The sequence below is a fragment of the Phyllobates terribilis genome, unplaced genomic scaffold, assembly GCF_046119375.1.
Source record: "Phyllobates terribilis strain yellow unplaced genomic scaffold, ASM4611937v1 Scaffold_4__5_contigs__length_816908805, whole genome shotgun sequence".
NCBI lineage: Eukaryota > Metazoa > Chordata > Amphibia > Anura > Dendrobatidae > Phyllobates > Phyllobates terribilis.
Window position 1 is genome coordinate 355,230,677 of NW_027362764.1, and position 1,037,703 is coordinate 356,268,379.

At 46.4% G+C, this 1,037,703-nt stretch overlaps 1 protein-coding gene across 1 annotated transcript; it reads right to left on the reverse strand.

Moving 5' to 3' along the window:
- Nucleotides 1-20,507: 20,507 nt before the first annotated feature.
- Nucleotides 20,508-556,722, reverse strand: ANKRD33B (ankyrin repeat domain 33B). The gene is made up of 4 exons (XM_073676928.1): nucleotides 556,150-556,722; nucleotides 253,228-253,357; nucleotides 160,403-160,543; nucleotides 20,508-21,853 (listed from the first exon to the last, which is right to left on the reverse strand). Exons 1-4 carry the CDS (start codon nucleotides 556,720-556,722, stop codon nucleotides 21,006-21,008), a joined length of 1,692 nt encoding a protein of 563 aa, XP_073533029.1. The 3' UTR covers nucleotides 20,508-21,005.
- Between the last annotated feature and the right edge of the window lie 480,981 nt (nucleotides 556,723-1,037,703).

Genomic DNA, 1,037,703 nt, shown 5'->3' on the forward strand with positions numbered 1-1,037,703 from the left:
GGGACACATGGTCAGAAAAAAGGCTGTCAAACTTCTAATAGTGTGATCACGTACCTGCTGCAATGCTCCAGGAGCGGGATCCCAAAAATGATTAATAGAAAAAAGAGAGGGGTCGCTCACTGGTCTATTCGGGTGCTCTGAAGAAAAGAGTAATCTCAATTGCAAAAAGAACTTCGGCACTCCATACATGAAAATATAAGAAATATTGTATCTAGACTAATGTCACTTTGAAAAATGAAGGTTTTTTGCGCATAATTTGGCCAATTTATGTGTGCCCATCAACCATGACAAGGTCACCTTCGTATTATGGGAAACTACGCTACGCTACCACTGGATATGCCACTCTTGGGCTGTAAGCCTGTATGAACAATATGTCTCTGCTTGGGCTTTTAACCTACAATGTATGGGCTGGTAGAGCTAGTTAAAACCACCTGTGACTGAATGGGAGGGACACATGGTCAGAAAAAAGGCTGTCAAACTTCTAATAGTGTGAACACGTACCTGCTGCAATGCTCCAGGAGCGGGATCCCAAAAATGATTAATAGAAAAAAGAGAGGGGTCGCTCACTGGTCTATTCGGGTGCTCTGAAGAAAAGAGTAATCTCAATTGCAAAAAGAACTTCGGCACTCCATACATGAAAATATAAGAAATATTGTATCTAGACTAATGTCACTTTGAAAAATGAAGTTTTTTTGCGCATAATTTGGCCAATTTATGTGTGCCCATCAACCACGAAGTTCTTTTTGCAATTGAGATTACTCTTTTCTTCAGAGCACCCGAATAGACCAGTGAGCGACCCCTCTCTTTTTTCTATTAATCATTTTTGGGATCCCGCTCCTGGAGCATTGCAGCAGGTACGTGTTCACACTATTAGAAGTTTGACAGCCTTTTTTTCTGACCATGTGTCCCTCCCATTCAGTCACAGGTGGTTTTAACTAGCTCTACCAGCCCATACATTGTAGGTTAAAAGCCCAAGCAGAGACATATTGTTCATACAGGCTTACAGCCCAAGAGTGGCATATCCAGTGGTAGCGTAGCGTAGTTTCCCATCATACGAAGGTGACCTTGTCGTGGTTGATGGGCACACATAAATTGGCCAAATTATGCGCAAAAAACCTTCATTTTTCAAAGTGACATTAGTCTAGATACAATATTTCTTATATTTTCATGTATGGAGTGCCGAAGTTCTTTTTGCAATTGAGATTACTCTTTTCTTCAGAGCACCCGAATAGACCAGTGAGCGACCCCTCTCTTTTTTCTATTAATCATTTTTGGGATCCCGCTCCTGGAGCATTGCAGCAGGTACGTGTTCACACTATTAGAAGTTTGACAGCCTTTTTTCTGACCATGTGTCCCTCCCATTCAGTCACAGGTGGTTTTAACTAGCTCTACCAGCCCATACATTGTAGGTTAAAAGCCCAAGCAGAGACATATTGTTCATACAGGCTTACAGCCCAAGAGTGGCATATCCAGTGGTAGCGTAGCGTAGTTTCCCATCATACGAAGGTGACCTTGTCGTGGTTGATGGGCACACATAAATTGGCCAAATTATGCGCAAAAAACCTTCATTTTTCAAAGTGACATTAGTCTAGATACAATATTTCTTATATTTTCATGTATGGAGTGCCGAAGTTCTTTTTGCAATTGAGATTACTCTTTTCTTCAGAGCACCCGAATAGACCAGTGAGTGACCCCTCTCTTTTTTCTGTCCTATTAACCTGACCCCCGGAGCTAAACTACCGAAATCCAGACTGTATAATCTTTCTGGCCCTGAGAGACAAACCATGAAGGATTTCATTGCGGAAAGCCTGAAGAAGGGACATTTCAGACCCTCATCTTCGCCCGTGGTGCAAGGTTCTTCTTTGTGAAGAAAAAAGATGGCGGTCTACATCCCTGTTTAGATTTCCGGAAATTAAATCAAATTACCATCCGTGATCCATACCCTCTTCCTCTGATTCCTGATTTGTTCAGCCAGGTTGTAGGAGATAAAATATTCTCCAAATTGGATTTAAGGGGAGCCTACAACCTGGTTAGAATCAAAGAAGGGGACGAATGGAAAACCGCGTTCAATACCCCGGAACTACATTTCGAGAGTCTGGTTATGTCTTTTGGTTTGACCAATTCACCTGTGGTATTCCAGCATTTCACAAATGATAGTTTCCATCATTTGGTGGGGAGGTTTGTGGTGTTCTATCTGGACGATATTTTGGTTTATTCACGTGATTTTGAGACCCATCAGGGGCATGTTAAGCAGGTGCTCAAGATATTAAGGGATAAAAAACTTTATGCCAAACTGGAAAAATGTGTTTTCACTATTCAGGAGGTGCAGTTTTTGGGGTACTTGTTGTTATCTTCAGGTTTTTGGATGGATCCGGAGAAGATCCGTACAGTCCTTGATTGGGAACATCCCGAGAACCTGAAGGCTCTACAATGTTTTCTGGGCTGTACTAATTCATCCAAATTTACTCTGTTATTGTGAAATCCCTTACTGACATGACTAAGAAGGGGTCTGATTTTTCCAAATAGTTAGATGTTTCCCTTCAGGCTTTTTCTTCCTTAAAGAATCATTTTGCCACTGCACCTATACTCAGTCAACCCAATGTTTCCAAACCCTTTATGGTGGAGGTTGATGCATCGGATGTCGGGTTTGGGGCTGTGTTGCCTCAGGGTTCGTCCCCTGGAAAAATGGCGTCCATGTGCCTTCTTTTCTAAAAAATGATCTTCGGCTGAGATTAATTATGACGTGGGTAATAGGGAACTTTTGGAGATCAAATTGGCGTTCAAGGAATGGCGACATTGGTTGGAGGGGGCTGTCCATCCTATTACTGTTATTACTGACCATAAGAACCTGTCATATCTCCAGTCAGCTAAACGTCTCAACCCTAGGCAAGCCATATGGTCCCGGTTTTTTACTAGGTTCAATTTTGTTGTCACTATTCGTCCAGGGCTCAAAAATGTCAAGGCTGATGCTTTGTCCCGGAGCTTCCCTGGTGGTGGTGACCATGAGAACCCTGCCCCGATATTATAGAAAGGGGTAGTCATTTCGGCACTGTATCCTGAACTGGAGTGTGAGGTGTTGGAGGCTTAGGGTGACGCCCCTGCCTCCTGCCCTTCAGGAAGGTAATTTGTACCATCTAATCTGCACCGCAAAGTAATTAAGGAGCATCATAACTCTGTGCTTCCTGGGCATCCAGGTGGTAAGGCAACCGTGGACCTCCTCTCTTGTCGTTTTTGGTGGCCGGGGTTGCATCGGGATGTGATTTGAACACGTAGCTGCTTGTAGTATATGCGTGCATTCAAAGGTTTCGCATACCCATCCGTCTGGTACTCTTCTTCCACTACCTATCCCTTGTAGGCCATGGACACACTTGTCCATGGATTTTATTACTGACCTACTGGTTTCTGCAAGCAAAATGGTAGTAGATAGGTTCAGTAAAATGGTTCACTTCATTGCATTGCCTGCACTTTCATATGCCAAGACCCTTGCTTAGGTGTTCTCATTCATAAATGAGATTGTGAAGCTTCACAGGGTCAAGGGGTTCCCTCCGATGTGGTGTCTGATCGGGGGATCCAGTTCTGGAAGGCATTCTGTTCTAGACTGAGGGTGTAGCTGTCCTTTTCCTCTGTCTTCACCCTCAGTCAAATGGTCAGACGGTTATCACCCACAGTTTGGTACCTTTAGTGGGGGAGGAGCTTCGGGAGTTCCTGAGGAGGAACGGTTTGCTTCGTTGCTCTCCTCGGTATGGCAGGGTGTGCTGAATAATTTAAAGATCATTGGAGACAGATATAAACGTATGGCTTACAGAAAATACTGGCCAGGTCCGGACCTGAATGTGAATGACTTTGTGTGGTTGTCTACCAGGAATATAAGATTGAAAATTCTTTCTTGGAAGCTGGGACATAGGTTTATTGGTTCCTATAAAATTACCACCGTCATTAACCCAGCAGCGTTTCGTATTAAACTTCCTCAGGCCCTTAAGTTCCACAACGTGTTCCACAGCTCTTTACTCAAAAAGTATGTGGAACCTCTTGAGCCCTCACCTCTACCACCGCCCCCAGTAATGGTTGATGGTAATCTGAAGTGACAGATTTTGAGGATTGTAGATTCTCATCTCCAACGTTGCTCTCTACAATATTTGGTGCACTGGAAAGGCTATGGTCCAGAGGAGAGAATGTGGGTTTCAGTGTCAGAGTTGAACGCTCCCAGGTTGGTTCGCTCATTCTACACCTCTTATTTTGAAAAAACCCAGTCCTGAGTGTCTCGGGGGGGGGGGGTACTGTCATGGGTGTCAGAAGTGACAGACAGTCACCCTGCAGTTGGTTGCAGGAGATCTCTACATTTGGCATTACAGACATCTTCCTAGAGGCTGTCTCTAGGACCCAGCGGCTACCTTCCTCTGACTAATTAACACCCTACCTGGGTGTACAAATACCTGCTGTGTTTCAGAGGGGGGGTGCCGGCTTGTGAAGGCTTTAGCAAGAGCAGTACTGCGTCCTCTCTGGAGTTTGAGGACATGTGTGCATTTGTCTGGATCCATCTAAAGCTAAGCAATTTCCCCCTGTTTTTCTACCCTTGTCTATAGTGTTTAGTGGAGATCGACTATTGCTCATCTCCTCCCTTCCCTAGCATTAGCCATACGCCATGGAAAGACAAGGCGAGGCACGCGTGTGGTGATTTGTGAAGAGCCAATACAGGGACGTTAGGGGAGACAGGGTGACGCTAGATCTACCTAGGAGGTCTCAACTTACCCCCTTTCCCTAAAGTCTGGCTCCCTTTCCCTCTTCCCTTTGTGTTGCACTAAGTCTTTCCCACACCTTGCGTGACACATCTGCCGGATCACTGGGTTGAATTTCTTCCTATGACAGAATTTTCATACAATTCTCAAAATGCTTTGATCAAACAAGCAGAATTCTTCGCAAATTCTGGGTACCATCCAAGTATCCTTACTGATTTTCCATCCTTGCTGTCACCGGCAGAATACAATCCCTCCAACAGAATCAGGAAATACTAAGAGACACTTTAAGAATTGCCCAGGAGAAATATAAGGAAGGAGCATATAAATCTTGCAGACCTTCTCCAAACTTACAAGTGGGTGATGAATTATGGCTTTCCACCAAGAATTTGAAACTCCATATACCCTCACCAAAACTGGGTCAAAAATTTATTGGTCCTTTTAAAATAATTGGACAAGTTAGCTCAGTGGCTTTTTGTCTTCAACTTCCCAGAACAATGAAGATACATCCAGTGTTCCATGTCTCCTTACTAAAGCCATTTGATTCAAATCTTTTTCCAGGGTGTCATCTACCTCCTCCTGATAATATTAAATCCAGTTGAAAAAGTCAGGGATTCTAGAATATTTAGAAACAAGTTGCAGTACTTAATAAAGTGGCATGGGTACGGCCCTGAACATAACTCCTGGGAACCTGTAGAAAATATCAAAGCTCCTCGACTGCTTAAAGAGTTTCACCAAAAATATACACATAAACCAAACCAAGCATCATCCGGAGGCCGCTGTTGAAAGGGTGGGTAATGTCAGAATTCCTGTTTTCTTACTACAGTTTGACCACTAGTGGCTGCTATTGTTCACCTTAATAATTGTGCTGCAATTACACTCCTTACCACTGGAGCCTGCTGTTGTGTTCTGCAATTGCCCTTTACTAATATGGCATATGCTGAACCTGCGGAATCCATCTTGTTTCCTGTTTGGGCTTACTTAAAGCCACATGGATCTCTCACTCATTGCTTGCATATTGTGTCTAGCTGTTAGTTTCAGTCTCCAGCTCCGAAAACATTCTTACCCAGACTGTTCTCATTGATCTACAGATTGTTTCCTACAAGTCCTTTGCTTTATCCAAGAACTTCTACTACTGCTTGCTTTTCCTGCTTGTGCTCCTTCGGCCACTGGTTTCCAGCAGTACTACACCAGTATTGTACCATTTATATTCAACAAATGATCTGTACTAAACTTGTTTGCACTGTCAGCCCTGTTTCCTTTTTGTTTTGGTAATTGCCTATATAGGAAATGGGATACATTTATTGCTGTTTATTCCATTTTCTTGTATCTTATTTTTTGGACCTAGGAGTGTGTATGATATACTGTCAGGATCAAGATTTTGTCTTTCTGCAGCGTTTTAAGGGTTCTTATAAAATGTCTTGTAAGGTCTGTACAGCATTTATTAATGATATTCATTGTATTTAGGGATTATTGTTTAAAAATGAATTAATAAAGAATATGGTTACTTTTTAATATTCTGTCTAATGTTATTGGGGCTGATTTATAGGTTATGGTTTTGAATTGTGTTAATTAGCGGTATACAGAACTGCCATTTTGTTTGATGATAGGTTAATAAATGCAGCTCACACACTACTCACACATTAGGGGATGGTTATGTTCTGCAACTTAGAACTAAGGAATAGGAGGGAAAAGCTGTCCCTGAACTGAGATTCAGCTTAACCCTACGCTGGGGTGGGTGCCCTATTCCTTGTGAATAGCCTCACCGAAACTCCTGCCCTGAACTCAAACGAAGACCTGAAGGAAGGGGAAAGGGGTCCCTAAAAGATCTAAGGACTGGGAGCAAAAACAGGAGACCTGCTAACAGAAAAGTTAGTTGCAGAAACAAAGATTAAAGGGAACAAAACTGGTGGAACAAGAAGTCCCAGGATATCAATTGTCCAAAGCACAAAGAACTTAACAAGGCAACTTAGCCAGAGCACAAGCGTAACAACGCTGATGTCCAGCGGGGAATGGGAGACAGGTGCTGAGTAATAAAGAGTTAAGAGATCATGTGACCAAGACACCCAGCCCCAGAAAAAAAGACTAGAAGCCAGAAAACCACAACAAGATGGCCAATAGTAAAACAACATAGATACTAACAGGGAAGGCATCACACATACACTGATCACAAATTAAACGTATACAGCACATGCTATGTTTTTCACTGCTCTGTCTGAACTCCTGCTGGGATCACCTTGTCATTTTTATGGTAAAATAATATTCTTTACACTTTTAAATTATGGCCAAAACAGTGCTCACTGGAACCTTCAGTAGCTTAGAAATTCTTCTGTAACCAATGTCATCAACAATAAGGTTGTGAAGGTCTTGAGACGGCTTGCTGGTTTTACCCCTCATGGGATGCTTTTTGTGTGGAGATAACATAGTAACATAGTAGCATAGTTTTTAAGGTTGAAGGAAGACTAAGTCCATCTAGTTCAACCCATAGCCTAACATGTTGATCCAGAGGAATGCAAAAAAACTCCATGTGGCAAACACTAAGCTCATATTGGGGAAAAAAAATCCTTCCTGACTCCATACGACAATCAGACTAGTTCCCTGGATCAATGCCCTATCAAGGAATCTAGTATATATAACCTGTAATATTATACTTTTCAAGAAAGGCATCCATGCAATTCTTAAATTTTAGTATTGAATGACTCATTAAAACATCATGTGGCAGAGAGTTCCACAGTCTCACTGCTCTTCCAGTAAAGAATCCGCGTCTGTGATTATGATTAAACCTTCTTTCCTCCAGACGTAGAAGATACCCCCTTATCCCCGTCTCAGGCCTCAGAGTAAAAAGATCAGTAGAAAGGTCTTTGTACTGTCCCCTCATATATTTGTACATGGTAACAAGATCACCCCTAAGCCTTCGTTTTTCCAAAGTAAATAAACCCAAGTGTAATAACCTGTCTTGGTATTGCAGACTCCCAAGTCCTCTAATAACCTTGGTCACTCTTCTCTGCACCCGCTCTAGTACAGCTATGTCTTTCTTATACACCGGAGACCAGAACTGTACACAGTATTCTAAGTGTGGTCGCACTAGTCACTTGTATAGAGGTAAAATTATGTTCTCCTCATGAGCATCTATGCCTCTTTTAATGCATCCCATTATTTTATTTGCCTTTGCAGCAGCTGCCTGACACTGTCCACTAGTGTTGAGCGAACATGCTAGACACTGCTCGGTACTCGCCCGAGCATCACGTTACTCGGGATGTTCGGCAAGCACCGAGCATTTCCGGGTTACTCGGGCGGGAGCTCGGGTTTCCCCCCTCCATGTTTTGCGCTCTTTACAGAGCCAATGAACATGCAGGGATTGCCAGCCAGTCACTGTAAAGCTGCAGCCATGTTCGTTGTGGGCATTACATTGATTGGCTGGCCGCACAGCGTCACCTCGAGTATTTAAAACCGGGCGCCGCCATCTTGGACACAGACGGCTGGGATCAGACAGTGTAGGGACAGGGCTGCTGATTTAGGGAGAGATATATATTGCGAAATAGTTAGTGTAGGGTCTGTAAAGGCTGCCAGATCAAACAAACAGTCCTTCTCAGGACTAATATCCATCCCAGATATCAGGCAGGCAGGCAGGCTGTATAGGAGACGCAGTGGTTATACCAGCAAACGCTGCATTGCAGTCCTGTGTGCTCCTGTTGCTGAAATTGCTGGACTTAGCTCCAGGTCTCCGGGGCCAGGACAAATCCTTTTTTTTTCATCTAAATCCTCTTTTTTTTTTCCTCCTTCACACTGTACAAATGCCCGTCTTATTAACCTTTTGGTGTCCCCCCCCCCCCCAAAAAAAAAGTGTGTCTGTGACAGTTCAGACACAAATATATCTGTTGAAAATAGTCTGGTGTAGGCCAGAGAAACAGAAGCGTTGTTTTGCAGCTCCACGGTTCAAACCTCTGTATTATCCACTTTTGGGCCATTTGTATCTAAAAAAAAACAGTTTGAGTGTGTCGCTCACTGTTCAGCCGTAAATATATATATTTAAAAAGTCTGGTATACACCAGTAAATTATAACTGTGGTTTTGCTGTTCCACGGTAAAAAATCTCTATTATCCTGCTTTTGGCATTTTTTGCCATAAAAAAAAAACTAATAGTGTCTCCCTGATTTTTCAGACACAAATATATCTGTTGACAATAGTCTGGTGTAGGCCAGAGAAACAGAAGTGTAGTTTTGCAGTTCCACGGTTCAAACCTCTGTATTATCCACTTTTGGGCCATTTGTATCTAAAAAAAACCCAGTTTGAGCGTGTCGCTCACTGTTCAGCCGCAAATATATATATTTAAAAAAGTCTGGTATACACCAGCAAATTATAATTGTGGTTTTGCTGTTCCACGGTAAAAAAATCTCTATTATCCTGCTTTTGGCATTTTTTGCCGTAAAAAAAAAAACTAATAGTGTCTCCCTGATATTTCAGACACAAATATATCTGTTGAAAATAGTCTGGTGTAGGCCAGAGAAACAGAAGTGTGGTTTTGCAGTTCCACGGTTCAAACCTCTGTATTATCCACTTTTGGGCCATTTGTATCTTTAAAAAAAACAGTTTGAGTGTGTCGCTCACTGTTCAGCCGCAAATATATATATTTTAAAAAGTCTGGTATACACCAGTAAATTATAACTGTGGTTTTGCCGTTTCATGGTAAAAAATCTCTATTATCCAGCTTTTGTTATTTTTTCCGTAAAGAAAATCAGTAATAGCTTCTCCCTGATTATTCAGATTGTTTAAAAGAGTCGGGTGTAGGCCAGAGAAATAGAACTGTGGTTTTCCTCTTCCACGGTTCTAATCTACTTTTTATTACCCTTTTTCCATTGATAGTGCGAGTGTAAGCTATTTTATTTCCTTTACAATGGGCAAGGCGCGTGGCAAGGGACGTGGAACTGGACGTTCTGGTGATGGTGCGTGCACAGGACGGGGCCGTGGCCAAGGTGAAAATGTGCCACAACCAAAAGCCACATCTTCTCGCTCCCACTATTTGACCGAATTACTAGGGAAGCACAGAACAACAACAGTATTGCGAACTGATCACTGTGAACAGGTTATTAATTGGATAGCAGATAATACTTCCAGTTACCTGGGCACCACCTCCTCCGGTCTGTCTTCCACACGGTCAAATCTTAGTAGCCGTGAGTCTCGACTGCATACTCCTCCTCACCCTGATGCTCCTTCCTCCTACCATGCCGAGTGTCATCAGACAGCAACTGATCCCACACTTGGACACTCTGAAGAGCTGTTCACTGGTCCATTTTCAGATTTGTGCCCCTCGCCTGCTCCGCTTGAAGTGGTGGAAGAGGAGATCCCATGTAGCGATGCCCAAATATTTGAACAGCCATGGCCACAGGAAGTCGACGCTGGCAAATTGTCACAAGAGGTGGACGATGACGAGACACAATTGCCAGGAAGTGAGGAGGAGGATCGTGGTGCGCAAGTGGAAGAGGAGGAGGTGGTAGATGATCTAGTAACTGACCCAACGTGGCAGGAGGACATGCAGAGCGAGGCCTGCAGTACACAGGGTGAGGGAGGCAGAGTACCCCAACAGGCAGGAAGAAGCAGTGTGGTGGCCGCACACAGAAGGCAGGCAACAGTTCCCCGTAACACCAACACTAGGGACGTTGCCAGTACAACCTGTAGGTCTTCCAGAGTCTGGAATTTTTTTAAAGACTCTGCTGATAACCCCAAAAAGGCCATTTGTACCACCTGCCATGCCAGCATCAGCAGGGGTGTCAAAACTACCAGCCTGACCACCACCAGCATGATCAGGCACATGGCAGCAAAGCACCCGACTTTGTGGGGCAAACCCCAGGGTCCACGACCAGTGTCAGTGGATGTCACCACTGCTTCTTCCGATGTTGTGCGTGCTTCCGATGTTGTTCTTCCGATGTTCCGATGTTGTGCGTGCAATAGAACCCCCTGTTGTGTGTGCAAGGCAATCCCCTGTCCATACTGCATGCAAAGATGCCCCCTCCTCTCAGTCTTAACTTGTTATGGCAGTTTCTCATGAAACAGCATCAACGTCAACGTCCCACCGCAGCGTTCAATTGTCCATATCCCAGACCTTTGAACGAAAGTGGAAATTCGCAGCTAACGCCCCACAGGCCACAGTCCTAAATTCGCACATTTCACGACTGCTTGCGTTGGAAATGCTACCTTATGGCGGTGGCCGTCCCTCGGTACTCGGTCCCCAGCCAACACTATTTTGCTGGTGTGCCATCCCCGCACTACACGAGCACGTGTCCCAAAACATCTGCCGTGCCCTCAACAACGCAGTTACTGGGAGAGTCCACCTGACAACGGACACGTGGACAAGTGCTTGTGGCCAGGGACGGTACATCTTCCTGACGGCACACTGGGTAAACATAGTGGAAGCCGGGACCCAGTCGGACCTTGGGACGGAACACATCCTCCCCACACTGAGGATTGCGGGCCCTATGTCAGTCAGAGTTGCCCCCACAGTGTACAGCTCCTGCGCATCATCCTCCTCCTCCTCCTCATGTTCAGCCTCCATCTCAGATATCACCACATCAGTTACAAGCTGGAAGCACTGCAGTACTGCCTCCGCCAAGCGGCAGCAGGCTGTGCTGAAACTCATAAGCTTAGGTGAGAAACCTCACACTGCTTGTGAGTTGTGGACAGCTGTGAAAGAGCAGGCAGATCTGTGGCTAACACCGCTGAACCTACATCCAGGCATGATCGTGTGTGACAATGGCCGTAACCTGGTGGCGGCTCTGAGGCGAGGCGAGATCACACACGTACCATGCCTGGCTCATGTGCTTAACCTCGTGGTTCAGTGGTTTCTTAAATCGTACCCCGTGTTGCCAGATCTGCTCGTCAAAGTACGCCGCCTGTCAGCTCATTTTCGCAAGTCGGCTACAGCTTCCGCCACCCTTGCTGTGTTGCAGCAGCGTTTGCAGCTTCCATCACACCGACTGGTGTGTGATGTCCCCACTCGTTGGAACTCTACCCTCCACATGTTGCAAAGGATTTGTGAGCAGAAGAGAGCAGTTGTGGAGTACCAGCTGCAACAAGGCCGTCGATATTCAGGTCAGACTCCACACATAAGACCTAAGAGAGTGGACCTGGATGTCTGACATATGTACCATCTTGACAAACTTTGAGGAGTCCAAGATGGTGAGTGGCGATGATGCCATCATTAGCGTCAGCATTCCACTTGTCTGTCTTTTGCAACGCTCTCTGCAGAGAATTAAAGAGGAGGCATTGCAGCCAGAGTATGATGAGATGGATCAAGAAGCCGTGGCGGTCGATTACACACAGCCCAGCCTCATCTCATCCCAACGTGCATTGGGGACAATGAGGGAGAGAAGGAGCAGGAGGAAGAACAGGAGCTTGTATCATGTGCTGTAGACGGTAGTACCTGTACAACTGTCATACCGACGGTTCAGCGTGGGTGGCCTGAGGACAGGGGGGAGGAGGAGGAGAGCATGGTCAGTTGTCATCTTGGTGAGGACACGGTAGTCTTGCCCGTTACCAGTCTGGCATGCATGGCTGACTTTATGTTACGCTGGCTTAACTGTGACCCTCGCGTTGTCAAAATGTTGGGTGACAGTCATTACTGGTTGGTGACACTTTTAGACCCCCGCTACAAGGAGAACTTTCACTCTCTTATTCCTGAGGTGGAGAGGTCTACAAAAATGGGGCAGTACCAGAAGGCCCTTGCTACAGAACTGTTAAAAAAATTCCCATCTGAACACGCTAGCGGCAGAGGTCACAGTTCGTTGCCCAACCATGCGAGAGAGACGCAACTCCAATCCAGCAGAGGCAGGGGAACACTGTCAACATTCTGGGACAGTTTTCTCAGACCCTCCCTTCGGACAGACCCTGAGGCGCGGGGTACTCTCACAAGGAGTGGAAAGTTTCAAAAGATGGTGAGGGAGTACCTTGCCGACCGTACCAGCATCCTCCGTGATTCCTCTCTGCCTTTTAATTATTGGGTATCCAAGCTGGACACTTGGAATGAACTCGCTCTGTACGCCTTGGAGGTCCTGGCCTGCCCTGCCGCTAGCGTGTTTTCGGAGTGTGTTTTTAGTGCCGCTGGGAGAATTATAACTGATAAGCGCACTCGCCTGTCAACTGACAATGCTGACAAGCTGACCCTTATCAAAATGAACAAGGGCTGGATTGGGCCAGACTTCTCATCACCACCAAATGACAGCAGAGTAACATAAAGTCAAATCCACTGTGTTATTTCGGGAGGTGTATTCCCATGCACCGCTTCACACCCACACATGGGTATACGCTTCCTCATTTCGGCTGTTTTATGTTCTTCTCCTTATCCTCAGCCTCCACCACCACTATACCACCAGGGTGACCGTGGTCCATGTTGCCATTATTGAAAGTTCCTCCGTCCTTATTTTTGTCAGCTTTTGCTTGGAAGGCATAAGCAAAGACTGTGCGAGACCCACTCCCCAATAATGGGAATAATATTTTTAAGATGCTGTACCGTATGGCTCTTGTAAGGGGCATTCAAACTGTCTTGTTAAGCTACTGCGACCTCCACCACTTTTCCAAGGGGCATTAAAACTGTCTTGTTAAGCTACTGGGTCCTCCACGTCTCTTCCGAGGGGCATTAAAACCATCTTGTTAAGCTACTGTGACCTCCACGTCTCTTCCGAGGGGCATTAAAACCATCTTGTTAAGCTACTGTGACCTCCACGTCTCTTTCGAGGGGCATTAACACCATCTTGTTAAGCTACTGTGACCTCCACCACTTTTCCAAGGGGCATTAAAACCGTCTTATTAAGCTACTGTGACCTCCACGTCTCTTCCGAGGGGCATTAAAACCATTTTGTTAAGCCACTGTGACCTCCACAACTTTTCCAAGGGGCATTAAAACCGTCTTGTTAAGCTACTGGGACCTCCACGTCTCTTCCGAGGGGCATTAAAACCGTCTTGTTAAGCTACTGTGACCTCCACGTCTCTTTAGAGGGGCATTAAAACCGTCTTGTTAAGCTACTGGGACCTCCGCGTTTCTTCTGAGGGGCATTAAAACCATCCTGTTAAGCTACTGTGACCTCCACGACTTTTCCAAGGGGCATTAAAACCGTCTTGTTAAGCTACTGCGACCTGCACCACTTTTCCAAGGGGCATTAAAACCGTCTTGTTAAGCTACTATGACCTCCACGTCTCTTCAAAGGGGCATTAAAAGCGTCTTCTTAAACCACTCTGAACTCCACAGCTCTTCCAAGGGGCATTGAAATGTTGTTTTTAATTACCTCTAACCTCCACGACTCTTCCAACAGGCATTGCATTTCCTCCTAATTTCAGTCAGCTTTTGCTTTTCAATGCTAAGGGAGACCCACTCCCCAGTAATGGGTAGAAGGTTTTTAGTGCGCTGTAATCCACGTCTCTTTCAAGGGGCATTGCAGTTCCTCATAATTTTTGGAAAGCCTTCCATTCACTGCTTAGGCCAACAGTGTACAGGAGACCCAGTTGCTATAAATGGAAAAAACGGTTTAGTTAAGGCCCTCTGACCTCCATGTCATTTCCAAGGGGCATTGGAGTGTCTCGAAATTTTTGGTAGGCATTGCACTCACTGTATGCCCTATAACTGTGTAGCCGAACTGCTCCTTTTGTTACAGAAACATATTCTACAAGACATATGTGGTTGACTGGCCTGATATTGATGTGAATGGTCCCTGTTCCTCCTGCTCTCTCTCCTTTGCCACCACCTCATCCATCATTTATCACCTGAAGCTTTGTTTTAACGGGAGTCAAAAAACTGGGATAGTAGCTGGAAAACATCCAGCAATCCTTGGAGGAGGTAGGATATGGGCCAAAACGCTGACCACCTCAGGCCTAGCCGCTACTACATACATGCGCTTGCATTCCAAGAAAACAAAGCAGATGCTAACTTCTATCATCATCATCATGCTCCTCACCTTGGCACTCTCAACTCCTCTGATGGAGAAGCCAGGGCCCACCGGAGGAGTCTAGTTCTCTGGTGGGCTTGTCCAATGCTGCCCTAAAGCAGGCCAGGCTAAGAAAAGTGTGTGTGAAGGTGACAGGAGAAATATGGGCGGCTGAGGACCGTTTATGGACACCCAGCCGACCCCAGGCGGCTGGGGACCGAGTGTGGACACCCGGCCGCAGGGCAGCTGGGGACTGAGTATGGATACCAGGCCGCCAATGCAGCCATGACGTGGTGGTCAGATTCCGCCTCCACATGCCTAAAAGGCTCAATTTAAAGTGCAAGCAAGCAAGCAGTATGGAATTGCAGCCTGGGGGTGAGTGGGTGGCAGGCTGCATACTTGTGCTTGCATTGCAAGGAATGGGAAAGGTACAATTGAACACTGCCCTGGGACAAGGACTTGAAAGTGGATAGTTGCAAGTCTGCAACGACAGGTGCAGGGTGGGAGGCATCTTCGCATGTACCATGAACAGGGGTTTGGCATGCACACACTACAGCGGAATAGGCTGTCCTTCCCACTAAATGCACTGGGGAGGGCACAGGTAATGTTTTGGTATGCGCGCTTAATCTTATGTATAAGGCGCACCGGGAAAAATAGGGGTGGCTAGGGACCGAGTATGGATACCTCGCTGCCGAAGCAGCCATGAGGCAGTGGCCAGCTTCGGCCTCCTCCAAACTAAAAGGCCACATTTCAAGTGCAAGCTAGCAGTATGGTATTGCCGCTTGGGGGTGGGTGGGTGGGTGTCAGGCTGCACACTTACGCTTGCATTCCAACAAACAAAGCAGATGCTAACTTCTATCATCATCATCATGCTCCTCACCTTGGCACTCTCAACTCCTCTGATGGAGAAGCCAGGGCCCACCGGAGGAGTCTCTGGTTGTCTGGTGGGCTCGCCCAATGCTGCCCTAAAGCAGGCCAGGCTAAGAAAAGTGTGGGGAAGGTTCCTGGGACAAAGAGTGGCGGCTTGGGACTGAGTATGGAGACCTCACCGCCGACGCAGCCATGAGGTAGTGGCCAGCTTCGGCCTCCTCCAAACTAAAAGGCCCCATTTCAAGTACAAGCTAGCAGTATGGTATTGCAGCCTGGGGGTGGGTGGGTGGCAGGCTGCACACTTACGCTTGCATTCCAAGAAAACAAAGCAGATGCTAACTTCTATCATCATCATCATGCTCCTCACCTTGGCACTCTCAACTCCCTCGATGGAGAAGGTAGGGCCCACCGGAGGAGTCTGGCTCTCTGGTGGGCTCGTCCAATGCTGCCCTAAAGCAGGCCAGGCTAAGAAAAGTGTGGGGAAGGTGACAGGAGAAATAGGGGCGGCTGGGGACCGTGTGTGGACACCCGGCCGCTGGGCGGCTGGGGACCGAGTATGGACACCCGGCCGCCCCCTGGTGGCTGGGGACCGAGCGTGGACACCCGGCCGCCGGGCGGCTGGGGACCGAGTATGGATACCTCATTGCCGAAGAAGCCATGAGGTAGTGGCCAGCTTCGGCCTCCTCCAAACTAAAAGGCCCCATTTGAAGTGCAAGCTAGCAGTATAGTATTGCAGCCTGCGGGTGGGTGGGTGGTTGGCTGCATATTTGCGCTTGCATTGCAAGGAATTGGGGAGGTACAATTGAACACTGCCCTGGGACAAGGACTTGCACGGGGATAGTTGCAAGTCTGCATCTTCTGATGCGGCAAGGATCACTTCTGATGGGCACACTTTTAGGCAGTGACCTGGGTGTCAGAGATGCTTCCACGGGTCTTCCCCATGCTGTTCCCATGTCTTTTCAGCACTGTATGCATGTGTCACACAGCACATGGCCAGATAAGGTTGTAAAATGTTAAAATGACATTTCCCGGTGAATGCATTTGTCACGGTTGAAAGCAATACAAAAGTGCAAAAACGCATAAAAAATTCTACTTGTGAACATAGCCCAAGGTGTGGAGGAGTATTTTTTTCTTTTGGTTATTTATTTTACCTTATACACAAGTCTTTACCCTGGAAAGGAACTTCCTTAACATATTTCACAGGAAAGCAGTTTCAGTTTCGTTTTTGAACGTTTTATTGTGAGCCCTTAAAAGTGGCTTAATACCTCTGACCACGTTGTTGACAGCAGTGACCTGGGGGACAGAAATGCTTCCTGGGGTGATCCCCATGCTGTCCCCATGTCATTTGAGCACTGTCACTATCGTTTTTGGCACTTGTTAGGCTTTTAAAAGACTGCCGGGGGTGCCGCCGCAAAAATGCTCGGGTCTCCCATAGACTAACATTGGGCTCGTTGCTCGGGTCGAGCACCCGAGTATCACAGTGAGCTCGGCCCGAGCTTCGAGCACCCGAGCATTTTAGTGCTTGCTCATCACTACTGGCCACCAAACGTGAGCTTGTCGTTCACCAATACACCCAGGTCTTTTTCAATGACCGTTTTGCCCAGTGTTTTACAATTAAGCATATAATTATACATTTCATTTCCTCTGCCCAAGTGCATTACCTTACATTTATCCCCATTAAAGCTCATTTGCCATTTATCAGCCCAAGCTTCTAGTTTACATAGATCCTCCTGTAATATAAAATTGTCCTCCTCTGTATTGATTACCCTGCAGAGTTTAGTGTCATCTGCAAATTTTGAAATACTACTCTGTATGCCCCCTACAATATAATAAATAATAATAAATATGTTAAAAAGAAGCGGGCCCAATACTGACCCCTGTGGTACCCCACTGTTAACTGTGATGCAGTCTGAGTGTGTTCCATTAATAACCAGTTAACCACCCTTTGTTTCCTATCACTGAGCCAGTTCTTAACCCACATACATATATTTTCCCCTATCCCCATTGTTCTCATTTTATGTATCAACCTTTTGTGTGGAACCGTATCAAAAGCTTTTGAAAAGTCCATATACACAACATCCACTGCATTTCCTTGTTCCAGTCCGGAACATGCCTCCACATAAAAGTTGATCAGATTAGTTTGACAGGAACGGTCCATCGTAAATGCATGTTGATATTGGGTCATGAGGTTATTCTTCTTCAGATACTCTAGTATAGCATCTCTTAGAAAACCCTACAGGATTTTACCCACAGTAGAGGTTAAGCTTACTGGCCTATAATTTCCAAGTTTGGCTTTTGTCCCCTTTTTGAATATTGGCACCACATTTGCTATACGCCAGCCCTGTGGCACAGACCCTGTTATTATGGAATCTTTAAAGATTAAAAATAATGGTCTATCTATGACGTTACTTAATTCCTGCAGTACTTGTGGGTGTATCCCATCCGGGCTCGGGGATTTGTCAACTTTAGTGATTTTAGATGCCGCCGTACTTCCTGCTGGGTTAAGCAAGTGACATTTAATGGAGATTTTTTGTTATCACTCATCATGCTTTCTGTCATGCGATTTTCTTGTGTAAATACTGTTGAAAAAAAATCATTTAGCATATTCGCTTTTTCCTCATCCACCATTTCACTCAGACTATTTTTAAGGGGGCCAACACTATCATTTTTTAGTTTCTTACTATTTATGTAGTTAAAGAATATTTTGGGATTATTTTTACTTTCTCTAGCAATTAGTCTCTCTGTCTCAATGTTTGCTGCCTTGATTTGTTTTTTACAGAATTTATTTAATTTTCTGTATTTATTTAATCCCTCATCACTACCGACTTGCTTTAGTTCTCTAAATGCTTTCCTATTGTCACTTATTGTGCCCCTTACAGCTCTATTTAGCCATAGTGGTTTCCTCCTATTTCTAGCATGTTTATTCCCATAGGATATATATCGTGCACAGGTCCTATTCAGGATGCTAATAAACGTCTCCCATTTGCTTTGTGTAGTTTTATGACTCGGGATATTGTCCCAGTTTATTGCACTAAGATCATCTCTCAACCGTTGGAACTTTGCCTTCCTGAAGTTTAGTGTCCTTGTAACCCCTCTACTACAAATCTTATTAAAGGATACATGAAAGCTTATTATTTTGTGATCACTATTACCCAAATGACCCCAACTCGTATATTTGATATGCGGTCTGGCCTGTTGGTTAATATTAGGTCTAGAAGTGCCCCCCTTCTTGTTGGGTCCTGAACCAGTTGTGAAAGGTAATTATCTCTCATAGTTGTCAAAAACCTATTACCTTTGCTTGAACTCCAGGTTTCTGTTCCCCAATGTATTTCAGGGTAGTTAAAGTCCCCCATAACAATGACTTCTCCTTGAGTCGCTACTTCATCTATTTGCTTTATGAGGATATTCTCTGCTGCTTCCATCATTTTTGGAGACTTATAACAAACACCTATCAGTAATTTATTATTTTTTCCCCCTCCCCTTATCTCCACCCACAGGGACTCTACATTTTTAGATTCACATATATTCTCACGCAAGATCGGTTTTAAGGATGATTTTACATATAAACACCCCCCCGCCTTGCTTGTTTATTCAGAAATGACCGTACAGACTATAACCTTGTAAATTAACTGTCCAAGTCATGGCTCTCTTCCAGCCATGTCTCAGATATCCCCACCATGTTATAATTATTTTTCAACAAAATTAATTCTAATTCCTCCATTTTGTTGGTGAGGCTTCTGGCATTAGTGTACATGCATTTTATGTATCTCTTTGTACCTCTATTCCTTCTTACTATATTGACTGTTCTAATCCCACCCCCAATTTCTTTATTTGTGCACAGGTCACTATCTGGACTATCTTCCCCACCTATAAAATAAATATTCTCCCCCGAAATCCCTAGTTTAAACACTCCTCCAACCTTCTAGCCATTTACTCCCCTAGCACAGCTGCACCCTCCCCATTGAGGTGCAGCCCATCCCTAGCGTACAACCTGTAGCCTATTGAGAAGTTGGCCCACTTCTCCAGGAACCCAAACCTCTTTTCATCCCTTTTCATCATTGTTACCCTGTCTAATAGTTATCTCTGAGCAACTTAGGTGGACCATAAAAGTTAACCCCTTCACTTTTAAATAGCATGACATGTTTTATCTAGAGTGTGTCCTTTGGTGAATGTTCGGAAAAGAAAACAGAAAGCACTCTGTGTGTGAACAAGCTGAAAACAATAGGGCAACCTTAGCATGTTGGAGAGGCTCACCTGAGGGGGTTGTGCTTGTTAGGCACACGCTGATATGTAGGAGGAAATTCCAGTGGGCTGCTGCTCCGATCCTGATATCAAGTGCAAGGCACAGGACCATGAGGAATTCCAGATAAGAGTAGAAATTACGATGATGTCGGGCGCTGTCGCAGGGATGATAGAGTGGAAAAGAATTCAGATTGAATACAGGGTGAACAAATCTGAATTGTTTGCTATTCTGCCTATCATCCCTGCGGCAGCTCCCAACATGATCACCGTTTCTACTCTTATGTGGAATTCTCTATGGTAAATGTGTCTGATAGTCCAAAAATATGCTATTTGCAAAAAAACTAAAAAAAGGAAACCATACTCCTCCATCACTTGAAAAATATTACAGTGTTAAACATTCTAAACACTGTTAGAGTGAATTTACTTTTGCCAGATTCATTGCATAATTTTTTGCAAAGGAAAATCAATGTCAGGCACATGAATTTGGTTCTTTCTACAGGGTCACAGACAAATTCAAAATTTTAGCCACAAGTCTGCCCTTTGTTAATTCAATCTTCCTAGGAAAGAAATAGAACTAAAATAACTATATAACAATAGTGTTTATCACCATTTCAATATTTTATTATTCTTTACAATAAAAGGTTACATAAATAACCCAATATTTTACCATGTCACCATGTCAATAATACTCCAATTTTATATAAATTTTTTAAAATATGTATTGGCTCTGATTCATCAATTGATCTTTTCTTAAGTAATTTTTCTGTCCTATGTTTATTTTTGCTGATGGACTTTGCGCCAAATTAATCAAAATGGAGCAGGATGTTTGAGGAATTTAGTGCAAATTGAAACTTTTTTTGCAGTTTTGCTTTTTTGAGTAAAATGTCGCAAATTGGTTTTCAATTGCGCAAGAAAAATTAGACAGATTTCACACTTCAGTGTACAGTATATATTGTTCAAAAATTCTGCAGCATTTTTAAAAGTTGCAAATGATGAATTAGCCAAAAACATTTGGATAGCGAAAACCATGTCCACATTGTTGAGCAATCAGAAAAAATGAGGACTGAAAAATATCTGCGTAAAAATGACACAAAAATGCACAATGAATTTGATGCAAAAATAAAAATGTCTCAAACCTTTCCTCACCCTAAAAAAAATTCAGGGCCTGAAAGTTAAACTCTCATTTGTTGTGATTCTTCAATTTATTTATATTTTTACAAGTTTGGTTTGATGAATGTACTATACAAATATTAAGTAAGACTTCTTTTTTTTACATTATATTTTTTTTTCTCCTCAGCTTCTTTAATTTTTCTAAGAGCCTCTTCTTCTGCTTTTTTCCTTTCTTCTTTTACCTCCTTGTAACGCCATTTTGGAATTTGCAGGTAAGTATTGTCTTTGACATTACTGTGTCTCCTTGATTTATCTGGATGATATGTTGGTGCAGGGGCTTTGGTGACGCGAACCTTTGGAATTATGAATCCTGGCCTCACACTGCTTCTTCTTAGTAAATTTAATGGTAAAAGACTTGTTCTTCTTGTAGACTTTACATCCATCTTTCTTGATGAATGCGGTTGAAGACTCGCTCTTCTTTCCTTTTTCTTGGAAATTACAGTAACACATGAGTTATTGAAAAGTTTTTCATGAGTCTTTGTGCGATTTTTGTCTAAAGATCTGATTTCATTACCTCGCTGTTTTCTTAGGATCTCTTGCACAGAATATCTACGTTTCCCAACACATGGGGGGCTATCAGGACACACTGTTCTGCAACTAATAGCAACAAATGGGCTATTCATGCTGGTTGTGATTTTAACCATGTGATCAAGCACACCATCCTCCTCAGGCTCAGTAAAATAATTAAAAGTAAATGCTGATTTGATGCATTCTGAAACCTTCTGTGCACATGTTTTTGGTTCTGCAGCCTTGGCAAGGAGTTCTTTCATTTTAGGCCATTCCATTTGGAATTGATTGCTAAATTGTTCTGGAGATGGTCTGTCCAAGAGTTTCTGCATAAGATAGGCTGTATCGTATCTCCCTGTAAATCTTGCCCATTCTCTGGAGGTGAATCCACGACTTGGATCCACAGCTTGAATATCAGCACCTAAAAAAAAAGAATTATTTTAAGAAATATCTTTAATATGTTAATGCTAGACAAAGGAAAGGATGCATTAAAATTGAATTATCCAAAATGTTTTTTTTGCTGCTTTCTTCCAAATAACATTTTGCCACCTATTAGAGACTAGTAAGAAGTAAGGGGCAGACCTAGCACCACACTAAATATAAATTATGTATTTGTGCCAATGTCCCCATGAATGCAAACAAGCATAAGAAAAAGACAAGGGGGATTGGGAAAAATCCAGGGCACCAAATACAATTAATAAATAGATATAAAGACACTAATGTACAAAAATATGCAAAATTTTATTAGTCTCAAAGCACACTACATAGGACATTAAAAAACATGATAAAAAACATACACAGGACAAAGAAGGAAAAAAATTCACCCAAACAAAAGAAAAATAATCAATAGATATGTCAAAGATGTATTACACAACTGTGCAAGATAAATGTACTTCAATAACAATGGTACATAATTCCAAATATCGCTAAAATATATATGGCATGTTATAGATAAATCAATTGGTAAGAGAGCATAGTAGAAAATATCTATGCTCCACTATCAAGCCCACAAATAAATTAAGTATAAAGCAATATAGGAATAAGGAGAGTACCAGAAAATAAAGATGCACAGAGAAAAGGAAAAAGTATAAATAACCTACGCGTTACGCCAAATGCTTATGGCTTCATCAGGGGTGTGATGTACATTTATCTTGCACAGTTGTGTAATACATCTTTGACATATCTATTGATTATTTTTCTTTTGTTTGGGTGAATTTTTATCCTTTTTTGTCCTGTGTATGTTTTTTATCATGTTTTTTAATGTCCTATGTAGTGTGCTTTGAGACTAATAAAATTTTGCATATTTTTGTACATTAGTGTCTTTATATCTATTTATTAATTGTATTTGGTGCCCTGGATTTGTCCCAATCCCCCTTGTCTTCTACCTATTAGAGACTAGTTATAATGAATCAGGTAGATCGCTAATAAGCATTGAAGTTAAAAGAAATGTAACCCTCAGCTGATTTAACCCCTTGCTATGCAAAAAATTTCAGACCAAATGGTTTTGGATATGGCCAAGGAGCTGGAACGCTTGTCCATGCACAGTGAAGACCATCTAAAAGGATCAGATTATAGAATATTTACTGACCACCTCATAAAGCTTTATTACTAAGAAAATCTGTCATTCCAAAATGTTACTAATCACCGTGAAGTTGTGCCTAATTTGAAGGAGAAGGAGGGTGAAGGAGAGCGAGAGAGAGCAAGAGCTGAAGACATTGCGTATACCCTGTGGTGAGGCAAATTGCACTGCTCTCACAGAGGCAGACACAGGAAACACTTGGGTCAACTGGAGGTTTATTGGGATATGGCATAAACCTCAGTAGAGTTCCACAACATAAACACGTCCTCTCCGGAATAACGGAAAACAAAAAGATAAAGTATAGAACAGTCCATAGGCGAGTGGAGTTTCGCATGCTCCGGGTAGCACAATGAAGTTCCACCAAACACAAGTCCTTCTATGGAGCTCTCTGGCGTCCACACACACGCCGCCTGGAGACTTTCTTATCCAGACCACAACAGATAAAAAAAAATAGTGACTGAGCATTTAACCTTGCTCAGCCACACCCTAAGGTGAAGATAGGGTGAATGGCTTCCCTCCCATCTCTATGTCATTCACACAAAACCACTCCCTTCATAATGGTGATTTAACCCCCCAACATATAACATGCTGGAGAAAAGTTGTAGATTCAGTTCACTAAGGCTAGCAACCGTAGTGAAACATACCTCCCCTCACTCCGGTAATGTGTTTGATTTAAAAATGATTGCAGTTGAAAATATAAATACGAAACACCAAGGAGGGGACATAGTGCATGAAATGCATAAAAAAGAAGCACGCTGGATTCTTCGTTTAAATACAAGAGCTCCCTTAGGTTTGAACCAGAAAACGTTATTTTTATTATTTTTTTTCTGATAAACTATTTTTTGATATATAAATCATCTTTAAAATGTTGCTCTGTAGCTTTGTTCTTGTTTTTTTTTGTGTTTTTTTTTTCCTTTTGTTTTTGATCAAAACTTTGTCCTAAAAGATGTAGTTTTTTATATGTGTGGTGCATCTTATTGACCGGCATGTGTTCTAATATTAATCACTCATCAGCTGTTTCACAAATGTCATTTCCTCTCCTGAGCAGGATATCAAGTCAGGAGTCTTATTTTTTAGTCATTATGATTAAGACCCATACATGGATCGAAACGCGTAAAGTTTCATGTTCATGTGGGATTGGTTATCCCTGTCTGTCTTGATCTCTACAAATGTTTTTATGAGGATTTGAATAAAGCAATATTATTTTTAAACATTAAGAAGATGTGCTGGACATTTTTGGATCAATCATGCAAGTATGTGCAGACATATCATCAATGTCAATCGCTTTCCAATTCGGCAGTGGCGCTCAAATTCACTTTTATAGGGATATTCATATATAAGAGATGCGTATAGTTTAGGATCTAAGAGGCCTCAATAACATGGGCCCCAAATGTCATGGATGAAGAGGTGACTGTGTAGTAGAAATAATAACATAAACCAGAGTTAATGCCTTTAATTGCAAGTGAGGACAATTGGAAACTGGATTTCTACATACAGCTATGTTGCAAAGTTCAAAGCACAATGAGATGTTGTAAATTATATAAAGACTTGCTTCAGTCTAATAAAGGTTGACACTTTTGTACCAGACTCTCTGTAGTGTGCATTTTGCCGCCAGGGCGCGAGATCTCTTTTATTCACAGATCAGGAATTCCTCAAGATTTATGCTACCCATTGATTAGCTAAAATTGTTATGAAAGTTGCATGTGTGACACATTCCATTCACTTCTACGTGAGTTCCTAAAATAGCAGAGCAAACAATCTTGGCTATTTTTGGAGCTTTCATAGAGAGCTGTTCATGCACACCTCTCCATTTACAGCAGCTCAAGATGCGGCAGTAGTGGTATCTGCTTCTACCAGAAATTTATCAGCATACTGTATGGATTGGATATGAGCAAAATGTTTATTAAAGAGTTTTGACACTGATGTTTACTTTTTGGTACATTTGGGGGTATAATGACTTTTGACCACTTTTCCTTCCATTTTCTGGAATGCGGAATATGAAAACTTTTTATTTGTTTTTTTTTGGGGTGGAAGGATAAACTAAAAACAAATTTACTGAAATTTTTTTATGGAGTATGAATTAAATAAAAATTATCCTCCTCTGTGTTGATCACCTTGCAGATTACAGTATCCTCTGCAAATATTGAAATTCTACTTTGTATGTCCTCTACAAGATCATTAATAAATATGTTCAAAAGAAGAGGGCTCAATACTGACCCCTGTGTTATGACACTGTTAACAGTGACAAAGTCCAAGTGTGTTCCATTAATAATTACCCTTTGTTTCATATCACTTAGCGATTTATTTACCAAGTTACACAAATATTCGTCTAGGCCCATGAGACCCCATATAGATCTCATTTTATGGTATCGAACATGTGCCTTATACTAGTAAAGGAGGTAATTATAATAAACTGCTTCTACAAAGAGAAGCTATATGGATTTCACGTACCAATGCTACTGGCCCTTTGGGGCTGAACGATCGGTCAGACGTTTCAATGTTTTTAAGGAAGTGAGGTTTCACTCTTGACTATCAGGACCCGCAGAAGCGATATCCCAAGCGCGAAACGGCTGTTGTCCATCTCTCCCTCCCTGCACTCCTTGCTTTCCACAGATTTTTTATTTGTATGAAATAAAGAACTACTCATTTTAAAGAAAGGTGAGTGCAGCTTTCAATTTTCTATTTTTTGACTAGGGTTAGGGTTGTTGCTAGGGTTAAGGTTGTACTAGGGTTAGGGTTGTGCTAAAGTTAGGGTTGTGCTAGGGTTAGGATTGTGCTAGGGTTGGGGTTGTATTAGGGTTGGGGTTGGGATTTTTTCAAAAGTAAAAAAAAAAAAATTATGACGATATGGCGACTAGTGTTGAGGGCAAATGCTCGCTACTTGAGTTTGCATCGGGTGCTCGAGTATGCACCGAGTATCGCGGGTGCTCGAGTGACGTGCTCGAGTCTCCGCCCCATATGTTTCACGGCTGTTTTACAGATAAAAAAACCTTGCGGGGATTGCCTGCCATGCACTAGCAATCCCAACATTTTTTTGGGATGTTTAACAACCGTAAAACATGTGGGATGGGAATCGAGTATGTCACACGAGCACCCGCAGTACATGGTGGATACTCTAGCACCCGATGCAAGCTCAAGTAGCAAGCATTTGCCCTCAACACTAGCAAGCACTTGCGTTCAAGACTAATGACAACTTATTCAATATGATGACCTAATGTTATCAAAATCTGTGTCGTACTTCTGGGTTCAAAATCTTCACTATACCCCTTGATAAAATCCTTAAGGGGTCTAGTTTCCAAAATGGGGTCACTTATGGGGGTGTCCACTATTTAGGTGCATCAGGGACTCTCCAAACACGACATGGCGTTGGCTCACTATTCCAGCCAATTTTACGTTCAAAAAGTCACACACAGCTCCTTCCTTTCTGAACCCTGCGGTGTGCCCAAACAGTGTATTTTCCCCACATATGGGGTATGGGCATACTCAGGAGAAATTGCACAACAGTTTTTGTGGTCCATTTTCTCCTCTTACCCTTGTGAAAATAAAAAAATTGGGGCTAAATATCATTTTTGTGGAAAAAGTTAGATTTTTTTATTTTCATGGCTCTACATTATATACTTCTGTGAAGCACCTGGGGGTTCAGGGTGCTCACCACACATCTAGAGAAGTTCCTTGAGGGGTCTAGTTTCCCAAATGGTGTCCACTGTTAAGTCACATCAGGGGCTCCCCAAACACGACACGGTGTCCGCTAATTATTCAAGCAAATTTTTCATTCAAAAAGTCAAATGGTGCTCCTTCCCTTGCGAGCCCTACCGTGTGCCCAAATAGTGTTTTCCCCCATATATGGAGTATCGGCATGCTCAGAAGAAATTGCACAACAAATTTTACGGTGTATTTTTTCCTGTTACCCTTGCAAAAATAAAAAAAATGGGTCTAAATGATCATTTCTGAGAAAAAAAAAGTTAAATATTCATTGTTTTCTTCCACATTCCAAAAATTCCTGTGAAGAACCTGAAAGGTTAATAAACTTCTTGAAGGTGGTTTTGAGCACCTTGTGGGGTCCAGTTTTTAGAATGGTGTCTCTTTTGGGTATTTTCTGTCATAAAGGCCCCTCAAATTCACTTCAAATGTGATGTGGTCCCTAAAATATGGTTTTGTAAATTTTGTTGGAAAAATTAGAAATCGCTGGTCAACTTCTAACCCTTATAACTTCCTAATAAAAAAAAAAAATGCTTCCAAAATTGTGCTGATGTAAAGTAGACATGTGGGAAATGGTATTTATTAACTATTTTTGTGTGACATCTCTCTGATTTAAGGGTATAAAAATTAAAATTTTGAAAATTGCGAAATTTTAAACATTTTTGCAAAATTTCCATTTTTTTCACAAATAAACGCAAGCCATATCATGAAGTACAATATGTCACTAAAAAACAATCACAGAATCAATGGGATCCGTTTATGCATTCCAGAGTTATTACCTCATAAAGTGACAGTGGTCAGAACTGTAAAAATCGGCCCGGTGACTGGGCCACCTTCGGGGGTAAAGGGGTTAAACACCATTGGAAAGTCCATATAGACAACATCCTGAACCAGTCTGGAACTTACCTTCTCATAGAAGCTGATCCAATTAGTTTGACATGACATGACATGACATGTTGGTCATGAGGTTATTCATATAGAGATTCTGCAGTATATCATCTCTTTCAAAACTCTCAAAGATTTTACCCACTTGAGAGGTTAAATTTCCAGACTCATGTTTTGTCCCTTTTTTGAATATTGGCACCACATTTGCTATTAGCCAGTTCTTTGGTACAGACACTGTTATTATTGAATCTTTGACTATTAAAAATAATGGTCTATCTTTCATGGTACTTAATTCCTGCAGTACTGTATCCCATCTGGGCCCTGTGATTTGTCTATCTTACTGATTTTATACTTCCTGCTAGGTTAAGCAGGTGAGATTTAATAAAGAATTTATGGTATCGTCAATCATACAATCTGTCATGAGATTTCCTTGTCTGAATACTGTAGCGAAAAAGACATTTAGTCGATAGGCCTTTCCCCATCCTCTTCCACCATTTCACCCAAAAATGCACTCATGCAGTGCCTGTGGGGTGTTATCTGCTTCAGATTTTACTTGTGTATATTCATATATAAAATTTGCAGCAAAACCACCACATGTGAATTCATCTTTACAAACTATAACAGATTGTCAGGAATCCAAGTAGAAGAGAAGCCTGAGATCAGATTATTGTCAAAAGATTTTTTAACAAAATTGATGTTGCCTCTTTAACCTTTCAGTAAATAGAAATAACTGTACATCGATTTCAGTGGTGTCTGAATGTAAATAGGATGTACAGCTATGTCCAATAGATGGCTCAGGTACATCCAGATGATATCTGAGATTGGAGTTAACACTAATCTTGTGAATTTGATTTAAAAAGAACCTTTCAACAAAATTTTCATGTTGAATTGGACACATGATGCAAAAACCCCACTTTTTTTTTATTAATTTCGCCTCCGGTGCCTTCAAACTATTTGGTCCTAAGCAGCTAATTTTTTTAACTTCAAGTTGGCATTACCAGAGAGATTTCATTTGGGGTATGTGTCATAGAAAACATTAAAATCCTTAACACATATCCAAGAGGGAGCATTCTCCCCTCTCCTCTCACACAGAATCTCTCTAGAAGGACAAGAACTTACACTTGAAGTAGAAATACTAGAAATACACAGTTGACATATGGGAAGAGAGGAAATTACGTATAGCTAAGAAGTGACAAAACTAATTAAAACTTCCTCCCAGAGGACCCCTGCAATGCCAAGCAGAATATCTATTGTGAGGAATACTGAGATTTATAGACTGGAGAGTAAGAGAAGCAGGAAATTTAATACTGTTAGAGGGAACTTTTGTCCCCTTCAGAGGAAATGGGACATCTGCAGCTAGACACTGGGGCACAGGTGGAAAGTTATGAATATTGGGGTTTGTATAGATCCGATATTGATGGGACATAAGTTTTCAACTTCAGGACTAATTGGGGAAAAATATGCATATTTTTTAATAACTGTGACACATGCCCATAAGCCCCAAATGAATAATGACAAGATCGCTTACCATGTTTCCTATCTATGAAAAGGTAAAATTCTGATAAAAAATATGATGTCGATGTCAAACTATTGGGATCATCAGGAGTGAAGCTGTTGTGAATGTTGAGACTATCATAATTTTCTGAAGCTGAAGCCACATCCCATGACCAGCCCTCTTATGAGTCATTAAGGGGAAGTGTGTAGGTGTAACTTAGGTGCTGATAAAAGGACAAAGCGTATTATGATCTGTGTTCAATGCTAAGGAAGATACATATCAGTGTATGCTTAATCTACGTTAACCAGACGTTTTCAATCAGATTGCTTCCATCTGCTAAGCTGAGCCATCTCTGTGACCAGAGTAGTAAGTTTCTCTGTTAATCCATTTTATTTTATGTAATGATATATGCTATATTGTTTTGTTCCCTTTGTAAAATCTATTGTATATATATATAAACACTACCTATCGTTCTGGATTAAATATAAAATGCAATAGTTCTGTTAATCTTGTTCTGTAAACCACACTCCTGAAAGCCATATGATACGTGAAACCAGGCATCCAATTGGCCTGTATAAACAATAGATGGTGGCAGCGAGTAGTTCTTTGGTTAGTGTGGAGTTAGCAGTGACCATTCTGGGATATATATATATTCCAAGCGTTGGAATCAGAGGTGCATATACCATATACTCACTGTTAGTTTCCCCATAACCAGCCTATTTGGAAACAGCCTGCGGCCTCCTCCATTAATCATTGGTCAATCACTTAATCGTCTGGTTCATGCGGGGCAGCAGAGAGACGTTCCTGATAAAAAGAAAACAGCAATGTGGGTTCAGCGTAACCCACCCTGGCTGTGATCTTTGACAGTATGTATTTCTCCCTCTTTTTAAGGGCAGGTGCAGACAGTCGCATTTTCAGTCTGAGTGTGATCCGCCAAAACATTGGATTGCACTCGGACAAATGGAGCCATGCACATGTCCAATTTCACTGCACTTGTTAATAAAAAGGAAAAAATAGGTGTGAGATCCCTCAGAATTTTCATAATCAGCAGATGGAAGGCCGGCGGCTTGGGGCTGATGTTAATATTCTTGGAACAGGCCAATAACCCTAAAGGTTCCCAGCTCACAGCTGTTTGCTTAGCCTTTACCAGTGATGAGCAAGCACTAAAATGCTCGGGTCGAGCAAATTGGAATACTTGGGTGCTCGACCCGAGCAACGAGCCCAATGTACGTCTATGGGAAACTCGAGTATTTTTCAGGCGGCTCCCCCCGGCGATCTGCAGAGGGACTAAAAATTGCCCAAATCGACGGGAACAGTGCTCAAATGACATGGGAACAGCGTGGGGAAGACCCCTGGAAGCATTTCTGACTCCCAGGTCACTGCTGTCAACAACGTTGTCAGAGTATTACGCCACTTTTATGGACTCACAATAAAACATACAAAAACTAAACCAAAATGGATTTTCCTGGGAAATATGTTAAGGAACATCCTTTCCAGGGTAATGACTTGTATATAAGGCAAAATAAATAACCAAAAACCAAAAACACTCCTCCACACCTTGGGCTATGTTCACACGTAGCGTTTTTGATGCGTTTTTGCACTTTTGCATTGCTTTCAACCAAGACAAATGCATTCACTGGGAAATGTCATTTTAACATTTTACAACCTTATCTGGCCATGTGGTGTGTGACATATCATCAGACACATGCATACAGTGCTGAAAAGACATGGGAACAGCATGGGGAAGACCTCTGGAAGCATTTCTGACTGCCAGGTCACTGCCTAAAAGTGTGCCCATCATAAATCATCCTTGGCGCATGCGAAGATGCCCCCCGCCATGCACCTGTCATTGCAGACTTGCAACAATCACCGTCCACGTCCTTATCCCAGTGCAGCGTTCAGTTGTCCCTACCCCATTCCTTGGAAAGCAAGCACAAGTATGCAGCCAGCCAGCCACCCAACCACCCACAGGCTGCAATACTATACTGCCAAATTTTTGACAGCTGCTTGCACTTGAAATGTGGCCTTTTAGGCTCGTGGAGGAGGAAGCTTTTCATAGCGTCATGTCGGTAGTGGCAGGGTGTCCATACTCTGTCCCCAGCCGCCACTATTTCTCCCGGTATCGTCTCCGCCTTCCACAAGCACGGGTCCCACAAAATTACCCGTGCCCTTCCCAGTGCACTTTCTGGGAAGGACCGCCTAAAACACAAACAGGTGGACAGGTGAATGTGGCCAGGGATGGTACGGAGCCAGTCCACAGCTTTTTTTGCTGAGAGTTGTATTTAGCTCGGTGAAAGGACTGGCATAGAGGGAAACCGTATCTACTCTGGGTGTCATTTCTACCAGGAAGTCCTCTAATGCAGCTTGTTGCAAAAGCAATTGCAGCCCGTCCAACATTAACTTGCACATGTCGGTGGTGCTTTGACACACAAACATCTTTCTTTGTGCATTTAATTTCATGACTACAGAGTTGGGCAATGGCCTGATCTGCAATGCGGTTTGAGAAATAACATGCATAAGCACGTCTGATCCACATTAAAAAAGCAGCTATAGAGTGTCCGGGAACCTTCCCCCACACTTTTCTTAGCCAGGGCTGCTTTTCGGCAGGATTAGACGGGCCCACTGGAGAAGGGGCCTTGGCTTCTCCTTCAGGAGAGTTCATAGTGCCGAGGTGAGGCCATGATGATGATAGAGGCCACCATCTGCTTAGTTTTCTGTTACTTGGAATGCAAGCGCAAGTATGCAGCTAGCCTCCCACCCACCCACAGGCCACAATACTAAACTGCCAGATTTCTGGGCAGCTGCTTGCACTTGAAATGTGGCCTTTTAGGCTCGTGGAGGCGGAAGCTTTTCACAACCTAATGCCTCATGCCTCGTGTCCATGCTCAGTCCCCAGCCGTCACTATTTCTCCCGGTGTTGTCTCTGCCTTCTACAAGCGTGGGTCCCTGAACATTAATGCTGGTACTTTTCTGTGGGAATTTGCTTGCCTCCTACCAGCCTGGAATATTTCCAGTAAACTATGGTACGACGCCATGGTATTAGCACTGCCCCCAGTACCAGTAGCGAAGCCATCCCCAATTTCCTTCTCAGGAATTTTATTTGGTAGACTGAGTGGCTGCCCAAATACATTATTTTCTCACAAAGGAGCTGAAGATAGAGTGGCAGTAGGTGCAAGTTTCTCCAGCCTCTTAGATATTAGAGGGTGAAGGCCAGCACATTGGATCAGTGGTTAGCACTGAAGCCTTGCAGCGCTGGGATCCTGGGTTCAAATCCCAGCAAGGACAACATCTGCAAGGACTTTGTATGTTCTCCCCTTGTTTGCGTGTGTTTCCTCCTCAGTAAAAAAGCAGCCATAGAGTGTCCGGGAACCTTCCCACATACTTTTCTTAGCCAGGACTGCTTCTCGGCAGGGTTGGACGGTCCCACCAGAGAATCCTCTAATGTGCCCTGGCTTCTACCTCGGGAGAGTTCATGATAGTGCTAACTTTGCAGCTGCTATGCGGCTCTTGAGCGGGGAAGAAAGATGAGCCCTCAGAATCAAATCCTCTTGTTGGCACAATGTTTTTCAATCTGAAACATCTTCTCAGTTGGATTTGTATTTCACCACAGCCATATTCTTTAGCTCGATGAAAGGACTGGCATAGAGGGAAACCGTATCTACTCCGGCTGTCATTTCTCCGTCACCAGGTTCCGCCCATTGTCACACACGACCATGCCTGGCTGTATGTTCAGAGGTGAAAGCCACAGATCAGGCTGCTGCATTACAGCTTTCAACAACTCTGCAGCGCTGGGCGGTTTGTCACCTAAGCATTAAGCATGTTATCTTCAGCACAGCCTGTTGCCGCTTGACCAAGGCAGTGCAGCAGTGCTGTCAGCTTGTGACTGATGTGGTCATTTCGGAGATGGATGAGAAGGTGCAGGAGCTGAACAATGTGATAACATTGAGGTTAAATTTTTTATACTAAAGAAAGATCCCAATGTTTTTTTTTTTTTACATGTTATTTTTTAAGGCAAATGCATTCACTGGGAAATGTCATTTTAACATTTTACAACCTTATCTGGCAATGTGGTGTGTGTCACATCATCAGACACATCCTGTTTCATTTATGATGGAGGGACTCTGAAAGTCATAAAGCCTATTTATATAGGGCCATCAGACTATTACTATTCTTAAAAGGCCAGCAGTCGGCCCTTGTATTGTTAGAGAGCCATCAGCCGGCTATGCTTTGTTGTTCCCATTATTAACAAGTGGGTCTCCTGTTATTGCGTATGCAGTGACTACAAGGGCTGCCAAAAATTTGGACGCAACCCAATACCCCTTTTAAGAGACTTAGAGGAGGGTCTCAGTAAAAAAAATGTTCCTATTATAAAGTAGCGGGTCTCCTATAGTGGTAATGCCCATGCTGTGACTGCAGGGGCTGCCAAAATTTGGGAAAAACCCCACTAAGAATTTAAATACACATAGAGCAGGGCCACAGTAACAAGTACGACATGTTCCCATTAGAAAGGAGAGGGTCTGCTATACAGTTATAGGGTATGATGTGAGTCCCATGGCTGACCAATTTTAAGAAAAAACCCACTAAGAATTTAGAGACACATAGAGCAGGGCCACAGTAACAAGTATGACATGTTTCCATTAGCAAGCAGAGGGTCTGCTATACAGTTATAGGATATAACGGCTGACCAATTTTAGGAAAAACCACACTAAGAATTTATATTCATATATTTTTTTATTAAATTTTCAAGTAGAATGAAAAAAAAAAAATATAGATTTCATACAAACAGTACATATACAGTGAAATAGAGGTACACAAGTAAACAAGGTGAATACCGTCGTAAACCTGAAATTATTTGGTTGGTGATATGATTCATAGCTTTAGATACGTAAGCTATATCTTATAGGTGCATTTTATAAACGGGTAACTTGGTTGATTCGTTCATAACATAAGTTGTCAAGGTATACAAAGATAACTATTTACATATTTGGAAGTACACAGAAATGTTTCAGGAAAACAAGGGGGAAGGGAAAATCGGATGGTGATATTAAGACATGATATGCCCGCTATGACTATCCTGTAAGTTAGATACAATTAGATGAATGAGGATGATGAGTCGAGTTAGATTGAGAAAACTAATATAGTCTTAAACAACGCTAAGGTCTCTACGGTGAATGTTTTGGAATCATAATAGAGTTCCAATCCTCCCATTTTCTGAAGTATTTTTTTAAAAGATTGTTTCTAAGGGTGTATGTATATTCATACGTGTTGTGGCATGCTAATTTTTCTATAGTTTTTTCCACAGTTGGGGGAAGAGGGTCTTTCCAAAGGGCGGCAATATTGCTTTTTTCTGTAAGGAGTATATGAGTGATGATAGGTCTGTATCTGCATGGGAGGGTTTCAAGGCCCAAAAGGAGGAGCACCAGTTCTGGTGAAAGATGTATGTTTAAACCTGTGATGTTGTTAATTAAGGATTCAATTCCAGACCAGTATGATTTGAGAGCTTTACAGCGCCAAAAGATGTGAGTGTAATAATTATAATGGATACCACAGGAGTCTTTTTGCGTGGAACAAAGATACAACAGAACACAACTTATAGGTGTCAAAGTGTATATTATAAACACACGGTGTTTCAAACAAGTGCAGACGAAAACACAAAGTCCATAAACACTCAGGGGAAAATGCAATTAGCAGAACAGTTTGTAAAGCACTGTTCACACTAGAGGATGCTAGAAAACAAGGAAGTCTTTATCAAGTCCAAACAATATATATTATATAATCCAGGGAGGCCTGGGTAGGAGTAGGAAGTCACAGATAATGCAGCACAGTCTCGTGCTCTAAATGTAATCAGCAAAGCAATCTGTAAAGCACAATCCACACTAGAGGATGCTAGAAAACAAGGAAGTCCTTATCAAGTACATGCAAGGAAGTTCAGACAATATTTAGATAATCCAGGGAGGCCTGGGTAGGAAGTCCCTGATAGTGCAGCACAGTCCCGTGCTCTGCAGCTATCTAAAGCAGGTGAGTCAGAGCAGAAACCAGCTTACTTGTTATCAGAATGCAGGTGAAGACTGAGGCTCAGAGGTAGCAGCAGGAGCAGCCAGGAGAAGGAGGAATACTGGTAACAACTGAATGCAGCAGAGTCTCTGAGAGCAGGTAACAGAAGATCCAAACTAGTCTGCAGGGCAGAGAAGGAAACTAGGAAACCACCTGGAGCAGATCACAGGCAGAATACTCTAGCACTGATTAGAGGCTGGGGTGGAGTTATAAAGCAGGAATACAAGGGGCACATGAGACAAAAGACACCATCTTGAAAGAGGGCAAAAAGGGCCAAAATGTAATTAAAAATATTTGCAGTCCTGACAGTGAGTCAGACTGCCAGTAGCATTACAATTCCTCCAGCAAAGGGGGGTGTTAGTGTTCTGAATTTTATGAAGTTTAAGCGGAGTAAAATACCAGCTTGTGCAGATCTTGTAGTGGGTTTCTACAAGGGATGAGCAGGGAATGTCAGTATAGATAGATTCGAAGACTTTGTGCAGAAGATCGGTTGTAATTTCTATACTTAATTCTTTTTTCCATGCTTCTATATTTGTTGTATGTGGAAAGTGAGTGTCTTGGTTGAAGTTCTGATATATGTGACCAGTTTTCCAGAAAAGGGGAGTTTGTGGGTATTTGAACATCTGAGCTAGATTTTGAGGGAGAAAAAAGTTTAGGTTGTGAGAGTTGAGGATGTTTTGAATCTTCTTCCATGTCTTTTCTTCTAGAATGTTGAGTTTGAATTTATCTCTAAGAGATTGAAAAGGTATGAGTTGTTTCTTGTCATTCATTATATGTGAGATAAATTTAATGCCTAACTTCTTCCATGAATCTAGTTTGATTCTTGAGGATAACAGTTCAAGAATATCTACAACTATCCAGGTTGGAGAAACCGTGGGGTAGCTTTTGTGAGATAGTTTTAGTAGTAATCTCCAAAAGAGAATTGCAGATTTAACTGTGATTTCTTCTGGAAGTCTCTTAGTTTTGTCGCATAAGTAGGAAAGGGTGATTAGGCTAAGTCTGCCACTGGGTTTCAAAGGTTCTTCTAGGGCTATCCAGGTCGCCTTTTCTTTTTCTGTCCACCAATTCTGGCTAAGTTTGACTAAGGTAGCGTGGTAGTGTGCAGTTAAGTTGGGCAAGGCGAGTCCACCTCTTTTTTTGTTCTTTTCTAGGACAGACCTAGCTACCCTAGGTTTCTTTTTAGCCCAGGTAAAGGTGACTAGCTGTGTATGAAATTTTTGTAGCCACTTCTTTGGGATTAATAAAGGGATAGATCTAAAGATGTATAAGAGTTTTGGTAAAAGGCTCATTTTGTAGGCATTAATTTTGCCAAGCCAGGAGTCTTCTAGTTTAGCTATATGCATAATGTCGATCTGTATGGTTTTGTAAATATCATTTAAATTTGTGTCTATGATTGACGTTAATGGTTTGGTGAGTTTTATTCCAAGATAGCTGAAATTATTATTTTCCCAGGACAGTTCAAACTCCATTTTAAGAGTTTCCAAGATTTGTGGATCAAGGTTTAGGTGGAGGACTTGGGTTTTAGTCAAATTTATTTTGTAATTTGAAATTTTGGAGAAGTGTTTAATTGTGTCTAGTAGATTTCTAATTGAGTTAAGTGGGTTTGAAAGAGTTATAAGAATATAATCTGCGAGCAATGAAATTTTGTATTGTCTCTGATGTATCTGGATACCACTTATTAGGGGATTTGCTCGAATTTTCTCAGCCAGAGGTTCTATATAGAGATTGAAAAGGGTGGGAGAAAGGGGACAACCTTGCCTCGTGCCATTGGTAAGTGCAATTCCATCTGACAGAACATTGTTGGTCAGAATTTTTGCTGAGGGGCAAGAATAGAGAGATGTGATAGCATTTAAGATGTTTCCCTCAAATCCAATTTTTTTTAGAGTTTGAAAGAGGAAGCCCCAGTGGACTCTGTCGAACGCTTTTTCTGCATCGACAGCGACCACCAGGGCGGGAGTTTTATTTTTTTCAATATAGGATAGCAGATTAATGGCACGTCTAGTAGCATCAGACGTTCCCCTTCCAGGGATAAATCCCACTTGATCTTTTTGAAGAAGCCTAGGGGAGATTTTTTGAAGTCTTGAGGTAATAGTTTTGGCGATGATTTTTAGATCTGTATTTAGAAGTGAGATAGGGCGGTAGTTGCTGACATTCTCGGTGTCACCCTTGTTTTTGGATATCACTGTGATTATTGCCTCCTGCATTTCTGCTGGGAAGGCGTCTTGGCATGTAGTGGAGGAGTTGATAAGTTTAGTAAGGAAGGGAGCAAGAGAGTTTTTAAAGTTTAGATAATATTCGTTCTGTAGGCCGTCTGGGCGGAGAGATTTGCATTTAGCTAATGAATTGATTGTCGCCAAAATTTCTGTTTCAGTAAAGGGGGAATTTGAGAAGTTCAAGTCTTCGTTTCAAAGAGAGGGGAGTTGGATAGTGTTAGGCGAAATGGGTCCAAGACCTTCTGTGGTCTCCCATTCCAGGCCAGCCAGGGGTGATGCTGCTCAGCATTGTTGTCAGCCCCAACGCCTAGCTGTTCCACGAGCCCTGCAGATTGTCTCACAGGCATTTGTGCCTAGCAGTGTTAAGCATAGGCTGCAGAGGGAGACAGGGCTCGTGGAGTCTAAGTCCAGGATTCGCCGCACTGAGCATGTCCGTGACCTGGCGGATCATGATTGGTGGGTTGGCACCCACCTGACTCGGTGACCTGGCACTCCCTGATTGGTCCACGGGTAACGTCACCAATAGCGCGTCGCTGGGCAGGGCTTAGTCTTTAAAAGGCCCGCCCACAAACATGGCGGCGCGCTCAGATCATTTGAGCTAGCTGTTTGTGGTGTGCACACTTACTCTGGGCTCAAAGAGCCATAGCTTTAGTTAGGCAGGCCGGGCTCAAAGAGCCATAGCTTTAGTTAGGCAGGCCGGGCTCAAAGAGCCATAGCTTTAGCTAGGCAGGCCGGGCTCTAAGAGACATAGCTTTAGTAGGCAGGTAGCTTCGCCTCGCTGACTGGCTCTAACCAGGGGGTTCGCCTTACACCCCGAGCCGCCTGTGAGCTAAATAGAGCGGGTTTGCTCAGTCCGGTAGCACGCTGGCTGAGTGCTCGATTACCCGGCGGGAATCACCCGCACGCTAGCGCCGTCTCCTATAGCGTAGCGCCTGTACCGAAGACAGGGCTACTGCTCATAGTCCGGTCACACGTCTCCCTGCGGTTCTTGGATATTGTGTGAAACGCTTTAGCGCCAATCCCCATAGCGTAGCGCCTGTATCAAAGACAGGGCTACTGCTGTTCCCACGGACGCACGTCTCCCTGCGGTTCTAGGAGATTGTGCTTACCGTCTTACCCTTCTGTGTGGTTTAACCTCGAAGGGCTAAGATATTTGTTAGGTGCGTCGCCGGTCGCTCTCTCCTCCGTGCAGTAAACGGAGATAGAGCGTACCGCTATACCCTGTCCGGTGTGTAGTTAACATGGAAGGGTTTATCTTTTAGTTGTCGTTTGCCTTTCCACCCGGGAAGTGTTCGGCAGCAGTCCTCTAGGCTGCATCGCGGACCCCGGGGTCGGTTGCGTTCCATTAAATAAAGTTGTCTGCAACCGCTCCCCTTAATAGATAGAATCTAGGAATTTGTCTATGTCAGACTTTGAGGGAGAGATTTCTGTTGGGTCTTCTTTCAGATTATAGAGATTTCTATAGAAACTGGCAAAAACGTTCGAGATGTCTTTCAGGTTTTTATGTATTGAGTTTTGCTTATCTTTGATTTTGAGGATTCTAGTTTTGTGTCTATGAATCTTAATTTTTTTGGCAAAGAGTTTAGATGGTTTGTCCATGCAGTTGTGGAAATTGCTTTTGATAGTACAGATGTATTTGTCATATGATGTTAGCAGATTCTTTAGTTGAACTCGCAGTTGAAGGATTTCTGTGTGAGTTTTATCATTAGCGGACATTTCTAGTTGGATCTCTAAGTTTTTGATTTTTTTTAATAATGTTTTCAGAATTTTTAATGTTGTCGCGTTTTAGTCTAGAGTTGAGTTGAATTAGGTGGCCTCTTATTACCGCTTTATGAGCGGCCCAGAGGGTTGAAATTGCGATGTTTTCTAAATTGTTCTCCTGAAAATAAAGATTTATAGAATTTTGTATTGCTTCTCTATATTGTGGGTGGTGGAATAGGTAAGAGTTTGCTCGCCAGAGCTTTTTTACAGAGTGGGTGGGGCCATGGGTGACTTTGAAAATGATCGGCGAGTGGTCAGACCACGATCTGGAAAGGATATTAACAGATTTAATGTTTTGAAGTGTACGGATATCAGTTAAGAGTAGGTCAATTCGGGCAAATGATTTATGGGTATCAGAGTAGTGGGTGTACTCAATTGAGGAAGAATTAATGCAGCGAAAGGCGTCAAAAAGTTCCTCTCTATTTAACCAGGGATCGAGTGACGTGTTTAAATTCCTAGATTTGTTGGAAGAATCCAAGGAAGGGTTAGGTACTGCATTAAAGTCTCTGAATATGAGTAACAGTCCTTTTTGTGATTCATGTATAATTTTGATTAGTCTTTTAAGGAAAGTAATTTGTCCCTAGTTAGGGGCATACACGTTGACTAGGGTGTAGCATGTATAATTTATTTTGCAGATGAGAATTAGAAAGCGGCCATCTTCATCTTTAATTAAGTTGATTTTTTTCAAATTTAACAGTGTCTTTGACAATGATAGCTACCCCTGCCCTTTTCTTTTTATTAGAAGATAAAAAAATATTTGGGTAGTTTTTGTTCATGAATTTAGGTGGATTATCAATTGAAAACTTAGTTTCCTGTATGCCTGCAATGTCAATAGTTAATTTTGTAAGTTCTTTCCATATTAGGAATCGTTTCTGAGGTGAATTTAGACCGTTAACCTTGTAGGATAAGAATTTGTTAGCCATAGTCTGAGTCAGGTGCTTGGGTAGCAATGTGGAATTTTTGGTTAGATAGAGTGCATAGGGATAACATTTTGAGATAGTAATTCTGTGACTTCCATTTTCAAGAGGGGTTAACGGTAAATGAAAGGTGAATGAACAACCGGGTTCAGAGGCACCCGTAAATTTTAAGGGACTCGTAGGTCACTAAAGAGTTGGTAGAGCGGAAGGGTCAAAGCAAATGTAAAACTTCTGAGGAGACTAAAGTTTTAGCCTTTGTGCCTAGGCTTGACCTTAGTTAGAGAGAAATTGGTTAAGTGCTTAGGTGTCAAATGAAGCTTCATGTATTGGATATATGGAGATCCTTAAGAGTTTTTAATCCCGCTGCTGTCTCGTCAATTGTAATCATCTTTTGTTTAAAGGAGAAGATGACATTAGTGGTTGGTCGTCCCCATCTGTACGGAATTTTTTTCTCTTGGAGGATATCAGTGATCAGTTTCAGTGCCTTGCGTCTAATCATAGTCTCTTTTGATATGTCTGTGAAGACTTAAATTTTCTCGAATGGAGAGGGCAATGTTTTATTGATCCTTAAGAAGTTGGTGATCTGGTCCCTCATCTGATAAAATGAAAATTTTACTATGACATCTCTAGGGATATCATTGGGTAGATGGGATGGTTTGGGTAGTCTATGTGCTCTTTCTAATGAATATTGGATATCCGATAAGGTGGGAATTGTTGTTTTAATCAGGTCTTTCACGAAGGACATGAGTTTGGGGTTTTTGACCTTTTCCGTAATTCCTCTAAATTTGAGGCTGTTGCGGCGGTCTCGATCGTCTCTATCCGCTAGTTTATCTTTCAGAAACTTTATTTCTTCTCTCATCTGGTCTTGTCCTTTTTTGAATTCTTTACTTTCCTTCTTCAGGTCAAGTACTGCTCTCTTATTGTTTTCTGTTCTGGAGACAACTGTCGCTAGTGAGTATCGCATGTCATCAAACTGTTCTGTGAGATCTTCCTTTAGAGACTGCTTGAAAGCAGAGAAGAGTTTGTGAAAGAAGTCTCTATATTGCCTTCAGGTTTTAGGTCAGTGGTAGTTTGAACCGAAGAGGTTGATTTGAGTTTTTGTTGATCTTTACCTGAATCGGTTGTTTGGTCGTTATTAGCTGGTTTATTATTAAGATTGGATTTTGTTTTTGGAGGCATTTTATTTGGATTAGTGTTAGTGTTAGGGAGATCTCTATAATCGGGCTCGATATTTGGAGTTTCAGATCTTGGACCGGAAGCAGTGAGAAACAGTTGAATGATTTAGAAGGTGATCAAGAGTACGTTATGTCTAGTTATAGAAATATGTGTGTAATATTGAGTAGCTTATTACAAGGAAGTAGCGTTAGATGATGGCTAGGTTGTAATATGTAAGATTTTGTTGTGTGGGGAGGAGGGGAGGAAGGAGAGGTGAAGGTGGACAGCATTTGGGAGGGTTTGTAATTGTCGTAGCTTATATATGTGAGGTTTTGGGTTTGCGCTGGGTGTCTTGGCTGTGTAGAGGTGGCAGAGCTCTCAGTAGCAGTAATAGGTACTTAACAGTACAGTTTACTTTACAATAATAGTTATTTCAGTAACAATGTAAAGAAGAGGAACGGCACTTATACAAGTAGTAGTAGTAGAAGTAGGATATACAATCAGCAGATAATACACATAAACATAAAAGTGCAAGTCAAATTCAGTACCTGGATCAATAGTTAGTATTGTTGTCCAGAGATTTGACAGTAGCTATAAAACACTAGTGAAGCAGACCTGTAAGAGGCTAAGTTACCACCATTAATATAATAAAGGAAATGTTGGGGTGTCCGATGGTCTCTTCTGTCTGCGTAGCTTGGGCACGAAGGAGGCCCCTCTGCTCACTTGCTAGTAGAGTCAATCTAATCTGGACGAGGGATCAGCTGCTTGACCCAACTGAAACTAAGCCTGTCTGCAGGATCCAGCACTTGTGGTCTTCAATGTTACCTGTGCTTTTGGCCAGCACTGAGGGAGTTAATTGCAGAGTCTGCTCCCTGGGAAGCTGTTTGAGCTCACCCTGCACTTAGTTAAAATTACTGTGCTCTCCTGCTTGTGTGCTGAAGTGCTACACTGATGATATATGTACAGAGAGCTGAGATCCGGGTCTGTGTGGCTTGTGTATGGTGCAGACTCTAAGGTCTATTTTCTATGGAAGTTGCTGCAGGAGCTGTTCCATAAAGACCTCTGCTGACATCACCAGTGCAGACGTCAGCTAGCTGCAGAACTTCTTTATGGCTGTAGATCCCTCTGCCAGCACCTCTTGTTAAGTGTTTCTTGAGCTGGAAAAAAATAGTTCCTCAACAGCGGGGGAACAAGGAATATATCAGGAGATGACAGAAATTCTCCTTAGGGTATGTGCACACGAGGCAGAAATGCTCAGGATTTTTTCCTGAGCATTTCTGCATCTCCCTGGCAGGAAAAAACGCATGCGAATTGTACATGCGGTTTCCTGCCAGGGACATGCGGATGTGAAGCGGTCTTCACATGCATTTCCGCATGCGGGTTGACAAGCGCTTCCCAAGCGATTTTAGCATCACTTGGAAAGTGCTTGTCAACTTCACACTATATAAATCCATGCAGCCGGCATGGATTTATATAGTGTGTGAATGTCAAAAAATAAAAAATAAATATATACTTTACCCTCTGATGGCCCCCGGTGTCTTGCTTCACTCGGTCCCGGCTACCGGCAGTGAAGACTGAAGGACTTGCCGACATCAGCGTCACGTGACCCGTCACATGACTCTGACGTCAGCGAAGGTCCTTCTTCATTCAACCGCGAAGTGCGGGGAACCAAGCAGGAGCGCAGCCCCTGCCGTCAGAAGGTGAGTATGTATATATTTTTTATTTTATTCTTTTTTTTTTAATGGTACCTGGGTCTGGATGAGAGTCCTCTCATCCACACTCGGGTACCATCCGCACATTAGACCGCATGAAAAGCGCATCAACATATACAGTGATACGGATTCCATGCGGTCTAATGCAAGTCAATGGCGGCAAAAGAGCAGCATTTCCGCAAAATTAATTGACATGCTGCGGATTTTTGAGCGCAGCGTTTACGCTGCGGAAAAATCCGCATCATGGGCACAGCACATGCGGATTTCAATTGGGGAACATTGCTGCCCTTCTATCATGCGTTTTTCATGCGTTTCCGCAACTGCAAAAACGCCGCGGAAACGCATGAAAAATGCATCGTGTGAACTCAGCCTTAAGGTCAGCAAGGTATTCTCCTATAAGGGGAAGATAAATAACAGATGGCACTGATCCTCCACTTCAGTCTGATCTCCTGCTGTGCTTTGTCACAATGATTTATTGATACAGGCACTAGTGTTACCAGTTGGAAACTGGAGAATGTACAGTGGGCTCACCTGGATAAGCTTGGGAGTCCTGTGCTTGTAAGAAGTTTTTTTCTGCCTCTCTTGTTAGGAGAAGAGAGGGAGACAGGGAGATATTGCAGCCAATAATGGCGTCTGTGGGTCTTGTCCCGCAGCAGGCTTGAGCTTCAAAGGGGCTGTTTTGTTATGAATATCTCTCCAAGATAGTTCAGAAGTGGATCAAAATGATCCCTGAGGTTTCCTAGATCGGTCAAGTAGATTTGATAGGGTACTTTTGCCTTCAAAAAGGCAATTTCCCCAGTTGCTTGGTATACAGCACAGGAGCACACAAATCTTGTGTCTCTTACATTAGGTTGCAGGCCACGCCTCTCCCCACTAAGAATTTAAAGACACATAGACCAGGGCCACAGTAACAAGTACAACATGTTCCCATTGGAAAGGAGAGGGTCTGCTATACAGTTATAGGGTATGCAGTGACTCCAACGGCTGACCAATTTTAGGAAAAACCCCACTAAGAGTTTTAGACATTTAGAGCAGGGCCACAGTAGTGACAAATTCCCATTAGAAAGGAGAGAGTCTGCTATACATTTATAGGGTATGCAGTGAGTCCAATGGCTGACCAAATTTCGGAAAAACCCATTAAGAATTTAAAGACACATAGAGCTGGGCCACAGTAAAAAGTACGATATGTTCCCATTAGAAAGGAGAGGGTCTGCTATACAGTTATAGGGTATGCAGTGGGTCCAACGGCTGACCAATTTTAGGAAAAACCCCACTAAGACTTTAAAGACACATAGAGCAGGGCCATATTAATGACAAATTCCCATTAGAAAGGAGAGGGACTGCTATACAGTTATAGGGTATGCAGTGAGTCCAACGGCTGACCAGTTTTAGGAAAAACCCCACTAAGAATTTAAAGACACATAGAGCAGGGCCACAGTAACAAGTACGACATGTTCCCATTAGAAAGGAGAGAGTCTGTTATACAATTATAGGGTATGCAGTGAGTCCAACGGCTGACCAGTTTTAGGAAAAACCCCACTAAGAATTTAAAGACACATAGAGCAGGGCCACAGTAACAAGTACGACATGCTCCCATTAGAAAGGAGAGAGTCTGCTATGCAATTATAGGGTATGCAGTGAGTCCAACGGCTGACCAGTTTTAGGAAAAACCCCACTAAGAATTTAAAGACACATAGAACAGGGCCACAGTAACAAGTCCGACATGTTCTCATTAGAAAGGAGAGGGTCTGCTATACAGTTATAGGGTATGCAGTGAGCCCAACGGCTGACCAAATTTAGGAAAAACCCCACTAAGAATTTAAAGACACATAGACCAGGGCCACAGTAACAAGTACGACATGTTCCCATTAGAAAGGATAGGGTCTGCTATACAGTTATAGGGTATGCAGTGAGTCCAATGGCTGACCAATTTTAGGAAAAACCCCACTAAAAATTTAAAGACACATAGAGCAGTGCCACAGTAACAAGTACGACATGTTCCCATTAGAAAGGAGAGGGTTTGCTATATAGTTATAGAATATGCAGGGTGTCCAACGGCTGACCAATTTTAGGAAAAACCCCACTAAGAATTTAAAGACACATAGAGCAGGGCCACAGTAACAAGTACGACATGTTCCCATTAGAAAGGAGAGGGTCTGCTATACAGTTATAGGGTATGCAGTGAGTCCAACAGGTGACCAATTTTAGGAAAAACCCTACTAAGATTTTAAAGACACATAGAGCAGGGCCACAGTAACAAGTACGACATGTTCCCAATAGAAAGGAGAGGGTCTGCTATACAGTTATAGGGTATGCAGTGAGTCCAACGGCTGACTAATTTTAGGAAAAGCCCCTTAAGAATTTAAAGACACATAGAGCAGGGCCACAGTAACAAGTCCGACATGTTCCCATTAGAAAGGAGAGGGTCTGCTATACAGTTATAGGGTATGCAGTGAGTCCAACGGCTTGCCACTTTTAGGAAAAACCCCACTAAGAGTTTTAGACATTTAGAGCAGGGCCACAGTAACGACAAATTCCCATTAGAAAGGAGAGAGTCTGCTATACAGTTATAGGGTATGCAGTGAGTCCAACGGCTGACCAAATTTAGGAAAAACCCCACTAAGAATTTAAAGACACACAGAGCAGGGCCACAGTAACGACAAATTCCCATTAGAAAGGAGAGAGTCTGCTTTACAGTTATAGGGTATGCAGGGAGTCCAACAGCTGACCCAATTTAGGAAAAACCCCACTAAGAATTAAAAGACACATAGAGCAGGGCCACAGTAACAAGTGCGACATGTTCCTATTAGAAAGGAGAGGGTCTGCTATATAGTTATATGGTATGCAGTGAGTCCAACGGCTGACCAAATTTAGGAAAAACCCCACTAAGAATTTAAAGACACATAGAGCGGGGCTACAATAACAAGTCCGACATGTTCCCATTAGAAAGGAGAGGGTCTGCTATACAGTTCTAGGGTATGCAGTGAGTCCAACGGCTGTCCAATTTTAGGAAAAACCCCACTAAGAATTTAAAGACACATAGAGCAGGGCCACAGTAACGACAAATTCCCATTAGAAAGGAGAGCGTCTGCTATACAGTTATAGGCTATGCAGGGAGTCTAACAGCTGACCAAATTTAGGAAAAACCCCACTAAGAATTTAAAGACACATAGAACAGGGCCACAGTAACAAGTCCGACACGCTCCCATTAGAAAGGAGAGGGTATGCTATACAGTTATAGGGTATGCAGGGAGTCCAACGGCTGACCAATTTTAGGAAAAACCCCACTAAGAATTTAAAGACACATAGAGCAGGGCCACAGTATCGACAAATTCCCATTAGAAAGGAGAGGGTATGCTATACAGTTATAGGGTATGCAGGGAGTCCAACGGCTGACCAATTTTAGGAAAAACCCGACTAAGAATTTAAAGACACATAGAGCAGGGCCACAGTATCGACAAATTCCCATTAGAAAGGAGAGTGTCTGCTATACAGTTATAGGGTATGCAGTGAGCCCAACGGCTGACCAGTTTTAGGAAAAACCCCACTAAGAATTTAAAGACACATAGCGCAATGCCACAGTAACAAGTACGACATGTTCCCATTAGAACAGAGAGGGTCTGCTATACAGTTATAGGGTATGCAGGGAGTCTAACAGCTGACCAAATTTAGGAAAAACCCCACTAAGAATTTAAAGACACATAGAACAGGGCCACAGTAACAAGTCTGACATGCTCCAATTAGAAAGGAGAGGGTATGCTATACAGTTATAGGGTATGCAGGTAGTCCAACGGCTGACCAATTTTAGGAAAAACCCCACTAAGAATTTGAAGACACATAGAGCAGGGCCACAGTATCGACAAATTCCCATTAGAAAGGAGAGAGTCTGCTATACAGTTATAGGGTATGCAGTGAGCCCAACGGCTGACCAGTTTTAGGAAAAACCCCACTAAGAATTTAAAGACACATAGCGCAATGCCACAGTAACAAGTACGACATGTTCCCATTAGAACGGAGAGGGTCTGCTATACAGTTATAGGGTATGCAGTGAGTCCAACAGCTGACCAATTTTAGGAAAAACCCCACTAAGAATTTAAAGACACATAGAGCAGGGCCACAATAACAAGTACGACAAATTCCCATTAGAAAGCAGATGGTCTCCCATAGTGTTGGCCTATGCAGTGAATGCAAGGGCTGCCAAAAATTGGGAGGCACTCCAATGCCCCTTGGAAGAGACTTAGAGGGCCTCATAAAAAAATGTTCCCATTAGAAAGGAGCGGGTCTCCTATACTTGTAATGCCCAAGTGTATGGGGTGACAAACATTTACCCCTGGGGGGTATACATGAACATACTGTATAAAAACATTTTTTTACAGGCATCATAAACACCCTTTAAAAAATTTAGGTGGGTGTTGCATCACGGACCACGGTCACCCTGGTGATATGGTGGTGGAGGATGAGGATGAGGAGAAGGAGGAGGACAAGAGCAAATGGCCAAAATCAGGAAGCGTATACCCATGTGTGGGTGTGAAGAGGTGCATGGGAATACACCTCCCAAAAAAAGAAACTGTATTTGATATTATGTTACGTTGCTATCATTCGGTGGTGTTGAGAAGTCTGGCCCAATACAGCCCTTGTTCATTTTTATGAGTCAGCCTGTTAGCATTTTCAGTTTACAGGCGGATGCGCTTATCAGTTATAATTCCACAAGGGGCACTAAAAACCCGCTCAGAACCTACAAGACGTAGAGAGCCATTTCATTCCACGTGTCCAGCTTGGATACTCAATAATTAAAAGGCACAGAGGAATCACCGAGGATGTTGGTACGGTCGGCAAGGTACTCTCTCAGCATCTTCCCAAACTTTGCACTCCTTGTGAGAGAGAGTACACTGCACCTCAGGGCCTGTGCGATGGGAGGGTCTGAGAAAACTGTCCCAGAACTTTGACAGTGTTCCCCTGCCTGTGCTCGATTGCATTTGTGTCTCTCTCGCCTATACTCCTTGGTTGTCCAACGAACTGTGACCTCTGCCGCCAGCGTTTTCAGATGGGAATTTTTTTAATAGTTCCGCAACAAGGGCCTTCTGGTACTGCCCCATTTTTGTAGACCTGTCCGCCTCAGGTATAAGAGATATAAAGTTATCCTTGTAGCATGGGTCTAGAACTGTCACCAACCAGTAATGATTGTCACCCAAAATTTTGAGAACGTGAGGGTTATGGGAAAGGCAACGTAACATAAACTAGAGCCATGCATGCCAGACTGCTAACAGGCAAGACTTCCGTGTCCTCACCAAGAGGATGACTGACCATGCTCTCCTCCTCCTCTTCCTCTCTGTCCTCTGGCCATCCACGCTGAACAGACGGTATAACAGTTGTGCATGTAGTACCGTCTATAGCGCATGAAACTAGCTCCTCTTCTTCCTCCTCCTCCTCTTCCTCATTGTCACCCAATCCACGTTAGGATGAGGCTGGGCTGTGTGTAATCACCCTGTATGGTTCTTTGCTCCATCTCATCATGATCTGCCTGCAATGCATCCTCTTTGATTGTGAGCAGAGAGCGTTTCAGAAGAAGCGGGATGGTGATGCTAATTATGGCGTCATCACTGCTCACCATCTTAGTGGAATCATCAAAGTTTTGGAGGATGGTACATGTAAAGATCTAAGGTTGTGGGTTCTAAGTCATCACCTAGGCAGGTTAACGATGCAACAATATTTTATTGATCACAGCCATGGTAATAAAGCAATTCCAGGTAAATGGCCAAAATACAGTTCTCTCAGTCCTCAAGTTCCCAATCTGGGTTCAGTAGTTCCACTGGCTTTGTTTAAGGCCATACTCACTGTCTCCCAACTTTTGGTTGGCCCACAGATTTTGTATCTCCAGCCAGTATAGTCTGTAGCCACAGTCCATGATCCTCTAGATGGCAGATAAAACGATGAAAGCACAGGTATCCAGTAGCAGCAGTCCTTTTAAGAAAGTGTAAATCCAAACGACATAATCCATAATGGTAACATGTTTATCCATTTATCCTTCTAAGTCCACGGTCACCATCCTCTTCCTTCAATCCTTCCACACAACTCTGACTAAAACATGTCTGTCCTTTCTTTCACTGGGATCAGTCCCCTCCCAGGTCAGAAGTGATCACTCTCCCCCTTAAGCATTTACTGTTCGCTAATACAATGAAGAATATTCTAGAAGTCTTTGTAATGCACACGCCCGGACTGACTGGCGTGTGCGTGTTTAGTGGTTCCACTGTGCCATGAACCGGAGAGTGCCTGGAGGGGTGTAACTAAGTATCTGCCCGATCCGACCAAGGTCGCACGACGGCATACGACGCCAGTGCACCAGGGAGGAACCGAGCAGAGGGACCAGGGTCTACTCCAGGTCAGACTCCGGACACGGCTGTTGACCCACACCAGGGAATACAGGAACAGGCAGACTAGAGCGTAGGCTGGGTAGGGTCCAGTACAGACTGGGAGACGAGTTCAGAGCCGCAGATGCGGTAAACAAACAGAGTAAAGCGAAACCGCAGGTGCGGTAGACAAGGCTGAGCAGAGCGAAACCACAGACGTGGTAGTCAAGGCTGAGCAGAGCGAAACCGCAGATGCGGTAGACAAGGCTGAGCAGAGTGAAACCGCAGACGCGGTAGACAAGGCTGAGCAGAGCGAAACCGCAGACGCGGTAGACAAGGCAGAGCAGAGCGAAACCGCAGACGCGGTAGACAAGGCTGAGCAGAGCGAAACCGCAGACGCGGTAGACAAGGCTGAGCAGAGCGAAACCGCAGACGCGGTAGACAAGGCTGAGCAGAGCGAAACCGCAGACGCGGTAGACAAGGCTGAGCAGAGCGAAACCGCAGACGCGGTGGACAAGGCTGAGCAGAGCGAAACCGCAGACGCGGTGGACAAGGCTGAGCAGAGCGAAACCGCAGATGCGGTGGACAAGGCTGAGCAGAGCGAAACCGCAGACGCGGTGGACAAGGCTGAGCAGCGTGAAACCGCAGACGTGGTGGACAAGGCTGAGCAGAGCGAAACCGCAGACGCGGAGGACAAATCGCCGAAGAGGTAAACAAAGACAAAGCAAAGGGGACAGGGCTCTGTTCACACGGAACAGAAAGAAAGGCAGAACCAGATACACACTAGATACTTGCAAAGAAGTTGCGAGAGGACGCCAACTCACAAACGGACGAGCCTAGGTAAAGCCAAGTGCTGGTTCAGACACTGCAGAAAAAGGGAGCAAACGGACATAAAGACAAAACAGGTAAGAAACTAGGAGACAGTTCAGACAGGAACTGTACTGCAACAAATACAGGAGCGAGTATGCGGCCCCCAGAGGGCAAGACGAACAGGCTAGGAGTGTGTTCAGACAGGCATGGAAATACAGCCTCCAGGAAGGCAGAGAGACAGCTGGCTAGAGTGCACAGACAGGACACAGTTCAGACATGGGAACTGATACCGTAAGGCAGCAAACATAGACAGGACCTGGCATGTCAGCGACCAGAAGCCAACTGGCAGAACAAGATGCTCAGGCATGGATTCCAGGGAGAAGCTGGGTTAAATACCAGGTGACAGACAGCAATAGGCTGAGGACGCATTAGGGGTGTGTCTGCAGCAGCTACAAGAATCAGGAAGTTCGGCGGGCGTCGCCCTAAACAGCAAGAGCAAAGCAAAGCAGACAACATGGAAAGAAGCCAGAGTGGCAGTCTGGACTGGAGATCAAGTGCGCGCTCTTGCACAGTGGGAGATGGACCACTATGCAAGGACGCTGCCAGGTATGTTACAGTCTTCCTCTGAGACTGCATGTCAGACCCCCTGTGGTGACGGCTCCACTGTGTATACAATCTACACACACATAATGAGATTATTGGCTGTTGGAACAATGGTTAGATACTCCTGAGATACAGATATTCTGAGATACAGATTAGTGGAATGCTGTACATTTTACAAGTGAATCTAGTGCACATACTGACAAGTTAGCAGAACTATATAAAACATAACAAGTAAATCACTATTAAAACACAATAATAATATTGACAAAAATGGTGGTCCATTGCTGGAAAAGTATCATAGTCTTTAGAAAGTGGGCAGCTCCTCACAGTACATATGTGTGACATCCATGTTCACTCCTGAGGTCTTATGTGTGGAGTCTGAACTGAATACTGACAACTGCCTTGTTGATTCTGGTACTCAACAACTGCCCTCTTCTGCTCACATAGCCTTCCCAACATCTGCAGTGTAGAGTTCCAACGCGTGGGGACTTCACATACCAGTCTGTGAGACGGAAGCTGCAAACGCTGCTGAAACACGGCAAGGGCGGCACAAGCTGTAGGTGACTTTCTAAAATGGGCACATAGGCGGCGTACTTTAACAAGCAGATCCGGCAGCTCCGGGTAGGATTTGAGAAACCGCTGAACCACGAGGTTAAGCACATAGGCCAGGCATGGTACCTGTGTGAGCTCGCCTCGCCTCAGAGCCGCCACCAGGTTCCGGCCATTGTCACACACGACCATGCCTGGCTGTAGGTTCAGCGTTGTGAGCCACAGATCCACCTGCTCTTTCAGAGCTGTCCACAACTCTTCAGCATTGTGCAATTTGACACCTAAGCATATTAGCTTCAGCACAGCCTGTTGCCGCTTGGCAGTGCTTCCAGCTTGTGACTGATGTGGTCATTTCGGAGATGGAGACTGAAGAGGAGGAGGAGGCTGAGGAGCTGTAGACTGTGGGGGCAACCCTGATTGACCTAGGGCCTGCAACCCTTGGCGTCGGAAGGACACGTTCCGTCCCAAGGTCAGACTGGGTCCCGGCTTCCACTATGTTAACCCAGTGTGCCGTCAGCGAGATGTACCGTCTCTGCCCACAAGCACTTGTCCACGTGTCCGTGGTAAGGTGGACTTTCCCGGTAACTGCGTTGTTGAGGGCATGGCTAATGTTTTGGGACACATGCTTGTGTAATGCGGGGATGGCATACCGGGAGAAATAGTGGTGGCTGGGGACTGAGTACCAAGGGATGGCCACCGCCATCAGGTTGCGAAATGCTTCCGTATCCACAAGCCTAAACGGCAACATTTTGAGCGTATGCAGTCGTGAAATGTGGGAATTTAGTACTGTGGTCTGTGGGGCGTTGGCTGTGTATTTGCGCTTGCATTCCAAGGACTGAGGTATGGACAACTGAATGCTGCGCTGGGACAAGGACGTGGACGTGCTTCCTGATGCTGTTACTTGAGAGTGTTCAACGATAGGTGCAGGGCAGGAGGCATCTTCGCATGCACCATGGACAGGGGATTGGCTTGCATGCACAACAGCGGAAGAAGCAATGGTGCCACCCGCAGACACTGTTCCTGGACCCTGGGGTTCGGCCCACAAAGTCGGGTGCTTTGATGCCATGTGCCTGATCATGCTAGTTGTGGTCAGGCTGGTCGTTTTGCCACCCCTGCTGATGCTGCCCTGGCAGGTGGTGCAAATAGCCTTTTTGGGGTTATCGGCAGTCTTTAAAAAACAACCCGACTCAGGAAGACCTAACAGTTGAACTGGCAACTTCCTTTGTGTTGGTGTTACGGGGAACGGTTGCCTGCCTTCTTTCTGTGGCCACCACACTGCTTCTTCCTGTCTGTTGGGGTGCTCTGCCTCCCTCCCCATGTGTGCTGCTGTCCTCGCTCTGCATGTCCTCCTGCCAGGTTGGGTCTTCCACTTCCACCTGGTCTTCCACTTCCGCACTCTTGTCCTCCTCCTGACTTTCTGGCAATTGTGTCTCATCATCGTCCACTTCTTGTGACACTTTCCCACACTCGCCTTTGTGTGACCTTGGCTGCTCAAATATTTGGGCATTGCTACATGTGATCTCCTCTTGCCCCGCTTCAAGTGGATCAGGCGAGAGGCTGGAATCTATAAATGGGAAAGTGAACAACTCTTCAGAGTGTCCAAGTGTGGGATCAGTTGTCTCTGGGCACTCGGCATGGTGGGAGGAAGGAGGTTCAGGGTGAGGAATATGAGGTCCAGACTCACAGCTACTGAGACTTGACCGTGTGGAAGACAAGGTGGTGGTGGTGATGGCTAAGTGACTGGAAGCATTATCTGCTCTCCAACCAATAACCTGTGTTCAATAGTGGTGTTCTGCGGTCCCCTATTAATTGGGACAGGAAGGTCGAGCGAGAAGATGTGGGTGTTTGTTGTGGCACAATTTCAGCTTGCCCACGGCCTCGGCCTCTGCATGCACCATCATCACCATCACGTCCAGTTTCCCTTCCCTTACCACGTGCCTTGCCCATTTTAAATGGAGGACAATATCTTCCACGCTCACAACAAATGACTGAATTTGGAGTGAACTTATATGTGATCCATGTGACGGACAAACCACAGTTTTAAACACCTGGCCTGTAGGTAACAATTTTGAACAGCAAACTGGTGTCAATTGCTTCACTGACACACTGAAACAAATTTTTAATGGAGGCCAGAAATGGCAGTATTTTCTGAAAACGTCCATGACCCAGGGTGGTCAATAAAAGGGGAAAAGAAAAAGGGGAATATAGTTTTTATAGATAATGTTCGTGACGCCACCTGTGGTATGTGGCTATATGAGGCCGCTGCTGCGGTGCAGATCCTCTGGAGCTGAAGGTGACGCAGCAGAGTTGGTTCAGCTCTCCACAGACAGAGCTTAGCTCCAGGGCAGTAGATGGTGGTTTTATGAGGTAGATGTTGCTGTGCAGTGTAGTGCAGGGGATGGCGCAGATAATAATGCTACGACACAGTGGGGTGCAGTCTTCAAGCTTTACTCACAGTTGCTGCACTCCAGGTTACCAGGACCAGGGTAACCTCCCACGTCGTCCTGTGTTTACCAAGGCAGGGGTTTAACAAACTTCCAGGTGTTTCAGGAGTACATAACTTGACTCCATTCTGTGTTCCTTCTTTGTTCGTCTTCCTGCGCTGGCTCTCACCCTCCTGCCCTGCGCCTCGCAACCATTGTCCCAAGCCGGTAACCTCGGATCTTGGTGGGTAACCTGCAGTCCCCTGAATCCTATGTGGCTATCTTTTCGGCGATATAGTTGCGGCTGTGAGCAACTGCACCCTGAAAGTACAGAAGCCTCTGGTCTCTAGCTGAACCTTGTAGTTCTCCACTAGTTAGGGGCCGGTTCCCTTTGCGGTCTGATCCCTGCACGTTCCTGCAGATTCGGGCGCACGGGTGGCTTCCGCACTCGCCGTGCCCCTGGGATCCCCTCAGTCCTGGAGTCTTCCCTCTGCTCCCTTCCTCATACTGCCAGTCCTCCTGGGCCTCTCAATCTAGGCCCGCTGTTTTGAGCAGAGCTCCTAAAGAGCTCCTGCTCCCATACTCTCTCCTCGCTGAACTCTCTGACTGGACTCACTCTCCCAAGATGGTTCCCCTTTTTATATCCTCCTTCTTATGCTCCCCTGGTCTCCTTTTTCTACCCACACCTACTACATGGTTCCACCCTCCAGCTAGGGACCAGGGACTGTGCTCTCCCTTAGGAGCAATCTCACCCTTCCCTCCTGAAGTGTAATGGATGCAAATGTGTGGGTCCCGGGCAGTACTCCATCCTTACCTTAGAGTGGGGTACCACACCTCTGGGTGAGATGCAGTACCTCTGTGGTGACTGAACCCGCAGGGGCGCCACATCAACCCTTTCACCGAGTATGCTCGGGCGAGCACCGAGTAGTTACAGCTGCTCGGTGATATTTTTGAATCACTCCCGTGTGCATGATTTGCGACTGTTTGACAGCTTTAATACATGTGAGAAATGTCTATTTCTTACACATTCCTCACATGTATTAACCCCTTTACAGCCCATGACGTATTAATACGCGTCAGTGCCCTGGGCTTTAAGAGCCTGACCCGTATTAGTACGTCATCGCGATCGCGCGCGCACACAGGCTGTGCGGGCGCGATCGCCGCTGGGTGTCAGCTGATTGTCACAGCTGACACCCAGTACTATGTGCAGGGAGCGGTCCCGCACCGCTCCCAGCACATTAACCCCCGCAATGCTGTGATCGAAGTCGATCGCAGCATTGCCGTGGCTAGGGGAGGTGATCGGTATGCTCACCTCCTCTTCCGGCCTCCAGCGCTGTCTGCCGCGGCTTCCCGGGTGTTGCCATGATGACCCGATGTCGTCATGACAACATCCGGGTCACCAGGCAGCAGGAACATTGTTTGGTCATGCGCAGTGCAGTGCTGACTGCCTGCATAGCACAGGGATGGTGCTCCATCCCTATACTGTGCAGGCGATCAGAATGAAAAAAGTTAAAGTCCCATAGTGGGACAAAGTAAAACATTGTAAAAACTCTCAGAAAGTGAAAAAAAAATAAAAAAAAAATTGTAAAAATATTTTTTAAAAAAATAATAAAATAATCCACCAAAAATAAAAATATAATGTACCCATCAATAAATATTGTTATGAAAAAAAGCAAACAAACAATAAAAGTACACATATTTGGAATCGTCGCGTCCGGAACGACCTGACCTATAAAACTGTTCCACTAGTTAACCCCTTCAGTGAACACAGTAAAAAAATAAAATAAAAAAAAAAGCAAAAAACAATGCTTTATCATCATATCGCCAAACAAAAAATGGAATAACACGCGATCAAAAAGACGAATATAAATAAAAATGGTACTGCTGAAAATGTCATCTTGTCCCACAAAAAACAAGCCACCATACAGCTCCATCATCCAAAAAATCAAAAAGTTATAGCTCTCAGAATAAAGCAATGCAAAAAAATATTTTTTTCTATAAAATAGCTTTTATTGTGTAAAAGCACCAAAACATAGAAAAACAATATAAATGTGGTACCGTTGTAAACGTACTGACCCAAAGAATAAAGCTACCTTATCAATTTTACCAAACGCGGAACAGAATAAAAACAAACAAAAAAAAACATTTCCTGAATTGTTGGTTTTTGTTTATTCTGCCTCCCAAAAATCGGAATAGAAAGCGATCAAAAAATGTCACGTGCCTGAAAATGCCACCAATAAAAACGTCAACTCATCCCGCAAAAAACAAGCCATCACATGACTCTGTCTGCCAAAATATGGAAAAATTATAGCTCTCAAAATATGGCGATGCAAAAACTAGATTTTACAAAAAATGCGTCTTTTAGTGTGTGACAGCTGTCAATCATAAAAACCCCATATGATTCTGGTATCACTGTAATCGCACTGACCCGAAGAATAAAGTAATCTCATCACTTATACCGCACGAGGAACAGCGTAAAAAATAAACTCTCGGGTTAGGGTTGTGCTAGGGTTAGGGTTGTGCTAGGGTTAGGGTTGGGCTAGGGTTAGGGCTGGGGTTAAGGCTGGGGTTGGAGTTAGGGTTGGGGTTGGGATTTTTTTCAAAAGTAAGAAAAAAAGATGACGATATGGCGACTAGTGTTGAGCGCAAGTGCTCGCTACTTGAGTTTGCATCGGGTGCTCTGGTATGCATTGAGTATCGTGGGTATTTGAGTGACATGCTCGAGTCTCCGCCCCATATGCTTCATGACCAAAAAAGCTTTGCGGGGATTGCCTGCCATGCACGAGCGATCCCTGCATGTTTTTTTTTGGGTGTCTAATAACCGTGGAAAAAAAATACTTTTTAATTTTTACGAATCAATTTGTGAAGCACCTAGGGGTTCCAAGTGCTCATTATGCATCTAGATAGGTGCCTTGGGCGGTCTAGTTTCCAAAATGGGGTCACTTATGGGGGAGCTCTAATGTTTAGACACACAGGGGCTCTCCAAACGCGACATGGTTCCAATTTGTTAGCGGACCTCTCAAAGTGACTTCAAATGTGATGTGGTCCCTAGAAAAATGGTTTTGTAAATTTTGTTGGAAAAATGAGAAATCGCTGGTCAACTTTTAACCCTTATAGCTCCATAACAAAAAAAATTTGGTTCCAAAATTGTGCTGATGTAAAGTAAACATGTGGGAAATGTTATTTATTAACTATTTTGTGTGACATATCTCTCTGATTTAAGGGCATAAAAATTCAAATTTGAAAATTTAAAAATTTTCTAAATTTTCTCCAAATTTCCGTTTTTTTCACAAATAAACGCAAGTGATATAGAAGAAATTTTACCACAATCATGAAGTACAATATGCCACGAAAAAACAATCTCAGAATCAGGGGGATCCGTTGAAGCCTTCCAGAGTAATTACCTCATAAAGTGACAGTGGTCAGAATTGTAAAAATCTGGCCTTTGTTTAGCGGTGTCCTTTTTTTCAGAAGTGCACAAAACTGTGGCCAACCGCACTTTTATGCACGCCTAAAAAAACTGACACCGTGGGAACACAGGCCAGACGGTATCCACAGTGGCCTATATCTGCCTCATTACAGGGAATCTTCCGTCATGGGTTCCGTCTGAATCACGTATTTCAGAGATTTACACTGAAACTCTGGTGTAAGTGCTCAGCGCAGAGCGCAGGATTAATGGGAGCAGAGCCTTATTGCGTCTTTGGGAGACATAATAAACAAATCAGTAGCAGGTGAAGAATTGGTTTTATTTATTTTTTACGCCGTTCCTCGTGCGGTATAAGTGATGAGATTACTTTATTCTTCGGGTCGGTGCGATTACAGCGATACCAGATTTATATCGGGTTTTTATGACTGACAGCTGCCACACACTAAAAGATGCTTTTTTTGCAAAATCTACTTTTGCATCGCTATATTTTGAGAGCTATAAATTTTTCATATTTCGGCCGACAGAGTCAGGTGACAGCTTGTTTTTTGCGGGACGAGTTGACATTTTTATTGGTACCATTTTTGGGTACGTGACATTTTTTGATCGCTTTCTATTCCGTTTTTTGGGATGTAAAATTAACAAAAACCAACAATTCAGGAATTGTTTTTGGAGTTTTTTTTTATGCCGTTCTGCATGTGGTAAAAGTGATAAGGCAGCATTATTCTTCGGGTCAGTACGTTTACAGTGATACTACACTTACTGTATATTTTTTTATGTTTTGGCGCTTTTACACAATAAAACAATTTTATAGAAAAAATATTTTTTTGCATCGCTTTATTCTGAGAGCTATAACTTTTTTATTTTTCGGCTGATGGAGCTGTATGGCGGCTTTTTTTTTGCAGAACAAGATGACATTTTCAGCGGTACCATTTTTATTTCCATTTTGCTTTTTGTTCACATTTTTTTCCACTTTTTGTTTGGTGATATGATGAGAAAGCATAGTTTTTTGCTCCGTTTTTTATTTTTATTTTTTACGGTGTGCACAGAAGGAGTTAATTAGTGTGACAGTTTTATAGATCGGGTTGTTTCGGACGCGGCGATACCAAATATGTGTACTTTTTTTGTTTTTGTATAAATATACGGATTTATTGGTTTAATATTTTATTTATTTATTTTTATTTATTTTGTGATTTTTTTTAACAGTTTGAAAACATTTTTAAACTTTTTTTTACATTTTTACTTAGTCCCTGTATGGGACATTAATTTTTATTTTTCTAATCACTGTTCTCATGCAATGCAATAGACATGTATTGCATTGCATGAGAGCTCTGCTGACAGTTTCACACTGTCTGTCTCCTGCTAGACTTCAGCTGCAGGCTGAGCCTAGCAGGACACCATATATGGCAGATCCGGAGGCAGTCATGTGACCTCCGGCTGCCATGACAACGGCAGGTCCTGTAAGACATCAGGGGGCCGTCGGAGAGGTAAGTGGACGACCCCCTCTCCTCTCACTATCTTCTAAATGCCGCGATCACTATAGATCGCGGCATATAGAAGATAGCAAAGGTTTAACATCATTGGGACCTGATCCAATCAGGTCCCAATGATGTCCCCTGTCAGAGCTGTCACTCTGCACCGCACCCGCAGCGCTTGCAGGACCCTGGGGGTCCTGAGGGCTGCGGGATCACCGACCGTTCATGAACGTCGGTGCTGCACAAAGCCCAGGCAGTGCCGACGTTTATGTACAGTGGGTGGTCTGGAAGCGGTTAACAAAACATACTTGCTCAACACTATGTATATGTGATCCATGTGACACAGTTTTAAATACCTGGCCTGTAGGTAACTATTTTGAACAGCAATCTGGTGTAAATTGCTTCACTGACACACTGAAACAAATTTTTAATGGAGGTCAGAAATGGCTGTATTTTCAGTGCAATTATATGTGATCCGTGTGACGGACAAACCAGTTTTAAATAGCTGGATTTTAGCGCTGTAATATGGAAAGGACCTGGCTGTATTCTGCAGTGCCAACAAGCAAATGGCGCAGAAAAACTGTGTTCTCTGGATTGCTTTTTAAGAAAATAATGAGGATTAAGATCCAAAAAAAAATTATTCCTGACCCCTGAGACCTGGGCCTATTTCTAGAAATATCTAACAGCAGCAGCAGCAGACAAAACTGGAATGGAGCCTCTTGTGCTATATGCACTGCAGTCTGCTATATACCCTGCCTGCCTGCCTATATACACTGCCTGCCTGATATCTCTGCAGATGGATTAGTCCTCAGAAGGACTGTTTGTTGAGATGGATATGTGTCTCTAATATAGTTTGGTATACCTACACTAACTAGAAACTAGCAAATCTCTCCCTAGCTCAGCAGCAGCTCTCCCTACACTGTCTGATTCTGGAGTGACTGTGACGAGCATGGCAGCGCCAGGTCTGATATAGACCTGATGATGCTGTGAGGTAGCCAATCACTGTAATGCCAAAACCAACATGGCTACGGCATTACAGTGAGTGGCAGGCAATCCCTGCATGTTCATTGGCTCTGTAAAGAGCGCAAACATGCAGGGAGGAAACCCGAGCTGCCGCCGAGCAACCCTGGAAATACTCGGCGAGCTCCGAGCATCTTGAGCAGTGAGATGCTCGGGCGAGCACCGAGCAGTAGCGAGCATGCTCGCTCATCACTAGCCTTTACTGGTTATTATAGGGGAGCAGTAACATCAGCAGTCACTGATGTGACTGCTCTCCAGGACAACAGGCTCACATTGACACAGGAGATAATCGCTCCTGTGTCAGTGTGTAGCGCTGGGCTGTGGTTCAGCTGATGAACCCCACGGGGAATTCACTTACTGCGCCGCTTGCTGCATGAGAAAGTTCTCACACTGATGAACTCCGGTGAACTCTCTTACCACAGCTCAGCGCTACACACTGACTCAGGAGCGATTACCTCCTGTGTCAATGTGAGCCTGCTGTCCTGGAAAGCAGTCACACTAGTGACTGCTGATGTGACTGTTCCCCTATAATAAGCAGCAAAGGTTAAGCAAACAGCTTTGAGCTGGGAATCTTTAGGGCTATTCCAAGAATATTAACATCAGCCCCCAGCCGTCAGCTTTCTTTCTGCTGATTATGAAAATTCTGGGGATCCCACACCTTTTTTTCCTTATTTTTATTAACAAGTACAGTGAAATACACGCCCAAGGTAACCTTAGTTCACAACCTCCAGCTGTTCCAGTCAGGCCCCCAGTGCTCGTATCTCAGTATACCTGTCCTGTATATACACGCCTACTATGCCTGCCTGTTTTACAGTATTATCTTCCAGCTCACCTGCCTGCCTGTATATCAGCCATGCCCACCAGCTCCTGCCTGCTTATCTGCCGTGCCCACCAGCACTTGCCTGCCTGCCTAACAGCCGTATCCGCCAGCACCTGCCTGCCTGTATATCAGCCGTGTCCGCCAGTATCTACCTGTGAACCAGCCATGCTAGTCACTATACCTGCCGAGTCTACCTCTGTTTGCCAAGTCTACCCATTCCAGACTTTTCCAGCCTCCTTTCTCTTGGGGGTCAGCTGCCGTGCAGGGCAGGTCAGGTTTTATCTGAGGTCAGTCCTGGTGTAGGACCTGGATCTACCCACCCCCCGGCTCTCCTCGGATCGTGGTATTGTCAGCTACCATGCATCCGAACTCTGTCTTGGGGTAGCACCTAGTCACGCCCCTCCAGGCTCTCCATGGGTCATGGCACAGTGCTTCCACCATCCAGACTGTTACATTACCTTTTTGTCACAAACAGTCCCCGGCCCCCTATCGTCAGAACAATTACGCATTTGTAGAATCCAGATGTACTGTACGTCACTCCCAGTGGGGGTGCACGGAAAGGAACCACTCCTTAGTAATATGAAGATAGGATCCGGCACTTTAATTTGCAGTAAATGATGGTTTAATCATAAATTATTCATGAAATTGCAATCCAGAATGTGCACAGCACTGTAGGCACACAGTACACTTTATATCTCTACACATGCCCTCTACTCATAGCATCCTATTGAGGCCCTCCAGTCTTTGCTCCTCTGTAGTGCGTATAACATATTTGTATTCTACTATGGGTCTTAATACCAGGTCTAGATACTATAAGACACTCTACCATCCTTTGGAGGCAAATTAATATAGAACAACAATAAGCCAAATTAAGTTCAGCTGGTTGGTTCTGCGCTCCACTACAGTAACAGTATCTCATGTGGCCTCTTTGGGAAAATGAATTGCCCACCCCTGTTCTACAGAACTGCTCAAACTTGATCTGCTATCACCTGTACAGGACCGACATTGTAAGCTTCAATAAGATCAATTTGCTTTACTTTTCTGCCACCTAGTGGTGTTTTTTTATAAATACACTTTCAACATAAGCTTCCTTAGGTTGTAATAGACATCTTTCTTTTTTATCGGAGCTCTACTGAATTACTACTACTATTGATCTACAGTACAATCAGTTTCTGTTCAACTTGCTCAACTGCATTAATGAACAGACTTCTGTTACTCCAATAACATAACCCCCAAACTTTTATAGAACTGAAAGAGGGACAAACAGTAGCATGGGGCCCAGGTAATGCAGTTGCCCCGGGCCCCACACTGAGAGGGGACCACCTAGAGCTACTGCTTCCCTTAATTGCTGAGCACACCGATATAGTTAAGCTCTACAGAGGAGCAGGGAGACATGATCTCTCTGCACTACTGCTTTCTGTTCTGTAGATCACAGGGCAGCTTTTGCTTGTCTACAGAACGGCATGGTGATGGAGTGGCCAAGGAGCTGACGCTCACAGAGGATGTCCAGACGCGGTGACGTCATTGTGTTGCGCCAGAATCCTAACGTCCTGTGTATCTGTCGGTGCTATGATATCAATACATTGGTCCACAAAGCTCTTGTCAGGATTCTGGATTAGGTGAGTATAGTATGTTTTCTATGTTAAATAAAACTTGTGGTGGGCTGTGGGGGCATCATAAACAATGGGGGACCCTCATATAGTGTGGGGGTTACTGTGGGGGACACAGAAGCAGTGGGGAAGCACTCATACATTGTAAGAACTACTGTGGGGCCCCTCAAAGTGTGGGTGCCATTATACAGTTCGGGGACTCTTGTGTGGGTCTTTATGCAGTTAGTTTGGGAGCCATTATACAGTTTGAGGGCTAGTTTTGGGGCCATTATACAGCGTTGGGGCCATAATACATTTTGGGAGCTAACGTGGTGACCATTATACAGTTTGGGGGCCATTATACAGTTTGGGAGCTAATGCTGGGGACATTATACAGTTTTAGGTCTAATGCTGGGGCCATTATACAGTGTGGGGACCATTATACAGTTTGGGAGCTAATATGGGGACCATAAAATAGTTTGGGGGCTAATGTAGGGGCCATTATACAATTTGGGAGCTAAGACGGGGGGCCATTACACAGTTTGAGGGCTATGTTGGGGGCATTATACAGTTGGGGGCCAAGGCGGGGGGCCATTATGCAGCGTGGGAGCTAATATGCTGGCCATTATACAGTTTTGGAACTAACTTGGGGTCCATCATACAGTGTGAGAACTAATGTGAGGGCCCCTCATACAGTGTGGGTGGCTCTCAAACTGTGGGGGAACCCCTCATGCATTGTAGGGACATCTGTGGGGTGTCCTCAAAGTGTAGAGGACATTATACAGTTTGGGAGCTAATGCTGGGGCCATTATATAGTTTGAGGGTTACTGTGGGGACCAGCAAAGTGTGGGGACTAATTTGACTGCCATTATACAGTTTGAGGGTAGAAAGGGTACTGTACTGTAGGTACATAAAACTGTATATAGGGAAGCTGTGGATCTATCATACTGTGTCCATAGTGGCAAGTGCCATCTTTTTTGCAATCATATGCTGGGGAAGTAGTGTGCGGGTGTCTAATGCTAATATGCTAAATAAGCTTATCAAGAAGTCAAACTCCATTGTTGGCTGCCATCTTACAACTTTTGATTAGGTAGTGGAGAAAACAATTAAGAATTGTTTGGCAATCATGAGCAATAAAGCACACCCATTGTATGGACTGTTCATGAGGCAGAGAAGCACCTTCAGCAACTGTCTAAACTTACTAAGGTGTAAGTGCAAATTGTCTCTTCAGAGAGGAAGAGAACTAGAATTCTAAAAGTCAATATTGATGCTTTAAATATCTGACGCCTCTCACCAAGGGAATCCAGAACTCACTCTTTGCACTGACAAGGGGCAGTACCCTGAAACACAGTGAAACACAGTGTCTGCAAAATTGAGTTTCTGGTCTTGGCTTTTGAAGTGACCGCGGGCAAGGCCGCGCGTTGGTATCTATGATCTGGCCCAGCAAGATCCCCACACACAGACTCTATCTTGATAACCGTATCTTTACTCGTATACATTTTTAACACAGCAAAGAAAAACAATAAATGACAACCGTAAATATGCACAGTAATAACGTGTACTGATAAGCTGACCCTCACTGTCCCTACTCACACGTTACCAGTCCTTTACTCCAGAAGGATGTGTCCCCCGTCGCAGGCCTGTCTGTCTTTGCAGGAGGGCGTCCCAGCCGGAAAAAAAACAGGAACAGCAGAATTCGCGGAAAGAAAGGAAGGTACTTCGGCCTCTCGCCAGAGGTCCCGCTTACAGTCTCTCTGATCCGGATAGAAGCTCTGGTGGGTCCCCTTATGTAGTCCACACTCCAGTAGCAGGGAGTATAACAGCTGAATCCTTCAGCAGTGCAGAAGCTGGGGAAGGCTCCGAGGATATGGTGTCAGATAGAAGAAATCACGTTGAGAGTCTCTCCTGCGCCACACATGAGGGCCTGCACACCGTCCTGGCTCTTTTCACAGACCACAGCAGACTCTTTTCGCGCTTTTTCCTGCTTCCCACTTTGGTCACGTGACTCTCTAGGGTGGGACACAGGAGGCTCAGTCTTTTTCTCTGTCATCACACCCTGCGCAGGTGCAACCTCTGGCCACAAGGTGGCAACATCATCCTGCGTAATCACTTCTGTAACAGGCTCTATTTCAATGATCACAGAACAGCCAGAGCCTGCCAGCTCACTACACGCCCCCCCACTCAAAGGTTGGCAGTCCCTGTCAACGACCGGCTCCAGGGCGGCGATGGCTGTGGATGTGACAGGGGGCGGCTGGGAAGAGGGCCACACATATTGGTCTTTGTAGGACTGTCCTGGAGGTACCCCTGCAGTGGTCCTCGTTGTCCGCCTAACCGGTTGGATCCCCTCTCTCCTATCAGTCACCCCACTCTCTTTCCCAGTCGACATGTCAGTAGAGGAGGTAATCGGTTCAAGTGCGTCAGTCGGATGGACAGGGGTAGGCATGCATTCAGTCTCTACATCCCTGGGGTCAGTGTTTCCGACAGTATTAGTGATATCCATCTCTCTAGGTATCACAGTAGGGGAGTCAGGCTGGGAACGGCAGGGGCGCAACATATTACGGTGCAAAGTTCGGATGCTGCCGCTGTCTTCGCCCTGCACTCGATAGACGGGGCCACCGGGGTACGGCTGTCCAATTACTCGATAGACTTCGGTCTCCCACTTGGGCCGGAGTTTCCCTTGTGGGTTCTTTATTCGGACTAGGACCAGTTGACCTACATTCAGTGGGTCTTCTTGTACCGGAAGTGGGTCAGCGTGCACTTGATCCTGAATTTGTCGGCCTACTAGCCAGTAGACAGTCTCCATTCTCTGGCGGTGCGTTTGTAGCCAGGAAGGATAGGTACCACAGGTATCTTCTTCGGAGCTAGACAGTTGCAACTCATGGATGTCTTTGCCTGGACGGCCAAAGAGAAGGGTGTATGGGGTGTATCCGGTGACGGAATGGACCTGATTATTATAGGCCCACAGCAGTTCCGGGAGGAATCGAGGCCAGTCGGGCTTTTTGTCTTCAGCCAAAGTCCGGATCAGTTGTAAGAGGGTCCGGTTAAAGCGTTCACACGCGCCATTCCCTTGTGGATGGTAAGGGGTGGTCCTGGACTTCTTGATTCCATACATCCGTTGGAGTTCTTCAATGACTCACCCTTCGAAACAAGCCCCCTGATCAGAGTGTAGCCGCTCCGGACACCCGTAGACCCGAACGAATTGCTGACAGATAGCCTGTGCAGCTGATTCAGCAGTCTGATCCTTGGTAGCAACAGCGACAGCGAATTTCGTGAAGTGGTCCACCATCACCAGACAGTACTGGTAGCCACTATTCGCCGTTCTGATCAACAGATAGTCCACCATCAACAGCTCGAGGGGCCTCGACGTCTTAATAGTCTGGACGGGGGCACGCTGCTCCGCGGACTTGTGGAATTCACAGGTACGGCATGCTTGACAGACGTTTTCAACCAACTTACGGAGCCCCGGACAAAAAATGAACTGCTGGGTCCACCGGAGGGTCTTGTCTATGCCGAAGTGGCCGTTCCTCCTGTGAGCTTCGCCCACCATCTCATGGGCCAACTGCACCGGGACGACAATCTGCAAACACTCCTCCAGCATATGGGATAAAAGGGCCCTACGACACAGGACTCCATCTTTCACGATCAGCCGATCCCACTGGGCAAGCAGAGCCAAGGCTCCGGTCGATAGTCGGGCTCTCACTTCGGAGGGCGGTTTCTCTTGTTTATTCACATACTGTTTCAGTAAGACGTGCTCGGGATCTTGATCTTGAAGCTTGGCCCATTCTTGCTGGGACAGGGGAGATCCCACTACAGCTTCAATCCCTCCTACTGCATACTGGCGGCTATCTTCTATTTGCTTTGCGAGCCGGGCAAAGTCAGGCATCTCATCTTCCTCCAACTCTTCATCCCGGTCCCCCACTGGCGGGGATGATGTCACTCTAGACAGGCTGTCAGCATTCTGATTCTCGTTCCCCGCTCTGTGTTTAATTTTGTACTGGAATCTAGAGAGCCTGGCCATCCAGCGCTGTTCCATTGCCCCTAGTTTGGCATTCTCTAGGTGGGCAAGAGGATTGTTGTCCGTCATGACCAGCACCTCCGCTCCTGTCAGATAGCCGGCAAATTTCTCCGTCATAGCCCAAGTCAGAGCCAAGAGTTCCAAGCGGAAGGAGCTGTAGTTGACGGGATTCTTTTCGGTGTCACGGAGAGACCTACTGGCATAGGCCATCATGCGTTCTTTATTATCTTGAACTTGAGAGAGGACCGCCCCTAGACCTTGAAGGCTGGCGTCGGTGTGCAACTGAAACGGTAATGTGTAGTCTGCATACGCCAGAACAGGGGGTGATGTTAGAGCAGCCTTAAGTGCCTGAAAGGATTTTTCTCGGTCAGGCCCCCAACTGATGCGTCGTCCTCTGGGGCTGTTCGCGGTCCCTCGGAGAACCTCATGCAGTGGTTCAGCAAGCCGAGCAAAGTCCTTGACAAACCGACGGTAGTAGCCTGCTAGCCCCAGAAAAGTCCGGACTTCTTTGACGGTAGTTGGCTGCGGCCACTCTTGATCGGCTGCTATCTTTTCCGGAGAGGGCTGGACGCCTTCGGCCGAGATCCGGTGACCCAAGTAGTCGATTTCCTGCTGGAACAGACGGCACTTGCTGGGCTTCAACTTCAAGCCGTGTCGCCTCAAGCGCTGGAACACTTGGCCAAGCTTGTGAAGATGATCTTCAAAGGTGGCGGAGTATACCACGATGTCGTCAAGGTATATCAGCGTAAACTCAAAGTTGAAGTCCCCCAGACAGCGTTCCATTAGTCTCTGAAAGGTCCCCGGTGCGTTATTCAAGCCGAACGGCATCCGGTCGAACTCATACAGGCCCATGGGAAGGATGAAGGCGGTCTTTTCCCTGTCCTTCTCACTCATTGGAACCTGCAAATATCCACTGGCCAGGTCTAGGGACGAAAAATATTTGGCCTTCTTCAGGGCGGTCAGTGACTCTTCGATTCGAGGAAGTGGATATGAGTCCCGGATTGTGCAAGCGTTCAGCCTACGGTAGTCCACGCAAAACCTTAGGGAACCATCTTTCTTTTTGACTATCACCACGGGTGCAGCCCACGGGCTCTGGCTTTCACGTACCACTCCGGCGTGTAGCATAGGTTCTAACAGGCTTTTCACCTCCTGGTATTGCTGAGGTGGTATCTGCCGGTACCTCTCGCGGATAGGGGGGGTATCGCCCATGGGTATCTCGTGCTGGATACTGGTGGTACACCCAAAGTCTGTGTCATGCTTTGCAAAGGAGTCTTGGTGTTCCCGCAGGAGTTCCTCCACTTGAGACACTTCTTGTTTGGTGTACTGAGACGTGTCTAGCTGCACTTTTTCCCGTAGTTTTCGCCCAATGTCTTCATCGTCTACTTGAGCGTTTATGGCTGAGACGGTTACCGTCCAGTCGCCTTCTGTAGACGGGGTGAATTCTAGGGGCCCAATGGGATTCACTTCCGTGGGTAGAGCATATACCCGGGCAAGTTGAGTGCCGGCTTCAAGGGCTAGGCCTACGTCTGCGGTGTTGTTTAGCCTGACAGGGACTCTCCCGTTCCTCACGACGGCTAGAGTGCGAGCAACTAGTGGGTTTAGCTTACCCCCACTTGGGGTCCTCGGCTCGATCAACACTTCAACCCCCTCAAGTTGTCGGTGGGTGTTAAGGGGTAAGGAAATGACTGTCTCTTTTTCAGCGGGCAAAGTAATCCGGGTACGGCGTGGCACCGTAATGGCGGCTAGGGGTAGTTGTTCCTCTGCCATCTGTTGAAGTCCAACGGTCCGGATTACGCGCTGGAACGCCAGACGAGTCGGCTTATGTTTGGTGACTTTCTGCCAGTATTTGGGTCCTTTCCTTGTCAACAGCATAAGATCCAGGTCTTTCAAGATGTTCATTCCAACTATCACTGGGGTCTCGGAGCCGAAACCTTCCTTGATGATGACGATCCCTCGTTTCCCTAAGTCCTGTCCGCAGGCCTTAGTGTCCATCCAAGCAACTCCGGTCACTGGAATGGGTAGATTATTAGCCGCAATAATCTTAATGGCGGTGTCTGGGTCACGAGCAGTTCTTGGTTTGAGGTAATTTTCGTAAAACTGTTCAGAGATCGTGGTCACTTGTGACCCGGTGTCCATCAGTCCCTGTACGGCAATTCCTTCCAGGACAACTTCAAGTGTCGGGCTATGCAAGGCAAGAGCACTCCGCCATCGGCTCTGTTTTTCCACACCCCTCTCCTTGGCCTCCCCTGCTGCGCGAGCCTCAGCTGCAGGGGTGTCTAGTTTAACGGCGGCCATTGTGGTGAGGCCCGGCGTGGTAGCTCTGCTTGTGGATATGGCTGGGGTTCCATTCGCTGGTCTGATCGAAATTCCCTTCGCTGGGGTGACTGAGGGTTTGTTCGTTGGTGCGACGGAGGTTGTTGCGGAGGGAAGTGTTGAGGACAACGATTTGCCCTCTGGCGAGGATCACCGCATGACCAACACTGTCCCACGGGACGACTAGGCTGTCTTCGCTGGTCTCCCTGTCGGTCTAATGTTAACTGTAATATCTGTCTCTATAAGTCTGCTACCATCTGTTTCAGGTCTTCCGTGTCACTGTTCGGATTTTTAATGTCAGATATGGATCTGCACGCAGCACTTTGAATCCCCACATCCACGACGGGTCCCCGTAATCGTTCTATGGCTTCCTGTTTGACTTCAGCAAAAGTAAGAGCCGGCATCATCCGGATCAAGTCCTGTAACGTGCGGTTAAGATACTGGTCTCTCAGTCCTATTACAAATTGGTCTCTCAGTACCAGGTCACGAGAAGCCATACCAGCTAGTTGCTCCCCTTTTCCACAGGTTTGTTCAAGGAGTACCTGAAGGGCGTTCGCATATTGGGGAATATCCTCCCATTCAAGCTGCATCCGTCTAAAGAACATGTGTCGCAGTGTTCTCTGGTATGTGGTCAGCCCATAGGTGTCCTCCAGCACCCGCACCAAATCATCTACTGTACGCTGGCCCCTGACCGTCTCCAGTCTGACTGTTGTCCATGCCTCCCCCTCTAGCGTCAGTACCGCCATTTCTGCCAAGGTCTTAGGGTCAATATTATACATTTCCCCCAGTATCCGGACTTGTTCCGCCCACTCTGGTACAGAGTAGTTTCGTCCGCCAAATTTGCTGACCTGATTCACAATAGACACCGGCGGGGGTTTCTGACTGTACACGTGGCCTGGGTGGGAATCCTGTTGGTCACAGATCCTGCCGACTACGCCAGATGAAGTGACCGCGGGCAAGGCCGCGCGTTGGTATCTATGATCTGGCCCAGCAAGATCCCCACACACAGACTCTATCTTGATAACCGTATCTTTACTCGTATACATTTTTAACACAGCAAAGAAAAACAATAAATGACAACCGTAAATATGCACAGTAATAACGTGTACTGATAAGCTGACCCTCACTGTCCCTACTCACACGTTACCAGTCCTTTACTCCAGAAGGATGTGTCCCCCATCGCAGGCCTGTCTGTCTTTGCAGGAGGGCGTCCCAGCCGGAAAAAAAAAACAGGAACAGCATAATTCGCGGAAAGAAAGGAAGGGGTACTTCGGCCTCTCGCCAGAGGTCCCGCTTACAGTCTCTCTGATCCGGATAGAAGCTCTGGTGGGTCCCCTTATGTAGTCCACACTCCAGTAGCAGGGAGTATAACAGCTGAATCCTTCAGCAGTGCAGAAGCTGGGGAAAACTCTGAGGATAAGGTGTCAGATAGAAGAAATCACGTTGAGAGTCTCTCCTGCGCCACACACGAGGGCCTGCACACCGTCCTGGCTCTTTTCACAGACCACAGCAGACTCTTTTCGCGCTTTTTCCTGCTTCCCACTTTGGTCACGTGACTCTCTAGGGTGGGACACAGGAGGCTCAGTCTTTTTCTCTGTCATCACACCCTGCGCAGGTGCAACCTCTGGCCACAAGGTGGCAACATCATCCTGCGTAATCACTTCTGTAACAGGCTCTATTTCAATGATCACAGAACAGCCAGAGCCTGCCAGCTCACTACACTTTTATCCTAAGTCATGTGGCAAGGCTCGTTAAAGGGTCAATATTGACTTTTAGGATTGTTACTTCCAATATGTGGCACTAGAGTTCTAGTTCTCTTTCTCTCTGAAGAGACAATTTGCATATTTCCCAGAGGAGCAATGCGGCTTGAAAAGTCTCCTCACCTTGACGTGCTTAGCGTGTCGCTCTCTGCAAGGAGAAATGTTACTTCTTAGATAAAGGTGTAAGAAGTAAAAATATAGGAAATTGTTCATGTCGACTGCTATGGGAATGTACAACAACCAAATGTGAAATTCTCCAAGTGACTGGTGTATTATTGGCGTTCTAGTTGCATATCATACTGACTGGTCATGAATAGGAATGTATGAGATTATACATGTTGTAATTCTGTAATGCTGTGATAATGTAATTTCCATCGGGATCAATATAGTGTATTGTATCCTATAGGGGAGATGTGCGCTTACCATACTGAGTATATGGGAACTGTGGGCCCACCATACTGTGTATTGAGGAGCTGTACATTGGGGAACTTATAGGAAATTATTAAATGTTAAATGGCACTTAAGAAGCATTACTGCTATAGAAGGATTCAGAGTATAGTGACCGTCAAAGGTGCACAGGAGGCAATATTACTTTCTAGTGGCAAAATGTGGCCACTTTTTTCTAGGACACTTGCACAGTGCATTAACACTTTCTAGAGGACCCTTTTGTCATCTAGAGGGATTAAAGATGACATTTTACTATATGAAAGGCACAGTGGAGGGCATTATTATGTGAGGAACTAGGAGGAGCACTGTTATTGTGCCAAATAGCAGGTGCAGTTGTAGGGATACATATGGCAGCAGCAGCAGCTCAGCATTGAGGTGACAGCAAGATGAGGAGGTTGTGCAGGCTGGGAAGAGATGGGGATGGCGTTGGAAATGTAAGAAGTCAAATGTCTTTCTTGTAATCTCTGCAAACGAGTCAAGGATGGAAGAAGTTGCCATGTCGGTCTGGGCCAGATGGAAAAGATGGGAAAAATGAAAGACTCCAGGGTTACTTAGATGTTTGGCCGCTCCCTGAGCTGAACCCCTAGCTAAGCCTCTGGGGAAAAACCATGCGGCTTGCTTAGCATGCCTTGGCAAATTTTGCTCATAACCTAGCCCCACCCCAAGCCATACTCCTCCATCATTTTTTTTTATACCCTGGAATGAGGAGGTGTCAGAGAGGGCATTGGCAGAGGGACATTCAGCAGACGCTCGAGACTTCAGTGCATAGGCCAAGATTAGAGACACTTCCGTGGTTGGGACTAGAGATGAGCAGATCGATTCACAGGACTCTGGTCTATCGACCAGGTTTATGGTATCTGGCAGCTGAATGGGAGGCCCATGAATCTCTTACCTTCCGGTGTCAGGGCTGGAGCAACATCATCTGTGCGTCATGCTCATCTCATGATACAGAAAAGCTTTGATTCTACACTTAAAAAAGTAACTGCGTTTTTTACATGTGCTTTTTTTGAGGCCCCACATAGAAGTCTCTAGAGAAAGAAAGCACCAGAACTGCACAGTCCAGCAGCGTCTTTAGATGCACAGTGGGTGACATTTTTCTTGAAATCACATCGCTTTGCTTGGCCAGATAAATACAGCAGAATTTCTGTGCAAAAAAAGCAGCAGAAAAAACGCAGCATGTACGCTACATGTAAATAAGGCCTAAATGGCTAAGTAAAGTGGATGTGATTTCACGAAAAGTAGCCCTTGGTGCATCTAAAGACGATGTTGTGTTGTGCAGTTTTGGAGCATTTTTCCTATACACACTTCTACGTGGAGCCTGAAAAAACCAATGTGAAAAAAATCCATTGCATTTTTAAGTAGTTGTGATGAAAGCCGGCCGGTGGGTGCAGCTCTCTGGCGCCCCCTTACCTCTCAGGTCAGTCAAGGTACTGCACCTAGAGAAAGTAGTGCCAGGAAGCTGCAACCAGCGCAGGGAACACGGTAGTGTGTTATCCCTTCAACGTCACTAAACCGTAACGTCACTACACAGCACAACTCGCTAGCGCCCTCTTAGCCTCAGGTCAGTCAAGGAACTGCACCTAGGATAAGCGGTCGCCAGGGAGACTGTCCTGTAACCTACTGGGTATCGGGGCCCTCTGTAGTGAGGGCGGTATATATATCTTCCTTGGCCGCGCCAGGAATATATATATCTGAACCTCCGACCGTCACTACCAGCCTTCCCCAATCCCCAGTTGGTATGCTGCCACCAGTCCCTATTTTAGATATACGCCCAGTCCGTGAGTGGGCCTATATCGGGTCAGGAACCAACCCTGGGTAGCGTTTTTGGCTTGAGCCGAGCTCACACGGACGTGCGTTCGTTATGCAGAATAAAAGGCAGGCCCACAATTACTTGAGGTAATTGATTATAATAATACACTAGATACACGATATACAACTAAATATACACAGGTATAAGGTCAGGCTAAACTATACAACAATGGAATACAACACACAGAATCACCACAGCATATCAGTTACCGGTTTCTTGATTTTCTTGTGACGCAGGGAGAGGATTCTGCGGTCGCAGGCACGGTTCTTTGTTACAGGCTGAGGCCTACCACCGCATGGTCAAACTGCTCCTCCCCTTGGTGGCCTCAGCTGGTGCTCAGATGTTCAGCACACCACTCTTGGGTCAAAAACTGACTTGTCTCTTGTCTGTCCTGCTATCTTACCTGCCCCGTCCCGCCCACTGCTGGTGAGGTCAGCTGGCTCAGTCTCCACCCTCAGGTCTAACTTCGATCAGAAGCCCAAATTCTATGGAACCCAATAACTTCTTCTGGGATGGTCTCATGATACCCCCAGGGGTTCCCATGGATTCGGGCCGCCGTAACCGACCTTTTGATATCAATTATGATACCATACGGTCCTCAGGAATGGCTCCGCGCTATATCTTGGCTTCCAGAGCACGTACAAACGTCTACCGCGGAGGCTTGTGTGCGCAATGGCTCCGGGACGCCGTGATATTTTTTTATTGGCCCATCCCACGCAACATGCGTGTACTATTCATGTTTCTATATCTTATGCCTCCATGCTTGTGACAGACAAAGAAACTAGTCCTATGGGACAAATGGTCAGGTACAGATAGACGAAGCACCCCCCCCTGCTGGCTGTGTTTCCTCTCGAAGTCTTTGAAGCTCCTAGCATTCAAGTGTTAAGTAGGCTTCTTATCTTACAGGAGCCTGGATGGGGGGAAACTATCTAGTTGACGTTTTAACAGAAGGTCCCAAGGGTGGGGGCTGCTGAAGTGTGGCCATCCCTGGATATGATTTATCATTACCAAGATGGCGGCTACAGGTTCATCACACCTCCCCCTATACGAGGGCGCGAGGGGGTAGCACATTCCTGTGTTCCCCCGTGCGTCCTTCTGCACCCTCCCCTTGCCGGGATAACCCGTCAGCGTTACCGTGGTCACGGCCTCTTCTGTGGCGAATGGAGAAGTGGTACTGCTGGAGAGCGAGGCTCCAGCGTAGCAACCTGCCATTCGACCCAGAGACCGTGTGTAACCAGCTGAGGGGGTTGTGGTCCGTCTCCACGGTGAAATGGCTCCCGTACAAGTAGGGCTGCAGACGCTGCAGGGCCCATACAATTGCCAGGCATTCTTTTTCCACCGTGGAGTAAGCCACCTCCCGGGGCAGTAGCTTCCTGCTCAGGTACAAGACAGGATGTTCCTGGCCTGTCGTGTTGACCTGACTTAGCACAGCACCGAGGCCAAAGTCACTGGCGTCGGTCTGTACCACAAACGGCCGGTCGAAGTCGGCAGCTTACAGTACAGGGGAGCTACTTAGGGCGGCCTTGAGTGCCCCGAAAGCTGTCTCGCAGGCGACTGTCCAGTCGACTGCGACGGGCAGCTTCTTCTTGGTGAGGTCCGTCAGGGGCTTGGCCAGGGTGCTATAGTGTGGGACGAACCTCCTATAGTACCCGGCGGTCCCCAAGAAGGACATCACCTGCTTTTTGGTCCTAGGAGTGGGCCAGGATGCGATGGCATCCACTTTCCCCGGTTCTGGCTTCAGAACCCCCCCGCCTACCCGGTGACCCAGGTAGAGGACCTCACTCATGCCCAGCTGGCACTTTTCCGGCTTGATGGTCAAGCCTGCCCGGTGGATCCGACCGAGCACCTGCCGCAGGTGCTCTAGGTGATCCTCCCAAGTGGGACTGAAGACTGCAATATCGTCCAAGTACGCAGCCGCGTACCCTTCAAGTCCCTCAAGCAGCGTATTGACCATCCGCTGAAAAGTGGCAGGGGCATTCTTCATGCCGAATGGCATCACTGTGGACTCGTACAGTCCAAAAGGGGTGATAAAGGCAGAGCGTTCCCTTGCCGCGGGGGTCAGAGGAATCTGCCAGTACCCCCGGCTCAGATCCATGATGGTCAGGTACTTAGCCCCGGCCATCCGATCGAGCAGGTCATCGATGCGTGGTATGGGGAACGCATCGGTGGCCGTTACAGCGTTGAGCCCCCGGTAGTCCACGCAGAACCGTGTAGTTCGGTCCTTCTTTGGTACGAGGACTACAGGCGAGGCCCACGCGCTGCTGGATGCCTGGATCACCCCCAGCTTCAGCATCTCGTCTATCTCTTGGCGCATGTTTCCCTGCACCTCGAAAGAGACCCGATATGCTGAACGCCGGATCGGTGGGTGATCGCCAGTGTCCACGTCGTGGACAGCCATCTCAGTCCTTCCGGGCAGGCTGCTGAACAGCCCCCGGAAGGGGTGCAGGGTGGTCCCCAGCTGGGACCGTTGGTCCTCCGTGAGCTGGTGGCCAACCCCCACATCCTCGATGGACCCACCCGCCTTGGCTTGGGTGAGCAGATCCAGGAGGGTTTCTACCTCTCCTTCCTCGGGAAGGTTGCACACTGGGTGGGCAGTCGCTTCCCGCTCATGATGAGCCTTCATCATGTTCACGTGGAAGGCCTTCCTCCTTCCACGGGCGTGATCCAGGGTGACCAGATAGGTGACGGCATTGAGTTTCTGGTGCACGAAGTAGGGACCTTCCCAGGCTGCCTGAAGCTTGTTCTGTGGTACGGGGACCAGTACCCACACCTTTTGACCCACCTGGTAGGTCCTCTCACAAGCATTCTGGTCGTACCACCGCTTCTGGTCGGCCTGGGCCTGGGCCATATTGTCCTGCACCAGCTTTGCCAAGGCCATCATCCTGTCCCGGTGGCGCACGACATACTCGATGACCGACACCTCGGGGGTGGCCAAATCCCCTTCCCATGCTTCCTTCACCAGAGCCAGGGGGCCCCGTACCCGTCGCCCGTACAGGAGCTCAAAGGGGGAGAACCCCGTTGAGGCCTGCGGAACCTCCCGGTAAGCAAATAGGAGGTGTGGGAGGTAACGCTCCCAGTCTCTCCCGTGGGAGTCGACCAACATCTTAAGCATCTGCTTTAAGGTGCCATTGAACCGCTCACACAGGCCATTAGTCTGTGGGTGATACGGGCTGGCCACCAGATGTTGCACCTGCATTTGCTTACAGAGGGACTCCATCAGCCGCGACATGAACTGGGTCCCTCGGTCGGTGAGCATTTCTTGGGGGAAACCCACTCTGGAGAAGATCTCCAGTAAGGCGGTAGCCACCTTGTCGGCCCGAATGGACGACAAAGCTACCGCTTCCGGGTACCGGGTGGCATAGTCCACTACCGTGAGTATGAAGCATTTCCCGGAGTGGCTGGGAGTGGACAGAGGTCCAATAAGATCCACAGCGACCCTCGAGAAAGGCTCTTCGATGATTGGCAGAGTTACCAGTGGGGCTTTGGGGCGCGGCCCCGCCTTCCCCACCCTCTGACAGGTGTCACACGAACGGCAGTAGGCACCCACCGCGGCTCCCATCCCAGGCCAGTAGAAATGCTGAGCTATCCTGGCCTTGGTTTTAGCGATCCCTAGGTGTCCGGCCATCGGAATCTCGTGTGCGATCCGCAACAATTCCGCCCTGAACGGATAGGGTACCACTAACTGTCGGTCCCTGGGCCACGCCTCCGGTGAACCCTGCTGGACCGTTACCCGGTACAGCCGTCCCTGGTCCCAGACCACCCGCTCGCAGTCTGACTCCATGGGAGGCTGTGCCGCCTGTTCCTTGAGAGCTTTCAGGCTGTCGTCTGCTTCCAACGCAGCCTGAAATTCCTGACTTGATGTGGCCAGAATCGACGAAACTGCCACATCCTCCGTCAGCCCCTCCGGGCATGTCACCTGGCCGCTGTCTGACCCGGCAGACACTTGGTCAGAAGTGGGGAAGCCGTCGGACCTCTGCAAGGCCCCTTGGGCTCCGGCGCTCCCACTCCTGGTGACAGCGGCTATGACCGCTGTGACCGTGGGTAGTGCCTGCTTCCCCTCTGTTTCTGACCAAGCCGCCCGATCAGGCAGGCTTCCTAGGCCTTTGGACATCTCGGATGTGGGGAACTCCTGCCCTGGGGTCTTACCTGGCGGCTCCTCTCTTGGGACACCCCCACCTCCCATGGCCTGTTCCTCCCCCTGCAGTGGGCCTATACTCAGCAGCCTGGATACCCCTGGGAGTCCTACACTGCCGGTAGCTGCCCCCCTCTCCATCCCTGAGCTTCCCTCTACAGAATCCTGCCCGCCCCCTCCCTCACCGGAGGACAAGAGGTCACGGCACGCCGGCTGAGCACCTCTGCGGGCATCCCCACACTCCCCACCTGCTTTCACTAACCCTGTTTGTGTTGTGTCTGTGCAGGTGTTACCCTCAGGTTTCACTCCCTCCTCCTCAGCAGGACACACACTACATACAACATGGTTGGCATTAGCAGCAGACAAATCAATACACTCTTGGGGGGCCGAACTTGGGGGTTCAGAGGGTACATACTGCGATACTAGACGCCCCAAGTCGGTCCCTAATAAAACATTTGCGGGAATATTTGGCGTTACTCCCACCTCCCGCATCCCCCTTCCGGCACCCCAGTCCAAATACACCATGGCAACGGGAAGTGCCGGCTCCACGCCTCCAACCCCGGAGACGGAAAGAGTCTTTCCTGGTACCAAGTCCTGGGGGGACACCACCTCAGGCCGTACCAGTGTTCGTTCAGCGCCCGTGTCCCGCAGTCCCATGACCGCAGAACGGCCTATGGTGACGGGTTGGATGTTGTCCAGGGACCTACCACCACCCCCTCCCACACACAAAACATTGGGCGCTCTCTGGGACTGGGATGGGGTCTTTTGGCGCTGGGGACACTCAGCCCTAAAGTGTCCTGGTTTGTTGCATAGATGACAACGTCTTACGTCTGGTCCTTGCCTGGAGAGGGCAACAGGGGGATACACCCCTTGTGTTCTAGGGGCCGGGGAAACAGGGGCATGACTGGGCTTACCCCCTCTCCAGGTGCTGCTGGCAGACTTCTTCAGCTCAGGCGCCCTGTTATTGGCATACTCGTCTGCCAGGGCGGCGGTAGCAGAAGCCCCTGTTGGTTTTCGGTCACGGAGGAACTGTCGGAGGTCCTCTGGGCAGTTCCACAAGAACTGCTCCGTGACGAACAGTTCCTGGACCTCCTGGCGGGTAGTAAGCGCTAGACCCGAGGTCCAGTGCTCTGCGGCTCTCAACAGCGCCCGCATATGGTCGGTCCAGGTGTCCTTGGGGCCACGCAGCAGGCTCCGGAACTTCTGGCGGTACGACTCGGGAGTGAGGTTGTACTGCCGGATCAGGGCCCGCTTGATGCAGTCGTAGTTCTGTACCTCCCCGGCAGGTAAGTCCCCCAAGGCATCCAGGGACTTACCCCTCAAACGGGGGGTCAGGTATCTGGCCCACTGATCCCGGGCCAGATGGTGCTGAAGACAGGTCCGTTCAAATGCCACCAGAAAGGAGTCCAGGTCCCCATCCTTCTCCAGTAGAGGGAAGTCCTCAGCTCGGACTTTGGACGACTTGGTCTCCTGATGGGTTGGTTGCTCTAGCGGAAGCCCCCGCTGGGCCAGGTCCAGTTGGTGCTGGCGCTCCGCAGCTCGCTCTGCACGCTCCGCAACCTCCCGGCGCTCTGCAGCTTCACGCTCCGCAGCCTCCCGGCGCTCTGCAGCTTCACGCTCCGCAGCCCGCTCCGCAGCCCGCTCCGCAGCCCGCTCTGCACGCTCCTCCTCCGCTGCCTTCTCTGATGCTGCCAGGAGGGTTTTGTAGACGGCATCGCCATGAGACTGGAGACCTGCCATAGCCGCTTGTAAAAGGGCTTGTGATCTGGACAGGCTGGGCTGGGTAGGTGGTGGGCAGCCCACTGCGGGACCGTATACTGGGGACTGGCTCCCTGAGGTGCCCGGGCTGGACTCCTCCTCGCCATGAGTAACAATGTCCTCCCCTCCTGCCACACGGACCGTAGCATTAGCCTCCTGCAGGGTCTTGCTCCTGGTGCCGTCTGCCATCTTGGTAACCGACACCGCTGCAACCCTGAGTTTGCACACACCTTGTTATACTTTTAGCCTGACCGTCTAACGTTGGGCTGACCTTAAGACTCCAGCAGTGGAAGTTACCACTGGCAGTCTTTAGTGCCTGGGAGTAGGGGTCCCACAACACTATTATTCTGCAATCCCACCGCTCTGCCACCAATGTGATGAAAGCCGGCCGGTGGGTGCAGCTCTCTGGCGCCCCCTTACCTCTCAGGTCAGTCAAGGTACTGCACCTAGAGAAAGTAGTGCCAGGTAGCTGCAACCAGCGCAGGGAACACGGTAGTGTGTTATCCCTTCAACGTCACTACACAGCACAACTCGCTAGCGCCCTCTTAGCCTCAGGTCAGTCAAGGAACTGCACCTAGGATAAGCGGTCGCCAGAGAGACTGTCCTGTAACCTACTGGGTATCGGGGCCCTCTGTAGTGAGGGCGGTATATATATCTTCCTTGGCCGCGCCAGGAATATATATATCTGAACCTCCGACCGTCACTACCAGCCTTCCCCAATCCCCAGTTGGTATGCTGCCACCAGTCCCTATTTTAGATATACGCCCAGTCCGTGAATGGGCCTATATCGGGTCAGGAACCAACCCTGGGTAGCGTTTTTGGCTTGAGCCGAGCTCACACGGACGTGCGTTCGTTATGCAGAATAAAAGGCAGGCCCACAATTACTTGAGGTAATTGATTATAATAATACACTAGATACACGATATACAACTAAATATACACAGGTATAAGGTCAGGCTAAACTATACAACAATGGAATACAACACACAGAATCACCACAGCATATCAGTTACCGGTTTCTTGATTTTCTTGTGACGCAGGGAGAGGATTCTGCGGTCGCAGGCACGGTTCTTTGTTACAGGCTGAGGCCTACCACCGCATGGTCAAACTGCTCCTCCCCTTGGTGGCCTCAGCTGGTGCTCAGATGTTCAGCACACCACTCTTGGGTCAAAAACTGACTTGTCTCTTGTCTGTCCTGCTATCTTACCTGCCCCGTCCCGCCCACTGCTGGTGAGGTCAGCTGGCTCAGTCTCCACCCTCAGGTCTAACTTCGATCAGAAGCCCAAATTCTATGGAACCCAATAACTTCTTCTGGGATGGTCTCATGATACCCCCAGGGGTTCCCATGGATTCGGGCCGCCGTAACCGACCTTTTGATATCAATTATGATACCATACGGTCCTCAGGAATGGCTCCGCGCTATATCTTGGCTTCCAGAGCACGTACAAACGTCTACCGCGGAGGCTTGTGTGCGCAATGGCTCCGGGACGCCGTGATATTTTTTTATTGGCCCATCCCACGCAACATGCGTGTACTATTCATGTTTCTATATCTTATGCCTCCATGCTTGTGACAGACAAAGAAACTAGTCCTATGGGACAAATGGTCAGGTACAGATAGACGAAGCACCCCCCCCTGCTGGCTGTGTTTCCTCTCGAAGTCTTTGAAGCTCCTAGCATTCAAGTGTTAAGTAGGCTTCTTATCTTACAGGAGCCTGGATGGGGGGAAACTATCTAGTTGACGTTTTAACAGAAGGTCCCAAGGGTGGGGGCTGCTGAAGTGTGGCCATCCCTGGATATGATTTATCATTACCAAGATGGCGGCTACAGGTTCATCACAGTAGTAGAATCAAAGCTTTTCTGTATTATTAATCCCCTTACGAAATATGTTGTAACTGTACGTCACAAGCGCTGCCGGGAGCTCTGCTTAAATGATAGCTGAGCTCCGCCTGTTACGTCCTGGGCCAGTGATCACATCGCCCTTGGCTCTTTAACCCTCTGAATGCTGCGACCAATAGCGATTGCAGCATTTAGAAGGCTGAGAGGGAGGGTGCTCCCTCTAGCACTCGACTGGCAACCCAGCAACGTGATCGCATGCTGCCGATGGTAGTTATGGCAACCAGAGGTCAAATAATGACCTCTGGGTCTGCCAGCTACGGTGGCCTGTTAAACCATGCCAGGAGCATGGTCTACAAGGTGTTCTGTCAAGTAAAAGTTGAAGTTACAGACGGAAAAAGCAAAAAAGGAAAAAAAGTTATTTTAAATAAAAATAAAGAAAACACTAAATAAAAGAAAAAAAGATTGTAAAAAAATATTACGTCAGTAAATACGCATATTTAGGTAAAAACAAAATCAAATATAAAAAGTACACATACAGTGGTGGTCAAAAGTATTGGCACCCCTGCAATTCTGTCAGAAAATACTCAGTTTCTTCCTGAAAATGATTGCAATCACACATTCTTTGGTATTATTCTCTTCATTTAATTTGTCTTCAATGAAAAAACACAAAAAGAATTGTCCTAAAGCCAAATTGGATATAATTCCACACCAAACCTAAAAAAGGGGGTGGACAAAAGAATTGGCACTGTTTGAAAAATCATGTGATGCTTCTCTAATTCGTGTAATTAACAGCACCTGTAACTTACCTGTGGCACCTAACAGGTGTTGGCAATAACTAAATCACACTTGCAGCCAGTTAACATGGATTAAAGTTGACTCAACCTCTGTCCTGTGTCCTTGTGTGTACCACATTGAGCATGGAGAAAAGAAAGAAGACCAAAGAACTGTCTGAGGACTTGAGAAACCAAATTGTGAGGAAGCATGAGCAATCTCAAGGCTACAAGTCCATCTCCAAAGACCTGAATGTTCCTGTGTCTTCCGTGCACAGTGTCATCAAGAAGTTTAAAGCCCATGGCACTGTGGCTAACCTCCCTAGATGTGGACGGAAAAGAAAAATTGACGAGAGATTTCAACGCAAGATTGTGCGGATGGTGGATAAAGAACCTCGACTAACATCCAAACAAGTTCAAGCTGCCCTGCAGTCCGAGGGTACAACAGTGTCAACCCGTACTATCCGTCGATGTCTGAATGAAAAGGGACTGTATGGTAGGATACCCAGGAAGACCCCACTTCTTACCCTGAGACATAAAAAAGCCAGGCTGGAGTTTGTCAAAACTTACCTGAGAAAGCCTAAAACGTTTTGGAAGAATGTCCTCTGGTCAGATGAGACAAAAGTAGAGCTTTTTGGGAAAAGCATCAACATAGAGTGTACAGGAAAAAAAAAAGAGGCATTCAAAGAAAAGAACACGGTCCCTACAGTCAAACATGGCGGAGGTTCCCTGATGTTTTGGGGTTGCTTTGCTGCCTCTGGCACTGGACTGCTTGACCATGTGCATGGCATTATGAAGTCTGAAGACTACCAACAAATTTTGCAGCATAATGTAGGGCCCAGTGTGAGAAAGCTGAGTCTCCCTCAGAGGTCATGGGTCTTCCAGCAGGACAATGACCCAAAACACACTTCCAAAAGCACTATAAAATGGTTTGAGAGAAAGCAATGGAGACTTCTAAGGTGGCCAGCAATGAGTCCAGACCTGAATCCCATAAAACACCTGTGGAGAGATCTTAAAATGGCAGTTTGGAGAAGGCACCCTTCAAATATCAGGGACCTGGAGCAGTTTGCCAAACAAGAATGGTCTACAATTCCAGCAGAGCATTGTAAGAAACTCATTGATGGTTACCGGAAGCGGTTGTTCGCAGTTATTTTGGCTAAAGGTTGTGCAACCAAGTATTAGGCTGAGGGTGCCAATACTTTTGTCCGGCCCTTTTTTGGAGTTTTGTGTGAAATGATCAATGATTTGATTTATGCTTCATTCTCTTTTGTTTTTTTTCCTTGCAAGCAAATTAAATGAAGATAATAATACCAAAGAATTTGTGATTGCAATCATTTTCAGGAAGAAACTAAGTATTATCTGACAGAATTGCAGGGGTGCCAATACTTTTGGCCACCACTGTATATTTGGTATTGCCAGGTCCTACCTGATTTATAAAGCTGTCACAAATCAACCCCTTCTGTAAACTTAAAAAAGTAAAAAACATAGCAAAAAATACATTTTTTTCATCATACGGCTGAACAAAACAGAATAAAACAAAATGTCAGATGTAAATAGGAATGATATTGCTGAAAACATCTTGCCACACAAAAAACAAGACTTTATTCAGCTCTGCCAAAGGAAAAAAAAATGGGTTTTATTGTGTAAAAGCAGCAAAGCATCGAAAAAGGATATGAAAGTGGAAACTCTGTAATTGTACTGACCCGAATAATAAAACTACCTTATCATTTTTACCACATGATGAATGGCATAAAAAAACAAAAAAAGAAACTGTCAGGAATTCCAACCCACACTGAGGGACTACACCGGGGAGATCACACAATATCTTGCCGTTGCCGTCACACTGTCCGTCTTTCGTCCGGAGTCGCAAGCACGCGATCCAGACTACTCGCTACGTGGATATCGGCAAGCGACCAGTGAGCGTATGGTGTCACACCTTGGGGATTCCAAAGACTGGAATCCGTGTTTAACGCCCTCCATACGGTCACTGTCAACTTTGTGATAGTTCAATTATTATTAATATTCGCTGCCACCACCGGCCGAGTTTGAAATATAATACAGGCCAGGCCAGACGCCTTCGTTTTGGTAGCGTATATGGCTTCGTGGAAGGGAACGATTACAGAACAAAAGAAACAGAACTATTAAATTTTATATTTAATCCAAAAGGGAGGCAGTGTTTAAGAAAAATATATACAAGGATGTTACAAAGTAGACATTAAAATACATAAGCAGTTAGACAAATAAAACAGGATAAAAAAGGTGAAACTTACACTATAAAGTTCGCTGCGATGACTCAGTATAGGTGGAAGGGAGACGCTCCGTTTACTGGTATCAAACAGGGTCCTCTGCTATGATAGACATATATTTCCGGGCAAAGAACACGGCTTCAGCCTCAACAACTATTTTATGCTGAAGGGGGAGACCTCCCTGTGATGACATCACAGGGGCTGGGCTCCACCCTTCAGATTTGTATTAAAACCTGTTTTTTGGGATATCTCATCGCGCGTTGATCCCAGAAGACCAAAAGTGATATCATATTTTCCCTTATGATTTTATCTTCGGTTAGAGACCACACATCGCATAGCTGCAGTCTTCTATTTTGGTGATTTTGCTTACAGCCCTGGAAAACTACATATACATTCCTGGGCTGATTTGGTCAGTAAACATATGGGTCCCGTTACTGTCAGACCTATGGAACTCACAATAGTTCATATTTCCTATCTGAGTTGGCCTGAGTGCCTTTGAACTTAACAAACCATTTCCTCTTTCCACCAAACTCTGGCCTGGGAGAAGGTGTCAATCTATCTCAGGTCTGTGTTAAGAGGAAATTAGTGTTGAGCGACCATGCTTGACACTGCTCGGTACTCGCCCGAGCATCTCACTACTCGGGATGTTCGGCGAGCACCGAGCATTTTCGGGTTACTCGGGCGGGAGCTCGGGTCTCCGCCCTGCATGTTTGGCGCTCTTTACAGAGCCAATGAACATGCAGGGATTGCCAGCCAGTCACTGTAATGCCACAGCCATGTTTGTTGTGGGCATTACAGTGATTGGCTGGCCACAAAGCGTCACCTCGAGTATTTAAAACTGGGCACCGCCATCTTGGACACAGTCGCTCCGGATCAGACAGTGTAGGGAGAGTGCTGCTGAGCTAGGGAGAGATTTATACTGCAAAATAGGTAGTGTAGGGTCTCTAAAGCCTGCAAAATCAAACAAACAGTCCTTCTGAGGACTAATATCCATCCTAGATATCAGGCAGGCAGGCAGGCTGTATAGGAGATGCAGTGGTTATACCAACAAACACTGCACACTGCATTACAGTCCTGTGTGCTGCTGCTGCTCAAATTGCTAGACTTAGCCCCAGGTCTCAGGGGCCAGGAAAAATCCTTTTTTTTTCATCCAAATCCTCTTTTTTTTTTTCTTTCCTCAGTCAGACTGTACAAATACCCGTCTTATTAACCTTTTGGTATTCCCCCCTCCCCAAAAAAAATTGAGTGTGTCTGTGAGTGTTCAGACACAAATATAACTGTTTAAAAGAGTCTGGTTTCGGCCAGATAACTAGAACTGTGGTTTTGCAGTTCCACGGTTCAAATCTCTGTTTTATCCACTTTTTTGCCTTTTTTCCATAAAAAAAAACAGTTTGAGTGTCTCGCTGACTGTTCAGACACAAATATATAAATTTAAAAAAGTCTGGTATACGCCAGGAAATTAGAACTGTGGTTTTCCTCTTCCACGGTTCAAATCTGGGTGTTATCCACCTTTTTGCCTTTTTCCATAAAAAAAACAGTTTGAGTGTCTCGCTGACTGTTCAGACACAAATATATCTGTTTAAAAGATTCTGGTGTAGGCCAGAGAACTAGAATTGTGGTTTTCCTCTTCCACGGTTCAAATCTGGGTGTAATCCACCATTTTGCCTTTTTTACATAAAAAAAAACAGTTTGAGTGTCTCGCTGACTGTTCAGACACAAATATATCTGTTTAAAAGACTTTGGTGTAGGCCAGAGAACTAGAACTGTGGTTTTCCTCTTCCACGGTTCAAATCTGGGTGTTATCCACCTTTTTGCCATAAAAAAACCCAGTTTGAGTGTCTCGCTGACTGTTCAGACACAAATATATCTGTTTAAAAGATTCTGGTGTAGGCCAGAGAACTAGAACTGTGGTTTTCCTCTTCCATGGTTCAAATCTGGGTGTTATCCACCTTTTTGCCCTTTTTACATAAAAAAAAAACAGTTTCAGTGTCTCATTGACTGTTCAGACGCAAATATACAGTACAGACCAAAAGTTTGGACACACCTCATTTAAAGATTTTTCAGCATTTTCATGACTATGAAAATTGTACATTCACACTGAAGGCATCAAAACTATGAATTAACACATGTGGAATTATATACTTAACAAAAAAGTGTGAAACAACTGAAAATATGTCTTATATTCTAGGTTCTTCAAAGTAGTCAACTTTTGCTTTGATGACTGCTTTGCACACTCTTGGAATTCTCTTGATGAGCTTCAAGAGGTAGTCACCGGAAATGGTTTTCACTTCACAGGTGTGCCCTGTCAGGTTTAATAAGAGGGATTTCTTGCCTTATAAATAGGGTTGGGACCACCAGTTGTGTTGTGCAGAAGTCTGGTGGAAACACAGCTGATAGTCCTACTGAATAGACTGTTAGCTGCTTTTTTCTTGCCATAATACAAATTCTAAGTAAAGAAAAATGAGTTGTCATCATTACTTTAAGAAATGAAGGTCAGCCAGTGCGAAAAATTGGGAAAACTTTGAAAGTGTCCCCAAGTGAAGTTGCAAAAACCATCAAGCGCTACAAAGAAACTGGCTCACATGAGGACCGCCCCAGGAAAGGAAGACCAAGAGTCACCTCTGCTTCTGAGGCTAAGTTTATCCGAGTCACCAGCCTCAGAAATCGCAGGTTAACAGCAGCTCAGATTAGAGACCAGGTCAATGCCACACAGAGTTCTAGCAGCAGACACATCTCTTCAACAACTGTTAAGAGGAGACTTTGTGCAGCAGGCCTTCATGGTAAAATAGCTGCTAGGAAACCACTGCTAAGGACAGGCAACAAGCAGAAGAGACTTGTTTGGGCTAAAGAACACAAGGAATGGACATTAGACCAGTGGAAATCTGCTTTGGTCTGATGAGTCCAAATTTGAGATCTTTGGTTCCAACCACAGTGTCTTTGGGCGACGCAGAAAGGTGAACGGATGGACTCTACATGCCTGGTTCCCACCGTGAAGCATGGAAGAGGAAGTGTGATGGTGTGGGGGTGCTTTACTGGTGACACTGTTGGGGATTTATTCAAAATTGAAGGCATACTGAACCAGCATGGCTACCACAGCATCTTGCAGCGGCATGCTATTCCATCCGGTTTGCGTTTAGTTGGACCATCATTTATTTTTCAACAGGACAATGACCCCAAACACACCTCCAGGCTGTGTAAGGGCTATTTGACCAAGAAGGAGAGTGATGGGGTGCTACGCCAGATGACCTGGCCTCCACAGTCACCAGACCTGAACCCAATTGAGATGGTTTGGGGTGAGCTAGACCGCAGAGTGAAGGCAAAAGGGCCAACAAGTGCTAAGCATCTCTGGGAACTCCTTCAAGATTATTGGAAGACCATTTCCGGTGACTATCTCTTGAAGCTCATCAAGAGAATGCCAAGTGTTCGCAAAGCAGTCATCAAAACAAAAGGTGGCTACCTTGAAGAACCTAGAATGTAAGACATATTTTCAGTTGTTTCACACTTTTTTGTTAAGTATATAATTCCACATGTGTTAATTCATAGTTTTGATGCCTTCAGTGTGAATGTACAATTTTTATAGTCATGAAAATACAGAAAAATCTTTAAATGAGAAGGTGTGTCCAAACTTTTGGTCTGTACTGTATATGTTTAAAAGATTCTGGTGTAGGCCAGAGAACTAGAACTGTGGTTTTCCTCTTCCACGGTTCTAATCTTCTTTTTATTACCCTTTTGCCATTGATAGTGCGAGTGTAAGCTATTTTACTTCATTTACAATGGGCAAGGCGCGTGGAAAGGGACGTGGAACTGGACGTTCTTGTTAGAACCCTCCTGTTAGTTTTTGCTATCATGTGTTTTGCGGTCACGTGACCAGCTGCCTATATATTCCAGCTCCGCCCTTCTGGCTTTTCTGGACTTCAGTGTTTTTTGACTGTCTCTCTAGCCAGGTGCTTCGGTGCCTATCTCTGTCTAGTTCGCTTGGTCCTCTGGGACCTCTAGTACTTTTTGTCAGTTTGTCTTTTTGCTCTGCAACAACTTCTGTTAGGAGGTGTCCCAATTTTGTCCCAGTCCTTAGTTCTTTTAGGGACCCCTCCCTTTATTCTATAGGTCTCCGTTCAGACTAGCCGAGGACGAAGGCGGGTCTGTTCACAAGTAACAGGCTGCCCGCTACATCGTAGGGATTCAGTTTAGTCTTACTGTAGGGACAGCTTTCCCCATTCTTTCCTTAGTTTTTGTTGCAGATCATAACAGTCTAATATTGACTGATCTATTACCATCTGTGGAACAGAAACTGGTGCATCGAAAGACATTTGGGCAAGCCACAAAGTGTTCAAGCTTAAAACTGCCCAAGCTCAGGCCCTTTGATCCAAAAGGGCACGGTACCGGTGATACATAGTGGCTATTAAACTTGCGTTTGAACACTGGCGTCATTTTTTGGAAGGCGCTAGATTTTCTATTCAGGTTTTCACTGATCATAAGAATTTGATCTATCTGGATGCTGCCAAGCGCTTGAATGCCCGTCAAGCTAGGTGGGCACTTTTTTTTTTCTCGGTTTCATTTTTCTGTTACCTATATCCCTAGTACTAAGAATGTTAAAGCCGATGCTTTATCTCGCAGCTTCTCTCCTACGGTCGGTACCGAGGAGGAGAGCATTTTGCAGAAAGGAGTTGTGGTGGTGGCATTGGACTCCGATTTGGAGAATGGGATTCTGAATGCTCAAGATGATGCTCCATCTAACACTCCCCATGGGAGGTTGTTTGTGCCTAGAGCCTTTAGGAGAGATTTGTTTGTGGAGTTTCATGAGTCTCGGTTGGCAGGTCATCCAGGAGTTTCGGAGACTAAGAAACTTATCAGTGGCAGTTTTTGGTGGCCTGGATGGCAGAAGGAAGTCATCAAGTGGGTGCGTCAGTGTACTGTGTGTGCTAGATCAAAGGCTTCACATACTCCTGCTGCGGGGTTGCTTTGCCCTCTGGAGGTTCCTAGTGTGCCTTGGACGCATCTCACTATGGATTTTATTACTGATCTTCCTGTGTCTGAGGGTTTTACTGTCATCTGGGTGGTCGTGGACCATTTTAGTAAGATGTGTCATTTGGTTCCATTCATTAAGTTGCCCTGCGCCAAGACAATCGCTAAGGCGTTTGTTAAGGAGATTGTCAAGCTCCATGGCTTCCCCACGGATATTGTTTCTGATAGAGGACCTCAGTTTGTGGCCCGCTTTTGGCCTGCTTTTTGTGACAGGTTGGGAGTTCATTTGTCATTTTCGTCTGGTTATCATCCTGAGTCTAATGGACAGACTGAAAGAAAGAACCAGGATGTTGAACAGTTTTTGCGTTGTTTTGTGGCAGACAATCAAGAGGTGTGATCTGAGTTTCTGCCTCTCGCAGAATTTGCTCTTAACAATCATACATCCTCCTCTGCTGGGTGTTCTTTTTTTTGTTGTACTGGGAGACATCCGTCTTTTGGTTCGTTCTCCAAATTGGGGTCGGCGGTGCCGGAGGAGGAGAATTTTTCCGGTGATTTGGAGAGAGTTTGGACTAATGTACGTTGTAACCTGCATGAGGCTAACAAGAAGTCCAAGAAGTATTTTGACAGAAAACGTAAAGAGGTTTTGTTTACTGTGGGTGACATGGTTTGGTTGTCCTCGAAGAACCTGCGGTTGAGGATTCCCTCTAAAAAACTGGGTCCTAATTTTGTGGGTCCATTTAAAGTGCTTCAGGTTGTTAACCCATCTGCTGTCAAGTTGGATGTCCCTACTTCCTGGAAGATTAATCCTGTGTTTCATGTTTCCTTGTTGAAAAAGGCTGATGTTTCTAATAGGGACGCCACTGTCACAGTTCCTCCTGTGGTGGAAGACGGTGAATATGAAATTTCTCGTATTTTGAATTCCAGATGGCATAGAGGGAAATTACAGTATCTTGTCTCCTGGAAGGGTTTCGGTCCCGAAGACAACTCCTAGGTAAGGACGGATGATGTCTCTGCTCCTAGGCTTGTTAAAGCTTTCCACACAAGGTTTCCTGATAGGCCTGGGCCTGGAGGATCCGGAGGATCCTCATAGAAGAGGGGGTACTGTTAGAACCCTCCTGTTAGTTTTTGCTATCTTGTGTTTTGCGGTCACGTGACCAGCAGCCTATATATTCCAGCTCCGCCCTTCTGGATTTGCTAGACTTCAGTGTTTTTTGACTGTCTCTCTAGCCAGGCACTTCGGTGCCTATCTCTGTCTAGTTTTCTTGGTCCTCTGGGACCTCTAGTACTTTTTGTCAGTTTGTCTTTTTGCTCTGCAACAACTTCTGTTATGAGGTGTCCCATATTTGTCCCAGTCCTTAGTTCTTTTAGGGACCCCTCCCTTTATTCTATAGGTCTCCGTTCAGACGAGCCGAGGACGAAGGCGGGTCTGTGCACAAGGAACAGGCTGCCCGCTACATCGTAGGGATTCAGCTTAGTCTTACTGTAGGGACAGCTTTCCCCATTCTTTCCTTAGTTTTTGTTGCAGATCATAACAGTTCTGGTGATGGTGCGTTCAGAGGACGGGGTCATGGCCAAGGTGAAAATGTGCCACAACCAACGGCCACATCTTCTCGCTCCCAGTTCTTGACCGAATTACTAGGGAAGCACACAACAACACCACTATTGCCAACTGATCAGTGTGAACAGGTTATTAATTGGATAGCAGATAATACTTCCAGTCACCTGGGCACCACCACCTCTAGTCTGTCTTCCACACGGTCAAGTGTTAGTAGCCTTGAGTCTCAACCGCATACTCCTCCTCACCCTGATGCTCCTTCCTCCCACCATGCCAAGTGTCATCAGACATCAACTGATCCCACACTTGGACACTCTGAAGAGCTGTTCACTGGTCCATTTCCATATTTGGGCCCCTCGCCTGCTCCGCTTGAAGTGGTGGAACAGGAGATCCCATGTAGCGATGGCCAATTATTTGAACAGCCACGGCCACAGGAAGGTGACACTGGCAATTTGTCACAAGAGTTGGATGATGACGAGACACAATTGCCACGAAGTGAGGAGGACCGTGGTGCAGAAGTGGAAGTGGAGGAGGTGGTGGATGATCTGGTAACTGACCCAACATGACAGGAGGACACGCAGAGCGAGGCCAGCAGCACACAAGGGGAGGGTGGCAGAGTACCCCAACGGGCAGGAAGAAAGCAGTGTGGTGGCCGCATACAGAAGGCAGGCAACCATTCCCCGTAACACCAACACGTGGGACGCTGCCAGTACAACCGGTAGGTCTTCCAGAGTCTGGAATTTTTTTAAAGACTCTGCTTATAACCCCAAAAAGGCCATTTGTACCACCTGCCAGGCAAGCATCAGCAGGGGTGACAAAACTACCAGCCTGACCACCACCAGCATGATCAGGCACATGTCAGCAAAGCACCCGACTTTGTGGGGCGAACCTCTGGGTCCACGACCAGTGTCAGCGGGTGTCACCACTGCTTCTTCCGCTGTAGTGCGTGTAAGAGAACCCCCTGTTGTGCGTGCAAGGCAATCTGCTATCCATACTGCATGCAAAGATGCCCCCTCCTCTCAGTCTTCACTTGTTATGGCAGTTTCTCAAGAAACAGCATCAACGTCCATGTCCCACCGCAGCGTTCAATTGTCCATATCCCAGAGCTTTGAATGAAAGTGCAAATTCGCAGCCAACGCCCCACAGGCCACAGTCCTAAATTCGCACATTTCACGACTGCTTGCATTGGAAATGCTGCCTTTTAGGCTGGTGGAGACAGAATCCTTCTGCAACCTTATGGCGGTGGCCGTCCCTTGGTACTCGGTCCCAAGCCAACACTATTTTGCCCGGTGTGCCATCCCCGCACTACACAAGCACGTGTCCCAAAACATCTGCCGTGCCCTCAACAACGCAGTTACTGGGAGAGTCCACCTGACAACGGACATGTGGACAAGTGTTTGTGGCCAGGGATGGTACATCTCCCTGACGGCACACTCGGTAAACATAGTGGAAGTCGGGACCCAGTCGTACCCTGGGACGGAACACATCATCCCCACACCAAGGATTGCGGTCCCTATGTCAGTCAGAGTTGCCCCCAGAGTGTACAGCTCCTGCGCCTCATCCTACTCCTCATGTTCAGCCTCCATCTCAGATATCACCACATCAGTTACAAGCTGGAAGCACTGCAGTACTGCCTCAGCCAAGCAGCAACAGGCTGTGCTGAAACTCATAAGCTTAGGTGATAAACCTCACACTGCTTGTGATTTGTGGACAGCTGTGAAAGAGCAGGCAGATCTGTGGCTGAGACCGCTGAACCTACATCCAGGCATGGTCGTGTGTGACAATGGCCGTAACCTGGTGGCGGCTCTGAGGCGAGGCGAGATCACACACGTACCATGCCTGGCTCATGTGCTTAAACTTGTGGTTCAGCGGTTTCTTAAATCGTACCCCGAGTTGCCAGATCAGCTCGTCAAAGTACACTGCCTGTCAGCTCATTTTCGGAAGTCGGGTACAGCTTCCGCCGCTCTTGCTGTGTTGCAGCAGCGTTTGCATCTTCCAGCACACCGACTGGTGTGTGATGTCCCCACACGTTGGAATTCTACCCTCCACATATTGCAAAGGATTTGTGAGCAGAAGAGAGCAGTTGTGGAGTACCAGCTGCAGCAAGGCCGTCGATATTCAGGTCAGACTCCACACATAAGACCTCAGGAGTGGACCTGGATGTCTGACATATGTACCATCCTGACAAACTTTGAGGAGTCCAACAAGATGGTGAGTGGCGATGACGCCATCATTAGCGTCAGCATCCCACTTGTCTGTCTTTTGCAACGCTCTCTGCAGAGAATTAAAGAGGAGGCATTGCAGCCAGAGTATGATGAGATGGATCAAGAAGCCGTAGCGGGCGATTACACACAGCCTCATCTCATCCCAATGTGCACTGGGGGACAATGAAGGAGAGGAGGAGGAAGAACAGGAGCTGGTATCATGCGCTGTAGATGGTAGTACTTGTACAACTGTTATACCGTCGGTTCAGCGTGGGTGGCCTGAGGACAGGAGGGAGGAGGAGGAGAGCATGGTCAGTCATCATCTTGGTGAGGACACAGAAGTCTTGCCCGTTACCAGTCTGGCACACATGGCTGACTTTATTTTGCGCTGCCTTAAACGTGACCCTCGCGTTGTCAAAATGTTGGGTGACAGTCATTACTGGTTGGTGACACTTTTAGACCCCCGCTACAAGGAGAACTTTCACTCTCTTATTCCTGAGGTGGAGAGGTCTACAAAAATGGGGCAGTACCAGAAGGCCCTTGCTGCAGAACTGTTAAAAAAGTTCCCATCTGAACACGCTAGCGGCAGAGGTCACAGTTCGTTGCCCAACCAAGGCGTACAGGCGAGAGAGATGCAGCTCCAATCCAGCAGAGGCAGGGGAGCACTGTCAACGTTCTGGTACAGTTTTCTGAGACCCGCTTAGCTTACAGGCCCTGAGGCGCGGGGTACTCTCACAAGGAGTGGAAAGTTTCAAAAGATGGTGAGGGAGTACCTTGCCGACCGTACCAGCATTCTCCGTGATTCCTCTGTGCCTTTTAATTATTGGGTATCCAAGCTGGACACTTGGAATGAACTCGCTCTGTATGCCTTGGAGGTCCTGGCCTGCCCTGCTGCTAGCGTGTTATCGGAGCGTGTTTTTAGTGCCGCTGGGGGAATTATAACTGATAAGCGCACTCGCCTGTCAACTGACAATGATGACAAGCTGACCCTTATCAAAATGAACAAGGGCTGGATTGGGCCAGACTTCTCATCACCACCAAATGACAGCAGAGTAACATAAAGTCAAATCCACTGTGTTATTTCGGGAGGTGTATTCCCATGCACAGCTTCACACCCACACATGGGTATACGGTTCCTCATTTTGGCTGTTTTTTGCTCTTCTACTTATCCTCAGCCTCCACCTCTACTATACCACCAGGGTGACCGTGGTCCGTGTTGCCAGCATTGCAAGTTCCTCCGTCCTAATTTTTGGCAGCTTTTGCTTGGAAAGCATAGGCAAAGACTTAGGGAGACCCACTCCCCAATAATGGGAATAATTTTTTTAATATGCTGTACTGCATGGCTCTTGTAAGGGGCATTGCAAGTTCCTCCGTCCTAATGTTTGGCAGCTTTTGCTTGGAAGGCATAGGCAAAGACTATGGGAGACCCACTCCCCAATAATGGGAATAATGTTTTTAATATGCTGTACTGCATGGCTCTTGTAAGGGGCATTGCAAGTTCCTCCGTCCTAATTTTTGGCAGCTTTTGCTTGGAAGGCATAGGCAAAGACTATGGGAGACCCTCTCCCCAATAATGGGAATAATGTTTTTAATATGCTGTAGTGATGAGCGAGCATGCTCGCCACTGCTCGGTACTCGCCCGAGCATCTCAGTACTCGAGATGCTCGGAGCTCGCCCAGTACTTTCGAGATGCTCGGGCGGGAGCTTGGGTCCCCATTCTGCATGTTTGGTGCTATTTAGAGCACCAATCTTGCAGGGATTGTATGCCACTCACTGTTATGTCACAGCCATGGTGGTTGTGGCATTACAGTGATTGCCCAAATCGATGGGAACAGTGCTCACAGTGAAACATGAAATGCCGGCAATTCAGCAGCAGCATACACCAGTACCCGACAATTTAGAACAGAAAGAATAGAGCATCACACATAGATTAAATAGATAGAAACATGTCAGTCACATATATAATAATGCAGCATGCAGTGTCTCTGAAGGATGGCATGCTGGATGGCAGCGTTCTGCTACCATCCAGCCTGCCATCTCAATGCCGTCCCAGCGTGGGAGAATTCTCCTGCTCAAGCGGTGACGTCATTTGCTGGCACCGCATGCGCAGGAAAATTCTCCCACGCTGTCAGTGACGTGCATGAGGTGAGCTGAGTTTATTGGACATGAACTCGGCTCATCTGGATGCCATCACAGCCAGACACTGAGGAGCTTCACTGAGGAGCTTCTCAGTGTCTGCGGCATGGCAAGCTGGATGGCAGCGTTCTGCTGCCGTCCAGCCTGTCATCTTGATGTAGCAGAGCTGAAGCCGTCCTGGGAACCATGGAAAGGTAAGGATGAGGTTGGTAAGTAGAGTTTAATTTTGAACATTAAAGAATTGTGTCTTTTTTTCAATTAAAGGACCGAGCATTTTCGGGTTACTCGGGCGGGAACTCGGGTCTCCGCTCTGCATGTTTGGTGCTCTTTACAGAGCCAATGAACATGCAGGGATTGACAGTCAGTCACTGTAATGCTGCAGCTATGTTGGTTGTGGGCATTACAGTGACTGGCTGTCCGCACAGCGTCACCTCGTGTATTTAAAACCGGGCGCCGCCATCTTGGACACAGTCGCTCCAGATCAGACAGTGCAGGGAGAGTACTGCTGAGCTAGGGAGAGATTTATACTGCGAAATAGGTAGTGTAGGGTCTCTAAAGCCTGCAAAATCAAACAAACAGTCCTTCTGAGGACTAATATCCATCCCAGATAGACAAGGACTTGCACGGGGATAGTTGCAAGTCTGCATCTTCTGATGCGGCAAGGATCACTTCTGATGGGCACACTTTTAGGCAGTGACCTGGGTGTCAGAGATGCTTCCAGGGGTCTTCCCCATGCTGTTCCCATGTCTTTTCAGCACTGCATGCATGTGTCACACAGCACATGGCCAGATAAGATTGTAAAATGTTAAAATGACATTTCCCGGTGAATGCATTTGTCACGGTTGAAAGCAATACAAAAGTGCAAAAAGGCATAAAAAATGCTACTTGTGAACATAGCCCAAGGTGTGGAGGAGTATTTTTGTTTTTGGTTATTTATTTTACCTTATACACAAGTCTTTACCCTGGAAAGGATGTTCCTTAACATATTTCACAGGAAAACAGTTTCAGTTTCATTTTTGAACATTTTATTGTGATCCCGTAAATGTTGCTTAATACCTCTGACCATGTTGTTGACAGCTGTGACCTGGGGGTCAGAAATGCTTCCTGGGGTGATCCCCATGCTGTCCCCATGTCATTTGAGCACTGTCACTATCATTTGGGCACTTTTTTGGCTTTCTACAGACTGCCGGGGGTGCCGCCGCAAAAATGCTCGGGTCTCCCATAGACTAACATTGGGCTCATTGCTCGGGTCGAGCACCCGAGTATCACGGTGAGCTCGGCCCAAGCTTTGAGCACCCGAGCATTTTAGTGCTCCCTCAACACTAATAATAACCAGTAAATATAAACAACCTCCTATCCTTGCAGGCAATAAATATATGAATATATGAATGCTTAGGTCTGGATAGATAGTCCGAGACCATTGCCCAGTTCAGAAAGTAAACAATATCAGGGTATGGGCTAGCAGCCCAGTATTAGATCTTAGAATGCTACATGAAATATAAAGAAGCCAGAGAAACAACCGATCTGGGTGTATGTGAGGCTGAGTGCGCACAATGCGGTTTTAATGCGTTTCCGCGGCGGTTATTCTGCCGCTGAATGCATTAAAAGCAGTTGGTAAGAGGTCTGCCATGTATACCAAGGATAATCCGCATGCACAACCAATTCAGGCGTGATTTTGCGGTGAAATTGCGCCCATTGACTTGCATTGAATCGCAGCAAACCTGCATGTATAATATCTATACATGCGGATTTGCTGCATTTCAATGTAATCAATAGGCGCAAAATTGCGCCGGATTCGCGTTGCAGCTGGTACCCGGGTCGGGAGAGGAGGCTGCTACTTCTCTCATCCGACCGCTGCTCTGGCTGATAACAGCGATGGGAGAAGCAGCAGCCTGCTCCTCCCAGCCCGCTTGCCAGCGGCAGAGTAAAAAAGAATAAAAAAGTAAAAATTAAAAATAAACCTTCATATGCACCTCTTCGGCGGCCCCCGGTGTCCTCCTGGGCGATGCTGACCCGTGGGCGGCTCGCTGGACACTGCGGGTCGTGGGCTGCAGTGTGCTTCCAGGACCTGCAGTGACGTCACTGTTCACCTGATGGTCACGCGACAATCAGCTGATCAGTGACGTCAGCGATCACCTGATGGTCAGCTGATTGCTGAAGCTGGTAATCAGCTGATCGGTCTCATGACCGATCAGCTGATGCTTATCGTGGTAACATTCACAAGAAGGTTCCCATGGTTTCTAGCTCACCGGGGCTCATCAGCTGATCTTCAGCTGATGAACCCAGTGATCCCCTGCAGCACTGTATACTGTATACTGACAGGGTGTGATTTTACACCCCTGTCAGTATACAGTGCTGTACACCGGATAATGCGTTAGCCGGATGTGACATGACCACCACATCCCATCCATGCGTTCCACATACTGAAACACAGGCCGTGCTCATTGCGGCTTTCTATTTCCTATACTGGATGTGGCGCTGGCCGGATGTGACGCAACCGCCACATACAGTCCATGCGTTCCACGCTTTGGAACGCACGCCGCGTTCCTTGAGGCTCTCCACCTCCCAATGGTCACATGTATCCCCTATTTATGATATATAAACACAAGTCACTCACTTGCTAGAGTTACCCCTGACGAAGCTGCTGAGAAGCAGCGATATGCGTTGGGTCAACACCTTGCAGGTAACTATATTCACTTACAACCAGATGGTTCGTTTCACTTTGGCTACTTTATATTTCATGTAGCATTCTAAGATCTAATACTGGACTGATAGCCCATACACTATTGGTTACTTTCTGAACTGGGGAATGGTCTTGGACTTTATCTATCCAGACCTAAACATTCATATATTTATTGCCTGCAAAGTTAGGAGGTTGTTTATATTTACTGGTTATTATTAGAGATGAGCGAGCATGTTTGCACATGCTAGGTGCTCGCTCGAGCATCTCACTGCTCGAGATGGTCGGCTCTCGCCGAGTAATTCCGGGGATGCTCGGCTGGAGCTCGGGTCTCCTCCCTGCATGTTTGGCGCTCTTTAGAACATGCAGGGATTGCCTGCCACTCACTGTAATGCCATAGCAGGTCTATATCAGACCTGGTGCCGCCATGCTCGTCACAGTCACTCCAGAATCAGACAGTATAGGGAGAGGTGCTGCTGAACTAGGGAGAGATTTACTTGTTTCCAGTTAGTGTAGGTGTACCAAACTATATTAGAGACACATATCCATCTCAACAAACTGTCCTTCTGAGGACTAATCCATCTGCAAAGATATCAGGCAGGCAGTGTATATAGGCAAGCAGGCAGGGTGTATAGCGGACTGCAGTGCACATAGCAGAGGCTCCATTCCAGTTCTGTCTGCTGCTGCTGTTAGATATTTCTAGAAATAGGCCCAGGTCTCAGGGGCCAGGAATAATTTTTTTTTTGGATCTTAATCCTCATTAGTTGCTTAAAAAGCAATCCAGAGAACAGTTTTTCTGCACCATTTGCTTGTTGGCACTGCAGAATACAGCCAGGTCCTTTCCATATTACAGCGCTAAAAATCCAGCTATTGAAAACTGCGGATCACATATAATTGCGCTGAACATACTGCCATTTCTAGCCTCCATTAAATTTTTTTTCAATGTGTCAGCAAAGTTTTTGACACCAGTTCGCTGTTCAAAATAGTTACCTACAGGCCAGATATTTTAAACTGTGGTTTGTCCGTCACACAGATCACGTATAAGTGCGCTCCAAAAACAGTCATTTGAAGTGAGCGTGGAAGATATTGTCCTCCATTTAAAATTGGTAAGGCACATGGCAAGGGAAGGGGAACTGGACGTGATGGTAATGAAGGTGCATGCATAGGCCGAGGCCGTGGGCAAGCTGAAATTTTGCCACAACAAACACCCACATCTTATCGCTCTACCTTCCTATCCCAATTAATAGGGGACCGCAGAACACCACTATTGAACACAGAGCAGTGTGAAAAGGTTATTGGTTGGATAGCAGATAATGCTTCCAGTCACTTAGCCACAACCACCACCACCTTGTCTTCCACACGGTCAAGTCTCAGTACTTGTGAGTCTGGACCGCATATTCCTCACCCTGAATCTACTTCCTCCCACCATGCCGAGTGCCCAGAGATAACTGATTCCACACTTGGACACTCCGAAGAGCTGTTTACTTTTCCATTTATAGATTCGGGCCCCACGCCCGGTCCACTTGAAGCTGGGCAAGAGGAGATCGCATGTAGCGATGCCTAAATATTTGAGCAGCCACGGTCACTCGAGGGCGACGGTGGGAGAGTGTCACAAGAGGTGGACGTTGATGAGACACACTTGCCAGAAAGTCAGGAGGAGGACAAAGTGCGGAAGTGGAAGACGAGGTGGTGAATGATATTGTAACTGATCCAACCTGGCAGGAGGACATGCAGAGCGAGGACAGCAGCACACAGGGGGAGGGAGGCAGAGCACCCCAACAGGCAGGAAGAAGCAGTGTGGTGGCCGCAAAAAGAAGGCACGCAACCATTCCCCGTAACACCAACACGAAGAAAGTTGCCAGTTCAACTGTTAGGTCTTCCCGAGTTTAGTTGTTTTTTAAAGACTCTGCCGATAACCCCAAACAGGTCATTTTCACCACCTGTCAGGCAAGCATCAGCAGGGGTGGCACCACCAGCATGATCAGGCACATGGCAGCAAAGCACCCGACTTTGTGGGCCGAACCCCAGGGTCCAGGAACAGTGTCTGCGGGTGGCACCGCTGCTTCTTCCGCTATTATGCATGCAAGCCAATCCCCTGTCAATGGTGCATGCGAAGATGCCTGATGCCTTGCACCTGTCATTGCACACTCAAGCAGCAGCATCAGGAAGCACATCCACATCCTTGTCCCCGCTCAGCGTTCAGTTGTCCATACCCTAGTCCTTGGAACGCAAGCGCAAATAAGCAGCCAACACCCCACAGGCCACACTACTAAATTCCTACATTTCGTGACTACTTGCGCTAGAAATCTTGCCTTTTAGGCTCGTGGAGACGGAAGCATTGCACAACCTCATGGCGGCAGCCTTTCCTCGGTACTCGGTCCCCAGCCACCACTATTTCTCCTAGTGTGCCGTCCCCGCAATACACAAGCACATGTCCCAAATCATTAGCCGTGCCCTCAACAACGGAGTTACCGGGAAAGTCCACCTAACCACGGACAAGTGGACAAGTGCTTGTTGGGCAGGGACGGTACATCTCACTGACAGTACACTGGCTTTACTTAGTGGAAGCCGGGAACCAGTCGGACCTTGGGACGGAACACGTCCTCTGGACGCCAAGGATTGCGGGCCCTAGGTCAATCAGGGTTCCCCCAAAGTCTACAGCTCCCGCATCTCATCCTTCTCATCCTCCGCCTCCTCTTCAGCCTCCATCTCCGAAATGACCACATCAGTCACAAGCTGGAAGCACTGCAGCACTGCCTCAGCCAAGCGGCAACAGGCTGTGCTGAAGCTAATATGCTTAGGTGACAAACCGCACAATGTTGAAGAGTTGTGGACTGCTCTGAAAGAGCAGGCAGATCTGTGGCTCACACCGCTGAACCTACAGCCAGGCATGGCCGTGTGAGACAATGGCCGGAACCTGGTGTCAGCTCTGAGGTGAGGCGAGCTCACACACATACCATGCCTGGCCCATGTGCTTAACCTCATGGTTCAGCGGTTTCTCAAATCCTACCCAGAGCTGCCGGATCTGCTTTTTAAAGTACGCTGCCTGTGTGCCCATTTTAGAAAGTCACCTACAGCTTCCGTCGCCCTTGCCGTGTTTCAGCAGCGTTTACAGCTTCCAGCTCACAGACTGGTATGTGATGTCCCCACGCGTTGGAACTCTACACTGCAGATGTTGGGAAGGATTTGTGAGCAGGAGAGGGCAGTTGTTGATTACCAGCATCAACAAGGCCTTCGGTATTCAGTTCAGACTGCACACGTAAGACCTCAGGAGTGGACATGGATGTCAGACATATGTACCATCCTCCAAAATTTTGAGGACTCCACCATGATGGTGAGCGGCGATGACGCCATAGTTAGCGTCACCATCCCGCTTCTCTTTCTTCTGAAACGCTCTCTGCTCACAATAAAAGAGGATTCATTGCAGGCAGAACACAATGAGATTGAGCAAGGAACCATACAGGGTGATTACACACAGCCCAGCCTCATCTCATCCCAACATGGATTGGTTGACAATGAGGAAGAGGAGGAGGAAGAACAGGAGCTAGTTTCATGCACTATAGACGGTACTACCTGCACAACTGTCATACTGTCTGTTCAGCGTGGATGGCCAGAGGACAGAGAGAAGGAGGAGGAGGAGAGCATGGTCAGTCATCTTCTTGGTGAGGACACGGAAGTCTTGCCTGTTACCAGTCTGGCACGCATGGCTGAGTTTATGTTACTCTGCCTTTCCTATGACCCTCGCGTTCTCAAAATTTTGGGTGACAGTCATTACTGGTTGGTGACACTTCTAGACCCACGTTACAAGGAGAACTTTATATCTCTTATTCTTGAGGCGGACAGGTCTACAAAAATGGGGCAATTTCAGAAGGCCCTTTTTGCGGAACTATTAAAAAAATTCCCATCTGAAAACGCTGGCGGCAGAGGCCATAGTTCGTTGGACAACCAAGGAGTACATGCGAGAGAGACACAAATGCAATCCAGCAGAGGCAGGGGAACACTGTCAAAGTTCTTGGACAGTTTTCTTAGACCCTCCCATCGCACAGGCCCTGAGGTGCGGGGTACTCTCACAAGGAGTGCAAAGTTTGGGAAGATCCTGAGAAAGTACCTTGACGACCGTACCAGCGTCCTCCTTGATTCCTCTGTGCCTTATAATTATTGAGTATCCAAGATGGATACTTGGAATGAACTGGCTCTCTTCGCCTTGGAGGTCCTGGGCTGCGCTGTCTCTTGCTTTTTCTCAGAGCGGGTTTTTAGTGCCTCTGGTGGAATTATAACTGATAAGCGCATCCGCCTATCAATTGAAAATGCTGACAGGCTGACTCTTATAAAAAATGAACAAGGGCTGGATTGGGCCAGACTTCTCTACACCACCGAATGATAGCAGCATGACATAAACTCAAATCCTGAGTCTTTTTTTGGGAGGTGTATTCCCATGCACTTCTTCACATCCACACATAGGTACAGTACAGACCAAAAGTTTGGACACACCTTCTCATTTAAAGATTTTTCTGTATTTTCATGACTATGAAAATTGTACATTCACACTGAAGGCATCAAAACTATGAATTAACACATGTGGAATTATATACTTAACAAAAAAGTGTGAAACAACTGAAAATATGTCTTATATTCTAGGTTCTTCAAAGTAGCCACCTTTTGCCTTGATGACTTCTTTGCACACTCTTGGCATTCTCTTGATGAGCTTCAAGAGGTAGTCACCGGAAATGGTCTTCCAACAATCTTGAAGGAGTTCCCAGAGATGCTTAGCACTTGTTGGCCCTTTTGCATTCACTCTGCGTTCCAGCTCACCCCAAACCATCTCGATTGGGTTCAGGTCTGGTGACTGTGGAGGCCAGGTCCTCTGGCGTAGCACCCCATCACTCTCCTTCTTGGTCAAATAGCCCTCACACAGCCTGGAGGTGCGTTTGGGGTCATTGTCCTGTTGAAAAATAAATGATTGTCCAACTAAACGCAAACCGGATGGAATAGCATGCCGCTGCAAGATGCTGTGGTAGCCATGCTGGTTCAGTATGCCTTCAATTTTGAATAAATCCCCAACAGTGTCACCAGCAAAGCACCCCCACACCATCACACCTCCTCCTCCATGCTTCACGGTGGGAACCAGGCAAGTAGAGTCCATCCGTTCACCTTTTCTGCATCGCACAAAGACACAGTGGTTGGAACCAAAGATCTCAAATTTGGACTCATCAGACCAAAGCACAGATTTCCACTGGTCTAATGTCCATTCCTTGTGTTCTTTAGCCCAAACAAGTCTCTTCTGCTTGTTGCCTGTCCTTAGCAGTGGTTTCCTAGCAGCTATTTTACCATGAAGGCCTGCTGCACAAAGTCTCCTCTTAACAGTTGTTGAAGAGATGTGTCTGCTGCTAGAACTCTGTGTGGCATTGACCTGGTCTCTAATCTGAGCTGCTGTTAACCTGCGATTTCTGAGGCTGATGACTCGGATAAACTTATCCTCAGAAGCAGAGGTGACTCTTGGTCTTCCTTTCCTGGGGCGGTCCTCATGTGAGCCAGTTTCTTTGTAGCGCTTGACGGTTTTTGCAACTGCACTTGGGGACACTTTCAAAGTTTTCCCAATTTTTCAGACTGACTGACCTTCATTTCTTAAAGTAATGATGGCCACTCCTTTTTCTTTACTTAGCTGCTTTTTTCTTGCCATAATACAAATTCTAACAGTCTATTCAGTAGGACTATCAACTGTGTATCCACCAGACTTCTGCACAACACAACTGATGGTCCCAACCCCATTTATAAGGCAAGAAATCCCACTTATTAAACCTGACAGGGCACATCTGTGAAGTGAAAAGCATTTCCGGTGACTACCTCTTGAAGCTCATCAAGAGAATGCCAAGAGTGTGCAAAACAGTCATCAAAGCAAAAGGTCGCTACTTTGAAGAACCTAGAATATAAGACATATTTTCAGTTGTTTCACACTTTTTTGTTAAGTATATAATTCCACATGTGTTAATTCATAGTTCTGATGCCTTCAGTGTGAATGTACAATTTTCATAGTCATGAAAATACAGAAAAATCTTTAAATGAGAAGGTGTGTCCAAACTTTTGGTCTGTACTGTATACGCTTCCTGATTTTGGCTATCTGCTTTTGTCCTCCTCCTCCTCCTCATACTCATCCTCGACCACCATATCACCAGGGTGACCGTGGTCCATGATGCAACACCCACATACTTTATTTAAAGGGTGTTTATGATGCCCATAAAAAAAAGAATGTATATAGTATGTTCATGTATACCCCCCAGGGGTAAATGTTTGTCAACCCATACACTTAGTGCATGGGCATTCAAAGTATAGGAGACCAGCTGCTTTCTAATAGGAACATTTCTTTATGAGGCCCTCTAAGTCTCTTCCAAGGGGCATTGGAGTGCCTCCAAATTTTTGGCAGCCTATGCATTCACTGCATAGGCCAACACTATGGGAGACCCTCTCCTTTCTAATGGGAATTTATCGTTACTGTGGCCCTGCTCTGTGTCTTTAAATTGTTAGTGGGGTTTTTCCTAAATTTGGTCAGCCGTTGGACTCACTACATACCCTATAACTGTATAGCAGACTCTCTCCTTTCTAATGGGAATTTGTCGTTACTGTGGCCCTGCTCTATGTGTCTTTAAATTCTTAGTGGGGTTTTACCTAAATTTAGTCAGCCGTTGGACTCACTGCATACCCTATAACTGTATAGCAGACCCTCTCCTTTCTAATAGGAACATGTCGTACTTGTTACTGTGGCCCTGCTCTATGTGTCTTTAAATTGTTAGTGGGGTTTTTCCCAAATTTTGTCAGCCCTTGCAGTCACAGCATGGGCATTACCACTATAGGAGACCCGCTCCTTTATAATGGGAACATTTATTTTACTGAGACACTCCTCTTTGTCTTTTCAAAGGGGTATTGGGTTGCGTTCGAATTTTTGGCAGCCCTTGCAGTCACTGCATATGCAATAACAGTATAGGAGACCTATTCGTTAATAATGGGAGCAACAAAGCATAACCGGCTGATGGCTCTCTAACAATAGCGAGGGCCGACTGCTGGCCTTTTAAGAATAGTAAAGGCCGCCTGATGGCCCTATTAAAATAGGCTTTGTGACTTTCAGAGTCCCTCCATCATAAATGAAACAGGATGTGTCTGATGATGTGTCACACACCACATTGCCAGATAAGGTTGTAAAATGTTAAAATGACATTTCCCTGTGAATGCATTTGTCTTAAAAATAACGTAAAAAAAAAAAACAGTAGGATCTTTATTTAGGATAAAAAACAGTCGCCAATGTAACCTCAATGTAATCACATTGTTCAGCTCCTGCACCTCCTCCTCCATCTCCGAAATGACCACATCAGTAACAAGCTGAAAGCACTGCAGCACTGCCTTGGCCACGCGGCAACCTACTGTGCTGAAGATAACATGCTTAATGCTTAGGTGACAAACCACCCAGCACTGCAGAGTTGTTGAAAGTTGTAACACAGCAGCCTGATCTGTGGCTCTCACCGCTGAACATACAGCCAGGCATGGTCGTGTGTGACGATGGGCGGAACCTGTTGATGGAGAAATGACAGCCGGAGTAGATACGGTTTCCCTCTATGCCAGTCCTTTCACCGAGCTAAAGAATATGGCTGTGGTGAAATACAACTCCCACTGAGAAGCTGTTTCAGATTGAAAAACATTGTGCCCATCAGAGGATTTGATTCTGAGGGCTCACCTTTCTCCCCCGCTCAAGAGCCCCATAGCAGCTGCAAAGTTAGCGCTATCATGAGCTCTCCCGATGTAGAAGCCAGGGCACGCCAGAGGATTCTCTGATGGGAAGGTCCAACCCTGCCCTGGCTAAGAAAATTGTGTGGGAAGGTTCCTGGACACTCTATGGCTGCTTTTTTACTGAGGTGGAAACCCATGCAAACACAGGGAGAACGTACAAAGTCCTTGCAGATGTTGTCCTTGCTTGGATTTGAACCCAGGATCCCAGCGCTGGAAAACTTCAGTGCTAACCACTGATCCAATGTGCTACTGTTCACCCTCTGATATCTAACAGGCTGGAGAAACTTGCACCTACTGCCATTCTATCTTCAGCTCCTTTGTGAGAAACTAATGTATTTGGGCAGCTACTCAGTCTACCAAATAAAATTCCTGAGAAGGAAATTGGGGATGGCTTCACTACTGATACTGGGGGCAGTGCTAATACCATGGCGTCGTACCATAGTTTACAGTAAATATTCCAGGCTGGTAGGAGGCCAGCAAATTCCCACAGAAAAGTACCAGTAGTAATGTTCAGGGACCTGTACTTGTAGAATGCGGAGACAACATCGGGAGAAATAGTGACGGCTGGGGACCGAGTATGGACACGAGGCATGAGGTTATAAAAAGCTTCCACCTCCACGAGCCTAAAAGGCCACATTTCAAGTGCAATCAGCTACCCAGAAATCTGGCAGTTTAGTATTGCGGCTTGTGGGTGGGTGGTTGGCTGGCTGCATACTTGCGATTGCATTCCTAGTAACAGAAAACTAAGCAGATGGTGGCCTCTATTATCATCATGGCCACACCTCGGCACTATGAACTGTCCTGAAGGAGAAGCTAGGGCCCACTGGAGGAGTCTCCGGTTTTCTGGTGGGTCCATCCAACCCTGCCGAGAAGCAGCCCTGGCTAAGAAAAGTGTTGGGGGAAGGTTCCCCGACACTCTATGGCTGCTTTTTTTTATGTGGATCGGCTGTGCTTATGCATGTTATTTCTCAAACTGGATTGCAGACCAGGCCATTTCCCAACTCTGTAGTCATGAAATTAAATGTGCAAAGAAAGATGTGTGTGTCAAAGCACCACCGACAAGTGCGAGTTGATGTTGCACGGGCTGCCATTGCTTCTGCAACAAGCTGCATTAGAGGACTTCCTGGGAGAAATGACACCCAGAGTAGATACGGTTTCCACCTATGCCAGTCCTTTCACTGAGCTAAATAGAACTCAGCAAAAAAAGCTGTGGACTGGCTCTGTACTGTCCCTGGCCACATTCACCTGTCCACGTGTTTGTGGTTAGGCGTTTCTTCCCAGTAATAGGCTGGGGACCGAGTATGAATACCCGGTCACCGCCGCCATAAAATTGTGGACAGCTTCCGTCTCCATGAGCGTAAAAAGCCACATTTCAAATGCAAGCAGCTGTCAAAAATTTGGCAGTATAGTGTTGCAGCCTGTGGGAGGGTAGGTGGCTGGCTGCATACTTGAGGTCTTCCCCATGCTGTTCCCATGTCTTTTCAGCACTGTATGCATGTGTCTGATGATATGTCACACACCACATGGCCAGATAAGGTTGTAAAATGTTAAAATGACATTTCCCGGTGAATGCATTTGTCTTGGTTGAAAGCAATGCAAAAGAGCAAAAGCGCATCAAAAACGCTATGTGTGAACATAGCCCAAGGTGTGGAGGAACATTTTTGTTTTTGGTTATTTATTTTGCCTTATATACAAGTCATTACTCTGGAAACGATGTTCCTTAACATATTTCCCAGGAAAATCCATTTTGGTTTAGTTTTTGTATGTTTTATTGTGAGTCCATAAAAGTGGCGTAATACTCTGACAACGTTGCTGACAGCAGTGACCTGGGAGTCCAAAATGCTTCCACGGGTCTTCCCCATGCTGTTCCCATGTCATTTTAGCATTGTTCCCATCGATTTGGTCAATTTTTATGCCCTCTGCAGACCGCCGGGGGGAGCCGACTGAAAAATGCTCGAGTTTCCCATAGACTTATATTTCGACTCGTTGCTCGGGTCGAGCACCCGAGTATTCCAATTTGCTCGACCCGAGCAACGAGTACCCGAGCATTTTAGTGCTCGCTCATCATTACTCTTGAAAAGACAGGAATCCCATTCACTGACATTCCCCCACTATCCCCCTGTGCTCAACGCCCAGCAAGGGAATGGAAGGAAACTGGCAGATCAAGGAGCCGACATGCCTGAACTGTAGGAATAACAACCCTTGTTTCATCATTATTTCAAATAGCGTACAACTTACTAATTCATGATTGATTTGGTTTTATGCCATTCCTGATCTTTGTTCTTACAAATTGATTAACACTGTTATATGTTATGATAAATTATGCTTGTTTAATATTCAGTAATAGTAGGACTAAATTGGTGTTGATTTATAATCTGTTAAGCCCAAGTCCAGGGAATTAACATGTTGCTCAAACCTGGTGATCGTCTGGGATCTCCCTGTTAATATGGGATTCCACATCACCAACCAGGTTGGGTATTTCACCCATTTTCTTTTGTACTATTTAAGTACTTTATTTGTTCTATCCCTCCTCTTCTACTCTTATAACACTTCTGTTTCCCGCATTGGGAACCAGTACACTAAACAAGACGAAGGCCACCTTAGAGCAAAAATTTGGTCATGTCGGTCAGACGATAATGGAGACCTAAAAAAAAACAGGGGTCAATATACAGACTCTTGATCATCATGCGTAGGGTATTATCTCACAGTATCCGTGGGTTTAATTCACCCACGAAACGTAAGGAAGCATTCTTGGATTACTCCAAACATAACCCTGACATCCTATGTCCACAAGAGACCCATTTCTCCTATTCCTCTTGCCCTAAATACTTTAATCCACAATACTCTAGATTTTTCATTGCCTCACATGAGAAAAAAACAAAAGGTGTGGCCATCTCTGTCTGGAATTATTTCCCTCTGCAGATCGGAACTTCTTTTTCGGACCCAGAAGAGTGCTTCATTATTCTACTGGGCTCACTTCGGGGACAGGAAATTTGTATAATCAATAGCTACTTGCCTGCTTCAGCACAGCTATATATGTTCAGGAAAATAATAAACAAAATATCAACCACTAATTGCCACCATTTAATTTGGTGTGGAGATTTCAAGTTTACCCTGAATCCTGATCTAGATAGCACTGCACAGAACAGGTTGGATATAACTAAATCGGATAAGAAAAAAATTCATTCACTCTTAAAACAACATAACCTAGCCAACTCATGGAGGGAAGCAAATGACCAGAAGAGAGAATATACTTATTACTCCCCTACACACAAGACCTATTCCAGAATCGACTACATACTAGTAAAGACCAATTCCATTCCATCAATGTTATATTCACGTAATCATCTTGTCATCTTGGTCTGACCATGATTCAGTGCTAATTGTATTTCAGTTTACAGTTCTAGATTATTTAAAAGCAGACTAAATGAAGCTCTAATCACTGATCCGCTTATAGCCGCTGAAATCAGGAGTGATATTGATAATTTCTTTCAGATTAATAACACAGAAGAGGTTACTCCAGGTATGATTTGGATGGCGCATAAAACATATATCACAGGATCCCTAATTAAAATAGCATCCCAAAGAAAAAGAGAAAGGCCGGAACTTCAATCTAACTTAGAGGCAAAGCTTTTAAAACTAGAAGAGGCAAACCAAGCCTCCCCATCCTTATACCTATATAAGCCTATACAGGAAATAAATCTCCATTTAGATGCAGTCCTGACCACTAAAACTGAAAAAGCTTAAAATGGACTCAGTCTACCTTTTATAAGCAGGCTAACAAATCAAGTAAAATGCTTGCCAGAAAACTTAGACAAAGAGAATCTAAACATGGTCTTCTCAATAAAGGACGCCAATGGCCATACCACATCGCATCCTGATAAGATTTATGATGCATTCCACTCATACTACCAGAAGCTCTATTCAGCCCCACAATCGCCAAATTGATGCAAGATTTTTTTCAACATCTACATTTACCCAAAATTTCAGATTCAGCAGCCCAACAACTCTTCTCAGAAATAACAGTAGAGGAAATCACTTCACAAATAAAACATCGTAAAGGGAATCTGTCACCACTTTGGAGTTATCAGACCTCTACTATGGGCATACAGGGTATAGAAAAGTAAATCTATACATACCTGTATGGCCCATGGTAGAGGTCTGAATACAGAGAAATGTAGTTTTATCCCCTTTGTTTTTCACAGGCTTGGCATTCCCCGGACGCCAAGCTATCCCTGCCCATCTGCTTATTATTCCACCAATTCCCCGCCTATGTCCACGTTTACCATATTTTCCTCCCTCCCCGCACATCACAGGTCCCTGTGACATGCACTTTTTTCCCTCACCTCCCAGAAAAGCACGGCTCACAGGGTGCGTGCTTTGTTTCCTCCTGGTCCCGTTTGGCTGAGCACAGTGCCACAATGCTCTATTGCGCAGGCGCCAGGGAGTCACTGTGGAGTCTGGGGTACGCCAAGCCTGTGAAAAACCAAGGAGATAAAACTACATTTCTCTGCATTCAGACCTCTACCATGGGCCATACAGTTATGTATAGATTTACTTTTCTATACCCTGTATGCCCATAGTAGAGATCTGATAACTCCAAAGTGGTGACAGATTCCCTTTAAAAATGGAAAAGCACCAGGGCCCGATGCGCTTACAGCTATCTATTACAAAAAATGCCTTGAGTCTCTCCTGATGCGCCCCCTGGGCCGTGGGGTACTCGGCAGCCGGGCCCCTGGTCACTGGGGGATATCACGGTAGCTGGCCCGGTCCGTGACCCAGGGCGTTCAGTAAAAGGGGGGATATTATAGGGGATTTGGAAAGTTCGTGACGCCACCCATGGATTGCGGCTAAAGGGAGCCACCGCTGCGAAGCAGTCCTCTGGAGCTGGTGTTACGGCAGCAGGGATGATATGGATCTCCACAGGTAGAGCAAGCTCCAGGGCAGTGTAGATAGATGGTGGTTGCGCTGGGCGTTGTAGTGCAGGAAGGGAAAGGTGGCGCAGATGAAATAATGGACAGAGGCGGTGCGGTGCAGTCATCCGAGTCTTTACTCACAGTTCTTTAGTTCCTCAGGGTGCACTGTCAGCTTACAGCCTGCCGCGTCGCGCTACGTTCACCAGGCAGGGGTTCAACTCTTCTTCAGGCAGATTAGGAGTACCTGACAGAACCCCACTTTTCCGTGTTCCTAGCCAGACCGTCTTCACGCTGGGTCTTTCTCCCTCCTGCCCTGCGCTGCCCACTCTCAATCCTGCTCGGGTGCTCTGAAGTCCCTCCTGTACGTCGGAGTTCACAGACCTGTTTGACCGTAAGGGGAATAAAATGCGGCTTACGATCCCTCTGTCTTCTGACAGATTCGGGGCGTACGGATGCCGTCCTGCACTCGCTGTACCCCCTAAGATCCCTTCTTAGAACGGAGCCTACTCCCTGCTCCCCTCCTGGGCCTCTGTCACTAGGCCCCTGGTTGTGGAGCAGAGCTCCTAGTGAGACTCTGCTCCCGGACTGTTCTTCTGAACTGTCCCTAGCTGTTCTTCTGAACTGCTCTCCTTTACTAACTGAACTGCCACCCTAAGATGGCTTCCCTATATATACTCCTACCAAAGTGCTCCCCCTAACTACTTCCTCCACCCACACCCCCTACTGGTTCGTCCTACCTTTGGGTTCCCCCCACTCCAGCCAGGGTCAGGGCTCAGCAGAAACATACATTGCCTCTTGCCCTTCCAGCCGGCCTGGAGCAGTGTAGTGTTGGATGCAGGTGTTTGAGGTTCCGAGCAGCACTCCCTTCTTACCTGAGAGAAGGAGACACCACACCTCTGGGTGAGGTGCAGTACCTCTGTGGCGACTGAACCCTCAGGGGCGCCACACTCCTCCCTCATATCAGGAAATGCTGCAACTTATTTCTACAGGCAACCAGATGTCCCAAGAACTTTATACGGCCCATGTAAGTGTAATACCGAAACCCAAACGGGACCCATTGCTCACAAAAAACTATAGGCCTATATCTTTTCTGAATGTAGATCTTAAAATATCCACATCAATAATAACTCAAAGAATAAACACTTTACTACCGCTCTAATTCATCACGAACAAGTGGGATTTATTCCATTCAAGACAAGCGCCCGATAACATTAGGCGAAACTTAAATATTATACATAAAGGTAAGTCAGACAAAACACCGCTAATGATGTTGGCATTAGATGTTGAAAAGGCGTTTGATTTCATTTCATGGCCCTACCTCTTCAATACCCTAGCCTTATATGGATTTCCACCTGACCTCATTGCCTCATTAAAACTACTTTATGACTCTCCCACAGCATATCTAAAACACCCTTTTACTAAACCTGCACCTATCAGGATACAAAGAGGTACTCAACAAGGCTGCCCACTAACCCGGGCATTATTTGCATTAGCCATGGAACCTCTAGTAGAAGCCATAAGGAAGCGCTCTAACTTTAAGGGATATCAAGGGCAAGAGTCATGCCACAATTACAAAGAAAGCCTGTTTGCCGATGACCTTCTTTTATCCATTAGGTAACCCCTAATAACCCTCCCGAACTTCTATTCTCAGCTAGCAATGTTTATTAACACTTCCATCCCCATGCAAGTTCACAAAGTATCCCAGTTTGGTTTCATTAAAAGGGAGCATTATCTAATTTATCTGGGAATAAACTTAACTGCAAATAAGTCAACACTTTTTAATATTATATGGAACTATACTCCTTTAATTCAGCAACTCCAGACAGATCTCAACAAATGGTCCTCCTTTTGCCTCTCCTGCCTAGGTTGTACTCATTCAACAAAAATAGTAACAATTCCACGTTTTCTATACCTATTCAGATCTCTAGCTATCACAATACCGAGCAAAATTTTTTCAGACATACATTCACAAATCTCTAAATTTGTATGGCACAAAAAACGCCCCAAGATATCCCAACGAATCCTATTTTCTCATAGACGACAAGGAGGAGTATCACTCCCCAATTTCTCCCTTTATTACAAAGCGGCGCAAATAGCACAATTATCTACAATTTCTTCTCCATCAGGGAAACCTAGATGGATTGACCTAGAAAACTCCCTTATTTCACCATACTCCATCTCTGGCCTAATGTTGTTGGCGACAGATCAACTACCTTCCAAATTAGCTACCCTCTCTCTATATACCTATCACTCCCTCACGCTATGGAGAAAGCTCCGTTTTCAATTCAAAATGTAATCTACTCCTTCCCCTTTATTGTCACTATTCAATAATCCTATGTTCACACCTGGACTCGAGCCAAATTCCTTTAAATGGTGGAGGTTGAGGGGAATAACTAACATAAATCACCTCTGGGCATCCAATAAATCCGTCATCTCTAGACATGAATTCGTACAGAAATATAATCCCCCATTAGGTGAAATGATGGGCATTAATCAAGTCTTACACTTTTCTAAAAAAAATTCCAACAATAGACCTACCACCCCACCTACAGCGTTTGAAAGAAAATGTATGTACACTCCTTTTGGGTGAGGGGTTAGCTCACTACTGTACTCTACATTCAATCTTCCCCCGGAGGGAGAAAAGCTGCTATATATAGAACAATGGGAAAATGACCTTGGAATTAACATCTATTGACAGGTGGAACAGATGTTGTGATGTTTTATCAGAAGGTAGCCACCAGACTTCGCTCACTGAGACTTCATTGAAAGTCCTACACAGAACCTACTACGTCCCGGTAAAATTACATAAAATTTACCCTAATATCACGGATAGATGTTTTAGAGGATGCGATGCTCCAGGAGACATGAAACATATATGGTAGTCATGCCCTCTGGTGCTAACTTTCTAGAAAGAGGTTAAATCTCTTATTAAAGTAATAGGGGGGTCTGTGCGGCTTGATCCTGCAGTTCTACTGTTTGGTGATAGGCCTCTAGGTTTGTCCAATAAAGCATTCAGCCTGCTTAGTTATATTACAATGGCTGCCCGAATCCACATTGCTTCTCCATGGAAAACACCAATTCTCTCTTCATCTTTAGTAAAAAAAGAAACTAGATAATATTATGATGTATGAGCGAATTGAAGCTACTAAAACTGACACATTGGAATTATTCTTTGAAGTCTGGACCCACTGGATAGACTCCCCCTAGAACCACTCCTGACTCGCTCCCTAAATGTCTCCCCGTGAGTGATCTATGCGGAGAAACAAGATGCTGTGATGTTGTACTCGACTGACTAACCTAATCTAATATAGATGGTGATATAACATGCCGTATTGCTATACATAGCGTACTTGTCATTTAGTATCTTTAGTTGGAAACTTTTCTCACTGTAAATTCCAATAATTACTGTTGTATGCAAATACTAATCATTAAGTTGACGTTTCCAACTAAGAAACCCCCATCACCCTCCTTCTTTCCCTACTTTTCATTCTTATTTTTCATTTTTTTGTTTCTATATGTTATATATAGGAGTGTAGACTTCGCTGTCTGAGACTTCCATGTGTGGAAAACCTATTATATAAGAAAGTTTATAGTCTACGTGTGTCACCCCAGGCCTGGATGCCACAAACTTGTAAGGCTGTGTCTGAGAGCAGGAGGGAGGTTCTCTGGACATGGACCATTTGCATGCAGCACCTCCTGTCCCAGGCCAGTAGGGGGAGCAGGCTGCCCCTATAAAAGCTGGTACTGAGGGCAGGGTTAGAGAGACCAGGACCCACTTCTGAAGCATCCAGAAGGGTTCCCAGAAGAGAGGGACAGGTCAGCCACAGCTGAGGAGTCCAGGAGGCAAAGGAGGAACAGAAAGCCAGGGACAGAGGCGACGAGAGCCGGTCCTGGCAGAGAGAGACTACACAACCGGACACTGGGGTCCGAGGCTGTCAGAGTTGCAGGTCCTGCAGCAGATAACCAACCCGCAAGGGATTTCAGGTCCCTTGGCCTAAGAAGCCTGGAGGCTCCGCCACACAGAGGGACCGGTACAGCACGGAGAAGCTACAGGTACCTAAGGCCCAAGTCGCAAGCCATTCAGGCGTAGTACACGGCAAGCTCAGGGACGTGGGCTATCATACCACTAAAGGGGGAGATAGTCAGCAAGGGCAGAGAGAGAACGGTAGGCCTACTCACTCACCCTGGCCAGTGGAGCTCACCCGAATGCCCTCAGACACCCAGGTCCATTCCTACCCTGTACTCCTGGTGGGTCTGTGATAAGTTCTGCAGTAAAAGACCCTGGACTGCATTATTGGACTCTGTGTGATTACTGCAGCGCCTGCACCATCACCCCCAACATCCTATTACACTGCCCTGAGGCTACACTCCTCCCGTGGGGAGTTGTACTATTCCCTGCTGCATCCCCAACACCAGCTTCAGCGGTCTGCCTTGCAGCGGCGGTCCTCCCTGACCGCAATCCACGGGTGGCGTAGTCGGACATTACCTAAAACATATAAAAGGCTGCCACTGGTCTGACCACCCTGAGCCACGGAACCGGGTCGCCGCTACTACTCCCAGCATTGCCCTGAAGCCCGGTCCTGAGTGCCCCACGGCCCAGGGGGCGAGTCAGCTTTGGCGTAGTCGGCAGGATTGTGACCAACCCGCCACCAACGGGTATTGCGTGCCTGAAAAAGACTGTACACATACCTTAAAAAGAAGTTTCCCGCCATCCGGAGCCGTTTCCCCCGTTTTCAGCCGTCTCCCGCCATCTTCAGCAGTTTCCCGCCATCTTCAGCCGTTTTCCTGCCATCGGATGCCATCTTCAGGACGCTGCGCAGGAAGAAGAGGGGCGTGGACGTCCAAAGCGCGCGAGACCTGAAGCCCCGCCCTACGCACTGATGCTGCGCAAGGTCCTGGAAGGGAGAGAGAGCGACGCTGACGTCACCAGGACGCGACGCAAGGTCCTCACACGGAGCAGCACCAGCGGAGCCGCGGCCTATAGAAGAGGATCGTCGGAAGGTAGGCCACGCTTAACTAGGGGGGAGGAAGATGACGGACGCGGAGGGGCCCTCTACAACCGGTGGGGCTGCAGCAGCGGTGATGCCCTACATCCCCGGAGCAGCCTGGCTACCCCAATACTCAGGGGACCCCCATACCTTAACTGACTTTAGGGAAAGACTGCACAGTTTATTCAAAGTTTATCCCCTGACAGAAGAACAGAAAGTGAGCATTCTGACTTGGCAGCTCACCGGTGCAGCCCAGCAGGAAGTGAAATCATGGTCAGATGAGTAGAAAAGGACAGTAAAGGACATTCTGACCCGGATGCGGAGTACCTTTTATACCCGTACCTCAGCAGAAATCAAAATGCGGTTCTATGGCTGTAAGCAGCAGGCCCAGGATAGTATCAGAGACTATGCCTTGAACCTGCAAGAAGCCCTGAGAGCTATCAAACAAGCTGACCCTGGCAGCGTGCAGGACTCTGATAAACTGTTGACTGACCAGTTCATAGAAGGTCTGCTGTCCAGCGCCCACAGAACCCAGCTGCGCCTCATGGATCTACAGAACCCCGATTTGACTTTTGCGCAGTTCAAGGATCGGGCCATCCGGGTGCTCAGAGAACCCGCAGCAGGTGGCGCTGTAGCTTCCCGGCGCCGCCCTGCCATCACTTACCACCAGGGGGCAGCGCCCTACCCCGCAGACCTTGTGGGGGCTGATGCACAGGCCCTAAATCCATCCCAGCCTGCAGACCTGCACCATCAGGTCCAGGAGCTAACAAAGAGTGTGGCTGCATTAACCAGGACCGTACAGTCGTTGCAGGTGGAACCGTCAAGACCAATCGAGCTGGCTTCCAGTCCGGAGGATGTCCCGTGGCGTCGACAGAGGAGGATCCCGTCATTCAGAGGGAGGCCTGCCGACCGCTACACTGAGGATGGACAGCCGATTTGCCGCCGTTGCAGTCAGCCAGGACACATAGCAAGGTACTGTACTTTAAATGGGTCCGATCTGGGGCAGAGGGCCAACCCCCAGGCATAAGGTCATCAGGCCCATCTAATTGGCGTGATAAGTACGTGGGGGGACGCCCGGTCTTACCCGTAGTGCTGGACGGTATCCCCATGAGTGCACTGCTGGACACCGGGTCTTAAGTGACTACCATCCCCTACGTACTTTTCAAGCGGTACTGGAGTGACGCTGACATAACCCGCTACCCAGACGATGACTTAAGCATCATTGCCAGCAATGGCCAACCCGTGCCGCTGGTGGCTTTCAGAGAGATGACCATCAAGATTGGTAAGGTGGAACTGCCGGCACAGGGAGTGATCATTGTGGACATTGACCGTCGTGAAAGTCACCCTAAAATAACTGTGGGTACTAATGTAATTGAAAACTGTCTTTCAGAAGTAATTGTGATTTTACAGCAGGTGGCGATGAATGCGAGCTCCAGCCAACAGAGGGTCCTCCAGAAAGAGATAAGAGCCCTGATGAGACGGCAGCAGGTAGAACTGTCTGGTGGTGAGATTGGTAGCGTAAGAATGAGTGACCCATTCCCCATTTCCATGCCTCCCAAAAGTGAAATGATGATCTGGTGTCGGACTGCAATCGGGTTGAGAGGCAGAGACTACCAAGCCATGGTAGAACCCGTGTACTCAGACAGCAGGCCCACCATTTTGACAGCCCGGGGGGTAGTTGATGTCTGTCATGGGAAGGTGCCCGTTCGCATTCTCAACATTGGGGAGAGGGAGGTACACCTACCCAGGTATGCTACACTTGCCAAACTGTTTGCTGTTGAGCACAAAGCTATCAGGGCCGTTGAACCTTTGCCTCCATCTCCACAGGCGGAGGGTAATGGCTCCCAGAAACAAAAGGAGGACTGTTGCCAGAAACTCCATGTGGGTGCTGACTCCACTCCCCTGCACCAAAAACAAGGAGTCTACCGGGTGGTTCAAGAGTACGAGAGAATTTTTAGTAAGCACCTGCTAGACTTCGGCAGAGTAAAAGGGATAGAACACCATATCCCCACGGGGAGCCACCCACCAATAAAAGAGAGACACAGGCCTGTACCCCCTGCACATTATCAGAACACCAAAGGTATGCTGAGAGAAATGAAAGAAGCTGGGGTCATTAGAGATAGCTGTAGCCCCTGGGCAGCTCCCTTGGTTTTGGTAAAAAAGAAAGACGGTACCATGAGAATGTGCGTGGACTATAGACAAATCAATTGTATCACCCATAAAGATGCGTACCCATTACCTAGGATAGAGGAGTCTTTATCAGCTCTAAAATCAGCTAATTTCTTCTCTACTTTGGACCTTACTAGCGGGTACTGGCCGGTTCCTGTGGCAGAGGCTGACAAGGAGAAGACCGCCTTCACCACCCCGATGGGACTGAGTGAGTTCAACTGTATGCCCTTCGGGCTCTGCAACACACCAGGGACCTTCCAGAGGCTGATGGAATGCTGTCTAGGGCACCAAAACTTCGAGACGGTCCTCCTTTACCTGGACGACGTGATCGTCTATTCGAAGACATACGAGGACCATCTAAAGCACCTGGCCGAGGTGTTCGAAGCCCTGGCAGGCTACGGCCTGAAAGTAAAGCCTTCAAAGTGCCACCTGTTAAAACCGAAGGTCCAATACCTAGGACACGTGGTGAGTGCAGAGGGAGTAGCCCCCGACCCCGACAAAGTTACAGCCATCAAGAGCTGGCCAAGCCCCTCTAACATCAAGGAAGTGAGGCAATTCCTCGGGTTGGTAGGCTACTACCGAAGGTTCATCCCCGGGTTCACTAAGATGGCAGTCCCTATGCAGGACCTCCTGATAGGGCAGTCTAAGTCCAGAAACCAAAAGCCACCCTTCAAGTGGGACAAGCCGGAAGAGGAGTCCTTCCGCAAGTTGAAGATGGCCCTCACAGGGGATGAGATCCTGGCCTACCCTGATTATGGCCAGCCTTTTATTCTCCACACAGACGCCAGTAATGTGGGGCTGGGAGCCGTACTGTCGCAAAACCAACAGGGCAGAGAAAGGGTGATCGCGTATGCCAGCCGGAAGCTGAGGCCCACTGAAAGGAACCCGGAGAATTACAGCTCCTTCAAGCTAGAATTCTTGGCAGTGGTGTGGGCCGTCACAGAACGGTTTAAGCATTACCTGGCCTCCGCAAAGTTCACCGTGTACACGGGCAACAACCCGTTGACACATCTGGACAATGCAAGACTAGGTGCCCTAGAACAGCGGTGGATGGCCCGGCTATCCAATTATGACTTCACAATCAAATACCGGGCAGGCAGAACCAACGCCAACGCAGACGCCCTATCAAGAATGCCCCACCTACCTGAAGGAGAAGACGACTCAGAAGAGCTGGAGGAAATAGAGCTCCCTGCGTTCCATCGGTATGGGGCCACTCAGCATTCTCACCTGGTAAGAGACAAGGACTTAACCACCGTCATGTTCAATCCCTTACCGCACCACGGCTGGGCTGAAACGCAAGATAGCGACCCTGCAATACGCCTGGTGAAAGACATGTTAACCCAGGAAGATGCTAGCCCTGGCCCGGACGCTCCAGAGGAAGCCAAGCAGATATGGAAGGAGAAAAGCAGGCTATTCCTCTACGAGGGTAAGCTGTGCAGAAGGCTTGTCAACCACCGGACACACGAGCTGACCTGGCAGATAGTGGTCCCATGGCGAGATGCAGCAATTGTCCTGGAGGCCTACCATGACAGAGCAGGACACTTTGGGTGGAAGAAACTGGAGTTCCTACTGAGAGAGTGGTTCTACTGGGTCGGCATGAGAAGGGCCATCGAGAAGTGGTGCAGGGACTGCGGCCCATGTCACCTCAGAAGGAAGGACCGTACCAGCCAGCAGACACCCTTGAGGCCCATCGTCACCAGGCAGCCTCTTGAGCTGGTAGCTCTGGACCATGTGAAATTGGCTCCAAGCCGGTCGGGCTACGTCTATGCCCTGACAATTGTGGACCATTACTCCCGGTTTCCGGTAGTGGTTCCTGTTAAAGACTTGACAGCCCAAACTGCGGCCAGAGCCTTCCAGCAACACTTCTGCCGTCCACATGGGTATCCGGAACAGGTCTTGACAGATCAAGGTCCAGCGTTTGAGGCTGAAGTATTCCAGGAGTTCTGCAACCTCTATGGCTGTAGGAAGATTCGGACAACGCCTTACCACCCGCAAACCAACGGGCTGTGTGAGAAGATGAACAATATCGTCATTGATCTCCTCAAGACGTTACCCCTGGAAGAACGCAGCCTGTGGCGGGAGAAGCTACCAGACCTGATTGACCTGTACAACCATATCCCGGTGAATGCTACAAATTGCACCCCGGCTTACCTGATGCGAGCAAGACCAGGTAAGCTGCCGATCGACCTGGAAATGGGAGTCCTGACACCTGAGGACATCTCCCCAGACGCGGACTGGGATACGGAACAGCGGCTACAGTACAAGAAGGTACAGGAGAGTGTGGAGAGGAGTCTGGCTCAAGTGAGAGAAAAGCAAGAGAGGCTCTTCAACCAACACGCCCCTGCTGGTCCCCTGGAACCTGGTGAGCAGGTCCTGAAGCGGAAGAGAAGGTTACACAAGCTGGATGACCAGTGGGAGAGAGACCCGTACACAGTACTGCAGTCCGACCACGACAACCCGAAGGTATGTGTGATTACCAAGGATGGAGGAGAAACCACTAGCACCGTCTCCAGAGACCACCTAAAACGGTGCCCCGAGCAACTACAGAGTCCAAGTGAAGATCCAGATGACCTTGAACCCGCAGAGGACAAGGAAGAGATGATCAGCACAGTTCTCGGAGAGTTACCCCGGACCTGGACTCAGATAAATGGCGCAATAGTGGTACCCGTCCTACACTTCCTTCAGCCTACCCAGCAGGAGCCTACAGGAGGACAGGAAGAACAAAAAGAGCAAGCGGCCCCAGAGGCGGAAGAACCCACGCCAGCAGCCCAGGAGAGTCAACCCTCTGCTGACAGTGAGCCTGCCATGCCTTCGGTAAGCCAAAGGACCCGCAGACAGCTGCCTGCCCTGCCTGTAAACCCAGCTAGTAGCTGTACCCTAAATACTAGTGGGGAAAGCCAGGATGGTCCACCACCAGACAGTGGGTTAAGGAGGTCAACCAGGAGCACTAGGGGTCAAACACCAGCTCGCTGGAGGATATAGGTACAAGATCTAAATGTACCATGTATATATTTAATATGTTTGTTACGTGTAACTAATAGTGTTTTCTCCAGGTTGTCTAGATATATGGACTGACAGGTTATGAACTTTGGATAAAGGGAACTACCTTGTAAATAGTTGCACTTGGTGCCTCTTGCGAAGACGGCCACGGAAGAAAAACCTGTCTGGCGTGGTCCCGAGTGGTCCAAAGTAGTTTGCTTCACCTTGCAGCCACGCCCAGGGCCAACGTTTGGGGTTTGCTTTGTAGAGGTCCCCGCACCTGTTGAGACTTCGCCTTATTGGGTGAAATGGACACCCGGTCACAGGCCATACTGTGACCTAAAGAACTCAATATGTGGTGTTGTTTGTTGTTTTCTTCTCTGTTATGCTTATGTTATAATTTATACCCTGTATCGTGTTTCTTGTTTAGTCCCGGAGTACTAAGCTTTCCTAGGGGGGAATGTGTCACCGCAGGCCTGGATGCCACAAACTTGTAAGGCTGTGTCTGAGAGCAGGAGGGAGGTTCTCTGGTCATGGACCATTTGCATGCAGCACCTCCTGTCCCAGGCCAGTAGGGGGAGCAGGCTGCCCCTATAAAAGCTGGTACTGAGGGCAGGGTTAGAGAGACCAGGACCCACTTCTGAAGCATCCAGAAGGGTTCCCAGAAGAGAGGGACAGGTCAGCCGCAGCTGAGGAGTCCAGGAGGCAAAGGAGGAACAGAAAGCCAGGGACAGAGGCGACGAGAGCCGGTCCTGGCAGAGAGAGACTACACAACCGGACACTGGGGTCCGAGGCTGTCAGGGTTGCAGGTCCTGCAGCAGATAACCAACCCGCAAGGGATTTCAGGTCCCTTGGCCTAAGAAGCCTGGAGGCTCCGCCACACAGAGGGACCGGTACAGCACGGAGAAGCTACAGGTACCTAAGGCCCGAGTCGCAAGCCATACAGGCGTAGTACACGGCAAGCTCAGGGACGTGGGCTATCATACCACTAAAGGGGGAGATAGTCAGCAAGGGCAGAGAGAGAACGGTAGGCCTACCCACTCACCCTGGCCAGTGGAGCTCACCCGAATGCCCTCAGACACCCAGGTCCATTCCTACCCTGTACTCCTGGTGGGTCTGTGATAAGTTCTGCAGTAAAAGACCTTGGACTGCACTATTGGACTCTGTGTGATTACTGCGGCGCCTGCACCATCACCCCCAACATCCTATTACACTGCCCTGAGGCTACACTCCTCCCGTGGGGAGTTGTACTATTCCCTGCTGCATCCCCAACACCAGCCTCAGCGGTCTGCCTTGCAGCGGCGGTCCTCCCTGACCGCAATCCACGGGTGGCGTAGTCGGACATTACCTAAAACATATAAAAGGCTGCCACTGGTCTGACCACCCTCAGCCACGGGACCGGGTCGCCACTACTACTCCCAGCATTGCCCTGAAGCCCGGTCCCGAGTGCCCCACGGCCCAGGGGGCGAGTCATATGTTGTTAAGAAAATATTTCAATAAAACAATTTTGAAAGTAATAGCCCTTCTCAGGGCTACTAATATTCTTTGCTCTTAATCTTGCAAATTGTTCTGAGCAGGGAAATATTATATAAGCCATTTATACTGCGTTAAAAGCATACAGAAAAACTTGGTTGGTTGCAATTGCATCGCTATATTGCTACTGCAGTGTAACAAGTCCATCTGAGGTGAGCAAATTTTCCTGCGATAGTAATCCTGCAAAGATTCTTCAGCAGGGAAATATCATACACCATTTATACTGCATTGGTTCTACATCAAAAGCATACAGTTAGACTTGGTTGGTTGCAACTGCATCGCTATATAGCACAAACTGTGAAACAAATCCATCTGTGGTGTACAAATTTGCCTGCAATAGTAAACCTGCAAAGTTTTATCAACAGGTATATATCATATGTAATTTAAAATAGGCAAGGCGTGCACTAAGGAACGAGGAAGTGGACGTGATGCTGATGGTGAGCGCAGAGGCCGAGGCGGTGGGCAAGGTGAAACTGTGCTTGCTGTGTGAGCACAACAAACACATCATGTAGACCTAGCTTCCTGTCCCACTTTGTAGGGGGGCGCGGAACACCACTCTTTGAAGCCTGACCAGTGTGAAAAGGTTGTTGGATAGATAGCAGATAATGCTTCTTGTCAGTTTGCCATTTTTCATTCATAGATTCTGGCCTCTCACCCTGCCCGTTTCAAGCGGGACATGAGGAGATCGCAGGTAGCGATGCTCAAATATTTGAGCAGCCACGGTCACAAGAAGGCGACGGAGGGTAACTTCAACTACTGTCGCAAGAGATGGATGATGATGAGACAATTGCCAACAAGTGATATTGTTAAGTCAGCAAGTCAGGAGGATGACCAGGGTGCGGAAGTGGAAGACGAGGTGGTAGAGATTAAGTCACTGATCCAACCTGGGAAGGTGACATGCAGAGTGAGGACAGCAGCGCAGAGGGGGAGAGTTCAGGCAGGAAGAGGCAGTGTGGTGGCCAGAGACAGGGCGGGCAACTGTTCCCCAGAGCACCAACACAGGGGAAGTTGTCAGACCAATGGTTAGGTGTTTGAGTCTGGCACATTTTTAAAGACAGTTCAGTTAACCCAAAAAAGGGCAATTGCAAAATTTGCCATACCAGCATCAACAGGGGCAGCAAAACTACTAGCCTGACCACCACCAGCATGCTCAGGCACATGACAGCAAAGCACCCAACTAGTTTGGTCGAACGCCAGGGTCCAGAAATAGTGTCTGCAAGTGACAACACTGCCTCTTCCCCTGTTCTACGTGCAGGCTAATCCCCTGTCCATGACGTAGGCGAAGATGCTTCCCACCCAGCACCTGTCAATACACAGTTACAACCACCATCAGCAACCATGTCCACGTCCTTTGTCCCAGCGCAGCGTTCAGTTGTCCCTACTCCAGTTCTTGCAACGCAAGCGTAAATACACAGTCAACCAAGGGTCACAATACTAAACGGCCACATTTCCAGTCTGCTTATCCTGGAAATGTTACCGTTTAGGTTTGTACAGATGGAAGCTTTCTGCAACGTGATGGCGGCAGCCGTCCCTCGATACTCGGTCGCCAGCTGCCAATATTTTTCATGGTGTGCCGTCTCCTCCTTATACAAGCACATTTTCCATAACATCAGTAATGCCCTGACCAACGCTGTTAATCGGAAGGTCCACTTAATCACAGACACGTGAACAAGTGCTTGTGGCCAGGAACGCTACATTTCCATGATAGCACAATGGGTGAATATTGTGGAAGCCAGGACCCAGTTGGACCCTGGGATGGAATACGTGCTACCGATGCAGAGGATTGCGGGCCCTAGTTCAATCAGGGTTTCACCCACCTTCTACAGCAGTTCCTGCACCTCCTCCTCCTCCATCTCCGAAACATGAAAACCAGCTGGAAGCATTGCAGCACTGCTTCTGCCACTCAGCAACAGGCTCTTCTGAAGCTAATCTGCTTAGGTGACAAACCGCACACAGCCGCAGAGTTGTTGAAAGGTCTAACAGACCAGACTGATTTGTGGCTCCCGTACCTGAACCTGCAACCAGGCATGGTCGTGTGTGACAATGCCCATAACCTGGTGCCGGCTCTGAAGCTTGGCAACCTCGCTCGCTTACCATGCCTGGCCCATGTGCTCAAATTAGTGGTTCAGTGGTTTCTCAAAACCTACCCTGATCTGCCTTAGCTACTTGAGAAATAACCCATTTGCCCATTTCCGCAAGTCCGCTGCAGCCTCCCTAGCAGAGCTGCAGCAGCGTTTGCAACTTCCAGCTCACCAACTAGTGCGCCATGTCACCACACGTTGGAACTCAACATTACATATGTTCGTAAGGTTTTGAGAGCAGCAGGGGGCAGTAGTTGAATACCAGCTACAACTTGCCTATCGATATTCTGGTCAGCCTTCCACATAAGAGCTGATGAGTGGACATGGATTTCAGACATCTGTGCAGTTCTCCAAAACTTTGAGGACTTGACTTAGATGGTGAGCAACGATGATGCCATAATCAGCATAACCATCTCGCTTCTCTGTCTACTGAAATGCTCACTGCTCACAATTAAAGAGGAGGCTTTGCAGGCGGAGCAAGTTGAGATGGAGCAAGAAACTATACAGGGTAATCCTACACAGCCCAGCCTCACCTCATCTTCTCAATGCGGATTGGATGATAATGAGGAGGAGGAGGAACAGGAGCTGGTTGCCTGCGCTAGAAACGGTACTACCCATACCACCTTCATCCCCTCTGTTCAGTGTGGATGGCCTAAAGAGGAGGAGTATTGGGAGGACGAGGAGAAGGACAGTTTACTCAGACCCTCCCAGCGTCTGTTCCCTGATACTCTGACAAGGAGGGAAAAGTTTTGGAAGATGCAGAAGGAGTACCTTGCCGACCGTACCAGCATCGTCTGTGATTCCTCTGTGCCTTATAACTATTCGGTATTCAAGCTAGACATGTAGCATGAACTGGCTCTCTGTGCCTTGGAGGTCCTGGTCTGCCCTGCCGCTAGCGTTTTGTACCAGCAGGTTTTTAGTGCCGCCGGGGGTATTATAACTGATAGGCGCATCCGCCTGTCAACTGAAAATGCTGACAGGCTGACTCTTATAAAAAGTGATACAAGACTTCTTTCTTTTGGGCTGAGCACCCATTGATTGCGATCTTCTCTGGCCATCTGTGGATAGACACTTATGGAACTCTGTGAAGGTAGGTGGATCTGAATAGTGCCGGTATTTCTGTTTTTTCACTCACCGGCTCTCAAGTTCAGCAACTGTTAACTGTGCAGGGGGAAAAATATCCTAGCCTCTATTTGAGACAGAAGGTGGCAGTATTCCAAGCAGGTGCTCAGCTGACTTGGTGGAATAATAATCTCGTACATTCCAGTAGTAGCATGGTCACAGGTTCACTCACTTGTGTTGCAACTAAATATCTGGTTTCTCTAACCTAAAGAAGCTTTAGGCTGTGTACCCACGATGCGTTTTTTAAGCGTTTCCACAGCGGCAAAAATGCTGCAGAAACGCTTAAAAAACGCATGGTAGAAGGCCTGCCATGGTCCCCAATGATAATCCGTATGTGCTGTGCACATGCTGTGGAAATTTCCGCTGCGGGTTATCATTGCGGAAAAAAACGCAGCACTACCAATTATATTGCGGAAGTGCTGCGTTTTTGCCGCAATTGACATGCATTGAAACACATGGATTACGCATCACTGCATATGTAGATGAACATTCCTTGCGCTTCAATGTGCGGATGGTACCTGGGTCTAGAGGAGAGGAGACTCTCCTCCGGACCCGGGTACCATAGAACCTGTAAAAAAAAGAATAAAATAAAAAATAAATATGATACTTACATTCTGGCGGCCCCCGCAGCGCTTGTCCTCCCTTGCCGGCAGATCGCGGTGGACTGAAGGACCTGCGCTGACGTCATAGTCATGTGACGGCAGGTCCTTCAGTGTAGTACACTGCGAGCTGCCGGCACACCAGAACGGAGCGAAGCAAGACTGCGGGGGCCAATCGGAAGGTAAGTATAGTTGTATTTTTTTATTTTTAAACATTCTTTAAGGTCACACTATATAAATCCATGCCGTTTGCATGGATTTATATAGTGTGACCAAGTTGACAAGCACTTTCCAAGTGATGCTAAAATCGCTTGGAAAGCGCTTGTCAACCCGCATGCGGAAATGCATGTGAAGAACGCTTCACTTCTGCATGTCCCTGGCAGGATAAACGTATGTACAATCCGCATGTGTTTTTTCTGCCAGGGAGATGCAGAAACGCTCAGGAAAAAATCCTGAGCATTTCTGCATCATGGGCACATAGCCTTAGGCAGTATATAAGAAAGCTCCATGCATCTATACATGTGTGGCGCCCCTGAGGGTTCAGTCGCCACAGAGATGCTGCACCTCACCTAGAGGTGTGGTGTCTCCCTTCTCTCAGGTAAGATGGAAGTGCTGCACGGAACCCCAACCACCTACATCCAACACCACACTGCTCCAGGCCAGCAGGAGGGGCAAGACGCAATGTAGTTTTCTGCTGAGCCCTGACCCTGGCTGGAGTAGGGGGAACCCAAAGGTCGGGGGAACCAATAGTGGGTGTGGGTGGAGGAAGCAGTTCCAAGAAGCACCTATACAGTAGATATAAAATAGAGAATCCATCTTAGGGTGGCAGAACATAGGTTCTAGTAGTTGGAGTATAGTCTAGGAGCAGAGGCTCAGTCAGAGCTCTGCTCCACAGGTTAGGGCCTAGGATAGAGGCCCCGGAGGGGAGCAGGAAGTAGGCTCTGTTCTAAGGAAAGGATCCCAGGGGGTACGGCGCGTGCAGGACGGCACCTGTACGCCCCGCTCCTGCCAGGTGTCAGGAGGGATCGGTTGCTTCATTCTAATCTCCAGGGGGTCAGGTTGGTCCCGGATCCAACGTACAGGAAGGACTTCAGCATACCCGAGCGGGATTGAGAGTGGGCAGTGTAGGGCAGCGGTGAGAAGGACTAAGTAAGAAAACGGTCAAAGTAGGAACACGAGAAAGTGGGGTTTCGCCAGGCATTCCTAAGCTGCTTGAAGGAGGACTGAACCCCTGCCCGGTGAACACAGCGCGACGAGGGAGGCCTTCACCTGTAAAGTGCACTTGTGAATTGCCTAAGAACTGTAAGTAAAACCTTGGACGACTGCATCGAACAGTCTCTGTTTCTTCACCGGCGCCATTAATCCTCACCGCACTACAATGCCCAGCGCACCTTTCATCTATTTTTACACTGCCCTGAGGCCTGCTCCACCTGTGGGGAACTGTACCATCTCTAGCTGCCTTAACACCTGCCTCAGAGGACTGCTGCAGCGCTGGTGACCTTCACCAGACACCACAGGTGGCGTCACGAACTCTCTGAACTTTTACTGATCATTGATACCCTTTTGTGCACTGACCGGCCTGGGCCAGCCACCGTGATTTCTCCCAACGAGTGCCCCGAGGCCCCGGGGGCGAGTCACATGGTCACCATATAAAGGTCTTGTATACAACAGAGTAGATCTAGCTTACATAAACCATTATGAAGGAACTCGGCAAAGATCCCTAATGACACTGTCTAATCAGTTCAGATGACAAAGTCTCACTTTTTATCTTTAACAGCACCTCATATAAAGGGAGAAGAGAATTGCAAGTGGACCTTTTGAGCCATATACAACTGGAACAGTGTCCAACCTTCATTGAATAAGCATGGAATTTCAAAGTGAGGTTGGGATCTAGGTCCATTTTCAGTCTAAAGATGGCACCCTTGGATGTGAATCCAGTGCTTACGTCTGTAACAAGCCTTCGCTTGATCCCATGGATTCAAGGTCTTCACATTAAAAACTATCATCCTGGTGGCCCTGACTTCAGCATGGTAAGTTAGTGACATTCAAGCTTTGTCGGTTAATCTTCTGTTTACACAGATCCTAGAAGATAGGATAGTTGTGGAACTATCCTATCTTACCAAGATGGCTTCCAATTTTCATAGAAGTCGGGAGATTGTGCACCCTTCTTTCTGTGCTAATCTGGAGTATCCAAGGCAGAACAATAAGAAAGCGGCTGTCATCATCAAGCAATATGTAAGATTGTGATTCAATCTTCACCTTGCACCTTCTATAGACGCTATAGGCTTGATCTGGTATCTTCTGCTATCCTTTCCTTTAGGAAAAGGGTTCTACAGGCTGTGGTCCCACCCTAACTTTCAAGGGAATCTGTCACCCCCTGGGACCTATGAGACCTCTAATATGGGCATACAGGTGATAGAAATGTGAATCTATACTTACCTGTATGTCCCATATTAGAGGTCTATTTGTGTGTCACCCAGGGGAATATAGGGGACTCGGTACCCGGGCCTTTTACCTTGTTTAGGAGGTCACGGCAGTCTGCTCCCGGGCCCATACTCTGGGTCTCTCTTTTTAAAAGGGGTTTTAGTGTATAGTTTGTCTCGTGACGCCACCTGTGGTTTCCGGTAATGGTTACCGACGCTGCTACAGACCTCCAAGGGTGATGGGATGGCAGCTGGGATGTTTCTGCTCCCCATAGGCGGAGCGGGCCCCCCGGGGCAGTGTTGGTGCAAATGGTGGTGATGCTGGGGCTTGCAGTGCAGGAGAAATGGCGCAGCGGAAATAACTGACGGAGGCAGTGCAGTGCAGTCATCCGAGTTTTACTCACAGTCCTTGTTCAAGTTTCTCAGGTACACTGTACGGGTGACAGCCTCCGTGTCACACTGCGTCCACCAGACCAGGGGTTCAGCACTTTCTGAAGTAGATCAGGAGTGCCTGACGGAACCCCGCTTTCTTTATGTTCCTTACTAGACCGACCTCTCGCGCCGTCTTCTCCCTCCTGCCCTGCTCTTCCCACACAGTCCCGATCTGGTGCTCTGAAGTCCCTCTGGGCAACCTGGAGTTCCTGGACCTACTTGATGCCCTTCACGGTGACTAGGGTGAGACTGTGGCAACTGCACCATGGAAGTGCAGAAGCCTCCGGTTTTCTAGCCGAGACCTGGAGTAACACGGCTGGTCCAGGGACCAGTTCCCTTCTTGCGGCCTGGTCACTCCATCACTGGACAGATTAGAGAGTACGGGTGGCTTCCTGCTCCTTCCGTACCCCTGGGACCCCTTCAGTTACCGGAGACTTCCTCCTCTACTCCCCTCCGGGGCCTCTGTTACTAGGCCCCACTTGTGGAGCAGACCTCCTGAAGAGACTCTGCTTCCCTCCTCTCCTTACTACTCACTGACTGACTGTCCTCACTCACCTGCCACCCTAAGATGGCTTCCCTTTAAATACCTCCTACAATGGTGCTCCCCTACTCTACATCCTCCACCCACACCCACTACTGGTTCCCCCTCTCTTTGGTCCCCCCCACTCCATCCAGGGACAGGGCTCAGCAGAGACACAATGCATCTTGCCCTTCCAGCCGGCCTGGAGTAGTGTAATGTTGGATGCGGGTGTTGGGGTTCCAGGCAGCACTCCCTCCTTACCTGAGAGGAGAGAAGGAGACATCACACCTCTGGGTGAGGTGCAGTACCTCTGTGGCGCCACATTTGCTTTGTAATAGCTTTTCATCAAATTAGTTTTGGCAAGCTTCGCATCTGGGGGACGTGAAGTAATCCCCGCCTATTAGCTTCATTTCCATATCCTCCCCTGCACGTCACAGTGCCTTGTGACGTGCAGTTCCCGCGCCTGCGCAATTTACCTTGTACGCAAGGTGCTCTTCTTCCTGCCAACTGTGTAGCCTTGTGGAAAAGGAAACTTGTGCACAGGCGCTGGGAAGGCTGAGTGACTCACCAGCGCCTGCGCACAAGTTTCCAGCTCCACAAGGCTACACAGACGGCAGGACGAAGAGCGCCTTCTGTACAAGATAAATTGCACAGGAGCGGGATCCGGCCGGGAACTGCACATCAAAGGGCCCTGTGGCATGCAGGAGAGGGGAGGAATATGGAAATGAAGCTAATAGGCGGGGATTTCTTTGCGGCCCCCGGACGTGACGCTTGCCAAACCTACTTTAATAAAAAGCTATTACAAAGCTAGTAGACCTATAATATGGGACATACAGGTAAGTATAGATTCACATTTCTATCACATGTATTCCCATATTAGAGGTCTGATAGGTCCCATGGGGGTGACAGATTCCCTTTAAAGTTTCTCTGTAAACCTCTCATTGTGGTGCTATCATGGGTGATGGGAAAACACTAAAATTACTTACCGGTAAGGTTTTTCCTGAGCCCATGACAGCACCCTTATATTCCCTCCCGTCTCTGGAAAATGGTGATCACTTCATTTCCTTCGTGGTGTTTGATTCAAACAGTGTGTAGATGGAAAAAAAACTACTTATATAACTATTAAGTAGTGTCCTCTTGTGCTCTGTAATACAACTGAGGTGGTGGAGAGGCGCCGCCCTTTTAATCTGTAGATTTCCTGTCCTTGAAGGGCGGATCCCCTCTCTCATTGTTGAAGCTGTCATGGGCTCAGGATAAACATATTACCGGTAAGCAATTTTAGTATTTTTATTTGTAGGCCTCTTTCCATTTACAGTAAACAGCAGAATGATGTGCTTTACTAAAAAGCTCTATCTTGGTCTCATCTGACCACAAGGTGCCTTCTGGCCCTCTAAAAATAGTGGGGGTCACCTTTTGGCTCTCCAAGTCTTAAATTTTACAGTATTAATACGAAAAAGGAAATGTGCACACCTAAGATGGATACATTATATTGCAGTAGCAATATATGGCTATGCAAAGTATAGTTGGCCTCTGGCCCTCCAAAAATGCTTAGTGATGGCCGTCTGATGACCCTCTGACAATAGTAGGTGCCACCTGCTGGCCCTCTAACAATAGTGAGGGCTGCCTGATGGTGCTCAAAAAACAAACTTTGTGATTTTCAGAGTCCCTCCTTCATAAATTAAACAGGATGTGTCTCATCACGTGTCACACACCACATGGCCAGAATAAAGTAGCAAAAAGTTAAAATTACATTTCTTGGTGAATGTTTTTTTCATCATTGAAAGTAATGCAAATGTGCAAAAATGCAGCAAAACACTACATGTGAATATAGCCTGAGGTTTATAGGAGCATTTTTTTCCCTTATTTATTTTGCTTTATATACAAGTCATTATCCTGGAAAGAATGTTTCTTAAAAAGGATTTTACTGGAAAGAATGTTATCTTAGGTTTTGTATGTTTTATTGTCAGTCTGTAAAAGTAATACTCTGACAATATTGTTCCCAGCAGCGACCTGGGATTCAGAGATGCTTCCAGGGGTCTTCCCCATGCCATTTCAGTGCTGTTTATATTGGTTTGAGCAATTTTTAGTCCCCTTCAGACCCCAGGGGGGGTAGAGGGACTCGAAAAATGCTTGAGTTTTCCATTGACTTCAATTATATTCGTTACTCGGATAGAACACCCGAACATTACGATTTGCTCAACTCGAGTAACGAGCACTTTAGTTCTCGCTTATCATTAATCAGCATCTTCCGCCCCATCACAGCAGGAACTCAGCGCTGCTAATGGCTAAGATCTTGCTGTGACAGCCAGAGACTGTGCCAGCACTGCCCCTGGCTATTTAAAATAAATACTGCGATGGAGCACTATTGTAACATTTAGGAGGCAGTAAGAGGGAGGGGGCTTCAGATCAGAGCCCCTGCGAAGTCATCTCAGGTCCCGATCATTGTCATGATGACCCCTTAGTCATGATGCTACGGAAAGCTTCTTAGACCATGCTCATAGCATGATCTAATAAGCTTCTGTACCGGTATAATTAATTGCAATGCTGGTGCAATGCACTGCACCTGTGATCAAAGTGAAAAAAGTGAAAGTCCCATAGAGGGTCCCAGTAAAAATATTAAATAAAAAACAATAAATACACTTTTATGTAAAAAAGAAAATGTAACAAAAAAAGTATATGCTCAAAAAAATAAAGGGAACACTCAAATAACACATCCTAGATCTGAATGAATGAAATATTCTCATTGAATACTTTGTTCTGTACAAAGTTGAATGTGCTGACAACAAAATCTCACAAAAATCATCAATGGAAATCAAATTTATTAACCAATGGAGGCCTGGATTTGGAGTCACCCCCAAAATTAAAGTGGAAAAACACACTACAGGCTGATACAACTTTGATGTAATGTTCTTAAAACAAGTCCAAATGAGGCTCAGTATTGTGTGTGGCCTCCACGAGCCTGTATGCATGTGTAGCACCCTGAGGATTCGGCTGCTACAGGAGTATTGCACCTCAACCCAGAGGTGTGATATTCCACTCCCGGGTAAGGATGGAGTGTGGGACTGAGCTCGGTAGGCTGCATGCACTACATACATCCCATTTCCGAGGAACAGACCAACGGTACTCCCACTTAGAAATGTGCAGGTACGACCGAGTCTGTTCCTGGCTGGAGTGGGAGGGGGGTGGAACATCCCATGTAGTGTAGGGGCAGATAGGGGGAGCAGTCTGGGTAGTGATAGGAGCTCATTGGGTGCTGGTCACCTGAGCTCACACATAGAGGGATATATAAGGTGGGCACCAACTAGAATCAGGGTCAGATGCAGAGAACAAGTCAGTTGGAGACAGCAAGACAGCTGCAGAGGAGCAGACAGCAAGCAGAGAGAGGAAGTCAGCCTGCAGCAAGGGAGAAGAGTGACCCTGAGTGAGAGAGGAGCAGAGAAGGAGTACCCAGAGGGGGAAGACTGAAGGGACCCAAGAACCCAAATTAGAGCACCGGGTGAGGAGTCAGCAAAAGGGTACCGGAACCCAAACTGGTGGGGGTAAAAACAATCCCCAGCCAGAGACCGGAGGCCGTGGGCAGCATCTGCCACGGCCACCCACCACATTCACCCCGAAGGCACACCACATGAAGGGTCAGGGAACCCAAGGCCAAGGGTGTCCCAACAGCAGGCCCGAGGGAGCTGGACCTAGGTGGATCACTGGTGGGGACGGCTGAAGAAAGGACAGAGGGAGAGCTCAGGGCCACGCTCCGGACTTGTTTGGGGGTTGGCTGGATCCAGGACCTGGTGGACGCAGCACGGCTCGGGTGGTCACTAGCAGCTGGAGTGACCAGTACAACATCTGCAGTAAGTAAACACCCTTAACTGCACAACCCGACTCTGTCTTCCCTGCCGTCTGCACTACACCACCACAACCCCCATCCTCTGCGCCTGTCCCCTCTGAGGCTATACCCCTCCCGTTGGGGGTTATCTCACCAAGCTGCGCACCCACCATCAGCCTCAGCGGACCCTGCTGCAGCGGCGGCCACAGTGACCGCATCACAACGGGTGGCGTAGTCGACACAAAAGAACTCTTAATAACATCTGTAGGACTGCCACATAACACTGAGCTTGACGCCCTGGGCACGGGGCCGGGTCACAGCCGCTCGGAGACTACAACCCCCCATCTGATCCGGTGCCGGGTATTCCCCTCAAAAAGGAATATGTCCCAGGGGGCGCGTCAACTTTGGCGTAGTCGGCAGGATTACGTGCCCGCAACACCCGGGTACTGCGTGCCTGAAGAAAAGTGCAAGTTTACCTCAGAAAGAAGTCTCCTGCCGGTTCCGGAGGGTCCACGCCATCGGACTCCATCACCAGTCGTTTCCCGCCGATTGTCCGCCATTTCCAACTTGTTCCCGCCATCTGCAGAGTTTCCCGCCACTGGGCGATGCTTCCCGCCAAAACCGCAGATTTCCCGCCTTGGAAGAGCAGCGGACGCCATTATGGGCGTGCCAAAGGAGGGCAGGAGGCCGCCTCCCATCGTGGGCCGGGACAGAAAATGGCGCCAAAGGTGGAAACCGCCCCCACCAACAGAGACTGTGATGCTGGAGGTGTCTGTCAGCGTGAAAGAACTACCCCTGGAGCTGACAGTCACCGAGTTGCCCCGGGACCGCCCTCGAAGTGGGAGGAGACGAAAGAGAAGAGAAAAGATGGGTGTCGCCTGGAGCAGTCTAGAGCGAGCGCACCCGGAGGCAAGAGGTCTAACGAGGAGTAGCGGAGGAGCTCACCCGGAGATGGAGAGAAAGCAGAACAGCACCGGCCCGCTGGCCAGGAGTCTGCTAGAGACCGAGGAAGGAGGGCAGAGCAGCACCGGCCCGCTGGCCAGGAGCCTGCCGGAAGAAGAGCAGAGCAGCACCGACCCGATGGTCAGGAGCCTGCTAGAGTCCACAACCCCGCTAGGTCTAGCGGAGATCTTAGCGCAGCTCCCCCGAGACCGGGAGTGTGCACAAACTGCCTTGGAGGGCCTCGCAAGGAGGATGGCCCGGGTACAGCGTGAGATACTGGCGGAGTGGAGCCGGGAGATGGCCCAGCAAGCTGGAACCCGTCCACGGAGCATGCTCCCCTGGGAGAGGACACCAACTGCCTCTACGGATGACGCGGGAGGACCCAAGGTCGGAGACGGCGCTGAGAAGGGAGCCGAACGTATGAAGGCAGGTAAAGGGGACGCTTATACCCCATACCGAGAGACCGCCCACCTGCCCCGGTTCCCCGTCGCAGAGCCCGAAAGTCCCCCGTCCGTGCCCGTAACCGCCATGTCACCGCTAATGACTAGGCCCCGACCAGAAGCCGCCGCCGCGACCCCTGTGACGTCACACGCACCGACCCGGAGCGTGACCAAGCAGGAAGAGCCTCCGGCCTGGTCGCAAGGCCCAGTACTCCCGGGCCCCGCATCACCAACAGCGCCCCCTACCTCCGCGGAGCCTCAGGCCTGGTCGCGAGGCCAGGTAGCACAGGGCGCCGCCGTATTAACGGTGCCCTTTACGTTCCAAGTGCCCCAGGCCTGGCCGCAAGGCCTGGGCGACCTGGGCGCCACCACCACTGCGCCCGCACCCGCAAAACCAAGGGTGCCGAGTTTGGGAAAGGACCTCTTCAGCCAGCTCACATGGCCGGACGGGCGGCCCTTTATCTGGCCCGAGGAGTTTTGTGAGCTGGAGCGGCGACAGAGACTAGGGCCCTTGTGTGAGCCCCTGATCCCGGCTCCGAAGCCCGTGACTCGGGTCTCGCCTCCTTTAGAAGAAGCCCAATTCGTGTGGGACCCCACGGGAGAAGATTTGATGGGGTTCACCGGAGAAATTCGGGCAGTCGCCGCTGAGCGTACTGAGTGTTGTCATCAGCAGCTAGCAGAGTTTGCGAGAGAACGGGAGGAGAGGCGGGTCAGAGAACAACAGGCCCAAATCCGGAGCGCGGAGCAGAAGAGCCGGACTAGGAGGAATCCCCGTGCAGCGCACTGTCCCCGCACCATCGGGACGGTGATAAAGTTCAACCCGCAGCATGGGTGGGGCTTTATTCAGGACCGTAACAACCGCGGTGACGTTTTTGTGACCCGCAGAGACGTCGAGTCCCACCTGCCGGAAGGTCACAAAGGCCGTGACCTCTACGTCGGAGACGAGGTCACTTTCACCCGGCACAAGTGTGCCAAAGGACCTTACGCCCTCCACGTACACCGCTTGACGGAGGAGGAGTTGCGGTACGGGGAGGAGGAGCCAGAGGACCCGGACGGGTCTGAAGCAACACCGTATCACCAAGAAAAAGCAGGAGGGAGCCGTCGTTGAGGACGGGAGTAGAGACTGTATATAGTTGCCCGTCGGGGCACAGTGAACCGTTGCTGCTAAAATAGTCCCCGTTGGGACCAGTGAACTGTTTACCCGTTAACCCCTTAATCCCACAGGCTGAGGACTGTGAGCAGCCATTCCCTTCCCTCTACCTGGCCGAGGACTGAGAGCGGCCAACTCCCCTGTATATAGTTGCGCTTCCTAAAGCGCCCCCTACCGGTTTTATAGGAAAACCAGTTTTCTAAGAGACTGTCGCACTTTTCCCGGACACACGTTGCACAGTGTCCGGAGGAGGAACCTGAAACAAGAGACGACGAGAATGTTTATATGAAAAGTTTTATATATATAATGTTTTATATGTTTTATATGTTTATGAAAAAAAAAAAAATGTATGTTTTTGGTGTTTTATGTCTTACAGCCCGAGGACGTGCTGTGATTTACCAGGGGGGAATGTAGAACCCTGAGGATTCGGCTGCTACAGGAGTATTGCACCTCAACCCAGAGGTGTGATATTCCACTCCCGGGTAAGGATGGAGTGTGGGACTGAGCTCGGTTAGCTGCATGCACTACATACATCCCATTTCCGAGGAACAGACCAACGGTACTCCCACTTAGAAATGTGCAGGTACGACCGAGTCTGTTCCTGGCTGGAGTGGGAGGGGGGTGGAACATCCCATGTAGTGTAGGGGCAGATAGGGGGAGCAGTCTGGGTAGTGATAGGAGCTCATTGGGTGCTGGTCACCTGAGCTCACACATAGAGGGATATATAAGGTGGGCACCAACTAGAATCAGGGTCAGATGCAGAGAACAAGTCAGTTGGAGACAGCAAGACAGCTGCAGAGGAGCAGACAGCAAGCAGAGAGAGGAAGTCAGCCTGCAGCAAGGGAGAAGAGTGACCCTGAGTGAGAGAGGAGCAGAGAAGGAGTACCCAGAGGGGGAAGACTGAAGGGACCCAAGAACCCAAATTAGAGCACCGGGTGAGGAGTCAGCAAAAGGGTACCGGAACCCAAACTGGTGGGGGTAAAAACAATCCCCAGCCAGAGACCGGAGGCCGTGGGCAGCATCTGCCACGGCCACCCACCACATTCACCCCGAAGGCACACCACATGAAGGGTCAGGGAACCCAAGGCCAAGGGTGTCCCAACAGCAGGCCCGAGGGAGCTGGACCTAGGTGGATCACTGGTGGGGACGGCTGAAGAAAGGACAGAGGGAGAGCTCAGGGCCACGCTCCGGACTTGTTTGGGGGTTGGCTGGATCCAGGACCTGGTGGACGCAGCACGGCTCGGGTGGTCACTAGCAGCTGGAGTGACCAGTACAACATCTGCAGTAAGTAAACACCCTTAACTGCACAACCCGACTCTGTCTTCCCTGCCGTCTGCACTACACCACCACAACCCCCATCCTCTGCGCCTGTCCCCTCTGAGGCTATACCCCTCCCGTTGGGGGTTATCTCACCAAGCTGCGCACCCACCATCAGCCTCAGCGGACCCTGCTGCAGCGGCGGCCACAGTGACCGCATCACAACGGGTGGCGTAGTCGACACAAAAGAACTCTTAATAACATCTGTAGGACTGCCACATAACACTGAGCTTGACGCCCTGGGCACGGGGCCGGGTCACAGCCGCTCGGAGACTACAACCCCCCATCTGATCCGGTGCCGGGTATTCCCCTCAAAAAGGAATATGTCCCAGGGGGCGCGTCACATGCTCCTCTCTACAACGCCTGTGCATGCTTCTGATGAGGTTGCGCATGGTCTCCTGTGAGATCTCCTCCCAGACATGGACTAAAGCATCCGCCAACTCTTGGACAGTCTGTGGTGCGGTGGTGTGGTGTTCGTGGATGGAGCGAGACATGATGTTCCAGATGTGTTCAATCGGATTCAGGTCTGGGGAACGGGCGGGCCAGTCCATAGCTTCAATGCCTTCATCTTGCAGGAACTGCTGACACACTCCAGCCACATGAGGTCTTGCATTGTCCTGCATTAGGAGGAACCCAGGGCCAACCGCACTAGCATATGGTCTCACAAGGGGTCTGAGGATCTCATCTCGGTACCTAATGGTAGTCAGGCTACCTCTAGCGAGCACATGGAGGGCTGTGCGGCCCTCCAATGAAATGCCACCCCACACCATTACTGACCCACTGCCAAACCGGTCATGCTGAAGGATGTTGCAGGCAGCAGATCGCTCTCCACGGTTTCTCCAGACTCTGTCACGTCTGTCACATGTGCTCAGTGTGAACCTGCTTTCATCTGTGAAGAGCACAGGGTGCCAGTGGCAACTTTGCCAATCCTGGTGTTCTGTGGCAAATGCCAAGAGTCCTGCACAGTGTTTGGCTGTGAGCACAACCCCCATCTGTGGACGTTGGGCCCTCATACCACCCTCATGGAGTCGGTTTCTAACTGTTTGTGCAGACACATGCACATTTGTGGCCTACTGGAGGTCATTTTGCAGGGCTCTGGCAGTGCTCCTATTGTTCCTCCTTGCACAAAGGCGGAGGTAGCGGTCCTGCTGCTGGGTTGTTGCCCTCCTACAGCCCCCTCCACATCTCCTGGTGTACTGGCCTGTCTCCTGGTAGCGCCTCCAGCCTCTGGACACTACGCTGACCGACACAGCAAACCTTCTTGCCACAGCTCGCATTGATGTGCCATCCTGGATGAGCTGCACTATCTGAGCAACTTCTGTGGGTTGTAGAGTCTGTCTCAAGCTACCACGAGTGTGAAAGCACAACCAACATTCAAAAGTGACCAAAACATTAGCAAGAAAGCATTGGTACTGAGATGTGATCTGTGGTCCCCACCTGCAGAACCACTCCTTTATTGAGGGTGTCTTGATAATTGTCAATAATTTCTATCTATTCTCTATTCCATTTGCACAACAGCATGTGAAATTGATTGTCAATCAGTGTTGCTTCCTAAGTGGACAGTTTGATTTCACAGAACTTTCTTTGATTTACTTGGAGTTATATTCTGTTGTTTAAGTGTTCCCTTTATTTTTTTGAGCAGTGTATATGACGCGCCCCCTGGGCCTGTGCTGCTGCTGCTGTGCAGGGGGAATACCCGGAGCCGGATCGCTGGGGGTTGTAGTCTCCGTGTGGCGGTGACCCGGTCCGTGCCCAGGGTGGTCAAACCAGTGGCAGTCTATTTGTATTGGAATAAGTGTCCGACTACGCCACCCGTGGATTGCGGTCAGTGGGGACCGCCGCTGCGCTGCAGACCGCTGAGGCTGATGTTGTTTGCGCAGCCGAGTATGGGATGACTCCCCACGGGAGGAGTATTGCCTCAGGGCAGCTAATGTGAGAGATGATGGGAGTGATGGTGTGAGCGTCCCAGTACTAATGGTACTGGTGCGGCAAGGAATCACAGAGACGTGTGGTGCAGTTCAGGGTCTTTACTGATGGTACAAGGCAGACCCTCCCGGGAGTACTGGCTAGTATAAGGGGCCTGGTCAGTCTGCGAGCAAGTAGGAGTTCCCCTGGCCAGGTGGAGTTGTAGGCCTCCCCGTTTATCTGCACTCTTCCTGGCTACCTTGCTGTCAGCGGTTACAAGTAGCCCACGTCCCTGAGTATACCGTGTGGTGCTCACCCGTATGGCTGGTGACTTGGGGCCTTCTGTTAGCCTCCGCTCCTGGATGGCGGCACTGGTCCCTTCTTTGTGACTGAGCCTCCGGGCTTCTATGGCCAGAGGACCTGGAATCCCCTGCCGGCTGGTTTCTGCTGCTGGGTATATATCAGTCCCCACAGCCTCGGACTCCTGTGTCCGGTTTTAGTGTCTTCGTCCAGGGCGAGCTCTGCTCAGCTCCAGCCCCTGGACTTCAGCTACTGCTCCTCCAGAGCTCCTGATCTCACTTTCCCTCTCCAGACTCTGACTGCTCTAATCCCGCCCCAGACCCAGTTTATAAGGGCAGATTCCTCCCCTCCCAGGTCTGGGCGGACCGTGTTGCATGCTTAGGGATCCTGACCAGAGAAACCTCCCACTTGCTCTCAGTCATAATATCTCTATTACTGTGGCAACCAGACCCCTGGGGTGTCACATTCCCCCCTAGTAAATTTTAGTACTCCGGGACTAAACACATTTTTTTAAAGAAACATAAATACAAGGTATAACAATAATAAGACAACATATTTACAAGAAACTTTAGTCTGTAGAGGTCACGGCGTTTCCGTGACCGGGTGTCCATATCACCCAACAAGGCGAAGTCTTGGCACAGAATAGGGGACCTGTCCAAAGCAAACCCCTTGCGTTGTCCTTGGGCGTGGCTGCAAGGGTAGAGCTAGCTACTTTGGGCCGCAAGTAGGCCACGCCAGACAGGTTTTCTCTTCCGCGGCCGTCTTCACAAGAGGCACCAAGGTGCAACTATCTACAAAACTGTTCCGGTTATCCAGTGTCCATAACCTGTTAGTCCAAATAAATCTGCAGGGTAACTGAGAAACATAATTAGTAACAGGCAACAAACATAAACCATAAACATTTTTCAATAAACAGTCAACTTTACAGTGCATTGGTTTAGATTCTCCAGCGAGCGGGCATCTGACCTCTAGTGACTCTAGTGGACCTACGGAGCTCACTAACTGGTTCTGCACTACAGGGTGTAGGAGGTGTTATGGGCAAGCTGGGAAGCTTTCTGCGCACTCTTTGGCTCACTAGGGGCACAGCAGGCTCACTACTAGCAGAGGGTTGATCCTCCTGTACTGCTGGTGTGGACTCTTCTGCCTCTTGGGCCGGCTGCTCTTCCAGCTCTACCGGTTCCTCTGTAGGCACTTGCGGGGCTGGCTGGAGAAAGGTGAGGACGGGTACCACGACAGCGCCGTTTACTTGTGTCCAAGACCGGGGGAAGTCTCCGAGTACGGTACTGATCATTTCTTCCCTTTCCTCTGCGGGTTGAGGGTTTTCTTGATCTTCTTCAGGGCTTTGCAGCTGCTCGGGACACTCTTCAGGTGGTCTCTGGAGACAATGGCTGTGGTTTCTCCTCCATCCTTACTGATTACGCAGATCTTTGGGTTCTCATGGATTGATGGCAGTACGGTGTACGGGTCCTTCTCCCACTGGTCGTCCAACTTGTGGAGCCGCCTCTTCCTCTTCAAGACCTGCTCTCCAGGTACCAGGGGAAGAGCGGGAGCATACTGGTTATAAGCCTTCTCTTGCCTTTCTCTAGCTTGAGACAGACTTCGCTCGACGCTCTCCTGTACTTTCCGATACTGCTGCTGCCGTTCTGTATCCCAGTCTGCCTCTGGCGAGGTGTCCTCAGGTGTCAGGACTCCCATATCGAGGTCAATAGGCAGCTTACCAGGTCTTGCTCTCATTAGGTAAGCCGGGGTACAGTTGGTGGAACCTACAGGGATGTGGTTATACAGGTCCACCAGATCGGGCAGTTTCTCAGGCCACAGACTGCGTTCTTCCAGGGGCAGTGTTTTTAGCAGATCTATCACCACCTGGTTCATCTTCTCGCAGAGTCCATTGGTTTGAGGGTGATAGGGCGTTGTTCTTATCTTCTTGCAGCCATACAGGTTGCAGAACTCCTGGAAGACCTCCGCTTCGAAGGCTGGTCCTTGGTCTGTCAGCACTTGGTCCGGGTACCAGTGTGGATGGCAGAAGTGCTGCTGGAAGGCTCTAGCTGCTGTTTGAGCCGTTAAGTCCTTGACCGGGACCACCACCAGGAACCGGGAGTAATGATCTACGATTGTGAGGGCGTAGACATACCCAGATCTGCTTGGAGCCAGTTTCACATGGTCCAGGGCTACCAGTTCCAGTGGCTGTCTGGTGATGATGGGCTGCAAGGGAGCCTTCTGGCTGGCACGGTCCTTTCTTCTCAGGTGGCACGGGCCACAGTCTCTGCACCACCTCTCGATGGCTCCTCTCATGCCTACCCAGTAGAACAGTTCACGCAACAAGAACTCCAGCTTCTTCCATCCGAAATGCCCCGCTCCGTTGTGGTATGCCTCCAGAATCATAGCCGCGTCTCGTCTTGGGACCACTACCTGCCAGGTCAACTCATGCGTTCGAGAGTTAACCATTCTCCGGCACAGCTTCTCTCTGTAGAGGAACAGCTTACTTTTCTCCTTCCACAGTTGCTTGGTCTCCTCCGGAGCATCTGGGTCAAGACGGGCATCGGCCTGGGTCAGCATTTCCTTCACCAAATGGACTGCGGGATCACTGTCTTGCGTCTCCGCCCAGTTGTAGTGGGGCAAGGGATTGAATGTCACGGAGCGCCTGTCCTTCACACGGTGGGAATACAGGGTAATCCCATGACGGTGGAACGCAGGGAGCTCAACTTCTTCCAGATCTTCTGGATCTTCCCCTACATCCGGTAAGTTCGGCATTCTAGACAGGGCATCCGCGTTGGCATTTGAGCGTCCTGCCCGGTATTTGATGGTGAATTCAAAGTTGGACAGGCGGGCCATCCATCTCTGCTCCAGGGCACCGAGCCTTGCAGTGTCCAGGTGTGTCAACGGGTTGTTATCCGTGTACACGGTGAATTTGGAGGAGGCAAGGTAATGCTTGAAACGTTCGGTCACTGCCCACACTACTGCCAGGAACTCCAGCTTGAATGAGCTATAATTCTCAGGGTTCCTCTCCGTGGGCCGTAGCTTTCGGCTGGCGTAAGCGATTACCCGTTCTTTCCCTTGCTGGATCTGGGACAGTACGGCTCCTTGCTTGCGTCCGTGTGGAGGATAAAGGGCTGACTGTAGTCTGGATATGCCAGGATTTCATCCCCCGTGAGGGCCATCTTCAGCTGGCAGAAGGACTCCTCTTCCAGCTTTTCCCACCTGAAGGGCGGCTTCTGGTTTTTGGCTTTCCGAGATTGACCTATCAGGAGGTCCTGCATAGGGGCTGCCATTTTGGTGAAACCGGGAATGAATCTTCGGTAGTATCCTACCAACCCGAGGAACTGCCGCACTTCCTTTATGCTGGAGGGTCTTGGCTAGTGTTGAGCCACCCCCGTAGTGTTCGAGTTCGGTTCGGTTCGTCGAACACCCGTGTGTTCGCCGAACTGTTCGTCGAACTGTTCGTCGAACACCTTCGAACACCGTTAAAACCAATGGCAGGCAAACAAAAACACATAGAAACACATAGAAAACACTTTCAAAGGTGTCCAAAAGCTGACAAACTGCTCAGAAGACATAACTAACACATGGAAAAGTGACAAGTACATATAGTCATGCGAAAATAAAAGAGGTGGAGGAGTAAAAGGAGGGGGAGACACAGATATAGGCATGTCATGCCCTTCTAAAATCCAAAAAGTGAGAAGCCGACACGGCCAGTCCGCTCCTGCCCGTGCCACCTCCGTGTCGCCGGGTTTGTGCCAGAGCCGCGGTGAACCCTGATGGCCAGCCCCCCTCTCCCAATACTGGTGCCTGTCCGCTGGTGGGTCGAGCGAGCCCCCCTGTGGTGGAGGCAGCTCTAAGCTTTTTAATTTAAATTGTCTCTCTAATTTGAATGAATACACTTTAAATCCATTTACAAGGATCTATTGGAGGGCAAGTCTCATGCCAGCAGCCGCGGTAATTCCAGCTCCAGTAGCGTCCACTAAAGCTGCTGCAGTTAAAAAGCTTTTATAAGGATCGAGCTCGGCTGTCCACCGCAAGGCATCCTACTGCCAGTCCCAGCCCCTATGCCTTGGGGTGCCTCCTGATGCTCTTCACTAAGTATCCCATGGTCCCGAAGCATTTCCTTTGAAAAAATTAAGTGTCTAAACTACAGGGGTGGTGCAGCTTGCTTAACAGCCGGGATAATCCGCTGACTAGCAGACACTGCTACTAGGCACAAAGTATTTCCTGGGCTAGATACAGTTAAAAATTTGTAATTAGATACTCTCGTTGGATGCTGAGAAAGCATTCCATAGAGTCTCCTGGCACGCCATATATGATTCTCTTAAAAAGCTTGGGGTAGGGGTCTAGGGGACCCATTTATAGCCAAAATCACGGCCCTGTATCGCAATACGTCACCTAGGCTGAAGATAAATGGAACTGTAGCACCCTGAGGGCTCGGTTGCTACAGACGTATTGCACCTCACCCAGAGGTGTGATATCTCACTCTCAGGTAAGGATGGAGTGTGGATCAGGACCCGACACCTGCATGCATTACACCACATTGCCGTGGGGCAGGGCGACCAATATGCCCCTGAGATGGGCACGACAGTCCCTGTCCCTGGCTGGAGTGGGGGGAGGGAACACTGAGGAAGGGGAACCCTGTAGTGCAGGAGCAGGGAGGAAGCAGTTCCTGGGTGCATTGAGAAGGGAGTATAAAAGGTGGGCACCATCTTAGTTCAGTGCAGAGAAGTCTGAGCAGAAGTGGCAGGGAGCAGGGGCTCTGCATGAGCTCTGCTCCGGAGGCGGGCCTAGTAACAGAGGCCCAGGCCTGGAAGAGGGAGAAGGAAGGAAGAGGAGCGGAGAAGGCTCCAGGAACGAGGAATGAAGGGATCCCAGGGGTGTGGACGGGCGAGTCGCCACCGCACGCCCGAATCCACCTGCGTGGAGGGGTCAGGCCAAAGGGGGAGACCGGTCCCCGAACTAGTGGAGGCAGGAAACGACCCTCAGCTAGAAACCGGAGGCTCTGACATTTTATGTGGCGCAGCCCCTCGCTACACCCGCTAGGAAGGCACCACATAGGGTCAGGGAAACTGGCGCCAAGTTTACCAAGAGGAGGCCCGAGGCAGCCGGACAGAAGTGTTGGTAAGAAAGGCCAGACAAAGGACACACAAAGGGGGTCCTGTGAAGTGCTCCAAAGTTATCTGGGAGTTGTCTGAGCCCCTCACCTGGTGAGCACAGTACGACGTGGGCAGCCGTTACCTGCAGACGTGGTCTGGATAATAAGAACTGTGAGTAAAGGCCCTGAACTGCACCACTGACTCCGTGTCGTTACTGCTGCTGCCCTGCACCATCACCCCCATCCTCCGCATACACTGCCCTGAGGCTATACTCCTCCCGTGGGGAGTTATGCTACGCTCTGCTGCACCCACAACACCAGCCTCAGCGGTCTGCCCTGTAGCGGCGGTTCACTCTGACCGCAATCCACGGGTGGCGTAGTCGGACATTTAAACATCAAAACCACATAAATAGTTCCGCCACTGGTTTGACCGCCCTGAGCCACGGAACCGGGTCGCCGCCACGAAGACTACAACCACCAGCATCCACCAAAAAGGGTCCGGCTCCGGGTGTCCCAAGGCCCAGGGGGTGCGTCAGAACATTTTCATCACCTTTCACAATCACCAATGGGACAAGGCAGTGATGTCCTCTGTCCCCTCTCTTATACATCCTAGTGACGGAGCACCTGCTCTCATCAATTCGCCATAACCCCAATATTAGGTGGATTGAGGTGGGAGGCACCGAGTACAAGTGCTCTCTATTTGCTGATGATGTCCTAGTATATATCACTCAATCACATATATCCATCCATGCTGTTATGGCTGAAATAGATCACTTTGTTACATGGTAAAATTTTAAAATCAATGCAGCGAAGTCTGAGGCCCTCGATGTCTCCCTCCCCAAATCCATATAGGATTCCATCCAGTCCAACTTTCCCTTTGCCTGGCCCTCACAGGGTATCAAATACTTAGGAATTCCTATTCATAGAGACCTCTCCCATCTATGTTATCTTAATTTTGGGCCCTTTATTGAACAACTCCATACAGACCACGGTTGGCAAGTTAGAACTGTAAGATTCACTACGTGAACCACTGGTGTTTTGTGGAAAAGCACATGTACACTGCGTTCCAAATTATTATGCAAAAAGTGTTTAGGAGTGATAAGGGAAGAATTTGTTTGTTTGTCAGTTAAACTCATTGATGGTGATGTGTGTCAGGGCTCTTTATATCACTGTAAGCAATTGCAGACACCTGTGCTAATTAGTTTGGCAGGTGTGTCCAATGAAAGGCAAGACTACTTAAGAAGGCTCTCTCACATTATTAAGCAGCCTACATTTTCTGCCAAAATGGGAAAGAAAAAGGATGTGTCGGCTGCTGAGAAGCAACAAATTGTGGAGTGTTTAGGTCAAGGCATGACTACAATCAACATTGTGCGATGATCAGGATGAAGTGTCTTGGCAATCAAGAAGTATGTAGCTGATTCACAGTACACACGTGTGCGTGCTGATAAGGGCAAATTGAGGACTCTTTCCTACAGGCAATTACGTCAGGTTGAAAGAGCAGCGGCAAAAAAGCCTTGTCATAGCAGCAGACAAGTTTTTGAAGCTGCTTGTGCCTCCAACGTCCCCCGAACAACAAGATGCAGGGTCCTTCAGAGGTTTGCAGCTGTGCATGCGCCATCCTGTCGACCTCCTCTATCCACTTCACACAAGCAGAAACGGCTCCAGTGGGCCAAACATTACATGAAGACTGATTTCAAAACTGTTTTGTTCACGGATGAGTGCCGTGCAGCGCTCGATGGTCCAGATGGATGGAGTGGAGGATGGCTGGTTGATGGACACCCCACGCAAACACGGCTACAGCGCCAACAAGGAGGAGGTGGAGTAATGTTTTGGGCTGGAATCATGGGGAGAGAGATTGTCGGCCCCTTTAGGATCCCTGAAGGTGCTAAAGATGAACTCCATAATGTATGTGGATTTTCTCAAACAGCACTTCCTGCCATGGTTCAAGAAGAAGAACCATGTATTTCACAGCAAGATCATTTTTCTGCATGATAATGCACCATCTCATGCTGCACATAAAACATCTGCATCTCTGGCTGATATGGGCATAAAAGGGGACAAACTTATGGTGTGACCCCCATGCTCCCCTGACCTCTACCCCATTCAGAACCTTTGGAGCATCATTAAAAGGAGTGTCTATGATGGCGGGAGGCAGTTCACATCTAAGCAACAGCTCTGGGAGGGTATTCTGTCCTCATGCAAAACAATTGAAGCAGAAACCATCCAAAACCTGACAAATTCAATGGACGAGAGAGTTCAGAAGCTCCTTTCGAACAAGGGGTCCTATGTGAAAATGTAACATCACCTAGAATAAAGTTTTGAGTTGAAAACTGTTTGATTTCAGTTTCTAACAACCTGCTAATGCTTATAATTTCAAAAATGACCATTTTTTTGGTCTTTATTAAAATGAAAAGGTTGATCGAAAAGTTTGGGGGATCTAAGAGTGTGGCAACCCAGTAGTCATGATTACTTCGAATTCTGACAATATGAGGGTCATGCTGCAGGTAGTGCAGCAAGAAGGCACTTATGTGTCTTGCGCATCTCGGAGCCCCAAAATTATTTTCCGGGCTAGATGCAGCTAAAAATTATTTTTAATTTTAAATCTGGTGAAGCTTTAGTATAGATGGCCTAATAGGATCAGTGCTGCACACTGCTACAAAGCCCAAATTATTTTCCAGTCAAGATACAGATAAACATGATTAGTAATTTGAAAGCTTAAAACGGTTGGTAGGGTGATTTTAACCAATCATCAAGCTTTTACTCTCCCCAGGATGACACAGGGGTAGAAAAGTCGTTTCGGATCCATGATTTGTTCATCTTTATGAACGTGAGTCTGTCTACATTATCAGTGGAGAGCCGCGTGCGCTTATCTGTCAGCACACCACCAGCAGCGCTGAACACACGTTCAGACAGAACGCTGGCTGCGGGGCATGACAAGATCTCCAAGGCGTAAGTGGCTAGCTCCGGCCATTTATCCAGTTTGGAAGCCCAAAAAGAGCAAGGGTCCAGTGACACAGTTGTGGCTTCAATGTTTACTTGGAGATACTCCTGTACCATCGTCTCTAGGCGTTGACTATGTGTCAGACTTCTTGTCTCCTGTGGCCTTGCAAAGGATGGGCTAAAAAAGTGGTGAAATGATTCCGCAAAATTGATGTTACCAGCAGATACTGTGGTTCTGTTACGGTTTGAGTGCTGAACACTTGACGGTCCCACGGTTGGCAAGTTGGAACTGTGAGATTCACTACGTGCACCACTGGTATTTTGTGGAAAAGCACATGTAAGATTCTGCAACAGTCTCTGCTGATACTCCTGCATGCGTGCATCCCTTTCTATGGCAGGAATAATTTCTGCAAATTTACTTTTGTACCGGGGATCTAACAGTGTGGCAACCCAGTAGTCAGGATTATTTCTAATTCTCACAATTCGAGGGTCATGTTGCAGGTAGTGCAGCAAGAAGGCACTCATGTGTGTTGCGCATCCAGGAGCACCAAGTCCCTGTTGTGTTGGTGGCGAGGTAACAATCATGCTTCCTTCCTCTGTCCTCTCCCCCCAACCTCGCACAACAGAAATGTGATCAAGGTCTTCCTCATCTGATGAGTCTTCCATCAGTTCGTCCTCCACTTCTTCCTGGGCTCCTGCACCTTCCTCACTAGTTTGGCTGCTACCATGCGCCCTGGTAAAACCATCTCCCCCACCCTCACATGCCTGCCGCCTTGGTGCTGCCGACCGTCTGGACCTTGCAGATGTTAGCCCTTCCGCATACAACTCCTCCTCCTCTACTTCCTCCACCTCCTCTTGTGCCACCACCTGACTCCGAATTCTGTTTAACATGTGCTCCAGCATGTAAATCACCGGAATAGTCATGCTGATAATGGCATCGACAGCACTAAACATCTTCGTCGCCATTTCAAAACTGTGCAGAAGGGTGCATAGGTCCCTGATCTGAGACCATTCCTCCAGCGTGATTTGCCCCACCTCTGAATCTCGTTGGCCCAGGCTATACATCAGAACGTATTGCACCAGGGCTTGTCGGTGCTGCCACAGTCGCTGCAACATGTGCAGAGTTGAATTCCACCGGGTAGGCACATCGCATTTTAGCCGGTGAAGTGGCAGGCCCAACGACTTCTGTAGAGATGTAAGTCGCTGAGCTGCGGGATGCGAACGGCGGAAGTGAGCACACAGCGACCGTGCCCTCTGCAGAAGGCCATCTAGTCTGGGATAGTGGGCTAAAAATTGCTGGACAACCAGGTTCAACACGTGAGCCATACAAGGCACGTGTGTGACATTGCCCCGGCGAAGGGCCGCACCCAGGTTTGCAGCATTGTCGCACACGGCCTTCCCTGGTTTCAGGTCCAGTGGAGACAACCATTCATGAAATTGGTTCTCCAGAGCTGACCACAACTCCTCAGCTGTGTGACTCACATTTCCCAGACATTTCAATGTAAAAACCGCCTGATGACGTTGAGCCCTACTGCCAGCATAGTAAGGAGGTGTGCAGGATCCCTTCTCCGCAGTTAGAAAGCTTGTGGCATGACCAGACAGGCTTTGGGTGCAGGTGGAAGACCGAGAGGAGGTTGAGGAGGCAGAAGCAGTGGAGGAACTTTGACATAAAGAGGATTGACGCACAACTCGTGGGGACGGCAAGACTTGGACAGCAGCCCCTTGTCCTGCTGTCACCATAGTTACCCAGTGCCCAGTCAGCGACATGTAACGCCCCTGTCCATGCCTACTCGTCCAAGTGTCTGTGGTGAAATGCACCCTGTCACACACAGAGTTTCTCAAAGAAGCGGTGATGTTATGTGCGACATGCTGGTGGAGCGCAGGCACACCTTTCTTTGAGAAGTAGTGCCGACTGGGCATCTGGTACTGGGGCACTGCGACGGACATAAGGTCTCGAAAATCCTCTGTGTCCACCAGGCGGAAAGGCAGCATTTCTGTAGCCAAGAGCTTGCAGATGGTGAAATTCAACCTCTTAGCTTTCTCATGGCTAGGAGGAAATGGTCTTTTACTTGTCCACATCTGAGGCACCGAGGGCTGGCTATTGTGCTTAGACGGGGTTGATAAGGGTGTCCCCGGCAAACTGCCGGTCTGTGAGGAAGATGCAGGCGGACATGTTAGGTTGCCTTGATCCAAAGGTGGTGCTATCGATGTCGGACAGCGCTCAACACCAGCTGGTGTTACCACCTCCAAAGAAAATGATGACCTGCCAATCACGCTGGCTGTTGCGGGTAAAGAGGTGGCAGGTCTGCGCCCCAAAACAGGTGTGACTGCTGTCCCCCCAGTCACAGAGGATGAAGAGGCCGCGGATGCACAAGATATGGCAGACGGTGGTTGGCCCGGCCGGCTAGGCCGCATTGTAGCACACTGAGCTTCCCACTGCAACTTATGCTTCATGTCCATGTGCCGGTTCATGCATGAAGTACTCAAACTATGTATTTTTTGGCCTCTACTTAGCTTTTGCTGACAAATGTTACAGATAACACGAGTTGGGTCATCTTTATCGATCTGAAAAAATGCCCAGGCTATGCAAGGCTTAGCACCCATGCGACCTGAAGAGCCACCACGAATTGTGGTGAGAGGCAGAGTTGTGTTTGAGGATGCAGTTGTTGACGTGCTTCCAGTACTACGTCTCTGTCCAGGAAGGCGCAACCTGACCTCGTCGTCACTAGCATCTTCCTCCACCTCCTCTGCTGACCTCATCTCTTGGCTGACTGTGGGTTGACAGTAAGTGGGATCTCCGACCTCATCATCATCACCCTGTGCGTTATCACACCCGTCGTCCTCAGAGCCAACCTATTCCTGCCCTGACAAAAAACTAAAGTTGTCGCTCCAATCAGGTATTTGAGTCTTATCATCATCTTCCTCATTGTCTCCACCAACAGGAGTTACAGTTTGGGAATGAGGGTCTACATTATGGTCAGAACCTTCTGCGTCTGGTCCTGGATCCGACTCATAAAGATTCTGGGCATCAGTGCAGATCATTTCCTCGTCTGGATTCACAGAAGCGCTGGAGTCGACCTCTGATTCCCAGGCTATAGTATGAGTAAACAGCTCTGCAGACTCAACCATCTGTTCTACCTCATACTCAGACGGGCAGCTGGAGATTTGGGAGCTGTGAGGAAGCAAGTGCGATTTGGGTGACACCTTTGAGGACTGGAGTATTTGTGATGTTGAAGTTGATGTGGAGGAGAGCCCACTTAAAGGAGCACTTGATATCCGTTGAAGCACCTGCTGTTTTTGTGCCTCATCTGGAATTTGTAGCGATTGGCGTGGCCGTAAGAAAGGGATCTTATCACATTGTCCGCTAAAAGAAGTAGACATTTTAGTTTGGCTGGAAGATGGTCTTTCTTCTGCAGATGTTACTGTTGCTTTAACACCTACCCCACGGACACAACCTTTTTTCCCCTTCCCAACACGCCTATTCCCCTTTCCACCAGCAGCAGGCCTTTTTCCACTCATTTTGGTGGTTAACTAATTCACAACTCTGGAGTTGTTTGCACAAAAAAACAATGGATGGTAACCGAGCAGAGCTGAGTGGCCAAACTGTGGTATTAGGCCAAAACTATTGGCTGGGTTAGATGCAGAAAAAAATTATTTTGAATTTGCAACCTGATGGAGGTCAGTATAGATGGATTAATAGAACAAGACCCACACACAGCTAGAAGCCCAATATTTTTCAGAGGTAGATGCAGGAAAAAAATATATTCAGTTTGCAACCTGATGGAGGTCAGTATAGATGGACTAATACAACAAGTCCCACACAGCTAGAAGCCCAAATATTTTTTCAGAGGTACTGTAGATGCAGATAAAAATTAGTTTTAATTTGCAACCTGATGGAGGTCAGTATAGATGGACTAATAGAGAAAGTCCGACACACTACTAGAAGGCCAAATATTTTTTCAGAGGTAGATGCAGAAAAAAATATATTCAGTTTGCAACCTGATGGAGGTCAGTATAGATGGACTAATAGAGAAAGTCCGACACACTACTAGAAGGCCAAATATTTTTTCAGAGCTAGATGCAGAAAAAAATTATATTCAGTTTGCAACCTGATGGAGGTCAGTATAGATGGATTAATAGAACAAGACCCACACACAGCTAGAAGCCCAATATTTTTTCAGAGGTAGATGCAGAAAAAAATATATTCAGTTTGCAACCTGATGGAGGTCAGTATAGATGGACTAATACAACAAGTCCCACACACAGCTAGAAGCCCAATATTTTTTCAGAGGTAGATGCAGAAAAAAATATATTCAGTTTGCAACCTGATGGAGGTCAGTATAGATGGACTAATACAACAAGTCCCACACACAGCTAGAAGCCCAAATATTTTTTCAGAGGTACTGTAGATGCAGATAAAAATTAGTTTTAATTTGCAACCTGATGGAGGTCAGTATAGATGGACTAATAGAGAAAGTCCGACACACTACTAGAAGGCCAAATATTTTTTCAGAGCTAGATGCAGAAAAAAATTATATTCAGTTTGCAACCTGATGGAGGTCAGTATAGATGGATTAATAGAACAAGACCCACACACAGCTAGAAGCCCAATATTTTTTCAGAGGTAGATGCAGAAAAAAATATATTCAGTTTGCAACCTGATGGAGGTCAGTATAGATGGACTAATACAACAAGTCCCACACACAGCTAGAAGCCCAATATTTTTTCAGAGGTAGATGCAGAAAAAAATATATTCAGTTTGCAACCTGATGGAGGTCAGTATAGATGGACTAATACAACAAGTCCCACACACAGCTAGAAGCCCAAATATTTTTTCAGAGGTACTGTAGATGCAGATAAAAATTAGTTTTAATTTGCAACCTGATGGAGGTCAGTATAGATGGACTAATAGAGAAAGTCCGACACACTACTAGAAGGCCAAATATTTTTTCAGAGCTAGATGCAGAAAAAAATTATATTCAGTTTGCAACCTGATGGAGGTCAGTATAGATGGACTAATAGAGAAAGTCCGACACACTACTAGAAGGCCAAATATTTTTTCAGAGCTAGATGCAGAAAAAAATTATATTCAGTTTGCAACCTGATGGAGGTCAGTATAGATGGATTAATAGAACAAGACCCACACACAGCTAGAAGCCCAATATTTTTTCAGAGGTAGATGCAGGAAAAAAATATATTCAGTTTGCAACCTGATGGAGGTCAGTATAGATGGACTAATACAACAAGTCCAACACACAGGTAGAAGCCCAAATATTTTTTCAGAGGTACTGTAGATGCAGATAAAAATTAGTTTTAATTTGCAACCTGATGGAGGTCAGTATAGATGGACTAATACAACAAGTCCCACACACAGCTAGAAGCCCAATATTTTTTCAGAGCTAGATGCAGAAAAAAATTATATTCAATTTGCAACCTGATGGAGGTCAGTATAGATGGACTAATAGAATGATGCTATGCCCAAAAGATTTTACTTCACTAGGTGCAGTAAAAAAATTGGTATTCTATACACAGGTGGTATATCTTGCAACACAGATAGGCTACTCCACTGACTAACACACTCTGCAATAGGCCAAAAAGGATTAGCTTTGCTAGATTCAGCCAAATGCTGTGAAAAAAACTTGCACAGCACTGGCACAGACCTGCCTGGCAAAAACTGATAGGAACTGATGTAACCTAGTCCTGAAAAGGACTCCAATTACAATTAGTCTTTACTCCCACAACCTATCTATTTAAGAGCACAGACCTCCCTGATAAAAGTCGTAGGAAATGCTGTAACCTAGTCCTTAAAAGGACTGCAATCACAACTATTCCCTACTCTCAAGCTATCTGTAGATTTGTGCGAAAATTGGCTTGAAATTAACAAGGTATAGCGCACACAGCAACAGCGGTGCCGTCTAACACGCAGCTGCAGCAGTGAGAAAATGGTGGCGACGGGGAAAATGGCTTGGTCTTATAGGGCAAGGACATGTGACATACACTGCCAATGACACATGCCCTTGCTTGTGTGAAAAAAAGCACTTCGCTCCGTGTGTGCGCTGCTGATAGGCTGACAGATTGCACCTCCCCACTGCAAATGCGGGAAAGAGAAAAAAAATGGAGATCTTCATTGTTCCTGCAGAGATCCATCCCCTGCCCCTCCCCCCACCCCGCTGTACACTCAAACTGCGTATTAACATTAATTTTCATCATTACTGAGAAAAAATCCAGTTATGATTTTGGTGCACGAACAGTTATCGAACATAACCTCGAACAGCCGAATTTTTCTCAAATTGTTCGTGTTCGCCGAACGGCTCGAACACCGCCCAAAACAGCTCGAATTTGAGATTGGCGAACAGTTCGAGTAGAACAACGCTCATCTTTAGTCTTGGCCAGTCCTTAATCACAGTGATCTCATCAGGGTCGGGAGCCACTCCGTCAGCACTCACCACGTGTCCCAGGTACTGCACCTTTGGTTTCAGGAGGTGACACTTGGAGGGTTTCACCTTTAGGCCGTAGTTTGCCAGAGCTTCGAACACTTCCGCCAGGTGTTTCAGGTGGTCCTCGTAGGTCTTGGAATAGACGATGACATCGTCCAGGTATAACAGGACCGTCTCGAAGTTCCGGTGTCCCAGACAGCATTCCATCAACCGTTGGAAGGTTCCTGGTGCGTTGCAGAGCCCGAACGGCATACAGTTAAATTCGCTGAGACCCATCGGGGTGGTGAATGCGGTCTTCTCCCGGTCCGCCTCTGCTACAGGAACCTGCCAGTACCCGCTAGTGAGATCCAAAGTAGAGAAGAAGTTAGCAGATTTTAATGCAGCTAAGGACTCTTCTATCCTTGGTAATGGGTACGCATCTTTGTGTGTGATACGGTTGACCTTCCTGTAGTCTACACACATTCTCATGGTGTTGTCTTTCTTTTTCACTAAGACTAGCGGAGCTGCCCAGGGGCTACAGGTGTCCCTGATTACCCCAGCCTCCTTCATGTCTCTAAGCATCCCCTTGGCGTGTTGGTAGTGTGCCGGGGGTACGGGTCGGTATCTCTCCTTTATGGGAGGATGGTCTCCCGTGGGGATGTGGTGTTCTACCCCCTTTACTCGCCCAAAGTCTAGCGGGTGTTTACTAAACACTCTCTCGTACTCTTGAACCACCCGATAGACTCCCTGATTTTGGTGTGAGGGAGTGGAGTCAGTACCCAAATGCAGTTGCTGACACCAGTTCTCCATTGGTTTCTTAGAGCCGTTACCTTCCTCTGGTTGAGATGGAGGCAAGGGTTCCACGGCCTGTACAGAATTCTGGTTTATGGTGAACAATTTGGCTAGCGTGGCATACCGGGGCAGGTGTACTTCTCTCTCCCCGATATTTATGATGCGAATGGGCACCCTCCCATGGCGTACATCGACCACCCCCCGTGCTGTCAAAATGGTGGGCCTACTGTCTGAGTAGACGGGTTCTACCATTGCTTGGTAGTCTCTACCTCTTAGACCAATAGCTGCCCAGCACCAAATCATCATCTCACTTTTTGGGGGCATGGCAATAGGGAACGGGTCACACATTCTCACGCTACCTATCTCACCACCAGATAGTTCCACCTGTTGCCGCTTCATCAGTGTCCGGATCTCTTTTTGGAGCACACGCTGCTGGCCGGAGTTGGCGTTCTTGGCAACCTGCTGTAAAATGAGAATCACCTCTGCAAGACAATTTTCAATCACATTAGTTCCCAAGGTTATTCTAGGGTGACTCTCATGACGGTCTATGTCCACTATAATCAGTCCTTGTGCCGCCAGTTCGACATTACCGATCTTAATGGTCACCTCTTTGAATCCCACCTGCGGCACGGGCTGACCATTGCTGGCGATGATACACAGGTCGTCATCTGGGTAGCGGGTTATGTCCGAGTCATTCCAGTACTGCTTGAAGAGCACGTACGGGATGGTGGTGACCTGTGACCCGGTGTCTAGTAGGGCACTCATAGGAATGCCATCCAGTACCACAGGCAAGATCGGACGTCCCCCTACGTATTTATCACGCCAGTTTGATGGGCCTGATGGTCTTATGCCTGGGGGTTGGCCCTCTACCCCAGGTTGTGCCCGTTTAAATGACAGTACCTTGCCACATGTCCGGGTTGATTGCAGCGGCGGCAGATGGGTCGTCCGTCCTCGTTGTATCTGTCGCTGGGTCTTCCTCTGGCCGGTGGGGTCCTCCTCAGTCGGCGCCACGGGACGTCCTCCGGTCCGGATGCCAGCTGGATCTTTCCTGGAGAAGAGACCTGTAAAGACTGCACAGTTCTGGTTAGCGCGGCAACGCTCTTAGTCAGCTCTTGGACCTGATGGTGCAGGTCTGTAGCCGGGTCACTGTTTAAAGCCTGCGCATCAGCTCCCACAGGCCCTGCAGACAAGGGCGCCGTCTCCTGGTGGTAAGTGATAGCAGGGCGCCTGTGGGTCACAGCGCCACCTGGTGCCGGTTCTCGGAGCACCCAGATGGCTCTGTTCTTGAACTGTGCAAAGTCCAGGTCAGGGTCCTGTAAGGCCATTGCCCGCAACTGGGTTCGGTGGGCATTGCACAGTAGACCCTCAATAAATTGTTCAGTCAACAGCTTATCTTCATTTCCCACGCTGTCAGGGTCTGCCTGCTTAATGGCTCTCAGGGCCTCTTGTAGGTTTAGAGCATAGTCTCTTATACTCTCATGTGCCCGTTGTTTGCACCCATAAAATCTTAGTTTTATTTCGGCTGAGGTGCGGGTGTCAAATGTGTCTTTCAGCCGGGTTAGTATGTCTCTGACAGTCCTCTTCCTCCCAGGTGGCCAGGACTTTACCTCCCTTTGGGCTGCCCCGATTAATTGGGCCACCAGGATGCTCACTTTTTGCTCTTCTGTGAGGGGGTACACCTGGAAGAGGCTATCCAGTCTTTCTCTAAAGTCATTTAGAGTATGTGACTCCCCTGAGTACTGGGGTAGCCAGGTTGCCCCCGGGATATAGGGCATGGTGAATGGCATGACTGCTGCAGCGGTTGCGCTGGCGGTGGCTGTGGCAGTGGAGCTCCCCTCGGTATCCGGCATCCTCCTCCCCCCTAGTGGACCGTGGCCTACCTTGCGATGCTCTTCTTCCGTAGGCCGTGGCTCCGCAGTCGATCGCCGGGGTTGAGGACCTGGCGTCGCGCTCCGATGACGTCAGCGTCGCTCTTCCTCCCTTCCAGGACCTTGCGCAACGTCAGCGTGGTGCGGAGTTTCGGCTCTCGCGCGCTTTCGGCGTCCACGCCCCTCTTCTTCCTGTGCGGCGTCCCGAAGATGGCGTCCGATGGCGGGAAGAAGGCAGAAAACAGCGGGAAACAGTCCAAGATGGCGTCTGATTGGCGGGAATCGGCTCCGGACGGCGGGAAACTTCACCACAGGTAAGTTCAAAAAGTCTTTTTCAGGCACGCAGTACCCGGTGGTTGCGGGCACGAAATCCTGCCGACTACGCCAAAGTTGACGCGCCCCCTGGGCCTGTGCTGCTGCTGCTGTGCAGGGGGAATACCCGGAGCCGGATCGCTGGGGGTTGTAGTCTCCGTGTGGCGGTGACCCGGTCCGTGCCCAGGGTGGTCAAACCAGTGGCAGTCTATTTGTATTGGAATAAGTGTCCGACTACGCCACCCGTGGATTGCGGTCAGTGGGGACCGCCGCTGCGCTGCAGACCGCTGAGGCTGATGTTGTTTGCGCAGCCGAGTATGGGATGACTCCCCACGGGAGGAGTATTGCCTCAGGGCAGCTAATGTGAGAGATGATGGGAGTGATGGTGTGAGCGTCCCAGTACTAATGGTGCTGGTGCGGCAAGGAATCACAGAGACGTGTGGTGCAGTTCAGGGTCTTTACTGATGGTACAAGGCAGACCCTCCCGGGAGTACTGGCTAGTATAAGGGGCCTGGTCAGTCTGCGAGCAAGTAGGAGTTCCCCTGGCCAGGTGGAGTTGTAGGCCTCCCCGTTTATCTGCACTCTTCCTGGCTACCTTGCTGTCAGCGGTTACAAGTAGCCCACTGAAAACGTCATCTTGTCCCACAAAAACAAGCCAACATACAGCTCCATTAGCTGAAAAAATTTAAAAGTTAGATTTCAGAATACAGAGATGCAAAACTAATTATTTTGGTATAAAAGTTTGTGTAAAAGATAAAAAATGGCATAGATGACGTACTAATATTAACCCGAAGAATAAAGCTGCCTTATCAATTTTAAGAAATGCAGAATGGCGTATAAAAAAAATAAACAATTCCTGAATTGCTAGTTTTTGCTGTGCTTCCCAAAAATCAGAATACAAAGCGATCAAAAACTGTTGTGCCCGAAAATGGTACCAATAAAAACGTCAACTCGTCCCGCAAAAAACAAGCCTTTACATGGTTCTGTCAGCAGAAATATATGAAAATTATAGCTCTCAAAATATGGTGATGCAAAAACTATTTTTTTTTTTTTTAAATAGTCTTAGTGTGTGACAACTGCTAAACAGAAAAAAACTATATAAATCTGATATCGCTGTAATTGCACCTACACAAAGAACAAAGTTGTCTAAACACTTATACCGCATGAGGAATTTCATAAAAAAATATAAAGCTAATTTTTGACCTACTAATGATTTGTTCATTCTGCCTCCCAAAGATCGCAGCAAGCCTCGGCGCACAATAATCCTGCGCTCTGCGCTGAGCGCTTGCATCTGGGTTTCCATGTAAATCTCTAAAATTTGTGATTCAGACGGAGCCCCAGCAGAATATTCCATATTATGAGGCAGATGGGAACGCAGTGGCCTATTATCTGGCGGTGTCCATCTTTTTAAGTGTGCTTAAAAGCATGGTCAGCCACAGTTGTGCACTTCTGAAAGGGCACTGCTGAACAGAGGCCAGACGGAGTCCAGAATAACTCTGTTGCCTCATTATAGTTAATGGATTCCTCGGGGGTTTCATATGAATCACGTCACTTGGAGATTTAAATGGAAACCCTGATGTAAGTGCTCGTGTAGACTTCACCATGTGAAAATGTAAAATCCGGGGCTAAAACAAAATGTTTGTGGTAAAAATGTAATTATTTTTTCTTTAATGCCAAATGGTATAAAATTCTTTGATACACCTGTGGTGTCAATATGATCACTGCACACTAGATGAATTCATTGACAATTGTAGATTGCAAAATGCAGTCACTTATGGGGGATGCTGCTGCTCTGGCACCTCAAGGACTCTTCCAGTGGGTCATGGCACTTGCAAACCATAACAGTAAACGCTGCACTATAATACAGCGCTCCTTCCCTTCTGAGCTTTGCATTGTGCCTGAAAAGCAGTTCCTGATTACATGCAGAGTATTGGCGCAATCAGGAGAAATTGCACAAACTGAAAGGTCCTAATTTTTTCCTATTAGCCCTTAAAAAATTAAAAATTTGGGCTAAAATAAAATTTTAGCATTAAAAATGTAATTATTCTTTCTGCACCGCCCAATGGAATGAATTTCTGTGAGGCACATGTGGTTTCAACATGCTCAATGCACCCTTAGATGAATTCAATAAGAGGTGTAGTTTGTATAATGACGTCACTTATGGAAGATTTCTGTTGTTCTGATGTAGCGCCCCGAGGGTTCGGTCGCTACAGAGGTATTGCACCTCAACTAGAGGTGTGATATCCCACTCCTGGGTAAGGATGGGGTGTGGACCGGGACTCAGTTAGCTGCATGCATCACACACACCCCATTTCCGGGGGACAGCTCAATGGTGCTCCCATTAGTACAGTAATGCAGGCACGACAGATCATGTCCCTGGCTGGAGTGGGGAGGGGGGAGGAAAACCCAGTGATGTAGGAGCAGGAGGGGACGGTTTCTGGGCATAGGTAGGAGCCCATTGGTTGCAAGTCACCTGGGCTGATACTCAGAGAGGGAGGTATAAGAGGTGGGCACCATCTTAGGAGAGAGAGAGCTCAGTCGTGCAAAGAAGAAGTGCAGTCTGTGAGGAGAGGCTCTGCAGGAGCTCTGCTCCAGGGCCAGGCCTAGGGTAGAGGCCGGGGCCCGAGAGAAGAGAGGAGAACAGAAAGGAAAGTAAGAAGGAACAGAACACCAAGAGAGGCCCAGAGACACGAAGGCAGAAGGAACCCTAAGGACCCAGGAGATTGCGGGTGACGGGTTGGCAGAACAGGGTACCGGATCCCAAGTTGGTGGAGGTGACTAATCCTTAACCAAGAACCGGTGGTCGTGATCATTTACTGGTGCGACCCCTCACTACACCTACTAGGAAGGCACACCACATAGGGTCAGGGAAGTGAGCACCCAGTCCTCCCAGGAGAAGACCCGAGGCAGCTGGACAGGCGTAGTGTCACTGGTGGGGCATGGCTGACGAAAGGATAGAAGGGAGTCCTGTGCCACACTCCGCTATTGCCTGGGGGTTGATCGAGCCCCCTGCCTTGTGGACGCAGCACGGCTCAGGCGGTCCTACCTGTGCACAAGTGACCTGAATGAGAACTGTGAGTAAAGAACCTGAACTGCAACACCTTGTCTCTGTGCTTTCTCACCGCGTACAGCACTGCTAGTACTGGGATGCCCCGCACCACAACCACCATCATCGCTCCACATTGCCCTGAGGCTAGACTCCTCCCGTGGGGAGTTATACTACACTCTGCTGCCCTCACAACATCAGCCTCAGAGGTCGGTTCAGCAGCGGCGGTTCTTATTGACCGCAATCCACGGGTGGCGTAGTCGGACATTGCATTATACTTATACAGAGACTGCCACAATATTGGTCTGGCCACCCTGAGCCACGGGACCGGGTTGCCACTACTACCCCCATCAGCACCGTACACTAGTAGCCCGGTTCCGAGTGCCCCACGGCCCAGGGGGCGAGTCACTGACACCTCAGGGGCTCGGCCAATGAGACATGGCACCCCAAACCATTCCAGCAAAATCTGACCTCCAATATGGCGCCTTTTCCCTTCTGAGCTTTGCACTGTGCCTCAAAAGTAGTTTTCAACCACATTTGGGGTATTGGTGCACTCAGGAGAAATTGCACAACAAATTGTATGGTGCATTTTCAACTGTGACCCTTGTGAAAATAAATAATTTAGGTCTAAATGAACATTTTTGTGGGAAAAATTTGATTTTGTTGTTTTCACAGCTCTACATTATAAACTTTTGCGAAGCACCTGGGGGTTCAAGGTGCTCATCATACATCTAGATACATTCCATGAGGGGTCTAGTTTTCAAAATGGGGTCACTTATGGGGGGGTTTCCACACAAATGTGTCATGGCAACCGCTTTCAATTCCAGCTATTTTTGTATTTTTGCATTCAAAAAGTCAAACGGTGCTTTTTCCCTTCCGAGCCCTACCATGCACCCAAACAGTAGTTTTCCTCCACATATGGGGTATTGGCGTAATCAGGAGAAATTATACAACAAATTTTGCGGTTCATTTTCTCCTGTTACCCTTGTGAAAATAAAAAAATTGGGGCTAAATTAAAATTTTTGTAAAAAAAAGTAAAATGTTATTTTTTTCATTCCACATTGCATTATTTCCAGTGAAGCACTTGAAGGGTTAATAAACATCTTGAATGTTGTTTTGAGTCACTTCAAATGTGATGTGGTCCCTAAAAAAATGGTTTTGTAAATTTTGTTGGAAAAATGAGAAATTGCTGATCAACTTTTAACCATTATAACTTACTAACAAAAAAAATGATGTTTCAAAAATTGTGCTGATGTAAAGTAAAGACTTAACTCTGGTGTAAGGGCATAAGAATTAAAAAGTTTGAAAATTGTGAAATTTTCCAAATTTTTGCCAAATTTCTGATATTTTCACAAATAAATGCAAGTCATATCGAACAAATTTTACCACTATAATGTAGCACAACATGTCATGCAAAACCAAACTCAGAACACTGGGATCCATTGAAGCGTTCCAGAGTTATTACCTCATAAAGTAACAGTGGTCAGATTTAAAAAATGAGGCCCAATTATTAACCTACAAAGTGGCTCGGTCCTTAAGTGGTTACACGTGTTGCGGCTTCCACAGTCCTCCTTTTGTGCCACAAGCAGATTACACCATACCTTTTACCCCAGTAAGGTGATCCCACACAACTGCAATGTCACTATGTATATACTGTATATATGTAGTGAGGTATGCATGCAGTATATATTATCTGCACATAAATAAAGAAGTATTGCTCTCTTTTTTTAATTGAACACATTTTACTCCTATATTAAATCACATAGTAATATTGTTATTAAAAATCTGTTAAAATCCATCTGTCTGTACTCCACAATATTCACAATGTATGGGCTGTGTTGCATTTCTCTGTACACTTGTTGATGTCAGTGTAGTTATGCAGAAATAATGCATGGGACTTTTTTTTGTCAGTAATTTTGGTTATTAATTTATAAAATTTAAAAACACTTACCAGCTAACATTAAAGCTCGAACACAATCGGTTCTGCCTTGAATTGATGCTTTCATTAATGCTGTAAATCCATGAATATTTCTCTTCTCCAGGTCCAAATCAGGATAATAATTCAATAAATAGTTTGTGATTGTTACATGTCCTGAAAGATTAAACACAGGCATTCAAGAAATTTCAAAGGAAAAGTCTCTAAAAACTATGATATAAATACAGTACAATATTTATAATTATTTATACAATATAAATGCTGACAACCGTGCCTACTCTAGGATACCTGATGCATTATGTGACTAAAACACACAACCTGTAAAAGTGTGTTACAGTAAAAAGATTGCAAATAACAGTAAATCACTGCGTTTCAGCATTAGGTAGTGCAATGTGCACTATAACTAGAGATGAGCAAACCTTTCAAGGATCAGTTCGGTATGGATCAGCGAACTTCCCATCAAACATATCTGAACTAGAGATGAGCGTTGTTCTACTCGAACTGTTCGCCAATCTCAAATTCGAGCTGTTTTGGGCGGTGTTCGAGCCGGTCGGCGAACACGAACAATTTGAGAAAAATTCGGCTGTTCGAGGTTATGTTCGATAACTGTTCGTGCACCAAAATCATAACTGGATTTTTTCTCAGTAATGATGAAAATTAATGTTAATACGCAGTTTGAGTGTACAGCGGGGCGGGGGGAGGGGCAGGGGATGGATCTCTGCAGGAACAATGAAGATCTCCATTTTTTTTTCTCTTTCCCGCATTTGCAGTGGGGAGGTGCAATCTGTCAGCCTATCAGCAGCGCACACACGGAGCGAAGTGCTTTTTTTCACACAAGCAAGGGCATGTGTGATTGGCAGTGTATGTCACATGTCCTTGCCCTATAAGACCAAGCCATTTTCCCCGTCGCCACCATTTTCTCACTGCTGCAGCTGCGTGTTAGACGGCACCGCTGTTGCTGTGTGCGCTATACCTTGTTAATTTCAAGCCAATTTTCGCACAAATATACAGATAGCTTGGGAGTAGGGAATAGTTGTGATTGCAGTCCTTTTAAGGACTAGGTTACAGCATTTCCTACGACTTTTATCAGGCAGGTCTGTGCTCTTAAATAGATAGATTGTGGGAGTAAAGACTAATTGTAATTGGAGTCCTTTTCAGGACTAGGTTACATCAGTTCCTATCAGTTTTTGCCAGGCAGGTCTGTGCCAGTGCTGTGCAAGTTTTTTTCACAGCATTTGGCTGAATCTAGCAAAGCTAATCCTTTTTGGCCTATTGCCGAGTGTGTTAGTCAGTGGAGTAGCCTATCTGTGTTGCAAGATATACCACCTGTGTATAGAATACCAATTTATTTACTGCACCTAGTGAAGTAAAATCTTTTGGGCATAGCATCATTCTATTAGTCCATCTATACTGACCTCCATCAGGTTGCAAACTGAATATAATTTTTTTCTGCATCTAGCTCTGAAAAAATATTTGGGCTTCTAGCAGTGTGTGGGACTTGGTCTATTAGTCCATCTATACTGACCTCCATCAGGTTGCAAATTAAAAATAATTTTTTTCTTCATTTAGCTCTGAAAAAATATTTGGGCTTCTAGCAGTGTGTGGGACTTGTTCTATTAGTCCTTCTATACTGACCTCCAGCAGGTTGCAAATTGAATATAATTTTTTTCTGCATCTAGCTCTGAAAAAATATTTCGGCTTCTAGCGGTGTGTGGGACTTGGTCTATTAGTCCATCTATACTGACCTCCATCAGGTTGCAAATTAAAAATAATTTTTTTCTGCATCTAGCTCTGAAAAAATATTTGGGCTTCTCGCAGTGTGTGGGACTTGGTCTATTAGTCCATCTATACTGACCTCCATCAGGTTGCAAATTAAAAATAATTTTTTTCTGCATCTAGCTCTAAAAAAATATTTGGGCTTCTAGCAGTGTGTGGGACTTGGTCTATTAGTCCATCTATACTGACCTCCATCAGGTTGCAAATTAAAAATAATTTTTTTCTGCATCTAGCTCTGAAAAACTATTTGGGCTTCTAGCAGTGTGTGGGACTTGGTCTATTAGTCCATCTATACTGACCTCCATCAGGTTGCAAATTAAAAATAATTTTTTTCTGCATCTAGCTCTGAAAAAATATTTGGGCTTCTAGCAGTGTGTGGGACTTGGTCTATTAGTCCATCTATACTGACCTCCATCAGGTTGCAAATTGAATAAAAAAATTTTCTGCATCTAGCTCTGAAAAAATATTTGGGCTTCTAGCGGTGTGTGGGACTTGGTCTATTAGTCCATCTATACTGACCTCCATCAGGTTGCAAATTAAAAATAATTTTTTTCTGCATCTAGCTCTGAAAAAATATTTGGGCTTCTAGCTGTGTGTGGGACTTGGTCTATTAGTCCATCTATACTGACCTCCATCAGGTTGCAAATTAAAAATATTTTTTTTCTTCATTTATCTCTGAAAAAATATTTGGGCTTCTAGCAGCGTGTGGGACTTGTTCTATTAGTCCATCTATACTGACCTCCATCAGGTTGCAAATTAAAAATAATTTTTTTCTGCATCTAGCTCTGAAAAAATATTTGGGCTTCTAGCAGTGTGTGGGACTTGGTCTATTAGTCCATCTATACTGACCTCCATCAGGTTGCAATTAAAAATAATTTTTTTCTTCATTTAGCTCTGAAAAAATATTTGGGCTTCTAGCAGTGTGTGGGACTTGTTCTATTAGTCCTTCTATACTGACCTCCAGCAGGTTGCAAATTGAATATAATTTTTTTCTGCATCTAGCTCTGAAAAAATATTTGGGCTTCTAGCGGTGTGTGGGACTTGGTCTATTAGTCCATCTATACTGACCTCCATCAGGTTGCAAATTAAAAATAATTTTTTTCTGCATCTAGCTCTGAAAAAATATTTGGGCTTCTAGCAGTGTGTGGGACTTGGTCTATTAGTCCATCTATACTGACCTCCATCAGGTTGCAAATTAAAAATAATTTTTTCCTTCATTTATCTCTGAAAAAATATTTGGGCTTCTAGCAGCGTGTGGGACTTGTTCTATTAGTCCATCTATACTGACCTCCATCAGGTTGCAAATTAAAAATAATTTTTTTCTGCATCTAGCTCTGAAAAAATATTTGGGCTTCTAGCAGTGTGTGGGACTTGGTCTATTAGTCCATCTATACTGACCTCCATCAGGTTGCAAATTAAAAATAATTGTTTTCTTCATTTAGCTCTGAAAAAATATTTGGGCTTCTAGCAGTGTGTGGGACTTGTTCTATTAGTCCTTCTATACTGACCTCCAGCAGGTTGCAAATTGAATATAATTTTTTTCTGCATCTAGCTCTGAAAAAATATTTGGGCTTCTAGCGGTGTGTGGGACTTGGTCTATTAGTCCATCTATACTGACCTCCATCAGGTTGCAAATTAAAAATAATTTTTTTCTGCATCTAGCTCTGAAAAAATATTTGGGCTTCTAGCAGTGTGTGGGACTTGGTCTATTAGTCCATCTATACTGACCTCCATCAGGTTGCAAATTAAAAATAATTTTTTTCTGCATCTAACCCAGCCAATAGTTTTGGCCTAATACCACAGTTTGGCCACTCAGCTCTGCTCGGTTACCATCCATTGTTTTTTTGTGCAAACAACTCCAGAGTTGTGAATTAGTTAACCACCAAAATGAGTGGAAAAAGGCCTGCTGCTGGTGGAAAGGGGAATAGGCGTGTTGGGAAGGGGAAAAAAGGTTGTGTCCGTGGGGTAGGTGCAGAAGAAAGACCATCTTCCAGCCAAACTAAAATGTCTACTTCTTTTAGCGGACAATGTGATAAGATCCCTTTCTTACGGCCACGCCAATCGCTACAAATTCCAGATGAGGCACAAAAACAGCAGGTGCTTCAACGGATATCAAGTGCTCCTTTAAGTGGGCTCTCCTCCACATCAACTTCAACATCACAAATACTCCAGTCCTCAAAGGTGTCACCCAAATCGCACTTGCTTCCTCACAGCTCCCAAATCTCCAGCTGCCCGTCTGAGTATGAGGTAGAACAGATGGTTGAGTCTGCAGAGCTGTTTACTCATACTATAGCCTGGGAATCAGAGGTCGACTCCAGCGCTTCTGTGAATCCAGACGAGGAAATGATCTGCACTGATGCCCAGAATCTTTATGAGTCGGATCCAGGACCAGACGCAGAAGGTTCTGACCATAATGTAGACCCTCATTCCCAAACTGTAACTCCTGTTGGTGGAGACAATGAGGAAGACGATGATAAGACTCAAATACCTGATTGGAGCGACAACTTTATTTTTTTGTCAGGGCAGGAACAGGTTGGCTCTGAGGACGACGGGTGTGATAACGCACAGGGTGATGATGATGAGGTCGGAGATCCCACTTACTGTCAACCCACAGTCAGCCAAGAGATGAGGTCAGCAGAGGAGGTGGAGGAAGATGCTAGTGACGACGAGGTCAGGTTGCGCCTTCCTGGACAGAGACGTAGTACTGGAAGCACGTCAACAACTGCATCCTCAAACACAACTCTGCCTCTCACCACAAGTCGTGGTGGCTCTTCAGGTCGCATGGGTGCTAAGCCTTGCATAGCCTGTGCATTTTTTCAGATCGATAAAGATGACCCAACTCGTGTTATCTGTAACATTTGTCAGCAAAAGCTAAGTAGAGGCCAAAAAATACATAGTTTGAGTACTTCATGCATGAACCGGCACATGGACATGAAGCATAAGTTGCAGTGGGAAGCTCAGTGTGCTACAATGCGGTCTAGCCGGCCGGGCCAACCACCGTCTGCCATATCTTGTGCATCCGCGGCCTCTTCATCCTCTGTGACTGGGGGGACAGCAGTCACACCTGTTTTGGGGCGCAGACCTGCCACCTCTTTACCCGCAACAGCCAGCGTGATTGGCAGGTCATCATTTTCTTTGGAGGTGGTAACACCAGCTGGTCTTGAGCGCTGTCCGACATCGATAGCACCACCTTTGGATCAAGGCAACCTAACATGTCCGCCTGCATCTTCCTCACAGACCGGCAGTTTGCCGGGGACACCCTTATCAAACCCGTCTAAGCACAATAGCCAGCCCTCGGTCCCTCAGATGTGGACAAGTAAAAGACCATTTCCTCCTAGCCATGAGAAAGCTAAGAGGTTGAATTTCACCATCTGCAAGCTCTTGGCTACAGAAATGCTGCCTTTCCGCCTGGTGGACACAGAGGATTTTCGAGACCTTATGTCCGTCGCAGTGCCCCAGTACCAGATGCCCAGTCGGCACTACTTCTCAAAGAAAGGTGTGCCTGCGCTCCACCAGCATGTCGCACACAACATCACCGCTTCTTTGAGAAACTCTGTGTGTGACAGGGTGCATTTCACCACAGACACTTGGACGAGTAGGCATGGACAGGGGCGTTACATGTCGCTGACTGGGCACTGGGTAACTATGGTGACAGCAGGACAAGGGGCTGCTGTCCAAGTCTTGCCGTCCCCACGAGTTGTGCGTCAATCCTCTTTATGTCAAAGTTCCTCCACTGCTTCTGCCTCCTCAACCTCCTCTCGGTCTTCCACCTGCACCCAAAGCCTGTCTGGTCATGCCACAAGCTTTCTAACTGCGCAGAAGGGATCCTGCACACCTCCTTACTATGCTGGCAGTAGGGCTCAACGTCATCAGACGGTTTTTACATTGAAATGTCTGGGAAATGTGAGTCACACAGCTAAGGAGTTGTGGTCAGCTCTGGAGAACCAATTTCATGAATGGTTGTCTCCACTGGACCTGAAACCAGGGAAGGCCGTGTGCGACAATGCTGCAAACCTGGGTGCGGCCCTTCGCCGGGGCAATGTCACACACGTGCCTTGTATGGCTCACGTGTTGAACCTGGTTGTCCAGCAATTTTTAGCCCACTATCCCAGACTAGATGGCCTTCTGCAGAGGGCACGGTCGCTGTGTGCTCACTTCCGCCGTTCGCATCCCGCAGCTCAGCGACTTACATCTCTACAGAAGTCGTTGGGCCTGCCACTTCACCGGCTAAAATGCGATGTGCCTACCCGGTGGAATTCAACTCTGCACATGTTGCAGCGACTGTGGCAGCACCGACAAGCCCTGGTGCAATACGTTCTGACGTATAGCCTGGGCCAACGAGATTCAGAGGTGGGGCAAATCACGCTGGAGGAGTGGTCTCAGATCAGGGACCTATGCACCCTTCTGCACAGTTTTGAAATGGCGACGAAGATGTTTAGTGCTGACGATGCCATTATCAGCATGACTATTCCGGTGATTTATATGCTGGAGCACATGTTAAACAGAATTCGGAGTCAGGTGGTGGCACAAGAGGAGGTGGAGGAAGTAGAGGAGGAGGAGTTGTATGCGGAAGGGCTAACATCTGCAAGGTCCAGACGGTCGGCAGCACCAAGGCGGCAGGCATGTGAGGGTGGGGGAGATGATTTTACCAGGGCGCATGGTAGCAGCCAAACTAGTGAGGAAGGTGCAGGAGCCCAGGAAGAAGTGGAGGACGAACTGATGGAAGACTCATCAGATGAGGGAGACCTTGATCACATTTCTGTTGTGCGAGGTTGGGGGGAGAGGACAGAGGAAGGAAGCATGATTGTTACCTCGCCACCAACACAACAGGGACTTGGTGCTCCTGGATGCGCAACACACATGAGTGCCTTCTTGCTGCACTACCTGCAACATGACCCTCGAATTGTGAGAATTAGAAATAATCCTGACTACTGGGTTGCCACACTGTTAGATCCCCGGTACAAAAGTAAATTTGCAGAAATTATTCCTGCCATAGAAAGGGATGCACGCATGCAGGAGTATCAGCAGAGACTGTTGCAGAATCTTACATGTGCTTTTCCACAAAATACCAGTGGTGCACGTAGTGAATCTCACAGTTCCAACTTGCCAACCGTGGGACCGTCAAGTGTTCAGCACTCAAACCGTAACAGAACCACAGTATCTGCTGGTAACATCAATTTTGCGGAATCATTTCACCACTTTTTTAGCCCATCCTTTGCAAGGCCACAGGAGACAAGAAGTCTGACACATAGTCAACGCCTAGAGACGATGGTACAGGAGTATCTCCAAGTAAACATTGAAGCCACGACTGTGTCACTGGACCCTTGCTCTTTTTGGGCTTCCAATCTGGATAAATGGCCGGAGCTAGCCACTTACGCCTTGGAGATCTTGTCATGCCCCGCAGCCAGCGTTCTGTCTGAACGTGTGTTCAGCGCTGCTGGTGGTGTGCTGACAGATAAGCGCACGCGGCTCTCCACTGATAATGTAGACAGACTCACGTTCATAAAGATGAACAAATCATGGATCCGAAACGACTTTTCTACCCCTGTGTCATCCTGGGGAGAGTAAAAGCTTGATGATTGGTTAAAATCACCCTACCAACCGTTTTAAGCTTTCAAATTACTAATCATGTTTATCTGTATCTTGACTGGAAAATAATTTGGGCTTTGTAGCAGTGTGCAGCACTGATCCTATTAGGCCATCTATAATAAGCTTCACCAGATTTAAAATTAAAAATAATTTTTAGCTGCATCTAGCCCGGAAAATAATTTTGGGGCTCCGAGATGCGCAAGACACATAAGTGCCTTCTTGCTGCACTACCTGCAGCATGACCCTCATATTGTCAGAATTCGAAGTAATCATGACTACTGGGTTGCCACACTCTTAGATCCCCCAAACTTTTCGATCAACCTTTTCATTTTAATAAAGACCAAAAAAATGGTCATTTTTGAAATTATAAGCATTAGCAGGTTGTTAGAAACTGAAATCAAACAGTTTTCAACTCAAAACTTTATTCTAGGTGATGTTACATTTTCACATAGGACCCCTTGTTCGAAAGGAGCTTCTGAACTCTCTCGTCCATTGAATTTGTCAGGTTTTGGATGGTTTCTGCTTCAATTGTTTTGCATGAGGACAGAATACCCTCCCAGAGCTGTTGCTTAGATGTGAACTGCCTCCCGCCATCATAGACACTCCTTTTAATGATGCTCCAAAGGTTCTGAATGGGGTAGAGGTCAGGGGAGCATGGGGGTCACACCATAAGTTTGTCCCCTTTTATGCCCATATCAGCCAGAGATGCAGATGTTTTATGTGCAGCATGAGATGGTGCATTATCATGCAGAAAAATGATCTTGCTGTGAAATACACGGTTCTTCTTTTGAACCATGGCAGGAAGTGCTGTTTGAGAAAATCCACATACATTATGGAGTTCATCTTTAGCGCCTTCAGGGATCCTAAAGGGGCCGACAATCTCTCTCCCCATGATTCCAGCCCAAAACATTACTCCACCTCCTCCTTGTTGGCGCTGTAGCCGTGTTTGCGTGGTGTGTCCATCAACCAGCCATCCTCCACTCCATTCATCTGGACCATCGAGCGCTGCACGGCACTCATCCGTGAACAAAACAGTTTTGAAATCAGTCTTCATGTAATGTTTGGCCCACTGGAGCCGTTTCTGCTTGTGTGAAGTGGATAGAGGAGGTCGACAGGATGGCGTATGCACAGCTGCAAACCTCTGAAGGACCCTGCATCTTGTTGTTCGGGGGACGTTGGAGGCACAAGCAGCTTCAAAAACTTGTCTGCTGCTATGACAAGGCTTTTTTGCCGCTGCTCTTTCAACCTGACGTAATTGCCTGTAGGAAAGAGTCCTCAATTTGCCCTTATCAGCACGCACACGTGTGTACTGTGAATCAGCTACATACTTCTTGATTGCCAAGACACTTCATCCTGATCATCGCACAATGTTGATTGTAGTCATGCCTTGACCTAAACACTCCACAATTTGTTGCTTCTCAGCAGCCGACACATCCTTTTTCTTTCCCATTTTGGCAGAAAATGTAGGCTGCTTAATAATGTGAGAGAGCCTTCTTAAGTAGTCTTGCCTTTCATTGGACACACCTGCCAAACTAATTAGCACAGGTGTCTGCAATTGCTTACAGTGATATAAAGAGCCCTGACACACATCACCATCAATGAGTTTAACTGACAAACAAACAAATTCTTCCCTTATCACTCCTAAACACTTTTTGCATAATAATTTGGAACGCGGTGTACATGTGCTTTTCCACAAAACACCAGTGGTTCACGTAGTGAATCTTACAGTTCTAACTTGCCAACCGTGGTCTGTATGGAATTGTTCAATAAAGGGCCCAAAATTAAGATAACATAGATGGGAAAGGTCTCTATGAATAGGAATTCCTAAGTATTTGATACCCTGTGAGGGCCAGGCAAAGGGAAAGTTGGACTGGATGGAATCCTATATGGATTTAGGGAGGGAGACATCGAGGGCCTCAGACTTCGCTGCATTGATTTTAAAATTTTACCATGTAACAAAGTGATCTATTTCAGCCATAACAGCAGGGATGGATATATGTGATTGAGTGATATATACTAGGACATCATCAGCAAATAGAGAGCACTTGTACTCGGTGCCTCCCACCTCAATCCACCTAATATTGGGGTTATGGCGAATTGATGAGAGCAGGTGCTCCGTCACTAGGATGTATAAGAGAGGGGACAGAGGACATCCCTGCCTTGTCCCATTGGTGATTGTGAAAGGTGATGAAAATGTTCTGACGCACCCCCTGGGCCTTGGGACACCCGGAGCCGGACCCTTTTTGGTGGATGCTGGTGGTTGTAGTCTTCGTGGCGGCGATCCGGTTCCGTGGCTCAGGGCGGTCAAACCAGTGGCGGAACTATTTATGTGGTTTTGATGTTTAAATGTCCGACTACGCCACCCGTGGATTGCGGTCAGAGTGAACCGCCGCTACAGGGCAGACCGCTAAGGCTGGTGTTGTGGGTGCAGCAGAGCGTAGCATAACTCCCCACGGGAGGAGTATAGCCTCAGGGCAGTGTATGCGGAGGATGGGGGTGATGGTGCAGGGCAGCAGCAGTAACGACACGGAGTCAGTGATGCAGTTCAGGGCCTTTACTCACAGTTCTTATTATCCAGACCACGTCTGCAGGTAACGGCTGCCCACGTCGTACTGTGCTCACTAGGTGAGGGGCTCAGACAACTCCCAGATAACTTTGGAGCGCTTCACAGGACCCCCTTTGTGTGTCCTTTGTCTGGCCTTTCTTACCAACACTTCTGTCCGGCTACCTCGGGCCTCCTCTTGGTAAACTTGGCGCCAGTTTCCCTGACCCTATGTGGTGCCTTCCTAGCGGGTGGAGCAAGGGGCTGCGCCACATAAAATGTCAGAGCCTCCGGTTTCTAGCTGAGGGTCGTTTCCTGCCTCCACTAGTTCGGGGACCGGTCTCCCCCTTTGGCCTGACCCCTCCACGCAGGTGGATTCGGGCGTGCGGTGGCGACTCGCCCGTCCGCACCCCTGGGATCCCTTCATTCCTCGTTCCTGGAGCCTTCTCCGCTCCTCTTCCTTCCTTCTCCCTCTTGCAGGCCTGGGCCTCTGTTACTAGGCCCGCCTCCGGAGCAGAGCTCATGCAGAGCCCCTGCTCCCTGCCACTTCTGCTCAGACTTCTCTGCACTGAACTAAGATGGTGCCCACCTTTTATACTCCCTTCTCAATGCACCCAGGAACTGCTTCCTCCCTGCTCCTGCACTGCAGGGTTCCCCTTCCTCAGTGTTCCCTCCCCCCACTCCAGCCAGGGACAGGGACTGTCGTGCCCATCTCAGGGGCATATTGGTCGCCCTGCCCCACGGCAATGTGGTGTAATGCATGCAGGTGTCGGGTCCTGATCCACACTCCATCCTTATCTGAGAGTGAGATATCACACCTCTGGGTGAGGTGCAATACGTCTGTAGCAACCGAGCCCTCGGTGCTACAGTTCCATTTATCTTCAGCCTAGGTGACGTATTGTGATACAGGGCCGTGATTTTGGCTATAAAAGGGTCCCCTAGACCCCTACCCCAAGCTTTTTAAGAGAATCATATATGGCGTGCCAGGAGACTCTATGGAATGCTTTCTCAGCATCCAACGAGAGTATCTACTTACAAATTTTTAACTGCATCTAGCCCAGGAAATACTTTGTGCCTAGTAGCAGTGTCTGCTAGTCAGCGGATTATCCCGGCTGTTAAGCAAGCTACACCACCTGTAGTTTGGACACTTAATTTTTTCAAAGGAAATGCTTCGGGACCACGGGATACTCAGTGAAGAGCATCAGGAGGCACCCCAAGGCATAGGGGCTGGGACTGGCACTAGGATGCCTTGCGGTGGACAGCCGAGCTCGATCCTTATAAAAGCTTTTTAACTGCAGCAGCTTTAGTGGACGCTACTGGAGCTGGAATTTCGCGGCTGCTGGCATGAGACTTGCCCTCCAATAGATCCTTGTAAATGGATTTAAAGTGTATTCATTCAAATTAGAGGGACAATTTAAATTAAAAAGCTTAGAGCTGCCTCCACCACAGGGGGGCTCTCTTGACCCACCAGCGGACAGGCACCAGTATTGGGAGAGGGGGGCTGGCCGTCAGGGTTCACCGCGGCTCTGGCACAAACCCGGCGACACGGAGGTGGCACGGGCAGGAGCGGACTGGCCGTCTCGGCTTCTCACTTTTTGGATTTTAGAAGGGCATGACATGCCTATATCTGTGTCTCCCCCTCCTTTTACTCCTCCACCTCTTTTCTTTTCGCATGACTATATGTACTTGTCACTTTTCCATGTGTTAGTTGTGTCTTCTGAGCAGTTTGTCAGCTTTTGGACACCTTTGAAGGTGTTTTCTATGTGTTTCTATGTGTTTTTGTTTGCCTGCCATTGGTTTTAACGGTGTTCGAAGGTGTTCGACGAACAGTTCGACGAACAGTTCGGCGAACACACGGGTGTTCGACGAACCGAACCGAACTCGAACACTACGGGGGTGGCTCAACACTAATCTGAACCCCATTGAATTCAAATAGGAGGCAAAACCAAACGCATAGACAACACCTTCAGGTCGATTCAAAAGCTTCCAAAACAGTTCAAATTAGGGGCAAACACCAGGAAGAGTGGCATTAATTTACCCACCCAGACCGGTAGGCCTGCAATTACTTTCAGTCAACTACCTTCTTTACTGTCATTACATTTTTCTAGCAGCAGTCAGGCATGGGCTATGCATGAGGTATCAGGGTCTGGGCCAGAATTTACAGTTTTGAAATAAACTTCAAAGTAAGACAAGGTGGATGAGGGACCAGTATGGGTCTACTGTGCTGTGAGCCCTGATACCTCATTCAACAGCTCAAACTGCATTTCTACTCAGCCACACTCAGGTGGCACAAACATCAGCTTCGTAGACTACTATTGCTAGAAAAATGTAATGACAGTAAAGAAGGTAGTTGACTGAAAGTAATTGCAGGCCTACCAGTCTGGGACCCTACTGCTACATAAAACACACATGAAGGAGACCCAACTTGGAGTCTCCACATTTCTAAAAATTAGAGGCACACACCACTAAAGTGGCATCAATTTTACCAGAGTAGAAATAGTATAATGGGGCACTGACACCTCTTCCACTACAGCCAACCCACCAGATGGAGAATCAACTTGCAGAAGCGAAAGGGTATTGATGAAACCACTTAATATCAATTCTTCCTCTTTGTCGCCTGACCGGAGGGCTTCTTCTGTTTCTCGCAGGAGTGTTGCATCTTTCCCCTGAGAAATGGTGCTGATTGGGTCGGGCCGAAGTAGGCCGCCTATTTGATGACATCTCCCATGGTCGCATTGGCGGTGATGGTGCAGGCGATGGTGCTGTGTAATCAAAGACTGAATTTGATAGTCTTTGTCTTTTTGGACTGGGACTGTCTTCATTCTCCTTCGCCACCTCCACACCGGCCGAGTGTCGCTGCTGCACGGTTTCTACACACGCTGAGGCCGTTGCTTCTCACTAGTCCACCACCCGCCCCTCTCCATTCTCTGGATTTAGCTCTTGCTCTGCTAGCTCTTAATATTAATATAGCCCAACAGAGAAGTGGTGAACAAAAGTTAAAACGTAACTTTTACTAATATGGCTAAAATATATCAAGAATTATAAGGTCACAAGGACCACAAGTGCAACAGATTGTCTGTCACCGTTGTTAGGACTTACACCTCCCTATGTTATGGGGGTGTTAATAATGTACAGGTCATTGAGTGGCACAGGCAATTACCTATGTATAGCAAACCCATCAAAATGACTGACAGATAAACGGTCAATATCTATAGACCAGCTGTCTGCAGAGGGCCTAAAAATTGCCCAAATCGATGGGATCAGTGCTCAAATGACATGGGAGCAGCATGGGGAAGACCCCTGGAAGCATTTCTGACTCCCAGGTCACTGCTGTCATCAACGTTGTCAGAGGTATTATGCCACTTTTACGGACTCACAATAAAACATACAAAAACCAAAATGGATATTCCTGGGAAATATGTTAAGGAACATCCTTTCCAGGGTAATGACTTGTATATAAGGCAAAATAAATAACCAAAACCAAAAATATTCCTCCACACCTTGGGCTATGTTTGTTTTTGATGCGTTTTTGCACTTTTGCATTGCTTTCAACCAAGACAAATGGGAAATGTCAGTTTAACATTTTACAACCTTATCTGGCCATGTGGTGTTTGACACATCATCAGACACATGCATACAGTGCTGAAAAGACACGGGAACAGCATGGGGAAGACTTCTGAAAGCATCTCTGACTCCCAGGTCACTGCCTAAAAGTGTGCCCATCATAAGTGATCCTTGGCGCATGTGAAGATGCCTCCCGCCATGCACCTGTCGTTGCAGACTTGCAACAATCACCGTCCATGTCCTTGTTCCAGTGCAGCGTTTAGTTCTCCCTACCCCATTCCTTGGAAGGCAAGCGAAAGTATGCAGCCAGCCAGCCACCCACCCACAGGCTGCAATATAATATTGCAGAATTTTTGACAGCTGCTTGCACTTGAAATGTGGCCTTTTAGGCTCGTGGAGGCAGAAGCTGTCCACAAATTTATGGCAGCAGAGACCGGGTATCCATACTCGGTCCCCAGCCGCCACTATTTCTCCCGGTATCGTCTCCGCCTTCCACAAGCACGGGTCCCACAACATTACCCGAGCCCTCCACAGTGCACTTACTGGGAAGGACCGCCTAACCACAAACACGTGGACAGGTGAATGTGGCCAGAGATGGTACGGAGCCAGTCCACAGCTTTTTTGCTGAGTTGTGTTTCACCACAGCCATATTCTTGAGCTTGGTCAAAGGATTTGGGAAACCATATCTACCCAGCTGTCATTTCTCCCAGGAAGTCATCTAAAGCTGCTTCCACTTGAAATGTGGACTTTTATACTCATGGAGGCGGAAGCTTTTCATAACCTCATGAGGGCGGCGGCCGGGTGTCCATACTCGGTCCCCAGCCGCCGCTATTTCTCCGGTATCGTCTCCGCCTTCCATAAGCACGGGTCCCACAACATTACCTGTGCCCTCCCCAGTGCACTTACTGGGAACGACCGCCTAACCAAAAACAAGGGGACAGGTGAATGTGGCCAGGGATGGTACGGAGCCAGTCCACAGCTTTTTTTGCTGAGTTGTATTTTACCACAGCCATATTCTTTAGCTTGGTGAAAGGACTTGGGAAACCCTATCTACCCAGCTGTCATTTCTCCCAGGATGTCCTCTAAAGCTGCTTTCACTTGAAATGTGGCCTTTTAGGCTCCTAGAGGCGGAAGCTTTTCATAACCTCATGTCAGCAGCGGCCGGGTGTCCATATTCGGTCCCCAGCCACCACTATTTCTCCCGGTATCGTCTCTGCCTTCCACAAGCACGGGTCCGACAACATTACCTGTGACCTCCCCAGTGCACTTACTGGGAAGGACCGCCTAACCACAAACACGGGGACAGGTGAATGTGGCCAGGGACGGTACAGAGTCAGTCCACAGCTTTTTTTGCTGAGTTGTATTTCACCACAGCCATATTCTTTAGCTTGGTGAAGTACTTGGGACACCATACCTACCCAGCTGTCATTTCTCCCAGGAAGTCCTCTAAAGCTGCTTTCACTTGAAATGTGGCCTTTTAGGCTCCTAGGGGTGGTAGCTTTTTGTAACCTCATGCTGGCAGTGGCCGGGTGTCCATATTCGGTCCCCAGCCTCCACTATTTCTCCCGGTATCGTCTCTGCCTTCCACAAGCACTGGTCCCATCACATCACCCATGCCCTCCCCAGTGCACTTACTGGGAAGGTTCGCCTAACCACAAACACGTGGACAGGTGAATGTGGCCAGGGACAGTGCGGAGCCAGTCCACAGATTTTTTTGCTGAGTTGTATTTCACCACAGCCATATTCTTTAGCTTGGTGAAAGGACTTGGGAAACCATATCTACCCAGCTGTCATTTCTCCCAGGAAGTCCTCTAAAGCTGCTTTCACTTGAAATGTGGCCTTTTAGGCTCGTGGAGGCGGAAGCTTTTCATAACCTCATGCCGGCGGCGGCTGGGTGTCCATACTCGGTCCCCAGCCGCCACTATTTCTCCCGGTATCGTCTCCGCCTTTCAAAAGTACGGGTCCCACAACATTACCCGTGCCCTCCCCAGTGCACTTACTGGGAAGGACCACCTAACTACAAACACGTGGACAGGTGAATGTGGCCAGGGACGGTACGGAGCCAGTCCACAGCTTTTTTTTGCTGAGTTGTATTTCACCACAGCCATATTCCTTAGCTCGGTGAAAGGACTGGCATAGAGGGAAACAGTATCTACACTGGGTGTTATTTCTCCCAGGAAGTCCTCTAATGCAGCTTGTTGCAGAAGCAAAGGCAGCCCGTCCAACATTAACTCGCACTTGTCGGTAGTGCTTTGACACACAAACATCTTTCTTTGCGCATTTAATTTCATGACTACAGAGTTGGGCAATGGCCTGATCTGCAATGCGGTTTGAGAAATAACATGCATAAGCACGTCTGATCCACATTAAAAAAGTAGCCATAGAGTGTCCGTGAACCTTCCCCAACACTTTTCTTAGCCAGGGCTGCTTCTCGGCAGGGATGGACGGACCCACCAAAAAACCGGAGACTCCTCCAGTGGGCCCTGACTTCTCCTTCAGGAGAGTTCATAGTGCCGAGGTGAGGCCATGATGATGACAAAGACCACCATCTGCTTAGTTTTCTGTTACTTGGAATGCAAGCGCAAGTATGCAGCCAGGCACCCACCCACCCACAGTCCGCAATACTAAACTTCCATATTTCTGAGCAGCTGCTTGCACTTGAAATGTGGCCTTTTAGGTTCATGGAGGCGGAAGCTTTTCACAACCTCATGCCTCGTGTCCATGCTCGGTCCCCAGCTGCCACTATTTCTCCCGGTATTGTCTCCCCCTTCTACAAGCACGTGTCCCTAAACATTACTGCTGGTACTTTTCTGTGGGAATTTGCTGGCCTCCTACATATTTCCAGGAAACTATGGTACGACGCCATGGTATTAGCACTGCCCTCAGTTCCAGAAGCAAAGCCATCCCAAATTTCCTTCTCAGGAATTTTGTTTGGTAGACTGAGTGGCTGTCCAAATACGTTAGTTTCACATAAAGGAGCTGAAGATAGAGTGGCAGTAGGTGCAAGTTTCTCCAGCCTGTTAGTATTAGAGGGTGAACAGCAGCACATTGGATCAGTGGTTAGCACTGAAGCCTTGCAGCGCTGGGATCCTGGGTTCAAATCCCAGCAAGGATAACATCTGCAAGGACTTTGGATGTTCTCCCCGTGTTTGCGTGTGTTTCCACCTCAGTAAAAAAGCAGCCATAGAGTGTCCAGGAACCTTCCCACACACTTTTCTTAGCAAGGACTGTGTCTCGGCAGGGTTGGATGGTTCCACCAGAGAATCCTCTGGTGTGCCCTGGCTTCTACCTCAGGATAGTTTATGATAGCACGAACTTTTTGTAACGGGTCTGGGAGGCGGAACCTCTGGGCTACAATACAAGGGGGCGGTCCTTGTAAGGGAGCGGGTGGCGACCAGGCAGGTAGTCACAGGAGGTGACCAGGACAGTCTCTGGGTGTACGGGCAGGAGGACACGGCAAGTGATCGGGGCAGTCTCTGGATAAAGGGTAGGTACGACCTGTGATGGCTGAACCTCCAGGTAGGCTAGCAAGGCAGATGAAGAATGTGTGCTCCCAGGTGAGCAAGCGAGAGTCTCTGGAATAGCAGGTGGTCACAGCACGTGACGGCGGAGCCTCCAGGTAGGCAAGCAGGCAGGTAACGGAGAAGCGCTCCCAGGTGAGCGGGCAAGAGTCTCAGGAATAGCTGGTGGTCACAGCACGTGACAGCGGAGCCTCCGGGCAGGCAAGCAGGCAGGTAGCGGAGAAGCGCTCCCAGGTGAGCGGGCAAGAGTCTGGAGTAGCTGGTGGTCACAGCACGTGACAGCGGAGCCTCCGGCAGGCAAGCAGGCAGGTAGCGGAGAAGCACTCCCAGGTGAGCGGGCAAGAGTCTGGAGTAGCTGGTGGTCACAGCACGTGACAGCAGAGCCTCCGGGCTGGCAAGCAGGCAGGTAACGGAGAAGTGCTCCCAGGTGAGCGGGCAAGCTGGTCCATAGACAGACTGACCGGAGTTGTAAGGCAGACCGTCGGACCTCAGGAAAGCAGGCAGGTAGCTGAGGTGCGCTCCCAGGTGAGCGGGCAGGCTGGTCCTTAGACAGACTGACAGGAGTAGTAAGGCAGACCGTCGGACCTCAGACTAGCAGACAGGTAGCAAGTAATCAGGCAGGAATCTGACAGGTAACTGGCAGGTAACTGGCAACGGGACCTGAGGGCTGAAGCACAGGTGAGACACAGGTGCAAACAACATTGCTCGGGCACCTCCATTTTGGAGGAGGTGCCTTATATATGATGAAGTCCTCCGGCCATTGGCCGGGGACTCCTTAGGACGGCGCGCGCGGCCCCTTTAAGAGGAGGGGAGCGCGCGCGCGCGCGCCCTAAGCACAGGGGCCGGGAAGGAGCGCGCGCTGAGAGCAGAGCGGGAGGAGGACGCCGGGAACGGGGCAGAGCGGTGAGGGGAGCAGCGTCCCTGCCTAGCAGAGGGCAGGGATGCCGGCACTACACTTTTCAGCTGCTATGGGGCTCCTGAGCGGGGGAGAAAGCTAAGCCCTCAGAATCAAATCTTCTGGTGGGCACAATGTTTTCAATCTGAAACAGCTTCTCAGTGGGAGTTGTATTTCACCACAGCCATATTCTTTAGCTCGGTGAAAGGACTGGCATAGAGGGAAACCGTATCTACTCCTGCTGTCATTTCTCCGTCACCAGGTTCCACCCATTGTCACACACAAGCATGCCTGGCTGTATGTTCAGCGGTGAGAGCCACAGATCAGGCTGCTGTGTTACAGCTTTCAACAACTCTGCAGCGCTGAGCGGTTTGTCACCTAAGCATTAAGCATGTTATCTTCAGCACAGCCTGTTGCCGCTTGGCCAAGGCAGTGGCTGCAGTGCTTTCAGCTTGTGACTGATGAGGTCATTTCAGAGATGGAGGAGGTGCAGGAGCTGAACAATGTGGTTACATTGAGGTTACATTGGCAACTCTGTTTTTTATACTAAAGAAAGATCCGATTGTTTTTTTACGTTATTTTTTAAGACAAATGCATTCACCGGGAAATGTAATTTTAATATTTTACAACCTTAACTGGCCATGTGGTGTGTGACACATCATCAGACACATCCAGTTTCATTTATGATGGAGGGACTCTGAAAGTCACAAAGACAATTTTTATAGGGCCATCAGACGGCCCTTACTATTCTTAAAAGGCCAGCAGTCGGCCCTCGCTATTGTTACAGAGCCATCAGACGGCTATGCTTTATTGTTCCCATTATTAACAAGTGGGTCTCCTATACTGTTTTTGCGTATGCAGTGACTGCAAGGGCTGGTAAATATTTGGACGCAACCAAATTCCCCTTTGAAGAGACATAGAGGAGGGTCTCAATAAAAAAAATGTTCCCATTATAAACTAGCGGGTCTCCTATAGTGGTAATGCCCATGCTGTGACTGCAAGGGCTGTCAAAATTTGGGAAAAACCCCACTAAGAATTTAAAGACACATACAGCTCGGCCACAGTAACGACTATGATATGTTCCTATTAGAAAGGAGAGGGTCTGCTATACAGTTATAGGGTATGCAGTGAGTCTAACGGCTGACCAAATTTAGGAAAAACCCCACTAAGAATTTAAAGACACATAGAGCACGGCCACAGTAACGACAAATTCCCATTAGAAAGGAGAGAGTCTGCTATACAGTTATAGGGTATGCAGTGAGTCCAACGGCTGACAAATTTTAGGAAAAACCCCACTAAGAATTTAAAGACACATAGAACAGGGCCACAGTAACGACAAATTCCCATAAGAAAGGAGAGAGTCTTCAATACAGTTATAGGGTATGCAGTGAGTCCAACGGCTGACCAATTTTAGGAAAAACCCCACAAAGAATTTAAAGACACATAGAGCTGGGCCACAGTAATGACATATTCCCATTAGAAAAGAGAGAGTCTGCTATACAGTTATAGGGTATGCAGTGAGTCCAACGGCTGACCAATTTTAGGAAAAACCCCTCTAAGAATTTAAAGACACATGGAGCAGGGTGACAGTAACATATGACATTTGTGCAGATAGTACCGTCTATAGAGCATGAAACTAGCTCCTGTTCTTCCTCCACCTCTTCCTCATTGTCACCCAATCCACGTTGGGATAAGATGAGGCTGGGCTGTGTGTAATAACCCTGTATGGTTCCTTGCTCCATCTCATCCGCACTGCTCCTGGACCCTGGGGTTCGGCCCACAAAGTCGGGTGCTTTGCTGCCATGTGCCTGATCATGCTGGTGGTGGTCAGGCTGGCCGTTTTGCCACCCCTGCTGATGCTGGCCTGGCATGTGGTGCAAATGGCCTTTTTGTGGTTATTGGCAGAGTCTTTAAAAAACAACCAGACTCGGGAAGACCTAACAGTTGTACTGCAACTTCCTTCGTGTTAGTGTTACAGGGAGCTGTTGCCTGCCTTCTTTCTGACGGCCACTACACTGCTTCTTCCTGCCTGTTGGGATGCTCTGCCTCCCTCCCCCTGTGTGCTGCTCTCCTCCCTCTGCATGTCCTCCTGCCAGGTTGGGTCAATTACTATATCATCCACCAACTCGTCTTCCACTTCCGCACTCTGGTCCTCCTCCTGATTTTCTGGCAATTGTGTCTCATCATCGTCCACCTCTTGTGACACTTTCCCACCGTTGCCTTCATGTGACCGTGGCTGCTCAAATAATTGGGCATTGCCACATGGGATGTCCTCTTGTCCCGCTTCAAGTGGACCGGGTGAGAGGCCCGAATCTATAAATGGAAAAGTGAACAGCTCTTCGGAGTGTCCAAGTGTGGGATCGTTTGTCTCTGGAAACATGGCATGGTGGGAGGAAGGAGGTTGAGGGTGATGAATATGCGGTCCAGATTTACAGCTACTGAGACTTGACCGTGTGGAAGACAAAGTGGTGGTGGTGGCTAAGTGACTGGAAGCATTATCCGCTATCCAACCAATAACCTTTTCATACTGCTCTGTGTTCTATAGTGGTGTTCTGCAGTACCCTATTAATTGGGACAGGAAGGTCGAGCGAGAAGATGTGGGTGTTTGTTGTGGCACAATTTCAGCTTGCCCACGGCCTTGGCCTCTGCATGCACCATCATCATCATCCAGTTCCCGTCCCTTGCCACGTGCCTTGCCAATTTTAAATGGAGGACAGTATCTTCCACGCTCACAACTAATGACTGAATTTGGAGCAAACTTATATGTGATCCGTGTGACGGACAAACCACAGTTTTAAATAGCTAGCCTGTAGGTAACTATTTTGAACAGCAATCTGGTGTCAATTGCTTCACTGACACACTGAAATGTTTTTTAATGGAGGTCAGAAATGGCAGTATTTTCTGAAAACGTCTATGTTATCCGTGTGACGGAAAAAAACACAGTTTTAAATACCTGGCCTGGAGGTAACTATTTTGAACAGCAATCTGGTATCAATTGCTTCACTGACACAGTAAAACAAAATTTTAATGGAGGTCAGAAATGGCAGTATTTTATGAAAACGTACAATTGTGCCCAAAAGTTTATATACCCCGGCAGAATTTTTGCTTTCTTGGCCTTGTTTTAGAGAATATGCATGATAGCAAAAAAACTTTTTCTCCACTCATGGTTGTTAGTTGGGTGAAGCCATTTATTGTCAAACTACTGTGTTTTCTCTTTTTAAATCTTAATGACAACCAAAAACATCCAACTGACCCTGATCAAATGTTCATATACCCCAGTTCTTAATACCGTGTATTGCCCCCTCTAACATCAATGACAGCTTAAAGTCTTTTGTAGTAGTTGTGAATGAGGTTCTTTATTTTCTCAGATGGTAAAGCTGACCATTCTTCTTTGCAAAAAGCCTCCAGTTCCTGTAAATTCCCGGGCTGTCTAGCATGAACTGCGCACTTTAGGTCTCCCCAGAGTGGCTCAATCATATTGACGTCAGGAGACTGAGGTGGCCACTCCAGAACCTACACTTTGTTCTACTGTAGCCAATGACAGGTCGGCTTGGCCTTGTGTTTTGGATCGTTTTCATGTTGGAACATCCAAGTACGTCCCATGCGCAGTTTCCAGGCTGATGATTGCAAAATTGCCTACAGTATTTGCTGATAACGTGCTGCATTCATCTTTCCTTCAACTTTTACCAAGTTTCCTGTGCCTTTGTAGCTCACACATCCCCCAAACAATCCACCTCCATGCTTTACTGTAGGAATGGTATTCCTTTCATCATAGGTCTTGTTGACCTCTCTCCAAATGTAATGTTTATGGTTGTGGCCAAAAAGTTAAATTTTGGTCTTATCACTCCAAATTGTCTTGTTCCAGAGGTTTTGAGGCTTGTCTCTGTGCTGTTTGGCGTATTGTAGGTGAGATACTTTGTGGAATTTGCGCAGTAATAGCTTTCTTCTGGCGACTCGACTATGTAGCCCATTTTTCTTCACGTGCCTCCTTATTGTGCATCTTGAAACAGCCACACCGCTAGTTTTCAGAGAGTCCTGAATTTCAGCTGATGTTATTTGTGGGTTTTTCTTGCATCCCGAACAATTTTCCTAGCACTTGTGGCCGAAATTTTTGTTGGTCTACGTGACCATGGTTTGGTTTTTACAGAACTCCTGATTTTCCATTTGTTAATCACAGTTTGAATACTGCTGACTGGCATTATAAATTCCTTGGATATTTTTTTGTATCTCTTTCCTGTGTTATACAGTTCAACTACCTTTTCCCGTAGATCCATTGACAATTCTTTTGTTTTCCCCATGACTCACAATCCAGAAATGGCAGTGGCTGGATCAAAGATGTAAGAGTCTGTCTGGATCCCAGAAACTCACTCAGCTTTTATGCACACACACTGATTACAAGCAAACAGGTCACGGGTGAGGATGTTACCTTTAGTAGCCATTGAAACCCATTTGTGTCAAATTCTGTGCATGCAATCAGGCCAAAATCACCAGGGTATGTGAACTTTTAGGGTCATTTGGATGTTTTTGGTTGTCATTGAGATTTAAAAAGAGAAAACACAGTAGTTTGACAATAAATGGTTTCACCCAACCAATAACCATGAGTGGAGAAAAAGTTTTTTGTTATCATTCACATTCTCTGAAACAGGGCCAAGAAAGGAAAAATTCTGCCGGGGTATGTAAACTTTTGAGCACAACTGTATATGTGATCCGTGTGATGGAGAAAACAGAGTTTTAAATACCTGGCCTGTAGGTAACTGTTTTGAACAGCAATCTGGTGTCACTTGCTTCACTGACACACTGAAGCAAATTTTTAATGGAGGTCAGAAATGGTAGTATTTTCTGAAAACGTATATGTGATCCATGTGACGGAGAAAACACAGTTTTAAATACCTGGCAGGTAGGTAACTGTTTTGAACATTCAACTGGTGTCAATTGCTTCACGGACACACTGAAATGAAGGCCAGAAATGGCAGTATTTTCAGCGCAATTATATGTGATCCGTGTAATGGACAAACCACAGTTTTAAATAGCTGGATTTTTAGCGCTGTAATATGGAAAGGACCTGGCTGTATTCTGCAGTGCCAACAAGCCAATGGCGCAGAAAAACGGTGTTCTCTGGATTGCTTTTTAAGCAAATAATGAGTATTAAGATCCAAAAAAAAATTATTCCTGACCTCTGAGACCCGGGCCTATGTCTAGAAATATCTAACAGCAGCAGCGACAACAGACAAAACTGGAATGGAGCCTCTTGTCATATGTGCACTGCAGTCTGCTATATACCCTGCCTGCCTATATACACTGCCTGCCTGATATCTCTGCAGATGGATTAGTCCTCAGAAGGACTGTTTGTTGAGATGAATATGTGTCTCTAATATAGTTTGGTACACCTACACTAACTAGAAACAAGTAAATCTCTCCCTAGCTCAGCAGCACCTCTCCCTACACCGTCTGATTCCGGAGTGACTGTGACGAGCATGGCGGTGCCAGGTCTGATATAGACCTGATGACGCTGTGCAGTCAGCCAATCACTGTAATGGCACAACCAACATGGCTACGGCATTACATGCCAAGAGAGAGCAAAGCAGTCATCAAAGCAAATGGTGGCTACCTTGAAGAGCCTAGAATATAACACATATTTTCAGTTGTTTCACACTTTTTTGTTAAGTATGTAATTCCACATGTGTTAATTCATAGTTTTGATGCCTTCAGTGTGAATGTACAATTTTCATAGTTATGAAAATACAGAAAAATCTTTAAATGAGAAGGTGTGTCCAAACTTTTGGTCTGTACTGTATATTCATATACAAAAAAATATAAAACACATATATTATATATATAAATAAATAAAAGTAATAATAATGATAATGAATAAATAAAATGTAAAAAATAAAAAAAATATCTGAATATATAAAAAATAATAAAAAATAAAAAACAATAATTATTTTTTGAAGCATGTCATCGTTTGGTTGTGGGTTAAGTCCTCAACCTGGGATCAATAGTTCCACTGGCTTTGTATCAGGTGATACCTGCTGTCTCCCAACTTTTGGTTGGCCCACAGATTTCGTATCTCCAGCCAGTATAGTCTGTAGCCAGAGTCCATGATCCTCCAGACGACAGATAAAACGATGAACGCACAGATATCCAGTAGCAGCAGTCCTTCAATAAAGTTTAAATCCAAATGACATATCCACAACTGAAGCACATTTATCCATTTTAGTTGATAGCAGATCTTCAACACTCCATAAGTCATCCATCCAACAGCTCCAGGTCCACAGCCACAGATCCTAACCCTCCGGTATCCTTCCACCAACTCTCCCTAAAACATGACTCTCCTTTCTTTCACTGAGATCAGTCCCCTCCCAAGTCAGAAGTGATCACCCTCCTTCTTAAGCATTTACTGTTAGCTAAAAACAATGAAGAATATTCTAGAAGCCTTCATCTGAGACTGCATGTAAGACCCCTTGTTGTGACTGCTCCACTGTGTCTACAATCTACACACACACATAATGAGATTATTGGCTGATGGAACAATGGTTAGATACTGTTGAGATACAGATATCCTGAGATGCAGATTAGTGGAATGCTGGACATTTTACAAGTGAATCTAGTGCACATACTGACAAGTTAGCAGAACTATATAAAACATAACAAGTAAATCACTAATAAAACACAATAATAATATTGACAAAAATGGTGGTCCGTTGCTGGAAAAGTATCATAGTCTTTAGTAAGTGGGCAGCTCCTCACATACCTCCCCCACTTTTTCAGCACGGACAAGAATGTAAGAGGTCTCGCCTTTATGAGAACGAAACTTTGTATCATCCAGTTTCCTCAAAGCATATTCCATGTCGTCCTGGCGAATATACTCCACAGTCCCCATTCCACCCTGGTATATGTCACTGTAATAGACATCTCCAGCTTCTCTCATATGGTCTTTTAAATCCTGCTAACTTCCTGATGGTGGAAGCCCTGAGACAAGGACTCTGTATTTAGTTCGCTGGATCAGGGGTCTGTCCTTTCCGCGGGGTCCATACCCCCATCCTGATCCCCGATTTGTCCTGGGAAACTCCCCACGTGCCCAATGAGAACCAAACTTGTATCCATTGCGACCAACTCCGGAGTGCTGACACCCAGTTAGGGGGATGGTCACTTGGCGGCCTGGTAAAGGGAGCTCTGGGGGGGACAGTATCTGGGCTGACCAGGGTGATGGTAGATCGAGTGTCCTGAAGTCCCTGGGCCTCCTCCCTGATGTAATTTACCTCCCCCAGATTACATTCCTTCATTGTGACAGTCATTGCATTTTGTGTATCACTCACCGCTGACATGTTGATATTGCTCCTTTCCCTATTGGCTGATGCATTGTGAACCGGTCCTTGGCTTCCGGTTATGACATTGGCCCAGAGGCACACCAATCCTGCTCCCAGATTGTTTCCCAGCAACACATCTACTGATAGGTGCCGCACTACTCCTACATCCACCATTCCATGACTGTGACCCCATTCTAAATGTAGTCGGGCCCTCCGAATGTTCAAAGTTTCTCCTCCGGCTATATTGACTAACATATGGCTTCCGGGGACAATAAATGGTCTTTTATCAATGTGACCGAGGCTCCGGAGTCAAGGAGCCCCACAGCCTCCACGCCCTCTACCCAGACCGGCTGCAGATGCTGGTTAATAGACTCTGAGGTGTCCCATCTAGTCCAGGACACTTTTCCTTGTACCACATATGCCTCTTCTTCCGGTCGGGGTAGTGGGATCCTCTCTCCCTCAGCATTCCAGCCCCATTACAGCACAGTGTTCACAGGTTGGGGACTCGGATGATGTGGCCTAGAATGTTTCTGACATTCCCTGGCAAAGTGTCCCATGCGTCCACAGTTATGGCAGTTAAGCCCTCGTCGCCCTGACGTGGGCCGTACTTGGGGGCTTGGGAAACCTCCCCCTCTTTGTGACATCCAAAATCCCTGCAGTGCCTCTTCTCAGTGGTCCATGGGTCTCACTGGCATCTGTGTAAGCCCTGGTTCTCGACTCACTGGGGCTGTACTTTCACGTTGCCCGGGTCGATTGGCAGACCAATCATCAGCCAATCTGGCAGCCTCATCCAGGCTGAGTGGCTTTCTATCTGCCACCTATTATTTTAAATTACCTGGGAGCTTTGACATAAATTGTTCCAGCATGATTATGTCCATTACATGTTCTGCTTCCCGAGCCCCCAGTCCTTCTATCTACCGAGTGCATGCCGTACGTAGCATGTTGGCAGACTCCTGATGTGTGTTTGCAGTGCACTTGTCAGTCTCCCGAAACTTCCTCTGGTAGGTTTCCGGCGTGACGACATACCTCTCTAGTAATGCACTGCGAATGGTAGAGTAACATCTCTGATCCACCGAAGACAAGTTATTAAAAGCTTCTCTTGCTTTTCCGGTCAGGCCAATGCTCAAAAATCTGGGCCAGGCACCAATTGACACCTCATGCAGCATACAGAGGTTCTCAAATAACTGGAGATGTTCATCAATATTTGAGGTGTCCTCATTAAACTGTGGTATATCTCAGTATCTTAAAGATGTGGGCCCCTCTCTCCTGTTATCCATTGTCCTCGCTACATGCACACCCAGATATTTGCTTAACACTGCTGCCCGCTCCATCTCTGTGGCCTGCTCTCCTAGCATGTCCAGCAGCCGCCTCAACTCAGTTGGTTGATCCACTGCCATCTGGATGACAGCCCTGGGCTGTGGTCCCTCCACGGAGATGCCCTCCTCCACGTCTGAACTTACCTCCTCCTGTGGCCGCTCATGGTCCCATTCGTCCAAGCGTTGTATTAGGGTCACACGGTCATCCTCTGGCAACCACTCTAGCTCTCTCCCAAAGCAAAGAGTTCTCAGCTCCTCCTTCTTGAGCCTCTTGTAGATGGAGTCTGTCATCTCTTCTGCCAAATCACCGCTCAGTAACTTTCCCTGTTATACTGTCCAGAGATAGGTGATTCCACTGCTGCCACCACTTGTAGAGATCTGAAGTTTTGGGTTGTAAGTAATCACCTAGGCAGGTTAACAATGCAGCAATATTTTATTAATCACCTCCATGGTAATGCAGCAATTCCAAGTAAAATGGCCAAAATACAGTTCTCTCAATCCTTAAGTTCTCAACCTGGGATCAGTAGTTCCACTGGCTTTGTATCAGGTGATACCCGCTGTCCCCCAACTTTTGGTTGGCCCATAGATTTTGTATCTCCAGCCAGTATAGTCTGTAGCCACAGTCCATGATCCTCCAGATGACAGATAAAACGATGAAAGCACAGATATCCAGTGTAGCATCGGCGTCTCTGCCCCCTGCTAGGCAGAGACGCTGTCCCTCTCACCTTCCCGCTCCTGGCGCGGCGTCCTCCAGCGCTCCTCTCCCCGCTGCTGCCGGCGCGCGCTCCCCCTCTCTTAAAGGGAACGCGCGCGCCGTCCTAAGGAGTCCCCAGCCAATTGCCGGAGGACCTCCCATATAGAAGACACCTCCTCCAGTTACCTGCCTGCTACCTGTCATGCCTGCTAAACCCGCTCACCTGGGAGCGCATGTCAGCCTAGAGACTACAGCCTGCTTGCCGTCACTTGCCGTGACCACCTGCTAGCCTACCTGGAGGCTCCCGCTGTTACTTGCCGTGACTACCTACCCGCTTGCCAAGAGACTTCTTCCGTCACGTACCGTGACCACCCATCAGCTAACCCAGAGACTTCTGCCTGCTTGTCGTGCCCACCCGCTATACCGGTCAGTCTCAGTCATCTGACCCGTGGGAGCCACCTGCTCTCTACAAGGTCGTCCCCAGAGTAGCACCTGGTCCCTCTGCTCGGATCCTCCCTGGTCACGGAGTCGTTAGTCGCTGTCTGACCAGGGTCGGTTCGGGTAGATACTTAGTTACGCCCCTCTGGGTCCCTCCTTGCACCGCGGCACAGAGGTTCCACCACCCGGACCCGTAACAGTTTGCTCGGGCCATGGAACCCGGTGGCACCCAAGCTCCCTCGCTCTCTGACCTATTCCACGAAGTTTCCCGTCAGAGATCCCAACAGGAATCCATCCTGAACCACCTGCGTAATGTCAACTCCCGCCTGGACACACTGACTGCTCCACCAGGACCTGCCTCCAGTCGCACGACTCACGCCCCAGCAGCGCCGCTGCCCATCAATAATATGGTACCCGGTCCTGGCCTCCGGCTTTCTGCACCACCTCGTTTTGGTGGAGATCCCGCCTTGGCTCGAGGCTTCATTAACCAGTGCACCCTGCACTTTGAACTCTTTGCACATCATTTTACCTCCGACCGGGCCAAAGTGGCCTTAATCATGTCCCATCTCACTGGGGAAGCACTGACTTGGCTAAATCCCCTGTGGGAGAGAGGGGATCCCCTGGTATACAACTTGTCAGCTTTCCTCACTGCTTTCCGGAAAGTCTTCGATGAACCGGGACGAAAGACCTCATCAGCCTCCTCTCTGCTACGTCTCCGCCAAGGGAGTCTCACCGTGGGCCAATATGCCATACGGTTCCGTACCGTCGCTTCTGAGCTTACCTTGGATAATGAGGCCCTGGTGTCCGTCTTCTGGGAGGGCCTTTCCGGTAGGATTAAAGACGAACTTGCCGGTCGGGACATTCCAACCACCCTGGATGACTTGGTGACACTAGCTACCCGGATTGACATCAGGTTCCAGGAACGTACCAAAGAGACCACCCATGAGAGGAGGTTTCCCCACCTTGCTCCTACTTTCCAGAGACCTGTCTCTTCATCTGTCACTCCCCGGGCGCACTCACCCGAGCCCATGCAGATCGACCAGACCAAGATGGTCAAATCTCGCCAAGAGTCACGCCGAGCCGACGGGAGCTGTTTCTATTGTGGCAGTAAGGAGCACCTTATCCGTTCCTGCCCGGAGAGATCGGGAAACTCCGGTGTCTAGGACCGCTCGGAGAGGTCGTCCTAGACAAAAGTAAGCCATCTCCATCCCTGACTCTGTCAGTCTCTATCTCCTGGGGAGAGAACCGTCACTTTGAACTCGCTCAGCTAGATTCTGGAGCTGCTGGAAATCTCATTTCCCAGTCCCTAGTAGAGAAATACCGCATTCCCACCAAATCTCTGGCTGAACCATTGTCTGTCACCTCCGTGGATGGAAGACTCCTACCGGTGACCATCCTGCTCGTCACGGAACCCATAACCCTGCAGGTGGGAATGCTGCACTCTGAAAAGATCTTCTTCCATGTGCTACCCAGACTCTCTCACTCCCTATTGCTAGGCCTACCTTGGCTCCAGACGCATGAACCCGTGTTGAACTGGCAATCCGGTGAAGTACTCCGGTGGGGTCCGGACTTCCATAGGACCAGCCTGGTTCCGGTTCCCCCGGTTCGTCCACTACCCACTCCAGCTAATTTACCCGGTCTTCCGGCTCTTTACTGGCCCTATGCAGACGTCTTCGGTAAAACGGAGGCAGAGACATTACCACCTCATAGGCCATATGATTGCCCGATCGACTTGGTACCTGGCGCCACTCCACCCCATGGGCGTATTTATCCGTTGTCTGCGGCCGAGACCCGGGCCATGTCAGAGTACATAGAGGAGAATCTGGCTTGGGGGTTCATCCAGAAGTCTACCTCCCCGGCTGGAGCCGGATTCTTCTTTGTAAAAAAAAAAGGATGGCTCGCTACGCCCCTGTATTGACTATAGAGGACTCAATCAGATCACCGTTAAAAATAAATACCCCCTGCCGCTCATCTCCGAGTTGTTTGATCGCCTTAAAGGCGCCAGGATCTTTTCCAAGCTGGATCTACGTGGAGCGTATAACCTGGTCCGTATCCATCAAGGAGACGAGTGGAAAACGGCATTTAATACCCGGGACGGACACTGAGTACCGTGTGATGCCCTTCGGCCTCTGCAATGCTCCCGCCGTCTGCCAAGAACTGGTCAACGACATCTTCCGTGATCTTCTTTACTACTGCGTGGTGGTATACCTGGATGATATCTTGGTCTTCTCTCCGGATCTCCCGACACACCGGAGGGATGTTGGTTAGGTCCTGCTTAGGCTCAGGCAGAACCCCTCTGGGTCCCTCCTTGCACCACGGCACAGAGGTTCTACCACCCGGACCCATAACATCCAGTAGCAGCAGTCCTTCAATAAAGTTTAAATCCAAATGACATATCCACAACTGAAGCACGTTTATCCACTTTAGTTGATAACAGATCTTCAACACTCCATAAGTCATCCATCCAACAGCTCCAGGTCCACAGCCACAGATCCTAACCCTCCGGCATCCTTCCACCAACTCTCCCTAAAGCATGACTCTCCTCTCTTTCACTGGGATCAGTCCAATCCCAGGTCAGAAGTGATCACGCTCCCCCTTGTTGGCTAAAAACAATGAAGAATATTCTAGAAGCCTTCATCTGAGACTGCATGTAAGACCCCTGTGGTGACGGCTCCCCTGTGTCTACAATCTACACACACATAGTGAGATTATTGGCTGTTGGAACAATGGTGAGATGCTCCTGAGATACAGATATCCTGAGATGCAGATTAGTGGAATGCTGGACATTTTACAAGTGAATCTAGTGCACATACTGACAATTTAGCAGAATTATATAAAACATAACAAGTAAATCACTAATAAAACACAATAATAATATTGACAAAAATGGTGGTCCGTTGCTGGAAAAGTATCATAGTCTTTAGTAAGTGGGCAGCTCCTCACATTGAGGTTCTTCTTTTTACCTCTCTCACCAAGGCTCTTCTCCCACGATTGCTCAGTTTGGCTGGACGGCCAGGTCTGGTGGTCCCAAACTTCTTCCATTTAAGGATTATGGAGGCCACTTGTGCTCTTAGGAACCTTGAGCAAGACAGAAATTATTTTGTAACCTTGGCCAGATCTGTGCCTTGACACAATTCTGTCTCTAAGCTCCTTGGGCAGTTCCTTTGAGCTCATGATTCTCATTTGGTCTGACATGCTGTGAGGTCTAATATAGACTGTGTATGCCTTTCCAATTCAAGTCCTATCAGTTTAATTAAACACAGCTGGACTCCAATGAAGGAGTAGAACCATCTCAAGGAGAATCACAAGGCAATGGACAGCATGTGACTTAAATATGAGTGTCTGAGCAAAGGGTCTGAATACTTATGACCATGTGATATTTCAGTTTTTCTTTTTAATAAATTTGCAAAAATTTCTAAATTTCTGTTTTTTTTCAGTCAAGATGAAGTGCAGAGTGTACTTTAATGAGAAAAAAAATGAACTTTTTAGAATTTACCAAATGGCTGCAATGAAACAAAGAGTGAAAACTTTAAAGGGGTCTGAATACTTTCCGTACCCACTGTATATATACTGCAGCAAGTTTGTTCTCAACAAATTTGACATACAGCTACAGATTTTACCTATTGTAAGTAACACGTTAGTCACACTTGTTTCAATTTGTCATTAAGACCGTCTGGATATAGAGTTTGTAGTTTAAAAATTCAGAATGATTCTTTTGAATTTAATGTCTTCTTCCTATTCATGGAGCCAAAACTAATTTGTTCCAATTGTGTTACCTTAACTACATCAAAATTTCTATTGTGTTTCTGTTATGATCTGCTACAAGCACTAAGGAAAGAAAGGAGATCTGTCCCTACAATAGAACTAAGCTAAATCCCTACGATGTAACGGGGAACCTGATCCTGCGATCAGACCCGCTAAAGTCCTCGGCTAGTCTGAACGCAGACCTATAGATGCAAGGAAGGGATCCCTACAAGAACTAGGGACTGGGATAAAGTTGGACACCTCCTAGCAGAAATTGTAGCACAAAAAGACAAACACACAATATAGAACATAAAGGTCCGAAGACCTAGCTAAACTGACTGAGAAAGGTAACCAAGCACCAGGCTAACTTAAGAGTAGAAATTACAATGAAGTCCAGCAAAGCCAGGAGGGCGGAGCAGGATTAAATAGGCAAAAAGGTCATGTGACCAGCAAGATAGAAAAAACCTAACAGGAGAGTTCTAACAGTTTCTTTACCAAATGTCGATACAAACTTTGCTTCAGAAAACCATTTTTTACATTTGGTCTGTGGCCATTCATGCGCGATCTAAGAGTTTGTGTGGTTCGACCCACGTATTGAAGGCCACAGACACAAGTTATTGCGTAAATCACAAAATCTGAATTACATGTTAAGTTTTGTATGATATTCAATTTCTCTCCTGTACTCTATGATTTAATTTCATTTACTCCATGGGTGATGATCCTACAACTGCAACATTTTTTGACCTCCTCCATAAGGATTGCTGAAAGACTGATTTTATTACTTGTTTCCAGATTCCCTCCTTTCTTCAATTTGCTGGGGCTATAATATTTTTAACTGTTTTACCCCGTCTGAAGGTAATCTGTGGTTCTTTTCGTAGTGCCATTTTCAGTATGGGATCATTCATCAGGAGATACCAATATTTTCTTAATGTTTTTCGAATATATTGTTTCCCACGATTGTACGCTGTATTATTACAGATTGTAATAATGCAAGATCAATGCAGCAGACTAAAAACTACACCAGTCTAGTCTGCACAGTCTGCAACTCGGTTGCAAAAGGCATTGGAGATCTATGACTTTTTTATCTTGATGAAAGTTAGGCAGTGTACACTTTCAGGGGACAGCAGGATGCGCTTATCCGCCAGTACACCACCAGCAATGCTGAAGACTAGAGATAAGTTAACCTTTCAAGATTCGGTTCAGTTCTGATGGGCGAACTTCCCGATGTACGCAGAAAAGTTTGCCGAACAGTTCCTCGGACATATTAGAACCCCATTGAATTCAATGGGAGGCAACCCCCCATCCCCCTTCAGGGGGCCCAAAAGCTGAAAGTAAGTGCAGGCCTGTCGGTTTGGGAGTGCTACTGCTACAGGCAACACACATGAAGGAGACCCAACTTAGCGTCTCCACATTTCCAAAAATTATTGCTTTACACCACTAAAGTGCCATCAATTTCCCTAGAGTCGAACTAGCATTAGCATACTGGAACTGTGACACCCCTTCCACTACAAGCAACCCACCAGATGGATACCCAAATTGGAGTCTCCACATTCCAAAAAATTATTGATAACATCAGCAGCAGTAGCAACAGCAGACACAGAAGCCATGACAAAAATGTCACAGACTGCATTAACGCGAGATTAATGCAGCACACTAAAATCTACGCCATCGCCTAGTCTGCATAGTCTGCGACTGGGGTGGAAAAGTCATTTGAGATCCATGACTTTTTCATCCTGATGAAAGTTAGGCAGTCTACACTTTCAGGGGACAGCCAGATGCTCTTATCCATCAGGATACCACCAGCAGCATGTTCTGAGAGAATGCTGGCTGCTGGGCATGACAAAACCTCCAAGGCATGACAGGTTAACTCAGGCCACTCTTCCATTTTTAAAGACCAAAATGCAAAAGCGTGCAAATCCCCCCTGATGGCATTGATATTTAGCTCAATATACTCTTGCACCATCCTCTCCAGTCGCTCACTACGTTTCAGACTTGATGTCATGTGAAAACCACTCCTAATGTTGTTTACAAACGTGTTTCAATACTCCAGCATGCGCACATCCTTTTCCAGGAGGGAAGTATCTGGCAAAATTTACTTTTGTACTGAGGATGTAACAGAGTGGCAACCCAGTAGTCAGCACTATTTCTAATCCTAACAATATGGGCATCATGTTGCAGATACTGCAGAAAGAAGGTGGTCATGTGTCAGGCTCATCCATAAGGTCCAAGTACATGGTGTGTTGGAGGCAGGATAACACTGAAGCTTGCTTCCTCCATCCCCTCGAGCCAACCACAGACAACAGAGAGGGGATCATTATCCTCTTCATCTCCTGACTGTTGCACGCCCATCACCTCTTCCTCCTCATCTTTCTCCTCCATTTGTTTCTCAGCTCCTGCACATTCACTAACAGTTTCTTTGGTACCATGGGTCCCCCTCGATCACTGTAATCCACCCTTCCTTAGCACCCACCTGTGCGACAACAGCCTGGAAATTAGAGATACTGTTCTCCCTTCTGCATCCTCCTCTGCTTCCTCCTCTTCCTCTGGGACCACCACCTCCTCTCGTAGACTATTCAAAGTGTTCTCCAGCATGTAGATTTCTGAAATAGTGATGCTGATGATAGCATTGTCAGCGTTAACCATTTAGTAGCCATTTCAAAACAGTGCAAAAGGGTGCCGAGGTCCTTAATCTGTGTCCACGCTCCAAACATGATTTGCACCACGTCTGTACTTCATTGACCCAGGTTATGCAAAATGAGATACTTCGCAATGGCTGGTCGCTGCTGCCACAGTTGCTGCAACATTTGCAAAGTGGAATTCCACCGTGTCGGCACATCACATAGCAACCAGTTATCCAGTAGGTTGAAAGACTTCTGTAGTGATGCAAGTTGATGACCCGTGGGATGTGAACGGCAGAGGTGAGCAAACAGCGACCGTGCTTTCTGCAGCAGCACATCCAAGCCGGAAAGTGGCCGAGAAATTGCTGTACCACCAGGTTGAAGATATGAGCCATGCAATGCATGTGTGAGGTTGCCCCGGCGAAGGCTCGCTACCAGGTTTGCAGCGTTAATGCACACAGCTGTCCTTGGCTCCAGGTTCAGTGGAGACAGCCATTGCTCAAGCTCCGCCTGGATATCTATCCACAACTCTTGAGCTGTATAACTGCGATTTTCAAGGTATATTAATTTTAACACTGCCTGATTGCAGTGAGCACTGGCTGCGCAGTACTGAGGTGGGGGGATTCTCTCTGCACTGTTGGAATGCGTGTCTCATTAAGGCAGAGGTTGGGGGAGCAGGTGGAGGCCATAAAAGAGGCAGAAGCAGTGGAGAAAGTGGCAAATACAGAGGTTTGTCCCGCAAGCCATGGGGTTTCTAAGACTTGTGGAGCAGTCCCTTTCCCGCCTGCCCCCACACGCACCATAGTCACCCAGTGTGCAGTAGGTGAGATGTAAAGTCCTTGGCTATACTTACTTGTCCAGATGTCTGTGGTGAAATGCACACTGGCAGACATAGATTTAGTCAAGGAACGGGTGATGTCTGTGACATGCTGGTGTAGCGCAGGTACAGATTTCTTAGATAAGTAATGGCGACTGGACAACTGGTACTGAGGGACTGTGACGGCCATGAGCTTTTGGAAACTGGCTGTATCTACCAGGCAGAAAGGCAGCATTTCCGTGGCCAACAGATTGGAGATGGTGGAGTTCAACCTCTTAGCTTTCTCACGTGTAGGATAAAACAATCTTTTACGTGACCACAACTGCGGGACCGAGGGCTGGCTGCAGTGCTGAGAGATGGCGGAGTACCGTGAACCAGACAAACTGCTGGACCGTGAGTGCGGTGCAGGCACAGATGTTACGGTGGATTGAGAAACATGTGGTGTGTTCAGTGAAACAAACACAGGAGGCATGTCCGCTTCCGTTACAACTGACGGGCTCTCAATCAGCCTGACTGGAGTGGGTAGAGAACCGGAGGTTCTACGGTGGGAGGCCTTGGCACAATAAGAGAGGAGGAATAAGAAGCAGTGGATGTAGTTGATGGGGCAGCTGATGGTTGTTGAGGTCCGCTGGTATGCATTTTTGTGCAGTGAGATTGCCAGCATTATGCATGTTGATTGCGCATGTGAAGGTTCATGCATGTAGTAGTCAAATTATTGGTCTTTTTCCCTCTGAGTTTTTTCTTGCAAAGTTTGCAAATAGCATGAGTTGGTTCATCCTTTGTGATGACAAAAAAGGCCCAGGCTAGGCCTTGTTGCCCCTGTTGTGGCTAAGGATGCAGTGCTCCTCGTGCTTGCATCACTCCATGCCTGTGCCGTAGGGTGAAACGTAACCTCCTCATCTTCCTCCTCCACCTCCTCAGATGAGCTACTTGACTCTGGGTTCACACCAAGTAGGATCTTCAAACAGTACCGTCCGCATGAGCCTCAGGTATCTGAGTCTCATGAGGATCACCTCCCTCCCCAGTGATTAACATCTGGTGATGAGGGTCAGGAACCTGCCCCGGATCCAACCTAAAAAAATTTTGGGCATCGATGCAAATGCTTTCCTCCTCTTGACTGTTTGGAGTACACTTCTGATGCTCATGGTATAGAATGGCTTAACAGTTCTACAGACTCGCTCATCTGTGCTTTGCTACAGTCAGTTGGGCAGTTGGACAGTTGTAACGCGAGAGAATGCAAGGGTAATTGGGATGCCACCTCTGTGGACTGTACTGTGTATGATGTTAAGGTGGAGGAAGAAGAGGAGAGGCCACTTGAAGCAGCGCTTGTCATCCACTGGAGCACCTGCTCTTTCTGTCCCTTATCAACAAGGCGTATCGTTGTGCGGCTGCCAAAGAAATGGAGTGGATTAGCCCGTCCAGTAACAGAAGTTGTCAGTTGTCTTCGGATAGGACATGACGGTGTTGGTTCACTAGTGCTTTCACTAACATTACCAACTACCCCACGTATACCTTGAAGCCTATTCCCCCTTCCACCACGACCTCTCTTTTTCCCACTTATGTTGCTCATACTGTGGTAGAAGCATGCTATTAGCAAAACAAAACTAGATTTTTTTCTCTGCAACAGCTCTTTACATACCTGAATTTCAGCGGCACTAAATGACAAGATAACACATGGTTTTCTGTATAATTTTACTAACAGAAGAAAGTATTTTTTTTAGTGTGGATGAGGCCTGTATAACATAGGAGATATTCTCTAAACTATTTCAAACTGAGATGTCCCCTGCTGTATAACATTAAGAATCGAAGAAAGTTTTTTTATATTTTTTTTTTACTGTGGATGAGGCCTGTATAACATGGAATGTATGCTCCAACATATTTCAAACTCAGATCTAGCCTACTGTATCACGTTAGTCCCAGCAAAAAATAGATTTTTTTTACTCTGCATAAGCTCTGCACACAGCTGAATCTCTCTGCCACTGAACAACTAGTTGGCTTATAGCAGAGTGTAACACGTTTGCGACAAAAAAAAAATTTTTTGTAGTCTGGCTAGCAACAGAAAAAATATATATTTTTTTACTCTGCATACATCTGAGTTTCACCCACAAAAATTGACAAAGTGAGCTACTATAGCTTGCGCTATCACATTCGCAAATGAAAAAAAAAAGAGTTTGTTGCTCTACACGCAGGAGCTCTGCAATTTCAACCCCACTAAATGAACGGGTGGGTTAGTAGGGCTTGCTTGCTGTATCACATTAGCAAGTGAAAAAATAGATTGAAGGGATACTGGTGCATAGAGCACAATACAAGCAGTGCACAACACAGTTCTATGCCATGGGCCCTGCTGTTTTTGTCTGAAACAGAGTGATTGCACAAGAAAAAAAAAGTGCTGCAATGTCGATTTCACAGGCACAAAGCAGACTACTTATCTAAACTATTTGACTTCAAAACAACCACCTATCTATCTAGCTCATATCTCTCATTAAACAGAAGCACACTTAGCAGCAGCGTGTGTCAGCAGTGACTTGCATAAAATGGCGCTGAGGGAACATGGCCGCTCTTTATATAGAGAGGACATGTGATTTCAGCAGCCAATGGCAGAAGCCCTTGTGTCTGGACAGTGTGGATGCTTCCTGCTCTCTGATTGGCTAGTCATGATTTGTTCGCTTAAAGTTACAGGAAAAAAAAAAAGATTACAAGCACGCTGCTCCTCTGACCTCTTCTGAGCTCTCCCCAGCCCCTCCACTCAACAAACACGTCTCCCCACTCATCATGCACAAGCACTATGCTAGTCAAACTCTAAAAACACTGTAGTTGTCCCACAATCATTTTCCCGCACTTATTTGCCGAATGTTACCAATTTTCCTGAATTTAAGTAAAAATCCTCACCTTTCCTATCACGAATCTGAGTGTGCCATATTCATGTCGAATTTAACTTTTGAGATCGGATTTTGAACATATTTGCTCATCACTAATCCAGACTCTTGGTAAGCATGCTGCAAGCATTATCTGCTATCCAACTGACCACCTGTTCCCACTGATGTGGCTTCAGAAGTGGTGTCCCGTGCCTCCCTGCAAAGTGGGACAAGAAGCTGTGTATCGTGAATGGGCGTGTTTCTTGTGCTCCAGCAACAGGCACAGTCGCACCTGCCTTAAGTCCTCGGCGTCTGCGTGCACGATCATCAACTCTTCCACTTCTGCGTTCCTTATCGCACACCTTACGCATTTTCTAATTGCTAGGTGTCTGGAAACCAAGTTTCCTTGACTAATTGAAAATAAAAAAATTTAATAAAAAAAAAATGTGGTCATCTGCAGCAGGCAAAACATTTTTTCTTGAATTTAATACCACCATATTTTAACACAAAGCACGTTAAACTGTATAGATGGCAAATTCATTATAGTAAATTTCTTTGGAAGATTTTTTTTAGTTTAATACTAGGAATGGGATAATCTGAACAAAGCTTCTTGAAAGGCTACAGAGCAGCAATCAACAAGCTTTCCCGTGTGGGCACTTCTGGCTCAATCACAGCCTTGTCAAGTATTGGCATTGCTGTGATTGGCCTGCACACTATTTAAGAAAAAAAAGATGCGTGGTCTCATCTATTATTTCTAACCAGCGCAGGTAAAGCTGACAGCTGCGGGCTGCAGTCCCCATTTGTCAGTGTTAACTTTGCTAGTTATCAAAAATAGAGGGGTCCTATGCCATTTTTTTAAATTATTTAAATAAACAATAAAAAAAAACGACACGGGTGTCACCCCAGCCAAGTTAAAGCAAACAGCTGGGGGCTGGGATTCTCAGGCTGGGAATGGGCAATGGATATTGGCCTTCCCCAGCATAAAAATAGCCTACAGCCTCCCCAGAAAAAGCACATCTATTAGATGTGTCAATTCTGGCACTTTGCCTGGCTCTTTCCGCTTGGCCTAGTGCAGTGTTTGGGGGGCTGTCGATAATATTTGTGGGGTTGATGTCAGCTTTGTAATGTCAGCTGACATCAAGCACAGGGAAAAGTAATGGAGAGGCTTCTGACGCCTCAGTTACTAACCCAGTAGTGACAATTAAATAAAGACACACACAGAAAAAAGACCTTTAATTGAACAAAACACACAGAAAACAATTTGAAATAAACACTCCCCATTTATTACTGTAAAATTAAAAATAATAAAACACCATATTCCTCACCTGTCATCTGATAATCCATATGTCCCACAACGTGCTCCAACTCTGCTACACCTAGATTCATTGCTGAGCGGTAACATGATTCGACCACTCAACCATGCATCCAGGAGACACTGAACTGAGAGTGAAAACTCAGCTTCAGTGGTGTAGAGCACTGACATCAGTAAGCTGAGAGAAGTTTATAGCCAATGAACTTCAGTCACCTCACTGACGTCACCACTCGCTGCACAAGAACTTTCTCACAAGCGCTGACGTCAGTAAGGTGGCCAGAGTTCATCGGTTATGAACTCCTCTCATCTTATCGATGTCACCGCTCCACACTGAAGCTAAGTTTTCACACTCAGCTCAGTGTTTCCTGGATGCTGGGCTTAGCGGTCTCATCATGCTACCGCTCAGCAATGCATCCAGTAGTAGCAAAGTTAAAGAATGTTGTGGGGCATAGGGATTATCAGCACACAGGTGAGGAATATAGTGTTTCATTATTTTGAATTTTACAGTAATAAATGTGTAAAAGAGGGTGGGGAGTGTTTATTTCAAATAAAGGATATTTTTATGTGTGTTTTTTAACTTAAACTTACGGGTTAGTAATGGAGGTGTCTGTTAGGCGCCTCTCCATTACTAACCCCTGGGCTTGATGTCAGCTGACATTACAAAGCAACCTCACTAATATTATCCCACATGCCACTGCACCAGGGCAAGTGTGAAGAGCCAGGCAAAGCGCTAGAATTAACTCATCTACAGGTGCTTCTCACAAAATTAGAATATCATCAAAAAGTTAATTTATTTCAGTTCTTCAATACAAAAAGTGAAACTCATATATTATATAGACTCATTACAAACAGAGTGATCCATTTCAAGTGTTTATTTCTGTTACTGTTGATGATTATGGTTTACAGCCAATGAAAACATAAAAGTCATTATCTCAGTAAATTAGAATACTTTATAACACCTGATTGAAAAATGTTTTTAAAATCAGAAATATTGGCCTACTGAAATGCATGTTCAGTAATTGCACTCAATACTTGGTCGGGGCTCCTTTTGCATCAATTACTGCATCAATGCAGCGTGGCATGGAGGCGATCAGCCTGTGGCACTGCTGAGGTGTTATGGAAGCCCAGGTTGCTTTGATAGCAGCCTTCAGCTCGTCTGCATTGTTGGGTCTAGTGTCTCATCTTCTTCTTGACAATACGCCAGATTCTCTACGGGGTTATGGTCAGGCGAGTTTGCTGGCCAATCAAGCACAGTGATACTGTTTTATTTTAAACCAGGTATTGGTACTTTTGGCAGTGTGGACAGGTGCCAAGTCCTGCTGAAGAATGAAATTTCCATCTCCAAAATGCTTTTTGGCAGAGGGAAGCAGGAAGTGCTCTAAAATTTCCTGGTAGTCGGCTGCGCTAACTTTGGTCTTGATAAAACAGAGTGAACCTACACCAGCAGATAACATGGCTCCCCAAACCATAACTGATTGTGGAAACTTCACACTAGACCTTAAGCAGCTTGGATTGTGTGCCTCTCCACTCTTCCTCTAGACTCTGGGACCTTGACTTCCAAATGAAATGCAAAATTTACTTTCATCTGAAAACAACACCTTGGACCACTGAACAACAGTCCAGGTCTTTTTCTCCTTGGACCAGGTAAGACGCTTCTGACATTGTCTATTGGTCATGAATGACTTGACACAAGGAATGCGACACTTGTATCCCATGTCTGGATACGTCTGTGTGTGGTGGCTCTTGACGCAATGACTCCAGCAGCAGTCCACTCCTTGTTAATCTCCCCCAAATTTTTGATTGGCATTTTCTTTACAATCCTTTCAAGGCTGCGGTTATCCTGGTTGCTTGTGCACCTTTTTCTACCAAACTTTTTCCTTCCACTCATCTTTCCATTAATATGCTTGGATACAGCACTCTGTGAACAGCCAGCTTATTTAGCAATGACCTTTTGTGGCTTACCCTCCTTATGCAGTGTGTCAATGACTGCCTTCTGGACATCTGTCCAGTCAGCAGTCTTCCCCTTGATTATGGAGCCTACTGAAACAGACTAAGCAACCTTTTTAAAGGCGTAGGAAACGTTTGCAGGTGTTTTTTTTTTATTAATTATTGTAATTTAATGAGATAATGACTTTTGTGTAATCATCAACATTAACAGAAATAAACACTTGAAATAGATCACTCTATTTGTAATGATTCTATATAATAACTGAGTTTCACTTTTAGTATTGAAGAACTGAAATAAATTAATTTTTTGACGATATTCTAATTTTGAGAGAAGCACCTGTAATAGATGCGCCTTTTCTTGGGCGGTTGCAGGCTGCTATTTTAAGGCTGGGGAGGGCCAATATCCATGTCCCCTTCCCATCCTGAGAATACCAGCCCCCAGCTGTCAGATTTAGCTTGGCTGGTTATCAAAAATAGAGACGAACCCATGCCATATTTTTATTTTATTTATTGTACAGGCGCCGGCTGGTGAATACTCTCATCAGAATCAGTGAGACCCGGCGTATGCTCATTAGAGTAGTACGCTCATCAGCTGATGCCTGTAACCTTTTTACCTCCGGGCCCAGCTGCTGTCTCACATCCTGTAATCTGTGCGACAGCGTGGGATCTGCAACACTTTGACTTTGACTGGCGGTAACAAACTTACCGCCCATCATAGCCGGTGTTTCCTGCGCTGTTACACAGATGACAGCATAGGAAATGTTGGATGTTCGGGCCCCCCATTCATTTGAATGGGGTCCAGATTCAGGTACCATTCTGGCACCTGAACTGAACTTTTTTTAATGTTTGGCGGAACCCAACGGACCCGAACATACATGGGTGCGCCCATCACTCCGCACTCATGGAGGTATCTTTGCAAATAGGATTATTATAATAGTCATCACTAGAGAAAAAGATATACATAAGATTAGGCGTGCTATACAATAAAAGTAAACTGAACAGTAAGTATATTAAGTACACAATATACTTACTGTTCAGTTTACTTTTTTAACCATATGTATATATTGTATAGCATGCCTAATCTTCATGTATATCTTTTTCTCTAGCGATGTTTGAGAAAGACCTATTGTATAGTCAAAACATAACCCAGGATATCTCTTTGGTCCATCACCAACTATTATATTATCTAAACACTGGTGAATGACTGTTATAATAAACCTATTTGCAAAGATACCTCCATGAGTGCGGCTGATTACCTCTTATTTTGACTGTTGGGAACTTTCCAATTCGGCCAGCACCACCATGTACAAAGATGAGTGCGCTTCTTATCTATTTTCCATCACTATTTAATATCACTGTAATTTAACACAAAGCACGTCAAACTGTATGGATGACAAATTCAATTCAGTAAATCTTTTTGAAGGATTTGTTTTAGTTTAATACCACCGTAATTTAACAGGAAGCAGGTTAAACTGTATGGATGACAATGCAGTCAATTTCTAAACCCAAAAATATGTGGTCACCTGTAGCAGCTATATATTTAGCAACGGACTGCAAAGCCCCAAGCTCTGCCTAGAGGCTGTCCCTAGGCTAAATGCAGAATGTATCGCATAGACACAGCAAAGCACAAGGATAGCCCTTAGACAAGGACTTGTTGTATGGTGGTTCAGCAATAGTATCACTACTGGAGGACTCTGATTCCTGAAACTGTGCACACAGGCCTGGACAAGTACTCTCTCCCTCCAATCTCCAATCCCTCCAAACTGTCCCTCAGTTGTTCAATGGCATCAGTGTACTGAGCGTGACGCTGCCCGTCCTTTAATAACCTCTGATGAAGTTATGCGGCCAGCCAATCACAATAATGCCACTACCAAGATGGCTATGGCATTACAGTGACTGGTAGGCAATCCCCATATGTTTATCTGATGTGTAACAGGCACCAAACACGCGGGGCGGGGATTGGAGCATTAAACCGAGCACCAGCCGATGCAAACATATCCTGTCCTACAATCAGGAATTTCAGAAAAAGGCCATCAATGTGAGAAAAAATCATAACACGTATTAGCCATGGCGGTTATTATGAACTACTCCCTCAGCCCGGAACATTTCCCCCTGTTAGTCGCAGGGTTTATCAGGCGACTAGTGGGGATAACAGTATTCCTTACAGCAGGCCACACAGGTTTTGTGCGCACAAAACCTGTGTGGCCTGCTGTGAGGAATACCTTCTGTCATGCCATGAGTGGGAAAGACTAGTGCAACACAGAGGGAAAGGAAGCACAGACACTAGGGCAAAGGAGGAAGTGGAGACCTCCTAGTCTGGTCTAGTGTCACCCTGTCTCAACTACCGTCCCTATATTGCCTCTTCATCAATCGCCGCATGCGTGCCTCGCTCTGACTTTCCCTGGCATATGGCTAAGGCTAGGGATGAGAGGAGATGAGCACTAGTCGATCTCCACTAAACTCTATAGACAACAAGGGTAGACAATCAGGGGTAAATTGCTTAGTTTTAGATGACTCAAAATGTGCACACATCCTCAGTCTCCAGAGAGGACGAAGTACTGCTCTTGCTATGCCTCACAAGTAGAAATTAATATAGCCGGCACCTCCCCCTCAGACACACCAGGTATTTATACACCCAGGCCAGAGAGCTAATTAGCCAGAGGGAGGTAGCCGCTGGGTCCTAAAGACAGCCTCTCATCTAAGAACATGTCTGTAATGCCAAAAATAGAGCTCTACTGCAACCAACTGCAGGGCAACTTTGACACATCTGTGACACCTTCATGGCTGATAAGTATCAGGATTTTTTCTCACATTGATGGCTTTTTCCTGAAATTCTTGATTGTAGGACAGGTGCCCGCAGTATATTTAAACTGGGCACATTGTGTGTTTTTATTGACTTAATTATATTATTGTTGTCGGAGCTATTCATGCTATACCCTAATCATTTACATGCTTGGTCTCTACGGCTCTGTATTACCATAATCAATAACAGGTATGAACCTGTATAGCCTTGATAAAAGGTGCTTAAGGGCGGAGGTACTTTAATTGTGGATAAACTACTACCTAAACATTTGTTATTCAATACACTATATTATATGGATTCAGAAGTGCATCTAAGCTTTCTGGCACCCGGAGCAAGCATTCAGTTTGGCGCCCCCTAAGCACATATGAGATTTGCACACTTAGACACATGCCGACGAGTTTCTCTCCCTAATTCTCTCAATGTTCAGTGAAAAGCTGGGAGAAGCAAGAAGAGAAGCTCGTTGTCTCGTGACTGTAAGTATGTAAATGACATATGAGTGAAGTGGCCATGTGATGACTGATGGAACCTGCAAGCAGAGCTGAATCCTGACAGTATGAGTATATCACTCGCTGACAGGATTGGCATGCTACAGGGCTTCAAATTTATAATTAAAGGGCTTGTCCAGGTTTGAGGTGAAAGTCTGTAGTCACGCTTTGTGACTGTAGGCTTCTGAATTCTCACAGCACATGCACTGCACACTTTTAGGATTCTCCCTTGCACAAGTATGCGATTTGTATACTTCTGGCCACATCCCGACTAGACTTGACAGGCCTCACTCAATTCATTTTCATTGACTGAGGCCATGCATGTGTAGTTGGCATGTGACTGCATGTATCCAAATAGCCGGCATGAGAGAATCCTAACAGCGTGCAGTGCACACTGTGAGAATTGAGAAGTCTGCAGTCACATAGAATGACTGCAGAGTCACCACTAACTTGGACAACCCCTTTAATGCTCCTAAAAGAAATAAAAATATGAGAATTAGTCAGTATCACAAAAAATATTTACATCCAGGTACTTGATAGATGACATTGTCTCTGGAGTCGTTCTCTTAATATTCTTCTTCACCTTGTTCAGACTCCATGATGACTTTTCTCATCCACAGCTCGTCTCTGCATACTTCCATCTTCTCCGGTCTTCTGCAGCACATCCCCACATGGTGCCCTTGAAGATAGCAGTGTCATTATAATGCTCCTCAATAAAAATATCTGCCCTATGCTGAACCCCTGATTATATGATTGCCACTCACAATATTCCCTCCACAAAATATGACCCCCACACTGTCTCGATGGTACATGCCCTCCTTTCTGTCCTCTCCTTTCCATACTGGGCCCCCTCTTCATCCTCTCACACTCTGTCCCCCCTATAGGGCCCAGTCTCTGTACTGTGCCCCCTCATCACACTCCTCCTCCTTAGATTACTGTCTCCTCCTGGCTGTGCCCCTACACTGTCCCTGCATGGTACCCCCCCACACACACATTACTCAGTCTTTATTCTGTGCCCACTCATGCTTTTCTCCTCCCATACTGTCTCATCACATAATCCCCCTCAATAGTCTCCTCACACGTTTTCCCCTCCCTCCTCATACATTTACCCTCTCACTTTCTATACTGCCTCCTCCAACATCCCTCCAACTCCCCATGCTGTGCCAGCAAACACCCCATCACCTTCACTCCCAATACAATGTCCGCATACATTTTCCCATCGCTCCTCATACTGTGTATGCACCCATACCCACAAGAACTATACGGTGGGGGTAAGGGTGCACTACTCATGCTGTGTGTGCACCCATACCGCCCACTACCCATACTGTGTCTGCACACATCCCATCACCCTATCTTCAGTGTCTTCAGCTCTGGAGCACAGAGTACTTACCACCAATGTGCGCCTCTGCCTACTGCTCCGGCAAGTGACGTTAGCAGCTTGATCACATGACCTGATCACGCTGCTGGCGTCGCTCTGACCCGGCAGTCAGAGCTTCAATTGTACTTGTGTCTTTCAGAACACTGGGAGCCAGCATGCTGCAGCTTCTCTGAGCCGGCTGTCAGCTTGACAGCCGGTTCAGAGAATGGCAAACTCCCAGGCTGGTGGGCAGCAGAATGCCCCCCAGTACAGTTGTAAATTTTATATATTTTTAATGCTCACACTTGCCAGGGCACACACTTTGGGCCTCTGCACACCTTCAGATTTGGGGGAACTGGAGCACATACCCCAGTCCCCCCTAGATATGCCTCTGTATGGATCTTTATCCTTGATAAAATAAGCACTGGGGCAGAGGGACTCTAATCGTGGATGAAGTATTATCTGATACCCAATATACTATTTTATTAAGATTTTTTAATGCCATAATTCTAACAGAGGACTTGTCTGTATAAACACAACTTTTTTTTTCCTGTGTGTGAGTCACCTTTTTGTACTTTAAGATAAATAGGGCTATCGGGAATACCAACATATGCTCAAACAAAATAAAGGGAACACTCAAATAACACATTCTAGATCTGAATGAATGAAATATTCTCATTGAATACTTTGTTCTGTACAAAGTTGAATGTGCTGACAACAAAATCACACAAAAATCATCAATGGAAATCAAATTTATTAACCAATGGAGGCCTGGATTTAGAGTCACCCCCAAAATTAAAGTGGAAAAACACACTACGGGCTGATCCAACTTTGATGTAATGTCCTTACAAGTCAAAATGAGTATTGTGTGTGGCCTCCACGTGCCTGTATGACCTCCCTACAACGCCTGGGCATGCTCCTGATGAGGTTGCGGATGGTCTCCTGTGGGATCTCCTCCCAGACCTGGACTAAAGCATCCGCCAACTCCTGGACAGTCTGTGGTGCAACGTGATGTTGGTGGATGGAGTGAGACGTAATGTCCCAGATGTGCTCAATCGGATTCAGCTCTGGGGAACAGGGGGGCCAGTCCATAGCTTCAATGCCTTCAACTTGCAGGAACTACTGACACACTCCAACCACATGAGGTCTAGCATTGTCCTGCATTAGTAGGAACCCAGGGCCAACCGCACCAGCATATGGTCTCACAAGGGGTCTGAGGATCTCATCTCGGTACCTAATGGCAGTCAGGCTACCTCTGGCGAGCACATGGAGGGCTGTGCAGCCCTCCAAAGAAATGCCACCCCACACCATTACTGACCCACTGCCAAACCGGTCATGCTGAAGGATGTTGCAGGCAGCAGATCGCTCTCAACGGCGTCTCCAGACTCTGTCACGTCTGTCACATGTGCTCAGTGTGAACCTGCTTTAATCTGTGAAGAGTCGGTTTCTAACCGTTTGTGCAGACACATGCACATTTGTGGCCTGCTGGAGGTCATTTTGCAGGGCTCTGGCAGTGCTCCTCCTGTTCCTCCTTGCACAAAGGCGGAGGTAGCTGTCCTGCTGCTGGGTTTTTGCCCTCCTACGGCCCCCTCCACATCTCCTGGCGTACTGGCCTGTCTCCTGGCAGCGCCTCCAGCCTCTGGACACTACGCTGACAGACACAGCAAACCTTCTTGCCACAGCTCGCATTGATGTGCCATCCTGAATGAGCTGCACTACTTGAGCAACTTCTGTGGGTTGTAGAGTCCTTCTCGCTACCACGAGTGTGAAAGCACAACCAACATTCAAAAGTGACCAAAACATCAGCCAGAAAGCATTGGTACTGAGATGTGGTCTGTAGTCCCCACCTGCAGAACCACTCCTTTATTGAGGGTGTCTAGATAATTGCCAATAATTTCCATCTATTGTCTATTCTATTTGCACAACAGCATGTGAAATTGATTGTCAGTGTTGCTTCCTAAGTGGACAGTTTGATTTAACAGAAGTTTGATGTACTTGGAGTTATATTCTGTTGTTTAAGTGTTCCCTTTATTTTTTTGAGCACTGTATGTATATATATATATATATATATGTATATACAGTACAGACCAAAAGTTTGGACACACCTTCTCATTTAAAGATTTTTCTGTATTTTCAAGACTTTGAAAATTGTACATTCACACTGAAGGCATCAAAACTATGAATTAACACATATGGAATAATATACTTAACAAAAAAGTGTGAAACAACTGAAAATATGGCTTATATTCTAGGTTCTTCAAAGTAGCCACCTTTTGCTTTGATGACTGCTTTGCACACTCTTGGCATTCTCTTGATGAGCTTCAAGAGGTAGTCACTGGCAATGGTCTTCCAACAATCTTGAAGGAGTTCCCAGAGATGCTTAGCACTTGTTGGCCCTTTTGCCTTCACTCTGCGGTCCAGCTCACCCCAAACCATCTCGATTGGGTTCAGGTCTGGTGACTGTGGAGGCCAGGTCATCTGGCGTAGCACCCCATCACTCTCCTTCTTGGTCAAATAGCCCTTACACAGCCTGGAGGTGTGTTTGGGGTCATTGTCCTGTTGAAAAATAAATGATGGTCCAACTAAATGCAAACCGGATGGAATAGCATACCGCTGCAAGATGCTGTGGTAGCCATGCTGGTTCAGTATGCCTTCAATTTTGAATAAATCCCCAACAGTGTCACCAGCAAAGCACCCCCACACCATCACACCTCCTCCTCCATGCTTCATGGTGGAAGCCAGGCATGTAGAGTCCATCCGTTCACCTTTTCTGCGTCGCACAAAGACACTGTGGTTGGAACCAAAGATCTCAAATTTGGACTCATCAGACCAAAGTACAGATTTCCACTAGTCTAATGTCCATTCCTTGTGTTCTTTAGCCCAAACAAGTCTCTTCTGCTTGTTGCCTGTCCTTAGCAGTGGTTTCCTAGCAGCTATTTTACTATTAAGGCCTGCTGCACAAAGTCTCCTCTTAACAGTTGTTGTAGAGATGTGTCTGCTGCTAGAACTCTGTGTGGCATTGACCTGGTCTCTAATCTGAGCTGCTGTTAACCTGCGATTTCTGAGGCTGGTGACTCGGATAAACTTATCCTCCGAAGCAGAGGTGACTCTTGGTCTTCTTTTCCTGGGGCGGTCCTCATGTGAGCCAGTTTCTTTGTAGCGCTTGATGGTTTTTGCAACTGCACTTGGGGACACATTCAAAGTTTGCCCAATTTTTCGGACTGACTGACCTTCATTTCATAAAGTAATGATGGCCACTCGTTTTTCTTTACTTAGCTGCTTTTTTCTTGCCATAATACAAATTCTAACAGTCTATTCAGTAGGACTATCAGCTGTGTATCCACCTGACTTCTGCACAACACAACTGATGGTCCCAACCTCATTTATAAGGCAAGAAATCCCACTTATTAAACCAGACAGGGCACACCTGTGAAGTGAAAACCATTTCCGGTGACTACCTCTTGAAGCTCATCAAGAGAATGCCAAGAGTGTGCAAAGCAGTCATCAAAGCAAAAGGTGGCTACTTTGAAGAACCTAGAATATAAGACATATTTTCAGTTGCTTCACACTTTTTTGTTAAGTATATAATTCCACATGTGTTAATTCATAGTTTTGATGCCTTCAGTGTGAATGTACAATTTTCAAAGTCATGAAAATACAGAAAAATCTTTAAATGAGAAGGTGTGTCCAAACTTTTGGTCTGTACTGTATATATACAGTATATATGTATATATATATGTTCATTGTTGTGTAACCCTGGATGACCTGAATTGATTATACCTCTATTTTTATAAAGATTTTTTACAAGTGTTTCACTTTTAAATCTAAAATTAAAAGTTATTTTTTTAGAGGTCTATTTTCTTCTTGGTTTAGTTGATATTGAGGCCCTGCTGGTCTATTCATGTTTGGTTTTCTCTGTAATATACTATTTGTATATTATGTATGTTGCTGTTAGAATCTCATATATTTTATTAGATTGTATGTATTTTCATTATTGTTTTGGTATACAGCATTATTTCACATAGTAATTTTGTGTGAATCCATTTCTTCTTGAATCTTTGAATCCATTGTAAAAATTGTAAATCCATTGTTTTGAGATACTAGGCAGTAGGCTAAAAGACTCATGATAATGAAAGTCTTTAGTTAGTTGGTAGGTGGCCAACTATTTAATTTTGTACTTGATTTGCTGTATGTGAAGACACAAAAGTTGCTTGCAGCTTTTGTGTAAAGATACCAATGCTGGTTGTGACCCATTTTGAATCAAATTAATACTGTTTGGCTATGTTCACACACGTTGTGTTTTGCTGCGTATTTTGCAGCAGATTTTTCTGCAAATTTTCAGCTGCGTCTGGCAGTACCAGCAAAGTCTATGAGAAACTGGGATTCTCTGTTCACACATGTTGCTTTTTATTAGCTGCGTATTTTCTCCCTTGCTTGCGTATTTGGAAAATAGAGCATGTCACTTCTTTTAGCTTATTTACCGCGTATTTTGCTGCATATTTCACTGCGTTTTTTTTTACCCATAGGAAGTAATGGGTGGTCAAAAATATGCAGCAAAATACGCAGCAAAATACGTAGCAAATGCGCAGCAAATACGCACATTTTTTATGCAGCTGTTTTCCTGCCAAATATAAGTTAACAGCGGATTTGCAGCAGAAAAAAACACAACGTGTGTGAACATAGCCTTTAGGCTAAGTGCCCTCCATGTAGCAATACTCCGGATTTTACCTGAGTGTTTCTGCATCTCCCTGGCAGAAAAAACGCATGCCGATTTTACATGCGTTTTTCCTGCCAGGGACAAGTGTAAGTGAAGCGTTCTTCACATGCATTTCCACATGCGGGTTGTCAAGCGCTTTCCAATTTACCATCACTTGGAAAGTGCTTGACAACTTGGTCGCACTATATAAATCCATGCAACCGGCATGGATTTATATAGTGTGACCAAGTTAGTAGTTGAAAAAAAGATTAAAAATGGTAAAAAATAAAATAATAACCATTATACTTTCCTTCTGATGGCCCCCGGTCTTTTCTCTGCTGCGTCCGGTGTCGCGTCCGGTCTCTTGTACGGCTCGCGGTGGTGTGAAAGGACCGCCATGACGTCATTTAGTCATGTGACAAGTCACGTGACCACCAATGTCAGCGGTCGCGTGACCCGTCACATGACTAAATTACGTCGTGGCAGGTCCTTTTAGACCATCGCGAGCCATACAAGAGACCGGACACGAGACCGGACGCAGCGGAGAAAAGACCGGGTGCCATCAGAAGGTAAGTATAATGTATTTTTTTATTTTAATTCTTTTTTTAACAGGTACTATGGTACCCAGGTCTGGAGGAGAGTCTCCTCTTCTCTAAACCCGGGTACCATTCGCACATTGAATCGCTTAATATCTCCATGTGCACATGTAGTCATGCGGATATTAAGCGATTCAATGCAAGTCAATGGCGACGAAAATGCAAAATAATTGGTAGTGCTGCAGATTTTTCCGCAATGATAATCCGCAGTGGAAATTTCCACAGCATGTGCACAGCACATGCGGATTATCATTGGGAAACATAGCAGACCTTCTACCAAGCGTTTAAGCGTTTCTGCAGCGGAATTGCCGGTGCGGAAACGCTTAAAAAACGCATAGTGGGCACACAGCCTTAAGTGAAAGCTCTTGGTGTGCCAAGCCAACTAGCTACTCTGGAGAATGTAAATTTAACTTTAGTTGTCACAAAGACTAACTAGTTAACTGGGTTAGTTAACTGGGTGATTTCACAACATACCTACAGTTTGTTGACAGAACACAATGGGATTTGATACTGGATTTCTTAATGCCAGAAAAGAGTCTAACCAGATACTCTGATTCTTCAGGCACATTATTTGTTTAACCCCTTTACAACCCAAGGTGGTTTGCACGTTAATGACAAGGCCAATTTTTACAATTCTGACCACTGTCACTTTATGAGGTAATTACTCTGGAACGCTTCAACGGATCCCCCTGATTCTGAGATTGTTTTTTTGGGACATATTGTTCTTCATGATTATGGTAAAATTTCTTTGATATCACTTGTGTTTATTTGTGAAAAAAATGGAAATTTGGCAAAAATTTTGAAAATTTACCAATTTTCAAAATTTGAATTTTTATGCCCTTAAATCAGAGAACTATGTCACACAAAATAATTAATAAATAACATTTCCCACATGTCTACTTTACATCAGCACAATTTTGGAACCAAATTTTTTCTTTATTGGGGAGCTATAAAGGTTAAAAGTTGACCGGCGATTTCTCATTTTTCCAACAAAATTTACAAAACCATTTTTTTAGGGACAATATCATATTTAAAGTCACTTTGAGGGGTCTTTATGACAGAAAATACCCAAAAGTGACACCATTCTAAAAACTGCACCCCTCAATGTGCTCAAAACCACATTCAAGAACTTTATTAACCCTTCAGGTGCTTCACAGGAATGTTTGGAATGTGGAAGAAAAAAATTAACATTTAACTTTTTTCACAAAAATGTTACTTTAGACCCAATTTTTTTTATTTTCGCAGGGGTAACAGGAAAAAATGGACCCCAAAATTTGTTGTGCAATTTCCCCTGGGCATGAAGATACCCCCCATTTGACTTTTTCAATGTAAAATTTGCTTGAATAATTAGCGGACGCCATGTTGCATTTGGGGAGCCCCTGATGTGCCTAAACAGTGGAAACCCCCCACAAGTGACACCATTTTGGAAACTAGACCCCTCAGGGAACTTATCTAGATGTGTGGTGAGCAACTTGAACCCCCAGATGCTTCACAGAAGTTTATAACATTGAGCCATAAAAATAATATTTTCATATTTTTCCCACAAAAATGTTTTTCAGCCCCCACTTTTGAATTTTCATAAGGGTAACAGAAGAAATTGCACTATGCAGTTTGTTGTGCAATTTCTCCTGAGTTAGCAGATACCCCATATGTGGGGGAAAACCACTGTTTGGGCGCGCGGCAGGGTTTGGAAGGGAAGGAGCGCCATTTGACTTTTTGATTGTAAAATTTGCTTGAATAATTAGCGGATGTGCCTAAACAGTGAAAACCCCCCACAAGTGACACCATTTTGGAAACTAGACCCCTCAGGGAACTTATCTAGATGTGTGGTGAGCACCTTGAACCCCCAAGTCCTTTACAGAAGTTTATAACATGGAGCCCTGAAAATAAAAAAATCAAACTTTTTTCACAAAAATGATGTTTTAGCCCCAATTTTTTTATTTTCACAAGGGTAAGAGGAGAAAATGGACCCCAAAAACTTTTGTGCAATTTCTCCTGAGTTCGCCAATACCCCATATGTGGGGAAAATACAGTGTTTGGGCGCACGGCAGAGTTCAGAAGGGAAGGAGCACTGTGTGACTTTTTGAATGCAAAATCGGCTGGAATCGAGAGCGGACGCCATGTCGCGTTTGGAGAGCCCCTGATGTGCCTAAATAATGGAAACCCCCCACAAGTGACCCCATTTTGGAAACTACACCCCTCAAGGATTTTATCAAGGGGTATAGTTAACATTTTGAACCCAGAGGTACAACACAGAATTTGATAACATTAGGTCATCATATTGAATAAGTTGTCATTAGTCTTGAGCGCAAGTGCTCACTACTTGAGTTTGCATCGGGTACTCAGGTATGCACCATGTATCACGTGTGCTCAAGTGAAATGCTTGAGTCCCCGCCCGCATGTTCCACGGTTATTAGACACCCCCAAAAAAAAATGCGGGGATAGCTCGTGCATGGCAGGCTATCCCCACGAGGTTTTTTTGGCCGCAAAGCATATGGTGCGGAGACTCGAGCACCCGCGATACTCAATGCATACCCGAGCACCCGATGCAAACTCAAGTAGCGAGCACTTGCGTTCAACACTAGTTGCCATATCGTTTCTTTTTTTTTTTTTTTTTTTTTTTACTTTTGAAAGAAAAAACAACCCTAACCCCAACCCTAACCCTACCCTAGCCCAACCATAACCCCAACCCTAACATTAGCACAACCATAACCCCAACCCCAGCCCTAGCGTTTATTTTTTACGCCGTTCCTAGTGCGGTATAAGTGATTAGACGACCTTATTCTACGGTTCCGTGCGACTACAGAGATGCCAGAATCATATCGGGTTTTTATGACTGACAGCTGTCACACACTAAAAGACACATATTTTGTAAAATCTAGTTTTTGCATTGCCATATTTTGAGAGCTATAATTTTTCCATATTTTGGCCGACAGAGTCATGTGACTGCTTGTTTTTTGCAGGATGAGTTGACGTTTTTATTGGTGCCATTTTCAGGCATGTGACATTTTTTGATCGCTTTCTATTCCAGCTTTTGTGAGGCAGAATAAACAAAAAACAACAATTCAGGAATTGTTTTTTTTTTATTTTTTTTATTCTACTCCGCGTGTGGTAAAATTGATAAGGTAGCTTTATTTTTCGGGTCAGTACGTTTAGAGCGGTACCACATTTATAGCTTTTTTCTATGTTTTGGCGCTTTTACACAATAAAAGCTATTTTATAGAAAAAATTATTTTTTGCATTGCTTTATTCTGAGAGCTCTAACTTTTTGATTTTTTGGATGATGGAGCTGTATGGCGGCTTTTTTTTGCGGGACAAGATGACGTTTTCAGCGGTACCATTTTTATTTATATTCGTATTTTTTATTGCGTGTTATTCCATTTTTTGTTTGGCGGTGTGATGATAAAGCATTGTTTTTTGCTTCGTTTTTTATTTTTATTTTTTACCGTGTTCACTGAAGGGGTTAACTAGTGGGAAAATTTTATAGGTCAGGTCGTTCCGGACGCGGCGATACCAAATATGTGTACTTTTATGGTTTGTTTTGTTTTTTTTCATAATAATATTTATTGATGGGTAGATTATATTTTTATTTTTGGTTGATTATAATTATTATTTTTTTTTTAAATATTTGTACAATTTTTGTTTTAATTTTTTTTTTTACTTTCTGACAGTTTTTTTTACTTTTTTACTTTGTCCCACTATGGGACTTTCACTTTTTTTATTCTGATCGCCTGCATAGCACAGGAATGGAGCACCATCCCTGTGACATGCAGTCAGTCAGCGCTGCACAGTGAGAAGATAGTTTGGTCATGTACTGCGCATGACCAAACAATCTTCCTGCTGTCTGGTGACCCGGATGTTGTCATGACGACATCGGGTCGTCATGGCAACACCCGGGAAGCCGCAGCAGACAGCGCTGGAGGCCGGAAGAGGAGGTGAGTATTGCGATCACATCCCCTTAGCCACCGCAATGCTGCGATCGACATTGCATTGCGGGGGTTAATGTGCCGGGAGCGGTGCAGGACCGCTCCCTCCACATAGTACTGGGTGTCAGCTGTGACAATCAGCTGACACCTGGCGGCAATCGCACCCGCACAGCCTGTGTGCGCGCGCGATCGCCATGACGTACTAATATGGGTCAGGCTCTTAAGTCACAGGGCACAGACGCGTATTAGTACGTAATGGGCTTTAAAGGGGTTAAAGCCATCCAAAATCATATCTTGAGTAGTGATGAGCGAACACTAAAATGCTCAGGTACAAATTGGAATGCTCGAATGCTCGGTCTGAGCAATGAGCCCAATGTAAGTCTATGGGAAACTCAAACATTTTTTCGGCGGCCCCTTCACCCCCGGCGGTTTGCAGAGGGCCTAAAAATTGCCCAAATCGATGGGAACAGTGCTAAAATGACATGGAAACAGCATGGGAAAGACCCCTGGAACCATCTCTGACTCTCAAGTTAAGGCTGTCAATAATGTTGTCAGAGGTATTACGCCATTTTTACTGACTCACAATAAAACATACAAAAACAAAACCAAAATGGATTTTCCTGGGAAAAATGTTACGGAACATCTTTTCCAGGGTAATATCTAGTATATAAGGCAAAATAAAAATACAAAAACAAAAATGCTCCTCCACACCTTGGGCTATGTTCACACGTAGCGTTTTTGATGCATTTTTGCACTTTTGCATTGCTTTCAACGGTAAAAAATGCATTCATCGGGAAATTTAATTTTAACATTTTACTACCTTATCTGGCCATGTGGTGTGTGAGACATGATCACACACATTCACAGTGCTGAAAAGACATGGGAAACATCTCTGACTCCCAGGTCACTGCCTCAAACTGTGGTCATCTCATCAGACGTGATCCTATATTAGCACGGAAATAATATAGACATTTTTGCCAATGTGACAAATATTAAACTCCACTTAAAATGGGCAAGGTGTGTGTCAAGGGACGGGGAAGTGGACGTTATGGTGATGGTGATAGTGCACACAGGGGCCATGGGCAAGATGAAACTGTGCCTACTGATGTCGAACTATCTTCCTGTCCCAATTTCTAGGGAGCCGCGGAACGCCACTATTAAAGCCAGAACAGTGTGAAAAGGTTGTTGGTTGGATAGCAGATAAAGCTTCCAGTCAGTTTGCAACCACCACCATCCTGTGTTCCACATGGTCCAGTCTCAGTAGATGTGAGTCTGGACCGCATTATTATTATTACTTTATCGCCATTTATTCCATGGCACTTTACATGTGAAAAAGGGGTATACATCACAAAAACAAGTACAATAATGTTGAACAAAAATGTGACAGCGACTGGTACAGGAGAGGAGAGGACTCTGCCCGCGAGGGCTCACAGTCTACAAGGGATGGGTGAGGATACAGTAGGTGAGAATAAAGCTGGTCGTGCAGCGGTATGGTGGAGTGAGGGTTATTGCAGGTTGTACTCATGTCAAAAGAGGTGGGTCTTCAGGTGCTTTTTGAAGGTTTCAACAGTAGGCGAGAGTCAGAAGTGGTGGGGTAGAGTTCCAGAGAAAGGGGGATGCACAGGAGAAATCTTGTACGTGATTGTGGGAACAGAAAATAAGAGGGGAGTAGAGAAGGATCTTGTTAGGATCGGAAGTTGCGTGCAGGTATGTACCGGGAGACTAGGTCACAGATGTATGGAGGAGACAGGTTGTGGATGGCTTTTCATGCCAAGGTTAGGGTTTTCAACTGGAGTCTCTGGGCAATGGGAAGCCATTGAAGGGATTGACAGAGAGGAGAGGCCAGGGAATACCGAGTGGACAGGTGGTGTAAGGATCTGTACCATATACCTGTTCTGCCTGGTTTTGCCCTTATCCAAGATGCAGTTGACAGCTTCACGGGGGCCATCTTGTTTCCTGTCTGATATTTCCTGCTTCCTGTTTGCTGGATATATAAAGGGACGTATATATAAAGTAGGTATAGGGTGAGGGATTCATGGAAAGGATCACAGGAGGGCACAAAAAGTATATGGGCAATTCATTAGGGTCATAAGGCTGAAAGGTGCCAAAGGATAGTATTCATAGCTTAATTGTGCCTAAAAAGTGCATAGACTCATGGGACAGTACCAGTACCACGTGATCACAGCTGGACACACTATGGGTAAGTCTGACTCATGCTAGGCAGTGAGCGTATTTCCGCTCATAGTACCATATTCACACGTACTATACATTCTTTGATATCTAAGTTTTGCGCATGGTACTGGTACTGTCCCATGAGTCTATGCACAATTAAGCTGTGAATACTGCCCTTTGGCACCTTTCAGCCTTATGACCCTAATGAATTGCCCATATACTTTTTGTGCCCTCCTGTGATCCTTTCCATGAATCCCTCACCCTATACCTACTGATCTTTTTAATGCTTTGTAGTTATTTGGATTTTACTGTGATCTAAATAAAATGTATACTTTTTAATCTACTCTCTGAGTATATGAATTATATTTTTGGGGTGCACCATCTTTTCTATAGGTTTATATACATACAATGATGTGGTAAAATCCCCTCCTCTTCCCACGAATGGGATGATATGTGATTGATTTACCCGCTGCGTAGGTACTATGTTCAACAGAAGATCACATGTAGCGATCCCATGATGGTGGGAAAGTACAATTACTGTCACAAGAGGTGGATAATGATGAGACACAATGGCTAGAAAGTCAGGAGGAGGACCAGGGTGCCGAAGTGGAAGATGAAGCGGTGGACGATAAAGCCACTGACCCAACCTGACAGAAGATCATGCACAGCGTGGACAGCAACACACAGGGGAAGGGGGAGGTGTAGCACCACAACAAGCAAAGGACAAGCAGTGTGGTGGCCACAGACACAACTGCTCCCCGGAACACCAACAAGACGGAAGTTGCCAGTACAACTGTTAGGTCTTCCTGAATCTGGTTCTTTTTGAAAGACTGTTCAGATAACCCCAAAAAGGCCATTTGCAACATCTGCCAGGCCAGCATCAGCAACAGCACCAAAACTACCAGCCTGACCACAAACAACATGCTCAGACACATGACAGCAAAGCACCCGACTAGCTGGACCAAACACCAAGGTACAGAAACAGTGTCTGCGGGTGACACGACTGCCTCTTCTACTGTTGTGTGTGCATACCAATCCATTGTCCATGGCGCATGCGAAGATGCCTCCCGCCATGCACCTGTCATCGGAGACTTGCAACCATTACCATCCACGTCCTTGTCCCTTCGCAGCTTTCAGTTGTCCCTTCCACAGTCCTTGGAATGCAAGCGCAAGTATGCAGCCAACCACCCACCCACAGGCATCAATACTAAACTGCCACATTTGTGGACTGCTTGCTTGCACTTGAAATGTTTCCTTTTAGGCTTGTGGAGGCAGAAGCTTTCCACAAGCTCATGGCGGCGGCGGTCGGGTGTCCATACTCAGTCCCAAGCCGCTACTATTTCTCTCGGTAACTTCCCTGCCTTCCACAAGCGTGGGTCCCAGAAAACTACCCGTGCCCTCCGCAGTGCACTTAAGTGGGAAGGACCGCCTAACCACAAACACGTGGACAAGTGAATGTGGCCAGGGACGGTTCATCTCGCTGAAGCATTCCACTGGGTTAATATTGTGGAAGCCGGGACCCTGGGACGGAAAACGTCCTCCCAACACAGAGGATTGAAGGCCCTGGGTCAATCAGGGTTGCCCCTACATTCTACAGCTCCTGCACCACCTCCTCTTATTCCTTCTCTTCAGCCTCTATCTCCATCACTTGATTCATTTTTTCAGGACATATTCCAAATTATTTACTTAAATTTCATGTGTGCCACTAACAATAAGCAGGACTGTATGCTCAGGCAACAAATCACACACCGTTGCAGAGTTGTTGAAAGCTGTATCAAAGAACCTGGTGGCAACTCTGAAGATAGGCAAGCTCGCACACATACCATGCCTGGCTCATGAGCTCAACTTAGTGGTTCTGCGATTTCTCAAAATCTAACCAGGATCTGCTAGAGCAGCTTGTGAAAGTACGCCGCTTGTGTGCCCATTTCAGAAAGTAAGCTACAGCTTCCACCGCCCTGGCAGGGCTTCATCAACATTTGCAGTTTCCAGCTCACCGACTGGTGTGCGATGTGACTACGCGTTGGAAATCAACGTTGCAGATGTTTGGAATGATTTTGAGCAGCAGAGAGCAGTTGTTGAGTCCCAGCTTTAACACTTCCGTCAGCATTCAGGTCAGCCTCCCCACATAAGAGCTGATGAGTGGGCATGGATGTCTGACATCTGCGCCGTCCTCCAAGATGGTGAGCGGCGATGACGCCATAATTAGCATTACCATCCCACTTCTATGTCTACTGAAATGCTCGCTGCTCACAATTAAAGAGGAGGCATTGCAGGCGGAGCAAGGAGCTATATAGGGTGATGCTACTCAGCCCAGCCTCATCTCATCTCAACGCGGATTGGGTGATAATGAGGAGGTGGAGGAGGAAGAGAACATAGACAGTTGTACTCTTGGTGAGAACAGGGAAGTCTTGTCTGTTGGCAGTCTGGCACATAAGGCCAACTTTATGTTCCCCTGCCTTTACCATGACCATCGCATTGTACGCATTTTGGGCATTACAGAAAACTGGCACGGCCCGAGTGAATTCTTGTAGATGGAGGTGTGAGGTTCTGATTAAGGAGGATGTTAGTCTTAGATCAGTGGCAGAATGGAGGGCACAGGAGGGGTGATGATACACAGAAATGAGGGATCATATATAGGCAGGTGCAGAACTGTGGACAGCTTGGTTGGCGAGAGAGATGAGTTTGTATTGTATTCTGTAGCGATTGTTTAACCTAACCAGTGCAATGACTGGCACGGGGTAGAGGCGTCGGTGAAACTGCTTGATAGAAATACGACCCTGGATGCTGCATTCAGAAGGGATTGCAGGGGAGACAGTTTGTTTAGAGGGAGATCAATTAGAAGAGTTGCAGTAGTGAATAAGAGCGACAGTAAGAGTTTTTGCAGAATCAAAGGTGAGAAAAGGTCGAATTGTGGAGATGTTTTTAAGGTGCAGGTGACATGAACGATTGAGTGATTGAGTTGTGTGTCAAATATGACTCCAAGACAGCAGGCGTGCCGAGTGTGAGTTATGGTGGCACCACCTAAAGGAAATTGCAAAGTCAGATATAGGTAGGTTAATAGAGGGAGGAAATCGAAGGAGTTCATTTTTGGAGATATTAAGTTCAGGCTCTTGTTGAAGAATTGCAATAACAAAAAAAAAATTCTCATCAGACAACGCTGGCGGCAGAGGTGACAGTCAGACAATTCATTGGACAACCAAGGAGTACAAGAGAGGGAGACACAAACTAGATGCGGCAGAGGCAGGAGAACGTTGTCATAGGTCTGGGACAGTTTTCTCCGACCCTCCCAGCACCCAGACCCTGATACACGGGGTACTCTGACAGGGAGGGAAAAGTTTTGGAAGATGCTGAAGGACTACCTTGGCAACCATACCAGCATCCTCCATGATTCTTCTCTGTCTCTGTGCCTTACAACTGTTGGGTATCCAAGCTGGACACGTGGCATGAACTTTCTTTCTACGCCTTGGAAGTCCTGGCCGCTAGCGTTTTGTCAGAGATGTTTGTTAGTGCCGCCGGGGGGCATTATAACTGATAAAACTGATAAGCGCATCCGCCTGTCAACTGAAAATGCTGACAGGCTGACTCTTATAAAAATGAACAAGGGCTGGATTGGGCCAGATTTCTCTCAACACCACCAGATGATAGCATCAAACATAAACTCAAATCCAGTGGTTATTTTTTGGGGGGTCTATACCCATGCACCCTTTCACACCCAGATATGGGTATACCCTTCAGGAATTGTTCTATTTTATGTTGTCCTCCTCTTTCTCCTCATCCTCCACCACCATGTCACCAGAGTCACCGTGATGCAACATCCACATCATTTTTTAAGGGTGTTTCTGATTTGAGATGAGCGAATATTTCAATATTTGTTTCGGATTACAATCCCTGTTTTTGCAATATTCGCCAATGTAATTGTCGAATATTCGCCGAATATTGCCGAACGCCATTGGATTCAATGGGTGCCAAAACCAGATGCATACACAACACCTTTAAACGGGACCAAAAGCTGGCAAAACACATCAATTTAGGGGCAGTCTCCAGGAAAGTGCCACCAATTGACCCAGAATACAAGGAGTATAATTATTATTATTATAGCGCCATTTATTCCATTGCGCTTTACATGTGAAAAGAGGTCTCTGACTGGTACAAGAGCAGAGAAGATCCTGCCTGTGAGGGCGCACAAACAGTCTATAAGGGATGAGTGAGGATACAGTAGGTGAGGGTACAGCTGGTCGTGCAGCGGTATTGTGGAGCAAGTGTTACTGCAGGTTGTAGGCTTGTCGGAAGATGTGGGTCTTCAGCTTCCTTTTAAAGGTTTTAACAGTAGGCAAGATTCTTATATGTTGAGGTACAGAGTTCAAGAGTAGAAGGGATGCACAGGAAAAATCTTGTATGCGATAGTGGGAAAAGGAGATAAGATGGGAATAGAGAAAGAAATCTTGTACCCGGAGACTAGGTCACAGATAAAGGGAGGAGACAGGTTGTGGATGGCTTTGCATGTCATGGTTACGGTTTTGAACTGAAGTCTCTGGCCAATGGGAAGCCATTGAAGGGATCTTAAAGATTGCAATCTTATAGATTTATGGAGCCAGTCCATAGTAAAAAAGCAGCCATAGAGTGTATGGGAACCTTCCCACGGACTTTTCTTAGCCAGGGATGCTTCTCGGCAGGGTTGGAAGGGTCCACCAGAGAACCAGAGTCTCCTCCGGTGGGCCCTGGCTTCTCCATCAGTAGAGTTCATGATGCACTAACTTTGCAGCTGCTATGGGGCTCTTGAGCGGGGGAGAAAGGTGGGCCCTCAGAATAAAATCCTCTGGTGGGCCCAATGCTCTTCAGTCTGACACTGCTTCTTGGTGAGAGTTGCATTTCATCACAGCCATATTCTTTAGCTCGGTGAAAGGACTGGCATAGAGGGAAACCGTATCTACTCCAGCTGTCATTTCTCCACTACCAGGTTCCGGCCATTGTCACACATGACCATGCCTGGCTGTATGTTCAGCGGTGAGAGATACAGATCAGGCTGCTGTGTTACAGCTTTCAGCAACTCTGCAGCGGTGGGCGATTTGTCACCTAAGCATTAAGCATATTATCTTCAGCACAGCCTGTTGCTGCTTGGCCAAGGCAGTGCTGCAATGCTTCCAGCCTGTGACTGATGTGGTCATTTCAGAGATGGAGGCTGAACAAGAGGAGGAGGAGGAGGTCCAAGAGCTGAACAATGTGATTACATTGAGGTTACATTGAGTAAGAGATTCACCGCACACTCTAGGCTTGGGTGATGAACAGTTTATTTACATTCCGTGGTAAGCAGAGTTCAAACAGGGCAGAAATATATTTGTGCTTGAATGTGACCAAAATAGACAACGTTTCGCCCATTATGGGTCTTTTTCAAAGCGTCACCGGAAGGAAAAATTAAATACATGAGTACATTGCTAATAAGTGAATGCATGATACAATGGTTAAAAGAATATAAAGCTGATCTCTAAAGTGACTAGAGCTAAATACAACTACAGTGGCATTATATACAAGAGAAAACATGCTCATGGGAGCACCCTGATGCCGTGGGACCTAGGTAATTAACAACCCCTCTTCCCATACTTTCCCTCCTGCTCTCTCCTGCATTTCCCATAGACTGATCATTCTGTCATTTGTACCCACAGCTATCATTTATTCCGTTGAAGTGCATTCTGACCAGGTAACCAGTAAGTCAATTGCCGAGCAGTCCACCCCACAGGCCACACACATTATTAATCCTGATCTCTCCCTACAGCATAATGAAAAAAAATTCTGCTATCCTTGGACTGGGTTCCATTGAAATTCCCCTTTCTATTCTACAGTCAAAGTAAGTTCTCACACTTATTCACTTATTTTGCCTGTTTTAGTTGCCTGTTTTACTTTCTCATTTTTGTGTTTATATATGGATCTACTGCAATTATGCCCCCTGGTAATGATCCACCAAGGACCACACAATTATGTATATATTGTATATATCATTGTTTGTAAATATTGTATATCTTATCTGCACTATATTATGTCTTCACCACCAAACAGCACGTTTTCTCTTGTATACAGTATAACACCACTGTAGTTGTATTTAGCTCTAGTCACTTTGGAGATTAGCTTTATATTCTTTTAACCATTGTATCATGCATTCCCTTATTAGCAATGTACTCATGTATTTAATTTTTCCTTCCAGTGACGCTCTGAAAAAGACCCATAAGGGTCGAAACGTTGTGTATTTTGGTCACATTCAAGCACAAATATATTTCCGCACTGTTTGAACTCTGCTTACCACGGAATGTAAATAAACTGTTCATCACCCAAGCCTAGAGTGTGCGGTGAATCTCTTACTCATTGATCTGTGGGTATCATACCCCATTCCACCAGCACCTTGCATCGTTTGTGGGCACGGCAATCCCTCCATATACCAATTGAGGTTACATTGGCGAGCCTGGTTTTTATAGGAAAGAAAGATCCTACTGTGTTTTTTTTTTTTTTTTTTTTATGTCTCTTCAAATGTGTATTGGAGTTACTCCTAATTTTTGGCAACCCTTGAAATTGCTGCATATGCAATAACCATATAGGAGACACACTCCTTAATAATGGGAAGGACAATTCAAATTGATTCTATATTCTAGAATATTAACTGTCTTATCGGAAATTCATTTACGCGTGAGGTATCGAAGTATGGATAGCGTATTACACCAATCCAGCCAGGTATTATTGCCTTATACTGCGTGCGCTGCTGTTGCTGCCCAAAAAAATTTAAAATCTATTCTATTCCCTATCGATAACGCATCGATACATGCATTTACAATAGGGACAGTTGCATGCTAGGTGGTATCATCACCAGATACAGATGAGTGGTCATTCTGTTCATGTAAATGTTTTTCACAATCCAGGGAAAATATAAATTTTTGTACCATGTTAGCCAGTAGATAGAAAAATATTTAGATTTGAGACTCCCCGGTGGTTGATACCTTTTAATGGCTAACTGAAAAGATGGTAATAAGTTGCAAGCTTTCGAGACTACTCAGGCCTCTTCATCAGGCTAATATAACCCAAAATCTGAAGAGTCACATATTTATACACAATAGAACACAAAAATAATGCAATAGATGAGACAGGTGATAAAAAGCAGAGCTATTACTATGGGAGAGATAAACAGTTCTGTCTGTAAATATTTTAGCAGTTCATAGATAAGGTGTGTGAAGATTTTATTGTCCTGTAACTAGGTCCAGTGTTGTGATGACCTCACAAATCTGATGGACACATTCCTTAGTTGATGTAGAATGACATAAATCCATGTGACATATTCATTTCTGTTCTGAAGGTGTCAAAGGTCATCATGAGTTTATATTCTGAGAAATTACCTTTTAATACCAGTAATTTCATGTCCTTGATGCTGTTATCAGGGAGACAAAAATGCTTGGCCATAGGTAGATCTATGCATCAAGGACATGAAATTACTGGTATTAAAAGGTAATTTCAAATCTCAGAAAGACAGAAGAGTCTTTTCAGTTAGCCATTAAAAGTATCAACCACTGAGGTCTCTCAAATCTAAATATTGTTCCACAGTCCATAACTTTATTTTTGCTATTTCTTTGGCCTTATTTACAAGTCACCCTGGAAAGAATGTTTCTTAACTTTTTTTTTTATTTTAGCTTGTCCTTTGTATGTTTTTTTGTCAGTCCGTAAAAGTGGTATAATACTCTGACACCATTTTTCACAGATATGCTATTTGTTAGCGGCCAACACTGAATAGGTTTGAACCCACAGCTGCAATACTTTAAACGGAGTGTAATATTTGACACGCTCACAAAAATTGCTGGATTATTAGAGCAGTCACATGGGATAACAGGCAGGCGCCTAATAGTATGGTATTTGACAGCAACCAAGTGTCAATTGGTTGAACTAAACACAGCTGGCTAACTTTAAATGGAGTGGAATATTTGGCACGCTCTACAAAATTTCTGCATTATTACGGCAGTCATATGGTTCACGTGCATCTCATCATTAAAAAAAAGTTCCTCTGCTTCCACAATACAGTAATGTGAATAAAACATAAAAAAAAACCTGGCTGTATTCTGCGAACAAGCAAATGCAGCTGTAAAATGGTGTACACTGAAACGCTACTAAAAACTGTTAATGGAGGACAATATTTTCCACGTTGACTACAAATGGCTGAGTTTGGAACGCAGTTACATGTGATATGTCTGACGGAGAACCACGGTTTTAAAAAGCGGGCCTATAGTTTACTAATACTATTCTTCACAGCAACCTTGTGTGAATAGCTTCGCTGACACATTGCAACAAAATGTAAACTGGATGTTCTGTGGTTCAAAAGGGACCTATAAGCAAGTGACCAAGGCCTAGTAAAGGTGAGTGCAACTAACACCTATCTATGATCTGACCATACAACTACATTTAGATCGGTGCGCTCTCTGCTTTCTTTTCACTCTCTCCTGCTGAACAAAATGTAAATGGAAGCCAGAAATGGCTGAATTTTGAATGCAGCTATATGTGATACATCTGTTGGAGAACCACAGTTTTAAAAAGGCCGGCCTGTAGTTTACTAATACTATTCTTCACAGCGACCTTGTGTGAATAGCTTGACTGACACATTGCAACAAAATGTAAATGTAGGCCAGAAATGGCTAATTTTGGAATGCAGTTATATGTGGTACGTCTGACGGAGAACCACGGCTTTAAATAGCAGGCCTGTAGTTTACTAATACTATTCTTCATAGCGACCTCGTGTGAATAGCTTGACTGACACACTGCAACAAAATGTAAATGGAAGCCAGAAATGACTGATTTTGGAACGCAGTTATATGTGATTCGTCTGACGGAGAACCACGGTTTTAAATAGTGGGCCTGTAGTTTACTAATACTATTCTTCATAGCGACCTTGTGTGAATACCTTAGCTGACATACTGCAACAAAATGTAAATGGAAGCCAGAAATGGCTGATTTTGGAACGCAGTTATATGTGATACGTATGACGGAGAACCAAGGTGTTAAAAAGCGGATCTGTAGTTTACTAATACTATTCTTCACAGTGACCTCGTGTGAATAGCTTTACCGACACACTGCAACAAAATGGAAATGGAGGCCAATATTTTCCATGTTCACTGCAAATTTATGGATTTTTATCGCAGTAATATGGAAAAGATCTGGCTGCATTCTGCAGTGCTAACAAGCAAATAGAGCAGAAAAATTGTGTACTCGGGATTGCTTTTTAAGCAAATAATTAGGAGTAAAAAAAAAAAAATTAGCCCTGGTCCCTGATACCTGGGGCTATGTCTACAAATATCTGTAATAGCAGGATCAGGCAGAATGTGCAATGGACCCTCTTGTGCTGTATCATGCACTGCAGTCTGTCACAAATCCTGCCTGCCTTACTTTTTAAGCAAATAAGCAGAATTAAGATAAAAAAAATTAACCCTGGCCCGATATCTGGGGTTATGTCTACAAATATGTGTCCCAGCAGCAGACAGAACGTGCAATGGACCCTCTTGCGCTATATGCACTGCAGTCTGCCACATACCCTGCCTGCCTGCCTATCTCCTGCTATCACCACTGAATATATGCAGCTATATTAGTCATCAGAAAGACTGTTAGTTAAGATGGATATATATACATATATATATATATATATATATATATATATGTTGTGGAATACCTATACTAACTATAACCAAGCAAATCTCTCCCTGACTCAGTAGCAGCTCTCCCTACTCTGCCTGTTTCCGGGGTAGACTGTGATGAGCATAGCAGCACCAGGTGTTATATAAACCTGATGACGCTGTGCGGCCAGCCAATCACTGTAATGCCCACAACCAACATGGCTACAGCATTACAGTGCATGGCAAGCAATCCCTGCATGTTCATTGACTTACTAAAGAGTGCAAAACATGCAGGGCAGGGACCTGAGCTCCCGCCTGAGCAACCCGGAAATAGTCGCCGAGCTTGTCGAGCACCGTGTTGCTTGAGAGAGTACCGAGTAGTAGTGAGCACATTTGCTCATCACTAATCTTGAGAAATTGTTAGGGTATAACCACAGAATTTGGATTTCTGATTCATGCGAGACCCGGTAGCTATGAACAACGGTGACCTCAGTAATTATATGGCTCATCAGAATCAACCAGTCATGCTGCCCTCTGTGAGACCCGGTGACTCTGATGAGCGGTATAGTTTCTGACATCACAGATGTTCAGAGCCGCCGGGTCTTGCAGAACGTAGCAGTAGCTGGAAACTCTGAGCAGTGACGTCAGTACCTGGCGACTGTGAATAGCAGTAATGTCACTTACTGCTATTCAGTCGCCAGGGAAGGATTCCGGGAACGCTGGACTATGTTAGAGCGGCATGGGAATATTTTTTGGATGGTGGATGAGGGGCAATGTATTTTTTTCTCTCTTTTTATGTTTTTCAGGTATATATTTTTGGACTACATAGGATTCGGTGGGCTACGTCAGATTCCTAGGACAAAGGCGGACCTGTATGGCTTTTTTTTTAATAAATTGGTGTCCCAAGAAAACTGTGGGGGAGTGTTTTTATTTTTGATTACTGGGTTAGAAATGGAGGTGTCTGATAGACGCCTCTCCATTATAAACCCGAGGGCTTGGCGCCAGCTGTGATTTTTTACAAATCACAGCTGATATCAACCCAAGCCCCATTACCCCGATTGCCACGGCACCAGGGTGATATCATGTGATGCGTTACTTCAGGGGTGGCTGCAGGCTGGTATTTTTATTCTGGGAAGGCCCTATAACCATAGACCTTCCCTTTCTGATAATATCAGCCCACCACTGTCTGCTTGACCTATGCTTTACCTATGCTTGTTAAAAATAGTAATTTATTTATTTAATAGGTTAAACCAAGCTAAAGACCTTTTAATGCAACATCAAATGCACTAAAGGATGCAAGTTCATTATATGTAAGGGGCTTGTGAAATTTTATAAATACAGGATATTTTTCTATTCTATCATTATATTCTATATATCTCTATTCTACATATCTATTGTATCACATCAATATATCAATTCTATATATCTATTTTATCTGTTCTGAGGGTTCTGGCTGTGAATTTACTGTACTTTGCACACCCATTGATTTGCATTGATGAGTCTCATCTGATATATGCTGTACATACTGCAATTGTTTCCTCAGTCAGATTAGAGCAGAGGAAAAACTTGCAGATGAGAACTGCCTCATTGAATAACATAGGTCAGAGTGCAATGCAATGTTTCACTCCTCCATATTATACGCCAGCGTGAGCGAGCCCTTACAATCATAAAATTTTGTGATTATACCCTAACAATCGTCTCCAGCTATGATTTTGGATGGCTTTAAACAAATAATGAGACTGAAGCATAACTGAGTACATAGTTAAATTCTATTCTGGCATTAGAAAAAATCCAATTGTTCACTGATATATTGTTAAGAGTCAGCGGATAAAAAGTTTAGACACTCTGCCTCCTTCATTTTTTAAAAAAATGGATGAAAAATAAAATTGCAACACTGATGACACATGAGAGATAAACAGTCCATTTTGCACAGATAAAAATAGACACAAATGTGAGAATGTAGCTAAAAAAGAATCAAACTAGAACTTATTATACAGTGATGAGCAAAAGGGTAATGTGACGATACAACTTCTAATCTTAATCAGCCAGACGTTTAGATTTGTTAAGCCAAGAGAAATGCACTATGGTGTTTGTGTTGACTTGTAAATATATAATAATAGTAATCTTTATTTTTATATAGCGCCAATGTATTCCACAGCGCTTTACAGACATTATTGGCACTGTCCCCATTGGGGCTCACAATCAATGTTCCCTATCAGTATGTCTTTGGAGTGTGGGAGGAAACTGGAGAACCCGGAGGAAACCCACACAAACACGGGGAGAACATACAAGCTTCTTGCAGATGTTGGCCTTGATGGGATTTGAAACCAGGACCCCAGCACTGCAAGGCTGCAGTGCTAACCACTGAGCCACCATGCTGCCCATATATGTGTATTTCTGTGGCTGGTCAAGAAGGACAGACCAGTATTTGCATAATCCTGATTGTTGTCTTCTCTTGGTTCTGAAACAATGATGATTGTTACTAGGCTAATTGCATATTATACTAATGGCAGCTGAATGTAGATTTAAAGAACCCCCAGCTATACCAACTATGTAAATTGATTAGGTCATTTAATGAGACCTGAGTGAGCCCTGCACCTTTACCTCTGACCTCTGACCTTTGACTGATGACCTTAGCCACATATGTAAATATAAAAAAAGAGTTTTTCTATCCTGCTAAAAAGAGATTTGAAAGAGAGAATTGAAAGAGACTTTACAAGGAGAATCAAAGATCAGACTCTTGTCAGACCATCAGCTTGGTAGCAACGCGACTCAGATGTGGATTCTACATGATTCCGGCCTAAGGGTATATGGCCCTAACTGGAGAGATACAGATCTGCTCCACTGACCATCAGAGAGCCCATGGATACACTTGGGGAGACCAGGTTGGGACTGTTAGAACCCTCCTGCTTGTTTTTTCCCATCTTGTGTTTTGTGGACATGTGACCATCTGCCTTTATATTCCAGTTCCGCCTTTTTGGCTTTTTGGCCAGGTGCTTCGGTGCCTATCTCTCAGTTCGCTTGGTCCTTTGGGACCTCTATTAACTTTTTGTCTGCTTTTCTTTTGTTTTCTGCAACAACTTTCTCCGTTCAGGAGGTGTCCCTTTTTGTTCCAGTCCTTAGTTCTTTTAGGAACCCCTTCCCTTTATTCTATAGGTCTTCGTTCAGACTAGCCCAGGACTAAGGCGGGTCTGTTCGCTAGGAACAGGCAGCCCGCTACATCGTAGGGATTTAGCTTAGTCTTACTGTAGGGAAAGGTTTCCCCTTCTTTCCTTAGTTCTTGTTGCAGATCATAACAGTAAGTCCAGCCCAAAAAAAAGAAAAAAGAAAATTAAGGAAATATTAATACGGGAATCAGTATAGCTTCCGTCCAGGATTTGGCTCGACGCTTGCGGGGGTTGACTCTGGAGGTAGCCAAGCTCCAGCAACACGTGAGTAGCTGTTCTGGAGCGCATTTTGTGGAACCCAAGGTAGGACTGCCGGATGTTTTTTATGGTAAACAGCAAGATTTTTTTCCTTTAAAAATGCTTGTTTGTTATATTTTCGTTTGAGACCAACGTCCCCTGGGAATGAATCACAGCGCATTGGTTTTATTATGTCACTGTTGCGCAATGAACCACAAGGGTGGGCCTTTTCTCTTCAACCTAATGATCCATGTTTGAGGTCGGTAGAAGAGTTTTTTTCTGCTTTGGGTCTATTATATGACGATCCTGATCGAATCTCATCTGCTTTGGCAGAACTCAGGCGTTTGAATCAGGGGTCAGATGATGCTGAGATTTATTGCACACACTTTAGAAGGTGGGCTTCTGAAGTCATATGGAATGATCCTGCTCTGAAATGTCTATTTCTTGCTGGTCTGAGTGAAAGGGTTAAGGATTTGCTAATTGCATTCCCTGCACCTGAGACTCTGCAGGATGCCATGCAATTAGCTGCTCATGTGGATGGGAGGCTGAGATCTAGGCAGAATGAGGTAAAGACTCCTGTAATGCCAGGTCCTAGTTCCCAGAAAATCTGCTCAGAGGGCGGAGAACCGATGGAGGTTGTGGCGATGTCGCTCCTCTCTCAGGAAAGAGACCGGAGGTTAATGAGGAATTGTGTCTTTATTGTGGTAAAGCTGACCATTTGATTAAGTATTGTAAGCTTCGTTTAAGTAAAGAAAACAAAAAAAGTCAGGTACGCCCATATAGCTTGTATTTGTGGATTGTGGTTCAACACTTAATGTGACTGATAAAGGGTTTTTGAAAAAACTTAAATTAAAATCCAAACCTTTGTCATGACCTATTTCTGTGATTGCAATTGATAACACTCCCTTGAAATGTATTACTCACAAGGTTGCTGCATTTCCCCTCACTATCAATGGTCTTCACCAAGAAATTTTGGACTTGGTTGTATTAGATAATTTACCCTCTCCGGTCGTTATAGGATTGCCTTGGTTAAAACTGCACAATCCTTTGCTGGACTGGTCTAATAACATGATTAAGTCTTGGAGTCCGAAATGCTATGATAAATGTTGTAATGGTCGCATTGCGGCTGTGGGAAAAGGGGAATTACCTGTACCTATTCAAGATTTTTGGAGGGTTTTTTCAGAGGAGGAGTCTCAAGTTTTACCTCCTCATACAGATTATGATTGCGCCATTGAGTTTATTCCGGGAGTTACTCTTCCCAAGAGTCACTTGTTTAACTATCCCTGAAAGAAAGGCCTTGAAAGAGTACATACAGACTAGCCTGGCTGCTGGTCACATTAGACCTTCTAAGTCGCCTGTGGCAGTTGGATGTTTCTTTGTTAAAAAAAAGGACAGGGGTTTGCGTCCGTGTCTGGATTTTCGTGAAATTAATAAGATTACCATACGCAATTCCTACCCATTGCCGTTAATTCCTGACTTGTTTAACCAGTTAGTGGGAGCCAAGTGGTTCTCTAAGATTGATCTCCGGGGGGCATACAATTTGCTACGAGTGAAGGAGGGTGATGAGTGGAAAACTGCTTTTAACACTCCGGTAGGTCATTTTGAGAATCTGGTGAAGCCTTTTGGTCTTACCACTGCACATGCATTTTTTCAGAGCCTTATTAATGACATCTTGTGACCTTTGATTGGTAAGAATGTGGTTGTGTATTTGGATGACATTTTGATTTATTCGCCAGATCTGGAGTCCCATTGGCAGAGTGTACGTCAAGTTTTGCAGTTATTGAGTGATAATTCACTCTTTGCTAAGCTGGAGAAATGTAAGTTCGCTGTGCAGAAAATTAGTTTTTTGGGCTACATTGTCTCCAGCTAGGGCTTTGAGATGGACTCTGTGAAGGTTCAGGCTGTGCAGGAATGGCCTAGGCCTATTGGTTTGAAATCTATACAGAGATTTTTGGGTTTTGCCAATTATTACAAGAAGTTCATTAAGAATTTTTCTGTAATTGTTAAGCCTCTAACCGATCTCACCAGGAAAGGTGCGAATACGGTTCAATGGACTACTGAGGCCATTGAAGCGTTTAAGTATCTCAAAGAAAGGTTCAGTTCAGCCCCTCTCCTTATGCAGCCTGATGAGACCAAGCCTTTTTTGGTCGAGGTCGATGCTTCATTGGTGGGGGTCGGAGATGATTTGTCTCAGGAGAACAGGTATGGAGTACATCCTTGTGCCTTCTTTTCGAAAAAAAAATTCGGAAACCGAATTGAATTATGATATTGGAAATCGGGAGTGGCTGGCTACTAAACTTGCGTTTGAACATTGGCGTCATTTTTTGGAGGGCGCTAGATTTCCTATTCAGGTTTTCACAGATCATAAGAATTTGATCTATTTGGATGCTGCCAAGCGTTTGAATGCCCGTCAAGCTAGGTGGGCACTTTTTTTTTCTCGGTTTCATTTTTCTGTTACCTATATCCCTGGTACTAAGAATGTTAAAGCCGATGCTTTATCTCGCAGCTTCTCTCCTGCGGTCGGTGCCAAGGAGGAGGAATACATTTTACAGAAAGGAGTTGTGGTGGCAGCATTGGACTCCGCTTTAGAGAATGTGATTCTAAAAGCTCAAGATGATGCTCCATCTAACAATCCCCATGGGAGGTTGCTCGTGCCTAGAACCTTTAGGAGAGACTTGTTTTTGGAGTGTCATGAGTCTCGGTTGGCAGGTCATCCAGGAATTTCTGAGACTAAAAGACTTATCAGTCACAGTTTTTGGTGGCCTGGATGTCAGAAAGAAGTCATCAAGTGGGTGCGTCAATGTACTGTGTGTGCTAGGTGAAAGGCTTCACATACTCCTGCTGCGGGGTTGCTTTGCCCTCTGGAGCTTCCTAGTGCACCTTGGACACATCTCACAATGGATTTTATTACTGATCTGCCCGTGTCCGAGCGTTTTACTGTCATCTGGGTGGTCGTGGACCGTTTTAGTAAGATGTGTCATTTGGTTCCATTCATTAAGCTGGCCTGCGCCAAAACACTTGCTAAGGCGTTAGTTAAGGAGATTGTCAAGCTTCATGGCGTTCCCACGGATATTATTTCTGATAGAGGACCAAAGTTTGTGGCTCGCTTTTGGCGTGCTTTTTGTGACAGGTTGGGAGTCCATTTGTCATTTTCGTCTGGGTATCATCCTGAGTCTAATGGACAGACTGAAAGAAAGAACCAGGATGTAGAACAGTTTTTGCGATGTTTAGTGGCGGACAATCAAGAGGTGTGGTCTGAGTTTCTGCCTCTCGCAGAATTTGCTCTTAACAATCATACATCCTGGGTGTTCTCCTTTTTTTTGTTGTACTGGGAGACATCCGTCTTTTGGTTTGTTCTCCAAATTGGGTTCGTCGGTACCGGAGGAGGAGAATTTTTCCGGTGATTCGGAGAGAGTTTGGACTAATGTGCATTGCAACCTTCAAGAGGTTGTGTTTTTTATTTTTAAATAAGTGATTAAAACTGTATACTTTTATTTCAAATAGAGACATTTTTACATGCCAAGTCTTTATTTCCAAACTTTTACTATGGGACTGGTAAAAGAGGTGTCCATTACTAACCTGGACTTCATTCAGAGTGCGTGCGCTGGGGGGATTCATAAGACTGCAGTCACACAGAGTCACTGCAGACTTGTTGGTTTTGACCAGATAACCCCTTTAACCCCTTAAGCCCCGAGGTTTGCACGTTAATGACCAGGCCAATTTTTACAACTCTGACCACTGTCACTTTATGAGGTAATTACTCTGGAACGCTTCAACGGATCCCCCTGATTCTGAGACTGTTTTTTCGTGACATATTGTACTTCATGATTGTGGTAAAATTTCTTCGATATCACTTGCATTTATTTGTGAAAAAAATGGAAATTTGGCAAAAATTTTGAAAATTTTGCAATTTTCAAAATTTGAATTTTTATGCCTTTAAATCCGAGAGATATGTCACACAAAAGAGTTAATAAATAACATTTCCCACATGTCTACTTTACATCAGCACAATTTTGGAACCAAAATTTTTTTTTGTTAGGGAGCTATAAGGGTTAAAAGTTGACCAGCGATTTCTCATTTTTCCAACAAAATTTACAAAACCATTTTTTTAGGGACCACATCACATTTGAAGTCACTTTGAGAGGTCTTTATGACAGAAAATACCCAAAAGTGACATCATTCTAAAAACTGCACCCCTCAAGGTGCTCAAAACCACATTCAAGAACTTTATTAACCCTTCAGGTGCTTCACAGGAATTTTTTGAATGTGGAAGAAAAAAATTAACATTTAACTTTTTTCACAAAAATGTTACTTTAGACCCAATTTTTTTTATTTTCACAGGGGTAACAAGAAAAAATGGACCCCAAAATTTGTTGTGCAATTTCCCCTCGGCATGCTTATACCCAATATGTGGGGAAAAAACACTGTTTGGGCGCACGGCAGGGCTCGGAAGGGAAGGAGCGCCATTTGACTTTTTGATTGTAAAATTTGCTTGAATAATTAGCGGACGCCATGTTGTGTTTAGAGAGCCCCTGTTGCCCAAACATTGGAGCTCCCCCACAAGTGACCCCATTTTGGAAACTAGACCCCCCAAGGCACCTATATAGATGCATAGTGAGCACTTGGAACCCCCAGGTGCTTCACAAATTGATTCGTAAAAATGAAAAAGTGTTTTTTTTTTTTCACTTTTTCATTTTTACAAATCAATTTGTGAAGCACCTAGGGGTTCCAAGTGCTCACTATGCATCTAGATAGGTGCCTTGGGGGGTCTAGTTTCGAAAATGGGGTCACTTGTGGGGGAGCTCCAATGTTTGGGCACACAGGGACTCTCCAAATGCAACATGATATCCGCTAACAAATTGAATGGAAAATCGGCTCAAATTGTTAGCGGACACCATGTTGCGTTTGGAGAGCCCCTGTGTGCCCAAACATTGGAACTCCCCCACAAGTGACCCCATTTTGGAAACTAGACCCCCCAAGGCACCTATCTAGATGCATAGTGAGCACTTGGAACCCCCAGGTGCTTCACAAATTGATTCGTAAAAATGAAAATGTTTTTTTTTTTTCACTTTTTCATTTTTACGAATCAATTTGTGAAGCACCTAGAGGTTCCAAGTGCTCACTATGCATCTAGATAGGTGCCTTGGGGGGTCTAGTTTCCAAAATGGGGTCACTTGTGGGGGAGCTCCAATGTTTGGGCACACAGGGACTCTCCAAATGCAACATGGTATCCGCTAACAAATTGAATATAAAATCGGCTCATATTGTTAGCGGACACCATGTTGCGTTTGGAGAGCCCCTGTGTGCCCAAACATTGGAGCTCCCCCACAAGTGACCCAATTTTGGAAACTAGACCCCCCAAGGCACCTATCTAGATGCATAGTGAGCACTTGGAACCCCCAGGTGCTTCACAAATTGATTCGTAAATATGAAAAAGTGAAAAAAAAACACTTTTACATTTTTATGAATCAATTTGTGAAGCACCTGGGGGTTCCAAGTGCTCACTATTCATCTAGATAGGTGCCTTGGGGGTCTAGTTTCCAAAATGGGGTCACTTGTGGGGGAGCTCCAATGGTTGGGCACACAGGGACTCTTCAAATGCAACATGGTGTCCGCTAACAAATTGTCGGCTCAAATTGTTAGTGGACACCATGTTGTGTTTGGAGAGCCCCTGTGGGACCAAATATTGGAGCTCCCCCACAAGTGACCCCATTTTGGAAACTAGACCCCCCAAGGCACCTATCTAGATGCATAGTGATCACTTGGAACCCCCAGGTGCTTCACAAATTGATTCGTAAAAATGAAAAAGTGAAAAAAAAATCAATTTTTCATTTTTCTGAATCAATTTGTGAAGCACCTGGGGGTTCCAAGTGCTCACTATGCATCTAGAATGGTGTCACTTGTGGGGGAGCTCCAATGTTTGGGCACGCAGGGGCTCTCCAAACGCAACATGGCATCCGCTAACAATTTGAGCCGATTTTCCATTCAATTTGTTAGCGGACACCATGTCGCGTTTGGAGAGCCCGTGATGTGCCTAAACAGTGGAGCTCCCCCACAAGTGACCCCATTTTGGAAACTATATCCCTCAAGGATTTTATTAAGGTGTATAGTGAACATTTTGAACCCAGAGGTACGACACAGAATTTGTTTACATTAGGTCATCATATTGAATAAGTTGTCATTAGTCTTGAGTGCTCACTACTTTAGTTTGCATCGGGTACTCAGGTATGCACCATGTACAGCGTGTGCTCGAGTGACATGCTCGAGTCCCTGCTCCGCATGTTTCACGGTTATTAGACACCCAAAAAAAACCATGCGGGGATCGCTCGTGCATGGCAGGCAATCCCTGTAAAGTTTTTTTGGCCGCGAAGCCTATGGGGCAGAGACTCGAGCATGTCACTCAAATACGCACGATACTCAATGCATACCAGAGCACCCGATGCAAACTCAAGTAGCGAGCACTTGTGCTCAACACTAGTCGCCATATCGTCATCTTTTTTTCTTTTGAAAAAATTCCCAACCCCATCACAACCCTAACCCCAACCCTAACCCCAACCCCAGCCCTAACCGTAGCACAACCCTAACCCTAGCACAACCCTAACCCTAGCACAACCCTAACCCCAAACCCAGCCCTAACCCTAGCCCAATCCTCACCCAAGAGTTTATTTTTGACGCCGTTCCTCGTGCGGTATAAGTGATTAGATGACTTTATTCTTCGGGTCGATGTGATTACAGCAGTACCAGAATCATATGGGGTTTTTATGACTGACAGCTGTCACACACTAAAAGGCTCATTTTTTGTAAAATCTATTTCTTGCATCGCCATATTTTGAGAGCTATAATTTTTCCAGATTTTGGCAGACAGTCATGTGATTGCTTGTTTTTTGCGGGATGAGTTGACGTTGTTATTGGTGCCATTTTCAGGCACGTGACATTTTTTGATCGCTTTCTATTCCGATTTTTGGGAGGCAGAATAAACAAAAACCAACAATTCAGGAATTGTGTTTTTTTTGTTTTTTTTTATTCTGTTCCACGTGTGGTAAAATTGATAAGGCAGCTTTATTCTTCGGGTCAGTACATTTACAGTGGTACCACATTTATATCGATTTTCTATGTTTTGCACTTTTACATAATAAAAGCAATTTTATAGAAAAAAATATTTTTTAGCATAGCTTTATTCTGAGAGCTATAACTTTTTTATTTTTCAGCTGATGGAGCTGTATGTTGGCTTGTTTTTTGCGGGACGAGATGACGTTTTCAGCGGTACCATTTTTATTTATATTTGTCTTTTTGATCGCGTGTTATTCCATTTTTTGTTTGGCGGTATGGTGATAAAGCATTGTTTTTTGCTTCGTTTTTTTTTTTTTTTACCGTGTTCACTGAAGGGGTTAACTAGTGGGACAATTTTATAGGTCAGGTTGTTCTGGATGCGGCGATACCAAATATGTGTACTTTTATTGTTTTTTTTGTTTTTTTTTATAATAATATTTATTGATGGGTACATTATATTTTTATTTTTGGTGGATTATTTTTTTTAATTTTTATTTATTTATTTATTTTTTTTCACTTTCTGGGTGTTTTTACACTTTTTTACTCTGTAACACTCTGGGACTTTCACTTTTTTTTCTCTGATCGCCTGCATGGCACAGGAATGCAGCACCATCCCTGTGTCATGCAGGCTGTCAGCACCGGACAGGGAGAAGATTGTTTGGAGATGCACTGCGCATGTCCAAACAATCTTCCTGCTGCCTGGTGACCCGGATGTTGTCATGACGACATCGGGTCGTCATGGCAACACCCGGGAAGCCTTTGCAGACAGCGCTGGAAGCCGGAAGAGGAGGTGAGTATCTGCGATCACCTCCCCTTGCCCCCGCAATGCTGCGATCGACTTCGATCGACTTCGATCGCAGCATCGCGGGGGTTAATGTGCTGGGAGCGGTGCAGGGCCGCTCCCTGCACATAGTATCGGGTGTCAGATGTGACAATCAGCTGACACCCGGCGGCGATCGCGCCCGCACAGCCTGTGTGCGCGCGATCGCCATGACGTACTATTACGCGTCTGGCTCTTAAGTAGTGTTGAGCCACCCCCGTAGAGTTCGAGTTCGGTTCGGTTCGTCGAACACCCGTGTGTTCGCCGAACTGTTCGTCGAACTGTTCGTCGAACACCTTCGAACACCGTTAAAACCAATGGCAGGCAAACAAAAACACATAGAAACACATAGAAAACACCTTCAAAGGTGTCCAAAAGCTGACAAACTGCTCAGAAGACACAACTAACACATGGAAAAGTGACAAGTACATATAGTCATGCGAAAAGAAAAGAGGTGGAGGAGTAAAAGGAGGGGGAGACACAGATATAGGCATGTCATGCCCTTCTAAAATCCAAAAAGTGAGAAGCCGACACTTTCAGTCCGCTCCTGCCCGTGCCACCTCCGTGTCGCCGGGTTTGTGCCAGAGCCGCGGTGAACCCTGACGGCCAGCCCCCCTCTCCCAATACTGGTGCCTGTCCGCTGGTGGGTCGAGCGAGCCCCCCTGTGGTGGAGGCAGCTCTAAGCTTTTTAATTTAAATTGTCTCTCTAATTTGAATGAATACACTTTAAATCCATTTACAAGGATCTATTGGAGGGCAAGTCTCATGCCAGCAGCCGCGTAATTCCAGCTCCAGTAGCGTCCACTAAAGCTGCTACAGTTAAAAAGCTTTTATAAGGATCGAGCTCGGCTGTCCACCGCAAGGCATCCTACCGCCAGTCCCAGCCCCTATGCCTTGGGGTGCCTCCTGATGCTCTTCACTGAGTATCCCGTGGTCCCGAAGCATTTCCTTTGAAAAAATTAAGTGTCCAAACTACAGGTGGCGTAGCTTGCTTAACAGCCGGGATAATCCGCTGACTAGCAGACACTGCTACTAGGCACAAAGTATTTCCTGGGCTAGATGCAGTTAAAAATTTGTAATTAGATACTCTCGTTGGATGCTGAATAAGCATTCCATAGAGTCTCCTGGCACGCCATATATGATTCTCTTAAAAAGCTTGGGGTAGGGGTCTAGGGGACCCTTTTATAGCCAAAATCACGGCCCTGTATCACAATACGTCACCTAGGCTGAAGATAAATGGAACTGTAGCACCCTGAGGGCTCGGTTGCTACAGAGGTATTGCACCTCACCCAGAGGTGTGATATCTCACTCTCAGGTAAGGATGGAGTGTGGATCAGGACCCGACACCTGCATGCATTACACCACATTGCCGTGGGGCAGGGCGACCAATATGCCTCTGAGATGGGCACGACAGTCCCTGTCCCTGGCTGGAGTGGGGGGAGGGAACACTGAGGAAGTGGAACCCTGTAGTGCAGGAGCAGGGAGGAAGCAGTTCCTGGGTGCATTGAGAAGGGAGTATAAAAGGTGGGCACCATCTTAGTTCAGTGCAGAGAAGTCTGAGCAGAAGTGGCAGGGAGCAGGGGCTCTGCATGAGCTCTGCTCCGGAGGCGGGCCTAGTAACAGAGGCCCAGGCCTGGAAGAGGGAGAAGGAAGGAAGAGGAGCGGAGAAGGCTCCAGGAACGAGGAATGAAGGGATCCCAGGGGTGCGGACGGGCGAGTCGCCACCGCACGCCCGAATCCACCTGCGTGGAGGGGTCAGGCCAAAGGGGGAGACCGGTCCCCGAAAACTAGTGGAGGCAGGAAACGACCCTCAGCTAGAAACCGGAGGCTGTGACATTTTATGTGGCGCAGCCCCTCGCTACACCCGCTAGGAAGGCACCACATAGGGTCAGGGAAACTGGCGCCAAGTTTACCAAGAGGAGGCCCGAGGCAGCCGGACAGAAGGGTTGGTAAGAAAGGCCAGAGAAAGGACACACAAAGGGGGTCCTGTGAAGCGCTCCAAAGTTATCTGGGAGTTGTCTGAGTCCCTCACCTGGTGAGCACAGTACGACGTGGGCAGCCGTTACCTGCAGACGTGGTCTGGATAATAAGAACTGTGAGTAAAGGCCCTGGACTGCATCACTGACTCCGTGTCGTTACTGCTGCTGCCCTGCACCATCACCCCCATCCTCCGCATACACTGCCCTGAGGCTATACTCCTCCCGTGGGGAGTTATGCTACGCTCTGCTGCACCCACAACACCAGCCTCAGCGGTCTGCCCTGCAGCGGCGGTTCACTCTGACCGCAATCCACGGGTGGCGTAGTCGGACATTTAAACATCAAAACCACATAAATAGTTCCGCCACTGGTTTGACCACCCTGAGCCACGGAACCGGGTCGCCGCCACGAAGAATACAACCACCAGCATCCACCAAAAAGGGTCCGGCTCCGGGTGTCCCAAGGCCCAGGGGGTACATCAGAACATTTTCATCACCTTTCACAATCACCAATGGGACAAGGCAGGGATGTCCTCTGTCCTCTCTCTTATACATCCTAGTGACGGAGCACCTGCTCTCATCAATTCGCCATAACCCCAATATTAGGTGGATTGAGGTGGGAGGCACCGAGTAAAAGTGCTCTCTATTTGCTGATGATGTCCTAGTATATATCACTCAATCACATATATCCATCCATGCTGTTATGGCTGAAATAGATCACTTTGTTACATGGTCAAATTTTAAAATCAATGCAGCGAAGTCTGAGGCCCTCGATGTCTCCCTCCCCAAATCCATATAGGATTCCATCCAGTCCAACTTTCCCTTTGCCTGGCCCTCACAGGGTATCAAATACTTAGGAATTCCTATTCATAGAGACCTCTCCCATCTATGTTATCTTAATTTTGGGCCCTTTATTGAACAACTCCATACAGACCACGGTTTGCAAGTTAGAACTGTAAGATTCACTACGTGAACCACTGGTGTTTTGTGGAAAAGCACATGTACACTGTGTTCCAAATTATTATGCAAAAAGTGTTTAGCAGTGATAAGGGAAGTATTTGTTTGTTTGTCAGTTAAACTCATTGATGATGATGTGTGTCAGGGCTCTTTATATCACTGTAAGCAATTGCAGACACCTGTGCTAATTAGTTTGGCAGGTGTGTCCAATGAAAGGCAAGACTACTTAAGAAGGCTGTCTCACATTATTAAGCAGCCTACATTTTCTGCCAAAATGGGAAAGAAAAAGGATGTGTCGGCTGCTGAGAAGCAACAAATTGTGGAGTGTTTAGGTCAAGGCATGACTACAATCAACATTGTGCGATGATCAGGATGAAGTGTCTTGGCAATCAAGAAGTATGTAGCTGATTCACAGTACACACGTGTGCGTGCTGATAAGGGCAAATTGAGGACTCTTTCCTACAGGCAATTACGTCAGTTTAAAAGAGCAGCGGCAAAAAAGCCTTGTCATAGCAGCAGACAAGTTTTTGAAGCTGCTGGTGCCTCCAACGTCCCCCGAACAACAAGATGCAGGGTCCTTCAGAGGTTTGCAGCTGTGCATACGCCATCCTGTCGACCTCCTCTATCCACTTCACACAAGCAGAAACTGCTCCAGTGGGCCAAACATTACATGAAGACTGATTTCAAAACTGTTTTGTTCACGGATGAGTGCCGTGCAGCGCTCAATGGTCCAGATGGATGGAGTGGAGGATGGCTGGTTGATGGACACCCCACGCAAACACGGCTACAACGCCAACAAGGAGGAGGTGGAGTAATGTTTTGGGCTGGAATCATGGGGAGAGAGATTGTCGGCCCCTTTAGGATCCCTGAAGGTGCTAAAGATGAACTCCATAATGTATGTGGATTTTCTCAAACAGCACTTCCTGCCATGGTTCAAGAAGAAGAACCGTGTATTTCACAGCAAGATCATTTTTTTGCATGATAATGCACCATCTCATGCTGCACATAAAACATCTGCATCTCTGGCTGATATGGGCATAAAAGGGGACAAACTTATGGTGTGACCCCCATGCTCCCCTGACCTCTACCCCATTCAGAACCTCTGGAGCATCATCAAAAGGAGTGTCTATGATGGCGGGAGGCAGTTCACATCTAAGCAACAGCTCTGGGAGGGTATTCTGTCCTCATGCAACATCAATTGAAGCAGAAACCATCCAAAACCTGACAAATTCAATGGACGAGAGAGTTCAGAAGCTCCTTTCGAACAAGGGGTCCTATGTGAAAATGTAACATCACCTAGAATAAAGTTTTGAGTTCAAAACTGTTTGATTTCAGTTTCTAATAACCTGCTAATGCTTATAATTTCAAAAATGACCATTTTTTTGGTCTTTATTAAAATGAAAAGGTTGATCGAAAAGTTTGGGGGATCTAAGAGTGTGGCAACCCAGTAGTCATGATTACTTCGAATTCTGACAATATGAGGGTCATGTTGCAGGTAGTGCAGCAAGAAGGCACTTATGTGTCTTGCGCATCTCGGAGCCCCAAAATTATTTTCCGGGCTAGATGCAGCTAAAAATTATTATTAATTTTAAATCTGGTGGAGCTTAGTATAAATGGCCTAATAGGATCAGTGCTGCACACTGCTACAAAGCCCAAATTATTTTCCAGTCAAGATACAGATAAACATGATTAGTAATTTTAAATCTGGTGGAGCTTATTATAGATGGCCTAATAGAATCAGTGCTGCACACTGCTACAAAGCTCAAATTATTTTCCAGCCAAGATACAGATAAACATGATTAGTAATTTGAAAGCTTAAAACGGTTGGTAGGGTGATTTTAACCAATCATCAAGCTTTTACTCTCCCCAGGATGACACAGGGGTAGAAAAGTCGTTTTGGATCCATGATTTGTTCATCTTTATGAACGTGAGTCTGTCTACATTATCAGTGGAGAGCCGCGTGCGCTTATTTGTCAGCACACCACCAGCAGCGCTGAACATACGTTCAGACAGAACGCTGGCTGCGGGGCATGACAAGATCTCCAAGTCGTAAGTGGCTAGCTCCGGCCATTTATCCAGATTGGAAGCCCAAAAAGAGCAAGGGTCCAGTGACACAGTCATGGCTTCAATGTTTACTTGGAGATACTCCTGTACCATCGTCTCTAGGCGTTGACTATGTGTCAGACTTCTTGTCTCCTGTGGCCTTGCAAAGGATGGGCTAAAAAAGTGGTGAAATGATTCCGCAAAATTGATGTTACCAGCAGATACTGTGGTTCTGTTACGGTTTGAGTGCTGAACTCTTGACGGTCCCACGGTTGGCAAGTTGGAACTGTGAGATTCACTACGTGCACCACTGGTGTTTTGTGGAAAAGCACATGTAAGATTCTGCAACAGTCTCTGCTGATACTCCTGCATGCGTGCATCCCTTTCTATGGCAGGAATAATTTCTGCAAATTTACTTTTGTACCGGGGATCTAACAGTGTGGCAACCCAGTAGTCAGGATTATTTCTAATTCTCACAATTCGAGGGTCATGTTGCAGGTAGTGCAGCAAGAAGGCACTCATGTGTGTTGCGCATCCAGGAGCACCAAGTCCCTGTTGTGTTGGTGGCGAGGTAACAATCATGCTTCCTTCCTCTATCCTCTCCCCCCAACCTCGCACAACAGAAATGTGATCAAGGTCTCCCTCATCTGATGAGTCTTCCATCAGTTCGTCCTCCACTTCTTCCTGGGCTCCTGCACCTTCCTCACTAGTTTGGCTGCTACCATGCGCCCTGGTAAAACCATCTCCCCCACCCTCACATGCCTGCCGCCTTGGTGCTGCCGACCGTCTGGACCTTGCAGATGTTAGCCCTTCCGCATACAACTCCTCCTCCTCTACTTCCTCCACCTCCTCTTGTGCCACCACCTGACTCCGAATTCTGTTTAACATGTGCTCCAGCATGTAAATCACCGGAATAGTCATGCTGATAATGGCATCGTCAGCACTAAACATCTTCGTCGCCATTTCAAAACTGTGCAGAAGGGTGCATAGGTCCCTGATCTGAGACCACTCCTCCAGCGTGATTTGCCCCACCTCTGGATCTCGTTGGCCCAGGTTATACGTCAGAACGTATTGCACCAGGGCTTGTCGGTGCTGCCACAGTCGCTGCAACATGTGCAGAGTTGAATTCCACTGGGGAGGCACATCGCATTTTAGCCGGTGAAGTGGCAGGCCCAACGACTTCTGTAGAGATGTAAGTCGCTGAGCTGCGGGATGCGAACGGCGGAAGTGAGCACACAGCGACCGTGCCCTCTGCAGAAGGCCATCTAGTCTGGGATAGTGGGCTAAAAATTGCTGGACAACCAGGTTCAACACGTGAGCCATACAAGGCACGTGTGTGACATTGTCCCGGCGAAGGGCCGCACCCAGGTTTGCAGCATTGTCGCACACGGCCTTCCCTGGTTTCAGGTCCAGTGGAGACAACCATTCATGAAATTGGTTCTCCAGAGCTGACCACAACTCCTCAGCTGTGTGACTCACATTTCCCAGACATTTCAAAGTAAAAACCGCCTGATGACGTTGAGCCCTACTGCCAGCATAGTAAGGAGGTGTGCAGGATTCCTTCTGCGCAGTTAGAAAGCTTGTGGCATGACCAGACAGGCTTTGGGTGCAGGTGGAAGACCGAGAGGAGGTTGAGGAGGCAGAAGCAGTGGAGGAACTTTGATATAAAGAGGATTGACGCACAACTCGTGGGGACGGCAAGACTTGGACAGCAGCCCCTTGTCCTGCTGTCACCATAGTTACCCAGTGCCCAGTCAGCGACATGTAACGCCCCTGTCCATGCCTACTCGTCCAAGTGTCTGTGGTGAAATGCACCCTGTCACACACAGAGTTTCTCAAAGAAGCGGTGATGTTGTGTGCGACATGCTGGTGGAGCGCAGGCACACCTTTCTTTGAGAAGTAGTGCCGACTGGGCATCTGGTACTGGGGCACTGCGACGGACATAAGGTCTCGAAAATCCTCTGTGTCCACCAGGCGGAAAGGCAGCATTTCTGTAGCCAAGAGCTTGCAGATGGTGAAATTCAACCTCTTAGCTTTCTCATGGCTAGGAGGAAATGGTCTTTTACTTGTCCACATCTGAGGGACCGAGGGCTGGCTATTGTGCTTAGACGGGGTTGATAAGGGTGTCCCCGGCAAACTGCCGGTCTGTGAGGAAGATGCAGGCGGACATGTTAGGTTGCCTTCATCCAAAGGTGGTGCTATCGATGTCGGACAGCGCTCAACACCAGCTGGTGTTACCACCTCCAAAGAAAATGATGACCTGCCAATCACGCTGGCTGTTGCAGGTAAAGAGGTGGCAGGTCTGCGCCCCAAAACAGGTGTGACTGCTGTCCCCCCAGTCACAGAGGATGAAGAGGCCGTGGATGCACAAGATATGGCAGACGGTGGTTGGCCCGGCCGGCTAGGCCGCATTGTAGCACACTGAGCTTCCCACTGCAACTTATGCTTCATGTCCATGTGCCGGTTCATGCATGAAGTACTCAAACTATGTATTTTTTGGCCTCTACTTAGCTTTTGCTGACAAATGTTACAGATAACACGAGTTGGGTCATCTTTATCGATCTGAAAAAATGCCCAGGCTATGCAAGGCTTAGCACCCATGCGACCTGAAGAGCCACCACGACTTGTGGTGAGAGGCAGAGTTGTGTTTGAGGATGCAGTTGTTGACGTGCTTCCAGTACTACGTCTCTGTCCAGGAAGGCGCAACCTGACCTCGTCATCACTAGCATCTTCCTCCACCTCCTCTGCGGACCTCATCTCTTGGCTGACTGTGGGTTGACAGTAAGTGGGATCTCCAACCTCATCATCATCACCCTGTGCGTTATCACACCCGTCGTCCTCAGAGCCAACCTGTTCCTGCCCTGACAAAAAACTAAAGTTGTCGCTCCAATCAGGTATTTGAGTCTCATCATCATCTTCCTCATTGTCTCCACCAACAGGAGTTACAGTTTGGGAATGAGGGTCTACATTATGGTCAGAACCTTCTGCGTCTGGTCCTGGATCCGACTCATAAAGATTCTGGGCATCAGTGCAGATCATTTCCTCGTCTGGATTCACAGAAGCGCTGGAGTCGACCTCTGATTCCCAGGCTATAGTATGAGTAAACAGCTCTGCAGACTCAACCATCTGTTCTACCTCATACTCAGACGGGCAGCTGGAGATTTGGGAGCTGTGAGGAAGCAAGTGCGATTGGGGTGACACCTTTGAGGACTGGAGTATTTGTGATGTTGAAGTTGATGTGGAGGAGAGCCCACTTAAAGGAGCACTTGATATCCGTTGAAGCACCTGCTGTTTTTGTGCCTCATCTGGAATTTGTAGTGATTGGCGTGGCCGTAAGAAAGGGATCTTATCACATTGTCCGCTAAAAGAAGTAGACATTTTAGTTTGGCTGGAAGATGGTCTTTCTTCTGCAGATGTTACTGTTGCTTTAACACCTACCCCACGGACACAACCTTTTTTCCCCTTCCCAACACGCCTATTCCCCTTTCCACCAGCAGCAGGCCTTTTTCCACTCATTTTGGTAGTTAACTAATTCACAACTCTGGAGTTGTTTGCACAAAAAAACAATGGATGGGAACCGAGCAGAGCTGAGTGGCCAAACTGTGGTATTAGGCCAAAACTATTGGCTGGGTTAGATGCAGAAAAAAATTATATTCAATTTGCAACCTGATGGAGGTCAGTATAGATGGACTAATAGAGAAAGTCCCACACACTGCTAGAAGGCCAAATATTTTTTCAGAGCTAGATGCAGACAAAAAATTATTTTTAATTTGCAACCTGATGGAGGTCAGTATAGATGGACTAATAGAGAAAGTCCCACACACTGCTAGAAGGCCAAATATTTTTTCAGAGCTAGATGCAGATATAAATTATTTTTAATTTGCAACCTGATGGAGGTCAGTATATATGGACTAATAGAGAAAGTCCCACACACTGCTAGAAGGCCAAATATTTTTTCAGAGCTAGATGCAGAAAAAAATTATATTCAGTTTGCAACCTGATGGAGGTCAGTATAGATGGACTAATAGAACAAGTCCCACACACAGCTAGAAGCCCAAATATTTTTTCAGAGGTAGATGCAGATAAAAATTATATTCAGTTTGCAACCTGATGGAGGTCTGTATAGATGGATTAATAGAACAAGTCCCACACACAGCTAGAAGCCCCTATATTTTTTCAGAGCTAGATGCAGAAAAAAAATATATTCAATTTGCAACCTGATGGAGGTCAGTATAGATGGACTAATAGAACAAGTCCCACACACTGCTAGAAGCCCAAATATTTTTTCAGAGCTAGATGCAGAAAAAAAATATTTTTAATTTGCAACCTGATGGAGGTCAGTATAGATGGACAAATAGACCAAGTCCCACACACTGCTAGAAGCCCAAATATTTTTTCAGAGCTAGATGCAGAAAAAAATTATATTCAATTTGCAACCTGATGGAGGTCAGTATAGATGGACTAATAGAACAAGTCCCACACACAGCTAGAAGGCCAAATATTTTTTCAGAGGTAGATGCAGATAAAAATTATTTTTAATTTGCAGCCTGATGGAGGTCAGTATAGATGGACTAATAGAGAAAGTCCCACACACTGCTAGAAGGCCAAATATTTTTTCAGAGCTAGATGCAGACAAAAAATTATTTTGAATTTGCAACCTGATGGAGGTCAGTATAGATGGACTAATAGAGAAAGTCCCACACACTGCTAGAAGGCCAAATATTTTTTCAGCGCTAGATGCAGACAAAAAATTATTTTTCATTTGCAACCTGATGGAGGCCAGTATAGATGGACTAATAGAGAAAGTCCCACACACTGCTAGAAGGCCAAATATTTTTTCAGAGCTAGATGCAGAAAAAAATTATTTTTAATTTGCAACCTGATGGAGGTCAGTATAGATGGACTAATAGAGAAAGTCCCACACACTGCTAGAAGGCCAAATATTTTTTCAGAGCTAGATGCAGAAAAAAATTATATTCAGTTTGCAACCTGATGGAGGTCAGTATAGATGGACTAATAGAACAAGTCCCACACACAGCTAGAAGCCCAAATATTTTTTCAGAGGTAGATGCAGAAAAAAATTATATTCAGTTTGCAACCTGATGGAGGTCTGTATAGATGGTTTAATAGAACAAGTCCCACACACAGCTAGAAGCCCAAATATTTTTTCAGAGGTAGATGCAGAAAAAAATTATATTCAGTTTGCAACCTGATGGAGGTCTGTATAGATGGATTAATAGAACAAGTCCCACACACAGCTAGAAGCCCAATATTTTTTCAGAGGTAGATGCAGAAAAAAAATATATTCAGTTTGCAACCTGATGGAGGTCAGTATAGATGGACTAATAGAGAAAGTCCCACACACTGCTAGAAGGCCAAATATTTTTTCAGAGCTAGATGCAGACAAAAAATTATTTTTAATTTGCAACCTGATGGAGGTCAGTATAGATCAGGGGTGGGCAATTAATTTTCCCAAGGGGCCACATGAGAAACTGGCACTGCTTTTGAGGGCCGAACCAGTCGGCTGAACTTAAAGGGGTGGTCTGAAACCAAAGGTGAATTTCATACTAAACATTTATCTAAATAATGTAATTTTCTAATCTCCTTTTTTTATATACTTCAATTGAAAATTCCCTAATATACCCTCTCCAGTCTGACTTCCAGTCTTTTTTTTTTAACCTCCAATGGCATTTTGTTTGGAATACTCACACAGGACGTCATAAGGTGGTAGAAGCTGTGGTCACTTCCGCAGCTTCTGCCCCCTCCATGAAATGAAGTGGCATCAATTATGTCTGTTTCAGAGGTTGGGCTAGTCCCTGCTCTACTGATAATGCATCGGTTATAAATTATGACCTATGGACAGTATGAGCTCCCGGCACTATATTCCTTTGAATGAACAGTGACAGTGCACTCCCTTGCTGGCTCTAAAGAGAAGTGATGAGCCAGCAAGAGAGTGCGCTGTCAGTGGAAATTGTAAGGACACCACGCAGCAAGCAGGGACTAACCCAGACTCCGAAACAGAGGTCACTGATGGTGCTTCGTTTAAACGTGAGGAAAGCAGCGTCAGTGATCGCATCCTTTTCCCCTTGATGACGTCCCATGTGAGTATCCCAAAATGCACTGGAATTCTCAACGAAACATCATTGGATGAGAAAAAACAAACAAGAAGTTAGAGTAGAGAGGAAACGGTAGGGAATTTTTAATTGAACTGTACTAGATAAGTGATTGGATTGAATTAAATAGACATTTAGTATGAAATTTACCTTCTGTTTTAGGCCGCCCATTTAATTCTGCTCAATATTAATTTTATCGCTTTATAAAAAGAAGGTGATTATATGATTACGTTTACACGAACGATGTCATGATTGTCATCCAGAAAGGCAGACTATTTTTATCATCTGTATTGTGATCCATTTTTATATATCAGAAGTGAATAAAATGTACAAAAACAAATACAGTTTCGTATGATTGTAATCGAAATGTATCTGTAAAAATCAGATGCCATACAGATGATTAATATGTCATTCAATTTTTTTTTTGCAAACTCGGACTTCAATAAGTGAGTGTTATCCGATACACAGAAGAAACTGGTGTGTGCTGTGATCTTTTTCACACGGATATTTGGTCTGTGTTAGGCCACGGCCCCACTATCAGTATTCAGTCAGTATTTTTTCTCAGGAGTGGGTGATAAATGCAGAACTGGTGACTTGTTTCTATTATATCTTCTATTATTCTCTGATTGTTCCTCACCTGGTTTTGGCTCCCACTCCTGAGAAAAAAATTCTGCCAAATAGTGGCATAGTGGGGGGGCCATGGACTTAAACTGTAATCTGAATAGCTCAATTGCAAAGCATTGCTACTAGTCCTGTCCGTGTGAAGTCAGGTTTATTTTATTTTTTTCACGAAAAGCACTAGGACCGAAAATACAGTTGTGTGAACACACCCTGATAATACTTGCTACAATAAAGTTTATCATAGCAAGCATTGGCAATTGATCAATCAATACATAAATTGGGAGCATGTGGAAAAAAAAGTTGTTTGCCCACCCCTGTTCCACATGCATAGATCCACATCACATGTGGGGCAGGAGGTAACAGGCAGGTGGGGGGGGATCTTTATTAAAGTCTATGGCTGTGATAAGTCACAGATCACAGCAGGGAGCATTGTGAGGAGCTTAACACTTACCTCACCTGCACAGGACATAGAACACAGCGCAATAACTCAAAAGCTCAGTGTAAAGGGTGAGGTAAGGGTTAACCCTCACTCAAAGGTGGAGAGGCAGCAGAGTATGTGGGGTGCAGTTTGGGGAGCACATAGAATATCCCAGGTGAGGAGGGGCACTTCACTGTTGGAGTCATTCACTAGGAATACAAATGTTCTCTCCGATCAGTCTGAGCTGCCAGGGGAAGACTCAGTAAGCTGCAGATAATTAGCTGCTCTCACTGAGTGTAAACTGCGGTCTGAGAAAGGAGGCAGTGCTGTGCTGTGAACTGATCAGCACAGTAGACACAATGTCAGCTCCTAGCTGTTATTTTATACCATGGGGCTCAACTTAGATGTCACTTGCCCACTATGTGCAGCAGATGGGTGTAGTAGTCCAAGTTTCCTTCTTCTTGAACACTCCTGACCTGAAGACATTACAGTAGCTCTGCTCTGCAACCAAGGAACTGAGCATCCCCACATCCACCAATGAGAAGATGGCATCCACAGGGGGGCGGAGCTACAATCAGAATGCTGAGTCTGAGTAAGATAATAGCTCAGGCTTTCTCCTGCGTCTGGCTGACTGTGTCAGCGGGCCACACAGAAGCGGTCAAAGGGCCGGATGTGGCCCGCGGGCCACAGTTTGCCCAGGTCTGGTATAGATGGACTAATAGAGAAAGTCCCACACACTGCTAGAAGGCCAAATATTTTTTCAGAGCTAGATGCAGAAAAAAAATTATTTTTAATTTGCAACCTGATGGAGGTCAGTATAGATGGACTAATAGAGAAAGTCCCACACACAGCTAGAAGCCCAAATATTTTTTCAGAGGTAGATGCAGATAAAAATTAGATTCAGTTTGCAACTTGATGGAGGTCTGTATAGATGGACTAATAGAACAAGTCCCACACACAGCTAGAAGCCCAAATATTTTTTCAGAGGTAGATGCAGAAAAAAATATATTCAGTTTGCAGCCTGATGGAGGTCAGTATAGATGGACTAATAGAGAAAGTCCCACACACTGCTAGAAGCCCAAATATTTTTTCAGAGCTAGATGCAGACAAAAAATTATTTTGAATTTGCAGCGTGATGGAGGTCAGTATAGATGGACTAATAGACCAAGTCCCACACACTGCTAGAAGCCCAAATATTTTTTCAGAGCTAGATGCAGAAAAAAATTATATTCAGTTTGCAACCTGATGGAGGTCAGTATAGATGGACTAATATAACAAGTCCCACACACTGCTAGAAGCCCAAATATTTTTTCAGAGCTAGATGCAGAAAAAAATTATATTCAATTTGCAACCTGATGGAGGTCAGTATAGATGGACTAATAAAATGATGCTATGCCCAAAAGATTTTACTTCACTAGGTGCAGTAAAAAAATTGGTATTCTATACACAGGTGGTATATCTTGCAACACAGATAGGCTACTCCACTGACTAACACACTCTGCAATAGGCCGAAAAGGATTAGCTTTGCTAGATTCAGCCAAATGCTGTGAAAAAAACTTGCACAGCACTGGCACAGACCTGCCTGGCAAAAACTGATAGGAACTGATGTAACCTAGTCCTGAAAAGGACTGCAATTACAATTAGTCTTTACTCCCACAATCTATCTATTTAAGAGCACAGACCTGCCTGATAAAAGTCGTAGGAAATGCTGTAACCTAGTCCTTAAAAGGACTGCAATCACAACTATTCCCTACTCCCAAGCTATCTGTAGATTTGTGCGAAAATTGGCTTGAAATTAACAAGGAATAGCGCACACAGCAACAGCGGTGCCGTCTAACACGCAGCTGCAGCAGTGAGAAAATGGTGGCGACGGGGAAAATGGCTTGGTCTTATAGGGCAAGGACATGTGACATACACTGCAAATGACACATGCCCTTGCTTGTGTGAAAAAAAGCACTTCGCTCCGTGTGTGCGCTGCTGATAGGCTGACAGATTGCACCTCTCCACTGTAAATGCGGGAAAGAGAAAAAAAAATGGAGATCTTCATTATTCCTGCAGAGATCCATCCCCTGCCCCTCCCCCCACCCCGCTGTACACTCAAACTGCGTATTAACATTAATTTTCATCATTACTGAGAAAAAATCCAGTTTTGATTTTGGTGCACGAACAGTTATCGAACATAACCTCGAACAGCCAAATTTTTCTCAAATCGTTTGTGTTCGCCGAACGGCTCGAACACTGCCCAAAACAGCTCGAATTTGAGATTGGCGAACAGTTCGAGTCGAACAACGCTCATCTCTACTCTTAAGTCCCAGGGCACAGACGCGTATTAGTACGTCAGATGTTGTTAAGGGGTTAAAATGATCCTCAAGGTTTCCCATGAGGTTTCCAGGGCTCGCAGCTGCCGGTATACCTGGTTGACTTGAACTCTGGTGAAAGGTTACCTGAGTTCAAGCCACCAGGTCTCATGATAGCTCTAGTGCCAGACTGTTGAATGCCTAAGTGCAGCTCATATCATTGTCTCTGTTCTCCTTGAGATCAGCACAACCAGGCGACAATGATGGGAGTTGTAGTCAGCACCCACAGTGTACATTATGTGTAAAATAAAGAATTCGATTAAAAAAACAGCATGGGCTCCCACCGATTGTTCATAATTAGCAGAAGGAAAGCTGCCTGCTGGGGGTTGATATTTCTAGAAAGGGGTCATTAGGCACTAGGTGTTTGGTACAGACCCCAAACTTTACTGTTTGGGTTTGCCCATCTCTAATTGCTAGCCTTTTGCTCATCACGGTAACTCCATTTATTCAAAATTAGTAATAAACTAAAAATAATTAATTACCTGCTTGTGCAGATGTTATGAGAGCAGTGTTCCCTTCGTTGTCTTGCCAATTCACATTCACATGAGGACATTGTGCCAGAGTTATTACAATATCCACATAGCCTTGATAACAGGCAACAAGAAGTCCAGTCTGTAAAAACAGAGTAAGATTCATGATCATTATGCTTTGTAAATAAGTCAGTTTTCATTAATAATGGCTGTTTTCATATATATCAAAGGACACCATTCCACACCACTGGGAGACACGTAAGGTCATATTGGTACAGTTTTACATAGACAAACCCTGTCTGCATGGGTTCAGGATGGTACCAAGAGTGAGAAGAGGTGGCCCACTCAGTCACTGACATGGCAACACACTCGCTCACACCCCTGACAGGCTGAGAGGCCCCTTCTACTAGCCCCAGTGAAATAGAACCTTATCAGCCCAGTAGAGACGCCACCAGTTCTTATTCGATATAAGCCACGGTCCTTTCATGGGGATCATATCGGGCCAGAAACCGTGCCCGGTAGCATGTGAATTGAACCAAACAATAGACGTGTGGATTTGTGGATCGAGATAAAAGAGCAGCCCAAGGATAAATTATATATTTAATTGCCTTAGGGGCACACTAGACAATACACTATATACACAAGGGTTACACATATATAATGGTCAGAGATGCAATTACAACAGTGATAGGACAAAAGATATAAGCAGATGAATCATGTCAATTACTGGTGATGTCTGACCATGTGTGCGCTGGGCCTCATTGGTTCCTCGGTCTTTCACAGCACGTTATTAGACGTGAGCCCCCATTCCTCCCCTCCTGCCTTCTGGGCTGAATGAATCTCCTCCCCGTGTCCCTGGCAGATAATAACTCCAAAGCTTCAGATGGGTCATAACTCCTTAATGGATGGTCCTAAGGAGATGGTTCTGGTGTCATCGGATGCAGCCAGGCCCCTGCTACGCTTAGAGACTAAACGCAGCTGTACTGTTAGTTTCCGAATAGCTGCTATATGTATCTTTTATTTGTACTCACAGTACATATTATCTTGCTCCCTTCCGGAGCTTCAACGGGTCCCAGGTGAAGTGGACACCTAATCACTGCTTTTTAAGCAGCCATCATGTTATACACATCAATACATACACATGCAAAATAATTAGTGCATACATTTTACAATGATGAATGTACGTATTGTTCTTTATATCTTCCACTTATTTGTCCATTTCATTACTATTGCAGGTCAGTTAGTGACACCATGAATTGTTTTTAACGCACTAATTATTTTGCACGTGTATGTATTGATGTGTATAACATGCTGGCTGCTTAAAAAGCAGTGATTAGGTGTCCACTTCACCTGGGACCCGTTGAAGCTCCGGAAGGGAGCGAAACGGCCGTCGTCCTCTCTCTCACTCCCCCGCACACCCTCAGGTACCTCCGTCCGATGCGGCAAGTTAATATGTACTGTGAGTAGAAATAAAAGACATCTTTGGAACTATCGGTGAGTGCTACCTTTATTTTGACTTTTGCAAGTTTTGACTATTTACTGGGACATGCACCACTGTATACCCAGGAGTTTCACCATATCAAAGGGAAAATATATTTAAAGCAGAGGTGGTGCCAGATATCTTCTCTACCATTACGCATGCTATATGTATCTCCCTATCCCTATGTGCTAGACTGGGTCGAGACCCAGGCGGACATTCACCATGTCCTGGGATCTCAAAAATATATTCGTTGTATGGCTAGGGCATATAGTATTTCCATAACTCTATATGAAATTCCTATTTATCTGAATAAATGAAATCGCATGGCTTGGATCCAGATGGCAAGCAAGTCCTTTGTACTGAGTTGAGCTGGCTCGAGGTGTGATATCTGTCACTCACAGTCTCTTGACCTCTCCTGCTTTTGCTAGCTTTTCTGTTAGAACTTCACACTGAATGGCGTGTATAATCCCATGGCAAATAGGATACAATGATTGACATGGAATTATATCTCCAAAATTCTTCACAAACACCCATTGACTTGAACGTGCTGTCTGATGTACGCTGCCAATCACAACATATAGCTATTTTTGTCAATGCGACTTGGCATGAGAAAATAAATGCAAGTCGGCACTGGTCAAAGTATAACATCGGCTAGCACTTGTCCAAGTTATAAACTGGCTATACGCCAGTCTGAGCAAGTACTTAAAGGGAATCTGTCAGGTGCCCAATGCCCTCCAACTCAGCAGCATTCACCTATGTATGAGTAAATTCTCTGCCTAACCAGCCCTGTATAACTTTACTGAGTGAAAACAAGGTTTAAAAAAAGCATTTATGATTCCCACGTTTGCTATGATAATGAGTGCTTTGGCTAATCGATGGGGCGTTCGTTGGCCCAGACTAGTCAGCCCTCTTACCATGTTATCACATGTTGGTGTGATAACATATTTCGCCCCATCGACTAGTCAAAACCCTCATTAGCATAGGAAACAGAGACTATATGAATGCTTTTTATAAACCTTGTTTTCACTCAATAATGTTATACAGGGCTGGTTAGGCAGGGAATTTGGTGATATATAGGTGAATGCTGCTGGGTTGGAGGGCATGGGAAACCCAATTGGTTCCGTTTAAAGTAACAAATCTTCTGAGCAGAAGCACATAGTACAAGCAGTAGGTGATGGACATTTATTATATCTTCAGACTAAATGTTTGTGTTGACTGACCTGTTTTTGATATACATTAAACAATTGCTTATTAGTATGCTGCCCTACCTAATGAAAGCATATTTCAGCTAAAGGTCTGCACTACTTGTAGTTAGAAAGAAGCCAACTTGTTCGGAAAATGGTTGCCAATCTCAAAGTTGGCGTTTTTACACAAAAACATCAAAATTTGGCCAAAGTGCTATAAATGATCACATTTCCACTAATGTTTTTTCTAGGACTTTGGCTAGGATAGTGATGCTGTATGATGAGTGGATGGTACGTGTTTGATGAGGGGATGGAGTGGGGAGAGGTCAGAGGAGTGGCGGACTGTTATTCTTTATTTTTTTCTTCTTCACTTACTGTGTGGAGATTCCGGCAGCCAATCAGGTTGCAGAAACCATCCACAATGTCCAGACACAAGGGTTTGTGTCATTGGCTGCCAAAGTCACATGTCTCTCTTCCTATAAAGAGTGGCCATGTTGCTTTGGTACCATTTTGTAAGTGTAACAGCGCAGAGAGGCTGCTCCTGCTGCTGCTACTGGATAGTCAGATGGTTATCTAGGCGGTTGATTGTCTGTCAGTTAGTTCAAATAGATAAAACCCTTCCAGCAGATCAATCCTTTTTGTTAATAGTGTGGTCAAGAGACACCAGGGTACATTTCAGCATAAAACTCTTTTGTGCTACTAATATTGTGCTCCAGGCAGGAGTCTACATTTGAAACTCTAAATTCTTTCTGCTAATACCGTGGCCCTGAAACAAGGCCACATTTGTGCATAGAAATATTTTGTGCTGGTAATATTTTTGGCCTCATTTGAAAATCTAAATTCTTTCTGCTACTAATGTGCTACAGAAAGCAAGTCACATTCCCGCTTATAAATATTTTGTGCTACTAGTTTTGCTTGAGCTTGGAGTCCATATTTCTTAATCTAAATTGGTTGTCCAAAAAAATTATTGCCACACACCACTAAAGTGGCATCAATTTCCTCATATTTTGTCCTGTTAATATTTTTTATTGTAAATCAAAGGATTATTGATTTAAGCAAAATATATAAAAATTATAATATCATCAAATATGACTGTCAATGAGTCAATGTCAAACAGTTATGAAACATATTTGAGATTCAACATTAATGACCTCTTGGCCAAATCTTATATAAGTATCTAAATTGAAACTAGAACACAATTCTTTAATATTTCTATAACAATATAGATGCATACAAAAAATATAAGAAACTGAAAGTAATAAGGGATATCGAGAGAAAAAAACATAAAGAAGGGGAGAGGGAACGAAAAAGGAAAAAGAAAGATGGAGAGAAAGATGGAGTGAAAGATAGTAAAAGAGGGAAGGAAAGGAAAAGTGGGAAGCCCCTCGCCTGGGCTAGCCCAAACCCAGCATTGTCAATAAATGCATAACAAAAGTCGCCAATCAAAAATCAAAAAGAAGATAGATATGAAATACAGTTGTGCTCAAAAGTTTACATAGCCTGGCACAATTTGTGCTTTCTTGGCCTTGTTTCAAAAAATATGAATGATAATAAAAAACTTTTTCTCCACTCATGGTACTGTGTTTTCTCTTTTTAAATATTAATGACAACCAAAAACATCCAAATGACCCTGATCAAAAGTTCACATACCCAGGTGATTTTGGCATGATAACATGCACAGAATTTGACACAAATGGGTTTCAATGGCTACTAAAGGTAACATCTTCATGTGTGACCTGTTTGCTTGTAATCAGTGTGTGTGCATAAAAGCTCAGTGAGTTTCTGGGATACAGACAGACTCTTGCATCATTCATCCTGCCACTGACGTTTCTGGATTTTGAGTCATCTGGAAAGCAAAATAATTGTCAATGGATCTATGGGAAAAGGTAGTTGAACTGTATAACACAGGAAAGAGATACAAAAAGATATCCAAAGAATTGATAATGTCAGTTAGTAGCGTTCAAGCTGTGATTAACAAATGAAAAATCAGGGGCTCTGTAAAAACCAAACCACGGTCAGGTAGACCAACAAGAATTTCAGCCACAACTGCCAGGGAAATAGTTTGGGATGCAAAGAAAAACCCACAAATAACATCAGTTGAAATTCAGGACTCTCTGAAAACTTGCGGTGTGGCTGTTTCAAGATGCACAATAAGGAGGCACTTGAAGAAAAATGGGCTGCATGGTCGAGTCGCCAGATGAAAGCCATTACTGCGCAAATGCCACAAAGTATCTTGCCTGCAATACGCTAACAGCACAGAGACAAGCCTCAAAACTTCTGGAACAAGGTAATTTGGAGTGATGAGACCAAAATGTAACTATTTGGCCACAATCATAAACGTTAAATTTGGAGAGAGGTCAACAAGGCCTATGATGAAAGGAACACCATTCCTACTGTAAAGGACGGAGGTGGATCGCAGGCAAACCATTAGATGGAGACCCAACTTGGAGTCTCCACATTTCAAAAAATCGTTAGTAACATTAGAGATCAATGCAGCACACTACACCATCGCCTAGTCTGCACAATCTGTGACTGGGGTGCAAAAGTCATTGGAGATCCATGACTTGTTCATCTTGAAAGTTAGGCGGTCTACTCTTTAAGGGGACAGCTGGATGCGCTTATCTGTCAAAACACCGCCAGCAGTGCTGAAGATGAATTCTGAGGGAGCGCTGGCAGCCGGGCATGACTAAACCTCCAAGGTGTGTCAGGCGAGCTTAGTGCACTCTTCCATTTTTCAAAACCAAAATTCAAAAGGGTCCAAATTCCCTCTGATGGTGTTGATATTGAGCTTGAAATATTCCCGCACCATCTTCTCCAGTCATTCACTATGTTTCTGATTTGTACTCTGTTCTGCTGGTGCACAGGCTGGTCTAAAAATGAGTGAAAAAACTCACAGAGAATGTTATTTTTATTTTTTTTATTTATTTTACTTATATAGTGCCATTAATTCCACAGACCTTTACAGACATTTGCAGATATTATTGACACTGTCCCCGTTGGGGCCCACAATCTAAATTTTCTATCACTATGTCTTTGGAGTGTGGGAAGAAATAGGAGTACCTGGAGGAAGCACACACAAACACGGGGAGAACATACAAACTTCTTGCTGATGTTGTCCTTGGTGGGTTTGGAGCCCACCCAGCGCTGCAAGGCTGCTAATGTTTTTGCGCTGACGACTTCATGTTCCCGCAATGACCACCTTTTTTCGCAGACTATTCAAAGTGTGCTCCAGCATGTAGAAGACCGCAATAGGGATGCTGATGATGGCATCATCAGCGCTAACCATCTTAATAGCCATTTAGAAACTTTGCAGAAGGGTGCAGAGGTCATTCCTCTGTGCCCACTATGCAAGCGTGATTTTCACAACATCTGTATTGCGTTGGCCCAGGCTATGCAAAATTACATACTGCACCAGGGATCATCGCTGCTGCCACTGTCGCTGCAACAAGTGAAGAGTGGAGTTCCACTGTCGGCAAATCACATATCAACTGGTAAACAGTAGGCCTAAAGATCTCTGTAGCGATGCAAGTCGATGACCCGCCGGGTGCAAACGGCGGAAGTGAGCACACAGCAACCCTGGTTTCTGCAGCAGTGCATCCAGGCTGGGATAGTGGCTGAGAAATTGCTGTTCCACCAGGTTGAGGACTTGAGTCATGCAAGGCACGTGTGTGAGGTTACCCCGGCAAAGGGCCACCACCAGGTTCGCACTGTTATCGCACACGGCCTTTCTTGGCTCCAGGCTCAGTGGAGACAGCCATTGCTAATACTCTGCTTGAATAGCCGTCCACAACTTTTGAGCTGTGTGACTGCGATCTCCAAGGCATATTAATTTAAACATTGCCTGATTGTGGTGAGCAGTATAGAAGTGGGGGATTTCTCTCTACACTGGTGGAATGCGTGTATCATTAAGGGAGCGGTTGAGGGTGCAGGTGGAGGCAGTAGAGGAGGTGGAGGCGGCAGAAGCAGTGTAGGAAGTGTTAGATGCAGAGGTTTGTTCCGCAAGCCTTGGGGATTCCAAGACTTGGTGTCTAGTGGTTTAGTTGTCCAACCCCTGTTGTCTAGTAGTTTAGTTCTTCATCTTCTGGTGTGTAGTGGTTTCGTTCTCCATCTCCAAGTGCCCTGCAAACCTTGGGGATTCCAAGACTTGTGGAGCAGCCCCATGCCCACCAGCCCCCAGCGCCACCAGAGTTACCAGGTGCCCAATCAGTGGGATGTAACACTCCTGGCCATGCTTGCTTGTCCAGAAGTCAGTGGTGAAATGCACGCTGTCAGACCTAGATTTTTTCAAGGAAAGGGTGATATTGTCTGCAGCATGCTGGTGTAGCGCAGGCACATCTTTCTTAGAGAAGTAAAGGCGACTCGGCAACTGGTACTGAGGGACTGTGACATCCATCAGCTTTTGTAAACTGATTGTATCCACCAGGCGGAAAGGCACCATTTCTGTGGCCAGCAGTTTGGAGATGGTGAAGTTCAAGCTCTTAGCTGTGGCATGTGTAGGAGGAAACAATCTTTTACATGACCACAACTGTGGGACCAAGGGCTGGCTGCTGTGCTGAGAGACATTACAGTAAAGTGAACACGACAAACTGCTGTACTGTGAGAGAGATGTAGGCGGAGATGTTATGGTGGATTGAGAAAGATTTGGTATGCTAAGTGTCTGAGATCATTCAAAAACAGCAGGCCTGTCCACTTCTGTAACAGCTGATGGGCTCTCACTCACCCCAACTGTAGCGGGTAAACAAGTGGAGGTTCTGCAGCTAAAGACCTGTGTGAGAACACTTGCCATGGTAACGGAGGAGGAAGAAGTAGCAGATGTGGTTGATGGGGTGGTCGGTGGTTGGCGAGGCCCGCTAGTCTGCATTTTAGTGCAGTGAGATTCCCAGACTGACGCATGTTGATCATGCATGTGCCAGTTCATTCATGTAGTTGTCAAGTTATTGCAATTTGTGCCTCTACTGAGTCATTTTTCACAAAGTTGGTAGATAACGTGAGTTGGGTCATCCTTTGCAGTCTCAAAAAAGGCCCAGGCTAGGAAACACTTGCCACCCCTGCGAACTGCAGATAAGCAACTGCTGTTGGCCACAGTTAGAGTTGTGGCTGAGGATGCAGTGTTTGTCATTGTGTCACTTTGTGTCTGTGTGGGAAGCCGCAACATAACCTCCTCATCCTTCTTCTCCTTCAACTCCTCTGCTGAGCTACTCAGCTACATGCTTCTGGATTCACACCAAGTGGAATCTGCAACCTCATCATCATCCTCTCTGTTCGCCCACTCCTCACCCTGAGAGTTATCCTCCTCCTCTTCCTGCCCTGACAGCACAGTACAGTCAGTGTGTGCTTCAGGTATCTCCATCTCATCAAGATAACCTCCACTCTCGGGGGTTAACATCTGGTGGTGAGAGTTTGGATTCTGCTCGGACCCTACTTCGTTTGGCCCCGGATCCAACAGAAAAATATTTTGCGCATCAGTGCAGATTCTTTTCTCCTCTTGAGTCTGTGAACCTTTGGAACAGATCTCTGATGCCAATGGAATAGAATGTGTGAACAGCTCTGCAGAATCACCCATCTTTAGATTCCCACAGTCAGTTGGGCGGATGGAGAGTTGTGTCGCAGGGGGAAACAAAAGTAATTGGGGTGCCACCTCTGAGGACTGTACTGTGTGTGATGTTAAGGTGGAGGAAGAGAAGGAGAGGAAATTTGATGCAGCGATTGCCATCCACTGGTGCACATGGTCATTCTAACATACCGCTATGCGGCTACCAAAGAAAAGGCATAGAGTAGACCATCCAGTAACAGAAGTTGTCAAAATGCTGTGCAATTAGTCACTGCAGCAACTAAACCTACTTCTCATTTCTCATATAATCACTGTCTCACAACCCTAAACAGCTATTCAGTACTTTTAATTATCTCCTCCATCCCCCAGGTCCACCTCCCTCTCTTCTCATCTGAGCTGAAGACTTTCCTCATTCTTCAAGCAGAAGATTGACAACATAAGGCAAAGCTTTTGCCTAAAGTCCCCACAGCCCCTCTTCATAACTACTCAACTCTTCTCCTCCAAAGCCAGCTTCTCTGCCATCTCGGAAAATCAAATTTACTCTCCAAATCACATCTCACCACCTGTGAACTTGACCCAATCCCATCCTACCTCAATCCAAAAATTACCACAATCGTCATCCCAAACCTAATCCACCTCTTCAACCTGGCACTAACAACTGATGTCTTCCCCTCATGCTTCAAGCATACCTCGATCACACCCATACTCAAAGAGCCCTGCATTGACCCATCCTATGTGTTTAGCAATCGCCCCATAGCACTTATCCCCTATGCCTCAAAACTACTGGAACAACAAGTCCATTTGAACTGTCCTCCCGCCTCTCCTCCCATCCCTCTTTGACCGCTTACAATCTGGCTTCCAACTGCACCATTCCACTGAAACTGCCCTGACTACAGTCACCAATGACATACTGTTAGAACCCTCCTGTTTGTTTTTTCCATCTTGTATTTTGCGGTCACGTGACCATCTGCCTATATATTCCAGCTCCGCCCTTTTGGCTGTGCTGGACTTCAGTGCTGTTTGACTGTTTTGCTAGCCAGGTGCTTCTGTGCCTATCTCTGTCAGTTTGCTTGGTCCTTCTGGGACATCTAGTACCTTTTTGTCAGTTTATCTTTTTGTGTTCTGCAACAACCTTCTCTGTTCAGGAGGTGTCCCATTTTGTTCCAGTCCTTAATTCTTTTAGAGACCCTTTCCTTTATGCTATAGGTCTTCGTGCAGACTAGCCGAGGACTAAAGCGGGTCTGTTCGCAAGGAACAGGCAGCCCGCTACATCGTAGGGATTCAGCTTAGTCTTACTGTAGGGATACCTTTCCTCTTCTTTCCTTAGTACTTGTTGCAGATCATAACACTAACCATCAAATCCAAGTGACACTAGTTTGTCTTCCTCCTCCTGAATCTGGCATCTGCCTAAAACCATGGTCATCAGACATGATCCTATATTTCTGCGGTAATAATACAGACATTTTTGCCAACATGACAAATATTAGATTCCATTTAAAATGGGCAAGGTGCAAGGCAAGGGATTGGGAAGTGGAAGTAATGGTGATGGTGCACGCAGAGGCCGAGGCAGTGGGCAAGATGAAACGGTGCCTGCTAAGGGAGCACAACAAGCATCCACATCATGTCGACCTAGCTTCATGTCCCACTTTCTAGGGGGCCACGGAATACCACTGTTGAAGCCAGACCAGTGTGAAAAGGTTGTTAGTTGGATAGCAGATAAATGGATAATGCATTCAGTCAGTTTGCAACCACCACCACCCTGTCTTCCACACAGTCCAGTCTCAGTAGCCATGAATCTGGACCACATTATTATTATAGAGCCAATTATTCCATGGCGCTTTACATGTGAAAAAGCGGTATACATAGCAAAAATAATTACAATAATCTTGAAAAAAAACGTGACGGCGACAGGTGCAGGAGGAGAGAGAACCATGCCCGCGAGGGCTCACAGTCGACAAGGGATGGGTGAGGAATATGATACAGTATGTGAGGGTAGAGCTGGTCATGCAGCAGTATGGTGGAGCGAGGGTTACTGCTGGTTGTACGCTTGTCGGAAGAGGTGGCTGTTCAGGTTGCCTTTGAAAATTTCAACAGTAGGCGAGAGTCTGATATGTTGGGGTAGAGAGTTCCAGAATAGGGGGAAGGCACTGGAGAAATCTTGTATGCGATTGTGGGAAAAGGAGATAAGAGGGGAGTAGAGAAGGAGATCTTCTGAGGATCGAGGTTGCTTGCAGGTAAGTACCGGGAGACTAGGTCACAAGTGTATGGCGGAGACAGGTTGTGGATGGATTTGCATGCCAAGGTTAGAGTTTTGAATTGGAGTCTCTGGACAATGGGGAGCCAGTTAAGGGATTGACAGAGAGGAGAGGCCAGAGAATAGAGGGGGGACAGGTGGATTAGTCAGGCAGCAGAGTTTAGGATAGATTGCAGGGGTGCAAGACTGTTAAAAGGGAGGCTACAGAGCAGGAGGTTGCAGTAGTCGAGATGGGAGATGATGATGGTATGCACTAGTGTATTTGCCGATTCTTGTTTGAGGAATGTGTGGATCTCGTAGATTTTTTTTTTTTTTACTTGGAGCCCGGATATTCCTCACCCTGATCCTCCTTCCTCCCACCATGCCAAGTGCCAAGAGACAACTCATACCCACACTTGGACATTCTGAAGAGCTGTTCACTTTTCCATTTATAGATTCGGGCCTCTCGCCTGGCTCGCTTCAAGCGGGGCAACAGTAGATCACATGTGATGTTGGGAATTACAACAAATGTAAATAAAACATAACTTTTACTTCAATACAATAAAAGGTTAATTAAATGACACAAATAGTTACATAGTTACATAGTTTATAAGGCCGAAAAAAGACAAGCGTCCATCCAGTTCAGCCTATTTCTTGTGCACTGCAGCTATTCCGCAGCGTTGATCCAGGGGAAGGCAACAAAAAACCATGAGGTATAGGCCAATTTACATCACTGAGGAAAAATTCACTTCCCGACACCAATCTGGAAGTAAGATTAAATCCCTGGATTAATTAACTAAGCATAAGATGTAATTTTATTGTTCTCAAGAAAGGCGTCCAGGCCTCTCTTGAACTCTTTAAGTGAGTTGGACATCACCACTTCCTCTCCCAGAGAGTTCCAGAGTCTCACGGCTCTGACCGTAAAGAATCCCCTTCTATGCTGGTGCAGGAACCTCTTTTCCTCCAGACGCATAGTGTGCCCCCTCGTCTTTGTCACCATCCTTGGTATAAACAGGTCATGGGAGAGATCTCTGTACTGCCGCCTGATGTATTTATACATGTTTATGAGGTCTCCCCTAAGCCTTCTCTTTTCCAATGTAAATAGGCCTAATTTTGACAACCTCTCTGGGTATTCTAGTCCCTCCATTCCCTTTATTACCTTAGTCGCCCTCCTTTGTACCCTCTCTAGCTCCAGTATGTCTTTCCTGAGCACCGGAGCCATAAATACTTATGATAAAATCACATGTGGAATGGCACAGAGCCATCCAACCAAGAGAGTAACTCTACAAGAATTAGCACTGCAGCATAAACAACTATCAAACAGGTACTCAAAAATGGACCACTCTCAGGTATATATCAGTGAATAAGGATGTTATCCAAACAGTAACCCTGCTTCAGTAATGCATAAAAATGTCAATTGGACAAGTAAATGAATGAAAAACATCTTAGTGTCAATAGAGGTCAATAAATGCAGTAATATATGGCTGTAATCAATCATTGTTCATTCATGTGCGAACATAACCACCACAATGGTGGATCAGAGTATTCAAATCATATCAATCATAATGCAAAAAAAAGAGAAAATGTATGGAATGCCTTCACCCATCCAGGTTGCAAGGCAGTCAGATAGGAGTATTCCACAGGTATTATGTAGCACACACAGCGGGATTGGCACATGATACTGCCCCTAACAATTCCTGAGGGGTCTGCGATAACCTATTTCCCCTTTACTCCCGCCCTGACAAGGGCAGGCCGCAGCTGAACCTACAATATTTGGCTCTGCACTTTCCCTCTGTATGTTTTAGCAAGAGGGACTTAGCTGTAATTCCCTTTATTTATGGGTAAAGATATTAGTAATTGTTACTACTGCTATTTTGTCACATGTAACAATGCCCAAATATTTGAGCAGCCATGGTCACCCAAAGTGACGACGGCAAAGTGCAATTACTGTCGCAAGAGGAGGATGATGATGAGACACAATGGACAGAAAGTCAGGAGGAGGACCAGGGTGAGAGAGTGTAAGACGAGGTGGTGGACGATGAAGTCAATTGTCCGAACGCCATGATCCAGAAACAGTGTCTGCGGGTGACACCACTGCTTGTTCCCCTGTTGTACGTGCATGCCAAGCCTCCTTCCATGATGCAGGTGAATATGCCTCCCACCCTGCACTTGTCATTGCACAATTGCAACCATCACCGTCAGCAACCACATCCATGTCCTTGTCCCAGCGCAGCAGTTGTCCCTACCCCAGTCTTTGGAACACAAGTGCAAATATGCAGCCAGCCACCCACGCAACCAACCACAGGCCACAATACTAAACTGCCACATTTTTCGACTGCTTACTCTAGAAATTTTGCCTCAGACCCAGCAGCCACTATTTCTCCCGGTGTGGCATCCCCACCTAACACAAGCATGTGTCCCAGATCATTTCCCGTAGTTACTGACCGCCTAACCACAAACACGTGGACAAGTGCTTGTGGCAAGGGACGGTACATCTCACTGACGGCACACTGGTAGACAGCAGCAATGGTTGGTCTCCTAGACAACAAGAAAATTATTCATGATAGAGGCCATCATCTAATTAGCTTGCTGCTCATACTTTTCGTTGGGAATGAGCTTGTCTCCAACCAGCCAGGAATATTTCCAGTGGTTTGGTATTGGCACCCTGTACCAGAAGTTAAGCCATCCACAATTTCCTGCTCAGGAATTTTATTTGGTAGACTGAGTGGCTGCCCAAACTTTAGATTGTCACAAAGGAGCTGAAGACACTGAGTGGCAGTAGGTGCAAGTTTCTCCATCATGTTAGATATCAGAGCGAGAACAGAGAGGGCAGAATGGTGACTCAGTGGTTAGCACTGCAGCCTTGCAGTGCTGGGGTCCTGGGTTCAAATCCCACCAAGAATTACATCTGCAAGGAGTTTGTTTGTTCTCCTCGTGTTTGCAGGGGTTTCCCCCAGGTTCTCTGGTTTCCTCCTCAGTAAAAAATCAGTCATACAGTATCCGGGAAACTTCACACAGCCCTTTCCTAACCAGGGCTGCTTCTCAGTGAGAGTTGTATTTCACTACAGCCATAGTCTTTAGGTCGGATGAAAGGAGTGGCATAGAGGGAAACCGTATCTACTCCGGCTGTTATTTCTGCAGAAAAATGACAGCTGGAGTAGATACGGTTTCCCTCTATGCCACTCCCCCCACCACCAGGTCTTGGCCTTTGTCATACACAACCATGCCTGGCTGTATGTTCAGTAATGAGAGCCACAGATCAGCCTGCTGTGTTACAACTTTCAACAACTCCACAGGGTGTGCGGTTTGTCACCTAAGCATAAGCATATTATCTTCAGCACAGCCTGTTGCCACTTGGCTGAGGCAGTGTTGCAGTGCTTCTAGCTTGCAACTGATGTGGTTATTTCGAAGATGGAGGCCGAAGAAGAGAACGTGCAGGAGCTGTACAATATGATTACATTGAGGAGTATGGTTTTTATACTAAACATTCTGGTGTGTCTTTATTTTTTTCAATTTTTTTTTACGTCTCTTCAAATGTGTATTGAAGTGCATCCTAATTTTTGGCAGCCCTTGAAATTGCTGCATATACGCAATTACAGTACAGGAGACCCATTCTTTAATAATGGGAAGGACAATTCAAATAGATTCAATATTCTAGAATATTACCTGTCTTATCTGAAATTCGTTTACGGGTGAGGTATTGCAGTATGGATAGCATATTACACCGATCCAGCCAGGTATTGCCTTATACTGCATGCTGCTGGTGCTGCAGAAAAAAAATACAAATCTATTCTATTTCCTATCAATACCACTGTTAGATGCATGTACAATAGGGACAGGTGCTGCTAGGTGGTATCATCAGTTCGAGATGAGTGTTCATTCTGGTCGCATAAATCTCTCCCACAGTCCATAACTTATTTTTGGCCTTATATACAAGTCATTTCCCTGAAAGAATGTTTCTTAACATTTTTTCTAGGAAAATCCATTTTAGCTTGGTTTTTGTATGTTTTATTCTCAGTCGTTAAAAGTGGCATAATACTTTGACAACATTGTTCACATGTTCACAGATATGCTATTTGTCAGCTACCAACTGTGAATAGGTTTGAACACACAACTGCCATACTTTAAATGGAGTATAATATTTGACACGCTCTCAAAAATGTCTGTATTATTACGGCAGTAATATGATATCACGTCTGATGGCCACTGTTTCAGTCAGTCGCCTAATTGTATGGTATTTGTCAGCGACCAAGTGTCAATAGTTTGGAACAACATACACCTGGCAGACTTTAAATGGAGTGCAATATCTGACACGCTCCCAAAAATTTCTGTATTATTACGGCAGTAATATGGGATCATATCTGATGGCCACGGTTTCAGTCAATCACCTAATAGTATGGTATTTGACAGTGACAAAGTGTCAATAGTTTGGAACAACATGCACCTGGCAGACTTTAAATTGAGTGGAATATCTGACATGTTCCCAAAAATTTCTGTATTATTACGGCAGTAATATGGGATCACGTCTGATGGCCATGGTTTCAGTCAGTTGCCTAATAGTATGGTATTTATCAGTGACCAAGTGTGAATAGGTTGAACAAAACACAGCAGATTGACTTTAAATGCATATTGTGTAATATTTGGCAGGCGCCACAAAATGTCTATATTATTACCGCAGTAATATGGGATCACGTGTGATCATGGAAAAGTTTCTCTGCTTCCACAATACAGTATTGCGAATATAATAAAAAAAATCTGTCTGTATTCTGCTAACAAGCAAATGGAGCAGTAAAATGATGTACTCTGTATTGCTTTTTAAGCAAATAATCAGGATTAAGAGCAAAAAAAAGCAAACCCTGCCTGATCATCTCCTGCTAGCACTAGCAATATATGCAGCTGGATTAGTCGCCAAAGGACTGTTAGTTCAGATGCATATATATCTTGCTGTGGAATACCTATACCTAACTAATATACCGCCAATTTTCTCTCTAGCTCAGCACCATCTCTCCCTACTCTGTCTGTTTCCAGGGTAGACTCTCATGACCATAGGACCACCAAGTCTTATATAAACTTGATGACGCTATGCGGCCAGCCAATCACTGTAATGCCACAACCAACACAGCTATGCCAAACATGCAGGGCAGGGACCCAAGCTCCCGCCCGTGCATCCCGGAATTACTTGAGGAGCGCTGAGTATGTTGATCAGTGAGATGCTCGGGCAAGAACCGAGCAGAGACGATCACGCTTGCTCATCACTACTCCTTATCAACCAGAATCCCACAATGTCTGTCCGCTATACTGACTTCATCATCTTTTCACCATCTCATTCAACCCTCCCATCGAAGTAAATGGTTGCCTACTTTCCCCAGTCCCGCAAGCTTGACTCTGAAATATATATTTAAATAATACTGTTTCCATCATAATATTAGGCCAGTTTGCAGTAAACGTTGATAAATGCTGCAGACTTGTCAGTAATAACCTGTTCTGTTGATGCCTCTTGATACATGAGACATCATTAAAAATGATAAAAGCTTTTCTTTTGATATGCAAGGAAATATTTTGAGAATTTGCACATGAGAAGTCATCAAATCTGATATCCAAACCCTTTCCACTTCCTGCCGACTCCAACTCAAAAATATCTCCCGGATCCGTACATTCCTCAACAATGAATCTGCAAAAACACTAGTGCACGCCCTCATCATCTCCCATCTCGACTATTGCAACCTCCTGCTCTGTGGCTTTCCTTCTTAAATTCTAGCACCCCTCCAATCTATCCTAAACTCTCCTCTGCTGGCCGACTAATCCACCTGTCACCCTGCTATTCCCCAGCTTTTCATCTCTGTCAATCCTTGCACTGGCTCCCCGTTGCCCAGAGACTCCAATTCAAAACCCCAACTTTGGCATACAAAGCAATCCAAAACCTGTCTCCTCCATACATCTGTGACCTAGTCTCCCCATACTTACCTGCATGCAACCTCTGATCCTCACAAGATCTCCTCCTCTACTCCACTCTTATCTCCTCTTCCTACAATAGCATTCAAGATTTGTCCTGTGTATTTGTCCTGTACTCTGGAACTCTCTACTTCAACATATCAGACTCTCGACTACAGTGGAAATCTTCAAAATGAACCTTAAGACCTACCTCTCCTGAAAAGCGTACAGCCTGCATTAACCCTCACTCCACCATACCGCTGCACGACCAGCTCTACCCTCACCTACTGTATCCTCACCCATCCCTTGTAGATTGTGAGCCCTCGTGGACAGGGTCTTCTCTCCTCCTGTACCGGTCGGTGACTCGTTTTTGTTCAAAATTATTGTACTTATTATTTGCTATGTATACCCTTTTTCACATGTAAAGCGCCATGAAATATATGGCACTATAATAATAAATAATAATTACAATTATACTATTTTTACTCTGGGTCAATTTGTGCCACTTTTCCTGGTGTCTGGCCCTAATTTGAGCTGTTTTTGGCAGCTTTTTGGTCCCTTCGAAGGTGTTGTCTATGCATTTGGTTTTACCTCCCATTGAATTCAAGGGGGTTGCAATATGTTCGACGAACATCAGGAAATTCGTCGAATGGAACTGAACTGAACCTTGAAAGTTTCGCTCATCTCTATTTGTAGCCACAAAACATCAGAAAAAATTGAGTGATTTTTCTTTAATAGAAGTGCAGAGTACATGCACCAGACACACAGGGCCTGTTTAATCATTTTCGATTAATTGAAGTCCCTTTTTCTTTTTTTACCTTGTGGTATTTGCTTACATTTTTTGCTCCAAATCATAAAACGTATTTCTGGAATTTCAACTTTTTTCTCGTTGCGCTGTTCGCAATAATTTACTTTATATTTTGATCGGACATTTCTGAACGCAGTGATACTAAATGTGTATTTATCTTTAATTGTTTTATTTTCAATGTGGAAAAGATGGGTGAACTTTTTTTTTTTTTCATATTTTTAAAAACTTTTTTTTAATTTTTACTATATTTATTGGTTCCCTTATGAGACTTGAAGCTGAGCCAATCACTGTTCTACAGCCAGATTGGTTCAGAGATAAAAACGGTTAAAAGGGTTGTCAGGTCAAAAGTGTGACTGCAGACTTATGAATCCACGAACGCAAGCACTGTGCTATGCGGGGATTTGCCGGTTTCAGACCGGGGACCGGAGGGTATGTACGCGTTATACATATTTCCCCCACCAGTCAGCGCGGCCTCACTCAATACACTTGTATGGAGCAAGGCCACACCCCATCTAGTAACGCGGACTGCCAGTGGGGCACGTCCGACTAGAAGGCGCAGCCTTGCTTAATACAAGCGTATGTAGAGCGAGGCAACGCCCACTAGCCGGGGGTATGTATAACTCATACAGACTCTCTGGAACCAGGTCTGAAACCGACGAATCCCCGCAGAGCAGAGTGCATGTGCTGGGGGGAGTCATAAGTCTGCAGTCACACAAAGTGACTGGAGACATCACTTTTGATATAACAACCCCTTTCACCTTAACTAATTTTGTTCTGCTCAAAACTAATATGATGCTTAAATTTGCTGATTGATTCTAGTTTTCAAGATGCAAAGGGGGTTATAATTACTTATCACACCTTTTTATGCAGGCTTATAGAAATATTGCATCTTTAATAGTGATGTCCGAGAATGCTCGCCACTGCACGATACTCAATCGAGCATTGGGGTGCTCGGTTATGCTTGTCACTTGATCGAATATTGCGGGTGCTTGAGCGCCATGCTAGAGTCCCCACCCTGCATGTTTTATGGCTGTTAGACAGTCAATAAACATGCTAGGATTGCCTGCCAAACACGCTTAGATTTGAGCAGGCATAAGCAGGCATATACTGTAGGCAGTGTTTAATTGCTATTGCAGTACTTGTATACCACTGCTGCACATATAAAACAAAAGTCCTTTTCAGGGCTACATATTGTCCTTTCTCTAGTAAAACCACTGTTTTGATATTTCTTGTACTGTAAAAAACAGTATCGGTGCTATCCGTGTCCGTATGTTCGTGTGTTGCATCCGTGTGCCCTTCGGTTGCACCATCTGTGTGACACATACTGGAATACAATTCAAAATAGAAATGACAGCTGTTTAGGTGTTACATGTAGAATGATAGATGTCCATGAGATACATAATTAGTGCTTTGCATGTGTATTTTACTGTACATGTATTTAGCTAATAAATAAATAAAAAAAAAGATATGGGGTCTCCCCTATTTTTCATAACAAGCACAGGTAAAGCAAACAGCTGCAGGCTGATATTATCATGCTGGGAAAATCCATGGATATTTTACTCTTCCCAGCCTAAAAATACCAGCCCACAACCGACCCAGAATTGGCGCATCAGATTAATTCTGGCTCTTTGCCCAGCTCTTCTCGATTGCCCTGGTGCGATGTCAATTGGGGTAATGGTATTTGGACGTGATAACAGCTGTGATTAATCAAAATCATATCTGGCATCAAGCCCTAAGGTTACCTGAAAGACAAAAAAGAGAGAAATGAAAAACACTACACCTCTACCTCAATCACCAATTTATTTGTTAAAATCTTGCCATGAAGATCCGATGTAATCCATATTCCTCTCATCCGGCTCCGGTGTCTATGAATAGAAGTGAAGTGACCGCTAAATACTGGCAATGGTACTGACGACTACTCTAATTAGCATCGCTGGCTCTCGCTCAGCGCAGCGAATCCCGATGACGCTGATGAGAGTTGACGAACATGTGCGCAGCCCAATAGATTTTAATAGGTCTACATGTGTAAGTGTCTCTGGTACATGGAAAACTGTCACCACAAGTACCAAACACACTGACATGTGAAGGGGACCTAATACACAGGGTTTACCGGAGTCCCTCTTCTAATTTTTGTCAGTTCTTGCATTGTTCGCATAGGCTTTGTGAGTTTCAGAATCCCTCCTTCATAAATTAAACATGGTGTGTCTGACCATGTTACACACACTACATGCCCATATAAGGTAGTAAAATGTTAAAATTACACTTACTGGTGACTACCCGTGGGTGTAGTTTTATTTCCCCCCTCTTTAGTGTTCAAAATAATAGTAGTGTGAGTTATACACAAAAGCTTTATACTAGTTTTTATTTCCATGCATTGGTAGCAATGCACACTGTTTTCTAATTCAAAACATGAAGAGAAATGTATATAATTTTTAACTACTTTACAGAAAATAACAAAAAATGAACACTGGGCTGTTCTAAAAAATAGCAGTGTCTGAATTTGTCTTTATAAACTCACAACTCGTCCTTTTTTTGAGGATTTAGCATTCCCGTGAATCACTAACCTAATGTATCGTTGTATTCCCACAGTTTTTTTAGAACTGCTTCACATCTATGTTGCATAGAGTCAAGCAACTTCTGGCGCATGTTAACTGTTATTCCAACTCAGGATGCTTTGACTACATGCCACAATTTTTGGGCATTTGTTGGCTTTGCCTCAGAAACTGCATTTTTGATGTCACCCCACAAGTTTTCTTGCTTAGAGATTAGCTTCACACAGGTGTCTTATAACTGTCACAGTACTCACAGATAACTTGAGACTGTCTTTGATCATCCTGGAGCTGATCATTGGCTGAACCTTTGCTGTTCTGGCTATTCTTTGATACATTCAAAAGTTTCCAGCCTCACTCAATACATGTGCATTGAGCAAGGCTGTGCCCACCCTGTCGGTACGTGACCAGGAGTATGTATATGACGCACCCCCTGGGCCATATTCTTTAGGGGAATACCCGGAGCCGGATCAGATGGGGGTTGTAGTCTTCCGAGTGGCTGTGACCCGGTCCGTGCCCAGGGTGTCAAGCTCAGTGTATGTGGCAGTCCTACAGATGTTATAAAGTTCTTTATGTCGACTACGCCACCCGTTGTATTGCGGTCACTACGGCCGCCGCTGCAGCAGGGTCCGCTGAGGCTGATGGTGTTGGTGCAGCTTTTGATAGTATAACCCCCAACGGGTGGGGTATAGCCTCAGGGGGTCAGGTGCAGAGGATGGGGGTTGTGGTGGTGCAGCGTAGATGTTAAGTGAAGACAGAGTCGGGTTGTGCAGTTTAGGGTATTTACTCACTGCTGATGTTCCGGTCACTCCAGCTTCAAGTGACCACCCGAGCCGTGCTGCGTCCACCAGGTCCTGGATTCAGCAAACCCCCAAACAAGTCCGGAGCGTGACCCTGAGCTCTCCTTCTGTCCTTTCCTCTGGCCGTCCCCACTAGTGATCCACCTAGGTCCAGCTCCCTCGGGCCTTCTGTTGGGAGACCCTTGGCCTTGGGTTCCCTGACCCTCCACGTGGTTTGCCTTCGGGGTGGATGTGGTGGGTGGCCGTGGCAGACGCTGCCCACGGCCTCCGGTCTCTGGCTAGGGTGTGCTTTTGCCCCCACCAGTTTGGGATCCGGTACCCTATTGCCGACTCTTCACCCGGGGATTGAATTTGGGTTCTCAGAGTCCTTTCTTTTTCCCCTCTGGGTCTTTCCTTCTCTGCTCCACTCTCTCTCTGCAGGCTCATCTGGACCTCTGCTTCTTACTGACTCTGACAGACTGACCCTGATCTTAGATGGTGCCCACCTTAAATACTCCCTCTATGTGTGAGCTCAGGTGACCAGCACCCAATGAGCTCCTATCTTTACCCAGGCTGCTCCCCCTATCTGCCCCTACACTACTTGGGATGTACCACCCCCCTCCCACTCCAGCCAGGAACAGACTCGGTCGTACCTGCACATTTCTAAGTGGGAGTACCGTTGGTCTGTTCCTCGGAAATGGGATGTGTGTAGTGCATGCAGCTTTCTGGACTCAGTCCCACACTCCATCCTTACCCGGGAGTGGAATATCACACCTCTGGGTTGAGGTGCAATACCCCTGTAGCAGCCGAATCCTCAGGGTGCTACATATAGCACATACTTGTAGTGCCCGCTCCTGGCAATGGTGAATCCTCACAGCATGCAGTATGCACAATGTGAGGATTTACAAGGCTGCAGACACATAGAGCAGCTTGTAGTTTTAGACAGGACAACCCCTTTAAATACAGTGCTGCTCATGCCACAGTTACTGTATGGAGGCTTGTTATACCAGCAGGCTGGGGATTGGGGATTATAATAAGCCCCCTACCTCCCCATCTCCACCCTCCTTAGATAGCAACTATGACATAAGCTTGCACTTGAACTTAGAATCGAAGGCCCCCAGTGCCACCCCCACTACAAATCAGCTCCCCCTCTTCCCCTCACTTTCATCCCACTCCCACAGTAACATCATATGCCTTCATATATTTAAAAAAAAAAAAAATTGGTTCCAGCAGAGCAGCCCTTACATTTATGAATGTGATGGATCTGCTTAGTCCGGCCCAGGCACTGTCTTGGCACACAGCCTAAGCGGCAGCTGCTCACCAGGACCCAGGGTACAGTCAGTGTGGACCAATCAGAGTGCACATGGGGAGGAGCTAACCGCAGCTCTGCCAGCCTGTAAGAAGATCAGGTTAGCAGCTCTCCAGTCTGCTCTGTACAGTGCACTGAGACTCTTCAATTGGCTGCTGTTCTGCAGAGTCTCAGCCAAACATAGAACAGGCAGCGTGCGTACAGCGAGCCACCCTGTCTTTGAGACACATCAGAGAGCCGCAGCTGCTCAGAAGTGGCCATGACTCTGGGTGGGCCCCTCCATGTGACGGGGCCCGGGGTGATGGCCCCCTCTGCCCCCCCAGTAGCTATGCTACTGGATCTATATTTCTCAGGCTTTTCAAGGAGAAATGCATTTACAACAGGTGCTTGCTTCACTCTTAAATAAGGGCCACCTGATTCACACCTGTTTCTTCACAGAATGATTGAGCTCACTAATTGAACTCCACACTGCTATTATTTTGAACACATCCCCTTTCAATTAATTATTCAAATACACAGACTTAAAAACATGTGGATCATGAATGCTGAGTCTGTTGGTTTTCTTCTACTGTCATCCACATTTCAAGCTGGTAAATTGTTTGACATGTGGTAATATAATATATACCAAAAACAGTGATTAAGCTGGTTAGTCATATTGGACTGCTATTATTTTCAACACTACTGTATGTTATCTACTGTAATCATAGGCAAAAGGGAAATAAAGTGAGAGATGGCCTGGCTATTAAGGGGTGGAGGAGGTTTTTTTTTCCTATATATAAGTCATTACACAGGAAAGAGTGTTTTTCCTGTAAAATCCATTTTATCTTTGGTTTTATTGTCAGTCCGTAAAAGTGGAGTAATACATTGTTCCCAGCAACGACCTGGAAGTCAGAGATGCGTCCAGGCGTCTTCCTCATGCTGTTGCCATTCCATTAGAGCACTGTTTCCATCCATTTCACCCATTTTCCTGCCTCCCCAGCCCTCCTGGCAATCTATGCCTTTTGCTGTCCCAATGTTCTGGAGAGAGCCAACTGTCGTCACTGAATTTTGGGTCTTCTATCCTTTGGATTACGAGCTCGGAGAGAATGAAGACACAGGACAGGATGTTTGTGTCTAAACATACTCTAAAAACTTTATTACAAAACACAGGGCTAATATACACCCTAAAGGCAGGAAACGGATTTGCCATATATGGTTCGATTATACAGTTTAGCTGAACAAGCGAAAAAAGCTAGTTTCTGTATGCTTTAAAATATTTAATTAGACTTATCTAGTTAGCAAGGTCATTTCATCTTTCTGCAAGAACACATTATTGCTACACTAGAAGAAACATCTGGCCAGGGAGGACGACACGTTATCTTCTTAGCAAGGACACGCTATTGATACAAGAAGGAACATTTCAGCTTGCTGTTGTTTTCACCTAAAATAACTGTCAGACTTATATAGCATAGATGGGGCCTTTAAACTTGAGGGACTCCATCTTCTGCTATAACACAACCATTTACACTACCAATGTCTGCATGGTGTCATGAGTTTAAAGGTAGAAGTGGACTTTACAGTATCCAAACATTCCATCTGCAATACACCCAGTACTACATACAAAAGAACTGCCGACTACAAGAGCATCAGAAACATTTTCAGTCGAGTCAAGTGAGGAAGAAGAGGGTGCTTGGTGTCATGACCCATCTTTCTCTCACAACCCAGACTTTCTGTCAGTAACCTCAACTGAACCACATCTTATAACACAATGTGAACTGAACTATTTTGTTACAGATTTTGATCTGCCCAAGAGTAAGGCTGAGCTCTTAGGTTCCAGGCTACAGCAGTGGAATCTCCTACCAGGCGATGTTCGGATTTCTTTGTTCTGCAACCATGATAAAGATATTGTTCAATACTTTTTCATGGAGGGCAATCTCGTGGCATGACACAACATTAACAGTTTAATGGAAGCTCTGAAGATTAATCATAATCCAAAGGAATGGAGGCTCTTCATTGATTTGTCCAAAACAAATCTAAAAGCCGTTTGGCTGCATAATGGCAATGTGCTACCTTCAATTCCAATTGGTTATGCAGTTCACATGAAAGAAAGAAATCTATGACAACATGAAACAGCTGTTGAGGTGCCAGAACTATGACATTTGTGACCCTTCTGTGGTGACTTAAAGGTAGTTGCCTTCTTACTTGGTCTCCAGGGTGGATATGCAAACTATTGCTGCTTTCTGTGTAAGTGGGATATTCGTGGAAGAGAATAGCACTACAATAAGAGACTGGCCTCTCTGAGATTCACTTCAGCAAGAGACTAAAAATTTCCTGCATCCAGCACTTGACCTACTTAACCCCTTAGTGACCAGGGCAATTTTTTGAAATATGAAGTGTCACTATATGTAGTAAATGCTTAAACATATCCCATTGATTTTGAGATTGTTTTTTTAGTGAGATATTATATTTTATGATAATGGTAAATTTAGGTTGGTATGTTTTGGGTTTATTCATAAAAATATTAGAAATTTGACAAAAATTTAAAAACATTAGCAATTTTCAAACTTTGAATGATTATCTCTTTAAACCAGATTTTCATACCACACAAAAATTATATTAACCCCTTAAGGATGGAGCCAATTATGTCCTTAACCCCTTAACGCCCAATGACAGGGATAACGCGTCATGGCAGGAAGTCAGTTCGCGCACCATGACGGGTTATCCCTGTCATGACTTTGAACTGTCACTGACAGTTCAGTGCCGACAGCTGTCAAAGACAGCTGAGCAGCAGGGGCAGAGGTGCAGGGACCCATGCCGTCGATCCCTACACCCAGATCGCTGTGATCTATCAGTCAATCTGACTGACCGATCACAGCATGATCGCACAGGAGAAGCTGAAATATCAGCGTCTCCTGCCCGATCAGTGCCAGAGCTCAGTGCTGCCAGTGGCTGAGCTCCTGTACTAACAGCCAGGAGCAGTGTTATCGCCACCCCTAGCTGTTAATCCACTGAATGCTCCAATTGAGCACGATCGCAGTGTTCAGGAGACAGGCAGAGGGACGGGAGCTCCTTCTGCCTTCAGATCGGCACCCCCGCGACGTCATCATGGGGGCCCGACCATTGCCATGGTGACCAGGGGTCGTCATGATGATCCCCGGGTCACCAAGCTATGGAAAGCTCCTGAGACCAATGCACAGCATGGTCTCAGGAGCTTTCACTAATGCTGGTGCATTGCAATACATTATACCTGTGGAAACAGTGAAAAAAGTGAAAGTCCCATAGTGGGACTAGGTAAAAAAGTTTAAAAAAAGTTTTAAAAAAAATGTAAAAATCTAAAAAAAAATGTTAAAAAATAATAAAATATATTACACTAATAAATACACATTTTTATGGAAAAAAATAAACAAAAAAAGTACACATACTTGGTATCACCATGTCCGGAACGACCCGATCTATAAGCGTGTCATACTAGTTAACCCCTTCAGTGAACAGTGTAAAAAAAGAAACACATGGGAAACTATGCCTTTTCATCATACCGCTGGAAAAAAGTAAAATACAACGTGATCAAAAAGACGGATGTAAATAAAAATGGTACCACTGAAAACGTCATCTTGTCCTGCAAAAATCAAGCCGACATACAGCACCATCAGCTGAAAAAATTAAAAAGTTACAGCTCTCAGCATACAGCTATGCAAAGATAATAAAATCTTTTATAGAAAAAATAATTATGTAAAAGTGCAAAAACATAAAAAATTACATAAATGTGGTACCGAAGTAAACGTACTGACCTGAAGAATAAAGCTGCCTTTTCAATTTTACCACACAAGTAACAACAAAAACAAACAAACAAAAAAAAAATCCTGAATTGCTGTTTTTTGTTCACACTGTCTCCCAAAAATCAGAATAGAAAGGGATCAGAAAATGTAATTTGCCCGAAAATGGTACCAATAAAAACGTCAACTGGTCTCTCAAAAAACAAGCTCTTACCTGACTCTGTTGGCTGAAATATGGAAATAATTATAGCTCTATAAATATTGCGATGCAAACATCTCCAAAAAGACATACTGATAGGGAATCTAGATTGTGATCCCCAATGGGGACAGCGACGATAATGTATGTAAAGCGCTGCGGAATATGTTAGCGCTATATAAAAATAAAGATTATTATTATTATTATTATTAGTTTTTGCAAAAAAAAGTGTCTTTTAGTGTGTGACAGTGTAAAAACCCAATATGAATCTTGCACCAACTCGAAGAATAAAGTCGCCTAATCACTTATATCGGAACGGCGTAAAAAATAAATAAAACCAATTCTTCACTTGCTGCTGATTTGTTCATTCTGCCTCCCAAAGATCAAAGTAAGGCTCGGCTCACATTTATCCTGCGCTTACACTGGGGTTTCCGTGTAAATCTCTGAAATAAGTGATTCAGACAGAAACCCCGGTGGAAAATTCCCTGTAATGAGGCAGATGGAGGCACCGTGGACGCAGTCTGACCTATGATTTGGCTTTGTCCATCTTTTTAGGCGTAGATAAAAGCGTCGTCGGCCACAGTTTTGTGCACCTCTGAAAAGAAGGACAACGCTGAACAGAGGCCATATGGAGTCCAGAGTAACACTGCTGCCTCATCTCATTATAGTGAATGGATCCCTCAGGGGTTTCATCTGAATCAAGTCATTCGGAGATTTAGATGGAAACCCCAAAGTAAGTGTTCAGCGTAGAGCACCGGATAAATGTGATCTAAAATGTTATTCAAAATGTTCCCAATAAAAGCGTCACATAAAAGCCCCCACTCATGTGTTAATGGAAATATAGGGGGCTTCCACGTTACTGGTAGTACAAAGGCTCTGGAAAAGCAAAATGGCTCCTCGCCCACCAAAAGAAATTCAGCAAATTCTGCGCTCCCAAATCCAAATCCCCCCTCCCTTCTGAGCACCTCAGTGTCCTTTGGAAGTGCATTGAGGTGAAGGGTGCATTGCTGGAAAAAAAAAAAACCTCTTTAAATCTCTTAATTTGCGAGTGTGAACGAGCTGAGTGTGACCGGAGCGTAAGTGCGAACGAAAGTAAGTGTGTGACTTGTTTTTCAGTGAAGAGGTATTTGGGAATCCTGCAGAAAATACCTGTGTGAATTGCAGTGAGTTGCTGCATTGTAACCTGCTGAGTGCTTTTCTACCTGTTTAGTTTTATTGGACTTTTTAAAACCTATTTTCTCACTACAGTTTTACAGTTTCTTAGTTTACTACCTGTGTATTTAAGGGTTAACTACATTGCACTAAAATCCTGAGGTGTAGCTTTACTCACAAGGGGTTAATTAAGGGGAAGTGGTCATAATAAAGAGTTTATAAGGGGCAGCTGGTTGAGCATCCAGTCCTTTGGAAGTGCATTGAGGTGAAGGGTGCATTGCTGGAAAAGGGAAAAAAAAACAAAAACCTCTTTAAATCTCTTAATTTGCGAGTGTGAATGACCTGAGTGTGACCGGAGTGTAAGTGCGAACGAAAGTAATTGTGTGACTTGTTTTTCAGTGACTTGGATTCAGGGAGTTTGGAAGGGAGGACTTTGGACTGAATTGCTGTCTGTATTTCATTAATTCTTTATTTTTCTTTTTACTTAACATTCTGTCTATTGCAATCCCCTTTAGGAAATGAGCTCCATTATTGACAATGCTATCCAGTGTATATCTTGCCACATGTATGCATTCCTTGAACAGCCGGTCGGGGTTGCTTACTGCTGTGCGAGATGTGTGCACGTTGTGCGTTTGGAAGCCCAGGTACTGGATCTAAATGAGCAGCTGGCAACACTGAGATCCATTGACAATATGGAAAGGAGTCTGCTGCTCACTGAGCAGCAGCTCACTGGGGTAGATGTGGGGGAGGGTGGTAGTCGGGAGCTGCAGGACAGTGAGGCCGCTAGTTGGGTGACAGTTAGAAGGGGGGTAGAGGGAAGAGTGCCAGGGAGGCTAGTCCTGATCTGGCACACCCCAATAAGCTTGCAAAGTTGGCAGATGAGGGGAGTGACGGTACAGGGGTAGCACTGCTGCAGCAAGGCAGGTCCCCTGAAAGCCGGAGGAGTGTCAGGTCCAGTAAAGAGGGAAATAGGAGAGTAGGGCAGGCCAGGCAGGTGCTGGTAGTGGGGGACTCAATTATTAGGGGAACAGATAGGGCAATCTGTCACAAAGACAGGGATTGTCGAACAGTGTGCTGCCTACCTGGCGCTCGAGTCCGGCACATCACTGATCGGGTTGACAGATTACTGGGAGGGGCTGGTGAGGACCCAGCGGTCATGGTGCACATTGGCACAAATGACAAAGTTAAAGGTAGGTGGAAGGTCCTTAAAGATGATCTCAGGGAATTAGGCTGCAAGCTGAAAGCAAGGACCTCCAAGGTGGTATTCTCTGAAATACTACCGGTACCACGTGCCACACCAGAGAGGCAACGGGAGATTAGGGAGATAAATAAGTGGCTCAAGAACTGGTGTAGGAAGGAGGGATTTGGGTTCCTGGAGAACTGGGCCGACTTCTCAGTTGGCTACAGACTCTACGCTAGGGACAGGCTGCACCTTAATGGGGAGGGTGCAGCTGTGCTGGGGGAGAAAATGGCTAGAAGGTTGGAGGAGTGTTTAAACTAGGGATTGGGGTGGAGGGTATTCATTTTATAGGTGGGGAAGATAGTGCAGATAGTGACCTGGGCACAAATAAAGAAATTGGGGGTGGGGTTAGAACAGTCAATAAAGTAAGAAGGAATAGAGGTACAGAGAGATACATAAAATGCATGTACACTAATGCCAGAAGCCTCACCAACAAAACGGAGGAATTAAAATTAATTTTGTTTGAAAATAATTATGACATGGTAGGGATATCTGAGACATGGCTGGATGAGAGCCATGACTGGGCAGTTAATTTACAGGGCTATAATCTGTTCAGAAATGACCGTACAAACAAGCGAGGGAGGGGGGTGTGTTTATATGTAAAATCATCCTTAAAACCTGTCTTGCGGGAGGATATATGTGAATCTAATGAAAATGTAGAGTCCCTGTGGGTGGAGATAAGGGGAGGGGGAAAAAATAATAAATTACTGATAGGGGTTTGTTATAAGTCTCCAAAAATAATGGAAGTAGCGGAGAATATCCTCGTAAAGCAAATAGATGAAGCAGCGACTCAAGGAGAAGTAATTTTATGGGAGACTTCAACTACCCTGAAATACATTGGGGGACAGAAACATGTAGTTCAAGCAAAGGTAATAGGTTTTTGACAACTATGAGAGACAATTACCTTTCACAACTTGTTCAGGACCCAACAAGAAGGGGGGCACTGCTAGACCTAATATTAACCAATAGGCCACACAGCATATCAAATATACGAGTTGGGGGTCACTTGGGTAATAGTGATCGCAAAATAATACGTTTTCATGTAACCTTTAATAAGATGTGTAGTAGAGGAGTTACAAGGACACTAAACTTCAGGAAGGCTAATTTCCAACGGTTGAGAGATGATCTTAGTGCAATAAACTGGGACGATATCCTGAGACATAAAGCTACACAAAGCAAATGGGAAACATTTATTAACATCCTGAATAGGACTTGTGCACAATATATACCCTTTGGGAATAAACATGCTAGAAATAGGAGGAAACCACTATGGCTAAATAGAGCTGTAAGGGGCGCAATAAGTGACAAAAAGAAAGCATTTAGAGAACTAAAGCAAGTAGGTAGTGATGAGTAGAGATGAGCGGTGTTCGACTAGAACTGTTCGCCAATCTCAAATTCGAGCTGTTTTGGGCGGTGTTCGAGTTGTTCGACGAACCCGAACGATTTGCAAAAAATTCGGCTGTTCGAGGTTATGTTCGATAACTGTTCGTGCACCAAAAGCGTGTCCTGCATGTCTGGCGCTATTTAGAGCACCAATCATGCAGGGATTGTCTGCCACTCACTGTAATGCCACAGCCATGGTGGTTGTGGCATTACAGTGATTGCCCAAATCGATGGGAACAGTGCCAACAGTGAAACATGAAAAGCCGGCAATTCAGCAGCGGCATACACCTGTACCCGACAATTTAGAACCGAAAGAATAGAGCTTCACACATAGATTAGATAGATATAAACATGTCAGCCACATATATACGAAGTACAGTGAAAGTGCTGCTTACTGTACTTGTCATTTAGCGTAAAGGATTTATCAAAAAAAATAATAGTGTTTTCATGCACCGTCTCTTTAAAAAAGCCGGCCGGCAATTCAGCATCTGTACCCGACAATTTAGAATAGAAGGAATAGAGAATCATACATAGATTAGATAGATAGAAACATGTCAGTCACATATATATGAAGTACAGTGACAGTGTTGGTTACTGTACTTGTCATTTAGTATTAAAATAAAGGATTTATTATTAAAAAAATTGGCGTGGGGTTCCCCTTAATTTTAGGCTCTAGCGGAGGTTAAGCAGACGGCTGGGGCAGATGTTTGAAGCCTGGGAAGGGGGTAATACCCACGGAGCTTCCCAGGCTACTAATATCAGCCCCCAGCTGAATACATAGCCTTTACTAGCTATTAAAATGGGGGACCCCCCCAAAAAAATGACGTGGGGTCCCCCCTAATTTAATAGCTAGCAAAGGCTAGGCAGACAGCTGGGGGCTGATATTAATAGCCCAGGAAGGGAGCCATGAATATTGGCCCCCTCCCAGGCTAGAAACACCAGCCGTCAGCCGCCCCAGAAATGGCGCATTCATAGGATGCGCCAATTCTGGCACTTAGCCTCGCTCTTCCACGCTGCCCTGGTGCGGTGGCAGGGGGTAATAGGGTTGGGGTTGATGTCAGCTTATAATGCCAGCTGACATCAAGCCCAGGTTAGTAATGGAGAGGCGTCTATAAGACACCCCCATTACTAACCCCATAGTCAAAGTTAAAAAAAACACAAACACCCAGAATAAAGTCCTTTAATTGAAATAAAGACACAATCCTTTATTGTTCTAAATTAAACCATACTTACCATCACGCCCATTCCAGCTGAAGCCAACGATCTCCTGCAATAAAAGAAAAATAATAAAGCAACCTCATCCTTACCTTTCCATGGTTCCCACGACAGCTTCAGCTCTGCTACATCGAGATGACAGGCTGGACCGCAGCAGAACGCTGCCATCCAGCCTCTCATCCCGCAGACACTGAGAAGCGCAGGCTTGCTTGCGCTGCTCAGCGTCTCTCTGTGACGACATCCAGATGAGCCGAGTTCATGTCCAATGAACTCGGCTCACCTCATGCACGTCACTGACAGCGTGGGAAAATTCTCACGCTGAAGCGGTGAGTGCAGGAGAATTCTCCCACGCTGTCAGTGACGTGCATAAGGTGAGCTCATGTCCAATGAACTCAGCTCACCTCCTGCACGTCACTGACAGCGTGGGAGAATTCTCCTGCACTCAGCGCTTCAGCGTGAGAATTCTCCCACGCTGAAGCGCTGAGTGCAGGAGAATTTTCCCACGCTGTCAGTGACGTGCATAAGGTGAGCTCATGTCCAATGAACTCAGCTCACCTCCTGCACGTCACTGACAGCGTGGGAGAATTCTCCTGCACTCAGCGCTTCAGTGTGAGAATTCTCCCACGCTGAAGCGCTGAGTGCAGGAGAATTTTCCCACGCTGTCAGTGACGTGCATGAGGTGAGCCGAGTTCATTGGACATTAACTCGGCTCATCTGGATGCCCTCACAGAGAGACACTGTGGAGCGCAAGCAAGCCTGCGCTTCTCAGTGTCTGCGGGATGACAGGCTGGATGGCAGCGTTCTGCTGCGGTCCAGCCTGTCATCTCGATGTAGCAGAGCTGAAGCTGTCATGGGAACCATGGAAAGGTAAGGATGATGTTGCTTTATTATTTTTCTTTTATTTCAGGAGATCGTTGGCTTCAGCTGGAATGGGCGTGATGGTAAGTATGGTTTAATTTAGAACAATAAAGAATTGTGTGTTTATTTCAATTAAAGGACTTTTTTCTGGGTGTTGTGTTTTTTTTAAATACTTTACTAGAAATTCATGGTGGTCATGTCTAATATTGGCGTGACCCCATGAATTTCGGGCTTAGGGCCAGCTGATAATGCCAAGCTGGCCCTAACCCCTTTATTACCCAGTGAGCCACCGCATCAGGGCCCTGGATGAGTTGGGTACAGCGCCAGAAGATGGCGCTTCTATGAACGCGCCATTTTCCGGGGTGGCTGCGGACTGCAATTTGCAGCGGGGGTGGCCCAGAAAGCTTGGGCCTCCCTGCGCTGCGGATTCCAGCCCCCAGCTGCCTAGTTGTACCTGGCTGGACACAAAAACAGGGCGAAGCCCCACGTCAATTTTCTTTAAATTATTTCATGAAATAATTAAGAAAAAAAGGGCTTCCCTATATTGTTGTGTCCGGCCAGGTACAAATAGGCAGCTGGTGGTTGGGGGCAGCCCGTTCCTGTCTGCTGTACCTGGCTGGACACAAATATAGTGCGAAGCCCCACGTCAATTTTTTTTAAATTATTTCATGAATTTCCTGAAATAATTTAAAAAAATTGAAGTGGGGCTTCGCACTATATTTGTGTCCAGCCAGGTACAGCAGGCAGGAACGGGCTGCCCCCATCCACCAGCTGCCTATTTGTACCTGGCCGGACACAACAATATAGGGAAGCCCTTTTTTTCTTAATTATTTCATGAATTTCATGAAATAATTAAAAAAAATTGAAGTGGGGCTTCGCACTATATTTGTGTCCAGCCAGGTACAGCAGGCAGGAACGGGCTGCCCCCAACCACCAGCTGCCTATTTGTACCTGGCCGGACACAACAATATAGGGAAGGCCTTTTTTCCTTAATTATTTCATGAAATAATTAAAAAAAAAGTATGTGGGGCTTCGCCCTATTTTTGTGTCCAGCCAGGTACAACTAGGCAGCTGGGGGCTGGAATCTGCAGCGCAGGGAGGCCCAAGCTTTCTGGGCCCCCCCCCACTACAAATTGCAGTCCGCAGCCACCCCGGAAAATGGCGCGTTCATAGAAGCGCCATCTTCTGGCGCTGTACCCAACTCATCCAGGGCCCTGGTGCGGTGGCTCACTGGGTAATAAAGGGGTTAGGGCCAGCTTGGTATTATCAGCTGGCCCCAAGCCCAAAATTCATGGGGTCACGCCAGTATTAGACATGACCGCCATGAATTTCTAGTAAAGTGTTTAAAAAAAACACAACACCCAGAAAAAAGTCCTTTAATTGAAATAAAGACACAATTCTTTATTGTTCTAAATTAAACCATACTTACCATCACACCCATTCCAGCTGAAGCCAACGATCTCCTGCAATAAGAGAAAAATAATAAACCAACCTCATCCTTACCTTTCCATGGTTCCCACGACAGCTTCAGCTTTGCTACATCGAGATGACTGGCTGGACCGCAGCAGAACGCTGCCATCCAGTCTGTCATCCCGCAGACACTGAGAAGCGCAGGCATGCTTGCGCTCCTCACTGTCTCGCTGTGACGGCATCCAGATGAGCCGAGGTCATGTCCAATGAACTCGGCTCACCTCATGCACGTCACTGACAGCGTGGGAAAATTCTCACGCTGAAGTGCTGAGTGCAGGAGAATTCTCCCACGCTGTCAGTGATGTGCATGAGGTGAGCTCATGTCCAATGAACTCAGCTCACCTCCTGCACGTCACTGACAGCGTGGGAAAATTCTCCTGCAATCAGCGCTTCAGCGTGAGAATTTTCCCACGCTGTCAGTGACGTGCATGAGGTGAGCCGAGTTCATTGGACATGAACTCGGCTCATCTGGATGTCGTCACATAGAAACGCTGAGCAGCGCAAGCAAGCCTGCGCTTCTCAGTGTCTGCGGGATGACAGGCTGGATGGCAGCGTTCTGCTGCGGTCCAGCCTGTCATCTCGATGTAGCAGAGCTGAAGCTGTCGTGGGAACCATGGAAAGGTAAGGATGAGGTTGCTTTATTATTTTTCTTTTATTGCAGGAGATCGTTGGCTTCAGCTGGAATGGGCGTGATGGTAAGTATGGTTTAATTTAGAACAATAAAGGATTGTGTCTTTATTTCAATTAAAGGACTTTATTCTGGGTGTTTGTGTTTTTTTTAACTTTGACTATGGGGTTAGTAATGGGGGTGTCTTATAGACGCCTCTCCATTACTAACCTGGGCTTGATGTCAGCTGGCATTATAAGCTGACATCAACCCCAACCCTATTACCCCCTGCCACCGCACCAGGGCAGCGTGGAAGAGCGAGGCTAAGTGCCAGAATTGGCGCATCCTATGAATGCGTCATTTCTGGGGCGGCTGACGGCTGGTGTTTCTAGCCTGGGAGGGGGCCAATATTCATGGCTCCCTTCCTGGGCTATTAATATCAGCCCCCAGCTGTCTGCCTAGCCTTTGCTAGCTATTAAATTAGGGGGGACCCCACGTCATTTTTTTTGGGGGGTCCCCCATTTTAATAGCTAGTAAAGGCTATGTATTCAGCTGGGGGCTGATATTAGTAGCCTGGGAAGCTCCGTGGGTATTACCCCCTTCCCAGGCTTCAAACATCTGCCCCAGCCGTCTGCTTAACCTCCGCTAGAGCCTAAAATTAAGGGGAACCCCACGCCAATTTTTTTAATAATAAATCCTTTATTTTAATACTAAATGACAAGTACAGTAACCAACACTATCACTGTACTTCATATATATGTGACTGACATGTTTCTATCTATCTAATCTATGTGTGATGCTCTATCTTTCTGTTCTAAATTGTCGGGTACCGCTGCTGAATTGCCGGCCGGCTTTTTTAAAGAGACAGTGCATGAAAACACTATTATTTTTTTAAATAAATCCTTTACACTAAATGACAAGTACAGTAAGCAACACTATCACTGTACTTATTATATATGTGACTGACATGTTTCTATCTATCTAATCTATGTGTGAAGCTCTATTCTTTCTGTTCTAAATTGTCGGGTACAGATGCTGAATTGCCGGCCGGCTTTTTTAAAGAGACGGTGCATGAAAACACTAATATTTTTTTTAATAAATCCTTTACACTAAATGACAAGTGCAGTAACCAACACTGTCACTGTGCTTCTTATATGTGTGACTGACATGTTTCTATCTATCTAATCTATGTGTGATGCTCTATTCCTTCTTGTCTAAATTGTCGGGTACCGGTGTATGCCGCTGCTGAATTGCCGGCCGGCTTTTTTAAAGAGAGTGTCTTCTGAGCAGTTTGTCAGCTTTTGGACACCTTTGCAGGTGTTTTCTATGTGTTTCTATGTGTTTTTGTTTGCCTGCCATTGGTTTTAACGGTGTTCGACGGTGTTCTAAGGTGTTCGACGAACAGTTCGACGAACAGTTCCTCGAACATCCCGGTGTTCGACGAACCGAACCGAACCCGAACACTACGGGGGTGGCTCAACACTAGTGATGAGGCATTAAATAAATATAGAAAATTAAATAAATTATGTAAAAAACAAATCAAGGCAGCAAAGATTGAGGCAGAGAGAATCATTGCCAGAGAAAGTAAAAATAACCCCAAAATATTCTTTAACTACATAAATAGTAAAAAACTAAAAAATGATAGTGTTGGCCCTCTTAAAAATAGTCTGGGTGAAATGGTGGATGAGGATGAGGAAAAAGCCAATATGCTAAATGATTTTTTTTCAACCGTATTTACACAAGAAAATCGCATGACAGAAAACATGATTAGTGATAACAAAAATTCTCCATTAAATGTCACTTGCTTAACCTAGCAGGAAGTACGGCGGCGTCTAAAAATCACTAAAGTTGACAAATCCCCGGGCCCGGGTGGGATACACCCGCGAGTACTGCAGGAATTAAGTAACGTCATAGATAGACCATTATTTTTAATCTTTAAAGATTCCATAATAACAGGGTCTGTACCACACGACTGGCGTATAGCAAATGTGGTGCCAATATTCAAAAAGGGGACAAAAACTGAACTTGGAAATTATAGGCCGGTAAGCTTAACCTCTACTGTGGGTAAAATCCTGGAGGGTTTCCTAAGAGATGCTATACTAGAGTATCTGAAGAAGAATAGCCTCATGACCCAATATCAACATGGGTTTACGAGGGACCATTCCTGTCAAACTAATCTGATCAGTTTTTATGAGGAGGCAAGTTCTGGACTGGACCAAGGAAATGCAGTGGATGTTGTGTATATGGACTTTTCAAAAGCTTTTGATACGGTTTCACACAAAAGGTTGATACATAAAATGAGAACAATGGGGATAGGGGAAAATATATGTATGTGGGTTAAGAATTGGCTCAGTGATAGGAAACAAAGGATGGTTATTAATGGAACACACTCAGACTGGGTCTCAGTTAACAGTGGGGTACCACAGGGGTCAGTATTGGGCCCCCTTCTATTTAACATATTTATTAATGACCCTGTAGGGGGCATACAGAGTAATATTTCAATATTTTCAGATGACACTAAACTCTGCAGGGTAATCAATACAGAGGAGGACAATTTTATATTCCAGGAGGATCTATGTAAACTAGAAGCTTGGGCTGATAAATGGCAAATGAGCTTTAATGGGGATAAATGTAAGGTAATGCACTTGAGCAGAGGAAATAAAATGTATAATTATATGCTTAATTGTAAAACACTGGGCAAAACTGTAACTGAAAAAGACCTGGGTGTATTGGCGGATGACAAGCTCACGTTTAGTGGCCAATGTCAGGCAGCTGCTGCAAAGGCAAATAAAATAATGGGATGCATTAAAAGAGGCATAGATGCTCATGAGGAGAACATAATTTTACCTCTATACAAGTCATTAGTGCGACCACACTTAGAATACTGTGTACAGTTCTGGTCTCCAGTGTATAAGAAAGACATAGCTGAACTAGAGAGGGTGCAGAGAAGAGCGACCAAGGTTATTAGAGGACTGGGGGGTCTGCAATACCAAGACAGGTTATTACACTTGGGGTTATTTACTGTGGAAAAAAGAAGGCTTAGGGGTGATCTTATTACTATGTACAAGTATATGAGGGGACAGTACAAAGACCTTTCTACAGATCTTTTTACTCTGAGGCCTGAGACGGGGACAAGGGGGCATCTTCTACGTCTGGAGGAAAGAAGGTTTAATCATAATCACAGACGAGGATTCTTTACTGTAAGAGCAGTGAGACTATGGAACTCTCTGCCGCATGATGTTGTAATGAGTGATTCACTGTTAAAATTTAAGAAGGGCCTGGATGCGTTTCTTGAAAATTATATTATTACAGGTTATAAATACTAGATTCCTTGATAGGGCGTTGATCCAGGGAACTAGTCTGATTGTCGTATGGAGTCGGGAAGGAATTTTTTTCCCCAATGTGGAGCTTAGTGTTTGCCACATGTTTTTTTTTTGCCTTCCTCTGGATCAACATGTTAGGCTATGGGTTGAACTAGATGGACTTAGTCTTCCTTTCCTTCAACCTTTAAAACTATGTTACTATGTATCTAAACCACATTTAGTATCCACATGTTTGGCAGGGGTATAATTTCCAAAATGGGGTCACTTGAGGGGGGATTCTGCTCTTCTAGCGCTTAGGGGCTTTGTATATGGAGTCTGCAAACTATTCTAGGAAAATCTGCACTCCAAGAGGCAAATAGCGCTCTGTCCCTCCCGAGTGTCGCCATGTGGCTAAGCAGTATTATACAGTCACATATGAGGTATTGCCACATTCAGCACAAATTATGGGACAAATTTTGGTGCCATTTTTATGCATTATCCCAGTGTAAAAATGTAAAATCTGGGGCTAAAACTAAATTTTTGCAGTAAAAATGTAATTATTTTTTCCTCACTGCCCAATGTTATAAAATTCTGTGACACACCCTTGGTGTCGGCATGATCACCGCACCCCTAGATGAATTCATTGAGAGGTTTTGTTTGTAAAATGGGGTCATTTATGGGGGAATCTGCTGTTCTGGCACCTCAGGATCTCTTCCAGTGGGTCATGTCACCTGCAAACTACAACAGTAAAATCTGCACTATAATATAGTGCTCCTTCCTTTCTGACCTTTGCACTGTGCCTCAAAAGTAGTTCCCAATTACATGTAGGGTATTGGCGTACTCAGGAGAAATTGCAGAACAAAATGAGAGGTCCTTTTCTCCTGTTACCCTAGTGAAAATAAAAGATTTGGGGCTAAAAAAAAATTTTGGTGATTTTTTTTTATTTTCACGGCTCTACATTATAAACCTCTGTGAAGCGCCTGGGGGATCAAATTGCTCACCACACATCTAGATAAGTTCATTGAGGGGTCTAGTTTTTAAAATGGGGCCACTTGTGGGGGTTTTTCCACTGATAAGGCACATCAGGGGCTCTCTAAATGCGACATGGCGTCCCGTCTAAATTCCAGCCAATTTTGCGTTCAAAAAGTCAAATGGCTCTCCTTCCCTTCCAAACCCTGCTGTGCGGCCAAACAGTGGTTTTCATCCACATATAGGATATCCGCATGCTCAGGATAAATTGCACAACAACTTTTGGGGTCCATTTTCTCCTCTTACCCTTGTGAAAATTGGGTCACTTGTGGGGGATTTCTGCTGTTTAGGCACATTAGGGGCTCTCCAAATGCGACATGGCATTCACTGATTATTCCAGCAAATTTTGAATTCAAAAAGTCAAATGGTGCTCTGTCCCTTCCGAGCCTTGCCGTCTGCCCAACAGTGGTTTTTCGCCACATATAGGGTATCAGCATGCTCAGAAGAAATTGCGCAACAACTTTTGGGGTTCATTTTCTCCTGTTACCCTTGTGAAAATAAAAAAATTGGGGCTTAAAGAACATTTGTGTGATTTCTTTATTTTCACGGCTCTATGTTATAAACTTCTGTGAAGTACCTGGGGGTTCAACATGATCCCCACACATCTAGATACGTTTATTGAGAGGTCTAGTTTCCAAAATTGAGTCACTTGTGGGGGGTTTCCACTGTTTAGGCACATCAGGGGCTCTCCAAATGCAACATGGCGTCTGCTAATTATTCAAGCAAATTTTGAATTCAAAAAGTCAAATGGCACTCCTTCCCTTCCGAGCCCTGCCGTGTGCCCAAACAGTAGTTTTCCGCCACATATTGGGTATCAGTATGCTCAGAAGAACTTGCACAATACATTTTGGGGTCCATTTTTATCTGTTACCCTTGTGAAAATGAAAAAATTGGGTCTAAATTAAATTTTTGGTGAAGAAAAGTTAAATGTTATTTTTTTCTTCCTCATTGCGTCAGTTCCCGTGCAGCACCTGAAGGGTTATTAAACTTCTTGAATGTGGTTTTGAGCACCTTGAGGGGTACAGTTTTTGGAATGGTGTCACTTTGGGTATTTTCTGTCATATAGACACAAAGTCACTTTAAATGTGATGTGGTCCCTAAAAAAATGTTTTTTTTTCAATTTTGTTGGAAAAATGATAAATTGCTGGTCAACTTTTAACCCTTATAAGTTTCTAACAAATTTTTTTTTTCCCAAAATTGTGCTGATATGAAGTAGAGATGTGGGAAATGTTATTTATCAATTATTTTGTGTGCCATATCTCTCTGATTTCAGGGCATAACAATTTAAAGTTTGAAAATTGCAAAATTTGCAAAATTTTCGGCAAATTTCAGGGTTTTCTTTACAAATAAACGCAAGTCATATCGAAGAAATTTTACCACTATCGTGAAGTACAATATGTTATGAAAAAAAACAATCTCAGAATCAGGGGGATCCATTGAAGTGTTCCAGAGTTATTACCTCATAAAGTGACAATGGTCACTGAAAAAATTGGCCTGGTCATTAATTGTAGGTTAATACCTACAAAGTGGCTCAGTCCTTAAGAGGTTAAAGGGGTTTTCCCACGAGTGAAATTTCAGTTTAATCAATAGATCTTGGAATAATAATAAGTTCCATAATTGGATGTGTTTAAATAAAATGTTTCTGTGCTGAGATAATCTTATAAATGTGCTCCTGCTGTGTACTGGTACTGTGTAATGGCTGTGTCTGACCATACATAAACGTGGTCTGAACCAGGAGCTTACGTAGGAATCATGTGGCCCCATAGCAGAAGTTCTAATTGGGCCACCCCCCAAAAATGTAAATAATTGTCGGGGTCACAGAAGAGCAGATCTCACAACTTTCCATCCTTTACCTAGTAATTTTCCTCCTGCTGAAGTCCTAGATACCTCTTTCATTGCCCCATAAAGTGTGATGCCAACAAAAGTGTCCCCCAAACACAGTATGATACCCCCATGGTGAATTCATCCACATGCACAGTATAGTGACCCGACTGTACCCACCTCAACTCCCAGGGAAAAGTATGCTGACCCCAACACAGTATGATCCCCAACTGTGACCCCCTAGAGCTAGAGACGATGGTACGTAATAAGGGACGGTGTTATACATAACAAAGGGTGAAACTATATAACTAACCACGGCGCTATATATAATAAGTGAGTACACTATATACTATGGGAGTTTGCTATACATAATATGGCTACATTCCTGTATCTGTGTGCAGTGTCGGTGTGCTGCCCTGTTTTATAGATGCATTGAGCATGTCCTATTCTGATCCTCAAAATCGGATCAGAACAGGACATTCTCTGACCCTCACGGATCTCATTCTCAGATCCGTGATTTTCATGGATTTGTGAATGCATCTATAAAACGCTACAAGTACGTGGACCATCCGTGGTAGCACACGGACATTTCACACAAATGTGAGAATGCAGCCTAAGGGATTTTACAGATAACATTATCACTCCAAGTCACACAGTGCAGATACAGAATAATATTTACATCCAAACACTTACTGCTGACGTCTCATCTGATCAGAGTTGGTTTCTGCTGTTTCTTCTCCATCTGGTCAGACCTTCATGTCGACATCTCCCAGCCATGCCTCATCTTTTCACCATGATCTCCAGCCTAGAAAATAACAAGGTCACATATATTGTATATATACATGTGTCTCCCCCGCACTGAGCACCTGACTACAGATGTGTACCCCCTCCCCCATTAATATATTATTAACCACTTAGTAATTAAAATATAAAATGATAAGCAGCACTGTGCCCCCCATTAACTATAATCTCCACCGGCCAATAATATAAATTATTCAGTCTCTGTGACTCTCCCCAATTAACTGTAAGGCTATGTGCTCACGGAAAATATACAAGGCTTTACAGTATAAGCAAAGTGAAACCCCCATCATTGCTCTCTTCCAGCACCCCCATCTTTGCTCTCTCCCAGCACCCCCATCATTGCTCTGTTCCAGCACCCCCATCATTTCTCTGTCCCAGCACCTCCATCACGGCTCTCTCCCAGCACCTCCATCATTGCCCTCTCCCAGCACCCCCGTCATTGCTCTCTCTCAGCACACCCGTAATTGCTCTCTCCCAGCACCCCTCGTCATTGCTCTGTCCCAGCACTTCCATCATTGCTCTCTCCCAGCAGACCCATCATTGTTTTCTGCCAGCACCCGTCATTGCTCTGTCCTAGCACCCCGTCATTGCTCTCTCCCTTCACCCCCATCATTGCTTTCTTCAAGCACTCCCATCATTGCTCTCCTCATCCCTATCAGTCCCATCATTGCTCTCCCCAGCCCCATCAGCCCCATCATTGCTCTTCCCAGCCCCATCTGTCCCATCATTGCTCTTCCCAGCCCCACCATTCCAATCATTGCTCTCCCCAGCCCCATCAGCCCCATCATTGCTCTTTCCAGCCCCATCATTGCTCTCCCTAGACCATGTCCTTGTATGGTCAGACACAGCCATTACACAGTACACAGCAGGGGCACATTTATAAGATTATCTCAGCACAGGAACATTTTATTTAAACATATCCAATTGTGGAAATTATTATTATTCCAAGATCTATTGATTAAAATCAACTTTTGTTCGTGGGAAAACCCCTTTAATGACCGGGCCAAATTTTACAATCCTGACCAGTGTCACTTTATGAGGTAATAACTCTGGAACGCTTCAACGGATCCACTGATTCTGACATTATTTTTTTCGTGACATATTGTACTTCATGATAGTGGTAAAATTTCTTCAATAAGACTTGCATTTACTTGTGAAAAAAATGCAATTTTCAAAATTTGAATTTTCATGCCCTTAAATCAGAGAGATATGTCAGACAAAATAGTTAATAAATAACATTTCTCACATGTCTACTTTAGATCAGAACAATTTTGGAACCAAAAGTTTTTTTGTTCAGAAGTTATAAGGGTTAAAAGTTGACCAGCGATTTCTCATTTTTTCAACAAAATTTACAAAACCATTTTTTTAGGGACCACATCACATTTGAAGTGACTTTGAGGGATCAATTTGACAGAAAATACCAAACTTTGTCACAGTAAACAATGTTTGTCTTTGTTTTCACTCTCACCCCCTTAATCCTTCACTTCTTACAACCACCCCTAATCCCTACACCTAGTAAGGAACTCTTCATCTCTCCCTCCATTCTCCCCACCCATCTCACCTCCTCCTCAGAGCTATTCCTCAACATACAATCTTTTGTCTCCAAACACAGACAGCCACCTCATGCCCTCTCCTGCTCCCACCTACAAGCGCTTTCTCTGCTCCTCCTTACTGCCGGCGACATCTCTCCACATCCCGGTCCTCCTCACCACATCCCTACAATCACTTCCACCTCCTACCCGCGATCTATCCCAAACTCTTGTAACCCTTCTAACCTTATACCCATCCGCCCAGCACCAGCTTCCCCAGTCCCTCTAACAGGAGGTCTATGGAACGCTCGCTCCGTCTGCAACAAACTTTCCTACATTCACGATCTCTTCATCACTAACAAGCTTTCCTTCCTCGGCATCACTGAAACCTGGCTCACCCCCTCCGACACAGCCTCTCCTGCTGCGCTTTGGTATGGCGGATTCCACCTCTCCCATAACCCCCGCCCCACCGGCAAGCACGGTGGAGGAATAGGTTTCCTCCTCTCAGATAACTGCTCCTTCACCCATATCCCACTGCCGCCCTCAATTACTCTCCCCTCTTTTGAAGTGCACTGCGTGCGCATCTACTCCCCATCCAACCTCCAACTGGCTGTCATCTACCGCCCCCCAGGATCAACCACCACTTTCTTTGACCACTTCATCACTTGGCTACTTCATTTCCTCTCCGTTGACATCCCCACTATCCTCATGGGCGACTTTAACATCCCCATTGACACTTCCCTCTCAGCTGCCTCTAAGCTACTATCCCTCACTTCCTCCTTTGGTCATACTCAGTGGTCTTCCACACCCACCCACAAAGACGGCCACACACTGGACCTCATCTTCACCCGCCTCTGTTCCCTATCTAACCTCTCTAACTCACTTCTCCCTCTTTCTGACCACAACCTACTCACATTCTCTACTCTCTCCTCCCCGGGGCAACAATCCCCACTCCACAAACTTGCATACCCTCGCAGAAATCTCAAACACCTTGACCTACACTCACTCTCTGAATCCCTCCTCCCTCTTACAGACATTAGTTCCTTACATGATGCAGATGTTGCTGCCACTTTATACAACACCACAACTGCTGCAGCTCTCGATTCGGTCGCCCCCCTCACACATACCAAGGCTCGCACAATCAACAGACAACCCTGGCACACCAGCCTAACTAAAGAACTGCGACGGGCCTCCAGGGTTGCTGAGCGTAGATGGAAAAGGTCCCACTCCCATGAGCACTTCATCGCATTCAAACAGTCCCTCACTACCTTCAAGTCCACACTCACTGCAGCAAAACAAACATACTTCACATCTCTCCTATCCTCCCTGTCTCACAACCCCAAACAGCTATTCAACACCTTCAATTCTCTCCTCCGTCCCCAAGTGCCTCCTCCCTCTCCTCTTATTTCAGCCGAAGACTTTGCCTCATTCTTCCAGCAGAAGATCGACACCATCAGACAAAGCTTTTGCCTAAAGCCCCCACAGCCCCTCCCCACACCTACTCAACCCTCTTCCTCCAAAACCACCTTCTCCACCATTTCTGAAGATCAACTTTCCTCCTTACTCTCCAAATCACACCTCACCACCTGTAAACTTGACCCAATCCCGTCCCACCTCATCCCAAACCTTACCACTATCTTCATCCCAGCCCTAGCCCACCTCTTCAACCTGTCACTAACAACTGGTGTCTTCCCCTCATGCTTCAAACATGCCTCAATCACACCCATCCTCAAAAAGCCCTCCCTTGACCCATCCTCTGTGTCTAGCCCCATATCACTTCTCCCCTATGCCTCAAAACTACTGGAACAACATGTCCATTCTGAACTGTCCTCCCACCTCTCCTCCTGCTCCCTCTTTGACCGCCTACAATCTGGTTTCCGACCGCACCATTCTACTGAAAGACCCACCTCTTCCGACAAGCCTACAACCTGCAGTAACCACCGCTCCACCATACCGCTGCACGATCAGCTCTACCCTCACCTACTGTATCCTCACCCAACCCTTGTAGATTGTGAGCCCTCGCGGGCAGGGTCCTCGCTTCTCCTGTACCAGTCGCCGTCACATTTTTGTTCAAGATTATTGTAACTGTTCTTGTATTATACCCCTTTTCACATGTAAAGCGCCATGGAATAAATGGCGCTATAATAATAAATAATAATAATAATAATAATAATAATAAAAAGTGACACTATTCTTAAAATTGCACCCCTCAAGGTGCTCAAAACCACATTCAAGAAGTTTATTAACCCTTCACGTGCTTCTCATGAACAGAAACAACGTGGATGGAAAAAATGATCATTTACCTTTTTTCACAAAATGTTTACTTCAGACCCAATTTTTTTTTTCACAAGGGTAACGAGAGAAAATGGACCACAATATTTGTTGTGCAATTTCTCCTGAGCACGCCGATATCCCATATATGGAGGAAAACCACTGTTTGGGCTCATGGCAGGGTTCGGAAGGGAAAGAGCACCATTTGACTTTGACTTTTGAATGTAAAATTTGCTTGAATAATTAGCGGATGCCATGTCAAGTTGGTGAGTCAATGATGTGCCTAAACAGTGGAAACCCCCCACAAGTGTCACCATTTTGGAAACTAGACCCCCTGAGAGATGTGTGGTGAGCACCATGAACCGCCATGTGCTTCACAGAAGTTTATAATGTAGAGCTGTGAATTTAAGAAATCACATTTAGATATGTAGATATACCCTACATGTAGGTGAAAACTGTTGTTTAGGCGCACGGCAGGGCTTGGAAAGGAAGGAGTGACGTTTGGAATGCAGACTTTGATGGAATGGTCTGCAGGTGTCATGTTGCATTTGGAGAGCCCCTGATGTGCCTAAACAGTGGAAAACGACCCCATTTTGGAAACTACACCCCTCAAGAATTTTATCCAGGGGTATAGTGAGCATTTTGAACCCACAGGTACTACACAGAATTTGATAACATTAGGTCGTCATTCTGAAAATTTGCATTTTTTTCACGAAAATGTAGTTTTAGCCCCAAATTTCTAATTTTTGCAATGGATAATAGAAGAAAACGGGCCACATAATTTGTTATTCTATTTCTCCCGAATGCGATGATGCCCCATTTGTCATCAGAAATTACTGTTAGGCCACACGTCAGGGCAGAGAAGGAAGGAGCACTATTTGGCTTTTGGAGCATAGATTTTGGTAGAATAGTTTGTGGGCGACATTTGCGGAGCCACTAAGGTGCCAGTACAGCAGAAACATCCCAAAAGTGACCCCATTGTAGCAATTACACATCTCAATGAATTCATCTACTGCTGCAGTGACTATTATGTAACATCCACGCCAGGCTTTATTCTGGAGAATTCCAAATATGCCAGTTTACTGCCCATTCATTGTGCCCCCATAAAGTATAGTGTCCCCATACATTTCTCCTGATGACACACACCCCATAAATTAATTGCTCTCCCACCTACAAGAATGCCAAACATGTGGCTGCTTACTGCGGTTTAGGAACAGTTTGACTCAGAAGGAGGGGGCATTTGGATTTGGGAGCACAGAATTCACTGGATTTTATTTGAGGGGGTGGGAGCTGTCGCTTTTCCAGAGTCTTTGTTCTATCAGTAACGTGGGACCCCCTATAGTCCCAGTGACAGATGATGGACCTGAGAAGGGGTTGTTTTTGTGTGGGATAAATTAGGGGTTTTATTGGTAACATTTTGGGGTACATAATTTTTGATTGCTTCCAGAATAAGACTGGATCGCCAGTCTACGCTGAGCACTTATGACAGGGTTTCCGTGTAAATCCCACAAAAATACGATTTAGACGAAATCCCCAACGGAACCACCAACCATAAAGAGGCAGATGGAGACACTTTGGAGCCCGTTTAATGTCTGCTCCAGTGGTCTCCATCTTTTTAGGAGCACACAGATCTGTGGTCGTCCACACTTGTGCACTAAAAAAAAGCCTAAAATGATGGTAAGCCGCTGGAACAGAGACCAGTCCAAAGGGACTCCATCAGCCTCATAAGTGAGTGGCTCCATCTGGGTTTTTTGTCTGAATTGCGGTTTTGGTGAATTTACACGGAAACCATCGAGACCTGCGATTCTCACCACGGGGGTCCAATGGTTATTAAGGGGGTTGCACTTAAATACTGCTGTCACGATTGACAACGGTAATTAAGGGACTAATCGGACCCAATTGGCATCAAGAATGGCCGGGGCCGATACTGCAGGGGGTCAGCTGTCACACACAGCTGACACCTGAAGGAATCGCCGCCACCGGGCGGCGCTATTTACTTATTCCACAGCGATGCATTTTAACGGCACTGTGGAATAAGTACCCTTAATTACCACTGTAAAAATGTGTTACGGCAGATGTTAAGGGGTTAAATGACATTTCCCTCATGTCTGCTTTACATCAGCACAATTTGTAGAATGTTGTTTTATTTTGCTAGCATTTTAGTAGGTTTAGAAATGTAGCAGTAATTTTTCATTTTTTCAAGGAAATTTACAAAACTTGTTTTTATAGGGACCTGTTCAGTTTTGAAGTGACTTTGAGAGCCCTATATATTGAAAAGCCCCAAAAGTGATACTATTTTAAATTTTAAAAACTGCACCCCTCACTGTATTCAAAATTGCTTTCAGGTAGTTCATTAACCCTTCAGGTGCTTTTCAGGAATTAATGCAAAGTGGCATGACAGGAATTAAAAAGTTTATTTTTACCACCTAAATTTTGATAACTTCTGAATGGGTCGCTGTAGCCGGAAGACTCTAAGGCCGTTATTTCGCCATGAACTGCCATGGCAAACATCAGGATCACACAATCAAGATCTCAGGGTGCCGATGGGGTTAAAGAGGGAGCCCCATTCTCTGTTAACCATCTAGATGCCATAGTCACTAGTCACTGCAGCATTTAAGGGGTAAAATGGCCATGGTTAGTGCCAGTGTAGCGCCCCGAGGGTTCGGCCGCTACAGGGGTATTGCACCTCAACCAGAGGTGTGGTATTCCACTCCCGGGTAAGGATGGAGTATGGACCAGGGCTCAGTTAGCTGCACACATATACACTCCTCATTTCCGGGGGACAGCTCTACGGTGCTCCCATTAGTATGCAGGCACGACTGACTATGTCCCTGGCTGGAGTGGGGAGTGGGGGAACCCTAGTGATGTGGGAGCAGATAGGGGCTGGTTTCTGGGCATAGGAAGGAGCTCATTGGATACAGGTCACCTGAGCTCACACACGGAGGAGGAGGTATAAAAGGTGGGCACCATCTTAGAACAGTGTCCAGTCTGTGAGAAGAAAGTGAGAGTGGAGGAGAAGGGGAGCAGAGGCTCCGTTGGAGTTCTGCTCCAGAGCCAGGCCCAGGGTCACAGGCAGGGCGAGAGGGCGAGAGGGAGAGAGGAAAAAGGAACAGAACAGAAAGAGAAAGGAACAGAACAGAAAGAGAAGGAACCAAAGAATAGAAAGGCCCAGGAACACGAAGGTAGAAGGGACCCTAAGGACCCAGGAGATTACGGGTGACGGGTCAGGCAAGGAAAGGGTACCGGATCCCAAGTAGGTGGAGGCAAATAATCCTCAGCCAAGAACCGGAGGTCGTGATCATTTATTGGTGCGACCCCTCGCTAAACCTACTAGGAAGGCACCACATAGGGCCAGGGAAGCTGGCGCCAAGTTCTCTCAGAGAAGGCCCGAGGCAGCCGGACAGAAGTTTGGTCACTGGTGGGGCACGGCCAGAGGAAGGATAGAAGGGAGTGCCATGCTCCTGAATTGCCTGGGGGTTGACCTAGCCCCTCACCTGGTGGACGCATCACGGCTTGGGCAGTCACTACCTGTACAGAAGTGGCTTGGAGTATACGAACTGTGAGTAAAAGACCCTGGACTGCAACACGTTGTCTTTGTGTTTCTTACCTCGCCAGCACTAACGGTACTGGGACTCCCTGCACCACAACCCCCACCATCTACGCTCACTGCCCTGAGGCTACACTCCTCCCGTGGGGAGTTATACTATTCCCTGCTGCACCCACAACACCAGCCTCAGTGGTCTGCCCCGCAGCGGCGGTTCACCCTGACCGCAATCCACGGGTGGCGTAGTCGGACATTGCAAAACATATAGAAGACTGCCACTGGTCTGACCACCCTGAGCCACGGACTGGGCTGTCACTACTACCCCCATCAGCACCGTACACTAGAAGGCCCGGTTCCGAGTACCCCACGGCCCAGGGGGCGAGTCACCAGCACTGGTCATAGCTGATGCAGAAAGATGCAGCTATAGTGTACAGCTGCCAACTACAGGATTGTGACTCGTCGGAGATGCTAGTATTTTATGACAGGTCAGTAAAAATAGGTATTGGTGGTCACTAAGGTGTTAGGATCCTGTCTGTACTGCTGAATCCCCTTCCTGAGTCCGTCCTGTCTCTACCTAGCCCTGACCTATACCACTAACCTTATCTTTCCAATCTGAACCTGCACCTGTGATCCTGTACCTGAGTCCGTCACGAGTTCCTGTACCTATCCTGCTCTTGCCTGATCCAGCATCTGTCTTTCAGCTGCATCCTTCCTGTTATCCAGTTCCTGGCTGGGCCTGCCTCCCTGTCCCCTTGGGGGTCAGCTGCCATGGGCTCTGGGGTCTGTCCTGGAGTAGCACCTGGCATCCACATGGGTTCAAGTCTAACCACACCATCAGGGGCTCTAATGAAGAACCAGGTGGTCACTTAGTTACGCCCCTCCAGCCTCTCCCCAGACTGTGGCATGTACGTAACAGTTTGCTCAAATGCTCAAATGATTTCTCTAGTGTAGCTTTGGTGTCCTTCCTTATCCTTGAGAAATCTTTTGTGAGAGCATCGGCTGCTGGTATGCCAGAAGTGGCCAACACCAGAAGAGGGTTTCAAGCTGTTGCCGAAAGACAATAAATAATGGAGAGCTGGCAGAAGACTCATGTGATTGTCAGTCGCCATAATGCGCGTTCGTGAAGTGCCGCAAGAAGTTGGCCATAACCTGGTTGACTTTCTCTACCTGTCCGTTGGATTGAGGGTGGTATGCAGAAATCCAGCACTATGTTTAGAAGTCTGCACAACACTCGCCAGAATCTGGATGTGAATTGGACAGCTCGGCTGGCACCAGGGATGGACTGGGACTGAAATTTAGCCCTGGCACATAAAAGCACACAGGCCCATGCTGTCCCCGCTCCCGAGCTCCAGATGGAGATATCTATTACTTATATTACCCTCCCTGAAGGAAATCAAGATTTTCAATATGTCTAGTAACACCGCTATATAAAATTGAATAATAATAACAATATTGCAATATAACAGACAAATACCAACAAACCATAACCAAATATTACCCGTATATACAGTACTGATAATACTAGCATACTGATTGTTAAAGGGGTTGTCCAGGCTTGGTGTTAAAGTCTATGTGACTTCAGACTTCTGAATCCTCACAGCATTCACTGTCAGGATTCTCAGGTGCCAGCGTTGGGAGAGGCCGTTATGTGACCACAAGTATGGGATTTCAACACCTCCGGCCACTTTCCAACTAAATGTACTCAGCTTTGCTAAATTCACTTGTATTGAGAGAGGCCATGCACGTCTAGTCAGCACGTGATCGCATGAATTCAAATCATACTTGGGGTCACATGATGGGCCGCTTCCGACACCGGAGAATCCTCACAGCACGCGATGCATACACTATGAGGATTCAGAAATCTGCAGTCATACAGAGTCACTGCAGACTTTAACATTAAATCTGGACAACCCCTTTAATTAAAACCACTGCACTAGGACTGATATCACAACCATATAGTGACCATATAATGGTAATATCAGGTCTACACCAGTGCTCTAAAGACCAAATATGTGTGTACTGTGCAGATTCTCACCAGTGCTGTTCTCGCTGGTTGCTGTCATTTGTTTTCCCTCTTCTTTTTAATTCGGCCCAGACCACCATGACCTCTTCTTCCGACCATAATTCATCTTTGTAAAATATAACAGAGGTATCTTTACTTTACTGCTTTTCTAAGACCCTCTTCTCATTCTACCACCTCTACACAAACCACAACTTGTGCTGCCTTATAATAATTCCCCTGTGACCCCTTATAATAGTGACCATGCACCTTGTTATAATAACACAAACAGACCCTGTGCTTTCTTATAATAATAATAATGCCTCCTTGCTTCCCCATAATGACAATGACCCCCCATTGAGCCTCCCAAGGGGAGTACATAGAACTAACAGGTCCCATAGAAAAAGTCCTATCAAGTCAAAGAAGGGCATATCTCCCAACTTTCTAAGAATCGGAGGATATATATTGCAGCACTTAAATTTATTTTCCCTCTAAAAAAGCCTCTAAGTGGTCTCACCCACTATGATACCCCTTTCGTTACCCTCATAGAGTATTATGCCCTACATGGTATGATGACCCCACAAACCCTGTACAAAGTATGATGCAGCACAGCACCCACATATTAACCCTTTCGCAACCCTGGGATTTTCCGTTTTTGCATTTTCGTTTTTTGCTCCCCTTGTTCCCAGAGCCATAGCGTTTTTATTTTTTGGTCAATATGGCCATGTGAGGGCTTATTTTTTGCGCGCCGAGCTTAAATTTTTATTGATACCACATTAGGGTAGATTCGATGTTTTGATCGCCCGTTATTGCATTTTACGGCGACCAAAAAACGTAATTCTGGCGTTTAGAATTTTTTTATCGTTACGCTGTTTACCGATCAGATTCATTCTTTTTTTATATTGATAGATCGGGCGATTCTGAAAGCGGCAATACCAAATATGTGTATATATTTTTTTTAATTATTAGTTTATTTTGAATGGGGCGAAAGGGGGGTGATTTAAACCTTTATATTTTTTGAATTTTTTTAATATTTTTAAAACCATTTTTTTTTCACTTTTTGCTTGCTTCTATAGTCTCCATAGGAGACTAGAAGCAGCACTTGTCTGATCGCCTCTGCTACATAGTGGTAATCAGCAGATCACCACTATGTAGCAGAAATGCTCCTGTGCTATGAGCGCCGACCGCTAGGTGGCGCTCATAGCGATCAGCTCATGACAACCAATGGAGTCTGCTGAAGACACAAGGTTGTCATGACCACCCATCGGTGACCCACGATCACGTGACAAGGTCACCGATGGACGGGGTAAGTGACGCCCTTCAGGCGCGGCGCTGTTAAATGCTGCAGTCAGAGATTGACAGCGGCATTTAACATGTTAACAGCCGCGGGCACATGTCAGCTGTAATAATCAGCTGACATGTGCCCGGTTCAGTGCAGGCTCAGCGCCGGAGCACTCACTGAACCGGGGGTTACAGCCTTGTGCGTACAAATACGGCACAGGCTGTAAAGTGGTTAAGATCGTCACCACAGCCCCCCATACATTATGGTATTCATCACAGCCCCTAATATCCCTAATATACAGTATGATGTGCACAACAGACCCCTATATAAAGCATGATGCCCCTCATAACCACCCCATTAAATTTGATGTCCCCCATAATCACCCCATACAGTATGAAGGTCACCACAGCCCACCATGTAGTATAATGTACCCCATAAACCTCCACACCGTATAATGTCCACTACAGCCCCCACACAAGATGAAGATCCCCCAAAGACCCCTATATAGTATGATGGTTGCCCCAAACATCCCCTCATATAGTATGATGGTCCCCCACAAACAGCCCTCATATAGTATGATGGTCCCCCACAAACAGCCTCCATATAGTATGATGGTCCCCCACAAACAGCCCCCATATAGTATGATGGTCCCCCACAAACAGTCTCCATATAGTATGATGGTCCTCCACAAACAGTCTCCATATAGTATAATGGTCCCCTACAAACAGCCTCCATATAGTATGATGGTCCCTCACAAACAGCCTCCATATACTATGATGGTCCCCCACAAACAGCCACCATATAGTATGATGGTCCCCAACAAACAGCCTCCATATAGTATGATGGTCCCCAACAAACAGCCTCCATATAGTATGATGGTCCCCCACAAACAGCCTCCATATAGTATGATGATCCCCCACAAACAACCCCCATATAGTATGATGGTCCCCCACAAACATCCCCCATATAGTATTATTGTTCTTCACAAATGGCCCCCATGTAGTATTATGGTTCCCCATAAACAACCTCCATATAGCAGGATTTTTCCCCACAAACAGCCCCCATATAGCATTATAGTCCCCCACAAACAGCCCCCAAATAGGATGATTCCCCACAAAAAGCCCCCATATAGCAAAATGATCCCCCACAAACAGCCTCCATATAGCAAGATGATCCCCCACAAACAGCCTCCATGTAGTAAGAAGGTCCCTCAAAAACAGCCCTCCTATAGCAGGATAATCCTCCACAAACAGCCTCCATATAGCAAGATGATCCTCCACAAACAGTACCCATGTAGTATTATGGTCCCTCACAAATAGCCTCCATATAGCAGGATGATCCCCCACAAACAGTCTCCATATAGCAGGATGATTCCCCACAAACAGCTCCCATGTAGTATGATGGTCTCTCACAAACAGCCCCCATATAGCAGAATCATCCCCCACAAACAGCCCCCATGTAGCTTGATGATCCCCCACAAACAGCCCCTATATAGCAGGATGATCCCCCACAAACAGCCCTCATAAAGCATGATGGTCCCCCACAAACAGCCCCCATATAGCAGGATGATCCCCCACAAACAGCCCTCCTATAGCAGGATAATCCCCCACAAACAGCCTCCATATAGCAGGATGATCCCCCATAAACAGCCCCCATGTAGCATGATGGTTCCCCACAAACAGCCCTTATATAGCAGGATGATCCCCCACAAACAGCCCACCATATAGCAGGATGATCCCCCATAAACAGCCCCCATAAAGCATGATGGTCCCCCACAAACAGCCCCCATATAGCAGGATGATCCCCCACAAACAGCCCCCATATAGTAATATGGTCCCCCACAAACAGCCCCCATATAGCAGGATGATCCCCCACAATGAGCCCCCATATAGCAGGATAATCCCCCACAAACAGCCTCCATATAGCAGGATGATCCCCCACAAACAGCTCCCATGTAGTATGATGGTCTCTCACAAACAGCCCCCATATAGCAGAATCATCCCCCACAAACAGCCCCCATGTAGCTTGATGATCCCCCACAAACAGCCCCTATATAGCAGGATGATCCCCCACAAACAGCCCTCATAAAGCATGATGGTCCCCACAAACAGCCCCCATATAGTAGGATGATCCCCCACGAACAGCCCACATATAGCAGGATGATCCCCCACAAACAGCCCCCATATAGTATTATGGTCCCCCACAAACAGCCCTCATATAGCAGGATGATCCCCCACAATGAGCCCCCATATAGCAGGATAATCACCAACAAACAGCCTCCATATAGCAGGATAATCCCCAACAAACAGCCTCCATATAGCAGGATGATCCCCCACAAACAGCTCCCATGTAGTATGATGGTCTCCCACAAACAGCCCCCATGTAGTATTATGGTCCCCCACAAACAGCCACCATATAGCAGGATGATCCCCCACAACGAGCCCCCATATAGCAGGATAATCACCAACAAACAGCCTCCATATAGCAGGATGATCCCCCACAAACAGCTCCCATGTAGTATGATGGTCTCCCACAAGCAGCCCCCGTATAGCAGAATCATCCTCCACAAACAGCCCCCATGTAGTATTATGGTTTCCCACAGCACCCAAAAATAAAAAAAATCTTTATACTCACCTAATCCTGTCTCCTCATCCTCCTCAGCGTCCATCACCTCTTCTGTCCCGTCTCTCAGTGGACGCTGGCGGTGCGATGCAGTGACATCATCAACCGCCGACGTCACCTGCATGTGACGGCCTCCAGCAAGTCCCCGGCAGAAGGGGTGCCTGCGCCCCACCTGCACAAGTGACCTGCGCTGCGTGTGAAGGGATGCCTGCCTAAGTAAGTGAAGGAGCCTCTGGCTCTGTGCCCTGTCACAATTGCTAATAGCAGGTAATACGGCCCATTTGCCAGAACTGCCAGATGGCCAGTCCGGCCCTGGTTGGCACTATGTGGAGAGGTAATCCATGAAGACGGAAGATGTGCTGGATGAATCTCTCCTCACTTTGAATCTTTGAACTAGAATATTTTGGAGGATTCAGCCGTATACCAGGAACTGAGCTTCGATCCTACTCATATATTTCGAAATAAAATTGAGGCGCTCCTCTTAGAAGGTGTAAGAATGGGTGCCATAACAGAAAAATTGTCTAAGGACTTAAAAGTTCCATTTCCTGTCATCACTATTTACCATTCATTCCCAAAAGTCCACAAAGATGTATTCCCCCCCTATGCGTCCCATAGTAGCTGATATTGGCAATATGGGAGAGAAGCTCAGCTCCTGGGTCGATTTGTACTTGCAACCACTACTCAAGAGTCTCTATAGTACTGTCTGTGATACCAAACATATCATTTCTTTGTCGGATGAGACAAAATGGCCAAAAACTTGCACGTGGCTTTCATGTCATGTTGTGGGGGTTATACCCTACACACTTGCAATAATATCACTGTCCTACCATTTAAAAAAATATAGCAATTATTCCCCAGTTATACAAGAGTTCATCTTGATGGTAGTTGAATATATTTTACAGAATAACTATTATTTTTCATTTATTGGGACATTCTATTTACAACAAGGAGCCTCTATGGGGGTGGGTTTCTCTCCCTCGATTGGAAATATTTACATGGCTAAATTGGAGGAACTATTTGTATTTTAAGACTCCTCACCTTCCGCTCCCATATCAGGTGGTATGGTGTTATATTGATAACCTGTGTTATATTGATGATACTGTACATTTTGTTCAGTATCTTACCAACAATGAGATGAACATACAGTTTACCTTAAACATTGAGGACACTCAAATAGATTTTCTTAACATTACATTGATCATTTCTCCTGTGGGAAGTCTCTGTGATCCTCTATAGAAAGGACATAGCTACGAACTCTACCTTATTGGCAACATCGTGTCATTCAAAACAAACCATTAAAAATGTCCCAATAGGTGAACTTATGACAAACGTTTTACACATGAAGCAGAACTAGTTAATCAGAGATTGCGACAAAGAAAGTATCCCAATTGGATGCTTAATAGAGCAAATGATATTATACAACATTCTGACAGATACAATATTTTAAAAGAAAAAAAGAAAAGTTTTTCACAAACATCTGATCACATAACATTTGTATCACATTATAGCCCTCAATTTGCAACCATTAAAAATATTATAGAGAACCATATACCGATGCTCTATGAAAATAAAAAACTTAAACGTATACTTGACGCGCCCCCTGGGCCATATTCTTTAGGGGGAATATCCGGAGCCGGATCAGATGGGAGTTGTAGTCTTCCGAGTGGCTGTGACCCGGTCCGTGCCCAGGGTGTCAAACTCAGTTGTATGTGGCAGTCCTACAGATGTTAATAAGTTCTTAATGTCGACTACGCCACCCGTTGTATTGCGGTCACTATGGCCGCCGCTGCAGCAGGGTCCGCTGAGGCTGATGGTGTAGGTGCAGCTTTTGATGGTATAACCCCCAACGGGTGGGGTATAGCCTCAGGGGGTCAGGTGCAGAGGATGGGGGTTGTGGTGGTGCAGCATAGATGTTAAAGGAAGACAGAGTCGGGTTATGCAGTTAAGGGTATTTACTCACTGCTGATGTTCCGGTCACTCCAGCTTCAAGTGACCTCCCGAGCCGTGCTGCATCCACCAGGTCCTGGATCCAGCCAACCCCCAAGCGAGTCCGGAGCGTGACCCTGAGCTCTCCTTCTGTCCTTTCTCTGGCCGTCCCCACTAGTGATCCACCCAGGTCCAGCTCCCTCGGGCCTTCTGTTGGGAGACCCTTGGCCTTGGGTTCCCTGACCCTCCACGTGGTATGCCTTCGGGGTGGATGTGGTGGGTGGCCGTGGCAGACGCTGCCCACGGCCTCCGGTCTCTGGCTGGGGTGTGTTTTTGCCCCCACCAGCTTGGGTTCCGGTACCCTGATGCCGACTCTTCACCCGTGGATTGGATTTGGGGTCTCAGAGTCCTCTCTTCTGTTTCCCCCTCTGGGTCTCTCTTGCTTTCTCCTCTCTCTCTCTCTGGGGCTGCTCTGCTCCTCTGCTTCTTACTCTGACAGACTGACCCTGTTCTTTGATGGTGCCCACCTTATATACACCCTCTATGTGTGAGCTCAGGTGACCAGCACCCAATGAGCTCCTATCTTTACCCAGGCTGCTCCCCCTATCTGCCCCTACACTACTTGGGATGTACCACCCCCCTCCCACTCCAGCCAGGAACAGACTCGGTCGTACCTGCACATTTCTAAGTGGGAGTACCGTCGGCCTGTTCCTCGGAAATGGGATGTGTGTAGTGCATGCAGCCTACCGAGCTCAGTTCCACACTCCATCCTTACCCGGGAGTGGAATATCACACCTCTGGGTTGAGGTGCAATACCCCTGTAGCAGCCGAATCCTCAGGGTGCTACATTCCCCCCTGGTAAATCACAGCACGTCCTCGGGCTGTAAGACATAACACCAAAAACATACAAATTTTTGCATAAACATATAAAACATATAAAACATTATATATATATATATCAATATAAAACATTCTCGTCGCCTCTGGCTCCTCCTCCGGTCACTGTGCAACGTGTGACCGGGTAAAGTGCGACAGTCTCTCTGGAAAACTGGTTTTCCTATAAAACCGGTAGGGGGCGCTTTAGGACGCGCAACTATATACAAGGATATGGCCGCTCTCAGTCCTCGGCCAGGTATTAGAGAGGAATGACCGCTCTCAGTCCTCGGTCAGTGGGATTAAGGGAAATACGGGTAACAGTTCACACATGCTGGTCCCAACGGGGACTATATTAGCAACAGCAACAGTTTCAGTTTCAGTTTCAGTTCCAGTTCACGGTTTCAGTTCACGGTGCCCCGACGGGCAACTATATACAGCTTCTGCTTCGCTGTCCTTAGCGACGGCGTCCTCCTGCTCTTGCTTTATGGTTACCTTTGGCTTCAGACCCGTCCGGGTCCTCTTGCTCTTCCTCCTCACACCACAGCTCTTCCTCCGTCAGGCGATGCACATGGAGGGCGTAGGGACCTTTGGCACACTTGTGCCGGGTGAAGGTGACCTCGTCCCCGATGTAAAGGTCACGACCTCTGTGTCCCTCCGGTAGGTGGGACTCAACGTCTCTCCTGGTTACGAAGACGTCGCCTAGGGTGTGGTGGTCTCGGATGAAGCCCCACCCATGCTGCAGGTTAAACTTTATCACAGTCCCGGTGGTGCGGGGACTATGCGCTGCACGGGGGTCTCTCCTGGCCCGGCTCTTCTGCTCCGCACTCCTTACTTGAGCTAGCTGTTCCCGGACCCGCCTCTCTCTCCGCTCCCTCTCGAAGTCCTCGAGCTGTTGGCGGCAGCACTCAGCACGCTCCGCTGCAGCTGCCCGAGTCTCTTGAGTGAACCCCATAGGATCTTCTCCGGTGGGGTCCCACTCAAACTGTGCTTCCGCTAGCGGGGGCGAGATCCTCTTTACGGGCTTTGGAGCCGGGATCAGGGGTTCATCTAGGGGTCTCTCTCTCCGGAGTCGGGGATGGTGGAACTCCGGTGGCCATATAAATGGCTGCCCATCCGGGCACGTATGCTGGGCGTACAGGTCCTCTCCCAGATGCGGCACTCTTGGTCTTATGGGCGCGGTGGTGGTGGCGCCCGGGTTGCCCGGGCCTTGCGGCCAGGCCTAGGGTATCTGGAAGGTAAAGGGCACCGTAAGGAAGGCGGCGCCCTGGGCTACTTGGCCCTGCGACCAGGCCGGGGGCTCCGCGGAGGTAGGGGGCGCTGTTGGTATTGCGGCGCCCGGGGGTACTAGGCCTTGCGACCAGGCTGGTGGTACTTCCTGCTTGGTCACGCTCGGGGTCGAGGCGTGTGACGTCACAGGGGTCGCGGCTCCCGTTTGAGGCCTAGTCTGCGGCGGTGACGTTGCAGCGACGGGCACGGCAGGATAGACTTCGGGCTCTGCGACGGGGAGCTGGGGCAGGTACGCGGTTTCCCGGTCTGGGGTATAGACGTCCCCTTTACCTGCCTCCACTCGTTCGGCTCCCTTCTCGGCGCCGTCTCCGGCCTTCAGTCCTCCCGCGCCATCCTCAGAGGCGGTCTGTCTCCTCGTCTCGGGTGGCGTGCTCCGCTCACAGGTCTCGGTCTGCTGGGCCATCTCACGGCTCCACTCCGCCAACGTCTCTCGCTGCACCCGGGCCATCCTCCTTGCGAGGCCCTCCAGAGCGGTCTGTGCACACTCCCGGTCTCGGGGGAGCTGTGCTAGGACCTCCACTAGGCCTAGTGGGGTCGTTGTTTCCAGCAGGCTCCTGACCAACGGGTCGGTGCTGCTCTGCTCTCCTACAGTCGTCTCCAGCAGGCTCCTGGCCAGCGGGCCGGTGCTGCTCTGCTTTCTCGCCATCTCCGGGTAAGCTCCTCCGATACTCTTCTCCAGGCTTCTTGCCTCCGGGTGCGCTCGCTCTAGACTGCTCCAGGCGGCACCCATCTTTGTTCTCTCCTTTCGTCTCCTCCCACCTCGAGGGCGGTCCCGGGGCCACTTGGTGACTGTCAGCTCCAGGGGCTGTTCTTTCACGCTGACAGACACCTCTAGCATCACAGTCTGTGTTGGTGGGGGCGGTTTCCACTTTTGGCGCCATTTTCGGTCCTGGCCCACGATGGGAGGTGGCCTCTCGCCACCCTCTGGCACGCCCATAATGGCGTCCGCTCTTCCAAGGCGGGAAACCTTTGGAAATGGCGGGAATCGCTTCCCAGTGGCGGGAAACTCTGCAGATGGCGGGAAAACGCGGTTAATGGCGGACAACCGGCTGGAATCGACTGGTGATGGGGTCCGATGGCGGGGACCCTCCGGAACCGGCAGGAGACTTCTTTTTGAGGTAAACTCATTCTTTTCTTCAGGCACGCAGTACCCGGTTGTTGCGGGCACGTAATCCTGCCGACTACGCCAAAGTTGACGCGCCCCCTGGGCCATATTCTTTAGGGGGAATATCCGGAGCCGGATCAGATGGGAGTTGTAGTCTTCCGAGTGGCTGTGACCCGGTCCGTGCCCAGGGTGTCAAACTCAGTTGTATGTGGCAGTCCTACAGATGTTAATAAGTTCTTAATGTCGACTACGCCACCCGTTGTATTGCGGTCACTATGGCCGCCGCTGCAGCAGGGTCCGCTGAGGCTGATGGTGTAGGTGCAGCTTTTGATGGTATAACCCCCAACGGGTGGGGTATAGCCTCAGGGGGTCAGGTGCAGAGGATGGGGGTTGTGGTGGTGCAGCATAGATGTTAAAGGAAGACAGAGTCGGGTTATGCAGTTAAGGGTATTTACTCACTGCTGATGTTCCGGTCACTCCAGCTTCAAGTGACCTCCCGAGCCGTGCTGCATCCACCAGGTCCTGGATCCAGCCAACCCCCAAGCGAGTCCGGAGCGTGACCCTGAGCTCTCCTTCTGTCCTTTCTCTGGCCGTCCCCACTAGTGATCCACCCAGGTCCAGCTCCCTCGGGCCTTCTGTTGGGAGACCCTTGGCCTTGGGTTCCCTGACCCTCCACGTGGTATGCCTTCGGGGTGGATGTGGTGGGTGGCCGTGGCAGACGCTGCCCACGGCCTCCGGTCTCTGGCTGGGGTGTGTTTTTGCCCCCACCAGCTTGGGTTCCGGTACCCTGATGCCGACTCTTCACCCGTGGATTGGATTTGGGGTCTCAGAGTCCTCTCTTCTGTTTCCCCCTCTGGGTCTCTCTTGCTTTCTCCTCTCTCTCTCTCTGGGGCTGCTCTGCTCCTCTGCTTCTTACTCTGACAGACTGACCCTGTTCTTTGATGGTGCCCACCTTATATACACCCTCTATGTGTGAGCTCAGGTGACCAGCACCCAATGAGCTCCTATCTTTACCCAGGCTGCTCCCCCTATCTGCCCCTACACTACTTGGGATGTACCACCCCCCTCCCACTCCAGCCAGGAACAGACTCGGTCGTACCTGCACATTTCTAAGTGGGAGTACCGTCGGCCTGTTCCTCGGAAATGGGATGTGTGTAGTGCATGCAGCCTACCGAGCTCAGTTCCACACTCCATCCTTACCCGGGAGTGGAATATCACACCTCTGGGTTGAGGTGCAATACCCCTGTAGCAGCCGAATCCTCAGGGTGCTACATACTCACTAAACCAGTTAGATTTTTAGCTAAAAAGGCTCCTACTCTGGGGAGTATATTATCTCCCAGTCTATATTTTACTGATAGCATCTAGTGATGAGCGAACGCGCTCGCTACTACTCAGTACTCGCCCAAGCATCATGGTGCTCGACAAGCTCGGCGCGTATTTCCGGGTTGCTCAGGCGGGAACTCGGGTCCCCTCCCTGCATGTTTGGCGCTCTTTAGAGACCCAATGAACATGCAGGGATTGCCTGCCATGCACTGTAATGCCGCAGCGATGTTGGTTGTGGTATTACAGTGATTGGCTAGCCGCACAGCGTCATCAGGTGTATATCAGACCTGGCGCCGCCATGCTCATCAAAGTCACTCCGGATCAGACAGTGTAGGGATAGCTGCTGCTGAGCTAGGGAGAGATTTGATCGTGTACTGTATTGGGTATTGTAGGGTTAAAAACCGTACATTACACATATCCATCTTAACAAACAGTCCTTTTGAGGACTAACTAATCCATCTGCAGAGATATCAGGCAGGCAGTGTATATAGGCAGGAAGGCAGTGTATATAGCAGACTGCAGTGCACATAGGACAAGAGGCTCCATTCCAGTTCTGTCAGCTGCTGCTGTTAGATATTTCTGTAAATAGACCCAGGTCTCAGGGGCCAGGAATAATTTTATTTGCATCTTAATACTCATTATTTGCTTAAAAAGCAATCCAGAGAACATGGTTTTTCTGCTTGTTGGCACTGCAGAATAGAGCCAGTTCCTTTCCATATTACAGCGCTAAAAATCCAGCTATTTAAAACTGTGTTTTCTCCGTCACAAGGATCACATATACGTTTTCAGAAAATACTGCCATTTCTGGCCTCCATTAAATTTTTTTTTCAGTGAGTCAGCAAACTTTTTGACACTGGTTTGCTGTTCAAAACAGTTACCTACAGGCCAGGTATTTAAAACTCTGTTTTCTCCATCACACGGATCACATATAAATTCACTCCAAACTCAGTCATTTGTATTGAGCGTGGAAGATACTGTCCTCCATTTAAAATGAGCAAGGCACGTGGCAAGGGACGGGGAACTGGACGTGATGCTAATGGTGCATGCAGAGGCCGAGGACAAGGCTGTGGGCAAGCCGAAATTGTGCCACAACAAACACCCACATCTTCTCGTCTGGCCTTAATGTCCCAATTTCTAGGGGACCGCAGCACACCACTATTGAACCCAGAGCAGTGTCAAAAGGTTGTTGGTTGGATAGCGGATAATGCTTCCAGTCACTTAGCCACCACCACCCTGTCTTCCACACGGTCAAGTCTCAGTAGCCGTGAGTCTGGACTGCATATTCCTCACCCTGATCCTCCTTACTCCCACCATGCCGAGTACCCTGAGACAACTGATCCCACACTTGGACACTCTGAAGAGCTGTTCAGTTTGCCATTTATAGATTCGGGCCTCTCGCCCGGTCCACTTGAAGCGGGGCAAGAGGAGATCGCGTGTAGCGATGCCCAAATATTTGAGCAGCCACGGTCACACGAAGGCAACGGTGGGAAAGTGCAATTACTGTCGCAAGAGGTGGATGATGATGATGAGACACAATTGCCAGAAAGTCAGGAGGAGGACCAGGGTTCGGAAGTGGAAGACTAGGTGGTGGATGATATAGTAACTGACCCAACCTGACAGGAGGACATGAAGAGCGAGGACAGTAGCACACAGGGGGAGGGAGGCAGAGCACCCCAACAGACAGAAATAAGCAGTGTGGTGGCCGCAGACAGTAGGTAGGCAACCGTTCCCCGTAACACCAACACGAAGGAAGTGGCCAGTACAACTGTTAGGTCTTCCCAAGTCTGGTTGTTTTTTAAAGACTCTGCCCATAACCCCAAAAAGGCCATTTGCACCACCTGCCAGGCCTGCATCAGCAGGGGTGGCAAAACGACCAGCTTGACCACCACCAGCATGATCAGGCACATGGCAGCAAAGCACCCGACTTTGTGGGCCGAACCCCAGGGTCCAGGAACAGTGTCTGTGGGTGGCACCATTTCTTCTTCCGCTGTTGTGCATGCAAGCCAATCCCCTGTCCATGGTGCATGCGAAGATGCCTCCTGCCCTGCACCTGTCGTTGCACACTCTCAAGTAACAGTATCAGGAAGCACGTCCATGTCCTTGTCCCAGCACAGCGTTCAGTTGTCCATACCCCAGTCCTTGGATCGCAAGCGCAAATATGCAGCCAACGCCCCACAGGCCACACTACTAAATTCTCACATTTCACGACTGCTTGAGCTCGAAATGTTGTCTTTTAGGCTCGTGGAGATGGAAGCATTCCGCAACCTGATGGCGGCGGAAGTCCCACAGTACTCGGTCCCCATCCGGCACTATTTCTCCCAGTGTGCGGTCCCTGCATTACACAAGCACATGTCCCAAAACATTAGCCGTGCTCTCAACAACACAGTTACCGGTAAAGTCCACCTAACCACGGACACGTGGACAAGTGCTTGTGGGCAGGGACAGTACATATCGCTAACGGCACACTGGGTTAACATAGTGGAAGCCGGGACCCAGTCGGACCTTGGGACAGAACACGTCCTCTCGATGCCAAGGATTGCTGGCCCTAGGTAAATCACGGTAGCCCCACAGTCTACAGCTCCTGAACCTCATCCTCCTCAGCCTTCTCCTCCTCTTCAGCCTCCATCTCCGAAATGACCACATCAGTCACAAGCTGGAAGCACTGCAGCACTGCCTTGGCCAAGCGGCAACAGGCTGTGCTGAAGCTAATATGCTTAGGTGAAAAACCACACAATGCTGAAGAGTTGTGGACAGCTCTGAAAGCAGGGAGATCTGTGGCTCACACCGCTGAACCTACAGCCAGGCATGGTTGTGTGTGACAATGGCCGGAACCTGGTGGCGGCTTTGAGGCGAGGCGAGCTCACACACGTACCATGCCTAGTCCATGTGCTTAACCTCGTGGTTCAGCGGTTTCTCAAATCCTACCCGGAGCTGCCGGATCTGCTTGTTAAAGTACGCCGCCTATGTGCCCATTTTAGAAAGTCAGCTACAGCTTCCGCCGCCCTTGCAGTGTTTCAGCAACGTTTGCAGCTTCCGGCTCACAGACTGGTGTGTGATGTTCCCACGCGTTGGAACTCTACACTGCAGATGTTGGGAAGGATTTGTGAGCAGTAGAGGGCAGTTGTTGAGTACCAGCATCAACAAGGCCATCAGTATTCAGTTAAGACTCCACACATAAGACCTCAGGAGTGGACATGGATGTCACACATATGTACCACCCTCCAAAATTTTGAGGACTCCACCAAGATGGTGAGCGGTGATGACGCCATAATTAGCGTCACCATCCCGCTTCTCTGTCTTCTGAAATGCTCTCTGCTCACAATCAAAGAGGATGCATTGAAGGCGGAGCGCGATGACCTGGAGCAAGGAACCATACAGGTTGATTACACACAGCCAAGCCTTATCTCATCCCAATGTTGATTGGGTGACAATGAGGAAGAGGAGGAGGAAGGACAGGAGCTAGTTTAATGCACTATAGGTACTACCTGGACATCTGTCATACCGTCTGTTCAGCGTGGATGGCCAGAGGACAGAGAGGAGGAGGAGGAGGAGAGCATGGTCAGTCATCCTCTTGGTGAGGACACGGAAGTCTTGCCTGTTAGTAGAGTGGCACGCATGGCCGAGTTTATGTTATGCTGCCTTTCCCATGACCCTCGCGTTCTCAAAATTTTGGGTGACAGTCATTACTGGTTGGTGACACTTCTAGACCCACGCTACAAGGAGAACTTTATATCTCTTATTCCTGAGGTGGACAGGTCTACAAAAATGGGGCTGTACCAGAAGGCCCTTGTTGCGGAACTATTAAAAAAATTCCCATCTGAAAACGCTGGTGGCAGAGGGCACACTTCGTTGGACAACCAAGGAGTACAGGCGAGAGTGACACAACTTCAATCCAGCAGAGGCAGGGGAACACTGTCAAAGTTCTGGGAGAATTTTCTCAGACCCTCCCATCGGACAGGCCCTGAGGCCCGGGGTACTCTCACAAGAAGTGCAAAGTTTGGGAAGATGCTGAGGGAGTACCTTGCTGACCGTACTAAAGTCCTCCGTGATTCTGCTGTGCCTTATAATTATTGGGTATCCAAGCTGGATACGTGGAATGAACTGGCTCTCTATGCCTTGGAGGTCCTGGCCTGCCATGCCGCCAGCGTTTTATCAGGGCGGGTTTTTAGTGCCGCTGGTGAAATTATAACTGATAAGCGCATCCGCCTGTCAACTGAAAATGCTGACAGGATGACTCTTATAAAAATGAACAAGGGTTGGATTGGGCCAGACTTCTCAACACCACCGAATGATAGGAGCGTAACATAAACTCAAATACAGTGTATTTTTTTGGGAGGTCTAACTCTATTCCCATGCACCTCTGTCTTCACACCCAGACATGGGTATTCGCTTCCTGATATTCTTCCTCCTTCTCCTCATCCTCCACCACCATATTACCAAGGTGACCGTGGTCCGTGATGCAACACCCACCTAATATTTTAAAGGGTGTTGTTTATGATGCCGGTAAAAAAATTTTTTTATACAGTATGTTCATGTATACCCCCCAGGGGTAAATTTTTGTCAGCCCATACACTTAGTGCATGGGCATTACAAGTATAGGAGGCCTGCTCCCTTCTAATGGGAGCATTTTTTATGAGGCCCTCCTCCACGTCTCTTCCAAGGGCATTGAAGTGCCTTCAAATTTTGGGCAGCCCTTGCATTCACTGCATAGGCCAACACTATGGGAGACTCTCTCCTTTCTAATGGGAATTTGTCATTACTGTGGCCCTGCTCTGTGTGTCTTTAAATTCTTAGTGCTTTTTTTCCTAAAATTGGTCAGCCTTTGGACTCACTGCATACCCTTATAACTGTATAGCAGACTCTCTCCTTTCTAATTGGAACATGTCATACCTTGTTACTGTGGCCCTGCTGTGTACGTCTTTAAATTCTTAGTGGGGTTTTTCCTAAAATTGTCAGCCGTTGGACTCACTGCATACCCTATAACTGTATAGCAGACTCTCTCCTTTCTAATGGGAACATGTCGTACCTTGTTACTGTGGCCCTGGTCCATGTGTCTTTAAATTCTTAATGGTGTTTTTCCTAAAATTGGTCAGCCGTTGGACTCACTGCATACCCTTATAACTGTATAGCAGACTCCCTCCTTTTTAATTGAAGCATGTCATACCTTGTTACTGTGGCCCTGCTCTGTGTTTTTAAATTCTTAGTGGGGTTTTTCCTAAAATTGTCAGCCGTTGGACTCATTGCATTCCCTATAACTGTATAGCAGACTCTCTCCTTTCTAATGGGAATTTGTTGTTACTGTGGCCCTGCTCCATGTGTCTTTAAATTCTTAGTGGGGTTTTTCCCAAATTTTTGCAGCCCTTGCAGTCACAGCATGGGCATTACCACTATAGGAGATGTGCTCCTTTATAATGGGAACATTTTTTTTACTGAGAGCCTCCTCTATGTCTCTTCAAAGTAGTATTGGGTTGCGTCCAAATTTTTGGCAGCCCTTGTAGTCACTGGATACGCAATAACAGTATAGGAGACCCACTTGTTAATAATAGGAACAACAAGCATAGCCGGCTGATGGCTCTCTAACAATAGTTAGGGCCGACTGCTGTCCTTTTAAGAATAGTAAGGGCCGTCTGATGTCCCTATAAAAATAGGTTTTATGACTTTCAGAGTCCCTCCATCATAAATAAAACAGGATGTGTCTGATGATGTGTCACACACCACTTTGCCAGATAAGGTTGTAAAATGTTAAAATGACATTTCCCGGTGAATGCATTTGTCTTAAAAAAAATGTAAAAAAAACAAAATTTCTTTAGTATAAAAAACAGCGTCACCAATTTAACAGCAATGTAATCACATTGTTCCGCTCATGCACCTCCTCCTCCATCTCCGAAATGACCACATCAGTCACAAGCTGACAGCACTGCAGCACTGCCTTGGCCAAGCGGCAACAGGCTGTGCTGAAGATAACATGCTTAATGCTTAATTGACAAACCGCCCAGTGCTGCAGAGTTGTTGAAAGCTGTAAAACAGCAGCCTGATCTGTGGCTCTCACCACTGAACATACAGCCAGGCATGGTCATGTGTGACAATGGGCGGAACCTGGTGACGGAGAAATGACAGCCCGGGTAGATACGGTTTCCCTCTATGCCAGTCCTTTCACCGAGCTAAACAATATGGCTGTGGTGAAATACAACTCCCACTGAGAAGCTGTTTCAGATTGAAAAACATTGTGCCCACCAGTGGATTTGATTCTGAGGGCTAACCTTTCTCCCCTGCTCAAGAGCCCCATAGCAGTTGCAAAGTTAGCGCTATCATGAACTCTCTTAAGGTAGAAGCCAAGGCACACCTGAGGATTCTCTGGTGGGACCATCCAACCCTGCCAAGAAGCAGTCCTGGCTAAGAAAAGTGTATGGAAAGGTTCCCGGACACTCTGTGGCTGCTTTTTTACTGAGGAGGAAACACACGCAAACATGGGGAGAACATACAAAGTCCTTGCTGGGATTTGAACCCAGGATCCCAGCGCTGCAAGTCTTCAGTGCTAACCACTGATCCAATGTGCTGCCGTTAACCCTCTATTATCTAACAGGCAGGAGAAACTTGCACCTACTGCCACTCTATCTTCAGCTCCTTTGTCAGAAAATGTATTTGGGTAGCCACTCAGTTTACCAAATGAAATTCCTGAAAAGGAAATTGGGGACGGCTTCACTACTGGTACTGGGGGCAGTGCTAATACCATGGCGTCGTACCATAGTTTGCTGGAAATATTCCAGGCTGGTAGGAGGCAAGCAAATTCCTGCAGAAAAGAACCAGCAGTAATGTTCATGCCACATTTCAAGTGCAAGCAGCTTTAGAGGACTTCCTGGGAGAAATGACACGCAGGGTAGATATGGTTTCCCTCTATGCCAGTCCTTTCACCCAGCTAAATATTACTCTCAGCAAAAAAAAGTTGTGCACTGGCTCCGTACCGTCCCTGGCCACATTCACCTGTCCACATGTTTGTGGTTAGGCGGTCCTTCCCAGTAAGTGTACTCGGGAGGGCACGGGTAATGTTGTGGGACACGTGCTTGTGGAAGGCGGAGGCGATACCGGGAAATATAGTGGCGCCTGGGGACCGAGTATGGACACCCGGCCGCCGCCGGCATGAGTTTGTGAAAAGCTTCCACCTCCACGAGCTTAAAGGCCATATTTCAACTGCAAAGAGCAGCCCAAAAATCTGGCAGTTTAGTGTTGTAGCCTGTGGGTGGGTGGGTGGGTGGGTGGCTGGCTGCATACTTGCACTTGCATTCCAAATGACAGAAAACTAAGCAGATGGTGGCCTCTATCATCATCATGGCCTCACCTCGGCACTATGAAATCTCCTGAAGGAGAAGCCAGGGCCCGCTGGAGGTGTCTCCGGTTCTGTGGTGGGCCCGTGTAATCCTGCCGAAAAGCAGCCCTGGCTAAGAAAAGTGTGGGGGAAGGTTCCCGGACACTCTACGGCTGCTTTTTTAATGTGGATCGGCCATGCTTATGCATGTTATTTCTCAAAACGCATAACAAATCAGGCCATTGTTCAGCTCTGTATTCAAGAAATTAAATGCGCAAAGAAAGATGTGTGTGTTTCAAAGCACCACCGACAAGTGCGAGTTGATGTTGGACGGGCTGCCATTGCTTCTGCAACAAGCTCAATTACAGGACTTCCTGGGAGAAATGACACGCAGGGTAGATAAGGTTTCCCTCTATGCCAGTCCTTTCACCGAGCTAAATATAACTCTCAGCAAAAAAAAGTTGTGGACTGGCTCCGCACCGTCCCTGGCCACATTCACCTGTCCACGTGTTTGTGGTTAGGCGGTTCTTCCCAGTAAGTGCACTGGGGAGGGCATGGGTAATATTGTGGGACACGTGCTTGTGGAAGGCGAAGGCGACACCAGGAAATATAGTGGTGGATGGGGACCGAGTATGGACACCCGGCCGCTGCCGGCATGAGGTTGTGAAAAGCTTCCACCTCCACGAGCCTAAAAGGCCACATTTCAAGTGCAAGCAGCTGTCAAAAATTTGGCAGTATAGTATTGCAGCCTGTGGGTGGGTGGGAGGCTGGCTGCATACTTGCACTTGCATTCCAAGGAATGGGGTAGAGACAACTGAGCGCTGCTCTGGGACAAGGACGTGGACAGTGATTGTTGCAAGTCTGCAACGACAGGTGCCTGGCGGGAGGCATCTTCGCATGCACCAAGGATCACTTATGATGGGCACACTTTTAGGCAAAGAGATGCTTCTGGGCATCTTCCCCATGCTGTTCCCATTTCTTTTCAGCACTGCATGCATGTGTCTGATGATGTGTCACACACCACATGGCAAGATAAGGTTGTAAAATGTTAAAATTACATTTCCCAATGAATGCATTTGTCTTGGTTGAAAGCAATGCAAAAGTGCAAAAACACATCAAAAACACTACGTGTGAACATAGCCCAAGATGTGGAGGAACATTTTTGTTTTTGTTTATTTATTTTGCCTTAAATACAAGTCATTACCCTGGAAAGGATGTCCCTTAATATTTTTCCCAGGAAAATCCATTTTGGTTTCGCTTCTGCATGTTTTATTGTGAGTCCGTAAAAGTGGCGTAATACCTCTGACAACATTGTTGACAGCAGTGATCTGGGCATCCGAAATGCTTCCAGGGGTCTTCCCCATGCTGATCCCATGTCATTTAAGCACTGTTCCCATCGATTTGGGCAATTTTTAGGCCCTCTGCAGACCGCCGAAAAAAGCATTCCAATTTGCTCATCCCGAACAATGAGTACCCGAGCATTTTAGTGCTCGCTCATCACTATCTATAAGTGATTTGAGACTGGGACGGAGGTTCACCTTCCAACAAGACAATGACCCAAAGCATACTGTTAAAGGAACACTTGAGTGGTTTAAGGGGAAACGTGTAAATGTTTTGGAGTGGTCTAATCAAATCCCAGACCTTAATCGAATTGAGAATCTGTTATCAGACTTGAAGGTTGCTGTTCACCAGAGGAAATCTTCTAACTTGAAGTACTGGTGCAGTTTTGCCTTGAAGAATGGGCAAAAATCTCAGTGGAAAGCTCATAGAGACTTATCCAAAGCGACTTGCAGCTGTAATTGCTGCAAAAGGAGACTACAAAATACTGACTTTAGTGGTGTAAAAGTTATTCACACTGAAGTTTTCAGTTATTTAGTCCTATTTGTTGTTTGTTTCACAATAAAAAAAAAACCGAATGTTCACAGTTCATTGTGTTCATTGTGTTATCTTTCTTTTTCCTTTTAGATCACTCATTAGAATCCTTTCATTAGCTGACTCATATGACCAGCATATGTTAACTTTCCATAAGAAACTGGTTTGGATGGTGGAGACCTCTCTTCCCTCCTATCCTTTTCTGTGATACCTTTTCTGCAGTGTCCTTTGTTATGTCTTTGGTGACGTTTTGTTTGTAATGTCCTTCGTGTTATGTTTTTCATTAGCAACTTTTGTACTGTCCCTGATGTTATCTTTTGTACTGTCCCTGGTGTTGTCTTTTGTGTGATGCCCTGCTGTGTTTCTCCCTCTTCTTTTCCCTTACTAACTTTTTACTTGCATCCTCTTACCTATATCACCCCTTCACAGTTTGTTATATTTCTCTCCTTCTATTCCTTCTGGTCCATCCCTTTTCCCCATATATCATTGTCAGGAATATTATAAAATATTAATATCAGGGACTGTTTAGCAGAATATTAGCCCTTCTCCCATGCCCTCTCCTGTAGTGTTTGTCCAGAGATGACAATTATACCCTGTCTTCCTGCAAATTATCCCCCACAGCCAAAAGGCTTTACACATGTGTCACAAGCTAAAATGCAAATGTATTTCCTCTTAACACAGACCTGAGATAGAGTGACACCTTCTCCCAGGCCAGAGTTTGGAGGAAAGAGGAAATGATTCGTTAAGTTCAAAGACACTCATAAACAATTCCTGGCCACCAGCCATAGCCAGATCGGCTCTGATATTAGATATGAAATATTATGAGTTCCATACGTCCGGCAATAACGAGACCCAAATGGTTAGTGACCAAATCATCCCAGGAATGTGTAGGTAGTTTTCCAGGTCTGTAACCAAAATCAGGGAGCTGTAGCGCAAAAACACCAAAATAGCAGACTGCAGCTATGGGATGTGTGATATCAAAATAAAGATAAAATCATAAGGGAAAAAATGGCGTAGTCTGCAAGCTTCTGCGATCAACGGGCGATGAGTTATCGCAGAAGTTAGTGTTTCTAATAAAAATGTACAGGCTGGAGACCGGCCCACATGATGTCACCACAAGGGGCGTGGGGCCAGATCTCCCCTTAGGTATAAGAGAATCCATGGAGAAGACAGGAGCACTCATTGCCAGGGGGGAATAAGAATTATAAGCAACGGGTCCTGTTCAATAACAGCATAATCTGGAGAGCCCCTCCTCCACCTATATTGAATCGTCTCCGCGATCGTATAGTGTAAGTAAGTTATCTTATCTTTCCTCCTGTTTATTTTATGTAACTGCCTATGTATTTTAATGTCTCCCTTGTAACATCCTTGTATATATTTTTTCCTAAACACTGCCTCCCTTTTGGATTAAATATAAAATGTAATAGTTCTGTTTCTTTTGTTCTGTAATCGTTCCCTTCCCCGAAGCCATATACGCTACCAAATGCAGGCGTCCGGCCAGGCCTGTATTATATTTCAAACTCGGCCGGTGGTGGCAGAGAGTATTAATAATTGGGCTATCGTGAAGCTGACAGTGACCATACGGAGGGCGTTAAACACGGATTCCAGGCTGTGGAACCCAGCTCACTGGTTGCTTACCGATACCTACGTAGAGAGTAGTCCGGATCGCGTGCTTGCGACTCCGGACAAAATACGGACAGCGTGACGGCACGGTGAGATACTGCGTGATCTCCCGGGTGCCGTCCTGACTGTGTGTGGGTGGAATCCCTGACAAATTGGTGGCAGCGGTGGGATACTGTGTGATCCTGCCGGTGCCGTTCCTGACAATCATATACTCTCTTTCCCATGTAATGGCCTCGCAAGCGCACACCGATTCCTTATGTCTTAGACACTCCAGACAAAACCAGACATGATGTCGTCACCAGATGTGACATAGTGTGTGTTCCACCACAAGCCCCCATGCGTTCCACACACTGGAACTCAGAATCAAGACACAGATACAAGGTATTTAAGCGGCGTTCACTGACCCTATGACCATCCCGGCACTGAGCAGGTACATCCCCCCACCACCTTCTATCCCACTTCCTGTTTTGTTGTAAATGCATAGTGTACTTATACATTCCCCACTATGCTCATTGTCTAGTGGTATATAATTTCCTTTTGAATCCTAGTCATTTCTTTACCTCATATGCTGAATATTTCAGTACTTTCACTGCCAACTTTTCTGAAGGGGCATTTTCCCATTTCTTTAATTTTCTATATTTCTTTTTTCTACGGTACGTTCTTGCTTTCCACGGGATAATGAGTATTTGAGTCACCAGATTTCATTTTCTACAATATGTGAAAATATATTTTCAGATTATGCAGTTTTCACATGGTTTTGCATAAATTGTCTTTTGATAACCGTTCTGTTGTCACTTTGATCCTGTGTTCAACACCCTTGTGGCATGTATAGTTTATATTATTTCTTTGTTTTTTTCATTACCCAGTTTGGATATTTATTTTTACTGAACAGTTTCTTTATTGTTCTACTTTATATATAGATACCTTGTTAAAGACCCTTTAGGGCCAAAACGTTGGTACGTCATCTGCCTTGCCATAAGGGGTCTAAACTAATAAATATTTAAGTTGCAAACAAAAATTGTGGTGTGCTGAAGTTTTTTCTATATCTTGAGTTTCTGTGACTTCAGATCACCCGACTTCCTAAATGGTTGAGCAAACCCTTCATTTTCTTCCACCCTTTAACCACTATACAGAGGTGTTAGAGTGGCATCCTCTAGTGTGCAGGGCAGGGATTGCAGCAGCATGTTCAGACAGGGATGTGAAATACGGGAAGGGGCCAGAATCAGGGACATTATTACAGGAACAGACCAGAATGGGGAACACTATTGCAGGATAGAGGACATTATTAGATAAAGGGACCAGAACAGGGGATATTATTGAAGAAAATGACCAGAACAAGGGACATTATTACAGAAAGGGGCCAAAATGAAGGACATTATTTAAGGATGGTGGATAGGATGGGGAACATTATTACAGGAAGGGGCTAGGACATGGGTTATTTTTACAGAAAGTGGCAAAGATGGGGACATTATTACAAGATGGGAGCTGTGGCACTGAGTCATTTTTCACGGCCAGACCGTGAGACAGGATAGTCAAAGAGTCCGAAGTCAAAGCCAAGAGGGTACATCATAAACAGAGGGAAGAGACAAAGGCATAGTCAGGTAATGTAACATTGGTCAGAATTCCAGGAGGATAGCAGATCAGAGCAGAAGGGGTTAAACAGACGGATTGTCAGAACAAGGTCCAAGTTCAGGCAACAGAATATCAATAAACAGAACAGAAGGCACAGAGAACAAACCACAAACTAGCTGAATGTACATCTGTCAGAGATCTGGGACAAACAGCTCAGTTAAGTAGCCAGGCATTCACCTGGGATAATGAACATCTGAAGATAGCCAGTGCCTCCCAGTCTCAGATTGGACAGTCGAGCGGTCAATCACCACACTGACAGCTATTGCACACCCCTGTACCAGATTGGATGGCCGAGCTGTCAATCACAGTACTGACAACTCCAGCACGTCCCTGTACAAGATTGGACGACTGAGCTGTCAGTAACTGAGTCCCAGACACAGTGAGGGGTCAAACAGTGACGGTACCCCCTCTTCTAAAGGGGGCCAATGGACCCTCTGGCTCCCAGGAAACTTTAGATGTAAAGCCCTGACTAAACGATCGGCCTTCACATCTAGAGCTGGGACCCATGATCTCTCCTCTGGTCCGTATCTCCTCCAGTGGATGAGGTACTGAAGGGAATTACGGACCCTATGAGAATCCACCACTCTTTGAACCTCATACTCCAAGCCACCGTCGACTGACACTGGAGGTGGCCCGGATGATGGAGACAATACCGAAGGTACAAACTTCTTTAATAGAGATTTATGGCAGACGTTATGGTTGCAAAGGGATGGAGGAAACTTTAATCTGAATGCAACTGGATTGACCACCTCAAGGATCTCATAAGGACCAATAAACTTTGGACCCAACTTTGCCAATGGCCCTTTAAGTTTAATGTTCCTGCATGACATCCAAACCTTATCCCTAATCTTAAAAACAGGACCCACTGAATGTCTTCTATCGGCCTTCAGTTTTTGGAGAGTTTGAGGAGTCCCAATATTCTTTTGAACCTCCTTCCAAACATCCCCAAATCTTTGTACGGCAACCTCCACCCCAGGACATTCAGAACTAATTCTAGAAAATTCACCAAAATGGGGATGAAAACCATAATTACAGAAAAACGGAGAGGTTCCAGTAGACTGATTAACTCGACTGTTAAAGGCAAACTCAGTGAGAGGTAAAAACGAAGACCAGTCCTCCTGCTGAGCCTCCACCTTAAAATTTGTTCCAAAGATTGATTTGTCCTCTCAGTCTGACTGTTGGTCTCAGGGTGGTAAGCAGATGAAAATGACAATTCAATCCCAAACTTATTACAAAAAGCTCTCCAGAATTTAGAGACAAATTTTACGCCCCTATCAGACACAATGTTAAGAGGTATGCCATGTAATCTTTCAATATGGGAAATAAACAACCTGGTGAGTGTCTCTGCATTAGGTAATCCTGACAAGGCAAAAAAATTAGCTTGTTTGCTGAATCGGTCCACTACCACCCAGATAGCAGTTTTACCACCAGACAGAGGCAAATTCGTGATGAAATCCATGGACAAATGAGTCCATGGTCTTTCTGGAATTGATAATGGAGTCAATTCGCTGGCCTGCCGGCTGCGACTGACTTTAGCGCGTGCGTAGACCTCACAAGCAGATATAAAATCTTTGATATCATTATGCATGGACGGCCACCAAAAAAGTCTGGCAATGACTTTCCGTGTAGCAGTAACCCCAGGATGACCACTGAAGACGGAATCATGAAATTCCTGTAATACACGTAATCTTAGGTACACAGGCACAAATAATTTATACCCTGGAGTAGCAGGAGGAGCCAATGACTGGGCATTATGGATCTCCTTCTCCAATTCTGAGGTTATCATAGAAATCACAATACCCTGAGGAATAATGGAGGATTGAGGTTCTGGAGGAGGAACTGGATGGAGACTACTAGACAATGCGTCAGATTTCACATTCTTAGACCCCGGCTGAATGTAATCGAAAAATTAAACCTTGAGAAAAACAAGGACTATCTGGCCTGTCTGGGAGTTAACCTTTTAGCTGACTCAATGTAGGCTAGATTATTGTGACCACAGTAACTGGATGAACTGCCCCCTCAAAAAAATGCCTCCATTCCTCAAATACTAATTTTACAGCAAATAACTCACGATTCCCAACATCATAACTTTTTTCCCCCGGTGAAAATTTTTTAGACAAAAAAGTACATGGACACAAGTTAGTCAGAGTTTTGGGCCCCTGTGACAAAACTGCCCCTACTCCGACCTCCAAAGCATCCACCTCTACAATGAATGGTTCTTGGAGATCATGTTGGATCAGAATGGGGGCAGACATGAAACACTCTTTTAATTTTTTGAAAGCCCTGATAGCACCCGGTGACCATACCTTGAGATTAGCCCCCTTACGTGTCAGGTCAGTAAGAGGTTTATCAATCTGAGAGAAACCCTTGATAAATTTCCTATAATAGTTGGCGAATCCCAGAAATCAATGCAAAGCCTTAAGATCACGAGGCTGAACCCAGTCAATTATGGCCTGTACCTTCCCAGGGTCCATCTTAAACCCTTCTGCTGACAAGATGAACCCCAAGAATGAAATTTCCTGAACAGAAAAAACACATTTCTCTAATTTAGCAAACAAGGAGTTCTTCCTTAATCTTTTTAACACAACAGGGACATGTTCATGATGAGATCCAAGTCTGGAGAGAAAATTCGAATACCATCCAGGTAAATCACAACATATCTTCCAATGCAATCAGAGAAAATATCATTCATAAAATTTTGAAACACAGCAGGTGCATTGGATAACCCAAAAGACATGACAAGGTTTTCAAACAGACTCTAAGACGTTAAAATCGCTGATTTCCACTCATCACCCTCCCGGATACATATCAAATTGTAAGCCCCACTAAGATCAAGTTTAGAGAACACCCTGACCCCCAGAAGCTGATTATATAGGTCGGAGGTCCTTCAGGTACCCCGGCAGATCCGTCAGACTAGCGGAGCATATTTGTACAGTTTCTAGAAATTTCTTGCAACAATTGGAGCTCCATTTAACAATCTCCCTCTGACACCAATCGATCACAGGATTGTGAATCTGCAACCATGGGAGCCCCAGTATCAACCCAGCAGGCAAATTATCCAATACAAAACACAAGATGGATTCAGAGTGGAGAGCTCCTACTTGAAGCGTGAAATCCACTATTACCTTCTTGACCAAATTCTGGGATAATGGTGTCTTGTCAAGGGTGTAGATTTGCATGGTTCTTTCTAAACTAACTGTCCCTAACCCTAACTTCAGAACCAGTCCTGAATCAATAAAGTTAGCAGCAGTCCCACAGTCAATGAACGCCAATGTTGATATCACCACTTGATTCTTGAAGGATAACACAGTATTTATCAGAACTTTAGTAGAGGAAAAAAAGGTACCTGGGAGTCTGGGTGACCTCCTTGGCCGTCACTCAGACTCAGAAGTTCTCCTGATGGTTTGCCGGCCTGAGGACGAGTTGGGAAATTCTTGAGAAAATGTCCAGAGAGACCACAGTACAGACAGAGTACGAGATCTTGTCTATGTTTTTCTCTACAACACGAAGAGTGGCGACTCTAATCTGTCATGGCTCCACCTCTGGTAAATGGACCTGCTCTGGGGAAATATAATGGGCAGCCTGCTGTTCATCCTGTCTCTCATGGATTCTATGGTCCATTCATATGGCCTGGGTCATGGCCTCTGCCAGAGAACAAGGGGCATCATGCAGGACCAGGGCGTCCTTAAGGGTTTTGGAAAGGAATTGGGGAACTGCCACCTGAGAGCTGCATCGTTCCACAGAACTGCAGTGGACCACTGCCCGAACTCAGTACAGTAGTCCTCAGCTGTTCGACCCCCTTATGCCAGGTTCATGATCTTAGCCTCAGCGACCTGGATCCTGTCGGGTTTGTCATATATCATTCCTAAACTGTCAAAGAAGGCGTCAACAGAAAACCGTTCTGGGGCTTGTGGGGACAAGGAAAATGCCCAGGTCTGAGGGCCCCCTCACAGTAAGGACATGATTATTCCCACCCGATGGAACTCCTTCCCTGACGAACAGGGGTGCAGGGTAAAAAATAACCTACAGCTCTCCCTAAAGATTCTAAACTGGTCTTTCTCTCCAGAAAATTTATCAGGGAGGGCTATTACAGGTTCGGGAGAGACCAACTGTACATCAGAGGGTACTGACATCACAGCCACTGCCGGCAGTGGATGGCTATGGGAGGTCTTCATTAAATTAGTTATCTGACCCTGCAACTGACATTATGATGACTCCAGACTCTGGCATTCTTTAGCCAGATCCTGAGTCATCTGCTTCAGATTCGCCACCTGATCACAGAGTCTCCATACTGGCGAAAAAGAAAAACGTATTGGCACGACGTAATGTGACGCTGAGTCACTTTTCACGGCCAGGACGTGAGACGGGATAGTCAAGGAGTCCGAAGTCAAAGCCAGGAGGGTACGTCAAACAGAGGGAAGAGGCAAAGGCGTAGTCAGGTAACGTAACGTTGGTCAGAATTCCAGGAGGATAGCAGATCAGAGCAGAATGGGTTAAACAGACGGATTGTCAGAACAAGGTCCAAGGTCAGGCAGCAGAAGATCAATAAACAGAACACAAGGCACAGAGAACAAACCACACAAACTTGCTGAATGTACCTTTGGCAGAAATCTGCAAACAGCTCAGTTAAGTAGCCAGGCATTCACCTGGGAAAATGAACACCTGAAGATAGCCAGTGCCTCCCAGTCTCAGATTGCACAGCCGAGCTGTCAATCACCACACTGACAGCTATTGCACGCCCCTGTACCAGATTAGATGGTCGAGCTGTCAATCACAGTACAGACAGCTCCAGCACGCCCCTGTACAAGATTGAATGGCTGAGCTGTCAGTAACTTCGTCCCAGACACAGTGAGGGGTGGAACTTTGACAGGAACAAGGTTGGGGGAAATTAATAAAGAAAGGGCCAGGACCGTGAACATTTTTACAGGAAGGGGCTAAAATATATAAGGATAAGGGCCAGGACAGGGGACATTATTTCAGGATAGGGTCCATGATGGGGGACATTTTTATTGGAAGTTGCCAAGATGGGGGACATTATTAAAGAAATGGGCCAGGATATAGGGCATTATTACATGAAGAGGCAAGGATAGTGGATATTATTACAGGATAAGGGGCCAGAATGGGGAACATTAGGCCAGGATGGGGGACAAAGAGGCCAGGATGGGGGACTTTATTTGAGGGTAAGGTCCATGATGGTTGACATTATTAAAGAAAAATGTAAGGACATTGTTACAGGAAGGAGTTAGGATGGGTGATATTGTAGGATATGAGCCAGGATAAGGGACATTATTACAGGAAGGGGCCAAGATGGGGGACATTGATACAGGTATATGGACCAAACCAGGGAACATTACTACAGGATGGTGCCAGGACAGATGACATTATTACAGAAAAAGGGCAGAACAGTGGATGTTATCACAGGAAGTAGTAAGGACAGGGGAAAGACATTATTACAGGATGTGGGTATTACTACAGAATAGGGGATAGGATAAAGGACATTATTACACGACGGGGACATTATTACAGTATGAGGGCCTAGATGGGGAATAATATTACGAGAAGGAGCCAGTATGGGGGAAATTATTACAGGAAGGGGCAAGTATGAGGGACATTATTACAGGAAAAGGCCATGATGGGAATATTATTACAGAATGGGGCCAGGTTAGGGGACATTATTAATGAAAGGGGCTAGAAAAGTGTATATTATTAATGGAAGGGGCCATGACCAGGAACATTATTACACAAAAAAGCCAGGACAGAGAACATTTTTAACCCCTTCCACACCCAGACTGTTTTCACCTTCCTAACCAGGCCAAATGTTACAATTCTTACCAGTGTCACTTTATGTGGTAATAACTCTGGAATGATTCAACAGATCCCAGTGATTATGAGGCTTTTTTATGAAACATTGTACTTCATGATAGTGGTAAATTTAGGCCAACATTTTTGCATTTAATTGTGAAAATATTGGAATTTTGGCAAAAGTTTAGAACATTTTGCAATTTTCAAACTTTAAATTTTATACCCTTAAATCAGATAGTTATATTACACAAAATAAGCATATTTTTTTAAACATAATTTTTTGTTGTTGTTAGAACGTTAGAAGGGTTAAAAGTTGATCAGAAATTTCTCAATTTTCCAACAAAATTTATAAAACAAATTTTTTAGGTATCCCATCACAGAAAATGCAGGCAAATTATAACATTTTAAAAACTGCACATCTTAAAGTGCCAAAACAGTAGAAGACCCCACAAGTGACTGCATTTTGAAAACTACACCTGTTGAGGAATTCATTTAGGGATGCAGTGAGCATTTTTAACCCTTTAGGCAATTCACAGAATTGTATAATATTCAGCCGAGTTGATAGAAAATAAAAAAAAAAATTTCCACCAAAATGTTGATTTAGACCAAAGCTTTTAATTTTCAAAAGGGGTAATAGGAGAAAATGAACTGTACAATTTGTTATGTAATTCCTCATATGTGGTCGAAAAGCTCACAGTGAAAAGCTCAAAAGGGAAGTAGCACCATCATGGAATTCAGATTTTGCTGGAATGGTTTCAGGGTGCAATGTCACATTGGCAGATACCCTGAGGTTCCAGAACAGCTGAACCCCCCATAAATGACCCAATTTTACAAACTACACCTCTCAATGAATTAATTTGGGAGGGGGAGCAGTGAGGATATTGACAACACATGTGCCACAGAATTTTATACCATTGGGTGATGATTAACAATAATTAAATTTTTACGACTAAAATGTGGTTTTAACCCCAAATTCTCTTGAGTGCTCCAATACCCTATATGTAATCGGGAACTACTTTTCAGACATAGTGGAAAGCTCAGACGGGAAGGAGCGCCATATTGTACTGAATATTTGGCTGTTAAGGTTTGCAGGTGCCATGCCACACTGGAAGAGCCCTTATAGCGCCAGAACAGCAGAATCCCCCATAAATTATATAATTTTACAAACTATACCACTCTATGAATTCATCTAAGGGTGCAGTGATCATATTGACACTATGGGCGTGTCACAGAATTTTATACCATTGGACAGTGAAGAAAAAATGATTACATTTTTACCACAAAAATTGTAATAGCGACAGAAAATAAATTTTCACTTGATGAAATGAGTACAACTGGCAGCAATATTTGTCACACAAATTCTGCTGTACGCGGCAATACCCCATATGTGGCTTTATAGTACTGCTTAACCACATGGTGAGACTCTGGAAGGAAGGAACGCTATTTGACTCTTGGAGAACAAATTATAGTAGAATAGTTTGCAGACTCCATATACAGAGCCCCTAAGTGCCAGAAGAGCAGAATCCCCCCCTCCCTCATGTGCCCCTACTTTGGAAATTACACCCCTCTGGGAATTTATCTACAGGTGTACAGTCATGGCCAAAAGTTTTGAGAATGACACCAAAATTATATTTTCACATGATCTGCTGGCCTCTGGTTTTTATTAGTGTTTGTCTGATGTTTATATCACATACAAAAATATAATTGCAATCATATTATGAGTACCAATAGGTTATATTGACAGTTAGAATGAGTTAATGCAGCAAGTCAATATTTGCAGTGTTGCCCCTTCTTCTTCAAGACCTCTGTAATTCTCCCTGGCATGCTCTCAATCAACTTTTGGACCAAATCCTGACTGATAGCAGTCCATTCTTGCATAATCAATGCTTGCATTTTGCCAGAATTTGTTGGTTTTTGTTTGTCCACCCGTCTCTTGATGATTGACCACAAGTTCTCAATGGGATTAAGATCTGGGGAGTTTCCAGGCCATGGACCCAAAATCTCTATTTCTATGTTCCATGAGCCATTTAGTTATCACCTTTGCTTTATGGCAAGGTGCTCCATCATGCTGGAAAAGGCATTGCTGGGCGCCAAACTGCTCTTGGACGGTTGGGAGAAGTTGCTCTTGGAGGACATTCTGGTACCATTCTTTATTCATGGCTGTGTTTTTAGGCAAGACTGTGAGTGAGCCGATTCCCTTGGCTGAGAAGCAACCCCACACATGAATGGTTTCAGGATGCTTTACAGTTGGCATGAGACAAGACTGGTGGTAGCGCTCACCTCTTCTTCTCCGAATAAGCTGTTTTCCAGATGTCCCAAACAATCGAAAAGGGGATTCATCAGAGAAAATGACTTTGCCCCAGTCCTCAGCAGTCCATTCCCTGTACCTTTTGCAGAATATCAGTCGGCCCCTGATGTTTTTTCTGGAGAGAAGTGGCTTCTTTGCTGCCCTCCTTGAAACCAGCCCTTGCTCAAAGAGTCTCCGCCTCACAGTGCGTGCAGAAGCACTCACACCAGCCTGCTGCCATTCCTGAGCAAGCTCGGCACTGCTGGTAGTCCGATCCCGCAGCTGAAACAGTTTTAAGATACGGTCCTGGCGCTTGCTGGTCTTTCTTGGGCGCCTTGGAGCCTTTTTGACAACAATGGAAGCTCTCTCCTTGAAGTTCTTGATGATGCGATAGATTGTTGACTGAGGTGCAATCTTTGTAGCTGCGATACTCTTCCCTGTTAGGCCATTTTTGTGCAGTGCAATGATGGCTGCACGTGTTTCTTTAGAGATAACCATGGTTAACTGAAGAGAAACAATGATACCAAGAACCAGCCTCCTTTTAAAGTGTCCAGTGATGTCATTCTTACTTAATCATGACTGATTGATCGCCAGCCCTGTCCTCATCAACACCCACACCTGTGTTAATGGATCAATCACTAAAACGATGTTAGCTGCTCCTTTTAAGGCAGGACTGCAATGATGTTGAAATGTGTTTTGGGGGTTAAAGTTCATTTTCTGGGCAGATATTGACTTTGCAAGTACAGTAATTGCTGTTAAGCTGATCACTCTTTGACATTCAGGAGTATATGCAAATTGCCATTACAAAAAATGAAGCAGTAAACTTTGGAAAAATTACTATTTGTCTCATTCTCAATACTTTTGGCCATGACTGTAGTGATTAATGACGAGCTAATGTTTTGATATTCGGGTTCGAGTTCCGATCGGCAAATCTGCAATATTCGCCGATTTATTCGTCGAATTTTCAGCGAACGATACCGAACGCCATAGGATTCAATCGGGGGGCAAAAAAAATGCATATGCAACACCTTCAAACGGGCTCAAAAGCTGCCAAAACACGTCAAATTAGGGGAAGACACCTGGAAAGTGCCATCAATTGACCCAGAGTACAAGTAATATAATTATTATTATTATTACAGCGACATTTATTCCGTAGCGCTTAACATGTTAAAAAGGGTCACCATCGGTGACTCACCGACTGGTACAAGAGGAGAGAGAACCCTACAAACAATCTACAAGGTATGGGTGAGGATACAGTAGGTCAGGGTACAGCTAGTCGTGCAGCGGTATGCTGGAGCGAGACTTACTGCAGATTGTACGCTTGTCACAAGAAGTGGGTCTTTAGCTTCCTTTTCAAAGTTTCCATGTTCGGCGACACTCTGATGTGTTGAGGTACAGGGTTAAACAGTTGGTGGATGCACTGAACAAATCTTGTATGCGATTGTGACAAGAAGAGATAAGAGGGAAGTAGAGAAGATCTTGGAAGGATGGGAAGTTGCATGCAGGTAACTAGTACGGGGAGACTAGGTACCACATGTATGGAGGAGACAGGTTTTCGATGGCTTGGTATGCCAAAGTTAGGTTTTTCACCTGGAGTCTCTGGGCAACAGAGAGTCAGCCAGCACAGTTTAGGATAGATTGGAGGGGTGCGAGAGTGGTAGAAGGGAAGCCACAGAGCAGGAGCTTGTAGTAGTCGAGGCTGGAGATGATGAGAGTGTGCACTGGTGTGTTTCTAGATTCATGGTTGAGGAATGTGCGGATCCCCGAGATACCTTGGAGTTGGAGTCACTAGCAAGTGGAAAGGGCTTGGATCTGACGTTTCAAGGATAGATCAGAGTCAAGCTTGCGGGACTGGGAAGAGTGGGCAGCCATCCACTTTGATGGATAGGTCAGTTGGGGGGGGGGGGGGGTGAATGAGATGGTGGAAAGATGATGCATTCCGGGTCTCGGAAAATGGCACTTTTTTTTTTTTAGCAAATTTTTTTTTTCACCACTTAAATAAAAAAACCTATACTTGTTTGGTGTCTACAAACTTGTAATAACCTGGAGAATAATAATGTTAGGTCAGTTTTAGCATTCAGTGAATGTGGTAAAAAAGAAAACCCAAAAAACAACTGTGGAATTGCATTTTTTTTGCAATTTCAATGCAGTTGTAATTTTTTTCCGATTTTCCAGTACACGATAAGGTGAAACAAGTGATGTCTTTCAAAAGTACAACTTGACCCTCTAAAAATAAGCCCTCTCATGGCCATATTGACTGAAAAATAAAAAGTTATGGCTCTGGGAAGAAGGAAAAAAATGAAAAAAAAAAAACGGAAAATGTTCCGGTCATGAAGGGGTTAAAATAGGGAGAGCCCACATCTAATATTTTTTTGGGGTCCCCCATTTTAATAGCCAGTAAAGGCTAAGTATACAGCTGGGGGTTGATATTAGTAGCCTGGGAAGCTCCATGGATATTATCCCCTTCCCAGGCTAAAAACATCCACCCCAGCTGTCCACTTTCCCTCTGCTGGCTAATAAAATTAAGGTGGACCCCACGCCATGTTTTTCCCCAGAAATGTAATCATTTATTAATAAATTACATGAAAAGGAAGGCACAGACGAAAAGCATGGATTATATATCTCACATATTTATATCTATCTGTATAGCTATGTATTATCTATATACTGTATCTAGCTATCCATATATCTATTTTCTATTTATCTATCTATCCATATATTTATTATCTAACTATCAATATCTATAATATAATGCTGCAAGCATCCCTCTGTCTGAAGCCTCTATAGACTGCGCATGCGCAATGCGCAGTTTGGCTCCACATAGAAGAACGCACGGAGCCGTTACAGGTAAGAGGAGTGTATGGCGCCAGAGATCGCGGTATGCATAGACACTGAACGCATACCGCGATCTCCGGCGTTATACTTACCTGACCGTGAGGAGCGTTGCCACGGCGCCTCTCTTCTCACCGAAGAGGGGGGCAGGAGTGAAGGTGTCGGCGCATGCTCATAGTGCTATCCGGCGCCATTTTACTGAAGACACATTTGCAGTGTGTCTTCAGCAAAATTGCACCAAACAGCGAGGTATGGGCACGCGCGTACTCAGGCGCCACACTCCTCCCTCGGCCTCTGGCAGAACAGGACACTGCAGCGCTGGAGCACAGGGAAGAAAGGTGAGTATAAGTGTTTTTTTAGTATGTGTGCAGTGTGAAAAGGATGATGGGTGCCATACATACCAGGATTGGGAGGTGAGGGGGCCACACATACCAGGATTGGGAGGGTGAGGGGGCCACACATACCAGGATTGGGGGATGAGGGGGCCAGACATACCAGGATTGGGGGATGAGGGGGCCACACACACCAGGATTGGGGGATGCGGGGTACCAGATATTCCAGGACTGGGGGATGAGGGGTACCAGACATTCCAGGATTGGAGGATGAAGGGACCATGCATACCATGATTGGGGATGAGAGGTACCATACATACCAGGATTGGGGATGAGGAAGCCATGCATGCCAGGATGAGGGATTGGGTGCCATACATAATAGGATTGGGGGATAAGGGGTACCATGCATACCAGGATTGGGGGATGAGGGGTACCATGCATACCAGGATTGGGGGATGAGGGGTACCATGCATACCAGGATTGGGGGGTGAGGGGTGCCATGCATACCAGCATTGGGGATGAGGAGTACCATGCATACCAGGATAGGAATGCGGGGTACCATGCATACCAGGATGATGGATGGGGTGCCATGCATACCAGGATGAGGGGTACCCCGCATACCAGAATAGGGATGAGGGGTACCATGCATACCAGAAAAGGAATATGTGCCATGCATACCAGGATGGGGGGAAGAGGAGTGCCATGCATACCAGGATAGGGATGAGGGGGCCATACATACTAGGATTGGGGATGAGGGTGCCATGCATACCAGGATGAGGGGTACCATGCATACCAGAATAGGGATGAGAGGGGTACCATGCATACCAGGATAGGAATGCGGGGCACCATGCATACCAGGATGAGGGATGGAGTGCCATGCATACCAGGATTGAGGGATGAGGAGGACATACATACCAGAATTACGATTAGGGGTGCCATGTATACCAGGATGAGGGGTACCATACATACCAGAATAGGGATTTGGGGTACCATGCATACAAGGATGAGGGATGGGGAGCCATGCATACCAGGATGAGGGATGGGGTGCCATGCATACCAGTATGAGGGGTATCATGCATACCAGAGAGGGATGAGGGGTACCATGCATACCAGGATAGGAATGTGGGGTACCATGCATACCAGGATTGAGGGATGAGGAGGCCACACATACCAGAATTGGGATGAGGGGTGCCATGTATACCAGGATGAGGGGAACCATACATACGAGAATAGGGATGCGGGGTACCATGCATACCAGGGTGAGGGATGGGGTGACATGCATAGCAGGATGAGGGGTACCATACATACCAGGATAGGGATGCGGGGTACCATGCATACCAGGATGAGGGATGGGGTGCCATGTATACAGGATGAGGGGTACCATACATACCAGGATAGGGATGAGGAGTGGCATGTATACCATGATTGGGGATGAGAGGTACCATACATACCAGGATTGGGGATGAGGAAGCCATGCATGCCAGGATGAGGGATTGGGTGCCATACATAATAGGATTGGGGGATGAGGGGTTCCATACATACCAGGATTGGGATGAGGGGTACCATGCATACCAGGATAGGGATCTGGGGAGGCCATGCATACCAGTATTCGGATGAAGGGCCATGTATACCAGGATAGGGATGAGGGGTACCATGTATATCAGTATGAGGGATGGGGTGCCACGCATACCAGGATAGGGATGAGGGGTACCATTCATACCAGGATGAGGGGTACCATATGTGACGCTCGCAGCTCTGCCCTGGGAAGATGGTGGGGGGTACTCGGAACCGGGTCAGATGTTTGGGGGGATGCAGTCGTGGACCGGACCCGTCCCGTGCCCACGGCCGTCACGTTAAAAATGATGTTAGGGCATTCAGGCTTGAGTGGTATTATCGACTACGCCACCTGCGGTGTCTGGTGATGCACCACCAGCGCTGCTAGCAGTCCTCTGAGGCCGGGATGTAGTGGCAGCAGGCGATGTTATAACTCCCCACAGGCGGAGCTGTGCCTCAGGGCAGATGGGACAGGAGGATGGGAAGAGTGGTCCTGGTCACCTAGGCGCAGTGTGGTACAGTGTGTAATAAAGAATCCGGAGGCCATAGGGATAGTCTTCCAGGGTTTTTACTCACAGTTCTCTAAGCTCAGCCGCAAGGCTTCTCCCTGCTCCTCACGGATCACTGCGGCCACCAGGGATGAGGGCTCAGCGCACCCAGGTGCTTCAGGTGCCTGGATCAGCACCCTCAAAGTGTTCCTAACTGTCCCCTTTGAACCTCTCCTGTCCGTGTACGTGCAAAGGCTGGGTCTCCCTTTGGACTATGCACAGATATAGGGTAAGGCGGCAATTCCGTTCCGCCTGTCACCCGACGGGATCCACTGTAGCCTACCGGGCTTCTCTGACAGAGACGTGAAGTGGCAAAGTCAGATGTCGGGGGCTGGTACCCCTCTTGCAGCAGGAGTCCCTCTGGCAGGGCCAGAATGGAGAGTACAGGTGGCGTACGCCGCTCCGTCCGTGCTCCCTGGGATCCTTTTGCTTGTGGAGCTCTCACTATAGCTCCCGACCTTCTTAAGCAAGGGAACTTGACCGGGATAGAGACACTGTTAACTCATACCCGCTCCTCGTGTCAAGGTCAGAGCACGAGGACCGTGCATCTTCAGCACACTGCAGGCTCCTACACAAGGCCACTGTCAGCTGCAAAGACCACAATCAAAGAACAGAGCCAAGAACCTTGTGCTTAATATGTCTGGATACTATATATGAAACTATGTGTGTAACTAAAAGTGTGTTCTACCCTTCACCCACTACATGGTTCCCCTAACTTTTGGTTCCCCTCACTTGTGATCCTGCTGAGGCAGCACTATGGCGCATACTTGCCTCCCATAGGTCAGGAGTGTGTAGTGTTGAATGTAGATTCAGGGTCCTGCCCAGTGCACCTTCCTTACCTGGTTGAGGAGACACTACACCTGCTGACAGGCTGCAGTATCCCCCCTTGTGGCGACCGAACCCTCAGGGGCGCCACATTCCCCCCTGGTAAAACACAGCACGTCCGCGGGCTGCAAAGAGAGTAAAGCCTGGTAAAGACATTTTTATAACAACATAACAATCTTCCCTTTATGGGAGGCAAGGACACTTGAACATTACAAACGGTAAATAGATAAAGTGCAAAAGTACAAAAATATAAAAGTATAAAAGCATAAATTAGAGCAAGAGACTTTTGACTATGGCAGCAGACTTGTTTAAAATGAGGGAGCAAGAGGCAGTTCAGTAGCATGAGGGACCTGTCCTAAACCCTCATGTGGGCCCTGGGGTGGCTGCAGGGCATGAAGATCCGGTGATGAACCTCCAAACGTGCCACTCCAGACAGGTTTTGCTTCTGAGGTCTGAGGTAGAAGATAAGGCACGGTTTTGCATAAAACCAATAGGAAGCACCTAAATAGATACATAACTTTTTACAAAGAAAGTCTGCCGCCTGCCATAGTCCACAGGGACCAATGTCTCTGGAAATGGGGAAAAACATATAAAACACAACAATTAAACTTTCGAACTGCAACAGCAGCCGGGGGCTGCTCAGTCCATGGGTTCCCACCGAGGGAAGGGCTCATTCCTCCTAACAGAGGCTAGCCGGTCCTCCGCAGTGGAGCGCACAGCGGCCTCGCTCCTGGACACTTTATGGATATCCAGGGCGTACCCGCCTCGCTCTCCACGATGGCGGGTGAAAGTCACTATATCACCCGGGGTGAGGTTCCGGCCAGGGTGTCCCTTCTTGAGCTGGGGCTCGACGTCACGCCGGTTAAAGAAGACGTCCCGCTCCAGCCCGGGACTCCTTATGAAGCCCCATCCCGCCTCACGGTGGAAGCAGACCACCTGCCCTTCTTCACGGGGGCTTGAGTTGGACGCTTCCCTCTGGCGGGCCGGGACTTGGCAGCTTTGGCCCGCACTTGAAGCTGCTCGCAGCGAAGGTCCCGTTCCTGCCACTCCCGACTCAGCTGCTGGGTTTGCTGGGAGCAATACTCGCTCCTCCTCTGAGCTTCCACTCGGGTCTCCCTGGGGAAGCCCATTAGCTCGCCCCCCTGGTTTTCCCAGGCCCACTCTTCTGCCGCCGGGCAGGTAACGGAGGGGGTCGGAAGCGGCGTTAGGGGTTGCTGCAGCAGGCCCGAGTACGCGGACCAGTCCGGGTTGGGGCCCGTGGACCGCCATGCAGAACCGGGTTCCTCTGGACCGGGAGGTAAGAGACCACGGAGGTCTCCGGTCATGGCGGCGGGTTGGAGCTCCGCGGAGAAGGCTTCCTCCCAGGATACCGCACCTGGGAACTGGCACTCGGACCACAGGTCCAGGAGGGGCTCGGCCTGTTCCTCGGCCGGGGTAAGGGTTTCCAACTCACCCGCTGCTAGGCCGCAGGCGCCCTCCAGGGACTCTCCTTCTGGGGCAGCCGACTCCTGGGTCAAGGCATCACTGTTTCACCGCCGCTCCTCTCGCTTCCGCATAGCCGCCACCATTTGCTTCCTGGCCAGGTTACCCGGTCCATAGCTAGGGACCGCAGGGGCTCCCAGGTAGGGAGGGGGTCTGGCTCCGTCTCCGCTAGTATCCATCGTCGCTGCTCATGGTGACGATGCTGGAACTCGCACAACAGTCGCTGCACTTCTCCGTCTCCACCTCTTTTTAGGGCGGCACCTGGGCTGCAGGCCGACTGGCACTCCCTCGGACATCCCCTCCAGGGTGATGAACACTACCCCGCGGACAGTCTCTAATGGAGGGGGCGGTCTGCTCTTTTGGCGCCATTGGGGAGCCAGGCCCACGATGGGAGGTGCTGAAGCGCTGTCCTTTCTGCACATTATGGCGTCCGTTCTTCTTGGGCGGGCGCCATTTTAAGTGAAAAACGACAGTCTGTGGAAAAAGGCGCGCAGTACCCGGTAGCAATGGGCAATCTTCTCCGTTGCTGCGGGCACGAGATCCTGCCGACTACGCCAGTTATGTGACGCTCTCAGCCCTGCCCTGGGAAGATGGTGGGGGGTACTCGGAACCGGGTCAGATGTTTGGGGGGATGCAGTCGTGGACCGGACCCATCCTATGCCCAGGGCCGTCACATTAAAAATGATGGTAGGGCATTCAGGCTTGAGTGGTATTATCGACTACGCCACCTGCGGTGTCTGGTGATGCGCCACCAGCGCTGCTAGCAGTCCTCTGAGGCCGGGATGTAGTGGCAGCAGGCGATGTTATAACTCCCCACAGGTGGAGCTGTGCCTCAGGGCAGATGGGACAGGAGGATGGGAAGAGTGGTCCTGGTCACCTAGTGGCAGTGTGGTACAGTGTGTAATAAAGAGTCCGGAGGCCATAGGGATAGTCTTCCAGGGTTTTTACTCACCGTTCTTTTAGCTCAGCCGCAAGGCTTCTCCCTGCTCCTCACGGATCACTGCGGCCACCAGGGATGAGGGCTCAGCGCACCCAGGTGCTTCAGGTGCCTGGATCAGGACCCTCAGAGTGTTCCTAAATGTCCCCTTTGAACCTCTCCTGTCCGTGTGCGTGCAAAGGCTGGGTCTCCCTCTGGACTATGCACAGATATATGGTAAGGCGGCAATTCCGTTCCGCCTGTCACCCGACAGGATCCACTGTAGCCTACCGGGCTTCTCTGACAGAGACGTGAAGTCGCAAAGTCAGATGTCGGGGGCCGGTACCCCTCTTGCAGCAGGAGTCCCTCTGGCAGGGCCAGAATGGAGAGTACAGGTGGCGTACGCCGCTCCGTCCGTGCTCCCTGGGATCCTTTTGCTTGTGGAGCTCTCACTATAGCTCCCGACCTTCTTAAGCAAGGGAACTTGACCGGGATAGAGACACTGTTAACTCATACCCGCTCCTCGTGTCAAGGTCAGAGCACGAGGACCGTGCATCTTCAGCACACTGCAGGCTCCTACACAAGGCCACTGTCAGCTGCAAAGACCACAAACAAAGAACAGAGCCAAGAACCTTGTGCTTAAGATGGCTGGCTACTATATATGAAACTGTGTGTGTAACTAAAAGTGTGTTCTAACCTTCACCCACTACATGGTTCCCCTAACTTTTGGTTCCCCTCACTTGTGATCCTGCTGAGGCAGCACTATGGTGCATACTTGCCTCCCATAGGTCAGGAGTGTGTAGTGTTGAATGTAGATTCAGGGTCCTGACCAGTGCACCTTCCTTACCTGGGTGAGGAGACACTACACCTGCTGACAGGCTGCAGTATCCCCCCTTGTGGCGACCGAACCCTCAGGGGTGCCACACATAGATATCAGGATAGGGATGAGGGATGGGGTACCATGCATACCAGGATTGGGTATGAGGGAACCATGCATACCAGGATGAGGGGCACCATGCATGCCAGGATTGGGGATGAGGGGTGCCATGCATATGGAGGGATAGATATATTGATAGATAGATATATTGATAGATATATGGATAGATAGATAGATAATACCGTATTTTTCGGACTATAAGACGCACCGAACCATAAGAGCACCTAGGTTTTAGAGGAGGAAAATAGAAAAAAAATTAAGCAAAAAATGTGGTCATGATGCATTGCTATGGGGGAGGGGATCTGAGACAGCTTTTTGTATCCTTCCCCTAAACAACTATGTTGAATAATCTTTGCTTTCAGATCATTTGACAGTTGTTTTGAGGAGCCCATGATGCCACTCTTCAGAGGAGATTCAAACAGGAGAACAACTTGCAAGTGGCCACTTTAAGTAGCTTTTCTCATGATTGCATACACCTGGCTATGAAGTTCAAAGCTCAATGAGGTTACAAAACCAAAAAAAGTGCTTTAGTAAGTCAGTAAAAAGTAGGTAGGAGTATTTAAAACAAGAAAATGATAAGAGTACCCATACTTATGCACCTGTCAAATTTTGTTTGAATGCAGATTGCACATTTTCTGTTAGTACAATAAACCTCATTTCAAGGCAGAAACATTACTGTGTCCAACAGTTATTACATATATCAAACTGAAATAGCTGTTGCAAAAACACCAATTTTTATAAAACATTAAGCTTAAGATTAATAGGGGTGCCCAAACTTTTACATATAACTGTAACTGCGTTCCAAAATTAGCCAATTCTCGTGAGCGTGGGAAATGTTGTCTTTCATTTAAAATGGGCAAGGTGCGTGGCAAGGGACGGGGAAGTGGACATGATGGTGATGGTGCATGCAGAGGCCGAGGACGTGGTCATGGGCAAGTTGAAATTGTGCCACAACAAACACCCATATCTTCTCGCTCGACCTTCCTGTCCCAATTAATAGAGGACCGCAGAACATCACTATTGAACACAGAGCAGTGTCAAAAGGTTATAGGATGGATAGCAGATAATGCTTCCAGTCACTTAGCCACCACCACCACCCTGTCTTCCACACGGTCAAGTCTCAGTAGCTGTGAGTCTTGACCGCATATTCCTCACCCTGATCCACCTTCCTCCCACCATGCCGAGTGCTCAGAGACAACTGACCCCACACTTGGACCTCAGAAGAGCTGTTCACTTTTTCATTTGTAGATTCGGGCCTCTCGCCCGGCCAGCTTCAAGTGAGTCAAGAGGAGAACATGTGTACCGATGCCCAAATATTGGAGCAGCCACGGTCATACGAAGGCGACGGTGGTAAAGTGCAATTACTGTCGCAAGAAGTGGATGAAAGTCAGGAGGATGACCAAAGTGTGGAAGTGGAAGATGAGGTGGTGGATAATATAGTAACTGATCCAACCTGGCAGGGGGACACACAGAGAAAGGACAGCACACAGGGGAAGGGAGGCGTAGCACCACAGCAGGAAGGAAGAAGCAGTGTGGTGGCCGCAGACACAAGGCGGGAAAGAACCAATGCGACGGAAGTTGCCAGTACAACTGTTAGGCCGCGATTGCTTGCGCTCAAAATGTTGCCTTTTAGGCTTGTGGAGACGGAATCTTTCTGCAACCTGATGGCGGCAGCCGTCCCTCGGCATTCGGTGTCCAGCCACCACTATTTCTCCTGGTGTGCCATCCCCGCATTACACCCACAATATTAGACGTGCCCTCAATCACTGTAGAGTTGGATGTAACATCCCTGGCGGCGTGCTTGCATAGTGCATCACCTCCCACCATGCAAGACTTACCCATCAGTCCAGCCTGCAAACCTTGCTCCAGTTCAAGCTGTGTGCATGTCTCTTGTCTGACTGCTTAGGGCGGCGGCCCGGTTACTTCCTGATTCTTATAGCTGCTGTGGGCACACCCCTAATGCGTCTCCAGCCTATTGCTGTGAGTCACTGGATATTTAAACCCCCTTCACCCAGAAGGAGGTGCCTGAGCAACACTATCTATCATTGTGCGCCTTGCCTCTGAGTTGCCAGGTCTTGTCCTGTATCTTGTCTGTTTCTGCCACCCTGGGGGCTGCATACTCAGGCCTGTTATCTCTGACTTCCAGTCTGTTTCTGCCACCCTGGGGGCTGTATACCCAGGCCTGTTATCTGTGACTTCTAGTCCATTTCCGCCACCCTGGGGGCTGTATACCCAGGCTCGTTCCTGTATCTCGTTGCAGTATCAGTTCCTGTCTGAACTGTCTCCTAGCCTGTTACCTGATTTGTCTCTATGTCTGTACCCTCCCTTTTCCTGCAGTGTCTGAACCTGCACCTAACTCCAACTCATTGACTCTGTACTTCTGTTTGTGAGTTTTGTGTCCACTCGCTACTTCATTGTAAGTACCTTGTGTGTATCTGGTTCTGCTTGTACCTTTTCCCTTCCTCTGTATCTACCTCCTGTGTTCTAGCCATCTTCCTGTATCTTCCAGTCTGTTCCATGTGAACAGAGCCCTGTCCTCTCTGCCTGCACCATAAGCCCTGCTCTGCTCTGCTTGCTCATCGCTCCGGCGGTTTCGCTCTGCTCTGCCTTGCCCACCGCACCTGCGGTTTCGCTCTGCTCTGCCTTGTCCACTGCTGCGGCGGTTCCTCTCTGCTCTGCCTTGTCCACCGCTCCGGCGGTTTCGCTCTGCTCTGCCTTGTCCACCGCACCTGCAGTTTTGTTCTGCTCTGCTTGCTCACCGTGCCAGCAGTTTCTCATTGCTCTGCCTTGCCCACCTCTCCTGCGGTTCCTCTCTGCTCTGCCTTGTCCACCGCACCTGCAGTTTTACTCTGCTCTGCCTTGTCCACTGCTCCGGTGGTTCCTCTCTGCTCTGCCTTGTCCACTGCTCCGGCGGTTTCGCTCTGCTCTGCCTTGTCCACTGCACCTGCGGTTCCGCTCTGCTCTGCCTTGTCCTCCGCTCTGGCGGTTTCGCTTTACTCTGCTTGTCTACCGAATCTGCGACTCTGTTACTGTCTCCCAGTCTGTACTGGACCCTATCCAGCCTGCGCTCCAACCTGCTAGTACATGCCTGTCTGCACTCCAGCCGTGCTTGCCAGTATCTCCCTGTCTGCACTCCAGCCATGCTTGCCAGTACCACCTGTCTGCATGCCAGCCGTGCCTGTCAGTACCCACCTGTCTGCATACCAGCCGTGCTTGCCAGTACCCACCTGATTGCATACCAGCCGTGCTTACCAGTACCCACCTGTCTGCATACCAGCCGTGCCTGCCAATACCCACCTGTCTGTACGCCAGTCTAACCTGCCTGTTCCTGCATTCCCCGGTGTGGGTCAACAGCTGTGACCGGGGTCTGACCTGGAGTAGCACCTGCTCCCTCTGCTCTGTTCCTTCTTGGTTCACGGAGTCGACTGAGCCGCCATGCGACCTTGATCAGATCGGGTTGATACTTAGTTACACCCCTCCAGGCACTCCTCGTCTCATGGTACAGTGGGATCACTAATCACACTCACGCCAGTCAGTCTGGGACAATGGCCTGATCTGCAATGCATTTTGAGAAATAACGTGCATAAACAAAGCCACGGTTTAAGCCACTGAAGGTCATTAAGCGAAACTCATACAGCTTTCCCAAGACTTCCAAGACAGCCAAGCGTTCCCTGTGCTCACCAAGAGGATGACTGTCCATGTTCTCCTCCTCATTCTCCTACTCCTCATTATCACCCAATCCGTGTTGAGATGAGATGAGTCTGGGCTGTATAGTTCCTTGCTCCGCCTGCAATGCATCCTCTTTAACTGTGAGCACCGAGCGTTTCAGTAGACAGAGAAGCGGGATGGTGACCCTAATTATGGCATCATCGCTGCTCACCATCTTGGTGGAGTCCTCAAAGTTTTGGAGGACGGCACAGATGTCAGACATACATGCCCACTCATCGGCTCTTATGTGTGAAGACTGACCTGAATGTCGATGGGCGTGCTGAAGCTGGTACTCAACAATTGCCCTCTGCTGCTCACAAATCCTTCCCAACATCTGCAAAGTTGATTTCCAACATGTGATGACATCGCACAACAGTCGATGAGCTTGAAGCTGCAAACGCTACTGAAACACTGCCAGGGTGGTGGAAGCTATAGCTGACTTTCTGAAATGGGCACACATGCGTTGTACTTTCACAAGCAGCTCTGGCAGATCTGGGTAGGTTTAAGAAACCGCTGAACCACTAAGTTGAGCACATTCAGTGCTCTCTCATTACTAATGTGCACCCCTTTATGGAGAACAATATCAGTACCGAAGAATTAAAAGATGAAATATAGACTGCTTTATATACCACGGTACTAAGAAAATCAATTTTGATTTAATCTTGTGTACCCCTGTGACAAAAATATCTGCACCAAAGAATTAATTTCACTAGAGTATAACTAGTATAATGGTGACAGACAACTCTTTGACTACAGCCAGCCCAGCAGATGGAGACCAGTGATGAGTGAGTACTGTAATATTCGTAATCGCTGCACTCGGAACGAGTACTTTGTAATAATCGCGTATTCGTTCCGAATAGCGAGTACAATGTAAGTCAATGGGAAATGCGAGTAATTTTCTGCTGGACCCTACAAATGGGGTCTGGGGGCCTGAGAAAAAGGCTGAAATGGATGGGAAAGTGATGAAACAGAATGGGAAGAGCCTGAAGAATGTGCCTGCATGCATTTCTGACTCACATATGGTTTCTGGGAATAAGTTTGTCGCAGTATTACGCCACTTTTACAGACACACAAGAACAACTACCAAACCTTACCTAAATTGCATTTAACAGGCCAAAAAGGTTAAGAAACAGTTTTTTTCTGCATAATCAATTGTATATCAGGCTAAATAAACCAGAGAAACAAAAAAAATATCCCTTTTAGCCTTTGTTCACACATACTGTTGTGGCTTTTTGCAATCGCCTTTTACAATTGGGAGGGCCCTGGCTTATACATTTTGTAGGTCCCTTTGTCTTACATCAATTTTAGTTCGCTATTCCGCAGCACTTTACAAGCACAGCTAGAACGTACTAGTAGGTATGTTGATCTTTGACCTGAGAGGCCTCAGGTGGCTCTGTAACATGCGTTTTGGAGGGACAGCTGTTACTTTTGGGTGGTCCCTCCATCATTGACACTCAGATAGTGGAATACATATTCCATTGCAGTTTACAATGTGCCCTTTGTAGCGTTGGGCTTGACCATCCTCCTCCTCCTCCTCCTCCACCATGTGATACTTCGGCCCTATATTCAAATGTTCAGAGGGCCTGCAGTATGCAGGAAAGCTGAGTTTTGTGAGAGCCCTCTTGTGGCTCTGTAACAGACATTTTGAAGTGCCCTCCTCTAGAAATTTTGGAGGTGCCTCTTGTGTACATTTGAGAGTGCCCTCACTTATTCATATTGTAGGGCCCTCACTATTATTTAACTAATTTAAGGGCAGAGACTACAGAGAAAATGGCCAAGAGACATCGAGTAATAGAAGGTAGCAGTGAGTGCCACCTACGATCCTCAGGTATGGCTGAACTCTGTGAACCGGAAAAATAAAGCTGCACTAGTCAACTGGATGACGAGCTCAAATATATCACTTGTGCAAGTCAATGGACAAAGGATATATGGTGTCCCCCCCTCCAGGATGGGTTGGAGAAGCTTCTTCAAATGGCTTAGAGATTTTGATTGTCAATATTCCCCAGATTATATAGCAAGAGAAAAGACTTCTTGATACTGTACTACTTGGTCCAGGTGCAGAATGTGCATCGTATTTCCAAAAATTACTCCTGGGGTTGAGGGCTGTGTCATAGGTGCAGGAAGATTCCATGACAAGGGCATCCTTTGACAAACATTATCTACGATGGAGGACTGTAGTAGTTGTGGCCTTCAATTCAAGTTTTCAGAGGGCCATTGTAGCGTCGGCGTCCCTGCCTCCTGCTAGGCAGGGACGCTGTTCCCCTCACCTCTCCGCCCCGTGCCCGGCGTCTTCCTCCCGCTCTGCTGGCAGCGCGCGCTCCTTCCCGACCACGGTGCTTAGGGCGCGTGCGCGCGCGCTCCCTCCCTCTTAAAGGGGCCGCTCGCGCCGTACTAAGGAGTCCCCGGCCAATGGCCGGAGGACTTCACCATATATAAGGCACCTCCTCCAAAATGGAGGTGCCCGAGCAATGTTGTTGCACTGTTCACTACTCTGCTTCAGCCCTCAGGTCCCGTTGCCAGTTACCTGCCAGTTACCTGCCAGTTTCCTGCAAGTTTGCTGTTTGAGTTCTGCCTGTAATCCGCTTACCTGCTTGCTAGCCTGAGGTCCGACGGTCTGCCTTCCGACACCAGTCAGTCTGTCTATGGACCAGCTTGCCCGCTCACCTGGGAGCGCTCATCTGCTACCTGCCTGTTAGCCTACCTGGAGGCTCCGCCGTCACGTGCCGTGACCACCTGCCAGTCCAGAGACTCTTGCCCGCTCACCTGGGAGCACTCACCTGCTACCTGTCTGCTAGCCTACCTGGAGGCTCCGCCGTCACGTGCTGTGACCACCTGCCAGTCCAGAGACTCTTGCCCGCTCACCTGGGAGCGCTCACCTGCTACCTGTCTGCTAGCCTACCTGGAGGCTCCGCTGTCACGTGCTGTGACCACCTGCCAGTCCAGAGACTCTTGCCCGCTCACCTGGGAGCGCTCACCTGCCATCTGCCTGCTAGCCTACCTTGATGCTCAGCCATCACAGGTCGTACCTACCCTTTACCCAGAGACTGTCCCGGTCACTTGCCGTGACCTCCTGCCCGTTCACCCAGAGACTGTCCCAGTCACTTGCCGTGACCTCCTGCCCGTTCAACCCAGAGACTGTCCCGGTCACTTGCCGTGACCCCCTACCCGTCCACCCAGAGACTGCCCCGGTCACTTGCTGTGACCTCCTGCCCGCTTACCCAGAGACTGTCCCGGTCACCTCCTGTGACTACCTGCCTGTTTCCCTGGTCGCCACCCGCTTCCTTACAAGGACCGCCCCCTTGTATAAGTTGCTCAGAGGTTCCGCCTCCCAGACCCGTTACAGTTTGCTCGGGCCATGGAACCCGGTGGCACCCAAGCTCCCTCGCTCTCGGACCTATGTCATGAACTGTCCCGTCAGAGGTCCCAACAGGAGTCTATCCTGGGTCACCTGCGGAATGTCAACTCTCGCCTGGACACTCTGACTGCTCCACCAGCAACCACCGCTAGCGGCATGACTCGCAACCCGGCAGCGCCGCTGCCCACCAATACCATGGTATCCTGCCCCGGACCCCGGCTTTCTGCACCTCCTCGCTTCGGAGGCGACCCCGCTCAAGCTCGGGGCTTCATAAACCAGTGCACCCTGCACTTTGAACTCCTGTCCCACCAGTTTATCTCCGACCGGGCCAAAGTTGCCTTCATCATGTCTCATCTCACGGGGGAGGCACTGGCTTGGCTAAATCCTCTATGGGAGAGAGGAGACCTCCTGGTGTCCGACCTGCCAGCCTTTCTCACGGCTTTCCGGAAAGTCTTCGACGAACCCGGACGGAAGACCTCATCCGCATCGTCTCTGCTACACCTCCGCCAAGGAGATCTCACCGTGGGCCAATATGCCATACGGTTCCGTACCCTTGCTTCGGAGCTGGCCTGGGATAACGACGCTCTGAAGTCTGTCTTCTGGGAGGGTCTGTCCGGCCGTATTAAAGATGAACTCGCCGGTCGGGACATTCCTACCACTCTCGACGACTTGATAACACTTGCCACCCGGATTGATATCCGGTTCCAGGAGCGCGCCAAAGAGGCCACCCGTGAGAGGAGGTTTCCACGTCTAGCCCCTACTTTCCAGAGACCCGTCACACCCTCCGTTACTCCCCAGGCACACTCTCCTGAGCCTATGCAGGTCGACGAGACCAAGATGGTCAAAACCCGTCAAGACTCACGCCATGCCGAGGGGAGCTGCTTCTACTGTGGCAGTAAGGAGCACCGGATCCGTTTCTGTCCTGAGAGATCGGGAAACGCCTGTGTCTAGGGTCGCTCAGAGAGGTCGCCCTAGACAAAAGTAAACCCTCTCCATCCCTGATGCTGTCAGTCTCTATCACCTGCGGAGAGAACCGCTATTTCGAACTGGCTCAACTTGATTCAGGAGCTGCTGGTAATCTCATCTCTCAATCCCTGGTAGAGAGGTACCGCATTCCTACCAAACCTCTGGCCGTGCCTTTATCTGTCGCCGCCGTGGATGGGGGCCTCTTACCACATCCCATCCAACTCATCACAGAATCCATAACTCTGCAGGTGGGAATGCTGCATTCTGAGAGCATCTCCTTTCATGTTCTACCTGGACTCTCTCACGCACTCTTGCTGGGTCTACCTTGGCTCCAGAAACATGCACCCGTGCTTGACTGGCAGACCGGAGAAGTCCTTCGCTGGGGACAGGACTGCCATAAGACTTGTCTAGTTCCCGTTCATCCTGCTCGTCCATCTCCTACCCCAGTCAATCTACCCGGTCTACCGGTTCCCTATTGGTCTTATGCGGATGTCTTCAATAAAAAAGAAGCAGAGACATTACCCCCTCATAGACCATATGACTGTCCAATCGACCTGATACCTGGCTCTACTCCTCCCCGTGGGCGTATCTACCCTTTGTCTGCAGCAGAGACCCGGTCCATGTCCGAATATATTGAGGATAATCTGGCCCGGGATTTATCCGGAAATCTACCTCCCCGGCGGGAGCAGGCTTCTTCTTCGTCAAAAAGAAGGACGGCTCACTCCGTCCATGTATAGATTATAGAGGCCTTAACCAGATTACAGTGAACAATAAATACCCCCTCCCGCTCATTCCTGAATTATTTGACCGCCTGAGGGGGGCTAGAATCTTCACCAAACTGGACCTCCGTGGGGCGTATAACCTGGTTCGTATCCGTCAGGGGGATGAATGGAAGACGGCATTCAACACCCGGGACGGCCACTATGAATATCTGGTAATGCCCTTTGGTCTCTAACGCTCCCGCCGTCTTTCAAGAGTTGGTCAATGACATCTTCCAGGACCTTCTCTAATCCTGCGTAGTGGTGTACCTGGACGACATCTTGGTCTTCTCTCCGGACCTCCAGACTCACCGGAGGGATGTTCGTCAGGTCCTGCTCAGGCTCAGGCAAAACCACCTCTACGCTAAATATGAGAAGTGCCTCTTTGAGCAGACCTCGCTTCCGTTTTTGGGCTACATAATTTCTCAGACCGGCCTACGAATGGATCCTGAGAAACTGTCTGCCATCGAGAAGTGGCCTCGACCAGAGGGGTTGAAGGCTATTCAGCGGTTCCTGGGCTTCGCCAACTATTACCGCCTCTTTATACCGAACTTCTCTTCCCGGACTGCCCCAATTTCCGCGCTCACCCGTAAGGGCACTAATCCCAGAGAGTGGCCGCCCGAAGCAGAGGAGGCCTTTCTTTCCTTAAAACAGGCCTTCTCTTCCGCCCCGGTGCTGCATCGCCCGGACGGAAACAAGCAGTTCTTCCTGGAAGTTGACGCCTCCTCCTCTGGAGCCGGAGCGGTACTTACCCAAAAATCATCTTCTGGGAGAATGGTAACTTGTGGCTTCTTCTCCAAACTCTTCTCCTCTTCTGAGCGCAACTATTCCATAGGAGACCGAGAGTTATTGGCCATCAAGCTGGCATTGGAGGAGTGGCGTTACCTGCTCGAGGGGGCTCTTCACCCGGTGATAATTTACACTGACCACAAGAACTTGGCTTACCTCCAGCATGCCCAGAGACTTAACCCGCGCCAAGCCCGGTGGTCCTTGTTTTTTGCTCGCTTTGATTTTGTTCTTCACTTTCGCCCGGCTGACAAAAACATCAAAGCGGACACCTTGTCCCGATCCTTTCTGGTGTCTGATCTCGAGGAAGAACCTAAACATATCATCGATCCCTCCAGAGTAATGCAGGTGGCTCCCGTGAGTCTAAATCGTCTTCCTCCTGGTAAGACGTTCGGATCTGTACCTGATCGGGAGAAGATCCTACACTGGGGTCACTCGTCTAAACTAGCTGGCCACGCCGGTCAGAAAAAGACCCTCCACCTTATTACCCAGCACTACTGGTGGCCAACCCTGCACAAGGACGTAATTGACTTTGTCTCTGCCTGTATGTCCTGCGCCCGCAACAAGGTTCCGAGACACCTGCCAGCCGGTCGCCTCCTTCCTCTGCCAGTACCTGCTGCCCCCTGGCAGCATATAGCTATGGACTTCATAACCGATCTCCCCGTCTCTGCCGGTTGTACGGTCATTTGGGTGGTCGCTGACCGCTTTTCCAAGATGGCTCATTTTGTTCCCCTGCCAGGCCTCCCGTCTGCACCCGAGCTGGCTAAAGACTTTATCCACCACATCTTCCGTCTTCATGGCCTGCCCCTCCACATCGTGTCGGATCGTGGGGTACAGTTCACCTCACGCTTCTGGAGAGCCACTTGTAAACTGCTAGGCGTCACCCTGGACTTCTCCTCCGCTTACCACCCTCAGTCTAATGGTCAAGTGGAGCGGATCAATCAGATCCTGACCAGTTACCTCCGGCACTTTGTTAATGCCCACCATTCTGACTGGGTGGATCTCCTACCATGGGCCGAGTTCTCTTACAACAATCACGAGAGCGAATCTTCCTCCAAATCCCCGTTTTTTGTAGTCTTCGGTCAGCATCCTCGGATCCCATTTCCCGTCTCCACCTCGGTGGATAATCCGGCTGCGGAATCTCTTGTTAACAAATTTTCCTCCATGTGGGAGAGTACCCGGTCCGCACTCCTTCAGTCGTCCGAGCGGATGAAAAGACACGCTGACAAAAAATGCCTGGATCCTCTTCAATTCCGTCCTGGGGATAAAGTCTGGCTCTCGTCCAAGTATGTCCGGCTCAAGATTCCTTCTTATAAGTTAGGGCCTCGGTTCATCGGTCCTCTGGAAGTCATCAGTCAGATCAACCCGGTGGCCTATAAATTGAAACTCCCGGCCAACTTGCGGATCCCTAACTCCTTCCATGTATCTCTCCTCAAACCCGTGATACTTAACTCTTTTTCCAAGTCTACAGGTACGCCTCCTGCTCTGGTTTCCGCTGAAAACGAGTTTGAGGTAGAGAACATTCTGGCCACCAAAAGGGTAAGAGGAAAGACCTTTTTTCTAGTAGATTGGAAGGGGTTTGGTCCCGAGGAGAGAACGTGGGAGCCCCGGGAGAACATCCATGCCCCTCTCATCCTTGCTAAATTTCTGTCTGGCCTAAAAAAGGGGGGGCCTAAAGGGGGGGTACTGTAGCGTCGGCGTCCCTGCCTTCTGCTAGGCAGGGACGCTGTTCCCCTCACCTCTCCGCCCCGTGCCCGGCGTCTTCCTCCCGCTCTGCTGGCAGCGCGCGCTCCTTCCCGGCCACGGTGCTTAGGGTGCGCGTGCGCTCCCTCCCTCTTAAAGGGGCCGCGCGCGCCGTACTAAGGAGTCCCCGGCCAATGGCCGGAGGACTTTACCATATATAAGGCACCTCCTCCAAAATGGAGGTGCCCGAGCAATGTTGTTGCACTGTTCACTACTCTGCTTCAGCCCTCAGGTCCCGTTGCCAGTTACCTGCCAGTTACCTGCCAGTTTCCTGCCAGTTTGCTGTTTGAGTTCTGCCTGTAATCCGCTTACCTGCTTGCTAGCCTGAGGTTCGACGGTCTGCCTTCCGACACCAGTCAGTCTGTCTATGGACCAGCTTGCCCGCTCACCTGGGAGCGCTCATCTGCTACCTGCCTGTTAGCCTACCTGGAGGCTCCGCCGTCACGTGCCGTGACCACCTGCCAGTCCAGAGACTCTTGCCCGCTCACCTGGGAGCGCTCACCTGCTACCTGTCTGCTAGCCTACCTGGAGGCTCCGCCGTCACGTGCTGTGACCACCTGCCAGTCCAGAGACTCTTGCCCGCTCACCTGGGAGCGCTCACCTGCTACCTGTCTGCTAGCCTACCTGGAGGCTCCGCCGTCACGTGCTGTGACCACCTGCCAGTCCAGAGACTCTTGCCCGCTCACCTGGGAGCGCTCACCTGCCATCTGCCTGCTAGCCTACCTGGAGGCTCAGCCATCACAGGTCGTACCTACCCTTTACCCAGAGACTGTCCCGGTCACTTGCCGTGACCTCCTGCCCGTTCACCCAGAGACTGTCCCGGTCACTTGCCGTGACCTCCTGCCCGTTCAACCCAGAGACTGTCCCGGTCACTTGCCGTGACCCCCTACCCGTCCACCCAGAGACTGCCCCGGTCACTTGCTGTGACTTCCTGCCCGCTTACCCAGAGACTGTCCTGGTCACCTCCTGTGACTACCTGCCTGTTTCCCTGGTCGCCACCCGCTTCCTTACAAGGACCGCCCCTTGTATAAGTTGCTCAGAGGTTCCGCCTCCCAGACCCGTTACAGCCATCAGTCGGTCATCAACAGTCAGTGTAAATTTCTATTGAATATGTATCCCCTATCTCAGTCACAATGTGGCACAACCTGTGACAAGGGCCTCCAATAACAAATATTAGTTTGGTAGGACTACTGTACATTCCAGATTTGTCCAATGCACAATGTGCATAGGGTTTGTGAAAATTAACCCTATGGGCTGAGTCATGGCTGATGCAGGAAGCCACCATCCCAAGGGCCTCCAATCACAAATAGTTGTTAGGCTGGAGTAGGAATACTGTCCTGGTTTGTCCACTGCACAATGTGCATAAGATTTGTAAAAATTAGCCCTATGGGGTGTGTCTCATGGTTGACTCACTATTTTGGCACATCTGAAAATCTGTCAAAAATTTGCCAAAAAAGCCTGTTGTCAGTGGTGCGCAAGAAGGCACCCAGTCTGTGTCAGGTCAGAAGAAGCTTGATGCATCCACTATGTTCCTTGAAAAAGTTCCCGGTCTGGAATGTAAACGTGCATGGAAGCCTGAAGAGTGAGAGCAGATTCTGTCTTGGATAGCAGACAAGGCCTCTACGCATTTGTCAAGCAGCAACAAATCTTCCACAACCACCCTGACTACTGTGGATACACAGAAGGCTGGCCCTTCCAATCCTGAAGCTGGTTCTCCTTCCTCCCATCATTATCAGTCACAGGAGACATATGACCCCATGCTTGGTCACTCCGAGGATCTGTTTGGTATGTATCCTTTGGTTGGCTCTGGCCTATCACCATGTAGCATTGAAGAGGGACAAGAGGAGGTGGCGTGCGTTGATGCTCAAGTATTTGAGGATGTACGGCCAGAAGAAAGCCAAGGTGGAGGCTGATGATGATGAGACACAGTTGCCATCAGTTCAGCCTACAATGTCAACTGGGAAGGAGGATGAGATGGAAGACAAGGTGGTCGATGATGAATCCACTGATACGACCTGCACTGTTGGCACGCATAGCCATGAAGGCAACACAGAGGAAGATGGATATGTAGAACCAACACAGGCATCAAGGGGTCGTGGTTTGCCCAGAGTGAGAACTGGGTCAACTGTTCCCAAGAGTACCCCCGCTGTACGCCAATTCAGGGCTAGAGGGCATTCAGCTGCTGTGTGGAATTTTTTTACCTGAAAGTTCTTCAGAGAAAAACATTGTTGTCTGTAGCATCTGCCATACCAAGTTGAGCAGAGGCCAGGGCAAAGGCAACCTGAGCACCACCAGTATGAGAAACCACATGGCAGCCAAGCACCCCAGTAGGTGGGCAGAACACCAGGGTACCAAATCTGCATCTGCGGGTCCAACCAATAATAATAACACTCTTTATTTATATAGCGTCAACCTATTCCGCAGTGCTTTACAATTCAGAGGTTCATATTCAACGTCATAAGTAACATAGCTAAAGATAATACAATAATTAAAACAAAAATAATGACGACCCTGCTCGTAAGAGCTTACGATCTACAATGAAGTGGGGGTGACACAAAGGACAGAGGTTTATTTACAATGATGATCCAGCCATCTTGAGGGGATAAGGGATAGATAAAGGCTGCATGAGCTCATCACCAGCCAGTATCTGTAGTGCTTTTGAGTTCCGTGGAGACTTATGCCATGTCGCCTGGGCTATGTCCTTCAGAATCTGCTGTTCAAGAAGCAGGCACTCATACCACCTGCCCACAAGCTGCGGTTGCTCACACACAACAAACATCAACCAAATCCACTTCCTTGTGCCAGCAAAGCGTCCAATTGTCTATGACTGAGAGCTTGGAAAGAAAGCATAAATACGAAGCCACGCACCCTCAGGCACAAATACTAAACTCGCACATTGCCAAATTGCTAGCTGTGGAGATGTTGCCGTTTAGACTTGTGGGAACACAGTCTTCTGTGATCTCTTGGCTGTGGCTACTACACGATACAGTGTTCCCAGCCGCCACTATTTTGCCTGGTGTGCCGTCCCTGCGTTGCACAAGCACGTGTTAAACAATCTGAACCGTGCTCTCAACAAAGCCGTAACTCGGAAGGTCCACCTAACAACAGACACCTGGACAAATTGTTGTGTACAGAGATGATACATTTCTGTCAAAGCACACTGGGGGAACCTGGTGGAGGGTGGGACAAAGGCCCAAACTGGAACATCACACATCCCACCCACGCTAAGAATAGCAGGCCCAACTTCTGTCAAGGTTTCCACCTCTTCATATTCCACTTCCACTCTCCCCTCCTCCGGCTCCACATCCTCTGCTGACTTACCCTCCCCATCACTGCCAAGCTGGGACCTGTGCAGCAGCGCATCAGCAAAGTGGCCAGACGCTCTGCTGAAGCTGATCTGTTTAGGTCAGAAAGCACACACTGCAACAGAGCTGTGGCAAACTTTAAAACAACAGACCGATCAGTGGCTCTCCCCGCTGCACCTCCAACCCGGTATGGTTGTCTGCGATAATGGGCATAACCTGGTGGCGGCTTTAAAGATCGACAAGCTGATACACGTGCCATGCATGGCTCCCGTGCTGAACCTAGTTGTTTAGAAATATCTGAAAACTTTCCGTGACTTGCCGTACCTACTTGAGAAGGTGCGCCGTATTAGCGCCCATTTCCGTCATTCCTCTACTGCTTTTGCTGCTTTTACAGCGCTGCAAAAGCACATGAATTTGCCAAGTCACTGGCTCATTTGCAGCCTACCCATGCGGTGGATCTCCACCTATCATATGTTGGTGAGGATTAGTGAACAGCAGAGGGCAGTAGCTGTATACCAGCTTCAGCATGCCGGTCAGACTGAGAGTCAGCCACCACACATAACAACTGTCGAGTGGGTGTGGATCGCTGACATTTGTGATATTCTTGAGAACTTTGAGTACTGCACCAACCTTGTGAGTGGTGATCAGGCTATTATCAGCGTAACCATCCCGCTGCTGTGTCTCTTGAAACAATCACTGCATAATCTCAAAGAGGAAGCTTTGAGTGCCCAGCATGTTGGTATGGAGCCAGATTTCTTAATGAGTGATACTACCCAGCCTAGCCAATATTCTGAGGCAACATTGGGTGATGAGGAGGAAGATGAGGAGGGAGAGGACTTGTTTTTCTGTGCTACCGAGGGGACTTGTAATGCTACAGAGGAGACACCCAACCCAAGCTTCATGTCTGTCCAGCCTGGATGGGCTGGAGAGGAGTAGGTGGAGGAGGAGGAGGCGAGTCAGCGTGAGGAGAGGATGGGTACTGTTTCTACTGTTGGGGACACAGAATATTTGCCTTTTTGCAGCTTGGCCCACATGGCACCGTTCATGTGTAAGTGTCTGTGGCAAGACCCTCGCGTGAGACACATTTTATCCAACAGTAATAATAATAATAATTTTATTTATATAGTGCCAACATATTCTGCAGCACTTTACAATTAAGCGGAGTCATGTACATACAATAAATTCAGTTTCAACAGTTACATTAGGAGTGAGGTCCCTGCTCGCAAGCTTACATTCAACAAGGGAATGGGGGGACACAATAGGCGAAAAGTGCTTGTTATTTCAGGTTTGGCAATTATAAAAAGTAGGGATTTTCATATAAGACTGCATGATCCAGTCATCAGCCAGTATGTTTAAGTGCAACAATCAAGTATCGAGTATAGTTATCGTGTGCATGGAGGGTGTGGAGACAGATGAACAGTAGGGTGCAGATTCAGAATAATATTTAGAAGGAGGGAACAGGGGAAAGTTAGTTTACTGAGTAGTTGAGGTAGTAGGCTTGTTTAAAGAGATGGGTTTTTAAAGCGCACTTGAAGATATGGTGCCTAGGCATCAGTCGGATAATCTGGGGTAGAGCATTCCAGAGAACTGGTGCAGCACTAGAGAAGTCTTGGAGATGGAGGTGCGAGGTTTGGATTATGGGGGATGTTAGTCTTAGGTCATTTGTAGAACAGAGATGAGAGAGGAGATATAAGGCGGAACTGAGGACAGCTTTGTGGGCGAGAGTGATGAGTTTATATTGGACCCTGTAGCAAATGGGCAACCAGTGTAATGACACAAGATGGAGACGGCTGGACAGAAATATGACCTTGGCTGCCGCATTCAGGACGGATTGAAGTGAAGAAAGTTTGGTAAGAGGGAGACTGATCAGAAGAGAGTTGCAGTAGTCCAGACGAGAGTGAATAAGACCGACAGTAAGAGTTTTAGCAGTTTCAAAGGTGAGAAAAGGTCAGATTCTGGAGATGTTTTTAAGGTGCAGGTGACAAGAGTGACCTATACTGGTTGGCCACCTTACTCAATCCACGGTGCAATTAGAAATTTCCTTCTCTCCTTTTGGAGTCAACAAAGAGTTTTGCAATTGAATTGTTCAAGAGGGCCGTTGTAGATCAGTTGCTGAAAACATCACCCTCAGACAATGCTGGTGGCAGAGGGACCAACTCTTTTCAACACTAAGGGATAATGGGGAGAGACAAGAACACCAGCTCCAACAGAGGCGGGGGGAAAATGTGCACAAATTGGGCAATTTTCAACAGACCAGCACAACAGTAAAGGCTATCTGTGCCTGTAACAATGCCAATGAGGGATAAGTTGCAGAACATGGTCAAGGGGTACTTAAGTGACCATACGTGCATCCTTTCTGATGCTTCAGTTCCCTTTAATTATTGGGTGTCTAAGCTGAACACTTGGCCTGACCTCTCCTTATATGCCTTGTAGGTGCTGGCCTGCTTAGCTCCTAGTGTGGTGTCTGAGTGTGTTTTCAGTTCCGCTGGGGTAATCATCACTGATAGGCGCACATGCCTCTCCACAGAAAATGCAGACAGACTTACTCTAATTGAATTCAGAAAGGACTGGATATCTCCACAGTTTGTAATCCCTCCAGATGAGAGCAAGCCAACCTAAATTCACCAAAATGCAGATTCATGCTACTGCTGTTAACGTCTCCCCCTTCCCGTAAGAACCCGTTTCCATTCTTCGTCAACCATGACTCAGCCCATAGGGCTAATTTTTAGAAACCCTATGCACATTGTGCAGTGGACAAATCAGGATAGTATTCCTACTCCAGCCTTACTACTGTTTGTGATTGGAGGCCCTTGGGATGGTGGCTTCCTGCGTCAACCATGACACAGCCCATAGGTCTAATTTTTACAGACAGTACACAGATTGTGCAGTGGACAAACCAGGACAGTGTTCCTACTCCAGCCTAACTATTTGTGATTGGAGGCCCTTGGGATGGTGGCTTCCTGCGTCAACCATGACTCAGCCCATAGGGCTAATTTTTACAAACCCTACTCAGGTTGTGTAGTGGACAAACCAGGACAGTATTCCTACTCCAGCCTAACTACTATTTGTGATTGGTGGCCCTTGGGATGGTGGCTTACAAAATAGTGGTTAAAATGGCCTGGTGCTTGCTTTGTAGCAGGCAGTAGGAAATGTTTGGATTACTGCTTTGTGCAGGGCAATCAAAGATTTTTTACGTAGACTAATATGGACAGAAGGCAGGCTGAAACCCCAAAATAGTGGTTAAAATGGCCTGTTGCTTGCTTTGTAGCAGGCAGTAGGAAATGTTTGGGCTACTGCTTTGTACAGGGCAATCAAAGATTTTTTACGTAGACTAATACAGAAAGAAGGCAGGCTGACACCCCAAAATAGTGGTTAAAGTGGCCTGGTACTTGCTTGTAGCAGGCAGTAGGAAATGTTTGGACTACTGCTTTTTTTAGGGCAATCAAAGATTTTTTTACGTACACTAATATGGACAGAAGGTAGGCTCTGACCCCTAAAACAGCAGGGAAAATAGACCAGTGCTAAAAAAAAAAAAAAGGCAGCACACAATGCTAATTCTGTGTGTGCAGGAAAAATATTCCTTTGCCTCTGACAAGAGCTGTTTTAAGATGGACACTGGAAGAATACTTTATCCTCTCCCTAGCTCCCTAGCTAATACACAAGCTCTCCCCTGTACTCTGACTTTGTTGTGAGTCTTCAGCTCTGAAAAGAGCTATTTTTCGTGGTATTATGGAGCTAGTGAGCGGCTCCTTTAAACAAAGAACTAGTATACACTGCAGGTAGCCCTTACAAGGGCTTTTGTTTGATCAAGAGGCCTAAACTCTCTCCCTAGCAGCTCAGCGATCTCTCCCTATGCTTATAGAACGCAGGCTCCAGACGCAATGTGCACAAAATGGCGGTGGCAGGCCTTAAAGAGACCCTATGACGCTGGGCGGCCAGCCAATCACAGTAATGCCACAATCAAGATGTCTGCGGCATTACTGTGATTGGTTAAGAAGCCTAGCATGTTTAGTGGCTGCAAAGGAGGTGCCAAAACTGCAGGGCGGGACATCCGAATATAGCGAGGAGAGTACACAAATACTCACAGAATAACGAGTAACCCGAATACCGTACTATTCGTGCAAATAGTAATGAATACACTCGCTCATCACTAATGGAGACCCAATCAGGATTCTCCCCATTTCCAAAAATTAGTGGCAGACACCAGCAAAGTGGCATCGATTTTAGTACAGTAGAAATTGTAGAAATAAGAATGACACGTCTTCCACTACAGTCAACCCAGTAGGTGGAGAATCAGTCAGGAGTGTTCACATTTCCCTAAAGTAGGGCCTAACACCACTAAAAGTGGCATCAATTTCACCAGAGTAGAAGTAGTTTACTGGAGACTGAAACCTCTTCCACTACAGCCAAACCCAATAAATGGAGACCCAATCAGGATTCTCCACATTTCCAAAAATTTGTGGCAGACACCTGCAAAGTGGAATCAATTTCATAACAGTAGAAATAGTGTAATTAGGACTGACACCTCTTCCAGTACAGCCAATCCTGTAGATGGAGAGACAGTCAGGACTGTTCACATTTAAAAAAATTAGGGCCTATGACCACCATTTCCATGACCTACAGATTGAAGATGGTGGAGTTCAACCTCTTAGCTTTGTCATGTGTAAGAGTAAACAATATTTTACGTGACCAAAACTGAGACTGAGGGTTGGCTGCAGTGCTGAGAGAGGACGGAGTACAGTGAAACGGACAAACTGCTAGACCGTGAGTGAGGTGTAGGCGGAGATGTTACAGTGGATTGAGAAACATGTGGTGTGCTCAGTGAAACAAACACAGCAGGCATGTCTGCTTCTGTTACAGCTGACAGGCTCTCACTCAGTCTGACTGGAGCGAGTATACAACCGTAGGTTCTGCGGTCAGAGACCTGCGTTACAATACTTGGCATGGTAATAGAGGAGGAAGAAGATGCAGCAGATGCATTTAATGGGGTGGCTGATGGTTGTTTATTGAAAACCAATTTTGAGTTTATCATGTTTGTGTACCCCTTTGTGGAGAACAATATCTGTACCAAATAGTTAATTTCAGTAGAGTATAACTATACTAATGGATGGAGACCAAAACCACTTCCACTACAGCCAACCCAGGAGATGGAGAACTAACCAGGAGTGTTCACATTTCCCTAAATTAGCGCCCAACACCAACAAAGTGGCATCAATTTCACTAGAGTAGAAGCAGAATAATGAGGACCAACAACTCTCCCACTAGAGCCAACCCAACAGATGGAGACCCAATGAGGATTCTCCACATTTCAAAAAATTAGTGGCAGACACCAGCCAAGTGGCATCAATTTCACTACAGTAGAAATTGTACAATTAGGAACCAAAACCTCTTCCACTACAGCCAACCCAGGAGTTGGAGACTCAATCAGGAGTGCATCATCCTTTCATTCGTTCACCACGTGTCAGACTTGTACTCTATTGTGCAGGTGCATGAGCTGGTCTAAAAATGTGTGAAAGGACTCACAGAAATTGCTTCTGCCACTTACACTACTGCTACTTCTAATATTTTGGCATTGATGAATTGACGTCCCAGAGGTTGGAAGTGTAGAGCTGCGATGCACTCTGTGTGCCTCAATGCTGGCTTGAGGAAAACCTATCTTAAGATTGTGTAAAAAGTGTGTTTCGATATTCCAGCATTTGTCGGTCCCTTTTCAGGGGGGTAAGCATCTGGCAAAATTTACTCTTATAATGTGAATCTAACAGAGTGGCAACCCAGTAGTCAACACTTTTTTGAATCATAACTATGCGGGGATCTTGTTGCAGATAGTGCAGCAAGAACGCACTCAAATGCTGGGCTCTTTCATGAGGTTCAAGCCCATACTGTGTTGGTGGTTGGCTAATTCTGAAGCTTGTTTCCTCCGTTCCTTCCCGCCAAACACGAAACAGAGAGGGGATGATTATCTTCTTCATGTTCTGACTGTTGCTCGCCCATCACCTCTTCCTCTTCCATTTGTTCCTCGCCTTCACTTAAACCTTCACTAACAGTTTTTCTGGTATTGTCAACCCCCCCTCGATCGCAGTGAACCACCCTCCTATTGTATGACATTAGTAAAAGAAGAAAATATTTTTTTAGTCTGGATGAGCATATCTACTACGAACAACTTCAAACTGAGATGAGCCCTACTGTAGTGCCGGCGTCCCTGCCCTCTGCTAGGCAGGGACGCTGCTCCTCTCACCGCTCTGCTCCGTGCCCGGCTTCCTCCCCCCGCTCTGCTGTCAGCGCGCGCTCCGTCCCGGCGTCCTCCTCCTGCTCTGCTCTCAGCGCGCGCTCCTTCCCGGCCCCTGTGCTTAGGGCGCGCGCGCGCTCCCCTCCTCTTAAAGGGGCCGCGCGCGCCGCCCTAAAGAGTCCCCGGCCAATGGCCGGAGGACTTCATCATATATAAGGCACCTCCTCCAAAATGGAGGTGCTCGAGCAATGTTGTTTGCACCTGTGTCTCACCTGTGCTTCAGCCCTCAGGTCCCGTTGCCAGTTACCTGCCAGTTTCCTGCCAGTTTCCTGCTAGTTACCTGCCAGTACCTGCCAGTTACCTGCCTGATTCCTGCCTGAATACTTGTTACCTGTCTGCCAGTCTGAGGTCCGACGGTCTGCCTTACTACTCCTGTCAGTCTGTCTAAAGGACCAGCCTGCCCGCTCACCTGGGAGCGCATATCAGCTACCTGCCTGCTTGCCTGAGGTCCGACGGTCTGCCTTACTACTCCGGTCAGTCTGTCTATGGACCAGCTTGCCCGCTCACCTGGGAGCGCTTCTCCGTTATCTGCCTGCTTGCCAGCCCGGAGGCTCCGTTGTCACGTGCTGTGACCACCAGCTACTCCAGACTCTTGCCCGCTCACCTGGGAGCGCATCTCCGTTACCTGCCTGCTTGCCAGCCCGGAGGTCCCGTTGTCACGTGCGGTGACCATCAGCTATTCCAGAGACTCTTGCCCGCTCACCTGGGAGCGCTTCTCCGTTACCTACCTGCCTGCCAGCCCGGAGGTTCCGCCGTCACGTGCCGTGACCACCTGCTATTCCAGAGACTCTCGCTTGCTCACCTGGGAGCACACATCTACCACCTGCCTGCTAGCCTACCCGGAGGCTCTGCCATCACAGGTCGTACCTACCCCTTACCCAGAGACTGCCCTGATCACTTGCCGTAACTCCCTGTCCGTTCACCCAGAGACTGCCACCCGCTCCCTTACAAGCGCCGCCCCCTTGTATAGTAGCTCAGAGGTTCCGCCTCCCGGACCCGTTACAGTCCGCCTCCCGGACCCGTTACAGTTTGCTCGGGCAATGGAACCCGGTGGCACCCAAGCTCCCTCGCTCTCGGACCTCGGTCTTGAACTGTCCCGTCAGAGGTCCCAACAGGAGGCCATCCTGGGTCACCTGCGGAATGTTAATACTCGCCTGAACACTCTGTCTGATCCACCAACAACCTCCGCCAGTGCCATTTCTTGCAATCCGGCGGCTCCGCTGCTCACTAATACTATGGTATCCTACCCCGGACCCCGGCTTTCTGCACCTCCTCGCTTCGGAGGCGACCCCGTCCAGGCTCGGGGCTTCTTGAATCAGTGCACCCTGCATTTTGAACTTTTGTCCTACCAGTTTAACTCCGACCGGGCCAAAATTGCCTTCATCATGTCCCATCTCACCGGGGAGGCCCTGGCCTGGCTGAATCCTCTATGGGAGAGAGGAGACCCCCTGGTGTCCAACTTGCCTGCTTTTCTCACGGCTTTCCGGAAAGTCTTCGACGAACCCGGACGGAAGACCTCATCTGCATCATCGTTGCTACGCCTCCGTCAGGGGAGTCTCACCGTGGGCCAATATGCCATACGGTTCCGTACCCTTGCCTCGGAGCTGGCCTGGGATAACTACGCTCTGGTTTCCGTCTTCTGGGAGGGTCTGTCCGGCCGTATTAAAGATGAACTTGCCGGTCGGGACATTCCTACCACTCTCGATGACTTAATAACTCTTGCCACCCGAATTGACCTACGGTTTCAGGAGCGTGCCAAAGAGGTCACCCGTGAGAGAAGGATTCCACGTTTAGCCCCTACTTTCCAGAAACCCGTCATTCCCTCCATCTCTCCCCAGGTACACTCTCCTGAGCCTATGCAGGTCGACCAGACCAAGATGGTCAAAACCCGTCAGGACTCACGCCGTGCCGAGGGGAGCTGCTTCTACTGTGGCAGTAAGGAGCACCGGATCCGTGCCTGCCCGGAGAGGTCGGGAAACGCCTGTGTCTAGGTTCGCTCAGAGAGGTCCACCTAGACAAGAATAAATCCTCTCCATCCCTGCTGTTGTCAGTTTCGATCATCTACGGGGAGAACCGTTATTTCGAACTAGCCCAACTTGACTCTGGAGCAGCCGGGAACCTTATTTCACAGTCCCTGGTTGAGAAATACCGCATCCCCACCAAACCTCTGGCTGTACCCTTGTCTGTCGCTGCCGTGGATGGGGGCCTCTTACCTCGCCCCATTCAACTCATCACCGAATCCATTACCCTGCAGGTGGGAATGCTGCATTCTGAAAGTATCTCCTTTCATGTTCTGCCTGGACTCTCTCACGCCCTCTTGCTAGGTCTGCCCTGGCTCCAGAGACATGCACACGTGCTAGACTGGCAAACCGGAGAGGTCCTTCGCTGGGGACAAGACTGTCATAAAACCTGCCTGGTTCCCGTCCATCCCGTCCGTCCCTCTCCTACCCCAGCTAATCTACCTGGACTTCCGATTCCTTATTGGTCTTATGCAGATGTCTTTAATAAAAAGGAGGCAGAGACATTACCACCACATAGACCATACGACTGTCCCATCGATCTGCTACCCGGTACTACTCCTCCCCGTGGGCGTATCTATCCTTTATCCGCTGCTGAGACCCGGTCAATGTCCGAATATATTGAGGAGAATCTGGCCAGAGGATTCATCCGGAAATCTACCTCCCCGGCGGGAGCAGGCTTCTTTTTCGTCAAAAAGAAGGACGGTTCTCTCCGACCCTGTATAGACTATAGAGGCCTAAACCAGATCACGGTGAAGAATAAGTACCCCCTTCCGCTCATTCCAGAATTATTTGATCGTCTGAGGGGGGCTAGGATCTTCACCAAACTGGACCTTCGTGGGGCGTACAACCTGGTTCGTATTCGTCAGGGGGATGAATGGAAGACGGCATTCAACACCCGGGACGGCCACTATGAATACCTGGTAATGCCCTTTGGTCTCTGTAACGCTCCTGCCGTCTTTCAAGAGTTGGTCAATGACATCTTCCGGGACCTTCTCTACTCCTGCGTAGTGGTGTACCTGGACGACATCTTGGTCTTCTCTCCGGATCTCCAGACTCACCGGAGGGACGTTCGTCAGGTCCTGCTCAGGCTAAGGCAGAACCATCTCTACGCTAAATTTGAGAAGTGCCTCTTTGAGCAGACCTCGCTTCCGTTTCTGGGCTACATTATCTCTCAGACCGGCCTTCAAATGGATCCTGAGAAACTGTCTGCCATCGAGAAATGGCCCCGACCGGAGGGGTTGAAGGCCATTCAGCGTTTCCTGGGCTTCGCCAACTACTACCGCCTCTTCATACCACACTTCTCTTCCCGGACGGCCCCAATTTCTGCGCTCACCCGTAAAGGTACTAATCCCAAAGAGTGGCCACCCGAAGCAGAGGAGGCCTTTCTTTCCCTTAAACAGGCCTTCTCTTCCGCCCCGGTGCTGCATCGCCCAGATGGCAACAAGCAGTTCTTCCTGGAAGTTGACGCCTCCTCCTCTGGAGCCGGAGCGGTACTTACTCAAAAATCATCTTCCGGGAGGATGGTAACTTGTGGCTTCTTCTCTAAACTCTTCTCCTCCTCTGAGCGCAACTATTCCATAGGAGACCGAGAGTTATTGGCCATCAAACTGGCATTGGAGGAGTGGCGTTACCTGCTCGAGGGGGCTCTTCACCCGGTAATAATTTACACTGACCACAAGAACTTGGCTTACCTCCAGCATGCCCAGAGACTTAACCCGCGCCAAGCCCGGTGGTCCTTGTTTTTTGCTCGTTTTGATTTTGTCCTTCATTTTCGCCCGGCTGACAAAAACGTCAAGGCGGATGCCTTGTCTCGATCCTTTCTGGTATCTGATCTCGAGGAGGATCCGAAACATATCATCGATCCCGCCAGAGTAATGCAGGTGGCTCCCGTGAGTCTAAATCGTCTTCCTCCTGGTAAGACGTTCGTACCAGTACCTGATCGGGAGAAGATTCTACACTGGGGTCATTCGTCTAAACTAGCTGGCCACGCCGGTCAGAAAAAGACCCTCCAGCTTATTACCCGGCACTACTGGTGGCCTAACCTGCACAAGGATGTAATAGACTTTGTTTCTGCCTGTGTGTCCTGCGCCCGCAACAAAGTTCCGAGACACCTGCCGGCCGGCCGCCTCCTACCTCTGCCAGTACCTGCTGCCCCCTGGCAGCATATAGCGATGGACTTCATTACTGATCTGCCCGTCTCTGCCGGTTGTACGGTCATTTGGGTGGTCGCTGACCGCTTCTCCAAGATGGCTCACTTCATTCCACTGCCAGGTCTTCCGTCTGCACCCGAGCTGGCTAAAGACTTTATCCGCCACATCTTCCGTCTTCATGGCCTGCCCCGTCACATCGTGTCGGATCGTGGGGTACAGTTCACTTCCCGTTTCTGGAGAGCCACTTGTAAATTGCTGGACGTCACCCTGGACTTCTCCTCCGCTTACCACCCACAGTCTAATGGTCAAGTGGAGCGGATCAATCAGAACCTGACCAGTTACCTTCGGCACTTCGTTAATGCCCACCATTCTGACTGGGTGGATCTCCTGCCATGGGCCGAATTCTCGTACAACAATCACGAGAGCGAGTCTTCCTCCAAATCCCCGTTTTTTGTAGTCTACGGTCAGCATCCTCGGATCCCGTTTCCCGTCTCCACCTCGGCGGACAATCCGGCTGCGGAATCTCTTGTTAACAAATTTTCCTCCATATGGGAGAGTACCCGGTCCGCACTCCTTCTGTCATCCGAGCGTATGAAAAGACACGCTGACAAAAAACGTCTGGACCCTCCTCAATTCCGCCCTGGGGATAAAGTCTGGCTCTCGTCCAAATATGTCCGGCTCAAGATCCCTTCCTATAAGTTAGGGCCTCGGTTCATCGGCCCACTGGAGGTCATCAGTCAGATCAACCCGGTGGCCTATAAATTGAAACTCCCGGCCAACTTACGGATCCCTAACTCCTTCCATGTGTCTCTCCTCAAACCTGTGGTACTTAACTCTTTTTCCAAGTCTACAGGTACGCCTCCTGCTCCGGTTTCTGCTGAGGACGAGTTTGAGGTAGAGAACATTCTTGCCACCAAAAGGGTAAGAGGAAAGACCTTTTTCCTGGTAGATTGGAGGGGGTTTGGTCCTGAGGAGAGAACGTGGGAGCCCCGGGAGAACATCCATGCCCCTCTCATCCTAGCTAAATTTCTGTCTGGCCTAAAAAAGGGGGGGCCTAAAGGGGGGGGTACTGTAGTGCCGGCGTCCCTGCCCTCTGCTAGGCAGGGACGCTGCTCCTCTCACCGCTCTGCTCCGTGCCCGGCTTCCTCCCCCCGCTCTGCTGTCAGCGCGCGCTCCGTCCCGGCGTCCTCCTCCTGCTCTGCTCTCAGCGCGCGCTCCTTCCCGGCCCCTGTGCTTAGGGCGCGCGCGCGCGCGCTCCCCTCCTCTTAAAGGGGCCGCGCGCGCCGCCCTAAAGAGTCCCCGGCCAATGGCCGGAGGACTTCATCATATATAAGGCACCTCCTCCAAAATGGAGGTGCCCGAGCAATGTTGTTTGCACCTGTGTCTCACCTGTGCTTCAGCCCTCAGGTCCCGTTGCCAGTTACCTGCCAGTTTCCTGCCAGTTTCCTGCTAGTTACCTGCCAGTACCTGCCAGTTACCTGCCTGATTCCTGCCTGAATACTTGTTACCTGTCTGCCAGTCTGAGGTCCGACGGTCTGCCTTACTACTCCTGTCAGTCTGTCTAAAGGACCAGCCTGCCCGCTCACCTGGGAGCGCATATCAGCTACCTGCCTGCTTGCCTGAGGTCCGACGGTCTGCCTTACTACTCCGGTCAGTCTGTCTATGGACCAGCTTGCCCGCTCACCTGGGAGCGCTTCTCCGTTATCTGCCTGCTTGCCAGCCCGGAGGCTCCGTTGTCACGTGCTGTGACCACCAGCTACTCCAGGCTCTTGCCCGCTCACCTGGGAGCGCATCTCCGTTACCTGCCTGCTTGCCAGCCCGGAGGTCCCGTTGTCACGTGCGGTGACCATCAGCTATTCCAGAGACTCTTGCCCGCTCACCTGGGAGCGCTTCTCCGTTACCTACCTGCCTGCCAGCCCGGAGGTTCCGCCGTCACGTGCCGTGACCACCTGCTATTCCAGAGACTCTCGCTTGCTCACCTGGGAGCACACATCTACCACCTGCCTGCTAGCCTACCCGGAGGCTCTGCCATCACAGGTCGTACCTACCCCTTACCCAGAGACTGCCCTGATCACTTGCCGTAACTCCCTGTCCGTTCACCCAGAGACTGCCACCCGCTCCCTTACAAGGGCCGCCCCCTTGTATAGTAGCTCAGAGGTTCCGCCTCCCGGACCCGTTACAGTCCGCCTCCCGGACCCGTTACACCTACTCTATCACATTAGTAACAGAAGAAAGTATTTTTTTAGTGTAGATGAAGTCTGTATAACATACAAAATATTCTCCAAACTAATTCGAACTGAGATATCCCCTGCTGTATAACGTTAGGAATCGAAGAAAGTATTTTTTGACTGTGCATGAGGCCTGTACAACATAGAATATATGCTCCAAGATATTTAAAACTCAGATCTAGCCTGCAGTATCACGTTAGTCACAGAAAAAAATAGATTTTTTTACTCTTCATGAGCTCTGCACCCAGCTGAATTTCACCGCCACTAAAGGAATAAGTGGCTTATAGCAGAGTGTAACACGTTTGTGACAGAAAAAAATATTTTGTGGACTCTGGCTAGCAAGACAAAAAATCTATTTTTTACTCTGAAAACAGCTGAAGTTCACCGCCACTAAAATAGTAGGTGGCTTTTTGCAGAGTGTATCACGTTTGCGACACAAAAAAATCTTTTGTGGACTCTGCCTGCCAACAGAAAAAATATATTTGTTTTACTGCGCATACAGCTGAATTTCACCCACCAAAAAATTACAAACTGGGCTAACACAGCTTTCACTATCACTTTACAAATGAAAAAAAAAGTTTTTTTTTGCTCTGCACTGAGAAGCTCTGCAGAGTTTGCAGACAGCTGAATTTCAACCTCACAAAATCAAAAAGTGGCCCACAAGGGCTTGCTTGCTTTATCACATTAGCAAGTGCAAAAATAGATTGGAGGTATACTCGTGCATACAGCACAATACAAGCAATGCACAACACTGTTCTATGGCATGGGCCCTGCTCTTTCTGTCTGAATGTCAGTAATTGCACAAGGAAAAAAAAATGTGCTGCTAGGTCAATTGAACAGGTACACAGCAGAGGACTAGTGTTGAGTGAGTATGTTCTGTTCCGAGTATGCTCAGGCCGAGCTCCGATTATTTACAGCTGCTCGGTGATATGGTTGAATCACTCCCGTGTGCATGATTTGCAACTGTTTGACAGCTTTATTACATGTGAGGAATGTCTATTTCTTACACATTCCTCACATGTAATAAAGCTGTCAAACAGTTGCAAATCATGCACACGGGAGCGATTCAACCATATCACCGAGCAGCTGTAAATACTCGGAGCTCAACCCGAGCATACTTGGCGAAAGGGTTAATAGAACATACTCGCTCAACACTACAGAGGACTTATCTACACTATCTGACTTCCAAACACGCGCCTATCTATCTAGCTAATATCTCTAATTACACAACACAATGAGCATCGTCTGTTTCCAGCAGTGACATGGATAAAATGGCGCTGAGGAAACATGGCCACTTTTTATATAGAGAGGACATGTGATTTCAGCAGCCTATGGCAGAAGCCCTTGTGTTTGCACAGTGTGGGTGCTTCCTGCGCTGTGATTGGCTAGACATGCTTTCCTCACTTAAAGTTACAAGAGAAAAAAAAATTACAAACGAGACCCTGATCTGACCTGGTCTGAGCTATCACCAGCCCCCCCACTCATCTACCATGTCCCCCCGCTCATCATACACAAGCACTATGCTAGCAAAAGTGTTAAAAACACTGTAGTTGCCCCGCAATCACTTTCCCGCACTTATTCACCGAACGGTGCCGATTTTAAGTAAAAATGCTCGCCTTTCCGATCACGAATCCGAATGTGCCACAATCGTGTCAAACTTAAGTTTGGAGATTGGACTTTGAACATATTCGCTCATCACTAGTAGTGATGATTTTGACTCCATGTGTAGTAGAAGTAGTAGATGTTGCAGAGTGAAAATTGCAAATCAGCCAGTGTAGCACCCGTACATTGTAGTGCCCTGTACATTTAGTGCCCATACATTGTGCCCAGCTCATGCTTACAGAGATATGGACCCCCTAAATTAGACAGGCTCTCATCTCTACAGAAATGCCAAACATGTGCATGCTATACAGTATGTGGTTTATGGACACTGTGGGGCTCAGAAGGGAGAGGGGCATTAGGATTTGGGAGTGCAGAATTTTCTGTATTTCTTTTAGGGCGCAAGGATTCATAACGCTTTACACTTTTCCAGAGCCTTTGTGTTACCAGTAACGCCCCTTATATTTATTTTAAAAGATGATGGACCTGAGTGTAGACTTGCTTTTTTGTGGATGGAGTTTAAGCTTTTGTTGGGAACTAGTGATGATTGAGCTTGTTCTATTAACCCCTTCGGCAAGCACGTTCGGGTGCTCACCGATTATTTTGGCGTGCTCGGCATTTCTTTTAATGTCACCGCGCTTGCAAGTGTCGCAGCTGTTTGACAGCTGTGACACATGCAGAGATAGCCTGTATGTCGGCGACTTTAAAAGAAATGCCGAGCACCCCAAAATACTCGACGAGCACTCGAGCATGCCCACCAAAGGGGTTAATAGAACACGCTCGCTCATCATTATTGGGAACATTATACATAACATTTTGGATCACGTTTATCCTGTGCTCTACCCTGAACACTTTACATCGGGGTTTCCATCTAAATCTCTGAATTACATGATTCAGATGAAACCCCAAGGTATCTATTCACTATAATTAAGCAGCAGAGTTACTCTGGACTCCTTGTGGCCTCTGTTCAGCTGTGTCCTTCTTCTCACAGTTGCAGAAAACTGTAGTCTACAGTGCTTTTATGAAAATACGGACACCGCTGGATCATCATAGGAAATCTTCCATCAGGGGTTCCGTCTGAATCACATATTACAGAGATTTACATGTAAACCCTGGTGTAAGCACTCAATGTACAGCGCAGGTTAAATGTGAGACGAGTCTTACTGTGATCTTGCTAGTGTGAACATGCTCCTATTACTTGCATGTGTTCCATCTTAGACCTCAGTTCACATTGCTTGGTTTCTTGTCTAGTTTGCATTCTGTGCAATTTAAGGGTGTGGCATCCCCTTTGTTGAGCTGATTAGTATATATGTAGCTTACCACGGGCCTGGGTGGTCGGGAGTTGGGACCCGGTCCTATTTGTCTACCCTTTTATATGCATTACTTCAACTTTGATATACAGTAAGGTTTTTAATATAGACAGTATAGGTACCGTCCCAATTTAGGGTCACCTTGCCGCTGGTGGGACGGCTTGTATACTTTTTTTGATCAAAAATAGCTCACTAAGTACCCTATATTTATTATGCAACTTTGCTTTACATTTATATATAATGATGGTAGGGTATAAGATATATTTTTTGTCTTTTGTAGGTTTTGCTTCTTTTTGCTAGTGTGAACATGCTCCTATTACTTGCATGTGTTCCATCTTAGACCTTAGTTCACATTGCTTGGTTTCTTGTCTAGTTTGCATTCTGTGCAATTTAAGGGTGTGGCATCCCCTTTGTTGAGCTGATTAGTATATATGTAGCTTACCACGGGCCTGGGTGGTCTGGAGTTGGGACCCGGTCCTATTTGTCTACCCTTTTATATGCATTACTTCAACTTTGATATACAGTATGGTTTTTAATATAGACAGTATAGGTACCGTCCCAATTTAGGGTCACCTTGCCGCTGGTGGGACGGCTTGTATACTTTTTTTTATCAAAAAAAGTTCACTAAGTACCCTATATTTATTATGCAACTTTGCTTTACATTTATATATAATGATGGTAGGGTATGAGATATATTTTTTGTCTTTTGTAGGTTTTGCTTCTTTTTGCTAGTGTGAACATGCTCCTATTACTTGCATGTGTTCCATCTTAGACCTCAGTTCACATTGCTTGGTTTCTTGTCTAGTTTGCATTCTGTGCAATTTAAGGGTGTGGCATCCCCTTTGTTGAGCTGATTAGTATATATGTAGCTTACCACGGGCCTGGGTGGTCTGGAGTTGGGACCCGGTCCTATTTGTCTACCCTTTTATATGCATTACTTCAACTTTGATATACAGTAAGGTTTTTAATATAGACAGTATAGGTACCGTCCCAATTTAGGGTCACCTTGCCGCTGGTGGGACGGCTTGTATACTTTTTTTGATCAAAAATAGTTCACTAAGTACCCTATATTTATTATGCAACTTTGCTTTACATTTATATATAATGATGGTAGGGTATGAGATATATGTTTTGTCTTTTGTAGGTTTTGCTTCTTTTTGCTAGTGTGAACATGCTCCTATTACTTGCATGTGTTCCATCTTAGACCTCAGTTCACATTGCTTGGTTTCTTGTCTAGTTTGCATTCTGTGCAATTTAAGGGTGTGGCATCCCCTTTGTTGAGCTGATTAGTATATATGTAGCTTACCACGGGCCTGGGTGGTCTGGAGTTGGGACCCGGTCCTATTTGTCTACCCTTTTATATGCATTACTTCAACTTTGATATACAGTAAGGTTTTTAATATAGACAGTATAGGTACCGTCCCAATTTAGGGTCACCTTGCCGCTGGTGGGACGGCTTGTATACTTTTTTTGATCAAAAATAGTTCACTAAGTACCCTATATTTATTATGCAACTTTGCTTTACATTTATATATAATGATGGGAGGGTATGAGATATATTTTTTGTCTTTTGTAGGTTTTGCTTCTTTTTGCTAGTGTGATCTTTCAGAGGCAGAGTAAACAAATCAACAGCTGGTCAAGAATTGGTTTTATACATTTTTTATGCCATTCTTCGTGCGGTATAATTGATTACACTTCCTTATTCTTCGGGTTTGTGTGATTACAGCTGTACCAGATTTATATAGTTTGTCTGCTGTGACACACTAAGAAATGCTTTTTATTTCAGAAACAAATTTTTGCATCGCCATATTTTGAGAGTTATAATTTTGCTATATATCTGCTGACAGTCATGAGGGCTTGTTTTTTGCGGGACTGGTTGAGGTTTTTATTGGTACTATTTTCGATTACATAACATTTTTTGATTTCTATTCTCATTTTTGGGAGGCAAAACAAATAAAATCCCCAAATTCAGGGATTGTTTTTTTTTATGCTGTTCACAGTGGTAAGGCAGCTTCAAATCTTCTAGTCAGTACTATTATGGCGATACCACATTTATATAAAGAATTGTTTTTGCATTGCTATATTCTGAGAGCCATAACTTTTTATTTGTTCAGTGACAGAGCTGTATGGTGACATTTTCAGAAATTTTTCTATCCATTTAACATTTTGATTGCATTTTAGTCTACTTTTTGTTCGATGGTATGATGAAAAAAAAATTTTGGCACTTTTTTATTTCATTTTTTTCACTAGGGGTTAACTAGTGTGACCGCTTTATAGGTCCGGTCATTCCGGATGTGGCAACAAATATGTGTACTTTTTTAGTTTAATTTTTTTACATAAATATGTGTATTTATTGGTATAATACTTTTTAGGTCTTTTTTGTTCCTTATTTTGTGATTGTTTTAAAAAATATATTTGTACAATTCTTTTTTACTTTTTTTTTTTTACTTAGTCCCTCTCTTACTCTGATCACTGGCATAATGCATTGCAATGCACCCAGCACTGCAATGCATTATACCTGTTGGTGCTGCACTGAAAGAAGCCTCTTATGCCATGCTCTGAGCATGGTCTAACAGGCTTGCAGTTGCTAGGTGACCCGGATGTCATCATGACGACCTAGAGTTGTCATAGAAAAGATCAGGGTCTCACGATCATGTCATGGGGGCATTGATTGCATGGGATAGGGGGCCCCCTCCCTTTCCAAACCTTCTAAATGCTGCTATCAATATCGATCACAGCATTTAGGGGGATAAAATGCCCAGGGCGGTGCGGGAATCATTCCTGCCAGTGACAGCCAGGTCTTGGGTTTAACTTAAGACGAGCTCCCAGACGTGATCGCACAGGCACAGCTCCTGTGCCCCGCATGATCGGCATGAAGTACACATATGTCAAAGGTTGGTAATCCCTTCCCATCTATGACGTATGGGTATGTCCAAGTTCATGAAAGAGTTCAAGGATGGCAGATATTATAACAGTATGGCGGCCAGGATGGAGGACATTATTACAGGATGAGGGACATTGTTACAGAATAGGGTCCAGGATGGGAGACAATATTACCGGATGCGGGAAATTATTACAAGACAGTGAACATTATTACAGGACTGGAGAAATAATTGTTTATCATTCTGGAAACATACAGAATATATTATTTTATTGTAGCAAGTACAGGACGTGATTACTCTAGGAGGACAATTTAGGGACATTATCACTGTATGGGGCCAATTGGGGGGACAATATTACTCTATGGAGGCCAGAATAGGGGACACAATTACTCCACAATGGCGGCTATTAATAATATTAACAACCATATTAATTTATGGAGCCACAATTTGGGATGTTTCAGCTGTATCGGGGCATAAAATGTGGAAGCTAATATTGTATAGGGGCAGAAATTGTGTGTATTACTACTGTATTGTTGCCACTCAGAAGTGGGCACTTCTGTTGTATCTGAGCACAATTACAGACAATTGCCTCACTACCCTGATGAAGCCCACATAGTGTAATTTTAATATGCACCTTAATATATGTAACCGATGACTTTATTTGGGCAAGACCAGATATTGAGGACTTCGATGAGTGAGACCACTTTTCGAAAATAAACTTTTTACTTAACAATAACTTTAAGGGAATTATATACAGTTGGTAGCTGGTACACAACTTTATCAATGTTTCCGCCACACTGCGGAGCATTTTTCACACATAGTCTCACACATTGTTACACATTTGTTCTCTATATCCGCTGTTTCACTTACCTTCACCACAATCAGCTCAGCCCTATAGTCCAGTTAGCAAGAGTCCTATTCTCAACCCACTGTTCCTCGTCTTCTTTCCCTTCAAGGGAACTATGTTGCCAGCATGGCCAATACTTATCTTCCCTGATACTGACGTCATGGAACTCTCACCTGGGGAACTACAAAATCTCACGTACTCTGTCTCATCTTGGCCCATTACCATGGGGCCGTACTGCTAGGCATCTTCTCCCAGGATCCGTCTTTGATCACTCTGTTCTTCTGTGATTTTTCTTTTCTCTTTGCTCTGGTTCACGCTAACCACCATCTTGGTCTCCCTTTACTTGGAGACACTCACGATATGTGGCACTACTTACTGTTCAGACCTTAGGTCTGTTTCAGATGCACATTGGGTCCTAACTGACATCCTGATGGGAAACTGTATATGTCCTTTCACCCTAGCCCCTCCCACACTGGGCTAGACCCAATCACTAACTCTAACTCTCCCTACTGTCGGGCAGAACACAATACCCATAGTAATACCGCATGTCACAGTTCACATTACACAATACAACAATACGTGTGTTCTTCAAAGGGGGAACATGGGCAGTATGTCCATCTCCTTACACATGCACTGCAACCTGTCTATCATTGCAATAAGGGAGAATGACATCTTCAGGAATACACCAGACTTAAACGATGGTGCAAATAAATTAGTACTGGCATTGTTTCTTAATAAAGAGGCTCGCTGGAGAACAACGTACCTAATTTACCTAAGGAATTAGGCGCATTTGTGAATTGCAATGCATCACCTACACTAAATTGGCGAAACTTTTCAGGAATTTGAAAGGCGGACATAGCCATGTCCTGTCCCACCCATGTCCTGCTCATGCTACACCCAAATTGGCATACCTGGTATTGACTGGTGTGTAAACGATAAATGTCGCAATATTTTTGTGCAACTTCTGAGTTGTTTTAAAGTATTTTATATCACAATTCTGGTGTAAACACCTTAATGAAACGGCCCTATGTGTCTGGTATACACATTCTTAATTTCTAAAAGCCAAATAGAACGTTTTTCTCTTCTTTTTGATAATAGTATTGGATCTATTACTGTCATATGCTGCCCTTAAAGTCTATTAAGCTGACAGATCCGCTTTAATAGAGAATACAGGACAGGAAAAATGCATAGTATTTAGATTTAAACTAGCAGATAAAATTGAATGTATATAGCTATGACGAAAAAAACTTTCCAGTCTTGCAGTAGTTAACTGTTTGGCTATGTAATGGGATTAGTAGAAAAAAAAGAAATTCGAGACTGGTCATAATCCTTTCTACATATGTGATGTGTATAGAGCTTTTCTATTTATGGAAGCTTCTTAGCTTGCATGCATGAGCTTAGTGTACATCATTGATTACAGCTCTCACAGGTGACCCGTAGAAAGCATTTTAGACTATAAACATTAAACTGAATTGATCATTATACAAAGATGAAAAAAATGGTAAAGTGCTTGTAATACAGCAAAGAAAAGTAAATGAGTTTTATCCTCTCTTTAAATGGAGACATTGAACTACTAAAACAAACAATGTTCCCCCCAATAAAAAAAATCCATGAAAGTAAAATGCTTTTGTTTCAAAAAAGAAAAAATAAATTTTGGTGCAATACCTTTACTGACTACTCAGAAAAGCAAAATCTGCAAAACTTCGGATTACAGAGTCATTATATATGGGCTGACATATCATTAAAAATTGTTGACCGGTGGGTGAGCACTACTCTCCTCTGAGAGTGAAATTGCGTATTAGCCCTCATTCAGATGTCAGTGATTTTTCATGTATGTAAAAACAGAAAGTTATCAATATTTTTCATCCTTTACTCATCAGGGTTTGGTTGATATATCAGTTTTACCATCTGTGTTTCATAAGTGATTTTCACTTATATAAAAATAAAAAAATGACAAAGCTTCTCCTATTCATTGCAATATTAATCATGGACAGTACACAGACTGCACATGGATACCATACATTTGTTGCCTGTGAAAACAACGGCTAGAACATAAAAAATGGACATCTGAATGAGGCCTAAAACCATTAGGCTTATTCAGACATTCATGCAACATGGTCCCTGTATGGACTATGATGTACATACTGACTACTGGTCTCCTGACCTAAACTTGACTGCCTTATATATTGCTATATATTTATATATATATTAATATATATTTATATTGCACACGTACGGTGTTACACAAATGTCTGAATGAGGCTGTAGTAGATAAATCTACAACCCATGGCAAAAATTATGGAATCATCGGGCTCGGAGGATGTTCATTCAGTTGTTTAATGTTGTTGAAAAAAAGCAGATCACAGACATGGCACAAAACTAAAGTCATTTCAAATGGCAACTTTATGGCTTTAAGAAACACTAAAAGAAATCAAGAAAAAAAATGCGGTACTCAGTAAGGGTAATTTTTTTCAGACCAAGCAGAGGGAAAAAATTATGGAATCACTCGATTCTGAGGAAAAAATTATGGAATCATGAAAAACAAACACACAAAAGAACACTCCAATACATCACTAGTATTTTGTTGCACCACCTTTGGCTTTAATAACAGCTTGCAGTCTCTGAGGCATGGACTTAATGAGTGACAAACAGTACTCTTCATCAATCTGGCTCCAACTGTCTCTGATTGCTGTTGCCAGATCAGCTTTGCAGGTTGGAGCCTTGTCATGGACCATTTTCTTCAACTTCCACCAAAGATTTTCAATTGGATTGAGATCCGTACTATTTGCAGGCCATGACATTGACCTTATGTGTCTTCTTTCAAGGAATGTTTTCACAGTTTTTGCTCTATGGCAGGATACATTATCATCTTGGAAAATGATGTCATCATCCCCAACATCCTTTCAATTGGTGGGATAAGAAAACTGTCCAAAATATCAATGTAAACTTGGGCATTTATTGAAGATGTAATGACAGCCATCTCCCCAGTGCCTTTACCTGACATGCAGCCCCATATCATTTATGACTGTGGAAATTTGCATGTTCTCTTCATGCAGTCATCTTTATAAATCTCATTGGAATGGCACCAAACAAAAGTTCCAGCATCATCACCTTGCCCACTGCAGATTAGCGATTCATCACTGAATATGACTTTCATCCAGTCATCCACAGTCCACGATTTCTTTTCCTTAGCCCATTGTAACCTTGTTTTTTTCTGTTTAGGTGTTAATGATGGATTTTGTTTAGCTTTTCTGTATGTAAATCCCATTTCCTTTAGGTGGTTTCTTACAGTTCGGTCACAGACATTGACTCCAGTTTCCTTCCATTCGTTCCTCATTTGTTTTGTTGTGCATTTCCTGTTTTGGAGACATATTGCTTTAAGTTTCCGGTCTTGATGCTTTGATGTCTTCCTTGGTCTACCAGTATGTTTGCCTTTAACAACCTTCCCATGTTGTTTATATTTGGTCAAGATTTTAGACACAGCTGACTGAACAAAAAACATCTTTTGCAACACTGCGTGATGATTTACCTTCTTTTAAGAGTTTGATAATCCTCTCCTTTGTTTCAATTGACATCTCTCGTGTTGGAGCCATGATTCATTTCAGTCTACTTGGTGCAACAGCTCTCCAAGGTGTGATCACTCCTTTTTAGATGCAGACTAATGAGCAGATCTAATTTGATGCAGGTGTTAGTTTTGGAAATGAAAATTTACAGGGTGATTCCATAATTTTTTCCCGCTGCTTGGTCTGAAAAAAATTACCCTTACTGAGTGCCACATTTTTTTCTTGATTTCTTTTAGTGTTTCTTAAAGCCATAAAGTTGGCATTTGAAATGACTTTAGTTTTGTGCCATGTCTGTGATCTGCTTTTTTTCAACTGAATGAACATCCTCCAAGCCCGGTGATTCCATAATTTTTGCCAGGGGTTGTATGTACCCTCATCAATTTCAGATGAAGGTTTCTGTTCCATCATTTTGGCAATCAGTGGAGGTCTTATTACCTGAAAAAGGATTTCTTATAATGAAGTTTGCAGACCCAGGCACATAAAATTAAGTTTTGTTTTTTATTGTTAATGATGTAAGGTCAAAAGAGCAGAAGATTTAGGGGATTAGATGTAGATTATTATGGATGAAGATTGTTATGAGTTGTATAAATTAAAAAAAAATCCATGTTTTCTTTCTCTGGACAGATATTCAAATTCGACAGCTTCAAAAAATTTTTCCCAAAAATTCAATTTGAGACAAATCTATGCTATGTGAATCAAAAAATAATGCAACTCCCAACTGCCCTGAACTTTGTGTTTAATACTTTGAGGTTTCCTATGACTGTAGTTAACCTTTTTTAAGCTCTTTAATGCAAAGACAGCTTAGTAATGTGAAAATGATCATAACTGAGTATACAACGATGGGTAAACTGATAGTAAAATATACTAACAGTTTGTTTAAAAACACACTCCACTGTCTGATCTTTCAGTTTGTGCTTTTTAACCCCTTTACAACATTTGTACGTTAATGACCAGGCCAATTTTTATAATTCTGACCACTGTCACTTTATGAGGTAATTACTCTGCAACGCTTCAACGGATCCCCTTGATTGTGAGATTGTTTTTTCATGACATATTGTACTTAATGATTGTGGTAAAATTTATTTGATATCACTTGCGTTTACTTGTGAGAAAAACGGAAAATTGGCAAAAATTTAGAAAATTTTGCAATTTTCAAAATTTGAATTTTATTTTATTTTTATTTAAATCAGAGAGATATGTCACACAAAATAGTTAATAAATAACATTTCCCACATGTGTACTTTACATCAGCACAATTTTGGAACCAAATTTTTTTTTTTTTATTAGGGAGCTATAAGGGTTAAAAGTTGACCAGCGACTTCTCATTTTTCCAACAAAATTTACAAAACCATTTTTTTAGGGACCACATCACATTTGAAGTCACTTTGAGGGGTCTTTATGACAGAAAATACCCAAAAATGACACCATTCTAAAAACTGCACCCCTCAAGGTGCTCAAAACCACATTCAAGAACTTTATTAACCCTTCAGGTGCTTCACAGGAATATTTGGAATGTGGAAGAAAAAAATGAACATTTAACTTTTTTCACAAAAATGTTACTTTAGACCCAATTTTTTTTATTTTTTGTTTTTTCAGCCCCCAATTTTGCATTTTCATAAGGATAACAGGAGAAATTGCACCATGCTGTTTGTTGTGCAATTTCTCCTGAGTAAGCAAATACCCCATATGTGGGGGAAAATTGCTGTTTGGGCACACGGCAGGGTTCGGAAGGGAAAGAGCGCCATTTGACTTTTTAATTGTAAAATTTGCTTGAATAATTAACAGATGCCATGTTGCGTTTGGAGAGCCCCTGATGTGCCTAAACAGTGGAAACCCCCCACAAGTGACACCATTTTGGAAACTAAACCCCTCAGGGAACTTATCTAGATGTGTGGTGAGCACCTTGAACCCTCAGGTGCTTCACAGTAGTTTATAACATTGAGTCGTAAAAATAAAATTTTCACATTTTTCCACAAAAATGCTTTTCAACCCCCAGTTTTGCATTTTCATAAGGGTAACAGGAGAAATTGCACCATGCAGTTTATTGTGCAATTTCTCCTGAGTAAGCAGATACCCCAAATGTGGGGGAAACCCCCCACAAGTGACACCATTTTGGAAACTAGACCCCTCAGGGAACTTATCTAGATGTGTGGTGAGCACCCTGAACCCCCAAGTGCTTTACAGAAGTTTATAACATGGAGCCGTGAAAATAACAAAATCAAACTTTTTCCACAAAAATTATGTTTTAGCTCCAATTTTTTTATTTTCACAAGGATAAGAGGAGAAAATGGACCCCAAAAACTTTTGTGCCATTTCTCCTGAGTACACCAATACCCCATCTGTGGGGACAATACACAGTTTGGGTGCACGGCAGAGTTCAGAAGGAAAGGAGCGGACGCCATGTCACGTTTGGAGAGCCCCTGATGTGCCTAAATAGTGGAAACCCCCCACAAGTGACCCCATTTTGGAAACTACACCCCTCAAGGATTTTATCAAGAGGTATAGTGAACCTTTTAAACCCAGAGGTACGACACAGAATTTGATAACATTAGGTCATCATATTGAAGTTGTCATTAGTCTTGAGCGCAAGTGCTCGCTACTTGAGTTTGCATCGGGTACTCAGGTATGCACCATGTATCGCGGGTGCTTGAGTGACATGCTCGAGTCCCAGTCCACATGTTTCACGGTTATTAGACACCCCAAAAAACCACCGGGAATCACTCTTGCATGGCAGGCAATCCCCGCAAGGTTTTTTTTGGCCGCGAAGCATATGGGGCGGAAACTCAAGCATGTCACTTGAGCACCCGCGATACTCAGTGCATATCCGAGCACCTGATGCAAACTCAAGTAGCGAGCACTTGCGCTCAACATCAGTCGCCATATCATCATCTTCTTTTTTTTTTTTTTACTTTTGAAAAAAATCACAACCCTAACCCTAGCCCAACCCTAATCCCAAACCCAACCCTAACCCCAAACCCAACCCTAACCCCAAACCCAACCCTAACCCTAGCCCAACCCTAACCCAACCCTTAGCCCACCCTAACTCAACCCTAACTCCAACCTCAACCCTAGCCCAACCCTAACCGTAACCCCAACCCTAACCCTAGCCCAACTCTAGCCCAACCCTAACCCTAGCCCAACCCTAATCCTGGCCCTAACCCTAGCCCAACCCTAACCCTAACCTCAACACTAACCCCAACACTAACACTAGCCCAACCCTAAGCCCAACCCTAACCCTAGACCAACCCTAACCCTAACCTCAACCCTAACCCTAACCCAAGCACAACCCTAACCCTAGAGTTTATTTTTTACGCCATTTCTCATGCGGTGTAAGTGATTAGATTACTTTATTCTTCGGATCGGTGCGATTACAGCGATACCAATATCATATCAGGTTTTTATGATTGACAGCTGTCACACACGAAAAGACGCTTCCTTTTGTAAAATCTAGTTTTTGCATCACCATATTTTGAGAGCTATAATTTTTCCATACGTGACACTTTTTGATCTCTTTCTATTCCGATTTTTGGGAGGCAGAATAAACAAAAACCAACAATTCAGGAATTGTTTATTTTTGTTGTTGTTTTTTTTATGCTGTTCCACGTGTGGTAAAATTGATAAGGTAGCTTTTTTCTTGGGGTCTGTACGTTTACAGCGGTACCACATTTATATTGTTTTTCTATGTTTTGCCGCTTTTACACAATAAAAGCTATTTTATAGAAAAAAAATATTTTTTTGCATCGCTTTATTCTGAGAGCTATAACTTTTTTATTTTTCGGCTGATGGAGCTGTGTGGTGGCTTGTTTTTTGTGGGACAAGATGACGTTTTCAGCAGTACTATTTTTATTTATATTCATCTTTTTGATCGCGTGTTATTTCATATTTTGTTTGGTGGCATGATGATAAAGCATTGTTTTTTGCTTCGTTTTTTATTTATTTTTTTTACTGTGTTCACTAAAGGGGTTAACTAGTGGGACAGTTTTATAGGTCAGGTCATTCCGGACGTGGCAATGCCAAATATGTGTACTTTTATTGTTTTTTTTGTTTTGTTTTTTCATAATAATATTTATTGATGGGTACATAATATTTTAATTTTTTTTTAGATTTTTACAATTTTTTACTTTTTTTTTCTCATTTTTAAACACTTTTTTTACTTTTATTCTTTGTTCCACTATGGGAATTTCACTTTTTTTATTCTGATCGCCTGTATAGCATGGGGAAGGATGGAGCACTATCCTTGTGCTATACAGGCTGTCAGCGCTGCAGATGCAGAAGATACTTTGGTCATGTACTGCGCATGACCAAAATATCTTCCTGCTGTCTGGTGACCCAGATGTTGCAATGACAACATTGGGTTGTCATGACGACATTGGGTTGTCATGACGACATCGGGTCGTCATGGCGACATCCGGGAAGCTGCGGCAGATATCGCTGGACGCCGGCAGGAGAGGTGAGTATCCCGATCACCTCCCCTTGCCACCGCAATACTGCAATCGACTTCTATCGCAGAATTGTGGGGGTTAATGTGCCGGGAGCTGTGCGGGACCACTCCCTGCACATAGCACCGGGTGTCAGCTGTGACAATCGCCAAGACGTACTAATACGTATCAGGCTCTTAAGACCCAGGGCGCAGATAAGTATTCGTATGTCTGGGGCTTTAAAGGGGTTAATATATGATTTTTATTGAAATATTTTTTAACTTACAGTAATATTCAATACACGCAGAAATGATACTTCAAACCAAGTGCCAAGCTTGGTGCAAGATGAGATTAGTGAAATAAAATATGACAAACTAAACAGTTCTATTGTATAAACAAAGCATCTAAATAATTGTGAATAATATCATTTGTGACTTCTTTCCTAACTAGAATTGCGGAGTTGGCCTCAGTTATCTTTGAGATAATAATGGTGTTATTAATAATGGTGTTACAATGCTTTCTTTACTTCTTGAGAGCAGAACTCTACGATAAATTGTTTCCACCGTAATAGAACGTTTCCTGCTTGTGACACTAAATTGCCAACTGCATCTCATTTTTCAACCTCCATATAATGTTTCATTTGGGCTAGTAATTCAGGGAAAGAGAGAGTAGAGGGTTCTAGCCAGAATTTAAGAATTTGCAGAAATTGCAGACGATGGTCTGCAGAGGTCAGGTGGAATGACCTTGCACTCAAGTTTCAGTTTCTGGCAGGCTTGAGTGAAAGGGTTAAAGATTTGCTCGTTGCATTCCCTGCACCTGATACTCTTCAAGTTGCCATGCAGTTAGCTATCCGTGTGGATAGAAGGTTGAGGGCTAGACAGAATGAGGAGAAGTTGCCTGTACTGTTGGATTCTGTTTCTTACGATATTCCTGCAGACACTGGGGAACCTATGCAGGTCGGGGCAATGTCATCCCGTTCCAGGGAGAGGGACAGGAGGTTCTCTGAGGGAGTTTGCTTGTATTGCAGTAAGGCTGATCATTTTTTAAAGCAATGTGAGGTTCGCTTAAGGAAAGAAAAAAAAAAAGGTCAGTAGAAATAACACTTCCGTTCGCATTGCGTTTTTACTTTCTGCTGGGGTGTTTTTTCCTGGTAATGCCACCTATCAGGGTCATTTGATTGAGTTTTAGGTTATGGTGGATTGTGGTTCTGCACTTAATTTGATTGATCAACAATTTCTTGAAAAGTATAAGTTTGATTCTGATCCTTTGTCGTCTCCTTTTCCTGTGGTGGCGATTGATAATACTCCCCTGGAGCATGGGAGCATTCTTTGAAAGGTCACTGGGTTTCCGCTTGCTATAAATATGGAATATCAGGAGCAGATTGACTTATTTGTACTTGCTAAGTTGCTTTCCCCGGTCGTCCTGGGGTTGCCCTGGTTAAAAGTGCATAATCCTTTGCTGGACTGGTCGTCTGGTTCCATAAGATCTTGGGGTCATGGGTGTTATGGTAAGTGTTGTAATGTTCAAATTGTGGCTTTTGTGAAGGGGGAGTTACCTGAACCCATTCAGGATTTTTGGAGGGTTTTTTCGGAGGTGGAGTTGAAAGCTTTACCACCTCATAGAGATTACAATTGCGCTATTGACTTCGTCCCTGAAGCTAAGCTCCCTAAGAGCTGGTTGTTTAATCTGACAATTCCCCAGAGGGAGGCTTTGAAGGAGTACCTTCAGACTAGTTTAGCTGCAGGTCACATAAGACCCTCTAAGTCTCCTGTGGCGGTTGGGTTCTTTTTTGTCAAAAAGAAGAATGGGGGTCTTAGGCCATGTCTGGATTTTCGGGAGATTAATAAGATCATTGTGCGCAATCCTTACCCGTTACAACTTATTCCGGATTTGTTTAACCAATTGACCGGAGCTAAATGGTTTTCTAAGATTGACCTTCGTGGGGCATATAATTTGCTGCGGGTGAAGGATGGAGATGAATGGAAGACAGCTTTTAACACCCCGGAAGGACATTTTGAGTGTTTGGTGATGCCTTTTGGGCTTACTAACGCCCCTGCATTTTTTCAAAATTTCATCAATAACATTCTGAGACCCTTGATCGGTAGGAGTGTTATTGTTTATCTGGATGACATTTTGATTTATTCATTGGATCTTGAGTCTCATTGGCAGAGAGTCCGTGAAGTTCTTCAGATACTGAGAAATAACACACTCTTCGCTAAATTGGAGAAGTGTCAGTTTGCTGTCCAGAAAATTACTTTTTTGGGTTACTTTGTCTCTTGTGATGGTTTTGAGATGGACCCGGTGGAAGTTCAGGCTGTGCTGGAGTGGCCGATGCCTGAGGGTTTGAAGTCCATATAGAGGTTTTTGGGGTTTGCCAATTATTAGAGAAAAATCATAAAGAATTTCTCTGTCATCGCTAAACCCATTACTGATCTCACCAAGAAGGGTGCTAATACAGTCCAATGGTCCCCTGAGGCTATTGAAGCTTTTGAGTATCTCAAGGAGAGGTTCATCTCTGCTCCTGTTCTTATCCAGACGGATGAGACCAAGCCATTTTTGGTTGAGGTGGATGCCTCATCTATAGGCGCAGGGGCAGTTCTGTCCCAGGAGGGTGAGGATGGGGTGCATCCCTGTGCTTTATTTTAAAAAAAAATTTCTGAGACAGAGCTCAGCTATGATGTTGGGAATCATGAGTTGTTGGCTATTAAACTCGCATTCCAGCATTGGCGACATTTTTTGGTGGGGGCTCGACATCCTATACAGGTTTTCACTGATCATAAGATTTTGATTTATCTGGACGCAGCTAAACGTTTGAATGCCCGTCAGGCTAGGTGTGCACTGTTTTTTGCCCGGTTCAATTTTTCTGTAACCTTTGTCCCGGGGACAAAGAATGTTAAGGCTGACGCTTTGTCTCGTAGTTTCCCTCCAGCGGTGAATGCTGAGAGGGAGGAGTGTATTTTGTATTGTGGTGGTGGCCGCATTGGATTCTGAGTTGGAGAATAGCATCCTAGGAGCTCAGAGTGCGGCACCAGCTAACACTCCGTGTTGTAAATTGTTTGTGCCTAGAGCCTTGAGGAGAGCGTTGTTTGTTGAATGTCATGAGTCTCGGTTGGCGAGTCACCCAGGGATTTCAGAAGTCTATTGGTCGGAGTTTCTGTTGGCCAGGGTGGCAAAGGGAAGTCTTTGTAGCATCGGCGTCTCTGCCCCATGCCAGGTAGAGACGCCGTCCCTCTCACCGCCACGCTCCCTGCCCGGCGTCCTCCAGCGCTCCTCTTCCTGCTTCTGCTGCCGGCGGACGCAGCTTCTCGGGCACTGTGCTTAGGGCACGCGCGCGCTCCCTCCCTCTTAAAGGGGCCGCGCGCGCCGCCCTAAGGAGTCCCCGGCTAATTGCCGGTGGTCCTCCCATATATTAGGCACCTCCTCCAATATGGATGTGCCCGAGCAATAGTTGATGCACAGTGTACTTACCTCTGCTTCAGCCCTCAGGTCCCACTGCTAGCCTAACTACTAGTCCTGCCTGCCAGCCTGACTATCAGTCCAGTCCGCCAATCTGACTACTCTCCAGCCCAACAGTCTGTCTTCCGTCCAGTCCGCCAGTCTGTCTATGGGCTTTGCCCGCCTGCTTACCTGGAAGCACTTGCCTGTTATCTGTCAGCCTACCTGGAGGCTCCTGCTTGCCGTGACCATCTGACAGCCTACCTAGAGGCTCCTGCCCGTCACTTGCCGTGACCGCCTGACAGCCTACCTAGAGGCTCCTGCCCGTCACTTGCCGTGATCGCCTGACAGCCTACCTAGAGGCTCCCGCCTGTCACTTGCCGTGACCACCTGTCTGACTACCTGGGGGCTCCTGCCTGTCACTTGCCGTGACCACCTGACAGCCTACCTAGAGGCTCCTGCCTGTCACTAGCCGTGACCACCTGACAGCCTACCTAGAGGCTCCCGCCTGTCGCCTGCTGTCTCTGCCAGTTCATCTACACGGATCTCTCGTCAGCCTACCTGCTGTGCCCATCTGCAGTATCGGTCAGTCTCAGCCATCTGACCCGTTGGAGTCACCTGCTCTCTTACAAGGTCGTCCCCAGAGTAGCACCTGGTCCCTCTGCTCGTTCCCTCCCTGATCACGGAGTCGTTAGCCGCCGTACGACCTAGATCTGTCCGAGTTGATACTTAGTTACGCCCCTCTGGGTCCCTCCTTGCACCGCAGCACAGAGGTTCCACCACCCGGATCCGTAACAGTCTTCAAGTGGGTGCGTCAGTGTTCTGTGTGTGCTAGGTCGAAGGCCTCTCATGCTCCGGCTGCGGGGTTGCTATGCCCCTTGGAAGTTCCTAGTTCGCCATGGACACAACATGCCATGGATTTTATCACCGATCTGCCTTTATCGGAGGGTTTTTCTGTCATCTGGGTTGTTGTGGACCGGTTTAGTAAAATGTGTCATCTGGTTCCGTTCAACAAGTTACCTTGTGCCAAGACTCTTGCTAAGGCTTTTGTGAAGGAGATTGTCAGGCTCCATGGTGTTCCCACAGACATTGTTTCCTATAGAGGACCACAGTTTGTAGCTCGCTTTTGGCGTGCTTTTTGTGACAGATTGAAAATTAATTTATCATTCTCGTCGGGGTATCATCCAGAGTCCAATGGACAGACTAAAAGGAAGAACCAGGATGTCGAGCAGTTTTGAGATGTTTTGTGGCAGACAATCAGGAAATGTGGTCAGAATTTCTACCACTTGCTGAGTTTGCCCTTAATAATCATACTTCTTCCTCGGCTGGTTGTTCTCCTTTTTTTTGTTGCACTGGCAGTGGCAGGTATCCATCTTTTGGTCCATTTTCCAAAGTTGGGGCTGCTGTACCGGAGGAGGACAATTTTTCTGGTGATTTGGTGAGGGTTTGGACCAGTGTACGCCTGAACCTTAAAGAGGCTAACAGGAGATCAAAAAGGTATTTTGACAAAAAAAGAAAGGAGTCCTTGTTTGCTGTTGAGGATATGGTTTGGTTGTCCTCTAGGAATCTTCGCTTGAAAATTCCTTCTAAAAAACTGGGGCCTAAATTTGTGGGTCCTTTAAAAGTGGTTCAGATTGTCAACTTGGCAGCTGTGAGGTTGGGCATTCCCTCATCCTGGAGGATTAATTCTGTGTTTCATGTGTCGTTACTTAAGAAGGCACACACGCCTGATAAGCAGGCGAAGCCTACTGTTCCTCCTGTTGATGAGGACGGTAAATTTGAGATTTCTCACATTTTGGATTCCAGGTGGCATAGAGGAAGATTACAGTATCTTGTGTCCTGGAGAGGTTTCAGCCCCGAGGATAATTCCTGGGTGAAGGCCGAGGACATCCCGGCCTCAAGGCTAATTAAGGCTTTTCACAGGAGATTTCCTGGTAAGGCTCGGCCTAGAGGATCCGGAGGATCCTTGTAAAAGGGGAGGTACTGTTAGAATCTATGTTGTTTTACTATCGGCCATCTTGCTGTGGTTTGCTGGCTTCTAGTCTTTTCCTCTGGTGCTGGGTTTCTTGGTCATGTGATCTCTGCACTCTTTATTACCCAGCAGCTGGCCCCCATTCCCTGCTGGACATCAGTGTTGTAACGCTCGTGCTCTGGCTAAGTAGCCTGGTTTAGTTCTTCTTGCTTTGGACTATTGTTATCCTGGGACTTCTTGTTCCACCAGTTTTCTTTCCTTTAATTTTCGTTTCTGCAGCTAACTTTTCTGTTAGGAGGTCTCCTGCTTTGGCTCCCAGTCCTTAGATCTTTTAGGGACCTCTTTCCCTTTCCTACAGGTCTTCATTTGAGTTCAGTGCAGGAGTTTCGGTGGGGCTATTCATAAGGAATAGGGCACCCACCCCAGCATAGGGTAAAGCTGAGTCTCAGTGCAGGGACAGCTTTTCCCTCCTATTCCTTAGTTCTAAGTTGCAGAACATAACAAAGGCCGGAGACACACTACCGTATAACACGGCCGAGTGCTATGCAATAAAACATTGCATAGAACTTGGCCCAGTGTTATTCTATGAGCCAACTCAGATCACCGTTTATTTTCTTAGGTGTATTCTGCGTGCGTGCAAAATTGCAGCATGCTGCGACTGTATGCATATATCGTGCGAGACTCGCCAATGCAAGCCTATGGCTGCGAGGAAAAATCGGACTGCACTCGCATGTCAGCTCAGTGCAGTCCGATATACGGCGAGTTAGGCCATGGAGGAGATGGAGAAATTACTTTCTCCTTCTCCTCTGCACCTGTGCTGTGATTCTCTCATGCAAGAGAATCGCAGCACAATAGCATGACACTCGGCTTCTGCTTGCAGCAGAGCAGGAGCCAAGGGTCAGCATATCGCATCTGATGCTCTCATCGGATGCCATACGATGCTGTGACACCGGCCTAATATTTGAAACCATTTTCCAGAAGGATGCTATCTTAGGGCAGTGCCATAAACCATTGAGTAGATCTGACTCAGGAATCTGACCTTTGGGACACGTTGCTAGTCTCAGAGTGAGCAACTTTTTTAGGTATATAAAATGCATAAATAGCCCCATGCATAATTTTAAATTGCGTTTCTCTCCACGATTCGCAGATAATATTCTTCTTAAATAAGGTCCATTCTTATCTTGACTTCAATGTCAATATCTTCTAGCTATTTCTTCCAATATTTCTAAAATGTGTTCTTGTGTATCTTTTGTAAGTTAGGTTTCAATGAGGTTTAAAGTGTTGCTATTGAGTGAGTATGCAATGGGGATAATAGGATGAAATCCAGCTAATTTTGTATCACTTCAGAGTAAACTGACGTAAGTTGGCCATTATGGAGAGTCGAATTTGTTCAAATTCTAAGTAATGAGACTGAGAGAGTTTATATTTCTCTAGACATTCAGCACATGCCAACCATCTGGGCTCATTTGGGTGAAGGAGGTGGGAGACATTTATGTCGGCCTGATGCTGCACTGAGAATAATTTGTTTTCCATTCCCTGAGAGAATTCAGGATTGTACCAAATGGAGAGACGTTTGGAAACCCTAAATGAGAAACTGAACTTTTTCCTCACTGCTTTCCATGTAGAGATTGTACCTCTAAATACGAACATTTGAGCATAGGATATTGGGAGGTGATACAGGAGTGTAAAATTGCAGTTAGGCTATGGGGAGAAGTAAAATCAGATTCCAATGTAAAGTCATTATGTAGGATGTCTTTTCTGGAACCAGTCAATTATATAGCGTGTAAGGCATGCTAGGTTGTAATTCCTAACACTGGGGAGATTGATCCCTGCATCGTCCTTAGATGCCATAAGTTTATCCAGGCTGATCCTGTGATGTTTGCCTCTCCACAAGAAATGGCTGAAGGCTCCATTGAGAATATTGACGTCAATATGCTTGAGTAAGCTTAGCCATACTTAGCATTTTAATTAGGTGAGCCCTATGCATAAAAGAAAGAGGCAGAGCCTGCTATGATTTTAGTTGGTCAATTATTTTTTGATTTTTTTTGTACATGATCAATCTTAATGCCTAAATAAGTTATGAAGGAGGGAGCAATGGTTATGCCTCCAATAGATAGATTACGGAATCCATTTTTCCATTTCTCCATTAGAAGTATTTTGTACTTATTTAAATTAATTTTAAACCCCCGAGTATACCCCGAAGTTCTTGAGGAGGTCCAAGTCCAAGACTTTTGATAAGTGATTCTCAGGATTAGACATAAATTAGACATAAATAATATGTCATCTGCAAATAAAAACTGTCTGTTTTTATTTTTGTTAATTTGGATACCCCTAAATGCGCTAGGTTCGGGTAGAGCACAAACATAGTTTGTTGGTGATCTCCTCTAGGGAAAAAAAGTTTATTTAAAATACCTTTCTGTTCTTCCAAAAAGGTGGGTAGATTTATTTTGTCTAAAAACGTCGTAGGGGATCTTGTAGTTTGTTTAGGGTTTTTATATAGGTCACAATAGAATGAGCCCAAAATATTGTTGATCGTCTGAGGATTCGTTTTGATTTCCCGTTTTTATTTTTAAACTGAAAGATCTCTTGAGGAACTCTCAACCCCCTGGCTAAATTGGCCATCATCCGACCTGCTTTATTTCCACATCTACAAAAATAAGTTTAGTTTTTAGACAGAAAGTATTACTTTCACATATTCGCATAGTGGTTAAATTTGACTCATTTTTGCACCCAGGTTTCCTTGTTTGTGGGGGAGGCTGTCAACAGGAATTTAGTATATACTTGTTTAAGTTCATCTGATAGCTCAACGTATCGTATTAGGGTCTTTTTTTTTTGTATGAAAAGGCATAAGTCTTAATCTTTCCAAGTAACACTGCCTTTGCCGTTTCCCAGAACAGAGAGGGATTGTCAATGTGAGTTTTGTTGTCCGATGTGAATTCAGGCCACCAAAGTTGAAGAGTGAAAACAATGGAGTTGTCCTTACAAAGATACAGTAACTGGGGAACTTCCATAAAAAGTCTGTAACTTTAAGGTGAGAGTCAGACAATTCTAAAGTGATGATCAGATATGACTATATTATAAATATTTATGGAGACTAGATTAGGTAAGAGCACGAGGGAGATAAATGTGTAATCTATATGAGACCATGATTCGATATCATGTAAGAAATATGTCACTCGGGTGGAGAAATCTCCAGGAATCCATCAGTTGGCATGTAGATGACAGAGAGAGGACTTTTTCTTGTGTTGTGACTGTAGCATCGGCGTCTCTGCCCCTTGCAAGGCAGAGACGCCGTCCCTCTCACCTCCCCGCTTCTGGAGCGGCGTCCTCCAGCGCTTCTCTCCCCGCTGCTTCCGGCACGTGCTCCTTCCCCGGCAGTGTGCTTAGGGCGCGCGCGCTCTCCCCCTCTCTTAAAGGGACCGCGCGCGCCGTCCTAAGGAGTCCCCGGCCAATTGCCGTTGGACCTCCCATATTTAAGGCACCTCCTCCAAAATGGAGGTGCCCGAGCAATGTTGTTGCAAAGCCTTCACTCTGCTTCAGCCCTCAGGTCCCGTTACCAGATACCTGCCAGTTACCTGCCGGATCTCTGCCTGATACCTACCTGCTTCCAGTCTATCTGCTTGCATTCCTGCGGTCCGACAGTCTGCCTTCCATCACCTGTCAGTCTGTCTATGGATCTGCCTGCCCGCTCACCTGGGAGCGCTCACCTGCTACCTGCCTGCTAGCCTACCTGGAGGCTCTGCCGTCACTTGCCGTGACCACCTGCCTGTCCAGAGACTCTCGCCCGCTCATCTGGGAGCGCTCACCTGCTACCTGCCTGCTAGCCTACCTGGAGGCTCTGCCGTCACTTGCCGTGACCACCTGCCTGTCCAGAGACTCTCGCCCGCTCACCTGGGAGCGCTCACCTGCTACCTGCCTGCTAGCCTACCTGGAGGCTCTGCTGTCACTTGCCGTGACCACCTGCCTGTCCAGAGACTCTCGCCCGCTCACCTGGTAGCGCTCACCTGCTACCTGCCTGCTAGCCTACCTGGAGGCTCTGCCGTCACTTGCTGTGACCACCTGCCTGTCCAGAGATTCTTGCCCGCTCACCTGGGAGCGCTCACCTGCAACCTGCCTGCTAGCCTATCTAGAGACTCTTTCCCTGCTGTCACTTGCCGTGACCACCTGCCTGTCCAGAGACTCTTATCCTGCTGTCACTTGCCGTGACCATCCGCCTGTCAAGAGACTGTACACGTCACTTGCCGTGACCTCCTGCCCTTCCACCCAGAGACTGTCCCCGTCACTTGCCGTGACCTCCTGCCCTTCTACCCAGAGACTGTCCCTGTCACTTGCCGTGACTACCTGCCCGCCTTCCCTGGGAGCCACCTGCTTCCTTACAAGGACTGCCCCTTTGTATAGTTGCTCAGAGGTTCCACCTCCCAGACCCGTAACAGTTTGCTCGGGCCATGGAACCCGGTGGCACCCAAGCTCCCTCGCTCTCTGACCTATACCATGAAGTCTCCCGTCATAGATCCCAGCAGGAGTCCATCCTGAACCACCTGCGGAATGTCAACTCCCGCCTGGACACACTGTCTGCTCCACCAGCAACCACCGCTAGTGTCACGACTCGCACCCTGGCAGCGCCGCTGCCCACCAATACCATGGCATCCTGCCCCGGACCCCGGCTTTCTGCACCTCCTCGCTTCGGAGGCGACCACGCTCAAGCTCGGGGCTTCATAAACCAGTGCACCCTGCACTTTGAACTCTTGGTTCACCAGTTTATCTCCGACCGGGCCAAAGTGGCATTCATCATGTCCCATCTCACTGGGGAGGCACTGGCATGGCTTAACCCCCTGTGGGAGAGAGGGGACCCCCTGGTATCCGACCTGTCGTCTTTCCTCACTGCTTTCCGGAGAGTCTTCGATGAACCGGGACGAAAGACCTCATCTGCCTCCTCTTTGCTACGTCTCCGCCAAGGGAGTCTCACCGTGGGCCAATATGCCATACGGTTTCGCACCCTCGCTTCTGAGCTTGCCTCGGATAATGAGGCCCTGGTGTCCGTCTTCTGGGAGGGTCTTTCTGGTCTGATTAAAGATGAGCTCGCCGGTCGGGACATTCCTACCACCCTGGATGACCTGGTGTCGCTGGCTACCCGGATTGACATCCGGTTTCAAGAACGCACCAAAGAGACCACCCGGGAGAGAAGGTTTCCCCGCCTAGCTCCTACTTTCCAGAAACCTGTCTCCTCTTCTGTCACTCCCCGGGCGCACTCACCCGAGTCCATGCAGATCGACCAGACCAAGATGGTCAAGTCTCGCCAAGAGTCACGCCGAGCCGAGGGGAGCTGCTTCTATTGTGGCAGTAAGGAGCACCTGATTTGTTCCTGCCCGGAGAGGCCGGGAAACTCCAGTGTCTAGGACCGCTCGGAGAGGTCGCCCTAGACAAAATTAAGTCCTCTCCAACCCTGACTTTGTCTGTATCCATCTCCTGGGGAGAGAGCCGTCATTTTGAACTCGCCCACCTGGATTCTGGATCCGCTGGAAACCTCATCTCCCAGTCCCTGGTAGAGAAATATCGTATTCCCACCAAGTCTCTGGCTGAACCTTTGTCAGTCACCTCCGTGGATGGAAGACTCCTTCCGGTGACCATCCTGCTCGTCACGGAACCCATAACCCTGCAGGTGGGAATGCTGCACTCTGAGGTAATCTTCCATGTGTTGCCCGGACTCTCCCACTCCCTATTGCTAGGACTACCTTGGCTCCAGTCACATGAACCCGTGTTGAACTGGCATTCCGGTGAAGTACTCCGGTGTGGGCCGGCCTGCCATAAGACTTGCCTGGTTCTGGTTCATCCGGTTCGTCCTCCACCTACCCCAGATAATTTACCCAGTCTTCCGGCTCCTTACTGGCCCTATGCTGACGTCTTCGGTAAAAAGGAAGCAGAGACATTGCCACCTCATAGGCCATATGATTGCCCGATTGACCTGGTACCTGGCGCCACTCCACCCCGTGGGCGTATTTATCCATTGTCTGCGGCTGAAACCCGGGCCATGTCAGAGTACATAGAGGAGAATCTGGCCAGGGGATTCATCCGGAAGTCTACTTCCCCGGATGGAGCCGGATTCTTCTTTGTCAAAAAAAAGGATGGCTCGCTACGCCCCTGTATTGACTATAGAGGACTCAATCAGATCACGGTTAAAAATAAATACCCCCTTCCGCTCATCTCTGAGTTGTTTGATCGCCTTAAAGGCGCCAGGATCTTTTCCAAGCTGGATCTACGTGGTGCGTATAACCTGGTCCGTATCCGTCAGGGAGACGAGTGGAAAACAGCATTTAATACCCGGGACGGACACTATGAGTACCGTGTGATGCCATTCGGTCTCTGCAATGCTCCCGCCGTCTTCCAAGAACTGGTCAACGACATCTTCTGTGACCTTCTTTACTCCTGCATGGTGGTATACCTGGACGACATCTTAGTCTTCTCTCCGGATCTTCCCACACTCCGGAGGGATGTTCGTCAGGTCCTGCTTAGGCTCAGGCAGAACCACCTCTATGCTAAATACGAGAAGTGCCTTTTTGAGCAGACCTCTCTTCCATTCTTGGGCTATGTTATCTCCCAGACAGGCTTGCGACTGGATCCCGAGAAGCTCTCTGCTGTCCTAAAGTGGCCCCGTCCGGAGGGCTTGAAGGCGATACAGCGATTCCTGGGCTTCGCTAATTACTATCGTCTCTTCATTCCTCACTTCTCGTCTCGGACTGCGCCCATATCTGCGCTCACCCATAAGGGAGCAAATCCCAAGGTATGGCCACCCGAAGCTGAGGAGGCCTTCCTTTCCCTGAAGCAAGCCTTCTCCTCTGCCCCTGTGCTGCACCGTCCGGACTGCAACAAACAGTTCTACCTGGAGGTTGATGCTTCTTCCTCTGGAGCCGGAGTGGTGCTCACCCAAAAGTCTTCATCCGGGAGAATGGTAACCTGTGGCTTTTTCTCAAAAATCTTCTCCTCCTCCGAGCGCAATTACTCCATTAGAGACCGAGAACTGTTAGCCGTTAAATTGGCGCTGGAGGAGTGGCGTTACCTGCTTGAAGGGGCTCTATACCCGGTGATCATCTACACGGATCACAAAAACCTGGCATATCTCCAAAATGCCCAGAGACTTAATCCACGTCAGGCCCGGTGGTCTTTGTTTTTTGCCCGCTTCGATTTCATCCTTCATTTCCGCCTGACGGACAAGAATGTCAAAGCTGATGCCTTGTCCCGATCCTTCCTGTCATCCGACCAAAAGGAGGAGCCTATGCACATTATCGACCCCTCCAAGGTGATGAATGTGGCCCCCTTGGATTTGACTCGTCTTCCACCCGGCAAGACGTTCATGGCGCCTCCTGACCGTGAGAAGGTTCTTCGCTTGGGGTCATTCTTCTAAACTAGCTGGCTATGCCTGCCAAAAAAAGACCTTCCTACTCATTTCCCGGCATTACTGGTGGTCTACCCTGCGTAAGGATGTGGTAGACTTCGTCTCTGCCTGTTCATCTTGTGGCAGCAATAAAGTTCCCAGACACTTACCAGCTGGTCATCTCCTGCCGCTTCCCATACCTGTTGCCCCGTGGCAACACATCGCTATGGACTTCATTACCGATCTTCCTGTCTCTGCCGGATGTACTGTCATTTGGGTGATCGCGGACCGCTTTTCTAAAATGGCCCACTTCATTCCACTGCCTGGTCTTCCGTCTGCATCTGAACTGGCTAAGGACTATATCTGGCATATCTTCCGTCTCCATGGCCTACCCCTCCACATCGTGTCGGATCGAGAGGTTCAGTTCACCTCACGCTTCTGGAGAGCCACATGTAAACTGCTGGACGTCACCCTGGACTTCTCCTCCGCTTATCACCCTCAGTCCAATGGTCAAGTGGAGCGGATCAATCAGATCCTTACCAGCTATCTCCGGCACTTTGTTAATGCCCACCATTCTGATTGGGTGGACCTCCTCCCTTGGGCCGAATTCTCTTCCAATAACCACGAGAGCGAATCCTCTTCCAAATGCCCGTTCTTTATTGTCTTTGGCCAGCACCCCCGGATTCCGTTTCCCGTCTCCGCCTCTGTGGACAACCCTGCCGCGCAGTCTCTTGTCAGCGAGTTTTCTACCATTTGGGAGAGTACTAGGTCCGCACTTCTTCAGTCCTCCGAGCGGATGAAGAGATATGCTGATAAGAGACGTCTGGATCCGCCTCAATTCCGTCTGGGAGACAAGGTTTGGCTCTCCTCCAAACATGTACAGCTCAAGATACCCTCCTACAAGTTAGGTCCTCGCTTCATCGGCCCATTCGAAATCCTCAGGCAAATTAATCCAGTGGCCTACAAATTAAAACTCCCGGCCACCTTACGGATTCCCAACTCCTTCCACGTATCTCTCCTCAAACCCGTTGTCTTTAACTCTTTTTCCAACAATCCAGGTACTCCCCCTGCTCCGGTTTCCGCTGAAGACGTCTTTGAGGTAGAGAGTATTCTGGCCACCAAGAGGGTAAGAAGAAAGACCTTTTTTCTGGTAGATTGGAAGGGGTTTGGTCCTGAGGAGAGAACTTGGGAACCCAGGGAGAACATCAACGCCCCGCTTCTCCTTGAAAAATTTCTTTCTGGCCTAAAAAAGAGGGGGCCTAAGGGGGGGGTACTGTAGCATCGGCGTCTCTGCCCCTTGCTAGGCAGAGACGCCGTCCCTCTCACCTCCCCGCTTCTGGCGCGGCGTCCTCCAGCGCTTCTCTCCCCGGTGCTTCCGGCACGCGCTCCTTCCCCGGTAGTGTGCTTAGGGTGCACGCGCGCGCTCTCCCCCTCTCTTAAAGGGACCGCACGCGCCGTCCTAAGGAGGCCCCGGCCAATTGTCGTTGGACCTCCCATATTTAAGGCACCTCCTCCAAAATGGAGGTGCCCGAGCAGTTTTGTTGCAAAGCCTTCACTCTGCTTCAGCCCTCAGGTCCCGTTACCAGATACCTGCCAGTTACCTGCCGGATCTCTGCCTGATACCTACCTGTTTCCAGTCTATCTGCTTGCATTCCTGCGGTCCGACAGTCTGCCTTCCATCACCTGTCAGTCTGTCTATGGATCTGCCCGCCCGCTCACCTGGGAGCGCTCACATGCTACCTGCCTGCTAGCCTACCTGGAGGCTCTGCCGTCACTTGCCGTGACCACCTGCCTGTCCAGAGACTCTCGCCCGCTCACCTGGGAGCGCTCACCTGCTACCTGCCTGCTAGCCTACCTGGAGGCTCTGCCGTCACTTGCCGTGACCACCTGCCTGTCCAGAGACTCTCGCCTGCTCACCTGGGAGCGCTCACCTGCTACCTGCCTGCTAGCCTACCTGGAGGCTCTGCTGTCACTTGCCGTGGCCACCTGCCTGTCCAGAGACTCTCGCCCGCTCACCTGCTACCTGCCTGCTAGCCTACCTGGAGGCTCTGCCGTCACTTGCTGTGACCACCTGCCTGGCCAGAGACTCTTGCCCGCTCACCTGGGAGTGCTCACCTGCTACCTGCCTGCTAGCCTATCTAGAGACTCTTTCCCTGCTGTCACTTGCCGTGACCACCTGCCTGTCTAGAGACTCTTATCCTGCTGTCACTTGCCGTGACCATCCGCCTGTCAAGAGACTGTCCCCGTCACTTGCCGTGACCTCCTGCCCTTCCACCCAGAGACTGTCCCCGTCACTTGCCGTGACCTCCTGCCCTTCTACCAAGAGACTGTCCCTGTCACTTGCCGTGACTACCTGCCCGCCTTCCCTGGGAGCCACCCACTTCCTTACAAGGACTGCCCCTTTGTATAGTTGCTCAGAGGTTCCACCTCCCAGACCCGTAACAGTGACTATTTGAGGGTGACCAACTAGTTTTTTTTGATAGTCTCATAAACAGACACAACAGAATTAAAGTCTCCTCCCATAATCTTATTGGGCTTAGGATCAAGCTGTAGCCTCCCTTCCTGTTCTTTAAAGGAGAGTTTATATATCAATAGGGGGCGAGGCCAGCCATGGAGCAGTGAAGACGTGAGGTGCAGAGCTCCTTCACTCCAAGATCTTAAAAAACTGTGCAACTGGCACATAAAGCATGGGCAATACAAAAAAAAGCTTATCCAAAGCTCCTCATACCACCTCTGCCTCCCAAGGGGACATTCAGGCTTATCTCCTCCCAAGCACCAGCTCAGAACCACCTCAGACTCAGGAGACAGCTGAACTCTTGGTGACACAGGAGATACAGGCCAGTAAAACTGTTCAAACTCCCCCTGAGAAACACAGGAGACTCACTATCTCAATAAGATGGATGGGGATAACACTGCTCACCATGCCACAGATAGCCACAGGGAAGCCCCGTCAGGGCCTTCCTGTAAAATCAAGATGGCTCCAGCACCTCTCTCCACAGTGCAGATAAACAGACATGTGGAGTTCAGTGAAAAGCCGGCCCCACTTACTCATCTGCAGGTGCTGGCTTCAGAGGGCAGCTAGTGTAACTCACAGGGCAGAAAGGGGCACATAATGACAGATCCTAATGCTCTAATACAGATTGAAATAAAATCTCTCCCTCTTAGGACATCTGATAACCCTGAAACAGACTTTGATTTAGCAGCTCCTGGCAGAGAAATGAGTACTTCTGACACGCCCAGGGGATGGGGACGACTTGGCGCCCGGGCCTTGTTGTTGCCTGACCTTGGGGGGGATGTTGCGGTGGTCGGCTCCCGGGCCCATACCCTGGGGTCACTCTTAAAAGAAGTGGGGAAGTTGTATGGGATAGGGAATGTTCGTGACGCCACCTGTGGTGTCTGGTGAGGATCACCAGGGCTGCGACAGTCCTCTGAGGCCAGTGTTCAGGCAGCTTAGTTGGTGCGGCTCCCCACAGGTGGAGCGGGGCCTCAGGGCAGTGTAAGTGAAGGGATGCAGGACAGAAGGGACCCAGCCGGGGCAGAGGAAGAATAGACACACACACAACAGTTCACTTCAGTACCTTTACTGGTGGTGTTTCTGGCACGGTCCAGGGTACTTCAGGGTGAAGGGTGCATATCAGGACTCTCCCCATTGAGCGGGTGTGGGGCCTCCTGTTTCTTGGCTTTCTTTGATAAGTTTCTGACCTGCCTGGAGCTAGGCCTAACTTGGTCTCTGTCTTGCACCTGCTGACCTGGTGGTAGGGCTTTCTGTTGGAGATCACACTCCCTGGTCTCTTGGGGCTCCGTGACTCCTGACCCTAGTATAACAGTCAGCTTTTGGTGTTCCTGGGACATATAGTTTGCCAGGGTTTCCGGTTGTTCCTGCTGGGCTTAAGGAATCCCTGCAGACTCGGACCCGGTGTCCGGTAAATGGTTTTGGGGTGAGCGGGTAAAGCTCCTCTGCCCCCTATGTTACTCTCTTTCCACTCGCCTTCGGCCACGCTCGGGGCCCCCACTAGGTTTCACACTGCAGCAGGCAAACTGCGCTTCGCCGCTCTTTTGGCGTTGACACGCCCTAGGCTCACTAATCTGAGCTCTCTGAGTCTGGTCTGACCTGACAACCTCTCTGGCTGCAGCAGACTTCACACAGACTTCACTCTCTGTGGACTCCAGACTGCATACTCCAGACTGTAGACTCCAGACTAGACTGAGCTGCCTAGCTCCACCTTCCCTTTTTATATCCCTAACGGGCTCCCTCTGGTGGTCTGAGGTGGTAGGGTGGAGGTGTGTGAATGCTATGAGGGCCTCATGTGGAGAAATTCGTCCATGCACCCCTCTGGGATCTGTGGCACCAATGCGCAGCAGGGCGCCACATTTCTCAAGTGCCAAATATTATAACGTCAGTTATGTATTCCAATTTGGTCCCCAGCTGGGGATTCATCAGCAGGACAGAATATATGATATTACTGTGCAGTCCATGCAAGACCCGTCAGTTACATGTGAGGAATCTGAACAGGGGTTACATGGTCAATCCCAAGACTTGGCCGCAGGGTTTCCACAGATTTTGTGCACTCAATTGGAGCAAAGCGATAATAATTTCTACACCCAACTGTCCACCGCACCACCCATCGGGTCATCACTACATTTAATGCCGCCTGGTGGAGGGGGCATCAGATTAGTAACATTTGCTGACATTCAACCGCTACGGCAGTCTATTCCAACAGCTCTCCTGGACACAATACGTCAACATGCGGCACATATAGTAAACCTGCAATCTCATATGGACGATCAGGAAAGTCGGGGAAGATGCAACAACCTGAGAATCAGGGATCTTACAGAATCAGACTCAGCAACAGATTTATCAACCACTCTGAATCAGCTGTTTAACAAAATACTGGGAGCTCCTTCTTCATCAATAATTGAATTGGACAGAGCACACAGAGCGCTTCGCCCCAAGGACCCAGACCCCAATAAATCCAGGGATGTAATCTGCAGAATCCATTATTATAAAACTAAAGAAGAGATCTTATTAAAAGCAAGAGGCAGCCCTGCAACCATCTATAAAGGCCGGCAACTACTGATTCTACCTTACCTATCCAGAAGGACACTATCTATGAGATCTGCATTAAAACCTCTCACAGACATCCTTGGGGAACGGGAGCTTCCCTACCGCTGGGGATTTCATTTTGCTCTATTTGTCAGGTGTAAAGGACATTTGATGTGTCTCTGTTCACCAGAGAACTTGCCAGATTTTCTGTCTCAGCTTAACCTCCGTCATATATCACTTCCACAATGACTGCAATTTTTCTCTCTCTGACTATAGAAAATGGATCATGCCATCGGTCGGATAGAGAGGACTCTCTTCTTGATGCGCTTCCACAAAGATCCTTCAGATGACCATGGAAGCCGAAACCAGTGCACCGATGTCCCCGAAGACACCCGGATTGAAATAATCGAGCTTTAAATATAACCTGTAGTGATGAGCGAGCATGATTGCTACTTCTTGGTGCTCGCCCGAGCATCTCACTGCTCGAGATGTTCGGCGCTCGCCGAGTATTTCCGGGGTTGCTTGGCGGGAGCTCAGGTCCCCTCCCTGCATGCTTGGCGCTCTTTAGAGTGCCAATCAACATGCAGGGATTGCCTGCCACTCACTGTAATGCCATAGCCATGTTGGTTGTGGCATTACAGTGATAGACTGGCCGCACAGCGTCATCAGGTCTATATCAGACCTGGCGCCGCCATACTCATCACAGTCACTCCGGAATCAGACAGTATAGGGAGAGGTGCTGCTGCATCAGGGAGAGATTTGCTTGTGTATTAGGTAGTGTAGGGAGAAAAAACGTACATTACACATATCCATCTTAACAAACAGTCCTTTTGAGGACTAACTAATCCATATGCAGGGATATCAGGCAGGCAGTGTATATAGGCAGGCAGGCAGGGTATATAGCAGACTGCAGTGCACATAGCACAAGAGGCTCCACTCTAGTTTTGTCTGCTGCTGCTGTTAGATATTTCTAGAAATAGGCCGAGGTCTCAGGGGCCAAGAATAATTTTTTTGGGATCTTAATCCTCATTATTTGCTTAAAAAGTAATCCAGAGAACACCGTTTTTCTGCGCCATTTGCTTGTTGGCACTGCAGAATACAGCCAGGTCCTTTCCATATTACAGCGCTAGAAATCCAGCTATTTAAAATTGTGTTTTCTCCCTCAAACGGATCACACATACATTGTCTGAAAATACTGCCATTTCTGGCCTCCTTTAAAAATTTCTTTCAGTGTGTCAGTGAAGCCCTTCACAGCAGTTTGCTGTTCAAACTACTTACCTACAGGCCAGGTATTTAAAACTCTGTTTTCTCCGTCACACAGATCACATATACGTTGTCAGAAAATGCTGCCATTTCTGGCCTCCATTAAAAATTTCTTTCAGTGTGTCAGTGAAGCAATTCACACGAGTTTGCTGTTCAAACTACTTACCTACAGGCCAGGTATTTAAAACTCTGTTTTCTTCGTCACACGGATCACACATAAGTTCGCTCCAAACTCAGTCATTTGTAGTGAGCGTGGAAGATACTGTCCTTCATTTAAAATGGGCAAGGCACGTGGCAAGGGACGGGGTACTGGACATGATGGTAATGGTGCATGCAGAGGCCGATGACAAGGCCGTGGGCAAACCGAAATTGTGCCACTACAAATACCCATATCTTCTCGCCTGTCCTTCCTGTCCCAATTTCTAGGGGACCGCAGCACACCACTATTGAACCCAGAGCAGTGTCAAAAGGTTGTTGGTTGGATAGCTATTAATGCTTCCAGTCACTTAGCCAACACCACCACCCTGTCTTCGACACGGTCAAGTCTCAGTAGCCGTGAGTCTGGACCGCATATTCCTCAACCTGATCCTCCTTACTCCCACCATGCCGAGTACCCAGAGACAACTGATCCCACACTTGGACACTCTGGAGAGCTGTTCACTTTTCCATTTATAAATTTGGGCCTCTCGCCGGGTCCACTTGAAGCAGGGGTGGCAATACGATCAGCCTGACCGCCACCAGCATGATCAGGCACATGGCAGCAAAGCACCCGACTTTGTGGGCCGAACCCCAGGGTCCAGGAACAGTGTCTGCGGGTGGTACTATTGCTTCTTCCGCTGTTGTGCATGCAAGCCAATCCCCTGTCCATGGTGCATGTGAAGATGCCTCCTGCCATGCACCTGTCATTGCGCACTCTCAAGTAGCAGCATCAGGTAGCACGTCCATGTCCTTATCCCAGCGCAGCGTTCAGTTGTCCATACCCCAGTCATTGGAACGCAAGCGCAAATATGCAGCCAACCCCCCACAGGCCACACAACTAAATTATCAAATTTCATGACTGCTTGCGCTCGAAATGTTGCCTTTTAGGCTCGTGAAGATGGAAGCATTCCACAACCTGATGGCGGCGGCCTTCCCTCGGTACTCAGTCCCCAGCCGCCACTATTTCTCCCAGTGTGCCGTCCCAAAACGTTAGCCGTGCCCTCAACAACGCAGTTACGGGGAAAGTCCACCTAACAACGGACACGTGGACAAGTGCTTGTGGGCAGGGATGGTACATCTCGCTGACGGCACACTGGGATAACATAGTGGAAGCCGGGACCCAGTCAGACCTTGGGACGGAACACGTCCTTCTGACGCCGAGGATTGCGGTCCCTAGGTCAATTAGGGTTGCCCCCGTGGTCTACAGCTCCTGCACCTCCTCCTCCTCAGCCTCCTCCTCCTCTTCAGCCTCCATCTCCGAAATGACCACATCAGTCACAAGCTGGAAGCACTGCAGCACTGCCTCGGCCAAGCAGCAACAGGCTGTGCTGAAGCTAATATGATTGAGAGACAAACCGCACAATGCTGAAGAGTTGTGGACAGCTCTGAAAGAGCAGGCAGATCTGTGGCTCACACAGCGGAACCTACAGCCAGGCATGGTCGTGTGTGACAATGGCCGGAACCTGGTGGCGGCTCTGAGGCGAGGCGAGCTCACACATGTACCATGCCTGTCCCATGTGCTTAACCTCGTGGTTCAGCGGTTTCTCAAATCCTACCCGGAGTTGCCGGATCTGCTTGTTAAAGTATGCCGCCTGTGTGCCCATTTTAGAAAGTCAGCTACAGATTCCGCCGCCATTGCAGTGTTTCAGCAGCGTTTGCAGCCTCCGACTCACAGATTGGTGTGTGATGTTCCCACGCGTTGGAACTCTACACTGCAGATTTTGGGAAGGATTGTAAGCAGAAGAGGGCAGTTGTTGAGTACCAGCATCAACAAGGCCGTGGGTATTCAGTTCAGACTCCACACATAAGACCTCAGGAGTGGACATGGATGTCTGACATACAGTACAGACCAAAAGTTGGACACACCTTCTCATTTAAAGATTTTTCTATATTTTCATGACTTTGAAAATTGTACATTCACACTGAAGGAATCAAAACTATGAATTAACACATGTGGAATTATATACTTAACAAAAAAGTGTGCAACAACAGAAAATATGTCTTATATTCTAGGTTCTTCAAAGTAGCCACCTTTTGCTTTGATGACTGCTTTACACACATTTGGCATTCTCTTGATGAGCTTCAAGAGGTAGTCACCGGAAATGGTCTTCCAACAATCTTGAAGGAGTTCCCAGAGATGCTTAGCACTTGTTGGCCCCTTTGCTTTCACTCTGCGGTCCAGCTCACCCCAAACCATCTCGATTGGATTCAGGTCTGGTGACTGTGGAGGCCAGGTCATCTGGCGTAGCACCCCATCACTCTCCTTCTTGGTCAAATAGCCCTTACAAAGCCTGGAGGTGGGGTCATTGTCCTGTTGAAAAATAAATGATGGTCCAACTAAACGCAAACCGGATGGAATAGCATGCCGCTGCAAGATGCTGCGGTAGCCATGCTGGTTCAGTATGCCTTCAATTTTTAATAAATCCCCAACAGTGTCACCAGCAAAGCACCCTCACACCATCACACCTCCTCCTCCATGCTTCACGGTGGGAACCAGGCATGTAGAGTCCATCCGTTCACCTTTTCTGCGTTGCACAAAGACACGGTGGCTGGAACCAAAGATCTCAAATTTGGACTCATCAGACCAAAGCACAGATTTCCACTGGTCTAATGTCCATTCCTTGTGTTTTTTAGCCCAAACAAGTCTATTCTGCTTGTTGCCTGTCCTTAGCAGTGGTTTCCTAGCAGCTATTTTACCATGAAGGCCTGCTGCACAAAGTCTCCTCTTAACAGTTGTTGTAGAGATGTGTCTGCTGCTAGATCTCTGTGTGGCATTGACCTGGTCTCTAATCCGAGCTGCTGTTAACCTGCGATTTCTGAGGCTGGTGACTCGGATAAACTTATCCTCAGAAACAGAGGTGACTCTTGGTCTTTCTTTCCTGGGGCGGTACTCATGTGAGCCAGTTTCTTAGTAGCGCTTGATGGTTTTTGCAACAGCACTTGGGGACACTTTCAAAGTTTGCCCAATTTTTCAGACTGACTGACCTTCATTTCTTAAAGTAATGATGGCCACTCGTTTTTCTTTACTTAGCTGCTTTTTTCTTGCCATAATACAAATTCTAACAGTCTATTCAGTAGGACTATCAGCTGTGTATCCACCTGACTTCTGCACAACACAACTGATGGTCCCAACCCCATTTATAAGGCAAGAAATCCCACTTATTAAACCTGATAGGGCACACCTGTGAAGTGAAAACCATTTCCGGTGACTACCTCTTGAAGCTCATCAAGAGAATGCCAAGAGTGTGCAAAACAATCATCAAAGCAAAAGGTGGCTACTTTGAAGAAGCAAGAATAATATAAGACATATTTTCAGTTTTTTCACACTTTTTTGTTAAGTATATAATTCCACATGTGTTAATTCATAGTTTTGATGCCTTCAGTGTGAATGTACCATTTTCAAAGTCAAGAAAATACAGAAAAATCTTTAAATGAGAAGGTGTGTCCAAACTTTTGGTCTGTACTGAATGTACCATCCTCCATAACTTTGAGGACTCCACCAAGATGGTAAGCGGCGATGACGCCATAATTGGCATCACCATCCCGCTTCTCTGTTTTCAGAAACGCTCTCTGCTCACAATCAAAGAGGATGCATTGCAGGCGGAGCACGATGAGATGGAGCAAGGAACCATACAGGGTGATTACACACAGCCAAGCCTCATCTCATCCCAACGTGGATTGGGTGACAATGAGGAAGAGGAGGAGGAGGAGGAAGGACAGGAGCTAGTTTCATGCACTATAGACGGTATTACCTGCACAGCTGTCATACCGTCTGGCCAGAGGACAGAGAGGAGGAGGAGGAGAGCATGGTCAGTCATCCTCTTGGTGAGGACACGGAAGTCTTGCCTGTTAGCTGTCTGGCATGCATGGCTGAGTTTATGTTACGCTTCCTTTCCCATGACCCTTGCGTTCTCAAAAATTTGGGTGACAGTCATTACTGGTTGGTGACACTTCTAGACCCACGCTACAAGGAGAACTTTATATCTCTCATTCCTGAGGCAGACAGGTCTACAAAAATGGGGCTGTACCAGAAGGCCCTTTTTGCGGAATTATTAAAAAAATTCCCATCTGAAAACACTGGCAGCAGTGGCACACTTTGTTGGACAACCAAGAAGTACAGGTGAGAGAGACACAACTTCAATCCAGCAGAGGCAGGGGAACACTGTCAAAGTTCTGGGAGAGTTTTCTCAGACCCTCCCTTCGCACAGGCCCTGAGGCGCGTGGTACTCTCATAAGGAGTGCAAAATTTTGGAAAATGCTGAGGGAGTACCTTGCCGACCGTACCAACGTCCTCTGTGATTCCTCTGTGCCTTATAATTATTGGGTATCCAAGCTGGATACGTGGAATGAACTGGCTCTCTATGCCTTGGAAGTCCTGGCCTGCCCTGACGCCAGCGTTTTATCAGAGTGGGTTTTTAGTGCTGCTGGTGGAATTATAAGTGATGAGCGCATCCGCCTGTCAACTGAAAATGCTAACAGGCTGACTCTTATAAAAATGAACAAGGGCTGGATTGGGCCAGACTTCTCAACACCACCGAATGATAGCAGCGTAACATAAACTCCAATCCAGTGTCTTTTCTTGGGAGGTGTATTCCCATGCACCTTTTCACACCCACACATGGGTATATGCTTCTTGATTTTGTCAATTTACTCTTGTCCTCCTCCTTCTCCTCATCCTCCACCACCATATCACCAGGGTGACCGTGGTCCATGATGCAACACCCACATAATTTTTTTAAAGGGTGTTTATGATGCCCGTAAAAAAAATTTTTTAAACAGTATGTCCATGTATACAACCCAGGGGTAAATGTTTGTCAGCCCATACATTTAGTGCATGGGCATTACAAGTATAGGAGGCCCGCTCCTTTCTAATGGGAACATTTTATTTATGAGGCCCTCCTCCACATCTCTTCCAAGGGGCATTGAAGTGCCTCCAAATTTTGGTCAGCCCTTGCATTCACTGCATAGGCCAACACTTGGGGAATGGGGATTTGTTGTTACTGTGGCCCTGCTCTGTGTGTCTTTAAATTCTTAGTGGGGTTTTTCCTAAAATTGGTCAGCCGTTGGACTCACTGCATACCCTATAACTGTATAGCGTACTCTCTCCTTTCTAATGGGAACATGTCGTACCTTGTTACTGTGGCCCTGCTCTATGTGTCTTTAAATTCTTAGTGGGGTTTTTCCTAAAATTGGTCAGCCATTGGACTCACTGCATAACCTATAACTGCATAGCAGACCCTGTCCTTTCTAATGGGAACATGTCGTACTTGTTACAGTGGCCCTGCTCTGTGTGTCTTTAAATTCTTAGTGGGGTTTTTCCTAAAATTGGTCAGCCGTTGGACTCACTGCGTACCCTATAACTGTATAGCAGACTCTCTCCTTTCTAATCGGAACATGTTGTACCTTGTTACTGTGGCCCTGCTCTGTGTGTCTTTAAATTCTTAGTGGGATTTTTCCTAAAATTGGTCAGCCAGTGAACTCACTGCATACCCTATAACTGTATAGCGGACTCTCTCCTTTCTAATGGGAAAATGTTTTACCTTGTTACTGTGGCCCTGCTCTATGTGTCTTTAAATTCTTAGTGGGGTTTTTCCTAAAATTGGTCAGCCTTTGGACTCACTGCATAACCTATAAATGTATAGCGGACTCTCTCCTTTCTAATGGGAACATGTTATACTTGTTACTGTGGCCCTGCTCTGTGTGTCTTTAAATTCTTAGTGGGGTTTTTCCTAAAATTGGTCAGCCATTGGACTCACTGCATAACCTATAACTGTATAGCAGACCCTGTCCTTTCTAATGGGAACATGTCGTACTTGTTACTGTGGCCCTGCTCAGTGTGTCTTTAAATTCTTAGTGGGGTTTTTCCTAAAATTGGTCAGCCGTTGGACTCACTGCATACCCTATAACTGTATAGCAGACTCTCTCCTTTCTAATGGGAACATGTCGTACCTTGTTACTGTGGCTCTGCTCTATGTGTCTTTAAATTCTTAGTGGGGTTTTTCCTAAAATTGGTCAGCCGTTGAACTCACTGCATACCCTATAACTGTATAGCGGACTCTCTCCTTTCTAATGGGAAAATGTTTTACCTTGTTACTGTGGCCCTGCTCTATGTGTCTTTAAATTCTTAGTGGGGTTTTTCCTAAAATTGGTCAGCCTTTGGACTCACTGCATAACCTATAAATGTATAGCGGACTCTCTCCTTTCTAATGGGAACATGTTATACTTGTTACTGTGGCCCTGCTCTGTGTGTCTTTAAATTCTTAGTGGGGTTTTTCCTAAAATTGGTCAGCCATTGGACTCACTGCATAACCTATAACTGTATAGCAGACCCTGTCCTTTCTAATGGGAACATGTCGTACTTGTTACTGTGGCCCTGCTCAGTGTGTCTTTAAATTCTTAGTGGGGTTTTTCCTAAAATTGGTCAGCCGTTGGACTCACTGCATACCCTATAACTGTATAGCAGACTCTCTCCTTTCTAATGGGAACATGTCGTACCTTGTTACTGTGGCTCTGCTCTATGTGTCTTTAAATTCTTAGTGGGGTTTTTCCTAAAATTGGTCAGCCGTTGAACTCACTGCATACCCTATAACTGTATAGCGGACTCTCTCCTTTCTAATGGGAAAATGTTTTACCTTGTTACTGTGGCCCTGCTCTATGTGTCTTTAAATTCTTAGTGGGGTTTTTCCTAAAATTGGTCAGCCATTGGACTCCCTGCATAACCTATAACTGTATAGCGGACTCTCTCCTTTCTAATGGTAACATGTCATACTTGTTACTGTGGCCCTGCTCTGTGTGTCTTTAAATTCTTAGTGGGGTTTTTCCTAAAATTGGTCAGCCGTTGGACTCACTGCATACCCTATAACTGTATAGCGTACTCTCTCCTTTCTAATGGGAACATGTCGTACCTTGTTACTGTGGCCCTGCTCTATGTGTCTTTAAATTCTTAGTGGGGTTTTTCCTAAAATTGGTCAGCCATTGGACTCACTGCATAACCTATAACTGCATAGCAGACCCTGTCCTTTCTAATGGGAACATGTCGTACTTGTTACTGTGGCCCTGCTCTGTGTGTCTTTAAATTCTTAGTGGGGTTTTTCCTAAAATTGGTCAGCTGTTGGACTCACTGCGTACCCTATAACTGTATAGCAGACTCTCTCCTTTCTAATGGGAACATGTCGTACCTTGTTACTGTGGCCCTGCTCTGTGTGTCTTTAAATTCTTAGTGGGATTTTTCCTAAAATTGGTCAGCCAGTGAACTCACTGCATACCCTATAACTGTATAGCGGACTCTCTCCTTTCTAATGGGAAAATGTTTTACCTTGTTACTGTGGCCCTGCTCTATGTGTCTTTAAATTCTTAGTGGGGTTTTTCCTAAAATTGGTCAGCCTTTGGACTCACTGCATAACCTATAAATGTATAGCGGACTCTCTCCTTTCTAATGGGAACATGTTATACTTGTTACTGTGGCCCTGCTCTGTGTGTCTTTAAATTCTTAGTGGGGTTTTTCCTAAAATTGGTCAGCCATTGGACTCACTGCATAACCTATAACTGTATAGCAGACCCTGTCCTTTCTAATGGGAACATGTCGTACTTGTTACTGTGGCCCTGCTCAGTGTGTCTTTAAATTCTTAGTGGGGTTTTTCCTAAAATTGGTCAGCCGTTGGACTCACTGCATACCCTATAACTGTATAGCAGACTCTCTCCTTTCTAATGGGAACATGTCGTACCTTGTTACTGTGGCTCTGCTCTATGTGTCTTTAAATTCTTAGTGGGGTTTTTCCTAAAATTGGTCAGCCGTTGAACTCACTGCATACCCTATAACTGTATAGCGGACTCTCTCCTTTCTAATGGGAAAATGTTTTACCTTGTTACTGTGGCCCTGCTCTATGTGTCTTTAAATTCTTAGTGGGGTTTTTCCTAAAATTGGTCAGCCTTTGGACTCACTGCATAACCTATAAATGTATAGCGGACTCTCTCCTTTCTAATGGGAACATGTTATACTTGTTACTGTGGCCCTGCTCTGTGTGTCTTTAAATTCTTAGTGGGGTTTTTCCTAAAATTGGTCAGCCATTGGACTCACTGCATAACCTATAACTGTATAGCAGACCCTGTCCTTTCTAATGGGAACATGTCGTACTTGTTACTGTGGCCCTGCTCAGTGTGTCTTTAAATTCTTAGTGGGGTTTTTCCTAAAATTGGTCAGCCGTTGGACTCACTGCATACCCTATAACTGTATAGCAGACTCTCTCCTTTCTAATGGGAACATGTCGTACCTTGTTACTGTGGCTCTGCTCTATGTGTCTTTAAATTCTTAGTGGGGTTTTTCCTAAAATTGGTCAGCCGTTGAACTCACTGCATACCCTATAACTGTATAGCGGACTCTCTCCTTTCTAATGGGAAAATGTTTTACCTTGTTACTGTGGCCCTGCTCTATGTGTCTTTAAATTCTTAGTGGGGTTTTTCCTAAAATTGGTCAGCCATTGGACTCCCTGCATAACCTATAACTGTATAGCGGACTCTCTCCTTTCTAATGGGAACATGTCATACTTGTTACTGTGGCCCTGCTCTGTGTGTCTTTAAATTCTTAGTGGGGTTTTTCCTAAAATTGGTCAGCCGTTGGACTCACTGCATACCCTATAACTGTATAGCGTACTCTCTCCTTTCTAATGGGAACATGTCGTACCTTGTTACTGTGGCCCTGCTCTATGTGTCTTTAAATTCTTAGTGGGGTTTTTCCTAAAATTGGTCAGCCATTGGACTCACTGCATAACCTATAACTGCATAGCAGACCCTGTCCTTTCTAATGGGAACATGTCGTACTTGTTACTGTGGCCCTGCTCTGTGTGTCTTTAAATTCTTAGTGGGGTTTTTCCTAAAATTGGTCAGCTGTTGGACTCACTGCGTACCCTATAACTGTATAGCAGACTCTCTCCTTTCTAATGGGAACATGTCGTACCTTGTTACTGTGGCCCTGCTCTGTGTGTCTTTAAATTCTTAGTGAGATTTTTCCTAAAATTGGTCAGCCGTTGAACTCACTGCATACCCTATAACTGTATAGCGGACTCTCTCCTTTCTAATGGGAAAATGTTTTACCTTGTTACTGTGGCCCTGTTCTATGTGTCTTTAAATTCTTAGTGGGGTTTTTCCTAAAATTGGTCAGCCATTGGACTCACTGCATAACCTATAACTGTATAGCGGACGCTCTCCTTTCTAATGGGAACATGTCATACTTGTTACTGTGGCCCTGCTCTGTGTGTCTTTAAATTCTTAGTGGGGTTTTTTCCTAAAATTGGTCAGCCATTGGACTCACTGCATAACCTATAACTGTATAGTAGACCCTGTCCTTTCTAATGGGAACATGTCGTACTTGTTACTGTGGCCCTGCTCTATGTGTCTTTAAATTCTTAGTGGGGTTTTTCCTAAAATTGGTCAGCCGTTGGACTCACTGCATACCCTATAACTGTATAGCGGACTCTCTCCTTTCTAATGGGAAAATGTTTTACCTTGTTACTGTGTCCCTGCTCTATGTGTCTTTAAATTCTTAGTGAGGTTTTTCCTAAAATTGGTCAGCCATTGGACTCACTGCATAACCTATAACTGTATAGCGGACTCTCTCCTTTCTAATGGGAACATGTCATACTTGTTACTGTGGCCCTGCTCTGTGTGTCTTTAAATTCTTAGTGGGGTTTTTCCTAAAATTGGTCAGCCATTGGACTCACTGCATACCCTATAACTGTATAGCAGACCCTGTCCTTTCTAATGGGAACATGTCGTACTTGTTACTGTGGCCCTGCTCTGTGTGTCTTTAAATTCTTAGTGGGGTTTTTCCTAAAATTGGTCAGCCGTTGGACTCACTGCATACCCTATTACTGTATAGCGGACTCTCTCCTATCTATCGTACCTTGTTACTGTGGCCCTGCTCTGTGTGTCTTTAAATTCTTAGTGGGGTTTTTCCCAAATTTTGGCAGCCCTTGCAGTCACAGCATGGGCATTACCACTATAGGAGACCCGCTCCTTTATAATTGGAACATTTTTTTTACTGAGACCCTCCTCTATGTCTCTTCAAAGGGGTATTGGGTTGCGTCCAAATTTTTGGCAGCCCTTGCAGTCACTGGATACCCAATAACAGTATAGGAGACCCACTTGTTAATAATGAGAACAACAAAGCATAGCCGGCTGATGGCTCTCTAACAATAGAGAGGGCCGACTGCTGGCCTTTTAAGAATAGTAAAGGCCGTCTGATGTCCTTATAAAAATAGGCTTTAGGACTTTCAGAGTCCCTCCATCATAAATAAAACAGGGTGTGTCTGATGATGTGCTACACACCACATTGCCAGATAAGGTTGTAAAATGTTAAAATGACATTTCCCAGTGAATGCATTTGTCTTAAAAAATATGTAAAAAAAACAAAACAATAGGATCTTTCTTTAGTATAAAAAACAGCGTCACCAATTTAACCTCAATGTAATCACATTGTTCAGCTCCTGCACCTCCCCCTCCCTCTCCGAAATGACCACATCAGTCTCAAGTTGACAGCACTGTAGCACTGCCTTGGCCTATCGGCAACAGGCTGTGCTGAAGATAACATGCTTAATTGACAAACCGCCCAGCTCTGCAGAGTTGTTGAAAGCTGTAACACAGCAGCCTGATCTGTGGCTCTCACTGCTGAACATAATGCCAGGCATGGTCGTGTGTGATAATGGGCGGAACCTGGTGATGGAGAAATGACACCCGGAGTAGATACGGTTTCCCTATATGCCAATACTTTCATCGAGCTAAATACAATTCTCAGCAAATAAAGCTGTGTACTGGCTCCGTACCATCCCTGGCCACATTCACCTGTCCACGTGTTTGTGGGTAGGCGGTCCTTCCCAGTAAGTGCACTGGGGAGGGCACGGGTAATGTTGTGGGACCCGTGCTTGTGGAAGTTGGAGACGATACCGGGAGAAATAATGGTGGCTGGGGACCGAGTATGGACACCCGGCCGCCGCCGGCATGAGGTTGTGAAAAGCTTTCGCCTCCACGAGCCTAAAAGGCCATATTTCAAGTGCAAGCAGCTTCCCAGAAATCTGGCAGTTTAGTGTTGCGGCCTGTGGGTGAGTGGGTGGCTGCATACATGCGCTTGCTTTCCAAGTAACAGAAAACTAAGCAGATGGTGGCCTCTATCATCATCATGGCCTCACCTCAGCACTATGAACTCTCCTGAAGGAGAAGCCAGGGCCCACCGGAGGAGTCTCCGGTTCTCTGGTGGGCCTGTCCAACCCCGCCGAGAAGCAGCCCTGGCTAAGAATAGTGTGGGGGAAGGTTCCCGGACACTCTATGGCTGCTTTTTTAATGTGGATCGGACATGCTTATGCATGTTATTTCTTAAACCGCATTGCAGATAAGGCCATTGTCCAACTCTGTAGTCATGAAATTAAATGTGCAAAGAAAGATGTTTGTGTGTCAAAACACCACCGACAAGTGCGAGTTGATGTTGGACGGGCTGCCATTGCTTCTGCAACAAGCTGCATCAGAGGACTTAATGGGAGAAATGACACCCAGGGTAGATACGGTTTTCCTCTATGCCAGTCCTTTCACCGAGCTAAATACAACTCTCAGCAAAAAAAGCTGTTGACTGGCTCCGTACCATCCCTGGCAACATTCACCTTTCCACGTGTTTGTGGTTAGGCGGTCCTTCCCATTAAGTGCACTGGGGAGGGCACGGGTAATGTTGTAGGACCTGTGCTTGTGGAAGGCGGAGACGACACCGGGAGAAACAGTGGCGGCTGGGGACCGTGTATGAACACTCGGCCGCCCCCGGCATGAGGTTATGAAAGGCTTCCGCCTCCACGAGCCTAAAAGGCCACATTTCAAGTGCAAGCAGATGTCAAAAATTTGGCAGTATAGTATTGCAGCCTGTGGGTGGGTGGGAGGCTGGCTGCATATTTGCACTTGCATTCCAAGGAATGGGGTAGGGACAACTGATTGCTGTTCTGGGACGAGGACATGGACAGTGATTGTTGCAAGTCTGCAATGACAGGTGCATGGCGGGAGGCATCTTCGCATGTGCCAAGAATCACTTATGATGGGCACATTTTTAGGCTGTGACCTGGGAGTCAGAAATGCTTCCAGAGGTCTTCCCCATGCTGTTCCCATGTCTTTTCAGCATTGTATGCATGTGTCTGATGATGTGTCACACACCACATGGCCAGATAAGGTTGTAAAATGTAAAAATTACATTTCCCAGTGAATGCATTTATCACGGTTGAAAGTGCAAAAACGCATCAAAAACGCTACGTGTGAACATAGCCCAAGGTGTGGAGGAGTATTTTTGGTTTTGGTTATTTATTTTGCCTTATATACAAGTCATTACCCTGGAAAGGATGTTCCTTAATATATTTCACAGGAAAATCCATTTTGGTTTTGTTTTTGTATGTTTTATTGTGAGTCCTTAAAAGTGGCGTAATACTCTGACAACGTTGTTGACAGCAGTGACCTGGGAGTCAGAAATGCTTCCAGGGGTCTTCCCCATGCTGTTCCCATGTCATTTGAGCACTGTTCCCATCAATTTGGGCAATTTTTAGGCGCTCTGCAGACCGCTGGGAGGAGCCACCTGAAAAATGCTTGAGTTTCACAAAAACTTACATTGAGCTCGTGAGTCTCATTCATAAGAAAAATGTACAGATTGCCTGCCTACAGGAGACTCATTTTAAGGAATACCACACCCCCATCTGTAAAAATATATATTACACCCATTGGTACCTTTGCAACAATACCCTTTCCAAAAGCAAAGGCGTAACCATCCTTATTCTCAAAAACTTAACACATGAGATAATCAACATTGTCAATGATCCAAATGCTAGATACTGTATATGATTTTTATTATAAGAATAGGAGATAGAAGTTTCACCATTATTAATACATATGCTCCTAATCAAGGTCAGGCCCAATTTATCATAGATTTTATAGATAAGTTGGTGCCAATTGTCAAAGGAACAGTTATACTATGCGGTGATTTTAATCTGACATTAGACCCTACCTTAGATAACTCGACAGGGAAAGCATCTTTATCATACGCAACTATTAAAAAAGTAAAACACGCACTTCTCAAACTACAAGTCTGTGATATATGGAGGCTCACACATCCATCCATCCATCAAGGATTACTCTTTCTATTCTCCTCCTCAGGACTCATATAGCAGAATCGACTACATTATGGTTCAACATCATGCTTTGCCATGGCTTCCAGAGACTGACATAGGAACTATGTTATGGTCTGATCACTCTCCTGTGCTTTGTTCTCTTGCCATGTCTTCTCTTTTCAAGTCAGGATGGACATGGAAATTGAACGAATCTCTACTTCTGGATCTGGCTTGCACTCAGGATGTGGCCGATACCATATCGCATTTCGAGCTGGGCCATGAATTGGATGCCTCCTCTCCCACAATAAAATGGGAAGCTTTGAAGTGTGTGCTAAGGACCTTCTTCATAAAACATTGCTCTCAACTGAAACGTGATCGAGCAGAAAAGATCACACTAGCCATTCGTTTGGCAGTGACTCTAGAACTTGCTCATAAACAGGCTCTTGCCCCGGCAACACTCAGAGAATTATTAACAGCTTGTCTAGAAGCTAAGCAATTATAAGATCTAGCCCATAGACGTTCACTTCAAGTTAGTCATAGCAAATTCTATGAATTTGGTAACAAATGTGGTCGCATGCTGGCTAGAGGACTGAAAGCTCAACAATCCCAAAACCATATTCCCAAAATAAAAAATGCTGCGAGCCACATTGTACATGCAGCAGAAGATATTTCCACACAATTTCATAAATATTATACTAACCTATATAACTTAGATGGCCATCTGGACAATACACCCCCACCTGAAAATGCTGGGTCTTTCTCTGAAGATACATCTTCAACATCCTTGATGAATGATCCCCTATCAGATTCTGAGTTATCCTCGGTGGTCCAATCATTGGAGAGTGGAAAACGTCTCAGACCTGACAGGTTTACTGTTAAATTTTACAAGACATTGCTTCCACTTCTCTCCCCCTTATATTAGCAGGATTCAACCATACTTCCAACATTAATCCATTTTCCCCCAAACTACAGAGGCTCATATCACAATACTCCCTAAATCTGTTAGGGATCCCCTTCTTTGCTCAAATTACAGGCCTATCTCTTTGCTAAATGTAGACAGAAAAATATAAAATATTTAAAAATATACACAAAAATATTGGCAAATAGACTTCAGCCCCTACTCTCTAACCACATTCATTTGGATCAAGTTGGGTTCCTGGTTGATAGAGAGGCCAGCGATAGCAAAGTAAAAATGTAGCGCCCCGAGGGTTCGGCCGCTACAGGGGTATTGCACCTCTGCCAGAGGTGTGGTATTCCACTCCCAGGTAAGGATGGAGTATGGACCAGGGCTCAGTTAGCTGCATACAGCACACACACCCCATTTCCGAGGGACAGCTCAATGGTGCTCCCACTAGACAGAAGTGCAGGCACGACCGATTATGTCCCTGACTGGAGTGGGGAGGGGGGTGGAACACCCAGTGCTGTAGGGTCAGATAGGGTTTGGTTCCTGAGCATAGGTAGGAGCCCATTGGTTGCTGGTCACCTGGGCTCATGGTCAGAGGGAGGTATAAAAGGTGGGCACCATCTTAGAACAGGGTTCTGTCCAGGGAGGAGAAGACAGGGAGTAGAGGCTCTGTAGGAGCTCTATTCCAGGAGGGCCTAGTGTGAGGCCGAGGAGGAGGTGAAGGGGAGCTGTGGTGTCACCTCAGCCCAGCTCCACGAGAAGGGAGGAGAAGAAGGAACAGGAAAGAAGGAGGAGAGACGGAGAAGCAGAAGGGCTCAGGAACAAGAAGGTGGAAGGGACCCTAAGAACCCACGAGAATACAGGGTGAAGGGTCAGGCAGATTAAGGGTGCCGGATCCCAAGTTGGTGGAGGAGAAACTGCCCTCAGCCAAAGACCGGACGTCGTGATCATTTATTGGTGCGACACCTCATCAAACCTGCTAGGAAGGCACCATATAGGACAGCGGGGAACGGGGCCCACGTTTACCCGCACAAGTCCGCGGCAGCTGGACAAAAGTGGGTCACTGGTGAGGCAGGCCAGAGAAAGGAAAGAAGGGGGTCCTGTGCCATATTCCTGAGCTGCCTGGGAGTTGACCGAGCCCCTCACCTGGTGGACGCAGCACGGCTCGGGCAGTCATTGCCAGCTGAAGTGACTTGGATATTAACCGTGAGTAAAGACCCTGGACTGCAGTACGTTGTCTGTGTGCTTTTTCGCTCCTCCGGCACTACCGGTACTGGGACTCTCACCACCATCACTCCCACCATCCACTACACTGCCCTGGGGCCGTACTCTTCCCGTGGGGAGTCATACCATCCCAGCTGCACACATCATGGGCCCCAGCGGTCTGCCCTGCAGCGGCGGTTCCTAATAACCGCAATTCACGGGTGGCGTAGTTGGACATTATTTCAAACATCTAAAAGACTGCCACGGGTCTGACCACCCTGAGCCACGGGACCGGGTCGCCACTACTACCCCCATTGTCTCCCTATTGCCCGGTTCCGAGTATCCCACGGCCCAGGGGGCGAGTCAGCTTTGGCGTAGTCGGCAGGATTTCGTGCCCGCTAACAACGGGTACTGCGCGCCTGAAAAGAGACTGTTTTATTGTACTAAAGATGGCACCCGCCCCAGAAGAACGAGCGCCATAATGTGCGCGCCAAAAGACCACAGGAGGCCGCCTCCCATCGTGGGCCAGGTCCCAGAATGGCGCCAAAGAAGGAGCCCGCCCCCAACAACCATGAGCATGGCTGTAGAAATGTCCGACAACGTGGGGGGGCTGCCCCTGAGAGTGATTGTCAGCAGAATTCCCCAGGACCACCCCCCATGGGGGCGGAAAGAGAAGAAAACTGCGGGGCAGGGGGTGGTCTGGATCAGTCTGGCCAGGCCGCACCCGGAGATGGAGAAAGAAACCGGCTCCAACACCTTGGCAAGGGGCCTGCTGCAGGCTGCACCACCATGGAGCTTCACAGAGCTGCTAGCCCACCTCCCCAAGGGAGACCCCGAGTATGCGCGGATGGCGCTGGAGGAGCTGGACCGGAGGATGGTCCGGGTGCAGCAGGACGTGATTGCAGGGTGGAAAGAAGAGATGGCCCGGCGGGCTGTGACCCTGCAGCAGGAGGCGCCGTCGACATCCAGCAGCACACCAGCCACCGAGGGCAGTGAAGACAGAGCGGAGGCTGAAGACGACGCCGCGGAGGAGGCCGCGACAGCAGAGGCAGGTAACGGAGACGCCCCTACCCCGAACCCTGGGGCCACCGACCTGCCCCTGCACCCTGTTGCGGAGCCCAGCGTACCTGGACCCGCCGTCGACATCGTGCCTCCACCGCCACCAACCGGCTCCCAGGCCGTCGACGCTGCCAGTGAGCCCCGCCCCACACCGTGCCCTCTGACCCCGGGCGTGCTCAGCAGACCACCATAGCAGGCCCGGCCGCAAGGCCTAGCGCCCCCGGGCGCCGCTGCCCCGTCGGAACCCCCTGCTCCCACTGTATCACCCCTGGGTGCCACTAGGATACGACCACTGCGGGCCTGGTCGCAAGGCCGCGTACCCCCGGGCGCCGCCAACCCGTTCGCACCCCCTGCCTCTGCAGTACCACCACTGGGCGCAGATCTTTTCGCCCAACATTCCAGTCCGGATGGGCTTCCTTTTGTCTGGCCCCCCAAGTATGTTAACCCCCGTCTTCGGAGGAGCCCGCCCGCAGAGGTTGTAGTATCATCTAAGCCCCTCATACCTGCTCTGGTGCCTCAGGAAACCCCCCAGCTGCTGTTGGAGGATGCCCAGTTTGAATGGGACCCCACTGGGGAGGACCTGATGGGGTTCACACAGGAAACACGGGCGGACGCAGCCGAACGGCAGGAGGCCTGCCGCCAACAGCTGGAAATGTTTGAGAGGGAGCAGTGAGAGTGACGCGTGAAACATGAGAAGCTGCAGGTCCAGAGCGCGGAGCAGAAAATGAAGGCCCGGCGAGACCCCCGAACTGCCCGCGGTCCCCGAGTCACCGGAACTGTTGTGAAGTTCCAGATGGAGTGCGGCTGGGGTTTCATCCGAGACCCTGAGACCATCAGCGACGTGTTCATGACGAGGAGGGATGTAGAGAGCCACCTGCCAGAAGGTCATCGAGGGTGGGATCTCTATCCAGGGGATGTGGTGTCTTACACCCAGCACCAAGGAGTGAAGGGATGGTACGCCCTCCACGTCCACAGAGTAGTAGAGGAGGAGGAACAGCACTACTCGGACTCTGAGTACCAAGAGGACCCGGATGGGCCTGAAGATGACCAGGAGGAGCAAGGCGCATACGGAGGACGACTGTAGAGAGTAAGAAAAAGCGCCAATGTAAATAGTTACCCGTCTGGGTACAAAGGAACTGTTTGGGACTGTTTCCAGAGTAAAGTGTGGTCCCCGTTGGGACTGATATAGGACTGTTTGACTGTTGCCCTATCCCCTAGGTAACCTGGCTGAGGACTAAGAGCAGCCATCCCTCTTCCCCTAACAGGCTGAGGACTGTGAGCAGCCATTCCCCTCCCCAAAACCGGCCGAGGACTGGGAGCGGCCAATCCCTTGTACATAGTTGCGCTTCCTAAAGCGCCCCCTACTGGTTTTATAAAAAGATTGCAACGTCTACCTAAAGATAAATTTGCTGGACTGTTGCACCTTCAAGAGGGAAGAACACCTGGTCGCAAGTTGCACCGCGGCCATGATCCAAGAATCCAAGAATGTGCTTTACTTAAAAAAAAAATAAAAATGTTTGACATGAGAAAGTTTTATATGCTGCTAGGTGATAATGCAAGAGTTTTATAAGATGTTTTATACAAAAGAGTTCCGGAAGTATTAAAAAAAAATATATATATTTTATAATGCCTAGTGAAAGAAAAGTGTGTCCCATAAAGGGAATTGAACAATGTCGTCCGTTTCTGATGCAAAAGGTTATTGAAAAAGTTTTGCATGTCCTGTACTTAATTGTTTTTGCTCTTTTCCAGCCCGAGAACGTGCTGTGGTTTACCAGGGGGGAATGTAGCGCCCCGAGGGTTCGGCCGCTACAGGGGTATTGCACCTCTGCCAGAGGTGTGGTATTCCACTCCCAGGTAAGGATGGAGTATGGACCAGGGCTCAGTTAGCTGCATACAGCACACACACCCCATTTCCGAGGGACAGCTCAACGGTGCTCCCACTAGACAGAAGTGCAGGCACGACCGACTATGTCCCTGACTGGAGTGGGGAGGGGGGTGGAACACCCAGTGCTGTAGGGTTAGATAGGGGTTGGTTCCTGAGCGTAGGTAGGAGCCCATTGGTTGCTGGTCACCTGGGCTCATGGTCAGAGGGAGGTATAAAAGGCGGGCACCATCTTAGAACAGGGTTCTGTCCAGGGAGGAGAAGACAGGGAGTAGAGGCTCTGTAGGAGCTCTACTCCAGGAGGGCCTAGTGTGAGGCCGAGGAGGAGGTGAAGGGGAGCTGTGGTGTCACCTCAGCCCAGCTCCACGAGAAGGGAGGAGAAGAAGGAACAGGAAAGAAGGAGGAGAGACGGAGAAGCAGAAGGGCTCAGGAACATTTTGAAAGAGACCATTTGACAGATTATCATGGTCAGCCATCTATTACTCCCTCAAAAAACTCAATATAGGAGAACGCTTTATAGCTAAAATAATGGCCCTCTATTGTAACCCTTCAGTGAGATTAAAGATAAATGGAACCCTGTCCCCGTCATTCACAATTTATAATGAAACAAGATAGGGGTGCCCTCTCTCCCCTCTCTTGTACATCCTCGTGATGGAACATTTACTATCCTCTAGTCGCGATAATCCTGATATTAAAGGTATCACTATAGGTACACGGAATATAAATGCTCCACATTTGCGGATGATGTCCTTCTATCATTACAAGCCCACATACATCAATTCCATCTATCATGGCAGAAGTGGATCATTTTGGCACATTGTCCAATTTCAAAAATAAACACTTCAAAATCTCAGGCTCTCAACGTTTCCTTGCCAACTAGCACTCAGGCTATCATCCAATCAAATTGTCCTTTTTTTGGCCATCACAGGGTATAAAATACATAGGGATACACATACATAGTGATCTTTCTCGACTGTTTGACCTCAATTACAAACCCTTACTTGGTCAAATCTATAAGGACCTTAATTCATGGACTGTGAAGGATTTCTCATGGTTTAGCAGAGTAAATATATTAAAAATTAATATTTTACCTAGACTGCGTTACCTTTTTCAAACTACCCCGACCACAATCCCTTTAAATTTTTGGAAAAATCTACTTAATAGATTTTGCAAGTTAATCTGGCTGACTGATCATCCACGTATTTCTGGTGATATATTAGTTAGGTCTAAGCAGATGGGAGGCCTTGGTCTTCTGGATTGTAGAAAATAGCATCGTCTCCATCCTCCCACTCCATCTCATTGCTCTATAAACACCTAATAGCCTAAACTACAATGGTCAGACCAACATATGGCGCTGCATGGGAAAGAGAACTGGGCAAATCTTTTGAGGACTCACAAAGGGCTAAATGTTTTCAATTTGCTCACAACACTTCAATTGCAACCAAAGCTCAAGAGACCTCTTTTAAGATCATCTCCAGATGGTACCGGGTTCCCATATTACTTACTGGTTTCCCGCAGTATCAGATAGATGCTGGAGATGTAGAGTGGAAGAGGGGACGATGACACACATTTGGTGGAGTTGTCCCATAATAAGAGGTTTCTGGACTCAGGTAATTCAGACTATTCAAAAAATGACTGCTCTCTCGGTACCCGACTCTCCTGAATCTCTTTTGCTCTTTATGATCCCAACTAGATCTTTAAGAAGCTACCTTATACAGGCTGCTAAGAATATCATTCCTCGTCAAAGGAAAAGTACTTCTCCACCTACTCTGAAGGAGTGGTTCTCTGAAATAGCTCTATAAGGAAAAAAAAAAGAAAAATTTCAGCCTACCATACATATGCCATAAGCGTCCACTGGTGCATGGAAATCCTTGGTAGCAAATCCAGGGATGAGAAGCAGTAAGAAGTAGATTAGAAAAACTCCAGCACCTACTCCATATCCATCACAAGAGATGTAAAGTTAAAATGTCCATTTTATTAGTTCCATTAAAAAAGTGCCATATGTAAGGCAGACCTTACGCGTTTCGAGCCAAACAGGGGTTCTTAATCATAGATTACATTGCTGTAGTTAAAAGACATGGACTGAAAACAAAAGAGAAAATAGGGTGGAGAACAGGAAGTTCATTAGTGAGTGAAAATCCTCCTGAGGATAATTGCTCAGTAATATGCACAAATTAAACTTATGTGCATGGTATGCTGGCAAATGATGTACACCATTAGAAAAAAGTATCAAAAAATGTACATTAGATCATTGCGAAAATTGAGACCTTTGGGAATGCGAGACCTAAGTTTAAGAATCCATGAGGCTTCTCTGGCTAGGAGAAGCTTGCCTCTATCTCTTCCAGTATTTGTGTTTGCACCTTATCTATACCAATAACCTTAAGTGAGGAAAGATCACCACAGTGAAAATCAGCTAAATGTTTGCTTAGCCCTGACATGGAGGACTCACTGCATTAGGATTCGGAGTCGCTCCAGTAACATACTCTGTGATGCGTCTTTTAAGCATGCGGCTAGTGCAACCCACATATATTTTTTTGCAAGATGTGCACAGTGCTTGATAAATGACATATGCACTAGAGCAATTAATAAAGTGCTTGATATTATATATTTTGCCTGCACTGTCAGTAAATCTCTGGGTCTTAAACATAAATTTGCAAATATTACATTTGGTGCCTCCACATTTATAGGATCCATTAATATGAAGCCATGTGTCTGACCTTGGGCTTTTGGTGGACAAAAAACTTGGAGATAATAAATTTCCTATATTGGAGGATTTTTTTAGCAACAAAATTAATTCCTTCCTTAAGGATGCTCTGAAGTGCTTTGTCCTGATGTAATATACAAGCATATTTCCAAATTAAATCTGTAATAGCCTGATAGTCTGTACTATAAGCTGTGGAGAAAGTAACTTGTTGTTTATTCCTCTTACATACTGTGTTATTCTCCAGTAAAGATGTTTGTGTTTTGTGAATGGCTATATTACGAGCTCTGCAAATATGTGTATTTGAATAACCTCTGTGATTAAACCTGCACTTCAGTATGTCACATTCATGAATACAGCGCTCATCCGTAGAGCATAGACGTCTGGCTCTAATGTGTTCACCTAGTGGTAGGTATTTAATAGTATGTGCTGGATGACAGCTGTCTGCCATCAACGTCGCATTGCCACTGGTTGGTTTTCTGTACAGACATGTATGGATGCAATTATTACTGCTGTCTCCAGTTAAATATACATCCAAAAAGGGGGTCTCATTTTGACAGATGTTAATGGTAAATTGTAAATTAAATGTATTGTCATTTAGAAACTGTAGAAACGTGGATAGCATGTAAAGTGCCTCATCCTCAGGGGTACGGCAGATCACGATGACATCATCAATGTATCTGGCGTACCATCTGATGTAAGGCAAAAAAGGATTCTCAAAAGTGTGAATATGAAATAATTCCCACCAAGCTACATATAAATTAGCTAATGATGGGGAAAAAGACGCACTAATGGGGCAACTGCCAGTCTGCATAAAAAATCTCCATTAAAGTAAAAAAAAAATATTTTTAATTAAGAATTGTATCAAATTTAGTATAAACTCATTTAATTCTTTTGTATAGAGATTGGTATTGCTAAGGTGATAGGAGATAGATTGTAATGAGAGATGGTGCGGGATGCTAGTGTATAATGACACAATATCTGTGGTGATCCATCTATCATTACATTCCCACTCATAAGATTGCTAAGCAGATAATAAATGCTTGCTATCCCTGATATATCCTGTAGTGGTCAAAACTATAGGCTGTAGTAGCTGATCAATCCATGCTGCAGTTCTTTCAGTAAGTGCACCAAATCCAGCCACAATGGGGCGGAATGGGGGTGGAAATGTTTCTTTGTGCAGTTTAGGAAGGGCGTGCAGTATTGGGCACACTGGTGACTCAGTTAATAGATATTCATACAATTTAACCTATAGTAAACTAGCAGAAGATACAACTAATCACATAAAAGGAAAATTGGATTTTATCCTAAGAGGAGGCTTGCAAAAGGGACTCATTAATCAAAAATTATATGAATATCTATTAACTGAGTCACCAGTGTGCCCAATACTGCACGCCCTTCCTAAACTGCACAAAGAAACATTTCCACCCCCATTCTGCCCCATTGTGGCTGGAATTGGTGCACTTACTGAAAGAACTGCAGCATGGATCGATCAGCTACTACAGCCTATAGTTTTGGCCACTACAGGATATATCAGGGATAGCAAGCATTTATTATCTGCTTTGCAATCTTATGAGTGGGAATGTAATGATAGATGGGTCACCACAGATATTGTGTCATTATACACTAGCATCCCGCACCATCTCTCATGACCGTATACGGCCAACCCGGGTTCCACTGCTCATATGCCTCCACCCCCTTCTTACCACACTTACATACTTTAACAAATAAAAACACTGCACCTGTAATTTTCTTTGGATAAATTTGGCCACAGCAGCCATTTTATTAACAAACAACATTAACATATATACATTATTATGAAATAAATAAGAAGGGAGGGTTCTTGGAGTTAAAAATTGATCTGGCAAAACTAAACTGAAGTCGAACCACCGTGTTACCCTCAGCCGTCCATCACCAGCTCGAGGGCACCAAAAGCTCCCAGGGTAAAACCCCGTCCAGAGCCCCAAAAACCAGATGCCAGATCACCCCGCTTAATCAAACCACTGCCTGTAAAATTCAAATAATTTTCCACCGACACTTCTGTGCCAACTCCAAGAACCCCACCCCCCGCCAAGCCACTGTGACAATCCTTGTCACACAACTTAAATAGTCTTCTTTATGCCACATCAAATGCCCCTTTAATTCGTCCCTGCTAAAAAGAAAAAAAACACCCTTTTACCCATAACCTACAAAGATACCAACAGAAAAAAAGAGGGTGGGTGGGTGGGTACTTTTTCCTATGCTCTTCTCCTCTGGACTAACCGTTTCCCGCACTTTTCCTTCTTATACCTCTCTTCCCCCATCTCCATCCCCGTCCCAATGCCCGCCCTTCCTGACCTCTACCCAATCCCGATCATTGGGATTCAAATTACACCCTGCTGGCCCATCCCAGTCATGTGGGGCTTCCTTCTAGGTTGCCCTGCCTCCAGCCCCTTTCTTGACCGTATACGGCCAACCCGGGTTCCACTGCTCATATGCCTCCACCCCCTTCTTACCACACTTACATACTTTAACAAATAAAAACACTGCACCTGTAATTTTCTTTGGATAAATTTGGCCACAGCGGCCATTTTATTAACAAACAACATTAACATATATACATTATTATGAAATAAATAAGAAGGGAGGGTTCTTGGAGTTAAAAATTGATCTGGCAAAACTAAACTGAAGTCGAACCACCGTGTTACCCTCAGCCGTCCATCACCAGCTCGAGGGCACCAAAAGCTCCCAGGGTAAAACCCCGTCCAGAGCCCCAAAAACCAGATGCCAGATCACCCCGCTTAATCAAACCACTGCCTGTAAAATTCAAATAATTTTCCACCGACTCTTCTGTGCCAACTCCAAGAACCCCACCCCCCGCCACAAACGAACAGCCCTGACCACCTCAGGCTTGTGAGCGCCCCAACACCACCATGGCCCTCTCAATCCCCTCCTGTATAGCCAATGTCCACAAATCAATTCCAACATCGTGCAGATGTACGCCATCCTTTGCCCAAAATTCTCCAACCCCTGCCTCAAGATCAAGATGCCGAACACTTACTCCCCCGTTCCTACCGACAAACGCTGCTATGGCCCTATTTAACTTAACTCGTGCCCTGTTATTGCCCTTCACTGATCTAGCCTCCCTCCATTTTTTCCTCGGTACAATGTCAGACCAAACCGTTAACACCCCCGGAAAAGATGTCCACAGCCTTAAAAAATCAATCCGAATATCCCTCATCAATTCCCTAACCGGCCGAGACCCCAAATCATTCCCCCCCAAATGCACTACCAAAATATCCGGCGCCCGGTCCAAACGAGCCGCCTTATGGAATTCAGACAGCATCCTTCTCCATACCATCCCTCTAAAACCGAGCCACCGAACCACCGCATGCTCTCTGCTAAAACCCAATTGCCTACCGTTCGGCCTCACGTCCGCCCGCAGCGCCCCCCAATGAACGAAAGAGTGTTCGAGAATCCAGACTAATAACGGGACGCCACCTGCAAAAAGACAACCAAAGAATTGTATTCACTTCTGACCAGATAAAACATAAGCCTGCACACCTAATGCCGTACATAGGACAGATAACGATCTGAACTCCACCTCCCGATGCGCTTTATCACCTCCTTGCTTAAACCCAAACCATCCGCTTCTGACGCCGCACCGATTCTGAACGAATGCGACCCGTAAACCTCAGGGCTAAGGCCCAATTCTATGATCCCTTTCTTAAACACTGCAATAAATTGAAAACGAGACAAAAACTCACCATTTTTATGACACAATAATGGGCCCTTACGTCCCGACCAGACTTGCCAATAAGCCATTAAACATCTCCTAGGACACATAAACGATCCATCAACTTCCCCCAATACCACTCGCTTGCCTCTGCCCAATTGATCCGTCTTCCCCCTCCTGATCCAGAATTCAATGCACCTGTCCCGACCGCTCACGTCCTCGGCAAACAAACCCCCAGCCTTATTCCTACTTGGTGCCGCCAACTCACCTAATCTTAGTGCGCCGAAAAACGCCCATGAAAAAGCCAACCTAAACAGTGTGGCTTCAAAAACCGAACAACAGATCTTATCCAACGCAAAACCCAACTGCTCTAAAATACTAAAAGTCACCGGTCTTCATTTATCTAACACTTTACTTCCCCTCCTAAAGCCCTTAATTGCTTGTTTCACTAAAAACGATTTTGTAACATCTTTTAACCCCTGTAATCTAAAACCGAATGCCAATCCTGCAACAAATTTACTAACTTTTGAAACAGACCATCCGCTCTCCGCTGCCTTTCCCACAAGAAACAACACAGCCATCTCTCTATCTCCCTCACTCTCCACGCCACCCCACTGCAAAATCCAGCTTTGCCATACTCGCCATGATGCCTCGTATGATGCCCAAGTGTGCCTTGTAATGGACTCCTGTATTAAACGTCCTGCTCTTCCATAACCAGCTGCCACAAATGCGAAGGGCATTCCTGTCCCGCGTCCTCGGCCTCTGGTGCTAGCGCCCGAAAACGGTCCCACTGAAAACGAGACAAGGCATCTGCTATGGTATTTTGCACACCTGGAACATATACCGCTGTAATCCAAGCGTTCAAGTTAAGACAACAAAGAACTAGTTCCCTCAGCAGCCTAATCACAGGCGGGGACGAGGCAGACAAGCTGTTGATGACAGACACCACTCCCATGTTGTCGCAATGAAACCGAATTCTCCTGTTGGCAAAACACTCACCCCAAATAGTAACCGCAACAACGATGGGAAACAATTCCAAAAAAGCCAAATTCTTCGTAAGACCCTTCTCCGTCCACTCGCCCGGCCATACTCCAACACTCCACCTCCCTTTCCAATAGGCCCCATAACCAGCACCTCCCGCCGCATCCGTAAATATCTCACAATCAAAGCTGCTTAAGAACTCCTGCTGGATTAATGACCTGCCGTTATAACTTTCCAAAAACAGCTTCCAAACCTTTAGATCCTCCTTGTGTTCCCTATTTAGTCGAATAAAATGATGGGGGCCTGCACTCCTGCTGTCGCGCCTGACAACCTGTGACAAAATATTCTGCCCATTAGCATAATCCTGCATGCAAAATTCATTCGCCCTAACAGCGATTGCAACTCCCTCAGGGTCACCTTGCGCAGCCTCCCGACTCTATCAACCTCCTGCTTGAGCAAAATCAATTTGTCCTCCGGTAACCGACACTCCATCCTTTCTGTATCAATTACAATGCCCAAAAAACTTATGGTTGTGCAAGGGCCTTCTGTCTTTTCTTCAGCCAATGGTACGCCAAAATGCTCTGCCACCCACACCATAGTACCTAATAAATTCCTACACAACAACGATTGCGGAGGGCCTATAAACAAGAAATCATCCAAATAATGAATGACTGACTTAACTGATGCCAGGTCCTTCACAACCCATTCCAAAAATGTACTAAACGTTTCAAACAAAGAACACGAAATTGCACAACCCATTGGCAAACACCTATCCACGTAATATGCCCCATTCCAAAAACAACCTAACAACGGGATACTATCCGGATGAACTGGCAGCAACCTAAAAGCTGACTCGATATCCGTTTTTGCTAGCAACGATCCTGACCCATATCGCCGTACCCATTGCACCGCAGCATCAAATGAAGTATATTCAACTGAACACAATTCTTGTGCAATGCCATCGTTCACCGAGAGCCCCTTCGGGTACGACAAATGCTGAATTAACCGAAACTTATTCCGCTCTTTTTTGGGCACAACCCCCAGTGGCGAGATAATCACTTTGCTACTAGGTAAGTCCTGAAACGGTCCCGCCATCCTGCCCAACTCCACTTCCTTAGCCAATTTCACACTGACCACATCAGGATGAAGGGAGGCAGACATCAAATTTTTTACTGAAACGGGGACCTCGTGCTCAGGAAGAGGTATTCTAAAACCTTCCAAAAATCCGTCCGAAATAACCTTAGCCTTCAACTGATCCGGATACCTACTTAAAAAGGGGGCCATCGCGTGCACCCTCACTGGAGTCACCCCCTTGACCGGTACCCACTGTCGGCTTTCCCTTACCCTTTTTAAAACATTTTGTTGCTCCGTGTGAGCCTCCACTACAATGGGAGCACACATGTTTAAATTTACAGGAGCTCCCATATTTGCAATGGCCATCGTTGAATTGCCAGCAAGTTCCCGCTTCTTTCTTAGTGCTTTGTGCCCCCTGACTGTTTCCCCCATGTCCTGCTGATTGGTTCCCGCCACTGTTGCTCCCGTGAAAGGACTGCCCATACCTCACTGGGGTCATAACCTTCAGCCACAATCCAATGTCCTTTTGATCCCATCTAATCTCCGGGCGAACTGCCTTCCTCTGATGAAATTGCTCGTCATACCGTAACCATGCCTGACCCCCATAAGTCCTATGAGCCTCCCCAATGGCGTCCAAGTAGCAAAACAGCCCCGAGCAATTATCAGGAGCCTTTTCCCCAATAACGCTAGCCATTATTGCAAAAGCTTGTAACCAGTTAACAAACGTCTGTGGAATCAACCTCCACCTGCGCTTTTCTTCCTCCTCTTTCTTACTGTCGTCCTTTTTTCCCTTATCCAGGTTAAACTTTTCCAACGGAAGAAGGGAAAAAATTTCCACATACTCATCCCGCCAAATTTTTTCCTTAACCTCTTTTTTTAAATGCGCCCCCAACGGCCCCTCAAAACACACATATACTTCCCCTTTCGCCCTATCATCCAGTTTTACGGTATCCCCTTTCTCCTTTTCCGTCTGCACACACACCGACACCCCAGACGGTATCCCGGCTGCCACCGCCGCTGACCTGGCCGATTCGCTCCCCTCCTGTGACAACGCCACTTGACTATGTACCCAAGTCCCCGCTGGTGACGACCCCACTTGATTAGCCCCACCGCCTTCTAATCTGGCCAGAATGCGCGACATGTTAACCAACATATCCCTAATCCCGCATACATCCGACCCACTACCTCCTCTAACATTTCCCCCGCTGGGGCCCGCCAACTGCCTATCCCCCACCCCGTCCGCTAAAGACCCCGCGGGCGACAAACCATACATAGATGCATACTCACCGAGCTGCACGGGTGCTGTGTCCCCGCCAGCCGTACGCCCCGAGTCCTGACGATTCCTTGCTTCGCCTTGATCTCCACCGAAGTCCAATCCGCCCGCCTCCATGCGCTCAGGGCCCGTGCCCCTGGCCTCCACGTCACCAGGGGGGACCCGAGCCCGTGTTGATGTCCCAGTCGCTCGTCCTCCGCTCATCTCTGCTCCGGTCCTCACCGCCATCCATGTACGGCCTTGATTAACAGATCCGGACTCCCTGGCCCGATCCGTGTCAGACAGAGAAAAACTGCCAGGCAACCCCATGCTGCTGCCTGCCACCTCATCCCTCTGCCTGGTGTGACTTGGGCCAGGCAGAAGGTCATGGAATTGCTGCCTGCCCGTGCGCCTCTGCTGTATCCTTCCCCTGCTGGTCTGTCTGGCAGGCACCCCGACAGGTACCTCGCCAGGTGTGCCTGCCACGCTAGTGTTCCCTCCGTTATCCGCCTCTGCAGTAGCGCTGGTGCTCCGTCTTTTGAATTTCCCGCTCCGTACGTTGCCGCGGGATCTTGGAGCGGGGGGCGTGTCCGCGCGCCCGCCGCTGATAGGCCTGTCGTTCCTGCCGTCTGTTTCCGGGGGCGGAAGTGACGTGGGCCACCCTTCCGGTGAGGCCCCGCCCCCTGGATGACGCGTCTGCAGCATGGGCCTTGCTTCCTGCGCGGCCTGCGCTCTGGTACTACCGCCGGAGTAGGCCGCACCACAACGGAGCGGGGCACCTTCTTCCTGGACCGCAACCCGACACTTGGGGAGCCAGCAGGCCGGCTGGGCGGATTCCTGCCGCGGCGTGCACGCTGGCGGTGGGTTCCGCCGGCATGGTCACCAGACGCAGGGTCCCCTGAGGGGCTCCGCAGCCTGCGCCTTCTGCCCGTACCCACCATCTCCGGGGAGAGCCTCTCGGGTGGCCGCATCCTCCTGGCGGTTCTTCCTGATCCCGACATGGATTCTTCTTCACCTGCATTCCCCAGCAGACCGGACAGCTGGGCCTCGAGCCATCCTCCTCGTCTGGATCTTGCTGCCTCCCTCAACCTAGTGACAAGGGACTCCACAGACTCCATGACAGCCAGAGAAGCGTCCCAAACGATTTGGAATTAAGGTAAGATTTTTTTTTTTTTTTTTTTAAAGTGTTCTCTGTTACTTTTTCCTATGCTCTTCTCCTCTGGACTAACCGTTTCCCGCACTTTTCCTTCTTATACCTCTCTTCCCCCATCTCCACCCCCGTCCCAATGCTCGCCCTTCCTGACCTCTACCCAATCCCGATCATTGGGATTCAAATTACACCCTGCTGGCCCATCCCGGTCATGTGGGGCTTCCTTCTAGGTTGCCCTGCCTCCAGCCCCTTTCTTTACAATCTATCTCCTATCACCTTAACAATACCAATGTCTATACAAAAGAATTAAATGAGTTTATACTAAATTTGATACAATTCTTGAAAATAATTTTTTTACTTTAATGGAGATTTTTTTTAGCAGACCTGCAGTTGCCCTATGGGTGCGTCTTTTTCCCCATAATTAGCTAATTTATATGTAGCTTGGTGGGAATTATTTCATATTCACACTTTTGAGAATCCTTTTTTGCCTTACATCAGATGGTACGCCAGATACATTGATGATGTCATCATGATCTGCCGTACCCCTGAGGATGAGGCACTTTACATGCTATCCACGTTTCTACAGTTTTTAAATCACAATACATTTAATTTACAATTTACCATTAACATCTGTCAAAATGAGACTGCCTTTTTGGATGTATATTTAACTGGAGACAGCAGCAATAATTGCATCCATACATGTCTGTACAGAAAACCAACCAGTGGCAATGCGACGTTGATGGCAGACAGCTGTCATCCAGCACATACTATTAAAAACCTACCACTAGGTGAACACATTAGAGCCAGACATATATGCTCTACGGATGAGAGCTATAGTCATGAATGTGACATATTGAAGCGCAGGTTTAAACATAGAAGTTATTCAAATACACATATTTGTAGAGCTCGTAATATAGCCTTTCACGAAACACAAACATCTTTACTGGAGAATAACACGATTTGTAAGAGAAATAAACAACAAGTTACTTTCTCCACAGCTTATAGTACAGACTATCAGGCTATTACTGATTTAATTCGGAAATATGCTTGTATATTACATCAGGACAAAGCACGTCAGAGCATCCTTAAGAAAGGAATTAATTTTGTTGCTAAAAAAATCCTCCAATATAGGAAATTTATTATCTCCAAGTTTTTTGTCCACCAAAAGCCCAAGGTCAGACACATGGCTTCATATTAATGGATCCTATAAATGTGGAGGCACCAAGTGTAACATTTGCAAATTTATGTTTAAGACCCAGAGATTTACTGACAGTGCAGGCAAAATATATAATATTAAGCACTTTATTAATTGCTCTAGTACATATGTCATTTATCAAGCACTGTGCACATCTTGCAAAAAATTTTATGTGGGTTGCACTAGCTGCATGCTCAAAAGACGCATCACAGAGTATGTTACTGGAGCGACTCCGAATCCTAATGCAGTGAGTAGTGTTGAGCCACCCCCGTAGTGTTCGAGTTCGGTTCGGTTCGTCGAACACCCTTGTGTTCGCCGAACTGTTCGTCGAACTGTTCGTCGAACACCTTCGAACACCGTTAAAACCAATGGCAGGCAAACAAAAACACATAGAAACACATAGAAAACACCTTCAAAGGTGTCCAAAAGCTGACAAACTGCTCAGAAGACATAACTAACACATGGAAAAGTGACAAGTACATATAGTCATGCGAAAAGAAAAGAGGTGGAGGAGTAAAAGGAGGGGGAGACACAGATATAGGCATGTCTTGCCCTTCTAAAATCCAAAAAGTGAGAAGCCGACACGGCCAGTCCGTTCCTGCCCGTGCCACCTCCGTGTCGCCGGGTTTGTGCCAGAGCCGCGGTGGACCCTGACGGCCAGTCCCCCTCTCCCAATACTGGTGCCTGTCCGCTGGTGGGTCGAGCGAGCCCCCCTGTGGTGGAGGCAGCTCTAAGCTTTTTAATTTAAATTGTCTCTCTAATTTGAATGAATACACTTTAAATCCTTTTACAAGGATCTATTGGAGGGTAAGTCTCATGCCAGCAGCCACGTAATTCCAGCTCCAGTAGCGTCCACTAAAGCTGCTGCAGTTAAAAAGCTTTTATAAGGATCGAGCTCGGCTGTCCACCGCAAGGCATCCTACCGCCAGTCCCAGCCCCTATGCCTTGGGGTGCCTCCTGATGCTCTTCACTGAGTATCCCGTGGTCCCGAAGCAAAATTAAGTGTCCAAACTACAGGTGGTGTAGCTTGCTTAACAGCCGGGATAATCCACTGACTAGCAGACACTGCTACTAGGCACAAAATATTTCCTGGGCTAGATGCAGTTAAAAATTTGTAATTAGATACTCTCGTTGGATGCTGAGAAAGCATTCCATAGAGTCTCCTGGCACGCCATATATTATTCTCTTAAAAAGCTTGGGGTAGGGGTCTAGGGGACCCTTTTATAGCCAAAATCACGGCCCTGTATCGCAATACGTCACCTAGGCTGAAGATAAATGGAACTGTAGCACCCTGAGGGCTCGGTTGCTACAGAGGTATTGCACCTCACCCAGAGGTGTGATATCTCACTCTCAGGTAAGGATGGAGTGTGGATCAGGAACCGACACCTGCATGCATTACACCACATTGCCGTGGGGCAGGGCGACCAATATGCCTCTGAGATGGGCACGACAGTCCCTGTCCTGGCTGGAGTGGGGGGAGGGAACACTGAGGAAGGGGAACCCTGTAGTGCAGGAGCAGGGAGGAAGCAGTTCCTGGGTGCATTGAGAAGGGAGTATAAAAGATGGGCACCATCTTAGTTCAGTGCAGAGAAGTCTGAGCAGAAGTGACAGGGAGCAGGGGCTCTGCATGAGCTCTGCTCCGGAGGCGGGCCTAGTAACAGAGGCCCAGGCCTGGAAGAGGGAGAAGGAAGGAAGAGGAGCGGAGAAGGCTCCAGGAACGAGGAACGAAGGGATCCCAGGGGTGCGGACGGGCGAGTCGCCACCGCACGCCCGAATCCACCTGCGTGGAGGGGTCTGGCCAAAGGGGGAGACCGGTCCCCGAAACTAGTGGAGGTGGGAAACGACCCTCAGCTAGAAACCGGAGGCTGTGACATTTTATGTGGCGCAGCCTCTCGCTACACCCGCTAGGAAGGCACCACATAGGGTCAGGGAAACTGGCGCCAAGCTTACCAAGAGGAGGCCCGAGGCAGCCGGACAGAAGGGTTGGTAAGAAAGGCCAGACAAAGGACACACAAAGGGGGTCCTGTGAAGCGCTCCAAAGTTATCTGGGAGTTGTCTGAGCCCCTCACCTGGTGAACACAGTACGACGTGGGCAGCCGTTACCTGCAGAAGTGGTCTGGATAATAAGAACTGTGAGTAAAGGCCCTGGACTGCATCACTGACTCCGTGTCATTACTGCTGCTGCCCTGCACCATCACCCCCATCCTCCGCATACACTGCCCTGAGGCTATACTCCTCCCGTGGGGAGTTATGCTACGCTCTGCTGCACCCACAACACCAGCCTCAGCGGTCTGCCCTGGAGCGGCGGTTCACTCTGACCGCAATCCACGGGTGGCGTAGTCGGACATTTAAACATCAAAACCACATAAATAGTTCCCCCACTGGTTTGACCGCCCTGAGCCACGGAACCGGGTCGCTGCCAGGGAGACTACAACCACCAGCATCCACCAAAAAGGGTCCGGCTCCGGGTGTCCCAACGCCCAGGGGGCGCGTCAGAACATTTTCATCACCTTTCATAATCACCAATGGGACAAGGCAGGGATGTCCTCTGTCCCCTCTCTTATACATCCTAGTGACGGAGCACCTGCTCTCATCAATTCGCCATAACCCCAATATTAGGTGGATTGAGGTGGGAGGCACCGAGTACAAGTGCTCTCTATTTGCTGATGATGTCCTAGTATATATCACTCAATCACATATATCCATCCCTGCTGTTATGGCTGAAATAGATCACTTTGTTACATGGTCAAATTTTAAAATCAATGCAGCGAAGTCTGAGGCCCTCGATGTCTCCCTCCCCAAATCCATACAGGATTCCATCCAGTCCAACTTTCCCTTTGCCTGGCCCTCACAGGGTATCAAATACTTAGGAATTCCTATTCATAGAGACCTCTCCCGTCTACGTTATCTTAATTTTGGGCCCTTTATTGAACAACTCCATACAGACCACGGTTGGCAAGTTAGAACTGTAAGATTTACTACGTGAACCACTGGTGTTTTGTGGAAAAGCACATGTACACTGTGTTCCAAATTATTATGCAAAAAGTGTTTAGGAGTGATAAGGGAAGAATTTGTTTGTTTGTCAGTTAAACTCATTGATGGTGATGTGTGTCAGGGCTCTTTATATCACTGTAAGCAATTGCAGACACCTGTGCTAATTAGTTTGGCAGGTGTGTCCAATGAAAGGCAAGACTACTTAAGAAGGCTGTCCCACATTATTAAGCAGCCTACATTTTCTGCCAAAATGGGAAAGAAAAAGGATGTGTCGGCTGCTGAGAAGCAACAAATTGTGGAGTGTTTAGGTCAAGGCATGACTACAATCAACATTGTGCGATGATCAGGATGAAGTGTCTTGGCATTCAAGAAGTATGTAGCTGATTCACAGTACACACGTGTGCGTGCTGATAATGGCAAATTGAGGACTCTTTCCTACAGGCAATTACGTCAGGTTAAAAGAGCAGCGGCAAAAAAGCCTTGTCATAGCAGCAGACAAGTTTTTGAAGCTGCTGGTGCCTCCAACGTCCCCCGAACAACAAGATGCAGGGTCCTTCAGAGGTTTGCAGCTGTGTGTACGCCATCCTGTCGACCTCCTCTATCCACTTCACACAAGCAGAAACGGCTCCAGTGGGCCAAACATTACATGAAGACTGATTTCAAAACTGTTTTGTTCACGGATGAGTGCCGTGCAACGCTCAATGGTCCAGATGGATGGAGTGGAGGATGGCTGGTTGATGGACACCCCACGCAAACACGGCTACAGCGACAACAAGGAGGAGGTGGAGTAATGTTTTGGGCTGGAATCATGGGGAGAGAGATTGTCGGCCCCTTTAGGATCCCTGAAGGGGTAAAGATGAACTCCATAATATATGTGGAGTTTCTCAAACAGCGCTTCCTGCCATGGTTCAAGAAGAAGAACCGTGTATTCCACAGCAAGATCATTTTTATGCATGATAATGCACCGTCTCATGCTGCACATAACACATCTGCATCTTTGGCTGATATGGGCATAATAGGGGACAAACTTATGGTGTGACCCCCATGCTCCCCTGACCTCTACCCCATTCAGAACCTCTGGAGCATCATCAAAAGGAGTGTCTATGATGGCGGGAGGCAGTTCACATCTAAGCAACAGCTCTGGGAGGGTATTCTGTCCTCATGCAAAACAATTGAAGCAGAAACCATCCAAAACCTGACAAATTCAATGGACGAGAGAGTTCAGAAGCTCCTTTCAAACAAGGTGTCCTATGTGCAAATGTAACATCACCTAGAATAAAGTTTTGAGTTGAAAACTGTTTGATTTCAGTTTGTAATAACCTGCTAATGCTTATAATTTAAAAAATGACCATTTTTTTGGTCTTTATTAAAATGAAAAGGTTGATCGAAGAGTGTGGGGGATCTAAGAGTGTGGCAACCCAATCTGAGGATCATGTTGAAGGTAGTGCAGCAAGAAGGCACTTATGTGTCTTGCGCATCTCGGAGCCCCAAAATTATTTTCCGGGCTAGATGCAGCTAAAAATTATTATTAATTTTAAATCTGGTGGAGCTTAGTATAGATGGCCTAATAGAATCAGTACTGCACACTGCTACAACGCCCAAATTATTTTCCAGCCAAGATACAGATAAACAAGATTAGTAATTTTAAATCTGGTGGAGCATAGTATAGATGGCCTAATAGAATCAGTACTACACACTGCTACAAAGCCCAAATTATTTTCCAGCCAAGATACAGATAAACATGATTAGTAATTTGAAAGCTTAAAACGGTTGGTGAGGTGATTTTAACCAATCATCAAGCTTTTACTCTCCCCAGGATGACACAGGGGTAGAAAAGTCGTTTCGGATCCATGATTTGTTCATCTTTATGAACGTGAGTCTGTCTACATTATCAGTGGAGAGCCGCGTGCGCTTATCTGTCAGCACACCACCAGCAGCGCTGAACACACGTTCAGACAGAACGCTGGCTGCGGGGCATGACAAGATCTCCAAGGCGTAAGTGGCTAGCTCCGGCCATTTATCCAGATTGGAAGCCCAAAAAGATCAAGGGTCCAGTGACACAGTCATGGCTTCAATGTTTACTTGGAGATACTCCTGTACCATCGTCTCTAGGCGTTGACTATGTGTCAGACTTCTTGTCTCCTGTGGCCTTGCAAAGGATGGGCTAAAAAAGTGGTGAAATGATTCCGCAAAATTGATGTTACCAGCAGATACTGTGTTTCTGTTACGGTTTGAGTGCTGAACACTCGACGGTCCCACGGTTGGCAAGTTGGAACTGTGAGATTCACTACGTGCACCACTGGTGTTTTGTGGAAAAGCGCATGTAAGATTCTGCAACAGTCTCTGCTGATACTCCTGCATGCGTGCATCCCTTTCTATGGCAGGAACAATTTCTGCAAATTTACTTTTGTACCGGGGATCTAACAGTGTGGCAACCCAGTAGTCAGGATTATTTCTAATTCTCACAATTCGAGGGTCATGTTGCAGGTAGTGCAGCAAGAAGGCACTCATGTGTCTTGCGCATCCAGGAGCACCAAGTCCCTGTTGTGTTGGTGGCGAGGTAACAATCATGCTTCCTTCCTCTGTCCTCTCCCCCCAACCTCGCACAACAGAAATGTGATCAAGGTCTCCCTCATCTGATGAGTATGTAAAGAGAGGAGAGAACAAGGCGCAATGGGTGACTCAGTATTGCAATTGTTAGAGGGGTGTGAGGATGGCTACTAACCTTATGAAGTTGTGCACCTCTGCACAACCCCAGTGTAAAGCTCCACAAGCTCCGCTCTGTTGGTGGCTGTCATCTATTTCCAGCGGCGTTCACAGATCCTGATCTCTCGGTGGTGGATCACGTGGTCAGGTTAGTTGCATGTAATGCCGAGATAGACGCCCAGCTTCACCAACACCCCAGGCAGCGCTCCGGAGGGGTTAGGGCAGCGCAGCTTGGAAAACCAGGGTAGTGATTCTAATTAAATTCCTCCCACAGGTGAAAGAGCAATAAATTAAAGGCAGCTCTACCGCACCCCAACAGGGGGAAAAAGGACAATAAATGGATATGAATAGCGGTACCAGAGCGCCAATAACAGGGCAAAAATATTAAAAGGACTGATTTATTAATATACACACAACGCGTTTCGGTGGACACAGCCACCTTCATCAGGTGTGACAAGCAGCAAACAATTGATCCTTATATACATTTGACTAGGTATACAATTACTTAAAAGGGGCGGGGCCAGATACAGAGTAATACCTCTATATTAACCCCTTGAGTTCATATATGCTCAATAGAGTAAAAAGGATTATTATAAAATAATGCCTAATGAAGCATATAGGGTTCTTATAAAAAGGATTCGCTGTAAAAAAAACAACAACTTGTGAATCCTATAATCTTAATACTTCATAGGATATATTGTCATCTACCACCCTATATTTTAGATTATATAAAAAAATAATAATAATTTTTACATACAACATAAAACAATGCATAAATATAAAGTATAAAATTACAATCAGTTTCTATCATTATAATTAGGAAAAGTAGACGAAGAAAGGAAAGAGAAAAAAAAAGAGAAAAAAAAAAAAAAAAAATATCCCCCCCCAAAAAAAAAAAAAAAAAAAAAAAAATAATAATAATTTGTTTGTTTTATGTTGTATGTAAAAATTATTATTATTTTTTTATATAATCTAAAATATAGGGTGGTAGATGACAATATATCCTATGAAGTATTAAGATTATAGGATTCACAAGTTGTTGTTTTTTTTACAGCGAATCCTTTTTATAAGAACCCTATATGCTTCATTAGGCATTATTTTATAATAATCCTTTTTACTCTATTGAGCATATATGAACTCAAGGGGTTAATATAGAGGTATTACTCTGTATCTGGCCCCGCCCCTTTTAAGTAATTGTATACCTAGTCAAATGTATATAAGGATCAATTGTTTGCTGCTTGTCACACCTGATGAAGGTGGCTGTGTCCACCGAAACGCGTTGTGTGTATATTAATAAATCAGTCCTTTTAATATTTTTGCCCTGTTATTGGCGCTCTGGTACCGCTATTCATATCCATTTATTGTCCCTCATCTGATGAGTCTTCCATCAGTTCGTCCTCCACTTCTTCCTGGGCTCCTGCACCTTCCTCACTAGTTTGGCTGCTACCATGCGCCCTGGTAAAACCATCTCCCCCACCCTCACATACCTGCCGCCTTGGTGCTGCCGACCGTCTCGACCTTGCAGATGTTAGCCCTTCCGCATACAACTCCTCCTCCTGTACTTCCTCCACCTCCTCTTGTGCCACCACCTGACTCCGAATTCTGTTTAACATGTGCTCCAGCATGTAAATCACCGGAATAGTCATGCTGATAATGGCATCGTCAGCACTAAACATCTTCGTCGCCATTTCAAAACTGTGCAGAAGGGTGTATAGGTCCCTGATCTGAGACCACTCCTCCAGCGTGATTTGCCCCACCTCTGGATCTCGTTGGCCCAGGCTATACTTCAGAACGTATTGCACCAGGGCTTGTCTGTGCTGCCACAGTCGCTGCAACATGTGCAGAGTTGAATTCCACCGGGTAGGCACATCGCATTTTAGCCGGTGAAGTGGCAGGCCCAACAACTTCTGTAGAGATGCAAGTCGCTGAGCTGCGGGATGCGAACGGCGGAAGTGAGCACACAGCGACCGTGCCCTCTGCAGAAGGCCATCTAGTCCGGGATAGTGGGCTAAAAATTGCTGGACAACCAGGTTCAACACTTGAGCCATACAAGGCACGTGTGTGACATTGCCCCGGTGAAGGGCCGCACCCAGGTTTGCAGCATTGTCGCACACGGCCTTCCCTGGTTTCAGGTCCAGTGGAGACAACCATTCATGAAATTGGTTCTCCAGAGCTGACCACAACTCCTCAGCTGTGTGACTCACATTTCCCAGACATTTCAAAGTAAAAACCGCCTGATGACGTTGAGCACTACTGCCAGTATAGTAAGGAGGTGTGCAGGATCCCTTCTGCGCAGTTAGAAAGCTTGTGGCATGACCAGACAGGCTTTGGGTGCAGGTAGAGGACCGAGAGGAGGTTGAGGAGGCAGAAGCAGTGGAGGAATTTTGAGATAAAGAGGATTGACGCACAACTCGTGGGGACGGCAAGACTTAGACAGCAGCCCCTTGTCCTGCTGTCACCATAGTTACCCAGTGCCCAGTCAGCGACATGTAACGCCCCTGTCCATGCCTACTCGTCCAAGTGTCTGTGGTGAAATGCACCCTGTCACACACAGAGTTTCTCAAAGAAGCGGTGATGTTGTGTGCGACATGCTGGTGGAGCGCAGGCACACCTTTCTTTGAGAAGTAGTGCCGACTGGGCATCTGGTACTGGGGCACTGCGACGGACATAAGGTCTCGAAAATCCTCTTTGTCCACCAGGCGGAAAGGCAGCATTTCTGTAGCCAAGAGCTTGCAGATGGTGAAATTCAACCTCTTAGCTTTCTCATGGCTAGGAGGAAATGGTCTTTTACTTGTCCACATCTGAGGGACCGAGGGCTGGCTATTGTGCTTAGACGGGGTTGATAAGGGTGTCCCCGGCAAACTGCCGGTCTGTGAGGAAGATGCAGGCGGACATGTTAGGTTGCCTTGATCCAAAGGTGGTGCTATCGATGTCGGACAGCGCTCAACACCAGCTGGTGTTACCACCTCCAAAGAAAATGATGACCTGCCAATCATGCTGGCTGTTGCGGGTAAAGAGGTGGCAGGTCTGCGTCCCAAAACAGGTGTGACTGCTGTCCCCCCAGTCACAGAGGATGAAGAGGCCGTGGATGCACAAGATATGGCAGACGGTGGTTGGCCCGGCCGGCTAGGCCGCATTGTAGCACAGTGAGCTTCCCACTGCAACTTATGCTTCATGTCCATGTGCCAGTTCATGCATGAAGTACTCAAACTATGTATTTTTTGGCCTCTACTTAGCTTTTGCTGACAAATGTTACAGATAACACTAGTTGGGTCATCTTTATCGATCTGAAAAAATGCCCAGGCTATGCAAGGCTTAGCACCCATGTGACCTGAAGAGCCACCACGACTTGTGGTGAGAGGCAGAGTTGTGTTTGAGGATGCAGTTGTTGACGTGCTTCCAGTACTACATCTCTGTCCAGGAAGGCGTAACCTGACCTCGTCATCACTAGTATTCTCCTCCACCTCCTCTGCTGACCTCATCTCTTGGCTGACTGTGGGTTGACAGTAAGTGGGATCTCCAACCTCATCATCATCACCCTGTGCGTTATCACACCCGTCGTCCTCAGAGCCAACCTGTTCCTGCCCTGACAAAAAACTAAAGTTGTCGCTCCAATCAGGTATTTGAGTCTCATCATCGTCTTCCTCATTGTCTCCACCAACAGGAGTTACAATTTGGGAATGAGGGTCTACATTATGGTCAGAACCTTCAGCGTCTGGTCCTGGATCCGACTCATAAAGATTCTGGGCATCAGTGCAGATCATTTCCTCGTCTGGATTCACAGAAGCGCTGGAGCCGACCTCTGATTCCCAGGCTATAGTATGAGTAAACAGCTCTGCAGACTCAACCATCTGTTCTACCTCATACTCAGACGGGCAGCTGGAGATTTGGGAGCTGTGAGGAAGCAAGTGCGATTGGGGTGACACCTTTGAGGACTGGAGTATTTGTGATGTTGAAGTTGATGTGGAGGAGAGCCCACTTAAAGGAGCACTTGATATCCGTTGAAGCACCTGCTGTTTTTGTGCCTCATCTGGAATTTGTAGCGATTGGCGTGGCCGTAAGAAAGGGATCTTATCACATTGTCCGCTAAAAGAAGTAGACATTTTAGTTTGGCTGGAAGATGGTCTTTCTTCTGCAGATGTTACTGTTGCTTTAACACCTACCCCACGGACACAACCTTTTTTCCCCTTCCCAACACGCCTATTCCCCTTTCCACCAGCAGCAGGCCTTTTTCCACTCATTTTGGTGGTTAACTAATTCACAACTCTGGAGTTGTTTGCACAAAAAAACAATGGATGGGAACCGAGCAGAGCTGAATGGCCAAACTGTGGTATTAGGCCAAAACTATTGGCTGGGTTAGATGCAGAAAAAAATTATATTCAATTTGCAACCTTATGGAGGTCAGTATAGATGGACTAATAGACCAAGTCCCACACACTGCTAGAAGCCCAAATTTTTTTTCAGAGCTAGATGCAGAAAAAAATTATATTCAATTTGCAACCTGATGGAGGTCAGTATAGATGGACTAATAGACCAAGTCCCACACACTGCTAGAAGCCCAAATATTTTTTCAGAGCTAGATGCAGAAAAAAATTATTTTTAATTTGCAACCTGATGGAGGTCAGTATAGATGGACTAATAGACCAAGTCCCACACACTGCTAGTGTTATGTTCTGCTACCAAAGCTAAGGAAAGAGAGGAGATCTGTCCCTACTATAAGACTCAGCTGAATCCCTACGATGTAACAGGGAACCTGATCCTGCGATCAGACCTGCTAAAGTCCTAATCTAGTCTGTACGGAGACCTATAGATTTGGGGAGGGAATCCCTACAAGTACTAAGGACTGGGAGGAATATGGGACACCTCCTAACAGAAATAGTAGCAGACAGACGAACAAACAAAATAGATAGAACATAGAGGTCCGTAGACCAAGCAAACTAACAGAGTTAGATACAGAGCACAGGCTAGCTAGAAAGTAGATATACAATGAAGTCCAGCAAAGCCAGAAGGGCGGAGCAGGATTAAATAGGCCAACAAGGTCATGTGACCAGCAAAGGAAAAAAAACCTAACAGCAAGGTTCTAACAGTACCCCCCCTTCTAAGAGGATCCTCCGGATCCCCTAGGACCAGGCTTATCAGGAAATCTCCTGTGAAACGCTCTGATAAGTCTGGACGCGGAAACATCATCTGACCTCACCCAAGAGTTATCCTCGGGTCCGAAACCTTTCCAGGCCACAAGATACTGCAAACTACCTCTATACCGTCTAGAGTCAAGGATGCGAGAAATTTCATATTCCCCGTCCTCCACCACCGGAGGAACAGAGGCAGAGGCGTCACCATCCGACACAACAGCTTTTTTTAACAGAGAGACATGAAAGACCGGATTAATTCTCCAGGAGGTAGGAACCTCCAACCTAACAGCAGATTGGTTGACAACCTGAAGCACCTTAAAGGGCCCTACAAACTTGGGACCCAATTTCTTAGAAGGAATCCTCAACCGCAGATTCCTAGAGGACAACCAAACCATGTCACCAACAGCGAACAAAACCTCCTGTCGTTTCCTATCAAAGTAGTCTTTAGATTTTCTGTTGGCCTCCTGAAGATTACCACGCACATCCGTCCAAACTCTTTCCAAATCACCGGAAAAATTCTCCTCCTCAGGCACGGCAGATCCCAACTTGGAGAACGACCCAAACGACGGATGTCTCCCAGAACAACAAAAAAAAGGCGAACAACCAGCAGAAGAAGATGTATGATTGTTCAGAGCAAATTCGGCAAGTGGCAGAAATTCAGACCACCCCTCTTGATTGTCTGCCACAAAACAACGCAAGAACTGCTCAACATCCTGGTTTTTCCTTTCTGTCTGGCCATTAGATTCAGGATGATATCCGGACGAAAACGACAAATGAATTCCCAACCTGTCACAAAAGGCACGCCAAAAACGAGCCACGAACTGAGGACCCCTATCAGAAACAATGTCAGTAGGAACGCCATGAAGTCTGACAATTTCCTTGACAAAGGCCTTAGCGAGAGTTTTAGCGCAGGGCAGTTTGACGAAGGGAACCAAGTGACACATCTTGCTAAAACGGTCCACGACCACCCAGATGACAGTAAAACCCTCAGAGGGGGGAAGGTCAGTTATAAAGTCCATAGCCAAATGTGTCCAAGGAGCACTGGGGACCTCCAAAGGACAAAGCAACCCCGCAGCAGGAGTATGTGAGGACTTAGATCTAGCACATATAGTACATTGGCGCACCCACTTAATGACTTCCTTCTGCCATCCAGGCCACCAAAAACTGCGACCCACCAGTCTCTTGGTCTCAGAGATTCCGGGATGACCTGCCAACCGAGATTCGTGACACTCAACAAACAAATCTCTCCTAAAGGTCCCAGGCACAAACAACCTCCCATGAGGAGTGTTAGATGGGGCATTCTCCTGAGCTTTAAGAATCTCATCTTCCAAAACGGAGTCTAAAGCAGCTATCACAACACCTTCTTGTAAGATGTTTTCCTCTTTCTCAGCACCGACTATGGGAGAAAAACTGCGAGACAAGGCATCCGCCTTAACGTTCTTAGTACCAGGGATGTAAGTAACGGAGAAATTAAACCGCGAGAAAAACAGTGCCCACCTAGCCTGACGGGCATTCAGGCGCTTGGCAGCGTCAAGATATATCAGATTTTTATGATCCGTAAGAACCTGAACGGGAAATTCCGCACCTTCCAAGAAGTGGCGCCAGTGTTCAAATGCGAGTTTAATAGCCAATAATTCCCGATTACCAATATCGTAATTCAATTCAGTCTCCGAAAATTTTTTTGAAAAAAATGCACAGGGATGTAATCCATCCCCGTTATCCTGAGACAATACTGCGCCAACCCCCACAGAGGAAGCATCAACCTCAACCAAAAACGGCCTAGTAACATCAGGCTGCATAAGGATGGGAGCAGAGGTGAACCTCTCCTTGAGATACACAAAAGCTTCAATGGCCTCAGAAGACCACTGAACCGCATCAGCACCTTTCCTGGTGAGATCAGTCAGAGGTTTGACAATACTAGAAAAATTTTTTATTAATTTTCTATAGTAATTGGCGAAACCCAAAAACCTCTGTATCGATTTCAAACCAATAGGCCTAGGCCATTCCTGCACAGCCTGAACCTTAACCGGATCCATCTCAAAACCTTTGCTGGAGATAATGTAGCCCAAAAAACTAATTCTCTGTACAGCGAACTCACATTTCTCCAGCTTAGCAAAAAGCGAATTGTCCATTAATAACTGTAATACCTCACGCACGCTCCGCCAATGAGACTCCAGATCTGGCGAATAAATCAAAATGTCATCCAAATACACAACCACATTTTTACCGATCAAAGGTCTAAGGATGTCATTAATAAGATTCTGAAAAAATGCAGGAGCATTAGTAAGACCAAAAGGCATAACCAGATTCTCAAAATGACCCACAGGAGTGTTAAAAGCAGTCTTCCATTCATCACCCTCCTTCATGCGCAACAGATTGTATGCCCCCTTAAGGTCAATTTTAGAGAACCACTTGGCCCCCAATAACTGGTTAAACAGATCAGGAATCAATGGCAGTGGGTAAGGATTGCGTACCGTAATTTTGTTAATCTCACGAAAATCCAGACAAGGACGTAAACCGCCGTCCTTTTTTTTTACAAAAAAAAATCCAACCGCCACAGGAGACTTAGAGGGCCTAATGTGACCGGCGGCCAAACTTGTCTGTATGTATTCCTCCAAAGCCTTCCTCTCAGGAATAGTAAGGTTAAATAAACGACTTTTAGGAAGAGTCGCTCCAGGGACAAATTCAATAGAACAATCATAGTCTCTATGGGGAGGCAAAACCTGCGATTCTTTCTCAGAAAAAACTCTCCAAAAATCCTGAATAGGAACAGGCAATTCTCCCCTATCCAAAGCTGCAATACGCCCGTTACAACACTTGTCATAACATTTATGGCTCCAGGATTTAATTTCACTGGTAGACCAATCCAGTACAGGATTGTGAAATTTTAACCAGGGCAAACCCAATATTACTGGAGAAGGCAAGTTATTCAACACTACCAAATCCAATTTCTCATGGTGAACACCATTAATAGTGAGAGGAAATTCACAGACCTTGAGAGTAATATTCTTCAAAGGGGAGCCATCCACAGAAACCACAGCAATGGGGGATGATAAAGGTTCAGGTTTTAAATTGAGTTTTTCCACGAATCCCCCATCAATTACATTCAGTGTAGACCCGCAATCAACAAACACCCGAAATTCCATTAATTTTTCCTGAGCAATCGTGGAAGCAGCTAAAAATATACCCTTGGAATTTAAACAGGCAATACGGGCGTGACTGACCATTTTTTTTTCTTTCTTCATACGAAGCTCACAGCCTTTAATCAAATGACCAGATTTCCCGCAATAGAAACACAAGCCTTCTGAAAAACGACGGTCTTTTTCTTGAGAGCGAGGTGCCACCGATCCAATCTCCATCGGTTCACCACTGTTAGTACACACATTATCATAACCAGAAACTGACATAGCAGAGGATTTGCTCTCATTAACCCTAGCACGCAGTCTTCTATCCACCCGTATAGCTAATTGCATAGCCTGTTGCAAATCCTCAGGTGTAGGATAAGCAATTAGCAGGTCTTTAACCTTTTCACTGAGCCCAGCAAGAAATAGACTTTTCAGAGCAGAATCGTTCCACCCTGTTTGAGTGGACCAACGACGAAAATGTGTACAATATTTTTCCATATTACCTGATCCTTGTTTTAAACGTCTCAACTCAGTCTCAGCTGATGCGACACGGTCAGGATCATCATATAATAGTCCTAAAGCAGAAAAAAAACTATCCACTGATCTGAAGCATGTATCACTAGGTTGCAAAGAAAAGGCCCACTCCTGAGGCTCTTTGCGCAAAAGTGACATTATGAACCCTACGCGCTGGGATTCATCCCCAGAGGACTTGGGTCTCAAACGAAAATACAATAAGCAAGCATTTTTAAATGAAAAAAATTCTCGATGTTCACCAAAAAATAAATCCGGCAAACATACCTTAGGCTCCAAGAAATATGCTCCAGGACAGTTACTCACGTGCTGACGGAGCTCGGCCACTTCCAGAGAGAGTCCCTGCAGGTGTTTAGCCAAATCCTGAACCGACACCATGATGGAACAAAAAAAAAAAAAAAAATCTTTCCTTAGAGAATTTACAGGCTGGACTTACTGTTATGTTCTGCTACCAAAGCTAAGGAAAGAGAGGAGATCTGTCCCTACTATAAGACTCAGCTGAATCCCTACGATGTAACAGGGAACCTGATCCTGCGATCAGACCTGCTAAAGTCCTAATCTAGTCTGTACGGAGACCTATAGATTTGGGGAGGGAATCCCTACAAGTACTAAGGACTGGGAGGAATATGGGACACCTCCTAACAGAAATAGTAGCAGACAGACGAACAAACAAAATAGATAGAACATAGAGGTCCGTAGACCAAGCAAACTAACAGAGTTAGATACAGAGCACAGGCTAGCTAGAAAGTAGATATACAATGAAGTCCAGCAAAGCCAGAAGGGCGGAGCAGGATTAAATAGGCCAACAAGGTCATGTGACCAGCAAAGGAAAAAAAACCTAACAGCAAGGTTCTAACAGCTAGAAGCCCAAATATTTTTTCAGAGCTAGATGCAGAAAAAAATTATATTCAATTTGCAACCTGATGGAGGTCAGTATAGATGGACTAATAGACCAAGTCCCACACACTGCTAGAAGCCCAAATATTTTTTCAGAGCTAGATGCAGAAAAAAATTAAATTCAGTTTGCAACCTGATGGAGGTCAGTATAGATGGACTAATAGACCAAGTCCCACACACTGCTAGAAGCCCAAATATTTTTTCAGAGCTAGATGCAGAAAAAAATTTAATTCAGTTTGCAACCTGATGGAGGTCAGTATAGATGGACTAATAGACCAAGTCCCACACACTGCTAGAAGCCCAAATATTTTTTCAGAGCTAGATGCAGAAAAAAAATTATTTTTAATTTGCAACCTCATGGAGGTCAGTATAGATGGACTAATAGACCAAGTCCCACACACTGCTAGAAGCCGAAATATTTTTTCAGAGCTAGATGCAGAAAAAAATTATATTCAATTTGCAACCTGATGGAGGTCAGTATAGATGGACTAATAGACCAAGTCCCACACACTGCTAGAAGCCCAAATAGTTTTTCAGAGCTAGATGCAGAAAAAAATTATATTCAATTTGCAACCTGATGGAGGTCAGTATAGATGGACTAATAGAACAAGTCCCACACACTGCTAGAAGCCCAAATATTTTTTCAGAGCTAGATGCAGAAAAAAATTATATTCACTTTGCAACCTGATGGAGGTCAGTATAGATGGACTAATAGAGCAAGTCCCACACACTGCTAGAAGCCCAAATATTTTTCAGAGCTAGATGCAGAAAAAAATTATATTCAATTTGCAACCTGATGGAGGTCAGTATAGATGGACTAATAGACCAAGTCCCACACACTGCTAGAAGCCCAAATATTTTTTCAGAGCTAGATGCAGAAAAAAAATATTTTTAATTTGCAACCTGATGGAGGTCAGTATAGATGGACTAATAAACCAAGTCCCACACACTGCTAGAAGCCCAAATATTTTTTCAGAGCTAGATGCAGAAAAAAATTATATTCAATTTGCAACCTGATGGAGGTCAGTATAGATGGACTAATAGACCAAGTCCCACACACTGCTAGAAGCCCAAATATTTTTTCAGAGCTAGATGCAGAAAAAAATTATATTCAATTTGCAACCTGATGGAGGTCAGTATAGATAGACTAATAGAACAAGTCCCACACACTGCTAGAAGCCCAAATATTTTTTCAGAGCTAGATGCAGAAAAAAATTATATTCAATTTGCAACCTGATGGAGGTCAGTATAGATGGACTAATAGACCAAGTTCCACACACTGCTAGAAGCCCAAATATTTTTTCAGAGCTAGATGCAGAAAAAAATTATATTCAATTTGCAACCTGATGGAGGTCAGTATAGATGGACTAATAGACCAAGTCCCACACACTGCTAGAAGCCCAAATATTTTTTCTGAGCTAGATGCAGAAAAAAAATATTTTTAATTTGCAACCTGATGGAGGTCAGTATAGATGGACTAATAGACCAAGTCCCACACACGGCTAGAAGCCGAAATATTTTTTCAGCGCTAGATGCAGAAAAAAAATATTTTTAAATTGCAACCTGATGGAGGTCAGTATAGATGGACTAATAGACCAAGTCCCACACACTGCTAGAAGCCCAAACATTTTTTCAGAGCTAGATGCAGAAAAAAATTATATTCAATTTGCAACCTGATGGAGGTCAGTATAGATGGACTAATAGACCAAGTCCCACACACTGCTAGAAGCCCAAATATTTTTTCAGAGCTAGATGCAGAAAAAAATTATATTCAATTGGCAACCTGATGGAGGTCAGTATAGATGGACTAATAGACCAAGTCCCACACACTGCTAGAAGCCCAAATATTTTTTCAGAGCTAGATGCAGAAAAAAATTATATTCAATTTGCAACCTGATAGAGGTCAGTATAGATGGACTAATAGACCAAGTCCCACACACTGCTAGAAGCCCAAATATTTTTTCAGAGCTAGATGCAGAAAAAAAATATTTTTAATTTGCAACCTGATGGAGGTCAGTATAGATGGACTAATAGACCAAGTCCCACACACTGCTAGAAGCCCAAATATTTTTTCAGAGCTAGATGCAGAAAAAAATTATATTCAATTTGCAACCTGATGGAGGTCAGTATAGATGGACTAATAGACCAAGTCCCACACACTGCTAGAAGCCCAAATATTTTTTCAGAGCTAGATGCAGAAAAAAATTATATTCAATTTGCAACCTGATGGAGGTCAGTATAGATGGACTAATAGAACAAGTCCCACACACTGCTAGAAGCCCAAATATTTTTTCAGAGCTAGATGCAGAAAAAAATTATATTCAATTTGCAACCTGATGGAGGTCAGTATAGATGGACTAATAGACCAAGTCCCACACACTGCTAGAAGCCCAAATATTTTTTCAGAGCTAGATGCAGAAAAAAATTATATTCAATTTGCAACCTGATGGAGGTCAGTATAGATGGACTAATAGACCAAGTCCCACACACTGCTAGAAGCCCAAATATTTTTTCTGAGCTAGATGCAGAAAAAAAATATTTTTAATTTGCAACCTGATGGAGGTCAGTATAGATGGACTAATAGACCAAGTCCCACACACTGCTAGAAGCCGAAATATTTTTTCAGAGCTAGATGCAGAAAAAAAATATTTTTAAATTGCAACCTGATGGAGGTCAGTATAGATGGACTAATAGACCAAGTCCCACACACTGCTAGAAGCCCAAATATTTTTTCAGAGCTAGATGCAGAAAAAAATTATATTCAATTTGTAACCTGATGGAGGTCAGTATAGATGGACTAATAGACCAAGTCCCACACACTGCTAGAAGCCCAAATATTTTTTCAGAGCTAGATGCAGAAAAAAATTATATTCAATTTGCAACCTGATGGAGGTCAGTATAGATGGACTAATAGACCAAGTCCCACACACTGCTAGAAGCCCAAATATTTTTTCAGAGCTAGATGCAGAAAAAAATTATATTCAATTTGCAACCTGATAGAGGTCAGTATAGATGGACTAATAGACCAAGTCCCACACACTGCTAGAAGCCCAAATATTTTTTCAGAGCTAGATGCAGAAAAAAATTATTTTTAATTTTCAACCTGATGGAGGTCAGTATAGATGGACTAATAGAACAAGTCCCACACACTGCTAGAAGCCCAAATATTTTTTCAGAGCTAGATGCAGAAAAAAATTATATTCAATTTGCAACCTGATGGAGGTCAGTATAGATGGACTAATAGACCAAGTCCCACACACTGCTAGAAGCCCAAATATTTTTTCAGAGCTAGATGCAGAAAAAAATTATATTCAATTTGCAACCTGATAGAGGTCAGTATAGATGGACTAATAGACCAAGTCCCACACACTGCTAGAAGCCCAAATATTTTTTCAGAGCTAGATGCAGAAAAAAATTATATTCAATTTGCAACCTGATGGAGGTCAGTATAGATGGACTAATAGAACAAGTCCCACACACTGCTAGAAGCCCAAATATTTTTTCAGAGCTAGATGCAGAAAAAAATTATATTCAATTTGCAACCTGATGGAGGTCAGTATAGATGGACTAATAGACCAAGTCCCACACACTGCTAGAAGCCCAAATATTTTTTCAGAGCTAGATGCAGAAAAAAATTATATTCAATTTGCAACCTGATGGAGGTCAGTATAGATGGACTAATAGACCAAGTCCCACACACTGCTAGAAGCCCAAATATTTTTTCAGAGCTAGATGCAGAAAAAAATTATTTTTAATTTGCAACCTGATGGAGGTCAGTATAGATGGACTAATAGACCAAGTCCCACACACTGCTAGAAGCCCAAATATTTTTTCAGAGCTAGATGCAGAAAAAAATTATATTCAATTTGCAACCTGATGGAGGTCAGTATAGATGGACTAATAGACCAAGTCCCACACACTGCTAGAAGCCCAAATATTTTTCCAGAGCTAGGTACAGAAAAAAATTATATTCAATTTGCAACCTGATGGAGGTCAGTATAGATGGACTAATAGACCAAGTCCCACACACTGCTAGAAGCCCAAATATTTTTTCAGAGCTAGATGCAGAAAAAAATTATATTCAATTTGCAACCTGATGGAGGTCAGTATAGATGGACTAATAGAATGATGCTATGCCCAAAAGGGTTTACTTCACTAGGTGCAGTAAAAAAATTGGTATTCTATACACAACTGGTGTAGCTTGCAACACAGATAGGCTACTCCACTGACTAACACACTCTGAAATAGGCCAAAAAGGATTAGCTTTGCTAGATTTAGCCAAATGCTGTGAAAAAAACTTGCACAGCACTGGCACAGACCTGCCTGGCAAAAACTGATAGGAACTGATGTAACTTAGTCCTGAAAAGGACTGCAATTACAATTAGTCTTTACTCCCAACCTATCTATTTAAGAGCACAGACCTGCCTGATAAAAGTCGTAGGAAATGCTGTAACCTAGTCCTTAAAAGGACTGCAATCACAACTATTCCCTACTCCCAAGCTATCTGTAGATTTGTGCGAGAATTGGCTTGAAATTAACAAGGTATAGCGCACACAGCAACAGCGGTGCCGTCTAACACGCAGCTGCAGCAGTGAGAAAATGGTGGCGATGGGGAAAATGGCTGGGTCTTATAGGGCAAGGACATGTGACATACACTGCCAATGACACATGCCCTTGCTTGTGTGAAAAAAAGCACTTCGCTCCGTGTGTGCGCTGCTGATAGGCTGACAGATTGCACCTCCCCACTGTAAATGCGGGAAAGAGAAAAAAAAATGGAGATCTTCATTATTCCTGCAGAGATCCATCCCCTGCCCCTCCCTCCGCCCCGCTGTACACTCAAACTGCGTATTAACATTAATTTTCATCATTACTGAGAAAAATTCCAGTTATGATTTTGGTGCACGAACAGTTATCGAACATAACCTCGAACAGCCGAATTTTTTTCAAATCGTTCGTGTTCGCCGAACGGCTCGAACACCGCCCAAAACAGCTCGAATTTGAAATTGGCGAACAGTTCAAGTCGAACAACGCTCTTCTCTAGCAGTGAGTCCTCCATGTCAGGGCTAAGCAAACATTTAGCTGATTTTCACTGTGGTGATCCTTCCACACTTAGGCTATGTGCCCACGATGCAGAAATGCTCCGGATTTTTTCCTGAGCGTTTCTGCATCTCCCTGGCAGAAAAAAAGCATGCGGATTGTACATGTGTTTTTCCTGCCAGGGACATGCGGATGTGAAGCGTTCTTCACATGCATTACCGCATGCGGGTTGGCAAGCGCTTTCCCAGCGAATTTAGCATCACTTGGAAAGTGCTTGACAACTTGGTCACACTATATAAATCCATGCAAATGGCATGGATTTATATACTGTGACCTTAAAGAATGGTAAAAAATAAAAAATAAATCTATGCTTACCTTCTGATGGCCCCCGCAGTCTTGCTTCGCTCCGTCCTGGCTTGCCGGCAGCTCGTGGTACACTACACTGAAGGACCTGCCGTCACATGACTATGACGTCAGTGCAGGTCCTTCAGTCCACCGCGATCTGCCGGCAAGTGAAGACAAGCGCACCGAGGGCCATCAGAAGGTAAATATAATATTTATTTTTCATTTTATTCTTTTTTTTACAGGTTCTACAGAGGTCTGGAGGAGAGTCTCCTGTCCTCCAGACCCGGGTACCATCCGCACACTGAAACGCATGGATTCCGCATCTACAGATGCAGTGATGCGGAATCCAAGCGATTCAATGCAAGTCAATTATGTCAAAAACACAGCGCTTCCGCAAAATAATTGGTAGTGCTGCGTTTTTTTCCGCAATGATAATCCGCAGCAGAAATTTCCGCAGCATGTGCATAGCACATGCGGATTATCATTGGGGGACATGGCAGGCCTTCTACCATGCGTTTTTTAAGCGTTTCTGCAGCGTTTTTGCCGCTGCGGAAACTCTTAAAAAACACATCATGGGCACACAGCCTTAAGGTTGTTGGTATAGATAAGGTGCAAAGATAAATATGTGGAGGAGATAGAGGCAAGATTCTCTTAGCCAGAGAAGCATCATGGATTCTTAAACTTAACTCTCGCATTCCCAATGGTCTCAATTTTCGCAATGATCTAATGTACATTCTTTGATACTTTTTTTTAATGGTGTACATAATTTGCCAGCATACCATGCACATTAGTTTAATTTATGCATATTATTGAGTAATTATCCTCAGGAGGATTTTCACTCACTAATGAACTTCTTGTTCTTTGTTGTCTCCACCCTATTTTCTCTTTTGTTTTCAGTCCATACGTATATACAGTACAGACCAAAAGTTTGGACACACCTTCTCATTTAAAGATTTTTCTGCATTTTCATGACAATGAAAATTGTACATTCACACTGAAGGCATCAAAACTATGAATTAACACATGTGGAATTATATACTTAACAAAAAAGTGTGAAACAACTGAAAATATGTCTTATATTCTAGGTTCTTCTTTTGCTTTGATGACTGCTTTGCACACTCTTGACATTCTCTTGATGAGCTTCAAGAGGTAGTCACCGGAAATGGTCTTCCAACAATCTTGAAGGAGTTCCCAGAGATGATTAGCACTTGTTGGCCCTTTTGCCTTCACTCTGCGGTCCAGCTCACCCCAAACCATCTCGATTGGGTTCAGGTCTGGTGACTGTGGAGGCCAGGTCATCTGGCGTAGCACCCCATCACTCTCGTTCTTGGTCAATTAGCCCTTACACAGCCTGGAGGTGTGTTTGGGGTCATTCTCCTGTTGAAAAATAAATGATGGTCCAACTAAACGCAAACCGGATGGAATAGCATGCCGCTGCAAGATGCTGTGGTAGCAATGCTGATTCAGTATGCCTTCAGTTTTGAATAAATCCCCAACAGTGTCACCAGCAAAGCACCCCCACACCATCACACCTCCTCCTCCATGCTTCACGGTGGGAACCCGGCATGTAGAGTCCATCCGTTCACCTTTTCTGCATCGCACAAAGACACGGTGTTTGGAACCAAAGATCTCAAATTTGGACTCATCAGACGAAAGCACAGATTTCCACTGGTCTAATGTCCATTCCTTGTGTTCTTTAGCCCAAACAAGTCTCTTCTGCTTGTTGCCTGTCCTTAGCAGTGGCTTCCTAGCAGCTATTTTACCATGAAGGCCTGCTGCACAAAGTCTCCTCTTAACAGTTGTTGTAGAGATGTGTCTGCTGCTAGAACTCTGTGTGGCATTGACCTGGTCTCTAATCTGAGCTGCTGTTAACCTGTGATTTCTGAGGCTGGTGACTCAGATAAACTTATCCTCAGAAGCAGAGGTGAATCTTGGTCTTCCTTTCCTGGGGCGGTCCTCATGTGAGCCAGTTTCTTTGTAGCGCTTGATGGCTTTTGCAACTGCACTTGGGGACACTTTCAAAGTTTGCCCAATTTTTCGGACTGACTGACCTTCATTTCTTAAAGTAATGATGGCCACTCGTTTTTCTTTACTTAGCTGCTTTTTCTTGCCATAATACAAATTCTGACAGTCTATTCAGTAGGACTATCAGCTGTGTATCCACCAGACTTCTGCACAACACAACTGATGGTCCCAACCCCATTTATAAGGCAAGAAATTCCACTTATTAAACCTGACAGGGCACACCTGTGAAGTGAAAACCATTTCCGATGACTACCTCTTGAAGCTCTTCAAGTGAATGCCAAGAGTGTGCAAAGCAGTTATCAAAGCAAAAGGTGGCTACTTTGAAGAACCTAGAATATAAGACATATTTTCAGTTGTTTCACACTTTTTTGTTAAGTATATAATTCCACATGTGTTAATTCATAGTTTTGATGCCTTCAATGTGAATGTACAATTTTCATAGTCATGAAAATACAGAAAAATCTTTAAATGAGAAGGTGTGTCCAAACTTTTGGTCTGTACTGTATATGTCTTTTAACTACAGCAATGTAACCTATGATTAAGAACCCCTGTTTGGTTCGAAATGCATAAGGTCTGCCTTATATATGGTGCTTTTTTAATGAAACTAATAAAATGGATGTTTTAACTTTACATCTCTTGTGATGGATATGAAGAATGTGCTGGAGTTTTTCTAATCTACTTCTCTCTAAAATAGCCCTTATAAATAGGATGGAAGATTTGATTGCCCAATCCCCCACTGACTGATAGATACTGTGAGACTTGGAGAGACTGGATTGAATTCCAGTAATCTGATGCCTACCATCTTACATCAGACTGATGTCACCCACCCTTTTCTCCAATGCATTTCTTCTGTGTACTGATAATGCTCCACTTTGGTCCGCGCCTGGCTGCACTATGTATGGTTTCTATTGGATTTTAGTAACTTCATAATTGTAATACTGATGGCTTAAAATGTTCCCTTCCCTGTTTTTTCTTCCTATAACCTGATGTTTTATTGGACATTATACTATATATAATCTATGATATATTGATGCTGATATTGTCCTATTTCTTCTTCTTCTTCTCTTTTTGTTTGTATTTTTGTAATTGAAAATTACATAACATTTCAATTAAAAATTTAATTTTGAAAAAAAAAAAGAGTTTATTACCTACATTTGGTGCATAGATATTGTAAAGGGAGATGTCACCATGTGGCGTGAAGTTAGATATGAAAGTCAACCTTCACTGTCTGGTTGCTGGTGAGATGATGATGAGCTGGTGAGATGATGATGAGATGATGAGCGAAATGTTCATTTATTAGGATCATAACCCTGGCTTTTCTGAAGACTTAGGAGGAACCGTAAACATTGCCTACCAATAATTTACGCATTCTAGAAAAGTCTGCTTCGGGGAGATGTGTCTCCTAAAGGAGAGCAATATCCGGTTTTAGTCATTTTAAATGTCTAAGGATCTTCATACGTTTTTTGGGGGATCTCAAACCCTTAACATTCCATGAGATAATAAACATGTTTAGGATTTCGGGGGAGAACTCTATGCATTAAGTAAATTAAGTATGAGTCATAAAGAACACAATTGGAGGGAAGATTAAGATTACTGGTAGTGAGATGCACATGAAAAAATTGCATAATAATAAACATCATGAACTAGATACCATACAAACATTAGAACATAGAACAAAAAGCGAGCTAACCAGAGTTGAAGAAACTTGAACCAACTCGATAGGGAAAGCCTAGTAATTGACTTCACTTTTACCCAACACTGTGACAAAGAGGAACTGTTTCCTTCTCTACAACCATTATTATCAGTGGATAGCTGAGAATAACAACCTAGAAAACATTAAGCCTAAAGATAAGTTGACGATGAGTCACTTAGGTCGCCTTGTCTCATGTCTATTGGTTCTCTGCTCCCTTGGGGCATCATGCATTGATGATTCCTCAAAGTTCCGAGACTAATGACGACTGTTGCCTTCTTGGAGGGTTTGAACTGGTCTCTTGGGGTCCTTGGGATGTAGGAGGTTGGGTACAAAGGCTTTGGCTTTATCCCGGGCATGAAGATGGAGAAGGAACCATCAGTCCTCTTTATCCTCAACATACCTGGATAACGTAATTGGAAACAAATATTTTCCTTGTAAAACTTAGTGCAGATGGTGCAGAAGGCACTGCATTTCATGGTGACCTCAAAGGAGAAATAGTCGAACAAAAGTACCTTTAGACCTTGCAGAATTAATGGTTGTCTCAGTTGTTTGTATGCCTGAATAATATCCGCTTTGTCATTGAAGTCAAGAAACTTCATAATGACTTGCCATGGTTGGCATGTGTCATGGTCATCTGATGATGATATAGAGAGGCCAACACTGTGGACTCTCTCCACTTTTTTGCCCTCTGGTAGATGTAAAGCCCTTGGAATGTCATTTTCACAAATGGATTTTAGGGAACCTTGTTGTAAGGATTCTAGTAGACCTCCTATGCGTATAGTGCTCCTGTGTGAGTGATTGTCAAGGTCACCAATGCGATCTCGCAGAGTACTGCTATCCCAAGCAAGGGGCAATAGTTTGGCGTGGTCACTGGAGGAGTCATTTTTGATGGTCGATATCCGTGTTTCTACGAGCGAGCGAATTAAGAACAAAATGAATGTGTCTCACATGGTCGGCTCCTGAACCTGAAGTCTCATATTTTCATGGCGCCTTATATTGACTGTCAACAGAGTTACGATGAGCTGGGTATTATCATCTGTAATTTAGTTGTGCAGCAAGAATAATATTTTGTGCTTTTTGCACTCTCCACATGCACATGGAGACCTAGTCTCTGCTATGTTTGCAATGGCTACTTTGACCACAAAATGGCAGCAGTAAAACAGAATATGCTTGAGTGCAATGATTTCTTTGACTACAAGACAGCAGTAGAGATGCAGAAAATGTTTGATAACTGACTCTCTTTATAAATATAATCTATGGCAAAAGGATCTTTAGTAGTGATGAGCGAGCACTGAAATGCTCGGATGCTTATTGCTTGGGTCGAGCAAATTGGAATGCTCGGGTGCTTGACCCGAGAAGCGAGCCCTATGTAAGTCTGTGGGAAACTCGGGCATTTTTCCAGAGGCATCTCCCTCGGAGGTCTGGAGGGGGCCTAAAAATTGTCCAAATCCATGGGAACAGTGCTAAAATGAACCCCTGACTGTTCGGGTTAGGCTAATTGAGCCGAACGCCAAATTGTTTATTAAAAGTTTGGTTTGGGTACCAGGACAGTACCCAAACCGAACCCAAACACGGACCCCATTCATATGACTGGGGGAGCCGAACATGCCTGGTTTTCCTGCGCATATGCACGACAGTGCAGGAAACAGGCTCTGATCGGCGGTGACAGAGATAACGCGATCAGAGTGCTGTGGAATCATGTTAACAGATGTCAGCATGATCCCACAGCTGTGACAGTGACCCATGGTAAAAAAGCTTACCACGAGTCATAGGCGCCGGCTGATGGGACTACTACCCCATCAGCCAGCGCCTGCTGTCATAGGAAATAGCTAGTACAGGTGCCGCTGGATTGGAGCAGTAGTCTATTGTCAGCGTCATCTGTGCTGAAAGTAAAAAAAATCATTTAAAATTAATTTAAAAAATCAAATTAAAAAAAATTATACTCACCTATCACTTACCTACACCTTGTCCCCGATGCTCTTGTCCCCTGCAAAAAACAAAAAAACACCATATATTCACCTTACACCTAATCCCCGAAGCCATTGTCACCTGTAATAAAGGTAAAATAATAAACCAACCTCATTCTCACCTGTCTGCAGTAATCCCACGTCGATCTCATGAATAGAACAGCCACATCAGAAAATGAGAACGCTCTATTAAGCAGCCGCGATACACTGACAGGAGCGCGATCGCTCCAGTCAGTGAACAGGCTGAGCTGCTGGCAGAGAGATCAGACGAGGTCATCATGAATTGGTTTGACCTCTCTGCCAGCAGCTCAGCCTGTACATTGACACAGAAGTGATTACTAGTGTTGAGCGAGCACTAAAATGCTCGGGTGCTCGAAGCTCGGGCCGAGCTCGCCGTGATATTCGGGTGCTCGACGCGAGCAACGAGCACAATGTTAGTCTATGGGAGACCCGAGCATTTTTGCGGTGGCACCCCCGGCAGTCTTTTAAAAGCCTAACAAGTGCCCAAAACGATAGTGACAGTGCTCAAATGACATGGGGACAGCATGGGGATCGCCCCAGGAAGCATTTCTGACCCCCAGGTCACTACTGTCAACAACGTGGTCAGAGGTATTAAGCCACTGTTAAGGGCTCACAATAAAACGTTCAAAAACGAAACTGAAAGTGCTTTACTGTGAAATATGTTAAGGAAGTTCCTTTCCAGGGTAAAGACTTGTGTATAAGGTAAAATAAATAACCCAAAATAAAAATACTCCTCCACACCTTGGGCTATGTTCACATTTTTTATGCGTTTTTGCACTTTTGTATTGCTTTCAACCGTGACAAATGCATTCACCGGGAAATGTCATTTTAACATTTTACAACCTTATCTGGCCATGTGCTGTGTGACACATGCATACAGTGCTGAAAAGACATGGGAACAGCATGGGGAAAACCCCTTGAAACATCTCTGACACCCAGGTCACTGCCTAAAAGTGTGCCCATCAGAAGTCATCCTTGCCGCATCAGAAGATGCAGACTTGCAACTATCCCCGTGCAAGTTCTTGTCCCAGGGCAGTGTTCAATTGTACCTCCCCCATTCCTTGCAATGCAAGCGCAAATATGCAGACAACCACCCACCCACCCCCAGGCTGCAATACCATACTGCTTGCTTGCACTTGAAATTGGGCCTTTTAGGCATGTGGAGCCGGAATCTGGCCACCACGTCATGGCTGCGTTGGTGGCCTGGTATCCATACTCAGTCCCCAGCCGCCAGGGGGCGGCCGGGTGTCCATACTCGGTCCCCAGCCACCCCGCGGCCGGGTGTCCACACACGGTCCCCAGCCGCCTGGGGGCAGCCGGGTGTCCTTAAACGGTCCCCAGCCGCCCCTATTTCTCCTTGGAACATCCCCTGACACACTTTTCTTAGCCCGGCCTGCTTTAGGGCAGCATTGGATGAGCCCACCAGAGAACCAGACTCCTCCGGTGGGCCCTGGCTTCTCCATCAGGGGAGTTGAGAGTGCCAAGGTGAGGAGCATTATGATGATGATAGAAGTTAGCATCTGCTTTGTTTTCTTGGAATGCAAGTGTAAGTGTGCAGCCTGCCACCCACCCACCCCCAGGCTGCAATACCATACTGCTTGCTTGCACTTGAAATTGGGCCTTTTAGGCATGTGGAGGCGGAATCTGGCCACCACATCATGGTTGCGTTGGAGGCCTGGTATCCATACTCATTCCCCAGCCGCCCGGAAGCCGGGTGTCCACACTCGGTCCCCAGCCGCCAGGGGGCGGCCGGGTGTCTATACTCGGTCCCCAGCCACCCCGCTGCCGGGTGTCCACACATGGTCCCCAGCCGGCTGGGGGCAGCCGGGTGTCCATAAACGGTCCCCAGCCGCCCCTATTTCTCCTTGGAACATCCCCCCACACACTTTTCTTAGCCTGGCCTGCTTTAGGGCAGCATTGGATGAGCCCACCAGAGAACCAGACTCCTCCGGTGGGCCCTGGCTTCTCCATCAGGGGAGTTGAGAGTACCAAGGTGAGGAGCATTATGATGATGATAGAAGTTAGCATCTGCTTTGTTTTCTTGGAATGCAAGCGCATGAATGTAGTAGCAGCTAGGCCTGAGGTGGTCAGCGTTTTGGCGCATCTCCTACCTCCTCCGAGGATTGCTGGATGTTTTCCTGCTACTATCCCAGTTCTATGACTCCCGTTAAAACAAAGCTTCAGGTGATAAATGATGGATGAGGTAGTGGCAAAGGAGAAATAGCAGGAGGAACAGGGACCATTCACATCAATATCAGGCCAGTCAACCACATATATCTTGTAGGATATGTTTCTGTAACAAAAGGAGCGGTTCGGCTACACAGTTATAGGGTATACAGTGAGTGCAATGCCTACCAAAAATTTTCAGGCACTCCAATGCCCCTTGGAAATGACATGGAGGTCAGAGGGCCTTAACTAAACCGTTTTTTTTTTCATTTATAGCAACTGGGTCTACTGTACACTGTTGGCCTATGCAGTGAATGGAAAGCTTACCAAAAATTATGAGGAACTGCAATGCCCCTTGAAACAGACGTGGATTACAGGATACTAAAAACCTTTTACCCATTATTGGGGAGTGTGTCTCCCTTAGTTTTCGCCTTTGCATTGAAAAGCAAAAGCTGACTAAAATTAGGAGGAAATGCAATGCCCGTTGGAAGAGTCGTGGAGGTTAGAGGTAATTAAAAACAACATTTCAATGCCCCTTGGAAGAGCTGTGGAGTTCAGAGTGGCTTAAGAAGACGCTTTTAATGCCCCTTTGAAAAGACGTGGAGGTTACAGTCGCTTAAGAAGACGGTTTTAATGCCCCTCGGAAAAGACGTAGAGGTCCCAGTAGCTTAACAAGATGGTTTGAATGCCCCTTGGAAGAGACGTGGAGGTCACAGTAGCTTAACAAGATGGTTTTAATGCCCCTCAGAAAAGTGGTGGAGGTCGCAGTAGCTTAACAAGACGGTTTTAATTCCCCTTACAAGAGCCATACAGAACAGCATCTTAAAAACATTATTCCCATTATTGGGGAGTGTGTCTCCGATAGTATTTGCTTATGCCTTCCAAGCAAAAGCTGCCAAAAATTAGGATGGAGGAACTTGCAATGCCCCTTACAAGAGCCATGCAGTACAGCATTTTACAAACATTATTCCCATTATTGGGGAGTGTGTCCCCCATAGTCTTTGCTTATGCCTTCCAAGCAAAAGCTGCCAAAAATTAGGACGGAGGAACTTGCAATGCCCCTTACAAGAGCAATGCAGTACAGCATATTACAAACATTATTCCCATTATTGGGGAGTGTGTCTCCCATAGTCTTTGCTTATGCCTTCCAAGCAAAAGCTGCCAAAAATTAGGAGGAGATGCAATGCCCGTTCGAAGAGTCGTGGAGGTTAGAGTTAATTAAAAACAACATTTCAATGCCCCTTGGAAGAGCTGTGGAGTTCAGAGTGGTTTAACAAGACGCTTTTAATGCCCCTTGGAAAAGTGGTGGAGGTCCCAGTAGCTTAACAAGATGCTTTTAATGCCCCTCGGAAAAGTGGTGGAGGTCGCAGTAGCTTAACAAGTTGTAAAGAAAGGAGAGAACAAGGCGCAATGGGTGACTCAGTATTGCAATGGTTAGAGGGGTGTGGGGATGGCTACTAACCTTATGGAGTTGTGCACCTCTGCACAACCCCAGTGTAAAGCTCCACAAGCTCCGCTCTGTTGGTGGCTGTCATCTATTTCCAGCGGCGTTCACAGATCCTGATCTCTCGGTGGTGGATCACGTGGTCAGGTTAGTAGCATGTAACGCCGAGATAGACGCCCAGCTTCACCAACACCCCCTGCAGCGCTCCGGAGGGGTTATGCAGCGCAGCTTGGAAAACCAGGGTAGTAATTCTAATTAAATTGCTCCCACAGGTGAAAGAACAATAGATTAAAGGCAGCTCTACCGCACCCCAACAGGGGGAAAAGGACAATCCGTGCATATGAATAGCGGTACCAGAGCGCCAATAACAGGGCAAAAATATTAAAAGGACTGATTTATTAATACACACAACGCGTTTCGGTGGACAGAGCCACCTTCATCAGGTGTGACAAGCAGCAAACAATTGATCCTTATATACATTTGACTAGGTATACAATTACTTAAAAGGGGCGGGGCCAGATACAGAGTAATACCTCTATATTAACCCCTTGAGTTCATATATGCTCAATAGAGTAAAAAGGATTGTTATAAATTAATGCCTAATGAAGCATATAGGATTCTTATAAAAAGGATTCACTGTATAAAAACTTGTGAATCCTATAATCATAATACTTCATAGGATATATTGTCATCTACCACCCTATATTTTATATTTTATATTATAAAAAAAAAAAATAATAATATTTACATACAACTTAAAACAATGTATAAATATAAAGTTATAAAATTACAATCAGTTTCTATCATTATAATTAGGGAAAAGTAGACGAAGAAAGGAAAGAGAAAAAAAAAATTCTCTTTTTTTAATTTTTTCTCCCCTCTCTCTCTCCTCCCTCCTCCCCTCCCTCTCTCCTTTTCCCTCTTCCCTCCTTCTCTCTCTCCTCCCCCCTCCTCCTCCATATAAAAGATATATATAATAAATTTGCTAAAATATAAAAACAATTATTTAAAAAGTTGTCTAAATATAAAGAAATTGACACTAAAAAGACATTTTCTATTGGAAGATAAGAGAAAATCACATCTTATTAGTTCATGCTCAACAGTATCCCCCTCCATTCAAGAATCTAATATACCAGGCCCCCCATTACTGGACCATTTCACTCATGTAAATGTGAAGGGGAAAAATAATTTTTATCCATTACATCACAAAGGTTCACACCTTGAAACTTTCCAACAATTAATTTTGAGGGACCTTAGGACATTCCCCCCAATTTCTAAAAAAGTGAATAACTTGAGCTACCAGGAGAAATGTGCATTAAAAACCCTTCAGCATAATAAAGAAACAATTATAAAGAGAGCAGATAAGGGAGGGGGGACTGTGATAATGAACAGAGGCTGGTACATCAAGGAGGGCCTCAGAATCTTAGACGACTCAAACTATTACATGAAATTAGAAGCAGACCCATCTGTAACCATTTTTTTGGAATACAAAGGACTTGTAGCAGGGGCCTCTACAGCTGGCTTCCTCAATAAAAAAGAAAAATCCTTTTTAGACATTAAAAAATTCAAAGTCCCTTATTTTTATTTTTTACCCAAAATTCATAAAGATAAATTTAATCCCCCTGGACGTTCTATTATTTCTGGTATTAATTCTATCACATCCAACTTATCCCACTATATTGATCTTTTTTCTTTTTTTACAGAAGTACGTTTTATCCCTAGATTCTCATTTAAAGGATTCCACACATTTAATTAGACTATTGAGAGAATTACCCCCTCTTCCAGGCTGTCTTCTTATTACACTCGATATAAGCTCTCTTTATTCCAATATTACACATGTATTGGGTTTACAGGCAATTAAAAAATTCCTAGATGAGGACCCTAACTTACAAGATCCTCAAAAAAACTTTTTATTGAGGGGTATAACTTTCATTCTTGAGAACAACGTATTTCCTTTTGAGGGGGTAATGTATCGGCAGCTGAGGGGCTGCGCGATGGGGACGAGGTTTGCCCCCAGTTATGCAAATCTATATATGGGGGCATTCGAGTCTATCCACATCGCGCAATCCCTCGGCGCCGATAAACCCATCGTTATGTACCGCCGCTTTATAGATGATCTGTTTATCATATGGAGGGGAAATACTGTGGAGGCTGCCAAATTTATTGATGAATTAAACTCTAACGACTGGGGTCTTTCCTTTACCTCTACCATATCTGAGAGTAATATTCAATATCTTGACCTTCAGATAAATATAGACAATTCTGGTAAAATATCCACATCTACCCACTTTAAGGAAGTGGATGTAAATAGCTATCTTGAATTTGACAGTGGCCATCTACCCAGCTGGATTAGAAATATTCCATACGGTCAATATTGGCGTGTCAGAAAAAATTGTACACATGATTCGGATTTTTTTCTGGAATCTAAGGTTTTACAAAAACGTTTTAGAGCTAAGGGATACCCCCAGAAATTATTAAAGGATGCTTTCTCCAAAACTAGATCCCTATCACAGAACTTGTGTATCAACAAATCCAAGAATACCAGCCAAGAGCCATACAACGATTTCAGTTTAAATCTGATTACTACTTATGGTAAACCTACGCAAGTGTTATCCAGTTTATTAAAAAAATACTGGTTCATTTTAAGTAATGATCCAATATTAACTGGTCATTTACTGGAATTTCCTCATGTCATATATCAGAAGAGTAAAAATCTAGGAAACTATATAGCCCCTAGCAATACAACAATTGGTAGAAGACCGAACCATTTAAATTCAGCTCCTATTAGCAATAATAGATGTTATAAATGCAACGTCCCTAAATGCTTATGCTGTCAATCCATTGATAACGGAGCTAAAACATTCGTCTCTGCGGTCACTGGAGAGATATATCCCATTCGCTTTAGACTTACATGTCAGTCCTCATATGTGATATATCTGCCCCAGTGCACCTGCGGCCTGCAATACATTGGCCGCACTATCCAGGAAATGCACTCCAGATTAAATAAACATCGCCAAAATATTAGAAACGGCTTTCCCCTACATAGTGTTTCTAATCATTTCTTAAAAGAACATCAAAAAAATCCTAATAACCTAAAACTAACTATCATTGATCATATAGTTGATACACACCCTGATAGACTAAATCGTCTCATTACACGTGAAAATTATTGGATTTTCAAAATGGGAACCTTGTCTCCTGAAGGTTAGAACCTTAATATAGAGAAGACAACTTTTTAAATAATTGTTTTTATATTTTAGCAAATTTATTATATATATCTTTTATATGGAGGAGGAGGGGGGAGGAGAGAGAGAAGGAGGGAAGAGGGGAATGGAGAGAGGGAGGGGAGGAGGGAGGAGAGAGAGAGGGGAGAAAAAATTAAGAAAAAAAAAAGAGAATTTTTTTTTTTCTCTTTCCTTTCTTCGTCTACTTTTCCCTAATTATAATGATAGAAACTGATTGTAATTTTATAACTTTATATTTATACATTGTTTTAAGTTGTATGTAAAAATTATTATTATTTTTTTTTTATAATATAAAATATAAAATATAGGGTGGTAGATGACAATATATCCTATGAAGTATTATGATTATAGGATTCACAAGTTTTTATACAGTGAATCCTTTTTATAAGAATCCTATATGCTTCATTAGGCATTAATTTATAACAATCCTTTTTACTCTATTGAGCATATATGAACTCAAGAGGTTAATATAGAGGTATTACTCTGTATCTGGCCCCGCCCATTTAAGTAATTGTATACCTAGTCAAATGTATATAAGGATCAATTGTTTGCTGCTTGTCACACCTGATGAAGGTGGCTGTGTCCACCGAAACGAGTTGTGTGTATTAATAAATCAGTCCTTTTAATATTTTTGCCCTGTTATTGGTGCTCTGGTACCGCTATTCATATTCACGGGCAGTAGCTTAACAAGACGCTTTTAATGCCCCTCAGAAGAGACGTATCAGGTCCCAGTAGCTTAACAAGACATTTTTAATGCCCCTCAGAAGAGACGTGGAGGTCCCAGTAGCTTAACAAGACGCTTTTAATGCCCCTTGGAAAAGTGGTGGAGGTCCCAGTAGCTTAACAAGATGCTTTTAATGCCCCTCAGAAGAGACATGGAGGTCCCAGTAGCTTAACAAGACGCTTTTAATGCCCCTCAGAAGAGATGTGGAGGTCCCAGTAGCTTAACAAGACGCTTATAATGCCCCTCGGAAAAGTGGTGGAGGTCGCAGTAACTTAACAAGATGCTTTTAATGCCCCTCAGAAAAGTGGTGGAGGTCGCAGTAGCTTAACAAGACGCTTTTAATGCCCCTTACAAGAGCCATACAATACAGCATCTTAAAAATATTATTCCCATTATTGGGGAGTGGGTCTCCCTCAGTCTTTGCTTATGCCTTCCAAGCAAAAGCTGACAAAAATAAGGACGGAGGAACTTTCAATAATGGCAACACCGACCATGGTCACCCTGGTGGTATAGTGGAGGTGGAGGCTGAGGATAAGGAGAAGAACATAAAACAGCCGAAATGAGGAAGTGTATACCCATGTGTGGGTGTGAAGCGGTGCATGTGAATACACCTCCCGAAAAAACACAGTGGATTTGACTTTATGTTACTCTGTTGTCATTTGGTGGTGATGAGAAGTCTGGCCCAATCCAGCCCTTGTTCATTTTGATAAGGGTCAGCTTGTCAGCATTGTCAGTTGACAGGCGAGTGCGCTTATCAGTTATAATTCCCCCAGCGGCACTAAAAACACGCTCCGATAACACGCTAGCGGCAGGGCAGGCCAGGACCTCCAAGGCGTACAGCTTGGATAACCAATAATTAAAAGGCACAGCGGAATCATGGAGGCCGCTGGTACAGTCGGCAAGGTACTCCCTCACCATCTTTTGAAACTTTCCACTCCTTGTGAGAGTACCCTGCGCCTCAGGGCCTGTAAGCTGGGCGGGTCTCAGAAAACTGTCCCAGAATGTTGACAGTGTTCCCCTGCCTCTGCTGGATTGGAGTTGCCTCTCTCTCGCTTGTACGCCTTGGTTGGTCAATGAACTGTGACCTCTGCCACTAGCGTGTTCAGATGGGAACTTTTTTAACAGTTCTGCAGCAAGGGCCTTCTGGTACTGCCCCATTTTTGTAGACCTCTCCACCTCAGTAATAAGAGAGTGAAAGTTCTCCTTGTAGCGGGGGTCTAAAAGTGTCACCAACCAGTAATGACTGTCACCCAACATTTTGACAATGCTAGGGTCACGGTTAAGGCAGCGTAACATAAAGTCAGCCATGCGTGCCAGACTGGTAACAGGCAAGACTTCCGTTTCCTCACCAAGATGACGACTGACCATGCTCTCCTCCTCCTCCTCCTCCCCCCTGTGCTCAGGCCACCCACGCTGAACCGACGGTATGACAGTTGTACAGGTACTACCGTCTACAGTGCATGATACAAGCTCCTGTTCTTCCTCCTCCTCCTCCTCTCCCTCATTGTCCCCAATGCCCGTTGGGATGAGATGAGGCTGGGCTGTGTGTAATCGACCGCTACGGCTTCTTGATCCATCTCATCATACTCTGGCTGCAATGCCTCCTCTTTAATTCTCTGCAGAGAGCATTGCAAAAGACAGACAAGTGGAATGCTGATGCTAATGATGGCGTCATCACCACTCACCATCTGGGTGGACTCCTCAAAGTTTGTCAAGATGGTACAGATGTCAGACATCCAGGTCCACTCCTGAGGTCTTATGTGTGGAGTCTGACCTGAATATCGACGGCCTTGTTGCAGCTGATACTCCACAACTGCTCTCTTCTGCTCACAAATCCTTTGCAACATGTGGAGGGTAGAGTTCCAACATGTGGGGACATCACACACCAGTCGGTGTGATGGAAGCTGCAAACGCTGCTGCAACACAGCAAGGGCGGCGGAAGCTGTGGCCGACTTGCGAAAATGAGCTGACAGGCGGCGTAATTTGATGAGCAGATCTGGCAACTCGGGGTACGATTTAAGAAACCGCTGAACCATGAGGTTAAGCACATGAGCCAGGCATGGTACGTGTGTGATCTCGCCTCGCCTCAGAGCTGCCACCAGGTTACGGCCATTGTCACACACGACCATGCCTGGATGTAGGTTCAGCGGTCTCAGCCACAGATCTGCCTGCTCTTTCACAGCTGTCCACAACTCACAAGCAGTGTGAGGTTTCTCACCTAAGCTTATGAGTTTCAGCACAGCCTGTTGCCGCTTGGCGGAGGCAGTACTGCAGTGCTTCCAGCTTGTAACTGATGTGGTGATATCTGAGATGGAGGCTGAACATGAGGAGGAGGAGTAGGATGATGCGCAGGAGCTTTACACTGTGGGGGCAACTCTGACTGACATAGGGCCTGCAATCCTCGGTGTGGGGAGGATGTGTTCCGTCCCAAGGTCCAACTGAGTCCCGGCTTCCACTATGTTTACCCAGTGTGCCGTCAGGGAGATGTACCGTCCCTGGCCACAAGCACTTGTCCACGTGTCCGTTGTCAGGTGGGCTCTCCCAGTAACTACGTTGTTGAGGGCACGGCAGATGTTTTGGGACACGTGCTTGTGTAGTGCGGGGATGGCACACCGGGCAAAATAGTGTCGGCTGGGGACCGAGTACCGAGGGACGGCCACCGCCATAAGGTTGCGGAAGGATTCCGTCTCCACCAGCCTAAAAGGCAGCATTTCCAATGCAAGCAGTCGTGAAATGTGCGAATTTAGAACTGTAGCCTGTGGTGCGGTAGCTGCGTATTTCCGCTTTCGTTCAAAGGTCTGGGATATGGACAATTGAACGCTGCGGTGGGACGTGGACGTTGATGCTGTTTCTTGAGAAACTGCCATAACAAGTGAAGACTGAGAGGAGGGGGCATCTTTGCATGCAGTAGGGACAGGAGATTGCCTTGCACACACAACAGGGGGTTCTATTGCATGCACAACAGCGGAAGAAGCAGTGGTGACACCCGCTGACACTGGTCGTGGACCCTGGGGTTCGCCCCACAAAGTCGGGTGCTTTGCTGCCATGTGCCTGATCATGCTGGTGGTGGTCAGGCTGGTAGTTTTGTCACCCCTGCTGATGCTGGCATGGCAGGTGGTACAAATGGCCTTTTTGGGGTTATCAGCAGAGTCTTTAAAGCAAATTCCAGACTCTGGAAGACCTACAGGTTGTACTGGCAATGTCCCTCGTGTTGGTGTTATGGGGAACTGTTGCCCGCCTTCTGTGTGCGGCCACCACACTGCTTCTTCCTGCCTGTTGGGGTACTCTGCCTCCCTCAACCTGTGTGCTGCTGGCCTCGCTCTGCATGTCCTCCTGCCACGTTGGGTCAGTTACTAGATCATCCACCACCTCCTCCTCTTCCCCTTGCGCACCACGATCCTCCTCCTCACTTCCTGGCAATTGTGTCTTGTCATCGTCCACCTCTTGTGACAAATTGCCAATGTCGACTTCCTGTGGCCGTGTCTGTTCAAATATTTGGGCATCGCTACATGGGATCTCCTCTTCCACCACTTCAAGCGGAGCAGGCGAGGGGCACAAATCTGGAAATGGACCAGTGAACAGCTCTTCAGAGTGTCCAAGTGTGGGATCAGTTGCTGTCCGACGACACTCGGCATGGTGGGAGGAAGGAGCATCAGGGTGAGGAGGAGTATGCGGTCGAGACTCACGGCTACTAAGAGTTGACCGTGTGGAAGACAGACCGGAGGTGGTGGTGCCCAGGTAACTGAAAGTATTATCTGCTATCCAACTAATAACCTGTTCACACTGATCAGTTCGCAATACTGGTGTTGTTCTGTGCTTCCCTAGTAATTCAGTCAAGAAGTGGGAGCGAGAAGATGTGGCTGTTGGTTGTGGCACATTTTCACCTTGGCCACAGCCCCGTCCTCTGCACGCACCATCACCAGAACGTTCACTTCCATGTCCCTTGCCACGCGCCTTGCCCATTGTAAAGAAAGTAAAATAGCTTACACTCGCACTATCAATGGAAAAAGGGTAATAAAAAGTAGATTTGAACCGTGGAAGAGGAAAACCACAGTTCTATTTCTCTGGCCTACACCCGACTCTTTTAAACAATCTGAACTATCAGGGAGAAACTATTACTGTTTTTCTTTACGGAAAAAATACCAAAAGTTGAATAATAGAGATTTTTTACCGTGGAATGGCAAAACCACAGTTATTGTTTACTGGGGTATACCAGAAAATTTTAAATAGATATATTTGCGGCTGAACAGTGAGCGACACACTCAAACTGTTTTTTTTACGTAGAAATGGCCCAAAAGTGGATAATACAGAGATTTGACCCGAGGAACTGCAAAACCACACTTGTATTTCTCGGGCCTACACCAGACTATTTTCAACAGATATATTTGTGTCTGAACAATCCGAGACACTACTGTTTTTCTTTACAGCAAAAAATGCAAAAAAGCAGGATAATACAGAGATTTGACCTGTGGAACTGCAAAACCACACTTGTATTTCTCGGGCCTACACCAGACTATTTTCAACAGATATATTTGTGTCTGAACAATCAGGAGACACTACTGTTTTTCTTTACAGCAAAAAATGCAAAAAAGCAGGATAATACAGAGATTTGACCCGTGGAACTGCAAAACCACACTTGTATTTCTCGGGCCTACACCAGACTATTTTCAACAGATATATTTGTGTCTGAAAAATCAGGGAGACACTATTAGGTTTTTTTTTTAAGGCAAAAAATGCCAAAGCCAGGATAATAGAGATTTTTTACCGTGGAACAGCAAAACCACAGTTATAATTTACTGGTGTATACCAGACTATTTTCAACAGATATATTTGTGTCTGAACAATAAGGAGACACTACTGTTTTTCTTTACAACAAAAAATGCAAAAAAGCAGGATAATACAGAGATTTGACCTGTGGAACTGCAAAACCACACTTGTATTTCTCGGGCCTACACCAGACTATTTTCAACAGATATATTTGTGTCTGAACAATCAGGAGACACTACTGTTTTTCTTTACAGCAAAAAATGCAAAAAAGCAGGATAATACAGAGATTTGACCCGTGGAACTGCAAAACCACACTTGCATTTCTCGGGCCTACACCAGACTATTTTCAACAGATATATTTGTGTCTGAACAATCAGGAGACACTACTGTTTTTCTTTACAGCAAAAAATTCAAAAAAGCAGGATAATACAGAGATTTGACCCACGGTACTGCAAAACCACACTTGTATTTCTCGGGCCTACACCAGACTATTTTCAACAGATATATTTGTGTCTGAACAATCAGGTAGACACTACTACTGTTTTTCTTTACAGCAAAAAATGCCAAAAGCAGGATAATAGAGATTTTTTACCGTGGAACAGCAAAACCACAGTTATAATTTACTGGTGTATACCAGACTATTTTCAACAGATATATTTGTGTCTGAACAATCAGGAGACACTACCACTGTTTTTCTTTACGGCAAAAAAATGCCAAAAGAAGGATAATAGAGATTTTTTACCTTGGAACAGCAATACCACAGTTATAATTTACTGGTGTATACCAGACTATTTTCAACAGATATATTTGTGTCTGAACAATCAGGAGACACTACTACTGTTTTTCTTTATGGCAAAAGCAGGATAATAGAGATTTTTTACCGTGGAACAGCAAAACCACAGTTATAATTTACAGGTGTATACCAGACTATTTTCAACAGATACTGTATATTTGTGCCTGAACAATCAGGAGACACTACTACTGTTTTTCTTTACAGCAAAAAATGGCAAAAGCAGGATAATACAGAGATTTGACCTGTGGAACTGCAAAACCACACTTATATTTCTCGGGCCTACACCAGACTATTTTCAATAGATATATTTGTGTCTAAAAAATCAGGGAGACACTATTATTTTTTTTTTTACGGCAAAAAATGCCAAAAGCAGGATAATAGAGATTTTTTACCGTGGAACAGCAAAACCACAGTTAGAATTTACTGGTGTATAGTGTTGAGCCACCCCCGTAGTGTTCGAGTTCGGTTCGGTTCGTCGAACACCCGTGTGTTCGCCGAACTGTTCGTCGAATTGTTCGTCGAACACCTTCGAACACCGTTAAAACCAATGGCAGGCAAACAAAAACACATAGAAACACATAGAAAACACCTTCAAAGGTGTCCAAAAGCTGACAAACTGCTCAGAAGACACAACTAACACATGGAAAAGTGACAAGTACATATAGTCATGCGAAAAGAAAAGAGGTGGAGGAGTAAAAGGAGGGGGAGACACAGATATAGGCATGTCATGCCCTTCTAAAATCCAAAAAGTGAGAAGCCGACACGGCCAGTCCGCTCCTGCCCGTGCCACCTCCGTGTCGCCGGGTTTGTGCCAGAGCCGCGGTGAACCCTGACGGCCAGCCCCCCTCTCCCAATACTGGTGCCTGTCCGCTGGTGGGTCGAGAGAGCCCTCCTGTGGTGGAGGCAGCTCTAAGCTTTTTAATTTAAATTGTCCCTCTAATTTGAATGAATACACTTTAAATCCATTTACAAGGATCTATTGGAGGGCAAGTCTCATGCCAGCAGCCGCGTAATTCCAGCTCCAGTAGCGTCCACTAAAGCTGCTGCAGTTAAAAAGCTTTTATAAGGATCGAGCTCGGCTGTCCACCGCAAGGCATCCTAGTGCCAGTCCCAGCCCCTATGCCTTGGGGTGCCTCCTGATGCTCTTCACTAAGTATCCCGTGGTCCCGAAGCATTTCCTTTGAAAAAATTAAGTGTCCAAACTACAGGTGGTGTAGCTTGCTTAACAGCCGGGATAATCCGCTGACTAGCAGACACTGCTACTAGGCACAAAGTATTTCCTGGGCTAGATGCAGTTAAAAATTTGTAAGTAGATACTCTCGTTGGATGCTGAGAAAGCATTCCATAGAGTCTCCTGGCACGCCATATATGATTCTCTTAAAAAGCTTGGGGTAGGGGTCTAGGGGACCCTTTTATAGCCAAAATCACGGCCCTGTATCACAATACGTCACCTAGGCTGAAGATAAATGGAACTGTAGCACCGAGGGCTCGGTTGCTACAGACGTATTGCACCTCACCCAGAGGTGTGATATCTCACTCTCAGATAAGGATGGAGTGTGGATCAGGACCCGACACCTGCATGCATTACACCACATTGCCGTGGGGCAGGGCGACCAATATGCCCCTGAGATGGGCACGACAGTCCCTGTCCCTGGCTGGAGTGGGGGGAGGGAACACTGAGGAAGGGGAACCCTGCAGTGCAGGAGCAGGGAGGAAGCAGTTCCTGGGTGCATTGAGAAGGGAGTATAAAAGGTGGGCACCATCTTAGTTCAGTGCAGAGAAGTCTGAGCAGAAGTGGCAGGGAGCAGGGGCTCTGCATGAGCTCTGCTCCGGAGGCGGGCCTAGTAACAGAGGCCCAGGCCTGCAAGAGGGAGAAGGAAGGAAGAGGAGCGGAGAAGGCTCCAGGAACGAGGAATGAAGGGATCCCAGGGGTGCGGACGGGCGAGTCGCCACCGCACGCCCGAATCCACCTGCGTGGAGGGGTCAGGCCAAAGGGGGAGACCGGTCCCCGAACTAGTGGAGGCAGGAAACGACCCTCAGCTAGAAACCGGAGGCTCTGACATTTTATGTGGCGCAGCCCCTTGCTCCACCCGCTAAGAAGGCACCACATAGGGTCAGGGAAACTGGCGCCAAGTTTACCAAGAGGAGGCCCGAGGCAGCCGGACAGAAGTGTTGGTAAGAAAGGCCAGACAAAGGACACACAAAGGGGGTCCTGTGAAGCGCTCCAAAGTTATCTGGGAGTTGTCTGAGCCCCTCACCTGGTGAGCACAGTACGACGTGGGCAGCCGTTACCTGCAGACGTGGTCTGGATAATAAGAACTGTGAGTAAAGGCCCTGAACTGCATCACTGACTCCGTGTCGTTACTGCTGCTGCCCTGCACCATCACCCCCATCCTCCGCATACACTGCCCTGAGGCTATACTCCTCCCGTGGGGAGTTATGCTACGCTCTGCTGCACCCACAACACCAGCCTTAGCGGTCTGCCCTGTAGCGGCGGTTCACTCTGACCGCAATCCACGGGTGGCGTAGTCGGACATTTAAACATCAAAACCACATAAATAGTTCCGCCACTGGTTTGACCGCCCTGAGCCACGGAACCGGATCGCCGCCACGAAGACTACAACCACCAGCATCCACCAAAAAGGGTCCGGCTCCGGGTGTCCCAAGGCCCAGGGGGTGCGTCAGAACATTTTCATCACCTTTCACAATCACCAATGGGACAAGGCAGGGATGTCCTCTGTCCCCTCTCTTATACATCCTAGTGACGGAGCACCTGCTCTCATCAATTCGCCATAACCCCAATATTAGGTGGATTGAGGTGGGAGGCACCGAGTACAAGTGCTCTCTATTTGCTGATGATGTCCTAGTATATATCACTCAATCACATATATCCATCCCTGCTGTTATGGCTGAAATAGATCACTTTGTTACATGGTAAAATTTTAAAATCAATGCAGCGAAGTCTGAGGCCCTCGATGTCTCCCTCCCTAAATCCATATAGGATTCCATCCAGTCCAACTTTCCCTTTGCCTGGCCCTCACAGGGTATCAAATACTTAGGAATTCCTATTCATAGAGACCTCTCCCATCTATGTTATCTTAATTTTGGGCCCTTTATTGAACAATTCCATACAGACCACGGTTGGCAAGTTAGAACTGTAAGATTCACTACGTGAACCACTGGTGTTTTGTGGAAAAGCACATGTACACCGCGTTCCAAATTATTATGCAAAAAGTGTTTAGGAGTGATAAGGGAAGAATTTGTTTGTTTGTCAGTTAAACTCATTGATGGTGATGTGTGTCAGGGCTCTTTATATCACTGTAAGCAATTGCAGACACCTGTGCTAATTAGTTTGGCAGGTGTGTCCAATGAAAGGCAAGACTACTTAAGAAGGCTCTCTCACATTATTAAGCAGCCTACATTTTCTGCCAAAATGGGAAAGAAAAAGGATGTGTCGGCTGCTGAGAAGCAACAAATTGTGGTGTGTTTAGGTCAAGGCATGACTACAATCAACATTGTGCGATGATCAGGATGAAGTGTCTTGGCAATCAAGAAGTATGTAGCTGATTCACAGTACACACGTGTGCGTGCTGATAAGGGCAAATTGAGGACTCTTTCCTACAGGCAATTACGTCAGGTTGAAAGAGCAGCGGCAAAAAAGCCTTGTCATAGCAGCAGACAAGTTTTTGAAGCTGCTTGTGCCTCCAACGTCCCCCGAACAACAAGATGCAGGGTCCTTCAGAGGTTTGCAGCTGTGCATACGCCATCCTGTCGACCTCCTCTATCCACTTCACACAAGCAGAAACGGCTCCAGTGGGCCAAACATTACATGAAGACTGATTTCAAAACTGTTTTGTTCACGGATGAGTGCCGTGCAGCGCTCGATGGTCCAGATGAATGGAGTGGAGGATGGCTGGTTGATGGACACCCCACGCAAACACGGCTACAGCGCCAACAAGGAGGAGGTGGAGTAATGTTTTGGGCTGGAATCATGGGGAGAGAGATTGTCGGCCCCTTTAGGATCCCTGAAGGCGCTAAAGATGAACTCCATAATGTATGTGGATTTTCTCAAACAGCACTTCCTGCCATGGTTCAAGAAGAAGAACCGTGTATTTCACAGCAAGATCATTTTTCTGCATGATAATGCACCATCTCATGCTGCACATAAAACATCTGCATCTTTGGCTGATATGGACATAAAAGGGGACAAACTTATGGTGTGACCCCCATGCTCCCCTGACCTCTACCCCATTCAGAACCTTTGGAGCATCATTAAAAGGAGTGTCTATGATGGCGGGAGGCAGTTCACATCTAAGCAACAGCTCTGGGAGGGTATTCTGTCCTCATGCAAAACAATTGAAGCAGAAACCATCCAAAACCTGACAAATTCAATGGACGAGAGAGTTCAGAAGCTCCTTTCGAACAAGGGGTCCTATGTGAAAATGTAACATCACCTAGAATAAAGTTTTGAGTTGAAAACTGTTTGATTTCAGTTTCTAACAACCTGCTAATGCTTATAATTTCAAAAATGACCATTTTTTTGGTCTTTATTAAAATGAAAAGGTTGATCGAAAAGTTTGGGGGATCTAAGAGTGTGGCAACCCAGTAGTCATGATTACTTCGAATTCTGACAATATGAGGGTCATGCTGCAGGTAGTGCAGCAAGAAGGCACTTATGTGTCTTGCGCATCTCGGAGCCCCAAAATTATTTTCCGGGCTAGATGCAGCTAAAAATTATTTTTAATTTTAAATCTGGTGAAGCTTATTATAGATGGCCTAATAGGATCAGTGCTGCACACTGCTACAAAGCCCAAATTATTTTCCAGTCAAGATACAGATAAACATGATTAGTAATTTGAAAGCTTAAAACGGTTGGTAGGGTGATTTTAACCAATCATCAAGCTTTTACTCTCCCCAGGATGACACAGGGGTAGAAAAGTCGTTTCGGATCCATGATTTGTTCATCTTTATGAACGTGAGTCTGTCTACATTATCAGTGGAGAGCCGCGTGCGCTTATCTGTCAGCACACCACCAGCAGCGCTGAACACACGTTCAGACAGAACGCTGGCTGCGGGGCATGACAAGATCTCCAAGGCGTAAGTGGCTAGCTCCGGCCATTTATCCAGATTGGAAGCCCAAAAAGAGCAAGGGTCCAGTGACACAGTCATGGCTTCAATGTTTACTTGGAGATACTCCTGTACCATCGTCTCTAGGCGTTGACTATGTGTCAGACTTCTTGTCTCCTGTGGCCTTGCAAAGGATGGGCTAAAAAAGTGGTGAAATGATTCCGCAAAATTGATGTTACCAGCAGATACTGTGGTTCTGTTACGGTTTGAGTGCTGAACACTTGACGGTCCCACGGTTGGCAAGTTGGAACTGTGAGATTCACTACGTGCACCACTGGTATTTTGTGGAAAAGCACATGTAAGATTCTGCAACAGTCTCTGCTGATACTCCTGCATGCGTGCATCCCTTTCTATGGCAGGAATAATTTCTGCAAATTTACTTTTGTACCGGGGATCTAACAGTGTGGCAACCCAGTAGTCAGGATTATTTCTAATTCTCACAATTCGAGGGTCATGTTGCAGGTAGTGCAGCAAGAAGGCACTCATGTGTGTTGCGCATCCAGGAGCACCAAGTCCCTGTTGTGTTGGTGGCGAGGTAACAATCATGCTTCCTTCCTCTGTCCTCTCCCCCCAACCTCGCACAACAGAAATATGATCAAGGTCTCCCTCATCTGATGAGTCTTCCATCAGTTCGTCCTCCACTTCTTCCTGGGCTCCTGCACCTTCCTCACTAGTTTGGCTGCTACCATGCGCCCTGGTTAAACCATCTCCCCCACCCTCACATGCCTGCCGCCTTGGTGCTGCCGACCGTCTGGACCTTGCAGATGTTAGCCCTTCCGCATACAACTCCTCCTCCTCTACTTCCTCCACCTCCTCTTGTGCCACCACCTGACTCCGAATTCTGTTTAACATGTGCTCCAGCATGTAAATCACCGGAATAGTCATGCTGATAATGGCATCGTCAGCACTAAACATCTTCGTCGCCATTTCAAAACTGTGCAGAAGGGTGCATAGGTCCCTGATCTGAGACCACTCCTCCAGCGTGATTTGCCCCACCTCTGAATCTCGTTGGCCCAGGCTATACGTCAGAACGTATTGCACCAGGGCTTGTCGGTGCTGCCACAGTCGCTGCAACATGTGCAGAGTTGAATTCCACCGGGTAGGCACATCGCATTTTAGCCGGTGAAGTGGCAGGCCCAACGACTTCTGTAGAGATGTAAGTCGCTGAGCTGCGGGATGCGAACGGCGGAAGTGAGCACACAGCGACCGTGCCCTCTGCAGAAGGCCATCTAGTCTGGGATAGTGGGCTAAAAATTGCTGGACAACCAGGTTCAACACGTGAGCCATACAAGGCACGTGTGTGACATTGCCCCGGCGAAGGGCCGCACCCAGGTTTGCAGCATTGTCGCACACGGCCTTCCCTGGTTTCAGGTCCAGTGGAGACAACCATTCATGAAATTGGTTCTCCAGAGCTGACCACAACTCCTCAGCTGTGTGACTCACATTTTCCAGACATTTCAATGTAAAAACCGCCTGATGACATTGAGCCCTACTGCCAGCATAGTAAGGAGGTGTGCAGGATCCCTTCTGCGCAGTTAGAAAGCTTGTGGCATGACCAGACAGGCTTTGGGTGCAGGTGGAAGACCGAGAGGAGGTTGAGGAGGCAGAAGCAGTGGAGGAAAAATGACATAAAGAGGATTGACGCACAACTCGTGGGGACGGCAAGACTTGGACAGCAGCCCCTTGTCCTGCTGTCACCATAGTTACCCAGTGCCCAGTCAGCGACATGTAACGCCCCTGTCCATGCCTACTCGTCCAAGTGTCTGTGGTGAAATGCACCCTGTCACACACAGAGTTTCTCAAAGAAGCGGTGATGTTGTGTGCGACATGCTGGTGGAGCGCAGGCACACCTTTCTTTGAGAAGTAGTGCCGACTGGGCATCTGGTACTGGGGCACTGCGACGGACATAAGGTCTCGAAAATCCTCTGTGTCCACCAGGCGGAAAGGCAGCATTTCTGTAGCCAAGAGCTTGCAGATGGTGAAATTCAACCTCTTAGCTTTCTCATGGCTAGGAGGAAATGGTCTTTTACTTGTCCACATCTGAGGGACCGAGGGCTGGCTATTGTGCTTAGACGGGGTTGATAAGGGTGTCCCCGGCAAACTGCCGGTCTGTGAGGAAGATGCAGGCGGACATGTTAGGTTGCCTTGATCCAAAGGTGGTGCTATCGATGTCGGACAGCGCTCAAGACCAGCTGGTGTTACCACCTCCAAAGAAAATGATGACCTGCCAATCACGCTGGCTGTTGCGGGTAAAGAGGTGGCAGGTCTGCGCCCCAAAACAGGTGTGACTGCTGTCCCCCCAGTCACAGAGGATGAAGAGGCCGCGGATGCACAAGATATGGCAGACGGTGGTTGGCCCGGCCGGCTAGACCGCATTGTAGCACACTGAGCTTCCCACTGCAACTTATGCTTCATGTCCATGTGCCGGTTCATGCATGAAGTACTCAAACTATGTATTTTTTGGCCTCTACTTAGCTTTTGCTGACAAATGTTACAGATAACACGAGTTGGGTCATCTTTATCGATCTGAAAAAGTGCCCAGGCTATGCAAGGCTTAGCACCCATGCGACCTGAAGAGCCACCACGACTTGTGGTGAGAGGCAGAGTTGTGTTTGAGGATGCAGTTGTTGACGTGCTTCCAGTACTACGTCTCTGTCCAGGAAGGCGCAACCTGACCTCGTCGTCACTAGCATCTTCCTCCACCTCCTCTGCTGACCTCATCTCTTGGCTGACTGTGGGTTGACAGTAAGTGGGATCTCCGACCTCATCATCATCACCCTGTGCGTTATCACACCCGTCGTCCTCAGAGCCAACCTGTTCCTGCCCTGACAAAAAACTAAAGTTGTCGCTCCAATCAGGTATTTGAGTCTTATCATCGTCTTCCTCATTGTCTCCACCAACAGGAGTTACAGTTTGGGAATGAGGGTCTACATTATGGTCAGAACCTTCTGCGTCTGGTCCTGGATCCGACTCATAAAGATTCTGGGCATCAGTGCAGATCATTTCCTCGTCTGGATTCACAGAAGCGCTGGAGTCGACCTCTGATTCCCAGGCTATAGTATGAGTAAACAGCTCTGCAGACTCAACCATCTGTTCTACCTCATACTCAGACGGGCAGCTGGAGATTTGGGAGCTGTGAGGAAGCAAGTGCGATTTGGGTGACACCTTTGAGGACTGGAGTATTTGTGATGTTGAAGTTGATGTGGAGGAGAGCCCACTTAAAGGAGCACTTGATATCCGTTGAAGCACCTGCTGTTTTTGTGCCTCATCTGGAATTTGTAGCGATTGGCGTGGCCGTAAGAAAGGGATCTTATCACATTGTCCGCTAAAAGAAGTAGACATTTTAGTTTGGCTGGAAGATGGTCTTTCTTCTGCACCTACCCCACGGACACAACCTTTTTTCCCCTTCCCAACACGCCTATTCCCCTTTCCACCAGCAGCAGGCCTTTTTCCACTCATTTTGGTGGTTAACTAATTCACAACTCTGGAGTTGTTTGCACAAAAAAACAATGGATGGTAACCGAGCAGAGCTGAGTGGCCAAACTGTGGTATTAGGCCAAAACTATTGGCTGGGTTAGATGCAGAAAAAAATTACTTTTAATTTGGAACCTGATGGAGGTCAGTATAGATGGACTAATAGACCAAGTCCCACACACCGCTAGAAGCCCAAATATTTTTTCAGAGCTAGATGCAGAAATTTTTTTTATTCAATTTGCAACCTGATGGAGGTCAGTATAGATGGACTAATAGACCAAGTCCCACACACTGCTAGAAGCCCAAATATTTTTTCAGAGCTAGATGCAGAAAAAAATTATTTTTAATTTGCAACCTGATGGAGGTCAGTATAGATGGACTAATAGACCAAGTCCCACACACTGCTAGAAGCCCAAATATTTTTTCAGAGCTAGATGCAGAAAAAAATTATTTTTAATTTGCAACCTGATGGAGGTCAGTATAGATGGACTAATAGACCAAGTCCCACACACCGCTAGAAGCCCAAATATTTTTTCAGAGCTAGATGCAGAAAAAAATTATATTCAATTTGCAACCTGCTGGACGTCAGTATAGAAGGACTAATAGAACAAGTCCCACACACTGCTAGAAGCCCAAATATTATTCAGAGCTAAATGAAGAAGAAATTTTTTTTATTCAATTTGCAACCTGATGGAGGTCAGTATAGATGGACTAATAGACCAAGTCCCACACACTGCTAGAAGCCCAAATATTTTTTCAGAGCTAGATGCAGAAAAAAATTATTTTTAATTTGCATCCTGATGGAGGTCAGTATAGATGGACTAATAGACCAAGTCCCACACACTGCTAGAAGCCCAAATATTTTTTCAGAGCTAGATGCAGAAAAAAATTATTTTTAATTTGCAACCTGATGGAGGTCAGTATAGATGGACTAATAGACCAAGTCCCACACACCGCTAGAAGCCCAAATATTTTTTCAGAGCTAGATGCAGAAAAAAATTATATTCAATTTGCAACCTGCTGGACGTCAGTATAGAAGGACTAATATAACAAGTCCCACACACTGCTAGAAGCCCAAATATTTTTTCAGAGCTAAATGAAGAAAAAAATTATTTTTAATTTGCAACCTGATGGAGGTCAGTATAGATGGACTAATAGACCAAGTCCCACACACTGCTAGAAGCCCAAATATTTTTTCAGAGCTAGATGCAGAAAAAAATTATTTTTAATTTGCAACCTGATGGAGGTCAGTATAGATGGACTAATAGACCAAGTCCCACACACCGCTAGAAGCCCAAATATTTTTTCAGAGCTAGATGCAGAAAAAAATTATTTTTAATTTGCAACCTGATGGAGGTCAGTATAGATGGACTAATAGACCAAGTCCCACACACTGCTAGAAGCCCAAATATTTTTTCAGAGCTAGAGGCAGAAAAAAATTATTTTTAATTTGCAACCTGATGGAGGTCAGTATAGATGGACTAATAGAACAAGTCCCACACGCTGCTAGAAGCCCAAATATTTTTTCAGAGATAAATGAAGAAAAAAATTATTTTTAATTTGCAACCTGATGGGGGTCAGTATAGATGGACTAATAGACCAAGTCCCACACACTGCTAGAAGCCCAAATATTTTTTCAGAGCTAGATGCAGAAAAAAATTATTTTTAATTTGCAACCTGATGGAGGTCAGTATAGATGGACTAATAGACCAAGTCCCACACACTGCTAGAAGCCCAAATATTTTTTCAGAGCTAGATGCAGAAAAAAATTATTTTTAATTTGCAACCTGATGGAGGTCAGTATAGATGGACTAATAGAACAAGTCCCACACGCTGCTAGAAGCCCAAATATTTTTTCAGAGATAAATGAAGAAAAAAATTATTTTTAATTTGCAACCTGATGGGGGTCAGTATAGATGGACTAATAGACCAAGTCCCACACACTGCTAGAAGCCCAAATATTTTTTCAGAGCTAGATGCAGAAAAAAATTATTTTTAATTTGCAACCTGATGGAGGTCAGTATAGATGGACTAATAGACCAAGTCCCACACACCGCTAGAAGCCCAAATATTTTTTCAGAGCTAGATGCAGAAAAAAATTATATTCAGTTTGCAACCTGATGGAGGTCAGTATAGATGGACTAATAGAATGATGCTATGCCCAAAAGATTTTACTTCACTAGGTGCAGTAAAAAAATTGGTATTCTATACACAGGTGGTATATCTTGCAACACAGATAGGCTACTCCACTGACTAACACACTCTGCAATAGGCCAAAAAGGATTAGCTTTGCTAGATTCAGCCAAATGCTGTGAAAAAAACTTGCACAGCACTGGCACAGACCTGCCTGGCAAAAACTGATAGGAACTGATGTAACCTAGTCCTGAAAAGGACTCCAATTACAATTAGTCTTTACTCCCACAATCTATCTATTTAAGAGCACAGACCTGCCTGATAAAAGTCGTAGGAAATGCTGTAACCTAGTCCTTAAAAGGACTGCAATCACAACTATTCCCTACTCCCAAGCTATCTGTATATTTGTGCGAAAATTGGCTTGAAATTAACAAGGTATAGCGCACACAGCAACAGCGGTGCCGTCTAACACGCAGCTGCAGCAGTGAGAAAATGGTGGCGACGGGGAAAATGGCTTGGTCTTATAGGGCAAGGACATGTGACATACACTGCCAATCACACATGCCCTTGCTTGTGTGAAAAAAAGCACTTCGCTCCGTGTGTGCGCTGCTGATAGGCTGACAGATTGCACCTCCCCACTGCAAATGCGGGAAAGAGAAAAAAAAATGGAGATCTTCATTGTTCCTGCAGAGATCCATCCCCTGCCCCTCCCCCCGCCCCGCTGTACACTCAAACTGCGTATTAACATTAATTTTCATCATTACTGAGAAAAAATCCAGTTATGATTTTGGTGCACGAACAGTTATCGAACATAACCTCGAACAGCCGAATTTTTCTCAAATTGTTCGTGTTCGCCGACCGGCTCGAACACCGCCCAAAACAGCTCGAATTTGAGATTGGCGAACAGTTCGAGTAGAACAACGCTCATCTCTACTGGTGTATACCAGACTTTTTTAAATATATATATTTGCGGCTGAACAGTGAGCGACACACTCAAACTGTTTTTTTTAGGTACAAATGGCCCAAAACTGGGTAATACAGAGGTTTGAACCGTGGAACTGCAAAACCACACTTCTATTACTCTAGCCTACACCAGACTACCAGACTATTTTCAACAGATATATTTGTGTCTGAAAAATCAGAGACACATTTTTTTTTTTTTTGGGGGGGGGGGACTCTAAAAGGTTAATAAGACGGGTATTTGTACAGTGTGAAGGAGGAAAAAAAAAAGAGGATTTAGATGAATAAAAAAGGATTTTTCCTGGCCCCCGAGACCTGGAGCTAAGTCCAGCAATTTCAGCAACAGGAGCACACAGGACTGTAATGCAGCATTTGCTGGTATAACCACTGCGTCTCCTATACAGCCTGCCTGCCTGATATCTGGCATGGATATTAGTCCTGAGAAGGACTGTTTGTTTGATCTGGCAGCCTTTACAGACCCTACACTAACTATTTTGCAGGATACATCTCTCCCTAAATCAGCAGCACTGTCCCTACACTGTCTGATCCGGAGCGACTGTGTCCAAGATGGCGGCGTCCGGTTTTAAATACTCGAGGTGACGCTGTGTGGCCAACCAATCACTGTAATGCCCACAAACAACATGGCTGCGGCATTACAGTGACTGGCTGGCAATCCCTGCATGTTCATTGGCTCTGTAAAGAGCGCCAAAGATGCAGGGCGGAGACCTGAGCTCCCGCCCGAATAACCCGGAAATGCTAGGTGCTCGCCGAACATCCCGAGTAGCGTGATGCTCGGGCGAGTACCGAGCAGTGTCGAGCATGCTCGCTCAACACTACTCCTCATCACTTATACCTTCTGTAACAAGGAAAACTGCTAAGAACTCAGAGCACTAATTAGCTCTTCCGGATACTGACAGTTACTAAGATCCTGACTTCCAGCGTAGTAGAGGACTCTGTAAAAATCACCTAATACAGCATCTACCTGCCAAAGGCCAATTGGCAGTCAAGTCCTCATATTATCCAAGACCTACTATTAGTTACTAGTGATGAGCGAACGTGCTCGCCACTACTCGGTACTCACCCGACAAGCTCGGCGCTCGGCGAGTATTTCCGGGTTGCTCGGGCGGGAACTCGGGTCCCCTCCCTGCATGTTTGGCGCTCTTTAGAGAGCCAATGAACATGCAGGGATTGCCTGCCATGCACTGTAATGCCGTAGCCATGTTGGTTGTGGGCATTACACTGATTGGCTGGACGCACAGCGTCATCAGGTGTATATCGGACCTGGCGCCGCCATGCTCGTCACAGTCACTCCGGATCAGACAGTGTAGGGAGAGCTGCTGCTGTGTCAGGGAGAGATTTAATCGTTTATTAGGTAGTGTAGGGTTAAAAACCGTACATTACACATATCCATCTTAACAAACAGTCCTTTTGAGGACTAACTAATACATCTGTAGAGATATCAGGCAGGCAGTGTATATAGGCAGGCAGGCAGTGTATATAGGCAGGCAGGGTATATAGCAGATTGCAGTGCACATAGCACAAGAGGCTCTATTCCAGTTCTGTCAGATGCTGCTGTTAGATATTTCTGGAAATAGGCCCAGGTCTCAGGGGCCAGGAATAATTTTATTTGCGTCTTAATCCTCATTATTTGCTCAAAAAGCAATCCAGAGAACACTGTTTTTCTGCGTCATTTGCTTGTTGGCACTGCAGAATACAGCCAGTTCCTTTCCATATTACAGTGCTAAAAATTCATCTGTTTAAAACTGTGTTTTCTCCGTCACAAGGATCACATATACGTTTTCAGAAAATACTGCCATTTCTGGCCTCCATTAAAAAAATGTTTCGGTGTGTCAGCAAAGTTTTTGACAATGGTTTGCTGTTCAAAATAGTTACCTACAGGCCAGGTATTTAAAAGTGCGTTTTCTCCGACACGCGGCTCACATATACGTTGTCAGAAAATACTGCCATTTCTGGCCTCCATTAAAATATTTTTTCAGTGTGTCAGTGAACCAATTGACACCAGATTGCTATTCAAAACAGTTATCTACAGGCCAGGTATTTAAAACTGTGTTTTCTCTGTTACACGGATTACATATTCGTTTTCAGAAAATACTGCTATTTCTGGCCTCCATAAAAAATAATTTTCAGTGTGTCAGCAAAGTTTTTGACACTGGTTTGCTGTCCAAAATAGTTACCTACAGGCCAGGTATTTAAAACTGTGTTTTCTCCGTCACACGGCTCACATATACGTTGTCAGAAAATACTGCCATTTCTGGCCTCCATTAAAATATTTTTTCAGTGTGTCAGTGAAGCAATTGACACCAGATTGCTGTTCAAAATAGTTACCTACAGATCAGGTATTTGAAACTGTGTTTTCTCCATCACACGAATTACATAAGCGTTTTCAGAAAATACTGCCATTTCTGGCCTCCATTAAAAAAAAATTTAAGCTTGTCAGCAAAGTTTTTGACACTGGTTTGCTGTTCAAAATAGTTACCTACAGGCCCGGGATTTAAAAGTGTGTTTTCTCCGTCACATGGATCACATATACGTTGTCAGAAAATACTGCCATTTCTGGCCTCCATTAAAAATTTTTTTTCAGTGTGTCAGTGAAGCAATTCTCAGCAGTTTGCTGGTCAAACTACTTACCTACAGGCCAGGTATTTAAAACTCTGTTTTCTCCGTCTCACGAATCACATATAAATTCGCTCCAAACTCAGTCAGTTGTAGTGAGCGTGGAAGATACTGTCCTCCATTTAAAATGGGCAAGGCATGTGGCAAGGGACGAGGAACTGGACGTGATCCTAATGGTGCATGCAGAGGCCGAAGACAAGGCCGTGGGCAAGCCGAAATTGTGCCACAACAAACACCCACATCTTCTCGCCTGACCTTCCTGTCCCAATGTCTAGGGGACCGCAGCACACCACTATTGAACCCAGAGCAGTGACAAAAGGTTATTGGTTGGATAGCGGATAATGCTTCCAGTCACTTAGCCACCACCGCCACCACCCTGTCTTCCACACGGTCAAGTCTCAGTAGCCGTAAGTCTGGACCGCATATTCGTCAACCTGATCCTCCTTCCTCCCACCATGCCGAGTACCCAGAGACAACTGATCCCACACTTGGACACTCTGAAGAGCTGTTCACTTTTCCATTTATAGATTCGGGCCTCTCGCCCGGTCCACTTGAAGCGGGGCAAGAGGAGATTGCGTGTAGCGATGCCCAAATATTTGAGCAGCCACGGTCACACAAATGCAACGGTGGGAAAGTGCAAAGAGGAGGATGATGATGATGAGACACAATTGCCAGAAAGTCAGGAGGAGGACCAGGGTGCGGAAGTGGAAGACTAGGTGGTGGATGATATAGTAACTGACCAAACCTGGCAGGAGGACATGCAGAGCAAGGACAGCAGCACACAGGGGGAGGGAGGCAGAGCACCCCAACAGGCAGGAAGAAGCAGTGTGGTAGCCGCAGACAATAGGCAGGCAACCGTTCCCCATAACACCAACACCAAGGAAGTTGCCAGTACAACTGTTAGGTCTTCCCGAATCTGGTTGTTTTTCAAAGACTCTGCCGATAACCCCAAAAAGGCCATTTGCACCACCTGCCAGGCCAGCATCAGCAGGGGTAGCAAAACGACCAGCTTGACCACATGGCAGCAAAGCACCCGACTTTGTGGGCCGAAACCCAGGGTCCAGGAACAGTGTCTGCGGGTGGCACTATTGCTTCTTCTGCTGTTGTGCATGCAAGCCAATCCCCTGTCCATGGTGCATGCGAAGATGCCTCCTGCCCTGCACCTGTCGTTGCACACTATCAAGTAACAACATCAGGAAGCACGTCCATGTCCTTGTCCCAGTGCAGCGTTCAGTTGTCCATACTCCAGTCCTTGGAATGCAAGCACAAATATGCAGCCAACGCCCCACAGCCACACTACTAAATTCTCACATTTCACGACTGCTTGAGCTTGAAATGTTGCCTTTTAGGCTCGTGGAGACGGAAGCATTCCGCAACCTTATGGCGGCGGCCGTCCTTCGGTACTCGGTCCCCAGCCGCCACTATTTCTCCCGGTGTGCGGTCCCCGCATTACACAAGCACGTGTCCCAAAACATTAGCCATGCTCTCAACAACGCAGTTACCGGTAAAGTCCACCTAACCACGGACACGTGGACAAGTGCTTGTGGGCAGGGATGGTACATCTCGCTGACGGCACACTGGGTTAACATAGTGGAAGCCGGGACCCAGTCAGACCTTGGGACAGAACACGTCCTCCCGATGCCAAGTATTGCGGGCCCTAGGTCAATCAGGGTTGCCCTCACGTTCTACAGCTCCTGCACCTCATCCTCCTCAGCCTCCTCCTCCTCTTCAGCCTCCATCTCCGAAATGACCACATCAGTCACAAGCTGGAAGCACTGCAGCATTGCCTCAGCCAAGCGGCAACAGGCTTTGCTGAAGCTAATATGCTTAGGTGAAAAACCACACAATGTTGAAGAGTTGTGGACAGCTCTGAAATAGCAGGCAGATCTGTGGCTCACACCGCGGAACCTACAGCCAGACATGGTCGTGTGTGACAATGGCCGGAACCTGGTGGAGGCTCTGAGGCGAGGCGAGCTCACACACGTACCATGCCTGGCCCATGTGCTTAACCTCGTGGTTCAGCAGTTTCTATAATCCTACCTGGAGCTGCCGGATCTGCTTGTTAAAGTATGCTGCCTGTGTGCCCATTTTAGAAAGTCAGCTACAGCTTCCACCGCCCTTGTAGTGTTTCAGCAGCATTTGCAGCTTCCGGCTCACAGACTGGTGTGTGATGTTCCCCCACGTTGGAACTCTACACTGCAGATGTTGGGAAGGATTTGTGAGCAGAAGAGGGCAGTTGTTGCGCACCAGCATCAACAAGGCCGTGGGTATTCAGTTCAGACTCCACACATAAGACCTCAGGAGTGGACATGGATGTCAGACATATGTACCATCCCCCAAAACTTTGAGGACTCCACCAAGATGGGGAGCGGCGATGATGCCATAATTAGCGTCACCATCCCGCTTCTCTGTCTTCTGAAACGCTCTCTGCTCAAAATCAAAGAGGATGCATTGTAGGCGGACCACGATGAGATGAAGCAAGGAACCATACAGGGTGATTACACACAGCCAAGACTCATCTCATCCCAACCTGGATTGGGTGACAATAAGGAAGAGGAGGAGGAGGAGGAAAGACAGGAGCTAGTTTCATGCACTATAGATGGTACTACCTGCACAGCTGTCATACCGTCTGTTCAGCGTGGATGGCCAGAGGACAGAGAGGAGGAGGAGGAGGAGGAGAGCATGGTCAGTTATCCTGTTGGTGAGGACACGGAAGTCTTGCCTGTTAGTCTGGCATGCATGGCTGAGTTTATGTTATGCTGCCTTTCCCATGACCCTCGCGTTCTCAAAATTTTGGGTGACAGTCATTACTGGTTGGTGACACTTCTAGACCCACGCTACAAGGAGAACTTTTTATCTCTTATTCCTGAGGCGGACAGGTCTACAAAAATAGGGCTGTACCAGAAGGCCCTTGTTGCGGAACTATTAAAAAAATTCCCATCTGAATACGCTGGCAGCAGAGCGCACACTTCGTTGGACAACCAAGGAGTACAGGCGAGAGAGACACAACTTCAGTCCAGCAGAGGTAGGGGAACATTGTCAAAGTTCTGGGAGAATTTTCTCAGACCCTTCCATCGCACAGGCCCTGAGGCGCGGGGTACTCTCACAAGGAGTGCAAAGTTTGGGAAGATGCTGAGGGAGTACTTTGCCGACCATACCAACGTCCTCCGTGATTCCGCTGTGCCTTATAATTATTGGGTATCCAAGCTGGATACGTGGAATGAACTCTATGCCTTGGAGGTCCTGGCCTGCCCTGCCGCAAGCATTTTATCAGAGCAGGTTTTTGTGCCGCTGGTGGAATTATAAGTGATAAGCGCATCCGCCTGTCAACTGAAAATGCTGACAGGCTGACTCTTATAAAAATGAGCAAGGGCTGGATTGGGCCAGACTTCTCAACACCACCGAATGATAGGAGCGTAATATTAGCTAAAATACAGTGTATTTTTTGGGGAGGTCTAACTCTATTCCCATGCACCTCTGTCTTCACACCCAAACATGGGTATTCGCTTCCTGATTTTGTCTTTTTACTCTTGTCCTCCTATTTCTCCGCATCCTCATCCTCCACCACCATATCACCACCATATGTACCATATCAACATATCTACATCTCTTACAAAGGGAATTGGAGTTCCTCCAAATTTTTGGCAGCCATTGCATTCACTGCATAGGCAAACAGTATGAGAGACACACTTCCTAATAATGAGAACATTGTTTTCAGGAGGCCCTCCGACCTCTACATCTCTTGCAAGGGGCATTGGAGTTCCTTCAAATTGTTGGCAGCCTTTGCATTCACTGCATAGGCAAATAGTATGGGAGACCCAGTTCCTAATAATGGGAACATTGTTTTCAGGAGGCCCTCCGACCTCTACGTCTCCTGCATGGGGAATTGGAGTTCCTCCAAATTGGTGGCATCCGTTGCACTCGCTGCATACCCTTTAAATGTATAGCAGACCCTCTCCTTTCTAATGGGAACATGTCGTTACTGTGGCCCAGCTCTATGTGTCTTTAAATTGTTATTAGGGTTTTTCCTAAAATTTGGCAGCCGTTGCACCCACTGCATACCCTATAATTGAACAGCAGACCCTCTCCTTTCTAATGGGAACATGTCGTTACTGTGGTCCATCTCTATGTGTCTTTATATTGTTAGCAGGTTTTTCAGAATTTTTGGCACCCCTTGCAGTCACAGCATGGGCATTACCACTATAGGAGACCCGCTCCTTTTTAATGGGAACATTTTTTTTACTGAGACCTTTCTCTATGTCTCTTCAAAGGGGTATTGGGTTGCGTCCAAATTTTTGGCAGCCCATCAAGTCACTGTATACGCAATAACAGTATAGGACACTCACTCATTAATTATGGTAAAGCAAAGCATAGCCGGCTGATAGCTCTCTAACAATAGTAAGGGCCGCCTGGTGACCCTATAAAAATAGGCTTTGTGACGTTCAGAGTCCCTCCATCATAAATGAAACAGGATGTGTCTGATGATGTGTCACACACCACATGGCCAGATAAGGTTGTAAAATGTTAAAATGACATTTCCCGTTGAATGCAGCGTAACATAAACTACAATCCAGTGTCTTTTCTTGGGAGTTGTATTCCCATGCACCTTTTCACACCCACACATGGGTATACACTTCCTGATTTTGGCTATTTGCTCTTGTCCTCCTCCTTCTCCTCATCCTCCACCACCATATCACCAGGGTGACCGTGGTCAGTGATGCAACACCCACCTAATTTTTTTAAAGTGTGTTGTTTATGATGCCCGTAAAATTTTTTTTTATAGAATATGTTCATGTATACCCCCCAGGGGTAAATGTTTGTCAGACCATACACTTCGTGCATGGGCATTACAAGTATAGGAGGCCCGCTCCTTTCTAATGGGAACATTTTTTATGAGGCCCTCCTCCACGTCTCTTCCAAGGGGCATTGAAGTGCCTCCAAATTTTGGGCAGCCCTTGCATTCACTGCATAGGCCAACACTATGGGAGACTCTCTCCTTTCTAATGGGAATTTGTCATTACTGAGGCCCTGCTCTGTGTGTCTTTAAATTCTTAGTGGGTTTTTTCCTAAAATTGTCAGCCGTTGGACTCACTGCATACCCTATAACTGTATAGCAGACTCTCTTCTTTCTAATGGGAATATGTCGTACCTTGTTACTGTGGCACTACTCCACGTGTCTTTAAATTCTTAGTGGTGTTGTTACTAAAATTGGTCAGCCGTTGGACTCACTGCATACCCTTATAGCTGTATAGCAGACTCTCTCCTTTCTAATTGGAACATGTCGTACCTTGCTTCTGTGGCCTTGCTCTGTGTGTCTTTAAATTCTTAGTGGGGTTTTTGCTAAAATTGTCAGCCTTGGACTCACTTCACACTCTCTCCTTTCCAATGGGAACATGTCGTACTTGTTACTGTGGCCATGCTCCACGTGTCTTTAAATTCTTAGTGGGGTTTTTCCCAAATTTTGGCAGCCCTTGCAGTCACAGCATGGGCATTACCACTATAGGAGACCCGCTCCTTTATAATGGGAACATTTTTTTTAATGAGATCCTCCTCTATGTCTCTTCAAAGGGGTATTGGGTTGCGTCCAAATTTTTGGCAGCCCTTTCAGTCACTGTATACGCATTTTACAGTATAGGAGACCCACTTGTTAATAATGGGAACAACAAAGCATAGCCGGCTGATGGCTCTCTAACAATAGCTAGGGCCGACTGCTCTCCTTTTAGGAATAATAAGGGCCATCTGATGTCCCTATAAAAATAGGCTTTATGACTTTCAGAGTCCCTCCATCATAAATAAAACAGGATGTGTCTGATGATGTGTCACACAGCACATTGCCAGATAAGGTTGTGAAATGTTAAAATGACATTTCCCGGTGAATGCATTTGTCTTAAAAAAAACGTAAAAAAAAACAAAATTTCTTCAGTATAAAAAACAGCGTCACCAATTTAACAACAATGTAATCACATTGTTCCGCTCATGCACCTCCTCCTCTATCTCCGAAATGACCACATCAGTCACAAGCTGACAGCACTGCAGCACTGCGTTGGCCAAGCGGCAACAGGCTGTGCTGAAGATAACATGCTTAATGCTTAATTGACAAAATTGTTGAAAACTGTAACACAGCAGCCTGATCTGTGGCTCTCACCTCTGAACATACAGCCAGGCATGGTCGTGTGTGACAATGGGCGGAACCTGGTGACGGAGAAATGACAGCCGGGGTAGATACGGTTTCTCTCTATGCCAATCCTTTCACCGAACTAAAGAATATGGCTGTGGTGAAATACAACTCCCACTGAGAAGCTGTTTCAGATTGTAAAACATTGTGCCCACCAGAGGATTTGATTCTGAGGGCTAACCTTTCTCCCCCACTCAAGAGCCCATAGCAGTTGCAAGGTTTAGCGCTATCATGAACTCTCCTGAGGTAGAAGCCAAGGCACACCAGAGGATTCTCTGGTGGGACCGTCCAACCCTGCCAAGAAGCAGTCCTGGCTAAGAAAAGTGTGTGGAAAGGTTCCCGGACACTCTATGGCTGCTTTTTTACCGAGGAGGAAACATACGCAAACATAAGGAGAACATACAAAGTCCTTGCAGATGTTGTCCTTGTTAGGATTTGAACCCAGGATACCAGCGCTGTAAGTCTTCAGTGCTAACCACTGATCCAATGTGCTGCCGTTCACCCTTTAATATCTAACAGGCTGAAGAAACTTGCACCTACTGCCACTCTATCTTCTGCTCCTTTGTGAGAAAATGTATTTGGGTAGCCACTCAGTCTACCAAATAAAATTCCTGAGAAGGAAATTGGGGATGGCTTCCGTACTGGTACTGGGGGCAGTGCTAATACCATGGCGTCGTACCATAATTTGCTGGAAATATTCCAGGCTGGTAGGAGGCAAGCAAATTCCCACAGAAAAGTACCAGCAGTAATGTTCAGGTCACATTTCAAGTGCAAGCAGCTTTAGAGGACTTCCTGGGAGAAAGGACACGCAGGGTAGATAGGGTTTCCCTCTATGCCAGTCCTTTCCCCGAGCTAAATATAACTCTCAGCAAAAAAAAATTGTGCACTGGCTCCATACCGTCCCTGGCCATATTCACCTGTCCACGTGTTTGTGGCTAGGCGGTCCTTCCCAGTAAGTGCACTGGGGAGGGCAGGGGTAATGTTGTGGTACCCGTGCTTGTGGAAGGCGGAGGCAATACCGGAAAATATAGTGGCGGCTGGGGACCGAGTATGGACACCCGGCCACCGCCGGCATGAGGTTGTGAAAAGCTTCCGCCTCCATGAGCTTAAAAGGCCATATTTCAAGTGCAAAGAGCTGCCCAGAAATCTGTCAGTTTAGTGTTGGGTGGGTGGCTGGCTGCATACTTGCACTTGCATTCCAAGTAACAGAAAACTAAGCAGATGGTGGCCTCTATCATCATCATGGCCTCACCTCGACACTATGAACTCTCCTGAAGGAGAAGCCAGGGCCCGCCGGAGGAGTCTACGGTTCTGTGGTGGGCCCGTCCATCCCTGCAAAAAATCAGCCCTGGCTAAGAAAAGTGTGGGGGAAGGTTCCTGGACGACACTCTATGACTGCTTTTTTAATGTGGATCGGCCATGCTTATGCATGTTATTTCTCAAAACGCATTACAGATCAGGCCATTGTCCAACTCTGTATTCAAGAAATTAAATGGCAAAGAAAGATGTGTGTGTGTCAGAGCACCACCGGCAAGTGGGAGTTGATGTTGGATGGGCTGCCATTGCTTCTGCAAAAAGCTCATTTACAGGACTTCCTGGGAGAAATGACACGCAGGGTAGATACGGTTTCCCTCTATGCCAGTCCTTTCACCGTGCTAAATACAACTCTTAGCCAAAAAAAGTTGTGGACTGGCTCCGTACCAACTCTGGCCACATTCACCTGTCCACGTGTTTGTGGTTAGGCGATCCTTCCCAGTAAGTGCACTGGGGAGGGCACGGGTAAGGTTGTGGGAACCGTGCTTGTGCAAGCCGAAGGCGATACCGGGAAATATAGTGGTGGCTGGGGACCAAGTATGGACACCCGGCCGCCGCCGGCATGAGGTTGTGAAAATATTCCGCCTCCACGAGCTTAAAAGGCCATATTTCAAATGCAAAGAGCTGCCCAGAAATCTGGCAGTTTAGTGTTGCTGCCTGTGGGTGGGTGGCTGGCTGCATACTTGCACTGGCATTCCAAGTAACAGAAAACTAAGCAGATGGTGGCCTCTATCATCATCATGGCCTCACCTCGGCACTATGAACTCTCCTGAAGGAGAAGCCAGGGCCCGCCGGAGGAGTCTCCGGTTCTGTCGTGGTCCCGTCCAACCCTGCTGAAAAGCAGCCCTGGCTGAGAAAAGTGTGAGGGAAGGTTCCCGGAAACTCTATGGCTGCTTTTTTAATGTGGATCGGCCATACTATGCGTGTAATTTCTCAAAACGCATTACAGATCAGGCCATTTTCCAACTCTGTATTCAAGAAATTAAATGCGCAAAGAAAGATGTGTATGTGTCAAAGCACCACCGACAAGTGCGAGTTGATGTTGGACGGGCTGTCATTGTTTCTGCAACAAGCTCAATAACAGGACTTCCTGGGAGAAATGACTCACAGGGTACATACGGTTTCCCTCTATGCCAGTCCTTTCACCGAGCTAAATATAATTCTCAGCAAAAAAAAGTTGTGGACTGGCTCTGTACAGTCCCTGGCCATATTAACCTGTCCACATGTTTGTGGTTAGGCGGTCCTTCCCAGTAAGTCTACTGGGGAGTGTATGAGTAATGTTGTGGGACCCGTGCTTGTATAAGGCGGAGGCAATACCAGGAAATATAGTGGTGGCTGGGGACCGAGTATGGACACCCGGCCGCTGCCAGCATGAGGTGGTGAAAAGCTTCCGCCTCCATGAGCCTAAAAGGCCACATTTCAAGTGCAAGCAGCTGTCAAAAATTTGGCAGTAAAGTATTGCAGCCTGTGGGTGGGTGGGTGGTTGCCTGCATACTTGCGCTTGCATTCCAAGGAATGGGGTAGGGACAACTGAACGCTGCACTGGGAGAAGGACATGGACGGTGATTGTTGCAAATCTGCAATGACAGGTGCATGGCGGGAGGCATCTTCGCATGCGCCAAGGATCACTTATGATGGGCACACTTTTAGGCAGTGACCTGGGAGTCAGAGATGCTTCCAGAGGTCTTCCCCATGTTGTTCCCATGTCTTTTCAGCACTGTATGCATGTTTCTGATGATGTGTCACACACCACATGGCCAGATAAGGTTGTAAAATGTTAAAATGACATTTCCTGGTGAATGCATTTGTCTTGGTTGAAAGCAATGCAAAAGTGCAAAAACGCATCAAAAACGCTATGTGTGAACATAGCCCAAAGTGTGGAGGAGTATTTTTGTTTTTGGTTATTTATTTTGCATTATATACAAGTCATTACCCTGGAAAGGATGTTCCTTAACATATTTCCCAGGAAAATCCATTTTGGTTTCGTTTTTGTATGTTTTATTGTGAGTCCGTAAAAGTGGCGTAATACTCCGACAACGTTGTTGACAGCAGTGATCTGGGAGTCAGAGATGTCTCAGGGGTCTTCCCGATGCTGTTCCCATGTCATTTGAGCACTGTTCCCATCGATTTGGGCAATTTTCAGGCCCTCTGCAGACCGCCGGGGGGAGCTGCCTGAAAAATGCTTGAGTTTCCCAATAGACTTACATTGGGCTCGTTGCTCGGGTCGAGCACCCGAGTATTCCAATTTGCTCGACCCGAGCAACGAGTACCCGAGTATTTTAGTGCATAATAACATGCATAAGCATGGCCGATCCACATTAAAAAAAGCAGCCATAGAGTGTCCGTGAACCTTCCCCCACACATTTCTTAGCCAGGGCTGCTATTCGGCAGGGTTGGACGGGCCCACCACAGAACCGGAGACTCCTCTGGCGGGCCCTGGCTTCTCCTTCAGGAGAGTTCATAGTGCCAAGGTGAGGCCATGATGATGATAGAGGCCACCATCTGCTTAGTTTTCTGTTACTTGGAATGCAAGTGCAAGTATGCAGCCAGCCACCCACCCACAGGCCGCAACACTAAACTGCCAGATTTCTGGGCAGCTCTTTGCACTTGAAATATGGCCTTTTAAGCTCATGGAGATGGAATATTTTCACAACCTCATGCCGGCAGCGGCCGGGTGTCCATACTCGGTCCCCAGCCGCCACTATATTTCCCGGTATCGCCTCCGCCTTCCACAAGCACGGTTCCCACAACATTACCCGTGCCCTCCCCAGTGCACTTACTGGGAAGGACCGCCTAACCACAAACACGTGGACAGGTGAATGTGGCCAGGGACTGTACGGAGCCAGTGCACAACTTTTTTTTGCTGAGAGTCATATTTAGCTCGGTGAAAGGACTGGCATAGAGGGAAACCGTATCTACCCTGGGTGTCATTTCTCCCAGGAAGTCCTCTAAAGCTGCTTGCACTTGAAATGTGGCCTGAACATTACTGCTGGTACTTTTCTGTGGGAATTTGCTTGCCTCCTCCCAGCCTGGAATATTTCCAGCAAACTATGGTACGACGCCATGGTATTAGCACTGCCCCCAGTACCAGTAGCGAAGCCATCCCCAATTTCCTTCTCAGGAATTTTATTTGGTAGACTGAGTGGCTACTAGTGTTGAGCCACCCCCGTAGTGTTCGAGTTCGGTTCGGTTCGTAGAACACCCGTGTGTTCGCCGAACTGTTCGTCGAACTGTTCGTCGAACACCTTCGAACACCGTTAAAACCAATGGCAGGCAGACAAAAACACATAGAAACACATAGAAAACACCTTCAAAGGTGTCCAAAAGCTGACAAACTGCTCAGAAGACACAACTAACACATGGAAAAATGACAAGTACATATAGTCATGCGAAAAGAAAAGAGGTGGAGGAGTAAAAGGAGGGGGAGACACAGATATAGGCATGTCATGCCCTTCTAAAATCCAAAAAGTGAGAAGCCGACACGTTCAGTCCGCTCCTGCCCGTGCCACCTCCGTGTCGCCGGGTTTGTGCCAGAGCCGCGGTGAACCCTGACGGCCAGCCCCCCTCTCCCAATACTGGTGCCTGTCCGCTGGTGGGTCGAGCGAGCCCCCCTGTGGTGGAGGCAGCTCTAAGCTTTTTAATTTAAATTGTCTCTCTAATTTGAATGAATACACTTTAAATCCATTTACAAGGATCTATTGGAGGGCAAGTCTCATGCCAGCAGCCGCGTAATTCAAGCTCCAGTAGCGTCCACTAAAGCTGCTGCAGTTAAAAAGCTTTTATAAGGATCGAGCTCGGCTGTCCACCGCAAGGCATCCTACTGCCAGTCCCAGCCACTATGCCTTGGGGTGCCTCCTGATGCTCTTCACTGAGTATCCCGTGGTCCCGAAGCATTTCCTTTGAAAAAATTAAGTGTCCAAACTACAGGTGGTGTAGGTTGCTTAACAGCCGGGATAATCCGCTGACTAGCAGACACTGCTACTAGGCACAAAGTATTTCCTGGGCTAGATGCAGTTAAAAATTTGTAATTAGATACTCTCGTTGGATCCTGAGAAAGCATTCCATAGAGTCTCCTGGCACGCCACATGTGATTCTCTTAAAAAGCTTGGGGTAGGGGTCTAGGGGACCCTTTTATAGCCAAAATCACGGCCCTGTATCACAATACGTCACCTAGGCTGAAGATAAATGGAACTGTAGCACCCTGAGGGCTCGGTTGCTACAGAGGTATTGCACCTCACCCAGAGGTGTGATATCTCACTCTCAGGTAAGGATGGAGTGTGGATCAGGACCCGACACCTGCATGCATTACACCACATTGCCATGGGGCAGGGCGACCAATATGCCTCTGAGATGGGCACGACAGTCCCTGTCCCTGGCTGGAGTGGGGGGAGGGAACACTGAGGAAGGGGAACCCTGTAGTGCAGGAGCAGGGAGGAAGCAGTTCCTGGGTGCATTGAGAAGGGAGTATAAAAGGTGGGCACCATCTTAGTTCAGTGCAGAGAAGTCTGAGCAGAAGTGGCAGGGAGCAGGGGCTCTGCATGAGCTCTGCTCCGGAGGCGGGCCTAGTAACAGAGGCCCAGGCCTGGAAGAGGGAGAAGGAAGGAAGAGGAGCAGAGAAGGCTCCAGGAATGAGGAATGAAGGGATCCCAGGGGTGCGGACGGGCGAGTCGCCACCGCACGCCCGAATCCACCGGCGTGGAGGGGTCAGGGCAAAGGGGGAGACCGGTCCCCGAAACTAGTGGAGGCAGGAAACGACCCTCAGCTAGAAACCGGAGGCTGTGACATTTTATGTGGCCCAGCCCCTCGCTACACCCGCTAGGAAGGCACCACATAGGGTCAGGGAAACTGGCGCCAAGTTTACCAAGAGGAGGCCCGAGGCAGCCGGACAGAAGGGTTGGTAAGAAAGGCCAGACAAAGGACACACAAAGGGGGTCCTGTGAAGCGCTCCAAAGTTATCTGGGAGTTGTCTGAGCCCCTCACCTGGTGAGCACAGTACGACGTGGGCAGCCGTTACCTGCAGACGTGGTCTGGATAATAAGAACTGTGAGTAAAGGCCCTGGACTGCATCACTGACTCCGTGTCTTTACTGCTGCTGCCCTGCACCATCACCCCCATCCTCCGCATACACTGCCCTGAGGCTATACTCCTCCCGTGGGGAGTTATGCTACGCTCTGCTGCACCCACAACACCAGCCTCAGCGGTCTGCCCTGCAGCGGCGGTTCACTCTGACCGCAATCCACGGGTGGCGTAGTCGGACATTTAAACATCAAAACCACATAAATAGTTCCGCCACTGGTTTGACCACCCTGAGCCACGGAACCGGGTCGCCGCCACGAAGACTACAACCACCAGCATCCTCCAAAAAGGGTCCGGTTCCGGGTGTCCCAAGGCCCAGGGGGTGCATCAGAACATTTTCATCACCTTTCACAATCACCAATGGGACAAGGCAGGGATGTCATCTGTCCCCTCTCTTATACATCCTAGTGACGGAGCACCTGCTCTCATCAATTCGCCATAACCCCAATATTAGGTGGATTGAGGTGGGAGGCACCGAGTACAAGTGCTCTCTATTTGCTGATGATGTCCTAGTATATATCACTCAATCACATATATCCATCCATGCTGTTATGGCTGAAATAGATCACTTTGTTACATGGTCAAATTTTAAAATCAATGCAGCGAAGTCTGAGGCCCTCGATGTCTCCCTCCCCAAATCCATATAGGATTCCATCCAGTCCAACTTTCCCTTTGCCTGGCCCTCACAGGGTATCAAATACTTAGGAATTCCTATTCATAGAGACCTCTCCCATCTATGTTATCTTAATTTTGGGCCCTTTATTGAACAACTCCATACAGACCACGGTTGGCAAGTTAGAACTGTAAGATTCACTACGTGAACCACTGGTGTTTTGTGGAAAAGCACATGTACACTATGTTCCAAATTATTATGCAAAAAGTGTTTAGGAGTGATAAGGGAAGAATTTGTTTGTTTGTCAGTTAAACTCATTGATGGTGATGTGTGTCAGGGCTCTTTATATCACTGTAAGCAATTGCAGACACCTGTGCTAATTAGTTTGGCAGGTGTGTCCAATGAAAGGCAAGACTACTTAAGAAGGCTGTCTCACATTATTAAGCAGCCTACATTTTCTGCCAAAATGGGAAAGAAAAAGGATGTGTCGGCTGCTGAGAAGCAACAAATTGTGGAGTGTTTAGGTCAAGGCATGACTACAATCAACATTGTGCGATGATCAGGATGAAGTGTCTTGGCAATCAAGAAGTATGTAGCTGATTCACAGTACACACGTGTGCGTGCTGATAAGGGCAAATTGAGGACTCTTTCCTACAGGCAATTACGTCAGGTTAAAAGAGCAGCGGCAAAAAAGCCTTGTCATAGCAGCAGACAAGTTTTTGAAGCTGCTGGTGCCTCCAACGTCCCCCGAACAACAAGATGCAGGGTCCTTCAGAGGTTTGCAGCTGTGCATACGCCATCCTGTCGACCTCCTCTATCCACTTCACACAAGCAGAAACGGCTCCAGTGGGCCAAACATTACATAAAGACTGATTTCAAAACTGTTTTGTTCACGGATGAGTGCCGTGCAGCGCTCGATGGTCCAGATGGATGGAGTGGAGGATGGCTGGTTGATGGACACCCGACCGCAAACACGGCTACAGCGCCAACAAGGAGGAGGTGGAGTAATGTTTTGGGCTGGAATCATGGGGAGAGAGATTGTCGGCCCCTTTAGGATCCCTGAAGGCGCTAAAGATGAACTCCATAATGTATGTGGATTTTCTCAAACAGCACTTCCTGCCATGGTTCAAGAAGAAGAACCGTGTATTTCACAGCAAGATCATTTTTTTGCATGATAATGCACCATCTCATGCTGCACATAAAACATCTGCATCTCTGGCTGATATGGGCATAAAAGGGGACAAACTTATGGTGTGACCCCCATGCTCCCCTGACCTCTACCCCATTCAGAACCTCTGGAGCATCATCGAAAGGAGTGTCTATGATGGCGGGAGGCAGTTCACATCTAAGCAACAGCTCTGGGAGGGTATTCTGTCCTCATGCAAAACAATTGAAGCAGAAACCTAATGCTTATAATTTCAAAAATGACCATTTTTTTGGTCTTTATTAAAATGAAAAGGTTGCTCGAAAAGTTTGGGGGATCTAAGAGTGTGGCAACCCAGTAGTCATGATTACTTCGAATTCTGACAATATGAGGGTCATGTTGCAGGTAGTGCAGCAAGAAGGCACTTATGTGTCTTGCGCATCTCGGAGCCCTAAAATTATTTTCCGGGCTAGATGCAGCTAAAAATTATTATTAATTTTAAATCTGGTGGAGCTTAGTATAGATGGCCTAATAGGATCAGTGCTGCACACTGCTACAAAGCCCAAATTATTTTCCAGTCAAGATACAGATAAACATGATTAGTAATTTTAAATCTGGTGGAGCTTATTATAGATGGCCTAATAGAATCAGTGCTGCACACTGCTACAAAGCCCAAATTATTTTCCAGCCAAGATACAGATAAACATGATTAGTAATTTGAAAGCTTAAAACGGTTGGTAGGGTGATTTTAACCAATCATCAAGCTTTTACTCTCCCCAGGATGACACAGGGGTAGAAAAGTCGTTTCGGATCCATGATTTGTTCATCTTTATGAACGTGAGTCTGTCTACATTAGTAGTGGAGAGCCGCGTGCGCTTATCTGTCAGCACACCACCAGCAGCGCTGAACACACGTTCAGACAGAACGCTGGCTGCGGGGCATGACAAGATCTCCAAGGAGTAAGTGGCTAGCTCCGGCCATTTATCCAGATTGGAAGCCCAAAAAGAGCAAGGGTCCAGTGACACAGTCATGGCTTCAATGTTTACTTGGAGATACTCCTGTACCATCGTCTCTAGGCGTTGACTATGTGTCAGACTTCTTGTCTCCTGTGGCCTTGCAAAGGATGGGCTAAAAAAGTGGTGAAATGTTTCCGCAAAATTGATGTTACCAGCAGATACTGTGGTTCTGTTACGGTTTGAGTGCTGAACACTTGACGGTCCCACGGTTGGCAAGTTGGAACTGTGAGATTCACTACGTGCACCACTGGTGTTTTGTGGAAAAGCACATGTAAGATTCTGCAACAGTTTCTGCTGATACTCCTGCATGCGTGCATCCCTTTCTATGGCAGGAATAATTTCTGCAAATTTACTTTTGTACCGTGGATCTAACAGTGTGGCAACCCAGTAGTCAGGATTATTTCTAATTCTCACAATTCGAGAGTCATGTTGCAGGTAGTGCAGCAAGAAGGCACTCATGTGTGTTGCGCATCCAGGAGCACCAAGTCCCTGTTGTGTTGGTGGCGAGGTAACAATCATGCTTCCTTCCTCTGTCCTCTCCCCCCAACCTCGCACAACAGAAATGTGATCAAGGTCTCCCTCATCTGATGAGTCTTCCATCAGTTCGTCCTCCACTTCTTCCTGGGCTCCTGCACCTTCCTCACTAGTTTGGCTGCTACCATGCGCCCTGGTAAAACCATCTCCCCCACCCTCACATGCCTGCCGCCTTGGTGCTGCTGACCGTCTGGACCTTGCTGATGTTAGCCCTTCCGCATACAACTCCTCCTCCTCTACTTCCTCCACCTCCTCTTGTGCCACCACCTGACTCCGAATTCTGTTTAACATGTGCTCCAGCATGTAAATCACCGGAATAGTCATGCTGATAATGGCATCGTCAGCACTAAACATCTTCGTCGCCATTTCAAAACTATGCAGAAGGGTGCATAGGTCCCTGATCTGAGACCACTCCTCCAGCGTGATTTGCCCCACCTCTGGATCTCGTTGGCCCAGGCTATACGTCAGAATGTATTGCACCAGGGCTTGTCGGTGCTGCCACAGTCGCTGCAACATGTGCAGAGTTGAATTCCACCGGGTAGGCACATCGCATTTTAGCCGGTGAAGTGGCAGGCCCAACGACTTCTGTAGAGATGTAAGTCGCTGAGCTGCGGCATGCGAACGGCGGAAGTGAGCACACAGCGACCATGCCCTCTGCAGAAGGCCATCTAGTCTGGGATAGTGGGCTAAAAATTGCTGGACAACCAGGTTCAACACGTGAGCCATACAAGGCACGTGTGTGACATTGACCCGGCGAAGGGCCGCACCCAGGTTTGCAGCATTGTCGTACACGGCCTTCCCTGGTTTCAGGTCCAGTGGAGACAACCATTCATGAAATTGGTTCTCCAGAGCTGACCACAACTCCTCAGCTGTGTGACTCACATTTCCCAGACATTTCAAAGTAAAAACCGCCTGATGACGTTGAGCCCTACTGCCAGCATAGTAAGGAGGTGTGCAGGATCCCTTCTGCGCAGTTAGAAAGCTTGTGGCATGAACAGACAGGCTTTGGGTGCAGGTGGAAGACCGAGAGGAGGTTGAGGAGGCAGAAGCAGTGGAGGAACTTTGACATAAAGAGGATTGACGCACAACTCGTGGGGACGGCAAGACTTGGACAGCAGCCCCTTGTCCTGCTGTCACCATAGTTACCCAGTGCCCAGTCAGCGACATGTAACGCCCCTGTCCATGCCTACTCGTCCAAGTGTCTGTGGTGAAATGCACCCTGTCACACACAGAGTTTCTCAAAGAAGCGGTGATGTTGTGTGCGACATGCTGGTGGAGCGCAGGCACACCTTTCTTTGAGAAGTAGTGCCGACTGGGCATCTGGTACTGGGGCACTGCGACGGACATAAGGTCTCGAAAATCCTCTGTGTCCACCAGGCGGAAAGGCAGCATTTCTGTAGCCAAGAGCTTGCAGATGGTGAAATTCAACCTCTTAGCTTTCTCATGGCTAGGGGGAAATGGTCTTTTACTTGTCCACATCTGAGGGACCGAGGGCTGGCTATTGTGCTTAGACGGGGTTGATAAGGGTGTCCCCGGCAAACTGCCGGTCTGTGAGGAAGATGTGACGCGCCCCTGGGCCTGTGTCGCGCAGCGTTGCTCACGCGGGAGCTTACCCGGAGCCGGATCTGTTGAGGGTTGTAGTCTCGTGGCGGTGATCCGGTCCGTGCCCAGGGAGTCAGACTAAGTGGCGCTGTATCAGCGGTAGATGTTGGACGACTACGCCACCCGTTGAGTACAGCTAAGGAGCTGCTGCTGCAGGGCAGACCGCTGAGGCCGGTGGTAGGATTGTGCAGCGTGATAGTATAACCCCCAACGGGAGGGGTATGGCCTCAGGGCAGCCGACGTGGATGATGGGGGTAGCAGGAACCACTCGGAGACGGTACGGTGTAGTTCAGGGTCTTTACTGGTGACAAAGATAGACCCTCCCGGAGTACTGGCTAGCGATTGGGGCCTGGTCAGTCCTTGAGCAGATGGGATCTCCCCTGGCCAGGCGGAGTTGTAGGCCTCCCAAACTAACGATACTCTTCTGGCTACCTTGCTAGAGGCGGGTATAAGTAGCCCACGTCCCTGAGTGTACCGTGTGGTGCTCACCCGTATGGTCGGTGACTCGGGGCCTTCTAGTAGCTTTCGCTCCACGACGGCGGTGCTGGTCCCACACGTGTGACCGTGCCTTCGGGTTTCTGGGCCAGAGGACCTGCAATCCCCTGCCGGTCGGTTTCTGCTGCTGGATAGGAGTTAGTCCCCACAGCCTCGGACTCCGGGTCCGGTGATAACTTCTCAGTCAGGGCGAGCTCTGCAGCTGCCAGCCCCTGACTCCTTGTAGCACTGCTCCCAAAGAGCTCCTGTTGTTTCTTCCTATGCTGCTTCTCTTCTCTACTTCTTCTCTACTCACTAACCCTGCCTCAGCCCTAGGTTTATATAGGGGAAGTTCTTCCCCTCCCAGGACTGGGCAGGAGGTGTGGCATGCATAGGATCCCTGACCAAGAGACCTCCCACCTGCTCTCAGACGTAATATCTCTATCACTGTGGCAACCAGACACCTGGGGTGTCACAGATGCAGGCGGACATGTTAGGTTGCCTTGATCCAAAGGTGGTGCTATCGATGTCGGACAGCGCTCAACACCAGCTGGTGTTACCACCTCCAAAGAAAATGATGACCTGCCAATCACGCTGACTGTTGCGGGTAAAGAGGTGGCAGGTCTGCGCCCCAAAACAGGTGTGACTGCTGTCCCCCCAGTCACAGAGGATGAAGAGGCCGCGGATGCACAAGATATGGCAGACGGTGGTTGGCCCGGCCGGCTAGGCCGCATTGTAGCACACTGAGCTTCCCACTGCAACTTATGCTTCATGTCCATGTGCCGGTTCATGCATGAAGTACTCAAACTATGTATTTTTTGGCCACTACTTAGCTTTTGCTGACAAATGTTACAGATAACACGAGTTGGGTCATCTTTATCGATCTGAAAAAATGCCCAGGCTATGCAAGGCTTAGAGCCCATTCGACCTGAAGAGCCACCACGACTTGTGGTGAGAGGCAGAGTTGTGTTTGAGGATGCAGTTGTTGACGTGCTTCCAGTACTACGTCTCTGTCCAGGAAGGCGCAACCTGACCTCGTCGTCACTAGCATCTTCCTCCACCTCCTCTGCTGACCTCATCTCTTGGCTGACTGTGGGTTGACAGTAAGTGGGATCTCCAACCTCATCATCATCACCCTGTGCGTTATCACACCCGTCGTCCTCAGAGCCAACCTGTTCCTGCCCTGACAAAAAACTAAAGTTGTCGCTCCAATCGGGTATTTGAGTCTCATCATCGTCTTCCTCATTGTCTCCACCAACAGGAGTTACAGTTTGGGAATGAGGGTCTACATTATGGTCAGAACCTTCTGCGTCTGGTCCTGGATCCGACTCATAAAGATTCTGGGCATCAGTGCAGATCATTTCCTCGTCTGGATTCACAGAAGCGCTGGAGTCGACCTCTGATTCCCAGGCTATAGTATGAGTAAACAGCTCTGCAGACTCAACCATCTGTTCTACCTCATACTCAGACGGGCAGCTGGAGATTTGGGAGCTGTGAGGAAGCAAGTGCGATTGGGGTGACACCTTTGAGGACTGGAGTATTTGTGATGTTGAAGTTGATGTGGAGGAGAGCCCACTTAAAGGAGCACTTGATATCCGTTGAAGCACCTGCTGTTTTTGTGCCTCATCTGGAATTTGTAGCGATTGGCGTGGCCGTAAGAAAGGGATCTTATCACATTGTCCGCTAAAAGAAGTAGACATTTTAGTTTGGCTGGAAGATGGTCTTTCTTCTGCAGATGTTACTGTTGCTTTAACACCTACCCCACGGACACAACCTTTTTTCCCCTTCCCAACACGCCTATTCCCCTTTCCACCAGCAGCAGGCCTTTTTCCACTCATTTTGGTGGTTAACTAATTCACAACTCTGGAGTTGTTTGCACAAAAAAACAATGGATGGGAACCGAGCAGAGCTGAGTGGCCAAACTGTGGTATTAGGCCAAAACTATTGGCTGGGTTAGATGCAGAAAAAAATTATATTCAATTTGCAACCTGATGGAGGTCAGTATAGATGGACTAATAGAACAAGTCCCACACACAGCTAGAAGCCCAAATATTTTTTCAGAGGTAGATGCAGAAAAAAATTGTATTCAGTTTGCAACCTGATGGAGGTCAGTATAGATGGACTAATAGAGAAAGTCCCACACACTGCTGGAAGGCCAAATATTTTTTCAGAGCTAGATGCAGACAAAAAATTATTTTTAATTTGCAACCTGATGGAGGTCAGTATAGATGGACTAATAGAGAAAGTCCCACACACTGCTAGAAGGCCAAATATTTTTTCAGAGCAAGATGCAGATATAAATTATTTTTAATTTGCAACCTGATGGAGGTCAGTATAGATGGACTAATAGAGAAAGTCCCACACACTGCTAGAAGGCCAAATATTTTTTCAGAGCTAGATGCAGAAAAAAATTATATTCAGTTTGCAACCTGATGGAGGTCAGTATAGATGGACTCATAGAACAAGTCCCACACACAGCTAGAAGGCCAAATATTTTTTCAGAGGTAGATGCAGATAAAAATTATTTTTAATTTGCAGCCTGATGGAGGTCAGTATAGATGGACTAATAGAGAAAGTCCCACACACTGCTAGAAGGCCAAATATTTTTTCAGAGCTAGATGCAGAAAAAAAATATTTTGAATTTGCAACCTGATGGAGGTCAGTATAGATGGACTAATAGAGAAAGTCCCACACACTGCTAGAAGGCCAAATATTTTTTCAGAGCTAGATGCAGACAAAAAATTATTTTTAATTTGCAACCTGATGGAGGTCAGTATAGATGGACTAATAGAGAATGTCCCACACACTGCTAGAAGGCCAAATATTTTTTCAGAGGTAGATGCAGATAAAAATTATTTTTAATTTGCAACCTGATGGAGGTCAGTATAGATGGACTAATAGAGAAAGTCCCACACACTGCTAGAAGGCCAAATATTTTTTCAGAGCTAGATGCAGAAAAAAATTATATTCAGTTTGCAACCTGATGGAGGTCAGTATAGATGGACTAATAGAACAAGTCCCACACACAGCTAGAAGCCCAAATATTTTTTCAGAGGTAGATGCAGATAAAAATTATTTTTAATTTGCAACCTGATGGAGGTCAGTATAGATGGACTAGTAGAGAAAGTCCCACACACTGCTAGAAGGCCAAATATCTTTTCAGAGCTAGATGCAGACAAAAAATAATTTTGAATTTGCAGCGTGATGGAGGTCAGTATAGATGGACTAATAGAACAAGTCCCACACACTGCTAGAAGGCCAAATATTTTTTCAGAGCTAGATGCAGAAAAAAATTATATTCAGTTTGCAACCTGATGGAGGTCAGTATAGATGGACTAATAGAACAAGTCCCACACACTGCTAGAAGCCCAAATATTTTTTAAGAGCTAGATGCAGAAAAAAATTATATTCAATTTGCAACCTGATGGAGGTCAGTATAGATGGACTAATAGAATGATGCTATGCCCAAAAGATTTTACTTCACTAGGTGCAGTAAAAAAATTGGTATTCTATACACAGGTGGTATATCTTGCAACACAGATAGGCTACTCCACTGACTAACACACTCTGCAATAGGCCAAAAAGGATTAGCTTTGCTAGATTCAGCCAAATGCTGTGAAAAAAACTTGCACAGCACTGGCACAGACCTGCCTGGCAAAAACTGATAGGAACTGATGTAACCTAGTCCTGAAAAGGACTGCAATTACAATTAGTCTTTACTCCCACAATCTATCTATTTAAGAGCACAGACCTGCCTGATAAAAGTCGTAGGAAATGCTGTAACCTAGTCCTTAAAAGGACTGCAATCACAACTATTCCCTACTCCCAAGCTATCTGTAGATTTGTGCGAAAATTGGCTTGAAATTAACAAGGTATAGCGCACACAGCAACAGCGGTGCCGTCTAACACGCAGCTGCAGCAGTGAGAAAATGGTGGCGACGGGGAAAATGGCTTGGTCTTATAGGGCAAGGACATGTGACATACACTGCCAATGACACATGCCCTTGCTTGTGTGAAAAAAAGCACTTCGCTCCGTGTGTGAGCTGCTGATAGGCTGACAGATTGCACCTCCCCACTGTAAATGCGGGAAAGAGAAAAAAAAATGGAGATCTTCATTATTCCTGCAGAGATCCATCCCCTGCCCCTCCCCCCACCCCGCTGTACACTCAAACTGCGTATTAACATTAATTTTCATCATTACTGAGAAAAAATCCAGTTATGATTTTGGTGCACGAACAGTTATCGAACATAACCTCGAACAGCCGAATTTTTCTCAAATCGTTCGTGTTCGCCGAACGGCTCGAACACCGCCCAAAACAGCTCGAATTTGAGATTGGCGAACAGTTCGAGTCGAACAACGCTCATCTCTACTCCAGAATAGTGATGAGGGAACCCGAACAGTAAAGTTCAGGGTCCATACCGAACACCTACTGTTCGGGCATGGACCTCGAACACGGACTTCCTTCTTGTGTGGAGCCCCAGATCGAGGGAGATTATCAGTGGTCTTGTATGTCTTCCATTTTCTAATTATTGCTCCCACAGTTGATTTCTTCACACCATGCTGCTTGCTTATTGCAGATTTAGTCTTTCCAGCATGGTGCAGGGCTACAATTTTGTTTCTGGTGTCCTTCGACAGCTCTTCGGTCTTCACCATAGTGGAGTTTGGAGTGTGACTGTGAGGTTGCGGACAGGTGTCTTTTATACTGATAACAAGTTCAAACAGGTGCCAGGACTGCAGGTAATGAGTGGAGGACAGAGGAGCCTCTTATAAAGAAGAAGTTACAGGTCTGTGAGAACCAAAAATCTTGCTGGTTTGTAATTGACCAAATATTTATTTTCCACCAAAACTTGAAAAAAAATTATTTCCAAATCAGACAATGTGATTTTCAGGATTTGTTTTCTCATTTTGTCTTTCATAGCTGAGGTCTACCTATGATGTCAATGTCAAGCCTCTCTCATCTTTTTAAGTGGGAGAACTTGCACAATTGGTGGCTGACTAAATACTTTTTTTCCCCACTGTATATCTATCTATTATCTATCCATATATCTATCCATATATCTATTATCTGTCAATATATCTGTTTATCTATCAATCCATATATTTTTCTGTTTATCTATCTATACATACTGTATACTATCTATCAATCTAAATATCCATATATCTATCATCTATCTATCTATTATATATCCATATATCTATCTACCTATCTAATTATATATCTATTATCTATTTATCTATCCATATATCTATCTAACTTTTATCTATCCATATACCTATCTACACTACTCAAAAAAATAAAGGGAACACTCAAATAACACATCCTAGATCTGAGTGAATGAAATATTCTCATTGAATACTTTGTTCTGTACAAAGTTAAATGTGCTGACAACAAAATCACATAGAAATCATCAATGGAAATCAAATTTATTAACCAATGGAGGCTTGGATTTGCAGTCACCCCCAAAATTAAAGTGGAAAAACACACTACAGGCTGATCCAACTTTGATGTAATGTCCTTAAAACAAGTCAAAATGAGGCTCAGTATTGTGTGTGGCCTCCACGTGCCTGTATGACCTCCCTACAATGCCTGGGCATGCTCCTGATGAGGCTGCAGATGGTCTCCTGTGGGATCTCCTCTCAGACCTGGACTAAAGCATCCGCCAACTCCTGGACAGTCTGTAGTGCAACGTGACGTTGGTGGATGGAGCCAGACATGATGTCCAAGATGTGCTCAATCGGATTCAGGTCTGGGGAACGGGAGTGCCAGTCCATAACTTCAATGCCTTCATCTTGCAGGAACTGCTGACACACTCCAGCCGCATGAGGTCTGGCATTGTCCTGCATTAGTAGGAACCCAGGGCCAACCGCACTAGCATATGGTCTCACAAGGGGTCTGAGGATCTCATCTCGGTACCTAATGGCAGTCAGGCTAATTCTGGCAAGCACATGGAGGACTGTGCGGCCCTCCAAAGAAATGCCACACCACACCTTTACTGACCCACTGCCAAACCGGTCATGCTGAAGGATGCTGCAGGCAGCAGATCGCTCTCCAAGTCGTCTCCAGACTCTGTCACATCTGTCACATGTGCTCAGTGTGAACCTGCTTTCATCTGTGAAGAGCACAGGGCCCAAGTGGCGACTTTGCCAATCCTGGTGTTCTGTGGCAAATGCCAAGTGTCCTGCATGGTGTTGGGCTGTGAGCACAACCCCCATCTGTGGACATCAGGCCCTCATACCACCCTCATGGGTTGGTTTCTAACCGTTTGTGCAGACACATGCACATTTGTGGCCTGCTGGAGGTCATTTTGTAGGGCTTTGGCAGTGCTCCTACTGTTCCTCCTTGCACAAAGGCGGAGGTAGCGGTCCTGCTGCTGGGTTGTTGCCCTCCTACGGCCCCCTCCACATCTCCTGGTGTACTGGCCTGTCTCCTGGTAGCGCCTCCAGCCTCTGGACACTACGCTGACAGACACAGCTCACATTGATGTGCCATCCTGGATGAGCTGCACTACCTGAGCAACTTCTGTTTGTTGTAGAATCCGTCTAATGCTACCACGAGTGTGAAAGCACAACCAGCATTCAAAAGTGACCAGAACATCAGCCAGAAAGCATTGGTACTGAGATGTGATCTATGGTCCCCACCTGCAGAACCACTCATTTATTAAGTGTGTCTTGATAATTGCCAATAATTTCCATCTATTGTCTCTTCCATTTGCACAACAGCATGTGAAATTGATTGTCAATCAGTGTTGCTTCCTAAGTGGACAGTTTGATTTCACAGAAGTTTGATTTACTTGGAGTTATATTCTGTTGTTTAAGTATTCACTTTATTTTTTGAGCAGTGTATATAGATAGATATATAGATAATAGATAGATAATAGATAGATTGATAAATATATGGATAGATAGATAGATAATAGATATATGGATAGATAATAGATAGATAAATAGATAATAGATTGCTAGATATATGGATAGATATATGGATAGAAAATAGATAATTAGATAGGTAGATAAATAATACATTAATAAAACATATATATGGATAGATAGATATATGATAAATAGATTGATAGATAGATAGTATATAGATAGATAGATAGATAGATAGATAGATAGACAGATTATATATGGATAGATATGCAGTGAAGGAAATAATTATTTGATCCCTTGTTATTTTTGTAAGTTTGCCCACTGACAAAGACATGAACTGTCTATAACTTTAAGGGTAGGTTAATTTTAACATTTAGAGATAAACATTTAGAGATAGAATATCCCCCCCAAAAAATCAAGAAAATCACATTGTATAAATTAGATATTTTTTTTGCATTTTGCAGTGAGAAATAAGTACTTGATCCCCTACAAACCATTATGAGTTCTGGCTCCTACAGACCAGTTACCTCTACAACATGGGAAAGACCAAAGAGCTTTCTAAGGATGTCAGGGACAAGATCATAGACCTGCACAAAGCTGGAATGGGCTACAAAACCATAAGTAAGACGCTGGGTGTGAAGGAGACAACTATTGGTGCAATAGTAAGAAAATGGAAGAAATACAAAATGACTGTCGATCAACATCGATCTGGGGCACAATGCAAAATCTAACTTTGCGGGGTATCCTTGATCATGAGGAAGGTGAGAGATCAGCCTAAAACTACACGGGGGAACTTGTTAATGATCTCAAGCCAGCTGGGGCCACAGTCACCAAAAAAAACATTGGTAACACATTACGCCTTAAAAGTTTAAAGCCCTGCAGTGCCCGCAAGGTCCCCCTGCTCAAGAATGCACATGTGCAGGCCCGTCTGAAGTTTGCCAATGAACACCTGAATGATTCTGTGAGTTATTGGGAGAAGGTGTTGTGGTCAGAGGAGACAAAAATTGAGCTCTTTGGCATTAACTCAACTCGCCGTGTTTGGAGGAAAAGAAATGCTGCCTATGACCCAAAGAACACCGTCCCCACTGTCAAGCATGGAGGTGGAAACATTTTGTTTTGGGGTGTTTCTCTACTAAGGGCACAGGACTACTTCACCGCATCAATGGGAGAATGAATGGAGCCATGTACCGTAAAATTCTGAGTGACAACCTCCTTACCTCTGACAGTACATTAAAAATGGGTCATGGCTGGGTCTATCTATTCATCCATCCATCCATCTATCTATTCATCCATCTATTTATCTATCTATTAACTATCAACTATTCATCTATCTATTAATCTATATATTATCTATTCATCTATCTATCTATCTATCTATCTATCTATCTATCTATCTATCTATCCATACCAACTATTATCATCCATCCATCTATTTATCTATGTATTTATCTATGTATTATTATCTTTGCACATCTTTTAAAAGGAACCTATTGCCAGAAATAACGCTATTAACCTGCAGATATGCGGTTAACAGGGTTATTATGCTGCCCGGCGCCTCAACATAGCCGAACGTTGCAGGGAGCAAATGAACTTTATTCCCCCCTCGCAGCATTTCGGTTTCAGTCGGGGGGGGGGGGTGGCACCAGCGCGTTCAGTCACCACTCTGAATATACAGAGCGGCGGCTGTAACCGTGCCTCCGGCTCTTACTGAGAGCGAGTGTCAGTTAGTGCTGGGAGTGAAGTTACAGCCACCACCCTGTATTCTCAGAACCGTGACAGAAACCAGGACGTCGCAGGGGAAATAAAGTTCATTTTCTCCTCACAGCATTTAGCTAAGCGTGGGCACTAGGCAGATAAGTAACACTATTAACCTGCAGATTAACCCCATATCTGCAGGTTAAAAGCGTTTTTTCTGGTATCAGGTTCCCTTTAACACATAAAAATCTGTATTTTCTTGAATGCATCTTATTCTGTTATGTATCACACGGACGGCACACATGTACACACAGATAGTAAAAATGGACCGGGCCACACTTTCACGCGTACATGTGAAAGATGCCCAAGATGTATTGTGAGGTTTGCAGAAGCTGAGGTGTCTATAATGAGTTTCTGCAGCAGCTGAGATGTATTATAAGTAGAGATGAGCGTTGGTCTACTCGAACTGTTCGCCAATCTCAAATTCGAGCTGTTTTGGGCGGTGTTCGAGCCGGTCGGCGAACACGAACAATTTGAGAAAAATTCGGCTGTTCGAGGTTATGTTCGATAACTGTTCGTGCACCAAAATCATAACTGGATTTTTTCTCAGTAATGATGAAAATTAATGTTAATACGCAGTTTGAGTGTACAGCGGGGTGGGGGGAGGGGCAGGGGATGGATCTCTGCAGGAACAATGAAGATCTCCATTTTTTTTTCTCTTTCCCGCATTTGCAGTGGGGAGGTGCAATCTATCAGCCTATCAGCAGCGCACACATGGAGCGAAGTGCTTTTTTTCACACAAGCAAGGGCATGTGTGATTGGCAGTGTATGTCACATGTCCTTGCCCTATAAGACCAAGCCATTTTCCCCGTCGCCACCATTTTCTCACTGCTGCAGCTGCGTGTTAGACGGCACCGCTGTTGCTGTGTGCGCTATACCTTGTTAATTTCAAGCCAATTTTCGCACAAATATACAGATAGCTTGGGAGTAGGGAATAGTTGTGATTGCAGTCCTTTTAAGGACTAGGTTACAGCATTTCCTACGACTTTTATCAGGCAGGTCTGTGCTCTTAAATAGATAGATTGTGGGAGTAAAGACTAATTGTAATTGGAGTCCTTTTCAGGACTAGGTTACATCAGTTCCTATCAGTTTTTGCCAGGCAGGTCTGTGCCAGTGCTGTGCAAGTTTTTTTCACAGCATTTGGCTGAATCTAGCAAACCTAATCCTTTTTGGCCTATTGCAGAGTGTGTTAGTCAGTGGAGTAGCCTATCTGTGTTGCAAGATATACCACCTGTGTATAGAATACCAATTTTTTTACTGCACCTAGTGAAGTAAAATCTTTTGGGCATAGCATCATTCTATTAGTCCATCTATACTGACCTCCATCAGGTTGCAAACTGAATATAATTTTTTTCTGCATCTAGCTCTGAAAAAATATTTGGGCTTCTAGCAGTGTGTGGGACTTGGTCTATTAGTCCATCTATACTGACCTCCATCAGGTTGCAAATTAAAAATAATTTTTTTCTTCATTTAGCTCTGAAAAAATATTTGGGCTTCTAGCAGTGTGTGGGACTTGTTCTATTAGTCCTTCTATACTGACCTCCAGCAGGTTGCAAATTGAATATAATTTTTTTCTGCATCTAGCTCTGAAAAAATATTTGGGCTTCTAGCGGTGTGTGGGACTTGGTCTATTAGTCCATCTATACTGACCTCCATCAGGTTGCAAATTAAAAATAATTTTTTTCTGCATCTAGCTCTGAAAAAATATTTGGGCTTCTAGCAGTGTGTGGGACTTGGTCTATTAGTCCATCTATACTGACCTCCATCAGGTTGCAAATTAAAAATAATTTTTTTCTTCATTTATCTCTGAAAAAATATTTGGGCTTCTAGCAGCGTGTGGGACTTGTTCTATTAGTCCATCTATACTGACCTCCATCAGGTTGCAAATTAAAAATAATTTTTTTCTGCATCTAGCTCTGAAAAAATATTTGGGCTTCTAGCAGTGTGTGGGACTTGGTCTATTAGTCCATCTATACTGACCTCCATCAGGTTGCAAATTAAAAATAATTTTTTTCTGCATCTAGCTCTGAAAAAATATTTGGGCTTCTAGCAGTGTGTGGGACTTGGTCTATTAGTCCATCTATACTGACCTCCATCAGGTTGCAAATTGAATAAAAAAATTTTCTGCATCTAGCTCTGAAAAAATATTTGGGCTTCTAGCGGTGTGTGGGACTTGGTCTATTAGTCCATCTATACTGACCTCCATCAGGTTGCAAATTAAAAATAATTTTTTTCTGCATCTAGCTCTGAAAAAATATTTGGGCTTCTAGCAGTATGTGGGACTTGGTCTATTAGTCCATCTATACTGACCTCCATCAGGTTGCAAATTAAAAATAATTTTTTTCTTCATTTAGCTCTGAAAAAATATTTGGGCTTCTAGCAGTGTGTGGGACTTGTTCTATTAGTCCTTCTATACTGACGTCCAGCAGGTTGCAAATTGAATATAATTTTTTTCTGCATCTAGCTCTGAAAAAATATTTGGGCTTCTAGCGGTGTGTGGGACTTGGTCTATTAGTCTATCTATACTGACCTCCATCAGGTTGCAAATTAAAAATAATTTTTTTCTGCATCTAGCTCTGAAAAAATATTTGGGCTTCTAGCAGTGTGTGGGACTTGGTCTATTAGTCCATCTATACTGACCTCCATCAGGTTGCAAATTAAAAATAATTTTTTTCTGCATCTAGCTCTGAAAAAATATTTGGGCTTCTAGCAGTGTGTGGGACTTGGTCTATTAGTCTATCTATACTGACCTCCATCAGGTTGCAAATTAAAAATAATTTTTTTCTTCATTTAGCTCTGAAAAAATATTTGGGCTTCTAGCAGTGTGTGGGACTTGTTCTATTAGTCCTTCTATACTGACCTCCAGCAGGTTGCAAATTGAATATAATTTTTTTCTGCATCTAGCTCTGAAAAAATATTTGGGCTTCTAGCGGTGTGTGGGACTTGGTCTATTTGTCCATCTATACTGACCTCCATCAGGTTGCAAATTAAAAATAATTTTTTTCTGCATCTAGCTCTGAAAAAATATTTGGGCTTCTAGCGGTGTGTGGGACTTGGTCTATTAGTCCATCTATACTGACCTTCATCAGGTTGCAAATTAAAAATAATTTTTTTCTGCATCTAGCTCTGAAAAAATATTTGGGCTTCTAGCAGTGTGTGGGACTTGGTCTATTAGTCCATCTATACTGACCTCCATCAGGTTGCAAATTGAATAAAAAAATTTTCTGCATCTAGCTCTGAAAAAATATTTGGGCTTCTAGCGGTGTGTGGGACTTGGTCTATTAGTCCATCTATACTGACCTCCATCAGGTTGCAAATTAAAAATATTTTTTTTCTGCATCTAACCCAGCCAATAGTTTTGGCCTAATACCACAGTTTGGCCACTCAGCTCTGCTCGGTTACCATCCATTGTATTTTTGTGCAAACAACTCCAGAGTTGTGAATTAGTTAACCACCAAAATGAGTGGAAAAAGGCCTGCTGCTGGTGGAAAGGGGAATAGGCGTGTTGGGAAGGTTGTGTCCGTGGGGTAGGTGCAGAAGAAAGACCATCTTCCAGCCAAACTAAAATGTCTACTTCTTTTAGCGGACAATGTGATAAGATCCCTTTCTTACGGCCACGCCAATCGCTACAAATTCCAGATGAGGCACAAAAACAGCAGGTGCTTCAACGGATATCCAGTGCTCCTTTAAGTGGGCTCTCCTCCACATCAACTTCAACATCACAAATACTCCAGTCCTCAAAGGTGTCACCCAAATCGCACTTGCTTCCTCACAGCTCCCAAATCTCCAGCTGCCCGTCTGAGTATGAGGTAGAACAGATGGTTGAGTCTGCAGAGCTGTTTACTCATACTATAGCCTGGGAATCAGAGGTCGACTCCAGCGCTTCTGTGAATCCAGACGAGGAAATGATCTGCACTGATGCCCAGAATCTTTATGAGTCGGATCCAGGACCAGACGCAGAAGGTTCTGACCATAATGTAGACCCTCATTCCCAAACTGTAACTCCTGTTGGTGGAGACAATGAGGAAGACGATGATAAGACTCAAATACCTGATTGGAGCGACAACTTTAGTTTTTTGTCAGGGCAGGAACAGGTTGGCTCTGAGGACGACGGGTGTGATAACGCACAGGGTGATGATGATGAGGTCGGAGATCCCACTTACTGTCAACCCACAGTCAGCCAAGAGATGAGGTCAGCAGAGGAGGTGGAGGAAGATGCTAGTGACGACGAGGTCAGGTTGCGCCTTCCTGGACAGAGACGTAGTACTGGAAGCACGTCAACAACTGCATCCTCAAACACAACTCTGCCTCTCACCACAAGTCGTGGTGGCTCTTCAGGTCGCATGGGTGCTAAGCCTTGCATAGCCTGGGCATTTTTTCAGATCGATAAAGATGACCCAACTCGTGTTATCTGTAACATTTGTCAGCAAAAGCTAAGTAGAGGCCAAAAAATACATAGTTTGAGTACTTCATGCATGAACCGGCACATGGACATGAAGCATAAGTTGCAGTGGGAAGCTCAGTGTGCTACAATGCGGTCTAGCCGGCCGGGCCAACCACCTTCTGCCATATCTTGTGCATCCGCGGCCTCTTCATCCTCTGTGACTGGGGGGACAGCAGTCACACCTGTTTTGGGGCGCAGACCTGCCACCTCTTTACCCGCAACAGCCAGCGTGATTGGCAGGTCATCATTTTCTTTGGAGGTGGTAACACCAGCTGGTCTTGAGCGCTGTCCGACATCGATAGCACCACCTTTGGATCAAGGCAACCTAACATGTCCGCCTGCATCTTCCTCACAGACCGGCAGTTTGCCGGGGACACCCTTATCAACCCCGTCTAAGCACAATAGCCAGCCCTCGGTCCCTCAGATGTGGACAAGTAAAAGACCATTTCCTCCTAGCCATGAGAAAGCTAAGAGGTTGAATTTCACCATCTGCAAGCTCTTGGCTACAGAAATGCTGCCTTTCCGCCTGGTGGACACAGAGGATTTTCGAGACCTTATGTCCGTCGCAGTGCCCCAGTACCAGATGCCCAGTCGGCACTACTTCTCAAAGAAAGGTGTGCCTGCGCTCCACCAGCATGTCGCACACAACATCACCGCTTCTTTGAGAAACTCTGTGTGTGACAGGGTGCATTTCACCACAGACACTTGGACGAGTAGGCATGGAGAGGGGCGTTACATGTCGCTGACTGGGCACTGGGTAACTATGGTGACAGCAGGACAAGGGGCTGCTGTCCAAGTCTTGCCGTCCCCACGAGTTGTGCGTCAATCCTCTTTATGTCATTTTTCCTCCACTGCTTCTGCCTCCTCAACCTCCTCTCGGTCTTCCACCTGCACCCAAAGCCTGTCTGGTCATGCCACAAGCTTTCTAACTGCGCAGAAGGGATCCTGCACACCTCCTTACTATGCTGGCAGTAGGGCTCAACGTCATCAGGCGGTTTTTACATTGAAATGTCTGGGAAATGTGAGTCACACAGCTGAGGAGTTGTGGTCAGCTCTGGAGAACCAATTTCATGAATGGTTGTCTCCACTGGACCTGAAACCAGGGAAGGCCGTGTGCGACAATGCTGCAAACCTGGGTGCGGCCCTTCGCCGGGGCAATGTCACACACGTGCCTTGTATGGCTCACGTGTTGAACCTGGTTGTCCAGCAATTTTTAGCCCACTATCCCAGACTAGATGGCCTTCTGCAGAGGGCACGGTCGCTGTGTGCTCACTTCCGCCGTTCGCATCCCGCAGCTCAGCGACTTACATCTCTACAGAAGTCGTTGGGCCTGCCACTTCACCGGCTAAAATGCGATGTGCCTACCCGGTGGAATTCAACTCTGCACATGTTGCAGCGACTGTGGCAGCACCGACAAGCCCTGGTGCAATACGTTCTGACGTATAGCCTGGGCCAACGAGATTCAGAGGTGGGGCAAATCACGCTGGAGGAGTGGTCTCAGATCAGGGACCTATGCACCCTTCTGCACAGTTTTGAAATGGCGACGAAGATGTTTAGTGCTGACGATGCCATTATCAGCATGACTATTCCGGTGATTTACATGCTGGAGCACATGTTAAACAGAATTCGGAGTCAGGTGGTGGCACAAGAGGAGGTGGAGGAAGTAGAGGAGGAGGAGTTGTATGCGGAAGGGCTAACATCTGCAAGGTCCAGACGGTCGGCAGCACCAGGGCGGCAGGCATGTGAGGGTGGGGGAGATGATTTTACCAGGGCGCATGGTAGCAGCCAAACTAGTGAGGAAGGTGCAGGAGCCCAGGAAATAGTGGAGGACGAACTGATGGAAGACTCATCAGATGAGGGAGACCTTGATCACATTTCTGTTGTGCGAGGTTGGGGGGAGAGGACAGAGGAAGGAAGCATGATTGTTACCTCGCCACCAACACAACAGGGACTTGGTGCTCCTGGATGCGCAACACACATGAGTGCCTTCTTGCTGCACTACCTGCAACATGACCCTCGAATTGTGAGAATTAGAAATAATCCTGACTACTGGGTTGCCACACTGTTAGATCCCCGGTACAAAAGTAAATTTGCAGAAATTATTCCTGCCATAGAAAGGGATGCACGCATGCAGGAGTATCAGCAGAGACTGTTGCAGAATCTTACATGTGCTTTTCCACAAAATACCAGTGGTGCACGTAGTGAATCTCACAGTTCCAACTTGCCAACCGTGGGACCGTCAAGTGTTCAGCACTCAAACCGTAACAGAACCACAGTATCTGCTGGTAACATCAATTTTGCGGAAACATTTCACCACTTTTTTAGCCCATCCTTTGCAAGGCCACAGGAGACAAGAAGTCTGACACATAGTCAACGCCTAGAGACGATGGTACAGGAGTATCTCCAAATAAACATTGAAGCCACGACTGTGTCACTGGACCCTTGCTCTTTTTGGGCTTCCAATCTGGATAAATGGCCGGAGCTAGCCACTTACGCCTTGGAGATCTTGTCATGCCCCGCAGCCAGCGTTCTGTCTGAACGTGTGTTCAGCGCTGCTGGTGGTGTGCTGACAGATAAGCGCACGCGGCTCTCCACTGATAATGTAGACAGACTCACGTTCATAAAGATGAACAAATCATGGATCCGAAACGACTTTTCTACCCCTGTGTCATCCTGGGGAGAGTAAAAGCTTGATGATTGGTTAAAATCACCCTACCAACCGTTTTAAGCTTTCAAATTACTAATCATGTTTATCTGTATCTTGACTGGAAAATAATTTGGGCTTTGTAGCAGTGTGCAGCACTGATCCTATTAGGCCATCTATAATAAGCTTCACCAGATTTAAAATTAAAAATAATTTTTAGCTGCATCTAGCCCGGAAAATAATTTTGGGGCTCCGAGATGCGCAAGACACATAAGTGCCTTCTTGCTGCACTACCTGCAGCATGACCCTCATATTGTCAGAATTCGAAGTAATCATGACTACTGGGTTGCCACACTCTTAGATCCCCCAAACTTTTCGATCAACCTTTTCATTTTAATAAAGACCAAAAAAATGGTCATTTTTGAAATTATAAGCATTAGCAGGTTGTTAGAAACTGAAATCAAACAGTTTTCAACTCAAAACTTTATTCTAGGTGATGTTACATTTTCACATAGGACCCCTTGTTCGAAAGGAGCTTCTGAACTCTCTCGTCCATTGAATTTGTCAGGTTTTGGATGGTTTCTGCTTCAATTGTTTTGCATGAGGACAGAATACCCTCCCAGAGCTGTTGCTTAGATGTGAACTGCCTCCCGCCATCATAGACACTCCTTTTAATGATGCTCCAAAGGTTCTGAATGGGGTAGAGGTCAGGGGAGCATGGGGGTCACACCATAAGTTTGTCCCCTTTTATGCCCATATCAGCCAGAGATGCAGATATTTTATGTGCAGCATGAGATGGTGCATTATCATGCAGAAAAATGATCTTGCTGTGAAATACACGGTTCTTCTTCTTGAACCATGGCAGCAAGTGCTGTTTGAGAAAATCCACATACATTATGGAGTTCATCTTTAGCGCCTTCAGGGATCCTAAAGGGGCCGACAATCTCTCTCCCCATGATTCCAGCCCAAAACATTAATCCACCTCCTCCTTGTTGGCGCTGTAGCCGTGTTTGCGTGGGGTGTCCATCAACCAGCCATCCTCCACTCCATTCATCTGGACCATCGAGCGCTGCACGGCACTCATCCGTGAACAAAACAGTTTTGAAATCAGTCTTCATGTAATGTTTGGCCCACTGGAGCCGTTTCTGCTTGTGTGAAGTGGATAGAGGAGGTCGACAGGATGGCGTATGCACAGCTGCAAACCTCTGAAGGACCCTGCATCTTGTTGTTCGGGGGACGTTGGAGGCACAAGCAGCTTCAAAAACTTGTCTGCTGCTATGACAAGGCTTTTTTGCCGCTGCTCTTTCAACCTGACGTAATTGCCTGTAGGAAAGAGTCCTCAATTTGCCCTTATCAGCACGCACACGTGTGTACTGTGAATCAGCTACATACTTCTTGATTGCCAAGACACTTCATCCTGATCATCGCACAATGTTGATTGTAGTCATGCCTTGACCTAAACACTCCACAATTTGTTGCTTCTCAGCAGCCGACACATCCTTTTTCTTTCCCATTTTGGCAGAAAATGTAGGCTGCTTAATAATGTGAGAGAGCCTTCTTAAGTAGTCTTGCCTTTCATTGGACACACCTGCCAAACTAATTAGCACAGGTGTCTGCAATTGCTTACAGTGATATAAAGAGCCCTGACACACATCACCATCAATGAGTTTAACTGACAAACAAACAAATTCTTCCCTTATCACTCCTAAACACTTTTTGCATAATAATTTGGAACGCGGTGTACATGTGCTTTTCCACAAAACACCAGTGGTTCACGTAGTGAATCTTACAGTTCTAACTTGCCAACCGTGGTCTGTATGGAATTGTTCAATAAAGGGCCCAAAATTAAGATAACATAGATGGGAGAGGTCTCTATGAATAGGAATTCCTAAGTATTTGATACCCTGTGAGGGCCAGGCAAAGGGAAAGTTGGACTGGATGGAATCCTATATGGATTTAGGGAGGGAGACATCGAGGGCCTCAGACTTCGCTGCATTGATTTTAAAATTTTACCATGTAACAAAGTGATCTATTTCAGCCATAACAGCAGGGATGGATATATGTGATTGAGTGATATATACTAGGACATCATCAGCAAATAGAGAGCACTTGTACTCGGTGCCTCCCACCTCAATCCACCTAATATTGGGGTTATGGCGAATTGATGAGAGCAGGTGCTCCGTCACTAGGATGTATAAGAGAGGGGACAGAGGACATCCCTGCCTTGTCCCATTGGTGATTGTGAAAGGTGATGAAAATGTTCTGACGCACCCCCTGGGCCTTGGGACACCCGGAGCCGGACCCTTTTTGGTGGATGCTGGTGGTTGTAGTCTTCGTGGCGGCGATCCGGTTCCGTGGCTCAGGGCGGTCAAACCAGTGGCGGAACTATTTATGTGGTTTTGATGTTTAAATGTAAGACTACGCCACCCGTGGATTGCGGTCAGAGTGAACCGCCGCTACAGGGCAGACCGCTAAGGCTGGTGTTGTGGGTGCAGCAGAGCGTAGCATAACTCCCCACGGGAGGAGTATAGCCTCAGGGCAGTGTATGCGGAGGATGGGGGTGATGGTGCAGGGCAGCAGCAGTAACGACACGGAGTCAGTGATGCAGTTCAGGGCCTTTACTCACAGTTCTTATTATCCAGACCACGTCTGCAGGTAACGGCTGCCCACGTCGTACTGTGCTCACCAGGTGAGGGGCTCAGACAACTCTCAGATAACTTTGGAGCGCTTCACAGGACCCCCTTTGTGTGTCCTTTGTCTGGCCTTTCTTACCAACACTTCTGTCCGGCTGCCTCGGGCCTCCTCTTGGTAAACTTGGCGCCAGTTTCCCTGACCCTATGTGGTGCCTTCCTAGCGGGTGGAGCAAGGGGCTGCGCCACATAAAATGTCAGAGCCTCCGGTTTCTAGCTGAGGGTCGTTTCCTGCCTCCACTAGTTCGGGGACCGGTCTCCCCCTTTGGCCTGACCCCTCCACGCAGGTGGATTCGGGCGTGCGGTGGCGACTCGCCCGTCCGCACCCCTGGGATCCCTTCATTCCTCGTTCCTGGAGCCTTCTCCGCTCCTCTTCCTTCCTTCTCCCTCTTGCAGGCCTGGGCCTCTGTTACTAGGCCCGCCTCCGGAGCAGAGCTCATGCAGAGCCCCTGCTCCCTGCCACTTCTGCTCAGACTTCTCTGCACTGAACTAAGATGGTGCCCACCTTTTATACTCCCTTCTCAATGCACCCAGGAACTGCTTCCTCCCTGCTCCTGCACTGCAGGGTTCCCCTTCCTCAGTGTTCCCTCCCCCCACTCCAGCCAGGGACAGGGACTGTCGTGCCCATCTCAGGGGCATATTGGTCGCCCTGCCCCACGGCAATGTGGTGTAATGCATGCAGGTGTCGGGTCCTGATCCACACTCCATCCTTATCTGAGAGTGAGATATCACACCTCTGGGTGAGGTGCAATACGTCTGTAGCAACCGAGCCCTCGGTGCTACAGTTCCATTTATCTTCAGCCTAGGTGACGTATTGTGATACAGGGCCGTGATTTTGGCTATAAAAGGGTCCCCTAGACCCCTACCCCAAGCTTTTTAAGAGAATCATATATGGCGTGCCAGGAGACTCTATGGAATGCTTTCTCAGCATCCAACGAGAGTATCTACTTACAAATTTTTAACTGCATCTAGCCCAGGAAATACTTTGTGCCTAGTAGCAGTGTCTGCTAGTCAGCGGATTATCCCGGCTGTTAAGCAAGCTACACCACCTGTAGTTTGGACACTTAATTTTTTCAAAGGAAATGCTTCGGGACCACGGGATACTTAGTGAAGAGCATCAGGAGGCACCCCAAGGCATAGGGGCTGGGACTGGCACTAGGATGCCTTGCGGTGGACAGCCGAGCTCGATCCTTATAAAAGCTTTTTAACTGCAGCAGCTTTAGTGGACGCTACTGGAGCTGGAATTACGCGGCTGCTGGCATGAGACTTGCCCTCCAATAGATCCTTGTAAATGGATTTAAAGTGTATTCATTCAAATTAGAGGGACAATTTAAATTAAAAAGCTTAGAGCTGCCTCCACCACAGGGGGGCTCTCTCGACCCACCAGCGGACAGGCACCAGTATTGGGAGAGGGGGGCTGGCCGTCAGGGTTCACCGCGGCTCTGGCACAAACCCGGCGACACGGAGGTGGCACGGGCAGGAGCGGACTGGCCGTCTCGGCTTCTCACTTTTTGGATTTTAGAAGGGCATGACATGCCTATATCTGTGTCTCCCCCTCCTTTTACTCCTCCACCTCTTTTCTTTTCGCATGACTATATGTACTTGTCACTTTTCCATGTGTTAGTTGTGTCTTCTGAGCAGTTTGTCAGCTTTTGGACACCTTTGAAGGTGTTTTCTATGTGTTTCTATGTGTTTTTGTTTGCCTGCCATTGGTTTTAACGGTGTTCGAAGGTGTTCGACGAACAGTTCGACGAACAGTTCGGCGAACACACGGGTGTTCGACGAACCGAACCGAACTCGAACACTACGGGGGTGGCTCAACACTAATGCTTACGCTTAGGTGACAAACCGCACACCGCTGCAGAGTTGTTGAAAGCTGCAATACAGCAGACAGATCTGTGGCACTCTCCGCTGAACATACAGCCAGGCATGGTCATGTGTGACAATGTCTGGAACCTGGTGGTGGAGAAATGACTGCCGGAATAGATACGGTTTTCCTCTATGCCAGTTCTTTCACCGACCTAAAGAATACGGCTGTGGTGAAATACAATGCTCACCGAGAAGCAGTGACTAAAGAACATTGGGCCCACCAGAGGAATTTATTCTGAGGGCCAACCTTTCTCCCCGCTCAAGAGCCCCATAGCAGCTGCAAGGTTTGCGCTTTGAACTTTCCTTAAGGAGAAGCCAGGGCCCACCGGAGGATACACCGGTTCTCTGGTGGGCTCGTCCAACCCTGCAGAGAAGCATCTGTGGCTAAGAAAAGTCTGTGGGAAGGATCCCGGACACTCTATGGCTACTTCTTTACTGAAGGGGAAACCCAAGCAAACAACAGGAGAACATACAAAATCTTTGCAGATGTTGTCCTTGGTAGGATTTGAATCCTGGACCCCAGCGCTGCAAGGCTTCAGTGCTAACCACTGACCCACTGTGCTGCCCTCTCTGTTCTCCCTCTGATATATAACATGCTGGAGAAACTTGCACCTACTGCCACTCAGTATCTTCAGCTCATTTGTGAGAAACTAATGTATTTGGGCAGCCACTCAGTCTACCAAATAAAATTTCTGAAAAGGAAATTGTGGATGGCTTCACTACTGATACTGGGGGCACTGCTAATACCATGGCGTCGTCCCATAATTCACTGGAAATATTCCTGGCTGGCTATGGACAAGCTCATTCCCACAGAAAAGTACCAGAAAGCTAAGGAGATGGTGGCCTCTATCATCATGAATAATTTGCTCGTTGACTAGGAGACCAACTAGTGCTGCTGTCTATCTTGTGAACATTGTGTTGAAGCTTGGTTGACCCAGGGCCTGCAATCCTATGCATCAGGAATATGTGTTCCATTCCAGGATCCTAGTGGGTCCTGGCTTCCACAATATTAACCTAGTGATGCATCAGTGAGATGTACCGTCCCTGGCCACATTCACTTGTCCACGTGTCTGTGGTTAGGCAGTCCTTCTCACTAACTGTACTGGGGAGGTATCACACCAGGTTTGGGAAAGACTTAGTGCAACACAGAGGGAACAGGGAAAGGGAGCCTAAACACTAGGTAAAGGTAGAAGTGGAGATCTCCTAGTCTGGTGTCTCCCTGTCTCAACTACCGTCCCTATATTGCCTCTTCAGCAATCGCCACAAGCGTGCCTCGCCCTACTTTCCCTGGCATATGGCTAAGGCTAGGGATGGGAGGAGATGAGCACTAGTCGATCTGCATTAGATTCTATAGATAACAAGGATAGACAAACAGGGGGAAATTGCTTAACTTTAGACGACTCCAAATGTGCACACTGCCTCAAGCTCCAGAGAGGACAAAGTACTGCTCTTGCTAAGCCTCCCAAGTAGAAATGAATATAGCCGGCACCTCCCTCTCAGACACACCAGGTATACATATGACTCGCCCCCTGGGCCGTGGGGCACACGGAACCGGGCGATAGGGAGACGCTGGGAGTAGTAGTGGCGTCCCGGTCCCGCGGCTCAGGGTGGTCAGACCAATGGTAGTCTGCTATGCTCTATTGATTATGTCCGACTACGCCACCCGTGGATTTGCGGTCATTAGGAACCGCCGCTGCAGGGCAGACCGCTGGGGCTGATGACGTGTGCAGCTGGGATGGTGTGACTCCCCACGGGAAGAGTGCGGCCCCAGGGCAGTGTAGTGGATGGTGGGAGTGATGGTGATGAGAGTCCCAGTACCGGTAGTGCTGGAGGAGCGAAAGAGCACACAGACAACGTACTGCAGTCCAATGTCTTTTACTCACAGTTCAGGTACTCCAGGTCACTTCTGTACAGGTAGTGACCGCCCGAGCCGTGCTGCGTCCACCAGGTGTGGGGTTCGGTCAACTCCCAGGCAGTTCAGGAGTATGGCTCAGGACCCCCTTTTGTCCTTTCTCTGGCCTGCCTCACCAGTGACCCACTTTTGTCCAGCTGCCGCGGACTTGTGCGGTTAAACGTGGGCCCCGTCCTCCGCTGTCCTATATGGTGCCTTCCTAGCAGGTTTGATGAGGTGTCGCACCAATAAATGATCACGACGACCGGTCTTTGGCTGAGGGTAGTTTCTCCTCCACCAATTTGGGATCCGGTACCCCTAATCTGCCTGACCCTTCACCCTGGATTCTCGTGGGTTCTTAGGGTCCCTTCCACCTTCTTGTTCCTGAGCCCTTCTGTTTCTCTGTCTCTCCTCCGTCTTTCCTGTTCCTTCTTATCCTCCCTTCTCGTGGAGCTGGGCTCAGGTGGCACCACAGCTCCCCTTCACCTCCTCCTCGGCCTCTCACTAGGCCCTCCTGGAGTAGAGCTCCTACAGAGCCTCTACTCCCTGTCTTCTCCTCTCTGGACAGAACTGAACCCTGTTCTAAGATAGTGCCCAGCTTTTATACCTCCCTCTGACCATGAGCCCAGGTGACCAGCAACCAATGAGCTCCTATCTACGCTCAGGAACCAACCCCTATCTGCCCCTACAGCACTGGATGTTCCACCCCCCTCCCCACTCCAGGCAGGGACATAGTCGGTCGTGCCTGCACTTCTGTCTAGTGGGAGCACCGTTGAGCTGTCCCTCAGAAATGGGGTGTGTGTGCTGTATGCAGCTAACTGAGCCCTGGTCCATACTCCATCCTTACCCGGGAGTGGAATATCACACCTCTGGTCTGAGGTGCAATACCCCTGTAGCGGCCGAACCCTCGGGGCGCCACATTCCCCCCTGGTAAAGCACAGCACGTCCTCGGGCTGGAAAAGAGCAAAAACAGATAATTACAGGACATGCAAAACTTTTTAAAACTTTTCACATCAGAAAACAGGCAACATGGTTCAATTCCCTTTATGGGAAACGCTTTTCTTTTCTTGTCACACTATTATAAAACGCTTACTAATACTTCTGGAACTCTTTTGACATATAAACACTATTAGAATCACATTACTATCTAGCAGCATATAAAAACTTTCTCATGTCAAACATTTTTAAGTAAAGCACATTCTTGGATTCTTGGATCATGGCCGCGGTGCAACTTGCGACCAGGTGTGCACTCTTCTTGTAAGTGCAGGAACTTTGGCAAACTTGTAAACACGAGGGACTTGCTGTCCCGAGGTAGACGTAGTAGTCTTTTTATAAAACCAGTAGGGGGCGCTTTAGGAAGCGCAACTATTTACAAGGGATTGGCCGTTAGCAGTCCCCGGCCGGTTGAAAAGTGGAATGGCTGCTCTCAGTCCTCAGCCAGGTTACTTAGGGGATGTAGGGGGTAACGTTCACACAGTTCCATAACAGCAATCAGTTCTCTGTACCGTGACGGGTAACTATTTACACAGGTACGTGGCTACTTACTAATAGCGGTGTCCTCCATATGCTCCTTCTTCCTCCTCATATGGTTCTTCAGACCCGTCCGGGTCCTCTTGGCTCTCCTCATAGCTGCGGTGTTGTAGTTCCTCCTCAGTGAGCCAATGAACATGTAGGGCGTACGATCCCTTGGCGCCTACGTGTCGGGTGAAGGTGACCACGTCACCAGGGTATAGGTCAGTCCCAAGGGGTGGTGGCTTCGATACCGGGAGCACACGCGGTTGGGAGGCGCCTGGGGAGTTCAGGCCTTGCGACCGGGCCGGTGACGCTTCTCTCTTTACGGCGCCCGGGGTCAAGGGGCGTGGCGCCGGGCGGGGAATGGCCGCAGCGCTCGCCGCTTGAGGCCTAGCTGGGAGCAGTGACGGCGCGGCAACAGGTGCGGTGAGTGGGGCTTTGGGTTCTGCGGCGGGAGGCTGGGGCAGGCTTGCGGCTGCTGGGCCTGGGGTGGTAACTTCCCCTGTACTTGCCTCGGTCCTTGTGGCTCCCTCTGCAACGCTGTCTTCAGCCTTCACTCCTCCTGCACCGTCCTCAGAGGCAGGCGCGCTGTCGGGTGCTGGCAGTGTCTCTTGCGGCTGGGTCACGGCCCACTAGGCCACCTCCTCCTTCCACACGGCGATGACTTCCCGCTGCGCCCGGACCATTCTCCGGTCCAGCTCCTCCAGCGCAGTCCGCATAAACTCTGGGTCTTCTTTGGGGAGTTGCGCTAGCAGCTCCGTGAAGCTGCATGGGGATTCGGCCGGCAGCAGGCCACGCGCCAGGGTGCTGGAGCTGGTTCCTGTCTCTATCTTCGGGTGCGGTCTGGTGTGACTGATCCAGACCACCCCCTGCCCCGCAGTTTTCTTCTCTTTCCGCCCCCATGAGGGGTGGTCCTGGGGCATCCTGCTGACAATCACTCTCAGGGGCAGCCCCCCCACGTTGACGGACATTTCTACAGCCGTGCTCATGGTTGTTGGGGGCGGGCTTCCTCTTTGGCGCCATTCTGGGACCCGGCCCACGATGGGAGGTGGCCTCCTGTGGTCTTTTGGCGCGCACATTATGGCGCTCGTTCTTCTAGGGCGGGCGCCATCTTTAGTACAACAAAACAGTTTCTTTTCAGGCGCGCAGTACCCGTTGTTAGCGGGCACGAAATCCTGCCGACTACACCAAAGCTGACTCGCCCCCTGGGCCGTGGGGCACACGGAACCGGGCGATAGGGAGACGCTGGGAGTAGTAGTGGCGTCCCGGTCCCGCGGCTCAGGGTGGTCAGACCAATGGTAGTCTGCTATGCTCTATTGATTATGTCCGACTACGCCACCCGTGGATTTGCGGTCATTAGGAACCGCCGCTGCAGGGCAGACCGCTGGGGCTGATGACGTGTGCAGCTGGGATGGTGTGACTCCCCACGGGAAGAGTGCGGCCCCAGGGCAGTGTAGTGGATGGTGGGAGTGATGGTGATGAGAGTCCCAGTACCGGTAGTGCTGGAGGAGCAAAAGAGCACACAGACAACGTACTGCAGTCCAATGTCTTTTACTCACAGTTCAGGTACTCCAGGTCACTTCTGTACAGGTAGTGACCGCCCGAGCCGTGCTGCGTCCACCAGGTGTGGGGCTCGGTCAACTCCCAGGCAGTTCAGGAGTATGGCTCAGGACCCCCTTTTGTCCTTTCTCTGGCCTGCCTCACCAGTGACCCACTTTTGTCCAGCTGCCGCGGACTTGTGCGGTTAAACGTGGGCCCCGTCCTCCGCTGTCCTATATGGTGCCTTCCTAGCAGGTTTGATGAGGTGTCGCACCAATAAATGATCATGACGACCGGTCTTTGGCTGAGGGGAGTTTCACCTCCACCAATTTGGGATCCGGTACCCTTAATCTGCCTGACCCTTCACCCTGGATTCTCGTGGGTTCTTAAGGTCCCTTTCACCTTCTTGTTCCTGAGCCCTTCTGTTTCTCTGTCTCTCCTCCGTCTTTCCTGTTCCTTGTTATCCTCCCTTCTCGTGGAGCTGGGCTCAGGTGGCACCACAGCTCCCCTTCACCTCCTCCTCGGCCTCTCACTAGGCCCTCCTGGAGTAGAGCTCCTACAGAGCCTCTACTCCCTGTCTTCTCCTCTCTGGACAGAACTGAACCCTGTTCTAAGATGGTGCCCAGCTTTTATACCTCCCTCTGACCATGAGCCCAGGTGACCAGCAACCAATGAGCTCCTATCTACGCTCAGGAACCAACTCCTATCTGCCCCTACAGCACTGGGTGTTCCACCCCCCTCCCCACTCCAGGCAGGGACATAGTCGGTCGTGCCTGCACTTCTGTCTAGTGGGAGCACCGTTGAGCTGTCCCTCGGAAATGGGGTGTGTGTGCTGTATGCAGCTAACTGAGCCCTGGTCCATACTCCATCCTTACCCGGGAGTGGAATATCACACCTCTGGTCTGAGGTGCAATACCCCTGTAGCGGCCGAACCCTCGGGGCGCCACACATACACCCAGGCAAGAGAGCTAATTACCAGAGGGAGGTAGCCGCTAGATTCTAGAGACACCCTCTCATCTAAGAAGATGTCTGTAATGCCAAACGTAGAGATCTCCTGCAACCAACTGCAGGGCGACTGTCTGTCTCCTCTGATACATCCGTGGCGTGTGGCCACCTGACACTCAGGACCAGGTTTATCAGGAAAAGAGGTGTGGAATGAGTGAACCAATCTTGGAGCGTTCACCTCTGACACTGAAACCCACATCCTCTCCTCTAGACCATAGCCTTTCCAGTGCACCAAGTATTGTAGAGAACGACGTTGGAGACGAGAATCTACAATCCTCGAAATGTGGAACTCCAGATTACCATCAACCATAACTGGTGGTGGTGGTAGAGGTGAGGGCTCAAGAGATTCCACATACTTTTTGAGTAAGGACTAGTGTTGAGCCACCCCCGTAGTGTTCGAGTTCGGTTCGGTTCGTCGAACACCCGTGTGTTCGCCGAACTGTTCGTCGAACTGTTCGTCGAACACCTTCGAACACCGTTAAAACCAATGGCAGGCAAACAAAAACACATAGAAACACATAGAAAACACCTTCAAAGGTGTCCAAAAGCTGACAAACTGCTCAGAAGACACAACTAACACATGGAAAAGTGACAAGTACATATAGTCATGCGAAAAGAAAAGAGGTGGAGGAGTAAAAGGAGGGGGAGACACAGATATAGGCATGTCATGCCCTTCTAAAATCCAAAAAGTGAGAAGCCGAGACGGCCAGTCCGCTCCTGCCCGTGCCACCTCCGTGTCGCCGGGTTTGTGCCAGAGCCGCGGTGAACCCTGACGGCCAGCCCCCCTCTCCCAATACTGGTGCCTGTCCGCTGGTGGGTCGAGAGAGCCCCCCTGTGGTGGAGGCAGCTCTAAGCTTTTTAATTTAAATTGTCCCTCTAATTTGAATGAATACACTTTAAATCCATTTACAAGGATCTATTGGAGGGCAAGTCTCATGCCAGCAGCCGCGTAATTCCAGCTCCAGTAGCGTCCACTAAAGCTGCTGCAGTTAAAAAGCTTTTATAAGGATCGAGCTCGGCTGTCCACCGCAAGGCATCCTAGTGCCAGTCCCAGCCCCTATGCCTTGGGGTGCCTCCTGATGCTCTTCACTAAGTATCCCGTGGTCCCGAAGCATTTCCTTTGAAAAAATTAAGTGTCCAAACTACAGGTGGTGTAGCTTGCTTAACAGCCGGGATAATCCGCTGACTAGCAGACACTGCTACTAGGCACAAAGTATTTCCTGGGCTAGATGCAGTTAAAAATTTGTAAGTAGATACTCTCGTTGGATGCTGAGAAAGCATTCCATAAAGTCTCCTGGCACGCCATATATGATTCTCTTAAAAAGCTTGGGGTAGGGGTCTAGGGGACTCTTTTATAGCCAAAATCACGGCCCTGTATCACAATACGTCACCTAGGCTGAAGATAAATGGAACTGTAGCACCGAGGGCTCGGTTGCTACAGACGTATTGCACCTCACCCAGAGGTGTGATATCTCACTCTCAGATAAGGATGGAGTGTGGATCAGGACCCGACACCTGCATGCATTACACCACATTGCCGTGGGGCAGGGCGACCAATATGCCCCTGAGATGGGCACGACAGTCCCTGTCCCTGGCTGGAGTGGGGGGAGGGAACACTGAGGAAGGGGAACCCTGCAGTGCAGGAGCAGGGAGGAAGCAGTTCCTGGGTGCATTGAGAAGGGAGTATAAAAGGTGGGCACCATCTTAGTTCAGTGCAGAGAAGTCTGAGCAGAAGTGGCAGGGAGCAGGGGCTCTGCATGAGCTCTGCTCCGGAGGCGGGCCTAGTAACAGAGGCCCAGGCCTGCAAGAGGGAGAAGGAAGGAAGAGGAGCGGAGAAGGTTCCAGGAACGAGGAATGAAGGGATCCCAGGGGTGCGGACGGGCGAGTCGCCACCGCACGCCCGAATCCACCTGCGTGGAGGGGTCAGGCCAAAGGGGGAGACCGGTCCCCGAACTAGTGGAGGCAGGAAACGACCCTCAGCTAGAAACCGGAGGCTCTGACATTTTATGTGGCGCAGCCCTTTGCTCCACCCGCTAGGAAGGCACCACATAGGGTCAGGGAAACTGGCGCCAAGTTTACCAAGAGGAGGCCCGAGGCAGCCGGACAGAAGTGTTGGTAAGAAAGGCCAGACAAAGGACACACAAAGGGGGTCCTGTGAAGCGCTCCAAAGTTATCTGGGAGTTGTCTGAGCCCCTCACCTGGTGAGCACAGTACGACGTGGGCAGCCGTTACCTGCAGACGTGGTCTGGATAATAAGAACTGTGAGTAAAGGCCCTGAACTGCATCACTGACTCCGTGTCGTTACTGCTGCTGCCCTGCACCATCACCCCCATCCTCCGCATACACTGCCCTGAGGCTATACTCCTCCCGTGGGGAGTTATGCTACGCTCTGCTGCACCCACAACACCAGCCTTAGCGGTCTGCCCTGTAGAGGCGGTTCACTCTGACCGCAATCCACGGGTGGCGTAGTCGGACATTTAAACATCAAAACCACATAAATAGTTCCGCCACTGGTTTGACCGCCCTGAGCCACGGAACCGGATCGCCGCCACGAAGACTACAACCACCAGCATCCACCAAAAAGGGTCCGGCTCCGGGTGTCCCAAGGCCCAGGGGGCGCGTCAGAACATTTTCATCACCTTTCACAATCACCAATGGGACAAGGCAGGGATGTTCTCTGTCCCCTCTCTTATACATCCTAGTGACGGAGCACCTGCTCTCATCAATTCGCCATAACCCCAATATTAGGTGGATTGAGGTGGGAGGCACCGAGTACAAGTGCTCTCTATTTGCTGATGATGTCCTAGTATATATCACTCAATCACATATATCCATCCATGCTGTTATGGCTGAAATAGATCACTTTGTTACATGGTCAAATTTTAAAATCAATGCAGCGAAGTCTGAGGCCCTCGATGTCTCCCTCCCCAAATCCATATAGGATTCCATCCAGTCCAACTTTCCCTTTGCCTGGCCCTCACAGGGTATCAAATACTTAGGAATTCCTATTCATAGAGACCTCTCCCATCTATGTTATCTTAATTTTGGGCCCTTTATTGAACAACTCCATACAGACCACGGTTGGCAAGTTAGAACTGTAAGATTCACTACGTGAACCACTGGTGTTTTGTGGAAAAGCACATGTACACTGTGTTCCAAATTATTATGCAAAAAGTGTTTAGGAGTGATAAGGGAAGAATTTGTTTGTTTGTCAGTTAAACTCATTGATGGTGATGTTTGTCAGGGCTCTTTATATCACTGTAAGCAATTGCAGACACCAGTGCTAATTAGTTTGTCAGGTGTGTCCAATGAAAGGCAAGACTACTTAAGAAGGCTCTCTCACATTATTCAGCAGCCTACATTTTCTGCCAAAATGGGAAAGAAAAAGGATGTGTCGGCTGCTGAGAAGCAACAAATTGTGGAGTGTTTAGGTCAAGGCATGACTACAATCAACATTGTGCGATGATCAGCATGAAGTGTCTTGGCAATCAAGAAGTATGTAGCTGATTCACAGTACACACGTGTGCGTGCTGATAAGGGCAAATTGAGGACTCTTTCCTACAGGCAATTACGTCAGGTTGAAAGAGCAGCGGCAAAAAAGCCTTGTCATAGCAGCAGACAAGTTTTTGAAGCTGCTGGTGCCTCCAACGTCCCCCGAACAACAAGATGCAGGGTCCTTCAGAGGTTTGCAGCTGTGCATACGCCATCCTGTCGACCTCCTCTATCCACTTCACACAAGCAGAAACGGCTCCAGTGGGCCAAACATTACATGAAGACTGATTTCAAAACTGTTTTGTTCACGGATGAGTGCCGTGCAGCGCTCGATGGTCCAGATGGATGGAGTGGAGGATGGCTGGTTGATGGACACCCCACGCAAACACGGCTACAGCGCCAACAAGGAGGAGGTGGAGTAATGTTTTGGGCTGGAATCATGGGGAGAGAGATTGTCGGCCCCTTTAGGATCCCTGAAGGCGCTAAAGATGAACTCCATAATGTATGTGGATTTTCTCAAACAGCACTTCCTGCCATGGTTCAAGAAGAAGAACCGTGTATTTCACAGCAAGATCATTTTTCTGCATGATAATGCACCATCTCATGCTGCACATAAAACATCTGCATCTCTGGCTGATATGGGCATAAAAGGGGACAAACTTATGGTGTGACCCCCATGCTCCCCTGACCTCTACTCCATTCAGAACCTTTGGAGCATCATTAAAAGGAGTGTCTATGATGGCGGGAGGCAGTTCACATCTAAGCAACAGCTCTGGGAGGGTATTCTGTCCTCATGCAAAACAATTGAAGCAGAAACCATCCAAAACCTGACAAATTCAATGGACGAGAGAGTTCAGAAGCTCCTTTCGAACAAGGGGTCCTATGTGAAAATGTAACATCACCTAGAATAAAGTTTTGAGTTGAAAACTGTTTGATTTCAGTTTCTAACAACCTGCTAATGCTTATAATTTCAAAAATGACCATTTTTTTGGTCTTTATTAAAATGAAAAGGTTGATCGAAAAGTTTGGGGGATCTAAGAGTGTGGCAACCCAGTAGTCATGATTACTTCGAATTCTGACAATATGAGGGTCATGCTGCAGGTAGTGCAGCAAGAAGGCACTTATGTGTCTTGCGCATCTCGGAGCCCCAAAATTATTTTCCGGGCTAGATGCAGCTAAAAATTATTTTTAATTTTAAATCTGGTGGAGCTTATTATAGATGGCCTAATAGGATCAGTGCTGCACACTGCTACAAAGCCCAAATTATTTTCCAGTCAAGATACAGATAAACATGATTAGTAATTTGAAAGCTTAAAACGGTTGGTAGGGTGATTTTAAACAATCATCAAGCTTTTACTCTCCCCAGGATGACACAGGGGTAGAAAAGTCGTTTCGGATCCATGATTTGTTCATCTTTATGAACGTGAGTCTGTCTACATTATCAGTGGAGAGCCGCGTGCGCTTATCTGTCAGCACACCACCAGCAGCGCTGAACACACGTTCAGACAGAACGCTGGCTGCGGGGCATGACAAGATCTCCAAGGCGTAAGTGGCTAGCTCCGGCCATTTATCCAGATTGGAAGCCCAAAAAGAGCAAGGGTCCAGTGACACAGTCGTGGCTTCAATGTTTACTTGGAGATACTCCTGTACCATCGTCTCTAGGCGTTGACTATGTGTCAGACTTCTTGTCTCCTGTGGCCTTGCAAAGGATGGGCTAAAAAAGTGGTGAAATGATTCCGCAAAATTGATGTTACCACCAGATACTGTGGTTCTGTTACGGTTTGAGTGCTGAACACTTGACGGTCCCACGGTTGGCAAGTTGGAACTGTGAGATTCACTACGTGCACCACTGGTATTTTGTGGAAAAGCACATGTAAGATTCTGCAACAGTCTCTGCTGATACTCCTGCATGCGTGCATCCCTTTCTATGGCAGGAATAATTTCTGCAAATTTACTTTTGTACCGGGGATCTAACAGTGTGGCAACCCAGTAGTCAGGATTATTTCTAATTCTCACAATTCGAGGGTCATGTTGCAGGTAGTGCAGCAAGAAGGCACTCATGTGTGTTGCGCATCCAGGAGCACCAAGTCCCTGTTGTGTTGGTGGCGAGGTAACAATCATGCTTCCTTCCTCTGTCCTCTCCCCCCAACCTCGCACAACAGAAATGTGATCAAGGTCTCCCTCATCTGATGAGTCTTCCATCAGTTCGTCCTCCACTTCTTCCTGGGCTCCTGCACCTTCCTCACTAGTTTGGCTGCTACCATGCGCCCTGGTAAAACCATCTCCCCCACCCTCACATGCCTGCCGCCTTGGTGCTGCCGACCGTCTGGACCTTGCAGATGTTAGCCCTTCCGCATACAACTCCTCCTCCTCTACTTCCTCCACCTCCTCTTGTGCCACCACCTGACTCCGAATTCTGTTTAACATGTGCTTCAGCATGTAAATCACCGGAATAGTCATGCTGATAATGGCATCGTCAGCACTAAACATCTTCGTCGCCATTTCAAAACTGTGCAGAAGGGTGCATAGGTCCCTGATCTGAGACCACTCCTCCAGCGTGATTTGCCCCACCTCTGAATCTCGTTGGCCCAGGCTATACGTCAGAACGTATTGCACCAGGGCTTGTCGGTGCTGCCACAGTCGCTGCAACATGTGCAGAGTTGAATTCCACCGGGTAGGCACATCGCATTTTAGCCGGTGAAGTGGCAGGCCCAACGACTTCTGTAGAGATGTAAGTCGCTGAGCTGCGGGATGCGAACGGCGGAAGTGAGCACACAGCGACCGTGCCCTCTGCAGAAGGCCATCTAGTCTGGGATAGTGGGCTAAAAATTGCTGGACAACCAGGTTCAACACGTGAGCCATACAAGGCACGTGTGTGACATTGCCCCGGCGAAGAGCCGCACCCAGGTTTGCAGCATTGTCGCACACGGCCTTCCCTGGTTTCAGGTCCAGTGGAGACAACCATTCATGAAATTGGTTCTCCAGAGCTGACCACAACTCCTCAGCTGTGTGACTCACATTTCCCAGACATTTCAATGTAAAAACCGCCTGATGACGTTGAGCCCTACTGCCAGCATAGTAAGGAGGTGTGCAGGATCCCTTCTGTGCAGTTAGAAAGCTTGTGGCATGACCAGACAGGCTTTGGGTGCAGGTGGAAGACCGAGAGGAGGTTGAGGAGGCAGAAGCAGTGGAGGAAAAATGACATAAAGAGGATTGACGCACAACTCGTGGGGACGGCAAGACTTGGACAGCAGCCCCTTGTCCTGCTGTCACCATAGTTACCCAGTGCCCAGTCAGCGACATGTAACGCCCCTGTCCATGCCTACTCGTCCAAGTGTCTGTGGTGAAATGCACCCTGTCACACACAGAGTTTCTCAAAGAAGCGGTGATGTTGTGTGCGACATGCTGGTGGAGCGCAGGCACACCTTTCTTTGAGAAGTAGTGCCGACTGGGCATCTGGTACTGGGGCACTGCGACGGACATAAGGTCTCGAAAATCCTCTGTGTCCACCAGGCGGAAAGGCAGCATTTCTGTAGCCAAGAGCTTGCAGATGGTGAAATTCAACCTCTTAGCTTTCTCATGGCTAGGAGGAAATGGTCTTTTACTTGTCCACATCTGAGGGACCGAGGGCTGGCTATTGTGCTTAGACGGGGTTGATAAGGGTGTCCCCGGCAAACTGCCGGTCTGTGAGGAAGATGCAGGCGGACATGTTAGGTTGCCTTGATCCAAAGGTGGTGCTATCGATGTCGGACAGCGCTCAAGACCAGCTGGTGTTACCACCTCCAAAGAAAATGATGACCTGCCAATCACGCTGGCTGTTGCGGGTAAAGAGGTGGCAGGTCTGCGCCCCAAAACAGGTGTGACTGCTGTCCCCCCAGTCACAGAGGATGAAGAGGCCGCGGATGCACAAGATATGGCAGACGGTGGTTGGCCCGGCCGGCTAGACCGCATTGTAGCACACTGAGCTTCCCACTGCAACTTATGCTTCATGTCCATGTGCCGGTTCATGCATGAAGTACTCAAACTATGTATTTTTTGGCCTCTACTTAGCTTTTGCTGACAAATGTTACAGATAACACGAGTTGGGTCATCTTTATCGATCTGAAAAAATGCCCAGGCTATGCAAGGCTTAGCACCCATGCGACCTGAAGAGCCACCACGGCTTGTGGTGAGAGGCAGAGTTGTGTTTGAGGATGCAGTTGTTGACGTGCTTCCAGTACTACGTCTCTGTCCAGGAAGGCGCAACCTGACCTCGTCGTCACTAGCATCTTCCTCCACCTCCTCTGCTGACCTCATCTCTTGGCTGACTGTGGGTTGACAGTAAGTGGGATCTCCGACCTCATCATCATCACCCTGTGCGTTATCACACCCGTCGTCCTCAGAGCCAACCTGTTCCTGCCCTGACAAAAAACTAAAGTTGTCGCTCCAATCGGGTATTTGAGTCTCATCATCGTCTTCCTCATTGTCTCCACCAACAGGAGTTACAGTTTGGGAATGAGGGTCTACATTATGGTCAGAACCTTCTGCGTCTGGTCCTGGATCCGACTCATAAAGATTCTGGGCATCAGTGCAGATCATTTCCTCGTCTGGATTCACAGAAGCGCTGGAGTCGACCTCTGATTCCCAGGCTATAGTATGAGTAAACAGCTCTGCAGACTCAACCATCTGTTCTACCTCATACTCAGACGGGCAGCTGGAGATTTGGGAGCTGTGAGGAAGCAAGTGCGATTTGGGTGACACCTTTGAGGACTGGAGTATTTGTGATGTTGAAGTTGATGTGGAGGAGAGCCCACTTAAAGGAGCACTTGATATCCGTTGAAGCACCTGCTGTTTTTGTGCCTCATCTGGAATTTGTAGCGATTGGCGTGGCCGTAAGAAAGGGATCTTATCACATTGTCCGCTAAAAGAAGTAGACATTTTAGTTTGGCTGGAAGATGGTCTTTCTTCTGCACCTACCCCACGGACACAACCTTTTTTCCCCTTCCCAACACGCCTATTCCCCTTTCCACCAGCAGCAGGCCTTTTTCCACTCATTTTGGTGGTTAACTAATTCACAACTCTGGAGTTATTTGCACAAAAAAACAATGGATGGTAACCGAGCAGAGCTGAGTGGCCAAACTGTGGTATTAGGCCAAAACTATTGGCTGGGTTAGATGCAGAAAAAAATTATTTTTAATTTGCAACCTGATGGAGGTCAGTATAGATGGACTAATAGACAAAGTCCCACACACCGCTAGAAGCCCAAATATTTTTTCAGAGCTAGATGCAGAAAAAAATTATATTCAATTTGCAACCTGCTGGACGTCAGTATAGAAGGACTAATAGAACAAGTCCCACACACTGCTAGAAGCCCAAATATTTTTTCAGAGCTAAATGAAGAAAAAAATTATTTTTAATTTGCAACCTGATGGAGGTCAGTATAGATGGACTAATAGACCAAGTCCCACACACTGCTAGAAGCCCAAATATTTTTTCAGAGCTAGATGCAGAAAAAAATTATTTTTAATTTGCAACCTGATGGAGGTCAGTATAGATGGACTAATAGACCAAGTCCCACACACCGCTAGAAGCCCAAATATTTTTTCAGAGCTAGATGCAGAAAATTTTTTTATTCAATTTGCAACCTGATGGAGGTCAGTATAGATGGACTAATAGACCAAGTCCCACACACTGCTAGAAGCCCAAATATTTTTTCAGAGCTAGATGCAGAAAAAAATTATTTTTAATTTGCAACCTGATGGAGGTCAGTATAGATGGACTAATAGACGAAGTCCCACACACTGCTAGAAGCCCAAATATTTTTTCAGAGCTAGATGCAGAAAAAAATTATTTTTAATTTGCAACCTGATGGAGGTCAGTATAGATGGACTAATAGAACAAGTCCCACACGCTGCTAGAAGTCCAAATATTTTTTCAGAGATAAATGAAGAAAAAAATTATTTTTAATTTGCAACCTGATGGAGGTCAGTATAGATGGACTAATAGACCAAGTCCCACACACTGCTTGAAGCCCAAATATTTTTTCAGAGCTAGATGCAGAAAAAAATTATTTTTAATTTGCAACCTGATGGAGGTCAGTATAGATGGACTAATAGACCAAGTCCCACACACTGCTAGAAGCCCAAATATTTTTTCAGAGCTAGATGCAGAAAAAAAATATTTTTAATTTGCAACCTGATGGAGGTCAGTATAGATGGACTAATAGACCAAGTCCCACACACCGCTAGAAGCCCAAATATTTTTTCAGAGCTAGATGCAGAAAATTTTTTTATTCAATTTGCAACCTGATGGAGGTCAGTATAGATGGACTAATAGACCAAGTCCCACACACTGCTAGAAGCCCAAATATTTTTTCAGAGCTAGCTGCAGAAAAAAATTATTTTTAATTTGCAACCTGATGGAGGTCAGTATAGATGGACTAATAGACCAAGTCCCACACACTGCTAGAAGCCCAAATATTTTTTCAGAGCTAGATGCAGAAAAAAATTATTTTTAATTTGCAACCTGATGGAGGTCAGTATAGATGGACTAATAGACCAAGTCCCACACACCGCTAGAAGCCCAAATATTTTTTCAGAGCTAGATGCAGAAAAAAATTATATTCAATTTGCAACCTGCTGGAGGTCAGTATAGAAGGACTAATAGAACAAGTCCCACACTGCTAGAAGCCCAAATATTTTTTCAGAGCTAAATGAAGAAAAAAATTATTTTTAATTTGCAACCTGATGGAGGTCAGTATAGATGGACTAATAGACCAAGTCCCACACACTGCTAGAAGCCCAAATATTTTTTCAGAGCTAGATGCAGAAAAAAATTATATTCAGTTTGCAACCTGATGGAGGTCAGTATAGATGGACTAATAGAATGATGCTATGCCCAAAAGATTTTACTTCACTAGGTGCAGTAAAAAAATTGGTATTCTATACACAGGTGGTATATCTTGCAACACAGATAGGCTACTCCACTGACTAACACACTCTGCAATAGGCCAAAAAGGATTAGCTTTGCTAGATTCAGCCAAATGCTGTGAAAAAAACTTGCACAGCACTGGCACAGACCTGCCTGGCAAAAACTGATAGGAACTGATGTAACCTAGTCCTGAAAAGGACTCCAATTACAATTAGTCTTTACTCCCACAATCTATCTATTTAAGAGCACAGACCTGCCTGATAAAAGTCGTAGGAAATGCTGTAACCTAGTCCTTAAAAGGACTGCAATCACAACTATTCCCTACTCCCAAGCTATCTGTATATTTGTGCGAAAATTGGCTTGAAATTAACAAGGTATAGCGCACACAGCAACAGCGGTGCCGTCTAACACGCAGCTGCAGCAGTGAGAAAATGGTGGCGACGGGGAAAATGGCTTGGTCTTATAGGGCAAGGACATGTGACATACACTGCCAATCACACATGCCCTTGCTTGTGTGAAAAAAAGCACTTCGCTCCGTGTGTGCGCTGCTGATAGGCTGACAGATTGCACCTCCCCACTGCAAATGCGGGAAAGAGAAAAAAAAATGGAGATCTTCATTGTTCCTGCAGAGATCCATCCCCTGCCCCTCCCCCCGCCCCGCTGTACACTCAAACTGCGTATTAACATTAATTTTCATCATTACTGAGAAAAAATCCAGTTATGATTTTGGTGCACGAACAGTTATCGAACATAACCTCGAACAGCCGAATTTTTCTCAAATTGTTCGTGTTCGCCGACCGGCTCGAACACCGCCCAAAACAGCTCGAATTTGAGATTGGCGAACAGTTCGAGTAGAACAACGCTCATCTCTAGTAAGGACCTGTGGAACACATTGTGGACCTTAAGGGCCTGAGGAAGTTCAAGACCAAACGCTGCTGGTTTTATGACGTTGGTTATTTTATAGGGACCAATACACCTAGGTCATAGCTTTCAAGAAGGAACTTTTAATCTTATATTCCTGGTAGACAACCACACAAAGTCATTCACATTAAGGTCCAGACCTGGCAAGCATTTTGTGTCAGCCATACGTTAATTCCTGTCTCCCATGATCTTTAAATTACTCAGAACACCCTGCCATACCGAGGAGAGCGACAAAGCAAACTGTTCCTCCTCAGGAACTCCTGAAGCTCCTTCCCCACTAAAAGTACCAAACTGTGGGTTATAACCGTATGCACCGAAGAATGGTGATCTGCCAGTGGATTCTTGCCAAGGATTTTTATTGGTAAATTCTGTCAGGGGTAAGTAGGATGCCCATTCCTCCTGATTTTCGGAGACAAAACACCTGATGTAGGTCTCGAAGTTCTTATTGACACACTCGGTCTGCCCTTTCGACTGAGGGTGGAAGGCAGAAGAAAAGGACAGCTGCATCCCCAGTCGAGAACAGAATGCCTTCCAGAACTTGGAAACAAACTGGGTCCCCCGATCTGACACCACATTGGAGGGATTCCGTGAAGCTTCACAATCTTATTTATGAACACCTGAGCAACTGTCTTGGCATTTAGAATTGCAGGCAATGCGACGAAGTGAACCATTTTACTGAGCCTATCTAGTACCACAAAAAACACCATTTTGCCTGCAGAAACCAGTAGGTCAGTGTGGTGGATCAACCCCGTACTCCAAGATTTTGCCAAATGGGGGTTGTCATAGCGCCAATGCAGCTAATGGGACATAATGTTATAAAGTGGGGTGAATATTGTGGATTGCATATTGTTGGACATTCTGTGATGTGACCGAAGCACTCTTGGCCCCCACCTTCCTGTGCTCACTTAGCAGTGGCAAACAATGTGCTGATTAATGCGTTGTTGCATAACTGCTGTCTGGGAGCCTACTGTGGGTATTATCTGGTGAGAACAATGGGTGCTAAAAATAGCCTGTGTGATTCTCTATAAAACCTGCTTGTGAGAATAAAAGTTAAGTTCATCTTGGAGACACTGTGCGATAGTCATATTTTATATATCCCAGTGTAATAAAAGCCTTTCCATGTCAGGGGCCTGCAGAAGAAGATTGGACATCTGCGGATGGGGTAACTAGCGCCCGTCACACTGGTGGCAGCGGTGGGATGCGGTCCATCTTCTTCAGGAACCAAGGACTGAATGGAAGACATCTACCAGAAGCTAAAGAGGAATACGTTGAAGGACCTTGTGGAAGCTCAAGGGTTAACCGCCAGAAACAAAACAAAAGCGGATTTGAAAGCAGCCATTATGGAGCTCGACAACGCAACAACCTCCAATGGGAACGTGGAAGAGACTGAATTCCAGAGGGAGGTAAAGAGCAGACTGGCACTTTATGCTCCCAACCCGGCAGTACAGATCATAGATAAGGTGATGGCTGATGTGCGTACTGATCTGGATAAAAAGATGGAGATGGAGAGGGCATAGCGGAAGGAGCTAGCCAGGATGGAGATGACAGAACGGACCAAGATAGAGCTAGCCAAGATGGAGATGGCGGAGTGGAGAGAGGAGATACAGCGAGCAGGGGGAGCCCTGGCTTCCTCCCCAGTACCAGCAGGGGTAAGCCACAAAAAGATCCAATACAATGCCTTCCGACAGTTGGGGGAGGCAGAGGAAGACATCGATGGCTTTCTCCAGGACTTTGAGCGGCAGTGTACCCTTCATAAAGTGGAGCCGGAGGATTGGGTCCAGATTCTGGCCAGCAAGCTGACAGGTCGGGCAGCGGATGCCTATCGCACTGTATTGGATAAGGACTGTATGGACTATAAGCGAGTCAAAGAAGTGATCTTGGCCCGGTATGCACTAACACCAGAGGCATACCGTCAAAAGTTCCGCAAAACCACAAAACGGGAAACGGATACCCACGCTGAATGGACCAGTAAACTATGGCGGTCACTGCTACAGTGGGTACAAGGTAGCAAAGCAGACACGAAGGAGGACATCCTACAGCTCATCGCGTTAGAACAATTCTTTACTGGGTTAACTCCCGAGATGCAAGAATGGCTTCGGGACCGACGACCGATGACTCTTGAGGAGGCCGCACGGCTGACCGATGAACATTATGATGCCTGGAGGGCCCAATTGTCAGGGTCCAAAACTGTCTCAAGGGGCCCTCCCATGGGTCTGGAGGCCCCTAAACCACAGAAGCTTGGCGGGGGACCCACCAATACCCTGGCCTACCAGTGTCCTCCTGGGGTGCGATGCCACACCTGCCATCAGCTGGGTCACCTGCAGAGACACTGTCCCAACCGGACCCAGTGCACCCAGTGGCCAAAACCGGAAACGGCTACCTTCAACCGGGCCACTGTACACTGCTACCAAGGCGAAGCCGACCCGGCATCGGTGGCTATGGCTAATTATGGGATGGAAGAGATAGAGGGAGTGCTGCATGAAGTGGACCCTGTGCAGGCAGCCCAGGCGGATAATCAACAACAACATCGACAGTCGGTGTGGATTAATGGGAAACGGCTGCAGGGATTAAGAGATTCCGGAGCTACTCTGACCCTTGTGAAGTCGCATCTCGCCCAAGACCAAAAGACGGGTCGGACAGTGGCGGTCCATTTAGCAGGGGGAGCCATACATCGATTGCCCACGGCCAAGATTCACCTGAACTGGGGGGTCGGGGATGCCCTTGTCGCGGTCGGCATGATGAAGGATTTGCCTGCAGATGTCCTGCTGGGAAATGACTTGGGGCCCATGTTGTCTTCCTTCTCGGTCGCCCCCCTGGCTGAGACATATCCCGTGACTACCCGGAGACAAGCTCGAGCTGCGGAGGCGGAATCACACTCGGAGGAGGCCCAGGTAAGACACTACAGCCCTTCGCGTATTCCCATAGCCAGACACATTTCATGGGACACCCCAGCAGAATTTAGGAGGGAGGTACTAGAGGATCCGTCATTACAGGGGTATCGCGGGAAAGCACAGGAGGGGAGAGGGGTACTGGAAGGTGAACAGTTTATATGGCATCAGGGACTCCTCTACAGGGTTACAGAGCAAACTCACTCAGGGATGAGCCCCACTGTAAAACGACAACTGGTAGTTCCCAAAAAGTATAGGCAGGAGTTGCTGCGAATCTCTCATGACATACCTTTGGCGGGGCACCTCGCAGTCAGCCGCACCAGGCATCGTCTGACACAAAACTTCTTTTGGCCAGGGTTATCCCATGATGTTCGTCAGTAATGCCAGACCTGTGACAGTTGCCAGCGCATTGGCAAGAGGGGAGATCACTGCAAGGCCAAATTACACCCCCTTCACATTGTGGTGGAGCCATTTAGCCGAGTAGCGGTCGATCTGATAGGGCCGTTAGCCAAACCCAGTCCGTCAGGGAAAAGGTATATATTGATAGTGATAGATTACGCCACGCGGTATCCAGAGGCGGTTGCCTTACCTAACATACTGGCAGAGACGGTGGCGGCTGCCCTGCTCCAGGTTTTCTCACGGGTTGGATTTCCCCGGGAGATTATCTCGGATCAGGGCACCCAATTTACGGCAGAGGTGACCAGCCAACTGTGGAGACTGTGTGGTGTAAAGTCCATTAGAAGCGTCCCATACCACCCGCAAACCAATGGGTTGTGTGAGTGCTTTTACGGAACGTTAAAACAACTCATTGGGATGTTCACCCGGACCTACAGGGACTGGGAGAAATTCTTGCCACACCTCCTGTTTGCCTATCGGGAGGTGCCCCAAGAATCTACGGGGTTCTCCCCATTTGAAAAGTTATATGGGAGGTGGGTGAGGGGGCCCCTAGACTTAGTGCGAGAACTCTGGGAAGGGGAGGAAACCATAGCAGGAACCCCTATTGTGCCCTTCGTGCTGGAACTCTGGGACCGCCTGCAGGAGTTGACTCAGGCTGTGCGTGTGAACATGCACACCAGCGCGTATGGTACGATCAGAGGGCTAGAGAACGCACCTTCGATATAGGACAGAAGGTCCTGGTACTAGAACCGGTTAGGCAGAACAAATTCCAGGCCGCATGGCAGGGGCCTTACCGGGTAGTGGGGAAAATAGCCGACACCACCTACAATGTCGCTGAATGTGACAACACCAGGGTTATCCGCATGTTCCACGTGAATATGCTGAAGCCCTACAAGGAGTGCCCTGAAGAGGTATCTGCCATCTGCGCAGCCGAAGCAGAGGATTTAGCCAAACTCCCCTTGCCTGATGTCTTAGGTGAGAGGACTCAGTCGAAAACCTGGGACCAGGTACACTTAGGAGAAAACCTAGGGGCCTGGGAGAGAGAGCAGGCCGAGACAGTGCTGAGGCAGCGGCAAAGGATGTTCTCAGAGAGACCGGGGTTTACCCGACTTGCACAACACAAGGTTGAGACACAAGTTCAGACCCCCCTGAGACAACCCCCCTTCAGCGTCCCGGAGTCTGTACAAGAAGGGATGCGACAAGAGATACAGGAGATGTTGCGTTTAGGGGTCATTGAGGAGTCAGATAGTCCCTGGGCGTCCCCTGTAGTGTTAGTGCCTAAGAAAGATGGGACTACCCGGTTTTGTGTAGACTATCGCAAGCTAAATGAGAAAACTGTGACGGATGCGTATCCCATGCCGCGTGTGGATGAGTTGTTAGACTGGATGGCTGGGGCAAAGTATTTGACCACCATCGATCTATGCAAAGGCTATTGGCAGATCCCCCTAAGTCCTGATGCTATTCCCAAGTCTGCATTTGTCACCCTCACCCCGTTTGGCTTGTTCCAGTTTCGGGTTATGCCATTTGGGATGAAGAATGCCCCCGCGACCTTCCAGAGGCTGGCTGACCGGCTTCTGGATTGTCTCCAGGACTATGCTTGTGCCTACCTGGATGACATCGCCGTCTACAGCGCGACATGAGATGAGCATCTAAATCACCTAGAGACAGTATTGGATAGGATCCACAAAGTCGGAATCACCCTGAACCCCAATAAGTGTCACGTAGGCAAAGCAGAGGTGCAGTATTTAGGACATTGGGTGGGGGGTGGAAAACAACGACCGGAACCTGCCAAGATTGAGGCCGTAGCCAAGTGGCCCACCACACGTACTAAAACCCAAGTCATGGCCTTTCTAAGGACAGCGGGGTATTATAGGAAATTTGTCCCTAATTACAGCAACATTGCCAAGCTCCTCACTGATCTGACACGTAAGAACCTCCCCCGCCAGGTAACCTGGACCCCCGAGTGTGAGGAAGCCTTCCGCCAGCTAAAGGACGCTCTCACAAATACCCCGATATTGGCTGCCCCCGATCCAACTAAACGTTTCCTTGTTCACACAGACGCATCTATGTTTGGGTTGGGGGCAGTACTGAGCCAAGTCGGGCCAGATGGCCAAGAACACCCAATAGCTTATCTGAGTCGGAAATTACTGCCTCGAGAAGTCAGCTATGCGGCCGTCGAAAAGGAATGCCTGGCAGTAGTATGGGCTGTCAAGAACTCCAACCATATTTGTATGGAAGACAGTTTTCCCTCATAACGGACCATAACCCCCTGGTATGGCTTAATCGGGTCTCCGGAGACAATGCCAGACTACCACAGTGGAGTTTGGCGCTACAACCGTTAGACTTCACCATCCACTATAGACCCGGCAAGCAAAATGGTAATGCCAATGGACTAAGCCGACAAGCTGACCTGCTACCAACCTCATAAATCGTGGACCTCCTCCCGCTGATCCATCGGGGAGCAGACTGGGTAGGCCGATCCTGTCCGGGAAGGGGGAGCATTGTGACGGATCAACCCCGTACTCCAAGATTTTGCCACATGGCGGTTGTCGTAGCGCCTATGCAGCTAATGGGACATAATGTTATAAAGTGGGGTGAATATTGTGGATCGCATATTGTTGGACATTCTGTGATGTGACCGAAGCACTCTTGGCCCCCACCTTCCTGTGCTCACTTAGCAGTGGCAAACAATGTGCTGATTAATGCGTTGTTGCATAACTGCTGTCTGGGAGCCTACTGTGGGTATTATCTGGTGAGAACAATAGGTGCTAAAAATAGCCTGTGTGATTCTCTATAAAACCTGATTGTGAGAATAAAAGTTAAGTACATCTTGGAGACACTGTGCGATAGTCATATTTTATATATCCCAGTGTAAGAAAAGCCTTTCTATGTCAGGGGCCTGCAGAAGAAGATTGGACACCGGCGGATGGGGTAACTAGCACCCGTCACAGTCAGTAAAAAAATCCATGGAAAAGTGTGTCCATGGCCTACTAGGGATAGGTAGCAGAAGAAGAGTACCAGACGGATGAGTACTCAAAACTTTAGAACGTGTGCAAATACTACAAGCAGCTACGTGTTCAATCACATACCAATGTAACCCCAGTCACCAATAACGACGAGAGAGGAGGTCCGCGGTTGCCATACCACCTGGATGCCCAGCAAGCACAGAGTTATGTTCCTTAATTACTTTGCGGTGCAGATCAGATGGTACAAATAACTTTCCTGAAGGGCAGGAGGCAGGGGCATCTCCCTGTGCCTCCAACACCTCATCCTCCAGTTCAGGATAAAGTGCCGAAATGACTACCCCTTTCTGTAATATCGGGGCAGGGTTCTCATGGTCACCACCACCAGCGAAGCTCCGGGACAAAGTATCAGCCTTGACATTTTTGACCCCTGGACAAAAAGTGACAACAAAATTGAACGCAGCACAAAAACAGGGAACATCTGGCTTGCCTAGGGTTGAGACATTTAGCTGACTGGAGATATGACAGGTTCTTATGGTCAGTAATAACAGTAATAGGATGTACAGCCCCCTCCAACCAATGTTGTCATTCCTTGAACGCCAATTTGATCGCCAAAAGTTCTCTATTACCCACGTCATAATTTCTCTCAGCCGAAGACAATTTTTTGGAAAAGAAGGCGCATGGATGCCATTTACCAGGGAACAAACCCTGAGACAACACAGCCCCAACCCCGACATCCGACGAATCAACCTCCACAATAAAGGGTTGAGAAACATTGGATTTACTGAGTATAGGTGCAGTGGCAAAAAGATTCTTTAAGGAAGAAAAAGCCTGGAGGGAAGCATCTAACCATTTGGAAAAATCAGACCCCTTCTTAGTCATGTCAGTAAGGGGTTCCACAATAACAGAGTAATTTTGGATGAATTTCCGATAAAAATTAGTAAAGCTCAGAAAACGTTGTAGAGCCTTCAGGTTCTCGGGATGTTCCCAGTCAAGGACTGCACGGATCTTCTCCAGATACAACCGCAAATCCTGACACCTCCAATCAGAAAAAATGTCCTAAAAACCAGACAGCAAAGCAGGTAACATTTCTGTAGAGACAGTAGCAAGGGTAATTTCTAAACAGTTCTCATGGACGTAATCTCCCCATTCAATAATCTCCCCGGTTTGCCAATCCACTAGCAGATTATGTCTAACAAGCCACCAAGACAATCGGTGTGGGAAGATTGTCCAGAAAATAACAAGGAATTATTTCACAATGAACTGGCCCCACCGCAGCACCAAGGGCCAGCCGCCACCATGCGGAAAGCTTTCGCCTCCACGGCCTAAAAGGCAAAATTTCTAGTTCAAGCAGTCCAGAAATGTGTCAGTTTAGGATTGTGGCCAATTGGTTGGCTGCATATATGTGCTTGGATTCCAAGGACTGGGGTAGGGACAACTGAACGCTGCACGGGGACAAGGACAAGGACAAGGACGGTGATGGTTACAAGTGTGCACGACAGGTGCAGGGCAGGTGCCATCTTCGCCTGCGCCATGGACTGGGGATGCACAAAAGCGGAACAGGCAGTGGTGTTTCTGGATCCTGGTGTTCGGCCAAGTTAGTCAGGTGTTTTGCTGTCATGTGCCTGAGCATGCTGGTGGTGGTCAAGCTGGTAATTTTGATGCTCTTGCTAATGTTGCCCTGGCAGATGTTGCAAATGGCTTTTTTGGGGTTATCTGACCAGTCTTTAAAAAAGATCCAGACTCGGGAAGACCTAACAGTTGTACTGGCAACTTCTGTCATGTTGGTGTTCCGGGGAACCGTTTCACATTGCCCGCCTTGTGACTGTGGCAACCATACTGCTTGCTCCTGCCTGTTCTGGTGCTATGCCTCCCTCCCCCTTTGTGCTGCTGTCCTCGCTCTGCATGTCCCCTGGCCAGGTTGGGTCAATGACTTCATCGTCCACCACCTCACCTTCCACTTCCGCACCCTGGTCCTCCTACTGACTTTCTGTCCATTGTGTCTAATCATCATTCACCTTTTGCGATAGTAATTGCACTTTCCCACCGTCACCTTCATGTGACCATGGCTGCTGAAATATTTGGGCATTGCTACATGCGATCTCCTGTTGCCCCGGTTGAAGAGGACAGAACAAGAGGCCAGAATCTATAAATGGAAAGATGAACAAAACAGCTCTTCAGAGTTTCCAAGTGTGGGATCAGTTGTCTCAGGGCACTTGGAATGGTGTGAGGAAGGAGGATCAGGGCGAAGAATATGCCGATTCCAAGTAAAAAATATCTCCCAGATGCGCACATTCCTTAACCACAAATCTGCAAAAACACTAGTGCACGCCCTCATCCTCTCCTGCCTCGACTACTGCAACCTCCTGCTCTGTGGCCTCCCTTCCAACACTCTCGCACCACTCCAATCTATCCTAAACTCTGCTGCCCGACTAATCCACCTGTCCGCCCTGCTATTCCCTGGCTTCTCCTCTCTGTCAATCCCTTCACTGGCTCTCCTTTGCCCAGAGACTCCAGTTCAAAACCCTAACCTTGGCATGCAAAGCCATCCACAACCTGTCTCCTCCATACATCTGTGACCTAGTCTCCTGGTACTTACATGCACGCAACCTCCAATCTTCACAAGATCTCCTTCTCTACTGCCCTCTTATCTCCTCTTCCCACAATAGCATACAAGATTTCTCCCATGCATCCCCCTACTCTGGAACGCTATACCCCAAGATATCTGACTCTCGAATACTGTTGAAACTTTAAAAAGGAACCTGAAGACTCACCTCTTCCATCAAGTGTACAACCTGCAGTAACCCTCACTCCGCATACCGCTGCATGACCAGCTCTACCCTCACCTTCTGTATCCTCACCCATCCTTTGTAGACTGTAAGCCCTCATGTGCCAGGTCCTCTCCTGTACCAGTTGCTATCACATTTTTGTTCAAGATTATTGTAATTATTTTTGAAATCTATACCCCTATTTCACAGGTAAAATGCCATTGAATAAATGGCGCTATAGTAATAATAATAATGTGGTCCAGACTCACGGCTACTGAGACTGGACTGTGTGTAAGACAGGATGGTGGTGGTGGCAAAGTGACTGGAAGCATTATCTATTTGCTATCCAACCAACAGCCTTTTCAGACTGCCCTGGCTTCAAGAGTGGTGTTCCCCGACCCCTAGAAATTGGGACAGGAAGGTAGTTCAACATGATGTGGGCTTTTGTTGTGCTCCCTCAGCAGGCACAGTTTCATCTTGACCTTGGCCTCTGCATGCACCATCACCATTACCTCTATTTCCCAGTCCCTTGCCATGAGCCTTGCCCATTTTAAATGGAGTTTAATATTTGTCACGTTGCCAAAAATGTCTATATTATTACAGTAATATAGGATCACATCTGATGATCACAGTTTTGGGCAGTGACCTGGGAGTCAGAGATGCTTCCAGGGGTCTTTGCAGCACTGTATGGAGGTGTCTGATCATGTCTCACACACCACATGAGCAGATAAGGTAGTAAAATGTTAAAATGACATTTACTGGTGAATGTATGTTTCACCTTTGAAAGCAATGCAAAAGTGCAAAAACGCATCAAAAACGCTACATGTAAAAATAGCCAAAAGTGTGGAGGAGCATTTTTGCTTTTGGTTATTTATTTTGCCTTATATACAAGTCATTACCCTGGAAAGGATGTTCCTGAACAATTTTCCCAGGAAAATCCATTTTTGTTTTGAATGTATGTTTTATTGCGAGTCCACAAAAGGGGCGTAATAATCTGACAACGTTGATGACAGCAGTGACGTGGGAGTCAGAAATTTTTCCAGGGGTGTTCCCCATGCTGTTCCCATGTCATTTGCGCACTGTTCCCATCAATTTGGCCAATTTTTAGACCCCCTGCAGACCTCCGGTGGGGCTAGAAGAAAAATGCTCGAGTTTCCCATAGACTTACATTGGGCTCGTTGCTCGGGTCGAGCACCCGAGCATTCCAATTTGCTCGACTCAAGCAACGAGTACCCGAGTATTTTAGTGCTCGCCCATCACTAACAACAATGCAACTTAACAGAAAAAAATACTATTTGTGAAACTACACTTTGAAATTACTGAAGCAGAGTTTTTAGCGAAAACCAAAAGTCTATCCAGGAAAAATACAGCAATATAAATTATTCCTTTACATTGCTGTAATGTATTGAGTTTCCTGTTATGCAATTTTCACTTTTTGCATCTCTTTGATGTTGCTGAAGGTAGTGAGTATAGGTTTCTTTTATTATCACTGACAAAAGTTAACTTTCACTGAGTGGACATTTTCTATTGAGAATAATGACACTTTTCATGCTCAACGACTAGTTTCACATAAGTGGAATCATTTTTTAAAAGCAGAGCAGAGTAAAGACACAGAATTTCTCTTCCATTATAAGCTTCTTCTGAACCACTGAGGGAGATAATCAAAAACTGTCTAATAGCAATACTGGCTTAGTTTCCCATAGCAACCAATCAGAGTATAGCTTTCATTTTACCAGAGCAGTGTGAGAAGTGAAAGCTGAGCTTTGATTGGTTGTTATGGGCAACTAAGTCAGTTTTGTATGTTAGACAGTTTTTTATTTGTTCCTTCTTGTGTGTGCACCTTTAAGAAGTGAAATCATGATGTGGATTTTACATGTAAAGTTTTTTTTCCCCCACAAATGTAAAGATTTTTTTTACCCGCGCTGTAATTTCTATGCCAATATTACAGCCAAATATTCTGGGCAGACCGCAAATTTTTTAAGCTGAATTAACAACATTAAAGGGAATTATAATGCTGCCAGTTTGGCTGATAAGACCTACGGAAGTACCTGAACAATCAGCCATAATGCAAGCAAGGAAATAGCGCATAAGTGATTACACTCGTCTGAAATTATAGTAAAAAAGCAATCTATAAAAAAGTGCATTTGTTTTACACTTTTTATCAATAATTCTGCATATGCACAATATTGCCAGACCATGCAAATCTATTGTGTATGACACATGTTGACTGTTCCCTTCAAGCATTCGTTGAGGAACACACAAAAAAGATATGTTGAAATTTAAAATGATTTGTTCTGCTAGGTAATAAGATTACTTTTTTTGTTAGAAGTGTTCATTATTACTTTAACATTGCTAATTCTTTTTTCATTTTGATACATGGTCAAGATTGTATGAGAAAAGCACAAGCTAAACAATGCAACTATGAAGAGTTTGACTTTAATAAAATATAATTGTTAGATCAATGTAGATATTTTTGTTAATACATCATGTTATTAAGTGACCAGCAGGTATTTTCAACTTACTCATTTAATTTTAACATATTCTTGAAACAAACTTTACAACTTTACTCATGTGTAGGAAATTTTACTGTCATAGAAAATAATGTTAGTTGAAACCAGAATGCTGTTGAGATCCTTAAAAGTAAAAATAATAAGTATATATATGTACTTATATCAAATTGTACTCACCCTGTTGTTTTTGTCTGTCTCTTCAACTTCTTCTTTGGTTAAGCCTTGGCGCATAAGAGCTTTTAAAATAATTGTATTATTGGTACTGCATGCTTTAAATAGAGTAAGAGGTTCTGGACTTCCAACACTTTCCAAACTGTTATAACTATCAGTATCAAGTTCTCCATGTTCAAATAGGTCATCATCTTCATTGTCTTCATTTTGCTGCCAGTGGCCAAGAGTCTCAATATCTGGTGGATAAAAGGAGTCATCGGAAGTGATACTTCGAACATCACAAAAATCATCAAATTCTTCACATTCTTCATCTGTATTTAAATTGGAATTGAAAGTGGTAATGCAATGTTCCATGGTAGGAAGAACTGCAATAAGCTGTGGGAGAGGGTCCCCTGTACCCCGCCATAAAAGATCATCTTGTACTGCATTAATAGATGAAGCATCTTTTATATCCAGTTCATGTTTTTCCGTTACTAGGCCAATGGAATCATTCTCTTCCTCAATTGTAGGCACATCTAACTTTCGCTTTCCTGTCTTTGCATCTCCTTCTGTATTCTGTTTTCCAGATAAAAGAACCATTTATCTTAACAGGATGAAAAAAAATCAGTTAATTTAAAAAATATTTTAAATATGTAAATAATATTAAAGACTTGTTACACTTAGCCTAAATCATTCAATAAGCTATAATGAAAATCATGGTTTCACAAAGTTCAATAAATATATAGAAGTCTATTTATATAAAAAGTTGTATATTTTGTATACTAAAAATGCTGCTAAAAAATAGGTAAACAAACTAGACATTAAAATTTCAATACAAAACCTTGATTGTTTTTGATAAATTACAGTGATTTTTAAAACAGCATCTATCTCCATTATACTTGATAGGTTTGCAAAGCAATTATGAAAACAAAAGGCAAAGCCCCAAACAATAATTATCTGGTTTTTATACTCACATTCATGAATTGAATATGATCCACTCTTCAGTATGTCAGTGTATTAAACTATTCAAAGCTTCCTAAGATCACTCAAACTAGGTCTACATTTCTTTTAGAAAAATATCTTGATGTAAATACTTTTTTTGTAAGGCAGAATCATAACATGTAACAGGTTCTTCTTAGTATTTGCTTTGAATGGAGAAAAGACATTTGGAAAAGTCCATCTCCTTAATCCGATCATCATTTCTGAGAAGATTGAAAATCCAGCTTAGCATGTTGACATCAGAGCACATTTTAAAAGAGATTTAATGGGAGATGTGCATCTGTTGACGTTAGGTTCTAAAGAGCAAAACATAATAATGCATATATAGCTGGTGAGATTTTTTTTGTTTCAAATTCTATTTAGTCTAACATTCACTTATACACTTATAGTGCTGTATTTTTCTGAGCCAAAATATTTGCCATACAATTGTTTACATTGTTTTACTAAAAATGTGTGCATAAAGAAACGTGTAATTGCAACAAGTTTTTTTGAGAAATACTTCATTTTCTGGAACAATTTCAATAGTACCAACATTTTCGGCCATGACTGTATATATATATATATATATATATATATATATATATATATATATATATATATATATAACCGGAGATGCGTACCTCTGTCTGAAGCCTTTATAGGCTGCGCAAGCGTGACACGCCTGCGCAGTCTGGCTCCAGGCAGAAGAATGCATGGAGCCGTTACAGGTAAGAGGAGTGTGTATGGCGCCGGAGATCGCGGTATGCGTGGACACTGAACGCATACAATGATCTCCGGCACCATACTTACATACTTACCTGACCAAGAGGGGCATTGCCGCGGCGCCTCTCTTCTCACCGGAGACCGGGGCAGGAATGAAGGCATCGGAATCGGTGCATGCGCGTACTCTGACGACACACTCCTCCCCCGGCCTCCGGCAGAACAGGACACAGCAGTGCTGCAGCACAGGGAAGAAAGGTGAGGTGTTTATTTTTTGTATGTGTGATTGGGGGATGAGGGGACCATACATACCAGGATTGGGGGATTAGGGGTGCCATGCATACCAGGATTGGGGGGGTGAGGGGACCATGCATACCAGAATTGGAGGATGAGGATGGGACCATGTATACCAGGATTGGGGGGGTGAGGGGACCATGCATACCAGGATGAGGAATGGGGTGCCATGCATACCAGGATGAGGGGTACCACACATGCCAGGATTGGGGGGGAGGGGACCATGCATACCAGAATTGGGGGGTGAGGGGTGTCATGAATACCAGCAATGGGGATGTGGGGTACCATGCATACCAGAGTGATGAGGGGTACCATGCATACCAGGATAGGAATGCGGGGTACCATGCATACCAGGATGACGGATGGGGCGCCATGCATACTAAGATAGGGATGAGGTGCACCATGCATACTAGAATAGGGACCAGGGGTACCATGCATACCAGGATAAGGGATGGGGTGCCATGCATACCAGGATTGGGGGATGAGAAGGCCATACATACCAGAATTGGGATGAGGGGTGCCATGTATACCAGGATGAGGCGTACCATACATACCAGAATAGGGATGCTGGATACCATACATACTAGGATGAGGAATGCGGTGCCATGCATATCAGGATGAGGGGTACCATGCATACCAGGATGAGGGATGGGGTGCCATGCATACCAGGATGAGGGGTACCATACACACCAGGATAGGGATGAGGGGTACCATGTATACCAGAAGAGGGATGAGGGGTACCATGCATACCAGGATGAGGGATGGGGTGCCATGCATACCAGGATTGGGGGAGGAGGAGGCCATATATACCAGGATTGGGGGATGAGGGGTGCCATACATACCAGTTTTGGGATAAGGGGTGCCATGTATACCAGGATGAGGGGTACCATACACACCAGAATAGGGATTCGGGGTACCATGCATACCAGGATGAGGGATGGGGTGCCATGCATACCAGGATGAGGGTTACCATGCATATCAGGATGATGGATGGGGTGCCATGCATACCAGGATAGGGGTGAGGGGTTCCATGCATACCAGGATTAGGGATGAGGGGTGCCATGCATACCAGGATTGGGGGTGAGGGGTGCCATGCATACCAGGATTGGGGGTGAGGGGTGCCATGCATACCAGGATTGGGGGTGAGGGGTGTCATGCATACCAGGATTGGGGGTGAAGGGTGCCATGCATACCGGGATTGGGGGTGAAGGGTGCCATGCATACCAGTATTGGGGGCGAAGAGTGCCATGCATACCAGGATTGGGGTTGAGGAGTGCCATGCATACCAGGATTGGGGATGAGGGGTGCCATACATACCAGGATTAGGGATGAGGGGTTCCATGCATACCAGGATAGGAATGAGGGGTGCCATGCATACCAGGATAGGGATGAGGAGTGCCATGCATACCAGGATAGGGATGAGTGGTGCCATGCATACTAGGATAGGGATGAGGGGTTCCATGCATACCAGTATATGATGGTGGGGACAGGATGGGGACAGCACAAATACCAGGAAGGGGGAAACAAAAATACCAGAAGGGGGGCAGCACATACCAGCATGGGAGACCATATACCAATAAAAATGCATAGAATGGTTTTAATAGCTAGTGTATATATATATATATATATATATATATATATATATATATATATATATATATATACAGTACAGACCAAAAGTTTGGACGCACCTTCTCATTTAAAGATTTTTCTGTATTTTCATGACTATGAAAATTGTACATTCACACTGAAGGCATCAAAACTATGAATTAACACATGTGGAATTATATACTTAACAAAAAAGCGTGAAACAACTGAAAATATGTCTTATATTCTAGGTTCTTCAAAGTAGCCATCTTTTGCTTTGATGACTGCTTTGCACACTCTTGGTATTCTCTTGATGAGCTTCAAGAGGTAGTCACCGGAAATGGTTTTCACTTCACAGGTGTGCCCTGTCAGGTTTAATAAGTGGGATTTCTTGCCATATAAATTGTGTTGGGACCATCAGTTGTGTTGTGCAGAAGTCAGGTGGATACACAGCTGATAGTCCTACTGAATAGACTGTTAGCTGCTTTTTTCTTGCCATAATACAAATTCTAAGTAAAGAAAAATGAGTGGTCATCATTACTTTAAGAAATGAAGGTCAGCCAGTGCGAAAAATTGGGAAAACTTTAAAAGTGTCCCCAAGTGAAGTTGCAAAAACCATCAAGCGCTACAAAGAAACTGGCTCACATGAGGACCGCCCCAGGAAAGGAAGACCAAGAGTCACCTCTGCTTCTGAGGCTAAGTTTATCCGAGTCACCAGCCTCAGAAATCGTAGGTTAACAGCAGCTCAGATTAGAGACCAGGTCAATGCCACACAGAGTTCTAGCAGCAGACACATCTCTTCAACAACTGTTAAGAGGAGACTTTGTGCAGCAGGCCTTCATGGTGAAATAGCTGCTAGGAAACCACTGCTAAGGACAGGCGACAAGCAGAAGAGACTTGTTTGGGCTAAAGAACACAAGGAATGGACATTAGACCAGTGGAAATCTGCTTTGGTCTGATGAGTCCAAATTTGAGATCTTTGGTTCCAACCACAGTGTCTTTGGGCGACGCAGAGAAGGTGAACGGATGGACTCTACATGCCTGGTTCCCACCGTGAAGCATGGAAGAGGAGGTGTGATGGTGTGGGGGTGCTTTACTGGTGACACTGTTGGGGATTTATTCAAAATTGAAGGCATACTGATCCAGCATGGCTACCACAGCATCTTGCAGCGACATGCTATTCCATCCGGTTTGCGTTTAGTTGGACCATCATATATTTTTCAACAGGACAATAACCCCAAACACACGTCCAGGCTGTGTAAGGGCTATTTGACCAAGAAGGAGAGTGATGGGGTGCTACGCCAGATGACCTGGCCTCCACAGTCACCAGACCTGAACCCAATCGAGATGGTTTGGGGTGAGCTGGACCGCAGAGTGAAGGCAAAAGGGCCAACAAGTGCTAAGCATCTCTGGGAACTACTTCAAGATTGTTGGAAGACCATTTCTGGTGACTACCTCTTGAAGCTCATCAAGAGAATGCCAAGAGTGTGCAAAGCAGTCATCAAAGCAAAAGGTGGCTACTTTGAAGAACCTAGAATATAAGACATATTTTCAGTTGTTTCACACTTTTTTGTTAAGTATATAATTCCACATGTGTTAATTCATAGTTTTGATGCCTTCAGTGTGAATGTACAATTTTTATAGTCATGAAAATACAAAAAAATCTTTAAATGAGAAGGTGCGTCCAAACTTTTGGTCTGTACTGTATATATACGTATACGTGACACATTTTGGGGCACTTCCCTTGTAGAATAATGTACTGAGAATACAGAGGAGTGTACTCACTTACGCTGAGTGCTGTATGATTAACATACTGAGAATACATGTGGTGTACTCACTTATGTTGAGCGTTGCATATATAGTGTACTGAGAATACAGGGGGGTGTACTCACTTACGCTGAGCGCTGTATGTATAACGTACTGAGAATACAGTTCCTTAGGGTGCGGAGGAACTGTTCCTCGTGGAATGACTTTCAATCTGAGTCGTGTAATCTATCTCATAGGCTTAGAACTAGGGGTTATCCTGAAGGAGTAATAGACAAGGCATATCAACAGGCAAGGACGACAGATAGATCGTCCCTCCTCACTCCAAGAGATAGATGTAACTCTGAGTCCATCACGCGACTGATAGGCACCTATGATGATCAGTCAAGAAAAGTAATGGGCATTCTTGAAAAATACTGGGGGATCCTACGAGCAGATCCGGATGTGGTGGGCTTGGTCCCAAAAACACCTTCGGTTACATATAGGAGGGGGAGATCCGTGAAGGATACAGTCGTACATAGTCACTTTACGCCTCAGATGAAGGAGATCATATGGTTGAGAAGTAGGTCTAAGGGTACGTTCAGATGTGGTCACTGCTCCTTCTGTAAATTTGTCACACCTTCAAAGAGTTTTGTGAGTGCAGTGACTAAACGCACATACGAGATGAAAGATTTCGCCAACTGCAAAACGTCAGGAGTGGTGTACCTCTGCACGTGTACGTGTCCAATGGATTATATCGGGAAAACGAAACGTGAATTACGCGTCCGGATAGGCGAGCACCTTGGAGACGTTAGGCATGGCAGGGATACACCACTCGCCAGACATATAATATCTAAACATGGGGGTGATGTGAGATGCATTTCATTTAGGGTTTTGGAGGTTGTGGCACGGTCAATCAGGCAGGGTGACTGGAATAAAAAAATACTCCAACGGGAGGCCTGTTGGATCTTTTGGATGGAGTCAATGGCCCCTGGGGGCATTAATGAACAGTTGAGCTTCTCGAGTTTTATCTGATTCCAAGAATGTGATATTAGGGGCCGAATAGAACCAGCCTGTATGGTATTGGTCTAATGATCACCATATGTATATACCCATTGTGGCTAAATATGTATTTATATGTTTGGGACTTATTTTTCTCCTACTCTAACAGCGTTAAATACTCTGTGGATGATAAACAACATTGTAATATGTGGATAACACTTCAATTATATAATAGTCAGACTCCAACCTTCTTATTTATTATATACTGAATGCCTTTGTCTTCCGGTGTACAGCGTGTACATTTATTTTGCGCTGAATAACTTTTGGACATCTTAGCCCTGGTGCCGACCTGTCCGTCTATGGCACTTTAAATATATGGGGTATGTTGGTGGGAGGTATGCCCGTCTGGCCGGTGTTTGCATTGCTGGCTACCATGACAATTACTGACAAACGTATATGGGGATGGGTGTAGACTTTGCCTCCTAACCATGTACCGCCACATTTGGATGACATCATATCCCGATGGACGCTAGTTAGACACCGTTACTTCCGGGTGTGTGCGTTCCAGATGCGCTTCAGATACTCTGATGCAGTCTGGTGACGTCATTTCCGGTGGGCGTCATTAGCATATCGTCATTTCCGGGTGCGTGCGTTCCATGTGCGGTCCACGGACTTACATTTGGCGGTGGACGCCGGGCATGTGTACGATGACAGCAGTACACAGGCGTTTGCGATTATCACTAATTATGGGGCTGAGTTGAGTTTATAAGGGAGGTATATGTGCAAGAATTTCCTACACATGCAGCATTATCTGGCAATCTGGGGTGAGGGATTGAGGTCTTCCCCAGATCCCCTGATGAACCCTGGTGGAAACTAGGGGGAAACGCGTTGGGACTACTAAGGATAAGTGTCATTTTTTTACTTACTAATGATATCTACTTTCTGACTGCTGGAATTGGGGACCATTAAGGTTTTAGTGTTATTGTTTTTTTACTAATGAAAATGTATATTCTGATTGCCATTTTCTGGTCTTTTGAAAAGGAATAGGGACTAATAATGATGAGTGTCTCTCTTTGAAAAGGTATAGGGACTAATAATGATAAGTGTCCTTCTATTATGTACATCTATGACAGACAGAGTCTGGACCTGATACTTTGATATAGATATTATGCTTTTTCAAATACCAATACTTAAATTCCATTTGATGTATGGGGAGACATCTACCTGGGTGGGATTTTGCTTTCTGAGCCGCCTTTTGAGGTATATAGCTGGACTATCAAAGTGTAGCATGTGTCCATATTTGATTGCTCTGGCTGCTATTTGATTTGTTTTGGCTATGGAGAAACAAGCACTGTGCTCCTCTACCCTAGAGCATTTATGTTTACCCGACCAAATGAATTTGGCCATCTATAATCATTGACCTATTATCGGCTTCTGTATTTATACGTTCACTTTTTCTACCCTTTCTCACTATTGTGGTTTTGTTTAATTTAAGACAAGGGTCCTTGTAGGGACATTAGGGATACCGACGTTGAGCGGGGGCGCCACGAAGTACAAATTAGGGTGCCAACCTCCGCTGTCAGGTAGGGACAGGATTTCGGGACATAACAGGGACAGCTTGAATCTGTATTCCCTCCCGGTCGGTGTATTACCTGATTCTATATGTCCTATCATTTAGAGTATTATTGTTGTTTGTCTATGGACTTTTAGGTCCTTTTTAGAGATTATTAATAAAAGTTATTTTTTAGGGGGGCTATGTGTCTGCTGGTTGTCTCTATTTATTAGGCCCCTCATGTGATATTTTGTTTAGGTGTTTAAAGTGTACTCACTGTTGCTGAGTGCTGTATATATAATGTATATATAACGTACTGAGAATACAGGGAGTGTACTCACTTACGCTGAGCGCTGTATGTATAACGTACTGAGAATACAGGGGGGTGTACTCACTTACACTGAGTGCTGTATATATAATGTATATATAACGTACTGAGAATACAGGGGGGTTTGCTCACTTACGCTGAGCGCTGTATCTATAACGTATTGAGAATACAGGAGGGTGTACTCACTTACGCTGAGCTCTGTATGTATAACGTACTGAGAATACGGGGGTTGTACTCACGCTGAGTGCTGTATATATAACGTACTGAGAATACAGGGAGGTGTACTCACTTACGCTGAACGCTGTATATATAATGTACTCAGAATAAAGGGGGTGTACTCATTTACGCTGAGCGCTGTATATATAATGTACTGAGAATACAGGGGGTGTACTCATTTATGCTGAGCGCTGTATGTATAACGTACTGAGAATACAGGGAGGTGTACTCACTTACGCTGAACGCTGTATATATAATGTACTCAGAATACAGGGGGTGTACTCATTTACGCTGAGCACTGTATATATAATGTACTGAGAATACAGGGGGTGTACTCACTTATGTTGAGCGCTGTATGTATAACGCACTGAGAATACAAAGGGGTGTAGTCACGCTGAATGCTGTATATATAATGTAATCAGAATACAGGGAGGTGTACTCACGCTGAACACTGCATATATAATGTACTCAGAATACAGGAGGTGTGCTCATTTACGCTGAGCGCTGTATATATAATGTACTGAAAATACAGGGGGTGTACTCACTTATGCCGAGCACTGTATGTATAACGTACTGAGAATTCAGGGGGGTGTACTCACTTATGCTGAGCGCTGTATGTTTAACATACTGAGAATACAAGGGGTGTACTCACTTATGCTGAGCGCTGTATGTATAACGTACTGAGAATACAGGGGAGTTTACTCACTTACGCTGAGTGCTGTATGTATAACATACTGAGAATACAGGAGGGTGTACTCACTTATGCTGAGCGCTGTATTTATAACGTACTGAGAATACAGGGGGTGTACTCACTTATGCTGAGCGCTGTATGTATAACGTACTGAGAATGCAGGGGGTGTACTCACTTATGCTGAGCGCTGTATGTGTAACGTACTGAGAATACAGGGAGGTGTACTCACGCTGAACGCTGTATATATAATGTACTCAGAATACAGGGGGTGTATTCATTTATGCTGAGCGCTGTATATATAATGTACTGAGAATACAGGGGGTGTACTCACTTACGCTGAGTGCTGTATGATTAACATACTGAGAATACATGTGGTGTACTCACTTATGCTGAGCGCTGCATATATAGTGTACTGAGAATACAGGGGGTGTACTCACTTACGCTGAGCGCTGTATGTATAACGTACTGAGAATACAGGGGGGTGTACTCACTTACACTGAGTGCTGTATATATAATGTATATATAACGTACTGAGAATACAGGGGGGTGTACTCACTTATGCTGAGCGCTGTATGTATAACGCACTGAGAATACGAAGGGGTGTAGTCACGCTGAACGCTGTATATATAATGTAATCAGAATACAGGGGGTGTGCTCACTTACGCTGAGCGCTGTATTTATAACGTACTGAGAATACAGGGGTGTACTCACGCTGAACGCTGTACATATAATGTACTCAGAATACAGAGGGGTGTACTCATTTATGCTGAGTGCTGTATGTATAACGTACTGAGAATACAGGAGGGTGTACTCACTTACACTGAGCGCTGTATGTATAACGTACTGAGAATACTGGGGGTGTACTCACTTACACTGATTGCTGTATATATTATGTACTCAGAATACAGAGGGATGTACTCACGCTGAGCTCTGTATGTATAACGTACTGAGAATACAGGGGGGTGTTCTCACTTGCGATGAGCGCTGTATATATAACTTACTGGGAATACAGGGGGTGTACTCACTTATGCTGAGCGAATACAGGGAGATGTACTCACTTACTCTGAGCGATGTATATACAGAGTGGGCCATTTATATGGATACACCTAAATAAAATGGGAATGGTTGGTGATATCAACTTCCTGTTTGTGGCATATTAGTATATGGGAGGGGGAAAACTTTTCCAGATGGGTGGTAACCATGGCGGCCATTTTGAAGTTGGCCATTTTGGATCCAACTTTATTTTTTTTCAATGAGAAGAGGGTCATGTGACACATCAAACTTAATGAGAATTTCATAAGAAAAACAATGGTGTGCTTGGTTTTAACGTAACTTTATTCTTTCATGAGTTATTTACAAGTTTATGACCACTTATAAAATGTGTTCAAAGTGCTGCCCATTGTGTTGGATTGTCAATGCAACCCTCATCTCCCACTCTTGACACACTGATAGCAACATTGCAGAGGAAATGTTAGCACAGGCTTCCAGTATCCGTTGTTTCAGATTCTGAACATCTCGTATCTTCACAGCATAGACAATTGCCTTCAGATGACCCCAAAGATAAAAGTCTAAGGGGGTCAGATCGAGAGACCTTGGTGGCCATTCAACTGGCCCACAATGACCAATCCACTTTCCAGGAAACTGTTCATGTAGGAATGCTCAAACCTGACACACATAATGTGGTGGTGCACCATCTTGTTGGAAAAACTCAGGGAATGTGCCATCTTCAGTGCATAAAGAGGGCAACACATCATCATGTAGCAATTTCAGATATCCAGTGGTATTGAGGTTTCCATTGATGAAGAATGGCCCCACTATCTTTGTACCCCATATACCACACCATACCATCAATTTTTGTGTTCCAACAGTCTTGGAGGGATCTATCCACTGTGGGTTAGTGTCAGACCAATAGCGATGGTTTTGTTTGTTAACTTCACCATTCACAAAAAGTTTGCCTCACCACTGAACATAATGTTCTGTGTAAACTGAGGGTCCTGTTCCAATTTTTGTTTTGCCCATTCTGCAAATTCAGTGCGCCGATCTGGGTCATCCTCGTTGAGATGCTGCAGCAGCTGGATTTTGTAAGGGTGCCATTTGTGAGTAGCTAATATCCGCCAAAGGGATGTTCGACTGATGCCACTCTCCAGTGACATGGGGCGAGTGCTACGCTGTGGGCTCTTGCTGAATGAAGCTAGGACAGCCACTAATGTTTTTTCATTAGTGACAGTTTTCTTGCGTCCACATTTTTGCAAATCCAACACTGAACCTGTTTCACAAAATTTGGCAAGCAGTTTGCTAACTGTAGCATGGGAGATGGGTGGTCTCGTAGGGTGTCTTGCATTGAAATCTGCTGCAATGACCCAGGTACTGTGTTCACCAGATGGAAAGGGAAAATAAAAAAAAACAGCTCACCTCCATGAACCAGCTGGGTGTCTCCGGGATCCGTGATCAGCGCTGCTGCTTGCGCTCAGTAGACAGGTAATAGGAAAAACGATGATCCAGCTCCACAGACTCCAATAGTAAAAACAAATGTCTTTTATTTAGAATTTTTTTAAAATGTCCATATGGCGATAATGTAACTCCAGCTGGTAGAAGAACGATACTAGAAGGGAAACACAGGGGCACCGAGGAGGGGTGCGCTACCAGACGCGTTTCGAGAGAAGACCGCTCTTAAACTTGGTATGAATAAGTGTCAGACATAAGGGGAGGATCCCTTCTTATGCTGGTACTGATCAAGAAAAGGTGCTGCAGGTGTGTAACAACCCAAGGTAACAGAAAAAAATTGTTTTTTTTTGTAAGAGTAGTGAATTAAAAAGAAACGGGAATTTTAAAAACAAGAATGATACACCAAGTCAATAATGTAACATGAACTCTTTTCTATAGTTTAAGCCTGAGGGAATTCTAGTATCCAGTACAAAAATTCAAAACGCCTCCCTATTTCTGAGAGTATTTTGTCTGTCTCCGCCATGGATGTGGCGGGGAACATGTTCTATAGCATAAGCTGATAAGACTTTAGTGCATTTATTATGACAATTAATAAAATGTCTGGAAGCACCAGACATACTACGATTAGATTGATGGGAAATATCATATAAATGTTCCCTCAGGCGCACTTTAAATTTCCTAGTAGTTGGTCCGATATATTTTAGATTACAAATAGTGCACTCAATCATGTAAATAACATAATCAGTGTTACAATTCAGAAACTCTTTTATTGGATATACATTGGAACTATTTTTATCCGTAAATGTTAATTTTTTTGTTGAAACCAGACATGATTTGCAGTTTGTAAAACCGCACTTATGGTAGCCACTAGTTGATAGCCAGCTACCAGTCTTTTTGATGGGCTTTCCTCTGTATAAACTTGGAGAGATTTTGTTGCCTATTGTTGGTGCTCTACGTGGAACTACCCTAATTCCGTCCTTTAATATTGCATCCATGACTGAATCCTCTCTCAGAATATCTATGTTGCGTTTTACTATATTAGATATTGCAGAAAAGTGAGTGTTATAGGTGAGAACTAATGTTGGAATATTAGAGCTGGTGTTGTTGTGGTGGTTCCTTTTAGTAATGAGATTGCTTCTAGATTTACTATCTACTATTTTTCTTGCTCTATCTAAGGTCCATTTTGGATAATTTCTACATGATAGTCTAGAATTAATGGTGGTACATTCTTTTGAGAAGGAAATGGAGTCACTACAAATCCTCCTAGCTCTAGTAATTTCTCCTACTGGAATGGCTTTTAGAACATGGGGTGGGTGAAAACTGTGCGCATGCAAAATTGTATTCCCTGATGTGGGTTTCCTGAATGTTTTAGAAGTGAGCAATTCATTATTTTGGCCGTTTAGTTCTAAGTCCAAAAAAGTAATAGAGTTACAGTTGGTGGTGTATGTAAATCGTAAATTAAATTCATTATTGTTCAAATATTATATAAATTCTGGAATGTCATCCATGTTGCCCCCCCAAACCATTAAAATATCATCAATAAATCTTGAGTAATAAATGAGGGATGTACAAAAGGGGTTATGGGCACTGTACACATAGCATTCCTCCCACCAAGCCATAACAAGATTAGCAAACGAAGAGGAAAATTTAGCCCCCATAGAAACTCCACCAGTTTGGAGAAAAAATTTCCCATTGAACATAAAATAATTATGTGTTAATAGAAAAGATAAAACTGTTTTAATGAACGATTGAAATTCATGGGAGTAAGAACTATATTTGAACATATGGTGATCTATAGCAGAGATTGCTATGTGGTGAGGAATGCTAGTATACAGTGCCGTGACGTCACAGGTAAGGCATAACCATGAATGTGACCAGGTAACATTACCAAATAAATTAAGGACGTTGCATGAGTCCTCAAGATGACCTGGAATACGCATGACAAGTGGCTGTAAAGCAGAGTCCAACCATTGACCTAATCTTTCTCCCAGCGAGCCAATTCCTGTGATAATTGAGCTCATGGGTGGTGGTCGTTCATTCTTGTGAGTCTTAGGTAAGGCATGTAAGATGGGAATAGCTGGAGAATCCACAATAAGGAATTCTGATTCTTTTTTAGTGAAAAAGCCCAAAGAAACACCCTCTTGTACTAATTTGATGAGTTTTTCCTGAAAAAATGCCATTGGGTCATTGGAAAGAATGGTATATATATTATGATCTTGCAACATGTTATTAATAGAAAGGACATAATCTTCACTATTCAAGACCACCACTGATCCACCCTTGTCCGACATCTTGATTACGATGTCTGTTATTTTGGAAAGATTGTCTAAGGCAAGTTTTTCAATTCTGGACAAATTGCACTTTCCTGTATGAATTTGCATGGGTTCCTGCTGTAATGTTTTCAAGTCACGTTCTATATCTTCTTGGAATCTGTCCATGGTGTCAGTACGTATTTGTACTGGATAAAACTGTGAATTTTTGGTCCGGAATGAGGAGATGGAAGATAAATCCTAAATAGGAGTCTCCTCTGAGTTGAGATCTATTAAGCAAGAAAGTGCAAGTTGTTCTGAAAATCTTAAACCCCTGTACAGAGTGGTATGTTTCTGGGGGAGTGTTTGGTTTTGTGAGTTATCTGACCAGAAATGTTTTTTAATGGTTAAGTCTCTCACAAAACGGTTGATATCTTTGATGATAGAAAAGATATCAAGTTTGCTGTTTGTGACAGCAAAATGTAACCCTTTGGAAAGCAGTTGATGTTCAGTAGTAGTGAGGGGAGTGGATGATAACTTAACCACATCTAGTGTTGGAATCTGCTCCTGTTCCGGAGTCGATGTTTGATAGATTCCACATTTTTTCCGGTGCTTGCGACCTGTTCTTCTCCCCCGTTTTTTGAAACTCGCTGTTTTTTAAAGTAATAATTTTGGGGTTTTACATTCACTAGATCTCCCTCAGAGGCATCAGTGGAATTATCTGATTCAAATTCAGATGAGGAAAACGTGACTTGGGATCTAGGTGTGGAACCTGTCCTAAATCCACTGCGTTTTAAAATGGATTTAGGAAGTTTTTTAGGGCGTTCCCATCTGCCCCACTCATATATCTGATCTTTCTCATAATCTATTGTGTCACGGCTGAATTTCTTTTGTTTACTACAAATAATAGAATCTTCCAGATCTTGCACCTTTTTTTAAGTTTTTTTTGAAAAATGTCAAAATCTTCAGTGGTCATTACTGTTTTAATTTTCTCCGTCAATTTAGTTATTTCACACTGTGTGTGTTTTAGCTGTTCAGTCTCATATTTTAAACTAAGTTCAATAAGTTGAACGGAGCAAGTGGATAGAATAGCATTCCATTCATTAACAAATTGTGGACAGTAAATGGTAGTGGGGATTTTTTTAATGCGTAGTCCACGTGGAATCATATTTTTTTCAATATAATTATTCAAAGTTGTTTGGTCCCACCATGTTTTGGTTTCATTCAAAGAGAGTTTTTCTATGTCCATAATTAGATTGTGCACATCTGTAGGTAAATCCGGTTTAGTAGGGTTAATAGTGAAGACTTTAACAGCACACTGTCTGCGTGAATGTTCATATAAAGGATCCATGTACAAAAAAAAAAAACTCAGTTGGTGCATTATGTATATTGTAATGAAAAACTTGCATTACTGTGCAGACATCAACACAATTTCTATCCACTCCTCACGTGTTAACCTCTCCGACATGTCAATGGCTGTAAACAAAGAAAATCTTGTAAATAACTAATGAAAGAATAAAGTTATGTTAAAACCAAGCACACCATTGTTTTTCTTATGAAATTCTCAATAAGTTTGATGTCACATGACCCCCTTCCCATTGAAAAAAATAAAGTTGGATCCAAAATGACCGACTTCAAAATGGCCGCCATGGTCACCACCCATCTGGAAAAGTTTTCCCCCTCCTATATACTAATGTGCCACAAACAGGAAGTTGATATCACCAACCATTCCCATTTTATTTAGGTGTATCCATATAAATGGCCCACCCTGTATAACGTACTGATAATATGGTAGTGTATTCACTCACAAATTTGTCTCTCTCTTTCTTTCTCTCTCTCTCTTGTCCTGGACATATTGTTGTCATGGTGCCACACTGAGCATGGTCAGTCTATAGAGGCTTCAGACAGAAGGACACATCCCTGGTTATATTATAGACTAGCTATTGAGCCCGTTCTACACCCAGGTGGCAAGCATTTTTATTGGTATATGGTCTCCCATGCTGGTATTTGTGCTGCCCCCATCCTGGTATTTGTGCTGCCCCCATCCTGGTATTTGTGCTGTTCCCATCCTGGTATTTGTGCCCCCCAATCCTGTTCCACCATCATGTTATGTGCTGCCCTCATCTCTATCCTGGTATGCATGGCACCCCTCATCCCTATCCTGGTATGCATGGCACCCCTCACCCCCAATCCTGGTATGCATGGCACCCCTCATCCCCAATCCTGGTATGCATGGCACCCCTCACTCCTAATCCTGGTATGCATGGCTCCCCTCACCCCCAAACCTGTATGCATGGCACCCCTCACCCCCAATCCTGGTATGCATGGCACCTCTCATCCCCAATCCTGGTATGCATGACACCCCTCATCCCAATCCTGACATGCATGGCGCCCCTCATCCTGGTATGCATGGCTCCCTCATACCCAATCCTGGTATGTATGGCCCTCTCAGCCTTATCCTGGTATGCATGGGCCCCTCACTCCCATCCTGGTATGCATGGAACTCCTCATCCCTATCCTGGTATGCATGGCACCCCATCCCTCATCCCTATCCTGGTATGTATGGTACCCCTCATCCTGGTATGCATGATACCCCTCATCCCTATCCTGGTATGCATGGCAAACCATCCCTCATCTTGGTATGCATGGTACCCCTCATCCCTGTCCTGGTATGCATGGCCCCCTCACATCCCTATCCTGGTAAGCATGGCCCCTCATCCAAATCCTTTTATGCATGGCCCCCCCACATCCCTATTCTGGTATGCATGGTACCCCTCATCCCTATTCTGGTATGCATGGCACCACTCATCCCCAATCCTGGTATGCATGGCATCCCTCATCCCCAATCCTGGTATGCATGTCACCCATCATCCCCAATCCTGGTATGCATGGCACCCCTCATCCCCAATCCTGGTATGCATGGCACCCCTCATCCCTATCCTGGTATGCATGGCCCCTGATCCGAATCCTGGTATGCATGGCCCCCCACATCCCTATCCTGGTATGCATGATACCCCTCATCCCTATCCTGGTTTGCATGGCACCCCTGTTCCCCAATCCTGGTATGCATGGCACCCCTCATCCCCAATCCTGGTATGCATGGCACCACTCATCCCTAATCCTGGTATGCATGGCACCCCTCATCCCCAATCCTGGTATGTATGGCACCCCTCATCCCCAATCATGGTATGCATGGCACCCCTCATCCCAAATCCTGGTATGCATGGCACTCCTCATCCCAAAGACTGGTATGCATTGCACCCCTGATCTCCAATCCTAATATGCATGGCACCCCTCATCCCCAATCCTGGTATGCATGGCACCTTTCATTCCAAATTTGCTATATATGGCACCCCTCAACCCAATCCTGGTATGCATGGGACCCCATCTCTCATCCTGGTATGCAAGGCCCCCTCATCCCAAATTTGATATGCATGGCACCCCTCATCCCAATCCTGGTATGTATGGCACCCCTCATCCCCAATACTGGTATGTATGGTACCCAATCCCTCATCCTGGTATGCATAGCTTCCTCGTTCCCAATCCTGGTATGCATGATACCCCTCATCCCCAATCCTGGTATGCATGGCACTCCTCATCCCTATCCTGGTATGTATGGTACCCCTCATCTTGGTATGCATGGCACCCCATCCCTCATCCTGGTATGCATGGTACCTCGCATCCCTATCCTGGTATGTATAGTACCCCTCATCCTGGTATGCATGGCACCCCATCCCTCATTCTGGTATGCATGGTAGCCCGCATCCCTATTCAGGTATGCATGGTACCCTTCATCCTGGTATACATGGCACCCCTCATCCCAATTGTGGTATGTAAGGCCTCCTCATCCCTCAATCCCGGTATGCATGGTACCCCGCATTCCTATCCTGGTATGCATGGTACCCCTCATCATGGTAGGCATGGCATCCCATCCCTCATCCTGGTATGCATGGCACCCCATCCCTCATCCTGGTATGCATGGTACCCTACATCCCTATTCTGGTATGTATGGTACCCCTCGTCCTGGTATACATGGCACCCCTCATCCCAATTCTAGTATGTATGGCACCCCTCATCCCCTAATCTTGGTATGTATGGCCTCCTCATCCCACAATCCTGGTATGCATGGCACCCAATCTCTCATCCTGGTGTGCGTGGCTCCTTCATCCTCAATCCTGGTATGTATGGCCCCCTCATCCCTATCCTGGTATGTATGGCACTCTTCATCCCCCAATCCTGGTATGCATGGCACCACATATTCCTATTCTGGTATAAATGGTACCCCTCATCCCTATTCTGGTATGCATGGTACCCCTCATCCTGGTATGCATGGCACCCCATCCATCATCCTGGTATGCATGGTACCCTGCATTCCTATTCTGGTATGCATGGTACCCCTCATCCCTATTCTGGTATGCATGGTACACCTCATCCCCAATGCTGGTATGCATGGCACCCCTCATCCCCAATGTTGGTATTCATGGTACGCCTCATTCCCAAATCCTGGTATGCATGGTCCCCTCATCCCCAATCCTGGTATGCATGGTCCCCTCACCCCCAATCCTGGTATGCATGGTACCCCTCATCCCCCTATCCTGGTATGTATGGTACCCCTCATTCTGGAATGCATGGCACCCCATCCCTCATCCTTGTATGCATGGCACCCCATCCCTCATCCTGGTATGCATGGCACCCCATGCATACCAGGATGAGGGATGGGGTGCCATGCATTCCAGAATGCATGGCACTCCACCCCATACCAGGATGAGGGATGGGGTGCCATGCATTCTGGAATGCATGGCACCCCATCCCTCATCCTGGTATGCATGGTACCTCGCATCCCTATTCTGGTATGTATGGTACCCCTCATCCTTGTATGCATGGCACTCCATCCCTCATCCTGGTATGCATGGTACCCCGCATCCCTATTCTGGTATGTATGGTACCCCTCATCCTGGTATGTATGGCCTCCTTATCCCTTAATCTCGGTATGCATGGCACTCCATCCCTCATCCTGGTATGCATGGTACCCCGCATTCCTATCCTGGTATGCATGGTACCCCTCATCCTGGTAGGCATGGCACCCTATCCCTCATCCTGGTATGCATGGTACCCTACATCCCTATTCTGGTATGTATGGTACCCCTCATCCTGGTATACATGGCACCCCTCATACCAATTCTAGTATATATGGCACCCCTCATCCCCCAATTTTGGTATTTATGGCCTCCTCATCCCCCAATCCTGGTATGCATGGCACCCGATCTCTCATCCTGGTATGCGTGGCTCCCTCATCCTCAATCCTGGTATGTATGGCCCCCTCATCCCTATCCTGGTATGCATGGCACTCCTCATCCCACAATCCTGGTATGCATGGCACCCAATCTCTCATCCTGGTGTGCGTGGCTCCTTCATCCTCAATCCTGGTATGTATGGCCCCCTCATCCCTATCCTGGTATGTATGGCACTCTTCATCCCCCAATCCTGGTATGCATGGCACCACATATTCCTATTCTGGTATAAATGGTACCCCTCATCCCTATTCTGGTATGCATGGTACCCCTCATCCTGGTATGCATGGCACCCCATCCATCATCCTGGTATGCATGGTACCCTGCATTCCTATTCTGGTATGCATGGTACCCCTCATCCCTATTCTGGTATGCATGGTACACCTCATCCCCAATGCTGGTATGCATGGCACCCCTCATCCCCAATGTTGGTATTCATGGTACGCCTCATTCCCAAATCCTGATATGCATGGTCCCCTCATCCCCAATCCTGGTATGCATGGTCCCCTCACCCCCAATCCTGGTATGCATGGTACCCCTCATCCCCCTATCCTGGTATGTATGGTACCCCTCATTCTGGAATGCATGGCACCCCATCCCTCATCCTTGTATGCATGGCACCCCATCCCTCATCCTGGTATGCATGGCACCCCATGCATACCAGGATGAGGGATGGGGTGCCATGCATTCCAGAATGCATGGCATCCCACCCCATACCAGGATGAGGGATGGGGTGCCATGCATTCTGGAATGCATGGCACCCCATCCCTCATCCTGGTATGCATGGTACCTCGCATCCCTATTCTGGTATGTATGGTACCCCTCATCCTTGTATGCATGGCACTCCATCCCTCATCCTGGTATGCATGGTACCCCGCATCCCTATTCTGGTATGTATGGTACCCCTCATCCTGGTATGTATGGCCTCCTTATCCCTTAATCTCGGTATGCATGGCACTCCATCCCTCATCCTGGTATGCATGGTACCCCGCATTCCTATCCTGGTATGCATGGTACCCCTCATCCTGGTAGGCATGGCACCCTATCCCTCATCCTGGTATGCATGGTACCCTACATCCCTATTCTGGTATGTATGGTACCCCTCATCCTGGTATACATGGCACCCCTCATACCAATTCTAGTATATATGGCACCCCTCATCCCCCAATTTTGGTATTTATGGCCTCCTCATCCCCCAATCCTGGTATGCATGGCACCCGATCTCTCATCCTGGTATGCGTGGCTCCCTCATCCTCAATCCTGGTATGTATGGCCCCCTCATCCCTATCCTGGTATGCATGGCACTTCTCATCCCCCAATCCTGGTATGCATGGCACCACATATTCCTACTCTGGTATAAATGGTACCCCTCATCCCTATTCTGGTATGCATGGTACCCCTCATCCTGTTATGCATGGCACCCCATCCATCATCCTGGTATGCATGGTACCCTGCATTTCTATCCTGGTATGCATGGTACCCCTCAGCCCTATTCTGGTATGCATGGTACCCCTCATCCCAAATGCTGGTATGCATGGCACCCCTCATCTCCAATGTTGGTATGAATGGCACCCCTCACCCCCAATCCTGGTATGCATGGTCCCCTCACCCCCAATCCTGGTATGCATGGTCCCCTCACCCCCAAATCCTGGTATACATGGTCCCCCTCATCCCCCAATCCTGATATGCATGGTACCCCTCATCCCCCAATCCTGATATGCATGGTACCCCTCATCCCCCAATCCTGATATGCATGGTCCCCTCATCCCCAATCCTAATATGCATGGTCCCCTCACCCACAATCCTGGTATGCATGGTCCTCATCCCCCAATCCTGGTATGTGTAACATACCTGGCGGCGTCCTTGCATGGTGGTCCATCTCCCACTGTGCAAGAGGGCGCACTTGATCTCCTGTCCAGAATGTCTCTCTGGCTTCCCTCCATGCTGTCTGTTTGTGTCTGTTTCTGCTGCTTAAGGGCGGCGCCCGATCACTTCCTGCTTTTTGTACCTGCTGTGGGTCACACCCCTTGTGCGTCCTCAGCCTATTGCTGTCTTACACTTGGTATATAGCTCAGCAGCTCCCTTCTATCCCTGCCTGAGCATAGTGTTTCCTTCAGTGTGTGCTTGCACTCTGAAGGTGCCAGGTCCCGTCTCTTGTCTCCTGCTTTTTGTATCAGTTCCCGTGTCTGAACTGTGTCCTGTATGTCTCCTGCTTTGCGGTATCAGCTCCCGTGTCTGAACTGAGTCCTGTATGTCTCCTGCTTTGCGGTATCAGCTCCCGTGTCTGAACTGAGTCCTGTATGTCTCCTGCTTTTCGGTATTAGTTCCCGTGTCTGTACTGAGTCCTTTCTGTGTTCTCTTGTCTGTCCTGTCTGAACACGCTCCTAGCCTGTTCCTCCCGCCTTCTAGGGGCCGATTACCTAGACCCGCTCCTGTATCTTGTCTGTCCTGTCTGAACACGCTCCTTGCCTGTTCGTCCTGCCTCTCTGGGGGCCGTATTCCCAGACCCGCTCCTGTATCCCGCTGCAGTGTCGGTCTCCTCCGTACACTCAGTTCCAGTCTGAACTCTCTCCTATCCTTTACCTGTTTTGCCTCTATGTCCGTTCCCTTCCTTTTTCTGCAGAGTCTGAACTCGTACCTAACTCCTGCCAGTTGTCTCTGTACTCCCGTTTGTGAGTTTGTGGTCCACTCGCTACTTCACTGCAAGTACCCTGTGGGTGTCTGGCTCTGTCTTTCCCTTCCTGTCTGTTCCGTGTGAACAGAGCCCTGTCCTCCCTGCTCAGCCTTGTCTGCACTCTAGCCGTGCTTGCCTGTAACCCTCTGCCTGTATTGTTCCTGAGTCCCGGTGTGTACTGGGTCCTATCCCGCCTGTGTTCCTACCTGCTAGTGCCTCCCTGTCTGCACTCTAGCTGTGCTTGCCTTTACCCCCCTGCCTGCATACCCGCCTGCCTGCATACCAGTCGTGCCTGCCTATACCCACCAGTCTGTGTGCCAGCCTACCAGCCTGTTCCTGTATTCCCCTGTGTGGGTCAACAGCCGTGTCCGGGGTCTGTCCTGGAGTAGCACCTGGTCCCTCTGCTCGGTTCCTCCTTGGTGCACTGGCGTCGTATGCCGTCGTGCGACCCTGGTCGGATCGGGTGAATACTTAGTCACGCCCCTCCAGGCATTCACTCTCCGGCACGGTCCAGTGGAATCACTACCAATCACACGCACACGCCGCTTAGCCCGGGCGTGTGCATAACAGCATGCTCAGGCCATGGTTCCCGTTGAGCCCCACGGCCTTCGCTCTTTGAGAAGTTTTTCCAGCGAATACATGCATTAAAATAAATAAATAAATTTTTTTCCCCCCTTTAGCTGAGTTCCAGGCGAATTACGCACCCGTCCAGATGGATCTATCAGCTCTCGTTCCTGCGGATCCGCCACGTTACTATGGGGATCCAAGACAGTGTCGTGCATTTGTGGAGCAATGCATGCTACACTTTAAGGCCTACCCTCTCTATTTTCCTTCCGATTGGGCTAAAGTGGCTTTATGATTGACTACCTAGCGGGTGATGCCTTGAAATGGGTCACCCCCCTATGGGAAGCATGGGATCCTGTCATCCTTGACCTGCAGGCCTTCCTGGTGGCCTTTCATATGGTCTTCGAGGACCCTAACTCTGAAGTCCCTGCTGAAGCTTCACTCCCCAATATCCCGGAGCAGCCCCGACGGGTAATGTGTGTGGGTAGCGCAATAGTCCTCCAGCCCAATGAGACTACTGCCCACCCAGAATCCTCACAGGGTGACTACGCTTTCCGGAATACTTCTCTCAACCTCAAGAGGCAGTCCAGACGTGCTAGACTTAGAGGCAAGCCGTCACGCCAGGGTCTGTCCTCCCTGAGACCTCCTGACCCCAACCTTGAAGTCCCTACTGAAGCTTCATCTCCCTGTATCCCGGAGAAACCCCAATGGGTGATGTGCGTGGGTAGTGCACCAGTTCTCCTGCCCGAAGAGACTTCTGCCCATCCAGACTCCACACAGGAGAACTTCCTGCACCCGGCATCAGATGCTTCTTTCTCTTTAACCGGTGTGCATGTCCAAGGATGCTCCAAAGCTGTGGTTACCTCAGAGTCTGTGCACCTCTACTACCTGGCGGAGGATCCCCTGTTGCCTCCTGAACCCTCCGGGATACCACTCGATGACAAATGGAGAGAGACTTCTCTACACCCGGTACTCAATACTTTGTCCGCTTCGTCCTGTGAGCCTGACAATGGGTACCCCAAAGTGGTAGTTACCTCCAAGTCTCTACACCCCTCCGACCAGGCGGAGGATCTCCAGTTGTCTCCTGAACCCTTCGGGGTGCTACCTGGTAGCGAAAGGACAGAGACTCTCCTATACTCTGTACCTGATACCTCGCTCGCTTCGTCCAGTGAGTCCAACCTAGTGTACTCCGAAGCAGAGGTTACTCCTGAGTCTCTACACCCCTCCGACCAGGCGGAGGACCTCCAGTTGTGTTCAGAATCCTTCGGGGTGCCACCTGGTGGTGAATGGACAGAGACTTTCCTATATCCTGGATCTGATACCTCGCTTGCTTCGTCCAGTGAGTCCGACCTAGAGTACTCTGAAGCAGAGGTTACCCGTGAGTCTCTACACCCCTCTGACCAGGCGGAGGACCGCCAGCTGTCTCCAGAACCCTTCGGGGTGCCACCTGGTGGTGAATGGACAGAGACTTTCCTATACTCGGTACCCGATACCTCGCCTGCTTCCTCCAGTGAGTCCGACCTAGTGTACTCTGAAGCAGAGGTTACCCGTGAGTCTCTACACCCCTCTGACCAGGCGGAGGACCGCCAGCTGTCTCCAGAACCCTTCGGGGTGCCACCTGGTGGTGAATGGACAGAGACTTTCCTATACTCGGTACCCGATACCTCGCCTGCTTCCTCCAGTGAGTCCGACCTAGTGTACTCTGAAGCAGTTGTTTTCTCTGAGCCTCTGCACTCTTCTGACCCGGCGGAGGACCTCCAGTTGTTTCCTGAATCCTCCGGGATACCACCAGATAACAAAGAGACAGTGACTTTTCCTCATTATGTACCTGATAACCCGTCTATTTCTTCCTGTGAGCTTGACAAGATGTACCTCGAAGCAGAGATTACCCTTAAGTCTCTGTCCCCCTCCAACCCAGTGAACGACTGGTCCTCGAATTCCCTGCGGAAGATTCTGGCAGGCCTGAAGAAGAGGGGGCGTAAGGGGGGAGGTACTGTAACATACCTGGCGGCGTCCTTGCATGGTGGTCCATCTCCCACTGTGCAAGAGGGCGCACTTGATCTCCTGTCCAGAATGTCTCTCTGGCTTCCCTCCATGCTGTCTGTTTGTGTCTGTTTCTGCTGCTTAAGGGCGGCGCCCGATCACTTCCTGCTTTTTGTACCTGCTGTGGGTCACACCCCTTGTGCGTCCTCAGCCTATTGCTGTCTTACACTTGGTATATAGCTCAGCAGCTCCCTTCTATCCCTGCCTGAGCATAGTGTTTCCTTCAGTGTGTGCTTGCACTCTGAAGGTGCCAGGTCCCGTCTCTTGTCTCCTGCTTTTTGTATCAGTTCCCGTGTCTGAACTGTGTCCTGTATGTCTCCTGCTTTGCGGTATCAGCTCCCGTGTCTGAACTGAGTCCTGTATGTCTCCTGCTTTGCGGTATCAGCTCCCGTGTCTGAACTGAGTCCTGTATGTCTCCTGCTTTTCGGTATTAGTTCCCGTGTCTGTACTGAGTCCTTTCTGTGTTCTCTTGTCTGTCCTGTCTGAACACGCGCCTAGCCTGTTCCTCCCGCCTTCTAGGGGCCGATTACCTAGACCCGCTCCTGTATCTTGTCTGTCCTGTCTGAACACGCTCCTTGCCTGTTCGTCCTGCCTCTCTGGGGGCCGTATTCCCAGACCCGCTCCTGTATCCCGCTGCAGTGTCGGTCTCCTCCGTACACTCAGTTCCAGTCTGAACTCTCTCCTATCCTTTACCTGTTTTGCCTCTATGTCCGTTCCCTTCCTTTTTCTGCAGAGTCTGAACTCGTACCTAACTCCTGCCAGTTGTCTCTGTACTCCCGTTTGTGAGTTTGTGGTCCACTCGCTACTTCACTGCAAGTACCCTGTGGGTGTCTGGCTCTGTCTTTCCCTTCCTGTCTGTTCCGTGTGAACAGAGCCCTGTCCTCCCTGCTCAGCCTTGTCTGCACTCTAGCCGTGCTTGCCTGTAACCCTCTGCCTGTATTGTTCCTGAGTCCCGGTGTGTACTGGGTCCTATCCCGCCTGTGTTCCTACCTGCTAGTGCCTCCCTGTCTGCACTCTAGCTGTGCTTGCCTTTACCCCCCTGCCTGCATACCCGCCTGCCTGCATACCAGTCGTGCCTGCCTATACCCACCAGTCTGTGTGCCAGCCTACCAGCCTGTTCCTGTATTCCCCTGTGTGGGTCAACAGCCGTGTCCGGGGTCTGTCCTGGAGTAGCACCTGGTCCCTCTGCTCGGTTCCTCCTTGGTGCACTGGCGTCGTATGCCGTCGTGCGACCCTGGTCGGATCGGGTGAATACTTAGTCACGCCCCTCCAGGCATTCACTCTCCGGCACGGTCCAGTGGAATCACTACCAATCACACGCACACGCCGCTTAGCCCGGGCGTGTGCATAACAGTATGCATGGTACCCCTCACCCCTCAATCCTAGAATGTATGGCACCCTTCATCCCCCAATCCTGGTATGTATGGCCCCCTCATCCCCAGTCATGGTATGTGTGACCCCCTCACACCCCAATCCTGGTATGTATGGCACCTCTCATCCCTTTCACGCTGCACACATACAAAAAGAACCCACTTATACTCACCTTTCTTCCCTGAGCTTCAGCGCTGCTGCTTCCTGTTTTGCCGGAGGCCATGGGAGGAGTGCGGTGCCATTTTGCTAATGACACACTGCAAATTGAAGACACACTGCAAATTGAAGACACACTGCAAATGTGTCTTCAGTAAAATGGCGCCGGATAGTGCTATGCACATGCACCGATTCCGTCGCCTTTACTCCTGCCCCAGGTCCCCTCACCCCCAATCCTGGTATGCATGGTCCCCTCACTCCCCAGTCCTGGTAAGCATGGTGTAAAGATCTGAGGTTGTGGGTTGTAAGTAGTCACCTAGGTAGGTTAACGATGCAGCAATATTTTATTGATCACAGCCATGGTAATAAAGCAATTCCAGGTAAATGGCCAAAATACAGATCTCAGTCCTCAAATTCCCAATCTGGGTTCAGTAGTTCCACTGGCTTTGTATAAGGCCATACTCACTGTCTCTCAACTTTTGGTTGGCCCACAGATTTCGTATCTCCAGCCAGTATAGTCTGTAGCCACAGTCCATGATCCTCTAGGCGGCAGATAAAACGATGAAAGAACAGGTATCCAGTAGCAGCAGTCCTTTTAAGAAAGTGTAAATCCAAACGACATAATCCATAATGGTAACATGTTTATCCATTCATCCTTCCAAGTCCACGGTCTCCATCCTCTTCCTTCAATCCTTCCACACAACTCTGACTAAAACATGACTCTCCTTTCTTTCCCTGGGATCAGTCCCCTCCCAGGTCAGAAGTGATCACCCTCCCCCTTAAGCATTTACTGATAGCTAAAAAGCAATGAAGAATTTTCTAGAAGCCTTCATCTGAGACTGCCTGTAAGACCCCCTATGGTGACGGCTCCACTGTGTCTCAATCTACACACACATAATAAGATTATTGGCTGTTGAAACAATGGACTCCTGAGATAAAGATGAGATTAGTGGAATGCTGGACATTTTACAAGTGAATCTTACATACTGACAAGTAAGCAGAACTATATAAAACATAACAAGTAAATCACTAATAATACACAATAATAATATTGACAAAAATGGTGGTCCGTTGCTGGAAAAGTGTCATAGTCTTTAGTAAGTGGGCAGCTCCTCACATACCCCCCCACTTTTTCAGCACGGACACGAATGTAAGAGGTCTCGCCTTTATCAGAACGAAACTTTGTATCATCCAGTTTCCTCAAAGCATATTTCATGTCGTCCTTGTGAATATATTCCACAGTCCCCATTCCACCCTGGTATACGTCAGTGTAATAAACATCTCTAGCTTTTCTCATATGGTCTTTCAGATCCTGCCAACTTCCCGATGGGGGAAGCCCTGAGACGAGGACTCTGTATTTAGTTTGCTGGATCAGGGGTCTGTCCCTTCCGCGGGGTTTTCCATACCCCCCCGATCCTCAGTTTGTCCTGGGAAACTCGCCACATGCCCAATGAGAACCAAACTTGTATCCATTGCGACCAGCCCCAGAGTGATGACACCCAGTTAGGAGGATGGTCACTTGGCGGCCTGGTAAAGGGAGCTCTGGGGGGACAGTATCTGGGCTAACCAAGGGTGATGGTAGATCCAGTGTCCCGAAGTCTCTGGGCCTTCTCCCTTATGTAATTTACCTCCCCCAGATTACATTCCTTCATTGTGACAGTCATTGCATTTTGTGTATCACTCACCGCTGACATGTTGATATTGCTCCTTTCCCTATCGGCTGATGCAGTGTGAACCGGTCCTTGGCTTCCGGTTACGACATTGGCCCAGTGGCATACCAACCCTGCTCCCAGATTGTTTCCCAGCAACACATCTACTGGTAGGTGCCTCACTACTCCTACATCCACCATTCCATGACTGTGACCCTAGTCTAAATGCAGTCGGGCCCTCCGAATGTTCAAAGATTCTCCTCTGGCTACATTGACTAACATACGGCTGCCGGGAACAATTCATTGGTCCGGTACTAAATGATCTTTTATCAATGTGACTGAGGCTCCAGAGTCACGGAGCCCCACAGCCTCCACACCCTCTACCCAGACCGGCTGCAGATGCTGGTTAATAGACTCGGAGTCCCATCTAGTCCGGGAAACTTCTCCTTGTACAACATATGCCTCTTCCTCTTCCAGTCGGGGTAGTGGGATCCTCTATCCCTCAGCATTCCAGCCCCATTGCACAGTGTTCACAGGTTGGGGACGCAAATGATGTGGACTAGAACGTTCCCGGCATTCCCTGGCAAAGTGTCCCATGCGTCCACAGTTATGGCAGTTAAGCCTCCCTTGCCCCAACACGGGCCGTACTTGGGGGCTTGGGCAACCTCTCCCTCTTTGTGAAGTCCGAACTCCCTACCGTTCCTCCTCTGGCCAGACCATGGGTTTCAATGTGTGGCGCTCCTGAGGGTTCAGTCGCCACAGAGGTACTGCACCTCACCCAGAGGTATGGTGTCTCCTTCTCTCAGGTAAGGAAGGAGTGCTGCCTGGAACCCCAACACCTGCATCCAACACTACACTGCTCCAGGCCAGCTGGAGGGGCAAGACGCAATGTATGTTTTCTGCTGAGCCCTGTCCCTGACTGGAGTGGGGGGAACCCAAAGGTAGGGGGAACCAGTAGTGGGTGTGGGTGGAGGAAGTAGTTAGGAGGAGCACTTTGGTAGGAGTATAAAATAGGGAAGCCATCTTAGGGTGGCAGAACAGATCAGTCAGTGGTGAAGTCAGTCAGGGAGCAGAGTCTCTGTAGGAGCTCTGCTCCACAAGTAGGGCCTAGTGTCAGAGGCCCAGGAGGGGAGCAGGGAGTAGGCTCCATTCTAAGAAGGGATCCTAGGGGGTACGGCGAGTGCAGGAAGGCACCCGTACGCCCTGCATCTGTCAGAAGACAGAGGGATCGTAGGCCGCAGGAAGGGGACCGGCCCCTGGCCCAGTCATGTACTTCAAGTCCCGGCAAGAAAAACCGGAGGCTCCTGGCTTATATAATCAGTTGCCGAAGTCTCATTCTAATCCCCGTGAGGGTCAAGCAGGTCTGTGAACTCCGACGGACAGGAGGGACTTCAGAGTACCCGAGCAGGATTGAGAGTGGGAAGCGCAGGGCAGGAGGGAGAAAGACCCAGCATGAAGACGGTCTAGATAGGAACACATGAAAGTGGGGTTCTGCCAGGTACCCCTGATCTACCTGAGGAAGTGCTGAACCCCTGCCTGGTGAATGCAGCGTGGGAGGCTAGCACCTGTACAGTGCACCAGTGGAACTGTCATAAGAACTGTGAGTAAAAACTCGGATGACTGCACCGTGCTGCCTCCGTCCATTCTTTGATCTGCGCCATCGTTCCCTCCCTGCACTACAACGCCCAGCGCAACCCCCACCATCTTACACTGCCCTGGAGCTTGCTCTACCTGTTGAGAGCCACACCACCCCTGCTGCCGCAACACCAGCTCCAGAGGACTGCTCCGCAGCAGCGGCTCCTCTTGGCCGCAATCCACAGGTGGCGTCACGAACAATCCCAAAAACCCATATAAAAATATTCCCCCTTTTGCACTGACCGCCCTGCGTCACGGACCGGGCCAGCCACCGTGATATCCCCCACCGGCATCCATAAGAGGCCCGGCTGCCGAGTACCCCACGGCCCTGGGGGCCCTGGGGGCGCGTCATGTTTTGGCGTCATGAACAGGATACGTGACCAGCCCGTTATCGGCGGGTGAAGTGTACCTAAAGAACTGTGTTATGTTACTGAATGTGGTGCCCGCCCCAGAAGAACGTGCGCCATTAGGTGCGTGATCAAAGACAACAATATGGTACCTCCCATCGTGGGCCGGGTTCCAGCATGGCGCCAAAAGCATACCCTGCCCCTTGCAACAGTGACTGTCCGCATAGATGTGTCCGTCACAGGGAGTGACCGACAGCAGATTGCCATGGGACCGCCCCCGAACGAAGAGAGGAGGAGGAGAAAAGGAATGGAGACAGGGTGTGGTCTTAACCAGTCTAGACAGACCGCACCCGGCAGCCAGCATGGACGGACGCGAAGACGAAGCCTGCTGCAGTGTCAAGCAAATCCCCTCACCCAGAAGGGAGAAATTGGAAAATTGTCCCAGGAGTACGCGGAGTTCCTCCAAAGTGAAGACCTGGAGCTGAGCCGGCAAGTGGAACAGGCTCAGCAGACAGCAGTCACCAGATGGAGGAGCGAGCTGTTAGAGAAGATGGCAGCATGGCGGAAAGCAGCATCGGAAGCCAGCAGCGGCACCCCAGGCCCGGCGGAGCCCGCTGAGTACCAGGAGGCTAGATGCAGTACAGGAGCAGGTAGGAGAGAGTCCCCTGTCCCGGGCGCTGCAAGCGCCGACCTGCTCCTGGCCCTCTTCCACCAGCACTCCACATATGCCGCCATGCCCTCCCTGGAGCAGCTGCTCAGCCCAGAACCTCCATCCCCGGGCGCTGACCCTGAGGAGCCTCCACTTAGTGCCCTCCCAGAACCTTCACTCCAGGGCACGGAAACAGGGAGCCTTCTACTTGGTTCCTTCGACTGGTCCGCCCGGATCGAGGACCAGCAGCCGAGCATGCTACTCCCGATACCAGCACCCCTGGTTGCCTAATCCAGTGGAGAGGAGTTTTGCTGGGACAACCGGGGGGGGGGGGGGGACCTGATGGGGTTCACATGGGAGACCTAGGCCAAAGCCCTGCAGAAGAAGGAGTTCTGCTGGCGGGAGCTCCGGCAGCTGGAAAAGGAGCGGCGTGCTCGGCGGGTGCGCTGTGAACGTCTGGAGGCCCAGGACAAGGCCGCTAAGGCCCAAGTTTGCCAGGCGGAGTCAGCCCACCCTAGCCCCCGCGACGAAGGAGTCGTGGTAAAGTTTGACCTGAAGGCTGGGTTGAGCTTTATTAGAGATCCTAATTTTGCACGCGACATCTTTGTTAACCGGCGGGATGTTGAGCCCGAGCTGGAAGAGGGCCATCCCGACTGGAATTTATACCCTGGTGATAAAGTCACCTACACACGTCACCACGGAGAGCGCGGGTGGTACGCCCTGCATGTGTACCGCATCACCGAGGACACACCCCCACAGGACATACCGTATGACCCGGCTGGGTCAGGTAAAAATCAGCCGTACCCCAGGCGGGGACCCCACTATTAGTTCAGCAGGTGGGACTAACTGTAAATAGTCGCCCGGAAGGGTGCAGTAGTTGAAGTTGCAGTAATGTTTTCTTAGAGTGTATTTATATGGCTTGCAGTTTGTGTTTATAGGATTACCTGTCAGGGTATATAGAGTCCAGGCTGGGGACTGTGAGCAGCCAAAGACTGACTGTGTAAATAGTTCTGCACTTCTTAAAGTGCACCCTATTGGTTTTATATTAGTAACCATGACCACAGAACAAAAACCCGTTTGGAGTGGCGGAAGCCGTGGTCCAACTCCAGGATCACCCATGCCCTGCAGCCACGCCCAGGGCCTACGTTGAGGGTTTGCGGACGGGTCCCTCATGCTGCTACTTGCTGCACCTGTTTGAAAGTAAAATGGACACCCGGTCACAGGATGAACTGTAACCTATTACAAGAGACGTTTATGAAAAATGTTTTATATTGTGTGATAAATGTTACCTGTAACGTTAAAGTGAAGTGCCTCCCATAAAGGCCTGTAATAAAGAAGGTTTGGTTTATCATTAACCCTTGTGTGTCTCTGGACCAGCGTGGAGGATCAGCCTGGCTTCTTATCTCCTCTCATTGTTTACTGATCAGCGGGGTCTCCTGCAGCGGCCATCTGACAGGTGCTTCACAGTTGGTTGTGACTCACACAACCTCAGAAGGTGAGTCAGACTGATTGTGGGACCTGGTATTTACTTTTATACAGATAAAGCCCTATGTGCGCTGTCTTTTCTATCTCTCCCATAAAGGAAAGAAATGTTTTATCATCTTATATGCGAATGCATTCTTAAAAATTTTGTATGTCAAATTTCCCGTGTTTTGCTCTGTTCCAGCCCGCGGACGTGCTGTGTTTTACCAGGGGGGAGTATGGCGCCCCTGAGGGTTCAGTCGCCACAGAGGTACTGCACCTCACCCAGAGGTGTGGTGTCTCCTTCTCTCAGGTAAGGAGGGAGTGCTAGAGTTGAGCCACCCCCGTAGTGTTCGGGTTCGGTTCGGTTCGTCGAACACCGGTGTGTTCGTCGAACACCGTTAAAACCAATGGCAGGCAAACAAAAACACATAGAAACACATAGAAAACACCTTCAAAGGTGTCCAAAAGCTGACAAACTGCTCAGAAGACACAACTAACACATGGAAAAGTGACAAGTACATATAGTCATGCGAAAAGAAAAGAGGTGGAGGAGTAAAAGGAGGGGAAGACACAGATATAGGCATGTCATGCCCTTCTAAAATCAAGAAAGGATGGAGTAAAAATCTAAAATCAGCCTACCAACACCCAGATGTCGTGACAAGAAAATTAAAAAAAGAAATATCTTTAGGTAGAATGGCGGTTCCATTCAGAACACTTTCCTTACAAGACGTAGTGGTATCCCCGTTGTGAGTTGTGCCAAAAACGGAACCCAATACATTCGGACTAATCCACCATTTGTCGTATCCAAGGGGCAGGTCAGTGAACGACAACATTGACGCAGAACCAATTACAGTAGTATATACTGTACATCCTTTGACAAGGCAATCAGGCGGATCAAGAAGTTGGGAAGGGTCACCCTAATGGCCAAAACAGACACTGATGCGGCGTTCCGGTTACTTACTCCCTGTGCCTCCGAATAGTGTCCACCTATTGGGCTGCTTCTGGGAAGGAGCATACTATATAGATCACTGTTTGCCCATGGGGTGGTCCAGATCCTGCTCACTATTTGAGGCATTTAGTTGCTTCCTCGAATGGGTTGTAATAGACGTTTCTAAGGGGGCACATATTATCCATTACCTCGACAACTTCTTATGTTTGGGCCCAAAAGATTCGCCACAGTGTGAATACACGCGGTAGTCCATCTGTGAGAAGGAGAGAGCTGGAGGGAGAGCGGACACCACAGAACCGAGGGGTTAGATGGAGAACGGAAGAAGGAAAGAGGGCGAGGGAGGTAAGGGAGTACAGTGGAAGGTCGACCTGAGCTCTCCCACGTTCCTGCTGGGCGAGGAACAGCCCTGGGAAGAAAAGCCGCTTGCGCATCCCTTTGAAGTTACGGGCGCGAGCGGGCAGATGGACTACTCTGGAGTGCGAAGCCGACACGGCCAGTCCGTTCCTGCCCGTGCGACCTCCGTGTCGCCGGGTTTGTGCCAGAGCTGCGGGGGACCCTGACGGCCAGCCCCCCTCTCTCAATACTGGTGCCTGTCCGCTGGTGGGTCGAGCCCCCCCGTGGTGGGGGGGAGTAACATCTGCAGAAGAAAGACCATCTTCCAGCCAAACTAAGATGTCTACTTCTTTTCGTGGACAATGTGATACGATCCCTTTCTTACGGACAGGCCCATCGCTACAAATTCCAGATGAGGCACAAAAACAGCATGTGCTTCAATGGATATCAAGTGCTCCTTTAAGTGGGCTCTATTCCACCTCAACTTCAACATCACAAATACTCCAGTCCTCAGAGGTGTCACCCCAATTGCACTTGCTTCCTCACAGCTCCCAAGTCTCCAGCTGCCCGTCTGAATATGGGGTAACACAGATGGTTGAGTCTGCAGAGCTGTTTACTCATACTATAGCCTGGGAAACGGAGGTCTGCTCCAGAGCTTCTGTTAATCCAGATGAGGAAATGATCTGCACTGATGCCCAGAATCTTAATGAGTCGGATCCAGGACCAGATGAAGAAGGTTCTGAGCATAATGTAGACCCTCGTTCCCAAACTGTAACTCCTGTTGGTGGAGACAATGATGAAGACGATGATGAGACTCAAATACCTGATTGGAGCAACAACTTGACTTTTCGGTCAGGGCAGGAAGAGGTTGGCTCTGAGGACGACGGGTGTGAGAACACACAGGGTGATGATGACGAGGTTGGAGATCCCACTTACTGTCAAACCACAGTCAGCCAGTCGATGAGGTCAGCAGAGGAGGTGGAGGAGGTTGCTATTGACGACGAGGTTAGGTTGCGCCTTCCTGGACAGAGACGGAGTACTGGAAGCACGTCAATAACTGCATCCTCAACCACAACTCTGCCTCTGACCACAAGTCGTGGTGGCTCTTCAGGTCGCATGGGCTCTAAGCCTTGCATAGCCTGGGCATTTTTTCAGATCGATAAGGATGACCCAACTCGATTTATCTATAATATTTGTCACCAAAAGCTAAGTAGAGGCCAAAAAATCCATAGTTTGAATACTTCATGCATGAACCGTCACATGGATATGAAGCATAAGTTGCAGTGGGAAGCTCACTGTGCTACAATGCGGCCTAGCGGGCTGGGCCAACCACCGTCTGCCCCATCTTGTGCATCCGCGGCCTCTTCATCCTCTGTGACTGGGGGGACAGCAGTCACACCTGTTTTGGGACGCAGACCTGCCACCTCTTTACCTGCAACAGCCAGCGTGATTGGCAGGTCATCATTTTATTTGGAGGTGGAAACACCAGCTGGTGTTGAGTGCTCTCCGACATCGAGAGCACCACCTTTGGATCAAGGCAACCTAACATGTCCGCCTGCATCTTCCTCACAGACCGGCAGTTTGCCGGGGACACCCTTCTCAACCCCGTCTAAGCACAATAGCCAGCCCTCGGTCCCTCAGATGTGGACAAGTAAAAGACCATTTCCTCCTAGCCATGACAAAGCTAAGAGGTTGAATTTCACCATCTGCAAGCTCTTGGCTACAGAAATGCTGCCTTTCCACCTAGTGGACACAGAGGATTTTCGAGACCTTATGTCCGTCGCAGTGCCCCAGTACCAGATGCCCAGTCGGCACTACTTCTCAAAGAAAGGTGTGCCTGCGCTACACCAGCATGTCGCACACAACATCACCGCTTCTTTGAGAAACTCTGTCTGTGACAGGGTGCATTTCACCACAGACAATTGGTCGAGTAGGCATGGACAGAGGCGTTACATGTCGCTGAGTGGGCACTGGGTAACTATGGTGACAGCAGGACAAGCGGCTGCTGTCCAAGTCTTGCTGTCCCCACGAGTTGTGCGTCAATATTCTTTATCTAGAAGTTCCTCCACTGCTTCTGCCTCCTCAACCTCCTCTCGGTCCTCCACCTGCACCCAAAGCCTGTCTGGTAATGCCACCCGCTTTCTAACTGCGCAGAAGGAATCCTGCACACCTCCTTACTATGCTGGCAGCAGGGCTCAATGGCATCAGGCGGTGTTTACTTTGAAATGTCTGGGAAATGTGAGTCACACAGCTGAGTTGTGGTCAGCTCTGGAAACCCAGTTTCATGAATGGTTGTCTCCACTGGACCTGCAACCAGGGAAGGCCGTGTGCGACAATGCTGCAAACCTGGTTGCGGCCCTTCGCCGGGGCAATGTCACACACGTGCCTTCTATGGCTCACGTGTTGAACCTGGTTGTCCTGCAATTTATAGCCCACTATCCCGGACTAGATGGCCTTCTGCAGAGGGCACGGTCGCTGTGTGCTCACTTCTCGTGTACTTGAATCCCGCAGCTCAACGACTTACATCTCTATAGAAGTCGTTGGGCCTGCCAGTTCACCGGCTGAAATGCGATGTGCCGACACGGTGGAATTCAACTCTGCACATGTTGCAGCGACTGTGGCAGCACGGACAAGCCCTGGTGCAATACGTTCTGACGTATAGCCTGGGCCAACGATATCCAGAGGTGGGGCAAATCACGCTGCAGGAGTGGTCTCAGATCAGGGACCTATGCACCCTTCTGCGTAGTTTAGAAATGGCGACGAAGATGTTTAGTGCTGACGATGCCATTATCAGCATGACTATTCCGGTGATTTACATGCTGGAGCACACGTTAAACAGAATTCGGAGTCAGGTGGTGGGACAAGAGGAGGTGGAGGAAGTAGAGGATGAGTTGTATGCGAAAGGGATAACATCTCCAAGGTCCAGACGGTCGGCAGCACCAAGGCGGCAGGCATGGGAGGGTTTGGGAGAGGGATTAACCAGGGCACATGGTAGCAGCCAAACTGTTGAGGAAGGTGCAGGAGCCGAGGAAGAAGTGGAGGACGAACTGACGATGGGCATGGAAGACTCATCAGATGAGGGAGACCTTGATCACATTTCTGTTGTGCGAGGTCGGGGGGAGAGGGCAGAGGAAAGAAGCATGATTCTTACTTCGCTACCAACACAACAAGGACTTGGTCCTACTGGATGCGCAAGACACATGTGCCTTCTTGCTGCACTACCTGCAACATGACCCTCGGATTGTCAGAATTTGAAGTAATCCCGACTACTGGGTTGCCACACTGTTAGATCCCCGGTACAAAAGTAAATTTGCTGAAATAATTCCTGCCATAGAAAGGGATTCACGCATGCAGGAGTATCAGCAGAGGCTGTTGCAGAATCTTACATGTGCTTTTCCACAAAACACCAGTGGTGTACGTAGTGAATCTCACAGTTCTAACTTGCCAACCGTGGGACTGTCGAGTCTTCATCTCTCAAACCGTAACAGTAACACAGTATCTGCTGGTAACAGCAATTTTGTGGAATAGTTTCACCACTTTTTTAGACCATCCTTTGCAAGGCCACAGGAGACAAGAAGTCTGACACATAGTCAATGCCTAGAGAGGATGGTACAGGAGTATCTCCAAGTGAACATCGAAGCCATGACTGTGTCACTGGACCCTTGCTCATTTTGGGCTTCCAATCTGGAAAAATGGCCGGAGCTTGCCACTCACGCCTTGGAGATCTGGTCATGCCCTGCAGCCAGCGTTCTCTCTGAACGTGTGTTCAGCGCTGCTGGTGGTGTGCTGACAGATAAGCGCACGCGGCTGTCCACTGAGAATGTAGACAGACTCAAGTTCAGAAAGATGAACAAATCATGGATCCGCAAGGACTTTTCTACCCCTGTGTCATCCTGGGGAGACTAAAAGCTTGAGGATTTGGTAAAATCACCTCACCAACCGTTTTAAGCAACTCTGGGGCAATTGATGCCACTTAAGTGGTGTCTGTGCCACAATTTTTGGAAAAAATGGAGACTCTTTTTGGAGTCCCCTTGCTGTGTTTTACGTGACGTTGGCATCGTCAATTCCAGGTGGGTTGGGTCGCTCCCCCCCCCTTTTAACCGTAAGAAACTACATACACTATGGCTTGAGGTAACACAGATTGTTGAGCCTGAAGAGCTGTTTACTCAGAGGTCGGTTCCAAAGCTTCAGTGTCTGCTAGTCAGCGTAGTAGCCCAGCTCTGAAGCAAGCTACACCGCCTGTGTATCTAATAAGAATTTTTAACTGCATCTAGCCTAGGCAATACTTTGGGCGTAGTAGCCCAGCTGTGAAGCAAGCTGCACCGCCTGTGTATCTAATAAGAATTTTTAACTGCATTTAGCCCAGGCAATACTTTGGGCGTAGTAGCCCAGCTGCGAAGCAAGCTGCACCACCTGTGTATCTAATAAGAATTTTTAACTGCATCTAGCCTAGGCAGAGTGTGGGGACCCCCAACCAAACCCAGACGCTCAGCCCGCCTACCGTCCCCCTTTCCTTTACAATACAATAATGTAACTCTTACAACTGGATGGGTGAGGATCGGTCACAGCTTTATTAACTCTTTATACTCATTCCATTAGAAAGGCATTTTATTTCTAAAATAATTCAGCTTGATGCAGCATGCCCTGTGTCTCCACACTGGCAAGTTGGCCAACAAGTGTAACTCTCCAACATGTCCTTTCTATTTCCAGGCCACGGAGGATCCTGCGTACTCGTATGCAGGACTCTGACCCCCATCCATCACTCTTAACGCTTGTTCCACTCCGTCCTGGAGTCCTGACAGGAATATGTCCAGTCCAATATCCATTAAGTGAACACCGTCGGGCCGTATGAGGCCTGCTTTATCTCCTTCCAGTTGTCGGTGTCGTATCACTACACCGCCTCTGTCTCTTCTAAATTTTGCCATCCGAATATTTATTACCCGCCTTGTCCGTTCGATGGCCGTGATGTCTCGCGCACCTTGCCATACCGCTATTGGCACAATCTCTGACCATACTATAGTTAGTTTTGTGAAAAATTCTCTGAAGCGCTCAGTGTCTAGTTTCATTATTGCCATTAGTTATACGCTCTTGTGATGACCTAGGTCGTTTCCCTCGGCCTGTATATCTAAGATGACCGGACCTCTTGCCTCTTTCCCTACCTTGATTACCTCCATTAGTACCTGTGGCCATTGCAGGCCTCTAATACCTTTCCAGTTGAAATATGTGTTATGAAACTGTAATTTCCTCCCGCCTGGGCGAACTTTTGCCCTTTTTTGTGCCCAATATATATACGAGTGGCCTATCACCCACACTGTTGGATTAGCGTCACCTGTAAAAGAAACAAACCACGTTAGGATAACAAGTCCGGTCTTATGTATCTCGCCAAACACGTGGATCGCCATCTCCCTATCCTCTGAACTTCCGTTCTGACAGTCCTGCTCTTGCTGCTTCCGTGACCGCGCCTATGCGGAATGAGTGTGTCCCGTAATCTTTGGGGTGGTTCCCTGGCGATGTTAGGCATTTATTAAATATAGCTTGGAACTGGTATCTTGATAATGGCGTTCCATCAATGTGTGATAGGAAGAAATTACTTTGTGATCTGATGGTTATATATGTTTTACTATTGTTACCCGACTCAGTGTACCGTTTGTGGGTTGTAGAAGTACCCAAGTGCCCCTGCCCACTGGAACCGTTTTCGATTTGCGTATGCATAGACGTATTGCATTATTGGCTATGACTACGCCCTGGTGTAATAAGCCTCCACTGGTGGTAATTTTGGATTGAGGGACTAATTCGCTTATGCATAGCGCCCCGAAGAAGGCGATCGCAAATGCAGTAGACAGTAGTGTTGCTTCAAATTGTGAGTGTCATGTTAATGGTGTTAGGGATATGATGTGAGAAATCAGTTTTAGTGACACGGGACGGGACGTCTACACTCCTGACTTGGCTGACCCCTTTTCCACCCTTTTATGGATTGTCTGATGATGAATCTCTTTGTCACATCTCCGCAATTCAGTAGTTGGAAGTGAAATGCTACTCCCTTCAGACACCGCTGCGCTGACGCCCCTGATATGCCCCTCATCATTAGCTGGTGGAGAAATTCTATGGTGACTTGTAATCTGGCTTGTTCACATTGGTCAACCCGTCTGCCTGCTACTAGTCGTGTCCACTCTTCCCATGCCTTACCGTATGCTTGCCACGTCGACGGGGCAACTGACGCTCTGATTAATGGCATCAACTATTCGCCACTAGATCCCATAGGGAGGGTGGGCAACTGTTGCCCGATGGGTGGGCGTTGGGGAGGAGCTCTGTGAAAATCTGCCAATTGAATTGTGATAAAGCGTTAGCAGCAGCGTTAGACCCCTCAGCGTCGTGGCTAGCGTGGACCCATACATTGTGTTTTAGGCACAGGAATGCTAGCCGGCGTAGTAGGCCTAGCACTGGGAGAGACGATGATGCCATCTTATTAATGCAGTGCGCTAGGCTGGTGTTTTTTGTTATGAAGCGTATATTTTTGTTAGCCGGGCACGTGCCCCATATTTCTATTGCTACCACTATTGGGAGGAGTTCCAGGAGTGTCTGTTTTTTTGTCAGCACTTGTTCTGCCCAATACAGAGGCCATAAGCTTGTGCACCATTGGTGTGAATTGCAAGCGAATTTGCTCTGAAATAGACAGATAGGTTTAGGGAGTAGGGACTAGTTGTAATTGCAGCCCTTTTAAGGGCTAGGTTACAGCAGTTCCTAGCACTTTTTGCCAGGCAGGTCTGTGCCAGTGCTGTGCAAGTGTTTTTCACAGCATTTGGCTAAATCTAGCTAAGCCAGTCCTTTTGGGCCTCTAGCAGTGTGTGTTAGTCAGAGGAGTAGCCTATCTGTGTTGCAAGCCAAACCACCTGTGTATCTAATACCAATTTTTTACTGCACCTAGCCAAGTAAAACCTTTTGGGCATAGTAGCAGTGTCTGTCACTCATTGGAGTAGCCCATCTGTACCAAGCTACACCACCTTTGTATTTAATAACAATTTTTTACTGCATCTAGCCCAGTAAATACTTTTGGGCCTGTAGCAGTGTCTGTAACTCATTGTAGTAGCCCATCTGTACCAAGCTACACCACCTTTGTATTTAATAACAATTTTTTACTGCATCTAGCCAAGTAAAACCTTTTGGGCCTGTAGCAGTGTCTGTTACTCATTGGAGTAGCCCATCTGTACCAAGCTACACCACCTTTGTATTTAATAACAATTTTTTACTGCATCTAGCCAAGTAAAACCTTTTGGGCCTGTAGCAGTGTCTGTTACTCATTGGAGTAGCCCATCTGTACCAAGCTACACCACCTTTGTATTTAATAACAATTTTTTACTGCATCTAGCCAAGTAAAACCTTTTGGGCCTGTAGCAGTGTCTGTTACTCATTGGAGTAGCCCATCTGTACGGATATGCAGCGATAAATGAAATAATTAAAAAAAAATTGCCGTGGGGCTTTGCCCTATTTTTGTGTCCAGCCAGAAACAGCAGGCAGGAACGGGCTGTCCCCAACCACCAGCTGCCTATTTGTACCTGGCCGGACACAACAATGTAAGGAAGCCCTTTTTTTTAAATTATTTCATGAATTTCATGAAATAATTTAAAAAATATGTAAGTGGGGCTTCGCCCTATTTTTGTGTCCAGCCAGGTACAACTAGGCAGCTGGGGGCTTGAATCCACAGCGCAGTGAGGCCCAAGCTTTCTGGGCCCCTCCCGCTGCAAATTGCAGTCCGCAGCCACCCCAGAAAATGGCGCGTTCATAGAAGCGCCATCTTCTGGCACTGTACCCAACTCATCCAGGGCCCTGGTGTGGTGGCTCACTGGGTAATAAAGGGGTTAGGGCCAGCTTGGCATTATCAGCTGGCCCTAAGCCCAAAATTCATGGGGTCACGCCAATATTAGACATGACCGCCATGAATTTCTAGTAAAGTATTTAAAAAAACACAACACCCAGAATAAAGTCCTTTAATTGAAATAAACACACAATTTTTTAATGTTCTAAATTAAACCATACTTATCATCACGCCCATTCCAGCTGAAGCCAATGTCTTCTGCAATAAAAGTAAAATAATAAAGCAACCTCATCCTTACCTTTCCATGGTTCCCAGGACAGCTTCAGCTCTGCTACATTCACATGACAGGCTGGATCGCAGCCGAAAGCTGCCATCCAGCTTGCTATGCCGCAGACAGTGAGAAGCGCAGGCATGCTTGCGCTCTGCAGTGTCTCTGAAGGATGACAAGCTGGATGGCAGCGCTCAGCTGCAATCTAGCCTGTCATCTCAATGCCATCCCAGCGTGGGAGAATTCCCCTGCTGAAGCGCTGAGCAAAGGAGAATTTTCCCACGCTGTCAATGACATGCATGAGGTGAGCTGAGTTCATTGGACATGAGCTCACCTCATGCACGTCACTGACAGCGTGGGAGAATTCTCGGCTCATCTGGATGCCGTCACAGCCAGACACTGAGGAGCGCAAGCATGTCTGCGCTTCTCAGTGTCTGCGGCATGGCAAGCTGGATGGCAGCTTTCGGCTGCGCTCCAGCCTGTCATGTGAATGTAGCAGAGCTGAAGCTGTCCTGGGAACCATGGAAAGGTAAGGATAAGGTTGCTTTATTATTTCACTTTTATTGCAGAAGACATTGACTTCAGCTGGAATGGGTGTGACGGTAAGTATGGTTTAATTTAGAACAATAAAGAATTGTGTGTTTATTTCAATTAAAGGACTTTATTCTGGGTGTTTGTGTTTTTTTTTTACTTTGACTATGGGGTTAGTAATGGGGGTGTCTTATAGATGCCTCTCCATTACTAACCTGGGCTTGATGTCAGCTGGCATTATAAGCTGACATCAACCTCAGCCCTATTACCCCACTGCCACCGCTACAGGGCAGTGGGAAGAGTGAGGCTAAGTGCCAGAATTGGCGCTTCCTATGGATGCGCCATTTCTGGGCCAGCTGACGGCTGGTGTTTCTAGCCTGGGAGGGGGCCAATATTCATGGCACCCTTCCTGGGCTATTAATATCAGCGCCCAGCTGTCTGCCTAGCCTTTGCTAGCTATTAAAATAGGGGGGACCCCACGTCATTTTTTGGGGGGTCCCCCATTTTAATAGCTAGTAAAGGCTAGGTATTCAGCTGGGGGCTGATATTAGTAGCCTGGGAAGCTCCGTGGGTATTACCCCCTTCCCAGGCTTCAAACATCTGCCCCAGCCATCTGCTTAACCTCCTCTAGAGACTAAAATTACGGGAACCCCACGCCAATTTTTTTTTAAATAAATCCTTTATTTTAACACTAAATGACAAGTACAGTAATCAACACTATCACTGTACTTCTTATATATGTGACTGACATGTTTCTATGTATCTAATCTATGTGTAATGCTCTATTCTTTCTATTCTAAATTGTCGGGTACCGATGCTGAATTGCCAGCCGGCTTTTTTAAAGAGACGGTGCATGAAAACACTATTATTTTTTTAAATAAATCCTTTAACACTATATGACAAGAACAGTAAGCAACACTGTCACTGTACTTCTTATATATGTGACTGACATGTTTCTATCTATCTAATCTATGTGTGATGCTCTATTCTTTCTGTTCTAAATTGTCGGGTACCGGTGTATGCCACTGCTGAATTGCCGGCTTTTCATGTAATACATTCTACATTATTCTTAGTTGTTTTCCTTCATGTAGAATTAACCTACAAGGAAAGAAAGGGTTTATTTTCATTCCGATATTTGTGTCCCATTGACTTGCATTGGTTTCCGGTATCGGAATCGGCGATATCCGATATTTTTTGGGTATCGGTCCGATCCAATCCGTTCCGATATTTCCCGATATCGGAAGGTATCGCTCAACACTACTCCTGAGATAAAAATGAGATTAGTGGAATGCTGGACATTTTACAAGTGAATCTTACATACTGACAAGTAAGCAGAACTATATACAAGTAAATCACTAATAATACACAATAATAATATTGACAAAAATGGTGGTCCGTTGCTGGAAAAGTATCATAGTCTTTAGTAAGTGGGCAGCTCCTCACACATGGTACCCCTCATCCCCCAATCCTGGTATGCATGGTACCCCTCATCCCCCAATCCTGGTATGCATGGTACCCCTCACCCCTCAATCCTGGTATGTATGGTACCCCTCATCCCCCAATCCTGGTATGTGTACCCCCTCACACCCCAATCCTGGTATGTATGGCACCCCTCATCCCTTTCACGCTGCACACATACAAAAAAAAAACACTTATACTCACCTTTCTTCCCTGTGCTCCTGTTTCCTGTTCTGCCGGAGGCCGGCGGAGGAGTGCGGCGCCGGAGTTCGCGCATGCCCATACCGCGCTGTCCAGCACCATTTTGCTGAAGACACACTGCAAATTGAAGACACACCGATTCCGACGCCTTCACTCCTGCCCCGGTCTCCAGTGAGAAGAGAGGCGCCGTGGCAATGCTCCTCCCGGTCAGGTAAGTATGTAAGTAAGGCGCTGGAGATCGTGGTATTCATTCAATGTCCACGATCGTGATTGCTCAAAAAAAAACAGCCCTGATACACCTAATTAACCCTCTCAGCACTACTTGTGCTGGAGCATGCTTTTCTGGTTTTACATCACTGAAGTTGCCAACCTCAGTGATACATATCTCCTCTCAAGGACATGTCCGGTGGCCATTTTACAATATATACAATATACAGTACAGACCAAAAGTTTGGACACACCTTCTCATTTAAAGATTTTTCTGTAGTTTCATGACTATGAAAATTGTACATTCACACTGAAGGCATCAAAACTATGAATTAACACATGTGGAATTATATACTTAACAAAAAAGTGTGAAACAACTGAAAACATGTTTTATATTCTAGGTTCTTCAAAGTAGCCTCCTTTTGCTTTGATGACTGCTTTGCACACTCTTGGCATTCTCTTGATGAGCTTCAAGAGGTAGTCACCGGAAATGGTTTTCACTTCACAGGTGTGCCCTGTCAGGTTTAATAAGTGGGATTTCTTGCCTTATAAATGGGGTTAGGACTATCAGTATTGTTGTACAGAATTCTGGTGGATACACAGCTGTCAGTCCTACTGAATAGACTGTTAGAATTTGTATTATGGCAAGAAAAAAGCAGCTAAGTAAAGAAAAATGAGTGGCCATCATTACTTTAAGAAATGAAGGTCAGTCAGTGCGAAAAATTGGGAAAACTTGAAAGTGTCCCCAAGTGCAGTTGCAAAAACCATCAAGCGCTACAAAGAAACTGGCTCACATGAGGACCGCCCCAGGAAAGGAAGACCAAGAGTCACCTCTGCTTCTCAGGATAAATTTATCCGAGTCACCAGCCTCAGAAATCGCAGGTTAACAGCAGCTCAGATTAGAGACCAGGTCAATGCCACACAGAGTTCTAGCAGCAGACACATCTCTTCAACAACTGTTAAGAGGAGACTTTGTGCAGCAAGCCTTCATGGTAAAATAGCTGCTAGGAAACCACTGCTAAGGACAGGCAACAAGCAGAAGAGACTTGTTTGGGCTAACGAACACAAGGAATGGACATTAGACCAGTGGAAATCTGTGCTTTGGTCTGATGAGTCCAAATTTGAGATCTTTGGTTCCAACCATCATGTCTTTGTGTGACGCAGAAAAGGTGAACGGATGGACTCTACATGCCTGGTTCCCACCGTGAAGCATGGAGGAGGAGGTGTGATGGTGTGGAGGTGCTTTGCTGGTGACACTGTTGGGGATTTATTCAAAATTGAAGGCATACTGAACCAGCATGGCTACCACAGTATCTTGCAGCGGCATGCTATTTCATCCGGTTTGCGTTTAGTTGGACCATCATTTATTTTTCAACAGGACAATGACCCCAAACACACCTCCAGGCTGTGTAAGGGCTATTTGACCAAGAAGGAGAGTGATGGGGTGCTACGCCAGATGACCTGGCCTCCACAGTCACCAGACCTGAACCCAATCGAGATGGTTTGGGGTGAGCTGGACCGCAGAGTGAAGGCAAAAGGGCCAACAAGTGCTAAGCATCTCTGGGAACTCCTTCAAGATTGTTGGAAGACCATTTCCGGTGACTACCTCTTGAAGCTCATCAAGAGAATGCCAAGAGTGTGCAAAGCAGTCATCAAAGCAAAAGGTGGCTACTTTGAAGAACCTAGAATATAAGACATATTTTCAGTTGTTTCACACTTTTTTGTTAAGTATATAATTTCACATGTGTTAATTCATAGTTTTGATGCCTTCAGTGTGAATGTACAATTTTCATAGTCATGAAAATACAGAAAAATCTTTAAATGAGAAAGTGTGTCCAAACTTTTGGTCTGTACTGTATATCTATATACACATATATACTGTATACACACACACACACACACATAAATATATATATATCTCTTTGGCCTCCAGACTTATATACATACCAGATATGGCATGGTATGGTATGTATATACAGTGGGTACGTAAAGTATTCAGACCCCTTTAAATTTTTCACTCTGTTTCAATGCAGCCATTTGGTAAATTCTAAAAAGTAAATTTTTTTCTCATTAAAGTTCACTTTGCACCCCATCTTGACTGAAAAAAATGGAAATGTAGAAATTTTTGCAAATTTATTAAAAAAGTAAAACTGAAATATCACATGGTCATAAGTGTTCAGACCCTTTGTTCAAACACTCATATTTAAGTCACATGCTGTCCATTTCCTTGTGATCCTTCTTGAGATGGTTCTACTCCTTTATTGGAGTCCAGCTGTGTTTAATTAAACTGATAGGACTTGATTTGGAATAGCATACACCTGTCTATACAAGACCGCACAGCTCACAGTGCATGTCAGACCAAATGAGTATCATGAGCTCAAAGGAACTGCCCAAGGAGCTCAGAGACAGAATTGTGGCAAGGCACAGATCTGGCAAAGGTTAAAAAAGAATTTATGCATTTCCAAGGTTCCTAAGAGCACAGTGGCCTCCATAATACTTAAATGGAAGAAGTTTGGGACCACCAGTAGTCTTCCTAGACCTAGCCGTCCGGCCAAACTGAGCAATCGTGGGAGAAGAGCCTTGGTGAGACAGGTAAAGAAGAACCCCAAGATCATTGTGGCTGAGCTCCAGAGATGCAGTAGGGAGATGGGAGAAAGTTCCACAAAGTCAACTCTCACTGCAGCCTTCCACCAGTCGGACCTTTATGGCAGAGTGGCCTGACGGAAGCCTTTCCTCAGTGCAAGGCATATGAAAGCCCATATAGAGTTTGCTCAAAAACACATGAAGGACTCCCAGACAATGAGAAATAAGATTCTCTGGTCTGATGGGATGAAGATAGAACTTTTTGGTGATAACTGTAAGCGGTATGTGTGGATAAATCGAGGCACTGCTCATCACCTGTCCAATACAATCCCAACAGTGAAACATGGTGGTGGCAGCATCATGCTATGGGGGTGTTTTTCAGCTGCAGGGACAGGACGACTGGTTGCAATTGAAGGAAACATGAATGTGGCCAAGTACAGAGATATCCTGGATGAAAACCTCTTCCAGAGTGCTCTGGACCCCAGACTTGTCCGAAGGTTCACCTTCCAACAAGACAATAACCGTAAGCACACAGCTAAAATAACAAAGGAGCGGCTTCAGAACACCTCTGTGACCATTTTTGACTGGCCCAGCCAGAGCCCTGACCTAAACCCAATTGAGCATCTCTGGAGACAACTGGAAATGGCTGTCCACCAACGTTGACCATCCAGTCTGACGGAACTGGAGAGGATCTGCAAGGAAGAATGGCAGAGGATCCCCAAATCCAGGTGTGAAAAACTTGTTGCATCATTCCCAAGAAGGCTGTACTAGCTCAAAAGGGTGCTTCTACTCAATACTGAGCAAAGGGTCTGAATATTTATTTAATTAAAAAAAAAATAACTTTTTAGAATTTACCAAGTGGCTGCAATGAAACAAAGAGTGAAAAATTTAAAGGGGTCTGAATACTTTCCGTACCCACTGTAAGTATATATACATACCATATCTGAAGAAACTCCCAGACCCCAGAGACCACCAGAACATGAGCTGGTATAGACTCAGTGCCCACAATTTGGTCATCGAGTCCCACCGGTACAAAGTTACAAGCCCAGTAGGGAAAGACTATGTCCACACTGTGACCTGGAGGCCCTGGAGGATGAGATCCACTTCCTGCTACACTGCACCAAATACTCAACAGTGAAGGACACTCACTAAAGGAGACTGTACAATATCTTCCCGAATTTCAGCTCCATGAAGGAGGAAGAGAAATCATTTATCCTGCTGGTGGAAGAAGAAAGCGCAGTGGAGATAGTAGCGTAGTATGTGAGCGCATGCCATAGGCTGCGAGTAAGACAACATAGCTTTCACTTTGGATGTGTCCCATCCATCATTCCTACAGTCTTTACCCATCATCCCCACAGTTCTATCCCTATTCCCTACTGTACATGTGGTTTGGAAAAATTAATGTTAAATTGGCCCTGCCAATAATAAACAGGTTGTATCCAAAAATTCAGGTTTTCTAGAAAGGCCAGGGAGTCCATAGGATGGACAGGCCTCATGACAATTTAGAGGGTGGGAGTGCAAGGATTAACTTAATAATCCCTCGGTAATTTTTCATGAAAGTTACAGTCTAAGGCAGGGGTCTCAAACACATGGCCCCTCCGGCTGCTTCACGTGGCCCACAGGCACAAAGACCCCGTAACGATCGCGGCTCTCTCCAGCAGCCACGGAAATCTGCCATGCGCAGATGTCAGCTACTGGCCTCTGATAGGCCAGCGGCTGGCATTGGTATTGCTGTGCAGAGAGCCGCTCTCTGCGCGGCATTACACTGCACTACTGCACTGATGTCCGTGGCTGCTGTAGAGAGCCAACAGTTGAGAAGAATCTTTTTTATTTTTTTGTCTGTCATGTCTAGGGGACCTGTGCGCAGTATGGGGGGGGGGACGTCCCTGTGCGCAGTATGGGGGAGGCGACGACCCTGTGCACAGTATGGGGGGGACACGACCCTGTGCACAGTACGGGGGGGAGATGACCCTGTGCGCAGTATGGGGGGGATTCGACCCTGTGCACAGTATAAAGGGGACGACGACCCTGTGCGCAGTATGGGGGGACACGAACCTGTGCGCAGCATGGGGGGGGACACGACCCTGTGCGCAGTATGGGGGGGGCACGACTCTGTGTGCAGTATGGGGTAAACGACCCTGTGCGCAGTATGGGGGGGACACGACCCTGTGCGCAGTATGGGGTGGAGATGACCCTGTGCGCAGTATGGGGGCGGACGATGACCCTGTGCGCAGTATGGGGGCGGGGGACGACCGTGTGTACAGTATGGGGGAAGACACGACCCTGTGGGCAGTATGGGGGCAGGGGACAACCCTGTGCGCAGTATGGGGGCGGGGGACGACCCTGTGTGCAGTATGGGGGGGGGACACGACCCTGTGCGCAGTATGGGGGGACACGACCCTGTGCGCAGTATGGGGAGGGAGACGACCCTGTGTGCAGTATGGGGAGGGGGACGACCCTGTGTGCAGTATGGGGAGGGGGGACAACCCTGTGGACAGTATGGGGAGGGGGGATGACCCTGTGGGCAGTATGGGGAGGAGGGACAACCCTGTGGGCAGTATGAGGAGGGGGGACGACCCTGTGGGCAGTATGGGGAGGGGGGACGACCCTGTGGGCAGTATGGGGGATGACACGACCCTGTGCGCAGTATGGGGGCGGGGGGCGACCCTGTGTGCAGTATGGGGGGACACGACCCTGTGCGTAGTATGGGGGCGGGGGACAACCCTGTGCGCAGTATGGGGGGGACACGACCCTGTGCGCAGTATAGGGGGGACACTACCCTGTGTGCAGTATGGGGAGGGGGACGACCCTGTGCGCAGTATGGGGAGGGGGATGACCCTGTGGACAGTATGGGGAGGGGGGACGAACCTGTGGACAGTATGGGGAGGGGGGACGACCCTGTGGGCAGTATGAGGAGGGGGGATGACGCGCCCCTGGGCCTGTGTCGCGCTGCGCTGCGCATGCGGGAGCTTACCCGGAGCCGGATCTGTGGAGGGTTGTAGTCTCGTGGCGGTGACCCGGTCCGTGCCCAGGGAGTCAAACTAGACGGCAGTCCATTAGTAGTAAATGGTTGATGACTACGCCACCCGTTGAGTGCAGCCAGGGGGCTGCTGCTGCAGGGCAGACCGCTGAGGCCGATGGTGGGATTGTGCAGCGTGATAGTATAACCCCCAACGGGAGGGGTATGGCCTCAGGGCAGCCGACGTGGATGATGGGGGTAGCAGGAACCACTCAGAGACGGTACGGTGTAGTTCAGGGTCTTTACTGGTAACAACAAAAGACCCTCCCGGAGTACTTGCTAGCGGATGGGGCCTGGTCAGTCCTTGAGCAGATGGGATCTCCCCTGGCCAGGCGTAGTTGTAGGCCTCCCAAACTGACTGTACTCTTCTGGCTACCTTGCTAGGAGCTGATGTAAGTAGCCCACGTCCCTGAGTGTACCGTGTGGTGCTCACCCGTATGGCCGGTGACTCGGGGCCTTCTAATGGCTTCCGCTCCACGATGGCGGTGCTGGTCCCACGCGTGTGACCGTGCCTTCGGGCTTCTGGGCCAGAGGACCTGAAATCCCCTGCCTGACGGATTCTGCTGCTGGGCAGGAATTAGTCCCCACAGCCTCGGACTCCGGGTCCGGTAAAAAGTCTTCTTAGTCAGGGCGAACTCTGCAGCTGCCAGCCCCTGACTCCTTGTAACTGCTGTTTCTTCCTATGCTGTCTCTACTTCTTCTCTTCTTCTACTCACTCACCCTGCCTCAGCCCCAGGTTTATATAGGGGAAGTTCTTCCCCTCCCAAGACTGGGCAGGAGGTGTGGCATGCACAGGATCCCTGACTAAAGGACCTCCCACCTGCTCTCAGACATAACATTACGTTACTGTGGCAACCAGACCCCTGGGGTGTCACATTCCCCCCTAGTAAAATTTAGTACTCCGGGACTAAACACATTTAGAAAACATAACAAGGCAAAACATTAATAATACAATAAGAAAACACATAAAGATGGTTACGGCGTGTCCGCAACCGGGTGCAGTCTCTGAAGAAAGCAAGGTGTCCATTTCACCAACACAGGGAGACGTAACCAGGTAGGGGTCTGTTCTACCCCGAGTCCTTGACAGTCTTTAGTCCATCCTGGGTTACGCTCCAACTATATACAAGGATTCCCGGTAAATCCACCAAGGATTCCTAAAAACAACTAGAAATACAAAATTACACACAAGCAACTATAGACAGGTAAACATTATAAAATAGCTTAAACATTTAGATCCTCCAACGTGCGGGTAACTGGCCTCTAGTGGCCCTAGTGGACCTATGGAGCTGACTGTCTGGCCCTGAACTACAGGGTGTAGGAGCTGTCAAGAGTAAACTGGGCAGCTGTCTACCGGCTCTTTGTCTCACTAGGGGTACGGCAGGCTCACTATAAGCAGAGAGTTGATTCTCCTGTTCTACTTGTGTGGAGTCTTCTGCCTCCTGGACCGGCTGTTCTTCCAGCTCTACCCGTTGCTCCGTAGGTTCTTGGGATGATGGTTGGAGGAAGGTGAGTACGGGTACCACAACTGCACCATTGACTTGAGTCCAAGACCGAGGGAAGTCCCCGAGCACGGTACTAACCATATCTTCCCTTTCTCCCACGGGTCGATGGTCTTCTTGTTCCTCTTCAGGGTTCCTCAGTTGTTCGGGACACTTCTTCAGGTGGTCCCGGGATACAATGGCTGTGGTTTCCCCTCCGTCTTTACTGATGGTACAGACCTTCGGGTTCTCGTGGCTTGAGGGCAGTACGGTGTACGGGTCCTTCTCCCACTGGTCATCCAACTTGTGGAGCCGTCTTTTCCTCTTCAAGACCTGCTCTCCGGGTACCAGGGGAACAGCGGGAGCATACTGGTTGTAAGTCTTCTCTTGTCTTTCCCTAGCCTGACAGAGACTTCGCTCCACGCTCTCCTGTACTCTCCGGTACTGCTGCTGCCTCTCTGTGTCCCAGTCTGTTTCTGGTGAAGTGTCCTCAGGTGTCAGGACTCCAATTTCCAGGTCAACAGGTAACTTACCAGGTCTCGCCCTCATTAGGTAAGCCGGGGTACAGTTGGTGGAACCTACCGGGATGTGGTTGTATAGGTCCACCAGATCGGGCAACTTCTCAGGCCACAGACTGCGTTCTTCCAGGGGCAATGTTTTTAGAAGATCCATTACCACCTGGTTCATTTTTTCACAAAGTCCATTAGTTTGCGGATGGTAGGGTGTCGTCCTTATCTTCCGGCAGCCATACAGATTGCAGAATTCCTGGAAGACCTCCGCTTCAAAGGCAGGTCCCTGGTCCGTCAGCACTTGGTCCGGGTACCCGTGTGGACGGCAGAAGTGCTGCTGGAAGGCCCTAGCTGCTGTTTGAGCCGTTAAGTCCTTGACGGGGACGACAACCAAGAACCGGGAGTAATGATCCACGATGGTTAACGCGTAGACGTAGCCACTTCTGCTTGGGGTCAGTTTTACATGATCCAAGGCTACCAGTTCCAACGGTTGCCGGGTGACGATGGACTGCAGGGGAGTCTTCTGGCTGGCCCGGTCCTTCCTTCTCAGATTGCACGGGCCACAGTCTCTGCACCACTTCTCGATGGTTCCCCTCATGCCTACCCAGTGGAACCGCTCGCGCAGCAGGAACTCCAGCTTTTTCCACCCGAAGTGTCCAGCTCCGTCGTGGTATGCCTCCATCACCATGGTTGCGTCTCTTCGGGGCACCACTACTTGCCAGAGTAGTTCATGCGTCCGGGAGTTGACCATTCTGCGGCACAACTTCCCCTTGTAAAGGAATAGTCGACTCTTCTCCGCCCATAGTTGTTTGGCTTCCTCCGGAGCGTCTGGTTCAAGGCGAGCCTCCGGCCGAGTCAGCATCTCCTTCATCAGTCGGACGGCAGGGTCGCTGTCTTGCGTTTCCGCCCAGTTGTAGTGGGGTAAGGGGTTCAACGTAGCAGCCTGCTTACCCCTTACCCGGTGGGAATACTGGATAGTCCCATGACGGTGGAACGCAGGGAGTTCAACTTCTTCCAGTCCCTCCGGATCTTCTCCTTCGTCCGGCAGGTTGGGCATCCTGGACAGGGCGTCCGCGTTAGTATTGGAGCGTCCTGCCCGGTATTTGATTGTGAACTCGTAGTTGGACAGACGGGCCATCCACCTCTGCTCCAGGGCACCGAGTCTTGCCGTGTCCAGGTGTGTCAACGGGTTGTTATCCGTGTATACGGTGAACCGGGAAGAAGCGAGGTAATGCCTAAAGCGCTCGGTGACTGCCCATACCACGGCCAGGAACTCTAGCTTAAATGAGCTGTAATTTTCGGGGTTCCTTTCGGTGGGTCGCAGTTTTCGGCTGGCATAGGAGATTACTCGTTCTCTCCCCTGCTGAATCTGGGACAGTACGGCTCCTAGCCCGATGTTACTGGCGTCGGTGTAGAGGATGAAGGGCTGGCTATAGTCCGGGTACGCCAAGATTTCATCCCCCGTGAGGGCCATCTTCAGCTGGCGGAAGGACTCTTCTTCTAGCTTTTCCCATTTGAAGGGCGGCTTCTGGTTCTTGGCCTTCCGGGACTGGCCTATCAGGAGGTCCTGCATAGGTGCTGCCTTTTTGGTGAAACCGGGAATAAACCTTCGGTAGTAGCCTACCAACCCTAGGAACTGCCGCACTTCTTTTACGCTGGAGGGGCTTGGCCATCCCTTAATTGCGGTGATCTTATCGGGGTCGGGAGCCACTCCGTCAGCGCTCACCACGTGTCCCAGGTATTGCACCTTTGGTTTCAGGAGGTGACACTTGGAGGGTTTCACCTTTAGGCCGTAACTCGCCAGAGCTTCGAACACCTCCGCCAGGTGTTTCAGGTGGTCCTCATAAGTTTTGGAGTATACGATGACATCGTCCAGGTACAACAGGACCGTCTCGAAGTTTCTGTGGCCCAGACAGCACTCCATTAATCGTTGGAAGGTTCCTGGGGCGTTGCAGAGTCCGAACGGCATGCAGGTGAACTCGCTAAGTCCCATCGGGGTGGTGAATGCGGTCTTCTCCCGGTCCGCCTCTGCTACAGGAACCTGCCAGTACCCGCTAGTGAGATCCAAGGTAGAGAAGAAGTTAGCAGATCTTAAAGCAGCCAATGACTCCTCTATCCTTGGTAAGGGGTACGCATCCTTGTGTGTGATACGGTTGATTTTCCGGTAATCTACACACATCCTCATGGTGTTGTCTTTCTTTTTGACTAAAACTAGTGGGGCTGCCCAGGGGCTACAGCTATCCCGGATTACCCCAGCCTCCTTCATGTCTCTAAGCATCCCCTTGGCGTGTTGGTAATGTGCAGGGGGTACGGGTCGATACCTCTCTTTTATGGGAGGATGATCTCCCGTGGGGATGCGGTGTTCTACCCCCTTGACTCGCCCGAAGTCTAACGGGTGTTTACTAAACACTCTCTCATACTCTTGAACCACCCGATAGACTCCTTGTTTCTGATGTGAGGGAGTGGAGTCAGTACCCAGATGTAGTTGCTGACACCAGTCCTCCATGTCTTTCTTAGAGCCGTTACCTTCCTCCGGGTGAGATGGAGGCAAGGGTTCCACAGATTGTATAGAATTTTGATTAGTGGTATATAATTTGGCTAGCGTGGCATACCGGGGCAGGTACACTTCCCTCTCCCCGATATTTATTATGCGAACGGGCACCCTCCCATGGCGTACATTGACCACCCCCCGTGCTGTCAAAATGGTGGGCCTACTGTCTGAGTAAACTGGTTCTACCATTGCCTGGTAATCTCTACCTCTCAGACCAATAGCTGCCCGGCACCAAATCATCATTTCACTTTTTGGGGGCATGGCAATAGGAAAAGGGTCACACATTCTTACGCTACCAATCTCACCGCCGGAGAGTTCCACTTGTTGCCGTTGCATCAGTGCCCGGATCTCTTTCTGGAGCACCCGCTGCTCTAGAGTTATTTTTGGGTGACTCTCATGTTTATCAATATCTACAATGATCAGTCCCTGTGCAGCCAGTTCGACTCTACCGATTTTGAGGGTCACCTCTTTAAATCCGATCTGTGGCACGGGCTGGCCATTGCTGGCGATGATACTCAAGTTGTCGTCAGGGTAGCGGGTAATATCCGAGTCATTCCAGTACTGCTTGAAGAGCACGTACGGGATGGTGGTGACCTGTGACCCGGTATCCAGTAGGGCACTCATGGGAATGCCATCCAGTACCACAGGCAAGACTGGACGTCCTCCCACATATCTGTCGCGCCAGTTCGATGGGCCTGGTGATCTTTTTCCTGGGGGTTGGCCCTCTACCCCAGGTTGTGCCCGTTTAAAGAACAGTACCTTTCCATATGTCCGGGTTGATTGCAGCGGCGGCAGATGGGTCGTCCGTCCTCGCTGTATCGGTCACTGGGTCTTCCTCTGGCCGGTGGGGTCCTCCTTGGTCGACGCCACGGGATGTCCTCCGGTCCGGATGCCAGCTGGATCTTCCCTGGGGTGGAAACCTGTAAAGACTGCACAGTTCGGGTTAGCGCAGCAACGCTCTTAACTAGCTCTTGGACCTGATGGTGTAGGTCTGGAGCCGGGTCATTGTCCAAAGCCTGCGCATGAGCTCCCACAGGCCCTGTCGACAAGGGCGCCGCCTCCTGGTGGTAAGTGATAGCTGGGCGCCTGTGGGTCACAACGCCACCCGGTGCTGGTTCTCGGAGCACCCGGATAGCTCTATCCTTGAACTGTGCAAAGTCCAGATGGGGATCCTGTAAGGCCATTGCCCGCAACTGGGTTCGGTGGGCATTGCAATATAAACCCTCTATAAATTGTTCAGTCAACAGCCTGTCCTCGTTTCCCACCCCATCAGGGTCGGTCTGCTTTATGGCCCTCAGGGCCTCTTGTAGGTTTAGTGCATAGTCCCTTATACTCTCATGCGCTCGCTGCTTGCACCCGTAGAATCTAAGCTTGATCTCGGCTGAGGTGCGGGTATCGAAGGTGTCCCTCAGCCGGGTTAGTATCTCTGCGACAGTCCTCCTCCCAGGTGGCCAAGATTTTACTTCTCTTTTGGCTGCCCCGGTTAGTTGGGCCACCAGGATGCTCACTTTTTGCTCTTCTGTGAGGGGGTACACCTGGAAGAGGCTATCCAGCTTTTCTCTAAAGTCATGCAGGGTATGTGACTCCCCTGAGTACTGGGGTAGCCAAGCTGCTCCCGGGATATAGGGCATGGTGAAGGGCATAACTGCAGCAGCGGTAGCGCTGGCGGGGGTTGAGGCAGTGAAGCTCTCCTCCGTATCCGACATCTTCCTCCCCCCTAGTGGACCGTGGCCTACCTTGCGATGATCCTCTTCCGTAGGCCGCGGCTCCGCAGTGGATCGTCAGGGTTGAGGACCTTCCGTCGCGCTCCTGTGACGTCGGCGTCTGCTGGGCTCCTTCCAGGACCTTACGCAACGTCCGGACGTGAGGCGGGGCTTCAGTTCTCGCGCGCTTTCGGAGTCCACGCCCCTCTTCTTCCCGCGCGGCGTCCTCAAGATGGCGTCCAATGGCGGGAAAACTCCACGGATGGCGGGAAGAAGGTAGAAGATGGCGCCGGATGGCGGGAAACCTCCACGGATAGCGGGAATCTTCACCACTGGTAAGTTTGAACAGTCTTTGCTTTTCAGGCACGCAGTACCCGGTGGTTGCGGGCACGAAATCCTGCCGACTACGCCAAAATTGACGCGCCCCTGGGCCTGTGTCGCGCTGCGCTGCGCATGCGGGAGCTTACCCGGAGCCGGATCTGTGGAGGGTTGTAGTCTCGTGGCGGTGACCCGGTCCGTGCCCAGGGAGTCAAACTAGACGGCAGTCCATTAGTAGTAAATGGTTGATGACTACGCCACCCGTTGAGTGCAGCCAGGGGGCTGCTGCTGCAGGGCAGACCGCCGAGGCCGATGGTGGGATTGTGCAGCGTGATAGTATAACCCCCAACGGGAGGGGTATGGCCTCAGGGCAGCCGACGTGGATGATGGGGGTAGCAGGAACCACTCAGAGACGGTACGGTGTAGTTCAGGGTCTTTACTGGTAACAACAAAAGACCCTCCCGGAGTACTTGCTAGCGGATGGGGCCTGGTCAGTCCTTGAGCAGATGGGATCTCCCCTGGCCAGGCGTAGTTGTAGGCCTCCCAAACTGACTGTACTCTTCTGGCTACCTTGCTAGGAGCTGATGTAAGTAGCCCACGTCCCTGAGTGTACCGTGTGGTGCTCACCCGTATGGCCGGTGACTCGGGGCCTTCTAATGGCTTCCGATCCACGATGGCGGTGCTGGTCCCACGCGTGTGACCGTGCCTTCGGGCTTCTGGGCCAGAGGACCTGAAATCCCCTGCCTGACGGATTCTGCTGCTGGGCAGGAATTAGTCCCCACAGCCTCGGACTCCGGGTCCGGTAAAAAGTCTTCTTAGTCAGGGCGAACTCTGCAGCTGCCAGCCCCTGACTCCTTGTAACTGCTGTTTCTTCCTATGCTGTCTCTACTTCTTCTCTTCTTCTACTCACTCACCCTGCCTCAGCCCCAGGTTTATATAGGGGAAGTTCTTCCCCTCCCAAGACTGGGCAGGAGGTGTGGCATGCACAGGATCCCTGACTAAAGGACCTCCCACCTGCTCTCAGACATAACATTACGTTACTGTGGCAACCAGACCCCTGGGGTGTCACAGGGACAACCCTGTTGGCAGTATGGGGAGGGGGGACAACCCTGTGGGCAGTATGGGGGCGACACGACCCTGTGCACAGTATGGGGGCGGGGGACGACCCTGTGTGCAGTATGGGGGGGACACGACCCTGTGCGCAGTATGGGGTTGGGGGACGACCCTGTGCGCAGTATGGGGGGGACACGACCCTGTGCGCAGTATGGGCGGGGACACGACCCTGTGCACAGTATGGGGAGGGGGACGACCCTGTGTGCAGTATGGGGAGGGGGATGACCCTGTGGGCAGTATGGGGAGGGGGGATGACCCTGTGGGCAGTATGGGGAGGGGGGACGACCCTGTGGGCAATATGGGGAGGGGGACGACCCTGTGCGCAGTATGGGGGGGACACAACCCTGTGCGCAGTATGGGGGGGACACGACCCTGTGTGCAGTATGGGGAGGGGGACGACCCTGTGGGCAGTATGGGGAGGGCGGATGACCCTGTGGGCAGTATGGGGAGGGGGGACGACCCTGTGCGCAGTATGGGGAGGGGGGTGACCCTGTGCACAGTACGGGGAGGGGGACGACCCTGTGGGCAGTATGGGGAGGAGGATGACCCTGTGGGCAGTATGGGTGAGGGGGGACAACCTTGTGGGCAGTAAGGGGAGGGGGGACGACCCTGTGGGCAGTATGGGGAGGGGGGACGACTCTGTGGGCAGTATGGGGAGGGGGGACGGGACCTGGATGGGGGAAATGTCTGCAATATGGGGGACATGTCTGCAATATGGGGGACCTGGATGGGGGACATGTCTGCAATATGGGGGACCTGGATGGGGGACATGTCTGCAATATGGGGGACCTGGATGGGGGACATGTCTGCAATATGGGGACCATGTATGCAATATGGGGCACCTGGATGGGGAACATGTCTGCAATATGGGGGACCTGGATGGGAGACATGTCTGCAATATGGGGACCATGTCTGCAATATGGGGGACCTGGATGGGGGACATGTCTGCAATATGGGAACCTGGATGGGGGGCATGTCTGCAAGATGAAGACCAGTTGAAAAGGTGTATAGAAAATAAAATGGTATCTCTAAAAATGTCACTTTGTCATGCAAATAATGCGGCCCCTCAAATTTAATGCTTTGCCGTGTGCGGCCCATATACCCAGCTGAGTTTGAGACCCCTGGTCTAAAGTGTATAGGTTTACAACCATGCCATGTTTTACATGTATCTAGGGGTAATGTTTCTCCTTGCGGAGAGTGACATGTTAAGCGCGTCAGGTAAGGAGACTTTTAAAGCCGCAATGCTCCTCTGGGAAATATGCAAATTGTCTCTTCAGAGAGGAAGAGGACTAGAACTCTAGTGCCACCTACAGGAAGTAGAAATCCTAGAAGTCAATAGTGACCCTTTCTAGGTTATTCTTGCTTTATAAATTAGACAGCAAAGGGGGTGATGGTTCTGATGCAGAGGGTGTTTGGAAGTTTAAAAAATGGCAGCACCTGATCAAATATCAGTGAGTTTTATTGATGTTTTAGAGAAAGGGTCTTTTATTTTCCTAGAGAATTTAGGATGTCTTTTCTGTGAATAACTTTGGTTTGTTATACTAAAATAAGTATGAACCATGATGATGAGAGTTTGAAACAACAATGTTTAGGTTGATGAGCTTATATTGAGTTGTTTATAACTAACCTGAATGGTTTAAAAAAATAAAAAAAAGAAACACAGTCCTGCAAATTAAATTTCTGGTTTTGGCTTTTTATCCTAAGTCATGTGATAAGGCTTGTTAAAGGATCAGCCCGGCACACTTATTCACAGATAGATGCTTCTCTTTGAAAAGTCCTAAATTCCTCAAATCCCACAAACTCTGCATCACACATGCCATAGTTAACCATAATAATCTATTTTTCACACGACCACACGCACCCATTTCAAACATTACAACACGCCAATCGATAAAACTCACACCCGCTAACTCTTTACACAAACCACCTACACTCTTCCACACACTGTATGCGTAATCACAGTCCCACATAGTATGCCACACAGTCTCACATCCACTACATCCTTCTTTCGGACACACATCTTTTCTGGTCAGACCTATTCTCTTCTGAACTTGTCTCACAGGCAAAGTATTGTGCAAGGACATCCAAACAATATCCCTTTGTCTATTAGACATCCCATGCGTTCCATGTAACTGAAACTTCATTCCCTCTCAACCCAATATTACTCTCCACCTCATTCTTGCATATTATTTTCATCACATTTTTAGCCATTCTAAAATCATTCATCGGCACACTCAGTAAATCATGCTTCCTCACAAACTTTTAAATCACCTCATACCAGACTGGACACTTGAAAGCAACAGGCACTCTAGCATCCCTCTTTCTCCAACATAATCCATACAACATCCAACCAGGTGAATATCTTGTCATATATGCTCCCTTATTCTCTTTATTCAACAACATAACTACCATTTTGATATACTGAAGCCCCAATTTTACTGCTCCAGAAAAAAGTAAAAACTAACTTCTTCACTGTTTTGATATTCCCATAAGATTGTGGTAAAACTGTTGCGATAAAAAGCAAAATCAGAAGAATCATCGCTTTTATGACCAAAATCTTACCACTCAAGGTCAAGTCTCTTAGGCGTCAAAAATTTAACTTGCGTTCTATGTGCAATCCACACTCCTCCCAGCTCTCCAAACTTCCAAATCCTGATTAAATAATACTCCCAGAACTTTGAAAGCACCCTCCTCACACTTTACCCCCTCTATTTTAACCCTGTCATCCCTAAAACATTTAAAACTACATTTATTCCAATTCACTCTAAAGCCAGAAGAACTACAGAAAAAATCTAAACGCAACTTAACCCTACCCATAGATGCAACACTTTCACTCGCAGCTACAACATCAGTCATATATCCAAGAACTTTCACCTGCCTCCCATCACTCCCAGGTAACAACAATCCTCGCATCATTTTATCACGTCTCACCAAGCACAACAAAGGTTCAATTACACATACAAACAAGACAGGGGACATGGGACACCCCTGCCCTACCCCAGACATAATATTCACTTTCTCACTCAACCACCAATTAATAAGAAACTCACTTGACACACGATCATACAAAGACATTATTCCATTCACAAATTTTTTAGGAAATCTCATTCTCTCCAGAACTTTAAACAAAAACACATGCGAGACCCTATCAAACTCTTTCTCAAAATCAATTGCAAGTACCATACACTTCTGCTTCCTCACCATGCAGTCTCCAATCAAATCCCCTAAAAATAACAAGTTATCACTCATATGTACTCCTTCCAGGCACAGCACACACTTGATCTTCACCCACAACACTACCAATCACCTCATGCATATGATTCACCAACAATTTGCTGTAGATTTTGTAATCTGAATTCAACAAAGTTATAGGTCTCCAATTCTCTAAACACTTTCCCTCACCTTTCTTGTACACAAGCACAACCACATCCTATTTCATTGATTCACACAACTTACCATTCTCCCACATATACTTACATATCTCAGTCAAATCAGAGACCAGAAAATCCATTTCACATAAAATTCTACCGGTAATCCATCTTTACCCGGTGTCTTATTCTTTTTAGCACTCTTCATCACTAGTGTTGAGCGAACATGCTCGACACTGCTTGGTACTCGCCCGAGCATCACGCTACTCGGGATGTTCGGCAAGCACCGAGCATTTCCGGGTTACTCGGGCGGGACCTCGGGTCTCTGCCCTGCATGTTTGGCGCTCTTTACAGAGCCAATGAACATGCAGGGATTGCCAGCCAGTCACTGTAATGCCGCAGCCATGTTGGTTGTGGGCATTACATTGATTGGCTGGCCGCACAGCGTCACCTCGAGTATTTAAAACTGGGCGCCGCCATCTTGGACACAGACGGCTGGGATCAGACAGTGTAGGGACAGCGCTGCTGATTTAGGGAGAGATATATACTGTGAAATAGTTTGTGTAGGGTCTGTAAAGGCTGCCAGATCAAACAAAGAGTCCTTCTCAGGACTAATATCCAGCCCAGATATCAGGCAGGTAGGCAGGCAGGCTGTATAGGAGACGCAGTGGTTATACCAGCAAACGCTGAATTACAGTCCTGTGTGCTCCTGTTGCTGAAATTGCTGGACTTAGCTCCAGGTCTTGGGGGCCAGGAAAAATCCTTTTTTTTTCATCTAAATCCTCTTTTTTTTTTCCTCCTTCACACTGTAAAAATATCCGTTTTATTAACCTTTTGGTGTCCCCCCCCCCCCCGAAAAAAAAAAAAAAAAAGTGTGTCTGTGACAGTTCAGACACAAATATATCTGTTGAAAATAGTCTGGTGTAGGCCAGAGAAACATAAGTGTGGTTTTGCAGCTCCACGGTTCAAACCTCTGTATTATCCACTTTTGGGCCATTTGTATCTAAAAAAAAACAGTTTGAGTGTGTCGCTCATTGTTCAGCCGCAAATATATACAGTATATTTTAAAAAGTCTGGTATACACCAGTAAATTATAACTGTGGCTTTGCCGTTCCACGGTAAAAAAATCTCTATTATCCTGCTTTTGGCATTTTTTCCGGAAAGAAAAACAGTAATAGTTTCTCCCTGATTGTTCAGATTGTTTAAAAGAGTCGGGTGTAGGCCAGAGAAATAGAACTGTGGTTTTCCTCTTCCACGGTTCTAATCTACTTTTTATTACCCTTTTTCCATTGATAGTGTGAGTGTAAGCTATTTTACTTCCTTTACAATGGGCAAGGCGCGTGGCAAGGGACATGGAACTGGACGTTCTGGTGATGGTGCGTGCAGTGGACGGGGCCGTGGCCAAGGTGAAAATGTGCCACAACCAACAGCCACATCTTCTCGCTCCCACTTTTTGACCGAATTACTAGGGAAGCACAGAACAACAACAGTATTGCGAACTGATCAGTGTGAACAGGTTATTAATTGGATAGCAGATAATACTTCCAGTTACCTGGGCACCACCACCTCCGGTCTGTCTTCCACATGGTCAAGTTTTAGTAGCCATGAGTCTCGACCGCATACTCCTCCTCATCCTGATGCTCCTTCCTCCCACCATGCCGAGTGTCGTCAGACAGCAACTGATCCCACACTTAGACACTCTGAAGAGCTGTTCACTGGTCCATTTCCAGATTTGTGCCCCTCGCCTGCTCCGCTTGAAGTGGTGGAAAAGGAGATCCCATGTAGCGATGCCTAAATATTTGAACAGCCACGGCCACAGGAAGTCGACGCTGGCAATTTGTCACAAGAGGTGGACGATGACGAGACACAATTGCCAGGAAGTGAGGAGGAGGATCGATCGTGGTGCGCAAGTGGAAGAGGAGGAGGTGGTGGATGATCTAGTAACTGACCCAACGTGGCAGGAGGACATGCAGAGTGAGGCCAGCAGCACACAGGGTGAGGGAGGCAGAGTACCCCAACAGGCAGGATGAAGCAGTGTGGTGGTCGCACACAGAGGGCAGGCAACAGTTCCCCGTAACACCAACACGAGGGACATTGCCAGTACAACCTGTACGTCTTCCAGAGTCTGGAATTTTTTTAAAGACTGCTGATAACCCCAAAAAGGCCATTTGCACCACCTGCCATGCCAGCATCAGCAGGGGTGACAAAACTACCAGCCTGACCACCACCAGCATGATCAGGCACATGGCAGCAAAGCACCCGACTTTGTGGGGCGAACCCCAGGGTCCACGACCAGTGTCAGTGGGTGTCACCACTGCTTCTTCCACTGTTGTGTGTGCAATAGAACCCCCTGTTGTGTGTGCAAGGCAATCCCCTGTCCATACTGCATGCAAAGATGCCCCCTCCTCTCAGTCTTCACTTGTTATGGCAGTTTCTCAAGAAACAGCATCAACGTCCACGTCCCACCGCAGCGTTCAATTGTCCATATCCCAGAGCTTTGAACGAAAGCGGAAATTCGCAGCTAACGCCCCACAGGCCACAGTCCTAAATTCGTACATTTCACGACTGCTTGCGTTGGAAATGCTGACTTTTAGGCTGGTGGAGACGGGATCCTTCCGCAACCTTATGGCGGTGGCCATCCCTCGGTACTCGGTCCCCAGCCGACACTATTTTGCCCGGTGTGCCATCCCCGCACTTCACAAGCACGTGTCCCAAAACATCTGCCGTGCCCTCAACAGCGCATTTACTGGGAGAGTCCACCTGACAACGGACACGTGAACAAGTGCTTGTGGCCAGGGATGGTACATCTCCCTGACGGCACACTGGGTATAGATCGTGGAAGCCGGGACCCAGTCGGACCTTGGGACGGAACACATCCTCCTCACACCGAGGATTGCGGGCCCTATGTCAGTCAGAGTAGCCCCCACAGAGTACAGCTCCTGCGCATCATCCTCCTCCTCCTCCTCATGTTCAGCCTCCATCTCAGAAATCACCACATCAGTTACAAGTTGGAAGCACTGCAGTACTGCCTCCGCCAAGCGGCAACAGGCTGTGCTGAAACTCATAAGCTTAGGTGAGAAACCTCACACTGCTTGTGAGTTGTGGACAGCTGTGAAAGAGCAGGCAGATCTGTGGCTGAGACCGCTGAACCTACATCCAGGCATGGTCGTGTGTGACAATGGCGTAACCTGGTGGCGGCTCTGAGGCGAGGCAAGATCACACACGTACCATGCCTGGCTCATGTGCTTAACCTCGTGGTTCAGAGGTTTCTTAAATCGTACCCCGAGTTGCCAGATCTGCTCGTCAAAGTACGCCGCCTGTCAGCTCATTTTCGCAAGTCGGCTACAGCTTCCGCCGCCCTTGCTGTGTTGCAGCAGCGTTTGCAGCTTCCGTTACACTGACTGGTGTGTGATGTCCCCACACGTTTGAACTCTACCCTCCACATATTGCAAAGGATTTGTGAGAAGAAGAGATCAGTTGTGGAGTACCAGCTGCAACAAGGCCGTCGATATTCAGGTCAGACTCCACACATAAGACCTCAGGAGTGGACCTGGATGTCTGACATATGTACCATCTTGACAAACTTTGAGGAGTCCACCAAGATAGTGAGTGGCGATGACGCCATCATTAGCGTCAGCATTGCACTTGTCTCTCTTTTGCAACGCTCTCTGCAGAGAATTAAAGAGGAGGCATTGCAGCTAGAGTATGATGAGATGGATCAAGAAGCCGTAGCGGTCGATTACACACAGCCCAGCCTCATCTCATCCCAATGTGCATTGGGGGACAATGAGGGAGAGGAGGAGGAGGAGGAAAAACAGGAGCTGGTATCATGCTCTGTAGATGGTAGCACCTGTACAACTGTCATACGTCGGTTCAGCGTGGGTGGCCTGAGGACAGGGGGGAGGAGGAAGAGGAGGAGGAGGAGAGCATGGTCAGTCGTCATCTTGGTGAGGACACGGAAGTCTTGCCCATTACCACGCATGGCTGACTTTATGTTACGCTGCCTTAACCGTGACCCTCGCGTTGTCAAAATGTTGGGTGACAGTCATTACTGGTTGGTGACACTTTTAGACACGCGCTACAAGGAGAACTTTCACTCTCTTATTCCTGAGGTGGAGAGGTCTACAAAAATGGGGCAGTACCAGAAGGCCCTTGCTGCAGAACTGTTTAAAAAATTCCCATCTGAACACGCTAGCGGCAGAGGTCACAGTTAATTGCCCAACCAAGGCGTACATGCGAGAGATACGCAACTCCAATCCAGCAGAGGCAGGGGAACACTGTCAACGTTCTGGGACAGTTTTCTCAGACCCTCCCTTCGGACAGACCCTGAGGCGCGGGGTTCTCTCACAAGGAGTGGAAAGTTTCAAAAGATGGTGAGGGAGTACCTTGCCGACCGTATCAGCGTCCTCCGTGTTTCCTATGTGCCTTTTAATTATTAGGTATCCAAGCTGGACACTTGGAATGAACTCGCTCTGTATGCCTTGGAGGTCCTGGCCTGCCCTGCCGCTAGCGTGTTATCGGAGCGTGTTTTTAGTGCCGCTGGGGGAATTATAACTGATAAGCGCACTCGCTTGTCAACTGACAATGCTGACAAGCTGACCCTTATCAAAATGAACAAGGGCTGGATTGGGCCAGACTTCTCATCACCACTAAATGACAGCAGAGTAACATAAAGTCAAATCCACTGTGTTATTTCGGGACTTGTATTCACATGCACCGCTTCACACCCACACATGGGTATACGCTTCCTCATTTTGGCTGTTTTATGTTCTTCTCCTTATCCTCAGCCTCCACCACCACTATACCACCAGGGTGACCATGGTCCGTGTTGCCATTATTGAAAGTTCCTCCGTCCTTATTTTTGTCAGCTTTTGCTTGGAAGGCATAAGCAAAGACTGTGGGAGACCCACTCCCCAATAATGGGAATAATATTTTTAAGATGCTGTACTGCATGGCTCTTGTAAGGGGCATTAAGTCTTGTTAAGCTACTGCAACCTCCACCACTTTTCCAAGGGGAATTAAAACCGTCTTGTTAAGCTACTGGGACCTCCACGTCTCTTCCGAGGGGCATTAAAACCGTCTTGTTAAGCTACTGTGACCTCCACGTCTCTTCTGAGGGGTATTAAAACCGTCTTGTTAAGCTACTGTGACCTCCACCACTTTTATAAGGGGCATTAAAACCGTCTTGTTAAGCTACTGCGACCTCCACGTCTCTTCCGAGGGGCCTTAAAACCGTCTTGTTAAGCTACTGTGACCTCCACGTCTCTTTCGAGGGGCATTAAAACCGTCTTATTAAGCTACTGTGACCTCCACCACTTTTCCAAGGGGCATTAAAACCGTCTTGTTAAGCTACTGTGACTTCCACGTCTCTTCCGAGGGGTATTAAAACCGTCTTGCTAAGCTACTGTGACCTCCACTTCTCTTTCGAGGGGCATTAAAACCGTCTTGTTAAGCTACTGTGACCTCCACCACTTTTCCAAGGGGCATTAAAACCGTCTTGTTAAGCTATTGCGACCTCCACCACTTTTCCAAGGCTCATTAAAACCATCTTGTTAAGCTAATTGGACCTCCACGTCTCTTCCGAGGGGCATTAAAAGTGTCTTGTTAAGCTACTGTGACCTCCACCACTTTTCCAAGGGGCATTAAAACTGTCTTGTTAAGTTACTGTGACATCCACGTCTCTTTTGAGGGTCATTAAAACCGTCTTGTTAAGTTACTGTGACATCCACGTCTCTTTTGAGGGACATTAAAACCGTCTTGTTAAGTTACTGTGACCTCCACGTCTCTTTTGAGGGGCATTAAAACCATCTTGTTAAGCTATTGCCACCTCCACCACTTTTCCAAGGGGCATTAAAATCGTCTTGTTAAGCTACTTGGACCTCCACGTCTCTTTTGAGGGGCATTAAAACCGTCTTGTTAAGCTACTGCGACCTCCACCACTTTTCCAAGGGGCATTAAAACCGTCTTGTTAAGCTACTGGGACCTCCACGTCTCTTCCGAGGGGCATTAAAAGCGTTTTGTTAAACCACTCTGAACTCCACAGCTCTTCCAAGGGGCATTGATATGTTGGTTTTAATTAACTCTAACCTCCACGACTCTTCGAACGGGCTTTGCATTTCCTCCTAATTTTTGGCAGCTTTTGCTTGGAAGGCATAAGCAAAGACTATGGGAGACCCACTCCCCAATAATGGGAATAATGTTTGTAATGTGCTGTGCTGCATGGCTCTTGTAAGGGGCATTCATTGCAAATTCCTCTGACCTAATTTTGGCAGCTTTTACTTGGAAGGCATAAGCAAAGACTATGGGAGACCCTCTCCCCAATAATGGGAATAATGTTTGTAATATGCTGTACTGCATGGCTCTTGTAAGGGGCATTGCAAATTCCTCCGTCCTAATTTTTGGCAGATTTTGCTTGGAAGGCATAAGCAAAGACTATGGGAGACCCACTCCCTAATAATGGGAATAATGTTTTTAAGATGCCGTCTTGTTAAGCTACTGCGACCTCCACCACTTTTCCAAGGGGCATTAAAACCATCTTGTTAAGCTACTGTGACCTCCACGTCTCTTCAAAGGGGCATTAAAAGCATCTTCTTAAACCACTCTGAACTCCACAGCTCTTCCAAGCGGCTTTGAAATGTTGTTTTTAATTACCTCTAACCTCCACGACTCTTCCAACGGGCATTGCATTTCCTCCTAATTTTAGTCAGCTTTTGCTTTTCAATGCAAAGGCGAAAACTAAGGGAGACCCACTCCCCAATAATGGGTAGAAGGTTTTTAGTACGCTGTAATCCACGTCTGTTTCAAGGGGCATTGCAGTTCTTCATAATTTTTGGAAAGCCTTCCATTCACTGCTTAGGCCAACAGTGTAAAGGAGACCCAGTTGCTATAAATGGAAAAAGTGGTTTAGTTAATGCCCTCTGACCTCCATGTCATTTCCAAGGGGCATTGGAGTGTCTCGAAATTTTTGGTAGGCATTGCACTCACTGTATGCCCTATAACTGTGTAGCTGAAACTCTCCTTTTGTTACAGAAACATATCCTAAAAGACATATGTGGTTGACTGGCCTGATATTGATGTGAATGGTCCCTGTTCCTCCTGCTCGCTCTCCTTTGCCACCACCTCATCCATCATTTATCACCTGAAGTTTTGTTTTAACGGGAGTCATAGAACTGGGATAGTAGCAGTAAAACATCCAGCAATCCTTGGTGGAGGTAGGATATGCGCCAAAACGCTGACCACCTCAGGCCTAGCCGCTACTACATACATGCGCTTGAATTCCAAGAAAACAAAGCAGATGCTAACTTCTATCATTATCATCATGCTCCTCACCTTGGCACTCTCAACTCCCCTGATGGAGAAGCCAGGGCCCACCGGAGGAGTCTGGTTCTCCGGTGGGCTCGTCCAATGCTGCCCTAAAGCAGGCCAGGCTAAGAAAAGTGTGTGGGAAGGTGACAGGAGAAGTAGGGGCAGCAGGGGACCATTTCTGGACACCCGGCCGCGGGGCGGCTGGGGACCGAGCGTGGACACCCGGCCTTCGGGCGGCTGGGGACTGAGTATGGATACCAGGCCGCCAATGCAGCCATGAGGTAGTGGCCAGATTCTGCCTCCACATGCCTAAAAGGCCCAATTTAAAGTGCAAGCAAGCAAGCACTATGGTATTGAAGCCTGGGGGTGGGTGGGTGGCAGGCTGCATACTTGCGCTTGCATTGCAAGGAATGGGAGAGGTACAATTGAACACTGCCCTGGGACAAGGACTTGAACGGGGATAGTTGCAAGTCTGCAACGACAGGTGCAGGGTGGGAGGCATCTTCGCATTTACCATGAATAGGGGTTTGGCATGCACACACTACAGCAGAATAGGCCGTCCTTCCCACTAAATGCACTGGGGAGAGCACAAGTAATGTTTTGGTATGCGCGCTTAATATTATGTATAAGGCACACCGGGACAAATAGGGGCGGCTGGGGACCGAGTATGGATACATCGCTGCCGAAGCAGCCATGAGGTAGTGGCCAGCTTCGGCCTCCTCCAAACTAAAAGGCCCCATTTCAAGTGCAAACTAGCAGTATGGTATTGCAGCCTGGGGGTGGGTGGGTGGCAGGCTGCACACTTACTCTTGCATTCCAAGAAAACAAAGCAGATGCTAACTTCTTCATCATCATCATGCTCCTCACCTTGGCACTCTCAACTCCCCTGATGGAGAAGCCAGGACCCACCAGAGGAGTCTCTGGTTGTCTGGTGGGCTCGTCCAATGCTGCCCTAAAGCAAGCCAGGCTAAGAAAAGTGTGGGGAAGGTTCCCAGGACAAATAGTGGCGGCTGGGGACTGAGTATGGAGACCTCGCCGCTGACGCAGCCATGAGATAGTGGCCAGCTTCGGCCTCCTCCAAACTAAAAGGCCCCATTTCAAGTGCAAGTTAGCAGTATGGTATTGCTGCCTGGGGGTGGGTGGGAGGCAGGCTGCACACTTACGCTTGCATTCCAAGAAAACAAAGCAGATGCTAACTTCTATCATCATCATCATGCTCCTCACCTTGGCACTCTCAACTCCCCTGATGGAGAAGCCAGGGCCCACCGGAGGAGTCTGGTTCTCTGGTGGGCTCGTCCAATGCTGCCAAAAAGCAGGCCAGGCTAAGAAAAGTGTGTGGGAAGGTGACAGGAGAAATTGGGGCGGCTGGGGACCGTTTATGGACACCCGGGCGCCCCGAGGTGGCTGGCGACTGTGTGTGGACACCCAGCCGAGCGGCGGCTGGGGACCGAGTATGGACACCCGGCCTCCCCCTGGAGGCTGGGGACCGAGTGTGGACACCCGGCCGCTGGGCGGCTGGGGACTGAGTATGGATACCTCGCTACCGAAGCAGCCATGAGGTAGTGGCCAGCTTCGACCTCCTCCAAACTAAAAGGTCCCATTTCAAGTGCAAGCTAGCAGTATGGCATTGCAACCTGGGGGTGGGTGGGTGGCAGGCTGCACACTTACGCTTGTGACGCGCCCCCTGGGCCTGTGCTGTGCAGGGGATACCCGGACCCGGATCGCTGGGGGTTGTAGTCCTCCGTGGCTGTGACCCGGTCCGTGCCCAGGGCGGTCAAACCAGTGGCAGTCTGGGTGTGATAACAAATGTCCGACTACACCACCCGTGGATTGCGGTCAGTGGGGACCGCCGCTGCGCTGCAGACTGCTGAGGCTGATATGGTATGCGCAGCCAAGTATGGGATAACTCACCCGTATGGCCGGTGACTTGGGGCCTTCCGTTAGCCTCCGCTTTACGATGGCGGTGCTGGTCCCTTGCTTGTGACCGTGCCTCTGGGCTTCTATGGCCAGAGGACATGGAATCCCCTGCCGGTTGGATTCTGCTGCTGGACCTGGATGTCCCCACAGCCTCGGACTCCGTGTCCGGGTTTAGAGTCTTCAGCCAAGGCGAGCTATCTAGCTTCCAGCCTCTGGCACTCGCTCCTGCTCCTACAGAGCTCCTAGTTCTTGCTTTCCCTGTGTCTGCTGTCCTCCAGACCTGACTGCGTCTCTGTCTGGGACTTCTTCTGACTTACCTAATCCCGCCCCAGACCCAGTTTATATAGGGCAGATTCCTCCCCTCCCAGGTCTGGGCGGGCAGTGTTGCATGCTTAGGGCTCCTGACCAGAGAAACCTCCCACCTGCTCTCAGACATAATATTTCTATTACTGTGGCAACCAGACCCCTGGGGTGCCACATTCCCCCCTAGTAAATTTTAGTACTCCGGGACTAAACACATTTTTAAAGAAACATAAATGCAGGGTATAACAATAATACGATAACATATTTACAAGAAGCTTTAGTTCTTTAAAGGTCACGGCGTGTCCGCAACCGGGTGTCCATATCACCCAAGGTGAAGTTTGTGAAACAAGAGGGTGTTCATGTCACCCAAAGTGAAGCTTTAAGCGAAGTAGGGGACCTGTCCAAAGCAAACCCCTTGCGTTGGCCTTGGGCGTGGCTGCAAGGCTGAAGCTAACTACTTTGGGCCGCAGGGAGGCCACGCCAGACAGGTTTTCTCTTCCGCGGCCGTCTTCGCAAGAGGCACCAAGGTGCAACTATCTACAAGAATTGTTCCGGTTATCCAGCGTCCATAACCTGTGAGTCCAAAGAAATCTGCAGGGTAACTGAGAGACATAATTAATAACAGGCAACAAACATAAACCATAAACAGTTAAACAGATAAATTCACAGTGCATTAGTTTAGATTTTCCAGCGAGCGGGCATCTGACCTCTAGTGACTCTAGTGGACCTACGGAGCTCACTCACTGGTCCTGCACTACAGGGTGTAGGAGGTGTTATGGGTAAGCTGGGCAGCTGTCTGCGCACTCTTTGGCTCACTAGGGGCACGGCAGGATCACTACTAGCAGAGGGTTGATCCTCCTGCGCTGCTGGTGTGGACTCTTCTGCCTCCTGGGCCGGCTGCTCTTCCAGCTCTACCTGGTCTTCTGTAGGCACTTGAGGGGCTGGCTGGAGAAATGTGAGGACGGGCACCATGATAGCGTTGTTTACTTGTGTCCAGGACCAGGGAAAGTCTCCGAGTACGGTGCTGATCATTTCATCCTTTTCCTCTACGGGTTGAGGGTCTTCCTGATCTTCATCCGTGCTTTGCAACATCTCGGGGCACTTTTTCAGGTGGTCTCTGGAGACAGTGGCTGTGGTCTCTCCTCCATCCTTGCTAATGACGTACACCTTTGGATTATTGTGGCTTGAGGGCAGTACGGTGTACGGGTCTTTTTCCCACTGGTGGTCCAACTTATGGAGCCGCCTTTTTCTTTTCAAGACCTGCTCTCCAGGTACCAGGGGAACAGCGGGAGCATGTTGGTTATAAGTCCTCTCCTGCCTTTCTCTTGATTGACAGAGACTTCGCTCGACGCTTTCCTGTACTTTCCGGTACTGCTGCTGCCGTTCTGTATCCCAGTCTGTCTCTGGCGAGGTGTCCTCGGGTATCAGGACTCCCATATCCAGGTCAACAGGGAGCTTACCAGGTCTTGCTCGCATTAGGTAAGCTGGGGTACAGTTGGTGGAACCTACCGGGATGTGGTTATACAGGTCAACCAGATAGGGCAGTTTCTCAGGCCACAGGCTGCGTTCTTCCAGGGGCAATGTTTTTAGCAGATCTATCACCACCTGGTTCATCTTCTCGCAGAGTCCATTGGTTTGGGGGTGATAGGGCGTTGTTCTTATCTTCTTGCAGCCATACAGGTTGCAGAACTCCTGGAAGACCTCCGCTTCGAAGGCTGGTCCTTGGTCCGTCAGCACTTGGTCCGGGTACCCGTGTAGGCGGCAGAAGTGCAGCTGGAAGGCTCTGGCTGCTGTCTGAGCCGTCAAGTCCTTGACAGGGACCACCACCAGGAACCAGGAGTAGTGATCCACGATGGTTAGGGCGTAGACATACCCGCTTCTGCTTGGAGCCAGTTTAACATGGTCCAGAGCGACCAGTTCCAGCGGCTGCCTGGTGATGATGGGCTGCAGGGGAGTCCTCTGGCTGGCACGGTCCCTTCTTCTTAGATTGCACGGGCCACAGTCTCTACACCACCTCTCAATGGCTCCTCTCATGCCTATCCAGTAGAACCGTTCATGCAGCAGGAACTCCAGCTTCTTCCATCCGAAGTGCCCTGCCCCATTGTGGTAGGCCTCCAGCACCATAGCTGCGTCCCGTCTCGGTACCACAACCTGCCAGATCAGTTCATGTGTCCGGGAATTGACCATTCTGCGGCACAACTTCTCCTTGTAGAGAAACAGTCTGCTTTTCTCCGTCCACAGTTGCTTGGTCTCTTCCGGAGCGTCTGGATCCAGGCGGGCGTCAGCCTGGGTCAGCATCTCCTTCACAGACGGACTGTGGGGTCACTGTCTTGCGTCTCCGCCCAGTTGTAGTGGGGTAAGGGGTTGAACGTAGCGGATCGCTGGCCCCTCACACGGTGGGAATACTGGGTAATCCCATGACGGTGAAACGCAGGGAGTTCGATCTCTTCCAATTCTTCTGGATCCACCCCTTCGTCCGGTAGGTTTGGCATCCTAGACAAGGTGTCCGCGTTGGTATTGGAGCGCCCTGCCCGGTATTTGATCGTGAACTCAAAATTGGACAGGCGGGCCATCCATCGCTGCTCCAGGGCACCCAGTCTTGCAGTGTCCAGGTGTGTCAACGGGTTGTTGTCCGTGTGCACGGTGAACCTGGAAGAGGCAAGGTAATGCTTAAAACATTCGGTTACAGCCCACACCACTGCCAGGAACTCTAGCTTGAACGAGCTGTAATTCTCAGGGTTTCTTTCCGTGGGTCGCAGTTTTCGGCTGGCGTAAGCAATTACCCGTTCTCTCCCCTGCTGGATCTGGGACAGTACGGCTCCTAGCCCGATGTTGCTTGCGTCCGTGTGGAGGATAAAGGGCTGGCTGTAATCAGGGTACGCCAGGATTTCATCCCCCGTGAAGGCCATGTTCAGCTGGCGGAAGGACTCCTCTTCCAGCTTTTCCCATTTGAAGGGTGGCTTCTGGTTTTTGGCCTTCCTGGACTGGCCTATCAGGAGGTCCTGCATAGGAGCTGCCTTCTTGGTAAAACCGGGAATGAATCTTCGGTAGTAGCCTACCAACCCGAGGAACTGCCGCACTTCCTTTATGCTGGATGGTCTTGGCCAGTCCTTAATCACGGTGATCTTGTCAGGGTCGGGGGCTACTCCGTCAGCACTCACCACGTGTCCCAGGTACTGTACCTTTGGCTTCAGTAGATGACACTTTGAGGGTTTTACCTTTAGGCCATAGCTTGCCAGGGCTTCATAGACTTCTGCCAGGTGTTCCAGATGGTCCTCATAGGTCTTGGAATAAACAATGACATCGTCCAGGTAAAATAGGACCGTCTCGAAGTTCCGGTGTCCCAGACAGCATTCCATCAACCGTTGGAAGGTTCCTGGTTCGTTGCAGAGCCCGAACGGCATACAGTTAAATTCGCTGAGTCCCATCGGGGTGGTGAATGCGGTCTTCTCCCGGTCCACCTCGGCTACAGGAACCTGCCAGTACCCGCTAGTGAGATCCGAAGTAGAGAAGAAGTTAGCAGATTTTAATGCAGCTAAGGATTCTTCTATCCTTGGTAACGGGTAAGCATCTTTGTGTGTGATACGGTTGACCTTCCTGTAGTCTACACACATTCTCATGGTGTTGTCTTTCTTTTTCACTAAGACTAGTGGAGCTGCCCAGGGGCTACAGCTGTCCCTAATTACCCCAGCCTCCTTCATGTCCTTTAACATCCCCTTGGCGTGTTGATAGTGTGCAGGGGGTACGGGTCGGTATCTCTCCTTTATAGGAGGATGGTCTCCCGTGGGGATGTGATGTTCTACCCCCTTTACTCGCCCGAAGTCTAGCGGGTGTTTACTAAACACTCTTTCGTACTCCTGAACCACCCGGTAGACTCCCTGCTTTTGGTGTGAGGGAGAGGAGTCAGTACCCAAATGCAGTTGCTGACACCAGTCCTCCATTGGTTTCTTAGAGCCGTTACCTTCCTCTGGTTGAGATGGAGGCAAGGGTTCCACGGCCTGTACAGAGTTCTGGTTGATGGTGAACAATTTGGCTAGCGTGGCATACCGGGGCACCCTCCCATGGCGTACATCGACCACCCCCCGTGCTGTCAAAATGGTGGGCCTACTGTCTGAGTAGACGGGTTCTACCATTGCTTGGTAGTCTCTACCTCTTAGATCAATAGCTGTCCGGCACCAAATCATCATCTCACTTTTCGGGTGCATGGCAATAGGGAACGGGTCACACATTCTCACGCTACCTATCTCACCACCAGATAGTTCCACCTGTTGCCGTATCATCAGTGCCCGGATCTCTTTTTGGAGCACATGCTGCTGTCTGGAACTGGCGTTCTTGGCAACCTGCTGCAAAATAAGAATCACCTCTGCAAGACAGTTTTCAATTACGTTAGTACCTAGGGTTTTTTTTGGGTGACTCTCGCGATGGTCAATGTCCACAATGATCAGTCCTTGTGCCAGCAGTTCAACTTTACCGACCTTGATGGTCACTTCTTTAAATCCTATCTGTGGCACGGGCTGACCATTGCTGGAGATAATGCTCAGGTCGTCATCTGGGTAGCGGGTTATGTCCGAGTCATTCCAGTACCGCTTGAAGAGCACGTACGGGATGGTAGTCACATGTGACCCAGTGTCTAGTAGGGCACTCAAAGGAATGCCATCCAGTACCACAGGCAAGACCGGACATCCCCCTACGTACTTGTCACGCCAGTTCTATGGGCCTGATGATCTTAGGCCTGGGGGTTGGCCCTCTACCCCAGGTTGTGCCCGTTTAAATGACAGTACCTTGCCATATGTCCGGGTTGATTGCAGCGGCGGCAGATGGGTCATCCGTCCTCGTTGTACCGGTCGCTGGGTCTTCCTCTGGCCGGTGGGGTCCTCCTCAGTCGGCCCCATGGGACGTCCTCCGGTCCGGATGCCAGCTGGATCTTTCCTGGAGAAGAGACCTGCAAAGACTGCACAGTTCTGGTTAGCGCGGCAACGCTTTTAGTCAGCTCTTGGACCTGATGGTGCAGGTCTGTAGCCGGGTTATTGTTCAAAGCCTGCGCATCAGCTCCCACAGGCCCTGCAGACAAGGGCGCCGCGTCCTGGTGATAAGTGATAGCAGGGCGCCTGTGGGTCACAGCGCCACCTGGTGCCGGTTCTCGGAGCACCCGGATGGCTCTGTCCTTGAACTGTGCAAAGTCCAGGTCAGGGTCCTGTAAGGCCATTGCCCGCAACTGGGTTCGGTGGGAATTGCACAGTAGACCCTCAATAAATTGTTCGGTCAACAGCTTGTCTTCATTTCCCACGCTGTCAGGGTCTGCCTGTTTAATGGCTCTCAGAGCCTCTTGTAAGTTTAGAGCATAGTCCCTTATACTTTCATGTGCCCGCTGTTTGCACCCGTAAAATCTGAGTTTTATTTCGGCTGAGGTCCGGGTGTCAAATGTGTCTTTCAGCCGGGCTATTATCTCTCTGACAGTCCTCTTCTTCCCAGGTGACCAGGACTTTACCTCCCTTTGGGCTGCCCCGATTAACTGGGCCACCAGGATGCTTACTTTTTGCTCTTCCGTGAGGGGGTATACCTGGAAGAGGCTATCCAGTCTTTCTCTAAAGTCATTTAGGGTATGTGACTCCCCTGAGTACTGGGGTAGCCAGGTTGCCCCCGGGATATATGGCATGGTGAATGGCATGACCGCTGCAGCGGTTGCGCTGGCGGCCAGTGTGGCGGTGGAGCTCCCCTCGGTGTCCGACATCCTCCTTCCCCCCTAGTGGACCGTGGCCTACCTTTCGATGCTCTTCTTCCGTAGGCCGCGGCTCCGCAGTCGATCGTCGGGGTAGAGGACCTGGCGTCGCGCTCCGATGACGTCAGCGTCGCTCTTCCTCCCTTCCAGGACCTTGCGCAGCGTCAGTGCATGGGGCGGAGCTTCGGATCTCGCGCGCTTTTCGGCGTCCACGCCCCTCTTCTTCCCGTGCGGCGTCCTGTAGATGGCGTCCGATGGCGGGAAGCAGCTGCGGATGGCGGGAAGACGGCAGAAGACGGTGGGAAACTACCCAAGATGGCGTCTGATGGCGGGAAACGGCTCCGGACGGTGGGATACTTTGCCACAGGTGAGTATAAAAGTCTTTTTCAGGCACGCAGTACCCGGTGGTTGCGGGCACGAAATCCTGCCGACTATGCCAAAGTTGACGCGCCCCCTGGGCCTGTGCTGTGGATACCCGGAGCCGGATCGCTGGGGGTTGTAGTCCTCCATGGCTGTGACCCGGTCCGTGCCCAGGGCGGTCAAACCAGTGGCAGTCTGGGTGTGATAACAAATGTCCGACTACGCCACCCGTGGACTGCGGTCAGTGGGGACCGCCGCTGCGCTGCAGACCGCTGAGGCTTATGTGGTATGCGCAGCCAAGTATGGGATAACTCCCCACGGGAGAAGTATTGCTTCAGGGCAGCTAGTGTGGATGATGGGAGTGATGGTGAGAGCGTCCCAGTGCTAATGGTGCTGGTGCGGCGATGAAACACAGAGACGTGTGGTGCAGTTCAGGGTCTTTACTGATGGTATAATGCAGACCCTCCCGGGAGTACTGGCTAGCAGTAGAGGCCTGGTCAGTCTGAGAGCTAGCAGGATCTCCCCCTGGCCAGGTGGAGTTGTAGGCCTCCCCGTCTCTCTGCACTCTTTCCTGGCTACCTTGCTGTGTGCGGGTAGAAGTAGCCCACGTCCCGTATACCGTGTGGTGCTCACCCGTATGACCGGTGACTTGGGGCCTTCCGTTAGCCTCCGCTTCACGATGGCGGTGCTGGTCCTGGCTTGTGACCGTGCCTCCGGGCTTCTATGGCCAGAGGACATGGAATCCCCTGCCGGTTGGATTCTGCTGGACCTGGATGTCCCCACAGCCTCGGACTCCGTGTCCGGGTTTAGAGTCTTCAGCCAAGGCGAGCTATCTAGCTTCCAGCCTCTGGCACTCGCTCCTGCTCCTACAGAGCTCCTAGTTCTTGCTTTCCCTGTGTCTGCTGTCCTCCAGACCTGACTGCGTCTCTGTCTGGGACTTCACTCTGACTTACCTAATCCCGCCCCAGACCCAGTTTATATAGGGCAGATTCCTCCCCTCCCAGGTCTGGGCGGGCAGTGTTGCATGCTTAGGGCTCCTGACCAGAGAAACCTCCCACCTGCTCTCAGACATAATATTTCTATTACTGTGGCAACCAGACCCCTGGGGTGCCACACTTGCATTCCAAGAAAACAAAGCAGATGCTAACTATTCTCAACTCCCATGATGGAGAAGCCAGGGCCCACTTGAGGAGTCTGGTTCTCTGATGGGCTCGTCCAATGCTGCCCTAAAGCAGGCCAGGCTAAGAAAAGTGTGTGGGAAGGTGACAGGAGAAATTGGGGTGGCTGGGGACCGTTTATGGACACCCGGCCGCCCCCAGGCGTCTGGGGACCGTGTGTGGACACCCGGCTGCGGGGCGGCTGGGGACCGAGTATGGACACCCGGCCGCCCCCTGGAGGCTGGGGACCGAGCGTGGACACCCGGCCGCCGGGCGGCTGGGGACTGAGTATGGATACCTCGCTGCCGAAGCAGCCATGAGGTAGTGGCCAGCTTCGGCCTCCTCCAAACTAAAAGGCCCCATTTCAAGTGCAAGCTAGCAGTGTGGTATTGCAGCCTGGGGGTGGGTGGGTGGCAGGCTGCACACTTACGCTTGCATTCCAAGAAAACAAAGCAGATGCTAACTTCCATCATCATCATGATGCTCCTCACCTTGGCACTCTCAACTCCTCTGATGGAGAAGCCAGGGCCCACCGGAGGAGTCCCTGGTTGTCTGGTGGGCTCGTCCAATGCTGTCCTAAAGCAGGCAAGGCTAAGAAAAGTGTGGGAACGGTTCCCGGGACAAATAGTGGCGGCTGGGGGCTGAGTATGGAGACCTCGCCGCCGACGCAGCTATGAGGTAGTGGCCAGCTTCGGCCTCCTCCAAACTAAAAGGCCCCATTTCAAGTGCAAGCTAGCAGTATAGTATTGCAGCCTACGGGTGGGTGGGTGCATGGTTGGCTGCATATTTGCACTTGCATTGCAAGGAATGGGGGAGGTACAATTGAACACTGCCCTGGGACAAGGACTTACACGGGGATAGTTGCAAGTCTGCATCTTCTGATGCGGCAAGGATCACCTCTGATAGGCACACTTTTAGGCAGTGACCTGGGTGTCAGAGATTCTTCCAGGGGTCTTCCCCATGCTGTTCCCATGTCTTTTCAGCACTGTATGCATGTGTCACACAGCACATGGCCAGATAAGGTTGTAAAATGTTAAAATGACATTTCCCGGTGAATGCATTTGTCACAGTTGAAAGCAATACAAAAGTGCAAAAACGCATAAAAAATGCTACTTGTGAACATAGCCCAAGGTGTGGAGGAGTATTTTTGTTTTTGGTTATTTATTTTACCTTATACACAAGTCTTTACCCTGGAACGGAACTTGCTTAACATATTTCACATGAAAGCAGTTTCAGTTTCGTTTTTGAACGTTTTATTGTGAGCCCTTAAAAGTGGCTTAATACCTCTGACCACGTTGTTGACAGCAGTGACCTGGGGGTCAGAAATGCTTCCTGGAGTGATCCCCATGCTGTCCCCATGTCATTTGACCACTGCCACTATAGTTTTAGGCACTTGTTAGGCTTTTAAAAGACTGCCGGGAGCACCCGAGTATCACGGTGAGCTCGGCCCGAGCTTCGAGCACCCGAGCATTTTAGTGCTCGCTCAACACTATTCATCACGTTTTCCACTTCATTCATAATCACATCCTCATTCAAAATATCACATTCATCACTATCCAGCTTATTCTCTAACCCATCCAGCACTTCTGAAACAAGACCAGACTTGCTATATAACCTATTCAACTCCCTTATCACATTGTCACCTGATATATACAAACCGTTCCTATCCAGGACTTTATCCATATCAACCTTTCTCCCATTCATTTTCTTAAAAAAGAACCTTGTGCACTTTTCATCTTTCTCAAGATGTTCTATTTTGGTACATAAATGAATTATTTTCCTTTTTCATCCATAAAACGCTTTAATTCACTCTTTGTCTCAACTAGCAGATCAGACATATTCATCCCACTTGCTCCACACTTTCTTAACCAGTCTATCCGCCTGTTTAAATCATTAAATCTGCTACGATAAATAGCAGCTTTTTTATAGCCTCATTTTTGAAGAATTTTTTGCAACACACCTTAACCCAGTCCCACCATTCAAGCACACACGCAAAATTCCTCTTACATACTCTCCACTCTTTATAGTTTATTTTTAATTCATTCATCACATCCTCATCTTCTAACAATCTTACATTCAAGCGGCAGCAAATTTGTGGACAGGGAACCAGGGTTGTCCAAATAAGTGTTGATATAGCCGAGAAGAAGTAAATTTGCGCTAGTGGTAGTGAACAGAAGGACGGCACGAGAGATTTTGAGTGCAAGGGATAATTTTATTTAATCGAACATGTGCTTAAAAAAAGCTAGTTAAAATGATTCAGACTCAGTGAGGTCACTGGGTCGGATATGAGAATAGGTATTAAAAGTATTAAAAGTTATAAAATCGATAAATAAATCAGTGTCCACTGATACAAGGTAATCACTGATTGATAAAAATAGGCCTTTTTCCCTCGTAGTCTGAGGATGTTCGGTTGCAGTAGATGTATAAGGAGGCAAAGGCTAGTAGACCTGGTGGGATAGAATAGGAATGTATAAATATGGTATACTAATGAGCGATGGGGGAAGGGGTAGGTATCTGTTTGTCTGTGGTTACCTGATACTGGTGCCTCGTATGGGGTATGGAGGTTCACTGGTGGCACATGTTTGTGCCTGGGAGGGAGGACGAGGGGTACCTAGAGTGGGGTACACAAAAAAATGTATGGATCAGTGGGAATGGAACTCGACAGAGATGTCTCTGCTGGACTCTGAGTTGGGTCGTGAGATACCTGTTCTTGGTATGGTACTCAACAGACTGTGGTAGTAGTTGGCTGTTGTTCCACAGTAGTACTGCTACTGGTGTGACAGTCAGCAGGCTGTGTAGATAATACTGGATTCACCGGAGTAGTACTATAGGGAGTGAGAGGAGACAAGTATTAAGAATAGAGTGCAGGGCTCAAGGGTTAAGGTACGGGGTTCGAAGAGGGTAGTTTTGGATTAGTTACCTTCTAGAGGGTAGCGGGGGGTGTCCTGATTATTTTTGATGACTAGGAGGTAGCGGTCCTGGTCCTTCTTGGAGAGAGGTAGAGGATATGTCACACACGGCTGTGGGTTGATGATCTGAGTTAGATCTGTAGGGGGAAGGAATAGGGATAGATCATAAATTAACTGATGTAGCTGTGGTACAAGCCTTGGAGACAAGAGGTTTGGGGTTACCTGTTGGTAGGTACAAGGGGCATCCAGGAACGTCTTAGAATGAGCTGGAGGTAGTAGTCCTGGTCCCTTGTTGAGTGGAGGTAGCACGAGGAGGTCAGAAGTAGGATGCAGCAAGAGGCTTGTACTAGCATGTAATGCCTCTGTTCGCTGTATAGAGATCTGTAGGGAGGGGGAGGGGGTGTATCTGTTAGGGTATCACTGGGTTGTGGCTGTAGCCTCCAGTTTTTACCCAGAGATCGTGGTTTACCTGCTTCGTAGGGATTAGGGTGTCAATAGTAGATGCTGGTTCAGGTCTCCGTAATGTAGATACAGCAGGGTGCTGTAGTAGGAGGCTATAGTTATGTCAGAGGTAACCAGAGATAGGATACAGCAGGAGGCTTGTGTTTTCCTATGTTGGGTGCACCAGGAGGCTCTGGCTGGAAAAAGTGGGTGCCAGATTCAGCAATAGGGAGGGTGGCTGGTGCAGAGCCCAACTGAAGGGGTTGATAGCAAGTAGGTCTGTAGAGGGCTTCACCGTCTGGGGGTGGTTGAGGTCCGGAGCGAGAGCGGAGTCCCGGCCGGTGACTGCCGCGTGCTCGCTACTTCCGGGTAGGAGGAGGAGAGAGAGAGTATGTGGAGAGCGCGCGAGAAGGTGCGCGTCTCCAGGAAAGCGCGCGAGAGTGGGGCAGCGTGAGGTAGGGTCACGTGGTGTGCAGCGTGCACAAGGTACGGAGGCCTGTGGGTGCCTCTTTAGCTGGGTTAAGGGTCAGTCCGACGCGTTTCAACAGCTGCGGCTGTCTTCCTCAGGGATGGCTTAACCCAGTCAAGTGGTGTCCTTATATATGCAGGGCTGGTGACGTCATAGGTCAATTTGTTAGTCATTAAATGCAAAGAGCTCTATTTCGCTGTTCAAACCTCTTGGTCTTAAGGTGTTCAGTTTAAAAATCCACGAACATCAAAAATAAATACATGGGCCACCCTCTCTCAAAACACTTTATAAAAAAACACAATGGGTCAATAAAAGGAATTAAAATAGTAGATATACAAATCGTCCACAAGAACTGGAGACAAGGAGATTTTATTAAGAGCATGTCCAGGAAATAATAATAATAATAATAATCTTTATTTATATAGCGCCAACATCTTTAGCTATGTTACTTATGACTGTTGTACATGAACCTGTGAATTGTTAAGCGCTGCGGAATATGTTGGCGCTATGTAAATAAAGATTATTATTATTATTATTATTATTTCCTGGACATGCTCTTAATAAAATCTCCTTGTCTCCAGTTCTTGTGGACGATTTGTATACCTACTATTTTAATTCCTTTTATTGACCCATTGTGTTTTTTTATAAAGTGTTTTGAGAGAGGGTGGCCCATGTATTTATTTTTGATGTTCCTTAAATGTTCGCTGATCCTGATGTTCATAGATCTTTTTGTTCTGCCTATATATAATTTGCCACATGGGCAATATAGCCCGTATATGACCCCTGTGGTGTTGCATGTTATAAAATCTGTGATGGGGTATATTTATTTTTGGTGGCTGACGGTGTGTTGTTTTGGTGTGTTTAGGGTTTTGCATGTCTTGCATTTTTTGCATGGAAAGAAGCCTTTTAGTTTTTGATGGAATGGGGTTTGAGGTTTTTGAGAACTGGTGTGTATCCTTACTGTGGGGGCTATAATTGATCCTAGGTTACGTGCCTTTTTGAAGATGAATTTGGGTCGGTTTGGGATTTTGTCCCCGATTATCTTGTCATCTTTTAGTGTGTGCCAGTGTTTTTCTACTATTTTCCTGAAGATGTGAGTATTGGCAGAGTAGGGTGTGATAATAGGGACAATAGTATTGAGCCTAGAGTCGTATTTTGGTTCGATTGTGTTTGTTTCAGTTAGTAGGTGGTGGCGCGGTATTGTAGCTATTTGTTCTTTTGTGTTGGTGAGGAATTGGGCGTTGTATCCCTTCTCTAGGAATTTATTAGTGAGGAGTTCTGCTTCCATATTGAAATCCTGCGGTTTGGAGCAGTTCCTATGTAGTCGTAGATATTGACTCCGGGGGACGTTAAGTAGCCAGGTGGGAAGGTGGCAACTGTCTATTGGGATATAACCGTTAGCATCAGTAGGTTTGTGATATGTACGTGTACGGATGCAGTTATCCTCAATGTAAATATTGAGGTCTAAAAAGATGACTGTAGTGGTACTGGTAGTTGATGAGAATTCGTTTTTATTAATTTCTTCTATGAATGAGTTTAGTGAGGATTGGTCACCTGACCAAATAAATAGAATATCATCTATAAATCTTCGCCATAGGACCAGGTTCATATGCAGGAGGCCTGCTGGGTATATGGCTATTGTTTCCCAGCGGCCTACATAAAGGTTTGCATAACTGGGTGCGAACCTGGTTCCCATGGCGGTCCCCCACTGCTGGGAGTAGTAGTCCCCCTCATACATGAAATAATTATGAGTTAATATAAATAGCATACAGTCTGTGATAAATTGGCTTTGTTCTGGGGGCATTTTTTGGTTGAGAAAATGGGAGGCAGCTTCACAGCCTTTAGTGTGTTGTATATTGGTGTAAAGGGATGTGATATCCATGGTTCCCATGATGTAATGATTTTCCCATGGGGTGTTTGTTCAGTATCTGAATAGTATGTTTGCTATCCTTCAGGTGGGAAGGAAGGTTAGGGACTAGGTCCTGCAGATGGTGGTCAACTAGTCTGGATAAATTGGCTGTCAGGCATTGTATGCCAGAGATTATTGGTCTCCCCGGTGGGTTTTCATGGTCCTTGTGTATTTTGGGCAAATGATAGAAGGCGGCTATCCTGGGGTGTTTAACGTTAACGTAATCATACTTATTCTTATTAAGGAAGCCCTCTTGGAGTCCTTTTTTGGTTAATAGTCGTAGTTCTTCTTGATAGGTGTTTGTTGGATCAGAGGGGATGATTAGGTATGTTCTAGGGTCACCCAAGAGTCTTAGTGATTCTTTGTGGTAATAGTCTAGATCTAGGATGACTATGCCCCCCCCCCTTTATTGGCTGGCCTAATCACTATGTTTCTATTCACTTGTAATTGTTTCATGGCAATCATTTCTGATTTTGTAAGGTTGTTCCTAAATTTTTTTGCATGTTTTGTTATTGAGTCTACGGACGTCGTCTGTTACATTTTTCTCAAAGGTGTTTAGGGCTTCTGAGTATTCTTGAAGGGGATGAAAGGTGGATTTGTTTTTGAGGGCAGTGTGGGTATATTTAGGTGATTCTGCTAGGTCTGTTGTTTCGATTCCGCCTTATTTTTTGATGTAGTACTTTTTAAGAGCCAATTGGCGCATTAATTTTTTGATGCCGATGTAGGTTTGGAACTTGTCTAGTTGGGTGGAGGGGGCGTATTTAAGTCCTTTATTTAGTAGAATAGTTTCATTGATGGTTAGGGGGTGTCTGCTAAGATTAAAGATGGATTTTTGACTAATTACTTTTTTTGTGTTGTTCTTTTTCTTTTGGGCGAGTTTCCCTCCTCTAGTGCCTCTTTTGCGTTTTTTCTTTTGGCTAATTGAAAAAAATTAGTACTGCTAGTATGTTTTCGTATGGAAGGGCGTGAGGTGGTAGCTCTTGTAGGAGTGACTGGTATTAGGGGGGGTATATTGGTTGGTTGGGAGGAGCACCTCCTTGTTGTTGATGGTGTTATTGGTGGATTATTTAGTTCTTCAGAGGTATTTACTAGTGGTAAAAATCTATTTTGTGTGTCAGTGGGAGTAATGAGATTGTCCAGTATAGGGTTGGGTGGATTTGGGTTAGGTTCATATTGAATTGGGGGAGAAGGGGTATTGGACGTAGGGTGGAGAGAAATGTTGCTAATAGAGATAACAGAGTTATCTGGACTACCGACTACCTCGTCCAAGGTTTCAAAGAAATTTAGTTGTTCTCTCCCGGGTCGTTGGTCCGGGAGGGGTAAGGCATCTCTACCAAATTTTGCCCGTTTCCTTTCTGTTATCTCATTTTCTTTTTGGTTAATTCTGTTCTTAATGCTCTAGGTAAGGCTCAGGATATCAGGGTGGTTTTGGTGTGGTTTGATTTCATTAAACAGAGTGTTAATTTTACTTTTATTTTCCAGAAGTTGCTTAGTCCGTTTCTTTATTAGGAATCGGACAGTTTGTTTGGAAAAGTCAAGGAACATGGAGTTCCATTCTTCCAGGGTGGTGGGATCCCCTATGTCTCCTGATAGTGCCTTTGTTACTACTAGGCCAGATGGTACAATGTTGTAGGCTAGGTAATGTTCAAGGGTGGCGACTTCCCATAGGTCCCTCATCTCTTTCAATAGTAGTTGTTCTAGGGTTCTAAGTGAGTCTTTTATTGTTTGGATGGTTTCTGGGTTAGTGGTAGTAGGTTACTTTTTGGTGTTATTGAAGAATATTGTATATTTTCTATTCTTTCTTTTCTATCATACCAGAGGTCTCCCATGATGCCCGAATTGAACCCAGCAGCCTTCTTTATGATTCAGGTGATAGTGGTTGGTATATGGGTACAGGAGGCGCTGTGGGCACGTCACTACTAATGGCAGCAAATTTGTGGACAGGGAACCAGGGTTGTCCAAATAAGTGTTGATATAGCCGAGAAGAAGTAAATTTGCACTAGTGGTAGTGAACAGAAGGACGGCACGAGAGATTTTGAGTGCAAGGGATAATATTATTTAATCGAACATGTGCTTAAAAAAAGCTAGTTAAAATGATTCAGACTCAGTGAGGTCACTGGGTCGGATATGAGAATAGGTATTAAAAGTATTAAAAGTTATAAAATCAATAAATAAATCAGTGTCCACTGATACAAGGTAATCACTGATTGATAAAAATAGGCCTTTTTCCCTCGTAGTCTGAGGATGTTCGGTTGCAGTAGATGTATAAGGAGGCAAAGGCTAGTAGACCTGGTGGGATATATTAGGAATGTATAAATATGGTATACTAATGAGCGATGGGGGAAGGGGTAGGTATCTGTTTGTCTGTGGTTACCTGATACTGGTGCCTCGTATGGGGTATGGAGGTTCACTGGTGGCACATGTTTGTGCCTGGGAGGGAAGACGAGGGGTACCTAGAGTGGGGTACACAAAAAAATGTATGGATCAGTGGGGGTGGAACTCGACAGAGATGTCTCTGCTGGACTCTGAGTTGGGTCGTGAGTTACCTGTTCTTGGTATGGTACTCAATAGACTGTGGTAGTAGTTGGCTGTTGTTCCACAGTAGTACTGCTACTGGTGTGACAGTCAGCAGGCTGTGTAGATAATACTGGATTCACCAGAGAAGTACTATAGGGAGTGAGAGGAGACAAGTATTAAGAATAGAGTGCAGGGCTCAAGGGTTAAGGTACGTGGTTCGAAGAGGGTAGTTTTGGATTAGTTACCTTCTAGAGGGTAGCGGGGGGGTGTCCTGATTATTTTTGATGACTAGGAGGTAGCGGTCCTGGTCCTTCTTGGAGAGAGGTAGAGGATATGTCACACACGGCTGTGGGTTGATGATCTGAGTTAGATCTGTAGGGGGAAGGAATAGGGATAGATCATAAATTAACTGATGTAGCTGTGGTACAAGCCTTGGAGACAAGAGGTTTGGGGTTACCTGTTGGTAGGTACAAGGGGCATCCAGGAACGTCTTAGAATGAGCTGGAGGTAGTAGTCCTGGTCCCTTGTTGAGTGGAGGTAGCACGAGGAGGTCAGAAGTAGGATGCAGCAAGAGGCTTGTACTAGCAATGCAATGCCTCTGTTCGCTGTATAGAGATCTGTAGGGAGGGGGAGGGGGTGTATCTGTTAGGGTATCACTGGGTTGTGGCTGTAGCCTCCAGTTTTTACCCAGAGATCGTGGTTTACCTGCTTCGTAGGGATTAGGGTGTCTATACAGCGAACAGAGGCATTACATGCTAGTACAAGCCTCTTGCTGCATCAATGAAACTATTCTACTAAATAAAGGACTTAAATACGCCCCCTCCACCCAACTAGACAAGTTCCAAACCTACATCGGCATCAAAAAATTCATGCGCCAATTGGCTCTTAAAAAGTACTACATCATAAAATAAGGCGGAATCGAAACAACAGACCTAGCAGAATCACCTAAATATACCCACACTGCCCTCAAAAACAAATCCACCTTTCATCCCCTTCAAGAATACTCAGAAGCCCTAAACACCTTTGAGAAAAATGTAACAGACGACATCCGTAGACTCAATAACAAAACATGCAAAAAATTTAGGAACAACCTTACAAAATCAGAAATGATTGCCATGAAACAATTACAAGTGAATAAAAACATAGTGATTAGGCCAGCCGATAAAGGGGGGGGCATAGTCATCCTAGATCTGGACTATTACCACAAAGAATCACTAAGACTCTTGGGTGACCCTAGAACATACCTAATCATCCCCTCTGATCCAACAAACACCTATCAAGAAGAACTACGACTATTAACCAAAAAAGGACTCCAAGAGGGCTTCCTTAATAAGAACGAGTATGATTACGTTAACGTTAAACACCCCAGGATAGCCGCCTTCTATCATTTGCCCAAAATACACAAGGACCATGAAAACCCACCGGGGAGACCAATCATCTCTGGCATACAATGCCTGACAGCCAATTTATCCAGACTAGTTGACCACCATCTGCAGGACCTAGTCCCTAACCTTCCTTCCCACCTGAAGGATAGCAAACATACTATCCAGATACTGAATAACACCCCATGGGAAAATCATTACATCATGTGAACCATGGATATCACATCCCTTTACACCAATATACAACACACTAAAGGTTGTGAAGCTGCCTCCCATTTTCTCAACCAAAAAATGCCCCCAGAACAAAGCCAATTTATCACAGACTGTATGCTATTTATATTAACTCATAACTATTTCATGTATGAGGGGGACTACTACTCCCAGCAGTGGGGGACCGCCATGGGAACCAGGTTCGCACCCAGTTATGCAAACCTTTATGTAGGCCGCTGGGAAACAATAGCCATATACCCAGCAGGCCTCCTGCATAAGAACCTGGTCCTATGGCGAAGATTTATAGATGATATTCTATTTATTTGGTCACGTGACCAATCCTCACTAAACTCATTCATAGAAGAAATTAATAAAAACTAATTCTTCCTAGAATTCTCATCAACTACCAGTACCACTACAGTCAACTTTTTAGACCTCAATATTTGCATTGAGGATAACTGCATCCGTACACGTACATATCACAAACCTACTGATGCTAACGGTTATATCCCAATAGACAGTTGCCACCTTCCCACCTGGCTACTTAACGTCCCCCGGAGTCAATATCTACGACTACATAGGAACTGCTCCAAACCGCAGGATTTCAATATGGAAGCAGAACTCCTCATTAATAAATTCCTAGAGAAGGGATACAACGCCCAATTCCTCACCAACACAAAAGAACAAATAGCTACAATACCGCGCCACCACCTCCTAACTGAAACAAACACAATCGAACCAAAATACGACTCTAGGCTCAATACTATTATCCCTATTATCACACCCTACTCTGTCAATACTCACATCTTCAGGAAAATAGTAGAAAAACACTGGCACACACTAAATGATGACAAGATAATCGGGGACAAAATCCCAAACCAACCCAAATTCATCTTCAAAAAGGCACGTAACCTAGGATCAATTATAGCCCCCACAGTAAGGATACACACCAGTTCTCAAAAACCTCAAACCCCATTCCATCAAAAACTAAAAGGCTTCTTTCCATGCAAAAAATGCAAGACATGCAAAACCCTAAACACACCAAAACAACACACCGTCAGCCACCAAAAAGAAATATACCCCATCACAGATTTTATAACATGCAACACCACAGGGGTCATATACGGGCTATATTGCCCATGTGGCAAATTATATATAGGCAGAACAAAAAGACCTATGAACATCAGGATCAGCGAACATTTAGGGAACATCAAAAATAAATACATGGGCCACCCTCTCTCAAAACACTTTATAAAAAAACGCAATGGGTCAATAAAAGGAATTAAAATAGTAGGTATACAAATCGTCCACAAGAACTGGAGACAAGGAGATTTTATTAAGAGCATGTCCAGGAAAGAAAGTGAGTGGATTTTTAAACTGAACACCTTAAGACCAAGAGGATTGAACAGCGAAATAGAGCTCTTTGCATTTATTGACTAACAAATTGACCTATGACGTCACCAGCCCTGCATATATAAGGACACCACTTGACTGGGTTAAGCCATCCCTGAGGAAGACAGCCGCAGCTGTTGAAACGCGTCGGACTGACCCTTAACCCAGCTAAAGAGGCGCCCACAGGCCTCCATACCTTGTGCACGCTGCACACCACGTGATCCTATGTCACGCTGCCACCCTCTCGCGCGCTTTCCTGGAGACGCGCACCTTCTCGCGCGCTCTCCACATACTCTCTCTCTCCTCCTCCTACCCAGAAGTAGCGAGCACGCGACAGTCACCGGCCGGGACTCCGCTCTCGCTCCGGACCTCGACCACCCCCAGACGGTGAAGCCCTCTACAGACCTACTTGCTATCAACCCCTTCAGTTGGGCTCTACACCAGCCACCCTCCCTATTGCTGAATCTGGCACCCACTTTTTCCAGCCAGAGCCTCCTGGTGCACCTGAAGTGACCGCGGGCAAGGCCGCGCATTGGTATCTATGATCTGGCCAAGCAAGATCCCCACACACAGACTCCATCTTGATAACCGTATTTTTACTCGTATACATTTTTAACACAGCAAAGAAAAAAAACAATAAATGACAACCGTAAATATGCACAGTAATAACGTGTACTGATAAGCTGACCCTCACTGTCCCTACTCACACGTTACCAGTCCTTTACTCCAGAAGGATGTGTCCCCCGTCGCAGGCCTGTCTGTCTTTGCAGGAAGGGGTCCCAGCCGGAGAAAAAAACAGGAACAACAAATTACGCTGAAAGGAGGGAATACTTCGGCCTCTCGCCAGAGGACCCGCTTACAGTCTCTCTGATCCGGATAGCAGCTTTGGTGGATCCCTTATGTAGTCCACACTCCAGTAGCAGGGAGTGTAATAGCTGTATCCCTCAGCAGTGAAGAAGCTGGGGAAGGCCCCGAGGATATGGTGTCAGGTAAAAGAAATCCCGTTGAGAGTCTCTCCTGCGCCACGCACGAGGGCCTGCACACCGTCCTGGCTCTTTTCACAGACCACAGCAAACTCTTTTCGCGCATTTTTCTGCTTCCCACTTTGGTCACGTGACTCTCTAGGGCCCGACACAGGAGGCTCAGTCTTTTTCTCTGTCATCACACCCTGCGCAGGTGCAACCTCTGGCCACAAGGTGGCAACATCATCCTGTGTAATCACTTCTGTAACAGGCTCTATATCAATAATCACAGAACAGCCAGAGCCGGCCAGCTCACTACACGCCCCCCCACTCAAAGGTTGGCAGTCCCTGTCAACGACCGGCTCCAGGGCGGCGATGGCTGTGGATGTGACAGGGGGCGGCTGGGAAGAGGGCCACACATATTGGTCTCTGTAGGACTGTCCTGGAGGTACCACTGCAGTGGTCCTCGTTGTCCGCCTAACGGGTTGGATCCCCTCTCTCCTATCAGTCACCCCACTCTCTTTCCCAGTCAACATGTCAGTAGAGGAGGTAATTGGTTCAAGTGCGTCAGTCGGACGGACAGGGGTAGGCATGCGTTCAGTCTCTACATCCCCGGGGTCAGTCTCTCCGACAGTATTAGTGATATCCATCTCTCTAGGTATCACAGTAGGGGAGTCAGGCTGGGAACGGCAGGGGCGCAACATATTACGGTGCAAAGTTCGGATGCTGCCGCTGTCTTCGCCCTGCACTCGATAGACGGGGCCACCGGGGTACGGCTGTCCAATTACTCGATAGACTTCGGTCTCCCACTTGGGCCGGAGTTTCCCTTGCGGTTTCTTTATTCGGACTAGGACCAGTTGACCTACATTCAGTGGGTCTTCTTGTACCGGAAGTGGGTCAGCGTGCACTTGATCCTGAATTTGTCGGCCTACTAGCTGGTAGACAGTCTCCATTCTCTGGCGGTGTGTTTGTAGCCAGGAAGGATAGGTACCACAGGTATCTTCTTCGGAGCTAGACAGTTGCAACTCATGGATGTCTTTGCCTGGACGGCCAAAGAGAAGGGTGTATGGGGTGTATCCGGTGACGGAATGGACCTGATTATTATAGGCCCACAGCAGTTCCGGGAGGAATCGAGGCCAGTCGGGCTTTTTGTCTTCAGCCAAAGTCCGGATCAGTTGTAAGAGGGTCCGGTTAAAGCGTTCACATGCGCCATTCCCTTGTGGATGGTAAGGGGTGGTCCTGGACTTCTTGATTCCATACATCCGTTGGAGTTCTTCAATGACTCGCCCTTCGAAACAAGCCCCCTGATCAGAGTGTAGCCGCTCCGGACACCCGTAGACCCGAATGAATTGCTGACAGATGGCCTGTGCAGTTGATTCAGCAGTCTGATCCTTGGAAGCAACAGCGACAGCGAATTTCGTGAAGTGGTCCACCATCACCAGACAGTACTGGTAGCCACTATTCGCCGTTCCGATCAACAGATAGTCCACCATCAACAGCTCGAGGGGCCTCGACGTCTTAATAGTCTGGACGGGTGCACGCAGCTCTGCAGACTTGTGGAATTCACAGGTACGGCATGCTTGACAGACATTTTCAACCAACTTACGGAGCCCCGGACAAAAAATGAACTGCTGGGTCCACCGGAGGGTCTTGTCTATGCAGAAGTGGCCGTTCCTCCTGTGAGCTTCGCCCACCATCTCATGGGCCAACTGCACCGGGACGACAATCTGCAAACACTCCTCCAGCATATGGGATAAAAGGGCCCTGCGACACAGGACTCCATCTTTCACAATCAGCCGATCCCACTGGGCAAGCAGAGCCAAGGCTCCGGGCCATAGTCGGGCTCGCACTTCAGAGGGCGGTTTCTCTTGTTTATTCACATACTGTTTCAGTAAGACGTGCTCGGGATCTCGATCTTGAAGCTTGGCCCATTCTTGCTGGGACAGGGGAGATCCCACTACGGCTTCAATCCCTCCTAGCGCATACTGGCGGCTATCTTCTATTTGCTTTGCGAGCCGGGCAAAGTCAGGCATCTCATCTTCCTCCAACTCTTCATCCCGGTCCCCCACTGGCGGGGATGATGTCACTCTAGACAGGCTGTCAGCATTCTGATTCTCATTCCCCGCTCTGTATTTAATTTTGTACTGGAATCTAGAGAGCCTGGCCATCCAGCGCTGTTCCATTGCCCCTAGTTTGGCATTCTCTAGGTGGGCAAGAGGATTGTTGTCCGTCATGACCAGCACTTCCGCTCCTGTCAGATAGCCAGCAAATTTCTCCGTCATAGCCCAAGTCAGAGCCAGGAGTTCCAAGCGGAAGGAGCTGTAGTTGACGGGATTCTTTTCGGTGTCACGGAGAGACCTACTGGCATAGGCTATCACGCGTTCTTTATTATCTTGAACTTGAGAGAGGACCGCCCCTAGACCTTGAAGGCTGGCGTCGGTGTGCAACTGAAACGGTAATGTGTAGTCTGCATATGCCAGAACAGGGGGTGATGTTAGAGCAGCCTTAAGTGCCTGAAAGGATTTTTCTCGGTCAGGCCCCCAACTGATGCGTCGTCCTCTGGGGCTGTTCGCGGTCCCTCGGAGAACCTCATGCAGTGGTTCAGCAAGCCGAGCAAAGTCCTTGACAAACCAACGGTAGTGGCCTGCTAGCCCCAGAAAAACCCGGACTTCTTTGACGGTAGTTGGCTGCGGCCACTCTTGAACGGCTGCTATCTTCTCCGGAGAGGGCTGGACGCCTTCGGCCGAGATCCGGTGACCCAAGTAGTCGATTTCCTGCTGGAACAGACGGCACTTGCTGGGCTTCAACTTCAAGCCGTGTCGCCTCAAGCGCTGGAACACTTGGCCAAGCTTGTGAAGATGATCTTCAAAGGTGGCGGAGTATACCACGATGTCGTCAAGGTATATCAGCATAAACTCAAAGTTGAAGTCCCCCAGACAGCGTTCCATTAGTCTCTAAAAGGTCCCCGGTGCGTTATTCAAGCCGAACGGCATCCGGTCGAACTCATACAGGCCCATGGGAAGGATGAAGGCGGTCTTTTCCCTGTCCTTCTCACTCATTGGAACCTGCCAATATCCACTGGCCAGGTCTAGGGACGAAAAATATTTGGCCTTCTTCAGGGCGGTCAGTGACTCTTCGATCCGAGGAAGTGGATATGAGTCCCGGATAGTGCAAGCGTTCAGCCTACGGTAGTCCACGCAAAACCTTAGGGAACCATCTTTCTTTTTGACTATCACCACGGGTGCAGCCTACGGGCTCTGGCTTTCACGTACCACTCCGGCGTGTAGCATAGATTCTAACAGGCTTTTCACCTCCTGGTATTGCTGAGGTGGTATCTGCCGATACCTCTCGCGGATAGGGGGGGTATCGCCCGTGGGTATCTCGTGCTGGATACTGGTGGTACACCCAAAGTCTGTGTCATGCCTTGCAAAGGAGTCTTGGTGTTCCCGCAGAAGTTCCTCCACTTGAAACACTTCTTGTTTGGTGTACTGAGACGTGTCTAGCTGCACTTTTTCCCGTAGTTTTCGCCCAATGTCTTCATCGTCTACTTGAGCGTTTATGGCTGAGACGGTTACCGTCCAGTCCCCTTCTGTAGACGGGGTGAATTCTAGGGGTCCAATGGGATTCACTTCCGTGGGTAGAGCATATACCCGGGCAAGTTGAGTGCCGGCTTCAAGGGCTAGGCCTACGTCTGCGGTGTTGTTTAGCCTGACAGGGACTCTCCCGTTCCTCACGACAGCTAGAGTGTGAGCAACTAGTGTGTTTAGCTTACCCCCACTTGGGGTCCTCGGCTCGATCAACACTTCAACCCCCTCAAGTTGTCGGTGGGTGTTAAGGGGTAAGGAAATGACTGTCTCTTTTTCAGCGGGCAAAGTAATCCGGGTACGGCATGGCACCGTAATGGCGGCTAGGGGTAGTTGTTCCTCTGCCATCTGTTGAAGTCCAACGGTCCGGATTACGCGCTGGAACGCCAGACGAGTCGGCTTATGTTTGGTGACTTTCTGCCAGTATTTGGGTCCTTTTCTTGTCAACAGCATAAGATCCAGGTCTTTCAAGATGTTCATTCCAACACTGGGGTCTCGGAGCCGAAACCTTCCTTGACGATGACGATCCCTCGTTTCCCTAAGTCCTGTCCGCAGGCCTTTGTGTACATCCAAGCAACTCAGGTCACTGGAATGGGTAGATTATTAGCCGCAATAATCTTAATGGTGGTGTCTGGGTCACGAGCAGTTCTTGGTTTGAGGTAATTTTCGTAAAACTGTTCAGAGATCGTGGTCACTTGTGACCTGGTGTCCATCAGTCCCTGTACGGCAATTCCTTCCAGGACAACTTCAAGTGTCGGGCTATTCGAGGCAAGAGCACTCCGCCATCGGCTCTGTTTTTCCACACCCCTCTCCTTGGCCTCCCCTGCTGCGCGAGCCTCAGCTGCAGGGGTGTCTAGTTTAACGGCGGCCATTGTGGTGAGGCCCGGCGTGGTAGCTCTGCTTGTGGATATGGCTGGGGTTCAATTCGCTGGTCTGATCGAAATTCCCTTCGCTGGGGTGACTGAGGGTTTGTTCGTTGGTGCGACGGAGGTTGTTGCGGAGGGAAGTGTTGAGGACAACGATTTGCCCTATGGTGAGGATCACCGCATGACCAACACTGCCCCACGGGACGACTAGGCTGTCTTCGCTGGTCTCCCTGTCGGTCTAATGTTAACTGTAATATCTGTCTCTGTAAGTCTGCTACCATCTGTTTCAGGTCTTCCGTGTCACTGTTCGGATTTTTAATGTCAGATATGGATCTGCACGCAGCACCTTGAATCCCCACATCCATGACGGGTCCCCTTGAACGTTCTATGGCTTCCTGTTTGACTTCAGCAAAAGTAAGAGCCGGCATCACCCGGATCAAGTCCTGTAACGTGCGGTTAAGATACTGGTCTCTCAGTCCTATTACAAATTGGTCTCTCAGTACCAGGTCACGAGAAGTCATACCAGCTAGTTGCTCCCCTTTTCCACAGGTTTGTTCAAGGAGTACCTGAAGGGCGTTCGCATATTGGGGAATATCCTCCCATTCAAGCTGCATCCGTCTAAAGAACATGTGTCGCAGTGTTCCCTGGTATGTGGTCGGCCCATAGGTGTTCTCCAGCACCCGCACCAAATCATCTACTGTACGCTGGCCCCTGACCGTCTCCAGTCTGACTGTCGTCCATGCCTCCCCCTCTAGCGTCAGTACCGCCATTTCTGCCAAGGTCTTAGGGTCAATATTATACATTTCCCCCAGTATCCGGACTTGTTCCGCCCACTCTGGTACAGGGTAGTTTCGTCCGCCAAATTTCCTGACCTGATTGACAATAGACACCGGCGGGGGTTTCTGACTGTACACATGGCCTGGGTGGGAATCTTGTTGGTCACAGATCCTGCCGACTACGCCAGATGAAGTGACCGCGGGCAAGGCCGCGCATTGGTATCTATGATCTGGCCAAGCAAGATCCCCACACACAGACTCCATCTTGATAACCGTATTTTTACTCGTATACATTTTTAACACAGCAAAGAAAAAAAACAATAAATGACAACCGTAAATATGCACAGTAATAACGTGTACTGATAAGCTGACCCTCACTGTCCCTACTCACACGTTACCAGTCCTTTACTCCAGAAGGATGTGTCCCCCGTCGCAGGCCTGTCTGTCTTTGCAGGAAGGGGTCCCAGCCGGAGAAAAAAACAGGAACAACAAATTACGCTGAAAGGAGGGAATACTTCGGCCTCTCGCCAGAGGACCCGCTTACAGTCTCTCTGATCCGGATAGCAGCTTTGGTGGATCCCTTATGTAGTCCACACTCCAGTAGCAGGGAGTGTAATAGCTGTATCCCTCAGCAGTGAAGAAGCTGGGGAAGGCCCGGAGGATATGGTGTCAGGTAAAAGAAATCCCGTTGAGAGTCTCTCCTGCGCCACGCACGAGGGCCTGCACACCGTCCTGGCTCTTTTCACAGACCACAGCAAACTCTTTTCGCGCATTTTTCTGCTTCCCACTTTGGTCACGTGACTCTCTAGGGCCCGACACAGGAGGCTCAGTCTTTTTCTCTGTCATCACACCCTGCGCAGGTGCAACCTCTGGCCACAAGGTGGCAACATCATCCTGTGTAATCACTTCTGTAACAGGCTCTATATCAATAATCACAGAACAGCCAGAGCCGGCCAGCTCACTACACACCCAACATAGGAAAACATAAGCCTCCTGCTGTATCCTATCTCTGGTTACCTCTGACATAACTATAGCCTCCTACTACAGCACCCTGCTGTATCTACATTACGGAGACCTGAACCAGCATCTACTATTGACACCCTAATCCCTACGAAGCAGGTAAACCACGATCTCTGGGTAAAAACTGGAGGCTACAGCCACAACCCAGTGATACCCTAACAGATACACCCCCTCCCCCTCCCTACAGATCTCTATGCAGCGAACAGAGGCATTACATGCTAGTACAAGCCTCTTGCTGCATCCTACTTCTGACCTCCTCGTGCTACCTCCACTCAACAAGGGACCAGGACTACTACCTCCAGCTCATTCTAAGACGTTCCTGGATTCCCCTTGTACCTACCAACAGGTAACCCCACACCTCTTGTCTCCAAGGCTTGTACCACAGCTACATCAGTTAATTTATGATCTATCCCTATTCCTCCCCCCTACAGATCTAACTCAGATCATCAACCCACAGCCGTGTGTGACATATCCTCTACCTCTCTCCAAGAAGGACCAGGACCGCTACCTCCTAGTCATCAAAAATAATCAGGACACCCCCCGCTACCCTCTAGAACTTAACTAATCCAAAACTACCCTCTTCGAACCCCGTACCTTAACCCTTGAGCCCTGCACCCTATTCTTAATACTTGTCTCCTCTCACTCCCTATAGTACTACTCCGGTGAATCCAGTATTATCTACACAGCCTGCTGACTGTCACACCAGTAGCAGTACTACTGTGGAACAACAGCCAACTACTACCACAGTCTATTGAGTACCATACCAAGAACAGGTAACTCACGACCCAACTCAGAGTCCAGCAGAGACATCTCTGTCGAGTTCCACCCCCACTGATCCATACATTTTTTTGTGTACCCCACTCTAGGTACCCCTCGTCCTCCCTCCCAGGCACAAACATGTGCCACCAGTGAACCTCCATACCCCATACGAGGCACCAGTATCAGGTAACCACAGACAAACAGATACCTACCCCTTCCCCCATCGCTCATTAGTATACCATATTTATACATTCCTATTCTATCCCACCAGGTCTACTAGCCTTTGCCTCCTTATACATCTACTGCAACCGAACATCCTCAGACTACGAGGGAAAAAGGCCTATTTTTATCAATCAGTGATTACCTTGTATCAGTGGACACCGATTTATTTATCGATTTTATAACTTTTAATACTTTTAATACCTATTCTCATATCCGACCCAGTGACCTCACTGAGTCTGAATCATTTTAACTAGCGTTTTTTAAGCACATGTTCGATTAAATAAAATTATCCCTTGCACTCAAAATCTCTCGTGCCGTCCTTCTGTTCACTACCACTAGCGCAAATTTACTTCTTCTCGGCTAAATCTTACATTCAACTTCCATACCCCATCCCCATATTCACAGTCATCAATCGCACTAAACACACCTCTCAAACACTCATGATCAGAAAAAGGTACAACATTTTGTTCAAAATTCATACTCAACATATTTATAGAAAACCAAATTTTATCTATTCTGGATACAATACCACCCCTATCAGCATGGTATGTTGGCGGTGGTGGGATGCCAAATTCAAGAACAGCAGCATCTAGAAGGGAGAAATCAGAAATAAGATTGGATAACTTTTTTCCAGTTATGTCACAATTCCCTTCTGTGATGCAATTAAAGTCCCCAACTAAAACTGTAGGCATTTTGCCCGGAAGAAACAAACTTAATTTTTCCAAAATAGCCAGCCACTCATTTTTTTTGTCCTTTCCTGATGGACAGTACACATTAATAATTCTAGCCCGCAACCCCCTATAGCTAACATGTGCAATTATACATCTATCCACCTCTACCACTGTGTAGCTATCTAAGCTAATCTCCCTGTTACCCATTAATTTCCCTACACCATCATTTCTATTAACACATGAGCCGGACCATACATGCTGTCCATAAGGCCAGTCCTTATCACTTGGAGAGTCCATAATCCCGCATTCCTGAAGAAAAAAGATATCAGCATTCATCTGTTTGATATAATCAAGGATGGTTGCCCTCCTGGATTTGGATTTTATTTCCCTGACATTCAGGAACGCAATGTCCCAACCAGCCTGAGCAGCTATAACATGATGGTATTATATACATGACGACAAACAGGCCACTTCCTCTTCAACCGTTTTCATCTTCCATCTGGAACTGCAACTCCGCGAATCCGTTTACGTCTGCTCGAATGCCTAAAACAGCACTGGTGTCAGTAGAGAAGACATTCTGAGGCTAGCTACGTTCACTCACCGGACTTAAAACATCTTCACTGGCATCTGCCCAATCCGTTCTGGGCTTCTTACAGGAAGTTCCAGGCTCTTCGTCCTCAAATGACCTCCACAACTGGCCAACTGGGGAACTTACCAAGAGAACCGCCCAGCTTCCCTTCTCCACAGACATCAGACTGATGAGGGAGTTCACACTCAACTTCAGCAAGGTCCGAACTCGCCGCCTCTGAGCTGGGAGACTCAGTTTGGGGCAGGGCCTCCTCATGTGCATCCATGATTTCAGGTTCCTAATTAAGATCTGGGCCTGTAACATGTGGAATGTCAACAACAGCATCAGGGGGCGCAGCAGCCCCACCTAAAACCTCAACGTAAGACCTAAGACTGGTCCTGGCCTTACAGTCCCGATACCTATGGCCCTTCTCACCACAAGCATTGCATATAGCAGGATTTGTACAGTCTTTTGCCATATGGCCAGAACCATTGCAATTCCTGCAAGTTGGCATCTCCTGGCAACTATCCTGGGTATGCCCGAAATTCTTACACCTCCTGCAGTACATCTGGGCTTCCGGGAAAAACAAAAAAACACTATTCTTTCCAATTGAAAAATTAAGAGAGGGGTAATGGATGCCTCCAGGACTTCGGGGATCCATCCCAAATCTCACAAAAAAATTGTACTTCCCGGTCCATTCTGCAATTCCCTGTTGGGAGTACTGAACATAAATGCAATGTCTCTTTAAAAATAAAGTAATGTCATCCAAGGAAACAAAAGGGTTGTGCATAAAACCTACAAAGCACAGTAAAGGTAAAACCTTCCAGCAAAGGATTTGCAACTCCATTTGTCAGGGCAGTAAAAAAATTCTGCCAAGCAGCCATAGAAGATAGTACCAGCACATACCTTCCTTCTCCCCTGAACTCCTGCAGCCATATTATTTCAGACTTGTGAATCTTCAGGATGTCATAAAACACCATGTTGAGCAAATATCCCAGAGAAAAATGCAACTTCTTATCTTCAGCTATGTCAATCCTGAATCCATTTTTGACCTGGCTATCTCCGGTTCCAGAGAATTGAAGCTTGACTCCCATCATCCACAGCTCTCAGAATCTCCCTCCCAATACCTCCTGGCTATCTCCCAAAAGCAGCAACCGGCTTAAGCCACCGAGGTGGCGATGCCAGAAGGCCAAGATACAGCACTCAAGGTGTTCAGGAGACTTTGCACCTCGTCAGTGCAAAGTGTGAGTTCTGGTTTGGCTGGATGAGAGGCGTCAGACCAGTATCTAGGGGTAATATTTCTCCTTGCGGAAAGTGACGTGTTAAGCACGTCAGGTGAGGAGACTTTTAAAGCCGCAATGCTCCTCTGGTTAATATGCAAATTGTCTCTTCAGAGAGGAAGAGCACTGCCTTGACTTGTGACCTGTTCATCTTGATGAAAGTTAGGCAGTCAACACTTTCATGGGTCATCGGCTGCACTTATTTATCAGCACACCACTAGCTGTGCTAAAGACATGTTCTGAGAGAACGCTGTCTGCCAGGCTTGATAAAACCTCCAAGGTGTGACAGGTGAGCTCAGGCCATTCATCCATTTTTGAAGACTAAAATGTAAAATGGTCAAAATCCTCCCTGATGGTATTCATGTTGAGCTCTAGATAGTCCTCCACCATCCTCTCCAGTTGTTTACCATGTGTCAGACTTGAACTCTGTTGTGCTGGTGCACGAGCTGGTCTAAAAAATGTATGAAAGGTGTTGCATCGGCGTCTCTGCCTCCTGCTAAGCAGAGACACCATCCCTCTCACCTTCCTGCCCAGCGCGTGGCGTCCTCCTGCGCTCCTTCACTCGCTGCTGCCGGTGCGTGCTCCTTCCCGGGCACTGTGCTTAGGGCGCGCGCGCTCTCCCTCTCTTAAAGGGACCGCGCGCGCTGTCCTAAGGAGTCCCCGGCCAATAGCCGGAGGACTTCCCATATATAAGGCACCTCCTCCAAAATGGAGGTGCCCGAGCAAAGTTGTTGCAAAGCATACTCACCTCTGCTTCAGCCCTCAGGTCCCGTTGCCAGCCTGACTTCCAGTCCTGTCTGCCTGCTTGTCTTCCCTTCAGCCCGACAGTCTGTCTCCTGCATCTGCCAGTCTGTCTATGGGCAAGTCCACCTGCGGAACAGGAAGCACCTACCAGTTACCTGCCTGCTACCTGCCGTACCTGGTTACCTGCTCACCTGGGAGCGCTCACCTGCTACCCTCCTGCTAGCCTACCTGGAGGCTTCGCCGTCACTTGGCGTGACCACCTGCCTGCCAGCCAAGAGACTCTTACCCGCTCACCTGGGAGCGCTCACCTGCTACCCGCCTGCTAGCCTACCTAGAGGATCCGATGTCACTTGCCGTGACCACCTGCCTGCCAGCCAAGAGACTCTTACCTGCTCTTCCGTCACTTCCCGTGACCACCTGCCGGCTCACCCAGAGACTGCTACCTACCTGTTGTGTCCACCCGCTACTCCGGTCAGTCCCAGCTATCTGACCCGTGGGAGCCACCTGCTCTAATACAAGGTCATCTTCAGTATAACACCTGCCCCTCGGGGTCCCTCCTTGTTCCAGGGCACAGAGGTTCCACCACCCGGCCCCGTTACAGTTTGCTCGGGCCATGGAATCCGGTGGCGCCCAAGCTCCCTCGCTCTCTGACCTGTTCCACGAAGTCTCCCGTCAGAGATCCCAACAGGAATCCATCCTGAACCACCTGCGTAATGTCAACTCCCGCCTGGACACACTGACTGCTCCACCTGGACCTGCCTCCAGTCGTACGACTCACGCCCCGGCAGCACCGCTACCCATCAAGGCCATGGTACCCGGTCTGGGTCTCCTGCTCTCTGCACCGCCTCGTTTTGGTGGAGACCCCGCCTTGGCTCGAGGCTTCATTAACCAGTGCACCCTGCATTTTGAACTCTTGGCACATCACTTTACCACCGACCGGGCCAAAGTGGCTTTCATCATGTCCCATCTCACTGGGGAAGCACTGGCTTGGCTAAATCCCCTGTGGGAGATAGGGGATACCCTGGTATCCAACTTGTCAGCTTTCCTCACTGCTTTCCGGAAAGTCTTCGATGAACCGGGACGAAAGACCTCGTCAGCCTCCTCTCTGCTACGTCTCCGCCAAGGGAGTCTCACCGTAGGCCAATATGCCATACGGTTCCGTACCCTCGCTTCTGAGCTTGCCTGGGATAATGAGGCCCTGCTGTCCATCTTCTGGGAGGGTCTTTCCGGTCGGATTAAAGATGAACTTGCCGGTCGGGACATCCCTACCACCCTAGACAACCTGGTGTCACTTGCTACTCGGATTGACATCTGGTTCCAGGAACGTACCAAGGAGACCACCCGTGAGAGGAGGTTTCCCCGCCTTGCTCCTAACTTCCAGAGACCTGTCTCTTCTTCAGTCACTCCCCGGGCGCACTCACCTGAGCCCATGCAGGTCGACCAGACCAAGTTGGTCAAATCCCGCCAGGAGTCACGCCGGGCCGAGGGGAGCTGTTTCTATTGTGGCAGCAAGGAGCACCTGATCTGTTCCTGCCCGGAGAGGCCGGGAAACGCCGGTGTCTAGGATCACTCGGAGAGGTCGTCCTAGACAAAAGTAAGTCCTCTCCCTCCCTGACTTTGTCTGTCTCTCTCTCCTGGGGAGAGGATCGGCACTTTGAAATCGCCCACCTGGACTCTGGAGCTGCTGGGAACCTCATCTCCCAGTCCTTAGTAGAGAGATACCATATTCCCACCAAGCCTCTCACTGAACCTTTGTCAGTTGCCTCCATGGATGGTAAACTCCTTCCAGTGCCCATCCTGCTCGTCACTGAACCCTTAACTCTGCAGGTGGGAATGCTGCACTCTGAGAAGATCTCCTTCCATGTGCTATCCAGACTCTCTCACCCCCTGTTGCTAGGTCTACCTTGGCTCCAGACACATGAACCTGTATTGAACTGGCAATCCGGTGAAGTACTCCGGTGGGGTCCAGACTGCCATAAAACCTGCCTGGTTCCGGTCCGTCCAGCTCGCCCTCCGCCTACTCCAGCTAATCTACCCGGTCTCCCGGCTCCATACTGGCCCTATGCGGATATCTTCGGTAAAAAGGAAGCAGAGACGTTGCCACCCCATAGGCCATATGACTGCCCGATCGACCTGGTACCTGGCGCCACTCCTCACCGTGGGCGTATCTACCCATTGTCTGCGGCCGAAACCCGGGCCATGTCAGAATACTTTGAAGAAAATCTGGCTAGGGGATTTATCTGAAAATCTACCTCCCCGGCTGGAGCCGGATTCTTCTTTGTTAAAAAGAAAGACGGCTCGCTACGTCCCTGTATAGACTACAGAGGACTCAATCTAATCACTGTAAAAAACAAATACCCCCTGCCGCTCATCTCTGAATTGTTTGACCGTCTCAAGGGCGCCAGGATCTTCTCCAAGCTGGATTTACGAGGAGCATATAACCTGGTCCGTATCCGTCAAGGAGACGAGTGGAAGACAGCATTCAATACCCGGGACGGTCACTATGAGTACCTTGTGATGTCCTTTGGTCTCTGTAACGCCCCCGCTGTCTTTCAAGAGCTGGTCAACGACATCTTCCGTGACCTCCTGTACTCCTGCGTAGTGGTATACCTGGACAATATCTTGGTCTTCTCTCCGGATCTCCCCACACACCGGAGGGATGTTCGTCAGGTCCTGCTTAGGCTTCGGCTTCCTGCTTAGACCTCTATGCCAAATACGAGAAGTGCCTCTTCGACCAGACCTCCCTTCCATTCTTGGGCTACGTTATCTCCCAGACAGGTCTGCAAATGGATCCCGAGAAGCTCTCTTCTGTTCTTAAATGGCCCCGTCCAGAAGGTTTGAAGGCGATACAGTGATTCCTGGGCTTCGCCAATTACTATCGTCTTTTCATCCCACACTTCTCGTCCCGGACTGCCCCCATATCTGCGCTTACCCGTAAGGGGGCAAATCCCAAGGTATGGTCGCCTGAAGCAGAGGAGGCCTTCCTTTCCTTAAAGAGAGCCTTCGCCTCTGCCCCCGTCCTGCACCGTCCGGACTGTAATAAGCAATTCTACCTGGAGGTTGATGCCTCCTCCTCCGGAGCCCGAGCGGTACTCACCCAAAAATCTTCTACCGGGAGAATGGTAACCTGCGGCTTCTTCTCCAAACTCTTCTCCTCGTCTAAGCGCAACTACTCCATAGGAGACCGTGAATTGCTAGCCGTAAAATTGGCATTGGGGGAGTGGCGCTATCTGCTTGAAGGGGCTCTTTACCCGGTAATCATCTACACGGATCACAAAAACGTGGCGTATCTCCAACATGCCCAGAGACTCAATCCTCGCTAGGCCCTGTGGTCGTTGTTTTTTGCCCGCTTCGACTTCATTCTTCATTTCCGCCCGGCGGACAAGAACGTCAAAGCTGATGCTTTGTCCCGGTCCTTCCTGTCCTCCGATCAAGAGGAGGAGCCTACGCACATCATTGACTCCTCCAAGGTGATGAATGTGGCCCCCTTGGATCTGACTCGTCTTCCACCCGGTAAGACGTTTGTAGCAGTACCAGATCGGGAGAGTGTTCTTCGCTGGGGACATTCTTCTAAACTAGCTGGCCATGCTGGCCAAAAGAAGACCTTCCAGCTCATTACCCGGCATTACTGGTGGCCTACCCTGCGTAAGGACATTGTATACTTCGTCACGGCCTGTTCATCCTGTGCCCATAACAAAGTTCCCAGACATCTACCAGCTGGCCATCTCCTGCCCCTGCCCGTACCTGCTTCCCCATGGCAGCACATTGCTATGGACTTTATCACCGATCTTCCTGTTTATGCCGGTTGTACAGTCATTTGGGTGGTCGCTGACCGCTTTTCTAAAATGGCCCACTTCATTCCCCTGCCTGGTCTCCCATCTGCACCCGAGCTGGCTAAAGACTTTATCCGCCACATCTTCCGTCTCCATGGCCTACCCCTCCACATCATGTCGGATCGTGGGGTTCAGTTCACCTCATGCTTCTGGAGAGCCACATGTAAGCTGCTAGACGTCACCCTGGATTTCTCCTCCGCTTACCACCCACAGTCCAATGGTCAAGTGGAGCGAATCAATCTGATCCTGACCAACTACCTCCGGCACTTCGTTAATGCCCACCATTCTGATTGGGTGGATCTCCTACCATGGGCCGAGTTCTCTTATAATAACCATGAGAGCGAATCCTCTTCCAAATCCCCGTTCTTTATAGTCGGTGGCCAACATCCCCGGATTCCAGTTCCTGTCTCCGCATCTGTGGACAACCCTGCCGCAGAGTCTCTTGTCAGCGAATTTTCTACTATTTGGGAGAGTACCAGGTCCGCTCTTCTTCTGTCCTCCGAGAGAATGAAGAGATATGCTGATAAGAGACATAGTTACATAGTTTATAAGGCCGAAAAAAGATAAGCGGCCATCCAGTTCAGCCTATTTCTTGTGCACTGCAGCTATTCCGCAGCGTTGATCCAGGGGAAGGCAACAAAAAACCATGCGGTATAGGCCAATTTACATCATTGAGGAAAAATTCACTTCCCGACACCAATCTGGCAGTCAGATTAAATCCCTGGATTAATTAACTATCACTAAGCATAAGATGTAATTTTATTGTTCTCAAGAAAGGCATCCAGGCCTCTCTTGAACTCATTAAGTGAGTTGGACATCACCACTTCCTCTCCCAGAGAGTTCCAGAGTCTCACGGCTCTGACCGTAAAGAATCCCCTTCTATGCTGGTGCAGGAACATCCTTTCCTCCAGATGCATAGTGTGCCCCCTCGTCTTTGTCACCATCCTTGGTATAAACAGGTCATGGGAGAGATCTCTGTACTGCCCCCTGATGTATTTATACATGTTTATGAGGTCTCCCCTAAGCCTTCTCTTTTCCAGCGTTAATAGGCCTAATTTTGACAACCTCTCTGGGTATTCTAGTCCCTCCATTCCCTTTATTACCTTAGTCGCCCTCCTTTGTACCCTCTCTAGCTCCAATATGTCTTTCCTGAGCACCGGAGCCCAGAACTGTGCACAATATTCTAAGTGCGGCCTTACCAGCGCTTTATACAGAGGAAGAACAATGTTCTCATCATATGCCCCTATTCCTCTTCTGATGCATGCCATGACTCTATTTGCCTTCGCAGCTGCTGCCTGACACTGAGCACTCCAATTTAATTTGCTATTAACCAAGACGCCCAGGTCCTTCTCCATGTCAGATTTCCCCAACGGTTTCCCATTTAATATGTATGGGTGACTGCTGTTTTTCTTTCCCATGTGCATTACCTTACATTTATCGGCATTGAACCCCATTTGCCATTTTTTGGCCCAACTCCCCAATTTATCTAAATCCTCCTGTAGCTGTGCCCAATCCTCATCTGTATTAACTACTTTACAAAGTTTAGTATCATCTGCAAATATTGCTATTTTACTATGCAACCCTTCCACTAGATCATTAATAAATATATTAAATAATATAGGGCCCAAGACAGACCCTTGAGGCACCCCGCTAGTAACCCTGACACACCCTGAGCTTACTCCATTGATAACCACCCTCTGCTTTCTATCACTCAGCCAGCTATTTACCCACTTGCACACATTATCCCCCAGACCAAGCATTCTCATTTTATAAACCAACCTTTTGTGTGGCACGGTATCAAACGCTTTGGAGAAGTCAAGGTATACAACATCCACTGACTCTCCCCGGTCCAGCTGTGAGCTCACCTCCTCGTAGAAGGCGATCAGGTTTGTTTGGCAGGAGCGATCCCTCATGAATCCATGTTGATATGGAGTTAGACAGTTATTATCATTAAGATATTCTACAATAGTATCTCTAAGAAATCCTTCAAACAATTTACCCACAACAGACGTTAAGCTTACTGGTCTATAGTTCCCAGGGTCACTTTTAGACCCCTTTTTGAATATTGGTACCACATTTGCTTGGCGCCAGTCTAGTGGGACAGTCCCTGTCCATAAAGAGTGCTTGAATATAAGATACAGCGGTCTGTCTATCACATTACTTAATTCTTTTAGTACCCGGGGGTGTATGCCATCTGGGCCTGGTGACTTGTCTATTTTGATATTATTTAGGCGTTTCTGAACTTCCTCCTGGGTTAGGTGGGTGATATTTAGCGGAGGGTTTACTTTATCACTTTGCATTTCCTCCGATAAATTGTTTTCTTTTGTGAAAACAGTGGAGAAGAAGCTATTGAGTAGGTTTGCTTTACCCTCATCGCCCTCTATGATTTTACCCAGGTTATATTTCAATGGGCCAACTCCATCAGTTTTAATCCTTTTACTGTTTATATAGTTAAAGAACAGTTTGGGATTCTTTTTACTTTCCTTGGCAATTAGTCTCTCTGTCTCCTCTTTTGCTATTCTTATTTGTTTCTTACAGATTTTGTTTTTTTCCCTATAAGATATTAGCGCTTCCTCGCTGCCTTCTTGTTTAAGTTTACCGAAAGCCCTTTTTTTGTTTTTCATTGCCCTCTTGACTTCCTTATTTAGCCACATTGGCTTCCTCCTATTCCTAGCCCTTTTATTCCCATAAGGTATGTACCTTCTACAGTGACTATGTAGGACTGTTTTGAAAATTTCCCATTTTCTATGTAGGACTGTTTTGAAAATTTCCCATTTTCTATCCGTGCTCCTATTACTGAAGATACTATCCCAGTCTATAAGGTGAAGGGCATCTCTTAGCTGATCAAACTTTGCCCTCCTGAAGTTCAGTGTTTTTGTGACTCCCTTGCTGGGCACCCTACTGAAGCACATGTGGAATTGTATAATGTTGTGGTCACTATTTCCCAGGTGCCCCCCGACCTGCACCTCAGTTATTCTGTCTGGCCTGTTAGTTAATATTAAGTCTGAAAGGGCCGTCCCTCTAGTTGGTTCCTGCACAAGTTGTGACAAATAATTGTCTTTGATAATTGACAGAAACCTGTTTCCTTTCTGAGATCTACAGCTTTCGGTTTCCCAGTCTATATCGGGGTAGTTGAAGTCCCCCATAATAATCACCTCGTTATTTTTTGCTACTTCGTCTATTTGTCTCATTAATAGACTTTCCGTGGCTTCTGCTATATTTGGTGGTTTATAACAGACTCCTATGATAATTTTATTATTGTTTTTTGCCCCATGTATCTCCACCCATAAGGACTCGACCTCCTCATTTCCCTCCCATACATCCTCCCGTATTGTAGGCTTTAGACACGTCTTTACATATAGACAGACTCCACCCCCTTTCCGACTTCTTCGATCCCTTCTAAACAGACTGTAACCCTGTAAGTTAACTGCCCAGTCATAGCTTTCATCTAACCATGTCTCGGTTATTCCCACTATGTCATAGTTACCTGTAGATATTTCTGCTTCCAGTTCATCCATCTTGTTTGTCAGGCTCCTGGCATTTGCTAGCATGCAGTTTACACGATTTTGTTTTGTTCCAATCTTCTCCCTGTGGATTGTATTAGAAATTTTCTTACCTCCCTTCCAAGTATCTTGTCTTGGACCTTCTTTGTCGCACTTCATATCTTTCATTAGTATGTTCTCTGGTTGCATGTTCGTGTCTGGCATTTTTCTTCCCATCCCCTCTTCTTCTAGTTTAACGCCCTCCTGATGAGTGTTGCGAGTCTCCTGGCGAATGTGTGTTTCCCGGGTTTGTTGAGGTGTAGTCCGTCTCTGGCAAGGAGTCCGTCATAGAGGTAATTCACACCGTGGTACAGGAATCCAAATCCTTGTTGTCTGCACCATCGTCTCAGCCAGTTGTTCACATCAAGGATCCTGTTCCATCTCCTGACGCCATGCCCGTCTACTGGAAGGATAGAAGAAAAAACTACCTGCACATCCAGTTCTTTTACTTTCTTCCCCAATGCTTCAAAGTCCTTGCAGATTGTCGGTAGGTCCTTCTTTGCCGTGTCATTGGTGCCAACATGTATCAGAATAAATGGGTGGACATCTTGGAACTGATGAGCTTCGGTATCCTATCGGTAACATCCTTGATCTTCGCCCCTGGGAGGCAGCATACTTCTCTTGCGGTTATGTCCGGTCTGCAGATAGCTGCTTCTGTTCCTCTCAGTAGTGAGTCTCCCACCACCACCACTCTTCTTCCCTTCTTGGCTGTCCTTTTTCTTGTCGCTTCTGGGTGTTTCTGGGTGCTCTTTTCTTTTTTGCTTGCTGGTAATTCCTCATCCTTAGGTGTGCCATCTTCATCCTCCACAAGTCCTTGGAATCTGTTTCTCAGTTGTGTGGTTGGTGGTGTCTCCATGGTCTTCTTGCTTCTTTTGGTCACTTCTTTTGGTCCACAGACGTCTGGATCCACTTCAATTCCGTCCGGGAGACAAGGTTTGGCTCTCTTCCAAACATGTGCGGCTCAAAGTACCCTCCTACAAGTTGGGCCCTCGGTTCATCCGACCCTTCGAAGTCCTCAGGCAAATTAACCCAGTGGCCTACAAATTAAAACTCCCGGCCACCCTACCCATTCCCAACTCCTTCCACGTATCCCTCCTCAAACCCGTTGTCTTTAACACTTTTTCCGACAATCCAGGTACTCCTCCTACTCCGGTTTCTGCTGAGGACGTCTTTGAAGTGGAGAGTATCCTGGCCACCAAGAGGGTAAGAGGGAGAACCTTTTTTCTGGTAGATTGGAAGGGGTTTGGTCCTGAGGAAAGAACTTGGGAACCCAGGGAGAACATCAACGCTCCGCTTCTCCTTGAGAAATTTCTCTCTAGCCTAAAAAAGGGGGGGGCCTAAAGGGGGGGTTACTGTTGCATTGGCGTCTCTGCCTCCTGCTAAGCAGAGACGCCGTCCCTCTCACCTTCCTGCCCAGCGTGCGGCGTCCTCCTGCGCTCCTTCCCTCGCTGCTGCCGATGCGCGCTCCTTCCCGCACACTGTGCTTAGGGTGCGCGCACTCCCCTTCTCTTAAAGGGACCGCGCACGCCGTCCTAAGGAGTCCCCAGCCAATAGCCGGAGGACTTCCCATATATAATGCACCTCCTCCAAAATGGAGGTGCCCGAGCAAAGTTATTGCAAAGCATACTCACCTCTGCTTCAGCCCTCAGGTCCCGTTGCCAGCCTGACTTCCAGTCCTGTCTGCCTGCTTGTCTTCCCATCAGCCCGACAGTCTGTCTCCTGCATCCGCCAGTCTGTCTATGGGCAAGTCCACTTGCGGAACAGGAAGCACCTGCCAGTTACCTGCCTGCTACCTGCCGTACCTGCTTACCTGCTCACCTGGGAGCGCTTACCTGCTACCCGCCTGCTAGCCTACCTGGATGCTTCGCCGTCACTTACCGTGACCACCTGCCTGCCAGCCAAGAGACTCTTACCTGCTCACCTGGGAGCGCTCACCTGCTACCCGCCTGCTAGCCTACCTGGAGGCTCCGCCGTCACTTGCCGTGACCACCTGCCTGCCAGCCAAGAGACTCTTACCCGCTCACCTGGGAGCGCTCACCTGCTACCCGCCTGCTAGCCTACCTGGAGGCTCCGACGTCACTTGCCGTGACCACCTGCCTGCCAGCCAAGAGACTCTTACCTGCTCTTCCATCACTTCCCGTGACCACCCGCCGGCTCACCCAGAGACTGCTACCTACCTGTTGTGTCCACCCGCTACTCTGGTCAGTCCCGCTATCTGACCCATGGGAGCCACCTGCTCTAATACAAGGTCGTCTTCAGTATAACACCTGCCCCTTGGGGTCCCTCCTTGTTCCAGGGCACAGAGGTTCCACCACCCGGCCCCGTTACAAAAGGACTCACAGAAATTGCTTCTGCCACTTACTCTGCTGCTGCTGTTAATGTTTTGGCGTTGATGAACTGACGTCTCAGAGGTTGAAAGACTACAGCTGTGATGCACACTGTGTGCCTCACTGCTATCTTGGGGAAAAGCTCTATTAAGGTTGTTTAAAAGCTTGTTTCGATACTCCATTAGCGGGTCCCTTTCCAGGGTGGGAAGCATCTGGCAAAATTTAGTCTTGTAAAGTGAATCTGTTAGAACCCTCCTATTAGTTTTTTCTATCTTGTGTTTTGCGGTCACGTGACCATCTGCCTATATATTCCAGCTCCGCCCTTCTGGCTTTGCTGGACTTCAGTGTTGTTTGACTGTGTTGCTAGCCTGGTGCTTCGGTGCCTATCTCTGTCAGTTTGCTTGGTCCTCTTGGACCTCTAGTACTTTTTGTCAGTTTGTCTTTTGTGTTCTACAACAATTTCTGTTTAGGAGGTGTCCCATTTTTGTCCCAGTCCTTAGTTCTTTTAGGGACCCCTCCCTTATATCTATAGGTCTTCGTTCAGACTAGCCGAGGATGATGGCGGGTCTGTTCACTAGGAACAGGCAGCCCGCTACATCGTAGGGATTCAGCTTAGTCTTACTGTAGGGACAGCTTTCCACTATCTTTCCTTAGTTCTTGTTGCAGATCATAACAGTAAGTCCAGCCCAAAAAAGGAAAGAAATTTGGGGATTAGTATGGTTTCCATCCAGGAGTTGGCTCAACGCCTGCAGGGATTGTCTCTGGAGGTGGCCGAGCTTCAGCAACACGTGAGTAGCTGTCCTGGAGCGCATTTTGTGGAACCGAAGGTAGGACTGCCTGATGTTTTTTATGGTAAACAGCAAGTTTTTTTTTCCTTTAAAAATGCTTGTTTGTTATATTTTCGTTTGAGACCAAGACCCTCTGGGAATGAATCACAGCGCATTGGTTTTATTATGTCACTTTTGCGCAAAGAACCACAGGGTTGGGCCTTTTCTCTCCAGCCTAATGATCCGTGTTTAAGTTCTGTTGAAGAATTTTTTAATGCTATGGGGCTATTATATGACGATCCTGATCGAATCTCATCTGCTGAATCAGAACTTAGACGTTTGAATCAGGGGTCTGATGATGTTGAAAATTATTGCACACACTTCAGGAGATGGGCTTCAGAAGTTAAGTGGAATGATTCGGTGCTGAGATGTTTATTTCTTGCTGGTCTGAGTGAAAGGGTTAAGGATTTGCTAATTGCATTCCCTGCACCTGAGACTCTGCAGGAAGCTATGCAGTTAGCTGTTCGTATAGACAGGAGACTGAGGTGCAGGCTCAATGAGGTAAAGACTCCTGTAATGTCAGGTCCTAGTCCCCAGAAAATCTGCTCTGACGGTGGGGAACCAATGGAGATTGGGGTTGGGGAGATGTCACTCCGCTCTCAGGAAAAAGACCGGAGATTCGCCGAGGGATTGTGTCTTTATTGTGGTAAAGGTGACCATTTGATTAAGTATTGTGAGCGTCGTTTAAGTAAAGAAAAAAAAAGGTCAGTTACTCCCGTATAGCTTGTTTACGCTCCGCAGGAGTATTTCTTTCTGGGAGTACTACTCTGCAGGGAGATTTGATTGAATTTCAGGTATTTGTGGATTGTGGTTCAACACTTAATGTGATTGATAAAGGTTTTTTGGAAAACCTTAAATTGAAATCCAAACCTTTGTCATCACCTATTTCTGTGGTTGCAATTGATAACACTCCTTTGAAATGTATTACTCACAAGACTACTGCATTTCCTCTCACTATCAATGGAGTTAACCAAGAAATTTTGGACTTGGTTGTTTTGGATAATTTACCCTCTCCAGTTGTTCTAGGATTGCCTTGGTTAAAACTGCACAATCCTTTATTGGACTGGTCTACTAATGTGATTAAGTCTTGCAGTCCGAAGTGCTATGATAAATGTTGTAATGGTCGCATTGCGGCTGTGGAAAAAGTGGAATTTCCTGTACCTATTCAAGATTTTTGGAGGGTTTTTTCGGAGGAGGAGTCGCAAGTTTTACCTCCTCATAGGGATTATGATTGCGCCATTGAGTTTGATCCGGGTGCTACTCTTCCCAAAAGTCGCTTGTTTAATCTGACTATCCCTGAAAGAAAGGCCTTGGAGGAGTACATACAGACGAGCCTGGCTGCTGGTCACAGTAGACCTTCTAAGTCGCCAGTGGCAGTTGGATTCTTCTTTGTAAAAAAAAAGGACGGCGGTTTACGTCCATGTCTGGATTTTCGTGAAATTAATAAGATTACTGTACGCAATTCCTACCCATTACCGTTAATTCCTGACTTGTTTAACCAGTTAGAGGGAGCCAAGTGGTTCTCCAAAATTGATCTCCGGGGGGCATACAATTTGTTACGTATGAAGGAGGGTGATGAATGGAAAACTGCTTTTAACACTTCGGTAGGTCATTTTGAGAATCTGGTGATGCCTTTTGGTCTTACCAATACACCTGCATTTTTTTCAGAACCTTATTAATGACATCCTGAGACCTCTGATTGGTAAGAATGTGGTTGTTTATTTGGATGACATTTTGATTTATTCACCAGATCTGGAGTCCCATTGGCAGAGTGTACGTGAAGTTTTGCAGTTATTGGGTGATAATTCACTCTTTGCTAAGCTGGAGAAATGTGAGTTCGCTGTGCAGAAAATTCGTTTTTTGGGCTACATTGTCTCCAGCAAGGGCTTTGAGATGGACCCTGTGAAGGTTCAGGCTGTGCAGGAATGGCCTAGGCCTATTGGTTTGAAATCTATACAGAGATTTTTGGGTTTTGCCAATTATGATAGGAAATTCATTAAGAATTTTTCTGTAATTGTTAAACCTCTAACCGATCTCACCAGGAAAGGTGCGAATACTGCCCAGTGGACTACTGAGGCCATTGAAGCGTTTGAGTATCTCAAAGAGAGGTTCAGTTCTGCCCCTATCCTTATGCAGCCTGATGAGACCAAGCCTTTTTTGGTCGAGGTCGATGCTTCATCGGTGGGGGTCGGAGCAGTTTTGTCTCAGGAGAACAAGGGTGGAGTACATCCTTGCGCCTTCTTTTTGAAAAATTTTTCGGAAACCGAACTGAATTATGATGTTGGAAATTGGGAGTTGCTGGATATTAAACTCGCGTTTGAACATTGGCGTCATTTTTTGGAAGGCGGTAGATTTCCTATTCAGGTTTTCACAGATCATAAGAATTTGATCTATCTGGATGCTGCCAAGCGCTTGAATGCCCATCAAGCTAGGTGGGCATTTTTTTTTCTCGGTTTCATTTTCTGTTACCTATATCCCTGGTACTAAGAATGCTAAAGCCGATGCTTTATCTCGCAGCTTCTCTCCTATGGTCGGTGCCGAGGAGGAGGAGAGCATTTTACAGAAAGGAGTTGTGGAGGCGGGTTTGGACTCCGTTTTGGAGAATGGGATTCTGAAAGCTCAAGATGATGCTCAATCTAACACTCCCCATGTTCGTGCCTAGAGCCTTTAGGAGAGATTTGTTTGTGAAGTGTCATGAGTCTCTGTTGGCAGGTCATTCAGGAATTTCAGAGACTAAGAGACTGATCAGTAGCAGTTTTTGGTGGCCTGGATGGCAGAAGGAAGTCATCAAGTGGGTGCGTCAGTGTACTGTGTGCGCTAGGTCAAAGGCTTTACATACTCCTGCTGCGGGGTTGCTTTGCCCTCTGGAGGTTCCTAGTGCGCCTTGGATGCATCTCACGATTAATTTTATTACAGATCTTCCTGTGTCCCAGGGTTTTACTGTCATCTTGGTGGTCGTGGACCGTTTTAGTAAGATGTGTCATTTGTTTCCATTCATTAAGTTGCCCTGCTCCAAGACACTCGCTAAGGCGTTTGTTAAGGAGATTGTCAAGCTCCATGGCGTTCCCACGGATATTGTTTCTGATAGAGGACCTCAGTTTGTGGCTCGCTTTTGGCGTGCCTCTTGTGACAGGTTGGGAGTCCATTTGTCATTTTCGTCTGGTTATCATCCTGAGTCTAATGGACAGACTGAAAGAAAGAACCAGGATGTTGAGCAGTTTTTGCATTGTTTTGTGGCGGATAATCAAGAGGTGTGGTCGGAGTTTCTGCCTCCTTAACAATCATACATCCTCCTCTGCTGGGTGTTCTCCTTTTTTTTGTTGTACTGGGAGACATCCGCCTTTTGGTTCATTCTCCAAATTGGGGTCGGCGGTGCCGGAGGAGGAGAATTTTTCCGGTGATTTGGAGAGAGTTTGGACTAATGTACGTTGTAACCTTCAAGAGGCTAACAAAAAGTCCAAGAAGTATTTTGACAGGAAACGTAAAGAGGTTTTGTTTACTGTGGGTGACATGGTTTGGTTGTCCTCGAAGAACCTGCGGTTGAGGATTCCCTCTAAAAAACTGGGTCCTAAGTTTGTGGGTCCATTTAAAGTGCTTCAGGTTGTTAACCAGTCTGCTGTTAGGTTGGATGTCCCTACTTCCTGGAAGATTAATCCTGTGTTTCATGTTTCCTTGTTGAAAAAGGCTGACATATCTGATAGGGACATCACTGTCACAGTTCCTCCTGTGGTGGAAGACGGTGAATATGAAATTTTGCGTATTTTGAATTCTAGATGGCATAGAGGGAGATTACAGTATCTTGTCTCCTGGAAGGGTTTCGGTCCCGAAGACAACTCCTGGGTAAGGACGGATGATGTCTCTGCTCCTAGGCTTGTTAAAGCTTTCCACAGGAGGTTTCCGGATAGGCCTGGGCCTGGAGGATCCAGAAGATCCTCATAAAAGAGGGGGTACTGTTAGAACCCTCCTGTTAGTGTTTTCTATCTTGTGTTTTGCGATCATGTGACCATCTGCCTATATATTCCATCTCCGCCCTTCTGGCTTTGCTGGACTTCAGTGCTGTTTGACTGTTTTGCTAGCCTGGTACTTCGGTGCCTATCTCTGTCAGTTTGCTTGGTCCTCTTGGACCTCTAGTACTTTTTGTCAGTTTGTCTTTTGTGTTCTACAACAATTTCTGTTTAGGAGGTGTCCCATTTTTGTCCCAGTCCTTAGTTCTTTTAGGGACCCCTCCCTTATATCTATAGGTCTTCGTTCAGACTAGCCGAGGACGAAGGAGGGTCTGTTCACTAGGAACAGGCAGCCCGCTACATCGTAGGGATTCAGCTTAGTCTTACTGTAGGGACAGCTTTCCCCTATCTTTCCTTAGTTCTTGTTGCAGATCATAACAGAATCTAACAGAGTGGCAACCCAGTAGTCAGCATTATTTTGAATCCTAACTATGCGGGGATCATGTTGCAGATAGTGTATCAAGAAGACACTTACAGTACAGACCAAACGTTTGGACACACCTTCTCATTTAACCCTCCGTCACATACAATATCGGTTCTAACGAGTTCACATACAATGTGACTGTCAGGCGCAGGCTAGAAAAATACCTATAATATCTAATGTTTGCAATTTCAGTGCTCTAAAAGTGATCAGTGACCTTCATAGGGATGTAATAAAAGAGACTACACATAATCAGGTGCAAAAAAAAACCATTTACTTAACATAAAACTAATAACTCTGAAATACAAACATTTCAAAACTCCCGCCAAATAGTCCCCAGTTCGACTCTGTCCAAAAACTCTACAAAGAAAATTTATGGAAACAAACTTAATTTTAAGGTACCTTATGTACTATTAAACACATATTCAATCAGAATTAGATCCTGAAGTTTCCCCAGAAAAATTACACTTGCAGAGCAAAGAGCAAGAATTACACATTTTTGCATGTGTCAGGCAGATTGCATTATGACATTTGTGACATTCATAATTAGAAAGCCTTCTGATTCCGCTTTCCGTGGTGCAGGTGGTGCATCTCCTTCTTTTGGGAGGTGGTGCAGGTGGTGAATTTTCACTATCATCTTCTGGTCGGAATCTTTTGAGCTGAACTTGAAGGCGAGAGGGGATACCGATTGTTTTCATACTTCTCCTGCGTAGCTCTCCAAGCACTAGTTCATGGGCCAATTTTTTCAGATAGAATCGTCTACGGAGTGGTTCAAGCTTGTTTTCAAGGTAAATGACTTGTGAATTTATACCACCCAAATTCAACATAGCAAACAATATGACCATTGGCCAGCGTTTGGTGTTTCTGCTGACGTTGAAAGTTGAGCACATCTGATCAGCTGTATCAACACCCCCTTTGGTTGCATTATAAAATGTAATTGTGTCACCCTGGCCTGGATGCCACAAGTGTAATTAAAGCTGTGTCTGAGAGCAAGGGGGAGGTTCTCTAGTCAGGGGAACATTAGCATGCAATGCCTCCTGTCTCAGGCGAGCAGGGGGAGCTGGCTGCCCCTATAAAAGCTGGTACTGGGGGCAGGGTTAGAGAGAGCTGGATGACCTGTCTCAGGATTCAGGTCCCAGAGCAGAGAGGGACAGTTGTATTGCACCTAAGAGGAAGTGTGGCAGGAGGAGAGCAACAAGCCAGAGACAAGAGGCGAAGTGAGCCTGTCTTGGCAGATAACGGACTTAATCTACCAGACTTTGGTGTCTGAGGCTGGGAGGATTCCACATTCTCCAGCAGATAACCAGTCCGCAGGGGACTGTATATTCCTTGGCCTAAGAAGCCTGGAGGCCCTGCCACAACAGAAGGGACCAGCAAAGCCGTACAAGGCTGGGAGCAGAAAGGAACCCATGTCACAGGTCATACAGGCGAGAATACACGGAAAGCTCAGAAACGTGGGCTGTTACCCTATAAGGAGGAGATAGCCAGAAGGAGCACAGAAAGCACGGTAGGCCTACACCCTCACCCTGACTAGGGCCAATTTCCCCGTTGCTCTCAGACATCCAGGTCCCCTCCTAGCCGGGACTGTTTGTGGGTCAATTTACCTGTTCTAGTAAAGACCCTGGACTGCAACCTGTTGTCTGCGTGCTCCTTGCTCCTCCAGCACTATCAGCACTGGGACTCTCACTACCATCACTCCCAACATCCACTACACTGCCCTGGGGCCGCACTCTTCCCGTGGGGAGTCACACCATCCCAGCTGCATACATCATCAGCCCCAGCGGTCTGCCTTGCAGCGGCGGTTCCTAATGACCGCAAATCCACGGGTGGCGTAGTCGGACATAATAACACATAACGGGCTACCACTGGCCTGACCACCCTGAGCCACGGAACCGGGTTGCCACTACTACTCCCATCGTTCCCCTATTGCCCGGATCCGAGTGCCCCACGGCCCAGGGGGCGAGTCATAATTATCTCCGGGTTTTTTTGTGCCTCAGTCCCAGGATCGATGGCATCATCATCATGAAGTGTTGATAGAAGAAGTACAATTTTTTTTGCTTGTGGTACATAGGAAACCAAAACCTTTCCATTATGGAATGCAAACATACTGCTGTACTGTTGTCTCCCTTTCACACTTACAAACTGTGTAGGCAATTCTTTTTTATTTTTTCTTACAGTTCCGACATATGAAAGCTTCTGCATTTTCAGATAATCAATCAGATCACAATTTGAAAACCAATTGTCAGCTGTTATATTGCGACCCGATCCAAATAAGGGCTCAGCCAGTCTTTTTACAACATCACTGGGTTTGTTGCTGACACAGTAAGGACCTTCTGGTTGTTTTCCTGCATAAACTTCCAGGTTGTAAGTGTAGGTCTTACTGGCATCAACAAGGGCATACATTTTTATTCCATATTTGTTAGGCTTTGATGGAATATATTAATGAAAGACACATCTACCACGAAAACCAGGGAGCATTTCGTCAATAGTGAGATTCTCCCCAGGGCAATAGCTTTTTTTTACAGTTTTCAACAAATTTTTGGAATATATCACGAATTGGAGCAAGTCGGTCATGTGTTTTACGTTCGGTTCGGGTAGTTCTGTCGTCAAACCGAAGGCAACGAATTAGAAGCTTGAATCTGTTTATGGACATAACAAGGCCAAATTTTTCAACTCCATCCCCACCTTTACTCCAAAGTTCCTCCAAACTTTGTCTATTTGCCCTATAAGCTCCTGCAAGGTATAATAATCCAAAAAAAGCACGCAGTTCTATTTCATCTGTGGCCTTGATGGTTCTGTTGCAGATGAACTTGTCCTTTATAATGTCTATATATTGGTTGGTATATGTGACAATAGAGTCTAGAATGTCATCTGTGAATAAACTATTCCAGCATTCAACTGCAGTTTTTGCATTACTTGCAGTTCCTATAACTGCAGGAAGGTGAGTAATAATATTTTGAGGTTCCCTACGTTTTTTCTGGAGTGGCTTCTTGTTCCATTGTTTTTTTTATCTTTTCCCATATAATAAGATTCTACATCTTCATCCTCATCACTGTCACCATCTTGCTCTGTTTCAGAATCCACTTCACATACTTCCACCTCATCATGAGAATCAATCTCACTTTCCTCTCCTAAATCCTCAATCAGTGTGGGGTCTGCATCATCTAACAGCATGTTACTTCCTCAACATCAAGGTTTTTTGATAAATTGTACATTTTCCTCTCCATTTCAGCAGATAATCTGAAGCAAGAGAAGGAATATGTGTTAGGGAACTACTGTATACGCCTGAGCAGCACACTTTCTTTTTTAATCTGCCTTATTTCTATGAAATATCCTCACACTTTGTGCTATACATTCATAAAACAAACTAAATAAACATTTGTGATGAATAAAAACATAAAATACCAACCTTATTGAGTGTGACGTGTTCACATACAATGAGCCTGAGAGATTAGCGCAGTTATATCTGTCCTCCTGAAGCTCTGCAATCCAACTGTGGTATGAGGTTTCACAGAGCTGCTAGAGACAGGAGACTACCTGGAGGGAGGGGATTTCCTCACAATCTGGTGAGGAAGGAGAAATGAAAGTAAAAGAGATGTGCCTGTCAGGCCTATTGTATGTGACGGAGGGTTAAAGATTTTTCTGTATTTTCATGACTATGAAAATTGTACATTCACACTGAAGGCATCAAAACTATGAATTAACACATGTGGAATTATATACTTAACAAAAAAGTGTGAAACAACTGAAAATATGTCTTATATTCTAGGTTCTTCAAAGTAGCCACCTTTTGCTTTGATGACTGCTTTGCACACTCTTGGCATTCTCTTGATGAGCTTCAAGAGGTAGTCACCGGAAATGGTTTTCACTTCACAGGTGTGCCCTGTCAGCTTTAATAAGTGGGATTTCTTGCCTTATAAATGGGGTTGGGACCATCAGTTGTGTTGTGCAGAAGTCAGGTGGATACACAGCTGATAGTCCTACTGAATAGACTGTTAGAATTTGTATTATGGCAAGAAAAAAGCAGCTAAGTAAAGAAAAACGAGTGGCCATCATTACTTTAAGAAATGAAGGTCAGTCAGTCCGAAAAATTGGGCAAACTTTGAAAGTGTCCCCAAGTGCAGTTGCAAAAACCATCAAGCGCTACAAAGAAACTGTCTCACATGAGGACCGCCCCAGGAAAGGAAGACCAAGAGTCACCTCTGCTTCTGAGGATAAGTTTATCCGAGTCACCAGCCTCAGAAATCGCAGGTTAACAGCAGCTCAGATTAGAGACCAGGTCAATGCCACACAGAGTTCTAGCAGCAGACACATCTCTACAACAACTGTTAAGAGGAGACTTTGTGCAGCAGGCCTTCATAGTAAAATAGCTGCTAGGGAACCACTGCTAAGGACAGGCAACAAGCTGGACCGCAGAGTGAAGGCAAAAGGGCCAACAAGTGCTAAGCATCTCTGGGAACTCCTTCAAGATTGTTGGAAGACCATTTCCGGTGACTACCTCTTGAAGCTCATCAAGAGAATGCCAAGAGTGTGCAAAGCAGTCATCAAAGCAAAAGGTGGCTACTTTGAAGAACCTAGAATATAAGACATATTTTCAGTTGTTTCACACTTTTTTGTTAAGTATATAATTCCACATGTGTTAATTCATAGTTTTGATGCCTTCAGTGTGAATGTACAATAGTACATATGTAGCACCCTGAGGATTCGGCTGCTACAGGGGTATTACACCTCAAGCCAGAGGTGTGGTATTCCACTCCCGGGTAAGGATGGAGTGTGGAACTGAGCTCAGTAGGCTGCATGCACTACACACATCCCATTTCCGGGGGACAGACCAATGGTACTCCCACTAGAGAAATGTGCAGGTACGACAGCGTCTGTCCCTGGCTGGAGTGGGAGGGGGGTGGAACATCCCAGTAGTGTAGGGGCAGATAGGGGGAGCAGTCTGGGTAATGCTAGGAGCTCATTGGGTGCTGGTCACCTGAGCTCACACATAGAGGGAGTATATAAGGTGGGAACCATCTTAGAACAGGGTCTTTTGTAGAGGTTTGGTCTGAAAGTCAACAGCCAGCTCCAAGGCCAAGAGAGAGAGAGAGGAGAAAGAAGGACCCAGAGGGGGAGAAGAGGGAACTCCAAGAACCCAAAATTAGACCAGAGGGTGAAGAGTTGGCACAAGGGTACCGGATCCCAAGCTGGTGGAGGGCACTAATCCTCAGCCAGAGACCGGAGGTCGTGGGCAGGATCTGCCACGACCACCCACTAAATCCACCCGGAAGGCAAACCGTGAATAGGGTCAGGGAACCCAGAGACAAGGGTTTTACCAACAAGAGGCCCGAGGGAGCCGGACATAGGTGGATCCCTGGTGGGGAAGGCCAGAGAGAAGGACAAGTCAGAAAGGGAGCTCAGGACCACGCTCCAGAATCACCTGGGGGTTGGCCGAGTCCAGGACCTGGTGGATGCAGCACGGCTCGGGCGGTCACTCAAGGCCGGAGTGACCAGAACAACAGCAGTAAGTAAAACCCTGAACTGCACAGCCCGACTCGGAGTCTTATTACCACTCTCACTGCACCACCACAACCACCACCCTCTACAACTGACCCCCTGAGGCTATACCACCCCCGTTGGGGGTTATACTACCTGAGCTGCACACACACCACCAGCCTCAGCGGACCCTGCTGCAGCGGCGGCCGTAGTGACCGCAAATCAACGGGTGGCGTAGTCGACACTAAAGAACATCCAGTAACATCTGTAGGACTGCCACACACTGAGCTTGACACCCTGGGCACGGACCGGGTCACCGCCACTCGGAGACTACAACCCCCATCTGATCCGGCTCCGGGTATCCCCCAAACAACACTGGCCCAGGTGGCGCGTCAACTTTGGCGTAGTCGGCAGGATAACGTGCCCGCAACAACCGGGTACTGCGTGCCTGAAGAGAAGTTCACCGTTACCTTAAAAAGAAGTCTCCCGCCGGTTCCGGAGGGTCCCCGCCAACGGACCCCATCACAGGTCGTTTCCCGCCGGTTGTCCGCCATTTGCAGCTTTTTCCCGCCATCCATGGAGTTTCCCGCCACTGGGAGACGATTCCCGCCATTTCCAAAGATTTCCCGCCTTGGAAGAGCGGACGCCATTATGGGCGTGCCAGAGGGTGGCAAAAGGCCACCTCCCATCGTGGGCCAGGTCGAAGAATGGCGCCAAAAGCGGAAACCGCGCCCACCAACAGAGACTGTGATGCTGGAAGTGTCCATCAGCATGAGAGAACTGCCCCTGGAACTGACAATCACAAAGTTGCCCCGGGACCACCCTCAATGTGGGCGTAGACAGAACAAGAGAACGAAGATGGGTGTCGCCTGGAGCAGTCTGGAGAGAGCGCACCCGGAGACAAGAAGTCTGGAGAGGAGTCCAGAGAAAGCCTACCCGGAGATGGAGGGAGAGTCAGGCAGCACCGACCCAGTGGTCAGGAGCCTGCTACAAGCCACAACCCCACTAGGCCTAGTGGAGGTCCTGGCACAGCTCCCCCGAGACCGGGAGTGTGCACAGACTGCGCTGGAGGACCTCGCACGGAGGATGGCCCGGGTGCAGCGAGAGACGTTGGCGGAGTGGAGCCGAGAGATGGCTCAGCGGACCGAAACCCGTCAGCGGAGCACGCCACCCGAGACGAGGAGACAGACCGCCTCTGAGGATGGTGCAGGAGGACTCAAGGCCGGAGACGGCGCCGAGAAGGGAGCTGAACGAATGGAGGCAGGTAAAGGGGACGTCTCTACCCCGAGCCGGGAAACCGCGTGCCTGCCCCAGCTCCCCGTCGCAGAGCCCGAAATTCCCCCTGCCGTGCCCGTCGCTGCATCGTCACCGCCGCAGACTAGGCCTCAACCGGAAACCGCGGCCGCGACCCCTGTGACGTCACGCGCTTCGACCCTGAGCGCGGCAAAGCAGGAAATACCATCGGCCTGGTCGCAAGGCCTAGTACACCCAGGCGCCGCCATTCCAACAGCGCCCCCTACCTCCGCGGAGCCACCAGCCTGGTCGCAGGGCCGAGTAACCACGGGCGCCGCCGTTCTTACGGTGCCCTTTTCCTTTAGCGTGCCCCAAGCCTGGTCGCAAGGCCTGGTCAACCCGGGCGCCGCTACCACCACAGCGCCCATAACACCTAAAGTACCGCACCTGGGTGAGGACCTGTTCGCCCAGCATACGTGCCCGGTTGGGCAGCCCTTTGTGTGGCCACCGGAGTTTCACCATCCCCGACTCCGGAAAGAAAGACCCCTAGATGAGCCCCTGATTCCAGTTCCGAAGCCCGTCAGGAGGACCCAGCCCCCGCTAGAGGAGGCACAGTTTGAGTGGGACCCCACCGGAGGAGACCTCATGGGGTTCACTCAGGAGACTCGGGCGGCCGCAGCGGAACGTGCAGAGTGCTGCCGCCAGCAGCTCGAGGTCTTCGAGAAGGAGCGGAGAGAGAGGCGGGTCCGGGAACAGCAAGCACAGATAAGGAGCGCGGAGCAGAAGAGCCGGACCAGGAGAGATCCCCGTGCAGCTCATGGTCCCCGTACTACCGGGACTGTGATTAAATTCAACCTGCAGCATGGGTGGGGCTTCATAAGAGACCATCATACCCCCGGCGACGTCTTTGTAACTCGCAGAGACGTAGAAAGCCATCTGACGGAGGGACACAGAGGTCGTGACCTGTATGTAGGGGACGAGGTCACCTTCACCCGGCACAAGTGTGCCAAAGGACCCTACGCCCTCCATGTGCATCGCCCGACGGAGGAGGAGCTGCGGTGTGAGGAGGAGCAAGAGGACCCGGACGGGTCTGAAGATAAAGAAGGAGCAGGAGGACGCCGTCGTTAAAGTACGGTAAAGAGACTGTAAATAGTTACCCATCGGGGTACAGTGAACTGTTGCTGCTTTAAATATGTCCCCGTTGGGACAAGAGTGAACTGTTAACCCGTGTGTCCCTATTCCCATTACCTGGCCGAGGACTGAGAGCGGCCATATTCCCCTTGTATATAGTTGCGCTTCCTAAGGCGCCCCCTACCGGTTTTATAGGAAACTGTTGTTTTGCTTAAACAGACTGTCGCACTTTACCCGGTCACAAGTTGCACCGTGGCCTGAGGAACAAGAATGTTATTTATATGAAAAGTTTATTGCTGATGATATATATATGATATTTTCTATGTTTATGTTTATGAAAAAAAATTGTATGTTTTGGATGTTTTTTTTTATATCTTGCAGCCCGAGGACGTGCTGTGATTTACCAGGGGGGAATGTAGCACCCTGAGGATTCGGCTGCTACAGGGGTATTACACCTCAAGCCAGAGGTGTGGTATTCCACTCCCGGGTAAGGATGGAGTGTGGAACTGAGCTCAGTAGGCTGCATGCACTACACACATCCCATTTCCGGGGGACAGACCAATGGTACTCCCACTAGAGAAATGTGCAGGTACGACAGCGTCTGTCCCTGACTGGAGTGGGAGGGGGGTGGAACATCCCAGTAGTGTAGGGGCAGATAGGGGGAGCAGTCTGGGTAATGCTAGGAGCTCATTGGGTGCTGGTCACCTGAGCTCACACATAGAGGGAGTATATAAGGTGGGAACCATCTTAGAACAGGGTCTTTTGTAGAGGTTTGGTCTGAAAGTCAACAGCCAGCTCCAAGGCCAAGAGAGAGAGAGAGGAGAAAGAAGGACCCAGAGGGGGAGAAGAGGGAACTCCAAGAACCCAAAATTAGACCAGAGGGTGAAGAGTTGGCACAAGGGTACCGGATCCCAAGCTGGTGGAGGGCACTAATCCTCAGCCAGAGACCGGAGGTCGTGGGCAGGATCTGCCACGACCACCCACTAAATCCACTCGGAAGGCAAACCGTGAATAGGGTCAGGGAACCCAGAGACAAGGGTTTTACCAACAAGAGGCCCGAGGGAGCCGGACATAGGTGGATCCCTGGTGGGGAAGGCCAGAGAGAAGGACAAGTCAGAAAGGGAGCTCAGGACCACGCTCCAGAATCACCTGGGGGTTGGCCGAGTCCAGGACCTGGTGGATGCAGCACGGCTCGGGCGGTCACTCAAGGCCGGAGTGACCAGAACAACAGCAGTAAGTAAAACCCTGAACTGCACAGCCCGACTCGGAGTCTTATTACCACTCTCACTGCACCACCACAACCACCACCCTCTACAACTGACCCCCTGAGGCTATACCCCTCCCGTTGGGGGTTATACTACCTGAGCTGCACACACACCACCAGCCTCAGCGGACCCTGCTGCAGCGGCGGCCGTAGTGACCGCAAATCAACGGGTGGCGTAGTCGACACTAAAGAACATCCAGTAACATCTGTAGGACTGCCACACACTGAGCTTGACACCCTGGGCACGGACCGGGTCACCGCCACTCGGAGACTACAACCCCCATCTGATCCGGCTCCAGGTATCCCCCAAACAACACTGGCCCAGGGGGCGCGTCACATAGTCATGAAAATACAGAAAAATCTTTAAATGAGAAGAGGTGTCCAAACTTTTGGTCTGTACTGTATATGTCAAGCTTTTCCAGATGGTCCAAGGACAGGCTCTATTGTTGGCTGCGTAACACTGATGCTTGTTTCCTCCATCCCTTCCCACCAACCACGTTCAACAGAGAGGGGATGATTAGGGTCTTCATCTTCTTACTGTTTCTCGCCCATCATCTGTTCCTCCTCCATTTGTTTCTCGGTTCTTGCACCATCACTAACAGTATGTCTGGTGTCACCAAACAACCTCAATTGCAGGAATCCACCTTCACTTGGCATCCGCCTGACAGTCTGTAACTTTGAGACATTCTTATCCCTTCCTCATTCTCCTCTTCTTCTGGGATATCCATCTCGTGCCACATGCTATTCAAAGTCTGCTCCAGTATGTAGATGAATAGTGAAGTTGATGAAGGCATCGTCAGTACTAAAAAATTTAGTAGCCATTTCAAAACTGTGCACAAGGGTGCAGAGGTCCTTAATCTGTTCACACTCCATAAACGTGATATGCCTCAGGTCCGTACTGGATTGGCCCAGACTATACGACATGACATACCACGACAGGGCTCGTTGCTCCTGCCACAATCGCTGCAAAATGTGCAGAGTGGAATTCCACCACATTGGCACATCATATATCAACCTGTTAACTGGCATGGAGAAAGACCTCTGTATTGATGCAAGGCGATGACATGAGGGGTGCGAATGGCAGAAGTGAGCACACAGTTTCCGTACTTTCTGAAGCAGCTCATCCAGGCTGGGAAAGCTGCTTCCTTTAATAATGTCCTGAGTCTCATGTACATCTCCCCTCTACAGAGTATGATGCTCTCTTAAAAACAGTATAATTCCCCCTCACTGTATAGTACCCCCCCACATACAGTATACTGACCCCTTAGTAGCCTCCAAACTGATGTCTCCAACACTGTATGATGGCCCCCACACTGTGAAAAGGCGCCACATTATCTCCCACACTGTATGACCCTAACTATAATCTCCACACTGTATAAATAGCCTAAATATAGTATAATGCATCAGATAGACCTCAATATAGTATAATGCACTCCCCATAGGCCTCCATATAGTATAATGCACCCCCCATAGGAAGAGTCTATAGTATAATGATCCCCCATAGGCAGAGTCTATAGTATAATGTACCCCAATAGGCAGACTCTATAGTATAATGCACCCCCATAGGCAGAGTCTATAGTATAATGCACCCCCATAGGCAGAGTATATAGTATAATGCGTGCAGAGGATTACTAGGTCTGATATAGACCCAATGATGCTATGTGGCCAGCAAGTCACTGTAATCTCACAACCAACATAGCTGCGGCATTACAGTGAGTGGCAGGCTATCCCGCATGTTTATCTGGTGATAAAACATGCGGGGCGGGGACTCGAGCTCCTGCTCAAGCATCTTGGAAGTACTCATTGAGCATCACAAGCAGTGAGTTGCTCGGATAAGTACAGAGCAGAAGCGAGTATGCTCGCTCATCACTAGCCGTGACACTTTCTGTTACATTTCCGGTGAGTACACTCTGAAATGTCAGAGAAGAAACATAAGTCCATTCATCAAGAAAGCATATGAGCTACATCTTGGTTGTGCAATTGGGGACCAAGATAAGTCCTGGACACCTCATATATGTTGTACTTCTTGCTCTGCCAATCTAAGACTCTGGATAACAGGATCACAATCTTCAATGCCGTTTGCTGTCCCAATGATATGGAAGAAGCAAAGGGATTACATTATTGATTGTTACTTCTGTATTACAAATGTGTCTGGATTTTCAGCAAAGACTAAGAAATTCATAGACTACCCTAACATTCAATCAGCAATGTGACCAGTACTTGATGATGATAGTCTTCTAGTTCCAAAGCCACCTGAAGTATGGACGCTTGAGGAATATGACGACGAAGCATTAATAGAGGTGTCGGCAGAAAAGTAGACTTCAGCTGATCCAAACTTCGAACTATCAACATCCAGTGAGCCACATCTTCTATGTCAAGCTGAACTGAATGACCTGGTGAGGAATTTGAACTTATCATAGAGCCAGGCAGAATTACTGGGATCAAGGCTGCAAGCACGGAATTTGTTGTCACCAGGGACAAAAATTTCTGTATTTCATAGTCATGAAGAAGATCTGACAAAATTCTTCAGTCAGGTTGATGATTTAGTTTTTTGCCATGACATCACAGGTTTGTTTAGTGCGCTAGGATGTGAACAGAATGGAGACTGTTTATTGATTCATCCTTCAAAAGTCTGAAGGCAGTTTTATTACACAACAGCAATATATATCCTTCTATACCAGTTGGATATACTGTGCATATGAAAGATGTACAGTGCATTGTGAAAGTATTTGGCCCCCTTGAACTTTTCTAGCTTTTGCCACATTTCTGGCTTGAAACATAAAATTATAAAATTCTAATTTTTGGGGGAAGACTCACCAACAAGTGGGACACAATCGTGAAGTGGAACGAAATTTATTGGATATTTTAAACTTTTTTAACAAATTAAAAACTGAAAAGTGGGGCGTGCAATATTATTCGGCCCCTTTACTTTCAGTGCAGCAAACTCACTCCAGAAGTTCAGTGAGGATCTCTGAATGATCCAATGTTGTCCTAAATAACTGGTAATGATAAATAGAATCCACCTGTGTGTAATCAAGTCTCCGTATAAATGCACCTGCTCTGTGATAGTCTCAGGGTTCTGTTTCAAGTGCAGAGAGCATCATGAAGACCAAGGAACACACCAGGCAGGTCCGAGATACTGTTGTGGCAAAGTTTAAAGCCGGATTTGGATACAAAAAGATTTCCCAAGTTTTAAACATCTCAAGGAGCACTATGCAAGCGATCATATTGAAATGGAAGGAGTATCAGACCACTGCAAATCTACCAAGACCCGGCTGTCCCTCTAAACTTTCATCTCGAACAAGGAGAAGACTGATCAGAGATGCAGCAAGAAGGCCCATGATCACTCTGGATGAACTGCAGAGATCTACAGCTGAGGTGGGAGAGTCTGTCCATAGGACAACAATCAGTCATACACTGCACAAATCTGGCGTTTATGGAAGAGTGTCAAGAAGAAAGCCATTTCTCAAAGATATCCATAAAAAGTCTCATTTGAAGTTTTCCACAAACCACCTGGGAGACACACCAAACATGTGGAATAAGGTGCTCTGGTCAGATGAAACCAAAATCGAACTTTTTGGCCACAATGCAAAATGATATGTTTGGCGTAAAAGCAACACAGCTCATCACCCTCAAAACACCATCCCCACTGTCAAACATGGTGGTGGCAGCATCATGGTTTGGGCCTGCTTTTCTTCAGCAGGGACAGGGAAGATGGTTAAAATTGATGGGAAGATGGACGGAGCCAAATACAGGACCATTCTGCAAGAAAACCTGTTGGAGTCTGCAAAAGACCTGAGACTGGGATGGAGATTTATCTTCCAACAAGACAATGCTCCCAAACATAAAGCAAAATCTACAATGGAATGGTTCAAAAATAAACGCATCCAGGTGTTAGAATAGCCAAGTCAAAGTCCAGTCCTGAATCCAATCGAGAATCTGTGGAAAGAGCTGAAAACTGCTGTTCACAAATGCCCTCCATCCAACCTCAATGAGCTCGAGCTGTTGGCAAGAATTTCAGCCTCTTGATGTGCAAAACTGATAGAGACATACCCCAAGTGACTTGTAGCAGTAATCACAGCAAAAGGTGGAGCTACAAAGTATTAACTCAAGGGGGCCGAATAATATTGCACGCCCCACTTTTCAGTTTTTAATTTGTTAAAAAAGTTTAAAATATCCAATAAATTTCGTTCCACTTCACGATTGTGTCCCACTTGTTGTTGATGCTTCCCAAAAAAATAGAATTTTATATCTTTATGTTTGAAGCCAAAAATGTAGCAAAAGGTAGAAAAGTTCAAGGGGGCCAAATACTTTCACAATGCACTGTAGTTACTGTTGAACCAAATTCATTACTGCAATTACAACTGGAATATATATGGAGATTTGAAGGCAGTGGCAATTCTCCTTGGAATGCAGCTTGGCTATACCAAGCACTGCTAGTTTCTCTGTGAATGGGAAAGACATGCGAGAGATCAACTCTTTGCTAGAAAGGACTGGCCACTACGTGAAAAACTGGTTGCTGGGCCAAAAAATATAAAACATGATGCGCTTGTAGATTCGTCAAAGATATTTCTTCCTCCTATACACATAAAACTCAGGCTAATTAAGAACTTTTTTAAGGGACTGAACAAGCAAGCGAAGGCATTTTGTTACTTGCGACAGAAGTTTCCACGCATCAGTGATGCAAAAATTACAGAGGGAATTTTTGTTGGCCCACACATTAGAGAGATAATGAAAGACAGTCACTTTGATGGCCTTCTCCAAGGCATTGAAAAAGTTGCATGGAGAGCCTTAAAAAATGTGATTTCTAACTTTCTTGGCAATAGAAGTGTGATGAGCTATGTCCAACTGGTGGAAAACATGCTCTCTGCGTTCAAATCGATTAACTGATTTTCTGCATTTCCACTTGGACTTTTTCCTTAACAATATTGGCTCTGTTAGCGATGAATACGGTGAAAGGTTTCATCAGGACATTGCAAAGATGGAAACACGATACCAGGGCAAGTGGAGTTCTTCGATGATGTCTGACTACTGTTGGCATCTAATTCATGATTTGCCAATTGTTGATTATAAGCAACAATTGACAGCAAAACATTTTAACCCTTTATATTTACTGCTGATATGGTTTACAGCTCGATATGCTGTCTTTATAATTATGACTGTAATTAAGTCACACTGTTATTATATATATGTATGGCGATTGAGGGGCAGTGATGTGCAAAATTTTTAATTTGCTGTATCTTAAAAACCCTACGTGATAGATATTGTTGTCTTACATATAATCTTATTCAGCATTGTGAAATCCATATGAATCACCCAAAACTATCGAAGAGGCAAAAAAAAAAAAAAATTTGTTGTACAGTGTTATAGATAGATAGATAGCTATGGATAGACAGATAGATAGATAGATAGATAGATAGATAGATAGATAGATAGATGATAGAAAAAATCAGGCAGCACTCAAGGAAAAATTGTGGACTTTAATCCAGCACCAAGTGGTGCAATATTTCAACCTCACAACACGGTCTTTGTCAAGCACAGTGTTACCATAGAAGAGTGCACTTTTTATACATATCTCTTCAATTTACCAATATACAAAAAGTAGCATACATTAAATACAAATCATAATCAAAAATGTATAAAAAAATTACATTGTAGTAAATAGAAGACTAATCATGGTGTTTACATATATAAGGTGCATATTAAAGTGCAAAAACCATATCCAACTGTACCTACAATCATTAATACAGCTAGATTAACAATGATTAAAGATGTGAAACACCTACGAGGTATTTAAAATACATGAACATTATAAATCACCTGGAACACTCAGACCCATACATCAAGTTGTAGTTCCACCATAACAGCGTTCTCAGAGCACAACTGAGCATGTCAGTAGTCGGACACTCCCAATTGGCCACTCAACGGTGGTGTCAGTGATGATGTCAGCGCACATATCATATTAAGTGATAAACTGGACACCCAAAGCTCTCATACAAATGGCTGTGCATAAGCCACAAGCACCACGCCACATGCCCCCTAGAGGACAGAGGCGGGGTACCAGCAAAAAGACTGCAATCACAGAAGGGATTAACACACTGCATCACCACTATGTACTATGGGCTAAATGCACATGCCAACAGACATTCACCATATAAACTAGGTGCCAGATGTCACTCACAAAATCAGGGCCTTGGGATTAAATTTACCTCATATACTTTATGCTACATACAAAAAGAACATATAACAATTATTGGGAAGAGATTTTATCCAGGGATTCAACCTTTAAAAATAAAAAACAGAATTTAGTTATTAATAAAAAAAAAACAATAATAATGAACCAAAATTGTCTCAAATGAATACAAATAAACTCATATCAGAGTCCAATACAAGAAGAGAGATCTATAAGGGTATATAGAGAAAAAATTTTTTCAAGGATAACTTTTTTTAAAAAAAACCCATCAACATCAATTAACACATGTACTACATATTAAGACAAAGAAAGAAGGGGGCTGGAGGCAAGTGCGGCTAGAAGGAAGCCCCACATGACCGGGATTGGCTAGGAGGGTGCAATTTTAAGACAAAGGGATCAGGATTGGGTATAAGCGCTGAGGGGCGGGCATTTAAAAGGGTGGGGAGGGGGAGTATATTAAGAAAAGTGCGGAAAAGAATGGTCAGTCCGGCAAGGGGAGTCATGATAGAAAGTACAGAGGAAAAATACACTAGAAAATTGTAATAAAAAAAACCCACTCACCCATTAATTGTGGACGCTGACTGGGTGTAATGGACACCGTGGACTACTTGATTATCAGGCTGCGGGACGCAGCTCGATCCAGGCGTGGAGGGTGGCCGGAGTTGCAGCTGGCAGAGTTGCTGGGCAGTGTCTCTGCAGAAGAAGAACCGCCGGCGGGTGCAGGAAGGAGAGCAAGGAGAACGCGGCCCCCCGAGAGGCTCTCACCCCAAATGTCCGCGCGCAGCAGGCGCAGGCTGCGGAGCCCCTCAGGGGACCATGGCGGCGGAATCCCCCGCCGCTGCGCCCGCCACGGCAGGAATCCGCCCAGCCGGCCTGCGGGCACTGTTGTCGGAGGGCCACAGTCCGCGACCGAAGCGAGGGCCCCACCGGAAGTGCGGCCTGCTCCGGCGGTGCGCCGCAGTACCAGATCCGGGGCCACGCCAGAAGCAGGGCCTGAACTTCAGCCGCGTCACCAGTCTGGGGGCGGGGCTCCACCGGATGTTTGGCCCGCATCACTTCCTGTGCCTGGGTCACGTGACCGGGCCGAACAGAAAGTGCCATGTGCACCATCAATGCTGTCCCCCGCAAATATTACCGGCAGCAGTGCCCGGCGGCAGGCGTCACACAGAAATGGGGTCAGCAGGAGCAGCAGCACTGCTGCCACACCTGGCGACGTTCCAGTCGGGGTGCCTGCTAGAACATCCAGCAGGGGAGGACAGCTCAGCGCTTTTACGGGCAGGCAGCATCAGTTTGAAGACCTGCTGCCTGGCCCTAGTCACCATACTCAGGACAACAGAGCGGCGGGCAGCAGCATGGAGTTGCCTGGCAGACACCCAGGTTTCAGCATGGACAGAGCTGGTGAGTCTGAGTCCAGAGGTCGGGCAGGGCCAAGGACGGCAGGAAGGACCGGCGCAGTGACAGGCGGAGGACGAGCGGCGGAGGCATCAACACGTGCTCAGGTCCCCCCTGGTGACGAGGAAGCCGGTGGCGTGGGCCTTGAGCAGCAGTAAGATTTTGGAGGATCGGAATACGGAGAGGATAGGGGCATCTCCAGGAGTCAACGGGATTCTGGACGTATGGCTGGCAGGGACACAGCACCTGCGCAGCTCGGTGAGTATGTCTCTATGTCTGGTTTGTCGCCCGCAGGGTCATTAGTGGAGGGAGCAGGGGAAAGACAGTTGGCAGGACCCAGCGGGAAAAATGTTAGGGGGTGGCGTGGGTCGGATATCGTTGGGCTCAGGGATATTTTGGCTAGCATGTCGCAATTTCTGGCAAGAATTGATGGTGGTCGAGTCAGCGAGGCAGGGTTATCTCCAGTGGGAGCTTGGTTATCTAGTCAACCTGTAGTGTCGCAGGTGGGGAGTGACTTGGCAAGGTCGGCGGTGTGTGTTGAGGGGGTACCTTCGGGAGTATCAGTTTCCGTGCAGTCAGAAAAGGTTACAGCAGATGCCGTAAAACTGGATGATAGGGCAAAAGGGGAGTTATATGTGTGCTTTGACGGACCGTTGGAGGCACACTTGAAGAAAGAGGTTAAAGAAAAAATCTGACTGGATGAATATGTTGAAATTTTTTCCCTTCTTCCTACGGAAAAGTTTAATTTGGACAAGGGAAAAAAGGACGACAGCAGGAAAGAGGAGGAGAAGCGCAGGTGGAAGTTGATTCCTCAGACGTTTGTCAATTGGTTGCAAGCTTTTGCAGTAATGGCTAGCGTCATCGGAGAAAAAGCTCCGGATAATTGCTCGGGTTTATTTTGTTACCTATATGCTATCGGGGAGGCTCATCGTACTTATAGGGGTCAGACATGGTTACGATACGACGAGCAATTTTGGCAGAGGAAGGCAGTACGCCCGGAGATTAGATGGGATCAGAAGGACATAGGGCTGTGGCTGAAGGTTATGGCTCCGATGGGCAGTCCTTTCATGGGAGCAGCAGTAGTGGGAACCAATCAGCAGGACACTGGGGAAGTAGTTAAGGGGCACAAAGCTATATGAAGGAAACGGGAACTTGTTGGCAATTTAATGATGGCCAATGTAAGTACGGGAACTCCGGTAAATTTAAACATGTGTGCTCCCATTGTAACGGAAGTTAACACGGAGCAGCTAAATGCTTTAAGAAGGGTAGGGGAAAGCTGCCAGTGGGTACCGGCCAAAGGGGTGACTCCGATGAGGCTTCACGTGATGACCCCCTTTCTAAGTAGGTATCCGGATCAGCTGAAGGCTAAGGTAATTTCAGATGGTTTTTTGGAGCGTGTTAGAATTCCTCCTCCTGGTCACGAGGTCCCCTTTTCTGAATTTGATGTCAGCTTCCCTTCATCTGGAAGTGGTTAGTGTGAAGTTGAGAGGTTGAATTGGGTAGGATGGCTGGACTGTTTCAGGAATTACCTAGTAACGAGGTGATTATTTCACCGTTGGGGGTTGTGCCCAAGAAAGAGCTGAATAAGTTTCGTTTGATTCAGCATTTGTCGTACCCAAAGGGGCTTTCGGTGAATGATGGCATTGCGCAGGAATTGTGTTCAGTTGAGTATACATCATTCGATTCGGTGGTGCAATGGGTACGGAGATATGGGCCAGGATCGTTGCTAGCTAAGACTGATATCAAGTCGGCTTTTAGGTTGCTGCCAGTTCACCCGGATAGCATCCTGTTGTTAGGTTGTTTTTGGAAAGGGAAATACTACGTGGACAGGTGTTTGCCAATGGGTTGCGCAATTTTGTGTTCCTTGTTTGAAATGTTTAGTACCTTTTTGGAATGGATGGTGAGGGACTTGGCATCAGTTCAGTCGGTCATTCATTATTTGGATGACTTTTTGTTTATCGGTCCTCCGCAATCGTTGTTGTGTAGGAATTTGTTAGGTACTATGGTGCGGGTTGCAGAGCATTTTGGCATACCATTGGCAGAAGAAAAACCGGAAGGAGCTTGCATCATTTTAAGTTTTTTGGGCATATTAATTGATACAGAGAGGATGGAGTGTCGGTTGCCTGATGATAAATTGAGTTTGCTCAAGAAAGAAGTGGATAGAGTCCAGAGGTTGCATAAGGTGACGCTGAAGGAGTTACAATCACTGTTAGGTCGCTTGAATTTTGCATGCAGGATCATGTCTATGGGTAGGATATTTTGTCGTAGGTTGTCAAGGGCGACAGCAGGAGTGCATGCGCAGCATCATTTTATTTGTTTAAATAAGGACCAAAAGGAGGATTTGAAGGTTTGGAAGTTGTTTTTGGAAAATTATAACAGCAGGTCGTTAATTCAGCATGAGTTTTGAGCGGTTTTGATTGTGAGATTTTTACAGATGCTGCGAGAGGTGCTGGTTATGGGGCCTACTGGAAGGGGCGTTGGAGTGTTGGAGTTTGGCCGAGTGTGTGGGAGGAGAGGGGTCTTACTAGGAACCTGGCGTTTTTGGAATTGCTTCCTATTGTTGTTGTGGTTTCAGTTTGGGGGGAATGTTTTGCGAACAGAAGAATACGGTTTCATTGCGATAACATGGGAGTGGTGTCAGTAATCAACAGCTTGTCGGCCTCGTCTCCTCCGGTGATGAGGCTGCTGAGGGAACTGGTTCTATGTTGTCTTAATTTGAACGCTTGTATGATGGCAGTCCATGTTCCAGGTGTAAAAAAATCCATCGCAGATGCCTTGTCTCGTTTCCAGTGGGATCGTTTCCGGGTGCTAGCACCAGAGGCAGAGGACGTGAGACAGGAATGCCCTTAGTATCTGTGGCAGCTGGTTATGGAGGAGCGGGACGGTTGATACGGGAGTCCATTACAAGGCAGACCTGGTCATCATACGAGGCATCGTGGCGAGTATGGCAAAGTTTGATACTGCAGTGGGGTTTGGTGGAGAATGATGGCGATAGAGATGGCGGTGTTGTTTCTTGTGGGAAGGGCAGTGGAGATTGGGTGGTCTGTTCCAAAAGTTGGTAAATTCGTTGCAGGACTAGCATTTGGTTTCAAATTGCAGGGAAAAAATGATGTTACAAAGTCCTTTTTAGTGAAGCAAGCACTTAGGGGCTTTAGGAGAGGAGGTAAGGTGTTAGATAAAAGAAGACCGATGTCTTTTAGCATCTTGGAACGGTTGGGTTTAGTTTTGGATAAGATATATTGTTCAGTTTTTGAAGCTACACTGTTTAGGTTAGCTTTTTCATTGGCGTTTTTTGGTGCGCTGAGATTAGGCGAATTAGTGGCACCGAGCAGCAATAGGATTGGGGGTTTGTTTGCAGAGGATGTGAGCTGTTGGGATAGGGGCATTGAATTTTGGATTAGGCAGATCAATTGGGCAGAGGCAAGCGGGTAGTATTGGGTGAGGTTAATGGATCTTTCATGTGCCCAAGGAAATGTTTAACGGCGTATTGGCAGGTTTGGCTTGGGGGAGTGGGTCCCTTATTGTGCCATGAAAATGGGGAGTTTTTGTCACGTTTTCAATTCATAGCCGTATTTAAAAAAGGAGTTCGTGAGTTGGGCCTTCGCCCGGAGGTGTACAGGTCACACTCTTTCAGAATTAGCATGGCGTCAGAAGCGGATGGTTTGGGTTTAAGCAAGGACGTGATAAAACGTATGGGAGGTGGAGTTCTGAACGTTATCTGTCTTATGTACGGCATTAGGTAGAGGGGGGTTGGATTTGTTTTATCTTGATAAGTGTTGAATACCTTATGGTCGTTTGTTGCAGGTGGCGTTCCGTTCTTAGCATGGATTCTGGGACACTCTTTCGTCCACTGGGGGGCACTGCGGGTGGACATGAGGCCAGATGGTAGGAAATTGGGTTTTAGCAGAGGGCAATTAGTGGTTCGGTGGCTGGGCTTTAGAGGGATGGTATGGCGAAGAGTGCTTCCTGAATTTCATAAGGTAGTCCGTTTGGACTGTACGCCGGATGTTTTGGTGGTACATGCGGGTGGGAATGATTTGGGGGCTCGCCCGGTTAGAGAATTGATTAGGGACATTCGATTTGATTTTTTAAGGTTGAGGACATCCTTTCCTGAGGTGTTAACGGTTTGGTCTGATATTGTGCCAAGGCAAAAATGGAGGGAGGCTAGATCATTGAAGGGGATTAATAGGGCGCGAGTGAAGTTAAATAGAGCCATATCAGCTTTTGTGTCCAGGAACGGGGGAGTGAGCGTTCGTCATTTTGAACTCGAGACGGGGGTTGGAAATTTTTGGGTAAAGGATGGTGTGCATTTGAATGACATTGGGAATGATTTGTGGGCATTGGCTATACAGAAGAGGATTGAGAGGGCGTTGGCGGTGTTGGGGCACTCACGAGCCTGAGGTGGTCGGGGCTGTTTGTTTGTGGTAGGGGGTGGGGTTCTCTGGACGGGGTTTTACCCTGGGAGCTTTTGGTGCCCTTGAGCTGATAATGGACGGCTGAGGGTAACATGGTGGTTCGAGTTTTGGTTTAATTTATGCCAGATCTATTTTTAACTCCATGAACCCTCCCTTCTTATTTATTTTTATAACATTGTTAATATTTAATGTTGTTTGTCAATAAAATGGTGGCTGTGGGCAAATTTATCCAAAGAATTACAGGTGTAGTGTTTTTTATTTGGTGGGAAAAGGTGAGTGCTGGAAGATGGGAGGGGTAATTTTAAAGGGTGGAACCCGGGTTGGCCGTACACGGTCATGAATCTTAAATTCAACATTGAGGCCATCGGGTTTTAGGGTTTTTAATTGGTATATCCACTGTATCTATTTCCGTTTCAAAATGGCTACCTTGTTACCACCTTGTCTCGGGGGGGGGGTACATGATCTATGATACGAAACCTTAGGTCTCTATTCTGATGGGCCTTTTCCACAAAGTGCTTGGACACTGGTAAATCCATTCTTTTTTTATGTATGGAGTATTTGTGTTGGCTAAGCCGTGCTTTAAAGTTGCATGTTCTTTTGCCAACATACCACATATAGCATGGACACTCCAAAAGCTATACAATAAAGTCAAACTCACAAGTCAAAAATGAATTAATTTAATGACTTATCTGAGTAGTCTATCAATAAAAGATGGCCCTTTAAGCATAGCAGAACAATTGATTAAGTTCAGACATGGGAAACATCCCACTCTCTGTACCCCTGTAAGGCAGGTCTACTTTTGTTTTTTCAATGAGCCCACTTCTGAACCCACCAATTGGTCTTTAATGTTTTTATTACGCCTATACAACATGAGAGGGGTTCTTTAAATTCAGCAACCTCAGGCAGGCAATTACTCAAAGTTTTCCAATGTTTTTTAATTATATGAGATAAAGCACCTCTCTCTTTGCTAAAATTAGAGACAAAGGGAATCCTACTCAAACTCTGCTTTTCCTTTGCCTCAAATAAGGAGTCACGCTTAACCTCCTGTAGCCTAGCTCTTTGCACCTTTAAAAGTCTTTTGGGGTATCCCCTCTGACTAAACTTCTCTATCATTTTATTAAACATCTCCTCCAAATGTACTTCATCACTTTCAACCCATTTAGCTCTTAAAAATTGGCCACATGGGTGGTGACTTGAATATAACAGAGTATTGTTCCTGTCTGTTGGTTTCACAGACATTTTAGAAACAAGTTCATAACCTCTCTTTTCCACAAAAACATCCAGGAACTGTACAGTAGTTTTTGAACTCGTCATAGTGAATTTTATAGTGGGGTTTATCATATTAAGAAAACTCAAGAATTCAAGTAGATTACCCTCAGTCTCGGTCCAAATGAGGAAGATGTCATCAATGTATCTCCACCACCCCCTCACAGAGGGTGGGAAACAGAGATGACATCCTCCTCAAGGACCTCCATCGCAATATTAGCATTTGAAGGGGCCATATTGGCCCTCATAGCTGAACCCCGCTGCTGCTCAAAAAACTCATCACCAAAGAGGAAATAGTTACGAATCAATACCAAAGTTAACAGATCTATCACTAGTTTCTTTGCATCACTCGAAAGATTCAAGCCAAAAAGTTTTTTGTCTAAACAAGAGATCCCAAATTCATGTTCTATTGACGTGTAAAAACTGACATCAAATGAGACAAGAATATCCTGCTCTCCAATTTCCAGATTTTTAATTTTTGTCAGAAAATCTGATGTATCTTGAATAGTGATAAGAAAGCACTAAAATGCTCGGGTACTCGTTGCTCGGGATGAGCAAATTGGAATACTCGGATGCTCGACCTGAGCAACGAGCCCAATGTAAGTTTATGGGAAACTGGAGCATTTTTATTTGCCTCCCCCGGCAGTCTGCAGAGGGCCTAAAAATTGTCCAAATTGATGGGAACAGAGCTCAAATGACATGGGAACAGCATGTGGAAGACCCCTGGAAGCATTTCTGACTCCCAGGTCACTGCTGTCAACAACGTTGTCAGAGGTAATACGGACTCACAATAAAACATACAAAAACTAATCCAAAATGGATTTTCCTGGGAAATATGTTAAGGAACATCCTTTCCAGGGTAATGACTTGTATATAAGACAAAATAAATAACCAAAATCAAAAATACTCCTCCACACCTTGGGCTATGTTCACACGTAGCGTTTTTGATGCGTTTTTGCACTTTTGCATAGCTTTCAACCAAGACAAATGCATTTGTGGCACCCCAGGGGTCCGGTTGCCACAGTGGCATTGCCTCCCTCACAAGAGGTAATGCCATGCCTGGAAGCAAGCAGGGGTCCCCTAGTCAGGTATACTAGCATGCAACACTTTCCTGACTCCAAAACAGGGGAGCTCCTCCCCTTAGCAACTGGAATCTGGAGGCGGGGTTAGTTAGAGTTAGTGAGAGAAGTTGAAGTGAGGAGAGCGAAGAGGAAAGACCTGGGGAGTGGAGCTGCACGGCAGCTCTCCCAGAGAGGAGCGTAGAAGAACCAGACACCTGAGTCCGAGGTTGTGGGGCACTGAAGGCCCAGCAGCAGAGACTGGAGGGCAGAAGACTTCAGGTCTCCTGGCCCCATCAGACGCCCGGAGGCACAGCAGCACATACGGCCCAGCACCACCACGTGGGAGCGACATTCCAGGAAGGCCCGAGCTGCCTGCCATACGGTTGAGCACAAAGTCATTTTACTCAGGGACGAGGGCCACAGCTCAGCTATAAGCAGCAGGGCCAAAGAGATTAGCGCAAAAGGGAAGGCCTCCAACTTCACCTGGCGAGGTGGATTCCCAACTTGTTTCTAGGCCGCCCAGACCTCTACTACAAGCTAGTACCCATGCCCCGGTCTGCCTAACCACCGCAAGTAAAGATAAGAGGAAACCGCCATTAAGTTGTGGACTGGTCATTCTCTGCACCATCTCCTGCACTACACTGCACAGCAACATCTATAACATCACCACTTCCTGTCCTGGAGCTAAGCTCTGCCTGTGGAGAGCTAAACCAACTCTGCTGTGTCATCATCAGCTCCAGAGGATCTGCACCACAGCGGCGGCTCCATATAGCCGCATACCACAGGTGGTGTCACGAGCATTAAACTATAAAAACTATAATCCCATTTTATTGACCGCCCTGGGTCACGGACTGGGTGACATCCCCTGCACCGATCGGCCCGGCACCGAGTACCCCACGGCCCATGGGGCGCGTCAACTTGGCGTCACGAACAGGATTCACGAAGCCCGGTATAACCGGGTACTGTGTGCCATAGACTTTACTGAACCGTGTGATCACATAATTTGCTATCCGCCGAGGGGAAGCAAGAGGCCCCGATCCGGAAACGCCGGGTAAGCGATCCCTCCCGCCTGCAGAGCAGCATACTGGTACGTCACCAGAAACCCAGGACCTGGCTAAGGTTCACTAGGGGGGAGGAAGATGCCCAACCTGGGAGAGGATTCGGCCGCGGGCGCGGTCACCACCACTGTAATGCCGTTATCAATGCCATATATACCAGGGGCGGCATGGTTGCCTCAGTACTCAGGGGAGTTGCACACCCTGAACGACTTTGAGGAGAGGCTGCGCAGTTTGTTTAAAGTGTGCCCCCTGTCTGAGGAGCAAAACGTCAGCATCCTCATAGGCCAGCTAATCGGTGCAGCCCAGAGAGAGGTGAAGTCCTGGCCAGGCAGGGACAAGGGCACTGTTAACGAAATACTGGCCCGGTTGAAAGATACCTTTGACACCCGCACAGCAGCAGAGATTAAAATGAAGTTTTACAGGTGCAAACAAAGGATGCAGGACTGTGTGCGGGACTATGCTCTAAACCTGCGGGAGGCGCTGCGGGCCATTAAACAGGTAGGCCCCTACAGTGTGCGAGATGAGGACAGATTTCTAACTGAGCAGTTTATTAAGGGGCTCCTGTCTAACGCTCACCGGACACAGCTGCGCATTATGGCTCTGCAAAACCCTAATCTGGACTTTGCGCAATTTAAAGACCGAGCCATCAGAGTGCTACTAGAACCAACCCCAGGTGGCATTGCATCCCTGCGGCATCCAGCTATCACATACCACCAGGAGGTGGCGTCCTTTTCCCCGGCACCTGTGGAGGCTGACGCGCATACCCTAGATAATGACCCCTCTGCAGACCTATGCCTTCAGGTCCAGGAGCTGACCAAAAGTATGGCTACACTAACCAAAACCGTGCAGGCCATGCAAGTGTCTCCAAAGGAAAAGATACAGCTGGCTTCCAGTCCAGATGTCATCCCATGGCGACGGCAGAGAAGGATTCCACCTACCAGAGGGAGAAACAGCGATCGCTGCAACCAGGAAGGAAAACCCATCTGCCGCCGCTGTCAAAAGGCGGGGCACTTCGCAAGATTCTGTAATTTAAACAAGCAACCCCTGGGGCAGAGGGCCAACCCCCAGGAGTAAGATGACCAGGCTCACAAAGCTGGCGAGACAAGTACGTGGGAGGACGACCGGTCCTACCTGTCGTGCTTGATGGCATCCGGATGAAAGCACTGGGTCCTAGGTGACAACAATGCCATATAGCCTTTATAAACGATGCTGGACTGATTCAGACATTACCCGCAGTCCAGATGAACATCTTAACATCTATGCCAGCAATGGTCAGCCCTTGACTCAGGTGGGGTATAAAGAGGTGACCATAAAAGTTGGCCGCGTAGAATTGCCATCACAAGGAATGATTATTGTTGATATTGATCGCCGAGAAAGTCATCCTACGATAACTATAGGCACCAATGTGATAGAGAATTGTCTTGGGGAAATTATTCTTTTGTTGCAACTAGAGATGAGCGTTGTTCTACTCGAACTGTTCGCCAATCTCAAATTCGAGCTGTTTTGGGCGGTGTTCGAGCCGTTCGGCGAACACGAACAATTTGAGAAAAATTCGGCTGTTCGAGGTTATGTTCGATAACTGTTCGTGCACCAAAATCATAACTGGATTTTTTCTCAGTAATGATGAAAATTAATGTTAATACGCAGTTTGAGTGTACAGCGGGGTGGGGGGAGGGGCAGGGGATGGATCTCTGCAGGAACAATGAAGATCTCCATTTTTTTTTTCTCTTTCCCGCATTTACAGTGGGGAGGTGCAATCTGTCAGCCTATCAGCAGCGCACACACGGAGCGAAGTGCTTTTTTTCACACAAGCAAGGGCATGTGTCATTGGCAGTGTATGTCACATGTCCTTGCCCTATAAGACCAAGCCATTTTCCCCGTCGCCACCATTTTCTCACTGCTGCAGCTGCGTGTTAGACGGCACCGCTGTTGCTGTGTGCGCTATACCTTGTTAATTTCAAGCCAATTTTCGCACAAATCTACAGATAGCTTGGGAGTAGGGAATAGTTGTGATTGCAGTCCTTTTAAGGACTAGGTTACAGCATTTCCTATGACTTTTATCAGGCAGGTCTGTGCTCTTAAATAGATAGGTTGTGGGAGTAAAGACTAATTGTAATTGGAGTCCTTTTCAGGACTAGGTTACATCAGTTCCTATCAGTTTTTGCCAGGCAGGTCTGTGCCAGTGCTGTGCAAGTTTTTTTCACAGCATTTGGCAGAATCTAGCAAAGCTAATCCTTTTTGGCCTATTGCAGAGTGTGTTAGTCAGTGGAGTAGCCTATCTGTGTTGCAAGATATACCACCTGTGTATAGAATAACAATTTTTTTACTGCACCTAGTGAAGTAAAATCTTTTGGGCATAGCATCATTCTATTAGTCCATCTATACTGACCTCCATCAGGTTGCAAATTGAATATAATTTTTTTCTGCATCTAGCTCTGAAAAAATATTGGGCTTCTAGCTGTGTGTGGGACTTGTTGTATTAGTCCATCTATACTGACCTCCATCAGGTTGCAAACTGAATATATTTTTTTCTGCATCTACCTCTGAAAAAATATTGGGCTTTTAGCTGTGTGTGGGACTTGTTCTATTAATCCATCTATACAGACCTCCATCAGGTTGCAAACTGAATATATTTTTTTCTGCATCTACCTCTGAAAAAATATTGGGCTTCTAGCTGTGTGTGGGACTTGTTGTATTAGTCCATCTATACTGACCTCCATCAGGTTGCAAATTAAAAATAATTTTAATCTGCATCTATAGTACCTCTGAAAAAATATTTGGGCTTCTAGCTGTGTGTGGGACTTGTTCTATTAGTCCATCTATACTGACCTCCATCAGGTTGCAAATTGAATATAATTTTTATCTGCATCTAGCTCTGAAAAAATATTTGGCCTTCTAGCAGTGTGTGGGACTTTCTCTATTAGTCCATCTATACTGACCTCCATCAGGTTGCAAATTAAAAATAATTTTTATCTGCATCTACCTCTGAAAAAATATTGGGCTTCTAGCTGTGTGTGGGACTTGTTCTATTAATCCATCTATACAGACCTCCATCAGGTTGCAAACTGAATATATTTTTTTCTGCATCTACCTCTGAAAAAATATTGGGCTTCTAGCTGTGTGTGGGACTTGTTGTATTAGTCCATCTATACTGACCTCCATCAGGTTGCAAATTAAAAATAATTTTTATCTGCATCTACAGTACCTCTGAAAAAATATTTGGGCTTCTAGCTGTGTGTGGGACTTGTTCTATTAGTCCATCTATACTGACCTCCATCAGGTTGCAAATTGAATATAATTTTTATCTGCATCTAGCTCTGAAAAAATATTTGGCCTTCTAGCAGAGTGTGGGACTTTCTCTATTAGTCCATCTATACTGACCTCCATCAGGTTGCAAATTAAAAATAATTTTTATCTGCATCTACCTCTGAAAAAATATTGGGCTTCTAGCTGTGTGTGGAACTTGTTCTATTAATCCATCTATACAGACCTCCATCAGGTTGCAAACTGAATATATTTTTTTCTGCATCTACCTCTGAAAAAATATTGGGCTTCTAGCTGTGTGTGGGACTTGTTGTATTAGTCCATCTATACTGACCTCCATCAGGTTGCAAATTAAAAATAATTTTTATCTGCAGCTACAGTACCTCTGAAAAAATATTTGGGCTTCTAGCTGTGTGTGGGACTTGTTCTATTAGTCCATCTATACTGACCTCCATCAGGTTGCAAACTGAATATAATTTTTATCTGCATCTAGCTCTGAAAAAATATTTGGCCTTCTAGCAGTGTGTGGGACTTTCTCTATTAGTCCATCTATACTAACCTCCATCAGGTTGCAAATTAAAAATAATTTTTATCTGCATCTACCTCTGAAAAAATATTTGGGCTTCTAGCTGTGTGTGGGACTTGTTCTATTAATCCATCTATACAGACCTCCATCAGGTTGCAAACTGAATATATTTTTTTCTGCATCTACCTCTGAAAAAATATTGGGCTTCTAGCTGTGTGTGGGACTTGTTGTATTAGTCCATCTATACTGACCTCCATCAGGTTGCAAACTGAATATATTTTTTTCTGCATCTACCTCTGAAAAAATATTGGGCTTCTAGCTGTGTGTGGGACTTGTTCTATTAATCCATCTATACAGACCTCCATCAGGTTGCAAACTGAATATATTTTTTTCTGCATCTACCTCTGAAAAAATATTGGGCTTCTAGCTGTGTGTGGGACTTGTTGTATTAGTCCATCTATACTGACCTCCATCAGGTTGCAAATTAAAAATAATTTTAATCTGCATCTACAGTACCTCTGAAAAAATATTTGGGCTTCTAGCTGTGTGTGGGACTTGTTCTATTAGTCCATCTATACTGACCTCCATCAGGTTGCAAATTGAATATAATTTTTATCTGCATCTAGCTCTGAAAAAATATTTGGCCTTCTAGCAGTGTGTGGGACTTTCTCTATTAGTCCATCTATACTGACCTCCATCAGGTTGCAAATTAAAAATAATTTTTATCTGCATCTACCTCTGAAAAAATATTTGGGCTTCTAGCTGTGTGTGGGACTTGTTCTATTAATCCATCTATACAGACCTCCATCTGGTTGCAAACTGAATATATTTTTTTCTGCATCTACCTCTGAAAAAATATTGGGCTTCTAGCTGTGTGTGGGACTTTTTGTATTAGTCCATCCATACTGACCTCCATCAGGTTGCAAACTGAATATATTTTTTTCTGCATCTACCTCTGAAAAAATATTGGGCTTCTAGCTGTGTGTGGGACTTGTTCTATTAATCCATCTATACAGACCTCCATCAGGTTGCAAACTGAATATATTTTTTTCTGCATCTACCTCTGAAAAAATATGTGGCCTTCTAGCAGTGTGTGGGACTTTCTCTATTAGTCCATCTATACTGACCTCCATCAGGTTGCAAACTGAATATAATTTTTTTCTGCATCTAGCTCTGAAAAAAAATTTGGCCTTCTAGCAGTGTGTGTGACTTTCTCTATTAGTCCATCTATACTGTCCTCCATCAGGTTGCAAATTCAAAATAATTTTTTGTCTGCATCTAGCTCTGAAAAAATATTGGGCTTCTAGCTGTGTGTGGGACTTGTTGTATTAGTCCATCTATACTGACCTCCATCAGGTTGCAAACTGAATATATTTTTTTCTGCATCTACCTCTGAAAAAATATTGGGCTTCTAGCTGTGTGTGGGACTTGTTCTATTAATCCATCTATACAGACCTCCATCAGGTTGCAAACTGAATATATTTTTTTCTGCATCTACCTCTGAAAAAATATTGGGCTTCTAGCTGTGTGTGGGACTTGTTGTATTAGTCCATCTATACTGACCTCCATCAGGTTGCAAATTAAAAATAATTTTAATCTGCATCTACAGTACCTCTGAAAAAATATTTGGGCTTCTAGCTGTGTGTGGGACTTGTTCTATTAGTCCATCTATACTGACCTCCATCAGGTTGCAAATTGAATATAATTTTTATCTGCATCTAGCTCTGAAAAAATATTTGGCCTTCTAGCAGTGTGTGGGACTTTCTCTATTAGTCCATCTATACTGACCTCCATCAGGTTGCAAATTAAAAATAATTTTTATCTGCATCTACCTCTGAAAAAATATTTGGGCTTCTAGCTGTGTGTGGGACTTGTTCTATTAATCCATCTATACAGACCTCCATCAGGTTGCAAATTAAATATAATTTTTATCTGCATCTAGCTCTGAAAAAATATTTGGCCTTCTAGCAGTGTGTGGGACTTTCTCTATTAGTCCATCTATACTGACCTCCATCAGGTTGCAAATTAAAAATAATTTTTATCTGCATCTACCTCTGACAAAATATTTGGGCTTCTAGCTGTGTGTGGGACTTGTTCTATTAATCCATCTATACAGACCTCCATCAGGTTGCAAATTAAATATAATTTTTATCTGCATCTAGCTCTGAAAAAATATTTGGCCTTCTAGCAGTGTGTGGGACTTTCTCTATTAGTCCATCTATACTGACCTCCATCAGGTTGCAAATTAAAAATAATTTTTATCTGCATCTACCTCTGACAAAATATTTGGGCTTCTAGCTGTGTGTGGGACTTGTTCTATTAATCCATCTATACAGACCTCCATCTGGTTGCAAACTGAATATATTTTTTTCTGCATCTACCTCTGAAAAAATATTGGGCTTCTAGCTGTGTGTGGGACTTTTTGTATTAGTCCATCTATACTGACCTCCATCAGGTTGCAAACTGAATATATTTTTTTCTGCATCTACCTCTGAAAAAATATTGGGCTTCTAGCTGTGTGTGGGACTTGTTCTATTAATCCATCTATACAGACCTCCATCAGGTTGCAAACTGAATATATTTTTTTCTGCATCTACCTCTGAAAAAATATGTGGCCTTCTAGCAGTGTGTGGGACTTTCTCTATTAGTCCATCTATACTGACCTCCATCAGGTTGCAAACTGAATATAATTTTTTTCTGCATCTAGCTCTGAAAAAATATTTGGCCTTCTAGCAGTGTGTGTGACTTTCTCTATTAGTCCATCTATACTGTCCTCCATCAGGTTGCAAATTCAAAATAATTTTTTGTCTGCATCTAGCTCTGAAAAAATATTGGGCTTCTAGCTGTGTGTGGGACTTGTTGTATTAGTCCATCTATACTGACCTCCATCAGGTTGCAAATTAAAAATAATTTTTATCTGCATCTACAGTACCTCTGAAAAAATATTTGGGCTTCTAGCTGTGTGTGGGACTTGTTCTATTAGTCCATCTATACTGACCTCCATCAGGTTGCAAATTGAATATAATTTTTATCTGCATCTAGCTCTGAAAAAATATTTGGCCTTCTAGCAGTGTGTGGGACTTTCTCTATTAGTCCATCTATACTGACCTCCATCAGGTTGCAAATTAAAAATAATTTTTATCTGCATCTACCTCTGAAAAAATATTTGTGCTTCTAGCTGTGTGTGGGACTTGTTCTATTAGTCCATCTATACTGACCTCCATCAGGTTGCAAATTGAATATAATTTTTATCTGCATCTAGCTCTGAAAAAATATTTGGCCTTCTAGCAGTGTGTGGGACTTTCTCTATTAGTCCATCTATACTGACCTCCATCAGGTTGCAATTTAAAAATAATTTTTATCTGCATCTACCTCTGAAAAAATATTTGGGCTTCTAGCTGTGTGTGGGACTTGTTCTATTAGTCCATCTATACTGACCTCCATCAGGTTGCAAACTGAATATATTTTTTTCTGCATCTACCTCTGAAAAAATATTGGGCTTCTAGCTGTTTGTGGGACTTGTTCTATTAATCCATCTATACAGACCTCCATCAGGTTGCAAACTGAATATATTTTTTTCTGCATCTACCTCTGAAAAAATATTGGGCTTCTAGCTGTGTGTGGGACTTGTTGTATTACTCCATCTATACTGACCTCCATCAGGTTGCAAACTGAATATATTTTTTTCTGCATCTACCTCTGAAAAAATATTTGGCCTTCTAGCAGTGTGTGGGACTTTCTCTATTAGTCCATCTATACTGACCTCCATCAGGTTGCAAATTCAAAATAATTTTTTGTCTGCATCTAGCTCTGAAAAAATATTGGGCTTCTAGCTGTGTGTGGGACTTGTTGTATTAGTCCATCTATACTGACCTCCATCAGGTTGCAAATTAAAAATAATTTTTATCTGCATCTACAGTACCTCTGAAAAAATATTTGGGCTTCTAGCTGTGTGTGGGACTTGTTCTATTAGTCCATCTATACTGACCTCCATCAGGTTGCAAATTGAATATAATTTTTATCTGCATCTAGCTCTGAAAAAATATTTGGCCTTCTAGCAGTGTGTGGGACTTTCTCTATTAGTCCATCTATACTGACCTCCATCAGGTTGCAAATTAAAAATAATTTTTATCTGCATCTACCTCTGAAAAAATATTTGTGCTTCTAGCTGTGTGTGGGACTTGTTCTATTAGTCCATCTATACTGACCTCCATCAGGTTGCAAATTGAATATAATTTTTATCTGCATCTAGCTCTGAAAAAATATTTGGCCTTCTAGCAGTGTGTGGGACTTTCTCTATTAGTCCATCTATACTGACCTCCATCAGGTTGCAATTTAAAAATAATTTTTATCTGCATCTACCTCTGAAAAAATATTTGGGCTTCTAGCTGTGTGTGGGACTTGTTCTATTAGTCCATCTATACTGACCTCCATCAGGTTGCAAACTGAATATATTTTTTTCTGCATCTACCTCTGAAAAAATATTGGGCTTCTAGCTGTTTGTGGGACTTGTTCTATTAATCCATCTATACAGACCTCCATCAGGTTGCAAACTGAATATATTTTTTTCTGCATCTACCTCTGAAAAAATATTGGGCTTCTAGCTGTGTGTGGGACTTGTTGTATTACTCCATCTATACTGACCTCCATCAGGTTGCAAACTGAATATATTTTTTTCTGCATCTACCTCTGAAAAAATATTTGGCCTTCTAGCAGTGTGTGGGACTTTCTCTATTAGTCCATCTATACTGACCTCCATCAGGTTGCAAATTCAAAATAATTTTTTGTCTGCATCTAGCTCTGAAAAAATATTGGGCTTCTAGCTGTGTGTGGGACTTGTTGTATTAGTCCATCTATACTGACCTCCATCAGGTTGCAAATTAAAAATAATTTTTATCTGCATCTACAGTACCTCTGAAAAAATATTTGGGCTTCTAGCTGTGTGTGGGACTTGTTCTATTAGTCCATCTATACTGACCTCCATCAGGTTGCAAATTGAATATAATTTTTATCTGCATCTAGCTCTGAAAAAATATTTGGCCTTCTAGCAGTGTGTGGGACTTTCTCTATTAGTCCATCTATACTGACCTCCATCAGGTTGCAAATTGAATATAATTTTTATCTGCATCTAGCTCTGAAAAAATATTTGGCCTTCTAGCAGTGTGTGGGACTTTCTCTATTAGTCCATCTATACTGACCTCCATCAGGTTGCAAATTAAAAATAATTTTTATCTGCATCTACCTCTGAAAAAATATTTGGGCTTCTAGCAGTGTGTGGGACTCATTGTATTAGGCCATCTATACCAAGCTCCACCAGCTTTGAAATTAATAATAATTTTTAGCTGCATCTAGCCCTGAAAATAATTTTTCCCAATAGTGGTAGCAATAGAAATATGGGGCGCGCGCCTGGCTAACAAAAATATACGCTTCATAACACAAAACACCAGCCTAGCGCACTGCATTAATAAGATGGCATCATCGTCTCTCCCAGTGCTAGGCCTACTACGCAGGCTAGTATTCCTGTGCCTAAAACACAATGTATGGGTCCGCGCTAGCCACTATGCTGAGGGGTATAAAGCTGCTGCTAACGCTTTATAACAATTCAATTGGCAGATTTTCACAGAGCTCTTCCACAACGCCCACCCATCGGGCAACAGTTGCCCACCCTCACTATGGGATCTAGTGGCGAATAGTTGATGCCATTAATCAGAGCGTCAGTTGCCCCGTCAACGTGGCAAGCATACGGTAAGGCATGGGAAGTGTGGACACAACTAGTAGCAGGCAGACGGGTTGACCAATGTGAACAAGCCAGATCACAAGTCACCATAGAATTTCTCCACCAGCTAATGATGAGGGGCATATCAGGGGCGTCAGTGCAGCGATGTCTGACCGGAGTAGCATTTCACTTCCAACTACTGAATTGGGGAGATGTGACAAAGATTCATCATCAGACAATCCATAAAAGGGTGGAAAAGGGGTCAGCCAAGTCAGGAATGTAGACGTCCCATCCCGTGTCACTAAAACTGATTTCTCACATCTTATCCCTAACACCATTAACATGACACTCACAATTTGAAGCAACACTAATGTCTACTGCATTTGTGATCGCCTTCTTCGGGGCGCTATGTATAAGCGAATTAGTCCCTCAATCCAAAATTACCACCAGTGGACGCTTATTACACCAGGAAGTAGTCATAGCCAATAATGCAATACGTGTACGCATACACCAATCGAAAACGGTTCCAGCGGGCAGGGGTACTTGGGTACTTCTACAACCCACAAACGGTACACTGAGTCGGGTAACAATAGTAAAAACATATCTAACTATCAGATCACAAAGTAATTTCTTCGTATCACACATTGATGGAACGCCATTATCAAGATACCTGTTCCAAGTTATATTTAATAAATGCATAACATCGGCAGGGAACCACCCCAAAGATTACGGGACACACTCATTCCGCATAGGTGCGGCCACGGAAGCAGCAAGAGCAGGACTGTCAGAAACGGAAGTTCAGAGGATAGGGAGATGGCGATCCACGTGTTTGGCGAGATACATAAGACCGGACTTGTTATCCTAACGTGGTTTGTTTCTTTTACAGGTGACGCTAAGCCAACAGTGTGAGTGTTAGGCCACTCGTATATATATTGGGCACAAAAAAAGGCGAAAGTCCGCCCAGGCGGGAGGAAATTAGAGTTCCATAACACATATTTCAACTGGAGAGGTATTAGAGGCCTGCTATGGCCACAGGTACTAATGGAGGTAATCAAGGTAGGGAGAGAGGCAAGAGGTCCGGTCATCTTAGTTATACAGGCCGGGGGAAACAACCTAGGTCATCACAAGAGCGCATAACTAATGGCAATAATGAAACTAGACACAGCGCTTCAGAGAATTTTTCACAAAATTAGCTATAGTATGGTCAGAGATTGTGCCGATAGCGGTATGGCAAGGTGCGCGAGACATCACGGCCATCGAATAGACAAGGCGGGTAATAAATATTCGGATAGCAAAATTTAGAAGAGACAGAGGCGGTGTAGTGATACGACACCGACAACTGGAAGGAGATAAAGCAGGCCTCATACGGCCCGACGGTGTTCACTTAATAGATATTGGACTGGACATATTCCTGTCAGGACTCCAGGACGGAGTGGAACAAGCGTTAAGAGTGATGGATGGGGGTCAGAGTCCAGCATACGAGTACGCTGGATCCTCCGTGGCCTGGAAATAGAAAGGACATGTTGGAGAGTTACACTTGTTGGCCAACTTGCCGGAGTGGGGACCCAGGGCATGCTGCAACAAGCTGAATTATTTTAGAAATAAAATGCCTTTCTAATGGAATGAGTATAAAGAGTTAATAAAGCTGTGACCGATCCTCACCCATCCAGTTGTAAGAGTTACATTATTGGGTTGTCCATGAAAGGGGGGCGGTAGGGGGGCTGAGCATCTGGGTTTGGTTGGGGGTCCCCACAGTCTGCCTAGGCTAGATTAATTTAAAAATTCTTATTAGATACACAGGCGGTGCAGCTTGCTTCGCAGCTGGGCTACTACGCCCAAAGTATTGCCTAGGCTAGATGCAGTTAAAAATTCTACGCTGACTAGCAGACACTGAAGATTTGGAGCAGACCTCTGAGTAAACAGCTCTTCAGGCTCAACCATCTGTGTTACCCCAAGCCATAGTGTATGTAGTTTCTTACAGTTAAAAGGGGGGGGTGCGACCCAACCCACCTGGAATTGACGATGCCAACGTCACGTAAGACACAGCAAGAGGACTCCCAAAATTGTGGCACAGACACCACTTAACCCTAGAATGCATACCTTTGGCCTTGCAGGCCCGCCCAGTTAATTGTTTTCTATTTTCTGCAAGATTGCTTTAGTTAGAATTTTGAAACTCTAGGTATTCTTCATGTATATAGTTGTTTGTCATTTGAGTTTGAGTTATTCCATGTTATTTGCACACGGGCCTAAAGGGCCCCAGGTATGTGAAAGTGTAGATTTTTATGGTCATGCGTTCTAGGGTTAAGTGGCATCAATTGCCCCACTGTTGCTTAAAACGGTTGGTGAGGTGATTTTACCAAATTCCCAAGCTTTTAGTCTCCCAAGGATGACACAGGGGTAGAAATGTCCTTGCGAATCCATGATTTGATCATCTTTATGAACGTGAGTCTGTCTACATTCTCAGTGGACAGCCGCGTGCGCTTATCTGTCAGCACACCACCAGCAGCGCTGAACACACGTTCAGAGAGAACGCTGGCTGCATGGCATGACAAGATCTCCAAGGCGTGAGTGGCGAGCTCCGGCGATTTTTCAAGATTGGAATACCAAAATGAGCAAGGGTCCAGTGACACAGTCATGGCTTCGATGTTCACTTGGAAATTCTCCTGTACCATCCTCTCTAGGCATTGACTATGTGTCAGACTTCTTGTCTCCTGTGGCCTTGCAAAGGATGGTCTAAAAAAGTGGTGAAACGATTCCACAAAATTGCTGTTACCAGCAGATACTCTGTTACTGTTACTGTTTGAGTGATGAAGACTCGACAGTCCCACCGTTGGCAAGTTAGAACTGTGAGATTCACTACGTGCACCACTGGTGTTTTTTGGAAAAGCACATGTAAGATTCTGCAACAGATACTCCTGCATTCGTCAATACCTTTTTATGGCAGGAATTATTTCGGCAAATATACTTTTGTACCGGGGATCTAAGAGTGTGGCAACCCAGTAGTCGGGATTACTTCGAATTCTGACAATCCGGGGGTCATGTTGCAGGTAGTGCAGCAAGAAGGCACTCATGTGTCTTGCGCATCTAGAAGGACCAAGTCCTTGTTGTGTTGGTAGCGAGGTAAGAATCATGCTTCATTCCTCTGCCCTCTCCCTCCAACCTCGCACAACAGAAATGTGATCAAGGTCTCCCTCATCTGATGAGTCTTCCATTCCCATTGCCAGTTCGTCCTCCACTTCTTCCTCGGCTCCTGCACCTTCCTCAACAGTTTGGCTGCTACCATGCGCCCTGGTTAATCCCTCTCCCCCACCCTCCCATTCCTGCCGCCTTGGTGCTGCCAACCGTCTGGACCTTGGAGATGTTATCCCTTCCGCATACGACTCCTCCTCTACTTCCTCCACCTCCTCTTGTCCCACCACCTGATTCCGAATTCTGTTTAACATGTGCTCCAGCATGTAAATAGTCATGCTGATAATGGCATCATCAGCACTAAACATCTTCGTCGCCATTTCAAGACTGTGCAGAAGGGTGCATAGGTCCCTGATCTGAGACCACTCCTCCAGCGTGATTTGCCCCACCTCTGGATCTCGTTGGCCCAGGCTATACGTCAGAACGTATTGCACCAGGGCTTGTCGGTGCTGCCACAGTCGCTGCAACATGTGCAGAGTTGAATTCCACCGTGTCGGCACATCGCATTTCAGCCGGTGAACTGGCAGGCCCAACGACTTCTGTAGAGATGTAAGTCGTTGAACTGCGGGATGCGAACGGCGGAAGTGAGCACACAGCGACCGTGCACTCTGCAGAAGGCCATCTAGTCCGGGATAGTGGGCTAAAAATTGCTGGACAACCAGGTTCAACACGTGAGCCATACAAGGCACGTGTGTGACATTGCCCCGGCGAAGTGCCGCACCCAGGTTTGCAGCATTGTCGCACATGGCCTTCCCTGGTTGCAGGTCCAGTGGAGACAACCTTTCATGAAACTGGGTCTCCAGAGCTGACCAAAACTCCTCAGCTGTGTGACTCACATTTCCCAGACATTTCAAAGTAAACACTGATGCGTTGAGCCCTGCTGCCAGCATAGTAAGGAGGTGTGCAGGATTCCTTCTGCGCAGTTAGAAAGCAGGTGGCATTACCAGACAGGCTTTGGGTGCAGGTTGGAGGACCGAGAGGAGGTTGAGGAGGCAGAAGCAGTGGAGGAAGTTCGAGATAAAGAGGATTAACACACAACTCGTGGGGACGGTAAGACTTGGACAGCAGCCCCTTGTCCTGCTGTCACCATAGTTACCCAGTGCCCAGTCAGCGACATGTAACGCCCCTGTCCATGCCTTCTCGTCCAAGTGTCTGTGGTGAAGTGCACCCTGTCACACACAGAGTTTCTCAAAGAAGCGGTGATGTTGTGTGCGACATGCTAGTGGAGCGCAGGCACACCTTTCTTTGAGAAGTAGTGCCGACTGGGCATCTGGTACTGGGGCACTGTGACGGACATAAGGTCTTGAAAATCCTCTGTGTCCTCCAGGTGGAAAGGCAGCATTTCTGTAGCCAACAGCTTGCAGATGGTGAAATTCAACCTCTTAGCTTTCTCATGGCTAGGAGGAAATGGTCTTTTACTTTTCCACATCTGAGGGACCGAGGGCTGGCTGTTGTGCTTAGACGGTGTTGAGTAGGGTGTCCCCGGCAACTGCCGGTCTGTGAGGAAGATGCAGGCGGACATGTTAGGTTGCCTTGATCCAAAGGTGGTGCTCTCGATGTCGGAGAGCGCTCAACACTAGCACGTGTTTCAACTTCCCAATGAACTGACGACCTGCCAATCACACTGGCTGTTGTGGGTAAAGAGGTGGCAGGTCTGCGTCCAAAAACATGTGTGACTGCTGTCCCCCCAGTCACAGAGGATGAAGAGGCTGCGGATGCACAAGATGGGGCAGACGGTGGTTGGCCCAGCCGGCTAGGCCGCATTGTAGCACAGTGAGCTTCCCACTGCAACTTATGCTTCATATCCATGTGACGGTACATGCATGAAGTACTCAAACTATGTATTTTCTGGCCTCTACTTAGCTTTTGCTGACAAATATTACAGATAACATGAGTTGGGTCATCCTTATCGATCTGAATAAATGCCCAGGCTATGCAAGGCTTAGAGCCCATGTGACCTGAAGAGCCACTACGACTTGTGGTCAGAGGCAGAGTTGTGGTTGAGGATGCAGTTGTTGACGTGCTTCCAGTACTCCGTCTCTGTTCAGGAAGGCGCAACCTAACCTCGTCGTCAATAGCATCTGTGATGCCCCGCTGCGCTTGGTATCACAGATCTTACAAGAGTGCATTGATGGAATCCTCCACAAGAGGCCCCCATAAACATTCACACATCTCCACCTTCCACCTCAGACCAGCAGAGGGAGCCCGTTAGGGATATAAATAGGGAAGGTGGAGCTAGGCAGTTCAGTTCCTCTGAAGAGTTCCTGCAGTAGAGAAGCCTAAGAGAGGTCAGTCTGCAGTGGAGCTCAGTCTAGTCTAGAGAACGCAGTTAATAGTTCAGCAGTGGAGCACGAGGCTCCTGCTTGCTAGATTCAGGGAGCCCAGATAGAGCTTAAGGTGTGCCGGTGCCGTAAGATCAGTGAAGCGCGGCAAGCTGCCGTTAGTGTGTATAGCCTAATGAGGGCCCGAGTAGGCCGAAGGCGAGTGGCGAGTTAGTACATAAGGGGCAGAGGAGCTTAACCAGCTCACCCCGAAGCATTTACCAGACACAGGATCCGAGCTTACCGGTATCTCTATGACCCAGTAAGGCATAACCGGAATCCCTGGAGAACTACAAGTCCCAGGATCGCTAAGGTGCTGATATGTAACAGAGCCAGGAGACGCTTAGGCCCCGCATACTGGGAGCGTGAACTCCAAGAGAAGGCCCTACCACAAGGTCAGCCAGCGCAGGACAGAGACAAAGTTAGGCCTAGCTCCAGGCAGGTCAGAAACTTACTACGCAGAGGCAAGAAACAGGAGGCCCTACACCCGCTCATTGGGGAGGATCCTGATATGCACCCTTCACCCTACAGTGCTCCGGGATGTGCCTGAATTTCCACCAGTAAAAGGTACTGAAGTGACTACCGTGTCCGTTCCCGTTCTTGCTCTGACCCAGCTGGGTCTCGCCTGTCCTGCATTCCCCCTGCATACGCTGCCCTGAGACCTAGCTCCACCTGTGGGGAGCTATACCATCGAGCTGCCTTATCACCGGCCTCAGTGGACTGCTGCAGCGCTGGTGCTTGTCACCAGATACCACAGGTGGCGTCATGAACTCTTATAAAATTAACAATTATCCACCCTTTTAAAGAGAGACCCCAGGGTACGGGCCAGGGAGCCGACCACCGCGACATCCCCAAGGCCAGGCAAATGCCCGGGTACCGAGTCATCCCCATCCCCAGGGCTAGTCACATCCTCCTCCACCTCCTCTGCTGACCTCATCGACTGTCTGACTGTGGGTTGACAGTAAGTGGGATCTCCAACCTCGTCATCATCACTCTGTGTGTTATCACACCCGTCGCCCTCAGAGCCAACCTCTTCCTGCCCTGACCGAAAAGTCAAGTTGTCGCTCCAATCAGGTATTTGAGTCTCATCATCGTCTTCATCATTGTCTCCACCAACAGGAGTTACAGTTTGGGAACAAGGGTCTACATCAGGGGTCTCAAACTCGGCTGGGTATATGGGCCGCACATGGAAAAAATTTGAATTTGGGGGGCCGCATTCTTTGTTCAATGTGACATTTTTAGTGATACCATTTTTTTTGTATACACCTTTTGAACATTTTTGCCGTGTTTATTTTTTTATGGCTTGGGTCGTTATGGATGTGGCGATAATAAACGTGCACTTTTTTGTGTATACTTTAGTTTACATATAAAACAGCATTTTTAGTGCCCAATATTTTTTCATGCTTTAGTTTATTTTTTATTTTTTTTACAATTTTATTTCCCCCAATTGGCCACATACAGTAATATTGTCTTACAATTAGCATCATATAGTAATAATGGAAAACATCTTGTAGTAATGTTCCCCATCCAAGTCCCCATCTTGTACTAATGTGCCCCATCCAGGTCCCCATCTTGTGGCTATGTGCCCCATCCAGGTCCCCATCTTGTGGCTATGTGCCCCATCCAGGTCCCCATGTTTTGGCTCTGGTCCCCATCTTGTGGCTCTGTGCCCTATCCAGGTCCCCATCTTGTGGCTATGTGCCCCATCCAGGTCCCCATCTTGAGGCTCTGTGCCCCATCCAGGTCCCCATCCTGTGGCTATGTGCCACATCCAGGTCCCCTCTTGTGGCTATGTGCCCCATCCAGGTCCCCATCTTGTGGCTATGTGCCCCATCCAGGTCCCCTCTTGTGGCTCTGTGCCCCATCCCGGTCCCCATGTTGTGGCTCTGTGCCCCCTGTGCTGTTCTTCACACACATAAAATAGAAAAAAAAAAAGATGATTCTCACCTGTCCTCCGTTCCCTCGGCGGCCTTCCTGCAGATGTGGCCCGCAGGCACCACAGAGTCCGACCCTTTGACGATCCCGACCTGGTCCAGGAGGAGCCGCCGACAGCAGCGCTGCATTGCCGCACAGAGACTGTCTCTCAGCACAGCATTTTCAATGTCAGCCGCCGGCCAATCAGAGACCAGCAGCTGACATCTGCATATGGCAATGACGTCATACTCGCTGCGCCGACACGCAGATATCAGCTGCTGGCCTCTGATTGGCCAGCGGCTGGCATTGGAAATGCAGTGCTGGGAAACAGTCTCTGTGTGGCAATTCAGCGCTGCTGTCGGCGGCTCCTCCTGGACCAGGTCGGGATCGTCAAGGGGTCTGTGCCTGCGGGCCGCATAAAGCAGCCTCAGGGGCCGCATGCGGCCCGCGGGCCGCGTGTTTGAGACCCCTGGTCTACATTATGCTCAGAACCTTCTTCATCTGGTCCTGGATCCAACTTATAAAGATTCTGGGCATCCGATCAGATCATTTCCTCATCTGGATTAACAGAAGCTCTGGAGCAGACCTCCGTTTCCCAGGCTATAGTATGAGTAAACAGCTGGGCAGACTCAGCCATCTGTGTTACCCCATATACAGACGGGCAGCTGGAGACTTGGGAGCTGTGAGGAAGCAAGTGCGATTGGGGTGACACCTCTGAGGACTGGAGTATTTGTGATGTTGAAATTGAGGTGATGGAGAGCCCACTTGAAGGAGCACTTGATATCCGTTGAAGCACCTGCTGTTTTTGTGCCTCATCTAGAATTTGTAGCGATGGGCGTGTCCGTAAGAATGGGATCGTATCACATTGTCCACGAAAAGAAGTCGACATCTTAGTTTGGCTGGAAGATGGTCTTTCTTCTGCAGATGTTACTCCCCCCCCACTGTGGGGGGCCTCGACCCCCCGGCGGACAGGCACCAGTATTGGGATAGGGGGGCTGGCCGTCAGGGTCCACCGCGGCTCTGGCACAAACCCGGCGACACAGAGGTGGCACAGGCAGGAACGGACTGGCCGTGTCGGCTTCTCACTTTTTGGATTTTAGAACGGCATGACATGCCTATATCTGTGTCTCCCCCTCCTTTTACTCCTCCACCTCTTTTCTTTTCACATGACTATATGTACTTGTCACTTTTCCATGTGTTAGTTGTGTCTTCTGAGCAGTTTGTCAGCTTTTGGACACCTTTGAAGGTGTTTTCTATGTGTTTCTATGTGTTTTTGTTTGCCTGCCATTGGTTTTAACGGTGTTCGAAGGTGTTCGACGAACAGTTCGACGAACAGTTCGGCGAACACACGGGTGTTCGACGAACCGAACCAAACTCGAACACTACGGGGGTGGCTCAACACTAGTTGCAACAGGTCGCAGAGACTGCCAGTTCCAGTCAGCATCGAGTTCTGCATAAGGAAATCAGAGCCCTGATGAAAAGACAACAGGTAGAGCTGTCTGGAGGAGAAGTTGGCAGTGTCAGAATGAGTGATCCATTCCCCATTGCAATGCCCCCTAGGAGTGAAATGTTAATATGGTGTCGGGCAGCAATTGGTCTCAGGGGCCAAGATTATCAGGCCCTGGTAGAACCCGTGTACTATGATAGTAAGCCCACCATCTTGACAGCCAGGGGGGTAGTCGATGTCCGCAATGGGGGAGAGTACCAATACGCATCCTGAATTGTGGGGAGAAAGAGGTCAATGTACCCCGGTAAGCTACCCTTGCTAAGCTATTCACTGTCACTAACAACACAATAAAGACAGTGGAACTCTTGCCTCCATCCAAACCGGCGGAGGAAAATAGCTCCAAGTGGCAGATGGAGGATTGGTGTCAGAAGCTACAAGTGGGCACTGACTCCACCCCTTTGCACCAAAAGCATGGAGTATACCGGGTGGTCCAAGAATATGAGAGAGTCTTCAGCAAACACCCACTAGATTTTGGGCAGGTAAAACGGGTCCAACATCATATCCCCACGGGAGATCATCCGCCTATTAAAGAGAGGTACCGGCTTGTACCCCCAGCTCACTTTCAATGTGCCAACGGAATGTTACGGGAGATGAAGGAGGCTGGGGTGATCAGAGATAGTTGTAGCCCCTGGGCAGCTCCATTAGTTCTCGTTAGAAAGAAAGATGGTACAATGAGGATGTGTGTTGATTACAGGCAGATTAACAGCATTACACATAAGGTTGCCTACCCATTACCCAGAATTGAGGAATCATTAGCAGCATTGAGATCAGCCAACTATTTCTCCACTTTGGATCTCACCAGTGGGTACTGACAGGTTCCTGTAGCAGAGGCGGACAGAGAAAAGACCACGTTTACAACACCAATGGGCCTCAGTGAGTTCACCTGCTTGCCATTCGGGCTCTGCAACACCCCAGGAACCTTCCAGCGGTTAATGGAGTGTTGCCTACGACACAAAAACTTCGAAACCTTCCTGCTGTACCTAGACGACGTAATTGTCTACTCAAAGACATATGAAGACCACCTGGAGCACCTGGCCGAGGTGTTCGAAGCCCTATCTGGTTATGGCCTGAAAGTAAAGCCATCCAAGTGCCACCTTTAAGGCCCAAGGTGCAGTACCTAGGTCATGTGGTAAGCGCCGAAGGTGTAGCACCAGACCCTAAAAAAGTCACTGTGATCAAGGACTGGCCAAGACCCTCCACTATCAAGGAAGTGCCGCAGTTCCTCGGGCTGGTAGGCTACTACAGGAGATTCATCAAGGGTTTCACCAAGATAGCACCCATGCAGGACCTCTTAGTGGGCCAGTCCAAGAAGGCAAAAAACCCCAAAACCTCCGTTCAAATGGGGTAAACCAGAAGACGAATCTTTCACTCGACTGAAAATGGCTCTTACTGGAGACGAAGTCCTGGCCTACCCCGACTATGGCCAACCCTTTGTACTCCATACGGACGCCAGCAACGTGGGATTGGAAGTGGTGCTGTCCCAGGTACCGCAGGGCAGAGAGAGAGTGATTGCCTACGCCAGCAGGAAGCTCCGTCCTACGGAAAGGAACCCCAACAACTATAGTTCCTTCAAGTTGGAGTTTTTAGCCATAGTCTGGGCGGTAACAGTGCGTTTCAAATGCTACCTCGCCTCCTCCAGATTTACAGTCTTCACAGACAACAAACCGTTGACGCACCTGGAGACTGCGAAGCTTGGTGCCCTAGAGCAACGATGGATGGCCCGACTATCTAACTACGAGTTTACCATCAAGTATCAGGTGGGGCATAAGAACACTAATGCTGATGAGCTGTCCAGGATGCCCAACTTGCCAGATGGGGGAGAAGACCCAGAAGAGCTGGAGGAGATAGAGCTACCCGCTTTCCATCGTCACGGGGTGACCCAGTGCTCCCACTGTGTGAGGGACAAGCGCTCCGCCAACAGAGAGGCCACGTTTAACCCATTGCCCCACCATGGATGGGCAGAGACACAAGATAGCAACCCGGCTGTCCACCTGGTAAAGGAGTTGCTGACATAAGCTGACTCGCACCCTGATCCAGATGCTCTGCAGGAGACCCAACAGTTGTGGAAGGAGAAGGGCAAACTGTTCATCTACGAGGGAAAGCTGTGTCGAAGAAGTATCAACTCCCGGACACACGAACTGGTCTGGCAGGTGGTAGTCCCGAGGCGGTCTTAGAAGTGTACCACGATGGAGCAGGACACTTTGGGTGGCAGAAGTTGGAAGTCCTGCTATGTGAGCGATTCTACTGGGTTGGCATGAGGAAAGCAAGCGAGAGATGGTGTCGAGAATGTGGTCCATGCAACCTGAGACGGAAAGACTGTGACAGCCAGAGGGCTCCCCTGCAGCCCATAATCAGCAAACAACCACTTGAATTGGTAGCCTTGGACCGCGTGAAGCTAGCCCCAAGCCGGTCAGGCTATGTCTACGCTCTCACCATAGTAGACCACTATTCCAGGTTCTTGGTAGTAGTGCAAGTGAAAGATCAGATGGCTCAGACGGCAGCCAAAGCGTTTCAACAACACTTTTGTCGCCCACACGGTTACCCTGACCGACCAAGGTCCAGCTTTTGAAGCAGAAGTGTTCCAGGAATTATGTAACTTGTACGGCTGCAAGAAAATAAGAAATATGCCGTATCGTTCCCAGACCGACAGGTTGTGCGAGAAAATGAACCAGGTGGCAATAGACCTGTTGAAGACGTTGTCCCTTGAAGAATGTAGCCTGTGGCCAGAGAAGTTGCCAGATTTGGTGGGCGTATATAACCACATCCCGGTGAACTCCACCAACTGTACACCCGGTTACCTGATGAGAGCAAGACCTGGCAAGTTACCCATTGACTTGGACATGGGAGTCTTAACACCAGAGACGACATCACCAAATGCAGATTGGGATACAGAGCGGCAGCAACAATACCGCAAGGTGCAAGAATGTGTGGAGAGAAGTTTGTCCCAGGCGAGACAGAAGCAGGAGAAAACTTGCAATCAGCATGCACCTGCAGTTCCCTTATCAGCTGGAGAGCAGGTACTCAAGAGGAAGAGACGAGTCCATAAATTAAATGACCAGTGGGAGGTTGAGCCATACACAGTCCTACCTTCAAATTTCGATAACACCAAAGTGTGCCTCATCAGTAAAGATGGAGGGGAGACTTCAGCGGCAGTCTCAAGAGACCACCTGAAGATATGCCCTGAACAGTTGAAACACAAAGAAGCAGACCAAGACAGCCCTCAGCCCATAGAAAAAGTGGAGGAAACAGTCCAGACAGTTCTTGGAGCATTTCACTGGTCTTGGATGCAGGTGAACAGGGCAATTGTGGTACCGGTCCTGTACTTTCTCCAAGCGGCCTCACCGGAAGCTGCAGAGGCTCCAGAACAGCAGAGAGACCAATCGGCCCCAGAGACAGACGCCTCATTAGCAGCAGATCAGGAGAATCTACCCTTTGCTAGCAGTAAACCTGTCATACCCAAGGTGAGCCAAAGAATTCGTAGGAGATTACCCAGCCTACCGGTGTTACCTCAGGCTACCCGTAGTGTAGTTCACACTGAACCCACCACACCAGGGGTAGACACTATTGACCAGGGTAGGTCAGTGACAACAAATGTACTACGTAGATCGACCCGAAGTACTAAAGGTCAGCTCCCTGCCCGCTGGAGGAACTAAAGTGTATGTTATATATAGTTGTAACCATTAAATAATCTTGGATATATATAGTTGTTAAATTTATGGACAATCGGACCACAGGACTAGGTGTGGTCGGGACAATATTGAAAATAGTTAGTAAGTGGCCTTGAAAATAAACCGCAGGCGTGGTTGAAAACCAGGCCCAACGACAGAGTGCCCTGAAGCCATGCCCAGGGACTGTACACAAAGTGGGTTGACGCGGTTCCCACCACCCAAATTTCAGTTATCTGGATTGTGGCGCTGCAGTAAGTGCTGCAGTGACTGCTATACATTTTTGGTTGGGTTGTTTGTAATTTTTGATTTTGTAAACTATTTGTAATGTGAATTGTTATTATTGTTGATTGTTAATTCAAAAAGGTATCCTCAGCCCAGGAGTACTGAATTTAACTAGGGGGGAATGTGGCACCCCAGGGGTCCGGTTGCCACAGTGGCATTGCCTCCCTCACAAGAGGTGATGCCATGCCTGGAAGCAAGCAGGGGTCCCCTAGTCACGTATACTATCATGCAACACTTTACTGGCTCCAGACCAGCAAATGGAGCTCCTCCCCTTAGCAACTGGAATATGGAGGCGGGGTTAGTTAAAGTTAGTGAGAGAAGATGAAGTGAGAAGAGCAAAGAGGAAAGACCTGGGGAGTGGAGCTGCACAGCCACCGCCACGTGGGAGCAACACGCCAGGAAGGCCCAAGCTGCCTGCCATATGGGTGAGCACAAAGACATTTTATCCAGGGACGAGGGCCACAGCACAACTATAAGCAGCAGGGCCGAAGAGATTAGCACAAAAGGGAAGGCCTCCAACTTCACCTGGAAAGGTGGATTCCCAACTTGCTTCCAGGCCGCCCGGACCTCTACTACAAGCTAGTACCCATGCCCCGGTCTGCCTAACCACCGCAAGTAAAGATAAGAGGAAACCGCCATTAAGTTGTGGACTGGTCATTATGTGCACCATCTCCTGCACTACACTGCACAGCAACATCTATAACATCACCACTTCCTGTCCTGGAGCTAAGCTCTGCCTGTGGAGAGCTGAACCAACTGTGTCATCATCAGCTCCAGAGGATCTGCACCGCAGCGGCGGCTCCATATAGCCGCATACCACAGGTGGTGTCACGAACATTAAACTATAAAAACTATAATCCCCTTTTATTGACCGCCCTGGGTCACGGACCGGGTCACTGCCACTGTGACATCCCTTGCACCGACCGGCCTGGCATCGAGTACCTCACAGCCCAGGGGGCGTATCATATTCACTGGAAAATGTCATTTTAACATTTTACAACTGTAAGGTACCTCAGCGAGGTAGTCGTGGGCGAGCTGTAGCCCCGGCTCGCTCTTGCACCCTACAGACAATACGTGTCCTCACTCTGATGTGTGGCCGTGTATGCGGTGCTCTCCACTTACTTCAGACCATCCAATCGCGGCTGTCTCCAGGACTTTATCTTCTGGGACCAGGGCAGCAATAAATTCAGAGGACATGAGGTTCTTAACCATAACTGAGACTTTACTTGGGGAAGAGGAATATAGTATTTACAGGCAGATATAATGGATAAGGCCCAACAGGTTATCATCTCCCTCACAGGCGCTGGCAACATCTTCAGTCCTGGTTCCCTCTTTAAGTTAAGCATCTCTGTGACTCTAATGTCTAGCCCAAGAGAATCTTCTTCAATATCAACAGTGTATCCGGATCCTATATCTCCCCCACGTCTTAGCCTGGAGTCCTATCTTCCTCTGCTGCCTGCAGACTGAAAGTGCCCCGGGTCCTCAATACCTCAGTTCAGTTTCTCTGGCCGGCTAACAGAACTCTTGCGTAGGGAGATTTTCACACTGGTGATCCTACTGTCTGAAGGCATGGAGCTTCCATCCACCCTAGCAGCCACCATATAATCAGGTTGCCCGTACAGTTCACTGTCCCAACTCTCACTGACTCATCACTTCCTGCTTCTGGAAAGTAAGCAGAGATTTTTCTAATGTGCCCACCCTCTGTGGGCTGTCATCACACACCATTAACCCCATCACTGTCTGCAATATTGCTGGCAGACTCAACCTTGCATCTGCACCCGGGACAGTGGCATCTTGTGGCTGGTTACCAATGCTACAGCCCACGAGGAATTATATCAGAAACAAGCGTTATACACACTCTATGCTTGATCATGGCATTAATTTCCCCATCTACTCTGCTGGCTTGACCACTGCAGTTAACCCCTTAGCTTGGCCTAACAAGAGTTCAGAGAGGTCTAACTCCAGGAACATTTTCTTTAACTACTTCAGTGCCAAAGGAAGGTTACATTCTTCCTCACTATTACACAATCTTATCTGGCCATGTGGTGTATGACACATCATCAGATACACGCAGACATTCCTGAAAAGACTTGGGAACAGCATTTGGAAGACCTCTGGAAGCATTTCTGACTCCCAGATCACTGCCTAAAAGTGTGCCCATAATAAGTGATCCTTGGCGCATGCGAAGATGCCTCCCGCCATGCACCTGTCATGGCAAACTTGCAACAATCATTGTCCCAGTGCAGTGTTCAGTTGTCCCTACCCCATTCCTTGGAATGCAAGCGCAAGTATGCAGCCAGCCACCCACCCACCCACAGGCTGCAATTGTATGCTGCCAAATTTTTGACAGCTGCTTGCACTTGAAATGTGGCCTTTTAGGCTTGTGGAGGCGGAAGCTGTCCACAATCTTATGGTAGCGTTGACCGGGTATCCATACTTGGTCCCCAGCCGCCGCTATTTGTCCCGGTGTCATTTCTGCCTTCCACAAGTACAGGTCCCACAACATGACCTGTGCCCTCCCCAGTGAACTTATTGGGAAGGACCGCCTATCCACAAACACGTGGTCAAGTGAATGTGGCCAGGGACGGTACTGAGCTAGTCCACAGCTTTTTTTTACTGAGTTGTATTTCACCACAGCCATATTCTTTAGCTTGGTGAAAGGACTTGGGAAACCATATCTACTCCAACTCTCATTTCTCCCAGGAAGTCCTCTAAAGCTGCTTTCATTTGGAGGCGGAAGCTTTTCATATCCTCATGCTGGCGGCGGCCGGGTGTCCATACTCAGTCCCCAGCCTCCAGTATTTCTCCCGGTTTCGCCTCCGCCTTCCACAAGCATGGTCATACATTACCCGTGCCCTCCCGAGTGCACTTACTGGGAAGGACCGCCTAACCACAAACACGTGGATAGGTGAATGTGGCCAGGGACGGTACGGAGCCAGTCCACAGCTTTTTTTGCTGAGAGTTGTATTTCACCACAGCCATATTCTTTAGCTCGGTGAAAGGACTGGCATAGAGGGAAACCGTATCTACTATGGGTGTTATTTCTCCAAGGAAGTCTTCTAATGCAGATTGCTGCAGAAGCAGTCGCAGCCCATCCAGCATCAGCTCGCACTTGTGGGTGGTGCTTTGACACACAAACATCTTTCTTTGCGCATTTAATTTCATGACTACAGAGTTGGGCAATGGCCTGATCTGCAATGTGGTTAGAGAAATAACATGCATAAGCACATCCTATCCACATTAAAAAAGCAGCTATAGAGTGTCCGGGAACCTTCCCCCACACTGTTCTTAGCCAGGGCTGCTTCTTGGCAGGGTTGAACGGGCCCACCAGAGAACCGGAGACTCCTCCGGTGGGCCCTGGCTTCTCCTTCAGGAGAGTTTATAGTGCCGAGGTGAGGCCATGATGATGATAGAGGCCACCATCTGCTTAGTTTTCTGTTACTTGGAATGCAAGCGCATGTATGCAGCCAGCCACCCACTCACCTGCCGCAATACTAAACTACCAGATTTCTGGGCAGCTGCTTGCACTAGAAATGTGGCCTTTTAGGCTCGTGAAGGCGGAAGCTTTTCAAAACCTCATGCCGGGGGCAAAAGGGTGTCCATACTCGGTCCCCAGCCGCCACTATTTGTCCCGATGTCGTCTCCGCCTTCCACAAGCACAGGTCCCACAACATTACCTGTGCCCTTCCCAATGAACTTACTGGGAAAGACCCCCTACCCACAAACACGTGGTCAAGTGAATGTGGCCAGGGACAGTACGGAGCCAGTCCACAGCTTTTTTTGCTGAGTTGTATTTCACCACAGCCATATTCTTTAGCTTGGTGAAAGGACTTGGGAAACCATATCTACTCCAGCTGTCATTTCTCCCAGGAAGTCCTCTAAAGCTGCTTTCACTTGAAATGTGGCCTTTTAGGCTCGTGGAGGCAGAGGATTTTCACAACCTCATGACTCGTGTCCATACTCGGTCTCCAGCCGCAACTATTTCTCCCGGTATTGTCTCCGTCTTCTACAAGCGTGGGTCCCTGAACATTACTGCTTGTACGTTTCTGTGGGAATTTGCTTGCCTCCTACCAGCTGAAGATAGACTGGCAGTAGGTGCAAGTTTCTCCAGCCTGTTAGATATCAGAGGGTGAACGGCAGCACATTGGATCAGTGGTTAGCACTGAAGCCTCCCAGCGCTGGGATCCTCAGTTCAAATCCAACCAAGGACAACATATGCAAGGATTTTGTATGTTCTCCCGGTGTTTGCGTGTGTTTCCACCTCAGTAAAAAAGCAGCCATAGAGTGTCCAGGAACCTTCCCACACGCTTTTCTTAGCCAGGACTGCTTCTCGGCAGTGTTGGACGGTCCCACCAGAGAATCCTCTGGTGTGCCCTGGCTTCTACCTCAGGAGAGTTCAAGATAGGGCTAACTTTGCATTTGTTTTGGGGCTCTTCAGCGGGGGAGAAAGGCGAGCCCTCAGAATCAAATCCTCTGGTGGACCCAACATTTTTCAATCTGAAACAGATTCTCAATGGGAGTTGTATTTCACCACAGCCATATTCTTTAGCTCGGTGAAAGGACTGGCATAGAGGGAAACCGTATCTACTCCGGCTGTCATTTCTCCATCACCAGGTTCCGCCCATTGTCACACATGATTATGCCTGGCTGTATGTTCACTGGTGAGAGCCACAGATCAGGTTGCTGTGATACAGCTTAAAAAAGCTCTTCAGCGCTTGGTGGTTTGTCTCCTAAGCATGAAGCATGTTATCTTCAGTACAGCCTGTTGCTGATTAGCCAAGGCAGTGCTGCAATGCTTTCAGATTGTGACTGATGTGGTCATTTCGGAGGTGGAGGAGGAGGTGCAGGAGCTGAACAATGTGATTACATTGAGGTTACATTGGTGACTCTGTTTTTTATACTAAAGAAAAATCCTACTATTTTTTTTTTTACGTTATTTTTTAAGACAAATGCATTTACCGGGAAATGTCATTTTAACATTTTACAACCTTATCTGGCATGGTGGTGTGTGACACATCATCAGACACATCCTGTTTCATTTATGATGGAGGGACTCTGAAAGTCACAAAGCTTATTTTAATAGGGCCATCAGACGGCCCCTACTATTCTTAAAAGGCCAGCAGTCGGCCCTCGCTATTGTTAGAGAGCCATTAGCCGGCTATGCTTTGTTGTTTCCATTATTAACAAGTGGGTCTCCTATACTTCTATTGCACATGCAGTGACTGCAAGGGCTGCCAGAAATTCAGATGTAACTCAATACCCCTTTGAAGAGACATAGAGGGGGGGTCTCAGTAAAAAAAATGTTCCCATTATAAAGGAGCGGGTCTCCTTTAGTGGTAATGCCTATGGTGTGACTGCAAGGGCTGCCAAAATTTGGAAAAAAAACCACTAAGAATTTAAAGACACATAGAGCAAGGCCACAGTAACGAATATGACATGTTCCCATTACAAAGGAGAGAGTCTGCTATACAGTTATAGGGTATGCAGTGAGTCCAACTGTTGACCAAATTTAGGAAAAACCCCATTAATAATTTAAAGACACATAGAGCAGGGCCACAGTAATGAGTATGACATATTCCTATTAGAAAGGAGAGAGTCTGCTATACAGTGATAGGGTATGCAGTGAGTCCAACGGCTGACTAAATTTAGGAAAAACCCCACTAAGAATTTAAAGACACATAGAGCAGGGCCACAGTAATGAGAAAGACATGTTCCCATTAGAAAGGAGAGTGTCTGCTATACTGTTATAGGGTATGCAGTGAGTCCAACGGCTGACCAAATTTAGGAAAGATCCCACTAAGAATTTAAAGATACATAGAGCAGGGACACAGTTAAGAGTACGACATGTTCCCATTAGAAAGGAGAGAGTCTGCTATACAGTTATAGGATATGCAGTGAGTCCAATGGCTGACCATATTTAGGAAAAACCCCACTAAAAATTTAAAGACACATAGAGCAGGGCCACAGTAACAAGTATGACATGTTCCCATTACAAAGGAGAGAGTCTGCTATACAGTTATAGGGTATGCAGTGAGTCCAACGGTTGACCAAATTTAGGAAAAACCCCACTAAAAATTTAAAGACACATAGAGCAGGGCCACAGTAACGAGTACGACATGTTCCCATTACAAAGGAGAGAGTCTGCTATATAGTTATAGGGTATGCAGTGAGTCCAATGGCTGACCAAATTTAGGAAAAATCCCACTAAGAATTTAAAGACACATGGAGCAGGGCCACAGTAACGAGTACGACATGTTCCCATTACAAAGGAGAGAGTCTGCTATATAGTTATAGGGTATGCAGTGAGTCCAATGGCTGACCAAATTTAGGAAAAATCCCACTAAGAATTTAAAGACACATGGAGCAGGGCCACAGTAACGAGTACGACATGTTCCCATTACAAAGGAGAGAGTCTGCTATTTAGTTATAGGGTATGCAGTGAGTCCAATGGCTGACCAAATTTAGGAAAAATCCCACTAAGAATTTAAAGACACATAGAGCAGGGCCACAGTAAAGACAAATTCCCATTAGAAAGGAGAGGGTCTCCCATAGTGTTGGCCTATCCAGTGAATGCAAGGGCTGCCAAAAATTGGGAGGCACTCCAACGCCCCTTGGAAGAGACATACAGGGCCTCATGAAAAAATGCTCCCATTATTAGGAAGTTGTTCTCCTATAGTGTTGGCCTATGCAGTGAATGCAAGGGCTGCCAAAAATTGGGAGGCACTCCAATGCCCCTTGGAAGAGATGTGGAAGAGGGCCTCCTAAAAAAATGTTCCCATTAGAAAGGAACTGGTCTCCTATACTTGTAATGCCCATGCACTAAGTGTATGGGCTGACAATTATTTACCCCTGGGGGGTGTACATGAACATGCAGTATACATTTTTTTTTTTACTGGCATCATAAACACCCTTTAAAAAAATTATGTGGGTGGTGCATCACGGACCACGGTCACCCTGGTGATATGGTGGTGGAGGATGAGGAGAAGAGGAGGACAAGAGCAAATAGCCACAATCAGGAAGCGTATACCCATTTGTGGGTGTGAAAAGGTGCATGGGAATACACCTCCCAAAAAAACTCCACTGGATGTGAGTTTATGTTACGCTGCTATCATTCAGTGGTGTTGTGAAGTCTGGCCCAATCCAGCCCTTTTTCATTTTTATAAGAGTCAGCCTGTCAGCATTTTCAGTTGACAGGTGGATGCGCTTATCAGTTATAATTCCACCAATGGCACTAAAAACCCGCTCTGATAAAACGCTAGTGTCAGGGCAGGCCAGGACCTCCAAGGTGTACAGAGACAGTTCATTCCACGTATCCACCTTGGATACCCAATAATTAAAAGGCACAGAGGAATCACGGAGGACGTTGGCATGGTCGGCAAGGTACTCCCTCAGCATCTTCCCAAACTTTGCACTCCTTGTGAGAGTACCCCGAGCCTCAGGGCTTGAAAAATGGGAGGGGCTGAGCAAATTCTCCCAGAACTTTGACAGTGTTCCCCTGCCTCTGCTGGATTGGAGTTGTGTCTCTCGCCTGTAGTCCTTGGTTGTCCAACGAACTATGACCTCTGCCGCCAGCGTTTTCAGATGGAAATTTTTTTAATAGTTCCGCAACAAAGGCCTTCTCGTACTGCCCCATTTTTGTAGACCTGTCCGCCTCAGAAATAAGAGATATAAAGTTCTCCTTGTAGCGTGGGTCTAGCAGTGTCACCAACCAGTAATGACTGTCACCCAAAATTTTGCGAACGCGAGGGTCATGGGAAAGGCAGCATAACAAACTCAGGCAAGACAATGACAGTTGTGCAGGTAGTACCGTCTATAGCGCATGAAACTAGCTCCTGTTCTTCCTCCTCCTCCTCTTCCTCATTGTCACCCAATCTACATTGGGATGAGATGAGGCTGAGGTGTGTGTAATCACCCTGTATGGTTCCTTGCTCCATCTCATCGTGCTCCGCCTGCCATGTATCCTCTTTGATCGTGAGTAGAGAGCGTTTCAGAAGACAGAGAAGCGGGATGGTGGAGTCCTCAAAGTTTTGGAGGATGGTATATATGTCTGACATCCATGTCCACTCCTGAGGCCTTATGTGTGGAGTCTGAACTGAATACAGATGGCCTTGTTGATGCTGGTACTCAAAAACTGCCCTCTTCCGCTCACAATTCCTTCCCAAAATCTGCAGTGTAGAGTTCCAATGTGTGGGGACATCACACACCAGTCTGTGAGCCAGAAGCTGCAAACACTGCTGAAGCACAGCAAGGGCAGCGGAAGCTGTAGCTGACTTTCTAAAATGGGCACACAGGCAGCGTACTTTGACAAGCAGATTCGGCAGCTCCGGGTAGGATTTGAGAAATCGCTGAACCACGAGGTTAAGCACATGGGCCAGGCATGGTACGTGTGTGAGCTCGCCTCGCCTCAGAGCCGCCACCAGGTTCCGGCCATAGTCACACACTACCATGCCTGGCTGTAGGTTCAGCGGTGTGAGCCACAGATCTGCCTGCTCTTTCAGAGCTGTCCACAACTCTTCAGAATTATGCGTTTTGTCACCTAGGCATAGCAATACAGCCTGTTGCCGCTTGGCCGAGGCAGTGCTGCAATTCTTCCAGCTTGTGACTGATGTGGTCATTATGGAGATGAAGGCTGAAGAGGAGGATGAGGTGCAGGAGCTGTAGACGATAGGGGAAACCCTGATTGACCTAGGGCCTGCGATCCTTGGTGCCGGGAGGAAGTGTTCCGTCCCAAGGTCCATCTCGGTTCCGGCTTTCACTATGTTAATCCAGTGTGCCATCAGTCCCTGCCCACAAGTACTTGTCCATGTGTCCGTGGTTAATTGGACTCTCCCGGTAACTGCGTTGTTGAGGGTACGGCTAATGCTTTGCAACACGTGCTTGTGTAAATACAAGAGAAATAGTGGTGGCTGGTGACCGAGTACCGAGGAACGGTCGCCGCCATCAGGTTGCGAAATGCTTCCGTCTCCACAAGCCTAAAAGGCAACATTTCGAGCGCAAGCAGTCGCGAAATGTGGAAATTTAGTAGTGTGGCCTGTGGGGCGTTGACTGCGTAATTTGCTCTTGCGTTCCAAGTACTGGGGTTTGAACAACTGAACGCTGCGCTGGGACAAGGACGTGGACGTGCTTCCTGATGCTGCTATTTGAGAGTGTGCAATGACAGGTGCAGGGCAGGAGGCATCTTCGCATGCACCATGGACAGGGGATTGGCTTGCATGCACAACAGCGGAAGAAGCAGTTGTGCACACGCAGACACTGTTCCTGGACCTTGGTGTTCGGCCCACAAAGTCGAGTGCTTTGCTGCCATGGGCCTGATCATGCTGGTGGTTGTCAGGCTGGTCGTTTTGCCATCCCTGCTGATGCTGGCCTGGCAGGTGGTGCAAATGGCCTTTTTGGGGTTATCGGCAAAGTCTTTAAAAAACAACCAGACTCTGGAAGACCTAACAGTTGTACTTGGCAACATCCTTCGTGTTCGTGTTAAGGGGAACGGTTGCCTGCCTTCTTTCTGCGGCCACCACACTGCTTCTTCCTGCCTGTTGGGGTGCTCTGCCTCCCTCCCCCTGTGTGCTGCTCTCCTTGCTCTGCATGTCCTCCTGCCAGGTTGGGTCAGATGCTATATCTTCCACTTCCGCACTCTGGTCCTCCTTCTGACTTTCTGGCAATTGTGTCTCATCATCCTCCACCTCTTTTGAAACTTTCCCACTGTCGCCTTCATGTGACCGTGGCTGCTCAAATATTTGGGTATCGCTACACGCGATTTCCTCTTGCCCCGCTTCAAGTGGACCGGGCGAGAGGCCCGAATCTATAAATGGAAAAGTGAACAGCTCTTCGGAGTGTCCAAGTGTGGGATCAGTTGTCTCCGGGCACTCAGCATGGTGGGAGGAAGGAGGATCAGGGTGAGGAATATGTGGTCCAGACTCACAGCTACTGAGACTTGACCGCGTGGAAAACAAGGTGATGGTGGTGGTGGCTAAGTGACTGGAAGCATTATCCGCTATCCAACCAATAACCTTTTCACACTGCTCTGTGTTCAGTAGTGGTGTTCTGCGGTTCCCTATTAATTGGGACAGGAAGGTCGAGCGAGAAGATGTGGGTGTTTGTTATGGCACAATTTCAGCTTGTCCACGGCCTCGGCCTCTGCATGCACCATCATAATCATGTCCAGCTCCCAGTCCCTTGCCATGTGCCTTGCCCATTTTAAATGGAGGAGACTATCTTCCACGCTCACTACAAATGACTGAATTTGGAGCGAACTTATATGTGATCCGTGTGACGAACAAACCACAGTTTTAATTACCTGGCCTGTAAGTAACTATTTTGAACAGCAAACTGCTGTCAATTGCTTCACTGACACACCGAAACAAATTTTTAATGGAGGCCAGAAATGGCAGTATTTTCTGAAAACATATATGTGATCCGTATGACGGACAAACCACAGTTTTAAATACCTGGCCTGTAGATAACTATTTTGAACAGCAAACTGGTGTCAATTGCTTCACTGACACACTGAAATTTTTTTTTAATGGAGGCCAGAAATGGAAGTATTTCTGAAAACGTATATGTGATCCGTGTGACGAACAAACCACAGTTTTGAATACCTGGCATGTAGGTAACTATTTTGAACAGCAAGTTGGTGTTAATTGCTTCACTGACACATTGAAATTTTTTTTTAATGGAGGCCAGAAATGGCGATATTTTCTGAAAACATATATGTGATCCATATGACGGACAAACCACAGTTTTAAATACCTGGCCTGTAGGTAACTATTTTGAACAGCAAACTGGTGTCAATTGCTTCACTGACACAGTGAAAAAAAAATTTAATTGAGGCCAGAAATGGCAGTATTTTCTGAAAACGTATATCTGATCCATGTGACGGAGAAAACACAGTTTTAAATACCTGGCCTGTAGGTAACTATTTTGACTACAAAACTGGTGTCAATTGCTTCACTGACACACAGAAATTTTTTTTTAATGAAGGCCAGAAATGGCAGTATTTTCTGAAAACGTGTATGTGATCCGTGTGACGGAGAAAACACAGTTTTGATTACCTGGCCTGTATGTAACTATTTTGAACAGCAAACTCGTGTCAATTGCTTCAATGACACACTGACATTTTTTTTTAATGGAGGCCAGAAATGGCAGTATTTTCTGAAAATATATATGCGATCCGTGTGACAGAGAAAACAGAGTTTTAAATACCTGGCCTGTAGGTAACTATTTTGAACAGCAAACTGGTGTCAATTGCTTCACTGACACACTGTAAAAAAATTTAATGGATGTCAGAAATGGGGTCCTTGAGGAGGATGTTGTGAGGACCTGACCGCTTTCTAAATACTTTTCCAGCACTGAGCACCCCTTTTCGTCAATCTTAATTTTGTGTTTTGTTAGAAATTTGCTTGCTGTGTTTTGTTAGTGATTTGTTTGCTCATCAGTTCAACCTCAGGTATCTATTCCATTCAGTGACCATATCTCCGAGACCTTAGGCCATTGTTCTCTCCGTCACCACAGGTAGTCTCACATGCAAACCCAGGGGATGGGTTCCACCTGAGAAAATATCTCCACTAAGGCACAATTAGCTGGGGGAGGGAGGGGTGAGCTCTTCTACCGATTCAGGGGGCTGAACCCTGTGCAAGAGAAAGGGAAGATTCATTGCTAGTCGGACGGAGAGCTGGGTGCAATCACGGGCCGCGGTCGTGATATCCATCATCCAAAGGAGCATATGCTGTGACTGCCAATATACCGGCAGGAGATACAAAAAGCTGTGGGCCAACCAAAAGTTGGGGGACAGTGGGTATTACTTGGTACGGGGCAGTGGAACTACTGATCCCAGGTTGGAACTCTAGGACTAAGAGAATTGCCTGTTGGACATTTACATGGAATTGCTGTTCACCGTGGCCAGAAGGAATAAAACTAATTGCATCGATAACCTGCCTAGGTGATTATTAAAATCCACAACCACACATCTTTATAGATGTCATCTCTATTTCACACCAATTCTCCTCTGTGAGGGGGTGGTGGAGATACATTGATGACCTCTTCCTCATTTGGACTGAGACTGAGGGTAATCTACTTGAATTCTTGAGTTTTCTTAATATGATAAACCCTACTATCAAATTCACTATGACGAGTTCAAAAACGAGTATACAGTTCCTGGATGTTTTGGTGAAAAAGAGAGGTTATGAGCTTTCTGCTAAAATGTTTGTGAAGCCAACAGACAGAAACAATACTCTGTTATATTCAAGTTACCACCCTATAAATATGATTAAGGCCATTCATATGGCCAATTTTTAAGAGCTAAACAGGTTGAAAGTAATGAAGTACATTTGGAAGAGACGTTGAAGAAAATGACAGAGAAGTTTAGTCAGAGGGGATACCCCAAAAGACTTTTGAATGTGTAAATAGCTAGGCTACAGGGGGGTAAGTGTGACTCCTTATTTGAGACAAAGGAAAAACAGAGTTTGAATAGGATTCCCTTTGTCTCTAATTTTAGCAAAGAGAGCGGTGCTTTTATTGATAGACGTACTCAGATTAGTTATAAAATGAATTAATTTTTGACTTGTGAGTTTGACTTTATTGTATACCTTTTACAGGGTCCATGCTATATGTGGTATGTTGGCGAAACAACATGCGACTTTAAAACACGGTTTAGCCAACACAAATATTCTATACGTAAAAAAAAGAATGGATTTACCAGTGTCCAAGCACTTTGTTGAAAAGGGCCATCAGGATAGAGACCTAAGGTTTTGTATCATAGATCATGTACCCCGCCTGAGACGAGGTGGCAACAGGGTAGCCATTTTGAAACGGAAAGAGATGCAATAGATATACCATTTAAAAACTCTAAAACCTGATGGCCTCAATGTTCTTTGTCTTAATATGTAGTATATGTGTTAATTGATGTTGATGGGTTTTTTTGAAAAAAAGTTATCCTTGAAAATTTTTTTTTCTCTATATACCCTTATAGATCTCTCTTATTGTATTTTACTCTGATATAAGTTTATTTGTATTAATTTGAGACAATTTTGGTTCATTATTCTTTGCTTTTTTATTAATTACTAAATTCTGTTTTTTATTTTTAAAGGTTGAATCCCTGGATAAAAACTCTTCCCAATAATTGTTTGTTCTTTTTGTATGTCGCATAAAGTATAAGAGGTAAATTTAATCCCAAAGCCCTGATTTTGTGAGTGACATCTGGCACCTAGTTTATATGGTGAATGTCTGTTGGCATGTGCATTTAGCCCATAGTACATAGTGGTGATGCAGTGGGTTAATCCCTTCTGTGATTGCAGTCTGTTTGCTGGTACCCCGCCTCTGTCCTCTAGGGGGCATGTGGCGTGGTGCTTGTGGCTTATGCACATCCATTTGTATGAGTGCTTTGGGTGTCCTGTTTATCACTTAATATGATTATTACAAGTGCCCTACTCCATTTAAGTATTGAGATTTATCTCTTTTGTTAATAAACGCTGTTGTTTCAGATAAAATACTGTGTGGGCATAGTTGTCAGCACTTTTAATGATGGAGCGGGGCGTGGAAGTGCCTGGTGAGCATGTGCGCTGACATCATCGCTGGTGCTGACATCATCGCTGACACCACCGTTGAGTGGCCAATTGGGAGTGTCCGACTACTGACATGCTCAGTTGTGCTCTGAGAACTATGTTATGGTGGAACTACAACTTGATGTATGGGTCTGAGTGTTCCAGGTGATTTATAATGTTCATGTATTTTAAATACCTCGTAGGTGTTTCACATCTTTAATCATTGTTAATCTAGCTGTATTAATGATTGTAGGTACAGTTGGATATGGTTTTTTCACTTTAATATGCACCTTATATATGTAAACACCATGATTGGTCTTCTATTTACTACAATGTAATTTTTTATACATTTTTGATTAGGATTTGTATTTAATGTATGCTAATTTTTGTATATTGGTAAATTGAAGAGATATGTATAAAAAGTGCACTATTCTATGGTAACACTGTGCTTGACAAAGACCGTGTTGTGAGGTCGAAATGTTGCACCACTTGGTGCTGGATTAAAGTTCACAATTTTTCCTTGAACTGGAGTGCTGCCTGATTTTTTCCATTTATATATAGATAGATAGATAGATAGATAGATAGATATGGATAGATAGATATAAATAGAATGATAGATAGATAGATAGATAGATAGATAGATAGATAGATGGGATAGATATGGTTAGATAGATGGATAAATAGATATGGATAGATAGATAGATAGATAGATAGATGGATATATATATATACACATATAGATAGATAGATGATAGATAGATAGATAGATAGATAGATAGATAGATAGATAGATAGATAGATAGATAGATAGATAGATAGATATAGATACAGTTGTGCTCAAAAGTTTACATACCTGTCACGCCAGGTGTGGGAAAGACTTAGAGCAACACAGAGGGAAAAGGGAAAAGGAGTCCAGACACGAGGGAAAAGGGGAAGTGGAGACCTCCTAGTCTGGTCTAGTGTCACTCTGTCTCAAGTACCGTCCCTATATTGCCTCTTCAGCAATCGCTGCACACGTGCCACGCACTACTTTCCCTGGCGTATGGCTACGGCTAGGGATGGTCGGAGATGAGCACTAATCAACCTACACTAAACACTATAGACAACAAGGGTAGACAAAATAGGGGGAAATAGCTTAGCTTTAGATGACTCCAAAAATGCACACGGCCTCAAGCTCCAGAGCGGATGAAGTACTGCTCCTGCTAAGCCTCACAAGTAGAAATGAATATAGCCGGCAACTCCCTCTCAGACACACCAGGTATATATACAACCAGGCAAGAGAGCTAATTAGCCAGAGGGAGGTAGCCGCTAGGTCCTAAAGACAGCCTCTCATCTAAGAAGCTGTCTGCAATGCCAAGCGTAGAAATCTCCTTCAACCAGCTGCAGGGCAACTGTCTGTCACCTCTGACATACTAGTGAAAATACCCCTGCAGAATTTTTGTTTTCTGGCCTTGTTTCAGAGAATATGAATGATAACAAAAACTTTTCTCCACTCATGGTTATTGATTGGGTGAAGCCATTTATTGTCAAACTACTGTGATTTCTCATTTTAAATCTTAATGACAACCAAAAACATCCAAATGATCCTGATCAAAAGTTCACATACCCTGGTGATTTTGTCCTGATTACATGCACAGAATTTGACACAAATGGGTTTGACTGGCTACTAAAGGTAACATCCTCACCTGTGACCTCTTTGCTTGTAATCAGTGTGTGTGCATAAAAGCTCAGTGAGTTTCTGGGATCCAGACAGACTCTTGCATCTTTCATCCAACCACTGACGTTTGTGGATTGTGAGTCATGGGGAAAGCAAAAGAATTGTCAACGGAGGTATGTAAACTTTTGAGCACAACTGTAGATAGATATACAGTACGGACCAAAAGTTTGGACACACCTTCTCATTTAAAGCTTTCTGTATTTTCATGACTATGAAAATTGTACATTCACACTGAAGGCATCAAAACTATGAATTATCACATGTGGAATTATATACTTAACAAAAAAGTGTAAAACAACTGAAAATATGTCTTATATTCTAGGTTCTTCAAAGTAGCCACCTTTTGCTTTGATGACTGCTTTGCACACTCTTGGCATTCTCTTGATGAGCTTCAAGAGGTAGTCAACGGAAATGGTTTTCACTTCACAGGTGTGCCCTGTCAGTTGTGTTGTGCAGAAGTCTGGTGGATACACAGCTGATAGTCCTACTGAATAGACTGTTAGAATTTGTATTATGGCAAGAAAAAAGCAGCTAAGTAAAGAAAAACGAGTGGTCATCATTACTTTAAGAAATGAAGGTCAGTCAGTGCGAAAAATTGGGAAAACTTTGAAAGTGTCCGCAAGTGCAGTTGCAAAAATCATCAGGCGCTACAAAGAAACTGGCTCACATGAGGACCGCCCCAGGAAAGGAAGACCAAGAGTCACCTCTGCTTCTGAGGATAAGTTTTTCCGAGTCACCAGCCTCAGAAATCGCAGGTTAACAGCAGCTCAGATTAGAGACCAGGTCAATGCCACACAGAGTTCTAGCAGCAGACACATCTCTACAGCAACTGTTAAGAGGAGACTTTGTGCAGCAGGCCTTCATGGTAAAATAGCTGCTAGGAAACCACTGCCAAAGACAGGCAACAAGCAGAAGAGACTTGTTTGGGCTAAAGAACGCAAGGAATGGACATTAGACCAGTGGAAATCTGTGCTTTGGTCTGATGAGTCCAAATTTGAGATCTTTGGTTCCAACCACCGTGTCTTTGTGCGACGCAGAAAAGGTGAACGGATGGACTCTACATGCCTGGTTCCCACCGTGAAGCATGGAGGAGGAGGTGTGATGGTGTGTTGGTGCTTTGCTCGTGACACTGTTGGGGATTTTTTCAAAATTGAAGGCAAACTGAACAAGCATGGCTACCACAGCATCTTGCAGCGGCATGCTATTCCATCCGGTTTGCGTTTAGTTTGACCATTATTTATTTTTCAACAGGACAATGACCCCAAACACACCTCCAGGCTGTGTAAGGGCTATTTGACCAAGAAGGAAAGTGATGGGGTGCTACGCCAGATGACCTGGCCTCCACAGTCACCAGACCTGAACCCAATCGAGATGGTTTGGGGTGAGCTGGACCGCAGACTGAAGGCAAAAGGGCCAACAAGTGCTAAGCATCTCTGGGAACTCCTTCAAGATTGTTGGAAGACCATTTCAGGTGACTACCTCTTGAAGCTCATCAAGAGAATGCCAAGAGTGTGCAAAGCTGTCATCAAAGCAAAAGGTGGCTACTTTGAAGAACCTAAAACCTAGACATATTTTCAGTTGTTTCACACTTTTTTGTTAAGTATATAATTCCACATGTGTTAATTCATAGTTTTGATGTCTTCAGTGTGAATGTACAATTTTCATAGTCATGAAAATACAGAAAAATCTTTAAATGAGAAGGTGTGTCCAAACTTTTGGTCTTTACTGTATATGGATGGATATATATGTATAGATAGATAAATAAATAGATAGATAGATAGATACATAGATAGATTTGGATTAATGGATAGTTGCTTCTAGGTGCTTCTCACAAAATTAGAATATCATCAAAAAGTTAATTTATTTCTGTTCTTCAGTACAAAAAGTGAAACCCATATAGTATATAGATTCATTACAAACAGAGTGATCTATTTCAAATGTTTATTTCTGTTAATGTTGATTATGGCTTACAGCCAATAAAAACACAAAAGTCATTATCTCAGTAAAAGTTACTTTATAACACAAGCTTGAAAAATGTTTTTAAAATTCAAAATGTTGACCTACTGAAATGTATGTTCAGTAAATGCACTCAATACTTGGTCGGGGCTCCTTTGGCATCCATTACTGCATCAAATTTGGCATGGTGTCTACCTAGAAATTGAGTTTATGGCCTTGACTGTAAGGCGGCGGTGTCTGAGGTAGTGACCCAAGCAAATCCAACATAAACAGCTTTTATTCAGCAACTTACGGGTAAACAGAAAGTCCTCCAGTTTGTAGCCGGGTTAACATAAGTCCATAAATAACGGTTGCCGTGGGCAACGGCCGTGCCGGGCCACTTAGAGCCTGACAGGTGCAGAACCTTCCCAGGCATGGGTTCAGCTACTCACAGGCCCACTAAGCTTCCCTGCTATGCTCCTAGCAGGTCCCAACACTGAACAACACTAATCCTTAATGCAGAGTTTTTAAAGGACCTGTGGCAAGAGCTACTGGAACACCCGGGTTGGAGGGAGGAGGCAACCCCACTGCCTTCCTGTAGCCTCCTCCAAGAAATGAAGGCCCTGCCTGGTTTTACCACTCTGCCTTAGCCAGATAGCCTGACCAGGTCAATGCTCACCTTCATTCCTGCTTTGCAGCCGCAGCTGTGTCTGTGACTGCAATGCACTCCAATGGATTTAATAGGTCTCTGAACACATTCTGGGGGATATATAATGTCCCTCGTATACGATCCCAGTCACTGCCTCATATGGCTTTTATCCTAAGTCACGTGACAAGGCTCATTAAAGGATCAATATTGACTTTTAGGATTGCTACTTCCAATAGGGAGCACTAGAGTAGAGATGAGCGGTGTTCGACTCGAACTGTTCGCCAATCTCAAATTCGAGCTGTTTTGGGCGGTGTTCGAGCCGTTCGGCGAACACGAACAATTTGAAAAAAATTCGGCTGTTCGAGGTTATGTTCGATAACTGTTCGTGCATCAAAATCATAACTGGATTTTTTCTCAGTAATGCTGAAAACTAATGTTAATACGCAGTTTGAGTGTACAGCGGGGTAGGGGGAGGGGCAGGGGATGGATCTCTGCAGAAATAATGAAGATCTCCATTTTTTTCTCTCTTTCCCGCATTTACAGTGGGGAGGTGCAGTCTGTCAGCCTATCAGCAGCACACACATGGAGCAAACTGTTTTTTTTCACACAAGCAAGGGCATGTGTCATTGGCAGTATATGTCACATGTCCTTGCCCTATAAGACCCAGCCATTTTCCCCATCGCCACCATTTTCTCACTGCTGCAGCTGCGTGTTAGACGGCACCGCTGTTGCTGTGTGCGCTATACTTTGTTAATTTCAAGCCAATTTTCGCACAAATCTACAGATAGGTTGGGAGTAGGGAAGAGTTGTGATTGCAGTCCTTTTAAGGACTAGGTTACATCATTTCCTACGACTTTTATCAGGCAGGCCTGGGCTCTTAAATAGATAGGTTGTGGGAGTAAAGACTAATTGTAATTGCAGTCCTTTTCAGTGCTAGGTTACATCAGTTCCTATCACTTTTATCAGGCAGGTCTGTGCTCTTAAATAGATAGGTTGGGAGTAAAGACTAATTGTAATTGCAGTCCTTTTCAGGGCTAGGTTACATCAGTTCCTATCACTTTTTGCCAGGCAGGTCTGTGCACGTGCTGTGCAAGTTTTTTCACAGCATTTTGCTAAATCTAGCAAAGCAAATCCTTTTTGGCCTATTGCAGAGTGTGTTAGTCAGTGGAGTAGCCTATCTGTGTTGCAAGCTACACCACCTGTGTATAGAATACCATTATTTTTACTGCACCTAGTGATGTAAAACCTTTTGGGCATAGCATCATTCTATTAGTCCATCTATACTAACCTCCACCAGGTTGCAAATTCAATATAATATTTTTCTGCATCTAGCTCTGAAAAAATATTTAGGCTTCTAGCAGTGTGTGGGACTTGTTCTATTAGTCCATCTATACTAACCTCCATCAGGTTGCAAATTCAATATAATTTTTTTCTGCATCTAGCTCTGAAAAAATATTTCAGCTTCTAGCAGTGTGTGGGACTTGTTCTATTAGTCCATCTATACTGACCTCCATCAGGTTGCAAATTCAATATAATTTTTTTCTGCATCTAGCTCTGAAAAAATATTTAGGCTTCTAGCAGTGTGTGGGACTTGTTCTATTAGTCCATCTATACTGACCTCCAACAGGTTGCAAATTCAATATAATTTTTTTCTGCAACTAGCTCTGAAAAAATATTTAGGCTTCTAGCAGTGTGTGGGACTTGTTCTATTAGTCCATCTATACTAACCTCCATCAGGTTGCAAATTCAATATAATTTTTTTCTGCATCTAGCTTTGAAAAAATATTTAGGCTTCTAGCAGTGTGTGGGACTTGTTCTATTAGTCCATCTATACTGACCTCCATCAGGTTGCAAATTCAATATCATTTTTTATCTGCATCTAGCTCTGAAAAAATATTTCAGCTTCTAGCAGTGTGTGGGACTTGTTCTATTAGTCCATCTATACTGACCTCCATCAGGTTGCAAATTCAATATAATTTTTTTCTGCATCTAGCTCTGAAAAAATATTTAGGCTTCTAGCAGTGTGTGGGACTTGTTCTATTAGTCCATCTATACTGACCTCCATCAGGTTGCAAATATAATATAATTTTTTTCTGCATCTAGCTCTGAAAAAATATTTAGGCTTCTAGCAGTGTGTGGGACTTGGTCTATTAGTTCATCTATACTAACCTCCACCAGGTTGCAAATTAAAAAATAGTTTTTATCTGCATCTAGCTCTGAAAAAATATTTAGGCTTCTAGCAGTGTGTGGGACTTGTTCTATTAGTCCATCTATACAGACCTCCATCAGGTTGCAAATTCAATATAATTTTTTTCTGCATCTAGCTCTGAAAAAATATTTAGGCTTCTAGCAGTTTGTGGGACTTGTTCTATTTAGTCCATCTATACTGACCTCCATCAGGTTGCAAATTCAATATAATTTTTTTCTGCATCTAGCTCTGAAAAAATATTTAGGCTTCTAGCAGTGTGTGGGACTTGGTCTATTAGTCCATCTATACTAACCTGCACCAGTTTGCAAATTAAAAATATTTCTTATCTGCATCTAGCTCTGAAAAAATATTTAGGCTTCTAGCAATGTGTGGGACTTGTTCTATTAGTCCATCTATACTGACCTCCATCAGGTTGCAAATTAAATATATTTTTTTTCTGCATCTAGCTATGAAAAAATATTTCAGCTTCAAGCAGTGTGTGGGACTTGTTCTATTAGTCCATCTATACTAACCTCCATCAGGTTGCAAATTCAATATAATTTTTTCCTGCATCTAGCTCTGAAAAAATATTTCAGCTTGTAGCAGTGTGTGGGACTTGTTCTATTAGTCCATCTATACTGACCTCCATCAGGTTGCAAATTCAATATAATTTTTATCTGCATCTAACCTAGCCAATACTTTTGGCCTAAAACCACAGTTTGGCCACTCAGCTCTGCTCGGTTCCCAAACATTGTTTTTTTGTGCAAACAACTCCAGAGTTGTGAATTAGTTAACCACCAAAATGAGTGGAAAAAGGCCTGCTGCTGGTGGAAAGGGGAATAGGCATGTTAGGAAGGGGAAAAAAGGTTGTGTCCATGGGGTAGGTGTTAAAGCAACAGCAATATCTGCAGAAGAAAGACCATCTTCCAGCCAAACTAAAATGTCTACTTCTTTTAGCGGACAATGTGATAAGATCCCTTTCTTACGGCCACACCAATCGCTACAAATTCCAGATGAGGCACAAAAACAGCAGTTGCTTCAACGGATATCAAGTGCTCCTTTAAGTGGGCTCTCCTCCACCTCAACTTCAACATCACAAATACTCCAATCCTCAGAGATGTCACCCCAATCGCACTTGCTTCCTCACAGCTCCCAAGTCTCCAGCTGCCCGTCTGAGTATGGGGTAGAACAGATGGTTGAGTCTGCAGAGCTGTTTACTCATACTATAGCCTGGGAATCAGAGGTCGGCTCCAGAGTTTCTGTGAATCCAGACGAGGAAATGATCTGCACTGATGCCCAGAATCTTTATGAGTCGGATCCAGGACCAGACGCAGAAGGTTCTGACCATAATGTAGACCCTCGTTCCCAAACTGTAACTCCTGTTGGTGGAGACAATGAGGAAGACGATGATGAGACTCAATACCTGATTGGAGCGACAACTTTAGTTTTTTGTCAGGGCAGGAACAGGTTGTCTCTGAGGACGACTGGTGTGATAACACACAGGGTGATGATGATGAGGTTGGAGATCCCACTTACTGTCAACCCACAGTCAGTCAAGAGATGAGGTCAGCAGAGGAGGTGGAGGAGGATGCTAGTAACGATGAGGTCAGGTTGCGCCTTCCTGGACAGAGACGTAGTACAGGAAGCACGTCAACAACTGCATCCTCAAACACAACTCTGCCTCTCACCACAAGTCGTGGTGGCTCTTCAGGTCGCATGGGTGCTAAGCCTTGCATAGCCTGGGCATTTTTTCAGATCGATAAAGATGACCCAACTCGTGTTATCTGTAACATTTGTCAGCAAAAGCTAAGTAGAGGCCAAAAAATACATAGTTTGAGTACTTCATGCATGAACCGGCACATGGACATGAAGCATAAGTTGCAGTGGGAAGCTCACTGTGCTACAATGCGGCCTAGCCGGCCGGGCCAACCGCCGTCTGCCACATCTTGTGCATCCGCGGCCTCTTCATCCTCTGTGACTGGGGGGACAGCAGTCACACCTGTTTTGGGAAGCAGACCTGCCACCTCTTTACCCGCAACAGCCAGCGTGATTGGCAGGTCATCATTTTGTTTGGAGGTGGTAACACCAGCTGGTGTTGAGCGCTGTCTGACATCGATAGCACCACCTTTGGATCAAGGCAACCTAACATGTCCGCCTGCATCTTCCTCACAGACCGGCAGTTTGCCGGGGACACCCTTCTCAACCCCGTCTAAGCACAACAGCCAGCCCTCGGTCCCTCAGATGTGGACAAGTAAAAGACCATTTCCTCCTAGCCATGAGAAAGCTAAGAGGTTGAATTTCACCATCTGCAAGCTCTTGGCTACAGAAATGCTTCCTTTCCGCCTGGTGGACACAGAGGATTTTCGAGACCTTATGTCCGTCGCAGTGCCCCAGTACCAGATGCCCAGTCGGCACTACTTCTCAAAGAAAGGTGTGCCTGCGCTCCACCAGCATGTCGCACACAACATCACCGCTTCTTTGAAAAACTCTGTGTGTGACAGGGTGCATTTCACCACAGACACTTGGACGAGTAGGCATGGAAAGGGGCGTTACATGTCGCTGACTGGGCATTGGGTAACTATGGTGACAGCAGGACAAGGGGCTGCTCTCCAAGTTTTGCCGTCCCCACGAGTTGTGCATCAATCCTCTTTATCTCAAAGTTCCTCCACTGCTTCTGCCTCCTCAACCTCCTCTCGGTCCTCCACCTGCACCCAAAGCCTGTCTGGTCATGCCACAAGCTTTCTAACTGCGCAGAAGGGATCCTGCACACCTCCTTACTATGCTGGCAGCAGGGCTGAACGTCATCAGGCAGTTTTTACTTTGAAATGTCTGGGAAATGTGAGTCACACAGCTGAGGAGTTGTGGTCAGCTCTGGAGAACCAGTTTCATGAATGGTTATCTCCACTGGACCTGAAAACAGGGAAGGCCGTGTGCGACAATGCTGCAAACCTGGGTGCGGCCCTTCGCCGGGGCAATTGTCACACACGTGCCTTGTATGGCTCATGTGTTGAACCTGGTTGTCCAGCAATTTTTAGCCCACTATCCCAGACTAGATGGCCTTCTGCAGAGGGCACGGTCACTGTGTGCTCACTTCCGCCGTTCGCATCCCGCAGCTCAGCGACTTACATCTCTACAGAAGTCGTTGGGCCTGCCACTTCACCAGCTAAAAAGCGATGTGCCTACCCGGTGGAATTCAACTCTGCACATGTTGCAGCCACTGTGGCAGCACAGACAAGCCCTGGTGCAATACGTTCTGACGTATAGCCTGGGCCAACGAGATCCAGAGGTGGGGAAAAATCACGCTGGAGGAGTGGTCTCAGATCAGGGACCTATGCCCCCTTCTGCACAGCTTTGAAATGGCGATGAAGATGTTTAGTGCTGACGATGCTATTATCAGCATGACTATTCCGGTGATTTACATGCTGGAGCACATGTTAAACAGAATTCAGAGTCAGGTGGTGGCACAAGAGGAGGTGGAGGAAGTAGAGGAGGAGGAGTTGTATGCAGAAGGGCTAACATCTGCAAGGTCTAGATGGTTGGCAGCACCAAGGCGGCAGGCATGTGAGGGTGGGGGAGACGGTTTTACCAGGGCGCATGGTAGCAGCCAAACTAGTGAGGAAGGTGCAGGAGCCCAGGAAGAAGTGGAGGACGAACTGATGGAAGACTCATCAGATGAGGGAGACCTTGATCACATTTCTGTTGTGCGAGGTTGGGGGGAGAGGACAGAGTAAGGAAGCATGATTGTTACCTCGCCACCAACACAACAGGGACTTGGTGCTTCTGGATGCGCAAGACACATGAGTGTCTTCTTGCTGCACTACCTGCAACATGACCCTCGAATTGTGAGAATTAGAAATAATCCTGACTACTGGGTTGCCACACTGTTAGATCCCCGGTACAAAAGTAAATTTGCAGAAATTATTCCTGCCATAGAAAGGGATGCACGCATGCAGGAGTATCAGCAGAGACTGTTGCAGAATCTTACACGTGCTTTTCCACAAAACACCAGTGGTGCACGTAGTGAATCTCTCAGTTCCAACTTGCCAACCGTGGGACCGTCGAGTGTTCAGCACTCAAACCGTAACAGAAACACAGTATCTGCTGGTAACATCAATTTTGCAGAATCATTTCACCACTTTTTTAGCCCATCCTTTGCAAGGCCACAGGAGACAAGAAGTCTGACACATAGTCAATGCCTAGAGACGATGGTACAGGAGTATCTCCAAGTAAACATTGAAGCCATGACTGTGTCACTAGACCCTTGCTCTTTTTGGGCTTCCAATCTGGATAAATGGCCGGAGCTCGCCACTTATGCCTTGGAGATCTTGTCATGCCCTGCAGCCAGCGTTCTGTCTGTGTGTTCAGCGCTGCTGGTGGTGTGCTGACAGATAAGCGCACGCGGCTCTCCACTGATAATGTAGACAGACTCACGTTCATAAAGATGAACAAATCATGGATCCGAAATGAATTTTCTACCCCTGTGTCATCCTGGGGAGAGTAAAAGCTTGATGATTTGTTGAAATCACCTCACCAACCATTTTAAGCTTTAAAATTACTAATCATGTTTATCTGTATCTTGGCTGGAAAATAATTTGGGCTTTGTAGCAGTGTGTAGTACTGATTCTATTAGGCCATCTATACTAAGCTCCACCAGCTTTCAAATTAATAATAATTTTTAGCTGCATCTAGCCCGGAAAATAATTTTGGGTCTCCTAGATGCGCAAGTCACATGAGTGCCTGCACTACCTGCAACATGACCCTCAGATTGTCAGAATTCGAAGTAATTCTGACTACTGGGTTGCCACACTCTGAGATCCCCCACACTCTTCGATGAACCTTTTCATTTTAATAAAGAACAAAAAAATGGTCATTTTTGAAATTATAAGCATTAGCAGGTTATTAGAAACTGAAATCAGTTTTCAACTCAAAACTTTATTCTAGGTGATGTTACATTTGCACATAGGACCCCTTGTTCGAAAGGAGCTTCTGAACTCTCTCGTCCATTGAATTTGTCAGGTTTTGGATGATTTCTACTTCAATTGTTTTGCATGAGGACAGAATACCCTCCCAGAGCTGTTGCTTAGATGTGAACTGCCTCCCGCCATCATAGACACTCCTTTTGATGATGCTCCAGAGGTTCTGAATGGGGTTGAGGTCAGGGGAGCATGGGGGTCACACCATAAATTTGTCCCCTTTTATGCCCATATCAGCCAGAGATGGAGATGTGTTATGTGCAGCATGAGACGGTGCATTATCATGCATCAAAATGATCTTGCTGTGGAATACACGGTTCTTCTTCTTGAACCATGGCAGGAAGTGCTGTTTGAGAAACTCCACATACATTATGGAGTTCATCTTTACCCCTTCAGGGATCCTAAAGGGGCCGACAATCTCTTTCCCCATGATTCCAGCCCAAAACATTACTCCACCTCCTCCTTGTTGGCGCTGTAGCCGTGTTTGCGTGGGGTGTCCATCAACCAGCCATCCTCCACTCCATCCATCTGGACCATCGAGCGTTGCACGGCACTCATCGGTGAACAAAACAGTTTTGAAGTCAGTCTTCAAGTATTGTTTGGCCCACTGGAGCCGTTTCTGCTTGTGTGCAGTGGATAGAGGTGGGCGACAGGATGGCTTACGCACAGCTGCAAACCTCTGAAGGACTCTGCATCTTGTTGTTCGGGGGACGTTGGAGGCACCAGCAGCTTCAAAAACTTGTCTGCTGCTATGACAAGGCTTTTTTGCTGCTGCTCTTTTAACCTGACGTAATTGCCTGTAGGAAAGAGTCCTCAATTTTCCCTTATCAGCACGCACACGTGTGTACTGTGAATCAGCTACATACTTCTTGATTGTGCGATGATCAGGATGAAGTGTCTTGGCAATGTTGATTGTAGTCATGCCTTGACCTAAACACTCCACAATTTGTTGCTTCTCAGCAGCCGACACATCCTTTTTCTTTCCCATTTTGGCAGAAAATGTAGGCTGCTTAATAATGTGGGACAGCCTTCTTAAGTAGTCTTGCCTTTCATTGGACACACCTGCCAAACTAATTAGCACAGGTGTCTGCAATTGCTTACAGTGATATAAAGAGCCCTGACACACATCACCAACAATGAGTTTAACTGACAAACAAACAAATTCTTCCCTTATCACTCCTAAACACTTTTTGCATAATAATTTGGAACACAGTGTACATATGCTTTTCCACAAAACACCAGTGGTTCACGTAGTGAATCTTACAGTTCTAACTTGCCAACCGTGGTCTGTATGGAGTTGTTCAATAAAGGGCCCAAAATTAAGATAACATAGACGGGAGAGGTCTCTATGAATAGGAATTCCTAAGTATTTGATATGCTGTGAGGTCCAGGCAAAGGGAAAGTTGGACTGGATGGAATCCTGTATGGATTTGGGGAGGGAGACATCGAGGGCCTCAGACTTCGCTGCACTGATTTTAAAATTTGATCATGTAACAAAGTGATCTATTTCAGCCATAACAGCAGGGATGGATATATGTGATTGAGTGATATATACTAGGACATCATCAGCAAATGCAGAGCACTTGTACTCGGTTCCTCCCACCTCAATCCACCTAATATTGGGGTTATGGCGAATTGATGAGAGCAGGTCCTCCGTCACTAGGATGTATAAGAGAGGGGACAGAGGACATCCCTGCCTTGTCCCATTGGTGATTATGAAAGGTGATGAAAATGTTCTGACGCGCCCCCTGGGCCTTGAGACATCCGGAGCCGGACCCTTTTTGGTGGATGCTGGTGGTTGTAGTCTCCGTGGTGGCGACCCGGTTCCGTGGCTCAGGGCAGTCAAACCAGTGGCGGAACTATTTATGTGGTTTTGATGTTTAAATGTCCGACTACGCCACCCGTGGATTGAGGTCAGTGTGAACCGCCGCTGCAGGGCAGACCGCTGAGGCTGGTGTTGTGGGTGCAGCAAAGCGTAGTATAATGGGAGGAGTATAGCCTCAGGGCAGTGTAGGATGGGGGTGATGGTGCAGGGCAGCAGCAGTAATGACACGGAGTCAGTGATGCAGTCCAGGGCCTTTACTCACAGTTCTTATTATCCATACCACTTCTGCAGGTAACGGCTGCCCACGTCATACTGTGCTCACCAGGTGAGGGGCTCAGACAACTCCCAGATAACTTTGGAGCGCTACACAGGACCCCCTTTGTGTGTCCTTTGTCTGGCCTTTCTTACCAACCCTTCTGTCCGGCTGCCTCGGGCCTCCTCTTGGTAAACTTGGCGCCAGTTTCCCTGACCCTATGTGGTGCCTTCCTAGCGGGTGTAGCGAGGGGCTGCACCACATAAAATGTCACAGCCTCCGGTTTCTAGCTGAGGGTCGTTTCCCGCCTCCACTAGTTTCGGGGACCAGTCTCCCCCTTTGGCCTGACCCCTCCACGCAGGTGGATTCGGGCGTGCGGTGGCGACTCGCCCGTCCGCACCCCTGGGATCCCTTCGTTCCTCGTTCCTGGAGTCTTCTCCGCTCCTCTTCCTTCCTTCTCCCTCTTCCAGGCCTGGGCCTTTGTTACTAGGCCCACCTCCGGAGCAGAGCTCATGCAGAGCCCCTGCTCCCTGTCACTTCTGCTCAGACTTCTCAGCACTGAACTAAGACGGTGCCCACCTTTCATACTCCCTTCTCAGTGCACCCAGGAACTGCTCCCTCCCTGCTCCTGCACTACAGGGTTACCCTTCCTCGGTGTTCCCTCCCCCCACTCCAGCCAGGGACAGGGACTGTCGCACCCATCTCATGGGCATATTGGTCGCCCTGCCCCACGGCAATCTGGTGTAATGCATGCAGGTGTCGGGGTCCTGATCCACACTCCATCCTTACCTGAGAGTGAGAAATCACACCTCTGGGTGAGGTGCAATACCTCTGTAGCAACCGAGCCCTCGGGGTGCTACAGTTCCACTTATCTTCAGCCTAGGTGACGTATTGCGATACAGGGCCGTGATTTTGGCTATAAAAGGGTCCCCTAGACCCCTACCCCAAGCTTTTTAAGAGAATAATATATGGCGTGCCAGGAGACTCTATGGAATGCTTTCTCAGCATCCAGCGAGAGTATCTAATTACAAATTTTTAGCTGCATCTAGCCCAGGAAATACTTTGTGCCTAGTAGCAGTGTCTGCTAGTCAGCGGATTATCCCAGTTGTTAAACAAGCTACACCACCTGTAGTTTGGACACTTCATTTTTTCAAAGGAAATGCTTCGCGACCCCGGGATACTCAGTGAAGAGCATCAGGAGGCACCCCAAGGCATAGGGGCTGGGACAGGCGGTAGGACGCCTTGCGGTGGACCGCCGAGCTCGATCCTTATAAAAGCTTTTTAACTGCAGCAGCTTTAGTGGACGCTACTGGAGCTGGAATTACGCGGCTGCTGGCATGAGACTTGCCCTCCAATAGATCATTGTAAAAGGATTTAAAGTGTATTCATTCAAATTAGAGAGACAATTTAAATTAAAAAGCTTAGACCTGCCTCCACCACAGGGGGGCTCGCTCGACCCACCAGCGGACAGGCACCAGCATTGGGAGAGGGGGGCTGGCAGTCAGGGTCCACTGCAGCTCTGGCACAAACCCGGCGACACGGAGGTCGCACGGGCAGGAACAGACTGGCCGTGTCGGCTTCGCACTTTTTCGGTTTTAGAAGGGCATGACATGCCTATATCTGTGTCTCCCCCTCCTTTTACTCCTCCACCTCTTTTCTTTTCACATGACTATATGTACTTGTCACTTTTCCATGTGTTAGTTGTGTCTTCAGCTTTTGGACACCTTTGAAGGTGTTTTCTATGTGTTTTTGTTTGCCTGCCATTGGTTTTAACGGTGTTCAAAGGTGTTCGATGAACAGTTCGACGAACAGTTCGGCGAACATACGTGTGTTCGACGAACCGAACCGAACTCGAACACTACGGGGGTGGCTCAACACTAGTAGGTCTGTGCTCTTAAATAGATAGTGTAACATACCTGGCGGTGTCTTTGCATAGTGGTCCATCTCCCACTGTGCAAGAGCGCGCACTTGATCTCCAATCCAGAATGTCTGGCTTCCCTCCATGCTGTCTGTTTGCTTCTCTTTCTGCTGCTTAAGGGCGGCGCCCGATCACTTCCTGCTTTTTGTACCTGCTGCAGGCACACCCCTTGTGCGTCCTCAGCCTATTGCTGTCTGTCACCTGGTATTTAACCCAGCTGCTCCAATTAACCCATGTCTGAGCATTGTGTTTCATTCAGTGTGGTCTTTCACTCTGAATGTGCCAGGTCCCCTTCTGTGTTCTCTTGTCTGCCTATCCTGGAGGCTGTATTTCCAGGCCTGTCTGAACATGCTCCTTGCCTGTTCGTCTTGCCTTCTAGGGGCCGCATACCTAGACCCGCTCCTGTATCTTGTCTGTCCTGTCTGAACACACACCTAGCCTGTTCCTCCCGCCTTCTAAGGGCTGCATTCCTAGACCCGCTCCTGTATCTAGTCTGTCCTGTCTGAACACGCTCCTGGCCTGTTCCTCCCGCCTTCTAGGGGCTGCATTTCTAGACCCGCTCCTTTATCTTGCTACTGTGTCTGTTCTTCTCTGTATACTCTTCTAGCCTGTTTTCCGTGTTTCTCTATGTCCGTACCTTTCCTTTTTCTGCAGAGTCTGAACTCGTACCTAACTCCTGCTCGTTGTCACTGTACTCCCGTTTGTGAGTTTGTGGTCCACTTGCTACTTCACTGCAAGTACCCTGTGGGTATCTGGTTCTGCCTTTCCCTTCCTGTCTGTTCCGTGTGAACAGAGCCCTGTCCCCCCTGCTCTGCCTTGCTCACCGCTCTGGCGGTTCTAGCCTGCTCTGTCTTTGCTCACCGCTCCGGTAGTTCTAGCCTGCTCTGCCTTTGCTCACCGCTCCGGCGGTTCTAGCCTGCTCTGCCTTTGCTCACCGCTCCGGCGGTTCTAGACTGCTCTGCCTTTGCTCACCGCTCCGGCGGTTCTAGCCTGCTCTGCCTTTGCTCACTGCTCCGGCAGTTCTAGCCTGCTCTGCCTTTGCTCACCGCTCCGGCGGTTCTAGCCTGCTCTGCCTTTGCTCACCGCTCCGGCGGTTCTAGCCTGCTCTGCCTTTGCTCACCGCTCCGGCGGTTCTAGCCTGCTCTGCCTTTGCTCACCGCTCCGGCGGTTCTAGCCTGCTCTGCCTTTGCTCACCGCTCCGGCGGTTCTAGCCTGCTCTGCCTTTGCTCACCGCTCCGGCGGTTCTAGCCTGCTCTGCCTTTGCTCACCGCTCCGGCGGTTCTAGCCTGCTCTGCCTTTGCTCACCGCCCCGGCGGTTCTAGACTGCTCTGCCTTTGCTCACCGCTCTGGCGGTCTTGTCCTACTCTACTCTTGCTCACCGCTCCAGGCGGCCTTGTCCTGCTCTACTCTTGCTCACCGCTCCAGGCGGCCTTGTCCTGCTCTACTCTTGCTCACCGCCCCAGGTGGTCTTGTCCTGCTCTACTCTTGCTCACCGCTCCAGGCGGCCTTGTCCTGCTCTACTCTTGCTCACCGCTCCAGGCGGCCTTGTCCTGCTCTACTCTTGCTCACCGCTCCAGGCAGCCTCGTCCTGCTCTACTCTTGCTCACCACTCCAGGCGGCCTCGTCCTGCTCTACTCTCACTCTCCGCTCTAGGCGGTCTCGTCCTGCCCTGCTCTCGCTCACCTCTCTGTGCGGCCTCACTCTGCTGAGTTTGTCCGCCACATCTGTGGTTCTGTTCCTGAGTCCCAGTGTGTACTGGTTCCTATCCCGCCTGTGTTCCTACCTGCTAGCGCCTCCCTGTCTGCACTCTAGCCGTGCTTGCCTGTACCCCCCAGCCTGCATACCCGCCTGCCTGCATACCAGTCGTGCCTGCCTATACCCACCAGTCTGTGTGCCAGCCTAACCTGTCTGTTCCTGTATTTCCCTGTGTGGGTCAACAGCCGTGTCCGGGGGCTGTCCTGGAGTAGCACCTGGTCCCTCTGCTCGGTTCCTCCTTAGTGCACTGGCGTCGTATGCCGTCGTGCGACCCTGGTCGGATCGGGTGAATACCTAGTTACGCCCCTCCGGGCATTCACTCTCCGGCACGGTCCAGTGGAATCACACGCACACACCGCTCAGCCCGGGCGTGTGCATTACAGCATGCTCAGGCCATGGTTCCCGTTGAGTCCCACGGCCTTCGCTCTCTGAGACATTTTCCAGCAAATACCTGCATTAAAAATAAATAAATTTAAAAAAAAAATAAATAAATAATTTTTTTTTTCTTTAGCTGAGTTCCAGGCGAAGTACGCAAACGTCCAGATGGATCTTTCTGCACTCGTTCCTGCGGATCCGCCACGGTACTATGGGGATCCAAGACAGAGTCGTGCATTTGTGGAGCAATGCTTGCTACACTTCAAGTTCTACCCTCTTTGTTTTCCCACCGATCGGGTTAAGGTGGGATTCATTATGTCTAACCTAGCGGGTGATGCCTTGGAATGGATCAACCCCCTATGGGAAACACAGGATCCTATCGTCCTGGACATAATGGCCTTCCTGGTGGCCTTTCTAATGGTCTTCGATGATCCTAACCCGGAGGCTCCTGCTGAAGCTTCACTTTCCAATATCCCGGAGCAGCCCCAATGGGTAATGTGTGTGGGTAGCGCAATAGTCCTCCAGCCCAATGAGACTACTGCCCACCCAGAGTCCTCACAGGGTGACTACGCTCTCCGGAATACTTCTCCCAACCTCAAGAGGCAGTCCAGACGTGCTAGACGTAGAGGCAAGCCGTCACGCCAGGGTCTGTCCTCCCTGAGACCTCCTGACCCCAAACTTGAAGTCCCTACTGAAGCTTCATCTCCCTGTATCCCGGAGAAGCCCCAACGGGTAATGTGCGTGGGTAGTGCACCAGTACTCCTGCCCGAAGAGACTACTGCCCATCCAGACTCCACACAGGAGTATTTCCTGCACCCGGCATCAGATACTTCACCCACTTTAACCAGTGTGCAAGTCCAAGGATGCTCCGAAGCTGTGATTACCTCCGAGTCTGTGCACCTCTACTACCTGGCGGAGGACCCCCTGTTGCCTCCTGAATCCTCCGGGATACCACTCGATGACAAATGGAGAGAGACTTCTCTACACCCGGTACTCGATACTTTGTCCGCTCCGTCCTGTGAGCCTGACAATGGGTACCCCAAAGTGGTAGTTACCCCCGAGTCTCTACACCCCTCCGACCAGGCGGAGGACCTCCAGTTGTCACCAGAACCCTTCGGGGTGCTACCTGGTAGCGAAAGGACAGAGACTCTCCTATACTCTGTACCTGATACCTCGCTCGCTTCGTCCAGTGAGTCCAACCTAGTGTACTCCGAAGCAGAGGTTACTCCCGAGTCTCTACACCCCTCCGACCAGGCGGAGGACCTCCAGTTGTCTCCAGAACCCTTCGGGGTGCCACCTGGTGGTGAATGGACAGAGACTTTCCTATATCCTGGATCTGATACCTCGCTTGCTTCGTCCAGTAAGTCCGACCTAGTGTACTCTGAAGCAGAGGTTACCCATGAGTCTCTACACCCCTCTGACCAGGCGGAGGACCTCCAGTTGTCTCCAGAACCCTTCGGGGTGCCACCTGGTGGTGAATGGACAGAGACTTTCCTATACTCGGCACCCGATACCTTGCCTGCTTTGTCCAGTGAGTCCGACCTAGTGTACTCTGAAGCAGATGTTTTCCCCGAGCCTCTGCACTCTTCTGACCCGGTGGAGGACCTCCAGTTGTTTCCTGAATCCTCCGGGATACCATCAGATATCAAAGAGACAGTGACTTTTTCTCACCCTGTACCTGATAACCCATCTATTTCTTCCTGTGAGTTTGACAAGATGTACCTCGAAGCAGAGATTACCCCCAAGTCTCTGCTCCCCTCCAACCCGGTGGAGGACTTCCAGTTGTCTCATGTACCCTCTGGGGTGCCACCTGAAAATATATGGAGAGAGACTTCCTTGTGTGCTGTTCCTGGTACTCCACCCATTTTGTCTGTTGCTGCGGATGGCTGGATAGGAGGTAGCATCCTAGCTACCCAGAGGAGACCAGTTTTTCCGGTGGACAGTGGAAGTGATCTCCTTGAAGTGAAGGATTGGCCCTCGAATTCCCTGCAGAAGATTCTGGCAGGCCTGAAGAAGAGGGGGCGTAAGGGGGGGGTACTGTAACATACCTGGCGGCGTCTTTGCATAGTGGTCCATCTCCCACTGTGCAAGAGCGCGCACTTGATCTCCAATCCAGAATGTCTCTCTGGCTTCCCTCCATGCTGTCTGTTTGCTTCTCTTTCTGCTGCTTAAGGGCGGCGCCCGATCACTTCCTGCTTTTTGTACCTGCTGCAGGCACACCCCTTGTGCGTCCTCAGCCTATTGCTGTCTGTCACCTGGTATTTAACCCAGCTGCTCCAATTAACCCATGCCTGAGCATTGTGTTTCATTCAGTGTGGTCTTTCACTCTGAATGTGCCAGGTCCCCTTCTGTGTTCTCTTGTCTGCCTATCCTGGAGGCTGTATTTCCAGGCCTGTCTGAACACGCTCCTTGCCTGTTCGTCTCTCCTTCTAGGGGCCGCATACCTAGACCCGCTCCTGTATCTTGTCTGTCCTGTCTGAACACGCTCCTAGCCTGTTCCTCCCGCCTTCTAGGGGCTGCATTCCTAGACCCGCTCCTGTATCTAGTCTGTCCTGTCTGAACACGCTCCTGGCCTGTTCCTCCCGCCTTCTAGGGGCTGCATTTCTAGACCCGCTCCTGTATCTTGCTACTGTGTCTGTTCTTGTCTGTATACTCTTCTAGACTGTTTTCCGTGTTTCTCTATGTCCGTACCTTTCCTTTTTCTGCAGAGTCTGAACTCGTACCTAACTCCAGCTCGTTGTCACTGTACTCCCGTTTGTGAGTTTGTGGTCCACTCGCTACTTCACTGCAAGTACCCTGTGGGTATCTGGTTCTGCCTTTCCCTTCCTGTCTGTTCCATGTGAACAGAGCCCTGTCCCCCCTGCTCTGCCTTGCTCACCGCTCTGGCGGTTCTAGCCTGCTCTGCCTTTGCTCACCGCTCCTGCGGTTCTAGCCTGCTCTGCCTTTGCTCACCGCTCCGGCAGTTCTAGCCTGCTCTGCCTTTGCTCACCGCTCCGGCAGTTCTAGCCTGTTCTGCCTTTGCTCACCGCTCCGGCGGTTCTAGCCTGCTCTGCCTTTGCTCACCGCTCCGGCGGTTCTAGCCTGCTCTGCCTTTGCTCACCACTCCGGCGGTTCTAGCCTGCTCTGCCTTTGCTCACCGCTCCGGCGGTTCTAGCCTGCTCTGCCTTTGCTCACCGCTCCGGCGGTTCTAGCCTGCTCTGCCTTTGCTCACCGCTCCGGCGGTTCTAGCCTGCTCTGCCTTTGTTCACCACTCCGGCGGTTCTAGCCTGCTCTGCATTTGCTCACCACTCAGGCGGTTCTAGCCTGCTCTGCCTTTGCTCACCGCTCCGGCGGTTCTAGCCTGCTCTGCCTTTGCTCACCGCTCTGGCGGTCTTGTCCTGCTCTACTCTTGCTCACCGCTCCAGGAGGCCTTGTCCTGCTCTACTCTTGCTCACCGCTCCAGGCGGCCTTGTCCTGCTCTACTCTTGCTAACCGCTCCAGGCGGTCTTGTCCTGCTCTACTCTTGCTCACCGCTCCAGGCAGCCTTGTCCTGCTCTACTCTTGCTCACCGCTCCAGGCGGCCTTGTCCTGCTCTACTCTTGCTCACCGCTCCAGGCGGCCTTGTCCTGCTCTACTCTTGCTCACCACTCCAGGCGGCCTCGTCCTGCTCTACTCTTGCTCACTGCTCCAGGCGGCCTCGTCCTGCTCTACTCTTGCTCACCGCTCCAGGCGGCCTCGTCCTGCTCTACTCTCACTCTCCGCTCTAGGCGGTCTCGTCCTGCCCTGCTCTCGCTCACCTCTCTGGGTGGCCTCACTCTGCTGAGTTTGTCCGCCACATCTGTGGTTCTGTTCCTGAGTCCTAGTGTGTACTGGGTCCTATCCCGCCTGTGTTCCTACCTGCTAGCGCCTCCCTGTCTGCACTCTAGCCGTGCTTGCCTGTATCCCCCTGCCTGCATACCCACCTGCCTGCATACCAGTCGTGCCTGCCTATACCCACCAGTCTGTGTGCCAGCCTAACCTGTCTGTTCCTGTATTCCCCTGTGTGGGTCAACAGACGTGTCCGAGGTCTGTCCTGGAGTACCACCTGGTCCCTCTGCTCGGTTCCTCCTTGGTGCACTGGCGTCGTATGCCGTCGTGCGACCCTGGTCGGATCGGGTGAATACCTAGTTACGCCCCTCTGGGCATTCACTCTCCGGCAAGGTCCAGTGGAATCACACGCACACGCCGCTCAGCCCGGGCGTGTGCATTACAGATAGGTTGGGAGTAAAGACTAATTGTAATTGCAGTCCTTTTCAGGGCTAGGTTACATCAGTCCCTATCACTTTTATCAGGCAGGTCTGTGCTCTTAAATAGATAGGTTGGGAGTAAAGACTGATTGTAACTGCAGTCCTTTTCAGGGCTAGGTTACATCAGTTCCTATCACTTTTATCAGGCAGGTCTGTGCTCTTAAATAGATAGGGTGGGCGTAAAGACTAATTGTAATTGCAGTCCTTTTGAGGGCTAGGTTACATCAGTTCCTATCACTTTTTGCCAGGCAGGTCTGTGCCAGTGCTGTGCAAGTTTTTTTCACAGCATTTGGCTAAATCTAGCAAAGCAAATACTTTTTGGCCTCTTGCAGTGTGTGTTAGTCAGTGGAGTAGCCTATCTGTGTTGCAAGCTACACCACCTGTGTATAGAATACAAATTTTTTTATTGCACCTAGTGAAGTAAAACCTTTTGGGCATAGCATCATTCTATTAGTCCATCTATACTAACCTCCACCAGGTTGCAAATTCTAAATAATTTTATCTGCATCTAGCTCTGAAAAAATATTTGGGCTTGGGCTTGTAGCAGTGTGTGGGACTTGTACTATTAGTCCATCTATACTAACCTCCACCAGGTTGCAAATTCAAAATAATTTTTATCTGCATCTAGCTCTGAAAAAATATTTGGGCTTGGGCTTGTAGCAGTGTGTGGGGCTTGTTCTATTAGTCCATCTATACTAACCTCCACCAGGTTGCAAATTCAAAATCATTTTTATCTGCATCTAGCTCTGAAAAAATATTTGGGCTTGGGCTTGTAGCAGTGTGTGGGACTTGTTCTATTAGTCCATCTATACTAACCTCCACCAGGTTGCAAATTCAAAATAATTTTTATCTGCATCTAGCTCTGAAAAAATATTTGGCCTTGGGCTTGTAGCAGTTTGTGGGACTTGCTCTACTAGTCCATCTATACTAACCTCCAACAGGTTGCAAATTCAAAATAATTTTTATCTGCATCTAGCTCTGAAAAAAAATTTGGGCTTGGGCTTGTAGCAGTGTGTGGGACTTGTTCTATTAGTCCATCTATACTAACCTCCACCAGGTTGCAAATTCCAAATAATTTTTATCTGCATCTAGCTCTGAAAAAATATTTGGGCTTGGGCTTGTAGCAGTTTGTGGGACTTGCTCTATTAGTCCATCTATACTAACCTCCAACAGGTTGCAAATTCAAAATAATTTTTATCTGCATCTAGCTCTGAAAAAATATTTGGGCTTGGTCTTGTAGCAGTGTGTGGGACTTGTTCTATTAGTCCATCTATACTAACCTCCACCAGGTTGCAAATTCCAAATAATTTTTATCTGCATCTAGCTCTGAAAAAATATTTGGGCTTGGGCTTGTAGCAGTGTGTGGACTTTTTCTATTAGTCCATCTATACTAACCTCCACCAGGTTGCAAATTCAAAATAATTTTTATCTGCATCTAGCTCTGAAAAAATATTTGGGCTTCGGCTTGTAGCAGTGTGTGGGACTTGTTCTATTAGTCCATCTATACTAACCTCCACCAGGTTGCAAATTAATAATAATTTTCATCGGCATCTAGCTCTGAAAAAATATTTGGGCTTGGGCTTGTAGCAGTTTGTGGGACTTGCTCTATTAGTCCATCTATACTAACCTCCACCAAGTTGCAAATTCAAAATAATTTTTATCTGCATCTAGCTCTGAAAAGAAATTTGGGCTTGGGCTTGTAGCAGTGTGTGGGACTTGTTCTATTTGTCCATCTATACTAACCTCCACCAGGTAGCAAATTCCAAATAATTTTTATCTGCATCTAGCTCTGAAAAATTATTTGAGCTTGGGCTTGTAGCAGTGTGTGGACTTGTTCTATTAGTCCATCTATACTAACCTCCACCAGGTTGCAAATTCAAAATAATTTTTATCTGCATCTTGCTCTGAAAAAATATTTGGGCTTGGGCTTGTAGCAGTGTGTGGGACTTGTTCTATTAGTCCATCTATACTAACCTCCACCAGGTTGCAAATTAATAATAATTTTTAGCTGCATCTTGCCTGTAAACTAATTTTGGGCATATTAGCAGTGTGTGGTACTCATTCTATTAGGCCATCTATACTAAGCTCCATCAGCTTTCAAATTACTAATAATTTTTAGCTGCATCTTGCCTGGAAAATAATTTTGGGCATAGTAGCAGTGTGTGGTACTCATTGTATTAGGCCATCTATACCAAGCTCCACCAGCTTTGAAATTAATAATAATTTTTAGCTGCATCTAGCCCGGAAAAATTTTTTTCTTCCCAATAGTGGTAGCAATAGAAATATGGGGCACGCTCCTGGCTAACAAAAATATACGCTTCATAACAAAAAACACCAGCCTAGCGCACTGCATTAATAAGATGGCATCATCGTCTCTCCCGTCTACGCCGGCTAGCATTCCTGTGCCTAAAACACAATGCATGGGTCCGCGCTAGCCACGGTGCTGAGGGGTATAAAGCTGCTGCTAACGCTTTATCACAATTCAATTGGCAGATTTTCACAGAGCTCCTCCCCAACGCCCACCCATCGGGCAACAGTTGCCCACCCTCCCTATGGGATCTAGTGGCGAATAGTTGATGCCATTAATCAGAGCGTCAGTTGCCCCGTCGACGTGGCAAGCATACGGTAAGGCATGGGAAGAGTGGACACGACTAGTAGCAGGCAGACGGGTTGACCAATGTGAACAAGCCAGATTACAAGTCACCATAGAATTTCTCCACCAGCTAATGATGAGGGGCATATCAGGGGCGTCAGCGCAGCGGTGTCTGACCGGAGTAGCATTTCACTTCCAACTACTGAATTGGGGAGATATGACAAAGAGATTCATCATCAGACAATCCATAAAAGGGTGGAAAAGGGGTCAGCCAAGTCAGGAGTGTAGACGTCCCATCCCGTGTCACTAAAACTGATTTCTCACATCATATCCCTAACACCATTAACATGACACTCACAATTTGAAGCAACACTACTGTCTACTGCATTTGCGATCGCCTTCTTCGGGGCGCTATGCATAAGCGAATTAGTCCCTCAATCCAAAATTACCACCAGTGGAGGCTTAATACACCAGGACGTAGTCATAGCCAATAATGCAATACGTCTACGCATACGCCAATTGAAAACGGTTCCAGCGGGCAGGGGCACTTGGGTACTTCTACAACCCACAAACGGTACACTGAGTCGGGTAACAATAGTAAAAACATATACCGTATAACCGTCAGATCACAAAGTAATTTCTTCCTATCACACATTGATGGAACGCCATTATCAAGATACCAGTTCCAAGCTATATTTAATAAATGCATAACATCGGCAGGGAACCACCCCAAAGATTCCGGGACACACTCATTCTGCATAGGCGCGGCCACGGAAGCAGCAAGAGCAGGACTGTCAGAAACGGAAGTTCAGAGGATAGGGAGATGGCGATCCACATGTTTGGCGAGATACATAAGACCGGACTTGTTATCCTAACGTGGTTTGTTTCTTTTACAGGTGACGCTAAGCCAACAGTGTGGGTGATAGGCCACTCGTATATATATTGGGCAGAAAAAAGGGCGAAAGTCCGCCCAAGCGGGACGAAATTAGAGTTTCATAACACATATTTCAACTGGAGAGGTATTAGAGGCCTGCTATGGCCACAGGTACTAATGGAGGTAATCAAGGTAGGGAGAGAGGCAAGAGGTCCGGTCATCTTAGTTATACAGGCCGGGGGAAACGACCTAGGTCATCACAAGAGCGCATAACTAATGGCAATAATGAAACTAGACACTGAGCTCTTCAGAGAATTTTTCACAAAACTAACTATAGTATGGTCAGAGATTGTGCCGATAGCGGTATGGCAAGGTGCGCGAGACATCACGGCCATCGAACGGACAAGGCGGGTAATAAATATTCGAATGGGAAAATTTAGAAGAGACAGAGGCAGTGTAGTGATACAACACCGACAACTGGAAGGAGATAAAGCAGGCCTCATACGGCCCGACGGTGTTCACTTAATGGATATTGGACTGGACATATTCCTCTCAGGACTCCAGGACGGAGTGGAACAAGCGTTAAGAGTGATGGATGGGGGTCAGAGTCCTGTATACTCGTATGCAGGATCCTCCGTGGCCTGGAAATAGAAAGGACATGTTGGAGAGTTACACTTATTGGCCAACTTGCCAGTGTGGAGACCCAGGGCATGCTGCAACAAGCTGAATTATTTTAGAAATAAAATGCCTTTCTAATGGAATGAGTATAAAGAGTTAATAAAGCTGTGACCGATCCTCACCCATCCAGTTGTAAGAGTTACATTATTGTATTGTCAAGGAAAGGGGGGCGGTAGGGGGGCTGAGCGTCTGGGTTTGGTTGGGGGTCCCCACATCCCTTCCACATACGACTCCTCCTCTACTTCCTCCACCTCCTCTTGTCCCACCACCTGACTCTGAATTCTGTTTAACGTGTGCTCCAGCATGTAAATCACCAGAATAGTCATGCTGATAATGGCATCGTCGTCAGCACTAAACATCTTCATCGCCATTTCAAAACTGTGCAGAAGGGTGTGTAGTACCCCTGAGGGTTCAGTCGCCACAGAGGTACTGCATCTCACCCAGAGGTGTGGTATCTCACCCTCAGGTAAGGAAGGAGTATGGCTCGGGACCCTAACACCTGCATCCAACACATACCCGCAGTGGGGGTAGGGCGAGATTGCTCCTAAGGGAGAGCACAGTCCCAGGTCCCTAGCTGGTGGGAGGGTCCTATGTAGTGGCTGTGGGTGGAGAAAGCAGCTTAGGGATGCACATGACAGGGAGAGTATAAATAGGAAGCTATCTTAGAAAGAGCAAGCCAGTCAGAGGAGAAGTGACAAGAGCAGAGGCTCTGCATGAGCTCTGCTCCGGAGGCGGGCCTAGCCTGGGTGGCCCAGAACTGAAGGAGAGAAGAGAGGAGTGGGAGCAGGAAGGCTCTAGGAAGCGAAGGGACCCTAGGGGTACGGGCCGTGCAGAAGGCCACCCGTACGCCCGCTGCTACCAGGAGGTAGAGGGGTCAGGCCAGATAAGGAGAACCGGTCCCTCAACTAGCGCAGAAACAGCAAGGCTCAACTAGAAACCGGAGGCTGCATAATTTCATGCACTGCAGGCCAAATTCCACACCAGTCTCACTAAGAAGGTAGCCACATATGACCCAGGGGACGGAACACATGTAGCCCGCCAAGGCCCGAGGATACCGGATAGAAGTGTCACTGGGTGTGAGGTGCAGGGAGAAGGCCAGAGAAAGGACACACAGAAGGGGGTCCTGCTAAGTACTCCGGAGCTATCTGGGGGTGGACTGAGCCCCTCACTGAGTACGCACAGCACGACGGGGGAGATTGCTCTGGTACCTGTAATCTGGACTGCAACAACTGTGAGTAAAGATCTTGGGACAGCATCACACGGACTCTGTGTTCATTACTGACTCCCTGCACTACAACCACCATCATCCACCCACACTGCCCTGAAGCGACACTCTTCCTGTGGGGAGTAATAATACCATTGCTGCAAAACCACCAGCTTCAGAGAACTGTTCCGCAGCGGCGGCCCCTTTCGCCGCACTCCACAGGTGGCGTAGTCGGACATTATAAAACGCATATATAAAAATTAATCTTGAATTGACCGCCCTGGGTCACGGACCGGGTCGCCGCCACAGTGACTACAACCCTCAGCGTCTACTGGCCCGGCTCCGGGTACCCCACGGCCCAGGGGGTGCATCAACTTCATAGGTCCCTGATCTGAGACCACTCCTGCAGCGTGATTTGCCCCACCTCTGAATCTCGTTGGCCCAGGCTATACGTCAGAACGTATTGCACCAGGGCTTGTCGGTGCTGCCACAGTCGCTGCAACATGTGCAGAGTTGAATTCCACCATGTCGGCACATCGCATTTCAGCCGGTGAACTGGCAGGCCCAACGACTTCTGTAGAGATGTAAGTCGTTGAGCTGTGGGATGCAAACGGTGGAAGTGAGCACACAGCGACCGTGCCCTCAGCAGAAGGCCATCTAGTCCGGGATAGTGGGCTAAAAATTGCTGGACAACCAGGTTCAACACGTGAGCCATACAAGGCACGTGTGTGACATTGACCCGGCGAAGAGCCGCACCCAGGCTTGCAGCATTGTCGCACATGGCCTTCCCTGGTTGCAGGTCCAGTGGAGACAACCATTCATGAAACTGGGTCTCCAGAGCTGACCACATCTTCTCAGCTGTGTGATTCACATTTCCCAGACATTTCAAAGTAAACACCGCCTGATGCCGTTGAGCCCTGCTGCCAGCATAGTAAGGAGGTGTGCAGGATTCCTTCTGCGCAGTTAGAAAGCGGGTGGCATTACCAGACAGGCTTTGGGTGCAGGTGGAGGACCGAGAGGAGGTTGAGGAGGCAGAAGCAGTGGAGGAACTTCTAGATAAAGAGGATTGACGTACAACTCGTGGGGACAGCAAGACTTGGACAGCAGCCCCTTGTCCTGCTGTCACCTTAGTTACCCAGTGCCCAATCAGCGACATGTAACGCCCCTGTCCATGCCTACTCGCCCAAGTGTCTGTGGTGAAATGCACCCTGTCACACACAGAGTTTCTCAAAGAAGCGGTGATGTTGTGTGCGACATGCTGGTGGAGCGCAGGCACACCTTTCTTTGAGAAGTAGTGCCGACTGGGCATCTGGTACTGGGGCACTGCGACGGATATAAGGTCTCGAAAATCCTCTGTGTCCACCAGGTGGAAAGGCAACATTTCTGTAGCCAACAGCTTGCAGATGGTGAAATTCAACCTCTTAGCTTTGTCACGGCTAGGAGGAAATGGTCTTTTACTTGTCCACATCTGAGGGACCGAGGGCTGGCTGTTGTGCTTAGACGGGATTGAGTAGGGTGTCCACGGAAAACTTGCCGGTCTGTGAGGAAGATGCAGGCGGAAAAGTTAGGTTGCCTTGATCCAAAGGTGGTGCTCTCGATGTCGGAGAGTGCTCAACACCACCTGGTGTTTCCACTTCCAAACGAAATGATGACCTGCCAATCACACTGGCTGTTGTGGGTAAAGAAGTGGCAGGTCTGTGTCCAAAAACATATGTGACTGCTGTCCCCCCAGTCACAGAGGATGAAGAGGCCGCGGACGCACAAGATGGGGCAGACGGTGGTTGGCATGGTCCGCTAGGCCGCATTGTAGCACAGTGAACTTTCTACTGCAACTTATGCTTCATATCCATGTGACAGTTCATGCATGAAGTACTCAAACTATGGATTTTTTGGCCTCTACTTAGCTTTTGGTGACAAATATTACAGGCTATGCAAGGCTTAGAGCCCATGCGACCTGAAGAGCCACTACGACTTGTGGTCAGAGGCAGAGTTGTGGTTGAGGATGCAGTTGTTGACGTGCTTCCAGTACTCCGTCTCTGTCCAGGAAGGTGCAACCTAACCTCGTCGTCAATAGCATCTGTGACACCCAGCTGCGCTTGGTATCACAGATCCTAGAAGAGTGCATTGATGAAATCCTCCACAAGAGGCCCCCATAAACATTCACACATCTCCACCTTCCACCTCAGACCAGCAGAGGGAGCCTGTTAGGGATATAAATAGGGAAGGTGGAGCTAGGCAGTTCAGTTCCTCTGAAGAGCTCCTGCAGTAGAGAAGCCTAAGAGAGGTCAGTCTGCAGTGGAGCTCAGTCTAGTCTAGAGAACTCAGTTAATAGTTCAGCAGTGGAGCACGAGGCTCCTGTTAGCTAGATTCAGGGAGCCCAGTTAGAGCTTAAGGTGTGCCGGCGCCATAAGATCGGTGAAGCGCGGCAAGTTGCCGTTAGTGTGTATAGCCTAGTGAGGGCCCAAGTAGGCTGAAGGTGAGTGGAGAGTTAGTACATAGGGGGCAGAGGAGCTTAACCAGCTCACCCCAAAGCATTTACCGGACACCGGATCCGAGCTTACCGGGATCTCTATGACCCAGTAAGGCATAACCGGAATCCCTGGAGAACTGCAAGTCCCAGGATCGCTAAGGTGCTGATACGTAACAGAGCCAGGAGACGCTTAGGCCCCGCATACTGGGAGCGTGAACTTCAAGACAAGGCCCTACCAAAAGGTCAGCCAGCGCAGGACAGAGACAAAGTTAGGCCTAGCTCCAGGCAGGTCAGAAACTTACTACGCAGAGGCAAGAAACAGGAGGCCCTACACCCGCTCATTGGGGAGGATCCTGATATGCACCATTCACCATACAGTGCTCCGGGATGTGCCTGAATTTCCACCAGTAAAAGGTACTGAAGTGACTACCGTGTCCGTTCCCGTTCTTGCTCTGACCCAGCTGGGTCTCGCCTGTCCTGCATTCCCCCTGCATACGCTTTTCTGAGGCCTAGCTCCACCTGTGGGGAGCTATACCATCGAGCTGCCTTATCACCGGCCTCAGTGGACTACTGCAGCGCTGGTGCTTCTCACCAGATACCTCAGGTGGCGTCATGAACTCTTATAAAATTAACAATTATCCACCCTTTTAAAGACTGACCCCAGGGTACGGGCCAGGGAGCCGACCACCGCGACATTCCAAAGGCCTGGCAAAGGCCCGGGTACCGAGTCATCCCCATCCCCTGGGCTAGTCACATCCTCCTCCACCTCCTCTGCTGACCTCATCGACTGGCTGACTGTGGGTTGACAGTAAGCGGGTTCTCCAACCTCGTCATCATCACCCTGTGTGTTCTCGCACCCGTCATCCTCAGAGCCAACCTCTTCCTGCCCTGACCGAAGAGTCAAGTTGTCGCTCCAATCAGGTATTTGAGTCTTATCATCGTCTTCATCATTGTCTCCACCAACAGGAGTTACAGTTTGGGAACTACACTATGCTCAGAACCTTCTTTATCTGGTCCTGGATCCGACTCATAAAGATTCTGGGCATCAGTGCAGATCATTTCCTCGTCTGGATTAACAGAAGCTCTGGAGCAGACCTCCGTTTCCCAGGCTATAGTATGAGTAAACAGCTGTGCAGACTCAACCATCTGTGTTACCCCATACTCAGACGGGCAGCTGGACACTTGGGAGCTGTGAGGAAGCAAGTGCGATTGGGGTGACACCTCTGAGGACTAGAGTATTTGTGATGTTGAAGTTGAGGTGGAGGAGAGCCCACTTGAAGAAGCACTTGATATCCGTTGAAGCACCTGCTGTTTTTGTGCCTCATCTGGAATTTGTAGCGATGGGCGTGTCCGTAAGAAAGGGATCGTATCACATTGTCCACGAAAAGAAGTAGACATTTTAGTTTGGCTAGAAGATAGTCTTTCTTCTGCAGATGTTACTTCCCCCCACCGCAGGGGGGCTCGACCCACCAGCGGACAGGCACCAGTATTGAGAGAGGGGGGCTGGCCATCAGGGTCCACCGCAGCTCTGGCACAAACCCGGCGACACGGAGGTCGCACGGGCAGGAATGGACTGGCCGTGTCGGCTTCGCACTTTTTTGGTTTTAGAAGGGCATGACATGCCTATATCTGTGTCTCCCCCTCCTTTTACTCCTCCACCTCTTTTCTTTTCCCCTGACTATATGTACTTATCACTTTTCCATGTGTTAGTTGTGTCTTCTGAGCAGTTTGTCAGCTTTTGGACACCTTTGAAGGTGTTTTCTATGTGTTTCTATGTGTTTTTGTTTGCCTGCCATTGGTTTTAACGGTGTTCGAAGGTGTTCGACGAACAGTTCGACGAACATACGGGTGTTCGACGAACAGAACCGAACTCGAACACTACGGGGGTGGCTCAACACCACACTAGAGTTCTAATTCCCTTCCTCTCTGAAGAGACAATTTGTATATTTCCCAGCCTTGAGGCTTAAAAAGTCTCCTCACCTTGACATGTTTAGCATGTCACTCTCTGCAAGGAGAAATGTTATTTCTTAGATACTGGTCTGACGCCTCTCACCCAGCCAAACCAGAACTCACACTTTGCACTGAGGAGGGGCAGTACCCCAAAACACAGTGTCTGCAAATTGAATTTCTGGTCTTGGTTTTTATCCTAAGTCATGTGATTGTTAAAGGGTCTATATTGACTTTTAAGCTTGCTACTTCGAATAGGTGTCACTTGAGTTCTAGTTCTCTTCCTCTCTGAAGAGACAATTTGTCTAATTTAACTGTAACCCACAATGTTATGTGTATCGAGGAAGTCATCCAGCCCTTTTTTGAAAGCTTTCATAGTGTCTGCCATCACTACCTATTGTGGTAGAGCATTCCACAGTCCGACTGCTCTGACTACAAAGAACCCTTTCCTGTTCACGTACCGAAATCGCTTTTCTTCCACCCGTAATGAGTGCCCCCTGGTCCCTAATATGGTTTTTGGAAGGAATAAGTCATGAGCCAGTCCTTTGCACTGACCACACATATATTTATATACCTATGAGGCGTCATTTTTCTAAGCTAAACAAGCTGAACTTTTTCAACCTCTCATCATATGAGAGGCCTTCCGTCCCTTGTAATATTCTAGTTGCCTGCTTTTGAACTGACTCTAACGTCTGAATATCCTTATTAAAATGTGGAGACCAAAACTGGATCCCATTTTCCAGATGTGGCCTCACCAGTGATTTATAAAGGGGCAAAAGTAAGTTGGGATCGGGGGATTTTATTTCTCTTTTTATACATCCTAAAACTTGCTTGCTTTTGCAGCTGCTGCTTGACATTGAGTACTGCTGCTCAGTTTACTTGTAACCAGAATACCCAAGTCCTTCTCCTGTTCTATAGTCCCGAGTATACTCCCATTTAATGCATATGCAGCAATAGGATTTCTCTGTCCCAGATGCATTACTCCACATTTATCTACATTAAACCTCATTTGCCAAGTGTTTGCCCATTCAGTCATCTTATCCAGACCATTCTGCAATATCGTAATGTCAAGATGAGATTTAAAAAATCCTACATAATTTGGTGTCGTCAGCCAAGGCTTACACTTTACTTTCAATCCCATACTGAAGGTCATTAATAAAGATATTAACCACTTCACACAAGAGCCTGTTTTTGCCTTCGTGACCGGGCCAATTTTTTCAATTCTGACCACTGTCACTTTATGAGGTAATTACTCTGGAACGACTCTGGAACGCTTCAACGGATTCCCCTGATTCTGAGATTGTTTTTTTGGACATATTGTACTTCATGATAGTGGTAAAATTTCTTCAATATCACTTGCGTTTATTTGTGAAAAAATCGGAAATTTGGCGAAAATTTTTAAAATTTTGCAATTCTCAAACTTTGAATTTTCATGCCCTTAAATCAGAGAGATATGTCACACAAAATAGTTAAAAAAATAACATTTCCCACATGTCTACTTCACATCAGTACAATTTTGGAACCAAAACTTTTTTTTGTTAGGAAGCTATAAGGGTTAAAAGTTGACCAGCGATTTCTCATTTTTACAACAAAATTTACAAAAACATTTTTTTAGGGACCACGTCTTATTTGAAGTGACTTTGAGGGGCCTTTATGACAGAAAATACCCAAAAGTGATACCATTCTAAAAACTGCACCCATCAAGGTGCTCAAAACGACATTCAAGAAGTTTATTAACCCTTCAGGTGCTTCACAGGAATTTTTGGAATGTGGAAGAAAACAATGAACATTTAACTTTTTTTTCACAAAACTGCTAATTTAACCTCAAATTTTTAATTTTCACAAGGGCAGCCAGAAAAAATGGACCGCAAAATGTGTTGAGCAATTTCTCCTGAGCACGCTGATACCCCATATGTGGTGCAAAACCACTGTTTGGGCGCACGGCATGGCTCGGAAGGTAAGGAGCGCCATTTGACTTTTGGAATGGAAATTTGGCTGGAATCGATAGCGGACGCCATGTTGCATTTGGAGAGCCCCTGAGGTGCCTAAACAGAGGAAACCCCCAACAAGTGACCCCATGTTGGAAACGAGACCCCTCAAGGAACTTATCTAGATGTGTGGTGAGCACATTGAACCCCCAGGGGCTTCACAGAATTTTATAATGTTGAAGTGTGAAAATAAAAAAACACATTTTTAACACAAAACTGCTACTTTAGCCTCAAATTTTTAATTTTCACAAGGGCAGCCAGTAAAAATGGACCGCAAAATGTGTTGAGCAATTTCTCCTGAGCACGCTGATACCCCATATGTGGTGTAAAACCACTGTTTGGGCACACGGCATGACTCGGAAGGTAAGGAGCGCCATTTGACTTTTGGAATGGAATTTTGGCTGGAATCGATAGCGTACGCCATGTTGCATTTGGAGAGCCCCTGAGGTGCCTAAACAGAGGAAACCCCCAACAAGTGACCCCATTTTGGAAACTAGACCCCTCAAGGAACTTATCTAGATGTGTGGTGAGCACCTTGAACCCCCAGGGGCTTCACAGAATTTTATAATGTTGAAGTGTGAAAATAAAAAAACACATTTTTAACACAAAACTGCTACTTTAGCCTCAAATTTTTAATTTTCACAAGGGCAGCTAGAAAACATGGACCCCAAGATGTGTTGTGCAATTTCTCCTGAGCACGCTGATACCCCATATGTGGTGCAAAACCACTGTTTGGGCGCACGGCATGGCTTGGAAGGTAAGGAGCGCCATTTGACTTTTGGAATGGAAATTTGGCTGGAATCGATAGCGGACGCCATGTTGCATTTGGAGAGCCCCTGAGGTGCCTAAACAGAGGAAACCCCCAACAAGTGACCCCATTTTGGAAACTAGACCCCTCAAGGAACTTATCTAGATGTGTGGTGAGCACTTTGAACCCCAAGGGGCTTCACAGAATTTTATAATGTTGAAGTGTGAAAATAAAAAAACACATTTTTAACACAAAACTGCTACTTTAGCCTCAAATTTTAAATTTTCACAAGGGCAGCCAGAAAAAATGTCCCCAAAATGTGTTGAGCAATTTCTCCTGAGCATGCTGATACCCCATATGTGGTGCAAAACCACTGTTTGGGCGCACGGCATAGCTTGGAAGGTAAGGAGCGCCATTTGACTTTTGGAATGGAAATTTGATTGGAATCGATAGCGGACGACATGTTGCATTTGGAGAGCCCCTGAGGTGCCTTAACAGAGGAAACCCCCAACAAGTGACCCCATTTTGGAAACTAGACCCCTCAAGGAACTTATCTAGATGTGTGGTGAGCACCTTGAACCCCCAGGGGCTTCATAGAATTTTATAATGTTGAAGTGTGAAAATAAAAAAACACATTTTTAACACAAAACTGCTAATTTAGCCTCAAATTTTTAATTTTCACAACGGCATCCAGAAAAAATGGACCCCAAGATGTGTTGAGCAATTTCTCCTGAGCATGCTGATACCCCATATGTGGTGCAAAACCACTGTCTGGGTGCACGGCATGGCTCGGAAGGTAAGGAGCGCCATTTGACTTTTGGAATGTAAATTTGGCTGGAATCGATAGCGGACGCCATGTTGCATTTGGAGAGCCCCTGAGGTGCCTAAAAAGAGGAAAACCTCCAATAATTGACCCAGTTTTGGAAACTAGACCCCTCAAGGAACTTATCTAGATGTGTGGTGAGCACCTTGAACCCACAGGGGCTTCACAGAATTGTATAATGTTAAAGTGTGAAAATAAAAAAACACATTTTTAACACAGAACTGCTATTTTAGCCTCAAATTTTAAATTTTCACAAGGGCAGCCAGAAAAAATGGATGCCAAAGTGTGTTGTGCAATTTCTCCTGAGCACGCTGATACCCCATATGTGGTGCAAAACTACTGTTTGGGCGCACGGCATGGCTCGGAAGTTAAGGAGCACCATTTGACTTTGGAATGGAAATTTGACTGGAATCGATAGCGGACGCCATGTTGCATTTGGAGAGCCCCTGAGGTGCCTAAAAAGAGGAAACCCTCCAACAATTGACCCAGTTTTGGAAACTAGACCCCTCAAGGAACTTATCTAGATGTGTGGTGAGCACGTTGAACCCCCAGGGGCTTCACAGAATTGTATAATGTTGAAGTGTGAAAATAAAAAAACACATTTTTAACACAAAACTGCTATTTTAGCCTCAAATTTTTAATTTTCACAAGGGCAGCCAGAAAAAATGGATGCCAAAATGTGTTGTGCAATTTCTCCTGAGCACGCTGATACCCAAAATGTGGTGCAAAACTACTGTTTGGGCGCACGGCATGGCTCGGAAGTTAAGGAGCGCCATTTGACTTTTGGAATGGAAATTTGACTGGAATCGATAGCGGACGCCATGTTGCATTTGGAGAGCCCCTGAGGTGCCTAAACAGAGGAAACTCCCAACAAGTGACCAGATTTTGGAAACGAGACCCCTCAAGGAACTTATCTAGATGTGTGGTGAGCACCTTGAACCCCCAGGGGCTACACAGAATTTTATAATGTTGAAGTGTGAAAATAAAAAAACACATTTTTAACACAAAACTGCTAGTTTAGCCTCTAATTTTTAATTTTCACAAGGGCAGCCAGTAAAAATGGACCCCAAAATGTGTTGAGCAATTTCTCCTGAGCACGCTGATACCCCATATGTGGTGTAAAACCACTGTTTGGGCACACGGCATGACTCGGAAGGTAAGGAGCGCCATTTGACTTTTGGAATGGAAATTTGGCTGGAATCGATAGCGGACGCCATGTTGCATTTGGAGAGCCCCTGAGGTGCCTAAACAGAGGAAACCCCCAACAAGTGACCCCATTTTGGAAACTAGACCCCTCAAGGAACTTATCTAGATGTGTGGTGAGCACCTTGAACCCCCAGGGGCTTCACAGAATTTTATAATGTTGAAGTGTGAAAATAAAAAAACACATTTTTAACACAAAACTGCTACTTTAGCCTCAAATTTTTAATTTTCACAAGGGCAGCCAGAAAAATGGATGCCAAAATGAGTTGAGAAATTTCTCCTGAGCACGCTGATACCCCATATGTGGTGCAAAACCACTGTGTGGGCGCACGGCATGACTCGGAAGCTAAGGAGTGCCATTTGACTTTTGGAATGGAAATTTGGCTGGAATCGATAGCGGACGCCATGTTGCATTTGGAGAGCCCCTGAGGTGCCTAAACAGAGGAAACCCCCTACAAGTGACCCCATTTTGGAAACTAGACCCCTCAAGGAACGTTTCTAGATGTGTGGTGAGCACCTTGAACCCCCAGGGGCTTCACAGAATTTTATAATGTTGAAGTGTGAAAATAAAAAAACACATTTTTAACACAAAACTGCTAGTTTAGCCTCAAATTTTTAATTTTCACAAGGGCAGCCAGAAAAAATGGATGCCAAAATGAGTTGAGCAATTTCTCCTGAGCACGCTGATACCCCATATGTGGTGCAAAACCACTGTTTGGGCGCACGGCATGACTCGGAAGGTAAGGAGCGCCATTTGACTTTTGGAATGGAAATTTGGCTGGAATCGATAGCGGACGCCATGTTGCATTTGGAGAGCCCCTGAGGTGCCTAAACAGAGGAAACCCCCAACAAGTGACCCCATTTTGGAAACGAGACCCCTCAAGGAACTTATCTAGATGTGTGGTGAGCACCTTGAACCCCCAGGGGCTTCACAGAATTTTATAATGTTGAAGTGTGAAAATAAAAAAACACATTTTTAACACAAAACTGCTACTTTAGCCTCAAATTTTTAATTTTCACAAGGGCAGCCAGAAAAAATGGACCCCACAATGTCTTTTGCAATTTCTCTTGAGCACGCTGATACCACACATGTGGTGCAAAACCACTATTTGGGCGCACGGCATTGCTCGGAATGTAAGGAGCGCCATTTCACTTTTGGAATGGAAATTTTGCTGGAATCGATAGCGGACGCCATGTTGCATTTGGAGAGCTCCTGAGGTGCCTAAACAGAGGAAGCCCCCAAGAAGTGACCCCATTTTGGAAACTAGACCCCTAAAGGAACTTATCTAGATGTGCGTTGAGCACCTTGAACCCCCAGGGCTTAACAGAATTTTATAATGTTGAAGTGTGAAAATAAAAAAACACATTTTTAACACAAAACTGCTACTTTAGCCTCAAATTTTTAATTTTCACAAGGGCAGCCAGAAAAAATGGACCCCTAAATGTGTTGAGCAATTTCTCCTGAGCATGGTGATACCCCATATGTGGTGCAAAGCCACTGTTTGGGCGCACGGCATGGCTCAGAAGGTAAGGAGTGCCATTTGACTTTTGGAATGGAAATTTGACTGGAATCGATAGCGGACGCCATGTTGCATTTGCAGAGCCCCTGAGGTGCCTAAACAGAGGAAACCCCCAACAAGTGACCCCATTTTGGAAACTAGACCCCTCAAGGAACTTATCTAGATGTGTGGTGAGCACCTTGAACCCCCAGGGGCTTCACAGAATTTTATAATGTTGAAGTGTGAAAATAAAAAAACACATTTTTAACACAAAACTGCTAGTTTAGCCTCAAATTTTTAATTTTCACAAGGGCAGCCAGAAAAAATGGATGACAAAATGAGTTGAGCAATTTCTCCTGAGCACGCTGATACCACATATGTGGTGCAAAACCACTGTTTGGGCGCACGGCATGATTCGGAAAGTAAGGAGCGCCATTTGACTTTTGGAATGGAAATTTGGCTGGAATCGATAGCGGACGCCATGTTGCATTTGGAGAGCCCCTGAGGTGCCTAAACAGAGGAAACCCCCAATAAGTGACCCCATTTTGGAAACTAGACCCCTCAAGGAACTTATCTAGATGTGTGGTGAGCACCTTGAGCCCCCAGGGGCTTCACAGAATTTTATAATGTTGAAGTGTGAAAATACAAAAACACATTTTTAACACAAAACTGCTACTTTAGCCTAAAATTTTTAATTTTCACAAGGGCAGCCAGAAAAAATGGACCACAAAATGTGTTGTGCAATTTCTCCTGAGCACGCTGATACCCCATATGTGGTGCAAAACCACTGTTTGGGTGCACGGCATGGCTTGGAAGGTAAGGAGCGCCATTTGACTTTTGGAATGGAAATTTGATTGGAATCGATAGCGGACGACATGTTGCATTTGGAGAGCCCCTGAGGTGCCTAAACAGAGGAAACCCCCAACAAGTGACCCCATTTTGGAAACTAGACCCCTCAAGGAACTTATCTAGATGTGTGGTGAGCACCTTGAACCCCCAGGGGCTACACAGAATTTTATAATGTTGAAGTGTGAAAATAAAAAAACACATTTTTAACACAAAACTGCTACTTTAGCCTCAAATTTTTAATTTTCACAAGGGCAGCCAGTAAAAATGGACCATAAAATGTGTTGAGCAATTTCTCCTGAGCAAGCTGATACCCCATATGTGGTGCAAAACCACTGTTTGGGCACACAGCATGACTCGGAAGGTAAGGAGCCCCATTTGACTTTTGGAATGGAAATTTGGCTGGAATCGATAGCGGACGCCATGTTGCATTTGGAGACCCCTGAGGTGCCTAAACAGAGGAAACCCCCAACAAGTGACCCCATTTTGGAAACTAGACCCCTCAAGGAACTTATCTAGATGTGTGGTGAGCACCTTGAACCCCCAGGGGCTTCACAGAATTTTATAATGTTGAAGTGTGAAAATAAAAAAACCCATTTTTAACACAAAACTGCTATTTTAGCCTCAAATTTTTAATTTTCACAAGGGCAGCCAGAAAACATGGACCCCAAGATGTGTTGTGCAATTTCTCCTGAGCACGCTGATACCCCATATGTGGTGCAAAACCACTGTTTGGGCGCACGGCATGGCTTGGAAGGTAAGGAGCGCCATTTGACTTTTGGAATGGAAATTTGACTGGAATAGATAGCGGACGCCATGTTGCATTTGGAGAGCCCCTGAGGTGCCTAAACAGAGGAAACCCCCAACAAGTGACCCCATTTTGGAAACTAGACCCCTCAAGGAACTTATCTAGATGTGTGGTGAACACCTTGAACCCCCAGGGGCTACACAGAATTTTATAATGTTGAAGTGTGAAAATAAAAAAACACATTTTTAACACAAAACTGCTACTTTAGCCTCAAATTTTTAATTTTCACAAGGGCAGCCCGTAAAAATGGACCCCAAAATGTGTTGAGCAATTTCTCCTGAGCACGCTGATACCCCATATGTGGTGCAAAACCACTGTTTGGGCACACGGCATGACTCGGAAGGTAAGGAGCGCCATTTGACTTTTGGAATGGAAATTTGGCTGGAATCGATAGCGGACGCCATGTTGCATTTGGAGAGCCCCTGAGGTGGCTAAACAGAGGAAACCCCCAACAAGTGACCCCATTTTGGAAACTAGACCCCTCAAGGAACTTATCTAGATGTGTGGTGAGCACCTTGAACCCCCAGGGCCTTCACAGAATTTTATAATGTTGAAGTGTGAAAATAAATAACACATTTTTAACACAAAACTGCTACTTTAGCCTCAAATTTTTAATTTTCACAAGGGCAGCCAGAAAAAATGGATGCCAAAATGTGTTGTGCAATTTCTCCTGAGCACGCTGATACCCCATATGTGGTGCAAAACCACTGTTTGGGTGCACGGCATGGCTTGGAAGGTAAGGAGCGCCATTTGACTTTTGGAATGGAAATTTGATTGGAATCGATAGCGGACGACATGTTGCATTTGGAGAGCCCCTGAGGTGCCTAAACAGAGGAAACCCCCAACAAGTGACCCCATTTTGGAAACTAGACCCCTCAAGGAACTTATCTAGATGTGTGGTGAGCACCTTGAACCCCCAGGGGCTACACAGAATTTTATAATGTTGAAGTGTGAAAATAAAAAAACACATTTTTAACACAAAACTGCTACTTTAGCCTCAAATTTTTAATTTTCACAAGGGCAGCCAGTAAAAATGGACCATAAAATGTGTTGAGCAATTTCTCCTGAGCAAGCTGATACCCCATATGTGGTGCAAAACCACTGTTTGGGCACACAGCATGACTCGGAAGGTAAGGAGCCCCATTTGACTTTTGGAATGGAAATTTGGCTGGAATCGATAGCGGACGCCATGTTGCATTTGGAGACCCCTGAGGTGCCTAAACAGAGGAAACCCCCAACAAGTGACCCCATTTTGGAAACTAGACCCCTCAAGGAACTTATCTAGATGTGTGGTGAGCACCTTGAACCCCCAGGGGCTTCACAGAATTTTATAATGTTGAAGTGTGAAAATAAAAAAACCCATTTTTAACACAAAACTGCTATTTTAGCCTCAAATTTTTAATTTTCACAAGGGCAGCCAGAAAACATGGACCCCAAGATGTGTTGTGCAATTTCTCCTGAGCACGCTGATACCCCATATGTGGTGCAAAACCACTGTTTGGGCGCACGGCATGGCTTGGAAGGTAAGGAGCGCCATTTGACTTTTGGAATGGAAATTTGACTGGAATAGATAGCGGACGCCATGTTGCATTTGGAGAGCCCCTGAGGTGCCTAAACAGAGGAAACCCCCAACAAGTGACCCCATTTTGGAAACTAGACCCCTCAAGGAACTTATCTAGATGTGTGGTGAACACCTTGAACCCCCAGGGGCTACACAGAATTTTATAATGTTGAAGTGTGAAAATAAAAAAACACATTTTTAACACAAAACTGCTACTTTAGCCTCAAATTTTTAATTTTCACAAGGGCAGCCCGTAAAAATGGACCCCAAAATGTGTTGAGCAATTTCTCCTGAGCACGCTGATACCCCATATGTGGTGCAAAACCACTGTTTGGGCACACGGCATGACTCGGAAGGTAAGGAGCGCCATTTGACTTTTGGAATGGAAATTTGGCTGGAATCGATAGCGGACGCAATGTTGCATTTGGAGAGCCCCTGAGGTGGCTAAACAGAGGAAACCCCCAACAAGTGACCCCATTTTGGAAACTAGACCCCTCAAGGAACTTATCTAGATGTGTGGTGAGCACCTTGAACCCCCAGGGCCTTCACAGAATTTTATAATGTTGAAGTGTGAAAATAAATAACACATTTTTAACACAAAACTGCTACTTTAGCCTCAAATTTTTAATTTTCACAAGGGCAGCCAGAAAAAATGGATGCCAAAATGAGTTGAGCAATTTCTCCTGAGCACGCTGATACCCCATATGTGGTGCAAAACCACTGTTTGGGCGCACGGCATGACTCGGAAGGTAAGGAGCGCCATTTGACTTTTGGAATGGAAATTTGGCTGGAATCGATAGCGGACGCCATGTTGCATTTGGAGAGCCCCTGAGGTGCCTAAACAGAGGAAACCCCCAACAAGTGACCCCATTTTGAAAACTAGACCCCTCAAGGAACTTATCTAGATGTGTGGTGAGCACCTTGAACCCCCAGGGGCTTCACAGAATTTTATAATGTTGAAGTGTGAAAATAAAAAAACACATTTTTAACACAAAACTGCTAATTTAGCCTCAAATTTTTAATTTTCATAAGGGCAGCCAGAAAAAATGGACCCCAAAATGTGTTGTGCAATTTCTCCTGAGCACGCTGATACCCCATATGTGGTGCAAAACCACTGTTTTGGCGCACGGCATGGCTTGGAAGGTAAGGAGCGCCATTTGACTTTTGGAATGGAAATTTGATTGGAATCGATAGCGGACGACATGTTGCATTTGGAGAGCCCCTGAGGTGCCTAAACAGAGGAAACCCCCAACAAGTGACCCCATTTTGGAAACTAGACCCCTCAAGAAACTTATCTAGATGTGTGGTGAGCACCTTGAACCCCCAGGGGCTACACAGAATTTTATAATGTTGAAGTGTGAAAATAAAAAAACACATTTTTAACACAAAGCTGCTACTTTAGCCTCAAATTTTTAATTTTCACAAGGGCAGCCAGTAAAAATGGACCCCAAAATGTGTTGAGCAATTTCTCCTGAGCACGCTGATACCCCATATGTGGTGCAAAACCACTGTTTGGGCGCACGGCATGACTCGGAAGGTAAGGAGCGCCATTTGACTTTTGGAATGGAAATTTGGCTGGAATCGATAGCGGACGCCATGTTGCATTTGGAGAGCCCCTGAGGTGCCTAAACAGAGGAAACCCCCAACAAGTGACCCCATTTTGGAAACTAGACCCCTCAAGGAACTTATCTAGATGTGTGGTGAGCACCTTGAACCCCCAGGGGCTTCACAGAATTTTATAATGTTGAAGTGTGAAAATAAAAAAACACATTTTTAACACAAAACTGCTAATTTAGCCTCAAATTTTAAATTTTCACAAGGGCAGCCAGAAAAAATGGACCCCAAAATGTGTTGAGCAATTTCTCCTGAGCACGCTGACACCCCATATGTGGTGCAAAACCACTGTTTTGGCGCACGGCATGGCTTGGAAGGTAAGGAGCGCAATTTGACTTTTGGAATGGAAATTTGATTGGAATCGATAGCGGACGACATGTTGCATTTGGAGAGCCCCTGAGGTGCCAAAACAGAGGAAACCCCCAACAAGTGACCCCATTTTGGAAACTAGACCCCTCAAGGAACTTATCTAGATGTGTGGTGAGCACCTTGAACCCCCAGGGGCTACACAGAATTTTATAATGTTGAAGTGTGAAAATAAAAAAAACACATTTCTAACACAAAACTGCTACTTTAGCCTCAAATTTTAAATTTTCACAAGGGCAGCCAGTAAAAATGGACCTCAAAATGTGTTGAGCAATTTCTCCTGAGCACGCTGATACCCCATATGTGGTGCAAAACCACTGTTTGGGCACACGGCATGACTCGGAAGCTAAGAAGCGCCATTTGACTTTTGGAATGGAAATTTGACTGGAATCGATAGCGGACGCCATGTTGCATTTGGAGAGCCCCTGAGGTGCCTAAACAGAGGAAACCCCCAACAAGTGACCCCATTTTGGAAACGAGACCCCTCAAGGAACTTATCTAGATGTGTGGTGAGCACCTTGAACCCCCAGGGGCTTCACAGAATTTTATAATGTTGAAGTGTGAAAATAAAAAAACACATTTTTAACACAAAATTGCTAATTTAGCCTCAAATTTTTAATTTTCACAAGGGCAGCCAGAAAAAATGGATGACAAAATGAGTTGAGCAATTTCTCCTGAGCACGCTGATACCCCATATGTGGTGCAAAACCACTGTTTGTGCGCACGGCATGACTCGGAAGGTAAGGAGCGCCATTTGACTTTTGGAATGGAAATTTGGCTGGAATCGATAGCGGACGCCATGTTGCATTTGGAGAGCCCCTGAGGTGCCTAAACAGAGGAAACCCCCAACAAGTGACCCCATTTTGGAAACTAGACCCCTCAAGGAACTTATCTAGATGTGTGGTGAGCACCTTGAACCCCCAGGGGCTTCACAGAATTTTATAATGTTGAAGTGTGAAAATAAAAAAACACATTTTTAACACAAAACTGCTACTTTAGCCTCAAATTTTTAATTTTCACAAGGGCAGCCAGAAAAAATGGACCCCAAAATGTGTTGTGCAATTTCTCCTGAGCACGCTGATACCCCATATGTGGTGCAAAACCACTGTTTGGGCGCACGGCATGGCTTGGAAGGTAAGGAGCGCCATTTGACTTTTGGAATGGAAATTTGATTGGAATCGATAGCGGACGACATGTTGCATTTGGAGAGCCCCTGAGTTGCCTAAACAGAGGAAACCCCCAACAAGTGACCCCATTTTGGAAACTAGACCCCTCTATGAACTTATCTAGATGTGTGGTGAGCACCTTGAACCCCCAGGGGCTACACAGAATTTTATAATGTTGAAGTGTGAAAATAAAAAAACACATTTTTAACAAAAAACTGCTACTTTAGCCTCAAATTTTTAATTTTCACAAGGGCTGCCAGTAAAAATGGACCCCAAAATGTGTTGAGCAATTTCTCCTGAGCACGCTGATACCCCATATGTGGTGCAAAACCACTGTTTGGGCACACGGCATGACTCGGAAGGTAAGGAGCGTCATTTGACTTTTGGAATGGAAATTTGATTGGAATCGATAGCGGACGCCATGTTGCATTTGGAGAGCCCCTGAGGTGCCTAAACAGAGGGAACCCCCAACAAGTGATGCCATTTTGGAAACAAGACCCCTCAAGGAACTTATCTAGATGTGTGGTGAGCACCTTGAACCCCCAGGGGCTTCACAGAATTTTATAATGTTGAAGTGTGAAAATAAAAAAACACATTTTTAACACAAAACTGCTACTTTAGCCTCAAATTTTTAATTTTTACAAGGGCAGCCAGAAAAAATGGATGCCAAAATGAGTTGAGCAATTTCTCCTGAGCACGCTGATACCCCATATGTGGTGCAAAACCACTGTTTGGGCGCACGGCATGACTCGGAATGTAAGGAGCGCTATTTGACTTTTGGAATGGAAATTTGGCAGGAATCGATAGCGGACGCCATGTTGCATTTGGAGAGCCCCTGAGGTGCCTAAACAGAGGGAACCCCCAACAAGTGATGCCATTTTGGAAACAAGACCCCTCAAGGAACTTATCTAGATGTGTTGTGAGCACCTTGAACCCCCAGGGGCTTCACAGAATTTTATAATGTTGAAGTGTGAAAATAAAAAAACACATTTTTAACACAAAACTGCTACTTTAGCCTCAAATTTTTAATTTTTACAAGGGCAGCCAGAAAAAATGGATGCCAAAATGAGTTGAGCAATTTCTCCTGAGCACGCTGATACCCCATATGTGGTGCAAAACCACTGTTTGGGCGCACGGCATGACTCGGAATGTAAGGAGCGCTATTTGACTTTTGGAATGGAAATTTGGCTGGAATCGATAGCGGACGCCATGTTGCATTTGGAGAGCCCCTGAGGTGCCTAAACAGAGGAAACCCCCAACAAGTGACCCCATTTTGGAAACGAGACCCCTCAAGGAACTTATCTAGATGTGTGGTGAGCACCTTGAACCCCCAGGGGCTTCACAGAATTTTATAATGTTGAAGTGTGAAAATAAAAAAACACATTTTTAACACAAAACTGCTACTTTAGCCTCAAATTTTTAATTTTCACAAGGGCAGCCAGAAAAAATGGATGCCAATATGAGTTGAGCAATTTCTCCTGAGCACGCTGATACCCCATACGTGGTGCAAAACCACTGTTTGGGCGCACGGCATGACTCGGAAGGTAAGGAGCGCCATTTGACTTTTGGAATGGAAATTTGGCTGGAATCGATAGCGGACGCCATGTTGCATTTGGAGAGCCCCTGAGGTGCCTAAACAGAGGAAACCCCCAACAAGTGACCCCATTTTGGAAACTAGACCCCTCAAGGAACTTATCTAGATGTGTGGTGAGCACCTTGAACCCCCAGGGGCTTCACAGAATTTTATAATGTTGAAGTGTGAAAATAAAAAAACACATTTTTAACACAAAACTGCTACTTTAGCCTCAAATTTTTAATTTTCACAAGGGCAGCCAGAAAAAATGGACCCCAAAATGTGTTGTGCAATTTCTCCTGAGCACGCTGATACCCCATATGTGGTGCAAAACTACTGTTTGGGCGCACGGCATGGCTTGGAAGGTAAAGAGCGCCATTTGACTTTTGGAATGGAAATTTGATTGGAATCGATAGCGGACGACATGTTGCATTTGGAGAGCCCCTGAGGTGCCTAAACAGAGGAAACCCCCAACAAGTGACCCCATTTTGGAAACTAGACCCCTCAATGAACTTATCTAGATGTGTGGTGAGCACCTTGAACCCACAGGGGCTACACAGAATTTTATAATGTTGAAGTGTGAAAATAAAAAAACACATTTTTAACACAAAACTGCTACTTTAGCCTCAAATTTTTAATTTTCACAAGGGCTGCCAGTAAAAATGGACCCCAAAATGTGTTGAGCAATTTCTCCTGAGCACGCTGATACCCCATACGTGGTGCAAAACCACTGTTTGGGCACACGGCATGACTCGGAAGGTAAGGAGCGCCATTTGACTTTTGGAATGGAAATTTGGCTGGAATCGATAGCGGACGCCATGTTGCATTTGGAGAGCCCCTGAGGTGCCTAAACAGAGGAAACCCCCAACAAGTGACCCCATTTTGGAAACTAGACCCCTCAAGGAACTTATCTAGATGTGTGGTGAGCACCTTGAACCCCCAGGGGCTTCACAGAATTTTATAATGTTGAAGTGTGAAAATAAAAAAACACATTTTTAACACAAAACTGCTACTTTAGCCTCAAATTTTTAATTTTCACAAGGGCTGCCAGTAAAAATGGACCCCAAAATGTGTTGAGCAATTTCTCCTGAGCACGCTGATACCCCATATGTGGTGCAAAACCACTGTTTGGGCACACGGCATGACTCGGAAGGTAAGGAGCGCCATTTGACTTTTGGAATGGAAATTTGGCTGGAATCGATAGCGGACGCCATGTTGCATTTGGAGAGCCCCTGAGGTGCCTAAACAGAGGAAACCCCCAACAAGTGACCCCATTTTGGAAACTAGACCCCTCAAGGAACTTATCTAGATGTGTGGTGAGCACCTTGAACCCCCAGGGGCTTCACAGAATTTTATAATGTTGAAGTGTGAAAATAAAAAAAACACATTTTTAACACAAAACTGCTACTTTAGTCTCAAATTTTTAATTTTCACAAGGGCAGCCAGAAAACATGGACTCCAATATGTGTTGTGCAATTTCTCCTGAGCACGCTGATACCCCATATGTGGTGCAAAACCACTGTTTGGGCGCACGGCATGGCTTGGAATGTAAGGAGCGCCATTTGACTTTTGGAATGCAAATTTGACTGGAATCGATAGCGGACGCCATGTTGTATTTGGAGAGCCCCTGAGGTGCCTAAACAGAGGAAACCCCCAACAAGTGACGCCATTTTGGAAACGAGACCCCTCAAGGAACTTATCTAGATGTGTGGTGAGCACGTTGATCCCCCAGGGGCTTCACAGAATTTTATAATGTTGAAGTGTGAAAATAAAAAAACACATTTTTAACACAAAACTGCTACTTTAGCCTCAAATTTTTAATTTTCACAAGGTCAGCCAGAAAAAATGGATGCCAAAATGAGTTGAGCAATTTCTCCTGAGCACGCTGATACCCCATATGTGGTGCAAAACCACTGTTTGGGCGCACGGCATGACTCGGAAGGTAAGGAGCGCCATTTGACTTTTGGAATGGAAATTTGACTGGAATCGATAGCGGACGCCATGTTGCATTTGGAGAGCCCCTGAGGTGCCTAAACAGAGGAAACCCCCAACAAGTAACCCCATTTTGGAAACGAGACCCCTCAAGGAACTTATCTAGATGTGTGGTGAGCACCTTGAACCCCCAGGGGCTTCACAGAATTTTATAATGTTGAAGTGTGAAAATAAAAAAACACATTTTTAACACAAAACTGCTACTTTAGCCTCAAATTTTTAATTTTCACAAGGGCAGCCAGAAAAAATGGACCCCAAAATGTGTTGTGCAATTTCTCCTGAGCACGCTGATACCACATATGTGGTGCAAAACCACTGTTTGGGCGCACGGCATTGCTCGGAAGGTAAGGAGCGCCATTTGACTTTTGGAATGGAAATTTTGCTGGAATCGATAGCGGACGCCATGTTGCATTTGGAGAGCTCCTGAGGTGCCTAAACAGAGGAAACCCCCAACAAGTGACCCCATTTTTTAAACTAGACCCCTCAAGGAACTTATCTAGATTTGCGTTGAGCACCTTGAACCCCCAGGGGCTTCACAGAATTTTATAATGTTGAAGTGTGAAAATAAAAAAAAACATTTTTAACACAAAACTGCTACTTTAGCCTCAAATTTTTAATTTTCACAAGGGCAGCCAGAAAAAATGGACCCCAAAATGTGTTGAGCAATTTCTCCTGAGCACGCTGATACCCCATATGTGGTGCAAAGCCACTGTTTGGGCGCACGGCATGGCTCGGAAGGTAAGGAGTGCCATTTGACTTTTGGAATGGAAATTTGACTGGAATCGATAGCGGACGCCATGTTGCATTTGGAGAGCCCCTGAGGTGCCTAAACAGAGGAAACCCCCAACAAGTGACCGAATTTTACAATCTACTCCTCTGTATAAATTAATCTAGTGGTGGGAAAATAAGTAGATAGGTAAATGGTCACTAAACCCATAGATGAATTCCAAGAGAGGTGTCATTTCCAAAATGGGGTCACTTCAGGGGGGATTCTGCTGTTCTGGCACTTTTCAGAGGCGCTAAGTACCAGAACTAAAGAATCCCCCCTGAGGTGACCCCATTTTGGAAATGACACCCCTCTGGGAATTCATCTATGGGTTTAGTGACCATTTTAACTCAATGGATGATTTCCAGAAACAAGCACGCAATGGAAGGTTTAGATTCTGGAGAACCCCCCCTGGAAATTAAGTGAGCTCTACTTGAATGTGTCATTCACTAAATGAACCAAATGTTTGAATGACAAATTGGGATACATTTTTACAGTTTAAAAACGTGGTTCTGTGTGGAAGATTTTAAAGCAGTCAGTGGCGCATAAGGCTGGCAATGATGGGCATTGTGGGCAATAGTAGCGGGTATCACGCCTCATTCCTCTCTTAGTACATACACGACATCTTTTCTGGGGGTTCCTTCTTGTTTCCGTTGCTGGAATAAGTGCAATAAAATGTCGCTCAGTGAGTCTTTTCACATCCTCAGATTCTAATGGATGAGCGGGGCTAACACTTTGAAAGACAAGATTTTCAATTACCTTTTCTTGATAATCAAGAAAAGGATCTGAATTTCCTGCTTTTTTGTACAACACAAAAGAATTGTATGTGGCCACCTGAAGCAAATAAATAACCAACTTTTTATACCAGGTATAGGACTTTCTTGATACCTGGTATGGCTGTAGAACCTGGTCTGCAAGGTCCACACCCCCCATGTGTTTGTTGTAGTCAATGACTGACACCGGTTTTTGCTTCGGAGTGGTGGATCCTAGTTCTACAGTGGCCCTTGTGGCATCTGTGTGGATCGAGCTGAGGACAAAAATATCCCTCTTATCCCTATATTTCACGGCAAGCAGCTCTCCGTTGCGTACAGCCCCTGACTGCCCCTTTTGAAACTTTTGGTTGACCAATGGTTGTGGAAACCCCTGACGGTTTTTACGGATGGTCCCACAAGCCCCGATGTTGTGTTCAACCAGACTTTTAAATAGGAGTATGCTGGTGTAATAATTGTTCACATATAGATTGTAGCCTTTTTGAAAAAATGGACTTATCAGCTCCCAAACAATTTTTCCAGATGTGCCCAGATAAGTAGGGCATCGTGGTGGGTTTAGTTTGCTATCTTTCCCCTCATTTATGCAAAAAGCGGATGTGTATCAGGTTGAACTTTTGCAGATTTTATAGATCTTTATTCCAAACCTTGCCCTTTTAGATGGGATAAATTGCTTGAGGTGCAGTCTTCCTTTGAATTTTACAAGGGACTCATCTATAGAAATATTTTGTGTTGGGGTATAGAGGCTTAAGAATTTTTCTGACAAATTTTCAATAATGGGTCTAATTTTATATAACCTGTCATGTTCTGGGGCATTTCTGGGCAGGCATTGACTATTGTCGTTAAAATGCCAAAACCGCATGAGCATTTCATAACGGGTCCTAGGCAGAACGACTGAAAACATAGGGGTGGCTTGAACAGGTTGGTTGGACCAGTAGGATCGAATGCTCGGTTTTTTAACAAGCCCCGTGGCAAATGTAAGTCCTAAATTTTTTTTTATTTCCGGGACATTAGTTGGTGTCCATAAATTTGCCCTAGCATAGTAACATCGGGGATTCTGGCTTATGAATTGGGATGCATATAAATTTGTTTGCACGACAATATGCTCTAGCAAGCTGTCTGTAAAAAACAAATTAAAAAAATGAATTGGTCCAAAATCTTCCACCTCCACATTTATACCAGGAATGGCGTTGAAATCAGGGCTGAATGGAGCAGCCGAATCCGAAGCCTCCCATCTGGCAAATGCTAGATCATGTGGCAAAGCCCCTTGTACACTGGCGTGCGCCAATTCACTAGTAGCAGGGACAGCGCTTGTACTGGGCAGTGTTCCCTGATTTGGAGACGTTTCTCCAGTAGCGCTATTTGCCCCTATTGCTGTACTGGTCCTTGGGCTTGAGGATGGAACAGAATCACTGCTCATTTCTGAGCTCTCAGTGTCGCCGCTACTAAAGCCCTCAAAATCCATATCTCCATCTGAGATTGCACTGTCATCAGTTTCAGAACATAGCAGGGCATACACCTCCTCTGCGGTATAAGTCTGACGGGCCATTTTATTTTTATATTTTTTGACTGGACTGAACGGACCGGACTGAACGGACCGGACTGAAAGGACGGGACCGGACTGGACTGACCAGACTGGACTGACCGGACTGGACTGACCAGACTGACTGATCTGACAGGACTGACTGACTGACCGGACTGACTGATCTGACAGGACTGACTGACTGACAGGACTGACTGATCTGACAGGACTGACTGACTGACAGGACTGACTGATCTGACAGGACTGACTGACTGGACTGACTGATCTGACAGGACTGACTGATCTGACAGGACTGACTGACCTGACAGGACTGACTGATCTGACAGGACTGACTGACTGACAGGACTGACTGAATTGACAGGACTGACTGACTGACAGGACTGACTGATCTGACAGGACTGACTGACAGGACTGACTGACTGACAGGACTGACTGACAGGACTGACTGATCTGACAGGACTGACTAACCCTAACCTTACTTTCTTTTTTGATTTTGATTTTTCACTTTCACAGTGGCAAGGCTGACAGCTCTTGTCACAGTGTTTCTCCTCTGCTCTCTCACTGAGATCGGAGGAGAAACAATGTATTTATCAGGCAGATCGCCCGGGAAAGTTTGTTGCTAAAACAAACTTTCCTGGTGATCTCTCTGATTGGCTGGTGTGACGCTGACATCATCGAGACCTGAGCCAATCAGGTCTCGATGATGTCAGAGGTCACAGCATCGGGATCCCCGCCGCTGGTAAGGTATGTGCGGGGTCCCGATCGCCGACCACCGGCTGTCACTATCTTTTAAATGCTGCGATCGCTATGGATCGCGGCATCTAGAAGATAGGAACAGGTTAACATCATGGGGATCTGATCCAATCAGGTCCCCATGATGCCACATGTCAGAGCTATCGCTCTGAACTAGTACCGCAGTGCTAGCAGAACCCTGGGGGTCCTGAGCGCTGCAGGACCACCCACCGTTTTTAAACGTCGGCGCTGCACAGAGCCCAGCAAGCGCCGACATTTATGTACAGTGGGCGGTCGGGAACCGGTTAAAAAGAATCGGTCCTAGCACAGATCCCTGCGGCATCCCACTGCTGACTATGTCCCATTTAGAGAAGGTACCATTTATGACGACTCTTTGTTTCCTATCATTTAGCTAATTCCTTACCAATGTACATATACGGTATTTTTCAGACCATAAGACACACTTTTTTTCCCCCACATTTGGGAGGAAAATGGGGGGTGCATCTTATGGTCCGAACACAGGTTTACCGGGGAGTTGCAATGGTGGTGGCGAGTGATCCCAAGGAAGCAGAGTCCCTCCATTTGGTAGCCGGCGGCTGCAGAATCTGTGCGATGTTGTGGGCCCAGTATTGTCGGTCAGGCAGAGCTTTCTCGGCAGCCGCAGCTACAAGCGCAGACTGGGATCTCGACCCAGCCGAGATCTTAAATGCGCATGCGCTGCCTCCGGCGGCCATCTTCCTGAAGCCGCGGGCCTCAGTGAAGTGGCCGTCAAGATTCCATACGCCACATGCACTACGTCGGGCGGCAATTTTCCTGAAGACCATGGTTTCTGGAATATGGCCACCGGAAAAGCATTGCACTGCGCTCTGCTTCACAGCCAACACCAGGCCCACAGCATCTCACCGCTCCTGCCACTGCCGGGTTCCTGAGAGAGGTACCCTGCTTCCTGCTATGCTGCTCCACTACTGGCACAGCCCCCTGCTCCCTGCTGTTGGGGCACTGCCTTATCCCACCCAGGGCCCTCTGCAATGAGACACTTCTGCCGCCTTCCTGAGGGACCCTGCCTCCTGTGACCCCCGTTCCACCTCCCCTCAGGTAAGAAACCTATTCGGACTATAAGATGGACCCCCATCTTATAAAAAAAATATTTTTCCCATTTAACACCCCAAAATTTGGGGTGTGTCTCATGGTCTGATGTATCTTATGGTCTGAAAAGTACCATAGTTCAACCAAGTCCTTGCTTCTGTAGCTTCAGTATAAGGCTGTTATGTGGTACAGTATCAAATGCCTATGCAAAGTCCAGATAAATCGCATCAGCTACATTAACAACATCCAGATTTGTACTTACCTCCTCACAGAACCCCAACATGTTGGTTAGACATGACCTATTTTTCATGAATCCATGCTGATTATCATTTCTTATAATATTCTCTACAATGTAACTCTGCAGGTCATCTCTTATGATGCCCTCAAAAACTTTGCACACTACTGATGTCAGACTTACCGGACGGCAGTTCCCTGGATGCACCTTTTTACCTTTCTTAAATATCGGTACCACATCGGCTATTCTCCAATCCTGTGGTATTACCACTATTACAAGAGAGTCTAAGAAAATGAGATTCAGAGGTTTGTCAATTACTGAGCTCAATTACCTTAGTTTCCTTGGATGAATAGCATCTGGGCCGTGGGATTTGTCAATGTTTAATTTGCTCAGACGCAGGCGTACTTGTTTTTATGTTAAACTAGTTATATCAGGTGGTGAACTTTGATTATTGCCCTGATGAATGATCCCTAGAACAGACCGTTTGTTGGTGAACATGGATGAAAAGTGCCTGTTTATTATCTCAATCTTTTCTTTGTTCTCTATAATTATCTTGTTATTATTGTCTTTTAAAGGGCCGATACCTTCTGTTTTTTTCTTTTTCGCATTGATGTATTTATACAAATTTTGGGGATTTATTTTAATGTCGCTGGCAATTTCTTTCTCTGAAGATAATTTTGCTAGCTTGATTTCTTTTTTAAATTCCTTATTTAGGTCTTTATACTCATGAAATGCTATTTCTGTATTCTTGGACTGCAAGATTTTGAATGCCCTTTGTTTTTGTCTTATTAAACTTTGCACTGTTTTATTTATCCATAATGGTTTATTTTTATTCCTGGACATTTTCTTACCAGAGGGTATAATTTTCTACAGGATTCTAGTAGTATTTCCTTAAACATGCCCCATTTACGTTCAGTATCCCCAGTTACCATGATATGGTCCCAGCCTACACGATTAAGCTCTTCCCTTAATTTGTTAAAATCAGCTTTCCTAAAGTTCCAGGTTTTTGCATTTCCTTTTTGAAATGTTTTATTGAATATTACAGTACCTGGTTGGTTCATTCTCCAGCTGAAAGAGGTAACTGTCCTGAACTGTGGTTAAGAACTTGCAGCTTTTAGCACAACTGAAAGATTCTATGTCTCATTGATTATCTGGATAGTTAAAATTCCCCGTAATAAGGACCCTATTATTATTATTTGCTGTATTTTTAATTTGTTACAGCATTTCATCCTCTACCAGTTCAGCTATATTAGGAGGCTTGTAACAAACTCCAATTAAAATCTTTCCACTATGACCATTCTCATGTACATTAACCCAAACTGACTCACATTGTCGCAGCTCCCCTCAATGTCGTCATTGAACACAGGTTTTAAGTTGGATCCTACGAAAATACACCCCCCCACCTTTTTTGTCTTTCCTGTCCTTTCTAAATGTAGTTTAACCCTCTACGTTTGTCACCCAGTCATGCTTTCATCCAGACATGATTCTGTAATGCCCACCACATCGTATTCTGTGACCAACATAAGAGTCTCTAGTTCATTCATTTTGTTTACAAGACTTCTTGTATTTGCAGGCATTTAATACCATTAACACATTTGTTACTCCTACTCAGCTCCCTGCTTTCCTTGCATATCCCAGCCTCCTGCTGCCCTACACTCTCTGTCTACCCTATCTATCCCCTTATTAGCACGAATAAGCTTCCTCCTCCCAGATCCTAGTTTAACAGCTCCTTCATCCGTCTGGCCATCTTTTCCCCCAGCATAGCTGCTCCCTCTCCATTAAGATGCAGCCCATCCCTACCGTAGAGCCTGTAGCCAACAGCGAAGTTGGCCCAGTTCTCTAAAAACCCAAACCCTTCCTTCCTGCACCAATTTCTAAGCTACTTATTTATCTCCCTAAGCTCCCTCTGTCTTTCTAGTGATGCACGTGGCATTGGCAGTATTTCTGAAAACACCATCTTGGAAGTCCTAGCATTCAGCTTCTCTCCTAGTTCCCTGTAATCATATTTAGAACCTTCCACCTCCCTGTAAGATTGGCATTGGTACCAATGTGTACCAAGACCACTAGGTTTTCCCCAAGCCCACCCAGCAATCTGTCTATCCAATCCGCAATATGTCGAAACTGAGTAACTGGCAAACATCACACTGTTCAACATTCATGGTCTCGGAGGAAGATGACCCTGTCTGTCCTCCTAATTATAGAGTCCCCTACCAGCAACATCTGTCATACATTTGTTGCACTCCTATTTCCCGCCTTCCTACAGCAGTCGTCTTCCTGGTTACTAGGACGAGGGTCAGGATTCTGCTCAGAACCTACTTTGTCCAGCCCTGGATGCAACAGAAAACAATTTTGGGCATCGGTGCAGATGCTTTCCTCCTCTTGAGTCTGTGAATCTTTGTAGCAGACCTCTGATGCCCATGGCATAGAATGTGTGAATAGCTATGCAGACTCGCCTATCTGTGGTTCCCTACCTGTGTTCCCTTGGGCGGTTGGAGAGTTGTGATACGGAGAAAACAAGGGTAATTCGGGTGCCACCTCTGAGGACTGTAGTGCGTGTGACGTTGAGGTGAAGGAAAAGGAGGAGAGGCCACTTGATGAAGCGCTTGCCATCCACTGAAGCACATCCTCTTTCTGGCCCTCATCTACAAGGTGTACCACTCTTTGGCTGCCAAAGAAAGGGAGTGAAGTAGCCCATCCAGTAACAGAAGTTGTCAGTTGACTTTGGATAGGACGTGATTGTGTTGGTTCACTAACATTACCACCTACCCCACGTACACCTTGAACACCAAGCTGATTCCCCCTTCCACTACGACCTCACTTTTTCCCACTCATGTTGCTCAGATAGTGTGGTTGGAGCATGCTATTGACAACAAAAAATTAGATTTGTTACTGTGGAGCCCTGGATACAGCAGAATCTCAGGGCAAAAAAATGTGGCCTGCTGTAACACGTTAGTAACAGAAAAAATTTGATTTTTTTACTGTGGATGAGGCCTGTATAAAAGCAGACTATGTGCGCCAAAAAATTTCAAGCTGAGATGTGGCCTGCTGTATCATATTAGTAACAGAAGAAATTAGATTTTTTACTGTGGATGAGAACTGTATACAGTAGAATATATGCACCAAAAAATTACAAACTGAGAAGTGGCCTGCTGCATCATGCTAGTAACAGAAGAAATTCGATTTTTTACTGTGTATGAGGTCTGGATACAGTAGAATATATGCACCAAAATATTTCAAGCTGAGATGCGGCCTGCTGTATCACGCTAGTAATAGAAGAAATTATATTTTTTACTGTGGACGTGGCCCATATACAATAGAATATATGAGCAAAAAAAATTCAAGCTGAGATGTGGCCTGTTGTATCACGTTAGTAACAGAAGAAATTTGATTTTTTACTGTGGACAAGGCCTGTATACAGCAGAATATACAGTTAGTCCAAATATATTTGGACAGAGACAACATTTTTCTAATTTTGGTTCTAGACATTACCACAATGAATTTTAAACAAAACAATTAAGATGCAGTTGAAGTTCAGACTTTCAGCTTTCATTTGAGGGTATCCACATTAAAATTGGATCAAGGGTTTAGGAGTTTCAGCTCCTTAACATGTTCCACCCTGTTTTTAAAGGGACCAAAAGTAATTGGACAGATTAAATAATTGTAAATAAAATGTTCATTTCTAGTACTTGGTTGAAAATCCTTTGTTGACAATGACTGCCTGAAGTCTTAAACTCATGTACATCACCAGACGCTGTGTTTCCTCCTTTTTGATGCCAGGCCTTCACTGTGGTGGTTTTCAGTTGCTGTTTGTTTGTGGGCCTTTCTGTCTGAAGTTTAGTCTTTAACAAGAGAAATGCAGGCTCAATTGGGTTGAGATCAGGTGACTGACTTGGCCATTCAAGAATATTCCACTTCTTTGCTTTAATAAACTCCTGGGTTGCTTTGGGTTTATGTTTTGGGTCTTTGTCCATCTGTAGTATGAAACGACAACCAATCAATTTGGCTGCATTTGGCTGGATCTGAGCACACAGTATGGCTCTGAATACATCAGAATTCATTTGGCTGCTTCTGTCCTGTGTCACATCATCAATAAACACTAGTGACCCAGTGCCACTGGCAGCCATGCATGCCCAAACCATCACACTGCCTCCGCCGTGTTTTACAGATGATGTGGTATGCTTTGGATCATGAGCTGTACCACACCTTCGCCATACTTTGCTCTTTCCATCATTCTGGTAGAGGTTGATCTTGGTTTCATCTGTCCAAAGAATGTTCTTCCAGAACTGTGCTGGCTTTTTTAGATGTTTTTTTAGCAAAGTCCAGTCTAGCCTTTTTATTCTTGATGCCTATGAGTGGCTTGCACCGTGCAGTGAACCCTCTGTATTTACTTCATGCAGTCTTCTCTTTATGGTAGATTTGGATATTGATATGCCTACCTACTGGAGAGTGTTGTTCACTTGGTTGGCTGCTGTGAAGGGGTTTCTCTTCACCATGGAGAATATTCTGCGATCATCCACCACTGTTGTCTTCTGTGGGCGCCCAGGTCTTTTTGCATTGATGAGTTCACCAGTGCTTTCTTTCTTTTCTCAGGATGTACTAAACTGTAGATTTTGCCACTCCTAATATTGTAGCAATTTCTTGGATGGATTTTTTCTGTTTTTGCAGCTTAAGGATGGCTTGTTTCACCTGCATGGAGAGCTCCTTTGACCGCATGTTTACTTCACAGCAAAACCTTCCAAATGCAAGCACCACACCTCAAATCAACTTCAGGCCTTTTATCTGCTTAATTGAGAATGACATAATGAAGGGATTGCCCACACCTGTCCATGAAATAGCCTTGGAGTCAATTGTCCAATTACTTTTGGTCCCTTTAAAAACAGGGTGTCACATGTTAAGGAGCTGAAACTCCTAAACCCTTCATCCAATTTTAATGTGGATACCCTCAAATGAAAGCTGAAAGTTTAAACTTCAACTACATCTGAATTGTTTTGTTTAAAATTCATTGTGGTAATGTCTAGAACCAAAATTTGAAAAATGTTATCTCTGTCCAAATATGTATGCGCCAAAAAATTTCAAGCTAAGATGTGGCCTGCTGTATCATGTTAGTAAAAGAAGAAGATAGATTTTTTTTTACTGTGGATGAGGCCTAGATAAAGCAGAATGTATTATGTTTTATCTAGGCCTCATTCACAGTAAAAAATCTAATTTTTTCTGTTACTAACATGATATGACGCGCCCCCTGGGCCAGTGTTGTTTGGGGGATACCCGGAGCCGGATCAGATGGGGGTTGTAGTCTCCGAGTGGCGGTGACCCGGTCCGTGCCCAGGGTGTCAAGCTCAGTGTGTGGCAGTCCTACAGATGTTGCTGGATGTTCTTTAGTGTCGACTACGCCACCCGTTGATTTGCGGTCAATACGGCCGCCGCTGCAGCAGGGTCCGCTGAGGCTGGTGGTGTGTGTGCAGCTTCTGGTAGTATAACCCCCAACGGGAGGGGTATAGCCTCAGGGGGTCAGTTGTAGAGGATGGCGGTTGTGAAGGTGCAGGATGAATCAGCAAGAAGACTCAGAGTCGGGCTGTGCAGTTCAGGGGTTTTTACTTACGGGTGTTCTTATGGTCACTCTGGCCTGAAGCGACCACCCGAGCCGTGCTGCGTCCACCAGGTCCTGGACTCGGCCAACCCCCAAGTAACTCTGGAGCGTGGTCCTGAGCTCCCTTTCTGACTTTCCCTCTCTTCTGGCCGTTCTCACCAGGGATCCACCTATGTCCGGCTCCCTCGGGTCTCTTGGTGGGTACACCTCCTCTGGGTTCCCTGACCCTATACTTGGTATGCCTTCCGAGTGGATTTAGTGAGGGTCGTGGCAGATCCTGCCCACGACCTCCGGTCTCTGGCTAAGGTGTGCTTTGTCCTCTGCCAGCTTGGGATCCGGTACCCTGGGTGCCAACCCTTCACCCTGCTGCTCGTATTCTGGGGTCTTGGGGTTCCTTCTCCTTCTCTCTGGGTCCTTCTGACTCCTCTCTCAGACTTGGCCTTGGAGCTGGGCCCAGCCGGAACCACAACTCCCTGTCAGCCCTTCTGGCTGAGCTTCTCTGCTCTGCTCCTCTGACTAAACTCTGACAGACTGAACCTGATCTAAGATGGTGCCCACCTTATATACTCCCTCTATGTGTGAGCACAGGTGACCAGCACCCAATGAGCTCCTAGCATTACCCAGACTGCTCCCCCTATCTGCCCCTACACTACTGGGATGTTCCACCCCCCCTCCCACTCCAGCCAGGGACAGACACTGTCGTACCTGCACATATACTGGTGGGAGTACCGTCGATCTGTCCCCCGGAAATGGGATGTATGTAGTGTATGCAGCTATCTGAGCTCAGTCCCACACTCCATCCTTACCCGGGAGTGGAATACCACACCTCTGGCTTGAGGTGTAATACCCCTGTAGCAGCCGAGTCCTCAGGGTGCTACATTCCCCCCTGGTAAATCACAGCACGTCCTCGGGCTGTAAAAGAATAAACATCCATAAACATACAATTTTTTTCATAAAACATAAACATATAAAGCATCATATATATATCATCAGCAATAAACTTTTCATATAAAGCTTTTCATAAATAACACTCTTGTTCCTCCGGCCACGGTGCAACTTGTGACCGGGTAAAGTGCGACAGTCTCTTCTGGAAAGAAAAACACAGCTTTCCTATAAAACCGGTAGGGGGCGCTTTAAGAAGCGCAACTATATACAAAGGGATATATGGCCGCTCTCAGTCCTCGGCCAGGTATAAGGAAGGAATGACCGCTCTCAGTCCTCAGTCAGTGGGATTAAGGGACACACAGGTTAACAGTTTACACTTGTCCCAACGGGGACATATTTAAAGCAGCAACAGTTCACTGTACCCCGACGGGTAACTATTTACAGTCTCTTTACCGTACTTTAATGACGGCGTACTCCTGCTCCTCCTTCAGACCCGTCCGGGTCCTCCTGCTCCTCTTCACACCGTAGCTCCTCCTCCGTCAGCCGGTGTACATGGAGGGCGTAGGGTCCTTTGGCACACTTGTGCCGGGTGAACGTGACCTCGTCCCCTACATATAGGTCACGACCTCTGTGTCCCTCCGGCAGATGGGACTCCACGTCTCTTCTGGTCACAAAGACGTCACCGGGGGTGTGGTGATCCCTGATGAAGCCCCACCCGTGCTGCAATTGAAACTTAATCACAGTCCCGGTGGTACGGGGACCATGAGCTGCACGGGGGTCTCTCCTGGTCCTGCTCTTCTGCCCTGCGCTCTGTTCCTGCAGTCGCTGCTCACGGACCCGCCTCTCTCTCCGTTCTTGCTCGAAGACTGCCAACTGCTGGCGGCAGCACTCCACACGCTCAGCTGTGGCTGCCCGAGTTTCCTGAGTGAACCCCATGAGGTCTCCTCCGGTGGGGTCCCACGCAAACTGCGCTTCCTCCAACGAGAGTGGGGTGATCTTAACGGGCTTCGGAACCGGAATCAGGGGCTCATCTAGGGGTCTTTCCGGAGTCGGGGATGGTGGAACTCCGGTGGCCACACAAAGGGCTGCCCATCCGGGCACGTGTGCTGGGCAAACAAGTCTTCACCCAGGTGCAGCACTCTAGATGTTGAGGGCGCGGTGGTGGTAGCGGCGCCCGGGTTCACTAGGCCTTGCGACCAGGCTTGGGGCACCCTGAAGGTAAAGGGCACCGTGAAGACGGCGGCGCCCGGGGTAACTTGGCCCAGCGACCACGCCGGTGGCTCAGTGGAGGTAGAGGGCGCTGTTGGAACTGCGGCGCCCGGGGGTACTGGACCTTGCGACCAGGCCGGTGGTGTTTCCTGCTTTGCCGCGCTCAGGGTTGAGGCGCGTGACGTCACAGGGGTCGCGGCCGCGGCTTCTGCTTGAGGCCTTGTCTGGAGCGGTGACGATGCAGCGACGGGCACGGCAGGGGGAATTTCGGGCTCTGCGACAGGGAGCTGGGGCAGGCACGCGGTTTCTCGGCTCGGGGTGGTGACGTCCCCTTTACCTGCCTCCGTCTGTTCAGCTCCCTCCTCGGCGCCGTCTCCGGCCTTCACTCCTCCTGCACCATCCTCAGAGGCGGTCTGTCTCCTCGTCTCGGGTGGCGTGCTTCGCTCGCGGGTTCTTGCCTGCAGGGCCATCTCTCGGCTCCACTCCGTCAGCGTCTCTCGCTGCACCTGGGCCATCCTCCGTGCGAGGCGCTCCAGCTCGGTCTGCGCACACTCCCGGTCTCGGGGGAGCTGTGCCAGGATCTCCACTAAGCCTAGTGGGGTTGTTGCTTGCAGCAGGCTCCTGACCACTGGGTCGGTGCTGCCTGACTCTCCTTCCATCTCCGGGTACCACTTCTCCGGAGTCCTCTCCAGACTTCTTGTCTCCGGGTGCGCTCTCTCCAGACTCCTCCAGGCTGCACCCATCTTCGCTCTTTTGTTCCGTCTCCGCCCACATTGAGGGTGGTCCCGGGGCAACTTTGTGATTGTCAGTTCCAGGGGCAGTTCTCTCGCGCTGATGGACACTTCCAGCATCACAGTCTCTGTTGGTGGGCGCGGTTTCCGCTTTTGGCGCCATTCTTCGACCTGGCCCACGATGGGAGGTGGCCTCTTGCCACCCTCTGGCACGCCCATAATGGCGTCCGCTCTTCCAAGGCGGGAAATCTTTGGAAATGGCGGGAAAAAGCTGCAAATGGCGGACAACCGGCGGGAAACGACCTGTGATGGGGTCCGTTGGCGGGGACCCTCCGGAACCGGCGGGAGACTTCTTTTTGAGGTAACGGTGAACTTTTCTTCAGGCATGCAGTACCCGGTTGTTGCGGGCACGTAATCCTGCCGACTACGCCAAAGTTGACGCGCCCCCTGGGCCAGTGTTGTTTGGGGGATACCCGGAGCCGGATCAGATGGGGGTTGTAGTCTCCGAGTGGCGGTGACCCGGTCCGTGCCCAGGGTGTCAAGCTCAGTGTGTGGCAGTCCTACAGATGTTGCTGGATGTTCTTTAGTGTCGACTACGCCACCCGTTGATTTGCGGTCAATACGGCCGCCGCTGCAGCAGGGTCCGCTGAGGCTGGTGGTGTGTGTGCAGCTTCTGGTAGTATAACCCCCAACGGGAGGGGTATAGCCTCAGGGGGTCAGTTGTAGAGGATGGTGGTTGTGAAGGTGCAGGATGAATCAGCAAGAAGACTCAGAGTCGGGCTGTGCAGTTCAGGGGTTTTTACTTACGGGTGTTCTTATGGTCACTCTGGCCTGAAGCGACCACCCGAGCCGTGCTGCGTCCACCAGGTCCTGGACTCGGCCAACCCCCAAGTAACTCTGGAGCGTGGTCCTGAGCTCCCTTTCTGACTTTCCCTCTCTTCTGGCCGTTCTCACCAGGGATCCACCTATGTCCGGCTCCCTCGGGTCTCTTGGTGGGTACACCTCCTCTGGGTTCCCTGACCCTATACTTGGTATGCCTTCCGAGTGGATTTAGTGAGGGTCGTGGCAGATCCTGCCCACGACCTCCGGTCTCTGGCTAAGGTGTGCTTTGTCCTCTGCCAGCTTGGGATCCGGTACCCTGGGTGCCAACCCTTCACCCTGCTGCTCGTATTCTGGGGTCTTGGGGTTCCTTCTCCTTCTCTCTGGGTCCTTCTGACTCCTCTCTCAGACTTGGCCTTGGAGCTGGGCCCAGCCGGAACCACAACTCCCTGTCAGCCCTTCTGGCTGAGCTTCTCTGCTCTGCTCCTCTGACTAAACTCTGACAGACTGAACCTGATCTAAGATGGTGCCCACCTTATATACTCCCTCTATGTGTGAGCTCAGGTGACCAGCACCCAATGAGCTCCTAGCATTACCCAGACTGCTCCCCCTATCTGCCCCTACACTACTGGGATGTTCCACCCCACCTCCCACTCCAGCCAGGGACAGACACTGTCGTACCTGCACATATACTGGTGGGAGTACCGTCGATCTGTCCCCCGGAAATGGGATGTATGTAGTGTATGCAGCTATCTGAGCTCAGTCCCACACTCCATCCTTACCCGGGAGTGAAATACCACACCTCTGGCTTGAGGTGTAATACCCCTGTAGCAGCCGAGTCCTCAGGGTGCTACAGATACAACAGGCCACATCTCAGCTTGAAATTTTTTTGGCATATATATTCTGCTGTATACAGGCCTCGTCCACAGTAAAAAAATGAAATTTCTTCTGTTACTAATTAGTGATGAGCAAGCATGCTCGCTATTGCTCGGTGCTCGCCCGAGCATCTCACTACTCGAGATGCTCGGCGCTCGCCAAATATTTCCGGGGTTGCTCGGCGGGAGTTCGGGTCCCCTCCCTGCATGTTTGGCGCTCTTTAGAGCGCCAATCAACATGCAGAGATTGCCTGCCATTCACTGTAATGCCGTAGCCATGTTGGTTGTGGCATTACAGTGATAGGCTGGCCGCACAGCGTCATCAGGTCTATATCAGACCTGGCGCAGCCATGTTCGTCACAGTCACTCAGGAATTAGACAGTGTAGTGAGAGGTGCTGCTGCGTCAGGGAAAGATTTGCTTGTGTATTAGGTAGTGTAGGGAGAAAAACCGTACATTACACATATCCATCTTAACAAACAGTCTATTTGATGACTAACTAATAGAGATGAGCGTTGTTCTACTCAAACTGTTCGCCAATCTCAAATTCGAGCTGTTTTGGGCGGTGTTCGAGCCTGTCGGCGAACACGAACAATTTGAGAAAAATTCGGCTGTTCGAGGTTATGTTCGATAACTGTTCGTGCACCAAAATCATAACTGGATTTTTTCTCAGTAATGATGAAAATTAATGTTAATACGCAGTTTGAGTGTACAGCGGGGCGGGGGGAGGGGCAGGGGATGGATCTCTGCAGGAACAATGAAGATCTCCATTTTTTTTTCTCTTTCCCGCATTTGCAGTGGGGAGGTGCAATCTGTCAGCCTATCAGCAGCGCACACACGGAGCGAAGTGCTTTTTTTCACACAAGCAAGGGCATGTGTGATTGGCAGTGTATGTCACATGTCCTTGCCCTATAAGACCAAGCCATTTTCCCCGTCGCCACCATTTTCTCACTGCTGCAGCTGCGTGTTAGACGGCACCGCTGTTGCTGTGTGCGCTATACCTTGTTAATTTCAAGCCAATTTTCGCACAAATATACAGATAGCTTGGGAGTAGGGAATAGTTGTGATTGCAGTCCTTTTAAGGACTAGGTTACAGCATTTCCTACGACTTTTATCAAGCAGGTCTGTGCTCTTAAATAGATAGATTGTGGGAGTAAAGACTAATTGTAATTGGAGTCCTTTTCAGGACTAGGTTACATCAGTTCCTATCAGTTTTTGCCAGGCAGGTCTGTGCCAGTGCTGTGCAAGTTTTTTTCACAGCATTTGGCTGAATCTAGCAAAGCTAATCCTTTTTGGCCTATTGCAGAGTGTGGTAGTCAGTGGAGTAGCCTATCTGTGTTGCAAGATATACCACCTGTGTATAGAATACCAATTTTTTTACTGCACCTAGTGAAGTAAAATCTTTTGGGCATAGCATCATTCTATTAGTCCATCTATACTGACCTCCATCAGGTTGCAAACTGAATATAATTTTTTTCTGCATCTAGCTCTGAAAAAATATTTGGGCTTCTAGCAGTGTGTGGGACTTGGTCTATTAGTCCATCTATACTGACCTCCATCAGGTTGCAAATTAAAAATAATTTGTTTCTTCATTTAGCTCTGAAAAAATATTTGGGCTTCTAGCAGTGTGTGGGACTTGTTCTATTAGTCCTTCTATACTGACCTCCAGCAGGTTGCAAATTGAATATAATTTTTTTCTGCATCTAGCTCTGAAAAAATATTTGGGCTTCTAGCGGTGTGTGGGACTTGGTCTATTAGTCCATCTATACTGACCTCCATCAGGTTGCAAATTAAAAATAATTTTTTTCTGCATCTAGCTCTGAAAAAATATTTGGGCTTCTAGCAGTGTGTGGGACTTGGTCTATTAGTCCATCTATACTGACCTCCATCAGGTTGCAAATTAAAAATAATTTTTTTCTTCATTTATCTCTGAAAAAATATTTGGGCTTCTAGCAGCGTGTGGGACTTGTTCTATTAGTCCATCTTTACTGACCTCCATCAGGTTGCAAATTAAAAATAATTTTTTTCTGCATCTAGCTCTGAAAAAATATTTGGGCTTCTAGCAGTGTGTGGGACTTGGTCTATTAGTCCATCTATACTGACCTCCATCAGGTTGCAAATTAAAAATAATTTTTTTCTGCATCTAGCTCTGAAAAAATATTTGGGCTTCTAGCAGTGTGTGGGACTTGGTCTATTAGTCCATCTATACTGACCTCCATCAGGTTGCAAATTGAATAAAAAAATTTTCTGCATCTAGCTCTGAAAAAATATTTGGGCTTCTAGCGGTGTGTGGGACTTGGTCTATTAGTCCATCTATACTGACCTCCATCAGGTTGCAAATTAAAAATAATTTTTTTCTGCATCTAGCTCTGAAAAAATATTTGGGCTTCTAGCAGTGTGTGGGACTTGGTCTATTAGTCCATCTATACTGACCTCCATCAGGTTGCAAATTAAAAATAATTTTTTTCTTCATTTAGCTCTGAAAAAATATTTGGGCTTCTAGCAGTGTGTGGGACTTGTTCTATTAGTCCTTCTATACTGACCTCCAGCAGGTTGCAAATTGAATATAATTTTTTTCTGCATCTAGCTCTGAAAAAATATTTGGGCTTCTAGCGGTGTGTGGGACTTGGTCTATTAGTCCATCTATACTGACCTCCATCAGGTTGCAAATTAAAAATAATTTTTTTCTGCATCTAGCTCTGAAAAAATATTTGGGCTTCTAGCAGTGTGTGGGACTTGGTCTATTAGTCCATCTATACTGACCTCCATCAGGTTGCAAATTGAATAAAAAAAATTTCTGCATCTAGCTCTGAAAAAATATTTGGGCTTCTAGCGGTGTGTGGGACTTGGTCTATTAGTCCATCTATACTGACCTCCATCAGGTTGCAAATTAAAAATAATTTTTTTCTGCATCTAACCCAGCCAATAGTTTTGGCCTAATACCACAGTTTGGCCACTCAGCTCTGCTCGGTTACCATCCATTGTTTTTTTGTGCAAACAACTCCAGAGTTGTGAATTAGTTAACCACCAAAATGAGTGGAAAAAGGCCTGCTGCTGGTGGAAAGGGGAATAGGCGTGTTGGGAAGGGGAAAAAAGGTTGTGTCCGTGGGGTAGGTGCAGAAGAAAGACCATCTTCCAGCCAAACTAAAATGTCTACTTCTTTTAGCGGACAATGTGATAAGATCCCTTTCTTACGGCCACGCCAATCGCTACAAATTCCAGATGAGGCACAAAAACAGCAGGTGCTTCAACGGATATCAAGTGCTCCTTTAAGTGGGCTCTCCTCCACATCAACTTCAACATCACAAATACTCCAGTCCTCAAAGGTGTCACCCAAATCGCACTTGCTTCCTCACAGCTCCCAAATCTCCAGCTGCCCGTCTGAGTATGAGGTAGAACAGATGGTTGAGTCTGCAGAGCTGTTTACTCATACTATAGCCTGGGAATCAGAGGTCGACTCCAGCGCTTCTGTGAATCCAGACGAGGAAATGATCTGCACTGATGCCCAGAATCTTTATGAGTCGGATCCAGGACCAGACGCAGAAGGTTCTGACCATAATGTAGACCCTCATTCCCAAACTGTAACTCCTGTTGGTGGAGACAATGAGGAAGACGATGATAAGACTCAAATACCTGATTGGAGCGACAACTTTAGTTTTTTGTCAGGGCAGGAACAGGTTGGCTCTGAGGACGACGGGTGTGATAACGCACAGGGTGATGATGATGAGGTCGGAGATCCCACTTACTGTCAACCCACAGTCAGCCAAGAGATGAGGTCAGCAGAGGAGGTGGAGGAAGATGCTAGTGACGACGAGGTCAGGTTGCGCCTTCCTGGACAGAGACGTAGTACTGGAAGCACGTCAACAACTGCATCCTCAAACACAACTCTGCCTCTCACCACAAGTCGTGGTGGCTCTTCAGGTCGCATGGGTGCTAAGCCTTGCATAGCCTGGGCATTTTTTCAGATCGATAAAGATGACCCAACTCGTGTTATCTGTAACATTTGTCAGCAAAAGCTAAGTAGAGGCCAAAAAATACATAGTTTGAGTACTTCATGCATGAACCGGCACATGGACATGAAGCATAAGTTGCAGTGGGAAGCTCAGTGTGCTACAATGCGGCCTAGCCGGCCGGGCCAACCACCGTCTGCCATATCTTGTGCATCCGCGGCCTCTTCATCCTCTGTGACTGGGGGGACAGCAGTCACACCTGTTTTGGGGCGCAGACCTGCCACCTCTTTACCCGCAACAGCCAACGTGATTGGCAGGTCATCATTTTCTTTGGAGGTGGTAACACCAGCTGGTCTTGAGCGCTGTCCGACATCGATAGCACCACCTTTGGATCAAGGCAACCTAACATGTCCGCCTGCATCTTCCTCACAGACCGGCAGTTTGCCGGGGACACCCTTATCAACCCCGTCTAAGCACAATAGCCAGCCCTCGGTCCCTCAGATTTGGACAAGTAAAAGACCATTTCCTCCTAGCCATGAGAAAGCTAAGAGGTTGAATTTCACCATCTGCAAGCTCTTGGCTACAGAAATGCTGCCTTTCCGCCTGGTGGACACAGAGGATTTTCGAGACCTTATGTCCGTCGCAGTGCCCCAGTACCAGATGCCCAGTCGGCACTACTTCTCAAAGAAAGGTGTGCCTGCGCTCCACCAGCATGTCGCACACAACATCACCGCTTCTTTGAGAAACTCTGTGTGTGACAGGGTGCATTTCACCACAGACACTTGGACGAGTAGGCATGGACAGGGGCGTTACATGTCGCTGACTGGGCACTGGGTAACTATGGTGACAGCAGGACAAGGGGCTGCTGTCCAAGTCTTGCCGTCCCCACGAGTTGTGCGTCAATCCTCTTTATGTCAAAGTTCCTCCACTGCTTCTGCCTCCTCAACCTCCTCTCGGTCTTCCACCTGCACCCAAAGCCTGTCTGGTCATGCCACAAGCTTTCTAACTGCGCAGAAGGGATCCTGCACACCTCCTTACTATGCTGGCAGTAGGGCTCAACGTCATCAGGCGGTTTTTACATTGAAATGTCTGGGAAATGTGAGTCACACAGCTGAGGAGTTGTGGTCAGCTCTGGAGAACCAATTTCATGAATGGTTGTCTCCACTGGACCTGAAACCAGGGAAGGCCGTGTGCGACAATGCTGCAAACCTGGGTGCGGCCCTTCGCCGGGGCAATGTCACACACGTGCCTTGTATGGCTCACGTGTTGAACCTGGTTGTCCAGCAATTTTTAGCCCACTATCCCAGACTAGATGGCCTTCTGCAGAGGGCACGGTCGCTGTGTGCTCACTTCCGCTGTTCGCATCCCGCAGCTCAGCGACTTACATCTCTACAGAAGTCGTTGGGCCTGCCACTTCACCGGCTAAAATGCGATGTGCCTACCCGGTGGAATTCAACTCTGCACATGTTGCAGCGACTGTGGCAGCACCGACAAGCCCTGGTGCAATACGTTCTGACGTATAGCCTGGGCCAACGAGATTCAGAGGTGGGGCAAATCACGCTGGAGGAGTGGTCTCAGATCAGGGACCTATGCACCCTTCTGCACAGTTTTGAAATGGCGACGAAGATGTTTAGTGCTGACGATGCCATTATCAGCATGACTATTCCGGTGATTTACATGCTGGAGCACATGTTAAACAGAATTCGGAGTCAGGTGGTGGCACAAGAGGAGGTGGAGGAAGTAGAGGAGGAGGAGTTGTATGCGGAAGGGCTAACATCTGCAAGGTCCAGACGGTCGGCAGCACCAAGGCGGCAGGCATGTGAGGGTGGGGGAGATGATTTTACCAGGGCGCATGGTAGCAGCCAAACTAGTGAGGAAGGTGCAGGAGCCAAGGAAGAAGTGGAGGACGAACTGATGGAAGACTCATCAGATGAGGGAGACCTTGATCACATTTCTGTTGTGCGAGGTTGGGGGGAGAGGACAGAGGAAGGAAGCATGATTGTTACCTCGCCACCAACACAACAGGGACTTGGTGCTCCTGGATGCGCAACACACATGAGTGCCTTCTTGCTGCACTACCTGCAACATGACCCTCGAATTGTGAGAATTAGAAATAATCCTGACTACTGGGTTGCCACACTGTTAGATCCCCGGTACAAAAGTAAATTTGCAGAAATTATTCCTGCCATAGAAAGGGATGCACGCATGCAGGAGTATCAGCAGAGACTGTTGCAGAATCTTACATGTGCTTTTCCACAAAATACCAGTGGTGCACGTAGTGAATCTCACAGTTCCAACTTGCCAACCGTGGGACCGTCAAGTGTTCAGCACTCAAACCGTAACAGAACCACAGTATCTGCTGGTAACATCAATTTTGCGGAATCATTTCACCACTTTTTTAGCCCATCCTTTGCAAGGCCACAGGAGACAAGAAGTCTGACACATAGTCAACGCCTAGAGACGATGGTACAGGAGTATCTCCAAGTAAACATTGAAGCCACGACTGTGTCACTGGACCCTTGCTCTTTTTGGGCTTCCAATCTGGATAAATGGCCGGAGCTAGCCACTTACGCCTTGGAGATCTTGTCATGCCCCGCAGCCAGCGTTCTGTCTGAACGTGTGTTCAGCGCTGCTGGTGGTGTGCTGACAGATAAGCGCACGCGGCTCTCCACTGATAATGTAGACAGACTCACGTTCATAAAGATGAACAAATCATGGATCCGAAACGACTTTTCTACCCCTGTGTCATCCTGGGGAGAGTAAAAGCTTGATGATTGGTTAAAATCACCCTACCAACCGTTTTAAGCTTTCAAATTACTAATCATGTTTATCTGTATCTTGACTGGAAAATAATTTGGGCTTTGTAGCAGTGTGCAGCACTGATCCTATTAGGCCATCTATAATAAGCTTCACCAGATTTAAAATTAAAAATAATTTTTAGCTGCATCTAGCCCGGAAAATAATTTTGGGGCTCCGAGATGCGCAAGACACATAAGTGCCTTCTTGCTGCACTACCTGCAGCATGACCCTCATATTGTCAGAATTCGAAGTAATCATGACTACTGGGTTGCCACACTCTTAGATCCCCCAAACTTTTCGATCAACCTTTTCATTTTAATAAAGACCAAAAAAATGGTCATTTTTGAAATTATAAGCATTAGCAGGTTGTTAGAAACTGAAATCAAACAGTTTTCAACTCAAAACTTTATTCTAGGTGATGTTACATTTTCACATAGGACCCCTTGTTCGAAAGGAGCTTCTGAACTCTCTCGTCCATTGAATTTGTCAGGTTTTGGATGGTTTCTGCTTCAATTGTTTTGCATGAGGACAGAATACCCTCCCAGAGCTGTTGCTTAGATGTGAACTGCCTCCCGCCATCATAGACACTCCTTTTAATGATGCTCCAAAGGTTCTGAATGGGGTAGAGGTCAGGGGAGCATGGGGGTCACACCATAAGTTTGTCCCCTTTTATGCCCATATCAGCCAGAGATGCAGATGTTTTATGTGCAGCATGAGATGGTGCATTATCATGCAGAAAAATGATCTTGCTGTGAAATACACGGTTCTTCTTCTTGAACCATGGCAGGAAGTGCTGTTTGAGAAAATCCACATACATTATGGAGTTCATCTTTAGCGCCTTCAGGGATCCTAAAGGGGCCGACAATCTCTCTCCCCATGATTCCAGCCCAAAACATTACTCCACCTCCTCCTTGTTGGCGCTGTAGCCGTGTTTGCGTGGGGTGTCCATCAACCAGCCATCCTCCACTCCATTCATCTGGACCATCGAGCGCTGCACGGCACTCATCCGTGAACAAAACAGTTTTGAAATCAGTCTTCATGTAATGTTTGGCCCACTGGAGCCGTTTGTGCTTGTGTGAAGTGGATAGAGGAGGTCGACAGGATGGCGTATGCACAGCTGCAAACCTCTGAAGGACCCTGCATCTTGTTGTTCGGGGGACGTTGGAGGCACAAGCAGCTTCAAAAACTTGTCTGCTGCTATGACAAGGCTTTTTTGCCGCTGCTCTTTCAACCTGACGCAATTGCCTGTAGGAAAGAGTCCTCAATTTGCCCTTATCAGCACGCACACGTGTGTACTGTGAATCAGCTACATACTTCTTGATTGCCAAGACACTTCATCCTGATCATCGCACAATGTTGATTGTAGTCATGCCTTGACCTAAACACTCCACAATTTGTTGCTTCTCAGCAGCCGACACATCCTTTTTCTTTCCCATTTTGGCAGAAAATGTAGGCTGCTTAATAATGTGAGAGAGCCTTCTTAAGTAGTCTTGCCTTTCATTGGACACACCTGCCAAACTAATTAGCACAGGTGTCTGCAATTGCTTACAGTGATATAAAGAGCCCTGACACACATCACCATCAATGAGTTTAACTGACAAACAAACAAATTCTTCCCTTATCACTCCTAAACACTTTTTGCATAATAATTTGGAACGCGGTGTACATGTGCTTTTTCACAAAACACCAGTGGTTCACGTAGTGAATCTTACAGTTCTAACTTGCCAACCGTGGTCTGTATGGAATTGTTCAATAAAGGGCCCAAAATTAAGATAACATAGATGGGAGAGGTCTCTATGAATAGGAATTCCTAAGTATTTGATACCCTGTGAGGGCCAGGCAAAGGGAAAGTTGGACTGGATGGAATCCTATATGGATTTAGGGAGGGAGACATCGAGGGCCTCAGACTTCGCTGCATTGATTTTAAAATTTTACCATGTAACAAAGTGATCTATTTCAGCCATAACAGCAGGGATGGATATATGTGATTGAGTGATATATACTAGGACATCATCAGCAAATAGAGAGCACTTGTACTCGGTGCCTCCCACCTCAATCCACCTAATATTGGGGTTATGGCGAATTGATGAGAGCAGGTGCTCCGTCACTAGGATGTATAAGAGAGGGGACAGAGGACATCCCTGCCTTGTCCCATTGGTGATTGTGAAAGGTGATGAAAATGTTCTGACGCACCCCCTGGGCCTTGGGACACCCGGAGCCGGACCCTTTTTGGTGGATGCTGGTGGTTGTAGTCTTCGTGGCGGCGATCCGGTTCCATGGCTCAGGGCGGTCAAACCAGTGGCGGAACTATTTATGTGGTTTTGATGTTTAAATGTCCGACTACGCCACCCGTGGATTGCGGTCAGAGTGAACCGCCGCTACAGGGCAGACCGCTAAGGCTGGTGTTGTGGGTGCAGCAGAGCGTAGCATAACTCCCCACGGGAGGAGTATAGCCTCAGGGCAGTGTATGCGGAGGATGGGGGTGATGGTGCAGGGCAGCAGCAGTAACGACACGGAGTCAGTGATGCAGTTCAGGGCCTTTACTCACAGTTCTTATTATCCAGACCACGTCTGCAGGTAACGGCTGCCCACGTCGTACTGTGCTCACCAGGTGAGGGGCTCAGACAACTCCCAGATAACTTTGGAGCGCTTCACAGGACCCCCTTTGTGTGTCCTTTGTCTGGCCTTTCTTACCAACACTTCTGTCCAGCTGCCTCGGGCCTCCTCTTGGTAAACTTGGCGCCAGTTTCCCTGACCCTATGTGGTGCCTTCCTAGTGGGTGGAGCAAGGGGCTGCGCCACATAAAATGTCAGAGCCTCCGGTTTCTAGCTGAGGGTCGTTTCCTGCCTCCACTAGTTCGGGGACCGGTCTCCCCCTTTGGCCTGACCCCTCCACGCAGGTGGATTCGGGCGTGCGGTGGCGACTCGCCCGTCCGCACCCCTGGGATCCCTTCATTCCTCGTTCCTGGAGACTTCTCCGCTCCTCTTCCTTCCTTCTCCCTCTTGCAGGCCTGGGCCTCTGTTACTAGGCCCGCCTCCGGAGCAGAGCTCATGCAGAGCCCCTGCTCCCTGCCACTTCTGCTCAGACTTCTCTGCACTGAACTAAGATGGTGCCCACCTTTTATACTCCCTTCTCAATGCACCCAGGAACTGCTTCCTCCCTGCTCCTGCACTGCAGGGTTCCCCTTCCTCAGTGTTCCCTCCCCCCACTCCAGCCAGGGACAGGGACTGTCGTGACCATCTCAGGGGCATATTGGTCGCCCTGCCCCACGGCAATGTGGTGTAATGCATGCAGGTGTCGGGTCCTGATCCACACTCCATCCTTATCTGAGAGTGAGATATCACACCTCTGGGTGAGGTGCAATACGTCTGTAGCAACCGAGCCCTCGGTGCTACAGTTCCATTTATCTTCAGCCTAGGTGACGTATTGTGATACAGGGCCGTGATTTTGGCTATAAAAGGGTCCCCTAGACCCCTACCCCAAGCTTTTTAAGAGAATCATATATGGCGTGCCAGGAGACTCTATGGAATGCTTTCTCAGCATCCAACGAGAGTATCTACTTACAAATTTTTAACTGCATCTAGCCCAGGAAATACTTTGTGCCTAGTAGCAGTGTCTGCTAGTCAGCGGATTATCCCGGCTGTTAAGCAAGCTACACCACCTGTAGTTTGGACACTTAATTTTTTCAAAGGAAATGCTTCGGGACCACGGGATACTCAGTGAAGAGCATCAGGAGGCACCCCAAGGCATAGGGGCTGGGACTGGCACTAGGATGCCTTGCGGTGGACAGCCGAGCTCGATCCTTATAAAAGCTTTTTAACTGCAGCAGCTTTAGTGGACGCTACTGGAGCTGGAATTACGCGGCTGCTGGCATGAGACTTGCCCTCCAATAGATCCTTGTAAATGGATTTAAAGTGTATTCATTCAAATTAGAGGGACAATTTAAATTAAAAAGCTTAGAGCTGCCTCCACCACAGGGGGGCTCTCTCGACCCACCAGCGGACAGGCACCAGTATTTGGAGAGGGGGGCTGGCCGTCAGGGTTCACCGCGGCTCTGGCACAAACCCGGCGACACGGAGGTGGCACGGGCAGGAGCGGACTGGCCGTCTCGGCTTCTCACTTTTTGGATTTTAGAAGGGCATGACATGCCTATATCTGTGTCTCCCCCTCCTTTTACTCCTCCACCTCTTTTCTTTTCGCATGACTATATGTACTTGTCACTTTTCCATGTGTTAGTTGTGTCTTCTGAGCAGTTTGTCAGCTTTTGGACACCTTTGAAGGTGTTTTCTATGTGTTTCTATGTGTTTTTGTTTGCCTGCCATTGGTTTTAACGGTGTTCGAAGGTGTTCGACGAACAGTTCGACGAACAGTTCGGCGAACACACGGGTGTTCGACGAACCGAACCGAGCTCGAACACTACGGGGGTGGCTCAACACTACTAACTAATCCATCTGCAGAGATATCAGGCAGGCAGTGTATATAGCAGACTGCAGTGCATATAGCACAAGAGGCTCCATTCCAATTCTGCCTTCTGCTGTTAGATATTTCTATACAAAGGCCCAGGTCTCAGGGGCCAGGAATACTTTTCTTTGGATCTTAATCCTCATTATTTGCTTAAAAAGGAAACCAGAGACCACCGGTTTCTGTGCCATTTGCTGGTTGGCACTGCAGAATACAGCCAGGTCTTTTTCATATTACAGCACTAGAAATCCAGCTATTTAAAACTCTGTTTTCTCCATCACACGGATCACATATGCGTTGTCAGAAAATACTGTCATTTCTGGCCTCCATTAAAAATTTATTTCAGTGTGTCAGTGAAGCAATTCACAGCAGTTTGCTGTTCAAACTACTTACCTACAGGCCAGGTATTTAAAGCTCTGTTTTCTCCGTCACACGGATCACATATACATTGTCAGAAAATACTGCCATTTCTGGCATCCGTTAAAAATTTCTTTCAGTGTGTCAGTGAAGCAATTCACACCAGTTTGCTGTTCAAACTACTTACTTACAGGCCAGGTATTTAAAACTCTATTTTCTCTGTCACACGGATCACATATACGTTGTCAGAAAATACTGCCATTTCTGGCCAACATTAAAAATTTCTTTCAGTGTGTCAGTGAAGCAAATCACACCAGTTTGCTGTTAAAACTACTTACCAACAGGCCAGGTATGTAAAACTCTGTTTTCTCCGTCACACGGATCACATATACGTTGTCAGAAAGTACTGCCATTTCTGACCTCCATTAAAAATTTCCTTTAGTGTGTCAGTGAAGCAATTCACAACAGTTTGCTGTTCAAACTACAGGCCAGGTATTTAAAACTCTGTTTTCTTAGTCACTCGGATCACATATACAGTACAGACCAAAAGTTTGGACACACCTTCTCATTTAAAGATTTTTCTGCATTTTCATGACTGTGAAAATTGAACATTTACACTGAAGACATCAAAACTATGAATTAACACATGTAGAATTATATAATTAACAAAAAAGTGTGAAACAACTGAAAATATGTCTTATATTCTAGGTTCTTCAAAGTAGCCACCTTTTGCTTTGATGACTGCTTTGCACACTCTTGGCATTCTCTTAATGAGCTTCAAGAGGTAGTCACCGGAAATGGTCTTCCAACAATCTTGAAGGAGTTCCCAGAGATGCCTAGCACTTGTTGGCCCTTTTGCATTCACTCTGCGGTCCAGCTCACCCCAAACCATCTCGATTGGGTTCAGGTCTGGTGACTCTGGAGGCCAGGTCATCTGGCGTAGCACCCCATCACTTTCCTTCTTGGTTAAATAGCCCTTACACAGCCTGGAGGTGTGTTTGGGGTCATTGTCCTGTGGAAAAATAAATGATGGTCGAACTAAACGCAAACCGGATGGAATAGCATGCCGCTGCAAGATGCTGTGGTAGCCATGCTGGTTCAGTATGCCTTCAATTTTGAATAAATCCCCAACAGTGTCACCAGAAACGCACCCCCACACAATCACACCTCCTTCTCCATGCTTCATGGTGCAAACCAGGCATGTAGAGTCCATCCGTTCACCTTTTCTGCGTCGCACAAAGACACGGTGGTTGGAACCAAAGATCTCAAATTTGGACTCATCAGACCAAAGCACAGATTTCCACTGGTCTAATGTCCATTCCTTGTGTTCTTTAGCCCAAACAAGTCTCTTATGCTTGTTGCCTGTCCTTAGCAGTGGTTTCCTAGCAGCTATTTTACCATGAAGGCCTGCTGCACAAAGTCTCCTCTTAACAGTTGTTGTAGAGATGTGTCTGCTGCTAGAACTCTGTGTGGCATTGACCTGGTCTCTAATCTGAGCTGCTGTTAACCTGCAATTTCTGAGCCTTATCCTCAGAAGCAGAGGTGACTCTTGGTCTTCCTTTCCTGGGGTAGTCCTCATGTGAGCTAGTTTCTTTGTAGCGCTTGATGGTTTTTGCAACTGCACTTGGGGACACTTCAAAGTTTTCCCAATTTTTCGCACTTACTGACCTTCATTTCCTAAAGTAATGATGGCCACTCATTTTTCTTTACTTAGCTGCTTTTTTCTTGCCATAATACAAATTCTAACAGTCTAATCAGTAGGACTATCAGCTGTGTATCAACCAGACTTCTGCACAACACAACTGATGGTCCCAACCCCATTTATAAGGCAAGAAATCCCACTTATTAAACCTGACAGGGCACACCTGTGAAGTGAAAACCATTTCCGGTGACTACCTCTTGAAGCTCATCAAGAGAATGCCAAGAGTGTGCAAAGCAGTCATCAAAGCAAAAGGTGGCTAATTTGAAGACGCTAGAATATAAGACATATTTTCAGTTGTTTCACACTTTGTTGTTAAGTATATAATTCCACATTTGTTAATTCATAGTTTTGATGCCTTCAGTGTGAATGTACAATTTTTATAGTCATGAAAATACAGATAAATCTTTAAATGAGAAGGTGTGTCCAACCTTTTGGCCTGTACTGTACATTGTCAGAAAATACTGCCATTTCTGGCCAACATTAAAAATTTCCTTTAGTTTGTCAGTGAAGCAATTCACAGCAGTTTGCTGTTCAAACTACTTACGTACAGGCCAGGTATTTAAAACACTGTTTTCTCCATATACGTTGTCAAGGGTTCAGAGTATGTATCCAGCCAATTGAGCGCTCCCAGGGTTACAAGGAATGATTATCCAAAAAAAGGATTTACTTCTTCAGAAGATTTATTCAAGTTAGTAAATAGATAAAACTTATAAATATACGTTGTCAAAATATACTGCAATTTGTGGCCTACAATAAAAATTTGTTTCAGTGTGTCAGTGAAGAAATTCACAGCAGTTTGCTGTTCAAACTACTTACTTACAGGCCAGATATTTAAAACTCTATTTTCTCTGTCACACGAATCACATATACGTTGCCAGAAAATACTGCCATTTCTGGCCAACATTAAAATTTCCTTTAGTGTGTCAGTGAAGCAATTCACAGCAGATTTGTGTTCAAACTACTTACCTACAGGCCAGGTATTTAACACTCTGTTTTCTTCATCACACGGATCACATATACGCGGTCATTAAAAATTTCTTTCAGTGTGTCAGTGAAGCAATTCACAGGAGTTTGCTTGTTAGGGGTACGGTTGCAAACACTTTATTAAATAGGAACGCAACCGACCCCGGGGTCCGCGATGCAGCCTGGTGGACTGCTGCCGAACTCACACTATCTCCAAGAACCGCAGGGAGACGTGTGACCGGACTAGGAGCAGTAGCCCTGTCTACGGTACAGGCGCTACGCTATAGGAGACGACGCTAGTGTGCAGGAGTGATTTCCGCCAGGTACTCGTGCACTCAGCCGGCGTGCTACTGGACTAAGCTGACCCGCTCAATATGGCTCTTAGAGGAGCTCTGGAGAGATGCGTGCACAACCAAACAACTAGCTCAAATGATATGAGCGGGCCACCATGTTTGTGGGCGGACCTTTTAAAAACTAAGCCCTGCCCCACCGTCGCACCATTGGTGACATCGCCTGTGACCAATCAGGTGGTGCCAGGTCACCGAGTCAGCTGGTTCCTGAACCACCAATCACGGTGCGCCATGTCACGGGCATGCTCAGTGCGATGCATTTTAGACTTAGGCTGCGGTGGCCTAGTCTCTCTCCGCAACCTGTGCTTCATGTTGCTAGGCACAAATACACGAGATACCACTTGTATCTCTCGTGCATTGGCTAGGTGTTGGGACCGACGGCGATGCTATGCAGCATCAGCCCTGGCTGAACCAGAATGGGAGACCACAGAATCCACTGATATTTCAGAACCCATTTCTGATCCAGCAAGCGCCCGGCGCCTAACATTATCCCCCCTTCTAACCTCCTCCTCCACTTGACGCTTATATTCCTCAATGAGCAGGGAGGCATGAATGTGGTCCACAGGCTCCCAGGAGCGATCCTCAGATCCATGACCTCTCCAGTGTACGAGGTAAAAAAATTTTCCCTGAACTATCTTAGACCCCAAAATCGCCTGTACCTCAAAATCATCACCCCTGGTGTCTGGAGTAGATTGGGGTTCTGAAAATTTGGTCAGACGAACCAGCTTGAGAAGCGACACATGAAAGGTGTCGTGAATCCTCATGTGTCGAGGTAATTGTAACCGGTATACTACGGGGTTTATTTGGGCCAGGATTCTGAAAGGACCAATAAAATGGGGAGCAAACTTAGCGGATTCCCCGCGTACCCTAATGTTGCGAGCCGCGAGACACACTCTGTCGCCCGAGGAGAATACGGGGCTGGACTACGATGAGCGTCAGCCGACTCTCTCATCCGATTCTTGGAAGCCAAAATAGCCTCCTGGGTATGATCCCAAACCTCCCGCGCCTCCTGAGCCCAATCTCTGACCCCAGGTTCCACAGAGGAAACTGGCATAGGAACCGGGACTCGCGGATGTTGGCCATTATTTAGGAGAAACGGAGTCTGACCCGTGGAATCCGCCACTGCGTTGTTTAAGGCAAACTCTGCCCAGGGAAGCAATATTGACCAGTCATTCTGGTTGGCCGAAACGAAATGGCGCAAGTATGTCACCAGCGTCTGGTTAGTGCGTTCCACCAGACCATTGGTCTCTGGGTGATAAGCAGTGGAATGTCGAGCAAATTACACAATTCTCTCCAAAACCAGGAGGAAAACTGTGGTCTCCGATCACAGACAATCCTATCAGGCATCCCGTGGAGACGGAAAATGTGACGAATGAACAATGATGCCAGAACCCAGGAGGAAGGGACCCTAGGCAGAGGAACCAGGTGAACCATCTTAGAGAAATGGTCAGACACCACCCATATAGTCGTGTTTCCCCAGGACTTAGGCAACTCCACAATAAAATCCATCCCAACCAGCTCCCAAGGTCTATCCGCCACGGGTAACGGATGAAGAAGACCAGCCAGCTTCTGACGGGATGGTTTATTTCTCGCACAGGAGACACATGCTTGGACATACTCCTTAACGTCCTGGGATAACCGAGGCCACCAATATGAGCGTTGGAGAAGCTCTGTGGTATGCTTGACCCCAAAATGTCCTCCGATCTTAGAGGCATGTGCCCAGGACAGTACCTCATTCTGTAAATTTGGTGAAACAAACGTCCTCCCCAGAGGAACATGGTTTAGAGACACTGGAGCCAGCGTCTGCATACACTCTGGCGGGACAATGAGCCTTGGCTCGTCCTCATCCTCAGCCATATCCATGGACCGGGACAAGGCGTCCGCCCGAGGGTTCTTCTCTCCTTTTAAGAAATGAATGGAGAAATTGAACCGAGAAAAGAAAAGAGACCACCTGGCCTGCCTCGGGTTAAGACGCTGCGCCGTCTGTAGGTATAACAGATTTTTGTGATCGGAATATACCACGAAAGGATGCTTAGCTCCCTCCAAGAGGTACCTCCATTCTGAAAAAGCCATTTTAATGGCCAGCAATTCTTTGTCACCAATAGTATAATTCCTCTCTGCTGGAGAGAAGGTCTTGGAGAAGAAAAAACATGGTCTTGTCCGACCCTGTTCATTCTTTTGGGAGAGAACGGCTCCTGCTCCGACAGAAGAGGCATCAACCTCCAGGAAGAATGGCTGGTCCACATCCGGGCGATGGAGAATGGGAGCTCTAGCAAAGTAGGATTTAATCTCCCGGAACACCTCGGATGTCTCCTGAGACCAGTCCTTGGGATTGGCACCCTTTCGGGTTAAAGCGGCTAAGGGAGCCACCAGGGTGGAAAAATGTGGTATGAACTGCCGGTAGTAGTTAATAAAGCCCATGAAGCGTTGTACCGCTTTAAGAGAATGGGGCTCCTGCCATTTCTGTACCGCCACCAACTTTTGTGGATCCATAGCCAATCCCATCACTGACAGCGTGGGAAAATTCTCCTGCACTCAGCGCTTCAGCAGGAGAATTCTCCCACGCTGTCAGTGACGTGCATGAGGTGAGCTGAGTTCATTGGACATGAACTCACCTCATGCACGTCACTGACAGCGTGGGAAAATTCTCCTGCACTCAGCGCTTCAACGTGAGAATTTTCCCACGCTGTCAGTGACGTGCATGAGGTTAGTTCATGTCCAATGAACTCAGCTCACCTCATACACGTCACTGACAGCGTGGGAGAATTCTCCTGCTGAAGCGCTGAGTGCAGGAGAATTTTCCCACGCTTTCAGTGACGTGCATGAGGTGAGCTGAGTTCATTGGACATGAACTCGGCTCATCTGGATGCCGTCACAGCCAGACATTGAGGAGCGCAAGTATGCCTGCGCTTCTCAGTGTCTGCGGCATGGCAAGCTGGATGGCAGTGTTCTGCAGCGATCCAGCCTGTCATGTGAATGTAGCAGAGCTGAAGCTGTCGTGGGAACCATGGAAAGCTAAGGATGATGTTGCTTTATTATTTTACTTTTATTGCAGGAGATCGTTGGCTTCAGCTGGAATGGGCGTGATGGTAAGTATGGTTTAATTTAGAACAATAAAGAATTCTGTCTTTATTTCAATGAAAGGACTTTATTCTGGGTGTTTGTGTTTTTTTTTCACTTTGACTATGGGGTTAGTAATGGGGGTGTCTTATAGACGCCTCTCCATTACTAACCTGGGCTTGATGTCAGCTGGCATTATAAGCTGACATCAACCCCAGCCCTATTACCCCACTGCCACCGCTACAGGGCAGTGGGAAGAGCGAGGCTAAGTGCCAGAATTGGCGCATCCTATGGATGCGCCATTTCTGGGGCGGCTGATGGCTGGTGTTTCTAGCCTGGGAGGGGGCCAATATTCATGGCACCCTTCCTGAGCTATTAATATCAGCCCCCAGCTGTCTGCCTAGCCTTTGCTAGCTATTAAAATAGGGGGGACCCCACGTCATTTTTTTTGGTGGGTCCCCCATTTTAATAGCTAGTAAAGGCTAGGTATTCAGCTGAGGTCTGATATCAGTAGCCTGGGAAGCTCCGTGGGTATTACCCCCTTCACAGGCTTCAAACATCTGCCCCAGCTGTCTGCTTAACCTCCGCTAGAGCCTAAAATTACGGGGAACCCCATGCCAATTTTTTTTTAAATAAATTCTTTACACTAAATGACAAGTACAGTAAGCAACACTGTCACTGTACTTATTATATATGTGACTGACATGTTTCTATGTACATAATCTATGTGTGATGCTCTATTCTTTCTATTCTAAATTGTGGGTACCGCTGCTGAATTGCCGGCCGGATTTTTTTAAGAGACTGTGCATGAAAACACTATTATTTTTTTAAATAAATCCTTTACACTAAGTGACAAGTACAGTAAGCTGAGCGATGCCGTCCAGCTTGTCATCCTTCAGAGACATTGCAGAGCGCAGGCATTATGGGAACTTCCGATTTCGGTATTCGATATTTTAAAAGTATCGGAACTCAGTATCGGAACTCCGATACCGCGAATATCGGTCGATACCCGATATTTCAGTATCGGAATGCTCAACACTATGTGTCAGTGAAGAAATTCACAGCAGTTTGCTGTTCAAACTACTTACCTACCGGCCAGGTACTTAAAACTCTGTATTCTCCATCACACGGATCACATATACGTTGTCAGAAAATACTGCCATTTCTGGCCTCCATTGAAAATTTCTTTCAGTGTGTCAGTGAAGCAATTCACAACAGTTTGCTGTTCAAACTACTTACCTACAGGCCAGGTATTTAAAACTCTGTTTTCTCCCTCACACGGATCACATATACGTTGTCAGAAAGTACTGCCATTTCTGGCCTCCATAAAAAATTTCCTTTAGTGTGTCAGTGAAGCAATTCACAGCAGTTTGCTGTTCAAACTACTTACCTACAGGCCAGGTATTTAAAACTCTGTTTTCTCCCTCACACGGATCACATATACTTTGTCAGAAAATACTGCCATTTCTAACCTCCATTAAAATTTTCCTTTAGTGTGTCAGTGAAGCAATTCAAAGCAGTTTGCTGTTCAAGCTACTTACCTACAGGCCAGGTATTTAAACCTCTGTTTTCACCATCACACGGATCACATATATATTGTCAGAAAATACTGCAATTCCTGGCCTCCATTAAAAATTTCTTTCAGTATGTCAGTGAAGCAATTCAAACCAATTTGCTGTTCAACCTACTTACCTACAGGCCAGGTTGTTCAAACTCTGCTTTCTCTCTCACAAGGATCAGATATAAGTTGTCAGAAAATACTGCCATTTCTGGCCTCCATTAAAAATTTCCTTTAGTGTGTCAGTGAAGCAATTCACAGGAGTTTGCTGTTCAAACTACTTACCTACAGGCTAGTTATATAAACTGTGTTTTCTACGTCACACAGATCACATATACGTTGTCAGAAAGTACTGTCATTTCGAGCCTCCATTAACAATTTCCTGTAGTGTGTCAGTGAAGAAATTCACAGCAGTTTGCTGTTCAAACTACTTACCTACAGGCCAGGTCTTTAAAACTCTGTTTTCTCTGTCACACAGATCACATATACGTTGTCAGAAAATACTGCCATTTCTGGCGTCCATTAAAATTTCCTTTAGTATGTCAGTGAAGCAATTCACAGCAGTTTGCTGTTCAAACTACTTACCTACAGGCCAGGTATTTAAAACTCTGTTTTCTCCGTCACACGGATCAGATATACGTTGTCAGAAAATACTGCCATTTCTGGCCTCCATTGAAAATTTCTTTCAGTGTGTCAGTGAAGCAATTCACAACAGTTTGCTGTTCAAACTACTTACCTACAGGCCAGGTATTTAAAACTCTGTTTTCTGCGTCACAGGGATCACATATACAGTACGTTGTCAGAAAATACTGCCATTTCTGGCCTCCATTAAAATTTTCCTTTAGTGTGTCAGTGAAGCAATTCACAGCAGTTTGCTGTTCAAACTACTTACCTACAGGCTAGTAATTTAAACTTTGTTTTCTCCGTCACACGGATCACATATACGTTGTCAGAAAATACTGCCATTTCTAAACTCCATTAAAAATTTCCTTTAGTGTGTCAGTGAAGGAATTCAAAGCAGTTTGCTGTTCAAACTACTTATCTACAGGCCAGGTATTTAAAACTCTGTTTTCTTCGTACACGGATCACATATACGTTGTGAGAAAAAAATACCATTTCTGGCCTCCATTAAAAATTTCCTTTCGTGTGTCAGTGAAGCAATTCACAGCAGTTTGCTGTTCAAACTGCTGACCTACAGGCCAGGTTTTCAAAATTCTGTTTTCTCCATCACACGTATCACATATACAGTACGTTGTCAGAAAATACTGCCATTTCTGGCCTCCATTAAAAATTTCCTTTAGTGTGTCAGTCAAGCAATTCACAGCAGTTTGCTGTTCAAACTACTTACCTACAGGCTAGTTATTTAAACTGTGTTTTCTCCGTCACACAGATCACATATACGTTGTCAGAAAATACTGCCATTTCTAACCTCCATTAAAAATTTCCTTTAGTGTGTCAGTGAAGCAATTCAAAGCAGTTTGCTGTTCAAACTGCTTACCTACAGGCCAGGTTTTCAAAACCCTGTTTTCTCCATCACACGTATCACATATACGTTGTCAGAAAATATGCCATTTCTAACCTCCATTAAAAATTTCCTTTAGTGTGTCAGGGAATCAATTCAAAGCAGTGTGCTGTTCAAACGCCTTACCTACAGGCCAGGTATTTAAACCTCTGTTTTCTCCATCACATAGATCACATATACGTTGTCAGAAAATACTGCCATTTCTGACCTCCATTAAAAATTTCCTTTAGTGTGTCAGTGAAGCAATTCAAACCAATTTGCTGTTCAAACTACTTACCTACAGGCCAGGTATTTAAAACTCTGTTTTCTCCATCACTCGGATCACATATAGGTTGTCAGAAAAAAATGCCATTCCTGGCCTCCATTAAAAATTTCTTTTAGTGTGTCAGTGAAGCAATACACAGCAGTTTGCCGTTCAAACTACTTACCTAAAGGCCAGGTATTTAAAACTCTGCTTTCACCGTCACAAGGATCAGATATATGTTGTCAGAAAATAATGCCAATTCTGGCCTCCGTTAAAAATTTCTTTCGTTGTGTCACTGAAGCAATTCACTGCAGTTATCTGTTCAAACTACTTACTTACAGGCCAGGTATTTAAAACTCTGTTTTCTCTGTCACACGTAGCACATATACACTGACAGAAAATACTGCCATTTCTGGCCTAAATTAAAATTTCCTTTAGTATGCCAGCAAAGCAATTCACAGCAGTTTGCTGTTCAAACTACTTAGCTACAGGCCAGGTATTTGAAACTCTGCTTTCTCCGTCACACGGATCACATATACATTGTCAGAAAATACAGCCATTTCTGGCCTCCATTGAAAATTTCTTTCAGTGTGTCAGTGAAGCAATTCACAGCAGTTTGCTGTTCAAACTACTTATTTACAGGCCAGGTATTTAAAACTCTGTTTTCTCCGTCACACGGATCACATATACGTTGTCAGAAAGTACTGCCACTTCTGGCCTCCATTAAAAATTTCCTTTAGTGTGTCAGTGAAGCAATTCACAGCAGTTTGCTGTTCAAACTACTTACCTACAGGCCAGGTATTTAAAACTCTGTTTTCTCCCTCACATGGATCACATATACGGTGTCAGAAAATACTGACATTTCTAACCTCCATTAAAAATTTCCTTTAGTGTGTAAATGAAGCAATTCAAAGCAGATTGCTGTTCAAACTACTTAGCTACAGGCCAGGTATTTAAAACTCTGTTTTCTCAGAACACGGATCACATATACGTTGTCAGAAAAAAATGCCATTTCTGGCCTCTATTAAAAATTTCCTTTAGTGTGTCAGTGAAGCATTTCACAGAAGTTTGCTATTCAAACTTCTTACCTACAGGCCAGGTATTTAAAACTCGGTTTTCTCCATCACACGGATCACATATATATTGTCAGAAAATACTACCATTTCTGGCCTCCATTAAAAATTTCTTTCAGTGTGTCAGTGAAGCAATTCACACCAGTTTGCTGTTCAAACTACTTACCTACAGGCCAGGTATTTAAAACTCTGTTTTCTCCATCAGAAGGATCACATATACGTTGTCAGAAAAAAATGCCATTTCTGGCCTCCATTAAAAATTTCTTTCAGTGTGTCAGTGAAGCAATTCACAGCAGTTTTGCTTTCAAACTACTTACCCAAAGGTCAGGTATTTAAAACTCTGTTTTCTCCGTCACAAGGATTACATATACGTTGTCAGAAAATACTGCCATTTCGAGCCTCCATTAAAATTTTCCTTTAGTGTGTCAGTGAAGCAATTCACAGCAGTTTGCTGTTCAAACTACTTACCTACAGGCCAGGTATTTAAAACTCGGTTTTCTCCCTCACACGGATCACATATACGTTGTCAGAAAATACTGCCATTTCTAACCTCCATTAAAATTTCCTTTAGTGTGTCAGGGAAGCAATTCAAAGCAGTTTGCTGTTCAAACTACTTACCTACAGGCCAGGTATTTAAAACTCTGTTTTCACCGCCACATGGATCACATATATATTGTCAGAAAATACTGCCATTCCTGGCCTCCATTAAAAGTTTCATTCAGTGTGTCAGTGAAGCAATTCAAACCAATTTGCTGTGCAAACTACTTACCTACAGGCCAGGTACTTCAAACTCTGCTTTCTCTCTCACAAGGATCAGATATACCTTGTCAGAAAATACTGCCATTTCTAACCTCCATTAAAAATTTCCTTTAGTATGTCAGTGAAGCAATTCACAGCAGTTTTCTGCTCAAACTACTTACTTACAGGCCAGGTATTTTAAACTCTGTTTTCTCTGTCACACAAATCACATATACGTTGTCAGAAAGTTCTGCCATTTTGAGCCTCCATTAACAATTTCCTTTAGTATGTCAGTGAAGAAATTCACAGCAGTTTGCTGTTCCAACTACTTACCTGCAGGCCAGGTCTTTAAAACTTTGTTTTCTCTGTCACACAGATCACATATACGTTGTCAGAAAATACTGCCATTTCTGGCCTCCATTGAAATTCCCTTTAGTATGTCAATGAAGCAATTCACAGCAGTTTGCTGTTCAAACTACTTACCTACAGGCCAGGTATTTAAAACTCTGTTTTCTCCGTCACACGGATCACATATACGTTGTCAGAAAATACTGCCATTTCTGGCCTCCATTGAAAATTTCTTTCAGTGTGTCAGTGAAGCAATTCACAACAGTTTGCTGTTCAAACTGCTTACCTACAGGCCAGGTATTTAAATCCCTGTTTTCTTCGAACACGGATCACATATACATTGTGAGAAAAAAATGCCATTTCTGGCCTCCATTAAAAATTTCCTTTAGTGTGTCAGTGAACCAATTCACAGCAGTTTGCTATTCAAACTACTTACCTACAGGCCAGGTTTTCAAAATTCTGTTTTCTCCATCACACGTATCACATATACGTTGTCAGAAAATACTGCCATTTCTAACCTCCATTAAAATTTTCCTTTAGTGTGTCAGTGAAGCAATTCAAAGCAGTTTGCTGTTCAAGCTACTTACCTACAGGCCAGGTATTTAAACCTCTGTTTTCACCATCACACGGATCACATATATATTGTCAGAAAATACTGCAATTCCTAGCCTCCATTAAAAATTTCTTTCAGTATGTCAGTGAAGCAATTCAAACCAATTTGCTGTTCAACCTACTTACCTACAGGCCAGGTTGTTCAAACTCTGCTTTCATCTCACAAGGATCAGATATAAGTTGTCAGAAAATACTGCCATTTCTGGCCTCCATTAAAAATTTCCTTTAGTGTGTCAGTGAAGCAATTCACAGGAGTTTGCTGTTCAAACTACTTACCTACAGGCTAGTTATATAAACTGTGTTTTCTACGTCACACAGATCACATATACGTTGTAAGAAAGTACTGCCATTTCGAGCCTCCATTAACAATTTCCTGTAGTGTGTCAGTGAAGAAATTCACAGCAGTTTGCTGTTCAAACTACTTACCTACAGGCCAGGTCTTTAAAACTCTGTTTTCTCTGTCACACAGATCACATATACGTTGTCAGAAAATACTGCCATTTCTGGCGTCCATTAAAATTTCCTTTAGTATGTCAGTGAAGCAATTCACAGCAGTTTGCTGTTCAAACTACTTACCTACAGGCCAGGTATTTAAAACTCTGTTTTCTCCGTCACACGGATCACATATAAGTTGTCAGAAAATACTGCCATTTCTGGCCTCCATTGAAAATTTCTTTCAGTGTGTCAGTGAAGCAATTCACAACAGTTTGCTGTTCAAACTACTTACCTACAGGCCAGGTATTTAAAACTCTGTTTTCTGCGTCACAGGGATCACATATACAGTACGTTGTCAGAAAATACTGCCATTTCTGGCCTCCATTAAAAATTTCCTTTAGTGTGTCAGTCAAGCAATTCACAGCAGTTTGCTGTTCAAACTACTTACCTACAGGCTAGTTATTCAAACTGTGTTTTCTCCGTCACACAGATCACATATACGTTGTCAGAAAATACTGCCATTTCTAACCTCCATTAAAAATTTCCTTTAGTGTGTCAGTGAAGCAATGCAAACCAATTTGCTGTTCAAACTACTTACCTACAGGCCAGGTATTTAAAACTCTGTTTTCTCCATCACACGGATCACATATACGTTGTCAGAAAAAAATGCCATTCCTGGCCTCCATTAAAAATTTCTTTTAGTGTGTCAGTGAAGCAATACACAGCAGTTTGCTGTTCAACCTACTTACCCAAAGGCCAGGTATTTAAAACTCTGCTTTCACCGTCACAAGGATCAGATATATGTTGTCAGAAAATAATGCCAATTCTGGCCTCCGTTAAAAATTTCTTTCATTGTGTCACTGAAGCAATTCACTGCAGTTATCTGTTCAAACTACTTACTTACAGGCCAGGTATTTAAAACTCTGGTTTCTCTGTCACACGTAGCACATATACACTGACAGAAAATACTGCCATTTCTGGCCTAAATTAAAATTTCCTTTAGTATGCCAGCAAAGCAATTCACAGCAGTTTGCTGCTCAAACTACTTAGCTACAGGCCAGGTATTTGAAACTCTGCTTTCTCCGTCACACGGATCACATATACATTCTCAGAAAATACAGCCATTTCTGGCCTCCATTGAAAATTTCTTTCAGTGTGTCAGTGAAGCAATTCACAGCAGTTTGCTGTTCAAACTACTTATTTACAGGCCAGGTATTTAAAACTCTGTTTTCTCCGTCACACGGATCACATATACGTTGTCAGAAAGTACTGCCACTTCTGGCCTCCATTAAAAATTTCCTTTAGTGTGTCAGTGAAGCAATTCACAGCAGTTTGCTGTTCAAACTACTTACCTACAGGCTAGTTATTTAAACTCTGTTTTCTCCGTCACACGGATCACATATACGTTGTCAGAAAATACTGCCATTTCTAACCTCCATTAAAAATTTCCTTTAGTGTGTCAGTGAAGGAATTCAAAGCAGTTTGCTGTTCAAACTACTTATCTACAGGCCAGGTATTTAAAACTCTGTTTTCTTCGTACACGGATCACATATACGTTGTGAGAAAAAAATACCATTTCTGGCCTCCATTAAAAATTTCCTTTAGTGTGTCAGTGAAGCAATTCACTGCAGTTTGCTGTTCAAACTGCTTACCTACAGGCCAGGTTTTCAAAATTCTGTTTTCTCCATCACACGTATCACATATACAGTACGTTGTCAGAAAATACTGCCATTTCTGGCCTCCATTAAAAATTTCCTTTAGTGTGTCAGTGAAGCAATTCACAGCAGTTTGCTGTTCAAACTACTTACCTACAGGCTAGTTATTTAAACTGTGTTTTCTCCGTCACACAGATCACATATACGTTGTCAGAAAATACTGCCATTTCTAACCTCCATTAAAAATTTCCTTTAGTGTGTCAGTGAAGCAATTCAAACCAATTTGCTGTTCAAACTACTTACCTACAGGCCAGGTATTTAAAACTCTGTTTTCTCCATCACACGGATCACATATACGTTGTCAGAAAAAAATGCCATTCCTGGCCTCCATTAAAAATTTCTTTTAGTGTGTCAGTGAAGCAATACACAGCAGTTTGCTGTTCAAACTACTTACCCAAAGGCCAGGTATTTAAAACTCTGCTTTCACCGTCACAAGGATCAGATATATGTTGTCAGAAAATAATGCCAATTCTGGCCTCCGTTAAAAATTTCTTTCGTTGTGTCACTGAAGCAATTCACTGCAGTTATCTGTTCAAACTACTTACTTACAGGCCAGTTATTTAAAACTCTGTTTTCTCTGTCACACGTAGCACATATACACTGACAGAAAATACTGCCATTTCTGGCCTAAATTAAAATTTCCTTTAGTATGCCAGCAAAGCAATTCACAGCAGTTTGCTGTTCAAACTACTTAGCTACAGGCCAGGTATTTGAAACTCTGCTTTCTCCGTCACACGGATCACATATACATTGTCAGAAAATACAGCCATTTCTGGCCTCCATTGAAAATTTCTTTCAGTGTGTCAGTGAAGCAATTCACAGCAGTTTGCTGTTCAAACTACTTATTTACAGGCCAGGTATTTAAAACTCTGTTTTCTCCGTCACACGGATCACATATAAGTTGTCAGAAAGTACTGCCACTTCTGGCCTCCATTAAAAATTTCCTTTATTGTGTCAGTGAAGCAATTCACAGCAATTTGCTGTTCAAACTACTTACCTACAGGCCAGGTATTTAAAACTCTGTTTTCTCCCTCACATGGATCACATATACGGTGTCAGAAAATACTGACATTTCTAACCTCCATTAAAAATTTCCTTTAGTGTGTAAATGAAGCATTTCAAAGCAGATTGCTGTTCAAACTACTTAGCTACAGGCCAGGTATTTAAAACTCTGTTTTCTCAGAACACGGATCACATATACGTTGTCAGAAAAAAATGCCATTTCTGGCCTCTATTAAAAATTTCCTTTAGTGTGTCAGTGAAGCATTTCACAGAAGTTTGCTATTCAAACTTCTTACCTACAGGCCAGGTTTTCCAAATACTGTTTTCTCCATCACACGTATCACATATACGTTGTCAGAAAATACTGCCATTTCTAACCTCCATTAAAAATTTCATTTAGTGTGTCAGTGAATAAATTCAAAGCAGTGTGCTGTTCAAACTCCTTACCTATAGGCCAGGTATTAAAAACTCTGTTTTCTCCATCACACGGATCACATATATATTGTCAGAAAATACTGCCATTCCTGGCCTCCATTAAAAATTTCTTTCAGTGTGTCAGTGAAGCAATTCACAGCAGTTTTGCTTTCAAACTACTTACCCAAAGGTCAGGTATTTAAAACTCTGTTGTCTCCGTCACAAGGATTACATATACGTTGTCAGAAAATACTGCCATTTCGAGCCTCCATTAAAAATTTCCTTTAGTGTGTCAGTGAAGCAATTCACAGCAGTTTGCTGTTCAAACTACTTACCTACAGGCCAGGTATTTAAAACTCGGTTTTCTCCCTCACACGGATCACATATACGTTGTCAGAAAATACTGCCATTTCTGGCCTCCATTAAAAATTTCTTTCAGTGGGTCAGTGAAGCAATTCACAACAGTTTGCTGTTAAAACTACTTACCTACAAGCCATTTATTTAAAACTCTGTTTTTTCCGTCACACGGATCACAAATATGTTTTCAGAAAGTACTGCCATTTCTGGCCTCCATTAAAAATTTCCTTTAGTGTGTCAGTGAAGCAATTCACAGTAGTTTGCTGTTAAAACTACTTATCTACAGGCCAGTTATTTAAAACGCTGTTATTTCCCTCACACGGATCGCATATAAGTTGTCAGAAAATACTGCCATTTCTACCCTCCATTAAAATTTCCTTTAGTGTGTCAGGGAAGCAATTCAAAGCAGTTTGCTGTTCAAACTACTTACCTACAGGCCAGGTATTTAAAACTCTGTTTTCACCGCCACATGGATCACATATGACGCGCCCCCTGGGACATATTCCTTTTTGAGGGGAATACCCGGCACCGGATCAGATGGGGGGTTGTAGTCTCCGAGCGGCTGTGACCCGGTCCCGTGCCCAGGGCGTCAAGCTCAGTGTGATGTGGCAGTTCTACAGATGTTACTAAAGTTCTTTTGTGTCGACTACGCCACCCGTTGTGATGCGGTCACTGTGGCCGCCGCTGCAGCAGGGTCCGCTGAGGCTGATGGTGGGTGCGCAGCTTGGTGGGATAACCCCCAACGGGAGGAGTATAGCCTCAGAGGGGACAGGCGCAGAGGATGGGGGTTGTGGTGGTGTAGTGCAGACGGCAGTGAAGACAGAGTCGGGTTGTGCAGTTAAGGGTGTTTACTTACTGCAGATGTTGTACTGGTCACTCCAGCTGCTAGTGACCACCCGAGCCGTGCTGCGTCCACCAGGTCCTGGATCCAGCCAACCCCCAAACAAGTCCGGAGCGTGGCCCTGAGCTCTCCCTCTGTCCTTTCTTCAGCCGTCCCCACCAGTGATCCACCTAGGTCCAGCTCCCTCGGGCCTTCTGTTGGGACACCCTTGGCCCTGGGTTCCCTGACCCTTCATGTGGTGTGCCTTCGGGGTGAATGTGGTGGGTGACCGTGACAGACACTGCCCACGGTCTCCGGTCTCTGGCTGGGGATTGTTTTTACCCCCACCAGCTTGGGTTCCGGTACCCTGATGCTGACTCCTCACCCGGTGCTCTGATTTGGGTTCTTGGGTCCCTTCTCTTCTGTGCTCTGGGTCTTTCTCTTTTCTCCTCTCTCACTCTGGGTCTTGGTCTTTCTTCTCTCCTCTCCTAACTTGTTTTCTGCAGCTGATCCTCTCTGCATCTGACTCTCTGCGTCTGACCCTGATTCTAGTTGGTGCCCACCTTATATACACCCTCTATGTGTGAGCTCAGGTGACCAGCACCCAATGAGCTCCTATCTTTACCCAGGCTGCTCCCCCTATCTGCCCCTACACTACATGGGATGTACCACCCCCCTCCCACTCCAGCCAGGAACAGACTCGGTCGTACCTGCACATTTCTAAGTGGGAGTACCGTCGGCCTGTTCCCCGGAAATGGGATGTGTGTAGTGCATGCAGCCTACCGAGCTCAGATCCACACTCCATCCTTACCCGGGAGTGGAATATCACACCTCTGCATTGAGGTGCAATACCCCTGTAGCAGCCGAATCCTCAGGGTGCTACATTCCCCCCTGGTAAATCACAGCACGTCCTCGGGCTGTAAAGACAAAAACACCAAAACATACAAAATTTTTTTATAAACATATAAAACATTATATATATATAAAACATCATATAAAACTTTTCAGATAAAACATTCTCGTAGTCGTTTCTTGTTTCAGGTTCCTCCTCCGGACACTGTGCACCGTGTGTCCGGGAAAAGTGCGACAGTCTCTTAGAAAAACTGGTTTTCCTATAAAACCGGTAGGGGGCGCTTTAGGACGCGCAACTATTTACAGGGGAAGTTGGCCGCTCTCAGTCCTCGGCCAGGTAGAGGGAAGGGAATGGCTGCTCACAGTCCTCAGCCTGTGGGATTAAGGGTAAACGGGTAAACAGTTCACTGGTCCCAACGGGGACTATTTTAGCAGCAACAGTTTCAGTTTCTTTATACCCCCATTGGGTAACTTATTTACAGCACCTGCTCTGCCGCACTCAACGGCGTCTTCCTCCTGCTCTTTGAACTTCAGACCCGTCCGGGTCCTCTTGCTCCTCCTCCTCGCACCGCAACTCCTCCTCCGTCAGGCGGTGTACGTGGAGGGCGTAAGGTCCTTTGGCACACTTGTGCCGGGTAAAGGTGACCTCATCTCCGATGTAGAGGTCACGACCTCTGTGCCCCTCCGGCAGATGGGACTCCACGTCTCTGCGCGTGACAAAGACGTCGCCGTGGGTGTTGTTGTCTCGAATGAAGCCCCACCCGTGCTGCTGGTTGAACTTTATTACAGTCCCGGTGGTACGGGGACTGTGCGCTGCACGGGGGTCCCTCCTGGTCCGGCTCTTCTGCTCGGCGCTCCTTATTTGGGCCTGTTGTTCCCGGACCCGCCTCTCTCTCCGCTCCCTCGCAAACTCCTCGAGCTGTTGGCGGCAGCACTCCGCACGCTCTGCTGCAGCGGCCCTAGTTTCCTGAGTGAACCCCATTAGATCTTCTCCGGTGGGGTCCCACTCAAACTGCGCTTCCGCTAGCGGGGGCGAGATCCTTGCCACGGGCTTCGGAGCCGGAATCAGGGGTTCATCCAGGGGTCTTAGTCTCTGCTGCCGTTCCAGCTCATGGTATCCTTCGGGCCAGATGAAGGGCCGCCCGTCCGCCCATGTGAGCTGGCTGAACAAGTCCTCCCCCAGGTGTGGCACCCTTGGTATTGCGGGCGCGGGCGCGGTGGTGGTGGCGCCCGGGTTGCCCAGGCCTTGCGGCCAGGCCTGGGGCACCTGGAAGGTGAAGGGCACCGTTAGGACGGCGGCGCCCTGGGCTACCTGGCCTTGCGGCCAGGCCGGAGGCTCCGCGGAGGTAGGGGGCGCTGTTGGTGATGCGGCGCCCGGGGGTACTAGGCCTTGCGACCAGGCTGGTGGTATTTCCTGCTTTGTCACGCTCCGGATCGAGGCGCGTGACGTCACAGGGGTCGCTGCGGCGGCTTCCGGTCGGGGCCTAGTCCATAGCGGTGACGTGGCGGCTACGGGCACAGCAGGGGGACTTTCGGGCTCTGCGACGGGGAGCTGGGGCAGGTGAGCGGTGTCACGGCTTGGGGTATAGGCGTCCCCTTTACCTGCCTCCATGCGTTCGGCTCCCTCCTCGGCGCCGTCTCCGGCCTTGGGTCCTCCCGCGCCATCCTCAGAGGCAGTCTGCTTCCTCTTCCAGGGTAGCGTGCTCCGTTGACTGGTCTCTGCTTGCTGGGCCATCTCCCGGCTCCACTCCGCCAGTATCTCACGCTGTACCCGGGCCATCCTCCGTGCGAGGCCCTCCAGGGCAGTTTGTGCACACTCCCGGTCTCGGGGGAGCTGCGCTAAGATCTCCGCTAGACCTAGCGGGGTTGTGGACTCTAGCAGGCTCCTGACCATCGGGTCGGTGCTGCTCTGCTCTCCTTCCGGCAGGCTCCTGGCCAGCGGGCCGGTGCTGCTCTGCCCTCCTTCCTCGGTCTCTAGCAGACTCCTGGCCAGCGGGCCGGTGCTGTTCTGCTTTCTCTCCATCTCCGGGTAAGCTCCTCCGCTACTCCTCGTTAGACCTCTTGCCTCCGGGTGCGCTCGCTCCAGACTGCTCCAAGCGACACCCATCTTTTCTCTTCTCTATCGTCTCCTCCCACTTCGAGGGCGGTCCCGGGGCAACTCGGTGACTGTCAGCTCCAGGGGTAGTTCTTTCACGCTGACAGACACCTCCAGCATCACAGTCCCTGTTGGTGGGGGCGGTTTCCACTTTTGGCGCCATTTTCTGTCCTGGCCCACGATGGGAGGTGGCCTCTTGCCCTCCTTTGGCACGCCCATAATGGCGTCCGCTGCTCTTCCAAGGCGGGAAATCTGCGGTTTTGGCGGGAAGCGTCGCCCAGTGGCGGGAAACTCTGCAGATGGCGGGAACAAGCTGGAAATGGCGGACAATCGGCGGGAAACGACTGGTGATGGAGTCCGATGGCGTGGACCCTCCGGAACCGGCGGGAGACTTCTTTCTGAGGTAAACTTGCACTTTTCTTCAGGCACGCAGTACCCGGGTGTTGCGGGCACGTAATCCTGCCGACTACGCCAAAGTTGACGCGCCCCCTGGGACATATTCCTTTTTGAGGGGAATACCCGGCACCGGATCAGATGGGGGGTTGTAGTCTCCGAGCGGCTGTGACCCGGTCCCGTGCCCAGGGCGTCAAGCTCAGTGTGATGTGGCAGTTCTACAGATGTTACTAAAGTTCTTTTGTGTCGACTACGCCACCCGTTGTGATGCGGTCACTGTGGCCGCCGCTGCAGCAGGGTCCGCTGAGGCTGATGGTGGGTGCGCAGCTTGGTGGGATAACCCCCAACGGGAGGGGTATAGCCTCAGAGGGGACAGGCGCAGAGGATGGGGGTTGTGGTGGTGTAGTGCAGACGGCAGTGAAGACAGAGTCGGGTTGTGCAGTTAAGGGTGTTTACTTACTGCAGATGTTGTACTGGTCACTCCAGCTGCTAGTGACCACCCGAGCCGTGCTGCGTCCACCAGGTCCTGGATCCAGCCAACCCCCAAACAAGTCCGGAGCGTGGCCCTGAGCTCTCCCTCTGTCCTTTCTTCAGCCGTCCCCACCAGTGATCCACCTAGGTCCAGCTCCCTCGGGCCTTCTGTTGGGACACCCTTGGCCCTGGGTTCCCTGACCCTTCATGTGGTGTGCCTTCGGGGTGAATGTGGTGGGTGACCGTGACAGACACTGCCCACGGTCTCCGGTCTCTGGCTGGGGATTGTTTTTACCCCCACCAGCTTGGGTTCCGGTACCCTGATGCTGACTCACTCCTCACCCGGTGCTCTGATTTGGGTTCTTGGGTCCCTTCTCTTCTGTGCTCTGGGTCTTTCTCTTTTCTCCTCTCTCACTCTGGGTCTTGGTCTTTCTTCTCTCCTCTCCTAACTTGTTTTCTGCAGCTGATCCTCTCTGCATCTGACTCTCTGCGTCTGACCCTGATTCTAGTTGGTGCCCACCTTATATACACCCTCTATGTGTGAGCTCAGGTGACCAGCACCCAATGAGCTCCTATCTTTACCCAGGCTGCTCCCCCTATCTGCCCCTACACTACATGGGATGTACCACCCCCCTCCCACTCCAGCCAGGAACAGACTCGGTCGTACCTGCACATTTCTAAGTGGGAGTACCGTCGGCCTGTTCCCCGGAAATGGGATGTGTGTAGTGCATGCAGCCTACCGAGCTCAGATCCACACTCCATCCTTACCCGGGAGTGGAATATCACACCTCTGGATTGAGGTGCAATACCCCTGTAGCAGCCGAATCCTCAGGGTGCTACACATATATATTGTCAGAAAATACTGCCATTCCTGGCCTCCATTAAAAATTTCATTCAGTGTGTCAGTGAAGCAATTCAAACCAATTTGCTGTGCAAACTACTTACCTACAGGACAGGTACTTCAAACTCTGCTTTCTCTCTCACAAGGATCAGATATACCTTGTCAGAAAATACTGCCATTTCTAACCTCCATTAAAAATTTCCTTTAGTATGTCAGTGAAGCAATTCACAGCAGTTTTCTGCTCAAACTACTTACTTACAGGCCAGGTATTTTAAACTCTGTTTTCTCTGTCACACAAATCACATATACGTTGTCAGAAAGTTCTGCCATTTTGAGCCTCCATTAACAATTTCCTTTAGTATGTCAGTGAAGAAATTCACAGCAGTTTGCTGTTCAAACTACTTACCTGCAGGCCAGGTCTTTAAAACTTTGTTTTCTCTGTCACACAGATCACATATACGTTGTCAGAAAATACTGCCATTTCTGGCCTCCATTGAAATTCCCTTTAGTATGTCAATGAAGCAATTCACAGCAGTTTGCTGTTCAAACTACTTACCTACAGGCCAGGTATTTAAAACTCTGTTTTCTCCGTCACACGGATCACATATACGTTGTCAGAAAATACTGCCATTTCTGGCCTCCATTGAAAATTTCTTTCAGTGTGTCAGTGAAGCAATTCACAACAGTTTGCTGTTCAAACTGCTTACCTACTGGCCAGGTATTTAAATCCCTGTTTTCTTCGAACACGGATCACATATACATTGTGAGAAAAAAATGCCATTTCTGGCCTCCATTAAAAATTTCCTTTAGTGTGTCAGTGAACCAATTCACAGCAGTTTGCTATTCAAACTAATTACCTACAGGCCAGGTTTTCAAAATTCTGTTTTCTCCATCACACGTATCACATATACATTGTCAGAAAATACCGCCATTTCTAACCTCCATTAAAAATTTCCTTTAGTGTGTCAGTGAATCAGTTCAAAGCAGTGTGCTGTTCAAACTCCTTACCTACAGGCCAGGTATTTAAACCTCTGTTTTCTCCGTCACACGGATCACATATACATTGTCAGAAAATACTGCCATTCCTGGCCTCCATTAAAAATTTCTTTCAGTGTGTCAGTGAAGCAATTCAAACCAATTTGCTGTTCAAACTACTTACCAACAGGTCAGGTATTTAAGACTCTGTTTTCTCCATCACACGGATCACATATACATTGTCAGAAAATACTGCCATTCCTGGCCTCCATTAAAAATTTCTTTCAGTGTGTCAGTGAAGCAATTCACACCAGTTTGCTGTTCAAACTACTCACCTACAGGCCAGGTATTTAAAACTCTGTTTTCTCCGTCACACGGATCACATATACGCTGTCAGGAAATACTGCATTTTCAGGCCTACATTAAAAATTTCTTTCAGTGTTTCAGTGAAGCAATTCACATCAGTTTGCTGTTCAAACTACTTAACTACAGGCCAGGTATTTAAAACTCTGTTTTCTCCGTCACACAGATAACATATATGTTGTCAGAAAATACTGCCATTGCTGACCTCTATTAAAAATTTCCTTTAGTGTGTCAGTGAAGCAATTCAAATCAATTTGCTGTTCAAACTACTTACCTACAGGCCAAGTATTTAAAACTCTGTTTTCTCCATCACATGGATCACATATACATTGTCAGAAGATACTGCCATTTATGGCCTCCATTAAAAATTTGTTTCAGTGTGTCAGTGAAGCAATTCACAGCAGTTTGCTGTTCAAACTACTTAACTACAGGCCAGGCATTTAAAACTCTGTTTTCTCAATCACACGAATCACATATACGTTGTCAGAAAATACTGCCATTTCTGGACTCCATTAAAAATTTCCGTTAGTGTGTCAGTGAAGGAATTCACAGCAGTTTGTTATTCAAACTACTTATTTACAGGCCAGGTATTTAAAACTATGTTTTCTCTGTCACACGGATCACATATACGTTGTCAGAAAATACTGCCAATCCTGGCCTTCATTAAAAATTTCCTTTAGTGTGTCAGTGAAGCAATTCAAACCAATTTGCTGTTCAAACTACTTACCTACCGGCCAGGTACTTAAATCTCTGTTTTCTCCGTCACACGGATCACATATACGTTGTCAGAGAATACTGCCATTTCTGGCCTTCATTAAAAAATTCCTTTAGTGTGTCAGTGAAGCAATTCAAACCAATTTGCTGTTCAAACTACTCACCTACAGGCCAGTTATTTAAAACTCTGTTTTCTCCGTCACACGGATCACATATACGCTGTCAGGAAATACTGCATTTTCTGGCCTCCATTAAAAATTTCTTTCAGTGTTTCAGTGAAGCAATTCACATCAGTTTGCTGTTCAAACTACTTAACTACAGGCCAGGTATTTAAAACTCTGTTTTCTCCGTCACACAGATAACATATAAGTTGTCAGAAAATACTGCCATTTCTGACCTCCATTAAAAATTTCCTTTAGTGTGTCAGTGAAGCAATTCAAACCAATTTGCTGTTCAAACTACTCACCTACAGGCCAGTTATTTAAAACTCTGTTTTCTCCGTTACACCGATCACATATACGTTGTCAGAAATACTGTCATTTCTGGCCTCCAATAAAAATTTCTTTCAGTGTGTCAGTGAAGCAATTGACAGCAGTTTGCTGTTCAAACTACTTACTTATAGGCCAGGTATTTAAAACTCTGTTTTCTTTGTCACAAGTATCACATATACGTTGTCAGAAAATACTGCCATTTCTGGCCTCCATTAAAATTTCCTTTAGTATGTCAGTGAAGCAATACACAGCAGTTTGCTGTTCAAACTACTTAGCTACAGGCCAGGTATTAGAAACTCTGTTTTCACCGTCACACGGATCACATATACAGTACAGACCAAAAGTTTGGACACACCTTCTCATTTAAAGATTTTTCTGTATTTTCATGACTATGAAAATTGTACATTCACACTGAAGGCATCAAAACTACGAATTAACCCATGTGGAATTATATACTTAACAAAAAAGTGTGAAACAACTGAAAATATGTCTTTTATTCTAGGTTCTTCAAAGTAGCCACCTTTTGCTTTGATGACTGCTTTGCACACTCTTGGCTATGAGCTTCAAGAGGTAGTCACTGGAAATGTTTTTCACTTCACAGGTGTGCCCTGTCAGGTTTAATAAGTGGGATGTCTTGCCTTAAAATGGGGTTGGGACTAGTGTTGAGCCACCCCCGTAGTGTTCGGGTTCGGTTCGGTTCGTCGAACACCGGTATGTTCGCCGAACTGTTCGTCGAACTGTTCGTCGAACACCGTTAAAACCAATGGCAGGCAAACAAAAACACATAGAAAGACATAGAAAACACCTTCAAAGGTGTCCAAAACCTGACAAACTGCTCAGTAGACACAACTAACACATGGAAAAGTGACAAGTAAATATAGTCATGCGAAAAGAAAGAGGTGGAGGAGTAAAAGGAGGGGGAGACACAGATATAGGCATGTCATGCCCTTCTAAAACCAAAAAAGTGAGAAGCCGAAACGGCCAGTCCATTCCTGCCCGTGCGACCTCTGTGTCGCCAGGTTTGTGCCAGAGCTGCGGTGGACCCTGATGGCCAGCCCCCCTCTCCCAATACTGGTGCCTGTCCACTGGTGGTTTGAGCCCCCCGTGGTGGAGGCAGGTCTAAACTCTGTAATTTAAATTGTCTCTCTAATTTGAATGAGTACACTTTAAATCCTTTTACAAGGATCTATTGGAGGGCAAGTCTGATGCCAGCAGCCGCAGTAATTCCAGCTCCAGTAGCGTCCACTAAAGCTGCTGCAGTTAAAAAGCTTTTATAAGGATCGAGCTTGGCGGTCCACCGCAAGGCGTCCTACCGCCTGTCCCAACCCCTGAGCCTTGGGGTGCCTCACCCGATGCTCTTCACTGAGTGTCCCGGGGGTCCCGAAGCATTTCCTTTGAAAAATTAAGTGTCCAAACTACAGGTGGTGTAGCTTGCTTAACAGCTGGGATAATCCTCTGACTAGCAGACACTGCTACTAGGCCCAAAGTATTGCCTGGGCTAGATGCAGTTAAAAATTTGTTATTAGATCTACAGGCGGTGGCTACTCCGCTGACTAGCAGACACTGAAGCTTTGCAGCAGACCTCTGATTCCCAGGCTATAGTATGAGTAAACAGCTCTTCAGACTCAAACATCTGTGTTACTCCAAGCCATAGTGTATGTACTTTCTTACGGTTAAACGGGGGGGTAGAGACCCGACCCACCTGGAATTGATAATGCCAACGTCATGTAAAGCACAGCAAGGGGACTCCAAATAGAGTCTCTATTTTTTCCAAAAATTGTGGCACAGACTCCACTTAAGTGGCATCAATTGTCCCAGAGTTGCTTAAAATGGTTGGTAAGGTGATTTTCCAAAATCCTAAAGCTTTTAGTCTCCCCAGTATGACACAGGTGGGGAAGATGGTGGTTGGACCGGCCTGCTAGGCCGCATTGTAGCACAGTGAGCTTCGCACTGCAACTTATGCTTCATATCCATGTGACGGTTCAAGCATAAAGTACTCAAACTATTGTTTTTTTGGCCTTTACTTAGCTTTTGGTGACAAATGTTACAGATAACATGAGTTGGGTCATCCTTAGACATCTCAAAAAATGCCCAGGCTATGCAAGGTTTAGAGCCCATGCGACTCTGCTACTAGCAATACTATCAAATGATTGGCTGGGTTAGATGCAGTAAAAAATTCTTATTAGATACACAGGCGGTGCAGCTTGCTTCGCAGCTGGGCTACTACGCCCAAAGTATTGGTAGACTCTATACTAAATAAGGAAGGATTCACTGACTGTGGTGGCCCCTCCGCGGGCCGTGGTGATTGGTCATCCACTTTCGCCGCCCCTTACTCAATGAATTCACAAACATCTCCCGTCGGTTTGGAGTCCCATTATGCCCAACCAAAAACATAGGCCCCACAACAAAGATATTGTTCTTAGGCATCGAAATCGACACCACAGCAAGGTTGTTCCGCCTCCCATGGGAAAAAATACCAAAACATTACACCTGATCTAGGTTTTTTGCGCAGTATGGAAAGTAACACTACAGCAGATGCAATTATTACTAGGTCTCCTCGTGTTTGCGAGCCGGGAGATGCCAGTCGGAAGGGTTTTAACATCTTAACCGAATCATACAATCAAAATCAGCAGGCAGCTACGGGCGGACTTAGAGGTTTGGAAAACCTTCTTATAATCATTCAACGGTCACACGTTATTTATGTCAGCAGAACAGTCCAACATTGAACTAAGATTATTCACCGGGGCGGCAGAATCAGGCGGATATGCAGCGATACTAAATAACCAATGGTGCACAAGCTTATGGCCTCCGTATTGGGCAGAACAAGTGCTGACAAAAAACAGACAGTCCTGGAACTGTTTCCAATAGTGGTAGCAATAGAAATATGGGGCTAACAAAAATATACGCTTCATAACAAAAAACACCAGCCTAGCGCACTTCATTAATAATATGGCATCATCGTCTCTCCCAGTGCTAGGCCTACTACGCCGGCTAGCATTCCTGTGCCTAAAACACAATGTATGGGTCCGCGCGAGCCACGATGCTGAGGGGTCTAACGCTGCTGCTAATGCTTTATCACAATTCAATTGGTAGATTTTCACAGAGCTCCTCCCCAACACCCACCCATCGGGCAACAGTTGCCCAGCCTCCCTATGGTATCTAGTGGCGAATAGTTGATGCCATTAATCAGAGCGTCAGTTGCCCCGTCGATGTGGCAAGCATACAGTAAGGCATGGGAAGAGTGGACACGACTAGAAGCAGGCAGACGGGTTGACCAATGTGAACAAGCCAGATTACAAGTCACCATAGAATTTCTCCACCAGCTAATGATGAGGGGCCTATCAGGGGCGTCAGCGCAGCGGTGTCTGACCGGAGTAGCATTTCACTTCCAACTACTGAATTGGGAAGATGTGACAAAGAGATTCATCATCAGACAACCCATAAAAGGGTGGAAAAGGGGTCAGCCAAGTCAAGAGTGTAGACGTCCCATCTTGTGTCACTAAAACTGATTTCTCACATCATATCCCTAACACCATTAACATGACACTCACAATTCGAAGTAACACTACTGTCTACTGCATTTGCGATCATCTTCTTCGGGGCGCTATGCATAAGCGAATTAGTCCCTCAATCCTAAATTACCACCAGTGGAGGCTTATTACACCAGGACGTAGTCATAGCCAATAATGCAATACGTCTACGCATATGCAAATCGAAAACGGTTCCAGCGGGCAGGGGCATTTGGGTACTTCTACAACCCACAAACGGTACACTGAGTCGGGTAACAATAGTAAAAACATATATAACCATCAGATTACAAAGTAATTTCTTCCTATCACACATTGATGGAACGCCATTATCAAGATACCAGTTCCAAGCTATATTTAATAAATGCCTAACATCGGCAGGGAACCACCCCAAAGATTATGGGACACACTCATTCTGCATAGGCGCGGCCACGGAAGCAGCAAGAGCAGGACTGTCAGAAACGGAAGTTCAGAGGATAGGGAGATGGCGATCCACGTGTTTGGCGAGATACATAAGACCGGACTTGTTATCCTAACGTGGTTTGTTTCTTTTACAGGTGACGCTAAGCCAACAGTGTGGGTGATAGGCCACTCATATATATATTGTGCAGAAAAAAGGGTGAAAGTCCGCCCAGGCGGGAGGAAATTTGAGATTCATAACACATATTTCAACTGGAGAGGTATTAGAGGCCTGCAATGGCCACAGGTACTAATGGAGGTAATCAAGGTAGGGAGAGAGGCAAGAGGTCCGGTCATCTTAGTTATACAGGCCGGGGGAAACGACATAGGTTATCACAAGAGCGCATAACTAATGGCAATAATGAAACTAGACACTGAGCGCTTCAGAGAATCTTTCACAAAAATAACTATAGTATGGTCAGAGATTGTGCCGAGAGCGGTATGGCAAGGTGCCGAGACATCACGGCCATTGAACGGACAAGGCGGCTAATAAATATTTGGATGGCAAAATTTATAAGAGACAGAGGCGGTGTAGTGATACGACACCGACAACTGGAAGGAGATAAAGCAGGCCTCATATGGCCCGACGGTGTTCACTTAATGGATATTGGACTGGACATATTCCTGTCAGGACTCCAGGACGGAGTGGAACAAGCGTTAAGAGTGATGGATGGGGGTCAGAGTCCTGCATACGAGTACGCAGGATCCTCCGTGGCCTGGAAATGGAAAGGACATGTTGGAGAGTTACACTTGTTGGCCAACTTGCCGGTGTGGAGACACAGGGCATGCTGCAACAAGCTGAATTATTTTAGAAATAAAATGCCTTTCTAATGTCATGAGTATAAAAGTTAATAAAGCTGTGACCGATCCTCACCCATCCAGTTGTAAGAGTTACATGATTGTATAGTCAATGAAAGGGGGGCTGAGCGTCTGGGTTTGGTTGGGTGTCCCCACAGTCTGCCTAGGCTAGATGTAGTTAAAAATTATTATTAGATACACAGGCAGTGCAGCTTGCTTCACAGCTGGGCTACTATGCTGACTAGCAGACACTGAAGCTTTGGAGCAGACCTCTAAGTAAACAACTCTTCGGACTCAACCATCTGTGTTACCTCAAGCCATAGTGTATGTAGTTTCTTACGGTTTAAAGGGGGGGGGGGACCCAACCCACCTGTAATTGGTGATGCCAACGTCACGTAAAACACAGCAAGGGGACTCCAAAAAGAGTCTCCATTTTTTCCAAAAAATGTGGCACAGACATCACTTAAGTGGCATCAATTGCCCCAGAGTTGCTTAAAATGGTTGGTGAGGTGATTTTACCAAATCCTCAAGCTTTTACTCTCCCCAGGATGACACAGGGGTAGAAAAGTCCTTGCGGATCCATGATTTGGTCATCTTTATGAACGTGAGTCTGTCTACATTCTCAGTGAGCTTATCTGTCAGCACACCACCAGCAGCGCTGAACACACGTTCAGAGAGAACGCTGGCTGCGGGGCACGACAATATCTCCAAGGCGTGAGTGGCGAGCTCCGGCCATTTTTCCATATTGGAAGCCCAAAATGAGCAAGGGTCCAGTGACACAGTCATGGCTTCGATGTTCACTTGGAGAAACTCCTGTACCATCGTCTCTAGGCGTTGACTATGTGTCAGACTTTTTGTCTACTGTGGCCTTGCAAAGGATGGGCTATAAAAGTGGTGAAATGATTGCACAAAATTGCTGTTACCAGCAGATACTGTGTTTCTGTTACGGTTTGAGTGCTGAAGACTCGACAGTCCCACGGTTGGCAAGTTAGAACTGTGAGATTCACTACGTGCACCACTGGTGTTTTGTGGAAAAGCACATGTAAGATTCTGCAACAGTCTCTGCTGATACTCCTGCATGCATGAATCCCTTTCTATGGCAGGAATTATTTCTGCAAATTTACTTTTGTACCAGGGATCTAAGAATGTGGCAACCCAGTAGTCAGGATTATTTCGAATTCTGACAATGCGAGGGTCATGTTGCAGGTAGTGCAGCAAGAAGGCACTCATGTGTCTTGCGCATCCAGGAGCACCAAGTCCCTGTTGTGTTGGTGGCGAGGTAAGAATCATGCTTCCTTCCTCTTCCCTCTCCCCCCAACCTCACACAACAGAAATGTGATCAAGGTCTCCCTCATCTGATCAGTCTTCCATGCCCATCGCCAGTTCGTCCTCCACTTTTTCCTCGGCTCCTGCACCTTCCTCAACAGTTTGGCTGCTACCATGCTCCCTGGTTAATTCCTCTCCCCCACCCTCACATGCCTGCCACCTTGGTGCTGCCGACCGTCTGGACCTTGCAGATGTTATCCCTTCCGCATACAACTCCTCCTCTACTTCCTCCACCTCCTCTTGTCCCAACACCTGACTCCGAATTCTGTTTAACATGTGCTCCAGCATGTAAATCACCGGAATAGTCATGCTGATAATGGCATCGTCAGCACTAAACATCTTCGTCGCCATTTCAAAACTGTGCAGAAGGGTGCATAGGTCCCTGATCTGAGACCACTCCTCCAGCGTGATTTGCCCCACCTCTGGAATTCATTGGCCCAGCCTATACGTCACAACGTATTGCACCAGGGCTTGTCGGTGCTGCCACAGTCGCTGCAACATGTGCAGAGTTGAATTCCACCATGTCGGCACATCGCATTTCAGCTGGTGAACTGGCAGGCCCAACGACTTCTGTAGAGATGTAAGTCGCTGAGCTGTGGGATGCGAATGGCGGAAGTGAGCACACATCGACCATGCCCTCTACAGAAGGCCATCTAGTCTGGGATAGTGGGCTAAAAATTGCTGGACAACAAGGTTCAACATGTGAGCCATACAAGGCACGTGTGTGACATTGCCCCGGGAAGGGCCGCACCCAGGTTTGCAGCATTGTCGCACACGGCTTTCCCTGGTTGCAGGTCCAGTAGAGACAACCATTCATGAAACTGGTTCTCCAGAGCTTACCACAACTCCTCAGCTGTGTGACTCACATTTCCCAGACATTTCAGAGTAAAAACCACCTGATGACGTTGAGCCCTGCTGCCAGCTTAGTAAGGAGGTGTGCAGGATTCCTTCTGCGCAGTTAGAAAGCGGGTGGCATTACCAGACAGGCTTTGGGTGCAGGTGGAGGACCAAGAGGAGGTTGAGGAGGCAGAAGCAGTGGAGGAACTTCGAGATAAAGAGGATTAATGTTATGATAGGCTACAAGCACTAAGGAAAGACAGGAGATCTGTCCCTACAATAGAACTAAGCTAGATCCCTACGATGTAACGGGGAACCTGATCCTGCGATCAGCCCCGCTAAAGTCCTCAGCTAGTCTGAACGAAGACCTATAGATGTGAGGGAGGGATCCCTACAAGAACTAGGGACTGGGAGAAAGATGGACACCTCCTAGCAGAAATTGCAGCAGTAAAAATACAAACACACAACATAGAACATAAAGGTCAAAAGACCTAGCTAAACTGACTGAGAAAGGTTACAAAGCACCTGGCTAGCTTAAGAGTAGAAATTACAAAGAAGTCCAGCATGGCCAGAAGGGCGGAGCAGGATTAAATAGGCAAAAAGGTCATGTGACCAGCAAAATAGAAAAAACCTAACAGGAGAGTTCTAACAGTACCCCCTCTTCTAACAGGATCCTCCGGATCCCCTAGGACCAGGCCTATCAGGAAACCTCCTGTAAAACGTTCTGACAAGTCTGGAAGCAGAAACATCATCTGTCCTCACCCATGAGTTATCCTCGGGACCGAAACCCTTCCAAGCGACGAGATACTGCAAACTCCCCCTATACCGTCTAGAATTAAGGATGCGGGAAATTTCATATTCCCCGTCCTCCACCGCCGGAGGAACAGTGGCAGTGGCGTCTCTATCTGATACATCAGCTTTTTTCAATAGAGAAACATGAAACACCTGATTAATCTTCCAGGAGGTAGGAGCCTCCAACCTAACAGCAGATTGGTTAACTACCTGAAGCACCTTAAAGGGCCCTACAAACTTGGAACCCAATTTTTAAGAAGGAATCCTCAACCGTAGATTCTTAGAGGACAACCAAACCATGTCACCAACCGTAAACAAAACCTCTTGACGATTCCTGTTAAAGTACCTCTTAGATTTTTTGTTAGCCTCCTGAAGATTACCACGCACATCCGTCCAAACTCTCTCCAAATCACCGGAAAAACTCTCCTCCTCAGGAACAGCCGATACCAATTTGGAGAATGACGCAAAAGACGGATGTCTCCCAGAACAACAAAAAAAAGGCGAACACCCAGCAGAAGAGGATGTATGGTTGTTAAGAGCAAATTCAGCAAGCGGCAGAAACTCAGACCACCCCTCTTGATTGTCTGCCACAAAACAACGCAAGAACTGCTCAACATCCTGATTCTTCCTTTCTGTCTGGCCATTAGACTCAGGATGATATCCAGATGAAAACGACAAATGAACTCCCAACCTGTCACAAAAGGCACGCCAAAAACGAGCCACGAACTGAGGTCCCCTATCAGAAACAATGTCAGTAGGAACACCATGAAGTCTGACAATTTCCTTGACAAAGGCCTTAGCGAATGTCTTAGCGCAGGGCAGTTTGATGAAGGGAACCAAGTGACACATCTTGCTAAAATGGTCCACGACCACCCAGATGACCGTGAAACCCTCAGAGGAGGGAAGGTCAGTAATAAAGTCCATAGCCAGATGTGTTCAAGGTGCACTAGGAACCTACAGAGGGCAAAGCAAGCCCGCAGCAGGAGTATGAGAAGACTTAGATCTAGCACACACAGTACATTGACGCACCCACTTAATGACTTCCTTCTGCCATCCAGGCCACCAAAAACTGCGACCCACAAGTCTCTTGGTCTCAGAAATTCCTGGATGACCTGCCAACCGAGACTCATGACACTCAACAAACAAATCTCTCCTAAAGGTCCTAGGCACAAACAACCTCCCATGGGGAGTGTTAGATGGGGCATTCTCCTGTGCTTTAAGAATCTCATCTTCCAAAACAGAGTCCAATGCTGCAATCACAACACCTTCTTGTAAAATGCTCTCCTCCTCCTCAGCACCGACCTTGGGAGAAAAGCTGCGAGACAACGCATCAGCTTTAACATTCTTGGTACCCGGGATGTAAGTAACGGAAAAATTAAACTGCGAAAAAAAAAGTGCCCACCTAGCCTGACGGGCATTCAAGCGCTTGGCAGCATCAAGATAGATCAGATTTTTATGATCAGTGAAAACCTGAATGAAAAATTCAGCACCTTCCAAGAGATGACGCCAGTGTTCAAATTTGAGTTTAGTAGCCAGCAATTCCCGATTACCAATATTGTAATTAAGTTCAGTGTCAGGAAAATTTTTTTTGAAAAAAAGGCACAGGGATGTACTCCATCCTTGTTTTCCTGAGACAACACCGCACCGACCCCCACAGAAGAAGCATCAACCTCAACCAAAAACGGCTTAGTCACATCAGGCTGCATAAGGATGGGGGCAGAGCTGAACCTCTCCTTTAGAAACACAAACGCCTCAATGGCCTCAGTAGTCCACTGAACCGTATTAGCACCTTTCCTGGTGAGATCGGTCAGTGGTTTAACAATAATAGAAAAATTTTTAATGAATTTTCTGTAATAATTGGCGAAACCCAAAAACCTCTGTATCGATTTCAAACCAATAGGCCTAGGCCATTCCTGCACAGCTTGAACTTTCACCGGGTCCATCTCAAAGCCCTTACTGGAGATAATGTAGCCCAAAAAACGAATTCTCTGTACAGCAAACTCACATTTCTCTAGCTTAGCAAAAAGTGAATTGTCAATAACTGTAATACCTCACGTACTCTCCACCAATGAGACTCCAGATCAGGCGAATAAATCAAACTGTCATCCAAATACACAACCACATTTTTGCCGATCAAAGGTCTAAGGATGTCATTAATAAGATTCTGAAAAAATGCTGGTGCATTGGTAAGACCAAAAGGCATAACCAGATTCTCAAAATGACCCACAGGAGTGTTAAAAAGCAGTCTTCCATTCATCACCCTCCTTCATGCGCAACAAATTGTATGCCCCCCGGAGATCAATTTTAGAGAACCACTTGGCCCCCACTAGCTGGTTAAACAAATCAGGAATCAATGGCAGTGGGTAGGGATTACGTACAGTAATTTTATTAATCTCGCGAAAGTCCATACAAGGACGTAAACCGCCGTCCTTTTATTTAACAAAAAAAAATCCAACAGCCACAGGTGACTTAGAGGGTCTGATATGACCGGCGGCCAAACTCGTCTGTATGTATTCCTCCAAAGCCTTTCTCTCAGGAATAGTAAGATTAAATAAACGACTTTTAGGAAGAGTCGCTCCAGGGACAAATTCAATGGTACAATCATAGTCTCTATGGGGAGGCAAAATTTGCGACTCCTCCTCAGAAAAAACTTTTCAAAAATCCTGAATAGGTACAGGTAATTCCCCTTTATCCACAGCAGCAATGCGCCCGTTACAACACTTGTCATAACACTTAGGGCTCCAGGACTTAATTTCATTAGCAGACCAATCCAGTACAGGATTGTGCAATTTTAACCAGGGTAACCCCAAAATTACTGGAGAAGGCAAATTATTTAATACTACCAAATCCAAATTTTCTTGGTGAATACCATTAATAGTGAGGGGAAATTCATAAACCTTGTGAGTAACACATTTCAAGGGAGAGCCATCGACAGAAACCATGGCAATAGGGGATGACAAAGGTTTGGGTTTTAATTTAAGTTTTTCCAAAAATCCCTTGTCAATCACATTGAGTGTAGAACCACAATCCACAAATACCCGAAATTCAATCAATTCCTCCTGGACTGAGGTGCTTCCAGAAAGAAATACCCCCTTAGAATTTAAACAGGCAATACGGGCGTAACTGACCTTTTTTTTTTCTTTGTTCAAATGAAGCTCACAGTTCTTAATAAAGTGGTCAGATTTTCCGCAATAAAAGCACAAACCTTCAGAAAACCTGCGGTCTTTTTCCTGAGAGCGGGGTGACATCGCCCCAATCTCCATCAGCTCTGCAATGTCAGTACAGACCCTCTCAAGACTAGGAGATGACATGGCAAAGGATTTACTCTCATTAACCCTTGCACGCAGTCTCCTGTCCACCCGTATAGCTAATTGCATTGCCTCCTGCAAGTTCCCAGGTGTAGGATAAGCAATAAGCAGATCTTTAACCCTTTCACCTAGCCCAGCAAGAAACAAACTTTTCAGAGCTGAATCGTTCCACCCCACCTGAGCAGACCACCGACGGAAGTGAGTACAATAATTTTCCACATTACCTGATCCCTGTCTCAAAAGTCTCAATTCCGTCTCAGCTGATGAGACATGATCAGGATCATCATACAACAACCCCAAAGCAGAAAAAAAACTATCCACTGATCTAAAGCACAGATCACTAGGTTGGAGAGAAAAGGCCCATCCCTGAGGTTCTTTGCGCAAAAGTGACATTATGAACCCTATGCGCTGTGATTCATCCCCAGAGGATCTGGGTCTCAAACGAAAATACAATAAGCAAGCATTTTTAAAGGAAAAAAAATCTTGTTGTTCACCAAAAAATAAATCAGGCAATCGTACCTTTGGCTCCACAAAATGCGCTCCAGAACAGCTACTCACGTGTTGTTGGAGCTCGGCCACCTCCAGAGAGAGTCCCTGCAGGTGTTGAGACAAATCCTGAACCGACACCATGATGGAAACTGAAGGTCTTTCCTTAGAGATATTTTTGGGCTGGACTTACTGTTATGATAGGCTACAAGCACTAAGGAAAGACAGGAGATCTGTCCCTACAATAGAACTAAGCTAGATCCCTACGATGTAATGGGGAACCTGATCCTGCGATCAGACCCGCTAAAGTCCTCAGCTACTCTGAACGAAGACCTATAGATGTGAGGGAGGGATCCCTACAAGAACTAGGGACTGGGAGAAAGATGGATACCTCCTAGCAGAAATTGTAGCAGTAAAAAGACAAACACACAACATAGAGCATAAAGGTCAAAAGACCTAGCTAAACTGACTGAGAAAGGTTACAAAGCACCTGGCTAGCTTAAGAGTAGAAAGTACAAAGAAGTCCAGCATGGCCAGAAGGGCGGAGCAGGATTAAATAGGCAAAAAGGTCATGTGACCAGCAAAATAGAAAAAACCTAACAGGAGAGTTCTAACAATTGACGCACAACTCGTGGGGACGGCAAGACTTGGACAGCAGCCCCTTGTCCTGCTATCACCATAGTTACCCAGTGCCCAGTCAGCGACATGTAACGCCCCTGTCCATGCCTACTCGTCCAAATGTCTGTTGTGAAATGCACCCTGTCACACACAGAGTTTTTCAAAGAAGCAGTGATGTTGTGTGCGACATGCTGGTGTAGCGCAGGCACACCTTTCTTTGAGAAGTAGTGCCGACTGGGCATCTGGTACTGGGGCACTGCGACGGACATAAGGTCTCGAAAATCCTCTGTGTTCACCAGGTGGAAAGGCAGCATTTCTGTAGCCAAGAGCTTGCAGATGGTGAAATTCAACCTCTTAGCTTTCTCATGGCTAGGAGGAAATCGTCTTTTACTTGTCCACATCTGAGGGACCGAGGGCTGGCTGTTGTGCTTAGTCGGGGTTGAGTAGGGTGTCCCCGGCAAACTGCCGATCTGTGAGGAAGATGCAGGCGGAAAAGTTAGGTTGCCTTGATCTAAAGGTGGTGCTCTCGATGTCAGAGAGCGCTCAACACCAGCTGGTGTTTCCACTTCCAAATGAAATGATGACCTGCCAATCACACTGGCTATTGCGGGTAAAGAGGTGGCAGGTCTGCGTCCAAACACATGTGTGACTGCTGTCCCCCCATTAACAGAGGATGAAGAGGCCACGGATGCACAAGATGGGGCAGACGGTGGTTGGCCCGGCCCGCTAGGCCGCATTGTAGCACAGTGAGCTTCTCACTGCAACTTATGCTTCATATCCATGTGACGGTTCATGCATGAAGTACTCAAACTATGGATTTTTTGGCCTCTACTTAGCTTTTGGTGAAAAATGTTACAGATAACATGAGTTGGGACATCCTTATCGATCTGAAAAAATGCCCAGGCTATGCAAGGCTTAGAGCCCATGCGACCTGAAGAGCCACCACGACTTGTTGTCAGAGACACAGTTGTGTTTGAGTATGCAGTTGTTGACGTGCTTCCAGTACTACGTCTCTATCCAGCAAGGCGAAACCTAACCTCGTCGTCACTAGCATCCTGCTCCACCTCCTCTGCTGACCTCATCGACTGGCTGATGGTGGGTTGACAGTAAGTGGGATCTCCAACCTCGTCATCATCACCCTGTGTGTTCTCACATCCATCGTCCTCAGAGCCAACCTCTTCCTGCCCTGACCGAAACCTCAAGTTGTCGCTCCAATCAGGTATTTGAGTCTCATCATCGTCTTCATCATTGTCTCCACCAACAGGAGTTACAGTTTGGTAACGAGGGTCTACATTATGCTCAGAACCTTCTTCATCTGGTCCTGGATCCGACTCATAAAGATTCTGGGCATCAGTGCAGATCATTTCCTCGTCTGGATTCACAGAAGCTCTGGAGCAGACCTCTGATTCCCAGGCTATAGTATGAGTAAACAGCTCTGCAGACTCAACCATCTGTGCTACCCCATATGCAGACAGGCAGCTGGAGACTTGGGAGTAGAGATGAGCGTTGTTCTACTCGAACTGTTCGCCAATCTCAAATTCGAGCTGTTTTGGGCGGTGTTCGAGCAGTTCGGCGAACACGAACAATTTGAGAAAAATTTGGCTGTTCGAGGTTATGTTCGATAACTGTTCGTGCACCAAAATCATAACTGGATTTTTTCTCAGTAATGATGAAAATTAATGTTAATACGCAGTTTGAGTGTACAGCGGGGTGGGGGGAGGGGCAGGGGATGGATCTCTGCAGGAACAATGAAGATCTCCATTTTTTTTTCTCTTTCCCGCATTTGCAGTGGGGAGGTGCAATCTGTCAGCCTATCAGCAGCGCACACACGGAGCGAAGTGCTTTTTTTCACACAAGCAAGGGCATGTGTCATTGGCAGTGTATGTCACATGTCCTTGCCCTATAAGACCAAGCCATTTTCCCCGTCGCCACCATTTTCTCACTGCTGCAGCTGCGTGTTAGACGGCACCGCTGTTGCTGTGTGCGCTATACCTTGTTAATTTCAAGCCAATTTTCGCAAAAATATACAGATAGCTTGGGAGTAGGGAATAGTTGTGATTGCAGTCCTTTTAAGGACTAGGTTACAGCATTTCCTACGACTTTTATCAGGGAGGTCTGTGCTCTTAAATAGATAGATTGTGGGAGTAAAGACTAATTGTAATTGGAGTCCTTTTCAGGACTAGGTTACATCAGTTCCTGTGAGTTTTTGCCAGGCAGGTCTGTGCCAGTGCTGTGCAAGTTTTTTTCACAGCATTTGGCTGAATCTAGCAAAGCTAATCCTTTTTGGCCTATTGCAGAGTGTGTTAGTCAGTGGAGTAGCCTATCTGTGTTGCAAGATATACCACCTGTGTATAGAATACCAATTTTTTTACTGCACCTAGTGAAGTAAAATCTTTTGGGCATAGCATCATTCTATTAGTCCATCTATACTAACCTCCATCAGGTTGCAAACTGAATATAATTTTTTTCTGCATCTAGCTCTGAAAAAATATTTGGCCTTCTAGCAGTGTGTCGGACTTTCTCTATTAGTCCATCTATACTGACCTCCATCAGGTTGCAAATTAAAAATAATTTTTATCTGCATCTACAGTACCTCTGAAAAAATATTTGGGCTTCTAGCTGTGTGTGGGACTTGTTGTATTAGTCCATCTATACTGACCTCCATCAGGTTGCAAACTGAATATATTTTTTTCTGCATCTACCTCTGAAAAAATATTGGGCTTCTAGCTGTGTGTGGGACTTGTTGTATTAGTCCATCTATACTGACCTCCATCAGGTTGCAAACTGAATATATTTTTTTCTGCATCTACCTCTGAAAAAATATTTGGGCTTCTAGCTGTGTGTGGGACTTGTTGTATTAGTCCATCTATACTGACCTCCATCAGGTTGCAAACTGAATATATTTTTTTCTGCATCTACCTCTGAAAAAATATTGGGCTTCTAGCTGTGTGTGGAACTTGTTGTATTAGTCCATCTATACTGACCTCCATCAGGTTGCAAACTGAATATATTTTTTTCTGCATCTACCTCTGAAAAAATATTGGGCTTCTAGCTGTGTGTGGGACTTGTTGTATTAGTCCATCTATACTGACCTCCATCAGGTTGCAAACTGAATATATTTTTTTCTGCATCTACCTCTGAAAAAATATTGGGCTTCTAGCTGTGTGTGGGTCTTGTTCTATTAATCCATCTATACAGACCTCCATCAGGTTGCAAACTGAATATAATTTTTTTCTGCATCTAGCTCTGAAAAAATATTTGGCCTTCTAGCAGTGTGTGGGACTTTCTCTGTTAGTCCATCTATACTGACCTCCATCAGGTTGCAAACTGAATATAATTTTTTTCTGCATCTAGCTCTGAAAAAATATTTGGCCTTCTAGCAGTGTGTCGGACTTTCTCTATTAGTCCATCTATACTGACATCCATCAGGTTGCAAATTAAAAATAATTTTTATCTGCATCTACAGTACCTCTGAAAAAATATTTGGGCTTCTAGCTGTGTGTGGGACTTGTTGTATTAGTCCATCTATACTGACCTCCATCAGGTTGCAAACTGAATATATTTTTTTCTGCATCTACCTCTGAAAAAATATTGGGCTTCTAGCTGTGTGTGGGACTTGCTGTATTAGTCCATCTATACTGACCTCCATCAGGTTGCAAACTGAATATATTTTTTTCTGCATCTACCTCTGAAAAAATATTGGGCTTCTAGCTGTGTGTGGGTCTTGTTCTATTAATCCATCTATACAGACCTCCATCAGGTTGCAAACTGAATATAATTTTTTTCTGCATCTAGCTCTGAAAAAATATTTGGCCTTCTAGCAGTGTGTGGGACTTTCTCTGTTAGTCCATCTATACTGACCTCCATCAGGTTGCAAACTGAATATAATTTTTTTCTGCATCTAGCTCTGAAAAAATATTTGGCCTTCTAGCAGTGTGTCGGATTTTCTCTATTAGTCCATCTATACTGACCTCCATCAGGTTGCAAATTAAAAATAATTTTACCTGCATCTACAGTACCTCTGAAAAAATATTTGGGCTTCTAGCTGTGTGCGGGACTTGTTGTATTAGTCCATCTATACTGACCTCCATCAGGTTGCAAACTGAATATATTTTTTTCTGCATCTACCTCTGAAAAAATATTGGGCTTCTAGCTGTGTGTGGGACTTGTTGTATTAGTCCATCTATACTGACCTCCATCAGGTTGCAAACTGAATATATTTTTTTCTGCATCTACCTCTGAAAAAATATTGGGCTTCTAGCTGTGTGTGGGTCTTGTTCTATTAATCCATCTATACAGACCTCCATCAGGTTGCAAACTGAATATAATTTTTTTTGCATCTAGCTCTGAAAAAATATTTGGCCTTCTATCAGTGTGTGGGACTTTCTCTGTTAGTCCATCTATACTGACCTCCATCAGGTTGCAAACTGAATATAATTTTTTTCTGCATCTAGCTCTGAAAAAATATTTGGCCTTCTAGCAGTGTGTCGGACTTTCTCTATTAGTCCATCTATACTGACCTCCATCAGGTTGCAAATTAAAAATAATTTTTATCTGCATCTACAGTACCTCTGAAAAAATATTTGGGCTTCTAGCTGTGTGTGGGACTTGTTGTATTAGTCCATCTATACTGACCTCCATCAGGTTGCAAACTGAATATATTTTTTTCTGCATCTACCTCTGAAAAAATATTGGGCTTCTAGCTGTGTGTGGGACTTGTTATATTAGTCCATCTATACTGACCTCCATCAGGTTGCAAACTGAATATATTTTTTTCTGCATCTACCTCTGAAAAAATATTGGGCTTCTAGCTGTGTGTGGGTCTTGTACTATTAATCCATCTATACAGACCTCCATCAGGTTGCAAACTGAATATAATTTTTTTCTGCATCTAGCTCTGAAAAAATATTTGGCCTTCTAGCAGTGTGTGGGACTTTCTCTGTTAGTCCATCTATACTGACCTCCATCAGGTTGCAAACTGAATATAATTTTTTTCTGCATCTAGCTCTGAAAAAATATTTGGCCTTCTAGCAGTGTGTCGGACTTTCTCTATTAGTCCATCTATACTGACTTCCATCAGGTTGCAAATTAAAAATAATTTTTATCTGCATCTACAGTACCTCTGAAAAAATATTTGGGCTTCTAGCTGTGTGTGGGTCTTGTTCTATTAATCCATCTATACAGACCTCCATCAGGTTGCAAACTGAATATAATTTTTTTCTGCATCTAGCTCTGAAAAAATATTTGAACTTCTAGCAGTGTGTGGGACTTTCTCTGTTAGTCCATCTATACTGACCTCCATCAGGTTGCAAACTGAATATAATTTTTTTCTGCATCTAGCTCTGAAAAAATATTTGGCCTTCTAGCAGTGTGTCGGACTTTCTCTATTAGTCCATCTATACTGACCTCCATCAGGTTGCAAATTAAAAATAATTTTTATCTGCATCTACAGTACCTCTGAAAAAATATTTGGGCTTCTAGCTGTGTGTGGGACTTGTTGTATTAGTCCATCTATACTGACCTTCATCAGGTTGCAAACTAAATATATTTTTTTCTGCATCTATCTCTGAAAAAATATTGGGCTTCTAGCTGTGTGTGGGACTTGTTGTATTAGTCCATCTATACTGACCTCCATCAGGTTGCAAACTGAATATATTTTTTTCTCCATCTACCTCTGAAAAAATATTGGGCTTCTAGCTGTGTGTGGGTCTTGTTCTATTAATCCATCTATTCAGACCTCCATCAGGTTGCAAACTGAATATATTTTTTTCTGCATCTACCTCTGAAAAAATATTGGGCTTCTAGCTGTGTGTGGGTCTTGTTCTATTATTCCATCTATACAGACCTCCATCAGGTTGCAAACTGAATATAATTTTTTTCTGCATCTACCTCTGAAAAAATATTGGGCTTCTAGCTGTGTGTGGGTCTTGTTCTATTAATCCATCTATACAGACCTCCATCAGGTTGCAAACTGAATAAATTTTTTTCTGCATCTACCTCTGAAAAAATATTGGGCTTCTAGCTGTGTGTGGGTCTTGTTCTATTAATCCATCTATACTGACCTCCATCAGGTTGCAAACTGAATATAATTTTTTTATGCATCTACCTATGAAAAAATATTGGGCTTCTAGCTGTGTGTGGGTCTTGTTCTATTAATCCATCTATACAGACCTCCATCAGGTTGCAAACTGAATATATTTTTTTCTGCATCTACCTCTGAAAAAATATTGGGCTTCTAGCTGTGTGTGGGTCTTGTTCTATTAATCCATCTATACAGACCTCCATCAGGTTGCAAACTGAATATATTTTTTTCTGCATCTACCTCTGAAAAAATATTGGGCTTCTAGCTGTGTGTGGGTCTTGTTCTATGAATCCATCTATACAGACCTCCATCAGGTTGCAAACTGAATATAATTTTTTTCTGCATCTACCTCTGAAAAAATATTGGGCTTCTAGCTGTGTGTGGGACTTGTATTAGTCCATCTATACTGACCTCCATCAGGTTGCAAATTGAATATAATTTTTTTCTGCATCTAACCCAGCCAATAGTTTGGGCCTAATACCACAGTTTGGCAACTCAGCTCTGCTCGGTTACCATCCATTGTTTTTTTGTGCAAACAACTCCAGAGTTGTGAATTAGTTAACCACCAAAATGAGTGGAAAAAGGCCTGCTGCTGGTGGAAAGGGGAATAGGCGTGTTGGGAAGGGGAAAAAAGGTTGTGTCCGTGGGGTAGGTGTTAAAGCAACAGTAACATCTGCAGAAGAAAGACCATCTTCCAGCCAAACTAAAATGTCTACTTCTTTTAGCGGACAATGTGATAAGATCCCTTTCTTACGGCCACGCCAATCGCTACAAATTCCAGATGAGGCACAAAAACAGCAGGTGCTTCAACGGATATCAAGTGCTCCTTTAAGTGGGCTCTCCTCCACATCAACTTCAACATCACAAATACTCCAGTCCTCAAAGGTGTCACCCCAATCGCACTTGCTTCCTCACAGCTCCCAAATCTCCAGCTGCCCGTCTGAGTATGAGGTAGAACAGATGGTTGAGTCTGCAGAGCTGTTTACTCATACTATAGCCTGGGAATCAGAGGTCGACTCCAGCGCTTCTGTGAATCCAGACGAGGAAATGATCTGCACTGATGCCCAAAATCTTTATGAGTCAGATCCAGGACCAGACGCAGAAGGTTCTGACCATAATGTAGACCCTCATTCCCAAACTGTAACTCCTGTTGGTGGAGACAATGAGGAAGACGATGATAAGACTCAAATACCTGATTGGAGCGACAACTTTAGTTTTATGTCAGGGCAGGAACAGGTTGGCTCTGAGGACGACGGGTGTGATAACGCACAGGCTGATGATGATGAGGTTGGAGATCCCACTTACTGTCAACCCACAGTCAGCCAAGAGGTGAGGTCAGCAGAGGAGGTGGAGGAAGATGCTAGTGACGACGAGGTCAGGTTGCGCCTTCCTGGACAGAGACGTAGTACTGGAAGCACGTCAACAACTGCATCCTCAAGCACAACTCTGCCTCTCACCACAAGTCGTGGTGGCTCTTCAGGTCGCATGGGTGCTAAGCCTTGCATAGCCTGGGCATTTTTTCAGATCGATAAAGATGACCCAACTCGTGTTATCTGTAACATTTGTCAGCAAAAGCTAAGTAGAGGCCAAAAAATACATAGTTTGAGTACTTCATGCATGAACCGGCACATGGACATGAAGCATAAGTTGCAGTGGGAAGCTCAGTGTGCTACAATGCGGCCTAGCCGGCCGGGCCAACCACCGTCTGCCATATCTTGTGCATCCGCGGCCTCTTCATCCTCTTTGACTGGGGGGACAGCAGTCACACCTGTTTTGGGGCACAGACCTGCCACCTCTTTACCCGCAACAGCCAGCGTGATTTGCAGGTCATCATTTTCTTTGGAGGTGGTAACACCAGCTGGTGTTGAGCGCTGTCCGACATCGATAGCACCACCTTTGGATCAAGGCAACCTAACATGTCCGCCTGCATCTTCCTCACAGACCGGCAGTTTGCCGGGGACACCCTTATCAACCCCGTCTAAGCACAATAGCCAGCCCTCGGTCCCTCAGATGTGGACAAGTAAAAGACCATTTCCTCCTAGCCATGAGAAAGCTAAGAGGTTGAATTTCACCATCTGCAAGCTCTTGGCTACAGAAATGCTGCCTTTCCGCCTGGTGGACACAGAGGATTTTCGAGACCTTATGTCCGTCGCAGTGCCCCAGTACCAGATGCCCAGTCGGCACTACTTCTCAAAGAAAGGTGTGCCTGCGCTCCACCAGCATGTCGCACACAACATCACCGCTTCTTTGAGAAACTCTGTGTGTGACAGGGTGCATTTCACCACAGACACTTGGACGAGTAGGCATGGACAGGGGCGTTACATGTCGCTGACTGGGCACTGGGTAACTATGGTGACAGCAGGACAAGGGGCTGCTGTCCAAGTCTTGCCGTCCCCACGAGTTGTGCGTCAATCCTCTTTATGTCAAAGTTCCTCCACTGCTTCTGCCTCCTCAACCTCCTCTCGGTCTTCCACCTGCACCCAAAGCCTGTCTGGTCATGCCACAAGCTTTCTAACTGCGCAGAAGGGATCCTGCACACCACCTTACTATGCTGGCAGTAGGGCTCAACGTCATCAGGCGTTTTTTACATTGAAATGTCTGGGAAATGTGAGTCACACAGCTGAGGAGTTGTGGTCAGCTCTGGAGAACCAATTTCATGAATGGTTGTCTCCACTGGACCTGAAACCAGGAGAGGCCGTGTGCGACAATGCTGCAAACCTGGGTGCGGCCCTTCGCCGGGGCAATGTCACACACGTGCCTTGTATGGCTCACGTGTTGAACCTGGTTGTCCAGCAATTTTTAGCCCACTATCCCAGACTAGATGGCCTTCTGCAGAGGGCACGGTCGCTGTGTGCTCACTTCCGCCGTTCGCATCCCGCAGCTCAGCGACTTACATCTCTACAGAAGTCGTTGGGCCTGCCACTTCACCGGCTAAAATGCGATGTGCCTACCCGGTGGAATTCAACTCTGCACATGTTGCAGCGACTGTGGCAGCACCGACAAGCCCTGGTGCAATACGTTCTGACGTATAGCCTGGGCCAACGAGATTCAGAGGTGGGGCAAATCACGCTGGAAGAGTGGTCTCAGATCAGGGACCTATGCACCCTTCTGCACAGTTTTGAAATGGCGACGAAGATGTTTAGTGCTGACGATGCCATTATCAGCATGACTATTCCGGTGATTTACATGCTGGAGCACATGTTAAACAGAATTCGGAGTCAGGTGGTGGCACAAGAGGAGGTGGAGGAAGTAGAGGAGGAGGAGTTGTATGCGGAAGGGCTAACATCTGCAAGGTCCAGACGGTCGGCAGCACCAAGGCGGCAGGCATGTGAGGGTGGGGGAGATGGTTTTACCAGGGCGCATGGTAGCAGCCAAACTAGTGAGGAAGGTGCAGGAGCCCAGGAAGAAGTGGAGGACGAACTGATGGAAGACTCATCAGATGAGGGAGACCTTGATCACATTTCTGTTGTGCGAGGTTGGGGGGAGAGGACAGAGGAAGGAAGCATGATTGTTACCTCGCCACCAACACAACAGGGACTTGGTGCTCCTGGATGCGCAACACACATGAGTGCCTTCTTGCTGCACTACCTGCAACATGACCCTCGAATTGTGAGAATTAGAAATAATCCTGACTACTGGGTTGCCACACTGTTAGATTCCCGGTACAAAAGTAAATTTGCAGAAATTATTCCTGCCATAGAAAGGGATGCACGCATGCAGGAGTATCAGCAGAGACTGTTGCAGAATCTTACATGTGCTTTTCCACAAAATACCAGTGGTGCACGTAGTGAATCTCACAGTTCCAACTTGCCAACCGTGGGACCGTCAAGTGTTCAGCACTCAAACCGTAACAGAACCACAGCATCTGCTGGTAACATCAATTTTGCAGAATCATTTCACCACTTTTTTAGCCCATCCTTTGCAAGGCCACAGGAGACAAGAAGTCTGACACATAGTCAACGCCTAGAGACGATGGTACAGGAGTATCTCCAAGTAAACATTGAAGCCACGACTGTGTCACTGGACCCTTGCTCTTTTTGGGCTTCCAATCTGGATAAATGGCCGGAGCTAGCCACTTATGCCTTGGAGATCTTGTCATGCCCCGCAGCCAGCGTTCTGTCTGAACGTGTGTTCAGCGCTGCTGGTGGTGTGCTGACAGATAAGCGCACGCGGCTCTCCACTGATAATGTAGACAGACTCACGTTCATAAAGATGAACAAATCATGGATCCGAAACGACTTTTCTACCCCTGTGTCATCCTGGGGAGAGTAAAAGCTTGATGAATGGTTAAAATCACCCTACCAACCGTTTTAAGCTTTCAAATTACTAATCATGTTTATCTGTATCTTGACTGGAAAATAATTTGGGCTTTGTAGCAGTGTGCAGCACTGATCCTATTAGGCCATCTATACTTAAGCTTCACCAGATTTAAAATTAAAAATAATTTTTAGCTGCATCTAGCCCGGAAAATAATTTTGGGGCTCCGAGATGCGCAAGACACATAAGTGCCTTCTTGCTGCACTACCTGCAGCATGACCCTCATATTGTCAGAATTCGAAGTAATCATGACTACTGGGTTGCCACACTCTTAGATCCCCCAAACTTTTCGATCAACCTTTTCATTTTAATAAAGACCAAAAAAATGGTCATTTTTGAAATTATAAGCATTAGCAGGTTGTTAGAAACTGAAATCAAACAGTTTTCAACTCAAAACTTTATTCTAGGTGATGTTACATTTTCACGTAGGACCCCTTGTTCGAAAGGAGCTTCTGAACTCTCTCGTCCATTGAATTTGTCAGGTTTTGGATGGTTTCTGCTTCAATTGTTTTGCATGAGGACAGAATACCCTCCCAGAGCTGTTGCTTAGATGTGAACTGCCTCCCGCCATCATAGACACTCCTTTTAATGATGCTCCAAAGGTTCTGAATGGGGTAGAGGTCAGGGGAGCATGGGGGTCACACCATAAGTTTGTCCCCTTTTATGCCCATATCAGCCAGAGATGCAGATGTTTTATGTGCAGCATGAGATGGTGCATTATCATGCAGAAAAATGATCTTGCTGTGAAATACACGGTTCTTCTTCTTGAACCATGGCAGGAAGTGCTGTTTGAGAAAATCCACATACATTATGGAGTTCATCTTTAGCGCCTTCAGGGATCCTAAAGGGGCCGACAATCTCTCTCCCCATGATTCCAGCCCAAAACATTACTCCACCTCCTCCTTGTTGGCGCTGTAGCCGTGTTTGCGTGGGGTGTCCATCAACCAGCCATCCTCCACTCCATTCATCTGGACCATCGAGCGCTGCACGGCACTCATCCGTGAACAAAACAGTTTTGAAATCAGTCTTCATGTAATGTTTGGCCCACTGGAGCCGTTTCTGCTTGTGTGAAGTGGATAGAGGAGGTCGACAGGATGGCGTATGCACAGCTGCAAACCTCTGAAGGACCCTGCATCTTGTTGTTCGGGGGACGTTGGAGGCACAAGCAGCTTCAAAAACTTGTCTGCTGCTATGAAAAGGCTTTTTTGCCACTGCTCTTTCAACCTGACGTAATTGCCTGTAGGAAAGAGTCCTCAATTTTCCCTTATCAGCACGCACACGTGTGTACTGTGAATCAGCTACATACTTCTTGATTGCCAAGACACTTCATCCTGATCATCGCACAATGTTGATTGTAGTCATGCCTTGACCTAAACACTCCACAATTTGTTGCTTCTCAGCAGCCGACACATCCTTTTTCTTTCCCATTTTGGCAGAAAATGTAGGCTGCTTAATAATGTGAGAGAGCCTTCTTAAGTAGTCTTGCCTTTCATTGGACACACCTGCCAAACTAATTAGCACAGGTGTCTGCAATTGCTTACAGTGATATAAAGAGCCCTGACACACATCACCATCAATGAGTTTAACTGACAAACAAACAAATTCTTCCCTTATCACTCCTAAACACTTTTTGCATAATAATTTGGAACGCAGTGTACATGTGCTTTTCCACAAAACACCAGCGGTTCACGTAGTGAATCTTACAGTTCTAACTTGCCAACCGTGGTCTGTATGGAGTTGTTCAATAAAGGGCCCAAAATTAAGATAACATAGATGGGAGAGGTCTCTATGAATAGGAATTCCTAAGTATTTGGTACCCTGTGAGGGCCAGGCAAAGGGAAAGTTGGACTGGATGGAATCCTATATGGATTTGGGGAGGGAGACATCGAGGGCCTCAGACTTCGCTGCATTGATTTTAAAATTTGACCATGTAACAAAGTGATCTATTTCAGCCATAACAGCATGGATGGATATATGTGGCGACCCGGTTCCGTGGCTCAGGGCGGTCAAACCAGTGGCGGAACTATTTATGTGGTTTTGATGTTTAAATGTACGACTACGCCACCCGTGGATTGCGGTCAGAGTGAACCGCCGCTACAGGGCAGACCGCTGAGGCTGGTGTTGTGGGTGCAGCAGAGCGTAGCATAACTCCCCACGGGAGGAGTATAGCCTCAGGGCAGTGTATGCGGAGGATGGGGGTGATGGTGCAGGGCAGCAGCAGTAACGACACGGAGTCAGTAATGCAGTTCAGGGCCTTTACTCACAGTTCTTATTATCCAGACCACGTCTGCAGGTAACGGCTGCCCACGTCGTACTGTGCTCACCAGGTGAGGGGCTCAGACAACTCCCAGATAACTTTGGAGCACTTCACAGGACCCCCTTTGTGTGTCCTTTGTCTGGCCTTTCTTACCAACACTTCTGTCCGGCTGCCTCGGGCCTCCTCTTGGTAAACTTGGCGCCAGTTTCCCTGACCCTATGTGGTGCCTTCCTAGCGGGTGTAGCGAGGGGCTGCGCCACATAAAATGTCAGAGCCTCCGGTTTCTAGCTGAGGGTCATTTCCTGCCTCCCCCTTTGGCCTGACCCCTCCACGCAGGTGGATTCGGGCGTGCGGTGGCGACTCGCCCGTCCGCACCCCTGGGATCCCTTCATTCCTCGTTCCTGGAGCCTTCTCCGCTCCTCTTCCTTCCTTCTCCCTCTTCCAGGCCTGGGCCTCTGTTACTAGGCCCGCCTCCGGAGCAGAGCTCATGCAGAGCCCCTGCTCCCTGCCACTTCTGCTCAGACTTCTCTGCACTGAACTAAGATGGTGCCCACCTTTTATACTCCCTTCTCAATGCACCCAGGAACTGCTTCCTCCCTGCTCCTGCACTACAGGGTTCCCCTTCCTCAGTGTTCCCTCCCCCCACTCCAGCCAGGGACAGGGACTGTCGTGCCCATCTCAGGGGCATATTGGTCGCCCTGCCCCACGGCAATGTGGTGTAATGCATGCAGGTGTCGGGTCCTGATCCACACTCCATCCTTACCTGAGAGTGAGATATCACACCTCTGGGTGAGGTGCAATACGTCTGTAGCAACCGAGCCCTCAGGGTGCTACAGTTCCATTTATCTTCAGCCTAGGTGACGTATTGTGATACAGGGCCGTGATTTTGGCTATAAAAGGGTCCCCTAGACCCCTACCCCAAGCTTTTTAAGAGAATCATATATGGCGTGCCAGGAGACTCTATGGAATGCTTTCTCAGCATCCAACGAGAGTATCTAATTACAAATTTTTAACTGCATCTAGCCCAGGAAATACTTTGTGCCTAGTAGCAGTGTCTGCTAGTCAGCGGATTATCCCGGCTGTTAAGCAAGCTACACCACCTGTAGTTTAGACACTTAATTTTTTCAAAGGAAATGCTTCGGGACCATGGGATACTTAGTGAAGAGCATCAGGAGGCACCCCAAGGCATAGGGGCTGGGACTGGCAGTAGGATGCCTTGCGGTGGACAGCCGAGCTCGATCCTTATAAAAGCTTTTTAACTGCAGCAGCTTTAGTGGACGCTACTGGAGCTGGAATTATGCGGCTGCTGGCATGAGACTTGCCCTCCAATAGATCCTTGTAAATGGATTTAAAGTGTATTCATTCAAATTAGAGAGACAATTTAAATTAAAAAGCTTAGAGCTGCCTCCACCACAGGGGGGCTCGCTCGACCCACCAGCGGACAGGCACCAGTATTGGGAGAGGGGGGCTGGCCATCAGGGTTCACCGCGGCTCTGGCACAAACCCGGCGACACGGAGGTGGCACGGGCAGGAGCGGACTGGCCGTGTCGGCTTCTCACTTTTTGGATTTTAGAAGGGCATGACATGCCTATATCTGTGTCTCCCCCTCCTTTTACTCCTCCACCTCTTTTATTTTCGCATGACTATATGTACTTGTCACTTTTCCATGTGTTAGTTATGTCTTCTGAGCAGTTTGTCAGCTTTTGGACACCTTTGAAGGTGTTTGCTATGTGTTTCTATGTGTTTTTGTTTGCCTGCCATTGGTTTTAACGGTGTTCGAAGGTGTTCGACGAACAGTTCGACGAACAGTTCGGCGAACACACGGGTGTTCGACGAACCGAACTCGAACACTACGGGGGTGGCTCAACACTACTTGGGAGCTGTGAGGAAGCAAGTGCGATTCGGGTGACACCTCTGAGGACTGGATTATTTGTGATGTTGAATGTGAGGTGGAGGAGAGCCCACTTAAAGGAGTACTTGATATCCGTTGAAGCACCTGCTGTTTTTGTGCCTCATCTGGAATTTGTAGCGATGGGCGAGGCCGTAAGAAAGGGATCGGATCACATTGTCCACGAAAAGAAGTAGACATCTTAGTTTGGCTGGAAGATGGTCTTTCTTCTGCAGATGTTACTGTTGCTTTAACACCTACCCCACGGACACAAACTTTTTTTCCCTTCCCAACACGCCTATTCCCCTTTCCACCAGCAGCAGGCCTTTTGCCACTCATTTTGGTGGTTAACTAATTGACAACTCTGTAGTTGTTTGCACAAAAAACGATGGATGGAAACCGAGCAGAGCTGAGTCGCCAAACTATGGTACTAGCCCCAAAGGATTGGCTGGGTTAGAAGCAGTAAAACAATTTTATTACATACACAGGTGGTGGAGATGGTATACATGGCCTAATAGAATGAGTACCACACACTGCTACTATGCCCAAAATTATTTTCCGGGCTAGATGCAGCTAAAAGTTATTATTAATTTCAAAGCTGGTGGAGCTTGGTATAGATGGCCTAATACAATGAGTACCACACACTGCTACTATGCCCAAAATTATTTTCCAGGCTAGATGCAGCTAAAAATTATTATTAATTTCAAGGCTGGTGGAGCTTAGTATAGATGGCCTAATAGAATGAGTACCACACACTGATACAGGCCCAAAATTATTTTTCGGGCTAGATGCAGCTAAAAATTATTATTAATTTCAAAGCTGGTGGAGCTTGGTATAGATGGCCTAATACAATGAGTACCACAAACTGCTACTATGCCCAAAATTATTTTCCGGGCTACATGCAGCTAAAAATTATTATTATTTTCAAAGATGGTGGAGCTTGATATAGATGGCCTAATACAATGAGTACCACAAACTTCTACTATGCCCAAAATTATTTTCTGGGCTAGATGCAGCTAAAAATTATTATTAATTTCAAAGCTGGTGGAGCTTGGTATAGATGGCCTAATACAATGAGTGCCACACACTGCTACTATGCCCAAAATTATTTTCCGGGCTAGATGCAGCCAAAAATTATTATTCATTTCAAAGCTGGTGGAGCTTGTTATAGATGGCCTAGTACAATGAGTACCCACACTGCTACTATGCCCAAAATTATTTTCCAGGCTAGATGCAGCTAAAAATTATTATTAATTTCAAAGCTGGTGTAGCTTAGTATAGATAGCCTAATAGAATGAGTACCACACACAGCTAAAGGCCCAAAATTATTTTCCGGGCTACATGCAGCTAAAAAATTATTATTAATTTCAAAGCTGGTGGAGCTTGGTATAGATGGTCTAATACAATGAGTACCACACACTGCTACTATGCCCAAAATTATTTTCCGGGCTAGATGCAGCTAAAAATTATTATTAATTTCAAAGCTGGTGGAGCTTGGTATAGATGGCCTAAAAGAATGAGTACCACACACTGCTACTATTCTCAGAATTATTTTCCGGGCTAGATGCAGCTAAAAATTATTATTAATTTCAAAGCTGGTGGAGCTTGGTATAGATGGCCTAATAGAATAAGTACCACACACTGCTACTATGCTCAGAATTATTTTCCGGGTTAGATGCAGCTAAAAATTATTATTAATTTCAAAGCTGGTGGAGCTTGGTATAGATGGCCTAATACAATGAGACCACACACTGCTACTATGCCAAAAATTATTTTCCGGGCTTGATGCAGCTAAAAATTATTTTTAATTTCAAAGCTGGTGGAGCTTGGTATAGATGGCCTAATACAATGAGTACCACACACTGCTACTATGCCCAAAATTATTTTCCGGGCTAGATGCAGCCAAAAATTATTATTCATTTCAAAGCTGGTGGAGCTTGGTATAGATGGCCTAGTACAATGAGTACCCACACTGCTACTATGCCCAAAATTATTTTCCAGGCTAGATGCAGCTAAAAATTATTATTAATTTCAAAGCTGGTGGAGCTTAGTATAGATAGCCTAATAGAATGAGTACCACACACTGCTAAAGGCCCAAAATTATTTTCCGGGCTACATGCAGCTAAAAAATTATTATTAATTTCAAAGCTGGTGGAGCTTGGTATAGATGGTCTAATACAATGAGTACCACACACTGCTACTATGCCCAAAATTATTTTCCGGGCTAGATGCAGCTAAAAATTATTATTAATTTCAAAGCTGGTGGAGCTTGGTATAGATGGCCTAAAAGAATGAGTACCACACACTGCTACTATTCTCAGAATTATTTTCCGGGCTAGATGCAGCTAAAAATTATTATTAATTTCAAAGCTGGTGGAGCTTGGTATAGATGGCCTAATAGAATGAGTACCACACACTGCTACTATGCTCAGAATTATTTTCCGGGTTAGATGCAGCTAAAAATTATTATTAATTTCAAAGCTGGTGGAGCTTGGTATAGATGGCCTAATACAATGAGACCACACACTGCTACTATGCCAAAATTATTTTCCGGGCTTGATGCAGCTAAAAATTATTATTAATTTCAAAGCTGGTGGAGCTTGGTATAGATGGCCTAATAGAATGAGTACCACAAACTGCTACTATGCTCATAATTATTTTCCGGGCTAGATGCAGCTAAAAATTATTATTAATTTCAAAGCTGGTGGAGCTTGGTATAGATGGCCTAATACAATGAGTACCACACACTGCTACTATGCCCAAAATTATTTTCCGGGCTAGATGCAGCTAAAAATCATTATTAATTTCAAAGCTGGTGGAGCTTGGTATAGATGGCCTAATAGAATGAGTACCACACACTGCTACTATGCCCAAAATTATTTTCCGGGCAAGATGCAGCTAAAAATTATTATTAATTTCAAAGCTGGTGGAGCTTAGTGTAGATGGCTTAATAGAATGAGTACCACACACTGCTACTATGCCCAAAATTATTTTTCGGGCTGGATGCAGCTAAAAATCATTATTAATTTCAAAGCTAGTGGAGCTTGGTATAGATGGTCTAATAGAATGAGTACCACACACTGCTACTGACCCAAAATTATTTTCCGGGCTTGATGCAGCTAAAAATTATTATTAATTTCAAAGCTGGTGGAGCTTGGTATAGATGGCCTAATACAATGAGTACCACACACTGCTACTATGCCCAAAATTATTTTCCGGGCTAGATGCAGCTAAAAATTATTATTAATTTCAAAGCTGGTGGAGCTTGGTATAGATGGCCTAATACAATGAGTACCACAAACTGCTACTATGCCCAAAATTATTTTCTGGGCTAGATGCAGCTAAAAATTATTATTAATTTGAAAGCTGGTGGAGCTTGGTATAGATGGCCTAATACAATGAGTAACACACACTGCTACTGACCCAAAATTATTTTCCGGGCTTGATGCAGCTAAAAATTATTATTAATTTCAAAGCTGGTGGAGCTTGGTATAGATGGCCTAATACAATGAGTACCACACACTGCTACTATGCCCAAAATTATTTTCCGGGCTAGATGCAGCTAAAAATTATTATTAATTTCAAAGCTGGTGGAGCTTGGTATAGATGGCCTAATACAATGAGTACCACAAACTGCTACTATGCCCAAAATTATTTTCTGGGCTAGATGCAGCTAAAAATTATTATTAATTTCAAAGCTGGTGGAGCTTGGTATAGATGGCCTAATACAATGAGTAACACACACTGCTACTATGCAAAAATGATTTTCCGGGCTAGATGCAGCTAAAAATTATTATTAATTTCAAAGCTGGTGGAGCTTGGTATAGATGGCCTAGTACAATGAGTACCACACACTGCTACTATGCCCAAAATTATTTTCTGGGCTAGATGCAGCTAAAAATTATTATTAATTTCAAAGCTGGTGGAGCTTAGTATAGATGGCCTAATAGAATGAGTACCACACACTGCTACAGGCCCAAAATTATTTTCCAGGCTAGATGCAGCTAAAAAATTATTATTAATTTCAAAGCTGGTGGAGCTTGGTATAGATGGCCTAATACAATGAGTACCACACACTGCTACTATGCCCAAAATTATTTTCCGGGCTAGATGCAGCTAAAAATTATTATTAATTTCAAAGCTGGTGGAGCTTGGTATAGATGGCCTAATAGAATGAGTACAACACACTGCTACTATACCAAAAATTATTTTCCGGGCAAGATGCAGCTAAAAATTATTATTAATTTCAAAGCTGGTGGAGCTTAGTATAGATGGCCTAATAGAATGAGTACCACACACTCCTACAGGCCCAAAATTATTTTCCGGGCTAGATGCAGCTTAAAATTATTATTAATTTCAAAGCTGGTGGAGCTTGGTATAGATGGCCTAATATAATGAGTACCACACACTGCTACTGTGCCCAAAATTTTTTTCCGGGATAGATGCAGCTAAAAATTATTATTAATTTCAAAGCTGGTGGAGCTTGGTATAGATGGCCTAATACAATGAGTACCACACACTGCTACTATGCCCAAAATTACTTTTCGGGCTGGATGCAGCTAAAAATCATTATTAATTTCAAAGCTGGTGGAGCTTGGTATAGATGGCCTAATACAATGAGTACCACACACTGCTACAATGCCCAAAATTATTTTCCGGGCTAGATGCAGCTAAAAATTATTATTCATTTCAAAGCTTGTGGAGCTTAGTATAGATGGACTAATAGAATGAGTACCACACACTGCTACAGGCACAAAATTATTTTCCGGGCTAGATGCAGCTAAAAATTATTATTAATTTCAAAGCTGGTGGAGCTTGGTATAGATGGCTTAATACAATGAGTACCACACACTGCTACTATGCCCAAAATTATTTTCCGGGCTAGATGCAGCTAAAAATTATTGTTAATTTCAAAGCTGTTGAGCTTGGTATAGATGGCCTAATACAATGAGTACCACACACTTCTACTATGCCCAAAATTATTTTCTGGGCTAGATGCAGCTGAAAATTATTATTAATTTCAAAGCTGGTGGAGCTTAGTATAGATGGCCTAATAGAATGAGTACCACACACTGCTACAGGCCCAAAATTATTTTCCGTGCTAGATGAGGCTAGAAATTATTATTAATTTCAAAGCTGGTGGAGCTTGGTATAGATGGCCTAGTACAATGAGTACCACACACTGCTACTATGCCCAAAATTATTTTCCGGGCTAGATACAGCTAAAAATTATTATTAATTTCGAAGCTAGTGGAGCTTGGTATAGATGGCCTAATAGAATGAGTACCACACACTGCTACAGGCCCAAAATTATTTTCTGGGTTAGATGCAGCTAAAAATTATTATTAATTTCAAAGCTGGTGGAGCTTCGTATAGATGGCCTAATTACATACACAGGTGGCGTAGCTTGCAAAACAGATAGGCTACTCCACTGACTATCACACACTGCTACTATGCCCAAAAGGTTTTACTTGGCTAGGTGCAGTAAAAAATTCAAATCATATACACAGGTGGCGTAGCTTGCAACACAGATAGGCTACTCCACTGACTAACACACACTGCAAGAGGCCCAAAAGGATTTGCTTAGCTAGATTTAGCCAAATGCTGTGAAAAACACTTGCACAACACTAAAACAGACCTGCCTGGCAAAAAGTCCTAGGAAATGCTGTAACCTAGCCCTCAAAAGAGCTGCAATTACAACTAGTCCCTACTCCCAACCTATCTGTCTATTTAAGAGCAAATTCGCTTGCAATTCACACAGTTAGAAAGTATAGCACCCACAGCAACAGCGGTGCCGTCTAACACTCAGCTGCAGCAGTGAGAAAATGGTGGCAACGTGGAAAATGGCTGGGTCTTATAGGGCAAGGACATGTGACATACACAGCCAATGACACATGTCCTTGCTTGTGTGAAAAAAGCACTTCGCTGCGTGTGTGCGCTGCTGATAGGCTGACAGACAGCACCTCCCCACTGTAAATGCGGGAAAGAAAAAAAAAATGGAGATCTTCATTATTTCTGCAGAGATCCATCCCCTGCCCTTCCCCCGCCCACTGCACACTCAAACTGTGTATTGACATTAATTAACAGCATTGCTATGAAAAAATCCAGTTACGATTTGGTGCACGAACAGTTATCGAACGTAACCTCAAACAGACGGATTTTTTTCAAATCGTTCGTGTTCGTCGAACGGCTCGAACACCGCCCAAAACAGCTCGAATTTGAGATTGGCGAACAGTTCGAGTCGAACACCACTCATCTCTATGAAGCAATTCAAAGCAGTTTGCTGTTCAAACTACTTACCTACGGGCCAGGTATTTGAAACCCTGTTTTCTCCGAACACGGATCACATATACGTTGTGAGAAAAAAATGCCATTTCTGGCCTCCATTAAAAATTTCCTTTAGTGTGTCAGTGAAGCAATTCACAGCAGTTTGCTGTTCAAACTACTTACCTACAGGCCAGGTATTTAAACCTCTGTTTTCTCCATCACACAGATCACATATACGTTGTCAGAAAATACTGCCATTTCTAACCTCCATTAAAAATTTCCTTTAGTGTGTCAGTGAAGTAATTCAAAGCAGTTTCCTGTTCAAACTACTTACCTACAGGCCAGGTATTTAAACCTCTGTTTTCTCCATCACACAGATCACATATACATTGTCAGAAAATACTGCCATTCCTGGCCTCCATTAATAATTCCTTTCAGTGTGTCAGTGAAGCAATTCACACAAGTTTGCTGTTCAAACTACTTACCTACAGGCCAGGTATTTAAAACTCTGTTTTCTCCGTCACACGTATCACATATACGCTGTCAAAAAATACTGCATTTTCTGGCCTCCATTAAAAATTTCTTTCAGTATTTCAGTGAAGCAATTCACATCAGTTTGCTGTTCAAACTACTTATTTACAGGCCAGGTATTTAAAAGTCTATTTTCTCTGTCACACGGATCACATATACGTTGTCAGAAAATACTGCCATTACTGGACTTCATTAAAAATTTCCGTTAGTGTGTCAGTGAAGCAATTCACAGCAGTTTTCTGTTCAAACTACTTAACTACAGGCCAGGTATTTAAAACTCTGTTTTCTCCATCACACGGATCACATATACAGTACAGACCAAAAGTTTGGACACAACTTTTCATTTAAAGATTTTTCTGTAATTTCATGACTTTGAAAATTGTACATTCACACTGAAGGCATCAAAACTATGAATTAACACATGTGGAATTATATTCTTAACAAAAAAGTGTGAAACAACTGAAAATATGTCTTATATTCTAGGTTCTTCAAAGTAGCCACCTTTTGCTTTGATGACTACTTTGCACACTCTTGGCATTCTCTTGATGAGCTTCAAGAGGTAGTCACTGGAAATGGTCTTCCAGCAATCTTGAAGGAGTTCCCAGAGATGCTTAGCACTTGTTGGTCCTTTTGCCTTCACTCTGCGGTCCAGCTCACCCCAAACCATCTGTGGAGGCCAGGTCATCTGACGTAGCACCCCATCACTCTCCCTCTTGGTCAAATAGCCATTACACAGCCTGGATGTGTGTTTGGGGCCATTGTCCTGTTGAAAAATAAATGATGGTCCAGCTAAACGCAAACCGGATGGAATAGCATGCTGTTGCAAAATGCTGTGGTAGTCATGCTGGTTCAGTATGCCTTCAATTTTGAATAAATCCCCAACAATGTCACCAGAAAAGCACCCCACACCATCACACCTCCTCCTCCATGCTTCACAGTGGGAACCAGGCATGTAGAGTCCATCCGTTCACCTTTTCTGCGTCGCACAAAGACACGGTGGTTGGAACCAAAGATCGCAAATTTGGACTCATCAGACCAAAGCACAGATTTCCACTGGTCTAATGTCCATTCCTTGTGTTCTTTAGCCCAAACAAGTCTCTTCTGCTTGATGCCTGTCCTTAGCAGTGGTTTCCTAGCAGCTATTTTACCATGACGGCCTGCTGCGCAAAGTCTCCTCTTAACAGTTGTTGAAGAGATGTGTCTGCTGCTAGAACTCTGTGTGGCATTGACCTGGTCTCTAATCTGAGCTGCTGTTAACCTGCGATTTCTGGGGCTCGTGACTCGGATAAACTTATCCTCAGAAGCAGAGGTGACTCTTGGTCTTCCTTTCCTGGGGCGGTCCTCATGTGAGCCAGTTTCTTTAAAGCGCTTGATGGTTTTTGCAACTGCACTTGGGGACACTTTCAAAGTTTGCCCAATTTTTCGGACTGACTGACCTTCATTTCTTAAAGTAATGATGGCCACTCGTTTTTCTTTACTTAGCTGCTTTTTTCTTGCCATAATACAAAGTCTAACAGTCTATTCAGTAGGACTATCAGCTGTGTATCCACCTGACTTCTGCACAACACAACTGATGGTCCCAATGCCATTTATAAGGCAAGAAATTCCACTTATTAAACCTGACAGGGCACACCTGTGAAGTGAAAACCATTTCCGGTGACTACCTCTTGAACCTCATCAAGAGAATGCCAAGAGTGTGCAAAGCAGTCATCAAAGCAAAAGGTGGCTACTTTGAAGAACCTAGGATATAAGACATATTTTCAGTTGTTTCACACTTTTTTGTTAAGTATATAATTCCACATGTGTTAATTCATAGTTTTGATTCCTTCAGTGTGAATGTACAATTTTCAAAGGCATGAAAATACAGAAAAATCTTTAAATGAGAAGGTGTGTCCAAACTTTTTGTCTCTACTGTACGTTGTCAGAAAGTACTGCCATTTCTGGCCTCCATTAAAAATTTCCTTTAGTGTGTCAGTGAAGCAATTCACAGCAGTTTGCTGTTCAAACTACTTACCTACAGGCCAGGTATTTGAAACTTGATTTTCTCCGTCACACTGATCACATATATGTTGTGAGAAAAAAAAGTGCCATTCCTGGCCTCCATTAAAAATGTCTTTCAGTGTGTCAGTGAAGCAATTCAAACCAATTTGCTGTTCAAACTACTTACCCAAAGGCCAGGTATTTAAAACTCTGCTTTCTCTGTCACAACGATCAGATATATGTTGTCAGAAAATAATGCCATTTCGAGCCTCCATTAAAAATTTTCTTTAGTGTGTCAGTGAAGCAATTCACAGCAGTTTGCTGTTGAAACTACCTACCTACAAGCCAGGTATTTAAAACTCTCTTTTCTCCGTCACACGGATCACATATACGTTTTCAGAAAATACTGCCATTTCTGGCCTCCATTAAAAATTTCTTTCAGTTTATCAGTGAAGCAATTCAAACCAATTTGCTGTTCAAACTACTTACCTAAGGTCCATATTCTTAAAACTGTGTTTTCTCCATCACATGAATCACATATGCTTTGTCCGAAAATATTGCCATTTCTGGCCTCCATTAAAAATTTCCTTTAGTGTGTCAGTGAAGCAATTCACAGCAGTTTGCTGTTCAAACTACTTACCTACAGGCCAGTTATTTAAAACTCTCTTTTCTCCGTCACAAGGATCACATATACGTTTTCAGAAAATACTACCATTTCTGGCCTCCATTGAAAATTTTTTTCAGTGTGTCAGTGAAGCAATTCACACCGATTTGCTGTTCAAACTACTTAGCTACAGACCAGGTATTTAAAACTCTATTTTCTCCGTCACACGGTTCACATATAAATTGTCAGAAAATACTGCCATTTCTGGCCTCCATTAAAAATTTCTATCAGTTTGTCAGTGAAGCAATGCAAACCAATTTGCTGTTCAAACTACTTACCTAAGGTCCATATTCTTAAAACTCTGTTTTCTCCATCACACGGATCACATATGCTTTGTCAGAAAATACTGGCATTTCTGGCCTCCATTAAAAATTTTCTTTTAGTGTGTCAGTGAAACAATTCACATCAGTTTGCTGTTCAAACTACTTACTTACAGGCCAGGTATTTAAAATTCAAATTTCTCTGTCACACGGATCACAAATGCGTTGTCAGAAAATACTGCCATCTTTGGCATCCATTAAAATTTCTTCAATTGTGGCAATGAAGCAATTCACAGCAGTTTGCTGTTCAAACTACTTCCCTACAGGACAGGTATTTAAAACTCTGTTTTCTCCGTCACACGGATCACATATGCTTTGTCAGAAAATTCTGCCATTTCTGGCCTCCATTAAAAATTTCATTCAGTGTGTCAGTGAAGCAATTCACAGCAGTTTGCTTTTCAAACTACTTACTTACAGGCCAGGTATTTAAAACTCTATTTTGTCTGTCACACGGATCACATATACGTTGTCAGAAAATACTGCCATTTCTGGCCTCCATTAAAATTTTCTTTAGTGTGTCATTGAAGCAATTCACAGCAGTTTGCATTTCCAACTTCTTAGCTCCAGGCCAGGTAATTAAAGCTCTGTTTTCTCTGTCACCCAGATCACATATACGTTGTCAGAAAATACTGCCATTTCTGGCCTCCTTTAAAAATTTCTTTCAGTGTGTCAGTGAGACAAGTCACAGCAGTTTGCTGTTCAAACTACTTACCTACAGGCCAGGTATTAAAAACTCTGTTTTCTCCGTCACACGGAGCACATATACGTTGTCAGAAAATTCTGCCATTTCTGGCCTCCATTAAAAAAAATTTTCAATATGTTAGTGAAGCAATTTACAGCAGCTTGCTGTTCAAACTACGAACCTACAGACCAGGTATTTAATACTCTGTTTTCTCCGTCACACGGATCACATATACGTTGTCAGAAAATACTGCCATTTCTGGCCTCGATTAAAAATTTTCTTTAGTGTGTCAGTGAAGTAATTCACAGCAGTTTGCTGTTCAAACTACTCACCTATGGGCCAGGTATTTAAAACTTTGTTTTCTCCGTCACATGGATCACATACACATTGTCAGAAAATACTGCCATTCTGGCCTCCATTAAAAATTTCTTTCCGTGTGTCAATGAGGCAATTCAATACAATTTTCTGATCAAATTACTTAACCAAAGGCCAGGTAATTAAAACTCTGGTTTCTCCGTCACACGGATCAGATATACGTTGTCAGAAAATACTGCCTATTCAAGCTTACATTAAAAATTTCCTTTAGTGTGTCAGTGAAGAAATTCACAGCAGTTTGCTGTTTAAACTACTTACCTACAGGCCAGGTACTTAAAACTCTGTTTTCTCCGTCATACGGTTCACATATACGATGTCAGAAAATACTGCCACGTCTGGTCAACACTAAAAATTTCTTTCAGTGTTTCAGTGATGCAATTCACATCAGTTTGCTGTTCAAACTACTTATCTACAGGCCAGGTATTTAAAACTCTGTTTTCTCTGTCACACAGATCACATATACGTTGTCAGAAAATACTGTCATTTCTGGCCTCCAGTAAAAATTTCCTTTAGTGTGTCAGTGAAGCAATTCACAGCAGTTTGCTATTCAAACTACTTACCTACAGGCCAGGTATTTAAAACTCTGTTTTCTACGTCACACAGATCACATATACATTGTCAGAAAATACTGCCATTTCTAGCCAACATTAAAAATTTCTTTCAGTGTCAGTGAAGCAATTCATACCAGTTTGCTGTTCAAACTACTTACCTACAGGCCAGGTATTTAAAACTCTGTTTTCTTTGTCACACAGATCACATATGCGTTGTCAGAAAATGCTTACATTTCTGGTCTCCAATAAAAATTACCTTTAGTATGTCTGTGAAGCAATATACAGCAGTTTGCTGTTCAAACTACTTACCTAACAGCCAGGTGTTTAAAACTCTGTTTTCTCTGTCACACGAATCACAAATACGTTGTCAGAAAATACTGCCATTAATGGCCTCCATTAAAAATTTCTTTCAGTGTGTCAGTGAAGCAATTCACACCAGTTTGCTATTCAAACTCCTTAGCTACAGGCCAGGTATTTAAAATTCTATTTTCTCCATCACACGGATCACATATACGTTGTCAGAAAATACTGCCATTTCTGGCCTCCATTAAAATTTTCTTTCAGTTTGTCAGTGAAGCAATTCAAACCAATTTGCTGTTCAAACTACTTACCCACATGCCAGGTATTTAAAACTCTGTTTTCTCCGTCACACGGATCGAAATACGTTGTCAGAACATACAGCCATTAATTGTCTCCATTAAAAATTTCTTTCCGTGTTTCAGTGAAGCAAATCACAGCAGTTTGCTATTCAATCTCCATAGCTACAGGCCAATTTTGTAAAACTCTGTTTCCTCCGTCACACCGATCACATATAAGTTGTCAGAAAATACTGCCATTTCTGACCCCTATTAAAAATTTCTTTTAGTGTGTCAGTGAAACAATTCACAGCAGTTTGCTGTTTAAACTACTTACCTACAAGCCAGGTATTTAAAACTCTCTTTTCTCCGTCACACGGATCACATATACGTTTTCAGAAAATACTGCATTTCTGGCCTCCATTAAAAATTTCTTTCAATTTGTCAGTGAAGCAATTCAAACCAATTTGCTGTTCAAACTACTTACCTAAGGTCCATATCCTTAAAACTCTGTTTTCTCCCTCACACGGATCACATATGCTTTGTCAGAAAATACTGGCATTTCTGGCCTCCATTAAAAATGTTCTAATTTCTCTGTCACACGGATCAAAAATACGTTGTCAGAAAATACTGCCACCTTTGGCATCCTTTATAATTTCCTTTAGTGTGTCAATGAAGCAATTCACAGCAGTTTGCTGTTCAAACTACTTACCTACAGGCCAAGTATTAAAAACTCTGTTTTCTACGTCACAAGGATCACATATACGTTGTCAGAAAATTCTGCCATTTCTGGCCTCCATTAAAAATTTCATTCAGTGTGTCAGTGAAGCAATTCACAGCAGTTTGCTTTTCAAACTACATACTTACAGGCCAGGTATTTAAAACTCTATTTTGTCTGTCACACGGATCACATATACGTTGTCAGAAAATACTGCCATTTCTGGCCTCCATTAAAATTTTCTTTAGTGTGTCAGTGAAGCAATTCACAGCAGTTTGATTTTCCAACTACTTACCTCCAGGCCAGGTAATTAAAGCTCTGTTTTCTCTGTCACACGGATCACATATACGTTGTCAGAAAATACTGCCATTTCTGGCCTCCATTAAAAATTTCTTTCAGTGTGTCAGTGAGACAAATCACAGCAGTTTGCTGTTCAAACTACTTACCTACAGGCCAGGTATTTAAAACTCTGTTTTCTCCGTCACACGGAGCACATATACGTTGTCAGAAAATTCTGCCATTTCTGGCCTCCATTAAAAATTTCTTTCATTATGTTAATGAAGCAATTTACAGCAGCTTGCTGTTCAAACTACTAACCTACATGCCAGGTATTTAATACTCTATTTTCTCCGTCACACGGATCACATATACGTTGTCAGAAAATACTGCCATTTCTGGCCTCCATTAAAAATTTTCTTTAGTGTGTCAGTGAAGCAATTCACAGCAGTTTGCTGTTTAAACTACTTACCTACAAGCCAGGTATTTAAAACTCTCTTTTCTCTGTCACACGGATCACATATACGTTTTCAGAAAATACTGCCATTTCTGGCCTTCATTGAAAATTTCTTTCAGTGTGTCAGTGAAGCAATTCACACGAATTTGCTGTTCAAACTACTTAGCTACAGGCCAGGTATTTAAAACTCTATTTTCTCAGTCACATGGTTCACATATAAATTGTCAGAAAATACTGCCATTTCTGGCCTCCATTAAAAGATTCTTTCAGTTTGTTAGTGAAGCAATTCAAACCAATTTGCTGTTCAAACTAGTTACCTAAGGTCCATATTCTTAAAACTCTGTTTTCTCCGTCACACGGATCACATATATGTTGTCAGAAAATACTGCCATTTCTGGCCTCCATTAAAAATTTTCTTTAGTGTGTCAGTGAAGCAATTCACAGCAGTTTGCTGTTCAAACTACTTACCTATGGGCCAGGTATTTAAAAATTAGTTTTCTCTGTCACATGGATCACATACACATTGTCAGAAAATACTGCCATTCTGGCCTCAATTAAAAAATTCTTTCAGTGTGTCAATGAGGCAATTCAATACAATTTTCTGATCAAACTACTTAACCAAAGGCCAGGAAATTAAAACTCTGGTTTCTCCGTCACACGGATAAGATATACGTTGTCAGAAAATACTGCCTATTCGAGCTTCCATTAAAAATTTCCTTTAGTGTGTCAGTGAAGAAATTCACAGCAGTTTGCAGTTCAAACTACTTACCTACAGGGCAGGTACTTAAAACTCTGTTTTCTCCATCACACGGTTCACATATACGATGTCAGAAAATACTGCCATTTCTGGCCAACACTAAAAATATCTTTCAGTGTTTCAGTGATGCAATTCACAGCAGTTTGCTGTTCAAAGTACGTACTTACAGGCCAGGTATTTAAAACTCTATTTTTCGTCACACGGATCACATATACGTTGTCAGAAAATACTGCCATTAATGGCCTCCAGTAAAAATTTCCTTTAGTGTGTTAGTGAAGCAATTCACAGCAGTTTGCTATTCAAACTACTTACCTACAGGCAAGGTATTTAAAACTCTGTTTTCTACGTCACACGGATCACATATACATTGACAGAAAATACTGCCATATCTAGACAACATTAAAAATTTCTTTCAGTGTTGGTGAAGCAATTCATACCTGTTTGCTGTTCAAACTACTTACCTACAGGCCAGGTATTTAAAACTCTCTTTTCTCTGTCACACAGATCACATATACGTTGTCAGAAAATGCTTACATTTCTGGTCTCCATTAATAATTACCTTTAGTATGTCTGTGAAGCAATATACAGCAGTTTGCTGTTCAAACTACTTACCCACAGGCCAGGTATTTAAAACTCTGATTTCTCCGTCACACGGATCACAAATACGTTGTCAGAAAATACAGCCATTAATGGCCTCCATTAAAAATTTCTTTCCGTGTTTCAGTGAAGCAAATCACACCAGTTTGCTATTCAAACTCCTTAGCTACAGGCCAGTTTTGTAAAACTCTGTTTCCCCCGTCACACGGATCACATATGCGTTGTCAGAAAATACTGCCATTTCTGACCCCTATTACAAATTTCTTTTAGTGTGTCAGTGAAGCAATTCACAGCAGTTTGCTGTTTAAACTATTTACCTACAAGCCAGGTATTTAAAACTCTATTTTCTCCGTCACACGGATCACATATACGTTTTCAGAAAATACTGCCATTTCTGGCCTTCATTAAAAATTTCTTTCAGTTTGTCAGTGAAGCAATTGAAACCAATTTGCTGTTCAAACTACTTACCTAAGGACCATATTCTTAAAACTCTGTTTTCTCCGTCACACGGATCACATATGCTTTGTCAGAAAATACTGGCATTTCTGGCCTCCATTAAAAATTTTCTTTTAGTGTGTCAGTGAAACAATTCACACAAGTTTGCTGTTCAAACTACTTACAGGCCAGGTATTTAAAATTCTAATTTCTCTGTCACACGGATCACAAATATGTTGTCAGAAAATACTGCCATCTTTGGCATCCATTAAAATTTCCATTAGTGTGTCAGTGAAGCAATTCACAGCAGTTTGCTTTTCAAACTACTTACTTACAGGCCAGGTATTTAAAACTCTATTTTGTCTGTCACACGGATCACATATACGTTGTCAGAAAATACTGCCATTTCTGGCCTCCATTAAAATTTTCCTTAGTGAGTCAGTGAAGCAATTCACAGCAGTTTGCTTTTCCAACTACTTACCTCCAGGCCAGGTAAATAAAGCTCTGTTTTCTCTGTCACACGGATCACATATACATTGTCAGAAAATACTGCGATTTCTGGCCTCCATTAAAAATTTCTTTCAGTGTGTCAGTGAGACAAATCACAGCAGTTTGCTGTTCAAACTACTTACCTAGAGGCCAGGTATTTAAAACTCTGTTTTCTCCATCACACGGAGCACATATGCGTTGTCAGAAAATTCTGCCATTTCTGGCCTCCATTAAAAATTTCTTTCAATATGTTAGTGAAGCAATTTACAGCAGCTTGCTGTTCAAACTACTAACCTACAGGCCAGGTATTTAATACTCTGTTTCTCCGTCACACGGATCACATATACGTTGTCAGAAAATACTGCCATTTCTGGCCTCCATTAAAAATTTCCTTTAGTGTGTCAGTGAAGCAATTCACAGCAGTTTGCTGTTCAAACTACTTTCCTATGGGCCAGGCATTTAAAACTTTGTTTTCTCAGTCATATGGATCACATATACATTGTCAGAAAATACTGCCATTCTGGCCTCCATTAAAAATTTCTTTCAGTGTGTCAAGGAGGCAATTCAATACAATTTTCTGATCAAACTACTTAACCAAAGGACAGGTAATTAAAACTCTGGTTTCTCCGTCACACGGATCACATATGCTTTGTCAGAAAATACTGGCATTTCTGGCCTCCATTAAAAATTTTCTTTTAGTGTGTCAGTGAAACAATTCACACAAGTTTGCTGTTCAAACTACTTACAGGCCAGGTATTTAAAATTCTAATTTCTCTGTCACACAGATCACAAATATGTTGTCAGAAAATATTGCCATCTTTGGCATCCATTAAAATTTCCATTAGTGTGTCAGTGAAGCAATTCACAGCAGTTTGCTTTTCAAACTACTTACTTACAGGCCAGGTATTTAAAACTCTATTTTGTCTGTCACACGGATCACATATACGTTGTCAGAAAATACTGCCATTTCTGGCCTCCATTAAAATTTTCCTTAGTGAGTCAGTGAAGCAATTCACAGCAGTTTGCCTTTCCAACTACTTACCTCCAGGCCAGGTAAATAAAGCTCTGTTTTCTCTGTCACACGGATCACATATACATTGTCAGAAAATACTGCCATTTCTGGCCTCCATTAAAAATTTCTTTCAGTGTGTCAGTGAGACATATCACAGCAGTTTGCTGTTCAAACTACTTACCTAGAGGCCAGGTATTTAAAACTCTGTTTTCTCCATCACACGGAGCACATATGCGTTGTCAGAAAATTCTGCCATTTCTGGCCTCCATTAAAAAATTCTTTCAATATGTTAGTGAAGCAATTTACAGCAGCTTGCTGTTCAAACTACTAACCTACAGGCCAGGTGTTTAATACTCTGTTTTCTCCGTCACACGGATCACATATACGTTGTCAGAAAATACTGCCATTTCTGGCCTCCATTAAAAATTTCCTTTAGTGTGTCAGTGAAGCAATTCACAGCAGTTTGCTGTTCAAACTACTTTCCTATGGGCCAGGTATTTAAAACATTGTTTTCTCAGTCATATGGATCACATATACATTGTCAGAAAATACTGCCATTCTGGCCTCCATTAGAAATTTCTTTCAGTGTGTCAAGGAGGCAATTCAATACAATTTTCTGATCAAACTACTTAACCAAAGGCCAGGTAATTAAAACTCTGGTTTCTCCGTCACACGGATCAGATATACGTTGTCAGAAAATACTGCCATTTCTGGCCTCCAGTAAAAATTTCCTTTAGTGTGTCAGTGAAGCAATTCAGAGCAGTTTGCTGTTCAAACTACTTACCTACAGGCCAGGTATTTAAAACTCTGTTTTCTCTGTCACACGGACCACATAAACATTGTCAGAAAATATTGCCATTTCTGGCCAACATTAAAAATTTCTTTCAGTGTTTTAGTGAAGCAATTCACATGAACTTGCTGTTCAAACTACTTAGCTACAAGCCAGGTATTTAAAACTCTATTTTCTCCGTCACACGGTTCACATATAAATTGTCAGAAAATACTGCCATTTCTGTTCTCCATTTAAAATTTCTTTCAGTTTGTCAGTGAAGCAATTCAAACCAATTTGCTGTTCAAACTACTTACCTAAGGTCCATATTCTTAAAACTCTGCTTTCTCCGTCACACGGATCACATATGCTTTGTCAAAAAATACTGGCATTTCTGGCCTCCATTAAAAATTTTCTTTTAGTGTGTCAGTGAAACAATTCACATCAGTTTGCTGTTCAAACTACTTCCCTACAGGCCAGGTATTTAAAACTCTGTTTTCTACATCGCAAGGATCACATATAAGTTGTCAGAAAATTCTGCCATTTCTGGCCTCCATTAAAAATTTCATTCAGTGTGTCAGTGAAGCAATTCACAGCAGTTTGCTTTTCAAACTACTTACTTACAGGCCAGGTATTTAAAACTCTATTTTGTCTGTCACACGGATCACATATACGTTGTCAGAAAATACTGCCATTTCTGGCCTCCATTAAAATTTTCTTTAGTGTGTCAGTGAAGCAATTCACAGCAGTTTGCTTTTCCAATTACTTACCTCCAGGCCAGGTAATTAAAGATCTGTTTTCTCTGTCACACGGATCACATATACGTTGTCAGAAAATACTGCCATTTCTGGCCTCCATTAAAAATTTCTTTCAGTGTGTCAGTGAGACAAATCACAGCAGTTTGCTGTTCAAACTACTTACCTAGAGGCAAGGTATTTAAAACTCTGTTTTCTCCATCACACGGAGCACATATACGTTGTCAGAAAATTCTGACATTTCTGGCCTCCATTAAAAATTTCTTTCAATATGTTAGAGAAGCAATTTGCAGCAGCTTGCTGTTCAAACTACTAACCTACAGGCCAGATATTTAATACTCTGTATTCTCCGTCACACGGATCACATGTACGTTGTCAGAAAATACTGCCATTTCTGGCCTCCATTAAAAATTTCTTTTAGTGTGTCAGTGAAGCAATTCACAGCAGTTTGCTGTTCAAACTACTTACCTATGGGCCAGGTATTTAAAACTTTGTTTTCTCCGTCACATGGATCATGACGCGCCCCCTGGGCTTGTGTTGTTCAGGGAATACCCGGAGCCGGATCGCTGGGGGTTGTAGTCTCCATGGCGCTGACCCGGTCCGTGCCCAGGGTGGTCAATTCAGTGGCAGTTTTAGTATTGTGATAATTGTCCGATTACGCCACCCATGGACTGCGGTCAGTGGGGACCGCCGCTGCAGGGCAGACCGCTAGTGTTGAGCCACCCCCGTCGTGTTCGAGTTCGGTTCGGTTCGTCGAACACCCGTGTGTTCGCCGAACTGTTCGTTGAACTGTTCGTCGAACACCTTCGGACACCGTTAAAACCAATGGCAGGCAAACAAAAACACATAGAAACACATAGAAAACACCTTCAAAGGTGTCCAAAAGCTGACAAACTGCTCAGAAGACACAACTAACACATGGAAAAGTGACAAGTACATATAGTCATGCGAAAAGAAAAGAGGTGGAGGAGTAAAAGGAGGGGGAGACACAGATATAGGCATGTCATGCCCTTCTAAAATCCAAAAAGTGAGAAGCCGAGACGGCCAGTCCGCTCCTGCCCGTGCCACCTCCGTGTCGCCGGGTTTGTGCCAGAGCCGCGGTGAACCCTGACGGCCAGCCCCCCTCTCCCAATACTGGTGCCTGTCCGCTGGTGGGACAGAGAGAGCCCCCCTGTGGTGGAGGCAGCTCTAAGCTTTTTAATTTAAATTGTCCCTCTAATTTGAATGAATACACTTTAAATCCATTTACAAGGATCTATTGGAGGGCAAGTCTCATGCCAGCAGCCGCGTAATTCCAGCTCCAGTAGCATCCACTAAAGCTGCTGCAGTTAAAAAGCTTTTATAAGGATCGAGCTCGGCTGTCCACCGCAAGGCATCCTAGTGCCAGTCCCAGCCCCTATGCCTTGGGGTGCCTCCTGATGCTCTTCACTAAGTATCCCGTGGTCCCGAAGCATTTCCTTTGAAAAAATTAAGTGTCCAAACTACAGGTGGTGTAGCTTGCTTAACAGCCGGGATAATCTGCTGACTAGCAGACACTGCTACTAGGCACAAAGTATTTCCTGGGCTAGATGCAGTTAAAAATTTGTAAGTAGATACTCTCATTGGATGCTGAGAAAGCATTCCATAGAGTCTCCTGGCACGCCATATATGATTCTCTTAAAAAGCTTGGGGTAGGGGTCTAGGGGACCCTTTTATAGCCAAAATCACGGCCCTGTATCACAATACGTCACCTAGGCTGAAGATAAATGGAACTGTAGCACCGAGGGCTCGGTTGCTACAGACGTATTGCACCTCACCCAGAGGTGTGATATCTCACTCTCAGATAAGGATGGAGTGTGGATCAGGACCCGACACCTGCATGCATTACACCACATTGCCGTGGGGCAGGGCGACCAATATGCCCCTGAGATGGGCACGACAGTCCCTGTCCCTGGCTGGAGTGGGGGGAGGGAACACTGAGGAAAGGGAACCCTGCAGTGCAGGAGCAGGGAGGAAGCAGTTCCTGGGTGCATTGAGAAGGGAGTATAAAAGGTGGGCACCATCTTAGTTCAGTGCAGAGAAGTCTGAGCAGAAGTGGCAGGGAGCAGGGGCTCTGCATGAGCTCTGCTCCAGAGGCGGGCCTAGTAACAGAGGCCCAGGCCTGCAAGAGGGAGAAGGAAGGAAGAGGAGCGGAGAAGGCTCCAGGAATGAGGAATGAAGGGATCCCAGGGGTGCGGACGGGCGAGTCGCCACCGCACGCCCGAATCCACCTGCGTGGAGGGGTCAGGCCAAAGGGGGAGACCGGTCCCCGAGCTAGTGGAGGCAGGAAACGACCCTCAGCTAGAAACCGGAGGCTCTGACATTTTATGTGGCGCAGCCCCTTGCTCCACCCGCTAGGAAGGCACCACATAGGGTCAGGGAAACTGGCGCCAAGTTTACCAAGAGGAGGCCCGAGGCAGCCGGACAGAAGTGTTGGTAAGAAAGGCCAGACAAAGGACACACAAAGGGGGTCCTGTGAAGCGCTCCAAAGTTATCTGGGAGTTGTCTGAGCCCCTCACCTGGTGAGCACAGTACGACGTGGGCAGCCGTTACCTGCAGACGTGGTCTGGATAATAAGAACTGTGAGTAAAGGCCCTGAACTGCATCACTGACTCCGTGTCGTTACTGCTGCTGCCCTGCACCATCACCCCCATCCTCCGCATACACTGCCCTGAGGCTATACTCCTCCCGTGGGGAGTTATGCTACGCTCTGCTGCACCCACAACACCAGCCTTAGCGGTCTGCCCTGTAACGGCGGTTCACTCTGACCGCAATCCACGGGTGGCGTAGTCGGACATTTAAACATCAAAACCACATAAATAGTTCCGCCACTGGTTTGACCGCCCTGAGCCACGGAACCGGATCGCCGCCACGAAGACTACAACCACCAGCATCCACCAAAAAGGGTCCGGCTCCGGGTGTCCCAAGGCCCAGGGGGTGCGTCAGAACATTTTCATCACCTTTCACAATCACCAATGGGACAAGGCAGGGATGTCCTCTGTCCCCTCTCTTATACATCCTAGTGACGGAGCACCTGCTCTCATCAATTCGCCATAACCCCAATATTAGGTGGATTGAGGTGGGAGGCACCGAGTACAAGTGCTCTCTATTTGCTGATGATGTCCTAGTATATATCACTCAATCACATATATCCATCCCTGCTGTTATGGCTGAAATAGATCACTTTGTTACATGGTAAAATTTTAAAATCAATGCAGCGAAGTCTGAGGCCCTCGATGTCTCCCTCCCTAAATCCATATAGGATTCCATCCAGTCCAACTTTCCCTTTGCCTGGCCCTCACAGGGTATCAAATACTTAGGAATTCCTATTCATAGAGACCTCTCCCATCTATGTTATCTTAATTTTGGGCCCTTTATTGAACAATTCCATACAGACCACGGTTGGCAAGTTAGAACTGTAAGATTCACTACGTGAACCACTGGTGTTTTGTGGAAAAGCACATGTACACCGCGTTCCAAATTATTATGCAAAAAGTGTTTAGGAGTGATAAGGGAAGAATTTGTTTGTTTGTCAGTTAAACTCATTGATGGTGATGTGTGTCAGGGCTCTTTATATCACTGTAAGCAATTGCAGACACCTGTGCTAATTAGTTTGGCAGGTGTGTCCAATAAAGGCAAGACTACTTAAGAAGGCTCTCTCACATTATTAAGCAGCCTACATTTTCTGCCAAAATGGGAAAGAAAAAGGATGTGTCGGCTGCTGAGAAGCAACAAATTGTGGAGTGTTTAGGTCAAGGCATGACTACAATCAACATTGTGCGATGATCAGGATGAAGTGTCTTGGCAATCAAGAAGTATGTAGCTGATTCACAGTACACACGTGTGCGTGCTGATAAGGGCAAATTGAGGACTCTTTCCTACAGGCAATTACGTCAGGTTGAAAGAGCAGCGGCAAAAAAGCCTTTTCATAGCAGCAGACAAGTTTTTGAAGCTGCTTGTGCCTCCAACGTCCCCCGAACAACAAGATGCAGGGTCCTTCAGAGGTTTGCAGCTGTGCATACGCCATCCTGTCGACCTCCTCTATCCACTTCACACAAGCAGAAACGGCTCCAGTGGGCCAAACATTACATGAAGACTGATTTCAAAACTGTTTTGTTCACGGATGAGTGCCGTGCAGCGCTCGATGGTCCAGATGAATGGAGTGGAGGATGGCTGGTTGATGGACGCCCCACGCAAACACGGCTACAGCGCCAACAAGGAGGAGGTGGAGTAATGTTTTGGGCTGGAATCATGGGGAGAGAGATTGTCGGCCCCTTTAGGATCCCTGAAGGCGCTAAAGATGAACTCCATAATGTATGTGGATTTTCTCAAACAGCACTTCCTGCCATGGTTCAAGAAGAAGAACCGTGTATTTCACAGCAAGATCATTTTTCTGCATGATAATGCACCATCTCATGCTGCACATAAAACATCTGCATCTCTGGCTGATATGGGCATAAAAGGGGACAAACTTATGGTGTGACCCCCATGCTCCCCTGACCTCTACCCCATTCAGAACCTTTGGAGCATCATTAAAAGGAGTGTCTATGATGGCGGGAGGCAGTTCACATCTAAGCAACAGCTCTGGGAGGGTATTCTGTCCTCATGCAAAACAATTGAAGCAGAAACCATCCAAAACCTGACAAATTCAATGGACGAGAGAGTTCAGAAGCTCCTTTCGAACAAGGGGTCCTATGTGAAAATGTAACATCACCTAGAATAAAGTTTTGAGTTGAAAACTGTTTGATTTCAGTTTCTAACAACCTGCTAATGCTTATAATTTCAAAAATGACCATTTTTTTGGTCTTTATTAAAATGAAAAGGTTGATCGAAAAGTTTGGGGGATCTAAGAGTGTGGCAACCCAGTAGTCATGATTACTTCGAATTCTGACAATATGAGGGTCATGCTGCAGGTAGTGCAGCAAGAAGGCACTTATGTGTCTTGCGCATCTCGGAGCCCCAAAATTATTTTCCGGGCTAGATGCAGCTAAAAATTATTTTTAATTTTAAATCTGGTGAAGCTTATTATAGATGGCCTAATAGGATCAGTGCTGCACACTGCTACAAAGCCCAAATTATTTTCCAGTCAAGATACAGATAAACATGATTAGTAATTTGAAAGCTTAAAACGTTTGGTAGGGTGATTTTAACCAATCATCAAGCTTTTACTCTCCCCAGGATGACACAGGGGTAGAAAAGTCGTTTCGGATCCATGATTTGTTCATCTTTATGAACGTGAGTCTGTCTACATTATCAGTGGAGAGCCGCGTGCGCTTATCTGTCAGCACACCACCAGCAGCGCTGAACACACGTTCAGACAGAACGCTGGCTGCGGGGCATGACAAGATCTCCAAGGCGTAAGTGGCTAGCTCCGGCCATTTATCCAGATTGGAAGCCCAAAAAGAGCAAGGGTCCAGTGACACAGTCGTGGCTTCAATGTTTACTTGGAGATACTCCTGTACCATCGTCTCTAGGCGTTGACTATGTGTCAGACTTCTTGTCTCCTGTGGCCTTGCAAAGGATGGGCTAAAAAAGTGGTGAAATGATTCCGCAAAATTGATGTTACCAGCAGATACTGTGGTTCTGTTACGGTTTGAGTGCTGAACACTTGACGGTCCCACGGTTGGCAAGTTGGAACTGTGAGATTCACTACGTGCACCACTGGTATTTTGTGGAAAAGCACATGTAAGATTCTGCAACAGTCTCTGCTGATACTCCTGCATGCGTGCATCCCTTTCTATGGCAGGAATAATTTCTGCAAATTTACTTTTGTACCAGGGATCTAACAGTGTGGCAACCCAGTAGTCAGGATTATTTCTAATTCTCACAATTCGAGGGTCATGTTGCAGGTAGTGCAGCAAGAAGGCACTCATGTGTGTTGCGCATCCAGGAGCACCAAGTCCCTGTTGTGTTGGTGGCGAGGTAACAATCATGCTTCCTTCCTCTGTCCTCTCCCCCCAACCTCGCACAACAGAAATGTGATCAAGGTCTCCCTCATCTGATGAGTCTTCCATCAGTTCGTCCTCCACTTCTTCCTGGGCTCCTGCACCTTCCTCACTAGTTTGGCTGCTACCATGCGCCCTGGTTAAACCATCTCCCCCACCCTCACATGCCTGCCGCCTTGGTGCTGCCGACCGTCTGGACCTTGCAGATGTTAGCCCTTCCGCATACAACTCCTCCTCCTCTACTTCCTCCACTTCCTCTTGTGCCACCACCTGACTCCGAATTCTGTTTAACATGTGCTCCAGCATGTAAATCACCGGAATAGTCATGCTGATAATGGCATCGTCAGCACTAAACATCTTCGTCGCCATTTCAAAACTGTGCAGAAGGGTGCATAGGTCCCTGATCTGAGACCACTCCTCCAGCGTGATTTTCCCCACCTCTGAATCTCGTTGGCCCAGGCTATACGTCAGAACGTATTGCACCAGGGCTTGTCGGTGCTGCCACAGTCGCTGCAACATGTGCAGAGTTGAATTCCACCGGGTAGGCACATCGCATTTTAGCCGGTGAAGTGGCAGGCCCAACGACTTCTGTAGAGATGTAAGTCGCTGAGCTGCGGGATGCGAACGGCGGAAGTGAGCACACAGCGACCGTGCCCTCTGCAGAAGGCCATCTAGTCTGGGATAGTGGGCTAAAAATTGCTGGACAACCAGGTTCAACACGTGAGCCATACAAGGCACGTGTGTGACATTGCCCCGGCGAAGGGCCGCACCCAGGTTTGCAGCATTGTCGCACACGGCCTTCCCTGGTTTCAGGTCCAGTGGAGACAACCATTCATGAAATTGGTTCTCCAGAGCTGACCACAACTCCTCAGCTGTGTGACTCACATTTCCCAGACATTTCAATGTAAAAACCGCCTGATGACGTTGAGCCCTACTGCCAGCATAGTAAGGAGGTGTGCAGGATCCCTTCTGCGCAGTTAGAAAGCTTGTGGCATGACCAGACAGGCTTTGGGTGCAGGTGGAAGACCGAGAGGAGGTTGAGGAGGCAGAAGCAGTGGAGGAAAAATGACATAAAGAGGATTGACGCACAACTCGTGGGGACGGCAAGACTTGGACAGCAGCCCCTTGTCCTGCTGTCACCATAGTTACCCAGTGCCCAGTCAGCGACATGTAACGCCCCTGTCCATGCCTACTCGTCCAAGTGTCTGTGGTGAAATGCACCCTGTCACACACAGAGTTTCTCAAAGAAGCGGTGATGTTGTGTGCGACATGCTGGTGGAGCGCAGGCACACCTTTCTTTGAGAAGTAGTGCCGACTGGGCATCTGGTACTGGGGCACTGCGACAGACATAAGGTCTCGAAAATCCTCTGTGTCCACCAGGCGGAAAGGCAGCATTTCTGTAGCCAAGAGCTTGCAGATGGTGAAATTCAACCTCTTAGCTTTCTCATGGCTAGGAGGAAATGGTCTTTTACTTGTCCACATCTGAGGGACCGAGGGCTGGCTATTGTGCTTAGACGGGGTTGATAAGGGTGTCCCCGGCAAACTGCCGGTCTGTGAGGAAGATGCAGGCGGACATGTTAGGTTGCCTTGATCCAAAGGTGGTGCTATCGATGTCGGACAGCGCTCAAGACCAGCTGGTGTTACCACCTCCAAAGAAAATGATGACCTGCCAATCACGCTGGCTGTTGCGGGTAAAGAGGTGGCAGGTCTGCGCCCCAAAACAGGTGTGACTGCTGTCCCCCCAGTCACAGAGGATGAAGAGGCCGCGGATGCACAAGATATGGCAGACGGTGGTTGGCCCGGCCGGCTAGACCGCATTGTAGCACACTGAGCTTCCCACTGCAACTTATGCTTCATGTCCATGTGCCGGTTCATGCATGAAGTACTCAAACTATGTATTTTTTGGCCTCTACTTAGCTTTTGCTGACAAATGTTACAGATAACACGAGTTGGGTCACCTTTATCGATCTGAAAAAATGCCCAGGCTATGCAAGGCTTAGCACCCATGCGACCTGAAGAGCCACCACGACTTGTGGTGAGAGGCAGAGTTGTGTTTGAGGATGCAGTTGTTGACGTGCTTCCAGTACTACGTCTCTGTCCAGGAAGGCGCAACCTGACCTCGTCGTCACTAGCATCTTCCTCCACCTCCTCTGCTGACCTCATCTCTTGGCTGACTGTGGGTTGACAGTAAGTGGGATCTCCGACCTCATCATCATCACCCTGTGCGTTATCACACCCGTCGTCCTCAGAGCCAACCTGTTCCTGCCCTGACAAAAAACTAAAGTTGTCGCTCCAATCAGGTATTTGAGTCTTATCATCGTCTTCCTCATTGTCTCCACCAACAGGAGTTACAGTTTGGGAATGAGGGTCTACATTATGGTCAGAACCTTCTGCGTCTGGTCCTGGATCCGACTCATAAAGATTCTGGGCATCAGTGCAGATCATTTCCTCGTCTGGATTCACAGAAGCGCTGGAGTCGACCTCTGATTCCCAGGCTATAGTATGAGTAAACAGCTCTGCAGACTCAACCATCTATTCTACCTCATACTCAGACAGGCAGCTGGAGATTTGGGAGCTGTGAGGAAGCAAGTGCGATTTGGGTGACACCTTTGAGGACTGGAGTATTTGTGATGTTGAAGTTGATGTGGAGGAGAGCCCACTTAAAGGAGCACTTGATATCCATTGAAGCACCTGCTGTTTTTGTGCCTCATCTGGAATTTGTAGCGATTGGCGTGGCCGTAAGAAAGGGATCTTATCACATTGTCCGCTAAAAGAAGTAGACATTTTAGTTTGGCTGGAAGATGGTCTTTCTTCTGCACCTACCCCACGGACACAACCTTTTTTCCCCTTCCCAACACGCCTATTCCCCTTTCCACCAGCAGCAGGCCTTTTTCCACTCATTTTGGTGGTTAACTAATTCACAACTCTGGAGTTGTTTGCACAAAAAAACAATGGATGGTAACCGAGCAGAGCTGAGTGGCCAAACTGTGGTATTAGGCCAAAACTATTGGCTGGGTTAGATGCAGAAAAAAATTATTTTTAATTTGCAACCTGATGGAGGTCAGTATAGATGGACTAATAGACCAAGTCCCACACACCGCTAGAAGCCCAAATATTTTTTCAGAGCTAGATGCAGAAAATTTTTTTATTCAATTTGCAACCTGATGGAGGTCAGTATAGATGGACTAATAGACCAAGTCCCACACACTGCTAGAAGCCCAAATATTTTTTCAGAGCTAGATGCAGAAAAAAATTATTTTTAATTTGCAACCTGATGGAGGTCAGTATAGATGGACTAATAGACCAAGTCCCACACACTGCTAGAAGCCCAAATATTTTTTCAGACCTAGATGCAGAAAAAAATTATTTTTAATTTGCAACCTGATGGAGGTCAGTATAGATGGACTAATAGACCAAGTCCCACACACTGCTAAAAGCCCAAATATTTTTTCAGAGCTAGATGCAGAAAAAAATTATTTTTAATTTGCAACCTGATGGAGGTCAGTATAGATGGACTAATAGACCAAGTCCCACACACTGCTAGAAGCCCAAATATTTTTTCAGAGCTAGATGCAAAAAAAAATTATTTTTAATTTGCAACCTGATGGAGGTCAGTATAGATGGACTAATAGACCAAGTCCCACACACCGCTAGAAGCCCAAATATTTTTTCAGAGCTAGATGCAGAAATTTTTTTTATTCAATTTGCAACCTGATGGAGGTCAGTATAGATGGACTAATAGACCAAGTCCCACACACTGCTAGAAGCCCAAATATTTTTTCAGAGCTAGATGCAGAAAAAAATTATTTTTAATTTGCAACCTGATGGAGGTCAGTATAGATGGACTAATAGACCAAGTCCCACACACTGCTAGAAGCCCAAATATTTTTTCAGAGCTAGATGCAGAAAAAAATTATTTTTAATTTGCAACCTGATGGAGGTCAGTATAGATGGACTAATAGACCAAGTCCCACACACCGCTAGAAGCCCAAATATTTTTTCAGAGCTAGATGCAGAAAAAAATTATATTCAATTTGCAACCTGCTCGACGTCAGTATAGAAGGACTAATAGAACAAGTCCCACACACTGCTAGAAGCCCAAATATTTTTTCAGAGCTAAATGAAGAAAAAAATTATTTTTAATTTGCAACCTGATGGAGGTCAGTATAGAAGGACTAATAGACCAAGTCCCACACACTGCTAGAAGCCCAAATATTTTTTCAGAGCTAGATGCAGAAAAAAATTATTTTTAATTTGCAACCTGATGGAGGTCAGTATAGATGGACTAATAGACCAAGTCCCACACACCGCTAGAAGCCCAAATATTTTTTCAGAGCTAGATGCAGAAATTTTTTTTATTCAATTTGCAACCTGATGGAGGTCAGTATAGATGGACTAATAGACCAAGTCCCACACACTGCTAGAAGCCCAAATATTTTTTCAGAGCTAGATGCAGAAAAAAAATTATTTTTAATTTGCAACCTGATGGAGGTCAGTATAGATGGACTAATAGACCAAGTCCCACACACTGCTAGAAGCCCAAATATTTTTTCAGAGCTAGATGCAGAAAAAAATTATTTTTAATTTGCAACCTGATGGAGGTCAGTATAGATGGACTAATAGACCAAGTCCGACACACCGCTAGAAGCCCAAATATTTTTTCAGAGCTAGATGCAGAAAAAAATTATATTCAATTTGCAACCTGCTGGACGTCAGTATAGAAGGACTAATAGAACAAGTCCCACACACTGCTAGAAGCCCAAATATTTTTTCAGAGCTAAATGAAGAAAAAAATTATTTTTAATTTGCAACCTGATGGAGGTCAGTATAGATGGACTAATAGACCAAGTCCCACACACTGCTAGAAGCCCAAATATTTTTTCAGAGCTAGATGCAGAAAAAAATTATTTTTAATTTGCAACCTGATGGAGGTCAGTATAGATGGACTAATAGACCAAGTCCCACACACTGCTAGAAGCCCAAATATTTTTTCAGAGATAAATGAAGAAAAAAATTATTTTTAATTTGCAACCTGATGGAGGTCAGTATAGATGGACTAATAGACCAAGTCCCACACACTGCTAGAAGCCCAAATATTTTTTCAGAGCTAGATGCAGAAAAAAATTATTTTTAATTTGCAACCTGATGGAGGTCAGTATAGATGGACTAATAGACCAAGTCCCACACACTGCTAGAAGCCCAAATATTTTTTCAGAGCTAGATGCAGAAAAAAATTATTTTTAATTTGCAACCTGATGGAGGTCAGTATAGATGGACTAATAGAACAAGTCCCACACGCTGCTAGAAGCCCAAATATTTTTTCAGAGATAAATGAAGAAAAAAATTATTTTTAATTTGCAACCTGATGGAGGTCAGTATAGATGGACTAATAGACCAAGTCCCACACACTGCTAGAAGCCCAAATATTTTTTCAGAGCTAGATGCAGAAAAAAATTATATTCAATTTGCAACCTGCTGGACGTCAGTATAGAAGGACTAATAGAACAAGTCCCACACACTGCTAGAAGCCCAAATATTTTTTCAGAGCTAAATGAAGAAAAAAATTATTTTTAATTTGCAACCTGATGGAGGTCAGTATAGATGGACTAATAGACCAAGTCCCACACACTGCTAGAAGCCCAAATATTTTTTCAGAGCTAGATGCAGAAAAAAATTATTTTTAATTTGCAACCTGATGGAGGTCAGTATAGATGGACTAATAGACCAAGTCCCACACACCGCTAGAAGCCCAAATATTTTTTCAGAGCTAGATGCAGAAAATTTTTTTATTCAATTTGCAACCTGATGGAGGTCAGTATAGATGGACTAATAGACCAAGTCCCACACACTGCTAGAAGCCCAAATATTTTTTCAGAGCTAGATGCAGAAAAAAATTATTTTTAATTTGCAACCTGATGGAGGTCAGTATAGATGGACTAATAGACCAAGTCCCACACACTGCTAGAAGCCCAAATATTTTTTCAGAGCTAGATGCAGAAAAAAATTATTTTTAATTTGCAACCTGATGGAGGTCAGTATAGATGGACTAATAGACCAAGTCCCACACACCGCTAGAAGCCCAAATATTTTTTCAGAGCTAGATGCAGAAAAAAATTATATTCAATTTGCAACCTGCTGGACGTCAGTATAGAAGGACTAATAGAACAAGTCCCACACACTGCTAGAAGCCCAAATATTTTTTCAGAGCTAAATGAAGAAAAAAATTATTTTTAATTTGCAACCTGATGGAGGTCAGTATAGAAGGACTAATAGACCAAGTCCCACACACTGCTAGAAGCCCAAATATTTTTTCAGAGCTAGATGCAGAAAAAAATTATTTTTAATTTGCAACCTGATGGAGGTCAGTATAGATGGACTAATAGACCAAGTCCCACACACCGCTAGAAGCCCAAATATTTTTTCAGAGCTAGATGCAGAAATTTTTTTTATTCAATTTGCAACCTGATGGAGGTCAGTATAGATGGACTAATAGACCAAGTCCCACACACTGCTAGAAGCCCAAATATTTTTTCAGAGCTAGATGCAGAAAAAAAATTATTTTTAATTTGCAACCTGATGGAGGTCAGTATAGATGGACTAATAGACCAAGTCCCACACACTGCTAGAAGCCCAAATATTTTTTCAGAGCTAGATGCAGAAAAAAATTATTTTTAATTTGCAACCTGATGGAGGTCAGTATAGATGGACTAATAGACCAAGTCCCACACACCGCTAGAAGCCCTAATATTTTTTCAGAGCTAGATGCAGAAAAAAATTATATTCAATTTGCAACCTGCTGGACGTCAGTATAGAAGGACTAATAGAACAAGTCCCACACACTGCTAGAAGCCCAAATATTTTTTCAGAGCTAAATGAAGAAAAAAATTATTTTTAATTTGCAACCTGATGGAGGTCAGTATAGATGGACTAATAGACCAAGTCCCACACACTGCTAGAAGCCCAAATATTTTTTCAGAGCTAGATGCAGAAAAAAATTATTTTTAATTTGCAACCTGATGGAGGTCAGTATAGATGGACTAATAGACCAAGTCCCACACACTGCTAGAAGCCCAAATATTTTTTCAGAGATAAATGAAGAAAAAAATTATTTTTAATTTGCAACCTGATGGAGGTCAGTATAGATGGACTAATAGACCAAGTCCCACACACTGCTAGAAGCCCAAATATTTTTTCAGAGCTAGATGCAGAAAAAAATTATTTTTAATTTGCAACCTGATGGAGGTCAGTATAGATGGACTAATAGACCAAGTCCCACACACTGCTAGAAGCCCAAATATTTTTTCAGAGCTAGATGCAGAAAAAAATTATTTTTAATTTGCAACCTGATGGAGGTCAGTATAGATGGACTAATAGAACAAGTCCCACACGCTGCTAGAAGCCCAAATATTTTTTCAGAGATAAATGAAGAAAAAAATTATTTTTAATTTGCAACCTGATGGAGGTCAGTATAGATGGACTAATAGACCAAGTCCCACACACTGCTAGAAGCCCAAATATTTTTTCAGAGCTAGATGCAGAAAAAAATTATTTTTAATTTGCAACCTGATGGAGGTCAGTATAGATGGACTAATAGACCAAGTCCCACACACCGCTAGAAGCCCAAATATTTTTTCAGAGCTAGATGCAGAAAAAAATTATATTCAGTTTGCAACCTGATGGAGGTCAGTATAGATGGACTAATAGAATGATGCTATGCCCAAAAGATTTTACTTCACTAGGTGCAGTAAAAAAATTGGTATTCTATACACAGGTGGTATATCTTGCAACACAGATAGGCTACTCCACTGACTAACACACTCTGCAATAGGCCAAAAAGGATTAGCTTTGCTAGATTCAGCCAAATGCTGTGAAAAAAACTTGCACAGCACTGGCACAGACCTGCCTGGCAAAAACTGATAGGAACTGATGTAACCTAGTCCTGAAAAGGACTCCAATTACAATTAGTCTTTACTCCCACAATCTATCTATTTAAGAGCACAGACCTGCCTGATAAAAGTCGTAGGAAATGCTGTAACCTAGTCCTTAAAAGGACTGCAATCACAACTATTCCCTACTCCCAAGCTATCTGTATATTTGTGCGAAAATTGGCTTGAAATTAACAAGGTATAGCGCACACAGCAACAGCGGTGCCGTCTAACACGCAGCTGCAGCAGTGAGAAAATGGTGGCGACGGGGAAAATGGCTTGGTCTTATAGGGCAAGGACATGTGACATACACTGCCAATCACACATGCCCTTGCTTGTGTGAAAAAAAGCACTTCGCTCCGTGTGTGCGCTGCTGATAGGCTGACAGATTGCACCTCCCCACTGCAAATGCGGGAAAGAGAAAAAAAAATGGAGATCTTCATTGTTCCTGCAGAGATCCATCCCCTGCCCCTCCCCCCGCCCCGCTGTACACTCAAACTGCGTATTAACATTAATTTTCATCATTACTGAGAAAAAATCCAGTTATGATTTTGGTGCACGAACAGTTATCGAACATAACCTCGAACAGCCGAATTTTTCTCAAATTGTTCGTGTTCGCCGACCGGCTCGAACACCGCCCAAAACAGCTCGAATTTGAGATTGGCGAACAGTTCGAGTAGAACAACGCTCATCTCTACAGACCGCTGAGGCTGGTATTATGTGTGCAGCTTAGAATGGGATGACTCCCCACGGGAGGAGTATAGCCTCAGGGCAGTTAGTGTGGATGATGGGAGTGATGGTGCACGAACGCAGCAGTAATAACTCAGAGTCCGTGCGGTGCAGTTCAGGGTCTTTACTGGTGTTATAAGGCAGACCCTCCCGGGAGTACTGGTTAGCAGTAGGGGCCTGGTCAGTCTGTGAGCAAGTAGGATCTCCCCTGGCCAGGTGGAGTTGTAGGCCTCCCCTTCTATCTGCACTCTTTCCTGGCTACCTTGCTGTATGCGGGTAGAAGTAGCCCACGTCCCTGAGTTTTCCGTGTGGTGCTCACCCGTTTGGCCGGTGACTTGGGGCCTTCTGTTAGCCTCCGCTCCACGATGGCGGTGCTGGTCCCTTGCTTGTGACCGTGCCTCCGGGCTCCTATGGCCAGAGGACCTGGAATCCCCTGCCGGTTGGATTCTGCTGCTGGACCTGGATGTCCCCACAGCCTCGGACTCCGTGTCCGGGTTTAGTGTCTTCAGCCAAGGCGAGCTATCTAGCTTCCAGCCTCTGGCACTCGCTCCTGCTCCTACAGAGCTCCTGCTGTCACTTTCCCTTTCCAGGCTCTGACTGACCTAATCCTGCCCCAGACCCAGTTTATAAGGGCAGATTCCTCCCCTCCCAGGTCTGGGCGGGCGGTGTTGCATGCTTAGGGCTCCTGAGCAGAGATACCTCCCACTTGCTCTCAGACATAATATTTCTATTACTGTGGTAACCAGACCCCTGGGGTGCCACATTCCCCCCTAGTAAAATTTAGTACTCCGGGACTAAACATATTTTTAAAGAAACATAAATGCAGGGTATAACAATAACAAGTCAACATGAAAAACGTACATTTTGTAACCGGGTGTCCATATCACCCAAGGTGAAGTTTTAAGAGAGGTAGGGGATCTGTCCAAAGCAAACCCCTTGCGTTGGCCTTGGGCGTGGCTGCAAGACTGAAGCTAGCTACTTTGGGCCGCAAGGAGGCCACGCCAGACAAGTTTTCTCTTCCGCGGCCGTCTTCGCAAGAGGCACAATGTGCAACTATCTACAAGAATTGTTCCGATTATCCAGCGTCCATAACCTGTTAGTCCATAAAAATCTGCAGGGTAACTGAGAAACATAATTAATAACAGGCAACAACAAAAACCATAAGCATCTTCAAGAAACAGGTAAATTTACAGTGCATTACTTTATATTCACTGCTAGAAGCCCAAATATTTTTTCAGAGCTAGATGCAGAAAAAAATTATTTTTAATTTGCAACCTGATGGAGGTCAGTATAGATGGACTAATAGAACAAGTCCCACACGCTGCTAGAAGCCCAAATATTTTTTCAGAGATAAATGAAGAAAAAAATTATTTTTAATTTGCAACCTGATGGAGGTCAGTATAGATGGACTAATAGACCAAGTCCCACACACTGCTAGAAGCCCAAATATTTTTTCAGAGCTAGATGCAGAAAAAAATTATTTTTAATTTGCAACCTGATGGAGGTCAGTATAGATGGACTAATAGACCAAGTCCCACACACCGCTAGAAGCCCAAATATTTTTTCAGAGCTAGATGCAGAAAAAAATTATATTCAGTTTGCAACCTGATGGAGGTCAGTATAGATGGACTAATAGAATGATGCTATGCCCAAAAGATTTTACTTCACTAGGTGCAGTAAAAAAATTGGTATTCTATACACAGGTGGTATATCTTGCAACACAGATAGGCTACTCCACTGACTAACACACTCTGCAATAGGCCAAAAAGGATTAGCTTTGCTAGATTCAGCCAAATGCTGTGAAAAAAACTTGCACAGCACTGGCACAGACCTGCCTGGCAAAAACTGATAGGAACTGATGTAACCTAGTCCTGAAAAGGACTCCAATTACAATTAGTCTTTACTCCCACAATCTATCTATTTAAGAGCACAGACCTGCCTGATAAAAGTCGTAGGAAATGCTGTAACCTAGTCCTTAAAAGGACTGCAATCACAACTATTCCCTACTCCCAAGCTATCTGTATATTTGTGCGAAAATTGGCTTGAAATTAACAAGGTATAGCGCACACAGCAACAGCGGTGCCGTCTAACACGCAGCTGCAGCAGTGAGAAAATGGTGGCGACGGGGAAAATGGCTTGGTCTTATAGGGCAAGGACATGTGACATACACTGCCAATCACACATGCCCTTGCTTGTGTGAAAAAAAGCACTTCGCTCCGTGTGTGCGCTGCTGATAGGCTGACAGATTGCACCTCCCCACTGCAAATGCGGGAAAGAGAAAAAAAAATGGAGATCTTCATTGTTCCTGCAGAGATCCATCCCCTGCCCCTCCCCCCGCCCCGCTGTACACTCAAACTGCGTATTAACATTAATTTTCATCATTACTGAGAAAAAATCCAGTTATGATTTTGGTGCACGAACAGTTATCGAACATAACCTCGAACAGCCGAATTTTTCTCAAATTGTTCGTGTTCGCCGACCGGCTCGAACACCGCCCAAAACAGCTCGAATTTGAGATTGGCGAACAGTTCGAGTAGAACAACGCTCATCTCTACAGACCGCTGAGGCTGGTATTATGTGTGCAGCTTAGAATGGGATGACTCCCCACGGGAGGAGTATAGCCTCAGGGCAGTTAGTGTGGATGATGGGAGTGATGGTGCACGAACGCAGCAGTAATAACTCAGAGTCCGTGCGGTGCAGTTCAGGGTCTTTACTGGTGTTATAAGGCAGACCCTCCCGGGAGTACTGGTTAGCAGTAGGGGCCTGGTCAGTCTGTGAGCAAGTAGGATCTCCCCTGGCCAGGTGGAGTTGTAGGCCTCCCCTTCTATCTGCACTCTTTCCTGGCTACCTTGCTGTATGCGGGTAGAAGTAGCCCACGTCCCTGAGTTTTCCGTGTGGTGCTCACCCGTTTGGCCGGTGACTTGGGGCCTTCTGTTAGCCTCCGCTCCACGATGGCGGTGCTGGTCCCTTGCTTGTGACCGTGCCTCCGGGCTCCTATGGCCAGAGGACCTGGAATCCCCTGCCGGTTGGATTCTGCTGCTGGACCTGGATGTCCCCACAGCCTCGGACTCCGTGTCCGGGTTTAGTGTCTTCAGCCAAGGCGAGCTATCTAGCTTCCAGCCTCTGGCACTCGCTCCTGCTCCTACAGAGCTCCTGCTGTCACTTTCCCTTTCCAGGCTCTGACTGACCTAATCCTGCCCCAGACCCAGTTTATAAGGGCAGATTCCTCCCCTCCCAGGTCTGGGCGGGCGGTGTTGCATGCTTAGGGCTCCTGAGCAGAGATACCTCCCACTTGCTCTCAGACATAATATTTCTATTACTGTGGTAACCAGACCCCTGGGGTGCCACATTCCCCCCTAGTAAAATTTAGTACTCCGGGACTAAACATATTTTTAAAGAAACATAAATGCAGGGTATAACAATAACAAGTCAACATGAAAAACGTACATTTTGTAACCGGGTGTCCATATCACCCAAGGTGAAGTTTTAAGAGAGGTAGGGGATCTGTCCAAAGCAAACCCCTTGCGTTGGCCTTGGGCGTGGCTGCAAGACTGAAGCTAGCTACTTTGGGCCGCAAGGAGGCCACGCCAGACAAGTTTTCTCTTCCGCGGCCGTCTTCGCAAGAGGCACAATGTGCAACTATCTACAAGAATTGTTCCGATTATCCAGCGTCCATAACCTGTTAGTCCATAAAAATCTGCAGGGTAACTGAGAAACATAATTAATAACAGGCAACAACAAAAACCATAAGCATCTTCAAGAAACAGGTAAATTTACAGTGCATTACTTTATATTCTCCAGCGTGCGGGCATCTGACCTCTAGTGACTCTAGTGGACCTACGGAGCTCACTAACTGGTCCTGCACTACAGGGTGTAGGAGGTGTTATGGGTAAGCTGGGCAGCTGTCTGCGTACTCTTTGGCTCACTAGGGGCACGGCAGGCTCACTACTAGCAGAGGGTTGATCCTCCTGCGCTGCTGGTGTGGACTCTTCTGCCTCCTGGGCCGGCTGCTCTTCCAGCTCTACCTGGTCTTCTGTAGGCAATTGAGGGGCTGGCTGGAGAAAGGTGAGGACGGGCACCACGATAGCGTTGTTTACTTGTGTCCAGGACCGGGGAAAGTCTCCGAGTACGGTGCTGATCATTTCCTCCTTTTCCTCTACGGGTTGAGGGTCTTCCTGATCTTCATCCGTGCTTTGCAACTTCTCGGGGCACTTTTTCAGGTGGTCTCTGGAGACAGTGGATGTGGTCTCTCCTCCATCCTTGCTGATGACGTACACCTTTGGATTATTGTGGATTGAGGGTAGTACGTGTACGGGTCCTTTCACCACTGGTCGTCCAACTTATGGAGCCGCCTTTTTCTTTTCAAGACCTGCTCTCCAGGTACCAGGGGAACAGCGGGAGCATGTTGGTTATAAGTCCTCTCCTGCCTTTCTCTTGATTGACAGAGACTTCGCTCAACGCTCTCCTGTACTTTCCGGTACTGCTGCTGCCGCTCTGTATCCCAGTCTGCCTCTGGCGAGGTGTCCTCAGGTGTCATGACTCCCATATCCAGGTCAACAGGCAGCTTACCAGGTCTTGCTCACATTAGGTAAGCCGGGGTACAGTTGGTGGAACCTACCGGGATGTGGTTATACAGGTCCACCAGATCGGGCAGTTTCTCAGGCCACAGACTGCGTTCTTCCAGGGGCAATGTTTTTAGCAGATCTATCACCACCTGGTTCATCTTCTCGCAGAGTCCATTGGTTTGGGGGTGATAGGGCGTTGTTCTTATCTTCTTGCAGCCATACAGGTTGCAGAACTCCTGGAAGACCTCCGCTTCCAAGGCTGGTCCTTGGTCCGTCAGCACTTGGTCCGGGTACCCGTGTTGGCAGCAGAAGTGCAGCTGGAAGGCTCTGGCTGCTGTCTGAGCCGTCAAGTCCTTGACAGGGACCACCACCAGGAACCGGGAGTAGTGATCCACGATGGTTAGGGCGTAGACATACCCGCTTCTGCTTGGAGCCAGTTTAACATGGTCCAGGGCGACCAGTTCCAGCGGCTGCCTGGTGATGATGGGCTGCAGGGGAGTCCTCTGGCTGGCACGGTCCCTTATTCTTAGATTGCACGGGCCACAGTCTCTACACCACCTCTCAATGGCTCCTCTCATGCCTATCCAGTAGAACCATTCACACAGCAGGAACTCCAGCTTCTTCCATCCAAAGTGCCCTGCCCCATTGTGGTAGGCCTCCAGAACCATAGTTGCGTCCCATCTCGGTACCACAACCTGCCAGATCAGTTCATGTGTCCGGGAATTGACCATTCTGTGGCACAACTTCTCCTTGTAGAGAAACAGTCTGCTTTTCTCCGTCCACAGTTGCTTGGTCTCTTCCGGAGCATCTGGGTCCAGGCGGGCGTCAGCCTGGGTCAGCATCTCCTTCACCAGACGTACTGCGGGGTCACTGTCTTGCGTCTCCGCCCAGTTGTAGTGGGGTAAGGGGTTGAACGTAGCAGATCGCTGGACCCTCACACGGTGGGAATACTGGGTAATCCCATGACGGTGGAACGCAGGGAGTTCGACCTCTTCCAGTTCTTCTGGATCTTCCCCTCCGTCCGGTAGGTTTGGCATCCTGGACAGGGCGTCCGCGTTGGTATTGGAGCGTCCTGCCCGGTATTTGATCGTGAACTCATAATTGGACAGGTGGGCCATCCATCTCTGCTCCAGGGCACCCAGTCTTGCAGTGTCCAGGTGTGTCAACGGGTTGTTGTCCGTGTACACGGTGAACCTGGAAGAGGCAAGGTAATGCTTAAAACGTTCGGTTACCGCCCACACCACTGCCGGGAACTCTAGCTTGAACGAGCTGTAATTCTCAGGGTTTCTTTCCGTGGGTCGCAGTTTTCGACTGGCGTAAGCAATAACCCGTTCTCTCCCCTGCTGGATCTGGGACAGTACGGCTCCTAGCTAGAGATGAGCGTTGTTCTACTCGAACTGTTCGCCAATCTCAAATTCGAGCTGTTTTGGGCGGTGTTCGAGCCGTTCGGCGAACACGAACAATTTGAGAAAAATTCGGCTGTTCGAGGTTATGTTCGATAACTGTTCGTGCACCAAAATCATAACTGGATTTTTTCTCAGTAATGATGAAAATTAATGTTAATACGCAGTTTGAGTGTACAGCGGGGTGGGGGGAGGGGCAGGGGATGGATCTCTGCAGGAACAATGAAGATCTCCATTTTTTTTTCTCTTTCCCGCATTTACAGTGGGGAGGTGCAATCTGTCAGCCTATCAGCAGCGCACACACGGAGCGAAGTGCTTTTTTTCACACAAGCAAGGGCATGTGTCATTGGCAGTGTATGTCACATGTCCTTGCCCTATAAGACCAAGCCATTTTCCCCGTCGCCACCATTTTCTCACTGCTGCAGCTGCGTGTTAGACGGCACCGCTGTTGCTGTGTGCGCTATACCTTGTTAATTTCAAGCCAATTTTCGCACAAATATACAGATAGCTTGGGAGTAGGGAATAGTTGTGATTGCAGTCCTTTTAAGGACTAGGTTACAGCATTATCTACGACTTTTATCAGGGAGGTCTGTGCTCTTAAATAGATAGGTTGTGGGAGTAAAGACTAATTGTAATTGGAGTCCTTTTCAGGACTAGGTTACATGAGTTCCTATCAGTTTTTGCCAGGCAGGTCTGTGCCAGTGCTGTGCAAGTTTTTTTCACAGCATTTGGCTGAATCTAGCAAAGCTAATCCTTTTTGGCCTATTGCAGAGTGTGTTAGTCAGTGGAGTAGCCTATCTGTGTTGCAAGATATACCACCTGTGTATAGAATACCAATTTTTTTACTGCACCTAGTGAAGTAAAATCTTTTGGGCATAGCATCATTCTATTAGTCCATCTATACTGACCTCCATCAGGTTGCAAATTAAAACTAATTTTTATCTGCATCTACAGTACCTCTGAAAAAATATTTGGGCTTCTAGCAGTGTGTGGGACTTGTTCTATTAGTCCATCTATACTGACCTCCATCAGGTTGCAAACTGAATATATTTTTTTCTGCATCTACCTCTGAAAAAATATTGGGCTTCTAGCTGTGTGTGGGTCTTGTTCTATTAATCCATCTATACTGACCTCCATCAGGTTGCAAACTGAATATAATTTTTTTCTGCATCTAGCTCTGAAAAAATATTTGGCCTTCTAGTAGTGTGTCGGACTTTCTCTATTAGTCCATCTATACTGACCTCCATCAGGTTGCAAATTAAAACTAATTTTTATCTGCATCTACAGTACCTCTGAAAAAATATTTGGGCTTCTAGCTGTGTGTGGGACTTGTTGTATTAGTCCATCTATACTGACCTCCATCAGGTTGCAAACTGAATATATTTTTTTCTGCATCTACCTCTGAAAAAATATTTGGCCTTCTAGTAGTGTGTCGGACTTTCTCTATTAGTCCATCTATACTGACCTCCATCAGGTTGCAAATTAAAAATAATTTTTATCTGCATCTACAGTACCTCTGAAAAAATATTTGGGCTTCTAGCTGTGTGCGGGACTTGTTGTATTAGTCCATCTATACTGACCTCCATCAGGTTGCAAACTGAATATATTTTTTTCTGCATCTACCTCTGAAAAAATATTTGGCCTTCTAGTAGTGTGTCGGACTTTCTCTATTAGTCCATCTATACTGACCTCCATCAGGTTGCAAATTCAAAATAATTTTTTTCTGCATCTAACCCAGCCAATAGTTTTGGCCTAATACCACAGTTTGGCCACTCAGCTCTGCTCGGTTACCATCCATTGTTTTTTTGTGCAAACAACTCCAGAGTTGTGAATTAGTTAACCACCAAAATGAGTGGAAAAAGGCCTGCTGCTGGTGGAAAGGGGAATAGGCGTGTTGGGAAGGGGAAAAAAGGTTGTGTCCGTGGGGTAGGTGTTAAAGCAACAGTAACATCTTCAGAAGAAAGACCATCTTCCAGCCAAACTAAAATATCTACTTCTTTTAGCGGACAATGTGATAAGATCCCTTTCTTACGGCCACGCCAATCGCTACAAATTCCAGATGAGGCACAAAAACAGCAGGTGCTTCAACGGATATCAAGTGCTCCTTTAAGTGGGCTCTCCTCCACATCAACTTCAACATCACAAATACTCCAGTCCTCAAAGGTGTCACCCAAATCGCACTTGCTTCCTCACAGCTCCCAAATCTCCAGCTGCCCGTCTGAGTATGAGGTAGAACAGATGGTTGAGTCTGCAGAGCTGTTTACTCATACTATAGCCTGGGAATCAGAGGTCGACTCCAGCGCTTCTGTGAATCCAGACGAGGAAATGATCTGCACTGATGCCCAGAATCTTTATGAGTCGGATCCAGGACCAGACGCAGAAGGTTCTGACCATAATGTAGACCCTCATTCCCAAACTGTAACTCCTGTTGGTGGAGACAATGAGGAAGACGATGATAAGACTCAAATACCTGATTGGAGTGACAACTTTAGTTTTTTGTCAGGGCAGGAACAGGTTGGCTCTGAGGACGACGGGTGTGATAACGCACAGGGTGATGATGATGAGGTCGGAGATCCCACTTACTGTCAACCCACAGTCAGCCAAGAGATGAGGTCAGCAGAGGAGGTGGAGGAAGATGCTAGTGACGACGAGGTCAGGTTGCGCCTTCCTGGACAGAGACGTAGTACTGGAAGCACGTCAACAACTGCATCCTCAAACACAACTCTGCCTCTCACCACAAGTCGTGGTGGCTCTTCAGGTCGCATGGGTGCTAAGCCTTGCATAGCCTGGGCATTTTTTCAGATCGATAAAGATGACCCAACTCGTGTTATCTGTAACATTTGTCAGCAAAAGCTAAGTAGAGGCCAAAAAATACATAGTTTGAGTACTTCATGCATGAACCGGCACATGGACATGAAGCATAAGTTGCAGTGGGAAGCTCAGTGTGCTACAATGCGGCCTAGCTGGCCGGGCCAACCACCGTCTGCCATATCTTGTGCATCCGCGGCCTCTTCATCCTCTGTGACTGGGGGGACAGCAGTCACACCTGTTTTGGGACGCAGACCTGCCACCTCTTTACCCGCAACAGCCAGCGTGATTGGCAGGTCATCATTTTCTTTGGAGGTGGTAACACCAGCTGGTGTTGAGCGCTGTCCGACATCGATAGCACCACCTTTGGATGAAGGCAACCTAACATGTCCGCCTACATCTTCCTCACAGACCGGCAGTTTGCCGGGGACACCCTTATCAACCCCGTCTAAGCACAATAGCCAGCCCTCGGTCCCTCAGATGTGGACAAGTAAAAGACCATTTCCTCCTAGCCATGAGAAAGCTAAGAGGTTGAATTTCACCATCTGCAAGCTCTTGGCTACAGAAATGCTGCCTTTCCGCCTGGTGGACACAGAGGATTTTCGAGACCTTATGTCCGTCGCAGTGCCCCAGTACCAGATGCCCAGTCGGCACTACTTGTCAAAGAAAGGTGTGCCTGCGCTCCACCAGCATGTCGCACACAACATCACCGCTTCTTTGAGAAACTCTGTGTGTGACAGGGTGCATTTCACCACAGACACTTGGACGAGTAGGCATGGACAGGGGCGTTACATGTCGCTGACTGGGCACTGGGTAACTATGGTGACAGCAGGACAAGGGGCTGCTGTCCAAGTCTTGCCGTCCCCACGAGTTGTGCGTCAATCCTCTTTATGTCAAAGTTCCTCCACTGCTTCTGCCTCCTCAACCTCCTCTCGGTCTTCCACCTGCACCCAAAGCCTGTCTGGTCATGCCACAAGCTTTCTAACTGCGCAGAAGGGATCCTGCACACCTCCTTACTATGCTGGCAGTAGGGCTCAACGTCATCAGGCAGTTTTTACATTGAAATGTCTGGGAAATGTGAGTCACACAGCTGAGGAGTTGTGGTCAGCTCTGGAGAACCAGTTTCATGAATGGTTGTCTCCACTGGACCTGAAACCAGGGAAGGCCGTGTGCGACAATGCTGCAAACCTGGGTGCGGCCCTTCGCCGGGGCAATGTCACACACGTGCCTTGTATGGCTCACGTGTTGAACCTGGTTGTCCAGCAATTTTTAGCCCACTATCCCAGACTAGATGGCCTTCTGCAGAGGGCACGGTCGCTGTGTGCTCACTTCCGCCGTTCGCATCCCGCAGCTCAGCGACTTACATCTCTACAGAAGTCGTTGGGCCTGCCACTTCACCGGCTAAAATGCGATGTGCCTACCCGGTGGAATTCAACTCTGCACATGTTGCAGCGACTGTGGCAGCACCGACAAGCCCTGGTGCAATACGTTCTGACGTATAGCCTGGGCTAACGAGATTCAGAGGTGGGGCAAATCACGCTGGAGGAGTGGTCTCAGATCAGGGACCTATGCACCCTTCTGCACAGTTTTGAAATGGCGACGAAGATGTTTAGTGCTGACGATGCCATTATCAGCATGACTATTTCGGTGATTTACATGCTGGAGCACATGTTAAACAGAATTCGGAGTCAGGTGGTGGCACAAGAGGAGGTGGAGGAAGTAGAGGAGGAGGAGTTGTATGCGGAAGGGCTAACATCTGCAAGGTCCAGAAGGTCGGCAGCACCAAGGCGGCAGGCATGTGAGGGTGGGGGAGATGGTTTTACCAGGGCGCATGGTAGCAGCCAAACTAGTGAGGAAGGTGCAGGAGCCCAGGAAGAAGTGGAGGACGAACTGATGGAAGACTCATCAGATGAGGGAGACCTTGATCACATTTCTGTTGTGCGAGGTTGGGGGGAGAGGACAGAGGAAGGAAGCATGATTGTTACCTCGCCACCAACACAACAGGGACTTGGTGCTCCTGGATGCGCAACACACATGAGTGCCTTCTTGCTGCACTACCTGCAACATGACCCTCGAATTGTGAGAATTAGAAATAATCCTGACTACTGGGTTGCCACACTGTTAGATCCCCGGTACAAAAGTAAATTTGCAGAAATTATTCCTGCCATAGAAAGGGATGCACGCATGCAGGAGTATCAGCAGAGACTGTTGCAGAATCTTACATGTGCTTTTCCACAAAATACCAGTGGTGCACGTAGTGAATCTCACAGTTCCAACTTGCCAACCGTGGGACCGTCAAGTGTTCAGCACTCAAACCGTAACAGAACCACAGTATCTGCTGGTAACATCAATTTTGCGGAATCATTTCACCACTTTTTTAGCCCATCCTTTGCAAGGCCACAGGAGACAAGAAGTCTGACACATAGTCAACGCCTAGAGACGATGGTACAGGAGTATCTCCAAGTAAACATTGAAGCCACGACTGTGTCACTGGACCCTTGCTCTTTTTGGGCTTCCAATCTGGATAAATGGCTGGAGCTAGCCACTTACGCCTTGGAGATCTTGTCATGCCCCGCAGCCAGCGTTCTGTCTGAACGTGTGTTCAGCGCTGCTGGTGGTGTGCTGACAGATAAGCGCACGCGGCTCTCCACTGATAATGTAGACAGACTCACGTTCATAAAGATGAACAAATCATGGATCCGAAACGACTTTTCTACCCCTGTGTCATCCTGGGGAGAGTAAAAGCTTGATGATTGGTTAAAATCACCCTACCAAACGTTTTAAGCTTTCAAATTACTAATCATGTTTATCTGTATCTTGACTGGAAAATAATTTGGGCTTTGTAGCAGTGTGCAGCACTGATCCTATTAGGCCATCTATAATAAGCTCCACCAGATGTAAAATTAAAAATAATTTTTAGCTGCATCTAGCCCGGAAAATAATTTTGGGGCTCCGAGATGCGCAAGACACATAAGTGCCTTCTTGCTGCACTACCTGCAGCATGACCCTCATATTGTCAGAATTCGAAGTAATCATGACTACTGGGTTGCCACACTCTTAGATCCCCCAAACTTTTCGATCAACCTTTTCATTTTAATAAAGACCAAAAAAATGGTCATTTTTGAAATTATAAGCATTAGCAGGTTGTTAGAAACTGAAATCAAACAGTTTTCAACTCCAAACTTTATTCTAGGTGATGTTACATTTTCACATAGGACCCCTTGTTCGAAAGGAGCTTCTGAACTCTCTCGTCCATTGAATTTGTCAGGTTTTGGATGGTTTCTGCTTCAATTGTCTTGCATGAGGACAGAATACCCTCCCAGAGCTGTTGCTTAGATGTGAACTGCCTCCCGCCATCATAGACACTCCTTTTAATGATGCTCCAAAGGTTCTGAATGGGGTAGAGGTCAGGGGAGCATGGGGGTCACACCATAAGTTTGTCCCCTTTTATGCCCATATCAGCCAGAGATGCAGATGTTTTATGTGCAGCATGAGATGGTGCATTATCATGCAGAAAAATGATCTTGCTGTGAAATACACGGTTCTTCTTCTTGAACCATGGCAGGAAGTGCTGTTTGAGAAAATCCACATACATTATGGAGTTCATCTTTAGCGCCTTCAGGGATCCTAAAGGGGCCGACAATCTCTCTCCCCATGATTCCAGCCCAAAACATTACTCCACCTCCTCCTTGTTGGCGCTGTAGCCGTGTTTGCGTGGGGTGTCCATCAACCAGCCATCCTCCACTCCATCCATCTGGACCATCGAGCGCTGCACGGCACTCATCCGTGAACAAAACAGTTTTGAAATCAGTCTTCATGTAATGTTTGGCCCACTGGAGCCGTTTCTGCTTGTGTGAAGTGGATAGAGGAGGTCGACAGGATGGCGTATGCACAGCTGCAAACCTCTGAAGGACCCTGCATCTTGTTGTTCGGGGGACGTTGGAGGCACAAGCAGCTTCAAAAACTTGTCTGCTGCTATGACAAGGCATTTTTGCCGCTGCTCTTTCAACCTGACGTAATTGCCTGTAGGAAAGAGTCCTCAATTTGCCCTTAAGTAGTCTTGCCTTTCATTGGACACACCTGCCAAACTAATTAGCACAGGTGTCTGCAATTGCTTACAGTGATATAAAGAGCCCTGACACACATCACCATCAATGAGTTTAACTGACAAACAAACAAATTCTTCCCTTATCACTCCTAAACACTTTTTGCATAATAATTTGGAACGCGGTGTACATGTGCTTTTCCACAAAACACCAGCGGTTCACGTAGTGAATCTTACAGTTCTAACTTGCCAACCGTGGTCTGTATGGAATTGTTCAATAAAGGGCCCAAAATTAAGATAACATAGATGGGAGAGGTCTCTATGAATAGGAATTCCTAAGTATTTGATACCCTGTGAGGGCCAGGCAAAGGGAAAGTTGGACTGGATGGAATCCTATATGGATTTGGGGAGGGAGTCATCGAGGGCCTCAGACTTCGCTGCATTGATTTTAAAATTTTACCATGTAACAAAGTGATCTATTTCAGCCATAACAGCATGGATGGATATATGTGATTGAGTGATGTATACTAGGACATCATCAGCAAATAGAGAGCACTTGTACTCGGTGCCTCCCACCTCAATCCACCTAATATTGGGGTTATGGCGAATTGATGAGAGCAGGTGCTCCGTCACTAGGATGTATAAGAGAGGGGACAGAGGACATCCCTGCCTTGTCCCATTGGTGATTGTGAAAGGTGATGATAATGTTCTGACGCACCCCCTGGGCCTTGGGACACCCGGAGCGGGACCCTTTTTGGTGGATGCTGGTGGTTGTAGTCTTCGTGGCGGCGACCCGGTTCCGTGGCTCAGGGCGGTCAAACCAGTGGCGGAACTATTTATGTGGTTTTGATGTTTAAATGTCCGACTACGCCACCCGTGGATTGCGGTCAGAGTGAACCGCCGCTACAAGGCAGACCGCTGAGGCTGGTGTTGTGGGTGCAGCAGAGCGTAGCATAACTCCCCACGGGAGGAGTATACCCTCAGGGCAGTGTATGCGGAGGATGGGGGTGATGGTGCAGGGCAGCAGCAGTAACGACACGGAGTCAGTGATGCAGTCCAGGGCCTTTACTCACAGTTCTTATTATCCAGACCACGTCTGCAGGTAACGGCTGCCCACGTCGTACTGTGCTCACCAAGTGAGGGGCTCAGACAACTCCCAGATAACTTTGGAGCACTTCACAGGACCCCCTTTGTGTGTCCTTTGTCTGGCCTTTCTTACCACCACTTCTGTCCGGCTGCCTCGTGCCTCCTCTTGGTAAACTTGGCGCCAGTTTCCCTGACCCTATGTGGTGCCTTCCTAGCGGGTGTAGTGAGGGGCTGCGCCACATAAAATTTCAGAGCCTCCGGTTTCTAGCTGAGGGTCGTTTCCTGCCTCCACTAGTTCGGGGACCGGTCTCCCCCTTTGGCCTGACCCCTCCACGCAGGTGGATTCGGGCGTGCGGTGGCGACTCGCCCGTCCGCACCCCTGGGATCCCTTCATTCCTCGTTCCGGGAGCCTTCTCCGCTCCTCTTCCTTCCTTCTCCCTCTTCCAGGCCTGGGCCTCTGTTACTAGGCCCGCCTCCGGAGCAGAGCTCATGCAGAGCCCCTGCTCCCTGCCACTTCTGCTCAGACTTCTCTGCACTGAACTAAGATGGTGCCCACCTTTTATACTCCCTTCTCAATGCACCCAGGAACTGCTTCCTCCCTGCTCCTGCACTACAGGGTTCCCCTTCCTCAGTGTTCCCTCCCCCCACTCCAGCCAGGGACAGGGACTGTCGTGCCCATCTCAGGGGCATATTGGTCGCCCTGCCCCACGGCAATGTGGTGTAATGCATGCAGGTGTCGGGTCCTGATCCACACTCCATCCTTACCTGAGAGTGAGATATCACACCTCTGGGTGAGGTGCAATACGTCTGTAGCAACCGAGCCCTCAGGGTGCTACAGTTCCATTTATCTTCAGCCTAGGTGATGTATTGCGATACAGGGCCGTGATTTTGGCTATAAAAGGGTCCCCTAGACCCCTACCCCAAGCTTTTTAAGAGAATCATATATGGCGTGCCAGGAGACTCTATGGAATGCTTTCTAGGCATCCAACGAGAGTATCTAATTACAAATTTTTAACTGCCTCTAGCCCAGGAAATACTTTGTGCCTAGTAGCAGTGTCTGCTAGTCAGCGGATTATCCCGGCTGTTAAGCAAGCTACACCACCTGTAGTTTAGACACTTAATTTTTTCAAAGGAAATGCTTCGGGACCATGGGATACTCAGTGAAGAGCATCAGGAGGCACCCCAAGGCATAGGGGCTGGGACTGGCACTAGGATGCCTTGCGGTGGACAGCCGAGCTCGATCCTTATAAAAGCTTTTTAACTGCAGCAGCTTTAGTGGACGCTACTGGAGCTGGAATTACGCGGCTGCTGGCATGAGACTTGCCCTCCAATAGATCCTTGTAAATGGATTTAAAGTGTATTCATTCAAATTAGAGAGACAATTTAAATTAAAAAGCTTAGAGCTGCCTCCACCACAGGGGGGCTCGCTCGACCCACCAGCGGACAGGCACCAGTATTGGGAGAGGGGGGCTGGCCATCAGGGTTCACCGCGGCTCTGGCACAAACCCGGCGACACGGAGGTGGCACGGGCAGGAGCGGACTGGCCATGTCGGCTTCTCACTTTTTGGATTTTAGAAGGGCATGACATGCCTATATCTGTGTCTCCCCCTCCTTTTACTCCTCCACCTCTTTTATTTTCGCATGACTATATGTACTTGTCACTTTTCCATGTGTTAGTTGTGTCTTCTGAGCAGTTTGTCAGCTTTTGGACACCTTTGAAGGTGTTTTCTATGTGTTTCTATGTGTTTTTGTTTGCCTGCCATTGGTTTTAACGGTGTTCGAAGGTGTTCGACGAACAGTTCGACGAACAGTTCGGCGAACACACGGGTGTTCGACGAACCGAACCGAACTCGAACACTACGGGGGTGGCTCAACACTACTCCTAGCTCGATGTTGCTTGCGTCCGTGTGGAGGATAAAGGGCTGGCTGTAATCAGGGTACGCCAGGATTTCATCCCCCATGAGGGCCATCTTCAGCTGGCGGAAGGACTCCTCTTCCAGCTTTTCCCATTTGAAGGGTGGCTTCTGGTTTTTGGCCTTCCTGGACTGGCCTATCAGGAGGTCCTGCATAGGAGCTGCCTTCTTGGTAAAACCAGGAATGAATCTTCGGTAGTAGCCTACCAACCCGAGGAACTGCCGCACTTCCTTTATGCTGGATGGTCTTGGCCAGTCCTTAATCACGGTGATCTTGTCAGGGTCGGGAGCCACTCCGTCAGCACTCACCACGTGTCCCAGGTACTGTACCTTTGGCTTCAGTAGATGACACTTTGAGGGTTTTACCTTTAGGCCATAGTTTGCCAGGGCTTCAAACACTTCTGCCAGGTGTTCCAGATGGTCCTCATAGGTCTTTTAATAGATGATGACATCGTCCAGGTATAATAGGACCGTCTCGAAGTTCCGGTCTGCCAGACAGCATTCCATCAACCGTTGGAAGGTTCCTGGTGCGTTGCAGAGCCCGAACGGCATACAGTTAAATTCACTGAGTCCCATCGGGGTGGTGAATGTGGTCTTCTCCCGGTCCGCCTCTGCTACAGGAACCTGCCAGTACCCGCTAGTGAGATCCAAAGTAGAGAAGAAGTTAGCAGTTTTTAATGCAGCTAAGGACTCTTCTATCCTTGGTAACGGGTACGCATCTTTGTGTGTGATTCGGTTGACCTTCCTGTAGTCTACACACATTCTCATGGTGTTGTCTTTCTTTTTCACTAAGACTAGTGGAGCTGCCCAGGGGCTACAGCTGTCCCTACTTACCCCAGCCTCCTTCATGTCTTTTAGCATCCCCTTGGCATGTTGATAGTGTGCAGGGGGTACGGGTCGGTATCTCTCCTTTATGGGAGGATGGTCTCCCGTGGGGATGTGATGTTCTACCCCCTTTACCCGCCCGAAGTCCAGCGGGTGTTTACTAAACACTCTCTCGTACTCTTGAACCACCCGATAGACTCCCTGTTTTTGGTGTGAGGGAGTGGAGTCAGTACCCAAATGCAGTTGCTGACACCAGTCCTCCATTGGTTTCTTAGAGCTGTTACCTTCCTCTGGTTAAGATGGAGGCAAGGGTTGCACGGCCTGTACAGAGTTCTGGTTGATGGTGAACAATTTGGCTAGCGTGGCATACCGGGGCAGGTATACTTCTCTCTCCCCGATATTTATGATGCGGACGGGCACCCTCCCATGGCGTACATTGACCACCCCCTGTGCTGTCAAAATGGTGGGCCTACTGTCTGAGTAGACGGGTTCTACCATTGCTTGGTAGTCTCTACCTCTTAGACCAATAGCTGCCCGGCACCAAATCATCATCTCACTTTTCGGGGGCATGGCAATAGGGAACGGGTCACACATTCTCACGCTACCTCTCTCACCACCAGATAGTTCCACCTGTTGCCGTTTCATCAGTGCCCGGATTTCTTTTTGGAGGACATGCTGCTGGCTGGAACTGGCATTCTTGGCGACCTGTTGCAAAATAAGAATCACCTCTGCAAGACAGTTTTCGATTACGTTAGTACCTAGGGTTATTTTTGGGTGACTCTCGCGACGGTCAATGTCCACAATGATCAGTCCTTGTGCCGGCAGTTCAACCTTACCGACCTTGATAGTCACCTCTTTAAATCCTATCTGTGGCACGGGCTAACTATTGCTGGCGGTAATGCTCAGGTTGTCATCTGGGTAGCGGGTTATGTCCGAGTCATTCCAGTACCGCTTGAAGAGCACATACGGGATGGTAGTCACCTGTGACCCAGTGTCTAGTAGGGCACTCATAGGAATGCCATCCAGTACCACAGGCAAGACCGGACGTCCCCCTATGTATTGGTCACGCCAGCTCGATGGGCCTGATGATCTTATGCCTGGGGGTTGGCCCTATACCCCAGGTTGTGCCCGTTTAAATGACAGTACCTTGCCATATGTCCAGGTTGATTGCAGCGGCGGCAGATGGGTTGTCCGTCTTCGTTGTATGGGTCGCTGGGTCTTCCTCTGGCCAGTGGGGTCCTCCTCAGTCGGCGCCACGGGACGTCCTCTGGTCCGGATGCCAGCTGGATCTTGCCTGGAGAAGAGACCTGTAAAGACTGCACAGTTCTGGTTAGTGCGGCAACGCTTTTAGTAAGCTCTTGGACCTGATGGTGCAGGTCTGTAGCCGGGTTGTTATCCAAAGCCTGCGCATCAGCTCCCACAGGCCCTGCAGACAAGGGCGCCGTCTCCTGGTGATAAGTGATAGCAGGGCGCCTGTGGGTCACAGCGCCACCTGGTGCCGGTTCTCGGAGCACCCGGATGGCTCTGTCCTTGAACTGTGCAAAGTCCAGGTCAGGGTCCTGTAAGGCCATTGCCCGCAACTGGGTTCGGTGGGCATTGCACAGTAGACCCTCAATAAATTGTTCGGTCAACAGCTTGTCTTCATTTCCCACGCTGTCAGGGTCTGCCTGCTTAATGGCTTTCAGGGCCTCTTGTAGGTTTAGAGCATAGTCTCTTATACTTTCATGTGCCCGTTGTTTGCACCCGTAAAATCTGAGCTTTATTTCGGCTGAGGTGCGGGTATCAAATTTGTCTTTCAGACGGGCTAGTATCTCTCTGACAGTCCTCTTCTTCCTAGGTGGCCAGGACTTTACCTCCCTTTGGGCTGCCCCGATTAATTGGGCCACCAGGATGCTCACTTTTTGCTCTTCCGTAAGGGGGTATACATGGAAGAGGCTATCCAGTCTTTCCCTAAAGTCACTTAGGGTATGTGACTCCCCTGAGTACTGGGGTAGCCAGGTTGCCCCCGGGATATAGGGCATGGTGAATTTCATGACCACAGCAGTGGTTGCGCTGGCGGCCGGTGTGGCGGTGGAGCTCCCCTCGGTGTCCGACATCCTCCGTCCCCCCTAGTGGACCGTGGCCTACCTTGTGATGCTCTTCTTCCGTAGGCCGCGGCTCCGCAGACGATCGTCGGGGTCGAGGACCTTGCGTCGCGCTCCTGTGACGTCAGCGTCGCTCTTCCTCCCTTCCAGGACCTTAGCGTCAGTACGTGGGGCGGAGCTTCGGATCTCGCGCGTTTTCGGCGTCCACGCCCCTCTTCTTCCCGTGCGGCGTCCTGAAGATGGCGTCCGATGGCGGGAAGCAGCTGCGGATGGCGGGAAGACGGCAGAAGATGGCGGGAAACGACCCAAGATGGCATCCGATGGCGGGAAACGGCTCCGGACGACGGGAAACTTCTCTCAGGTAAGTGCAAAAGTCTTTTTTCAGGCACGCAATACCCGTTGGTGGCGGGTTGGTTTGAATCCTGCCGACTACGCCAAAGTTGACGCGCCCCCTGGGCCTGTGTTGTGCAGGGAATACCCGGAGCCGGATCGCTGGGGGTTGTAGTCTCCATGGCGCTGACCCGGTCCGTGCCCAGGGTGGTCAATTCAGTGGCAGTTTTAGTATTGTGATAATTGTCCGACTACGCCACCCGTGGACTGCGGTCAGTGGGGACCGCCGCTGCAGGGCAGACCGCTGAGGCTGGTATTATGTGTGCAGCTTAGAATGGGATGACTCCCCACGGGAGGAGTATAGCCTCAGGGCAGTTAGTGTGGATGATGGGAGTGATGGTGCACGAGCGCAGCAGTAATAACTCAGAGTCTGTGCGGTGCAGTTCAGGGTCTTTACTGGTGTTATAAGGCAGACCCTCCCGGGAGTACTGGTTAGCAGTAGGGGCCTGGTCGTTCTGTGAGCAAGTAGGATCTCCCCTGGCCAGGTGGAGTTGTAGGCCTCCCCGTCTATCTGCACTCTTTCCTGGCTACCTTGCTGTATGCGGGTAGAAGTAGCCCACATCCCTGAGTATACCGTGTGGTGCTCACCCGTATGGCCGGTGACTTGGGGCCTTCTGTTAGCCTCCGCTCCACGACGGCGGTGCTGGTCCCTTGCTTGTGACCGTGCCTCCGGGCTTCTATGGCCAGAGGACATGGATTCCCCTTCCGGTTGGATTCTGCTGCTGGACCTGGATGTCCCCACAGCCTCGGACTCAGTGTCCGGGTTTAGTGTCTTTAGCCAAGGCGAGTTATATAGCTTCCAGCATCTGGCACTCGCTCCTGCTCCTACAGAGCTCCTGCTGTCACTTTCCCTTTCCAGGCTCTGACTGACCTAATCCCGCCCCAGACCCAGTTTATAAGGGCAGATTCCTCCCCTCCCAGGTCTGGGCGGGCGGTGTTGCATGCTTAGGGCTCCTGACTAGAGAAGCCTCCCACTTGCTCTCAGACATAATATTTCTATTACTGTGGCAACCAGACCCCTGGGGTGCCACAATCACATATACATTGTCAGAAAATACTGCCATTCTGGCCTCCATTAAAAATTTCTTTCAGTGTGTCAATGAGGCAATTCAATACAATTTTCTGATCAAACTACTTAACCACAGGCCAGGTAATTAAAACTCTGGTTTCTTCGTCACACGGATCAGTTATACGTTGTCAGAAAATAGTGCCTATTCGAGCTTCCATTAAAAATTTCCTTTAGTGTGTCAGTGAAGAAATTCACAGCAGTTTGCTATTCAAACTACTTACCTACAGGCCAGGTATTTAAAACTCTGTTTTCTACGTCACACGGATCACATATACATTGTCAGAAAATACTGCGATTTCTAGCCAACATTAAAAATTTCTTTCAGTGTCAGTGAAGCAATTCATACCAGTTTGCTGTTCAAACTACTTACCTACAGGCCAGGTATTTAAAACTCTGTTTTCTCCGTCACGCAGATCATATATACGTTTTCAGAAAATACTGCCATTTCTGGCCTCCATTGAAAATTTCTTTCAGTGTGTCAGTGAAGCAATTCACACCAATTTGCTGTTCAAACTACTTAGCTACAGGCCAGGTATTTAAAACTCTCTTTTCTCCGTTACATGGACCACATAAACATTGTCAGAAAATATTGCCATTTCTGGCCAACATTAAAAATTTCTTTCAGTGTTTCAGTGAAGCAATTCACACCAGTTTGCTGTTCAAACTACTTTCCTACAGGCCAAGTATTTAAAACTCTATTTTCTCCGTCACACGGATCACATATACGTTGTCAGAAAGTACTGCCATTTCTGGCCTCCATTAAAAATTTCCGTTAGTGTGTCAGTGAAGCAATTCACACCAGTTTGCTGTTCAAACTACTTACCTACAGGCCAGGTATTTAAAACTCTGTTTTCTCTGTCACACAGATCACATATACGTTGTCAGAAAATGCTTACATTTCTGGTCTCCATTAAAAATTTCCTTTAGTATGTCTGTGAAGCAATATACAGCAGTTTGCTGTTCAAACTACTTACCTAACGGCCAGGTGTTTAAAACTCTGTTTTCTCCGTCACACGGATCACAAATACGTTGTCAGAAAATACTGCCATTAATGGCCTCCATTAAAAATTTCTTTCAGTGTGTCAGTGAAGCAATTCACACCAGTTTGCTATTCAAACTCCGTTAGCTACAGGCCAGGTATTTAAAATGCTATCTTCTCCGTCACACGGATCACATATACGTTGTCAGAAAATACTGCCATTTCTGACCCTTATTAAAAATTTAGTTTAGTGTGTCAGTGAAGCAATTCACAGCAGTTTGCTGTTGAAACTACTTACCTACAAGCTAGGTATTTAAAACTCTCTTTTCTCTGTCACACGGATCACATATACGTTTTCAGAAAATACTGCCATTTCTGGCCTCCATTAAAAATTTCTTTCAGTTTATCAGTGAAGCAATTCAAACCAATTTGCTGTTCAAACTACTTACCTAAGGTCCATATTCTTAAAACCGTGTTTTCTCCGTCACATGGATCACATATGCTTTGTCAGAAAATATTGCCATTTCTGGCCTCCATTAAAAATTTCCTTTAATGTGTCAGTGAAGCAATTCACATCAGTTTGCTGTTCAAACTACTTACTTACAGGCCAGGCATTTAAAATTCTAATTTCTCTTTCACACGGATCACAAATACATTGTCAGAAAATACTGCCATCTTTGGCATCCATTAAAATTTCCTTTAGTGTGTCAATGAAGCAATTCACAGCAGTTTGCTGTTCAAACTACTTCGAAACAGGCCAGGTATTTAAAACTCTGTTTTCTACCTCGCAAGTATCACATATACGTTGTCAGAAAATTCTTCCATTTCTGGCCTCCATTAAAAATTTCATTCAGTGTGTCAGTAAAGCAATTCACAGCACTTTGCTTTTCAAACTACTTACTTACAGGCCTGGTATTTAAAACTCTATTTTGTCTGTCACACGGATCACATATACGTTGTCAGAAAATACTGCCATTTCTGGCCTCCAATAAAATTTTCTTTAGTGTGTCAGTGAAGCAATTCACAGCAGTTTGCTTTTCCAACTACTTACCTCCAGGCCAGGTAATTAAAGCTCTGTTTTCTCTGTCACACGGATCACATATACGTTGTCAGAAAATACTGCCATTTCTGGCCTCCATTAAAAATTACTTTCAGTGTGTCAGTGAGACAAATCACAGCAGTTTGCTGTTCAAACAACTTACCTACAGGCCAGGTATTTAAAACTTTGTTTTTTCCGTCACACGGATCACATATACGTTGTCAGAAAATTCTGCAATTTCTGGCCTCCATTAAAAATTTCTTTCAATATGTTAGTGAAGCAATTTACAGCAGCTTGCTGTTCAAACTACTAACCTACAGGCCAGGTATGTAATACTCTGTTTTCTCCGTCACACGGATCACATATACGTTGTCAGAAAATACTGCCATTTCTGGCCTCCATTAAAAATTTCCTTTAGTGTGTCAGTGAAGCAATTCACAGCAGTTTGCTGTTCAAACTACTTACCTATGGGCCAGGTATTTAAAACTTTGTTTTCTCCGTCACATGGATCACATATACATTGTCAGAAAATATTGCCATTCTGGCCTCCATTAAAAATTTCTTTCAGTGTGTCAATGAGGCAATTCAATACAATTTTCTGATCAAACTACTTAACCAAAGGCCAGGTAATTAAAACTCTGGTTTCTCCATCACACAGATCAGTTATACGTTGTAAGAAAATACTGCCTATTCGAGCTTCCATTAAAAATTTCCTTTAGTGTGTCAGTGAAGAAATTCACAGCAGTTTCCTGTTCAAACTACTTACCTACAGGCCAGGTACTTAAAACTCTGTTTTCTCCATCACATGGTTCACACATACGATGTCTGAAAATACTGCCATTTCTGGTCAACACTAAATATTTCTTTCAATGTGTCAGTGAAACAATTCACAGCAGATTGCTGTTCAAAGTACGTAGTTAGAGGCCAGGTATTTAAAACTCTGTTTTCTTCGTCACACTCATCACATATACATTGTCAGAAAATACTGCCATTTCTAGCCAACATTAAAAATTTCTTTCAGTGTCAGTGAAGCAATTCATACCAGTTTGCTGTTCAAACTACTTACCTACAGGCCAGGTATTTAAAACTCTGTTTTCTCCGTCACACGGATCACATATACATTGTCGGAAATACTGCCAATTCTGGCCTCCATTAAGAATTTCCTTTAGTGTGTCAGTGAAGCAATTCACACCAGTCTGCTGTTCAAACTACATACCTACAGGTCAGGAATTTAACACTCAGTTTTCTCCGTCACATGGACCACATAAACATTGTCAGAAAATATTGCCATTTCTGGCCAACATTAAAAATTTCTTTCAGTGTTTCAGTGAAGCAATTCACACCAGTTTGCTGTTCAAACTACTTTCCTACAGGCCAATTATTTAAAACTCTATTTTCTCCGTCACAGGGATCACATATACGTTGTCAGAAAGTACTGCCATTTCTGGCCTCCATTAAAAATTTCCGTTAGTGTGTCAGTGAAGCAATTCACACCAGTCTGCTGTTCAAACTACTTACCTACAGGCCAGGTATTTAAAACTCTGTTTTCTCTGTCACAGAGGTCACATATACGTTGTCAGAAAATGCTTACATTTCTGGTCTCCATTAAAAATTTCCTTTAGTATGTCTGTGAAGCAATATACAGCAGTTTGCTGTTCAAACTACTTACCTAACCGCCAGTTGTTTAAAACTCTGTTTTCTCCGTCACATGGATCACAAATACGTTGACAGAAAATAATGCCATTAATGGCCTCCATTAAAATTTCTTTCAGTGTGTCAGTGAAGCAATTCACACCAGTTTGCTATTCAAACTCCTTAGCTACAGGCCAGGTATTTAAAATTCTATTTTCTCCATCACACGGATCACATATACGTTGTCAGAGAATACTGCCATTTCTGGCCTCCATTAAAATTTTCTTTCAGTTTGTCAGTGAAGCAATTCAAACCAATTTGCTGTTCTAACTACTTACCCATAGGCCAGGTATTTAAAACTCTGTTTTCTCCGTCACACGGAGCACAAATATGTTGTCAGAAAATACAGCCATTAATGGCCTGCATTAAAAATTTCTTTCCGTGTTTCAGTGAAGCAATTCACACCAGTTTGCTATTCAAACTCCTTAGCTACAGGCCAGTTTTGTAAAACTCTGTTTCCTCCGTCACACCGATCACATATACGTTGTCAGAAAATACGGCCATTTCTTACCCCTATTAAAAATTTCCTTTAGTGTGTCAGTAAAGCAATTCACAGCAGTTTGCTGTTTAAACTACTTACCTACAAGCCAGGTATTTAAAACTCTCTTTTCTCCGTCACACGGATCACATATACGTTTTCAGAAAATACTGCCATTTCTGCCCTCCACTGAAATTTTCTTTCAGTGTGTCAGTGAAGCAATTCACAACAATTTGCTGCTCAAACTACTTAGCTACTGGCCAGGTATTTAAAACTCTATTTTCTACGTCACACAGTTCACATATAAATTGTCAGAAAATACTGCCATTTCTGGCCTCCATTAAAAATTTCTTTCAGTTTGTCAGTGAAGCAATTCAAACCAATTTGTTGTTCAAACTACTTACCTAAGGTCCATATTCTAAAAAATCTGTTTTCTCCATCACACGGATCACATATACATTGTCAGAAAATACTGCCATTTCTGGCCTCAATTAAAAATTTCTTTCAGTGTGTCAGTGAAGCAATTCACACCAGTTTGCTGTTCAAACTACTTTCCTACAGGCCAATTATTTAAAACTCTATTTTCTCCGTCACACGGATCACATATACGTTGTCAGAAAGTACTGCCATTTCTGGCCTCCATTAAAAATTTCCGTTAGTGTGTCAGTGAAGCAATTCACACCAGTCTGCTGTTCAAACTACTTACCTACAGGCGAGGTATTTAAAACTCTGTTTTCTCTGTCACAGAGGTCACATATACGTTATCAGAAAATGCTTACATTTCTGGTCTCCATTAAAAATTTCCTTTAGTATGTCTGTGAAGCAATATACAGCAGTTTGCTGTTCAAACTACTTACCTAACGGCCAGTTGTTTAAAACTCTGTGTTCTCTGTCACATGGATCACAAATACGTTGTCAGAAAATACTGCCATTAATGGCCTCCATTAAAAATTTCTTTCAGTGTGTCAGTGAAGCAATTCACACCAGTTTGCTATTCAAACTCCTTAGCTACAGGCCAGGTATTTAAAATTCTATTTTCTCCGTCACACGGATCACATATACGTTGTCAGAGAATACTGCCATTTCTGGCCTCCATTAAAATTTTCTTTCAGTTTGTCAGTGAAGCAATTCAAACCAATTTGCTGTTCAAACTACTTACCCACAGGCCAGGTATTTAAAACTCTGTTTTCTCCGTCACACGGAGCACAAATACGTTGTCAGAAAATACAGCCATTAATGGCCTGCATTAAAAATTTCTTTCCGTGTTTCAGTGAAGCAATTCACACCAGTTTGCTATTCAAACTCCTTAGCTGCAGGCCAGTTTTGTAAAACTCTGTTTCCTCCGTCACACCGATCACATATACGTTGTCAGAAAATACGGCCATTTCTTACCCCTATTAAAAATTTCCTTTAGTGTGTCAGTGAAGCAATTCACAGCAGTTTGCTGTTTAAACTACTTACCTACAAGCCAGGTATTTAAAACTCTCTTTTCTCCGTCACACGGATCACATATACGTTTTCAGAAAATACTGCCATTTCTGGCCTCCACTGAAATTTTCTTTCAGTGTGTCAGTGAAGCAATTCACAACAATTTGCTGCTCAAACTACTTAGCTACAGGCCAGGTATTTAAAACTCTATTTTCTACATCACACAGTTCACATATAAATTGTCAGAAAATACTGCCATTTCTGGCCTCCATTAAAAATTTCCTTTAGTGTGTCAGTGATGCAATTCACAGCAGTTTCCTGTTCAAACTACTTAGCTACAGGCCAGGTATTTAAAACTCTATTTTCTACGTCACACAGTTCACATATAAATTGTCAGAAAATACTGCCATTTCTGGCCTCCATTAAAAATTTCTTTCAGTTTGTCAGTGAAGCAATTCAAACCAATTTGCTGTTCAAACTACTTACCTAAGGTCCATATTCTTAAAAATCTGTTTTCTCCATCACACGGATAATATATACAATGTCAGAAAATACTGCCATTTCTGGCCTCAATTAAAAATTTCTTTCAGTGTGTCAGTGAAGCAATTCACACCAGTTTGCTGTTCAAATTACTTACCTACAGGCCAGGTATTTAAAACTCTTTTTTCTCTGTCACACGGATCACATATACGTTGTCAGAAAATACTGCCATTTCTGGCCTCCATTAAAATTTCCTTTAGTGTGTTAGTGAAGCATTTCACAGCAGTTTGCTGTTCAAACTACTTACCTACAGGCCAGGTATTTAAAATTCTGTTTTCTACGTCACACGGATCACATATACGTTGTCAGAAAATACTGCCATTTCTAACCTCCATTAAAAATTTCCTTTAGTGTGTCGGTGAAGCAATTCAAAGCAGTTTGCTGTTCAAACTACTTACTTACAGGCCAGGTATTTAAAACTCTTGTTTTCCCCGTCACACGGATCACATATATGTTGTCAGAAAATACTGCCATTTATCTCCTCTATTACATATTTCTTTCCATGTGTCAGTGAAGCAATTCACAGCAGTTTGCTATTCAAACTCCTTAGCTACAGGCCACTTTTTTAAAACTCTGTTTTCTTCGTCACACGGATCACATATACCTTGTCAGAAAATACTGCCATTTCTGACCCCTATTAAAAATTTCTTTCAGTATGTCAGTGAAGCAATACACAGCAGTTTGCTGCTAAAACTACTTACCTACAGGCCAGGTATTTAAAGCTTTGTTTTCTCCATCACACGGATCACATATATGTTGTCAGAAAATACTGCAATTTCTGTGCTCCATTAAAAATTTCTTTCAGTGTGTCAGTGAAGCAATTCACAGCAGTTTTCTGCTCAAACTACTTAGCTACAAGCCAGGCTTTTAAAACTCTGTTTTCTCCGTCACACGGATCACATATACCTTGTCAGAAAATACTGCCATTTCTGACCCCTATTAAAAATTTCCTTTAGTGTGTCAGTGAAGCAATACACACCAGTTTGCTGCTATAACTTCTTACCTACAGGCCAGGTATTTAAAACTCTGTTTTCTCTGTCACACGGATCACATATACGTTGTCAGAAAATACAGCCATTTCTGGCTTCCCTTAAAAATTTCCTTCAGTGTGACAGAGAAGTCATTCACAGCAGTTTGTTGTTCAAACTACTTACCTACAGGCCAGGTATTAAAAACTCTGTTTTCTCTGTCACACGGATAACATATACATTGTCAGAAAATACTGCCATTTATGGCCTCCATTAAAAATTTCTTTCCTTCTGTCAGTGAAGTAATTCACAACAGTTTGCTACTCAAACTCCTTATCTACAGGCCAGTTCTTTAAAACTCTGTTTACTCCATCACACAGATCACATATCCATTGTCAGAAAAAACTGCCATTTCTGACCCCTATTAAAAATTTCCTTTAGTGTGTCAGTGATGCAATTCACAGCAGTTTGATGTTCAAACTACTTACCTAAAAGCCAGGTATTTAAAACTCTGTTTTCCCCGTCACACGGATCACATATACGTTGTCAGAAAATACTGCCATTTCTAACCTCCATTAAAAATTTACTTTAGTGTGTCAGTGAAGCGACTCAAAGCAGTTTGCTGTTCAAACTCCTTACCTACAGGCCAGGTATTTAAACCTCTGTTTTCTCCGTCAAACGGATCACATATACATTGTCAGAAAATACTGTCATTCCTGGCCTCCATTAAAAATTTCTTTCAGTGTGTCAGTGAAGCAATTCACACGATTTTGCTGCTCAGACTACTTACCTACAGGCCAGGTACTTAAAACTCTGTTTTCTCCGTCACACGGATCACATATATGTTGTCAGAAAAAACTGGCATTTCTGGCCTCCATTAAAAATTTCTTTCAGTGTGTCAGTGAAGCAATTCACAGCTGTTTCCTGTTCAAACTACTTACTTACAGGCCAGGTATTTAAAACTCTGTTTTCTCCGTCACAACGATCAGATATACGTTGTCAGAAAATAATGCCATTTCGAGACTCCATTAAAAATTTCCTTTAGTGTGTCAGTGAAGCAATTAACAACAGTTTGCTGTTCAAACAACTTTACTACAGGCCAGGTATTTAAAATTCTATTTTCTCCAACACATGTATCACATATACATTGTCAGAAAATGCTGCCATTTCTAACCTCCATTAAAAATTTCCTTTAGTGTGTCAGTGAAGCAGTTCAAAGCAGTTTTCTATTCGTACTCCTTACCTACAGGCCAGGTATTTAAATCTCTGTTTTCTATGTCACACGGATCACATATACATTGTCAGAAAATACTGCCATTCCTGGACTCCATTAAATATTTCTTTCAGTGTGTCAGTGAAGCAATTCAAAGCAGTTTGCTGTTCATACTCCTTACCTACAGGCCAGGTATTTAAACCTCTGTTTTCTCCGTCACACTGATCATATATACATTGTCAGAAAATACTGCCATTCCTGGCCTCCATTACAAATTTCCTTTAGTGTGTCAGTGAAGCCCTTCACAGCAGTTTGCAGTTCAATCTACTTACTTACAAGCCAGTTATTTAAAACTCTGTTTTATTTGTCACACGTATCACATATACGTTGTCAGAAAGTAATGCCATTTCGAGCCTCCATTAACAATTTCCTTTAGTGTGTCAGTGAAGAAATTCACAGCAGTTTGCAGTTCAAACTACTTACCTGCATGCAAGGTCTTTAAAACTCTGTTTTCTCTGTAACACGAATCACATATACGTTGTCAGAAAATACTGCCATTTCTGGCCTCCATTGAAAATTTCTTTCAGAGTGTCAGTGAAGCAATTCACATCAGTATGCTGTCAAACTACTTACCTACAGGCTAGGTATTTAAAACTCTGTTTTCTCCATCACACCGATCAAATATACGTTGTCAGAAAATACTGCCATTTCTAACCTCCATTAAAAATTTCCTTTAGTGTGTCAGGGAAGCAATTCAGAGCAGTTTGCTGTTCAAACTACTTACCTACAGGCCAGGTATTTAAAACTCTGCTTTCTTCGTCACTCGGATCACATATACGTTGTCAGATAATACTGCCATTTCTGGCATCCAGTAAAAATGTCCTTTAGTATGTCCGTGAAGCAATTCACAGCAGTTTGCTGTTCAAACTACTTACCTACAGGCCAGGTATTTAATACTGTTTTCTCTGTCACACGGATCACATATACATTTTCAGAAAATACTGCCATTTCTGGCCAACATGAAAAATTTCTTTCATTTTTTCAGTGAAGCAATTCACACCAGTTTGCTGTTCAAACTACTTACCTACAGGCCAGGTATTTAAAACTCTGTTTTCTCTGTCACACAGGTCACATATATGTTGTCAGAAAATGCTTACATTTCTGGTCTCCATTAAAAATTTCATTTAGTATGTCTGTGAAGCAATATACAGCAGTTTGCTGTTCAAACTACTTACCTAACAGCCAGGTGTTTAAAACTCTGTTTTCTCCGTCACACGGATCACAAATACGTTGTCAGAAATTACTGCCATAAATGGCCTCCATTAAAAATTTCTTTCAGTGTGTAAGTGAAGCAATTCACAACAGTTTGCTCTTCAAACTCCTTACCTACAGGCCAGGTATTTAAAACTCTCTTTTCTCCATCACACAGATCACATATACGTTGTCAGAAAATACTGCCATTTCTGGCCTCCATTGAAAATTCCTTGCAGTGAGTCAGTGAAGCAATTCACACCAATTTGCTGTTCAAACTACTTAGCTACAGGCCAGGTATTTAAAACTCTATTTCCTGTGTCACACGGATCACACATACATTGTCAGAAAATGCTGCCATTTCTGGCCTCCATTGAAAATTTCTTTCAGTGTGTCAGTGAAGCAATTCACAACAATTTGCTGTTCAAACTACTTAGCTACAGGCCAGGTATTTAAAACTCTGATTTCTCCATCACACGGATCACATATACATTGATAGAAAATACTGGTATTTCTGGCCTCCATTAGAAATTTTCTTTTAGTGTGTCAGTGAAACAATTCAGATCAGTTTGCTGTTCAAGCTACTTAGCTACAGGCAAGTTATTTAAAATCCTATTTTCTCTGTCACACGGATCACAAATAAATTCTCAGAAAATACTGCCATTTCTGGCCTCCATTAAAATTTTCTTTCAGTCTGTCAGTGAAGCAATTCAAACTAATTTGCTGTACAAACTAATTACCCAAAGGCCAGGTATTTAAAACTCTTTTTTCTCCGTCACACGGATCACATATACGTTGTCAGAAAATACTGCCATTTCTGACCCCTATTAAAAATTTCCTTTAGTGTGTCAGAGAAGCAATTCACAGCAGTTTGCTGTTTAAACTACTTACCTACAAGCCGGGTATTTAAAACTCTCTTTTCTCCGTCACACGGATCACAAATACGTTGTCAGAAATTACTGCCATAAATGGCCTCCATTAAAAATTTCTTTCAGTGTGTAAGTGAAGCAATTCACAACAGTTTGCTCTTCAAACTCCTTACCTACAGGCCAGGTATTTAAAACTCTCTTTTCTCCATCACACAGATCACATATACGTTGTCAGAAAATACTGCCATCTTTGGCATCCATGTAAATTTCCTTTAGTGTGTCAACGAAGCAATTCACAGCAGTTTGCTGTTCAAACTACTTCCCTACAGGCCAGGTGTTTAAAACTCTGTTTTCTCCGTCACACAGATAATATATACAATGTCAGAAAATACTGCCACTTCTGGCCTCCATTAAAAATGTCGTTCAGTGTGTCAGTGAAGCAATTCACACCAGTTTACTGTTCAAATTACTTACCTACAGGCCAGGTATTTAAAATTCTGTTTTCTCTGTCACACGGATCACATATACATTGTCAAAAAATGCTGACATTTCTGGAATCTATTAAAAATTTCCTTTAGTATGTCTGTGAAGCAATTCACAGCAGTTTACTGTTCAAACTACTTACTCAATGGCCAGGTATTTAAAACTCTGTTTCCTCCGTCAAACAGATCACAAACACGTCAGAAAATACTGCCATTAATGACCTCCATTAAAAATTTCTTTCCGTATGTCAGTGAAGCAATTCACACCAGTTTGCTGTTCAAACTACTTAGCTACAGGCCACGTATTTAAAACTCTGTTTTATCCGTCACACGGATCACATATACGTTGTCAGAAAGTACTGCCATTTCTGGCCTCTATTAAAAATTTCCTTTATTGTGTCAGTGAAGCAATTCACAGCAGTTTGCTGCTCAAACTACTTAGCTACAGGCCAGGTTTTTAAAACTCTGTTTTCTCCGTCACACGGATCACATATACGTTGTCAGAAAATACTGCCATTTCTGGTATCCATTAAAAATTTCCTTTAATGTGTCAGTGAAGCCCTTCACAGCAGTTTGCAGTTCAAACTACTTACCGACAGGCCAGGTATTTAAAACTCTGTTTTATTCTTCACACGGATCACATATACATTGTTAGAAAATACTGCCATTTCTGGCCTCCATTAAAAATGTCTTTCAGTGTGTCAGTGAAGCAATACACACCAGTTTGCTGCTGAAACTACTTACCTACAAGCCAGGTATTTAAAACTCTGTTTTCTTCATCACACAGATCACATATACATTGTCAGAAAACACAGCCATTTCTGGCTTCCCTTAAAAATTTCCTTCAGTGTGACAGTGAAGTCCATCACAGCAGTTTGCTGTTCAAACTACTTACCTACAGGCCAGGTATTTAAAACTCTGTTTTCTCCGTCACACGGATCACATATACATTGTCAGAAAATCCTGCCTTTTATGGCCTCCATTAAAAATATCTTTCCTTGTGTCAGTGAAGCAATTCACACAAGTTTGCTATTCAAACTCCATAGCTACAGGCCAGTTTTTTAAAACTCTGTTTACTCCGTCACACAGATCACATATCCGTTGTCAGAAAAAACTGCCATTTCTGACCCCTATTAAAAATTTCCTTTAGTGTGTCAGTGATGCAATTCACAGCAGTTTGATGTTCAAACTACTTACCTACAAGCCAGGTATATAAAACTCTGTTTTCTCCGTCACACGGATCAAATATTCGTTGTCAGAAAATACTGCCATTTCTGGCCTCTATTAAAAACGTCCTTTAATGTGTCAGTGAAGCAATTCACTGCATTTTGCTGTTCAAACTACTTACCTACAGGCCACATATTTAAAACTCTGTTTTCTCCGTCACACGGATCACATATTCGTTGTCAGAAAATATTGCCATTTCTGGCCTACATTAAAAATTTCCTTTAATGTGTCAGTGAAGCAATTCACAGCAGTTTGCTGTTCAAACTACTTACCTACAGGCCAGGTATTTAAAATGCTGTTATATCCGTCACAAGTATCACATATACGTTGTCAGAAAATACTGCAATTTCTGGCCTCCACTAAAAATTTCTTTCAGTTGTCAGTGAAGTAATTCACAGCAGTTTCCTGCTCAAACTACTTACCTACAGGCCAGGTATTTAAAACTCTGTTTTCTCTGTCACACGGATCACATATAGGTTGTCAGAAAATGCTGCCAAATCTGGCCTCCATTATAAATTTCCTTTAGTGTGTCAGTGAAGCAATTCACAGCAGTTTGCTGTTCAAACTACTTACCTACAGGCCAGGTATTTAAAACTCTGCTTTCTAGGTCACACGGATCACATATACGTTGTCAGAAAGTACTGCCATTTCTGGCCTCTATTAAAAATTTCCTTTAGTGTGTCAGTGAAGCAATTCACAGCAGTTTGCTTTTCAAACTACTTAGCTACAGGCCAGGTTTTTAAAACTCTGTTTTCTCCGTCACACGGATCACATATAGGTTGTCAGGAAATACTGCTATTTCTGACCCCTATTAAAAATTTCCTTTAGTGTGTCAGTGAAGCAATTCACACCAGTTTGCTGTTCAAACTACTTTCCTACAAGCCAGGTATTTAAAACTCAGTTTTCTCCGTCACACGGATCATATATACGTTGTCAGAAAATACTGCCATTTCTGGCATCCATTAAAAATTTCTTTAGTGTGTCAGTGAAGCCCTTCACAGCAGTTTGCAGTTCAAACTACTTACCCACAGTCCATGTATTTAAAACTCTGTTTTCTTGGTCACAAGGATCACATATACGTTGTCATAAAACACAGCCATTTCTGGCTTCCCTTAAAAATTTCCTTCAGTGTGACAGTGAAGTCCTTCATAGCAGTTTGCTGTTCAAACTACTTACCTACAGGCCAGGTATTTAAAACTCTGTTTTCTCCATCACACGGATCTCATATACGTTGTCAGAAAATACTGCCTTTTATGGCCTCCATTAAAAATTTCTTTCCTTGTGTCAGTGAAGCAATTCACACCAGTTTGCTATTCAAACTCCTTAGCTACAGGCCAGTCTTTTAGAACTCTGTTTACTCCGTCACACGGATCACATATACGTTGTCAGAAAATACTGCCTTTTCTGGCCTCCATTAAAAATTTCCTTTAGTGTGTCAGTGATGCAATTCACAGAAGTTTGATGTTCAAACTACTTATCTACAAGCCAGGTGTATAAAACTCTGTTTTCTCCGTCACACGGATCAAATATTGCTTGTCAGAAAGTACTGCCTTTTCTGGCCTCTATTAAAAACCTCCTTTAATGTGTCAGTGAAGCAATTCACAGCAGTTTGCTGTTCAAACTACTTACCTACAGGCAAGGTATTTAAAAGTCAGTTTTCTCCACCACTCGGATCACATATACGTTGTCATAAAATACTGCCATTTCTGGCGTCCATTAAAAATTTCTTTCAGTGTGTCAGTGAAGCAATTCACACCAGTTTGCGGCTCAAACTACTTAACTACAGGCCAGATATTTAAAACTCTGTTCTCTCCGTCACATGGATGACATATACATTGTCATAAAATACTGCCATTTCTGGCCTCCATTAAAAATTTCTTTCAGTGTGTCAGTGAAGCGATTCACAACAGTTTGCTGTTCAAATTACTTAACTAGCGGCTAGGTATTTAAAACTCTGTTTTCTCCGTCACACGGATCACATAAACGTTGTCTGAAAATACTGCCAATTCTGGCCTTCATTAAAAATTTCTTTCAGTGTGTTAGTGAAGAAATTCACACCAGTTTGCTGTTCAAACTACTTAGCTACAGGCCAGGAATATAAAACTCTGTTTTCTCCGTCACATGGATCACATATACGTTGTCAGAAAATACTGCCATTTCTGGCCTCCATTAAAAATTTCCTTTAGTGTGTCGGTGAAGCAATTCAAAGCAGTTTGCTGTTCAAAATACTTACTTACAGGCCAGGTATTTAAAACTCTGTTTTCTCCGTCACACGGATCACATATACGTTGTCAGAAAATACAGCCATTTCTGGCTTCCCTTAAAGATTTCCTTCAGTGTGTCAGTGAAGCCCTTCACAGCAGTTTGCAGTCCAAACTACTTACCGACAGGCCAGGTATTTAAAACTCTGTTTTATTCTTCACACGGATCACATATACATTGTTAGAAAATACTGCCATTTCTGGCCTCCATTAAAAATGTCTTTCAGTGTGTCAGTGAAGCAATACACACCAGTTTGCTGCTGAAACTACTTACCTACAGGCCAGGTATTTAAAACTCTGTTTTCTTCATCACACAGATCACATATACATTGTCAGAAAACACAGCCATTTCTGGCTTCCCTTAAAAATTTCCTTCAGTGTGACAGTGAAGTCCATCACAGCAGTTTGCTGTTCAAACTACTTACCTACAGGCCAGGTATTTAAAACTCTGTTTTCTCCGTCACACGGATCACATATACATTGTCAGAAAATCCTGCCTTTTATGTCCTCCATTAAAAATATCTTTCCTTGTGTCAGTGAAGCAATTCACACAAGTTTGCTATTCAAACTCCTTAGCTACAGGCCAGTTTTTTAAAACTCTGTTTACTCCATCACACAGATCACATATCCGTTGTCAGAAAAAACTGCCATTTCTGACCCCTATTAAAAATTTCCTTTAGTGTGTCAGTGATGCAATTCACAGCAGTTTGATGTTCAAACTACTTACCTACAAGCCAGGTATATAAAACTCTGTTTTCTCCGTCACACGGATCAAATATTCGTTGTCAGAAAATACTGCCATTTCTGGCCTCTATTAAAAACGTCCTTTAATGTGTCAGTGAAGCAATTCACTGAATTTTGCTGTTCAAACTACTTACCTACAGGCCACATATTTAAAACTCTGTTTTCTCCATCACACGGATCACATATTCGTTGTGAGAAAATATTGCCATTTCTGGCCTCCATTAAAAATTTCCTTTAATGTGTCAGTGAAGCAATTCACAGCAGTTTGCTGTTCAAACTACTTACCTACAGGCCAGGTATTTAAAATGCTGTTATATCCGTCACAAGTATCACATATACGTTGTCAGAAAATACTGCAATTTCTGGCCTCCACTAAAAATTTCTTTCAGTTGTCAGTGAAGCAATTCACAGCAGTTTGCTGCTCAAACTACTTACCTACAGGCCAGGTATTTAAAACTCTGTTTTCTCTGTCACACGGATCACATATAGGTTGTCAGAAAATGCTGCCAAATCTGGCCTCCATTATAAATTTCCTTTAGTGTGTCAGTGAAGCAATTCACAGCAGTTTGCTGTTCAAACTACTTACCTACAGGCCAGGTATTTAAAACTCTGCTTTCTAGGTCACACGGATCACATATACGTTGTCAAAAATACTGCCATTTCTGGCCTCTATTAAAAATTTCCTTTAGTGTGTCAGTGAAGCAATTCACAGCAGTTTGCTGTTCAAACTACTTAGCTACAGGCCAGGTTTTTAAAACTCTGTTTTCTCCGTCACACGGATCACATATAGGTTGTCAGGAAATACTGCTATTTCTGACCCCTATTAAAAATTTCCTTTAGTGTGTCAGTGAAGCAATTCACACCAGTTTGCTGTTCAAACTACTTTCCTACAAGCCAGGTATTTAAAACTCAGTTTTCTCCGTCACACGGATCACATATACGTTGTCAGAAAATACTGCCATTTCTGGCATCCATTAAAAATTTCTTTAGTGTGTCAGTGAAGCCCTTCACAGCAGTTTGCAGTTCAAACTACTTACCCACAGTCCATGTATTTAAAACTCTGTTTTCTTGGTCACAAGGATCACATATACGTTGTCATAAAACACAGCCATTTCTGGCTTCCCTTAAAAATTTCCTTCAGTGTGACAGTGAAGTCCTTCACAGCAGTTTGCTGTTCAAACTACTTACCTACAGGCCAGGTATTTAAAACTCTGTTTTCTCCATCACACGGATCTCATATACGTTGTCAGAAAATACTGCCTTTTATGGCCTCCATTAAAAATTTCTTTCCTTGTGTCAGTGAAGCAATTCACACCAGTTTGCTATTCAAACTCCTTAGCTACAGGCCACTTTTTTAAAACTCTGTTTTCTTCGTCACACGGATCACATATACCTTGTCAGAAAATACTGCCATTTCTGACCCCTATTAAAAATTTCTTTCAGTATGTCAGTGAAGCAATACACAGCAGTTTGCTGCTAAAACTACTTACCTACAGGCCAGGTATTTAAAGCTTTGTTTTCTCCATCACACGGATCACATATATGTTGTCAGAAAATACTGCAATTTCTGTGCTCCATTAAAAATTTCTTTCAGTGTGTCAGTGAAGCAATTCACAGCAGTTTTCTGCTCAAACTACTTAGCTACAAGCCAGGCTTTTAAAACTCTGTTTTCTCCGTCACACGGATCACATATACCTTGTCAGAAAATACTGCCATTTCTGACCCCTATTAAAAATTTCCTTTAGTGTGTCAGTGAAGCAATACACACCAGTTTGCTGCTATAACTTCTTACCTACAGGCCAGGTATTTAAAACTCTGTTTTCTCTGTCACACGGATCACATATACGTTGTCAGAAAATACAGCCATTTCTGGCTTCCCTTAAAAATTTCCTTCAGTGTGACAGTGAAGTCATTCACAGCAGTTTGCTGTTCAAACTACTTACCTACAGGCCAGGTATTAAAAACTCTGTTTTCTCTGTCACACGGATAACATATACATTGTCAGAAAATACTGCCATTTATGGCCTCCATTAAAAATTTCTTTCCTTCTGTCAGTGAAGTAATTCACAACAGTTTGCTACTCAAACTCCTTATCTACAGGCCAGTTCTTTAAAACTCTGTTTACTCCATCACACAGATCACATATCCATTGTCAGAAAAAACTGCCATTTCTGACCCCTATTAAAAATTTCCTTTAGTGTGTCAGTGATGCAATTCACAGCAGTTTGATGTTCAAACTACTTACCTAAAAGCCAGGTATTTAAAACTCTGTTTTCCCCGTCACACGGATCACATATACGTTGTCAGAAAATACTGCCATTTCTAACCTCCATTAAAAATTTACTTTAGTGTGTCAGTGAAGCGACTCAAAGCAGTTTGCTGTTCAAACTCCTTACCTACAGGCCAGGTATTTAAACCTCTGTTTTCTCCGTCAAACGGATCACATATACATTGTCAGAAAATACTGTCATTCCTGGCCTCCATTAAAAATTTCTTTCAGTGTGTCAGTGAAGCAATTCACACGATTTTGCTGCTCAGACTACTTACCTACAGGCCAGGTACTTAAAACTCTGTTTTCTCCGTCACACGGATCACATATATGTTGTCAGAAAAAACTGGCATTTCTGGCCTCCATTAAAAATTTCTTTCAGTGTGTCAGTGAAGCAATTCACAGCTGTTTCCTGTTCAAACTACTTACTTACAGGCCAGGTATTTAAAACTCTGTTTTCTCCGTCACATGTATCACATATACAGTGTCAGAAAAAAATGCCATTTCTGGCCTCCATTATAAATTTCCTTTAGTGTGTCAGTGAAGCAATTAACAACAGTTTGCTGTTCAAACTACTTACCCAAAGGCCAGGTATTTAAAACTCTGCTTTCTCCATCACAACGATCAGATATACGTTGTCAGAAAATAATGCCATTTCGAGCCTCCATTAAAAATTTCCTTTAGTGTGTCAGTGAAGCAATTAACAACAGTTTGCTGTTCAAACAACTTTACTACAGGCCAGGTATTTAAAATTCTATTTTCTCCAACACATGTATCACATATACATTGTCAGAAAATGCTGCCATTTCTAACCTCCATTAAAAATTTCCTTTAGTGTGTCAGTGAAGCAGTTCAAAGCAGTTTTCTATTCGTACTCCTTACCTACAGGCCAGGTATTTAAATCTCTGTTTTCTATGTCACACGGATCACATATACATTGTCAGAAAATACTGCCATTCCTGGACTCCATTAAATATTTCTTTCAGTGTGTCAGTGAAGCAATTCAAAGCAGTTTGCTGTTCATACTCCTTACCTACAGGCCAGGTATTTAAACCTCTGTTTTCTCCGTCACACTGATCATATATACATTGTCAGAAAATACTGCCATTCCTGGCCTCCATTACAAATTTCCTTTAGTGTGTCAGTGAAGCCCTTCACAGCAGTTTGCAGTTCAATCTACTTACTTACAAGCCAGTTATTTAAAACTCTGTTTTATTTGTCACACGTATCACATATACGTTGTCAGAAAGTAATGCCATTTCGAGCCTCCATTAACAATTTCCTTTAGTGTGTCAGTGAAGAAATTCACAGCAGTTTGCAGTTCAAACTACTTACCTGCATGCAAGGTCTTTAAAACTCTGTTTTCTCTGTAACACGAATCACATATACGTTGTCAGAAAATACTGCCATTTCTGGCCTCCATTGAAAATTTCTTTCAGAGTGTCAGTGAAGCAATTCACATCAGTATGCTGTCAAACTACTTACCTACAGGCTAGGTATTTAAAACTCTGTTTTCTCCGTCACACCGATCAAATATACGTTGTCAGAAAATACTGCCATTTCTAACCTAAATTAAAAATTTCCTTTAGTGTGTCAGGGAAGCAATTCAGAGCAGTTTGCTGTTCAAACTACTTACCTACAGGCCAGGTATTTAAAACTCTGCTTTCTTCGTCACTCGGATCACATATACGTTGTCAGATAATACTGCCATTTCTGGCATCCAGTAAAAATGTCCTTTAGTATGTCCGTGAAGCAATTCACAGCAGTTTGCTGTTCAAACTACTTACCTACAGGCCAGGTATTTAATACTGTTTTCTCTGTCACACGGATCACATATACATTTTCAGAAAATACTGCCATTTCTGGCCAACATGAAAAATTTCTTTCATTTTTTCAGTGAAGCAATTCACACCAGTTTGCTGTTCAAACTACTTACCTACAGGCCAGGTATTTAAAACTCTGTTTTCTCTGTCACACAGGTCACATATATGTTGTCAGAAAATGCTTACATTTCTGGTCTCCATTAAAAATTTCATTTAGTATGTCTGTGAAGCAATATACAGCAGTTTGCTGTTCAAACTACTTACCTAACAGCCAGGTGTTTAAAACTCTGTTTTCTCCGTCACACGGATCACAAATACGTTGTCAGAAATTACTGCCATAAATGGCCTCCATTAAAAATTTCTTTCAGTGTGTAAGTGAAGCAATTCACAACAGTTTGCTCTTCAAACTCCTTACCTACAGGCCAGGTATTTAAAACTCTCTTTTCTCCATCACACAGATCACATATACGTTGTCAGAAAATACTGCCATTTCTGGCCTCCATTGAAAATTCCTTGCAGTGAGTCAGTGAAGCAATTCACACCAATTTGCTGTTCAAACTACTTAGCTACAGGCCAGGTATTTAAAACTCTATTTCCTGTGTCACACGGATCACACATACATTGTCAGAAAATGCTGCCATTTCTGGCCTCCATTGAAAATTTCTTTCAGTGTGTCAGTGAAGCAATTCACAACAATTTGCTGTTCAAACTACTTAGCTACAGGTCAGGTATTTAAAACTCTGATTTCTCCGTCACACGGATCACATATACATTGATAGAAAATACTGGTATTTCTGGCCTCCATTAGAAATTTTCTTTTAGTGTGTCAGTGAAACAATTCAGATCAGTTTGCTGTTCAAGCTACTTAGCTACAGGCAAGTTATTTAAAATTCTATTTTCTCTGTCACACGGATCACAAATAAATTCTCAGGAAATACTGCCATTTCTGGCCTCCATTAAAATTTTCTTTCAGTCTGTCAGTGAAGCAATTCAAACTAATTTGCTGTACAAACTAATTACCCAAAGGCCAGGTATTTAAAACTGTTTTTTCTCCGTCACACGGATCACATATACGTTGTCAGAAAATACTGCCATTTCTGACCCCTATTAAAAATTTCCTTTAGTGTGTCAGAGAAGCAATTCACAGCAGTTTGCTGTTTAAACTACTTACCTACAAGCCAGGTATTTAAAACTCTCTTTTCTCCGTCACACGGATCACAAATACGTTGTCAGAAATTACTGCCATAAATGGCCTCCATTAAAAATTTCTTTCAGTGTGTAAGTGAAGCAATTCACAACAGTTTGCTCTTCAAACTCCTTACCTACAGGCCAGGTATTTAAAACTCTCTTTTCTCCATCACACAGATCACATATACGTTGTCAGAAAATACTGCCATCTTTGGCATCCATGTAAATTTCCTTTAGTGTGTCAACGAAGCAATTCACAGCAGTTTGCTGTTCAAACTACTTCCCTACAGGCCAGGTGTTTAAAACTCTGTTTTCTCCGTCACACAGATAATATATACAATGTCAGAAAATACTGCCACTTCTGGCCTCCATTAAAAATGTCGTTCAGTGTGTCAGTGAAGCAATTCACACCAGTTTACTGTTCAAATTACTTACCTACAGGCCAGGTATTTAAAATTCTGTTTTCTCTGTCACACGGATCACATATACATTGTCAAAAAATGCTGACATTTCTGGAATCTATTAAAAATTTCCTTTAGTATGTCTGTGAAGCAATTCACAGCAGTTTACTGTTCAAACTACTTACTCAATGGCCAGGTATTTAAAACTCTGTTTCCTCCGTCAAACAGATCACAAACACGTCAGAAAATACTGCCATTAATGACCTCCATTAAAAATTTCTTTCCGTATGTCAGTGAAGCAATTCACACCAGTTTGCTGTTCAAACTACTTAGCGACAGGCCACGTATTTAAAACTCTGTTTTATCCGTCACACGGATCACATATACGTTGTCAGAAAGTACTGCCATTTCTGGCCTCTATTAAAAATTTCCTTTATTGTGTCAGTGAAGCAATTCACAGCAGTTTGCTGCTCAAACTACTTAGCTACAGGCCAGGTTTTTAAAACTCTGTTTTCTCCGTCACACGGATCACATATACGTTGTCAGAAAATACTGCCATTTCTGGTATCCATTAAAAATTTCCTTTAATGTGTCAGTGAAGCCCTTCACAGCAGTTTGCAGTTCAAACTACTTACCGACAGGCCAGGTATTTAAAACTCTGTTTTATTCTTCACACGGATCACATATACATTGTTAGAAAATACTGCCATTTCTGGCCTCCATTAAAAATGTCTTTCAGTGTGTCAGTGAAGCAATACACACCAGTTTGCTGCTGAAACTACTTACCTACAGGCCAGGTATTTAAAACTCTGTTTTCTTCATCACACAGATCACATATACATTGTCAGAAAACACAGCCATTTCTGGCTTCCCTTAAAAATTTCCTTCAGTGTGACAGTGAAGTCCATCACAGCAGTTTGCTGTTCAAACTACTTACCTACAGGCCAGGTATTTAAAACTCTGTTTTCTCCGTCACACGGATCACATATACATTGTCAGAAAATCCTGCCTTTTATGGCCTCCATTAAAAATATCTTTCCTTGTGTCAGTGAAGCAATTCACACAAGTTTGCTATTCAAACTCCATAGCTACAGGCCAGTTTTTTAAAACTCTGTTTACTCCGTCACACAGATCACATATCCGTTGTCAGAAAAAACTGCCATTTCTGACCCCTATTAAAAATTTCCTTTAGTGTGTCAGTGATGCAATTCACAGCAGTTTGATGTTCAAACTACTTACCTACAAGCCAGGTATATAAAACTCTGTTTTCTCCGTCACACGGATCAAATATTCGTTGTCAGAAAATACTGCCATTTCTGGCCTCTATTAAAAACGTCCTTTAATGTGTCAGTGAAGCAATTCACTGCATTTTGCTGTTCAAACTACTTACCTACAGGCCACATATTTAAAACTCTGTTTTCTCCGTCACACGGATCACATATTCGTTGTCAGAAAATATTGCCATTTCTGGCCTACATTAAAAATTTCCTTTAATGTGTCAGTGAAGCAATTCACAGCAGTTTGCTGTTCAAACTACTTACCTACAGGCCAGGTATTTAAAATGCTGTTATATCCGTCACAAGTATCACATATACGTTGTCAGAAAATACTGCAATTTCTGGCCTCCACTAAAAATTTCTTTCAGTTGTCAGTGAAGTAATTCACAGCAGTTTCCTGCTCAAACTACTTACCTACAGGCCAGGTATTTAAAACTCTGTTTTCTCTGTCACACGGATCACATATTGGTTGTCAGAAAATGCTGCCAAATCTGGCCTCCATTATAAATTTCCTTTAGTGTGTCAGTGAAGCAATTCACAGCAGTTTGCTGTTCAAACTACTTACCTACAGGCCAGGTATTTAAAACTCTGCTTTCTAGGTCACACGGATCACATATACGTTGTCAGAAAGTACTGCCATTTCTGGCCTCTATTAAAAATTTCCTTTAGTGTGTCAGTGAAGCAATTCACAGCAGTTTGCTTTTCAAACTACTTAGCTACAGGCCAGGTTTTTAAAACTCTGTTTTCTCCGTCACACGGATCACATATAGGTTGTCAGGAAATACTGCTATTTCTGACCCCTATTAAAAATTTCCTTTAGTGTGTCAGTGAAGCAATTCACACCAGTTTGCTGTTCAAACTACTTTCCTACAAGCCAGGTATTTAAAACTCAGTTTTCTCCGTCACACGGATCATATATACGTTGTCAGAAAATACTGCCATTTCTGGCATCCATTAAAAATTTCTTTAGTGTGTCAGTGAAGCCCTTCACAGCAGTTTGCAGTTCAAACTACTTACCCACAGTCCATGTATTTAAAACTCTGTTTTCTTGGTCACAAGGATCACATATACGTTGTCATAAAACACAGCCATTTCTGGCTTCCCTTAAAAATTTCCTTCAGTGTGACAGTGAAGTCCTTCATAGCAGTTTGCTGTTCAAACTACTTACCTACAGGCCAGGTATTTAAAACTCTGTTTTCTCCATCACACGGATCTCATATACGTTGTCAGAAAATACTGCCTTTTATGGCCTCCATTAAAAATTTCTTTCCTTGTGTCAGTGAAGCAATTCACACCAGTTTGCTATTCAAACTCCTTAGCTACAGGCCAGTCTTTTAGAACTCTGTTTACTCCGTCACACGGATCACATATACGTTGTCAGAAAATACTGCCTTTTCTGGCCTCCATTAAAAATTTCCTTTAGTGTGTCAGTGATGCAATTCACAGAAGTTTGATGTTCAAACTACTTATTTACAAGCCAGGTGTATAAAACTCTGTTTTCTCCGTCACACGGATCAAATATTGCTTGTCAGAAAGTACTGCCTTTTCTGGCCTCTATTAAAAACCTCCTTTAATGTGTCAGTGAAGCAATTCACAGCAGTTTGCTGTTCAAACTACTTACCTACAGGCAAGGTATTTAAAAGTCAGTTTTCTCCACCACTCGGATCACATATACGTTGTCATAAAATACTGCCATTTCTGGCGTCCATTAAAAATTTCTTTCAGTGTGTCAGTGAAGCAATTCACACCAGTTTGCGGCTCAAACTACTTAACTACAGGCCAGATATTTAAAACTCTGTTCTCTCCGTCACATGGATGACATATACATTGTCATAAAATACTGCCATTTCTGGCCTCCATTAAAAATTTCTTTCAGTGTGTCAGTGAAGCGATTCACAACAGTTTGCTGTTCAAATTACTTAACTAGCGGCTAGGTATTTAAAACTCTGTTTTCTCCGTCACACGGATCACATAAACGTTGTCTGAAAATACTGCCAATTCTGGCCTTCATTAAAAATTTCTTTCAGTGTGTTAGTGAAGAAATTCACACCAGTTTGCTGTTCAAACTACTTAGCTACAGGCCAGGAATATAAAACTCTGTTTTCTCCGTCACATGGATCACATATACGTTGTCAGAAAATACTGCCATTTCTGGCCTCCATTAAAAATTTCCTTTAGTGTGTCGGTGAAGCAATTCAAAGCAGTTTGCTGTTCAAAATACTTACTTACAGGCCAGGTATTTAAAACTCTGTTTTCTCCGTCACACGGATCACATATACGTTGTCAGAAAATACAGCCATTTCTGGCTTCCCTTAAAGATTTCCTTCAGTGTGTCAGTGAAGCCCTTCACAGCAGTTTGCAGTCCAAACTACTTACCGACAGGCCAGGTATTTAAAACTCTGTTTTATTCTTCACACGGATCACATATACATTGTTAGAAAATACTGCCATTTCTGGCCTCCATTAAAAATGTCTTTCAGTGTGTCAGTGAAGCAATACACACCAGTTTGCTGCTGAAACTACTTACCTACAGGCCAGGTATTTAAAACTCTGTTTTCTTCATCACACAGATCACATATACATTGTCAGAAAACACAGCCATTTCTGGCTTCCATTAAAAATTTCCTTCAGTGTGACAGTGAAGTCCATCACAGCAGTTTGCTGTTCAAACTACTTACCTACAGGCCAGGTATTTAAAACTCTGTTTTCTCCATCACACGGATCACATATTCGTTGTGAGAAAATATTGCCATTTCTGGCCTCCATTAAAAATTTCCTTTAATGTGTCAGTGAAGCAATTCACAGCAGTTTGCTGTTCAAACTACTTACCTACAGGCCAGGTATTTAAAATGCTGTTATATCCGTCACAAGTATCACATATACGTTGTCAGAAAATACTGCAATTTCTGGCCTCCACTAAAAATTTCTTTCAGTTGTCAGTGAAGCAATTCACAGCAGTTTGCTGCTCAAACTACTTACCTACAGGCCAGGTATTTAAAACTCTGTTTTCTCTGTCACACGGATCACATATAGGTTGTCAGAAAATGCTGCCAAATCTGGCCTCCATTATAAATTTCCTTTAGTGTGTCAGTGAAGCAATTCACAGCAGTTTGCTGTTCAAACTACTTACCTACAGGCCAGGTATTTAAAACTCTGCTTTCTAGGTCACACGGATCACATATACGTTGTCAAAAAGTACTGCCATTTCTGGCCTCTATTAAAAATTTCCTTTAGTGTGTCAGTGAAGCAATTCACAGCAGTTTGCTGTTCAAACTACTTAGCTACAGGCCAGGTTTTTAAAACTCTGTTTTCTCCGTCACACGGATCACATATAGGTTGTCAGGAAATACTGCTATTTCTGACCCCTATTAAAAATTTCCTTTAGTGTGTCAGTGAAGCAATTCACACCAGTTTGCTGTTCAAACTACTTTCCTACAAGCCAGGTATTTAAAACTCAGTTTTCTCCGTCACACGGATCACATATACGTTGTCAGAAAATACTGCCATTTCTGGCATCCATTAAAAATTTCTTTAGTGTGTCAGTGAAGCCCTTCACAGCAGTTTGCAGTTCAAACTACTTACCCACAGTCCATGTATTTAAAACTCTGTTTTCTTGGTCACAAGGATCACATATACGTTGTCATAAAACACAGCCATTTCTGGCTTCCCTTAAAAATTTCCTTCAGTGTGACAGTGAAGTCCTTCACAGCAGTTTGCTGTTCAAACTACTTACCTACAGGCCAGGTATTTAAAACTCTGTTTTCTCCATCACACGGATCTCATATACGTTGTCAGAAAATACTGCCTTTTATGGCCTCCATTAAAAATTTCTTTCCTTGTGTCAGTGAAGCAATTCACACCAGTTTGCTATTCAAACTCCTTAGCTACAGGCCAGTCTTTTAGAACTCTGTTTACTCCGTCACACGGATCACATATACGTTGTCAGAAAATACTGCCTTTTCTGGCCTCCATTAAAAATTTCCTTTAGTGTGTCAGTGATGCAATTCACAGAAGTTTGATGTTCAAACTACTTATCTACAAGCCAGGTGTATAAAACTCTGTTTTCTCCGTCACACGGATCAAATATTCCTTGTCAGAAAGTACTGCCTTTTCTGGCCTCTATTAAAAACCTCCTCTAATGTGTCAGTGAAGCAATTCACAGCAGTTTGCTGTTCAAACTACTTACCTACAGGCAAGGTATTTAAAAGTCAGTTTTCTCCACCACTCGGATCACATATACGTTGTCATAAAATACTGCCATTTCTGGCGTCCATTAAAAATTTCTTTCAGTGTGTCAGTGAAGCAATTCACACCAGTTTGCGGCTCAAACTACTTAACTACAGGCCAGGTATTTAAAACTCTGTTCTCTCCGTCACACGGATGACATATACATTGTCATAAAATACTGCCATTTCTGGCCTCCATTAAAAATTTCTTTCAGTGTGTCAGTGAAGCGATTCACAACAGTTTGCTGTTCAAATTACTTAACTAGCGGCTAGGTATTTAAAACTCTGTTTTCTCCGTCACACGGATCACATAAAAGTTGTCTGAAAATACTGCCAATTCTGGCCTTCATTAAAAACTTCTTTCAGTGTGTTAGTGAAGAAATTCACACCAGTTTGCTGTTCAAACTACTTAGCTACAGGCCAGGTATATAAAACTCTGTTTTCTCCGTCACATGGATCACATATACGTTGTCAGAAAATACTGCCATTTCTGGCCTCCATTAAAAATTTCCTTTAGTGTGTCGGTGAAGCAATTCAAAGTAGTTTGCTGTTCAAAATACTTACTTACAGGCCAGGTATTTAAACCTCTGTTTTCTCCGTCACATGGATCACATATACGTTGTCAGAAAATACTGCCATTTCTAACCTCCATTAAAAATTTCCTTTAGTGTGTCAATGAAGCAATTCAAAGCAGTTTGCTGTTCAAACTACTTACTTACAGGCCAGGTATTTAAAACTTTGCTTTCTCAGTCATACGGATCACATATACGTTGTCAGAAAATACTGCCATTTCTGGGCAACATTAAAAATTTCTTTTCGTGTGTCAGTGAAACAATTCACAGCAGTTTGCTATTCAAACTCCTTAGCTACAGGCCAGTTTTTAAAACTCTGTTTTCTTCGTCACACGGATCACATATACGTTGTCAGAAAATGCTGCCAATTCTGGCCTCCATTAAAAATTTCCTTTAATGTGTCAGTGAAGCAATTCACAGCAGTTTACTGTTCAAACTACTTACCTACAGGCCAGGAATTTAAAACTCTGTTTTCTCCGTCACATGGATCACATAAACATTGTCAGAAAATACTGCCATTTCTGGCCACCATTAAAAATTTCTTTTAGTGTGTCAGTGAAGCAATTCACACCAGTTTGCTGTTCAAACTACTTACCCACAGGCCATGTATTTAAAACTCTGTTTTCTCCGTTACATGGATCAAATATACGTTGTCAGAAAGTACTGACATTTCTGGCCACCATTAAAAATTTTTTTCAGTGTGTCAGTGAAGCAATTCACACCAGTTTGCTATTCAAACTCCTTAGCTACAGGCCAGTTTTTTAAAACTCTGTTTAATCCGTCACAGAGATCACGTATTCGTTGTCAGAAAATACTGCCATTTCTGGCCTCTATTAAAAATGACCTTTAATGTGTCAGTGAAGCAATTCACAGCAGTTTGCTGTTCAAACTATTCACCTACAAGCCAGGGATTTAAAACTCAGTTTTCTCCGTCACATGGATCACATATACAGTACAGACCAAAAGTTTGGACACACCTTCTCATTTAAAGATTTTTCTGTATTTTTATGACTATGAAAATTCTACATTCACACTGAAGGCATCAAAACTATGAATTAACACATGTGGAATTATATACTTAACAAAAAAAGTGTGAAACAAATCAAAATATGTCTTATATTCTAGGTTCTTCAAAGTAGCCACCTTTTGCTTTGATGACTGCTTTGCACACTCTTGGCATTCTCTTGATGAGCTTCAAAAGGTAGTCACCGGAAATGGTCTTCCAACAATCTTGAAGGAGTTCCCAGAGATGCTTAGCACTTGTTGGCCCTTTTGCCTTAACTCTGCGGTCCAGCTCACCCCAAACCATCTCGATTGGGTTCAGGCCTGGTGACTGTGGAGGCCAGGTCATCTGGCATAGCACCACATCACTCTCCTTCTTGATCAAATAGCCCTTACACAGCCTGGAGGTGTGTTTGGGGTCATTGTCCTGTTGAAAAATAAATGATGGTCCAAATAAACGCAAACCAGATGGAATAGCATGCCACTGCAAGATGCTGTGTTAGCCATGCTGGTTCAGTATGCCTTCAATTTTGAATAAATACCCAACAGTGTCACCAGCAAAGCACCCCCCCACACCATCACACCTCCTCCTCCATGCTTCACGGTGGGAACCAGGCATGTAGAGTCCATCCGTTCACCTTTTCTGCATCGCACAAAGACACGGTGGTTGGAACCAAACATCTCAAATTTGGACTCATCAGACCAAAGCAGAGATTTCCACTGGTCTAATGTCCATTCCTTGTGTTCTTTAGCCCGAACAAGTCTGTTCTGCTTGTTGCCTGTCCTTAGCAGTGGTTTCCTAGCAGCTATTTTACTATGAAGGCCTGCTGCACAGTCTCCTCATAACAGTTGTTCTAGAGATGTGTAGAACTCTGTGTGGCATTGACCTGGTCTCTAATCTGAGCTGCTGTTAACCTGTGATTTCTGAGGCTGGTGACTCAGATAAACTTATCCTCAGAAGCAGAGGTGACTCTTGGTCTTCCTTTCCTGGGGCGGTCCTCATGTGAGCCAGTTTCTTTATAGCGCTTGATGGTTTTTGCAACTGCACTTGGGGACACTTTCAAAGTTTGCCCAATTTTTTGGACTGACTGACCTTCATTTCTTAAAGTAATGATGGCCACTTGTTTTTCTTTACTTAGCTGCTTTTTTCTTGCCATAATACAAATTCTAACAGTCTATTCTGTAGGACTATCAGCTGTGTATCAACCAGACTTCTGCACAACACAACTGATGGTCCCAACACCATTTATAAGGCAAGAAATCCCACTTATTAAACCTAACAGGGCACACCTGTGAAGTGAAAACCATTTCCAGTGACTACCTCTTGAAGCTCATCAAGAGAATGCCAAGAGTGTGCAAAGCAGTCATCAAAGCAAAAGGTGGCTACTTTGAAGAACCTAGAATATAAGACATATTTTGATTTGTTTCACACTTTTTTTGTTAAGTATATAATTCCTCATGTGTTAATTCATAGTTTTGATGCCTTCAGTGTGAATGTACAATTTTCAAAGTGATGAAAATACAGAAAAATCTTTAAATGAGTAGGTGTGTCCAAACTTTTGGTCTGTACTGTACGTTGTCAGAAAATACTGCCATATCTGGCCTCCATTAAAAATTTCCTTTAGTGTGTCAGTGAAGTCCTTCACAGCAGTTTGCAGTTCAAACTATTAACCCACAGGCCAGGTCTTTAAAACTCTGTTTTCTCCGTCACACGGATCACATATACATTGTTAGAAAATTCTTCCATTTCTGGCCTCCATTAAAAATTTCTTTCAGTGTGTCAGTGAAGCAATACACACCAGTTTGCTGCTCAAACTACTTACCTACAGGCCAGGTATTTAAAACTCTGTTTTCTCCGTCACACGGATCACATATACGTTGTCAGAAAATACAGCCATTTCTGGCTTCCCTTAAAGATTTCCTTCAGTGTGTCAGTGAAGCCCTTCACAGCAGTTTGCTGTTCAAACTACTTACCTACAGGCCAGGTATTTAAAACTCTGTTTTCTCCGTCACACGGATCACATATACGTTGTCAGAAAATACTGCCATTTCTGGTCTCCATTAAAAATGTCCTTTATTCTGTCAGTGATGCAGTTCACAGCAGTTTGCTGTTCAAACTACTTACCTACAAGCCAGGTACATAAAACTTTGTTTTCTCCGTCACACGGATCACATATTCGGTATCAGAAAATACGGCCATTTCTGGCCTCTATTAAAAATGTCCTTTAATGTGTCAGTGAAGCAATTCACAGCAGTTTGCTGTTCAAACTACTTACCTACAGGCCAGTTATTTAAAATTCTGTTGTTTCCGTCACATCTTTCACATATTAGTTGTCAGAAAATACTGCCATTTCTGGCCTCTATTAAAAATGTTCTTTAATGTGTCAGTGAAGCAATTCACAGCAGTTTGCTGTTCAAACTACTCACCTACAAGCCAGGGATTTAAAACTCAGTTTTCTCCGTCACACGGATCACATATACAGTACAGACCAAAAGTTTGGAGACATCTTCTCATTTAAAGATTTTTCTGTATTTTTATGACTATGAAAATTCTACATTCACACTGAAGGCATCAAAACTATGAGTTAACACATGTGGAATTATATACTTAACAAAAAAGTGTGAAACAAATCAAAATATGTCTTATATTCTAGGTTCTTCAAAGTAGCCACCTTTTGCTTTGATGACTGCTTTGCACACTCTTGGCATTCTCTTGATGAGCTTCAAGAGGTAGTCACCGGAAATGGTCTTCCAACAATCTTGAAGGAGTTCCCAGAGATGCTTAGCACTTGTTGGCCCTTTTGCCTTAACTCTGCGGTCCAGCTCACCCCAAACCATATCGATTGGGTTAAGGCCTGGTGACTGTGGAGGCCAGGTCATCTGGCATAGCACCCCATCACTCTCCTTCTTGATCAAATAGCCCTTACACAGCCTGGAGGTGTGTTTGGGGTCATTGTCCTGTTGAAAAATAAATGATGGTCCAAATAAACGCAAACCAGATGGAATAGCATGCCGCTGCAAGATGCTGTGTTAGCCATGCTGGTTCAGTATGCCTTCAATTTTGAATAAATACCCAACAGTGTCACCAGCAAAGCACCCCCCCACACCATCACACCTCCTCCTCCATGCTTCACGGTGGGAACCAGGCATGTAGAGTCCATCCGTTCACCTTTTCTGCGTCGCACAAAGACACGGTGGTTGGAAACAAACACCTCAAATTTGGACTCATCAGACCAAAGCAGAGATTTCCACTGGTCTAATGTCCATTCCTTGTGTTCTTTAGCCCAAACAAGTCTCTTCTGCTTGTTGCCTGTCCTTAGCAGTGGTTTCCTAGCAGCTATTTTACCATGGAAGTGCATTGAGGTGAAGGGTACATTGCTGGAAAAGGAGAAAAAAAAAAAAAACTCTTTAAATCTCTTAGTTTGCGAGTGTGAACGAGCTGCGTGTGTCCGGAGCGTAAGTGCGAACGAAAGTAAGTGTGTGACTTGTTTTTCAGTGAAGAGGTATTGGGAATCCTGCAGAAAATAGCTGTGTGAATTGCGGTGAGTGGCTGCATTGTGACCTGCTGAGTGCTTTTCTACCTGTTTAGATTTATTGGGCTTTTTAAAATCTATTTTCTCACTACAGTTTTAGTTTCTTAGTTTACTACCTGTGTATTTAAGGGTTAACTACATTGCACTAAAATCCTGAGGTGTAGATTTACTCACAAGGGGTTAATTAAGGGGAAGGGGTCATAATTAAGGGTTTATAAGGGGCAGCTGGTTGGGCATCAAGTCCTTTGGAAGTGCATTGAGGTGAAGGGTACATTGCTGGAAAAGGAAAAAAAAAAAAAAAACTCTTTAAATCTCTTAGTTTGCGAGTGTGAACGAGCTGCGTGTGTCCGGAGCGTAAGTGCGAACGAAAGTAAGTGTGTGACTTGTTTTTCAGTGAAGAGGTATTGGGAATCCTGCAGAAAATACCTGTGTGAATTGCGGTGAGTGGCTGCATTGTGACCTGCTGAGTGCTTTTCTACCTGTTTAGATTTATTGGGCTTTTTAAAAATCTATTTTCTCACTACAGTTTTAGTTTCTTAGTTTACTACCTGTGTATTTAAGGGTTAACTACATTGCACTAAAATCCTGAGGTGTAGATTTACTCACAAGGGGTTAATTAAGGGGAAGGGGTCATAATTAAGGGTTTATAAGGGGCAGCTGGTTGGGCATCAAGTCCTTTGGAAGTGCATTGAGGTGAAGGGTACATTGCTGGAAAAGGAAAAAAAAAAAAACTCTTTAAATCTCTTAGTTTGCGAGTGTGAACGAGCTGCGTGTGTCCGGAGCGTAAGTGCGAACGAAAGTAAGTGTGTGATTTGTTTTTCAGTGAAAAGGTATTGGGAATCCTGCAGAAAATACCTGTGTGAATTGCAGTGAGTGGCTGCATTGTGACCTGCTAAGTGCTTTTCTACCTGTTTAGATTTATTGGGCTTTTTAAAATCTATTTTCTCACTACAGTTTTAGTTTCTTAGTTTACTACCTGTGTATTTAAGGGTTAACTACATTGCACTTAGATCCTGAGGTGTAGATTTACTCACAAGGGGTTAATTAAGGGGAAGGGGTCATAATTAAGGGTTTATAAGGGGCAGCTGGTTGGGCATCAAGTCCTTTGGAAGTGCATTGAGGTGAAGGGTTCATTGCTGGAAAAGGAAAAAAAAAAAAAAACCTCTTTAAATCTCTTAGTTTGCGAGTGTGAACGAGCTGCGTGTGTCCGGAGCGTAAGTGCGAACGAAAGTAAGTGTGTGACTTGTTTTTCAGTGAAGAGGTATTGGGAATCCTGCAGAAAATACCTGTGTGAATTGCAGTGAGTGGCTGCATTGTGACCTGCTGAGTGCTTTTCTACCTGTTTAGATTTATTGGGCTTTTTAGTTTGCGAGTGTGAACGAGCTGCGTGTGTCCGGAGCGTAAGTGCGAATGAAAGTAAGTGTGTGACTTGTTTTTCAGTGACTTTGGATTCAGGGAGTTTGGAAGGGAGGACTTAGGACTGAATTGCTGACTGTATTTCATTCTTTCTTTACTTTACTTTTTACTTAATTAATCCACGTGACCTACTTAGCTGATTCCCCCGTCCATACTTGATACTTAATTGATCCCCCGTCCATACTTAACTGATCCCCCACTGATATCTAATTGATACACTTGCACATCCCTAATTGATCCCCGTCCATACACCTATATATAAATAATTGTGTTTTGTACTTGTATATATATACTGACTGTATCCCCATATTTAGAATGACGTCCATGTTGGCCGGAGCTGTGCAGTGTACATCTTGCGCAATGTATGCATTCCGTGAGCAACCGCTCGAGGATCCATACTGCTGCGAGAGATGTGAGCATATCGTGCACTTGGAAGCCCAAATTCTGGATCTAAGTGCTCAGATAGCGGTACTGAAGAGCATCGACAACATGGAACGGAGTTTGCTGCTCACTGAGCAGACACTCAATGGGTCAATACTGGGGGTGGAGCATAGAGGGGAAGTGCAGTCTGAACAGGCAGGGAGCTGGATAACAGTTAGGAGGGATAAAGGGAAGAAGTATAGGAAGGCTGGTTCAGAACCGGCATTATTGGAGCACGACAGATCCTCTGACCGCCGGGGGAGTGTATGCTCCAGTAATGAGGGGGAGGGGGGAAGTGTAGGGCAGGCAAGACAGGTTCTGGTAGTGGGTGACTCTATTATTAGGGGGACAAACAGGGCAATCTGTCACAAAGACCGGGATCGCCGAACGGTGTGCTGCCTCCCTGGCGCTCGAGTCCGGCACATCGCGGATCGGGTTGACAGGTTACTGGGTGGGGCTGGCGAAGACCCAGCGGTCATGGTCCACATCGGCACCAATGACAAAGTGAGTGGTAGATGGAGGGTCCTTAAAAATGATTTCAGGGACCTAGGTAGGAAGCTTAGGGCAAGGACCTCCAAGGTAGTTTTCTCAGAAATACTACCAATCCCGCGAGCCACACAGGAGCGCTAACGGAAGGTTAGGGAGGTGAATAAGTGGCTAAAGAGTTGGAGCAAGGCAGAAGGGTTTGGGTTCATGGAGAACTGGGCCGACTTCGCGGTCGGCTACAGGCTCTACCGTAGGGACAGGCTGCACCTCAATGGGGAGGGTGCAGCGGTGCTGGGGAAGAAGATGGCTAATAGGTTGGAGGAGTTTTAAACTAGAGACGGGGGGGGAACCAAGGAAATAGGTGGGATGTGAGGCAAGCAAGGGGGAAGGGGAGAAGTGAATATAATGAGGGTGGAGAGGGGGGTGGGGATAGTACAGTTAGATCGTTAGAGAAGAATAGGATGCTAAATAACCCCAAAGTTTTATCTTGCATGCTGACCAACGCAAGAAGCCTGACCAATAAGGCGGATGAGCTGCGGGCGCTTATATCGGAGGAGAGGTATGACATCGTAGGTATAACAGAGACTTGGCTAGACGATAGCTACGACTGGGCGGTAAATTTATTAGATTATAGTTTATTTAGAAGGGACCGGAAACAGGGGAAAGGCGGAGGAGTCTGCCTATATGTAAAGTCATGTCTAAAACCCAGACTAAGGGAAGATATAGGAGAGGGAGAAGAGGGGGTCGAGTCCATGTGGGTAGAGATAGAGGGGGAAAAAAATAATAAAAAAATATTACTGGGGGTCTGCTATAAGCCACCAAATATAACAGAGGAGAATGAGAATCTGCTATTAGGACAAATAGACAAAGTAGCAAAACATAATGAAGTGATTGTTATGGGGGACTTCAACTACCGGATATTGACTGGAAAACAGAAACCTGTAGATCTCAGAAAGGCAAAAGGTTCTTGACAAATATTAAGGATAATTATCTCTCCCAACTAGTGCAGGAACCAACGAGAGGGAAGGCCGTGTTGTACTTAATATTGACTAATAGGCCTGATAGAATAACTGAGGTACATATAGGGGGGCACCTAGTTAATAGCGACCATAATATTATCGACTTCAAAATGCCCTTCAGTAGGGTTATCAATAAGGGAACAACAAAAACATTAAACTTTAGGAGGGCGAAGTTTGATCAGCTGAAAGACAGCCTTCAACTTATTGACTGGGACAAAGTTCTTAATCAAAGGAATACGAATAGTAAATGGGAAACCTTCAAAAGAATTCTGAATACTCAGTGCGAGAGGTATATACCGTATGGGAATAAAAGGGCCAGAAATAAGAGGAAACCAATATGGTTGAACAAGAACGTAAAAGGGGCGTTAAATAGCAAAAAAGAGACATTCAAGAGATTAAAACAGGAAAACAGTAAGGAGGCACTAAAGTGTTACAAGGAAAAAACGAGAACCTGCAAAAAACAAATAAAAATAGCGAAGGAGGAAACAGAGAGACGTATTGCTAGGGAAAGTAGATCAAATCCCAAACTGTTCTTTACGTATATAAATAGTAAAAGGATTAAATCGGATAATATTGGACCGATAAAAAGTGAGGAAGGCAAAATCATAGAGAAAGATGAGGATAAAGCTAATCTATTAAATAATTTTTTTTCGACAACTTTCACAAAGGAAATCGAACTAACAGGAGAAATGAGAAGTGACAAGCTTAATCCTCCACTAAGTATGACAAATCTAACCCAAGTTGAGGTACAGAAACGTCTCAGTAACATTAAAATAAACAAATCACCAGGACCTGATGGCATACACCCACGGGTACTAAGGGAACTAAGTAATGTGATAGACAGACCGTTATATCTTATATTTAAGGACTCTGTTGAGACTGGGACTGTGCCACTTGATTGGCGACAGGCGAATGTAGTGCCAATATTCAAAAAGGGAGCGAAAAGTGACGCCGGAAACTATCGGCCGGTGAGTCTGACGTCGGTTGTGGGCAAAATTTTTGAAAGCTTCATTAAAGAGGCAATTACGGAGCATCTTGATGCTAATAATCTTTTAATCCCGAACCAACATGGATTCATGAGGAATCGCTCCTGCCAAACAAACCTGATTGACTTCTACGAGGAGGTTAGCTCTCGAGTAGATCAGGGGGAACCAGTGGATGTCGTGTATCTTGACTAGTGTTGAGCCACCCCCGTAGTGTTCGAGTTCGGTTCGGTTCGTCGAACACCCGTGTGTTCGCCGAACTGTTCGTCGAACTGTTCGTCGAACACCTTCGGACACCGTTAAAACCAATGGCAGGCAAACAAAAACACATAGAAACACATAGAAAACACCTTCAAAGGTGTCCAAAAGCTGACAAACTGCTCAGAAGACACAACTAACACATGGAAAAGTGACAAGTACATATAGTCATGCGAAAAGAAAAGAGGTGGAGGAGTAAAAGGAGGGGGAGACACAGATATAGGCATGTCATGCCCTTCTAAAATCCAAAAAGTGAGAAGCCGAGACGGCCAGTCCGCTCCTGCCCGTGCCACCTCCGTGTCGCCGGGTTTGTGCCAGAGCCGCGGTGAACCCTGACGGCCAGCCCCCCTCTCCCAATACTGGTGCCTGTCCGCTGGTGGGTCGAGAGAGCCCCCCTGTGGTGGAGGCAGCTCTAAGCTTTTTAATTTAAATTGTCCCTCTAATTTGAATGAATACACTTTAAATCCATTTACAAGGATCTATTGGAGGGCAAGTCTCATGCCAGCAGCCGCGTAATTCCAGCTCCAGTAGCGTCCACTAAAGCTGCTGCAGTTAAAAAGCTTTTATAAGGATCGAGCTCGGCTGTCCAACGCAAGGCATCCTAGTGCCAGTCCCAGCCCCTATGCCTTGGGGTGCCTCCTGATGCTCTTCACTGAGTATCCCGTGGTCCCGAAGCATTTCCTTTGAAAAAATTAAGTGTCCAAACTACAGGTGGTGTAGCTTGCTTAACAGCCGGGATAATCCGCTGACTAGCAGACACTGCTACTAGGCACAAAGTATTTCCTGGGCTAGATGCAGTTAAAAATTTGTAAGTAGATACTCTCGTTGGATGCTGAGAAAGCATTCCATAGAGTCTCCTGGCACGCCATATATGATTCTCTTAAAAAGCTTGGGGTAGGGGTCTAGGGGACCCTTTTATAGCCAAGATCACGGCCCTGTATCACAATACGTCACCTAGGCTGAAGATAAATGGAACTGTAGCACCGAGGGCTCGGTTGCTACAGACGTATTGCACCTCACCCAGAGGTGTGATATCTCACTCTCAGATAAGGATGGAGTGTGGATCAGGACCCGACACCTGCATGCATTACACCACATTGCCGTGGGGCAGGGCGACCAATATGCCCCTGAGATGGGCACGACAGTCCCTGTCCCTGGCTGGAGTGGGGGGAGGGAACACTGAGGAAGGGGAACCCTGCAGTGCAGGAGCAGGGAGGAAGCAGTTCCTGGGTGCATTGAGAAGGGAGTATAAAAGGTGGGCACCATCTTAGTTCAGTGCAGAGAAGTCTGAGCAGAAGTGGCAGGGAGCAGGGGCTCTGCATGAGCTCTGCTCCGGAGGCGGGCCTAGTAACAGAGGCCCAGGCCTGCAAGAGGGAGAAGGAAGGAAGAGGAGCGGAGAAGGCTCCAGGAACGAGGAATGAAGGGATCCCAGGGGTGCGGACGGGCGAGTCGCCACCGCACGCCCGAATCCACCTGCGTGGAGGGGTCAGGCCAAAGGGGGAAACCGGTCCCCGAACTAGTGGAGGCAGAAAACGTCCCTCAGCTAGAAACCGGAGGCTCTGACATTTTATGTGGCGCAGCCCCTTGCTCCACCCGCTAGGAAGGCACCACATAGGGTCAGGGAAACTGGCGCCAAGTTTACCAAGAGGAGGCCCGAGGCAGCCGGACAGAAGTGTTGGTAAGAAAGGCCAGACAAAGGACACACAAAGGGGATCCTGTGAAGCGCTCCAAAGTTATCTGGGAGTTGTCTGAGCCCCTCACCTGGTGAGCACAGTACGACGTGGGCAGCCGTTACCTGCAGACGTGGTCTGGATAATAAGAACTGTGAGTAAAGGCACTGAACTGCATCACTGACTCCGTGTCGTTACTGCTGCTGCCCTGCACCATCACCCCCATCCTCCGCATACACTGCCCTGAGGCTATACTCCTCCCGTGGGGAGTTATGCTGCGCTCTGCTGCACCCACAACACCAGCCTTGGCGGTCTGCCCTGTAGCGGCGGTTCACTCTGACCGCAATCCACGGGTGGCGTAGTCGGACATTTAAACATCAAAACCACATAAATAGTTCCGCCACTGGTTTGACCGCCCTGAGCCACGGAACCGGATCGCCGCCACGAAGACTACAACCACCAGCATCCACCAAAAAGGGTCCGGCTCCGGGTGTCCCAAGGCCCAGGGGGTGCGTCAGAACATTTTCATCACCTTTCACAATCACCAATGGGACAAGGCAGGGATGTCCTCTGTCCCCTCTCTTATACATCCTAGTGACGGAGCACCTGCTCTCATCAATTCGCCATAACCCCAATATTAGGTGGATTGAGGTGGGAGGCACCGAGTACAAGTGCTCTCTATTTGTTGATGATGTCCTAGTATATATCACTCAATCACATATATCCATCCCTGCTGTTATGGCTGAAATAGATCACTTTGTTACATGGTAAAATTTTAAAATCAATGCAGCGAAGTCTGAGGCCCTCGATGTCTCCCTCCCTAAATCCATATAGGATTCCATCCAGTCCAACTTTCCCTTTGCCTGGCCCTCACAGGGTATCAAATACTTAGGAATTCCTATTCATAGAGACCTCTCCCATCTATGTTATCTTAATTTTGGGCCCTTTATTGAACAATTCCATACAGACCACAGTTGGCAAGTTAGAACTGTAAGATTCACTACGTGAACCACTGGTGTTTTGTGGAAAAGCACATGTACACCGCGTTCCAAATTATTATGCAAAAAGTGTTTAGGAGTGATAAGGGAAGAATTTGTTTGTTTGTCAGTTAAACTCATTGATGGTGATGTGTGTCAGGGCTCTTTATATCACTGTAAGCAATTGCAGACACCTGTGCTAATTAGTTTGGCAGGTGTGTCCAATGAAAGGCAAGACTACTTAAGAAGGCTCTCTCACATTATTAAGCAGCCTACATTTTCTGCCAAAATGGGAAAGAAAAAGGATGTGTCGGCTGCTGAGAAGCAACAAATTGTGGAGTGTTTAGGTCAAGGCATGACTACAATCAACATTGTGCGATGATCAGGATGAAGTGTCTTGGCAATCAAGAAGTATGTAGCTGATTCACAGTACACACGTGTGCGTGCTGATAAGGGCAAATTGAGGACTCTTTCCTACAGGCAATTACGTCAGGTTGAAAGAGCAGCGGCAAAAAAGCCTTGTCATAGCAGCAGACAAGTTTTTGAAGCTGCTTGTGCCTCCAACGTCCCCCGAACAACAAGATGCAGGGTCCTTCAGAGGTTTGCAGCTGTGCATACGCCATCCTGTCGACCTCCTCTATCCACTTCACACAAGCAGAAACGGCTCCAGTGGGCCAAACATTACATGAAGACTGATTTCAAAACTGTTTTGTTCACGGATGAGTGCCGTGCAGCGCTCGATGGTCCAGATGAATGGAGTGGAGGATGGCTGGTTGATGGACACCCCACGCAAACACGGCTACAGCGCCAACAAGGAGGAGGTGGAGTAATGTTTTGGGCTGGAATCATGGGGAGAGAGATTGTTGGCCCCTTTAGGATCCCTGAAGGCGCTAAAGATGAACTCCATAATGTATGTGGATTTTCTCAAACAGCACTTCCTGCCATGGTTCAAGAAGAAGAACCGTGTATTTCACAGCAAGATCATTTTTCTGCATGATAATGCACCATCTCATGCTGCACATAAAACATCTGCATCTCTGGCTGATATGGGCATAAAAGCGGACAAACTTATGGTGTGACCCCCATGCTCCCCTGACCTCTACCCCATTCAGAATCTTTGGAGCATCATTAAAAGGAGTGTCTATGATGGCGGGAGGCAGTTCACATCTAAGCAACAGCTCTGGGAGGGTATTCTGTCCTCATGCAAAACAATTGAAGCAGAAACCATCCAAAACCTGACAAATTCAATGGACGAGAGAGTTCAGAAGCTCCTTTCGAACAAGGGGTCCTATGTGAAAATGTAACATCACCTAGAATAAAGTTTTGAGTTGAAAACTGTTTGATTTCAGTTTCTAACAACCTGCTAATGCTTATAATTTCAAAAATGACCATTTTTTTGGTCTTTATTAAAATGAAAAGGTTGATCGAAAAGTTTGGGGGATCTAAGAGTGTGGCAACCCAGTAGTCATGATTACTTCGAATTCTGACAATATGAGGGTCATGCTGCAGGTAGTGCAGCAAGAAGGCACTTATGTGTCTTGCGCATCTCGGAGCCCCAAAATTATTTTCCGGGCTAGATGCAGCTAAAAATTATTTTTAATTTTAAATCTGGTGAAGCTTATTATAGATGGCCTAATAGGATCAGTGCTGCACACTGCTACAAAGCCCAAATTATTTTCCAGTCAAGATACAGATAAACATGATTAGTAATTTGAAAGCTTAAAACGGTTGGTAGGGTGATTTTAACCAATCATCAAGCTTTTACTCTCCCCAGGATGACACAGGGGTAGAAAAGTCGTTTCGGATCCATGATTTGTTCATCTTTATGAACGTGAGTCTGTCTACATTATCAGTGGAGAGCCGCGTGCGCTTATCTGTCAGCACACCACCAGCAGCGCTGAACACACGTTCAGACAGAACGCTGGCTGCGTGGCATGACAAGATCTCCAAGGCGTAAGTGGCTAGCTCCGGCCATTTATCCAGATTGGAAGCCCAAAAAGAGCAAGGGTCCAGTGACACAGTCGTGGCTTCAATGTTTACTTGGAGATACTCCTGTACCATCGTCTCTAGGCGTTGACTATGTGTCAGACTTCTTGTCTCCTGTGGCCTTGCAAAAGATGGACTAAAAAAGTGGTGAAATGATTCCGCAAAATTGATGTTACCAGCAGATACTGTGGTTCTGTTACGGTTTGAGTGCTGAACACTTGACGGTCCCACGGTTGGCAAGTTGGAACTGTGAGATTCACTACGTGCACCACTGGTATTTTGTGGAAAAGCACATGTAAGATTCTGCAACAGTCTCTGCTGATACTCCTGCATGCGTGCATCCCTTTCTATGGCAGGAATAATTTCTGCAAATTTACTTTTGTACCGGGGATCTAACAGTGTGGCAACCCAGTAGTCAGGATTATTTCTAATTCTCACAATTCGAGGGTCATGTTGCAGGTAGTGCAGCAAGAAGGCACTCATGTGTGTTGCGCATCCAGGAGCACCAAGTCCCTGTTGTGTTGGTGGCGAGGTAACAATCATGCTTCCTTCCTCTGTCCTCTCCCCCCAACCTCGCACAACAGAAATGTGATCAAGGTCTCCCTCATCTGATGAGTCTTCCATCAGTTCGTCCTCCACTTCTTCCTGGGCTCCTGCACCTTCCTCACTAGTTTGGCTGCTACCATGCGCCCTGGTAAAATCATCTCCCCCACCCTCACATGCCTGCCGCCTTGGTGCTGCCGACCGTCTGGACCTTGCAGATGTTAGCCCTTCCGCATACAACTCCTCCTCCTCTACTTCCTCCACCTCCTCTTGTGCCACCACCTGACTCCGAATTCTGTTTAACATGTGCTCCAGCATGTAAATCACCGGAATAGTCATGCTGATAATGGCATCGTCAGCACTAAACATCTTCGTCGCCATTTCAAAACTGTGCAGAAGGGTGCATAGGTCCCTGATCTGAGACCACTCCTCCAGCGTGATTTGCCCCACCTCTGAATCTCGTTGGCCCAGGCTATACGTCAGAACGTATTGCACCAGGGCTTGTCGGTGCTGCCACAGTCGCTGCAACATGTGCAGAGTTGAATTCCACTGGGTAGGCACATCGCATTTTAGCCGGTGAAGTGGCAGGCCCAACGACTTCTGTAGAGATGTAAGTCGCTGAGCTGCGGGATGCGAACGGCGGAAGTGAGCACACAGCGACCGTGCCCTCTGCAGAAGGCCATCTAGTCTGGGATAGTGGGCTAAAAATTGCTGGACAACCAGGTTCAACACGTGAGCCATACAAGGCACGTGTGTGACATTGCCCCGGCGAAGGGCCGCACCCAGGTTTGCAGCATTGTCGCACACGGCCTTCCCTGGTTTCAGGTCCAGTGGAGACAACCATTCATGAAATTGGTTCTCCAGAGCTGACCACAACTCCTCAGCTGTGTGACTCACATTTCCCAGACATTTCAATGTAAAAACCGTCTGATGACGTTGAGCCCTACTGCCAGCATAGTAAGGAGGTGTGCAGGATCCCTTCTGCGCAGTTAGAAAGCTTGTGGCATGACCAGACAGGCTTTGGGTGCAGGTGGAAGACCGAGAGGAGGTTGAGGAGGCAGAAGCAGTGGAGGAACTTTGACATAAAGAGGATTGACGCACAACTCGTGGGGACGGCAAGACTTGGACAGCAGCCCCTTGTCCTGCTGTCACCATAGTTACCCAGTGCCCAGTCAGCGACATGTAACGCCCCTGTCCATGCCTACTCGTCCAAGTGTCTGTGGTGAAATGCACCCTGTCACACACAGAGTTTCTCAAAGAAGCGGTGATGTTGTGTGCGACATGCTGGTGGAGCGCAGGCACACCTTTCTTTGAGAAGTAGTGCCGACTGGGCATCTGGTACTGGGGCACTGCGACGGACATAAGGTCTCGAAAATCCTCTGTGTCCACCAGGCGGAAAGGCAGCATTTCTGTAGCCAAGAGCTTGCAGATGGTGAAATTCAACCTCTTAGCTTTCTCATGGCTAGGAGGAAATGGTCTTTTACTTGTCCACATCTGAGGGACCGAGGGCTGGCTATTGTGCTTAGACGGGGTTGATAAGGGTGTCCCCGGCAAACTGCCGGTCTGTGAGGAAGATGCAGGCGGACATGTTAGGTTGCCTTGATCCAAAGGTGGTGCTATCGATGTCGGACAGCGCTCAAGACCAGCTGGTGTTACCACCTCCAAAGAAAATGATGACCTGCCAATCACGCTGGCTGTTGCAGGTAAAGAGGTGGCAGGTCTGCGCCCCAAAACAGGTGTGACTGCTGTCCCCCCAGTCACAGAGGATGAAGAGGCCGCGGATGCACAAGATATGGCAGACGGTGGTTGGCCCGGCCGGCTAGGCCGCATTGTAGCACACTGAGCTTCCCACTGCAACTTATGCTTCATGTCCATGTGCCGGTTCATGCATGAAGTACTCAAACTATGTATTTTTTGGCCTCTACTTAGCTTTTGCTGACAAATGTTACAGATAACACGAGTTGGGTCATCTTTATCGATCTGAAAAAATGCCCAGGCTATGCAAGGCTTAGCACCCATGCGACCTGAAGAGCCACCACGACTTGTGGTGAGAGGCAGAGTTGTGTTTGAGGATGCAGTTGTTGACGTGCTTCCAGTACTACGTCTCTGTCCAGGAAGGCGCAACCTGACCTCGTCGTCACTAGCATCTTCCTCCACCTCCTCTGCTGACCTCATCTCTTGGCTGACTGTGGGTTGACAGTAAGTGGGATCTCCGACCTCATCATCATCACCCTGTGCGTTATCACACCCGTCGTCCTCAGAGCCAACCTGTTCCTGCCCTGACAAAAAACTAAAGTTGTCGCTCCAATCAGGTATTTGAGTCTTATCATCGTCTTCCTCATTGTCTCCACCAACAGGAGTTACAGTTTGGGAATGAGGGTCTACATTATGGTCAGAACCTTCTGCGTCTGGTCCTGGATCCGACTCATAAAGATTCTGGGCATCAGTGCAAATCATTTCCTCGTCTGGATTCACAGAAGCGCTGGAGTCGACCTCTGATTCCCAGGCTATAGTATGAGTAAACAGCTCTGCAGACTCAACCATCTGTTCTACCTCATACTCAGACGGGCAGCTGGAGATTTGGGAGCTGTGAGGAAGCAAGTGCGATTTGGGTGACACCTTTGAGGACTGGAGTATTTGTGATGTTGAAGTTGATGTGGAGGAGAGCCCACTTAAAGGAGCACTTGATATCCGTTGAAGCACCTGCTGTTTGTGTGCCTCATCTGGAATTTGTAGCGATTGGCGTGGCCGTAAGAAAGGGATCTTATCACATTGTCCGCTAAAAGAAGTAGACATTTTAGTTTGGCTGGAAGATGGTCTTTCTTCTGCACCTACCCAACGGACACAACCTTTTTTCCCCTTCCCAACACGCCTATTCCCCTTTCCACCAGCAGCAGGCCTTTTTCCACTCATTTTGGTGGTTAACTAATTCACAACTCTGGAGTTGTTTGCACAAAAAAACAATGGATGGTAACCGAGCAGAGCTGAGTGGCCAAACTGTGGTATTAGGCCAAAACTATTGGCTGGGTTAGATGCAGAAAAAAATTATTTTTAATTTGCAACCTGATGGAGGTCAGTATAGATGGACTAATAGACCAAGTCCCACACACCGCTAGAAGCCCAAATATTTTTTCAGAGCTAGATGCAGAAAATTTTTTTATTCAATTTGCAACCTGATGGAGGTCAGTATAGATGGACTAATAGACCAAGTCCCACACACTGCTAGAAGCCCAAATATTTTTTCAGAGCTAGATGCAGAAAAAAATTATTTTTAATTTGCAACCTGATGGAGGTCAGTATAGATGGACTAATAGACCAAGTCCCACACACTGCTAGAAGCCCAAATATTTTTTCAGAGCTAGATGCAGAAAAAAATTATTTTTAATTTGCAACCTGATGGAGGTCAGTATAGATGGACTAATAGAACAAGTCCCACACGCTGCTAGAAGCCCAAATATTTTTTCAGAGATAAATGAAGAAAAAAATTATTTTTAATTTGCAACCTGATGGAGGTCAGTATAGATGGACTAATAGACCAAGTCCCACACACTGCTAGAAGCCCAAATATTTTTTCAGAGCTAGATGCAGAAAAAAATTATTTTTAATTTGCAACCTGATGGAGGTCAGTATAGATGGACTAATAGACCAAGTCCCACACACCGCTAGAAGCCCAAATATTTTTTCAGAGCTAGATGCAGAAAAAAATTATATTCAATTTGCAACCTGCTGGAGGTCAGTATAGAAGGACTAATAGAACAAGTCCCACACACTGCTAGAAGCCCAAATATTTTTTCAGAGCTAAATGAAGAAAAAAATTATTTTTAATTTGCAACCTGATGGAGGTCAGTATAGATGGACTAATAGACCAAGTCCCACACACTGCTAGAAGCCCAAATATTTTTTCAGAGCTAGATGCAGAAAAAAATTATATTCAGTTTGCAACCTGATGGAGGTCAGTATAGATGGACTAATAGAATGATGCTATGCCCAAAAGATTTTACTTCACTAGGTGCAGTAAAAAAATTGGTATTCTATACACAGGTGGTATATCTTGCAACACAGATAGGCTACTCCACTGACTAACACACTCTGCAATAGGCCAAAAAGGATTAGCTTTGCTAGATTCAGCCAAATGCTGTGAAAAAAAACTTGAACAGCACTGGCACAGACCTGCCTGGCAAAAACTGATAGGAACTGATGTAACCTAGTCCTGAAAAGGACTCCAATTACAATTAGTCTTTACTCCCACAATCTATCTATTTAAGAGCACAGACCTGCTTGATAAAAGTCGTAGGAAATGCTGTAACCTAGTCCTTAAAAGGACTGCAATCACAACTATTCCCTACTCCCAAGCTATCTGTATATTTGTGCGAAAATTGGCTTGAAATTAACAAGGTATAGCGCACTCAGCAACAGCGGTGCCGTCTAACACGCAGCTGCAGCAGTGAGAAAATGGTGGCGACGGGGAAAATGGCTTGGTCTTATAGGGCAAGGACATGTGACATACACTGCCAATCACACATGCCCTTGCTTGTGTGAAAAAAAGCACTTCGCTCCGTGTGTGCGCTGCTGATAGGCTGACAGATTGCACCTCCCCACTGCAAATGCAGGAAAGAGAAAAAAAAATGGAGATCTTCATTGTTCCTGCAGAGATCCATCCCCTGCCCCTCCCCCCGCCCCGCTGTACACTCAAACTGCGTATTAACATTAATTTTCATCATTACTGAGAAAAAATCCAGTTATGATTTTGGTGCACGAACAGTTATCGAACATAACCTCGAACAGCCGAATTTTTCTCAAATTGTTCGTGTTCGCCGACCGGCTCGAACACCGCCCAAAACAGCTCGAATTTGAGATTGGCGAACAGTTCGAGTAGAACAACGCTCATCTCTAATCTCGACTTCTCAAAAGCATTCGATAGCGTGCCACATAATAGGTTGGTATACAAAATGAGAATGATGGGGCTGGGGGAAAATGTCTGCAAGTGGGTAGCAAACTGGCTAAGGGATAGAAGGCAGAGGGTGGTTATAAATGGAATATACTCAGATTGGGTAAGCGTCACTAGTGGGGTACCACAGGGGTCTGTACTAGGCCCAATGTTATTTAATATCTTTATTAACGACATAGTCAACGGGATAAATAGTAAAATATCAATATTTGCAGATGACACAAAGTTATGTAAAACAATTAATACAAAAGAGGACAGTGCAGACCTACAGAGGGTTTTTGGATAAGCTGGGTAGGTGGAGCATTAAATGGCAAATGAGGTTTAACGAGGAGAAATGTAAGGTCATACATATGGGAAGGAAAAATGGAAGTCACCAGTACTCACTGAATGGGAAATCATTGGGGAATTCAGAGATGGAGAAGGACTTGGGCATCTTGATTGATAGCAAACTAAATTGGAGTGCCCAAAGTCAGGCCGCTGCTGTAAGGGCAAACAGGGTAATGGGATGTATCAGAAGAGGTATAGCTGCAAAGGATGAGAACATTGTTCTTCCACTGTACAAAGCACTGGTCAGACCACACTTGGAATACTGTGCTCAGTTATGGGCCCCAATATATAGAAAGGATATAAACGAGCTTGAAAAGGTACAAAGGAGGGCAACAAAATTAATAAAGGGAATGGAGGGACTGCAATACCCAGAGAGGTTGGCAAAACTAGGACTATTCAGCCTGGAAAAGAGAAGGTTGAGGGGGGACATAATAAATGTGTACAAATATGTTAGGGGACAGTATAGAGATCTTGCCAGGGATTTGTTCAAAAGGAGGAATATTACGGTAACAAGAGGGCATTCACTAAGACTGGAAGAGAAAAGGTTTCAGCACCAGCATAGGAAGGGGTTCTTTACGGTAAGAGCAGTGAGAATATGGAATTCACTGAGTGAGGAGACGGTAATGTCGGATTCACTACACCAGTTCAAGCGGGGACTGGATGCATTTCTAGATACCAGGCAGATTTCAGCATATACTTAAAAATAAAATAAAATAGTAGGTTGATACAGGGATTTATTCTGACTGCTGGTTTCAGAGTCGGGAGGGAATTTTTCCTCAGGTGAAGATTGGCCAAATCATTTGGGGTTTTTGCCCTCCTCTGGATCAACTTTAGCAATTACAGAACTAACAGGTCGAACTTGATGGACGCAAGTCTTTATTCGGCTTTACAAACTATGTTACTCTGAAGGCCTGCTGCACAAAGTCTCCTCATAACAGTTGTTCTAGAAATGTGTAGAACTCTGTGTGGCATTGACCTGGTCTCTAATCTGAGCTGCTGTTAACCTGCGATTTCTGAGGCTGGTGACTCGGATAAACTTATCCTCAGAAGCAGAGGTGACTCTTGGTCTTCCTTTCCTGGGGCGGTCCTCATGTGAGCCAGTTTCTTTATAGCGCTTGATGGTTTTTGCAACTGCACTTGGGGACACTTTCAAAGTTTGCCCAATTTTTTGGACTGACTGACCTTCATTTCTTAAAGTAATGATGGCCACTTGTTTTTCTTTACTTAGCTGCTTTTTGCTTGCCATAATACAAATTCTAACAGTCTATTCTGTAGGACTATCAGCTGTGTATCCACCAGACTTCTGCACAACACAACTGATGGTCCCAACACCATTTATAAGGCAAGAAATCCCACTTATTGAACCTAACAGGGCACACTTGTGAAGTGAAAACCATTTCAGGTGACTACCTCTTGAAGCTCATCAAGAGAATGCCAAGAGTGTGCAAAGCAGTCATCAAAGCAAAATGTGGCTACTTTGAAGAACCTAGAATATAAGACATATTTTGATTTGTTTCACACTTTTTGTTAAGTATATAATTCCTCATGTGTTAATTCATAGTTTTGATGCCTTCAGTGTGAATGTACAATTTTCAAAGTGATGAAAATACAGAAAAATCTTTAAATGAGTAGGTGTGTCCAAACTTTTGGTCTGTACTGTACGTTGTCAGAAAATACTGCCATTTCTGGCCTCCATTAAAAATTTCCTTTAGTGTGTCAGTGAAGCCCTTCACAGCAGTTTGCAGTCCAAACTACTAACTCACAGGCCAGGTCTTTAAAACTCTGTTTTCTCCGTCACACGGATCACATATACATTGTTAGAAAATACTGCCATTTCTGGCCTCCATTAAAAATTTCTTTCAGTGTGTCAGTGAAGCAATACACACCAGTTTGCTGCTCAAACTACTTACCTACAGGCCAGGTATTTAAAACTCTGTTTTCTCCGTCACACGGATCACATATACGTTGTGAAAAAATACAGCCATTTCTGGCTTCCCTTAAAAATTTCCTTCAGTGTGTCAGTGAAGCCCTTCACAGCAGTTTGCTGTTCAAACTACTTACCTACAGGCCAGGTATTTAAAACTCTGTTTTCTCCATTACACGGATCACATATACGTTGTCAGAAAATACTGCCATTTCTGGTCTCCATTAAAAATGTCCTTTATTCTGTCAGTGAAGCAATTCACAGCTGTTTGCTGTACAAACTACTTACCTACAGGTCAGGTATTTAAAACTCTGTTTACTCCGTCACACGGATCACATATACGTTGTCAGAAAATACTGCCTTTTATGACCACATTTAAAAATTTCTTTCCTTGTGTCAGTGAAGCAATTCACACCAGTTTGCTATTCAAACTCCTTGGCTACAGGCCAGTTTTTTAAAACTCTGTTTACTCCGTCACAGAGATCACATATCCGTTGTCAGAAAAAACTGCCATTTCTGACCCCTATTAAAAATTTCCTTTAGTGTGCCAGTGATGCAATTCACAGCAGTTTGCTGTTCAAACTACTTACCTACTAGCCAGGAATATAAAACTCTGTTTTCTCCGTCACACGGATCACATATATGTTATCAGAAAATACTGCCATTTCTGGCCTCTATTAAAAATGTCCTTTAATGTGTCAGTGAAGCAATTCACAGCAGTTTGCTGTTCAAACTACTTACCTACAGGCCAGGTATTTAAAATTCTGTTGTTTCCGTCACATCTATCACATATACGTTGTCAGAAAATACTGCCATTTCTAACCTCCATTAAAAATTTCCATTAGTGTGTCAATGAAGCAATTCAAAGCAGTTTGCTGTTCAAACTACTTACTTACAGGCCAGGTATTTAAAACTTTGCTTTCTCAGTCATACGGAGCACATATACGTTGTCAGAAAATACTGCCATTTCTGGCCACCATTAAAAATTTCTTTCAGTGTGTCAGTGAAGCAATTCACACCAGTTAGCTGTTTGAACTACTTACCTACAGGCCAGGTATTTAAAAATCTGTTTTCTCCATCACACGGATCACATAAACGTTGTCAGAAAATACTGCCATTTATGGCCTCCATTAAAAATTTCTTTCCGTGTGTCAGTGAAACAATTCACACCAGTTTGCTATTCAAACTCCTTAGCTACAGGCCAGTTTTTAAAACTCTGTTTTCTCCGTCACACGGATCACATAAAAATTGTCAGAAAATACTGCCATTTCTGGCCACCATTAAAAATTTCTTTCAGTGTGTCAGTGAAGCAATTCACACCAGTTTGCTGTTCAAACTACTTACCCACAGGCCAGGTATTTAAAACTCTGTTTTCTCCGTTACATGGATCAAATATACGTTGTCAGAAAGTACTGACATTTCTGGCCACCATTAAAAATGTCTTTCAGTGTGTCAGTGAAGCAATTCACGCCAGTTTACTATTCAAACTCCTTAGCTACAGGCCAGTTTTTTAAAACTGTTTACTCCGTCACAGAGATCACGTATCCGTTGTCAGAAAAAACTGCCATTTCTGACCCCTATTAAAAATTTCCTTTAGTGTGCCAGTGATGCAATTCACAGCAGTTTGTTATTCAAACTACTTACCTACAAGCCAGGTATTTAAAACTCTATTTTCTCCGTCACACGGATCACATATTCGTTGTCAGAAAATACTGCCATTTCTGGCCTCTATTAAAAATGTCCTTTAATGTGTCAGTGAAGCAATTCACAGCAGTTTGCTGTTCAAACTACTCACCTACAAGCCAGGAATTTAAAACTCAGTTTTCTCCGTCACACGGATCACATATACAATACAGACCAAAAGTTTGGACACACCTTCTCATTTAAAGATTTTTCTGTATTTTTATGACTATGAAAATTCTACATTCACACTGAAGGCATCAAAACTATGAATTAACACATGTGGAATTATATACTTAACAAAAAAGTGTGAAATCAAAATATGTCTTATATTCTAGGTTCTTCAAAGTAGCCACCTTTTGCTTTGATGACTGCTTTGCACACTCTTGGCATTCTCTTGATGAGCTTCAAGAGGTAGTCACCGGAAATGGTCTTCCAACAATCTTGAAGGAGTTCCCAGAGATGCTTAGCACTTGTTGGCCCTTTTGCCTTAACTCTGCGGTCCAGCTCACCCCAAACCATATCGATTGGGTTCAGGCCTGGTGACTGTGGAGGCCAGGTCATCTGGCGTAGCACCCCATCACTCTCCTTCTTGATCAAATAGCCCTTACACAGCCTGGAGGTGTGTTTGGGGTCATTGTCCTGTTGAAAAATAAATGATGGTCCAAATAAACGCAAACCAGATAGAATAGCATGCCGCTGCAAGATGCTGTGTTAGCCATGCTGGTTCAGTATGCCTTCAATTTTGAATAAATACCCAACAGTGTCACCAGCAAAGCACCCCCCCCACACCATCACACCTCCTCCTCTATGCTTCACGGTGGGAACCAGGCATGTAGAGTCCATCCGTTCACCTTTTCTGCGTCGCACAAAGACACGGTGGTTGGAACCAAACATCTCAAATTTGGACTCATCAGACCAAAGCAGAGATTTCCACTGGTCTAATGTCCATTCCTTGTGTTCTTTAGCCCAAACAAGTCTCTTCTGCTTGTTGCCTGTCCTTATCAGTGGTTTCCTAGCAGCTATTTTACCATGAAGGCCTGCTGCACAAAGTCTCCTCATAACAGTTGTTATAGAGATGTGTAGAACTCTGTGTGGCATTGACCTGGTCTCTAATCTGAGCTGCTGTTAACCTGCGATTTCTGAGGCTGGTGACTCGGATAAACTTATCCTCAGAAGCAGAGGTGACTCTTGGTCTTCCTTTCCTGGGGCGGTCCTCATGTGAGCCAGTTTCCTTATAGCGCTTGATGGTTTTTGCAACTGCACTTGGGGACACTTTCAAAGTTTGCCCAATTTTTTGGACTGACTGACCTTCATTTCTTAAAGTAATGATGGCCAATTGTTTTTCTTTACTTAGCTGCTTTTTTCTGGCCATGATACAAATTCTAACAGTCTATTCTGTAGGACTATCAGCTGTGTATCCACCAGACTTCTGCACAACACAACTGATGGTCCCAACACCATTTATAAGGCAAGAAATCCCACTTATTAAACCTAACAGGGCACACCTGTGAACTGAAAACCATTTCTGGTGACTACCTCTTGAAGCTCATCAAGAGAATGCCAAGAGCGTGCAAAGCAGTCATCAAAGCAAAAGGTGGCTACTTTGAAGAACCTAGAATATAAGAAATATTTTGATTTGTTTCACACTTTTTCTTAAGTATATAATTCCTCATGTGTTAATTCATAGTTTTGATGCCTTCAGTGTGAATGTACAATTTTCAAAGTGATGAAAATACAGAAAAATCTTTAAATGAGAAGGTGTGTCCAAACTTTTGGTCTGTACTGTACGTTGTCAGAAAATACTGCCATTTCTGGCCTCCATTAAAAATTTCCTTTAGTGTGTCAGTGAAGCCCTTCACAGCAGTTTGCAGTTCAAACTACTAACCCACAGGCCAGGTCTTTAAAACTCAGTTTTCTCCGTCACACGGATCACATATACATTGTTAGAAAATACTGCCATTTCTGGCCTCCATTAAAAATTTCTTTCAGTGTGTCAGTGAAGCAATACACACCAGTTTGCAGCTCAAACTACTTACCTACAGGCCAGGTATTTAAAACTCTGTTTTCTCCGTCACACGGATCACATATACGTTGTCAGAAAATACAGCCATTTCTGGCTTCCCTTAAAAATTTCCTTCAGTGTGTCAGTGAAGCCCTTCACAGCAGTTTGCTGTTCAATCTACTTACCTACAGGCCAGGTATTTAAAACTCTGTTTTCTCCGTCACACGGATCACATATACGTTGTCAGAAAATACTGCCATTTCTGGTCTCCATTAAAAATGTCATTTATTGTGTCAGTGAAGCAATTCACAGCAATTTGCTGTACAAACAACTTACCTACAGGCCAGGTATTTAAAACTCTGATTTCTCCGACACACGGATCACATATACGTTGTCAGAAAATACTGCCTTTTATGACCTCCATTAAAAATTTCTTTCCTTGTGTCAGTGAAGCAATTCACACCAGTTTGCTATTCAAACTCCTTGGCTACAGGCCAGTTTTTTAAAACTTTGTTTACTTCGTCACAGAGATCACATATCCGTTGTCAGAAAAAACTGCCATTTCTGACCCCTATTAAAAATTTCCTTCAGTGTGCCAGTGATGCAATTCACAGCAGTTTGCTGTTCAAACTACTTGCCTATAGGCCAGGTATTTAAAATTCTGTTGTTTCCGTCACATGTATCACATATACGTTGTCAGAAAATACTGCCATTTCTAACCTCCATTAAAAATTTCCTTTAGTATGTCAGTGAAGCAATTCAAAGCAGTTTGCTGTTCAAACTACTTACTTACTGGCCAGGTATTTAAAACTTTGCTTTCTCGGTCATACGGATCACATATATGTTGTCAGAAAATACTGCCATTTCTGGCCAACATTAAAAATTTCTTTCAGTGTGTCAGTGAAGCAATTCACACCAGTTAGCTGTTCGAACTACTTACCTACAGGCCAGGTATTTAAAAATCTGTTTTCTCCGTCACACGGATCACATATGCATTGTCAGAAAATACTGCCATTTATGGCCTACATTAAAAATTTCTTTCCATGAGTCAGTGAAACAATTCACACCAGTGTGCTATTCAAACTCCTTAGCTACAGACGAGTTTTTAAAACTCTGTTTTCTTCGTCACACGGATCACATATACATTGTCAGAAAATGCTGCCAATTCTGGCCTCCATTAAAAATTTCCTTTAGTGTGTCAGTGAAGCAATTCACAGCAGTTTGCTGTTCAAACTACTTACCTACAAGACAGGTATTTAAAACTGTTTTCTCCGTCACACGGATCACATAAAAATTGTCAGAAAATACTGCCATTTCTGGCCACCATTAAAAATTTCTTTCAGTGTGTCAGTGAAACAATTCACACCAGTTTGCTTTTCAAACCACTTACCCACAGGCCAGGTAATTAAAACTCTGTTTTCTCCGTTACATGGATCACATATACGTTGTCAGAAAGTATTGCCATTTCTGGCCTCCATTAAAAATTTCCTTTAGTGTGTCAGTGAAGCAATTCACAGCAGTTTGCTGATCAAACTACTTAGCTACAGGCCATGTACTTAAAACTCTGTTTTCTCCGTCACACGGATCACATATACGTTGTCAGAAAATACTGCCATTTCTGACCCCTATTAAAAATTTCCTTTAGTCTGTCAGTGAAGCAATTCACAGCAGTTTGCTGTTCAAACTACTTACTTACAAGCCAGGTATTTAAAACTCAGTTTTCTCCGTCACATGGATCACATATACGTTGTCAGAAAATACTGCCATTTCTGGCCTCCATTAAAAATTTCCTTTAGTGTGTCAGTGAAGCCCTTCACAGCAGTTTGCAGTTCAAATACTTACCCACAGGTCAGGTATTTAAAAACTCTGCTTTCTCCGTCACACGGATCACATATACATTGTTAGAAAATACTGCCATTTCTGGCCTCCATTAAAAATTTCTTTCAGTGTGTCAGTGAAGCAATACACACCAGTTTGCTGCTCAAACTACTTACCTACAGGTCAGGTATTTAAAACTCTGTTTTCTCCGTCACATGGATCACATAAAAATTGTCAGAAAATACTGCCATTTCTGGCCACCATTAAAAATTTCTTTCAGTGTGTCAGTGAAGCAATTCACACCAGTTTGCTGTTCAAACTACTTACCTACAAGACAGGTATTTAAAACTGTTTTCTCCGTCACACGGATCACATAAAAATTGTCAGAAAATACTGCCATTTCTGGCCACCATTAAAAATTTCTTTCAGTGTGTCAGTGAAGCAATTCACACCAGTTTGCTGTTCAAACTACTTACCCACAGGCCAGGTAATTAAAACTCTGTTTTCTCCGTTACATGGATCACATATACGTTGTCAGAAAGTATTGCCATTTCTGGCCTCCATTAAAAATTTCCTTTAGTGTGTCAGTGAAGCAATTCACAGCAGTTTGCTGCTCAAACTACTTAGCTACAGGCCAGGTACTTAAAACTCTGTTTTCTCCGTCACACGGATCACATATACGTTGTCAGAAAATACTGCCATTTCTGACCCCTATTAAAAATTTCCTTTAGTCTGTCAGTGAAGCAATTCACAGCAGTTTGCTGTTCAAACTACTTACCTACAAGCCAGGTATTTAAAACTCAGTTTTCTCCATCACATGGATCACATATACGTTGTCAGAAAATACTGCCATTTCTGGCCTCCATTAAAAATTTCCTTTAGTGTGTCAGTGAAGCCCTTCACAGCAGTTTGCAGTTCAAATACTTACCCACAGGTCAGGTATTTAAAACTCTGCTTTCTACGTCACACGGATCACATATACATTGTTAGAAAATACTGCCATTTCTGGCCTCCATTAAAAATTTCTTTCAGTGTGTCAGTGAAGCAATACACACCAGTTTGCTGCTCAAACTACTTACCTACAGGTCAGGTATTTAAAACTCTGTTTTCTCCGTCACATGGATCACATATACATTGTCAGAAAATACAGCCATTCCTGGATTCCCTTAAAAATTTCCTTCAGTGTGTCAGTGAAGCCCTACACAGAAGTTTGCTGTTTAAACTGCTTACCTACAGGCCAGGTATTTAAAACTTTGTTTTCTCCATCACACGGATCACATATACGTTTTCAGAAAATACTGCCATTTCTGGTCTCCATTAAAAATTTCCTTTAGTGTGTCAGTGAAGCAATTCACAGCAGTTTGCTGTTCAGACTACTTACCTACAGGCCATGTATTTAAAACTCTGTTTTCTCCGTCATACGGATCACATATACGTTGTCAAAAAATACTGCTATTTCTGGCCTCCATTAAAAATTTCCGATAATGTGTCAGTGAAGAAATTCACAGCAGTTTGCTGTTCAAACTTCTTACCTACAGGCCAGGTATTTAAAATGCTGTTATATCTGTCACAAGTATCACATATACGTTGACAGAAAATACTGCCATTTCTAACCTCCATTAAAAATTTCCTAAAATGTGTCAGTGAAGCAATTCAAAGCAATTTGCTGTTCAAACTACTTACTTACAGACCAGGTATTTAAAACTCTGCTATCTCCGTCATACGAATCACATATACGTTGTCAGAAAATACTGCGATTTCTGGCCAACATTAAAAATTTCTTTCAGTGTGTCTGTGATGCAATTCACACCAGTTTGCTGTTCAAACTACTTACCCACAGGCCAGGTAATTAAAACTCTGTTTTCTCCGTTACATGGATCACATATACGTTGTCAGAAAGTATTGCCATTTCTGGCCTCCATTAAAAATTTCCTTTAGTGTGTCAGTGAAGCAATTCACAGAAGTTTGCTGTTCAAACTACTTACCTACAAGCCAGGCATTTAAAACTCTGTTTTCTCCGTCACACGGATCACATATACAATGTCAGAAAGTACTGCCATTTATGGCCTCCATTAAAAATTTCTTGCAGTTTGTCAGTGAAGCCAATTCACACCAGTTTGCTGCTCAAACTACTTACCCAAAGGCGAGGTATTTAAAACTCTACTTTCTCCGTCACAAGGATCAGATATATATTGTCAGAAAATAATGCCATTTCGAGCCTCCATTAAAAATTTCCTTTAGTATGTCAGTGAAGAAATTCACAGCAGTTTGCTGTTCAAACTACTTACGTACAGGCCAGGTACTTAAACCTCTGTTTTGTCTGTCAAACGCTCACATATACGTTGTCAGAAAATACTGCAATTTCTGGCCTCCATTAAAAATTTCTTTCCTTGTGTCAGTGAAGCAATTCACACCAGTTAGCTGTTCGAACTACTTACCTACAGGCCAGGTATTTAAAAATCTGTTTACTCCGTCACACGGATCACATATACGTTGTCAGAAAATCCTGCCATTTATGGCCTCCATTAAAAATTTCTTTCCATGTATCAGTGAAACAATTCACACCAGTTTGCTATTCAAACTCCTTAGCTACAGGCCAGTTTTTTAAAACTCTGTTTTCTTCATCACACGGATCACATATAAGTTGTCAGAAAATACTGCCATATCTGACCCCTATTAAAAATTTATTTTAGTGTGTCAGTGAAGCAATTCACAGCAGTTTGCTGCTCAAACTACTTACCTACAGGCCAGGCATGTAAAACTCTGTTTTCTCGGTCACACGGATCACATATACGTTGTCAGAATATGCTGCCAATTCTGGCCTCCATTAAAAATTTCCTTTAGTGTGTCAGTGAAGCAATTCACAGCAGTTTGCTATTCAAACTACTTACCTACAGGCCAGGCATTTAAAACTCTATTTTCTCCATCACACGGATCACATAAAAATTGTCAGAAAATACTGCCATTTCTGGCTAACATTAAAAATTTCTTTCAGTCTGTTAGTGAAGCAATACACACCAGTTTGCTGCTCAAACTACTTATCTACAGGCCAGGTGTTTAAAACTCTGTTTTCTCCGTCACACGGATAACATATACGTTGTCAGAAAATACAGCCATTTCTGGCTTCCCTTAAAAATTTCCTTCAGTGTGTCAGTGAAGCCCTTCAAAGCAGTTTGCTGTTCAAACTACTTACCTAGAGGCCAGGTCTTTAAAACTCTGTTTTCTCCGTCACACGGATCACATATACGTTGTCAGAAAATACTGCCATTTATGACCTCCATTAAAAATTTCTTTCCTTGTGTCAGTGAAGCAATTCACACCAGTTTGCTATTCATTCTCCTTAGCTACATGCCAGTTTTTTAAAACTCTGTTTACTCCGTCACACAGATCACATATACGTTGTCAGAAAATACAGCCATTTCTGGCTTCCCTTAAAAATTTCCTTCAGTGTGTCAGTGAAGCCCTTCAAAGCAGTTTGCTGTTTAAACTGCTTACCTACAGGCCAGGTATTTAAAACACTGTTTTCTCCATCACACGGATCACATATACGTTGTCAGAAAGTACTGCCATTTATGGCCTCCATTAAAAATTTCTTGCAGTTTGTCAGTGAAGCAATTCACACCAGTTTGCTGCTCAAACTTGTTACCCAAAGGCGAGGTATTTAAAACTCTACTTTCTCCGTCACAAGGATCAGATATATATTGTCAGAAAATAATGCCATTTCGAGCCTCCATTAAAAATTTCGTTTAGTATGTCAGTGAAGAAATTCACAGCAGTTTGCTGTTCAAACTACTTACGTACAGGCCAGGTACTTAAAACTCTGTTTTCTCCGTCACACGGATCACATATACGTTGTCAGAAAATACTGCAATTTCTGGCCTCCATTAAAAATTTCTTTCCATGTGTCAGTGAAACAATTCACACCAGTTTGCTATTCAAACTCCTTAGCTACAGGCCAATTTTTTAAAACTCTGTTTTCTTCGTCACACGGATCACATATAAGTTGTCAGAAAATACTGCCATATCTGACCCCTATTAAAAATTTATTTTAGTGTGTCAGTGAAGCAATTCACAGCAGTTTGCTGCTCAAACTACTTACCTACAGGCCAGGCATTTAAAACTCTGTTTTCTCCATCACACGGATCACATAAAAATTGTCAGAAAATACTGCCATTTCTGGCCAACATTAAAAATTTCTTTCAGTGTGTTAGTGAAGCAATACACACCAGTTTGCTGCTCAAACTACAATATCTACAGGCCAGGTGTTTAAAACTCTGTTTTCTCCGTCACACGGATAACATATACGTTGTCAGAAAATACTGCCATTTCTGGCTTCCCTTAAAAATTTCCTTCAGTGTGTCAGTGAAGCCCTTCAAAGCAGTTTGCTGTTTAAACTGCTTACCTACAGGCCAGGTATTTAAAACACTGTTTTCTCCATCACACGGATCACATATACGTTGTCAGAAAATACTGCCATTTCTGGTCTCCATTAAAAATTTCCTTTAGTGTGTCAGTGAAGCAATTCACAGCAGTTTGCTGTTCAAACTACTTACCTACAGGCCAGGTATTTAAAACTCTGTTTTGTCCGTCACACGGATCACATATACGTTGTCAGAAAATACTGCCATTTATGACCTCCATTAAAAATTTCTTTCCTTGTGTCAGTGAAGCAATTTACACCAGTTTGCTATTCATTCTCCTTAGCTACATGCCAGTTTTTTAAAACTCTGTTTACTCCGTCACACAGATCACATATCCATTGTCAGAAAAAAGTGCCATTTCTGACTTCTATTAAAAATTTCCTTTAGTGTGTCAGTGATGCAATTCACAGCAGTTTGCTGTTCAAACTACTTACCTACAAGCCAGGTATTTAAAACTCTGTTTTCTCCATCACACGGATCACTTATTCGTTATCAGAAAATACTGCCATTTCTGGCCTCCATTAAAAATTTCCTTTAAGGTATCTGAGAAGCAATTCACAGCAGTTTGCTGTTCAAACTACGTACCTACAGGCCAGGTATTTAAAATGCTGTTATCTCCATCACATGTATCACATATACGTTGTCAGAAAATACTGCCATTTCTAACCTCCATTAAAAATTTCTTTTAGTGTGTCAGTGAAGCAATTCAAAGCAGTTTGCTGTTCAAACTACTTACTTACAGGCCAGGTATTTAAAACTCTGCTTTCTCCGTCATACGAATCACATATACGTTGTCAGAAAATACTGCCATTTCTGGCCAACATTAAAAATTTCTTTCAGTGTGTCTGTGATGCAATTCACACCAGTTAGCTGTACGAACTACTTACCTACAGGCCAGGTATTTAAAACTCTGTTTTCTCCGTCACACGGATCACATATACGTTGTCAGAAAATACTGCCATTTATGGCCTCCATTAAAAATTTCTTTCCATGTGTCAGTGAAGCAATTCACACCAGTTTGCTATTCAAACTCCTTAGCTACAGGCAAGTTTTTTAAAACTCTGTTTTCTCCGTCACACGGATCACATATAATTTGCAGAAAATACTGCCATTTATGGCCTCCATTAAAAATTTCTTTGAGTTTGTCAGTGAAGCAATTCACACCAGTTTGCTGCTCAAACTACTTACCCAAAGGCCAGGTATTTAAAACTCTGCTTTCTCCATCTCAAGGATCAGATATATGTTGTCAGAAAATAATGCCATTTCGAGCCTCCATTAAAAATTTCCTTTAGTATGTCAGTGAAGAAATTCACAGCAGTTTGCTGTTCAAACTACTTACGTACAGGCCATGTACTTAAAACTCTGTTTTCTCCGTTAAACGGTCACATATACGTTGTCAGAAAATACTGCAATTTCTGACCTCCATTAAAAATTTCTTTCCTTGTGTCAGTGAAGCATTTCACAGCAGTTTGCTGTTCAAACTACTCACCTACAGGCCAGGTATTTAAAAGTCAGTTTTCTCCATCACACGGATCACATACGTTGTCAGAATATACTGCAATTTCTGGCCTCCATTAAAATTTTCTTTCAGTGTGTCAGTGAAGCAATTCACAGCAGTTTGCTGTTCAAACTACTTACCTACAGGCCAGGTATTTAAAACTCTGTTTTCTCTGTCACACGGATCACATATACGTTTGTTCCAAACTCAGTCATTTGTAGTGAGCATGGAAGATACTGTCCTCCATTTAAAATAGGCAATGGACGGGGAACTGGACGTGATGGTAATGGTGCATGCAGAGGCCGAGGACATGGCCGTGGGCAAGCTGAAATTGTGCCACAACAAACACACACATCTTCTCGCCTGACCTTCCTGTCCCAATTTCTAGGGGACCGCAGCACACCACTATTGAAGCTAGAGCAGTGTCAAAAGGTTTTTGGTTGGATAGCGCATAATGCTTCCAGCCATTTAGCCACCAACACCACCACCACCACCCTGTCTTCCACACGGTCAAGTCTCAGTAGCCGTGAGTCTGGACTGCATATTTCTCACCCTGATCCTCCTTCCTCCCACTATGCCGAGTGCCCAGAGACAACTGATCTCACACTTGGACACTATGAAGAGATGTTCACTTTTCCTTTTATAGATTCGGACCTCTCGTCCGGTCCACTTGAAGCGGGGCAAGAGTAGATCTCGTGTAGCGATGCCCAAATATTTGTGAAAGTGTCACAAGAGGTGGATGATGATGAGACACAATTGCCAGAAAGTCAGGAGGAGGACCAGGTTGCGGAAGTGGAAGACGAGGTGGTGGATGATACAGTAACTGACCCAACTTGGCAGGAGGACATGCAGAGTGAGGACAGCAGCACACAGGGGCAGGGAGGCAGAGCACCCCAACAGGCAGGAAGAAGCAGTGTGGTGGCCGCAGGTAGAAGGCAGGCAACCGTTCCCCTTAACACCAACACGAAGGAAGTTGCCAGTACAACTGCTAGGTCTTCCCGAGTCTGGTTGTTTTTTAAAGACTCTGCCGATAACCCCAAAAAGGCCATTTGCACCAACTGCCAGGCCAGTATCAGCTGGGGTGGCAAAACGACCAGCCTGACTACCACCAGCATGATCAGGCACATGGCAGCAAAGCACTCGACTTTGTGGACTGAACCCCAGGGTCCAGGAACAGTGTCTGCAGGTGGCACCATTGCTTCTTCCGCTGTTGTGCATGCAAGCCAATCCCCTGTCCATGGTGGATGCGAAGATGCATCCTGCCCTGCACCTGTCGTTGCGCACTCTCAAGTAGCATCATCAGGAAGCACGTCCATGTCCTTGTCCCAGCGCAGCGTTCAGTTGTCCATACCCCAGTCCTTGGAACGCAAGCGCAAATATGCAGCCAGCGCCCCACAGGCCACACTACTAAATTCTCACATTTCACGACTGCTTGCGCTCGAAATGTTGCCTTTTAGGCTCGTGGAGACGGAAGCATTCCGCAACCTGATAGCGGCTGTCCCTCGGTACTCGGTCCCCAGCAGCCACTATTTCTCCCGGTGTGCTGTCCCCGCATTACACAAGCACATGTCCCAAAACATTAACCGAGCCCTCAACAACACAGTTACTGGTATTGTCCACCTAACCACTGAAACGTGGACAAGTGCTTGTGGGCAGGGACGGTACATCTCGCTGAAGGCACACTGGGTTAACATAGTGGAAGCCAGGACCCAGTCGAACCTTGGGAAGGAACACGTCCTCCTGACGCCAAGGATTATGGGCCCTAGGTCAATCAGGGTTGACCCCATGGTCTACAGGTCCTGCACCTCATCCGCCTGTGTGCTCATTTTAGAAAGTCAGCTACAGCTTCCGCCACCCTCGCCGTGTTTCAGCAGCGTTTGCAGCTTCCGGCTCACAGACTGGTGTGTGATGTCCCCACGTGTTGGAACTCTACACTGCAGATGTTGGGAAGGAATTGTAAGCAGAAGAGGGCAGTTGTTGAGTACCAGCATCAACAAGGCCATCCATATTCAGTTCAGACCCCACACATAAGACCTCAGGAGTGGACATGGATGTCAGTCATATGTACCTCCAAAACTTTGAGGACTCTACCAAGATGGTTAGCGGTGATGACACCATAATTAGCGTCACCATCCCGCTTCTCTGTCTTCTGAAACGCTCTCTACTCACAATTAAAGAGGATGCATTGCAGGCGGAGCACGATGAGATGGAGCAAGGAACCATACAGGGTGATTACACACAGCCAAGCCTCATCTCATCCCAACGTGGATTGGGTGGCAATGAGGAAGAGGAGGAGGAGGAAGGACAGGAGCAAGTTTCATGCACTATAGACGGTACTACCTGCACACCTGTCATATGGTCTGTTCAGCGTGGATGGCCAGAGGACAGAGAGGAGGAGGAGGAGGAGGAGAGCATGGTCATTCATCCTCTTAGTGAGGACACGGAAGTCTTGCCTGTTAGTAGTCTGGCACGCATGGCTGAATTTATGTTACGCTGCCTTTTCCATGACCCTCGCGTTCTCAAAATTTTGGGTGACAGTCATTACTGGTTGGTGACACTTCTAGACCCATGCTACAAGGAGAAATTTAGGAGAATCTCTTATTCCTGAGGCGGACAGGTCTTCAAAAATGGGGCTGTACCAGAAGGCCCTTGTTGCCGAACTATTAAAAAAATTCCCATCTGAAAACGCTGGTGGCAGAGGGCACACTTCGTTGGACAACCAAGGAGTACAGGTGAGAGAGACACAACTCCAATCCAGCAGAGGCAGGGGAACACTATCAAAGTTCTGGGAGAGTTTTCTCAGACCCTCCCATCGCACAGGCCCTGAGGAGCAGGGTACTCTCACAAGAAGTGCAAAGTTTTGGAAGATGCTGAGGGAGTACCTTGACGACCGTACCAACGTCCTCCGTGATTCCTCCGTGTCTTATAATTATTGGGTATCCAAGCTGGATACGTGGAATGAACTGGCTCTCTATGCCTTGGAGGTCCTGGCCTGCCCTGCTGCCAGCGTTTTATCAAAGCGGGTTTTCAGTGCCGCTGGTGGAATTATAACTGATAAGCACATCCACCTGTCAACTCAAAATGCTGACAGGCTGACTCTTTTAAAAATGAACAAGAGCTGGATTGGGCCAGACTTCTCAACACCACCAAATGATAGCAGCGTAACATAAATTCAAATCCAGTGTCTTTTCTTAGGAGGTGTATTCCCATGCACCTTTTCACACCCAGACATGGGTATACACTTCCTGATTTTGTCTATTTGCTCTTGTCCTCCTTCATCTCCTCATCCTCCACTACCATATCACCAGGGTGACCGTGGTCCGTGATGCAACACCCACATAATGCACTTAGTGCATGGGCATTACAAGAATAGGAGGCCCGCTCCTTTCTAATGGGAACATTTTTTTAAGAGGCCCGTCTCCACGTCTCTTCCAAGGGGCATTGAAGTGCCTCCAAATTTTTGGCAGCCCTTGCATTCACTGCACAGGCCAACACTATGGGAGACTCTCTCCTTTCTAATGGGAATTTGTCATTACTGTGGCCCTGCTCTATGTGTCTTTAAATTCTTAGTGGGGTTTTTCCTAAAATTGGTCAGCCATTGGACTCACTGCATACCCTATAACTGTATAGCAGACTCTCTCCTTTCTAATGGGAATTTGTCATTACTGTGGCCCTGCTCTATGTGTCTTTAAATTCTTAGTGGGGTTTTTCCTAAAATTGGTCAGCCGTTGGACTCACTGCATACCCTATAACTGTATAGCAGACTCTCTCTTTTTAATGGGAATTTGTCGTTACTGTGGTCCTGCTCTATGAGTCTTTAAATTCTTAGTGGGGTTTTTCCTAAAATTGGTCAGCCGTTGGACTCACTGCATGCCCTATAACTGTATAGCAGACCCTCTCCTTTCTAATGGGAACATGTCGTACTTGTTACTGTGGCCCTGCTCTATGTGTCTTTAAATTCTTAGTGGGTTTTTTCCTAAAATTGGTCAGCAATTGGACTCACTGCATACCCTATAACTGTATAGCAGACTCTCTCCTTTGTAATGGGAATTTGTCATTACTGTGGCCCTGCTCTATGTGTCTTTAAATTCTTAGTGGGGTTTTTCCTAAAATTGGTCAGACGTTGGACTCACTGCATACCCTATAACTGTATAGCAGACTCTCTCTTTTTAATGGGAATTTGTCGTTACTGTGGTCCTGCTCTATGTGTCTTTAAATTCTTAGTGGGGTTTTTCCTAAAATTGTCAGCCGTTGGACTCACTGCATGCCCTATAACTGTATAGCAGACCCTCTCCTTTGTAATGGGAACATGTCGTACTTGTTACTGTGGCCCTGCTCTATGTGTCTTTAAATTCTTAGTGGTTTTATTTTCAAATTTTGGCAGCCCTTGCAGTCACAGCATGGGCATTACCACTACAGGAGACCAGCTCCTTTATAATGGGAACATTTTTTTACTGAAACCCCCCTCTATGTCTCTTCAAAGGGGTATTGGGTTGCGTCTGAATTTCTGGCAGCCCTTGCAGTCACTGCATACGCAATAACAGTATAGGAGACCCACTTGTTAATAATGGGAACAATAAAGCATAGTCGGCTGATGGCTCTCTAAAAATAGCGATGGCCGACTGCTGGCCTTTTAAGAATAGTAAGTGACGTCTGATGGCCCTATAAAAATAGGCTTTATGACTTTCAGAGTCCGTCCATCATAAATAAAACAGGATGTGTCTGATGATGTGTCACACACCACATTGCCAGATATGGTTGTAAAGTGTTAAAATGCAATTTGTGAATGCATTTGTCTTTAAAAATAACGTAAAAAAAACCCCAAAACAATAGGATCTTTCTTTAGTATAAAAAAACAGCGTCACCAATTTATCCTCAATGTAATTACATTGTTCAGCTCCTGCACCTCCTCCTACATCTCCGAAATGACCACATAAGTCACAAGCTGACATCACTGCAGCACTGCCTTGGCCAAGCGGCAACAGGCTGTGCTGAAGATAACATGCTTAATGCTTAATTGACAAACTACACAGCAGCCTGATCTGTGGCTCTCACTGCTGGACATACAGCCAGGCATGGTCATGTGTGACAATGGGCGGAACCTGGTGACGGAGAAATGACACCCAGAGTAGATACGGCTCCCCTCTATGCCAGTCCTTTCACCGAGCTAAATACAACTCTCAGCAAAAAAATCTGTGGACTGGCTCCCTACCTTCCCTGGCTACAATCACCAGTCCACGTGTTTGTGGGTAGGCGGTCCTTCCCAGCAAGTGCACTGGGGAGGGCACGGGTAATGTTGTGGGACCCGTGCTTGTGAAAGGTGGAGACGATACCGGGAAAAATAGTGGCGACTGGGGACTGAGTATGGATACCCAGCCGCCGCCGGCATGAGGTTGTGAACAGCTTCCACCTCCACGAGCCTAAAAGGCCACATTTCAAGTGAAAGCAGCTTTAGAGGACTTCCTGGGAGAAATAACAGCTGGGTAGATATGGTTTCCCAAGTCCTTTCACCAAGCTAAAGAATATGCGTGGAAGGCGGAGACGACACCGGGAGAAACAGTAGCAGTTGTGGACCGAGTATGGACACCCGGCCACCGCTGGCATGAGGTTAAGAAAAGCTTCCGCCTCCACGAGTCTAAAAGGCCACATTTCAAGTGCAAGCAGCTGTCAAAAATTTGGCAGTATAGTATTGCAGCCTGTGGGTGGCTGGCTGCATACTTGCGCTTGCATTCCAAGGAATGGGGTAGGGACAACTGAATGCTGCACTGGGACAAGGACGTGGACGGTGTTTGTTGCAAGTCTGCAATGACAGGTGCATGGCGGGAGGCATCTTCACATGCGCCAAGGATCACTTATGATGGGCACACTTTTAGGCAGTGACCTGGGAGTCATAAATGCTTCCAGAGGTCTTCCCTATGTTATTCCCATGTCTTTTCAGCACTGTATGCATGCGTCTGATGATGTGTCACACACCACATAGCCAGATAAGGTTGTAAAATGTTAAAATGACATTTCCCAGTGAATGCATTTGTAACAGTTGAAAGCAATGCAAAAGTGAAAAAAACGCATCAAAAACGCTACGTGTGAACATAGCCCAAGGTCTGGAGGAGTATTTTTGGTTTTGGTTATTTATTTTGCCTTATATACAAGTCATTACTCTGGAAAGGATGTTCCTCAACATATTTCCCAGGAAAATCCATTTTGGTTTTGTTTTTGTATGTTTTATTGTGAGTCCGTAAAAGTGGCGTAATACTCTGACAACGTTGTTGACAGCAGTGATCTGGGAGTCAGAGATGTCTCATGAGTCTTCCCCATGCTGTTCCCATGTCATTTGGGCACTGTTCCCATCGATTTGGGGAATTTTTAGGCTCTCTGCAGACCGCCCGGGGGAGCTGCCTGAAAAATGCTCGAGTTTCCCATAGACTTACATTGGGCTCATTGCTCGGGACGAGCACCCGAGTATTCCAATTTGCTCGACCCGAGCAACGAGTTCCCGAGCATTTTAGTGCTCGCTCATCACTATTACTAATGTAATACAACAGGCCACATCTCAGCTTGAAATTTGATTTTTTTTGTACATATATTCTATTGTATACAGGTCTTGTCAACAGTAAAAAATCTAATTTCTTCTGTTACTATCATGATACAGAAGGCCACATCTCAGCTTTAAACTTGTTGGCGCATGTAGTCTGCTGTATACAGGCCTCATCCACAGTAAAAAATCAAATTTCTTCTGTTACTAATGTGAAACAGCAGGCCACATCTCAGTTTGAAATTTTTTGGCGCATATATTCTGCTCTATACAGTCCTCGTTTACAGTAAAAAATCAAATTTCTCTGTTACTACCGTGAAAAGCGGGCCACATATCAGTTTATAAACCAGAAAATAATAAACTGAGATGTGGCCTGCTTTTCACGGTAGTAACCGGAGAAATGTAATTTTTTACTGTGGACAGCAGAATATATGTGCCAAAAAATTTCAAGCTCAGATGTGGCCTGCTGTTTCCCATTAGTAACAAAAGAAATTAGATTTTTTTTTACTGTGGATGAGACCTGTATACAGCAGAATATATGCGCCAAAAAATTTCAAGCTGAGATGTGGCCTGCTGTATTATGTTAGTAACAGAAGAAATTAGATTTTTTACTGTGGACAAGACTTGTATGCAATAAAATATATGTGCAATAAAATTTCAAAGCTGAGATGTGGCCTGTTGTATCACATTAATAACAGAAGAAATTAGATTTTTTACTGTGGATGAGGCCTCTGTGCAGTAGAATATATACGCCAAAAAAATTAAAGCTGAGATGTGGCTGTTAAATATTAATTATAGTTATTCATTTTTCTGTAGTGCATAGATTGCATCAGACTCGTGGTAGGTTTTGCTGACATTACAATGTGCTATTCTTATACATTTAGCTCAGGGAAGAGTATATATATATGAAGAACAGGTGCTATATAGCATGTATATAACCCATGTGACATAGCCCACCGTTGTGCTCTCTTGGACTTCACACAACACCAGACGGAGGATCTACACGCTGAGGAAACAGCTGACAATGTAGGCCTGGACACATGGTCCATCCAGACATGTGCTCAGCAAAGACAGATGGAAACTACCATTCAGGACTCAGGGAAAGATGGACACTCATGAATGAATCTCTTTGTAACTACTTCACCTATTTTATATTCTGTTTCAATTATTCTTTTTAAAGGACGATCCAAGAATAAACCTCCACATTTTGTTATAAGATTATTGTGATATGTTCTAATGAATATCACATCTGGTAAGCAGTCTAATATAAATAAATATACAAAAAGAAGTATATTTAACATTTGTCGAGCCGCCAGTCCTTATTTTTAAGTGGATTCTTTCTCCTTGTACACAGGGATGGAGGGAGAAGAGCTTTGCTAAACACCTGTTGTCCAAGGCTCAGGAAAATCCATTTTTTTCAAGAATCAGGAAGAACCTACAGATGAGTGAGGACTACATATGCGCCAGTTGCATTGTCAAGTACCAGAAGTAGTGTTGAGCCACCCCCGTAGTGTTCGAGTTCGGTTCGGTTCGTCGAACACCCGTGTGTTCGCCGAACTGTTCGTCGAACTGTTCGTCGAACACCTTCGAACACCGTTAAAACCAATGGCAGGCAAACAAAAACACATAGAAACACATAGAAAACACCTTCAAAGGTGTCCAAAAACTGAAAAACTGCTCAGAAGACATAACTAACACATGGAAAAGTGACAAGTACATATAGTCATGCGAAAATAAAAGAGGTGGAGGAGTAAAAGGAGGGGGAGACACAGATATAGGCATGTCATGCCCTTCTAAAATCCAAAAAGTGAGAAGCCGACACGGCCAGTCCGCTCCTGCCCGTGCCACCTCCGTGTCGCCGGGTTTGTGCCAGAGCCGCGGTGAACCCTGACGGCCAGCCCCCCTCTCCCAATACTGGTGCCTGTCCGCTGGTGGGTCGAGCGAGCCCCCCTGTGGTGGAGGCAGCTCTAAGCTTTTTAATTTAAATTGTCTCTCTAATTTGAATGAATACACTTTAAATCCATTTACAAGGATCTATTGGAGGGCAAGTCTCATGCCAGCAGCCGCGTAATTCCAGCTCCAGTAGAGTCCACTATAGCTGCTGCAGTTAAAAAGCTTTTATAAGGATCGAGCTCGGCTGTTCACCGCAAGGCATCCTACTGCCAGTCCCAGCCCCTATGCCTTGGGGTGCCTCCTGATGCTCTTCACTAAGTATCCCATGGTCCCGAAGCATTTCCTTTGAAAAAATTAAGTGTCTAAACTACAGGTGGTGTAGCTTGCTTAACAGCCGGGATAATCCGCTGACTAGCAGACACTGCTACTAGGCACAAAGTATTTCCTGGGCTAGATGCAGTTAAAAATTTGTAATTAGATACTCTCGTTGGATGCTGAGAAAGCATTCCATAGAGTCTCCTGGCACGCCATATATGATTCTCTTAAAAAGCTTGGGGTAGGGCTCTAGGGGACCCTTTTATAGCCAAAATCACGGCCCTGTATCACAATACGTCACCTAGGCTGAAGATGAATGGAACTGTAGCACCCTGAGGGCTCGGTTGCTACAGACGTATTGCACCTCACCCAGAGGTGTGATATCTCACTCTCAGGTAAGGATGGAGTGTGGATCAGGACCCGACACCTGCATGCATTACACCACATTGCCGTGGGGCAGGGCGACCAATATGCCCCTGAGATGGGCACGACAGTCCCTGTCCCTGGCTGGAGTGGGGGGAGGGAACACTGAGGAAGGGGAACCCTGTAGTGCAGGAGCAGGGAGGAAGCAGTTCCTGGGTGCATTGAGAAGGGAGTATAAAAGGTGGGCACCATCTTAGTTCAGTGCAGAGAAGTCTGAGCAGAAGTGGCAGGGAGCAGGGGCTCTGCATGAGCTCTGCTCCGGAGGCGGGCCTAGTAACAGAGGCCCAGGCCTGGAAGAGGGAGAAGGAAGGAAGAGGAGCGGAGAAGGCTCCAGGAACGAGGAATGAAGGGATCCCAGGGGTGCGGACGGGCGAGTCGCCACCGCACGCCCGAATCCACCTGCGTGGAGGGGTCAGGCCAAAGGGGGAGACCGGTCCCCGAACTAGTGGAGGCAGGAAACGACCCTCAGCTAGAAACCGGAGGCTCTGACATTTTATGTGGCGCAGCCCCTCGCTACACCCGCTAGGAAGGCACCACATAGGGTCAGGGAAACTGGCGCCAAGTTTACCAAGAGGAGGCCCGAGGCAGCCGGACAGAAGTGTTGGTAAGAAAGGCCAGACAAAGGACACACAAAGGGGGTCCTGTGAAGTGCTCCAAAGTTATCTGGGAGTTGTCTGAGCCCCTCACCTGGTGAGCACAGTACGACGTGGGCAGCCGTTACCTGCAGACGTGGTCTGGATAATAAGAACTGTGAGTAAAGGCCCTGGACTGCATCACTGACTCCGTGTCGTTACTGTTGCTGCCCTGCACCATCACCCCCATCCTCCGCATACACTGCCCTGAGGCTATACTCCTCCCGTGGGGAGTTATGCTACGCTCTGCTGCACCCACAACACCAGCCTCAGCGGTCTGCCCTGTAGCGGCGGTTCACTCTGACCGCAATCCACGGGTGGCGTAGTCGGACATTTAAACATCAAAACCACATAAATAGTTACGCCACTGGTTTGACCGCCCTGAGCCACGGAACCGGGTCGCCGCCACGAAGACTACAACCACCAGCATCCACCAAAAAGGGTCCGGCTCCGGGTGTCCCAAGGCCCAGGGGGTGCGTCAGAACATTTTCATCACCTTTCACAATCACCAATGGGACAAGGCAGGGATGTCCTCTGTCCCCTCTCTTATACATCCTAGTGACGGAGCACCTGCTCTCATCAATTCGCCATAACCCCAATATTAGGTGGATTGAGGTGGGAGGCACCAAGTACAAGTGCTCTCTATTTGCTGATGATGTCCTAGTATATATCACTCAATCACATATATCCATCCCTGCTGTTATGGCTGAAATAGATCACTTTGTTACATGGTAAAATTTTAAAATCAATGCAGCGAAGTCTGAGGCCCTCGATGTCTCCCTCCCCAAATCCATATAGGATTCCATCCAGTCCAACTTTCCCTTTGCCTGGCCCTCACAGGGTATCAAATACTTAGGAATTCCTATTCATAGAGACCTCTCCCATCTATGTTATCTTAATTTTGGACCCTTTATTGAACAATTCCATACAGACCACGGTTGGCAAGTTAGAACTGTAAGATTCACTACGTGAACCACTGGTGTTTTGTGGAAAAGCACATGTACACTGCGTTCCAAATTATTATGCAAAAAGTGTTTAGGAGTGATAAGGGAAGAATTTGTTTGTTTGCCAGTTAAACTCATTGATGGTGATGTGTCAGGGCTCTTTATATCACTGTAAGCAATTGCAGACACCTGTGCTAATTAGTTTGGCAGGTGTGTCCAATGAAAGGCAAGACTACTTAAGAAGGCTCTCTCACATTATTAAGCAGCCTACATTTTCTGCCAAAATGGGAAAGAAAAAGGATGTGTCGGCTGCTGAGAAGCATCAAATTGTGGAGTGTTTAGGTCAAGGCATGACTACAATCAACATTGTGCGATGATCAGGATGAAGTGTCTTGGCAATCAAGAAGTATGTAGCTGATTCACAGTACACACGGGTGCGTGCTGATAAGGGCAAATTGAGGACTCTTTCCTACAGGCAATTACGTCAGGTTAAAAGAGCAGCGGCAAGAAAGCCTTGTCATAGCAGCAGACAAGTTTTTGAAGCTGCTGGTGCCTCCAACGTCCCCCGAACAACAAGATGCAGGGTCCTTCAGAGGTTTGCAGCTGTGCATACGCCATCCTGTCGACCTCCTCTATCCACTTCACACAAGCAGAAACGGCTCCAGTGGGCCAAACATTACATGAAGACTGATTTCAAAACTGTTTTGTTCACGGATGAGTGCCGTGCAGCGCTCGATGGTCCAGATGGATGGAGTGGAGGATGGCTGGTTGATGGACACCCCACGCAAACATGGCTACAGCGCCAACAAGGAGGAGGTGGAGTAATGTTTTGGGCTGGAATCATGGGGAGAGAGATTGTCGGCCCCTTTAGGATCCCTGAAGGCGCTAAAGATGAACTCCATAATGTGTGTGGATTTTCTCAAACAGCACTTCCTGCCATGGTTCAAGAAGAAGAACCGTGTATTTCACAGCAAGATCATTTTTCTGCATGATAATGCACCATCTCATGCTGCACATAAAACATCTGCATCTCTGGCTGATATGGGCATAAAAGGGGACAAACTTATGGTGTGACCCCCATGCTCCCCTGACCTCTACCCCATTCAGAACCTTTGGAGCATCATTAAAAGGAGTGTCTATGATGGCGGGAGGCAGTTCACATCTAAGCAACAGCTCTGGGAGGGTATTCTGTCCTCATGCAAAACAATTGAAGCAGAAACCATAAAAAACCTGACAAATTCAATGGACGAGAGAGTTCAGAAGCTCCTTTCGAACAAGGGGTCCTATGTGGAAATGTAACATCACCTACAATAAAGTTTTGAGTTGAAAACTGTTTGATTTCAGTTTCTAACAACCTGCTAATGCTTATAATTTCAAAAATGACCATTTTTTTGGTCTTTATTAAAATGAAAAGGTTGATCGAAAAGTTTGGGGGATCTAAGAGTGTGGCAACCCAGTAGTCATGATTACTTTGAATTCTGACAATATGAGGGTCATGCTGCAGGTAGTGCAGCAAGAAGGCACTTATGTGTCTTGCGCATCTCGGAGCCCCAAAATTATTTTCCGGGCTAGATGCAGCTAAAAATTATTTTTAATTTTAAATCTGGTGGAGCTTATTATAGATGGCCTAATAGGATCAGTGCTGCACACTGCTACAAAGCCCAAATTATTTTCCAGTCAAGATACAGATAAACATGATTAGTAATTTGAAAGCTTAAAATGGTTGGTAGGGTGATTTTAACCAATCATCAAGCTTTTACTCTCCCCAGGATGATACAGGGGTAGAAAAGTCGTTTCGGATCCATGATTTGTTCATCTTTATGAACGTGAGTCTGTCTACATTATCAGTGGAGAGCCGCGTGCGCTTATCTGTCAGCACACCACCAGCAGCGCTGAACACACGTTCAGACAGAACGCTGGCTGCGGGGCATGACAAGATCTCCAAGGCGTAAGTGGCTAGCTCCGGCCATTTATCCAGATTGGAAGCCCAAAAAGAGCAAGGGTCCAGTGACACAGTCGTGGCTTCAATGTTTACTTGGAGATACTCCTGTACCATCGTCTCTAGGCGTTGACTATGTGTCAGACTTCTTGTCTCCTGTGGCCTTGCAAAGGATGCGCTAAAAAAATGGTGAAATGATTCCGCAAAATTGATGTTACCAGCAGATACTGTGGTTCTGTTACGGTTTGAGTGCTGAACACTTGACGGTCCCACGGTTGGCAAGTTGGAACTGTGAGATTCACTACGTGCACCACTGGTATTTTGTGGAAAAGCACATGTAAGATTCTGCAACAGTCTCTGCTGATACTCCTGCATGTGTGCATCCCTTTCTATGGCAGGAATAATTTCTGCAAATTTACTTTTGTACCGGGGATCTAACAGTGTGGCAACCCAGTAGTCAGGATTATTTCTAATTCTCACAATTCGAGGGTCATGTTGCAGGTAGTGCAGCAAGAAGGCACTCATGTGTGTTGCGCATCCAGGAGCACCAAGTCCCTGTTGTGTTGGTGGCGAGGTAACAATCATGCTTCCTTCCTCTGTCCTCTCCCCCCAACCTCGCACAACAGAAATGTGATCAAGGTCTCCCTCATCTGATGAGTCTTCCATCAGTTCGTCCTCCACTTCTTCCTGGGCTCCTGCACCTTCCTCACTAGTTTGGCTGCTACCATGCGCCCTGGTAAAACCATCTCCCCCACCCTCACATGCCTGCCGCCTTGGTGCTGCCGACCGTCTGGACCTTGCAGATGTTAGCCCTTCCGCATACAACTCCTCCTCCTCTACTTCCTCCACCTCCTCTTGTGCCACCACCTGACTCCGAATTCTGTTTAACATGTGCTCCAGCATGTAAATCACCGGAATAGTCATGCTGATAATGGCATCGTCAGCACTAAACATCTTCATCGCCATTTCAAAACTGTGCAGAAGGGTGCATAGGTCCCTGATCTGAGACCACTCCTCCAGTGTGATTTGCCCCACCTCTGAATCTCGTTGGCCCAGGCTATACGTCAGAACGTATTGCACCAGAGCTTGTCGGTGCTGCCACAGTCGCTGCAACATGTGCAGAGTTGAATTCCACCGGGTAGGCACATCGCATTTTAGCCGGTGAAGTGGCAGGCCCAACGACTTCTGTAGAGATGTAAGTCGCTGAGCTGCGGGATGCGAACGGCGGAAGTGAGCACACAGCAACCGTGCCCTCTGCAGAAGGCCATCTAGTCTGGGATAGTGGGCTAAAAATTGCTGGACAACCAGGTTCAACACGTGAGCCATACAAGGCACGTGTGTGACATTGCCCCGGCGAAGGGCCGCACCCAGGTTTGCAGCATTGTCGCACACGGCCTTCCCTGGTTTCAGGTCCAGTGGAGACAACCATTCATGAAATTGGTTCTCCAGAGCTGACCACAACTCCTCAGCTGTGTGACTCACATTTCCCAGACATTTCAAAGTAAAAACCGCCTGATGACGTTGAGCCCTACTGCCAGCATAGTAAGGAGGTGTGCAGGATCCCTTCTGCGCAGTTAGAAAGCTTGTGGCATGACCAGACAGGCTTTGGGTGCAGGTGGAAGACCGAGAGGAGGTTGAGGAGGCAGAAGCAGTGGAGGAACTTTGACATAAAGAGGATTGACGCACAACTCGTGGGGACGGCAAGACTTGGACAGCAGCCCCTTGTCCTGCTGTCACCATAGTTACCAAGTGCCCAGTCAGCGACATGTAACGCCCCTGTCCATGCCTACTCGTCCAAGTGTCTGTGGTGAAATGCACCCTGTCACACACAGAGTTTCTCAAAGAAGCGGTGATGTTGTGTGCGACATGCTGGTGGAGCGCAGGCACACCTTTCTTTGAGAAATAGTGCCGACTGGGCATCTGGTACTGGGGCACTGCGACGGACATAAGGTCTCGAAAATCCTCTGTGTCCACCAGGCGGAAAGGCAGCATTTCTGTAGCCAAGAGCTTGCAGATGGTGAAATTCAACCTCTTAGCTTTCTCATGGCTAGGAGGAAATGGTCTTTTACTTGTCCACATCTGAGGGACCGAGGGCTGGCTATTGTGCTTAGACGGGGTTGATAAGGGTGTCCCCGGCAAACTGCCGGTCTGTGAGGAAGATGCAGGCGGACATGTTAGGTTGCCTTGATCCAAAGGTGGTGCTATCGATGTCGGACAGCGCTCAACACCAGCTGGTGTTACCACCTCCAAAGAAAATGATGACCTGCCAATCACGCTGGCTGTTGCGGGTAAAGAGGTGGCAGGTCTGCGCCCCAAAACAGGTGTGACTGCTGTCCCCCCAGTCACAGAGGATGAAGAGGCCGCGGATGCACAAGATATCGCAGACGGTGGTTGGCCCGGCCGGCTAGGCCGCATTGTAGCACACTGAGCTTCCCACTGCAACTTATGCTTCATGTCCATGTGCCGGTTCATGCATGAAGTACTCAAACTATGTATTTTTTGGCCTCTACTTAGCTTTTGCTGACAAATGTTACAGATAACACGAGTTGGGTCATCTTTATCGATCTGAAAAAATGCCCAGGCTATGCAAGGCTTAGCACCCATGCGACCTGAAGAGCCACCACGACTTGTGGTGAGAGGCAGAGTTGTGTTTGAGGATGCAGTTGTTGACGTGCTTCCAGTACTACGTCTCTGTCCAGGAAGGCGCAACCTGACCTCGTCGTCACTAGCATCTTCCTCCACCTCCTCTGCTGACCTCATCTCTTGGCTGACTGTGGGTTGACAGTAAGTGGGATCTCCAACCTCATCATCGTCACCCTGTGTGTTATCACATCCGTCGTCCTCAGAGCCAACCTGTTCCTGCCCTGACAAAAAACTAAAGTTGTCGCTCCAATCAGGTATTTGAGTCTTATCATCGTCTTCCTCATTGTCTCCACCAACAGGAGTTACAGTTTGGGAATGAGGGTCTACATTATGGTCAGAACCTTCTGCGTCTGGTCCTGGATCCGACTCATAAAGATTCTGGGCATCAGTGCAGATCATTTCCTCGTCTGGATTCACAGAAGCGCTGGAGTCGACCTCTGATTCCCAGGCTATAGTATGAGTAAACAGCTCTGCAGACTCAACCATCTGTTCTACCTCATACTCAGACGGGCAGCTGGAGATTTGGGAGCTGTGAGGAAGCAAGTGCGATTTGGGTGACACCTTTGAGGACTGGAGTATTTGTGATGTTGAAGTTGATGTGGAGGAGAGCCCACTTAAAGGAGCACTTGATATCCGTTGAAGCACCTGCTGTTTTTGTGCCTCATCTGGAATTTGTAGCGATTGGCGTGGCCGTAAGAAAGGGATCTTATCACATTGTCCGCTAAAAGAAGTAGACATTTTAGTTTGGCTGGAAGATGGTCTTTCTTCTGCAGATGTTACTGTTGCTTTAACACCTACCCCACGGACACAACCTTTTTTCCCCTTCCCAACACGCCTATTCCCCTTTCCACCAGCAGCAGGCCTTTTTCCACTCATTTTGGTGGTTAACTAATTCACAACTCTGGAGTTGTTTGCACAAAAAAACAATGGATGGTAACCGAGCAGAGCTGAGTGGCCAAACTGTGGTATTAGGCCAAAACTATTGGCTGGGTTAGATGCAGAAAAAAATTATATTCAATTTGCAACCTGATGGAGGTCAGTATAGATGGACTAATACAACAAGTCCCACACACAGCTAGAAGCCCAATATTTTTTCAGAGGTAGATGCAGAAAAAAATATATTCAGTTTGCAACCTGATGGAGGTCAGTATAGATGGACTAATACAAGTCCCACACACAGCTAGAAGCCCAAATATTTTTTCAGAGGTACTGTAGATGCAGATAAAAATTATTTTTAATTTGCAACCTGATGGAGGTCAGTATAGATGGACTAATAGAGAAAGTCTGACACACTGCTAGAAGGCCAAATATTTTTTCAGAGCTAGATGCAGAAAAAAATTAGATTCAGTTTGCAACCTGATGGAGGTCTGTATAGATGGATTAATAGAACAAGACCCACACACAGCTAGAAGCCCAATATTTTTTCAGAGGTAGATGCAGAAAAAAATATATTCAGTTTGCAACCTGATGGAGGTCAGTATAGATGGACTAATACAACAAGTCCCACACACAGCTAGAAGCCCAATATTTTTTCAGAGGTAGATGCAGAAAAAAATATATTCAGTTTGCAACCTGATGGAGGTCAGTATAGATGGACTAATACAACAAGTCCCACACACAGCTAGAAGCCCAATATTTTTTCAGAGTTAGATGCAGAAAAAAATATATTCAGTTTGCAACCTGATGGAGGTCAGTATAGATGGACTAATACAACAAGTCCCACACACAGCTAGAAGCCCAAATATTTTTTCAGAGGTACTGTAGATGCAGATAAAAATTATTTTGAATTTGCAACCTGATGGAGGTCAGTATAGATGGACTAATAGAGAAAGTCCGACACACTGCTAGAAGGCCAAATATTTTTTCAGAGCTAGATGCAGAAAAAAATTATATTCAGTTTGCAACCTGATGGAGGTCAGTATAGATGGACTAATAGAATGATGCTATGCCCAAAAGATTTTACTTCACTAGGTGCAGTAAAAAAATTGGTATTCTATACACAGGTGGTATATCTTACAACACAGATAGGCTACTCCACTGACTAACACACTCTGCAATAGGCCAAAAAGGATTAGCTTTGCTAGATTCAGCCAAATGCTGTGAAAAAAACTTGCACAGCACTGGCACAGACCTGCCTGGCAAAAACTGATAGGAACTGATGTAACCTAGTCCTGAAAAGGACTCCAATTACAATTAGTCTTTACTCCCACAACCTATCTATTTAAGAGCACAGACCTGCCTGATAAAAGTCGTAGGAAATGCTGTAACCTAGTCCTTAAAAGGACTGCAATCACAACTATTCCCTACTCCCAAGCTATCTGTATATTTGTGCGAAAATTGGCTTGAAATTAACAAGGTATAGCGCACACAGCAACAGCGGTGCCGTCTAACACGCAGCTGCAGCAGTGAGAAAATGGTGGCGACGGGGAAAATGGCTTGGTCTTATAGGGCAAGGACATGTGACATACACTGCCAATGACACATGCCCTTGCTTGTGTGAAAAAAAGCACTTCGCTCCGTGTGTGCGCTGCTGATAGGCTGACAGATTGCACCTCCCCACTGTAAATGCGGGAAAGAGAAAAAAAACTGGAGATCTTCATTGTTCCTGCAGAGATCCATCCCCTGCCCCTCCCCCCACCCCGCTGTACACTCAAACTGCATATTAACATTAATTTTCATCATTACTGAGAAAAAATCCAGTTATGATTTTGGTGCACGAACAGTTATCGAACATAACCTCGAACAGCCGAATTTTTCTCAAATTGTTCGTGTTCGCCGAACGGCTCGAACACCGCCCAAAACAGCTCGAATTTGAGATTGGCGAACAGTTCGAGTAGAACAACGCTCATCTCTAACCAGAAGTACTATAAGTATCAGACGAGCTGTGGTTAAGACTAGAGTTGAGCGTTGTTCTACTCGAACTGTTCGCCAATCTCAAATTCGAGCTGTTTTGGGCGGTGTTCGAGCCATGCATCTAGCTCTGAAAAAATATTTGGCCTTCTAGCAGTGTGTCGGACTTTCTCTATTAGTCCATCTATACTGACCTCCATCAGGTTGCAAATTCAAAATAATTTTTATCTGCATCTACAATACCTCTGAAAAAATATTTGGGCTTCTAGCTGTGTGTGGGACTTGTTGTATTAGTCCATCTATGCTGACCTCCATCAGGTTGCAAACTGAATATATTTTTTCCTGCATCTACCTCTGAAAAAATATTGGGCTTCTAGCTGTGTGTGGGACTTGTTGTATTAGTCCATCTATACTGACCTCCATCAGGTTGCAAACTGAATATATTTTTTTCTGCATCTACCTCTGAAAAAATATTGGGCTTCTAGCTGTGTGTGGGACTTGTTGTATTAGTCCATCTATACTGACCTCCATCAGGTTGCAAACTGAATATATTTTTTCTGCATCTACCTCTGAAAAAATATTGGGCTTCTAGCTGTGTGTGGGACTTGTTGTATTAGTCCATCTATACTGACCTCCATCAGGTTGCAAATTGAATATAATTTTTTTCTGCATCTAACCCAGCCAATAGTATTGGCCTAATTTGGCCACTCAGCTCTGCTCGGTTACCATCCATTGTTTTTTTGTGCAAACAACTCCAGAGTTGTGAATTAGTTAACCACCAAAATGAGTGGAAAAAGGCCTGCTGCTGGTGGAAAGGGGAATAGGCGTGTTGGGAAGGGGAAAAAAGGTTGTGTCCGTGGGGTAGGTGTTAAAGCAACAGTAACATCTGCAGAAGAAAGACCATCTTCCAGCCAAACTAAAATGTCTACTTCTTTTAGCGGACAATGTGATAAGATCCCTTTCTTACGGCCACGCCAATCGCTACAAATTCCAGATGAGGCACAAAAACAGCAGGTGCTTCAACGGGCTTCCAATCTGGATAAATGGCCGGAGCTAGCCACTTACGCCTTGGAGATCTTGTCATGCCCCGCAGCCAGCGTTCTGTCTGAACGTGTATTCAGCGCTGCTGGTGGTGTGCTGACAGATAAGCGCACGCAGCTCTCCACTGATAATGTAGACAGACTCACGTTCATAAAGATGAACAAATCATGGATCCGAAACGACTTTTCTACCCCTGTGTCATCCTGGGGAGAGTAAAAGCTTGATGATTGGTTAAAATCACCCTACCAAACGTTTTAAGCTTTCAAATTACTAATCATGTTTATCTGTATCTTGACTGGAAAATAATTTGGGCTTTGTAGCAGTGTGCAGCACTGATCCTATTAGGCCATCTATAATAAGCTTCACCAGATTTAAAATTAAAAATAATTTTTAGCTGCATCTAGCCCGGAAAATAATTTTGGGGCTCCGAGATGCGCAAGACACATAAGTGCCTTCTTGCTGCACTACCTGCAGCATGACCCTCATATTGTCAGATTTCGAAGTAATCATGACTACTGGGTTGCCACACTCTTAGATCCCCCAAACTTTTCGATCAACCTTTTCATTTTAATAAAGACCAAAAAAATGGTCATTTTTGAAATTATAAGCATTATCAGGTTGTTAGAAACTGAAATCAAACAGTTTTCAACTCAAAACTTTATTCTAGGTGATGTTACATTTTCACATAGGACCCCTTGTTCGAAAGGAGCTTCTGAACTCTCTCGTCCATTGAATTTGTCAGGTTTTGGATGGTTTCTGCTTCAATTGTTTTGCATGAGGACAGAATACCCTCCCAGAGCTGTTGCTTAGATGTGAACTGCCTCCCGCCATCATAGACACTCCTTTTAATGATGCTCCAAAGGTTCTGAATGGGGTAGAGGTCAGGGAAGCATGGGGGTCACACCATAAGTTTGTCCCCTTTTATGCCCATATCAGCCAGAGATGCAGATGTTTTATGTGCAGCATGAGATGGTGCATTATCATGCAGAAAAATGATCTTGCTGTGAAATACACGGTTCTTCTTCTTGAACCATGGCAGGAAGTGCTGTTTGAGAAAATCCACATAAATTATGGAGTTCATCTTTAGCGCCTTCAGGGATCCTAAAGGGGCCAACAATCTCTCTCCCCATGATTCCAGCCCAAAACATTACTCCACCTCCTCCTTGTTGGCGCTGTAGCCGTGTTTGCGTGGGGTGTCCATCAACCAGCCATCCTCCACTCCATCCATCTGGACCATCGAGCGCTGCACGGCACTCATCCGTGAACAAAACTGTTTTGAAATCAGTCTTCATGTAATGTTTGGCCCACTGGAGCCGTTTCCGCTTGTGTGAAGTGGATAGAGGAGGTCGACAGGATGGCGTATGCACAGCTGCAAACCTCTGAAGGACCCTGCATCTTGTTGTTCGGGGGACGTTGGAGGCACCAGCAGCTTCAAAAACTTGTCTGCTGCTATGACAAGGCTTTTTTGCCGCTGCTCTTTCAACCTGACGTAATTGCCTATAGGAAAGAGTCCTCAATTTGCCCTTATCAGCACGCACATGTGTGTACTGTGAATCAGCTACATACTTCTTGATTGCCAAGACACTTCATCCTGATCATCGCACAATGTTGATTGTAGTCATGCCTTGACCTAAACACTCCACAATTTGTTGCTTCTCAGCAGCCGACACATCCTTTTTCTTTCCCATTTTGGCAGAAAATGTAGGCTGCTTAATAATGTGAGAGAGCCTTCTTAAGTAGTCTTGCCTTTCATTGGACACACCTGCCAAACTAATTAGCACAGGTGTCTGCAATTGCTTACAGTGATATAAAGAGCCCTGACACACATCACCATCAATGAGTTTAACTGACAAACAAACAAATTCTTCCCTTATCACTCCTAAACACTTTTTGCATAATAATTTGGAACGCAGTGTACATGTGCTTTTCCACAAAACACCAGCGGTTCACGTAGTGAATCTTACAGTTCTAACTTGCCAACCGTGGTCTGTATGGAGTTGTTCAATAAAGGGCCCAAAATTAAGATAACATAGATGGGAGAGGTCTCTATGAATAGGAATTCCTAAGTATTTGATACCCTGTGAGGGCCAGGCAAAGGGAAAGTTGGACTGGATGGAATCCTATATGGATTTGGGGAGGGAGACATCGAGGGCCTCAGACTTCGCTGCATTGATTTTAAAATTTGACCATGTAACAAAGTGATCTATTTCAGCCATAACAGCATGGATGGATATATGTGATTGAGTGATATATACTAGGACATCATCAGTAAATAGAGAGCACTTGTACTCGGTGCCTCCCACCTCAATCCACCTAATATTGGGGTTATGGCGAATTGATGAGAGCAGGTGCTCCGTCACTAGGATGTATAAGAGAGGGGAAAGAGGACATCCCTGCCTTGTCCCATTGGTGATTGTGAAAGGTGATGAAAATGTTCTGATGCACCCACTGGGCCTTGGGACACCCGGAGCCGGACCCTTTTTGGTGGATGCTGGTGGTTGTAGTCTTCGTGGCGGCGACCCGGTTCCGTAGCTCAGGGCGGTCAAACCAGTGGCGGAACTATTTATGTGGTTTTGATGTTTAAATGTACGACTACGCCACCCGTGGATTGCGGTCAGAGTGAACCGCCGCTACAGGGCAGACCGCTGAGGCTGGTGTTGTGGGTGCAGCAGAGCGTAGCATAACTCCCCACGGGAGGAGTATAGCCTCAGGGCAGTGTATGCGGAGGATGGGGGTGATGGTGCAGGGCAGCAGCAGTAACGACACGGAGTCAGTGATGCAGTTCAGGGCCTTTACTCACAGTTCTTATTATCCAGACCACGTCTGCAGGTAACGGCTGCCCACGTCGTACTGTGCTCACCAGGTGAGGGGCTCAGACAACTCCCAGATAACTTTGGAGCACTTCACAGGACCCCCTTTGTGTGTCCTTTGTCTGGCCTTTCTTACCAACACTTCTGTCCGGCTGCCTCGGGCCTCCTCTTGGTAAACTTGGCGCCAGTTTCCCTGACCCTATGTGGTGCCTTCCTAGCGGGTGTAGCGAGGGGCTGCGCCACATAAAATGTCAGAGCCTCCGGTTTCTAGCTGAGGGTCGTTTCCTGCCTCCACTAGTTCGGGGACCGGTCTCCCCCTTTGGCCTGACCCCTCCACGCAGGTGGATTCGGGCGTGCGGTGGCGACTCGCCCGTCCGCACCCCTGGGATCCCTTCATTCCTCGTTCCTGGAGCCTTCTCCGCTCCTCTTCCTTCCTTCTCCCTCTTCCAGGCCTGGGCCTCTGTTACTAGGCCCGCCTCCGGAGCAGAGCTCATGCAGAGCCCCTGCTCCCTGCCACTTCTGCTCACACTTCTCTGCACTGAACTAAGATGGTGCCCACCTTTTATACTCCCTTCTCAATGCACCCAGGAACTGCTTCCTCCCTGCTCCTGCACTACTGGGTTCCCCTTCCTCAGTGTTCCCTCCCCCCACTCCAGCCAGGGACAGGGACTGTCGTGCCCATCTCAGGGGCATATTGGTCGCCCTGCCCCACGGCAATGTGGTGTAATGCATGCAGGTGTCGGGTCCTGATCCACACTCCATCCTTACCTGAGAGTGAGATATCACACCTCTGGGTGAGGTGCAATACGTCTGTAGCAACCGAGCCCTCAGGGTGCTACAGTTCCATTTATCTTCAGCCTAGGTGACGTATTGTGATACAGGGCCGTGATTTTGGCTATAAAAGGGTCCCCTAGACCCCTACCCCAAGCTTTTTAAGAGAATCATATATGGCGTGCCAGGAGACTCTATGGAATGCTTTCTCAGCATCCAACGAGAGTATCTAATTACAAATTTTTAACTGCATCTAGCCCAGGAAATACTTTGTGCCTAGTAGCAGTGTCTGCTAGTCAGCGGATTATCCCGGCTGTTAAGCAAGCTACACCACCTGTAGTTTAGACACTTAATTTTTTCAAAGGAAATGCTTCGGGACCATGGGATACTTAGTGAAGAGCATCAGGAGGCACCCCAAGGCATAGGGGCTGGGACTGGCAGTAGGATGCCTTGCGGTGGACAGCCGAGCTCGATCCTTATAAAAGCTTTTTAACTGCAGCAGCTTTAGTGGACGCTACTGGAGCTGGAATTACGCGGCTGCTGGCATGAGACTTGCCCTCCAATAGATCCTTGTAAATGGATTTAAAGTGTATTCATTCAAATTAGAGAGACAATTTAAATTAAAAAGCTTAGAGCTGCCTCCACCACAGGGGGGCTCGCTCGACCCACCAGCGGACAGGCACCAGTATTGGGAGAGGGGGGCTGGCCATCAGGGTTCACCGCGGCTCTGGCACAAACCCGGCGACACGGAGGTGGCACGGGCAGGAGCGGACTGGCCGTGTCGGCTTCTCACTTTTTGGATTTTAGAAGGGCATGACATGCCTATATCTGTGTCTCCCCCTCCTTTTACTCCTCCACCTCTTTTATTTTCGCATGACTATATGTACTTGTCACTTTTCCATGTGTTAGTTATGTCTTCTGAGCAGTTTGTCAGCTTTTGGACACCTTTGAAGGTGTTTTCTATGTGTTTCTATGTGTTTTTGTTTGCCTGCCATTGGTTTTAACGGTGTTCGAAGGTGTTCGACGAACAGTTCGGCGAACACACGGGTGTTCGAGGAACCGAACCGAACTCGAACACTACGGGGGTGGCTCAACACTAGTTAAGACGTGCTGATCACCAGAGCCCAGAGTAAAGGACAAGCTGAGATACCTCAAGGTAAGAAAATGAATGTTATTTCTTCTTTTTCTGAGCAAAGTAAACTATTATTTACTCGTTCAGGAGAGACTAACTTAGATGATTTGTGGCTCAGCTTATAGGCAGAATGTGAAATGGAAATCTAAAGTCAGATTCTAAGCTGGTGTCCTTTAGAGAAAAACAGAAGTTGAAAAATATTTTACAGTTGTTTGACGTACTCCACAAGTTTGTGTCAAAGAAATATAATCATGAGGACTGTGTAGAGATAGTGTCAAAGGATACTAATAATGTTACTGATTTTGACTGTAATGTGGAAATTGAACAAGATATGAGACACGTGTCTGTAACAACGACTGAGGGTGACCTTGTGTCTCATGACATAGAGATGGACATACAAGAAACTGATGTAGGAGGAGACATGGAAAGAGAACTGATAAATTACGTAGGTGATGTACAAAGGCCACTAAGCATAGGCGGATTATAATGAGGGCAATCCGGGCTACCGCCCAGGGCCCTGAGCCTGCAGGGGGCCCGCGGCTCTGGGCGGGGTGTCTAATGCCGGATTGCCCTCATTATATGTGCGGGCCGCCGTGGCACATACCGGTAGCAGTGGCGCGTGGGGGGGCGCCGGACCGCTCCCCAAGCAGCGGCGCACGGCCGCTACTTCTTCATCGGCCGGGCCAGCACTGCAGCAGTTAACTTCCCTGTGCTGGCCCGGCCGCATCACTGGTAGGAGACACGGCACTGTGCGTGGCCGTGTCTCCTAGCTGTGACGTCACGCAGTGCGCGCCCGGCCTGCACTGCTGCAACGGAGAAGTCAGAGCAGGCAGGAGGAATGGAGCCGGGGGGATGGTGAGTGTATGTGTGCATGTGTGTATGTGTGTATGTGTGTGTGTGTGTGTGTGCAGGCAGATATCATTGTGTGATGTCTGTTTATATGTTTTTTTGTGTTTCAAATGTGTTTATGCCTGTATGTATATGTCTGTATATGTTTGTGTGTGTGCGTGACTGAATGCGTGATGGCGTGCGGCCTCATGCTGAGTATAGTTGGCGCCGTGCGGCCTCCTGCTGTCTCTGGGGGGGGCGATGGGCGGCCTCCCACTATGTATAGATGGCGCCGTGCGGCCTCCCGCCGTGTATAGATGGCGCCGAGCGGGCCCCTGCTGTGTATAGATGGCGCCGCGCGGCCCTCTGCTGTGTATAGATGGATCCGTGCGGCCCCTGTTGTGTATAGATGGCGCCGTGCAGCCTCCTGCTGTGTATAGATGGTGCCGTGCGGCCGCCTGCTGTGTATAGATGGCGCCGTGCGGCCCCCTGCTGTGTATAGATGGCACCGTGCAGCCTCCTGCTGTGTATAGATGGCAACGTGCGGCCTCCTGCTGTGAATAGATGGCGCCGTGCGGCCTCCTGCTGTGTATAGATGGTGCCGTGCGGCCCCCTGCTGTGTATAGATGGCGCCATGCGGCCCCCTGCTGTGTATAGATGGCGCCGTGCGACCCCATGCTGTGCATAGATGGCGCCGTGCGGTCTCTTGCTGTGTATAGATGGCGCCGTGCGGCCTCCTGCTGTGTATAGATGGTGCCGTGCGGCCTCCTGCTGTGTATAGATGGCGCCGTGCGGCCTCCTGCTGTGTATAGATGGCGCCGTGCGGCCTCCTGCTGTGTATAGATGGCGCCGTGTAGCCCCCTGCTGTGTATAGATGGCGCCGTGCGGCCTCCTGCTGTGTATAGATGGCTACGTGCGGCCTCCTGCTGAGTATAGATGGCACCGTGCAGCCTCCTGCTGTGTATAGATGGTGCCGTGCGGCCGGCTGCTGTGTATAGATGGCGCCGTGCGGCCTCCTGCTGTGTATAGATGGCTACGTGCGGCCTCCTGCTGTGTATAGATGGTGCCGTGCGGCCTCCTGCTGTGAATAGATGGCGCCGTGTGGCCTCCTGCTGTGTATAGATGGTTCCGTGTGGCCCCCTGCTGTGTATAGATTGCGCCATGCGGCCCCCTGCTGTGTATAGATGGTGCCGTGCGGCCCCTGCTGTATATAGATGGCGCCGTGCGGCCCCCTGCTGTGTATAGATGGCGCCGTGCGGCCCCCTGCTGTGTATAGATGGCGCCGTGTGGCCTCCTGCTGTGTATAGATGGCGCCGTGTGGCCACCTGCTGTATATAGATGGTGCCGTGTGGCCTCCTGCTGTGTATAGATGGCTACGTGCGGCCGCCTGCTGTGTATAGATGGCGCCGTGTGGCCCCCTGCTGTGTATAGATGGCGCCGTGCGGCCTCCTGCTGTGTATAGATGGCTACGTGCGGCCTCCTGCTGAGTATAGATGGCACCGTGCAGCCTCCTGCTGTGTATAGATGGTTCCGTGCGGCACCCTGCTGTGTATAGATTGCGCCATGCGGCCCCCTGCTGTGTATAGATGGCGCCGTGCGGCCCCTGCTGTGTATAGATGGCGCTGTGCGGCCTCCTGCTGTGTATAGATGGCGCCGTGCGGCCTCCTGCTGTGTATAGATGGCGCCGTGTGGCCCCCTGCTGTGTATAGATGGCGCCGTGTGGCCTCCTGCTGTGTATAGATGGCTACGTGCGGCCTCCTGCTGAGTATAGATGGCATCGTGCAGCCTCCTGCTGTGTATAGATGGTGCCGTGCGGCCGACTGCTGTGTATAGATGGCGCCGTGTGGCCTCCTGCTGTGTATAGATGGCTACGTGCGGCCACCTGCTGTGTATAGATGGTGCCGTGCGGCCTCCTGTTGTGAATAGATGGCGCCGTGTGGCCTCCTGCTGTGTATAGATGGTTCCGTGCGGCCCCCTGCTGTGTATAGATTGCGCCATGTGGCCCCCTGCTATGTACAGATGGCACTGTGCGGCCCCTGCTGTGTATAGATGGCGCCGTGCGGCCCCTGCTGTGTATAGATGGCACCGTGCGGCCCCCTGCTGTGTATGGATGGCGCCGTGCGGCCCCCTGCTGTGTATAGATGGCGCCGTGTGGCCTCCTGCTGTGTATAGATGGCGCCGTGTGGCCCCCTGCTGTGTATAGATGGCGCCGTGTGGCCTCCTGCTGTGTATAGATGGCGCCGTGTGGCCCCCTGCTGTATATAGATGGCGCCGTGTGGTCTCCTGCTGTGTATAGATGGCTACGTGCGGCCGCCTGCTGTGTATAGATGGCGCCGTGTGGCCCCCTGCTGTGTATAGATGGCGCCGTGCGGCCTCCTGCTGTGTATAGATGGCGCCGTGTGGCCCCCTGCTGTATATAGATGGCGCCGTGTGGCCTCCTGCTGTGTATAGATGGCTACGTGCGGACGCCTGCTGTGTATAGATGGCGCCGTGTGGCCCCCTGCTGTGTATAGATGGCGCCGTGCGGCCTCCTGCTGTGTATAGATGGCGCCGTGTGGCCCCCTGCTGTATATAGATGGCGCCGTGTGGCCTCCTGCTGTGTATAGATGGCTACGTGCGGCCGCCTGCTGTGTATAGATGGCGCCGTGCGGCCTCCTGCTGTGTATAGATGGCGCCGTGCGGCCTCCTGCTGTGTATAGATGGCGCCGTGCGGCCTCCTGCTGTGTATAGATGGCGCCGTGTGGCCCCCTGCTGTGTATAGATGGCGCCGTGCGGCCTCCTGCTGTGTATAGATGGCTACGTGCGGCCTCCTGCTGAGTATAGATGGCACCGTGCAGCCTCCTGCTGTGTATAGATGGTGCCGTGCGGCCGCCTGCTGTGTATAGATGGCGCAGTGCGGCCTCCTGCTGTGTATAGATGGCTACGTGCGGCCTCCTGCTGTGTATAGATGGTGCCGTGCGGCCTCCTGCTGTGAATAGATGGCGCCGTGTGGCCTCCTGCTGTGTATAGATGGTTCCGTGCGGCCCCCTGCTGTGTATACATTGCGCCATGCGGCCCCCTGCTGTGTATAGATGGTGCCGTGCGGCCCCTGCTGTGTATAGATGGCTACGTGCGGCCGCCTGCTGTGTATAGATGGCGCCGTGCGGCCTCCTGCTGTGTATAGATGGCGCCGTGCGGCCTCCTGCTGTGTATAGATGGCGCCGTGCGGCCTCCTGCTGTGTATAGATGGCGTCCTGTGGCCCCCTGCTGTGTATAGATGGCACCGTGCGGCCTCCTGCTGTGTATAGATGGCTACGTGCGGCCTCCTGCTGAGTATAGATGGCACCGTGCAGCCTCCTGCTGTGTATAGATGGTGCCGTGCGGCCGCCTGCTGTGTATAGATGGCGTCGTGCGGCCTCCTGCTGTGTATAGATGGCTACGTGCGGCCTCCTGCTGTGTATAGATGGTGCCGTGCGGCCTCCTGCTGTGAATAGATGGCGCCGTGTGGCCTCCTGCTGTGTATAGATGGTTCCGTGCGGCCCCCTGCTGTGTATAGATTGCGCCATGCGGCCCCCTGCTGTGTATAGATGGTGCCGTGCGGCCCCTGCTGTGTATAGATGGCGCCGTGCGGCCCCCTGCTGTGTAAAGATGGCGCCGTGCGGCCCCCTGCTGTGTATAGATGGCGCCGTGCGGCCCCCTGCTGTGTGTAGATGGCGCCGTGTGGCCTCCTGCTGTGTATAGATGGCGCCGTGTGGCCCCCTGCTGTATGTAGATGGCGCCGTGTGGCCTCCTGCTGTGTATAGATGGATACGTGCGGCCGCCTGCTGTGTATAGATGGCGCCGTGTGGCCCCCTGCTGTGTATAGATGGCGCCGTGCGGCCTCCTGCTGTGTATAGATGGCTACGTGCGGCCTCCTGCTGAGTATAGATGGCACCGTGCAGCCTCCTGCTGTGTATAGATGGTTCCGTGCGGCCCCCTGCTGTGTATAGATTGCGCCATGCGGCCCCCTGCTGTGTATAGATGGCGCCGTGCGGCCCCTGCTGTGTATAGATGGCGCCGTGCGGCCTCCTGCTGTGTATAGATGGCGCCGTGCGGCCTCCTGCTGTGTATAGATGGCGCCGTGTGGCCCCCTGCTGTGTATAGATGGCGCCGTGCGGACTCCAGCTGTGTATAGATGGCTACGTGCGGCCTCCTGCTGAGTATAGATGGCACCGTGCAGCCTCCTGCTGTGTATAGATGGTGCCGTGCGGCCGCCTGCTGTGTATAGATGGCGCCGTGCGGCCTCCTGCTGTGTATAGATGGCTACGTGCGGCCTCCTGCTGTGTATAGATGGTGCTGTGCGGCCTCCTGCTGTGAATAGATGGCGCCGTGTGGCCTCCTGCTGTGTATAGATGGTTCCGTGCGGCCCCCTGCTGTGTATAGATTGCGCCATGTGGCCCCCTGCTGTGTATAGATGGCGCCGTGCGGCCCCTGCTGTGTATAGATGGCGCCGTGCGGCCCCTGCTGTGTATAGATGGCACCGTGCGGCCCCCTGCTGTGTATAGATGGCGCCGTGCGGCCCCCTGCTGTGTATAGATGGCGCCGTGTGGCCTCCTGCTGTGTATAGATGGCGCCGTGTGGCCCCCTGCTGTATATAGATGGCGCCGTGTGGCCTCCTGCTGTGTATAGATGGCTACGTGCGGCCGCCTGCTGTGTATAGATGGCGCCGTGTGGCCCCCTGCTGTGTATAGATGGCGCCGTGCGGCCTCCTGCTGTGTATAGATGGCGCCGTGTGGCCCCCTGCTGTATATAGATGGCGCCGTGTGGCCTCCTGCTGTGTATAGATGGCTACGTGCGGCCGCCTGCTGTGTATAGATGGCGCCGTGCGGCCTCCTGCTGTGTATAGATGGCGCCGTGCGGCCTCCTGCTGTGTATAGATGGCGCCGTGTGGCCTCCTGCTGTGTATAGATGGCTACGTGCGGCCTCCTGCTGAGTATAGATGGCACCGTGCAGCCTCCTGCTGTGTATAGATGGTGCCGTGCGGCCGCCTGCTGTGTATAGATGGCGCCGTGCGGCCTCCTGCTGTGTATAGATGGCTACGTGCAGCCTCCTGCTGTGTATAGATGGTGCCGTGCGGCCTCCTGCTGTGAATAGATGGCGCCGTGTGGCCTCCTGCTGTGTATAGATGGTTCCGTGCGGCCCCCTGCTGTGTATAGATTGCGCCATGCGGCCCCCTGCTGTGTATAGATGGCGCCGTGCGGCCCCTGCTGTGTATAGATGGCGCCGTGCGGCCCCTGCTGTGTATAGATGGCACCGTGCGGCCCCCTGCTGTGTATAGATGGCGCCGTGCGGCCCCCTGCTGTGTATAGATGGCGCCGTGTGGCCTCCTGCTGTGTATAGATGGCGCCGTGTGGCCCCCTGCTGTATATAGATGGCGCCGTGTGGCCTCCTGCTGTGTATAGATGGCTACGTGCGGCCGCCTGCTGTGTATAGATGGCGCCGTGTGGCCCCCTGCTGTGTATAGATAGCGCCGTGCGGCCTCCTGCTGTGTATAGATGGCTACGTGCGGCCTCCTGCTGAGTATAGATGGCACCGTGCAGCCTCCTGCTGTGTATAGATGGTGCCGTGCGGCCGCCTGCTGTGTATAGATGGCGCCGTGCGGCCTCCTGCTGTGTATAGATGGCTACGTGCGGCCTCCTGCTGTGTATAGATGGTGCCGTGCGGCCTCCTGCTGTGAATAGATGGCGCCGTGTGGCCTCCTGCTGTGTATAGATGGTTCCGTGCGGCCCCCTGCTGTGTATAGATTGCACCATGCGGCCCCCTGCTGTGTATAGATGGCGCCGTGCGGCCCCTGCTGTGTACAGATGGCGCCGTGCGGCCCCCTGCTGTGTACAGATGGCGCCGTGCGGCCTCCTGCTGTGTATAGATGGTTCCGTGCGGCCCCCTGCTGTGTATAGATTGCACCATGCGGCCCCCTGCTGTGTATAGATGGCTACGTGCGGCCTCCTGCTGTGTATAGATGGTGCCGTGTGGCCTCCTGCTGTGTATAGATGGTTCCGTGCGGCCCCCTGCTGTGTATAGATTGCACCATGCGGCCCCCTGCTGTGTATAGATGGCGCCTTGCGGCCCCTGCTGTGTACAGATGGCGCCGTGCGGCTCCCTGCTGTGTATAGATGGCGCCGTGCGGCCCCCTGCTGTGTATAGATGACGCCGTGCGGCCCCCTGCTGTGTATAGATGGCGCCGTGTGGCCCCCTGCTGTGTATAGATGGCACCGTGCGGCCTCCTGCTGTGTATAGATGGCTACGTGCGGCCTCCTGCTGTGTATAGATGGTGCCGTGCGGCCTCCTGCTGTGAATAGATGGCGCCGTGTGGCCTCCTGCTGTGTATAGATGGTTCCGTGCGGCCCCCTGCTGTGTATAGATGGTGCCGTGCGGCCTCCTGCTGTGTATAGATGGCTACGTGCAGCCTCCTGCTGTGTATAGATGGTGCCGTGCGGCCTCCTGCTGTGAATAGATGGCGCCGTGTGGCCTCCTGCTGTGTATAGATGGTTCCGTGCGGCCCCCTGCTGTGTATAGATTGCGCCATGCGGCCCCCTGCTGTGTATAGATGGCGCCGTGCGGCCCCTGCTGTGTATAGATGGCGCCGTGCGGCCCCTGCTGTGTATAGATGGCACCGTGCGGCCCCCTGCTGTGTATAGATGGCGCCGTGCGGCCTCCTGCTGTGTATAGATGGCGCCGTGTGGCCCCCTGCTGTATATAGATGGCGCCGTGTGGCCTCCTGCTGTGTATAGATGGCTACGTGCGGCCGCCTGCTGTGTATAGATGGCGCCGTGCGGCCTCCTGCTGTGTATAGATGGCGCCGTGCGGCCTCCTGCTGTGTATAGATGGCGCCGTGCGGCCTCCTGCTGTGTATAGATGGCGCCGTGTGGCCCCCTGCTGTGTATAGATGGCGCCGTGCGGCCTCCTGCTGTGTATAGATGGCTACGTGCGGCCTCCTGCTGAGTATAGATGGCACCGTGCAGCCTCCTGCTGTGTATAGATGGTGCCGTGCGGCCGCCTGCTGTGTATAGATGGCGCAGTGCGGCCTCCTGCTGTGTATAGATGGCTACGTGCGGCCTCCTGCTGTGTATAGATGGTGCCGTGCGGCCTCCTGCTGTGAATAGATGGCGCCGTGTGGCCTCCTGCTGTGTATAGATGGTTCCGTGCGGCCCCCTGCTGTGTATACATTGCGCCATGCGGCCCCCTGCTGTGTATAGATGGTGCCGTGCGGCCCCTGCTGTGTATAGATGGCTACGTGCGGCCGCCTGCTGTGTATAGATGGCGCCGTGCGGCCTCCTGCTGTGTATAGATGGCGCCGTGCGGCCTCCTGCTGTGTATAGATGGCGCCGTGCGGCCTCCTGCTGTGTATAGATGGCGTCCTGTGGCCCCCTGCTGTGTATAGATGGCACCGTGCGGCCTCCTGCTGTGTATAGATGGCTACGTGCGGCCTCCTGCTGAGTATAGATGGCACCGTGCAGCCTCCTGCTGTGTATAGATGGTGCCGTGCGGCCGCCTGCTGTGTATAGATGGCGTCGTGCGGCCTCCTGCTGTGTATAGATGGCTACGTGCGGCCTCCTGCTGTGTATAGATGGTGCCGTGCGGCCTCCTGCTGTGAATAGATGGCGCCGTGTGGCCTCCTGCTGTGTATAGATGGTTCCGTGCGGCCCCCTGCTGTGTATAGATTGCGCCATGCGGCCCCCTGCTGTGTATAGATGGTGCCGTGCGGCCCCTGCTGTGTATAGATGGCGCCGTGCGGCCCCCTGCTGTGTAAAGATGGCGCCGTGCGGCCCCCTGCTGTGTATAGATGGCGCCGTGCGGCCCCCTGCTGTGTGTAGATGGCGCCGTGTGGCCTCCTGCTGTGTATAGATGGCGCCGTGTGGCCCCCTGCTGTATGTAGATGGCGCCGTGTGGCCTCCTGCTGTGTATAGATGGATACGTGCGGCCGCCTGCTGTGTATAGATGGCGCCGTGTGGCCCCCTGCTGTGTATAGATGGCGCCGTGCGGCCTCCTGCTGTGTATAGATGGCTACGTGCGGCCTCCTGCTGAGTATAGATGGCACCGTGCAGCCTCCTGCTGTGTATAGATGGTTCCGTGCGGCCCCCTGCTGTGTATAGATTGCGCCATGCGGCCCCCTGCTGTGTATAGATGGCGCCGTGCGGCCCCTGCTGTGTATAGATGGCGCCGTGCGGCCTCCTGCTGTGTATAGATGGCGCCGTGCGGCCTCCTGCTGTGTATAGATGGCGCCGTGTGGCCCCCTGCTGTGTATAGATGGCGCCGTGCGGACTCCAGCTGTGTATAGATGGCTACGTGCGGCCTCCTGCTGAGTATAGATGGCACCGTGCAGCCTCCTGCTGTGTATAGATGGTGCCGTGCGGCCGCCTGCTGTGTATAGATGGCGCCGTGCGGCCTCCTGCTGTGTATAGATGGCTACGTGCGGCCTCCTGCTGTGTATAGATGGTGCTGTGCGGCCTCCTGCTGTGAATAGATGGCGCCGTGTGGCCTCCTGCTGTGTATAGATGGTTCCGTGCGGCCCCCTGCTGTGTATAGATTGCGCCATGTGGCCCCCTGCTGTGTATAGATGGCGCCGTGCGGCCCCTGCTGTGTATAGATGGCGCCGTGCGGCCCCTGCTGTGTATAGATGGCACCGTGCGGCCCCCTGCTGTGTATAGATGGCGCCGTGCGGCCCCCTGCTGTGTATAGATGGCGCCGTGTGGCCTCCTGCTGTGTATAGATGGCGCCGTGTGGCCCCCTGCTGTATATAGATGGCGCCGTGTGGCCTCCTGCTGTGTATAGATGGCTACGTGCGGCCGCCTGCTGTGTATAGATGGCGCCGTGTGGCCCCCTGCTGTGTATAGATGGCGCCGTGCGGCCTCCTGCTGTGTATAGATGGCGCCGTGTGGCCCCCTGCTGTATATAGATGGCGCCGTGTGGCCTCCTGCTGTGTATAGATGGCTACGTGCGGCCGCCTGCTGTGTATAGATGGCGCCGTGCGGCCTCCTGCTGTGTATAGATGGCGCCGTGCGGCCTCCTGCTGTGTATAGATGGCGCCGTGTGGCCTCCTGCTGTGTATAGATGGCTACGTGCGGCCTCCTGCTGAGTATAGATGGCACCGTGCAGCCTCCTGCTGTGTATAGATGGTGCCGTGCGGCCGCCTGCTGTGTATAGATGGCGCCGTGCGGCCTCCTGCTGTGTATAGATGGCTACGTGCAGCCTCCTGCTGTGTATAGATGGTGCCGTGCGGCCTCCTGCTGTGAATAGATGGCGCCGTGTGGCCTCCTGCTGTGTATAGATGGTTCCGTGCGGCCCCCTGCTGTGTATAGATTGCGCCATGCGGCCCCCTGCTGTGTATAGATGGCGCCGTGCGGCCCCTGCTGTGTATAGATGGCGCCGTGCGGCCCCTGCTGTGTATAGATGGCACCGTGCGGCCCCCTGCTGTGTATAGATGGCGCCGTGCGGCCCCCTGCTGTGTATAGATGGCGCCGTGTGGCCTCCTGCTGTGTATAGATGGCGCCGTGTGGCCCCCTGCTGTATATAGATGGCGCCGTGTGGCCTCCTGCTGTGTATAGATGGCTACGTGCGGCCGCCTGCTGTGTATAGATGGCGCCGTGTGGCCCCCTGCTGTGTATAGATAGCGCCGTGCGGCCTCCTGCTGTGTATAGATGGCTACGTGCGGCCTCCTGCTGAGTATAGATGGCACCGTGCAGCCTCCTGCTGTGTATAGATGGTGCCGTGCGGCCGCCTGCTGTGTATAGATGGCGCCGTGCGGCCTCCTGCTGTGTATAGATGGCTACGTGCGGCCTCCTGCTGTGTATAGATGGTGCCGTGCGGCCTCCTGCTGTGAATAGATGGCGCCGTGTGGCCTCCTGCTGTGTATAGATGGTTCCGTGCGGCCCCCTGCTGTGTATAGATTGCACCATGCGGCCCCCTGCTGTGTATAGATGGCGCCGTGCGGCCCCTGCTGTGTACAGATGGCGCCGTGCGGCCCCCTGCTGTGTACAGATGGCGCCGTGCGGCCTCCTGCTGTGTATAGATGGTTCCGTGCGGCCCCCTGCTGTGTATAGATTGCACCATGCGGCCCCCTGCTGTGTATAGATGGCTACGTGCGGCCTCCTGCTGTGTATAGATGGTGCCGTGTGGCCTCCTGCTGTGTATAGATGGTTCCGTGCGGCCCCCTGCTGTGTATAGATTGCACCATGCGGCCCCCTGCTGTGTATAGATGGCGCCTTGCGGCCCCTGCTGTGTACAGATGGCGCCGTGCGGCTCCCTGCTGTGTATAGATGGCGCCGTGCGGCCCCCTGCTGTGTATAGATGACGCCGTGCGGCCCCCTGCTGTGTATAGATGGCGCCGTGTGGCCCCCTGCTGTGTATAGATGGCACCGTGCGGCCTCCTGCTGTGTATAGATGGCTACGTGCGGCCTCCTGCTGTGTATAGATGGTGCCGTGCGGCCTCCTGCTGTGAATAGATGGCGCCGTGTGGCCTCCTGCTGTGTATAGATGGTTCCGTGCGGCCCCCTGCTGTGTATAGATGGTGCCGTGCGGCCTCCTGCTGTGTATAGATGGCTACGTGCAGCCTCCTGCTGTGTATAGATGGTGCCGTGCGGCCTCCTGCTGTGAATAGATGGCGCCGTGTGGCCTCCTGCTGTGTATAGATGGTTCCGTGCGGCCCCCTGCTGTGTATAGATTGCGCCATGCGGCCCCCTGCTGTGTATAGATGGCGCCGTGCGGCCCCTGCTGTGTATAGATGGCGCCGTGCGGCCCCTGCTGTGTATAGATGGCACCGTGCGGCCCCCTGCTGTGTATAGATGGCGCCGTGCGGCCCCCTGCTGTGTATAGATGGCGCCGTGTGGCCTCCTGCTGTGTATAGATGGCGCCGTGTGGCCCCCTGCTGTATATAGATGGCGCCGTGTGGCCTCCTGCTGTGTATAGATGGCTACGTGCGGCCGCCTGCTGTGTATAGATGGCGCCGTGTGGCCCCCTGCTGTGTATAGATGGCGCCGTGCGGCCTCCTGCTGTGTATAGATGGCTACGTGCGGCCTCCTGCTGAGTATAGATGGCACCGTGCAGCCTCCTGCTGTGTATAGATGGTGCCGTGCGGCCGCCTGCTGTGTATAGATGGCGCCGTGCGGCCTCCTGCTGTGTATAGATGGCTACGTGCGGCCTCCTGCTGTGTATAGATGGTGCCGTGCGGCCTCCTGCTGTGAATAGATGGCGCCGTGTGGCCTCCTGCTGTGTATAGATGGTTCCGTGCGGCCCCCTGCTGTGTATAGATTGCACCATGCGGCCCCCTGCTGTGTATAGATGGCGCCGTGCGGCCCCTGCTGTGTACAGATGGCGCCGTGCGGCCCCCTGCTGTGTATAGATGGCGCCGTGCGGCCCCCTGCTGTGTATAGATGACGCCGTGCGGCCCCCTGCTGTGTATAGATGGCGCCGTGTGGCCCCCTGCTGTGTATAGATGGCACCGTGCGGCCTCCTGCTGTGTATAGATGGCTACGTGCGGCCTCCTGCTGTGTATAGATTGTGCCGTGCGGCCTCCTGCTGTGAATAGATGGCGCCGTGTGGCCTCCTGCTGTGTATAGATGGTTCCGTGCGGCCCCCTGCTGTGTATAGATTGCGCCATGCGGCCCCCTGCTGTGTATAGATGGCGCCGTGCGGCCCCTGCTGTGTACAGATGGCGCCGTGCGGCCCCCTGCTGTGTATAGATGGCGCCGTGCGGCCCCCTGCTGTGTATAGATGACGCCGTGCGGCCCCCTGCTGTGTATAGATGGCGCCATGTGGCCCCCTGCTGTGTATAGATGGCGCCGTGTGGCCCCCTGCTGTGTATAGATGGCGCGGTGTGGCCCCCTGCTGTGTATAGATGGCGCCGTGCGACCCCCTGCTGTGCATAGATGGCGCCGTGCGGTCTCCTGCTGTGTATAGATGGCGCCGTGCGGCCTCCTGCTGTGTATAGATGGCGCCGTGTGGCCTCCTGCTGTGTATAGATGGCGCCGTGCGGCCCCCTGCTGTGTATAGATGGCGCTGTGCGGCCTCCTGCTGTGTATAGATGGCTACGTGCGGCCGCCTGCTGTGTATAGATGGCGCCGTGCGGCCCCCTGCTGTGTATAGATGGTGCCGTGCGGCCGCCTGCTGTGTATAGATGGCGCCGTGCGGCCCCCTGCTGTGTATAGATGGCGCCGTGCGGCCTCCTGCTGTGTATAGATGGCTACGTGCGGCCTCCTGCTGTGTATAGATGGTGCCGTGCGGCCTCCTGCTGTGAATTGATGGCGCCGTGTGGCCTCCTGCTGTGTATAGATGGTTCCGTGCGGCCTCCTGCTGTGTATAGATGGCGCCGTGCGGCCTCCGGCTGTTTATGGATGGCTACGTGCGGCCGCCCGTTGTGTATAGATGGCTACGTGCGGCCTCCCACTGTGTATAGATGGCTACGTGCGGCCTCCCGCTGTGTATAGATGGCACCGTGCAGCCTCCCGCTGTGTATAGATGGCTACGTGTGCTCAATATTGAGTCATACAATTAATGTAAGGCTATGTGCCCACGATACAGAAATGTTCCGACTTTTTTTTGAGCGTTTCTGCATCTCCCTGGCAGAAAAAACGCATGCGGATTGTACATGCGGATTTTACATGCAGATTGTACATGCGTTTTCCTGCCAGGGACATGCGTATGTGAAGCGTTCTTCACTTGCATTTCCGCATGCGGGTTGACAAGCGCTTTCCAAACGATTTTAGCATCACTTGGAAAGTGCTTGACAAGTGCAACCAACATGGATTTATATAGTGTGACCGTAAAAGAATGGTAAAAAATAAAAAATATATACTTACCTTCTGATGGCCTGCCGACGTCAGCGGTCGCGTGACCCTCACATGACTAAATGACGTCACGGCAGGCCCTTTTCAGACCATCGCGAGCTGCCAGCAAGCCAGGACGCATCGGATAAAGACACCGGGGGCCATCAGAAGGTAAGTATAATATTTATCTTTTATTTTATTCTGTTTTTACAGGTTCTATGGTACCTGGGTCCGGAGGAAAGTCTCCTGTCCTCCACACCCGGGTACCATCTGCACATTGAAATGCATGGATTCCGCATCTACAGATGCAGGGATGCGGATTCCATGCATTCTAATGCAAGTCAATGGCGGCGAAAATGCCGCGCTTCCGCAAAATAATTGGTAATGCTGCGGATTTTTCCGCAATGATAATCCGCAGCGGAAATTTCCGCAGCATGTACACAGCACATGCGGATTATCATTGGGGAACATGAGAGACCTTCTACCAAGCGTTTTTTAAGCGTTTCTGCAGCAGAATTGCCGCTGCGGAAATGCTTAAAAAACGCATAGTGGGCACACAGCCTAAAAAAAAATATTATAATTAATATTGTGCCAAATTAATTTCACGTGAACTATCACATGATCTATCACAGGGGATCATGTGACATGTCACGTGATAAATCAGGTGTGTGTGTGTGGGGGGGCCCGCGCCTTCTAAACTGCCCGGGGCCCTTGCTACTCTTAATCCACCCCTGCCACTAAGAATAGAAGAGATTTTAGAAGCTACAAAGGCCGAACTCCAAATTAAAGTTAGGAAAAATTTGTTACAACTATTCAAAATCATGCCAAAATATGATGTTAAAATCCATGTGTGTAAAAATTCAGAGATATTTGAGAGCTTTACTGATAAGTTTGATTTAACCAATGAGGAGAGGAATCAATTGTTTAAAATGTGGCTTCCAGTGACATTTTCCAGATGCCTAATGTGAAAACATTACATCACATGAATGGCTAAATGATACTGACAGATTAAAAAATCTGTTTTACTGTGCAACTAAAAATGCATGCCCAGACAATGAAATTCTTCAAAAATTAAGGATTGGTAGGAAACAATGTACTGTATGTTTACATTCTTGTCCATATTTGAACGGTTGTATAGAACTCTCATTATAGATGGGAAATCACAACAAATGAAAACAAATTTTGTAATTAAAAATAAATGTTTTGAATCCGGCATTTCCAGTTATTGCATCACAAAAAGATTCATTATTTAAATGTGCGCAGTCGTTTGATCTTGCTAGAAAACATGAGAATCGTGAAAGGAAAATAAATCAAGCTAATTTTGTAAAATCAGAAAAGGTAAAATCTCATCAAAAGCCAGTATCCAACTCTCCTAAACTGAGTCATCCCCGTAATGAAATCTATGAAATATGCAGATTTCATATATGTTATAAGCCATGTGAGATGATTCAAAAGTCAATTTCTTCACAGAAAGAGTTAAAAATTCAAAGTCCTGACCTTCTCTCTCTAAAAAGACAAATGGCGGAAATTGACATACAGAGGCAGGTGGGATCTCAGAATGACATAATGGGATGTAAACTAAAGACTCAGTTATCTGAACTCTTCAAGGATGAAAAATGTCTTTTCTAAATAGAGCTTCTCTGGACATTTTTTACAGAAAAATAAGATTTGGTTTAGGAAGTCACTAAGGAAAAAATTGTAATTATATGTTGTATAAAAGTGTTATACAATGTATCATTAGTTATTTATAATCTTATACAGTAAAATTGTGTAGTTACATAGTTTTTGAAAGTTTATATATCTACTAGATGGAGGTCCAATGCTATCGCATCGGGAGGGCGGTAGTGTCACGATGGGGGCAGGCTTTGCAGCGTTGAGACTTTCTCCCCCATGTGCTCACCCACCTATCCACTCTCTCCTTCCCCCATGTGCTGACTTCTCCCATCTGTGCTCTCTTCTTTGACCTGTCTACCCCATGTGCTATCCCCCTTGTCTGCTCTCTCTCTCCTTCCTGTGCTGTGTTCTCCCCTCTTGTGCTGTCCCGTTTGAGCTGTATCCCCCTGTGCTCTGTCTCTCTCCCTCTTGTGCGCTTTCTCTCTCCCCCATCTGCTGTCTTCTCTCATGTGATCTCTTCTTTGACCTGTGTACCCCATGTGCTCTCCCCCTTGTCTGCTCTCTCTCTCCATCCCTATGCTGTCTTCTTCCTTCATGTGTTCTCTCATTTGAGCTGTCTCCCCGCGCAGTAAATCAGATTGCTGCCATCTTTGTGCAGGCAGATACCGGCGGTCACATTAAAACTGGGCATGCGCTCCTCCTGTACCAAGATGGCGGCGGTCAGTGAATCATTCGGCTGATCCCGGCGGCGGCGAGTATGGCATGTTCGCGATGGTGTTCCGCTGGTGGTACCGCACAAGAGGCTGCGTATGGCGCATACAGTTTGTGTGTGTGTGGTGCGTACAGTGTATACAGTGTGTGTGTGTGGTGCGTATGGCGTGTAGAGTGTGTGAGTGGTGCGTAAGGCGTATACATTGTGTATGTGTGGTGGTGCGTACGGTGTATACAGTGTGTGTGGTGAGTACAGCGTATACAGTGTGCGTGTGGTGCGTACCAGGTATACAGCGTGTGTGTGTGTGCTGCGTACGGTGTATACAGTGTGTGTGTGTGTGGTGCGTATGGCGTATACAGAGTGTGTGTGTGTGGTGCGTACGGCGTATACAGTGTGTGTGTTGCGTATGGCATATACAGTGTGTGTGTGGTGGTGCTTACGGTGTATACAGTGTGTGTGGTTCATACAGCGTATACAGTGTGTGTGTGGAGCATACGGCGTATTCAGTATGTATGTGTGTGTGATGCATACGGCGTATACAGTGTGTGTGTGTATGGCGTATATAGTGTGTGTGTGTGTATGTGGTGCGTACGGTGTATACAGTGTGTGTGTGGTGCTGTGTATGGTGTATACAGTGTGTATGTGGTGCGTACGGCGTATACAGTGTGTGTGTGTGTGTGTGTCTGTGGTGCATACTGCGTACACAGTGTGTGTGTTGTGGTACGCACGGCGTATACAGTTTGTGTGTGGTGCATATGGCATATACAGAGTGTGTATGTGGTGGTGCATATGGCGTATACAGTGTGTGTGGTGCATATGGCGTAACCAGTTTGTGTGTGTGGTGTGTACGGCATATACAGTGTGAGTGTGTGTGTGATTCGTAGCGTATACAGTGTGTGTGTGTACGGCGTATACAGTGTGTGTATGTGTGTGTGTGGTGCGTACGGCGTATACAGTGTGTGTGTGGTGCATACGGCGTATACAAAGTGTGAGTGTGGTGGTGCGTACGGCGTATACAGTGTGTGTGGTGCATACGGCATATACAGAGTGTGTGTGTGGTGGTGCGTACGGCGTATACAGTGTGTGTGTGGTGCATACGGCGTACACAGTGTGAGTGTGTGTGTGGTTCGTACGGCATATAAAGTGTGTGTGTGTGATGCGTACGGCGTATACAGAGTGTGTGTGTGGTGGTGCGTACGGCATATACAGTGTGTGGGTGTGTGTGGTGCGGATGGCATATACAGTGTGTGTGGTGGTGTGTACGGCGTATACAGTGTGTGGTGTGTGTGTGTGTTTGTGGTGGTGCGTACGGTGTATACAGTGTGTGTGTATGTGTGTGGTGGTGCTTATGGCGTATACAGTGTGTGTGTGGTGCATATGGCGTATAAAGAATGTGTGTGTGGTGGTGCATATGGAGTATACAGTGTATGTGGTGCGTACGGCGTATACAGTGTGTGTGGTGCATACGGCATATACAGAGTGTGTGTGGTGCGTACGGCGTATACAGTGTGTGTGTGGTGCATACGGCGTATACAGTGTGCGTGTGTGTGTGTGGTTCGTACGGCATATAAAGTGTGTGTGTTATGCGCACGGCGTATACAGAGTGTGTGTGTGGTGCAGACGGTGCTCCGCTGGTGGTACCACGCAAAAGGCTGGTACCACCAGCGGTTTCCATATTGAGACACCCATCAATTGGGTGTCCCAATATGGCTGTCGGTGAACTTCCGCCGCTTGGAATTATGGGATCCAGACACATCTGGATGGAACAGGATGTGGAGACATTACAAGGTAAATATACATTAGAGATACATATATATATATATATATATATATATATATATATATATATATATATAATTTGTATAAGTAGAGATTGTGTATAACTGTATTTATATATTTATAGTCATATAATTAAAATTTAATTCATTAATAAATTAGAACTTCATCTATAAATTAAAGTAGCAATATTTTGAATTACATTAGAGTCAATATATGTATAAAATACTTAAATTATTCTGTTTCTGTATGAATTTGATATTTAATCTTATCTTTTATGTTTCTTGGAGAAACAAACTGTTTCTCAGGATCTTTGAGAAAGCGTGAACTTTCTGCTTGCGCATTCACTGGGAGGGGGGGGGGGCTTCACCTGCCACATGGGTAAGGTTTCTTTCATTGAAATATTCTATGGTGGGTTTTTTTTTGTCATGCTTTTATTGACACAGGTTTGACATAGGATTGATTGTATACATGTCAAGGTTCCACCTATCAGTCATAATATAATACTTTCTACACTTGCATGTTGCATGTGTTTTCCCCAGGGTCTTTGCTTGTTGCTATTTTACCTGTCCTGGTAACTTGTAAGACTGAATCTTTTTAACTAGCATTTAATAAAAATGTATATTTTATACACACTGTCTTTGATCCTCCTGGTTTCAATGATTTTATGTATCTAACATTTTAAAATAATAACAATATAAATATAACTAATTGAATCATTATGTATAACATTTATTAATTCTTCTGTGCTGCTAATATTTTCTGTGTGCAGAGTGGTTTTTGCATGGTAAGGTAACCTTATAGCTTGACAGCACCCATCAGGGTGTGAAAACTGCAGCATTTGAACTTTGTGCAAATAATTAGCATTCCATACAGCCTATTTTCAGTTTGTATAACTTAAGGCTATATGCCCATGATGCAGAAATGCTCCATTTTTTTCCTGAGCGTTTCTGCATCTCCCTGGCAGAAAAAACGCATGCAGATTTTACAGCCAGTTTTTTTCAGCCAGGGACAAGCGTTTGTGAAGCGATTTTAGCATGCGATTTCGCATGCGGGTCGTCAAGCACTTTCCAAGTGATTTTAGCATCACTTGGAAAGTGCTTGACAACTTGGTCACACTATATAAATCCATGCAACCGGCATAGATTTTATATAGTGTGACCAATTTAGTTAAAAAAAGAATAAAAATGGTAAATAAAAAAAAACAAAAAAAAACATTATACTCACCTTCCGATGGCCCCCGGTCTTCCCGGTGTCTCACGCTGGAGTAAAAGGACCTTCCATGATTTCATTTAGTCATGTGACAGCAGTCGCGTGACCTGTCACATGTCTGAATGACGTCATGGAAGGTCCTTTTACTCCATCGCGAGCCACCAGAGAGCCAAGACAGAATGGATAGAAGACCGCGTGACATCGGAAGGTGAGTATAATGTGTGTTTGTTTGTTTTTTTTAATTCATTTTTTTTTACAGGTACTATGGTACCCGGGTCTGGAGGAGAGTCTCCTCTTCTCCAGACCCAGGTACCATCCGCACATTGAATCACTTAATATCCGCATGTGCACATGTAGTGCATGCGGATATTAAGCGATTCAATGCAAGTCTATGGGGGCCAAATCGCCGCGATTCCGCAAAATAATTGATAGTGCTGCGTATTTTTCCGCAATGATAATCCGCAGCGGAAATTTCCGCAGCAGGTGCACAGCACATGAGGATTATCATTGGGGAACATAGCAGACCTTCTACCAAGCGTTTCTGCGGCGGAATTCCTGCTGCGGAAACGCTTAAAAACGCATAATGGGCACACAGCCTAAAGCTTGTAGCCCAGTAGAATGAAATTTCTAAGACTTTGACCTCGCAAGTCAAAGGAATTCTTTAAGGCTCCTAAGTTTCAGTGTTTGGATAGAATTGCAACCCCTTGAATAAATATAGGCACAGGCCATATCTATTTATGTTATGTGTCCTTGTATCTATAGACTGGTTTTGGGTTCGTAAAGTAAAAAGTCTTATGTTATGTGTATTTGAGGAATATTCAAAGAAACATTAAGATATTAAATGTAATAGTTTACAATGCACATTGATAATAAGGATACAATAATTTGGGGTTAAAAAATATATATACTGTGTGTGTATATTTTCATACTTTTGTATGTTGAATGTGTGGTTTGAACATATCTGTGACACAGTGAAATTTGTCAGTAAATAATAGGTCTGCAATAACTACTACAAAGTTTAAAGCAATTGATAGCAATATGTAGTAGATAAAATATAACTCTTAATAAGTACCTTAAGAAATCATAACCATAAAAACCAGTCCAAAAGGACAAAAAGTGCGTGGACAGTGCAGACTAACATAAGATGTACAAAAAACATATACAAACAATACAGACTATGTCTGAACACTAAATCAGCCCTCAGGGTAGATAATTCCTTGGCAGTGTTTCCTTTTACATGTCAATATATTGTGTTCAAATGAAAGGATCACAACCCAATCCTTTAGTAAGAGGTAGAGGAAAGCAAACCAGTACATCCACAAGCTGGATATAAATTGAAATTCTCTCACCCAGTACTTGTTTCCTGGAACCAGTCAACACATGGTAGTCCTGGTCATACCATACTGGGGGATTGTGTAGTATGAGGTGCGCTTCTCCCAACACATTTCTTCCTAAGATGGTGATTCTTCAGGGGAGTTTCACTTTAATGGTGGCAACTCGATTCACCATAGTTGCACCTATCGCCGCAGGTCACCATTCAGGCCCTTAAGGCAGTGTCACATCACTTCTGGGTTGGGGAAACAACTTCCAGTGTGTGGAGCGCATATGCAGGCAGTGATGCGCAAACGTCACATCCGGGATACACTCCAGCCGGCGGTGAGACTCAGAACGTCATACATAGTGCGTTCCACCAGATGTGTGCAAATGATGCTGCGAGAAGGGGGTGGGGGCGTACTATAGGAACAGCACCCATAGCCTAAAATACCCCCCTCACTGTCACACCAACATCCTATATGGATAGGGGGACTGCATCTTATTGCCTATATTTATTTAAAGGGGCAAAGAGCGCAATCCTAACCCATAATCCTGGGAGAGATGGGAACATATACCCCCTATTCCCAGAGTGACTTCTCAGGAACAGTCATAGCAGGTAGATAGTTACAGTACACACAAAGAACAGTGTGACCCAAGGCAATGGTATACTCCTCCAACACATAACACCACAGACTTGTTCATGCACGGGTCTATAACCCCAATAGATGTTATAAATGAAGGAATGACTATGGTGTGGCAAGCACCACAGACAGCTAAGAGGTGTGGACAGGGGTCAGAGTACGGGGTTGGGGGGAGAAGGGGATCATCTACCACCCACAAGGTCAGAGCAGCTTGTGCTCAACCTAGTACCAACTATACTAATCGTGCCCTTCCTATCAGTGGAGGTTGGTACCCTACAACTTGCGCATTGGCACCCCCACTCCGCGACAGCTGTCCCTACTAATCTCACCCTAAAAAAGTTTCACTTCACAGTAAGCATTTGTTTGAAGTTCCTCATTGGGACCATTGGGTGCGATAGTATCTAGGTGATAGATCCAGAAGGTCCATATATTATATAGTCATTACAAACAGAGTGATCTATTTCAAGTGTTTATTTCTGTTAATGTTGATGATTATGGCTTATAGCCAATAAAAAGACAAAAGTCATTATCTCAGTAAATTAGAATAATTTAGAACACCAGCTTGAAAAATGATTTTAAAATCCAAAATGTTGGCCTTCTGAAATGTATGTTCAGTAAATGCACTCAATACTTGTTCGGGGCTCCTTTTGCATGAATGCGGCGTGGAATGGAGGCGATCAGCCCATGGCATTGCTGAAGTATTATGAAAGCCCAGGTTGCTTTCATAGCAGCCTTTAGCTCGTCTGCATTGTTGGGTCTGGTGTCTCTCATCTTCCTCTTGACAATACCCCATACATTCCCTATGGGGTTAAGGTCAGGTGAGTTTGTTGGCCAATCAAGCACAGTGGTAATGTTGTTTTTAAACCTGGTATTGGTACTTTTGACAGTGTGGACAGGTGCCAAGTCCTGCTGGAGAATGAAATTTCCATCTCCAAAAAGTTTGTCGGCAGAGGGAAGCATGAAGTGCTCTAAAATTTCCTGGTAGATGGCTGCACTGACTTTGGTCTTGATAAAAGCACCATCACAGGATTGAAGCGGTGGTAGCAACACGCCCCGATGCGCCTTTTGCCTGTCTTTCTGAAGAGGCGTATCTAAACAAGCACCAAAAGGACGCGTGCTGGGGACATGACGGCCTGGGCTCGTGCGATGGGGGAGGGGCTTCAGGCGCACGCGCCGCTTGCCTTCAGATGGTTACTTCCAGACCCGCGGTCAAATGACCACAGATGGGCATACGTAAGAAGGTCCTTTTGGCGCTTGTTTAGATGCGCCTCTTGAGAAAGACAGGCAAAACGCGTGTCGGGGCGTGTTGCTACCTCCGCTGCAATCCTGTGATGGTCACAGTGGTCTGAGGGCTTCACAATTTTCATCTCCTGGTGAGTGTTACCCATGGATAGGGACAGGGAATAGGGAGATATGAGATATGGGATTGCCTGAACACTTCAGCCCACTAAGGCTCCTATGAGCTGATGCAGGTTATCTGAAGTGGCGATTCCCATAGTATAATATCTTATACTCACCACCAATACTTATACAGAGATGTATTCCTTGCCCACCGCCCATGTGTCCTCACAACACCCGGCACCTTGCACTTTATACCCCTTTTCTTTTATGTAATATTATGTATTTTTTGATATGCAATTCTTATTGAATAAAATTATGACTTTTATGCCTTTACACTCATTTCTAGTGATGAGCGAGCACTAAAATACTTGGGTGCTTGATACTTGGGTCGAGCACATTGGAATACTCGGGTGCTCAACCCGAGCAATGAGCCCAATGTAAGTCTATGGGAAACTCGAGCATTTTTCAGGTGGCTCCCCCGGCGGTCTGCAGAGGGCCTAAAAATTGCCAAAATCGATGGGAACAGTGCTCAAATGACATGGGGACAGCATTGGGAAGACCCCTGGAAGCATTTCTGACTCCCAGGTCACTTCTGTCAACAACGTTGTCAGAGGTATTACGCCACTTTTATGGACTCACAATAAAACATACAAAAACAAAACCAAAATGGATTTTCCTGGGAAATATGTTGCGGAACATCCTTTCCAGGGTAATGACTTGTATATAAAACAAAATAAATAACCAAAAACAAAAATTCTCCTCCACACCTTGGGCTATGTTCACACGTAGCGTTTTTGATGCATTTTTTTACTTTTGCATTGCTTTCAACCGTAACAAATGCATTCACCAGGAAATGTCATTTTAACATTTTACAACCTTATCTGGCCATGTGGTGTGTGAGATATCATCAGACACATTGTGTTTCATTTATGAAGGAGGGACTCTGAAAGTCACAAAGCCTATTTTTATAGGGCCATCAGGTGGCTTTTACTATTCTTAAAGGGCCAGCAGTCGGCCCTCACTATTCTTAGAGTGCTAACAGCCGGCTATGTTTTATTGTTCCCATTACTAAAGAGTGGGTCTGCTATACTGTTATTGGGTATGCCACCCCTGCCCAAAATTTGTACGCACCCTAATACCACTTTGAAAATGTTGATGCACCCCAATACCCCTTTGAAGAGACTTAGAGGAGGCCTCATGAAAACAATGTTCCCATTATTAGGAAGTGGGTCTCCCATAGTGTTGACCTATGCAGTGAATGCAAGGGTTGCCAAAAATTTGGAGGCACTCTAATGACCCTTGGAAGAGACATGGAGGTCAGAGGGCCTCCTCAAAACAATGTTCCCAGTATTAGGAAGTGGGTCTCCCATTGTGTTAACCTATGCAGTGAATGCAAGGATGGCCAAAAATTGGGATGCACTCCAATGCCCCTTGGAAGAGATGTGGAGGAGGGCCTCATAAAAAAATGTTCCCATTATTAGGAAGTGGGTCTCCCATTGTGTTTTCCTATGCAGTTTATGCAAGGGTTGCCAAAAATTTGGAGGCACTCTAATGCCCCTTGGAAGAGACGTGGAAGTCAGAGAGTCTCCTCAAAACAATGTTCCCAGTATTACGAAGTGGGTCTCCCATTGTGTTAACCTATGCAGTGAATGCAAGGGCTGCCAAAAATTGGGAGGCACTCCAATGCCCCTTGGAAGAGACGTGGAGGAGGGCCTCACAAAAAAATGTTCCCATTAGAAAGGAGCGGGCCTCCTATACTTGTAATGCCCATGCACTAAGTGTATGGGCTGACAAACATTTACCCCTGGGGGGTATACATGAACATACTGTATAAAATTTTTTTTTTTTATGGGCATCATAAACACCCTTTAAAAAAATTATGTGGGTGTTGCATCACGGACCACGGTCACCCTGGTGATATGGTGGTGGAGGATGAGGAGTAGAGGAGGACAAGAGCAAATAGCCAAAATCAGGAAGCGTATACCCATGTCTGGGTGTAAAAAGGTGCATGGGAATATACCTCCCAAGAAAAGACACTGGATTTGAGTTTATGTTACGCTTCTATCATTTGGTGGTGTTGAGAAGTCTGGCCCAATCCAGCCCTTGTTCATTTTTATAACAGTCAGCCTGTCAGCATTTTCAGTTGACAGGCAGATGCGCTTATCAGTTATAATTCCACCAGCGGCACTAAAAATCCGCTTTGATAAAACGCTAGCGGCAAGCAGGCCAGGACCTCCAAGGCATAGAGAGCCGGTTCATTCTATGTATCCAGCTTGGATACCCAATAATTATAAGGCACAGAGGAATCACGGAGGACGTTCGTACGGTCATCAAGGTACTCCCTCAGCATCTTCCCAAACTTTGCACTCCTTGTGAGATTACCCCACGCCTCAGGGCTTGTGCGATGGGAGGGGCTAAGAAAATTCTTCCAGAACTTTACAGTGTTCACCTGCCTCTGCTGGATTGAAGTTGTGTCTCTCTCGCCTGTACTCCTTGGTTGTCCAACGAAGTGTTCCCTCTGCCGCCAGTGTTTTCAGATGGGAATTTTTTTAATAGTTCGGCAACAAGGGCCTTCTGGTACAGCCCCAGTTTTGGAGACCTGTCCGCCTCAGGAATAAGAGATATAAAGTTCTCCTTGCAGCATGGGTCTAGAAGTGTCACCAACCAGTAATGACGGTCACCCAAAATTTTGAGGATGCGAGGGTCATGGGAAAGGCAGCGTAACATAAACTCAGTAATGCGTGCCAGACTACTAACAGGCAAGACTTCCGTGTAGTCACCAAGACGATGACTGACCATGCTCTCCTCCTTCTCCTCTTCCTCCTCCTCTCTGTCCTCTGGCTATCCACGCTGAACAGACGGTATGACAGCTGTGCAGGTACTACCGTCTATAGTGCATGAAACTAGCTCCTGTACTTCCTTCTCCTCCTCTTCCTTATTGTCCCCCAATCCACTTTGGGAGGAGACGAGGCTGGGCTGTGTGTAATCACCCTGTATGGTTCCTTGCTCCATCTCATCGTGATCCGCCTGCAATGCATCCTCTTTGATTGTGAGCAGAGAGCATTTCAGAAGACAGAGAAGCAGGATGGTGACGCTAATTATGGCGGCATCGCTGCTCACCATTTTGGTGGAGCCCTCATAGTTTTGGAGGATGGTACATATGACTGACAACCATGTCCACTCCTGAGGTCTTATGTGTGGAGTCTGAACTGAATACCGACGGCCTTGTTGATGCTGGTACTCAACAACTGTCCTCTTCTGCTCACAAATCCTTCCCAACATCTGCAGTGTAGAGTTCCAACGCGTTGGGACATCACACACCAGTCTGTGAGCAGGAAGCTGCAAACGCTGCTGAAACATGGCAAGGGTGGCGGAAGCTGTAGGTGACTTTCTAAAATGGGCACACAGTCTGCGTACTTTAACAAGCAGATCATAGCAGCTCCGGGTAGGATTTGAGAAACCGCTGAACCATGAGGTTAAGCACAGGGGCCAGGCATGGTACATGTGTGAGCTCGCCTTGCCTCAGAGCCGCCACCAGGTTCCAGCCATTGTCACACTCGATCATTCCTGGCTGTAGGTTTAGCGGTGTGAGCCACAGATCTGCCTGCTCTTTCAGAGCTGTCCACAATTCTTCAGCATTGTGTGGTTTGTCACCTAAGCATGGGTCCCGGCTTCCACTATGTTAACCCAGTGTGCCGTCAGCGAGATGTACCATCCCTGCCAACAAGCACTTGTCCACGTGTCCGGGGTTAGGTGGACTTTCCCGGTAACTGCGTTGTTGAGGGCACGGCTAATGTTTTGGGACACGTGCTTGTGTAATGCGGGGATGGCACACGGGGAGAAATAGTGGTAGCTGGGGACCGAGTTCCGAGGGACGGCCTCCGCCATCAGGTGGAATGCGTCCGTCTCCACGAGCCTAAAAGGCAACATTTCGAGCGCAAGCAGTCGTGAAATGTGAGAATTTAGTAGTGTGGCCAGTGGGGCGTTGGCTGCGTATTTGCGCTTCCATTCCAAGGACTGGGGTATGGACAACTGAACGCTGCGCTGGGACAAGGATGTGGACGTGTTTCCTGATGCTGCTACTTGAGAGTGTGCAACGACAGGTGCAGGGCAAGAGGCATCTTCACATACACCATGGACAGGGGATTGGCTTGCATGCACAACAGCGAAAGATGCAATAGTGCCACCCGCAGACACTGTTCCAGGACCCTGGGGTTCGGCCCACAAAGTCGGGTGCTTTGCTGCCATGTGCCTGATCATGCTGGTGGTGGTCAGGCTGCTAGTTTTGCCACCCCTGCTGATGCTGGCCTGGCAGGTGGTGCAAATGGCCTTTTTGGGGTTATCGGCAGAGTCTTTTAAAAACAACCACACTTGGGAGGACCTAACAGTTGTACTGGCAACTTCCTTCGAGTTGGTCTTACGGGGAACAGTTGCCTGCCTTCTGTCTGTGGTCACCACTCTGCTTCTTCCTGCTTGTTGGGGTGCTATGCCTCCCTCCACCTGTGTGCTGCTGTCCTCGCTCTGACTGTCCTCCTGCAAGCTTGGGTCAGTTACTACATCATCCACCACCTCATCTTCCACTTCCGCACCCAGGTCCTCCTCCTGACTTTCTGGCAATTGTGTCTCATCATCGTCCACCTCTTGTGACACTTTCCCACCGTCACCTTTCGTGTGACCGTGGCTGCTCAAATATTTGGGTATCGCTACATGCGATCTCCTCTTGCCCCGCTTCAAGTGGACTGGGCGAGAGGCTCGAATCTATAAATGGAAAAGTGAACAGCTCTTCAGAGTGTCCAAGTGTGGGATCATTTTTCTCCGGGCACAAGGCATGGTCGGAGGAAGGAGGATCAGGGTGAGGAATATACGGTCCAGACTCATGGCTACTGAGACTTGACCATGTGGAAGACAGGGTGGTGATGGTGGCTAAGTGACTCGAATCATTATCCGCTATCCAACCAACAACCTTTTGACACTGCTCTGGGTTCAATAGTGGTGTGCTGCGGTCCCCTAGGAATTGGGACAGGAAGGTCGGACGAGAAGATGTGGGTGTTTGTTATGGCACAATTTCAGCTTGTCCACGGCCTTGTCCTCGGCCTCTGCATGCACCATCACCATCAGGTCCAGTTCCCCATCCCTTGCCATGTGCCTTACCCATTTTAAATGGGGGACAGTATCTTCCAAGCTTACAACACATGACTGAATTTGGAGCGAACTTGTGACGGAGTGACATGTTGGTTTCTCCGTGTCACGGAGAAACCACAGTTTTAAATACCTGGCCTGTAGGTAACTATTTTGAACAGCAAACTGGTGTCAATTGCTTCACTGACACACTGAAACAAATTTTTAATGGAGGTTAGAAATGGTAGTATTTCCTGAAAACTTATATGTGATCCGTGTGATGGAGAAAACACGGTTTTAAATACCTGGCCTGTGGGTAACTATTTTGAACAGCAAACTGGTGTCAAAAACTTTGCTGACACAGTGAAAAAAATTTGAATGGAGGCCAAAAATGGCAGTATTTTCTGAAAATACGTATATGTGATCCGCGTGACAGAGAAAACACAGTTTTAAATAGCTGGATTTTTAGCGCTGTAATATGGAAAGGACATGGCTGTATTCTGCAGTGCCAACAAGCAAATGGCGCAGAAAAACGGTGTTCTCTGGATTGCTTTTTAAGCAAATAATGAGGATTAAGATCCAAAAAAAAGTATCCCTGGCCCCTGAGACCTTGGCCTTTGTCTAGAAATATCTAAGAGCAGCAGAAGGCAGAACTGGAATGGAGCCTCTTGTGCTATATGCACTGCAGTCTGCTATATACACTGCCTGCCTGATATCTCTGCAGATGGATAAGTCCTCAGAAGGACTGTTTGTTAAGATGGATATGTGAAATGTTCAGGTTTTCGCCCTACACTACCTAATACACAACCAAATCTCTCTCTAGCTCAGCAGCACCTATCCCTACTCTGCCTGATTCCGGAGTGAATGTGACGAGCTCATTGGCGCCAGGTCTGATATAGACCTGATGTATATTTGATAACGCTGTGCGGCCAGCCAATCACTGTAATGCCACAACCACCATGGCTGCGGCATTACAGTGAGTGGCAGTCAAACTCTGCATGTTGATTGGTGCTCTAAAAGAGTGCCAAACATGCAGGGAGGGGACCCGAGCATCCGCCCGAGCATCTCGTAAGTACTCGGCGAGCTCCGAGCATCTTGAGTACTGAGATGCTCCAGGGAGTACCGAGTACTTGCGAGTATGCTGGCTCATCACTACTCATTTCTTCTCCTGTTTCTACATGTTTATCTTCTGAGTAGGCAACAATTGGTTCATGGTCTGGTGATTGCGACCAGACACCATGGTCTGCTTAGTTATATGAGGTGGGCCACCGTTTATTCATCCATTTAAAGTCTGCCAGTTGTGTGTTTTTCAAACTATTTATACTTGGTCGGTAACCAATACCATACTATAAGGCCACTGCCTAAAACCTTGGTCATTAGACGTGATCCGATATTACTGCAGTTATAATCCTGACATTTTTGGGAGTTTGCCAAATATTATACTCCATTTAAAGTCTGCCAATTGTGTGTTGTTCAAACTATTCACACTCGGTCGCTGACCAATACCATATTATAAGGCCAGTGCCTAAAACCGTGGTCATCAGACGTGATCCGATATTACTGCGGTAATAAATCTGAGATTTTTGGAAGTGTGCCAAATATTATACTCCATTTAAAGTCCGCCAGTTGTGTGCTGTTCAAAGGATTCACACTTGGTCGCTGACCAATACCATACTATAAGGCCACTGTCTAAACCCGTGGTCATAAGACGCGATCCAATATTACTGCGGTAATAATCCTTACATTTTTAGAAGCGTGCCAAATATTATACCCAATTTAAAGTCTGCCAGTTGTATGTTGTTTAAACTATTCACTCTTGGTCGCTGCTATTCACTTAGGCCACTGCCTAACCGTGGACATCAGACCCGATCCGATATTACTGCGGTAATAGTCCTGACATTTTTGGGAGTGTGCCAAATATAATACCTCATTTAAAATGGTCAAGGTGCATGGCAAAAGACTGGGAAGTGGATGTGATTGTGATGGTGCACGCAGAGGCTGAGGCCGTGAGCAAGCTTAAATTGTGCCTGCTGAGGGAGCACAACAAGCACACACATCATGTTGCCCTACCTTATTGTCCCACTTTGTAGGGGGCCGTGGAACACTACTATTGAAGCCAGTGCAGTATGAAAAGGTTGTTGGCTGGATAGCAGATAATGCTTCCAGTCAGTTTAACACCACCACCACCCTGTCTTCCACACAGTTCAGTCTCAGTAGCTGTGAGTCTGAACCATATATTCCTCACCCTGATCCTCCTTCCTCCCACAATGCTGAGTGCCCAGAGACAAGTGATCCCACACTTGGACACTCTTAATAGCTGTTATAGATTTGGGCCCCTTGCCCGATCCACTTCAAGCGGGGCAAAAGGAGATCGCATGTAGCGATGCCCAAATATTTGAGCAGCCAGGGTCAGATGGAGGCGTCTGTGGAAAAGTGCAATTACTGTTGCAAGAGGTGGATGATGATGATGAGACACAACTGACAGCAAGTCAGGAGAAGGCCCAGGGTGCGGAAGTGGAATATGAGGTGGTGGACGATGAAGTCACTGACCCAACTGGCAAGGTGACGGGCATAGTGAGGACAGCAGAACAGAGGGGGAGGGATGTGTAGCTCCACAACAGGCAGGAACAAGCAGTGGGGTGGCCACAGACACAAGGCGGGCAAGTGTTGCCCGGAACAACAATACCAGGGAAGTTGCCAGTCCAACTGTTAGGTCTTCCTGAGTCTGGCTCTTTTTTAAAGACTGTCAATTTAACCTCAAAAAGGCCATTTACAACATCTGCCATGCCAGCATCTGTAGGGGCAGCAAAACTACCAGCCTAATCACCACCAGCATGCTCAGGTACATGAAAGCAAAGCCCTCGAAACAGTGTTTGCGGGTGAAACCACTGCCTGTTCCGCTGTTGAGCGTGCACCCCAATCCACTGTCCATGGCGCAGGCGAAGATGTCTCTCACCCTTCACCTGTGGTTGCACACTGGCAACCACTACTATCAAAAAACCACGTCCTTGTCCCAGTGCAGTGTTCAGTTGTCCCTACCTCAGTCCTTTGAATGCAAGTGCAAATACGCAGCCAACGCCCCTCAAGCCCCAATACTAAACTCACACATTTCTCGAATGCGTGCACTTGAAATGCTGCCTTTTAGGCTTGTGGAAACAAAATCTTTCCGCAATCTCATGGCGGCGGCAGTCCCTCGGCACTCAGTCCCCAGCCGCCACTATTTCTCCCTGTGTGCCATCCCCGCCTTACACAAGCACGTGTCCCAGAACATTAGCCGTGCCCTCAACAACGCAATTAATGGGAAGGTCCACCTAACCACGGACATGTGGACAAGTGGTTGTGGCCTGGAATAATACATCTCTCTGACAGCACACTGGGCAAGTCGGACCCTGGGACAGAACACTTCCTCCCGGCGCCAAGGATTGCGGGCCCTTGGTCAATTTGGGTTGCCCCCACATTCTACAGCTCCTGCACCTCCTCCTCCTCTTCAGCCTCCATCTCCGAAATGACAACATTAGTCAGAAGCTGGAAGCAGCAACAGGCTGTGATGAAGCTAATGTGCTTAGGTAACAAACCACACACCGCTGCAGAGTTGTTGACAGCTGTAACAGAGCAGGCAGGTCTGTGGCTGTCACTGCTTAATAGAGATGAGCGTTGTTCTACTCGAACTGTTCGCCAATCTCAAATTCAAGCTGTTTTGGGCGGTGTTCGAGCCGGTCGGCGAACACGAACAATTTGAGAAAAATTCGGCTGTTCGAGGTTATGTTCGATAACTGTTCGTGCACCAAAATCATAACTGGATTTTTTCTCAGTAATGATGAAAATTAATGTTAATACGCAGTTTGAGTGTACAGCGGGGCGGGGGGAGGGGCAGGGGATGGATCTCTGCAGGAACAATGAAGATCTCCATTTTTTTTTCTCTTTCCCGCATTTGCAGTGGGGAGGTGCAATCTGTCAGCCTATCTGCAGTGCACACACGGAGCGAAGTGCTTTTTTTCACACAAGCAAGGGCATGTGTGATTGGCAGTGTATGTCACATGTCCTTGCCCTATAAGACCAAGCCATTTTCCCCGTCGCCACCATTTTCTCACTGCTGCAGCTGCGTGTTAGACGGCACTGCTGTTGCTGTGTGCGCTATACCTTGTTAATTTCAAGCCAATTTTCGCACAAATATACAGATAGCTTGGGAGTAGGGAATAGTTGTGATTGCAGTCCTTTTAAGGACTAGGTTACAGCATTTCCTACGACTTTTATCAAGCAGGTCTGTGCTCTTAAATAGATAGATTGTGGGAGTAAAGACTAATTGTAATTGGAGTCCTTTTCAGGACTAGGTTACATCAGTTCCTATCAGTTTTTGCCAGGCAGGTCTGTGCCAGTGCTGTGCAAGTTTTTTTCACAGCATTTGGCTGAATCTAGCAAAGCTAATCCTTTTTGGCCTATTGCAGAGTGTGTTAGTCAGTGGAGTAGCCTATCTGTGTTGCAAGATATACCACCTGTGTATAGAATACCAATTTTTTTACTGCACCTAGTGAAGTAAAATCTTTTGGGCATAGCATCATTCTATTAGTCCATCTATACTGAACTCCATCAGGTTGCAAACTGAATATAATTTTTTTCTGCATCTAGCTCTGAAAAAATATTTGGGCTTCTAGCAGTGTGTGGGACTTGGTCTATTAGTCCATCTATACTGACCTCCATCAGGTTGCAAATTAAAAATAATTTTTTTCTTCATTTAGCTCTGAAAAAATATTTGGGCTTCTAGCAGTGTGTGGGACTTGTTCTATTAGTCCTTCTATACTGACCTCCAGCAGGTTGCAAATTGAATATAATTTTTTTCTGCATCTAGCTCTGAAAACATATTTGGGCTTCTAGCGGTGTGTGGGACTTGGTCTATTAGTCCATCTATACTGACCTCCATCAGGTTGCAAATTAAAAATAATTTTTTTCTGCATCTAGCTCTGAAAAAATATTTGGGCTTCTAGCAGTGTGTGGGACTTGGTCTATTAGTCCATCTATACTGACCTCCATCAGGTTGCAAATTGAATAAAAAAATTTCTGCATCTAGCTCTGAAAAAATATTTGGGCTTCTAGCGGTGTGTGGGACTTGGTCTATTAGTCCATCTATACTGACCTCCTTCAGGTTGCAAATTAAAAATAATTTTTTTCTGCATCTAGCTCTGAAAAAATATTTGGGCTTCTAGCAGTGTGTGGGACTTGGTCTATTAGTCCATCTATACTGACCTCCATCAGGTTGCAAATTAAAAATAATTTTTTTCTTCATTTAGCTCTGAAAAAATATTTGGGCTTCTAGCAGTGTGTGGGACTTGTTCTATTAGTCCTTCTATACTGACCTCCAGCAGGTTGCAAATTGAATATAATTTTTTTCTGCATCTAGCTCTGAAAAAATATTTGGGCTTCTAGCGGTGTGTGGGACTTGGTCTATTAGTCCATCTATACTGACCTCCATCAGGTTGCAAATTAAAAATAATTTTTTTCTGCATCTAGCTCTGAAAAAATATTTGGGCTTCTAGCAGTGTGTGGGACTTGGTCTATTAGTCCATCTATACTGACCTCCATCAGGTTGCAAATTGAATAAAAAAATTTTCTGCATCTAGCTCTGAAAAAATATTTGGGCTTCTAGCGGTGTGTGGGACTTGGTCTATTAGTCCATCTATACTGACCTCCATCAGGTTGCAAATTAAAAATAATTTTTTTCTGCATCTAGCTCTGAAAAAATATTTGGGCTTCTAGCAGTGTGTGGGACTTGTTCTATTAGTCCTTCTATACTGACCTCCAGCAGGTTGCAAATTGAATATAATTTTTTTCTGCATCTAGCTCTGAAAAAATATTTGGGCTTCTAGCGGTGTGTGAGACTTGGTCTATTAGTCCATCTATACTGACCTCCATCAGGTTGCAAATTAAAAATAATTTTTTTCTGCATCTAGCTCTGAAAAAATATTTGGGCTTCTAGCAGTGTGTGGGACTTGGTCTATTAGTCCATCTATACTGACCTCCATCAGGTTGCAAATTGAATAAAAAAAATTTCTGCATCTAGCTCTGAAAAAATATTTGGGCTTCTAGCGGTGTGTGGGACTTGGTCTATTAGTCCATCTATACTGACCTCCATCAGGTTGCAAATTAAAAATAATTTTTTCTGCATCTAGCTCTGAAAAAATATTTGGGCTTCTAGCAGTGTGTGGGACTTGGTCTATTAGTCCATCTATACTGACCTCCATCAGGTTGCAAATTAAAAATAATTTTTTTCTGCATCTAGCTCTGAAAAAATATTTGGGCTTCTAGCAGTGTGTGGGACTTGGTCTATTAGTCCATCTATACTGACCTCCATCAGGTTGCAAATTAAAAATAATTTTTTTCTTCATTTATCTCTGAAAAAATATTTGGGCTTCTAGCAGCGTGTGGGACTTGTTCTATTAGTCCATCTATACTGACCTCCATCAGGTTGCAAATTAAAAATAATTTTTTTCTGCATCTAGCTCTGAAAAAATATTTGGGCTTCTAGCAGTGTGTGGGACTTGGTCTATTAGTCCATCTATACTGACCTCCATCAGGTTGCAAATTAAAAATATTTTTTTTCTTCATTTAGCTCTGAAAAAATATTTGGGCTTCTAGCAGTGTGTGGGACTTGTTCTATTAGTCCTTCTATACTGACCTCCAGCAGGTTGCAAATTGAATATAATTTTTTTCTGCATCTAGCTCTGAAAAAATATTTGGGCTTCTAGCGGTGTGTGGGACTTGGTCTATTAGTCCATCTATACTGACCTCCATCAGGTTGCAAATTAAAAATAATTTTTTTCTGCATCTAGCTCTGAAAAAATATTTGGGCTTCTAGCAGTGTGTGGGACTTGGTCTATTAGTCCATCTATACTGACCTCCATCAGGTTGCAAATTGAATAAAAAAAATTTCTGCATCTAGCTCTGAAAAAATATTTGGGCTTCTAGCGGTGTGTGGGACTTGGTCTATTAGTCCATCTATACTGACCTCCATCAGGTTGCAAATTAAAAATAATTTTTTTCTGCATCTAACCCAGCCAATAGTTTTGGCCTAATACCACAGTTTGGCCACTCAGCTCTGCTCGGTTACCATCCATTGTTTTTTTGTGCAAACAACTCCAGAGTTGTGAATTAGTTAACCACCAAAATGAGTGGAAAAAGGCCTGCTGCTGGTGGAAAGGGGAATAGGCGTGTTGGGAAGGGGAAAAAAGGTTGTGTCCGTGGGGTAGGTGCAGAAGAAAGACCATCTTCCAGCCAAACTAAAATGTCTACTTCTTTTAGCGGACAATGTGATAAGATCCCTTTCTTACGGCCACGCCAATCGCTACAAATTCCAGATGAGGCACAAAAACAGCAGGTGCTTCAACGGATATCAAGTGCTCCTTTAAGTGGGCTCTCCTCCACATCAACTTCAACATCACAAATACTCCAGTCCTCAAAGGTGTCACCCAAATCGCACTTGCTTCCTCACAGCTCCCAAATCTCCAGCTGCCCGTCTGAGTATGAGGTAGAACAGATGGTTGAGTCTGCAGAGCTGTTTACTCATACTATAGCCTGGGAATCAGAGGTTGACTCCAGCGCTTCTGTGAATCCAGACGAGGAAATGATCTGCACTGATGCCCAGAATCTTTATGAGTCGGATCCAGGACCAGACGCAGAAGGTTCTGACCATAATGTAGACCCTCATTCCCAAACTGTAACTCCTGTTGGTGGAGACAATGAGGAAGACGATGATAAGACTCAAATACCTGATTGGAGCGACAACTTTAGTTTTTTGTCAGGGCAGGAACAGGTTGGCTCTGAGGACGACGGGTGTGATAACGCACAGGGTGATGATGATGAGGTCGGAGATCCCACTTACTGTCAACCCACAGTCAGCCAAGAGATGAGGTCAGCAGAGGAGGTGGAGGAAGATGCTAGTGACGACGAGGTCAGGTTGCGCCTTCCTGGACATAGACGTAGTACTGGAAGCACGTCAACAACTGCATCCTCAAACACAACTCTGCCTCTCACCACAAGTCGTGGTGGCTCTTCAGGTCGCATGGGTGCTAAGCCTTGCATAGCCTGGGCATTTTTTCAGATCGATAAAGATGACCCAACTCGTGTTATCTGTAACATTTGTCAGCAAAAGCTAAGTAGAGGCCAAAAAATACATAGTTTGAGTACTTCATGCATGAACCGGCACATGGACATGAAGCATAAGTTGCAGTGGGAAGCTCAGTGTGCTACAATGCGGCCTAGCCGGCCGGGCCAACCACCGTCTGCCATATCTTGTGCATCCGCGGCCTCTTCATCCTCTGTGACTGGGGGGACAGCAGTCACACCTGTTTTGGGGCGCAGACCTGCCACCTCTTTACCCGCAACAGCCAGCGTGATTGGCAGGTCATCATTTTCTTTGGAGGTGGTAACACCAGCTGGTCTTGAGCGCTGTCCGACATCGATAGCACCACCTTTGGATCAAGGCAACCTAACATGTCCGCCTGCATCTTCCTCACAGACCGGCAGTTTGCCGGGGACACCCTTATCAACCCCGTCTAAGCACAATAGCCAGCCCTCGGTCCCTCAGATGTGGACAAGTAAAAGACCATTTCCTCCTAGCCATGAGAAAGCTAAGAGGTTGAATTTCACCATCTGCAAGCTCTTGGCTACAGAAATGCTGCCTTTCCGCCTGGTGGACACAGAGGATTTTCGAGACCTTATGTCCGTCGCAGTGCCCCAGTACCAGATGCCCAGTCGGCACTACTTCTCAAAGAAAGGTGTGCCTGCGCTCCACCAGCATGTCGCACACAACATCACCGCTTCTTTGAGAAACTCTGTGTGTGACAGGGTGCATTTCACCACAGACACTTGGACGAGTAGGCATGGACAGGGGCGTTACATGTCGCTGACTGGGCACTGGGTAACTATGGTGACAGCAGGACAAGGGGCTGCTGTCCAAGTCTTGCCGTCCCCACGAGTTGTGCGTCAATCCTCTTTATGTCAAAGTTCCTCCACTGCTTCTGCCTCCTCAACCTCCTCTCGGTCTTCCACCTGCACCCAAAGCCTGTCTGGTCATGCCACAAGCTTTCTAACTGCGCAGAAGGGATCCTGCACACCTCCTTACTATGCTGGCAGTAGGGCTCAACGTCATCAGGCGGTTTTTACATTGAAATGTCTGGGAAATGTGAGTCACACAGCTGAGGAGTTGTGGTCAGCTCTGGAGAACCAATTTCATGAATGGTTGTCTCCACTGGACCTGAAACCAGGGAAGGCCGTGTGCGACAATGCTGCAAACCTGGGTGCGGCCCTTCGCCGGGGCAATGTCACACACGTGCCTTGTATGGCTCACGTGTTGAACCTGGTTGTCCAGCAATTTTTAGCCCACTATCCCAGACTAGATGGCCTTCTGCAGAGGGCACGGTCGCTGTGTGCTCACTTCCGCCGTTCGCATCCCGCAGCTCAGCGACTTACATCTCTACAGAAGTCGTTGGGCCTGCCACTTCACCGGCTAAAATGCGATGTGCCTACCCGGTGGAATTCAACTCTGCACATGTTGCAGCGACTGTGGCAGCACCGACAAGCCCTGGTGCAATACGTTCTGACGTATAGCCTGGGCCAACGAGATTCAGAGGTGGGGCAAATCACGCTGGAGGAGTGGTCTCAGATCAGGGACCTATGCACCCTTCTGCACAGTTTTGAAATGGCGACGAAGATGTTTAGTGCTGACGATGCCATTATCAGCATGACTATTCCGGTGATTTACATGCTGGAGCACATGTTAAACAGAATTCGGAGTCAGGTGGTGGCACAAGAGGAGGTGGAGGAAGTAGAGGAGGAGGAGTTGTATGCGGAAGGGCTAACATCTGCAAGGTCCAGACGGTCGGCAGCACCAAGGAGGCAGGCATGTGAGGGTGGGGGAGATGATTTTACCAGGGCGCATGGTAGCAGCCAAACTAGTGAGGAAGGTGCAGGAGCCCAGGAAGAAGTAGAGGACGAACTGATGGAAGACTCATCAGATGAGGGAGACCTTGATCACATTTCTGTTGTGCGAGGTTGGGGGGAGAGGACAGAGGAAGGAAGCATGATTGTTACCTCGCCACCAACACAACAGGGACTTGGTGCTCCTGGATGCGCAACACACATGAGTGCCTTCTTGCTGCACTACCTGCAACATGACCCTCGAATTGTGAGAATTAGAAATAATCCTGACTACTGGGTTGCCACACTGTTAGATCCCCGGTACAAAAGTAAATTTGCAGAAATTATTCCTGCCATAGAAAGGGATGCACGCATGCAGGAGTATCAGCAGAGACTGTTGCAGAATCTTACATGTGCTTTTCCACAAAATACCAGTGGTGCACGTAGTGAATCTCACAGTTCCAACTTGCCAACCGTGGGACCGTCAAGTGTTCAGCACTCAAACCGTAACAGAACCACAGTATCTGCTGGTAACATCAATTTTGCGGAATCATTTCACCACTTTTTTAGCCCATCCTTTGCAAGGCCACAGGAGACAAGAAGTCTGACACATAGTCAACGCCTAGAGACGATGGTACAGGAGTATCTCCAAGTAAACATTGAAGCCACGACTGTGTCACTGGACCCTTGCTCTTTTTGGGCTTCCAATCTGGATAAATGGCCGGAGCTAGCCACTTACGCCTTGGAGATCTTGTCATGCCCCGCAGCCAGCGTTCTGTCTGAACGTGTGTTCAGCGCTGCTGGTGGTGTGCTGACAGATAAGCGCACGCGGCTCTCCACTGATAATGTAGACAGACTCACGTTCATAAAGATGAACAAATCATGGATCCGAAACGACTTTTCTACCCCTGTGTCATCCTTGGGAGAGTAAAAGCTTGATGATTGGTTAAAATCACCCTACCAACCGTTTTAAGCTTTCAAATTACTAATCATGTTTTTCTGTATCTTGACTGGAAAATAATTTGGGCTTTGTAGCAGTGTGCAGCACTGATCCTATTAGGCCATCTATAATAAGCTTCACCAGATTTAAAATTAAAAATAATTTTTAGCTGCATCTAGCCCGGAAAATAATTTTGGGGCTCCGAGATGCGCAAGACACATAAGTGCCTTCTTGCTGCACTACCTGCAGCATGACCCTCATATTGTCAGAATTCGAAGTAATCATGACTACTGGGTTGCCACACTCTTAGATCCCCCAAACTTTTCGATCAACCTTTTCATTTTAATAAAGACCAAAAAAATGGTCATTTTTGAAATTATAAGCATTAGCAGGTTGTTAGAAACTGAAATCAAACAGTTTTCAACTCAAAACTTTATTCTAGGTGATGTTACATTTTCACATAGGACCCTTTGTTCGAAAGGAGCTTCTGAACTCTCTCGTCCATTGAATTTGTCAGGTTTTGGATGGTTTCTGCTTCAATTGTTTTGCATGAGGACAGAATACCCTCCCAGAGCTGTTGCTTAGATGTGAACTGCCTCCCGCCATCATAGACACTCCTTTTAATGATGCTCCAAAGGTTCTGAATGGGGTAGAGGTCAGGGGAGCATGGGGGTCACACCATAAGTTTGTCCCCTTTTATGCCCATATCAGCCAGAGATGCAGATGTTTTATGTGCAGCATAAGATGGTGCATTATCATGCAGAAAAATGATCTTGCTGTGAAATACACGGTTCTTCTTCTTGAACCATGGCAGGAAGTGCTGTTTGAGAAAATCCACATACATTATGGAGTTCATCTTTAGCGCCTTCAGGGATCCTAAAGGGGCCGACAATCTCTCTCCCCATGATTCCAGCCCAAAACATTACTCCACCTCCTCCTTGTTGGCGCTGTAGCCGTGTTTGCGTGGGGTGTCCATCAACCAGCCATCCTCCACTCCATTCATCTGGACCATCGAGCGCTGCACGGCACTCATCCGTGAACAAAACAGTTTTGAAATCAGTCTTCATGTAATGTTTGGCCCACTGGAGCCGTTTCTGCTTGTGTGAAGTGGATAGAGGAGGTCGACAGGATGGCGTATGCACAGCTGCAAACCTCTGAAGGACCCTGCATCTTGTTGTTCGGGGGACGTTGGAGGCACAAGCAGCTTCAAAAACTTGTCTGCTGCTATGACAAGGCTTTTTTGCCGCTGCTCTTTCAACCTGACGTAATTGCCTGTAGGAAAGAGTCCTCAATTTGCCCTTATCAGCACGCACACGTGTGTACTGTGAATCAGCTACATACTTCTTGATTGCCAAGACACTTCATCCTGATCATCGCACAATGTTGATTGTAGTCATGCCTTGACCTAAACACTCCACAATTTGTTGCTTCTCAGCAGCCGACACATCCTTTTTCTTTCACATTTTGGCAGAAAATGTAGGCTGCTTAATAATGTGAGAGAGCCTTCTTAAGTAGTCTTGCCTTTCATTGGACACACCTGCCAAACTAATTAGCACAGGTGTCTGCAATTGCTTACAGTGATATAAAGAGCCCTGACACACATCACCATCAATGAGTTTAACTGACAAACAAACAAATTCTTCCCTTATCACTCCTAAACACTTTTTGCATAATAATTTGGAACGCGGTGTACATGTGCTTTTCCACAAAACACCAGTGGTTCACGTAGTGAATCTTACAGTTCTAACTTGCCAACCGTGGTCTGTATGGAATTGTTCAATAAAGGGCCCAAAATTAAGATAACATAGATGGGAGAGGTCTCTATGAATAGGAATTCCTAAGTATTTGATACCCTGTGAGGGCCAGGCAAAGGGAAAGTTGGACTGGATGGAATCCTATATGGATTTAGGGAGGGAGACATCGAGGGCCTCAGACTTCGCTGCATTGATTTTAAAATTTTACCATGTAACAAAGTGATCTATTTCAGCCAGAACAGCAGGGATGGATATATGTGATTGAGTGATATATACTAGGACATCATCAGCAAATAGAGAGCACTTGTACTCGGTGCCTCCCACCTCAATCCACCTAATATTGGGGTTATGGCGAATTGATGAGAGCAGGTGCTCCGTCACTAGGATGTATAAGAGAGGGGACAGAGGACATCCCTGCCTTGTCCCATTGGTGATTGTGAAAGGTGATGAAAATGTTCTGACGCACCCCCTGGGCCTTGGGACACCCGGAGCCGGACCCTTTTTGGTGGATGCTGGTGGTTGTAGTCTTCGTGGCGGCGATCCGGTTCCGTGGCTCAGGGCTGTCAAACCAGTGGCGGAACTATTTATGTGGTTTTGATGTTTAAATGTCCGACTACGCCACCCGTGGATTGCGGTCAGAGTGAACCGCCGCTACAGGGCAGACCGCTAAGGCTGGTGTTGTGGGTGCAGCAGAGCGTAGCATAACTCCCCACGGGAGGAGTATAGCCTCAGGGCAGTGTATGCGGAGGATGGGGGTGATGGTGCAGGGCAGCAGCAGTAACGACACGGAGTCAGTGATGCAGTTCAGGGCCTTTACTCACAGTTCTTATTATCCAGACCACGTCTGCAGGTAACGGCTGCCCACGTCGTACTGTGCTCACCAGGTGAGGGGCTCAGACAACTCCCAGATAACTTTGGAGCGCTTCACAGTACCCCCTTTGTGTGTCCTTTGTCTGGCCTTTCTTACCAACACTTCTGTCCGGCTGCCTCGGGCCTCCTCTTGGTAAACTTGGCGCCAGTTTCCCTGACCCTATGTGGTGCCTTCCTAGCGGGTGGAGCAAGGGGCTGCGCCACATAAAATGTCAGAGCCTCCGGTTTCTAGCTGAGGGTCGTTTCCTGCCTCCACTAGTTCGGGGACCGGTCTCCCCCTTTGGCCTGACCCCTCCACGCAGGTGGATTCGGGCGTGCGGTGGCGACTCGCCCGTCCGCACCCCTGGGATCCCTTCATTCCTCGTTCCTGGAGCCTTCTCCGCTCCTCTTCCTTCCTTCTCCCTCTTGCAGGCCTGGGCCTCTGTTACTAGGCCCGCCTCCGGAGCAGAGCTCATGCAGAGCCCCTGCTCCCTGCCACTTCTGCTCACACTTCTCTGCACTGAACTAAGATGGTGCCCACCTTTTATACTCCCTTCTCAATGCACCCAGGAACTGCTTCCTCCCTGCTCCTGCACTGCAGGGTTCCCCTTCCTCAGTGTTCCCTCCCCCCACTCCAGCCAGGGACAGTGACTGTCGTGCCCATCTCAGGGGCATATTGGTCGCCCTGCCCCACGGCAATGTGGTGTAATGCATGCAGGTGTCGGGTCCTGATCCACACTCCATCCTTATCTGAGAGTGAGATATCACACCTCTGGGTGAGGTGCAATACGTCTGTAGCAACCGAGCCCTCGGTGCTACAGTTCCATTTATCTTCAGCCTAGGTGACGTATTGTGATACAGGGCCGTGATTTTGGCTATAAAAGGGTCCCCTAGACCCCTACCCCAAGCTTTTTAAGAGAATCATATATGGCGTGCCAGGAGACTCTATGGAATGCTTTCTCAGCATCCAACGAGAGTATCTACTTACAAATTTTTAACTGCATCTAGCCCAGGAAATACTTTGTGCCTAGTAGCAGTGTCTGCTAGTCAGTGGATTATCCCGGCTGTTAAGCAAGCTACACCACCTGTAGTTTGGACACTTAATTTTTTCAAAGGAAATGCTTCGGGACCACGGGATACTCAGTGAAGAGCATCAGGAGGCACCCCAAGGCATAGGGGCTGGGACTGGCACTAGGATGCCTTGCGGTGGACAGCCGAGCTCGATCCTTATAAAAGCTTTTTAACTGCAGCAGCTTTAGTGGACGCTACTGGAGCTGGAATTACGCGGCTGCTGGCATGAGACTTGCCCTCCAATAGATCCTTGTAAATGGATTTAAAGTGTATTCATTCAAATTAGAGGGACAATTTAAATTAAAAATCTTAGAGCTGCCTCCACCACAGGGGGGCTCTCTCGACCCACCAGCGGACTGGCACCAGTATTGGGAGAGGGGGGCTGGCCGTCAGGGTTCACCGCGGCTCTGGCACAAACCCGGCGACACGGAGGTGGCACGGGCAGGAGCGGACTGGCCGTCTCGGCTTCTCACTTTTTGGATTTTAGAAGGGCATGACATGCCTATATCTGTGTCTCCCCCTCCTTTTACTCCTCCACCTCTTTTCTTTTCGCATGACTATATGTACTTGTCACTTTTCCATGTGTTAGTTGTGTCTTCTGAGCAGTTTGTCAGCTTTTGGACACCTTTGAAGGTGTTTTCTATGTGTTTCTATGTGTTTTTGTTTGCCTGCCATTGGTTTTAACGGTGTTCGAAGGTGTTCGACGAACAGTTCGACGAACAGTTCGGCGAACACACGGGTGTTCGACGAACCGAACCGAACTCGAACACTACGGGGGTGTCTCAACACTACTGCTTAACCTATAGCCAGGTATGGTCATGTGTGACAATAGCCGGAACCTGGTGGCGGCTCTGAGGCTTGGCAACCTCACACACTTACTATGCGTGGCCCATGTGCTCAATCTATTGAATATGTTAAAAACATTGGAGGGGTGGTGATTATATTAAATTGATGTCTAAAGAGGCGAGTAGGTGGATTATTATGATGAATTCACTGAAACCACATGGTCTTAATAGCGAGATTGAGTTGTTTGCTTTCAATTAATTGTCTCTTAATTATCTGGAAAGATATCCACCTATATATACGTACAAGGAAGCCTTAGGTGTCAGTAAATCCCTAAAGAAGGAGGCTGTAGCCTCAGAAACATGTCGGATAAGCTCTGGATCCATTCCTTGGTAGTGGAACCCCCAGCTGTTGTGATGTTACACAGGCACCAAGCACGTACGTCGTTAGCTACCAGTTGTCCTGCAGGTGTGACCTGCCGGCACACCCATCAGGCACTGTGTGGATCCTTCCATTGAACATATCAACTACCTGGCTTCTTCAGCCCTGCTCCACGGCTCTGATCACTGGAAGTTTTAGAGGTTTGTAAGTGACTGCATCTCCTGCTTCATTACGCATCTCCCGTTGGCTCTGTTCTCCGGAGACTTTGAAGGTCTGGACAAGATTGTATCTTTGACACTATCTCATTTACTGCAATCAGCCACCACTTGAGAGCTTCTATTACTAAGAAGTCCAGTGTCACTTCCACTGGTAAATCTTCACCTGCCTTCTTGGTCAGCTCAGCGTTTTAGTGGAGATCTACCGATTTGGTTCATTACCTTACTCAGCATCCCTCTCATACATTTTTTTCTGTAAAAAAATATTTTTTTTTCTGTGACTAACGTGGTGCAGCACATCATAGCCCACCTTGTCATTTTGTGGCGGTGAAATTCAGCTGTATTCAGAGCTCATGCAGAATTTAAAAAAAATAAAATTCTGTGACAAATGTGATACAGCACGACATATTCCACCTTCATTTTGTGGCAGTGAAATTCAGCTGTGTGCAGAGCTGGTGCAGAGTAAAAAAAATATTTTTCTCTGTTTCTAACGTAATGCAGCACGCCATCTCTCAGTTTGTCCTTTTGTGGCAGTGAAATTCAGCTTCATGCAGAGCTCATGCAGAGTAATAAAATCTATTTTATATTTTGATACAGCAGGCTAGATGTCAGATTGAAATTGTTTTGAGCATATCGTCTATGTTAAACATACCTCATCCACAGTAAAAAATACTTTCTTCTCTTACTAACGTCATACAGTAGGGGAGATCTCAGTTTGAAATTTTTTGGAGCATATCTTTTTTTGTTATACAGGCCTCATCCACAGTAAAAAAAATACTTTCTTCTATTACTAACGTCATACAGTAGAGGAGATCTCAGTTTGAAAGTGTTTGGAGCATATCTTCTATGACAAACAGGCCTCATCCACACTAAAAAATACTTTCTTCTGTTACTAACGTCATACAGCAGGGAAGAGCTCAGTTCAAAATTGTTTGGATCATATATTCTATGCAATACAGGCCTCATCCACAGTAAAAAAAAACAAAACTTTCTTCTGTTACTAACATGATACAGTAGGGGACAGCTCAGTTTCAAATTGTTTGGATCATATATTCTATGTTTATACAGGCCTCATCCACAGTAAAAAAAAAATACTTTCTTCTGTTACTAACGTCATACAGCAGGTTAGATGTCACTTTGAAATTGTTTGGAGCATATCTTCTATGTTATACAGGCCTGATCCACACTAAAAAAATACTTTCTTCTCTTACTAACGTCATACAGTAGGGGAGATCTCAGTTTGAAATTGTTTGGAGCATATCTTTTTTTGTTATACAGGCCTCATCCACAGTAA

Bases quoted from the DNA above. Each gene is read 5' to 3' on its own strand.
- ANKRD33B (XM_073676928.1), bottom strand. From the start codon at position 556,722: ATGGTTCTTTTATCTGGAAAACAGAATACAGAAGGAGATGCAAAGACA. The intron at 253,358-556,149 runs GTGAGTACAATT...CTGTTTTTACAG, and splicing joins AGACAGACAAAAACAACAGG to ACTGGACTTCTTGTTGCCTG. The intron at 21,854-160,402 runs GTAAGTGTTTTT...CTTTTTTTTTAG, and splicing joins TCGAGCTTTAATGTTAGCTG to GTGCTGATATTCAAGCTGTG.